At 48.1% G+C, this 1,073,674-nt stretch overlaps 5 protein-coding genes and 2 pseudogenes across 21 annotated transcripts; 4 read left to right on the forward strand and 3 right to left on the reverse strand.

The window, feature by feature from the left end:
• Positions 1-6,478: 6,478 nt before the first annotated feature.
• IQCA1 (IQ motif containing with AAA domain 1) lies at positions 6,479-144,654 on the forward strand. 4 transcript variants are annotated; one of them, XM_033111418.1, is made up of 20 exons: positions 6,479-6,772; positions 11,628-11,708; positions 15,660-15,984; positions 19,839-19,958; positions 21,515-21,706; positions 23,765-23,836; positions 38,439-38,644; positions 65,030-65,114; positions 74,851-74,964; positions 82,951-83,026; positions 89,076-89,182; positions 89,351-89,452; positions 96,325-96,389; positions 99,386-99,468; positions 107,935-108,042; positions 111,970-112,169; positions 122,838-122,924; positions 132,360-132,537; positions 138,509-138,747; positions 144,122-144,654. In XM_033111418.1, the coding sequence occupies exons 3-20, from the start codon at positions 15,661-15,663 to the stop codon at positions 144,239-144,241; spliced, it is 2,478 nt and encodes an 825-aa protein (XP_032967309.1). In that variant the 5' UTR covers positions 6,479-6,772; positions 11,628-11,708; position 15,660; the 3' UTR covers positions 144,242-144,654. The 4 variants fall into 4 exon arrangements, with proteins under 4 accessions (XP_032967309.1, XP_032967308.1, XP_032967311.1 ...); XM_033111417.1 differs by lacking the exon at positions 11,628-11,708; XM_033111419.1 differs by lacking the exons at positions 6,479-6,772; positions 11,628-11,708 and adding an exon at positions 11,756-12,019.
• LOC117025505 (60S ribosomal protein L19-like) lies at positions 102,218-102,937 on the forward strand (annotated as a pseudogene).
• A 32,364-nt stretch (positions 144,655-177,018) lies between the features above and the next one.
• On the forward strand, positions 177,019-235,161 carry ASB18 (ankyrin repeat and SOCS box containing 18). Its single transcript, XM_033111556.1, has 6 exons — positions 177,019-177,245; positions 193,465-193,587; positions 197,066-197,333; positions 214,376-214,880; positions 232,973-233,086; positions 233,851-235,161. Exons 1-6 carry the CDS (start codon positions 177,041-177,043, stop codon positions 234,034-234,036), a joined length of 1,401 nt encoding a protein of 466 aa, XP_032967447.1. The 5' UTR covers positions 177,019-177,040; the 3' UTR covers positions 234,037-235,161.
• Positions 235,162-252,409: 17,248 nt separating this feature from the next.
• GBX2 (gastrulation brain homeobox 2) lies at positions 252,410-255,570 on the forward strand. Of its 2 annotated transcripts, none has more exons than XM_033112446.1 (2): positions 252,410-253,346; positions 254,365-255,570. In XM_033112446.1, exons 1-2 carry the CDS (start codon positions 252,827-252,829, stop codon positions 254,886-254,888), a joined length of 1,044 nt encoding a protein of 347 aa, XP_032968337.1. In that variant the 5' UTR covers positions 252,410-252,826; the 3' UTR covers positions 254,889-255,570. The 2 variants fall into 2 exon arrangements, with proteins under 2 accessions (XP_032968337.1, XP_032968338.1); XM_033112447.1 differs by having other exon boundaries at positions 252,676-253,380; positions 254,365-254,473.
• Positions 255,571-284,169: 28,599 nt separating this feature from the next.
• Positions 284,170-797,270, reverse strand: AGAP1 (ArfGAP with GTPase domain, ankyrin repeat and PH domain 1). 13 transcript variants are annotated; one of them, XM_033111675.1, is made up of 20 exons: positions 796,496-796,692; positions 622,937-622,995; positions 615,481-615,568; positions 614,786-614,797; positions 592,722-592,807; positions 589,961-590,102; positions 585,152-585,286; positions 544,037-544,164; positions 542,710-542,865; positions 535,766-535,858; positions 473,895-473,999; positions 453,778-453,946; positions 435,189-435,347; positions 401,328-401,489; positions 367,803-367,877; positions 350,499-350,653; positions 346,871-346,961; positions 343,261-343,483; positions 288,492-288,747; positions 284,170-285,780 (listed from the first exon to the last, which is right to left on the reverse strand). In XM_033111675.1, exons 1-20 carry the CDS (start codon positions 796,656-796,658, stop codon positions 285,577-285,579), a joined length of 2,661 nt encoding a protein of 886 aa, XP_032967566.1. In that variant the 5' UTR covers positions 796,659-796,692; the 3' UTR covers positions 284,170-285,576. The 13 variants fall into 13 exon arrangements, with proteins under 13 accessions (XP_032967566.1, XP_032967559.1, XP_032967567.1 ...); XM_033111668.1 differs by lacking the exon at positions 796,496-796,692 and adding an exon at positions 653,425-654,929; XM_033111676.1 differs by lacking the exon at positions 614,786-614,797.
• Positions 797,271-924,749: 127,479 nt separating this feature from the next.
• LOC117025923 (heat shock factor-binding protein 1-like) lies at positions 924,750-924,980 on the reverse strand. Its single transcript, XM_033112273.1, has one exon. It carries the CDS (start codon positions 924,978-924,980, stop codon positions 924,750-924,752), a length of 231 nt encoding a protein of 76 aa, XP_032968164.1.
• Positions 924,981-1,051,565: 126,585 nt separating this feature from the next.
• Positions 1,051,566-1,058,139, reverse strand: LOC117025924 (uncharacterized; annotated as a pseudogene).
• Between the last annotated feature and the right edge of the window lie 15,535 nt (positions 1,058,140-1,073,674).

Consider the following 1,073,674-nt stretch of genomic DNA (forward strand, 5'->3'; position numbering starts at 1 on the left):
AGATATTTTCAATAAATATATTCAACATAGACTTGTGTCGGAATGCATAAATATCTTCTACAAGTTAACAAGGAAAAGAAAGAACATTTAATAGAAGTTGGTCAAAGATTTCCAGAGCACATCACAAAAAAAGAAGGATGGCTAAAGAGGCACGTGAAAACGTACCATTATTGCTCAAGGAAATGCCAATTAAAACCACAACGCCAAAAAAAAAAGGAAAAAGAAAAAGACAGAAAACACCAAGCAAGTGAATCAAGCAGAACTCTTACTGGTGATATTGAAGAAAATATTGGTACCATCACTTTGGGAAACTTTTTGGCAGTATCTGCTAAAGTTGACCATATACACCGCATCTGCTCCAGCAAGGGGGATGCCTGGGTACCAGAGAAGCATGTATGAAATTGATCACAGCAGCATTATTCATAATAACTCACCCTGGAAGCGACCCAACTGTCCATCAACACTGGAGAGGATAAATCTTGTGGTCTGCTCACACAGTGGAATACTACACAGCAAGGAAGATGAATGGCATTTCCACGCAACAACATGGACGAGTCTCACACCCGTAAGTTGGTCAAAGCTACACGCAAAGTAATACACACTGTGTAATTCCAGTCACATACAGTTTCCATATAGCATCTCCCCTGATGAGGGAAAAATTAATCTTTGGTGAAGTCAGGTGTGTTTGCCTTTGGGAAGGAAACACAGGATGAGATTAAGACAGGCACAGGGGAGCATTGGAGGGGGTCTGCTTGTCTCTTGTGTCTTCAGCCATGTTCTTATTACACGGGTGTTTGCAAACAGATAATTCATGAGCTGGATGCTAAATAGTAGTGCATTTTTCTGCACTTAATGTATTTTAACAAAAAGTATTTTTATAGTGGCAGCTATTATTGTTTTTATCTGCATTTCATGTGTCGGAACAACTAACAGGTCTGAAACAATCTCGTAGCCTAAACAAGTCCATGGGACCCCCTGAGGCAGGGACGTACCCTGGATCACTAGTATATAAGGTCTCCAAAGCATCAGCAGGCCGCACTGGTTATCTGCAGCAGTAAGATGCCTCAGGGAGATCTGCCAGATGGCACCATCCCGTCGTCTAAGATGAGGGCCTCTGGGATCCTAGCTCTGGGACAGGGCAATACCCCCTCGGAAATACTGCACTTCTAGGGACAAAGCATACACAGAGAAGGGCAAGGAGAGAGATGACTAGAAGGAAGATGAAGAAAGAAATGTGCACGTGAAAATTCTTATTAGCCTTCTGCTTGATGTTTTAAAACCAAGCTTATATTTCTGTTAGATCTGGCAGTGAACTCTGGTAAATTAATAATTAAATGATATTTTCTCTGCTGTTGAACTGCATTTTACTGATATAATTGGGGCCTTTGTCGGTTCAAGTCTCTAAGTCTCATGAACGTATCTCTTTTGTTTTATGAACAATGCAGCTGTGATTAGCTTTCTGCTCTGCGTATCAAGAACTATTGTTTTATTATAAGCACTGTGAAAACAGCAAAAGAGGAGGGAAATGGTATGAGGGTCAAATGGACAAAACAAAGCAGAAATTGGACAGAAATGTTCGTTATTCAGAAGTATTATCAGAATAAAGGAGACAGTCATTTTTGAGGTAGGCGAATTTATCAATGGCTCATGGAAACTGTATTTGTTTTGAAAGACGGCAGGTGTTAAAACAATGAAAAGTGACCTCCTTTGCACCTGGGTTACAAAAGCTCCATGTTTGTGGGGAAAAAAATAAAACAAAAAACAGGATAATAATTAAAAAAAAACAAACATCCTGCCTCTAGCTAGTTCCTTTTTATTTTTTCTCACACTGGGCAGTTTTATTTATAGATAATAAGGCCGCTTATAAGAAATACACACACACACACTCATTTCCCAGTGGAAGTGATGTTTATTTGACATAAAATAGCTTTGGTGTTTGTATAATCTGTAACGTTTGGATTTCCATCAAGAATGTGATGTACAAATTACTCATATCCCTTTGAAATCAGTTTACTAGCATATTCTCAACAAAATCTATCAAGTCAGACTCATTTCCAGTCCAAAACAGCCTTTGATGTGTTATGGTAACAGACTGGAGAGAAGCCGTCGGCCGTGAATGATCAGCTGTTGGCGTTCATAGCTGTCGTTGTGCGTAAGCCAGTATCTGCATTGTGAGCACACAGCTGAACCACCTGCATGACAACTGGGATATCCCCCAAGATTTCTCTGAACCTCCAAGCTAGGAATGCTGCTAATTGAGATGTGGATTTTGAGCAGACCCCCAGGTGACCCCAGGAGCTTAAGGGACTTAGCTGCCACACAATAGCACGTGGGCTCGAATTTGTGCCAAAGGCTGTGCCTACGTTATCCATCTAATCATGATAATACCCCTTTGAGGTAACTGGCACTATTACAAATTATAAACCATCCTGGGTATTGCGGGGTTGGTCTGGAAGAGGCAAGACTGAACGGTAGGTGTTTCCTTCAACAATTAGGCATTAATGAAATGCACGCTTTGTTCATTTCCGGTTATATATGAAAATGTCACAAGCTTAACATTTCATCAATTCCCTTTTGTACAGACCTGAGACATAAAAGGTAGCATGTTACAGCAGAGAGTCTAATATCTGATATTTTAAAATACACCTCTGATGTAAAATGACATTTTATACTCAGAAGCCTAGAAAATGCTTCTGACAGCTGAGCTTAGAGGAGAAGGCCTTCTAATTCGATGTGAACTGTACACCTTTTCACTTTGATGTGTCCTGTCTCGCTGCCTGCAGTGCAGCACACCTACCTGTGGCAACGGGAGAACTGCTTCAAAGTCCACTCCGCGTCCTTTGCAGTGTGCCTTGAAGTCCCATGAAACCACGGTGGGATCACAAGTCACTTGTCAAAGTCCGGTACTCATGCTCCGGGACAACCTAGCCACAGCCTTGTTGCAGGCTCAGTAACCTCATCTTTGGAAGAACCCCCTCCGGACCATGCATTCAGGGAGGACATGTAAGAACAACTGCCAACCATGCTCAAGCACTGAGTTCTCAGAAAAACATTTCAGGAGCTCAATCTCCCGAATACTAAATACACAGGGTGACACCATCCGGTGTTCTAGCACTTGGCAATTTAAAAACCACCCAAGGAGCCTCGCCATACTCTGAGGGACACGGGGTGGTTCTCCTTGTGTAGAGATGGGCTTGGGTACAGAAATGTTACCCGAGTCACATCAAGTCACACCGTTAGGGAATAGAAGCACTGAGACTGATAGTCTCACAGTTCCAATTGTCCATCCACTAGTCTCTCCACAGTAATAAAGCACCCAGTTGTTTTTTTTCAAATGAACAATGGGCTTATATTTTGCCTGATTACACTGTAACCTGCTTTCGGGTGTCAGTGGAGTAACTGAGGCATTCAAGAAGAATAAGGAACATCCTGTGTTCTGCAGACTAATAAGCACGGTCTTCACGCTGGGGGAGTTTCAGGAAATCTGTCACCGGGCCAAGGACGGAAGAGGCGCAACATGACACAAGATCACTCCCTGCAGAGAGGAACATGCGTGCGCTGGTCACTAAAGAGATGGGTGTGCTGTCTTCTGGGCGTCTGTTGGACGGCACAGGACACTCGCCCAGATTTAGCGAAGTTAAACTGTGCTGCTGACGCCCCCAAATGGTAACGGCCAAATTCCATCCTCTGTATATGTCAGATTTGCCACTTTAACCGTTTCAAGTGTACAGTTCAGTGGTATTTACTGCATTTGCAATAATGTGCAACCATCAACACTGTTTCCAACATTTTTCATCACCACAGATAGCACCCGTGAAGCAATAACACTCCGCTCCCTTCTTCCCCCAACCCCTGGAAACCTCGAATCGACTTTCTGTCTCTATAAATTGGCCTATTCTGGATATTTCATATTAAGTGAAATCATACCATATTTTCCCTTTTTTGTGTCAGGCTTCGTTTACTTAGCATCACGTTTTCAAGGTGCATTCATGTTATAGCACGTGTCGTAACTTCATTCCTCTTTTCTGGCTGAATGTTATTCGCGGTATTTGTAAACCACTTTTCGTTCATGCGCTCATCTGTACCTCCCATCCCTGATGGTCTCCCTGCCTCACGCTCAGCTCCAGCCTCCTGCTCAAATAGACCTCACCAGCTCTGGGGAAGCCACACGGTTCGGCCCAAACCTCTCTGCCTCCACTGAGCACATACAGCACCAGGCCTCAGTCTGTGAGGCCGAACCTATGCCCAGGTAACCCACAAATACCAGCTGTCAGGCGTACAGGTCCCCGTGTCACACTTCTGTTTTGTGCCTTGGCCTGTGTTGCCTTCTATTGCCTCAGGCCAAAGTCCCCTCCTCCCCCACACTGCCACCTGCTGCATAAACCTTCCACTTTCCCAAGGGAGCAGGGACCCCTCTCTTCTAGATTCCCAGAGGATGTGGCACTGTGTCATTTAATCACACCTCAGACCTCCATGGCCTCTACTTTACTCCTTGAAGGCAGAATCCAGATCCGAGCCGTTTTTTTCTATTGCACAGTGTCCAGTACTGGGCTTTGTAGACAATGGGCAACAATAAACATTTCCCCAGTTGATTTCATGCACATCAAGAGGACTGTGAAAGACGAATTTTTCCAGACACCTGCCAGTTGGGCTCCGAGGCTGTGTAAAAAGACATTTACATTTTAAATGGAATTAAACATCAGCTATCAGGACAAAACAAAGCGACTGGGAAAGATACTGATCGGTTTAGAGGAAATTACTGGAAAGATGAGTCAGATGAGTCAATTTGGGCCTCAGATGTCTGGCAAAGCATAGAGAGTGGCTACTAAACTAAACGCACTTAGTATTTTCATGCCAGAAGAGAAGTGACATAATACCACTGAGGCATGATAGGATGCGACCCTGGAACAGGTCTGGCAGGATAGAGACGCCCTAGAGGCCCAGGTCTGCTCTGCATCCTTCGTCGAGCTAACACTGCAGTGTTACATCCGGTCAGTGCCCCCGCCAGTGCTTCCTGGCTAGGGGCTGTGAACCTATCCTAGGCAGGGTGCATGTCCGGCTGTGCTTGGTGTGTGGAGCTTGGTCTCACGGTGCAGCATAGTCCTGTCTTGTTACGTTCCACTGGGAAGAATGGAGGGGGTTGTTAGCGAAGGAGGACGGCCAGGAGGCTGGGTCCTTGAGTGAGACGGAGGCCCTGGGAAGTGGGAAGCAGTGGCCCATGTTGATTGGTTGGTGGCTTACACGCCACCTTGTGGTATGAAAAGGACCTGCTCTGGTGGCAGCTTGAGTTGTCTCAGGCAGAGGCGTAGGAGGATGAGCTCTTTGAACTCGGACACAGCCTTCTGGGAGACTCAGGTGTGAGAAAGGAACCAAGTCCCAGGTCTGGCTGAATGATCGTGGTGCCCTGGAAAACACGACAGCTGAGTTTGTGGAAAGGTTCTGAGAGACTGGTGGCTTCAAAATGAAAAGGAGGTCAGGTTCTGGTCTAGTGACCTTCACGTGATCCAGAGCAGATCAGTAAAATGACTTGTGAGTTCTTAGAAAGGGAAGCTAACAAGTGTTACGACCAAGGCACAGCCGACCAGCCTAATTTGAAACGTCCATGGTCACTAGCCTAGCAGATAAGGACAATGCCGTTGACGTGGCAGAGCTGTGTGTTGGTGACACACCCGACAGCATCTTTATCTCACGGAACAGTGGGGAACCAGGAGAATGGGAGCCAGATGAGAGGTCGCTGGGCAGGCTTGGCCCTGGTCAGTTGATGCTCATTCGGACACATTGCTTGTGCTGCGTTGTGGGGCTCCGTGGCTTTCTCCCAGAGAACATTTTTCATCAGTGGCATGGATCAGATTTGAAGGATGACGTAGAACTGGATGGGATGGTGAACATACTGAACGACAGAGGTGGCTCAGCCAGACAACTTGTAGGAATATTTAGAGGTTTGGTCGACGTAACACCACATGAATCAACAGTGTGATGTGGACACCCAGCAATAGATGTAAGGGGTGGGGACCTAGCTGGGGTCCCTGTTGGTACTTGATGGGGCCGACCAGCTCCCATCTAGAAATTCTTGTTTCACTGACCTATAGCTGAAGGGCACTGACTGAGAACAGCGTCACAGAGAGAACGATTGCCAGGAAACTGGAAATCTTGTGTTGAAGAACGTGAGGGTGCTCGCCCTGTAATCAAGATGACTTGGGAAGGGGCAAACGGGAAGACCAGCCTGTGGATCGGACGTGGGGCCAACCCCGGAGAACGCGCGCCGGGCGGGTCTTCCAGGAGGTCGGCTCCTCACCTCCAGTCCTGCGAGGCTGAGGCTCCCAGGGTCGCATCCCTCCGCCGGCACCGGCAGGGACTGTCCCTTCGCGTCAGGCGCGGTTGCCACGGAAACAGCAGGCAGCAGCGCAGGCGCGTAGGCGCAGGGGGCGGGGAGAAAGCCGGGCCTGAGAGGAACGCACTGCGCAGGCGTAGTGTCGGTTGCTAGGTTCCGCCTCGCGTCCTGACGAGTGGCCACAGTAAAGTTCCAGAGCCTCGGGGCGGAGCCGGGGTCGATCCAATCCCCCTCTATTTGCTTGAGCATCCCTGGTTGTCACCTTTCCTCACCAGAAGTGAGAGGATATTTCAGATCCCTGCCCCTCCCTCCGCAAGGACGACCCTCTGAGCGCCTCTGCTGGTGTCCTGACGCCTGCATCCAGGCCGCCTTTCGGAAAGTGACAGAAGAGCTGCCCGGCGGGCGAGGCAAAGAGGGAAAGTAGCCGGCCATGTCGAGCAAGTAAGTAATAAGCCGCTGGGTCATAGCCATGGCGTGGGCTTCTCCAAACCGAAAGGTGGCTTGTTCTGCTTCTTTGTTTTTTTTTTCCTCTCTTTTCTTCTCCTACCTCCTTTCCTCCTCCTTTTTACATGTTAGCAAATAAAGCTACTCCTCAGGCTACAGTATCAGATTCTTGTGGACAAGGAATGCCTACACCTAGGTCTTCCTCCTCCCCCGGCACCGCCGCCTCTCACCAAGACGACCATCTCCTCCAGGCCCCCGCCAGGCCCTCGGGCCCTGTTGATGGATTTTGGAGGAAGCGGTATCTTCAGTGCGTTCAGTAGATTACCTGCTGTTTTGTTCATCTTTCACAGCAATACATGGATTGCTTTGTGGAAAGTTCCAGGTTCCGATATTAAGTCAAGAAAGATGTGCAGAAGCTTTATTGCACCACTTTGGTTTTCGTTAAGGAACCCCAGGCAGGTGGTAAGTGGCCCTGAAAAGAGTGTTCACTTGGCAGTGTACTAGCTCACGTGGTCTTCAGAATGATCATTTGAAACAGGTGTTGCAGTGCTGACTCACGGAGCGCTGTTCTCAGTGCTTGAAGTATAATAACTTAATCTTCACAACACCCTATAATGCAGGAGCTGTTAACATTATTATTTCCATTTCACAGATGAGGAAACTTAGGCACAAAGGGGCTCAGTAGTTTGTATACTGCAAGTGGACAGTGCCAGCCCAGGCACGGTGGCCCCAGCCTGTACTATTACCCTGTTTTCTAGGCGGGTAAATAAAAGCAGAGACGTTCAGGGCTTGCTGAGGTTTGCAGGTGGGGCAATCAGGAGATCAGTTTTGGACGTGTTGAATTTGAAGTGCCAGTGAAGGTCAAGCAGGCAATTGAATATTCAAGTCTTGAATTCGGGAGAGGTCTGACAGCTGTTGGCATATGGATGGTCTTTATGAGACATGGAATGAGTGCGGAGAGAACAGAGAAGGGGTTCAAGGACTAAGCCTTGGCTCCTTCAATGGCAAGAGATTGGGGAGAAGAGGAGAAACTAACAAAAGGATCAAAAGTGTGGTCACTGAGGAAGAAGCAAAATTGTGGCGCCCCGGAAGCCAGGTGAAAAAAATAATGTGTCTCAAGGAGCGAGTAACTGTCTAATGCTGCTGAGACAAGTCAGAGAACTGAGAACTGACCATTGATTTGGCGATGTGGAGTCCACTAGTGACACTGACCTTCGGTGGAGTGATGGAAGAGAAAGATTGACTACAGTGAGTGTAGGACAGATATTGTATTCAGTGAGCACGGCTAACTTTTTAAGGAAGTTTTGCTGTAGCCGGTGGCAGGGGAAATAGGGCCTGGAGACAGACTTTTTCAAAGATGTTTTCAAAGATAGAAAACAATAGCCTATTTGTTGAAGGGAATGGCCCTGTGGTAAAGGAAAGGGGATGTGAGAGCAAAGGAGAGAGAAGTGGAGTATGGGGACAGAGCCAGGAGCGCAGTTTCCAGGCTGTCTGCCTCACGCTGCTCAGGTAGTAGATGGCCATCAGCCGTAAGCAGTTAGCCATTAGCCACTAATATAACTGCCGTGGCTACGCTAGGGGTTTGGTTGGTTGGCAGAGAAGCGGAGTACAGATCCTGTGGCTCCTGCTTCCTGTGTCTCCAACCCAGCCGCCAGCAAGAATACAGTGGTATGAACCCACCATCCATGGCTCCATTGGTGTTCCTTTTTGGCCTCTCCATATCCTGCGTTCTTGTGCGGGGAGCGGGAGCTGAGACCCTGCATGACATGGGGCGACATCCTTGCTAGTGAGGGCACAGGACCCAGCTTCAGGTCTTGGCTTCAGATAGTGGAACAGGTGTGTCACAGGATCCAGTGAAGAGGCAGAGGAGAGTCTGTCATAAAGATGCTGTTGGTGAGTAGATGTCCTGTGGGGGGAGCCTGGAAAGACGGTGGGGCAGTGGGCAAAACCATCTGACGAAATGAGGTTCAAATCTACGGGAGTGTCGGGGAGAGGAGAGAATGGTCTGGACTGGCACTGAGGAGCAAGGAAGCCCTTTGACCCAACTCCACACCTGTGGGAGAAAAGTGCCTCCCCGAGAAGGCTGCAGAGGAAGCTGTGACCCTAGGGAACAGCCAGGCCTCCCTTAGAACAAAAAGGCTCAGGGAATATTCTACAAAGAGAATTAACAAATAGGCAATATTGGAAGAATGTGGAGGTTTAGCATGTATAATATAACTTGGTGAGAATTCCCATTTTGCAGTATTTAGATTTTCTATCGAAGTGCGTAGTATGTCTAAATATTCATGTCTTCCCTGCCCTTCCCGTTTTAGGAAACCTGCCAAGCTATAGAAATAACAATCTGGTCTTTTTCAACTGTCATATTCAGTCTTCTTCACCCACAACCCTCCTGGTTTCAATATCGGTGACATTTCTAGGTCATATGCTCAAGTCTGCAACCAATCACGAACTTCAAAAAAAATTCTGAGTCGTCCCGTGGATAAAATACGACCTTCTCTTTACAAGGCGCATTTAAAATTTCCAGAACACTTTCACATCTGTTATCCCATCGCACAGTAATCCTTTGGGGTGTCCAGGGAAGGTGTCAGGATCCAGCTTTGCCCTTGAGGAAGTCGAGGCACAAAGAGGTTACGTGACCTTCCTGAGACCAACTACCTCAGGAAGCAGGTTCTGATTTTAAACTTGGAGCACTTTTACCTTTAAAAGCCACCTTGCCATACCCAAGAGAAATAAAAACACATGCGCACATAGACACCTGTACAGGAATTCTCACAGCAGCACCAGTCACGACAGCCAGGAGGCAGATGGACCCACGTGTCCACCCGCTGATGAACGGATACACAAAATGTGCTGTATACATGCGATGAAACATCATTTGGCAACAACAAGAAATCTAAGTCCTGACACACACTGCAAAACAGATGAACTCAGAAAACGTTACGCCAAGTGAAAGGGGCAGGTCACAAAGGACCACCTATCATGTGATTCCACCACACGCAATGTCCAAAATAGGCAAATAAATAGAAATTAGGTGAGTGGTCACCAGGAGCTGGGGAACATGGGAATGATGGCAAATGGAGTGACTGCACAGGGGTGATGAAATATGCTGAAATCCGATAAACAGGATAGTTGCACAACTCTGGGAGAACACTAAAAACCACTGATCACTACACTTTAAAAGGGTGAATTTATCATATGTGAATTATAGCTCAGTAGTTCTCTTATTTAAAAATCATCTGGCCACATCCCTTGTCTCGCGTTATTTTCACGGGCACTGGCTCAGAGGAAGGATGCTGAGACCTGAGGGCAGCAAGGTGGGGTGGGGCTCAAGCCGGACTGCGGCTTCGAGGGGGATGGGGGCTCCATGGGCTGGCCTGGTCAAGACCCGGTGGCCAGGCCCCTGGCAGTCCAGGGAGTGGTGGGGTTGTGGCCAGTGAACACACGTGGAAAGCACTGATGCCAAAGTCAATCTCCAGGCTAACGAGTCGTGATGCAGGGCTGGCGTGCTCATGTCGCTACTAAATATGTCCCCATCAGCCAACAGCCTTTGCCTGGTCTCCCCAGCGAGGGCCAGTGGAAACGCAGTGGGAGAAGAAGAGAGAGGCTGCAGCCCAAATGGCAGGACTTGGAAGGCTCAGGCCACCAGGACGGTCTGCAGCCAAAAGTTCCAGTTAGAGGTCAGCTCCACCCTGGCCCTGGAGGGGTTTCTGCTTCTTGGACCCGGGTGGAAGCCAATGAGTGCACTGAACTGGGGCACCAAGGACCCCCTGCCTGGGTCTGCCCCAACGCAATCTAGACGTTGTTAGATGCTAGGTGTGTCCCATACCACTCATGTGGCTGGCTGTCGTTCCCCTGGTGGAAGCCCCACTACCCAAGACCCCTTGCTATCGATGGGTTTGAGGCTCTGTGGTGGTCTGGTCACCTTAATGCTTACAGGTGTGTGAAATGCTTTGAAGTCTGATGCGATGTCCTTCACCTTTTATCCACTGCACCCCCACATGTAGAAATTAGAACTGGATTTATTTATAGAGTCTGCAGTACATTATGACCAAATTCTTGGGGGTGTTAAATCTGCATGTGCATCTCGGGAGTCTGCTTTCTTTGTAGCTGGCCTCTTCAGGCAGAAGCAGATATTGCCTTCTGCCTATTCTGAACTTCAGCTAGCATTCTAGAATTTTCTCCAGCTAGTGTTCATTCTTGAATGTTTAATGTTCCTTATCGGTACTATGAATGGGGTTTTCTTTTTTTATTTTTCTCTGCGTTTAGTTTTCGTGGGTTTTATCTGTGTCTTGCGACTTTGCTGCACCAACTGACTTCTATTTTTTTTTCAATTAAAGTTTATTGGGTGATAATTGTCACCCCTAACTGACTTCTTATGTTGGGGGATTTCCTTGGATTCTGCAATAGTGTCATTTATAAGCAGCTTTTTAAATCTTTTACATCAGTCACTTTTATATCTGCTTCATTCTTACTGCTACGTTTAGGGTATGTTTCTACTGTTTCTTTACTGAAATTACTTTTGGTCTCTGGTTTTCAGCATTTGGGAGCAGTCGTCACCATCTATTCTTTGGAGTGTGTAAATAGCATTCTTGATCAGGCATGTGCCATAAATTAAAATTAATCGAGCACCTTCTTGGCGTCTGTGGAAATCATCTCCGGTTTTCACTGGTCTGTTGCTCTGTTTAGTTCAGCTTTCTGTTTAAGTCTCCGGAATTCCTCAGATGACCCCCTCCTTGGTCAGAGAGAACGATTCTTTTGATCTGGCGCTGTGTTCTGTTTGCTAAGTGGAATTTCAGATCCGAGTTTACACAAAATTAGCCTGTACTTTTCTTCTGTTCTGTTGTCCTGACAGGTTGAGGCCCGAAAGCCTGTTGAACCCACACAACGCACCGGGCGCTTTTCTGTTTTCTGTGAACATTTGTTGAGCCTCTTGGTATGCACAGCCAGTGTCACCAGTCCGATTGGACACTTCGGGTCCGCTGCCCCGCTCAGATGCCGGAAGGCTGCGCTTGGGGAGACTAGGCATCTGCTCAACTCTGGACCCTCCACAGCTTTATATGCTCCAGGCAGATGTCGAGAAGCCTCTGCTTATTGTTAGCCATGGTCCAGCTTGGCTTCCTGCTGTCCTCTCACTGTTGCTCTTTTTGAGGCATGAGAAACAGAATTGCCAAAATATTCCAGATGCTTTACACAGGCAGAAGGCGCTGCTTTGGCTGTCGCTGTTCTTTTGTGGGGTTGTTTCTGGTAAACAGCACTGTTTCTTAGCTGTTTATTATGCACAGAGTGAAATGTCTGGGGCTAAAGGAAATTCTAACTTTCTGGTTGTAGCGTTCCCTTTTATAATAGACTTATCTAACAGAGTGCTCTTTCACCAGCAATGTTTTTGAATATTGCTAAGTTTGAAGAAATCTGGTACTTGAACTCAGCAGATGGGGTGCCAGAGGCAATATTCAGTATCTAAACTCAGGGAGACAGGGGAGGAAAAGTGAGGCATTTGGGGCTATAAGTCTTTGTTTTCTTGTGGTGTCCATCACATTTATGCCACATGATGTGTCATCCTCACTTGCTTTCACCTTGATGAACGTGAGGCAATAAAACTTAGGGGTTCAGCACATGAACTCCACAGTCAGACTGCCTGGGTGCAAATCCTGCATTCAAATTGCACAACTCTGGGCAATAATGTCTCTGTGTCTCAGTTTCCACATCTGTAAACTGGAGTAATAATAATAATAACAATACCTACCTCATTGGGGTGTTGAGAATTACATGAGCTAATGTACTGGGGGTGCCAAAAAAAATGTATACACATAATTTGTATTCATCTTTTGTTATCGGTATATATTGAGTATTACAATTTTAATGCAGTTTTTTCCTTAAAATATGTATACATTTTTTTGGCACCCTCTGTATGTAAAGCACGTAGAACACGACTGACATTATATAAATGTGTTACACCTGAATCTAAAAGACTTTTCACATCAAGAGAAGCTTTTAACTTTGGGTCAGGAAGATGAAAGTCTCCCCTCTCTGCTCCAAATACATAAAAAATAATAGATAACAAAATTATGTTTAAAGTATTTTTAAATTTTTTTATGTAGAAAGTTAATCTTTTAATAGTTCCATTTTTACTTTGAATGTATATTAATTTATAATATTATACTAATAGTACATATTTATAGATTTAATAGTCTAATTTTAAATTAAATAAAAATACTTTGAATTGAAAATTTCAAAACTTGGAGTTTTTTAATCCAAGTTGCAGTTCTGTGCACCAGGAGGCGTGGAACCCCCCAGCAGTGAGCAGGCCAAACCAGGAGGCTAGCCAGGCTCCGGCACTGGGGTGGGCAGGGTGCCCCAGGGCACGGTGGAGCCAGGTGGGACTGCCCTTCCCCCCGGGACACAGGCAGACGGCAAGTCCCCACAGCCCGCTCTGTGTCTCAATGAGAAACCAAAGGCCAGCACAGGACGCATACATACTCAGAATGTATAAAGAAGCCCCATCAGTTAGTAGGAAAACAAGCCAATGTAGAAACAGGCAACACAGATGGATAAACAGTTCAAAGCACAGGCTTTACAAATGCCCAGTGTGCAAGTGGAAAGCTATTTTGCCTCATCAGCCATCAGGGGAACAGACATTAAAACAGTGAGAGTCTATCTCTCACCCATCATGTTGACAAAAATTACCTTTGTGTATTTGGTGGTGGTGCTGGTGGTGGTGATGGTGGTTCTTTTATGTTTGGTAGAGACAGAGGTGATGGTTCAGTGTTGAATAATGGCTCCGAGCTTAGACTCACGAGACCTGGGTTCAAACGCTGGCCTTGCCACTCTGGAGCAAGTCGTATCCTTCTCCCCTCCTCCGTGGGGGTAACAGGAGCCCCCTTTCAGGGAATGTCACCGGGGTCACAGAAGGACAGAAGGTGGTGTGGGGTCAGAGTTCCAGTAGTGATGTTCACAATTTCTTACTCCTCAGAACGAGCGGGGCATGTGTGAGGAAGGTCAGGTAGTGGGACCAGAGCACAGTACCTGCTGGGGTGCCTGGTAATGACGTTGGGAAGGCTGAAGAGGGACTCCCAGATTGAACAAGCATATGTATTTCCACCTGCTCCTGAATCACCTCCAAAATGGCAGTAAAGGAATTAAAAAGCTATAATCACACGAAGGCCAAGAGGACATTGGAACACTTGACAAGGGCTGTCACAAAAGTGTAGGAGGAGGGAAAGGAGCTGCAGAGGGAAGGGAGGAGGCAGGGTGGAGAGCGGGACATGGGGGCCAGCAGAGGGGAAGGGAACAAGCCATAGTCCCAGCCGAACCCTGGAAAGAGAGGGCAAGGGCTGGTCGTTCTGAGCTGGGGCTGAAAGTGGGAGGACTGGCTGTAGATCTGCATCAGGGCCATTTGGACCCCAGGGAGCAGGCGCTGAGCTGCTCCCTTCCTGGGGAAGAGGCCTGTGCACGCAGGTTGGGGACGCCAGGCACAAGTGAGCGTGGGAATGAGAGACCAAACTGACCGCGAAGAGGAAGTGAGAGTCCTGGCCCACTTGCTTTGCAGGCAGGAGACTGGAGTCACCCTCACCAGCACAGGAAAGACCTAAGAGATGACACCCAGATAGAGACCAGCCAGGCTCCTGGCCCCGCCCCCCACCCCACCCCCCCATGAAGCCAACCTGATAAGCCCCTCCCCAGGCATACTTCCAGTTACCTTTTCATTCCTTGGATTAAAAAAAAAAGAAAATCACCTCAAATTTTTTATCAAAAGTCTCTGCCATGAATGTATCGGTCAGAGGCACAACAGGAAAAGAATAGCACATTCGGAAGGGGGGGCAATGACAAAGGTGTGAGCAGAGTCTAGGGAAACCAACAAGGGATGGTGTGGTGTCCTGAGGCTGGCACCACCAGAGCCGTCACCACCCGAAGCCTTCGGTAGAAGGAGTCTCCCGACCATTTGACGCACCAGGGAGACAGTGGGAGAGGACACACCCCCACTCACCCCCCAGCTTCCTGTCTGTGCCTCTACTGACGTGGCCGATGGGAGTTGAGGGCCAGGAAGCCCTGGATGCAGTCCGTAGAGGTCAGCCTCCCCGGCCGCATCTGCGTCTTGCCCTTTCCTCTCTACATCACAGTTGTAAGGTCCGTAGTTGGTGCTCATAGCTGTCATTCATTCATTGTTCATGGCTGTGTAATAGTCTGATGGTGAAGGTGGTTTTTATGTATCCATTCTCGTTGGTGGACGTTTGGGTCATGTCCAGGTTCTCGCTGTTATAAGGAAATGTTACTGCGGTCATTCTTGATTCAGATTAATTAGCATTTCTCTGGGGTGTAATTACGCCTTCACAGGGTAGGCACATGTTCAACTGGACAAGATAATACTGAATTAGTTCCCAAAGTGGTGGTTCCCATTTATGCTCCACCATCTGTGTGTATGGAAAATCGGTTCACTATCGTGTTTCCCCGAAAATAAGCCCTAACTGGAAAATAAGCCATAGCATGATTTTTCAGGATGACATGCCCTGAGCATAAGCCCTAATGCATCTTTTGGAGCAAAAATTGATATAAGACCCGGTCCGGTCTTATTTTTGGGGAAACACGGTAGTCTGGTTATCAACTTCAGTACTGGCTTGAGTACTGGGTGGTGAGGAGTCACTGTATGTCACTTAGATGAAAAGCTATTTAAACTGTTTAGTTGATAATAATAGCAGTGGTCACATCCAGAAGTCATATGCACATCAAAACAGGGCATAGTTTGTCCAAAGAGCCTGGTAACTACATGCAGTCCTCTTAGCTCACATTTGATGGTGAGTTACATTCTGTTATGCGAGATGCCTCATATGTGTGCCTGACAGAGTAATTGTTGCTGATTGTTTCAGCTAAACATTCTGTCTTTCCTCAGGATGTATAATCAGATGTGGCATCAGACCCAAGAAGCCCTCAATTCTTTGCTTGATAAAGAGTCTCAGAAGCTAATAGAACCACAGAGAAATCCAGTTTTCATCTTCCAGACGTTAGCCACCTTCTACATAAAATATGTGCAGATCTTCAGAAACCTGGAGAATGTCTATGACCAGATCGTCCATCCGCAGAAACGAATACTGATTCGAAAAATACTGGATGGAGTGATGGGTCGCATTCTGGAACTGAAGAATGAAATGGTTGAACTGGAATTAAGTGAGTTCCAATATTTTGATGACATCTTACAGGACCTGAAGTTGGCCCCCGTAAGTACTCGAGTTTTTTCCTCATTAGTTTTGGTTTCAAATGAGATATGTAGGCGTGTAACCAGTACTCTACAGAATGTCAGACATAGTTACTAGTTGGCTGTTGTGTTAGAGGTGGACGCGTAGCCCTTCGGTTAGGCCATACTGGGTTCCCCAGTTTGGGGGGCAGATGAATCCTTGCAGTCTTCGTGTGTGTTGGACACTAAGGCCATTGGGCCTTCCTTGTCACCATGGTGTCCAGGCCCGTTGGACTGGAAGAGGCCAACCCCTTTCCAAATATCCTGTGGCAAAAAGCCTCCCGATGTTCAATCGCAGTACCCCTACTTCTTTTTCCGAAGAAAATCTCTCTCTCAACTTTGTTTGCCCATCATCTTCTGGATGAGTAGCCTCTGGTTGCTGGTTTCTTATCCCCAGGTAGTTGCACCTCCTCCTTTGCTTTGGGTCAGTGGTGACTCGGGTGGGTGAGATGTACAGCTATGGGCCTTTGAACCTCCAACACTAAAGGGTTCCCTCTCTGTCTGAGGCCCAGGAGCTCTCCCTGCTGTCACCTGTCACCAGTGCTGTCCTGTGAGCACGAGGCCCGGCCGCTGCCCTCGGCCCTTCACTGCCTGTCCCCAGGATCTCTTCTGAGGCTCTGTCTGGCCAAGTCTGCCAGGGACCGGTGGACACCTCCCTTCAGTATCATGGTCCCATGAGTTCAGGCTTCATTTTGAAAGGAACGTTTCCTGAAATAAAATTAAAAGGAGAAAGTGTTTAATTTTCTACATGGGGTTTAATGTTTCTTCCTTCCGAAAATAATTAGGCTTCTATAATTTTATGTTTTCCTAACCTTAGTGGTACATTTTATTAGAATGGACTAAAGAGAATAACGGAAATGAACAAAATGTTGAAGATCACTCCAAAACTTTCATGTTTATTATATTCGTTTATGACAACATGGATTAAAGCACCAGGCTTTTTAGGTCAGGTGTACTTTACTTGCCCATGTGAAAATATCATGAACAACTTAGAGTAATGTGAAACAAATAGTCATTAAATCATATTTCTAAACTTAATTAATAAAGTAATATTAAATTTATTTAATTACAAGCATATTAAATAATATTCCTAAATTTAAGAAATAAGAAGTTTGTGAAATTTATATGGTGGGCGCCTTCAGTTTTCCCCATTTTTCTTACTGCTTCGGTCAACCCTCTGCTTTGCCTGGTTCATCTTCTTGGAGGCATGGCATTGAGAGGGATGATGGAGCCACTGGGCCTTGAGAGGGATGATGGAGCCGCTGGGCCTTGGGAAGGGTGATGGAGCCGCCGAACCTTGAGAGGGGTGATGAATGGGTGACATCATCCAGGAAGCCTTTGTAGCAGGACACTATCAACAGTGTTTACCGCCAGACCTGGAAGGTGTGGATTGAACTATGTGAAGACACTGAAGTACAGCTGGTTAGCGGGTACATCCAACATCAGAAGCATGGACTCCATAAACAATGCTCTGGCCAGAGAGACACACCAACCTCAGGGACCTTCTGTGTGACCCAGTCCTGCATTTCAGGGTGGAACCCTAGACCAACCAGCATCCTCTGTGTCTGGGCTTCTGTGTCTTTGTCACCCACATAGCCCGCAGCTCCCAGTTATTTGTACAATATGACTGGCACCACTGACCGCTGCTGATTGGTTCGGAGATGGGCACCTTCGCAGCTGCCCCATCCAGTCCTCCCTGAAGAGATTCTGAACCAGGACAGAGAGACCCGTTTCTGTCTCAGGGTCTGAATTGTAGTCTCCCAAACTTGTAAGTAGTCAGAGACTTTGTTCACCAAATACTCAGAAGAATGGAGGCTGCTGCTGTTCAGATAGGAAGAGGAAGAAAGAGAAAAGGAGAACAAAGCAGACTCACCAAGAGGAGCAGAAACAAATGGCTGAGTCCTGGAGGCGTCTTCATCCCTGGACACACCCCTGTTGCTGACAGACATTCAGCCGCATTCCTGCCCTGGTTCCACAAGGTCCCAAGTCCTTCCATCAGTGTCCCCTTTTAGTTAAACTAGCCGGAAGACTGTTTCTGGAACCTGCCACATAAGGAGCCTTCCCAAAGAGGTCCCCCAATGTCGAGAAACATGCAGGGAAGGGAGTTTCTCTGCCACCAGAAGTTTCCTTGGTTCCACCCCACAGAGACTGGAACCCCCGTGGTATCTGCAGTGGACATAACCGTGTCGGGGATGGAGATCCAGCAGTAACTGCCCAAAGCAGCCGACATCTGTCTTCCTGCCTCTCCCAGGCTCAACTGCTCTGCTTCCTCACCCTCAAAATCCTATTTATAATTTTTGGCCTAAATGGACCCGATGGAGCCATGTCAATAAAGTTTTGGTTTAAAATTTAGAAAAGTACAACCCTTGAACATGCTTCTCAATAAATAAAATCACAACATAAACAGTAGTCTTTCTCCTCTGACTGTCCTCCCTCCCCAGGCCACTGGGCCCTGGAAGTCCACACTTAGTTCACCCCAAATGCTCCATTAGTCTAAGAAAGGTTTGGTTTTCAAAAACTATTGCCACCTCCCAGAAGTGCTAGAGATACCATTACAAACAAGTTCTCAGAAAGACACCCCTTTATGCTCTGATGATTGTTTAAGGGAAGCCCTCTTCAAAATTCCCTGGTTTGGGAGAAGAGTGTAGGGAATCACACCGGAATGGGGAAAAAAGAGACCTGATCCTGAAGACAAGAACCTTAGCTCTCCCTGATCAACTGGTCTACCAGAAGGCAGCCAGGAGTGTCTGAAAGAACGTCTAGGACATAGGGACTGGCCAAGGGCCACCCATACCTTTTAATATCCCTTGTACATTCCTGATTATGGCACTTAGACTGTGTGTATTCATTTGACCTCCACTAATTTGAAATATTTGTTAATATACAAAAGTGAAGAATAGAAGTTTATATTTATTGTGTAAAAATAAGTTTTCTAATAAAGCAAATTAATTTTTTTAATATACATTTTATTGGGGAATATTGGGGGGTAGTGTGTTTCTCCAGGGCCCGTTAGCTCCAAGTCATTGTCCTTCAATCTAGTTTTGGAGGGCGCAGCCCAGCTCTAACTCCAGTCGCCGTTTTCAGTGTTTAGTTGCGGGGGGCACAGCCCACCATCCAATGTGGGAATTGAACTGGTAACCTTGTTGTTAAGAGCTCGTGCTCTAACCACCTGAGCCATCTGGCCGCCCCTCCGGAAGCTCAGTGGCAGCTCATTGTCTTCAATCTAGTTGTGGAGGGTGCAGCTCACTGGCCCAGGTGGGAATCGAACCGGCAACCCTGTCATTCAGAGCTCACGCTCTAACCAACTGAGCCATCCGGCCACCCCCGGAAATTAATTTTTAAATAATCTTTGTGATGGGGTAATTTAAAACCAGGTAAAAATAAAACCAAATTATTAGAAAAAATTGTGACCGCTTATGAACAAATAGTTGATGTTGTTAACGATAAAGATTAGGTTTAATTCAAAGGTCTCTATAGCGCAACACTTTGCTTTTCTAATTTGCATTATTATCTTAGGTAGGCTGAGATTATAGTATCTTTCTTTAAAGAAATTCGCTGTTATCGTTAGTTAATTGGGGCCCAACTCGGATATGAATTACTGCAGTTTCACTGTGATTAAAACAAGGGACGTGGCTTCGCTTTTTCCTTTTGATTTTACTTGTGTGTCCGTAGCGGTAACGCGTTGTCTTCACTCCGTCGGCCTCACCGGCTCTTAAAGGAGGATGGGAAGTGGAGCCGGTCCTTTGGTGCACATGTCCTTATTGTGTATTTTACATGGATTTGAGCCCTGGAATTGTGACAAAAATGCTCTTTTGCTTATTTTTTTGTCTTCTCTAGCAACAATTAGATATTCCCATTCCCAAATATTTTTTGAAGGAGAAATTGGACATAATAAAAGGAAGAGAGAGAATCCTTTCTCAAATATTAGCCGACACGGAACTGGGACTCTCTGACAAGGTTTGTATATCATTTTAACCAACATTCTTCCATAATCTGTAGAACCTCCTTTTCCTGCTTCTAATTAAGAAACAACTGGATTCTATGCAGTGTGAGGAGAGCAGCACCCTCCCCCAAGTGGTGAATTGGAGCACCCACATTTGGAACCTCAGTGTCCTGTACTGGATCCTGATGTGTGGCCAGTGCTGCCCCCCGAGGCCTGGAAAAGGACTCAGCTCGTGCTTGGGTGCTTTTTTGGATCCCAGCGGCCTCTCCCTTCTGCCCATCCATGCACAAGGCTCTTCCCAAGCCAGGCCACATGCACAGCTGCTCCCACGCTCCAGGGATGCAGACCTGAACCTAGGGTTTCCAGGCAGGAATTCCCACCCGTTCTCGTGAAATTTTTTTGCTTTCCCATTCCCAAATCCCGAAGAAAGTTGGTCAGAAAATCGGGAAAATCGGCTCCTTGAACCCAGTAATACCCAAAATGGTAAATAAACATACTACTCACAATGTATATCTTAGACTTTTTTCCTATTTATTGCTAGGGTTTCCGAGAATTCCCACCCATTCTCAGGAATTTTTTTTGCTTTTTCCATTCCTGAATCCCGAGAAAAGTTAGTTAGGAAACCAGGAAAATCGGCTCCTTAAACCCAGGTAGTCGGTAGTATCGGCCGTCACTTTGTGGAAACGATTCATCGTGGAGAACAGAAAACAGTTTATATCTCGGGATTCGGGGATGGGAAAGCGAAAAAAATTCCTGAGAATGGGCGGGAATTCCCGCCTGGAAACGCTGCCTGAGCCCTGGAAACCCTCAGAGCTCATGCCGGCCTCTGATGTCCAGCAGCCTTGCTCTCCTTTCTCCCTCTTTCCTTCCAGAACAGCACCGTCCCTCACTGGGCTCCCACACACACACACACACACACACACACACACACACACACGTACTGTACCTGAAGTCTCCAGGCAGCATTTTACTGCACGCGCCCGATTTTTCTGTCTTCGTAGTACCCATCACGTTGGGATGTTTTAAAATGCAAATTTGTAGGTCCTGGAGGACATGTCACCTCTAAAGTGAATACACTTACGATGATTTTAACATTAGTCACATTCACTCGATCATTCTATAATTGATTTTAAAGTCAGCATTTTACTTCCTGTGTATTTTATGTCTTAAATTCTCCTATTAGAGATGTGTTTTTAATTTATGTTGACACTATTAAGTTAATGAAACATTGATATCGATTTCAAGTTGTATTGAATCCATTTTATTGGCGTTCCTAGTATAATTTGCTGCCAACCTAAAATATTACGGGGCTAATTAGTATTTTGTTTGGAATGGCAGAGGAAGGCTTAAAGGAATCCTTAAATATGGGACCACAGGTGGCGCGTGGCAAATTATCAAAGTATACATTATTCATGGGAAAGTGATTCCTACTGAGCAGCCATCATACTCTTTGTCAGCAGTTTGGGAACTCTTTGCAAGGTTGGCGTGGAAGTAAGTGTGTGATGTTTCTGGGCTCAATTGACGTAGCTAACGTGTTTACACCTTGACGTATCTCAAATGCGTTTTGCAGACACGCCCTGTAAAGGGTCTCTCCCTAGAAGAGGCTGTTAAATTAATCCAGATCGCAGAGAGGGCACGGCAGGGTCGCCTGAGAGCAATGTTCATGAAGCAGATCTTCCTTCAAGAACACAGAGCCAGGCACGCCAAGGCTCTCGGCGACAGAATAGCAGATGTCGGGGCATCTGCACTGCGCATTCAGAAGGTGCAAATGTGGGGCTGGGCTTGGGGACAAGGTGCCTGATAGCTAGAGATGGTCCCGGGGTGGGGGTCAGCTCCGAAACGCAGAATTCCCAAGTGCTACCTTTAGTAGAACTGGAGTTAATTCCAGAAAGATTGATTATCTTACTCTGGGGAAACCGTTCACTAAGATTGGTCACGTTTTTAACATTTTATTATGCATAGGAATAAAATACAGGGCGTTTTCAGCAAATGTTTTTGAAGATCATTGATAATCACTGGAAAGAAGGTTGCTAAGAATTCAGTGCGGATATAAGTCCTTAATGAATTTTGGAAAATACATTTACGCACAGACAGGAGGCCTGCAAGCGTTCAGACTTGCTAGCTTGCCAACATGTGTGCCATTCCCACAAAATTCCAGTAACCAGAACCTCCATGTTCCTCTTAAGAGCGGGCCTTGAGGTTTCCTTCCCTTTGTCAGACGAGCACCGTTCATTATACCCCATCTTTTTTCAAATGGAGACTACGTTGCTTACAGGAAAATGCAAAAGATGGCAATGTGACACAAATTAGAATTAGGCTGGAGAGAAAGTAAGTACACGGACATGAAATGGAGCCAGCAGACCAGGACTCGTGTCCCCACTTGAGTTTGAAGGGGAGTGGAGGGGGCACCGATCGGAGACGGTTTTCCATCAAGTGTCTCTGGGGATGTGAAGTTTCAAACAAGCATCCGAGTTCATAACTTCAGTTGTACAATTCTTGGACGTTACTGTGTTGTATTTCCCCCACGCTACTGCAGAAACTTTTCTTTTAAAACCATGAATTGACACCCTTAGATCTAGCCCCACACTTCTGCAATCTAGAAGTTTCTCTTGAAGAAACCCAGGTAGGGGAATCTCACTAACAAGTATTATAGGCCATCTCTTCTTTGGTCCCTCAACTTCACGGAGATTTAGTTGACAGACAACCTTGTGCAAGTTTAAGATGTACGTCGGGATTTCATACACGATGATAAGATGATTACCACAGTCAGGTCAGACAACATATCCATCACCTCACACAATCACCAGTTTTTCTTATGGAGAGAACATGTAAGATCAACCCTCAGTCTTTCATACACAATACAGTCATCTGCTGTGCAGTAGATCCCAGAGCTTATTCATCTTATTACTGGGAGTTTGTCCCTGTCACCACCTTCAGCCATTTCCCTGACCCTGCAGCCCGAGGCCGCTGCACATATACCGGTTCGGTATTATTAGATTCCACATGTAGTGAGAGCATACAGTATTTGTCGTTCTCTGTCTGACAAATTTCACTTAATGCCCTCAAGGTCCGCCCATGTAATCTGAACTGGCAGGATGTCCTTCTTTGTTTGTGGCTGAATAATACTCCATTGCATTCTTTATCCATTCATCCATCAATAGACGCGGAGGCTGTTTCCATGTCTTGGCTATTGGGAATAATGCAGATATCTCTTTGAGAGACCAATTTCATTTCCTTCAGATGTGTATACTCAGAAGTGGGATTGCTGGATCATTTGGTAGTTCTATGTTTCATTTGTTTTGAGGACCCTCCATGCGGTTTTCCATAGTGGCTACGACGATTTCCATTCCCACCAACAGTGCACAAGGGCTCCCTTTCCTCCACATCCTCACCGGCAGTTGTTATCTCTTGTCTTTTGATGACAGCCCTTGTAACAGGTGTGAGGCTGTTGCTGGGTCCGCAGTCTTTGCTACCAGGGTGGGCTCGTGTGGATCCTGTGTGGTCCCTGGGACAGGGGGCTGCCCCAGTACACCTTGCTCAGTAGGGCGGCACTGGAACAAGGACCTGCCTTCGGGTTCCCAGGGGGTCCTCAGACAGCAGTACAGGCCCTTTCTGTGATTCAGTCTTTCTTCAGACATGCTGCCTGTGATCACAGGAAAATATCCCATCAACACACACACGTGTATGACCTTCACTGCATAGTCATTATGTCTTTGGGGACATGCAGTTTATATGGGAGAAACGGTACCACTGTGTTTCCTCTGGGTTTTTTTATTATTTATTTAATGGATTAAACAAGTAGCCATTTCTTTGTTTTCAGGTTTGGCGATCTTTCCACCAATGCAAGAAAACCGAACGACAGAGAGAAGAAGAAATGATATTCCTGGGTATGGTGAGTTTCCTTGCGCACAGAACGTGCATCTGGTTTTCTCAGCGGTGATGGACTCTGTCAGGTCGTGTCTTCCTCGGAGAGTTCTTGAGGGCAGAAAGGAAATAAAACTGAGTGACCCGTGACTTAAGAGGATGGGATCACCTGTGTTCAGCAGAAGCCTGCCTGGGGGACCCAGAGAGAGCAGGGGGGTGTCCATCGACGCATCTGTTAGACCCCGTGGACGGCTCCACGCAGATCAGGCTCTGAGTTGCTCACGTAGGCTTCCCCTGTCCAAACTCCTCAGTGCACTTGACTTGACAGTATCTGTGGTCGTGACAATGGATTTGCGCCGATGCAGCCACGTTTGGGGTGATCTCTATGGTGATCACTGAATCGGAGTTGAAAGGGTGTATTAGTTACCTAGTGCTGTGTAACAATATTACCCCCAACTTAGCAGCTTACACGCACACCTTTGTTATTTCAGTTTCTGTGGCTCAGGCGTCTGGCATGTCTTAGCTGGGTCCTCTGCCCAGGGTGCAGGTGTCAGCTGGGGCTGGGGTCTCCTCGAGGCTCACCGTGGGAAGTTGGGCTTCCCAGCTGTGTGGTTGCTGGCGGGATTCAGCTTCTTGGGGGCTGTCAGACAGAGGCCTCAGGTTTTTGGCCAGCTGTTAGCTGGAGGCAGTCCAGCTCCCTGACAGGGCCTCTTCTGTGGCCACTTGCTTCACCAAGCCCAGCAAGGGGACAAGTAAGTGGCTGTTAGTCTCCTGCGAGTGATCGCGGAGGTGGCATGCTCAGATTGGCTAGAAGCAGGTTATGGGGTCCACCCATTCTCAGGCAGAGGGGGACAGGAGGATGTGAGCCCCAGGAGGTGGGGATAACCTGGGACCACCGTGGCGTGTCTGTGCGAAGGAGTTTTCCCCATTATCTGTATCACCAAGTCCAAAGCCTCTGACGAGGGGCTTCTCCCAGAGCCCCTCCTGCACAGACCCCTCTGCTTCCTTATGGAAGCTTCTTCCTGTCATTCAACTGCAGTCTTTCTCCCTACGGTTCCCACAGACTGGCTGCGGTTCAGTCCCCCGGGGTAACTCAGAATGTGTCTGGTCCCCCTTTCACATGAAGAACCCTTCGAGTGTTTGAAGGCAGCTCTTGAGTCCCCTCCTCTGACTCTTTACAAAGCAAATTGCCACCGGAGATGCACCCATTACGGGTGGGGCCTTAGTGGTTGACCTGCTCAGTTTTCAAAACCGGACATTGTAATCTTTTTAAAAAGAAAAGGAAAGAAAACCTGGGGGACCTGTTACAGCACTGAGTTACGGTGTGTTGGGGTGAGACTCATCACTTGGCACCCCACATTTAATGCCCAGATCAAAATATTGAAACAGTGACACTGATAAATACTATGACTGAGTCTTTGAAAATGCTAATCACGTGCAAAGCTCTGGTGAGGCCCATCAAGAAAAGAAGGGAAGAAAACACAGAGACACCGTCCATAACCACAGATACTAGTAGGTTTAAAAAACATTAGATAATATTGTGAATAACTATGATAAGAAATTAGAAAATCTCGAACAGAGAAGATTATCTAGGGAAGTATAAGTATCGAAACGGAACAAATAAGTAAAATACCCACATAAACCAATCCCTGTAGCAAATGCCGAGAAGATTTTTCAACGTCCCTGTGTTGGTCCAGGTTCTGTGAGAAGCAGATCTGAGAAGTAAAAAAGTGAATGCAGTTTGTACTCTTTTACCAATGTATGGATATGGTTCTCGTCATACTATTCTTATGGCATTTAAGTTACATTTTCTGATATTGCATTCCCTCTGCTCAGTTTCAGAGAAAAATCAAGCGGTCACCAGCCGATGGCTGACACAGAGCAGAGCGTGGCACACTGTGGGTCCTTTGTTCTGTGATCAGCCATAAATAGGGCCGTTCTAAGCCGTATTCTCATTGGGTCTTCTTGTATAGAGATATTACATTTTCTTTTCTGGGAATTTAGAATTTCAAATAAAAGATCTTTTCAGTGATATTATTGCTATCAGGAAAAATATAATTTATAATCAGTGATATTATTACTTGTCAGTGCTATTATTGCTATCAGGAAAAATATAATTTATAATCAGTGATATTATTACTTGTCAGTGATATTATTGCTATCAGGAAAAATATAATGTAGTCCCCTATATATTCATGGTATTGCTATAATTGTCATCGATTATATAATGGCACGTTCTGAATGACAAAGGACATGGTAAGTATATTTTGGTTTAGAATAGCTTACATTTTCTTTCTGTCCCTCATCCCGACTGCCCCAACTACAGTTGTGGCCTCTGTTGTCAGCACAGAATTGAAAACATCAATAATTTTGCTCGATAAAGAAATTCACTGCCATGTTCCAGACACTTGGGAGCGCATAGTTTCCTGGTGAAGGGGCAGGATATCACTGCATATGTGTTTATAATGTCTCGATTGTGACATCCAGCCTTTATTGGCTTAAAAAATATGGTAAATCATACCACAGTGGCAAATACGATTTTAAAAATACCTTGATTTTTATCACCTACATTCTTTTTTTATTTTTATTTTGCTTCCTGCTTTTATTCTTTTTTTAATTAATTAATTTATTTGTTTTTATTAGTTTCAGGTGCACAAAACAATGTAATAGTTAGACATTTATCGTTTATATACCTCACACTGTGTCAACCCCCCTCCCTCCATCTACTACCCCTCTGACATCGCACACAGCCATTACATTTCCACTGCCTCTATTCCTAACGCTGTACTCCGCTTCTTGTAACTATATACATATATATATATATATATATATATATAATTGTAGTTGACGTTCATTATTGTTCAGCTTCAGCTCCAGGTGTACAGTGCAGTGATCAGGCATCTACATCTTCCCTGAGGTGGTCTCCCTAACGAGACAAGTGTCCATCGGATACCCTACAAAATCTTTGCAACATTATTGATTACATTCCCCAGATTGACTTTCGTATCCCCGTGGCAATCTTGTGGTTACCGACTGTGCTTTCTAATCCCCTCACCTTCCCCCTTATCCCTACACCCCCTCTCATCTAGCAACGCTGTTTTTCCTCTGTGTCTCTGAGACTGTTTCTGATTAGTTCATTCATTTATTCTTTTCTTTAGATTCCACATATAAGTGAGATCATGTGGTATTTGTCTTTCTCTGTCTGACTTATTTCACTTAACATAATGTTCTCTAGATCCATCCATGTTGTTGCAAATGGTAAGATTTCATTCTTCTTTATGGCTGCGTAATACTCCATTGTATAAATGTACCACAGTTTCTTAATCCAGTCATCTACCGATGGGCATTTCGATTGTTTCCATGTCTTGGCTATTGTGTATAGTGCTGCAATAAACATAGGGGTGCATAAATTTTTTTCAATTATTGTTTTCGATTTCTCTGGATAGATACCTAGGAGTGGAATTGCTGGATCATAAGGTAGTTCCATTTTCAGATTTTTGAGATACCTCCATACTGTTTCCCACAGGGGCTGCACCAATCTGCAATCCACCAACAGTGCACAAGGTTCCCTTTTCTCCACATCCGCGCCAGCCCTTGTTGTTTGTTGATTTATTGATGATAGCCATTTTGACTGGGGTGAGGTGGTATCTCATTGTGGTTTTTATTTGCATTTGTCTAATGGTTAGTGAGATTGAGCATTTTTTCATATGTCTGCTTGCCATCTGTATGTCCTTTTTAGAAAAATGTCTCTTCATGTCCTCTGCCCATTTTTTAATTGGGTTGTTTGTATTTTTGAAGTTGAGTGAGTCTTTTATAAATTTGGGATCATCTGCATTCTTGATTTCCCTTTCAAGAAAAATCAAGCGGTCAGCAGCCTATGGGTGACACAGAGCAGAGCATGGGGCACTGTGGGCCCTTTGTTCTTTGATCTTGGAATTTCAAAACCAGGTCAACATTTATTTTTAGAATGGAAAACCCCTTGAAACCCAAGCCCAGCTTTTATTTCCTAGTTGTTTAGTCATGCTGTAAGAATCAGGTGGGTGAGCAATGTCTGCCAGTTGTCACAGACTTTTATGATTTAAAAAAATTCACTGGGTGGAATATTATTCAGCCATCAAAAGAAGGGAGTCCTGACACGTGCCACAGCATGGATGCAGCTTGAGGACATTATACTAATAGAAATAAGCCAGTCACAAAAAGACAAGCACTGTGTGCGGCCATTCTTTTGAGGTGTCTAACGTAGTCAGACTCATAGAAACAGAAAGTGGCACAGTGGCCACCAGGGGCTGGAGGAGGGGATGGGAAGCTGTTGTTCAGAGGGCACAGAGTTCAGTTTTGCAAAAGGAGAAAGTTCTAGAGATCTGTAGCGCAGCAATGTGGATATGCTTAACACCGCTGAGCTGTATCCTTACAAATGGCTAATCAATTTTATGTTATGTTTTTTACCACAATTAAAAAAACATTTTTGAACTTCACTGGGACATTGAAATGTATACTGAGATGGTTCTATAGAAAGCATGACTCTTCACTAGTGACCCAAAAAAAGACAAATTAAAAATTAAATGAGACAGTATTTCATTGAATCAAGATGTCATCAATTGGAAGATTAGTCGTGATTTTTATTTGCCATTAAAGAAAAAAAAATGTTTGGTCAAGTAAACCAAAATACATCCTAGATTCTAATACACGTCCATCCCTAATCCATCCCTAATTCCAGATATGGTAAAGTGAAAAAGATGCGTCTTAGAGTTGGTGAAGTGGGGCACGTTGTATCTGTCTTTTTAGAAGAAAATAAGGTTTTTCAAGTTATAATTATTGACCAGAGTGTGACTCAATGCTCATTCTCGTACACGATGAGTTAAGTCAGTTCAGCCTTTCTGAACAACTGCTAGCAAACTGCAGCAAGACCATAAAATGTATATATCCTTCACCCCCAATTCTATTTGTATCTTAAGGAAATCACCAGAAATAGAGATTTCTGTACATAGAGGTTTCCTGGTGTTCTTTTCAATAATGAAAATTGGAAAGAAACTATTCTAGTGTTCTAGAGTAGGGAGGTAGTGAGTTAAATAATTTATGATTACCTACATTAATGTGGTAGCATGCCACCATTGAAAACGTATGTTTATGACTAATATTTAAAGACATGACAATGCCCAAAGTGAAAATACAGGATTTAGAACTATGCATGTGGTATGATTTTAACTAAATATATACACACATTCGTGTACATACAAAAGAAAGAAAGGAAATATACCAAGTTCAAATAGTGCTCATTTTGTAATGTGGGGACGTTGGAAGATTTTTTTGTCCATAGTTGTCTATATTTTACTTCATTAAGTGGGGGAAAAATACACATTTAAAAATAAAAGCAAATGACCATAGAATGTTATCGGTTTTTTCTCCTAAGATCTCCAAATTTTGGGGTGTATACAGACGTGTAGCCAAGTAATGATATGACGCTGTTTCTCTTTTCCACCCTTAAGAAGCACACACATATAAAATGTAATGATAAAAACAATGGTTATCTCCAATTTTCTACTTTAAAACTTAAAATCGCAGTCAGAAGATTCAATCTAAGATCATCTAAGTTTAACATGAAATTTTATGTTAGCAGCGATTTTGATTCAACAATTTCCGTTTAATTTAATTCAGCCGGCGTTTATTGAGCATCTCCTATATTCACGCCGGAAACTAAGGGAACGGCCAGACAATACTTTTCATACTGAAGTCTTACTCATATGTTACATTGATACCACATAAAGATAAAATTCCGTGTTCTTTAATATGATTTCTCTGTTTTACTTTGTAGTTTATATCTGCTCAGCTCAAATTTTAAAAGTCTGTTTTTCAGCGATAGTGTTGGGAGAGTATAAAGGGAATAACTTGTCTGTTTTCTATTAAATGTGACATTCTCTGGTTTGCTTTTGTTTTTTTTCTTCTGGTATGTCTTCTCTTGGTATTCATGCTCTGTTGAAATTTTATACCATTGAGAAATATATGGATTCAATTTATTATAAGGAATAATATCTTCTGTTCATTGGCTGATAACCATAAAAATCTGTTACTCCAAGTCCAAGAAGTAGTTTCGATTGAATATGTTTTCCACTCTATCACTAATTAAGATATTGACCACTCATTTTAAAATATCATTTTTCTATTATTTCATTTTGTTACGTCATGCCAGCGTAGAAACCATTGACTTATTTGATCAGAACTGGATTTGTATCTTTATTGGAAGCTTGGCATGTTTGCAGGGGCGACTATTTAGGAACTGAAACCAATAGAGCAAGAAACATCATTATGCCTTGAGTTCCTGACCGACCGTTTTTCTTACCATTGTCATATACGTTTTTTTGATATGACCATTTTAAATATTTATATTCTAAAATCTACAAAGGAGAATAAATAGCACTCCAAAAATTCATGTGCAGTTCTCCTAATTGGCAGAACCAATGGAGTGGATCAAGTAGCAGGAAACTTAAGGAATATCATACATTTCCTTCTGTGGATCCCTTTGAAATAATGTGTCCTGCGGTCATGGCCGTCCTATACTTTCTGTCACCCTGAAGCTGTCAGTGTTTGGATTTTAATGAACACTGGGGGGACACTTATTGAAGAGAAAGAACTGTCACTTTGCAGATGTGTCAACTGAATCCTTGAAGCGCCATAAAACCCTGCTCACTTTCAAATCCTAACGTGAAACAAGCTATGTGCTAGATTATTTTTTGGTCAACAAGTTACACCTCTTTCTTATTACCAAATAACCCCAAGTAGGAGCTGGGGCGCCCCGTGAGCGCGCCCTCCCAGGCTCTGTAGGACTCCACACGCAGTATCCTGGGCCTCCCTGCCCTCCGTCCATACCGGTGAGCTCCCCTTAGGCAATGGTTGTCCAAGCCAAAATGAGTGAAGAATCAAAATGAAGTGCTCTTTAATAATCACACTTGAATTGCAGCCAAAAGCCACATCGTCCAGTTTGGTCATGTGTCTTATTCACTATATTTGGTTCCAGATGACATTTGCTCATTTCAGGAAATAAATTTATTCTCAAAAAATGGATTTGCCATGATTTGTGAGGTTTTGTTTTGCTTCATGTTCGTTTTCCTTTATATTTGAAATGCAAAAGAGCTGTTCCCTAAGTGTCCCGGAGGGAGGCAGCCTTTTAGAAATGAGTGCGGGTCCCCACGCACCAGCTTTGAGGGTTTGCTCCACCATGGTGACAAAGAACCAGGCATTCCGTGGCCCTGCCTTACCCTGTGGGCCAGTGGGGGGCTTTGAGCGACATACCGACCCTCCCTCTGCGCCTCAGTTTCTTCTTCTGTCAGGGCAGAGTAGTGCTACCAATTTCGCAGAGCTGTTAGACGGACTTCAGGAGAGATGGTGCGCCTTCAAGCAATGGCTGATGTTAATCATGTTGGAAAATTGCAGTAGGTTGTCATGACAACTGAATGATTTCTTACGATGGAAAACCATCCTGAAGCGTGATCACTTTTCTGTGTACCAAAGCCCAAAATACTTCAAAATAAGTTGTCGCCTAAAATACGCAGGCCACTGATTTCAGAATGTAAAATATCTTGCCTTTGTTATTTGCTCCTCAGATTTGTTAGCCGTGGAGTGGGAGCAGCCCGCAGGGTCTGAATCTGATGTGCAGCTGCCTTGTCTAATTGCCAGGGGAGGAATCTTAAGGCAACAGGGGCTGCCATGCACCATACAGTGTGTGTTGAGCCAGGAAAAAGTTTGCAAACCAAGATATGCAGTGACCCTGGTACAGGTGTACGTGGAATCTTCTCAGACAGGTTGACAGGGAGATCAGAGCTCAACTAGGGACCCGGAATAATCTTTGTGATTTCCACAGTCCTCTTCAAGAGGCTTTGGGAACAAAAGGAGAAGTCAACGTTTTCTTTCTCGTTATTTGGTTTTTATGATCTACTGTGTTTCCCCAAATATAAGACCTAGCCGGACCATCAGCTATAATGTGTCTTTTTGCTCCAGAAAGTGACTTGGGAATCTTTAGTTCGATTTTAAGTTGTTTCTAATGCTTGTTTTTTGTCCCAGGTCATCAGAAATTAAACGATGAAAAGAATTATCTTCCTTACCCTCCCTTTTGTCGCCTGATCCCAGGATATTTTATTTTCATCTACATCCTAGGGCAGGAGATGTGCCTTGTTTATCTCAGGTTAGGGCCCAGTACAGAGTCCCCTGAGGCCATGAGCTCTGGAACCAGCCTGCCTGGGTTCAGCTTCTGGCCCCACCATTGGCTCCCTGTGTGAACTTGGCCAGTGACCCGACTTCTTGGTGCCACAAGTTCCACATATGCAAAGCTCCTTGCTCATGGATTTGTGTTAAGTATGAAAGAAACCGATCTCTGTAAAGCATTTAAAATAGTGTCTGACACATCGCACACAGTAAGCACTAGATAAGTGTTCACTGTTATTTTTCTTCCAATGGCTTATAATCATGGGTTTCGATGCTCACGTCATTCAGGATTCAAAAATGCTTATTCAATTGCCATTTTTTACCTATTTAAGTTAGCCAAGATCAAAAAGGTTAATGTCACGTTATTGACAAGGTATGGAAAAACAGGCTCTGTCGTACAGTGTTGGGGGTAGCATAAATCATACAACCTCTTTGCAAGGTTGTTCAACAAAAGCTAAGTTACAAATGCACATTTTTTTCAAAACTGTTGTTCCATAGAACCCGTAATAAACCATTTTCAGACAAAATGTTTTAAGCCAGAAGAAACCTATCGGTGGAAAGATACAGCAAAGCATGGAGGGTAAGGGCAGAGATTCCAGAAATGGATGCCTCGGCCAAAGCGCCAGTCTGCCACTTCTTGGCTGTGTTACCCTGGACAGTTCCTTAACCTCTCTGTGCCTCAGTTTCCTCATATGTAAAATGGAAATGATAGTAGTTATTACGATGAATAAATTAGTTAATATTCATAAACCACTTAAAATAGTGCCTTGGAAACGGTAAGTGCCATCAAAGTGTTTATTTTAAAACATTTTAAAGAAAGTTGGACACAAAAATAGGAGACTAAGCTTCCACCACTAATCAATCAGCTAGGCTCTATTCTAGCCCAGCTCGTAATTAAGCAAATTTTAAAATTACTAAAAAAATATTTAGAAATTAGTCTTCACAGACTAGAACATTTTTGTGCTTTAACAGTTTTTCACCCACTAAAATTGTGGCATCCTAAAATAAGGACTTCACTGTACGATGAGCAGAGGGCAAAGACAACTGCTGGCGGGGGGTCTCCGTACAGCCTTTTTTCCACTTCTCCTGCTGGCTGTGTCTTTATGAGTAGGTATATTTGTATAAGCACAGATATATAAATATAGATATATTACTCTGAAATGAAATGATGAAACAAAATGGCTTATTTTCATAAACTAAGGAGCACACACACGCACACATGAAATGGACCAACTGAAGAGCCGTTCACGCCCCAGCGTGAGGCATCCATTCCACAGGCAAAATTAGAGCGAGCCGCGTGTGGCGCCGGCCGATGAGCTGACAGAGAGGGCCGCTAAGTGCTTTCTGACGAGCGCGGCCCCTGCTGTGTTCGGAGGCGGCCAGGGCTAATTAATCTCCGTGCCGAGGACGGCAGGAGATGCCGCAAGACAGTCATTTGCTTCAATAGACGGCTCCCGTTCCCTCACTGCTCATCTGGCCTGGGCCTTGCAGGACGACAAAGCACCCACCAGGAAAGAAACAAACCCCCCAAGACAATAAGCAAGTTGCCCGCATTAAATCACTTCTTTGCCAGTGTATTTGTGACTGATAAATTGAACAGATTTTCATTTGGGCAAATGTCCATTTTATCTTACTAATTTGAACAAGGATTTTTAAAGACAAAGCCCATGAAACATTAGATAAGCATGTTAAGTTAATGGACCATGGAGTCCTATTTCCCTGCAAACCCAGGAAGCATCATCTTATATCCTGTTTTTACAGCAACATCAATTATTAATATGTATATTTTTTGCTGACAGAGGACCTTGCCATAAACGTAGGTTTCGTTATCCAGTTCCGGGTCATTAACTGTGGAAAGCTTGTAAATATAATGGTTTATTCACATGGGAAGCCTTCATTAAGATGCATTATTCTACAGCCAATGTATTTCAATATATCGTATATTATCATGTTCTCTATTTCCCTTTAATATTCGTAATTTATTTTTAAATGAGTTGAGTTTACAAATTTGAATTCCATGTGACCAGAGTTGCTAAGGGGGGGACAAGATGTTTTAGCCCAAAGGAAAAGCTGCTTGTTAACAGAAGACCTAAATATATGCCAACCTTTAGCTTCAAAAGCAACTAGACAAAGAAGCTACGAGTGACCCCAAATGTATTTTTGTCAGAGAAAGTCTACATCAAGGAACACGCATGAACACACACATGTTAATAGGAGGAGCACAGAAGCAAAGGACTCGAGGACCCTTATTGCTCGCTTCTTCATTCTCGCGGAATCACTTGAGAAAGTCATGTAATCACGAACCTCAGTGTGCTCATCTGTTTAATGGGAGACCACATCCTCGTTTCTGCCTCACAGATGGGTGTGACTGTGAGTAGAGAGCTCTCGGGAAAGGCCGTGGTGGCAGAGCTCCACGCCGAGAGCCAAGAGCGTTCTCCGGTTCCCTCAAAGATCACGGAAGTGTCAGGAAGTTAGCTAAACACTTCAGATAGGGTTATTGACGAGACACAAATCAGTCACCTCCTCGTGGCTTCCTTGCTAGGGATAATGGAGAAAAGCCCAGCTAAAGTATGGTTTACGTATTCGTACACCCATGGAAGACATTTGCTAGAAACGACCAGTTACGTCATCATGGGGGGTAGAAGCCATATCGTGAGTCGCTCACAGAGTAAGGGAGTCATAGCATCAATGCACGACTTCAGTGCAATTTTACACACTCATCAGAGATGAGGAAATTTGGGTCCTTTGCCGCAGAAATCCATTTTAACACATTCATGACAATGATGATCTTTAAAATAGTCCTTGGCGAGACGAGGTAAAAATCTGTACGAGAATTACAAACTTCATTTCATGTATTTAAAATGTAAGCACGAGGAATGAAAACAACATTACCTGGAAGATTTAAGAGTTGGATTTAAAAATGATTAAATAAAGGAAATTCCTATCTCTTTACTGGGACAAAATACATACTATAAAGTCATGCCTTTGAACACCTGTATATACAGTGAGGCAATTTAGATCGTTTGTTTTGGTTTTGGTTTTTTTTGTGTTTTTTTTTTAGATCGTTTGTTTTTAACATTGCTCTTTAAAATGATTCTATAATTCTTATTCTAGATTCACTTTTTCTTTTTTTTTTTTTAATTTATTTTTAATTTATTGGGGTGACAATTGTTAGTAAAATTACATAGATTTCAGGTGTGCAATTCTGTATCACATCATCCATAAATCACACTGTGTGTTCACCACCCAGATTCACTTTTAAAGTAGTTTTAGGGTTTTTTTCCCCTTATCATAAATGTGTGATTTTCTTTTCGTCTTTTTTCACTTGACTTTATGTTATTAAGTGGATGCTATAGTCTAACAGCATCTGGATTGTGGTTTCCAGTTGAGAAATCACTCCCAGAAGTTCATAGATATTTCTTGGAGACTGTGTGTGTGTGTGTGTGTGTGTGTGTGTGTGTGCGCGCGCGCACACACACACATTATTGTTACATTTAACTCTTTCATCCATTTGGAATTTATTTTAGTATATGACATGAACTGAGTCTTTCGGAGCATCTTTTTTTCCAAGTAATTGATTGAAATTTATAGTTTGGCCAATGTCCATTCAATCTTCACAGCCTAATGCTGTTCCCATCTTAAAGAGGAGGGAACTGAGCCTAAGAGAGTCGGTGCCTTGTAAGAAACCACAGAGGTAGCAAGTGGCTGAGCCAGGACTTAAACCCTGGCATTCTGCCCCAAAACCCCAGAGCATAGCTTTGGATCAAATGAACTGCCTCTGCCATTTGCCCGCTGTGTGAATTTGGCGAAGTTCATTAGCCTTTCTGGTTCCATTTCCTTACATGCTGATAATACCTGCCTGGCTGGTTGTTGTAATGGTTAAGAGATTGTTTCTGTAGAGTGAGCTTGTACAGTAGAAGCTCAGAAGAAGTACGTGCATCTTCTTTGATTCCTCTTTTAAACAACTTCTTCTCCTCCTCCTACTTTGCTTTCTCCTCCCACTCCCCCTCTTCTTCCCCTTCCTCTTCTTTCTTCTTTGTTATCATTATTTTAGGCTTTGCAGGCCATCTAGTCTCTGTCACAACTATTTAACATTGTCATTGTAGCGTGAAAGCAGCCATAGACAGTATGTGAATGAATGGACACAACTGTCTTCCAAAGAACTTTCTTTACAAAAACGTAATGGCACAGTTCTGACCCGTGGACTGCAGTTTGCCAAACTCTTTTTTAGAGCCATTAGTTCCTCAAACCTGGATAATTTCCTCAAACTTGGATAATTGTCATCTGAAGATTTTCCAAAACTACTAGTTTTTCAGTTCTTCCTCACTCAGAGGATGGAACTGGGAATCTGTATGTCTTTAAACCTCTTCAGAATTTTGAGGAAATAAAGAGAACTTGGGAAAAATAACTCACTAGTATGTTTGAGGATATGTTGCATCTCAAAAAAAAAAAAAAAATTCCCCAAAGTGACTACTAAAAACAAGAAAGGAACAAATGTAAAATTAGAAAAAATTCTGGGAAAATAAAAGCATGCTCAAAAAGACAAAAAATAACCCCCTTAAAATTATAAATTCAAATAATAAATGGACATAACTGAAAGCCAAATTAGTTCTGGAAGATAAAGCCAACGAAATCTCCTATAACATATTGCAAATAGATAAAGGGGAGATGGAAAATATGAGAAAAGTTCAGATCAGTCTTATGATCTGGCATTTATCTAATACTTGTTGCAGAGAGAGAAAAATGAAGAAGAAGAAATAATAGAAGGGAAAATTGCAGAGGAGAAGATACTATTCTTTATATTTAATGGACCCATCAAATGGAGAACATGATGAATGAAGAAATGCCCACAACTAGATACATCCTGATGAATTCTCAAAACTCCAAGTGTAAATCATCCTAAGAGTAGAACAACTTATCTACAAAGGAACGATAATAAGTTTCTAGCTAGTCGCTCGCAACTCTGAGTGTTAAAAGAAGTATCCTCCAGGGTGACTACCGTGTTGCCATTCAAGTAGAAGGGGCCGAATGAAAATAGTTTAGAAATGAAAGTACTTAGAATATTTATGGGTGACTATATCCACTCTGAAAGTTACACTCAAGGACGTGCTTCAGCAAAATGAAAACTGAATGCGAGAAAGAAGAAGAAGAAACAGAGAAATCAGAACAACTTATGGTTAAATTTAAACAGTTACTGATTAAAAGAATTCATCGTGAGCTATGATTATAGAATGAGAGGTTGGAAGAGGAAAAGTGAATGCATGCAGAGGTTCCCAGGCTTGTGCAAAGAAATTGTGCAGATACTGAGCAATTCTAGACATAGGTAAAAATATAGGTGTTAATTAACGTGAAAATTTTAACAGTAACATTGAATTTTAACATTAATTTTAACATTAACATGTGAGAATAACTGGTAGAAGATTAAAACTAAGATGCATAAATTCTAAACTACTACATGACAAGAATGAACAAAGCTAGGAAAGATAGGAAAGAAAACACAAGAAAGTGTGTTAGATAGAAAACATAAGGTGGCAGGATTAGCTCGAAGTATTTCATCCCTGTAAGTGAATGAAATTCCTCTTTTCTATAATTCTAATTATGTTTTAGAAATCCAGTTATATGTTGTTGACAAGAGAGAACCTTCAAACATATTGATGCTGAACAATTCCAAACAAAGGACCACAATAGTTATGTCCGGCAGTTTTGGTGAATTTGGCAGAGTAGGTGCACACATTTATCTCGCTCTTCCTGCAAAGTGAGGAGCCAGGTGAGATCCTGTTCTGAAGGGGGCATTAAGAGAAAGGTTAGAATCACAGCAGTGAACCCACTAGCTCTCTTCCTCTGCTTGGCTTTCAACCCTAGCAGCCATGCAGGCCACTTGTTCAGGGGTCAACTGTATTTTCTCCTCTGCTGGAGGTTTCTCCCATTCCTGTCACTCTGTTGAATGTTTCCTTTGCTGTGCGGAAGTTTTTTAGTTTGATGTAATCCCACTTACCTATTTTTACTTCTGTTGCCTTTGTTGCTTTTGATGTCCGATCCAAAAAATCGTTACCAAGACCAATGTCAAGAAGCTTTTGCCCTATGTTTTCTTCTAGCACTTTTACGATTTCAGGTTTGGAAAAGGTTTACTTTCTGTAGTTGGAATGATTTTTTTTTAAAGGTTTATTGAATACTTATGTTTCGAGCTGACTTACAACGCCCGCCCCCCACCCAGGTTCTGGGACACGGTATGGAGGGGGCTGCGTCTTTCCCTCCATGCTGGTGAATCACATTTTCAAATTTTCCTGCCAGATCTGATTCTTATGTTCTTTATGTGTTTCCTATGGGCTTTGGGGAAGGCACCACTGAAGATATTGACATAATTCATTAGTGTCTCATGTTTTTCAGCAGCTCTGTAACCTTTGTAATAGTTACCTTTTTGCTTTTACGTTCAGAATCCACCTCATATGTTTAACGAAGTCAGTGCTGCCATAACCCAGGCTGAAAAGGTGACCTGCCTGCGGAATGAGGTGCAGATAAAGCATGAAGAGGACTACAGAGAAGCCTTGGTTACAATCAAGGATGACCTGAAGTTAACAGAAGGTCCCGACATCAAGGAGAACCTTCAAGACCAGATCCGGCACTGGTTCATCGAATGCAGGTGAGCGTGAGGGGCAGAGCCATAAGCCCTGACAATCTCTGCTGTAGTGGCTGAGATTCCTGTGTGTTTGTAAGCACAGAACACGTTTACACAGATTCACAGGGAGGGGGAGGGCTCGGCTTTGTTTTAGGAGCATGAAATGTCAAGGCTAAGAATTCAGGAACTAATTGTTTGTAATGAAACTGCTGGTACTGCTTTTTAAAAATGTGGTCCATATAAAGCTCCTGTGACCACGTGGAATTGAGCATCGTGCCCCCCTGAGCTCCTCCAGGTGGTCCACATAATCCTTACGGACACACATCTGGAGGCTTGCTCCCCGAGAAATATCTGTGTCGCCTTGGGCGAGTTGTTGAACTCTCTGTGCTTCAGTTTCCTCGTCTGTGGCAAGAGGACGGGACTCAGACCCTTCATGAGTGTGTTAGGAAATGCAGAGCGCTGAGACCGCTCTGAGGCCATCGGACCACTGCACTGCGACCGTCTGCTTTTCGTATGCCCCGTCCCCCACATAAATGACAGGTCCTGTTAGGACATGTGTGGTGCTGAGAACAGAATGGCGCCGGAATGCTACATATGGGCAGTGAATCGTGCAGGCTTCCATTCCTATCCAATTCCACGGCTATATCTGGGGAAATATACTTGGGATGATTTTGTGCAATCGTGGAAATTTAGGTAAAAAGGCATTGTTTCAAATGAATGGTCTTCTGATTAATTGCATTGGGTTATAATTAAAACCTTCATTTTTATAGTTAATGAGAATTAACTGTGTTCATGAACTTCTGTTATCAGGAACTGGCCGCCCTTTTCTCAGGACTTCCGAGAATAGGTGCCCACAGATTTGTTTTCTATAACATAAATGACGTGATTCTTTTATATAGATATTTTAAAATCCAATTTTTTAGGTGACAGAACCAAGTTGAAAGCACTGTGTGCAATTCTAACCCCAAATAAGCTAGATATATACAAAATATACATATATACACACACACATATATGGACACAGATATTCATACACACATTTAACTTATTATATACTTGTGTATGCATGGAAATTTCTGGAAGGATACACTAGAAAATTAGCATGGCTGTGTCTGGAAACTAGAGCCCTGATGTTTGTTATCTTTTACTTTATATTGTTGTGTACTTTAGAAGTCTTTTCTTTCAATATTTATTATTTTTATAATACAAAACCTACTTTAAAATATATTAGAAGAAAGACAAGCAATGAGTTTAGGACAATCCACAATAAACACTTTAAATTTTAAAACACCCAAATTTTTAAAAAGGAATACTGCATAAATAACACTCTTGGAAATCACCGTTTCATTAAAGAACGGAAGGACGTGAGGCTGGCAGTAATCGTGAGTTGGTTCCCCGGCCTGAGGTTCTAAGGTAGTGGATGCCTTCTGCAGGCCCTGACGTCATCCTGGGAGCTGCCCTGCCCATGGTCCCAGGGGCCTTGGGCTCCCTTTGAAGATCTAGCCCCTGAGAACATTCGCTCTGATGTTGCTGACCTGACAGCTGGAGGCCGAGTTAGAGCAGCTCCCAGGGGCATGCTGTGTGTCGTTCACAAAGCCAGGAGATTCCTCGTTTTGAGTCATGTGAGGTTGAGGGCAAATTTATCTTCATAATTGGATTACATTTATCTAATTGACTTTGATAAAAGTCCTTTTCCTTGCTCTTTTGAAATCAAAGACAAATAAAAAGCAAATACTGTCTTTTGAAGCAGGAAACATGCATGATCAGTCCTCAAGCTAAATTCCAATAAGTCACACAATGACCATTTAAGACATTACTAGAAGTTGCAATTCGTCTGTACTCCCACAATTTAGAATACTTACTTTGGCTCATTTAATTAATACTTACAGTTGCCAAAAGGGGTTTATACCAGGTTTGTTTTTTAACTCAATTTTTAAATTATTTTAAAGGAAGTCTTGTTTTCCAGTGTTAAATGTAGTACATGCTCATTGTAGAAAATTTGCAAGATAGAGGAATTTAAAGAAGAAAATTAATGCTATCTATAATTTTGGTATACAGAGATAGCTACTATAAAAATGGTTGGTGAAGTTCCAGTCTTTCTCTCTCACATATATATTTTAATTACATTTTTATGATCCCGGTTTCTAATTTTTTAAAATTTCACATTGCGTTTTCCCATGTCCTTAAAATATTTTCCAAAAGAAGTTTTTAGTGATTACTTAACACTCTATTGCATGGATGCAGTAGATAAAGAATTATCTTTTTAATCTTTTGTCAAATTAACAAGAGAAAAATGCAATCTTAATCTTTTAATTTGCATTTATTTTATCTATGGGGCTGTTGAAGAATCTTCTGTATTTTTGTCAATAGCATTTCTTCTGTGAGCTGCCCAGTTCTTTATTTGCTTTCTTTTGTGATGTCTTTTTGTTAAGCGATCTCTAAAATGTAGTTATATGTATGTATTACTGATACTAAAGCTTTTTTGACATATTATTGAAGTAATGACTTCCCAATTATCACTTGCCTTTTATTTATTCAGCTGGCCTATAGGAAAGCTAGAAAGAGAAAGAAAGAGAAGGTGAGAAATGCAATAGTCGTTAAGAACCCACTGTCCAGTTCCTGCTACATGGCTCCCTGGGGGGCCCTGGGCATCTGGCCCTCAGCCTCCTCCTGGCCATCTATGAGTGGCAGTAACAGTACCTGCAGTAACAGTACCTGCAGTAACAGTACCTGCAGTAACAGTACTTGCTGTCCACCGTCGTGGGGATTAAATGAGATGGTGCAAATAAAAGGTCCTGTAACCTCCTGGTTGAGGTTATGAGTTTTATAGGAATTTTTCCTATTTTAAGTGAGATTTTCTCGCAATATTATTTTCTGTTATTATTAGTTGTATGCTTTTATATAACTTGTGCCATTACATAACCGAACTCTCAAGTTAGTTCTAATTGTTTTCAGTCAACTGTCTGAGACTTTCTTGGATATATAGTCTTGGTGAAAATGTCGCTAATACTTTCTCCCCATCCCAATAGTCACCCATACGTCTCTTTCCTGCCCAATGGAGCAAAGGGGACACCAGGCTCTCAGCTAGGGTTACCTTTACACCCCGTCCTCTGGTGTGTTTCCCTTTGTTTCACGCTTACGCTCTAGGGACCTAGAATCTTCTGGAGAGTGTGGCGCTTGTGTTTATTGTCCTGTAGAAAGCCGAACTAATTGAAATAGCTATGTTTGCCCAATATTGCAATCTTGGAAACGTGATTTCAGTAGGACAGTGCTTCAGCCGTTCATCAAGCCCCAACTTGCTCTATTACCCTTCGTTCCCTCCTCATACGCCTAGAGTCCTAACTCAAATGTGGGGGCTCATTGCCTGGAACTCACCCAGGGCCTCCCTGGGAATTAGAACCATTTTGGTGATTGAATACATAATATAAGTGTGTATTCATTTTAAGTAATAATAATAGCTGACACTGATAGAGCACTTATTCTGTGCCGGGAGTTCTAAGTGCTTTACACATTAACCAATGGAACCCTTGTATTAATTTGCAATTGCTGCTATAACAAATTACCACAAAATCGGTGGCTTACAGCAATAGAAATTTCTTTTCTCTCAGTTCTGGAAGTCAGACATCCAGGGCTGTGGTCCCTCCAGAGACTCTGAGGAGAGTCCGTTCCTGGCCTCTTCCTGCTTTTGGAGGCAGCCAGCATTCTTTGGCTCATGGCCACATCACTCCAAAATCTGCCTCTGTAGTCACATTTCCTTCTCCTCTTCTGCGTGTGTCTGATCTCCCTCTGCTACTCTCTGACAAGAACACTTAAGATGGCATTTAGGGCGCACACAGTAATTCAGGATAATCTCCATTTCGTGGTCCTTAATTCAATCACTTTTGCAAGGACCCTTTTTCCATATGACAACATTGACAGGCCCCAGGGATTAGGACCCAATATTTGAGCGCAGGGGTGTTCTTCAGCCTCCTCCAGCACTCCACAACCCTATGAGATAAGCACTGTTGTCCTGTCATTCACTGACAGCATCCTTAAGGAAGGACCAGGTTGGTATCAGTCTACACCAGCACTGCCCCGTAGGCGTTTCTGAGGTGGTGGTACTGGTCCACACTCACTGTCCGGCGTAGTAGCCATGAGCCACATATAGCTATTGAACATGTAAAAGTTGGTTAAGCCACAGAAGATACGAATTTTTAAATTTTATTTTAGTTTACCTTTAAATTTAGGTCACCCCATGTCATTAATGGTGACCATATTGGATGGTGCAGTCATAGAGACACTGGTTTTCAAAAAATCGCTTGCTGTAGCTGCTATTTCTTTCGGCTTGGGACCTGTCATAAACTGTCATTTAAGTTTCAATATCCATCAATCAGCTTCATTGTAAAGTATCACCCAGGGGTCTTAGGAGTGGCCTCCTCCAACCCCTTAGGGTGATAAAGGAGAGCCCTGAAGCCCAGGGGGGCTGCCTGCCCACAGCCAGTTATGGCTGTGGGTTCTGGTCCCTTCCTCGTTTCTTCCAAGTCTCATCCTCCTTTCCCTCACAGGTATCAGAGACACCTGAGCTCTAAAAACCAAGGCTGATCTAGGCCTTCGGGTCTTTGCAAATTGTCCTTTTGTGGAGCGTTGCCACTTAGCCCCACCAACATTTTATTACTTCTCGGAACGTCACCTGACGTCTAGCTCGTCCTTCAGTCCTGACAGAGTGACGCCACCCAATAGGGTGACAGCCCTGGGACTGGCCCAGTGGCATTCCTTCTTCAGCGGACGCCTTTTAATCCTTAAGGAAACTGAAAGTGATTTAAATGAAGTAGTCTTATTCCATCTTTTTAAGCCAACACAGAATCAATCAGAAAGGATGGGTAAGAGGAAAGGCTCTGGGGGCTGGGGTGATCTCCATCCTCAGCAGGTGAGCCTGGCTCGGAATTAAAATGCTGCTGCCTTTTAATCTTGTGATGTGATGGTATCTATTATGTTACCTTAATTTAAAAAAATACATCATAAATCACACACATGCGTGCACACAAGAGTAGAGGTCTTACACCCAGGCTGTCTAGGTTCACATCCCAGCTCTAGCACTTGCTGTGTGACCTTGAATGGATTACTTAACTCCTCTGTGCCTCCATCTGTTCATCTTAAAATGAGAATATTAATAGCATCTATATCAAGGCAGGGAAACAGGTTAATACTTCATAAAGCCCTTAGAACCATGAACAATATGTGATATATGTTACACCTTCAGTAATTATTTTACACATTTAAGAAGGCCATCACATTCTCAGACACACAATTTGCTGTTTCCATTCCTGAGTGGGGCCTTTATATTCACAACTGTAAGTGTCTTTGCAAAATGCTGCCTGGCCAGTCTACAGAAGGAGGGACTGGCTGGTGTAGAGGCGGGGGAGGAGGGGCTTCGAGGGGTTGTGGGGGTACAGCTGAGGGGATAATAACAGGGTGTGCAAGCACATAGACAGTGGAATGTGCTTCGAGTCCCCAGGGCGGGGGCGGGCATGTCTACAGATTACCCACAAACATACATTCTTTCTGGAAGAGGTCTTGGAATGCTTTGTTATTTTTTCATTTTTAAAATTGACATAAATGCAGTAAAATTCACCCTTTTGTGTACAGTTCGATGAGTTAAGCTTTGTCATTTTAAGGTCTGTCGACCAGGGAGACCTACAGACTCCTTGTCTCACTCCCTCCCCTCCCCCCTACCCCCACCCTCCCCTCCACCCCCCTCCTACACCCCACCCCGTGCAGTGTATGCCAGTCTAGGAATCCAGGAATTCATGGAGGGTGGAGTCTAGAAGAATCTGCAGGTGGAGAGAGTGACCCGCTCAGGGCCCAGTAGAGCTCCAGCAGTGAGCAGAAATTTGCTGCGGGTGAGTGGTGTATTTGGAGTGAGGCAGAACATCAGTTTCCTGGAGAAGTGAGTTTCTCGTCTACACATGGAAGGTGTGCGGTCTCTCTCCACGGCAGCCTCCTCCATGCTGTTCCCTGGGCCCTCGGACCTTGTCACGAGCATCTGCTAGGCTCCCAGGCCGTGCCGCAGTCCCTTCCTGCAGGTCAGAGGGACTAACCCCTGAGATTCTCAGACCCTCAGGATCTACCTGGCACTGACGGAGGCCCCTGCGGTCGCCGTGGCTTCGAGCGAGAGTTAGGCAGACCCACAGGTGTCGTGCCCTTCGGTGTGCTCGTTTGTTCACACAGAAATGCAGTGGGTGGAATAGCCTCCTTCACGTCAGCATCACAGAACAGTGAAATCACAGCAATACGGCCATCAACGTGGCAGTAACAATTTAGTAAAGTATTGTGATAACGAACCAGTCCCAGAGCCAATCAGAATCCGGTGTGCAGGGCGGCTGGTCCGGGACGTGGGTCAGCAGAGGTTGGGTCTGAGTCTGATGGAGCAGAGGGGCAGCCTGGTCACCTCTCAGTCGGGAGCGGCTCTCTGAGCTGTCAGAGTCCTGGGTCCTTAAGGACTTCAGCAGAGCCGTATGACGTCCGTCACCTCATCAGTCCTCACAGACTTGTTTCCTATCAGCCCTGCAGCTGCCGCGCCATCTGTCTGGTGGTCGTTTATCTTCATGGGGAATTTCCACAGCACTCAGTGTCCAAGATGGAGTCACACTTGCTCATGCAAAATGGAGTCACTCTTGCTCATATAAAAACACACTTTTCAGGGTCACTGCACACAGACCTACACCGGCTTCCATCACTATTCACTCCTTCGGAAGATGCCCTTTCTTCTGATCCTGTGTGTCCCTCCACTACCCCCACAAGAGAGACTGTGTGTCAGGTGCTTCCCACGGATGCCCTGATGGGACCCCAAGGCTTAGAAAGGTTGAGTGGTTCTCTCAGCGTTCATGGCTCATGAGAAGCAGGGCTGGAATTCATACTCAGGTCTCAAACCCAACAGCCACGATGCTCCCACAATACCAATTACAACTCCTCATTCAGGGTATTCTGGCAACAGGAGCCTTGTCCTGTGGGTCTGCGACTCCACGGTGCGCTAAGTGTGAAGTGTCATCTTGTAGGAAAAGATGGCGGTGGCCAAGGCCACGGGGCTCATTAGCTCCGACCTGGAAACACAGGGCTTTCCTTATTCCTGACTCCTTCTCTTTCCCCTGCTTCACACAGCGCGCAGTGAATGTTCTGTGTAGATAAAAGGGAGGGAGAGAGAGAGAGGAATCATGGGATTTGAGAAAACTGGCTTGCCCCAATTATTTTACAGATGACAAAGTGGACTCAGAGAAGTCAGGTAACTTGGCTAAAAACTTGGGTAGTTACCGGCAGAACTAAAAGTCTTACGGGTGAGTAAAGACTTTCTGAATCGTGAGCATTGTGTAAAACTGGAATTGGGTCTCGAGGGAAGGTTCAGAATTGTCCTCTCGGAGGACTTTTAAGGACATCAAAAGAAACCACCAGCGTGTTCACAATAGGTATCTTTGGGTAGTGGGATCATGGCTATATTTGTTCTTTTCCTTTATATTCTAAGTTTTCTACATGCAGCGTGAATGACTTTCAGAATGAAAAGAGAAGCTTCAGAAGGACAGTGGGATAGGGGTGGTCACACACAGGGAGGTGAGGGGCTCATTATTTTGAATTCCTTGTGTAATTATATTTTCAGTAAATTCTCAAAAGCAGCTGTGGTCTGTAGCGGAGATGTGAACACAAGTAGGCTACTCAGATGAGAAAGTGAATAGCTTTTTTCTGCCAATTGCTTTGGTGGGAATGTATTAGGTTGAATGGGGAACAAAAGGAGAGGTGGGATGAGAACCGAGGGTCCAGGCATTTGTACCGAGGCCTTAGGGACAGGTGCACACCCGTGTGAAACTGCGTATTGTGGGAACAGAGCCCCAGAGAGCAGTTTCCAAGCTCTCGGCCTCACGTGGAAAGGTGCTGGCTCGGGTAGTAAATGGTCATCAGCTCTGACTGGTTGGCCATCAGCTGTAACCAGTTAGCCATTGCCCACTGATACAACTGCCGTGGCTGAGCTAGCAAGTGCGGATTGCAGCTGGCAAGTGGGGTTGGTTGGCTGGCTGGCAGAGAAGCAGACAGCGGATTGCGGATCACGTGGATCGTACTTCCTGTGTCTCGCCCGGCCACCAGCGAGACGGGTACAGGAAGACCCCTCGTTGGGGTACTGGTGGATGTTTGCTTTTGTGTCTCGACCAGCCGCCAGCGAGAATATAACGGTATGACTCCCCTCTCTATGGCTCCGGTGGTGATCCTTTTTGGCCTCACCATGCCCTGCGTTCTTGTGCGGGGAGCGGGAACAGAGTCCCTGCATTACACACATTTTGATGTCAGTGTGGGGACAGGGCCCCAAAAAGCAGTTTCCAGGCTCTCAGCCTCACATAGAAAGGTGCTGGCTCAGGTAGTAAATGGCCATCGACTGATCAAATGACCATCAGCTGTGGCTAGTTGGCCGTCAGCTGTAACCAGTGAGCCATTAGCCATGAATATAACTACCGTGGCTACGCTAGCAGGAAAAGGGGGAGCTAGCAAGAAGATGGCGGCTGAGCCTGCAAGCGGCACAGTGAGGGTTGAGAATTGTTTCCTGTGTGGCTCCTGTTTCCTGTGTCTCCAACCCAGCCGCCAGCGAGAGTATAGAGATATGGCTCCCCTACCTATGGCTCCGTGGGTGTTCATTTTTGGCCTCACCATATCCTGTGTTCTTATGTGGGGAGCAGGACCAGAGATCCTGCCTGACACCCCGCACGACACTTGGCATAGTCGGCAGGATCCCCCGCATGACACCCCGCAGGCCACCCCGCACGACAGTCAGTCGTCATGGTAAATCAAATTAAGAACACCCAGTGGCTGTAGGCACATGTGATTTACCCAGGTGCCAAGTCACATTGAAAGACAGGCGCAGAGGCTCATTTACAAGTGCACTGGACAGACTCCCCTTCTGTGGGCCATGATACCCTGGCTTCCGCTGTGCCCTCCTTTGTGCCTCTCTGTCTGTCCCTCTAGATTGCAAGCCTTTGGGGGGCAGGGCTGTGATGTCTTCCCCTGGTCTCCTCTGAACCCAGCACAGGGTCTGGGGTCCAGCAGATGCAATGCATGTGCTGAGCTGAGCTGAATTCATTGGCGGAGAAGAGCTGAAGGTCCAACTAAATACTGTAATTACTTGGGCCGGACTGCATTTCCTTCACACTGGAGTACACGTCAGAATCAGCTGCCAGCTTGTTGAAACCAATTTCTGGGCCCCACCCCCCACCCCCACCCCCCCGAAGTTCTGTTTCAGTCGGTGGGACTGAGAGTCTGCTTTTTTTTTTTTTTAATTACCTCCTACTCTATTGATTCATTGTTTTGTGCGTGATAAGAACACTTAACATAGAATCTACCTTCTTGGCAAATTTTTACATACACAATACAGTATTACTAGGTACAGGCTCTATGCTGTATCGTCGATCTCTAGGATTTCCTTGTCTGTATAACTGAAACTTGGTACCCTTTGCCTAACACCTCCCTGTTTCTGCCCTCTCTCCCTGATTGCCCCTGGCAGCCACCATTGGACTCTCCGCCCCTATGAGTTTGACTATTTTAGATTCTTTGTGGAAGTACCCTCATATAGTATTTGTCCTTCTGTGTCTGGCTTATTTCACTTCGTATAATGTCCTCTAGGTCTATCCATGTTGTCGCAAATTGCAGGCTTTCCTTGTGTTTTAAGACTGAGTACTATTCCATTGTGTAGACGTAGCACCTTGTCTCTATCCATTTATCCGTCAGCAGATCTTTAGTTTTTTTTTCCATATCCTGGCTATTGTGAATAACGCCACAGTGGACGTGGGTGTGTGTAAATGGAAAAGCTCACTTCCTCTTGTGTTTCTCTTTCACTCACTCCCTACTACCACACTCCCACATCAAGCAATTCTCTGCGACACCGGCGAGGTGCCCTGTAATTCAGCACAGTTCTGACACTACCTGGAGCCAGACTGCTCCCGCCCAACTTCAGGTGCCAGTCACAGATGCTTTCCTGATTGGCTAGACATCAGGGTTAGGTTTGACAATTTGCTAAAATGACTCACAGAATTCAGGGAAACACTTATACTTACTGGTAACATGAAAGGATATGATACAGGATAAAGGTGAACAGCCAAGTGGAAGAGACGCGTAGGGCAAGGTATGTGGGGAGGGGCGGAGCTTCCGTGCCCTCTCCAGGTGTCACCACCCTCCCAGCTCCGCACCTGTTCACCAAGCCGGAAGCTCGCCGCAGCCTGTGCCTTGGGGGTTTTCATGGAGGCTTCCGCCTGTAGTCGTGATTGATCCTTGAGTCAATTTCCATCCCTTCCCCCTTCCTGGAGAACAGCAGGTGGGGTGGAAGTTTCCTCGCTTCTCTAATCACCACTTGGTCTTTCTAGTGACCAGCCCCCATTCAGGAGCCCACCAAGCACCTCCTCATGGGAGCAAGGACACTCCTACCACCAGGAAAAGATGGAACCGACCAGGGTTTTAGGAGTGCTGGGCCAGGACCCAGGGCAGAGACTAAACATATTTTTTCTGTTATTTCTAAGCGTGCATTTAACTCGTAAGGATCCTAAGTTAAGGTAGGACTGCAGGATCATACGGTAGTCCTCTTTTTAAGTTTTTCAGGAAGCTCCATACTGTTTTCCATAATAACTGGACCAACTACCATTCCCACCCACAGCACACAAGGTCCGTTTCTCCACACCCTGGCCAACACTTGTTATCTGTCACCTCTCTGGTAACAGCCATCTCCACAGATGAGAGATGCTGTCTCACTGCGGTTTTGATTTGCAGTTCCCTGATGATTAGTGATTTGAACATCTTTTCATATACCCGTTGTCCATTTATATGTCTTCTTTGAAGAAATGTCTATTCAGTTCCTTTGCCCGTTTTTTAAATTGGGTTCTTATTTTGTTTTACTATCAAGTTGTAAGAGTTCCTTATATATTTTGGATGTTAACCCTTTATCATATACATGGTTTACAACTATTTTCTCCCATTCTGTAGATTACCTTTTTATTTTGTGGTTTCCTTTGCTTTCCAGAAGCTTTTTAGTTTGACGTAGTCCCATTTGTCTACTTTTGCTTCTGTTGCCTGTGCTTTTAGTGTAGAGTTTGCATTTCTAACAAGCTTCTTGGAGATGCTGGTGCCCTGGTCCTGGGATGTTACTTTGAGTCGCCTCGGGCTCTCTGCCACCCTCTGCACACCTTCCAGGGAGGTGGGCAAGGGTAGAGAGGCACACTAAAGAGTGGCAGAACATTGCAGGGAAAATTAAAGCCAGTATGATCCTGAGAAGTAAAAACTCTCCAACCGACTGCCTCTGCTGAGGTCACAGGAACTGGGACAGTCAGATGGCTGTGGAGCCACCTCCCTGATGATACTGAATACTGTGATGGAGGACAGACTGTTTTTTGGATATGGAGCCTTTTCGTTTATTTTAGGACGTTCTTAATTTCTGTGTCATATGGTGATGTGTCCAACATGTATGTGTTGCTTTGGGCAGAAATGATTGTGCCTTTGTGTTTCATAAATAGAAATTTCCCACCTCATTGAATGAGGTCCAAGGACCTGCAGAGCTGACCTTTTAGCCCTAAAGCTGCTCTTTTCTGCAATTCACTCTGTTGCTGTTTATAAAAGATTATTTATTTTTGAAAGTAGCACATAAGAAATAAGTTTAAAACGTACATATCGGGCATTTTGCTAACTTACCCTTTTCCTCCTCTGACAATTTCCAAGCTTTCTGGACTCCTGAGTTAGAAAGAGGAATGAGTGACCCTTTTCAATCAGGAAGTTGGTGGATGAATGACGCATCTTGAACTATGGGTCCGTGAAGAGAAATGGATGGCAGCCTATTTGAATGGAAAAATCCTTCCATTCCTTCCTAAAGTGACACTCTTGCCTGGGTATTGATTTTTCTGTACAAATACATATTTACGACAGAAAGGTGAAAACCATTTACAGGTATTGTTTGCCGAACAGAAGAACAACCCAAATCAAAACAGTCAACTGCGTAATCAGTGATATATTGTTCTTTTTAATACAAGTGGGCAGGGGCTGGCAGGGAGGTTCCTGTAGGATTCAAGCATAAGCAATGATAATACTTTCAAATCAAGAAGTAAGCTTCTGTCTTGAGTGATAACTGCTTATAAAACCTCACTAATAAGTAGAAACATCAGTGAGCGAATCAGATTTTGTGCCACTAAGAAATTTCCTTGCTTTGTGCTCTGCTTCCCCCCGTCTCCTTTGAGAAGCGGGGCACCCCTCAGTTTCCCAAGGACCCTGGTAATTAAGTCCAGGTGCAGCCAATCGCCTTTATTGAGTGTAAGTGAATTTATAGGCAGAAAGTGACACTTGTGGAGGCTTCTGTGCAGTGGCACTAGCTGCTTTCTTTAGAACGCAAGAGAAATTTATGAGCCTGCTGACATTAATGGAGGTGGCTGGATGACTTGGGGGGTACCGGCCGGAAACCCCTCCATCCATATATTTTTCATACTTGAGGAAACACAGATAAATCTCTGTCCTGGGAGTCTGAAATGGTGGGGCCCGTTGAAGCTCAGTGTCAGACCTCAGGGGAAAAATGGATCATTTTAGTAGTTCTGCTTTCTAAATCACCGAGAATTCTAGAGCTGGTCATTTTCACATTTGTGCAAGAAGGTTTGACAGTGTGCACACATTTTTAATGGGTCCTACGTTTACCAAATGTTCTCTGTCTCACATTTGCTCATTGAAAGATGGAGGCCATGGGTGGTTTTCTCCTCAACCTTCCCCAGATGATAGAATAGAAAGGCGGAGCGATCGCTGTGTCAAATGGATTTTTGTAAGAAAGTAACATTAATCATTGAAAAGATTCTGTAAGACGTTAACATTGCCCTCCCCCCACGAGCCTTTGTCATATATAAGTCCTAGAGAGTCTAGCGCTGAGAGGAACTTTGGAAATTATCTAACAGGCACACAACGCTTATTTTTTACTAACCGAATGAATCAGCCTAGTTCCATTGCACCATTTGGCAGAGAGGAAAACCAACCAGGTTCCCACAGCAGTGGAGCGATTTGCTCAAATCACACCGCTAATTAGTGGCGGCAGTCCCAGGTTTCTCCATTTCCAGTAAAATACTATTTTCATTATACAGCTACCCTGTTGCTCCAAAAATGAGACCTAGCCCCGGACAATCAGCTCTAATGCGTCTTTTGGAGCAAAAATTAATATAAGAGCTGGTCTTATTTTACTATAATATAAGACCAGGTCTTCTATAATATAATATAAGACCGGGTATAATATAATATAATACCGTATCCAATATAATATAATACCAGGTCTTGTATTAATTTTTACTCCAAAAGACGCATTAGAGCTGATTGTCCGGCTAGGTCTCATTTTCAGGGAAACACGGTAGCCTCTCGGATGTGTCTGAGGCCTTATGTTAAGGTTTTATTACTGGAACCCCAATGCACCATGTACTCCCCAGGGCCACCAGCTCAATCAGCTGCACCCATGAGTCCTGTGCAGAGTGCCACGCAGAGAGCCGCGCCTGCAGGTCAGCGAGCTGCTTGAAGCTTGGCTGTGCTTGGGCAAGTCTCTCACACTGGCTCAGGCCTTGCCTCCCTCGCCCCCTTCCCTTCTTTGTCTCCATGGCAACCTGATGGAGGCACATAGCTTCCAATTCCATCCGGTTTGTTGACTCCCCAGTGTGAATCCCCAGCCCAGAGAGGTCTCCTAAACTGCAGACATGGAGACCCAGCTGCCCAGGCAGCGTCCCACTCAGACATGGTGGACAGCTCGGGCTCCGATGTGTCTGATCCCCTGAAACTGCTCCATCCCAGCAGGCGGTGACCCCACCCTGCCAGTCTCTTTGTGTCATCTCAGACTCCCCCTTCTCTTAGCCCAACTCCCAGTCAGTCAGAAAATTCCACTGGCTGTACCTTCAAAATATACCCCAAATTCACTCACTTGTCTGGCCTCCATCTTCACTGCCCCCTGGGTCTGGGTCTGAAGCCCATCAGCCCTGGCCTGGACCACAGTAGCCTCCTAACTTACTGCCCTGCTCCAACCTTATTCCCCAAAATCTGTTTTCAGGATGATGAGAGTATATTCACTATCTGCTGCTGTGTCACAATATTACCAAAAACGTAGTGGCTTCACATGACACCCACTAATGGCTGCACAATTTCTGTGGGTCAGGCATCTGGGTATCACTTAGCTGGGTCCTCTGCTCGGGGCTGGGGTCTCATCGGCTCCCACCTCTCGTGATGACAGCATTCTGGTCCTCGTGGGCTGCCAGCCTGGGGGCCTCCATTGCTGGCTGGCTGTCGTCTAGAGGGCCCCCAGCTCTTTGCCAGGTGGGCCTCTCCCTGTGGCAGCAGCTTCATCAAAGCCAGCCAGGGAGAGAGTGGGAGCAAGCGCCAGTTCCCACCAGGTAGGACAGAATCAGGGAACTAACAGCTCTTCGTCCTGCTTGCTGTGTCCTATTGGTTCCAGGCATGTCACAGATCCCGCCCACACTTGAGGGAGAGGGAATAGAAGGTGGTGTGAACACCAGGCGTCAGGTAACCCCAGCTGCCTCAGAGTCTGTCTGCCAAGGAGCAAGAATCTTCCTCTGAAAACCCAGAGCAGGTCATGACCCCTCTCCCTTTTCCCACCAAGAAGGCATGTCTGGGCCCACTGTCCTGAGGCCACTTACAACCCTGGCCCAGGGACACCTCCTTCTCAGCAGGAACTGTGACCCTACCCTCCTCTCCAAGAACCCCAGCCTCTGGCAGACACTCTTCCACAGGTGCCGCTCCCAGAACTGTCCCCCGTGTGTGTTTTGTTGCTTCTAGCGGACCTGGGAGAAGGGAAGCTAGAGGCTTGTGCTTGTGTTACTGAATCCTTTTTCTGCAGCAAAAGAGAAAAATTGTGATATGATTGTTTTTGTTTTCTTTTTTGGTTATTTACTTCCAACTTGTTTGTGTTTTTACTTTTCTCTCTGACCCAATTGTTATTCAGATGGTACTTCTAGGTTTCCAAGTGGTTCGAAATTAAATCACTAGTATTTTATTCCCAGAACCATAAATAGTTAAGTGATAGGAAAATGCAATATTATGTACATCAGTAAGAATAATGTGGTCATTTCAGTTCATGCAGAAAAATCATCTAATATAATCAAATACCCACTTCATATTTTAAAAATTTAACAAAAAAGACCAGTTAAGTTCTTAGCATAATAAAATGTAAGCTGAATGAAGGCAGAGATTTTTGTATCTTCTGTTCACTGCTTTTTCCCAATACCTAGAAAAAGTATCTGTCACATAGTACACACTCAATAAATACGTCCTAAATGAGTGAGTGAGTGAATGAACGAATGAAACACTGAGTATTTTTTAAAAAACAAAAGAGAGCTATACATTTAATGAAGAAATGGGATAGTCCTTCCAAAAAGAAAGGACAATATGAATAGGCTTTCCCCCAATAATAATTAGTACCATAATATAAATTATTGTTAATATAAAGAAATGAAAACAAGAGAAATGAGTATTTTTAAGAAAGTGGCAAAATGTATATTTTTAAAAGTCAATGGTAGGCAAAATATGGCAGATAAATATATGAAAATTCAAGAAGTCTATAAAGATTAAAAGGAAGAAATGAACAAACGCTTGAATAAATGGCAAGATATGCCATGTTTCTGGTTAAATGGAAAGATGACAGATCCACTCTAGGTAATTTATAGAGATAGCACAATTTCAATTAAAATCCCAACAGGATTATTTATTGAACTTGAAACATAATTATTAAAGTCATTAGGATTACAATAAGAAAATAAGAACAATAAGGAAGAACAAATGGCACAGTATTTTCAAGTATATTATAAAGAAAAAGTAAATCCATAATACTGATACAAAGGCACAAACGTGTATCAGTGAAACAAAGCAGAGAGCCGAGGAACTGACAGCGTTGGAAGCAAATAGTGCATAATGAATTAAGTCAAAAAAGTAGGAAGAATGGAAAAAATATGGTTGCAATACCTAGGTTGCTTCCTTGTTAATGCTAACGAGTAGTATAAAGCAGAATGGAGAATTTAACGACCCTAAAGAGGTCACAATTTTCCAACTACAGTAACAAAAATATTTTCAAAGAAACTTGGACTAATTGTGCTATAAAAATTACAAGGTTCATATAATACTCGAACCCTAAAATAAGACACAAAAGGAAGCCAACGAGAAATAAAATTTATTTTATTATAAATCATTTTACTTGATTGTTTTATTTAATTACATACATAATCCCTATTTGCTAGAACAAGGAAAACAGTACTGAAATGTATTAAAAAAAATTAAGTTTTCCTCCCTCTGGTCTCATACCTCAGAACTAATGCAGTGAAGAGTGCTTGTGTGTCTCCGTGCACGCATACACACACACGCGTGCACACACACGCACACGCCCACACATGCACACACGTGCACCCACACGCATGTGTGCGGTTCTCCTCCCGTCCCCTGTCCCTTTTTCTCCTGATAGCACGTATCCTCCCCAGCCAGCCTGTCACTAACGTCCTCACTATTCAGAGAGCAGGTTGGTCTTTATGAGGCTGGATTTGGTCATCGAAGCATTTAGTAAGAGCCTGAGGAACACAAAACTCAGGTCCAGAAGCTGAACGCTACAGTGGGATTTTACTGTAACTACGTAGCCGTTCCCCAGTGGGTTGTTATTACAGTTTTTATGGTCTGCAATTTTTACTACAAAGAGTGCATCACAAATACCTGGGCTTTCGTTTCTGTAAGAATCCCTAAAGTGGAGCTCTTGGGGCAGACGGTGTGTGTGTTTGAAAGGCATTTAAAGCAGTTGTGGCAGCTGAAGCACTAAGGACCCACTGTCGAAGCGTTCACACGGCCGCGGCAGTGGCTGTGGTTGTTAGTGGGGGGTCCTGGGCACCCAGCACAAGCCCAGGATCTTCCTGTGGGGGAACCCTTTGTCTTTGGATAAGTCACTTAAACGTTCACATTTTCAAATTTCCTCCTTTGCAAAACGGAGAAAAGGACGCACCTTGCAGAATTTCTGTAAGGATGAAATGCAAAGCTGCATTGTGAAAGGCGTGAGTGAAAATGCTTTGGAAATCTTCATGCCACCGACACATGAGCTGTTATCATTTCTGTTAAGTCAGTGGACCCAAAAGACGGAGGAGACAGTCACACGGAGTGAGCAGCAAAGTGTCAGCCTCCCCAGCAGCTCGAGACATGCAGATTCTAGTGCGGCTTCCATCCTGACCCAACTGGTCAGCTCCCGAGTGGGCAGTCGCGTTCCGGTCTCCACCTCAGTTCCTCGCCGAGGACTCCCTGTGGGCAGCAGGTTTCTGGAGAGCTTTTGGGGAACCCACATGGGTCCAGGAGTAGAGCATGGTCCCGGACTCGGAGCGATCTCACTGGTGAAACTTTCGCACTAGTAAATATTCAAAAGAATATTTGTTAACGCTGTAAGCACACATCCTGCAATGATTTACAGCATGTGTCCCACGACAGAAGCTGAGACAGTAGCTCCGTGGTGACATTTCCTCAACCAATAAGACTATCCAACTGACCAAAGGTCTTTCCCATTTCTTAGTAGGGAAAACAGATGGCAGAGGGAAACCAGAACCACGTGGCGCGTGTGCTTGAATTCTTTCCTTTTCGGGAAGTGAGCAGGGCCTTTCCTGGGGTACTCCCACCATCCTGCCTCACCCCTGTAAAATTTGGGCAGGGCAGGGAGGTTGTGGTTATAACGCAGTTTCATTCTTCCCACTTAAAATAATGAGACGTTGGCGCCTGGAAAGTGATTCTAGAGCAGAGCACCTGATTTTCAGGAGCAGGTTGGTACTGTTAGCAGGAGACACCTGTGTGGTGTCACTAAGGTGACCTGGAGAGGTCAGGATGCTCCCAGAGGCTAAGAGAGCAGACGGCATGTCTGCCCCGGCCCAGCCTCTGCCCCCACAGTGTGGGCCTTCAGTGGTAATTTGTCAGGCACTAGAAGGAAATGGCACCAACGTGGCCTGAGTCACCAGATGCCAGTGACAAACCCTACTTGTACAAAAAACAAATGTGGGCTACTTCACACTTCCGCTGTGGACATGAGGAAGCGGGCAGGTTTGGCGGGCCAGGGGCCTCATGCCAGAGTGGGGACTGGGTCCCACGTGCCTCAGGCTCAGGACCAATGTCCTATCTGTGGGGCCGGACAGAGCTTGAGGCAGGGTCATGAGACCAAGGATGAGGTGGGGTTGGGGGAGAAGTAAATGAGAACAGGATGGGATCAAACAGGGTGGGGGCAATGGCTGGGGATTCAGAGCTATTGCTTGACTCACGGGAACCCCACCTGGAAGCTCACGTAGGGGAGAGCAGGTGTGACAGGTGCTGGCCCCACTTGGGAGCCAAGGCATTGGAGGCTATTATCCTGAATAACCTGGTGCGATATGCAAGGGATGAGTCAAGAACTGGGATGTCAAGAACTTTGAGCCAAGAACTGGGATGGAGGGACCAAAGAAGCTGGAAGAAATGTCAGGTGACTAGAGCCATCCACCTGGAGCAACTGGGCCGTGCCATCACCTAGAATATGAGCTCTCTGGCAGGGAGGGGACCTGGTGGCTCCGTGGCTTCTTCCTTTTGTAATATTCCAGAAGTAATCTGGACCTCGTGACACGACGGTGTCATTTGTTTTTGCAAAATAGTAAACAATCACGGAAGTTTGATAGATAACGTAGTCAATATTCAGTGTTCATGTTCAAATTTTTCGAATAATTTTTAGGGAGTGGATTTAATGAATAACTTAAAGTCTGTCTTTTGCAGAAAAAGCAGAGAACCATATGATTTCACTGATATGTGGTATATAAACCAAAAGCAACAAAAGAACAAGACAAACAAATGAGGAACAAAAACTCATAGACACAGACAATAGTTTAGTGGTTACCAGAGTGTAAAGGGGGTGGAGGGCGGGAGATGAGGGTAAAGGGGATCAAATATATAGTGATGGAAGGAGAACTGACTCTGGGTGGTGAACACACAATGGGATTTATAGATGATGTAATACAGAATTGTACGCCTGAAATCTATGCAATTTTACTAACAATTGTCACCCCAATAAATTAAAAAAAAAAACAGTCTGTCTTTTGGAAATTATACTTCATTTAACACAAATTAAATATTGTTCCGGAAAAGTTGAATCCTTGCTTTAAAAAAATGCCATCCCCGTGGAATGTGCCAGCATTTGCTTGTAGGTGGCTCGATGCAGACTGAGTGCTCAGAATATCAGATAAATCCACAGCCTTCCCAAGTTCCACATCCATTTCTCAAACGTTGTGTTCTTGGATGCTTTCCGCCTTTCTTGTTCCTCTTTTTCTGTGTTTCTCTGTCGATTTGGGTGCGATGAGAGCCCTGACACGCACCCTGCGGGTTGCTTTTCCTGCAGCCATGTGACGAGTTCCATTTTCTGCACCACTTGTCCCATTTGCTGGTTCGGATGCCCCATTGAGGAGCAGCCTATTTTGCCATCGCCTGTTGCAGCAATTTGAGGACAAATGGAATTTGGGGGCAGAGGGGAGATGACATGCCAGCACAGGCTGCACGTTAACTTTGTAAATCAACGACGTGATGAACGTTCAAGGATGAGCACCTGGCGCTGGAATTAAGAGTCAAGGTATAATCGAGGGAAGGCTGTGATTTTGATAATTACACACACAAAGGCAGCATATTTTAACAGAGTAATTTTGCAGAGGATTTTGCATTAAAATTGTTTTAAGTAGGAAAGATCCTTGCGTCTGTGAAAGTATGTTCCAAGCTGCAAAAAGAAACTGAGGTAGTCACCCAGAAACAATTTAGCATCGCCCTGGGTTCTCCATCCCAAGTTTACCTGCCTCAGCAAGACCTTGGCTTGTAGGATAAGAGGGAACTCATTTTATTTGGTCGAAAAAACGTATTTAATACGAGGCAGTCAGGAAGAGCTCTGTGATACGTGACACTTCAGCAAACCTCAAAGCAAGTGGAGGACACACCACTTGGTGTGTTGTTTTATCTGAGAGGGAACATCTCTGAGGAGGGAGCCAAGGTACAATGAGGAGCAGGAACTGGAGAAGCAAAGAGGAAGGTGGGGGATAAGCCAGGCGGCACCCGGGGAACCAGCAGGTGTGCCATTGTAAGCGGAGGAACCACACATGCAACGTCTGAACCGGGACACTTAAGAATGACAGGAGCTGCCGGTGTTAATGGCACGTAACCTGGGACATACACGTTAACTCAGTTGTATGGGCATTGGTTTCACTTTGAGCAAGAGAATTGGTGAACTTCGAGCAGAGAAATGGCATGAGGTGACATGTTTTAAAAGGATTACTCTGGCTGCTCCATGGCAGGAGACCAAGGCGGAGGGCAGCAAGGAGACCAGTTAATTGCAGGAACGCAAACACAGGATAATGGAGGCACGGACCAGCGGAGACGATGAGAAGTGGTCAGATTCTAGATCTAGTTGGAAGGTAGAACCCACAGAGCTGCTGATGCTTGAACATGGGTATGAAAAGAGAGAGGAGTCAAGAATGACGCTAGGTTTTTACCCTTGGAGCAACTGGAAAAAGTTTCCATTTTCTGAAATGGGGAGAGTGTGAAAAGAGGGGGAGTTTGGAGGGAGAGGTGAAGACAAGGGTTGTGTCAGGACATTTCAGTTTGAGATCCTTCCTGCACTTCCAGAGGGACACGTTGGGCAGGCAGTCGATTGTATGAGTCTGCAGTTCAGGGAAGAGACGCAGGCAGGAGACGTCACATGAGGTGAGATGAAGCGTGCCGGTGGCGTTGGAAGGTGGAGAAGAGCATAAGGGGATGGGCAGAGAAGAGACAGGACCGAGCCCCGGGCCACCCAGCACTCACGGAGGGGGCCAGGGAAGTTCCAGCAGGTTGAGCAGATGGTCAGGAGACAGGAGAACAAAGAGGGACCCCAATAAGCCAATCGTTTCAGGAAGAAGGGAAGGTGGAGAGCTCAAATACTGACCGCCTATGTAAGCAGACGAGGAGGAGCTTCATGAGACAGAGGAGTCGCGAGAGAGGCAGGAGGGAGTCAGGGTGATGCCAAGCCTGGAGGCCAAGGGAAGAGAACTTTCTACAAGAGGGTCCTCAGTCATCTGAGCGATTGAGAGAGAGCAGAGTGGTAAAACCTCCACGGAAAGCTGCAATATCAAACTCATTGCTACACTCGTGTGTTAGTCTCTGAGGGCTCCCTTACGAAATACCACAGTCTGGGCGGCTTAAACAACAGAAATTTATGCTCACAGTTCTGGAGGCTGGAAGTCCAAGATCGCGGTGTGGCCAGGGTTGGGTCCTTTGGAAGCTGTGAGGGAGAATCTGTTCCAGGCTCTGTCCTCGGCTTATAGATGACAGTCTTCTCTCTGTTTTTCTTCATATCGTCTTCCCTCTAACTATGTCTGTGCCCAAATTTCCCCCTTGGATAAAGACCTCAATCCTATTAGATTGGGGCCCGCCCTACTCCAGTATGACCTCATCTTGTCTAATGACCTTGGCAACGTCCCTATCTCCAAATAAGGTCATATTCTGAGGTGCTGAGGGTTGGGACTTCAACCTGTGTGTTTGGCGGGGGTCATAGTTCAGCCCTTCACACCTTGTGGGAACTATTTTCATGGAGACAGTGAATGTGAAGGATTCTTTTGCAAAGTTGACAGTGAAGGAGAGCAGAGACAGGTGAGTAGTGGGAGGAAGATGAGTTTTCTAAAGGAGAGACCCTGGGCATGTCTCAGGTTCACAGGGAAGCACCCATTTGGGGGGTGCTGCTGGAGAGCAAGGGCCCTACAGAGTGGAAGGTGTGAGGAGCGGAGGCCAGGAGATGCACGCCAGGCTGCCCTGAGTCAGGGGGGCGGTGGTCCCTTTGACCAATGAGAGCGGGGAGAGCCGGTCGGGTCTGGGATGGACTCATGGTCCCTGTCAACATGGCAGCTTCCCTCTTGCCTCCCCCAGGGACATACCCAGCCCGCTGGTGGCAGAACCGGGAGTGTGAGGGAGGGTAGGTGGGGGCTGATCGCTCCAGGCAGAGAGCCCCTCGTTTTGTCATTTCTGTTGTTTGAATGTCGACGTTCGCACAATGTGTCAGCCCTAAGCACAGCGGTGGGTTTCCCGGCCACTGGGCCTGGATGGACACTGTGGGTGTCCAGTCCCCGAGGGTGGCAAACTCCATGTCAGTGTGTCTGAGTGAAAGCACAGCCTCTGCCCCTCGGTGATCCTGGGGCCGTGGGGAAAGCAAAGAAAGAACGGAGTGTGTGGCAGGGAGGAGGGAAAGGGGGCACAGGTGGGTGAGCATCCGGCAGAAACCAGACGGACTGTTTCTACTCTTAATCTTTCCTGGCACCCTCAGTTACTCCCTTGGAAGTCCCCAGATGGGCTGTCACCTGCAGTGATGCTGTCAGAAACACCATGGAAGCCAAAGTAATATTTTGATTCACTCATCTCTGAGCACACGCGTCTCCCCTGGAGGGTTTCCACCCTCTCGGTGTGCAGGGTCCAAAGCACTAAAACACTCATCACCTTGCAGCTTCCTTCTGATGAGCAGGGAGCGATCATCTCTCTTAGTCCTGCAGAGCCTTACTGGAGAGACGGAAGGCTGTGTCCCCATCTCTGCATGGTACACCCTGAAAATGGTGGGGGTGAGATCCAGCAGCCGAGGAAATAGAATATAGAATTCAAAACCTCTTTTCTCTTAGCATGCACTAAGTGACCAAGTCACAGGGAGAGAGCCCCAACCAGTGCAACCCAGGGCACCCTCGGAATGTCGCAGCTGTGGAGACAGGACCCCTTGCCACAGAGGGGCAGTGGAATGGCAGGAGCACAAGAAAGGGTGTGTGTGTGTGTGTGTGTGTTTCCATGTGCCCGCACACAAGATAAAGGGTTTTCAGTTTACACTGTCACTTTCTAGATAGGAATTTTCAAAAATATCTTTTAAAGGCATACTCTGCAACAGGTTTTACATTCTTTAAGGATAAGACGAATTCAATTTCTGATTAATTATATAAAGTAATGTGACTGAGAAGAACTAACTAGGTTCACTTGTCTATGAAAAATAAATACATTTAATATTATTTTTGCAAAAGGTACTATGAAAAACATACGTTATTAAATCTTACTGACAATCGATATGTGACATAATTCAGAAATCCACTGTAGAAATGGCACTGTGAATATTTTTAGTTTTTATAAATTGCCAGGTTTTCTTGGAGTCTTCAAAACCATTCAAGCTTTAAAATGTGGAAATAAAATGATACAGGGGAGTTGCTGGTAAAGGGGGTGATCCGGGGAATAAGCTGAGTGGGTGTGAAGAGGAGGGAGCGCTCTGACTTTTCGTCCCCGTGCATTCATAGTTTCTATCCAAGAGCTGGCTGGGCCCATTGATGCACAGCTCAGTGCAGGGCAGGCAACCTAACAAGGCACGAGAGATGAATCCTGGGGACAAGCAGCATCGGAGGCCAAATATACGCAGCAGCCATGGACTAGACTGTGAGCTGCACGAGGGCAAGGTCAACATCTTCTGACCTTCAGGTGACTGTCTTCCATGACTGCATCCAGAGTCTAGTCAGTACTAAACAAATGTTTGTTGATTGACTATATGAATAAGTGGCTGTATAGATGGATAAATGAATGGATGGATGAATGGATAGAGTGAATGAATGAGTGTGTGAGGCCACCAAAGGAGCTTTGATGACGGTGGCTCCATAGACAGAATGGCAAACACAGTGTGTGATCTGCCATCCTCACTGCTCGTGCATTTGTCCACAGACCACACACACACGCACACACACACACACACTGCATTGTGTTCAGTTCCTTTCAAAGCAGCTCTGAGGAGCTGAGTCACATTCCCACAGATTGAGCCCCTAGGAGAGGTTCAAGAGACCCAAGAGGTTTTGTCCAGACAATAGCATGTTTGAAAAGCAATCATGTGGAAGAGAAAGGGAATCAAATTCCATATGTCCCCAGAAGGTGAAACAGAAACCCAGGAGTCAGGTTGCAGTTGGTCCAGTCTCAGCAAGGACTTCACAACAGCTGGAGGGTCTGGGAGGGGAGGCGCTTCCTGAGAGAGAGTGAGCCAACCGTCCTGAAGGCATGGAAGCCGGGAGGTGCAGCGCAGCTGTCCTCAGAGTATGTCCGTGACCGCTGGGTCCCCAAGACCTCTTCAGGATCTAAAAGTCAAACTCTTTTCCGATGACCACTGAGACTCTATTTGCTGACGTTTGTACCAAAACACGGTGGTGGGGGGCTGCTGGGTCCTCAACGGGGAGCAAGGCAGACGCCCCAGTTCAGTCATCGTGCGCCTCACCGTCCTGCACCTGCCTTTAAACAGTTTCATTCAACAATGTCCTGAGGACGCAGTAAAAGATAATTAATTCTACTTAGACTTGACCTTTGAATACATCCCGGGTTTCCCCGAAATTAGGACCTCGCCGGACCGTCAGCTCTAATGCATCTTTTGGAGCAAAAATTAATGTAAGACCCGGTCTTATTTTACTATAATATAAGATCAGGTCTTTATAACATAACATAATATAATATAATATAATATAATATAATATAGTATAATATAATATAATATAATACAATATAATACCGGGTCTTATATTAATGTTTTCTCCAAAAGATGCGTTAGAGCTGATCGTCCACTTAGGTCTTATTTTCGAGGAAACAGGGTAGTAGCTTTCTAACATTCTATGTGATAAAATCAAGAGCACGGAGAAGTGTGCCGGCATCTCGAGGAAAAGCCTGGGAGGTTGTCTAGTTCCAAGGTGAACTAACCACTTTTTATAGAGCATCACTTTTTTGGGGGGGAGGGGGGAACTGACAAACTCTGGTTATTCAGAGTTGAGTTTTGGGGGGACACATTTTCTCAAAAATGAATCAAGTGACCCTAAAAGAAAGCAACTGAGAGTATTTGTAAAACTTGGGAAATCTTGTAGTCACCTCTCTGAGTCTGAGAGCTTCCCGTTACTTAGACATCTGGTGAGAAGGTTGGTGGAGTCACTAATGAATGTGGTTTTTGATATGAGCAAATGTGGCAACATTGGGAAGATCCACATAACTCAGTGAACAGTTATTTTCCAAATGACCCATATCCAGTGTTACAGAATTGTGCAGAGTTATGGCCAAAAGATTTATTCCATGGGCAAGAGAGACTGACGGATTTCCCTGTGACAGAGAAGCAAAAGTCCGTCGATAGTGTCAGATTCCACATCACAACCATTCTTTAGGAAGTAACCACTTGTCAAGCGTGGAATAGAATCAAAGCTGAGTATTCCGTTATCTCAAAGGCTGTTAAAATAGTCCTCTCTTCCCCAATTACACATCCATGTGAGTCCAGTTTTCTTCCTGTGCCTCAACCAAGACAACACACTGCAAATGATTGAACCTAGATGTAGACATGAGCAGCCAGCTACTTCCCATTAAGCCAGACCTTACAGAGATTTAAAAGATACAGAACGGTAATACCATTCTCCCTATTTTTGTTGTTGTTGTTTTAGGAAACATTAATTACAAATTATATTTATGTTAACATATAATGGGTTTATTACTGTAATTTTTAAATGCATACAAATGAGTATTTTAGAAATTGCTCAGTTTCACTATCAAATACGTTAAGTATCAATAGCTATAACACATGCACAAAAGCTCTTTGGGATACTGAAAAATTATTAAGAGTGCAAAGGTTTCTTCAGGCCAAAAGTTTGAGAACCACTGTTGTAGTCGTTTTAAACATACCAATCTCCTCTAACTGTTAGGGTCTGTACTTCCGTGGCTTAATGGAACTAACTTGGTCGTCTTTTCTTTCTGCATGTGAAATAAACGTAACACTTCTGTCAAAGTCAGTTTCTTTTAGAAATATTAACTACATATCCCTTCTGGAATTCTTCAAAATTAAATTTGCAAACCTGCTTTTTAAAATGTAGAAATTATATGGTTACAGCAAAAACAAAAAAGTTACTGTTTGGAACCCGTAAATTATAGGGTCTTAGAAAACCCTAAATCATGCATGTGGATTTCATGCACTATTACTAAATTTGTAGTTCTAGCAATTCCATCCTTCTGTTTCGTTTCAAAATCCTGTGTTTATCCTCAGTTTTAAACAGGAAGAAATGATTTGTGCTTCTGTCTTCATTCTTAAGCACAGAGTATCTCAATAATTTAAAGGAAAAAAAGAGAGAGGATGAGACATACAGTCTGTTTTAGAGGGAGTTGTGTCTGTCTCCGAGTAGCAATCACCTACAGAAAGGAACCTGCTCCTGAATGTCACGAGGTCCTTCTGCTCCTCAGAGATGTTGTGTCTGGCCCACAATTGGCGGGGGGCCCCCGTCGTAATCACCATCACTCATTTATATGAGCATGAGTGGAGCCAGCTAACAGGGAATATAACAGAGAGGACTGTGATCATTTCTATTTCATTTGCCTTTTTCTCCGCCTCAGGAACTTAACGGGCACCTTTCCCGACTACCCTGACGTAAAAGATGGAGGTTCAGCGATTATTTTTTCGAAGAAGACCCCACAACAGGTACACATATGCTTGAGAAATAAAAAGTAAATATATCATAATCACATTTCCTTATACTTGAAAGTTAATCAGTTCACAGCGTTATTAGGGCATGGTTATTTTCCTACAAATGTTTACATGAAAATACTTTGGATGTTCGTCGATGAGTGTTCGTCAAGTTCACTGTACTTCGACATTTATTTCATAATGAATTGACCCTTAACCTTGTAGAGGCTATGACAACATGGGGTGCTCATCTTCTTAGTAAACTCTGAGCAACTTGACTGCAGGAACCCTTTGTGTTCCGGTCCTGCTTGCCTGTGTCTCAGCCCTTGTCCCCCTTCTCTCCATCATCACCACGTTAACTCCAGCCGTCCACTCACCACCGTCCTCCCCGTTGGTGCCCTTGAGCGCGACCTGCTCTTCCCTCACTCCAGGGTGCGCTCCCACTCTTCTTCCTCTGTTTAATTTCTGCTCACCCATCAGGATGCAGCTCTTCTCCAGATCCATGTTCCACCATTTGATCATCTCTGTAGATGCTCATGTGGCAGTTGATGAAATGGACATCAAAAACAAGCTTTAGAAATGCCTTAACAAACTAGAAATAGGAAAACTTTTCTTAACATCAGAATATGTACCATAGAAACCAAGAGTAGTTTTGCATTATTCTCAGCAGTGAAACATTAGAGGCCTTGCCCTCAAAGGTGAAACTCAAGAAAAGAATACTTGCTATCAGAACAATTATTAATAATTCTCTGCAAATTCTAACAAATGCAATAAGATTAGAAGAAGAAAAGGAGTTATAAATATTTTAAAAGTCATCATTTTATCAGTTTTCAGATTATGTGATTCTCTTTGTATAAAACACAATAGAATTAACAAGAAACTATGTTGATATAGTATATAGAATTGTAAAGAAGTATATTGACAAAATTATACTGAAGAATGAAAGAAAACTTGAACAAATACACTGATGGATTATTTTCCTGCATAGAAAGACCCAATAAAGCACAAATACATATTAACTTTCCATTATTCTATGTAGTCAGTGCAATTTTAATCAAATCAAAAAAAAATTTTTATTGACAAAATTATTCTCCAGTTTATATGGAAGAATGAATGCATGAAGATATCCAAAAAGTTTTTGAAAAAGAGCTATAATCTCGGGGACCTTGCCCTCCTTGATATAAATCAGATTATAAAGGTAAAGTAATCGAGGCATCATGGCGGTGGGGAAAGGATAGACTGTTAACAGCAGCAACAGAAACAGCACGTGACATGTTTACGTATAGCGTTCACTCGACAAATATTCTGTACCAAGTCCTCTGCAAAGCACTTTATGTACATTAACTCATCCAGAACTCCCAGCTTCTACAGATCAAGCAATTTGGCCAAATTCAATTCATAAGTTGTGGAGCTGATATTCAAACCCGGGTAATCTGACTTCAGAATAGTATGCTCAGAAACTGATTCAGGTACAAACTGGAATTCAATAATATAATGATGACATCACAAATAAGTGGAGAAGCATGGATTATTCAATAAATAATATTGGGACAGTTGTCTCATAGTTTGACAAAATTAAGTACATTTTTACCTACCTTATTATACAACATAAATTTTAGATGCATTAAATATTTACAGGTAAAATAATAAACCACAAATTGCAAGAAGAAATTGTTTGAATATCTAATAATAGTGGAGAATAATTTTACAAGCATGTCACCCTAGGCAGAAATCAAAAAGAGAATAGGCTAATATATTTGACTATATAAAATGCAAATGGCAAAAAAATATTATAAATTAAATTAAGGTGATATGATACATTGTAGAAAATAGTTGCAACTTCTGTGACAATAGGTACCTTTCACATGTAAAGAGTTCTTAGAAAATAAGAAGACGAATCTGAAAATCTCAGGAGAAAAGAAGGCAAAAAATACAAACAGAAATTTAATAAAAGAAATTTTACAACTCATTACCAAAGAAATTTAAATGCAAAATAATGTTAGTATATCTGTTTTCACCTATAGGAGTGGTAAAAATTTTAAATAATGAAAATAACTGGAGTTGGTTTGCATGTGAAATAAACCACTCGCATACATTGATGATAAATATGTAAATTAACATGACATTTTTGAGGGACATAGGTCAAGTAAATATCAATATTTGTAATATGAATTAAAATTTGACCTATAAATGCTAAAGAATTTATACTAAGGAAATAATGAGACAAGTTGCCTTAGATTGAGACGAACAAATTTTTTCCATAAAGGACCAAATAGTAAATATCTGAGTCTATGGAACATACATTCTCTGTCACAACTACTCACTTCTGCGATTATAGTGTGAAAGCAGACACCGACAATATGTAAATGAATGGGCACGGCTGTGTTCCAGTAAAACTTTGTTTATAAACATGGGCATAGCCCAGATTTCGCCCGTGCAATGTAATGTGTTCACCCCTGTCGTAGACGACTGAAAAAGCTGCCCATGTCTGCCCTGTGTATAGCAGACAAAGCAGAAAATGGGCTAACGTTCCTCAGTAGGGAACTAGTTAAGTGACATGAGGCACAGTGCAGCAGGAAAAACCATGCTGTCGACGAGGGCTTTTCAACTTCAGTACCACTGACCCCAGTCAGCCTCGCTGTCTCCCTGTGCTCCCCTGTGTGAGCCCTCAGAGTCAATCACACAGGTTTCCTCTTTTCAGTGGAAAGTGTTTTTCCCCCTCTTCCCTATCAAAGTCAAGCTCAGCTTCCAAAACCTTCCCTCAATCCTCTGGAGGACTCCTGTCTTTCTCCTCTAAACTCCGCAGCCACTTCATAACTGCCCTCTTGTCTGGGAGTTCACCAAGCCCTGCCTGAGTGCCTGTCATTTTGACTTGTTATTTCACATTTTATGTTTAGGTCTTGTCTCTCCAGTTAAATCATCAAGCACAAGTCATGTCTTGAAAATACACGGCAAGCAGCCAAACACATTTCGTGTTAGTTTAGAAAGGTAACAATTATAAGATTAAGGATGGCGGTGGAATTGCTAAATTATCCATGAGAAACATCTATGAATAGAGTGAACATCTAGTCAAACTAAAAACAAAAGAGAACTGAGGATGCCTGGTTAATAATTAAAATAAAACAAAGTGGCTGCAACGCAGCATGACTTTACAAGGCAGACGGTTGAAGGGTCAGGCCAGCACAGTGAAGACTCACAGTTCCTCCACACGCTTAGTCTGCAGCCAGAGCAAGCTCGTCCCGTCTGTATCTCTGTTTTCTCTTCTGCAAATGGAGATCCAAGCAACACCTCCCAGGACTGATGTAATAATTAGAGGAGGTGATGCGTGTACTGAGAACAGAGCCGGGCACATTGGAATCTCCCAGAAAGTTTTAGCAATTGCAACAAATGTTAGTAGCAGTATAACGAAGAGATAGAGCAAGGCTAATTATTACAATGATGTACATAAATAGCCAAATTTGTATTTGTAAAAAGCAAAAATTGTACAAATGCTTTTTATGAAGTGAACATATTCACATTGATAACATACCCCCAGAAAAGGTGGAATACAAATAGAACCACAGATCAGACTTCCTTATGAGTTTTAATGCTAAAACTTTAACTGAAGTATTAGCACACTAAAACCAGCAGCAAGCATATTAAATAAGCAAAAGATCACCATCAAGCACCAGTTATCCCAGAATGCAAGGATGGTTCGAACTTAGGATGTATATGAATGCACTGCATCATATAAAGAGATCCAAAAGCAAAATCCATAAGCTCATCACTGTGGATGCTGAAAGGGCATTTTACAAATTCAACATCATTCTTGATATTAAAAAATAAAACAAAACAATTGGAATATATGGATACGTCTTTAACATGAAAATATTTCCATCTTAGTTCAAATGCCAATATCATGCTTAATGAAATTCACTAGGAAAGTTTCCACTAATATCAGGAAAAATAGAAAGGCGACCACTGTCACCATTGTCTCGTAGTATCTATTGAACACTATTAGACAAAAGAAAGAATATAAAGATATAAAATTGGAATGCAGGAGGCAAAATGATCACTTTTTGAAAACATGTTCTATACTTATAAAAGCAAAGAGAATAAACTGAAAAACTACTTTAAACAAGTCACATGGGGGAGTTACAAAAATTACAGAAAGCAATAGCATTTGTAGGTACAAACATCAGCTAGAGAGAAAATATAATAAAAGGGTCCATTTACAATAGCAACAAGAACACAAAGATAAAGCACTCAGGAATAAACTTAATAATAAATGGGTGTTTTATGTGAATAAAAGTTTAAAACATTCTGAGGGATGCAAATGAAGAGATGAAAAAGCATATCGTAGGGCTGGCCCGGTGGCTCAGGTGGTTAGAGCTCCATGCTTCTAACGCCAAAGGCTGCCAGTTCAATTCCCACATGGGCCAGTGGGCTCTCAACCACAGGTTGCCAGTTCAATTTCTCGATTTGCACAAGGGATGGTGGGCAGTGCCCCCTGTGACTAAAATTGACCACGGCACCTTGGGCTGAGCTGCTGCTGAGCTCCCGGATGGCTGAGTTGTTTGGAGCACGTCCTCTCAACCACAAGATTGCAGGTTCGACTCCAGGAAGGGATGGTGGGCTGCGCCCCCTGCAACTAGCAACGGCAACTGGACCTAGAGCTGAGCTGCACCCTCCACAACTAAGATTGAAAGGACAACAACTTCACTTGGAAAAAGTCCTGGAAGTACACATTGTTCCCCAATAAAAAGTCCTGTTCCCCTTCCCCAATAAAATCTTTAAAAAAAAGAAAAAGAAAAAGCATGCCATGTCCTTAGATAGGAATATTCAACATTAAAAATACTTTAATTCTCCCAAACATCATCTATAAATGTAATACAATCCAAACAAAAATACCAATACCATTATATTGGAGCATTGTGGGGGGTGTATGTGGGGAGAGCGACCAACCTGATTCCAAACTTTAGGTAGAAAATAAATAATCAAGAATAACCAGTAAAATCCTGAAAACAAAGAGTAATGAGGGCTACTAGCCCAGTTATTAAAATGTGTTATTAAGAGCCCATTGGTACAAGCAGATGATTAGAAAGACACATCAATGGAAAAGAATAGAAAAAGCAAGAAATGTACCCAAAACACATATGGAAATTTAGTATGTAATAAAGGTGCCATCTCACCTTTCTTGTATAAGAGGAAAACAGATAATTTAATCTGTGGTATTAGAATAACCAGGTTGTCATCTGAAAATGAAGAAAATTAAATCTCTATCTCTTTATACTTTACCCCAGAATCATTCCAAATGGATCAAATATTTAAATGCCAAACAAAACAAAAAGACAAAAGGACTTGAAGAGGCCAAGAAAGAAATATGTCATAATCTCATAGTCGGAAAGACCTTTATACCTCTGTTGCACAACCCAAGAGTCAGAGAAGAAAAAATGATAAACTACACACAAAAACATTTTTTAACCTACATGGCAAAACCAACCCCAAGTAAAGTCAAAGGACAGATGACACACTGGGAGAATTATTTGTAATAAGTATCACAGAAAAGAGACCATTTTTCTAATACATAAAGAGCTCCTACAGCTCTATAAAAAAAAAAAAAAAAGATCAATAACCCAATATAAAAAATAGCCAGGGGATATGAACAAGTTCTCAGAAAAGAAAATCTAAATGGATTTGAAACATAATAAAAGATGTGCAACATATGAAAAGATGATCAACCTCACACATGTAAGAGAAATGCAAATTAAAACCTCAGTGAAAAATTGATAAATTGAACCTCATCGTTATTCAAAAGTTTTGCACTTCAAAAGACACATTAAGAAAATGTAAAGACAAGAACAGACTGGGAAAAGATATTTGAAAACATATACCTGATAAAGGGCTTGGCTTGTATCCAGATGTAAGATCCTTACATCTCAATAATGAGAAGACAATCCAATCAAAAAATGGTCATAAGACTTGAATGGACAATTCACAAAGAAAGATATATGAATAGCTAATAAATCCATGAAAAGATGCTCAAAATCATTAGTCTTTGGGGAAATGAAAATTCAAACCACAAAGAGATACCATTTCATACCCACTAGGATGGCTGTTATCAAAAAGACAGTTCATAACAAATGCTGAGGATGTAGAAGAAAGGGAGCCCTCAGCATTGCTGGTGGGAATGTAAAATGGTGCGGCTGTTTTGGAAAAACAGTTTGTCGGTTTCTTAAAAGTTAAGCTTAAATTTACCAAATGACCCAGCAACTCCACACGTAGGACTCTGTCCAAGAGAAATGAAAGCATATGTACACACACACACACACACACACACACACACACACACACACACAATGTGTACATGAATATTTATAGCAGCATTACTCATAATAGCCAAAACTTGGAAACAACCTAAATGTCCATCACCTAGTGAATGGAGAGGTGAAATGTGGTATATCCATGCAATGGAATACTATTCAGCAATAAATCAAAGAAGAAACACCTGATACTCACTACAACAGAGACGAATGTCAAAAACATCATGCTAGTAAAAGAAGCCAAACACAAGAGACTACATATAATTCCATTTATATGATATTTGTCCAGAAAAGTAAATCGATAGAGGCAGAAAGTAGATTAGTGCTTTCCTGGGAAAGAAGGGAGGAGAAGGGAAAGGGATCAGCCGTGAATGGACATGAAGGGATCTGATTAGGAGGGTGGAAGTGTTCGAACCTGTCTCATGGTGATGGTTGCGCAACTTGGTAAATTTGTTTTAAAAAATGAATTGTACACTTGGGATGTGTGATATGTAAAATATGCCAAAATTAAATATATTTTTTAAAAATGAAGCAGGTGGCAGGCCAGATTTGGCCTTCGGGTCCCATAATTTACAAAAAAGAAAAACGATGGCTGACGATAGGCAATACGGTGCACTTCCAACTATAGTGACATAGCGCTTTTCTCACCCCCACTGAGTCAGGCAGCGCGCGTGTGGGCGGACAAGCAGTCGCCTACATGCTGGCAGAGGTGTAACTTGGCACAGCCCACTGGAAGGTGATGGGACAGTACTGGCCAGTTGACACGTCCAACTGACACTGTCCAGTTGACAATGCACATGCACTAGATCCAGAATTTCTCTTGTTAGGAATTTAGCCAGCAGATGTGCTCACACACCTGCAGAATAATATCTGCCTGCTTTATTCACGGCAGCATTGTTGGTAACAGCAAAAGATTGGAAATAACCTACATTTCCACAGGTAGGGAAATGTTCAAACAAGTTATGCTACGTCTATTAAAAACTGGACGAGGAAGCTCTTTCTGTACACTAAGAACGATGGCCACGGTATATTACTAGTAGAAAAATGCAGACCAAGTAGTGTGTACAATGTGCTAACATTTATAGGAATCAACAAATGTGTACTTATAGTACGTATTTGCACATATATGTATGTACGTGTGTGTCCACTTTGGAAGATTTTACTGTAGTTGAAAAGCATGAGCAAAATAAATTCAGCATTGTTTTAAAACATGGACAATTGCTATCACATACCATTTTTCATGGGCGTGGTTGGCAAACATAGCAGAGTGACATTAGTGTGTTTGATGTATACGGATGCATGTGTGTGCACATATATTTGCATACGTATATCTATATGAAATGTCTGAAAACATATCTAACTTATTTTGGCGTTGGCTTTAGAAGGTGGATCTTGTTGGCTGGCTCGCAGCATGGGTAGGAAATATTTCACTGATCACTCTTTCCTAATTTTTGAATTGCAGACTGTGTATCATCTATTCAAAAATTAAATTAATAAACTAAGGATATAGAGGAAATAGACAATACAATTGGTAAGGTTTGAAAAGACACACTAAATTGCATGCTCCACAAATAAAGCTTTCACCCTTTTTTCAACGGCTCACATTTACATATTGTGTAAATGCTTGACATTTCTGAAAGTTGGCAAGAACCAAAAACTGTCCATGCCCCTTAAGTGCTCCAGAACATAACACTCCCGGGCAGCCACAATTTCTACTATGAATTGAGATGAACCCGATCCCCAAGAAAAACGTTGCTATTTTGACAAGGGACTTCTAATCCTGTCCAAAGACGCCCTTTTTATTACCAGAAAATGTGCACAACACATACGTCACCTCTCAGCTTCCCAGCACCCCTCCCGGAGCCTCACCCCACAATAATCTTCACTAGAGCCCCAGGGGTGGGTGGACCTCTGGATAATGTAAAGTTGGACACATGACTACAGTTTTGTTTGGGCTTTTGAAAAGTCCAGATGGTGCCAGAACAGCCTGCTTTGTTCACGATAAAGCTACTTCTTGTATTTTCAAAGGTGTGGGCTAAGCTCCTAAGAACAACGTAGGTGTCGATATCAAAAAATATAATACTAGAAAATTAACCTCAGCATTTTGTAAGTCACAGAAAGGCATAAACAAGTCAACTTGCTGCCAGGAGGAGGATTTCCTATGACGTAGGAGAGGTGAATGATATTAGCCCCTTTGTAGGTCGCATGCTGTGCGCTCCAGAGGAAACCACTGGACTGAATTGAGTGTTTCCCATTCCCTTACATTTCTGTACACGTTGACTACACATGTCTGTATCCTGAAACTATAGAGTATTCTTTCTTACTTAACTGTATGCATTTCATCCTATAGGATGAATTTACACATATCGTTTTGCATCTTGCCTCTTTTCTTCTACATTATGAAATTCAGCCTGATGAGCACTGTTTGAATCCCAGCCCAGCCACTTACCAGCTGTATGTCTTTGACCAGGTTACTGAATTCTTTTTGCCTCAGTTCCCTCATCAATAAAATGGGTCAATAACAGCCCCACCCATGTGTGTTTAGCAGTAAATGAGCCCGTCTTTGTGAATCTCTTAGAACCATGCCTGGCCTATCACCAGTGCTATGGATGGAAGCGTTGACTTGATTTTAGAGCTGAGGAAACTGAGTCTCAGAGCAGTTATGCTGCTTGTCTCAGTCCCATGAGTGATGAGCAGACAGATCCTAAGGATCAAATAGGGTATGTGACCCACCATCGTTACCCTCCCACCTCCCAGAATTCATAGCTCTCTGCCATAGCAAGTGAGAGCTCCAAAGAGCTCTGTTGTATGTATTGAACTGAATTATATGTTTTTTTTTTTGCAAACTGTTACTAATTCTTTGATGATACCAATCCTATGTGAAACAGGTACTTTTAACAAATATTTTAAATTTTAGAGGAATAAGTGGGTTTTGATCACTATAGGAAATATAAATTACTGTTGAATGAAACCAACTCTGACAAGAGATGCATGATCATTTATGGAAAAGTGACATTATTACAAGACCAGCCACCACAATCACAGCTGAGGTGTCCTCAGCTCAGATTTGGGGAAGAGTTGTGGGCAGGCATGGCACTTCCGGGGATGGCTGAGGTGTTGACGAAGCCTCGAGCTCCCCTAGTATACGTGGAAGCCTGGGTTGTTGGAGCAGCCCTGCCTTAGGGAGGAACTGGGCTCTGAAATGCCCACCCTCCCTCTCCACCAGCCCTCAGAGACCCAACTGCTGCCTCCCACTGATGAATCTACCCAGAGGCAGAGGGCAGGCGGGAGCTCTGGTGATATCCCCTGGAGGTGTCAGCCTGTGGGGCCCACAGCGGGCCCGAGAAGGGAGACTGACCAGCACAAATACTTCCTTCCAGACTGGAAAAACAGTCCTTACCTTGATAGGGCTCTATAAAAACGCTATCATTGTTTTGTTTTTTTGCCAGGTTATTGATGATACTATGGCAAACCAAAAAGAAGAGGAAAAAAACGAAAAGAAGAAAAAGGAAAAGAAAGCCAAAAAAGAAACAAGAAAGAAAGAAAGAAAGGGAAAAAATAAGGTAAGGAATTTGGAATTTTAGAAATTTGAGTTTTTTTGCTTTGAATCAGTTGGATAATCTCAACTCTGTTGAGATGGCAGTCATTCGTTTCCTAGGAAACCATGCTGCCTTCCAGTCGTTTTCCAATTTTTTTTTTTATGTTGATGGACAATAGGTTGCCATCTTTTCTATGATTTATAAATACCTATTTGGATAAGGTGTGGTTTCAACAATTCAGATACTTTACACTTACATTTATTCACATATGTGATGGCTTTGAATTTTCATTCCTCAAAATAAATGGTCCCACTGATCTTTCCTCAAGGGTAGAGATAAGGAAAAATGCTTGGCAAACCAAATGACCACTGCAAAGTCAAATAATTATTATCTTTTTTAACCAAAGGGAGGTCATTCAAATTTATCACTTGACACTAACATCTTGGATCTATTTTCATGGAATTGTTTGTTTCTCACTACCCAAGGAAAAGTTCAAACAGTGTCACTTTGGCTTGTGCAGTGGGGTTGAAGATGGGGTTGGAGGTGGCAGTGGGGTGGGCGGGGTGGGCACTGGTATCTGAGGACCTTCGCCTTGGAGTGTGGAGAGGTGCACTCTGGCTGGGTCTTCAGTCAGCAAACGCCTTCTATGGGACGTAGAGCATGGGCTGGAAGCTCGCATCTTCTAGAACGTGAGCATGTTTAGAGTAGCATTTTTGCAGATTCTACCTCACAGCGGGCCACACCCCGATGTGACTCAGCCCCGGACACTGGATCCTTAAAGGTTATGGTCCCTGTGTGACTGCCCAGGGGCAGAGACCCGACCCTAGCTCAGGTGGGAGCGGACATGCTGCTGGTGTTCCAGGAGGTGGGGTCTGGCGGACACACAGACTCGGGGACTTCTCTGTGGGGGAAGCCACTCAGTGTACCGCGCACAGAGAGAGAAATGGGCCAGGCCGTGTACTCACAGAGGGCCAGTGATGGGAACGAGGAGTCGGAAGCGGTGAGCAAGGGGGAAAGGAGGATGGTGAACTCAAGATGGCAATGCCCAAAGTCCGTGTAAATGCAAGGTCAGGCGACGGTGAGAAAAGCCAACATTTTGTTTCTAATTCCTTGTCAGGACTGCAGCCGGCCACCGGCAGGCGAATACCCCGTTTACAGGACTGCTCTCCTGCACTGGGACAAGCAGAAATCTTGCACTTGCCCCATTCGTCTTTGTCCATCTCTTTAAGCATGGTCCACTTCGTTCACAGCAGGAGCAAAAGAAGAGACCCCTTACGGCTCATTTTGGGCACAACCCACTCCTTTCTAGTGGATGAGGAAGTGGGCCCCTCAGACGCCCCCTTCAGGACTGAGGCACAGTCCCCAACTACCCAGAATTCCTTCTTTCCTCTCATGTTTAAGTCCCTCCCAGGAATTGTTCTGTCCACAGGAGCTGCTCCGTGAGAGGCTACACCCCCCAGCCCCCAGCCCCAGGGCCACAGCATCCAAGGACCGTCATGTTAGGATACAAAGGCCCAGCCCCTCGCCTCACTAGGACAACTCTGAAGAGTTCTCCCAGCTCCTGGGCTCCCTATGGCATCAGCTGATGGCTCCCTTGCAATCACAAGGGAGTCAGCTTCTCCCTCTGCCCAGTGCTGCTTCTGTCCCCACTCCCTATGGCTGGTGTTCCCAATAAACCACATGCATGGCCTGTAGTTGAGTGTCTCCAGGGTACCCAGCCCATGAGAACACCTATTGCCCCACAAATCTGCCTGTACCCCAAAAGTTCTAAATTGTTCTCTCCCCCCCATAAAAACAAAACAACAGCTCATTTGATACAGTTAATTTTTATAATCCTTTCACTTGGCAAGATAATTTCAAAGCAGTGCCTAAGAATAAGGACAATCAGAAGAATTTCAGTTTTGTTCTAAGCATCTCTTCCTCTAAATGTGCCTGAAGGAGTTTGACACTTGTGAATTAAAAATTCACTGTTAGTGAAGCTTGTTCCATGAAAATCAGAAATTATCAACCACATAATCTGGTCTTTGTTGAGTGAAAAAGGTATTTTATTAACTAACTCTTAAAGAGTCACTTAATGCTGCACAAAAAAGCAAAGTTTGAGTTCATCAGCGTTTATGAAGGAGGCACAAGTGATGGGAAAATTCTGCAGAATTACTTAGAATTGAGTTTATTCATGAAAACCGCAGGTCTGCAAAGTGACAGTGTGATTATTGAAACAACAAATGGTAACCTCTAATCAAAATTGGTATATTTAAATTATGTAGGTACGCTTCTTAAAGATCAAGTTATCTTTCCGTTGACTTTCAAAAGTCGTATTCTAGAATCAACCCTGAAGAATCTGGAAACATTCCCGAGGCCAACTATTCAAATCCTTGAGTGAGAATTAGTACTTTGACCTGTAGAAAAAGACATCTGTTATCATCCTGGTTAAAGTATAAGGCAGGGGAGAGAGAGAGAAAAGTGATTTTGTTTAATCTGCGTACATGCTGACTCTCCTTGAGCCCTGTTTCTCAGTAGCAGAGCCATGTCATTGTTCTCTGGCTATTCTTATAACACTTAGTTATTCATCAGTTGTCAGCCCCATTTACATATATAGTCAGAAAACTTAAGAAAGATCTCATATTTAGGGGGAAAAAACTGAGAAGGTTATCTGACTATTTCCACTAACCTCTATAAATGGAAAATAGACTCTTCAGACTCTTCAAAATATCGCACAGGTGTAAGACCGAAAGCTTCGTAAGTTCTTGAGATGTGACAAATGAGCACAACTGGCCAGGACGGGGCTGTCGAGAGGGACTGGGAGGGTGAGTGGGTCAGACACAGGGGACGAGGGATTTCAGGCAGGATTCCCGACAGTGTCCAAACTAAAGAACCAGGGGACAGCTTCAGAACACGATGACATGAGGCCAGGGACATTGTGCGGTGAGACGGGCCTGCAAATTTGGATCAGGTGATGGATGGGGCTGGGTGTGGGCGGAGCCTCCCGCCTTCAGAGAGAAGAGAGTCGTCCCTGGGGAATGACTTGAGCAAATCTGAGTTCATTGTAGTCCAAGCTCTGTGTTGTGTGGACGGGTTTGGCAGTGCACTGTGGGTGAGGAAGTCACCCAGGCAGGGAGGCCAGTTAGATCCAGCAGGCAGCAGCAGTGAGTCCAGAGCAAGGTCAGGGCAAGACGAGGTTTTACCCAAGGACAAGTGTGAGCCAGGGTCTGAGCCTCCCCAGAGTTTGCATCCAGCCTCATAGGAGAATGCATCTAAAATCAAACATTCACAAGGCTGAGAGAGAAGTGAGTGAGTTCTTTACCTTGTTTTTTCCTGCGAAAGTGAAGGAGGAAAAAGCGTACGTCCCTCTGGTGGTAGAAAGAGCTAGGATCCTAGTCAGCAGTACAGTAACCCGCTACCTGCCTGCCCTTCGGCCCCAGCTCACAAAGACCCACGGTCACCCTTTCCCTTCCACTTCAGCCCCTCCTGGGGCCGCCTCCACCTGTACAAAAGTGTCCGAGAGTGACCTGCCCAAAACCCTCTCCTCTCGACCCCAGAGCAGCGGGGAGAGGTCCCCTGGCACTCTGTTAGTGAAAAATCTAAGGATTCATGAACACCCCTGTGGTGTTTTGAGCTGTTTGAACCTGGAGACAATGGGAAGGAAGTTTGAGGTGTAAGCTTGTAGGTTTCAATGTGCCTGCTTAGATTTTGATGGTGGGGATAGAGGCGTGAGAAAAAACTAGGGCTGTCATGATGGATCTCTGTAATTGTACACAAGAACATTTTAAAATAAAATAACTGTGACTAGTCATCTTGCATTCATTTGATCAGGGAACTTTACAAACAATGTAACATTTAAAATATGAAAGGTTTCAATTTATCTGGACTGATCTGGAGACCCACTATACTCAGATGCTGACGAACAAAAGAAAACTGATCAGTCCAGGAATTTTAATCTTTGTTTTGGGGCTAGTGGAAGGGAAAACATCAGAGCACCATAAACACCTTCAAAGATGAGCTTCTAAAACTTAGTTTTTCATCCATCAGCGAGAAAGTAAACTTCTGTCTAAACTTTGCACCTTATACAAAAACTAACTCAAAATGGATCATAGATTTAAAGGGAAAACTATTTAAACCTCTAGAGAAAAACACAGGGGAAACAGTCTTCAGGGTCTAGGAACCAGCAAAGAGTTCTTAGAATTGACACCGAAAGCACAATCCACAAAAGAAAAGTTTAATAAGTCGGACTTCTTCAAAATAAAAAGCTTTTGCTCTGTAAACACCCTGTGAAAAGGATGAAAAGACGAGCTATACACTGAGACAAAATATTTACAAACTATCTATCTGACAAAAGACTTGCATCTAGAGTATATAAAGAACTCTCAAAATTCAACAGTAAAAGCAAGAAAATTAGTCTTTCTTTCGCATCTCGGTTTTAAATCCATTCCCAAAAGTGTTAAGGAGTACCGATGAGGAGATTCTCTGCCAAGTGTACTTTAATAGAGTACAATGCTAGTAGAGTACCATGCTAGTGTACAATGCTAGTGCCGGACAATGCTGTTTTCTGCAAACCAATAGCAATGCCTGCAAATGTGCTTTCAATATCAACGTGATTTCATTGGCCTCACAGTTGGCTGTGTGTACCTCACATTAGGTTTAGAAATACAGAAAAAGCGTTATGCAATCCATTCTGACAACTCTTGTTTTCCTTTGGTATTTTTCAAGCCACGTATGACACCATTTGGAACTATTTTAAAATGGTTTTGACCTGTCATCATCATGTGAATAGTGCAGAGTTGTCTCTAAGTGTACTCCAGCCATCAAATGACTTGACTTAGTGCTCAATTCTTCTGGAAAGACCCTGGTTCCTACATATACAACACGATTAGCTTTCAAAGCTTTAGTTTGTCTGCCAGTGTCCCCTGGCTGTTTCTGTGACCACAGCGCCTCTTCTCCAACCCTGTGGCCCATGGAGTTGCTTCATAGTAAGCTGTTGAGCCAGCCACATTCTTCCCTTATTTTAGGGTATTTCAAACCAGAGTTAGCACTGCTTCACAAAGATGGGGAAGTGAGTGTTGTGTGTCTGCAGAGCTTGTTATCAGGCGTATGATGTCATCACAGAATGTACGTGCTGAGCTTCTATGTCCACTGAAGTGCAATGAGACAGGACGAAGTGATGGAGCCGTTGCCCAGGGAACAGGAGCCCTGTGGGTCGACTCCCTGAACTTGTACGGAAAGTTTATGTGAAGATGCATTCCTCTGGGAAGAAGGTGTGTGTGTCCTTCATGTTTTCAAGGATTCTTCTCCCTGAAAAGCTCAAAAACCACTGCGTACGGGAAGAACACATCCGATTGTGTAGGAGGAGGTTTCATTAGATAAAGGTGGTGATGGTGCGGCTGATTTTCTTCCTTCAGTTTTTAAACTTTTTATGGCATTGTTGTGATGGTGTCCTTTGTGCATTAAAGCAGTGTTCTTGCAAGACATGTGACATGGTTATACCATTAGCCAGCAGTAAAAGCCACGGGTGGGCTTGGCGGAGCTGCTGGTAAGCCAGCCCCCACCTTTCTGGGCATCCTGGCTGGCGTCTGCACAGAGCAGATCTTAAGTGATATTTATACCATTTGAATGAATGGAAGGGCTGGACGACCTAGGCTCCTGTTCCACCCTGGGACTCATTGGACTTACTGGGTGGCAATGTCAGCTCACTTAGGTCACCTGAAGGTAAGATGGGGCCGGGGCGCTTGGAGGGCTCACAGCCAAGAAACATGGCACGTGTGAGCTGGGCCTGGAGAGTTCTCAGGACCCAGGTCCACTAGGACCAGCTCCTCTGTCCATCTTCTTCTCAAAGAAGTCTGTATGAAGGCCGGGACCCCCCCTTGTCCCCTCACTCCCAGCTGGCCAGTCCCTCTGTGTTTCCCGTCCCAGTGTGACTGCTGAGTACGGCTGGCCAGCCCAGCTCCTGGGGGTCAGGCTATTCCCGGACGGGAGCTGCCCTCTGTTTGAACACTCTCAGCCACTTGGCTGAGCAGGCAATAGTGGGGACAGTGATCGAGAAGTTTCTATCAGAAAGGGACGTGGTCAAGGCAGATGCCATGATGGAATGCAGTGTGGTCGTGTGACCCTCACAGCAAAAGTCCACGGCAGCGGGAGTGACTTTGGATTTGAGATGGTGGATTGAAACCTCCTCATGCAATTTTCCTTCCCAAGTAATTGCAAACTTAGCAATACTAAGTGTTTCAGACAGCCACCAAAGAAAGGGATTTGTCTAATAAACTTTAAGGGCTATTGACCAAAGAAAGACCTATTGTTTAGAAAGAAAGCAAAAAATTTGCATTGTGCTTTCTGCTCCAGTTGAAAGTTGTCTCCCATAACTGCCAACTATGTCAGTACCACGGGGAAAGCTGTACCTTATTACGTCATGGGAGTGTCTGACATTTGCTCTCACTCTGTACTACCAGGCCGTGCAATGTTTTGTTCCCCTTGAGAACTTACTGTTTATTACAGAAGTAAAGTTGTACAAATAGACCTATAAATCTCCTTTTTACTTACATGCCTTAAGCACCTAGTTAGGGACCAGGCACTGAGCTGGTTTAGTACAGGGTACAAAAGATCAGCGAGGTGGAACCCTTCCCCATGGGGTCCCACGGACCAAGGGAACAGTTAAGCCATGCGCACAAGTAGCCAACAATCTGTACAGACGAACAGGGGCCAGGAAGTGTAAGTAAGTCCTGCCGAGCAAGGGGAAAATCTCTGTTGCTGAAAGAATCCAGGAGGGCTTCACAGAGGAGGGGACAATTGCCTCAGACCTACGCGGAGTTTTCTGCAGAAGAAGATGGAAAAGGAATTCTGGTCAGAGAGGAGGCGGGCACCCCACCGCCCCCCAGTCCTTTCCCACATTCCAGCCGGAGTGGAGTCCCCTCAGCAGATCCATTCATGCCGAGCCCCTGCTTGGAACCCGGTGGTAGCTGCCTTGCTGGCAAAGCAAGTTCAGGCTCTGAGGAATGCAGCTCGTGGGCCTTCCAAGGCCCGTCCCCCACCCCCGACCCCAGTGTCTTGTCTGTCCGCTCACCCTGCTGGCACCCTCTGCTGCGTGAACTTTCAGTTATCCACACAACACGGCCTTCCCTGCAGGGACTTCACGCAGACGTTGCCTCTGCTGAAAATACCCCCGCCCTACAGTCCCCTCCCCTGGACCACCTCTCCTCCCCCTGCCCGTCCCCTATCGGGGCTCCCAGAGGACATAGGACAATCGAGTATCCGAAACAAAAATGGCAGCAAGGGTTAGTAACACATTGACTAAAAACATGTCAAAGATCCATGAGTCCTTAGTGATACCTGGAGCCAGGGAGAAAAAAGGAGTGTCTTTGAGACTACTGATAAGTTATTTTAAATTTCCACTCTCCATGAATTATCTCTTTCCGCCAAGGATGCTTTATCCAGTGCTGGTCTTTTTCTTGCTGCTCATACAGGTTTTTCTCAAATGGCTGGGCCTCCCCGTAGCCAAGAATAAGGAGGACCCAGGGAGGGAGGGGGCTTCTTCACAGTGAGCTCTGGTCTCCCGTCGGTCCTGGAAGGCAGGGTGGTTGCCCTGTAGGCTTTAAGACCCCTGGTGTTTCTGGATTCAAGTTCTCTCCCAGGATTTGCAAGGCAGGTGGCCTCCCGTGAGGTTGCAGCATTGGCTGTTTTGTGAGCTGTGGCTCCAGGCAGGCCTTCCCTGAAGCGAGGAGTCTCCTCCCGCACCCTGGCTTCCTCAGTGAACTCTCATTTCACACTTCTTCCCTCCCGCCTGTATCCGTTGGGGGGCTTCCTGAGCCTGCAGGCAGGGCTAAGTCTCCAGAACCATCCCCGCCCTGGATGGTGGACACAGGCCCGGGAGGGCAGGCGAGGGGCTGGACCTTCACTCCGTGAACTAGGAAAGGCTGTGTGTGCCTCCCACAGCTACAGTCATTGCGATGGGTGCACCTTTTACTGGATGGTCTCGGCAGATACAACGTGCCTGCGATTAACCAAAGCGTTCCTCTGCTTTAACAGGAAGAAGACGAGGGGTGGAAAATGTCATCGAGTGTTTTCCTTCATACGATGGAGGAAGGAAATAACGTATACAAAGGTCAGTTTAGGAGAATGTGTGCAACAACGGACGTGTCACTTTGTCCAGCCAGCGTGACCCCTGGCCCTAGCACTCCGCCTCAGCTGGGAAGAATTAAGAGCCGCCGCGGCCTGAGGCTGCATACATGCAACTCACAGCCACGCGATCAACTGTCCGTCTCATGGCACAGTTCCTCTGGGTGCCTTAATGGCATGCAATTGGTAAAAAAAAGCAAGATGCAGATAGAAAGAGAGCATAATCTAAACCTCCATCCCGATTCTGAGCCCCTAGTACTTCAGCGGGCCGTTGTCATGCTGGGAATGACAGGGAAGAAAGGTATGTCCTGGGTTGTTTAAAGTAAGAAAACCAATACCGCATGGAGAGCAGAATGTTTTAATCCCTTGCACTAAGACATGTGCCCGAATACTGACGCTGGAGTTCTTTGTCCTTTCAGCATAATTAGCATAGACACAATCTGGCTAGAACTGCAAGCCCATGAATTGCCCTTTGAGATATTTCCATGACAATTTACTGGGACAATTATCCGATTCCTTTGGGTCCACTCCACCCTCAGGATAAATCCCAAGATAGAATGACCTGCCTCCATGACCCTGGTCATTAGTGCCATTTGGGAATTCCTGAGAAGCGCGGTCAGGACAGGAAGTAGAGTACGTGTGTGCCTCCTTCCTGGTTCTGGTCGGATCTGCTATGCTGGTTGTGTCGTGCACCACCAAAACTCCACATACCACTGGTGGCCAGGGCCCCACTCTGCGTGACATGCTGGCCTGAGGCAGAAGTGCAGAGGGAACGAGGACTTCCAGGATTTGGCCCCTGCTTTAGGGGAGGAAGGAGGTGGAAGGGGCACGTTTTACCAGGCTGCAGCGGATAGGTGTCGAGGGTCCTGGCAGCTGCTAATTTACTGAAGTATCTATAGGCCGCTCTTCTCCGTGACACTTCTCTTAACCTGTGCCAGGCTACGCAGTGCATGCTGGTTACCGAGCTCCATGCTTCGTGGAAAGGAGCAGGTGCTAATAGGTGCCTGAGACATGTGAGGCTTTGTCTTTTCCACGCCCCTCTCGGCCTTCACAACAGCCAGGTCCAGTGAGCGTCACTGTCCCCCTACCAACAGCTACTGACATTCCAGTCCAACAGTGTATCCACCGTGCAACCAACTTGGTGGAGAAATCACTATCAAAAATGCCCTTTCACTCACATATTCATTCAACAACCATTGTCTGTCTCCAGTGTGCCAGGTGCGATGCCAGCCTGGAGGTACAAAGATGGTGGCCACCATCAACACACTTGTGATATACCAGGTGTGGTGGCAGTGAATTGGGTGGGGACAGTGGCATACGTTGGGTGGCTTGTGTAAGTTAGGCTGGCAGCAGCACAGCTCGTGGTCCCAGCTAGGAGTCGCCTGGCAGTGGGGGCAGCCAGCACTCGGTGTGTGTCCGCAACCCTAGCTTGTTTGTTAAGATACTGCTTTGCCACATTATCCCTTGGTCTGATGACAACCTTGGTCTCATTTGGTTCATTTTCTACACCTTCCAGTGCATCACATAATTGAGCAGTTCACTTTCTTCTGAAGACCTCGCTCTTGGTGCCCAGTCAGCTGTCCTCCTTGGATCTCCCTTTGCCTTTCCTGACTGTCACGCCCTCGTTTTGGTGGAGCCCGTCCTCCAGGATGTCCTGAGAAGGGGCTACCACAGGGGAGCCTTAGGTGCCACGTACACCTAGATATTGTGCTCCACCACTCACACTCAGGTGACAGTTTCCCCCAGGGCTTGGAAGGCCTGGCTCCCTTCTCCTCTGATGGAACTATGTAGAAAAAACAGTGGAGAAAGGAAGGAAGGTGGGAGAGAGCAAACTCCTCACTGTCATGAGCAGCCAGGAGCTCGTGTCTAAAACTGGGAAATGAACAAGTAACAATGTAAGCATGTTACGTAGACACGAGGAGAAGAGCAGAGAAACAGCTCAGAGCTCATGGGTAGCTGGGTTACGTCACTCCCCGCTCTCATGGGCTCTGTGCTGTTCCTACCACGAGTGAATCACTCCCTTCTCGGGCCTTCGTACTTTCCATTCCTCTTGCCTGGAATGCTTGTCCCTGCATGCCTTCCCTGAGAACACGTGGGATAAGAGTCTCCCCGCCTGCCCCTGTGCCCGCCCCCCGACCCCGTTTACTTACCTCCATCTGGCTTCCGTGTGTGTTCACTCTGTTCCTGCAGCAGAAGCCAGGTCCACGAGGGCAGGCTTGCTATCTTTCGGCCCCCTCTGACAGCGGTGCCCAGCCTGTAATCGGGCTCAAAAAAGTCATGAATTTAACAATTTATGAATAAAGTGGTCATAAATTAGATAATATATGAGTAAATCACATTGATACATCTATCTGCATTTGTTCAGTGCATTTTCTTAATGAAGGAACAAATGAATGAATGAATGAGCAAGCGTGGGAATGAATGTCATTGTGCAGTTTCCTAGAAGGCAGACAGATAATTCTGCATCATAATCCTTTAATACTCTCTGACTTGAGTACAACGTGCATGCATTATTTTGATAAATGCAAAAATTAATTTTGGGGAAATCTAATGTTCCCACGGGAAGCCAAGTCTTACAACCACTGACCCCCCACCCCCCAGGAAAGCCCTGGAGACTATTATCCTTTTGTGTAATATCTGTTTCTATTAAGGCTAAAAACCCACGCAGTGGTCCCTCTGGAACAGGAACCGGGACGAGTCATTTCCTTACTTCAAGGTTGTGCTGTTTCGTGCGTTATTGGCCAGGTCTTCGGTGACTTGAAGGAATTGGATGTCTTGTCTCAGAACTCTTTTCTTAAAAATCAGAGGTTTTCCCTTTCAAATGAAACATTAGCATTTTAATCACTGAGATGAAGCCCCCTCCAACGTGTGAAAGTGTGGTGGCCTGCTTTTCACAATCCGGATAAAGGCTTATTCTCTGCTGTAGGGGAGAGTGGGGCAGGGGTTGCCCTTTGAGGGCCATGAATAGCTTCCTGCATTTATAAATGTCCGTGGAATTCCTGAAGGGATTGAGAAGTGCCCTGTGCAAAAGTGTCATGTGAAAAGCAAAGTCTCAGAGGGAAACGGAGTCCGTGTGAACGACCCAGGGCTGCGGTCAGCTCTGCTCTGCTTGTGAAATACACTCACAGCGCCAGGAGGGAAAGGTTTCGAGGTGCAGCGGCTTTTCTGTCACTACTCACATCCTGGCTTCCCTCTGTTGAGTCGTCCGTGTTCCTTTCACTATTAAATGCACAGCGTCCGATTGGGGTAAATCGATCTAGGGGAAAAACAAAGTAACTTCAATTAGTTTTGCTTTAAAATACCTTCATTGAGACCCGTGAGTTTTGCTGTTGGAGAAGATTTAGTCATCACACAAGGAGGAAATGTGTTAGAAAAGAGTCATTATTAGTAAATAGTACATTTTCGTTAGTTATTGTTATTAGTTAATAGTCTATTTACTATTAATACATAGTAGACATGTACATCTTCTATGGTATTTTTAGGGGGAAAGCTTACAATTTTATACACATAAAAAGAAGCATTATATTATTCCTACATTTCAAAGCTTTCCCCAGTTTAAACTTATATGCATGTCAGCAAATGTACTGAAACAGCACAAACTAGCTGTCTTTGATGTGCACACACCTTCCACGTACCACAAATTCACGTTCTGGGGCTTTCAGGGCAAAGAATAAACTCAAGTATTGATGACTTGAGGCATTTTTCACACCAATGAGGTAATAATAGACACAATTTATGCAATGCGTGTTTTTCATGCCCCGACTCTGACAAACGGGAAAGACCTGTCTGGCTGGCACTTACTCACGGGAATGATTACTTAAAATAATAAAAATTTAGCCCCGGCTTTCCAGCTGTCTCTTGTGTGCCCACTCCTGCCACATGTGGCCACCCCCCATCAGCCTCTTTGGGGTCTTCTCTGCCTTGGTCTTCATACCTCAGTCCCAGGCTGGTCACCTGCCCTGTCTGGGTGATGACGCCCCTTGAACTTCTTTCTGTCTTCCTGGCACAGACCACGGTCAGCCAGCAACTGGCATAGCCCTGCCCAGGCCATGCTGCCCTCGGTGTGCTGGTGGGAGGCCAGTGAGCCTGAGAGTCCTTGCTGGACCTCAAGTCCAGACAGGCCGTGGCCCGGCTAGTCCTTCTGCTGAGCCAACAGTCCCACAGGAAGCGGGGTGGGCCTGCCTGACCTGTGTGTAGCAAACAGCTTCCCGAAATCTCCATGCCAGCCAGCAGGAGCAGTGTCAGGGCCTTCAGCCCATGGCTTGCAGGTGCAATCCACACTTTTAGGAAACTGGAGCTGAGTCCCCAGACCCACCTTCCTGCACTTGTCCTGAGCTGTGGGGTCCCGACTCTCCTCACTCTAAGAGGACACTCTCACTGGCCCTCAGACCTCCATCTGCTACTTGGCTGACTTGTATCTGCTCTTTGGGCACAGTTGTTTCTAGAGCAGCCAATGTCCTACGTGGTTCCTCTTCCCTCAGGAGGTAGATTCTTGATACGAGCAGAGGCCCCACTTGACCCCAAACCATGGATCTGGCGCCAGGCTCCACTGCCTGGGCAGAGAGGAGTCAGATGGCCAGAGCCCTGCAGACGGTTGTGCCACCCATTTGCCAGTTGGGCACAGAGCCTCCTCGCCATTTTGCTCTGTGTCTCCAGGATCTGCAGCTTCTCCTGGATCGCACCCTGCCTTGTCCCTGGTCCTTCCATGCCTCTCCCCTTCTGCCACCCTCAGTCCTCTGTCATCTGTGTAGCTCCCATCTCCTTTCTCATTTGTTTGCCTACATGACGCTCCAGGTACCTTCTCTACCCTCGGTCCTCATGGTTGAGACCCTGTAGCACCCAGACGTGGTTTCCGCCTGTGACTGTCTCCTCCTCTCTGTGTCGAGTTTAAGCTCCACCCCTTCCCTTCTGAGTCGGCTGCGCGTCAGGGCCATACTCCCAGCCAGTCTCAGGACCCCCATGCTGTGCTCATGGGGAAGACCATGCTGAGAATCCTCCAGCCCATGCCACCCAGGCCACACGACCCCCTGTCCTCCCAAGTCGCAGCCGTTGTCAGACGGAGATGGGGCAGCCTCTGCCTGGGCCCCATGGCTCTCAGTTGCCCTCCCAGGTGGTAGGAGTCACTGCCTACAAATGGGTTCTCAGTCGAGCAGCCACGCCGGGCAGTGGTTGCCCGGTTTGGTTCCCACAAATGTCCATCACATTCTGAGCACAGACTCCAGGAGATTTCCTTTCCCAAACCTGCGATCTTGTGTCTCGTGGGAGATCCCCCCAAGTCCCACTACCATGATCCTGTTGGACTGTACCTCAGCACACATCCTGAGAAATGAACCTTCTCAAGGTGTGTGTGCACCTTCTGAGAAATGCACTGTATTTCCATTTATTCCTGCGATACAGAATTCTCCTTATTTTCTCCAGGGTCACATTTCTCTCACCATCCTCCTAACTGCTGGGGTGAGGCAAAAAGGAAGTGTAAGATATGCATGACTTCTCAAACATCCAAAAAGTAACGCAATAACACAGCTGCTGGATTACAGGGAGGTAGTGGGTACTTGTGTGTTCACGGCTGTCTTCTAACAGGGAGCCAAGGCAAACTCCGGGTGAGGTGAAGTAGCAACAACATCCTTCATATTACAGTGACTCATTTAAATAATGGAAGTAATATAAAACATGTTACAAAAATAGTCACCCCACAACTGTATAATTGTATAATCCCACAATTGATATGCTGGTTTTTACATGGTTATAATCATGTAGGAGACTACTCTTTGTATCATACTTTTTTATTTGGTATTTTCACATTAGTAGTTTTCTTCTCTACTTCTTAGATATTATACAGCACATTTCTTCCATTTGGGAAGTGGAAGAAAAAGGATATATGAATCCCATCAATCGCCAGCGTATTTTACTCACTTTCATTCCGTGCAATAGGATAGAAAATTACACTTGTGTTTTCTCGTGCAATAACTGCTTTTGTTAATCTGTGTGTTGATGGAAATTTTCGTTTTCCTTTTCCTTATCCTCCCGGAGCATAGACATATGGAAGAATAAAGACGAGTCGGGGAATTTCCCTCAGGACTATGACCGAGAAATGATCAAAGAAGAGAAACGGAAAGAACTGGAGTCAGAGATCAGGGTGCAGGTGATACATTTATTTGCACTAACAACAGACCATTGCACTGTGGTGATGATGCATTCTTACAATTTCCTCTTAATAACCTGCCCAGAATTTAAGCTATGTTTAAATGTCACAAAGAAACCACAAGGCATGCAGAGTCACTTAAAAAAGGTACGTCTTGTATTCACCTAGGTTGATGAGTTGATGAGACAGGAACTGAAAAACTTAAAACTAGCTGTGAACAGAGAAAAGGAACTTCCGGCCAAAATGAGAAAGAAGAAAGGAGGTAAAAATGTGAGTAGTGAATGAGTGTGCCGAGGGATGAGGCCGAGGGCAGATTCAAACATGAATCCGGCCGTGTGTCCATGAGTGCTGCCTGGCCGGCTGTGTCTGCCCCCAGGCGGCCTCAGGGGGAGTGCCTGCCTTTCGTGAATCTACCTTGTTTCACCATCTAGCCCTGTGAGTTGTGGGCTCATAACCGGGATAAACTCAGCAGTCTGGGAATAACCTCCCCCACCTCTCATCCTCTCATCACTGCAGGTTCCTATTACCCAGGCCCCAGGGATGAGAAGTATGGGATGAGCAAGTGCATGTGCCCCAAATGCCCCCGCCCCGTCTCTCCCTATAGGTAAATGGGAAGGGTATAATATGCAAGTTCTTTATGAAGCAGGGAATCAGATGAATTGAATTTTAAATTGCCACCATCCATCTCATGGTGGTTTAGAATAGCCAGTTGGATCCCAGTATTCAAAGTTCACTTATTAGGGCCCCATGAGATAGTAGGAAATACATATATTAGTCTCTGGCCCCAGTTTCTGGTGCAGAGCTCCTGAAACCCTTGTAAATTTCTAAGGATAAGCACATTGGGAGCATCTTGTTCTAATGAGGAGACTCTGAGTGGACCCCAACATGGCTCCTGGATGAGGGCTGGTGACCAGGCCATAATTAAAAGCTTTGACTTTTTGGGCACACCCCCCATTCCCTCGAGAGGGGAGAGGGGCTGGAAATGGAGTATACAATTGATCATGCCTACCTGAGGAGGCCTCCATAAAAATCCCAACAGTATGGGATTTGGAGAGCTTCCAGAATGGTGAATGCACCCACATACCAGGAGGAGGACATACCCCAACTTCACGGGGACAGAAGCTCCTGCACTTGGGACCCTCCCAGACCTTGCCCTACATGTCTCTTCCTCTGGCTGTTTGTCTCTGTCCTTTCTAATATCCTTCAATATATTGGTAAACGTAACTGTTTCCCTGAACTTTGTGAGCCATTCTAACAAATTAATGGAATCTTAGGAGGGCTTTGTGGGAACCTCCGATTTATAGCCAGTTGGTCTGAAGCACCAATCTCGATGCCACGGTGTGGTCTCAGGAGTGAGTCACAGCATCCAGCCACGGCCCTTGCTGATTTCATACTCACCAAGCAACCCTCTGATGAGTTGTTATAGTTTCATGTTGATTTTTCTATAAGAGAGAAGTCTACAGGGTCTGTTTCTCTTGACAATTACACTTCTCATTATAAATTAATCAACTTACATTACATTAATCAGCTGACATCCCCATGATGACAGCATTGGCCCTCCCTCTCAGAGGCCATCTCTCTCTTGAGTTCCCGCCTTGTTGTAATCACAAAAACTTTTAGGATATCAGAGTACCTGGAGAAACCATGAAGATCCTGATGGTAAGAGTCTTCACTGACTCAAGTTTTTGCATTCCCCAGAGTGCTAGCATATATTAATGAAAACACAAATGCCATATTTAAACAGAAACTTAGAATCTAATTTTAAAAGAAGCAAATGAAAGAGACAAGGCTGCCCACTTTCACCACTTTTATTCAACATGGTTCTAGAAGTTCTAGCCACAGCAATCACAGACAAGAAAAAGAAATAAAAGGCATCCAAATTGGAAAAGAGGAAGTAAAATTGTCATTATATGCAGATGACATGATACTATATAGAGAGAACCCCAAAGACTCCACCAAAAAACTATTAGAACTGATCAATGAATTTAGTATAGTAGCAGGATACAAAATTAATATGCAGAAATCAGTTGCATTTGTATACACCACTAATAAACTATCAGAAGGAGAAATCAAGAAATCAATCCCATTTACAATTGCTTCAAAAACAATAAAATGCTTAGGAATAAATTTAACCAAAGAAATAAAAGACCTGTACTCATAAAATTATAAGACACTGCAGAGAAAAATCAAAGAAGATACAAATAAATGGAAATATGTACCATTTTCATGGATAAGAAGAATTAATATAGTTAAAATGTCAATACTACCTAAGGCAATATATAGATTGAACACAATTCCTCTCAAACTGCCAATGACATTTTTCTCAGAAATAGAACATGTAATCCTAAAATTTATATGGAACCATAAAAGACCCCGAATAGCCACGGCAATCTTGAAAAACAAGAACAAAGTGGGAGGTATCACGCTACCCGACATCAAATCATACTACAAGGCTATAGTAATCAAAACAGTGTGATACTGGCATAAAAACAAACACATAGATCAATGGAACAGAATAGAAAGCCCAGAAATAAATCCATTTGTATATGGTCATTTAATCTGTGGAAGCAAGAATTTACATCAGGATAAAGAGAGTATATTTAATAAATGGTGTTGGGAAAACTGGACTTACACATGCAAAAAAAATGAAACTGGACCACCTCCTTACGAGAACAAATTCAAAATGGATTAAAGACTCAAATGTAAGACCCGAAACCATAAAACTCCTAGAAGAAAATATAGGGAGTAAATTTGCAGACATTACCCTGAGTAATATTTCTACTGATATATCCCCTTGGGCAAGGGAAGTAAAAGAAAAAATAAACATATGGGATTACATCAAAGTTAAAAGTTTTTTCACAGCAAAGGAACCATCAATAAAACAAAAAAGCAGCCAACCGAATGGGAGAAGATACTTGTCAATGACATATCTGATAAGGGTTAATATCCAAAATTTATAAAACACTCATTCAACTCAACACACACAAAAAAACAAATAACCCAATTAAAAAATTGGCAGAGGACATAAAGAGACATTTCTCTGAAGAGGACATAGAGATGGCCAGACATGAAAAAATGCTCAACCTCACTAATCATTAGAGAAATGCAAATAAAAACCACAATGAGATACCACCTCACTCTGATCAGAATGGCTGTCATTAATAAATCAACAAACAACAAGTGCTGACGCGGATGTGGAGAAAAGGGATCCCTTGTGCACTGCTGGTGAGATGCAGATTGGTGCAGCCACTATGGAAATCAGTATGGAGGTATCCCAAGAAGCTGGAAATGGAACTACCTTATGATCCAGCAATTTCACTCTTAGGTATCTATCCAGAGAAATCCAAAACACTAATTTGAAAAAATATATACACCCCTATGTTTATTGCAACACTATTTACAATAGCCAAGACTTGGAAACAACCAAAATGCCCATGGGTAGAAACTGGATTAAGAAACTGTGGTACATTTATACAATGGAGTACTACTCAGCCATAAAGAATGAAATCTTACCATCTGCAACATTGTGGATAGACATAGAGAACATTATGCTAAGTGAAATAAGTCAGTCGGAGAAAGACAAATACCATATGATCTCACTTATATGTGGAATCTAAAGAACTGAATAAATGAGCAAAGTAAATAGAAATAGTCTCAGAGACATAGAGGAAAAACTGACGGTTGCCAGAAGGGAGAGGGGTGGGGATGAGGGAGAAGGTGAGGGATTAGAAAGAATAGATTGGTAACCACAAGATTGCCATGGGAATATGAAAGACAGTTTGAGGAATATAATCAATAATGTAAAGATTTTGTAGGGTGTCAGATGGACACGTCTTATTAGGGAGACCACTTCATGGACGGTGTAGATGCCTGACCACTGCAGTGTACACCTGAAGCTAAAACTGAATAATATTGTATGTCAAGTATAATTTAATATATATTTAGTCACGGGATGTGGCGTACAGCATAGGGAATAGAGTCAATGGAATTATAGTAGATATATAGGATGTCAGAGGGGTAATAGACTGGGGGAGGGGGCTTATCACTTTGTGAGGGGTGAAATGTCTAACTATTACATTGTTTTGTACACCTGAAACTAATAATAAAAAAAAGAAGGAAAGAAAGAAACAAATAAACGTTCTACTGAAAAATACAGTATCAGAAATTAAGAACTCTTCTAACAGGTTTAACAAGAGCATGAAATCAGGTTGAACTCAATGATAGGTCAATAAGAAATCCAAACTGGAACAAAGAATACAGAGACCAGAACAGAGAATAATGACTTACCGCTGCTGACCAGTAGTGAGGCCCTGAGACCACAGGAATCTATCTGGACGTCCCTCACAGCAGCAGAAAAATTGGGAGAGTCTCAAATCAGTAACCTAAGCTCCCACCTTGAGGACCTAAAAAAAGACGAGTAAAGAAAACAAAGTGAGCAGAAAGAAGAAAATCATAAAAATAATGCAGAAATTAGTGAAACGGAAAACAAATAAAAAAACAGAGAAAATCAATGAAACAGCTGGCTTTTTGAAAATAATTAAAATTGATAAACCTCTAGTAAGACTGACAAAGGGAAAAAGAGAGAAGACACAAATGACCAATATCAGGAATGAAACGAGATATCACTACTGACTACAGGCATTAAAAGAATATTAAGGGAGCACCACAAACTACCCTGCTCACATGATTTGACAACTTACATGAAACGGGCTCACTTCCTTCAAAACACAAACTACCACAATTTACCGAACATGAAATAGTTTGACTAGCCCTACAGCTATTAAGGAAGTTGAATTTGTATTGAAAACAATGCCCCAACTGGAATTTCCAGGCCTAGACGGTTTCACTGGAAAATTCTACCAAATGTTTAATTTGGTGACATGGTTATCTATTCAGAAAACCCCAAGGAATCTACAGAGAAACTCCTAGAAACTCCTAGCTTCATTCAGCAAGTTTGTAGGATACAACATGAATATACAGAAATCAATTGTATTGCTATGTACTAACAATACAATTGTGCACCAAAATTGTGCAACAGATGTGCACCAAAATTTAAAATATCATTCAAAATGATATCATTTTAAATCATTCAAAATGAAATACTTAGGTGTAAATCTAACAAAATATGTATAGGATTTGTATGGTAAAACTACACAGTACTGATGAAAGAAGTAAAAGATGATCTAAATATATAGACATACCATGTTCATGGATTGGAAGACAAAATATAGTAAAGGCACCAATTCCTTCCACATGGATGTACAAGTTCTTACCAAAATCCCAGAAAGCTAGTTGATAGATATAGACAAGATTATGTGGAAATGTATGTAGAAAGACAGTGGAACTAGAATAGCTAAATCAGTTTATACAAAGAGGAGTAAAGTGTAAAGGATCCATCTGCCAGATTTCAAAGCATATTGCACAGCTACAGTAATCAAGACTGTGGTATTGGTAGAGCGATGGACACACAGATCAATGGAACAGAACACTGAGCCCAGAAACAGTCCCACACAAATTTGCCAGAGGATGGGAGAAACTAGATGACTTACACATTATTGGTGGAAAAAAAATGGTATAAACTAACTACTCTGCAAAAAGTTTGGCGTTTCTTAAAAAACAAACATGCAGTTACCATACAACCCAGCAACTGCATTCATGGCTTTTATTTCGAAAGAATGAAGACTTACAGAGAGAAAGAGAAAGAGAGAGACAGAGACAGATTTATCAATTCATAATAGCCCAAAACTGTAAACTGCAATGAAAAAGAATAAACTATTGATACATAAAACAATCTGTACAAATTTCCCGAGAGTTATGATGCATGAAAAGCAAAAAAGTTATATGATTCTGTTGATACCACATTCTCAAAAGGACAAAACTATAGAGATAGAGAACAGATCAGTGGCTTCAGGGGTGAAAGATGGGATGGTCGTGGCAGGGAAGTGAGTGCGCCTCTCAAAGGGCCTGTGGGGCCTCTGGGTGGTAGACACGCTCTGTGTCTGGCTATGTCAGTGTCACTATCGGTGTTCTGATTGTGACCAGTAGTTCCACAAGATGTCACCACTGGAAGAAACCTGGCAAAGGGTACACGGGAGCTCTCTGTGTTATTTCTTATAAATGCATGTGACTCTACCAGTATCTCAAGATTTAAAAATTAATTTTTACAAAACGGAACAACACAAATGAAGTATAGCTATGTGCCACCACAGACGTGAATCTTGCAATCAGAATATTGATTGAAAGAAGCTGGACATAAAAGGGTTTATAGTGTATGATTCCAGGCAACACAAATCTGCAGCGATGTCAGAGGGGTTGTCACCTACAGACTGGAAAACGGCAGGTGAGAGAGTTCAGGGGGATGAAAATACGTCCTATATTTTGAACTGGATGGTGGTTATGTGGTTATCTGTAAAAAATAAATGTAGAAGTTAATCAGTCTGTCCACGGATATACTTTACATAACTTACACTGCAATAAAAAGAATGAATGAATGAGGAAGGGAACATGGAGGAGAGAAAGAGAGTGGAGAGTTAAGAAAGGGCCCAGTGATCAGTCCTGTGTGGCAGGGTCATGAGCCACCTGAGGAGGCCTGAGACAGAAGATGAGCTGGGAAAGGAAGGAGGCCTTCCCTTCGTTTCCAGGCTTTACCAGGCTGGAAAAACTTCATACACTGTGCTGAGGAATTTTAACTCCATCCTGTGGGCACTGAAAATTGTAAACAGAACGGTGAAGCGATCGGCCCTATTTTAAAAGATTTGGAGCCGGGTGCTAGAAGACAGAGGTGACTGGGTACCAAAGTCACAGACAGATTGATGACCTGTATACACGACACTCACCCTTTGTAGCATCCTGTGCCGGAGCCCAGGAAAACAGAACCAGAATGCTCGGGGTTTCACAGTGGTGACCTCCCTTCCTCTCTATCCGGGGACATGTCCCATAGCAACTTGGGGCTTTCCAGGCCAATCCCCACGTTCATGAAAACACTGCTTTCTCACCACTCCATATTCACGTACCAAGGTTCACTTCTCACCTCTCCTTTCCCACCGAGCACCACCGCCCAAATCCATCTTCCCTAGCTAATTTCCAGAGCTCATCCCCTTCTGGTTTTTTCTAAGTTGTTGGATATTTCCATTTTCTTCCAGAAAGAGAAAGGGAAGAAAGGCAAAAAAGAGAAAAAGGGGAAAGATAAGGATCTGACAGCTGACAGGTAAGGAGTGTCCTTGTGTTGTTGTAGTGAGTGTGAGAAGTGGCGGGGTGGGGTCACCCCAGAGGAGAGCATGGGACATAGTGTATATCCTCGGCCGTGGCCTGGCACAGGGGCCCCCTGTCTGGTACACCACACCGCCATTATGCTCCAGGCGTGTCCTGGGAGAGTGCTGGGCCTCTGTGCAGTCCTGTACGACAGGCGCTGTCTTACCCGGGAAGACACCAAGGCAGTGGGCCCAGAAGGCAGACATGGGCCCCCATCACTTCTCAGCTCACGTGACATTTTTTAGGGCTTAAAATACATGGGGTTCTTAAGATGTAGCATCCTGATCAAACTTTTGAGGGAATACTGAAACTCTGAGTTCCTCGAGGGCGGACACAATTCATAGTGACCTTCACATCCTGGGGCCCAGCCCACCAAGCACTTCTAGAACCACGTTGAAGGAAAGGATGCGGTTTAGGCTCATGAAGGGGTATTCCATTCCCTCCAGCTTCATTGGCTGGGCTTCAATATTAATCAGTAATTTTAAATCCGCATTTATTTTTTAGGCTGAAATGGCCCTTCAATGCTTTTAACATTGGAAGTAAATAGTGCCCAGGTTTTCAAGGAATTTAATTAAAATCCCTAATACATGAATATCAGAGATGATTTTGAAGGAATGCTTTTCTTCCCATGGGTTTTGCTCCCCGTGGGTCCCAGTGGTACATTCCTAAACTCTGAGAGAAGATCCATGAGACAGGAAGCCAGCCAAGATCTGTCCATGCGGAGAAGAGACCAGAGCATCCCAGAGCTCGTGCCCACGCCAGGAGCCCAGCCAACAACCTCTGGAAAGACAGCCCGACAGGGCGTGGGCTCTGGCTCTGCAGAGAAAAGTCTCCCACGGTGGATTGTAGAGGGAGGAGCTGCAGGTTCCCCGTTTGAGGTTCTGTTGTATGGGGAAAGGTTTAGAATCAAGATGCTGTGGCTGACTGCTGCCTAAGAGGGGCCTGGTAGGCATTCTGAGATTCAGGCACCCAGTTCCTGAGGGAGGCACCATCCACCAGCCCCCATCACGGACACCACCTGGGGTACCAGGAGCTTCTTAGTCCCTTCCCTGGAGGAGGGTCCAGCCCAGGCATACTCACCGTGCCACAGGTGTCTTTTAGTAGCTTCTCTGTGCCGTTTTTCTCCTTTGTCCTTACATTAGTTCCAAAACCAAGTGTAATCTTTCAGGAGAGAAGATCTCACTACGTGCCTTACCCAGTGACAAACCAGAGTTGGAACCACAGCTACCAATATGACCCCTCCATGAGGTTAAAATCACTCCTTTGTATTCTCTTGCATTAAAAGTATCGCTTTACTGAATAAAATGCTGCTTTAACAGTATAGATCACATACGTGTAGCTGGTGGACAGCATCCATTAGACACTGAATGTATTCTTGGCATGTGCTTGTTTTCAGCTGAACTCTCAGAAATGGACTGCAAGCCATTCTGTAGTGACATGGAGAGAGACCAGTAGTATTTTATTCACTTTCATGCCCCAAAGTACAGAAATACTTGGTCATCTGATTCCTAGAAGACTTCTTAATTTAACTTTAAAGACTCCGTGTCACTAGACTAGAGCTAGTTCTGCCAAGACACTGAAAGACAACTTCCGTTTCTCTCACCAAGTTAATATAAACCTTAACACCAGTATTTTCATTAAAGTTCACGGTAGTTCTGAAGTTGAAAATGTTGTATTCCATGACAAAAGTTTATTTCACTAGGAAGATCCAGTGAATCTTAATATATTGTGTGGGGCTTCTTAATATATTGTTTTGATTATTTTAGAGAAGCTTCTTCTATTTTAGGTTAATATTTTATGCATGTATGGTGTGTTTATAATAAATCAGTGTTCAAGCTAGAATACTACAGTCGACATTTCCTTGATATAGGTCAGATACTGTTATCCCAAATCCCATTACAATTGAAACTTTTTTTTTCTCAGCGGAGGATACACTATTTTAAATATGTTTGGTAGAATAACATTCTAGTCGGTCAAAGACTGATCATTGAATTAACGTTTATCTCAATGGCATTTGGCTTGAACCTAACTGATATTCTTGAGTCTGTTTTAATCATACTAACCTGGATCAGAGAACACAACTTTAAATATAGTTGTGTTTACAATTCTTCAATCTAAAGAAAGACTCGGGTAGGACCAAAGCATAAGGCTCCTACAAACGAAAAGGGAAAAGACAAAACATCTCAATGGATTATGCCAAACAATATTTGAACTTGACCTATGTGAATTCCTGCAAGCCAAGCCCTAGTTGATTTCATTGGGAGTTTCATTCATCAAGTGGAATAGTAAGTATCTCCATTTTTTTCCCCTCAATTAGTATAAATTACCCGTGTGCTGGCTATACGCCCAAGGCCCTCTTAGAGAAGTGGTTTTGACGTTTGTGAACACTATGGAAAAGGACAACATTCTCCTAAAAAATCATCACACTCACAGCTTTAGACATTTTTGTCTTTCATGTTAGAATTATTTCCCCTATAAGCCTTTGTTCTTTATGCATATTTCTTTTAAGCTAGTATGCTATTGGCTTAAAAGGAAATGTCAATTGCATGAAGGATTAATGATCTATATACTACGGCTTGCAGATGCTAACTGAATGTATAATTATGAGCCCATTGTGTTACTATTATCGGGTAATTTCTGATTCATATTTGTGCCATCATGAGGACTGATGGAAGGGCAGCCTGCAGGAGTTATAGCTGGTCTCAGATGCCCAAAGAAACTGTTCTTATTCATGGGAAACATCAGCTAGACATACACATGGATGAGTGAAAGTATTGTTTTGAAAAAAGCCTAATTTATCCCCAAATTGTAGAAATGCCTCAAAAATCTGTTTATATACAAATGTACTTTGAAATAGATCTGGTTAAAGTTCTCTGCATTTGCGCTGATGAACAGAAACGCTGCTGGTTTGGGTGTGTGTGCTCATGGAATCGATGGCCGCTCTTCCCCCAGGTCCATTGAATCTCTGTACAAGGAGCTGGTGGAGGAAGGACTCCTGATCCAGTCTCTGAAAGTCAACCTCTCCGATTACATCGGTAAAGTACACAAAGAATAATGCACGTGTGTGGCACATATGTCACCCCTTGGGTTTTGAGATCCCAACAGCTGGAAGTACGTTCCATTTGTGGTTTTGTCCAACCCAAAACCTGGCCCATCGTGGCTTGTAGTGTGTGTTGGATTGAACTGATTTGAATTCGTTCTGTGCTGTGAACAAATGGGTCCAGCTGTCTCCCCTAATGTGGTAGAAGCAGGTTTTCGAACCTACTAGCAAGGTTCTTTCTGGCACAAGCTGAATCATGTTTAACTAAATGCCTAGGGGGCAGCACTTGCTACCTCCACAGCTCAGTCCACCTGGAAGGAGTTCCTTCCAGAAGGGGCCACCACGGAAGTAGTTGGGAAGAAGGTAGTGGGGACATTTGCTGTGTTTTTCTTTTATTTTTTTGAAAAACAAGATGACCTGAAAACGCACTTAAAGCTTAAAACTCTTCATAATCCTACCACCGTAATCAGCTATCATTTTCACTTCCCTGCATCTATCATGGACACAGACATTCTCCTACTAACCACAAAAAGATAATCACACTCAGAAAATTCAACATTAATATGATACTATTAGCTAAAATCGAATTAATCGTCAATTTCCCCAATATCCTAATAATATTTTTAATAAATGTTTGTCTTTCTCAATCCAAAATTCAGTCAAAGACCATGGATATGATGGTCATATCTTTTTAGTCGCTTTTCACTCCCTTAATTCAGGACAATTGCCCAGCATTTTTCAGTCTTTTCACAATGTTGACATTTTTAAATAGTCTGAACTGTTTTACAGACTGTCCTTCAACTGAATTGGTTTGACGGTTTTCTCATGACTTGATTCAGGTTAAACATCTTTGACAGGAAAACTACACAGGTGATATTGTGTCCTCAGCATTTCACACTGGGGACACACGATGTCCCCTCTCTGTTGATGTTAAGTTTAATCTCTGGCGAAGGTGCTTTTCCCCAGATTTCCTCTTGAAAAGTTTCGTGTTCCTCTTTGTCAGTAATGGATAATCTTGGGTGGGGGTCAGGTACTTTGAGGGTCTGGAGAGTCTGTGTTCAGGCATCTGAAAGGTCTCAGCATCGCTGATGATTTTCGCCTGCGTGGATGATTGTTGTGGTGGTTGTAAGATGGGGTGTCCTCTTTCTATCATCCCTTCCATATTTATTAGGTACCATTCTTCTAGAAAGAGATTTCCCTCCTTTGAAAAGTGTTGCAGTATCAGTGTGGACGAATGGATTCTCTCTTTTTTTATCATGTTATAATCCCTTTTCCTCTTCTTCATTCTGATGTTTACATTGACCCAACATGGGCCTGTAGGAGGAAGAATGCTGACATTTTCCTTTGATCAAAACAAATGATTACTTTAATCCCCTTGAAAGAAAGCCACATTTCCTTGTTAAGGGCTTGGATGAGCCTCCGTATTTTCTAACAGTGCAAGAATTTTGCCAGACTATATATTGAAATATGTGTTGGGTTTATATTTATCTTATGTGTTTCTTGTCCAAGTATTATAGGATTTTCTTGTGGATTCCTTTGATTCTGTTTTGTTAATTCTGTTAATACGGAAAAATCACATTTTTCACAGAACCTCTTGTGCTTGGGACCTCTGAGTTCTCTTCTTGTCGGCTTTCTCCTTCCACATTATGTCTGTTTTGTTCACGAGTGGATTCCCACTGCTTAGTGTGCTACCTGGCACAGGGGAGAGCCTCAGAAAAACGAATGGCCCTATTTCTCATCTTCTTATTGATTTCTCATTCTCTTGGACTTTTTCAGTGTTCTGTCTGTCCAGGCTATATCTTTAAGATGCCTGAAGTCAAACTGAATGGGGTCAGCCATTTAGAGTGACTTCAAGTGAAAATGTCCCAGTCTAACAAAATGCCACAAGGGCTGTCTCCCTTTGGTCTTTTCCATATTGTCTTTATTTTTATTGTTTTCCAGTTAAGATCCTTAGTTAGAAAGTTGGCAGCAGATCTTCCTAAATCCTCTCTTAAAAATAGACACAGCAACTAGATAGCAAAAACAGAAACCTGTGGACATTTACACCAAAACAAAATGACAAAGTTTCCCCTCAAATACCAACGTCCAAGTCACTGGAAACACAGAACAGAAGAACTCCAAAATAACCAGTCAGCACTCGGTGGGAAGTACAGTGGGCCATGGTACTAACTGCAGGAGACACTGGGCCCCTTCAATTGCACAGGGATGCAGAAGGATAAAATCAGAAGGCATGTAGGCACTCGGGAATCTAACCTGTCTTCACTCTTAAAAGTGACCTCTACTGAGAAGAAAGTCTGTGGACCAGAATTACAATTGAGCAGGACAAAGATAGTAGAGATGAAAGACAGAGAAGATCCAGAAAAAATTGGGGGCGGAGAACAGAAGCAGGACATCTGAAAAAACAAGCCGGCACACTTGTAACATATATGAAAACAGCATAAGCGGGGGCTCCATGAAATTTTAAAATCCATCCTGAACCAAACTTTCTTCTAAAAATACAGGAATATTAACTCACATAAATTTAAGCAATGGAAAAGTTCAAGGTCAAAGTCCATGCAAAGTTTCTAAGAAAAAGAAAGAATAAGGAACAAATTAACCTCTCAAAAAGGCATGCTTGTAAAGCACACATTAACTGAAACCTACTCTTTCAAACCAGGCTAATGTACATTAATAAAATTATGGGAGATACGTAAGAATATATCAAATCGAATTAGAAAAACTCAGAAACTCAAGGACTATTAGAAATAAAGGGAGAAATTATTTTAGAAAAAACTAAATTATAATGAATGAAGTCAACAGGTAATGTTTCAAGAGAAATAAAATATGAAAGGCAGAAATTTTTAAAATAAAGAACAAGATTAAAAAGATGCAAATGACTTTCCTTTCGCCACGGTGGCTGCAGCCATGAGTACGCTCAGGCTTCAGAAAAGGTTTGAATCCAGTGTCCTCCGCTGTGGCACAAAGAAGGTCTCGCTGGACCCAACGAGACCAACGGCATCGCCAACGCCAACCCCCACCAGCAGATTCGGGAGCTGATGAAAGACGTGCTGGTCACCCGGAAGCCCGAGCTCGATGCCAGAAAAACACCTCAGCCCACAGGAAGGGCAGGGATATGGGCAGAGGTAAGCAAAAGGGTACTGCCAGCGCTCCAATGCCTGAGAAGGTAACCTGCATGAGGAGGATGAGAAATCTTCACCGACGGCTCAGAAGACCATGAACCTAAGAAGATAGACAACCACATGTACCACAGCCTATACCTGACAGTAAAGGGTAACGTGTTAAGAAACAAGCGATTCTCACAGAACACATCCACAAGCTGAAGGCAGACAAGGCTCGCCAGAAGCGTCTTGATGACCAGGTAGGTCTAAGACCAAGGAAGCCACAAGCACCGGGAAGGGTGTCTCCAGGCCAAGAAGGAGGAACTCATCAAGAGTCTGTCCAAGGAAGACGAGACCAAGAAATAAAGCTCCACCTCTCTTACCTGAAACTCAGTTCTTCTAGCCATTTTCCAGTACAGAGATCGATCACTCGATAAAATAGCCTTCATCTGCATATAAAAGGATGTAAACGAAAGTAACAAATACTGAAGACAGGCAAAGAAGATCCAACGTACAAATAATATGAGCCCCTGAAAAAGAAAGCCAAAGCAAAGGAACAGAGCAAATGCTAACAACTATTATTCATGAAAACAGAAATGCAAACCACAGAATGAAAGATCTCTGTGTACCTGAGGACATCAATTTCAATTGACCGACACCATGACATAGTCTAATAAAAGTACCAGACTTTAAAGTAAAGGGGGGAAAAATCCTTTTTTTCATCTATGCAACAAAAAATGGTCATCTATGCAACAACAAAAAATGGCTTATAATGAGGAAAAAATTAGACTATCATCACACTTTTCAACAGCAACATTTTATACCGGAAGTAAACGGCATGATATATTTCAAATGCCCAAGGACAGGAAATAAGCTCCAAAGATTTTGTGCCCAGCCAGATTTATTTTCAAATACACAAGACACAAACTTATAAACACGTAAGAACTCAGGATATTTGCCCCATGAGCCCCTCCTGAAGAATCTACTAAGAATGAGCTGTAGACAACCAAAAATGACTAGAGAGACCGGAACACAAGGGCTGGTGGGAACATTCAGTCTATACTTACTTACAAAACTCAGTGAGGGCTACGAGGGAGTGAGCGTAATAGGTAATGGGGATGTGCTCTGCCAACGTGAATATAACACAACCATCAGAAACGGGGGAAGAAGAATTAGCACACACACACAAATTTAACCGTTTTTAGTTATTGTAGGTGGTATTGATAGCATTGGCTTTGTTATAAGGCTGTGTGTATAATGTAATGTGGGATCAAACAAATGAGAGATTATATAATAGCCTATGATCCCTTGTGCCCTTGGAGACTAATATTCTCCCTGTATAGAATGGAGACGACCGATGGAATATGAAAGTTCAATAAAAACGTGTAATCCTGAATATGAACTGGAAATTCCTGTATGAGCATACACACACACGCACACGCACACATTCACGCACCTGTGTGATGGCAGGGTGACTGCACCTCCTGCCCTGGCAGGTAGCAGCATCACTGGCCTCAGTTTCTCCCAGTGCTGCCATCTGCCCTGCGCCAGAGTTCATCTGACTAAGCGTTTGTACCGTCAGTGTTCTCTGATCTCACTGACAATCTTCCCTGAGAGTAACTGTTTATCTCACAGATTGTAGGAAAACTTTGTGTTTGTCCTCAGAGCCTTGTTCAGCCTTTTTTTTTTTTCTTGTCTATAGAATCTCCTCCTGGCACATGTTTCCTCATCCTTCCTTAATCTTAGAAGTTTGGTCCTCTTGGCAGAACTGTGCCACACAGAGGCTATTTCAGTCCCATTCTTGGCTCCCGATCTTGAGATCCGATACAGAGGAGCAGCCAGCTGGAAGAGAGCTTTCATGTCTGGGCAGCCATTTAACTACTGATTGCTGGCTCCCCTACCCATTTCTGATTCTGGAACAGACCACCGCGAGGCTGCAGGGACACTTCTCCAGCCTGGCACTGTGGCCTTCCCAAAGTAGAGGAGCCTTTCCTGACCAGCCAACTAGCGGGAGGCTGTACAGTTCCCACCTGCCTCTGGAAAGTGCCCTGTTCTTAGCACTCTCCTTCCTGCCATGCCTCCAGGGCACAGGGCTGACGCCCACTGCTCAAGGACCCACTGACCAGCTCTCTCTCCCAGGCTGGGAAAAGTCTCCTCCTTCCCACCTTCTGAAGGATGCTTGTCCTTTATGTAAGATGTCTGTGCCTCAGTTTCCGCAGTTATGAGGATAAGAAGAGCTACTGCCTCATTAAATTGCTGTGAATATTTAGTGAGTTAGGAGATGGGGCCCATGAGGAGTGCTTGGCACAGAACTAGCTATTGTCCCTGCCGTTGCTGGCAGTGGTGGCCTCTCCCGGCCTTGGGTAGGCTCGGGTTTGCCAGTAAGAGGGCTTGTGACTTCTTGAGCCTCTGTGTGCTTCCTTCTCTGTCCATGTCACAGAAGCACGAAGCACCGAGAGGGCTGGCCACTGTTTAAGAGGGAGATAAAGGAAGACCAAAAACAAACTAACAATCGCCTAAATGATCCAGCCCGCTCCTGGTCCAGTAACTGCCTTTGGGGGGAACACGACCCAGGCCACTGTCAGTCTCCCATTCTCCTTGGCTTTCAGAGCCTGCCCTACAGAAGAGAAGACTCAACAGTCTCCCAAAGATCTCACCTTCGAAGGTGTGACTTAGGCATTTACGTGTGAAAACATCAGGAGCTTGGGAATATATAAATGGGACAAAAAGGTATCCTGGGGCCGCTCTCTGTTGACTCATTCTGGAAGCCGGGCAGCCTGTGTCCAACTTAAGTCTTATAAACAAGTCAGTGCACCTGGACTGTAATCATCTCGCATGTGCCACCGTCCACATCGTTAGAAGACGATGCCACGTGTAGTCGTCATCGTTCCTGAGGGAGGGCCAGGGACATCCTTGTGCCGGGGGAGGGGGAGGCCCAACGACCAACAGGTATCGTCTCTTCTTGGGGCCTCCTGTGTCCTCTCACCCCTTTTTTTTGAGTAACTTATTTAAGAAGCTAGCAGTATTTTTATAAATTGTTTATATGCCTTCTCTTTTTAATGCTGTGTGAGGTAGAAGGAAATCATAGAGGCTGATTCCACCTTTATTTCTCAATTTTTATTTTTTTTTCTCATTTTTTTTAACTGTGCTTTGTATGTTCCTATTCTCTTCCATTTCATACTCACTCTTTAGTAGCGGGCGAGGGCCGCTGTAACTCGTCCCACATACTGAGGGGCTTGCACTGCAAAAATGTCGTCTCACAGCTCTAGAGGCCGAAAGTCCACGGTCAAGGTGTCGGCAGCATTGCTCCTTCTGCAGGTGCTGAGGCAACGTCTGTTCCTTTGCTGCAGCCCCAGAACTCCTTCCCGATGGCCCCCTCTCCTGCTGCCTGGACCCATCAGTCCTCCCGGCCGGGACGCCCAGCTGCCCTCAGGCTCCGGTGGCCTGAGCTGACCTCATCATTTCGTCCCTCCTCTTGTCCCTTGGTGGTTTGTTGGCAGTCCTCGACATGTGCAAATACCCCCTTTATTAAAGGACTACCCACCTTGATGACCTCATCTTAACAGCAGCAACTCTATTTTCAAATAAGGCGACATTCTGAGATACTGGGGGTTAGGACTTCACCCAGGAATTTAAAGGGGACGCCGTCCACCCCATAACATCTCCTCTGCTCCTTTTCCTTCCATTGCTCTAGACCTCCTGGCCCTTTTTCACACCCTGTATCTCAAGTAGCTTTCCAGCCGCCATGTCCCTCTTCCCTCCCTCGTGGAAGAGCTGGTGGCGCAGGGAATGCTGCAGTTTCCGAGTTCTGACCGAGTAGATGGAACGAGCGGGTGGCATCCATGTTCTGCAGGAACAAACCGTAGTAACGTGCTTTCAGAATGAATCTCGTCGCGTGGCAAACAGTCCGGACTGGTTGTGTCCTTCACTCCGTCGGAACCGACACCCATTAATTCAACCTAATCTAGTTTGTGCAAACAAAATCTGTTCGGTTCTAGCAGATACAGTGCATTGGATATTAATATGGAGTTACTTAAGCAGGGAAATGGGAATCACTTTCACATCACCTCTAATGTCATGTTTACCGCAATAAGCGCTGGATTTAACGGTGTCTACAGGACCTCTCCCTACTCTCAGTGAAGGCGAAATTAACCACTGTTCTATTTATTACCTGCTCATTAAAAAGCGTGGGGGTTGGAAGCCATAGCAGACGCTTTCATTATCTGTCATTCTCCCCACCAGTACCCACTGCCCTTGCCAAGGACAGCCTTCTTCCCGTGGAGGCTTTGAAAGGCCACCCTCCACAACGGAACAGTCATCGTACCTGGGTTTTAATTCCAGTTTTCTTCGCATTTCAAAATGCTTTAAAGTGTTCAATATTTTCAGTATGTCATACACATACACATGTGTATTTTTTTGCAGTATTTTTGTACACACATAAATGTATTTGTTGTACAAATATAACATCAAAAGCTCGTCAAGCTCCATACTTGTTATAGGAAGAAAGAGTCAGGGGAAAAAAAAAAAAAAACGATCATTAAATATTTTTACTCCAGAATCAGGTAGAAAAAAAGAGAGAACCTTATGAGCACGGAAAGGTCCCTCCTCTTGACAAATGGAGACAGCCAAACTAATTTTCGTGGTGACCTTATCTAAATTAGTTAGAAAATAACCCTTCAGATTTATGACTAGTTACAATTAAGCCCTTTGATGCCTTCTAATTAAACCTGTAAAGATTTATTTCTGTATTATTCCTTTGGTGATCCTTTAAAAATGATAAAAATGTAAATGAATATGACCCTCAAAAAGAGATGCTTCTATTTATCCTAAATTAGACTCATACCCGTCCTTTCCAATGGCTGCATTTTAGGTTCAGCTTTACACCACTCCAATACAGATATCTCATCACGAGCTTAAATCATTTATTTTTGAAGTTTGTGTAAATGTTAGACAGAATCTCTTGGAATATAAATTCAACAGAAAACTTCTGTATTGTAGTCTTATTTGTATGTCCCTCATTTCAGAATTTTGGCCCACTTCACACATGCAATATTCAAAGGGTGTTTTCAGAACCACAATGGGGTTCGTATGCGTCTCAGCACACTTACTACAGTACGCAGTACTTACTGTACTTACTACACTCAGCCCAGTTACTACACCAGCACAGCAGTACTTTCGCGACTGCAGTTCTTCTTCAAGCCTTTCTCTGAGGAAAGATGTGTTCTTCTTCTGACCCTCCTCATGCCACTATATTTGCTCAGAAATGTTTAATTCATTCTGTGTTAACTTTGCAAGTGCCAAAATCATGCAGCGCAGACCAACATAGTTTCCCATTCATTTGTCCTCTGTTTCCTTTCTCCCAGGTGAGTACAGCTACCTGGGAACCAGTCTTCGCCAGGTAGCCATAGAACCCATGCCTTCCCTCCTGGATGTCAGACAGCTCATCGCCCTGTACGGGATCTTGCCACTAGGTAAAGGCTTCACATGCCCTGCTGTGCCTTTTCTAGAACGAGGGGTGCTCCACCGGCTGCTCTGACAGTGTCTTCCTGCGTCGTCAGCATGCACTGAGGCTTAACTCTTCCCACCAGGAATTTTGAGTGAAGCTAATTTCCTGGCCATAGCGAACCCCAGAGCACCCTGAAAAGCACTCCGCGGGGAGCACCTCTGAGCGCCTGCTTCACATTCTAGGCAGAAGGTTCTGTCGACAATCATCTGAAGAGATAACAGCCCACGCGGCACCTGCAATTAAAATTCCCCAAATTAGACAAAGGGCTAAGGTCTCGGCTTGCCTCTTACACACAGGCTTCGGCTACTAGGTCCTTAAACGAACCCGCCCTTTGGGAGTCAGGGATAGTGTGTTTCAAGCCATCTAAGGAATCGAGGCTGTGTGGTTTTCACTGAAGTCCACTTTTAACTGCCAAGTGAGATACAGTCTCGACCGTTCAGACGCTCGGACTGGAGCTCCGCGGTATGCTGAGAGGTGCGGGAAAGGCGGGCTCTCTAACAGAGACAGCTGCTGCCCTCCTCACTCTTACTTTTATTTTTTGTGACTTTAATATGTCTGACCTGCGTCAGCGGAGGCAGAGGAGGGAACTCCAGCCAGCCTGTGCTCTGACACCAGTTCTGACATAGAAATCACTCCTTGTTTAATTTGCTTTACAATGAGATAGGAAGAGTTTCGACACTTAGAATATTCTTCTACTTTGACTTAGTAAGTACTTGACCGACTGACAAGAATTAGTCCATTCCTCTCTTTAAATTGAAGTAGTAAGTAGAGAAGTAGTAAACTTGGGGTTGACATAAATAATATACTGTGTTTCCCTGAAAATAAGACCTAGCCGCACCATCAGCTCTAATACGTCTTTTGGAGCAAAAATTTATAAGACCCGGTCTTATTTTAATATAATATAAGACCAAGTCTTATATAAGATAATATAGGACACAGTCTTACATAAGATAATATAAGACCAGGTCTTATATTAATTTTTGCTCCAAAAGACTCATTAGAGCTGGTGGTCCAGCTAGGTCTTATTTTCGGGGAAACACGGTATATAGAGAACATAAACAAATAGTACTTTGGGGCTCCACACAATTTGGGATCAACACAAGAAATACATAATATCTCTGGGTCCGTGTAAATTACAAAATAAATAGATTAGCTCCTCAGATGTCATCACAGTGTAACTAACGGAAGGCAGTGGAGCTGAGAGGACCAAGAGCTGACACGTTTCTAAGGAAACGCCTAACAAATCAGGGTGTGGTGTGTTTGCCTCCTGGGCACATGGATGCAAGGTGATGGATGTCGTTTTCCAAGCTGCTTGAAAGCATCAGGAGAAGGGTGCTCAGGAAGCACCCGGCCCGGACCCTCCTTTTGTCAACGAGGAATCCCAAGTCCCTTTGGGCTGCTGACCTCCCCAGGCCCGAGAGCAGGCGGGCGTTTGTTTTCATGACCAGTGTGCGTGTTTGCAATGCACAACCAAGACGGACAGAGAAATCATTTAAATTTCATACATTCCAAAAAAGAATGTGTCTCTTGGCCCCGATTGTTCAGGTCACCACTGCCAGGACTAACCAACTGGTCCACAGGGCAGAGGGCACTGAGGACACACGTCAAGGCCACTCTCCACCCCGCCAGGTGACACAGTCTCCGCAGGCCTCAGCCTGGGCAACAAGGACGAGGTCTGAGCTTTCAGAACGCCCTGAACGATAGAGGAATGCCCAGGAAGCATCTGGTCAGCGTCCACCCTCCGTCCCGGAAATGCTCCTGTGCCCCGGAGCCCTGGAGGGAGAAAAGGAAGGGAGGAGGGCATTTACGAAGCAGAAACAGCTTGCTGGGAGTTTTACGTAAATTGTTGCGTTTCCCAGCAGAACCCATCAGGTGGACCTTGAACCCGCTTTTCCAGATGAGTAAGCCTTTCAGAGTCCAAGGTTAGGAAGGGACAGAGCTGGGCTTAGGACAGGGACCTCCTTGTGACGCCAATCCTCCGAGAATTGAAAAGCCTGGAAATGTACTCTCTTAGTCATTCTTCATATTTTTTTTTTAAAACTGCCATTGGAAGTTGAAATGGGCAGGAAGAGCCGTGGACACTGTGGCGGGTGTGTCCCCATCAGCGCCCTTGCCCCTCCCCCACCAGCTGTCCGGAGGTCAGAGAGGCCCCAGGTGCAGACACCTTCCCAGACCACCCTCTTTACATCTCTGAGCAACCTTGGTGACCACCGCCTTCTTTCTGGAAAATCACTGCCCTGGAGCAAACGCACACCTTCTCCTGGGTCTCCCCCACCCCTGGCCCTCCCTTCTGCTATCCCCTCCCCTGATTCTGTCTGTCCTCTCCTCCCTCCACCCCTCTCAGGGACGTCTCCCCACCTCCTGGCCTCAGTCAGCACCTTGGGCAAATCTGCAACCCCGCCCACCTTCCAGGGACCCCTACAGCTGGCATCAGCCTCCCTCCCCACCTCCTCACTGTCCGCTGCCAATCAGCATTACCTGGCACTCCCCCAGTGCCCGCCTGATGCCCCATGCCAGGCCAGCGGTCACTGGGGCACTGTGCCCTCCTCACTTGGAATCTTCTCAGAAGTCCCCTTCATGGCACGTTCCAACTCTGCCTGTTCTTCAGAGGCCAGCTCGGGGGCTGCCGCCTATGGGAAGTCCGACCTGGACCACCCCCGCCCCCTACTCAGCCCCAAGTTGGATTTAGTTTCTTCTCTGAACTCTGTGGCTCACGGGTCTTAGCACTATTTGCCTCCCATTCTAGTCTTACCCACTCAGGGTTAGGTCCTCTCCTGCCACAAACTCCTGACAGCAATTCCTGACTCTTTTCACATTGGATCCCTGATGGCCCTCGAGCAGGGCCAGGGACAGAGCAGCCCTCGCTCGGGACCCAGGTATTGACTAGGAGACCCCTGAGCGGCGCGCTCTCCAGTAATGACAAACAGGGTCTCCTTTATCCCTCACTCACCACAGGATTTCATTTCCTTTTAAAGAGAACTTGCTCCAAACTATGTTCCAAGTTTATGTGGAATACGTTAGGTAACCATGAAAACTGTTCCCGATTATTTGGTAAATTCCCCATATCTTTTCAATTACACGAGAAAGGAAAGGAGAAGAGCGCAGCACTCACTGTCGTAGTGATGTAGTCACAGCTGCTCAGGAAGCGCCCAGGAGTTGACCAAAAGCAAACCGACGTGATCGTGGATGTTTCAATCACAGCACCTCCCAGGACTTCATTCCGCTGACTTTGTACAGAATTACTTAGCGCCACCCTGTGCTCCACTGGTGTTCAGGACAAGGGACGACACCCAAGCCCGAGTCCCCATCTGGGCTCCAAGGAGATGGACAGTGAGTGACAGTGAGCAGGACGATGGACCTCTGAGTGACCTCATGATCAAGTGTCAGGCTGACTCTGCCCCTACTGACAGCCAGAAAGAGGCAGAAGAGCGAAGTGCAGCTCCTGCCACGGATCTTGGTTTTGCCCTTTCCTTCCTAAGAATCGCTAAAGGACACTCTCAGCCCTCCTTCCCATCCACCTCCACATTTCCTTCTCAAGCTTCCAAACGATGTAATGCGCTGCTGACAAGCAGACAAATCCCATCTCTCCTCCCAAAATATGCCAGAGGTAAGTTATTGCAGGAATGTTCTTTAAAATTATGAGTTTGGGGAAAATTCCAGGGTGAGGGGTGGAGGAGAAGCAACGTGTTGAACACCCAAGGAGACCCTATGGCTCCACCACAAGCCCTGACCTACAAATCAAAGTGTCGCAGAGCCAGCTGAGACGGGAGGCGTGCTTCTGGCTAAAAGTGCTCCCGACGCATTCATCACTGTTGCAGAAACGGGGGTCACGCGGTGGAGTCGCGGCCCTGAGGAATCCTAGTCTAAGAGCCGCTGCCTCTGGCTTTTTCAGGTTCCGCAGCAGTGCACGAGAAAGCCCCTTTGGTGAGGTCCCTGCTGCTGGCCGGGCCGTCGGGGGTCGGGAAGAAAATGCTGGTCCATGCCATCTGTACCGAAACGGGCGCCAACCTCTTCAACTTGTCTGCAGCTAACATCGCCGGCAAGTACCCGGGCAAAAGCGGCCTCCAAATGATGCTACATGTGGTCCTCAAGGTAGTTATGATGGTTCCTGGGGCCGTTCTCCTCCCTTTCAGGTTCCATTTTCACATCCTGTAGTTCATCTTCTTAAGCCAGCGAGCACAGGCCCCGTGGGTAACCTCCTAGGCTGGCATGAGCATCCCTCTTCGATGTCCCCGTTGCGTCCTCCTGCACATTTTTAGTCACTGCATCTGGCTGAGCATCGCGCGATTCGAAATAGCTTCTGTCTTTGCATAAACACTGTGCCATGCGCACCAGCCTCCTTGTGCCACAGGAAGCCTTTCTGAAATGCTCGCACATCTCGTTGGAAATTCAATCCACAGTGTCTTTTCCGCCCACCTCCCTTCACAAGCAGCATCAGACATTTGCACTGGGGGGTAGGCTCACGAGGTGTGCGTTGCCAAGCTCTGGTCCGTCTGCACATCAGCTCCTCACACAGGTCATAGGAAGAACCCCACGAAGTTAAGCCAACCGCCGTGAGGCAAACGCTCATTTTATCGCCGGGCCAGGGGGCAGGGTTCCTAAAAGACCCATCCACCAGCCAGCTCTGTGATCTCAGATAAGCCCTCATCTCCCTGGGTCTTTGTTCTATCATCCCCAAAAATGAACGAGTCAGCCCAAGTGATACTGAGGCGCTCTGTCAGCCCAAAAATCAGTGATTCTCTGACACAGTTTAGATATAAATGATGATGGTGATAGATAGGAGATGATAGATAGATAGATAGATAGATAGATAGATAGATAGATAGATAGATAGATAGATAGATAGATAGATAGATACACACAATATACAAGGGTGACCAACTTTTAAAGCATTTTGATACAGAATATTTCTATGTAATATCAAAACCACAGGATTTCCTTTTTATTTGGCCGAGCACCTTGGGGTTGACATTATGCTGTCCGGTTCACATTTAGTTGCTAGAATGCCAGGTAAGCCAGCCTCAACTACGTCAAAGCGTCCGTGTAGCAATGACTGTCAGCAGCAGACCCCAGCGCTGTGTCTCCTTTCACGGGCTCTAAAGCACAGGACCAGCTTGTCATACATAGTTGCTCAAAGGAATGGCTCCTTTCCCACACCATCCTAACAGCCACAGTGACAAATGAGCACGGTGGGGTTCCTTCCCCAAACCACATGACCCCAACACTACAGTGAGGTAGGACATTCCCAGTTCGCCTTGTCTCCCTTGCTTGTCCTGAAGGAATCCGTGGAGAGATTTTTGAAGAGCTAGGAGGTGGGAGCAGAGGAAGGTGGGTAGGGAATAAAAAAGGCCATTACTGTATTTAACAGAGTATTTCACAGGGACTTAGTAATCCACAACCTTCTGTTGTGACATTGAACCTTCCCAACAGCCAGGTGAAGGGTTCATCGTCATCCCGACATACAGAGAAAGAAACGGGCTCTAGAGGTTAAGCAACTTGCCCAAGGCCACCAGGGTCAAGTGGCTGAGCTGAGATCCAAACCTAGGTTCTTCTCTTCTTTATCTTCCTGCACCATTTTTATTAAGGTAAAAAATATATACAATGACATGCACAGATCTTAAGTATATATTTTAAGTGTGAGCTTTTGAAAAATGTACACAACTGTGTAACCACCATTTTCATGTGCTTTTTGGTCCCTTGTATGACTTTTTTTTTTTTTAAATGTCTGTTCAAGTCATTTGCCTAGTTTTCACTGGACTGTTGGTCTTGGGGTGTACAAGAGTTCTTCATGTATTCTGGATGCAGGTTCTTTGTCAGACATATGAATTGCAAAAGTTTTCTCGCCTTCTGTGACTTGTTTTTTTGCATTTTTTCATTTTTCTTTGTTTACTTGTCCTATCAACTGCTGAAAGACAATGTGAAAACTCCAACCATGATTGTGGAAGTCTGTGTTTCTCCTATTGGTTGTGTCAGTTTTGCCCCACACGAGTTGAAGCCCTGTTGCGGGAATCATCACATGTAGGATGTTACATCTTCCTAGAGGGTTGTTTTGGCGCTATGAAATGTCCCTTTTTGTCTTGAAGTCTACCTAATCTTATATGATTAGAGACACATCAGCATCCTTCAGACTGTTACTTTCAATGTCTTTGTAGTGAAAGTGCATTTCTTCCATGTTTCTCCGAAAATAGGACCCAGCCGGACAATCAGCTTTAATGCATCTTTTGGAGCAAAAATTAATAGAAGACCCGGTCTTATATTATATTAGACCCAGTATTGTATTATATTATATTATATTATATTATATTATATTATATTATGTTTTATATGATATTATATTATGTTATATTATTATATTAGACCCATTTTTATATTATATTAAAATAAGACTGGGTCTTATATTAATTTTTGCTCCAAAAGATGCATTAGAGTTGATGGTCCAGCTAGGTCATATTTTCAGGGAAACACAGTTGTAGACAGCACATAGTTGAGTCTTGATTTCTTATTCAATCTGACAAATATGCCATTTTATTGGAGCGTTTGCTTTGTTTACATTAAATGCAGTTAATCATATGGTTGAGTTAGGGCTACCATTTTGCTGTTTGTTCTCTATTTGTCCCATTTCCTTTTTTTTCTTCTTTTCCTCCTTTCCTGTCTTCTTTTGGGTTAACTCAGTACTTTTTACTGTTTTATTTGAATTGATCTATTTTTTTAGCCATGCCTCTTTCTTAGTTTTTAGTGATGGCTCTTCAGATTACAATGGTCATTTTTAATTTATCACAGTTTACATAGAGTTAATATTGTACTATTTTACATAAAATGTGAAAGCTTACAGCAATATAATCCAAGTATTACCCCTTGTCCTTTATGGTTTTATCATACATTTTACATCTAAAAATGCTACAAACACCACAATAGAGTGTTATTACTTTTGCATTAAATAATGGTTTGTCTTTTAAAGACTTTAAGAGGTGAGAAATTTGTATTTTACTCTTAGTCACACATTTTCCATTTTCACTATTCTTTATTCCTTTCTGTTGATCCAACTTTCCACTTGGTGTCATTTCTCTTTTACCTGAAGAACATCCTTTCATATTTATTTTAGTGCAGCTCTGCTGGCAGCAAATTTTCTTAGCTTTCATTTTATTTATTTCAAAATGTCTTTACAGTCCCTCCATTTTTTGAAGGACAGTTTTGCTGGATATAGAATTCTGGGTTGACATATGTTTCCTTCAGCCCTTTAAAGATGTTATTCCATTTTGTGAGGCACACAGCATTTAAGTCGTCTTCCTGGGTTGCAATGCTTCGACGTGAGCCCTCCCAGCCTGCGTCCAGAGCTGGATACCTACATTATCCAGCTCTTTCTGAAGTTGGGTTGAATTAAACCTGTCTTCTCCCATTCACCAAATGGCTCAGTGCTTCTGGTGTGGTGATGGGACAGAGCCCACGACATGACCGGGAAATTATTTGTTTCTGCTGCTGAGAGGTATTTTCTTGATATCAGATAAGCTATCCTTGCATTTATGAGAATCATTGCAAAATGACGTTACATGGATCACAAAATGCCAGGTGTCAGATTACCAAAATGTGGAACAGCACATTTACTCACCAAGGCTACTCCATGGCAGAGTGCCTGACACACACCTCATTCAACTTCACCTTTACTGTGTAAATAACTGATTAATGAAAGACCCAGAGGCCCAGGAGTGGGAGTCATTCAATTAAAAATTGTGTGCAGTGACGCCACTGTGCCCCAGTGTGAGTGACAGACAGAGCAGTTATCTGCATTGCAAAGAGGTATTTGCTTTTAATTAACCAAAGGAACGCGGGATGTTAGATCTGTGGCAGGAAGGCAGCGTGCGTTCCTGTGTTACGTAAGCCATAGAATGGGGCTGAGGCTAGAGTGTGGCGTTTGCTGGAGAAGGTGAATAACAGAAGGCCTGATTACTCCTCTTCTCGTACAGAATTCCTATTACTGAATTAATCTCCAAAGAGTAAATATTGCGACAGTCAGGGAACTGCTCCTAAGTTCTAGCTGGTGGTATTGCTTCACCCCCAGTACCCTGCATCCGTGAAAACACACTAGGCAAGACAAGTTTCTGATTTGTTTCACAACCGCAAATTCAAATCCATTTTATCATTGTCTCTTGAGGGTTCCTTTATTTACATACAATAACTTTAATGGAATAACACATTGGCTGAGGGAGGCTCCTTTAAGAAATACTTACTGTACATATTTAAGAAATGTACACATTTACTGTACAAGTAAACAACTGTCATTTAAAATTCTCCTTTCTACTACAGCTCTATGTGGAAAAGAATATACTTCTCTTTAGAGAGGAACCGTTAGAAGTATAGTCGTCTAACCCAGTAAGAAATGGGATAAATGATTAATGTTTAATACATATTTCGTGGACAAAAAGTCACCACACACCACAGGCCCCGGCCTCCTCAGGTTTGCATGACAATGAATCAGGGACAGACGAGCAGGAAGGACTCTCCTTGACCTCGGGCCGAGTCCATCCCACGCTGAGGAGTTCCACACTCGCTTTCCTTTTCAGTGTACAAGTCCCTGATGAGGCAGGAAACAGTGTCTCTGTTTACAGACAAGAAGACTGAGGCTCAGGGTACTTAATTTGACCAAAAAATACAAATGAACTAAGGGGCTGGCATCTGATTTAAGCTTCAGTCCTTCTCTAAAGCTGCTACCTGGCCCCCAGATGGCCTCCAGGGCAGTGCAGGCTGCCTCCCTAGGTCTACATGTCAGCTTGGGCATTTCATTTCAGCATGAGGAGGCTCAGGAGCTGGAAGGTCCTGCATTCTGCTGGCACACTCGACAGGACCCCACTTCTTCTTGAGCTGTCCTCCCCTGATTCTCCAGACCTCCCAGGAGAAGGCCAGGGGGAGCCCAGGAAAAGAGGCCAGAGCAGACAATTTCTTTTTTTTTTTTTAATTTTATTTGGGAACAGTGTGTTTCTCCAGGGCCCATCAGTGCCAAGTCATTGTCCTTCAATCTAGTTGTGGAGGGCACAGCTCAGCTCCAAGTCTAGTTGCCATTCTTAATCTTTAGTTGCAGGGGGCACAGCCCACCCTCCCACGTGGGAATTGAGCCGGCAACTTTGTTGTTGAGCTTGCGCTCTAACCAACTGAATCATCCGGCCGCCCCCAGGGCAGACAATTTCTGACCCTGTGCTCTGAGTCTTGGAAGGCATGTTCTCTCTGCCCCTATGTTCCTTGCAACTGCCCTTTCTTTCTATGCACGTAGTCTGGCCACTGAGGGCTAGAACTGGAGTGAGGCCTGGGAGAACACACTAAGGGGGCTGCCCAGCCAGTGTCAGCTATAGGCCATACTGGCCTGTGATTCTGGACCAAGGGAGGCCGTGACTTAGGTCCTGCCTTGATGCCACCCACCTGGGGCCCCTCACTGGGCTCACGGCCAATGGCTCATGGTAGCATGCCAAGGGATCTTGCCCAGATGTGCTAGTGTCAACAGCTGGGCCAGGAGTCAGGCACAGGGAGCCCAGCCAATTATGTTTCTGTAGCTCATGGAGACTCCTACTCCTGGCTAATAACCCAAAAAAAAAACAGTGTTGCTACTCATGGGTGATTAAAAAAAAAAAAAAAAACAGATGTATAATAATGTAATAGATACATTAGTGTCACCTTACAAGGTGAAATTCAATAAGGATAAAGCAAAGACAAACACCTGACCCAAAAAACAGAGCTGCTCTAGTGAGAGAGAGGGAGAGGGAGCAGAGGGGAGAGGGGAGGTGAAGGGACGGGAGAGGAGGAGAAGGAGAGGGGAGAAGAAAGGGGAGAGGAGGGAAGGGGAGAAGGGGGGCCGGAGAGGAGAAGGACGGGGAGCAGGGAGAGAGCAGCAGGCTTTATCCACTTGAGTGCAGCATCAGGCGTGAAAGTAAAGGAAGGTGGAGTCTGGTGACCACAGGTCCCGAGTGGACATGCTGTCAGAAAGCCAGGTCACCTTCCACTGTGTCATGGAGACAGTTTCAGGTTGAGGAAGGGAGCACACAATAGGCATCAAAACCTTTTTTTTTTTTTTTTAATAATACAGCCTATATTTTAGAGTGGGTCTAGGCTCACAGCAGAATTGAGCAGCCATACGAGTGTGCCACACCCCCACTGAGGAGAGTGGGCTCTGCAGGGAGGAGAGCACCAGGCGGAGGGTGGCTCAGGCCCTGTCCGTCAGGAAGGGATGGGAAAGCACTCTGTGGGCCGTCAATCACCAGAAATGCAGTGTGTGTCGGCTGTTGTGCTGTGCTGGGGAAGTAGGGACAAGCCTGGGACCAGGGTCGATGCCACGGGCATTAACGAATGTTTAACCAACTTGGAAACACTCCGTGGAGGGATGCCTTCAGCGTGGCTAACGTGCCCTGTGCAGGTTAAGTATGGCCTTGCACACAGGCATTGCCCCCTGTGCTTCCCAAAGGTGGCGCAGTTGGTGCAGTGTGGCACAGGTGTGGTGGGGAGTGGCCTGGGGAAGAGAAGGGCTTCCAGAGCAAAGCTCAGGGCTTTGTAAGCCCGCGCCTGTCCCTGTGCAGACACCTTCCCCTTGAATACAGTGATAGTATCCATGTGTTTCTGTTACTGGTGCTGGTTCCCTCCGCCACCTATCACAGTCTATCAACTGCACCTGCATCCCCAGCCCCCTTCTGCTCCTCTCCTCTGCCTCAATTTACCTTCCTTTCCACACAGAGTCAGGGCTCCTGGCTCTTAGTCATTTGTGGTTTTTCCCAACTAACACCCAGTCAGGACTTGAAGTAACTGCTACAACAGTCTCATGAAAGATAATGCAAGGAAATAGAAATTTAAAATATCATTTTAAAATGGTGGAAGTACAGACTAAAGTGTCTCCACATGATACATATGTAAACAGGATCCCAGGGGCCATAGTCTAGGAAGGTAAGCCCCCCGCACCCGTCCAATCACCCACACCCCTGCGCCTCCTCCGCAGCAGGACAGCACCTCCCACTCAGACACAGGAAGGTCCACACTCTGCGGGCAGTGACGTCTCTCCATTCCCAAACTTCCTCTGCCTCACACCAGGGAGCCTGACACATCACAGATGCTCAGCAAATATGTGTGGGATGGAGGATGGATGGATGGATGGACGGACGGACGGACGGACGGATGATGGATGGTTCCAAACGGATGGATGGTCCTTTTCAGTTTGGTAAACTGAGACACAACTACAGAAAAAAGCAGCTGGTTTTTTCCTGGGTTCTCTATGGCAAGCAAAATAGGGCCCTTTCAGAAAGAACTTCCAAGGGTCGTTTGGGCAGATCCTACCAGCCAAACACAAACAGGTTTTCATTGCTGAGCCATTATACCCTAACCCAGGGGAACCTAAGTCTGATGGGGAGTGTTTGACAGCGTTTCTTTGGAGAGTACAAAAGATCAAATTCATAAAACTTTCATGGGTGGAGAAGTCTTTGATTGTTTGAGAGAGCGTCCCAGAATCTGAAAAAGCACGTTTTGGTAGAAATTCGTCTTTATTCCAGAACTGACACAAAATTGAAACCTGTAGTGACATTTGATAGGACTGAAGAGCCCTCTACTGGCAGTTGAAGTGAACTGTCCCACGTACCTTCTGAAAAGTTCAATTTGAATTAATTACATCTAATTGCCCATGACCTCAAACTATCTGTGGGTAATTTAATGAAGCCTTTTCATTGCTAAATGCAAAACTAAAAGAGCAAAGGATACCATTTTTCATCAACAAATTGGCAGAGTTTTTTGTTCATAGTCGTCGAGGAGAAGAATGGAAAAACAGGTCCACTTTTTTATGGCTGGAGAGTGTTAACAACCTCCAGGAGGGCAGGTTGGTGACACGTGTAAAAACATGTCCCAGCAGTGTCACATCTGGCATCATTCCAAGGCAATGACCACTCACGTGCCCAAAGCATTCTTCATCTAAGCCTGTTTGATTTGGGAGGAAGGCGGAAAGCGTCTCCTCAGTTCCTTTGGTCCTTCTTGGGGGGAGAGGCTTTCCGCCAGGGAGGGTCCAGTTTTCCACGCCTCTCTTCTCTGTGTGGGACTGAGCAAGGTCACCAGGTGTCCTCACCCAGCCCTCCACTGAGGAGGGTGAGACACTGCCTCTCAGAAGGACAAGACAGTGATGATTTTAGAGTTCATCCTGCCGGAATGAAAGGTGACAGAGCAGGGTACGAGTCGGGGACGAGGTGCTGGCGAGCAGGCATCTCGTCTACCTTGGTGACATGGCAGTGTGCGGCCTGGTTATAGGGTACGCCTGGGGGTGCAGGGCAGACCCGGGTCTGACTCCAGACTCCATCACTGCTCGGTGCTGGTGGGCATGTTACTTCCGCCCTCTCTCTGCCTCAGTGACCTCATCTGTGAAAGGGGAGAAGGTGTGGTATGTGCTTGGCACAGCACATGGCACGTGGCAAGGGAGGGTGGTAGTTTATGATGTCAAGGCACTTTGCAAAGGGCTGTTTCCTGTGTTGTGAGCGTCAAAGAAGTCGCCTGGGATTGTGTGTTTCATTCGATAATAACTGAGCCCTTCCCAACCACGTCGTCACCAAAGTCCTGCAAACAGCCCTGCGTGCGCCAAAGCAGGTGACCGTCCTGGGAACGGAATTTCTTCCCAGGTGCCGTTAGGATACAGGAAGTGTGGCATTCCCCCACCAGCTCGGAAAGAGCTTGCACTTCAGAGAACAATCGTCAACTTTTGCATTCAATGCAATGCTGTGACCAGGTTTTCAAAACCACTTTAAATCAGGGGCTAGAAATAAGACCGTGGGTTTCAAAATTATCCCAAACTAATAAGATTCCTGTGTTCCCAGTCCATCTATGTGACTTACTTTGTTAGAAAGAGAACAGTAACCCTAAGCTGCTAGGTCCTCACATCTGCAGTTCCCATTAAGAAAAGCTGGACTGAGAAACTAGAGGCACACAAATAAAAACTACGGAGAATTTATGAAAAATCAAATGGACATAGGAGAGGAGGGGCCTGGGGCCTCAGCAAGCACAGGCATTAGCCCAAACAGGAGGCGGCTATTTGCGTGAAAATTGCTTTTCCGTTGGTTTCGGTTGTAAAACTAAGATTTTTTTCAAAGGGACTGAAAAGAATAAGACTTTTTTTTCCTCTGTTATAAGAAAGTATCTTATTTCTAAGGGACTTAAAGCCTTTCATGTATGGTATCTCATTTTCTTATTTTCTTTGGGGGCTGGAAGTGGGGAAGCTTCTGCCTTGGATTCACAATAGCTTTTAGGGGAGCAGTGGGTCCTTGGAGCTGCCCCCTCGGACACCGAGCTGGATCCTTCTGACTGCCGTGGGCAGACCACTTGGGAAAGCAGGCGGGGGCTTAAAGTAGGGAGCCGGGAGAACAGACGGAATGATGGAGCTGAAGGAGATCAGGGTGGGACGGACAGACTTCGGGACTGACGGGTGTGGGAGCGGAGGTGGGGCAGGCACTGAGGTCGCGGCTGGAGTCAGGGAAGGATCCTGTGAAGGTGCCGTACTTCCAGCACAGACGTGGCAGCCATCAGCCAGCCTGGCCCTGCATCCTGCTTCTGTCACTGGCTAGCTGTGTGACCTTGGATGGGTCATTTAACGCCTTTGAGCCTCATTTTCCCCATCTGCAAACAGGGTTGATGATAATGGCACCTGTTTGATCAGGTAGTGAGAGAGTGAATGAGTTATTGCCGGAGGACCTGCTGGGTCCATGCTGGCTCTGACCGGTGTGTGACGCTATACGCGTCTGCGACACCGCTGCCTGCTAGCTGCTGTTATTATTAGCACATCATGTCACGTCCGCCCAGGGTCCTGGGTTTAAAACCTGCACTTCTGAATTCTTCAACTCTGTGGCTCTGGGTCTAACCCACAGTGCCTGCCAAACAGTGGTTGGCTACTGCTGCTTTCCCCTCTAAACACCCTGACGTGTTTGGGGCTGTGAACGCAGACAGCCCGGTGTCAGACGAGCAGCGGCATCGAGTCCAATCCACCTTTGCCTTTGAACGCGCCTAATCTGCTTGGCTTGGCACACAGAGCTGGGAGACAGACGCAGCCCGTGCTCCTAGTCACTTTTCCATCGTTCATTAAATGTCTGCCTTGGTTTAACATCATGCCTGCTGCCTTAATGATGTTTTAAGAAATATAAAAAGAGGAGTACATAACACCGTATTCGCTGTGGCTGGGGATGGCTTTTATCTGTCACAATTTTGCACAAAGCACAAATTGTTGCAAAAATACCCGAACTTCGCTATCATGGGGGTGCTTTGAAGAGATTGTGAGGTGTGTGGCAATTATTCAGGGGCCCACAGTAAGTCCCAGAGCTGCCGCAAAGCCCTGCCCACCCTGGAGGGGCTCGGGGCCACCTTCTAGGTGAAACCTGGGCCACAAAGGCAGAGCCAAATGGAGGCGAACAAATAGCATCACGGGGGCACTTGTGCTGAAACAGCCTCTCGCGTCATGAGCAAACCTGAGTAAACCTGGGAGCGAGAGCAGGCTGTAATTAAAACTCATGGCTCAATAGTTTGCAGCAGAAAACCATTGGCTTATTTCAAACCAAGCGGAGTCAGTGCTCGGGGTCCGAGAGCAGAGTGTGGGAGAGGAGTCCACGCAGCACCCCCAGCCTGCAGTGACGGAGGGTACGGTCCTGCGCGTGCACTGGCACCCCACGAGGCCCCCACCCCTCTAGCTGATATAGGGAGACTTGGAGTAGGGAATCGAGTGTGCACCCAGGAGGGGAAAGCGCTTATAACCAAGGCTCTTCCTTCTTGCAGGTGGCCCGACAGCTCCAGCCATCTGTGGTGTGGATCGGAGACACAGAGAAAACCTTCTACAGAAAGGTTCCCAGCGCCGAGAGGAAGGTGAGGGGCTCCTCTGTCATTCCTCAGCTTGCCTTTTCTTTCCTCCGAGGGCCACTTACCAGGGACTACCTCTGCTTTCGAGGGAGGAGGGAAATGAGACGCAACCATCTCTCTCTGCCCAGAGTACTTGTCTGTATCTGGAAGGATCCAGTGGGCTGCTTTTATGAGGCAGAATTCAGAAGAAAATGAAAGACTGTGTGGAAGGAGGGGGAGGGGAGCTTGAAACCCAAACACATGATTCAGAGGTGAGAGAGAAACAATTTAGAGAACTCTGCTCGGTTAAAGCAAATCGCACACACAGGAGTTATTATTAGGACTTCCTATTGTTCATAATAATAAATAGCAGAAAGCCTGAAATTTATGAACAAAGGCCGTCAATGGAACTGCTAAGTGTACCGCATTGGGGTCTCCGGGGAGCCCTCTCTCAATTGCTTCCTTCCTTCTTTTCTCTCCTTTCAATGGTCCCCCTCCCCTGTACTTCCCCCCACAAATCACCAGCAAATTTCCCACCAGTTAAAAAAAAATTGCAGATACACACGATTGTTATTCCACATCAATTTGCACCAAAGCAAATAGTGGTTAACTGTGAATTTCTGATTAAATTCATAAGGATTTTAATCACTTTTGATCCTTATGTATTATACATCATTTTAGCAGGTAGGGATGATTTGGATAAAGAATGAAAGCTCAGTCTTTTCTTCCCCAAATGAGCCTTGATTGCCCTGTCATTTTAGAAACTCTTAAGAGGACTCATTTATTATTTAATCTGGGAATCTAGTAGTGAGCTCCCCCTGCTGGCGAAGCTGCTACTTTTTTTTTTTTTTTTTTTTTTTTTTTTTTTTTAATGTCCACACAGATCCAAACTTGATGGCAGGAATTACTAGGAACCAGATTGTAAATCTAAAAAGAAATGCAGGACGGTGTTTAATCCAAAGTGTCACACACCTGATGTCATCGGGAGCTTTGTCTCATGAATGGGCAAGGGCTACTCGCTCTCCCACTGGACAGCGGCCTGGGGAGTAGGAGGACAGTGGGCGGTGGGAACGCAGAAACCATGGGCTCTGGGCCTGCTCTGCCCTTCACCTCAGCTGGCTGTGTGTCCTTGAACAAGTAACTGAACCTCTCTGAGCCTCCACCTCCTTACCTAGCTCATTAGAGGGCTGCTGAGGGATCAGCCTCCAAGCTCCTGAAGCCCCCTCCCATTCTCTGCCATGAGCGCCTTGAGCTGTCAGCAGTGACAGCTGTCTGTTCTTCTGCACACCTGAGTTCATCGTGAGAATAAGAGGAATGCGGCGTGCTCATTTGTAAGACAGGAGCACCAGGAGCTGACGGGCTGTTGAGGGAAAGCTGACGGCGGGAATGAAAGGCGGGTTCAGTAGACACCCCCGTAAAGGGAGTCGGCGTGAAGGGGCAGGCAGCCAGCAGGGGGGAGGGAAGCCAACAGCGTAGGCCTGTTGTTGCTGAGCCCGAGATTCTTTCCCAGCCCAGATACAGTCGCTGACTGGTTTTATTCCTGTAGAAAATGAAGGCCCTGGTGGCAGAGTCTTTGATATGGACAAATCGGACATTTATTCTGTCCTCCTCTGCATTAGAAGGGTCTGTCCATCAGGCAAATGAACTGCCCTGAAGCCCACAGACTACGCCCTGGAGTGACCCCCAAAAGGCCTGATGAACACAAGCAGAAGGATTCCCAAACACCCACAAGGCTGCAGGGCCTGAGGCACAGACAGGCGTGTGTGCCCCACGCAGCCGTGCCAGGCGCAGCTCCAGCGCCCCAGCAGGAGCAGAGCACAGTGAGGACAGAACCACAGCGTGTGTGTCCTCCAGCGACACGCGGGAACAGGGTCCCCTCTCACCTTACCTGCTGGGCCCGCCCCTCGGCCCTTCCTGGGCCAGCTCTGCTCTCCTTCCCAGCCCCCAGCCTCTGACTTCTGCCCTTAGCCAAGTCCCCAGGGCCTGGGGCAGCCGTGCACACTGACCACCCACGTTCTGACGGTGACCACCCAACACCAAGGGCAGCAGCTTTCTCACAGAGGACCCAGAAGGCTCCTCATTGTATCACTCGGCCACCTGGGACCCCGTGTCCCAGCCTCTGTCCCCAGTCTCCCCTGACCCCAAAGGCACTGACGCACAAAGAATGTCCACCTGCAGAGAAACCGGGAGGCTGCCGTGTCCCCACCCCACCCCAGAGCCACAGCACACACAGTACCCCGGTGGCCGCCCACTGGATTGGGGGATTCCAGAGCCACACTTGAAAAGCAGCCTCACCCGCAGTGACTGACTGCAGCCTGGGTGCCTCGCCCTTCAAGTGAAGGCCCCTCAGAGGTCAAATGTGCGAGGCTCAGCCAGTCCCAAGAAGGCAGACGGGAGAAAGCTAGCCAGTGGCCAGGAAGAGGAGGCCCCCGGGGCACTGTGTGTGTCGGGGGACGCCCAGCAACCCTGGGATGGAGGCGGCCTTCCCCTGTTTTGCAGAAGAGGACAAAGGCTCCAAAAGGGCGCCCAGCACTGGGGCAGCGCTGGGACCCAGACCCAGGTCTGTCTGAATGCGGAGGCCGTGCCCTTCTCCCCACCTGGGACGACACCTGAGCGCAGCACCTGGCTTCCCATGCGTCCACTCGCCATCCTTCCTCACCCGCAATGCCACTCTGCCACATCCTGTAAACTGCCCGTGGGGCCCTGTCATCCTGGAGAATCCCCGCGCTCCTCACCACACCCCTGCCCCCTCCCTTTGTCCTCAACACCCTCAAGAAGTCCTCCTCTAGACTTTGAGAACGGCTCGGGCACCTGCCCAGGTGGACACCTGGCCGGTCGGTGCCCCTTCCCTCCTGCTCCTAGGAGCAGAGCCGTCCTCTCCACCCTCTGCGGCTAAAACGTAGTCGGTCAGTTGTTTGTGGACGAGGTGAGCGAAGGCGGTGAAGAATGAGGCACAGCCGTCTGCGGCTGCATTTTCTGCACCATTACCCTTCGTTACTTCATCTAGCAGGAGCCGTCACTGGGGGGCCTCCATGAGGGACTCGCTGGCTTTGTGGAGCGGACTGCAGAAAAGCAAATTGAAATTGCTGCGTGGATGCTAGGCACTAATTTGAAACTGCCCACGATAATGAGGCTGTGCGGGGCTGGCAGGCCCAGCGGTAGGGGCCACGGCCGCGGAGGGCGCCACGTGACAGTGGGATGTTGGCCGGCGTGATGGATGAGCGCCAGGGTCTCGTGCATAATGGATGCGGCTCTGAACTGGAGTGCAGGGCACTGCCGACTGCACGGACTCACCTTTCATTTCCGTGGCCTCCTAACGGGACCACACCTCACCTTCGGCGAGGATGTCACTCTGGACACGGCCCAGGACCGACATTTGTTATCCAAACAGGCTAATTAAGCTCAGATGTTCCTGCCATTACAGGACAGGTAGCAGTATCATCTCCGGCCTCAGAGCAGGCAGGACCACCACCATCGCCATGGCAACAAGGCTGCCGGGAAGGGGCTCAGGCCACACAAGCGTGTCTGCCCCACAGAGGGCCAGTCTCCGGCCTCACCAGGACCCTGAGATCAGTTCTTCTTCCAGCAGCCCTCGGGCAGCTCCTGTGCGCACCCCCGCCCCCACGTCCTACTGCCCCTGCCGCCTGCTTTGTTCTCCATCAAACTTCTTTAATAAACAGGCTATTCCCACCATCTCAACTCACCCCTCAACCTGCCATCAGCGCCGTGGAAACCGTTCTTCCAGAGTTCCTCTTGGACGTCCATTTTGCTGATGAACACACGTTGGTCCCCTTCCCCTCCCTTTCTGCTCCAGTCACCCAGGTTAGGGGGTGCCATGTTGTACACCTCTCCCATCCCTTAGCTTCTGGGCCTCCTTCTGCCTCACCAACACATTCTTCTGTCTGCTCCACGCACGTGTGCCCACTCCTTAGAGACGTGCTCCCTGAGGTTGCATCCCAGGCCCGCAGCCCTTTTCTCTCTTGCCTTCCTTGGGCACCATCTCACAGCTTCAGCAGTCACCCCTACACCAATGACTACCGTGTTCCATCAGCTCAGAGCTCTCCCCTGAACCTGAGATGCAGGCATCCAGAATCACCTGGAGTCACCCCTGGGACACCTCCCTCCCCCACAAACGCAGGCAGGGCCCACCAAACTCTCTTCCTCCATCACTACCCACCACCCCAAGCTGCTACTCCTTCTGCGTTTTCGAAAGGTGATTTGATTTGTTAAATATAACCACATTTATAAGAGGACTTTGGACGACCTTGGTGCAGTGAACTCTGAATATTGGCAGACTCTCCAGGCCTCATCCAAGTGCAGTGCATTATTTCCTGGCTCAGGGGTAGATATTCCTATTTACCAGAATCTCAGCAGAGGGCTTTCCTCGAGTGGCAAGGGACCCAGAAAGTGGCTTCTTAGAGCTGAGCTGTTGAAGACATCATTTAATACAGTGGAAACTGCCGGGAGCTTTGTACAGTCATTGTGAACTCTGTTGGCAATATTGCTAGTTTCCTCCAAATCGCAAAGCCCCCAGTTTTCTTGGCTGTCCCCTTTAGAAACCTTACTCTTCAATAGAGCAGACCTGGCACTGGCTTCCCACCAGCACTTGTGTTTCAGAATAATGGCTCCTTATTAAGTACTTTGTCCCACACACAGACACATGCCATGCAATACTCACAGCATCCCCATGAGTTAGGTTCTGTGATTATCCCATTAGATGCAGGGACTAAGGATCAGAGAAGTTGAGAACTTGCTCAAGGTCACACAGCTAAGCCAAGACTGGGAACAAATCTGCCTGAAACAGAGTCTGTGCAATTCAACATTTGCTCGGTCATCTGCCCGTTATTATGTAGTTTCTTGCTTGGGCTTTTTCATTTTTGCACACAGCCTGGCCCAGCAGACACGGCTCCCTGTCCCAGGCCAGCCCAGAGGCATAGGTTTGCATGAGGGCAGGTTTCTGTAAAGACCTGAGGTGGGGCCTGGGGAGCAGCACCTTCATGAGCAGGTTTCTACCCTTATTGTCCATCCATTTCTAGGATTTCAGGGAGTCTCATTCTGCATCATCCCTCTCCCACACTTTGCCCTCTTTTAAGCCCCTCTGCTCTCCTCAACCCCCACTTGGAGCAGCCTGGGTGGGATCACTCAGGGCCATCGTTGTTTCCTGCTGATGGAGCTGGAGCGGGATGGACCCCTGAGGGTGCAGGAGGAAATGATGGGAAGATGCCTGGTGGTCTGGCGTCAGGCCCAACCTGCGGGATTTATTTTGCAGTGAAATCCCATCTCTTTCTCTGCTGTGAGTTACATTACAAAAACTGAACCCAGCAGCATAGAAAGAGAATTATGACCGAGTGGGGCATGTCCCAAGTTTAACATCCAAAAATCAATTTATGTAATACTGTATCACTAGAACAAAGGACAAAAACCACACCATCATCTCAATAGATGCAGAAAAGCACTTGACAAAATCTAACACCCCTTTATGATGTAACAACAAAAAAAAAAAAAAAGACAAGAAAATAAGAGAAAGAAACTTCTTCAACCTGATAAAGGACAACTACAAAAAATCCACAGCTAGCGTCATACTTACAGTAAAAGACTGGATGCTTTTCCCCTAAGATTGACTCTTCTATCCAACATTATATTGGAGTTTCTCACCGGGACAATTAGGGAAGAAAATGAAATAAAAGTCATCCATACTGGAAAGGAAAAAGTAAAACCATCTCTATTTGCAGATGACATGATCTTGGTTACAGAAATCCTAAGGAGTCCACTAAAAAAGTATTAGACTAATAAACAAATTCAGTAAGGTTGCAGGATATAAGATCAATATACAAAAAAACAATCTATTTCTATACACTTGCAATGAGAAATCAAAAATTGAAATTAAGAAAGCAATTCCGTTTATAATAACATCAAAAAATAAAACATTTAGGAATAAATTTAACAAATAAATGCAAGACTTCTACTCTGAAAATTACAAAACACTGTTGAAAAAAGTTAAAGAAGACCTAGATAAATGGAAAGATACATCATGTTCATGGATTGAAAAACTTGATATTGTTAAGATGGCAAGAGTCCCCAAATTGATCTCCAGACACAAAGCATACCCCATCAGAATTCCAGCTGGGTTATCTGCAGAAATTTCCATATGATCCTAAAATTCATATGGAAAGTCAAGAGACCCAGAATAGCCAAAACAATGTTGAAAAAGAACTGAGTTGGAGGACTCACTCTTTCCAGTTTCAAAACTAACCACAAAGCTGCAACAATCAGGAGAGAGTGGTATTGATATAAGGAGAGACACGTAGATCAATGTAGTAGAATTGAGAGTCCAGAGATAAACGCTTACATTTGCAATCAATTGATTTTTTTGACAAAGATGCCAAAACAATTCAATGGAGAAAGAATAGTCTTTTCAACAAATGGTGCTGGGACAACTGGATAGCCACCTACAAAAGCATGAAACTAGACCCTACTTCACACAGTATACAGAAATCAATCCATAATGCATCAAAGACCTAAAGTAAGAGTTAAAACTCTTAGGAAAAAATGAAGGCCTGGGATAAAGCAGTGGTGTCTTAGCTATGATGCCAAAAGAACAAGCAACAAAAGAAAAATTGCTTCTCATTAAAACTAAAAACATTTTTGCTGTTAAGGACATCATCAAGAAAGTGAAAAAACAACCCACAGGATGGGAGAAAGTATTTGCAAAATCATACATCTGATAAGTGACTTGCATCTAGAATATATAAAGAACTCTTACAACTCAATAATTCAAAGACAAATAGTTAAAAGTGGATGAAGGACATGAATACACATTTTTCCAAAGAGGAGTTACAAATAGCCAACATGAAAAGATGCTGATGGCACTAGCCTTCAGAGAGATACTAATCAAAACCACAGTGAGATACCACTTCACACCCACTAGGATAGCTAAGTGAAAGGAAAAAATAAAACAAACCATAACAAGTGTTGACAAGGGTAGAGAAACTTGAACCTTTATACTCTGCTACTAGGATTGCAAAATGGTACGGCCACTTTGGAAAACAGTCTGACATTTCTTCAAAAAGTTAAACCTAGAGTAGCCTTGTGACCCAGCAATTCAATTCCTATGTGTATGCCCAAGAGAAATGAAAACGTGGGCCCCCACAAATGTTCATAGCGGCACTATTCACCATAGCCAAAAAGTGGAAACAACGCAAACATCCATCAGCTGAGGAATGGATAAATAAAATGTGCACCATTTATGATGGATATTATTGAGCAGTTAAAACAAAGTACTAGTGCATGCCACAGCATGGGTGAACCTCGAAAATATGCTAAAGAAGCCACACACACACACACACACACACACACACACACATTGTGTGACACTATTTATAGGAAATATGCAGAATGTACAAATATGTAGAGACAGAAAGTAGATGACTGGCTGCCTAGGTCTGCAGAAGGGGGTTCGGGGAGAAATGAGCAGTGACCGCTAATGGGTACAGTCTTTAGGGCGCAATGAAATTGACTGTGGTGATGATTGTACAACTCTGTGAATATCCTAAAAACCACTGAATTACATACTTTAAATAGGTGAATTGTAGGGATGTGAGTTATAGCTCAATAAAGAAATATGTATATATATATATGCCAAAAAATGTATACACGTTTTAAGAAAGGAAAAACCTATATTAAAATTGTAATACTCAATACATACCGATAACAAAGGATGAATACAAGTCACATTTGACTTCTGCAATTAGAAGAGGTGCTCACAGTGGTTACCATCAGTGTAATTTTAATATAGACTTTTCCTTTCTTAAAATGTGGATACATTTTTTTGGCACCCTGTGTGTGTGTGTGTATGTGTGTGTGTGTGTGATCATAATATACATATATTATAACATAACATATAATAATAAATATATATTTTAAGTCTCCTTTGCTGCCCTCGATTGGGATAGGCCCTTACCCAGGAAGGAAATTTGGGGAGACAAGCAAGCCCCACCTGACACATCGCCCCTGAGAGGCAGGGGCCCCAGAGTAGAGGGAGCAGTGAGAGTGTGCCATGCCAGGACCCAGCTCAGTAACTCTGGGGCTTCAGGATGTCACTCAGTGTTTCTGTGCCCCAGGTTCTCATCTCCTAAGTGAGGGTGATGTGTCCCCCTCCAAGGGATGTTGTGAGAGTTAGTGACAAATCCACGGAAGCCCTGGGAGAAGCACCTGGGACACAGCACACACTCAGCAGGTGCTACTTACTAGTCTTACTAAGCACGAGAATTTATGAGCAGCCTGGGTGAAAGGTGATGGGGGAGAGGCAGGTGTTCGCGAGAATTAACTCCCTGTCCCATCCTTGGAGATCCAGGTCAGCCACCCCAACCCCCAGGCTCCTGCAGCTTCCCATCAGGCTTTCCTCCCAAGGGCTTCCAGCCCCCCGATCCTGCCATCCTCGCCCAGTCTCCTTCCCGCACCATGTCACCCACACAGTGAACTTGGCCTTTGCACTGGTCAGACGGAAGAAGGCAGACAAGCACCGTGCCCCATGCATGGCCAGCAGTCTCCCGACACGGAGTGGACACCATGCTTCAGAGCCCAGTCCAGCCACGCTGCACAGGGGAGCCCCTCGCCGTCCCCTGGAAGACCTCCTATGTTACCAGCCCCCTCTGCTCAGCACCCCTGCCGTCTGGGGTGCACTGTTCCTGGGTGGGGCAGTTTGGCCGTCAGGTCCTGACTCCCAACTCTGCAGGGCCCAACTCGGAGAGAGTTGTCCATTGCACCTGGCACCCTCCTCCTCCCCAGGCTTCCTCCAGGCGAGGTTCATTTACAGCTGTGTGTTGCCATGGCGATGTGGCCAAATCTGACCCCCACGGACTGGAAGTCGTCCTCCTGGGGTTGGCGGGGGGCTCATGTTTTGCTGCTCTCCCTCATTAGTGCTGAGATTACACTAAAATAACCCAGATTCCAACTATTTCCAAACTGCCTCAGAGGCAGAAGTGTCACTCTTCTGTAAGGGGCGTTTTTCAGACATGAGATCCCGGACTCGGTCCCTCATTGTCACAGCAGTCAGCAGAGGAAACGTGGAGTTCACCTTCCAAACAGCTCAGAGGAACATGGATCCCACAAACTCATTCTCAATCCCGGCCAGCTTCCTTCCGCTTGGAAACCCACTGCTGTTTCCTGTTCTCAGGGCTAGGTGCTAGAATGTTCTTCAGTCAGGTGCTTCCTTCCTTGCCTTCTTCCCACATCAGAACACCGGAGACCGAGGACAGGAAGCGCCTGCAGTGACGGTCACCCCACTGGGAAGTACGTCCCCAGCCCTGGCCCAGGACAGACTTTCAGAAATGGTGCTAATCAGAGTTTTGAAATCACTCCAACAACGCAGGCCGCAGTGCCTTCTAGAGTGAATTTTCTTCAGCTCTTAACTGTTCTCTCTACGTGTGGGCTCACATTGTTTTCCTTCTTTCTTTCTCCCAGATGGAGCCTAAACGCCTGAAACAACAGCTTCCCAAAATCCTGAAACTCCTGAAACCAAATGACAGGATTCTGATTGTGGGGACCACACACCGTCCTTTCGATGCTGAACTTCGATCTTTTTGCAGAGTTTACCAAAAAATTATCTTGGTTCCCAGACCAGACTACGCTTCCAGATACGGCAAGTACCCTGGCCCCTGCCGGTACAGTCACCAAGGCTGGCTGGCAGGTGCTGGCTTGGCAGTCGTGTGAAGCTGGGAGGGTGGCTCTGGTCACCCACTGATCTGGTGACCAGGTGATGGACGTGGAGTCGTGCTCTGAAGTGGCGTGTGCACCTGGGCATCAGCCAAGCTCAGTGCCGTGAATGTAAACCAACAGGTCACAAGAGCAAAACATACATCTCTGTTCTGCTGCTCACATATTTCTTTTTCCCCAAGATCAGAGGAAACTGGATAGGGATTATTATTTGGGGCCCTGAAGGTGACAAAAGCCCTCGTGAGTGCGAATTTTTTTCTTTTGACGGGTGAAGTATCACCCGTCATCTTGTGCCCACAGTGACAGTGTCTTTCTCGTATGAACGACGCTATTTCTTTTCACCGGGTTGATTTTCCTTTTTTATTTTTTCAGTCTCAAAGTATGAGTCCAGGAGCATGTTTTGACTTACTTAAAATAAACATTAAATACAACGGGAGCTTACTTTTTCCATTTTTTCTTCTTGAATAGACAGACTCAAACTCCACTTCCATTGAAACATATTTTTAAATGTGGACAATACAAGAAAAGGGCCACGAGAAACAGTACAGTGAAGTTGCAAAGAGCCATGAGCCGGGCTCAGACAAGACCTGGTTTGGAATCCCAGGAATCCCAGCTGTGCCGGGCAAGAGCGGGATGACCTTGATCTTCTGAGCCACCATTTCTCCTCTGTAAAGTAGGAGAATGGTTAATTCACAGGGCTGTTGTCACCTTCATGGGAGGTGGTTAGCAGAATGCCTAGCTCCTTATCCGCTCGCAGGAGAGCCTGGGCTGTGGTGCTTGAGGTAGAGGCTGCGGTGCCGCTGACAGTTGTATATCTCTTGCTGTGTAACAAACCTCCCCAGTGGCTGAAAATGACAAACTCTTCCTTGTCATGGTTCTGAGGGTTCGTTGGGCTCAGCTGGGGACTTCTCCCTGAGGGGTCTCAGGATGTCACAGTCAGCTGTCAGTTGGGGCTCTAGTCATCGGAAGACTGGACAGGGCTGGACATCCAAGGGAGTCCACTCCTGTGTTGGGTGCTGACCGTTGGCGGGGAGCTCCGCTGGGCTGTCAACCAGACAGCCTGTCCCTGCCCTCTGCGTGTGGCTTTGCACAGCACAGTGGCTAGTCCCAAAGGGGAGCATCCTGAGAGCCAACATTTCAGGAGGTTCAGGAAGTAGCTGGAAGGATTCTAGTGATCCAGCCTCGGAAGTCACACAGAGTCACTTTCGCCACATTTGACTGGTCACAGGGCCAGCCCAGATTCAAGGGCAGTGGACTACCCAAGGATGTGAATACCACAGGTGTGGCTCGTTGAGGGACCATCTTTCCATCCCATGGCGGTGGTGGCAGTATTGGACATGGCGGTGTTGGCATGGTGATTGCCATGGTGGTCGTGGTAGAAGAGATGGTGGCAGGGGTGGCTTGGTAGCCATATTTACCATTAATGATAATAGTAAAAATGACTAGGTCGGACTTAGTTTCTAATAATCGGTCACAATAGCACCACCGAAATAGAGGGGCTGTATGGTCCTTTCTGGTTGGTCTTCAACTCCTGGTCAATGTTATTTGCTAAAAGGACAGCCCTCTCCTCCCTCATATTACAAACTCCTAGCTTATTAACCTCCTTTTCTGCAGTGTGTGCTCACTTCTGTCTTGGATAAATTATGGCCCTGGCTTCATACACCCACGTTATACCAAAAGTACAGGAGGACTTGGGTCCCCGTTATTTCCCCATCCATCGAGTGGCTTCTCCATCTTCTAGGACCTCCAGGCTCCCACTGGACCCTCTGCATCCAGCCAGCATCAAAGGAAAAGAGAAAAAGGCAGTATGGAGGGTTTCACAGGAGATTTTAGGGACCAGACCCAGAGGGGCCTGGTTCTTCCACCCGTACTTCATTGGCCAGAATGCCTCACGTGGCTCCACCCAGGGTCAAGGGGGCAGGGACGAGCAGTCCAGCCGCGGAAGGAGTCAGCACAGAGGTGGGTGTGCACCACCACAGCCACCGGGTCAGTGCAGGGCCCACGCTGCCAGCTCTGAGCGGCTTCCCCGCTCTCAGCCCCGTGGCCCAGGCTCCTTTCCCAGGCTCCCTCCTCCTCCTCCTCCTCTTCCTCCTCCTCCTCCTCCTCCTCCTCCTTCTTGTCTTCCTCCTCCTTCTCTTTCTCCTTCTCCTTCTCTTTCTCCTCCTTCTGCTCCTTCTTCTCCTCCTTCTTCTTTACAAGTATATATTTTTTATATTTTTAAGCTCTTTTAATGGAATAAGATAGTTTTAAGGGTCTAGAACATTATCCTTGACTTTGGATTGAATAGTTTCTATTGTTCGACAAAAGCGAAGCTATTGCTGTATAACAAAGACAGTTGTGTTCTTTTGATAAAATGCCAGTCAGCTCTAAGGACTAGATCATATTACAGATTCCCACCTGAGTCTCCTCCTGGCTGCATCATGGGAGAGAAAGGAGAGAGCGTCCCCTCACCTGGGGGCTGATGATAAACCAGCATACAGCAGTTGTCTTGGGCCCAGGGCTCTGTCCACTGAGCCACATACTTCTCAAATATTTCTTTCTTGGTGGGTGATTTGTTGAGGCCGCCGTTTTTGCCAACATCATAAATGCTGTCCAACGTTTCCTCCAGTGACCTTGAAGTTTTCATAGCCACAGTGGCCGGGACATCCATCTTAAAGTTCCTGTCTTTACAGTGATCTAAAGTGGTCTCTTCCAGGCCAGGAAGCATGGACTGCAAATCCATAACTGGGGCCTTTGCTTGGCCATCCATCTACTGGCAGCCAAGCTCCAAATGTGGCAGGAGCAGTGACAGTCTCACGTCTCACATTCCTGGGGGCGGCGTAGGGGAGGGATTGGGCTGAGAAGGGAAGGGTGGGCCAGCCTGAGGAAACACAGTCCTTAGAGTTTACCAAATAGAATTTAATATCTACCTTCTTTCTGCAAATCAAGCTGTTTCCTTCAAAATGTCTCTGCAAAGAATACCCACCCTCAGGGTTGATTAATGCCTCATCTAGTCCCCAGAAATCCCCTGGGCTTCCTTCTCTCCACTTTCCTAATGCTTCCTCCTCACGCCTCTCTTCCTGGGGGTCTTTTTGCTAATAATCCAATTCATCACAGGCCCCCACCCTGGACCCAGTGTCTGCTCAGACCAGTCCAATCCATGTCTTCTGATTTTTCTGGAATTCTAGGCTCCAGAGGCCCGAAGTTTATCCAATCATGTTATTCACCGCTTGTGCTTTTGCAAAATGCCAAATAAAAATGAACTTTATGACACTACATCCTCTCGAGCACTAGCCAGGATGGAATCAATCTGGACTGCCAAGAACAAAGAAAGGGACCCAAGACCAGATTCCTTCCGGTCTCAAGAAAGGGAAGAGGGTGAGGTTAGTGTGAAGAACTGAGGTGCCTTTTGCATCTCAGAAAGGAAAGCACAGCACTCGGTCGAGAGAGCACACCCCCCACTGCCATCAGCTCCCTCGGGCCCCTGGCCCCCAGACCTTACCACCACACCCACTGCTGCCCCTCACCTTTGTGTTCTCCACGTACACCACTGGGCTACGGGATTGACAGCCTGGGGGCGGCCTCAGTGCTGGCTGCGGGGCTCCCTCAGTGAGCCTCCCAGGCTGAGACTCACTCGGCACCTGACTCCCCTTTTAGCCCCTTTAGTTAAATGTCAAGAATGAGCCTTTTGCTTTGTAAAGGCAGTAGAGGCTATTCTTTTAAAACCTAGTAAGTCCAGTCCATCACACATGAAACGGAAGTCAATCCTGATTGTCTGTCCCTTCCCTGGAGGTTGACATGGCTCTGGGCAAGTGGGCAGTCCCACCGGAGCTGTGACTGCCCCCCACAGAGCTCCTTACTGCACCTCCATTACAAAATGGCGAGCGTGGGGAAGTAATCGATGACTTAGGTATCTTGAGGAATCGTAACCAAAACTCTACATGAACATCAAGTATACACTTACATGGTCAATAGTGTTTATATGTACGTGCTAGACCAGAGTAATTGTCTTTTTTTTTTTTTTCTCACTATGGATGAATCTTGTAGAGATTCCTTATGTTGAAATCTTGGATGGCTGTGACTACCGTAGCTTAACAGGGAGGCAGCGGGGAGAGCTGAGTATTTGTTGCTGGGGCGCCCTTGGCCCTCATGGTTGCCCTCTGACTGGTCCACTCCACGCTGCAGGTAGGAATTTGGCCCGTGGGCACCCATGGCTGAATCTGTGCTAGGTTCCCAGCCTGGGGTATTGACCAGGTCCTCAGCCCTAGGGGTGGTCCCTTGAGATTCTCCCATAAAACGTGTTCCCTTCTCAGCTTCCAGAGTCACTACTCAGAACTGTTTGCACTTTTTTTTAGATGTTATAAATTTGGGCAGCAGACATACTAGATCCCAAGGGATGATGTTGTCTGGTTCTGGGGATGTCTGCTTATTTTTGCATTGCTTTGTCTTCTGATTTCTAACCCTACAGCTGTTGTATTTAGATAAGTGTCCTCCTCACCTACTTCAATCTATCTTTATACAAATAGCTTCAAAATATTTCATACTTGATTTTGTGTCATCATCTCTAATTGATGTTTCAATGAGCATCAGGGAACTTCAATACAAAGTAGAATGACAAAGAGTAATAATTATCACAAAAACGCAGTTATACAGTGACAAAAACTAAAGTGCCCATCATGTGTGAGGACGGTGCCCCCCTTCAGCTCTCAGTCCTTGAAGCCTAACTTTCCACATTTTGGAGACACCAGCAGGCCCCATGAGAAATGGACCTTCTCCCAGCACTCATTTCATCACAAGGCCAAAGACCTTCCACCAAAGAGGACAGTGGAGGTGAACGGTTGGAATAGCTCAGGGCCCAAAAGCCAGACACTCTGATGTGGCTCGTAGATGGCAAGTCATTCTGTTCCTTGACAGTCGTTAGAACTTTTCACTTCTCTCGCATTTTTGGATCAATGTATTTGGATGATGTAGTCCAATCAGGTAGTAATGGTCACTTTTTTCACGTTCCCAATATTCTTCAAAATAGGTCAAGATGCTTTAGAGACATTTGGCCAGATCCTCCCCGTGCAGAGACTGGCCCTGAGACAGATGGCCTTGGCAGTGCCGTCACCCTTCTGGATACAACTAAACAAGTGATGTTTACTCCCCTCTCTTTGCAGAAAGGACGTGGTTCTCTAAGTGTAATGTTATCTTAGTGTTGTGTGGCCGTCCCTTTTATCTCTGAAGTCATGTGACCGTCAGGAATAACTTCATCATTCATCTTCACAACATCCCTATGTTCTGAGTGAATCTCTCAGTTTCTGCAGATCCCACAAACCCAAAGAACAGCCGGACACCCAGCCAGCAGATCAGCCAAGCTATGCGTGGTTACAGTTGTTAGGGAGAGAAAGGAAGGACCAAGCACTGTTTAACACAATGTATCATACAGTGTCTCACACCCAAAGGGAAGTGAGCCCATCAGTGGCTAATGGAAATTGAAATCTGTATATAAAAATTATGTAAGAAATGAACTGTAAGAAAAGCCACATTCCTATTTATCCAAACTCTGGTAAACGTACTCTTCTAATGAGCAAAGATACCACCGTATGAGAATTTCCATTTTGAACATCTTTCAAGGTACCATGCTAAAACTATATTGACTGTGGTTTAATTTTTTTTCCTTGTCAATTCCCAAGGGCATTTGTGGGTCTATAGACCCCAAGGGCATCGATATATATGTCCTATGGTTGAAAATCACTCAGAGAAAAGCATTTCGTTATGTGACTTTCTGCTCATTCGAATTTCAGACAAACTGGAGTAACCTCCCGTGTACTCCTTCCTTGAGATGCATCTTCGTACTGAGAGCTAGACTGATAAACACCGCCTTCTCTGTGGTGACCCTAGTTTTCTGTGTCTCTCCCACCATGTCCGTACAACAGTTCTGTGGAAGCAGATCATTCAGCGCAGTGGGGGAGTCATTACAAACGCCTTGAATGTGAGTTGTCTGGCAAAGGTCACCGACGGCTTCACGCAGGGACACATAGTGGAAGTGGTGAAAGGTGTGCTCACAGACCGGAGGATCCGGCAGCAGACTCAAAAGCCGCTGGTCGCCCTGGAGTTTGTCGCAGCTCTAAGCAGCATGAACCCAGTGTACCAGGAGGAAGAAGAGAGCTTTAAGGTAAGCAGCGCCCATGTGGCCGGATCTTAGCAGTGAACACGTGTCCACCGCCTCCTGCTTCTGGTCTCCTGATGTTCACGCATTTGAACTCTGCCATATGCAGTGAAATTTGGAAGCTCTAAATGATTGATCACAAAATGTTTCCAGCCTTAGCAGTAAAGCCTGTATCTTCCAGATTTTAGAAAAATCATGGTCCATATGACCTTATAAATAACAGCCAGATTGTAGAATTGCGTAACAGGTTCAAAACCACTGGATTCACACACACACACACACACAAACACATACACACACACCCGTCTCTTTGTTCTCACTGGTTTTTACTTCAGATCTCATGTAATGGAACAAGTTTTGCATAGAGAAGTTTTTGCATTCCCCCAGTAGTGTATTTCAAGCCAATGATGTTTTTGTCCCGTTTTTGCCGTGGTCCTCTTCATTTTCAGCGCACCACTTGTGATAAGAAATCATAGAACACAGCAAAACATAGTTTTTAAATTTGGATACATTCTGAGATGTTCACAGGATGTTTTGGATCTGGAGGAAACTTTGAGAATCAGCCCTTCCCAACCTGTCTTTTCTAGGAGGAAAAGGAGTTGCAGAGACTTATGTTCTCATCCAAGTACAATCAGCGTTAGTGCCCTGACCCCCATGCCCAGGCCAGCAACCCCTCCTCAGAATCCTTTGTCAAAATGAATGCACTTGTGTTCTCTTTCTGTGCCTGGATGTAGTTTCCTTGGCCCACAGGGAAGACAAGGAAGGAAAATTACGTCCATACAATGACGCCCACCTTAATATCAGCCACGCAATCACCAGCCTCGGCTCTGGAAGCATGCCTGAGATTGGGAAAATTTCCCTCCATACTGTGTCACTTTTCCACCAACTCAGGAAAACTGTGTTTGCTTCCAGCTTTGCTAATGCTTCGGGGGAAGGTGGAAAACAGTCAGACTACTGAGCCCTGCAGTAATGACCCAGCACTGGGGTTGGCAAACTTTTTCCATAAAGGGCCAGAGAGAAACTGTGTTTTAGGCTTTGAAAGCTGTTCAGTCTCTGTCACAACCATCCATCTCAGCATCAGGAATCAAAAGCATCCTTACACTGTATGTAAATGATGGGTTTGGCTGGATTCCAATAAAACTTCATTTGCAGAAACAGACAGCAGTCTAGGTGTGGCTCATCGGCCATAGTTTGCCAACCCCTGCTCTAACAAAACAGAAAAAAATTATTTCCAACTCCAAACTAAGTATTTGCCAAGCATTTGAATCAATAGTCTTGTTAATTTTTTAAACGTTGCTAGTATTAATTACAAATATTTATCCTTTGCAAGTGATATATCATACTCATTTCTGAAATCCCCAAAAAAGAATATAAGAGAAAGAAAAAAAAGAGGCAAAGTGACTTGTTCCAGGTCACACAGCTATAAAAGAGCAGAGCTGAAATCCAATCCTTGCTCCAGAGCCAAAAGTCAATTTTATTAACCATATTCTGTATTGTGCCTCAATATTAAAAGTTCATCACCTAAAGTACTTGGCCACCTCGCCTTACACTGAAAGCTCAGCCAAAGCTAAAAGAAGGATGAGAAATCCCCAAGTGCCAAAACAAAGATAAATCTCAGACACAGGGATAGCCATATGCTTGCCATGTAGCAAAGAGAAAAATAAGGGAGAGAAAACAAAAAAAGATTGAATCATGAAAGATACAATAGTTATACCTGCTGCTTCTCTGACTGGATTTCTGATATCCCAATATCACCAAGGAGCATTCACTTCTAGACATCACAATAATCATGATAAGTTCTGGATTTGGATTTAGAGATCCATGTAGAAGCAACTGCAATACTTCTAGGGAGGGGGGATAATGAGAGAAATAGAGACCAAAACAAAGCCTGTACTCAAAACGAATCTGAAAATCAAAATTCCAAACATTTTAGGACATCTAGTGCTAATCTAAGTACAGTCTGACAAAAATTTTGAAATTAATATGATGAAGATGTTCAAAAAATAAATGAAGGCATGACTACACAAAGGTATAAAACAAAGACAGGCAGAAATAGAGTAAGGCGATAATTATGAAAAAAATCACAAAAAGAAAGTTTAGAAATTCAAAATATAGTAATTAACATTAAATAGTCAAAATAAAAAGGATATGAACTCTAGGCTAGACATGGTCAAAGAACAAATTAGTGAACCGGAGGATGGCCCTGGGGAGCTCCCCAGAAAGCAGCACTGAAAAACAAAAAGATGAAAGCTACAAACTGCGATTAATAACCTTTAAAGATATTGACACCCAACTAAGAGAAGTTCTAGAAGAAAATAGAACGATCAGAAAAACAATAATTTGAAGAAATACTTGCTGAGAATGTTTCTGAATTAAGGCATAAGTTCTCAGATTAAAAACAAACTCCAAGGGACCAGAAGAACAAATAAAAACAAATTCCCACATACATACATGTTTGTGAACCTAGAGAAAGTCCATAAGCCAGTTTTTTGTTTGTTTGTTTGTTTGTTTGTTTAATCTATTGGGGTGACAATTGTTAGTGAAATTACATAGATTTCAGGTGTACAATTCTGTATTACATCATCTATAAATCCCATTGTGTGTTCACCACCCAGAGTCAGTTCTCCTTCCATCACCATATATTTGTTCCCCTTTACCCTCATCTCCCACCCCCCCACCCCCCTTATCCTCTGGTAACCACTAAACTATTGTCTGTGTCTATGAGTTTTTGTTTCTCATTTGTTTGTCTTGTTCTTTTGTTCTTTTTGGTTTATATACCACATATCAGTGAAATCATATGGTTCTCTGCTTTTTCTGTCTGACTTATTTCGCTTAGCATTATACTCTCAAGATCCATCCATGTTGTCACAAATGTTCCTATATCATCTTTTCTTACCACCGAATAGTATTCCACTGTGTATATACACCACAACTTCTTTATCCATTCATCTATCAAAGGACATTTTAGTTGTTTCCGTGTCTTGGCCACCGTAAACAAAGCTGCAATGAACATTGGAGCACACGTGTCTTTATGTATAAATGTTTTCAGATTTTTGGGGTAGATACCCAGGAGAGGGATTGCTGGATCCTGTGGTAATTCTATGCGTAATTTTTTGAGGAACCTCCACACTGCCTTCCATAGCGGCTGCACCAGTCTGCATTCCCACCAACAGTGTATGAGGGTTCCTTTTTCTCCACAGCCTCTCCAACACTTGTTACTATTTGTCTTGTTGATGATAGCCATTCTGACTGGGGTGAGGTGATATCTCATTGTGGTTTTTATTTGCATTTCTCTGATGATTAGTGATGTTGAGCATTTTTTCATATGTCTATTTGCCATTTGTATGTCCTCTTTGGAGAAATGTCTCTTCAGGTCTTCTGCCCATTTTTTGTTGTTGAGTTGCGTGAGTTCCTTGTATATTTTGGATATTAGCCCCTTATCAGAGGCACTGTTTGCAAAAATTTTCTCCCATTCAGTTGGTTGTCTCTTTATTTTGTCAATGGTTTCTTTTGCTGTGCAGAAGTTTTTAAGTTTGATATAGGCCCATTCGTTTATTTTAGCTTTTGCTTCCATTGCCTTTGGAGTCAAATTCATAAAATTCTCTTTGAACCCAAGGTCCATAAGTTTAGTACCTATGTTTTCTTCTATGCAGTTTATTGTGTCAGGTCTTATGCTTAAGTCTTTGATCCATTTTGAATTAATTTTGTTACATGGTGACAGATAGCAGTCCAGTTTCATTCTTTTGCACGTGGCTTTCCAATTCTCCCAGCACCATTTATTGAAGAGGCTATCTTTCCTCCATTGTATGTTTTTAGCTTCTTTGTCAAAAATTATCTGTCCATATTTATGTGGTTTTATTTCTGGGTTCTCAATTCTATTCCATTGGTCTATGTGTCTGTTTTTCTGCCAATACCATGCTGTTTTGATTATTGTAGCCCTATAGATACCTCCAGTATTGTTCTTTTTTCTTAAGATTGCTTTGGCTATTCGGGGTCTTTTGTGGTTCCAAACAAATCTGATGATCTTTTGTTCTATTTCTTTAAAAAATGCCATTGGGATTTTGATGGGGATTGCATTAAATCTGTATATTGCTTTGGGTAATGTGGCCATTTTAACTATGTTGATTCTTCCAATCCATGAGCACAGAATGTCTTTCCATTTCTTTGTGTCTTCTTCAATTTCTTTCAAAAATGTCTTGTAGTTTTCAGCATATAGGTCCTTCACATCCTTGGTTAAGTTTATTCCTAGGTATTTTATTCTTTTTGCTGCAATTGCAAAAGGAATTTTTTTTTGTATTTCTTTTTCTGAGATTTCATTGTTAGTATATAGGAATGCAATGGACTTTTGTACGTTGATTTTGTAGCCAGCAACTTTACTGTATTCGTCGATTGTTTCTAATAGCTTTTTGGTGGAGTCTTTAGGGTTTTCTATATATAGCATCATGTCATCTGCAAAGAGTGATAATTTAACTTCTTCATTCCCAATTTGGATGCCTTTTATTTCTTTCTCTTGCCTGATTGCTCTGGCAAGGGCTTCCAACACTATGTTGAAAAGCAGAGGTGATAGGGGACAGCCCTGTTGTGTTCCTGAACATAGAGCAAAGGGCTTCAGTTTTTCACCATTAATTATGAGATTAGCTGAGGGCTTGTCATATATGGCCTTTATTATGTTAAGATATTTTCCTTCTATACCTATTTTATTAAATGTTTTCATCATAAATGGATGTTGTATCTTGTCAAATGCTTTTTCTGCATCAATTGCATAAGCCAGTTTTAAAAGACATCAGATTACCTACAAAGAAACAACAATTAGGAAATTAGACATCTCTTTGACCACAGTAGATGACAAAAGATGACAAAAGACAGTGAGGTCCTGTCTGCCAAGTGCTGAGGGAAAATAACTGTCTACCTAAAATTTATGTCCAACTAAACTAGCATCCAAGAGCATCCAAGTGCTTTGTTGGTATTTTGGATTCAATATTTCTGCCATGTTTCAACAGTGTCTCTCAGAGTGTTTGTATGGCCTCCCATGGTGCACACAGGGCCACTAGTCCAGCTTCTAGTGGCCCCGTGTGCACGTTACCAAGAAATCCTACACCCTCAGGATTGAGTAAAACACCCAGGAAAACAGGTGACTTAGTTGGGAAGGGTTAATAGTTAGACTTCCTGTGATTCTCTGAAACTGTTCACTTCTTGAGTAGAAGCTTCCAATTGTGTAGAAACGAGGGTGAGAAAGAATTTGTATATAAACATGCATTAAATGCCCAGAGTCTAACGGCCTCATGCCCCTTCCTTCTTAGCAAGCTCTTCTTTATTTTTAAGAGTCTTCAAGTGAATTCATACCATTTTGATGATTTCCTAATCATCTGCTTTATTTCAGAACTGGTATGCCAAAACCCCTATGGGTAAAAAGCGCAACTTGGCATTAACAGAAGGGAACGCAGAAAAGGAAAGGGATAAGGGGGGAAAGAAAGGGAAAAAGGAGAAAAAGAAAAAGTAATGCCTTTCTGAGGAGCGTCCGTGAGTCTCTCTCGGGGATGGAGATGGCACGTGTCTCCATGGAAAAGATTCGCCTTTGCCTGTCGGAAGAAGACCCAAGCTGACGCCGCCAACTTCTCAGCCTCTGAATTTGCTCAGCTAGACCTTTGCAGGCTGTACATCAAGTTAGTTGTCCATACAATTGTTTCTAGGGCTTGTCATTGTTTTTCAATCTATGTAAAATTTGTACATACCCGAAATTCACTCTTCACACACTCCACAATATTTTCAAGTTCCATACATCATCTCATCTGTCCTAGTTGCCGAATTTAAAACTTGATAGTTAGAAAAGAACTCTTGTTAGACAACTAGTAAGTGACTTGAGTCTATCGCCAGCACACTAGCTTTTTACTAACCCCTGTAGACTGTATATTATCTTGCACATATTTTAATAAATTAATTCTTTGCTCTATTAATATATTTTATATAATGGAATAAAATTCTGTTGCCCTTGAACTGACTCAGTCGTTTGGTTCCTGGAGCTAACAGAGACCTTGAAAATGAGCTGTGTCAATCTTCTGACTTGGAATTTGGGGAAATTAAGACCGAGGATCCAACAGATAACATTTGGGACATCGGACCAAAGTCATTGCCTTTTATTTCCCAGTCCTCTGCTCCTGCAAAGCACTGGGACATTGGCAGGCCAATGACTGGATGAAAGCTGCAACAGAAAAATAGGGTAAATATGGAGAAGAGAAAGTCTAAATAAAGAAGACATGCTAAATAAGAAAATGATTACAGGATAGAAAAGTAAGAGTCAAAAGAGAAATTAAAATTTTGTGCGAATATGGAAGGTTATTTGGTGGAAGATAGTAAGTAACCCACTTCTAAATTGTGACCAGAACACATTCAGAGGAAGGAGACTTAAATGGAGGTGGGATTAATTTAATTTCAAATTTATGACTACCCTATCTGACAGACAGTTTTCTCTTGGCCTAGGGGTTAAGCCTCTTAGAAATTAAGTCTCTGCGGTCAGTTCTAGTGGTTTAGAGCAAAGGCCTGGACGGAACCAAGCCATTCTCACCCCAGCTCTCACCGCCCTTGCTGGCTCTGCACACTCGCGTTTTGCACGCTCATGCATTTCGTCTCTGCCTCACTGGCTGGTGTGTGGGGGACACCTGGCTACGACCAATGCCCGGCCCCGAGTTCTCAGGGAAAAACTCTGGCTGCCCGATGACTTCTGCTGCCCAGCGTAACAGGCGCTATGCGGGAGGCCTCCACCGTCATGAGATGGCCTTGCAGCGCAGTGATGAAGGAGGGGGTAGAGAGGGGAGTGGGCTCCTGCCTCCTTAGGGCCAGGTCAGCAGGGTCCCGTGAGAAGCCAAGGTGAAGCCCTGCAGAAGCTGGGGACTCTGCGGGGTCCCCTCACCACCCTCCATCTTCAGCACTTTCACTCAGCTCTATTTCCCTTGTTAGAGCCAGTCTGGGGATCTGATAAATCCCCATACGTTGCTTCTCGGGTACCCTGGCTCCAACCCTAGAGCCCCTGGCTGGCCTTGCTGCTCCCCATCCGCAGGCCTCACCCCAGCCTGTCTGGGAAGGAAGACCAGCCAGCAATCTGGGAAGACGGTCAAGGCTTCTTGGAAAGCACTGGAGGCTCGGCTGGGCTGGGCTGTGCTGGGTCCAAATTCACAAACCAGCTGAGTGACCTTCAGCTAGTCCAGCCGCACATACATACACGTACACACCCAACACATATACATACTACACACAGAAACACACATGGCCCACTCAGCACACATACATACAGGAACACACATAGAGACATGTAAGCACACATACACAAATACACATGTATACACACATCCCACACATACAGGATAAACACACATGTTCCATGCATACACACAGACAAAAGGCAGGGACCGGCTTCACCAAGGCCAGAGGTAGCCCGGTCCCAATCCCGGGCATTTGGAGGACCGCACGGGGAGTCTCTGTAGGGGCACGCTGAGCCCTGGCCGTCCTCCCGCTCTTCCCCCACAGACATGGCACCGCCACGCTCCGGGGCCCGACACAAAACCTCAGTCATCCCACTTTCCGTGGGCTTATTATCATGAGTGTCATTTCATCCTGGCGGCACAGTAATCCATTCCCTGTGTACGTGTACGTATTATGCAAGATTCAAAGTCACTTGATGCCATGAGGAAAATAAAAAGGCTCCCTGCACAGGGCAGAAATAATTTGCAAGACCAACTTGGGGTAGAGTGTTCGCAAATGAACTCCAGTGGTCCCACAGCTTTCAGACGACCAGCCAGGCACCCCCTTTGAAGGACTGGGTAACAAAAGGCCCCGGATGGCTGCATTATAATTTGCTCCAACCAGTTCCAAGGGACTCATATTTTCAATAGTGTGGGGAGAAATACTAATGTCACAGCACGTGGGCATTGTGCTTCATATAAATATACACACAAAAGCTAAGTGAGGGTATTTTGGATGTCTTGTTGGGGAGGAGGTAATTAAATTTACCTTGGCGAACCCTTTGAAGTCTGTGGCTAACTGTTTTATATAAAGGTAACACTCCGCATCAGCTGATCTGCCAGTTGTGGAACTCTCGCAAATTGGGAAAGTTGCTGAGGCAGAATCAATTCGTTTCCACTGGGAGTAAAATCTGTCTTTCAAGAAGGAAGACGTCACCCTGCGCTGGCTGTTTGAGTCAAGCACCCAGCTCACTGGAGATGCCAAATGTGCTCAGTGAGCAGGGAAAGTCCAAGGCCCCCCGCGGGACAGGGCTGCTGAGCACGGCTCTGTGTGTGTGCCATGGGCGACCTTGGTTTCTGGTTGGTATCAGCTTCTGTTCAGGTCTCATCCTGCTGGAGTGCCGCCCAGTGAGATGTCCCCACCCACTGAGTCCCGTAAGCACTGGAGTTTGGCTGGAGGGGAAAGTGCCACATCTCACTGCTTAGATGGCTCTGGAAGTGGCCTGTCCTCCACATCCAGCATCCAAATGTCACAGTGGGAGCTGTGCAAACTCTCTGTGGCTGGAGGAACTGCCTGGGTCTGTGTCCACCGGTTTCCCCCTGCCCCACGCCAGAGGCTTCAGCGGGGGACCGTGCCTTGCACCCCAGCGTCTCAGCTGCCCCTCTCCTCTGACCTTCTTGTCACGGATAAGCCTTGCCTTCCATTTCACACCATTCTGGTCACATTTCCCCAGACCAGACCGGAACTGGCTCTGCTTTGTGTCCAGGGTTCCCACCTTCCTGGGCGTCCTGGGGGCCTAAGGCTGCCATGGCAGAAGGTGGTCACAGTGAAGTAGATACTGGGATCCGGAGCTCAGAGTCAAGCAACACAGAGGACGAAAGTGGGACCAGCAAGACTGAGGGTTCTAAGGCTGGGTAGGGACGTGTGGGGTTCCTGGGGTTGCTGTTTGGCTCACTGGGTCTAGTTTTTGAAGGAAGCTCACACTTGGACACCCAATCGTGGGCCTTGTAGTGTGACAGGAAGCCACGCCAGGCCCGGAGGGGACAGTGGCTGTTGACTGGGGGTGCAGATAGCGGTTTCCAGGGAGCAAACTGTGTAGTCTCTTTTCACCTATTTTTTCTCTTCTAGAGTTTCTACGCTACGGGTATTTTAAGGTGATGATGTCCTCTTACTTCTGGGCCTTTCTTTAGCCGCGTAAAATGTGGTCATTTCCTATGATATTTTCCATCATTAATCGATTCCTTAAAACTCACACTTTTCATTGTTTACCACATTACCCACTTTCTAAAAACTCACCCTAGGTGAGCTCCCTAAGGACATGTAGAGACAAAGGTTTTAGGACAAAAATTGCCATTAAAATTGCCAGCAGCGCACAGGGGCTATAGAACCTGATGTACTACATCTTTGAAATCTGGAACATTTAAAGCCACTTTCCTCTAGCAGGCGTGCACACGTAGCGGTCCCATGGCCCAGGCCTCCATTTTTACATGATGATTTCTTTTCTTTTCTTTTGATTTATACTTGCTTGTCATAGCTTTTTTTTTTTTTTTTTTAATGTTTTATTCTAACTGATGAAGCAGAGCCAGCAAGATGGATGCTAGGCTGGAGCGAAGAGCCCGCTTGGCTCCTGGAGGACGCAGGCAGGGGCAGCCGACCTCCCCGGGGCCCCGAGTGCCGTCACAGGCCAGTAATCAAAGACACAGACTGTCCCTGCCCTGAAGATGAGGCGTCCTCTGACCAGACAGGGCGCCAGCTCTAAAGCTGTGGGACATAAAACAAGGTGAGAGCACGCGGACTTGGGGGGCCAGCTGCTTACCCTCCCCATAAGCATGGGGTCCTACAGCTCTCAGGGTAAAACCCTCGGCACTCTCGCGCCATTTGTTGTGTACATTTGGTGGCATGTGAAGGACGTGGGTGCCTTCTCAAGGATGTATCAGAGCCCAGTTATTGGGAGGCGTGGCAAACCTGGCCACAGTCCTATTGTCACCAGTACTGTGACAACTGTCATGAGTTGAGGGTTAAGGGTTCACAGACCCTTCATGTCTGGGTGCTTTGCCCTAAAGAAAACTGGAACTCGGAGCTAGAAGGTTCTCTATGGAGTTCTCCCAGGTCTTTTACGGACGAGGAAACACACGTGGCTGCTCCCTGGGGGCCCACAGGGTGGGCAGCAGGTCACCAGGTGCTCAGCCCCCTTCTTGCACTTCCCAGTGACACGTGTGGTCTTGTGGTGTCGGAGCTGCCCTGTGACTTTGGGAAGGCCTCTGGCTGACTTCTCTGAGCCCTGCTTGTAAAGCAGGGATATTGGTTCCGGTTTCTGGTAGAGAGGCACTTCCAGTTTGGTGACCATGCCCTCCGGGACAGGTGCAGCGTCCCTTCCTGCCACCGCCACTCCCACATGCAGCTGAGGCCCTGGGGTTCCACGTCAGCCTTTCCTGCCGCAGCTGGGGTCCCCTCCAAGTCCCCGAGGAGCAGGAAGCGGATGTTTTCATGGCATACCCACTCAGGGTAGACAGTAAACACACCACCGCCGCTCCCCGGGGCCCAGAAGCACCTGCCTGGGCCTCTCCCCATCTGCTGCGCTGGCCTGTGGCCCCAGGGGAGGCCTGAAGCTCAGGGGCACGGGGGGCCGTGGGCATCTGCCATCAGCCCTACTGGGAAATGGGGGCTGTGGGAGGTGCGTGTGTAGTATGTGTAGTGTACATGCATGTGAACATATGTGTCACAGGGGACTCAGCACCACACATGGGCAACCCCAGAGAGCTGACAACACCTGCAGAGGTCGCACGTCTTCTCACTAGGATGGCTCCTCCAGTGGCCGAGGACGTCGGATACTCCCTCTGCTGGCAAAGACACCCCAGTCACTGGGCTCAAGGCCACTGTCCTTGATGAGGATGGAAACTTCTCTTGTTCCTCAAGGAGTACACTGAGAGTTTCGGGAAGAGGTGGACCAGCCTGGCACCTGCCCAGGGGTCCCGTTGAAAGGGACACCAAAACAAGGCTGGGATCACAGTGCCCTCCAGTGGAGGTTTTCAGGCACTGCTCTTGCTCTGTCATGCCCGAGACTCATCAGGAGTCTCGTGTTCCAAATGTTAAGATGGAAGCACGTCATTTTATGAATAAGTACATTTCTTTACTATTTATTAGAAAATAAGCTATCCCCCTTGTCCAGGATGTAAATGGTTACAGAGTGGCCGTTGTTAGCGGGCCTGGGGGACTCCATGTCTCATCCTACGTGTGCTTACAGGAAGTGTCCATCAGAGGGATGTCTCTCCCTTGGGACTGTGTGACATCTGGGAGATGGACAAGTACAAGTAGAGAGGGAGGGAAGGGTGACCAAGAGTGAGAAGAGATTCATGAAACAAGCAATTCCTTCGGACCTATTTTGTGCAAGGCACAGTTACCTATGGACGTCGTGATGAAGTGTGAACTGACTGAGTAGCCGGTGGACTTGGGCCCAGGCCACGGCCCCTGGGGAGAGCCTGAGGAATGGAAGGTCTCAGCCAGCTGTGCACGTGACTGTCGTCCCAGCCCAGGCCTGACCTGTCCGATGGGAAATGCCGCAGTGCAAGGAAGATTTCAGGCTCCTCCTTGGGGTGTCTCATCTGGTCACCAACCACTAATTTACTTCTATTGGGTTACTGTCACTGGCCAAGGGCTGCCCAGGAAGAAGATGGTTCGTGAAGGCACCTGTGGGGACACAGTCCCAGAGAGCAGTTTCCAGGCTCTCGGCCTCACGTGGAAAGGTGCTGGCTCGGGTAGTAGATGGTCATCAGCTGTAACTAGCTGGCCATCAGCTGTTACCAGTTAGCCATTAGCCACTGATATAACTGCCGTGGCTGAGCTAGCAAGCGCGGACTGCAGCTAGAGTGAATAGGGTGGGTTGGTTGGTTGGCTGGCAGGCAGAGAAACAGAAGGCGGGTTGCGGATCGTGTGGCTCCTGCTTCCTGTGTCCCCAACCCAGCCGCTAGTGAGAATATAGTGGTATGAACCCCCTATCCATGGCTCCGTGGGTGTTCCTTTTTGGCCTCACCATGTCCTGCGTTCCTGTGTGGGGAGCCGGACCAGAGACGTTGCATGACACATGGCGCAGCGAGCAGGGTACGGTGCCGGCCAAAGCTCCCCGAAGGGCGGTGGAGCAGTTTGTGCGTATGAACACTCAGTCTCAGGAAGACCAGGAGGAGCAGCTGCTGGAGAGCTGGACCCCTGTGGAGGGGTGGGAAGATGTGGGCGGTTCCCCAACCAGCATAGGCCGGAGAAAGCGAAGGTCGTTGCGGCCGTGGGGGCTGGGCAGTGCTTACTGAGGCAGCCCGGATGCAGGACTTGTAGTCTCAGGAGGAAAGGCTTGCTGAGTCCTTGGTGGAGGATGCAGGTGAGGTCAAGGTCGTCGTCCCTCACCCCCGGGTTGGGGAGGACTTGGAGCCCTCGCCCTGCAGAGAGGGCACACACTGTGAGGCTAACGCACAGCCCTGGCGAATGAGTGTGGACTATGGGGAATTGCCTTCCATCCCTGATTTGATGGACCGCTTGACTGTTTGCTTGGGAACGTACCACCATGTAGTGGAACTGGCGGATGTTTGCTTCCTGTGTCTCGCCCGGCCTCCAAAGAGACTAGTGCAGGAAGACCCCTTGTTGGGGTACAGGCGGATGTTTGCTTCCTTTGTCTCCACCAGCCGCCATCGAGAATATGTAAGTACCTTGGCTGTGAGCCACTATTATTCCAGCACGGTACCCCGAGAACCCTGGCTGTGCCCAGGAAGTCTGGCTGTGCCCAGAAGGACTGGCAGTGTCCTGGGAAACCCTGGCTGTGCCTAGAACGGTGGATATCGAGGGACACCCCCTGGGACATTACTTGAACTGGACTGAAACTTTTTCTCGTGAGCTGGGTTCCTGACGCAGGACCCCTCACGGAAGACACTTGTCGCGTAAATTGTGAGGTGAGAGCCTGGAAGGGTGGAGTGTGGGCCTCACATGGAGAGGTGCTGACTTGGGTAGTAGATGATCATCAGCTGTAACTAGTTGGCTGTCAGCTGTAACCAGTTAGCCATTGGCCACTAATATAACTGCCGTGGCTGAGCTAGCAAGTGAGGATTGCAGTTAGCAAGGGGTTGGTTGGTTGCCAGAGTAGCGGACGGCGGATTGCGGCTAGCACGTGGGGGTTGGTTAGCTGGCAGAGAAGTGGACGGCAGATTGCAGATCGTGTGGCTCCTGCTTCCTGTGTCTCCAACCCAGCCGCCAGCGAGAATATAGTGGTATGACTCCCCTGTCTATGGCTCCGTGGGTGTTCCTTTTTGTCCTCACCATGTCCTGCGTTCTTATGTGGGGAGCAGGACCAGAGACCCTGCATGACAGCACCAACCCTTGGAGTCTACACTGGCGGTTTCCCTTACAACCAAAGGACATACTCTTTCTTGAAGGAAGGTCCAGGTGAACCTCCATGGCAGCTACGGAGACCCTAGTCTCACAGCAGTGTTAGCGTCAGCTGACCGGCCAGCTGGCCATCTGGGCCACAGCCAGTCAGGCCACAGCAACCACCCTGTCACGCATAGCTTTGTTCCTTGCTTCGTCCATTTCTGCTAGACAGACTTCCCAAGAGTGGCCTGGCCGGGTCAAAGTTTCATGCACACAGAAAGTAGAGTAGGGAGTGAAAGTCACACACTGCAGGGCTGTGGGCTCCAGGGCAGGGTCTCCTGGGTCATGGAGGATGCCTGTCAAAAATGTCTGCCTTCCTAGAAGCTGGTCAAGGGCAGGTGGGAGCCGCATCGGGACAGCAAGACCTGGTGGAGACTTTCTGAGCCGCTGAGGTCTGCCTTCAGAGGCTCCCCACGCTGCCACTTCTGATGGCCAAGGGAAGGCTCTGAGGCAAGCTCACTACCCCGTCCCTCCTAAAGATGTCCCCACTTTATTACAGGGGCGTGAGCTGGGAGAGTGGAGCAAAAGGGTTACGCAGTGATGAGGGGCGCGTCACCTGCTTTAACCTCTGTTTACACGGTAATATTAGTGAGTTAAGGCTGTGAAGACCAGGTGTTTTAAGAGGTAGGCGTAATATTCAAACGATTTGGAAGAAATCAAAAAGAGTAGGAAACTTGACATTGGCCCCTTCTCCTTCTCTCCTTACCAGGATGAGGGATGAGACGTGCCTTCCCCAGAGCGACAGAATTCTGTGATTGCCCATGATTTCCTCTTTGCCTTGGCCAATTCTGGGAGACCAGGACGGCTACGCTTCCCTCATCAAACCACCCTGACTGCCATATCCAGTCACATGTGCGGAAATGTTACATCCTAATGACTGCCACTGACTGTGGAAGGGAGAGCCAGGGCCCCTTAAATAGGGTTAAATTTTCAAAGCCTTCACCCGGTTGCTTTGGTGAATCCCTGGAATGGAGATTGCCGTGATGATAAGAGGGAACCCAACCAGGAGAATGGAGGAGATATTCGTATATTGGGGCCAATAAATCTTCTTGAAAGTTGGTTTCTTGGAGACAAGTTGGGGACACCACAGTGCTTTCACCCAGGTGTCCTGCTGGCATTATTAGGCCAATAAACTCTAAGTTCTATGAGCCAAATGGTCTCTCCCCCTGCACATCACCCCCAGCGCCCAGGGCCCAACCCCCGTGAAGGGGAGGGGTGCTGGCAGCTGAAACAGATGCTGGTGTCACATGGCCACCTCCAGAATGCCTTGGGGTCAATAAAATGTCCTCAGACCCTTCCCTGCAGGCCTGATCTCTGCCTGAGGTCCCTGGAATTTTAGAGAGGACACAGCTAGTAAGACAGGGAGTAGGATCACTGCACAAAACAGACACCTACTAAGTAGGAAGAGCTCAAAAGTGGCCACGGCACAGTGGGGAAGTGTTTATGCGATCAGAAAACAGACCACCAAGGAGGGGAAAGGAAGGAGGCAGGAGGGCTGGATCCTCAAGGTCGCCAAAAGGAGAAAGAATGAATGATCCAGATTGGTTGTTAAGAAGCTGCCCGGGCACCCGGGGGTTCCTGGCAGGACCTGACACGGCAGCTGACTGAGATGTTCACCTGCCGCTATGGCCTCCCACGGAGGCCTCACTGCTGCTGCCCTGAGCAGCGCCCCCTTGTGGGACATTTCCCTGAATCAGGATCCTGTTACTCTGCAGATTCTTCATCAATGGGTCAGGACTGGGACCCACGATTTGGCACTGCTGACAAACTAGGGGGTGAGACTGGTGCAGCTGGTCCCTGCAAACATTAATGGCGTCTGGAACCCACCCCAGACCTAATGAATCCAAATCTGCTGTTTATTCCACCCCCGTGGGACTCACATGCACATAAAATTTCAGAAGTTCTGTTCTAGTCACCCCTTAGGCACTCGTGATCTGAAAGAGGGCAGAGCTGTTGCATGTCCTGCCTTTTCATTGCTGAGTAATGCCCCTTGTGTGGACGGGGAAAGAACACTTGTCCGGTAAAGAACATCTGGGTTATTTTCAGTTTGGGATGATTACAAGTAATGCTGCTATGACTACTCACACACAGGTCTTTGCGTGAACCTATGTTTTCATTTCTCTGGGATAAATGCCCAGGAGTGAAATTTCTGGGTCTATGAATTTGTGAAATTGCATGTTCACTTTTATAAGAAATTGCCAAAGTGTTTTCCAGCACGGCTGCACTATTTTACATTCTCAGCAGCAACGGACAAGTGCTCATTTCTCTGCATCCTCGTCAGCATTTGGTGTTGTCACTATTTCTTATTTTAGCTGTTCTGATAGGTGTGGAGTGATTTCTCAATGTCATTTTAATTTGCAATATCCCTGATGGTTCACGATATTGAACACCTTTTCATGTGTTTATTTGCCATCTGTGTCTCCTCTTCGGTGAAAATGCTGTTCATATCTTTTGCCCACTTTCCCTCTTTTTAACTAAGTTTAATGAACTAAAAATCTCAGTGCTGTTTTTAGAGAACTAGGCCGGCCGCATGTGTCCCTGCCAGGGAGATGTGTAGCCTCCAGAGCTCATGAAATGACCCACAGAAATGGCCATAACAATTTAGCTGAATTTATTAAACAATTATTGTCAAGAAGAGCATCCAAACACTTCAGCCAAAGCCTCAATTGTTTGCCAGATTCCTGAAGGTTCCAGAAGAATATTTGCGTATAATGAACAGGTTGCTACTATCTGTAGGTATTTAAAGGAGGTGGGATGGGCGTGTTCATGGGTGGCTGTGTCCCGGAGGGTCCATTAGGATGTGGTCACATCCTCACACCCAGTGCTGACTCTACTGCACGAGCCTGTGGCCACAAATTAAGATTCTGTGTGGGCAGAAATGGGCATTAAGGAGCTCCTGGCTTACAGGTTTCCCGACCACAATCATTCCTTCTCTGCTCTGTGCTCCAGCATTCTGGACGATGCCTGGTATTTGAGAAGGGACACCGTTTGGAGTTGCTTTCTTTGAGAGAAGCCCCAACCCTGGGAACAGGACTTCTGCAGCCCCTCTGAGCCAGGGTAAGGGGCCCACGGGGTGGGGGGGATGGGCTCTGTGTGTGGGCACACCCAGAGCTGGGAGCAACCCAAGTGCCCAGCTATGGATGAAGGGATACACAAAATGTGGTCCATACGTACCGTGAGATATGACTCCATTTTTGAAAGGAAGGATGCCCGACACAGGCTATCGCATGCATGAAGCTTGAGGACAGTATGCTGAGTCAAATAAGCCAGTCACGAAAGGACAGATACTGTGTGATCCCACTTATATGGGGCCCGTAGAGGAAACAAAGTCACAGAGACAGAAAGTAGGTGCTGGGAGCCAGGGGCTGGGGAGGGGGGCAGTGAGTGAGTGTCCAATGGGGACAGAGTGTCAGTTTGACAAAATAAAAAGAGTTCTGGGGACGGTGGTGGCGATGGTGGCACAGTGTGAATGTGCTTAAAGCCCCTGAACTGTGCACTTAAAAATGGTTAAAATGGGGGCCGGCCAGTTAGCTCAGTGGTTAGAGTGCGGTGCTCATAACACCAAGGTCACCAGTTCGATCCCCACGTGGGCCACTGTGAGCTGTGCCCTCCACAACTAGATGGAAACAACTACTTGACTGGCAGTTGATGGGTCCTGGAAAAATCACACTTAAAAGGAAAAAAAGGTTAAAATGGCAGCTTTCATGGTCCGCATGTCTTACCACAGTTTTCAATGGGCTCTTTACCTTCAGATACCTTGATCTGGTCTTCCAGGTAATAACCCAGGTGTGCTCAGAAGCAGCCTTGGCTTCATTCCCCAAACCTTCAGGAAAAAGCTAACCTGGCAACCGATTACTGTCACCTTGTGACGCGAAGACGACTCTCCGTCTGCCGGCAGCTGCTCCCGCTTCATCAGCTCCACGTGGCATCACGCCCGGCCCTGCTGAGCAGCGGGAGGGAGAAGCTGGCTTCGGAGCAGGCGCTTGACGGAAATTCAGGTCTTGTTGGCACAGGAGATGCACTGCCTGGGGGTTCTAAGCGTGACTTAGTCTGGGTATCGAGAGCTTCTGAGCTAGAATGGAGCCAGGAGATAATTTCATCCCAGCCCCCCTGGGGAAACAGACCACACAGTGCAGCATGAAGGGACAGACCCAGGCCACCGCCCTCTGTCCCACACCCAGCCTTGGGCCATTGCACTTCTGTTACAGCAGGTAGGGTCACAGTGAAGTTGTCATAGTCAAAGACACCCTCCCCCTGCACGTACCGCCTCTGTGCACCCCCTCCCCCGCACCCCAAAGATAAACGTCCTACCTCTTACCTGTGGCTGCCCAGGGGTAAGTGCTCACTGCTGCTGTGCACATGAGCTGTCAGCTTAATGGGGCGCTTGTCATCTGCAGTGGGAATGCCTCTGGCCTTTGTTCTAAGGGTTGAGTGTGGGTGTGAGCCGGGGGCCAGGCAGCCATGAACCAGCCAGTTAGCTGGCTGTGGGTTAGCAGGACACATCTGGCCCCTGCTGGGCAGCCTGAGCTCAGCAGCCACTTCCTGGGGCTACAGCTGAGAGAAAGCCCCTGTGGGCAGTTCTGTGAGGGGTCAGTGGTGGGAGGTGGTCTCTGCCATGCCTCTCCCCACTGCTGGTTAAAGCTGTGAGTGGATTTATTTCTCAGCATCCCGAAGAAAGCCTCCTCCCATCCCCTGGGGTACCCCGCCCTTGTTAGGGACCCCTGGCCAGGAGCTCTGTCCTTCATCCCAGGGGGTTTCCCTCTCCAGGCTCCTAGTGGGGACAGCCCAGGCCAGTCTCAAACGGAGCCAAGTACCTGGGGCGGGCAGCCAGTACGCTGCGGCCCCAGCTCACCTCACCTATGTTCCTTGAACTGTATTGGTCTGAAGTGTACTTAGTCCAAAGGAGACAGCCTCGTCCTTTCACAAAAGTCGCAGCCCTCCATCTGTTTACAATAAGGCTGCTGTCCTGAACCAGATGGGAAGCCAGAATAGATCCGGGTGAGATTTCGATGATAAAATCCATCGCTTGTTTCTGCATGATTTAGAGTCAAAATTTTTGTGAACTGCTAAGCTGTCTTCAGCCAACTACTACTGGCTTTAGGCCCCGTGGCCTAGAAGAAACACCACCCAAGTTGCTAAGGCTTCGTACAGGGCTGGCGGGTGGGGCTTTTTCATTTCCGCCCATGGTTTTGGGCGATGAAAACATCTCTCAGTGGTGGTGTGGTTACATGACTGTATACATTTGTCAAAATTTAACGGCACTCTTAAAATGGGGGAATGTTATTGTATGTGAATTATACCTCAATAAAGTTAAGTCGCGTTTTTTGTTTTTTGTTTTTTTTTAATATCCACTTGAGGGTAGTTTTTTCTTGAGTGGGAGGTTGACCGATTTACTTCCACTGGTTAGATGTGCCTCCTCACGAGGAAAACTGCCTAAATGGCACCATCTTTTGTGATTCAGTCCAGTGGCGGTTTAGCGACCTTCGTGGTGAGCTCACGGCTAGCTTCCAGATAGCAAAGTGCTCCAAAGAGTAACATGGCTAGATCAAGAAACACCCCTCAGCCCGGGGCCCACAGCTGTCCGTCAGCAGGCAGCCCCCTCTCTCCCACCACTCCCAGGGCGGCTTTCCCGCCAGGCAGCCTCGTCTCCCTGTTCGCCCTCCTGCTCCTCTCGGCCCAGATCCTAACCCTTGACAACCTCTCTTCTCCATTAACATCCGCTCCCTGGATCATATCCCATCTAAAGGTCTCAAATATCATCCCAATGCTGGTGACCCCCAGTTCCCGTCTCCCGCCTAGACCTTTTACTCAGACTAAAGATGGACCAGGATAGAACAAGGGAGACACTGTTATTGCAACAATTCAGGTGAGAGCTGGTGGCTTGGACCAGAGGCCAACTCCATGCCTTCTTTGGATATACAATAAGCAACTCAGCAAGTCCCAAATCAAACTCCTGCTTTACCCCCAAAGCCTGTTTCTCCCCCAGTCTTCCCCAGTTTAGTAACAGAAACTCTATCCTCTAGCAGTTCCATCTGAAACCCCTCGAGTCATCCTTGACTCCCCTTCCTGTCACTCACACAGCTGTTCCATCAAGAAATCCTGGCTATTCTGTCCTCAGAATATACCCACATTCCAAATTCGCCTCATCGCAGCCATTGCCACCCCCCTGGTCCAAGCCATCAGCTCTCACCCAAATCACTGCAATGACTCCTTAAGAATCTCCCTGGTTCTACCCTTGTCCCTGGGGGCTCACCCTGAACTCAGCAACTAAGCAGATGCATCACCTCTCTGCTGCAGACCCTCCAATACCTTCCCATCTCTCCCAGCAGAAGAGCCAGCATCCTTATAAGGGCCCTTAAGCCCCTCTGTGGCTTAGCTCCCATTCATTCTCTATCTCACTGCACTCCAGCCTAGTGGCATCCCAGCTGCCCCCTGGACACACCTGGCCTGCTCCTTGCTGCGGTGCCTTTGTACCTGCTGTTTTGTTAGCCTGGGATGCTCTTCTCTCTGATACCTGCGTGACTGCTTCTCTCCCTTCCCTTGGTGCTGGCTCCCCTGCCTTTGACGCACTGTCTGAAAAACATTCCCTAGATTTATGACTAGTTGTCTGGTTGCCTTGTCAACCACATTATAAAGCCAAGGGAGGAGGGATTATGTGTTCTGTCTCCACTCTCCACCTTCTTACAGTCGTGGGAACAGAGATCATTGAGCAGATTGTTAAATGCGATCACTCTTTAGCCTGCCCTGACCACCACACGTGGGTGGTCCCAAACTCTGGGCGATGGCCTCTCACTGGGGGAGAGTTATCTTCAGCTGTGGGTGGCCCAGGTCCCTGCAACTCCAGGCCACCTGGCAAGGGACCAGGAGAGTGAGTCCCCTCTTCTTCTCAGACACACGATCCTCCCGCCAACAGTGGCATCATGTGGCTGGTAGAACAGGGGAGACGATGGGATCACCACTGCATGGCCCACCAGCCTCATAGCCCCACCAGTCTGACGGGAAGCACATCCTCAAACACACGTGCTGCTCTTACACGCCTGTATGAAACCAACGGCCCCCCCCTTCTGTCATCCCTCTTTGGATCCCTCCTGACTTTCCCCGTGGGGCAGTCAGAACCACCCACGGAGATGTCCCCACCCTCCTTGGTTGTAATATGTCCTTGGTGGCTTTGGTGACTGGAGATTCTTCTCGGTGGCACAGAGGCCACCGAACCCTTCCATACTGTCCTGCCATGCTCTACGCCAGCTGTCCCTTGCAGGCTGAGGACTTGAAGACGACTGACGGAGCTAAACTGAGAACAAGTCACAGCCCTTGAACACAGACCACATCCAGAATGTCAGCTTCTCAAAGGAAGCAGAAGTCAGGATGGCACATGGGGAGCAGTTTGGAAGGTAAGATCCCTGGGGCGGCTGCATGCCTTCAGAACTCTTCGGTGGAAACTACAGAGAATTCTGATTTGTGGTTCCTTCCCCTCCGTCGTCCTCCCCTCTCACCACCAACAGAGAGTGAGCTTCAAGCCAGAATACATTTGAATGGCAAAATAATTTATGCTTAATGAGGGCGCTGGATTTAAAATTAGAAGTTTAAATGCATAATCACATGGACTGTTTAATCCCATTGTGTTACCACTCATTAAACACTCTTCCTCGATGTCTGTGACACTGGCGCCTCCTCCCTATTCCCAGGTACCCCTTCGTCTTTTTTCTACAAATTATGCCAAATTAATCTTTCTAAAATGCCACCTGGTCACCCCACAAGATTCCTCTAAAAAATTGAATAGTTGGGCATCAACAGCCAGTTCCTGGCATCTAGGACCCTACCTGCCAACCCGCGTTCCCTTCCATGGCACCACACCCATGCCCACGCTCACACCCAAGCTCACGCCCACGACCACGCCCGCGACCACGCCCATGGCCACGCCCACGCCAATGACCACGCCTACAGGCCTGGCCTACACACCTGGTGGTCCCTCCGCATCCTTCTGCTCACTCTCTTCCCTCCTGCGGGAGGGAACCTGTCTACCAACCATGATGCTGCCCTTTCCTGAAGACTCAAGCCCAAGCCACCTGCCCACCAAGTGTCCGGTGACAAGAAGGCATCTCCCCGCCACCGCCACCTCACTGCCCATGCTGATCAACATCCTCCCTCGCGATTCTCAGCTCCTTGGCCCTGGAACCAGAGACCTTGTTCTCCCGGCCCCGGTGGCCATACCAGGGCCTCACTGCATCATCCTTTCGGATTAAGGGGAACTGAAAGATAGGCCGCGTCTCTCCTCAACCCTCTGATAGACCAGAGAATGAGACCTGTGATGGGTTCAGAGCAGGAAGCTTCCCCTCCTGTAGGTGCTACGGAAACGCACAGGCTCTGGGCGTCGCCCACCAATTTCCTCTTTGCTCCAATCAGCTGCCTCGCCCATTAACCACAACAGACATTTCTCATTTTCACCGCTGCGTCCAAGCTGTCCACCCAATCACCTCTCCCCCTCTCTCAGCAAATGACTTTGATTCTTATTTCACCCAAACAAAAGACACCACTAAACTTCCTCCCTCCCTCTTCTGGACCCTGAGACACGTTTACCTCTGTCTTTGGGGCGTCCGGCCCTTCTCGTTCCCTCCAGCATCAGGCACGTTCCTGCTTCTGCTGGAGGCCACGCCCCTAACTCACTCTGATCACCAGCCCTTCTGCTCCATCGTATATTTCCTTTTTCTACAATACTCCCAATATTTCTCTCTATGTAAGCGTTTACCTCTTAGAATCGAAGCTCAAATCTCTGCAACCTCACTCAATTATACGTCTGTCATGCAGGGTCTCAGCTCCCGCTCCCAGCATAAGAACGCAGGACATGGTGAGGTCCAAAAGGAACACCCACGGAGTCATAGGTAGGGGAGTCATACCGCTATATCCTCGCTGGTGGCTGGGTTAGAGACACAGGAAGCAGGAGCCACATGATCCACAACCTGCTTTCCGCTCCTCTGCCAACCAACCAACCAATCCCTTGCTAACTGCAATCCACGCTTGCTAGCTCAGCCACGGCAGTTATATCAGTGGCCAATGGCTAACAGGTTACAGCTGATGGCCAACTAGTCACAGCTGATGGCCATCTACTATCTGAGCCAGCACCTCCTCACGTGAGGCCAAGAGCCTGGAAACTGCTCTCTAGGACTCTGTCCCCACAACGTCCATCCCTATGATGGTTCATTTTATGTGAAGATATTACATTAAGCAAATAGTATCTGTTAAACATGATTTCTGAGTGTGTCTGTGAGGGTGTTTCTGGAGATTAGCGTCTGAGCCGGTGTGGGTGGGCCTCGGCCAAGCCGTTGAGGGCCTGACTGGAACAAAGGGCAGAGGAAGGAGCGTCTGTTCTCGCTGCCAGACTGCTTAAGCTAGGACAGCAGTCTCCTCCTCCTGGTTCTTCACTTCTCAGGCCCTTGGACTCAGACTGGAGTTACGCCACCAGCTTCCCTGGGTCTCCAGGGGTCGACAACTGACCATGGGACTTCTCGGCCTCCATATTACGTGAGTCAATTCTATGCAATAAATCTGGAGACCTAGAAAGATGATTCAAATGTCTTATGCACCTGGCGGGGTGCATGCTCTGTCAAGCTTCTATCTCACAAAATAGATGGTTTTGACCGTGGGTCTCTACCATTTGTCCGGAGGTCAGAGCTTGTCTCCCCTGGGCAGTATCAGGAGGCATCTATTAGCATTTAGCTTCTCTGGTCTTTTGCTGACCAACCCCCATCTAATTGACCCTTTCTTGAATGTATTAATTCATTCAGTCATTTTAGAGCTGACTCGCTGACCTCAAAACCATTCTTTCTACTTTTCCATTTTTATATAAACTATATGTAAACTACATCTATTACGTGTTCTCTTATAAAAGAGACACTCATTATAGAAAAAAATGTAATGCAGATAAATAAACAGAACAGGGGAGGCCAGATGGCTCAGTTGGATAGAGGGCGAGCTCTTAATAGAGTGGATTCCCACGAGGGCCAGTGAGCTGTGCCCTCCACAACTAGATTGAAGACAACAAGCTGCCGCTAAGCTTCCGGAAGGGCGGCCGGATGGCTCAGTTGGTTAGAGGGCGAGCTCTCAACAAGGTTGCCGGTTCAATTCCCGCATGGGAGGGTAGGCTATGCCCCCCGCAACAGAAGATTGAAAATGACAACTGGACTTGGAGCTGAGCTGCGCCCTCCACAACTAAATTAAAAGACAATGACTTGGAGCTGATGGGCCCTGGAGAAACACACTGTTCCCCAACATCCCCCAATAAAATTTATTAGAAAACAGAAGAAGAAGAAGAAGAAGAAGAAGAGGAAGAGGAAGAGGAAGAGGAAGAAGAAGAAGAAGAAGAGGAAAAATAAACAGAATAAAATAAAATGTATCCTTCAAGTCTCTAAACAAATACTTTTTTATAAATATTGGGTCACAATATGCATTCAGTTTTGAAATCAGGTTTTCACTCCACAGCAAACTGTGAACAAATCTCCAAGCCATTAACTACTCTGCCATCACAGATTCGTCGGGCTATGCAGATAGAACTCTGCTGAATCTGTGTGCCGTCATTTAGTTAGCAGTTCCCTGTCATTGGCTATTTGGGTTGTTTCCAATTTATAGGGGTTATCAAGCAGCGCCCCACCAAAGAAAAACCCCTCTCCAGAAAGACACGCAAGCCTCCAAATGACAACTTTTCAGCTTCAACAATTTTAAGATCCAGTGTCCGCTGAGAACCGTTTCTCCACCATCTCCTCTGCTCCATTGGTCTGGTAATTCCCACATCCATACCACACTTCCGATCAGTGTCGCTCAGTACCTTCTAGGGAAGTTCCCTTCTTTGACACACTCCTCAAACTTTTCTGAGCTATTCTCACATATGTATTCTTTTTTAAAAAAAAAATAGCTTTTTCAGCGTGATTACGCAAGTTAATCCTTTTATTGTAGAACACTGAGAAAACACAGGTTTTTAAAAATATCCGTTTAGAGATAACCACTGTTAAATTTGGAATTCATCCTTCCAATCTTTCTCTAAGCATAATTTCATATATATTTTACCAAAAATAAAACCCTGACTTCCAGAAATGTTACACCCACCAGAAGTGCATGAAAATGCACATTTCCCTGGACTCACCTCAACACAGACACACACACACACACACACACACACACACACACACATTTTTAAAGCTTTGTCAATTTAATATCTTGTTTTAATTTGCGTTTTCTCTGAATATCAGTGAAGTTCAGCATTACTTTCAGAGACTTATTGGCATTTGAACTTTTTCTTTGTGAAATGGCTATAAATGTCCCTGGTCCCTTTTGTCCCTGGACACTTGGAGTTGTGCTTTTTAAGTATTAGGAAGCCCTTCACATGTGAAGGTTGGATCCTGTCATATTTCTCACAAGTGTTCTGACCATTTGTTTTCAGGGCATTTTGATATTTAGAAGTTTAAAATTGCTTGCTTGGGCTAATCAATCTTCTTCTAGATTCCACCTTCGTTTTAATTCAGGGAGCCCTTCTTCACCCCAAGGTAATAAAATATGTGGTTATATGATTTCATTTTCATTGTTTAACATTTTTAATCACCTGGGACTTCTTTTGGTGCAAAGTATGACAAACTTTTAGTTTTACAGTTATCCCAACTCAATTTATTGAAAATCCTTTCATTCCTCGTGACTTCAATGCCACAACTCCATAATCTAAACGTACCAGGTAAGACAGTTACATTCACAAACTCATCCTAGAAAAAGTGCTAACGTGTTTCCCCGAAAATAAGACCTAGCCGGACAATCAGCTCTAATGCATTTTTTGGAGCAAAAATTAATGTAAGACACGGTCTTATTTTACTATAAGACTGGGTCTTAATATAATACAACATAATGTAATATAATGTAATGTAATGTAATGTAATATAATAAAATATAATATAATATAATATAATATAATATAATATAATATAATATAATATAATATAATATAATATAATATAATACTGGGTACAATATAATATATAAGATCCGGTCTTATATTAATTTTTGCTCCAAAAGATGCATTAGAGCTGATTGTCCGGCTAGATCTTATTTTCGGGGAAACAGGGTACATACTTCATTGATGAATATCACTACGGTCACCCTCGAAGTACTCTCCTTGGGAAGCTATGCACCGACACCAGTGCCTTGTCCACCCTTCAAAGCAATTTTGGAACTCTTTCCGGAATGGCCATCAGAGCTGTCATCATATTACCCTTGATGTCCTGAACGTCACCCAAATGTCTTCCTTTCAATATTTCCTTTATCTTCAGGTAAAGAAAGAAGTCTTTGGGGGCCAGATCAGGTGAGTGGGGAGGGTGTTCCAATACAGTTATTTGTTTACTGGCTAAAAACTCCCTCACAGACAGTGCCGTGTGAACTAATGCATTGTCGTGATGCAAGAGCCATGAATTGCTGGTGAAAAGTTCAGGTCGTCTAACTTTTCCACATAGACTTTTCAGCATTTCCAAATAGTAAACTTGGTTAACTGTCTGTCCAGTTGATACAAATTCATAATGAATAATCCCTCTGATATCCAAAAAGGTTAGCAAGGGTAGCCAGTTAGCTCAGTTGGTTATAGTGCAGTGCTTTTAACACCAAGGTTTCCAGTTCGATCCCCACATGGGCCACTGTGAGCTGTGCCCTCCTTAAAAAAAAAAAAAACAAAGTTAGCGACATTGGTGCAACAAGTTTGCAAACTTAATTGTCAGACCTCATATTTACTGTTTGTGTTTCTTAACTTTCTATTCTCTCCCACTGATCTCCCACAGATTCTTTGGATGCTACCACACTAAGAACTATTGTAGCTCAGTCACGTATTTTGCCACCTGCTAAGGCAGACTTCCTCTCAAAGTCTTCTTTTATTGAATTTCTTGAACATTGTTGTGAACTTATTTTTCCAGGTTTCTCTCCTTTCCACCTGGCCCAGTTTCCTAACTTTGCCAGTATATAGAAAAACTATTAATTTTACTACTAAAACTACTAATTTGGAAGGGCAATAAGCTAGCTCACTGAACATTTCCATAGGTTCTAGCTAATATCTTTTCAGTTGACTCACTTGGATTTTATAGCAGTATCGTCTGTAGATTATAATGGTTGACCATCTTGATTTTTTTTTAAAGCGATTTCTTGTTCTTATTTCTTTTCCTGACTTTATGTGGCTGAAACTTCTCGAAGAGTGTAGAGCACGGTCAGCAGTCTCCTTGGCCTCATGCCTCCATATGCAAAACCTTATGTGATGCTCTGGCCTCCTTCTAATGTCATGTCTTTCTTCTCGGGAGCACTTTCCTGGTACGTATCTCTGGAGAGAGCATTTGCTTGCTCGGCTTGGCCCCTTCTGGATTTGTTTTGGGTCTGTCTCTCTGAGGAGAGGGTATCCTTTGGTTTCTCTGCTTCCTGAGAAGGGTCAGTCGTAGCTGGGTGTGGGTGGGTCAGAGCTCCGAATTCAAGGATTGCTAGCAAGCTCCTGTGGCTTCTGATCCTAAGCCACCCTCCTCAGTTGACTTTCTCAGTCATGAAGCTGACATTTTGAGCCCCATCTGTCTGATGCCTCCTCTCAGTTGATTCCAAACTGAAACAGGGAAGAAGTGGTAATAGTCAGCTTGCCTGCTTTGTGTTTGCCCATAGCAAAAGTATCTGTTTCAGCATTAAACATGAGGTTGGTTGTTACTTTTAGAAAGATAATCTCTATCATGTAAGAAACCATTCTTTTGTTCTAGCCTCCTAGAAGTTTTAATAAGAAATGGATGTTAGATGTCATAAAATATTATTTTAGCATCTATTAAGAGGATCATATTGTTTTCTTCTTGGACATATTATGAGATAAAATATATTAGTAGGTTTTTTAAAGCCAAACAAATGTGTAATCCTACAATAAACTCTATTTGACCATGTTTGATTCTTTCAACGCATTGCTGGGTTTGATTTGTTCATATTTTACATAAGATTCTTGCAATTTTGTTTACAATTGATGTTGGTCTAGCTTTGTTTGTTTTTATTGCTATGATTGCTGTTATGCTTGTTGTGTTTTATTTTGGCCTTTTGTGAATATTTCTTGCGCAGATTATTTTAGTTTCATTGACAAAATTGATATACTATGGTTTTCTACGACTTCATTATTTAGTTTTTGAGGTTTTTTCCCTGAAAAATTACCCATTTCATTAAGACTTCCAGATGAATTAAAACATATTTTCTGAAAGATTTAAAATTCCATTCTCTATCTAGTTATAGCTCCTTTTTCCCTGAGGTTAAATATTTGTGCTTACTATCTTGGTTTTTTTTTTATTGATCTTGCTAGAGTTTTCCTTTTTTTCAAAATATCATTGAGTTTTTAACTCATCTTGGGTAGTTTTCTATTGTTCTATTTCATTATGTTCTAGCTTTATTAGCTCTATATTCATGCTTTCTTTGTTTTATGTTTATATTACTTTCTCTGTTTTTTGAGGTCAATGTTCAATGCCTTTGTTGCTTTCCTTTCTTAGTTCATAATAAAAGGATTGAAGGTCATGAATTTTCTTCTGAAAATAACTTTGTCCACCTCCCCTAAATCTGTTATTTAGTGCCTTCATTGACATTCATTTCAAACAATTTCTGATCACTGATTTTATTTCTCCTCTAACCTATGAGTTATTCATAAAAAGTGCTTTTGTTTGTTTGTTTTCAATATCCAAGAGCTTCGATGATTTTGCTTATCTATAGATATTGTTATAGTTTCATTTGATTCATTTGCAGGCAGAAAACATAACTACATTTCCAAAGAAATGTATTAATATTTTCTGTTTGGCCTAGGATATGAACAAATGTCCATGCAACAATAAACGTTGCATGGACATTTGAAAAGACTGTGTGTTCTTAATTTCCATACTACAAAGTGCAGTGTGTACCTACTACAGCCGTTGATCTACTATAGAATAGTGGACAACAACACATCTACAATGCACAGAGCGTTCCTGCTGGTTTCTGGCCAGTCTTATGTCAGTCAAGAAGTGTTTTGCTTCACACCTGTACCTCACTACAAGTGTCTTGCCCATTTTTCTACTGGGCTGCCCACCTTTTTCTAATTGATTTGTAGGAGGTCTCTTTTCAGTGGGCTTTTGAGGACCCAGACCACTAAGAGTGAGGTTCCCACAAGGCTTTAGTCAAGGAGAGGGAGAGGAGAAGGACTGGGCAATTCTGGGACACCAAATGTCACCCAAGCCAGATGCTCCGTTGCCTGTAGGTTGACCTTTGACATATGGGGTCTAGCAGATGAGCTAAGGGACACTTCAGCCCTGAGTCAGTCCCCATGGAGCTTCCTGGCATTCACAATGTCAAGTCCTGTTCCCTTTCACCTGCCCCAACCCCAATCTTTTTCTTGGTTTCAAAGTAGGAAAAAGCTCTCAACAAAAGCTCCTCTGAATATTTGTCTAGTATCTATTCCAGCTGCTTTTTTTCTTTGAGATTGTCTATTTTTCTCTTTTTTATATTATGAAGTACGATATTCATACAGAAAAGTTCTCACAAAACAACAAAATAACTACTAACAAAATAACACACAAAATAACTACTCAATGAATTATTACATGCAGCCCTGAGACCACCAACCAGCTCCAGAAGTAAGATGCTACCTGAAGGTCCCCTCACATCCCTTCCCAGGTACTCTCTGTCCTGAAATACAATCACTATCCCGACTTCGATCACAATCATTTGCTCTTGCCTGCTCATTAGTCTTTACGTAAATGGTGACATACGGAATTGATTCTTTGCTGTTGGGCAGCTTCTGTTTAGTCACCACTATGTTTGAGAGGGTCAAGCACTTGTGCCAGTAACCGTGGGACATTCCTCTCCATGGCTGCAGCTTTCCCACTGCACTTCCTTTTCTACTGTATTTTTCATTGTTTACTTTTTTTTTTTTACCAGCTTTTCTTTAACCACACCTCCATTCTTGAGGGCTTAATTTTCACTTTTACTCAATGAACTGGAATAATTCTTAAAATGATTTCTCTCAGGAGATGACGTGTATGAGAAACCTTCTGAGTCCTTGCATGACAGAAGATCTCTTTCCGATGCCCCACAGGTGACCGTTATTAGACTGGCTAAGAATGGAGTTCTCCCGTTACAATCCTTTCCCCTCAAAACTTTGCAGACATCTCTCTGTTACTTTGTGCCACTTTGTTTATGAAGAAAACTGCTACTAATGAAGTAATCTGGTTTTTCTACTGTAAACTTTCAGAGTTGTTCCTTTATCCTTGAAATACCAAAATGTCATCAAAGTATATTCAGGGATGTTTCTATCTTTTCAAAGATCTCCTGAAGGATACACTAAATTTAAAGACGAACTTTAATTTTTGAACGTGGGAAAAGGGAGTTTTTAATTTGGAGACAAGGCATTCTTTAGCTCAAGGAACTCATCCTGAGTCTGCTGGAACTGCGATAACAAAAGAGCATAGAATGAGGGGCTTAAACAAAAGAATTTTATTCCTCACTCTTCTGGAGGCTGGAAGTCCAAGATCAAGGTGCCAGCAGGGTAGGTTTCATTCTGAAGCCTCTCCCTTGAATGATAGGAGGCCTTGATCTTGCGTGTCCTCACGTGGCCTTTCCTCTTTGCATCGGGGGAGAGAGAACTTTCGTGTGTCTTCCTCTTTTATGAAGACACTTGTTTTATCAGTTCAGTACCCCAATCCCTATGCCCTCATTCAACCTTTACAAAGGCCCCAGCTCCGATTTCAGTCACATGGGGTCAGGACTTCGACATGTGGATTTGGGGGAGGGGCACACAATTCAGTCCATAGCCAAACTAACTTCATATTATGTCTTTATTTATTATGTTCTCTCTGTCTTGTTTCTCCTACAACATAATGACTTTCCTTAATCTGTCTTCAATGTTACTTTCCTTTATACGTATTTTTTTGTCCCTTTTACACTCTGAGTATGAGAAAATTTCTCTTTCTGATCTTTCCCTGATTCGATTTCTGCAATCTCCAATCACTGCATCAATTTCATTTTGAAATCTGAAATAACAGTTTTCATCTCAGAGCAATCTTTCTTGATCTTCTGTCATTCCTTTGTCATGAATATCATGTCCATCTAGATTCTCAGTGGTAACATGAATTGGGGATTTTCTCAAATTTTCTCGTTTCTTGCAGCAACTCTCTCATAAAAAGACATGTGCTCCAATGACTCAAAATAATTCATTCTTTGCAGTACTGAATCAAAGTTCACTGTTTGCTTTTCCCTGAGTGTGGAAGGAGAGAATGAGAGAGAAAACGATGAGGTTTACAGCTTTCTTAAAATGGTAGTTCAGATGGTGTATTAATTATGTATTGTTGCATCACAAACTACCCCAAAACCTAATGGCTTAAAATAACACACATTTGTAATTTTTCAGTTCCTGTGGATCAGGAATCCAGGCATAGCGTTGGTGGGTGGTTCTAGCTTAAAGTCTCTCATAAGGATTATCTCAGTTATCTCAAGACTCCACTAGGGCTGACGGTTCCACTGTCAAGCCCCCTCTGTGAGTGTCCACAGCCTCAGAATACCCACTTTCAGGTCCACTCATGTGGGTCACTCCACAGGGCTGCCTCACAACATGGCAGCTGGCTTCCCCCGGGGTGAACAATGCAAAAGAGAACAAAAGAAAGCATCCAAGAGAGCAGCTGCAGTCTTTTTATAACCTAATCTCCAAGGTGACAATCCATCACTTCTGCTGTACCATATCTGTTAGGAGCAAGTCACAAAGCCCACTCTCGAGGAGAGGACATTACACGGTGTGAACATCAGCAATGGGGTCATTAGGGTCATCTCAGAGGATTACAGATAGTGTGTGTCTGTGGCCAAATGTTTTTAGACCGAGACTAAGAGAAGAGAATGGAGTTTAACCTTACAGACATTTTACTTTCCTACAACGGAAGGGTAGAAAATGGAAAGAATTAGCTACAGAGATGGCCAGGAGCTTCATCACTGGAGTGGAAGTTCTCGCCCAAGTTTTTTGTTTGTTCATTGATTTGTTTGGTTTTGCTTTTTAATACATGACCATCCAAGAGGGCTGGTTGCAATGCTCCTTTCTTAAACAAGCATAACTGTCCTCCTGGGAGGCCACTGCTGTCCCTGTCTGTGTGTGCTGGGCATCAGGAGTAGAGTGTGACATACGACGCTGCTGTTCTGGGAGCACTGGGGGTCTCAGAGCCCCTTCCCAAACCTGCTGATGAAGCAGGATCTGCCCCACAGGCCCCTAGGACCCTTCTGTACTTCCTTCTACCCACACCCACCGTGACCTGGTCAGCCCTTTCTCAATCAAACAGCTCTAGTTCTCACAAAAATTCCTCAAGATTTTTGTCAGTGATGGGCTCTGCCCTCGGTTCAACCACTGACGCAGACTTTCTCTATTTTTCTCCTTTTCCTTTATTGCCATGATTATCTGAGATGGGAGGAGTTAAACATTTGAAAGCAGATTACTGTCTCAGACTTTCTTCGGCATCTTTGAAGTGACTTTGTACAATCTACTTTGATCCATCAGGTTGGTTTTAACGTTTAATTCTCAGAAGGCAAGTTTGTCACCTCACATCCCTGGGCTTTCTGGATGCTTCACTATCACCCCAATCGACTGCAGGACTGCCCGTAATTAGCTGTATAACTCTTTAAAGGCTGTGACCCTGGTGGTCCAGCCTCAACACAGCGTCTTGATTAGGGGATACCATCCAGCTGCCGAGACTATTTCAAAGCAGTTGCTTCTCTTTCTTTATCTAATCCCCACGCTCATGACAGCTGCTCCCAGCCTCATCTCCCAAACACCCCTGGTCCTTACCTTAGACCTTTCTTCATCTCTCCCATCCCGCCTCCATCTTGTATCCCAATAATGCATCTCAAAAAAGACCCAACTAGCAGAAAGGAAGGAAGAGGAAAACACTGATTGTGAGAGAGCAGAGCGGGCCATGAGGGTTTGGACAGCCGAGGAACAGGACCACCCAGTCCTGACGAGCACGGACTGCCCCCTTTCTATCTTCGCTCCGCCTCTTGGCAGCGGTGTGACCTGGAGCGAACTATTCCACTATCAGTGATCACGACAGCATCTGCCCCGCAGGATCGTTGAGAGGGGACAAGTTTGTACAGGCAACACCTTCAGAAGACTGCTGTGTGTATTACGGATGACAGAATCAGCCTGTAGTGTGTGGTCCTATATTCTCAGCACACTGAGAAGAGCTTGGTATATTCCAGGGCTCGAAAAGTGCTTAGTGACTGAAACTCATTTGTTTGTCATTTTGTCTTTGATGGTTATATGAATGGAAAACGTCCACATCTCCAATCATACAACTCCATCTTTGTGCCATCCTAAAGCATGTCCCTACAGAGAAGAAAAGACAGTGCAAGAGCAGGAACGGCTTTCATCACACCCAGTTTGTGCCCACATCTCACCACGTTGCTTCAAGCCTTCTACAACACAAAGGAAATGAAAGGGGCCCTGTTTTCTCAGTGCACAAAGGGTTGCCCGCTAAGACCACAGAACAATGCCACATTACAAAGTGGCTTCCCGCGGCCCGGCAGGTTGTTGGGCGAGCCAGTCCCTCCGCACGACGGTAAATACAGTCACACAAATGTCTTGGTGACAACCGTCAAGCTGGACATCTATGAGAGATGCATTAAAAAGCAATTTAGGGAAATCTTCAGCCAAACTGGAGAGCTACTGACCACAGAGAGACACATGTGTGTTGCTGGAGCTGAGCGCCAGGGGAGCCGCAAATCAGACAGCAGGAACGGAGACAGGAGTGGGGGGGAGAGAGATGATGGAAGCGCCGAGGCCTGGGAAGGAAGCCGCTGTGGAACCCTGACCTGGTAGGTGCGCAGCTGGATTTGGAAGAGAGACATGAGCCAAGAGGGCCCAGGGGCCGACTGACCAGGAGCCTGCGTTGAAGGAGCAGCTCTCCAGGACCGCAGGAAACACAGGGGCATTTCAGGCTCAAAGAAGAAATGGGTCTCAGGAGCGGATCCGTTTCCTGGAACTATGCCAAGGTTACTTTGAGTTTACCTGGATATGTACAGGGCGTGTCCCTTACCCTGAGGTCAGATTGGGGTCTGAGTATTTGGGACCGACCATTTCTCCCAGACCGTGACTGACTCGCTGATGTTCAGTCCTGACACGGTGCTGAGACTAAGCTAGACCCACACTGTACCCGGTCAGGCAGTTATTTTCCTGCAAACTAGTTCACAAGCATGAGCAATGATGGAGAAGCTGTTCCAATAGGCAGTCTCTGAAGGGCCTGCTTGTGGGCTCTGCACAGCTACACCAAACTTTTACACCAGCCTGACCTCACTGAAGACAGACCGTGTGACACGGAAAATTCTAGAAAACATTTATGCTTCTCTATGGGGATCTGTGCTTTTAGTCCTCATCTAAACACATTTGTAAACATAACTTGACGTAAGTCACATACAATATACCACTGAAAATACGTGAATTATGGTGCCCTCCGAGGATTATTTAAAAATTAAAGTAGAACAATGACGGGATCGACCTCTATCTGAGTCAGAGAAAGCCAGATCTGTCTCCACTGATTGCTTAGATACATTCAAGGTCGATCCCAGAAGGAGAAAGTCAAATATAAGATTTCCAAGAAGTTAGGGGGGAAACACTGGTGCTAGTTTCCTTCCTCCTCGGGTGATAGTTCAGCCTGTGGCTGAGACAGTGTGTGTGTGTGTGCACAAGGGGGGGTGGGGCAGGGGTCACATGAGCTAATAATCGAAAAAGATAAAGAAATACAGATTAGAAGGTTTCCCACCGAAATAAAAAAATTCATGTTGCCTTCAATATAATTTGTGTTAGTTACATTTAAATTCCTAATTTATACATAGCAGGGTTGATAAAGAATTACATTGTAACAAAATTAGCCAGAATAATTAGCATAGAGTATGTGCCTCTGATTGAACACCCAGCAGACAGCCGGGTAATTAAGACCAGCGAGGGCCGTATTCTGAGGCTTTGTCATCTTATTATCTGCCTACCAACTGCTTCATCTTCACCTCCCTTCTGATTTGAAGTTTGATAGCAATCTCTAATCATTCTCGGTTTATTTCTTTACATTACCTTACCCAGATTCTGATAAATTTCCTGTGGTCACTACCCTCCCTCTTTTCCTATTTACACAAAGGTGCTGCTGTCACGTGTCTTTCTAGTGTAATGCATGTGACGCTGCAAAGCCTCTGCGCTTGGGAATTCGGGTTCCAAAATTTCTTTCCAAACTCCTAATTCTTTGACTGAAGAAAGAACGAGGGGCCGACGACACTGTCGGCACAGGCGCGGCTCACACCTCCGAACTGAAGACTGACCCACTGAGCTCACGTCTCCCTTCCTGGGGGAGCCCGTTGCCAGTGATTCCAAGAATGTCTCTGTCAGGGTTTCTTTTCAGTCCCTGTGACACTGGGAGGCGGTCCCATGTGGCCCTGGCCACCTGCTCGCTGATGGTCCTGCTCTTGACTCGGGGAGTCTGGGTTGGCTGCTGTCCTGGCAGCATCTGTGAGAGCTCATCACGGAAGGCAGGAGTCCAGTAACCAGAGAATAGAAAACATGGGGGGATTAACTCACGGTCTTTACCACGGGCTGGGCCATTGCTGCTGCCTCTCTTTAGACTGAAATCAGGACATTTCCATGGTTTTCAAGGCAGAGTAAACACACTACCTATATCAACTTTCAGCTGCAAGTCACAGAAAACACAGGAACAGTGATGAAGGAATAAAGACAAGAAGTCTGGGGGTTGGCAGCCCAGAGCAGGGACAAAGAGGAGCCATCGTGGCACCGTCTCTCCCCCTCTTTCTGTCCCAGTCTCCTTCGTATGTTGGCTGTTCATCTGTCTGTCACCTCATGGCTGGAATATGGCTGCCACAGCTCCACACATCATGTCTATGTCCAAGGAAAGAAGAAAGGAAAAGGAGGTGCCAGCCACTACTTCCCCTCTCCATCAAGAAAGCCAAAGCCTTCCCAGATGCACCAGAGCAGACCATGCCGACTCTCGCTGACCAGAACTGGTTGCCAGCGAGTCTGACACGTTGAGTAGCTGGCAAAGGAGACAAGACTGATGGGACTGACCTCAGTCAACACGATTCATCACCAGGGGCCAGGCACAGAGTCACAGCAAAGAAAATGCAGGCTCTGTTAGGTAGGAGAGAGGAGAGCGGATACTGCATGGGAACCCAGGGCTGGCTCCTTGAATGCAGATGCCACACGTGTTGGGAAAAGTGTCAGTACATGGAACAGAACCTGCAAAGTCATACATGGGAGCTGAGAGGAGAGCCATGTGAGTCAGGGTTCTCCAGAGAAACAGAACCAACAGGGAGTGTGTGTGTGTGTGTGTATGAGAGAGATTTATTTTAAGGAATTGGCTCATGCAATTACAGAGACTGGCAAGTCCAAAATCTGCGGGGAAGCCCAGCAGGCTGGAGACCCAGAAAAAGTTGCAGTTCAAGTCCAAAGGCCATCTGCTGGCAGAACTCCCTCTTGCTCAGAGGACATTAGTCTTTGTCCTACTCAGGCCTTCAACTGATTGGACGAGGCCCACCTACATTACGAAGGCTGATCTGCTCTACTCAAAGTCCACCGACTTCGGCATTAATTCCATCCAAAAGGAAAAATACCTTTGCAGGAACATCCAGAATAATGTTTGACCAACTATCTGGGTACCATGGCCTACCTAAGTTGGCACATAAAATGAACCATGACAAGAGGAGACGAGAGAAAGTGAGACAGAGAACAGGTGGTAAGACGGGATGCAAGGTGGAGGAGGCTGTATGAAAGCTCCTCGGGGACTAGGAGACATGTGGGTTAAGGGCATAAACGTGCACCTAGTAGATAAACACGTGCTGAACTGTAATGCGCCATAGAGTAATTACGGACAGCAATGTTGTGTTAGAAACATTAAACTTGGTAAGATACTAGATTGTAATTATTCCCACCACAAACAAAGAAATGACAGTCAAGTGAGGTGACAGAGACATGAGCTAACACGACAATGGCAACCATATTGCGACATATAAATGCATCAGATCAGCACGGTGCACACCTTCACCTAACACCGTGGCATTTGGCAAATACACGAGGTGTGATCAAACAATATAGTGAATGTTTAAATTTAAAAAAACGTATTGTCATAAAAGATATATTTCCATTAATGCCCCTCAAAATATGTCCCCTCTCTTGGAACACACTTATTCCATCATCCATGCCACTTTCTGAAGCAGTTCTGGAAGTCCTCTTTCATGAGTGTCTTTATTTGTTCTGTCATGGCTGCCTCAATGTCCTGAATCAATTCAAAATGTTTACCTTTCATGGTCATTTTCACTTTGGGGAAGAGCCAGTAGTCGCACGGTGCCAGATCCAGTGAATAAGGTGGATGAGGATACAACGTAATGTTTTTATTTGACAGAAATTGCCATATATCAGAAGCGACGTGTGACATGGAACCTTTCTGTTGTGATCACAAAATACAGTGAATGCTGCTGCCGAGTGCCATCCAACGGAAAGGCAGGAACCTTCAGTATGGGAAGCCGCGCATTGAAACTTAGTAACAGCATGTGACAAGTTTCAGCTTGTTGGTGCAGACAGTCGGTGTGAGCTACAGTTGAGAGAAGGTGTTTTGTTTGTTTTTTCCTTGTTTTTTTTTAAGGTGTGTTTTAAAGTGTGCGTAAACCATCCTCCCTCATGACAATGCTCCGTGTCACACATCGCTTCCATTATGGCAATTTCTGTCAAATAAAAACATTACGATGTGTCCTCATCCACCTTATTCAGCGGATCTGGCACCATGTGACTTCTGGCTCTTCCCCAAAGTCAAAATGATTCAGGACATCAAGGCAGCCATGACGGCACAACTAAAGACACTCACGAAAGAGGACTTCCAGAACTGCTTCAGAAAGTGGCAAGAATGATGAGATGAAGTGTATTCAAAGTGAGGGGGAGTATTTTGAGGGGGATTAATGGCAATGTGTCTTTTACGATTATAAATTTTTTTTTATTTAAACATTCACTGCATTGTTTGATCACACCTCGTATTTCCATTCAAAAAAAAAATCAAAAAATTAATGAATTTTTTAAAGGCTGTATGGCACAGCGTGGGCCACTCAGCTGGTCAAACGCAGGCCAACTGCTGGAGCAGCTGTGTTCTGGGTCCAGGTTGCTGTGGGAAGTCCAGGGACACCAGAGACAGACATCATGAGAAAAAAAAGCCCCCCCCCACCCCCCAGGAATGCACAGAAAGCAACATGAGGTGTTTCTGCACTCCCATGGGTGGTGGAATCAGATGCTTTAAGCCCAGTTTACCAGCCCTAAGGGGTGCAGAAGCTGCCGCAAACACTGAGGTTGCTTTTCTTTGTTCACGTATGTGATGCTTTTGTCTCCTTGGGACTAGCAGGCCCATCTCTAGATTTGGAAACCAAAGATTCCACTCCATTTTGTTCAGTTCAAAACGTGTCCAATTTACAGTCAGCCAGACTCCCTTTCTAGATGAAACGAAGGAGTGTGTCCTGTAGAACGTCACAAAATGTTCCTTTCAACAGAACAGAGGTTCCAAGCCCCGTCTCAGGAAGAGGCTTTTCAAGTTTCAGGGCAGAGTCTCACATTTGATTAGAGGACATTGTTCCACAGCACGTCTGAGAGCTTTCTGTTACATAGTGTCCCCTCTTCCTCCCCACCCCCTACCACAAGCACATCTACTGCCCAATCGCTAGAAAAATCCCTAACTGAGGCCTCAGGGGAGATTAACTCCCATCTCCTGTGAAGCAGGGGGTGGGGCGGGCTGCTGGCAGGTGGCCCTCCCCACTGGCTGTAACACTAGCCCTGTTTCTTCTATTTATAGCAACACCCATACCACCCTAGGGCACAGCTGCTAACTTTGGACTCAGTTGAGAAGAAAAGTCTGGTCAACAGACACACAGCGTCGCAATGTCCAGCTCTGATCGCTGTCCCGACTACCCGCTCAGCTCAGACTTAGCAACCAGATTAAAGTCTGCCCTGGACGCCAAGGATGAGGAGAGAGTCCGCAACCTGCTCTGCACTGAAGTCACGCACGTGGACGCTGTGATCGAACTGGCCAACGACGACTGGATGAAAGACCCCTCGGCTCAGCTGCCCCCCGCGGTGCTCCTAGGTAACCAGCTGGGATGAATCTGCTGCGTTTGAAACTAAACACCCATCGCGTGTGTGCGTGTGTGTGTGTGTGTGTGTGTGTGTGACCAGTGGGTCACTGCTGGGGTGAGAGGACTGCCTCTGGCTGAAAAGGTGAACGCTATGTGCTGGACTCTCTGATGCTTGTATCTGTACACACACATGTTATATATACTGTGTATGTCGCATAGGCAACAATTAGAGTGCAACACAAAAAATTTAAAAGAGAAAAATTAATCCATGGTACCACCATCCTAGCACAGTGTGGCTGGATTTCTCCACATTTTCCCCAGCTAGCCCGTTTGCATGTGGGAACGTCCCCTACTTACACCCAGGTCCTAGATAGAATTTGGTGTCCTGCTCCGACAAGTTAACACATCTAGAGTAAGTTACATGTTGCTGTCTGAATTTCAGTCACCTGTTGAGGTGACTGATCACAAAATACTTAAACCAAATTTCTACAAGAGGGGACCCTTTGCTGCCTGGGTGGCCACCATCAGTGATGCTGTGATTAGCGTCTTTATTAGCATTCACAGGGCTTTTATCTTATTTGGGTCATGTCCTCAGGATGAATTCCTGGGAGCTATATATCTGAACCGGGATAGAAAGTTTTCCAAATTGTTTTCTGAACGGACTTTTATTCTGACAATGAGTGCCAGTGTCTCACTACACTCGTCTCTAAATCGCCAGATTAATAAGTGTGTCCCGGTCGTCCTCTCTACTGCCTGCTCATCATTCCTTCCTGGGCTGCTCACGACAGAGTCTTGTCCACGGGGTTTTGTTTTTCCATGTAGACCTCTTCACAGGTGACTTGTCTATCTGGGCAGTACCTCTCCGTTTCTTTGTATCTTTTTGTCATTTTTGTAAGACTTCTTTTTTTTTTTTTTAAGATTTTATTGGGGAAGGGGCACAGTGTGTATCTCCAGGACTTTATTGGGGAACAGTGTGTTTTTCCCAGGACCCATCAGCTCCAAGTCAAGTTGTTGTCCTTCAGTCTTAGATGTGGAGGGCGCAGCTCAGCTCCAGGTCCAGCCGCCTTCAGTTGCAGGGGGCGCAGCCCACCATCCCACGCAGGAATTGAACCGGCAACCTTGTGGTTGAGAGCTCATGTTTTAACCACCTGAGCCATCTGGCCGCTCCTCCAGCAGCTCAGCGGCAGCTCGTTGTCTTCAGTCTAGTTGTGGAGGGCGCAGCTCACTGGCCCACGAGGGAATCAAACTGGCAACCGTGTTGTTCAGAGCTCGCGCTCTAACCAGCTGAGCCATCCAGCCGCCCCTTTGTAAGACTTCTTCACATAACATGTATATAATCTCTTTGTCGTATTTGCTGACAACGCTTTCCCTGACCTGAGATTTACTTTTAATTGAATTGTGCTGTTGTTCTCCAGCTGGTCAGATGTGCCCTCCACAGTGTTAGTCTTGACGTCTTGACCCTAAGTGATGCTCAGGCTTCTCTCCATCCACTGGACAGACTCCCTCCCAACCCACGTGTGTGTGTGCACACGTACACATGTGCACACGTGCATACACACATGCATACATGCACACTCACAAATACACACACATGCTCACGTGCATATATATACACATGCAGGAAAACACGCTCCTATGCATACACACACATGCATGCACAAATACATGCTCACACATACATGCAGGAAGACATGCTCACACATGCAGGAAGTGCACCAAAAAAGGACATGCATGGGACACTGGGACTAGTGAGTGGAGCGCTAATGTGATGAAGAGAGAAAGCAGAGATTGGAGCTTCAGGGGTCGACCGTCCCTCTCCTGCCTGTGGTCTGGGTGCCTTCCCTGGGCTGCCTCCCACCGGGGATTTGCAAGCTGCTTTAGACTTTAGAGAGAAACCGTCTCCTGCTTCTTCTTTGCCTTGGTTTTCCTAATATCTGGACAAGGGCCCTGGAGCCCTGAGCCTTTGTTGGGACCTTAGCTCTGCCTACATAGGCTCAAGGCCTTACTGAGTCCTTGGGGAACATCCCTGACTCCGGACAAGAGCTGTTGGGATTCAAATATGCATGTGGCATCGTTAGAACATTTGAAGAGTGGTCCGAACTTTGGGCAACACCTTGAAATGCAGCCCGTATTAAGAATGGACACTGTAAAAGAACTTAAATCCTGGAAGGAGGGTTATGAAGGGGAAGGAATGTGACTCGCAAGAAAACAGGGCTGGGCCAAGTGAGAGGCCAGAGCTGGGAGGGGCTACCCCGGCCAGGAGAGGCAGGTCGTGCTGGCAAAAGCATCCTGGGGAACAGAGAAGGGAAAGTGGTCCAGCCCAAGGGCAACCTGGCTGACAGAATTCTCGGTATTGTTTAAAAGATGGCAATTTACAAAAAGAAGAAAAAGAAAAGTAACAATTCTCTCTGCTTCTCAACATGAACACACAGGAGAGTGAAATGTCTGTGCTCACTGGTCTGTGAACATATTAGACCCACCAAAGAGAGCCAAAAAAATAATAATAATTTACATATTTCAGTGCATCCATATCAGCATCTCAATAAAAGCATAAAGAAAAGGAGGCACTGGGTGAGAAAACGGTGTCAACGTCTTTTTCTGGAGAATTCCCTCAGGTATCCCTGTGGAACTTAACACTTTAGCCCCAGCAGATAATGAGATAAAATGCAGAAATGTAGTGTCCCTACATGGCCAGCCAGCGGCAAGCATGAGGCAGGAGAACGGTCGGCAACCAGGATTCCCCGAAAGATGCAACTCACCTGCTTTCCTGCGGGATAGACTTGGGAGGCCCTGCGGGATGCCTGGGAGGACGTGGAAACCGCTATGAGCACTCAGCTCCCCCCTCAGACTCCTGATCTCTCCCCAGCTCTGGACTTCCCCTGCTGTGAGGCGCCCCAACACTCGCCCATAATCAGCTCTCCCATCTGTGCCACCCTCCCGGTCCCAACTGGAACCGCCCCGCCAGGAGGACACCCAATCCCAGCCTGTGTGAGCGCCTCCCCCACTCTCCCAGGCTACCCTGTCCTTCCAGCCCCCCGCACACAGGGTTGCCCCACTGGGAGCCCAACCCTGCCCATCCCAACCACACATTCACCTCCTCTACCCATGAGACCATAGTGCCCTCAGTCTCCATGAGTTACTGAAACACACAGCGTTGCTCATTGTTATGTCCACTGAATATTTCAAAGTCAAACACGACCGCCTCAAGGTCAAGATGCTTGCCTAACCCCTGTTGGTATCCAGAGCCTGGCAAGGAGCCCCAAGAAGGAGCTCCAAGTCTGGGTACCATGCCTGGCATGGGTGAGCCGAGCTCCTTTGCTAACATTAGCTGGGTGGGCACAGACTGCTTTTCCACAGACACGACTGGGGTTAGTCTTCCTGGCAAGAAATATCTAATTCTCCTTTCTGCTAAAGCCAAGTCTCTCTCTACTGTTTAACATTGTGACAGTTGCATTATTTGTCCTTGCCTCTTTTCAATGCCTATCAGCTCACTAACCACCGAGAACACAGGGAGGGAGAAAGGACAGCTGGGGGAGGGGTGGCAAGACCCTTCTTGCCCCCAAATGCGTCGACTGTACAATTTGGTAACGGGTGTAATCAAACTACTTAAGAAACAACTGATTACTAATTGCTATTATTAAAGATGTCAGCATTTCATGATTTTGCTGCTGATATATACAAGTCAAGATGCTACTTGAATTCTTGATTGAAATAGAAAACTAGGGGCATTATGTTGTGTTTGGGGTCATGGTATTTGAGCATTTGGAGGCAAGTTAAAGAACTACTAATTGGGCTTTTATTAAGAGATCTCACCCAGCAGCGTGGATAGCTAGGGAATGAACCCAGCGAACACGTGAGGGGCCTGTGCACGCACGTTAAGACTTCTCGTTCACCAAGCGCCCAGCAGGCTAGACGCTGAGCACGAGCACGCAGTGCGTTCGGGGCGGGGCACAGCCACTGCTCCGCCCCATTCGCGGAGAGGACCCGCCCCCAGGGCAGAGCAAACAGATGTCAGGTACACGAGCACAACTCCTGCCTCAAAGGACTCATATTCAAACCAATGACAAGAGCGTGAGGCTCGCGGGCAGCTCTGAGACATGTGGGGAATTGGGAGCTCACGGTGAGGTGACCTGGGTTCTTGCGTGGGTGCTACCACTAGCTACCTGTGTGGTCTTGAACCTGTCAGTCCATCTCTCTGAACCTTCTTTTCCTCATTTAAAAAATAAATGGTATCAGTTGGGCCACTTTCTCAGGGTCTTTAGAGGTTGAACTAATTAGGGTCCTAAGACCAACAACCTGTGTGTGGAGGAGATTCTCAAAACTTCGCTGCCTTTGCAGCTTGGTGCATCCGAACAGAGGTCTGTGTAGACGGCCCCGCCGTCACAGGGATGGCGGGCTCCAGGCCAGGTGCGCAGGGAAAGCTCACCTGGAAGGCTGCTGAGACTGGTTCATGAGCTCAAAGGCACCAGACACCGTGTTTCCCCGAAAATAAGCCCCAGTTAAGATCGTCAGCCAGACGACGCATTTAGTACATTATGACGGTGTTCCAGAGGACGATGACATGACTGTATTTGATCAATGTAGATTGTTGTACATGAAAAAATAAGACATCCCCTGAAAATACACCCTAATGCGTCTTTTGAAGCAAAAATTAATATAAGACCTGGTCTTATTTTCAGGGAAATATGGTAGGGCACAGCCTGGTCCTGACAATTAGGGAGAATAAGTCCCAGACCAGAGCCTGTGAGAACTGGAACCAGCCCTAAGGGGAGGCAGAGACAGAAGAATCATTCCACGGTGAGGACTGCGTTTCCCAAGGGCAGCTGTCTTTCCCACCTTCCCGGCTGAGGAAAATGAGGCACAGAGAAGGTGCGTTCCACCCTGAGGTCGCACCGCTGGGAGGAGATGTAAATCCAGTGTCCTTCCCATGTTCCGTGGTGCCCGTGGTTTTACAGATGGGACTTGAGGCTCACATGTGTCCCCTTACTGGTCAGTAGCCAATTAGGAACAGCGTATAAACCAGCTATGTTTCCTGACTTGTTGTCAAGGGCTCCTGATGCTGTGACATGTTGAAGGAAGATCCAGGAAAAAATGTCCCCATTGATGCTGTGTACAAGCCTTTGGCTTTATATTATACACACACACTACACACACACACTACACACACACACACTACACACACACACTACACACCACACACCACATACACACCACACACTCACATACACACACACACTACACACACACACCACACACACACACCACACACACACACTACACACACACACTACACACCACACACCACATACACACCACACACACACTACACACACACACTACACACACACACCACACACACACCACACACACACACTACACACACACACCACACACACACCACACACACACACACCACACACACACACCACACACCACACACACACCACACACACACACACTACACACACACACTACACACACACACTACACACACACACACTACACACACACACTACACACACACACTACACACCACACACCACATACACACCACACACTCACATACACACACACACTACACACACACCACACACACACACCACACACACTACACACCACACACCACATACACACCACACACACACACTACACACACACACTACACACACACACCACACACACACCACACACACACACACCACACACACACACCACACACACCACACACACACCACACACACACCACACACACACACCACACACACACCACACACCATCAATAATATGGAGTCCCTGACTTCAAATAATTCAAATAAGAGTATCAAGAAAATATGTGGGTGGATGAATAGGGTGCTTGGCTACAGAATAAAAGCAGAAATGGGAAGCAGGAGGTCACCGATGACAGGCAAGGGTAGAAAGGAAAGCTCTCTGCCATCTCGACTGCACACCCTGAGCAGAGAGCGTGGGGGCAGGGAGACCCTGCTCGAAGCAAAGTGGAATTAAACCTTCCTAAGTACTTATAAATCAGCAGCTAATGACACCACCCCAGCACCAGTCAGAGCACTGCTCTTATTACTTTGATTCACAAGCCAGGGAAAGATCCGGAATTATGCACAAATTATTGTCCCATCTTCTTAATTAACGCTGATTGCAAAATTCTTGCTAAAGTCCTTGCTAACAGACTCAATTATGTGCTGGCTGAATTGATTCACCCAGATCAAGTGGAATTTATTAGAAATACAGTTTCCTACAATAACATCAGATTATCTTTGAATATAGTTAAATTATTTAGGAATAAAATGGCTCCAGCAGCAGCCCTTGCTGTAGATACAGAAAAATATCTCCCACCACCTAGAATGAAGATATTCCTTTGCTTTCTACCAGACACACCCCCTAGGCTCTTCTCTCCCCAGAAGCAGGTTGAATCCTTGTGATGAGATGAGATGCGTGTCTTAGAGCAAAGTGGTCAGCTTCAGAGCATATGAGCTGGAAGAAAAATCGTACAGGGTCGCATCTCAGCTCCCCCCAGTATGAACCCTCACTGCCTGTGGAACACAGTGAAATTGCAATTAGACTAAATCAGGATATTTTCAGAATCAAAATTGAGAAACAAGTTAATAAATAATGTATGCTGATGACATGCTTCTATTAGCATCACTGCCAAGCGTACTGGAGAGTTTTGAAAGAACAAAAAGAAATGAGAATATAGTGAAGAGGCTTTATACCTTTCCAGGATGGTGATGGTTCCTGCAACGGCATGCTTTGCTTAGAATAACACCCTGAAGGAACTACTCAGAAATGGCAAACACACTACTGATAGCCTGGTTCTACTTGCCAGTCCCATTTCCCATCATCTGCTAATACCGAATTCAACAGCTGGATATTGGACAGGGACTGGGTTTCTCCTAGTCATCTCCTGGCACACAGTAGGTATATAATAACCAAATAACATACGGGGGGCACGAAAGATCTCCTGGGTTGGCCCTTGAAAGACGAATATGTTCCCAACAGGCTATATGATCGAAAGGAAGAGGCTGCAAATAAAGGGAGCAGAATGAGCCCACGTGGGGCACACAGGGGCATGACACACTGGACAGAGAAGTAGGACCTACTTGGAAATGGGGTGTGCAAATCAGAGGAGAGGAAGGAAAAGCCAGGCAAGGAAGTGGGGACCGTATTGTGTGAGGCCACAAATTCTAGACACTGCTGTGTGGAGGGACAGCAAGGAGCCATTCAGCAATGAAATGAGATCATCTAACATGGAAAAACCTGAAACTGTTTCACATATGTAGGAAGAATAGAGGTGGAGAGACCGGTGCCAGGAGACATGGCTAGCTGTCTACTCACACCCACTGTCCCCTTTTTCTTTACTAATAGCGACCCTACGGCCACACTGTGGTGTCCACCTCCCTTGAAGTTAGGGCTGGCCTTCCCTTGTCCTCATCGACAGGGGGCTTCACAGCAGATCAAAGAGGACAGAAGGAAGTGTCAGGGGATCTGAAAACAGATCACCAGAAAGCATCCAATCTGAAGAACAGAAAGTAAAATGACTGCAAATCAGATGAACAGGGAGTACGGGACAGTATAGGAGATCTGACGTACTCAACTGGAGTTCAAGAAAGAAAATGGAGCAGAAAAACATTTAAAGAAATAATTGCCAACATTTCCCTAATTTGATGAAAGATATAGGTTTACAGATTCAAGAAGTTCAGCAAACCAGGAGCAGCATAGACACGAGAGAAAGGAGTTAAATATATGCCTGGGTAGCTGGCTGCTTTACTGATATCAAATTTGCCTTGAGAATGATGAGCAGACCTCCCTGGAGTGAATGGTGGGAGAAGTATGCAGAGAGGAGGCAGTAATAGCTTCATATTTGGAGACACGTGTAAGTCTCCTTCCTGCAAACCTGCAATGGTCCCCTACTGCCCACACAGAAGGCCAACAAACTATGGGCGGAGGGCCTGCTGCCTGTTTTCATAAATAAAGTTTTAGTGGAACACGGCCATGCTCATTAATTTGCATATTGTCCATGGCTGCTTTCTTGCTACAATGGCAGAGGGGAGTAGTTGCTACAAAGCCCATACGACCTACAACACCCAAAATATTTACGACCTGGCACTTTATAGAAAAAGTCTGGTGACTACTGTCCAACAGCGTACAGTTCAAATTTTTCAGCTGGGACTCAGTGCCTAAGAGATGCTTCGTGGGCTAACTAAGCCTGCCATGTCTCCCAGCATCCCTTCACCCACTCCTGACCCCTTGAGGTCCCTGGGCCACCTAGAAGGATGGCTGGGTGTGTTGTCAGAGCAGGTGAAGACAGGACAGCAGAGAGGTGGCCTGCCCAAAGGCTGCCCAGACTGATGGACAAAGGTGCCACTCAGAGCATGGTGGGAGTTCAGGCATTGCTCTACCGAGCTTTGCCATGGAGACTGACAGGATGCACTGAGAAACACGGATAGCAATTTGACACTTAACACAACATCCACGTATGTGGTTACTGACTTGTCATTATACGTCCTTTTTCCCCATTTTATTTCTTTCTTGTAACAAATTTTAATTGTATTTTGAAAGAGAATCAGTCTGTGACAAAGTGGGACCAAAAATAAAAAATAAAAAACACCCTGGTCTTTGACATCTGATGGTTGAGAAACTCTGGTCCAAATCACACCTCAGAATGCCATCAATGTCGTTTGTGGGTACCTGGCAGGACCTCTTCTTGGCCTTTGGGGAGACTGTCTCTCCACTCTTATCTCCTCACCTGCTTGATAACACACCCAGCCATCCTTCTGGGGGCCCGTAGATCTCACAGGGTCACAGTTTGTGGCTGAGTGGAGTTTGCTTGCCAGGACATTTGCTGGGGATAAACGCCTGTGAAGGGCACCTGTGATTGGCACACAAGTCCTCCAGTGCCTTGACTAGCCCCTAGGGGAGCTTTGGAGCTGGTACACATGTCACTATTTTCCCACAGTGGGTCAGAATGGCAGGACCTCTCCACCCTCACCTGACCACCCATAAAACGCGCAGTCTCAGGAAGGGTATTCTTGGGTGAGGCAGCTCTCTGCAGCTGAGACAAACCCTGAAGTTGCTGACAGCTGGGTGACAAGTCCTCCCTAACTGTGGGGTCTGGGTGGCACATCTCCCCATACGCCCATGGGTCTAGGTCCTGCTGCTCACCTGGGCTCTGCACCCTCGGGCTGCTCTCTGGGGCTTGTTTCCTACCCAGGTCCCCCCTTTGCCTGACTCTGCCTGCTTTCCTGAACCCCCACTTTCCAGACCCACACTTTCCATACCCCCACCCCCCACTTTCCAGACCCCAAGCAACACAGCCCTGAGGCTCAGCCCAGAATGACAGGACACAGATCCCCACGCCACAGGTCAAGAGGAGGGAACAGATACCTCTGGAGGACACGAGCCATCCTTGCCCTTCGGCTCCCTCTGTGCCTTGTTCAGATGCCACCTTCAGAGAAGCCTGTCCTACCCCTGCTGCCTGTCACTCTAATACTTACGCGCTTTCTCATCATCACACCTGACCTCCACTGAGCAATCATTTCATCCACTCGCTAGTTCACGATTCGCTTGCCTATCTCCCCACAAACAGTAACACTTCTTTATGGCAAGGATTCCATTCTTTATCCCACGAGCTGCTAGTACCTGAAAAGCACCCTGTATATGTAAACTCAGTAGAGAATATTTCCACATTGCATAGAAATTTGCCCTTCCACCTGAAAACCATGAGAGTCCCAGCGTCGCCAAACTCTTCCAAAGCTTGATTTTTTTTTTAAATCTTTCATAGGCAGAAATCTCATTATTTTAACTTGCATTTTAGAGTAGTAAAATTGGAAATTGTGCGTATGTTTAACAGTCATTTCTACCTTTTACGATGTCTCTTTTTCCTATCCTGTTGGAAGTTCCAAGTTTTTGGTTTTTTTGCCAACAGAAAAACAGGTAGAATGAACTCAGAATCCATCAGACAACGTGCCTCACTTTGCAAAGCAACCAAGAGACTCCACCAGGAGTCCACCCTCCTTCACTGCAGGATCAGTAAATGTCTCACTTCTAGAGGGGACACAGAGAATGACAGGATGTAGCAATCAGACCAATCCAACTTCAAGAGGGTATTTTGCTCCCTGTGTGACATTCATAAAAACCAACCAGTCTGAACATGCAATTTGTCTCGAGAGGCAGGAGATGCAATTGTACCATGTAATTAAATCCCCATGGCAGTTGTAAAGGAGCTTCGTCACCTTTATCAGGGAAAGCGTCAGTGACAGGCTTCCCAGCACTGTCCCCAGAGCCCATGAAAGTCCTCCCGTGGCTATTTACTCGAGGCTGTGAGCGCAAAGGGTCTGCAGCTCAGCCCTACACGCAGCCACTGCCATCTGCAGGCTCAAGGGCACCTTTGTCCCTGAGCCTCCAAAAGGCCTTCCGGGGCTGTAGGTGAGAGCAGCTCTTGGCCTTTGGCTAAGATGGCATTCATAACGGGACGTGACCTTGTTGTTTTGCAGGATCAGCACTGGACGGGGTAGCCTTGTCAGGGAAACAAGTTCATGAGGGGTCTGTGTGTGTCCCCATGCTGTGTTCTTCCCTGCGATGGGAATGAGGTTCCTCGATCACATGACACGAGTGCAGACAATTTAAGTCATCATTATAGATGCACTTGATCCGAGGAAGTCAAAGGTTTGAATGTTGCGTTAAATGAGGTGTGCTGTGCTAACCTCGTGGTTCAGAAAGAAGGTGGACACGCTCTGACATTTTTGGGACTATTGTCTGTGCATGTGACAAACTCAGGGGGGTGGGCAGATGTGTCCTGGAGCTCGTAAAAACAGAGCCTTACACACCTGCCCAGCTTACTATACCTTTTTTAAATTTTTAATTAAAAAAGCTGAAGGGAGCAGAGATGAAGGAGGAACAGCCTTTAGAAATTAAGTGGGAGAGTGAGAATCAAAAAAAAAAAAGGTGTGAAAGTAAGTGCACTGTAAGACCTGGGGCCATTGTGCCAGATGGTTGTAATGTTTGTGTCTGAGCGTCCGGCGGGTTTAGTACATGGCCATTCATAGAAGCACTTTGGGTAGGAAGCACACAATGGCCCAGAATGACAATGTACGTTGTCATACTTGAGAAAACGCACAGATTCTCACGACATCCACAGGGGAAAGGCCTGCCCTCGCTTGTCCATTTACTTGGATATTTGAGCCAAAAGGAAACCAGACAGTTATCCAACAGCCTAGGAAAGAATCCACACATGCGTCCTTCCCCAAGAACACAAGGGAATGGGGGGCGTCCTGCAGCCTCCATCATGTGGCCCAAACGCACGGCAAGTTCCTGCCACGGACAGAGAGCCTGGCTCTGCAAGAAAGCCCGCCTGCCCCCCATTTCTGCCTCAGCTGAATTATTCCACAGAGACCAGCCGAGCTCATCCTCAGATGCTTCTGAGGAAAAGAAAATCCTTTGCCAATTCAGTGGCAGGATGCAAAGACCTTGAGATTGTGAAAATACTAATCACCATTTGAACATGACCATTTGCTGAGATCTTTTGAGGTCCGATTGTGTCGTGCTCCACGTCACCCACCAATGTGACACGCACCCTTCCATATACTCACTCTAGTCATCGAAGCACATCAGACAGAATCAGGCTGAAAGCAGATTCTGCACTTCCCTTTTGAGCTGTGGCTCTCAACCTGGACCGCACGTTAGAAGCACCTGGGCAGTTTCTAGCAGTCCTGACGTTCAGGCTGCCCTACAACCCTCTACCCCAGAAGCTCCCAGGTGATCCAAGTTACTGCCAAGGTCTGAGCCACTATGCCACGCGTACCACGTCTACTGTTTCTCCAGTTTGAGTTTTGTAGCAAGAGTTACCTAAAAAAAGGCCCATATTTTTTCCATCTACGCTAAAAGTTCTAATGAAACCTTCCATCATGGGTTAAAAGACAAATGCGTACATCCCCTCTGTACATTTATGAAATAACCATGTCACAAAAGAAAATTCTTTCAGCCCACCGTGACCCTAGTGACTTCCCCTAGTGACCCACGGAGCTGCAAGTGCCCCCACCCTTTTTCTAAATATCCACAACCCAACTTTTTCACAATCCACTGAGGGACCTTGCCCAGGGCTAATGCCAATTCAGATTTGGAATAATCAAGTTCTTTTTCTATATGACAATGAAAACCCCCACCTTCGGGTCCTTCTTCTGTTTTATCACCATTTCTCAAAGATTTTGACAGTTGTTCAGCAGCTTCATACACAAATTCACTCTCAGAAGAAGTTGAGGTTTTAATGTGGACTGAAGCAGTCAGAGAAGATAAGATTTGAGTTGCATCCTGAAACCTATGCATTGGCTTTGGCTAAGCAGAGAAGGATGAGGATGGTAAAAATGAGGTGAAAAGGGCTTGACCCAAGCAACATATGGATGGGCAGAACTGGAGAGCGGCAGGCAAGAGTGATGGGTCAGGAAGCAGGGTTATTCACCACCCCCAAAAGGACATCATTCAGCAGGTGGGAGAGAACCCTAAAGAACTCCTGTGTTTGGGGGTCCTCTGGTCATTGCTTTTTCCTATATGGTCCTGGAGGACAGGATTACTGTAATGTTTACCTCCGAATCCTGAAAACCTATAAAAATACCTTAGAACATAATAGTCCATGAATGCCTATTGAGAATAGATGAATAGATTATTTTCAGGTATTTGTGGGGGTTGTTGATTTTGTTGTTGTTTGGTTTCTAGTGTTTTTTGGGTGTTTTTTTTTTTTAATGTAATAGTCACACATGCTTGTTTGTTAAAACAAAGGACACCTCTGCCATGCCTCTGAGTAACCTCCAAGTCTTACTTGTGACACCAATGTTGTCTATCATGAGCTGTTTTTAATACTTTCACAAAGAACTGTTTCTGAGCTACTACTCCCCACCCACCAAAATCAAGCCTGGATATTTTGGGCGCTGTTGACAAATATAACATTTGAAAAGCTAAGTTTAGCATAGAACGTAGGCAGAATGGCTCTTATGCCTGGACTCATTCCAGTGTCCCACCCCTTTTAAAAATAACCCATGTCAAATATATCAGGTACAAAAGAATTCTCCAGTCTGAAGTGAAATACCAGTTCAGGCTGGACGACAGGATAGCTGTGTGTGAATGCTCGTAAGTCCTTCAGAAATGTACCTAATACCAAACAGTCTGAGAAAGATAAGATGGCAACATGGCACTGCTTAGAGAAACGCAATAGCTGAGGAATTAATGTTGCTAATGAAATGAATAGAGCGCCTGCCGAATACGTAAGTGAAAGGGGAAGAGCAGAGGATTCACATTCTAAGGCACGATGACAAGGGCAGTGGCCTCCACAGGGTGTCCGTCCATCATCTTCTGTACGCACCTGCCTCTTATGTCCGACGAGGCCGGACATTCCTTGAGGACATGGTCTGTGGACTCTTTACCACTGCATTGTTCCCAACACTCAGCAGTGCTTAAGGCACGTAGGGACCCTCGAAAATAATCTCTGCTGTTCCCATTGACGATATTGATTCTGTCTTTGCTGCTGTGGTGGAGACGAGGGAGATAAACTTTAAAACGGGAAATGACATTTTAAGGAGCTCTTATGGCACATACACTAGACAAGGTCTTCTTATGAGACTTGGTACCTTTACACACAGGGAAAGGTGGGCTGTGCAGGGCAGCCCGCACCGTTGAGATGGAACCCCACCCCTGCACTGGAATGCCTGCCCGTGACGCACCAAGAGTCCAAAGGGGAAAAGGTAGCATACAGCCAAGAATGAGAGGGAATTAAACGCGGGGGAGCCAGTTTCAGAGAGACAGACCTATTCGTCCTTTCAACCATTTGCGTGAGGACCTGTATGACACACCATGCTGGACACTGAGAAGCCCACGGAGACGAGGAAGCAGAAGGTTGTGGTCAGGAAGCTCGCGGTCAAGTGGAGTAACCAGTACAGACACGTGACCCTCAGTACCAGCGTTGTGCCAGGTACCACGGAGAGGTGCCAGGACAGACATCGGGACCAGCCGGGGAGGAGAAGAGAGGCTATGCTGAGTGGTGAGGGAAAATAAGTGGGGCCGGCCAGGTGACAAGGGGAAAAGAAGAAAGTCAAGCAGAGGGGACAGCAGGGGCACCCCAAGGCACCGTCAGGGGACTGACTGCACATCCCTGTGCTGCAGTGTCATGTGCTCAAAGACAGGGGTGAGGGACGAGGCGGGAAGCCCTCGAACTCAAAGTGATGTGTTTGATCATTGACCATCTCAGGATTTAGAAACCTTGGGCGAGCTGCCTGACTCTGAGTCCCAGCTTCGTCTTCTGCCAATGGCACAAAGGCCACCCACATTCAGGGTCCCCTGGGCAGAGAGCCACTTACAGGGGATGGCTGGGTAGCACAGCCTCCTCCTGAAGCTCTCTCTGAGCTCCGAGAGCTGAAGTCCCTGGGCCCTTCTGCGTCCTCTGCACTGAGCCTCAGCCCAGGCACCAGACAAGCGTGGTGAAGACAGACCCACACCCCATGGCAGCCAGCTCAGGGAGTGACCGAGTTTCCTGCACCTCTTGCTGTCACCAATGCGAGCCCTTCAGCAGCAGAGATGGGCAGAAGGAGGCCACACCTGTCCCACGCCAGCACCCCTGCAGCCCTCTTCTGCAGACAAGAGGCGGGTTTAACCACTGGGGACCCCCCCCCCAGGCTGTGGGTCAGGCTGTGCATGCACATATATGCCTGCAAATCAGGTCTGCCACAATGAAACAAATCTTTATTAAATTATAAATGTATTCAACTCGCCTCCACCTTTTCCCCCTTCTCAAGAAGGCCAAGGGAGCTCTGCTAGACCCTCTTTTGTTGTGGAAAATCTTGGTGAACGGAGCACCCCAGGGGCCAGGTTACTCTTCAAAAAAAAGGCCCAACGAACGCCTAGAGCCTGCTTAGGCTTTGGGGAGCTCAGACAGAGGAGAGGCAAGCCACGGGGTGACTTTGGGGTGCAGAAGAGATTGAGACAGTGGGACATGGAAAAGGGGTGCTTCAGAAGTTCGGCTGTGACTAAGGATCCATGAACCCTACTCCTTGACTTGAAGACTTTTTTCCTGCTGTTTTGTTTGATTGCGACACCACATAATGATGGGACCCCACGGGTCCCCAAGTCTAATGCTGGCATTGAGGGACGGTGGCTACTGTTATCCACCCTCGGAGTCTCCACGTGTCTCTCCTGTGCCTGTGTCCCACCCTCCCCTGTGCCCACACAGGCAGTGCCTGCACCTTCCTCCTGCAGCCTCTGCTCACAAGCGTTTTAACTGTCACTCATATGGATACGGCAAAGGGCCCCGTCGCCCAACTACATTGGTCCATTCCAACTGCCTAGTAGAAGGAAAACAATTGGGAAAAAAGGTATGTGAATTGTGTATTATCTACAAGAAAAAAATGGCCTTATTAATGTTTAGACTATAAAACAAAGCCCTGCACTAAACTTAGCAAGTAAGTTACGAATAGTACGCTGTTACCATTCATTAATTCAAAAAAAAAAAAAGTTGTGGCATTTCTCATCTTCAGCAAAGGATGTGCATTTTGGGATCAGTTCTCAACAACTGAAAGAAACAGTCCACCAGGGACCCCAGTTGACACCTTTGGAAACCCCGTCTGCCCTCTGGAGCCTCCCACCCGGGGACACCCATGTAGAGCTAGGTCACTTGCAGCGTCCAGCTGGGCCTCCCTCACATATCCTCAGACCTGACAGCCCTCAGAATACACATCCACTCACCATGGTCACAGCAGCAAAGAAAGCAGTGGGACAAAAGCAAGAAGACATCCTCTAAAGCAAGAAAGAGAAGAGCCGCCCATTTTATGGTGTCTGTGCTTGTGTAGAGAACTGTTTTGGAGACATACAGATGTATCTGTGTCTGGAGTTCACATCTATATAATCACAAGGGGTGGCTGGGCTCTGTGATGTCTCAATGGTCATATGACACTGGTCATATCAAGTGACCATTGTCACATCAGATCCCACAGGAGTTATAAATACACCACCACTGAGGCCTAACTGGATGACAATTGAGTAATGACAATAGAAATAGCTCACACTCCATAAGACCACCTTCCCTCTTCCTGAAGAACTTGTCCGAAAACAACGGCATTGCCATGGAGAGGCGGCCGGAGCCAGTTAGAGGGGAGCTTCTAATCTCTGAGAAGATGCACAAAGAGCCTCAAGCTAGTGCTGCGTCCCCGGAAACTGAGTACCACGCCGCCTTGGTCACAGGGGACCTGCAGCGCCTTGAGCCTCTCCTGGACCAATTCTTCCAGGATACCAACGTGGTGTTTGAGATCACGAAGGAGCAGATGGAGTGGCAGGTGAAATCCCCCGCCACGTTTGGCCTCTCAGGTACCCGTGCTCCTTGAAAGCTGAGTTCTTTAGTCTTAAGGAACTACTAACATCCTCTGACCGTGCAGCTCTAGTCTGCAGACTGCTTACATAGGCGCTGCACTTAACACAACGTGAGCAAAGGATGTATATAAATGACATTGGGTTTGCATGAGTTTTAAGATGTAGGTTTTAGGTGGAGGGATGCGAGGGATCAAACTAGAAAGGCCAAGATGCTGGTATGAAGTGCCCGCCGGGCGCCTCTTGTCTTTAAAAATAGAGCATCGTTTTGTGTGTTATCTGCCAGTGTCTGCTCTGGGCAGCCAGGGAGGCGGGGGATGGAGAAGAAACCCCTTCTTCTTTGCGTGTGCCCGGAGCAGGGCCCTGGCGTGAGCTCTGCCGGTGCCAGATCCTTCCATGACCCCGTGAACACCACGGTTACAGAGGGGTGCCTGGGGCACAGCCAGCATCAGCAGAGGGAGAGCTCTCAGCATCAGCTCCTCCTGGAACCTAAGAGAGCCTGAGATCGGGGAGAAGGGTGAAGAAACCAGAGGTCCCTACGTAAGTCAGATCCTGGAAGCACTGTTGCTGCCTGAACACCACTATGAGCTGGGCAGGCAAGAGACCCCACAAGTGGGGAGATCCCCCCTCACCCCCACCCGGGGTTGGACAGATTTGCTGAGCACCAGGCTGCAGTGGGCTCTCTTGACTGGCACTCTGCATTGCGCACCCTTTCCATGTATGCGTCCAGAGGCAATACATTTAACCAAGAGGGTCACGTGTTGGAATCCACAGCAGCTCGGCCAGACCAAGAGGATTCGAGACTCTGCGGTCAGTGGGCCAAAGGCCAGTGTCCTGTGTCCCTGATTCGTGAGCTCTGGCAGGCAAAGAATGTGGGAGGTCAACGCGGAAGGTCGGCCTCCAAAGAACTGACACAGTTCTGTTTCTACCTCCCACGGGAGAAGGGAATAAACCAAAACACTGTCAGAGCAGCTCCCAGCACCCAGTGAGGGGCAGGGGCTGTGGGAAGATAAATGCGTCCAGTCAGGGCCGCCCCACCCCCCAGTGAGGGAGTCCGGACCCCTTCTGGGCTTCCTCTCCTTCACCTGGCTCAGATGGGCGCACACAGTCCTCAAGGGCTGCGTGGAGATTCAACCAAGGACGCCAAATGCCGGGATGCTCAATGAATGTTTGTTTTCTAATCACGTGCCTCCCAGGCTTGCACATTCAGGCAAGCTCAAATGTTGCAATTTCAAATAGATAATAATGTTACCTCATAGTCTGGGTAACATTAGGGTAACAAACAGGCTTGTTCTTTTTTCCCTCCTCCATTGTGCTGTTTTTTCTATGGCACCCCTGAACCACAGGAAGCTAGGGCACGCAGAGGGACGTGAGCTATCAGGGAAGAACAGCTCCCAGAGAGCTAGTACTGACACTGGCCTTGATGGGGGAGGATGGAGGGAGGGGGAAAGAGAGAGGGTGGGCAGCGCTCAGGGCAGCTGGACTCCCAGGCTCAGCCACCTGCCTTCCCTTCAGCAGCAGAAATGACCAAACGCTGTTCTGAGAACAGCGGCCCCACACGCTCTGCCCTCTCTCATATGAGGACTCTGGTGGCCAACTCCAGCTCCCCCTGAAAGAAGCCATGGGGAATGCGGTACATCTCAGGGTCACAGGGACCCGCCCCTTGGTACAGCTCACGGTCCGAGGACAGCACTGGCACGGAGGAGTGGTGTTACAGGGAAGCCCCACGTGGGGAGAAGCCTACATCCACGCCCCTCCTGTGGCAGAGCCTGGACCACGGGGTGGGGATTTTAGCAAGCTGATTCAGGCTTCCTGATCCAGAGAGCTGCCTCAGAACCCGGGTTCTCCTGAAGGCTGGAAGCTTGGTGCCATCTCCTGGGACCTGGACAAGGGTGCCGGCCCTAAGCGAGGGCTGAGCTACACGCCCATCACGGCCGCTTCCCGTCAGTCCATGGGAAGACTTGGGAATCCAGGATGGGTGAACAGAGCTGCCAGTGGGTGGAGTGGGGCTGGGAACTCAGCAGGCCCTAGAGATCGCAGCACCCTCTTCTTTGCCCCAGTGAAGCAGACTTCCTATTGCAGGAAAATGAGTAGAATCAAGAGCCAGGAGCTGGCCCTACCGGAATGTAGGTCAGTGTTATCATCTAGGACTATACGCACCCTCCCTGCTCCACCAGGTCTTCACTGGGAAAGCAGCCCAAGCCCAGGCAGGCCTGTGTCCCCCTGGGGCCTCTGGCCATCAGGATGACAGGCCCCCACACGCCCCCACGGGGTGTGTAACAACCTCCAGGCTGGGCCGTGGGGACGCGGGGCAGGCCGGAACTCTGCAGGTAGGTAATTAGGAGTGGTCTTTCACAACTGCACAGCATGGGTCCCAGGAAGGAGGTGGCCTGTGAAAAGGGTCTCCTCAGCAGCTCATTACAGCCACGGGATCGATTCTTCCATCATTATCAGAAGGCATTCCTGCCATGTGAAATCCTGTCCCTTGAAGTGTATTCACCAGGGGCTGCTTCCGCCATTTCCACGAGCGCTCCTGGACGCTAACAACCTTCCACGGGCCTTTTGAAAGCCCAAAGTTTTCAGAGAAGTAAAATGCATGTCACCCGCTCCATTCATCCCGCAAGAAAGAGCAACCCTACACACACATACACACACACACATACACACACACACACAAAACCCTAAAAAGCGCAAAGAAACAAACCACCATCACGCTCAATGTGGCTCGTCACATCAAAGTTGCTTCTGAAACTCGGCCACTTCCAAGAGCACTAAACTTTCTGAGTCCTTTTCTTGAGCAGTGCTGGTGCTGTGGGTCAGTTTGTTTTGTCTGTTGCCTTCTGCTCTTGATGATAAAGGGTACGTTTGGGGCTGAATGAGAGAGCTGGATTCTAGAAAAATCCACAACTGACTTTCCTCCCTTCAACTGCCCCTAATTCAGAGCCTGGAGAATGTCAGTTCCTCACTGTCCACCCTGCTTGGTCAGCTTTTAACACCTTGAATGGCACCGGCGTCCGCAGTCACCCCCATAATTGGCAAAACAGTCCTATTTCCATACACCCTCCCCCATTCTCTCTGGTTCCATTTTGACCTTTCCAACCTCGTTATTGCCTTTCTCCCCTGTGTCTCCATCTCTGCCCCCTTCTCATTATGTCTCTCTGCTCAGATTCTGTGTGTGTGTGTGTGTGTGTGTGTGTGTGTGTGCCCTCATCTTCCCACACTCCTGTTCTCCCTTGGTACCTCTCTCTCTGCCCGTCTCCGCGTTTGTCTTCGCCCCTCTATCTCCCCAGCCCTCACCCCCATCCGTGTGTCCAGCTGGGTCTCGCTGGGTTTCTCTGACCCAACCCTCGGCATCCTTCCACATCTCCCTACACGCTCACCTGGTACCTACTTTCAAGAGATGGTTTCACCCTATTTCAGCCCTAATGGACCCCCCCCCCCGTCGCCCCACTCACCTTACTTCTTGCCCTCCCCCCAGGCCTCTGGACCCTGGAGTACAAGCGCGAGCTCACCACGCCCCTGGGCATCGCTGCGGCCCGCGGCCACACAGACTGCCTGCACCACCTGCTCAGCCGCGGTGCAGACCCCGACGCCAGTCCCGGCGGCCGCGGGCCCCTGCACGAGGCCTGCCTGGGGGGCCACACGGCCTGCGCCCAGCTGCTGCTGCAGCACGGTGCCCACCCTGACCTGCTCAGCGCAGAGGGCCTGGCGCCCCTGCACCTCTGCCGCACCGTCGCTTCGCTCGGGTAAGACACACGGCGCGGCCCAGGCCCCAGCCACCCACCCAGACCTCTCGGGAGCTGGCCACGCCCCTCCGCCCCTGTCCCCGCCCCCAGACCCAATGGCCCCGCCCCACCCCGGGACCCGGACCCCTAATACCTCTCGCCACCTGACCCCACCCAGACTCAGAACCTGCCTTCGGCCACTACCCTGGCCCTCGCTGTCCATCAAAGCCACGCAGTGGCCTCACGGCCTGCTCCACCCCGGACCGCACCCCCGGACCCCGGACCTGGCTCTGGCCCCGGCCCCGGGAGGGTGTAATTAGCCTTGATTGCGAGTGTGAGGCGGGAGGCGCCACGCCGAGGTAATGAGCGGGCTGATCAGGGCCCGCAGACGCCGCGCTGAAGAATGCTAAAAGGCCACTGGCGGGGTTGGAGGCTGAAAAATTAGGGTTTTTAATGATAATTTTATGCAGAATAATTGTCACAGTGTGACATAAATGGTTAGCTCCTCAGGCGGGGCTTCAGAATCCCACTAGGAAGCCGAGCTGGCCGGGCATTTTGAGGGGTGCAGCGGCCCCCGAGCCCACCGCCTACCCAGGTGCTGGGGTTCTGGAGGTTCTGCAACCACCCCTTCCAGCCCCGCATTTGTCCTTGCAGAGTGTCTGTCCCCACGGGGTCCAGTAGGTCCGGGAGAGGCGGCGGGGCCACCGTGTCATTGCACAGGATTTATGTTCGGGTTCTCAGCTTGCAGTATGTCATCTTGACATTTCTTTTAGTCAAAATGTTCCAGTCCCTGCCCTCGGGGTTGTAATTTCTTGGCCTTCTATCTCTGTAGCTAGGATCAAATAAAATCACCATGTTAAGTGCAGGCTGGCAGGACCACTGGGCTCTCAGGGACCCAGGCAGGGGCATCACCTCCACATCTCACCTGAGTTCAGAGTGGGAACCCAGAAAGGCATGCAAGACCACCCTAAGTCCTGAGTGACTGAATGAACAACGTTATAAGAATGTTTTTTAGAAACAGCTTCACTAAGCTGTAACTGCGTACAATAAGCTGCATATGTGTAAAATGTACAACTTGATAAATTTGCACGGACACATATGCACTCATGACACCATCCCCATTTATCAAGGGAGTGAGCACACCACACCCATCACCATCAAAAGTCTCCCTTGCCCCATTGCTATCTCCGCCCGCCGCTCCCCTCTCCATTATCTCATTGATCTGCACTATAGTTTAGCCTGAATTGGCTAGAATTTTATATAAATGGAGTGCGTTCTCTTCTGCCTGGCTTCTGTCACCACCACTACTTTGAGTCATCATGTTGTGTGTACCTGTGAGTCACTGCTTTTCACTGCTGAGTGGTAATCCGTGGTATGGAGGAACTGCTCTCTGTGCTCTCCATTCATGTTGAAAGACACTTGGCTGTTTCCAGCTTGGGGCTATTACACATAATACTGCTATGAACATTTGTGTACCAGCCTTCGTATGGGTGTAAGTACCTGGGATTGGAATGGCTGGGCCATATAACATGATTAAGAGAGAAGCATTTAAGAAACTACCCCAGTGGCTCCCCAAGTGGCGGTCCCGTTTTCCATTCCCACCAGCAGAGTTTGAGGGGGCCAGTTGCTCCATCCTCACCAACATTTGGTGTGGACACTCTTTAATTGTAGACATTCTACAGGTGTGTACAAGTATATTTGAGAAATGATTTGCACTTCCCTACAGCAAGTGATGGTGAGCGTCTTTTCATGTGCTTATTTACCCTCCGTATATTTTCTTCCTGTGTTAAAAATTGGGTTGCTTGTTTTCTTCTTAAATTTTGAGATTTCTTTATATAGTCTGGATACAAGTCTCTTGTCAGACGTGTGATTTATAAATATTATCTCCCAGTCTCTGGCATATTTTCTTCTGTTAAAAGTATCTTTTGAAGAACAGAAGTTCTTAATTTTTGTGGGACCCAACTTATCAATTTTTTTATTTTAGGGACTGTGTTGGGTTGTTGTATCTAAAAAAAAATCTTTGCCTAACCCAGGGTCACAAAGATTTCCCCTATGTTTTCCTCTATAAATTGTTATTATGTTTTCCTCTATAAATTGAATAATTTTATATTTTACATTTAAGTCTATAACCCATTTTGAGTTAAGTTCTGAATATGGTGTGAGGTGAGGTATGGCCGAAAGCATTTTTTTTTTTTTTTTTGGCATGTAGATAGCCAGTTGTTCCAGCGCCATTTGTCAAAAAGCCTTTCCTTTCTCCACTAAATTGACTTTGCACCTTTGTTGAAAACAACTAACTACGTATGTGTGGGTTTATTTCTGGACTCTCTTGTCAAGTACACGCAAGACAGGGCAAGGTCTACTGATTCAATTGATAAAGACCCAAGGAGCCATTCTTAGATTCAGACCATTTATCACTTGCATACACAGTGAAAGAAAATAGCCAAAGGTGCCAATTCCTCACTGTCCTTGTTCCACACACCACAAAAAACAATAAACAAAAGGGGCCAGATGGTGGCAGTATGAGTTGTAGGTTACCCTGTTGCTGAACAGCCAAATCTAGACTTCAGCTGAGCAGTTTTATACTCTGCAGCTGTATTGGGGGCCTTGGTGCTAGGGAAGGGTGGGGAGGTGGTATAGCAGGAAGTCTCAAACCTCAGGAGAACCCAGGAGGCAAAGAAAAATTGTCTCATGAAAGCCTCCCAAGGGAACTTTAGCAGCTCCTTACAAGCCTCCCATGTGGGAGGATCACAGCACGTTCTGCCAAGACTTACGATCAGCAGGGGTTCAAACCTCTGTTTGTGTAGCCCTATGTGGATACATGCAAGGCCACCAGGGCTCCACGGCAAAGCCACTCCCCCCTAACTCTAGTCTATGCTACTGATGTGTTTGTCTGTTTTGACACCAGTAGCACATCATATTGACTACTGTGGCTCAATGAAACATCTGGAAGTCCACTAGCAATAATGAGCATCCTTCTTCTTTTTTGAAGTTGTTTTGGCTATTCTAGCCTCTTTGCGTTTCCATATACATTTCAAAAATCAGTTTGTCAATTTCTACACAAAAGGCTGCTGCTGGATTTTGACTGGGGTTGCTGTGAATCCATTTGGGGAGAACTGACATCATAAAAATACTAAATCTTCCAACCCATGAACACAGTAAAGCTCTCCATTTATTTAGGTCTTTAATTTCTTCCAGCCACGTTTTTCAGTTTTCAGTGTATAGGGCTTGCATATATTTTGTCAGATTTATCCCTACATATTTCATATTTTTGATGCTTTTGTAAGTGGTATTTTTTATTTAAATTTCTGATTGTGTGTAGCTACTATATAAAATTGATAATTTATTTTTGTATATTAATAATGTATCCTGCAACCTTGCTAAGATCACTAATTGTTCTAGTGGCCTATTGTAAATTCCATAGGATTTCTATGTAGGCAATCATGTCATCTGTAAATAAACACAATTTTACTTTTTTTCATTCTGGATGTCTTGGATTACTTTTTCTTGCTTTATTGCACTGGATAGAACCTCCAGTGAAATGTTGAATAGAAGTAATGTGAGCAGACAACTTGTTTATTCCTGATCTTAGAGGAAAGCATTAAATCTTTCACCATTAAGTATATTATATGTATTTTTTCTTGTAGATGCTCTTTTTCAGACTAAGAGAGTTCCCTTCTATTCATAGTTTGCTGCAAGTACTAATTACCACAAACTTCAAAATTTACAACACACATTATCTCATGGTTTCTGTGGGTGAGGAGGTTGGGCGTACCGTAGCTGGGTCCTCACAAGACTGCAATCAACATGTCAACAAGGGCTAGGGTTTCAACTGAAGGGTCAACTGGGGAAGAATCCACTGCTGAAATCTTATGGTTATAGGCAGAATTCATTTCCTCAGGAACTATTGGACTGAAGGTCTCAGTTCCTTGCCGACTACTGATTGAAGACAATCCTCAGTTTGTGTCTTTATTTTTAAAGTAGATTTGTTGTTGGCAGATTATAATTGGGTCTTTTTTTTTTTAATCCAACATGCTAGTCTCTGCCTTTTAATTGTGTGTTTAGATCATTTACATTTAATGTGATTTTGATATGGTAAGATTTAAATCAAGCATCTTGCTATTTTTTATTTGCATCCATTCTTTGTTCCCTTTTCTTCTTCTTCCTTTTATCCTTCTTCTGTATTAATTAAGCATATTTTCATGATTCCATTTTATCTCCTTTATGGCTTATTATATATAACTTTTTGTTGTGTCATTTTAGTTGTTGCTTTAGGGTTTATAGAATTCATCTTTACTTTATCACAGTGTGTCCTCAAATAATATCATACAACTTCACATATAACATAAAAACCATATAACAGTTTACTTCCATTTCTCTCCTCCTGGTATTTATAAAGCTATTGGTATCATACATTTTACTTCTGCACGAAAGTCCCACAATACATTGTTATTATTTTTTTTTCAAACAGTCAGTTATCTTTTAAATATAGTGAAATAATAAGAAAAAGAGTTTTTATGTTTACCTATGTAGTTCCATTTCCAGATTCCTTCATCCCTTTGTATAGATCAAAGATTCCATCTGGTTTTATCTTCTGCTTGGAGGGTTTTCTTTAACATTTCTTACAGTGAAGGTCTTCTGGTGATGAATTCTTTCATGTTTGTTTGAAAAAGTCTTTATTTCTGTTTGAGTGTTTGAAAGGTACTTTACTCTCAGTACTTTAGACACATGACTCCACGGTCTTCTAACTTGCATTTTTTTATGGAAAATCTGTCCTTCTCTCTTTGTTCTTTTATACATAATGTCCTTTTCTTCTGGTTTTAAGATTTTCTCCTTATCATTGATTTTAAGCAATTTGATAATGATGCACTTTGATGTCGTTTTCTTCATGTTTCTTGTCCTCGAGATTCATTGAGTTTCTTGGATCTGTGGGCTTATACTTATCAAATTTGGAAAATGTGGGGCAATTATTTCTTCACACTTTTTCCCTACAATCCCCTCCTCTTTTTCAGTGACTCCTGTTGCATGTATTTTACATCACTTGAAGTTGTTCCACAGTTCATTGATGCTTTGTTCATTTTTTTCTCTGTAATTGCTTTATCTTGTGTTCTGAAACATCTGATTTGCCATTAATCCTATTCAGTGTATTTTTCATCTCAGACATGATAGTGTTCAACTTTAAATGTACAGTCTTCCAATTTATATCGTCCATGTCTACTTCACATGTTCAATCTTTGCTCTACTTTCTCAAACATATGGAATATAGTTATAACTGTTTTAATGTTCCTGTCTACTATTTCTACCACCTAGGTCAGTTTTAATTGATTGGGGTTTTTTTCTCTTCATTCATCTTATTGGGTGCTGGGTATTTTTGTGTTCCTGTCAATATTCTTGATCTTTGCTCCGGGATGTAAAGTAACTTGAAAATAGTTTCATCCTTTTGAGTTTTGCTTTTAAGCTTTGCTAGGCAGGATCAGTGCAGTATTCAGTCTAAGGTTAATTTTTCTCCCCAGTACTGAGACAACACCCTGCGTAGTACTCAAATCCATGCCTCATCATTTATGAGGTCTTGCACTCTGGTTGTTGAGAACAGGCACTATTCCTGGACTGGTGCATGCTATGGGCTTGATTCTCTCTATCATTTCAGGTGGTTATTTCCCCAGCCTCAGGTAGTTTATACACACACACACACACACACACACACACACACGTCACTACTCAACTGCATACTCAAGGGGACCCTCTACAAAGTTCTTTCTCCCAGAAGCCTGCCCTGCAAAGTCTAGCTGCCTTGGTTTCCCTAGACTCCCAGCTCCATCTCCTCAACTCTAAGAATCCACTGGGCTCTGCCTGGATCACATTCACTGAGCCTCAGTCTGGGAGCCCAGAGGCCTTTTGGGAGGTCAAGAAATTGAGTGTTTGCCAGTCAAGTTGCAGAGTGCACTCAAACCTTGTGACCCATTTCTGTCCTCAGCTGCAGGCCTTCTCCGCTTTCTACAGGGAGCTTCTTTCTAATTATTCAACATGGGGTCATCTAGTGGTTAGGCTTCGGCGCGCTCGCTCTCTCTCAACATGGGATTAATTTCTACCTGGTTTTAACTTCCCGTTTCTGCTCTTGACTCATTTGGTAGATGATTTGCTGTCGCACAAAGTTGTTGCCATCTGGTGACAACATTACAGAAAACCCATCTATTTCTGAAAAGCACAGCCCCAAGGTCAACCCATAATGACTCCATTCCTGCAAGCATTCAATTGCCTATGAATTCTGTGAGATGCTGGGACTGCATTAGATGGTCTGTACCCTCAGGAGGCTTTCAGTGTCAGGGGAGAGGAAGGTAATGAAAAGCAGTGTACTAGATGCTGGGACCAGAAATGTGTAGAATATATGATGTGCTTGAAAGTCTGGGGTGTGGGCTGGTATCCACCAGCTGAAAATTTTCTAGGACAGAAAGATATATCAGCTTTATCAAAGGACATAAGCCGACCAAATCAAAGCAAAAGTCTTTCTACGTACTAAGAAAGCAGGCAAAATAATTAATCAATTACATGTTAATTGCATTCAGTTTTTATCATATTTTTATACTATACAATTTTATATGCTACAAGTACATATTTTACATTTGAGGCCTTGACTGAACCCCAATTCCAACACTAATTAGCTGTGCAACCTTGGGCAAGTTATATTATATTTCTGTCTCAGTGTTCTCATCTGTGAAATGGGGATGATACTTGAGCTTACTACATAGAATGCTTATGAGAATTAAATGAGTTAATGTAGGTAAAATGTTTAGAAAAATATTTAGAAGAGCCTGGCATATAGTAAGAATTATGTAGGTGCTGAATGCAATTGCTGGGGGTCTCTTGTATAGTCATTGTGTTTCTTTTAAGGGTATTGAAACAGTATTTCTCTATTTTAAATTACTGTGGGGGTGTTGTTTCTTTTCTTTACCTCCATATCTGTTGGTCATCTGTGAGTTATTTGCTGTGATACCCTTAGTCAGGAACATAGTTCCCAATTATAACAGGCTCCTGTGGAACACATAACCCATTTGATGATGTTCCAAGTGTAAGAATACTCCATGCCTCCCTCAAAAAGAAGGTCTATATTTCCTTTCCTTTATTCAAAATTAATTTCTCTAAATCCAACGTGGTACCCTGGAACAGAACATGGGCATTGTGGGAAAACTGGTGAAATCCAAACAAAGTCTGCAGTTCAGTTAATAGAATTGTACTAATCTTAATTTCTTAATTTTGAGAAATGGACCAAAATATTATAAGATATTAACTTTAGGGGAAGCTGAGTGATGGGTATTTGGGAACTCTCCATATTATCTTTGCAACTCTTCTGTAAATCTAAAATAATTTAAAAAATGAAAAGAGTTTTAAACCACAAGTTTGCTTCACGCCTTGGGTTCCCACCTCCCACTGAAATTGTATCAGAAAAAAATACTGCTTTTTACTAAGAAATGAGAATGCAACACATATCAGAGCACAAAATTTTGTGAATCCTGATAATATCCCTAACGCAGGCCAACAAGCTTCCATTTGGACCTCCTAAGGGGCTGAGGTATACATAGAACATTAGGGTGACTTGGCTTCTCTACTGTACAATAGAAACTAATTTCCTAGCTCAGTTGGTTTTCAGAAATCATACAGGTCCAGCACATTGTTTAATGAGGACTTTTAAAATGTCTTTGTATTAAAGTGGGGCTCTATCAAACCTCTTTTCTTTTGTCTTCCTCCTCCTCTTTCTTCTTTTTCTTCTCATTTTCTCTTGTGTCTCTATGTGTGTCTCTATGTGAGTCTTTCTCCCTGCCAATTTAATTTGACAGTTTTGACTTATTTAAATCCTGGTTACTGGGGAAAAGTTTAAGATAAGTGATGAATACAGCAGAAGTTCAGGAAGAACTATGCGTTGCTGACTTAGAATCCCTCCACTATGAATGATTATAATGGAAAAGGCTGGCAGATCCATTGAACACCTCTACAATAACACAGCCAACCTCCTTGAAGAATAAAAAGTTAATAGATGTCAGAAAGGGCTTGAGGTTTTGACCACCGCTTTTCAGCTTAAAGAGTCCCCCTAAAGTTACACTCCGAGGAGGTCTAGCTTCAGGTAGTATAAACATTATCACTTTGACAAGCTACTTTCTCTAGAATCTCTTTATACATAGTAGATTTTAGGTCATCCTTAATTTTTTTACCTGACAGTAGAGAGGGGGTCGTTGACCTACATACAGAGCCATTTCATTTTCTTACTGTTGGTGACAATGGTCTCCGCACCTAGGGACCCAGTTCTGCTCCTTCCCCCTTTTAGTCGGCAATTCACCATGGGTGTAGGACTTTCAAACCTTTGAGTCTCTGAGTTCCTGGGATTTAAGAAAAAAAATGTCTGTGCTTCCTTCCAACCAGCAAGCTTCAGAATTCAGAATTCAACACACAAAAAAAGGAGATTGGACCTTTAATCTAGGAGACTTTTGAAGAGATTTTTCCCAAAAAGAAAAGTTGCAGTAAAGTTACTCTCTTCACATTAGTAGCCGGCGTGCCAGCCTCGCCCTACGTATTATCAGATTCCTCTCCTTGACCTTTTTTCAAATTCTGAGATGATTAAAATGAGCAAAGAATTACCAGAGTTCTGATTCTTTTTCTCATCCAAAGCTGTCTTGATTTAAATAGAAGTGAAGAGGGCTTGTTTCCTTCATGGACATGTTAGTACAAAGCGTGCAATTTTCCTTTTTTGTCCTAGTTGTGTCAGTTCAACTAAATAACAAATAATTCACAAACCAGAGTTGGACCTATGAGAGCAACTAGTTATCTTGGCGGGGCAGGAGGGGGTGGGGGCAAGGGCAATCGTTGAAGAAAATCATTGGGCAATTCTTTTCTAGTTCAGACCCGGCAGTTTGAAATCTGGGCAGAAAGGAAGGATTGCTTTTCCTGAGGCAAGAAAGGCACTCCCTGGCAGGAAAGAATGGATCGAGTGGGGATAACTGTCAGAGTCCTCACCCCAAAGCCAGAAGTCTCCACCTGGTAGCAGAAAGTTTACCTGAATGAGGTGCCAGGGCCAGGTGCATTGATACGTAATCCATAAAACAGTCTACTTTTCCACCTCCCAGATGAGTGACTGATTCATTGTTCAACCAGAGGGGAGAAAACCTGGTCTGGATCAATGGGAACTTGAGGTATCGTAAGGAATTTTAAAGAACGCGGAGTCAGAGAGCGGCTGCCTCATTGGATGCTTTGATATTTCTAGAACTTCACTCGCGCCAAAGCACTTGTACTGGGAAGTGTGTTACTTGCTACGCTCCTCCCCGCAGGCCTGCAGGGCACGGTGATCCCCAGCCTACAGAGTAGAACACTGAATCTCATCATCGCCGGCCCACGTGCCGCCAGTTAGGTGGCACACAGAGAAAATTGTCAGAGCCAGGCTCGAACGCCAAGTGTTATTAGAGAGATGGATGCTGAAAGATCTCCCCTTTGTTAACCTAATTTTTTTCCAAAGTTGTGTAGAGTTAGGAAGTAGCTCAGCTCACCTCCAATCACCATCTTTCAAACATGTCCTGTCACTGGGTTCCCCGCTTCCTGCCCCTTCCTGGCAAGCATCGCAGGTAGATTGTTCAGCTTTCCGATCACTTGCCAAGTCCCATGTGAATACCGAGGACTCACTGTCAGGCAATCCAGGCCAAATCAAACCTTTATCTTCTGGGCAAAAGTCTTGATCAGACACTTCAGGAAAGACGTACAAATGGCCCACAAGCAAATGAGAAGGTATTTAACGTCATTTCTCATCAGGGAAATGCAAATTAAAACCACAAGGAAATATCTCTAGTCCACACCCATTTGAAGGGCTAAGTCATAAAGAATGACAACAGCAAACATTTGCAAGAATGTGGAGCAATTGAAACCCCAATCCGTTGTCATTGGGAATGTGTAATGACATAAGGACTGTGGAAAACTGTTTGGCAGATTATTTTAAAGTTAAATATACACCTACCGCAATTCCACTTCTAGATATTTACCTTAGAGAAATGAGACCATATAAGTCCACAAGAAGACGTATACAAAGATGTTCATAGCAGCTTTTTGGCTGTTCATAATAGCCAAAAAAACAGAAATACCCAAATGTCCACCAATATCAATAGGAGAATGAATGGGGGCCGGCCCGGTGGCTCAGGCAGTTGGAGCTCCATGCTCCTAACTCCAAAGGCTGCCAGTTCATTCCCACATGGGCCAGTGGGCTCTCGGCCGCAAGGTTGCCGGTTCAATTCCTTGACTCCCGCAAAGGATGGTGGGCTGCGCCCCCTGCAACTAACAACGGCAACTGGACCTAGAGCTGAGCTGCGCCCTCCACAACTAAGATTGAAAGGACAACAACTTGACTTGGAAAAAGTCCTGGAAGTACACACTGTTCCCCAATAAAGTCCTGTTCCCCTTCCCCAATAAAATCTTTTAAAATAAAAATAGGAGAATGAATTTTTAAATTGTGGTATATCTATATAATTAAGTATGACTTGAATAAAAAAGAATGAGTTACTCATGTGTACAATGATATGGATGAATGTCAGACATTATATAGAGCGAAAGGAGCCGGACACAATAAAAATTCTAGGAAAGACAAAACCATAGTAGCTTATGGGGTTGGTTACAAAGGCAAGGGAACTTCTTGGAGAGATGGAAATAGTCTAGGTATTGAATGGGATGTCGTTACACAGGTGTATCCTTTGTAGAAATTCATACAGCTGTACTCTTAAGATCTACGCATTTATCTGTGTGCAAATTTTACCTCACTTTAAAAATACATAAATACAAATAGACATAAAACTTTTCTCTGGTCCAATTCAAAGCTCCCCCGACCTCACCTCCACCCTGGCCCAAGAAGTGGGTAGAGTCTTTTCTTTCACTTTTTCTGATTCTTCTCCCCTTCTCTGAAGCTTCTGGGCCTCCCTCTTCATCCATTGGGATCAGGGAAGGAGAAAAAGTTTGCCCATTTCTGTTGAGTGAAGTTTCCAGAAAGTCATATACTACTTCATGGGCAAGTGAGGCAAACCATGAAGCTGATTTCTCAAAGTTTATTCCCTAAATCTTTTTTCAGTTCACCAAAATGCAGGGTTCCATTTTCAATCTGAGGAGAATTTGCCCCAAAATTAAATGGCAGTCATTGCTTCACAGGAAATCATAAGGATAGAAATGGCCAGCCAGTTTCTCTCTCAAACTCCTTTCTACACTTAAGGATTTGTCCGTTCACATCAGCCATTTCAACTGTAAACATTTGTGCTCAATAGTCTCAGAGCTTAGCATCCAGGGGAAAGGCAGAGAGAAGAAAATACAGAACAGAAAGAAAGGGGTGGGTGACACATCCCCAAAAGAGAGGCTCAGCAGAACAGCCACCGGCTGGCACTCGCCCAGCATCCAGCCGCTTCTGCCCCCACCCATGGACCCAGCCTTAGGGCTCCAGCCACCCTGCCCCAGAGACGAGTCTCCAGCCCATCTGCCTCCATGTCAACTATGAGAAGGAAAAGTAGCGGCAACGAGATTTGACAAGACTGGCTCCTAACACCTGTTACTGTCACTGTCTACATGAAACCCCTCTGTCATGAACACACTGCCTACATGAAACCCCTCTGTCTGTCGGGGGCGGGGTGGGGGGGCAGCAAACACGTGAGGGGAACAGTGAAGGGCCATCTGGATTGTCCGAGGACCCAGTGACTTCCGGTGACAGAAACCGCTGCTCAGGAGACAGGTGCTTAAGACACCCAACAAAGCGCTTGTAAGCACGGTCTGTCTTCCCTCGGAAACATTAAGTGATTTTTTTTGAATCTTGAATTCAGCCAAAGAACCTTATGGTTCTTTGTCACTGTGGTTATCCTGCTCGCTCAGTATCATCTTTTGGTGGTTGTTGAGCTGTGCTGTCATCCAGTGATAGCTGGCCTTCTTGTCCCTTCCAGCAGGATGTGCTGGCTGTGGGGTCACCGTCATCTCCCTGGTCCCAACCCTTGAGGTCACTGCTCAAACCTCAAAAACTGAATCCTCGCCGAAAATCGGGGAGAATGAAAGCTATCATGTAGGGTTGCTGGCAGGACTGGGCAAGCAGTGGGTGACCCCTGCCAGCCCCATAGCTCACGGTCCATGCCTTCAGGGTCCTGTTAGCAAGTCTGTCCAGAAATTTTTGTGGAGGGCTCAGAGAAGAAACACTTCCCCTGCCTTGAAAGACTGTTGTTGTATGAAGCACAGACCATGTTCTCTACTGGATGGATGGATGGATGGGTGGATGATGGATGGATGGATGGATGGGTGGATGGATGGATGATGGATGGATGGATGATGGATGGATGGATTTTGGCCTTATGCAAGTCACTGGTCTTCTTTTAAGCTTTAATTTCCCTATGTGTAAATTCTACTCATGATGCAGATTTATTGCAAGAACTAAAGATAACATTAAAAATAATAATAAATGAAAAACTAAGTAGTCGGGGGATGCAGTGACCTCCTGGCTCAGGACCAGAGGCTGTGAAATCCCACTCTGCGGGCTTTGGGGCAACAGTGAAGGGGAGGAGGGAAGACGAAGAAGGAGAGCCTGGAACAGGCTCTGTCTCCTGGGAGGCAGGGAGACGTGGCAGGTGGTGTGAAAGGGCCAGGGAAGAGGTGAACGGTGGGAAAGCCATGCTGAGGCTGTCACCACAAAAGCCCTCTGCGCCCGGGAGGTGACTGGTGCTTCAGGAACATGCTAGAGGTGGCTGGGCACGGCGTGCAGGATGTGGGCGCAGAGTGCTTCTTCCTCTTTAGAAATAAGTAAAATGACACCAATTCAACAGTCCTTGGTGGCTCATCTCTACTAACTCCTGCCTAAAGTGTACTGTCAACCTTGGGCCTCCCTGTAACAGCCTGTCACCATGCTCATTATCGAAGATAGGGATGAGGGATTGGAGGATTTGTGTCTGCCCAAGTTGCTTCATATCAGAAGCTGTTCAGACAGCACGGTGTCTCTTTAATACCCTGTGAGGCAGAGACAACCTGCTTGGACATCCTTGGATGGGATTCTCCCCCTTGGTTCCTGACAGTGACCTCCCACAGCAGCTCCAGACCTTTCTGACTCATCTGTCTATTGGGGTAGCAGGAAACCGCCTGACAAAATCTCTCCCAGGAGGGAAGGGCTCGGGCACAGCTGGGTTACCCGCAGTCCTGCACAGACTTGGGTCGTGCTTTCCCCACTGGAGACACTGACACATACAAGGTCGGGTCCAGGAGGTCCCCAAGACTGTTATCATGTCTCTGCTTATCCCTGAGCACCTCCAACCTGCCCCAGCCCTCTCCCCTCCGCTCAGTTTCTCGTTGGCACTGCCATTCATCCTTTCCAAGTTGGCTGCTTATGCCTAGACAGATAAATGGAAAATCTGAAAGCATTCTGGGAACCTGGACAGCGAAGCTGACATTCTTAGAACCCATGAGCTGTGGCTGTGGCTGGGGGGGTGGTTTTGTTATTAACAACCTCTGTTGCTATTCCTGTTTCAAACTGATTCCTTTCAGAAATTTTGAAAATACAGACAGGCAAAAAGGAAATAAAAGCACCCATCGCCCCATCTTGCACAGGTTGGCATGTAGATTTCTAGGCTTGCTTTCTGTGCATATACATGTCTGTGGGTTTGTTTGTTTTTAATAACACTGCTCAGTTCTGTTTTGTAACCTGATCTTTTCACATAACCATTGCAAATAGCTTTCCATGTCATTAAACAGGCCCCCACACCTTCATTTTTAATGACGGCCCAGGGTATACCGGCAGAGCTGTGCCCCAGTCAAGTTGTTGTGTTGTTTTTTCTCATGCCTGTGGTCTGAGAACAAAACTTACATCATGACCTGCTCTAAGAAAATGCCAAGGTTTAGCCAATTAAAAGCTCTTCATTAAAAATGGAAACGGCACCTACAGCCCTCCAGAGGGTGGGCCATATCCTCCTTCTTCTGAAGGTATCTTAGTCACAAATAGCAGCCTGGCATCAGCCAGATCGGCTGTGGACGTGAACAAGAGGACCACTCGAATTTCCCTATGGATGTCTTTGGAGAAGCTGGGATGCTTTTTAAAAAAAAGTAGAAGACATGTTTTGTAATTGCTTGCGAGTGCACAGTGGCAAAATGACACGGAACCCTTGAATTCTAACCTCCTGCTACACTGTTCAAAATTCCTCCCAGACAGAGGCAAGGAGGAAGCAGATCTGAAGCACTCTGATTGTGAAATTTGCATCCTCTCTGAGCTGGTTATTGTCCCAAAGGACATTTCACATCAAATTGTACTTGTTTGTAATATCTTTCACCCAAGACAGACCACTTCTCAAGATACTGCTGATATGGAGACGAGAGCAATACAGAGAGAGAATGAAAACCACTGGGAGTCCCTGGGTAGAAATATAAACAGATTTAACGGCAGTCGCTTCAGCCTGGAAACCCTCAATGGATGATGTCGTTCAGAGCCCCAGTGAGGGAAATAACACGACAGACAGGAACAACATGACGGAAAGCTGAACGATGTTCATTAAGGAAATATCTTTATGTAACATGCTCTTAGGGAACCCCAACAGTGGGTTCTGCACTGGGCACCGACAAGCAGAGGTAAATAAACCTCCGTTTCTACACTCAACGAGCCAACAGTCTAGGAGAGGAATGGCACAGGCTAAGGAACATTTGAAGCATGGTGTGATAAACGTTGTGCCCAAGCAAACACCGATGTACGAGGCATATGACAACACAGGGGTGAGACCCTCTGCTGGAGGCCCTGGGAAGGCAGGCACCCGAGAGGTGGAGGAAGGAAACATGGGACTGCGTCTGCCATCACGCAGGCAGGGCGTCCCCGGAGGAGCAGCATGCAAAATCACAGGGGCACGAAGCGTCAGGGTGTGTTCTCAGAACCACACCTGGCCAGGTAGGATTGAAGCGCAGGACGGAGCCTCAGGAAAGGAGACCGGGGAGGTCCACAGGTGCTGGATGGCTCCACGTCCTGTGTCCTGGGGACAGGGGCGAGGTTCTCTCCAGCAGGCAGCAGGAGCAGCTGGGTTTGTAGCAGGCACATGTCTGATTCACACAGAAAGGCTCTTTCCGGGTAGTATAGAGCTTGTGAGATTGGAGCAGGAGACAAATTAGGAGACTCGTTAACATTCAGGCAAGAAAGGATTTGGGCCTCAACAAAAGCCAGTGACAGTGAGAATGGAGGGAGGAAGTAGTTTAAGTGATTATTAAAGAGATGGAATTAACAGGGGTGGTGACCACTGAAATGGGGGAGGAGGAGGTAGGAGGACAGGAAAAAGGCAAAGAGCAAGTTACTGACAGAGCAGGACCCCCAGGAAGCAGGAGAGGACTACATCTGGGGCAAGCTGATCAAGAGGGACTCCGTCCCTTAGAACATGGAGGAAGGCGGGAACAACCGTGGTAGGAACAGATTCTAACGGGTGTGGGAACAGATTCATTGGCAGAGGCAGAAGGGATGGCGGTTCCCGGGAGAGCCCACACTTTTTGAATGACGTAGGAGTAGATTGCCCAGAGGGAGAGTAGAACTAGGCTCACTTGAAGATGGCAATGACATTTGGAGTCTGTACTAAAGGGCAAGGCATGGGGAGCTGGCCTTCCACCATTGGGAAATGTGAACCGAAGGTCCCTGAGGCTTAGCTGAGACCGGAGGCAAATCCACCAACAATGTTTCCTCCAGCGGCACTCAGCAGCCAAGGTGGGAGAGAGGGTGGATGATGAATAGGTCCCAAATGGGTGACTTGGCCACCTGGCATAGGGGATGGCCACGTCCCCTCAATTCAAGGGAACCGAGGATGCCGAGAACAGAAGCACTGGAGTGCAGCCCGGGGAAGGAAGTGAAGGTAGGAAGGGCTGAGAGAACGAGGGGTCAAGGACTCAAGTCTCAATAGAGCAGAGATGAAAAGGGTCCCAACAGGCGTTCTTGAGCTACAGGGACCAGAGGGTGTGGCCTGAAGTCGTACTATGCAGATCAGACTCCAAAGGTGGAACGACCACATGGACGGACTGTGACGTCCAGGAGGTGACCCGGGAGTGGGTGACTAACGTGGGGCTGGTGTTTTGACTGCGCCCAAAGGACAGGGGCCAGCGGAATGGAGGCGGGTCTGTGTGACCGACCTCCCACATTTAGGCTGGGGCAGACCGAGTTTCGCACCGGTGTCTGAGGCCCGAAGGTCCCGCAGCTTGGCCAGCAGCCTGCCGTCGCAGGCTGAGGTGTTTAGAATTCTCCCAGGTGTGGACAAGGCCCTGAGGAGAGGACAGTCTTGAGATCCAGTTGGTGGATCTGGACGCAACAGAAGACTCCCATCAATGGGAGGGGCCCACAGTCTTCCATGGGAGCCCAGAACCCCCAGGAGACCATTGGGGAATTTGGGTACAGCCAAAATCTACAGTCTGTTCTGGAGGGTCTGGTTGAAACCAAGGTCCTCCCACAGTTAGGCGTGGCTGTGTGTCCCACGCATGCTTCCTGCTCTGAGGGGCAACCCAGGGCCAGTCTGTCAGTGCCATGAGGGCTGGGTTGATTCCCTCTGTGGGACCAAAGCAAACCTTGTCACTCCATCGCCAAAGCTGAGCAGTTTACAGACACGGTACATACCGGCTGAGAAAGAATGCACGTCTAAGGGACCCTCCTTAGAATCGTGATTCCCAGGCCCTCCCTTAACTGCCACGTGTGACAAACAGCCCAAGTGATGAGTGCTTCAAGCACTGTCATTTGAACCACATTACCTGCCAAAGTGGCACCAGGCAGTTAGGAATTACTCATAAGTTTTACTACTGAGCACGTGGGTTCTTAGGAGATGTTCCCAGCTCTGTTCACCACTCGCCATAATCTCCTTTTCTTTTTTTCAGCTCAGTTTAAACTCCTGTAGCTGGAGCAAAACAGATCTGAGCTTAAGCCCTTCCTCTCCGGCCACCTTGCTCTTTCAGGGAGACGAGTCACCCGTGGGGTGTCCAAAGGCCCATAAACAGCAGCCAGGGCGTGGTGGGTAGGGGTGGCGGGATGTGGGTATCGAGTGTCCGCCCCTGCCTGGGCCGGTGACCAGCTTTAGCCTCCCCCGCAGGTGCGCGCAGGCACTGCTGAAGCACGGCGCATCGGTGCACCGCACGGGCGGCACTGACCGGGACACACCGCTGCACGTGGCGGCCCAGCGCGGCCTGGACGAGCACACCAGCCTCTACCTGGGCCGCGGGGCGCGCGTGGACGCGAGGAACCGCCGTGGCGAGACAGCTCTGAGCACCGCGTGCGGCGCGGCGAGGCGGCCCGACGAGTACGCGCGCTGCCTGCGCCTGTGCGCCCTGCTGCTGCAACACGGGGCGGCGGCGGACGCGCGTGACGAGGACGAGCGCAGCCCGCTGCACAAGGCCTGCGGCCACGCGCCCCCCGGCCTGGCGCGCCTCCTGCTGCAGCACGGAGCCAACCCTGCGGCGCTCGACTACGGCGGCGCCTCGCCGCTGGGCCGCGTGCTACAGACAGCCGCCTGCTTGGCCCAGGCCGCGCCGCAGCACGCCGTGCGGGAGCTGCTCAACCACGGCTCCCCCACCGTGTGGCCTGACGCCTTCCTCAAGGTAAGAGGTGGCCAAGGGACCTCTCACACTGAGCTTTGCCGTGCAGGGACCTGGCCTGCCGCTTGGTGGCACGCAGCGCTTCTCAAACTTCCAGGGTCCCAGAAACCCCCTGGGGACTTGTGAAACTGCACACTCTGATGCCAAGGGTCTAAGTGGGAGTGTCTGTATTTCTAACCGCTCCCAGGCGAAGACAAGCCTCCTGGTCGTGGGACTACGCTTTGAGGAGCCGGAGCCTGGAAGCCTCCCGCTAGAGTCACTAGAAAATTAAGAGGTTGGGGTGTCAACAAGCATGCCTGAGTGTGTGCTTTCAAAGTAGTCACCTGGGGATGCCAGGCAGTTATTCTGATGACTACTCTGAAGCTGTCACCAAAAAGCCTGCCCGTCGTCGCCTCGCCTGCACATAGCACGGTTGCACCTGCACACCTGTCATGGCTGAAATTATTTCGGCAGCTCATCTTTTGGTGTAATTTTCAGAACAATGAAAATCAGTTTCTTGTTACCCAATCCCAATCCCCAATCTTAAATATGAGGTTAATAACAGCACTTTACAGGTCTGCAAATTTCCCTCTTTCGGCCCTCACTGCACTCCTGTGAAACACCAGGCAGGTAACGTTCTCATTCTCCCTGGGTTTCACCCAAGTGAGGTGCTCTGTCCAGGGTCAGGGCTGTGCAGGGACCTCAGCCCCCCTTTGCAGACTTGACTCTGAGCAACTTGTCACTTTTTCCACGAGTCAGATCTAGCCTGAAATAATAAAGAGGAAGAATAACGATTTCTCATCGGAGAAAATACTCAAAAGATGGAAAACATTTCCAAAAGAAAAGTTCTGAAAATAATGGTTGGAGTAAGAGATTGTCCTTCCCAAAAGAATTTGCTGAAAGGGAGTCACTCTGTTAGATGTAAAATTGGGTGTGCTTAGTTTAAAAATGATCCCCCTCACCAGTCGTAGGCAAGAGACATACTTTGACCTGATAAATTTTGAACAAATAGTTGAAAGGCTGTTACCCAAAAAGGACAGTATTCGAGGTGGTCTGAGGTGGTGAGATTCACACATTTCTCTCAGATGCTAAGTCTGTATTACAGATGCATACAGAGTAAAATTTGCGCCTGTAAAAACAGAGCTGAAAAGTGGAAAATCCACCCAGACAACTCCGTTTCTTTACTTGACAAACATTGTGACAAAGTGTCTTGAGATAACTCTCACACCAGCTTTGAGCAATTCTCTCACGGCACCCTACCAATGCAGTGATGTCAATTTGGTGGGCTCTCAAAAGGGAAGAAATGCTAGCAATGTTATATTCTATAACACTCACCTTTTATAGCCCTAATTTGCACTTTAACGTTTACCAATATTAGCAGCCTTGGTTTATCGACCTATAACATGGAAACAAGGCCCACCCACTGCTCCTGCAGTTCCCACAGTGTGCTTTAAACCAAGATGCACACGTCAGCCCTCATCATGTGAAACTGCATAAAGAATAAAAACATAAACGAGGCTTTACAAGATGGGCCACGAGTGAAAAATATCGGGGGCAAATTCTTTTAAAGAAAAAGAGTCGATATATTTCAGTAGTGACTAGAAATAACCCTTAGTGATCCTTGAAGTCAATCAGTTTGAGTGATCTGTGCCCGAGTTCCCAAGGCGCAGCCCATGGGCACCCTCCCTGGGGACAGGACCTCTAGCACGTGAGCTCTGTCTCCAGAGCTGTGGGAATTCGCCGACCTTGACCTTGACGGGCAGGACAAGGCACAGTGCCTCTCCTTCAGGGGCCCTAGCCCGTGTCAGCCACACAAGAAGGGAGCACCGTCAGTGGGGGTGCGAGTTCGGTTTAGGGGCAGTTTGTTACAGGGGCAAGAGGCCCTGAAAAGTAACAATGCATCTCCCAGCAGCTGTGGAAGGAATTGGAGTTTCCTGAGAAATCTTAATACTCTGAGGCTGTCACCAAACACACTGCCCGTCGTCACCTCCCCTACACATAGCAGTCGCACCGGCACACCTCAGTCAGTGGGGAAAGTATGAAGGAGATTCCCGCAACTCCAGGGCGCGCCGCCTGCCATTAAATCCTTGGGGACAGGGATCCCAGCTTTTGGTGCTGAGGACGACCACACCTCTAGGGGGCGCCCCACCGAGTGTTGTTGCAGTCCGCAGCCGCTAGCCCACGGCACTCCTGGCCGGGAGCAGGTTGCGGTGGGGAACGCATGAACCACACTGAGCGTCCTCTGAGCAAAAGCACAAGTACCTGTGATGTTCTAGCCTGGCCCCAGGACAACCAGGACAAATACTCTGGAAATCCGGCCCAAGCATCTTCCCCCACCCAGGCCCCCTGCAAGTGTTCCACCAGGGAAGGGGTCTAATCACCACACACAACATCAAAGGGACCGACCGACTCTGCTCAGCAGCCCCGTGGAGCACGCAGCAAACACACTGAAACGGGCCACAGAGATGCACCGCAGGCGAGATTCTGCGCCGTGGCGAGGCGTACACAGGGGCACTGGGGAATGTCACAGAGCACGCCGTCCGTGGGCAGCAGCCATGCTTTAAATAGATGTAAAGAGACACCCACGGAGCTCAAAATTACTGAGGCAAAAGGTTTCACAGCGAGCGCATGACATAAATCACAGTCCCCCATGCCCGGACAAAGGCACCGTCACCTCGGCAGGCGGACGCCAAGCGCCATGCACAGTGCTCTGCGGCAAACATCAAAGCGAGGGCACTGCTTGGGAAGCAAGCATGTTGACAATGCCAGGCCTTTGTGCCCGGCTGACCTCTGCTTAACATCGGAGTCAGATATAGGGGCGCCGGAGCAGGGGCAAGCAGCGTGGCAGGCTGCGGCCAGGTTTGAATTCTGGAAGTTGTGAGGTCAGGTGGAAGAGAGCCGCCTGGAGGGGAGCAGGCAGGAGGGCAGAGGAACACACACAGAAATGGGGTCCCAAGGAGTTCTGCCGCTGCCACGAGCTCACGTTGTGGGTTGCATGCTTGGTCTGGAAGAAAGGGCTTTGCTCACTGGTCTCTCCCTTTCTGCGCCTCACCTGGAAGATGGATTCACGAAACAAAAATGAAGCCCCATGTTATCTTTTTACAACTTTTCTCAGCCCACGTCTTTGAAGAGCGTATTCCTGGCTGGACCCCAGAATACAATGCTGGCACTGCAAAGGGTTAAGTCCTGCCCCACTCTGAGATGGGACATGATCTACCCAAAGTCACAGAGCTGGAAAGTAGCAGCACCAGGCCAGATCCCCACAGCCCGGGACTCAGACCCTGCTCTCTCTTGCCTTCTCCATGCGTGTTCATTTGGGGGCCACCCTGCCTCACGCTCAGATTAAGGGGCCAGCTTTATTTGTCCCTTGGTATATAAAGGGACCCCCTTCCATGAGCATTTCTCATTTGTAGTCAGCTGGTGTGGTTAACACATTCTAGTGCCTCCAACCCTGTCCCTGGTTTTGTGCCCTTTCCCAGAGACACTTCTGTTACCTACAGGGCAGAGGCCGGCAGCAGCCAGTGGTAATGCACATGCTGGCAGCTGTAAATATTCCAACTCGCTGCCCAAGAGTGGGGAGGTGCAGGGACAGCAATGGACAGCACATAGGTTGTGCTTCCTGCGAGCGTCCCTTAAGCACTTATTCATTCAACAAACATTTCTGCTGTGCTCAGTGCTGCAGTTAGGGTTGAACAGGAGTGTGCATGTTGCCTGCCCTCATGGAGCTGCTGGTCAGGAGGGTAAGACAACCAAACACACCAAGGACCGTCGCCTTCTTGAAAGTGCTACATAGGGGGCTCCACCTGGCTTGGGGGATGGTCACAGGCTCCGCCAAGCACAGGTTTAGTGAGCCCAGATCTGAGGGCTGAAGCCTTAGCTGTGTGAAGAGGGGAAGAGAAACCATCTGAGGCAGAAGGAACAGGTACAGGCAAATGTCCTGGGGCAGAAGCAGCACTGTGACACGTGTAGTCGGAAAGGTGACCCAGTAGCTGAAAAGGAAACAGCAAGAGGCCAGTTGAGGCTGGACGGCTAGGCAGGGCCCTTGTTAAGGGTTTGAGCCTTTGTCTTGAGAACAAGGGGACTCTATTACACCATTGTAAGCAGGAGAGGTGACATAATCAAAGGAGAGTTTCGGGATGATTTCTCTGCTCAAGTGCAGAGAACATGTTGGGGTAGGCACTAGTGGAAAACCACAGACTGCTGGCAATCCAGGTGAGGGATGCAGATGGAGGGGCAATGCAGGCTGATGGCAAGAATGGCAGATCACTCTAGAAACATCTGCAAAGTTCTGGTCTTGCCTCACCTTCTGGGCATTGAGCATGCTGAAAATACGGATGGACGTAAAGTTTTCGTGTTTTCTTTTCACCTAATTCCAGAATTAGGTAAAGCGACTTCACACTACCCCAGGAAAACCGGCTTCTTAGTGGGTAAATCCTGGGGTAGCAGTAGTCAAAAACCAGGTCTCCATTTCCTGTCTTCACAGAGCCATGTGCACCCCGTCCCCAGAGGGAGGGGGGAGGGGGCTCTCCTAAAAAGCCTGCCTCTTTTTCTTGCTCTTGTTTTATTTCTCCATCTACATACAGAGCAATGTGCCTGTGTGATTTTTCCCCTTAATTTTCTTTCTGCCGCCTCATTAGCTGAAGAGAGTGCTCGTGAACTCTAATGACATCAGCATGTCAGAATAATGTGGCAGCCGCTCCTCCACAGACAGCAAGGAGGAGCGGAGATTTTTAAACTGTGTTGGCGTAAAAATAATGGAGGCAGCCAGCTGCCTGGCAAACATGAAGGGGCACAGAGCTGAGGAATTGGGGAGGGCCAGGGAGCCCCAGAGAGGTGGAACAGAAGAGAGACAGGAAATGAATTCCCAGAGACAGGCAATAAGGCTTTGTCACAGTTTGTGACCCAGGGAGGAGGGGCCCCTGAGGACGGCGCTTTTGCTGATGGAGGGCAGCTCTTGGGGGGAAGGGGCAGGGAGTCCTCCGTGTTGCAGGCAGTCACTGGGAACCATTTAACGTTTTGTAGAGAGAAGTGAGAGGGCCAGTGGGAGGGTCCCTGGAGGGTCAGGGGTAGCCTGCGGAAGGCCTGGGGAAGCAAGCATCACCTAGGAGACCATCTATATGTAACCAGACTAGATCTGGGGGGTCCAGTGTGAGCCCTCACTTAACAGCGTGGTTTTCTCCCATCACAGAAGGAGAATGATTGAAATCAGAGACTGCCGTGCTCTAGGAAATGGCGTGTTAATGGCGGCTGGTGTGAGCCAGACATTTCAACATGTCAAGAGCACACTGTGCAGGGAGCAGCCAAGGCTGGACGAGGCAGGGGCGGGAAGACGCGCGCCCGCCTGGCTCTCCCTCTGCAGCTCAGTCTCCTGTGTCCACTCTGTCTCCCTCTTTCTCTAAAGCCCACTTAAGGCTGACTTTGTGACAGTAGTGGATTGGGGGAAAAACAAATTTGGGGTAGGGAGGGGACCAGGGAATTCGTACAATATGAATATGATTACTAATTTTAAAAGGTCAGCTGTTCCAGCCTTTGTACTAAGATATCTGCAAAGATATGGACAACAGGAGGGGAGAAAAGGAGGAAGGGAGGAAGGGACGGAGGTAAACAAATCCACAGCACCAAGAACAAGATGACCTCATGTCTGAGTCTGGAAGAGCCAGGCTCCTCTGCTCACTGCCCTAAGTTTTAAGGCAACCAGGCAGACATTACAAAGAAATGTTTTAAGGGTCAACCAGGCAGCAGGGGTCGCTTGTGGAGATGCACTGCATTCTGGGGGGTGCAGTGAAGTGCAAAGGGGGACAGGAGGAACCCAGGTGCAGAGCAGTGGAAGTCTGGGAGGAAGGTCAGAAGAAAAGGCATCCTGGCAGAGTGCAGGTCCCCCAGGTGAATGTACAAACTGGAAACACACCTTCCAGCCTTCCTGCACTTCACCTGCCCCTCCACATTCTCGTGAGTAGGCAGAGAATGGGACCATGGACTCCCCTGCATGTTGACAAACCTCGTGTCTGGATCTCACCTTAGGCAAAGATGATTAAAGAGAAAAATAAATGGGTTTATGAGGGAGGAAAGGACCTGAAAAAGAAAATAGGACAGCATCCAGAAAATGGGAAGTCTGTACTTCTCATCAAAAATCCGGAAGAAAATCTGAGAAATTGTGTTCTGTGTGTGCCATCCTCTATGGAGCACAAAAAGACATAGTCTTTAAGTCCCTAAAACAGCACAGGTTATGATGAGAAGTCAATAGAACGACATGAAAAGGAAAATGGAGTAGATAAATTTAGACAAAGAAAGCAAGAGCACAGGGTAGAATAGATTACACAGTAAAGGAAGTGAAAGACAGAACTGATTCATAAGAAAAAGAATCAAATCAGTGACAGAAACGAGGGTGCTGCACTGTTTGCCTGCGTGTCCTCACATCAGTCCTGCTGTCCCTGTGTCCCGAGGGCGTGGGGGCAGTGCAGTTCGCACCTTCAAGCTAACACAGTCCCATATCAGCTGGCTTCTGGCCGGGTTCAGCCAAGGGAGACACCATGGGAAATTGAATGTGGCGGGAAAAAGAAGCCAAGGTATCTCGCCTCCTATTTCTCTGCCTTGAGCACCTGCATCTCCATGGCTCCAACACCCCCATATGGCATCTCTTCATAGTCACGGCCCCCTCTGGGCAGCCCCTGATGTGGTTCCAGCCTCCCTCATATCTCACGTAACAAGAAGCACAGAGGAAGAGCAGGCTTCAGCACTGGCTGTTCCTGTGTCTCAGTGACGTCATCACGGAACCATATGCTTTCCAGCCTCAGTGAATCAGCTTTGCCCTCAAAATGCCTCCACTCTTGGTCACGAGATGGCTTCCAGCAAAAACTGGGCCAAGCAGCTGCTTTTTTATGGAAGCCCTGAGGAAGTCCTTCCTTGTGTTTCATTGTCCCCACCTGGCTTAAACCTGCCCTTCCCCAAACCAATAAATGTCAAAGAGGATGGGACACCTTGACTGGATTAATGTAACCATCTGGCACGTTGGGAAGTCAGCCCCAGGGTTCACTACAAAGGACTAATGTTAAAAGCTCTAAAGTGCAGGGCAGCTGGTTAGCTCAGCTGGCTAGAGTGTGGTGCTGATAACACCAAGGTTGCCAGTGCAATCCCCACAGGGGCCACTGTGAGCTGTGCCCTCCTTAAAAATAAATAAAAAAAAAAAAATAGAAGCTCTTAAGTGCAAAAGAAAAAAACAAAGCCAAGAAACTAAAAGAGAAAATGATGGCCATGAAAGACAGAGGAGAGCACCAACCCACAGACACGTGATGTTAGTTCCTGAAGAAGAGCTTAGAACAAATGGATCAGAAATAACAATCGAAGACATAATAGAAACAAACTTAGCTGCACACAAAGTCTTAACTTACAGGAGTTGAGTGGATGTTCTCTGCAAATTAATGATGGGAGACACATACCTACACACATTCTAGCAAAAATGTTCTAAAAAGGCACTTCATAAGGTATACGAATGTTGAATCACTATGTTGTACACCTGAAACGAATATATTGTTTACCAACGATAAATAAAAAATATAAATTAATGAATAAATTACAAATTTTTTAAAAGACATGGAAAAATCTTGCAAAGTATCCAAGCAAAAAACCGCTTCAAGAAATAAAAATCAGGCTGGACTCAGATCTCTCTGATGTGATTTATCCTAAGACAATGAAGTATCATCTACAGATTTTTAAAGGAAACATTTGGATGCTAGAATTCTATACTCAGCCACGATAGCTTTCACAAGGATGGCAAAAGAAAGACACTTTTAGATATGAAGAGTTCCTAAAACATGCCTTCCTAATGCATTTTTGAAAAGAATAAACATACTTCTAGTTATTCGATTATTTATTTAACAAAATGTGTTGAGCACCAGCAACATATTAAGTGATAAGATATATTTGTGAACAGATGAGAAAAAAAGTACCCTGCCCTCATGGAGCTTACATTCTAATGAAGAAGAGAGACAGTAAACAGCGAACATAGTAAACAGGACAATAAAGTAATAAGGACTATAGAGAGAAGTGGGGTGGGGGACAGCTGCAGTTTTGAGTAGGGTACTTAGGGTGGGTGACCTCTGAGTAAAGACTTGAGAGAGGTAGGGAATCAGCTCTGCAGGTTTCTGCGGAAAGAGCCGTCCAGCAGACGAGCAGCCAGTGTGGCCCTCAAGCTGGACCAGTGTGCAGAACAAGGGAACCAGTGTGACTGGAGGTGGAGACAGTAAGTGGGACAGTAGTAGGAGATGAGATCAGAAAGATGGAGGAAGGTCACAGACGGCGTGGGGTCTTGTAGGACATTATAAGGACTTTGGCCATTGGAGGAGTTTGAGCAGAGGAGTGGCACGGCCTGACTGACATTTGATAGGTTTCCATGGTGAGAAAATAGGAGGAGGAGAATAGGAGGGGAGACATGTTAGGAGGCTGTTGCCGCGACCCATGTGAGGGGTGATGGTGGCGAGGATGTCCCAGAGAAGTGGTCTGATTCTGGATGTATGTTGAAGGTAGAGCTAACAGGATGCCTTCACAGATCTGATGTGGGATGTGAGAGAAAGCGAAGAGTCAGCAGTGACTCCAATGCTTTCAGCCTGAGAGATGGAAAGGATGGGTCTGCCACCATCTGAGATGGGGAAGGCTATGGGTAGAGAAAGCTTAGGGTCTGGGGGAGACCCAGGAGTTCGGTGTTTGGTATGTTCAACGTGAGATAACGGCCAAGTGGAGATACAAACTAAGCAGTTGGATATTCAAGTCCTGGGTTTGAGAGAGAGGTTTGACCGCCCTAGAAATATACTTTTGAGGGTCAGTGACATATGGATGGTATTTAAAGCCAGGGAACTGGATGAGATCACCAAGGAGTGAGAGTAAATAAAGAAGAGGAATGAGGACTGAATGCAGGGGTGTTGCAACATCAAGAAGATGGAGAGTTGAGAAAGCTGCCAAGGAAACTGAGTAGGAGCAAACCAGTGAGAGAGATGATGAAATAAGAGCGTGGCTTCCTGGAAGCCGAGTGAAGAATGTATCAAAGTAGAGCCCATGATTAACTGTGACACATGTGGCTGATAGCACCCAGGTGAGGAGGAGTGCTGACCACTGGATGTAGCCAGACCGTTGTGCTCTGGAAAGGGCAGTTTGGCGAGGCTGTGCTGTAAATGACGGATGTTCTCCAACTGACAAAGGGATGACGGGAAAGTCTGTCTCAGGAATGGGAAACTCGACCTACAGATTCTCTCACTCTCTCCACCTCCTAAATAGCTCTCAAACTCTTTCTCTTTTTTCCACCCTGACTGCCACCCACTGAGTGTAGGCCACCACAATCTCTCCCCTAAATTGCAGAAACATTCTCCTAACTGGGCTCTCTGCCTCCAAAATGGTGCCTCGAAGCTCTTCTCAACCTTGCAGCCATCGCGATACTTCTAAAATTAAAACCTGACCCTGTCACTCATCCATCCATCACCTCGCAAGGTCTCCTTGTGCCTTCAAGAGAAAGTCCAGCCTTGTTGTCATGGCAGACAACACTCTTCATGATCTGACACTGCTTTCCTCTCCAGCCTCAGATCTCACTCCACCTCATGTCAAATTCCACGCCCTCAACAACAGGTTTTGGTTCACACCTTCTAAGTTTGGTAAATGTTTTCTCCACCTAGAACACTCTTGTCCTCAGAACTCTCCATACCTTGTAACTCCTATTCCATACTCAGGCCTTAGCTGGAATGTCACTTCTTCCAGAAATCTCCCTGACCAACTCACCACCCCTTTGTAAACCCATGTCTGAGTTAGATACCATTTCTAGCACCTTGTCATTCCCCCAGCATAGGACCATGGTACCTTTATATTATTATACGTGTTTGAGACCATATTGTTGGGACTGTAAAATTCTCTGAAGGCGGGGCTTGGCATCACATCACACAGACCTAACACAATTCCTGGCTTCTAGTAGGAGCTCGGTAAATATCTATGGAATGAATGGCTTAATGGACAGGTGGTGAGCGTACAACCCAGTTAACATAGAAACAACTTAAAATAATTGTAAGTCACATTGTAAAACTAAATGCAAACACCAAAATTAATTCCAAAGGAGATATAAACAAAATATGATTTTGTAATAATCATGATCTGGAACCAAAACGCCAGATATTATTAAGGAGGGAGAGGAATTGGTTAAGAGAGAGAGAGGTGGAAGAAGGGATGAATGGCACATCTAGGACACAAAAGATACTATTTAGATATTTAGATAAATATAGGTTAATATTTATTTTTAAAGTAACCACTAGTAGAATTTTAAAATATATACTTCCAAAATATAAAAGATAAATACAAACAAAATACAAACCTGTATAATAGAAATCAGACAACAAAGGAAACAAGTGGTGTAAAAAATTATAAAGAATAAAATGAGATAGAAGACTAAATAGATTATTTATAATAATAAATATAAATTTCTTAAACTACCCTCTTACCAGTACAGAGACTCTGAAACACTTTAAAACAGAAGGTTAAATCAAAGAGTGAGCAGAAATAATTGTAACAAAACCAAACTTAAAAAAAAGAGTATATTTTGATATCAATACACAACATAGAAGAATTCCGGGGAAATACACAAAATGCAAGGAAGAAGAGATTCATATGATACTGATAAAGGATACAGTCCATAATGAAGAGATAACTATTATAAACCTTACGTGCCAAAAAAAGATTATGTTAAAATGAAGAAACTGACTGAAAATGTAATAATTCTAGGTGATTTTTAATTCATATTTCAGTCTTTTACAAATCAAGTGGGCAAAAAAAGTGTAGAAGCTGTAAATCATAAATGTGACAAATACATGTTGAACTTTGAAACCAGCAAACAGTACAACTTCTAATATTCCGAAAGCAAACATTATTTAAAGCTATAATACAACACACTAGAAAATTAATAGCAAAAAGTTCATTTGAAAAAATAACTTAACCTTTTGAAAATTGCATAGCACATTCCCAAATGACCACTGCATCAATAGTTATTTAATTGCAGACTATTTTAAAAAGAAAGACAGGGAGAACACTGTACCTCAAAACTTATGGCAATGACCATACGTCTGTTCAAAGGAAAATCCACACCATTTAAAAAGTTGCTTTTATGATGACTTGAGGGGAAAAAAATGTTACTAAATCAGCTGAGCAGTCAATCCAAGGAGTTAGAAAGAGAAACAGAGAAAGGTATCAATAATAATGAGGGCAAAAACTTATGGATTAGAATATTTTAAAAGAAAACTGATTTAAAAAAATCCAGTAGCGAGGGAGATCCAAGATGGCGGAGTAGATAAACACCGTGCCTGCTTCCTTCCATGAACACATTAAAATTACAACTAAATTATAGAACAATCAACCTGGAGAACCATCTGAAGTCTAGCCAAACAGAAGTCCTATAACTATAAAGAAGAAGCCACGACGAGACTGGTAGGAGGGACAGAGATGCAGAACGGGCCCCACACCTGCATGTAGTGGTTGAGAATCAGGAGGGATATCTCAGCTGTGGAGCTTCCCCCTGGAGGAGCGAGGGTCCCCCCAGTCCCACACTAAGCCCCCCAGCCCGGAGTACTGGTGCCGGGAAGAGGGGCTCCCACTACAAATGGCTGTGAAAAACAGTGGAGAGTCCGACCACCCGGGTGCAACAGAAGGCAGCGGGAAACCCAGACGTCTTTTAAACGGCCCGCGCACAGACTCATTTGCTTGCAGGCACTCACCTTGTGCTCCAGTGGAGGGATGGTGATTCGTGGGGGTGCTGGACACATAGTGGGGGCAGACTGAGGTATGTGGCTTCAGGCGAGAGCTGGTAGACAATTGGCATTTTCCCTGTGAGGAAGTCCTCCTCCCATGCAGCCATCAGGTGGGCACCATCTTTGCTGTGTTGAGCCCAGCCCCTACACTGACGTCCAAACCTGAATCTGATTGGTCTGGTAAACTCCGCAGCCCCACCCTGCTAACTCACTGGGATCCCGCCCCACCCAATTCCCCTAGGGCTGGAGGCACTTTCTCCAAGAGCAGCCAGCCCAGCTGCATCCACTCTTTCTTGGAAAACTATCAGTCCTACACACCCATGTGTGCTCTGAGACTTGCTGAGTAGCTCCAGGCTCAGCACTGGCACCACACCAGAGTGTACATTAACCTGGTGACCACAATTCTTCCCACTCTAGTGACTCCCTGAGACCCTGCCTCATCCAACTTGCTTATTGCACGAGGCCTTATCAGTGGCTGAACCTTAAGAGAGCTGGCAGGTGGCAGCAGGCCTTAGAGTATCCTGGCTTTTTGTGGAGCTACCACAGGTCCAGTACCGGTGATAGATGTCCTCGGTTCTCAGTATGGCCTCTCCCACCCACCTCCAGATTTAGCACAGGCAGCAAACAACTACAGTTCACTGTAGCTTTTACCAGGTAGTCCTTGGCTGGTCACAGGCAAAGGGTGACCTGGGCCTGCACCGGAACCCCTCCCAAGAGGCCCCAGAACCAACAAACTTGGAGATTGGCTTCAGAATATAGCAGAGCACCACCCAATTACTCCCACAAATGGCACATACAAAGGGCAGTCTTAACAGGCACCAGAGCCGAATGGGACAAATCCCACTCAGTGGGGTAAGCCCCCTTCACAGCAGCCCATAAGCTGTGGACATGGCCAGACCCCTGAGAGTCAATCCCACCCATGATATACCAATACCAATCAAAGCTCAACTATAATAGGAGGGCACACACAACCCACACAAGGGACACTCCTGGAGCATCCGGAGCAGGTCACCACGGAGACTGCCAGAGCCCCACAGGACACCTACTACATAAGGCCACTGGACCAAGACTGGGAGACATAGCAGATTTACCTAATACATAGAAACAAACACAGAGAGAAATCCAAATGAAAGAAGAATAGAAAACTCCAGAAAAAGAACTAAATAAAATGGAGGCAAGCAACCTACCAGATACAGTGTTCAAAACAATGGTTATAAGAATGCTCAAGGAACTTAATGAGAACTAAGGAACTGAAGAACTAAGGAAGTCAGTGAGCACTTCAACAGAGAGGTAGCAAGCATAAAAAAAGGACATAGAAACCATAAAAAAGAACCAGTCAGAAGTGAAGAATACAATAACTGCAATGAAGAATGTACTAGAAGGAATCACCAGCAGACTAGATGAATTAGGGGATCTAATCGGCAATTAGGAAGACAAGGTAGCAGGAAACACCCAATCAGAACAGCAAAATGGAAAAAGAATCCAAAACAATGAGGATAGTTTAAGGGGCCCCTGGGCCAACATCAAAAGTGTAACAATATTGTCATCATGGGGTACCAGAAGAAGAAGAGAGAAAGCAAGGGATTGAAAAACCTATCTGAAGAAATAATGACTGAAAACTTTCCTAACCTGGCAAAGGAAATAAACATACAGATCCACGAAGTACAGAGAGTCCCAAACAGGATGAACCCAAACAGGCTCACACCAAGACACATTATAATTAGAATAGCAAAGGCTAAAGACAAAGAGAGAATCCTGAAAGCAGCAAGAGAAAGGCAACTGATAACTTATAAGGGAGCTCCCACAAGATTGTCAGCTGATTTCTCAACAGAAACTTTGCAGGCCAGAAGGAATTGGCACAAAATATTCAACGTGATGAAAAACAAGGACCTACAACCAGGATTACTCTACCCAGCAAGGCTATCATTTAAAAGCAAAGGACAGATAAAGAGCTTCCCAGACAAGAAAAGGCTAAAGGACTTCCTCACCACCAAACCAGTATTACAAGGAAGTTTACAGGAACTTCTTTAAGATGGAAAAACAAAACTCAAAATTATAAATAATAAAATGTCAATAACTACATGTCTATCAACAATTACTTTCAATGTAAGTTGATTTAAAAACATAGGAGGGCTGAATGGATAAGAAAACAAAAGCCTTACATATGATGCCTACATGAGACTCACTTCAGATTAAAAGACACACACATAAAGTAAAGGGGTGGAAAAAGATATTTCATGAAAATGGAAATGAAAAAAAAAATCTGTAGTAGCAATACTCATATCAGACAAAATAGACTTAAAAAAAAAAAAGGCTATAACAAGAGACAAAGAAGGATCCAATAATCGTACTTCTGGGTCTTTATCCAAAGAAATCCAAAATGCTACTTCAAGAGGATTTGTGCATCCATATGTTCATTGCAGTATTGTTTACAATGGCCAAGATGTGGAGGCAGCCTGGGTGTCCACTGATGGAAGGATGGATAAAGAGAAGTGGTACATATATGCAATGGAATATTGCTTGGCCTTGGAAGGAAATGGGTTCTTGCCATCTGCAATGGTGTGGATGGACCTGGAGGGTATTGTGCTGAGTGGAGTGTCAGACAGAGAAAGACAGATGCAATGTGATTTCACTTATATGTGGAATCTGAAGAACAAAATTAACAAACTCATAAATACAAAAAACATTTTGATGGTTGCCAGATGGGTATGTGGGTGAAAAAAAGGAAGGGATTAAGAAGTATAAGTTGGTTGTTACACAGTAGTTATGGGGATGTAGGGTTCAGCATAAGTAATGTAGTCAATAATATTGTAATAAATGTATGGTGTCAGATGGGTACTAGATTTATTGGGGTGATAGATGGGTTTGGGGGCAGAGTGAAAAAGGTAAAGGGATTAAGAAGTACAAATTGGTAGTTACAAAACAGTCATGGAGATATAAGATGTAACATAAGGAATATAGTCAGTGATATGGTAATAACTATGTATGGTGCTAGGTGGGTGCTAGACTAGTCATGGGGATCACTTCTTAAATTATATAAATGTCTAACCACTATGCTGTACACCTGAAATTAATATAAAATAATATTGAATGTCAACTATAATTGAAACATTAAAAAGGGGTGGGAAAGGTGAAGGGGAATAAGAGATCCAAATTTCAGGTATAAAACAAATAGGTCATGGGGATGTAATGTACAGAATGGGGAATATAGTCAATAATATTGTGACAGCATGGAACAGTGTCAGATGGTTGCTGGACTTACCATGGTGATCACTTCTTTAGGTATATACATGTTGAATAACTATGGTGTACTCCTGCAACTAATATAATATTGGATGTTAACTATATTTTTAATAAAAAGCTTTTTTAAAAATCCAGTAGCTGATTTCTTGAAACAAAAAACAATTTGATGAAATTCCAACAAGACTAAACAAGAAAAAACATTGAAAATACAAGTACAGTTAATTTCAAATGAGAAAAGGTGTTTATTCCTAAATATGGTGAAAATATCAGAGACAGATGGACACACCTATGAGGCCACTGGCCTCCATCTTGCTGGGTTTGGCCAGTACAGACTCCCAGGAACAGGAGGGAAAGAGAGAGTAAGGTCAGAGGATGTATTTTCTTGCCCCCCCCATTTCAGGCTGGCTGTGTGTACCCCACCAAGGATCACTGCCTCCAGTAAGATAGCCCACCCCACCCCACTCTCCACCCTCAGGCCCAGGAGTCGAAATAGCACTGCTACCAACTCTACGATGAGGCGCTATCCCTTGTAGTACACCTGGCTAAACAGCCCTGCATCAGAAAACCTTCCTGAAATAATCCTGAATCAAATATGTCATCTGTTTCATACTGGAACCCTGACTGATACATATGCAATGCTAAGTCTCTTTAAAATGAAGATTGTTTTCCAGGAAAATATGGACTAATGAAATTGATTCAAGAAGAAATCAAAACAAAATATGCCAGTAACCAAAGAAGAAATTGAAAATATCAAAATATTGCCTGCCATTAAAAGACAGCTTTAGACAATGTCAATGCAAGATCAGTCATGCCTTCTTAATTCCAATAATTACCTACTTTTAAAAATCTTCTGCAGTATTAAAAAGATAGAACTTTCCTCAGATAGTTTTACTAAAGTTAACATAAAGTGATATTAAAACCTGAAAAAAATAGCTCAAAAAAACTAAAACTATAAACTAAGTTCAGTTATTAAACATGATGCAAAATCTTAGTAAATTGAACCTGCCATTATATTTTTAAGAATAGCCAAATAGACTCTGCTTAATGAGGGCAAGAATGGGTCAATGTTGGAAAATCTTTTTGTACTAACTTAGTTTAAAGAAGGCAAAAAATAAAATTAAATCCTGAAATTAGTAGTAATCTAGGAATAGAAAGATATTTCCTCAACTTAGAACAGACTATCTATTTGAAACTAATATCCAAGATTATATTTATGGTGAAACATTTGAGACAATCCTATAAAACTTAGGGATAAGATGATGATGGCTGCTATCAATACTGTTGTTTTACATTGAACTTTAAAGCTCTAGCCAATGTAAGAAGACAAGAAAAATAAATAAGAAATAACTGGTATTGAGGAGGAGATAATATCATTATTTGCCAAAATGATTGTCTACCTGAAAAATAAACTTAATAAATAACATGTACTTACAAATCAATGAAAAAAAATGGAAACACTATAGAGATGGCCACTAACATGATGCTCTTTTGTAATTTTTATTCACAATCTATTTTGAAGGGACAAAAATCAAGTTTCCAAAATATGCAAAGTATTAGCCCATTTCTGTTACATATATGAATTTTTTGTCTAACTGTATAAAACATTATTATACACAAAATGTTAATAGGGTTTATTTCTGAACAAAGAAATATGAATTTTTTAAATTTGGGGTTTTTTTTCCTGCGTTTTAGAGGGATTTTATTGTGGAAAGAATCTGGGGAAGTTATAAAGGGAGCAAACATACTGAGTGATTTAAATACCTTTTTCGATTTGTGTTCAGGGAGCCCCAGTGACATGGTGCAGGCTGGGCTTAGCTATTGGTTCGGACTCTTACCTGTTGTACGTATTTGGTGCCTGGTCTTCGAAAAACTGTTTGAACTCAATGTGCTCAACCCAAAAATATGAAGAACAATTTTACAACACTTAGTAAATCTTAAACCTCAGAAATAGAGAACTGTGAAGTTGCCCTGTCCCTCCCCAAAATCAAAGGTGAATTGATCAAGCTTCCACGCCCAACTGCTAATTTACAGAAAGCCAAGGGAGAGCAGCGTGTTCAAAACACCCCACAGGGATACAATCTGCAAAATCCCAACAGTGAGAAACTCTACAGGACAAATACCTAGTTTTTTCAACAAATAACTCACATGAAACACAAGAGATCTAAAAATACATCATACCAACTAATCTCACTTATGTCGATTCTTATTCAAAGAAACAAATTATTTTTTAATATAATGGCATTTAAGAGAAATTTGTGAATTTAAACACTGGCTAGATATTATGTGACACGGAGAAACTATTACAGTGATGTTGTGTTTGTGTTTCTTCTAAGGTGTCCTTTAAGAGACACACTGAAATATTTACAGATGAAATGATAGAATGCATTGAATTTGCTTTAAAATAATATTAGAGGGGCTGAGAGTGTGGATGGAGCAGGTTGGCCGTGGGATGATGGTGAGTACATGGGAGTTTATCGTACTATTGGGTCTAGTTTTGTGTGCAAATTTCCCCTTAACAACAACAAAAGCGTTTATTTTCAAAAAGCAAAGTGTTCCCATCTTTATGATGAAGCTGATGGATTTGAATTCTAAATTTGCAAAGAAAATAGGAATCCTTTGACAGTCGGGACTGTGAAAATAAAACGGAAAGGCCGAGTTAAGAGGAAACCCAACAGCAGAGCAATTCTTCTCCCCCAATGTCCTGACATATTAGAAAATTGAGGTGAGAAGTTGGGAACACCGTCCTCGGGCCAGATGTCCGTCCTGCAGGCAGAACCTCATGCCTACCTCTGAGCAGCTCTCCAGAGCCATCAGCATAGCCCCCTGGGAAGCTCTTTGCCCAGACTTTTCTTGGCGATAGAACAGGTCCCCTTGCCCAGTGCTGTCTGTGCTTATCTGTGACCTACCTCATATGGCCCTACAACAATCCCACTGTACTATTCCTGTGATTGCCACTGTTCCCTGTGCCACTGAGGCATAGTGAGGTCACAGCCAGGAAGTGGCAGAAGTGGGATCCAAACACACCTCCATATCTCCCCACCCTGTCCCCACTTAGACCCCAAACCCAGTCAACCTAAACTTGGTCTCCCCGTGTCTGACCAGGTGCTGAAAACCTGCGCGCCGGCCCCTGCGGTCATTGAGGTCCTTTTCAACTCTTACCCTCAGCTCCGCGTGTCGGAATCCTGGAAGGAGGTGATTCCAGAAGAAGTATTTCAGGTGAAGGGGCTGCCCTTCCTTCCCCCGTGAGTGCAGAATTGTCTGTTTCTGCTCACCTAACGTGAGGCATCCTGCACTAATATTCATGTGAAAATAAGCATCTGAAGAAGGAACAAGAAAAGGCCACTAGGGGCGTGTTTGAGGATTTCGGTTTTTCTCCTGGAGGCTCAGTAATCACACAGCTCAGAGCCTGTAGTGTATATAGTTGGGGTGCTTTTGGCTGCAAGGAGCAGAAACGGACCCAGGCTGACGTGAGGAATGGCAGGGCTGGAGGACCCCGTGTCCACAGCAGGGCTGGCCATGGGGCCTCCTGGATCCACAGGTCGTGGCTCCCGTGTGTCAGATATGACCGAGGCGCTGTAGGCACTACTGCCATACCCAACGAGGTCTGCAGATGACTCCGTTAAGAAAGAGTGAGAGCATTTTTTTCCAGAAGCCTCTAGAAAATTCCTGTTCGTATTTCATTGACTGGAGCCCTGTGCACATTGCTGATCAGCAACTGTGCAAAGAAGTGGGGCAGAGCAGAATTGAAGGAGATGACGTGTGTTTTCTGAAATCTCCCAAGACAGAGTTCCCAGGGACTCCGCAGGAAAGTGTACAGACCCTCCTACTGGAGGACGCCTCATGCACAGCAGAGATTCTCCCTTTCATGTGGCTTCTAGCTGTCGCGGGGCCTGGAAGGGCCTGCTGTGACTTCCGGCTAGGAGAAGAATGAGTGTGGGTGCCACGGGCACCAGCTGATGCTCGCTTGCCTTCCTTTCCAGATGCACCGGACTTTCTACCAGTCTCTCTTTGCCGTGGCCCACGGCCCCCGCTGTCTGCAGCATCTCTGCCGCTGTGCCATTCGCAAATGGTTTGGCAAAAAGTGCTTTCACCTGGTCCCCCTGTTACCTTTGCCGAAGTCCCTGCAAAATTATCTCCTGTTGGAGCCAGAGGGTGTTTTGCACTGAAAACCAGAGCATTTGGACTAAGAGGTTTGGCCTCGTCTTTGCCCTTCCACGGCAGATAGGTGGTGAGAGCGCTCTAAATGGGGACCCACAGACCCGGCTGGGACCTCCCACTCCCCTGGTGGATGCGCAGACCTCCCCGAGCTTCCGGGTCACAAGGGGATGGAATTGGTAATAAGAGCCCTTTCTGCCTCTCACGCTTGTTTGTGAGGATGAGAATTGTGAATATCACAGTACTTGTATCAGAAAGTACCTGTCCACAGAAGTTGAACTAAAAGGTGTACATATTTTTCCAAGGTTTGTCTCCTGCCTCATGGGTTAGCAACCTGCAGCCTTCAGACTCTCTGCCTCCTGGGAAATGCCCCACCGCTCCTGGAGCCCAGCTACCTGGAAAGACTGTCCCCCAAACATGACAGATGTGCATATTGAGGGAGGACACTTGCTTCCATAACAAGAGCGCTTTCCCAGGAACCCCGCTCCCCCCTTCCCAGCCAGGGCATCCAGAGCTCCCCAGAAGGACACTGGAAATTTTGATCCTATGTGAGTCTTCCATCTGACATCCCCACCAGACCCCACCTGGTCCAGCTCTAATGGACAGTGCAGGAAGCCAGATGCAGGGAATAGACACAGGTTGGTCAGGCGGCCGAGAGCACACCCTGGGCATCCCGAACAAGAAACATGTTCCAAAGGTCTAGGACTGTATTCACCAGGCTTTTATTTTCTGTATCCTGGTGCTTTGACATCTGGGGCCTTGCTGACCCTGGGGGGACTACCCGCTTTCCCTCCCACCCCCCAGGTTTAGCCAATTCCTAGGGATAATAAACAACTTGCCACCAAGCACACGTTTCTAACGCAAGCCAGCCAATCCAGACCTCACACCACCAGCCACGCCTTTACTGGGCGCTCATACCCCAGGCCACTAGCCACCCCAGGGCCAGGTACCAGACGACTGGGGACAGCGCTATGCCCCAGAGCCCAGTGAACTCCAGACTAGCTGATCTTAAGCCTGTCTATCTTGCCCCACCCCCACCCCCATGGAAACCACAACAAAGGCTCTTGCCCACATCCCCCCACCTCCTGGCCACCGCTGGTGCTTCCCTGTGTGGCCCCCATGGCGTGGCATGTCCCTTCTCTTAAGAATGCTGAGTAATAAACTACCTTTTCAATGACAACTGTCTCCTGATCTGTTGGCCCTACTTGAACTCAAATTTTCTAGTGAATGACATTTTAAAACAAGGACTCGTCATGGTTCTCCTCTAAGGACAGTGGCTCTCTCCCTTCCTTCCCTTCCCCCAGTTTGAACCAGTGCAAGGTGCTTCTGGACGACCCTCAGGAAGGGCAGGGTATGCTCTCCCACAGTCTAGAAAGGAGCTCACACCCCAGCAAACACTGCAGTACAAGGGGGGTTGGTGGTGTGCGCCATGAGTGAAGCCGGCTGTGGGGGTGGGAAGGGGGCCAGGCAGGGGGCCAGCGAAGGTGGGCATCATGAAGGGGGCAGCCCGGCTGGGCCTTGGCGGATGGTCAGATTCCAATACAGTGGATCTGACAGGGAGTGACAGGATAGCATCCCCGAGAGCCTTCAGCTGACCCCCCCAGAGTCACCCTTTGAGACAGGCAACTCAGCTGACCTAGAAAAGTCTATGTAAACGCAGCTGCAGGAGCCCTCACACCTGCACCCCAGGAGATGGGTCTCCCAGGCCCCTCCTAACAGACAGTCAGGAGTCACAGTGTAGCAAAAGGCAAACTGGAACAAAGGCAGGGGTGGCCTCGGGGCCAAGTACAACTCTTTTAAGACATGTTGACTTTACATTTCTAAAACTCTGATGAATAACGGCCAATTATGAGGTCTCCAAAAACATGTTTTTCTCCAAATTACAGCTTAAAATGACAGAATGACTCTCCCAGTGATCCCCAGACCTCTCCCCTGAGCTGCCTGAAAGTCCGCCGTTATGGAAAAATTCTCTTTTTTATTACTTTCACCCCCAAGAATTTTCTTTTAAAATTCAGAGGCTCCTAGGAAGAGCTAATCCATGAAGTTCCTTGGGGATAAACCATTCACTCATCCATTCAGTCATTTGTTCATTCCTTCATCCAATCCTGACGGAGCCTGCTGGAGCCGGAGCCAACTGCCTGGGGCTGAGGACCCGTCATCCAGTCAGGCGCCTCCTGGAGCTCATGGTCAAGCGAAGAGGGCAACTTGTCAGCAAGGCTGTTGGAGAGACGTGGGCACCTCAGCGGACGCGTGGACGGGAAGGGCTCTTGCCGCCTTCTTTTTGGTTCCATTTCTGCATTGAATGAGCCCCTGCCTAGTCCCAAGGCAGGTGGCCGTTTGGATACCTCGCACCTTCCCTCACCATCATGTCATCACTGTGTCCTACAGGCAATCGGGTGACTTCCATGATGGATATGCCCTGTACCCTCCCCAGCCCATCAGTATAACATGACATGTGTCCACACCTCCAGTCTAGCACTCTTGGGCAACATGGACCCATAAGCAACAGAAACGTGGCAATGAACTGAGCCTCTAAAGATTTCAGGAGCCCTCTATCCTGATCCCAACTCATCAGGAACATGACATCACAGCTGTACCAGGATAAATAGGAAATAAACCGGCACTAGAAATTGGTTCTGAATCACCTGGGTTCTAGCGGCTGTCCACATATGCTGAATACTGTTCCGAAACTACGGTCCTGACGGTATGGGACAAAAATGGCTAATGTGGTGGTTTGGGGCTATCTGATCAGCAAATGGGATGGATTTCATTCGTGGGTTTTCAGAAATTAATTCTTGCTAGCCTCAGCAATCTTGAGAAATAAGAACAAAGTGGGAGGTATAACAATACCTGACATCAAACTATACTACAAGGCTACAGTAATCAAAACAGCATGGTACTGGCATAAAAACAGACACATAGATCAATGGAACAGAATAGAGAGCCCAGCAATAAATCCATGCCTGTATGGTCATTTAATCTACGACAATGGAAGCAAGAATTTACGGTGGGGTAAAGACAGTCTATTTAATAAATGGTGCTAGGAAACCTGGACAGACACATGAAAAAAAATGAAGCTGGACCACCTCCTTACACCACATACAAGAATAAATGCAAAATGGATTAAAGACTTAAATGCAAGATCTGAAACTATAAAACTCCTAGAAGAAAATATAGGAAGAAAGTTTACAGACATTACCCAGAGTAAGATTTTTACTGATATATCCCCTTGGGCAAGGGAAGTAAGAGAAAAAATAAACATGTGGGATTACATCAAACTAAAAATTTTTTTTCACAGCAAAGAAAACCATCAATAAAACAAAAAGGGGTCCTACCAGATGGGAGAAGATATTTGCCAATGATATATCCGATAAGGGGTTAATATCCAAAATTTATTTAAAAACTCACTCAACTCAACTCCAAAAAAACAAACAACCCAATTGAAAAATGGGCAGAGGACATGAAGAGACATTTTTCTAAAGGGGACATACAGATGGCAAACAGACATATGAAAAAATGCTCAATCTCACTAATCATTAGACAAATGCAAATAAAAACCACAATGAGATACCACCTCACTCTGGTCAGAATGGCTATCATCAATAAATCAACAAACAACAAGTGCTGGCGCGAATGTGGAGAAAAGGGAACCTTGTGCACTGTTGGTGGGATTGCAGATTGGTGCACCCACTATGGAAAACAGTATGGAGGTATCTCAAAAATCTGAAAATGAAACTACCTTATGACCCAGCAATTCCACTCGTAGGTATCTATCCGGAGAAACCCAAAACTCTAATTCGAAAAAAATTATGCACCCCTATGTTTATTGCTGCACTATATACAATAGCCAAGACATGGAAACAACCGAAATGCCCATAGGTAGACGACTGGATTAAGAAACTGTGGTACATTTATACAATGGAGTATTATGCAGCCATAAAGAAAAATGAAATCTTACCATTTGCAACAATATGGATGGACCTAGAGAACATTATGTTAAGTGAAATAAGTCAGACAGAGAAAGACAAATACCACATGATCTCACTTATATGTGGAATCTAAAGAAAAGAATAAATGAACAAACTAGTCAGAAACAGTCTCAGAGACATAGAGGAAAAACTGAAGGTTGCTAGATGAGAGGGGGTGTAAGGATAAGGGGGAAGGTGAGGGGATTAGAAAGCACAGTCGGTAACCACAAGATGGCCACGGGGACACGAAAGTCAATTTGGGGAATGTAATCAATAATGTTGTAAAGATTTTGTAGGGTATCCGCTGGACATTGTTTCATTATGGAGACCACCTCAGGGAAGATGTAGATGCCTGATCACTGCACTGTACACCTGAAGCTGAAGCTGAACAATAATGAACGTCAACTACAATTATATATATATATATTTACAAGAAGCAGAGCATAGCATTAGGAATAGAGACAGAGGAAATGTAATGGCTGTGTGCGACGTCAGAGGGGTAGTAGATGGAGGGGGGTGGTTGACACAGCGTGAGGGATAGAAATGATAAACGTCTAACTATTACATTGTTTTGTGCACCTGAAATTAAGGGGAAAAAAGGAAAAAACAAACAAAAAAAGAATTTCAGTAAAATGAAAGTGCTGTGAAGAAAATAAAAGAGTTTGGAGGCTTATTGTGAATAAGAAAAAGAAATTAATTACTGCTAGCAATTTGCTTTGTTAAGCAAAAATCAAGTGACTGTCAATTATTTCAATGGCTATGTCTAACTATGCTCATGCTCCATGTATTAGGAAGTTCTAAAATTAAGGGACTTGCATAATTCCACATGGATAAGAGAGAGAAAAAGGAGGAGGGGAGTGGGGGAGGGGAGGAGAAGGACAAGACCAAGAAAAGGGCGGAAGGGGGGGAAGGGAGGAGGAAAGGTGGGAGGGAGGGAGAGAAGTAAGGTACTTGAGATAAACATCCAAAAGACATTGTCCTTTGAAGCCAGAATTACCCTGGCTGACTTCTTTTCCAGGGAACAAAATATACCCTGGAGTTTCTTTTATTAAAGGTCTAAAAATGTTTTCTATTCTTAAACATTGGACCTCTTTACTTTTCTCCTTGAGTATATTACATAAACTCAATTCCACAAGACCTAAATTGTTTTCTTTAACTTCAAATTTAGTTTTTAATGATGCATTCACATGGTTCAAAATTCAGAAGGTAACAAGAGTAAATGTTGTTTCTACTGAAAAAAAGAGGAATATGTCCCTCCAACCCTCAGTGGATATCTTTGCCTATACTACATGTCATCTGGCCCAGAGAATTCTCAAACGCACAAGTGAGGTCTTCCACCAACACTGGTCTTGAGGAGCTCCGCCTCTTTACATCCTGACTCTACCCTGGACAGGACGAAATGGCCCCAGCACCTCAGGGCAGCCAGCAGGCAATCGGTACACAGATGTGGCACGCTGTGACATATAATGTTTAAAATTCTGAACGCAGCATTGGGCCTCTCTTCTTAGCGTATTTGTGCCCGTTTAATTTTAAGTTATATGAGCATCATCAATTCAGCATGTTTGGAAGAAAATCAAAACCACTGCCTCTCTCGGAAGCATTTGCTAATTCCAGTCACTGTGGATAATCATCACACTTCCAATCTCCAAAATCACCCTTTAGACACACATTGATGGGGCAGGCTGTTGAACTTTGGCAGAGAACACTTAACCCTCTACCAAAATGATATAAAATATAGGCCTGGAGAATGAGCTGGTTTGCTCCAGTGACCGGTCCTAATGCAGGGCATCGGAGAGGAAGCTTAATTACTGCAATTGGGATGTCATTAGCCTGCCAAGTGCTTCGCATCTCTTAAGGGCTGCCCAAGGACCAGGTGATAAACCAGGAATATGGCATCTTTTATTCCATTATTTCAAGAATAAATTATTCCTTAGACAAATTTTCTATGTGCACTTGGGATATTCAGAAGCCCCAGTTTCAACTGTGATCAATACTTCATCTTATTTTTGGATTTAAGTAAGCTTTTCAAACTCCAGGATTTGCCTTAAAATTGTCAACATCTTTTTGTTTTACAACAAAAATTAATTTCATTAAATTGCTAAAACAAGCCTGGGGTTAATTTCTAGAGCCCGACGGGGTATTGCAGTATTGAAACTTATTTTCATAGAGTCCTGCAGGTGGCGCCATAAGCAAACGGTCTTACCCTTCGTCCACCAACCTGCTCTCCCAGAATTAAAGAAAACAAGATTTTAGCTCACATGATAAAGAGGAGGAGAGGATAGAGAAACTATAGAATGGTGACGTATCATATAGAATTGTGCTGCTATAATAAAAATCCAGTAATTAAAATATTGGTTACGGAATTGCCTACTTCCTTTGTATTAACTATGCACGTTTTATACGCAATGTGTTTATAAATAAACATAATTTTAAGTTGACTCTTTTATGATGCCGTAATGACAGCCTAATCCTCATTTGTGTGTTAAACGTGTTCTTTAACAAAATTATCCATATTCACCATTGCAGTGTAACTAGCCGGGTTTTCCACCTCCATCTAATCTTCCAGAATGGTACTTCTGCAGCCCTGACGCTCTGCTTAATCACTCCAATAAAAAGAGTAGATTTCTTTGTAATGCAATTTGTAAGCAATAAACATGATTGAGAATGCAGTGTTTGCTGTCGACCACGTCTAATGCAGGGTTTTAATTCGGTGGGCAATTATTCATTCGGTAGGCACTTTTCCGTTCACGTTTCTTCTCCCTGCTCTAAAGAAAGTTGGTAAGTTTGGAGAACCTTGGGGAAACAGGGTTTCGGTGTACTTTCCGCAAGCCGGAGTTTGATGCAGATGTTATGGAAAGAGAACGTTTTGATTTTTTTTTTAATCTGCTAAAGACAGGAGGTCACATTAACTCGTAATACAGACACATAAAAATGTGATTATGGGTTCTAAACAGAACGCAGTAGGCTCCTAGTTAACACAATGAGATTTCTAGGAAGTGATGCATAAATTCTTCAAAAATGACACATTTCTCACGTTTCATTCCAATTAAATTACTGAGGCAGCTAACAGCGATGAGCACAAAGTACGGGGGTAAAATGAGGGTTTTCTTCTTGTAACTATCTCTGTGAAAGTATATTTTTATGAGAAGCAGTTAATATTAAGCTATTATTTTCAACTGTGCTGGAAGGGATGTCTTGAGCCTTTCTTTTAAGCTCGCCCCAGAAGAGTCTGTTCCTTTGTTTCTTGGGTTTGCTAATAGGAAGAGAGAATTACTCCACTGGGTAACGCCCCCACTCGAGTCTCAGGAGTAAAAGCCGCCAGCCCGGAAGGGGGTTCCCAACTTCAGTCCCCAGAGCCCGGCCCGGTCTCTGCCCAGAGGCCTGCGGCCAAGCGAATCAAAGGCGGGGGTGGAGGCAGCGGCGGTAGATGTGGGGCTGGAACCCACCCGCGATCCGGTAACACGCGGGCCTGTTCCCCCAGGCCCGGCTCAGGTCTCTCGATCCCGACTGCCCCTCAGCCGCACGAGGGGTTCTCGGCCCAGCTTTGAGGGGACTCTCGGTGGCCAGGGGGGTTCCAATTCGGACGGGCCTGGGGGGCGCGGGGGTCCAGGCCCACCCTCCCCAGCCCCCGCTCTCAGAGCAAAAGAGTTCAGGGCTACTCCCCCACGAAAGAGGTCCAAGGTACACCGGGCCGCCGGTGGGGTGCGGGGGAGGCAGCTGGGGTGGGGGGGTAGCTTTGGAAGACAAAAGGATGTGAAGCTTTAAATTCAAAACGATGTTTTGAAAGCCTCGTCCTGGGGTTTGAAAGGCGCACCGAGGACAGCGGCAGAGCGATCCCAATCAGAAATGCGATTTGAAGTCCTAATGAACTTGATTGCGTGAACATTTATAATCCCCCATGGCCCTAAATGAAATCAGATGTAATCAGAAGATACAGGGAAGGGAGTGTTTACAGCCGACGCCGCGCGGCTGCGGGATGGGAGATGCGGCCCCGGTATTGATGTCGAAAATGATGGATAACGCGGGAATGGCAAATATACTATTTGTCTAATGGCTCGGCAATTAAATTCCCCTGTAAATGACCCACGCCTCATTTCATCCTAATCTATGGAATTTTGATTGAATTCGTCAGCTCTAATTGAAAAATACTGCACTTTAATGTCTGCATTGCAGTTTCAGGACGAGAGTGGTTTTAATGAGACAGTGCCCCCCTGACCCGGGATATTTGAGACTTTTATTCGGAATTTAAAGCCAGGCGATTGCTCAGCTGAGCGCTACGATTTCCTCTCTTGTATCCACGTCCATCCACCTCCAGACACGATTTAATAAACGCACTTGGGGATAAATGCGAGCCCGACCCTTGCGCGCCTGTGGCACCGGGGGGCGCCCCCTCCCCCAGGATAAGAGCGGGAGGGGTCTCAGGGAGGTGCAGGGGCGGAGGACGCAAAGGGGCGTGTTCAGAGGAGGGGTTGTCCCCTCCCTGGGGCACCAGTCCCCCTCCCCCTGCTATTCGCCTCCCAGGGCCCCATCGCGGACCGCGGCCTCTGCCTCCTCGGACAAACCCAGGCGTACCCCCCGGAGGAGGAGGCGCAGTTGCCTGCGACCTCGAGCACCCGAAGATGGGGCCGGCCCCCGACGCGCTTTATATGCAAATACCGAGGCGAAGCCATCCCTGAGAAATTAGCTACTTGCTGAAGCATATTTACTGGATTGAAATGAGTTAAAGAGAAACATTTTAAGTCATGCAAACGAGATAATTGGGCCACATTAAAACTGGAGATGTTTACTCTTTTCAAAAAAAAGCTGGGGTGGTGAAAAGCGCGCCCCCACACCAGAAATAAGGAAACGAGGCCCCAACTGCTCGGAGACCAGAAGTCCGGGAGTGCGCGGGACCTGTCCCCGCGAGGATCTCGGCACCGCGTCTTTCCTCTGGAGTCGGGGCAGCTCCGCTCCCCGGCTCCGAGAGGCCGATCCCGACAGCGGCCCGTAGGGGGCACGCTTGAGCCAGGGTCCTACGGGAAGAACGGAGCCGAGGGGGAGGGTCAGTCCGGGGTCCTTGGCCGCAGTTCTCATAGGGTCCCCCGGCTTCGTCCGCCCTCCCACCCCGTGCCTCCGCCGTGTTCAAAACTCAGACGGTGGGGTCGGGGTGGGGGCCCTGGGGAGACGGAGTTTGAGGGGAAACAAGAGGCCACAGTGCACGGATTGCCAACCTCCTCCCCAAAAGAGGACTGTATTTGAGGTTTGTTTGCTTAGCACCTAAATAGATCTTTCATTTAAAATAAAATAATCTAAAACGACAAAGAAGTCATTTCCCTGGGAAGGCAGTGCCTTACGCCCTTCTGATGCATAACTTGGTGATGAGAGCGCCGCCACAGGACCAGGTCTGTCTGTGCCTCAGTCTCGGTTTGTGCAAAGAGGAGGACGCTGTGCCGACCCAGGGGCTGCGCTTTGGGACCTCTCTTCCCGGTAGGTGTCGTGCGTTGTTAAATACTAGACTGCATCCTGATCCATTGGTGGCCTGCGGTTTGTTTTCCAATGCTCGAAAGTCGTGTGGTGAGAAGCTGCCTCAAATTGATATTCTCACTCTGAGCGCACACGCTGGCGCCCCTGGCGGCCTCGCGTCCACCCAGCACCCTAACGCCTAGGGCTGGCGGGCGTGATGGCAGTTGAGCTACCCCACTGAGCATTCGCTCTGGGCCAGAAGCCCGGCCGGCGTGCTACGTGAGCTAGTTCAGTCCCTGCCACAACCCGTAACATAAGATTAATTATTCGCGATTTAGGGACGCCATCAGGCCGCTGGGGGGGAGACAGCTGGGATTCCCACCCATTTCGCAGATGGAACAGCAGAGGCCTTGGTGAGCCCAGGCCGCTCAGGCCCAGATGCCAGAAGGTTTCTTATCCATCCTCCTCCAGGCCCTGCTCAGGGCCAGTGTTTTAAAGAGAACCGAGGTGGGGTGTCTATTAACATATCCAAATCTGATCGCTATTTCTTAACACCTTGTGCAATCGTGGAAGTCTGATTCCCTACCCTCCTCATTTGTAACAAAGGCTTCTCTTGTGTCCTAGACGTATATAATGAAAAGAAATTGGGAATCTTTTTTGTGTGGTTGTAGACAGGAAAAAGGCGTCTCGACCCTTCTAATTCCACGAGAAGGGGAGCCGGGCAGACACCTACTACTACTCTCTGGAACCACAGAGCCCTAAACAGGCCCTATAACAGATGCCATTCGTCACACGGCCCATAGGGGGCGCTCTGGATCCCTGAACGCTCTGCACACCTATGTGGCTTTTCAGGGTAATACTTGTGAAATTGTGAAGCCTTGAATAAAACCGTTTCCTGCTACTTCCTCATTAATTTATTAAAATATACAATACTTATTTGAGTTCTGTTTACAGATATGAAACAACCTCATTAGGTTAAAACAAAAATGTGCGATGTAAAATTTCGCTTGTACATTATTCCGTTCATTACATTTTAAAGTATAAATATCAAAATAACTTACACTACACTGAATGAACTAAATTTGAAGCTAGTTTAGGTTAGAATGAAGTTGAATTTTAAGAAATCTTTCATCTCTTAAATTTTCTGGGGTTTTCTTGTTTTGTTTCGTTTGCAGTTTAAGTGGGTCTGAAACTTGAGAACAGGGGGAGGACTTATCAATATAATAACCAAGAGATAAGCTAGGAATATCCAGCAACAAATAGATTCTAAAATACTCATCTTCTCAAAGTCAGTCAGTCAATCAATAAGGACGGGAGAGGGAAGGTCCCTGGGGGCATCCTATTGGTCACACGATATCCAGTCACCTTCCTTTTCTGAGCCATCATGACCAACTTCTGCTCCTTCTGAAGCTTCATGTTCATTATTGTCACAGACTTCAGGGAACAGAAGGTCTGTTTGGGTAGAGATGCACAGAACTGCTTCTGGCTTTGGTTCATTTCCCAGCAGAGATTAGTTTCTCCCACATGCCCAGGAGAAAAGGAGCTGAGGGACAGCCGGTCTGGAAGAGGCCCATTCACCAAGCCCTCGCCTCTGGCCTGCTCTAGGGTCTGTCACCGTCCTCGATGGCTGCTCTGCTGTATCCTGGTCGGAACAGGCATCCGACACCCATGGGAGCCCCACTTCTAGTGTCATTGGCAATGTCCCCTGAGGGTAGCACTCGCCCCAGCACTGACTGCCTCAGTATACGGTGTGAAGAAACTACAGGAGAAACTTCCTGTTTTAAACTCACTGTGCAGAATACTACATAGGGGGCTATGAACACCCTTTCTTTAAATCTCTGCCCATTCAAATAACAAAGAAAAACTCTCAACACAGGCACAGGTGGCAACTCACCCCATGCAAAGTGTTCTCTTCCTACAAAACCCAGGAGTACCCCATGGGGAGGCATGGAGCCTCCATTCTGAAGTTTTCTGGACTTTTCCTACTGCACCTCAAAGATCTCCTTTCTTCATTCTTTCTTCTTTCTACTATGTGATCTGTATCCACTTTAGCAGGTTGGCCCCTCGATGAATATCCTTTGGGATAAGACAGTTTGCTCTCTATCCTTGCCTTTGGTTCCTTATTTCTCTAAAGTTTGGGGACACCAGGCTGCACAATTAATGGTATAATCGTTGGCAGCAAAGTCATGCAAACTGAGTCCTTCGTAGTTTTCCAGATGACAAACGGAGCAAATGCAAAGGCTCTTCTGTTTCAAAGGCCTAGAAAGCCACCGTTTCCAACTTTTTCTGCGATCGGCTCCAAGGAGGGGCTGTATATTTAGGGGACCTGAGGCACAAGGACAATTAAGAGACCTAAAACAAGGATGTCCTCTTTCCTGTGCCATTTCAACCATCTCAAGCAGAGGCAGGGAGCATAAGGACGGTGGATGTGTATGATTTAACTAGGGGACAGTTTTAGATTGTCCCAGCCTGGCAAATGCAGGTGCTCACTACATGTCATTTCTCAAGCCTCACTGAAGGACACTGGCTCACCCCTCGGTGGCCCATAACCTCCACCCACCCTCAGGTCAGTGAGCAAAGGAGCACCAAGTAGCTGAGGGTTCAAAGAGTCTGAATGGCATGGGGGAGGTTGAGTCCGGTGACCAGCCTCTACTGACTGCCCTTCCGGTTGGCTCTGGTTCTCAGTGGCTTTCAAACAAGAGCCAAAGAGCTACATGGGGGTTTTCCTCCAAGGTGGAATGTGTCCACCCAGTGGTGTGGGAGTCAGCTGTATTGTAAGTCAGGTGTTCTTGTTTACCTTTTCAGAGGGGGTCAGCATCTACTGTTATCTTCACTTAATTGTTGATTAATGGGGTGGCTTTCTGCTTCCCCACCCCCACTCCCTCAGTACACATTGCCTCCTGTCCTCTCCTTGGAACAGTCAGTCATTTAAGGCAATACTCCCTGAGCTTTCCCTGCTAGTCAAAGCTGTCCCTTGGGGAAACCTCAAGGGACTGGTTGGTCAGTTACAGACATACCTACCTACTCTTGTGTTTCCCAGAAGAGCTTATTGGTAGGTGAACTTTTTACAATGACCTTCCATCCCCCCTACCCCCCCAACCCCCGTCCAGGGAGGGCCTCTGTCATTCCAATTCTCCCTCCCTGTTTAGCCAACATCTCTCCACTCTGTTTACACCCAATGCCCTGCCCCCGTCTATGTGATAACCTTTCTGGGGCACGGTTTCTTATCAGAAGGGCCAGTGATCACAGGAAACGCCCGGCTCTGCTTGGCAAGTATTTCTCTAGGAAGGAGAAACGGAGGTCTGCCCCAGAGCACTCGCTGCTTTTGACTCGTCCCGCAGAAGGTGAAGTTGGAGCTGCGTCCTGATGGGAGTGGCTGTGGATCCGAACATCCTCTTGCTCCCTCGTGTGGTTTCTAAAGGGTTAAAAGGATGAAGCGCGTCCTCTTTAAAAGACAGCACCCCTGCAGCGAGTCGGGGCCATCGAGGGGGCAGCTGGGGCCCTGTTTGGGGAGGGCCCTGGAGCCCGAAAGGCTCCGGGTCCAGTCCCTGGCCGGGCTCTTCCCGACACACAGTGTCCTCCCGAGAGTTGGAAGTTTGGAGGGCGCACAGTTGGGCCCCGGCCATCGGTCACTGGCTCGACGCTTCCTACTTCAGCATCTACTGGACACCGGCTGTGACAGCCCGGGTCCATCACCACATGCCCGCCGCTTTCCAAGATAAGGCGGGCAGGACGGGACTTGGGGATGGTTGCAGACCCAGGCGTCCCGAGAGGGCTGCCGGTACGGCGGTCCCCAAGGCCTAGCCCAGGTCGGCGCACCTCCTCACCTCTCCGTGCCCTCTGCCCTCCTCCCAGGCCTCCGCTTACGCGGCCCCGGGATTAGCATCTCTGTGAAGTCCTACAAACAATGCCCGCTGTGCGGGGAGATGAAAGTCGGGCGCGGGGTGGCAGGGCGCGTCTGAAGTCCCCGAAAGGTGGGGCTGCGGAAATCTGAGGGGTAGATGGGAGGAGATAAAGCCAGGTGAGCAGCGCCGCGGCCCGCGCCTCCCTCTTCAGAGCCCCAGGGCCTGGGGTTCGCGGACAGGCGCGGCCACCCAGACCTCGGCCGGGGCCCTAGCTGCCCCTGCTCGCGCGCCTTCCAGGCCTACGCCCCCAACTGCAGCCCTCGGGCCGGGCTCCGGGCCGGTCCTTCGCTTGATGCTCCCTCTGCCCAGGCTGGGAGCCCCGGGGCGGGCGGGCTGCTCGGTCCTGGCTGAGGATCCCCCTTGGCCGGGCCTGGGTTCTCCCTGGGAGACGCGCGGTGAGCGCGGTCGCTGGGCTTCCAGGGCGAAGGCGCCGGGCGACCCAGTAACTCCAGTGGTCAGGAACTCCCCACTCCAACCGTTAGGGCTGTTCCGGAAAGGGATGAGGACGTTCCCCCCACCCCACCCAACCCGAGCCCTCGGACGCCTAAGCCACGACTCCGGAGCGGAGCCCCGTGCGGTGTGCAGGGGAACCCCCGGGTCCCAGAGCTCGCGGCGGGCACCTGGGTGAGCGGTCGGCGCGTCCACGCCAGCAGTCCCTCCGGTTCCAGCGCGGTGCAGAAACCGCACCCCCACCTGGGCCCCCAGATACGGTACCAAGAGGGTTCGGCTGGAGGGCCACGCGGCTGTGGCCCTGCCTGCTGCTCGGCGATGGGGTGGGGAGGGCGGCGCAGGTGTGAAGGGTCACGTTTCCCCGCCTAAGGCCTGCAGGGAACATTTTCCAATTCCCCCGAGGAAAAGCCAAAAAAAAAAAAAAAGTCTCCTCCCCATCACCTCTCTGGTTGGCGGTTTTGTTTCTGCTACTTTGAGGGTGGGGGACAAAAAGCAAAACTTTCTACATAAGAACGTCTCGGGACACACAGTCCCGCAAAGTGCTTCTTTTTCAGGGCACTTTAGAAAAACCCCCTGTCCTGCTTTCTGCCTGGTCAAGGAGCAGAATAATGAAACCAAAGACTTTTATTTTATAAACCACTTGATCTTTGCTTGGGAAACTCTATTAATTGAATGGGTTTGCCTTTTTTGCCAGTTCCCTTTATCATTATTTATGGGCTTTAAATTGTTTAAAGTTCCCTTGACGTTCAATTTACAAGTTTGGGGACTTTTTTTGTTCGGCCTTTTGTCCTGGAGAAAGACATCGTGTTGGAAGTGCTTTGAAAAGCCAAACATGAGAGGTTGGCAATGAAAGGGAAGCGGGCGAGATCCCTTTTAATTCCGTCCTGTTGGTGAATGGCTCTTTTACATAATTGCAGGAGCTATTTCAAAGCCAGCCAAGGGCTGACTTCACTTAGAACCACATGGAGTCTATTTTGGGCTTTCAGATTTAAAAAAAAAAAAAAAAAAAAAAAAAAGCTGAATAAAATAGTTTAAAAAGATGAGGCTTCAATGCTTTCTGCTACTTGCAAATTGGTGTGTCTGATGGGGAATTTTACACAAGCACCCCTTTGTAAGTGCATCTTGGGCTGGGGAAAGACTGTTCTGGGTTAGCTGGGTGTGAATCCCAATTGCCCTTCCATAAATAAAACCCATCCCAAGCTATTTCCCAACTACTGTCAGGAGCAAGAGCCGCGGCAATGACCGAATGATCAGGCCACTCAAAATCCCTATCAATAAAAACAACACGGTTGCCGGAGAAACCAGCCTGTGGCCTGGGACTGGGCGGCAGGCGGGAGCGCCCGGCCCGCTAGGGCCGGGGTTGCTCCGCACCCACCTCGGAGACCCGGGGTTCCCACGCTGGCCCCCTTTCCACCATCACCGGCGACCTCGCCCCTGGCGGCAGCACCGAAGCGTGCGGTTCGCACTGCTCCCTCCTCTGGGCTGGAGCCCGCAGGCCCACGCAAGTTTGTTGCATGAATATTCATTTACTTGTGCGGTTAGCACTTTACACTCAGCCTGCACACACCTGCAGGCAAACGCTGACTGGACAGCCCCGAAGCGTGGAGACAACTTAATTACCATCCCTTTTACTGAAGCCTGAGGTTTTAAGTGGCTTAATACGATCCTGACACCGGCTTGTCACCGGCCGAGGACAGTGCCCAGGGGCTGGGCCAACTTCCACCCGAGGGAAGTTCCCCCGGAAAAAAGTTAGCAGAAGTTATATGGAGTTGGAGCACCCAGTCCTCCCCTCGGGTGCATCCTTCAGTTTTCCTAACCCGAGGGAGGGAAAGAGGGATTCTTAAAGCAAAGTTGCAAAGATCTGTGTCGGGCGGTTTTCCCGCGCAGCCAGGGCCAGCTGAGCCAACCCGGGGCTCTGCACTTTGAGGCAGTTGCGAACTCAGCAGGTAAGAATCCCAAGGCTGGATAAGCCATGGACCTGTCGCTCGCTGCCCATAAATCTCTCCGAAGAGCCCAGGAAAAACTCTAAAGGCGTTTATTACCCGCAGTCCCCACGCTCTGTACGCTTTGCAGGTGGCTGAGGTGCCCCGAATGAATCTTGTTACTCACGGCGAAACACAAGGATCCTTTTATGACGCGAACAGTCGTTTTCTAAGCAGTTAAGCATTAGATGAGAAAATATTACTGCTTTGCATTCGAGAAAAAGCACACTAGTAAATAAAATTCATATTGATGAGAATTCTCTGAACTCACTAATAAAAGAAGATTAGTACTATAACCCCTGCAGTCAATACTTTCCACAGCAATTTATGGATGCAAATAATATGCCATCAAATTATTTCAAGTGTAGCTATAATTCAACAGACCTATATCTTCTTGCTGAACTTTAAATGTAAAATTATCACCAAAATAATCAAAGGAATTCCTGGCTCTCGGAGGGTAATCAGGCGACGGAAGTCCCTAGAACAATATTTTTGCGGCGAAATAGCAAAGTGAATGGCAAGCCTGCCTGGGAAAAATGAGTAACAGCCTACACCGGCATGCCAGCGTCAAACGGCGAAGGGACCCGGCTGTAGCAACGTAAATCAAGCCAGGAGTCGAGCGTTTTTTCTCAGTATTCAAAAAACACAAGTTAACCAGACCCGAGCCTGTGGGACTGTAACTATCTCATAATGAGAGGGAGTATTTATTATGCTCATAAAGAAATCAGCCTTTTGCCCTGGGCTTCGATTATTTTTTTCTTTCCCTTTCCCCCCCTTTTTCTTCTTTTGTAGGAGTGGAGAAAGAGGGATAGAGCTCAGAGACCCCACAGACACCTCCTTCCCCGTGGATCCCAACGGGGAATTCATTTCCCCTACACCGCCTAAGCCACCTCGGGGTCTGGGCGTGAACGGACTGGAGGCAGCGAGCGTCCTAATGAATTCCTTTCAAACCGCCTGCTGCCGGAGCCATCTATTACTGCGGCCTGGAGTGGGGAACCGCGCTCGAGACGTCTTTGTCCGGGTGATGGTGGGGCGGGGGGAGGAAGTGAGGAGGAGGGCGGCTGGCGACAGGGCCCGCGAGTTTTCTCAGCACCTTCCCCTCTCCCGTCCAAGGCCCTTTGGGTGGGCAGTGGGTCTCCGGCCAGACTTTTGGACGGGAAGGTGGTCCGGGAATAAGACGTTTCCCCGGAGGGCTTTGGGGTGAGAGCTCGAGAAAGAGGAAGAGGGAAAAAGAAAGGCTTCAAAGGATCGGGTCGATAAATTCATAAAGATCGATTTATCTTTATCTCCCAATTAAATGTGCTTGTAAGTGATACATAACACACGTCCAACACGGGCCAACTCCCCAACCACTAGCTTCTTGGCGTGAGCTGATTTTTAATGACCGATGTAACAATGCCCTTTGCTCCTCTCCTCCCGAGCCTGGTGCTTGTCGGCGGTTGGGGGCGAACGTCTAGACCCGGGAAGTTGGAGCCGAGGCCCTGGAGGCGCGTGGAAGCCCCGCGCGCGCTGGCGCGCTTTGCACCGTCTGCCCTTGCGAGGGAATGATTCCATTTTTAAAGGGAACACAAGAGCTGAAAGTTTTGTTTTCATCACCTCTTCCCCGCCAATTCCCGTGCTCCCAAATTCTGGGGTTTTACCATTGTCCAGACGGGGAAGCATCTTGAGGGAATTGGCTCCATCCTGCAGGAGGTAAAGGGGAGCCGCGAGCCCTCGAGTCCTCGCGCTGGAAACCGGGCGGCGGCGCCGGGGTGAGCGCTCCCTCTGTTCTCAACGTGCTTAATTAGCGCCTATTTACAAAACGCAGCTTTTATTTGAGCAAACATCATAAAGCTTTCATCAGGATAATCTCACGTTATACAATCTGGAGGCACAGCAACTCCCCCCTTCCTCCCCGAGGATGGAGCAGATAAAGGACTCGCTTTATTATCATAATTATCGTGGCTGTTATTTTGGTGCGCGCAGGCAAAGTGTGTAAATAGGTGCGATGATTAAGAATGTCATGAAAAATGAGAAGGGATCTCTTCTTACAGGAGAGCCCAGCTTGGTAAGGGGGAACCAGCAGCCTCCCCGCCCCGCCGGGAGTGCAGGGGGCGCAACGAGCGACCTCGCGGGTTCCCTGAGGCCGGCAGGGGCTGTCAGCTCCTGATCGGCGCCCTAGGGGCGGATCTGAAGCGGCAGGATCTTGCCCCGAACTCCGGGAACCTCGTCGGGACCCCTGGCGCAGCAGTAGCTCCCAGAACTTGGGTAGCCGCGGGCAGGTTTATTCCAACGCAAAAGAAATATAAAAGAAACATAACGCCCTCGGCCCAGCCGCGGTGGGCCCTAGGCCGGGAAGCTGCCCTTGGAGGCGGCCTCGACGGGGTTGCTGGGCCTCGGGATTCGAGCCTTGGGGGTGCCCACGGCCTCTTTCAAGTTTGCGCGGCGCGGGCAGGGCGCGCAGACTCGGGCTCTCGGGCCCGCGCGCTCGGCTGGTGGCGCCTGCAGCTAGCTCGCGGCCTGCCCTGGTGAAAGGGGAGGAGCTTCACCTTCCCCGCCCCTCTTGGCGCAGCCAATAGGGGGCGGCGCTCGGCCCCACGTGACGCGAGCCGGGATGGGCAGCAGGCAAAATGTGAATGAGAAAGAGGAGCGCGATTTAAAGGTGCTGGCGGCGCCCGCGGAAGACAAGTGCTCCAGCTTCGCGCGCTCCCCAGCTACCCGCGGGAGGCAACGGACTGCGGGACGGACAGACGGACGCACCGACGGCTGTGAGCCGGGGCCAAGGGCCGCGGACGCGACGCGCGCGGGCTCCGCCGGGCAAGCGGCGGGCAGCGGCTCCAGCGAGCCTGCGGGGCCCGGGCGCCCTCTCCACTCCGGGGTGCACGGCCTCACCCCGCGTACCACCCACCGGGCATGCAACGGGCCCAGGACTGAGGGGCGGCGGCGTCTGCTCTCCGGGTACCGCTCCGCCCCTGCCCCACACGCCCGGCTGTGCACCCCGCGCCCTGCAGGCTTCCTGGTGGCGGCGCGGTGCAGGGACTTTTCGCCTCTCGGTGGCCTCTCCCGAGCGCGTCTATGAGCGCAGCGTTCCCGCCGTCGCTGATGATGATGCAGCGCCCGCTGGGGAGTAGTACCGCCTTCAGCATAGACTCGCTGATCGGCAGCCCGCCGCAGCCCAGCCCCGGCCATTTCGTCTACACAGGCTACCCCATGTTCATGCCCTACCGGCCGGTGGTGCTCCCGCCTCCGCCGCCTCCGCCCGCGCTGCCCCAGGCCGCGCTGCAGCCGGCGCTGCCGCCCGCACACCCTCACCACCAGATCCCCAGCCTGCCCACCGGCTTCTGCTCCAGCTTGGCGCAGGGCATGGCGCTCACCTCCACGCTCATGGCCACGCTGCCCGGCGGCTTCTCCGCGTCTCCCCAACACCAGGAGGCGGCGGCCGCCCGCAAGTTCGCGCCGCAGCCGCTCCCCGGCGGCGGCAACTTCGACAAGGCGGAGGTGCTGCAAGCCGACGCCGAGGATGGCAAAGCCTTCCTGGCCAAGGAGGGCTCGCTGCTCGCCTTCTCCGCGGCGGAGGCGGTGCAGGCGTCGCTCGGTGAGTTGCTGGCGCGCGCGACCCGGGCGCAGGGGCGGGAGGAGGCGGGGGCGAGCCAGCTCCGGGTTACCAGCCTTGCAAAGGGGGCGAGGCCGAGCCCTCGCCCGACCCCCGCCCAGGTTACCCCCAGCCTGAGGAGCCGTAGTATGCCGCCCCGCAGCGCCGCTGCGCCGGGGGCGGGGGGGGGGCCGGGGGCGGGCATTTAGAGCCAAGCAACAAGCTGGGCCGGGTGGGGGTGGCAGTTAGCACCTCTGGCCAGCTGCTGGACCGGGCGGCGTATCTGTCTGGTGGGGAGTTTGGCCGACTCTACCCCTGCCCTTTCCCGTGCGGTGACCTGGGGTCCCCGCTAGGTTTCAGCCTTAAGGGGAGGCGGGTTGGGCTGCACACAGTGCGTGTGCTCGGGGACGCCCAGCCTGATTGAACCCCCTCACTGCTCGCCTGGGATAATCGGATTCCTGGAGGCTTGGTCTGCATGTGTATGTTGGGGTGTCTGGTGGGAACTTCTCCTAAGGCTATCAAACTTCCCTTTGACCAACATTTTCTGTCTCAAAAAATATATAATAAGACACGGTCTGTGATCTGCACCTTCCTACGTCTCCACTCTGGCTGCGACGAAAATTGAGGTTCACCAAATTTTCACTGCGGGGGGTGATCGTGAACTCCCACTCAGTCCTCACCGAGCCCCCATCCCTGGAACAAAGAGGACGTTCTCTTGGGCCTGACGCCTCCTGTTACTTGGGCCTTAAGCTACTGGAGGCTGGGAGGGTGCAGAGGAGCTTCGGCGGGCCCCTTGAGTGATGGATCTGGGCAAAGGGCCTTCGCCTGTCCTGTCCCCTCCTCTCCTTTGAGCTTTCTCACGCCCCCCACCCCCCACCCCTCAAAGGCCAGGAAACCACAATGTGTTAATGTCATAGAAAGACAATTCGCTAAGGGGGAAAAATGCCCAAGTGACGGTGGGAAGGGGAAAGGCAGGCCAGTGTGCGAAATGTAATAAAACGCCGTTTGGTTTTGCTTTCAGTCGGGGCTGTCAGAGGGCAAGGGAAAGACGAGTCAAAAGTGGAAGACGACCCGAAGGGCAAGGAGGAGAGTTTCTCGCTGGAGAGCGATCTGGACTACAGCTCGGATGACAATCTTCCCGGCCAGGCGGCTCACAAGGAGGAAGACCCCGGCCACGCGCTGGAGGAGCCCCCGCCGAGCGGCGGTGCCGCAGGCAGCACCACGTCCACCGGCAAGAACCGGCGGCGGCGGACTGCCTTCACCAGCGAACAGCTCCTGGAGCTGGAGAAGGAGTTTCACTGCAAAAAGTACCTCTCTCTGACCGAGCGCTCGCAGATCGCCCACGCCCTCAAACTCAGCGAGGTGCAGGTGAAAATCTGGTTCCAGAACCGCCGGGCCAAGTGGAAACGCGTAAAGGCCGGCAATGCCAATTCCAAGACAGGGGAGCCTTCCCGGAACCCCAAGATCGTCGTCCCCATTCCCGTCCACGTCAGCAGGTTCGCCATTAGAAGTCAACATCAGCAGCTGGAGCAGGCCCGGCCCTGAGGGTTCAGGGAGGGCCAGGGCCTGACCACCGTGGAGAAACCACAGCCACAGCGTGGGACCCAGGGCGGACTCCGCACATTCGAAGCAAGACTCAGCAGCAACCCAACGTTGGACATCCCAAGTAAATTGAGAGTATATTCATTTAACAGGCTTAAAAGACTGCTTTCGAAGGGGCTACAGCTACAGCTGAAGACACACTAAATATTTATTATATTACCCTACTTTGTACATAGATATCTATATAGACTGGATCTCGGCTGCAGTATTTTGAAAGTTCTAGGACCAAACCACCCAGTAATATTCTCCACTCACATTCCAGAAGAAAACAAAACTTCTGCTGTAATCGGTCACCTATAGCAGCCACCTTTCCATACTTTTCCAAAGGTAAACATGACATACAAGAACACACACTGGGGTTGCCACTTATTTTTGTTTCTGTTCTGGCTTTTTTAGTTGACTGAAAAGCAGACGTTTTGGGACAGCCTGGAAATTTGTTTTGCTTTGGTTTTGCCTGGCTTTCTTTCCTAGGGTTGCATATCCTATCTGAGCCAAGTCTGAAGCACGTCTCTGTTGTGTTTAATTTATTTCAATGTAGCTTATTTTCTTATAAGTTATGACATTTAAACAATCTCAGTCTTGTGAATAATAAAAAGGAGAGAGAGAGGGGGGAAAAAACGACCAATGCCTGGTTCTCATGAGTGTGTCCAGATTCGACTGATTTGAGGGCACCGCCAGCGCGTGGTTGGGCAGCTGGTCTGGGACCAGAACCGGATAAACATCCCCTGGCCAGGTCTCAGGCTGGCTGGACATGAGCCACACAGCACCTTACCAGGTTTTAAATGGGAGAGCAAGAGCTCCAATTGGGCTATAAAGTTAAGGAAACCTAATTTTCACTTTAGAAATCTAACATCACCTTCTCCCCGACCCCCCTTGCTCAGCCTAATCAGTACCTAAGAGGCCGGCAGACTTAGGCCAGAGGAGGAGGAAAAGCGAATGCAGTACTGGTGGCTTTGCACAAACTCCTGATGTTCTAAATAGACCACAGCCAGGGAGGAAACGCGTTTCCTCACAACCATCCTCGACCCGAAAAGAAGCGGTGCTCGCTCGCCCGGCGGGCCGAGCGCCCATAAATCAGGTCGGGGCATTATCTTCCGACAGGAGGAGAAACTCAGCCAGCAGAACTGGGCTTCCCGGCAGCGCTCTGCTCGGGGGCGGAGGCGGAGGCGGGCTGTGAGCTCCTGCCGGCCGGGCACCTCCCTCTCCGGGCGGGGTCCGAGGGGGCGGGACCCGACCACCGTCCCACCACAAGGGCGCCCAGATGCTGAGCAGCACAAAGCGGGTAGGGGGAAGGAACGCAGGCCGTTTTTGGGCTGATCTGTATGGGTGCTTGAGAACTGGCCGCGAACCCCGCTTGGGAGGGGCGTGTCCGCCTCCCCAATCCCACCCCGGGTACCGTGTCCCGCGAGCCCTGGCCATTGTGCCCGCTCCTTTCACGACCCGGAAGCACCCTACCAGACTCGAGCATGCAGGCCCACCGGAGATTGCCGTGGACAGGCCAGAGGTGACCCAGGGGCGTGGAGCGGGGGAGCGAGGGTGAGCGCAGTGGCAGAGCCCTTGCGGCCACCAAACCGAAAAGCGAAGAGAAGCTGGTGGCTTCGCCAACCTCAGCCTCCCGAATTGAGGCCATGGAACCGATAGCTAAGCAGTCAGTCGCGCACCGCGCCCATCGCGGTTCTCAGCCCAAGAAGGGGAAACGCGTCGCCGTGGGTCAGTATTAATATTGACTTAATTTATACGGTTTACAACCCGTCACCTCCCCGCAGCGTAGGTGCATGGGGGCCCAGGTACAAGGTGTGGGCCTGGCGCAACCGAGTCACCGTTTCCTGCCGCGTTTCCAAGATTTCCCGTAGCGGTCAATGGCCCAGGCTTGGTTTTGAGCACAATAAAATGGCCTGGCCTGGCCTCCGAGGGCCTCAGCCTACTCTTCGATGTACCGAGAGCTGCGGAGGCTCTTTGCTGTCCTCCACCCAGCCGCCTGGGGCCGGCTGGTGGGGTGGCGCGCCCGAGCGGTTCCCTGCCCTGGCGCAAGGCCCTCAAGGCCGGGCTGCTCCCCCCATTCCCGCGGGTGGCCCGCCGCTCTGCGCACTCGGGTAGCGGGTTGGCGTCATCTTCTCGGGGCAGGTGTCCACTAGCCACACGCCACTGCCGCGGCAGTCGAGGCTGGAGGAGACGCCGCCCACACTCACCCCCACCCCCACCCCACACAACTGGGCCAGTCAGTCCTCGGGCCGGATATGTGCCACCTGCGAAACTGTGGCTGGTGGCGCACGCAGTCCCCGGCTGAGGGCGTGGGGAGCTGCGGCCTCCCTAGCGGGGGCGCCTCCACCCAACACTCGGGGTCTTAGGGAGGAACCCTGGGTATCCAGAAGAGGCCACCCTGGAGTCCGTCCCCCACCCTCCCCCTCACCCCCGCTCCCCTATATATCCTTCCACCAAAACAGGTCCTCCAAAAGCCGGTGGCAACGACGGGAGGCACAAAGAGGCCCGAACCCTTAGCTACACAAACACCGCGGGGAAGTGAAGCTCCCTGGGACTGGGGGGCCGCCTTCAGGGAGCCCCACCCCAGGGCCCAATCTCCTTGGCCCTCCCCAGCGGCGCGATCCTCGCCATTTGGAAGCAGGAGGATGAGAGGAGGGCACTACACCGGTCCCCCTGCCCTCTCGGGGCGCCTTCCCTCTCTTCCCAAATCCCTGACCGCGGGGGCGCCCCCGAGAGCCCGGCGCCAGGGCCGAGGCCCTAGCGACAGGCCGAGGGGAGGAAGATAAACAAGCGGCGCTTGATGGCCGCTGTCATCATGGCCGTCATCATGGCTTTCATTTGGCTGCCTAATGAGTCACATCACAGGCAGAGAGAAAAATTGTCAATCGCCCGGGCCCTAATGAATTTTTTTGCAAATTGTAATCAAGCCAGGCCGTCTCAGCTGGCTGATTAATGAGACCCACGAGGCTCGGCCAGCACCTCAGCTTTTTATTCCATCCCGTCCTCCCTGCACTAAATTAACAGCAACTTGTCTGAGCTTCAAATTAACTCCCAATGATTAATTCTGACGGGGGGGCCTGAAGAATAGCTTGTTCTAATGGGCTCTGGCCTGAGATGCTGTTGGAAATTAATACAGTTCCCCTTTGGCTGCCGGCTTTAATCCAAGGTTGGGTTTTGACATCACTATATTTGTTGTTACAATAAATTCCACTTACATCTGCAGATCAAATAATTACACTTGGGAGCACCATGGACCTGCGTCCCCTGTCGTGTACTAGGGCCCTCTAGGCTGCTTCCACCGTGTTTACCAACCCCCAGGAAGGGGTCCAAGGCCCCCGCTCAACAGCCACTCGACCAGGCGATCCCCGCCCTGGCTCCTCTGGGCGCGCCGCACCCCTCACCCGCTTTGGAAAACACAGGGCACTTTGAAAACCAACAGCCACATCTTCGAGTCCCGGGATAGGACCCTCTTTAGACTGGTCACGGGCCTCAAGCAACCTCTTTGGCCAGCTCTCTGCAGAGGTTGGGAGTACCCCTTGGGGTGGCCTGGGCCACCAGTGCTTGGACCTTCCCCAACCCCAATCCAGGCTGGAATCATGAGACTTAGGGCGTGCTTCCGCTCCCAGCTTTCACCTCCCAGTCTTCGGCAGCTCCCCTGGGTGGGGGGTTCTTTCTCAGGGCCTTTTCAGCTAAATGAAGTGGGTGGAGGCTCTCCATGTCCTGTCGAGACCGGCTTTGACTCATGGGACCATTCGGATTAGAATCTGGTTGTCTGCAGGCCAGGCCTCCCCATTCAGCGTGTAGCTGAGTTGAGCACCTGCATTCCACGATGCCCTTTCTCTCCAGGTCAGAGTCCACTCAGTCTTGCGTCTGTTTGTTCTGTTTGTTCCAGCTTAATTGGCTTAATCATTTCAGCTGCCTCTGGCAAGGCTAGCAGAGGGCCTCCTGAGGCTGCCCCCTCCAGCCCCAAGCCTGTCCCAAGTGGAGCCATGCTGTCCCCCTTGGCAGGGGGTTCTGGGTGCGCAGGAAGCCAGGGACACTCTGGCAGCCTCGGGATCTGGTCACCACCTGGTTCTCGCCTGGGGCCTTCCCTGCTTCCTGTGGCGGTTCCGCGGCAGATTCAGCCTCTGCATCGTCTCCTCTCGCCTGCGGGAGACTTGGGTGTCGACGCGACAGAGTGGCCTGCCCGCGCCCAGCTACGGCCTCCCTGGAAAGGAGACTCCTATGCATGTGCCCCTATTTGTCCCCCGGGATACCCCAGGCCTCTGTTCAGGGGCACACAGCCCGAGCAGGTGGCCTGCTTGGACCCTCTGGCTTCCCGGATGGCCACCACGCGGCGCGGCCTGCTTCTCCCAAGCTCGGTGCGGGTGATGTGGAGTAGCCCGGTTCTGGGTTCTAGGGGGATCCGCAGCTGGGGGTCTACCGCCAGCGGCCTGGGCGAAGGGAGGCCGCATTCATCTTCATTTCGGGCCCTTATGGTGTAAACAGAAGAAATATGATCTTCGTAACCCAACATGAATGCAAATTGCACCGTCTGAGTAATAAAGCACCTGAAACCTCTCCACACAAAAGCAACACCATATGTATGAAGACAACCTGCATACATCATAAATTACATCATAAAAATTGATTGGCTATTTGAACAGTTCAGAAGTGAAAGACGTAAGCTGACTTCCGCCCTTCGTGACTTTGGGGAAATGTCAGGGAGCACATCCCCTTCCAATGGCCTCGGGTCACAGACACTGGGCCCAGAGTCTGGGGCCACGACTGCAGCCCCGCGTGGTCCTGCCAGAGGCGGGAAGCGCACTTTGCACAGGGAGCTCACAGCTGGTTCCGCGTCACAGGAGGGGCGCGCCAGCACGTAAGGAAGCCCTCCCAGGCCTGGTGCCAGCTTGGCGAAAGGTGCCACTGATCCCGGAGCTGCTGCTGGTCAAGTCCCAGTCTGGGGACGAGGAACCCCCTGTCCCAGATCAAAAGCACTGGCCCCTGGACGCTGGGGTCTGTGCATGGTGCTGCTGCCCTGAAGCTGCTCAGATTTCTAGCTTGGACCAAAGGTCCCTGCGAGGGCCTCCCTTCCCATGGAGTTGGCTTTGTGACCAGCAGGGGTGTGAGTGTATGGGTGTGGTTGTGAGTGTGAGCCTGTCAGAGTGTTGGTATGTGTGCCATTCCCCTCGCATCTAACCCTGCTTGGTCCACTTTGCTTTCCTGGGTCCGGCATAGCCAAGAACAGGACCCCACTGGAGGAGCCGGAAATGCCGTCCCCAAGGTCCCAGCAAAGTGGAGCGTCCACTGTGCACGCGAATCTGCCCCTCTGGACTTCCCCGACCTTGGGCTACACCTCCGCCCCTCGGGAAGCCCCTTCCCCGGGCCTATGCCTTTGAGCTCTATCTCCATTCCTTTCCCACTGCGTGGAGGCCCCTGGCCTGGTCTCTGTCTCCCACACCTCGCTCCTTAGTCCGCGTCCCTCCCGTTTGGCCTCTGAGCTTTCCCCACAAGCCCCACTCTCCATCGCAGCCGAGCCATCCCCTTCTGGTCTCCGGAATAACCCCCATCCGCAGTCCCCTCCCCACAAACCAGGCCTTTGAGCTCTCCCTGGGTCTGGGATGCACCCTCTGCGCACCCGCCTCCACCGCGAGGAGCTCCCCCAAAGCACACAGGGGCGTGTGGGCCCTGGACTACCCCCTTTCCCTGACGTGGTCGGGCCCAGCCTCCAACGCCTTCCTGGAACAGGCCTCGAATGACTCCTGCGCCGCACGCTGGGCTAGGGAGAGAAAATAGGCCTGGGCAGCTCAGGGAGAGGATGCCTGACCCGGAGGGGACCTTGGTCCTGCCGGAACCGTCGTGCGCCAGTGTGGGCCTCCAGGGAGAGAGGAAGGAGGTCAGTTCATACCGGAGACTCCCAACTCGAGGGAGGCCGGGAGGTCGTCGGGGGGTTGCGGCGCTCATCCCGACCCCACGCGACCTTGCTGGGGTAACGCTCTCGGGCCCTGAGCCTGAAATTGGGGCCCCCGCCTAAAGTTAGCGCGCCCACGACGGGACAGCGGCCTAAGGTCCAGGCTAAAGCCTGGGGCAGGACCCGGCCTGGGATGCTGGCGTCACGCTGGGCGTCCCCCCACCCCCACCCAAGCCTTCATCTCTTTATTTCTCGCTATTGGGCCTCTCGCGGCCTTTGTCATGCGGGTTCGTCTCTGGTGTGGCCGCGCGTCATCTTAAAGGACCCGGCTCCCCAGCTTGGGTTCTGCAGCCGCCCGAATGACAAAGGCTGAAATGGGATTACACAGACCTGATCCCATTAAGCCTGCCCCCTGCTCGGGCTCGGGCTGACTCAAACCCCTCAGCTCCCACCCTCTCCCGCTCTCCCCGCCCCAGCCCTACTTCGGCGGGCGCACCTGGCTGGGCCTGGAGTCCGTAGGGAGCTGAGCGCCTTGGGGGTTTGGAAGTGGCCGCTTGACTCCGGGGAAGGAACGCGGCCCCGGCCCTGAATGACAAAAGCTGAGCCCTGCCGCTCAGCGGAAGGAAACTGGGGAGGGACTGACCCCACCCCACCTGGACAGGCCTCCCTGTACGTAGCTGTGGGTGCAGCCCAGACTGTCAGACCCATACTGGGTGGTTTGCCTCGCAGCTTCCAGGGCACCTTTGCTACCTCGCAATCTAGGTAGTGGGGGCCTATGGTACAAGTAGAACTAGAAAAGGTGCAACCCTGTACCCAGCGCTTTACCTGCTCCCTCCTGCCTCACAGCCTGGGCGCAGGCAGCAGGGAGGCTCCTGTCTGCAGATGTAGCAGCCGGGAGGTAGGCAGCCGGCCTCCACCAAGACGGTGGGGCCTGGCCTCGATCATCCTAAACCTCATCTCTCTCACCATAAGCCTTGGAGGCTGAGGCTAAGGTCATTGACACGTACCCCAGACCCCTGGGGTCAGGAGTCAGGAGAAGCCATTGGCCGGCTGGGGAAAAGGTGGGAGATGGAGGCTGGTAGGAAAGAGCTTTGGCTGCTCTTGCTGGTGGATGTGGGGTGGGGGATTGCGGGCCTGGGATTGCTTGGCCCTGTATCAAATTTCCCTGTTTTCTTCTCTTCTTAGCAGAGTCATATATTTATTTAAAATTGGACAGGTCTTGTAGGAGAAAGCACTGGAGGGGGAGGCAGAGGCTTGTAGGGACTCCCCTTAGCCAGCCTTGACCATACCAGTGCCCCCATCTGAACCTTTGTTTCTTCACCTGATGACCAGGCATGGGTCCAGCCTTCAAGACATCTTGGTTTCTGGGGAGCTTAATGAGGTAACACCACTAAGTGCACGGTAACGTCAGGCCACAGTCGCCTCTGGCTTAGGGCCTAGGTGCACTTCTGGCGAGTCAGACCAACTGGCTTCCCATCCTTGGATGATTAAGTCTCCAACCTCAGTTTCCCTGTCAGCACCAGCAGGGCTGATCCAAGCTGATGCGGGCAAAGGTCACCAAGCCGAGCTGGGCACACGGTGAGTCAACATCAGTTATGGTCTCCATCCTTATCCGCAGCTGGGCAGGCTCCCCTTCCAAGGGATGGGCCAGAAAAGGACCTCACCTGCCCCTCCTCCTGCCCCTCCTCCACAGCACTTCTGGGGGTTAGGTCTGTTGTGTGTAGTTCAAGTTCGTCATTGACAGCCTGTCCACCTGCCCAGCCCAGGTCTGTCCTGCCATAGCTCAGGCCATTGTCCTTCAAGTCTGTCCCGGAAGACCATCTCAACCGAGTTTCTCCCCGTAAAGCTAAACGGCCTCAATTATCCCCCTGGGACCTGGTGTGGTGTCTGAGACCCAGAGGCAGGAGTGTGGTCTGTTTTGCCGGCAAGGGAGGTCTCAGTGAACGTGTAAATCATGAGAGGTGACGTGAAGGCTCGTTTCCGAAAGGGCTTCATCACTCCTAGGATTTGCACAATCCCCCTCTGCACAGACACCCACCTCCCTCCAGAGGTGCCTGTGGGGGCTATTTAGAAAGCTGTCAGGAGCACGAGCGCTGTCAAAACTAAGAATTTCAAGGCTGTGTTGTCGCTGTCCTTAGTCAAAGAATCTCTGAGTTGTGTGAAATCTGGACAGACTAACCATGTGGTTTTCTACGTGCAGGTCCCTGCGCCTCCCGAACCCAGAATGTCCACTTTCATGTGACGATTCAGAGCACGTGTCATTTACCACATACTCATATGGACGCGATTACTTTTGGACGTAGAGTATTGATCATTTAAAAAACGTTTATCAATAGTTTCAAAGTGGATTTCCATTTTCCATGACCACAGCTGGAGTTTTTTTCTCCCCCATAATTTTCATCTTTCAGCATTTTGAAAGCTATAAATTGCCAGAAAAGAATGATAATCGCCCATCTCTAAATGAGAAATTGTTAATTTGGGATTTATAAAGGACCTTTCTTAATGAATAATAGTGAACACAGATTCATCTTTCTGCCTCATTTTGCAAAGTCACATTTGTAAAGCCAGGACTTCCCATTCTTCCCTCTGATCAGTCTCTCCCTCCAGAAGGCAGTTCTGTAGCCAAGTAGAGTCCACCGGGATGACATGAGGGGACTGTCGTGTGTCCTGCGTTCCAGAACACCTGTCGAGGTTTCCCTCTCCTCAGGCCATGCCACCCATCTGCAAAGCTTCTCCCTCAGGGTTGGTTGGCATTGGTGGTAGGACTGTCCCATGAAAGCCGGAGCTGTGACCCAGTCACATGTCAGCCAAAAAGTGTCCTCAAGGAGGGTGGAACTTCCCTCAGTTTCAAACGCTTCTGTTGTCACTGCTAGGCGTGGGGGCCCAACAGGCACCTGGGTGCAGGATACACCCTGGAGTGTGCAGAGCCAACGGGGAAGGCACCTCGTTCCAGTGTGGGAGATCACTGTGCCCTGAGGTTCACGGCAAGGTTTACCAGCCAGTGTGGGCTAGAAAGTGCACGGGGCAGAGGCGCCTGGTGGAGGCCACTGGACGAGCGACATTCACCAGGGCCTCTGCCACGCCCCAGGCAACGACTGCTCTGGAGCAGCTCTGGGCCCCAACATAGCAGTGCTTGCACCCCAGACCAGCTGCCTCCAGCTCAGTGCCCCCAGAAATCACCTGTTCTTCTACTCAGATGCCCCTTTGGCTCCAGGGTTCCTGCTCCCAGGTAAGCTTCATCCTGCTTCAGAAGCTGGAGGAGCCGTCTTGCCCATTTGAGCTCAGCGGTCACAGCCAGCCATCACCGGCCGCTGCTAATGGGACCCCAGAGTTGTGGGCACCTGGGCGTAGAGCTGACAATGGGTGTGGGGCAAGCCCACCTCAGGGGTTCGCTCTGTCTTCCCAAGGCACTTCTCTCTGCAAAGGCTGCACAGCACTTACTGGGTTTTACACCCCATGCCCTTGGTCTCAGGGCCAAAATGACCCCTGGTGTGTTTTGGGGGCACTGCAGGGGTCTTCTCTGGGAACTCCGAGCTCTTGAGGGGCTGAGCTGACTTCAGTCTCCACCTGACCACTTGTGCCTTTGGAATGCTTTCTCGACATGAATGAATGACTAATCATCATAAATAATAATAACTAGTCCTTCCACCTGAGGCAGCCCCAGCCTCGTGACCACCAAGGAAGTGGGGCGGGGGTTTACAGTCTAATTTGGAGACATTTTAGCCACGTCCACAATTTCGGAGTCACTGAGCACGCAGAGCCTCGCCTGCCAACATCCCGGCGCTCCCATTGCTGCAGCTGGAGGAATTCAGTGATGCTTGCAGGACATTTTCTCATCGACATTCTTTTGGGCAGGACTGCCTTGGTCTTGACATGATGACTTAGCAAAATGAGCCTCTGTCCCCCTCCAGCCCTGGGTCAGGCCCTCCAGACCGGACTGGGAGTTCCCAGATGCTTCATGGGGCACCTCCCTCTTTTGACCCCTTTTCTCTGTAACTCTGCGGAGAGACATCAGCAAGACGAGTCAGTGGGAGACTGGTGAGCGGCCGGTGAGAGGACAAGGGTTGGAAAGACGTCTGTTTCCCAAATTCACTGATTGCTTCAGTGCAATCCCAATCGGAACCCCAGAAGAGCATCTGAAACTGGACCAAATGGCACTCACGCACATCTGGAAGAAGAAATGGACGTAGCTGGGGGGTTTAAAATAGAAGCACAATGAGAAGGGGCACTTGCATTAATAAGGGCAAACATCTAATGTCCGTTAGAGGGTGATGAGTCCTCTTCTGAGCACTTGACATTTACTCATTAGCTGAATCCTCATTGCAACCCTACGAGCTAGGTAGTACATTTAACCATACAAAATTGCTCGTATTTGCTAGCATTTTTGGACCCCCAAAGTGGCAATTTTGTATTATTGTCATCCACATTTTTGCAAATGAGAAAACGGAGGCACAGAGACGTTAAGTACTGTCCCAAGGTCACACAGCTAGCAATTAGTAGATCCAAGATTTAAACCCAGTCAGGCTGGCTGCAGGGCTAGTTAGTGCTTATAAGATTACATTATATACTCGACAGATAATATTACTCAGAAATAGACTCTAGAAAATATGAAAATTGAATCTGTGATAAAGAAATCTTCACAAATTCGTAGAAAAGGAAGAACTGTTGCATATGTGTTATTTAGAAAAAACTTGCTAATTGGAGGGAAAGAGAACAGATCTTCACCTCCCAACTTACCACAGATCAATTATAGATGGATTAAAGAGCTCAATGTATGAAAGGAAACCTTCAAAACCTAGGAAAGAGGATTAGCTGAATAATTATCTGCTGAGTGGGGAGCACACAAGGAAAGCATAGCAAAGCTGTCTACATAAAAAACTTAACCTCCTATTCATTAAAGAGGTCACATAACAGTTAAAAAGATAAGGAAAAATTGGGGATAATACTTGTTAAAACATGGCAAGGTAGATTAATATGTTGCCACATAACGAACTTGAATAAAAGGGACAGGGAATTGGGAAAGGTCGTGGATGGACAATTCCTGGAAGGTAAAAAGCAAATGCATTGATTCCACAAATATTTACCAGGCACTTATTACCAGCTAGACACTTTTCTGGTCTTGAAACGGAGCTTGCGTTCTATGGAGTGAGATGGACATGAAAAAAACCAGTAAATGAGTGTGATACAACGCCAGGTGTTATGAAGACACATAAGTGACAGGAAGGAGAGTCAGGCAGAGTAGGAGGTGGGGAGTGGGAGGTGCTATTTAGATGGGAGGTCAGAGACAGCCTTGCTGATGAGGTGACAGTTGAGTAACTCCTAGAAAGAAGCAAAGGAGCAAGAACTACACAGGGGAAGGGGGCTCCAGGTAGAGGGACCTGCCATGAGACTAGTGTGACATGTGACTGGAGCGAACAGGCGAGGAGGAGAGTGAGGGGACAGCAGGGCCACAGGGGGAGCCAGACACTTGACGGTGGAAGGCCTTGGAGGCTCTGGGAAGAATTTTGGATTTTATTTCAAGTAATACAGGAAGCAACTGGCAGGATTAGAGCAGACGAGTGCATACTTGTACGTACTTCTGTACTTCTTTAATTGCTAATAAATATATAGAGTTGTTCAAAGAGATACAAATTAAAGCCAAAATGAAGTGCCAAGTTACCTTCAAGTTAGTATGTCTATAATATAAAAATAATATAAGAATTTATAATATAAACAATTTGTGAGATTTCAACTTTAAAAGACACTGAGATGGTACAGTGGGGCGGACACTCCCCCATGGCTGGAGGAAGTACACCCGTTCGATAAATAACGAAAGAGCAGCCACTGTGAACCAGGCATCTCTGGGGGGTTGGGGAGGCAGCTGTGAATCAGACAGACGGGGATCCACGCTCAGGAGGGAGGGCAAAATCCTTCTTTCAGTCTACTTTAAATTTGTTGAGCAATCAACAATACACCTTACTATACAAAATAAATGGGATAATCACTATTACTACTTTTATTCAGCATTGTAGCTAGAGGTCCTAACCAAAGCAGTAAGATAAGAAAAATAAATAAAAGACATAAGGATGACAAGGTGGGAAATGAAAGCATATTTAGAAAGATATATTTAGGAACAACAAAAATAAAAGGTCCTTAGGAAAAATTATGAAATTTTTTTGAGAGACATTAAAGAACATCAGAATACAGAGAGACACCATGGTTATGGATAGAAATAGTCAATGTCATAAATGTCAGTTATCCCCAAATGGTTGAGAAGATTCATTCAAAACCCCACGAGGATTTTTTGAAGAACTTGGGTTAAGAATAAACCTGACATATGTGAAGAAGGAAATAAGGTGAGGGGATGAATCTTACAAGATATCAAGCCTTACAAGGTTCTGGTAATCAAGGCAGTGTAGTATTGACATGGGAATAGACAAATTGAATAGTGAAACAGAATTGAAAGCCCAGTGCATATACCCCACGCACACACGTAAACTTGGTTTATCATACAGTTCTCTATAAATAGTGCTGAAGCAATTATGTCTCTAGAAAAAATGAAACTGGATGCTTACCTCACTACACACACACACACACACACACACACACACACACACACACACAAATTATAAATAGATTAAAGATGTTGATGTCGAAGACAAAATTTAAAAATTCTTAGAAGCAAACATAAAAGAATATTTTTTTCCTAAGCGAGAGAATTTCTTCAACAGATAGCAAAATGCACTGTTCAACAAATCAGAGCAAAAAAAAAAAAACACCAACTATAAGAAAATCTTTGCAAGGAATTGGTATAAAGAACAATAAAAGAACTGTTACTGGTGGGAAAAAAAAAAAACAACAGAAATTAATCAGCAAAAAAAAAAAAAGGAAAAAATCTATGAGCAGGCATTTCATAGATGAGAAATGTGGTTGACAAGTAAATCTAGGAGCCTATGCCCAATGTCATTTGCCATCAGAGAAATTTAATTCAGGCCACAACGAACTACTATTTTATATCCAGCAGCTTGGGAACAATTTTAAAGTCTGACTATACCAAGAGGAAGCAGAGACGTGGAGTAGCTGGAACTCCCATACACAGTCAGTGGGAATGTAAATTTGAACAACAAAATTGAAAAACAATTTGCCTGTGGCATTGTGAAGCCAAACACCGGCATATTTTGCCACACAGAAAGTTTACTTTTCGGTATGTATTCTAGAAGAGATCTCAAATGGGGGCGCGTAAGAGACTTTCCCTGGAGTAATGAGAAAACTGATGGTTTGAAGGGGATCTATTCAGACAAACTTCCAAATGTCCTCCTTTCTACATTTTCTCCTTTCCCAAGTCACCCTTTTTCCACTTTCCCTTCACCACATCCAAACCCTCTCTTTGGTGCATCGCCCCGGGTTGTAAAAACTATTCTAGGGTGCCAGACAAAGGTACAATGAGACATGCTGACACTGAGGTTGAAAAAGGGAATAACTAACTGGCGTCTAACGAATCTTTTCTAATTTATTGTTTTCTCTGACGTGGAAGAGGAACTAATCCAGTTATCAGCTGGTATGTTGTTAAAAATAATGTTTAACAATTAGAGAAATAAGGTCACTCCCGGGAAGTTAAAGTAAATGAAAAACCCATGTGATATACATTTTTGTATTGCAGAGAAATATAACAGAGTGATCAATAGGTGACCTTTAAAGATACATGTACTAGGACAAAATTTTGTGGGGAGAGCGGAATAAAAGCACAATTTCAAGGGGAAAAAAGTGGAGCGATGTAAGATTTCTTAATGCTAAAGAGCCTGTTCATGTGGTTTTAAGTAGGATGGTGATGGACATATTGAATTGCCATGCTGCTTGTATGCCACTGGTCACGTTTTTTTAAAATGCTGTAACTAGAAGAACTCTAGGAGCTATCTGTGAAGTGAGGCAAATAATAACGTATTTATTAGCTTTTAATCATCAGATTAGGCCTCGTACTGCTTTCTATCATTGACAAAATTTCTTATTTTTCTATATTCCTTATAAAATAGGAATGATGTTAAGTATAGTGAATTTGGAATACAATGAAATAAAACTACTTTATCTTAAAAAATTAAAAGATACTGTAATTATTTTATTTTAAAATGTTATTTTTAAAAAAATTATATCCTCTTCAATTCTTATAGTTATGATAAAAAAATTGAGATTTCAACTTTAAAAGATGCAAGAGGATAGAGTGTTTTGAATTCTGTTACAGTGTGCTTGAAGGGAAAGTTGGAAGGACCTAGAGAAACTCTTGAACACGTGTGTGTGAAAAGGGAACGAGAATATTCTTGGTAGCTTAGTTGGTGACAACAAAAACTGTCGAAATTTGAATCGAGAGAGGAGAAAACTGAATATATTGTGACACAGTGACATTCTGGAGCTGTACCAACGCATGAACTACAGTGAATTATAGACCCACAACATGGACAAACCTTGGAAAATCTGACTCCAGTTTTATAAAGCTCAGAAACAAGCAAAACCAAGGTGCTCTGTGGCTAAACTGTTTTTCAAAAAGCAACGGAATAATTAACACAGAATTCGAGATAATGGTTGCCGCCTGTGGAAGAAACACCCAGGGGACCCTGGTGATTTTCTAGTTCTCAAAATGGGATGGTGGATTTTATCATTCACTTCCACAGCTTACGAAAATGCCATTCTATTGTCACATTTTGTCTCATTAAATATTTTCCCAAATTTTTATTTTGCAAGTTTTCAAACATATGGGAAAAATGAATAGCAAGCAATCACTTATATACCCTTTGCCTACAATCATCAGTTGTTAATATTTTATTATTATTTATTGTTGAACCACTCTAAATCCTTCGTGTATCTTTCAAGAATAGACATTTGCTACATTATTCTAAAACTGTCACCCACCTAATTAATTCCCCAATAGTATCCAACATGGAGTCATATCTAGATTTCCTCAATTGTCTCTCATTTGATAGCTTTTGAAAAGACCAGCACTGAATGAAGGTTCATAAATTGCATTTGTTTATTATGAATTTTAGTCTCTCTTGTTCTAGAATAATACACCTTTTTATGACATTGACTTTTGTAAGGCTTCAGGTGAATATTCTTGTAGAATGCCCTCTTGACTACATTTTTCAAAGTATTTTTTCTTCCTCTATCCTCTATATTTCCTAAAGTGCTGGGTGGGAAGGAAACCTCTAAGAAAAACAATGCGTTTTATTGTATAAGAGTGTTACATTTTTATGTAGTCAAATCTGTCCATTTTCCTAAGCTTTTGGTTTTTATATCTTGACAAGGCAAGCCTTCTCCAGCAGCATAAAAGAAACTTATTATTTTTTTAAAATAACACTGCAGGACTGGCCTGGTGGCTCAGGTGGTTGGAGCGCCGAGCTCCTAATGCTGAGGTCGTTGGTTCGATTCCCACATGGGCCAGTGAGCTGCACCCTCTACAGCTAAGATTGTGAACAATGGCTCTCCCTGGAGCTGGGCTGCTGTGTGCTGCTGTAAGTGGCCGGTGGCTAGTGTGTGCTGCCATGAGTGGCCAGTGGCCAGCGTGAGTGGCCGGCAGCCATCGTGAGCGGCCCGCAGCCGGCAAGAGCTGCCGTGAGCTGCTGTGAGCAGCCGACCGATGACCAGCGACCAACGGCCTCATCCAGGGGGAGCGCAAGGCTCATAACACCAGCATGGGCCAGGGAGCTGTGTCCTACACAACTAGACTGAGGAACAACGGCTTGAACCGGAGTGTTGGGGGGAGGCGGGAGTAGGGGGGGAATAACACTGCAGAGACACAGCACCTGCCCTGGACTGTCTGACTCTAAATATTTTGATCTGTGATACACTGAAATGTCTTTAATGCTTAATCCTGTTACTTGAGTATTCTATTATTTGCAGCCAAAGCATTCCTAACTCTGTAACATCCAAATACCTATTCAGTAGTGGACAGATGAGTCTGGAACTCAGAGGAGAGGCAAGGCTAGAGATATAAATTTGGAAGTCAATGGCAAATATTGAAAACCCTGGGCCTAGATGAGATCATTTAGGAAGATCCAGGGAAAAGAGAATATAATAGGTCCAGGACTGAGTTCTGGGACTTCCAACATTTGGAAGTCAAAAGAGAAGCAGCAGCCAGCAGAGACGCCAAGAGGCATGCCAGCGTATGTTCTGTGTACACACACACACACGTACACACAGACACACACACGCACACAGACACATGCACACACACAGACATACACACACCGACATGCACACACGGACACACGCACACACACGCACACAGACACACTTGCACACACACGCACGCACACACACACGACCTTGGCTTTGGGCTCACATGCTGTATGTCTACACACTACACTGCCACTTGAATTTTTTATTTGACAGTATATCATGGACACCTTCCCATGTCAGTATATACAATCTAATTTGTTCTTTTTAATGCCAGTATTTGACTATTATATGGATATTTCATAATTTCTGTGTCATACATTGAAAAAGACTTACATCCTATTGTTTAATGGAATTGGTACGATAAGTTAACTTTTTGGAAAAAATAAAATTTTCACAAATGGAAGATGAATGAAAAGTTTCAAGATAACAAAGTGCCATAAAATAATAGATGTGTACGAGAAGAGGAATTGAGTTTTGTGTAATCTCAGGTGAGGAAAGACTTTCTAAGCAGAGCACTGTGGGCAAGAGTGATGAAGGTAAAACTGATTTGATGACAGTGTTAAAATGCTGTACATTAAAAACTCATAAAATTAAAAAGGAAATGAAACAATGAGAACAAATTTATAACATGTGATATGGAAAGGGTAAATACACTCCCAGTCCACACATCATTAAGAAAAAGGTACAGTACTCCAGAAGAAAAGTAAGCAAAAAACATGGACGGGTAACCACAACGAAATGCAAATTGTCATTAAGCATAAAAAATTTCTACTCCAATAGTGTTAAAATGCAGAGCAGCTAAGAGATCCTATTTTTGCTTTTCAAATTGGAATAAAATAAAATGTTAGCACCATATTGGAGCAGTGCTGGAAACCCGGCAACCTCATTCCTGGCTGGTGAGTGTTTAAATCATATTAGCTATTTTTTTTTACATGAAAAGTTGTTCATGCTCATTTAAGTTTAAAGAAGTCGGTTATCATGACAATTAAGGGCTCCGTGTGATTATTGATTGGATCTTGGATGAGAGGAAAATCAGCTATAAAAGACATTATTGGGACAATTGAGGAGATTTGAATATGGCCTGCATATTATATCACATCCATGGGAACTGTCTTGGGAGTGATAATAGTCTCGTAGTTACCACACAGAAAGTCCTTGTGCTTATTTATTTAAGGGTGAAAAATCATGGTGCTGGTGTTTACTTTCAAATGGTTCAGCATAGTGTGTGTGTGTACGCCTCTGTGCCGTATGTAGCTGTATTATCTACATCTATCATGTATCTATCTGTCAATCTATCTATCCATCCATCTCTATCATTCTACCTACCTACCTTCTTACCTACCTACCTACTATTATCTATGTATCATCTATCCATCCATCCATCCATCCATCCATCCATCATCTAATCTACCTATCTAGAGATCACCAGTATGTTAAAATGTTAACAACTGGTGAATATAAATGAGGCATCTCTGAGTGTTCACTGAAATATTCTATTCTTCAACTTTTCTGTAAGCTTTAAAAATGTCCAAACATTTAAAGGGAAGACTAGGCTACAAAATAGTTTGGAGAATGTTACTTAATACACGTATATTTTTTAAAAGGCTGAAAGGACACGTGTTCAAACGTTCAGCGTGCCTTGCTCTGGGGGGCTGGTAACTGATCATTCGTTTTCTTTCCTTATCTTAAAAACAGTTACAGGAGTAATACATGGTCAGTTCAATCAGAAAATTCAAATAAGCAGAGAACAAGTTAAAATCAAGATTAATTTCACAGAGAGAATGCCTGCTGACACTTGCTTCGTATTCTTTTGGGGTGCTTCTACGCACACATAAACATCTTTGTAATCCCGCGTATTACTTTTCCTGCCAAAACAGGACTTAGGGCGTACATGCGGCTTGATAACTTGCTCTTTGCACGTTCTCATTCTGCTTTATAAACACCTTTCCGTCTCCTATGAATACGTACTGCTTGCACAGGGGTTGGGGAGGCTCTTAATGCTAGTACCATGTTATTTGGGTGTCCACATTTTCTGTGATGATGACGGTGATGATGATTTTTAATACTGTGGGCTCATTAAGGGGGAAGCGCCATGTTTTTTCCATATATTAACTCATTTAATCTTCACAGCCCTCCAAGGTTAAGTGTTATCATCACATCCATTTACAGGGGGAAATCCAGGCTGTCTGGGTACATAGTCGGCGCCTTACACAACCCGACACATGGCCCTGGCTCTGAGCACGATATCATGTAGGTAAAAGGTAGTATGACGTGTTCCGGGCCAAATGGCTCAGGCGCTGGAGAAGCCACAGCCCCAGCTCTCTGGAGAACTCGGCTTGCAGGCAACACTGTATTTTCGGAGAGTGTGATTTGGCAAAGCCACGATGACCAGAGTGGAAGGAAAGTGACCAGGTCTCTGTGCATTTCGAAAGCCCACACAACCAGGGCAAAGTCCTGGGCCAGACTCCCCTCCCAGGTCCCTGCCCGCCTGCCTGGTCAGAGTCACCTGGACAGGTAGCACGGGTGCGAGCAGCCACTCGGGTGCCTAATCCGTTAAGTATTTCACAAGATAGGGCCCCGCACACACATTAATCACTGAATTCCTCAGCCAGGAGCAGTGCAATGCCAAGTTCCCATCATCCCTGCTAGTGTGTGTGTGTGTGTGTGTATGTGTGTGGTATGTATGTGGTGTAGCATGTGTCGTGTGTGCGCGTGTGGTATGTATGTGTGTATGTGGTGTGTGTGGTATGTATGCGTGTGTGGCATGTGTAATGTGTGTGCACATGTGGTATTTATGTGTGCATGTGGTATGTATGTATGTGGCATGTGTAATGCGTGTGCATGTGTGCATGTATGTGTGCATGTGGTGTGTGGTGTGCATGTGTGTGGCATGTGTAATGTGTGTGCACATGTGGTATTTATGTGTGCATGTGGTATGTATGTATGTGGCATGTGTAATGTGTGTGCACGTGTGTATGTGTGCATGTGGTGTGTGGTATGCATGTGTAATGTGTGCACATGTGGCATGTATGTGTGTGGTATGTAAATGTGTGTGGTATGTATGTGCGGTATATAAATGTGTGTGGTGTACGTGTGTGTGGTATGTATGTGTGTGGTATGTAAATGTGTGTGGCATGTATGTGTGTGTGGTATGTAAATGTGTGCGGTGTGTGGTGTGGTGTGTGGTGTGGTGTGTGTGTGTTGGCAGTGTATCCTTGCAGCGCAGTAAATGAGCCTTTTTCCTCCAGCTTTGAAAATAAACAGATCTTGAAAGTGAGTGTAGCTAGCGATTGGTCAATACCATATGCAAATAAATAAGTGCTAATTGCCTGCAGTGTCTTTGGGTGTCAGGTGCGGTTATTGGACCACATTTATGGGCCAATTAGGCGCCTTACCGGACTTGAGCGGTGATAAATTGTGGCTTAGCAGCTTCTCGGGATGTGCTGGGGCCGGTGGCACTCCCACCGCTGGTGAGCACGGCGAGGCCTTTGTCCCCGCACAGCTGCATGTGGCCTTGTGTGCCCCACTTACCTGCAGGTGGGGCAGGGCAGGAGCACCAGGGGACCCTGTGGGGCCAGGCTGGGGACTCCCGTGGGGGCGGCCCGAGTGCACACCAAGTGGATCCCAACCCTAGAACACCAGCCACCACTGAGGTCCCACCAAAGTGCCTTGGGACGGCTGGGGGGACGTGACAGGCCTGGCAGGAAGTGGTACCCTGGGTGCTCACCTGGTGGCATTCCTCCAGACCATTTTCCCTCTCAGCCCTGTCACAGTTATGATGAGGTTTGGTTTCCTGAAAAGCAGAACCACCCAAAGTAAACGATTAGTGCAACCCGACACTCGGTACCCATGTGTCCCCGCAGGGAGGGGCAGGCAAGACCACTGGCAGGCCTGAGTTTTCCCTTTTCCCCGAATCCTTCATTCAGTGGATATTTGGGCCGGCCCTGGGGCTCCAGGGGTGACCCAGGCAGACCCCGGGCCATGGAACCCAAGTGAGGTGCGGGAGGGGGTGAATTATCTCAGACAGAAATGCACAGGTCACGGAGCCTGCAAGGGCCCGGGGCTTGACTGAGCTGGGGTCGAGTGGGGAAGGCCTCATGGAGGAAGTGACCTCATGGCATCTGAGCCGCCAAGGATGAAGAGCGAGACACAAAGACAGGGGTCTCCCAGGGGGTGGAAAAGGTGGACAAAGGTCCAGAGCAGGAAAGAGGCCAGCATGTTGGGGTATGGCTGGTGCTGAAAGGGAGGGGTCCAGGGGCAAGGAGAGGCAGGTGAGTGAGGTGGGGGGCAGAGCAAGCAAACCCTGGGGACAATCTTAGGGCTGGACTTCCAGTCAGAACAACAGGGAGCTGGGAAGGGGTTCCAGGCAGGAACAGCAAGAGCAGATTTCAAGAACGACTGTTGGCTGCGAGATGGGGGTTTGGAGCGGACAAGAGCTGGCAGGGCAGGGAAGCAGCCAGGGTCCTAGTGGGAGAGGAGGCAGCTGGGAGGAGGGAGAAGAACAAAAGGAGAGTACATGGGAAGGGCTGGCCTGGCCTTCTGGATGGTTCCCAGCTCTGAGAGGGGTCTGTTTGAACTTTGTTCCTTCAGATTCTATAAATTGCGGTTTGCTCCCCTATGCTGAATGCTTCCCAATTTTTAATCAATTTGTTTCAGTAGTATATTAATCAATTAACCAATCCTGTCTCCATTTTTTAGTATGAGTGAAAAATGTTTTGACAAAAAACCCAACCACTTTCTTTAAAGTTGGTGGCTAACTGTGAGCTTTAATACGTACCTCAAAATAATTTTTGAAACATACATTTATGGAGAAGAGACGGACAGTAAAGGATAAAAGAGTAAACTACCCAGAACTGCCAATAGAGAGACAGCACTGTGAACATTCGGGACTTTTTTTCCTGAATAAAAAGTGAGGATATAAAAATATTTTTATTTAATAGAGATCAGTCTTACATACACTCTTTACCCTAACTTTTTACTTCCATTGTGTCATTTCCCTATGTGATAAACACGATCTGAAATGACTCGTCTTCCTTCTCCCCTGTAACTTACCTAACCGTCTCCCTACTGTTGGACTTTGAGCTTGTTCCCCATATTTTGTTATTATAAGTACCATAGCACGAACCGAACATCTTTTAGGCAAACGCGTGTTTCACATCCCTCCTTGGTGCGCTTCCCAGGCATTGAATTCATCCATGAAATCAACATGCTTATGGAGCCCATGCTGCAGTGAAGACGTGTCTGGACCCTGGATTTCTGGGCCGGAGGATTCACACGGCTTTGGATACAATTCTGTATTGCTTTGCAGAAATGCTTTTCGTTTCGGGCATTGGCATGTCAGTGACAATCCCCTGATGGCCAGGCCAGCACTGTGTCTGTTCACTTTAAAAATCTTGGCTTATACAAGCTGAACTTTCAGTCTTGCTTTTCTTACCCTACGACCTGACAGAGTTTCCCAGGGCGCTGGGCTCACTGACTTCACCTCAGTGAGTCAGTTCTACGCTCTGGGGGTGAGAGAAGCTATGATCTTCTTGGACTGGACACCGGTGAGGCTGGGGCAGCCTGCCCACTGGGCATCTCACTGGGGGAGCAAGAGTTGTTGTGTTGACAGAGGGTGTGTTTGAATGTTGGGGAACCAAAGGGGGGGCAGGCAGAGACACTGTGTTGCCTATTCAATACCAATACCTACTCTTCCTTACCTCCAGACTCCAAACCCCTCGTCCCCCACAGCTACGTTTCCCAGCCTCCCTTGCAGCCCGAGTGACCCACTCAGCTGCTTCTTCTCGTCTAAACAGACGCTGGAGGTGGAACAGCCCTCTGTGGGTGCCAGGAGGAAACAAGCACCAGTGAACAATGGTTGACCGGATGATCTGCAGGAGGTTGGGCCTGGAGTCTTCCGGAACTTTCCATGCCAGCCCTGGCCTGCCGACCTCCAAGTGTCTTCAATTGTGAGGAAAAACAATCCCTTAACTTATTTAAGCCACAGTTTTGTAAATGTTACCAAATACAATAGACGGCCAATATGTGTTCAAATGGAACTGGTTCTTCCTAAACCGCTTTCTTTGTCCTTCTTCCACTTATGTTCTGGAGGACAAGTTACCCTTGTAACGTTTTGCATTTGGCTTGCTGGGTGTGGTGTAACCATGTCGCGTGGCCTCTGTGACATGTGGCTGGGTGGGATGCTGCCACCCACCCGTGTGGCACCACATTCAGCCCTTGGTGTGTAGGCTCCCCAGGCAATGGGACAATCTCAACAGAAGACGTAAATAGTAACACGTCATGAAATCACATGGCTCTGTATCTACTGACGTGGGAGAGTTGGGGTAAAAGGGCATCTGCTGACCTGCCGGGAGAAGCATCTGGAAGATGTTCAAATCGCTGATCACAGGGATGTCTAGTGGGCACTTTGGTTGAGTTTTACCCTCTTTATTCTTTTCTAATTTGGGGGGGGAGGTCGGTGGTAAAGATATGATGTATTTTGCGTGAGGAAATGTAAATAATATTAATAGAAACAGTATTCGTACTAGCATCCTTCCAGGATTGATTTCCTAGCCAGCCTGCTGAGTTGTCATCACATGTCTGGGGCAGTGCAGCTTTATTGCAAAGATACAGCAGAAGCAACTGGAACTCCAGGGCCCATCCAACCCGCAGGCTGGGGAAACCACGGCCTCAGAGTTTCTTATAAATGAAGAAGTCCGACAAGATGCTCCTTATCTTTGCCCTCGTGCCCCGAGAGCCGGGGCTGCTGGGTCTCACACAACCCCTTCCATAAGCAGTCGAAGCCCCTCTTCTCTCCGATTTAGTTTGCCTGGAACAAACCCAATTATCATGACAAGTGAACCCCCCCAAACCCCAACAAAAACCTCCAGGGAAGTGGTATAGACATATTTTCAGTTCTTTATTAGAAAGAGGCCTCTACACTATAGCCACCTCTCTCCGTTACTTTACACATTTTTCTTTTTCTTCATTTTTCCCCTTAGAATACTGTACAGCTGACACAAAAAATCCCAGGGCAGGGAAATACAAACTGGCATATTGAATCAAAACAAGATCATATGAAATAACAAGTGAAATGTCTGTCAATGGTTTTAATTACAGTACAAACAATATAAATAAAGCATCATTGAGTCATTGTGAAACATAAACTTGCTGAATGAGGTAATATAAAAACAACCAAAAAACCAAACCAAAACAAAAAACCAACCCATCTCTGATAAACCCCAGGCTGTGCTTCCATCTTCTATACATCTCTATTTACAGAAAGAGAAAAATGTGCTATGAGGGGCCGAGGCTCGGCCTTCCCGGCTCCCTCCTAGAAATAAACGCCTCTTGGTGGTCACCTTTGACTAGCTCCGGAGGCCCCTTTTAGAAACACACCCTGCGGCTGAATGGGAACCCAATTCAGAGTCACAGGCAGGACGGGCCGTGTGGGGCAGGCGCCATTCCCGGAACGTTCTTGTGGTCAGAGTGGCACAGCCGGCTTGTCCCCCCCTTCCCTCCGGGCTCAGCAGTGAGCCCTTGGTCGTGTGCAGGACCCCTCCCCCACACCACCCCCTTCCTGGAATCAGGTGCTCAGGCCCCAGCAGGCGCAGCAACCTCCAGAATTTGATACATGTCAGACACAAAAACCCAGGTGGGGGAGGAGGGAAACCGTGATGCTTTTCAAGGTTCGCAGAAGGCATCATTTTTAATATCAAGATGTGTGAGCGGTCACAGAGCATTTTCGAAACGTACCCGTTGCCTGGCCGCTACGGAATAGCCCCAACCCTCAGCCAAGTCCGCATGTGCACCCCGTCTCTGTCCTGGGGAGAGCTACGGGGACCCCTGTGGGTGGGGCTGGGAGGTGCGTGACGTGCTCACGTGAGCAGTGAGAGCTAACTCCCCAGCCTGGCACCGGCTCTCGCACTCCTGGTCTGTCCTCTGACCTCCCACCCCCGCAGAACCCAGGCAGGACAGACATTTTCCCCGACGACTCTGGAAAGTCAGGTGCAGCGTGGTGTCTTTGCACGTGGCCTATCACTCGGGATGTCTGCCTCCAGGTGTCACATCAGGAGTGCAAAGACACAGACGCCCTCATTCAGCCCCAGCGCTCCTTTAATTTTACGCGAGCAACCCCTCACCCAGTGAGCTTCCAGGACTTGGGGTGAGGTCTTCTCTCCCAAGAGTTTTCCAACCAGCTCAGTCCTTAGCTTCCCAGGCTGGTGTGGACACCGCCTGGTACTCGGGCGATGAGGGCATCATCTGATTCGGGGGCCACTGTCCCCGACAGCTGGGGTGTGAAGGGGCCTGTTCCATCGGAAGATTTGCCAACACCGTCACACCTTGTTTGGTTCCTTTCTCTCACCTGCCTCTCGGGACAAAGGTCATGCAGTCCCTTCCCACTGACACTAAAGTCTCCTCAGTCCAAAGGGCGTGTCGCCATCACATGGCTTGATCGCCACCCTCAGCGGATCCTTCTCGACAGACGCCACATGCCTGGCCAACATAAAACATCCGCCCTGAGCTGGTGTCTTGCACACGCACGAAAGCACATCAAGTGGCTGCCAGCACGGCGTCACCTGGCCAGAAGCTGGAGCCTGTCTGTCCATGTAACCAGTGCAGCTCACACCTGAACACCTGCCGCTTTCAAACCCACGGTGGGCCCTGCGGGGCACGCTGCCTGACCCTGCCCAGCTCCGGGCACCACCCGCAACCCTTGGGATGGGCTGAGGGCCTCAGACAAGGGCATTCTAGCCCCAGGTGGAGACCCAGAGCCAAACGCTGCCACCGGACAGCAAAACCAGTCCCTCACAACCGAAACGTGGTAAGGAGACATTTTCAAACGTGTGGTTGCTGAACGCTCGCTTGGGGGCGGGTGTTGGCCATACCTGTGAAACTGAAGTACTGCTAGAACCTGGGATTTTTGAAAGTCACAGATTAAAAACAGACTTTTTGGTTTTACAGAATCCGCTACTGATGAGATATTCTCTAATTTCAACTTGGACCCAAACTGAAAAACCCAAACTGGAAAAAAAAGTATCAATCTATGTTTAAAAAGCAGCAGACATCCAAAATTAAACAAGGAATCTATGGATATTGTTTGGAAAATCTATTTAAGAACAGCATTTCCTCTCTAAGAGGAAGGATGTTTGTGTTTTTGAAGTACTAACGTCTAAGCTGTTCCACATTAGTTTTTCCTCGTGAGGTGAGAGGTAAGGGGTCCCCCAGGGGTGTGCTGACTCAGAGTGGCACCACTTCTCTCTAAGCACGGATGTCACGGCATCTAGGCTTCTAGGTAGTGATGGAAGGAAAAGTCTGAGGGCTGTGTGCATCCACCCCAAGTGGCTAACCCGCCCCCTTCTCTCTCCTGCGTAACTGGACGGCATCTGACTGAAAGGCAGCCTGACTTAGATGCCTGAGTGACAAAGGCCCCACCGGTGGGGTAGGGCACGAGCAGGGCAGACCCCACCCTCCGGCAGGCCGGGTGGGAAGCTGGGTCCCTGCCCACGGGAGTAGCACACCTGGGGGCCCTGGGCTGGCCGCACAGGGGTGGGGCCCACACCAGGCTCACTGACCACAGGGCTTCCTGAAGAAAGCCACCTGGGAATTAAAAAAAAAAACCAAACAAAAAACAAAAAAAAAAACTCCCAAAAATATCAATAATGGCTAAGGGGTACAAAGGCCCTTATTTGCTTTTGGATGAAGCATGAAGGTGAAAATCACTCGGAGATGTGACTTTACAGCATGTGAAACCCACGTGTGAGGAGGCGGTTAGAAATAAATTCTATTTCCCGGGAAAGAAAGATGTGTATCTTCAGCACATTTCTATTTGAATTCTTTCCTGACTGCTTTTCAATTTGTTTGCTTGAAGGACATAAATACCATCCAGGGGAGTTCTAGAACAGTTGTGCTGACCTTGTGGGTTTGTGGGGGAAGAAACAGACCAGAGGTGGGGGAGGAAAGCATCCTACCGGGGTGACAGATCTGCTTTCCAATTATCTTTGCCTTTTCAGAAGTTTTTGAGACCGCATCTTACTTACTCTTAGAGGATCTATATTGTTGCAAGGCTTCTGAACCTCCCTAGGCGGAAATATGGATTTCTTCCTCATTTCCAGAACATTCTAAATGCAAGGAGGAAGCGTTGGCAGAGTTGGAGCCATGGGGACCCAGGTCACTCGTGAGTGCTGCTCAGGTGGGGGGTTGGGCAGACCTGACAACGTACAGGTACAAGACAAGTTCAAGGTCACCTTGAAAGGGAAGACAGCTCCAGCGAGGTGGACACTCACCGTCTAATCGCGTAGCTTAGTGAGGGAGAGAAAGAAGGACAGAGAGAGGCGCAGTAGAGCCTAAAACCACACTCGACCAGCCAGGGGCCTTCCAACAAGCTCCAACTTTGAAAGGAAGTAGCAAAACACATGGAAACGAGGACCAACAGTCGTGTCACTGCAGCTGCTCGGTGCCTGGAGGTGGTGCCTGAATGGGGGCAGGCCTGTCAGAGCCAACACAACACGGAGTAGGAGCGAGGAGTGGTCGTCTTGGGCCTAAGACAACATTGGTGAATGGCGAGACCCAACCCTTTCTTTGCCTCTGGAAAATCCCTCTCAGACTAAAATGATGGAGGGTGAGTGGGGCTGACGAGATGGCACTTGGGCGGTTTGGGCTCATCCCTCTGGGGAAGGTGGCTCTCCGGGGCAGGGGCCCTCAGAGCACCAGCAGGCTCAGCAGAGAGGAGGAGCCATGGCGGATGCCCTGGACACGGGCTTGAGGACGCGCTGCCAGCTCAGGGGCAGCTTTCCGAGAGGGTGCCGGCTCTGGCCCTCTCCCAGCTCCTGTTCTGCCCCTCTCCTGAGCAGCTGGCTCCTGGCGGGCCATCAGGCTGGCCCTGATCACACTGCTCTGAAATGCTGCCCCAGGGTCACAGAGGAGGAAAAAGCGTCTGAGAAGCTGGATGCTTGCCCACGGCTGCACAGTGGGACAGCAAAGCCTGTGACCCAGGTCTGTGTGGCCCCTGGGCTGCCTTTCTTGTTAGACGTGTTTTTCCCTAATGAGTCAGTGACAGCTCCTTTGCAAATGTGGGGGATGTGCAGGTTCTCTCCAAACTGGGAAGGACGGGGGCCTGCTGGGTGGCAGAGGCTGGGTCCGAGCAGCGGACCTCATCAGGCTGGACAACACCTCAGAAGCGGGGGCGGAAGGAACCCCGAGGCCCCACACTGGTGCTGGAGGGCGTCAGCCCGGGCTCACGGCTCTGCACAGAAGGTGCTGCTCCAAGGGTTTCCGTCCCAACTCATGCAGTACAAGGTGCACTCTCGGCACCCGACAGCCCTGTGATCAGCAAGCACCCCACGGCCTGCACCGGCTCTCTGGGGTAACTACGCTTGGTGTGTGCTTTCCGGGAGATAGGAAACTGCACCGGCTTGTGGGACGCAAGACTCATGGCTAGGTCACTTGCTCACACTTGAGCGGCTCATCTCCTGGGATGACAGGAGACGGAAGGGACCAGGGACCACCCCTGGGCTTGGTAAACCATCTGTCTAACCCAGTGCTCAAGGTCCACTCGTGTGGGCTCAGAACCAAGGCTCCTTTTTCCACAGGGTTTTCTTGGCCACAGAAGGAACCCAGCGTGGTCACACTATGTTCAGATCCCCTGAGGGGACACCCTCCACCCTCTCGTGTAACCGACTGCCTGCTCATCACGTGCCTTCCCCAGTGGGTAGTTTCTCCTCAAAGGGAAAAATGCTAATTCTGAATAGAAAGGTTATGGGGTTTCTGCAGTGGTGGCTTCTTGTGTCACTGTCACTTCATGGAACGTACACGGGAAGAAACAATGAAAAGTCGATCCCTTTCGCAAACTGGTGGTTTCTAACCCTGACCCTGGGTCCTCGCTTCTCCGGCCTTGGGCCTTGGTGTGAGTCAGGCTTTAAGATGGGAATGAGAGCCCTGTCAGCAAAGCAAGACTTCTGGCCTGACGCTGAAATACACACCGAGTAGCCACCAGTCACCTTTACTTGAAACCCACCACCGCCTTTCCTCTGGTGCTCGAACTCCAGAAAGCAGGCTGCCCCCTGGAGCTGATCAGCGCTAGAAAGAGAAGAGAGGTCGAGTTTCCTAAGGAGGAATCAGTGACGTCCCGCTGCTGGAGGGAGGGGGAACAAAACAATCTAGCGTCCAGGCCGTGAAAGGCTAAGTGAGTAAAACATCATTTGGGAAAATACTACTTATGAACACATACAATCATAGGTACACACTCCTATACATCCCAACGAGCGGCCTCACTACGAGTGTAGCTCCTCTTCCTAAGAAGCCTCTGCTATGACAGAGCTCTCCTAGAGTGGGAATTCACTACAATGAAAGAATTTAAGAACTTCATTTATACTGTCTCTGTGTTCACCACATCAAGTCTGTGTGGGGCGACGTGTCTAGCTGGGTTAGAACAGTAACGCTTCTTCAAAAATAGGCACTGACTTTTCTCCCCCCATTCACATTTAAAATAACTACAGTGATGACACACAGAATAAAAAACCGGGTGGAGGGTGATGGACCTGTTGTCAAGATTCTCCGACTCGTGGCTTCTGTCCCTGTGACTCCCGGGAACCGCCAAGTACCACTGAGCTGAATGAAGGTTAGAAATGTCCATGAAACACTGACCTACATCTAAGTTCTGTGTAAAGCTTTATTTTTTCCCATCTACTTTTTTTTTTTTTTTTTTTTTTTTTCAGTGAAAGGGAAAGAAGAGGACAGATTCTTACAAAACAGAAGGTTTAATATATGAGAGCCAGGAACTTCCGGCGACTGCTGGGAGAATGTGGCCCTGTGTTCCTGTGCTACCATGTGACAGCCACTGTGTCCCCACCACGCTGCCAAAGGACTCCAGGCATAGTCACCCCCTTTCCTTTTGAGCCTACGGTGCTTTGATTTGGTTGACTGTGTTTAGCCACCATGCTGGAGGTGGCTGAATACAGCAGGCCAACACCATGACGATGGCAAATCAGGTGACATACTACAATGGAGAGCCGGGCTGCCAAGTCAGTCTTAGGGGTTCTCCTGGGACAGTCTGAGCCACAGAACTGCCGGCAGCAGTCATGATGTGCCACGGCCCAGCAGCCGGGTCTGATATTTGGGAAATCACCCCTTGCCTTGCTCGCCAGAAACGGTGTCAGATCTAAGCCACACTTTTAGTGACAAGGAACCGCATGCCTCTTTCCCCTGCTAACATGCTGCAGTGTCTTTTTTTTCCTTTCTTGATTTTAATAAGCAAATTGTACCACATTGTATTCTGATGTGCTCCTTTTTAAAAGCTGTATATCACATTAATGGGAGTGTTTACCGCTGTGAATATTTTCCATGTACAGTGATCTGTAACCCTCTTATCTCAACTAGTTGTACATTATTAGTTCACATCCAGTTCAATTTATAAATTAACAGAGGTGCCATTTGTCTGTACAAAAATCAATGCATATTTATGCTTCTTTTATTCAAATAGATTTCCACACATCTAAACACATGATACAGAAGCCTGTGTGTGTGACTTGGGCAACGCGGCCCAGGAATGACTGAGACCCAACACGTCCCCCTTGGCAAAAGGACATAAAATATCTCTCACGTTTGGGGGGGCAACACAGCCTTTTATGCATTTACTTAGGTTACTAAATGCACGTGAAATGTTATTATTAGCTGAATTCGTGATTGCCTTGTGAATTTCCGGGTTATTCTTATTTATTTTTTTCCATTTTGTTTTTGCACCAAGGAGACTGCAGTCAAATAAGACTCAGCAACTGATTTCCTCTCTTTGGACTGAAAAATTAAACAGATACTAAATTATGACAGTGAATTTAGAAAGGAGGGCTCCGAGGGCCTGGGATAATACGATGCTTCTCCGAGTATTGCAATCACACGGTGGCAATCACCAGAGCGAGCTGCCTGACTGCCTCCTCGGCTAATATGCTTTCTTCCCGGTGATGACTAATCATGTTCTATTAAACAGCGGTAATGCTGGAAGAACTCAACTACACAAGTGTAATGAAGCCAGTACTCCCCCTGGACAGATTAGCTACAACTGATTTGACACATACCATCATAGGGGCTTCAAACCTGACAAACTCTGCTTGCTTCTGATTTATGCCGTCAAGCTCCTCGGAGAAGAGCTGAAATCCAAGTGTTCCGTTTGGTGGAGGTGAAATGTACTGATGTGCTTAACTGCCAGTTGAGGAGAGTTACCCCTCTCCTCGCTCCTGCCTCCCCTCCCCCTCTCGTCCCCGTCCCCGTCCCCTGTCCCCTGTCCCTTGTGCCGTGCTCTGTCTACAGGCCACCGGGACGAGGGTCCCGTGCTGCCGTGTGCTATCGTCAACCAACCAAGGCCCGTCGGTTGCTCCTACTTGTCGATTAGGGGAGTTTATGAAAAAAACAACAAAAAAATCGCTCCCGCTGCCTGCTGGCCTCCTCTTCGGCCCTTGAGGGCTGTCCAGGTTTTGTGATTTCGCTGGGGTGAGGGAGGGTAGGTGGGTGGCAGGTGCTGTGGAGGTGACCACCAGGGAGAGTGAGGGGACGCGGCGGGACTCACGTGTTGTCACTTCCGAGAGAGGATGCTGGCGGCTGCGGTCGCCCGGGGCGTTGGGCAGGTGGGTGCGACAACCCTCAGATGATGGTGGGCACTCTCCCACTGCTGTTGTTCCGGTTATTGTTCTTCCGCGACAGGTTGGGGGTGGCCATGAGCACGAAGCGCTCGTCGGGGCAGCCGTACTGCAGCAGGACGTCGATGCACTCCTGGCTGGCGGCCTGCCGGGCGTAGGCCAGCGCCGTGTTCCCGTGGGCATCGCGGGCCATGACGTCCACGCCGTACTGCCGAGGCAACACAGCCACGTTAGCGGCACCGTGACGGGGGAGGGGCACCACTGCGGGGTGGGGGCGGGGGACGGGCCGCCTGGGGACCGGCTGCAGCGGGCCTGGGTGGGGGTGGGACTAACTGTCCAGAATCCGTGGTACCACCTGGCCCTGCGTTACATTCTTTTCAGGAAAGAATGTGCTTTCTGCAACTGAAAGGCCCTCTTTTGTGCGACAGAAACGGAGCAAGGATGACTCTGGTTCTGCTATTTCAATTTTGACCTTCCAATAATTGTAAATACAAAAAACGATCACTTTTTTTGCTCTCAGAGGCAATTCATTGTCATTGTAGGAAGTACATAGCTCATACACCGGAGCACAAGAAAAATTCAATAATCTTGCTATTCACAGATAATCTTGGTTAAAGCTCAGTGTATTCCCTCTGAGCCTAAATGCAGATATGCATAATTGAGAAACTTACACAATTTGTTTCTTTCATTCTTTTTTTTTCCACTGAGCACTGTACTATGATCACTTTCTCGCATCATTAACAATTATTCAAAAGCATGCCACTCGATAGCCATCCAGTATTTCTCCAAGTGGACATAATCCGGGGACTCTGTCTGTCCTTGGTGGCTACACATTGTGTTTAAAATTGTCCCTGGTGTAAACAGTGCTGTGACATGCACCCTTCCATCGAACCTTTCTCAGGATCTCTGATTATTAGAGTGAAGAGAAGAGGAAACAGTAGGTTAAATTGCACACTTTTAAGTTGCTCGCTCTTCAAAAAGGGTGGACTGGCTTCCACTTCCACCACAGTATTTGGGAATCTCGTCAGCACGGCGCATGGCAATCAAAGGCATGTTTGGCCAATGAGGGAGGGAAACATGCCATTCAGTTTGCTATGGCGCCAACTGTGTCCCCCCAAATCTATATGCTGGCGTCCTAAGCCCCAGTACTTTAGAATGTGACTGTATTTGGAGGTGGGACCTTCAGAGAGGCCATTAAGGTTAAATGAGGTTATCTGCGTGGGACCCTAATCCAACGGGACTGGTGTCCTTTGAAGAGGAAGGGACACCAGGGAGTCGCACAGAAGAAAGGACACGTGAGGACACGGAGAAGACGGCCGTCTGCAACCTAAGCAGAGGGGCCTCCGGAGGCAGAGACCTTGCCCTCACCTTGATCCTGGACTTCGGGCTTCCAAAACTGTGAGAAAACAAATGTTGGTTGTTTAAGTCCCCCAGTCTGTGGTGCTCTATTAGGGCGGCCTCAGCTGACAACACTTGCACAGTTTTTAAAGTGAAGCTGAACATTGGAGTGTGTTTGATACCTGGGCATGTGCTTCTCCTGTTGCACCCATTGCAAAAGTCAGATGCAAACATGTAGAAAGTGGCGTGAAGTTCAGCTGTGTCTGACAGACCCATCTCCTGTCTGGGGGGTGGGAACACACAGCCCCAGCAGGGTGACCTACCTCTGGGCAGTGTTCCAGTATTGGGGAACCCCCCTCGCATTCAGGTACCCTCTTGGCAGGCAGTTTTTTGCCCCCCTACCAAAGGGCTGAAGACCTCAAAAGTGTGCCCGAAGCGACCATGTGGGGGGCGGAGCTTCTCAAAAGCAGCTCCTGGGCCAGCCCGGTGGCTCAGGCGGTTAGAGCTCCATGCTCCTAACTCCGAAGGCTGCCGGTTCGATTCCCACATGGGCTAGTGAGCTCTCAACCACAAGGTTGTTGGTTCAACTCCTCGAGTCCCGCAAGGGATGGTGGGCTCCACTCCCTGCAACTAAGATTGAACACGGCACCTTGAGCTGAGCTGCCTCCCAGATGGCTCAGGTGGTTGGAGCACAGGCTCTCAACCACAAGGTTGCCGGTTCGACTCCCACAAGGGATGGTGGGCTGCGCCCCCTGCAACTAGAAAACGGCAACTGGACCTGGAGCTGAGCTGCGCCCTCCACAACTAAGATTGAAAGGTCAACAACTTGAAGCTGAATGGCACCCTCCACACTAAGATTGAAAGGACAACAACTTGACTTGGAAAAAAGGCTTGGAAGTACACACTGTTCCCCCATAAAGTCCTGTTCCCCTTCCCCAATAAAATCTTTAAAAAAAAAAAAAAGAAAAAAAGCTCCTGGCCAGCTTGGGCAGCGCGTCTTTTCACAGCCACGGTCCCCCGCTTTTTTTCCCCATTCAAGCTTCATCACACATACATAGGAATTTAAAAAAATAACTTTCCCCAGTAGAAATTCATCAGAATAGCCCAGACGAAGCCTGACAAACTCCTGGCACATCAAATCTCAAAGTTTAGGATCTAGTATTCTTATGTCATGTGAATGAGAAACCCCAAGGTTTGGAAAACCATATAAACCATTCAGTTTTTATCCTCCCTTATCACCCTATCCCACAAAAACAGATGACGGGAGGTTGTTTTCTAGGATAAACAAGAGGAACACCACCGAAGCTGTTTGACCCAGAAGGGTAATCAGAAAGCTGACCTTTGCAGAAACTCTGGCAAATGCTGTGCAGAGGACGCTGTCCCCATATGAGGAGCACGTCCCACTGCCCTCACGCCTCCCTTTTATCAGTCGTCGAGTGGGGCCCTCCCACAGGTGAGCCGGGAAGACAGGGGCCTCCACACGAACCCTCAGCTCCGCATTCCTGGTGCTTCCCATGTTCAGGCCGGTTCCCACAGCGCCCTCAGTGACCCGGTTCCCCACTGGGCACATGGGCAACCTACCCAGATGAGGAGCTGTGCCAGGACCACGTTCCCCTTCCGGCAGGCCAGGTGCAGCGCTGTGCGGCCGTCCACTTCCCCGCACGTCTCGTTCACCTCGTCCCGGGAGCCGTGTGCCAGCAGCAGGATGACTGCCCGTAGGTCCTCGTCGGCGGTGGCCCTCAGCAGGTGCTGGCCCAGGGACAGCTCGGTGCATGGCAGTGGAGCCAGGAAGAGTTTCTGCTCGTACTTGGCCCGGATCCAGCGCTCCTTCTCTTCCCTGCAAGAACCATTAGACAGGCACGGTCACAATCAGGTGGGACAACTGAGGCTGCAACCCCTGTGTTCCACCACCGTGTGGCCAGGAGGCATCAAGGAGGAAGCGGAACAGCAGGAGACAAGTGTCTTCACAGGGCGGGGAAGCCTCTAGGGAAAGCCTCCCCTGTGGTTCACAAAGTGGGCCCCCGGCAGCAGCATCGCCACCACCTGGCAACCTGTTAGAAATGCAGGCTCTCAGGCCCCTGAATCAGAACCACCAGGGTATTTTAAGGAATCCTGCAGGGGATTCTGAAGGCCTGAGGTGTGTGAGAACCACTTCCTGCCACTTGATGACTTTCGTTTTCAGTGCAGAGCTGAGTCCAGGGAGAACCCACGCCCGCCGGCATCCATATGGCACAATGCAGGATGCTCGCCATGGCCCTGAGGTCCATTCTACAATTGTTAGTAGAGACTGAAGCCACTTGGCTGGAGTCGGGGCAGGACACCGGTGGGCCATCCCACCTGGGTATAGCTTGCTCTTAGCTCAGGACCCATCCACCCGGGACGGGGTGTGTGAACTCTTTGGGTCTCTAAACACTTATGGTTGAAGAAAATATTGCTATAGACCAGGGGTGTCCAAACTGCGGCCTGCGGGCCAACTGCGGCCCGCAATCCATTGTTAATTGGCCCGCAGCAAATTCCAAAAATATATTTAGTTTACTTAAATAAACCAGGTGAGGCAATACGTACTTCACCTCGAGTGAGTGGCCCGGCTGTTTGTGTATTTTACCGCATAGGGCCCTTGGTGAAAAACGTTGAAAAAGTTTGGACACCCCTGCTATAGACCCACATATGAAAGGGCAGAGACTCTGACGGGGAGGTTTAGAAAAGAGACACAAGCTATATACTCAGTTACCCTGTGCATCTGTGTAATCTCTCCGGATTCTTGGGGAAGGCTTACGTGGAATGTTACGAATTCCTTAAATGACAAAAAGCAGCTGGGTTTTCTGAAGGAAAGTGTGTAGGGCCCAGCTTAGGAGACAAGGCATGTGGCCCCAAGACCAGAGCTGAGCTGGGGGTGCAGAGAGCAATGATGGCAGCTGGAGCACCTCCCCCAACGGCACAGCCTGCTGAGAATGAGTGTGAGGAGTTGGGTGGGTGTGATGACAGACGACCCCCACAACCCCCCAGGCTCCAAAGGGGAGAGGACACTGCCTCTGACATCTGGAAGGAGGGCTGGGAAAAAGAGGAGGCGGCAGGATGAAAAGGAGAGTTAAAGAAAGAGAAAGAAAGAAACCAACAGCAAGGTGTGTTTATACTGACTCCCACACTCCGTGGCTACTCATGGTGGATTTTCGTTTTGGTTTCTCAAAAAAGGGGGTAAGAGACATTGAAAATACCTCAGCAATGCTCAGAACTTGGCAGCACTGCTAAAAAAAGAAAAGAGCAAGAAAAGGCAAGAGACCGAAGCAAGTAGCTGGTGAAATGGGAGGGGCAGGGGCACAGAGGGGAAGGGGGTTGTATCATCAGATAGATGCTTTTTGATGAGGGTGATGAGGGAAGAAAGAAAAGCCCTACAGATAAGGAGAGACTATAATTACCCACAGAGACTTAAATAACACACTGATTCACAATCGCCCTCTCCGAAAATCCAGCCTTTTCTCCAGGAGAATAATCAGGGTCCATAGCTACCAACGACACAGAGAAATCACTTAGGGCTGTCCTGATGCTCGAGAAAGAAAACTCATTACCTGTGACATTTTTTCTTCCGAAGTACAGAAAAAAGGGCTTGTTTACACCTTTTACCCGTGTTGACACAGCTCCTAGTGATCTAGTGTCCGGTGAGCCCTAATCTGTTTTTAAATACTTAGGCAAACAGATTCTTCCAGGAGTAAATCTGGATTAGTTTTGCTTCACTTCCTGGTACATGCGCGTGACCCCAGAGTGACCCCCGACCTTTTTATGAGGAGATTTCCAGGCCAAACACTTGGCTGCGGCTGGTCCACCCCAGCACCTGCAGACGTGGCCGCACCACCACACCACTGGAGGAGGCAGGAGATACTGTCCCCACTTGGGCCACAACACAAGTGGCAGGGTGCCTGCCATGTCTCAGAAATACCGGGTAGGATGAGAGACAGAAAACCCCCAAATAAACCATGTTTTCTTGTTCTTTAAAAACCTTATTGAAAATGTATTAAACACATGTTGATGCGATTCATAAATCACCAAAGAGAAAGAGCAAAACGTGAATTAAATGGAAACGGACAGTGTGAAGGACACGTCCAGGGTTTCAAGTTCCGATTTGCTAACTCTAATTTTTTTGGTCGGCATTAAAATCAGAACAGTTTTATTCTGCTCTGGTTGATTTTAATCCTCACAGCCAAATCATCCAGGGATGAACTAGAGGACTGCACTAGACATCTAACTGCAATGATTCAATTTTCTTTTTAATATTTGAATACCCCGAAGAATGAGGACGAGCCCACAGCTTCTGAATCCAGTCTTGTCGTCGTGTGTTCTCACGGGGATGTGTGGGGGTGACCTGTGCCCTCGGATGTGGTCACCCCACAAACAAGCTCTCCTGAATTCACTGAACTCACCATGCGTCTGGATGATGACCCTGTTCAAACGATTCTTTGCTTTAAAACATCAGTGTTTACAGGGGGCCCAGGTTTGGAGGGGCTGAAAACGCCTGCTCTTTGGGGAACCTTCTTTGGGAGAGAGACTAATACCACGTGTGTGAAATCAGGGACAGGGTCTCGGAGAGCATCCATGAGCTTCCTGGCTGATCTGCCTGTGACATGCAGCACTCGGGGGCTGGGTGACTGTTACTGACAAGGGCTTCAGCACCTCCAACAACTCAGGTACAGCAGACAGACCTGAAACTAAGCCCGTCTAAGCAGCACGGGTCCCGGGCTTCCAGATGGCCTCTCAGTGGGGTCTTCCTTGCCTAGCCCTATGTCCACATAGCCCCGTGTACCCCCAAGGACGCCCCGCAGATGTGTGGCTTCTATTACTTGACGGAACCTCCGCTCTTCACCAACATTGTTTGTGCTATTTAGAAACAAGCTTTCAGTGCTCGACTCTCGGTCCTGTACGACTGCAGTGTTTTCTCAGAGACCAGGAGGTGGCCAGAAAGTGAACGGCAGCAGGCCCCCGAGCTCTGTGCCTGTGTCAGGTGGGCTTGTTGGAGCAGCTGCAATCTAGCCAGTAGGCTCAGCGGACCCAGACATGAACATTTGGGTATGTGGGCACTAATTCAGCAAGCCCCATCAATGCACTACTAGGGCTCGGACCCCTTCCTGTGCTTGCTGCCCACCCCAACAGTCTAGGACAAAGCTGAAGCCTGTGCTCTCTGCAGTGGCTGCCGTTTCAGCAGCACAGAGATTGGGGTTTGTGTGTCTGCTTCATTCTAGTAGTGCAGATTTCCGCACCTTCAGTAATGCCTTGGACCTCCTTTCCTCACCTGTAAAATGGGCACAGTGATGTTTGCAGAAGGCAGGGTAGTGTGGAGATGCGAGGTCACATGTTTGGATGATGTGCTGGCTACAGCAGTCACGGCAGACGGCAGCGTTTGACTGAAGAGCATGACATCTGCAGTGATTTACACTGCTGTCAAGCACATGGGGGTGGTGTGTGTGACAAGGAGGTGGCCTGGGGGGTGGGGTGAGGGGAAACACCTGCTGGATGCTTTCGACTTCTCAATTTGTCTGTGGACATGAGCTTCGTACGGTCAGTGTGCTCGGCCAGGGGCCTTGACAAACCCATCAGTGTCTAGTGGGCCAACCCTCACCCCCCAGGGTGCAGGGGGCCTGAGACACTGGGACAGAGGGGGCTCAGTTGGTTTAAGGAACCCCATGTCTGGCCAGCCCATCGACAGCCTTGAGATGTCTAAAGTCTACCTGGATGTTTGGACTGAATTGTGCCCCCGCAAACGCGTATGTTGACGCCCTAAACCCCAAGGAAACTGTAGTTGGAGGCAGAATGTGCTGGAGGTAATCAAGGCTGAATGAAGTCTTAAGGGTGGGACCCAATCGGATGGGACTGGTGTTTAATAGGAGGAAGAGACACCAGGGGGGTCGGTGTGTCTGTCTGTCTCTCTCCACACAGAGGAAAGACCATGGAGGACACGGTGAGTAGGCGCCATGCACAAGCCAGAAGAGGCCTCCCCAGAACCCAAGCGTGCCGACACCTTGACCTTACACTTCCGGCCTCGGGGGCTGTGAGAAAGGAAGTGTCTGCTATTTAAGCCCCACCAGTTCTCCGTCATTCTCATTTGGTTTCTCAGCCTACAGTTAACACGTGAAAGGCACACACTCTGACAACGATCCCCTTTTCTGCCGAAACCCAAATATTTTGTCTAAAACCATCTGCCCTAAGACAGTATGATGCCAAAGCACAAAGACTCATCGTTACCCTGAGGTCTCGGTCTTACTTCTGGGGTCCCACCTGGTGTTGGCTGAGCTTTCGTCTTCCCTAAGGAAGGCCAGTTCAAGAGCAGAGTAGCCAGCAGTAGATCACCTCACCTCACTGTAATCCCCTGGAGGGCCACTGCTCACAGCCTCTGTTAGCTAATGAGCTAAAGAATGAATTATTGGCACGGCTGGCCGTCAGCAGAAAGGAGGAGGCTCGGCCCCTCATTTGAGCCCCTTGCTGACACACCTTTAAATAAATCAACCGAACGGGAGTGAGAGAAAATGAGAGAACGGGCAACTGATCAGAAGACACTGACCTAATCCCCCAAAAGTAAAAGACATAGTCGAACACAGTGGTACCTATTTTCTTCTCTGTCGGCCTAAAATGAAGCCGCTTCTGTAGGTGGCTCTCATCTCCGGTCCCCACCCCGGATCAGATGGCAGGTCAGGCCAAAGCCAAGGGAGCGGTGTGTCCACCGAGGCTTCTGGGGGTCAGCCAGGCTCCCCGGCACTCCGCTCCTGCAGCCTGACAGACCAGGCTGTGCCACACTTGGCCTTGAGGGTTGCTGACATGGCCAAACCCCTGTGTGTCCCCCAAAGACGATCCCTAGGACACGTCCCGCCTGTAGCTTTAGTGCCTGCCAAATGGAGTCAGCTGTCAGCCTCAGGAGACACAGTGTGGCCCAGCTGGTGAGGGGGTCTCTACGCCACAGGAGCACTTCCTGTGACGATGCGGATGACAGTAACTGACAATTTCTGACAACACTGGGCTCTTCCAGGGACCCTGGAGCACAATGCATGTTTTTTCATATCAAATGCTGGGCAAAAGGCACGTGTGTGGCCAGATTTTGAGAAACTGTGACAAAAGGGAAAGGCCTCAGGTGAAAAGATGGGTCGATTTTGTTCCAAGTTTCAGAAGAGGGGAAAGGGTGGCGAGTCGAGAGTTGATAGACCTGGCTTCGCCTTTTGTGAAACGGGGGGCTGGGCTGTGAAGCATCCAGGAAGGACAGGGCTGTGGATGGAGACACACCCACTGGGGACCGGAGGGAGGCTCCAGACTGGGGCTGGCCTTCCAGAGGGGCTGGGGATGTGCTGTGCCTCGGAGCTTGGCTGGGCCGCCGCTCTCCTCGCCGGAGGAGGGAATCTGGGGAAAATCAACCTGCACAGGGACCGGGGACGGCTCGGCTGGGGAGGGGGGGCAGGGGGTGCCAACATTTCCCAGGGACTATTAAGATAAACCAGGTGGCACGCAGAAAGCGAGGAAGCTAACTCAGCATATGACAGAATCAAGGTTAGAGCACACAAGACCAGGAGGGGGTCGGGCCAGGGATGGAAATGAGCACTTACTTTTGCAGAAGAAAGTGTGAGGCGAGGGTCGTGGGGAAGTAGAGCTTTGTCCCAATTTCTGTGGCAAGGACCTAGGGATGGGCCTGTCTGCATGTGTGGGCTGCATGGGGTTCCGTGTTGGGTCTTGGGGTGCAGTCCTAGCGTAAGGGCCACTGTGCTTGGTGCTGGCAGGCCACTTGGTGCTTGGTTCTAGGGGACATATGAGGGACATTGATGTGCCAGAAGAGGGGGTCTGGGATGGCAGCATTGGAAGCCAAGAATGCCGTCAGGGCAAGACAAGTCACATGACAACGCTGTTGATGATTATGGTGACAAAGGCAACCAGTTGTGAGGGTTTATCTGCCCGCAGGAAACTGAAGGGGCGACGTGGGAAGCGTTGGTGTCCCCAGCACTTCAAGCTACTCAGTATGAGAAGCGGCCCCTCTGGCCCCAGTAAGTGGAGACGCGGCAGCGGGATGCCTTTCCAGACGGGAATTTATCAGGACGGTGCCCTCAGAAACTTCTGCTGTTTTATGATAAACTTTATGACTTTCTCATCATTCCTCCATCTCTCTTTACAATTCTGCACGAGTCAAGTGATGGGTTTTTGGCAATCAATCCATGGACATGTGTTTATATACAAGTACAGAGTCATGATGGAAATAGCTGGACTCTGGTACGCAGACTCGGAAACCATCACCAGCGTCATAGCGTACGGTTAAGTACTCATGATGTGTCAGTCATCAGGTCTTTTGTACAATTACCTGGTTTAGTTCTGACGCCTCCCGGTGAGGTGTGTCCTACTCAAAAGACCCTTCGGAAAACCCGAGGAGCTGGGGAAGCGCCACGTCCAGGCCCGGGCCTCACCCCTAGACTTGACTCAGTACCCTTTCTCTGTTGCTTATGCATTGGGAGCTGCGAGGATACTGTCACAACCGCCATCAGCTGCATTTTGGGTCTGGCAGGGAGGCCTCAGCACGCTGCCAAGGGGTAACGAGGTTAATGGCTTGGACTCCCAGAACAGAACGTTTTTAACAAATAACCACAAAGCTTCTCATTGGCTTTCGACACTGCTCTGTGGTGTTCTAGGAGACGAGTCATTAGAAAAACGACACTGGAGTGGTGACCAGACGCCCTGCCTGTCCTCACGGGGGCCCATCGCTAAGGCAGGACTGACGACATTTTGGGGTGGCTTTGGCTTCAGCCTCCCTCCCAATCTCCACAAGTGAGGTTTTCACTGGATGCTTCTATAAAATACTGAGCCGTCAGCCTTTCCCGAAAACACCTCTTTGTCAAGTCTAATGTGTTCATTTTTATGAGAGGCCTTACCCCTAAATGTTGAAAGGCCAAGAGTGCTCTGTGTGTGCGCCCGTCACTTGTCACACTGCTCCTTTACAAAACATCTTTTTTCTCCCCTCCTCACTGGGTGGGAGAAGATTTTTCAACACTGATTTTAAAGGACACTCCGTAGCAAAGTATGTCACAGTGGAAGGCTATCCTTAGGGGAAAGGAGAAGAAACGGGAGGAGCCCTGCACCGTTTTACCCCGGTGACACAGTGACACAGTAACGGAGAGGAGAGGAAGAGGGAAGAAAGGGCTAGCTAGCAGCAAGGAATTTGCAAAGTGTCTTTCTGCCTCCAGCAAAACAGGAACTGGGAGGGGAGGCATGGAAGAGGGGGCTGGAACAATATGGTGGAAAACAGAGGGGGTTTCCTGTCTGCAGGGGGAGACCTGGCCCAGTTGGCTGCCTCTGGCACGCATGCCTTCTCCCCTGGCCGCGTTGCTAAGGGGGCCGGCCTCGGGGACAGGCCTCGGACAGAGGAAGGCCAACAAAGTCTGATGGATATTTATTTACTCCTTAATGACCGAAAGCTTTTAAGAAACTGGCCACTGTAAATCCCCCCCAGAGGGGAGGCAATGGACAAGGATTTATGTTCACGGGGCAAAGACAGAATAAATATCCCGCCTGACTTCTGATCAATACTGTGAGTGTTTTTGCCAACCTGCAGGGTGTTTTATGAGCTCAGAGAAACAGAACAGGGTCATTGTTAATTAAATAAAGTCAACTGTATTAGGCTTATTATTTCTGTGAATCGCAGTTACAAATGCCAGACTGCAGGTGTGGAGGGTGGTGCTTCCGTGCGCGGTGCCAGCCCGGGCAGCCCGGGAGGGGGACAGAGTGTGCCCTGGTGCACGCAGGCTCTGCGCTGTCCCAGAAGGCAGTGGCTGAGAGCACAGGTCACCGTGAGCAGAGCTGGGTCCTGTCCCCGCACCTTAGTCTGAGGTTCAGTTGAGACCAGGGGCCTTTGTGGCTTTTGCATCTCCCAACAACTGGCTGTTCAGAATCGGACCAGCTTGAGTGGGAAAATGTGCCAGGATATAAGCAACAATACAGACACAACCTCATCCCTCTCAAGTTTTGTGGTATCCATGGGGGTTTTACTTCCAAACCACAGAGCAGGCGTGAGGGAGACGTGAGGCTGGGCACCGGCTTGACTGGCCTGGCAGAGGAAACACTAGGCTGATTCATGAACAAAACCAGCTGGAAAGCCACACCTTGGTGGGTGTTGCTCACGTGCCCGGGGCTCAGCGGGAAGAACACCCAGGCCTCTCTGGGAGGCCACGGCTGACTGCGGGCTTTGGGCAAGACGAAAACCCACCCTATCTGGGCCTCGGTTTCCCCTCTGGAGAGTCTGGGCGATCGGATGGCCCCACAGGAGCATCTATTGGGAGGTAGTTGTAAATGACGGACCGGAAGGCATGGGACAGCCCTGCACTGTTGGGCCCGACGCCCACCAGGCCTTTGCCTCCCTGGGTCCACTCACAGGAATGCCTCAGCCGGACTTTCCGTTTGGACAAATAAATCTATAAAGCGCATGACACCCCAGGGCAGGCACCCCTCTGTTTGGGACCCAGCACACTCTCACTGCCATATTCAGACGGGGCAAGGAAGCAGCTGGGGGGCCCCTCCCCTGGTCCGAGTCTTCAAGCCAGACCCTGACAGCTCTTCCGGCCTCCTCCTGCATGACCTGTAGATGCCACCCTGCTGCCACCAGCACCAGGCAAACGAAAGTGGAATCACTGTCCCAGCACACAGCCTCCAAGAGTCTCACCCACCACCCTGCTGTGAGCACCAGGTTGACGGAACTGCTTCCTCAGCGCCTTCCATGGGAAGTGAATCCCAGAATGAAAGAGTCTGATGATGTTTATCCTTTGGCCCCAGGGCTCATCCCTCTCAGACCTGTAACTGCTCACTTGGGAGGGTACCAGGTTAGAAAGGGTGGGTGTGGGTCAGGAGAGGGAGGGAGGGGCGGTGTCTTTCCCAGTGATGGACGGAGCTGGGGGCGGTAACAGAGGGAGGCCAGGTGCAGGGGGAAGGTGGGGAGAAGGCAGAGAGTGGGGCCCTGAGAGCAAATTAGAGAAAGTCTACCTCTTAAGAAAATCACTTTGGAAAACACGTTGTACTATTAGAAAATGGCCAAACGTCCAGATTGTTTCAGCAGCAAACGAGATACTTTTATTTTCAATATTTCCCCTCCCCCATTTTCTAATCTATTATAAAACAACACAGTGAAACATAGGAAGTTAAAAGGAAAAAAGCACCGTAGGTATACTATCTCAATTCACATACTTTCTTATCGTCTCTGTGTTCCCGTGTCATTTTCCACTCACAGACTATGTTATCTTGTTGGAATCGTAGCACAGACACCTTTATTATTCTATGCAAACCCAGTTTGACAAATTAAGTTTGTGAATTAATTTGCAAACTGAGTGTGTTTTTACCTAGTAATCACCAGCTAAGAGACGGCATCCACACACACACTGGATGTTTCTGTACTTCAATGTTAGAAAAAAATGCGAGCAACTGTGTTAGAGCATTAATCCCGATAAATCTGTGCCAAGTGACAGGGGGCCCGAGCCAGTCATGTGAAGCGGGCCTAGATCCCACGTAATGTGGCATGAAACGGGACGTACCTGGGCGGCCCTCGCCGCAGCCCTTGTGGTAGGACCCCATTACAGCGAATTAAGTTCACCATAACAGTGGCTGATGGGATCGGCTTTGGAACATATCGCATCATAAACAGATGAAGGAAGAGAAATGGCCCTTTGCCTCCACTCGGAATACTGTAAAATGGATATAGCCTTCGCTGTATGTGCACCAGTGCCCTTTAAACATCAGGGAGCAGAAATGCTGAGGCTCTGCGTAAAGGAAAAATCAAGGGACGAGGTGGGGTGATTGCAGAGGGCCAAGTCTGCAGGGCCAAGTCTGACCTACCTGGTGGCTTCTCAAAGACCTGTGGTTGGCTAAGTGGTCGTTAAACACGGGGAGAGGGGGAGAGAGAGAGAGAGAGAGAGAGAGAGAGAGAGAGAGAGAGAGAGAGAGAGAGAGAGAGCAGGTTACAGAGTGGCGACACTTGGAAAGTGAGGGAGAGGAGAGCTCTGAGCAGGTTCCTAGTAAAAACTGCCCAGTGATTAAGAACTACTGTCCTTAGTAATAATGTTTTTTGAAAGACATGAGACTACTGATTTTGCACAATAAAGAGTCTTTTTAATGTTGTTTTCCCTTTAAAGTTTGGGGGGAGAAGGAGGTTGGAAAAGTCACATGGTTCCTCAATGGCCAAACAAACAAAACAATAATGACAATAATGAAACAGATTTTAAACGAGGAAAAGCATTCCAGAAGGATGTGAATGAAAAAGGCATTTAAAACGAATGTGCATGTTCACTTTTTCCAAATACGAAAACACAGAAACATGCTGACAGACACGGACAGGATTAGGGTCTGCCTGCCTGACCCTCACTTTCTTTACAGGGAGGATGGCCTTCCAACTAGCATTCACACGGGCTAGGACGGATTCCACGCCAGTGAAATGACATCTGAAAACCTATTGACTAGATACCCCTCTTAGGGAAAACTCAAGGGTAATAGCTGGGTTTTCTTTTCCAGTGAATCTTAAATGTTAAAAATATCAGACCCAAATCTATACATCCATGGGTACTGTGTTTGCTAAGTTTGGTCATGCAGTGGTGGAACTGATCCTGAGAAGGATTCATCATGAGGTACACACCAACTGTCCTAGACTGAGGAAAGCGTTATTATTTAACAAGCTAACATTAATTAAAAATCACCAGCCTCTATGTAACTAATGGGAGCAAGAGGAAGAAACTGGTCAGCTGTTTTATTTCCCACAATTGACACAGAGTTTAACTTGCCCAATGTCATTGTCTTTGATAATACAACATTAAAATTCTGTTTGGTCAGCTTTTTCCTGGAGAGGGAATCCTGGAACAGTGGCCCAGGGAAGACCCTAGGGGTTCACTAACCCAGGGCCGGCGTCACGGGTGTGTGACCTCTGCAGCTGCACAGGCCCCCGGACCACGCCTGCCTTCATGTTCTGTCGCGGTCTTGAAATTCCTAATAATTACCGAACAAGGGCATCTGATTCTTCCCTGGGTCCCACAAATTCTCTACCAGGTCCTACATAGTCCAGTTGCTTTCAAGTATCGTTTGGTGGCAAAGCTACTGCCAGTCCGCTGACAAACAGCAAAACATGAACGATGCAGGGAGGTTTTTGCAAAGCTAAATTTATGAATTTGTAGGATGGTTCTTTTCTGATGTTATGCCCTTCCTGTCTTCTGGATGCTAACATGTCCTTTCAAGAAATGATGGAGATAGCAAATAACTTATTGTATGTCCTAACTCAGCAGAGGTAAGAACCAGCCACTCTCCATCTATCCCCCAAATATACTTTAAAACTGACTTACCTGGGAAGCCCCTCCCCACAGGGGGTCTTGCCCCAGGCCACCCTGATTGCTGCTGCTAGGGAGATGTTCCCTCTCTACCCTCTTGCATTAGGATGCCAGAAGGCCTTTTTTTTTTTTTTTTTTTTAAAAGATTTTATTGGGGAAGGGGAACAGGACTTTACTGGGGAACAGTGTGTACTTCCAGGCCTTTTTTCCAAGTCAAGTTGTTGTCCTTTCAATCTTAGTTGTGGAGGGCGCCATTCAGCTTCAAGTTATTGTCCTTTCAGTCTTAGTTGTGGAGGGCGCATCTCAGCTCCAGGTCCAGCTGCCATTGCTAGTTGCAGGGGGCACAGCCCACCACCCCTTACGGGAGTCGAACCGGCAACCTTGGAGTTGAGAGGACATGCTCTAGCCACCTGAGCCATCAGGGAGCTCAGTGGCAGCTCAGCTCAAGGTGCCGTGTTCAATCTTAATTGCAGGGGGCGCAGCCCACCATTCCTTGAGGGACTCGAGGAGTTGAACCGGCAACCTTGCGGTTGAGAGCCCACTGGCCCATGTGGGAATCGAACAGGCAGCCTTCGGAGTTAGGAGCACGGAGCTCCAACCGCCCGAGCCACCGGGCCGGCCCCAGGAAGGCCTCTAAAACAGTCTTTTAGAAAAAAGGATTCCATCGAGACAGCCGACACTCATTATTTAAATGTGTCAAAAATACAGAATCTGGGAAAACAGTATGAAGGTTCCTCAAAAAATGAAACACAGAATTGCTGTGTGATCCAGAAATTGCCCTCCGGAGTATAAGCCGGGAGAACTGAAAGCCGGATACTGAACAGGTATTTAGACACCCATGTTCAGAAATAGCAGCATTAGTCACAGTAGCCAAAGGTGGACACAGCCCAAGAATCCACGCACAGATGAATGGATGAACACCACGTGGTCCATCTATATGATGAAATATTACTCAGCCTTAAAAAGGAAGGACATTTGACACGGGCTACATGCATGAAACTCAACAACATTGTGCTAAGTGGAACAAGCCAGTCACAAAAGAACCAGCATGGCATGATTCCTCTTACATGGGGTCCCTGTGTAAGGGGAGTCACGTTCATGGAGACAGGAAGTAGAATGCGGGTGCCCGGGGCTGGGGCTTGCGAACGGGAGGCAGTGTTTAATCAGCAGAGTTTGAATTTGGGGAGTCGATGGTAGCACAACAATGTGAATGTACCTAACGCCACTGAATTCTACACTTACAATTGATTAAAATGGTAAATGCTATGTTACATGTATTTCACAATTAAAAAAAAAAATCCAGAATTGAGCACGCTCTTGCTCCTTACACAGACACCACTGTGTGATTCTCACCACATCTTGATGGCGCACACCCAAGGAACTTAAAATTAATGTAATTTACCATCAATAATATGTGGGCCATATTCAGTGTTCCCCATCCAGTTCCCAAATATCCTCTACAGATGAATTTTTCTTCCAACCAGGAGTCCCTCAGTGAGGACGTGATGCATTTGGTCACCCCCCTCTTTCATTTCCTTTAATCAAACACCCTAAGGCCCCCTTCTCGTTTTGGTCTTTCATTACATCGATATTTTGAGGAGTCCAAGCTATTTCTATTGTAGACTGTCCCCCAATCCTATCAGATCTGATTCAATTCGGGTTATATGCATATATACATATATATATATATATATATATATATATATATATATATACACACACACACATATGTATATATGTATATTTATATATATATATATTTTTTTCTTTTTATTGGGGAATATTGGGGAACTGTGTTTTTTCCAGGATCTGTCAGCTCCAAGTGAAATCATTGTCCTTCAATCTAGTTATGGAGGGCGCAGCTCAGCTCGAAGTCCAGTCACGGTTTCCAATCTTTAGTTGCAGGGGATGCAGCCGACCATCCCATGCGGGAATTGAACTGGCAACCTTGCTGTTGAGAGCTCGTGCTCTAACCCACCAAGCCATCTGGCCGCGGCCTGCTCACATATTTTTGATGAGAAAACTACAAGGCACCACGTGCTTTCCTCACATCACACCAGGAGGTACAGGCTCGGGGTGGTCCTGCTCGCGAGTCTGAGCACATGGTTTACGCAGTGGCCCCGAGACCCATCCTCTGTCCAGAACCTTCTCCCCCTTATAACTAACAAGTGATCTGGGGGCTGGTCCCTTGAGACACTGAATCTCCTGTTTCTCTAAGACCTTCCCCTAAGTGTTGCAGTTGGGTTGATGATCCTGCTCAGTCAGTTACTGTATTCTCGGATGCAAGACAAAGACTTTGCAATCGTCTCCTTCCTTCAGTGTTTATTAGCTGGCATTTTCTGTAAAGAAGAGTCCCTCACCCCCAATCTCCTTTTAGGAGTATCACTGTAGACCCACAGACTTAAAAAAAATTAAACGCGCCATGCAATCTATTACCCAGGAATAGACTGGTTAGCATCTTTTTGATGCTTCTGTCGTTCTAGGTTTGGCCAGCAGAGCCCGACTGCACTGCCTCCGGGTCGCTCTGACCCGTCACCCTTAGTTCCCGACAGTTCCGTGCTTTCTGGTCCAGCAGCATGTTCCGGACCCGCCCTGTACTTTCTCAGATCTGGAGTCAGCCATTTCCCTAAGGAGCCCTGATTCTTTTTATTAAAGTCACCATTCACTTTGCTTTCCTTATTTATTGTTTTACGTAAATTTTGAGATAATTGTAGATTCACACGTACTTGAAGGAAACAATAGAGAGAGATCCCACGTGCCCCTTACCTAGTCTCCCCCAAGGGCAACATCTTGAGAAACTATAGTACAATATGACAATCAACATACCTTGATATTGAGGCAACCCACCCGCCTCTGTCCGATGCCCCCAGGTTTGCTTGCAGTCACTTGGCTTTGTGTGCCTATGTTCCATGCAATCTTATCACAGTAGGTCCCCCCCCCCCCCCCGCCCCCCCCCCCGCACAGCCCCATTACAAGTGCCCCCCACAGCCCCTGTCCATTCTCTCCATCCCCAACCCCGGCAACCACTATTTGTTGTTCATCTCTGTAATTCTGTCATTTCAAGAATGTTCTGTAATAGACTCACACAGCATGTAATCTTCGGGGACTGGCTTCGTCACTAACCTAAAATGAAGCTGTTGTGTGTATCAACATTCCGGTCTTTTTCAACACTTAGTGTTCTGTGCTAAGGATGGGCCACAGCTTGTCTGACCAGTCCCCACTGGGGGACATCTGGGTTGTTTCCTGTTTTGGGCCATTGCAAATAAAGCTGCTATGAACCTTAGCAAACAGGTTTTTGTGTGAACTTGAGTTTTTCTTTCCCTGGGATACGTGCCCAAGAGTTCAGCTGCCTGGTCATATGGGACGTGCACATTTAGTTTACTAAGAAACTACCAAAATGCTTTACAGAGTAGAAGCAACTGGTTTTTAAAACAATACTTGATAAAAACCAAACTCCATTATCAAAATGGATTTATGCTCAGGGCCCTCGTAATTTAGAGGAATGTGACATCTGCCTTTGAAGGACAGCACGGGACACTGGGGGACCTGGAGCCACTACACCCTCCATCTCGGTCTCTCCAAAAGCCCAAGGTGGACAGAGGCACTGATGACCTGCAATTTGCTTCTGGGAGTAGATGAGATATAAAAATGAGCAAATATGCAAGTGTGTGCGTGCGCGTGTGTGCATGCATGTGTGCGAGTGTAGAAACCACATGGTTGAAGGGACAGTGTGTCGGGATCAAAAAATTGTTCACCAATATATTTACAAGTGAGGCTTAAGTTTACAAGTTGGTCAGTAAGAAAAAGTGAAGCCTCATGTCTGCTAGCTTTCAACAGAAAAAAAGTGACGAAAGGAACAAAAATCTGAACAACTGAAAACACGTTGCAGGAGAAGGGCCTCCCACACCTCAGTGTCGCGAGGTCTGGGCCAGAACGCCCCCCGGCCCCCTGCGCTGGCCTAGCAAAGCAGTGTTTGCTTTTCCATGCTTTCCTCCCGTTCTTCCTGAGTCTCACTGGGGCACATTTGGAAATTATTTAAAAAGATAAAATGCCTTTAATCTGTTACCAATTAGAAGAAACATGTGAATATTATTTTCTAATTTGTGACTCTTGACTGTGTCTCCAACACCAGAGAGAAGTAATTGAAATAATTATGTCTGCCCCTGAATATTTCTGTTATGCTCTTGAAATCAGAGGGTGGAGGTGTCCTGTGTGTGTGCTGTGCCCGAGGGTTGAATGTAGCATTAAGAACTTCAAAGCCTGGATGGGAACGGCCACAAAAGTGCAATTTCTGCCCGGCTCATCGGTGGCCTGAGCAGCTGGAGCCCAGGGGCTGGCAGAGACCGCGCCAGTGGTCTCTGTGAAGAGCCGGAGGGGAGCGGCGAGCAGGGCTGAGGAGAAGCGGTGGGCTTCCTGGTCAACAGTGGCTCTTCCCGGCAGCTCCCCTCTCCCCACATGTCCGCATCGGAGCGGCTCATTTGCAGCTGGAGAGCTGCCGTACAGGGCACCAGTCTGATTTATAACATGGGCAACGTGGATTTTTTTTTTAACCTACTTATAGTGCGACTTGAGTGACTAACTCCTGAAAATTGGTAATTTCTTGGTGGTTAACAGTAGAAGGTCCACCAATGAGAGGCGAAGCCCGCTAATAAATTTATAGGGCGTTATATGTCAATTAGGCCGCATCGGCCATTCAGAAGGCATGGATGACAAGCAGGCTATCCTCGTGTCCCTCCACAAACGCTCTCTTTATTGCCGACATCCTTGCAATTCAATCCCCCATTTATATGTTTGAAAAGCGGCATATTAATGCTGACTGTACAGGAATCTGTAATTTTCAGAGGGCTTTTCTGGTTACACAACCTCCCTTTTTTCCTGTGCAAACTTCCCTTTGTTCTCTAGCGGTAAACAGGGACGCGAGATGAGTGTGAAGTCTCTAAGGAGCAAGATTCATTTGGACTTCCGGCTTCCCCTCCAGACAGAGGCCGTCAGGGAACCTTTGGTTTAGTCATGTCACTATGTTTAGTCACCACATACTCTTCTGCTAATACCTGCAACCCAGCAGGCACTTGTCTTGTCCCAAGGTCACTGGAAAGTACCGCTGCTTGAAGACTCAGCATCCTGGCGACTGGGAGACCGAGAAGCACAGAGGTTGTTTTGCCCTTTTGGGAACAGAGAGGAAACCTGCAAATCTGCCCAGGAAACTCTGCATTAAAGCAGTGGGCTGGACTGACTTTCATTCCGTATGTTGTCACAAAAGAAGTGCACGCTCTTTGAGAAAGTCAGCCGTGTAGAAATGTGCAACGTGGACTTGCCCCTTTCCTGCGGGACCCTCCCGCTCTCCCAGCACCCCCAGCACGGCCCCCACCCCTTCTCTTTCCACTCCTCCAAGTGATGGGTGTCGACTTCCCTTCCACCTCTGTACTTCGAAACATCATTTTTCTTTTTTTTAGTTGAAGTGAGTTTTTTGAATTTGGTTCGATTACCATCATCAGCTAATGCCCTATTAAGCATTCATTCTTTCAAGAAATATCAATTGTGCACTCACTAGGAGTTAGGCAGCGTGCTGCGTCAGGTCTGAACTGCAGGTGAGTAGAGGCAGATGGGTAAGTAAATGCATCACCACGGGGAAAGGACTCCATCGGTGGCCTAAGCTGGTATAATTCACAGGAACAAAACACACTAAGAGAGAGGATTCTTCTTCTCTTGGTCTTTACTATGTGGGCAGCCCTGGATTGAATTTACAAAACTTAGATGGTAGCTAAACCCAGATAAAAAGTGAACATGCTTTCCTGCAGCTGAAGAACACACAATGGACGCATCAGGAAACATGAGAGCAGCGACGGTTTGCAGCTAGCCTGTGGGTCACTGAAACAAGCATTTGAGTTCACAGAGGCAGCAACCTCAGGCTATACTTGCCACCTACTAAGTGGCAAGTGCATGAGGCACACTCTGTGTGAAAGGGAGCCTTTTAGGACATGCCAGCCAACTAACCCGTGCACCAAAATCGTACCATGTGTGAGATGGTGGCCGCAGAGCGTGGCAGCACCAGACCCAAACACCATGTGTGCTGGTTGCTCAACGCCCTCTCCATTTTCCAGCAGAGCTGGAGTTGCTAGCATCTCCTTAGGGAAGCACCCAAACTCCTTCCAACATGGAAAACGGGACATCTGTGGCCAATTTCAAAGTGAAAACACCGATGACTCGCTCAGTAAGGTTAATGAAGGAGACCAGCATCCAAGGACACCCAATGCCCCATGCAGACCCTCAGATGCAGGAAGAGGCTTCCTCTGGACAACGCTTCCCTGCCTGCAAACAGGTCCTCCACAACGGAGAACTGAACCATCATCAATTCCTTCCCTGGGAGTTTCATTAACCAGGGAAGAGCGGCAGAGAGATGAGAAGTCGGCACCACACGCAGGCAGCCTTTGTCACCAGCTACTGTCTCCCATCTATCCTCCTATGGGCCCGTTTATCTTTCCTAAAAACCATTTGTTCCCCCATAATGACCTTTGTCCCCCGTCTTTCCCTATGCTGCTGCTATATGAGCTGTCAAGTCTCACCATTATTGTGGTACTTACTTCTTTCTCTGATCCTCCTGGGCACATAAAATGAAAAGCTAATACATATATATATATATATATATATATATATACACCAAAAAGTGTATACATATTTTGAGATGTTATCTATGCTCAAGCAGTAGTTCGCCGTAATCAGAAGTGTCTGGACGCTGATGGGAACCACTTTGAGCACCTCTTGCAATCGCAGAAGTCAAACGTGACTTGTATTCATCTTCTGTTACCGGTATATATTGAGTTACAATGAGTATAGTTTTTTCCTTGCTTAAAATGTGTGTACATTTTTTTGGCACCCTCTGTATATGGCTTGTCTCCTGTTAATCTGCCTGTTGTCAGATGCATTCACAGGCTCCCAGCTCCAGGAGCCCCCACCCCCGCCCCACTGCTGGGGGCATCTCCAAGACCTGGCAAGGCTGGGAACCAGGAGAGGGAGCATGGCTGGGGTCCTGGGGGGAGCGTCGTGGAAGCTGAGGGTCTCTCTTGCCCCAGAGGGGGGTCTTGTCAGATCAGCACATCAACAAACTGGACAACCAGGCCCTTGTAACCTGTCCCTCGGGTGAGGAGACACAGAGTGTGTCTCATACACTTTCCCTGACCCTGGCCTGGGCTTGGTGCTGATGTTTAATGCGACTTCCCATATCTGCTTACTTTCCTTCTGTGAAACGTGGACCATCCCTCAAGGTCCCCCCACACTTTAGAGCAGGTGGGGAGTGATGACACAGAGGGGTTTGTGATGGTGGCACTAAATCTTCTATTTTGAGATTTGGATTTGGATCTCAAAATAGAGTATTTACTGCCAACAACACAACCCCCCTTGTGTCCTCAGGGGGTCTTAACCACAGAGGACAGTCTTACTGCCCCCTCCCCACAGAGGTGACTGGTCTACCACCTCTCGCCAGAGCCCTTCTAAGTCTTGTGTAACGATTCACCAGCCTTGGTTAACTGAAGTCACGACCCCTGACTTGGTCCTTCATGGACAAAGAAATCGGCATGTCTCTGGTTGTCGTCTAGCAGAGAATGTCCCTGTAACTGGCCTTAATGAACTACCCACAGCATCACACGTCCATACAAAGGCTTTTAAAAATGGCAGCGATTGTGTTAGCACGTTACAGGAGGATGGGTCCCTTTCCAGCACATCACACCGTCCCTTGTGGGCTCGCGCCACGTCGTGGCCACTCCTGGACAAGTGTGCTTTGGGGTCCGATCCTACACCCATCGTGTCAGCAGCAACCCTGGGGCGGGGGCAGGCTCCCTCAGGAAGACGGTGGGGTAGACTCGTGGCATATACAAGCAGGATGTGCCACAGTGAGAAAGGTAAGTGCTCCTGGACAGTGCCGTTCTCTGTTCTTGGAGAACACAGAGCAGCCGCCGTGGGCTCTGCTCCCTCACTCCCACCTCACCCCTCAATAGCTCTGAAAGCCCTGTCCCCTGATGGGCTCCATAATGAGAAGCGCTGTCAATCAGGGCTCCATTAGCCTGGACAGACTTTCACTTCCTGAAACAATTTATTGGATTCCCAGAAGCAAATGGGCCTTCTTCCTTTTCAGCCCTGTTTTTTAGGGAGCTATTCAGAGGGAGTGTGTGTCCCTTCTGTTCCTGCTGAGCCGTCTTTGTTTCCTTCATTTACTCATGAAAACAGTTTCCTGAGTTTACCTACCTCCTCTGTCCTGGGTTTCCCGAGTGTTTGCCAAAACTTTTTTCCCCCACTGTTCAGTTTCTACACAAAACCCACCAGCTGTTTCCAGCTACTGAACCAGAGAGGGAGCCGAGAATTTTATTTGCAGATTTTTGGAGGGAGGCAGGGCAAGGGTGGGGGAGGGGAGCGGAGGGGCACATACTTGAAGAAATGAAATTCACGCCAAGAAATAAAAAACTGAGGCTGAAGCATGAATGACAGATGCCGCCTTCTTATGTGTAACTCCGGGTCCGTGCCTTCCCTCTCTCCCTTATTCCTGACCAAGAATTTAACCAGCTCTATAAAAAAATAGTTTAAGATGCCCCAGCTGAAATTGCATCTGACAGACATTCAAATTTTTTTCACTGTATTTACACTTATAAAATCTATGGGATGCGTGACAATTTTCCTATGATAAAATTTCCAACTATTAAAAAAGAAAAAAACACAACCATGCGACCCACAAAAAAAGTGGGCCCACAGAGTCTGAGGTCAGTCTACCTTGGTTTCTGAATAGAAAAAGAGGACTCAAAATTACATAAAATAATATTTTTCTTCTACTGCTCTTTGTAGAGTAATATACACTGAGCAACCATACTTGGGCAGGAAGGCGAGATCCTGTGAGCATAAATCAGCTTAACTTTTAACCTGGGAAAACAGACTGAGGAAGGCAGACAGTTACATCTCACCTTCTGAGAATTTCACGTCAATAGTAAATTGGGGGGTGCGTGAGTGCCCCTGAGATGCGATCAGGGAAAAATTATGCAGCCACGTAAGAAATTATATCTATTAGGCTAATTTAATCACCGAATACTTTACAGATGAATTAGAATTTAGAATCCAATTATTTCCAACATTCGGACTGTCAGAGCCGGGTTTCTAAGCAGGAGGAAAAAACGGGGAATATGAGGGCAGGTTTTAAAGACGCAGTGAGTGGAGTGGCTCCTCTCCTGCTCCAAGGCTGCAGAAGGAGCAGAGAAATGACAACTGGGATCAGGGTTGTCATCACCCCACCCCACCGGGCCCAGTGAACCCAAGGCCAGGACACGGGATTTGTTATCCTTGACGGACAGCCATTGTCCCCACCAGCAGCCCCTGTCCTAGGGCTGGCAAACCCTCACAAAGGACACCGGCTGGGCCACATCCTGGGGTGGCCCAAGGAGCAGGGGAGCTCCCCAGGCTTGGAAACCACAGGGTGCCTTCAGGGGCCACTGCAGGGGCCTGGTCCTGCCCTGGGCCTGCCTAGCCCTCTTCCGGCAGCACCTGTCCCCCTACCCCCAGCTGTCTTTAGGGCTGCATTTCTTTTTATGGACAGTAAAGGCTGTCAGGAGATGAGGCAGAGAGAAATGAAACAAAAAAAAGAGGCAGTCACGAGTGAGCATGCAGAACCTCTGGGATGCATAGGGGCTGTTCCTAGTACACGGATGGGGGCTGTTGTTGTTCTATGAGTGGGGAAACTGAGGCCAGCATTAGAGACATCGAAGCAAGGACAAAACCAGCCTGGCCAAGTGCTGCTCTGCCAAACAGACCCGTCCACACAGGTGGGGGGAGCTGCAGGAATAAAAGAACTTTCTGATCTGTACGTTAAGTCTTGGAAAGCACCCCCAAAGCACCCCTCCTCCTCCATTTGCACAGGCCGGTTCAGGCAGTGATGGAATCATGTAAACACATTCTTACAACTGTTATCTAAGTCAGGGGTAACAAGACAGATTTGTTTCAGGGTTTCCAAGTGTTTAAATCCAAAACAGAGGCTTCTTTAGAGAAAAATGAGTAAAAGATTACTTTTTTTGCCAGCTACATTTTTTTTTTTTTTGAGAACAGAATATATAGAAGTCCTTTGCATTACGGTTGCTTTGCAATGCTCAAGAATCTCCCACATACCCAACAACAGAGTAGAAACGTTAGAGAGAAACCTCCACTTATAATTCATTCCAGAAGGACCCTTACAGAGTGAAGAGAGTGAACGTATGGTGCACTGAAATCTTCATATGCCAGCGGGTCACGGGGCTGGTGTAAGTTGGGGGTGCCGAGCAGACCCCTCCCTCCGGTTCAGGAAGGTACTGCTAAAGTGAGCCACCGATCAGCCATTCCCCACTGGGGCCGCCCCAGCCCCACTGCCAGCGAGAGGGAAATTTGGTGTTTACAGGCCATGGGGGTTTATGATGGGGGTGCTGCCAGCCGGACAGAGCAGACAGGTCCAGCCCTCAACTTGGTGAGTTCTCCCGTACGTTTTCTTCCACCTGGCACACAATGCCTGCTTATTATCCCTTTAATTACTGAGCTGGCCTGCCCGCTCCCTCTCAACTAGAACATTTGTGTGTGCCTGTACGCACGCGCACACACACACATTCAATTTATCTCTTTGATTCATTTAATTGAGGGCAGAGACTGGACAGGATCTCAGAAGAGGCATTCCTTGTTCTAGGATGATTTATTATAGCTCTTGAAAACACCTGTTCATCAATTTACCCTTTTATATATATAAAAAAAATACACACAAAAAATCAGACTTAATATCTAGTTTCTTTCAGGTATTTACAAAAATCATCCCATGTGATATATTAAGTTAAAATAACCCCATGTGATTATAAGAACAGAAACTCTATTTAAGAATAATCATAAGAAAACCTCCCAAATCTGGGTGATCATTTCTCTAGGTATTCATGTACACACACACCTGGAGTTTCCATAATAATTTCTTAGTAATGGGTATTTTCTATGCAACAAAGGTAAGCTGGTAACTGCTTGAAAACAGGCTCTTCAGAGCAAAGCAAGAGTCACCTGAAGCATTTCGGCATCATTTTGATGGGTGCAGACCGAAAAAGTCACTTCCTTATGACAAAATCCTACAAGAATCCTGTGCCGCTTCTCTGAGGGGAAAAGTCAGCCTGCAGGACCGTTGCCGGCCGACACGGTGAGCCGCCGAGTTGCACAGAACAAACTCCGCTCCCCACACTGACATCTGCGTTACTGGGAACGCACGGGCTGATTCTTCAGTAAATCCAGAGCCTTCATAAACCCATCACCGCTGCAGGTAAGTTATCGGTCTGGGAGAGGCCTCTTGGGGACCATCTTCCTTCTGGAGGGGCTGGAGCCCTGCTTCCCCACCCCTAATCCTGGGCGCTTAGGAAAAGCTCTCTCTCCCTCAGATCAAATGGGCGGCAGCCTGGAAGCAGGACCTGGTCCCGGCCACTGCCACATGCCTAATTAATGACCCTGCTGGTCGCAGCTGGAAGAGCTGAGCTGGGGGTGATTAATTAAATTAGCTGGCAGAGGAAATTACAGTGGAAAAGCCAAAGTTTGATTGCCCCATAATTAACCGCAGTGCAAATAATATCTGCATCTATAACTTCCAGCAATGAGATCAGAAGCCAATTGAATTTGGCACTGATTGAAGCTGTAAATATCCTGTGGTGAAAAATGATAGGTTTGTTCTAGAGGGAAAACTTACAGAAATGGACATCTAGCAAATGTGATCAGGGGAAAAGGGCATGGGGGAACCGGCAGGAAGGAAGCCTTACCTTTCAAGCTGCCTTTTACCAACATTCAAACACCTCTTTTTTCGTATTTCTTTTGGGTTACTGACTAGGCGGGCTCGCCGACACAGCCTGTCTCTAAATTTCAGATTTGACTTCCCATGCCTGGAACCCGTGTGTTAGGGTTCCATTTCCCTTCCTCGGGCCAGGGATTAAAACTCAATTCTAAAATAATTTCATAGGCTGATGAGAGGGGACCGCTTTCATCTCCCCTAAAAGAGGAATATTCTATTTAGACCGTCAAATGCGTGAGCTATTGCTGCTTTTCTGGATAATGACATTTTTTTTCTCCTTTGTAACAATTTCATGTTCAAAATATGGCTTCATTAGCAACAGGATTCTACTTAAAAGAAAAAAAGTATTTTATACAGATAATTGCCCTGCAAAAAACTGCAGAACTTGAAGCAGACAGAAACACATTTTCTACCATCCACATATTTCCACTAGGAAGTTATTTCAAGGCAGAAGTCATGCATCTTGACTGGAGGAGCTTTCACTAATGACTTGGTGGCTTTTGACCACAAGGTGTGTCATTTGCCGGGCAACTGGTCAACATTTTACCCCATTCTTGACACAGAGAAACTCTTAAGTCAAATGGAGGGAACGCTATAGGTATGAGAATGTGACATACGCTGCGGCTGAACTTTAAATGGAGCGTGGTTCAGCAGCGCGTCCCTAGGTATCTGGGAAGGTAGGGCAAGAATTGTTTTTCTCATTTTTTTTTCCTTTTTAGAAATAGGAAAGTTGAGGCTCTGGGTGGTGGCAGAGTATGACCAACCCCCTGGCAGGCACTCTCTTTCTAGCCTCGGACCTTCCTCTTCTGGATTCTACGTGGTCTGCCTTCTAAGACACGGCCCCACTGGCAGCCCAGACTGAGATGTGCCCACAAGCAGCACAGCTGGACGGAGACACGCAGGCGGGGCCACGACAGTGGTGGGGCCATAGCGTCTCGAGGACAGAGTAATGTGGGTCCCCAAAGATGGCCATGTCCTACTCCCCTAGACCCTGCAACTATGTCCCCTCACATGGCAACCTAACCAGGAGGCAGTAGGGTCAGAGTCAGATGTGACCACAGGAGCAGAGGGCAGAGCCACCGGCCAGGGTAAGTGGGCGGCCTCCACAGGCAAATGGAGCCCCCAGCCCCAGGGCCTCTAGAAAGAACGCATCCATGTCTACCCATGTTAGACTTCTGACCTGACCTCGGGACTGTATGATAATGACTTTGTGGTCATCTGTTCCAGGAGCAGTAGGAAACTCATGTCCACAGTCTCAGGAAGAGGACTGGATGGAAACGTGACAAGGAGTGGGGGCTGCCTAGGTGGCGTGGCAGCCGAAGGGCCACTGAACTCGTCTGGCAGCACCCATGCCATGTGGCCGTGTGGTCTCTAGGAAACCTCCTCTGCCTTTGGCCCGTGAAATGCACAGGCCGCCACCTGCCGGGCTGCACACTGACCTCCTTGTTTTCCCCCACGCCCCTCCCAGCCTGAGAAGGGAGGGTTCTGGACTCGCGCAGAATCTAGACAGCAACGCCGATGGAAGAGGCGTCTGACCCGTGTCCCTCCCTCCTGTGGGGAAACAACCCTTCCGTGGTCCTTGCATCTCGGCGCATCCTCAGCAGAGGCTGGACGGCCTTCGTTTCCACTGTCTTTCCAAGAATGTTTGCACAGCGAGCCGCTTTGAACCAAACACAGCATCTCCCTTGGAGAAGAGGCAATTATGCTTTCTGCCCGTTTTTAAAGGTTGTGGTTCCATAAGCTCAGGGCTCCTTCCCTGCAATGCAGCCGTGTGCAGCTGTCACTGGCCCTAGTGACACCACCATGGGGGAACAGGGTTTGGGGAACAGACACAGATACCAGTACATTATCTGCTTCTACCGGTATTGCTGTAAGCAGCTTTTCTTTGTCTCTGACCCAGGAGTTGCATGTCTTTGACCTGCTCCATGAAACGGTGGCAGGAGAACTTGGCGTCAGAACAACCTCAGACCTGTCAGTTTCTCACTCCCTGCTAATCCCTGCCTCGGATGTTAGTTTTCAGTAGCAGTGAGATACATGTTAACATGTGTTGGTCCTTCATTGACACGTCTTTCAGCAGCAGCCCTCCCTGTCCCACCCATTTCCTGTCTAGAGTCTCCCAGCCTGCAGCTTTGCATGTATCACATGATCAAGCAGTTTTTAGTGTGTCTGTCTCCCTCTGGGCTCTGGGACCCGAGGGTAGCATTGGGGTTGCAGGGGCTACCACAGTGCTTGGCACACAGGAGGAGGAGGGCACTCTTTGCTGTGTGGATGCCAGACCTGGTAGAGTGGGAGAGACCCCCCCAAACAGCAGGCAGGGGGTGTGGATGCCGGATGCCAGGGCCCCTCATGAAGAAAGGACTGGAACCTCGCTGCTGAAGCCCTGGGGCCACTGTGTGGGGCCAGACCTTCTGCTGGAACAAAGGTAAAGCCGGTGGTAAGGAAGGAAAGGGAGTGGGTGTGGTCACTCACGTAACCACATGGGATGAGGGGTGCTCTCGGTGGTGAGAAGGGCATGAGCAAGGTCAAAGACATGAGAGGGGCAGGTGCCACTGCAGAGTGATCAATCAAGTATAAGATTCCTATACGGCCCGGGGCCAAGGGCAGACTGGGTCTAGTTTGTGAAAGGACCGAGTTACAAGAGCCAGGAAGTGCCAGGAATGTTTGAAACCCATCCGGTGTCGGGAAATACCACTAAGTTATTCAAGATGTCATTTGGTAGCTAGCAATACTTATCCAGGGAGATTATTCTTTAAAAGGCAAAAGGGCCCAATAAAATACGTCCCCAGAATGGACAGCCTGTTGGGATAGAATTATCTGGGCAACTGGAGCCATGGCAGGCGTGATGGTCAATTTCATGTGTCCACGTGAGCAGGCGTGGTTTAAGCCAACAGGGATCTAGGTGTTGTTGTGATGGTGACCATCACCTACAATCAGGTGCCTGTAGGTAACGGAGATCACCCTTGACAGTGTGGGTGGGCCACATCCAATCGTTGAAGGCCTAGGAGCAAAAACCTAAGGTTTCCTAAAGAAAAAGGAATTGTGCCACTAGACTGGAGCATCAACTCTTAGCCTGAGTTTCCAGCATGCTGGCCTGCCCTGCAGATTTCAGATTGGCCAGGACAATCATATGTTCTGTGCACATACACACACACACACACACACACACACACACACACCACACAACACACACACACACACACACACACACATACACACACAAGTGCACTTTTGGTTCAGCTGCTCTGGAGAAGCCTGACTGACAGAACAGATTCGTGAGTACAGAAGTGACCCCACCCAAGTGCTGCTGTACAATCCTGAGCCTGGAGGTGACACATGGACGGGCTTCAGGGAGGCGAGTGGCGCAGAGTGAAGACGGAAGAGAAAGGAAGGATTCTTGGGGGTAGAGAGGGGCAGCACCTTTCTGCATAGCATGGCAATAACGTGAATTAAATTCCTCAAAAAGTCCACAACCTTTGACCCCGTTGGGCTCCTTCTAGGAACACATGCTTAGGAAACAATTTGTCTTGATCCCCTCGAAGACGAACACACAAAGTGCTCATTCCAGCATTCTTTCAGTATTGCAATTATTCCCAATGTCCAAAGGTGAGTGATTAAATGATGGCTCACTCCACGGAAGGATTACTGTGATTCTGTTAAAAATAATGCTTTAAGAGAAATACATAATAACACAGAGAGAGGGAGGTTCGTGCTACAATGGCAGGCAAAAAAAAAAAAAAAAAAGGTTAAAAAATTTTTTTTCTTTTTTTTCTCTTTTTAAGGAGGGCGCAGCTCTCAGTGGCCCATGCGGGGATTGAACTGGCCACCTTGTTATCAGTACCATACTCTAACCAACTGAGCTAACTGGTCACCCCTTAAAATTGTTTTAAAGCATTATTTCTTTTTAAAATTTTAAAATGTAGGAAGACTCCGCAATACATCACACTAACTGGGGGTGGAATCCCAGTTATATGTGGATGTACATATTTCAGCTGTGCACAGGGTACAGGCACCCCCCACCCCCAAAGGCGGCCCTTGCTCCTGCGTAGGTACTTCTTCAGGAAGGGTTCCGTGTCAAATAAGTTTGGGAAACACTGAGCTTGGCTGGGATGTTCCCAGCAATCTTTGCCTCTGACTCGTTTGGGAAGTTGTCCATATCAGAAAGAAGCCACTTTAATTCTGTTTACTTCAGTTCTCAAACACATGTCTTTTCCCAGAAACATCTATGATCATTTGCTGAAATGAAAATTCACAGCTGTACATTTTGGAAGTCACAGCTTTGGCACGGCATGCCCGGTCCAAGGCTGAGGAGGTCTGGATGGTTTATGTCCCGTGTTTAGGCCATTCAGGAAATAGACGCTCTCGAGACTTAAAGGAAAAAAAACATACAGTCTCCTGATTGTGAAAACAAGCTTACGTTCCTTTTCTAGATCTTACTGAGAAGGATGTGTGACGTGGGCCTGAGACTGGGTAAAGGGGTCGTGGAGAAGAGTGGAGTGGCCTCCGTGGTCCCCGAGGCCTGTGTGCCCACGTCGTCATCTGCCATGTTACTAACTTCCTGTGCCCCACGGGCGGCTGCTGGGCTTTTTCCTTGAGGTTCTTCTGAATGGTTTTCTTCTCCAAATAAATTTCAGATTCTAAGTCATTTACCCCGACACAAGCTTTCAAATCTACAACCAATGGCGGTACCTTTATGACACGCCGGGCAATTTGCACAGCTGTTCTCATTGTCCCTCAGAACCTGTCAGAGACGTAGGGACGTCTCCGAGGTCTGGGAAGAGCATGATGAGGTGACAGGCCTGAGGAGAAGGGCTCCTTCTTACTGGGGGTCCACGCAGGGGAGTAAAGGCCATTTCCAGGACTGAAGAGGCCCCAGCAGGTTCCATATTTACCCAAAGTCTTTGAAAACCAAGGAAAAAGAGATCTGGGCCGGTTTCCTCGTCCTCATCCCAGGCTGGAATACCGTTTACTAAGACAACTGCAGCAGGGGACCCTTTGTGGCTTTCACCCCCATTGATGTTGCCGCTTTTTGTCTTGTGTTTTCTTCAGTTTTGTTAATAAACCAGGAGCCCCTGGGGTGGGGGTGGCTGGTACTAAGTCCTTTTGTCTTCCTAACAGCTTTATTGAGGTATAATTTACATACCATAAAATTCACCTGCTTAAAGCATACAATTCAAGGATTTTTTGTAAATCAACAGAGCTGTGCAACCATCACCACAATTAGGTTTTAGAACATTTTCAGCACCCCTAAAAGGTCCCTCGTGCCCACCTGAAGTCATTCTCATTTCCACCCCCAAACCGCCCTAATCTCCTTTGGTCTCTTAGATTTGCCTTTTCTGGACATTTCACAGAAGTGAAGTCACATACCATGCAGGTTTTTTGCATCTGACTCTTTTCACTGACACTCAAGTCTTTCATGTTTGCTCCACAGACGACTGTTAGGTAAATGAAAACAGGACTTACAAATAAAAAACATTCATCTGAGGGAGTGCTTTGCATCGAAGCAATTTTTGGTCACTGTTCAACTAATTCAATGACATTTTCACACGACTATTTTGGTTCAGTGGGATTCAGAGATACCTACTGTATTTAGGGGCTGGGTTTTATGCAGACTACTATTTAGTAAGGGCAAATGAACTTGCAATTGCTGAGTTTAAACTTTTGGAAATTAAGAACAGCCTGTGTGCGTCAGATAAAATCTGATCATTAATTTCCTGGAGAGCTTAGTGTGAATTAACACCTCGGTGTCTTTATCCGTTAACCCGCGGTTAAAGTCACCCCCTTCTGAAGAATCACCCTTTGGGTGATTAAATGGAGGGCCGAAGAAGTTTCTTAGAAGGCGTCTTCAGTCTACACTCCGTCTAACTCACACCAAAGAAATGTCCGAACCTTATACTTGATTATAAATGGGGAGGAAGAGACAATCGCAGACTACAAGCTACAAGGGGCTCTTTGGGGGTCTTCTGCTCAAGCTTTCCCTTCGCAGAGGACACTGGTAGGAGAAGGCACATGACCTGCTATGACCTGTCACCCAAGCGGGCCAAGCATCCTTGGTTTCTCACTGGGGTCGCTACTTCGCCCAGCTGCTCCCTCTCCCAGGCAGCTGGTGAGGAAGCACTAGGTCAGAAAGGACCTGTGACCAAGGACACCAGGACAAACCTCTAATGAAAACTGTCACTGGGATTTTTTTTTGTTTTCTTTTTATACGTATATTTGTACAGGCTTTACTGACGGCAAAGCGGCAATATGCGTCACTGGGTTTTTAACGAGAGGGGGGTTGTCTCTACAGGACTGTCTGGGAGTCAGAAATCAGGGGCTACCTGTTTCTGGGGAAGCCCGTGACCTTCTTCACAATGCCACCCCTTTGACAGCAGCCTGGAGTTACTTCAGGAAGCTGGTGGCTCTGACTTTTCTGGAAATGGATCAGCAGATACGCACAACACCTGGCCAGCCAGGGGCTGTCTTGCCAGGCCTGTTTGGGAGAAGGGCTAGGTATGAAGCTGGTGGTCGTCAGGGGCAGGCAGGCTGGAGGAGGCAGACGGAGAGAGGAAGGCTCTGCTGGCCCAGGAGAGCGGTGGCCACACAGGACTTGGAGTCCAGGCAGGTGGCATTGATGCACATGGTCTTGGGACAGCCTGAGATGCGGAGCATCCTCACAAGCCTAGGGGACAGGAAGTTCACCCCTCAGGGCCTGTCTGTGGGGCCCCGGGAACTGGTCCAGGCCTGGGAGGCAGGACCCCTGGCCTTGGGAAGGCGATCAGTAGAAGGCATTTCACAAAATAGGGAGTAGGCAGACATCAGGAGAATGTAGCCCAGGACGCCCAGGACGTACCGTTCACTGCTCAGCTGCTTCGGGAGGGGCTGAGCACTTCTGGGCTTAGGACAGCCGTATGCAGTGGGCATTCTCCTCTGCAGGGTACAGAGGGGACACCAATGGCCGCAGAGGTTAAAGGATTTGCCCAAAACCACAAGCTAGCAGGCAGGGGAGCCAGCTTCCAAACCCAGGTTCTCTGCAGAGTCAGAATTCTTCATAACATGGCACTGGACGGCTCTGATGGGCAAAAGCAGGTGGCGGAGCCTGAGAGGGCCCCGTGGGACAAGCGTAGAAACCACAGCCAGCACCCCCTAAGCTTTGCTTTCCCCCTTTCACACCTGCTTTGCCTGCTCGCAAAGGCAGGCTGGTTTGTCCAGGGAGCGCGGTGAAGGCTTACTGAGACCCACAGGGCCATCCCTGTGAGGGCTGCAGGCACTTTGCCGCTGTTTCTTAGCCAGGTGACAGCTTGTGTCACCTGTGCAGCTTCTTTCTGGACGTGGGCTCTTTGCATGCCCTCCCCCACCACACCTCAATTCCGTGGGCATCAGGCAAAGCTTCTAGACTTCGCTCCCCGTCCCAAGCCCCTGGGGAACTTCGGAAACTCCTCCAAGGGCAACCCTCAGCCCTGTCCGCGCGTGACCTCTGGGGTGGGCCCCGCACTGGTAGTTCTAGAGCTCCTGGGCGATCTAATGAACAGCCAGGGCTGAGACGGTCCTGGAACAGCCATTCTAAGTGTGATTCCTGGCCCAGCAGCACCAGTCTTGCCCGGGACCTTGTTAGGAAAACAAACTCCCCCGTGGGGACCCCGGGCCTATGCATCAAACTCTGGGTGGCGTCTCCAGGATGCTGACACCCACCCACGTTTGAGAACCCCGGCGTCAGGGCCCGTGTCTTAAACGTGGCACTACGGAGGTTTTGTCTGGATGATTCTTTGTGGTGGGGGCTGTCTGTGCACTGCAGGCTCCCTGGCAGCATCCCTGGCCCCCACCCACTAGATGCCAGCAACATCCCCCCTCTCTAGGCTGCGACAATCCAAAATGTCTCCAGACACGGCCAAATGTCCCCTGGGGGCAGAACCAGCCCCAGGTGAGAGCCGTGTGCAGGTGAGGCCCCAGAAGGCAGAGCGGAGGCTGGTGACCTGGGGAGCACAGTGGGATCGCCTTGTGGAAGGGGGAGGGGACTTTACAAAACACCAGTGCTCAAGCTCGACCGGCAGAGTCTGCTTCCGGGGGCCTGGAGAGAGAGAGGCTGCAGGTCGCCCAGCACACTGCCGTGTGGCGCCAGGGCCAAGCACCGGAGTGCGAGAAGGCCCATGGGGACTGTGAGACCAGGCCGTGTCCGAGGCCCGGGGACGACCTGCTCCACTGCTGACCGAGGCAGACATGCTCCCAAGGACTCAGAGGCTTCCTTGCTCCAGGCTGCTGCCGGGGACGCTGGCATTGAGACCAGGTGACTTAGTAACCGTTCCCAGGCTACCTTATCACAAGCGAACATCACTGTAAGGTCTGTGCAGGAGACTAGCTTACACTGCCTCTGCGAGGTGTAAAACCAAGCGTGTCGACGTCTGACCTCCCCATTCCACAGCTGGTTGGCAGGTTGAAAGGGCAAACACCGCTTCCGTCCCAACATGCCGTCTAGACCCACAGTGTTGAAAACGGTAGTCACTGGCCACACGTGGCTACAGGACACTTGAGATGTGGCTAGTCTGAATGGAGGCTGCACCGTGGGCGATCACGTGCCTGATTTCAAAGGCTTGGTATAGAAGAAGCATGTAAATCTCTCGTTCATACTTTCTGATATTTTCCTGTGTTGAAATAACGGTTTAGATATACTGGGTTAATTCGTCATCATATTAAAATTACTTCCCAGGTTCTTCTGACATTTTAAAACGTGGATACTAGAACTTAAAATGACACATGGGGCTTCCACTTCTGGACAGTCCTGGAGTGGACAGTGGTGAGATGATGAAAAATGTGACGGGAAAATGTGAGCCTGCTCTGGTAGAGAAGAAACCATTTTCCCCTCCTGCGGGTATGATGCATTAGTTTGCTCCTAGAGACGGCCAGGGACAACCACGGGAAGGAGAAGGACCATGCCACTGGCGTGCCATCTATGGACACTTCTGTTCTCGACGACCGTGGGTAATTCTGAAACCTGGCTTGGCTCTGAAAGCTGAGAAAAACTGTGATGTCGTGTGCCAGCTGTGCACAGGGGTGGGACACCATCCTGCTTTGCCAAGGAGGCTGCCGGGGGCGCTGAGGAGACCCCAAAAAGGGTGGGGCAGCGGCAACATCAGGAAACATGGCCCCAACTCCGTGTCAAGTTTTTCTTTTTTACTCTGTTATTAAAACACTAACCTTCAACTGGTCTCTTCCTGGTACTAAGTCCAAATCCCCTCGGTCAGTTTGCTGCAGACAAGGTGGCACTTCCCGTTTCGTGCACGGTGGCTCACGAACCCGCTGGCCCACTGCAAACACCGTCTCAAGTGCTTGCAAACACGACACACGCAGGCTCTGCAGGTAACATGGCTGCAGTGTGGTCTGGGAGACTTGCGCTCTGCCGTCCGGCCTTCCGCACAGGTGGGCCATCCACCCCGTCCCTGGGCTGCCTCAGCCTGGCCCTGGTGCTGGACCCCTCCCTCCCGCGGAGGCCAGCGCAGCAGACGTGCTCGCAGGAAGCCACCGTGACTCAAGCCCCAGGCAAGTTCACAAGTGCCTCTGTTGTCTCGAGACAAACCCTCTGGGACGTCAGAAATCCTGCAGGTTTAGCTCGAGCGAGTCCTTCATCCTCTGGGAAGGACTGAGCGTCAAAGACATGGACCAGCGCTGCCCTCAGAGCCCGGCGGTGCCAGGCGTCCTTGCCTCGTCCCCTCGGTGCTGGCTGCCATGCCTCGTGCTTCCTCAGGGTCACCATGCGCCTCGGAAACACGATTTTCTGCAGCTTTGCTTACCACTTGAGAACATGCTCTCTTTGATTTTTCTTCTCACCACTGAAACATCTTCTTTGAACATTTTCTTCTCACCACTGAAAATGTGTGGCAATGTTTTTTTCCTTTAACTGGTTAACTGAAATAGAATTCCCGTTCCGTACAATCCACTCATTCAAAGTGTGTAATTTCATGGCTTTAGCATTTTCATAGCTGTGCAACCGCTACCACAATTTTCGAACCTTTTCATCAGCCCCAAAGAAATCCCGTACCCTTAGCAGTCACTGCCCACTTCCCTGATGCCTCCCGCACGCCCACTGCACCAGAACCCTGCCCCAGGCCTGGCAACCGCCAAGCTACTTTCTCTATGGAATTGCCTGTTCTGGATGCTTTGTACAAACAGCATCATACAACACGGGGTCTCCTGGGACTGGCTTCTTACACTTAGCCCAGTGTTTTCAAGGTCATTCATGTTGTAGCATGAACAAGCATTTCATTTCTTTACATTTTGCTCAGTAATATTCCGTTGTATGGGTAGACGACATTTAAAAACATCTGTTCATCACGTGACAGAGCTTTGGCTTGTCTCCGCTGTTTGGCCATGATGAATGCTGATGCTTCGAACATTATTGTACAAGCTTCTCCATGCACGTGTGTTGTCATTCACCTTGTGCATACATACACCCTGGCGTGGACCTGCGGGCTTATGGTGACTCTGTTTGACCTTTTAAGGACTCAGTTTTACAGGTGTCCTCACCTGCCAATAGTCCTTCAGAATTAGTCTATTTAAATACAGCTTATTCTCATTATTTATCAACAGGTGGGTGAACGTGGCATTCTGGACATGGTCCCTCCCCACCACTGTCCCCCACCAACCCAGCCTCTGGGGACAAAAAAGAGACCCAGGTTCTGTTAAAAAACAGGAAACCAAGGCGTCGGAAGGGCCTATTTCAAGACTATACGGCTCAAGTCCAAGTACTACGCCTCCTTCAGCTTCCACGCTCTTAGGGCAGAGCCACAGCCAGTGGGGGCCAGGGCTCCTGGCAAGGGCACCCTTGGGTGATGCCAAGCTGCCATTCTCATACTGCCCCAAAAGCGTGGTCACCGACGTCCTTCATGCCATAGACACACCCCAGTCCTTCTGGGGCTTCAGTCTCACAGACATCTTATAAAAAAGCCAATCAAAATTTTTAAATGGGGGCCAGCCCGATGGCTCAGGCGGTTGGAGCCCTGTGCTCCTAACTCCGAAGGCTGCCGGTTCAATTCCCACATGGGCCAGAGGGCTCTCAATCACAAGGTTGCCGGTTCGACTCCTCGAGTCCCGCAAGGGATGGTGGGCTCTGCCCCCTGCAACTAGGATTGAACACGGCACCTTGAGCTGAGCTGCCTCCTGGATGGCTCAGTTGGTTGGAGCGCGGGCTCTCAACCACAAGGTTGCCAGTTCGATTCCTCGACTCCCACAGGGGATGGTGGGCTGCACCCCCTACAACTAGCAAAAGCAACTGGGCCTGGAGCTGAGCTGCGCCCTCCACAACTAAGATTGAAAGGACAATAACTTGACTTGGAAAAAAAGTCCTGGAAGTACACACTGTTCCCTAATAAAGTCCTGTTCCCTTGCCCAACAACAACAAAAAAATCTTTAAAAAAATTTTTTTAAATGGTAGAAAATTAGAAAATAAGAATAAGCAACAAGAAAGAATAAATCAAAACCCCATCCTCCAGAAATTCCATGTTAATAATTTGGGGGTACATTCTAATTTATAAGATGCTTTTAACCTAATATACTGTGACCACCTCTCCCTGTTAATACATTTTCAGCTGTATCATTTTAAAGCCTTCAAAATATTTCACTGTATGCACTATGTCCTATAATCATATTTACATTTTATATTATGTCAGTACATATTTGTGAACTAAAATAAATAACTTATTTAATCACCTATTTTGGCTTCTTGCTTTATTTAAAATTTTTAACCATTCTGACAATGATGCAATAAATACCTTTGCGACTAAATCTTTTCACAGATCCTTCATTTTTTAGGATAAATGTTATGCGAAGAACTGCTGGGTCAAAAAGCATGTTGTTTTAAGGGCTGTTTAAACATATTGGCAAGTTCCTTCCAGGAAGATTTTCCCAATGTTTACTCTAACCAGCAGTGTTGGTGGTGGAGTTGGGGGGAAGGGAAGGGACAGGGGCACCCTTCCCTGAAACCCTGGCCAACACAAAGCAGTATGACTTTAAGAAACAGAACTACCTTCTTCACCCAACAGATGTTGCACACGGATTTGCAGCTGAGTATCTGACTTCAGTAAGTACCTCTCCACTTTACAGGAATATCCACCACATGCCTTCTCTGTGTCTGACCAGCCAGTACAAGACCCATAGCTGACCACGAAAATGATTTAGGACACAGTGCAAAACACCCCAGGGATGGTAGCTGCTCTTGGGCTTCTGTGACCACCCAGGAAAATCCCCCGCGATTCCTGAGTCTCACCCCATACATACATAACGTCTATATTGCAAAGGACGCGAAGGACGCCCCCTAAGAGAAGAGGGCTTCCCCAGAACTGGAGAAGAAGAGATAGCACTTGCTTCTCTTCTTCAGATGTTGCTATTCTCAGGCTTAGCAACAGGACGTAGCACATAGTAACATATATTATCTTACACCATGAGGTAAGAAAACAATTGAAGTGTCTTTCCAGACATTCCTTCTAGTCTGTCTCAAGGGGGTTGGCCCACTATTAACGTAGATACTGATGAAATGTTCTGATCACTTGATTTAGGACAACGTAGCAAATGTGACCTGTGTATGCCGCGATTTCTTCATGAGCTTGTTGAACTTGACCCCAACGTATGTGAACTCTTAGAAATTTTTCTCCTTTAAGAGCTAGGTGATTTTTCCTTAAAAGACTAATAGACAACATTTATTTAGAATTCAGACCTTTATCTAGAAGATTACGTATTCAGCACTGTGTTCCATATAATACTCCTTTAATTCTCAGAGTCATCCTAGGAGGGCAGGTACAACACCCATCCCTACTTGGCAGATGGGGCAACTGAGGCACCCACAGCTCAAACAACCCAGGACATAGAGCAAGTCAGTGGTGAAGTTAGATTTGACCCTGGTCAGTGGGACATGAGTCTGAAGTTGAATCTCAACTTCAAAACCAGGTCTCCCTGGAGTTCATTTGATACAGACTAAGCATTAAGGTCTTAGTGATCAAAAAATTTAAAAGGTTTAAAAAACAACGGTTGATGAGAACCTACTAGTTCACATATTCCTTTGAAAGAACAAAGTATGTGAAAATATGCCATTGGTAGAAAATATCCTTTCCAATATATTTTTGAGGGATAGCAGTCACAAAAGCAGGACAGACCACAGAATGCTGTTTACAGGTATTTCTAAAGGAGGCAGAACCCACCTGATAGAGACCAAATCCACGCCTGCTTCTTAACAGGGAGATTAACTGCAGGGGAACAAGGGGGCTACCTGGGGGACAGAAATATACCGATAGGAGAGTGGGTTACACAGGTACATGCGGGTGTCAGAGCTGGTGGAACCGATTGCACACTCAAGACGTGTGAACGCACTGTGTGCAAATGATATTAAGTTGGTGCAAAAGTAATTGCGGTTTCAAAGGTTAAAAATAATTGCCAAAACCACAATTTCTTTTGCATCAACTTGATACCTTGAAATAAATTTTTTACAATGACCCTTCCTCCTCTTCACTAAATAGCACAATGATTTATCTCAATACTTTCAGAAAGATGGCTTCTGACTCTGGTTTACATTTGGAATTCTAGAATACGGCATTCACATTTCTGGAAATAGCTTCTACACACTCACGACAGCCTGCAGGCTAAAGCTTCTTGCAGTAAGTGGATTTGCAAATCGGGTGGTCACTCCTGAGCTGGGGAAGGGTGGCCATCGGATGCGAAGGGGAGGACAGTGGACTGACCCTCCGACAGTGGGACCGCTCTCGGACCAGGGAGACGAGGCGGGGAGCGGGGTTTTCCCACCAAGGCCACCAGCAGTGACCCAGGCACCGCCCGACATGCGGAGTGCAGGGCCACCCTGGCTACGCGACGGCTGCGCCATAGAACCTCAGCAGAAGCGCCATGGGGAAAAGCCATGGTGACGTGCAAGTTCACGTTCCGTGGCACCAGGGCTCCCCAGCAGATGAGGAGCTTGCTGGACAGTAAGTATCGGGGCTTTGCAAGGCCCCCCGCACACCAGTGTCAGAATGTGGGCCCCAGGTCCTTCATTTAACACGCAGCCCAGCTGGCCATCACCGGGCTCTCAAACTCAACACCAGGCAAACCTCAAAAGATGCCTCCTTTTAAGGGGCCCAGTGACAGGAGCCGTTCCAGCAACAAATGGACCCACTCTCGTGCCCTGCGGCAGACGATTTCGCTGTAAATGTGCACGTTAAGAGTTGTTCCTTTTCCTGCATGTCCTCCGGCTCCTGTGGCCCAATCGCCCCGCACCCACAGGCTGGCTAAACGCCCTCCTATTTTGTAGAGAGCCTGACAGGGGGCCAGCAGCGTGTCCGCAGAGGCCTGCAGGCTGCCTGCGAATGGAACACGTAGGGTAGCTCTTTGGTGGCTGCTTCACTGCCAGATGAAAACCAGCCACGAGGGGCGTGCATTTCAGAGAGGAATGGTGGCCTGCGAAATCGGAGTAACAAGCAGGTGCGGCAGCAGGGTGACCCACGCGGGAGGAAGGCGCCCACACGCCTAACTCATAGCCAGCGGATGTGTCCCCCGGGATGTCATGCAGCCCACCCCAGCTCACCGATTTCCAAACCACACGTGCAGACCTTGGGACAGAGCCTTCTCCTCACTGTGCAAACCAGGGGGTTAGGACGCTGTGATTAGGTCAGGATGTGTCGCCTGCACCCTGGCCACCTGCAGGGGACAGACGAAACACCTGGTTTTCCATCTATAGGGAATCACTAGACTTGTGGCAAAGTACCCCCCACCGCTGGGCTGGTCTTCCTGCCTCTGCCAGCTCTGGGGGCCGAGAGCGGTCTGTGTCACTTCCAGCCTCCCTGGGGCCCAAGGCAGCTGACCTCTGTCCACTGTCCTCATTTCCTGCATTGAGGTCGGCCACCCTGAGGTACGAGTTGGGATGAACACTCTGCTGGCTTTACCTGAGGTCCTTCCCTGTGGCCGACACGTGTGGTCAGGTGAAGGGAACTGGTACAGAAGCGGTGTGTTAGCACTCAGACGAGGGCCGGCAAGGCCCAGGGTTCAGGTCCTTCATGCAACAGTGGCAACGATAGCTGTCCTGGTCCATGGCCGTACACCTACCGAGAGCCCTGTGTGGCCATCTGACACTGCAGGCGGTCAGCCGGGAGCCGGGGGCGAGTAAAAGCATCCCCCTGCCCCAGCTGCAGGGCCCTCACTGCCTTGGGCCTCCCGTGGCTCTGCCCGCCAAGCTCGCCCTGCCCAGTGCACACGGCAGGCTGGGTGGGGCAGAGGAAGAAGTGCCGCCTGGAGAATCAGGGGAGAAGGGTGCAGAGCTAAACCCCGAGTGTGCCCTTCAGACCTGCTATTCTCGTAGCAGAAGTGGCTGCAGGTTCAAGAGGACTTTTTAAGGAGGATGGAAATGCCTCTGGAGGCTGGAAGTGACACAAACCCCTCTTGGTCCCCAGAGCTGATGGAGGTAGGAAGATAAGCCCAGCGAGGGGTACTTTGCCACAAGTCTAGTGATTCCCTACAGATGGAAAACCAGGTGTTTCGTTTGTCCCCTGGGGGTGGCAAGGGTGCAAGCAACACAGATGGACGGGGACATCCTGACCTAATCACAGCTTCCTAACCCCCTGGTTAAAGAGGATTAAAGAAGGCTTTTTAGGATGATGGAAAATGCCTCTGGAACAAGGCTGGCCCTTCCCCTCGCACGAGAACAAACCTCTTCCACGTGTCCCATCTACACCCGGGCACAGCAACTCCCCTTGAGCTTGGCGCATGACCTGGGAGCAGCCTTCCCCCTCCTGGCCCCTCAGGGGGCAGGTCGAGAGATGTCAGCCAGTCTTGGAAATGCAGGCCCCTCTGTACGGGCCAACCTTCCCTGAGTGCCACCCACCAGAGGCCTCCAGACTCCGCAGCAGCATCTTGGGAGAAGGGGCAGAGAGCTCCAGGGAGCCTGATGGTCTGAACTCACACCTGGGGTGACGGACAGTGAAAAGCTGAAAGCAACTCCCACCCGTCAGCTGACCAGTCAGAGGCTGGAGTCAGGAGCAAAGCAGGGAGAGAAACGGGCTGGAAGGATACATGAAGGCGCCTGGTCGCCCCTTGTCTTGGCCTCGACCCCGCTCTTGCAGCATGAAAGAGGAGCCAGGACCTCTGTGTGCTTCCTTGCTTTGTCTCTCACATGAATGCCACAAGCACCCAAGAAAGCAGGTGCTATAGTCCCCACTTTACAGACGACAAGACTGAGGCCCGGGTGAGGTCTAGCCTGCTCGTGGGGGCAGAGTGACGACCAGAACCCAGCTTGGGCTGTTTCCAAAGCTGCTGCCTTTGTCCTCTCCCGAGCTGCCATAACAGACACAGGAGAAAAGCCACTGAGCTTGTTATCTTGGTTTTATCTTTAGAATAAAATTGGGAAAGCACCTTTCCTGATCTCAATACTTTAAGAGACTAACCTTGTTAAGAAGTGGTGTTCCTTAAGTGACAGCCACAAAACCACAGAGCCTGGGAGTTTACTTAGCACCTTCCAGGAGCCTCTCCTGGCACCACGACACAGCCTGCAGGCCTCTCGGCCTGGCTCCCTGCCTTTGTCCCACGGACTGCAGGTCTGAGTGAAATCAATACTTCCAATAAGCCACAAAAGGCTCCCCTTTGCCAATTTTCTTCAAAAAACGTGCTCAAAGGGCCCTCCTCCACAAGCAGTAGGCAGGCGGTCCATTTTGTAAAGCCGATCTCTGCGTTTCCTCCTCGAGGACGAAGGTGGAAGGACCCACGTGCGCCTGGGGAAAACAAGAACCTACCGTGTCTGGTCGACGCCTGTGAGACTGATCGGTCTGTTTGCTAAGCCTGCAAAGTGATGCAAATCTCGGCCATCCGTTCTCCACAGTGGCCCCTAAGTATCGGGGAGACAACGTGTCACATGGCAGGGGTAAGCACGGGAGAGGGCGACCCCTGCCCTCAACTGCCCACCTCACACGGGCAGGAAGCAAGGGCACAGACATGGACACGCAGCCACCCAGACATCCTACAACCCGCGGACTGCACGGCCTTTGCAGCGTCGCACTGTCCTCTGGTGTCACACCCACTAACCCTCTGGGGGTTACTGTGGAACCACAATAGCCCCGAGCAAAGACCGAGGCTCGGAGCATGGGCTTTGGAGATGGACTCCCAGAGACAAACTCCACATCACAGGTATCAGCTGTACGGCTGCCATGTCCTAAGCTACAACATGGGGACAAAAACTGGGCACAGCGGCTGTGCTTTGTGGCCGTCAAAGGTGCCAGGTGCAGCTGTGAGGGCTGGAGGGACCCGCCTGCTCCAGGTGCCACGGCAGGTGGGCGGGCTGCCACGGCAGGGGCACACCTGGCTGCTGCAGCACCGACGGGTCACACCATTCCTAGAGTGCGTTCTGCGGGAGGGCCGGGAATACCAGCCTCTCCATCTATGGGCCCTTGGGAGCTGCTCTGTTTGTTTCTGGCCTTGATCCCTTTAGTGCAGTGGACGTGGGGCATGCATGGGTGTATGTATGTGTGTGCATGTGTGTGCATGTGTATGCGTGTGCATGTGTGTACCCGCCCACCCTTGAAGCCACCTTGCTTCGGGGTCAGGATCCTTGGTGGGAAAGGCCTCTTGAAAGCCCAGTGACCGCTTAAGAAGCAGTGGCCTTAACATATTACGGCACATTCATGGCTGTTACTACACACGGGGGCCTATCAAGGGGCATTTTAAATCTTCTTCCACTTGCGGCACCTCACGTGACTTCACAGAACATTCCGGCTCCTCTGGCCCATGCAGGTTTCCTCCTGGCCCTCAGTGCTCTGTCCTCAACAGAACCAGGGCTGTATCCAATCCCTTAGCACGACCTTCCCGGTCACAGAGACACTCATCCCCCTGGCATTTAGTTCACTGGAAAAGGGCGCTATGCTTCGTTACAGCTGAGTCCAGAGACAGGCATCCCTGCCAGATGCCGGTGGCAGTGTCACTTTGTCACCTCTCCCAAGACTGTCAGGGAAGCCCTTCCCTGGCAGCCATCTTCCCACATGGCACAGCCACTGGTTTTTGTTGTTCTTTGGGAAACAGAGTTGATCCCAGGGGATTAAAAGAATCTCACATACCCGTTGTCAAGATGGAACAGGATCGTTAAAAAACAAAACCAAACCCACTGGAGACAGGAGTGTAATGGAAGACACGAGGATTTTAGAATCACAAGTACTTTTTATAACCAGGATAAGGTGATCTGAGACATCTTGCTTTCCTGATGCCAAAGCTAGTTTTTATTAAGATTTTAAGCAATTTTGTGTTCGTTTATATTTTTGCTTCAGTCTTACTTTTTCTTTTTTCTTTTTTTTTTAAGCTGCGTGGAGTCCACTGTTCCCGCTAGCTTAGAGCAGTGTTGATAGAATCTGGATCGGCTTGTATGCCCACAGTCCCAGGGACACTGCTTCATACCCGAGTCTCAGGATGCCCCATGCCTTGCAGTTCTCCACGCTGCCTTCCAGGCTCTAACAGTACTAAGTAGCTGGTGCATCTATCTTTCCATGTGATGTCGTGTCCCATTTTTGAGGACCAAGGTCCCCTCTATTGTGTGTGGAGCGTGCCACTGGATTGATACCCCACGGAGCCTTCAGCCAACAACTTCCTTCCATCCACATCAATCATGTGTCATGGCTCAAACTTCAATTTTGAGGGAAACACAATCTCTCAAATACTTATTGAGCACCTACTATGGTTCCTCTGGAACTTTATGAAATAAGCCATTATTCTTAGTTTCACTTAACACATTTAGAAAGCTCGAGTTTGGCATTCCAGAGTGAAAACATATGTACCTTTCTCAGGTTGTCCATTCCATGGCCCCGGAAGCAGTTTCCCGGGGAAGCTCCTGGCTTCCTGGAGGCCTCCGCAGGAGTCGTTCACAGGGTGTCAGAGGTCTGCAGCACAGAGGTCCTGCTCGCTCGGCAGTGGCGTAGGTTTGGTTTTTGGCCCACTCCTCAGCAGGGGTGCTGCTGATATTTTGGGCAAAGCAATTCTCCCTTTGAAAGGCGTGTCAGGGGTTTTAGCACCCCAGGCCCCCAGGACTAAATGCCAGTCGTACCCTCGGCTCCACGGTCAATTTCAAATGCTCCCTGAGCTGAAAACCAGTGCAGGTGTGAGAAGGCACGGCACAAGGGCCGTGCGTCCTGCACGTCCAACCCCATGCTCATCCGCGATGCACCCACCTTCCCCGAGGCGCCTCTGGGTGATGAGTTTGCGAGCTACTTAGGCTGGTCCGAGGCCTGTTCCCTGTCTGGGCGTCCTCTTCTCTGCTTAAACAGTTATCTCCTAATTTCCTTAAGATCATCAGGATTGGTGTGAAACCAGGGCAGCCCTTGAGGAGAAAGTCATATGCAAGTCATCATGAATATGTCTTCATTCTCCAGGGTCATTTGTCTGAGACCATGCACATGAGAGATGCTTTCTGTCTGAGTGGGTCCCTAAGTCTGAGTGATGTGTGCTCCAGGTAACGTCTGTCTTCTGGACCCCAGGCTGACGAAATTTTGTATTAGTTACAAATGACATTTAATTATTTGAAGCTTTAATGGAGTTGCTACTGCTGTCCCCACTCTCTGGGGCCCCAAGCAATTTCTCAGAGAAACAGGGACTCTGCAGCTGGGGGGAAGGCTGGCTTTGTCCTGCTGGCTTTGGATGGTGTGCCCCAAGCCCAGAGATCCCGCTCCAAAGCCACAACTGGGGACGCAAGGCGGGGCCCTGGCCGGCCGGGCTGCTTCACCACCTGTTGACACTGCTGAGCACGACTGTGTGCACCTTCTACCTTTATGAGCACGCAACCAAACCATCAGGATTCTATGACTGAAAATTACCTTTTTGTCCTGCTGGTCATTTTTTGTTAAAGGCCTTGTCATCTGCCAGTGGCCTAAAGAACAGTAAACATCAGCTGGGTGCTTGTCTTTCCCCAGGCCCCCCAGTTTGGGGGGTTGTGACGGCGTTATGCCTCTGGACCCCTTTGGCTGCCTCCTAGGAGGGCTGTGCAGCCAGCAAGACGGGCTGTACTCTGGCTCCTGCACGCACAGACTGAGTTACTCGGGCCAGTTTCCTTCTCTGTCGAGGTGGGGAGTGACGTTGGTCTGTCCTGTGGCTTCCAAGAAGCCATGGCTGTCATGTGCGGGGACGCTCACAGGTTCCCTGAGGGTCCGCAGTGTCAGGGGTGATTGTCACTCCTTCAGACTCACTCAGTGGAGACACGAGGCACCATCTTCTACCGGGCCTCACTCTCACAAGGTCTGTCCCCTCAAGAGCAGGCGTTGTGGCTACAGTGCAAATCCTGCCAGGACATCACGCTGGACAAACGTCTGCACTGGCTACCCGTGCACGCGAGGACCCCATACGCTCAGCATGCTGTCAGGGCTCCCTCTTGTAGCGCGTATGACACTTCATTCCTTTTTGTGTCTGAGTAATATTCCACTGTATGGATAGACCACCCTGCGTTTATCCATTTTCACTTGGTGGACATTTGGTTTGTTTTCACTTTTTGGCTATTATGAGTAACGCTGCTGTGAACATGTATGTACAAACTTTTGTATGGACATATTAATGTGTTTTCATTTCTCTTAGGTATATACTTAGAAGAATTTCTGGGCCGTATGGCAACTCTACGTCTAACTTTTAGAGGAACCGCCAGCATTTTCCACAGTGGCTGTGTCATTTAATGTCCTCACCGGAAGTGCATGAGGGTGCCAGTGTTTCCACATTGGTACCAACACCTGCCACTGTCTTTCTTTATTATTATATCCATCCTAGCGGGTTTGATTTACATTTCCCTAATAAGTAATGTGTTTGGTATCTTTTCATGTGCTCATCAGCTTGATTTTTAAATTTGTAAATCTTGAGAAAAATGTCTATTTAGATTCCTTGCACATTTTAAAATTGAGTTATTTGTCTTCTATTGCTGAGTTGTACACATTTGAAAATATATTTTGGCTACTAACCTACTAGATATACGGTTTTCAAATATTTTCACTCATTCTGTGTGTCTTTTTACTTTCTTGATACTGTCCTTTGAAGCACTAAAATTTCTAACTTTGATGAAGTACAATTTATCTATTTCTTATGCTGCTTGTGCTTTAGCTATCATCAAGATTTACCTCTCTGTTTTCTTCTAAAAGTTTCATAGTTTCAGTTTTTATATTTAGGTCTTTGATTCATTTGGAGTTAACTTTTGTATATGGCATGGTATACAAAAGGGGTCTACCTTCGTGATATCCAGTTGTCCCAGCACCACTTGTTGAAAAGACTATTCTTTCCCCACTGACTTGTCTTAGCATCTCTGTTGAAAATCAATTAATCCTAGATGTACGGGCTTATTTTAGGACAGTCAATTCTATTGCACTGATTTATAAGTCTGTTCTTATGCCAGTACCACAGTCTCAGATTACCGTAGTTCTCTAGTAAGTTTTGAAATCAGGATGTATGAGTCCTCCAATTTTGTTATTTTTCTTCAAGATTGTTTTGCCTATCTGAGGGGCCTCTTGAATTTCTACATAAATGGAGAATCAGCTTGTGCCTTTCTGCAAAAAAAACCCCACCGCATTTGTGATTCTGAAAGGGATTGTGTTGAATCTATACATCAATTTGTGGAGTTTTACTATCTTAACAATTTTAAGGCTTCTAATCCATGAACACAGATGTCTTGCCAATTATTTAGATCTTTCATTTCTGTTAATGATGCTTTGTGGTTTTCAGCATACAGCTTAAATTTATTCTTTCTGATGCTCTTATAATTGAAATTGTGTCCTTGGTTTTATTTAGAATTGTCCATTGATCATGTAGAGAAGCACAACTGAGTTTTGTCTATTGATCCTGTATCTTTCCATCTTGGTGAACTCATTTATTAGCTCTAATAGTTTATTGTGGATTCCTTCAGATTTTCTATATACAAAAAATATCATCTGCAAATAGTTTTACCTCTTCCTATCTAATCTGGATGCCTTTGGTTTCTTTTTCTTGCATAACTTCCTAGCTTGAACCAACACTGAACAGAAGTGGCGACAGTGGACATCCTGGTCTTGTTCCTGATCTCAGGGAGGATGCTTTCAGTGCTTTCCCATTAAGTGTGATGTCAGCGGTGGGTCTCTCAGAGATGCCCTGTACCGGGGTGAGGTAGTGCCCTTTTATTCCTGGTTTGCTGAGTGTTTGTACCAGGAAAGGGTACATTTTTCGCCAAATGTATCTCCTGCATCTTGAGATGATTATGTAGCTTTTGTCTTTTAATCTATGAATGTGTTATACGACATTGATTGGTTTTTGTGTATTGAACCAACCTTGCACTCCTGGGAAAAATGACATTCGATCATAGTGTATAATCATCTCACTGGGGCCGGACACTGAGATACTCTATGGGTTGGAGCACTTGCTGGGCTGGTACACTGGAGATGCCTGGCCACAGCAAAGTCAGTAAAGAAAGAGGACACATACCTGATTTCTCGAGAAATCAGGAATAAGTTCAAGGATTTGGGCTAAGACTGGGAGGGGGACTCCAGGAAGGATTGTGGACATTTGTTTATACTACTTGGTGCAGACCAGGGCTTCCCACACTTTAATGTGCATAAGAATCACGTAGAGAAGTTATAACTCATCACTGGGCCCCACCCCAGGGATACTGACTGGGTAGGCTTGGCGTGGGGCCTGAGAATGTGACTTTCTAGGTGATGCTGTAATAAACTACTCTACAGATACCAAGCACAACACACATAATTCTTGTGTGTCAACAGACCCCCCTAGAACTTGAGAGGGCATGGGCCACTTGTGTCTCTCACTGCCAGCATGTGGGACCCAGGTACAAAGCTGATTGCGTTTTCCAGATAAAAAGGATCCCAGAAAATTTCATAAAGTTTTCTTTTAGCATTAAATCTACACGATTAACTGGATAGAGATAACGGCTAGTCTCATCTTACAAATAAGAAAATGCCCTGGTTTTTACAAAATTAAAATTGCAGAAGATGCTGGCCATGCAACTGAAGTAGAAATCCTCTGGCCCAGCTCCACATTTCCTCAGGCAGATACTGTTAAGTGCGAGGCCGTCTGAAATACAAACTGAACGTTTTCAACTGGCAGTGTTGGGTCAGGGACATGCACAGAGGGCAGGTCAGGTGGGAGGACGTGGTTACACAAAAAGCTAGGGCTCGAACCCCATGCCTGTGTTGGCCAGGTATTGAGAGGTCTCAGCGCTGTTTTCCACAGAAGCTCTTAAGAGCAACTACAGAGAATTAAGACTTTGGAATCATGACTGTGTGACTTACAACATCAGGTTTGCCACATGAATGCAAACTAAAACGCATGATGCTTTATTACTCTTATTTAAGTTACCATAATTGAGACTACTAGATTTTGTAAGTGGAAAGATGTTGTAGTTGTGTTATTATACATAATAAATTTATACTAGTTTTACACACACACACACACACACACACACACACACAATGGTTAACAAGAGTATGAGCTGGGGCCACGGGGCGGGGAAGGAAAGGACACTGGCAAACACAACGGCATCGCTAGATGCTGCAACGGACCACTGGATTTGGCCACATGATGTGGGACATGACAAGCACAGGAGCAGAAGGACCCAGGATGGGTTTCAGGAGTCGGATCCGGGGCTGAAGTGATCTGTTCCATTGTCCCGTGTGACCCTGGACAAATGACTCAAGGACCTGAACTGCACATTCTTCATCTAAAAAATGGGGATCATCCCGTGTCACAGGATAGCTCCATGCTAAGGAGAAGCACACAGTGCACTGTGAACCCTGGACGCAGGTTTGTTTCTGTCTCCTTCATTATTAGGAAGAAGAAAGCAGAACAGGTCCTCAGAAGAGAGAAAGTTTCTAGGGCAAAATGATCAAAACACCACCGAAAGCAATGACCCTTTGGAAATGCTCTTCTGTTGGAGGACTCAAAACGGAGGCAGCTGTCTTCGAGAGTATTTATAGGTCCATGTTTAGAATGTCTTCCACGATACGTAATTCTAGTCTAAACAGTTTCACCTAGACGTTATATTCCTTTACAGACGCTCACAAACGGACAGAGGCTTACACGTGCTCAGGGCACCTAGAAGACAGCCGAATGCTTGCATCTCATCTACCAGTGACAATAAAATTTCTTAAAAAAACAACAAATAAAACAACTCCTTAATTGTCTCCATGGCCACATTTCAGAGAGTAAATGATCAGGATTTTCAACCCACGACAGACCCCTGGTCGCAAAGCCGGCTCCCAGGACACAGTTGGTCTCCTGCAAGATCAAATAAGTACCTGGGGTGTGTGTGCAGCAGGAGGCCGTAATGAACTGACAGCATATTTGTCCATCTGGTTCAAAGGCAAACGGACGGTGCGGTTTATCCTTTAGAAAGTGATCCCATTTTGCTCGACCTTATGGAGAATCTTCTTAAATTCGCCTTTCTTATGATTAGAGCTAGGTTACGCTGAGCGCTTCTTCGGAGAGCAGTGCGGCTGAGCTCCCTGGCCACGGCTGACTAGATGAATCGCTGTATCTGTTGTCAGCTGTAATCTATAGGTATTATTTTTGAGGCAGTGTTAATGCACTTGCACTTCTCATTTGTACATTTTCCTAATTGGCTTAATATTTATAGTGGAATATTTCTGATCTGGGCTCAGAGCTCTGGTAAACTAGAGCACGTTTAGCAACGTGCTAATGAGGACCATGCAGTCACGAAGGGTCCCTACGTGAGCTGTGGCTCCTGGAGTCTGATTCCAAGCCGGCCCGCTACGAGGAATCACTAAAATATCTTAAGTAAAACCCACGGTCCCCAAGCAGCTGTTGCATTTGCAGAGCCGTGGCTGCATAAACTTTACTGGCAGTAAATGTCAGTCCTGCACACAGACTGGAGTGCCCGCAAATCCCTGGCTCCTTGGCGCCTGCCACTGTCGCCCCTTGCTCAGGACACTGTCTCTGCCGAGCCGGGAGACCAGGAGGCTGGGCCCGCTCTGCAGGCTCGGGCCGGGGCAGGCCCGCTGACGGGCGCATCACGATGACAGAAATTCACTCTGAGTTGCAATTAGTGGCACTGTCATTTTCGGGGGCTCCTGCCAATTAATTAAGCCTGTCAAACAGGGAAACCACAGCGCTCACATGATAATTTATATTAGAAGAGACGAGCCTCACGGAGCACAGCGGCTTCTCTACTAACAGAATACTCCCTCAGAGCGCTGGAATAAATAAGAGAAACTAAATAAAACAACACAACAGAAAAACGTGCGTGGGGGTGGGGGCGGTCTGTGCGGGGAAGAAGAAAGTGAAGCTGCCCTTGTTATGGCTGTAACTCTGATCGCAGGAGTAGAAGACAGGCTGATTAAAACTCCAAACGAGCCCCCAGCTCCCTGAACCCTCGGCGTCCGTCCGGGATGATAGAATCAGAGGAGTTTATTCATACCATTAAGCCCCAGAGAACTTAATTGAAAGGAGAGCACAGCCCGGACCTTGACAAGCGGGAGGTCACAGTAATCGCTGCCGGACATACTTAACATTAAGATAATCAGGCCATTAATTACCCTTTGGATCATTAAATCAGCCAGTTGCAAAATGAAATTTCTGCCTCTATTACTCACTTGAGAGACCACAGGGGTGGCCTTTAATTTATCAGGGAGCTTGAGATACAAAGGCTGGGGCTGGGGGAGGGCAGGCAGGGAGGGGGACACGCGGTGGCGGTGACGCAGGGCAGGGCATCCATCGGCCATGCTCGGTGATCGTGGCAAATTAACTAGGTAAGATAACCTCCGCTTCCAAAGGCAGGAGCTGGGGGTATGTAAATAGATGAGGGCAGGCAGGGAGACCAGAGTCTGCACACCACTTAGGAGGATAATAAAGGAAATCATCCTTGATTATCAGTGCTAATTTGGACACTGCCGGTAGCTTGTTATGCGTGTTCTGAGTAGCATTTAATTAATTCAATTGCTTGTTAATGAGGGAAGTGACATGTGGGGAGCAGATGCCACCCAACTGCAGATGGGCTCTGGTCATCACTGCAAAGTCCTTTTTTTTCCCTTCTATTTCTCCCCCTGCCCATTTTCTTTTCTTTCCTTTCTTTCTTTCTCTCTCTCTTTTTTTTTTAAAGAAAGAAAATAAGAGGTTTCAAGCATAGAGGAGCACTCAAAAGAGACAAAACATTGACCTCGGCGGGCCAAGAACTGTTGAAAAATAATAAGATGAGACAGTCCTACGGCGGTGGGTACCTGTGCTCCCTGAGGCCCATCTGGAACAGGGCGTCTCTATGCCAGAAATTTGAGCCTGAGATTACTATTTTGTGATCTTATGATCAAACCCAACGAGACAAAGACGTGGCCAAGTGGTACTGCTTTTAATACCTCAGAGTTAGCGGTGGGGCTCCAATTATTTTCAGTTTGGACCCATTTCCCCTTTATCAATACCGCCCTGTGCATAAATAAGATGAAAGTGGCATTGCAGAATCAAAAAGGCCGGAACTCGGATCACGGGCGGGCGGACTTGGCCCATCTAGAAGTGTCCAGCCGGTCTCTCCCACGCAGATTTCTGGCGTCCGGCCCAAGTCTTCCTCCCGAAGGGACATCTTTTTATAAGTTAAAGGCGAGAGGGGAGTTTTAGGTACGCAGGCGAACTGACAAATAGTGACAGGAAGAGAAAGGATGCTGAAAGAGGGACAAGTGTGTATGCTAAACCAGCAGACTCCACGTGGGAAGGGGTGACTTCAGCTGGGCTCAGAGCTTCTCTCAAGGGCTCTGCGTGGAACACAGATCTCCACTTCCAGGCTCGTTGGATTTCCTAGACTAAACCGGCAGACTCCCAAACCACCATGTAAATAAGCTGTCTGCGCTCACATGCCCTAGCAGCTGGTCCCTGCAGAACTGCATGGGCCAAACGCCCGGACACTGAGACACAAAGATGGGAGGGAGACGAAGTGGGAAATGCGGCAGAGGGCTCTGTGCTCGTTCTGGCAGGGAGTGATTGTCACCGCAGTCGATCCTAACCGCTCCTAAGTGAACCGGGGCTGAGAGTAAAGCATGACCCGCCACCAGGATGCAGACTGGCCCCTCAAACACCCCTGCACGGCCACAGGTGAGAGGCTGTTCACGCAGGTTTGTGGAGATGGCTTTGCCGTGCGCTGGAAATGTCAAAGTCCCAATCTCATTCAGACGCACGAGGGATTCCGAGGCCCCGAGGTGGCAACAGCACCTGACAGGTGTATTCCAAGCAAACCAGTTCTGTCACCTATTCATTTGTTCATTCATTCACTCAAGAAGCAGGCACTTGACTGTTTTAATATCTTGACCTCTGAGCTTATTATTCTTTCATTTGAAAGGGTCACTGAGGAGCTTGGTGACGTCTCCCTTGGGTCACAGTGTGTGTCGTCACACTGGAACCAGAGCCGTGCTTGGCTGCTCCCGACCCCAGTGTCCACATGTGTACAACAAACTACACAGTGTCAAACACAAACTCACAGGCTGTGTCCTCAGGCCCGGCCAACGGCCCCTCCTCAAGCCCCTAAATTCTGGCCAATTCTGTCTGCTGCTAGTACCTCTACCCTTCGTCACACCCCCATTTAAAGTCAGTATTTTAAGCGTGTGCTTAAATGGTATCAATAGCAATTAGAACGGGGAACTCTGATTCCCCCCCAGATGTGGTTAATTGTTACCGCATCGATCTGTACACGCTCCTTTCTCCAAATTAAACCTCCATTACAGACGGGGGAGGGAAGGGAGGCCTCTCCCCTCCTGTGACAATACATTTCATATCGAATGCACTGGAAAAAATGGCAGTTGTTGCAGAATCCATCCAAAAAGATTTTTTTTTTCTTCCTGGGAGTAATTAAAAGATGCTTTTCTTGACTAATGATGGCCGGTTTCGGAATGGGAAGTCAATACGGCTTTGCCGCCGTCAGCTTCGATTGATCACAATACTGTTCAAGTTTGAACGGCAGTTCTCAGGGTGGCTGAGCATGGCTGGAACCAATTATGAGCCGTCCGAAGCTGCCCTAATCAGGGAGTGGGGGCAACAAGCCGAAAGCCAGCCAGCTGGTCAGAGGCGCCTGCTCTCCTAACTCGCCCGCAGGTCTGGGTGCCTCCCGTGGGCAGCGGTTTCCGAGGGCAGACTGGTTGTTTCTCTGGAGAAGGATCTGCCTTGTTCCACGTCCCCATGGTGCTGGTGTGTGTGTGTGTGTGTGTGTGTGTGTATGTGTGTGAGGAACAACACATTTCTAATTATATTTCACTGCCAGAATGAATCTCCTAAACAAGATGGAATGGACTAGAGTGTCTCAGGAACACAGCTGGGCCCTTTTTCAGAGAATTAGACCACATATGTTGCACTTGACTTTTCCTTGGATAGAGATATAAATTTATTAAAACATTTCTTTTTAGTATTACCTTAGGGCCACGTTACAAGAACCCTCCAGCTGTTTCTATCAACGACGACAGGTTTTGCAGAGACCAAAGTGGGGTGGGTGGGAGGGGGTGTCTTTCCTTCTGATCCTGACTAGATATGCGTTCTCACATCCCACACGGAAGTCCACACGGGAATGCCAGCCCACACCTTGAGTTTTTCATTTCTATTTGAGGAAACTGCAGAGATAGTAAAGGTGGACGGTGTCTGAGTTACTGTTTGATTCCACTATGACCCCATATTGGTTTTTATTTTTTCCACAGTGTATCTAAGGTTGGCATATGTGCCACCAGGACCACAGTCTTCCGACGGGCTGTCTCCACCCCTTCCAAGGATGCTGCTAGCTGCCTTCGGACCTCCTGGCCACAGGCGGAACATACGCGAACACGTAAACAGACCCAACCTCCGCCCCCCCCCCGCCCACCCCCAGCGTTGCTGTTATACCACCACCCTGGCGGCTCAGGGGCTCTCCCAGCCTCGGCTCTGGTTTGGCCCCACCCACCCCACTTCTTATTTACTCGAGGGAATAGCCCCATGGGTGACCGCCCCACTGACGTCCACACTTACCCCCAAGGCTTCACACGCCTGTCCTTGCCCAGGCCACTCCCAGCCTCCAGCACATGCCCCAGCCCCTTAGGCCAGGAAATCGCCCCAGATTTCAAAGTTCAGCTTAGACGTCATCTCTCCATTGGAAGTTCCCTGGAGCACAGTGGTGGTCAGAATCCCTCCATTCTGTGATTTCTCCCCAGTCCTGGTACCCTCAGCTGACCCTGAGACCATCCACCAACCACTGCAGGGGTATAATTATCCTTTTCTGTGAGAGGGCACTCAATGAATATTGGCTGAATTTAATTAAAAACAGAACTTCCTGGGAGAATTCGTTAAAGGCACAGAGTGGTATTCAATTCTCAGAAGGGTTTATCTCCTTAGAGATGGACGGATTTCAGAAGTTCCACAGCTACCTTTGGAATCACCAGGTTGACCACACCCATCCCCATCACCTTGGAGAGGAATTACAACTTGGCACTGCTCTTTAGGGAAGTATGTGTGACCGAAGGATAGGTGGGGTTTAACGGCAGTCACTCCATTTATGAAAAAGGAAGATTGAAATGGCTGTAAAATATAGAGATGTCATGTGTATAACACTAGATGGGAGACAACGTCACACACTCAAGAGCAAATGAGAACTACAGCACACCTACACACACAGTCCTCACTTAGGAATGAAGGGAACACGGATACAAAATATTTACCAGTTAAAACATTAACCCACATCTTTCTAAAAGAAAACCAGTAAAATGCACCTAAGCCATCAAAAAAAAAAAAAAAAAAAGAGAGAGAGAGAGAATAAAGAGAGAGAAAAAAAGAAAAAACTAACCCACGACTTTGTTTCCAATCATTCTAAACGCTCCTAATTAGGACAGATGAAAAAATAAACTTTTCTAATTCATGACACTAACAACAGCACACATGCTCCTTTTACACACAAACAGGAAAGTGCAGGAAGTTCATTTTTCCAACTTATTTTAATTTTCTGCACTTATACACAATCCAATTTCTACTTGTTTTTCATTTTCAGACCTAAATATCCTCCAGGGAAACTATATCTATGAAAAAATGTTTATTAAAACACGAATCAATCTTTTAAGAATGTCGCTCATCGGTGGCCTGGCTGATTTCTATGTCAGCGTTAAACACATCGAGATACATAATTTTTAAAAGTGTATCAGTCCTTCAGTTTGTAATGAAGTTGCCCACATTTACACCACATGCTACAACTCGCACACTAACAAACCCGGCGCTGTAAACAGGTACGCTTCGGGCACCTTCCTTGCGGCCCGCCTCTCTCTGCCCCCACAGAACACCTAACGTGAAGAGCGGAACTAATAACACACCAACTTCCTTCTGTAAAGTGAATCGAAGGTGGCACCACAAATTCATGTTTCAGGGGTGAGGAAACAGAGTCCGCCCACTGTCAGCACTTAACGTCACTTAGCGGGACAAACCCATTTCTTATCCTTCACGCGTGGCCCAACCACAGGTTGCGCTTGGACTTCTTGTTGTCTGACTACCAGCAAAACCAATCAGAGAAATTTAAAGAGTGCTCAAGTTGGGAGGCCTCCTCTCCCTTCATTTCTCCGCACACCTGAGACGGGAATGCGGAAAGGGAACCCCACACCTACTTCAGACGTGGGAGATGCAACCCCAGGAGAGTACCGCAGAGATGGAGCGGTCCTTTCTGCTGCTAGGAAACAGGCTTCCCCGGAAGGCGTGCCATTTCATCACCTCTCAGGTACATTAAATATGTATGTGTACTCAAAAACGGTTTATAATCGCTGTAAATGAAAAATGGGAAACTAAATGGCCTCAAAATAAATGCATTTTTTACACTGGGTAACAATTAACAGTAATGAGGAGTCACCATACATTATGCCATACTTGCCTGATTAAGTGTTTAGAAAATAAAGTATATTTTGTTTCCGTAAACACTCATTTTGTATGTGTGCGTGCGAGCCAACTGAATAGGTGCTTATCAAAGATGTAAGAATGACAAAATTAAAGAATCAAAAATTCATAATTGGTGTTAACAGCACAGCTTATGCCTATTAGAAATGTATTAATTAAAGTGATATATTCATAAGGTTATAAGCGTAATACATTTCTAAGAGGGAGAGAGGAATCCCCAAGGTGTAAAACAAACATAAAAATGAAGGCGCTTGAATTATGCACGTCTGCTGACGACCAATTTTAAACACAGGCATTTCCATGCTGGTCTAATTACCATTCCTACAGGTTGCCAGGGCAGTTGCAATTGTGGCTGTCATTTAGGTCATTTCCAGTTGTCCGTTGGCAAGATGCCCCGTAGCCACGCCCCTCCCCACGTTCCTACCTTGTGGAGTCCAGTGAAGGCTTCGTCCGGCCCTGGCTGTTCTCTTCCCAGACGCTGTTGGCCAGCTCGTTCCCAATAGACGACATCACCTGGATGAGCTCGATGGGCCAGTCGTCGAGGTCCAGAGACCGGACTCGAGAAAGGTGGGTGCCCAGATTCCGGTGGATCCCTGAGCACTCGATGCACATGAGGGCTCCCAAGTTCAAACTGGCCCAGTTCGGATCTGTGGGAAGAGGGGCAGGCACCACATGCGGTCACACCACCCTCGCTCACCCTCTGCGCTTAGGATCTTAGCAACAAAGCAGCCAGTCAGTGAGACTGCACCCAGAGTCCCTCCCTAGAATCACACGGCTTGAAAGCACATCCCTGCCAGTACTTGGTACTGGTTTAGGGGTCTCAAAAGACTGGACATGCTGGTGGCAACCCTTAAATATCTGGCTTTGGATAAAGCCTTGGAACTTCCTACACTTTCCGATATTTTCACAGCAGTGTTCCCCTCGAGAGGGCAGATGCACATGAAAAAATTCATGCGTGACTTGGTGTCCACTGTGGATGGCAGGTGACAGAGGGAAAGGTGTGCTGACAGGGATGGTGATGGAAGCTGGTCGTCCCCGAAGCTAGAATGTCCCTCACAACTGCCTCTGCAACCACGGGCACATCCAAGTTGTCAACAGTCACATGATGGGCGTGGTTGCAAATTTCAGAGACGAAAGAGAGGCACACTAGGATGAAAAAATATGATTTTCAGTGACTTTAAGGGTACCCACTGAAGCAACTCCCCGTTTTCCATTCTCCATGGTGACAAGATGGCGGGCACGGTCAGTCCTTTGCTGAGGTCACTACCCAGCTCCATCAGCCAGCCCTGACTCAGAATGAATGGCCACGTGCTTTTCTGATACCGCGCCACAGTGGGTCACTCCCTGTGTGACACGGGCTCGCATCACAGGACTGAGTACTCGGGCCCAGGGCTGGCTCCATGCTGGAATCTACAGCAGATCTGCGGAGCTGCGGCTGGCCTTGACAGTCAATGGCTTCCACATCATTTAGGAACAATCAATGTTTACTTCAGGTGCACCTGAAGAGTCCACAATAACAACAAAAACCCAGGCAGCTGACATCATATTTATTTCGAGTCATTCTACAGATGACAAATGACCAGGAATGGCTGTACGCTAATTCATCAGAAATCAGCCAGCCATTTATTTAATGTCTAACTGGTACTCAGGAAGGTGGTGACAGAGGCCATGGGGAATACACGTGAAGTCTGTGACCTCAGAGACGTTCCAACTGGGAAGAGAAAACAAATGCCCCAAATAATAGCAAGTTTTAAAAAATGAGTGAGGAAATGCAGACTAAATGTTGAAGAGTACAGCCAAAAGAACAAACGCACAGGCTGTATGGAGGAGGGTTTGGCCCGGGCCTTGTGGGGTGTTTAGGGAAGGAGGTGGTGGCATGGCGAATAGTTTGCGGAAACTCAGCCTCCCTCCACCCCCAGCTCTCACCTTGTCTCCCCTCCCCTTCACGGCCCAACTTCTAACTGGTTGCCTCTGCTTCTGTGCCTCCCAAACGTTGCAACCTGGCCTCCATCCCCACCTTTCCCCTTGAGCAGGGCAGCCAGAGTCACCAGCCACCACTGTGGGCAAAACTCAAAGGACCCTGTTTGGCCACCATTTTACTTACTTCTGATACTTCTGACAACACTGCCTTCTGATGCCTTTTTGGTCAAGACCCTCCCTGGAATTTTCTCCCACCTTGATTTCCTTCCCAGCTTTCCTGCCTGAATCTGCCCCTTACCTCAGGGGGTCTTGCAGGCGTCTCTTCTATCTAGTATGTTCTCTTCCAGGCAAACTCAACCCAACCCAGGGCCTTGCTTACCACCCAATGCTATCAACCACCCACAGATATCCTCCACCTGCTCCTCTCCAGGGCCCACATGTAGCTACCACTGCACATTTCCGTTTGGATATTTTGCAGGTACCTCCCATCATCTTGCACCCTGTAAGTATCGTCTCCCGAAAGAGACCTTTCTGCTGCAGCAAACGGCTCTGGCATGCACCGTTATTCTGTCAGGATCCTGGGAGCCCACCCTGATTCTTCCATCATTCCTCCAGGCTATCAGCAAGTCTTCTGTCTCTCTCAAATCCCACCCCTTCTCGTTCCCACCCCTCCTGGTTCCCACCGTGCCCACCTGGTCCATGCCACTGTCACAACGTGGGGTGCCCCAGCTTGTCAGCGGCCTTACCTTCCACTTCCTGCAGCCCACACTCCACACATCCGCCCGGGGTCTACACGGAGAGTCCTATCATGTGGCAGCCCTGGGGACTCAAAACCTGCCGGGGGCTGCCATTTGCCATTCCAACCACGTCCAAAATCTCTATCAGCAGGACCAGAACACTGGTGTGAGAACCCCGGGGCCTCAAAGCTCTGAATAGTCTCCTGCCTCCATCTCCGGCATCAGGCCACACTTGCCAGCATTGTGACTCCCAGGCTCTACCCCAGTGGGAGGCCCTGGGCTTGGTCCCCAGGGCTGACAGCCGAGAGTGTGACTGCACTTCCCTGAGGCATGGGGTCAGTAGCAGAGGCTGTGGAAGCCCGAGTCCCGCGGTGTCTGTCACACCCGTGGTCATCGGGCCCGCCCTCCAGGCCGACCTTGGCTCAGACCCATCTTGCCTGCCAGACCCGCCAGGGGGCAGCAGGGGTGCCTCCTGGCTGCGAAGCCTGAGGAAGCTGCAGTGGGACCCCATGAAGAAACTGCAGAGTGGGGCTCGGGGGAGATGCAGACAGGGCAATTTCCTAAGACATCTGTGATCTATAGAAAAATTAGACAACCCTGATCACCGAGGACCCTGCCAGGCAGATACCTGGGGTTAAAACTAGAATGCATCCTGAACAGATCTTTACTCCACAAATATCTAACAAGCTTCCCTGGGCTCTCCATGACGTACTGCCCTAAGTACTGCCCCATTTCACAAGGCACCATGAAGTTTCTCCATCTCTGTGACGACGTTTTTACATGACTTTTTAGGTGTGTGTATGTTTCTCTAAGAGAACAGTTACCCTGTTGACTTGTGAATCATTGGGGTGCACTGCTGGGAAGCTGTGACGTTCTGCAATGTGAACTGGGCTGTGATGGACATTTGAGGCTAGTCTTTGCCGCTGTGTCCCCGGCTTAGTTCCCAGAGGTACACGGCCGGAGTGAGGGGACGACCCCTCGATGAGCGCTTCTTGTGCACGCAGCCATACCGTCCTGTGAGGTCTGTACAGTTCCCTGTCCGTGTGTGGACAGTATGTTCTCTAGCACTTTCACCTAAACTGGATGTTCTCACTTAAAAATAAAAAAGCCTCTGTCAATGTGTCATCTACTCGTGTCCTTAGTCTCCGTCCCTACAGCAGGCGGCGGAGAGGATTCAAACCCTGCTACACAACTGCTGTTTTTATAACCTGGGAAATACTATTGACTGTCAGACTCTGCATTTCCTCCCCTATAACTGGGGCCAACTGGAGCTGTAGGAACTGAAGAAGACAGACATGGACCCCTGCCATTCCGGCTTCGTCAGACCACCCACCACCCACTGTGGAGCCCAGGCCCGCTGTCCCAGCGCCCACTTACTCTGGGTCTCGCAGTCCACACAGTGGGAATTCCCTCGGATGTTTCGTATCGACTGCAAAGCCATGGCCTCACTCTGGCTCGTCAGCCGGGACTGGACATGTAGGAAGACACACAAACGCAAGCTATAAGGATTCCGAGAGAAATGCTCGTATCTACTAATGATGTCAGGGAAAAACAAACAGATCATGAGCAAATACAGGATGAGGGCGATTTCAAACAATTACGCGTCTGCTAATGAAAAAGAGTAAGTGATGGAGGAGGCATTACGCATTGCGAGGAAGCATCCCATGTGAAGATTTATCACAGGAGACTGACTCTTCCAGACCTGAGAACAAAGATAAGTTCTGGATCATTTGTGAATGAACGTGGACAAAACATATAATTGGTTAATGTACTTTCACTGTTGTGTGTCTACTAGGTATGAAGATTAGAAAATGAGAAAGAAGTAATCTGCTTATAAGCAAAGGGTGAGGTTTAATTGGCACTGTTAAGATAAATGAGGTGTGATCAAAAACTACGGTGAATCCTGCTGCTGAGTGCCATCCAACAGAAAGGCAGGGATCTTCAATATGGAAAGTGGCACGCTGAACCACAGTAGTAAGTTTCAACTTGTTTGGTGCAGTCAGTCGGGTATGAGCTACGGTTGAGAGAAGGTGTGTTTTAAAGTGTGCCGTAAATCATCTTCCATTATGACAATGCTCTGTGCCACACATTGTTTCCGGTATATGACAATTTCTGTCAAATAAAAACATTACTGTGTGTCCTCATCCACCTTACTTATCAGATCTGGAACCGCGTGACTTTTGGCTCTTCCCCAAAGTCAAAATGATTCAGGACATCGAGGCAGCCACAGCAGCACAACTAAAGACACTGACGAAAGAGGACTTCCGGAACTGCTTCAGAAAGTGGCAAGAAAGATGGCTAAGTGTGTTCTAAGCGAGGGGGAGTATTCTGAGGGGGATTAATGGCAATGTGTCTTTTACTGTAATGAAATTTTTTTTATTTAAACCATTCACCATACTGTTTGATCACACCTCGTATATCACGATTCCCTGTCAGAAGACCATGTCCACACCACACTTCAAGTTTCATTTTAAGAGTATCTCAGTGGCTACAGTAACAAAGTCACAGGTATGGGGCAGGGAGGAGTGGAGTACAGCTGGGGGCGTTTATTCTGACACTTACACTTGAACGCCTTCTCTAAGCAAGTTTAGAAAATACAGAAGGGGAAAAGAAGGACATGAAAATCTATAAGTTATGATATGATTATCACAGTTCAGTTTAATTAACGTTTGATATCTGCTCCTGTAGCCTTATCCTAAGCACACGTTCGTATGTTTTAAGCCAACACACTATCTACTGTTTTGAAATCTGCCTTTCTAGTCTAATGACATATTGTTATCTTTCAATGCCACCACTTGCTCTCCAATACCATCGTTTTAAATGTCTGCTTAATGGTCCACTTATGATGACTTATTTATGACGTTTACTTTGATTGACATTTAAGTTGCTTCCAATTTTTCTCTCTTGTAAACAATGCTGAGTCTTTGCATGTATTTGTGATTACTTACTAAGGATAAATTCCTGGAAGCTGAGGTGTTAGGTAAAGCAATATACGTATACCGTTTTTAAGGCTTATGCTACGTACATTTCATATAATGGTTAAAGCCAAATAAATTTCAGAGGGCACTTAGAATAAGCTTCATTTTTGTATAAGAATTTTTCATAAATTGAACCATCTCCCGTCAAATTGTTTGCCATGAAACAATTTACTGCTTACCACCTAACAATAAAATTTATCAATGGCTACTGCTTAATAGCACAATTTATTATTGGGGGTTTATTCCCTTTGGTTAGATACCCAAGTATTCCAAGAATGTTAAACAATTTATATTGGCATCTGGAGTGTGTGTGTGTGTGTGCACATACAGGGATGTGTCTGTCTGTCTCTGCCTACCTGTAAAATATCTGTGACATACGGATGTGTATGGATGTCTGCACCTGCTACCCACTCTGAATTATCCACAGGCAGCTAACATTCCTTAAAGCTCATTCTCAGCCGAGTCTACATTTTGCCCTCAAGCTATCCCTGTGGGTATTACCTCCATGCTGTACACTTTCATACCTGTTCAGCAAGCACCCAAGGTGAACAGGTATGACTCTGCCTTCCTGAGTCCACCCAGGAACAGCACCTTCCTAAGAGTGCTCACGGCTAGCAGGAGAAAAGGGGCAGCATTTTAAGGCTGTGCGTGTGCACCAGGCCGAGGTGACGCCGTCTGTTTTCACAGAGAGCGGGAAGAGCCTGGCCAGGTGTGAGAAAGGCCATCGCTCTCCCAGGTCCTCCTGAGTCCGGCTGACGTGGCGTGCAGCCTGACCCGGGTGAGACATGGGGACTTTATACAAAATTTGGACGCGTCTGTCTGCTTGGCCACACAGGCCCTTCCCACTCCTGAAACTCAATTTCCGTGCTGTGTGGGTGACACGTGTCATCGCTCCTGATCGGCGAGGAGACGCAAGAGCATCGTCTGTGGCTGTGGGACTCATTAAGTCAAGGTGCTCAGAAATGAAAGGCAGTGATTCTCCCCACCTTGGGTATAAAACAGCTTTAAAAAAGAGAAGCAAATTACATTATAATAATAATGACTGTGGTCTGGTTTACCCTGGTTAAAGAGGGTAATAAAATAAGACACTCCATCTTTCTGAAAGATAGACTCTCTTCTTAATGACAAAGCTGGACATAAATCATTGGCAGAAATTTCTTTAAATTGTTTCAAATGAAACTGCAGGTCGGTGGGCAATGTTCTTTCTCTTAGTTTCTAGTTGATCATAGTTTAAAAAATCAAAATGTTCTCCACGACTCTGAAATATCCCAGAAAAGGGGTTAAAAACATCCAAGCATTAACATTTGAAGAAATCTTTAATGGCGAAAAGGAAAAGGAAAAAAAAAAAAACGACTTTTGTATAAGGATCATCACTGGGCAGGAATCTAGAAAATGCAGGTTAAAGTCTTTTTTCCCCTGGCTACACAAGTGTAAAATAATTACCTCTAATTATTGACTGAAACGCATACCAGATTTTATCAGCACAGTTCTGAAAATGCACACTGTATCTTCTCTAACTCCCTGTATCTCACATCTGTGTGTCTACTTTTCCTGTCTGTAACAAGAGTCAGTTTCTCACTTGACGTGGATTTGAATCTTGTGTGTTTATGAGAACAGAACAGTGCCCCTTTTTAGCTTGCATCTCTTTTCCTGAGTGTATTCTGCCTAAAACAAAAATAAATGTGGATGCATAAGTGACAAGAGCCTAAAAGATGCCATCATATACAATAAAAAGGTCCCTGGCTTACATTTGGGATTAGGTGAGAGTAAAGATTTAAAAAGGGATTTATCTGTTGTCCGAAAATGGTTAAGCTAGGATACGAGTATATGATATTTGATACAAATCGACACAAAGTGTTTCTTATCTTTTCCATTACTTGGCTTTTTGCTCAGAAAGAATACCAGGGTCTTGTCAATCACACGTATCATATGATACTTCCGCTCCCTTGGGCATCTCTCTCGGCCTCCACTTCCCTTTAATGATCAGCAGCTCTTGATTTCGGGGGGCAGCCTGCTAAGGGCCTTACCTTATTCTTGCTGCTTTCACACGACTGTAAGCTGGCTAGGATCTGGCTCTCGATGGCTTGGACCCATGCATCTCGCTCTTCATACGTGGTGGCTTCAAAGTGCCACGTCTGGCCAGTGAGGGACACAATGATAAACTCAAAGTTTTCTTCTTGCTCTGAAACACAGAGTGGCAGGGATGAAGAGTTTAGCTTTCATGCGACCGCGGCCCCTCTGCCAGCCCTTGGTCACAAAAGTGCCTTTGGGTTCAATCGTGCCCGCATGGGGCTGGCGGCACCGAGCACAGAGTTGCAGCCACAGACCTGCAAACACTCCAGATCTGGTTTCTACAGCCAGGCCGGCTTAGCTAGGTTTGGACCAGTGCCCAGGGGATGAGATAAAGAAAAGCAGCTGTGATGTCAGTGTTTCTGTGTTAGGAGCCCAGGGAGCAACAACACGGAGCAACTTAGGAAAATAACATTGTAACTTACTGCTGACCACTGATACCTGTGGGATGCAAAGTAAGTTAATACTGCGAATCTCAGGATACAGCTTTGATTTCTCTGTAGGCCTCTTTGTACATCCATAGACACACCTGCAAAGAGGGGTGCCTGGGGTTCCTGTTCAGTTGGCAGAAGACCCTGTTAGTGCGGAAGGCTTTAATACTTTTGTCCTCAGAAGGGGAGAGCGAGCGGGATCCCAGCCGATTTAAAGGGATGTCACAGCTGCTGTGGGGCGACCGGACTGGGAAGAACTGGACTTGCCTCAAATCCTGCTGCTCTGCTGGCCACGTCGGGCGCTTTGGACACGGTCCGGACCCCTCCGAGGCCGTCTGTCACCCTAACTATGGGGGGAAAGGCCACCTGCTTCACCGCGTGTCCCACTGGCTAAATGACATGTATGCACTCAGGTGGACACAGAGCCTGGGCCATGGGTGACAGTCCACAAATATCGGCATTTGTCCTATTTTCTCATCTACCCCCTGGTCCTGCCACAGAAACAGAGGGGAGGGGAGGCGCCACCAGAAGCAGCAGAACCGGTCACAAATAACCACTAGGAACCTCCAGCTGGAGTTTCCGGCATCACGTCGCGTTTGATTCATAGCTTGCAATCACAGGCCCGTGAACGAGCTTCATTACAGCACCTGGTGAGCACGTGTTATTAACAATGATAATAACTGCCGACCTACCTAGCTGACCACCGCTTCAGGTAATTATCATCTCAGTCATCTGCACACGGCCACTCGGCTCACTCGTCTACTTCACCACCCTCCCACCCTCCTCTAGCCTGTCTCCCGAGCGCCAAGCACCCCCCACGGCCCCTGACCCCCGGCCCCTGACCTCTGCTAGGCTCCCGCTCGGGTTGGCCCGAGGTCTCAGCAGGAGCCTTTCACCCTCCACACAAGGACGCTCAGGATTCATCTCCAAAGCAGCTACAGCCGTGTCCAGCCGTCCTTGCCTCCTCCCCTTCAGTGTCAGGAGAGAAGCAGCCCCCACTCTGTGGCTGAGACCTCCCACCCAATCCCATGGGATCCCAGGGGGTGGGGACAGGGCAGGAAGGGGACACTTGCATCCTTCCTAAGGCACAGCCAGGTGGAGGGAACAGCTTCTCTAAACCACCACCCATTGCCATGGAAACGGGGCCACGCCACTTTTGCACAAAATCTTTACACACTCTGATAATTAAGGCCTTGTGTTCTATGCAAAATCAGCATCACTGCTTTTTTAGAACTGAACGTCCTGGGGAGTTGTGCTTAACTCTATGGAAGTAGCTCTGAAGGGAACCGGGACATAGGGGAGGTGGGCACATCCTTTTGCAAAGCCACTGGTGGAGGGCTTCCATCTGTGCCCAGGCCCGGGAGCGTGAAAAGACGCTTCTCTGAGGGTCCACTGGGGCTGTGGGAAAGCACAGGCCCGGGGAGAGGGGCCAGGCTCGGCAAGTGCAGAAAGTGAGGGAGTCACAGGAAACTCAGTCAACAAATAACCGCTGGGATTATGCAGAACACTGCCCCTGCTACGGACAAGGGAGGTGGGAGGAAAGCTGGGGGAGGGGTGTCTGCAGGCCCCTCCCCACCCCAGTGATGCCTTCGGACACAGGGCAGTCGTTGGGATTTTCACTTAAAAATTGGCTGTGACTTACAAAAATAGGTGTCCCCATGGCTGACCTGCAATGACTGGCTAGGGCACTGTATCTGTGGATTTTAAGACGTCCAGCTTCTTGACTCACCGATTTTTATGTCCCAATACTATGAATGACAATCTTTTCTACATGGCTTCCTGTAAGACAGTGTTCTCTAGCTCATGTATTTGAGGCAAAACTGTCCCAGTGAATGGACAGACAAGGCAAGAAGGCACTGCAGAAGTCACAGCTAGGCCATCAGGCAAACTTGCGCATTCAGGGCTGGGAAGTGGCACCTGCTGACGAAGAGATCCACTGAACAGGCTCCTGCTTGGGTTAATCTGTGAAGTTCAAATGCACATTCAAAAGCTCCCTGAATTTACTGGATCTTTCAGTGAAAAAAAATGACAACCATGAGCTTCCCGTTCTGTAAGGCTGCTGTAAAGCTTTTCCGTTCAAATTCCTAGCCATAATCCCGAGCTACCTTCACTAGAACGAAAGCGAAAGACCTAAGCTTGCTTTGCTCTGATGCAGGGCTCAGTCACTGGCTGTCGGCCCCTGCAGGATGTGGAATGCTTCCAGAATGAGACAGTCTGCTCTGTCTCTAAGTGACAGGGACGGGAGCACACACACGCATCCTCAGATGACTGAATGCAAAGCACTAAAAACACGGAGGTCTGTAGCCTGGGCCGTCTGTATTTTTTGTCTCATTCCACCGCAGTGGCTGTAGTGGGCGCCCTCCAGTGAAATACTCAACGCTTCATGCTAAGACCGAGCTTCCAAATTCAAGTGCTAACATACAGTCTGGCTTTGCCCTACTAATTATGTAAACAAAATTTACCTATGCATGCAAAATCTTCTTAAGGGAACGAACATATGGAAGTGTTCACAGGACCATCAGAATTCCTTTCTTGCCAATTTCCAAACGTACTCGTTCTATAGTATCTATTCTGTAGCTTCCCAATCAATCACCTTAAAAATCAACTCCACCACCTATCTTCTACTCATCCTGGACACAAGTTTCCTTTTCTAGTATCTTCTATGTCACTAACCTTTTCTGGCTTGACTTTCAATAGATTCTCTCCACTGCTCCCCCGCCACTATACACAGATGGAACAGCCAACTACTTTGGATTCTACCCCCTTGAGGGGTACAGCCCTTGTTGCATGGCCTTCTTAGACAGAGCCTGGAGGAAACTGAGCTTCTCAAAGAGGCCCAGTGGGGCCTTTTCAACTCTGAGATCCCACGGGAGAGAGGTGAACGGCAGTTCTCAACTCCTTCGATAGTCCCTAAGTCCGGGAGCTCTGAGCAGCTGCCAGGACGCCCGTATTGAGGATTCCAAGGTGGGCTCCCGGCTCCGGGAGAATGAGGGCTGTGATCAGTTGGCAATGTCTGCCCTGGCGCAAGGAGGGGCTCACCTGGTGTGCCTACCATCTGTCTGCCACACCCAACTAGCGTTTTCTTTCTAGCATTTGAAACCATTGCTTCTTTTTCTCCTTCCTGGCTCCTCTGCAGGTGGCCGTCAGTGAAGGTGCAATCCAGGTTTAGTTTCCGGTCCTCCCCACCCCATCACTGCCTTCCTAGGGTTCATTTACTTGCAAAGCTCAGACAATCACTTCCATATACGTTGGAGAATTCTGAAATCTGTATCTATGACCCCCAAATGCAATCATTTGAGGATTTAAAAAATGTGCACAGATACTCTTCACATATTTGGTCCTCACATCAGATGAACATGAATAACGCAGACCTGCGATAACTTTCAAATGCTCCTCGTAGGGTCTGTTAATGGTAACGATGCTATTTCTAGTGCTGGAACTTCAGAATCACCCAGACTCCACCCTCTGCCTCTTCCCACTGCCACCTGGTCACTTACAACACTGCTCACCAACGTCCCCCAATCTGTACCTTTCTCTCCATTTCCTCGTACCTTCAGCCCTTGCCTGACTGTTCCTCTCTGGCTCCGGCTCAGCCCGACCACGTCCCTCCGATTTTCCCGGGGAACAGGTTTATGATCTCACTCCTCACACCAACACGTGAGCATGTCTCCATCGGCCCTGGCCCAGCTTCCAGGGCTCTGGGTGCTGTGACCCAGCCTCTTCTTCCAACCAGACTGCTCCACAACAGGGTGGGTAACACACGTGGCAGGGTCTTCGCGGTAAAACCCACTTTCTGTTGTGCTGATGGAGCAGCACTGAGGCATGGTGTCCAAGCCCCACGCCCACCCTCATCCCCCACCCAAACCAAATCCAGGTGTTAAAAAGGCAGAACTGTGAGCACTAGGTGCCAAACACCTGCAAAAGTGAACGCCACCCAAGGGGCAGACACTGCGGTGGCACAGCGACGAGGTCATCATGAGGCGTGGGAGAGAATCCCAAGCCCTGCGTCCAGCAATCCTGGAAGGACAGGGGCCGCAGGGGCGCCCGGCCTGCAGAGCCAGCCTGGCCCCTAGCATCTTCTCGGAAATACAGCATTCCGTAAAGATCACCCACGTGGGAACTCAAAACTGAAGACACCGAACACACAGGAACTAGGACAATAGAGTTAGATCCACAGTATGAAGGATACAGAATTTAAAATAACGACAACTGAAATGTTCAAAGAAATTAAAAAGTGGAATCCCCCAAATTTTCAAGTGAAAGACCATGAAAATGGACCAAGCAGCTCAGACCAAAAAAGATCTTTTGGAAATACAAATTATAATCGTTGAAACCCCCCCAAAGTCCTCCATGGCTGGGTTCCCAGAGGAGCTAGTGAGAATGGTTGGGCTGGGTGACAGATCTGGAGAAATGGGCTGAAACACAGAACAGAAGGCGAGGAGAGTGGTCACTGTGAGAGGGGAAGGGCGTGGTGTGGACACAAGTGCCAGAAACACAACCTATGTCTGCTTGCCAGACAAACAGCGAGAATGTTACTGGACCGTTGAACGACAGAGTTCTAGACACAGGAAGCACATTTACCGAGAAGGATTACAACAAGGAAATCCACCCCAAATGTTCACGCCAGTGTGGAAAACCAGAGACAAAAGAGGCTCTTGAGAATGACGCAGGAAAAGGCGGATTGCTCTTACACTCATGTCAGGAATATAGATGACGGACTTCTCAAGGGCAAAGCCATTCGTGCAGGACAGAGAATAACATCCTCAAAGTGCCCGGAGAAAGCGATGCCATTTTAATATCGAGATCCAGGAAAACCCACTTTCAAGTAAAGAGTGGAGTGAAGATATTTTCATGCAAAACATCGGAAAGAGCCTATTACCAATAGAACTTCACTAAAGAAACTAGCAAAAGGTACACTTCAGAAGATTCTAGAAAGAAGGTCAGAGCTAGAAGGGTTGTTGAACAAATGATTAAGTATATAGATACAAGAAAACCAAAATTATATGAAATACTACTTCTCATAATAATGTCTAATTTGGGGTAGGTGTAAATACTAGAGAAATGAAAACGGAGGTGAGGACATGAGTTAAAACGTCCCAGGACTTTGCACTGGTCCCCAGGAGGAATATAAAACTATCTTTATGTTTTGGTAAATTAGGTACATAGGATAGAATACCAGGGTTGACCTCTTCAAGAAAAGTAGAATGTGTGACTTCCAATCAGAAGATGGGAAAGAAATTAATAAGAAAAATAAATACCAACATCTTTTATCAAACTAGGAGCACCAGGGAACCCCTTTACCCATCCAAACCCCACTCATCACTCCTCATGATGAAATGTGAGAGGCAATCGTTTCACATCCGTTAGAGGGTGCTCAGGGCGGATCACGCTGTCTAACAGCCTTTGTCAGGCCCGCTGGCCAGCGTAGTCAGTCAGAATAGAGAAAGGAAACATCTCAGGGCTAGAGCAATCAAGACAGAAAACCGTCATTCATGGATGACATGGTTGTTCGCACAGGAAGCCCCAAATAATATACAAATGATGAGAAACAATAGCTGTGAGTAAATGGGCGAGATACAAGACCAATAGGATGAAATGTTAATTGCATTTCTGAACACTAGGATCAAACAGAAATAATATTTAAATACAGGTTTGCAAATATATCCTCTCCATTTGTGAGGTAGGGAAGGAGAGATACAAAGAACTGTGAATAAGCCAAATAATTCCCCTGAAGTCCCAATATCAAGGCTCACTCAGAACTGCAGTCCCGTGACAGGTGGTGAAGAGAAGACCCCACACTGCGTTTGGAGGTGACGGATAAACCAAAGAGGGTGACACGCGCCAGAGCAGGTTTCATGCCTCGTATCCCAGAACAGGAACCCCTGGCTGGGTCGTCTGCTGATTATAATGAAATGCCAACAGGGCTCAGTAGAGCCAGGAGCAAATGGACACAGGACATTGTGTAATCCCGGCCTGGCGGCCCCCGGCTCAGGAGAATGGCTGAGCCCGAAGAAGAGGCCTGAAGGACCCTGGAAAGTGCCCCTACGTCTCACGTCCCAGGTACGAACCGACTACGCAACTGCGCAAACACACAACGCTCCATTCATCTGAGACCGTTTTTCTCTTTTTTTGTGGGGCAGTGGGGGAGGAGCCCTGTGGGTAACTGTAAACCCGGAAAGGCACACAACTACAGAAACAACGAAAACATGAAGAAAAATGCTTCTGTGACAAAGCATGGGGCCACAATGAGTTTTCCAGTCACTGTGACACCGTATACGAGTCGTCCGTTTTTAAGGTATGACGCACACACGAAGGCCCCTTTGGACACCGCACAGGTACGAATGTCAAGCCTTGTATTCAAGGCTCTTCAGTCCCAGTAGTGGCTGAATATGCAGTGAAACACTGATGAAGAATTCTTTGGGGAATTTCTTTGTTTGAACGGTTTGGCTTACATACGGTCTTGTCCATAGAGCGTCCGGCAGACACTCCCAAAGAATGAGGCGCTACTGCCTCTCTCAGGTGGGACAGGCTGATGGGGCTCCTTGCCGAACTGTGCTTGCAAACACCTGGACCACCTGCAGGAGGGGGGTCCAGCGCACTGTGGAGAAGACGGGAGATGGAACCCCCACACCGTCTCAGTGCAGAGGACACCCCACTGGGGGCGCTACTCGGAGCCTTGTTTTGGACTTCAGGCCCTGGCAAAGGTGTCTTTACAAGGAGCCTGGCAGTGGGGTGGCCTCGCTCTGAGATTAAAAAAACTGCTCGGAATCTGGTGGCAACCACATGACACCACTGCCACCACATGGAATCCAGCTGTGCTCAGGGCACCCTGTTTCCCAGGGTACTGTCTTTATGTGGCTTTTTTTTTTTTTTGAGAGAGAGAGAGTAATACGTTAACACCTACAGATACAGTTAGAATTGCAGAATTGAATTATATCTGCCATATGACTTTTGTCTGCCTCCCAAGATTAAAAAATAAGACCGAGGATTACAGAGCAGTGGCATATTGAATCATGTTACATATGACTCCCACGAAGGGATACTTTGTTTCTTTGTAATGAATCCACTGCAACAGAATAATAAATACAAAAAACAATTCTACTGGGAGCCACTTGTGCCAGGAAAAAATGCTAAGGCTTTGGAGGCATTATGTCAGTTAATTCTTTTCCTCTCTCTGAGTGGCCAGCAGTGTGCTTTGTCCATTTCCTAAAAACAAACGAACACTAAAGGAGCTCTCCTAGGGGGTCCAGTGGGAGTTGGCAGAATCTCCCCAGTTCCCAGGGACTTTGTTACTTCCCCCTTCTTGCATCAGCAAGAGCAAGGTGGTGGCCCTTTTAAGACCAGCTGTCCCAGAAATCTCTGCCCAGCTGTCACTACTGTCATATTTCTTTTTAACTGGTCTCGTCTGGAGAATGCTAGGGCACGTGACGAGTGGCTGTGGGAAAGCATTTCCGCTGTTGTCATCATGGCTCCTGTGACGTGGACGTGGCAGTCATAAGCCGGGACTTTCCAGCTGCTATCTTCCTAGGCATATGGCTCCCTGACAGTGACTGGAGGAGGACAGCACGTGGAGGACAGTCCCATCTGCACCAGGAAAATCAGAGCACGTGGTGCTCTTGGCTGCTCGGCTGTTCTGGCAGGGGGCACACGATCCACATTTCCTTCTCCAGGTTGTCGGATCTGGGTGGGGGCCACAGAGCCCGGTCTTATCTGCGACCTGTCAAGACATGTCCCAACAGGTTCAGGAGCCTTTGTCCCTCCACGGGAAGGAAAACCTCTGCTATCCAGGCCACTAGCTGTGCAAGATGACAATGCTACTGATCCCAGAGTAGAGCGGGGACCCTGCTCTCAGCTCCAGCCACCTGACCTCCAGTTGGTGCATGAAACAATCCATTCTCCCTGCCCCCTCCTTAAAATATTTTTTCCTTTAAACCCCTTTAAGTGGGCTCCTGTCGTGACAGCTCCAGTGGAGAAGAGTCCTGCGCCTGGTGGTGGTGGTGGTGGGGTCCAGGCTGCTGCCTGGTCAGCAGTCAACACCTGGCGCACCTCTGGGTTTCATCCCTGCTTACATTTCCATATCACTACAGCAACTATTATACTCATTAAGCGCTTAGTAGATGCTCTACCCAAATATTTCTCCTTCTTCTGTACAGACAGAACATTAATGTGTTCAAAGGAGAATTTTTATCAGATGACGTAGCCTCTTCAAATCACTGACGGACCAGGGAGAGTGCATCACATTCTGAAGTGACACGGTGACGCTATTTTAGTTATCGGAAACTGGCTAAAAAATGATAAAAATCGTAACTGGCAGTGTGAGGCCAATCAGTCAGAAAGACAGACGGAGCATTACTCTTCACTGCCACACGCATTTAAAACCTGAAGAAGGAACGCTCGGAGAGTGACAACGTACCATCGCCGTTTCATTTTGAGCAGCTGCATTTACCTAATACAAACCTCCTCGCAGGGACAATCATAGTGGCTTCTATTTAATTCATTCTGTGAAACCGAACTCTGGTTGTAGACATTCCTGATTGTGTCTCCGTTAAAAGTATGTTTCTGTTTTACGATGCACAGGGGATCAGCAGAGTTCCATCCCTCAGTCCCCCACTCCCTGCCCCATAATGACAAATCAAAGTCTCGCCACACCCAAAGTCTGAAAGAAAGCCTGTTGTTTCCCAGCGTGACATTCCAGGGCTTAGCTGTTTCATAAAGTTTGTCATTGGGCTCCTAGGGATTTAAACAGTTTTCCGTGTTTAACGGTTAGCTGTGGAAAGGTCCACTATAATAGTATTTTAGCACCATGAACCTGTCGAAATCAACCTTCCCAATTATTCCCAAAGACATTAATAACACCGGATATTACACTAATTGCGTCCAGTTTCTATGCAGACGAGGCCCCGTGGGGCTAATTTTGCCTCCTCAGGGGCAAGCAACTCAGCCATCAGACTGATTTCACAAGGAATCCCTCCTCATTACACAAGTCCGGGCTGTCAAACTTTTTTTTTTTAAAGGTTAATGGGCCAATCAGTCATCAATTATTTCTGCGGAATCCTAGCAGACAAAGGGTTAAAGGGCTCAAAGCAGCTGCAACTGTTTTACATTTGGAAGTTGTTTGCAACAGGAGACATCTGACAAAGAAGCATTTGGGGGTGGGGTGGGTAAAATGGGAGAAGAGCCGGGCAGATGCAGCCGTCTGTCTTGGGGGAACAACCGCCCCATGCTTTTGCTGAGGCCGAGAGGACCCAGACCTCTGCGCCAAACTGACGCACGATGGCTCAGAAATGTCCACGCGAGGCAGGTGTGGTATGACGCTGCTGGGTCGATTCGTGTCTCTTCTGAATCGAGAAGAATGCAGTGTGTCTCCGCGACCACTCACTCCAAAGTCTTCACTCAGCGGTTGAGGGGTCTCCGTGCATTCTCCCAAGGTCCCCTACAAACCTGGAACCCAGACCCCAGGCCCGTTTCTATCCACAAGGCTAAGTGTCCTTCCTGACATATTGAAGGACGAACACGTGATGAACAGTGTCATCTAAACTATGCTGACAGGACAACTTTTAGCACGGAGGATGGACATGTCCACGTGCAGAGGTGGCCAATAGGAGCCCAGGACGGGCAGAGCCCAGGCTTCCAGGTGGTCACCATTTAGAAGTGATCTGAAGATAAAAACTGCCAAGGCTGGCAGGGACATAGCTGAGCTCTCCACTTTTGACCTTTGCTGTCACCGAGTCAGGGCATTTGTTTTAGGAAACACGGCAGTGTTCTGATTAGTACGTTAACAGCAGCGCAAACCTTTGGCCACGCCATTTTTTCCCTCATTAACAGGCGAGTATTAGCAACGGGTGTCTCCCAGTTTCTGCCTGACTCTCCACGTCGTCTTTTTCTTCACATCCTTTAGGTCTTGGGCTCCCTCCCATTTTGGGGTCCTTTCTTCTGCAATGCACTTCCCTCCTTGCCTTTCCCGCTCTAACATCTACTAACTGGGGACCCACGAGCAGGCCAGTCCACCCTTTCAATGTCAGCTTGATTGGCAAGGGACGTCCCAGGCTGGAGTGGGACGACAAAAGCCTGCTGCCCCCCCTTTCGTCTGCCAGGAAAGACACTCGTAACTGATCTCAAAGAGGCTGATGCAGCCTCAGAAGCCTTCTTACCCCAACTCACCAGGTAGCTGCTATCAATTTACTCACGTCAGAAACTGTAATGGCATGTGTCTGCCAGGTCTGCCACAATCTAGCCCCGAGAGTACACGAGGCAAAGTCATCCGGAGCCCCAGGCTTTTATGCTAATTTTTGAGCCATACAGCTTGCAAAAAGCCTTCTCTATTTCTGCTTTCAAAGCCTGTATAACATAGATAGTTTATGCAATTCTGATGAAAACCACACACGTTTAAGCATCTAGCCCAAACCCACCATAACATAAAAACTCAGTTTTCTTTAAATTTTTTCTCTCATTTTTGTGGGAAAAGATGAATGTGAAGGAAACCTGAAGAATACTGTGCAGGTCTGTGCAAAACCAAGACCAATGACAAAAAAACCCCAAACCAAACCAAAACGAAAACCGTAACATCACAACCTCTTCCTACCGGAGAAGTTGATCCTTTTAAACCAACCAATGAAAGACAATTTTTTTCTGGTCATTGTAAAGACATACATGGTCCTCAGGTAAATATTTTCGCAAGCTCTGAATTTGGTAACTATCTTTGTTTAGTTCAGCGTCCAACAGAGGGGCTGCACTGCGCTTCATTTAGAAGAGCAGAATTAATGTGGTGAAAAAGTGAGCCCCCCCAGGGAGGTCACAAAGTTAGGGGTGTTTGCTGCCAGGTGTTACCCTAGGAAGACTCTCACAAAACACTGAGGTGTGTATTTTCCCAGCACATTGGATAACAAGAGCTGGGAGAGCCGGCTGAGAGCCCGGGGGCCAGAAACTCCCTTCTATGAGCTTCGGCTTCCAGAATCACAGGGTGCCACGCATTTTGTAAATGAAGGAGAGTGTCTCACACAAAGCTACTGAGAAAATAAATGATCGGATCACAAACTGAAAACATTTCAGGAAGCAGAAAACGGACGTGGTAACACGTTCCCTGGCACTCGCTCGCCCGCCCGTGGCCCGGGCACCCCGTGAAAGCTCAAGGCCCACCCACGCTTTTGGTTTAGAAAGAAAAACTACAGGCGTCGGTTGGAATCCGTCCTTGTCACTGAGCAGCGCTATTTGTGACTCATTTGAACTGTATTCGTCACTTTTCAGAGGCCTGCTCTCCTGACGGTGGACCACGTGGGCTCGGCCACACTGGGCGTGCACAGGCTCCCTCCCAGAGACCTGGCTGTGCAGGTTCACCAGACCTTTGCGTGGCGCTCCACTGCCCACATGTGTCCTCTGCCAGGCGCTGCCCAACGCTCAAAGGACCGCCAGGACCATCCTTTTAAAAGTCGAGGACTGGAGACACCAGCAATCTTGCTTCTCTGCCCAGAAAGTCAGTGCCTTCCCATGAAAGGGTTTCTCAAATCTGAATTTATCTGCATGAGATGTTCATTTGGACTGTTCCCATCAACCCCCAGTGCTGGCTTTGGCCGATTCTGCCCTGAACTGACGTATTCAACAGGCTTGAAAAATGGTTCCATGGACACTCTCCACAGAGTGTGTTTGTGGAATTGTTTTTCTATCAGTGAGGTCTTCACAACAATCAGCAAGGCCCGCTGTGGTCACCGTCATATGTGCCCCACTCTGGGTAAGGGCTTCGCAGGCTTTAGTCAACTTCTTCAGTTACGCTTTGAGGTGGGTTTTCCTGTGTCCACTTTAGGGAACCCTAAGCGGGGGAAGGCGATACCCAGTAACCCCTCTGAATTCACGCAGCGGGGATCGGTTCCGGCGTGTCCGATTCCAGAGCCCAATGTCTACTTTTGTTGCTTCTTTAGGGGACGACAGTCAATGGAACTGGGAAGGGTAGATTTAAAAGTCTGGGGGGAAAAAGCTCGATTTTAAATCCCCCTTTACACTTTTCGGACATTTCCTGTTGACTCTCTCTGCTCCTTACTACGTAAATGACGCTCAGGCGTGTGAATTTTCTTTGAATGACGGGATGTGTGTCACTCCTGACAAGAGGCAACTACTACCAATGATGACGGGGGAACTGTGGCCGCACCTCTGGATATACCACCTCACTGACGTCATCACAGCCTCTGCAGGAGGCCCCATCTCCCAGTTTACAGGTGGGGAAACTGAGGCACAGAGCGCGAGAGTCAAGGACCCAAGGTTGAGAACTGGACCACAACCACCCTGCTCGAGTCTGGGCTGGAAACCAGTGTCCACAGCAAACTTAGCAACACAAGGTTTGCAAATTTCCAATCAAGAATCAGTAGGACTGAAAGTGCGTGAAATGTGTTAAGAGTGAAGAGGACCCCCGCCTAGCGTGGGGGCAGCCTGGAGGGGAGGGGGCATGTGTGGCCTCAGGGGGGGAGCATCGGGGTGGGGGCGGGGCTCAGACTCTGTAGGGAGACCCTCAGGACGCAGGCCTGGTCACACCCCTAGGGCGGAGCTGCTGTCTGCTGGGCGTCACAGCCCTGGGCCCTCGCCGCTCAAGTCTCAGTGTGCTCCACGCTTGTGACCGAGCCCATGTCCAGGGCTCAGGTGGCAGCTGACCCTGATGCCAGCCTCGTCTCCACGTGTGGGTGTGCTTTCCTGGGGCTCCTGGCTGCTGTTCTCCATGCCTCAGTTTCTCCTCCTGTAAAACGTGAAGGACGCGACCCCCCAAGAGGTTGCTGGGGAGACAGGACAGGATGCCAGGCGATCACCGTGCTCCAGTCATGGCCCCCGTCAAGTCTCGTAGCCCGTGAGGCCCTCCCTTCCCGAGCCCCTACTTGAAATGCAGTTTCGCTGTCCCGTAAGCCCCCGGGCCTCCTTCGGAACATACCTTCCCTCCTCCCACGTCAGGGTCTCTGTCCGACACCCGCGGGGCTGCCCGCCAGCCCTCCCGCTGTCGGCGTCCCGGGACCTAGCACAGGCTGTCCACATGGCGGCAGGAACACGTCACTCAGGTGCCAGCGTGATCACGGCCTGTAGTTTGTTCAAGTCACGTTGAGTGCGGTGGACGCCTCAGAACCGGGACAGCAGGTAGTGGACAGGGCGGTGACTGGAGCAGGGCCTGTTTGGAGCCACAGCGTCGGGGCTCTCTGAGTCCATTCACGTGGCTGCGGAAGGCACGCAAACCATAGGAGTCCCAGGTCTCTACGCAGGGCAGTTCCAGGCCCACAGAAACGGACGTCGGTGCAAAGGCTGAGCCGGCGCGTCAGGTAATGCTGCCTCTGCTACCTGGATGTACACGCTGGCTGCAGTATGAAGGGGTCAGTTCAGCCCAAATACTGTGGGTGACCTGACACCCTAAGAAACACCCCTTGCTCCCCAGCACACTTTTCCTTTACGCCTTTCTGCTTTATAAATGCACTGAAAGTGCTTTCTTTGTGAAAGCAAAGAGGGCTTCACCCTTGCTGACATAGTCCACCTGTTCACCTAACTCACAGTGGACAGACATCGGCCTGTCTCCAGGTGTCCAGGGGACGGTGAGGCCCACAGACAGGCCCGTGGATTCTGTGGCCTCCCACGGCTGCTGGGGGTGGAGTGCCACTCACACACAGCCCCACAGGGCTGATTCCTCCTGCCCAGTGCTCTGGGCTCTTTCCCAGAGAGGGTTTTCCGTGGAGCCTCCCCAGGTCGTCTCGGCACCTGCCGTGCAGGAGGCTTCTCCTCAGGTGGGGAGGCCGCTACAAACTGGGGAATCCCATCATAAATATACCTTCCATTCTACTTTACAGACGGAAAAAGGAAAGCTGCGGTCTCGTTGGAGGGACTCAGATTTCACCAACCTTAAGAGAGAGCTGAATTTTTATAAAGTAACAAAGATTTAAAAATTAGTGCAATACAACACACACAACTTAGGTTTCCATCTTGGTATCAGAGACCATGAGCTTGAATGGACAAAAAAGAAGCAAAAGAACATGTTTTTGTTTGTTTTTTTACTCTTGCACGTGTGTTTCCCTAATTAGTTCTGTTTCATTTGTCCTCATCCACTTCTAACATCTATGCATTGTGCACCCGGGAGTAAGTCCTGGAGTTGAGACAGCTGGGCACATGTCCTGTCTCCAGAATGGGTTAGCTGTTTGTCCTGCAGAAAATCACTTTATTTGTCTACACCCAGATTTCCCATTGTACCAACCGGGCAGGTTACTCTGGCGTCTAAATGATAATGGAATCCAGGGCCTGGAAAGAGTTGTTGTAAGAGGAAAAGGGCTTCAGAGCAAGACCATCGGGTCCAGTCTTGGTCGTGCCTGGCTCTCAGCAACCCGAGTCCCCCCCAGGCGAGTGCCATGTCTGAGCTGGACTCTCCAGAGCTGGAAAGGGGAATGCAGACTCCCGCCACTCCCCAACTGCAGCGAGGAGCCCCAGAGGAGTGCACGGGCTCCCTGCGCAGGGCCAGGCTTGTAGCGGGCACCCTCCCCTGACTATTGAAACTCGAGTTCCAACTCCACAGGAAACTCTGGAGTCAACTGTATTTTGTGCACAAATTACTCAAGTGGACCACTTTAAAAAAATACTCCATTCGGGGATGGGTACATTTAGTGTAACACTCAAGGCCTCAGGTTACAACAAAAGGTAGACAAAATTCAGGCTATGAATTTTCATAAAGCATCATGTTATAAACAGACTATGTGATGACATCCTGTATTGAAATACTGGCAATCAGAAATGCATTTTGGTAATTTATTTTATGTAATTATACGGATCCAGCAACATACTATTAAAAGCTGTATGAAATGAGAACGGGTACGTACAGATATCAATCTTAAAAGAAACCCAAAGTAAATGAAGAATGAGCGTGTTGCTTAATTGAAGATTCATAAATGTAACTGAACACTGAACAGAAACGAAAGAAAACATTGAGGAAGAATTGGCTGTGTGGTCATTATCTACTCCAGTGCCCCCAGAATTGCCTTTGGTAGCTGCTGGTAATCGAGTGAGGGAACCTGAGCTGGCAGCGTTACCAGGTATTGACAGACTTCAGACGGTGGCACTGCCCCGCCCTGCCCAGCGCCCTGGGCACTGTGGGTTACCTGATGGGTCAAGGTGAGAAGTTCCCTCTTCTGCAAATCGTCACACCTGTCGTGAGCTGCAGCCCACCAGTGTCTCCAGGAAGGCCCCACAGCAAGTCTCAGGGGGAACTGTCTGCCTTCTTGCTGCCCCCCCCACTTTGTATACAGCCTCATCTTAGGTAAAATCGGATGTCATATAGCTCATTTTTTTTTTAAGGCCGTAAGTAAATAAACAAATTTGTTGTGACAGATGCACATACATACAAAAAAAAACCCCATATCTGATTAGGTCACAGTGAAGAGAAATGATATGCACCTTATGTTGAAAAACTAGTATCAAAAATAGTATTTTAATACCTTTTGAAATACAACAAAAATGAGATTGCGTGTGACTGTTCCTAAAATTCTACTATGTTTCCCTCTCATTTGCTTCCTCGAACGAGTGCTTTGAAAGAAGGCACCAAAGGGGTCAAGCTCCATTGGTAACTTAACAGACGACAATCTCCCCTTGAGGAATGGGGGAAAAAAAATTATGATTAAAAACCAGGTCTTTAACAAGGCATCATGAAAATGTAGTTTTGTTTTCCAGATTCTCTTTTTTTTTCCTTCCTGGCTGAGAGCAGGGCTTCCAGCAGCGAGACAGGAGTAATTGTGAAAGGAAGAAAAAAGGGATGGTGGTATAAATCAGCAAAGGTTAATGATCAGATGTGAAGAGAGGGACTTGTTTACAGAAATACCGTGCAATTTAAAATTTACAAGAGATTTAATGCCTCTGCTTGGCAATCACTAAAATCAACAGCCCAGAAAACAGTGACATTAAGAAAAATATTACAGTTATAATAATCCCCAAATAAGTCAATTAGTGTTCGGGCACGAGCGTGCGATTACTTGACCCATTTGGCTTGCACTTAAGTGAGAAAAAATGTCCCCCTATTATACCAAGATCGCTGGGTTGTGACCTATTTTGCATCGCACACATTGTACGCCAACCTCCTTTACAAGGGCTGGGGCTGCCTGGTGGTGGTTTTCCTTTGCCTGGCATCAAAATAATTCTGACCCCTGACATTTGTAATCATAAAAAAAAGGCAATTTATAATTGTGTTGTTCAAATGAAGGTGGGGGAAAAAATTCAATCTGCTATTATACAAAAGCAATGACGGCTGTCTTCGGTGAGGAAAGCTACGCAAGTCAATTTGTGAACTTTGGCACTGGACGACCTTTAGAAACACAACAATATACTGAATTTACAAGCAGTAGCGCCCATGCAAATGACCCGGGCCTGGCTGCCTCTGGATTAGAGCTGCAGACAGCATTATGGAGAACGTATCCACAAAACAAATTAAGACTGTTACTTAAATGTCACGGCACACTATTGTATTTGGCTACAGATCATTACACCTGATACTAACACTTTTAAAAACTGTAATAACTTGGGAAATATTACACTGAGTGCCCACATGTATAAAGGAAAAGAAAAAAAGAGGAGAAAATAGGTTTCTGAAGTAATTTAAACATCACTACTCTACGACTGAAGGGAAAGGTCGAAATTTAAGTAAGCTGAAAGGAACATGAACGGTAAAATAAAACACACAAACAGAAAGATGGACAGAGCACAGGAATGAGTCCGCAAACACAATAAGGGTGCATGCAGCTTTGGGACTCGCATTTCCATGTCTGCATGGGGCAGGCGGGGGGGAGGCGGGAGCGCTGGCAGGGGGCGTGGAGGGAGGGTGGAGGGAGCGCGCGTTACCTTCGGTGTTGGTGCTGCTGCTGTATATATTTCGCAGGCTACCAACACGGTTTAGTTTCCATGCTTTGCGTTTGGCTGCATCCCGAGAGCAGAAAGGGGAGAGGGGGAAGAAGAGAGAAAACAAAAACGAGAAGAAAACAAATGAAAAGGGGAGAAAAGAAAATGTCAAAGTAGCCCGTGACGTCACCTCCACCAGTTCCCGAGGGGCAGGCGGACGCTCCTGGGCCTCCCCACCCCCCACCTCCCTCGGTTAGAACACGCACTCCCTCGGGAGGGCGGAGGCATGCATGCCAACCAGCGTTATTAGGTTTGCACAAAACGCAGCAGCTGCCCAGACACGGAGTCCATGCTCCCGCGCCCCTGCTGGGTTTCACACGTGGTGACTCCACACACTGCGAAGCTGGCCTTTTCCTTGGGGGCTGGTGGCATCTTTTGAAGGAGCTAGGGTGCCAGTAGCCCTTTGATTTGGCAACATACTGGCAGCACGTGAAAGCCAGAGACCCTGGTGACTAGCAGTTCCGGTGTATGCAGCAGAAAGGAGGTCTTAACACCCAGGGCTGTCAAAAAAGGAAGTTCCCCCCCCAACATATTTGGATCTGGACAGTAATCTACACCAGCAAAACTCAGCTACCTTCTGGCTGTGGTCAAAGGGTGGAGTCCCCTTCCTACAGGGCCCTTGGAGGCTCTGGATGGAGCTCCAAGGACCCCAAACGGCACATACCTCCTTAAACGCTCAGCTCACGGAAGCGAGCACCCAAAAAACAAGAACACAAATGCCGAGTTACCCACAGAGGAACCCTGGGTGTGGGAGTCAAATGTAGAACCAATTTAACAGGTGAGAATGCCCACCTCACACGGCGTGCAGTCATTGGCGGCGTGCAGTCACTGGCTGGGGGGACATTCTCACCTCATCGGCCCCCACCCTCCCAACCCTCCTCTGACTCAGGAATGCAGACACCTGTGGCCAGGTGGCTTTTGTGGAGCAAGTCGCTGCACACATGTAGCTAAGGCCTGCCACACATCACACATGTCCGTGGTCAGTGATGGCCACAACCACCCGTGTTCCTGAAGAAGGGCCACCACTGGACCACCTGTCTCTCTCAACGGTAGGGCTAGAGCCTAAATACTCTACCTCCAATGGTGCAGTGTGGGCTCTGGGCACCGCAAGATGACCCAGGGGGATGACCAGGTCTCCATGAGCAGTTCTGCTGCTGAAGCAAATGTCAAGTCCTTTGGGGCATACTGGATTTCTCTGGAGTGACAATATACACTTCATGCACGCAACGGCCATTTCAGGAAGTAAATGCGAGTCTGAAACTGTGCAGTCCTGTGTACCCAGGATGTAAGTCATATTAATGACGAGTAAGAACTAGCTGTAATGTAGTTGCCCCTTGATTTAAAACAAGCAACAGCTAGGTTATAACCAAACACCTAAGAATTACTTTGTACCTTGACGACGACACATCACTTAACAGTAAGAAATATAATCTCTAAACTAGTGGGCGGCTAAGTTTGGTGACTGAGGCCCTCTGACACTGTATGGGTCTAAATTTAACTTTCCACTGGTAGAGAAGAGTCCCTTATCTCTACATCCTCAGGGCACCTTCACTATCTATAAGGTACCTGTCCCAGGTAACACCTAAGTACCTGTCAGGTAACAGCACACCTGGGAAAGGGGGCTTCCCAGGTGTGCCCACCAGTACAAACGTCTTGTGTTAGAGACAAAAAACCAAAACTAGTGACTTTTCAAATGTTTACTTTAGAAATGTTCAATGAATAATTACCAGGTCCCTTAAGTATAACGGATTTTCTCAGAATTAAGCATGCGTTTCATTTTTTCAATAGCCGAAGCTATGTCATCGTGGCGCGTGTTTCAGGAGTCCCAGAAAGTAGAAGCCCGAGTCTGCCCTCCTCAGTGGTACACTGACCTCTTTATAAAACATTTACATATAAATAGGCAGAATCTAGGCAGGGCCCCCATTCGGAAGGGGGGGAAGCCCCCGTGCAGAAAACCTCTTTTCTTGCCTTGCATTTTTCAAACTCTGGGTTCCCATTACCGTAGGGATGTATAAGCAGGAAGTGAACTCGCAGCCTGGTTTTCTATTAACCTATTGATGAAATAATCAATTTTAATGTGTAAAATGTCATGCCTTTTTCTTCTCCTTAAACAAATGGACTTTTTCTGGCTGCTACCCAGGTCCTGATATGTGCATTTGTCTCCTGGGGCATTGATTGCCCAAAGTCCACTTGTTCAGAAGCTTCAACAAGAAAATACAATCATATTATCATTGATAAAATCTCGGGCCATGTGTGGTGCGGCTGCCTGGACTCACTTCCAAGGGAAATGGAGACACTGCAGCAAAAGGACGCATGACGCTCTGGCTGGATGCCTGGCTCCATCTCAGCATTGTACTCCAGGGACATCACGCCGGCCCCTTGCTCTCAGGCTTTTCCTGAGGGCGTCATGTAGACTCACTCAAAAGACTACCTTTTTTGGGTCATCTTTATTTGAATTAAGACATGCAGTTTAAAAAACATTTTTTTTAAGGAATGTAGTTTCTTCCATTTAAACATAGGCAAACTTAGTTTGATGTTGTCACTAATGTTATTTCTCACAAAAACTGTTCTCCTCGTATCAGAATCTCACCTTTTATCGCCTGGAAAGCAAAGGAAGCCGAGTGCGAGCATTGTTAGTGTTTTCCATTCTGCAATCTGCAGACTCGATAAGCAAGTCTCTTCTGTCAGTCCGTCAGAATGCCTGGCACAGCTACTGCCCGCCATGGCACACTGTCTCAGCACTGTCAGATGTCTGAGAACACAAATAAATGCAAGTCGCAGTGGACACAGAGCCCCACAACACACAACTTCAGACCTAGTGCAAACTAAGTGGCAGCCTGAATGGAGACGGTGAGACTCCTCTCGCCTCACTCCATCCTGCACATTCCGTGGAACTTTCTGAACCCCAATCTGAGTGGGCAGAAAAGTCAGCAGGCCTGGGGAAAGGAAGCCATGAGCAGGACGCCCTGTCCCCACAACGGCGCCAAAACGTGAATGGAGAACTCGTCTAACACAAGGCTGCTCTGGATGTGACAGAAAGACATGGCACAAGGGACACGGAGCAGGGTCGAGAAGTAAAAGTAGACAAGGTCGTGAGACTCATCATGACCTGAGTTGGAATGTACTTTCCAAGGATTCAAAGGATCAAAACTTGGAAAAAGGCAGGTAAGACAGTACAGAGACTTAGCCCCAAACTGTACGAAGTGAAACACTTGACCGCCATGTAACCACAATGGTAGTGTTAATTTACCCTTAACATTAACACAGACGCTCTTGGTTATGCACATTGAAGGTTTATTAGGAAGCTGAGTTTACAAGGCAATCTCTGCATTGCAGAGAGGTGCCTGTGCCTCTGGCACCCAAATCCTAGGGGATGTCAAATGACACGGCCCCTTCTTAGAAGCTGCCCTGCTGTGATGGCTGCCTGGTTTTTCTGGTACTGGGCCACCAGATTGGCCAGTGGGGTGGCTGTCACCCACCTCATCCGGGTCTCATTGACTGCCCATCCTGAGTCATACGTCCAAAGAAGAGAGGCTGGTGTGAACTCTAACTCACAGGACATTTCTTTAAGGTGTCTGATAGTAACAAACGATGACTTTTGTGTCCGGAGGACGACACGAGATGTGGCATAAGACACTCAGCTCATAATTGCTAACAGTCACAGCCTTTTCAAAGGAGACGGAGAGAAAAGGAAAAACGTGCAAATTATGGCTACGTACTAAGTAAGAGTAGCTGGAATCATTTAGAGTTAACGACTCCCAATTATTACACACGGCCTTATTTTGTGGAAGCTACAGCTTTTCATATGAGTTCATGCAACAATCGTGAGGGACTTAAAATTTTATTTTAAAACAAAGGATCTGTTATTTTGTTTCTCTAAGCGAAAAAAAAATTTTTTCTTCTTACTACAGCATGTTGAACGCCTGAGAACTAACGAATCGCAGACATTTCCAACACGAGAATCTTCTGACTAGCTCTTCATACGTGGAATAACAATATTCCTCAGTCTGTTGGCATGCTCAAAAGAGCAGGGTTTTATCCTAAACTCTTCCTCCATCGTTGGACCAGGAGACCACAGGCTTATATTAATGTCGCCTCTGGTCTCCTTCTGACAGCGCTCTTTGTTGATTAGATAAATATTCCTCAGATAGCTGATTAAAAAATGGTGCAGCCGTGAGGGTGGGTGTCCAAGCCTCGTCAGCCATGCTGGATATTTCAGGGTGCATGAATTACATCCTTGGCGTGAACCGAACAGGGCTGGCTAAATGAGGCACGCCGCGGCCCTCAGAATCAATTATGAGAACTAATAGGATGCTTTTACCTCCACGGAGGAAGAGGCTGGGTGGAGGGTGTGCCATTCACTTCTAAGAAAGCCCTGTCTCAGAACGAAACAAATAACCCTCTCCATTCATACCAGACAGGGTAAACCTGGACCTCTTAGAGAAGCCATGTGACAACCAAGTCTGACAACGCTACTCCTGGTCCAGATGTGTATTTATTTATCTTTCAAGATGCCATGGGCATAAATGCCACTTGTGCGTTTCAGGCTGACTGAGGCACCAGGACACTTTCTGTAAAGACCACCCCCAGGGACCGCCCCACGCGGGAATGGATGCCGCTGTGATTTTGTGTCACTTCAAATTTAGTGAGCCCGGTATCCCCGGGATCTTTTGTTGGTAGCGATTTCATTGTGGGGTTAGAGATGGGAGATTTCTTTTGTGCTGGCCATGTGAATGTTCGTTTGCTCAACAAGACTGTGTAAACGCTCTGTTCTCTTATAAAAAGGCGGTGGGGTTTTTCATTTCATAAGATGCAACCCCGAAGATTCTTACACTATGTGAACGCACTACTTTAGCTGTGAAGGGGCTTGACATAATGGTCGTTTCCTAGGGGCTCCCACACAGAGAAGTAGTCATGTTGAAACGTCCATTAAAAGGGCCTTTGAGAGGATTAAAAAAAAAAAAAACAACCCGAGGCCAATATATATAGGACATATATTCAGGAAGCAAAATAACTTCGTCGTTATCAGCTTCCAGCAAGACTAGGGTCCTCTTCGGAATGTAAAGCCACAGAACTTGAGGAAGGTACAATATGTAACTAAATAAAACTCTGAAATAAGTAATCGATCTTTAATTAGAAAATTTTAATTCCATTTCTAATAACTCATAATGGCTTTCTTTACAGCACACACAATTTCCATGTTGCTGACTTCTTACCATCTGAAAACTGCCGAAGGCTTCTGCATCGTGGGCCAATGCAGATGCACACAGAAAATACCATTAACCCTGGAAAACAGCGAAAATAAAAACTGAGCAAAACTCCAGGATACGCCATAAAACCCGAAGTTCCAATTAGGTAGAGAGTTGGTTTTCCTTTCGGCCTAGAAACCTACTGAGAGCAGAGCATGGGTTCAAGTGTATCCAGAATTAATTGGGTATTTCGTTCTGACACCAAGAGTGTACCTTTTCACAGGGACTAAAACGAGAAGTGGGTTTCATGGAATATACCCTTCACGATACGTTCTCAGGTGGAAATTAGAATATACATCACTAGGCAATGGAAACGTCTCTGCATGTCTTCATGGAATAGCTATTCATTTTGAGAAGGGAGGCTCGTTTTTTGGAGTGGGGGTGGGGGGGACGGCTTATTAGGAAATAGAAATTGGGACTCCCTGGCCTCTGGGCTTCATTCTCTTCCGGGTGTAGGATGAGGGTGAGAACAGAAACTGACTGTGACGTGGATGGCTGGCTCCAGCATCACCAGGAATAATCCTCTGCTTTTTCAAGGCCTAGGTCCTCAGTGAACACTGTCGTATGTCCCCTTATCACTGCACAGGGTAAGGTCACACACTTGACATTCAGAAAAGAAGCAAAAGGCAAACCAAAATCTCACTTAAGAAAAACGGAGGTTCACCTCAGTTTCTCCAAGCTGGAGGGTGTGCACGAAATGTACCCTTTACGAGGTTTGTTCAGTTGTGTTCATACACAGGCGAGCAGGGGCAGTGTCTGAAAGTGGTGGTGGGGGGTCTCCTGCCCTGGCCCCATCCCACGGCCCCTCTGCCAGGGCTGCTCACTGCTCCGTGAAGTGGGCGGCAGGCGCAGGGCCGGCCGTGTGGGCGGGGGAGGCTGGGGCCCGGGACCACCTCAGGCTCCCCGACACAGAAATGAGTGATAATGGGAACCACTTGTCTCCTCTTTTCCCCCTCTTTTCTTTCTTCTCTTATTTCTTCTCAATCTTCTCCAACAGAACATACTGCAGGCTTTTCTTAAAACACAAAATCTTTCTCAACAATTCCAGAAAAAAAGTTTTTTAATAAAACTTCAAATTGTGCTATCGTATTTCAAAGGCAATGACCAGTTAGAGCAACTAATCAAAGGCATAATTATTACATGACTGCTGCTCGTGCTCCTGGCAGGGCTGTAATTGAGGGCTGTGATCACCGGACCGCCACCCGTAACAATGGCAGACACTGCATTTGATCTGCCATCTTTGGAGCTGACTTCCCACAAACGCCCGACTGAAATGATACACTTCGGGGTTATGCAGTCAATCACGCTCCCCTTCTATGTGGCCATCTGAATCTGAGAAGACTAGTGAAAATGCCTTCGAGAAAACATTTTTAACCTTTTGCATTTCAGAAGGGCTTGCCTGGAAACTCCCAATAGTATTCTGATTTGTGGCTTGAGAAACCACGGAAGCCATAAGATACGTGGTATTTATTCAGTAAATCAAGTACAAAGAGCAGAGTGGGGAAACAAAAGAATTCTAAGCTTTTGATTCTTCTTGCTATTATGGAAATACATTCCTTTAACCACTAACAGATTTCTGCCCATAAAACTACTTTGACTATAAGAGCACAGCTTTTAGCACGTTCCTTGGTTACTGTCCAGGATTACACAAGGTCATTATCATCCTAGGAGGGACTGCAAAAGTACTGCAAGTGCAGACACAACAAAATGTAACAAATGTCGCGTTTCTTCTATTTAAAAATAATTTAAGTATACTAACGTTATTCAGTTTCAAGCAAGAACACACTGGAAGACTATCTTAATATTTATTGCAAAAGCAGAGTGAATTTCATGTTAGTTTAATGTGAAGAATAAACCTTGACCAACCTAACTATCCTTTCCATTTTCCTTTTAAAGTTGTTATCCACATACGTGCATAATTATCACATTTCTAAGTACAGCTCCGATAGAGACTTGTTCTACTTTTGAATGTAAGGTGTTATGGTACCACAGTTTTCAAAATTGTCCTTTTGGACAGTTACATTGTGGAGTTAGCATATCACAGCTGTCGCCATTCTTTACTGTTACACATTTACTTATTTCCAATATTACGCTATTAAAAATACTATATTCTGCTTAACTTAATGTAGATACAGATGGTTACATATAGATATGTATACATATGGTGTATATACATGTTAATATACACACATATATTTCTTTGCTATTTCTGCTGAGAAGGTAGAGAAGTCATGACACCCCATGATCAACAAGCACACCCAGCCCCTAGATCTTGGTTTCTAATACCTCTGGCGAATACAAGGACCAGGGCTCCTTGGAGAAATGGCTGATGCTAGGACGGGGACAGGAAACCAAAAGATGAGTCTGGACATCCTGTAGTGCCAGAAAGTAAGGAAGGGCTAAAACAAACAATAAACAAACCCCACACTGATGGGAATATGACAAAAAGGCACAGGAGCCAACTTAAAGAGCTGCCAATGGCCGAAACTGGAACAATTTGAGCAAGAAAACAAACAAAGTAGTAATGGGCTATAACCTGAAGTATAAAATAAATATCCAAGAGTCCTTACTGATACCAATAAATGAGTGAATAATACAAATCTTCCATGCAGAAGAATTCCAATTTATGTGACTACCCCACCCTAAAACAGTGGAGCACAACCCCCTACTCCTGAAGGGGGGGCTGTGCAGAGACGTCCCCGCAGGGGGCCATGTGGAAGTAGGGAGGGAGTAACTTCTTAGAGGAGAAACCTGACAAGCCAGGTGATCAAGGTCAACACTAATAGTCATAAGTCATATTGATGGTGTATTCCCTTGACATGATGTGATGAAAATGGTACTTTTATCTCTGTGGTGTTCCTCTCCAAATCCCATAACCCCAGAAAATCCTGAAGAAAACAACAGACAAATTCCAACAGAGGGACATCGTACCATACACCTGACCAATACCCCTCAAAATTGTCAAGGTCATCAACAAGGAAAGTCTGAGAAGATGTCCCAGCCAAGAGGAGCCTAAGGCCTAAGGAGACGTGGCAACTAAATGTCATGTTAGGTAAAAACCAAGGAAATTCAAATGAAATACAGACTTTAGCAAATAATAATGTATCAATATTGGTTCACTAATTGTAAGAAATACACCACACGAATAAAAGGTGTAAGTTAATAGGGGAAATTTTGCACATGTGCAAGTGTGTGTGTGTGTGTGTGTGTGTGTGTGTGTGTATGGGGGGTGTATATGGGAGTTATCTGTACCATCTCAATCTTTCGGTTAAGCCTTAAACTCTTCCAGAGTATAAAGTTTATTAAAATACTAGTGTGAGCATCTTTGGGCAGGAATATGATGTTTTTTCTCCCAATCATTTTGTTTGCTTAGAATAAAATGCCAGGAGTAACACTGTCAAATGAAAGGAAGATTTCGTAGCTTGGACTATATACAGGGAGAACTACTATCTCATCACAAGATACCATTTATTCCTCTCCTTAAATCAACTTTTACAAATTAAAGACAATTTGAAATCTTAGTGTGGGTCACACACTAAGTGCAGCTGAAATTCCCAACAACCTGAACGCCCACCCCCCAAAGGCAGTTGTGCTGAAAGACATGGTCTTAATTTATGATTGTGACGAGGGCCTACCAAGTATGTTTGCTAACTAACATCCTTCAGAGGCAATGACTGCCCCATGACATTCTTCAGGATACCATGCTGTCTCCTTGGATTTCATCTCGAATTGTTGACCTTGACGTATTATTTTTTTCCTGTAGGGGACTGCAGTGTGCATTTGACTAGGATGTACCATGTTTGAACAATTTTCTAGGTAACTTCCAGGATTAGCTTTTCATGATTAGAAAACGAGCTTTGGCCCACAAGGGAAAAACGTCTGTGCTCATGGTGACTTTAGCCCTCAAGCCTCTAATCAGCACAATAAATACCACATTTGTAATGAAAGTGACGGAGTTTAATAAAATTAAAGATGGGTGTCACGCTAAGCTGGCTTCATGAAATCCACGGACTTCCCTACTCCGGGAAGGTTTGAACTCGGGGATGATGACCCCAAGGCTCTCCAGGGCTAGGGGCAGGAGACAAAATTAGTGCCTTTTCTTAGAGAGGACCAGTGATCAAATTCTATGCGGAAGACGAGTTTGTCATCACAAGTGCATCCAGAAAATACGGACCGAAGTAGATACGTGTGCTGCTTGGGCACAAGCTACGAGGTGCCCATTGGCTGTTCTCACCAAAGCCCGTTTCACATATAAACCCCGACAAATCTACGGCAAGAAAAAGAAATCCTACACTGCCTTTTTCCACAGAAGTACTAAGCTCACAGCCTGACGGTTTTACGGTTTTCAACCATCATTCTCACGAACGGGTATGGAACACATGTGAATCTGTAACCACATGTCCATTACTTGGGAGTTTTCCTTCACTATTTATTTTCCGATTCTTTTTGGGGAGAACGGTGATATTTTACAGAGTGTAAGATGTGCAAACTGCCGAGAAGAAAGGATCAGGGCAGAATCAGGACAGCTGGGAGCCGCGCCCTCCCCGAGGAGACCTGGCTGCAGGCTGTGTCGGTTTTCCGTGGGCTGATGACCGAATTTGACCAGTGTGGCGAGTGTCTACTACACCAGCAGCGCAAGGTGCTAGGTAAGATAAAGACAGGTGAAAAACGCAAAGAAGAGTGGAGGGGTGGGAAAGCTGGTGCTCGGGCACCAATGCTGCCCCGCGCGGCAGGTGGCTGGGGCGGGTGTGGGGGGACGTGGGGCTCTGCGCTGTGGTCCCCTTGTCTGTACACGAGGATCACCTCCATACAAGGGCCGGGATGAGGAGTAATGCAGACAACACACCGAGAGGGGCGCCAAGTCTGTGCCTCCAGCGTCCCCCACACTGCACGCGAGGTCAAGACCACGCAAACCACACTGACGCATGGAGAGAAAACCACAATCAGCATGAAAGACACCAGTGAGGGGAACACGGGCTGAAAAGCGCTGTTTGAAAAAAACTTTTCTAAGGAACTTCCGGGTTCGTTCTCTAGCCCCTTCGTGCTCCTTTTTCCAGTTAGCAAAATACAAGAAGAGTTGGAAGTAGAGCGGGTGTGTCCTGGTTGGGTTTTAATCCAGCCCCTCGCGGCCTCCTACTCATGCACATACAGATTTCATTATCAGGAAGCCTTGTCATTTAAAAAACAGACTTAATTTCAGAACATACTGAAGTCAAGGCAAGAGATGATACAAATGGAATAAAATAGTGTTACGAAGTAGGTTTCTGTAACTTTTGATGAAGTTCAATAATTTTATGAAATGCAGCCATTCAGGGTGGCTCTTATGGCATCGTCCGTCTCTAATCTATGTTCCTCCTCCTTATGCTTGAATGTCCCACCTGGAAAGGGCAGGAGGATGCAGTGAGCTCCACCACCAACAGCCAAGAACGTCTGATGAAAAGAAACAGATGAAATTCTTTCTCATCAAGAAACTCTGACAACAGCCTCACGGGGGGGGGCGGGGGTGGTGGTGGTGCGGAGACTGTCTGTTAACATGTTTTCCTGTCTCTTTTGTCAGAAAAGCTGAATTTGAAGCAGCTTATGACGCATACACACTAGGCAGAAAGTAAACACGAGTGGAAGACAGGAATTCCAACAGAAGGAACGACTGAAATTAAGAGGGTAAACCAGAACTGTCCATTTGAGAGGACTTTGAACTTTTCCGGTAACAAGAAGACAGGTTTGTATTAGTCGCCCTGGACACTGATGGCACTGGGGAAGCTGCAGCCGCTCAGAACTTCTCAAAACGATGTCTTCTTCAACAATACACCAGACACCTCAACAGGGGTCAACAGATGAGAAGCTACTGACCACGTATTGTATGAGTCCCTAGCCACAGACGCTAGGGGCTCGGAGGCAAAAGATACGGCCCCACGCTTCACAGAAACGTTGCCGAGCAGAAAGAATACAGAAGATTAACCTGACGGTAGTGTGGAAACATTTTCGGTAGTAGAAATACAATTCAGAATGATTTCTAGAATGATAATATTTTAAAAGGTCTGCATCAAAGGCAATATGTGTGTCTATGTTTTCTCTCTCTCTCTCTCTCTCTCTCTCTCTCTCTCTCTCTCCATGACTGGCCACACAGAGCTCTGGTAGAATAATCAAATTATAGTCTCAGTGATATATAAATAAACTCAGTGATGTTTTTCCCTCTCCTACTGTTAGTTAGTGGTAGAATCATATTTTCTGATACACTAAACCTGGGTGAAAAAGTAAAAAAATTAGCAAAAAACAATCTCTCTGTGGCTCCCGATTTTGTAAAAATATGCAGGCCCTTTAGAGGACCCTGATGAGGCAGCACTCCGAAACGACTGCCGGCCTTCGCCCCTATGTCGGCGCACACTCACTGGCGTCCACACAGCCGACACCTGCACTCAAGGCCCTTGGCATCTCCAGAGGCCCCTCACCGCAGGCTCGGAGCCTCGGCTCCATCTCCCCCTTTCTGTCCTCCAGATGCCTGGGGCTTTAGGCCAGCAGCAAGTCCCCGACGGGCAGCCAAAAGGCCAACGCGCCAGGCTCCACCGCACGCTCAAGCTGACATCACGGACTGAGGTGCAAGTACAACACCATCTAATCAAGACGGCTGCCGTTTAAATCAAAGGGCGAAACTATTTTGCATAAAGGCCCAGTGGGAGGTAAGAGAAACATGCCCACCCATGGACTCTTCTCACAACGACAGTGGAAATTAACTGTGCCACAGCATGACTTAAAAAAATGAGAAGATGTACATCAGAGCCTCACTCTCTCGCATGTGCCAAGCGGCAGTGACCGGTGAGTCTGGCATAATTCCCGCCAGAGAGGTGGGCACTGAAGGTGTTTGCATCTCAGGCCTCAGGTGCGGTTGCTGGGCGGCTGCCCAGTCGGCAGAAGCTCTCGTTCTCAGCTCTGGATGACTAAATGATGACGGCTGCTACTGATCGTTTACTGAATAATGAAACTGACACAACTGATAAAAGGTTTCCATCTTGAGAAAAATGATTGATCGCTGTTCAGTTTCCTGGCACTGCCATTTGTGTGACAAACGGTTGGAAAGCCCCCCGTTAATCTCTGCACACCTCCAAGCCTGAAGTGGCAGCTTCGGCTTGCGTACCCAGATATTCAGGAACAGCTAACGACGCCCTGTGCGGACGCCGCGTGGGCGCCACACTGGTATTTTATCAAGGCTGGTCTTTGAATCAATTTGCACAATGGATTTTTTTTTTTTTTTTTTTTTGGCGATGGGTGAGGGAGAGAGGAGACAGAAGAATAAAAGAAAGGACCCAACAACAACAAAGACAGATAAGCCCAGCCAGAAAGTGTGGTCCTAACACAGAGATGGAACTGTCGTAGGATCAAAGCACAAATGACTTCCGGTGGGCTCTGGGTAGCTCAGAGATTTTCTGGATGGCAAAATCTGAGCTGTGGCATCACAGTGACCTATCAAGCTTGTTTGTCAGCCAATAGTGCTGGGCTGCTGTGCACGGCCAAACTGCCTTCCTCCCACGGACGCTCAGAGTACGTTTCTTCTTTAAGTAGATTTATTTTTTTTCCCTTGTTTTCTATGGGAGGGTGGTAGGTAATGTGGCTTTAAGTAAATTAAAGGTGTTATTCATAAACAGTACTCAGAATAACACATTTATTTCTATGGCATTCTATGTTGACGTTTATTCTCATTTTGGTGAAAATCAAATCAGTTCAACATGCTCTTCTTCCCCGAGAAAGCCACATAACGTGGAAACCAACACAGCTCAGGGTTTGAGCCCTCTATTGCTGCTTGTGTCATCAGGTTGGGGAAAAGGTCAGGAGTACAAAAGATAAGGTACAGAAGGCGATTAGTATGTACCGTGTTTACCTGAAGATAAGACCTAGCTGGACCATCAGCTCTAATGCCTCTTTTGGAGCAAAAATGAATATAAGACTCAGTATTATATTATATCATATTATATCATATCATATTACAGGAATTAAATTATATTGTATCAAACCCGGTCTTACACTATATTAAAATAAGACCACATCTTATGAATTTTTGCTCCAAAAGACGCATTAGAGCTGATGGTTCGGCCATGTCTCATTTTCGGGGAAACACGGTAGCTCGGCAGAGTGTAAATAAAAAATACTAGCCACGATGATGATGATGAAGATCTACTTCTCAACTTTCAAAACAGACAGGACAAGGCTCTATCTATCTGTATTATCACTTACCGTACCAACAGGTAGATTCCAGACGGACGTAAGTATACGCTCTAAAAGACTTCAGCCACATGAAAAGAAAGGGTTTGAGGTGCACTTTATCAAGTACGTTATTATACAGCTTGAAACGTCGGGCAACACCCCGAAATGTAACTAACGTTTAGGAATGTGTGTAAAGACACAGGCACGGAAAAAGCGCTAAATGCAGTGGCCTGGGGACCTGGGGGGAAGACGTCTGAAGACGGCTGTCCTGGGAGTGAGCCCTGCTGGTCACTGCGACCTCCCAACGCTGAACAAACACGCAGGGCCTGTTGGAACATTCCGGGTTTTCACACGAGTGACCTCCCGTGTGTTCACCGAGTGTTTCCCAAAATAGAAGGGAGGAGGTTTCAGGACTTTCCGAGTGCTGCTGCTGGAAAAGCAATTACAACGCTCTGTTGTCATCGCGTGTCCCCAGGTGCGTTCCAGAACAGGGCAACGGTTCTGAGCACCGAGCCAGACTCTAGCCGGGCCAGAGCGAAAGCAAGGGTGCCCGCGCACACTTGGTGGCTGGGAGCTAGGTAAGTTAGACAAGGTTTCCTCAGCTGGTTACATGCAGGCCTTCTCAGGGCCTCCAGGTGCTCATGCGCACCTAGCACTCCAAGGGGACTTTCTCCAAACCTTTCCTTTCAGAGCATATTGCTGCCTTCAGGGTCCACAATACACACTTCGGGACCAAACACTGGTGTGTATCACACAAAGCCATACGTGCACCCAGGAAACCCACCTGGCCCCTCCATGTGGGCCCACAGAGGATCTCCGCCTGGGCACCTGCATTCATCAGGCGCATGTCACATGCACACACAGTGCTGGCCTTGTGGGGACACCGGCAAGTATGAGATGTGCCTCCTGCCTCCCCGGGCTTTCTATCTAGTTGAACGGATACAACTAATCCATGTGAAATGTTTCAAACAATTGTATCACGTACAGTGTACAAGGCTGCCCCGCGGCAGTCTCACTGACGGACTTGTCTAGACCAGTATGAGTTGTCCCCTGGACTCCCCACAAAGGACCAGGCTTCTTAGTTGTACAACTAGAAACTGTGGACATTCTGTGGAGCGCGCTGTCAATGAGAGGGAGAACTCCACGTGTGAAGTCGTCCCTAAGACGCGGCGTCTTTGTTAGGCATTTTCAGGCCCTGCCCGCCTATGAAAATCGATGCCTTGAAATCATTTTTCTCTGCCACTAAGGATAACCCTTCCTCCTGTTTCACCAGGAGGCTTCTCCTGCTAACGGCAGTCCTGACATTCTTCGGGACTGTGGCTGGATGGGCTCTGCAGCCCCTGCAGCGGCAGACGAAGGATGATGGGTGAGTCACACCAGAGATCCACCGTCAAGGCGTCGAGAAGAGCCTGATGAGTGGGACCCTGTAGCCACTCGCCACTGCTGTGTGGAAACAGCTCTCGTCCAGTGCAAACAGCAACGGGACTGTCCACTGTTGCTGGTGCCCCTATGCTCCCTCATCCACGGAAGGCTAGAACGTTAGTGGGTTGGGCGCTCTGGACGAGCTGAAGAATCAGCTTAAAAATGTTGGTAATGCTACTTAGCGGATCTTCTCTGACTGTTACCATCTACAACCTTTGAAAAGAACAGTTTAACAAGGGCTCACTTAAGTCAGAGCATAACGACATCCCCGAGCCTTTCTTGGGTGAATTGGCTTAATCTCCAAATGCACTGCACATAATCTGGCTCTTCAAAGTCATATTCTGGTATCTACAAAGTGAATCCCAAGGAAGGAGACCAGGGTAGGCTGTGCTATGCACTCACAATGTCTGAGCTCACGGCATCCTGACTCCTGCCCTAGGAGGCAGACAGTGAGGTCGCCCCATTTTACAGCTCAGAGCACCGAGGCAGGAGAAGATACAAACCTCCCCAGGTCATTCCACCAGTAAGAGGTAAAGCTGGAATTCAAACCCAGGAGTCTTGGCTCCTCAGCCCAGTTCTCAACCACTACTATTTTCTTAGTGGTCATTCCTGCCACCACCATCACAACCATTTACCACGCACGGCCACCTGGCTGTCTGGACTTGCCGTGCCCCGTGGAAGGGGACACACCAGGGGAGCAGTGTCACTAGCCACCGAGACAGAAGAGAACAGCCTGGACATGTGCAACACTGGCTGAGTCACTTTCATGGCCAGCGAGATTCTAAGCATTTTTTCCAAAGTTTGACACTGTGGAGAATCTTTCCATTTTTTTTTTTTTTTCTGACTCACAATTCAAAAAGATATTACAGGAGACAATCAGAAGTAAAAGGAACATTTTCCAAAGTCGGAGCAATGAGTAGAAATAAAGCCCTAACAAGAAATATTTCAGTCAAAGAGAAATTTCTTCTTCTTCATTAGAATAAGGAACTGCAGAGTGAAATGCCTTAATTACCCATGAAGCGAGAGAACCGTACGCAATTGCCTTCATTTTAAGAGCACTAGAAAAGAGACTACTGCATTAAATGCTTATGCCTTTTTCCAATTGTTGGAAAACTTCTGATACCATTGACCAACCTGAGAACACTCCTGGGCAGAATAAAACTATTTGAAAACTTTTTTTGTATTTCATCTTCTTTATTTTAAACGGTTAGAGTGATATGCATAAAAATCGATCCATTTTTCTTGAGCATATTCTGTATTTGGTGGTTCTCTGGGCTGCTTGTGGAAAACGGCACAATCTTCTGATTCAGAGCGCTGCTTGGAGAGAATAAATCCTATAAATATTGGAATATAATTGTACGTGGGGAACAAACTAGAAGATACTGAAATATGTTTATACCGGCTCGCCTACTAAATGGAAGAACGGAAAAATAAGAAACGTGTAACAATTCATTAAAAATAAAATAAAACCCGACATACTACTTATTTACTATCTGTGGCAAGTTTCCCATAATGACAAGAGCAATATTTTGGGTCCATGTGCTAGAACCTTGCCGTAATCTTAGATGATCTTAAGCTAAACCGTTAGTTCTCAACCTGGCCGCGTGTTCGAATCACCTGCCACCCAGGCTCCCCGAGGCCAGCTGAATCTAGAGCTTGGTTTTAAATTAGCATCTAAAAGCCAGAGCTGGCCGCTGGCACTCCCTCGGTCTCCTCCGGGCTGAGGGGTCACAGGGCTCCCTGTCTGTGGTGTCCCCAGCTGTGGGCTGGTCTGGCCCTTCCATTCCTCTGGGCTTTTCCCAAACAGACTGCCTGTCATGCAGGGTCTCCAGCCCTCCTTCCCCATCACGTGGCCTCATCCTCAGGATCTCCTCGACTCGCTCCTTCCTCCGCCACACCCCCGGGCGGACCTGTCCTTAACTCTCCTGTCCCTTCTCCAGCTTCTCTTGCATCGCCCCCCACGGCCCGCAGCTTCTCGCACAGTCCATCCCCACACCCATGCGGCGGCCTCCTCCCCAGAACAAGTGTGTCTGACGTCACCACCAAGCTTTGCACCACTCTCCCGTGCCACCCTCTGCTGTTCTGTCTCCTGCCCACGGCACAGCTGAGGTGTGGCTTTAGGATTTGGGACACTGTGACCTTCTACAGTTCCTGGAAGGCCACACACCATGCCCCTGCCCTTGGGCTGCCTCTAGCTCCTTCCATGTTTTAGAAGCAACACAGGACAGTGTCCTCAGGCAGCGAGTGGCCAACAGGGTTCGTGATTAATGTGAATTAAAGATACTTAAATTCCAAGAAGGGCAGAAGGAGGGCACTGCGGGTTGTAAAGATCTAGTGTCGTCTACGTCAATAACCCCAAGACTTTATTTGAAGGATATCGGAGAGGACGCGTCAGGGGATGCAACTCTGCAGAACAGAAAACCCCAAAAAACTGTTTACCTGTAAAGGGAACTATGAGAACACAGAGTTCATAGCCATGTGGTGCGCTCCCCAAAAGCCCGAACCCAAATCTGTAACGACGGAAAGGCACAAAAATTGATTCCACGGCCGTGCCCAGAATGTCCTTACACAAAATGAAGATACTAGTACCAGGTATCAGAAGTCACCTATCGGAAAATTCTCCAAATGATGAGAATTAAGGTGGTGACAGTGACACCCAGCCTTGGAACTATGCGCTGACCGCAGCAAAATGAGTGGTGAATGAAGGGGACTGGACGCTAAGCCACTAATCCTGAGGTGAAATGTAAAAGCTAGGTAATCTTGGCCAGAGTGAAGTCGGCAGGAGAAAGAAATCATCTCTTGTCTTTAGGATCCTATTTACCCACTGTCCCGTCATTACCGGAAAGTTATAGAAAAAATGCAAGCGTTTCAGAGATGATGGGAAAAGCTGACCTCTGTAGACAAATGGAAGCAGTGAGAAATGCCCGCCTGCCTCGACTAAGTAACTGCTGCTCGGGACGGAGAGCCCTGGTCTCCAGGGAACACGGACCCTCAAGTTTAGAAATCGTTTCCTGATGGGGAAGAGCATGATGGGAAATTGCAAGGAGCATTTTAGGCGGGGTGCGGCTGACTCCTGGGGGCGGGAATGGGGATGCAACCGCCATTCACGTGCCAAGGAAAGGAACTCAAGACAACTACAAATATTTAGGGCTCTGCCAAAGAAAACTAGGAAAGATTTGAAACACGTGAAAGTCATACATTTTTGTAGTTAACAGGGAGCCAAAAAGTTGGCTCATTCAATTGTAGGAGCTTCTCCAAGTCCATAGGATGGATGAGGAAAACAGGGAAGTTACTACTTATAAAAAGGGAATTCAGGGGTTCCACGACAAGCTGAACATACTCCTTGGTATGTACGAGGCGGACAATTAAATTCGCAAACTCATCCTAGAAAAAGTGCTACATACCTTATTGCTGAATATCACTACGGTCACCTTTGAAGGACTCCCCTTGGGAAACTATGCACCTACAGCAGCACCTAAACCACCCTTCAGAGCAATTTTGGAACTCTTTTTCTAGAATGGCCATCAGAGCTGTCATTGTATTTCCCTGATGTCCTGAATGTCATCAAAAGGTCTTCCTTTCAATATTTCCTTTATCTTCTGGTAAAGAAAGAAGTCATTGGAGGCCAGATCAAGTGAGCGGGGAGGGTGTTCCAATACAGTTATTTGTTTACTGGCTAAAAACTCCCTCACAGACAGTGCCGTGATGCGAGAGCCATGAATTGGCGAAAAGTTCAGGTCGTCTAACTTTTTCATGCCGCCTTTTCAGCACTTCCAAATAGTAAACTTAGTTAACTGTTTGTCCAGTTGGTACAAATTCATAAGGAATAATCCCTCTGATGTCAAAAAAAGGTTAGTAACATCGGTGCAACAAGTTCGTGAACTTAATTGTCAGACCTCGTATGCACATGGCAAACAAGTGATAATGGACTCAAACAGATATCCGCATGCCAGTGGTCATGGTGACATTACACAGTGCCCAAAGGTGGCAGCAACTCTGTGTCCATGAACAGACGAGCAGATAAACAATGTGGTCTGTGCACACAGTGTAATATTACTCAGCCATGAAAAGGAAGCAAGTCCCAACACTCGCTATGGCACGAACGGACCCTGGTAACACGCTCAGTGAAAGCAGCCAGACACCAAAGGATACCACTTACATGACATGTCCAGAACAGGCAACTCCACAGAGGCAGAAAGTAGATTAGTGGTTTCCAGAGCTGGAGAAGGGACCTGGGGAGTCACTAGAGTTTCTGTTTGAAGTGACAAAAACGTTTTGGAAAGAGCTAGTGGTGATGGCTGCTGAATGTCATGAATGCCACTTAAAAATGCTAAATTTTATGTTATATATTTTGCCACAATAAAAAAAAGAGTTCACAACGAGAAAAGGAAGGAAGAGAATAAGACTGTAAGGGAGACAAAGAAGTAGATTAAGGTATGGGTGGGAGAGACAAAACCAGAAAATCAGAGAGGAGAGAAAAAGGCAAGAAAGTCTTGGATGGAGGGAGGAAGGAAAGAAAGGAGGGGAAAGCACTGGGGATGAAGAGCTGAGGAATCACGAGACAGAGCCCAGGAGGGGGCGAGGTGAGCACAGGCCACGGCCCACCCGCGGAGCACCCCAGACAGACAGCCCCTCCTGCCTGGACCCCTGCAGCAGCCCTGGTCCTTCTGCAACACCTGAGCCCCAGGCCCCTCCCCCACCTGGCCCCAGATTCCCAGGAAAGAGCTGAGTCTCCCGCCAGCAGGCTTTCTCTCCCAGCTTCCTTCCATGAAGACCACCCACGCTGGCCTGGCAGCCGTGAGCACGGAGCAGTCATGGAATGTTCCATGACATTCACAGCATGTGTCCACCCTGACAGTGTGGAGGGGTAACCTGAAATACTGTTGGGGTTCGAACAAAAGTTACACCAAGAACTAGATTTTACCTATCAATTAATGGCTAGCAAATCCTGGCTTTGAATGCTTCAAGACCTTGGAAAAAAGTAAGCCTCCTGGGTGAACTGGGCTGACTAACCACGCCTATGTCCCTTGTCCCAGTCTGGCAGAACAAGGAGGGAGGCTGCTGGTACCTTTCTTCAGTGTCCCCCTACAGCCAATGACAATACAGGTAGCAGTCACTCTTTACAAGTTATTCAAGAAAACTGTCCCAAACTGCCAACCACAGTGGTGGCTCCTGCTGACCCGGGCACACGACGCAGCCAGGCTACTGCGGGCAGATGAATTCCTCCCTCCTCGCCCCCTAGCTGCAAGCGTGTGCGGAGTGAACTAACGTTCGGGGCAGAAGCAAAAAAAGAAAGTACTCGCTGATCATAAGCTGTTTGCATTAATTGATTGGCCTGTTCAGAGTAATTACATGTTAATGACAGGAGGTGTTCTGCATTCACTGATGAAATCATACCTTCAAGTTTATTGACTCGTTGTCTTTAAATATGACCACTGGATCCACTTGCTCAGGTAAGTCACCAGGCTGTACAGATCATCGTAACGCATGCCAGCCTTGGAAAATCACGGCCTTTACAGCTTGAACCATTTGCTGGGTTGTGGATGTGATATTTTCCAATTGTTGTGAAGGTACATTTTGTCAGCCTATTGACATGTTGCCATGGGTCAAGTGACAGAAGTTTTTAACGGCTTGAATATTAACTTATTAAAATTAAGAAATATCCTTTTGATAGCTTATTATAAAATCCTTCATTTTATACCAACCTGATCCTTAGGAAACATCTTAGAGGAGCCAAAATGTGGCGTGAGGGAAGGCCACTGAAAAGACACACGCGACCTTCCAGAGGGAAGGAGGCCAGTCACTGTGGAGACAGCGTGAGAGGCACAGGCTCCTGCGAGGTTGCACAAGGACACACAGAGAGGTTTAGTCACAGTGCCGGCACGTAGCAAGGAGTCAATCATGGCTTGCAGTTACTATTGCGAATAGATGGTCAACCTGATTTTCTGTTGTGATTGACTGTTTCTTTTAAAGACTCGCCACTAAATCTAAACTGAGATAGAAAATATTTCCATGAAATTGAGAATGGAAAAAAAGACTTCTGTGTGTGTGTGTGCATAGAACATAAAGTTAGGGCTTGGGGTCAATTCTCCCGAGAGTGTTCCGTAAGTCTGCGTTCAGCACATCATGGCTTCTGCAGAGAGCAAACTGAAGAGGAAAATTACTCCCACCTGCTGAAAGCAAGCAGTATCCAGATGCAAACCAAGTGAAAGAACACAGCTACCCGTTTAATTAGGGAGAATCACGTCAGGTTATCGAGGAACCTACTGGCAGACTGCCAGGGTTACTGTCCCTTATGTCACCTCAGTAACTGGAAGTCACTGAACACTAAGCTCTTGGTGAATTCAAAATGGATTTCTGGAAACATCTCATACTGATCACTTGTGCTTGGGCGTGTTCAAAACCCTCAGCTTTGTACACCAGTGTGAAGAAGGGCTCTGAAGTTCTCCTGTCTAAGGATTCTGAGCCAGTCTATACACCAAGAATCTGCTTTAAAGAGTGTACCATGAGGAGGAACAAATCTTGATCTAGCAGAGTTTTCTCTTAGGTACATATTATCATTTGCTTAACTGTATGAGCTCCATAATGGGCAATATCAAGCAATCCTTTTGTTCGGAAAAAAATCCCATCCTTTCATATATCGCTAAGCTTGGCGATCAGTCAAAATGGGAGGTAAACAAATGGATAAAACTCCGAGTAACAACCTTCTGGGCACAAGGCAGCAGAGTGTGCGAAACCCAGCCATGTCCACGTCTGCTCCTCAGCTACTCTAGACCAGCGGTCAGCCGGAGGAAGCAGTCATCGCATCACCTATTTCCTGCCGACAAAAAGATCTCGAGACAATGAATGCTTTTTTGCCAAGATGGAAACAACCCAACAGAGGTCCATCTCCTTGAAGCTTGGAGCCTCACCTGGATTAATCTGGGAACCTGGGCACGGTGGTCACGTCATCATACCTGTCCTTGACGCGCGACATGTGTGCTCAGCGGCAAACGTGATGAAATATCTTAAATGTTATCAAATGTTGTATCGTGAAGCAGAAATTAGATGGAGACAAGAGAAGCCTAAAAATTGACTAGGAGTTCAGATGCTCTAAATGGCTAATCCGTCCATTTTTCACCTGAAGCCCTCTCCAAATGCAGTTTTGCTATTAAGCAAAACCCAAAGAAAGGTAATCAATTCCAACTAAAAAGCACTTATCCTGGGAGGATGGTGTGCACGGCTCTTCAAACCCTTGGCTGCCTGCCAAACCCAGACAACAGCCATCAATGTTTCTGCCTATCCGGGGAGCACAGGGGCCATGCATAATTGACTAGAAGATGGGCTAAAACTGTGCCCAATCAGTGTGTGATCAAAAACGCGTGGAATATTCAGCACCACTTGATTACACGGAGCCTCGTCCTTTCACTCTCCTCATGAAATCTCTTCAAGGTCCAGAGTACTGTAATAAGATCATTACTGTCAAGCGGTACAAATCGCAGGCAATGAGTCTTGGGATAGGAAGTCATACTTCACAAGCTCCCCTGGTTTCTCTCTCTCTCTCTCTCTTTTTTTTTTGTATTTTACTGCACGCAGAGGCAGCAAGGCGAGGTGGTAGCAGATAATGATCACATCACTGTGTGGCAACTAGAAAGGCACTTTTAAGAAAAAGCGGAGAGAAATCAGCTTAAGAGAAACTGAAACATTGTCCCTTTGCTTTTCTCCCCCCTCAAAAAAAAATTAAATGGAATTAAACTGTCCTGGTCGCTTTTGATGAACTGTGATGCAATGCCATTGAACTTAAACATGTGAGAGACGTTCATATTGCAGCCAAGCCCATTACCCCAAGACAAGTGGCCAATTTTCTCCATGTCCCGTGTACAAAAGCAGCCCTGGTGTGCTGTGTGTGTGTGTCAAGGACCACACCTGCTGACTGCTTCACTGGACACACTTGTTTCATTGGTGACAACACCCTGGTGCCTATTATGAGTCTGAGACAAGAAACGGGTGGCGTGGAAAGCAGGCGGCATTAGCAAAGACAACTAAACAAACACAGAGTTTATCTCCACCCACGCCCGCTCCAGAGCACTCATAACACATCCAGCAAGTAGGCCACGACCAACCTGGCAACCAGGGTGAGGCAGACATTTGATACTTAAATCAGCCACGAGGGATTCAAGTGTATGATGGGGGAGGGGGGACTTCATCCATCTCTCCCCTCCTCCCTGCATCATCAAAAGGCTTCACTCTGCTCATCCAAAAAAAAAAAAAAAAAAAAAGACCATCGTTCCATCTGAGTTAAGCATCTGTAAGTTCAAAAAAGTTTCAAGAGCTCCGTCCCCTGTCACACTGTCACACAGAGCGGAGGGGGCCGGAGCTCTGACCCAGCAGGTTCTAACTGCACAGGGGCGGAGGTGGTGGCGCCCTCTTTCCCTGGAATGGACCAGACTGCACACCCACCCACACACCACAAGGAACACTGTTTGCAGAGAAGCCATGACACCACACGGATCCTGAAAACAGAGGCTACAGTCAAAACCGGCAAAGGGATGACTGCTTCCCAGTCCTCCCAGCAATGCTGGGGACCGGTGGGTGTGACCCCACCAGGCTACACTCAGAGGAAACAGAAGGCAGAGGGGAACCACAGCCGGCAGCTGGGCGGCGGGGAGCCAGGGCCTGCAGGAGGCCCCTCTCCATGGCAAGGCCCCTGAAGCCCTCTCCAAGGGGATGGCACAGGTGCAAAGTGAGGTGTGCACCTTCCACGTCTTACAGGCCGGATGTAGGCCCCAAATGTGCACTCACCTGCTGGTCCTGGGCCAATCACTCAGCATCACTGAACCTTTTTTCCTTGTTTGTGAAAATGGAGAGAACACCACCCACTTGCCAATACGACGGAGTGGTCTGAAGTGCAATGAGGTAACACATGTTTAAGAGTATTGAACCAACCGTGGCTTCCCCCTTTGTGCTTAAGCGCGTATTCTAACAAGGGACCAGAGACCCTGGGGAGAGACATGTGGGTGGAGAGAACGGACGTGATCTGCAGAGCTGCTGTCGACTCGAGTAACTGAATCCATGAAGGATCTTCTTCCTCTTCTTCCCTCGGGCGGGCACATCCAATCCCAGACAGGAATAGAAAGTTACAAGGCTTTCTGGGCTGAGTCTGTGTACCCCCTACACTCATCTGCTGAAGCCCTGACTCCCAGTGTGATGGCACGTGGAGAGGGAGCCTCTCGGAGGGGATTAGGGTTCAAGTCGTGCGGGTGGGGCCCTTGGGGTGCAGTTAGTGGCCTTATAAGGAGAGGCACAGATCTCTCTCTCTCTCTCTCTTCATACTAAGAAAAGGCCATTCCAGGACACAGTGAGACGGTGGTCTCTGCAAGCTAGGATCTGGGCCCTCACCAGGGACCGCATGGGTCTGCACCTTGACCTTGGACTTGCAGCCTCCAGAACGGTGGGAACTACATTCCTGCTGTTTAGCCCTCTGTTCTGTGGTGCTGTGTTACGGCCGCCCGAGCTGACTGAGACACAGGTGTTTTACACTTTCCATTTGCCAAGCTGCTTTTACATCGAGTACACTTTGCATTTAGTCACTACTTTTTTTATTTGTTTTTACATCCTTAGGACGAGGAATGAGGTCTCCTGTACGTGTGAAATAAAACATTGCCGAGCGTTAGGATGGCCAGGGCTGGGAGGAAGAAGGCAGTGTGCTCGGCTGGGACGGGTAAACCTCCCAGGTGCCTTCCTGTCCTGAAGCCCGGGACACGTGTGTCTAATGTGGAGTGTACAAACGTCTGGGGCTGCCGGAGGGGGAGACGCGTGAGACGCAGACACATCACGTCTTTCTTCAGAATGTTAGTTTCAATTTGCATCCCTGTACTTTTTGTTATAAAATACAGTAGCAAGTAGAAGCACGGAAAGTATACAAGCAGTTAGAATAGTGAGGAACAACGCACTAGTTGAAGCCCCGCCCTGCCTGCCCTGGCTGTGGGACCGTGTCTGAGCAGGTCGCATCACATCCTGGGTCTCAATTTCATTGCTGATTTAAGTGATATCTCAAAAGGGCCTGACAGCTGTAACATTGTGAGAACATCCATAAAATGAGTGCGAGAGATTATCTCAGAATCCCTGAAAGTCGGCCTAGGTGGGGGTCTCCCAAGCTAGGCAGGATGCCAATCCCAGGTTGCCCAGAGGAAAACGTGGTGTCCTGAGTTCTGTTGATGGACACGGAGGCTGTGAGCGGCTCAGGCTGACTGAGCCCCGCTGGCAGAAAAAGCCTCCCTAAGTTTAGGGAAAAGGAAAAGCACACAGGTCCATTGCATGGGTGTGCTTTTAGAAGGGAACCTTGAGAGTAGCTGGCATTTCCCAAACGGGAGGCTACTGTGCTGTGACAGAAGACCAAGGAGGATGAGCTTGTTCCGTTTCACCAGGAGTCTCCCCAAGCCCCCCTAGAAGTCCCAAGTCGCCTTGCAACAAGGTTTACCACATAGTCACTCTTCATATTGTTTTTTTTGTTTGTTTGTTTTAAATAACAGATGTTTCATTCTCTATGAAATGGGATGTGAACAGCTCATGTCCTCTGCTAAAGCTCCCCAACGGGCTCCCAGGATCCTGGGGTGCTCCCTGCACAGGCTGCCTGGGTGTCCACGGTCTATTTATAAATCTGCTTTCTACACTGGATGGTGGGCATCCTGAAGGCAGGGGCCACTCAGTCACTTTTACATCCAGTGCCAGGCACAGCTCGTGGCATGCAGTAGGTGATCGATGCACTTTCACGGAACTGAAGCTAACTCTTTAGTTTGCGTGTACTTTAAAAGAAAGAAAAAGTACCCGAAATCCTTCTCTTGTGGTCAGTTCGTCATGATGGGAGTCCTGTGTTCTGGCTTCTCTTGCTGTGATTGACTCATCTTTGTTTATTTGCAACCTGCTGACTCCCACAAAGGATCTGTGTGCAATTACGGCTTGTGTGTGTTTGTGTTGGAGGGACTGTACCCTGCGGGATGGCTTTTGAGTCAACTGTGCCCTGTCTACCATGTCAATGTGTAAGTAAACCCAGGCCTACTCAATTTCAGCAAGTTCGTTCTCACGGAGGCTGGAGTCATAACGAACTGTCTTTGGCAACATGACCAGGTTTGTGGCGAGGAGGCCCGTCCATCAGAACACATGGTGCCTCCTATGACTTCTGGCTCAAGGGCAGGCACCCGGCCAATCTCTGGCTCCCTTCTCAGAGGCAAGGACACTGTACTTTAGTGGTCTCTTCCAGTAAGATGCTCCGATTCTTGGTTTTTCACATTCACTATAATTAACTTCTGAGCTCAACTATTCAGAGACACTAATCAACTCAGTGAATAACAAAGAAGTTCAATTAAGAAGTCCTTATTGTTATCAAAAACTATTGACTCGGGAGTTTACAGAGTCCCTTATGGAGACTTCTCGTTCCCTCTCCTTTCACTCAAGGTAGCTGCCAAAATTAAAGCAAGGAGGGACACACAGAGCACTGCTGGTTTGTGTGCGAAGATTAAAAGGAGGAAATCCAAGAGTGACACATGGTGGTAGCACCCGGACAGCTTCCCACCCTCACCCCTCCAGCCACGCCTCCAAATGACACAAAATGAAACAAGAAATCACGATGGCACCCCCTTGGCCCTGACTTCTTGCCAGTCCTGTGTCATATGCCGTCACATACAACACGGAGTAACCAGTGTGTTACTCGTGCCCCAAGAGAGAGAAAAGATGAGAAGAGCCTGGTGATAAGACACTTTAGATAACAAAAGAGGCAACTGCCCTACCTGTCATGATGTGCAAACTCCCCAAATTGCCCTATGATGCCCCAAACTGCACACGTTAACACAACCCAACGGTCACAGATGAACAGAGCTTCAACAGACCTGCGTGTTGCTTTTTTATAAGTACTGTAATGTAAATAAGGAAAAAAGACCTGTACAATGCCTCATGCATAATTCTTTATTTTCTCTCCATAGTGTCTTCCTAAACATCAGATAATAAAAATTTTTTTCCTAAAGTAAATAAAGAATAGCACCGTTGGTTTCTTAGAAAACTTCCTTTTGTGACTAATTTAATCAGGACTGGGGTTTTAGGTTGTTGTACATAGATGACATGTAATGAAAACGTGATGCTTTTTTCTGCAGCGTTTTCTTAAATAAGATTACTGGTATGCAGTAAGTCTGCAGAATATGAAATTAAGTTCTACAACAGGTTAGTTTTCCCGAACTTCCACAGCTAATGCTGTTTTATCCTGCCCAGGCCTTTCGGATATTCTGCCTGAAATCTGGGTGTACTTTCCAGGGTGTTTCTCGTCTCGAGGCTCTGAGGGCCTCGAGTGAGAAAGGAAGCGAGTTTCATTTCTTGGGTCTCCCACGGAGCCAAACATACAGTGCTTCCTCTGTGCTGGCTGCTGGCGATTTGATGAAAGAATAACATGATTCACAATGTCAGGTTCTCCTTTCGAAGAATGAAGGAAAACCCAGTCCGGGCTGACCTTTGCAACTTGGAGTTAATGAAATTTGTAAACAGGCTCTGGCCTCACCTCTGATTGCTGTGAGAGCAGCTGTGATGGGCAATTCATTTTCTACCGCAACGGAGAGAGGCCAGTTTGTGACTTTCCCTCTATCAGATAATATTTCAATATCCATCCAGGATCCACCATACAATGGTTCTATAAAGACCCAGAATGAACAACCAAGGGATTGTGGATGATGAGAAGGATAAAATCAACTCCCTTCTGAGACCTTTAGAACAAAGCACCGTGAACCCAAGGGAGGAAAAAAAAACACACCAGGATTTCTGCATACCCTCTTGTATAACAAGATTGGGTAAATCCAGACTGAGCCTGCAATTTAAAAGAAAGGTCTATGCTACACAACTTCTAGATGTTATGAGCTATATAAAAGCCAGTGTCTTTACATGGAATCTGAAAATATCAAGGAAGCTACTCCGTCTGCCCCACTCCTACATTCAAAAGCCGCTTCATATACCTCAAAGACTTGCTTTTTGCCTGGTGGAAAGATTTTGAGGCAGAGAATCAAGAGACAGTTCTGTCACCTACCAGCAACGTGACCTGGGACAAGAAAGCCACTTAACCTCTCTCTACTTCCGCCTTTTCACTGGGGAAACACGGAAATTAACACTTGATGCAAACTTGCATGAATGTTATAAAACTAACGAGAACCACCGGATTCGGGTCCACACGACAGGACTGCAGACACCACTGTTTCATTTTGCCAACGTTAACCTCACCACCGGACCCCAGATAAGAAGATGCCGAGAAAGCATCACAATTCAAAGGAAATGCCAGAAAAAGATGGCAAGTTGTTTAAGAACTGCAAAATCCCCAGTGCCTGGAGCTTTGCAGGCACTTGCCCTAAAACTTGGTTGTGGTAAAAAATATGGGGTCCCTGGTGCGCTCATCCTTCCAGAGCCCAAATTCCACTACCAGGGCCCAACCAGTGCTGTGTCCATTGCAGGGGAAAAGGAAGTCCTGCCTCCCTGGGCAGTCCGGGCTCTTCCAGTCTTCCTTTTAATACCAGAACCAAAATCCATCGCCTTGAGGCTTCCACCCACCAGTCCCAGTGAGACGCCCTGGGCCCACCCAGGACGAGGCAGGTGTGTGTCCATCCTCTGAACAGTCACCATCCCTCCACGCCCGTCACCACTCGGCTCCCCACTTCCCCCACTTCAAAGGTGTCCCCATCACCATGCTTTTGACCCACATCTGAATTTACTTTTGTTGGTGGAGAATCATCCTAGAGTACAGCGTCCAGATCTGAACATACATTTTCTTAAAAATATTTAATAATTCTGAGCAAATCAAATCCAACTTGACATCAAGAATATTACGGATAGGGGCGGCCGGATGGCTCAGCTGGTTAGAGCGCGAGCTCTCAACAACGAGGTTGCTGGTTCAATTCCCGCATGGGATGCTGGGCTGCGCCCCCCGCAACTAAAGACTGAAAACAGCGACTGGACTTGGAGCTGAGCTGCGCCCTGGAGAAACACACTGTTCCCCAATATTCCCCATTGAAATTTATATAAAAAAAAAAAGTCACAGATATTTTAATATCCAATGTCCCCAAAGGTCTATTAAATAGGATTAAGTAGAAACAGGATAGGTGAGGTTTTTTTCCTTTTCCTTTTTTTAAAAGCTTCCTACCACCTTCACATTTTCACGCTAAGTCTACAGGACGTTGGTTCTAAGAAGCGCTCTCTCTCAAGATGAAGCTCTACCGTAAGTGTCCTAGTTCTGACATTCTCCACAGTCTAGTTTTCCTGGATAAAAACATCACCAAGTCACACAATATTTCAAAGTCACACTATATTACAAAAAGGGCCACAGTCTTTGAAAACCTCTCAGACTTTTAGAGATTAAGAGCAGATCTAACCCTCGGGGAGGCCCCTGGCAGGCAAAGGGATGCCAAACGCCCCGTGAATGCAGAGCACGCTGGGGGGACACAGGGGTCCTTTCACGGCCAGCACGGCAGCCCCCCTCACCTGGCCAGAGGCAGCAGCCTCAGGTCTCAGTCTGGGCACAGCGAGGCATCCATCCCCCTGTCTGAGGCACTTCTGCTAAAGGGACAGATGATGTCACGATCACAAAGTGAGCGCTCTCTGCCCTACTTTGTACCTCACACTTCCTTCAGGAGGGGGCTGGACTACTTTTCCTCTTAAATTTTTGACTCCTTAAATGACAGCAGTAGTTATACATGAGCCCAGTGATGGGTCTGATCATCCAAACACCTTCTCTCTGACTCGTCATGCACGCGGGCCAATCAAGTCACCACACCAGGACTCAAAATACTTACAAAGGAATGCTTCAGCCCGTTTTTGCTCCTATAATCAACTAGATTTCTTCCATTCATTTAAAATTGTAAATGGAAGAAAATGATTGTTCTACTTAAGCTAGGTTACAGCACCTTCTGCCACAGGGTGTAGAATTTAGTTATTGTTCTCCAGCAGAAAACGAGCACTGTGCTCGTGCAGAATGAGTGTGGCTGCAGGAAGGCACGCGGTCACAGGAATATCCCCATGCCCATCAGCCGCACCAAGAGGCCCCTTGGGGACAGAGGGTATCTGGCTTTCGAGAGAGCATGAAGCTGATGAGACCCACTTAGCCTCTAATTTCTGAACAAGCATGCCACAAGGTAGGACATACCCGGTGCCAGAACCTTGGCGCTCGGCTGAGCGTCTAGCAGCCGTGCGGTGGCTCCTTCTCACGCCTGGCTGGGGAAGGGCCCTGAGGTGCATCCTCAAGGCTCTGCCGCTCCGTCAGCTGGGCTCTGGCCAGGCCCCAGGGGACGGCGGACAGTCCATAGTCCGGCCCTTAAGAAGCTTCTGGTCTACTGTGCTAATGAAAGACCAGCAGTGGGGGCAGGGCCAGACAACCCCGGGATTTGCGAGAGGCCCTGTGCCAGATGGTCTCCACCTTCTCTTCCCTGGAGGCAGACGCATGTGGCAGCGGCGGCAATTCTCACACCCTTTGGATTCTGGTTGGGTTTCGTCAAGCAGCGGGGCAGGTAGGAGAGCAGAGGCGGGAGGAGAGTGAGCCTGCAGTGCTGCCCCTGGGCTCCCTCACGCGCGGCTGGGTCACCACAGGGTGGACATGTCCCTGGTTGAAGACCACAGCTCTTGACCGAAGGCCCTCCCCAGACAGTTCACTGCATCCTAACAACTGCCGGTCATCTTTCCCCATTGCCAACCTCACAGTTGTTTTGGGGTTGATGATCTGTTTCAGTCCCTGGGGCTCTGCACCACCCCTATAGCTCACCCCACACCTCTGTACACACCACAGTCCCGTGGTCAACTGCCCTCAATGCCAGCTTGAGGGAGCCATGTATTCTCCAGGACTCTGACTGAACTAGTTGACTTCCAGTGGAATTTTTCTTACACGCTAATGAGAATTAAATCTAGTCATTTGTTCCAACGGGGTATGTCAAAAACCATAAAATTCAACTACTTTACGATATCGTCTATAAAACATTTTATACCTGCAATCACGACTTTTCAGCATGCGGTTGGGCAATAATAGACAACACCAGGCATAGTGCCCCCACAGGAAAGAGAAACAGGAATATTTTCTTACAATTGAAATTAAACGGTATCCTCTAAAAATAAAATACAACCTGACCCTGCGCAAGAAGGCCACTTAACCTCTTTCTACGACCTTTTCAGGGAAACACGGAAATGAACACTTGATGCAAACCTGCATGAATGGTATGAAATCAAAAGCAGAATGCTTCAATTTTCATGGTTTACACAATAGACTTCAAGGAGTTAAAAGCTTTGAGACTAATAAAAATATTGCCTATTATTGAATCTAAAATGACCTCAACTGTAGGATGCATGACGACTTCAGAGACGTTAAAATGGAGGTGGGGAAATGTGCCTCAGAAATAATAAAATACAGCCTGTCTCACAAAAATAACTAATTGATACTTTGGTAAGTGGCTTTTCCTAGGGAAAAATGACACATTTTCGTTTTAGAGAACTTCATGCCTTATTTTCTGTTGGAAAGAGGTCATGGCCGTTGGTATCATATGGAGACGACACTCTCTTCACTAGAAAGTGCAGGGTGCTTTCGTCTCTGATCACTGGCATCGAACTTCTGAACACACGTCAGCCTGTACTCATCATCCGTGCCTGAGATACCCCTGTGACTTCTGATGTGGGTGTTTCTAGGGTGCCCGGGGAACTTTCTATTTACGTCACAGTTGTTCTGGGGTTGATGATCTGTTTCAGCCTTGTCACAGCCTGTTGTTCGTAGCACACAGTACAATCTCAGTAACTCACGACACTTCCTGAGGAAACATTCTGGGCATCCAGCAACCTCACGTCCACTTCTCAAACTTCCTTCCAACTTACCATTCACTGGCTGACTGGGACACTGGTTTGAAACAGCAGTCTATCTAATTCAACACGCCACCGCTACTGACTCACTTTCAGGCTGTATCTATTCACACGGTTTTCACCATGTCAGCAGGTGGGTGGGATAACTAAAATGTGTAAGGTAAGATATGATAGGTGCAATGTAGTTACAGGTGGACTCAATCAGTTTCTGCCAAATGGTGCTTTTGGAAGAAAGGCATTGGTTGGAAACGCATGACAAACACAAGATGTTTGTTTACCTGTGAAATGGGCCGGGGGCCTTCCCTAAAGCAAATCTCACTCTCCCCCCAGGTATGTGTGACACACGTTACTCACTCTGGTGACAGGCCCCTCTTCGTCCTGTTTTTACCCCAAACCTGCATCAGGGTGGGTGGGGTGTGGCCACTCGTGCACGGCTCATGCTCTTTCCTGAACACTTGCTGGAAGGAGTTTCATCAACGCTCAGCCTCTGTGGCCACATCCGTCCCAGTGGGATGTGCAGTGTGTCTGTCTGCGTGCTGTGATCCACGGTCATTACTGTTCACTGCTGATAGAACGGGCTCATTCTCATTTATCATAACAGGACAGAAGCGGTTTTTACTGGCTAAACTTGTTAGCAGGAAGCCTATGGGAGGTAAAATGATAAGAAACGTGGGTGGGGAAGAAGCAGAGCTTCCAGTCGCTTCCCTACTTGGCGACTGTGAGAGCCCCAGCAAACTGCTTGCCACTCTGAACCTCAGTTTCGTTCATTATACGTGAAACAACATGGCGGCCCAACTCACAGAATTACGGTAAACCCCACTTTCACACACGCACCAGGAACTCTCCTTATTTCATCTCTGGCTACGAGGACGGAACAGGCCACTTTGGCAACACGGCCACATCTAACAATGCTACTTAGTCTGGAACAGGCAAACATGTAGTAAAAGTGTGGCGGAAACCGAGAAAGAAACAGCATGTAAGTTCCAAAGGCAGTTCTGAGTGTGTGGGGCCCTTGCTGAGAACAGACCCTTTTACTGTTGTTGGCCTCCCGAATAATAATCCACGTCCCACAACGAAGTTTTAACTTCCCTTTGAAGTGTCTCTTTACCTTGTTTACTACAACGGCATTAATCCCACCTCTGCTAACGTGACTGATGTGTGCCCGCGAGCGTGCGCGGACCTCCATTTGCATCCGTAGGATAAAAAAAAAAAAAAAATGTAAATCCAGTTGAAGGAGCCACTTGAGAGAGATCACATCCAGCCATCACAGAGTGAGAACTAAGGACTGGACATGCCGTGAGCATTGGAGAATTCACGGGGCCACAAAATAGGAAGAGCGACAGCCGCTGGAGGAGGGCTCCATCGGCCGCTGAACGCCAGCCCTGAGGCAGCTGATTAGAATTAGGCCCAGCCCGTATCAGAGAAGATTCCCACATCAGGAGAGGCGACGGTCTTTTTTAGGGTGATACAACACAGCAACCCTCAGCTGGAGTGGACACTGTGGATTCGGTTCCCCAGAGGTAGGGCAAAACCAAAGAACCTACTTGGCCCGTGGCGGGGAAGCCAGCGTTACCACCCGCCGGGCAGGGACCCTCTACCCGAAGGTAAGACAACCGATTTGGTGGAATCATCATCTCGAGAATCAATGAGTGATGACAAGGTTGGAAACAGAATCACACTAAGGGCGCGTGGTTTCACCCGTGTGAAAAACACAAGCTAATTTTCCAAAACGCAGACTCTCACCCTGAAGGCCAGGAAACCTTACCTTCGGCGGTGCCCGAGAGACCATCGGCTTTGAAGTTGCTGGTGCTTTTCTTCCTTCGGTGCTTCTTTCTGTTGGCGTGAGGGGAGGGGGGCGGGTCGAGCTTGGGGCTGGTGGTGCTGGAGACACTTGGGCTGGAACACACGGAGTCACCTAGCCCCGTGTCTGCCATGGGACCGGAAAAGGCAGAAGAACGCAAGGTTAACACTTAAAAAGTAGACTCTGCAAAAGTACTGAAGTAACGTTCTTCCAAGATCATGACAAGACCCACAGACAATATACTATCGAGCTATAACATACATGTACTACAGGATATGTAACACACAGAATGCAGTACGGGACTGCTGGGTGGCAGGCCCAGAGCGTCCAGCGCTCAAGGATCACGAAGGTGCTCAAAAGGTACAAACTTCCAGTTACAAAGTAGAATAGTCACTGTAGTTACAGTCTACGTAATATAGTTACGTATGTAACATAATATATAGTTTATAATACCAGTGTATATTTGAAAGTTGCTAAGAGAATAGATTTTACAAGTTCTCATCATAAGAAAAAAATGTCAGAACTGTGTGGTGATGAATGTCAGCTAGACTTCCTGTGGTCATTACACACACACACACACACACACCCCGAATCAGTGTTACACACCCGAAACCATTATAGTGTGGTACGTCCATTATATATCAAGAAAAAAAGGCAAAAAGCAGACAAAATAGATCACGGTGTTCCCTGCTCCCAAAATGTACCACCCGCCACCCAAAACCAGCCATTTATTTCTGCATCCTCTTTGTACTGCAGAGAGTTAAATGTTGTCTACTGTGCATGACTAGCGTTCTGGAAAAGGAAAGTGGGAGGTCATGCTTTCCACGTGCTCCTTTTTCTCTTCCCATAATTACCTTGATATGTTAGGAAGGAAATTAAGACCCTTAGAAACACGTACGCAAGTGTCACCTTGAGTGGAGGCGGTTCTCTGCGCACACACAGAATCAAGGTCATCCTGACTGTCTCTCTGTTCCCCCAACACCCCATGTGACTGGAACGTCAGCTTATTATCAGGGGCACGCAGCACCGCATTTCTCTCTCTCACCAATGTCCCCCTATTGCGTTTGGAAGTCGATATAGCAGACCTGCCCACTTTGGATTCTCTGAAGCTGTTTATAAACTTTTACAACCAATGCACAAATGTGATAATTCTCTGTACGGGAAACTCTCAATTTATTGTCTATTTTTATCTTTATTAAAGAGAAGACCAAAGTCGTGCTAGAAGACCAGCAATGAACATGTAATTCAACCTCAACAAAAGAGGACACTGAGAAAGTGATGGAGAAACACCATCTAAACACCTCCAACGTCTTACTAGGTGCTTATTTCACGACTCAGCATCTCTGTAATTCAAAAGGCAGAAATGCAATATATTTCATTCGTTCAATTAATGTTTTTGAGCACCTACTGTGGGCCAGCCCCTTTTCTAGATGCTTGGGACCCATCACTGAGAAAAACGGATCAAGACGCCCAACGTGGTGGCACTGACACTGTGGCCGGGCCACAACCCAGAGTACATCAGGTGGTGCTAAGTGTTAGGCGAGGAAAGGGGCGTGTGGACGACCGGCAGCTGGGAGGTGATGGCAGAGGTGGGGGTGGGGGTTGCCATTATACACAGGCGGTCAGGGAGGTCTGGTTGAGGGGGTGACATTTGAGCCAAACTTGAAGGTGGTAAACGAGTGAGAAGGTGGGTCACCGGGGGTGGAGGAAAAGCCAGAACCTGGCCCTAAGATGGAAACACGCCCGGTGTGTTCCCCTGACAGACAGCAGGCAGCAGAGGAGAGGAGCGACGCGAAGGGAATGGCATCAGAGAGGGCAAGGGGCTCAGCTGCAGGGGCTTGTGGGCCACTGTGAGGACCCTGGCTTTTACTCCACGGGAAATGGTTTTGAGAAGGGTGACATGATTTCAAAGATAAAGATACTTCAAATCAAACTTTCAAATATTTTCATTTTGTGAAGTTCTAGAAAATTTTATCACACATTGAGTAATGTAAAAATATACAACTTAAGATATCTTTTTAGATACACAAATGTTTCCCCCAAAATGCCCTAGGATGCAGTTTCCTAGATGTGCCAAGACCAGGGATCACGTGGCCATGTCGGAATTATGGGAAGGGTCCACCTTCTACCCATCACACGCAGAGGCAAGGCTTTGGAGCCCCGCCGGGGAGGCGTGTGAGGTGCCAGCCCACAGCTCCTGCAGGAGAACCTGGGTGGCACCCAATGGCACGAGACCCTTGAGACTGTGTCAACGGGGTCCACTCTTCGTGCGCAGACACTTGCTCACAAAATGCTGGGGAAATACTGTTAACCATTTTAAGGAACTACAGGAACTATGACAGCGGGTGTCGCAGGTATTGTCCTTGCCCTGAAAATGACCGACACCTTTTCATTTCTGCCAGACTCCCACCCTCCCATCCTCCCACCTGGTAAACCTCTCTGGGTAACTGGACCCAAGGTGCAGAAGCACCCTGAGTCCCCTCTCGGCTGGTTCTGGGCGGGAAATGCAGGCTGAACTAAAACACGGCTCTTGCCTTGAGGGTTCTAAGTAAGTCTTTTTTCACAGTCACTCTTTTTGCGCAGCCTCTCCAACGAGCCACCCGCTCTCCACCGAAGCCACGCGCACCCTCGGTCCTGTCCTAATCAATGCCCCAAGTCCAGGAGGCCCCTCTCCTTCCAGCTTTTCCCCTTTTAAGTTGTCTCAGTTTTGTACGACACTGACCTTCTAATAGTAGTGTTTCTTACACATATTTTTGAAATACGAGAGCCCACTATCAGTTAAGCTGTAGGTATCCCAGGAAAAAAGGCTAGTCTACTTAATATTTGCATACAATTTCAGAGGGTTCATCGCTAAAGGGTCTAGAGACCCGAAGACCGTTAGCTGTCTTTAAAGCAACGCTTTTCCGTGTTATTTCATGCACCAATCTTACAATGAATATTTTGGTTCATTTCAAATATCTCCTGCCCAGGTTCCCAAAGTCTTCACCCTCTGACCCCATCCTCTGGGACAATTAAGTGTTAAGGACCCCCGTGTCAGGAGGGTGACAGGGCACGGGAAGACAGTTTTCACAAGCACCGACCTGCTCCCATTGGGCTGAACTCAAACCACGGAGGCAGACAAGGAGAATGGCTGCCGTCTGCTCTGCGACGCTGGTGTGTTTGTTATCACTCCTCTCTGGCCCCTGGGCATCCACTCAGTGCAATGCACCCGCTCACTGCCACCTATGAGTCTACTCCTTCTGTCACTCCACAGCTGCAATGCTCTCTCCCAACCTAAAGTTTCTCATCTTGGATCTCCTACTAAAGTTTGTGTTTTCTGTCACTTATCTGAATTAAACCATCACGCCCGTTCCCCAGGGCAGCTAAAGGGGCTCATTTCCCCCGTGGTGAGCTGTGCGACGCTGAGCACACAGTGGCCGCACCATTTCAACAAAACACCCTGGAGTCCCTTGCATTATCCAGCGGTTCTTTTCTAAGGTGTGTGCCAATAACTCTTTTTAAGGTACTTCGAATATACACACGTGACACAGTCCATATGTGGGGTGGCTCCATTTCGGCTGTCTGTTCTTTTCCTCTGTTCTTCCAGTCTGTGTTCTAACAGCATGTGGTCTGGAAAGCTGTGGCTGTCTGAGTGATCTTGGGACTTCCTATGGCAGGGCAAGTCTCCACACTATTATCCTTCACAAATGTCTTAGCTATTCTTGACTGTTGTGAGCATGCAGCTTTGTATTTCTCCTTCTAAATCAATGACAAAGGTATTGAATAGGTATTTTCCTTCTATACCTATTTTATTAAGTGTCTTAATCATAAATGGATGTTGTATCTTGTCAAATGCTTTTTCTGCATCAGTTGATATAATCATATGAGTTTTGTCCTTTATTTTGTTTACGTGATGTATTACATTGATGGATTTGCATATGTTGAACCATCCTTGTGCCCCTGGGATGAACCCCACCTGGTCATGATGAATAATCTTTTTAATAAATTGTTGCATTCGATTTGCTAGAATTTTGTTTAGGATTTTTGCATCTGTATACATCAGAGATATTGGTCTGTAGGTTTTTTTTGTGTGTGTGTGTTATCCTTACCAGGGTAATGATGGCCTCATAATATGAGTCAGGCAGTACTGTCTTTTCTTCAATTTTTTGGAAGAGTTTGAGTAGGACATGTATTAGATCCTCTTTGAAGGTTTTGTAGAATTCACTAGTGAAGCCATCTTGTCCCGGACTTTTGCTTTTGGTAAGGTTTTGGATGACTGATTCAATTTCCTTACTGGTGATCAGTCTGTTTAGATTTTCCAATTCTTTGTGATTCAGCCTAGGAAGGCTATATGTTTCTAACAACTTGTCCATTTCTTCTAGGTTATTGAATTTGGTGACATATAGTCCTTCATAGGATTCTTGGATGGTCCTTAGTATTTCTGTGGCATCCATGATAACTTCCCCTGTTTCATTTCTAATTTTATCAGTGTCTTTTCTCCTTTTATCTTAATGAGTCGAGCCAAGGGTTTGTCAATTTTATTAAGCTTTTCAAAGAACCAGCTCTTTGTCATATTAATTTTTTTCTGTTGTCTTTTTGTTCTCTATTTCATTTAGTTCTGCTCTGATTTTGATTATTTCCTTTCTTCTGCTGACCTTGGGTTTCATTTGTTCTTCTTTTTCTAGTTCTTTAAGGTGTAATGTGAGGTTATTTATCTGGGATTTTTTTTGTGTCTTGAGATAGGCTGTAATGATATGGATTTCCCTCTTAAAACTGCTTTTGTGCATCCCAAAAATTTTGGTAGAATGTATTTTTATTCTCATTTGTTTCTATGTATCTTTTCATCTCTCTTATTTCTTCTTTGACCCAGTCGTTCTTTAAAAGTATGTCGTTTTATCTCCACATATTTGCGTTTTTTTCCTGCTTTCTTTTTGCAGTTGATATCCAATTTCAAAGCCTTGTGATCAGAAAATATACTTGGTATGATTTCAATCTTCTTAAATTTGCTGAGGCTAGTTTTATATCCCAATATATGGTCTATCCTTGAGAATGTTCCATGTACACTAGAAAAAAACATATAGTCTGATGTTCTAGGATGAAGTGCTCTATATATGTCAATTACGTCCATTTCATCTAATGTGTCATTTAGGGCTGCTATTTCATTATTTATTTTCTGTTTGGATGATCTATCCATAGCTGTCAATGATGTATTTAAGTCCCCTAGTATAATTTTGTTTTGGTAAATTTCTCCCTTTAGTTCTGTTAGTAGTTGCTTGGTATATTTTGGTGCTCCCTGATTGGGGGTATACATATTGATGACTGTTATGTCTTCTTATTGTATAGTCCCCGTTATCATTACGAAATGTCCTTCTTTGTCTCCTGTTAACTTTTTTATCCTGATGTCTGTTTTATCTGATATCAGTATGGCTACACCTGATTTTCTCTGGATACCATTTGCTTGGAGTGTCAATTTCCACTCTTTCACTTTGAGTCTATGTTTGTCCTTGTAGCTGAGATGTGTCTCTTGGATGGTTGGGTTTAGTTTTTTGATCCAATCTGCTACTCTGTGCCTTTTTATTGGTGAGTTCAGTACATTCACATTTAGGGTGATTATTGATATGTGAAGATTTCCTATCATTCTATCTTTGATTTTCTGGTAAGACTGTGTCTCCATTGTTTCTTTGTCTTTTTGTTGTGCGACAAACCTTCAGCTAACATCATAACTAACGTTGAAAAACTGAAGCCCTTTGTTCTACGTTCAGGAACACGACAGCGCTGTCTCCTAGCACCTCTGCTTTTCAACATACTGTTGGAAGTCCTCGCCAGAGCAATCAGGCAAGAGAAAGAAATAAAAGGCATCCAAATTGGGAATGAAGAAGTTAAATTGTCACTCTCTGCAGATGACATGATGCTATATATATATAGAAAGCCCTAAAGACTCCACCAAAAAGCTATTAGAAACAATAAATGAATACAGTAAAGTTGCCGGCTACAAAATCAACATACAAAAGTCCATTGCATTCCTAATATACTAACGATGAAATCTCAGAAAAAGAAATTAAAAAAAAAATCCTTTTGCAATTGCAACAAAAAGAATAAAATATCTAGGAATAAACTTAACCAAAGATGTGAAAGACCTATATGCTGAAAACTGTAAGACATTTTTAAAAGAAACTGAAGAAGACACAAAGATATGGAAAGACATTCCGTGCTCATGGATTGGAAGAATCAACATAGTTAAAATGGCCATATTACCCAAAGCGACATACAGATTTAAGACAATCCCCATCAAAATCCCAATGGCATTTTTTAAAGAAATAGAACAAACAATGAATTTGTATGGAACCACAAAAGACCCTGAATAGCCAAAGCAATCCTAAGAAAAAAGAACAATGCTGAAGGTATCATACTCCTTGACTTTAGTTTGTACTGCAGGGCAACAATAATCAAAACAGCATGGTATTGACAGAAACACACACACACACACACACACACACACACACACACACACACACACACACACCAATGGGATAGAATTGAGAACCCAGAAATAAACCCACATAAATACGGACAGGTAATTTTTGACAAAGAAGCAAAAAACATACAATGGAGAAAAAACAGCCTCTTCAATAAATGGTTCTGGGAGAATTGGAAAGCCACGTGCAAAAGAATGCAACTGGACTGCTATCTGTCACCACATACCAAAAATTAATTCAAGATGGATCAAAGACCTAAGCATAAGACGTGAAACAATAAACTGCATAGAAGAAAACATAGGTACTAAACTTACGGACCTTGGGCTCAAAGAGCATTTTATGAATTTGACTCCAAAGGCAATGGAAGTAAAAGCTAAAATAAATGAATGGGACTATATCAAACTTAAAAGCTTCTGCACAGCAAAAGAAACCATTGACAAAAGAAAGAGGAAACCAACTGAAATGGGAAAAGATTTTTGCAAACTGTGCCTCTGATAAGGGGCTAATATCCAAAATGTAATATACAAGGAACTCATACAATTCAACAACAAAAAACCAAACAACCCAACTGAAAAATGGACAGAGGACCTAAAGAGATATTTCTCCAAAGAGGACATACAAATGGCAAATACACATATGAAAAAAATGCTCAACATCACTAATCATCAGAGAAATGCAAATAAAAACCATAATGAGGTATCACCTCACCCCAGTCAGAATGGCTATCATCAACAAGACAAATAGTAACAAGTGTTGGAGAGGCTGTGGAGAAAAAGGAACCCTCATACACTGTTGGTGGGAAAGCAGACTGATGCAGCCGTTATGGAAGGCAGTGTGGAGGTTCCTCAAAAAATTACGAATAGAATTACCATATGACCCAGCAATCCCTCTCCTGGGTATCTACCCCAAAAATCTGAAAACATTTATCCATAAAGACACGTGTGCTCCAATGTTCATTGCAGCTTTGTTTACGGTGGCCAAGACATGGAAACAACCCAAATGTCCTTCGATAGATGAATGGATAAAGAAGTTGTGGTATATATACACAATGGAATACTATTCGGCGGTAAGGAAAGATGATATAGGAACATTTGTGACAACATGGATGGATCTTGAGATTATGATGCCAAGCGAAACAAATCAGACAGAAAAAGAAGAGAACTGTATGATTTTACTGACATGTGGTATATAAAACTGAAAACAAAAGAACAAGACAAACAAATGAAGGAAGTAGTTCTGGCCGGCCCTTCAACCTACCACGTGATGGACTAAGTCCACTCCTACGCTCCTCAAACATCCCACACCTCCCCCACCCCACGAGGACCTCACTTCCCATATCACTGAAAACAAAGAGCAAAACAGTAAAAGCAGTCGTCAGAAGACGGCACCCCCCTCCTGTCCCTGGTCCCCCTGCCTCAGGAGCTGTGGGGCATCCCTCACCCTGCCCCCACCATCCCGCCCCTTCTTGCTCACACAGGGACTTTGCCTCCAGCACTGACACCCTCTGGCCGCATCTAACCTGCTGTATTATCACCTGTGCCTGCTCACGGCTGTCCACACCTGACCCCGCTCCTGTCCACTCAGATCTCACCGGCCGCTGACAAGCCCTTGCTGAGGACGCCAGCGTCCCCACAGCGTCATCTGTCATCCGTCATCCATGGGTCGGGCCCGACGGGAAGGAGTCAGCCTCAGGGGCAGGCCACAGGGATCACCCCTCCCCCTCTGCCGTGCTGAGGCTTCATGCTGGTCGGGTACAAGGGAAGCCAGGAAGCAGGGTCGGAGAGGTGTGGGGGGAGCCCCAAAGAAGCTCCCCACGCCTTTATGTTCGAGGTGGCACTCACTACTTGGTGACACCACCGCACCTGTGCGTCTGTTTCCTGGTTTCCTGGACACCTTTCCCATGAAAGCGTGAGCCTGACGGAGGCGGGGCCTCCACCAGGACACAGCCTGAAACACTTCCGGGGGGATAATGGGTGTTCTGTGTGTATTTGTACAACTAAGTTCTATGAGGAGTTGACCTCTCTTCGAGAGGTGCTCACACATGTGGACGGGCTGCTTTTCGGTGGCTAATACAGAAGAACTACCAACGGCGTGACGGTCAAGCTGACCACACGCATGCTGCAGTCAAACCACCGTTGTGTAAGTTGCCCTCCGTGCGCAATCTAGTTTTGGTGAACCACCAAGGCCAGGAATGAAGTCTGTTTACATTGCAGAAGCATCGCCCGTAAAACACACCTTATAGTTACCACGCACGCCTCACGAACATGCTCTCCTGAGCCAGCTCTGTCCAGGGACCTGGGATGCCTCAAAGAACAAAGGCGAGACCCCGTGTGCACGGAGCCCCCGGGAAAGAACGCCTGGCTAAGCTCGTGCTTGATGTCCTGATGGACTGTCTTTCTCGAACAGACGATGAAGACGGGGAGCCTTATTACGGTAAACACGTCCACTGCATGGCCGTGAATGCATGTGAGAGAGCTGCCTGCAGGGGAAAGTCGGTGAGGGAGTGTCTGACGGCCGGGCCACGCTGGCCACCCTGCAGGCTCCCCTAAGAAACAAGGGTGTGAGTCTGGGACCGCTGGCTGGGCCGTCAGGACCCAGAGAACAGGACTGACAGGGAGGCAAAGGTACCACCGAGTAGGCCCAGGAGTGGGGTTGGGGGAGGAAGAGAACAGGAAAACAGGAGCCCCGTTCTGTGACTGGAGGGAGGGGGCTTTAGGATGACATGGGGTTGTCATATAACAAGAACTAATCACAATAATGAAAACAGAAAGCAGCATGTGAAGCCCCGTCATTCCTTCTCAGACAAGGAGGAACGTGAATAACATAACTGATGTGTGCAAAGCACCCTGGGGTCCACGGAGGAAACGTCCATTGTCTCATTTGCTGCTCACAGGGCCGAGGTCCCCCAAGGTGGGCGCCGAGAAAAACCACCTGGGGCCTCATGTAGACACAACAAGAGGGGAACTGACTTTCCCGGGCAGCTTGCGGGTGAGGGTGGAGCCTCTTCCCACTGTCTTCTGCCATCCACATCAGCGCTCCACCCTACAGACCGGGGACCACTTAGAGTAGGGCATTCACGGTGGTCAGGCTAAGGGAGGGGTGGGCACCTAGGAAACACAGATGCTTGGGGCGGGGGGGTGGGGAGCAGGAGTCACCCAGAGGGGGCTCCACGTTCCAGGAGCACAACTATTATACAACCACAGCCCAGAGAAGGTGATCGTGGAGGCAAATTACGGCAGATCGAGGAGGGGTAGGGCCTGTGATCAGGGCGGCCGTGGCGAGGGCGGTGGTCTGGCAGGGAGGGCAGCCGGGGGCGACCAGACAGGACCAGGGCTCATGCGGAGAAAGCCACGGTTTCTAGTGACCTGGGCCCCAGTCCTGGGGCCGGGATGCTAACGGCCCTGGCTGCCAGGTCTTCAGAACTTCCTTCCAAGAACAGATGTTTAACACGCCCCTGGTTTAACATATGAGCCATCCAGACGCACAAGGCGTCCACGCGGTGACAGTTCCTCCTGCCTGACAAGGTATCCCTCAAAGTGAAGAGGCCCCGGAAGCCCAGCCTCACACACTGTAAATGAGGTCTAGCCACAGCCCTGGGAACGCCGCCCGCGCCTCCTGACTGCATACAAATAATGCATTTTATTTTGTATCAATTACCGGGCCCTGCGACAGACGACAACTGTCGACAGCATTAAAAGTGGGAGGAGAGAGGCGAGGAGAAAGAAGGCATGCCAGATTAAAAAAGCAGGCGCCTCATTACTCCACGTCTAAAGCGGCTCTGGGGGTGGGGGACACGAACGAACACACACACGGCGGAGTCCCCGAGCCGCGTGCGTGGCACTGAGCCGGGGGGGCTGGTCCACCGCCATCCTGTACGTTCAGTGTCGGCCATTAGTTCTTCCCAATCGGGCATCAATGTTCAACGCACACCCCAAAAAATATATAATCTGAGCAATAACGCTAAGACTCTGCAGTCTCTCCGAGCTTCGGGACGTGAAGTATGAGTCAAAGAAGCAGTTTCGCTCTTCACTCGGGGAGCTGACAAGCATGACTAGAGGGGGATAAAATAACACTCCGTTCGCATAAATATCAGGCAGCCTGCTCCAGACTGATGGGCCAGCGATGGATTCTCAGCTATCATTCCGGCAGACAGGCCCAAGGACACTCATAACTTATTTTACAATCATTTAGTTTCAGCTCAAGTGGAAAACGTGACAACTTATCTCTGCTGACAAGATGCCATATCGAACCTTACAATTAACTCTCCTCCGATTATCTGCCCAGCCGATCATTAGCGGGGCCATTTTCGATGAACTGTAGCAGGGTGCGAGCCTCGGCCCTCGGCTGTCACGGCCAGGTGTGTGCTCCGCTTTGACCGCCCGGCTCACACTCACACAGACGGGCTGCGAGCCTGCGGTTCCCATGGCCTAGAAATGTGTCTGCGGGGGGGGGGGGTACCCTCCTGCACCGTCCCTGCCACTGCACATGGCGGCGACAACAATGAGCGCCGTCACCACGGCCAGTGGCCTTCCCAGCGCATGTCCCTGGTCCCCACCAAGGCCAGGTCAGGCCCTTCCCCAGATGTGGAGTCGATCTCAGGGAGCCGTGGGCCCTCTGGAAAAATGCCTGCCACCACTCTTCCTTCGTGGGCTTGATCTGGAGAAGGGCACCAAGGATTGGCTGCCGGGAACTATTCACAGGGTCGGGAGGAGCTTGCTAACGGCCCCGAGGGCTGGCCGACTGCGCATTTCCTATGTGTCGATTAAAGATACAAAACGCTTTAAAATGCACGGGCACAAGAAGTGTGCATGTCTGTAAAAAAGAAGAAGAAAACGGGGCAAGGTGTGTGGATTATTAGCTCTCCTCTCCTTCACACGTACGCGAACTCACTCATTTATCAGTATTGGGAACAACGCATCACCAAAAATCTTTTTTGTTTTTTGTATTAAAAGAATTCAAGATGATCAAAGAGAGCTCTACTTGTCAGTGCTGGGGTGGGGGTGGGCGATCGGTCGAAGGCTAAGACCTTCTAGAAACTCAAGATGAAGTCTTTTATTGCAGGCTCTGGCAAATTAAAACCCGCTTCCTCTGAGACAAGGCCAACAATACAAAGCTAATTTGGATCTTTAACGCGGGCTCTGTTCCTTCTGAAGCCGAGAGAGACGTGCAGGCTGGTAAATAAAGGACAGGCCACCTCTGCCATCCAAGGAAATCACAACACCCCGGCCTCCCTTAGAAGGCGAGTGTGAAGCCAAGTTCAAAACCTCGCCCCTTCCCACAGTCCTTTTGACGGCCGCGTTCAGCGGGGAGGACGACTTGCATCCCCATCTGTGAACATGTTCAGAGACGGCACATTGTCACGGCGCTCACGCAGAGGTACACGGTGTCAGAAGACGGGGCAGCGGGCACACCATGGGGGGTCAGGGAAGATGACAGGTGTTGGGGGAAAGGAAGCGACAACACAGTGTTAGGCTGAGTTACAAAAGTGGGGAGGAAAGGGACACAATAGGAGGGGGAGACGGAGAGAGAGAAATCTAGGGAGAAGCATGTCCTACGCGGGCGATAAGGCACTTCCATAAATGAAGCTGAAGAAACTGAAATTTAGGGAATCCGACCTTCATTTAAGTGAAGCCCTTGCGGAGTCTGTTTGACAAAGCCTCGGAAAGAAACCGGCACAAATGCTGGTCACTGGTTAGGGTGCAGGGTTTCTTTCTGCGGCAGTGAGAGGGCTTTAAAACCCACTGTGGCGATGGCTGCCCGTATCTGTGAACCCACTAAAAATCTATTGCATTGTACACTTTAAACAGGTGAAGTGTACGTTACGTGAGTTTTATCTCAATGAAGCTGTTTTTTAAAACAGAAAAAACTAGAGTGGTCATTGTGTTTAACACCAGAAAGCAATCAAATGAGAAGACAAAAGAGTCAGCTGGACAGTCCAGCGAGAGGCAGTGCTGGTGTCAGAGTGGAGAGTCAGGAGGGGCCTGGGACACTCAGAACCCAGAGCTGAAGGCCACTCGCAAGACTTGGGCCACAGAGCTGAGTTTGAGGGGACTGATGTGGCTGCCTGGGCCTCCAGCCGCCGGCCGGGACCTGGTTCAGTGCTTCAGACCGATGGCAGGCCCTGGAATCTTCTGCCTGCTGAGGGAGATGTCCCAGCCTCCTCCCCGTCCGACAGAGCAGAGCACATGCCTGCGTTCCTCTCAAGTTTCTTCATGTCCCCTCCCTCCCAAGTCTCACGCCTGTGCTCGCCCACCTCCTGGCACACACACTGTCTTTGTCCCTGCCATCACCTTGTCACCTCTCCTTTGGCACCCGTTACGGCAGGCACCCTCAAATTCCTTAGGTTTTTCCTCATGCCCGACGGCCAGCTCACACCAAATACCGTCATCTGATTTCGGGGGGTGAAATAAAGAATGTGCAGTGGTCCAGTGAGGCAGAAACCCGAGGAAGTCCATGTGGGAACATGCCAGGGCGGAACATGTAAGGGAATGCAAGTCAGATTTTATATTTAAGGGTCAAAAATCAAATTGTTCTCTGGTTGAATTTTAACTGCATGCCAGCTGCACACAGTGTAAATTAATCTGGTGTACTCCGAAAAATGTAAAGGCATTCTGAGCAGGACTGTGCGGTGGAAATTAAACCATTTCAAGAGATTCCTGTTTCTCTCCAGCCTCATCTCTTTTTACATAATCAGCCACAACCATTTCTCAAGTTTGGTGCTTACAGCTGCGAAATTACAAAGGGATTCTGTTTCACGTGGGAGCTCCTCTGGCTGAGCAGGCTGGGGAAAGACTGAGCGTGTCTAGAAGAAAACTCAATTAAACAGAGACGTTCATTAAATGTATGATCCCTCGTTGATAACGTACATTTCCTGTCTTTAGAAACTTAGCTGTTTGTATTACAAGTCGCATGGAGTCAAATTACTGACCACAACACAAAGTGTCCTGTTCAGTCAGGCCAAGGCCACCGAGGGCTCTGTCCAGGGTCCTGAATATTTTGTGTGAGATAAAACATAACATACTCCACTTCATATATTTAAAGTGCACAATTCTGCTCAATGTAAAGAAACACCAAAACAAGGCTGCTTCTTCATCGCATGTCCCTGTTCCTAATCTACCGACATCATGTGGTTTGAAAAAGGAGAGCAATGGTGTCCCCAGCTTTAAGAAAACCTGATATACAGAAACCCACAAAAAGGGAGGTAATTTGATTTTGACTCACTGACCTAAGGTTACATGTCAACACGGTACTTAATACATTTTTCTTTGACATCATAATACACCTTAGTTGGCTTATTTCCCTACTGTTCAGATGGATTTCAAATTTTTGACCTTAAATGAATACCTTTGAACGCTTTTTAATATTTGGAATTGTTACATAAGGGCCGCTTTCAAGGTGTGAGTCCAAGAAAATGAGTATTTGTGGGGCACTGGATACATGCTGCTCAACTGCTTCTGGAAGTTCTGTGCTTCTCCCACCAGCATGCATGAGGGCATCCTGCCGTCAGGTCCTTGAAGCCTGTAGACGGCTGGCTGACTGCAATCTCAGCTCCTCCATTACGGCTGCCTAATGCAGAAGTGGCCCGTCCCCAGCACGGCCACATCAAGTGGCACCAAAGGACAGCACAGTGAGGGCAGGGGAGGGAACTACACAACGCGCTCCGTGAAGAGGAACCAGCCCAGCTGCGGAATTGGAAGGGAAGCTCAAAATCCCAGCCTGGCCAGCCGCCTACGCGACCCTGGATAATTCATCTCTTTTAGCCTCCATTTCTTCACAGGTAAATGGGCAGAAGAGCCCTCCTGAACACCTGCTCTCCTCTCCATCTTGGTCAACAGCAACTCCACCCTCTCAGGGCACAGGCCGCCGCCCTGGGCCACCCTGCTTCCTCCCCCTTCCTCTCACGCCCCACACCAAGCCGCGAGGCTGCAATGCTACACAGTCCTTCAACCGTGGGCTCGGTGCAGGGCTAGACCAACCGTCCGGCAAACGATGGACACACACACCCAGGCACCAGCGTCAGGCTCTCTTCTACACTTGTAACAACGGAAGTAAACAGAACCCAGCTCCTGTCCTACATGGCTTATACTCAGGAGAGGAGGTATTATCAATAGATATGCACACACTCAGGCTCATCCACTCACATCACATAGACTCTAACACACACATATACACATTCCCACACAAATATTCACACACATGCACACACATATCAGAGGGATGATGGTAAGTGCTGGGGTCTAGACCTGAAGCACAGAGGGCGGAGGGGGAACCTGAGTGGGGATGGGGGTCACCGCAGGCTTGGAGCCTCCCTTAATCCTGAAAACCATGTGAACACGGAAGCAAAGAGCGATCGAGTCGTTTAAAACAATAATCATCCAGTAAATTAAAACGAAAGACTCTCAACACAGAACTACACCACCAAAGCATACATTACTGATACAAAGGATTCTAAATTTAAAGGAAAAAGTTTTGATAACTGTTAGAGAGGATTTTGGGAAATCTCTATGTGCCACGATTAAAGCTGGACAAATGACGGTGCCAACTGACAGCCTGCTTGGCATGCCTGCAGTGGTGGGGACAGCAGGGCCCGAGAACCTGCACTGAGACATCCTCCGGGCCGCTAAGGAGGCCGCCGCTCTCTCAGCTGCCGCCACACCGGACCTTCTGAGCGCCGTGATTGGTTCGGGGAGGTTTCCCTTATGCGGCAGCGCCCCTTCGATTTGTAAGGTTATTTATTACGTGTGCCCAGTGGCCAGTAGGCACCAAGCACCAAGACAGGTGCTCGGTAAAAAGGTCTTTCCAGTAAAGAATCTTCCAAGATACAAACTGCAGCACAAAGGAAATAACATAAATTTGAGTAGAACTGTTGACTGTCAGGAAACAAAAAGTCAGTATATCTACAATGTATGAGTATATATAAGACCTAATGGAGGTTTTAAATATTATTTAAATACCAGCTTTAAAAAACATCTGTATTAAATATCCTCACAGTTTGGGGCACTTGGGAGAATAAATTACCACATGAAGATGATAAATTATATCTTCTTTTTAAAAAGATCTTACTTTCCCTTAGGCATCACATATGATCTTTTGTTATGTTGGAAGTCAACAGTGGTTTTTTTTTTTTTTGGATGAAATCAAATGCTAATTTGCAAGGTCATAGAAATAATATCTTGTGAACATTTAATACTGGAAAAACTTCTGGTTCTGTGTAATTTCACTAGTCTCTCCTAAGCCACGGGACAGGAGGTCTGCTTATGAAAGGGGTCCCTTGTAGTTCCCAAGCCGTTACTCATGTGGGTGGCACGCCACAGTCAGAGAAGCGAGCGACAGCCTGTGGTATCAGGTGCCTCAAACAGAAGGCCCGGTCACTTGAAAGAGGGGCCCCCAGGTCTCAGGAACGCCACTCCTTTCCGCCACACCTGGGTCCTAACAATCGCCCCAGTCAGTGGCTGTCAGGTTAGGGGTGGGACGCCCTGAGTCCCTGCACCACGGGGAAGCTTTGCAGGGCTGGGTGATCCACCCACAGTGGTCTCGCACAGAAAGCCCTGGAACTGAACAGAGGGGCTGGCAACCACTCAGGCCCACGGGGACGAAGCTCATCACTCAGGAGCAGGACCTGCAGTACACTCCCAGGGAGTGTGGGCAGGTGTGCGAGTGCACGCACCGGACAAACTACCCAGCACTGCTTTGGGGTCTGGGGAAAGAGCAGCAAACAAAAGAGAAAGTTTGTATTTCGGGTTTAAAACACAGACACAATTAACAGTGTGAAAACCCAACAGACCAATCCAATTGTAAGTGTATATTAAAGTCACGAGAGGTGCTCGAAATACATTTACCTAAAGTGGCATCCTGAGCTGCCTTGGCCACCTGTTTTATACCTGCATAACCTTTCAAGAAAATAAACATTTTTGATAAGAATATAGAAAAAAAGCCCCCACACTTAAATGTGAGGTTTCGGCCTACGCATGTTTTTCAAAGTGGGGGATGGCTTCCTTAACAGCCCCTGCAAAGAGTACTTCTGTTTCCTGCTGTTCGAGATTTTTCATGAACTGCTGTTAATGACTAATGACTGTGCTACACATTTCACGCAGATTCTAAGGCCGGGGTGAACCTCTAACTTCCCCTGCCTGAAAACCAGACGTGATCAACCCACGCGTGTCCCCACGTGGTGGCCGTGAGCGCTGCTGCAGCACACCCACTGGAGTGCAGAGGTCGACACGTGAAGGTTGTCTGCGCACTGACGGTTGGACTCAGTGTGGTGTGGCATTCATGGGAAGATTCCAACGACCTTCGACCCTTGACGACACTATTAAAACACTGTATTTGAAATATCTACCACGTCACAAATATGTGGCAGGCAGAATGACAGCAGGTTCCCCAAATCAGATGGCCAATGAGTAGATCAGAGTGAACTGTTTTGTTTCCACCCAAAATCTGTAGTTAAGACTTCTCCTTCTTTCAGAGGAGGCTGACAGTTGCCGACATTTAGCTAACTCTGAGTTCTGAGGGCATGAAAACCACCCTGTGCATGAAGGGACTGGCAGGCTGGCGTGGTGGGACGCATGCAAAGCCCTGGGGGTGGGGATATTGTTGGTTTTGCCCTGGCACACACGAGTGATTCCTGTGGGTGGTATCCAGGAGAATCAAAAGCTCCATCTAACCTACTTAGATGAAGCACCTCAATTAGGGGGACACTGGGCTGCTTTGTGGGACGATCCCACTTTGGGCCCGTTCCCCAGCATAACTATTACCACACGGTCATTACGATCTTAGTCCCACACTGCAGTCATTTCCAGAACTGACAGAAGGAACCAAGTTTCAAGAAGTGCCATAATTAGGACGATTAAGCTTGACTCAAGTAAGAAGTTTCATGAAAATGGAAGAGCCACTCTGAAAACCTGACCGAAAGTGTTCTGTGCTGCAGAATCTCATGTCAGTCTCATGCCAGTCTCAAATGAAAACACACACCTGGGTCTGGTAAATGCCAGAAAAGTTTGTAACATGACAGGTCATTTTAACTTGCCTGAAAATCTGTCAAATATTATACCTGAGGTAACTGTCTCCACCAATACCCCCATAAAGACACCACGGATAATATCTTCATTCAAAACCGTAGACCAAACATCATTTCATCTCTGAAATGCTGATTAAAGTATCGCTTTTTCCAATAGTTTAATAATATTGGCCAAAGGAGTAGCTCTGATTTCGTCTTACCATTTTTCTGAATGAGAAATCATTCATAGTGTAATCTCTAAAATTAATGATGGTGTTTAAAAACGAAAATTAAACTTACTTCGGACAAAAAGCAATGAATAATTCAGCATTCATTCTGGAACATTCTTTTAAAAAAGGAACTGACTTCCTTTGTACCACAACAGTTTTATCATATTACTTGTACCACGATCTTGGAATTTGGGCTTTGTCCTGGCAAAAAATACAATAATACAATAAAATACAATAAAATAAAGTGCGCAGCGACCCTGAGTTGTATTTGCTTGGAATTGAAAGCGTTTTCTTTATCATGGCTAAAATTTTGTCAATATAGTTCAATCAGATACTATGGTGGATCTTTGGGGAAACTACTGTAACATAAATGAAAGATAAGATTGTGTTCCCAAACAAAGTAACTGACATTTTTCTCTTTTTCCTTAAGCAGGAACCCAGCCCCCTGTGGCTGACGGAAGGGTCAGTGGCCGGTGTAACAGCCCAGCCCAGAAGTGGAATCTGCAGCCTGCTATTCATCAAAGCATCCCTCAGTCCCATTCTTCCCGACTGTGCCCTCTATCCCCTGGGGTGAGGTTAAAAGAAACGACTGCCCAGCAGCCTCCACAACCAGGATGGGGGCCTCCCAACCCCCCTGCGCCCTGCCAGCCCCCGTCCCTCAGGAATACATTTCTTTTTCTCTTCTCCCCCCATTCCTGCAGAAGCTTTCCGCTGCCATCCATCCGTAATGCTATCTAGAACACACTCTTGCCGACTGCTCCCGTCACACACCCTGTCACGTCCCACTGATGGCTGTGTCCTGCGTTTTGGGGACCCCATCACCTGCTGGGGTGGAGGAAACTCTGAGTCCCCATCAGGAGGGAGGGCCTTCCAGGCTGCCGGGGGCTGTAACCCCGGTCAGACACTCACACGCACCCCGTTTTCCACGGCATCCAGCAAACACCTCACTCTGCAGTTCCCAGCAGGGAAGGGCTGCAGGGAGCAGCTTCCCTGCCATCTGTAGTGTCCCCTGAACGCCCTGGCTCTGGTTCACAAAAGGAAGAAACAGGTGTATCTAATCTCCTCCATGAAATTCCCGTTCATTTTCCAATTTTGAGCTCAGGACTCTTCACAGGTGAGGGAGGTGTCTCTGCCTCTCCCGGCAGACCTTCCCCTTCTGCACGAATGAGACCCTGACCTTGGGACGGCAGTCGTCTGGGGGACAAGAACAGCCAACAGGCCAGGGACACACAGCGTGGCCTGGCTAGCTCAGCTCTGCCGGGGGTGTAAGCAGCTGCAGCAACTAAATGATGGACTTGGCTCTTATATCTTGAGGATGAGTGGAAAACGGAAGAAAGAAGGTGCGCTATGAGTGAAAAGTGCATGGTGCTGAAAAGCTTCATGTGCAAAGTGGGCACCAGAATGGAATTCTGCGGGCATGCTCGCAGTGGCCGAGCCGAACAGCCCGGGATACTCGGGCAGCGCAGCCGATCTGGGCAACAGTGAAGAAAGAACAGAACGATGACATGGAGACAGAGCAGACGAGGAGGCTGAAATGAGGCACAGTTAGGAATTTCGTAGCATTACTAGCTCTCCGGAAAAGCACAGCCCAGCCCCCACTCTCCTTTCAAGTGTGATAGCTACAATTCTTACAAATTCAACTTGGATACGTTTCCAGGAAAATTTAACAATGAAATTATATATGGAGGTGGGGGTCTGCCTGTATCTGACCTCACTTCTGGTACCGCTCCCAAATACTGGTCCTTCTAACTGTGCTTGCAGGGGCGGGGAGAGGGGCTGGGCCAGTCAGGCAGCCGAGGACACCGCCGGCTGTTAGCATTATAACACACGCAGTGCAATGAAACTCCAGTTGTGACCCTGTGATCCACCGGCTGCCCACACCTCTCGCTTGTGAGAAATGCCACTTTCTCCCGGAGCGAAGTCTGCTGTGCCAGAGATGGGACAGGCCCTGCTGAGCTTCTGCGTGGTTCTGCCTGGTGCTCGGAAGGAGCTGGGACTTGCTGCACCTCTGAAAGGTTCGTCATTGTGTGGCAGGTGGCAGAACGGGGACAGGGACCCGGGCATCCTGACTCTGGTCAGACACTGGTCTCTCCCAGAGCCGCAAACACCCCCTTTGCTCTTCTTGGCTCCTCCGGGCTCTGTCACTGCCAGGCGAGGTCCACTTTCTTTCACCACGAAGACTCCGTGTCCTTCCTTTCTTGATAAATGAAAGTTTCAAACTGACCATGTCTGCTGCGAAGTGCAAGTGGAAATTCTCAAGTATTCACTGCTTAATTTGGCTTCTTTCTAACTACAGAATCCATTTTTGAAAATAAGTTTATGTTAGAAACATCTTTTCATGAATAACATGTATTCATTGCTGAACCAGGTAAAACCAGTTAAAACCTGTGTCTCTTCCCCCGCTTCCATCCACGTGACTTCCACGCACACACGTGTGCAGGTGGGTACACAGGCACCCCAGTCCAGCCCATGATTTGGGTTTCCATCTGTGCGTCACACAGCGGAACCGGGCCAGCTGTGCGACCTTGCGCAAGTGACTCATTCTCTAAGACTCAGTTCTGGCATTTAAAATAAGGATAAGAGGAGCTCCTCACTGAGCTTACGGACCAGGTGCTTCATCCAAGCCAGGACTTGCTACATAAGGACATTCAGCTCTTCAAATAAAACCGGAGGGGCCGTTCTCAGGGCAGTACTGCTGAGGCAGACCCTGTTCTAGGCCTTGGGAACAGAGACCGGAGTCCTCACCCTTAAGAAACTGAACGTCTATTTGGGGAAGATAACAGATAATACAATCAATGAGTAGATTACAGAGGTGGTTGGAAGGTGGTAAGTGGTGTGGAGAAAGCCAAGCGGTGTAGAGGGCTGTGGTCACAGAACGCTCATGTGTATGGGGAGTGGCTCCCCGACACAGCACGTGCAAGGCCCGGGGTGGGAGGGCCATGTCTGGGGTGGGATCAGCTGAAAGTGATGCCGAAGCAGGTTCACAGGACAATAACATCTAGTATTTACATCTTATCTTACTACGTGATTACATAGAAAGCAACCTTCTAATGGCTACACGGCACCCCTGGGAGGGGTTTACCATAAATTATTTAACTAATCCTCTCCTGCTGATCATCAAGGTTGTTTCCAATTTCTGAGCTGTTTTCAGATACATTGGAAACAGCATATTAACAGAAAGCCAGTTATGACATAATCCAATTTTTGGAAATAAGTAAGAACACAGACGCATGAACTGGAGGGTATATACACCCCGAACTAAAACCTCAGTGTATGAGCTTTTTTGAAAGCAAAAAGCTTCTCTGCATTTTTAATTTTCCTAAAAGGCAGTGTTTTATAATCAGGGAAAAATGCAAAGTTATTATTGCAAAAATTAAGGAAGGGAAGTGGTAGTTAAGCCACTTGCTAGCAGGAAGAAGGTAGGCTTACTAAAACAGGACGAAATATGCACGACTGACGCCAACGCCACATTGCGTTCTAGCCACGTGATGGATGCCACATCCATTTCCTGGTAGCACCTTTACACCAGTACATTTATGACCCCCACTTCTAGAAGTGAAAAGAATTTCAAAACTGAAAAAGAGCATAATTAACACACTTTTAAGGAAAAAAGGAATATGGTTTGAAAGGACAAATACTTTCCTTTTTTAAAAAAATGAATTGTCTGGGAACTTGCATCGTGGGATTTGACTGCTGACACGTGGGTGCACAGACTTGCCACAGCACCCAGATGACGGGCGTGTGTGACAGCCAGATGTTGCTGGCTCCAGGAAGAACCCAAACCTTTACTGCTTCAGACGGTATCACGTGACGGTAATTTTTCCAGAGAGTGTGGCCTGGATGGATGCACAGCCTTACAAATCTTATCTGGGGGCCTGACCCGTGTGTCTCGTTGGCGCTGCCACTGCTTCTGATTGATGGGGCCTGACGTGCCCCCAGACTTCAATTTCCCTCTGTACCCCCACCATAAAAGCATCTCGCATCGAGTGAAAGCACGGTGAGTGGTGCTTTCTAGACCTGGCTTTCCCGGATTCTGATGTCAAAGGAAAGTGACAGTCAGACAGAAGATTACTGAGGTGCCGTTTTGGGGAGCAAAGAAGCTTATTTCACGTTTCACATGAATGCAAATCGGGATGTGAAATGACGGAAGGGTCCACAGCTGGTTGAAAATCGAGTTTCCAACCTTGGACAATTATGCTTAAAATTCTGAAATACGCGAAGCAATTCTGTTCTCTGTATTATACCTGGAAAATATTTCAAAAGGGGCAATGCTTATCTCAGTTATAATTTCAGAGTCCAGCTTGGGACTACTTATTTACAAACACTAAGAAAAATGGAGTGCCCATCGGAAAGGTAACTGATAAAGCTAACTTGACCTAATGCTGCAGAGAGCAAGTATTAGAGATGACTTCTTGAACTCCAACCTGACGGAAAGGTCAGGTGTGGGAACTGTACAATGTATTCATCAATAGTAATATTAAGCCCCCGAAATGTGCTTTAAATGTAATAATTGTTTTCCTGTAAATAAGTGTATATTTTAAGAGACTCTGAAATATACATAGAAACACTGTCCTGCAAATGTAGTAAGATTTTAAAATCCCACTGCAGAAATAATGTAGCAATTAAAATAGCATTTATAACTAAATATGTTTAAATGTTTCTTCATATAAAAGAGTAAAATTTTAAGTCATTTAAAATAACCATCGGTTTCCCCTGATATAAAATTTTTAGTATCATTGTATAATTAATATTAATATCGCTTTCTGTTAATAATCTTATCTGTCAGATAATAAAGCAAAGATGTAATGAAAGATATATTCATGGAAAGAAGCTTAAGAATGCAAAACCAATGCAATATATAAATACTAATGAAGAAAATACAGAGGGTTTGAGAATGACCTTGATCAACAAATACATAGCTATATCCATCCATCCACCATCCATCCATCTTTTTAACCATCTTACAACTACTTGCATTTTAAGAGCCATTCCTCCACCACCATTACTTCCACTCCTTTCTTCTTGGTTCCCCCAAATTTTAAGGCCCTTTAGGCCTTTCTCTTTTTGCATGTATTTATAAATTCTGTAATAGGAAGCCAGGGAGGGACTGAAAAGATCTGACCAAATTGTATTTTATAATTGACAAAGTCACCAGGGAGACAGTGCGATGAAGTTCCTAAAGCTACTTGATCCCTAGGTCGAGGGCCTGAGCAAAGCACAGAAATACAAAGTAAATATTTCCTGGACCAAGAGTGGCATTAAACCATGAGAAAAAGTCCTATGTTACTTAAAAATAGACAGTTATAAAATAAGATGGTTTAATGTTACAAATACAAAAGGTCACTTGAAATTTTCTTTCCAGTTGGAGAAACATCATATCTTTTTGACAAATCTTTTTATACTCCGCCACCTCTATGTGATTTGATGCAGGTGTTTGATGTGGGGTAGTAAATGGTGCTTTCTATCTTAAAAACAAATAAACAAACACTAAAATTGACAGTTTTCAATTAAAACTGTAGGGACCAACCCCTCCGCCCATCCCCAAAAAAGATCCCCTCAAAACTTCCTGGAGATTCATGCGTGGGAGGGGACCACGCTACTCTCTCCTAGCCCACCTCTGCATCGCTTCTATACATTAGATGACAGCCCACGCTGACTCAAGAGTTACCTTGTACCATATCACTCTCCTCCCAGAAAGCCATAAGGCACCCTCCTGCCCAGGCTCCAGTCCAAAGCTTTCCAGGGTCCTCTCTCTCATCCTTCCGGATCTGGCGTGAACCCTCCCTTCCTGCCTCATGCCTGGCCTCCAGCTATTTCTCCTTGTTACCCACCCACAGAGCTCCCTGGATGAGTCCTGCCGCTCCCGGCCTCTGCATGGGATGGCCACGTCCTCCGGCCTGCTGAGTTCTGACGGCATTTAAGGCCCAGTTAACCCAGAGCTGTCTTACCTGGGGCCACTTGCAAACCCAGGGCACGAGTACACCTGATGAAGTGCTCCCTAGGAACTTGGCGAGTGAGTGAGTGAGTGAATGAATGGATAAACTGTTTTTATAAAAGTCTCAGCTGAACGCTCAGTAATTCCCACATTCACGCAGGACTCGATCGGAACACAAACCGGACATCTCAGCCACACTTTCCCCTCTTTTTACGTCTCCTCACTTAACAAGCACATTTCAGTTCGGTTACTTGGTGATCATTTGTCTGTCACCGGCTCCCCCTCCAGAGTCCTGGGGATTCTGGTTTGATCTCTGCTCCACGGCCAGGCAGTGGGTAACACAGTAAGTGGTCAAGAAACGTTTGTGGAGTAAAGAGTTAAATATGAAATAAAGCCGTGCAATGCTCCTAATTAGATCTCCCCTACTTAATTTAGCACCGGTTTTACTTATGATTCTGAAATGGGTTGAGATCATTGAAGGCAGGGCACTCAGTTTGGAACTCTATTTACCATTATAAAAAAGAACATGTACAACGTGCTTCGGATGGTCCCTGGCGACTGTCAGAAACTGACTGTAGACATTGTCAGCGACACACTCTGCTCTAACAAGGGGCACCAGGTACGTCAGGAAGCAGCTCCTGGAGCACCACGCAAAGCATTTTATTTAAAAACAAAAAACCCAAAACTTGATCTTCAAAATTTAAAGAATTTTATCACGTAAAACTGGCAGGGGCCTTGGGGCTCATTTTGCAAAACCACCGTGCCACCCTGTCACCACGTGGCCCATTCCTCTTTGGGGGTGTTCTGGTAAAGACCCACAAGAAAACAAGACAGGACAACTTCAGGCAAAACAACACAGTAATGGGACCGAGAGAGGCGGCGGGGTGACCATTTCTGATTGGGTAGGAGACAAACGAGCCAGATCTCAATCAAAGCACGCAGGACAGGATGCCTTGGGAAGTGGGTAGGAGGGGAAGTGGATCGGCCACCTGGGACAATGTGGACACGCAGGAGCTGAGCCCCGAGGGACGTGGACGACTCGCCAGAACTGGAGCCAAGGAGAGGGAGACTGGACAAGGGGGTGACCAAAGAAACATCAGGGGCCAGGATGGCTGGGTCTTGTCGGCCAGAAGTAAAATACCAGGAATACAATTCACGTGCGGGGAGAAGCCACGGGAGTACCATGTGGGTGGACTGGCAATCCGATGCATCTGTGTTTTTTTAAGGATGAGGTTGGCGTGTTTTAGGGAAGCAAGAGTAAGAGGCACAGCTGTGGCACCTGCTGGACACGGAGGCGAGGGAGGCAGTGGGCAGCCCAGTGGGTATTCTGGGACGTCAAGGGGAGAGAACCAACCCCACGTGCCGCTTCTGTAAGGTGAGGCGGAGAGAACACTTAGGCAACTGTGTCTGGGGCCTGAGCTACTGGGAGGATGAGATGGTGGAAAGGCTGGGGAGAACACAGACTTTCAGAATGAAATCTGAGTTCCACTTGGAATATACTGAGCGTGAGCTGGTCAACAGCTTCCCAAGTTCAATGGAGGAGAGAGTGGTCAGGCTGGCGTATGAACTCGGGAGTCTCTCGTGCTCAGTGGATGGTCAGGGAGAAAAGGCCGAGTCCTCAGCATCGTCACTAGCAGCAGCCAGAGGACAGCAGGGAACCCCAGAGAACATGTCGGCAGAAGAGCTAACAGGAGAGAGAGTTCCAAGCAGGAGGCAGTGGTCAGTGGGCTCGCCACAGCTCGGCAGCCGATGCCGAAGGGAGCCAAGGAGCCCGGACTGACAGGTGGACGTCTGGTCACCTGGATGACAGCCGCGCTCGCTCAGTACTGGGTGGAGAGGGCGGGATGGGTCAGAGAGCAAGTGGCTGGTGAGCAGCAGGAGACGGTGAGGACAGACAGCTGTCTGGGAAAGCGTGGGAAGCAGGAAAGCTGAGACAGGATGGCAGCGGCAGAGGCCATGGGGCAGGAGGAGCAATGCAGGGCAGCTCTGTCTGCTGCAGGAGGGACCCGGCCGCCGGGGAGGCTGATGGGGCAGGAAGGAGACGGGTAACCGGAGAAGCAGAGCCCTCTGGAAACGAGGTGATGGGTCCAGATGAGAAAGGGGTGACCTTTCACACGGGCAGGGACACCTTGTCCCTTGTACGCGCAGGAAGAGATCAGATGCTGTAGCTCTGGGTGGGGGTTGGGTGGTGAGATGAGTGAATCCCTGCCCTATTTTACTGGTGAGGCACAGAGGGTCCTCAGGTGCCACAGACAATAGAAGATGCCAGAGGACAACATCTGAAATGGTCATTTTGAAACATTACATGGCAGCATATTCCTTTATGCCGCCTTGTGTCCAACGGCACTTCTGGGAACTTGAACCCGTAGCTCCCATGTCCAGTCTCTGGATACAAACAGCATAAGGCTCACATTCCTTCCTTGTGATCACTGCTCCCCCCAGCCCCGGAGAGTGGATGTGAACCCTGGCTGCACATCAGAAACTCCAGAGAACAGTCCAGTCCGCCCCCCCCCGCCCCCCAAATGAAGCACATCCCCAGTCCCCAGCCCCAGGAACCCTTAAGAGTAAGACGTGCACCCCGGTTTGAGAACCCTGCCCAGGGGCCCAGCCCTTGTTCTTCAGCCCCTCCCCATATGAAGTGGATTTCGGATCCTTCTCTACCTCCCACCTACTGCTTTGGACACTTCCCAATTGGCCAAAATCATTCTGGAAACATGGCCCCACACAAGAACCCCGCAGGTGTGGTTTGGGGCCTCTCACCGCTCAGGCCCGAGGGAGTCTCTCCCGCACTTTGGCAGACCAGCTGCATCCGCTCTGCCCACCAAGGTCGGCAGTCCATTCTATATTCGTCCCACTGGTTTGCTGAACCTGAATTCAGGATATTTATCTCCAAGTTTCACTTTGCCAGCTTAACCCACTGTGTGGCCTCTACGTCTGGAGGGTGTCAAGATGACACCTGTGAATGCGTCGTCCACACGACCTCACACAGGCAGCAGCAGACCCGCCCAACAGCCATGGCCATCCCGCCTGCGATGTGGGGCTGCCGCCCTCACGCAGGGGTCTTGGAGACAGCAAGTGTGGTGGTTACGAGAATGGCACAGGGACCTTAAAACACAGCCTGAGATGGAGTCCAGCCACGGCGGCCGGCCTGCGGTGTTCGTATAACCGTCTCTTCGTCTGAAACGGGGACCACACCTGTCCTCATCCCGCTGGGTCCTTGTGCCTGGAGCAGTGAGCATCTGATGGATGCCATGTCACATCACAATCGGCAGCAGCGACAGGACGGCCGCTGAGCCTACCAGGTCCCCGTCTTCTGCCTTGGGGGACGGTCTGAGAAGCTGAGTTGAAAGTCTCACTGTGAGCAAGGCTCCACCATGGGTTGGCTGCAGGGACCCTCTCGAGAAAGGAGACAGGCTTCCTTTTCTTCGGGAAGGATACGAATTCCTGGTAGAATACCATAACGGAGGCTGGAAGGGACCACAGAGCCAAAGCCTTCGTCGCCTTGCTCCTGGTTTCTCGATCTCGGCACTCCCGACATTTGGGGCCGGATCGTTTTGCTGTGGGGGGCTGCCCTGTGCACTGCAGATTACTTACTACCATTTCTGGCTTCCACCCGTTAGATTCCAGTAGCCAGCCCCTCCATGTCACGACCCCGAACGTCTCTAGACATCGCCACATGTCCCCTGGGGGACACCCCCCCCCCCCAGTTCAGAACCACTGGTTTAGATGAAGATACTGAGGCCACAGGGCCTGAGGGACCTGACCCAGGTGCTATAGCAACTGGCAACAGTATCCCTCTCAACCTTCTGTTTAAAAGGATGTCTAGACTTTTGCCAGGCGAAATGAGAACCGCTGGCCTCCAGGCATGAAATCCACAGCTCCCCGTTCTGACGCTGGGGCAGCATCTCGCCCGGCCAGCTCCTGCTGCTAGAAATAGCGGATCGGAAGACTAAGGAGGCAAAGTACAAAGTACAAAGTTCTGGCTGGGAGGAAGAAAACATACCTGTACCCCCTGTGGCCAGTTACCCTAGGAAGTGCCTGCTTTCTCCTGGCGGCGTGCGGAGAAAGGAAGCAGCTCTGAGCAGGGAAGCGAGCCGGGTCATCCCTTTAATTAGGCGACTAGCCGGTGAGGGGAGCAGACGGGCGGCTGAGACAGGGAGTGCCCGCCCAGCTCTGAGAGATGAGAGCCCGCGGGCCCTTCTGAGCTACGCTGAAGGTTGATGACAAACCCCAGCGAACGGCTTTTGAATGCCAGCCAAGATTTGGGAGGAACCAATGACAAAGAGAAAGTTCAGGAAGGTGAGAGAAGGGGAATTGTGCATCTAATTATATTGGCTTAAAAAGCAAGCTTTAGAAAAAGAGAAACAAATTTTATGATTCAACGTTTTAATAGCATTCATTTCTCCTGTGGAACATACAGCAGCAGAGGGGAAAACTATAAGCTTTGGAATCAGAAAGACCTGGTTTGCATTCTGGCTACTTGTTAAGGGTGTGGTTCTAAGTTTCTCCACCTTTTAGAACCTCAGTTGTCAAACAGGGAGAAGGAGTCTCAGGAAATGGCAGTGAGACACCAAGCTCCTGAAACACACGCAGTCCTCATTTCCTCCTCACCAAACCCCCCTACAGAGTAAACCTCCAGGTGAGAGACAGTGTCACACTACCGCCACCTGCTGGTCACATACTAAAATTGTCAGCATATTCTCCAAGAGGAGACAAAAGTGCTCCAACTGTAGAAATTAGAATTGACCAACCGACAGTAAACAACCCGGGAACCCACCGTTGACGCACGTCCTCTGTACCCTCAAATGCTGGGCTCTGACCCTGCTGGAGCCGGTTCTACGGGGAATGAGAAACAAAAAGAAGCACCAAAGCTGACACTTGTCTTTCTAACCTCTGTCATTAAAACAGCCACGCCAAAAAAATGTCCATAATGGCAAATAATACATAAAAGTCAGGAACAACTCAGACGCTTCGGACTCGCGCTCCACGCCCGCCAACCACAGACTCTGACAGGAAGACACGCAACGTAATGTTAGAAGGACACGTGTGCACACGCTCCTTCTACACAGAGGAGCAAAAGATGGATGTAGTTTTACACTCGGTGCTGACAAGGCTGGACGGTGGCCTGCTGGAGGCGGGTTGAAGTGACATGCTCGAGAGCCATCTCAAGCACTGCAATATTGACGGTGATGGCCAGTCAGTGCAACAGGAGATTAACAGTTGGAATGAAGCAATCGGGGACGGGGTGGAGCCCGCGGAACAACCTGACAGTCAAGGGGCGGGGAGCGTGGCTGTCATGGCAACAGCAACAGTTGGGGCCGTGGGGCCAAGGCTGGCGCTCTCGGGAGACGGGAGACAGGAGACGCCTGCACGGCTGGCTGAGACGCTCGGCAACGCATGCAGACAGATGTGCGGGGTCTCTGGCCTGGGCTGCGGCCGTCGGCCCAGGTGTGATGTGTCTAAAAACACACTTGGCCTTGGAGTGAGATATGACAAGCAAGTGTGCTACAGACGACCCCCGGGGGTCCCCTCCTACCTCCAGCAAGGCTAACTCTTGGCTAGAACTTCTAGAGAAACACCTATCGAAAAAATGACTCATTAATAGAAAAGAAAAGCATTCGCAGCCTCCCAACAAGATTCAAGAAAACCCTCAGCCAATGGTTACTGCAGAGATAATTGTTCTGAATCTATCAATAACGCTAAGCTGCCCCTTCATTGACTGCAAACACCAATTTCTTTCAGCCAGGATTATAAGTTGGTGTTCACGAGCCCACCGCTGCCATCGAGGTGATAAACAGTTTAAACCACAACAGGCTCTGACATGTAGATCAATTCCGGCTCCATAAAGAATCTACACAAGGGGTTCCAGGACAGGAATTTACAGCCACCAGTTTTTATTCTCTCTTGCTGCAAAAATTACTTCTGTCAAACACTTAGGAGAGTGAGAAAAAATGTAAAAAAATTAATTTTTCATGTACTATGGGAACAGCCTTTTTCCATGCAGAAGCCCAAGATGAATATGTTTCTGCATTTAAAAAATTACGCTAAGCTGCACATGGTGTCTCAGTCAAAGAGGGACCAACCCTCTGCGCTGCCTGCAGGCCGGCAGACAGCCATTTGAAACCCTGAACGGAGCTGTCTGGATTTTCTCTGAGGGCAGATGCGGGTCTCATGTTAGCAACGCCAAATTATATTAGACATTTCATTTTAAACCTCAGGTACTTAAATGTAAAACCTCACAACAGTAATAGTCATAAAGCAGTGGGGCTCTGCACTGCACAGAATGGGTTCTTCCTTTCTTCGCCCGTTAATTTAACGAGAACCTCCTGTTTTGTAGTTTTGCACACTACAAAGTGATCTATCTAATTAGGAGTTGCTCACAGATGCTTAAAAGACAGAAACCCCCACGGTACCTGTACGTCTAGAGGGGAAGACTTTAAAAAGTTCTCTGGAGCCAAAGTCTTAATTTAGTGTGGACAAGGGGGCAGAGAAAAATGGAATCCCAATGTTGTTATTATTATTATGTTTTACAATAAAGGTACGTGACAATGGGAAGGCATATTCACCCATACACGGGCATTTGAATTCAAACACTGCCTTGCTTCTCCCATCCCCGCTGCTAGCACAGTGTCAGCTTTTTATGACTTCCACATCCACACTGGAGACTCAGGGGAAAAAGATAAAAATGATTAAAAAAAAAAAAAAAAGGGAAAAAAGAGGGTGGGGTTTGTACCAACTGCACCCAAAAAAGGAAAAGCACAGCAGAAAGCTCCTAACCCTATTGGTTTCTTTTGTGGTTGTCTTCCAAGTACACAGGGAATGCTGATGCCCAAGTCGAAGTCCTGAAATCCACTCTTAAAGGCGTTTTCTTAAAGTTGTTCGACAGATCCTGGGCCCTGATGGTCATTAAAAAGGGCTCCGGTCTGGCTACTTGACACATCAGGGGTGGTGGCAGGGATGGTGGCCAGGATGCTACCCTCACCGCAGGCAGAGAGGCCTTCTCAACACTGAGTCACCCGGGGATCTTGGGAACATGCAGCTCTGAGCCAGTGAGTCTTGGTGGAGCCGGGGACTCTGCGAACTTCCATGGGCTGTCAGACACTGCTTGGTCCGTGCACCGGATTAAGAGGGGTGGCTGCAGACTTCAGCAGGCAGCGTCATTCCATGGAGGGGCTTGTTACCACATGGGTCCCTGGGCCCCCCGCTGTTTTAGATTCAGTGGCTCTGGGATGGGACCTAAGAATCTGCATTTCCAGCCAGGTCCCAGGAGGTGCTGTTGCGGCCCATATGGGCGGCACACCTTGAGAAGCACCTAAGAAGACCTAAGGCCGGAATCAGGCCACCTGAGCTTTATCCCCGGCCTTATCAGGATGTGGCTTTGGACAAGTGATATTGAATGCTATGCACCAGTCTGCCCATCTGTAAAATGGAACCAATAACAGTGCCTACTCCCTGAGGCTCAAATGACATAATCCATAGGAAGTCCTCAATAAATATTAGCTTACTACTATTCGTACGACTGCTTTCCTTTCCAACAATATCTTGTGTATGACATCCCACCAATCCTTATAAAATACAGGCATGAAGGAAGAACCCCGAAAAACTGTAGGAATCAGACTTCTGGGTAACATTTTGTGGTGATGCTGGATTTTGTTATTTAAAATGTCAGCTGTATGTTTTAAAATATGATGCTAATTAATTTTGCAATTTTGGCCTCTTCTACTCATTCCTTCTCTCCAGCTCTCATTTTATGGCACTCCAACGAACACCTTTCACTTAATTGTAGCTCCTCGGTGGTCCATTTTCCCTCACCTCCTCTCCAAGTCTTTGTCCAAATTGCCTCAATGCTTATAATAACCTCCTCCTGTGGTTTTGCATAAAAAAGGTCCATCTGGTTCTTTAAGCATCGCTCAAGTTTGAGTCTCTGGGAAGTTTGCCTTGATTAAGTCCATCGCTCCTTAAGCTACCCGCACGAGTTCGTCCTGGCTTTCTCTAAAGTTCTCCAACCAGATCCCACAGCAGGCTTATACCGGGGCACAGACCTGTGTTTCTTTTCTCCTGTGTTCAGGGTTCAAAGCTGTGACAAACATGCTATATGAATGAAGAACGGACGGCCGAGGGTGTTCATGGACGAGAAATTACTTTGGACATTCAAAAACGGCCTTCGTACAGAGGCGACCTGTCTCGCACAGGTACTTCATAGAAATGGGGGTGTAGACCATGCAAACAACTTCTGTGGGAAGACATGTCCAACCAAAGCGAGGGTCTGGAAGTCATGTCTTTTTAGAATCTGGTGTTGTGGCGACGCCTACCTTGTACGTGTATAACCATATACGCGTAACCGGACACAAAGGGCTAGAAGCCAGCAGAGACATTAATATGCTGATTCCAAAGCCTTCTCTATAAAATATCGTGAGTGTAGGGAAGGCAAAGATTGAGGGTGATGGCTTCCTTCAGAAATTTTTTCTTCTAACCCCCTTCTTCCTCCCCAACTATAATTCCTACAGCACATGAGGAACAAACCTAAAAACTAACCCCCTAACCCGGCTGTGTTGGTGACACAGCAAGTCTCGGAGGAGGAAGGCTTTAGAAGGTAGCTGTCTGACAATGCAGGGCCGAGGCGGGGCATGCACCAGGCTTTGGGAAGGCCAGCTCGGGTTCCTCCCACCCTCAAACACCGGCGCACATCTTCACAGCAAGGCGGTGACAGAATAAACCCAACCGGCTAGCCATACTGATATTAATGGAAAAATCAATGCAGTTCAAAGTATGTGATAATGCGGTAATGAAATGCATTAACTGCTTGCTCCTAAAGAAAGTAATTATGGTAAAAATAGTAGATATTCAGTACGGAGACACAGAACAGGCGTAGTGCTACACACCTAGTGACTACCCAAAGGAGGGAAGAACACACCCATTGAACAGGTCGGAACACAGAGGCTCAGGGAGGTAAGGTCACCTGCCCAAGGCCTCTGAATGAGGGATGAGAAGGCCCACCACCGGGCCTCGGGGGCTGGCCATGGCTGTGAATGCGCGTATGTCCCATCGCAAGGGAGTCAGCAGTGGGTGGTTCACTTCCAGGGACGTGGAACTCCCTTCACTGCGCTTCTCACAGTATCGTCATGATTTCAGATGAAAGGTGGAAAGCCTTGACGCGTCCCTAAGGGGACGCAGGCAGACCTTCGCTGTCTACTGGAGTCTCTTCTGGATGAGGCAGGCGTCCTGGAGCTGCAGCGTGCTGGGCACCATCCTCGTGTGCTCCGAGCCACCAGCCTCCCCAGACCCGCGCTCCTAGGGCCTCAGCGTCTCCCCTTCCTGTGGTTTGGGGCTCACTTTCCTTATGGCTTCCGTGTGGCAGCGTTTGCTGGAGGACCGGAGGAGCGTGCAGTACCAGAAATACGGATGGTGTTTACCCAACGCAAACGTCCTGAGCAGCAGCTGGTGGGTCTACAGGGAAGACCTGATGCTGAATCTTTTAATTAGAACAAATTATGCTAAAATTACTCTGAAACCCTGTCTGATAGATGACAACAGTGGGAATTCCTTTAAACACCGGTGAACAGGCCACAGACAAAATGCCACAGGCAAAGCCTGTTGCAGGGAGCCGGGTAGCCCCGACGCTGCATAATTCATGTTTTCACATGTATGTCAACAGTTTCTCGTGTGCACGTGTGCTTCCCAAGGGGCCGCCCCCACTTGTCAAGAAAATGGGGGTGTGAGACCACCCAAAATTTAGAGGATGTGCCAGGAACCTTGGAAAACGGATAAGGAGAAAGAATTATGCATTTTCCTTTGATGGAAAACCCCCAAACAGCATAAAATGAGCACTAATAGGGGGAGGGTAGCCACCGCGGGTAGGAAGTGCGATCCGGGGAATAAAACCTGCCGTCATCTCTCAGCCCCGCCTTCCCCGTCACGTGACCCTGAGTCAGTCAGCCCTTGTTCTGTCTGTGGCCTCCCTTTTCCAATCTGTCAGGTGGGGATGGACAGCGACTCCTCCCTGCACCAAAGAGGAACAAATGAGCTGACGTGGGCGACACAGCCCATGGAGGACACACCGCTCCACAGAGGAAAGGTGAGATGCGCACAGCCGCCCCGGTGCTGCCCGCACCGTGGAGCCGGAGAGCTCGTGGGCGTTGTGACCAGCCCCTGGCCTACGACTGAGGACCTTGAGGTGGCCGCGGGTCCGTGGGGCCGCGCCTCTCTTACCACTGCTGATGGCCGAGTTTGCAATGACCGTAGCCTCACTCCACTGGTCCGCACTGGAGACTGAGTAGGAGCGCTGCTGCATGCCATCCGGTCGGCTGCCGAAGGAGCCCAGGCTGACGCCGCTCGCCATCTGAGGCCCAGATGCACTAGTGACATTCCCTAGGAATAAACAAGTCACGTGAACACCACCGCGGACGCAGAACCCAGAGCCAGCACGACGTAGCTTCCGAGGAGCGCACACAAACAATCCGCAAAAAGCACCCGCAGCACCACGCCATCTCTGGACGGAGCAGCGGCAAAGACACTGACCCACTTTTGGGAAAAGCCACTTCGGGCGGGCCAGCTCGGTGCGCCCCCCAGGAGCCCTGCTGTGTCAGCGGACAGGGAGATGGTCCTCAGTGGGGAGTCACCTGTGTGGGGCCAGAGGGCTGTTTCCACCGTAAAGATGTACTTTACGATCAACACAAATCACAGTTCCTAGACACGGCATCGGAAGAAACGCAGGCTCTTAAACCAGGTAAGTTTACCCTTAACCTTGAAAAGACTACACGGAGGAAACATAACCTCAGCAATTTCAGAGAGCGCACGGACTGTGATAAAAAATGATTCCACGGTACACTTAATGATTTGAATCAGTTGCTCAACATCGAAATGAATTATTATCTGGTCACACCAATTTTAGACTCAAAAACATAATTACGTGCATTTGTCTAAAGCTCAACCGAACATACCTTGCTGCTAGTGAATTAGTTCGATAGATATACATGCATTGCTTCAAAGGTATTAGGTGTGTTTTTTTTAACTTTCCTCCCATTGTTTTAGTTTAGAACCAATTGAGTTCTAAATTGTTTTGGAAAGAAATCCTTCTGAAAGGGTGTCAGCCTGGGCCTTTTCTTCCCAGTGGGGACCCTGATCCGACACACCCACCAATCAGAGCTGATTTTGGGACGAGGCTCCTCCCACACCCCCTCCTGGAGCTCCCAGGCCCCTCCCCCGATTCCATCACGTGAACCCCTAGCCGACAGAGGATTTAGGACTGCTAACAAGTTCAGGGTGGATGAAAGGACAACGAAAGGATGGAGACCAAGGGAAAACAACGAGAAGATACACGAAGCTGTGACGCACTGCTAAGCCACGCCCCAAGCCGGAACTGCCCAGGGGACACCTGCCGTAGAGTAAAATGTCAAGGAGACGAATCTTTCCTGCCCACAGTCCCATTCAGACGTCTGGCGAGTCATTAAGTGTGGAAATCTGTCCACAAAGCCTCATTTTACACCAGCTTAGGCACACAAGGCCAAAACGCCTCAAGACACAAAAATAAATTCACTGTCTGTGGTTGAGTGGATGATGCCAGACGACGCTGGGGGCCCACTGTGCCACGCCCCGTGTCCGTTCTCTGGGGGCGGGGGGGGGGGTGGCTCCCGGAGGATGACGGGTCTACAAACATAACATCTGTCCCTTCAAAGGCAGAGCGTTATCTTAGCGTGTCTATCCCCGACTGCCTGAGGCAAAACCCGGAAACCAATGTTCACATGCACACAGGGCAGTCTCGGCACCATGAACCCTGGCTAAGGACCCCGTGACATGTTCAAGTAGTCTTAAGTTGACAAGTTCCGCGTGTCAAGGCCAAACATCCACCGCAGGAAAAGGAAAACAGCCTCCCTAATGTACGCGCCCATGCAATAATACCATGTGGTGCTGCTGACGGGGCATCTGGGGCGGGTCCACTGGTTTTCAGACTTCTGGTGGCTGGTCTGTCACATGATATTTCAAGCACAAGTCCACATGTTAACGTGCCATTGAGCAGCTCGGGGGTTTGGCTCCTCAGGGGCTCCCCAAGGAAGCAAAGTGGGATCTCTGGGGTGCAGAAACACCAGTCCAGGCTGCATGCTCTGGCGTCTGATTGCAGAATGCATCCCCGACCCCAAACAGCTCTGCAGAATCCTTCAGAAAGGCGATTCTTAGGGCTTTTCGGCTCGTGAGGGTCTTCTTATCCCAACCACGCTCAATTCCTAACTGTTGCACTAAAGAGAAACGACATGATTCAATTCTGGCCAAATGAGCGTGTGCACATGGATACAGATTTATGAAAGTATAATTTTAAAACAGATCCAGAGACGTGTGTCTGGGAGTCTGGGTTGAGCTCACAGATGCGTTTTTACTTAGTGGATAATGATCTCTTTTGAAAAGTAGAATTAATTTGGGAGAGTTTGTCTAAAGAATCTGTGGTTTCTGGCATCACTTGAAAAATGACAATATCTGGCAGCCATGGGCCTGTACTTGTGCTGACTACAGATGTTCCCCGACTTCCAATGGGGTTACGTCCCGGTAAATTCATCGTAAATAGAAAATATTATAAGTCAGAAATGCATTTAATCACCTCACCCACTCAACATCAGGCTTCTCCGTGCCCCTCACAACACATCAGCCTACACACACTTGGGCAAAGTCATTTCACTGAAGCTGCACAGCATCATGGGACGCGAGACCACTGGCTGGCCCACTCGTCACTAGCCTGAGAAAAGATTAAAGTTCAAATCTGAAGGACCCTTGAACAATGCGAGGGCTGGAGACACCGACACCCATGCAGTCGAAAATCTGCATATATCTTTTGACTCCCCCCAAAACTTAACTAGTAATAGCCCGCTGTCAATTGGAAGCCTTACCGATAACATAAACGGTCGATTAACACGCACTTTGTATGTCATATTATTATATACTGTATTCTTAAAGTAAGCTACAGAAAAGGTTATTAAGTCATAAGGAAGATAAAATCCATTTACTATATTTATTGAAAAAAATCTACATGTTAAGTGGATGTATGCAGGTCAAAGCCATGTTGTTCAAGGGTCAACTGTACAATTTCTACTGGAAGTGGATCATTTTTGGACGGTCTTAAAGTCGAAAAATTGTCAGTCAAACCATCGTACATCAGAGACCGTCTGTCTACCTCCGAACCTGTCTGTAGGACTGTAGCCTACACCGCGAAATCCAAGATACACACTGCCCTCCTGCCCACTGCACTTCACTCATTACCCACCTGCCGGGTTCCTGGTCTTTGGTTAATGTGAATTATGAAATCTCCAAAAATATGTGTGGAAGTAACACATTTCAGAAGTAAAACATTTCTGATTTTCTCTCGGGAGAGTAAATCTTTTTTATTTACTCATTCACTTTATTTTAACTTCAGTTAAAACTTTCCTGAAGATCAAATAATAAAAGACTAACTAACTGGGACATAAAGAAACAATAACATTTTCTGGGATGATACAGAAATACGCTTACTGAACTGAAAACAAACAAAAAAATTGTGAAGGGGAAGAAATATTGTTTCTGCCTTAAACATACAGTTTGCAGATGCATAAACAGGTTTTGCCTCTCACTGTAAATGCAGAGACACAAGCTTTAACTTCCAGGCAAACTGGTGGTCTGTGGGCCGGGCCGTAACACCGTGCTGGCTTGGTGTGACCCGTGAAGCATGTCACTCCACGGTGGACAGTCCTGGGCCAGTGGTCACACTTGGAGGCATTTCTATATACTTGAGTCAATGCATCTGTCAAAGAAACCAACTACCCCCAAATATTTCGTGAATATTTTTAATAACTAGACAGACTTAAAATCTAATGACAGTATTTTACGTCATTTCTGATGCTTAGTTTTACACACACCCCAGCAAAGGCTAACGCGTAATTTTATTTCTGTTCCTGAATGAAGGTCACTAATTAACTGGTTAAGTAACACTGTCCCTGCCTCCAGTTCTTTTTATTTTTTAAAATATGGATGCATCCAGTAATATCTGCCCTATACGTGAGCGCACAGGGAGTTGTCCCTCTTGAAAATACCTCCAAGCAAATTTAAAATCACTTTATTCTCTCTCAAAGTACTCCAGGGCTACTCTTTCCTTGAATGGTAATTCATTCCTTGAATGGTAATTCATTAACAAGTAATTAACCAAGGCTGAGAATCTGGAGTTCTCATTTGTGAAAGGAGCCCATCACTTGTCTGATTTCCTAAGAGCTGAGGACCTTAAGGTCAAGACCACGTGGGATGCAAGTGGTGGCTAAACGCAGCTCCAAATGCCATCGGTCCTCGAGCCGCTCGGAGCAGCCTGCCTGGGCTCGGCTTCTCTCTCTGCAGCTGGCAGGGGCGAATGGGACCTGAAACCCAGATGGCCACCGACAGTCAATAAAGAAATAAAGCTCTGGGGCCACTATATTAATTAGTTAAATCAAGTTGACACCTGTACCTGATTAATTAAAAGTGTGTTCAAGAAAAGCCCTGAGTTCTGGCTACCCAGCCATTAGAATCCTAAGTACAAGACAGCCAGTAGGACTGGAGTTACAAGCCCAAACACTCAGGGCAGGGCGTGTGCATGCCCTGAGCCAAGCAAGGGGCATGTGGTCGGAGAGAAGCCCCGACACGACCTGACCCACGGCCCTAGTGAGGCCCAGGAGAGACCCCCGTTTCCTTCCCCAGCAGATGACCACCTACACACGTACCTGTTAGTGCGGCTGAGATGATAGGAAGCGGGGGTCTGGTAGATAGGGAGGACTCTCAGCACATAGCTGGAAATCCCTCTCTTTGCAGGCATGTCTGTCTTTTCCTAGAGGGAAGAGACTCTAAAAGCCAGATTGGAACGTCTTCTCTCCTTGAGCAGAGGCGGCAGGTCTACCAGCTGGTTCTAGCTCAGCAAGCACTAAGCCAGGCTCAACAGACGGACATGAGGTCTGACGAGGTAGCCAATGGCACACACGCCTCCCCCAGGGTGGGCTGGGCTGTGGACTCCTTGAGGGTGGGATGGGGGTACTTTCCATGCTCTCCTTCCCCTCATAATCCTCATCCCCGGGTTCCACTCTCCCTGACCTACCAGAATACCCCACCCGCTGCTGACAACAGCTCCACGGGGCAAGTGCTTCTTCATGTCTGCTGGCACGGATGCCGCACCCTTTTGTTCGGATGGTCTTTTCAGGAACAGACTTCCTTCAGAGGAGGGCAGGTTGGCTTGCTATCTGGGATCACGACATCCCTGTCCAGGGCAAAGGTTGGACAGGCTTGCTTGAGTCCCATTATAAAAGACGGGGGTTTGCTAAGCTTGGGGTTCCAAGGACATGTCATCCCAGGACAACACCAAAAGCTATTCTAACTGACTCACCCAATGTGAGGCCTTCACAGAACAGCCCATATGTTTTTTTTCTCTCTTTCTTTCAAGATTCCTTGTTTTCTCTTATCCTCCAAACTGAAATCACACACACACACACACACACACACACACACACACGTGCACGAACACACCCACCAGAGGACATGTGCAAGAATGTTCATGGCAGCATCTGTAGAATAACCCCAACTGGAGATGGCAGAAATGTCTGTCCCCAGGGGTACCACGTGGTCTATCCACACGATGGGATATTACACATCAGTAAGAACGGAAGAACTACCAACACGAGCCACAATGAAGACAAATATCACAGATATATCACACATGACGTGGAGCCAAAGGAGACAAACGAGAGAGCACCAAGTGTTCTGATCCCCTCCAACCGTTCAAAATCAACCCCACGGACCGATGTGAGAAATCACACGGTGGTCACGCACGCGGGTGTGTGTGTGCGGTGTGGATACAGGTGGGTAATGACAGGGTGGCGCCCACAGGATGGCGCTTCCTGGGCTGCTGGCCACCTGCTGCTCGATCTGTGCGGGTCGCCTGTACACTCAGCTATAACTTAGCATTTTGCACTTTCTATGTGTACATTATATCAATAATTCTTTACCCCCTCCCACCCAAGGTCATCTGAATGGCTTGTGAATGCAGACATCAGGTCAGGAAGTCCGAGTGACAGAGTCGGGTCAGGCAGGAGACAGTTTCAGCAGCATTAAGTCCCAAAGAGTGGCCAGCCCTCCAAAGCAGGGAGCACTGGTGTCCGTCGGAAGCAGGTCGTAACAGGACCGCTTTGGTACCGTCTCAGTATTTCCCCCCCAAATATTCTCTGCATGACCGTGAAATACATAGTCGACTTCCTGGCCCATTCTGAACTCAGTAAAAGTGTTTCCTCACAGACCCCACTGGGATACAGAATACAGCATAGGGAACAGAGTCAATGGAATTGTAATAGATATATCGGATGCCAGAGGGGCAAGAGATGGCGGGAGGGGAGTTTTTACTTTGTGAGGGGGGAAATGTCTAACTATTGCATGGTTTTCTATACCTGAAACTAAAACAGCAACAACAAAAACCCCCCCCTGAGGGATTGGGGGCTACGGGCCTGGTTCGCAGGGGGCGGCTCCATTCGCATGCTAATCCCGGGAGCCTGTGCCATCTCCCTGGCATGTGTGCTTGTTGGGCGCCCTGACAAGCGCACGCTTCCATGTGTCAGAAGCGCCAGATTCTTCGCAAAGAATCATTTCAGCTCTACTTACAGCCCTAGAGTGTCAGAGTTGATTTGAAAAGGTACTTACCTCCACCCTAAGCTCTTTTTCTTTAAACAATTTGCATTTCAAAGTGAATACGGCATTTTTCTTCGAATGAACATCAGTATGTTGCCTGAACTGATCTCAAACGCATGAAAAAGATGCTGGTTTTCTATTGAGCAAGAATGTTTTCATCCCCCAAATGACATCAAAGACACAATTCCTCTTTTAAGCTATAGGCTTATTATATTAAAAATAGCCTGTTCTGATTTTTAAAAATATACTCTGAAATAGGCTTTTCACTGCATTCAAATAAAGATTCATCAACAATCGTTTCTTTTAAGATACAAAACTGTGCCCGCTGCACTTCCTGAGTTTGGTCCGTACAAACGAGACTTGACCTTCCCGAAGGCTTTACAGAGGAAAACGATCCTCGGCATTTGACTTGTTGGTTCAATTGCCTGAAAAGCAGCAACTCTCGGTGATAAGTGATGCTGAAGTGTCATGTCCTGAGAGTGGGAGAGAAAAACCCAAACAGGACTCTATGAGCAAGTGAGTTGATAAGGAACATTTACTCCTAGTGTGGAGCTTTATAACTTAAGAAATCATGATTACAGGAATAGGAGTGATAGCTCTTCCCCTCGGAGGCCTCGCCCTTAGAAACATACAGAGATGACTGCTTTTCAGGGTCCACTCTATCCCTATGCACCTCCAATCCACAGTTATGAAAGCTCAGTGTGAGGACACCTGCAGTGCTCCTGGGAAAAGCAGGTTTGCTGGTATCAGGACTGGATGCATGGCCTTCTCAACGGCCATGTCACTTCAAACTGGGCCTTCACCATCTGTTCCGTCCTCTAACTGTAACCCCCAAAAGCATACAATTCACAACACTGCCATAAATTGTGAGATACGATGAGTTAAGTACCTGTGAGCAGGCCCCCTTTGCCTCACTGCGTTGGAAATCGGCCTTTCGTTTGGCAACCAGGGTTTCAGGCCGAGAGGATGTGGTCCCAGGACACATTCAGTACCTTTGTTTCTAAAGATACAGGTGTCCAGGCCTCTGCATGATGTGACACCCGTTTTGTAAAAGTGTACCATTCGACATGTCTACTGTTGAGATAAAAATCTTGTCTTCCTCAGACGACTATGATTTTTTTGTTAGATATTTTCCACAGCATGTTTACCAGAGGAAAAAAAGAATGTACCGAGTCCAGACCCAGTGTAATGATAAATGTAATTACTGCTAAATACATCATTGTGTACAGAATTAAAATCCTGGAACTGGACAGTTCACTGTTATTTTCTCCCTATTCTAATTATGATGCCAAGGGAAAAAATGGGAGCCTGTTTTGCCATACAAATTTCTTAGAGGTTCTCTTGCAAAATTATAAAGATACAAACATAATGTAAGTTAGAGATCTACAAAAATCCCACCTAACAGACCATCTCTATATAAACACGGCATACATTGTTCTTAGTTATGACCGTAGAAAAGATGTAATTTTATATTATTCTCCTTTACTACGACTTCCTTCCATTTTCCATGTTGTCCCATAATCGTCACAATAATTTTAAATATATGACATCTTACTAATTTAATGTAGATAATCTCTATTATTATAGTTTTTTCTACTTTTGGATCGTTTCGGTTGTTTCCAGTTTCTCACTATTATAAACAATACTGCACAGGACATCCACTGTTAGATGTTTTTCTTAGGATAAAATCCCAGAAGAGCTATTACTGGGTCAAACAGCATTAACATCTTTCTGACTCATTATATATGTGTTTCCAATTAATTTTCTTAATGACCAGAGGGCTAAAAGAACATGGAACCTGGGCACCTTGAAAACAATTCACTCCATCATTTGTGAAATGGATACAATGATAATAATAATAATAGTAATAATAACAACAAAATGTTGACGATAATGATAACAACACGCCCATATGGCTTACATTACATAAAATACTTTGTAAACTGCAAAGCTTCTGCAGGTGTCAGTTACGCATTGTACCAAAAGTGGGATTTTCTTTGCTTGAGAGTTTATTTTTTTAGTAAAAGCTTAAAATGGTACTGTTGATAATTTTGTTTGACTTTATAACCTAAAAAGTCTGAGTATTTCACTCATATTTCTCTCCTGGTGGTGTCTCTTCATGCATCAGCTGCTCATGTTTTTTGCCTCGTATCTGTGTTTTAGTGTTGCAGTGTCGATGGCATTTTCTGAACACACGGACTGTGCAGTGCTCAGCATAGGGACCACTCAGTGACACTCTTACCACTCAGTTTTCCAAAATTCCTAAGGCATGATGACCAGGTGTGCCCACGCTGTCAGAGCCACAGTTGATAAAAGGCCAGGACAAAGAAAGGAAATCATGTGCTTGGGACACAATGCAAGCCAGGGATGAAGGACAAGGTGATGTGCGGCGAGGTGAGTGAGAGGGCCAGAACCCCGTCTACACCCCATCACTGGTTCCTGTTCCACCTGGGGGCTGGATGCGCTTTGGTGTTTGGCATAATTCAAGAAGAAACTACGAAGCACATCAGAACGTAAGTTCTCATTTAAGTGACTGTATTTAGAAATAAGTTTGAGTATTTATTCCAAAGGCAGAATCTACTTTTTCTGGCTACACACAACACTCATCACTGCAGGACGATGCTTGCACTTCTCACCTTGCCCATTTTTATCTGTGTAGAGGACACTTGCCTACAGATTCTCAGGTGACTGGAAAGACCGTGATGTTTACTTACGCTCACTTAACGCAATGGCTACGTAATGCTTACTTAGCTATAATCCATTTCTTAGTAGGGGTTCCATGAATGAATTCATACGCAATATGGTAATAAGGTATGGCAACACGACACAAAAGGAGGATAACACTAAGCGTTTTCTTTCAAGTCATAAAATGTGGTTATAGCATTCAAGTGATAATGTTTTATAAAACATGAAGTCCAAGATGCCCACATACTGTCGTCTAGGTTCTTATTTGGCAGTATACCCCCAACCATTTAATTCAATTGTTCCGTTTCTTCTTTTGCCAAGCATAACAGTTCCATCTTTAAAATATCCTTTCTCCTTTATGTGACACATGCAATTATGGGACAAATGCTTTGCACAAAATTCACTTTGATTTGACAGCACTGTTTGGAGGGGAGATTTCTCTGGCTACCACTGAATTTTCTAATCCTTTTCAGGAAAGAGGCCCAGGGGTCACAGGCTCTACCCTCAGAAGCACTCACGTCAGCTTCGTTTTCTCCCTTCAAAATTGTCTTGGAAGCGAATAGAGAAACCACGTAGGGAGCAAGCGACGCGAGGAACACCCGTGGTTAGAACCCTGATGACGTGTCGGTGGGCTGCTTGTTCGCAGGTCAGGATATCTTTGGGTTTTACCTCTCATTAGAAGTATTCTAGAAAGTCGAACGTTCTCTATTAGAGTGGTTAACTGCAAAACAACAGGACACGGCTTGGAGACGGCAAAATGCCATGACTAGCGTAGTACACTGAAAACCTCCCCTCTGCCAATGTGGGAATGAGAACGTAGCACGCAGGCCAATCACACACTTGCCTCTAGCACAGGAGGCTCTTTCCCGAGGCCCCGGCTCCACCAAGACCCAGGCCGGCCATCAGCTGCCTCCCTGAAGGCTGTTGGGACAATTCACAGAGACGGTCTCAGCGCCTTCTTCTCCTGCAGCCCTTCCCACACTGACTATTGTGCAGGTGTTACTGGTCTGGAAAGAATCATGTCAACAACTGAAACACTATTTCTTCACCAAACACATTTTTGAGAGGGGGAAGAAAAAAGTTTCTAAAGCAAATTTTTATTTACTTATAGGGCTCTCTATTCCCATAGAGATGTACTCTGCCATCCCTCTAATGTTTTTAACTAAAATCATTAAGGATCAAGTTGTTTTCATCTGTTCTTACAGAAAAGAACACTCCCAGTTAGAGTTCAAATAACTGAAGGTTTCCTTAAGCTGGAAAGTATGATCCTGATTTATACTCGAACTGTAACCCCAATAATCTTGATCACAGAATGCTACAATGAAGGCACTGTTATCTGAAAGAAAGCAAACAATACTTCTCAATGTTTATCACTTACATCTCATATAATGGGTGACACTCAGTAATATTTACTTAATGAAAAAATAATTGCTAGGTCACAAAACTAGGAGAGGATGACAAAGGAAGAGAAATAATGGTCTATGCCTCAAAGAGCTTACAATTTAATGATGGAAACAATGTAACACAAATTTGCCAGAATCTCAGTGGGAGAAATGTATAAACAGAAATAACTAACAGTAAGAATGAATTTCTCATTAAAGCTGAAGATACCACAACTCTCTGTCTTAATTTCAGATGTAGTTAACTTCCTGAAATTTCAGTCTAAGAGAAACCCCATAAATCATTGATTTTTACCCCCTAAAAATAATAAATTATTAAATAGCCGTCTCAACCTACTCCAATAAAACCCAGTTTGTGGAAGCAGATACCATCACATGGTACTGATTTTTGGATTACCTTTCAGCAAAATAATTGACCAAGAAGGCTTCCCTTGCAAGTGTTCCCCAAGTTCTAGAGAAGAGTCTAGCAAGTGTGGCCCATGGATACCTCAGCAGATTCAGTGTTGTAAACAAAGCCCCAAGTGTGGGTAATGAATGGGTGACAAGGGCAGACAGGGGGTGAGACCCCAGGTTCGGAGGTTCCAGTGCGTGGCGTGCGACGCGACAAACCGGGAGGGGACACATGGGGACACACACAGCTCATTTGGCACACGGAACAGACTCCGGAGTTATTAAAATGTTTTCTAGACCATTTGAAACTAAACAAAGAAAAACTTTGCTTCTGTGAGACAACGGATGCAGTTTTGACGTGGCGTTGTGTTTTTTAATAGCTATTACCACTGTAACAGCAGCTCAGCGACTCGGCGTCTGCGGTGTGAGCAGTTTTGATAAACAGCCTCTGCGGGCCACACAACGGGGATAATGTATCCTTAAGTACCGCCAATGAGCTGCCATTCTGCACAGCCAATTACTTCTGTGCGTCTGTCACTCAAAGGAAAAATGACTGAGCCCATTAGATGAAACCTTTGTCACTGTTCCTAATGCACTCTTAGGCCTCATTAATCTCCGGGAGCAGCAACAGAGCCGCCGGTGTCTCATTGCCTCCCCCGAACAGGCCCACGTGAAGCCTCTCATCTCTCCCCCAAGTGCACCGCGTTAATCAGGCTCTCCTTATTACCCCGTCCCTGTCACGGCGGAGAGCGCGCTCCCTCTTAAATGCTCTCATTATGACCCGTCTTTAGAGCCGGCTAAGTGGAAAAAAAGAGAGAGGGAGAGAGGGAGAAAGAGGACGGGAGAGAAAGAGGAGAGGAAAAAGCGAGTCCGATCACATTAATATTCATGACAATAATTAGTATTCTAGGTCACTGAATATTCATGCTCTTAGTTTGGTTTTTTATGGCTTTGCTGGATGTCCTGATTACTGAAGTGTAGAGGGAAACAGCATGGTTGAGACTTTAGATGTCAACGGCAGTTCAATACTCAAAACACTGAGATCCCCGCCCCCCGTCCCCGGAAATGCAGCCTCAACGCTCCGCGGGCTTTAATATTTTGAAACCACCGGGGGCCTGAAGTGAGGGGAGGCAGAGGAGGAGGAAAGGTTTCCTGTGACAAAGGTCTAAGCATCAATCTGGTTAGGATAAAAACATATTCACAGTCGCAAAAACCCAACAAAGACACACTTTAGGGACAAGAAGATATCTGTCATCTCAGAACAAAATGTCACAATCAGGAGTTAAGAAGAAAGCCAGAACAGGGATGATGGGACAGCATACACGGTGGAAATCCTGCGAAGTCCCGGAGAGCACCCCTCCCGCCCTCCCGCCTGCCGGCTGGCTGCCATCAGCGGGGAGCACTGTCTGTTGGGGGCACGGGCTTGTTAAGTCTAATCCATGACGTCTACTCAAAGGCTATGGAAACACTGTATGGCATTTAACACGTTAATTCAAACACATAATTTCTCTCCCCTCTTCCTTTCCTTTATCAGTGATGAGCACAACTGTGGTGGATTCCATTCCTGGTGCAATTCTGAAGACTCACCTTGGGTCAAGCTTGGGAAAGGCAGGTAGCCTGTTACCCTAAGAACAGACGAGGGAAGCATTTTTCCATTTTAAAGATGAGGAAGCTGAGGTTTAGCGACGACCGCTGCACAAGGCCCTAAGATGGGGGAGGTGGGATTCAATGCAGTGTTTCTGGCTCCCAAGCCCCTCCTGTTGCAATTATGTTTTCCTGCTCTCTACTTAAATGTCAAAATGACTGTCAGAGCTAATACAACTCTGCCTTCCATCACATGTGGATATAATTTTACCAAAGCAGCCTGAAAAAAACTCGTGTCAGAAAATACCTTTGGACATTTGACTGTCTTCTCTGGAAGCAACCGTGAAATTACAGTTGGGTAGATTTTCTAAAATATGACTTCTGATAAATTCCCAAGAGAATGGCAATTTAGGGCAATGTAAGTTCCAAGCTAAAGCAATGGAAATGACAGAGTACGCTACGGGTACCCTGAGAGCGCAACCTTGGAGGAAGGGGGAAGTAAACAGGCTGCAATAATATCTTTTGGACTCTTCTTTTTCTCCTTCTCTTTCTTTTGTTTTCTTTTTTTGCTGGAGTAGATGCTGAAGTCATTTTTTCCAAAAGCCATTGAGAGGAAAATTTATATCTCTCTATGTGTTATCTAAGATTGTCGTTTTTTCGTACCTTCATACTTAATTGATAATGATTTGGCTTGGCATAGGCTTCTGGGTTCAAAATTATTTGCCCTTAGAAGGGAATTCTTCTCTTATCTTTAAGCGCGGGGTGTTGTTCTCGAGGGTCCACAGTCCATCAGAATTCTCTTCCCTGGTAGGTAACCTTGCTCTTCTCCTAACTTGGCTGCTTTTTAGGACTTTCTCCATGTTTACAGCGCTTCTTCTCTTCCCCATCTCTATACTTGACCTTTCAGATGGGAAGACGCTGGCATGTCCCTCACCACCTCCGGCATATTTTCTTCTGTTATATCTTTGATTACCAACAGTGTCTTTAAGAGCTGTGTTCTTTATAGTATTTTTCTATTAAATTTTTTTTGCAAACCTTTTTCTTGAATTTCCAATAACTCTTTGGTTTTTTAAAACTCCCCATGTTTTTCATATAATCTTTTGTTTGTTTCATTTTATGGATACAGTAACTTTCTGAGGATAGTAGTTAGAATTTCCTCTTAAATTCTTTCCCCAAAGTATCATTCTTCCAGGATCCGCTGTCATTTTGTTCACCTTGTCCCTTCCCATTTTTACTGCCATTTTCCATAAATGTGTTGGTTGTCCGTCCATCCCTGTGAAAAGGGGCGTGTGGGCTCATCGGACAGAGGAAGGGGTTTTCTCTGCTGCCTTGGAGCAGAGCAGCTGTGGGGCACGAGTTGACCGGTGGGTTCTGGTTAAGCCTGACCATGTGGGGCCCATGGGCAGGGCAGGCTGGTACACTTCAGTTACATCCCTCGTGGTTGGAGCCGCCTTTCCTTGCCGCTCACTTATTTTTGTCTGCGATTGTGCAGAGGTCTGGGTTTCCCCATCTGCTGCTTTCTCATTCAGGCCTCAGCAATTCCATCAGGAGGCCCCACCCTCCTCCGAGGGACGCCACTGGCCAGCTCTGCGTGAATGCGTCCCTCAGCTTGTGCTCCACAGCCGCCCAACGGAGCTTAGAACAACCCCAGCTTCACAGCGGCTCTCCTGCTCTACTTAAGCTGCAACCCCCCCCGAAAGTGAGACCTGGGCTCGATCATCAGCACGTAAGGTCACACGATATCGTAAAGATTCAGTTCCTACTCAGACAATGTGTTTTCTTCTCCTCACCCAAGACCAAATATGACATTAAGAGCATCAGATTCCCAATATTTTATTATTGTATGGAAGGCAGTCGACATTCCAATCCTGGCAAACCAACCCCCGCCCCCCCCAACCAGAAATAACATAAGACCCTCTCCCACCAGTAATTTTCTATCCAATTGCATCCTTGGTCCTGTTAGCACTTCTCACAGCTTCAATGGTCTTATTTGTGTATTTATCTTCTGACTCCTTCGCCTGCGCTGGAGTGTGAGGCCCCTGGGGGGAGGGTGTTGTACCGCCCCCCTGTATCTCCAGAGCACTGATCGGACCTGGGCACACAGCAGACTCAACAACGATAAGCAAATGACACAGGAAGCAAAGCAGGAAGATACCCAAATCCTTACCTTGGTTGGTAGAAACAAAGTCAACGTTGTCACACAGTTGGGCATTATAATATTTGAAATATGGACTGCATTATGACTGTATACTAGAAAATCAAGAGAAATATCCAAACAGCTGTTCCAACTAACAAGAGCTCAGCAAGATGCCTGGACTTAGAAGATACACAAATGAGCAGTCTTCTTATTTCTGACCAATTAGATGATATAATATACAACTCCCCAAGCCCCCCAAAGATTAGCCTCACAATTCACCAAGAAATAGAAACAGAAGGGATTAACAAGACAGAGAAAGGAGCGAAATGAAGAACCGTGTTAAACTCTACTGAGGGATACAAACAAATTTGAATAAATTGGGAAAGAACTGTGTTCCATGGTGAGAATCTCAATATGGTAAACTTTCTGTTCCTCCGCAATTAATTGGTAAAAACCATGACAATCAGAGTCACCATTTTGACGGGGAAGGAGAAGGTTTCAAGTTATTCTAAAATTTACTGGAAAAAAGAAATGGGTAGCAATTGCCAAGGAAAACTGGAGGATAAGAGTCATATTAAACTGTACAGACTACCAGATATAAACTGGGTCGCACATCAAGACAGTGCAGTAATAGGCACAGATTCCACGTCAGGTAAGACAATGTGGAAATGGTAGGCCAAGGGCATAGATTCTTGAGCCCAGAAACACAGCTCATTTGATTACATGAGAGTTAGCTGCACAATCGTGGGACCGACGGAATCAACAGGGAAAGGAAACAATTCAACAAAGAGATAAAGGACCATTAGTTACCTACTTGAATAAAAAGTTTAATTAGATCACATGTAATGGACACAAATTAAAGGTGGATTAGAGATTAAATTTAAAAAAAGGAAAAACAATAATAAAATGGTAAAACTCAGAAATATATATATATATATATATATATATATATATATATAGACGAATTGTAATCTGATTTCAAAATTATTCAAGGCTTTCTAAATGTCTAAAGTAGACACCACAGAAGTAAAAAGACTTATGATTTGATTATATATTAAAAAGGGAAAGCCTCTAGATGTAAAAAAGACCATAAAGTATAAAGAGCAAATAAGAAACGAGAAAATTCTGCAAAATATATTATAAAGGGTTAACATCCTCAATATACAAAGAGTTCTCACATATCAGTAAGAAAAAAAACAAGCAAAAGTGGACAAAAGATACCTCTAAACAACTATGACATAAGAAATAGGCAGGATCAATAAACATATGTTCACCCTCACAATAATTGAAGAAATCCAAATAAACAAAGCATGAGGTATTTTAATTGCTTGTCAGATTAGCACAGAGTCTAAAAATGCTACTTAAAGCAATGCTAGCAAGTGTGTGGGTGAAGCGGGCACTCACTTTATGGATGGAAGGGTATGGTATACAAAACCTCTCTAGAAAGTCATTTGGAAATGTGGATCGAAAGTCTTATAAACGTTTATGCCCACTGATGGACTCACTTCACGTATGGACTTGTAAGACAATAATCAGTGTCACGTACAAAGATTCTGGCACATGCACGTATCAGGTCTATGCGAGTGGAAAAGGTACTACAAGGGAAGGCATGAAACACTGATCTAACTCAGTTAACACTGATGTAAGAAAATAGATAAAAAAGAAAAGAAAGCATAAAAAGAAACAAACGCTTCCAGGTAATACAGAACTCAAACAGCTGTGGTATCTGCTCCAGCGAATGTCACACCCTTACTTCCGCGTCTCTACCTGTGACCCAAAGAGGGAAAACTGGCTGGGCTCCCTGTGTGGGGATTGTCTTGCCGTGGGGTTGAAAGGATATGTTGTGATAAACTGAGGGTGTGTGTGACCACGGACAAGGAATTTCAACTGTGTTCCAAACTCTCCCATATGCCCAACAGCAAGAGTCTTCAAGAGAATGAAAACGGCATCGAAAAACGAGCCTTCAGAGCACACAAACTCACTCCCTTAGCAGAGGCCCATGACATAACCCACTCCATGGAATAATTATACAGTTTACATGGCATTTTGGATTTACGATTTGTTATCAAACATTATATTTTCCTTAGGACGACAGGTGACAATTGAGCACCAAAGATCACAAGTCTCAAAATGAAGCGCAAACTCCCCATCTTACGTGTCCAACACTTCAAATCAATGGAGCTCATCCCTCAGCCTGTGTGCCTGGCGAACGCCATCCTTTCTTCACACCCAGCTCAGCCTGGGGCAGAGCTGACCCTGCACGTAACCTTACTATGAGCTGCTGCCCCCGTCAGAGGGCGAGACTCGAGGCCAGGGATTCTGTCTTATTCTCCTATGTCCCCAGGGCCCACGACTGTGCCCAGCATACCTCAGAAATTCCATGAATGTTGGCAGACTTGAATAAATAAATAGCTAGACGTGACATGATGGGTTAGAAGGGGAAGTGGACAATTAGCTGGTTATAAAGTGACTGCCTCATATATAAATTGTGGAGGTCAGGGATGCATTATCCACAGCACATACAATGCCTGGCACAGAGTAGGTGCTCAGTAAGCATATTTTGAATATATGAATACACAGTAATAAAGACACCAGCTTCGTACTGACTATGAACACATTTGTTTCTTGGGCACTTCTTGTCCCAGAGTCAGCACGCCACCCTGAAAAGGATGCTTTGTATACCTCAGATGCTTTGAATATGTCAGCAGGTCGTAAGAACCCAGGCAGAATAACCTCACCACCTTTCTGGAAGGAACTGATGTCGCCGTTAGCAGAAAGCCTGGTTTTATTTTGATTAGTAACACAGCTGATGTTTGTGTTGTCCTTTAGGAGACCCCAGCACTTTCACACGTTACCTCACCTGCCATCTCTGCCACGGGCAGGCCAGTTACCTGCCCAATGCTCCTTGGCATCAGGCTGCTGGACCCCAGATTTTTGCTCCTTTTTAAGACCCCACTTTCTTTCCACCCAATGTCATTTACGCCACAGAACCGTGGGGTCAGCAGCACCCCTCTTCAAAAGCACTTAACATTTCAAAAAGGGGAGAAAAGCAGCACTTTAAGAAACGTATGCTAGAAACCACTGCGGAACAGAAATTCATTATGAGAAGACTGGATGTCAGTCGGAGAGAACAGACTTTTTGCTGGAGAAACACATGAAGAGACTGTACATGATGGAGGAGGCTGAGTGTGTTAGGGGAAGGGCTCAAGTAGTTCTCAACACCTGTTCTCTGGTGAGTACCACGGAAGCTTAAAGCCAAAGCAGCAGCATTTGCAAAGACTCTTCACCAAAAATGAACACGTCATCTTGAATTGCACACAAAGGCCAGGAGTTTCTATGCACATCTCTTTTTTGGGGAAAAAAACAAAAAAACACCAAAAAAAATCCAAAACACCACCAAACACCCACTAACTTTCTCTGATGCTGAATTAAAAAGCAAATTTTCCCTTAAAAGAGAAAGAAAGCAAATGCTGTGTTAAAGAATGATATAACAGTTACAATACAAAGCGGAGAGAATGAATATTTCACATAGGCCCAATGGTTTCCTTTAAATTTTACTCCAAATGGCTTTTCCACTTTTATACCCTTGTTCACTACCAATCAGTTCATACGAATCCTTGACACCTTAACAATTAATTCGGGTGCTTTTAGATGGTCCTAAGATCCTCAACCACACGTAAAACTCTCCTTGAACTGCCCAGGCCTGGGAAAACCCAGTGGTGTGGTTTGTGCAGCTGTGACTCAGAGTGCCACCATTTGCTTGTTGGTAGGCACGGAACCTGCAGGTGTAGAGGAAAAGGACCATCCACAGAAGAGATGAGGCTTCTAAAACTTCACCTACACCATAACGGTTCGAGTCTCCACGGAACCCCCAAAAAGCTCAACTGCGCCCTCCAGCCAGCACCGACCACGGCCGCTGTCGTACCTGAGGTGTTCGCCGTAAGCTTACCTGAATTTGGTGAGATGTGTAAACTGCTCATGTCCTTGGACAGGCCGTTGGCTTTGGGGCTGGAGATGGGCGCGCAGGCCGAGGTGGCTCGCGGGGGCCTCTTGCCTGGGACTTTCACAGTGGTTCTCAGGAGATCAATCTCTTTACCGTGAACATTCTGCATGTAATCCTGTTCAAAATGTTAAACATCCAAGAGACATTAAAAACAAGACCTTTTCCAATCCAGGACAAGACGTTCTAGTACACATTACGTGTTGTAATCCTACGCCCTTTCCATGGTGGCAAGCGCCTCAAAAATAATGGGGTCTGGATCTGTCTGTTACAGTATTGGTGGCATCAACATTATACTGCACTCAGAGCTCTGCCTCTGAGTCTTGAACTAACCCAGGCCCTGGAAATATGAGGAGACACAGGAGAGGCTTCCATCAAAGGGGATTAGAAACCAGCTGGAGAAAACACATATGAACACGAAATCACAGTTGTTGTAACTGATGTTTATTACCTGGCCCATCGGACACCGGGGCTCTTTCTGGAAGTTTTTGCTATAATTCCACAGAGTAGGAATTATTCTGCAATAACCTTTCTTTCTCAGATGGCAACACCATGACACATCTAGAGAAGACTGAAGCTGTCTAGAGGGAAGTCAGGTGAAAACTCAAGCCTTTTATTCGGACCAGAAAGATGGGTGAGGGATTGGTGGTATGGTGTTCAAAAACCATGGAGTCGCGGATGGCTCAATAATGGCTGGATGTTAAAACAGTAAGTACATTGCTTGGCACTCAAGTATTCTTTCCTCAAGGGGTTCACTGTACTCAAAGTATCTTGCTTTCTCTATGCTTTGGAGGCGAATGAGTAGCAATTATCAGAGAGCCACAGGTAGACGGTGACTTCTTTGTGTAGTCACTCAACAACTACCAAACAACTTAGTGTGGGGTAAAACATTACCTAAACACGGGTGGGTGGGCGGGGGAAGAGAAGGCAACTCGGAGCCAGGGTGAGGGGCCTGCTGACAAATTAGGAGTCATCGTCCCCTCCATGCATTTTTTTAATGATCCCTTGTCTCCACAGATATGTCATTAAGGTGAAATTGTATGTTACAAAAGGATATAGTCTAAATCACTCGTGTGTAAATAACATTTCAAGTGTTCTAAGACTAAGCGGGAATGGAATAAACAGGTCCATTCTTACAGAATCTTCGTGAGTTCCTTTTAGAATATAAAGGGCAAGACCAATTAATTCACATTTAGTATAAGCAATTAAGTTCATGTCAATGTAATTTTAAAAGAACTGCCAAATCAACCGGTGTGTAGGCTGCAAGGGACCCAGGGAGGTTCGAAAAGTTGGCTGTTTGCTCATAACTGTCAACCAGCCAGCTAACTGATGCAGAGAGAGAACCCGATAAAGTTCTAGAAGCACAGTGCAAAAGGTGGAGACCCCAGCCTGAGGAATGAGGGAAGTCAGCCAAAGTGTGTGGAGGAAGCTTCAGGGGACCCAGAGCATGGCATGGAAGCCAAGAGAAGGATCCCAGTGGCCTCCGGGAAATTGGCCGTCGGTCTTTTAGTTGTAGGACGACGTCCACATTCTCATAGCTGAAACAGCTGAGAAGCAGCCATTGGTTTATCAACAGGCAGGAAGTTAGCTGATAGCAGGAGTGATACAGAAAGGAACCAAAAGTACAAGATTCCAACACGGAGGAAGGAACCCAGCGTAGTTCCTTGGACTGAGAGCGTGAAACAGCTGGCCTCTCTTTGCTGTCTGCGAGAGGGAGGGCCAGTCTTGAATGTCCAGAGAGGAGACCTCACCCCACGACCGACGTGATTAGAGATGGTACTGCATGGGAGCCCACCCAGACTCAGGAGAGAGGGTGGAAGAATTCTCAGCAGGAGGAGGAAAGGCAGGCAGAGAAACTACAAGGTGGGGCCACGGTGGGGAGACTTCTGCTGGGGAGGACAGAATCCTACAAGGTTCACCAAGCACTATCCCTGAGGACAGACGCTTCAGGGTCGCCGGTGACTTCCTAAGGACAGGCCTCAGATGTCCAATCTTAGGGCAGATCAGAAGCTCAGAAAGCCAGGGCCAGGCCTGGAGGAACAGATGGAGACAGGATGAGAACCAGCCACACAATGGGGACAAATTCAGCTGTGCTCTTCAGAGGGAGGGGCAAGGCTGCGCCCTCCACAGCAGATGTCAGCCTTAGACACTGGGAGCAGAGGCCGGACCCACCCTGAGCCAGAGCTGTGCGATTTCCCTCTCCCAGGGGCGGCTGGAAGGGAGTTGCCCTGAGGTCCACCAGGCAGGCTGGCTGGGCTCAGCCATGGCCATGCTGGAGGCGAGTTGCGACTTTGGGGGACGGGAGGGCTGGATCCCGCTCGGAACAGACTGAAGACTCCACATGGACGTCAAGATGCTTGGAAAACTCCCCCAAGTATCACCGACTGAAAAACTAGCTGTGGTTTTGAAAGGATGTGGACCAAAGATGTAAAGAAAGTTATTATCATTAAGTCAGACTGCAGGAAAAGGCAGACCGGCAGGCTCGGTGAGCTGAGCCTGGGGTATGAGAAGCACATCAACGATGAAAAGGGGTGTCGGTTCGTGTAGAGCTAAGGGTCAAGGTTATTTAACAAAAACGATCCTTACTGACCATCGTTCATTTCCTTCCACTAACATCCACTGAAAAGATGCAAATCCAAGTTTCGAAACCAAAGTGAAGGCTTGTAAATCAGGAACTCCTTCTTGCACAGTTACTCCTTTAAAAATACCAACTTGCCATAACTTTCTTCTTTAATGCCAATTCTTAACAAATTAAAATACAATAACAGGAGTGTAATTGAGCATTTATTGCTTATGGGCTCCAAAATGAGGCTAATCAGATAGTGACTAAAGCCGCAGCGTGTGCTCTTTTAATAGGCGTGTTTTAACATACAATAACCAGGACATGTTATTTAAAATTATGAGAGAAATCTACCCAGTGTCTGCGCTTAGGGTCTGAACGCACCAAGGGATCCCATTTATCCCTGGCCCAGCATGGGCTAAGGAACGATCCGTTCTCTTGCCTGAGTTACTTAGGCGCTGAAGTTTCACCACACCCAGTTCTAAAAAGATCAGAATATAAATTGGGCAAGTTTTAAATTTCAAGCCCCTACAATTTTTTTTAAAACTTCACAAACTGCATGTCCCGATCCATAAAAGCCCGTCCGGGTGTCACTCCAGGAAGCGGTGGAATACAGACGCCAAGTCTGTGGCTTCCCGCTTCTCCTAAGAGAAAGGACGTTGAGTTTCCTGTTTCTGAAAGAACTCGTCCTTCCCCTGCCTCGCCAGCCTGGTACGGGAGGAATTAAAGCTACAAGCACTAACTAAGCAACATGGCCTCCTCAGAAGGGGGATGATGCAGCCTGATGGGTCTGGGATGGGGGACCTCCCTGGGTGAAATAGAGGCAGCAAGCTTGATTTTGATATGCAAATGTCACAGATACTCCCCTTCTGGGTTCCTTGTAGAAAACGCTGATCTAAGATAAAAGGGGAAGAAGCCCTTTAACAAGGCATGAGGGTAATTCAAAGCCAAGTACTTTTAAACAGCACTTAACAAGTCCCTGGGGCCCACTCAAGAGCCAGGCCCCCCCAGAGGTGCCATCCCCTGCCCCTCACCAGCTTGAAAAAGTAGTAATTGCAAACCGATTTGCATTTTCCTTCTCAAGTTGTCCATGTTGGGCGTGCGGATTATTTTTTACAAGCCGGCGCCAGAGCAAAGGGACCCGTCCCGCACGGCACGCGCGGATAGACTTGCAGCCGCGCCGCACGTCCCTGCCACCCTGCTCCTCCACCTTTGCCGTCCCTTGTTTTTTACATTTCGCTCCTAATTATGTTGCATCTATTGCCGTACACTTAATTAGCTGCATTAATGTGATTTCTTTTCACATAGTCAAGCAATTAAGAGCTATGATTGAGTTTCATTCAATTAGCCTCAACAAACATGCTAATTGATGTCCCAGATGCAAATGAGGTGCAATGAGAGAAACCTGCTAGCAACTGAGAGGCGTCAGAGACCCACAGCTTTCAGTTTGCTGACAGCAGCACAGCATACATGGCTCCCACCTTCTGTGGGGATGCCTTCTGAGAGAGCCGTGGAGTCATTAGTGCCTCGGTTACCCGATCCCCTGATACGCAGAACTAATTGATTGGCTGCTGTACTATGTCCTAGAATCTCAGTACGGTCACGAGGACCGGGGAGATCATTCACTGGGTAACACTCTGCTCCAGCAAGGAGAGTGGTACAGTCGCCTCATCGCGGCACCACAGGAGGCTACTTCCAAAAACCCACAGGGGTTCTCTCCAAAACTACCAAGGGAAAGACGTGTGTGTCTCGTCTTGGCGATCCCAGAACCCTCCATGTGCGTGATGGCCGATGGAGGGCTCAGTAAATGGTGCGTTCATCTTAGTCAGCTCTGGGGCATTCGGCACTTCACGTTAAGCTCAAAACACAGCAATCCATCAACAGTCCCGAAAAATACTCTTACTGTATTGATTCTCACTGCCTCCCATCTGGACGGTACCTTTGGCTGTCTGGTGAAAGATGGTTTGTTTGATGTGTTCACAGAGGTACCAAAAGCAGTTAACAAGCTTTTAAAACTAAACTGAAATGCATAAATGGTACGACTGGCACCTCAAAGTTAAAAACACTTTGAAAGTCTACTCTCTTCGGGTATAGATGATGCAATCAACACCACCACCCCAATTTCACACATACTTTAAAAAAGTATTCAGACTCTTCATTTCCAGTTAAATGATGGAAAAAAATGAAATTTTTGTTCCAATTTGGTTTCCCCAAAAAGTTCTGGTTTCTACCTGTACATAAACGTTGAGAAATTTAATACTTTATATTAATAAGTAATATTTTGTCTAAGATAACTGTTAGGACATGCTGATATTTGCTTTGGTCTTTGTGCCATGGTCGATCTAATTGGGTTTTTCCTCTTTGCAAGATCTAGCTTAGCAGTCCTCAAACAGTGGTCCTTCACGCCCTATGGGAGGGAAGGGGGTGGCGGAGCACAAGGTCAATACTGTTTTCAAAACTATTTCCAAGACACTGTCTGCCTTTTTCACTGTGTTGAAATTTGCCTGCGTGGTGCAACAGTGATGGTGGCTGAAACTGCGGGCTCCTTCGCAGGAATCTAGGCAGTGGCAGGAATATGTACTAGGTTAGTCATTATTTTATTCATTGCCATGCTCTCTAAATACAAACAAACAAGAACTGTTTCACTTAAGAATGGTCTTAATAACCCTCCCAATGCACCCCAGTTTTTAAAAACTGTCAACCCTTGAGTAAATGTCTTTTTAACGTTCTGGGTGGTGACCTGGAAAGCATACAGAATGCACTCCTGCTGCGTCCTGCAGGCTGAGGTGACCTTGTGGAAAAGCACTCCCGCAATCGTTTGAGTTACAAGCTCAACTAGCCACTTTTTGCTGGGACGACATTTTTACTTAACAGAATGACTACGTCAGACACGAACTATATATAGTCTTGAGTATTAGGTAGATACTTTCTGGGAAATGAACGAAGTGAACGCTGCAAAGAAACAGCTGACAGTACTTGTGGTGAATGATACAATTTGAGCTTTCCAGCAACAGTGAGAATTTTGAAAACTTGTATCTTTCACCATAAGCTTGACACCTGCCAAATACTTAAGACTTTTCTGGCAAGACTGGTGGTGATATAAATGTGATTTGGGGATAAGACATAATGAAGTATCACCATCTGGAAATCTGTGTACCTCGGTTAAACAACACCTTTGAAATGGGTGATGCATGGAGAAAACATCATTCAAAGTTCAAGACAGACCGATGGATTCTAATGGAGCAGAGAAGGAAAATGCAGTGATGTCGTTTCAAATCCCACATTACGTCCTTAAGCTTTAAGAAAGTGTCCCAGGTTGAGTTTTGATGTTGTATCCAAAAAGAACATCCACAATCGTCTGAAACGGCTATTCAGTGACTCCTGTTTCCAAAAAAATATGTGTATAAGGTGAGAGTTTCTTCACATACTTTCACCAAAACAACATAGCGCAACAGATTGAGGACAGAAGCAGCCATGATACTCCAGCGCTCTTTTATGAAACCAGGTATCAAAGAGCTTGGAAAACAATGTAAAATGATGCTATTCTCATGCTTTTCTTTTGGAGAATATAGTTTTCATAAAAATCTTTCTCGTGATAATATTATGTAACTGATAGCTTATTATTGTTTTAAATGAATTATATGAATATTTCAAAATTTTCTGTTTTAATTACTAACACAATAAATATCAATAGATATAATCCACAGAAACAAAAGCTCTTTCAGGCCTCCTCAATTTTTAAGAAAGTAAAGGGGTCCAGAGACCAGCAGGTTTGAGAACCACCGTTATAGCTCCATGTTCACGAAACAGCCAAGGGCTCTGTGCACAGGATTTCACGCACACAGCTGGGGGCGCTCAAGAGCTGGACCTACACGAAGAAATCAGAAATGGTCTTCAGATTTGTTTGTCTTGTTCTGGAGGAAAGGAATGACTCATTATCCCTATTTTTACTGCACTTCATGAATTGTCCGTGGTTCAAAGAGGAAACAGTAGTTTGCAAGAGTTTTATTTTTATAAACCATTACTTCTGGACTCAAAAAGCAGTATATAAGAGAAGCACTGTTCAATGCGCTGCCATTCCCAAACTCCACTTAACACTGTTTTCAAGCAAAACTAATCTATAAAGACATAGGTAACACCATCCATTCAAAGAGACCAAGCAAATGTTCTACTAGTGCAACATTTCAGAATAACAAGCCGGAGCCTCACACACAGTCACAGGCAGAGGAAAGTGACACCCTGAAATTACTATGAAAAATCTTCTGGCCATGTCCTTCCGGATCACATATCTCTAAGAAGACAATTTCTACTTCTCTCCAAGGGTCGTCATCACAATAACAAAGTAGGAGGCAGCTTCAAAGTGAACCACCGTATGAGAAAGCATTTTGTTTCCCCAAAGTGCCAAGAGAATTCCAGGGTTTCACTTTCGGAGCTGCCTTTGTAAAGACCACTTGACTAACGCTTGCAAAGCCATGTCAGTGTGACATGGGGCCACCACAGGAAGAAGGAAGGTACCTGGCAGACTGATGTCTCACGGTGACAGGCAAAAGTAACAGTTAGGACCTGACCGCTTACTTAACAAATGCCTTCTTGGGCCTGGTAGAGAGAAGTGTCGTCGGGCATCTGGGGCGGCAGGCTTCACAGACGGTGGAGACAAAGCTCGGACCCCACCACGAGGACCAAGCTCTCTAGCCCACGTGCTCCAACGGCCAGCACCCAACACTGTGGGTTACGGCGCGACAGTACCCGGGGGCGACAGCTTAGTACAAATCAAAACGGCAGAGAATTCCAAACTGAATTATGAACACCTTCGGCTTCTCGACTGTCTCTGTCTTGACTGACCTAGCTTCGCACAGCAAGAAAGAGTTTTCTCGTTTTAGGTTGAGTATTACCCAGCTGTAACCCACGCGTGTTCAAACCTAGCCTGTACGAAATGCATGTGTCGGATATGAAAATGGCTTCCTGTTTCTCAGCCCCTGCAGGTCTCTTCCCAAGGCAGGTATGAGTGAACATCACAACAAGGAACTGCAGGGAGCCAGCACCATTCCTTGGCTATGTGACTATTTTCATAGTCAGACATGGCTTCAAACACCTGGACCAGGAGTTAGACCCTTCACATTTCAAGTTATACAGGAATCGTCACCGTAAGGTTATCAGGTCTATCGGAAGCTCTTTAAAACTTGAGACTTGGTGGGATGAATTTGCTAGAAGATGCAGTACTTACAGACACAGGTTTTTAAAGCGGAAGAGCACACACTTCTGTCCTCTGAGGGCATTTATCATCTCGAGGCCTTTCCTTCTGCTGTGTCGCCCAACCTGGGACAGAAAAAGCCCCACTCCCGTCTTTGCTGGTCACAAGATTTAAGTCCTTCTCCTGATTTTTAAACCTTCATTAGGCCTGTGCAGAAGTCTCACTGTTTATTTTTTCCCCCGACATTGCTTTAATAGGCATTTTTCTATTTCCCTAATGCTACTGCCCGCCAACGAGGTTTACTGGAATATAATCAGATTCATTTCAAATGAATAGCAGTCAATTCTCTGAGTAATAGAATTTTCTGGTTTCCTACACTAAGTCTGCAGAAAACACAGCTTCCTCCTGGCCAGAGAATGGCCTCGGAGTCACAGCGCCTGGGCTCCAACCTCGATCCTTCAGGAGCAGGGCACTCGGGGCACGCCACTTCACCATTCGGGGTCCCCATTTCCACACCCCTGAACATGGGGATCATAACAGTTCCTGCCTCATGGGACAGTGGTGATGATGAACTGAGATAATATATGAAGTGCTGGAAAGAATGGCAAACCCTCGACAAATGCTAACTCTTATGACTTTCGTCCAATAAAAACACTGAAATAGCTGCCCTCTGATTTTATGTGGGCATTTCCTGAGCTAAAGGTGCTGTTCCCACTTGAAGTAGCAATTCGGACACGATAAGCCATTAGAGGTGCCCTGCAAAGCGATTTTTCACTTCGCAGCATAGGAAAAAAAAAAAATCGTCCTCTGCAAACGCGTGACATTTTCCACTTTTTCTTCCTTTTCTCCCCCACCTCCTTTTTCTTTCTTTCTTTTTTTTTTTTTTTTTTGGTGGGGGAGGCATGTGGATGGTAGTCAGACATTTTTATTGCAAAATGCCGTCTGGAAAAGATGCAAAACAAAATTGCTGAAATGCAAGGGAGAAAAATAAGGGGGAAAACAAAAGGCCCCCTTCCCCTTGCTTATTGAGTCCAAAGGCATAACATGCTGCGCCCGGCAGCAAATGGGAAGCCACACTAATTTTAAAGCCATAAAACGCTATCAAGTGCCCTGCGGGGCAGGACTACACTGAAGCTCCCGGCACCGAAATAAGACATGGTTCATTTACTCCGCAGCTTAGCCTAATGTAATCATCGCCGGATTTTTAGCCTAGAGTTGTAACAGGCAAGTAGCCGCTTGGGGAGGCGGCACTCCCAGCCATCGAGGGGGCTGCGGCAAGATTGCTGTTGATTAGAAAATTTTTCAGTTTTGACAAGCACTTAATGAACATAAATCGCACCTTGATTGGTTTCCGTTTGGGGCCACAGGCACACCTGAGAAGCAGGCCTCTCCACCTCCACCTCTCCCTTCCTTGCAAGGCCTTAGCAACAAGCCGGCAATCAGGTTACGAGCCATGGAGGAAAATATTTATAAAATACCATAATGAAATGCAATTTCTTAGGAGACGTGAGGACCGTTTCCTCAGTACGCCCCACTTCCACCCTCCACTCCCACTGAGTTCCCGGTCGCGACTCACTGTCGGTGAAGAAAATGGATGGTTTTGATTTATTTACCTTTGCTAAGAATTGCCAGCCATAATTAGTAACACGAAAAAGACCAGGAAAAGGAGAAACAAAATGACACAGACTGGATGAAACGGCCTCTTGTATGGATAAGCCAATGTCTGGTCGGCTCTACTAGAAAGAAGCTTAACAACTCAGATCCACAAGATACGTGGTTAAATCTGTGTACTTACAAAAACATACATATACACGTATACTTTGTTTTTGTTTTGTTTGTTAATTTAGAAGATCAAGAGGGAAGAAGAATTTTTCAATGTAGAAAAAAATAGATTCAGTAAGATCGAGGGTATTTGGTGGTTTAATTTATTTATTGAAATATGAAGACTTTATTTTGTCTGCTCTCATCCTACTGAGTTATCAGGATAACCCGTACCAGAGCGAGCATGCATTTTGGCCCTTTCGTCTGTACATCCTAAACACTTTCCAAACCCTGAGGGTTAGCTATATAAAATAACCAAGGAATTCCTCAGGCAGAAATAAGGCTTTGATAAAGAATCTAACTTTTTGGTACATGCAATAATAGTATGAGGTTTTCAGTAGTCATTTTTTTCTAAGAGAAGTTATAGATGTTCCCTGAAAATGTTTCTACCACCATGGCAGACCCAGTCCATGAGTTTGAAAGCATCGGTATATGGGAGAAACAATTTCTCATAGTATCTGAAACTGGTTGGATCAACACCAAAAACATTTCCCAGGTCCCCCCTAACACCCCCGGCACTTGGCAAACACAGGACAGCCCCTGTGAGCAGGGTTGGGTGGGTATTTTCATGCCGTATAGGTCACGGGCCATCATCCAGGTTATTAAAGCTCCATAATCCACTACATTCACGGCCGGGCCAGCAACTTTCCCAACAGCTTCTCTCAGCCAGGGCCCTGCTTCAGGGTGGACGTCCTTCCTCTGTAGTTCTCCCACGTCGTAGTTCTTACACCAAAACCTCACACTCCAAAGACATATCTGCACACCCACGTCCACATGGCACCATTCACAATAGCCAAAGGAGGAAACAACCCAAATGTGCGTCCACAGATGAATGGGTAACACAACACGGTCTATACATACAATGGGACATTATTCAGCCCAAACAACAAAAAAAAGAAAACCCTGTACCAGGCTACAACGTGCATGAAAATTGAGGGCACTATGCTATGTGAAATAAGCCAGTCACAAAAAGACGAACACTGCAAGTGCATGATTCCACTCATACGAGGTACAGAGTCATCACAAATCAGAGACAGACAGCAGAAGGGTGGGTGCCGAGGCCAAGGGAGGGGGCATGGGGACTGAGAGTTCCATGGTAGGGAGTTTCAGTTTTGCAAGATGAAAAGCTTCTGGAGAGTGACTGAACAACAATGTGAACAGACTTAACACTCGTGTACACTTAAAAATGGGTAAGATGGTAAATTTCATGTTAACGTCTATTTAGCACAATTAAAAAACAAACTAAAACTAAGACAAAGCTAAACTCCAAAACTCAAGCGCCTCTCCTACTTGGAGATCTTTTCTTCATATAACGAGAATTACAAGGTGAAAAAGAAGAATGAAAGGCAGAACGCTGTTCCCCGTACAGGGATGGGTTTTGGAAAAACCGACGGGCCAGCTGCTGGTTGCACCAGCAGACATGCAGGTCTGTGAGTTGAGGAGATGCTGGGCTTGGAAGCCATTGGGTCCGTGTGACTTCCGAGGTCTTCCTGGAGGAATCCCCGGGAGGAGGGAAGGTGGACATTAGGACGACAGTGGAAGAGGAGGAGCCACACAGTACCGGCCTTGAAGGGGCGTGGTGATTTCCACAGTGCACCACCAACACCGAGTGCCAGCGCTTCACAGGGCCACCTCCAGGCCACCAAGGTGGGGAGGGGCCACGCCAGGAGGGAACCCACCACAGGTTCCCAGTCCAGGGCTCTTTCCACCTGCACACGAGAAAGAATCGACCTAGAGGAGTGGATGAAACACCTTGGAAAGCAAGGAAGGAAGGACTTTAGATGGATGGAGGTGATGGCATGGAGATCCCACACACCTTGATTTCCTTCTCTACAGGACACAAGAGAACATGCAGTCAAGCCCAGAGCTCTATGTGTACACGTGTGCGCCTATGTTCTCACGTGACTACACAGGTGTGCATCTACAACGCACTTTCACATCAACTGTCCGTCGTAAGCAGCCTCAAAGCCTTTCTTGGAAAGAGGCAGAGCTTTAAGGTGCCTTGAAGCAGACAAATCGACACAAGGTCATGCCACACGCTGGCTGGAAGGCCCAGGTCTGCCCGTGACAAGGACCCGTTTGGGTAACTGACAGTGGTTGTTTTGGGAAAGCAGAGACGCTCGTAGACCTGAGGACACGACCTGCTGCCCCAAACTCAACAAAGCTCAGACACCGAGCATTTATCCCCTTTGTCCCAATAATAGTAGACAAACTTGGGGTTTTTCTGCCTTTCCCAGAGCTGATTCCCGACCATTTAGAAACTCTCACAGAAGCACCAGCCGTGGCTTCACAGTTTACAAACCCATTCCCACTGCCCTGAAAGAGGCAGGCAGACAAAATAGAAAGGTTCGTTTGTTGCCAGAGAGCTCAAGACCTTTGCTCCTTGCTAGCCATGTATTTTCCTAATACACAGATTTTAAAAGGATTTTCTGTTTTTAAATTCCAGTTGTGTTTTCAGATTTTGTGGCATTTGTATAATGTCACGTGTGTGTCCCTCCCCACCCTGATGTAAGCTAATCTACACTTAGGAAGGTCAACTTGTGCGACGTGATTCGTTTTCTTGCTCCCAATCTCACCGGAATTTTTAAAGCAGAGCCGGGATCATCACCGATGAGGTTCCAAGCCAGGGCAGTCCAGGAGCAAAGACACTGCAGGGCCCACGTGACTTGATTCCATGCAACCCACAAGTACTCACCTGTGTGTCACGTGCACACTAGCCCTGGGCAAATAGCAGGAACAGGCACAGTGCTTGCCCTCGATTAGGCTACTCTAGAAGGGGCAATACAGAGACGTGGAAGGTGCCAGAATCGCTGGGAGCACTCTCACGGAAGAAGAACACGAAGGTCTACCTGGACAGCAGCCTGGAAATTCTAGAAGCCAGACTGGAAAGGAACATACAGACCAGAACACAGCTTCCAGCACTGAGGCTTACCAAGGGAAACAAGGTCAAGTCACCCTTCATCACAAAATGAATTGTGCTTACTGCAGGAGGTCACAGACACATCTGACATCATTCTCGGGAGGGAAAGAAGGTCTGTCTTCTCAGGGTTATCGTCATTCCGGGACCCCAAAGGTTCTACACCTGGAAATGTGGGCTGTGAACTCATCTGTCTCGTTGTCTAGACTCAAGCTGGTCTGACTTCTGCAATGTTCTGGGGAAACCATCCAAGAGTTCCTCTGCCTTAACTCAGTGTTCACCACTTCGAGAAACGTGAGGTCGACCTCAGCAGGTGTGTGAAGCTGGTCCAAGGGACTGACTCGTCGCAGATGCTTAGCGACGCCTCACTCTGCAGGTAAAATGTCCTCATTTTGTGTGACGATTGTGTGTCCTCTGAATGACACTCACCAGCGGTGGGTGTAGGCAAGGGCTGTTGTTCTCACAACATACCGTAAGTACTTCTCCCTTTTTTCCTTGAATTTTCTCTTTTGAGAAGAATACCTACTTAGGAAATCATTCTTTCTGTTGGTTTTGCACCACTAATGAAGTGGATTTTGTTTGATTTTGAAATGAGAAACTTCCTGAAATCAGCCTTCCGATGACAACATAGGGCCCCAGCTTGACATTGCTGATGTGCAAACAAAACACACGTCAACCATGTGCAGAATCAAAGGCTTCGTGTGGCCGGAATGGGCCTGCGTCGGGACGACTGTCCGGTAAGAAGGAAAGTCAGGGAGAAAGGACAGCACCATGGCTGTTTCCAACTCAGGCCACACACACGCAGAACGGGAAAAAGATCCCGGAGGAGGTTTTCAAAAGTGTGAGCGCTTCAAGCCCAGGTCAGCCGGGGTGGGGGTGGGGGGCGTTACCAGCCCCCACTGTCCTCACAGGAAGCCCGGGAGAGGCTTCATGGCCAGGGCGCCCTGAGGTCCTTGGCTTGGCTCGACCGTGCGGCCACGAGCCAATCCTTCCAGGTCCTCTCGGATCCCACCGCACACCCTTTGTCAGCAGGAATTTCCGCCGTGCCCTCGACGGCGCTGTCTCGACATGGAAGATGAATGGGTGACGCTGAACGGTGAAGCCCCGCGGTCCAAGTGCTTTCTCATTAGCCTCTCCATTTTTCTATCAAGGTGCTCCCTGAGGCCGATACTGAAGTCCACAGAACAGGCCGCCCTTCGCCCAGCCCGACTGTGATCCAGCAAAGCGTCACAAAACCATGAGATACTCATACGTATCTCCCCCAAGGAAGTTAAGCGGTCAGGGCTTCTGAAAGGTCTTACACATGGACGACTTTTAGAGCAACAAAAACACAGACCACGGAGCAGCTTCAGGAGTCTTGCTCTTCACTGTTCTCGTCTTACTGACATGCTTTGGGTTGTCTTAGCAAAATGTCAGTTGAAGAAGGAGCAGTTAAGCTAATCAGGCCCAGAGGCAGGGTGACCAATTTGCCCCAGGTTGCCTGGGACACAGCGCTGGAAGCCCTGCGTCCTGGGAACCCACTTGGTCGCGGGCACACAGGGCCGTTGGTCACCCTACTTGAAGCATCTCCTGAACAAAAGCAGCTTCGTTGTTTTGGTTGCACTTTCCATCGGTCTGAAAGTGGGTTACAGGTTTTATTTCATTTACTACCAGCATTTTGAGAGAGAAAGATGAATCGTGACCTGGGTGTTTCTGGGCCCCATCTTTGCCTTCCCATTAAGTGATCCCTGCCAGCAGCTCCCATCTCAGGATGGGCCTTTCCTTAGAAATCCAAACAGACTCCTTTAGCCTCAGTTTGTTGAGTTTTTGGTGAGAATTTCAGTCACAGACTCTTAAGCCAGAAGCGAACTTAGAAGACAGTATCATCTCCCTTCCCACAGTAAAAGGATTCTTCCCGCAGATTTACAGACACCGTCCAGCCAGTTCTCAGTGCCCCCCTTAAAATGCAGCACATTGACAGAAGGGGACCTGACTACGCAGAAGGGCATGGAAGTAAGATCGGAGGCTTCTGGGCTGCCCCAGCTTCTGAGGAGGTGGGCGTCCCAGGGTCATGCTATGCCAGCCGCTGAGGGCTCGGCTGCAGGTCCTTGGAGCGCTCCCCACTCGTCTGTCACCCTGCCCCTGCCGCCAGGCCCCGTGGCTCTTGTGGGCACCACTGATCCTTAGGACACCTGGGGCTGAAATCCACTGTCATGTCTTCCCCTCACGCCCGCGTCTCCTGCTCTCTAGCTACAATGCAGGAGGTGTGGGGACCCTGTGGGGCCAAGGCAGCCACTGCAGAGGCGCCTACACCTCGGGGAAGGGCTGAAGCCGGCAGAACGAGTGGCGGTGGGGAAGGTGGGGTGACGGCTTCGCCGAGCACAGAGGGGTCTGGCGGTATTGCTAATATCAACTTTTAGGAAACTTTCTCAGTTGGGGTTGGCTCAATGCTTTGCCCATTTTCCCTGTGATTTCCAGAAAAACGACCACTTTCTAAGATCTCAGCACGCACAGGCATTCTGTTCTCCTGCTTACAGACAGAGGCTCTCTAGGCAAGAGAACCCTTGGAGGTTTTCTGCAACAGGAAACATACCTGGGGCCAAAAGGTCCCCTCAACAACTTCTCTCTGGGGCGGGGGAGGTACAGGGAAAGTATGTGCTAAACGAATGACAGAGGCCAGGCTGCAGCTCAGACGGACCCAGGGCTGTGGTCTCCTGGGTCCCTCTGTACGTGAGCCGAGTCTGTGGCTGGGGTAGGGGTGGGGGAATGATGCCACAGGACTGGGCTGATCCTGAGGGCCTGGGAAGGAGATGCAACTCAGGGAAAAGATGTGAACAAGGAAAGGGAAATCTGAAGCAATGGTGACCAGTGGGAAGTGACAACGTGGAGCCACCACCCAGCTGAGGTCCCTTGCTCGTACTCTTGTGCATGTAGGAGCCTGCCTGAGTTCTGAGGCCGCAGGCGGTCCACGGATGCCAGCACTGGGGTGCTTCCTAGCGCTGACCCATTCCAGGCATGGGGTGGGGGCTGCCAGCTGCATGCCAAGCCCACCGGGTGCTGCAAAGCCCGGTGTCCCCAGTTCATGGCTGGCAGCCTGTTTCTGAAGTTACGGGGCTTCCACGGCACAGGGCACAGTGGCCCACACCCCGACTGTTTGTTTTGCTAAGAGGACGGGGTGCTTTTCTGCCACACCTGTGTCTGCACAATGTCTGCTTGGGATCAAGACGTGGTTCGTGTCCAAAGGATGACCCTTTTACATAAACCCTCCCGAGGACATCTGTGAATAAGGAAACCGATCTGTTCCCTAAGGAAGGGAACTGACCTCCTCTCGGGGATCTTTTCTTTACGGGCATCCAATCAAGGTATTGAAAAACACTTCCCAGGGTTCTTAGCAAGATTAGGGATGGTGCCCTGAGCGAGTTATAGCTACAGCCCCCCTGCTCATCGAGCTTCTTTTCCAATCACATCGGCATTGCCAGGAGCGACGCAGCAAGGCTGGGGCGGGGACAGCTCTGTCCTCCAGCAGCAAACACTGTGTCCGTCTCAGTAATTTTGGCTGCTGCCTGCCTGTCTGTCCACAAGCACTGGCTGGGATGTGGCAACTGAATTCGGCCAACGAACGCAGGGGCCGCCTAGAGCAGCCCCGGGCGGGAGAGCAGCCTTACAGACCACGCTGTCTGATACAGGTGACAGTAACACCCTGACGGCGGCCCCCAACCCTGAGCACTCTGGCCTTTCCGTGAAGAGACCATAACGAAGAGATGACATTAAGGGAAGCCATGCCAGCCCTTGTATTTCCATCGAAACTCGATTCCACCAGTTACTCTTGCTCCGCCCTTCGATGTGTGTGAGACCCCGGCCCAGCTCCCTGGGTTTACCGTGATCAACCGGTCGAAGGTGGCTGGTGCTAGAGTCAGGGTCTGGCCTGGTGTGGCGAGTGAGCAGCACACGTGTGCACAGGGATAGCACACGTCTGTGCCCGCACCACAGGGCCCCGCCTAAGGTCTGCTCGAGTCTTCTGTGTCTGCTGCACCCTCAGGCCTGGTGCTCTCAAGCCCCAGCACTCACCCCATTATAAAAGTATTACGTCATTAGAACCACCCTCAAAAAGCACACCAGTGTCGCTTTTGGTAAATAAATCACCTAATCACCGAAAATTAGTGGTCTGGCACCAGCACTCCACCACTGGCTATCTGCAGAAAGCTTGATCTAGAAATATCTTGTTGTTCAGCCATGCCGGTTTCCTTGGCTCCTTCCCTGGGGGAGTTGGGAGCTACGGGCTACACTAGTTGGCATCAGGCAGACCCCTGCGGGGCCAGTAATAGGGAGGTGACCAACAGTGAAGGAACCCAAAGCCACCAACCTGGGCAGATGTCCCCAATATTTAACCACTTATTCAGCATCACACACAGCCAACAAACTCACTTAGTGGTCTTTCTGCCACAATGTGTCTCGAGGATAACCTAGAAAGTGGCTGTTACAGGGCTGTCAGGGTTGGAGAGCATTGAGTTCTGTCGCCTTTTGAAAATGTCCAGGCTAACCCAACCGGGCCATTCTTCAGGGTACAGAACTCTGGCACTTGAATTTGCAACACACCTGCATACTCCCAAATTTCTCATCCAGGAGAGTCTGGACTCCGCCCATGGGCAACCTCCTGCATGCCTCCTCCCAGTCTGAACCGACTGCCAGCATAAGTCAGCTCCCCAACAACTAAGACGGAACGTCTGTTCTATTCTGCCAAACAGTCTACCAGGAACTCACTGTCCCTCCAAACTTTCACCCAAAGCTCGGATGAGAAAATAAAGTTGGTGAAGGATCACAGTAAAGGTCATGCCATCGCTCCATGCACTAGAATTGCCCTCCATTCCTGGGTTCAGCCACTCCCTGATGGAGGGAACTATGTACCTGTGTGAGCAATTTCAGTTCCCAGGCGATGAGCACTCACTGAACAGCACTTTCAAATGACACTGGCTCCTGCCGGCCACATAATTATGTAACAAAGCCCCACTGTGCTCCTTTTCTGTATTCCAATAATATCCATGCACACACATTTAAAAAAGAAAAAAAAAGGATGGAACTGACAAACACGGAGGGGCATCACACGATGGAGCCTGTGTGGGAGAATTTCTGAAGACCCGACTGTGATGATATAACCAGAGGTGGGGATGAAGAATAAGCAGGCACGAGCCCTTCTATGGGACTTTTTGGCCGCATACTGTTGTGGCCATCTCCCCCCTGGCAAGAAGCAGCAAAGCCCCTGTGACTGGACCCGGGCTTAGCAGGTGTCAGGTGCCCTGAGCTGCATCGTCAAGCAGATCTTACTTTTTACTGCTCAGTAGTCCCAGCAAGAAGAGTATCTTGATTACACTTTCCTCTCTAAATAACACAAAGCAACTGGGTCAACAATTAGATCTTTGCTGTCTGACGGGGTCGTAGGAAGAACTCTGCCAGTGAGACCTGGCAGGACTCTGGGGTTCTGATGGGCAGGGGCTGAGGGTGCAGGGCGCTGCGTGGCCCAGGAGACCTGGATGGGGCAGGACTGGCGTTCCGTCCCGGACATGGACGTCACCTGGAGAAGCAACCTGACTCTATCCCGCAAATAACCCAAATGAAAGCAAGCACACAGGAATTTCCTGAGCACAACAAAGCACTGATATCTCAGAAGTCTCCTTCCTGGGGAGGCGTGGGCGATACTCCGGCCAACATGAGAAACGGGTCAGCGGCGCCTCATGAAACCTGGCTTTCCACATGGCTCTGAAGGCGGGGCCGCTGCTGTAAGACAAGAGGGTGAAGGGCAATTCACCCCAGCAAGCACGCCATCGTTACCCCTCATGTTGGAATGTATGTAAATTTACTCTTTTAAAGTAAATGTTCCCGAGGGTGCAGTGAGGACAAGCCCTCGATATACTGCCAGCGGAGAGAAGCCGAGACCCTCTTTCCGGGACTTCGCCAACACGTACCGGAAGCCCTAACAGCATGGATACTGTCCAACTGAGAAAGCTGATCGCTAGGAACTTGTCTGGGGAAATGGACAAGGGCACAGAGAAGCAAACAGAGGATGCTGATTAGAGTCACTTGTAAAAATAATTCAAAGTAAATGTATTTGCCAAATAATCCCTTTTGGAGATGGTATGAAATCAATTCGGGCATGTCTACATGGTGAGTATTACATAACCATTAAAAATGGTGGCATAGATGGCGGCTAAATGGTTCAGTTGGTTAGAGCACAAGCTCTGAGCAACAAGGTTGCCGGTTCGATTCCCACAGGGGCCAGTGAGCTGCACCCTCCACAACTAGATTGAAGACAACGAGCTGCCGCTGAGCCCCCGGAGGGGTGGCCGGATGGCTCAGGTGGTAGAGCACGAGCTCTCAACAATAAGGTTGCCGGTTCAATTCCTGCATGGGATGGTGGGCTGCACCCCCTGCAACTAAGACTGAAAACGGCGACTGGTCTTGGAGCTGAGCTGCGCCCTCCACAACTAGACTGTAGGACAATGACCTTGAGCTGATGATGGGCCCTGGAGAAACACACTGTTCCCCAACATTCCCCAATAAAATCGTTAAAAAAAAAAAGGTGGGTAGAACCGTATTTATTGGCTGACACGGGATGGTGCCCAGGTCTGTTATTAGCTAGGAAAGGGGACCAGACGCAGAATTCACAGGCCGACTGACCGTATGCTTGTGAAAGGACACAGCACACAATGGCTGGGAGCAGACACCCCAAATGCTGGCAGTCATGTTCTCCAGGTGGTATTTTGGGAGTGATTTTCATTTTCTTCAACACGCCTATTTCTAACGTTTTGTCAATAACTGTGCAATTTTAAAAGTATTTGAAATTTGAAATACAAAGCTTAACACAGTGATACAATCAGCTGACCAGCTGACACTATGTAGTCTAATCTATACATTTATCTGCATTAGGGCAGATTCAACAAGATTGAAAGATGTGAATCTATCACTAACACCCCATTTTTGGAGTTCATCGAGGCTTTCTGAAAGAATGCACCAAGGGTAGAATGTCTGCATTTCCCCCCCAAAAATAAAATGAATTCTGCTTTTCACCTGTCTTACATAAATCACTAGTACTAGCGTAACAAATTTTATGGACGCACAGAGAAAACTTCTCTTGCTTTAAGAACTGGTGTGTGTTGTTATTTGACAATAAAAACCGAGTCACAAATGACATGCAACTTCTTGCTTTTGTTCTCAGCTGCTCAGAGTGAATCCTGGGTGCTAATGCACTTGGGTCCCCTTTTCTAGATTTTCAGACAGGTGGCTCTCTTTCCTCCTTTCTCTGTTACTACTTGCTCCTGTCTTTTTACACTCATTGAAAATTTTACTTCCTCTGTGCCTTTCATTGTGATTCTTTGTAGAATTAATTAGAGAGCAACAGACAGACCTGGAGGGGAAGACCCAGGGTCTAACGGAGTGTGAGGGGCATAGCATTTATCTCATGACGGAGCAGGAGACCCAATCCGACTCTAACTTCTGAGAGGAGAGGCCTGACGGCTGCAGCACCCACCCCCACCCGCACCCCCCATGCACTGTGATTACATAAGGTCTGCGCCTGCTAACAGCTCCCAGGGGGCGACACTCACATGTAAGCTGGGATGATAGGTCAGCACGCCATTGTCACACAGGGTGACATACTTCTTCTTCCACTCTTTGTTCAGTGATTTGCCACTTCGCTTCAGCAGCATGCCCTATAGGAAACAGGAGCCAAATACAAATTAGAAAGTCTTGTGTCAATTTTTCTTAAAGTAGGCACATCGCTAAGTTTTAAATTTTTAAACTATCATTTTAGTCTTGCAATCTTAAATGGAAATCATACCTATTTGCAGCTTGGTAATTTGGTTTTCTCTTCCGTTTTATATACAACATATACATTCAACCAATTTCCTTTTGTGTGGATGTGTGTAGAACTTAACTTTGTGACACTAACGAGTGCTAAAAGCTATGCTATCGGTTCAACAAATGTAACACAGCCTTCCTTATGCTGAGCAGGGAGTGCACACGTCAGTGTCTGCAGGCATAATATGTTAGAAAAGGAAACCTAAATTTTCTTTTCTAAAAATAAGACATTAACTGTATTCTTACCTTCTGATATTTGCAAATAGGGACATTTTATTTCAGTTTTTCATATCAGATTTTCAATTTATTAAAAACGAAATTCCATTTGCGAAGTCAGCAACAGCATTTAACAGATGAATTGTGTATAATTTACTTTAATCCATTTTTAATGAAATCATATTAGGGCTTCTTGAAAAGCATTCAAAATGTGAAACTAACACACTATTGAAGCATGTGTAATCCAATTTTCCTGAGATGACTAATGAGAATTTATTCTTGTTTTAACTACCAATTTCCAGCAAACCTTCTGCCTCGCCTAGGCTTTCCTGGGCTATAAACACCGACGGGCAGGGCTGGGCTCCACCTGGCCCATAACCTTGACCCCACACTTCTCCTACCCGCTGAGGCTCCCAGCTCACGAGGTGCCAACTTAAGCTTTCATCTCTGCATCCTTCTAACTCCTGCCCACATGAAACAAGGACAATGGAAGACCCTCCGTCCCTGCTCTTCCTCTTCCTGCCATAAACTCACACGGTCACAATTAGGACCGAGAAAGCATAAGACGAATGAACGCTGGGTAATTCGCCCAGGTTGAGGCAGAAGGCAAGCTGTAAGTCTGAAATACAATTCGACACCTTGAAGAAGCAGGGGTGCCCTTGAGTCCCCTTGGGAGTGCTACCAGCCTCCACCGGCCTCCAAATTCCGCCACCCCCAGGAACCACAGTTAATGAAGTTCACCTTCCAGTTAATTACCAGTAATGTGACGACACTGCTTTTTATGCCAAATCGCACACATGCAATGGGTTATGAGTCAACTCGGGACGCTGACCACCTCTTTACACATCGCTCCTGGGAGAAAGTACTTCAGTTTGAAGCAACTCACAGTGGGATCGTGGAAGGATTATTTTAAGTGCTTATTGTTTAAAAAACAAACAAACAAACTTGTGGCATAACGCAGCATCCCTTCATTCTTAACCAATAAATACCAAACATGGCACTGAAACCAACAGAGTGAGCCAGACCCAGAGGAAAACGCCAGTTACAAACCCAGGTGAGCCGAACCCCAGGGCAAGAACCAGTAAGAGCTCGTGGGACGGGCGGTCCCTACTTGTGTGGTGATGATAAATAAGCAGTCACTTAAAGTCTTTAAACGTCCCTCCTGAGTGGGACTGCTGAGGTTTTTAAGCTCAGCACAGCGAAGTCCTGCTGTGGGTTCCCATTCTCCCACCAGCCCTGTCAGATGGAATTCCAGCAATACCAGGGCCGGGCTGGGGCCGCTGGGTGTCACTGGAGCTGAGCGCTGCGAGGGCTTCAGAGCTCAGTCCCTCTTCCCGCAGGTGAGCGGGTGCTCAGCTCACACCCCGGGCCCTACACCCCGCTTCTCCTCTCCCCCGTGAGGGCCAGAGGACTCACTTCTTAGGAGGATGAAGGGAAACGTTCCAACAGGGAGGCCACGTGAAGAGAGGCATCCGTGGGGCACTAACCTCGGCTGATTTGTTTTGGGGCCAGGAAAACGTAGTAATGTCTGGTGAAAGGAAGTCCAAATCTTGAAAATCTTAAGTAAATTTTATGGTTCACCCTGGAGGGTAATCACATTACAGGTACTATTCAAATGCTGCAAGTCAGAGGGGCAGGAAGGACACCTCGTCCTAGGAGCTGGATTTCAGCCTCCAGCCTGGCCCCGCCTCCATCCTGGCCCCGCCCTCAGCCTGGCTCCACCTCCATCCTGGCCCCGCCCTCCAGCCTGGCCCAGCAGTGGGTATTACCACCTACCCTGCCCACCAAGACTCTTGTGGACACTGAGCTCGGCTGCCCTGCTCCCCACCTCACAGCTGCACCCAAGCCCAGGCCCGTCCAGCTGCGGGTCTGTGGTGCTGCTGTACCAGGTAAGGTAACTGTTCCTTAAGTGGCCTGAGTGCGGACTCACGACGCATTTCTGAGCATGTCACGTACACTCTCCCTTACTCCCCATAAGCAACAGGTGAGGGCCACAGTGTCATCCGGCTCCTTGTTACAGCCAGACAAGACTCAGTCACATACGTGAGGTCACTTGTTAGCTGATGGAAGTGCCAGGACCAGCTAGCTGCCTGCCCCCTTCATTCCTGCCATGGCTCTGGGCTGCTAAGCCCTACTTGTGGGCACCGCCAGCCGCGGTCAAACCTCCAAGGGGCCCCTCCACGGCCTGGCCTCCAGCCCGCAGTCCTGAACCAGCAGCGCCTCCTCCCAGAGCTGATACCGGACCTGAAAGGGGCAGTCACGCAGGGTCCTGGCAGGTGCCTGCAGCCCTATCTCCCCGAGGGGACAGTGAGAATCCAGAGACTGCAGACGGCTGTGACCCAACGACGCTGTACTCTGCATTCACCCAGCGAGAGAACAGACAAGCACCGCTCTGACACACACAAATCAAAATATATCCCTTAGAATATATTGCCAGTCGACCCAGAGCAAGGGGTTTCTGTTTGCTAAGTCAAGTACCCCAGGCATGCCCTATACCCTACGAAAGAATTCCAGGAATGGGGTGAGCAGGATGTTGCAAACTGCTGGAGCCAGACCTGCGTAACGGTGGGTCCTTCACCTGGGACACAACTGGGCCACACGTGCCCAGGAGCAGCCCCCTGGACTAGACGATACGGTGTCTCTTCAGGGGGTGCAGGGTCTCTGTGTCTGTGTCACCAGATTTCCCAATTACCCAAGAGAAGGAGAAAAACTGGAGGTTTATGTGATGGCTCCTTATGTTAAAATACTGGCAACAGATTATACACTGTTTGCATGTAACAGAGGTCAAACCAAACAAGTCTGCACGTCACACACAGGCAGGCTTTGCTTGTGACCTCTGGCCGGCTCACCAGATTTAAGCAGAGGGGGATGGACGCAGGCACTGGACCTCCCAAGGCTGGGCCACCTGGGACCTCCGTCCTCTCCCAGACAGCAGCCATCCACAGACCTGCACATCCTGTAGGGGTGGTCCCCAGGAAGCCCAGGGCTGGAGGTTATGCCCACAGCTCTCCAAATTCAGGGTCCACGTCTGCACTTACATGTGTTCACCTTTACAAAAGGCAAGCTGACTCACTGGGAGAAGCCAGCAAACTGTGTACTGTCTTTTTATAATAATAAAAAGAGCCCATCCTGAAAAGCAAAAGCACGATGGACACGAGCTCTCTGATGAGTTAAGGTACGTGGCTAGTGCTTCCGGGGCAGCAAACAAGATGGATTTTTGTAATCAGAGCTTCAGCTGGACTAAAAATGAGGAGACTAAGGAAATAGCTTCTGTGGACCAAAACCATGTTTTCTTTCTTTCCTTTTTTTGCCACTTAAGTTAATTCCAAACATGTATATTTTTATGAGTATTTGTACCAAGTGAGAAGCACAGAATTTCAGAGTCTAAAGAGACCCCAGAAGTTGTTAAACCCTTCGGTCCCGATCCGCTAGACTACTACGTCTGCACGATCCCTGCCCAGGGTCATTCCCTGTGGAGAGGCAGTCCGTGGCTCCGGACAGCTAGAACACCTGCACAGGCGTCTACTGCCCACCGAGGGGCAAGCCTGGTTCCCAGCTCTGGCGCTGCAGAGACGGAGCCTTTACTCTGTGGGACCAGGGAGACGGCTCGTCACACAGCACACGGCCACGCCCCTTAGTCCCAGACTCTTCCCAAAGCAAAAGGTTCCAGATCTCTGCCAAGGTGCGACTCTCTTCTGAACACGGGATCCCCCAAAGTGCCAACGGGAGAGAGTGAACCCCTGTCTCCCTTTGGCACAAATTTCTACTGATGCGACCAGAACACGTCCTGGCAGGCCCTCACTGCATCCGGCTGTGCACTCCATGCTTCTGTCATCCTGAACTTACACACTTTCTACTCTACCAAGAAAATGGAAAGGCCTAAAAATAGCTCGTTTTAAACTTTTAAAGGACATGAAGCCACGATCCCACTGGCCAGAAGATGACAGAGGCCAGAAGGCTTTCTGCCTGAGACACAGGCAGGCAGTTCCCATGTGCGAGTGAAAATGGCCGTTATGATTCTAAGTCTCTTTGATCCTGTGTAACTCAGGGCAAAGCCACACGGCAGAATGTCAAAATGCGTACTTGGTCTATCCTTCAGATGCCACTTTTATACATGTAAAAACGATCTCTGACTCAAGACTGTTCCTCACTGACTGGCTATCACAGTGTAGACATCAATTAGAATTAATGCTTTATATGACTTTCAAATGGCCTACACATCTATTTTTTAAAATACTTTATTTCAAAACAATATTGGGCTCAACGTGAGCTGGGAGCTACTCTAACAGCCTTACAAGTATTAACCAACTGAAAGCTTACAACGGACCTGATGGATTACCCCCATTTTACAGATGAGGCCACTGAGGCACGCAGAGGTTTGTAACTTGCTCAACTTGCACATCCAGCCTGGAAGCAGGTCTGAGGACAGCTCCCACGCGTCGTGGTACCGTGTCTGCGTAAATCATTCCACACCGACTCGGGGAGGCCCGAGACGCACTTTAACCAACAGAATCAGTGTGAATGACACAATCTACACTGGATTTAAACCTTAAGAAATCCTGGCAGCTTCCGCGTTAGGGACCTCTGACAGAGAAGCCATGCTGGGCTCTGTCCAGAGTCCTGAACCACCAAATGGTGAGTAATAATAAAATACCAGTTCTCTAAAATCACTAAGCTTTGGGGGTAAATCCTCATGCAACAACAGATAAGAAAAACAGAACCAGCATCTTGTACCGCTGTAACAAAAATAAAAAGCACATGCACTGGCTGACGATGGTGGGGACGTGGCACCTGTAGTGGAGGCCGGAAGGACAGTGAGGGAAATGCTCCCTGAGGCTGGAGACGGGCCCCAGTTGTGCACTGGCAGGAGGGGCCGCAGACCTGCTGCCTGTGGCACGTACGGCACGTGCTGAGTGACCCACCACCTGGCTGAAGGGAGCACAGGAAAAACGCTGGACTTGCTACTGGCTCTGATACATCTGGGAGAAGGGAGTTTGCAAGCAGTACTGCAAGAAACGTTTCCAATTTAAAAACCTCGCTGGACTGGGCCATGAGAAAAACTGTTCCTCACCTCCGCCCCCTAAAGCTTCTCCTGCCAGTAGAAAACTTTCAGAGTAAGAAGTGGCCTCAGAACAAAGATCCAATCCAGGGGATGTCAGCGATGTGACCTCAGAATACAGGCCCCCATCAAGGGTGTGGTGGTCACACCCTCTTCCTGAGAAGTCAGGAAGATCGAAGGCAGGGCCTCACGGACCCTTGCACTCAGAGATTTGTGGGTTAGAGACACGGAGTTGTGGAGTGGCTTCTGTCTCATGGAATGGACGGTAATTTGCTACAAAGGACACCCACAAGATGTTTAAAGGAGCTATATATACCACCAGCACTAAAAGGCACAAAGTTCAACAGGAAAAGAGGCACCTGGGCCCTCAACCTAAATGCGACAGGAAGCAGGCTGTGAAAACAGGCCATGTCTTATGGAAAAGGAAGGTCAGCTCAAACAACAGAGCCCAGGGCCAAGGAGGGTGCCCCTGGGAGAACACACTCCCCGCGCCCAGTGCACAGAGGGTTAGAACATGGCCCCGCTGGGCTCAGAGGTGCTGTGGACCAGTCACTGCCACGTGTCCCTCTCCTCCTCATGGAATAAGGGTGTCTGCTGCCAGCTTCCTGTCTGTCAGCACTGTGTGTGTGTGTGTGTGTGTGTGTGTGAGAGAGAGAGAGAGAGAGAGAGAGAGAGAGAGAGAGAGAGAGATCTTGTCTGCTGAGCACCCTGGCCTTCACACGGAAAGGATCACATCTGAGAAGCCTGACGCACGTGATGCTCTGGCACTTCGAGCCAGAGCCAGATGCCAGGACAGGACGAGGCTGCGGCTCTGGGGACAGGCTGAGGGCGTCTTGCGTGCGTGAGGGCAGACGAACGTAGCTGGTCTCCAGCGAAGACCCTCAAAAACCACCAGCTCCTGTGTGGCCCGGGCCCTCTGACTCAATGTAACCAATAGAACGTGCTGGAAATTACGCTCTGCCCACTCGGGCTGCAGCCTGAGGAAGGCCTGGCAGCTCCTGCTTTTACGCACGGAGCCCTTGCAGCCTTGTCAGAGATCCGGGGATTGTGCTGTGGGAACTGTGAGGAGGGACAGGCCCCGACACATGGAGCAGACGCCAGGTCTCAGACACAACTGCGGCTGACCTGCCGGCGTCCACTTCCGCCTCTGAGTCCAGGTACCAAACGAGGGTCAAGGAATGACCCTGGATGCTCCAGCCCTCCAAGGCAGCCTGGGGAGTAGAAACGAGCTGTCCCCACTGTGCCGGGCCCAAATTCCTGACCCACCGAATGATGAGAAATAATGAAATGGTTATTGTTTCAAACCGTATGATTTGGGTTAACTACCAGGTAACCAGCCTGGCAGGGGGAGCCAGAAGCAACGATCTATGCTTGTCACCCTGATGACACGCTGCCTCCTTGGGAGTCATCTCACCCTCCAGACCAATTTTAAAGCATTAACACATCTTTTACTTGTATGTATAGGAAGAAATTTAAGGGCTTTGTGACATCTCAAACATTCCTCTTATCTTACTTGGCAATGGCAAACATTGATCTAATTGCTCCCACCTAGTGAATTTACTGACGCATCAGAAAGACTGTGATTTTAATGATCTACAACCAAAATACCAGATTCCAGGCAGGTGCTTCACGCTTTTTTGCCCAAGGAACTTTTTCTATGGGGGAGCAAGTAGTAGAATTGTCTTCTGATTGCCATCTCTTTATTAGTCATGGGTATTCTTTGCCTAGTCCCAAGAGGTCACTGAAAGCCAAAAGCAATGTTAAGTGTACAAGCTTTAAATAACTTACAAAGTTAATGTAATGAATGAAAATGCTATCTGAAATCCATCACTCCATGCTTGCCGCAGCCCCAAGCTGTGATAAAACACCACTCATAAATTTATATTAAAACTCTGCTCGATAGCAATTATTTACCAACAAAGATTTACTGACCGCATTCAAGACTGGGGGTCTTAAGCAGGCAAATCAGTCTTTGTTTCGGGTTGGAGGGACCGGGTGGCGTCGGCATCTGCTAGCACAGAGATTGTCATGACACGGGGGACATTTAATGGCCAGGGTCCTGCATGGCAAGGGAGCCCGGCCGGCCGCAGGCGGCTGCCCGGAAAGATCAGATCACCAACAGGCACATCCATGAAGCACTGATCTCGTCTCGTCTCTCGGGGCGGCATTTCTCATCTGCGTTAACAGCCGCTGGAGGCTGTGCATGCATTTGACTGTGAGGAGAGGAGAGTCTGTGTGTGACTTAGCAGTGATACAAATTGAATTATCCTGCTGCACCCGAGGGGGTGCCAACAGCTGCCTAATTACCAAGTTTAAAAAGACAATAGTTTTTCTATGCTTTAAAACATCCACACGAGTTCAGAAATGTTTAACGTTTCTACTTCTAAAAAAAAATAAAAAGGCGGGGAGGGGGGTGATTTGAGTCCTTCTTTTCTTTGATTCTGTAGTGAACACCTGTGAACAGTATCTCAGTACCTTAGGATCCGCGTCCTTGATCCTTTTGAGTAGATTCTCATGATACAGGGGTCTATGAATTTTAAACTGTTGGAGAGAAAAGCTGCCATCTTTTTTTTTTTTTTGCCTCTTTCATCAGGTTTTCCTTCTACATGAGCTGTCCACATGATCTGACCTTAGGAATAAACACGTGTTAAGTTTCGGCCGCCGGCTTCTTTCCTTGTCTGGTGGGTTCTTTTCCGTGGGCTTCTCAGCTGCTGCTTTCTTGGTCACTGCAGCCTTTCCCCACCAAAGGCTTCTGCTGCTTTGTGGCGCCACCAGCCTTCTCTCCTTTCTTCCCTACTGTAGGCGGCTCGCCTGGAACCCCCCTCCCGTCGGGTTTGGCTTTTAGCGCTGTGGCTGCCGCTTTACCCACTGGAGCCGGCAGTTCTTGGCCTGGCGGACAGGAGCGTTCCAGCGCCTGGTCTTTGCATGTGGGTTTGGCTTCACTGAGATTCTGCTAAGGTCTGTGCTGGGTGTCTCGTGCCCGGGAAGGTTGCAATGACTCTTAAAGGAGGCAGCTTTATGCCAAGTGCCACACAGATCACCAATGCAGAAACGGCCCCCATGAGGGGCAACTTTCAAAAGGCTGGGTTTGCATACAGAATGCAGTGATCCCAGGGATGTTTCCGAAGGCTTTGATGATGCAGTGTCCTCATTACAGGTGATGCAAGGTCTCCTCCCAGACATGACGACAGTTTCTCACTTTGCCCTTGCCAGCTCTCATTCGCTGAGAGGCACACACCTTTCTGATATCATTCCAGGCCGTAAGTTTGTAAAGGAGCAAAAGAGCTTCCGTGGTTTTCTTGTAGCCTTCAACTTTATCTTTTGCCACCAAAGAAATTTCAGGCACTTCCTAGATACGATGACCTTTACACGTGCCCAGGCAGCCAGGGCAGAGCAGGTGGCATATTGCTGCTGTGTTGTGTTCACTTTGTGGTGCCAACGGTGCCAGGTTTTGGTTGGTGTACCATGCAGCCCCATGACACATATTGCCAAAGCATCCTGGCCAGAACGATGCGTCTCGCCTCCGGGGACACTGGGAACCCGAACCACAGCCCTGCCAGGACCCATGGCTCAGCAATGGTTTGGCAACCAGCACAGGGTTGCCTGTTGTTTCTGCGCAAGTTGGTGGGAACACAGTTCACTCTATGTCGTCATGTGAGAGGAAGCCCAGAACACAGCAGACAGAGCGACATTTTGCCAGATGATCCCCCTTTTTGGAGTACGCTGAGGTCAGCGGAAGAGCACAGGCCATTGTGGGGACAGGAGATGGCCAAGCTTTTCTCAGCCCCGTGGCCCTCACAGGAAAAAGCGGAAAGCTGGCATTTTTAACTGAGACCCAAAGAGTGTCACCACCAGTCACTCACTTTTCACACGAGCAGTTACTACTTTTATTCTAATCAAGATTTTTCCTGTAACATGTACTAAACTTCTGGTTTACTTAATGCTTAATTGATAAACAACCCCCCCCAAAAAACTAGAAAATTTGAGGGGGTGGTAGGTGGATGGAAACTCATCACTGGCAACTGGGGAAGCAGAGGGGTTGTTGGTCCAAGGAGCATGGGCCTTCTTCCGAGGGGCCTTCTCCCGTGTGGGTCTTCTCCCGTGTGGGTCTTCTCCCAGGGGGGCCTTCTCCCGTGGGGGCATTCTCCTGCGTGGACATTCTCCTGTGTGGACATTCTCCCGTGGGGGCATTCTCCCGTGGGGGCATTCTCCCGTGTGGACATTCTCCCGCGTGGACATTCTCCCGTGTGGACATTCTCCCGTGGGGGCATTCTCCCGTGTGGACATTCTCCCGTGGGGGCATTCTCCCGTGGGGGCATTCTCCCGTGTCATGGGCTCCTGTGGAAAGTGGTCCTTCTGGGCGTCGCTCCTGCTGGGCCTCTAATACCCCACTCCTCCAGAATGAGAACGTATGTACCCTGGCCCTGCCCTCTCACGATGCCAAGCTGTCCCTGGCAGATAACACACTTTTCCAAGAACATGCCTAGACCTACGGGAGTGGAAATTCATGCACGGAAGTGTCTGTTGTGGGGGGCAGTCTGCTCAGGCTGCCTCCTGTCATGCCTCCATCACGCGAACACGGGCCTAGTGCTGACGTCAGCAAGCTCCTGTCACGGGGGACAGAGGTCTAGTTCTGAATGTCTCCCTCCTTCCCAGTTCACCAGGGGCTCCCCGGGCCAGTGCCCTCTAAGACACACTGTTAGCTGGGATCTGAAGCTGGCACAGTCTAGCCCGTGGGCCGAATTTCATCTCTTGCCTCTTTTTGTAAATAAAGTTTCATCAGAACACAGCCACGCTCACTTATGTACGTGGCTGTTTTCTACCTGCCAATGGCAGGGACCAGCGGTTCCAGGAAGGGCCATGACTTGCAAAGCTAGAGTGCTTGCTTTGTGGCCCTTTACAGAAGACAGCGCTGCCATAGGACATGAAACTATGCAGAAAGAATCAGCAGCCATCAACTTTCTTTAAAACTGGCAATTCTCTTCTTTCTCCCTGACAGGCCTGAGTCCCCACCGTCCTGGTAGACACCCCGCCCTTTCGTCCTGAGCTGCAGGGTCAGGGGCTCTGGGCTCCCACCATCTTTGCCGAGTGAATGGGCACCCCCCCCCTGAGCTAAGGGCTGCTGTCTGAGCTGTGACTGAGTCACACGCTCCCTGAATTCACACGACCCCCAGGACCTCAGAATGTGGCTGGGTTTGGAGACGGGTCTTCAAAGTGGTGATTCTGGTGAAACGAGGCCATCAGGATGGGCCCAAATCCAGTATGACTGTGTCCTCATAAGAAGAGATTAGAACACAGGCAGAGAGGAAGACGATGAGAAGACACAGCGAGAAGACGGCGTCTACAAACCTCAGCAGAAACCAGCCCTGTGGACACCCCACTCTCAGACTCCCAGCCTCCAGGACGGTGAGGAGCTCCGCTTCTGGTGCTTGAGCCCCCCAGTCTGTGGGGCTTTGTCACGGCAGCCCTAAGACTAACACGTGGTGTATGCACAGGCCGTCAATTGCTGCAGCAGAGAAGCGGTCGTCTTCCTCAGCGTCCCTGCGGCACCCAGCACAGGAGCTGTATGATGCTGGGTCTCACCACACAGGCCCTAGAGGTCCCGATGTCACACTTGTATCTTCAGCTGTCACTTTCCCACTGTCTGTGAGTCCTCGCTTTTCATTCCCGACGTGGGGATGAACAGGGGGAAGGACATACTTTGGGATGTCCTTCCCTAAGTACCTGTAGGCACCTCAAGTCCAGCATACCTCAGACAGACACATGACCTTCTTCCCCCGTGGGCTGGGGATTCTGGGGAGCCAGGAGTGTCTGAGCGGGCGCTGGCTCCCAGATGCCCCTATCAGTACCCGGCAGAGGGTTAGTCCTGAAACCATTATCCCAATTTACAACAGTCCTACCTCTAAGATGTCTCCAAAAATCCAGTCTCCAAATATCAAAGCAATCCACTGAAAACCTGAAGTGGGCAGGGACTAACATCCTGCCAATCAATTAAAATGCCATCGAGTCACATCTGGGTGCGTGAGACACACACTGTGGGGAGCAGAGTTTAGCAGAAAAAAGCAAGTGTGACAAAATGACAAGACCACAGGAACACCATGGATCAAAACGGCTTGTGGTTCAAGGTGTAGAAAGCAGTCAAGTCTCAAGCATTCACGGCGGGCTATAAACTCATCCGGAATAGCTGGTCCCCCCAGATCCTCCCGAAACGGGAACACTTGTAGCAAACCTGCACACGTGATGCTTGGATAGATATTTTGGTAAAAAGAGCCGGCCAGACGGCCAGTACATACAAGCTCTGTCACCACCACACCATTCCAATTTTCTATCTAGTTTAAAGGGATTCCACAGAAACAGCAGGAAACCCCCTTAACTGAACTCCTTTTTTTTTTTTAAACAGTAATATCTGCCTCCCTGGCCCTCCTCCGGAGGGTCCATTATACCACAAATGGAGGCTTTTCTCCCAGCTTGTGCTGCACCGGGAGGGAGGTGGGGGAGGGGCAAAGACAGGAGGAGACGATGCTGGATCTTTAACCAGCTCCCTCGTGACCCCCTCCCCTTTCTGGTTAGTAATATTTCTGTCATTCTGCCAGGTTGTAGGGTACAAAGGGTTACACTTTAATTGAGCTGTCAGCATCTCCAACAATCCTATAAAGCCCCGATTATGCACGGCGGGGTTAGTGACACACTTGTTATTGTGGGTGCCCTATTTGCGAAACCCAAACCTGCGCCACACACAGGTCAGCTCACCCGCGTGACCTTCCTGTCATTAGCTGCGTCTGTTCCTACCTCACTGCTGAGAAAACCACACGGCACAGGCTTCAAAGCACCGGCCGGGACTGGATTCGACCAGGAGCTAATCACCCACAAATCCAGCTCAAATGGCAATAATTGGCTAAACTGCTCCCCTCTCCAGAGCTCAGCAGTAATTTGGGATAATAAAGAAAAGAATTATTCAGCTAACTGCCCCGAAATGTATGCTTTGTGGCCAACACACTTCACATTTTAATAATGATGGACACAGAATCCAATTTGATACCTTGTCACCTGATTAACGAGACCGAGAACAAGGAGGGGGAAGGGAAGAAAGTTTGTTGCACCCCCAACCCCCCTTTAGAAAACCACGCTGAGTCTGAGTAACACTGAGGAGACGTTACTTCGCATTGGGTCTGGCTGGAGTTACGGAGTCCCAACAAGAGCCAAGTGAATTGAGAACAGGGGCGGAAGGAAACAACAAAGCTGCGATACATTGGGATACAAAAAGAACAACAGTAAGCGTAAAAAACCTCCCTCATCCAAAGAAAAGAAAGGAGAAGGAAACTAAGAAAAAACATTTTTCCAGCTGGACTGACAGATCCCTTCTTGATTTTTCCAGGTAATAGTATCTCTTGATTGTCTCCTTTTTCTTCTCTTCTACCTGCCTCCTCCTGTCACAAGACTTTCAGCAGCAGGGAGGGATGACAGCATATGCACAGAACGGCTGCAGGTGACACCTCCGCAGGCCTCCCCTCAATAGTGACCATCGTCCCGGGCCGCTGGGGCCGCTCAGTGGAGCAGAGCTGCTCTATCGCTTCCCGGGGGCCCAGCCTGTCCTCCCACCCAGTCCACACGCCCCTGGAGGCGACGACCACAGACACAAGCAACGGGCTCATCCAGGTCTGGAAACGGACTTCACTCGGAGTCCAGGAGATTCCCCGTTTAGCCAGAGAAAATGAAACCGAACTCACCGCTGCCCAGGAAGCTGGCACACCCAGGCGTCCGGGCGGGTCAGAGTGAGGGCAGGGATGGCCGGGCCAGACCTCTTCATGCGACGGCGGGCACATCACCAAGTACCGACACTCCGTGCAACGCCACAGTGACATAGGCACGTGACAGAGAGGAGTCCCTGTAACAGCAACCACAGCAAACCTGCAGCTGCTTCCTCAGTGAGGCAAATGATTCTGAAAGCCAGTCATCACCACGGAGGTCACACGGCCACGACCGCTGCTCATTCAAGTACGTGCAGGGCATCGGTCTCATGAGGGTCGAAGCTGAAACATCGGGCCAGCTGTGGAGCAGTTTATCATCTCTTCCTAAACTCCGAGATGTTTTCTGCATGGCCGTTTGCCTCCTCCCCCCTCGCCGGCATCAGTACACGTGTCCTCCTCGAAATACATTGTTCTCGCTCCCCTCTGGGCGCCCACCTGACTCCTGAGTGCTGCCCTTGCTCAGTGCCCGTTTCAAGGGACGCTCTTCCTGTAGAGAATGTCACCCACAGCTGTGGACACCACCCCCTGGTGCCTCACTGCAGGTAGCTTGCTGTCAACCTGTCCAGCCAGAGATGCCCCGTCACGCCCACACCCGCTTCCTCCGGCACTGCTGTACTTGGTGACAGCTGCAGTGCTGTCGTGTGCCCACCCAGGTGCCTCGGTGGCCCGGGACCCTCTCCCCTGCCAGCCCAGCTCGGTCTCCTCGTCAGCACGAGGGTCACCACCAGCCCTGTGTGACAACTGACGAAGCAACCTGTGGTCAGTTCTGACACGTGCTGTAAATGTAAACTACACACCAGATCGGACAGTTTCAGTAGGAAAAAGGGTAACTTTTTATATTGATTACAGGCTGAAATAATTAAATTTTAGATACACTTGCTTAAATAAAACATATTATTAAAATTAATTTCACTTGTTTCTTTGGTGAGTACTTTTAAACTCTTTCCAACGTGGCTACCAAAAGAAAACAGCAATTGCAGCTGAGGTTCATGTTGTTTCTATCTGACGGTGCTGTGCAGACATCCAGACCCCGTCAGGTCCTCCCGTCTGGCCCCTTCGCTCCTGCAGCACCAGCTAAACAATGGTCGGGACCCTTCTCATCTTGCCCGTGTTTGTTTCCTGTAATGTGGCAAATAACATGTGTTCAAAAAATGCTTGTTGAATGAACAAACGACTGAATGACTATAAACGTGAACATGAATGGTAAAAGAACCACGGAAATGAAATAATTGTGCAAGATCGTATGGCCAGTGAGTAGGAAAAACTGAACTGAAATCCAGGCTGTCTGTAGGGCTCTGATCCTACTGTCCCCACACGGCAAACGGGACTGGAAATAGCACATTCATAAAGAGATCCCAGCAGAGGCCAAACCAATACACGCTCTCTTACTGCACATGTTATACGTGCCACTCGCTACTCTGGAAACGGGAGGCCTTAAAAAAACACCACACTCAGGGCCTGGCCCTGGATTCCTCCATCTGTGATGGAAGACATGGCACGGGTAGGGGAGGGCAGTGCAAACCTGGAGGGAATGATCACTCACTTGCCTTCTGGTTAAAAAAAAAAAAGTCATGTGCAAACAGCCATGTTTCAATTTTAGGCCAAGACATAAACCAGGGATGACACCTACTCGGCAAGGGGTCCGCCATGTCTTTATCCTGCACTGACAGCAGACGGCACTTGCAACCTGAGCCTCAGAAGCCTTCTCAACACAGCCCTCCAGGTAGTCTCGACTACGGATTAGAGTGGGCACAGAAATGCATCGCACAGCTGTCCCCGGGAGGCCAGGCCCTCGTCGGCAGGAACATGCCACGGGCGATTTTTTATGAGCAGCACAAGTATGTCCTTCTGCCACTATCCCTCTGATGACGACGATGATGACCACTGCTACTGAATTTCTTGGAATCGCAACACCATCATGAACAGACTAGAAATTAAGAAAATAAGATTGTGCTTCTGGAAAAACAAAGTGATCTCTGGTCAGTGCCATGTTCTGGGGTGTGTGTGTGCGCGTGCGCAGCTATCCCTGAACGCTTTAGTTTTCTTTCTGAGAGGGTCACTTGCCAGGTGCTCAGGCACCAGGCAGTCCGACCTGGAGGGACGCACCCTTGTTGTTACTCTTTGACAAAAGCACTGAGCTCAAGTCAAGGAACCTGGGACACTTAGGACCCCATGGGGCCGGGACCAAAATGATTCTCTTCCTCCTAAATGGCCCTTTTTAAGTTGTATTACACCTAAGATGTCAGGAGAACTTTTCTATAGATTCCAGCGTCTGCCCCATCAGTTTCATTTGTGGAAATGTCAGGTTGCTGCAAATTGCGATCAAATGGGTACAAGTGCTTATCAACAGGTATGCCTAAGGAAGGTGAAGGGTTAGCCCCGGAACTATTCCCTTGGCGAACAGGAGCCCATGTACCTACCTACCAGGCCAGCAGGGAGTCTGATGACAGACAACAATCAGCGTATCTGTCTGAACTTATCTGGAACCAAGGAATGGAATCCAGCTGTCGGCATGCACACCCCACATCTCAGGCAGGGGCTACCCTGGGAATGGACACAGCGCCTGTGGGTGATGGTGACAGCTTGGATGTGTCCCTTTCTACCAAACATCAGTGTCTTCTCTGCTCCAACTTAGAGCCAGGGACAGGCTGCTGCCACCATCAACAAGAAATGCATTCCCTAATTATTGGGTACAATCAAGCGATTGTACGATACCTGACTAACAGAAAACATCTGGATGAAATTCCCCACAGCAGTCCAAAATGCACCGTGGAGGTGAGCGCATAAAAGAGTCTATCCCTTATTTCCCTCCAAAGTCTTCAAATGCCAAAATCTAAGATAGGAAAGAGGACAGAGTGATGTTCAAAAAAAAAAAAAGCCAAATCCTATTTCATCGCATTAAAAAAAATTACTCCAATGGCCTCACCCTAGAAGTTGATTGTTAATCAGGACAGTTTAATGATGAAACACTGCAAATATTGTGTCAGCAAGTTAAAAATGGCCTCGTTGTTTCAATGTAAGAATCACTTAGTATATACTATATATAAAGTATTGTATTTCATGCCCCATTTACTGTAACATATTAGTGGGTTCAGTCATCAAGTAACAATTGTCTCCTTGCCGGGTTCAGCTACTGGGGAGGGGTCGGCAGGGGGAGAACAGCCCTCGGAGATGCCACGGGCCGAATGTGTGTGCAGAGATTTGGCTCTCCATCCACTTTATGGGCCCATCAACCGTATTACAGAACCACAGATCCACATTTCAGCAAATAGAAAGTCTCGCTGGAGACTTCGTTTCCAAACGCAACTAACTGAAGGACGGCCTGACAGGTTGGTGCTTGTGTAACTTTAAGATTATTTAACAAGACTAGCAAGCAGAGCCTTCCAGCAATTACTCGATTGATTCACTTCACTATTGAAATGTAAGAAATAGTATTTAGAAAAACAACGGGCAGCGACAATGACCACCTGTCTCAAAGCAAAAAGATTTGCAGTCTTTAATTATGAACTGTTTGGAACCTCAGTCATTTTATGTTAAAAAATCAATAAATAAACAAAAAGAGTCCGAACTTGAGACTAAACAGACAAGCACGTTTCACTTGTTGGATTCTCCTTCACACAATCCGCGATGCTACTCATATTTATCTATGTTGTGAGAGCAGAATGTAGGGCAGACAGTGGTGATTGGAAAACTGTGGGATTAGAAAAATCTAACGCTTATATCATGATGCCATAAACCGTCTCCGTGAAGGAAAAGCCAAAAAAAGGCAATTGCAATTCATGGTTTCAAGTCAGTCAAAACGGGGAAAAGGAAAGGAAGTAAGCACTTCCATCGGGACTCCAGCAAAACTCAAACTATATTTTCCTTTTGCCGTGACGGCCAGGACACTCAAGATCAATTTTCCTGAGTGTCGGTTTTTTGGTATAAATGCCTTTTCCTCTGTTGCCGGGCACCTAACTTTCTATTGTTTGAATGAGTATCTGGGTTTCTTTTGGTGTAAAGAATAAGCTGAAAGACGAACAATCAAAGGAAGGTTAGCCCCTAAACATAGCACTACTCAGAGCATAAGAAAGCAATTAAGAGACTGGTTTGGGAGGGGCAGGTAACCTGTGTGGATGGTGATCCCAGAGTCGTTCCTTCTGGAGGGGCATCCCAGGCAGACACACAACCCCGGCTCCCAGGGGTCAGCGCACAGGCCAGACCTAAGCTGTGCTACAATCCGGCCTGTTGGTTACTTCCAGCTGCCCAAAGAGGCCTCTGAACCGCTTCCAGCACTGCGAAGGGCAGACCACGGCTTTTCAGACAATCGTTCAGAACTTGTTCAGCAAAGCTCAGATTTTATTTCCTTCAAAGGTTGAAATTTGTTCTACAGATAAAAGAAATACCTTTGGGGAAAAGAGCGCTAAGGCCTTCTTGACACACGCAAGTCTCTCCCAGCGAGGACAGGCTGCTGTTGTGCCAGGGCCCAGCCGGCCATGGACATGCAGGTAGAAACGGGAAGCCAGAACGTAACAAACAAAACCAAAAAACGGCTCAGAAAAGAGTAAGAAAGAAGGTCTGGTGCTAATTAGTCGTTCTTCTCTGAAAGCTGGCCGACCCGCAAAGGGAGTACTTTTTGGGGGGCTATGCTCCCATTTTGAAATGGGAGGGAACAAAAAAGGAAGCTTTGGACGTTTTAGGATGAGGCTCCAACAGGACAAGTCACAGCCATTCTTCCCCAAGAACAGAGAACGGTTGTCTGGCCTCGGCGAATAATTCCTCCTGTTTAACTTCTTTTAAAACTTCTCGTGGGTGGAGAGGGAGTTAATAAAAGAAACAATATGGATAAGAAAATGCAAGGTGCCCAGAGTATGGCTAATGGAATCTGACGCTGGCTTTAATTTTAATGAACAAAGTTGCCACTAGCAACAAAACTGTCAGCAGCCACCGAGCACCATTAATAAAGCTGGAGACGACATTAGTGCCCAGCTCCAGTACAAAAGGTTCCCCTCGCTTCATGCTGTGCTAAATTGGCTGCCCAATTTTTCTTAAGTGTCCATTCTATTTAGAAGACAATTTATTAATTTTTGCCATTCATTGTCACTTGACAGGCCATCATTTTGTAGCCCGAATTTTAGATGAAAACTAATTGAAAAGACTGGCAGTATTTATGAGGGGTATTATTTGTCAATTACAGCAGCAAATACTCCTTGCTCCCACCAACTTTGACGCTCCTGTTCTTTGGGTGTGAGAACTGCTAGTGCTGGCATTAAAATATGAGGAAGTCTCTCCCAGCTCATCAGCTCATCAATTTCATAGGCACGGAGGGAACCCACCTTTCATGTTATATGGAGCTTTCATGGTAGATGGATACATTGTAACTTCTGACAAAGGGAAGTACACATCAAGTAATGAGTACATTTAATTGTGCACACAAAATATAATTCACTGTGAAATAATTCCGATTCGTTACTTTTTATCATGTCTAGATAAGAGTCACGGAGAACTACTTAAAAGGTCCGCTTTCTTAATTTTGTAGTTGTAAAATAATTTCCCCCTAAATAACCATTAAACAAATTCAAATAAAGGTATATATTCTGTCCAATCTGCCAACTTGAAGGCTCAGTGTCTTTTAAAAAAAACACAACAAAAACAAACAAACAAACAAAAAACCCTAAGCCTTATCTTTTACAGGGAAAACTACTTTTAATCGGTAGAGAAAGCCCTCTAGAACTTTGCTGCTGAACGTGTGATGAACACACTTCTTTAAAGATGTTATGTTCATATTCTACAGCAGTATCCTTTCGTGTTTTTTAACTAATGTTACCAAAACCCTGGATGAAATGTGCTGCGGCCATGCATAGTTATTTGCTTAGCAACTAAAGAAAAAGTAAACGAATTACAATTTCATATGTCCACCTTAAGTTTCCTTTCTGCAGTAATGTTGATGATGGAATTTGGTGAAGATTGCTATATAGCCTGGATTACGTTCAAATTCATACAAAGTTAAAGGTTTTAGCAATCAAAATAAGCATTTTCGTAAAATAAAAAAACTAAATTCAATGACGTACAACCAGGGTCCTGTCAGTTATCCCCAGCCCTCGGCCAGAACAATGAGAATTCCCCGAGATCACCTAGGCAGCAGCGCCGAGTGGAGCTATAGTCACCTAACACATTCAATAGCAAAAAAACATGGCACAGATCAAAAGGCATATCTGAGGATGAACTTCAGCAGACTTCTGGGTTCTTCAGGGCTTTTAACTGGAAAACCTTTCTTTATACCTAAATGACTCGTGTGCTGGCTTTTTAAAAATCAGTTACAGGCATGCATAGAAAATGCTTGTCTGTTAGTCGTTCCTTATCAAAAACTGACCTTGTACTTGCTACTATCCCAAGCTAGTTGACACACAGGAGATGCTCTTTGTGTCACTCAGGCAGGGTGCCTGGTGGAAAAACAGACGATGTGTGTGTGATATGCAACAATGTGTTTGCGTGTAACCACTTTTGTAGTTTCTGTTTTAATAGCAACGGCCATATGAAGGGTAGCACGCTCTTTTCAATGGATGTGCTTTGAGCTAGAGACCCAGGAAAGTGGGGACACGAGGGGAGGAAACCGTGTCTGAGGTCTCCTTGCAGGTGCTCAGGGAAGGCCCCAAGAGCAGCACCCCAGGAATGAACCACCCCTCCACTGAGAGCAACTGAAATGCTGACTCAGAATCTGAGGGGGGGGGGCTCCAAAGAGGGCACTCCACACGGAACGCTTGGCTCCCTCAGAAACACATCTGCACCCAATAAAGGCAGTGGCACTGAGTTTGTGTATCTTTCTGCTTATCTACAGCTGTCCTTTCAGGCTCATGCCTGACCATGCCTGACCAGACTCCACACTATGGAAGCCGAGTGGCTTCCCAGACATCAGATCTCATGGCACAAGGTCTTTGGGGTCTGGCCCCGAGCAGGCAGCACTATCTGAAGTGGTGGCATTTAGGGTAACTCTGGCAGGGGACATTTATTGGAGGCTGTCCTGCATCTAAGCCCCACTCTCATAGCCACAGGTTTCTGATTCTGAATGGGAAGTTCACCCTTCCCATCTTCCCTGTGCACTCTGGGTCAACACGTGGCCTAAGTCAAGTCCATCGTTCTGCCACTGCACATTTCGTGCCCAAGTCACAGGGACTGATCCAGTATTGGACTGTCCGGTGGCCCACGTGGGGCTGCTAAGCACTCCCAGAGACACTTCCAGGGCTTGTGTTTGACTCAAGTCCACTGCGGCCGCAGATGTGGACAGGACAGGAACTTCCAGTGCCGGGGTCAGACATGGAGCACGAGATGCGCAGGGGTGATGGCAGCCTTCGTCCAAAGAGGGCGGAGCCAGAAGGTGTGTCCTGACGCCGCTGGTGGGGCCACCCCTGGGCTCCAGGGAGTCGCAACCTCAAACAGCAGGAGAGGTGCATGTTCTCACACACATAACCCAAATAATTCGGGGCAAGACGAGGGACTGGGACAGACCCAAGGGAATAAGCTATAGCCTCTGTGACGCTAAATCACAATGAAAACTTAACACACGCTTGGTGCTTCTGACCCCAGGCTGACCCTGGGAACAGAGCAGCCTGCACGCATCGCACGGCCACCAAGGGCACACAGCCCATATCTCTACAGCACGGGGTCACGAATGTCTCCTCCCTCCCTGATGCCCGGTCACCCCGTCTCCAATTCCGTCAGACGGCCTTGACTTGAATTAAGTGGGGCTGCTCAGGTCCCCGGTTCTCCAGCACCGTGGAGGATGAGGTCTGAGTAGATGTGTATTTACAATATAAAACCCAGAAGCTCGGGGCGATGAATGCAAAGAAACGGAAAACTGATGCTCTATTTTTACTTAAACCTGGAATCACTCCATTTATAATTTAGTAAAATTTCACTTTTATAACTTCAAAATATAGCCCGGGCAAAATAAGTTCAGCATTAGGTTTGAAGAATGACACATCTGTAACTGGCTTAGTAACGATAAGTACAAAGTAGTGATGATATTTCAGTAAAGGACAGCAAAGGGAACTGCAGGAGACACTCACTTTTGAATAAACGTATAAATGGCTGGATTTGAAATGCCTGCCACACCACTGAACTACTAACGCCCTGATAGATCCAGCTCACCCTTTCCCAGGCAGACGTCCGCTACCGGCCACCTTACTGGCCATTTCCTCGTGTCACTGCAATGCCCAGCACCCCCACACATCAGCAACCCAAGTTCCTACGTGGGAGGACGCCGATTTGGAGACCATCACACACGGATACCTTCGTCTTTTCTTCCTTTAAACCTTTTCTGCTTTTCTTGCCCTTCACACAATTAGGTACGGATCCATGAGTCATTCTAGTCTAAAATAACTGATGTTGGGATTTTAGAAGTAACAAATATAGAAAGAAAACCTGAAAGGTTTTCCTCTGTAGTGTCCTACCAGGATGAACATGTCACAAAGTGACAGCCTGGACCAAACGTCCCTGGCTACGGCCGTGGACATGATCTCTACTTTCAGGGCAGGGGTGGGGGGTACTTTACAAAATACTGGCTTCAAAAATAAGGATGATCAAAGAACTTTCTTATAATTTGCTCCATTAACTTTCATATGAAAAAAATAATAAGTAAAGCGGGAGAAAAACGAACCATTTTTTAGACTCTACCATCAGATTCCACCTGTTCAGCCTGGTAACCCACAGCTTAACAGATGACACAAGTAAAGCTTCGACAGGTAAGAAACTGCCCTAAATCGTGGCTAATGAGTGGAAGTGGCTGGAGCAGGCACCAGGTGGCCTGGAGTCCCAGAGCCCCTTGTTCCCACCACATGTCCAGGCCCTGAGCTAATCCCGGGGACCTAACTGTGGCTGTGCCCACACCTGAACCAGCTGCTGCAGAGCTGGGTGTCATTCTGCAGTACAACTGTGAAACTGTTCTGTGAAACCGACAGGAGTGGCCCATCTGACACCACTCAGAGTATGGACCTCACCTTCCTCCTGAGGGGAGGGGAGGAAGAGAGAAAGAGGGGTGGGCGCACCCTCTCGGCTCCGTGCCCCGTGGTTTGCCAACGAGGCCCCAGGGATAACTCCACTGGAAGCGGGGGGGGGGGGGCAGGGGGCCGGGGGCACGTGGTCTGCTCCATGCCACTATCTCGATCTGTCGGCCTCGAACAACAGACGGCCTAAACCATCTCGGCTGTGACAGGACTTGGAAAGGCTTGGTCATATTGGTCGTCACCAGTTTGTTGGAGATGACCCCAAGACTTCTGGAAGATAAGGCAAGGCTGAGTGGGGGAGTGCCTGCTCGATAAACTGGGCGGTACCACTTTCTCTAGCTGAGTGACTTGAGTTCCACAGCTCAGTCTCAATCATTCCATGAGCCCACTCATCTAACTCCTTCTTCTTCTCCAAAGAAAGCCCACAACTGGCATATTTACTCTATTTGCTTCATTAAAAAATTGGAGTCATTAGGTAGTATTTCCATAGTGGAAGCTGATGAAGGCAGATGGCACTTACTAGGAATTTTTATTAATAATGTTATTTCCCAAATTAATTCTGAAAGCACTCTACATTTATTTCTAACCAAAGCCAACACAAACTGCCAATCATCCTTTCTCCCATCACAATAGATCAGTCTGTGGCTTTCTTGTCTCACTCCGCTCAAAACTGAACTCGTTTGTTCTATAAATTTCAGCACTTGTAAATGCACTTATCGTACTTTACTCCCTAAATGAGGCTGAATAATATATTCGGTCTGATTAAATTTTCATTAACATTCAAAATCATTATCCAGTCATATTGCCTGGTAAAACATTCTGGCTTTGGAGTCCCAAAATAATTACCATTAGGTCTTGAAACGTGATACCTGGTCTTGCTAACAAAGAAACACAGAACTGTGGCCTAGTCTGTCGAAAACAGAGCAACTGCAGATGGAAAGAAAGAGTCCATCCTTGTATTTGCGTCATCCCAGTAGTATGGAGAGATTTATCTGTACCTGCCTGGGGGTTAATTAGACGGAGCTCAAATCAGAGGGAAGTTGACAATCCAAGTCCGGAACTTTTCTGACTCAGTACCATAAGCAGCCACAAGTCACACTATGTTCCTAAAAAGTTCGTCGCTTCACCTGGGCAAATCACAGGGGCTTCAATCTTGAAACAGAGAAGGGGGCAGATTTTCCTCCCCACGCAGTCTGTGAAATGCAGTGAAGACAGGTCCTTTACACGACCTCTGATTCTGACGCCTTCCATTTTCACCGTGGCTTGTACCCACCCCACCCCCCGAACATGCAAAGCTCCAAAACAAGGTTTTTATTTTTATTTTTTTAAATCAAAGGAAGAGTATTCGCTCTCATCGATTTCTTTCCTTTGTGGAGTGAATCGCCTGCTATAGAAATTCAGGGCTCTTTTGTAAGTGGCCCAACTTTCCGGGGAGCACTCCATTTTCCTTCCCTGCCTTCTGTAACCTCTTTGTTGGGAAGTGTCAAAGATCAGAGCTGCGGTGAAGTGGGGACAGACAGCAGCGGCCTGCGCGCTATCGGCCGATCTGCAGTCCACCTCTGCGCTCACTCCCACCGCTAATTCATCACGGCCCCGACAGCTGGGCTGACCGGGCGCCTCCAGCACAATGCGAGCCGGGCTGACCACCCCTTGGCGCTGGCCAGCCGGGGGAGGGCTGACGGCCGGGGCTTCGCTGGCCTGGGCTCAGATAAGTGCTGGTTGTCAGTGCAAGGACAAAGAAGGGCAGGCCCTGGGGAGAGAAAGGAGATAAAAAAAAACAAAAAACCCCTCACCACTGCTTTATCTGATGACGGTTATGGCTAATTAATTATAAACTCAATTACCTACCCCTTACTGCAGCAGTCTCTATTCATTAAGAGATAAAACTTGACTGACGGTTAACTTTCCCTCGCAGACGCAGACACACACCGCATACTTGCTTCCATTTAAGACTCTCCAACACCCTGTTTCCTAAAAGGATCTCCCCAAAGGCACCCATACCTGCCAGGTGCTTGTCAAAGGCTGGGAGGGTCCGAGTGTCCCCGCCTTCCAGCCCAGGCCCCTGCAGCTCACCGCCCTGGGCCCTGGCATCAAAACGCAACACCCAGACACCAGACAATAGCCATTACGTACACACGCCCCATCCACAGCTTCTCTCGCCTCTGCTGCATGTTAAGTGGATCTTTTAATTTGGGTGCAGGAATTGGCTAATCGGCTGCAGAACAGTTTTCCTTCTCCCGAGTCAATCTCCCCAACTGGGAAAAGGGAGGAAACGAACTCGCGCAGGCATTGATGATTCTTAAATTTAAATTCCCATTTCCCACCGAAATCCTGGACGGGCCTGACCTTCTTTTTCCGCTCCCGACACCTTGTTTCAGAGCTGGCGGCAGCCGCAGGCCCGTCTCATCAGTCGGCTCTATTCAGCGGAGGTTGTTAATCTCTTTCACCCTCTCTGCTTTGCCCACTTTAATGTATTTTCATGTCTATAAGTTCTTTTAATAAGCTGGGAGGGTCTGGGAGAGAAATACTTCAGGTTTCCTTACTGCTCGTCGCCAAAATTACCTCTGGCGACTGCAGATGACACGGGCTGGCTGTGCATCCAAACACTCAGGGCGCTTTCTTTTCTTTACAGGAGGCTCCTGTTCGAGCCCCGGGCTTTCGCATTGCAGGGATTATTTTTTGGAGAGCTGTGAGGAGGCGTTCCTCAGCCCCTTCCCCCTTCATCTGTTCACATGCCCCTGCACTGGTATCTCCCAGAGGCCTCTCAGGAGGCTCCCGGTGCTGGGCGCAGGTCAGAGCGCCGTGCCCTGGCCCAGGCGTCCTGGCCCCAGGTGCCAATGACCCGAGGTGGGGAAACTGAGGGCTGCTGCTGGCAAGGCAGGGATGAGAGCATACAGCATACCTTGCCTTAAAAATCTCCAAAACGAGCTTTGTCCCCGGGGTCCCACGTGGTGCATGTGTGGAAGGTGAAGTTTACGGGCAGGACGGTGCTGGGGCGTGGGTGTGGGTGGAGCTTCCCCTGCAACTCCCAGGAGTTGGCTCCGCGTGGGTGCTTGCTCACCACTGCGACCTCCCAGCCCGAACCCCAGTTTGCAAAGCCCCTTCCCCCACTCCTGGCTGAGAAGGGCAGCAGGAGCATCCAGAGGACGCTGACAATACATCCAGCGTCACCACTGGCTCCAGGCCAGGCCGCGAGCTCAGAGATGCTGGAGAGGCACGCAGGCCCAAGGCTAGCCAGCTGGGAGGACACCTAGCGACCAGGTTGGCTGGACAGGGGAGATTCCTGTAAAGGCCCAGCCAGCCAAAACCTGCCTGGGAGTGTCACAGTGCGAGGTGGAAGAGCTGGGGTGCGGGCCCAGCAATACTGAGCACAGACTCGCTAAACAGGCCCAGGCCGGTCAGTCACCCACCGCCCACAGCAGACCACGGCCCCCCAGATGGGTGCAGACCTGAAAACACAAAGATGCCCTGGAAGGGACGTGGCACGCGTGAGCTATGGGCCGGCCATGGGGCTGCCCGACTCTGCAGGGCAACCAGCATCTGTTCAAGTCTAGAGCGTCCGTGGTGGACTAAGGCCAATCGTGTATGGGCAGCGTGGAGACTCAGCGCGATCCCGAACACAAATCTTCGGTGCAAAGCAACTGTCTTTTCAAGAATACACTGCAGTCAGTCACAGTTGTCCCCGTGTTTCCTTACAAAGCCCTCCCCGCCAGCGGCTTCAAGTCAAACAGATACGCTGCACCATCATTTTCCACATGTGGACTCTGCAACGAAAGCTGCTGGGAACAACGTCACTGCCAACGGCTACACCTGCTAATCTGTGACGTGGAGACTTCTGCAGAGCTCACGACACACAGGAGCTGGGGGCCCTAGGAAGCCAGGTCACGGCCCCGGGGCATGTAGTTATTTTCAGAACTGGAGAAACGTCACCAATTTGTAAAGTAAGATTAGGAAAAGAGGCAGCAGTGAATATCTTGTGGCCACTGATATTTCTAATGTATTTAAATAACACACACTTTCTCATGGATAAATGCGAATCGCTCTGAGCAGGTCAGAAGGGGCTTCCTCCTCCCTCAGGCTCTGCCCCGTTGGCTCCTGTGCACAGTGTTTCCTTCACGACCACGTCACTAACCCGCCCTATGCCTGTATCATCTGTGCATCGGGAAAGGTGCTGCTGCCGGCACGAAGGCAGGTGGGGATCAGGGAGCCCAGACTTCCCAGAGCACTGGCACATCTCACTTCCTTTCCCCTTGTTGCCCTGGACCCAAGAGGAAGTGCCAGGGAAGAAGTGGGGGGAGTGAGAGGCAGGGCAGGAAAGGTGCGCTCAGAGAGGCAGAGTACGTCACGGAGTGACACGGCCTGCACGGGGGGGGGGGGGGGGGGGGGGGGCCACGAGCACATCTTCTCCCCCAGGGGCAGGGCGGGGGGAAAGAGCCTGGTGCTGGAGAAGGGTGGGGCGACAGGTAAGGGCGGCGTCTCCCCTTCCCGGCTGGCACCCTGGGAGCAGAGGTAAGTCACAGGTACAGAGGCTGAGCTTTGCACAGGCAGGGCAGAGGCGGGTGCTGGTCGGGGTACTCAGGCACCCCTGTAGCGCTGCACACTGAAAACCTGCTCCCCAGCTGTGACGTCACACACACCTACGCCACGGACCAGCACAGGAGGAAGGGCCGCGGACGGAAAGCTGCTTGTCAGCTTGTTTGCATCGTCAGCACCCCTGCACGGGACGAATCGCTTTCAAATTCAATTGCAATGAAGACTGGAGGAGACAGGACAAAACCAGTGGATTGTAGTCATACGTGGCGTCGCAAGGGGCACGGGTTGGCCCGCAGACGGAAGACGTTGGCAACTTCTCCCAGGAAAAGATATCCTGACTCCTTCTCGAGGTGGACCTCGTCCTTTTTCTGAGGAAACTTGATGGCGGTCTTTAGTATTCACCGGCATAATTAGGACTGCAGTTAATTTCATTAAATTCTCTTGCTGCTAAATGAAGCAGATTATGAGACATCTTTTATTGCAAGGCGTGAAATTACAGCCTGTCAGCTGCCAATGGCGGGGTGAAACTAATGAATTACAGGGTAAATAACACCAGAATTAACCAGCCAATTTAACATACCGCCACGGAACAAAGTCATTTTTACTTAGAGCTTTAAGGAACAACACAGCCAGGATACGTCCACAGCACACACACGAACGGAGAGCTGGGGCCATGGGGGAGGAAGGCCCCAGGCGCTGTGGGGGGAAGGCCCTGGACGCCAGGGGAGAAAGCAGCTGGGGACACAACTCAAAAGCCCTGCCCAACACTGGAAAAGCACCAAGAGCCAGACGAGAGAAAGCCCTCCAAATACTTACAGGCTGGGGGAGAAAGTTCAAGAAACAAACGGTCGAGGCGCATCTCGGTCTCCCTCACGCGTTTCGTTACGAGGACCAGGAAAACGTTACCTGCGTGCTGCGGGCCGACGGTACGTTTCAACACACAGAAGAGCACCTTGCAGGTCAACTACCTACCCAGTCAGCGCTATTCTCACCAGCCACGATGTCACCACCACTGGGCGTCACAATCGATGGAGTCTTCTTTCCAGGGTCAATTCTCTCCCCTTGCTGCTAAATCCACATCTTTGTTGAGTCAACCATGCCTTTCCTCTTTGTCTGAGCTGCGTCCTCATACGGCCCAGGCAGGGCGACAGCTCCAGGATTAGAAGGACGCTACTTGCCTGTGAGGGTGACTTGTCCCTTATCCAGTCACAAGGTGCAGACGCCACCCGGTGCTGTGCCGCGGAGGAACGTATGGGTGTGATGATTGGTCCTGCCCTGAAGATGCCCAACACCGGTGGGCAACTGTGAGAGGGGAACGGAAACGGGCGGGTCGGAGGATCGGCCAGAAATTATTTTATGTCAAAGGTTTTAGCCCCCCGCCCCAACCCCCAGGGTACTGACCAGACTATGAAACTGCAGGGCTGTAAACGCCTGCAACGGGCAGTAACTTTCCAGTAAAGTCCAATTGCTCGTTTTGATGGTGTAAAAGAAGAAACGAGAAGGAGAGCTGTAGGGAGGTCGGCGCAGGCTGCACCTTCAGATGAGACACCACAGGTCAGGTGCCGTGGAGGACAGTCACTGTCTTGGCAAATGAACCCCCGACAGGCATCCGTCTTAGGATATAGGAACCTAACTGGAATGGCAGAAACCATCTCTTTAGGGCTGCTGGCTGTACCACTTAAGTTATGAATGTTCAAAAACACTGGGAATGTTTCTTGTTTGATAAAATGACGGTTTAAATTACTGTGACTAGAACAGTTTTACGATAAATTTGATTCATTTTAACCCTGTCATAGCTTTTCAGAGATCTAATTTTCTATAGAGAATGAGCTTCAAGTTAAATAATTTATGAAGAGTTCACATTACTTATGAATTTAACACAGAGTATGTATACATACTCCAACAAGGTTGTTTCTGCTGGGGACCATTCTTCTTTGACAAAACCCAAAGCAAGAATCACATGGATGGAAAAAGGGCTCTGAATTTGGGGACAGAATAAATAGCCAGAATGGCCAAACTCGCGAGAAAAACAAACAAAAAACACGACCAAGTCTCCCTCAGCTCTAGTTTCCTTTCTAAAGCAACTTTTTTTTTTCTGATCGGAACTGTCTTTTCTTTCCTAGTTTCCGATTCTGTCTACACCACCCCCTTCTTATACCCACTCACAAACCCCAACGTCCCACGAGACGATCCTGGTTTCAGCCTCTGGGTTCAGACGCCCCGAGCCCGGGCCTTCGGTCTGCCTGTGTGACCCCAACCGCGTCCTCTGCCACCTTCTCCACACACTTTGCTCAACATGTTCAAAGGGGGATGTCGACTGGTCTGCAGCTCTTACCACGTGGGGTGGGGAGGGGCGGGGCCACGGCCCTTGGAAAAGTGTGGACCCTTTTCTGAGGAGAAGGACCTGCCAACTCTACACTCCATCGGGGTTTCAGGGGCGTCTATAAACTCTGGGGTAAGAACTTACAAACAAATGGCTTTCTTCCAATCTCCTTTCTCCTCTGCGTCCTAGACCCCACCTTCCCACTGTCCAGTAAACCGTTTCGGAGGGTGCCTCTTTCAAACTCACTGGCTTCTGGAGAGAAACACACCTACACAATCTCAACCAAACGTGGCAGGTGTGATGGGAAGTACGTCTGAGCACACACTGAAAGAAGGATTTCTAGAACAGACGTGGAGAGCTGGGGGCCCCCAGCCACCCCCAGGTAGATGACTGGCTAGGACTCAAGGAGCCGGTACAGTCGTACTCACAGCTGTGGTTTGTTACAGTGAAAGGATACAAATCACAGTCAGCCAAGGGAAAAGGTGCGAAGGGTGAAGGCCGGGGGTGCCAGGGACAAGCCTCCAGGAGTCCTCGCCCAGTGGAGTCGCGCAGGACATGCTGAAGTCCTCCCCCACGGAGCTGTGACAACACGTGTGAAGTGCTGTCTACCGGGGAAGCTCACGAAGGGCTCAGCACCCAGGGGTTTCCTGGGGGCTGGCGACGTGGTCACGCTCTGCCTGGCACGTACCCAAATCCCAGACTCCCAGGAGGAAGGCAGGTGTTCAGCCTGTACCACACTGTTTGTACAGTGTAGGCACAGCGAGCCGCTTTTATCAGTCAGTGAATGCTGGGAACCCTCCCCCAATCCAAGTTCCGGATGCCAACCAAGGGCCACCTCGCAAGCAGGCTTTCCAAGGACAGCAGGCAGGCCCGCCGTGGGAACTCTCTCCTGCAGTTGGCCAGGTGGGCAGGTGAGTGGGCAGGAAGCCAAGTGAAGGTGCAGGGTGAGTGCTCAGACCAGGTCCCCAGGAGCGCGAGGGCTGGGCCAGGACAAGGGAGTAGCCCCCTGAAGAGGGCAGACCGGCCAGGTATTCAGGATGAAACGTGGGCAGGACAGGGCGACTACCCAGGAGCCGGCAGGGAAAGGCCTGGGGCAGTCCCACGTTCCCACATGGTGATGCCATGACTGTCCCTGAGACAGACAAGCAGGCTCACGGCTCAGGGAAGGAAGAGCAAGAAGAAACGGTTGTTGTAGGTTGTAGGGCTGGCGGTGACCCCCTGGCTAAGGACAGGGGGTGCAGCCTGTTTCTGTGTCCGTGTCTGTGAACACCTGCCTTCAGGGAAGTGGGTGCCGAGTCTGGTTTGGCTCCGGGTGAAACACGATGAACATCATGTGACTCAGGGTGTGGCTGGGGGCGTGGGGTCACCCCTGCACTCGCTCTGTCCCCTTCTGAGAGCCTGGGACAGCCCTGAGGCTCCCTCGCGGGGCACGTTTCTGCTCCTGTCCAGGTAACTTGCCTTGTCAACTGTTGGACAGCAGAGTCCAGCTGCCAGGCCTGGGGACACCCCAAACAAGAAGTTGTAATTGCCGCCCACACAAGAAGCACCATCTAGGGAGAGTGGGGATGGCAAGGATAACCGTCAGTCATCCGGACCTGGTGTGACAGGTGTGATGAGGTGCGTGTGCAGAGGCCATTTTAGGAATTAAGGCTGGTGCACAGAAAGAGGCACCTGCCCAGGCTCGGGAGAGCAAAGCCAGGAGGGCTGCTGAGGGGAGGCGGCTCTGACAGGTCATGGGCCAGCAGGACGAGCCGGGTGGAGGAGGGATGGTCAGGGAACACTGTGTGAAAAGATGGGGGGCAGGAGAGGCAGCACACAGGCAGGAGACGTGGTGGTGGCGTGGGTGGGACACCGGCTGGGACAGAGGCTGGGGCCGGGGGACAGAGGCAGGGCAAGCCTGGCCTGGACCCTGTGCTGAGGTGCATGCGATCCTGGGAAGGTGGGGTGAGGGCCAAGCCGAGACCCTGCCCGCTGGCTTGGGCCCCGCTTCCAGCTCCCAGATGCAGTCACGTTAGCGAGACAAGTACTTAACGCTTTCTGAAATCAACTGCCACCATTTAAAAATGACAAGATTTGAGATGCAAACCCCGATTCCTGGCTTCCTTTAAAAACTAGCACCATCTGGGAATGCGGGTCACAGAGTAAGAGTGGCGTGGGAGTGACGGCTGCCTCTGGCGGAGGGAGCTGCCTTCCTCATGAAGCAAACCTCAGCCCCCACGCCCCGCACACACTCATCAGAAGAGCCTGCTTGCCCCTACTGCACACTGCTTGCAGCCCCTGCATTGGACATTTTATTCATTTGGCCACAGGCAGCCCAAGTCCACTGACATCTTGAGGTCGGGCGGAGAGGTCCCACCCGGAAGTGCACTTACGAGATCAAAAAGGACCCAAACGGCTGTGGAGCTGGTGGGCCTAAAACGGGAGCTCTGTGATCCAGGGCCGAGAGGCGCAAGAGCTGGAAGCCCAGGGATGACAAGTGTGCTGAGTCACACAGCGCGGGACGTGGCGCTGGCACAGGCACGGCCCCAGAGGTTCTACAAGGAGGGGGAGCACGAGGTGCAGGAACCCAGAGAAGAAAGGGGCGTCGCTTCTGCGGCAATGGCAGTCACTCCGGGCCCAGACGGTACAGTTCCACGAGGAGAGTGGGGCCCGAGCGGAGACGCAGAGGGTGGGGAAGTGCTGGCGAAGGCAGGAGGAGCGATTGTACAGAGTCCCCGAGGAGGGGAGGGAGAGTCCAGTGGGGACAGGAAGAGTGGACGGGGAGGAGGTAGAGGGAGACAGTCTAGGTGAGAAAGAGTGAGACCCTGGACCTGGGAGGATGGAGCGGAGAGCACACGTCTCCCCGGGATGCTGCCACAGGACGAGGGGGCTGACTGGTGCTGGGGTGGGGGTGGGTGGGAACCGGGGCATCAACACTGACACAGCAGATTCCTACGGCCTCGGCAGATTCCTACGGCCTCGTGGGGCTCCACGGTGAAAACCGAGAAGGGGGAGGGATATCAGGGCAACAAGCATTCCCATTACTGTTGAAGACCTGTACCCTCCATTTTATATAGAAGCCTACATATGTGAAGAGAACATTTTCAGTTTACAGAACTGACAGGCTAGGAAAACACGAATCCACAGGGAGGTTTGCTAGGGTGAGTCCTTGGTGCCTCCCGAACAATCCCTTCTAAGAACAATGTCTTTTTAAATTCACAGGAACACAAAAGAACTGACTAAACTGAAGTATAGTAACCAAAATATTTTTTTTTTTAAAAAGTCTGTGGTAAACAATGCATCTTTAACACCCAAGTAAGATCTAGCGGCAGATGGCAAACCTACCACACTCCCAAATAGTGAGAGTGTAAAGCAACCCATCAAATGATCAGTGACAACTGCCATGGGAGGTGCAATGTGGGTGACAAGTCACAGGAGGGTCGTTGCCTACGCTCACACCTGGAGGCGACGTCAGATTTCAGTCGGGGTTGGTAGAAATAAGATGGATCTCCCCACCCACGTTCTCGACCCCCGAATCGACCCACCGAGGCCTCTAAAGAGCTCTCGCCATAGCCGGTGGTCGGGGCCCTGGAGCAAGCGCTTGCTCTGGGCTAAGACGTCGTCAAGTGGCACCTTGTAGGAGGAGGTACAAGTAGGTGTTCTCATCCTCGGAGTGGTGACCCCAGATTCCTCTTAGATACAGACACATTTCCTAATTCTGGGCTCCACATTCTTTCCCACACTGAGGAATGTGAAGGTAAGACTTCACAGATGGTTACCAGAAGGACGAGGCACCCACAGCTCTTTGAGAAGGGTGGGTACGGGGTGAGGAGACAGCAAATCATGAGGAAACGATACCAGGATGAGTCTGTGAGAAGGGTCGGATGCTGGAAATAATTTATTCTTTCAGCAACAGTAGAAGACGACAGAAATCCAGTGTCGTGTGGCAGGAAAGGGCCTGTGGGGAAGTCCAGGCATCCAGACACGTAAAGCCACGTCACAGACCCTCGCACGGCATCAGTACTTGGTAAACACGGGGAATTATTCATAAATTGCTAAATGGTAAGCAAGTGACTATTCTGAAAATAAATGCATATCTATTCAAGGTTTCTTGACGAGTGAGACTGTTGGTATCTTCTCTTCTGAACAGGAACTCTCAACACCGTTATCGCATCGTTTATTATTACATATTAACCGGTAACTTCCGGACCTCTTTTCCATCATAGGCGGGCTTCCTGTAAGTGTGATGTACACTCACCATCCAGCACCTTCTGCTCCTGCTCGTTGCTCCACAGCCGGTTATCTAGCTTCCTCTCCATCACGTATGGTATCATCGAAGACCTTGCCCCCAAGCCAACGGAGGCTTCCTAGTCCTTTTCCTATCCTATCTCCCTCTTTAAAAAGCCAACTTCTTTTTCCCCTACGATAGCAGTCTCTTAGTCTTTTTCCTCGCTGTTCTGGTGCTAGTTTTACTTTTCTCTATGGGCTCTTCTTCTCCTGCCCTTTCTTGTAACACCCGTGTCCCTCAGATGCCATCCTAACCCTCTGTTCTCACTCTGCGATTCTTTGACCTCAAATACACTTATGTCCTCGATGACCATTTCTGTCCTGATGATCCCCAAACATACACACCGTTAAGCAGACTGCCCTCATCTATAAGAACGTCCACAACATGCTTGCTCTGGCTATTCCACTGGTTCCTGAAACTTAGGACGTCGAAAATCCACACTCGCTGCTTTTCCCGTGGTCCCATTCATCCTGTCCCGCGCAGCCCCTCCTGCCTGGAACGACGTCTATGAAGGTGGCCAAGCCAGAAATCTCAGTCTCAGTCCCTCTTCTTCTTTCTCCCTCACCCTCTACATCCAATCAACAACCAGTCCTGTCCATTCTACTCCCATCAAGTCTCCCAGATATGTCCTTTCCCCTCCACTCCTGCAGCCAGGACCTTCATGAGTCCAGCAGGTTCTCACTTGGTTGGATCACTGCTCTGCCTGCCTTCCCCTCACAGGGCTCCTGGTCCCTCTGACAGACTCCATCCCGCAGCCCGAATGACAACGCTTAAGTCCATCAGGTCTGAAGACTGCAAGTAACACCCGGGCCAATGAATGTTGAGCTTTGACCCATCACGTGGCAAGGCTTCCAAAGGCAGGAGCTAGAAAAGGAGCTGAGAAAGAGACCAGAGAGAGGGAGTGTTCCCAACTCCTTCTGGGCAAAGGGGACAATATGGCAGAAGAACAACTGTATTTCCTCTCTCCCCACATAAATAGCAGGTGCTGTGTCTCTAAGCCATTTGTTTCCTTAAGTGGTATCACAATGATGGAAGCCATCAGAATCGTTGCCACTGGATAGCTCACTGTCACGAAAAGCTGGCCGTCAACAGGTGTGTCACCTCTGGGAACGTGCCTCATGTTGACCTAAGTCCAGGAGGGCGAAACCTGACACCTCGGGCTGCAGGGAGACAGCGAGTCTCCAACGATCACAAGAGGATCTGATTACAAACATTCCTCTCCAACGTTTTGAGTAAACAGCTAATACACTCTTAGCTGGAAAATTATTTTGCTCATAAATTATTTCAGATTTTAATTTTCCCCTTTTCTGGTTATGCTGCCGCCCTTCATTGACTTTCTCATTTAAAAGAGAAGTTCATAATTCTTTATAAGTTTCTCTCATCCTGTGCTGGTGACATCTATTTCTGAGTGGAAATCAAACTACAAAAATATCTTTCAAATGATGAGAATCTGCAAATAAGGAACCATTTCATGTGTGAAAGTACAGATACGCCTTTCCTAGGACTCCTGGACAGGGGGCAACGGCAGCCTCCTGTATCTTCGCCTCAGGTTCCCCTAAAGTATTGATTCCTAACGGGGGTGGAGGTAGGATGGCTGGGAGAACTGATTGGAAACAAGCCTCTTCTCCTCACGAGAGCCCGTTCACAACGCTGGGCTGTGGCTCCTCTAACATCAGGCTGTGCTGGGTGTGCGACGTCTCCAGGTAACTCGAAGGAACAATCGTTGGTTGAGAATCACCAAGAGACTGGGAACCAGACTCAACCCAAATGGACCTGACTCTCGGCGGATGGAGGGGACGTGTCTGCATGTGTGCGCACAGACATGTACAGATGTCCCTCCAAGACTGAGGACCACGGCCCAAAGGCCTTCTGCAGTCCCTTGTACAATATTTACATGGAAAAGGTATGTCTGTGTTCTCAGACACTTTATTTCAAACTCAGCCTATTGTTTATAAGCTTTTCCCACAAAAGGTTGCTTCACACTAAATGCAGACGTCAGTCCCTTGGGGACAGAAAAGCCATATGCATGTCTTCTGACAGCTAGACCTGTCACATTAAATATCCAACATGGTTAATTTGCTAAATACTAAAATATCAACAATGTGTCTCTTGAATAAATGTTGTTTGTTGTGGGTAGCTTGAAGAATGGCTTTCTATTTCAAACTTACATTTCTGAATGGCAAATTTTATCAGAAAGTCTAAGAAACTGGATTTTCATTGTAAGTCTCCAGAAAATTATGTTTGCTTCTAATTTATGTTTTGTTTGTGTTTTTAATATTTAACCAATTTTAGCCTCTCAGAGCAAAAGGCTTTCTGTTCATCTATGGCAAACACTGAAAAGCTGAGGACTGAGCATGAAGAATGCAGAGCCAGGGTGAATGTTCCCCTCTGGTTCCCCTGGAACTTTCTGTTGCAGCAACTAGCAGAGCCTGATACCTATGATGGTTACTGAGACAAGCGTGGCTTTCTTGCTAGTTTGTGAGTTTCCGGAGTGTAGACTGTATCTCATTCAAACCAGTTTATTTTTGTAACTAGTGATGGTGGTTAACACATACACGGTCATCAACTGCAGCCTGAAATCATTTGTAGTTACTTAAATCATCTCATAATATTTTGGAGCCAACCATTTTGAATTATGTTAGTTTTCTAAATACTCATGCACGGGAAAAATGGCAAGAAAGAAAGGATACTTGAGAAAGCCTGGCTCCAATTCTTCCTTCTACTGTATGAAATGTCACAGCAAATCATGTCTTCTTCCCTTTTTAGCAAAATTAGTTTGGAGGCAAACTGTCACCAGCGGCAGCTTGTTCTTCATCAGGAGTGCCATTTAAATGACACTCATCAGGTGTCTCAGTGACCACGTAAACGTGTGACACACCCATTAAGCTTTATAAGAACTTTGCCGCTCCATCCTAAAACTCTCTACCTGCTTGTACTCCACTCCCAGCTACCATTTTCATGCTCGCTAAAACCTTTAACATTTATCTAAAGTTAAGAGTAATAAATTTATTGATGAAAAAGGAAACTCTCCTCCCATAGGCAATTACTATGATCTAATAAAGGTGAATACATGGTGTTGACATATGTTTACTTTTACACACATGCAGAGATGATGACACTGTTTCCTGAGCTGTTATTATGTGCCACTTGCAGGACAGAGTCTATCTACGATCTCATGAATCCACCCAACAACCCTGGAAGAGGACTGGCGGATCATTCCCATTCTACAAATGAGTTAACTGAGGTTCAGAGAGGGTTGGGGGTTTGCCCCAGGTGCACAGCGGGTTCCTACGGTCTCATTCTGAAAAGCTCAGATCTCTGCACCTCCCTGCAGTCCTGCTTCTGAAGGCCCGTTTCAAGGCTCGTGCCAGCACTGTGCTTTGATCCTGTACATTAGACACTCCATTTCAGTAAACACTTACTGGCACTTTTTTTTTTTAATGTAACACTGTCACCATATTTCACCCCTTCTCAAAACCCCTGAACTCAGTCTCCATCTGCCCGTCAGTTCATGACCTGCAGTTTAACAGACACATCCTGAAATATTTGTAGAGGTAACCATGAAAATAAATGTTCACCGGGTACCACATTCCTTCCCTTCTTTTTGTGCTCACATCTCTCCTGCCTTGGTTCTATTTCTCTGTCCCTTATCCCTAACCCAGGAGGCAGCTTTAGAGAAAACCCCAGGGGCTTGATTCTTCTGGAGCTGTTAGGATGCAAAGAGGCTGCCTCGCGAGGCAGGGGGCTGGCTGCCTTCATCATCTCCCTGCAAAGTCGATGAGCCCTGAACTTCTGGAATCACCCATGTAAACTGGTTAATTTTAAATGCCTGCTCTTAAAAACATGACGAGCGTCAACGGAGTTTGAAATCTGAGAACCCAAGAGGAGACAAAAGGGTGATGGACAACAGATTTCAAATTTCTGGCCAAGCGCCCTGCAGCCTGCAGGCTGAAACGTTTACTGTGCTATTATCACGGGAAGCATTACGTAAGCGAGGCGTTTTGAGGCAATCTCAGCATTCCCACTAGCCCCCCCCCGCAGGACGTGTTTCCCATGGGACCACTTATTTGGGTCTTCTCCCCGACGGCTGCAGACTGGACTCTTTGGGGTCTCCGTCCCCAGCACTCTAACTGGACTATTACTCATTCGATACTGCTTTTGATCACTGTACCTTCACCAAACAAGGAGGGTAACAGGAAACTGACAACATTTACAGCGTCAAAAGTTGGCTTTCCAAAGGAAAGCGGCTAAAGGGCTTTCGCGGCTTGCTGTTCAGTTTACTCTTCTGATTGCTCTGCCACTACTATGTAAATCAATTTGTTAATGTTCCTTACAAAATGCATGAGCCAGTTACACTGACAAACACACAAAGCTCATTCGTAATTAGCAGTTAATTAGTAAGAAGGAACAGATGCTGTTAGAGTTTCAGCAGGCAAACAGGTTCTGTAAACAATGCTTATAAATCTAAATGAATTTATTAACCACAATACAACTGTCAACGTTTTGTTGGCAGCCACACAAAATATGGCGGAATCCCCAAAATGTCTTTCTTTACAATGTATCACTAATCGCAGGGACAGCCCCGGCCTTAGCCCCCCTCTCTCTTCCTGAGATGTGGCGGCTTGGTCATTGCTTTCTACGGTACCCCCCACACAGACTGGTTACTAACAACGTTTCACTTTCCGCCAATGAGAAGTGACCTTTGAACGGGCCAGCAGGGCGAGAGGCCAAGGACCCGGAGTCCTCCAGGAACTCACTGTCCACCGGCAGGGCCACACGTGCACGACTCCCCCTCCCCCACGAGACAGGCTGACAGAACATGCAGGTAACGTAAGAAAGACGCCGACAAAGTGCTACGAGGACCGTGGGGAGGAGGCAGCCCGGCCTCAGATAACTATAGGTCTCAAAGGAGAGCGGCTTCTATGAGCAGCATTTTTTTTTTAAGATTTTTTTTTTTTATTGGGGAAAGGGAACAGGACTTTATTGGGGAACAGTGTGTACCTCCAGGACTTTTTTTTTCCAAGTCGAGTTGTCCTTTCAGTCTTAGTTGTGGGGGGCGCAGCTCCAGGCCTGCCAAGGGCTCTGGACATCTTGGAGCAGGCAGTGGGGAGCCACTGAAAAGTCCAAGCTCAGGGATGACACCAGCTAACTGGCATTTTCTGAAAGCTGCCTCTGGCCTCACTGGGGGACATGGGTGGAGGGGGGACATTTCGGGGGTGGGATGGACGTGTGGGGCATTCCCGGTTGAGGACTGAAGAATGGCCATGGCGGGAGGGTGGGCACGTGGGCGGCGGCAAGTAGGTGACCCCAAGGTTCTGAGCAAGTCTCTTCCTGATGTAGTTTCTGAAAATCACTGCTGCCCATCACAATTAGCGAATCCAATGCTCTCACAGCATCACACAAACGATTCTGAAGGTGCGGGACTCCGTCTGACCTCTTGCCGGGGGGTTGGGGGGGATTCCGACGGGCTCTCTGATGATGGAGCCGCCCCCATCCCTGAAGCCGACCCTCAGCTTTCAGCTCACATCCCGAGAGTAGAACGTCCCTCCACACCAGCCCTCTCGCCAACGGCCTGCCTGATTTCAGAGCTTTCGTTCTGGGGTCACCTATCATTTACCTGGCATTTTCCTATCCTCTCGTGGGGACCTCCTTCTTAATATTCTGCAAGATGAATAACGGGCAAAAACGAATGCCAACACGAGCAGATAGGACCCCCGACCCCGCCAAACTGACATTCCAGGTCAAACATTTTCTCAAGGCTGGCACGCACGTGTGTATCTGGAGTTGTCGCGATGGGTTCGGCCTGGAAAAATGTGGGGACTCCATCCTCCGGGGCTCGTTGGCCTGGCTCCGCTCAGCGCCCTTACCCAGCTCGGCAGCTCGTCTGGGGTGATACCAACCGACAGTCAGACGTCGCTGTGAGCTTGGCTGTCCACGCAGACGCCTCAGGGCTTCCCCAGGGCTCTCAGACTTCGCGGCTGAGCTGGGATGACAGGTAACACACAAACACTGGCGCAAGAGCCAGTGTTCCCAGGACGGCGCTTTACAAAATGGGAGTCATGACCATTAGCGGGTGAAATCACGTTGGTGGGTTGCAACGAGCACTTAAAGAAAAGAGAGAAGAGACTAGGAGGGAGTGCAACACACTTTAGTAAGTATTCCTGCACAGAACTTTCATTTCAATTACACACGTTTGTGTACACATACATGTGCGCACATCTGTACACAAACTGTGTCGCAACGTAAGACATATTTCTTACTATGTGTTGTGACCAGCAGAGTCTGAAACATGTTCAAATGGCTGGGAACAGGTTTGTGGGGACGTTTACGACCATCACAGCATTCAGATGTGGCCAGAGTGAACTTATGTAGTTACTCGCTCTAACTACATCCTGGGATGTTAAACGTAGACAGAAGCGTAATGTGAGAATCAAATTGCTGATGTCCCTGGAATGAACTCATTTTAAAAAGCAAAGGGATATGTTTAAAAAACAACATCCGGGCCTCAGCAGGGCCTCCTCCTCCGGCTGGACCGGCTAGTACCTGCCCCTCAGGACACAGCGACCACTCGTCTCACACACAGGTACCACCAGGAGGGGCGCCCAGGCAGGATGCCCTCCCAGCCTGGGGAGGTCAGCACTTGGGGCCTGTCTCCGCTCCCCCGGGGGCGCGGCCTTCAGGGACCCTTGGGGCACAGGCTGCTGCCTCCGTGGACAAGGCCACTCTTGCCCCCACCTGGAGAGCCGCAGAGCCCAGCCACCAGACTTCTAGACACCAGGTTTTCGGGGCCTGGCCCACGCGTGATCATTTCAGTCAAGCTGTGAAGATGCTAGAAGGTCATGGCTCCAGGGTCGGGGTCCTGGCCAGGAGCCTAGACCACCCTGTGGTCAGATAATCCCTGGCTTCACATGTCGCTGTCACCGTGGCCACTTGCACAGCGTGTGCTCACAGTCTGGCCCCCTGGGTGCCCTGGCCCAGTGCTTATGAGCTGGGGGACCCTGGGCAAGTGACACCACCTCCGTCCAGGACCTAGGGCTTCTCTGTGCCACAGGCCTCAAGGACCACAGGACAATATAAGCAAACTGGCAACAGTGTCTGGCCTATCACGAGCTCTCCGTGACCGCTGGCTATCAGTGTCATTTTTATTGTCTCACATTCTCTACTGAACGTGCTCTTCATCTCACCCCCATGGAAAACCGACAGCCTTCCCTGGTAACTGGGGACAGAAGGAACGGCGGGTGCAGCACAGGCTTCCCTCCCCAGGGTCAAGCCATTCCTCCCCACCCCATAAGCTCCCTCCTTCTGCGGGACGTCTCCTGCAGGATTTCAAAGCTTCGTCCAAACCTGCAGAAAGAACTTGACGGGGTGTGGCCCGGGCAGCTGCGTCCTGAGACACCGCCGCTGACAGGACAGGTGGCGCTGGCCTTCAGATCGGTAGGGAACGGATACACTCACCAACCTGTGAAAGGTTAGCTTCCTGGAAGACTCAAACAGCTAAACAGTAAAAGGATGAAGTTACCGAGGACTTGGAACAAGAGGTGGCCCTGACGGCACAACGAAGGAGGAAAATTCAAAATGAATAAGATTCAACTACAACATTGTTTGAACTTCTGAATGCAAAAAAATGGCGCTAAATAACAATGACGGCAAAACGTAACTGAGGGAACCGCGTAACGTATATAAAAGCAAGTGGCCAATAAGCTTGATGATGAGATTAACAGGCCAGGAATGAAGATGCCAACAGAAAAACGAGCCACATTTAAACAGATACTTCACACAAAAAATGCAAGTAGGCAATAAAAATATTTTTAAAAACTGGTAATAGTAAAGGCAGTTTGTTTTTTAAAACATAGGATGCAATTCTAACCTATAAAACTCACTAAGATTAAAAAACACATACATATATGTGTGTGTACACACATACACACACAATACCCAAGTGTAGACTAAAGTATGTAGAAATATCACTTGTAAAAGAGTGAATTTCAATATTTTGTCTAGAAAACCACTTGGAAATATACCTCCAAAGCCTTAAAATTCCTGTGCCCTGTGACTAAGCAAATCTTCTGCTGGAAAGGTATCCTGGGAAAGCAGGAAGGAGAAGCACACAGCAGGTCTGGCTCCCTGAGGTCCCTGCGCCCTCTGCCCCGGCCCCCAGCCCCCCAGACAGGAACTGGGAGTTCAAATGCACCTGTGCAGACAGCGCCACCCGTGACACCCCGGGGGCTCAAAGGCTGGAACCAGAGCAGTTCCCAGTGGCCTGTGCAGTGCGGTCTCACTTTATAAACAGATTTAAAGACACACCAGCTATTTTTCCATTTAGTTGTTCTTTCACTCAAGAAATATTTATTGTAAATCTATTATGACATTAACTGTAACCAAGAGTCAAGATTTCTTCCCTCACGGCACCCAGAGCAGGGGACCAACCAGGATGACATCAGTGCTCTGCGGGGGCCAGGGTGACAGGAGAGGGTCTGTGAGCACAGGCAATGGGGTGTGAGGGGGACCGAGGGGAGGGGAGGCGGGTTAGAAAGGGTTCCAGAGAAAGGGAACTTGAACAGGAATCCTAGAAAATGCAACTACAATTACCTCAGAGTAATGGCATAATGGCTGACTTTTTTCTCTTTTTGCTACAATGAGCATTTTTTTTTTTGTTTTGTAGTTTAGAAAACAATTCCATCCAGCCCTTTCCTGCCTTCCCATTCTGGGCACCTGCAGCTCCGCTCACCATGCTCGGGAGCTCTTCTCCTCCCCTCCCCCAGGCCCCCCTGGTCTTCCTTAAAGCACCAAGCCCTGCCCAGCAACCCCCGCACCCCAGCGGACATTTTCTGGCCTCCCAGGACTCAGCGAGCCTCATGCTGTGCTCCTGCCAGCACCTTCGCCCTGGCTGCAGGCCAAGGGTCCTCTTGCAGCACCGCCCCATTTAAGAACCCTGCACCCAGCAGCCTGCCGGCTGACTGCCCATGGGTCCTGCAGCAGCCGGTCCACCCTTCCTCCCGACACCTGCTCTCTGGCTCCCTTGTTCTCACTGCTACGTTCCCCAGCCCATCCGCCCCTCCAGTCCTGGCTTCCAGTGATGAAGTAAGTGCCTTGGGAGTTACATGCGACATGGTCTCAGAGCCAGAGGTGGTCTGGGTCAGTGCTGGGGGCAGGGCGGGTGCTCGACGCCTTGTGCAGAGGGCAGCTTCCCTTCCTATGCCCATGAGGGGGGAGAGCAGCCCACGCGGCCCCACCCACAACTGGCCGTCTTATCCAGGAGGTGGACACCCCAGCCCAAGGCCCAGCAGGGCTTAGTCTGCCCATGGTTACTCCAGCCAATGAACCCAGAAGCAAACAGGTGATTGATCACTTCCCCAGCTGTTAATCACAGATGTCCACACTGACACAGGACAGGGAGAATTACTATCCATAAGAACTTTACACATTCCTGAATGCTTATTAACTGGAATTGAGTTTAGAATGTCCGCAATATGTAACCTGTAAAATGTTTCACCCATTCCTAATTAATACAGTGTATACAGTACCTGTAAGAATTAGAGATGCTTCTGAGCAAGTATGTAATCAAGAGTTAATGGTTTTGAGGATGCATTTACCTACAACATATAATGGTTGAAATGCACGCAGGAATTCTACCAAACTGTACAGAAAAGGCTAAAGAAACATTACAGGCAAACCAAACAAGCCCAAGATCCAAATGGAAGGGCACATTAAAAATGCCCCGGCGAGCACGAAAGGACAATCATTAGAAGTGCAAAGAGGGCTGATCAAGACACTGAGAAGATGAGCCACAGGCTGGGAGAAGGAATTTGCAAAGGACACGTCTGACAAAGGACTCTTATCTAACACATAGAAAGAACTCTTAAAATCAACACTATGAAAACAACCAAATTGAAAAATTTGAACAGAAACCTCACTGAAGATGATGTACAGATGGCAGACAAGTGTGTGAAAATACGCCTGGCATCGCAGGTCACTAGGGAACAGCAAATGACGACAAGGCGCCACTGCACACCTGTCCGAATGGCCCAAATCTGTGACAGTGACAACACCCAATGCTGGTGAGGACAAGGAGCAGCAGGAACACTCATGCACTGCTGGGGGGGTGCAACCGGGAGCAGCCTTTGTGGGAGGTGGTTTGGTGGTTTCTGACAAAAGTAAAACTATTCTCACCATACCATCTGGCAGTCACGCTTCTTGGTATTTACCCAAAGAAACTGAAAATTTATGTGCACATAAAAACCTGCACAGAAATGTTCATAGCAGCTTTACTCGAAATGCCCAAAGTTGGAAGCAACCAAGACGTCCTTCCATAGGTGATGGATACACTGTGGTACGTCCATACAATGGGATATTGATTAATGCGGAAAAGACATGAACCAGTAAGTCATGAAAAGACATGGGGGAACCTGAAATGCACACCACTCAGTGAAGGAAGCCAACTGAGCAGGCCAGATTTCATGATTCCCACTGTATGACATCCTGGAAAAGGCACAAGTACGGAGACAATGGAAAGGTCAGTGGTTGCCAGCTGTGGGGGCGGGGAGGGGCGCGTGGGCAGAGCACCGAGGATTTGGGGGCAGCGGGACTGTTCAGTATGACACGAATGATGGGCAGCTGTCACTCTACGTCTGTCCTACCCCACAGAATGTATAACTCCGGCACAGAAAGCCAAGGTAAACTAGGGACTTGGGTGATTAACGTGTCGATCTGGTTCGTCGACTGTAACAAATGTACCAGGAAGAGGAGGACGAAGAGTGAACCGCTGAGGACCCGGCGCGTTCCAGTCCAGGGGGTGAACAAGCAGCAACACAAAGAGTGTCTTGGGGGTACCCCGCCGTGAGTCCTGGGGGCCTGCTGCTGCGCCAAGGGACATCCTGCAAGTGAGCGATGCCACCCGCACGGAAACACTTCGTGACTCACTAGTGGGGACCCGCCCGTGAGGACACAGCGCCCCACCTCTCCTTATTAATAGCTGTGCACGGCTAAGACTGACCCTTTAAGTGCCGACTGCTGCCCTCACTGAGGTGGACAGGACGAGAATGAGACTGTTAAACAACACCGGCTGTAAGAGAAGCGACTGAAAAATTCCAAGGAGCATGTTTTGTCACCGCCTTTACAACCTGCTGTAACGTAAGTCGTTTGGGGAGCAGCGTGTCAGGCTGAGGGGAGCATGCTGGGGGCCAGTGGCCTTTCCTGGGCGTGTCTGGGGACCCGAACCCTCATCACCACACGCTCTCTCCATCCAGGAACCCCCAGTCCCCTTGACCCTCAAGGTCTCCTACAAAGCAGTTTCGGCACAGCAGCTGCTGACCTGGAAACTTCCCCAAGGAAAGGACACTCCTTCTCAGTGGCTTTCTGAACTGTCAGATGCCCACTGAAATGACTCCTTTGAGAGCAAGATGATAAACACATCTGACTGCTCCCACACACCTCATCAGAAAACCCACTGGGCTTGCTTTGACCTGAGTTATGGCAACGCTCACTGACTGACAGCATGGATTTCTTTACAGACATTACGGAAGTGTAAAGAAAAATTTAAACTGCTAAATAATTAAGTATTAATAACTGTGTTAAACACAATTCACTTATACCGAGTAAACCGAGCTGCCATGGCCACCAAAATGGCCAACTCCAGTCCCGCCCACCAGGTGTCATCAAGAAACGCTCCAGGGCACGTCCTTCCTGCCCCAAGTCTCCCATGGTCTCCCTGCTCTGTTCTCACTGCTGTTTCCAGCGTCGGACCAGTGGGAACCCCTTCTCGCCTCGGCCCTCTGCCTGTGTCGTCAGAACTAGGAAGTCCCCTGCCTGGTCCAGGCTCGGCATCATACAGTCCTGTCCCCAGTCCGTCTTCCTGTTTCCAGACAGTGTCCAGGTGTGCCTGGCACTGTACACCGTCTGTCTTTTCCCAAAGCCCTTCTGCCTGCCCCCACCCCACTGCCCATGGTGCCATCCTCCTCTGCCCTCCCCTCCTAGAAGAGGGTGTCCCGGCTCTCTGCTAGCACTTTCCAACTCAGGCCTTCCCTCCCACTGCACTGAGATGCCGCAGGGCCCAAGGGATCCGCTGTGCATCCTGCGTCTGCTCCACAGCCCAGCTCAGGCGGCTACTCAGCCCTAGGACTTCCCCTCGTGCTAGCAGACCAAACCCTCATGTAAGTGAAAGGCTTTCCCGCAAAAAAAAAAAAAAAAAAAAAAAAAAAGATGCAGAAATACAGTCAGAAAAATTAAAAAGCTTTTCATCAACATTAAAAAAATCTCTTCACAATATATAAAAAGCTAATGTCATGATTAATTTTCTCAGAAATGTAGAAAAACTACAAAACTGGGTCCACCTGGAATGTTGATGAATTCTCCAGAAACAATCAAATACCTATTGGGTTGAAATTAACTCAGACGTCCAACTGTGGCCCTTTCTTGCTCACAAGGTCTCAGAGTTCTTATTCAAGTGCAAACTTGAACACGGCATAATATCTCCGTCGTGAAAAGACTTCTGCTTTTGGAAATCAAGGTAACAGACTTGCTAATGTGGCCTCCATGATATAATGGACACAGAGAAAATAAATCCTTGACCAATAAATGGAATTCGGACGCAGGTCATGGAGGTCCATTCTCCCTCTCCAGGGAATAAAACCCACTATCGGTGACAGCTAGGCCAGCTGCAGGGGCGCTGCAGAGGGCACAGGTCCTGGGACATTAGCCAAGGATGGCCAAATTCTGCTTCAGGCCACGTCGCACAACAAGCCCTTGAACTCAGGTTGCAGAGACAGTCCGGGTGCCACCCCTTCCTGCCCATCCTGTGCCCCTGGGTCAAGAGGCACAGGAACAAAACAGAGATGCCGCCTAGGTCCTACAGGATGACCCGCTCCATTTCCTTGGACACCTGGTCCCCAAACTGAAGAGTGACAGTGTCCCGTGAGATGTCTCTCACAAGCGAGGACACATGCTCTTTCTTGGAGGTTCCCCCACTTAGCAGAACAGTAAAGGTGCTATGAGACCTGCAATCCTTGTGTGACCCAGCACGTCAACGTGTCACCCAGTGAGACCCAGTGACACCTACATAATGAATGGTATGTACTTTGGGAAATGCCAGGCGATCGAAAGCTCCCAGGATTCTCTCCTTGACCTTCCACTCTTAGGGCAACATATTGTCAAAGTAAATTTGTGCCTAAATTCTACCCTGGATTGTCCTCTAGACTTCCAGCGCCAGAAGTTTATCATCTAAGGCACACACTCCACTGGGAAATTCTTCACTGGACCTCCCTGGATTCTTCCAGAAGAAATGTGACTCATGGCAAGTCCTACCTAAGGCATAAACCTCAGCGTTCTCCTTTCTAAGCTGTGTGACATTGAGCAAGTGGATTAACTTCTCTGAGTATTCGTTCTGTCTGTAAAATGGGGATTACACTAATATCCCCATAAGGTGGGTGTGAGAACTGAGATTTTTTTTCATTCAATACATATTTATTGAGAGCCCACTGCTCCAGGGGCTTGGGACACACCAGTGGCCAAAGAAATTAAAAAAGAAAAAAGTCCTGACTTCAACGGGGTTTACATGTTGGAGTTCGGACACACAGCAATACTCAACAGAGGCCAGCTCTTACTTTGTTGTTGTCAAAAGATTTCCTTTTCTATCAAGTCTTGTGCCCAAGAAAAGAATCCATGTTGAGCCCATGATTTCCCAGAAACCTGAGGACAAACCAGAAAATACGTCCCTAGAAAAGCAAAATGCAGGATTGCTGTGGACACTAAGCTTTGCTTGGGATACTTGTCTCAATTCTGTCGAAACGTGCCACCTTCCTGTGCGGGTCATCAGAACCCACAGGGGCCGCTCAATCTTCAGTGTCTGAGCCGCCGCACCCAGCAGGAACCTGCCAGGTCTCCTTGCTGCAAACCTCCGGCATTTCCAACCCCTGGAAGCGTCTTTGTGGCCTGCCCTCCCACACACACGGTAGTTCCCAGCTGGCCCTTCATGGCACACCTGGAAAGTGTGATCCAACGCCTCGGACGTGATTTAGTGAGGGAGGAACAGTATCCTCGCAGCCGGCGGAACACCCACTGTTTACTGCTCAGAGAGCAGAGGGAGGGCTCGGGGCTCTGGCCACTGCCCCTCCTGCAGGGGCCGTGGCAAAGTATCCTGGCAGACTAAAGAACTTTTAAAAGTCATTGATAAGGCTCCTTAATGTATCAAAATGTCACCTACTCAGTGTGATCCATTAAAAATTATTAGTACAAGTATTAGGAGAAATAGTCATTAAAGTGCAGAAATATGAGAAATATCATGGAGAAATATTCATCACCTTGGGCCTCACTGCCAGCTGTCACCTCCTGCTCCGACACCCTCAGCCTTGTGTGCCAGGAGACGCACCCTCGGGTCTCAGCACACGCGGCCGGGGGGCAGGGGGCAGGACAGAGCCCTCAGCAACAGGGGCGGGCGTTCGCAAAGCACTCACAACCATAGCACACGCCAGGTGAGCCCTGGTGGGGGCCAATCTCCGTCAGACACTTAGGGGCACAGTCAGTAATTTAACTGACACATAGTCAGTAATTTAACTGATACATAATAGAAAACACATTCAAACACATGATATGCTCATGGAGCAGTAAATGAAAGTCACACATATTGTTAAAATAAAATGTTTACAGCTATGTCCTTCTAATCCCTCAAGGGGACATATTTCCTGTAAACCCGCCCAGGGCTGTAAACCCTGTAAAACCCATCCCATACCCCCCTCCCTTAGGCCGGTAATGGGATCGGTGCTGAATTCTCCATCCAGGGAGGGACCCACCACCTGAGTTATCTGCAAACTGAAGGCAGATTGATCTAACAGTCAGGGTTTGAGGCCACAAGGAGAGGGGCCTAGAAATCCATTGCTTCCCGGGCTAAGCTAAATATTGGTCTTTCCGAATTAACAGGCAGAGGAAAGTGCTGTGAAAGACAGGTACCTGCCCCCACAGGAACTTGTGTGACGTAACTTGCAGGGCAGCCTACGGTGACAAGATACTTAAAATAAGGAACGGGGAAGCGAGCGGAGGAGGTGGATTTACAAATAATAAACCCAAAGTGTACGACGATGAGACCCGGGACATACACAGCTTTCTTTTATGCCACGTCCGCCTGAGCACATCTCTCAGCAGACAGTGGCTGGGCTTTACGGGTCCCTGACAAACCCAGTTAATGAAGAAATTGCCAGCAATGCCATTTGGGGGCAGCTGGAAGGACTGTACCTGGAGTAAGGAACACGTGGCGGGTTCCTTCTCTGGTCCTTGAGCCAACCACTAGCACACCTGCTCGTTTTCCTCAAGGGCAGGACACCGTGTCAGCACACCTTAGCACACGCTTCTCTTCCCGGGAGCAAGCACCGAAAACTGGCATGGCTTCTGCATTTCCGATTAAACATTATGCTTCTCTAAACACTGGCCAACATGCAAACACCCTTAACTTGGTAACTAAGAGAATAATTGTGTCAAGTCTATGAAGAAGTAGTTCTCGCCCCAACTTTATACTTTGTAATAGAGACAATGCTAATTGCAAGCTTTTCCTAAGGGAAAATGAAGCATTACCATACATTACCATTTTTGTTGCCACTGAAATAAACAACAGTTGCCCTGAACGTAGCAAAAGCGTAATGATATTTATACACGTAGGTGATCGTGGGGGAGGGTAACAGAAAAAAATGACAGATTGACCTAAAATTAATGTAATGATACTATTTTTTAAAAAAGTCTTTTAAATTGCTTTTTGGGCCATAAGTACAGTCCACAAAATATTGAAAATGTGTTCTGTGCAATGACTCCGACGACACCATGCAAGCAGCTGTCCAAAATGACAGTCAGTTCTCCTTTCGAAAATCCAGAAGGACAGCAGTTTCTGCCTCCTCCTGCTCTGCAGCACAAACACGCGACAAGCCCAATGTCACTTCCCGTCTGTCAGCCAGCAGGAAGGGAAGGGACAAGCAAGCAGGCCCCAGAGGCTCCCATCAGCCCCTGGTTCACAGCGCTCCTCTCTGCTCCACACTCAATTTCAAGGCGGAGGACCCGGTCTCATTTTCTTCCATTATCATTTCTAGGAGCAATTTGCACGTTTCTACAAATGGTCTTTTGCATGGTTATTCTTGCTGAATTGCAAACAATAAGAAAAGACTTTCATAAATCAAGCCACCCGAATCTCCTCCTCGGTTGATAATAAAAGGAGAGTTTCCATTATGACAAAAAAAAAAAAAAAATCAAAAAAAAATCAGGGAACCTCTCTCAGACAAGAGACATAGAAACATGCTTTCCTTTTGCTGAAACGATCCAGTCCCATGAACCAACTGGTTAGCTTGATGAGCGCTCATAAAGCAACAATGTTCGTGCTGTATCTAAGGCAGATACATATGCATATTTGGTTCTGCAAATATGAATGGGGGCCGTCTGATGTAAGAACGGACCTAATCTAAGTGTGAAAAATATTTTTATTGCTCCGGGAAGAGTCACTGTTAACTGAATGCAACAACAAAAAGGGGGGAGAAAAAGAGCATGCAGACCCGAGGGAATTACCAAATCAATTAACAAGTAATTCAGGAACTAATTTCTACATTGCCTCTTAGCACAAAATTGTATCTTTAATTTCTCCTGCAATAAGCATCTCTGATGGTCCTAACACTGCCGCTGTAAATGAGTTTACACGGATCTCTTTTTGATTGGCTATACAACATTATTTCTTCACACTTCAGTGCTACTGCAGCCAAGTGCTCTAAAATATTTAATTAGACTGGTAGCTACCATTACCAATTTGCAAGACCCACAGTGAGCACAGTACATTTTAAAGAACTAGTAATCAACTAATTAAAACCACAGTGAACTCCAGATACTGCAATTACAAACAACTGCTGTGGAATAATACACTTAGAGGGTTCCTGCATTCCAGGGACGGCGACCTCGCAGGTCTGGCTGTACCATGGAGCGCGGATGCCACCAACTGAAGACCCCTCAGCACTGGAGCTATTTCGGAAACACGTCTGCTCTGAGCAGTCCCTGGGGTGAACCTGTGCCTGCATTTTTCAGATAACCAATGAAGTCACACTGGAAGATCAGCAAAGTGAATGAAGACCACGGGTTTTGGAAAGGGACAGACTTGGGTTTGAATCTTGTCTCTGCCTGTTACTGGCTTCCTGAAGTCAGCCAACGAGAGCCTCAGCGTTCTCATCTCTAAAATGGAAAGAATGACGCCATGAGGCTCACAGGGTTTGCTGGGGGATCAGGGAGCCTGCCGGGCAAAGGAATGCCCCAAACTGGTTCTTCACCCTCGGGAACCAGATCTTTTCAAACGTAATGGTTTTTATTCATTCTCTCCCTCATTTTGTAACTAGACCAAACAGTATGAAACTTAAGGATTTCACTTAGGAAAAGAGGTCTGGTTATAATACAATCAGAACATCTTCAAACATTATTTATTTCTGTTTTGTTTTTTTTAAAAAACCCAAGGAAGAAGAAAATGCCCTTGATGTTGATGGTGAAAGTAGTAAAGCACTGGAGTGAAAAAAGATGGTCCTGATTCCTGTGACCCTGGGCAAGTCATTAACCTTCCCGGGAGTCAATTTCCCTGTATGTCAGGGTCCCTTCCAGCTTTAAAACTGTGTTTTGTGTCCATTACACTGTAATTCTGTAATGGGCACAACGAGAGCATGTGGTTATTGGGGCAAAATGGAAAGATCACAGGGAAAAATAAGTCTTATTGATAATATGTTGAATTAGTATATGTCACTATTACATAAATATATACACACATATATTTTTTATTCTGAGATAAATTAAGAAAAAAAGCAAGCTCCTGAGTAGTAGAATTTCAATTTTCATGCAAAAAAAAAGAGATCTGAGACCAAATCCAAACGAGACCGTGGAGTGTGGCAGGGCCTTCTGGAAACTTCCTTCCTGCTTTATACCGAGTGCAACAGCTGGACGACAGTGGCACTCATTGCACATGTGCTGTTTGATAAACAGACCAAAGTGCTTTTAAGTGAAAGAAACCAACATCTATTCATCATTCCGTCGGGTTTGTTGAGAAGATACCATGTGCCCACCGCCAAGGCCCACAGCTTCTGGTCAGCTGAGTTTGGGAACCGCCACCCGCTCTCACCAGGTCCACGCATGCCCCCCACACTTGCAGCTTCTCCTCACCCGTCTCCTCCAGCTTCTTCCCAGCAAGTTTCAAAACTGTCCCCGCGTGTCCCTTCCCTCCAACACAGGAGGGGCTAAACAGGCATTTCAGTGTCTGTTTTCACACAGCAAATCAATGCAGAGTGAACAAAAAAAATGACATTGGAACAATCTTAGTTGTCTTCTGACTATGAAATACTTCTGAGTGGCACGTACTACTATGTCAAACGGCTGAGAAGTACTTCAATGTTACTAGTTTCCGTGTTAACTGCTCTTGAAATTCCCTTGATCAGAAGGGACATTTCAATGTACTTAGACTTCTGACTCACCTAGTATAAAAGAGGGAAATATACACCTCTCTCTACTTATATGCACACACACGCGTGTGCACATACACACGCACACACAGTACCAGGGCACTTTCAGACTATGCACATTTGTCAAAAGGAAACTGTCATCATTTTTAAAAACTTACATATTACTGAATACCATTTGTGTCAATAAAATGTTTCTACAGAAAATCAGCAGTGTCCAGGTATCTCCTCCAGATAATCCAGTGATACCTTCCAAGGGGAAAAATAACTTCCAGTGGAGCAACCCGGCACACCCCACCTCCACCAAATGACCAAGGCTGATGTCACCAATAATAAGACCATGTGGGTACCATGTGCCCCCTGCTGAGGACACTGAGAAGGACACAACACTTCTGGGGGACTCCTGCCCACAAGGCCTAACCTCAGACTATTCCGGAGAAGACATCAGACAGTGTAAACTGAGACATTGTACAGTGGAACCGATCAGTGTTTCTACACATTGTCAAGGTCACTGGAGGGACGAAGACCAAGGAACTGTCTCGGGGTGGAGCTGAAGCGACTCAGCGCCCAGAGGGAACCTGGACTGGATCCCGATGGACGTGGGACAGGGTCTGCATGTGAGCTGTGTCACCCCCTGCCCACTTCCGGTCTGATGGCTGTACTACAGTGTTGTCAACTGATAACACCAGGGGGAGCCAGGTAAAGGGCATATGGGAACTTTGTGCAACTTTTCCTCAAGTTTAAAATTATTTCACAACACAAGTTAAAAAAATTTTTAAATTCTCCATTACTCCCACCCCAGTTACACTTGTCTGTGTGTCCTATTCATCCAATTTCAGACCCAACGTACACAGTTTCAGGTTCTAATGATGTGTTTTGTGCTTCCACGTATTTTATAGACTCGTTTCACACCTCTACAAGTCTCCCACCTGACCATGTTTGTGGCTATGTGTCCTAGTACTGTTTACTTGACAATCACTAATTTAACTCCTTGCTTGCTGGACTCTGTCAGTCCCACGGTTTTAATATTATAAATAACTCTGCTATGAACGTTTTTTGTACACTGAAGGTTTTTTCCCCATTCTCCTAAAGGATTATTCCCTTGGGATAAATTTCTAGGTGAGAGATTATTGGGACAAAGTGAATAAAATTTTTTATGTCTTTTACCTACTGCTATTATCCCCTGGGGAGGACTGGGCCATCTTTTAGTAACACAGCAACGCATTTCTAAAAGTGTTTCCTCCTAATTTTAGGTAAGAGTAGAATTTTATCATCTTTTGTTAATTATAAACCTAAGTATAAAAGGGTAACTCCTTGTTTTAATTTTCCAATACTTCAGATGTGAACAAAGGAAGGCCAAACATCCATCCATGTCTATCGACTTCTTTTGATTCTTATTTCCAACCTCCACTATGTTACTCCTGTCTCCACTGGTGTGTTTGTAAACCCGGTATATTCATACTTTTCTATGAAATTAATTTTTATGCATACTAAAAACAATATAACTTATTTTTCTATACAAGAACTTCTTGATGATAAGCATTCTTTTTGTTGTTGTTGTTTTTTGCACTAATTGCATTCATGACTATGGCTGACATGGCTTGACTAGTGGAGTAAAAATTTGGCAATTACAAAAACAGTCCAGCATTACTAAAATTTGCGGGTTTGACATAAACAATTCCTATAAACAAAATGACATAATGAAGATATTTGTTTAGATGAAATTTCTTCTGCATGAATATTGAAGAGAAGTTTTAGAAGAAACCAGTTTACTGAAATGATTTTGTTCATTGACAAAGGCTTTATTCTTTGAAGATTAAAAGACATACCTTTTGTGTTTCACCTAAATAGGGGACCGATGTGAAAGAGGTAAATTTCGAAAACGTTGACTTAACTAATATTCTGTACATTAAAATATAACTTAATATAGAGTGCAACTTCATACACACACACACACACACACACACACACATATTTTTAAATATAAAATTTGTTTTGGGGAAAGAAAAACATTTTACACTATTGCCCTACTCAACCGACTATTACTACCACAACTACTACTACTGCACCATTACTACCACTACCACCATTACTACTGCACCATTACTACAACTACTATTAAGACGACCACAACCACCACTACTAGCCTAGCTTCCTGACCTGCCCTGTAGACCCTGCAGGAGAGAACCACCACCTAAGAGTGTGTACTCTCTGGAAGCACGTGGGCAAGGAGTCGTGTGGAGGACACATATGTCCATACAGAGAAGATGGCAGCAAGCGCCCAAGACCTGATGAGGTGTCAGGGCAGGGAGGAGGGGAAGACACCACATCTCCTTGGGGACCAGGTAAGTTTTCCTGCAACAGAAGGCATGTGACATGGGCCCTGAAGACGGGCAGATTGTGACAAGCACAGATGAAAAGGACCAGAACCACCCAAAGTTGGGAGCCACAGGTATGCAAAGAGGAAAGGAGCCCAAAGTGACCCCATGTGAGCCAGCCCTGACCTCATGGTCAACCCCTGTGCCTGTAGGTGACCCTGACACAGGCTGTAGCATGAGGACCACGGCCAGTCTACATGCCAGATAGCACGTGCTTTCAAGGATGGTCCCCACATAAAACACCGTCGTGCTGGAACCCCATGAGGAGTATACCACTCACTTGGTTTTTTATCTGTTTTAGAAAAGATGGTAACCTAAGCAAAGATTAAATCAGGGATGAATGGGACAGGCAAGACTGTTCTAGAAACATGTTCTACAGCACTCCTGGGTTTGAATCCCAGCTCCACCACTTATTAGCTCTGGAACCTTCACCACATGACTTAACCTCCCCAGCCTCAGACTCCTCCTCTGTGGTCGGCAGTAGGCTGTCATAGGTTGGCGGACAATTAAATGAGTTCATATGATTAAAGTGACACAATTGTTTAGGATAACTTTACCACAGGAAAGGACCCAATGAAATCACGTTGGCTGATTACTGGTGCTTTTTCTTTTCAAAACCAATCTGAAGGGTCTCCACTGACCAGGAGCAAAATATCTTAACAGTTATATAACACACTGCGTAGGGGGAGTTAGCTGCTTGGTAGAAGGATACATTCTAGAAACAGTCTTATTTCAAGTATCAATTTAGTGCAACTTAGGAGGATTTAAGTTGAAACCCTCAAATCAGAATGGTTTGAATCTTGTATGTTTCCTATCCCATACGCAGGGCCTCGTAAAATAGGTCCTTTTCATTCTCAGTAGGAATCAAAGGAATAAATTGGCTTTCCCTTGTTAACACCAGAAAGGCCTAAGGCAGAAGAACACCTAGAGGAAACGAAGGTCACAGATGGCCCCAGGGGTCACAGGCCCCCCCAGCTCTGCTAGTCTTCACCAGCTGTGTGTCACGGGCTGAACTGTGTTCCCCCCAAATTCATGTTTAAGCTCTAACCCCCAATGTGGCTTTATTTAGAGGTAGGGTCTTGAAGGTGGTAATTAAGGCTAAGTGAGGTCCTATGGGTGGGGCCCTAATCCGATGACTGGTGGCCTCATAAGAACAGGAAGACACAGAGGAACACACAGAGGAAAGGACATTGTGAGGACACAGAGAGCAGCTCAGGGCTACCATAAATGTCACACCCTCACACTGTCGCCTTGTGGAAACATCATGAGCCCCCACAGCTGATGGGGGACATCACCACCCCCTTTGTATCTCTTCAAAGGGCAGCCACAGCCCTTGGCAGCTGGACACTGCCATATTTTCAGGTTCCCCTCCTCACACCCCCTCCCGCACCCCTCCTTCCCGTTGCTGTGTTCATTGCACACCCCTTCTGCCTCTGGCTACCTCCTACTCTACCTCAAAGTCCAGTGGGATTGTCCCCCAACTCCATGTCCCTGTCCCTTGTCATCACCTTTCCAGCTTAGTAGAATCCACCATTCTGTTGCTCCTGGGGCTCCTTTGCAACCCTCACCCACTAGTGCTGGAGGCCACGGGTTGGAGTCTTCACTGCTCATCTGAGCGCGGCCTGGGTCGTAGACATCTTCTGTTTCCCCAACCCCCAAGATATGTCTCCACAGAATGAGCGTATGCTTGTTACAAGCTGTCTGAGTCTGATAGGAAATAATGCCCCAACCAAGTATCTTCTTATTCATCACGACAAAACTAAATTCTGGTGATACACGCCAACGTTAGCTTGAGAAACGTTCCTCTATTTGTACATGAGTTTATGTTTCTGAGATCATAAGGAATTGTGTTTCACCATCACTGTTGAACTTTTAAAGAAAATAAACAACATTTTGCTGAAATGCATCACTTAGTCAGAGTCACTGTATCTTAAAATGAACTTCCCCTCTTGGAAAAATATGATGCTGCTGGCAGTTTACAGTGTATCAAGCACTTCAGCATTTGTTACTTTGTATCACCCTCCTGCGGCCCTAGGGAATGGACCAAGGAAAGTATTAATAGTATTTTTAACTGTTTCAGACTTATATTTAAATGATGGATTTTGCATTTTGGTTCACACAGTCTCTTTAAGCATTTTGCACAGATCACATGGCCATCCACTCACAGTGCCATAGGGTCAGGGTGGGGGAGGGGTGCCCTACTCATTCAAAGACAGATGACTGAATTCCTACGTAGGCATCCTGATATTCTGAACTGTTCTGCCAGCGACAGTAGGAGATGTGAGGAGTCAAATTAAAGGCACATGATGCACCCACCTGACCCATTAAATGAATAACCGTAATTGGCTGAGCCTGGCGTGCAGCAGGCTGGACTCAATGCTCTCAGAAAGTTGTTCACCCAAGTGAGGTAAATTAGCTTTCAGGGCACTGGGGCCACGTCAGTAAATTATCCGCTTCTGGGGAAGTAAATGGGCCCCCAATGCCCGGGCCGGGCAGATTTGCCACATGGGTGAACAGCACATTCTCAGGGCGCCTTCTGCTCACCTTGTTTCCTCTGTGGTCAAACCTAGCCACGATACCTCTGCAGACGCAGGGACCTGCAGAATTCACTCTTCCCGTGTTCTGAGCGGAAGGGCATAACAGCCCTTTCTTTTTCTTCCCATCTCTCGCAAGTTTCAATCGGGTCTTCGATTTTGTTTCCTCCATGAAAGCACACGACGGCTGAGCAATCAACCAACCGGCTGTGAACGGTGCCAACTTTCAGGAGCTGTTAAAGTGAGTGTCACTACGTGGCTTTCATTCTGTCCACACCACACAGCCCGCCCCCTCGTGTGGATCCCAGGTACCAGACACCACAAATCGGGGCCTGTGGCAGGCTGGCCAAGGGGATTAACGCCAGAGGTTCCTTTCACTCATTGACAGCTGCTTCTTTCTACTCAACTGAGAATCAAAACTGAGCACTGCTTCCAAACAGCTCTCAGGCCTGATGGCAGCGTGCTACCGGAAAGTTCTACTCGGCTGGCTGTTCCTCTGACGCCTTGGGGAAGGTTTTCCTGCACTCCAGGTGGCTGCTGAAGTATCTCCACTCTGACTGGCTGTCCACTCTAGGGGTGACCACGACATACGGTTCATGGTCAAAATTAAGATTTTTTGAAGTCTAGTGAAGCCACGTGGTACCTCATGGAGCATCACGAAAGCAAGCAGGCCTCCAGCAGCACCGCGTGGGCCCATGTTCCCGGAAAGCGTGCCCTGGCTCGACGAGGCAGAGTAAACCCAGAGCAGACGACCCCCAGGGCCCAGCGCAGCTGTCACCACAGCTCACATCTGCCCGCACACAGCTCTTTGCCTGAATTTCTTCAACGTTGATGGAGACTTGTTTCTCCGAAATGAGCAACCACTTGATGAAATAAATAAAAAAACTTCCAAAAGCAGTAAGCGGAGGCAGCGCTGTGCCCGTAAGTCTCTGAAAGCTCACTGGGAGTCCTGCTAGCTCTTGCATCTTTAAAAACCAAACCGCCAGGCAAGGGACAGCCATGACTGAGACAGCCTGTGGCAGGCCTTCTGAGGGGGCTGCACGGTCGGTGAGGGGTCTGTGCTGCAGCTGGCTTACACAGTGGCCCCCGACACTTCCTGGGTCTCCCATTCCTAAGTGACCCTATGGCCCAACTAGGAACGTGGGACGGGGGGACATGACTGGATCAACGCCGCTGGCCTGTCTGGAGGGGAGGAGCAGACTCCCAAACAGAAGCGCACTAAAGCAAAGACAGTATTTTGTTTTTTTTTGGATTCATTTTCACTCTTTGAAATCACCCAGGAGACAACATCCTGCCTGGAAAGATTCAATGAGTTTTCTTATTTGTCCTCACCAAATAAAAAAATATGTATGTATTTTCAATTGTGTAAGCAAGACAAGATACACTGATCAAGATTTTAAAATTTCCAATATACCCAAATGTATGTTAGACAGTGTGAGGCTTGGGAGGTGAGGCCATTTGGCCCGTTTTTGCAGAGTGAGCGAGCGGGGACACCGGGAGGAGAGGAGAGGGCCTCCTCCGGCCAGCAGTCTGTGGGGAAGGGGGCCGGGCCAGGGCCAGGGCTGCAGAGCTGTACCATAATATAGAGATTAACACGCGCGGAGGGGAAAGAAAGAAAGGAGAGCACACAGCTGCCGTCCCCCAAACAGACCTCCCATCTGCCACCCACGATTTGCATGTCACCTTCTCCGGGCTCATTTGTACTTCATTAACTGCCATTGACTTAACAAGATTTATGCAAATGACACCGTAGGAGCTCCCTAACTCCCACTGCAATCAAGTGATTATGTGTGTACAACTCTCCACAGCAATGAAAAATTAATACATGACAAGCCCACTCGCCGCTGAGCCGGGCCTCTGGCTTTCTATTTTTCTTGCTCTGCTTTTTAATTTTTATTCGAATAGACCTCATCTTATTAGTAACAAAAGAAGCAGCAGAACTGTCTGAACCAAATCTCCTCTAAGGCCGCAGAAAGGACAGAAAAAGGGGAGGTGGGCCCAGGTCCTCAAGAAATGAAGTTATTTTGCAGAAAAATAAGTCATATGCTTGATGAAAAGTCTTTAACGGGGGAAAAAAGGGAAGAGATGAAACCACTGCCTGTTGCGATGCGACTCGCTCCCACGCTGCGGGAAGAAGCATCTGTCCTTACAAGGAACGAGCTGTAAAATGTGAGTGAAACATGGTTATCATAACTCACGGGAACACGTACAATCTGTAAAACCACGAGTCAGGTCGCAGAGTGCACTGGAGACGGCCTCGCCTGCGTCCTAAACCACCCCTTACAGGGTCCCTGTGAGGGGGGAAAAGACTGCAGCCGTCGCAGTCACCGCCAGCCCCAGTCCAGTGCATGGCCCGTGGCGCAGGGGTCCCTAAGGCTCCCCGGCACTTAGGCAAAGGGCCCGTGAGCGCGGGTGAGGGGCCCCAACACGCAGACCAGGTCGTGACCACGGGCTGAGTGTCCGCTGCTGGTGAGAAGGGCTGGAACCGAGTGTCGCCATGGGAGGAAATGACTCCTCCCCCATGAGAGCACATGCGTGAGGTTTCCCTGGAGAAACGAGCCGCAGGCTCGGTCTTAGAAGTTTCTCGACATGCGCGGAAGGTATTTTTGCCTGAGGTCAGGGTTCACGCATCTCAAACACATAACTTTGCCCTCCAAGCCTTCTGAAGGCTTTTTGCCAAGGTAGTGGAGCACCTGGGTGCCGGCCGAGAGAGAAGGGCCTGGGTCTGAGCCTGGCCCCACGGCCTCCTAAGCGGCCTGGTCTGGATCACTCAGCCTACCCGGGTTTAATTTACAACGAGGAAAACACAGCTGGCGACGCTGGGGACGCAATGGGATACTTGTATGAGAAGCGCTGGACGAGTAACAAGCACTCACTTAATTGTTGGTTTCTTCAGCACAGGTCTGCCAAGTGTCTCGGGCGTGCGGGCAGGCCCTGCCCCATCGGGCTCCTTCCTTGCAATCCTCTCATTTATTTCTCTGAGTAGAAGTCATCACACTGGGAGGGTTAAGAACTCAGACTGTCTCTAACGATCTCGGCTCCTTTATAAACATGGGCACACGTGTGTGTGAGATAAATCTATACCACTGTCTATAAATCCACATCGATCTGAGCGACAAAGGTGCCGAGCATGACTAATTGGAAAATCCAGATTTCCCGGAATTTGAAAACAAATAAGTAAATAAATCTCTGGAATCTCCACATCCCAGGGTTTCAAGGGACTCACATCCACCCCATTTGACAGATGCGGCATCTAAGGCCTGGAACATCCTGCCACAGGGGGACGCACCTGCCAGGCGTGGAAGGAGCTCGTGTGTGGCCGCACACATGTGAGGACGCAGACACCGACAGGAGCTGTGCGTGCTTCCTGCGCCGCCACCAGGAAATCAGCCCTTCACTTAGATTTCGACAAGATGGGCTGCATGTTCACAACGGGAAGGCTTCTAAGGACTGGATGAAGCTCGTTTTCCACCTGAGGGCACTCCCGTCCGCACACAGACGGGACACCTCGCCTGTCCAGTGAGCCCCTTCCACATGTGAGCGAGTGCAAACCGAGGCAAGGCTCCATTACACCAGGGCCTGCCCAACTCCAGCACCCCAACTCTTGTCGACAGTAGATGAGAATTAAGGAAACAGTCTAGTATTAATTTTTAATATTCCCCAAAAGGAAATGTCCCAGGACCAATTTTTTAAATTAAAGGAAGAGTAAAATAATTTCTATAATTCTAGTAGAAACAACATCAGCAGCATAAAAATTACATGTTAAAATTAACTGATGTAGAGAGTTGCCTTATAAATAAATGCACAAAGAAAGAATAAGCCACTATGTGCGTGGACCTTGCCAGTAAAGAAACCGTTAGTGAAGACATCGCCCACCAGCAGAGGATGGAAGAGGATTTCTCTGGAGGGTGCCCAGGCAAGTGCACGCAGTATCTCGACGTGTTGTGTAAGAAACCCTGTGGCCTCCCTGCTCTGGTGCCCCCTCGATGCCCTTCTAACCACACTCTCTGACCCGTCCCTCCCCACGCTGCCACACGAAAGCTGGGGCCCCAGCTACGGCTGCATTCCTGCTTGTTTCAGTGGGTGCAACTGTATTTGCAGAAAGACTCTAGCTCTTTAAGGGTGGCCAGGGCCAACACAAGTGCCTGAAGGATGCGTAAAACGCTCTCGGTACCCACAGAAGATGGCAGAGTGATCACCCAGAGGGACAAATCAGTCACAGCAGTGCCCACAAGAGGCAGAGCGGTTATCCTGCCCACAGGTTTTATTTCCATCTCCGAAGCAGAATGCACTCTAAACGAAATGGCCTTCTTTTACGAACTATAAGATGACATTTCCAGAAACCACGGTGCCAGGTTGAACTCTTTACTTTTATTTTTTTCTTGTAAACATAACAGCAAAAAATGTCACGTGAATGCCCGTTTTACTTGCGACAGCAAGTAATCTGGTGTCTGGATCCTGGGCTAATGCAAACCTACCTCGGGCTGGCAACTCAGGCCAAAACAAATGCTGGGATTCAAGTCCCGTTGTGTAATGAGGAAGTTTAATTAAGGCCCCACATTACAGCTGTAAATGTTCCTTTATATAATAAGGCCTAAATGAAACTGAACCTAATCAAAGTTACAATTCCTTCATTAGCAAATTACAAACAAGAGCACACAGCTGACACACCGGCTATGATTATCACAACTAATTGCCTCGTTGTTACAAACGAGCCTGAAACAGTGTTCAGAGGTCCGTCTGTGCGAGCAAATTAGGGCCACGTCGGGCTGTTCCTGTGATCACAAGGGGCTCTTGTACGGAGACCTGATTTACCCCTGTCGACTGGCGGCCAGCGGCCCAATCAAAGCCAAGCGACAAAAGCAGCCTTTGAAGCCAGCTCAGCCTCGAAGCACACTCCATATGCAGGCGGGCAGACTACTTCATTAGACCTGTTGCCACATTTCCCTCTTCTTATTCTAATGATCCTATTTTAATACACACAGGAACCTCTTCTAATTGATGTCAAGTGAGTGACTTCTACATTCATCAACACAGCACATCAAACAAACCTTGGCGCACGAGCGGCATCAGAGCAAGGAGACCGAGGTGTGTCTCCAGCTACAGGGACGGGGGAGGGGGGCAGCGGTGTACCTGCTTAATTGGGATGGCTCGACCGCTCCCGATGCTGTCCGCTCGGCTCTCCAGGCCTTTCTTCTCTTTGTCTGGGTCACTCCCTTTCCGAGACTGCAAAACGAAAACAAAGTTAGCATTTGGTAAGGGCTGCAGCTCACAGATGGCAGGGGGTCTGCCTGATGGGCACCGTTTCTGCAAACACGTTATGGCGAGGCCACGGCCACAGACGACGCACGTGTACACAAACACACACGCACCTCTCAGAGCAGGCCCTGGAGCTGTTCATTGCCACAGATCTGTCACGTCACAAAGAATTTTCTAAACTTTTCCCCCGCAAAAATTATCTTTTCATTCTTTTTTACAGAGTTCAAAATTCAATTACTAGGAACCAATGGACCATATAGGAAAGTAACGCCCAACAGGAAAACACATTCTAAAGCTGCAGTTAATCCAGCCGAGGAGAAAAGGGCTCTCGGATGCCTGTTTGGGAAACCTGCGACATAAATGTATATATTTAATTAACGTCTGAAGGATTTAAAAAATTCTATTACCGACTCGGCTGTGCGATGTAATGCTACACCCTTGTTTCCTATCAAGGTGTTGTTGATGTTTCTTTTTATTGCTGCTAGATGATTAGAAAACAGCAAATTCAAAGTCAAACTAGTGTACAATACCGCAAAAAATAACAAGCGGTGGGGGGGCGGGGAAGCTGAAAACATCTTTTTTGACAAAACGTCAGGACTCAGGGGAAAATGAGCAGCTGGGTTTATCAAGTTCCTGGAAGAGGTTTCCCGGCCGTACTGCTGACATTACGTGAACGTGCCAGGAGCTGGTGATGCCCGAGCCAGGAAGCCACACCCGAAGGCCACCAGGACCTGGGGACATTGAAGGAGCACCACAGCTCAAGTCTCCATGTCTTGATGGCATGAGGAAGTGTGAGCACAATGACTTTCTGACAGATTTATTTTATTATGAGAGAAAGATCTGAGACTCGTCCTCCTTAATAACTGTGCTGACAAGTGACAACTTCACTCCATTACTTTTCAATGGGAACATTACTCACGCAATATTGAAAATGGAGAAACATTTTCATGTGCTTTTCAAATCTGAGATGATATATGAAATGAACAGACTTTGTGGTGTCCAGTGCTGCGATGAAAAGCTAATGAAATCCAGTTTCAAAGGAGTGTGAGACGGAGCAGCTGATTTTATTTTATTTCTCAGTATTAAAGGGGGCAATATCATAGAAAAGTTCCCACGATATAAACTCTGAGGAGACACTTCAATGGGCCTTTAGAATCTTCCGCGGCGATTATAAGAGCTGACACTTAGTGAACAGTTATGCCAGGCACTGCACACTTTTTTCCGTTAGGACAGTAGAAGCCAGTAATGAGACCTTAGAAGAGAAAACAAGCACCAAATAGAAAGTTGCAGAAAAACACAACACGTCAGGGTTACCCTGTGGGCTAGAAGGGAAATGGGGATATTTATCAATTCTTCGTCATGAATTTTAGCTAGGGGTTAGGGATTCACTTTTCTCTAATTAGTTCTTTAATTAATAATGTATAGTAAGAGCCATGTAATAATCCTAAATTCTCTTTTTTCCACATCTCAGCTCATGGGAAAGCTGGAACTTGAGGTTTCTATTTGTTAAATAAGATTCAAAGCTCACAGTGATAACATTTTAAAAAATTTTAAATCCACCGAGATCATTAAAGGGACTTTGGGAATTTCATGAATTCTAAATTTCTAAATTTGGAAACCCATCTTCATTAGTCTCTATTAACCAGAATAATTAACAAAACAAACACACAAAAAATTAACATCTTCCTCAAGGCTGCACATCTGTCCCCAGAGTCACTCTGAGCAGAATTTCCAGATTCTAAGAGAAGCAGGACTATTAGGAAGGAACTACCGTGTTTCCCTGAAAATAAGAAGGGGTCTCATATTAATGTTTGCTCCAAAAGACGCATTAGGGCTTATGTTCCGGGGATGTCATCCTGAAAAATCATGCTAGGGCTTATTTTCCGGTGAGGTCTTATTTTGGGGGAAACCCGGTAAACTCAATGTTTGATCACACACTCTTAGATGAACAAGATTGAAACATTGCCGACGTAAAAACAAAAATTCCCTGACAACTCTACCATCTTGGTGAGAGTCCTCCTACAACTAAGACGTCAAGAAGAGAGCAGGAGCAAGCTGGAAGGCAAAAGGGCTTGCTCTCTCTTATTCCCACGATTCCTTTCTACAACAGGCTGTCCTATGATCAGTCAGATCGAAATCCAACCACGAAATGGAAACAAACCCGTTGCACAGAAGACACTGCAGCACACATCGATTCCCAGGAAGGGCTCCGATGTTTCTGCAGAGCTGCGACCACATCAGTGGGAGCACATGCTCGGGTTGCTACGGGGATGGCTCCGTGAAACCACCACGTACAAAGCAGCTCTCGGTCCCCGCTGCATGTGTCAGCAGTGACTCTGCCATGTCCCGCCTGACACGCACAACAAGAAACCTAACGAGACTGTATCACACCCACCCCGGAAGGTCGGTGGCAAGCCGGAAGAGGGGCTGCTGTGCCTCCGCCAACACTGAATACAGAGGAAAGGGCGGTTAGGAGCATCTAACAATCACCTCCTTCTGCACAAAAATGTTTAACTTTCTCTTGTGCGATGAAGGAAGCCACGAAGGGAGACCCCCCCCCCCCCCCGACTACCTGCTCCAGGGACAGGAAGCGTCTCTGCCAAGAGCCCTCACTGTCAAGCGACACCTGCTTTGCGCCCCGTGACCAGTGAGTAAGTCAGAGGCTGCTGGAACCCACTGCAATAGGACCCATGCTCTCCTCCTACAAAAGACAAAACCCCATTCAGACCGTTCTTTTCACACTGTCAATGCTGACGCCTTCTTTTTACGGCAAGCTGTGATAAGCCGGGGAGCGTCTTCACAGTCTCTGGTTACAGGGTAGGTTTGGCTCTGTTCAGTGGTGTCAGCATTATACGGTCAGCTTGGCAAAATCCCACGTAAGTGACGCCGTTACGATAAAGCTCGAAGCAAGGCAAAGCAAAGCGATGCGATGTCCAATTATGGCCACCTAGCAGAGTAAGTCTGAAACGGATACAGACGACAAGCCCCAAAGTGAAGGCAGTGCTGGTCCCTGGACAGGGAGGAAGGGGGTGTCCCGGGGAGACACCCCCGAGCAGGCTCCAGCTGTTACCGGGGATGTGTTTGTTTCTTGAAGCAGCAGCAGCAGCAGCAGCAGCAGCGGAGGCACTAACCACAAAATGCTTGCTTGATGAGCTGCCTGGTGAGTAGATCCAAGTGCTTTTTACTCCCGTATGTTTGGATATACCTTCTAATGAAACATTGTAGCCACATGAAAATCTTGGCTACTAAACTAACTGTTCTAAGTACCCATGTTACAAAACCAAGAACTGAATGGATATAGCCTTTTAATATTTCTCTTCTCAAAATAGTGATTTTTTCCCCCAAAGAAATAAGCAGAATAAAATACAATTTAGTTTTTGATTAGTAAAGTATCATCCCCATAACACACACAACACATAATTTACTCCTACAGAAGAGATTTTAAGTTTGTACAATTTTGTAAAAAGTGCATGTGATTTATTTTTGTTTAAAAATATGTATATATGCAAACAGAAACATCCGGGACAGTAAAACATGAATGTAAAGTGTACATTACAGGTCTACTTTATCAAATCTATAAGCATGGTATTTGAAAAACAATGGTGTACTACTTAATTAACAACTGGCCTGTGTGGGGGTCTAATGAAAACGGTGGACAGTGTGCCTTCACCAGGGTGTTACAGCCCCAGTCGGCACAGATCTTTATTCATGAAGACTGTCCGGCACACGGCATATCTGTGCTCCTGCTCCACACTTTCGGCCAACTGAAGCCCGTAATTACCAACAATCGCCAGGGAGGAAGAACCTATGAAATGTTACCTCTTTAAGAATAGGTGTAAATTGGTAACAATGAGAGTTTAGTTTCTTAATTGCTATAATTTCAAAATTAATTTGCCTTCTTTTCATTCCCTGGATGACACTGACATCTAGTGGAGTTGCTGTTTCCAAGATCTTCAACTTAAAAACTACCTACGCATTAGTGCCGCCACCACCACCACCACCGTTTTGTTCATTGTCAAACCCAGTAATGACCAACACACAGGTCCTTCCTGGGATTTTCACTGTCTTCTCCTTAAACGCCATGAAGGAAACCCATTGTGTTTCCTTCCGTGACCCCAAATTTCTTTTCCCACTAGTAACAGTTGTGCAGCTGGATTCAATTTCTAAAATGGTTCACTCCCCGACTGTTTTCCAACATTTAAAGAGAAAGAACAAGCATGATCACACATAGCTTAATAGGCAGGCCTTCGTATTATCAGGTACATTAATTATGACATAGTTGACACCATAATTCAGTCACCAGAAGGATGTTTTTATTGGCTCCGGCACCCGCCGCACCTGGCCTGGGCAGCTGGGGTTCCCTGCTCTTCCAGAAGGCCTGTGCCAGCTCGCACACGCGTGTGTGGCGTGAGAAGGTGGGAAGAGGCCGCATCCCTTCATTCTCTGCTCTCCTCTGGGCACGCAGAGCCCCCCACCCCTTTTCTCTCTAACCCACTTTCTCTTGAATGTGGCTGACTTTGGCAATAACGACTCCTGACAGACATGAAGCATGACCAGACTGGAGACAGCAGAGGATAAGGAAATACTGTTACTGAGCTACTATTAGTTTGATTCTTCCTGCCTTCAGGTTTTCTCCATTGCCAGCTTCCCCCAGGGCAGAGTCTGGGATACCATTTCTGTCACACCCCAATGCCAGCGCTGTCCTGCACCTGTGGGGTGGGGACACGCTGGTGCTCTCCTAGGAACAGCCTTGCTTTTAAAGGTACTTCCCAGCTTCTTATCTCTTGCCTTAGAACAGAAACCAAAGCCAGTGAGCAGTAAACACAGCCCTGGGACAGTGTCCCAAGCCTGGTTGCCCTCTCCTCTCGCCACGCCCCGACAGAAGTGGCAAAGATGCAGAAGACTCTGGTCCACGTTCAAAGCCGTCACTCCTCCCAGCCATGCTGGTGTTCCCTCCCCCGGCATCTGACAACTGGTTTCTCAAGTACGCTGAGTCACGAGTGAAGTGCGGCTGTTCTGCGAGCTGGTACTTCCTCAACCCAAAGTCCCCGAACCAGTGTCTGGAAGTGCTGCAGGGTTGGACACAGCCGGGCAGTGCTATTTATTTAGGTGACGGTCACTAATCTTGCTATGTGTGAAGAAGTGTCACAGCAAGACCTCCTATTCATGTACCAAATTGAAGCATCTCAGATATTCACCTGTGTTCTGCAAAAACCTAAATGCCTCCCTCCCAGTCTATCCAGTGCCCTACAAATTCTTCTGCTTTGTGTTGTCAGAAATCATTTCATAACGTCAGCAGTGGTGGGAAAGAAATGAAAGCAATGCCACAAAGACTCTGCCCCCACAGGAAATCTTCCCAGCAGCCCCACTGCAACAGCTGCTGTTTTCAGCTCAGAGAGGTTAAGTAACTTGCCTGAGATCGAACAGCCGCTGGCAGTGGAGGCGGGGGTGTGAGCCCGCTCTATCTGGTCCTCACTCTGTGCCTCCAGCAGCAGCGTCTGCCAGAACTCTGGTGGTGCAGGGCAAACAGTCAAGGAAAGGGGACACTGGAGGAGGGGCTGTGCTGTCGGCTACAGACTTGGCAGTCATGACTGCCCAGTGGGAAAACCGCCACGAACACAGTGGGGCAGGGACGGGGGTCGGGCCCTTGGCAGCACGTACATCACGAATGCCATCCCCGAACGAGGGCCACAGATCAGATCACAGACGCCCAGCCTCGCCTGTTGCGTCCTCCTTTAGCTCAAGACCAGAACTACTGAGCTTGGACCAAGCCAGCAGTAATCAACCAAAAGAGAAGTCCAATTGCCTCAAACAGGGCCTCACTGGCATTAGAGCTGGCCACTCTTTTCGTGGGGCCGCCCTGTGCACTGCAGGATGTTTGCCAGCATCTCTGTCTGCCACCCACGACTGGGTGCCTGTAGTACCACTCCCCCACCCCCCAGTTGTTACAATTCAGAATTTCTCCAGAAATTTCCAAACATCCCCAGGGGGGCAAAAACACAGACTGAGAACTACTGGTTTAAAAGCATATTTTGTAATGCGCAGACCTAGTCCCGGAAGGGAAAATGTTCTTCAGTCAAACGACTCCAGTCACTCTGCTGGAGTTCTGTGCTCGGAGTTCTGGGCTCAAATGCACAGCTTTCCACGATTGATTGGTAATGTCTGCTGCGAGTAAGGGAAGGGTGAGGGAGGCAGCACGTCTGTGTCCTCTGGAGTTCAGGGGTTCTCTGCATCCCAGGGAGCTTTTGAAAACTGCCCATGCCTGGGCCCCATGCAGATTCCAAGTTCATAAGCCTGAGTGCCGAGGGCTGATCTAGTTTTAAAACGCTCCACAGATGACTCTGAAGAAAAGCCCATGTAGAGAACCCTGAGGTCAAGTTGCCGCTGACACCCTCGGGGTAAACCCTCAGGCACCCCAGGCTGGGGACAGAGGGTCTGTGGACGGACGTGGCTCCCGCATCTCATTGGAACGGCCAGAGGCACATGTCTGGGGATTTGGGCAGAGTTTTGTCCCCAAATGTGACCAGTCTCTAGCTAGAGACCAAAAAAAGTCACAAGACAACAGACAGCTTTATGCAGACCTCTCACTCCATTTTTGATACATTTCTCAGAACTCCCTGCACACTGAGAAATTCCCATTTTACTCAAAATCCAAATCTTTGCATCTCATAATTTTCTCAGACTTTCACAGAAAGTAATACTGTTCTCATTAATTTAGTTTGGATTCTATAAATATCACCAAACCATCTGGTGGCCAGATCGCGACTACGTGAAATTCTTTGAAATCACACTGATTTCTTTCCAGGGTGGACACTCACGGTGAAAAGGTTGGACCGGCGCTTGGACTGCTTGCGGACCGGCGTGGGCGTGTTGGCAGTGGGAGGCACGTCAATCCGCAGTTCTTTCTGGCTGGTGCTTGGCGTCGAGGGAACGGAGGAGGAGTAGTCGCTTAAACTCCCACCTCCATTGCTTGTCTGTAACGATGGAAAACCAAGGTTTCGTTAAGGACACACTCCAGGAACCTATCGCCACCCTGTAGGCGGGGTCACACTCACCCCAAAGAGGTGTCTGCACCACAAGCCAGGCAGCTGCTCTGGCTTTGCCAGCTGTACTGGCACCGAGTACGTGTGGATTCTAGGACATACCGATCCCCTCAGAGTCACTTTGTCTATGGAAAGTGACTTAAGAAAGAAAAGTCTCCATCATTTCATTTAAAAATTCTTCTGAGTGACCATGTCACTCTTTGTATTTTCTCTGAAAATGAAGGAGTTGGCGGAACTATACGGGTCCTATGGCTCCTTCATTGCTCTCAATTTGACGCAGAAAGACCACTGTTTTGTGTGGTCGGACCACAACTCCCATTTTGAAAAGGACGTTTTGCAAATGTGAATGCATCTGGAAGGCATTTCAAGACTCACAGGAAACTACAGATGCCTCAGTGACAGGAACAGCCTACAGGCCTCCACTGTAGTACAGGCGGCTATTTCCCGACCCCCCAAGGAAACGGGAAGCACAGCACCAAACCTTCCTGCATCCTTTCAAAAAGTGCCAATATAACGCCTGTCCAGGGAATGTTAATCGAAATACAAGAGCAGGAAAAACAAGCCTATGGTTTTCTTAATGGGTTTCTTTGGTTAGGTTCTTCAAAGTGACAATTGTGTTGTTTGCTTCCAAGTAAATAATTCAGCCAAACGTTGCTACGGAAAGACAGTTCTGAGAGGGCCTAAGGGACATGGTGATTATAACGGAGGGCTGCTACCAGGTGTCAGCATCCTGGGGACCCACTGCCGAGAGTCACCCACCGTGGGTCAGCCTGTGAGCAGACAGAACAGACACCAAGGCAGCTCGTTTAAATCAGCAGCCAAGACAGAAGCACACACGTCACCTCTCGGCTCGAGCCAGCATGCCTCATCACGCAGGCAGCCGACAATGGGCAACGTTAACCCGTGGTTCCCGTAAAAACCACGGGCCACAGCAGTTTGTGAAGGAAATGTGAAGGCAGCTGCCAACGTGCTGTTCTTTATCAAGTTTTGGAAAAGAAGAAGAAAATCGACCTTAGAACTGGCGGAGGACACGCACTGGCCCGGCATGTCCTCCTCGGCTCTGCGGTGTCTTTCAGTCTCACCTGCCCTGAACCCAACGTACCTGGCTGATGTGCACGGCGGACACCTGGGCGGAGCAGACGGACGAGTGGCTGGGAGAGTTGGGGAGCGACTTGCAGGGTCCGATGGACAGCTGCTGCTTCTTCCTCGTAGCAACAATTTTCTGAGCAACTAGTGGACAGGGAGACAAAAGACATCAACGTGACGCTGGTTCCCAGGTGCAGAGAACGTGGCAGGAACCCCCGCTTGTCCCTGTATTCCACTATCCCCACAGAAACCGATTTCCTGGTTGTTAGCTGGGCACAGGACGACCAGAATGGAGCCTCCTCTGCTCCGTTTAAATGTGCCTGAACGTGGCCCCGCCAGTAAGCCCTGGCCAAGGGGGTGACAGCAGGAGAGCACGCTGCACTGCCCAGGGTTCTTCCCAGAGACAGCACCTCGTAGCCATGTCTTCCTATGTCTCAGTCCCTCTTGCAGCTTAAAAAGCACACGTCACCCTGGGGACAGAAGCCACCCTGGTGGGACATGAGCGAGAGGGATCCCAGCCTCTGGCTCAACAGCCCTGCACAGACCCCCTCAAGAAGCCTTGAATGTAGAACAGAAAAATATGCACCTATCTTGTTTAAATCATTCTAATAATATGATGTTTTTCCAGTTACTTCCAGCAAAAATAATCCTAAATAAGACAGGGTAATTTAACCAAACCCCTCTGAAAATTAAATATTTTTTTTTTTTTTTTTTTTTTGCAGAGCCTAAAGAATTACTCTTAACTTTACAAGCTACTGCATAGAATTATATTCAAGGACATGTAATTATATCAAAGACTTTTTTTTATTTAAATATATTGCTACACACATTAGAAGTTTCTTAATCAATACAAATCTAAATTCAACCAGCCATAACCTCCCTTGGCAACCAGTCTAGCTGATAAAGCATATTGGATTTAATTGGAAAGGAAGTCAACAATTAGAAAGCTCTTCCTACACCGGTAGGTGTCACTACAGGAGAATAACTACAGCTTTTATTTGACTAGATGTATGTCTTTGGGGACCAGCTGTAATTAAGCCCAATGATATTCAATCCTTGTCTTTTGCCCACAGAGTTGTTATTTTTCGACACCCATGCAAAGGAACACATCACTGTCCCCACCAGTAGGTTATAATATAGAAGGAGCGGCCACAGCGTCCACTGAGTTTCTTTTCCAGATGAATACAATTTTAATAAGGAACTGGTCTGTCCACAGCTTACGGCTTTCATGTAAATGAATGATAGTATAAATATGATTAAGTGAAAATGCAATCTATAAAAAATGGCTCCCAGAGTTGAAGCAGCAGCTTCATTAGCTACAGCCCACCTCCACGAGGCCTCTTATCATCCTGAAAGGGTGATATCAATTAATTTGTCTTCCCGTGGTGTATTGATCATAACCTTCATCAGCTAATCATGTTTAAATTACAGAGGAATATCGCGGCACTCTGTCATCTCAAAACCATTGGCGTATTGATCTGGGGTCTTTGAAGACGTGTATTAGAATATTTTATAAATCATTATGTGAACGCAAATATAAAATTTAAGATCAGATTCCAACAGCTGCAAAACATGTGTCATGGGGGTGAACTGAAATACCAAAGACCAAAAGTAAATTTACTTAAAATCATGATTGTTTGGGTGATTGCCAATTTACTTGTGGGTTTTTTTTTTTTTTTTTTTTTGGAGAGTGCAAAAGGGCGTGTGTGATTATCAACTCTAATGCATTTTTATTTTACTGCCAGCCTCAGAATTACTATTCACTTGGACGACCAGACTGACTTTGATCTTAAAGCTCATTGGAAAAGCACGAATGTCAGAATTAAACAGGGCTAGGCTGTTTGGAGAGCTCTGCAGACATTTCCTATAAACGTTTTCTACGCAAAGGGGAGATAGAGAAACTAAGTCAAATGTATTATTGAAATCACGTTATGAAACTGCAGATGCGAACGAACGTTCCATCCTTTCCACTTGGAGGCCAGAAAGCAAGTTCAAGCGCAAAAGGAACCCTTTTACATCAAAAGCCTCTCGCTGAACAACAGGCAGTGTTGTACAAAGCATGGCCCCCATGTTAAGTACTAAAATGCTGTCCATGGAATTATTCTTCTACCACATTTACTGCCAAAAATTGATGTCACAACTTCTAATAAACGGTGGCATTTTTTAAAACCTTATTAGAACTTTCTTCACATTTGTTCTATTTCCCCGTGATTGTTCTGTCTACACGCAAATAGAAGAAAGGAAACGATTTAGGAAAACGTTGTCTAAAATATACAGACTGCTTTATGATGAAAGGATGACCCACAAAAGAAGGGAAAGCTTAGTGAAGGATGACCACAGTATGTGACTAACCAGGAAGAAGACCAGGAAGAAGAAAAGGAGGCGACCACGTGACTGTTTTGTAAATTTGGGCCACCTTCTCCACAGGGAAGATGAAACTTACTGGACCCGTGAGGCACAAGTCGCTAACTGCTGCTGTTGTCACTGCTGTAAGTCCTGGGAGCCGGGGGGCGTGGGAGCGGCGGTGCTTCGAGCTGCCTCACTTTAAGACTTTTCTAGATGAACTGCTTGGGTGTGCGCAAGCTGAAGTGACCACTGCCATCTAAGAGTACCTCGGTCCACCTCTCAAATGACCTTGTGAAAAGTCAGGGTGAATTCACAAGGGCCTCCAGGCGGGAGAGCCGGGGTGCCCTGAGTGGATGAGCCCCTCCCCAAAAACAGCTCAAAGGAAATGGAATGGGGGCGGGGGGCCGGGGAAGGCACTGTTCTCTTGTAACTATCACCATGAACTACTCATGATATGAGAACATTTAAATGTTCATAGATTTAAAACATGAATACTACTGGCCGGCCCGGTGGCTCAGGTGGTTAGAGCTCCGTGCTCCTAACTCCGAAGGCTGCCGGTTCGATTCCCACTTGGGCCGGTGGGCTCTCAACCACAAGGTTGCCAGTTCGATTCCTCGACTCCCGCAAGGGATGGTGGGCTCCGTCCCCCGCAACTAAGATTGAACATGGCACCTTGAGCTGAGCTGCCGCTAAGCTCCCGGATGGCTCAGTTGGTTGGAGCACGTCCTCTCAACCACAACGTTGCCGGTTCGACTCCCACAAGGGATGGTGGGCTGCGCCCCCTGCAACTAGCAACGGCAACTGGACCTGGAGCTGAGCTGCGCCCTCCACAACTAAGACTGAAAGGACAACAACTTGAAGCTGAATGGCACCCTCCACAACTAAGATTGAAAGGACAACAACTTGACTTGGAAAACAGGCCTGGAAGTACACACTGTTCCCCAATAAAGTCCTGTTCCCCTTCCCCAATAAAATCTTTAAAAAAAAAAAAAACAAACAAACATGAATATTACCCCAGATTACACTGGCAGGGCAATTTTTACAACCACTGAGTTTTGTCTACATTTGATCATTCAACAAATGAATGTCACACATTTGATAAAAATACACGCAAAGGAAGAAATAAAACAGAAATACAAGCGCTTGAGGTTACTTAAAAGAATATAAAATCTTTGTCACTGAGATGGGGTGTTCTCTCATACTGGCCTTTGGAGTAACCACTGAGCTATTACACACCGCAGTCTGAAACGGGGTCTTCAGCAGAGACTGACCATGTCTCCTCTTTCCCCAGACACTCACCAATTTCATTAACCTCCTGATAGCTCAATACTAACGCTCCCTGTTGTTTTGAAAGTCACTTCCTCCCCAGTTTTGAAACGTTATTAGGATAATACATAACAAATACCCTTTAATTAGCCCTTTCCATTGGATCTCTAATTACAGTGTATAAACGTCACAACCAAGCAAGCCAATCACCAGTGCCCACGGGATGGCACGGGGGCTCCTGGAGGCTGGTAAGGGCCCCTTCTTGACCTGGGTGACGAGTCTGAGATCATTTTTAAAGCCGAACCCTTAAGCATACTTTCATATAGGTATTCCCATTCTTCAATGAAAAAAAAGTTTATTTAAGCAATTAAGCAACAGGAAAAGTGAGTTATATTTTTACTTTCTCCACAAATTTTAACTTTTCTCTTGGATAGATGATTAAGTGGCACCTTTTAATTAACGGTAAAAAGAAGACTCTCAGCTCCTAAATAAGATCTCACTAAATCCTGGCCTAATGCCTGATTTCTGTTGTTTTCCCAATCGCTCAATTTAGATGAGCAAGAGAGTATCGCCTGGGCTCAACAGGAGAGCCAGGCCCTGCCTGTCACACGCGCCTGGACCGTGTGCCGGGCGGGTTCCCTCCTCTTCCTGTGTTGCTTACATGTGACAACAGGCCCCATCCGTTAACCCAGCCCTCACAGATGAGGACACAAAGCAGAGGGGATTCCAACAGTCAGCCTGGGTCTGCGAAACACCCTCCCTGCCAGCTACGCACACGGGCTCCACCACCGCCAGGAAGGACTGTGTGTCCCTCTGCTGTACTCACCTTCTCCACATAAAAGGGCGCGGCCTGTGACGGGCACCAGGACATGCTCGGCCAATGCCGGTTCTAACTCCACTGTCACCATCAGCCTTCTTGAAAGCAGGCAGACTTTCCCTGCCATCCCTTCCTGTTCTCCTACCACTGCAGCGTGGCTCCCACCTCCGCCCCCCGGCAGAACCCACCCTTGCCGAGGTCCCTGGTGACCGTCTAGCAGCCAGATCGCATCTCAGCTGACCTCTGGGCTTTAATCCTCAACCACTTGCCTCCAGTTTGGAACTTCTCTCTCCTCCTCCTTCACTGGCCCTTAATATGGGGGCTTCTGGGCTTCCTTCTTTGGCCCTCTTTTATCTCCACACGCTCCCCCTGGGCAATTTCTCCCCCTCAGTGCCGATGGCTCCCCTCATATACACAGCCTGAGCTTCCATGTTCTAGAAGCGTGTCTCCAAGTGGCACCTCCTAGCTCCCGTGATGCATGAGAGAAGTCCACGTGGCCCGACCTGGGCCTCGCCCTCTCCCAGCAAACCTGCTTCTCCAGACCTTTTAACTCTCGGCTGTACCCCACCCCCCAGGCATGGAGAAAGGAAACGTAACAGATTACTGATTGTACCACCAGAATTTCTCTTAACCTCACCTTCACTGCCACGGCCTGGATCCAAGACCTTATGTTTCCATGGCTGGTGACAGAAATGGCTCCCACAGCAGTTCCGTTCACTGCAGCCCAAGGAACAATGCAGGGTGACCTTTTCCAGGCAAATCATGCCACGGCATCGTTCTGCTTATTCAAGAGCTGCTGTTGCCATCCAGACACCCAAGCTGAAATTCCCCAGCAAAACGGGCTCTTTCGTTGGTGATGGCTGGGCTCTCCACGCCTGCTCATGCCTGCCCTCCCACGCCTGGCCTCCCCACAGGGCCTCCTGGGAGTGGGCCGACCCACTGAGAAGTGGCTCATTTGCATGGGAGTTTGGGAGAAGCCATCTGTCCCTGCTTAATCCCTCACCCGGGAGCCTGGTTGTCCAGGGCACAGGCGAGAGTGCAGGCTCCCTTGCCACATGGAACCTGGCGGGCTCGTCTGTGTGATTCTGGTTTCCACAAAAGGAAGCCCGGACGAGCTTCATTTCCCAGTGCAGTTCCACCAATAAAAAAGTAATCATTTGACCTGCCAGGGCCTCTGGTCTTACTTCTTTACTGGTCCAGAGCCCCCGGGAGAACAAGGATGCCTTCTGCACCCAGCACTTCACTTCTGGGGCCTCGTCACCACCGGGCACTCACTGCCCCACCTCTGCCAGGCGGGACTCAGTGCGGCGGTCACGGCCGCTATGCTCTCTGAAGCAAGGTGCCACCACTGCCTGCAACGGGCCTCGCCGTCTCCCCGCGGCCAGCTCCTTCTCAGCGCCCCCATCTGGGCACCACCTCTCCTGGGGAGCCCTCCCCTGCTAACCATCCAGATTCTTCCATGGGGCCCAGTACCCCATACCCACAGGCTCACGGTGCTCAGCCCCGTGTCCCACCCACACCTTGACTAAACATTGCTGTGTGTGCAAGGACACGCGCGCACACACACGTGCACACACAAGCACGCAGCCGGGGCCTTCGTGAAGGTGGCAGCTCTACCTTTCTCCCCTGAATCCCTAGTATAGAAACTGCTCAATAAACGACTGTGTAATAAACAGCCCCAAACCAGACACGCGATCACCCCACACCAGGTTCTGGGCCTCCTCTCCTGCTCTCTGCTGGTGGCCAGGGGCTGTCTCTGGGCTTCCTCTTGCATTACACCACCTGGGATCCACAACATCAGAAACGAAGCACTTACATTAAGCCTGTTAATTTCATTAATGATTATGACATTTTGGGCACAGTCCAAAAAATTCGATTAAATTTAATCAGTAAAAACATCCTCTGTGGTTGAAAGGATTTACTCGAATTAATCAATTAACAAGAACTTTTGCAGTGCTACCTCTGAGCCCAGCAAAGGTAGGGAAGGAGGCAGGGGAAGAGAGGTACCACCTGGTCTCTAACCTCAGCAGCGTCCAGAAGCTCCAGGAGCCAAGTCTTCTGCAGCCCACACCCCCACACCCGTAGCTCCGATTTCCAGAGCAGAGACAAGGCCACGGGATGGCCCTCTTTCCCCACCCTCCTGTCTTCACTCATCATTTACTCATCAGATCCTGCGACCCAGCCCTCTCCTGTGCAGGGCTGCTGGGACCAGAGGCTTTCTGACCAGGCCCCAAACTGGCCTGCACGTTCCCTCCCCTCACCCCAGTTTGCTGGCGCATGGAGAAGACTTACGTAATCAATGACCTGCTTTCTGACATTCTATGTCCCTCCATCCTTTACAGTATCAACTTCCGCTACGCTAGCATGACTGGGAGCAGCCCAGCGTCCTCTGGAACGAGCAGAGCTCTCGCTGAGCCCCACGCACAGCTCAGGCTGTGTTGGGGGCAGAGGACTCATGGGAGTGGGGAGAAACAGGGGCCGCAGCTCAGGATGGCACTGTGGAAGCGCAGAGACTTCACTGACATTGAACAGCCCACATGAGATGCCAAATGGCCACTTGGTACAAACCAAGCCACACTGGAGAAAAGCAGGTGATTCTTCAGCTACTGCAGCCCGCTGTGACACAGCACGCTGAGGCCAGTACAGGGTCGGGTAGAGAAGGCACAATTCTGGGTAGGCAGCCATACAGACGCATTTGAATACACATGGCGAATCGAATAACGTGTCAGACTTATGTCTGTTTATAATAGACACATTTATAAACATCAGCTAGCTTGAGACTCTCACTTTACCCCACAAAAATATTTTAGAAGCACAGCCTCAGGCTGGGAGTCCTGGCAGGTTTCACCTTCCCCCGGTGCTGTCTCCCAGAGGAGCATTTCTGCACCGTTCCCTAAAAGGCGGCTCCCTTCGCACAGGGTGGGGGCGGGGGGCTTGGCCCCAGAATGCCCATAAATAATGGAAGCCACCAGGGACTGTAAATCTCCCAGCAACAAATAAAAGATCCCGAATGTCGCAACTCAGTTTTAAATTACAGTTGAGTGATCATTAAACTATCTTACTAATTAAGAAGAAATTAATTACCAAATTATCTATGTAGTTCTGAATCTGTGACTCAGGAATGAAAAGAAATCAGAAGTGGAGTTTTTCTCACCATGAAAACCTCCACGTTAATGAAGTGAAAGGGGATGTATTCTGTGCCTGGTGTGGACCTATACCCATCCCCCAGATTTGTTTTTGTCTGATCTTAAGTTCTGAGAATAGAGGAAGCTCTGCCAGAAAAAACTAGTAAAATGAAAAAAGAGACATTCTTGAAGGTCTCCTGTGTTGTCTGAAGCTCAGTGACAATTAGGGAACCACAGGGACCCACCCACAGCCCGGCCGACACCTACGAACCTGTGGAGATGCTGCCAAACTGTGCTGCCAACTGGAAAACAGAGTCAGCTCATGTTCCCAGACAGTGGGCCAATCCCACGGACCTCCAAACTATTCCGGACATGACACACACCATGCTTTGTTCACCTTCCTAGGGCGGGTGTGTACTGACACTCAACAAGCACTGGCCAACTGACGGAATGACTACACAGGTAAATCAACAGCGGGGATGGCTGAGGACATTAGGAGAAGGTGAGGGGAGAAGCAGCTTAAAACGACAAGTGGAAACACATTTTAAGGATCTCATGCAAAGAAGAGTGACAAGTGTGGACTTTATCCTTGAGGCGACAGAAGGTCATCAAACCTCTTCAAGGGCAAGTGACAAGACCCATCTTTGGAAGGACACCCAGTGTGGCCTGGAGAACCCAGGGCACCTGTCTGGACACTGGAGATGGGGGTGGGGGGTAGGGGCTGTGACAGAGCTGCAGGATCGGGACTCAGGCGGCTCCCACAGCTTAAAGAGGAACCGAGCTATTTTGTTTGAGCCCCTCCTATCTACAACTGCTGTGACTCCGCCCTTAGAACTCGTTAACATTTCCGCAAGGCACAGAATGCTAGGCTGATTATGCATCGTCTGATGATTCAAAGCCACCAAAAGACAGCTTGGACCCTGATCTCCAACCATGTTAGACGTTCCTGTCGGCACAACAGCCACAATGACACACACAATCCTTGTTCTAACGAGGCTTCCGTCAGGCTTGCCACCACCTTTAATATCCCTCAAGTGTCCTCTCAGAAGCCGACCTGTCCCACTGCACGCCGTTCTTCCCACGGACACCGCGTTCATTGTTGTAAACACAGGTCTGGCCTGATCCGTCCATGTTTCAACGAAACAAACTACAAGCCATCACATTAGTTTGCTCATTATAAGAAATATTAACAAGAAAGAAAAGGTCTCCTGTAACCGAACAGGTCAGAGAAGTACTTTGGGGCGTGGCGGGTAAAAAGGAAACACTCTTCTGTGCGCTGGCTTGTGGCTTCTCTGTCGGTGAAAACCTGACGACAGGCTCTGGCCAAGAAAAAAAACAACACCTCAAATCCAAAACAGGCCATGGTTAAAAATCCAAACTTGTTTTGGTTAAAAACCCAAACTTGCTTTACTTTATTCCAGAGAAGCTTTCAAGTTTTCTACCAAGTAACGAAGTCTGAATTCTTCATCTGAGATTCTGTTCTTGTCTGTATTCTTTTTATCTCGTTGTATTAAAACAAATTTATCTTCATTTATGTCGCAGTTACCTATTAGGGTTGTTAATTTGCAGGAAATGAAGCTATTGTTTAATTGCTCCTATTAATTGGGGGGTTTAAATGCCGACTGTAATAAACAGTTACCTTCAGGATGGAGCAAAGTCACGGCTACTGACATTAATTTCAGAATTTGAGAGTGAGGGGAAATTTGTACCGTGTCCAAGGCAGCTGGATTTCCCTTTCCCTTTCAGAGAAAGTAAAAGAACGTAAAATTAAAAAAAAACCCTCATGCTGAAATAAATATGGTCTATTTGACATTTTTTACATGTGTACCCAATTCTGACATCAAGTTATTATTTGTGGCAAGGAGGACACCAAGTCATCCTGTAAAAAATGCATGTCCCTCTCTTACATGTTTCTTCACAGGACAATTGTCTCTTAAAATTAAGTCCCACAGTGGAGCTGCCACGCAGGTGTGTGAGTGCCAGAGCTGCTCCCGACGGGGGGCTGGAGGGAGTGAGCGCCATGACGCTGGGGGCCTGCTGGAGTTCTGGGCCCCTGAAGGACACGGGGACCCTGCGTCCAGACCCACAGGGCTGCAAACACGCACTCCTCTGACAAACAGGTCTCAGTCTACACCAATAGCACACTGTCAGGTGTCCTCTGCCTGTCTGACCATGGCTGCTGGGGCTCCACACGGCTTCAGTCAGCATTTCTCCCCTAGGAGAAAAGGAAGGTGTCCCAAACGGCCCAGAGTCCCCTCCAGGATGGCAGCACAGGCTCCGGTCTGGCCCAGGCACCCGAAGGATGCCCCGTGGAGGGTCAGCTTGGACATTCTGGGGACCCTCTGCTCACACGTGCTGTCGGTCTCCCCTCAGCACGACACGTACGGCAGCCATGCCCTCTCCACCTCACATGTCACCAGCGGCCTCGTCCAGGACCTTGCCCCTCCCCCGCCCTCACTGTGCAAGCCGCCGGCTGGTTTTCCTGGCAGCACGCTTCGCTAATTTAAAACCTTCCACTCCTCCAGCCTTCACCATGCTCAGGGATGAGGGGTTTCTCCACCCAGGTGCACCTGCTGCCTGAAGGACGTATTCTGCCTCTGGCTGGCTGTCCAGGACCTTAGGACGAGAGGGTTAGAAAGGACACAATCATGTGGCATCGTGCGTGGTGAGTGCCCAGAGCAGCAGGGCACCCCGCTGGGACAGCCTTGCATTGCTTACAAGTCCCAGCCCGCACCCCCGTCCCCTCCGGGGTACACGTGTGCCAGCCTGCACGGCCTGGATCCTGAGTGGTGACTCTCGGGGGAACAAAGGGGAGGAAGGGGGCACCCGGCCGCCCCTCTGACCAATCACTCACATGCAAGAGTGAACCCCACCCCTCGGGCACAGGTGAGGTCGGGAGGCCCCGCGGGTGTAGCATCGATGACAACGGCCCAGGAGGGCCCCAGGACGTCCATGGCCACGCCACGAGTCTGCCCACGCTGTGTGCTGTGTGCAGTCGGCTGCTCTCCTTTCACGTGTAGGGTCCGCCTTTACCAGGCTTGACGGTGCCTCTCACTCACTCGCTGCTTCCTCTTTCCTCACACCATGGAGCATGGAACACGTGCCACGGGGCCGCGTGGGAGCCAGACTCACCTACGGCCATGGCACTGAGAAAGCGTGGCCGGAGTGGCTGGGAAGTGAAGCACCCTCATGGCCGCCGTGGAGGAGACGCTCCACACAATCCCCACGGTCCCAAGCACCCGTCCACTTTGGCCTAGAACCCCCAAACCTCTCAGCTCCTCTGCACCCGGTGTGCCTGCTGAGTGACAAGTGGTGGGAATATTAACGTGCCCTGAAGAAAGCACGTATTTATGATACAAATGAAGCAGGACTCGTTTTCAAGAGGAAAATATGGAGAAATTACGAATACTGCACAGATACTGAAGAATCAATAAAAGCAGGAGCAATGTGGGAGCAGGGCTAGTGAGGCATAACGTGTGAAGCGTGTGAGGGGCGGGCAGGCAGTGCTGACTGCAGGGTGAGTGCAGGTTCTCAGGACACAGGAAACCGGGGGCGGGGGTGGGTGGGTGTGTGTTTGTGTGGCACGGAAGCAGCAGCAAAGGGCTCCCGTGTCCCGTCAGCTCAGTTCGGAAGCAGGAGAAGGTGAGGAGTCTGAGAAGGTGAAAACTCCAAGCGAGAGGGCTGCTGCTGACCACCGGCCGGAAGGCTGAGGAGCTCGGGGTCCGGAGCAGCTGACCTCTGTGCATCACCAGAGCAAGACTCAAGGTGGCAGGAGCGGTGCCTCTGACAGCTGCTGAGATCCAGACAGGAGCCAGACTGCCCGTTGGTCACCTGAGGCTTATGGACAAAGGACTTCTCCTTCAGGACCTGGTCAGCTCCGCAGGAAGAGAGATTTACTCTTCTCTTACAATGCTACAATCAGATTTTAAGGCTGAGTATCCATCATTTCATCCAATGCCCACCTAGCATTCATTATTATGATTCCACTTAATTGAATAAATAATCATTAATACAAGTCAGCAAAGTTTAAAAGCAGCTAACAAGGCTTCGGGTCATCTGAAATGTAGAAAGATGTGTCAGAAGCATACATTCAAGACTTTTCAAAGAGTGACGCTTTCTGGACGAAGGAACCATGACATTCTCAGCAAGGTCCAGGGTAGCACGAAGCTGACTACGGACTCTGATTAGAAGGCATTTCAGGTGCTACAATTAGACCCAGTGCAGATCTGCTTAAGAGGCCCAGACGTGATTAACTTTCTCTCTCACTTATTCTCAAGTTGGATGCAAATCAGCATCTTTCAAGATGAGGCTGGCGCCTATCCCAATAAATTGGCAATACAATTTAGATGGCAGGCGAGGGTCTGAAAGATAAATGGCTTAAACAAAGAAGGGAAAAATGAGCCTGTCACTTCTTCTCACGTCATCAGGCTGTCTTGCAGAGGAAGCTGATGATTCCGGAGCAGAAGTGTTTCTGACACCCCCTGAAGGTGAAGCTCACTCCGGAACCCTTGCATGTGTAACGGGGAGGCTCCCCCGAGTCTGTCTGCACCAGGAAGGCCACAAGATTCACCTTTTGGACCCATGATTTTTTTTTTTTTAAAGTGCCCATTACGGGTCACAAAATACACTAACACAGTGTATCAGTGACGTGAAAGAAAGACCAAAGATAAACACCAATTAATGTGGTGACGCCGGCGGAAGATGACTGATCCGCTACAAAGGAAGAACTGACAGAGGAAAAAAGTACCTGCAGCAAGGATTTTAAAACATGAAAAAGATACCACACAAAAAGGAGAAGCGCACGAAAGTGATGGAGGTAAATTACCGAAGCTAAAGAAACTGCACGAGAATTTAAAGAAATACAGGAGATGCAGATAAATGAGGACTCGGAGACGAAAAGAGCCCAAAATAAGAGAGTATATAAGACATAAACAGGCAAGGACAATAATCGGTCTTCTTTTTAAAAAAATTAATAGTTTGATTAATATTGGCTTAACCAAATTTACCAGGAACGATTGGCTTCCTAGTTTACCATTATACACACGTGCGTACAGAAAAAAGGGAGAAGCTTCTGTAATCCCATTTGTCACAAGCACCATCTCCTTCAGACATCTTGTAACTTTCAAGAAAAATGGACTCATCTATCACAGCTGTTATCCCATATCCAGAAATAATTATCCTTACAACAATCTCCATAAAAAAGACGTTTTCTTCTTCAGGTGGGGAGAAGACGTCTTGGCTGGAACCTGAGAAAATTATCCCTCTGCTCCCGGGTTCTGCTGATGACGAGTCAGCAGCAGCGGTGGCCCCTGGTACGAGAGGCCTCTGAAGAAGTGACAGTGACACACAGGGTGAATTGTACCACGGATTGTGAAGCAATTAGGAAGAAGGATGAGATGACAAAACAGATTTCCACCTGGTCTTCTGCAGGCCTCTGCGCAGTAAGCCACCGCAGTGCTGCCCCCACCACCCACCGATTATTATTATTATTTAACCGGCACCACCACCCAGAAACCCACCTCTTCCAATTACATAAAAGTCCTTTGGGTAAGTGTCACCTTTTGTGATATTATAGCGCTGTTAGACATTTAAGTTATATCAATTTGAGGACCCAGATAAAGAAATGAGACATCATTCTAGGTAATCAACATAGAATCTGAGATCATTCTTTTCCATACATCACGGTGACTAAAGAGTTAAGCATACAGTGCAGAGAAGCGTTCTGATGCTTTTTCCTTTATCAAGAAATTAAGTTTATCAATCGCCATGGTAATGACTCATAGCACCTTGGGTAATTAAACGAGATCCAAATCTAATTTTATTTACATTTAGAATACCTGAGGTCATGGCGATCAAGATTTCACGTTAGTGACTAATAATGTGTAAGTGTTAATTAGAATACAGTAGAGAATACTGATTGATTTTGAATTTGTAACCGGCTGTAGTTTAGTAATGGTGACGAAGTCAAACTGCCCCTATCTGTTAGTGCCAGTGTCTATGAATTACTGAAATTCTTAAAAAGCATCATGCATGCATTTTAATACCAGAAAGCCTCATTTAAAAAAAATTAGCCTCCACCTGTTAGTAAGTACTCTGCATTAAATTTAGTTCACATTGAGTGTAAAATACCCATCTAGTGTAAAATACCTACAGTGATGTTTTAAAGGGATTAACAACTGTTCTGATTTCCTCCTAAATTTGTATAATGCAAATTTTAAAACATGCGCAAGAAGTTGAAAGAATCTGATTTGATCATTATAACATGTTGCTAAACTTGCTTTATTACATATCCACCCGTCCATCATCTTATTTTTGTTGCATTTTAAATATGTTGCAGACATTAGTTCACCCCTACACATCTCAGCATGGGCATAATTAATGTTCATTCGTTAGCTGTTTAAGGGACCTTTTTTTGAGAACAGATGTCCATACTGTGAAATGCCAAAATCTCAGCTGCACCCTTCCATGGGTTTTGACAAATGTCACGTACGTGAAATCCCTTACGAAAGTTCGAAACATATCCATCCTTTAAGGAGTCCCGTGTGTCCCCCACCCCTCCCCGTCACTCTCTCGCTCTCACTCCCTCAAAACCATTCTCCGTTCTTTCTTAAACCTGATGACCGTCGCCTGCTGTAGAACTGCGTGCACACGGAGTCGTTCATTTTTTACTCTTCTGTATGTACGCCTCTTTTCACTCAACACCGTGTTCTGTAGACACACCCGCAACAAGTTTTCAAACTCACTGCATCACCGGCAGAGAGACACAATCACATGGTGAGAGGGACACAGCAGTTTCTCTCTCTCTCTGAGACCCCATCAGTCCTCCGCTGCCACTTCACAGGCCTTAGGAGAAGATGGCCCTCTCCTAGGGACGTACCGTCCTGACCTGCCATGGATGAGAAAGAACAAAGGACCCACAGCTGTAGAACACTAAATCTATTTCTAAAGTTATTGGACCTGGGGTATACATGTTAGCTGTAAATAAAAGGTTACAATGACTCTTTACACCTTAAGTTCAAAACCCTTCTGTCTTTACCCACAAGTCTCACTTTCATCCATTCGAAGAAAAATATCCTTCATTAACAGAAACCTGAGGAATGCTGGCCTTGGTGATACCACAGTCCAGACTCAAATCCATGGTGGACATGTTGGAAACAAGCCACAGAATCACAGACTACTCACACCTCAAGCCACACACACACACACACACACACACACCCAGCAGGTCACAGCAAGTTACCATTTGTACCTCAATAAAGGTTAAAAACTAAAAAAAACCCACACAATTTTCTGCATGTAGCAGCTGAAGACAGCCTCTTCCATCCCTGCCGGCGCATAGCTGCTCTTAAGACCACAAGCAGAAGACCCAGCTCCAACTGCACACCTTACGGCTACTGCAATGTGGAAAACTGTGAAAATCATGCAGGACTGTATTCCAACATCATGCCAGGGTGATAAAGAGAAAGAAGGAACTGGTTGTGACTTTTATTAAGTTCTACCACATTTAATCTACACACAACATATCTGTCTACATATGCTTTTCTAGTGGAGCCTTTGGAAATTCATCTTGAGGAAAGAAAACCCAACATAGACAGACAGAAGGAACTCAAGTTTCTGCTGGTTACTAACCCAAATCATTAGCATCTATCTCAAGAATTAGGGAAAGTAACTCGAAAAGAACACTGTTGGTTCACTGAGGACACTCAAAGTACATCTGTGGATGAGACACGATCAGGAAAAGGCAAGTTACAGCCCAGGAGATTTAGTACGCTAAGTGACGACGTTGTCAAAGAAAGTTTAGAAAATCCGGGCATTTATTTCCTTCCTCCAAAAAACTTTTTAAAACATACAAATAAAAATAATAATATAAATGAGAAAAGATGATAAAGGTATGTATGGCCTTTGTCCTTAAAACAGATTCCCTTTTTGACGGGCAAAATTAGAAAAACCGAGGTTGCGGACAAGGCACAGGCAGAGCTGGGAGCCACCGCGGATGCAGATTCCAGAACCCGCTATAACGCGACTCGTAATCTTTTGCTGGTGGAGGGTCGTGCCTTCAGTTTGTGAAAACCACATCCGTGAAGCGCGAGAAAGGGGGGGTGTGACAAAACGAGGGTGCCTGTGTGGTAGCCACAGCTGGCCTTCCAACATGTTAAAAACTGACCCACTCTGTGAGTCAACGCTCACGACACAGATGATGACGCACCCTGAGGTGCAGCCCCGTCCAGAGGGCACCCTGCCCCACTCCACCTGTGCCCTGCAATGGAGAGCTGGCCCTGCACGCCAGTTCCAGGCCTTACAACAACAAATCCACAACTGCCGAACAGTGGCAGTCCAAAGGATCGCACTGTGTCACTGGCTAGAAAGGAAAGTGTCACAGCTGCCAGGATTCACCAACCTGTGGCGTGAAGCCTCCTCGAGCCTCCAAAAGGAAGTCCTTACAAACTAGAGGCATTCCATTAGGGAAAGAGACGTCCACGAGAAGATGAATGTACACCCCTCAAAAGCAAACTGGTGATGGGAACAGAAAAGTGCTCTTGGTGTATTTTCACGACTGCTTGGGTGGCTGTGTCGTGGCTCAAGGGAACTGCCCGGCGTAATGAAGCTTCTGTGAGCACAGGAATGGCCAAGCGTCCACTGCAAAGACGTCTGCCTCCGGAGAGCAGGGTTCAGTCTCCCGTAAACTCAGCTCTTCCTTTGTGCTTCTCTGGCCTTTATAAGCATCTTACTGTCATAACATCTATAACTCAGCATAGAAAAGGCATCACAGAGCGTTTATGATAAATCTTACCAAACATACAAGGCCCCTTTGCACTTTAATCATTTGCTAACAGTTACAATAAGATTGTATTAAAAATTTAAACGGCCCTACTTAAGCAATTTACCTTCAAACGTCCATTTCCAGGGAATGAATCCAGGGGTATGAATGTCGGACCCTCGGTCAGATTTATTGCACCAAAGAATATCCCTCCTGATAGAGCTCTGATGAGTGAAGCCTAACGACTTTAGTTTTATTACTTTTTAAGCACTTAATGGGAAAATTTAGACATTTTCCCAAGCCCGAGCTTCCATAAGAATGGTGCATTTAAAGATGACAGGTAAGGAAAGGTCCACGAGATGACTTTAGACATCCCAGATTAAGTACAGCCAGTGGAAATTTTACGAAAATCACGAATACCATAAGCTTGCCTCGCCATTATCACCACAACCCCTGACCCCCCCATCTTAAATAGTCTAGAGGCTATTTAGCAGAGCGTAGCCAGAGAATTTTATTATTATACATGTAAAATTTTAAAGCCATTTAAAAAACGCCACAGTGGTCCATTTTCTCCCCCCACACTTAGAACTACCTACTATAGGGAGGTGCCAAAGCAAATACCGTCGTCCTCTCCGTGGGATTGCCTGAGCCCTGGCAGGGGCAGGGCTCTATGCCGATCATACTGCCAGCAGGGAAGTGATCTTTAAGACACTCAGAAGCAAACTGGAAACTTTTCCTTGACTTGAAGTCATTCCCCGCCCCCAACTTAGGCCCACGCAGCTGGGATCCCTCAGATTTCAATTAATGCCGGGGCAGTAATTCTGTCAATCACCCAGGACTATAAATTTCTTCTCTTTCTCATTAGCTACACCGTCGCGCCGCTTAAACATAAACATACCTTGCCACACGACTGTAAATTACGTGGCACGGGCAGCTCGACCCACCGTCGGAGGGGCAGGAGTGAGCTGAGAAAACGTGGGGTACGCTCGCTACACTGAAGCTCACTTACACTTCTCAAAACCAGAAAAAACAACCGGCATCCACACTGGCAGCTCATCTCTTTGGGTTTGCTTATTTGGCTTAAAACCGGTAATGATCTGTCTTTATTAGTATTACTAAGTTTTATAGGCAAAATCCAATTTTCTGGGGAAATATATTTTTTGCTGCATCTGCCAATAATATCTGTGGCAGTGACCTGTAGCGATTAATTTTTTTTTTAAGACCTAAATTCCTCAACTTATTTTTTTAAAGCTGTAAAAGGAAAAAAATTCCCATAAAACTATCTTCTTGAAATAAAATTGGGCACAACTGTTAAGAGACGGCAGCCACAGGGGTTGGGAGGGACAGCCCTTCCGGAGGCACCTGTCACCTGCTTTGCTGAGACCTTTTTAAAAAGGCTGACAGGGTGATACCAATATTCCGAGCCTCAGATGAAGAGATTTGTCACGTTTTCTCTAATGGGACTGTGTAGTCCACTCCTTAAGGACACAAGACCAGTGAAGTTATTTGTCTGCAAGGAACAACCTTTATGAACAGAGTAGCGCTGCCACTTTGGCCCCATTTGTTGCAAAGCCAGCCGCTCCAGGGCTCGGACCTTTGGACAGCGCTGTTTCAATAGCTGACCATGCTTTTGCCGTGAGCTTCTTGCTTCCGATCACATCCACTGTATGCTAATTTAATTAATTGTAGCTCTCAAATTAAAATTGATGTGGCACATTAACTTCCCACATTCAGTCTGCAAAGCTCACAGGTTGATTATCTCACCTGAAGGAAACCAAGGGCAGGGCGTCGCTGGCCGTGACTGCACTGCCATCTAGTGGGCCCTGCTGTAATTTACCCGACCTTTCCGAGCAGCATGGGCTCCCGCCTGACAGCATTTCTGAGAACCTCAGGGAACTGCTGCGTTTTGATATATTCTAGGGCAGCCAAACATGCTACTGAAAGCGGTTCAGGAGAATATGCTATGATGAGAACGATTTACTGCACATGATAGCAAGAGGAGACGACATTAATCACAAGTTGTTTTCAGACTGCAAACCCCCCAAGAGCTGAGGCAAAATGCCAAGCCAAAACACAAACCTCCAAATGAAAAATAGCTTAATAGGTAACTTAGATGGTACGTGAACTGTATCCCCGTGAAGTGGTTATCTAAAAGTAAACAACTCAGTTCATCAGTTCCTAAGGAGTTTCCTTTTTCAAGTCCTCTAGTGACAACTTCTCAAGTCCCTGAGGATTTCTTCGCTCCATTTAGAATTGTGGTAAATATTTGCCACAACAAAGGTGGTAAGTGCCACAGGGAAGGGCATGGGTGCAGGAGCAAGACTGCCTGGGTTCCCATCTCAGCTCTGCACTTTATGGCCTGTTGACAAGTGACCTGGCCGTTATGAGCCTCAGTTTCCTTATCTCTATATGCTTAAGGGGGAGCAGGGTGGGGGGCCAGGCGCACAAGGCAGGCAGACCTCGGAGACTCTTTGGGTTAAGTTCCAGAACACCGTGTGCTGTAATCTTTTTGCTGGTGGAGGGTCTTGCCTTCAAGTTACAAAACACACACAAAAAAAGAAAACCACATCTGTGAGGCAATAAAGCGAAACGCCATTAAAAAAAAGGTATACGTTAAGTCATTTGATCAACATGGAGCAATCGGAACGTGCTTTAATCACGCAGTGAGGACCCCTGAGGTGCTGGTGATGAGGATGATGAAGGTAACGAGTGCTGGGGACACTGATTTGAGCCGACGCAGGGCCCGCTCTCCTGGGGTGTGCAGGCCAGGTGGGCGGCACGCACGCCAGCCAGAGCACCGCTGCGGAGCTCGGACCCTTCCTCTTTGTCAGGACCGGTGCTGAGCACTGGGCCATGACTAACTTAGGGCCGGCGCTCGCTCCGCTGTCACGCCGTTTACCAGCTGAGGAGCCGGGCACTCCCCCAGGTCACGAGGCAGGACGGCAGTCGGTGGTTCAGCTGGCTGACCGGGCACCCTGGGTGCACTGGGAGAAGGGCTGGAGGGAGAAATCGGGAGACACCTGCAGAGTGGAAACTACAGACAGTACCCATGGTAGGAGGCGTGGTGGCTCGGCCACAGCACTGGTGGCGGTGGTCACACCAACAAAATTTGGTGACTACTGGACTCGGGGAGGAAGGCGGAGAGGTCAGGTCATGCCTCAGCTGTCTGACCCGAGTGATGGACAGACGCACTGGCCCCGGGATGGACAGGGCACGAGCTGAGCTCCATGTGCCTCTACGACACCCGACAAGACATGTCAAGAGGACAGCTGGTGACCTGTCTCGAGCTCAGAAAAGAACTCTCAGCTGGCAGAAATGAGAAGCTTTGGTTCAACACGTCGATGATACTGCCCCATCAGAGGGGACAGGCGAGGAGGAAAACCAGCCCAGGACGGAGTCAGGCCTCCCCTACCCTCTCACTTTCCCACTTTATTACGAACATTTTCAAGCACATGGGGACAGGTAACAACTAGTACAATGAACACCTATAAAGCCACCGACTACAGCCAATGAATGCAAATACTTTGTCAGATCTATTTGACTTCTGTGTTTGTTAAATGAACCAACTAAGCCGCGGGTACCATTTCACCCAGACCTAAATACTTCGCCAGGTTCCTTTTCGAAACAGCCTTTTCCCACACAGCCCGTGACACTGGTGACGGTGACACTCAGGGAGGGGCCTGTGTGTCTGTGCCTGAGTGCAGGAGAGGCCTGAGCATGCAGCCATCAGTGGTCAGGAACCCAGGGTCCCCTCACTGCCACCTACACACTTCATCTGGCCCTCACCTCAAGAACCCTTCCTGGGCAGGGGCCCACAGCTACAGTCAAGTTTGGAAACCACCATGGTGATCGCCAAAGACTTGGACCAGGAAAGAACGTACGTGGCTCTGTTCTAGAAGAGTCTGGAAGACAGCGAAACAGAGCCCGGAGCAGGACCCCGTCTCTGCTTGGAGAAGGCAGGAAGCTGCCAGCGGTCTGGGTGAGACGCTCGGAGGCCTGGACTTCGGAGAGGGCAGCGGGGGCGAGGCCGATGGGCTGGACAGAGACCCTCACAGCACGCTGCTTACAAACCAGCCCCAGCTCCCTCCTTTGTCACTCTCCTCCTTCACCAACCTCACTACACCCCAGACACTGGGACCAGAATTTAGACACATTTCCACTCCCTGCCCTTGTAAAGCTTGCACGTCTTACGTCTGCTATGGATTCAAACCAAAAGGCTCAGTGTGCTCAGCAACGCAATGCCCCGTGTCTATGCTTCCCCCCGAAACTGAAGAGACACTGCAGGACCTGCAGAGGACGGGATTTAGTTGACGCACACGGCTCGCCTGGGCCTGGGAAACTTAGGCTTAAAATGAACCAACAGGCTGCCTGCAAATGAAGCTGTGTTGGCAAGAGAGCATGACAGCGCCTCCTTGAAGAAAACTGTCGCAAATCCTAAAATTCGTTTCCAACATTTTCTTATCTTTGAAATACTTCCCGAACACTCGTGTCTTGATGAATCGCATGGATGTAGAACGTAAGACCGTGCAGGCTCTGACATCCGCCTCACCCCCAGAAACCTTGGCAGAGCAGTCGGTGAGCACACCGGTTTTAACCCTTCAGTCGTGACACTTCTCAGCGTTGGAAATTCATAAGCATTTCTTTCCTGGCCATGGAGAAATCCAGGCGGATGGTGACAGAGGAAAGGACAGCGTGAAGCTTTCTGTGCAAATGAGTCCTGTTCTGCCATGAGCCCCCGAAAATGACAATTTCCTTGTTTCAACAGAAAGAACGTCATTACATCTGTGATTACCGAGAACAGTTTTTACTCTGCTATAAAATTACATCTTAATGGTTTAAAGTGCTCTCGTGACATACCATCAGGGCACCTCAAATGCAAATCCCCTCCCACGGAGAGTGACCCACCACGCAGCTCTGCCCAACAGGGGGTGGTCAGTCTGGGACGGGGCGCATTCAAGCTGGGTCACTGTCCGTCACGGGCCCGAGCCTGCACACCTGGCAGCACCGGTGGGCTCCCACACCCGCTCTGCCGGCAGGTGAGACAGCCTGCAACCCCCTCCCAACACTGGCGTTGGACCCAGCCGTCTTTTATCACGACGGCTTCAGCTTCCTCTCAGTCTTTCCCAGAATCTACATAAAGGCAATCCCTTCATGAAAAGCCAAGCTGGACTCTCAGAAGACTTTCCCAGGTTGGCACTGTTCCATGCACACTGTGACCTCGTTTTGGTGGCCCCGTGACTAACTGGGAGATGTGGGTGAATGGACAGTGGGCTCGCGGTCCAGTACTCATTGGGATTTCTCTCCTGCTGCACACGTCTCTCATCTGAATTCTCTCTCACAGGATGAAAAACGGCTAGTAATTACTCTAGAACTACATCTGTTTTCGACTCTAAGACTTCACTGAAAATACCAAAATAAGTTCATTTGAAAGCTGATTGTAATCTAAGCACCTCCAGAGACAAAGGCGGCCCGCTGTAACGAAGGTAATTGGGAGCTGCCTAACGACTATTTTAATTACTGCGTTTAAACCAGGTTTGACTTCGGAGCACTGGCGTTATTTCCATTTTAAACGCTGCATTTCTCAACCCTGATCGCTCTACCATCAGCTGTGTTGAGGCTGCAGCCTTCAAGGTTTTGATTTGTGACTCTTCGTTTCCCATGAGCCTACGTGTGTCCAAATCCAAGCTGATTTGGGGAGAGGGACTGAAGGGATGGGACGGAAGCATTTCATCCCGCAGACACTGTCCTCTTGTAAAACCGCAAGTGTGTTCACCTCTTGTCAGCACCATCCAGTCGTCACAGGAGCCTCCTGTCCCCCGCAGACACCTCCCTTCTCATCCACAGAACGGAGGTCACACCAAGGACGCTGACGGGCTGTCGGGGACGAGGCAGCTCGTGGTTCTGTTGTATGGATTCTCCAGACGTGGGTTCTTCATTAGCCGTATTCTGAGGGGAAAGAGTAATATCTAGAGGAAAGCTGTCTGTTTTTGGAATTGCCTTTTCCAGACTCACGACAAAGCAGCTCATGGATCCGGCTGTTTCATTGCAGGATAGTGTGTCACCGTGAGGAAGACGAAGGAACGCAGCTTTTGTTTGAGGAGTAACTACTATCTACTGATGCCGTCTAGTTTTGCTAAGGGTTCTAGAGAAAAGGAGACCAACTGAACCGACCAGCAAGTGAGACTCAAGAGATATTCATCTCCAAACAGGAAAAGAATCTCTTCAAGGAATTTTAGTAACATTTTTCAAGACGGCATTAACATGGTTTGAGGTGTGAAGGCAGAAAAATAAAGCAAGAGGACTCGGCTAATTAGTAAGTAAACCACCCAAGGAGACCCACCCGGTGCTCTCAGGGGCACTGTAACGGGGACACGCGATTAGTCACACACCTCACTGAATGGGTCCTTGAGACCCATTTTTAATGAGTTGGTGTTATTCATCTCCTTCCAGAACACAGAGGGAAAAGGTGGCTACAAAAGACTCAGTGCTTTTGGTCCCACATCTGGATGGAACCGGAAAGGACAGAGCCATTTCAACACTGCTACTGGACAGGTGAGGTGCTCAATGGCCAGTGGGCTGTGCGACCTCCCAAAGGGCAGCGTCCACAGCTCTGGGAGGCCAGCTCCTGAGGGAGGCCGCTGCGGCTCTGCTCGCGGCTCTGTCTCTAGTCTCTGCCAAATGGCAACGCAGGGCGACCGCTCTGCTCTTTGCTGGCATCACAGCACCCCGAGGCCTCCCACTGCTTCCCTAATAGGTGGGGATTTCTTGCAAAGCCCTCCCAGCAAGTTATAGATGCATCCGCTTACTAAGGGCAGTACTAGAAGTCGGTAATAATGGGAAGGTATTCCATTCCACAGCTGGGTAAACTGAGGAAGTGAGATGCCGATTCACGTATAAGACAGAGGTGGGCCCAGAGCTCTGCCATCCGGCCCAGACTTTATCCACGGGCCATCCAGGAGTGATGGTGTCCGGGTAACTGACTCAGCAACATCTGAGATTACGATTCAATATCTATTGGACTCACGTGCCTCTCAGCCAGTAGCTGTTCAATAGCAGCTGTCTTTACAGAATTAAATCACAAGTGCATCAAGAGAAATGGCATTCTCTCAGTGTGTCACATCATTTGCAATGGCTCAGCTTGTCTTGTCATTAGCAAACTTATAAGAAACATCTGGGTTCTAGGGCGTTCCATTTACTTCAACTACCTTCTAAATAGAACCGTTAAATAATTCCACCGGAGTTTTGCAGTTTGTGTTGCAAACCTTGGATGAATCTGCTTTCATTTCCATTGCACTTATTTTCAGAAAGTCTGAACAAGAAAATACAAAATACCACAGAGCTAAAATGAGAACAAATTCTGACTGCTAGTCATACTCAAATATTTTTCTAATGGTCTACACACTTTCTCGAATCAGCTGCATGATTTCAAATGTTTTTTTGATGCTCTGAAAAGGCGAGTTGGGGCAGGTACCCAGGTGCGAGGCTTGGACATGTAATTGAAGGCCAGCACCCACACTAGAAGGTCAGGGCCACGTGGGCCTGAGGGTACATACTCTGATGGTCACCTCTGGGCTGTGGACAAGAGGTGGACATGCGGTACTCAGCGAATCCTTGCTGTGGGGCGGGGGGGAGGTCAACACGTGCCAACACTGGGGGTTGGTCTGCCCGCCGTGCTTCTCACCGCTGCACAGCATAAGCACCTAACTCGGTTCCTCACGCATAAAATATAAATATTGAATCAGTGACATGGATTTGGATTCTGTTTGTGATGACTGCAGAGGGAGAAATGCGGAGGCCGTTGGCAGTCAATAAATTCCATCACTGGAAGGCTGGGCAGGAGAACCCCAGAGGAGGAAGAGCAGGTGGGCTGCGGTGCTGGAGTGGGGGACGCATAGGTGTTACAGTTTCCAGGAAGGGCGCGCGTCAAGGTCAACAGGTGAGCACTAGATTTAGGAAAGGTCACCGGTGAGGATGGCGAGAGGCAGGAAGATGGAGTGGGGGTGCAGGACTGCACAAGATCTAAGTCCTCGGATGAGGGACCAGAACTGCAGGAAAACAGCCAGCAGTCTGCCCGCCCCTCCTCCAGCCCCGACCTTGATGGGCCCGGGCAGACAAGGCAGCGCAGATCCCAGCTCTCCAGCTGCCGCCTACCCTCCCTCTCCCCACCTTCCGCTGCCACTGAACCTGGGGTCCTCCAAGCCACTGATCAGAGACCTGCTTTCTCCTTACCCTCGGCCAGACGTGAAAAGCTGCTTCTGCTGTCATGTGCCCCTTATAAGCCTGTGGTCATCCTGGCTGCTGGCGTGTGGCGGGTCCCCCGGGCTCCTGGCGGTGCAACAGCTTCTAGGTCTGCAGTGCACAGTGGGAATCTGGGCTCTCACTCCATGCCCTTCTCCACCTTGGGCACAATGAGGGATGGGGTTTCTCCAGGGACCTTCCTGAGTCACCTCGCCCCTTTCCCTACGCAGAATCTTCCTGGGGCTGCTCTAACAAGTTCCCACAAACCTGGCAGCCTGACACAACAGGAATTTATTCTCTCACGATTCTAGAGGCCGAGTCCAAAATCTGTTCCGGGGCCAACATCACAGTGCACTCTCCAGAAGCTTTGGGGGACATCTGAGTCTTGCGTGGCCTGGCCGCCGGTGGCTGCCGGCATCCCCTGGCTTGCGGCCAATCTGCAGATCTCTCTGCCCCTCTTCACATTGCCCTCTCCTCCATGTGGGTTCACATCTCTGCCCCTCTTATAAGGATACAGGTGACTGCTGTCAGGTCACCCAGGGCACCCAAAACCATCTGCCCGTCTGAACTTCATCACAGCTGCAAAGACCCCCATTTGCCATGTAAGGTACTATTCGCAGGTTCCAGGGATTAGGACGTGCATGTCTTTGGGGGCCCATTTTCCAGCCCCCCACACCACCTCAGCCATGGCTCATGGTCCTCAGCTTTGGAATCTGTCACTTGGAGACTAATTTTCCCAGCACTGTGTTATCCCACCAAAGGCAATTTCCCTGCATATCTACCACCTTTTCAACGTATTATAGTTTTAATACGATTCTGAATGATTCTGAGTGTCCTAAGACTTGTTCTTTAAGTTTCTATTTAATCTTTTAGAAGAACTTATGTTTGGGTAAATTGACATGAGATTTGGGAATGAATCTTTATATAAATCTGCCTTAGTTTGGTAATTTGCCAGGAAAAGTGGGCAGGGGGTTGAAAAAAGCCTCTCTGGTCCTTTGTAATTTTTGTCCAGCGTATGTATTAAATGATGTCAATCCCTGTATTTCCCACGAGAAACTACACATCAAGAAGACAGACTCCCTTCTGATGATGGACCTGTCGTCTTGCGGCAAAGTCTACCTGGAAGCCAATTATCAGCCCGAGAAAAAGTTTACCAGAAGGTGGGATCACAGGTGATTTTAATTGGCTTCTTTATCGTTTTCTGTATTTTTACAAATGGGTTTTATTCTAATTAGGAAAAATGTGTTTGTTTAAATATATGGAAATCGATAAGACAGAGGGTGTCAAAACAATGTATACACATTTTAAGAAAGGAAAAAACTATTAAAATCATAATATTCAATATATACCCATAACAAAAGGTGAATACAAGTCACGTTTGACTTCTGCAATGACAAGAGGTGCTCCAAGTGGTTCCCATCAGCGTCCAGACACTTCTGATGATGGTGAACTACTGCTTGAGCAACGCTGACCAAAGTGTCCACTTGGATACAATGTTTTGGCACCCCCGGTATATGAAATACACATAAACGTGTATTTTAACAGAAATGGACGTGAACCGTAACTGTGAGAAGCAAAACCCCATGGAAAGGATGTGACAACATTTTAGACGCTGAGGGTAACAGGCCCCCGCCTCCCAGAGCAGGACTCGACAGTCAAGTACAAACCAAGTTGCCTCTGCTTCGTACACCCTGATGAGTTATCAAAACTACAGAAAAAGCACCACCACTGAGCTTCTGCTCGCACTTCCCCACTAGTACCTGACCAGGTCAGCGGTGGCACACGGAGCTGTCCCTTTAGTCATTTGACTGGCTTTCCTGAAAGCTCCTTCTTTATTTTAGCCATCATAATCTATAGCAATTACGTCAATTGTAGCTTATGTTGAAAGATGTCCTTTGTGTAGCCTTTCTCCAAGGGCTTCCTCAGTGTTGTCACCTGACACAACAGCGTGAGCTAGAACAACTGTCATTTCTTTAATAACCACCTGGGGAAAGAGACTGCCAAGGAGAAAGGGCAGAAAACAAAGGCAGGGGTGGCCTCCTCGTAGCACCTAAGGCACAGGCGGGAACCCCAAGAGGCAAACACAAAGAGCCCAGAGATGGGGCGTGCCCTGGAGAAAAAATATCCAGGAAGCGATCCAGCAGTATGATTCTAGTCTGATTTTGTGGAAATTTTCACTCACATTGATTCTGAAGTACTTGATCCTGAGGATACGCGCTGAGGTCTGTAATCAGGGTCATACCCACGAGGTGTTTCTCGTACTGTATGTTCACAGCGTGCTTTTCTTCTTCCCTAACAACTTCCACGTGCAGCTCTGACGATACAGACCCATCCGCAGGGGCTGCCCCAGCCTCACCCGAGCAGTACTCACTTTCTGCACGTCCTGTGAACTCACTTCGGTGCCTTGCCAGTAGCTTAATGCGGCTAAGTGGTTACTGAATTCAACGGAAACATCCAGAACTTAGGCCACTGCTCTATCTCCAGGGGCTCTCTTGCTGAATGAAGTTCTCCTTCGCAGGGGCTGGGAAAACATTCTTCTTTGGCACCGAAAGACTAGTCTATGGAAGCTGCCCTCCCATGGCAGACGTTCCTCTTCATTCTGATGAAATTACCTAACTGCAGTCCTCGCTCACAATACTCTGCCATGTTTCCACTATTCCGAGGACTGAAAACTGCAGAATGCTCCAAATTATATTTGCTTCCTTATGAATCCTAAACACTCAGTCTGTAAGGAATCTGATAAAAGAAACTTCATTTGTACAGAATAGCCTGTGATTTGATGTTTCTCATTTGAGTTACACATGTGTAACCAGTTCCATTATCCAAATAAAGAAATTGAAAAATGTCTGATTTGAGATGCTATAATTTCTAATGGAAATTACATAGGGGGAGAAAATACAGCATAAAAGCAAGAAATAAGTAGACGGGGAAAAAAAGCAGTGAGAAGTCCTCACTCAACCTGAGGGATAAAATGTACTAATAAAGGAGAAAGTTACCACAAAACCCTCAAGAAACTAGAAGACTCAACCCAGGCAAATGTGTAGGTACCACAGGCTCCTCTGAACACCCTGGCCCCCCACCCACACAGCACATGGAGAACAAGCACTGCTAACTCTCCAAAGAGCCCTCTGCACCACCAGGCGACCAGGAACCGTTAGCACTTCACCACGCTCAGTAATGCTGCACCTCTGCAAAAACAGCATCTACATTTCCCAACACGGATCAGACCCTTTCCGTGTGCCCAGGAACATCGGCCAGACTTTGTCATCTGCCTCCTCATTTCCAACTACCAGAGTGCAGAGAGGAGCCCAGGGGTCCCCATACAGGAAGGGGCCACAGCTGGACAGAGAGGCTGGTGGTGGTGCCTCCACCCCAAAGCCACACAGCCACACTGCTCAGCCTCGTGTCAGGAGAGGCCTGTGCTCTCCCTGCCTCCGGATCAAGGATGCAGGTGTTCAAGTGAGAAGCCTGGGCTGTCGCTCAGGCCAACGGAGCTCTTGGTCACTTAACACAGAACAACTGGTCCAGTCAAGATGGTGGTGCAGGTAAATGCTGTGCTCACCTCCTACGACCTATGACCACTTCAAAATTACAACTAAACTACAGAACCACCATCACTGAGAATCGCCTGAACTCTTGCTGAACAGAACATATATGAACTACAGACATACATGTAAAAGTAGCCAAGTGAAGACTGGTAGGAGGGGTAGAGATGCAGAATGAGCTGGTCCCAAACCCACTTGTTGACCATTAAAAATTGGGAGGGATATCTCAGCTGCAGAGGTCTCCCCGAGTAGTGAGGGGTCCCAGCACCACACCTGGCCCCCCAGGCCAGGGTTCCAGTGCTGGGAGAGAAGTCCCCATGACTTCTGGCTGTGAAAACCAGCGGACATTGTAGCTGAGTGAGACAAGGGCAGCTGCAGTCCCAGGTGATCCTCTTAAAGGGCCCGTGCATAGATTCACTCACTGACAGACTCACTCACTCTGAGCTCCAGTGCTGGGACAGCAGCTCGAAAGGTGCCAGGGACATCCAGGGAAGAACTGACTTGTCTGGCTTCAGAGCAAAGGCTGGAGGGGCAGCTTTCCCCCAGATAGAAATTCTGACAGAAGCCACTGTTCCTTTGTTTGACACCTCCCCCATAGTGTGCACATGCAGGCAAAGGTCGGCACATATCTGAGTCTCCACCAACCCAGTTAACACTGTTCTCCCTGCCCCAGATGATCACCGGAGACCCCACCCCATCCAACTTGCAGGCCAACCTAAGCTGCTTCCAATGACTTTTCCATTTAAACAGCCTGTTCTGGTTCATGCTGCGAACTTTCCTAAAATCTCGCAGTTTCACAAACCCCAAACAGTATCATGCCCCGTACCTCTTGCTAAGGATCCTCCAAGCTTGGCACTAGCGGCAGCCAGCCTTGGTTCCAGGCTCAGCACAAATGACAACTATCTGAAGATCACTTTGTAGCTCAGACCAAGTGGCTCTAGGCAGGGCATAGGCAGTGGTTGACCTTGGCCTGCACTAACCGCCCCCCACCACGAGGACCCAGAACCAATACACCCGGTGGCCAGCTTCAGACCACACCAGAGCACCACCTAACCGCCTCCACAAATGACACACCCAAAGGGCTGACTGGGCAGGCACCAGAGCCCTGCTAAAGCAAATGCTGCTCCATGGGGTCAGCCCCTGCACCACAGCTTCTCCACTGTAGACGGCCAGTCCTCATAACCAATCAGCCTGAGGGTCAATCCCTCCCAATGACATGCAAACAGCAACCAAGATTCAACTACAATAAGAGGACACACACAACTCACATAAGGGCACACACAACCCACACAAGGGACACAGCTGGAGTACCTGGATCTGGTGACCAGGGAGACTGTACCACGGGGTCCCACAGCACACCTACTACATAAAGCCACTCTACTAAGACCAGAATACATAGCAGCCCTACCTAATACAGAAAAACAAACACAAGGAAGGAGGCAGCCAAAATGGGGAGACAAAGAAATATGACCCAAATAAAAGAACAGAACAAAACTCCAGGAAAAGAACTAAGCAAAATGGAGACAAGCAACCTACCAGATGTAGAGTTCAAAACACTGGCTATAAAGATGCTCAATGATCTCAAGGAGAACTTCAACAAAGAAATAGGAACCATAAAAATGGAGATAGAAAACATAAAAAGAACCAGTTAGAAATAAAGAATACAATAACTGAAATGAAAGATGTATTAGAATCAACAGATTAGATGAAGGAGAGGATCAAATCAGCAATTTAGAAGGAAGCAGAAAACACCAAATCAAAACAGCAAAAAGAAAAAGAATCCCCAAAATGAGGATAGTTTAAGGGGCCTCTAGAACATCATCAAACATAGTAACATTTGCATCATAGGGGTACCAGAAGGAGGAGAGGGAGAGCAAGAAACTGTGAGAACCTATTTGGAGAAATAACGACTGAAAACTTTCCTAACTTGGCAAAGGAAAGAGACATACAAGTCCAGGAAGCACAGAGAGCCCTAAACAAGATGCACCCAAAGAGGCCCACACCAAGACACATTATAATTAAAATGCCAAAGGTTAAAGAGAGAATTTTAAAAGCAGCAAGAAAAAAACAGTTACCTACAAGGGAGCCCCCATAAGACTATCAGCTGATTTCTCAACAGAAACTTTGCAGGCCAGAAGGGAGTGGCACAAAATATTCAAAGTGATGAAAAGGAAGGACCTACAACCAAGATTACTCTACAGCAAAGCTACGATTTAGAACCGAAGGACAGATTAAGAGCGTCCCAGACAAGAAAAAGCTAAAGGAGTTCATCACCACCAAACCAGTATTACAAGAAATGTTAAAGGGACTTCTTTAAGAAAAAAATAAAAAATATAAGTAATAAAATGGCAATAACTACATATCTATCAACAATTACTTTAAATGCAAATGGGTGAAATACTCCAATCAAAAGACATAGGATGGCTGAATGGATAGGAAAACAAGACCCTTATATATTCTGCCTACAAGAGACTCACTTCAGGTAGAAAGATACACACAGACTGAAAGTAAAGGAATGGATAAAAATATTTCATGAAAATGGAAAAAAAAAAAAAAAAAAGCTGGATTAGCAATCTTTGTACCAGACAAAATAGACTTTAAAACAGAGGCTATAACAAGATACAAAGAACCACTCAGTAATTCCACTCCTGGGTATTTATACATAGAAATCCGAAACACTAATTTGAAAAGACATATGACTATGCATATATATGTTCATTGCAGCATTATTTACAATGGCCAACATAGGGAAGCAACCTAAGTGTCCATCAGTAGACGACTGGATAAAGAAAAGGTAATACACACATACAATGGACTATTACTCAGCCATAAAAAAGAATGGAATCTTGGCATCTTGCAACAACATGGATGGACCTAGAGGGTATTATGCTGAGTGAAATAAGTTAAACAGAGAAAGACAAATAGCGTTATGATTTCACTTATATGTGGAATCTAAAGAACAAAATAAATGAACAAGCAGAATAAAAACACACTCATAGATAAGTAATGGTTGCCTGATGGGAGGGGCTTCAGGGGGTTAGGAGAAAATGGGGGAGGGATGAAGAAGTACACATTGGTAGTTACAAAATAGTCATGGGGATGTAAAGTCAAACATAGGGAATATAGTCAATAATATTGTAGTAACTGTATAGTGTCAGGTGGGTACTATATTTATTGGATTGATCACTTCTAAGTTATACAAATGTCTAATCCCTATATGTACACCTGAAAATAACAGAGGGTGCCAAAAAGAAATATATGTATATACATATTTTTAGAAAGAAAAAAACTGTATTAAAGTTGTGATACTGAATGTATACAATAACAAAAAATGAATACAACTCATGTGTATACATGTTTTTGGCAACCCCAGTATAGTGCATGTCCACTGTAACTGAAAAATAAAAAATTATTAAGAACAAAAGATTAAATAATCAATTTGGTTACTCCATTCCAAGAAAAGCATATCTTTTGCCAAATTTTGTTTCTTCTCTAAAGTTACATGCAAGGCAAAGAGGTAGAAGGGATTGGTAGTATCATTTCATCTTTTTAATGTTGATCTCTCCATTCCAATGAGCTAAACTTTTTTACTTCTGCATTCGTGTGCTGCTGACCCGGTAACTTACACTTTACGGAGTGCATCTTATTACAGGTCTAAATGATCTCTCAAACCAGAGAGTTTTAGTACGTCTGTATTCTCCACAGTAACAGCAAAAGGGAAAAATAGGCCCGTGAGAATCATCCTTATGCAGGCCACTGGTGCCCCCTAGTGGCGTTTTACTAAACTACAAAACCGAGTACTTGAAAGCAAATCCTCCTTCCTTTCCATACTATTTTCACTGAATCTCAGAGACCCTGTCGCAGTGTTCTATTATCCACAGTCTGTTACATGGAGAAAACAGCCTGGGTGAGTTTCTATCAAACAGCTTTTTGGAAATAATTTATATGTTGATTACAGAATTGCATTTCACCCCCAAACCGTGAGTACTGAGATGGCTTACATTTTCTTAAACATAATTATAACTTAACGGAGCATTTTTGTTTACTACCAGGTTTTAAAATGCAAGCAACGGCTTTTAAGTATAACATTTACAGAAGAAAGGTAAACATGTGCTGCTAAGAGACCCAGACCTAACTTCCGGCTCCTCACTTGCTCCCGATAAGGCTGAGGGGACGGTCCGCGGCCCTGCCAGCTCATCTGCACTGCGGGGCACAGCGGCCGGGGCCCCGGGTCCGCCCCTCGGAAACTCCACAAGTCTGTAGGTCAGGCAAGAAATGAATGTAAACACAGAAGACGCCTGGGTGTCTCATTTAATAACGGAATCTTGGTGCAGGGACGCAGTACCTCCTAGCAGTTAGATGACACATCGGTGTTCAGAATTTCACACCTTCCAGAGTACAGACGCCTGTGCAGCAAGCAAACTCGGGACATGGTGGAAAAGAATGAACAAATGCTCAGGATTTAATTCCTTAATTGTCACAGGAGTGATTTGTGTGAGTTTCCCAAATTGTGACATTTTAAACATTTACTAATGAAATAAGATATTTCTGACATCAAAAGTGGGGGGTGAGCTTTGAGGGTCTGGAAGACACCAGTCCTGACCAGCTCCAGGACCCCCCTCTAGGGCAGAAGACAGCAGAGGAAAGACACACCTAAGCTGCAGCCACCACAGACCTGCTCTGCGACCAGGGAGGCACAGCCCTTCCCTGGAGCTCCCACTGCCTGGAAAGGAGGGGTGGGTCTGCAGGGCTTCTCGGGCCCTTCAGTGCTGCCATGACACAAAGCCAAGGGGAGGTCCAGACTCAAGGACCTGGGACGGTCACTTCTTCTCTGTGCCCCTCAGAAGGTACCTCACTCCAGGTGACATGGCAGCATGCTGAGAACACCGTTCCTTGAAGGGACTGACAAAAGCTCGAGGACAGGCCATTTTGGCATCGAGCTAACCGCCAAGGTCACAGCTACATAGGGACTGGGGACCGGCCTTTGTGCCGTCTGCCCTCTGGGAAGCTGGGGTGCTCCAGCCTCAGAGGACCTGCCTGACACACCCGACAGGGCACATCTGCAAAAGCAGCAGGGGCCACCTGGTCCCCATGTCACCTTCAACATGCCAGACCTTTTCCTGCCCAAGAGGCTGACTGCTCTCTCTTAACAAAACAACTGTCTGTGTGAGATGGGCTTATTTTCATAGTAAGGGACAGATCGACTGAAAATAATATTTAGCACACTAGAAGTTATGACTATTTTGTCTATATGTGAAAAGTTTTTAAAATGAAAATGTCCAGTGCGGCCCGAGTGCAGAAAACATGAGTCGGGACAGACTCCCTAGGAGGCCACAGGACAACAAGGACCAAAAGTGGAAAAGCAACACAGCTCACTGGCCCAGCACTCAGACTGCTACAGTGTATCCTAAAGAAATGATTATGGATGGAGACGAGCTCTAGGTCAAGAGCCTCCCACTGATCCTAAAACAAATAAATAAATACAGGGGAAAAAACATTAAATGTCTAGTAGGAAATTATATTGTACAAAATGTATCCAGGTGAGCAGGCAGGATATAAAATATTACAATGCCCGATAATCCACTTACATACCCCTCCCCGCCCCCCAACAGTAACAGCCACTGGGTGGAGACGCTATGGGGTGGCTTTTATTTCCACATTTCACATCCTTTAAAAAAGTCACCTCTCTTTTTTTTGGCAAATCTCACAAATTCCAACTTCCTCATCAAGGCTTTTACAGTCTATTTTTCTTTTGGACAAACACGTTTGCAATCCGCTCCTCACTGTTTACTTTAGCCTGAATCAGGGAAGGCAGAGAAGGCTGTCAGTGTGTCAGTCTTCTTCACAAAACTTCCCATGGCTCCACACTCAATACACAAACCACCTCCCGATTCTGAGGCCTGTCCTTCGGGGATGCCTACCACCTGCTCCAAGCCTGACTCCCCACATTCTCGTGGAGCCAACACCAGGCCAGGCCCACCCCGTAAATAGCAACAACAAAAAAAACAGTCCATGGGGTAAAGCTATCCTTTTCTCATGTCAAAGATTTCACGGCTAAAAAGTCAGCCTCCTGGAGGGTAACTTTTCCTTATGTTTCATGCACTGAACATTTGGGGGCTGCTAACCTAGTAGTTAGTGGATAGTTCTTCGATGAGGGAAGGTTAACATCTAGCTACATCCATATTCTACAAGGGAAAAAAGTGATAAAGAATTTGGAAACATCAGCTACAGAGCATAACGACGTCTCACAACCCAGTTAAGTAATGTTTTCATATTCTTTCGATCAGAGGCTCTGCGGAGGGTTACTCAGGTCAAACAGTACATCGCCGCTTAATCATTTTAAAAACATTAGAAAGCGCAGAATGCCGTGGCATTATGAACAACAACAAAAGCCATTTATTTGTATGCATTAATGATACATCAAGCTAATTCAAGCTGGCTAAGGTCATTAAGAGGGATCCTGGGGCAAAACACAGTCTCGCTGCCACAGTGCAGGAAAGTATTAAAATAACCATTTTCTATGTCATTGATAAAATTAATTCCGCGAGCAAAAGATAGGAGTCTCGACACAAAAATCAGAACCGAGCGCCTTCCCTAACTGCTTAATGGTCTCATGTCGGTGGCATGAGACTTAATTCGGGCATTTCGGGGCAACACGAGCATTGGCGCCTGCTTACCATCTCCAACAAGAGAAGCACAGCGTGAAAAAGTGCAGACTTGGGGTGAGAGACTGCCAGAGAGAGCGAAGCCTCCAGGTACACACTACGCCACAGCGTTATGAAACGCGACTGTTTGTTGTCTTGCGCCGTTTGTAATAACACCAGTCTTAATAAAGACTAAGATAACTTCTTTCTCAGGTTAGTTTTCAAAGAATCAAAACGCCTTTCCTTGAAACGGCTCCTTCTACTGGGAGCATCACCTGGCGGCAGGGTTATCAACTTTCACACTGAGTCCCTGTTTCTCAAGGCCGGCAGCTACAGTCTACGGAGAATGCACCACACTGACCGGGTACACAGGACCCCTGCCTGACAATTTCCATTTTGGACGGGTGATTTTCAGCAGATCAACTGATACTCTAAGGAGATCATTGCCTCTTTAAAAGTCTGGCCTCCGTGTCCACTGAACAATTCAAAGGACAAGAAATAAACTCTTACAGAGAGCAACTTCTTGACAAAGGTCTGCAAACAAGAAAGAAGCGGGTGTTTTGCTTGTGACAAATTAATAATAATATCTTGGAAAAACACTTGGATTCCGCAATCAAATCCTCAAATCAGTGCTGGAAACGCCTGCTGTTGCCAGTTCCCAGTTCCATGTCAGCTGAACACGCTGCTGTTTGTTGCATGTGTTCAAAAGGTCAGGCCGGGCGCAGATCAATGTGCCAGGGCTCACTTGGTAACATGACTGCAGCTTCTTAAGTGTAAGAATTTTTGAACTCAAATTTTTTCCCTAAAAATATTAACTCCAGCTTTGTTTTTCTTTTCAGCTTTTTTTTCCTTTAACCTCTAAAAATACGGTTTCCTACACCAAAAGTCTGTCTTTTGGTTCTGGTATCAAATCATTATTTCAATTTGTGGTTTAACTTTGTTACAGGTAAAAGCTTCTTTGGTTAAGAAATAAGCTCAATTTCCAAATGCACATAACATGGGGTACTGGCATGTTTGTGTTTTATAAAAATAATCACTATAAATCAGTTATGCACGTTCCCACCCAAACACAAAACAAACCAGGGCTACAGCACAAAGGGCTACCACCAAACTACACAGCCTCCCTCATTACAGACACACCCGCCCCCCCACAGGCTCAATCCAAAGCCTACATCCTGTGAACACCAGGCATGCTTCTCCAATTTAGTGAGAGGTGACCGGCCATGGGCCAGTGGAGGCAACGTGCAGATGGTCATTTCAATGGGACTAGACCGCGTTAGAAGCCACCAAGCAATGACACTGTGGTTACTGATGACAGCAGGGCAGCTGCCCAACCAGGAACGGGCTGGCCTGTGAGGCTCACCAATGAACTTGAGCATTTCCTCTTCATTTCCCCACCTTAGCAGCTCAGGGAAGCACTACTTCATCCTTACACAGGCACTGTTCTTAGAAAGCTTTAAAATACTAAACCCCGTACGTAATAAAGTGTAATTTAAGCAGCTGAACCTTCCTTCCCGCCCCATCTTAACGCAAACTGCCCATCAGTCCTGGGGGTACGTGCTTGGACGACCTTCCAGTGCAGAGATGGCGGTGGGGGCGGGGATGGATGTGGTGACAGTGACAGGCAGACAGATGTACAGTGAAAACCGTGGGTAGGAAAGAACCCACTGGCCTGACACCAGCTGTATGATGGGACTTCGGGGATGTGGCTCCCAGCTGTCTGTCATTCCGGCCTAATAGAGATCTACTATCCTCCATCATAAGCCCTTAAACTGTGAAATAATCATTACAAATGAGAAAAATATATAAGACTTGACAATTAAGTTCGCGAACTCATCCTAGAAAAAATGCTACATCCCTCATTGCTGAATATCACTATGGTCTCCCTCAAAGTACTCCCCTTGGGAAACTATGCACCAACACCAGCGCCTAGTCCACCCTTCAAAGCAGTTTTGGAACTCTTTTTCTGGAATGGCTGTCACAGCTGTCGTTGTATTACCCTTGATGTCCTGAATGTCATCAAAATATCTTCCTTTCAATATTTCCTTTATCTTCAGGTAAAGAAAGAAGTCATTGGGGGCCAGATCAGGTGAGTAGGGAGGGTGTTCCAATACAGTTATTTGTTGACTGGCTAAAAACCCCCTCATAGACAGTGCTGTGTGAACTGGTGCATTGTCATGATGCAAGAGACATGAATTGTTGATGAAAAGCACAGGTCGTCTAACTTTTTCACGCGGCCTTTTCAGCACTTCCAAAGAGTAAACTTGGTTAACTTTCCAGTTGGTACAAACTAATAATGAATAATCCCTCTGATATTAAAAAAAAAAAAAAAAAGGTTAGTACAAGTTCGCAAACTTAATTGTCAGACACGTGTATAACAGACACTCAATGACTCCTTAGTTCACCTTTCGGCATGTATTAAATGCCAAATGCACACATATATTTGGATTGCTTTTAAATGTGAAAAATCTTATTTTTGAAGGCACACCCTTAGGGGAAAAAAAATAAAAACAACTTGGCTCCAATCTAATCTCTAACACAATAATGGAAAAAAACAAGAACAAAAATAATAGGCCACCCCACAATAAAAATTACGCTGTTCCAGGAAAGAATGAACTCGGCCAGACTGACACACCTTTAACAGCATAAACAAAAGACTGTGGCATCAGCAAGACCAAATGGTACGAGGTGAGAAACCCCACAAGACCGCTTCACTTCATGATGCTCTAACGCACAGTTAGGCTGTACCACCTGGCCTCACTGTCACCTCACTGCCACCCTTGAGCTGGACACTCCTGTAATGAGGACCAACGGCCACAGACGTTTCACATGCAATGGACTCTTTGTCCATCAGGATTTCCATCTGTGGAAGCAAAGGATGGAAAGCAAACTAAGGCTTCCTGCATACCGCCTGACCTTGGGCAAGTCATGGGACCTCTCCCTCCCGACTCAGCCCTTCACACGGGGCATCCTGGCCCAGGTGAGCCATCCCCAGGCAGGTGCGGGGGGTGAAAGACTGACACAGGGCTTCCTAGAACTGGGAGTGCTGTCAGACAGACGCCCACCCTCCAGGACAAGACACACTCGCAGCACTGGTAACCGACAGACACACCCTTTCAACGCCCAGCTTTCCCACCCACGTGTACCTAAAACTGAATTGTTTCTTTTAGTATAAACAATGCAGCTCTGTCGTAGAAAGAAAGGTCTCCCATCTGAAATCACGCAAGGATCCAATTATCCTCGACAAATAACACATGACAGAAACCAGCAGAGAATGAAAGGGACAGATCTTTGATTTGTAATTTAGCTACATCTTGGTCTTTATGGGTCTTGTACGTAGGGTTTCCTACTGTCCTATAAACAGAAGCTTAAGAAGGTAAGAGATCAAAACTTTATTGGGGAGTCTGCCTTAATATTTGTAATAGGACTCTTTAGGAATTCAACAAATGACGACGGTTTCGGATACATCTACAAGAGTATTACATTCTGCACACAAAACAACTGCAAAACAACTGACACTGCGGTATAAGAGGAGAACCCATCTACAAAACGAAACTGCTTACAATTCAGATCAATCTGTATCAGCTCGTTCTACGAGGGAGAGGAACGGAGTGAAGGAGCGGACAGAGCAGCCCAATCGGGGAAAATTAAGACAATTGTCCTCCCACCGTGAGGTTCCAGTCCTCATCCTGTGTGAAGGGAAACGTTTCATAGGTACCGAGGAACTTTACATTTTTATCACATACAAGTCAGACACCATAGTTTAAAACAATCGTAAAATACATCCCCAAAAACTTAGGGGCTCCCTTGGCTCTATTCCATAAAATGTGAAAACAAAGAACTGATTCTCCCTCATCCTCAGGCTACATGAGCCTGTACTCTGTCACAGTCACTGTGCTCATCATACGGCCAGTAGACGCCACTGTGACAGCAAAGCAAGCCACAGACGTGGACACTAGAAGGTGAGAAGTTTAGAAGCGCTTGAAAAGAGACTTGAGTTCACAATTTCCAAAAGCCAACTGCAGGGGAATAAAAGAAAGTGCTAGGGCATAAAGGAAGCCAGGACATCCAAAGAGATCTGAATAAACTGAGTCCACGGTGGTGGCGGTGGTGGTGGTGGGGGGAGCCTGCGTGCTGGACGTGCCATCTGCCCGGCGTGCCCAGGGGGAGTGCTCAGGACCCAGGCTCCAGGGTGTCCAGACGGGGGCCCACGTCAGCGGAGGCACCTTTGGTCAAGTTACGGCTTCTCTGAGCCTCGCTGTCTTTTACTCTCAACCTTACACGTTCATTTCCTTCCCTTGGGGATTAACATGGACTCGCCTCGCGAATGACTTCTAAGTACTGAGTACACAGTCCCCACGCGGTTAGCAACTGCTCTGACCACTAACAACGAAAAGTGTTCAGGATTCAGTAATAGTCACAGTCGTGGGGATTATTTCCTGCGCAGACTCTATACAATCCAAATACTTACTGGGAGCGTACTGCTTCTAAAACAAGAAGTGAGACGGACCAAGAACCTCCCAACCCTGTGGAAACCACATGAACAGTGTAATGAGCTTCACCTGTCAATCACTGAGGTGGCAGCCTGTCAACGACCACGGCAACGCTCACACTTCAATAGTTTATATTAACACGGTGCCCCTACCATGTCCCTGGGCCAGGGCTCCGACCTGGGGGTGGCAGAAGTGCTGCCGGCACGCGGCCATCACCTGACCACCGCCTGCCCCATTCTGGATGCTGGACATCGTAACCATGGCACCCCTGTATGAACCAACTCAGTCAGACGAGGTCATTCAGTTATAAATGGATGAGTGACACGGTGAGTGCAGGGAATAAACGCCTCTGTGCCACTGAACGTGTACATCAGGGATCAGTGAACTTTCTGTGAAGGCCAGAGAGCCGTACTCTCACCCTTGGGGCCCACAGGGTCCCTAGTACGACGCCTCAGCTCTGCGGTGAAATCCATGAGCGGCCCAGCCTGCACGTCCTGCAGCCTGTGAGCGGCACGGCTGTGGCCAGAGAAGCCTGTCCACAGAAAGAGGAGGCTGGCCAGCTCTGGCCGGTGGGCTCTAGTGGGGGGACGCTTCATCGCTCAGACTTCGCTTTAACTTTCAGGGGAGTTGGGGCTACTCAATGGCAAACGGTGACCTTGCCCTGTCAGAACCCTGAAGATGCCACGTGCCTCCTGGCCTGATTCTTGTCTCACTAACATTCATGGAGCTGTAATCACTGGATTTAAGTGGGGTTGCCGCCCACCGGTCCATGGGGTGGCCCGAGAAGGCCCACGGAGAGGTGAGGGACGGTCTTTGAAATTTAATAAAATGCTCAAGTGTGGACTTCTTAACATTTCATCAGAAAACTAATGTGGACACTTAAAAGAAAAGCCCCGTCCCCCGGGGTGGGCGGTACAACAGTCCTCTGATAACTGCTCCCGCTGTAACAACGCCAGTGAGTGTTCGCCAGGGCGGGGGCGCAGCAGGCCTGCAGGACCTCGGGGCGCCTGGCCCCTGCTCTGCCCCATCTCCGGGTGGCAACCAGGACACATGTGAGCATGGGCGTGTCGCTGCGGGTCTAACCCAGCAGGGGAGGGGCCTGGGGTTGACTCCCCACGACGCCCATCAGAAACGGGACCTGCTGCCCGCAGCACCTTTGTCCCAGGTCAACGCTACAAGAGTCCCTTGTCCCTTTACCCCCGACAGTCCTGACCCCGCCAGGCTAGAGACCACCTTCCCTCCCAGCTCTCCACTGCTGTCATCCGCCCCTCTCTCCCGAGCGACAGGTGGCATTACGGTTACTCGTGTGAACGGTTCACCCCCGCCCCCTCCCCCGGGGAACCTCACGCGCCTCCAGGGGAACTTCCCATGTGACGTGCGGCTGTTCCTGGAGGGGGTGTTCAATAATGAACGAACGAACTCACATAAAGGCAACCCCCACGTGCCCACGCCAGCTCCCAGCCGTGCGTCCCAGTGTGTGATGACTTTTTCCCCCGCAAACATGACTCTCTCTCTCTTCTTCCAGCTTATTCTCCTCAAAGTCTAACGTGAACTATTTAAACCTTTTTAAAGAGATGGGCTTGAACTACGAATGGCCATCCACAGCGTAGAAGAAATGGCGCATGTGTTTTAAGTGTGACCCATCGGGTGCACAAGTAACAGTTTGAGAAACTTTTCATCCTGTACACAGAGGCCACATGATGTGACCCACACAGCTCGCTGCAGGAGTCCGGTGGCAGCCTGTCAACACGCTGTTCTGAGTGGCACAGAGTCACCTCTCGAATGCAGGGCTCAGCTTTGACACTGATGACCTCACATCGAGCGACGAGTCCGCCCTCCGTGGGGACAAGGGACCTGCAGTGGGAAAGCCATGCTGTATTCACAGCAGCGAGTATTTACCATCCTGAAAGACCCTCTCCACGTTCAGCCCGTAGGTGGCACACGTCTCGTAGTAGGTGCACCTCTTCAGGTCGCTGGACAGCTTCCTTGCCCTGGCGTCGTCGATGACCCGTGGGTTCGTGGAGCTGATGGCATCTGGAACAGACAAGCGCAAAGGCACCACGGGGTGACCACGAGCCACTCTGATTCCTGCCCCCCTCAAAGACCTCTGAGGAGCTTCCATCCTGCACCTACTGGCACTGACGTAATTCATTTGAGAACCTGGGGTTTTGAAAACACAGTCTACCCCCAAAATCATAACCTCAAATGCTAGAATGGTCTTCATTAGTAGAAATGTTTCAGAGGATCTTGTTTCTGAAATGGAAAAGGATGCCCAGAAAGACCAGAGGAAGAGGTAAGAGTTAGATGTGGCCCCAGAAGAAAATGTTTTAAGAAGGGAAACAAACCCCAGGGTCACTGTTTGCGCGTGACCTTGGATGCACAAAGCATCCTACTAAGTGCATTCTACTCTCCAGCATGACTCCTCCAGGGGCCATGTACCCGCTCAATACTCGTTCACGAGCCCCCTTGGGTCTGGTCCAGTTCTAGGCACAGACACCCCAGCAAACACAACAGGTGAAAATCCAAGTTCTCAGGGGGGACAGCAGGTCGGCTGAGGCGGGAGGCAGAAAATCAATACCAGAAATGAGGGATGGCTATGAATGTAGGATGGTGATGGGAGCAGAGTCCAGCAGGGCTGGGGTGAGGAGGTCGGCGTACTCGGTGTGGTTTGCAGGGGAGCCTCGCCTGCGGGAGGTGGGGTGCTGGGGTGAGCAGCTGTGCAAGTGAGCGCCTGGTGTATTTAGGAAGGGCGAAGGGTGTGGGCAGCAGCGGGAGGGGAGCGAGCCAACCCCGGCCTCACGGAAGCCCCCGCCTCCCGCAGGAGCTGCGTACAGATGGGGGCTTTTGAGCAGCAAGGCAGGGCTGTCGGGCACCAGTCATTTGTCTCAAATCATCAATCAATCAATCAGCCCTTTTTCAGCTGGGCCTTGATGATACCACACTCCACTCATTCCATTACCGATGAGTTACGAGTGCCACCCTTGTGCCCGGCACACGAATGGAGAAAGGGCCAAGGTGTCAACGGCCGCTGTGCTTACGTGTGAGCCAACAGGCCTTTTCAAGGACGTTTTCTAACGTGAAATCTTCTCAGAGGGTTTGAAAGCTCCTCTGCTACAGAAAACCCCCGACAGCTCTTTAAACCAAAACCCACCAGTGGGATGCCCTCTGCACCTCTCATAGGAACAGTCGCATAACATAAGTGACACCAGACAGCGGCAGCCTTTCCAGTTCTATGTTTGCACAGGAAGTGCATTTGGCACCCATGCTTTTAAAATAAAAAAGAGGTATCTTGAGGGAATAATAAATAATAAAATAGATAATTACATATTGAAATATATTTCAATAAATATAATTTAATAAAATTTCTGTAATGAAATAATTTTAAATGATATATAAAAATAAATGAAAATTACTCATTTTCTCCCCCTCTTTCTCTTTTTCTTTCCTTGATCCCTATTTTATTTTTTTTACTCTATGGAATAAGTTTGACCTGATAGCCTTATTTACTCCGAGGGAAACCAACTGATTCAGGACTAGTTCCAGAACCTTCGCTGGCAAGGCCTGTAGAGGCCTTTTTCAAAGAACGGCTCATCCTGCGTTCTTGTCTTACAGATTAATAAATATGACTTGGATTTCACAACACTGAAGGAAAAGAAGTATTTTTTTCAGGCGTAAGCATCTTTTAAGAAAATAAAGTTAGAAATCCATAAGTTTTCAGTGCTCTTGAATAATTTGGAAAATACAGGCCACAGAGCATCAATCCAGCTTTAAAATTATCCTGCCCTGGGGCCCCCAAACATTGCACAGCCCTCCATCCTTGGGGGGATGCCCACGCTGGTTTTGTTCCATCTCGCCTGCACCATCACTGCCGGAAATGGGCCTGGTCAACTTGAGCTCTGCATTTCAGTCTATGCTGTGTCATTTTTCATTCTGTCGTAACTAGGTGTAACTGTTAGAGCTCGTACTTCTCCCCCAAATCCATTTACTCCACAAGCCTTAAAAACAGAACTGTTTAAGCAAACATCGCAATCACCTCGTTCACAAATGTCTTGTCCACTTAGGAATACTCAGAGCTCCCTGACTGTCCCCAGAGAGGGGACATGTCCTCAGAGTGTCCGCCCACTTCTGCTTGAGGCCCTACCACCTGCCAGGTATCTTAAGGAATGCACTTAATTCTTCCTCTTTTCTTATCCCTCACTTCCTACCTGGAGGTCACATACCCAGCCACCTGGGAGGGAAACTTCAGATTCCCGTCTGGGACCTGACTCTTCCTGGCATCCCACCAAACCCGTGCAAAAACGAAAGCATGACAAACACGCAGGCCTCACGTGGGGAGCGAGTGTGCAAGCAGTTAACCCGCAGCTAAGAGTGGAAGCCTGCAGAAGCCTCCCCTCACCCCACCTGCCTGCCTTCGGGGCGTCCAGGGCACTCTGGGAAGCAGAGGTCTGGCCAATGACTGGGCTTCGCTCTGCTGATGCACGTCCCTACCTGGCAGTGCTCCTTCCTGCCCTGTACATTTGGGGCGTGGCTATGCTGATATGAAGAGCATCTCAGGACACCTCCTCCAACCGTGCTCCTCCCCGGGATGCTTATCACACAAGTGGGAATGAAAAGGGGTGGGGTCTTCCACTCAGGGCGTCCCCAAACCTCTATGGGGCCATCCACAGTGCTCCTGGGTGGACATGCGCACCGTCCAGTGGGAGGCGTGGGCGAGCACGCCTCTGAGAAGATTTCACGTTAGAAAACGTCCTTGAAAAGGCCTGTTGGCTCACACGTAAGCACAGCGGCCGTTGACACCTTGGCCCTTTCTCCACTCAGGGCCAGGCTTATCTGCCAGGGCCGGAGCACAGAGACGTGCTTCCAGCATCCCAAGCAGGACTCCACTAAAACTGCCCATTTACTGAAATACAAGGAACAACAGCTGCCGCGTCATCGCCACTCTTAGCCCATGGATGCTGAGTGCCTTGCACAGATTCTCCGTTTAACCCCTACCAGAGCCCAGGAGGCAGCAGTCAAGGTCACATGGCCAGGAGGCAGTGACGCTGGCCGGTCTGCATGGCCCCGACGCCTGGGCCTCACACACTCCACTCCACTCCACTCCTGACTACCCAGAACCCTGGGATGCGAGACAACAAATTGCTCACAACAACCTTCTGACTTGACTAAAACTGACCTGCTCCTTAGCACAGTGAGTCTACAGCAAAAAGGCATTCCGAGTCCTAAATACAAACCCCTGAACTCAAGCAGCTCATGAGGAGACGCCTACACACACGGTCTCTGACTTTGCTCAGAAATACTCTGGACAGGCCTGCAGGAAGAGGCACTTGTTGCAAATGAATCGCTTCCTATTTAAGAAGCTTTAAGCAGGGTCTGCTCCGGGTGAGTGACCCGCTCTAAAACATTATTTTCAAGACACCAGCTCAAACATGCCAATTCTATGCATTAGAACAAGACCAAGCACTTTCTACTGGTGTGACCTTGTTTCTGGAAACCACTAGAGGGTGCTCTGGGCACAAAGAAGCTCTTCTACTCGGTTTTAGGCCTACATCTCCCTCTGAAGATCACTGGCCATCACATTGCATGTGTGCTAAAAACACGGGGTGGGGGTGGCTGTCTGTGAATGTGGCTGTGTGTGTGTGTGTGTGTGTGTGTGTTTGTGTGTCATGCTCTCCATGAAAACCCCACTCGAACATTTCACATCAAGCACACTGAGCAAATGCGTTTTGCTTATTCCATGCAGCTTTGTTTCTCCCGACACTCATACCCACTCCATGAACTGGGCTTCCCAGGTTTCCCTGCCCGAGCTGTGTTCTACCGGGCGTTGTACAGTGCATACAGCTGACGGTTCCTGCTTGTTCAACACAGCTAATTTCTCATTTAGAAAAGTCTGAGCCAGGGCATGGAAGGGCATACGATGTGCTAAAAACAGCAGATGAACAACAACAACAAAATAGTATAATCCAATTTTTCTTGACATGATTATTTCTTAAGTTACCTGTATCTCTGACAAAGCAGTTTGAAGGTTAACCTTCACCTGATTTTTAAAATGTTCTATGTGACACTTAGTTAGACCCCAGTGGCAGACATCAGTGGGTCTGTGAATAAGAACAAGGGGACTAAGTGATGACACTTTGCTAAGAGACCAAGTTTTAAGTGACCAAGAAAAATAAGAAATGTGCTCATAGGGCATGATTCTACACTCTCGGAGGCACCTGCTAGATTAAAAATAAGACACAGGTCATAAGACATTCATAAACAGAGCAGAATAAAGCAAAACTGCTATACGTCAGAAATCGGTATTATTTTAAAGGTGCACTGAAAGTTAAACAACCTTTTAGATGCTTATAAATTGTTTCACATAACAGAGAGAATTAAGATATCCTAATATAGAAAATAGATTTTATATTTTCTAAAGCACTTAGGGTGCGTGTGTGTGTGTGTGTGTGAGAGAGAGACAGAGAGAGTGAGAGAGAGAGAGAGAGAGAATTTTAAGGTTGCTGACAAGTGATTTCTCCGTAGCATCAACTCAGGAAACGTGGCAATTTCAATTTTTATAGACTTTCACTGTAAAAAGTGAGCCTTCAGTAGGAAATGATTTCTTCTTTCAGCCACTTTCAAATTCCTCCACACCGAAAACAGGGACCACGAATGTGCTCACGGCTGCACTGCTGGAGCCCTTGCCACAGTCTGCAGGCAGACACCACTCACCCTGGGTCCCCACGAGAACCAGAGGAATCTCGCTCGTGTTCCGGTAGTTGGCCATCCGACTGTAGTAGTGGTAGACAGTCTGGAAACTAATCTCGTCCTCCAAGCTGAAGACAAATATAACAGCGTCCACCCACATGGCAAACTAGGGAGACAAGAAGGGGAGAGAGAGGAGGGAAGCAAGTGAGGACACCCACAGGGAGAAAGGGCTGGAGCATCTTCACGAGCACAGGCCGCGCGGTTGGCAGACCCCCTTCAGTCAGGCAAATCGATGCTTGACATCTGTCGTCACACGGTGCTGGGGCGTCACTAACATCCTTCGCATCCCGAGCACAACTCGGCTGGAATGGGACCACCACCCACTTCCCATCGGGCCACTCCTGTTTCCAGAGAACGCTCACTGTCCACCCTTCCCCATGGGAACCAACTGCAGTCCCGCCAACAGGAGCTACCAGGGCCAATCTGGAGACTGAGTGACCCTGAAGCTTTCTGCTTCACACTACACTGCCCTGCAGAGCCCCCCCAGGAAGGCTTGCTGGGCCCCTCTGAGATCGGGGCTCCTCCCCTGGGCCCCCACAGCCTGCTCACAAGTCCTTCTGCCCCCACCCCCGACAGCAGAGTCCTCTGTCAGAAGAGGTCTTTGTAAAGATCAGCTGCCACTGAATTCCTCCAGTGCCCTGTGAGGGTATAATCATTTACAGTTAGAGGAACTAATAAAATTAGCAAAAATTAGGGGAAAAAATTAAAACCTCCCAACGGCCTGACTCTTGCCATTTCATTCTTGTTTTACCTACATCCAGTTGGACCTACACCAAATCCACTTTCTGGCAGATAACCACACGCAGTCAGGCGTTGTTATTCTCATGTAATACTCAGCACCATCTAGTGAGCGAGGGTCCCTGGAGCTCAGCCGCTCCCCAGGGTCACACGAATTCCAACAGTAGAATCAAGGCTGGGTCATTCTGGCACCAAACACGCTTCTCTTTCCAAATGAAGATGAGTAATTCAACAGTAATAGTAATAATAATAATAATATCCTGTTTGCTGTCTCTGAAAGAGGCAGCAGCTCTAGATAACAAAGCCTCAGCTCTAATATATCTGGGGAAATTTTGGGTGGGGTAAACTGACTTCCACAGACATGAAAAGTGTATTCAGTTACATCTGAAAATCTGATACATGATAAAATGCAAATAAACCCGAAGTTCAAGTGTTAAATATAAAGTAAAGTGAGAACAAGAACTGAGGGTGAAAGAACTCCGAGACGGGACAGAGAAAAACCGATGTCCCTCCAGAGAGCCCAGGGACCCAGGCCGATGGAGGCATCTTTCCTTCTCTACCACGAGGTGTGTTTTCCCCTTCTCTTCCAAGAAGTGGGAGAAGTCAGCTTCCTCAGCGTGAGCCCCTCAAGAACGCGTGTCCCCCAGGACCAGCCCTCATCTCCCTACACTGAAGCTGACAACTGTCTGAACCTCCTGCGGAGGAAACGTAAACCACGTCTCATGCTCTCAAGGGTGCATCCTGTCTGCCCAGCACCCAGCAGGGGCGGGGGGCGGTGCGTTCCATAAAATACCCCCACCCCAATGGCTTCCCCACCAATTGCCCCCCACCAAAAACATCCTATTAGCAGAATTTTCACAGTACCCTAAAATGACACTAGTGGCCACACAAAGTCTTGTGGTTTCCTCCATGAAGCCATTACCTTTGGGGAGACGACATGAAATGATCTGAAATAATGAGAACAGAGCTCACGCTCTCACACGCCTAGGAACGCTAACTTGAAAACTGTTTGTTTATCTTTGGAAAAAAAAAAATCACTGCCTGATTTTGTACAAAACCCTGTCCGCCATTTTGAAAGGCCCCATCTTGATACCCTCCAAAGTAGGACCCTTCAGGGTAAGTAAGCGTCTAGGCTAAAGGCTTCCGACGGAAGTGTGGCCTGAATGAAGCACTGGTCCTCAAAGAAACTGGGTGGACACTCTCACGGCCAGAGGCCCAGACGGACACCTTCTGGGGCCCTGGCTCTACCTGCCCCCAGCGTTGGTATCATCGGCAGGCAGACCACCTGGGTTTGTGCCCCATCACCTCGTCCACCCTTGGGTGAGACCTGAGGCCATCGGAGAGGAATGCTGAGAGCACCCTCCCCCAGGCGCATCTGGAGAATTACGCAAACACGCTGACTCACGGGGGGTGGGCACTCGTCCCGTGTTACCAGATTCAGCTCACAATTAGGTGTTTAGCTAGGCAAGTATGTGAGTAAAATACTAAACAGGAGAGGAAGTAAACCACACTCATGCTTTTTTATTTCCAGAATGTGTATCTTTCAAGGAACTTTCAAAGAAATCACACTATGTATGTTGCCCACTGGTTTTCAGGGGGGGACAGACTTGGGTCAAGAACCCCGGTGAGTAGCATGGCGGTGTGGGGTGAGGTGGTGGGGAAGACTACAGAAAGTTCCAGATGTCGATTCCACTGAGTTGACAAATTGGTACAGATTTCACTTTCTGTGTTTTTAAGAAGGAAGGGAAAGTAGAAAGTCCCACAGCCCGAACTTCCTCTGGGATTTGGTCAGAAGGAACAACAAATTTAGTATCTTAGAGATGAGAAAAGCCTCAACCACAGAAAACGCTGTCATGGGGCTCCTCTATCACCTTTTCTTGAGCATACTTGACTGATTTCTAAATCCACATCAAACTTGTGGAATCAGAAAGAACCCTAACAAGGAAAGAAGGTGAAAGGCTTGTCGTTGTTGGCATGTAATACTCACCTGTGCCTCTGGGGGGCCCCCTTCATCTCTAATCAGCAGCAGATAACTTTGTCCGTCAACAACAATCTCTTTCTTGAATCTGCCACCTGCCACACACACAAAAAATCTCGTTACACAAGAAAGACAGAGTGTGAGGAGGGCAGACAGACGTGGGCTTCGCTTGTGGAAAAATACACCCTAAGCTGTCGCCCTGGAGGCAGCTCTGAGCATTTAGGAGCAGGTTTCGGATCTGCCTCCAGCAACCACTAGATTTGAAAAGAACTACTGAACTCAGACTTCAGTATGTGTCTTTAAGAACCCATGCTCATTTCTCTCTAGAATACACAGCCTCCCATGCAATGCCAGGACGACTTATGGCTGAGAAGGTGGAATTTTAATGTCGGCTTTGTGCATCAATTCAGGAATTCTCACTCACTGGGAACACTTTGATCCACAGAGTTCAGAAACAGAGAACACTGAAATTGTCATTCTCTAGTTCAGTTTGCAAAAGTGAAACGAATTTCTCATGCCTGCCGGTGCCTAGTCTGCAGCACGCAGACAAATTCAAGGGCCGAGGACCTGTATCCTCCTCAAGAGAAACCCAGTTCTTGGTGGGAACACAGAACATCATGGGGATGGTGTTTCCGCAGTCACAGTTCACAGGTGAGGGAAGGATGCGGAACTACTACACACGGTTAGACAAACTACTGGATGGCGTCTCCGCACACGAGAGACAGAGCAGTGCAGCTGGCTGAGAGGCGTTAGAACCATGTTCGGTTAGTGAGAAGCCACCGGGAACCCCTGCTGGACACAGGGCGGGGAGTGCCACGTGGAGGTGGCAAGGGCGGTCCTTGGACCTCTGGGCCCCTCCCACGCCCGGGAGGGGGCGGGGGCGCCACCGCCCTGCGCATGCGCATCTCCCGGTACCGCCCGGACGACCCCCGGGGCCTCTCCTGGATGCGGGACTGAGGGCCACTCTGGGCTCCTGTGTGTCTCCAAAGACAAACCACCGTCCAATAGTCTGGGCTCTGAGTCCACTCCAGGTAACGCTCACTGGGCTTATGAATTCTGCTTCTGAGCGAGGAACGCATCAGTACCTGCCCTCATTTTCAGCTCCTTGGCACAGACGCCTTCCAGAAACGCCATCGAGACCTCAATTAACCGACGGTGGAGAACCACGCTGGCGGAGTTCCCCACCGGCTCAGAGCCTGCGTGTCGGCCCTCTGCCACCCAGAGCCACATCTGGTTCCCACCTGTGGCCTCCCCGCCGATACAGAGCTTCCACCCCAAAGTCGGGGGTCTGGGTCATTCCAGCACCTGTGAGGTAGGAACTAGGGTCCCACCCCAACCCTGAGCGGTGTCTGCGGCCTGCAGAGAGGGTGCTGAGGCCGGAGTGGGCAGCGGGGAAGTGACCTTTCTGAGTGCACACACACCCACTCCTACTCTCACGCTTCTTGGGCACGATGTGACACGTAAAATGCACCTGCTTTATTGGGTATTGTCTGCTCAATAATAAAAACCAAAGAAAACTTTCCAACATTAAAACAAAGCATAAACTCTCATTTCGATCCCCTTGACCAACACCAAAAAAAGGGCACAGCCTGCAGAGAAGGGTCAGAAGAAAACACATCCATGTAACAGGGGAACCTCACAGACTTGTCTGCCCACCGGATCCAGACAAGCACCTGCCTCTTCCAGCCACGGAAAATGACTTTTGGTCCCCCAATCGCTGGCTCCTCATAGGTAAGAGGAGATAACACCCCTTCTGGCCGGGCTGTGGTAATTACAGAACGAGCGAGCGAGGAAACAGCCAGCACACAACAGAGGCCCTCACCCGGCCCCCAGTGACCCAGCGACACTCGGACGCAGGACCAGCTCCATGCAGACCCTGGTGCTGCCCTGACCAGCCCCGCCAAGACCTGGTTCTCGGGCGTCTGGCCTCCAGGACTAAGAGACAATAAATGTCTATGGTTTGAGCCCCCCAGTCTGTGGTGTTTGCAGCCCTGGGAATTAACACAACCTCTGATTACAAGTTCCTGTCCTTGCTCGGTACATTCACCTCGAGTGTGTGTGCTCGCTCCTCTTCCTCCGTCCCCCACCTCTTTCCCTCCCTCTGCGTTTAGCTTACCTCCAAAACAACATTCTCAAATCGCCTTTCTCTCTCCATCCCTGCTGTCATTATTCACTGAGTTTGTCATTATTAAGCTTCCTGCCACCCCTGCGCCCAGCCCCAGACACACCTGCCTCCAAGGCACCCCACAACTAGAGGGATCCTGCCACCATGCTGGTATGACACATCCTCTTCTTCACCCGACCCGACCCTCTCACCCCCCAGCCCCTGCTCAGCCCTGTGCCACCAGCAGCTTCCCAAACACACTCGTGGGACACGTCAGGACTGAGTGCACACGGAGGCCCTTGCTAGGTGGACTCAGACTGAACCTCCACGAGGGTCCACCGGGCACACTGCTCACACGCAGGTGACTGCACACTAGTCTGGGTGGTCTCCAAAGCAGGAGGGAAGAGCAGAGCCTGTCCCTGGGCCCACAGGAGTTCTAGTCCTGCTGCCTCCAGGCGTCCCCCAGACCTCTCTGGGGAACAGAGCCTGGTGGGCAGCACCATCTAGCTCTCCTGGAATGACATTGGGCTCATGACCCTTCTCCTGTCAAGCATCTCTGTGCCTTGGCACGTCTTAACATGGTGAGCACCTGTTGGGTGAATTCCACATCTATTCTTTCACTCACTTCCTTTAGTATGTTTCTGTAGAGTCACGTCGGCAAGTTATGCTTCTAAATGGTTGAATCACAAGATTGAAGTCAAGAAAGGTTTCCTGGGGAAGCACTGGGCTCCCTGCAACCCGACCTCCTCCCCTCCCCGTCTCTCCTTTTGCCCTGCGATGGTCTCAGGCTTTGCAACCTCAAGCAAGGACTCCAGACCGCATTTTCATCACCTCCATCTGGAAGGCCCCTTCCAATTCTAAAATCACTTTACATCTCCCCTCCACCCCCATACAGAATTAGTATATACTTTCAATATTTCACACTAATGCAAACATCAGGCAAGTGCAATTGGCTTGTGTATTTTTGTCTGGTAGTATACGTACATCAGGAAACAAAATTAAATACTCAGATCTACTTGCCACGAACCCAGAGGTTTAATAATTAGATAAAATTCAGCCAGCTGCTTAAGCCCCAGGTTGTGAGAGTTATATATAAAAAATAAAGTCCTGCTGACTGCCACACGTTCAACTGGAATGTGACAGTCGGGGACTGGAGAAACATCGGCCAGCAGGTCAGTAAAATAAGACTTTAAAATTCGTTTTCTGCAGTTAATTTTAGAGACACCGAGGGGAAGCCTTAGGATGAAAGCGTGCGTGGCACCCAGCTGGCCTCACATGCAGCAAGGCCACCGCTCAGGTTATTTTTAAGTCAAACCCTTCATCTCACCCCAGCTAACATCATTTTCGACCAAAATCTTACAGGGCACCACCAAACTCGACATCCAGTTTCATTTTTAATGTAGGTTTTGAAAATGCCTATTTTATAATCCAATTTCCAATTATTTCCCTGTAGGTCTATTTCACCCAACTCTGGATCCCTAGCAGCCTGGCCCAGGGCACACGATAAATTTGTTACATGAATGGTGTCCATCCTTCTCTGGCTGCCAATTATTATTACATAACATTAAATTACCTCAGGGATCATTTTATTTTTAGAAAGCGTCCCCTGACCTCTATCCTAGAAGCCATCAACCTGTGCTTGGCTCAGCACACCTGCATACAGGTGTGCAGGGGGCACTGCAGACGGGGACAAGCCGACTCTGGAGCCAGAGCCCCGCACACAGCTGCCTTCCTGCCCGCCAGCTATGGTGACACCAGGGCTCTGCCCTTAGATGAGAAGGGAAAAACGGAGGACCCCCTCACTAAGTCTATGCCTCCCAAAGGTGTGGTGAGGTCACTGAAGGTGGACAACAGATACCATGTTAACAATTCAGCCAACAGGTAGAGAAAGGTGCTGGACAGAGCTAAGCATCACTCCTGGGCTTCATTTCCTTGCGTTTCACGGGACAGCAGAAGCAAGTGCTTTCACCTCACCTGAGCACAGAGGTCGGCTCTTCCTGTCTGAACTCAACCGCATGTGCCATTTAGTACATCTCTGGTTCACCCAAAGGCACGTTCCCAGCTTTCAGGGTTCTGAGAGAGCTGCCCCGGTTACCTTCGTGTGCCCTGGAGCTTGCACTCTTCAGTGAATCATTTCTTCCAAAACTAGGTGAGAGGTGGCACTGAATATACCCATTTAGAACAGGAATGCAGACACACGCGTTGGCAACAGCGCACCAGGAGGAAAAGGGTTCTTCCTTTTTTGTTTTGTTTTTTAAACATCTTTTATAAAGACTAAAGGGTATCTATCCCTTAAATTCCATAACCAATTATTCTAACGGTTTCCAGGTCACTATCCTGAGTCCTGGTCTCCTGCCGTGCAAACCAGTTTTAAACTTGGGATGCTGAGTTAGTAAAACAGCTAAGTTGCTTCTACTATTTAAATCCCAGCTAGGTAGGCTACAGCAACGACGGAGCCCTCTTAAATACCAGGGCTGTCCACACACTGAGAGGAGTCAGTGTCCCATCTGTGTTGTCATTTCTGCTTTGGGGGTGGGGCGGGGGGCAGGGAGACCAAACTAAATTTTCCTGTTCCAAAAAGAAAAAATATATAAAAAAGTTTTACTGGGAGTCAACACTGCCACAGATGTCTGACATTTCTGTTTCTAACATTTCGGCTAATTGGACTGAAAGCTATGAACGTATTAACAGTTCTCCAAGCAACAGAAAGTAATAGCAGCAGCCTTATAGTACTTTACAGTTAACACAGCACTTTCCTTCCACCATCTCCATCATTCCTCACTCCATCGTGTGATGCAATGACCACCACCAACGTCCAAATCTACTGGGAGGACAGCAAGTCCCAACGCTGACCATGACTCCCACAGCCAGCACGTGGCAGGGCTCAGACGCAAACCCAGATGTGCTGACTCTTACCCTCCGCTCCTCGGGGTGCGTTTCTGCGAAGACAAGCTCCACCTTAACACCCCACGGCCACACATGAGCCACGCAGCCTCCGTGTCATCGTCTAGCGTCCACGGGGCTGACATGGAGAACACTGGGGGCCCTGACTTTTCCTCGCCCCACTCCACAAGGGGGTTGTCTTCAGCTCCAAAACTCATCCCTGTTGTTAGGAAACTAAAAAGAAATGCACTTGCCTATCCCTTTGTTTCCATTTTTTTACTGTTGATTTCATCTTTACTTTTCCATGCATAAACAAAGGGATGAAAATTAGCCTTGAGTTTCACACTGCGTTTGTACAGCATAGGATTCCCCTTTTCCCTAAGAAAAGGGGCGCGGCGTTATTCTAGCCTCTGATCTGTCAATCAGCTGTGATCCTTGCTGTAGGAGCCAGCTGGCCTCAGGCCTACCCTCACCAGGGTTCTGGGTCTCCTACAGTCACAGTGTAGAGAGTCTAGGCCATGAAAACGTTTTGAATATTTGCCTAAAATTTTCTTCTTCCTCACTCAGCCCCATGATGAAATAGAAAGAGGAGCTGCAGATTTTATTGTTTCCTAATTGTTTAAGACAAGTGGAATGAGGGGGGCACAGTGAAAAGGTCTGCGACTCTTATTTCTCCTTAGGAGGATATAAAAAATGTTTAATCACAAATGTGCCAGACATTTTTAAAATTAATTTTGCTCTTTTAACGTTGATAAAAATACTGAGGTCACTAACTTATTAACATTGAGGGTTTGAAGAAGTTTTTGTATTGTGACATTTACAAGGAATTTTGGGCCACATGTTATTTTTAAACTGGGAAAAAAGTTTTATTTGTAACATGTTAGTTTACAAAATTTAACCGAATCAGATTTCATTTGCTCTGCCAATTTAAAAAAAACACATTAATTTAATTTTATTTTTTTAAATAAAGTAACTGCTATAAAAATGTACTAACGGTAAGGATCTACTGGTGACTGCTGAGTATTTCCACGGGTGAAACATTCAGGGCTGAGAAGGGGATGAAGTAAGGCCTCAATGTACCGGCCAGGACCTCTGACGGCTTCATTTCATCCTCATCCAAGTAAAACTAAAAAAGGAAGATGAGGAAACAAGTCCAAGTTCCAGGTTAAGACAGCAGATTTGAATGTCTCTAATAGTTGAATTTCCTTTCCTCCTTTCCTAGTAAAACGAAGGGAAAAGTAAAAACCAAAAAGGAAGAAAATTCACCATCCACCAAGAAAAGGGGCATAGCTTCATATAACAAAAATCTCAAACACTGGTCTTAAGACTGAAGAGGGGCTCCTAAGACCACGCCCCCTAGCAGACAACAAAGTTTGGAGGAAGAACTGGAAGAAGTGACCCCTCGGAGGACCAGGTGGGGGGTAGGGCACGATGGACTCATTTGGTGCTGGGATTCAGGAAAAGCGCACCCAGCCTCAGGTCCTGGGGCCCCAGCACTTCCCTGCGGGCGATGGGTGACTGAGGTCTGGCAAATGTGAATGTGGGCGGAGGGGTCTGTCCCATCTGGTCCAGCACACTCAAGATTAGGGTGTCTCCTCCACTGCTTTCTCCTGCGACAGGAAACCGGGTGATGGGGAGCTCCCCACCCCATTTCTGACTGGGACTCAGTGAGACAGAAGCCTTCGCCAGAGCCAGCTGCTAAGGTCTGCCTGTGGCCCCAGCCAGTGTGAGTGACCCGACCCGAGCTATGCGGGGTCCCAGGGCAAAGCCAAGACAGCATCCGTCTCAGCAGACAAAGGTCTGGGCAGGTGCCCAAGGAGGAGAAAGCTGGAGAAACGGTAAGGACATCATGCAAAGATACCACCAGAGGGAAAAAAGCGGAAATGAGGAGGCGGTGGCAGGAAGGGAGCATGCGAAAACACAGCCGGTGGAGAAGAAAACAAAACTCAAAAAGCAGAAGGAAACCCCTTCCCATTGATCCCCTCCCAGACTCAAGCACAGTCATTCAGAAAGACAAGAACTCCAGAGATGAGAACTTGCCAACAGTGTGAGATGAGATGGAAACCTCTAGAACTGCGAACCCAGAACATTTTGGAGGGAATGAATACAAGGTGAAAATGGAACAGAAGAGACACTGTTGAAAGCTGAGTTTCTGACACTGAGGAGTGGCTTGAAATAAACAGTCAATGAGATGGAAAAGACAGAGATAAAGTATTTAGAGAGAAGCTAATTGACAGGAAGACAGACAAATGAACGGAACAAAAGGATAAATGGGATGCCTGACAACAAATCCCCCACACAAGAACGAAAAGACTATTCAGAGGTAAAAACACAGCGGAAGTTTCCTGAAATGCAGAAAAGATCTGAATCTGCTGATCAACATGATATTCCAGGAAACAGTAACAGAAACTCTCATCACTTTCATGATGAGCAAACTGAGGCCCTGGTGACAAAGGGCATGCCAGCCAAGGCTGTGTACCTCACCACACAGCAGGGGTGCAAAGGGGCTTCCAAGGGGCGCATCTCCAGGGATTCTGGAAATGGCTGATTTAAGCAGTTCTTACACGTGTGTAACTGTTTTTGACACTGTATCGCAGTAACCAACCAGCCTGCCCTGGAGAGTAAGTTATACACTCAACAAAGAGACCAAGAACACACGGACGGGGCCGTGTCAGGTACACTCTCGTGCAAACACAGAGCCCACCTTCTGGAACGCTGCGAAACATACCACTTCGCACTGGCCTTTTAAAAACCCCACAAACTGTGCAGACAAGCACCCTGCGATGTCCCGCCTACTCAGGAGTGACCAGCCGGCACATGCGTGGTGGTGGCTTTCTGTGTGTGACACAAGTCAGGGAAGCAAAATCAAGCACACCGAGGATCCCGACAGCACATTCAATGGTCCCCACTTAGCCTTAGGGGAACTACTATCTGAAACTGTTTGCAGAGTGAGAGCAGCTGCTTTTAAGAATTCAACTTGCAATTTTCAAAGTCCCATTATTCTTACTACTTGGACACTGTTGGAGCTATTAGGTTGGCGCAAAAGTAACTGCGGTTTAAAAGGTTAAAAATAATTGTAAAAACCACAATTACCTTTGCACCAACCTACTAGTTACTGGAAGAGTATCTTGAAATTGAAAACAGGTTGTGCATTTATTTTAAAAGCATCACTAACTTGTGTAGCTCAAGCACTCTTGACGTCAAGCAAACAAAACCGAAATTAACAGGCTGAAACAGCAGATGTAGCTCTGAAATTGGAGACCCTAAGGCCCTACTGTGTGCCCACAGAAACAGCTTCAATGTCATCTTCGGTAAGCAATGGGTCAGAAATTTACAAACTAGAAGGTGTACCAGTTTTATGAATGAAATGCCGTCATGTTCCAGGGACCTACATAAACCGTCTTTACAAATATGATATCGCTGCTCAAAAAGAAGCTGGAAACTAATATTTGAGGAAGTGGTTTGTTTACCAATAGTTACATTCAATTTCCTTACATCTCAGCATGACAGTTCAACAGTTATATAGAATAATAATAAATCGAGTAGTAAAATGAGCAGTTTAACACATAAAACCTATCAAGAGCGCTCTCCTCCACGTAATGTCATTTAAAGACTAAAATAAAGACAGAACTCTGGCCAGGTATGCAAGCTGGTTTACCCGGCCAGTCTTTAGTCATCAGCATCTACTTTCACTTTCCTAAGTTTTATTAGCACCCCCCTAGAAAAAAACACTAGAATTGCAGTCAACTAACCTTACCCCCGACAAAATGATGCCCGTGGCAAAGGCTGCAGAATCTCAGGTACTTGGCCTTGGGCTCGGAGCCCCCAGACCCACTACGCGGTCCAGGCTCCACACACTCAGACTTTCCTGCGAAGCAGTGTTTGGAAGTTAGAACCAAACGCCCACAAAACTAACCCACTGCCCTCCACACAGCTCAGTACTTTCCTCCACAACTCAACGGCCTTTCCAAGGGTCAACCTCAGGCCCACATCTCCAGGCTTGTCCCAATACTTTGTCTTAATTCCACGTTCTCTAGAAGATTCAGGATAACACTTCCTTCTCTCCAAGTCAGAGCAGCTTATGAAATAGCAAGTCGTGGCCGAGCTGCGCAGGGTGCCCCAGGAAGACAATACAGGGACGCCCCCTGTAGCAGAGCCCCACTATCTACCCAGGTGCACATGCATCCGGGCTCAGAGCGGGGCCCCCGTGCAAGCGAGTGGTAAGAGATAACCCAAGGGAATTTATACCCAACTAATGACACACTTTGATTCTCACTAGTATTTGTACGAGTATTCCCATGTGCCTTCTTCCTTTTCTTCAACTGTAAGGGCCTCACTGCCAATTTCCCCGTGTTACCTCCCAATAAAATCTTGGGCTTCTGAACCACTGCTCAACCAGTATTTACTGTGTTCCCCTGAAAATAAGACCTAGCCAGACCATCAGCTCTAATGCTTCTTTTGGAGCAAAAATTAATATAAGACCCGGTCTTATTTTAATAGAAGACCCGGTCTTTTTAAGACCGGATATAAAATAATATAATACCAGGTCTTACCTAAGACTGGGTCTTATATTAATTGTTGCTCCAAAAGACGCATTACAGCTGATGGTCCGGCTAGGTCTTATTTTCGGGGAAACATGGTAGCAAGTCCCCTTATGTGCCAAGCACAGCGCTGGTGCCACCAACAGAATGAACATGACAGAACCTCTGCCCTCATGGAGCTTATTATTGTCAAGGGCAGTGGACAGAAAAGGAAGCTGATAAGGCGAGCTGGCTGGGCGGGGGACCAGGGGCTGGCACCATGCGCAGACGCAGCCTGTGCCCTGCAACCCTGAGAGGACGGGGCCGTGGGGGCTGGGTTTCAATCACCACTCAGAAGGAGAAAATAGTCATATAATAATGGCCTCCCCCAAGAAAATCTAATTTACAGCCAGAGAAGCAAGCTGTTTACTGGAAATATTCCAACACCCACTGCTGAGTTTGTACTTGGATGTTCCAGCATCTACTACTATCTGGAAATAGCTTGGGTGGTAAATTAATAACAATATTTAGTCACGCATAGTTGTTTCTCTGGGAGAAAATGTACCTAAGGTTACTTGTTGGTTTTATTTTTAGTATTCTGCACATTTATTTTAAGCACTAAAAAAAAGTACAATTACAAGGAGCGCTGCAGATTCGGGAGGAAGAGCTTCCCTCCTCACCTCGAATATTTAAACAAGGCTTCCTGGCAAGTCACACTCCCCCCTGTGGCCTGAGATGTACACTCACGGGCAGGAGTGTGCAAACGTGTGGGAGTGAGCAGGTGAGCACCACACAGAAGCTGGAGGGAGGGTTATCCAGCTACCAACACTCGGGCAAATGGTTTCTGGGTCCCTCACATGTTACTGTTCTAAGCTAGTGTTTCCCGTGTGAAAATAACTTTTTATTAAAAAAAAAATTTGTCATGTAAACTATTCTCGTGCGTGCAATTTTAGAACCGAACACGAGAAAGTACTGCCTAGAAATCGTTCACACAAAATCTCTAAATATAAATCAGGTGTTTGTTTCAAGAAACTGGAAAAGGGTGTTGCTGGTAGAATTGACCATATGGAGAAACCAAGAAATCCTTCGCATCTTAGCCCTCCATGCTGTTTTCACAGGCTGCAGAGGTGGGGTCAGCCAACCATCTCTGTAAAGGGCCAGCTGGACACTGGGGGCCGCATTCTTCTTTGTTTCTGTTGGGTTTTTGTTTGTTTTTACAAACCTTTAGAAATGCCAACAACCCTTCTTCGCTCCTGGGCAGTAACAGCCCAGGCAGGGGACATCCCAGTGGGACAGGCAGTGCCCCCTTTGACATTTCTCTGGCTGATGCAAGCAGACTGTTTGGCCTGTCACTGTCCACTTTCTGTCGGGGGACTCTGTTACATTCCTATGGAAACAGTGTAAGTCCTTTAATGGGAGTTCAGCAAGTTTTGTCTCCAGGTTTCTGTCTCCATCCTAGAGAAGACTTTGGTTCCCAAGAACACCCTGGAGAACTGGCACCCTCTGAGCGGGGCACCACCAAGCCCTGGAACAAAGCCTGGCATCCAGTGTGAGCTGGAGACAGGACTGCCCAGGGCGTCCTCCCATGTACGCGTGTGAGTGTGTGCACGTACGTGTATCACTGCCTGTCAGGCAGAATCCGACCCTGCAAGGCCCAGGAGCTCCTGCATCTGGAACATCTTAGAAGCAGCTCAGCTTGCATCTGCCACCTGTGCACCGCCAGGCTCCCACCCAAGTGGAAGGAGGTGCCAGGGCCTATGGCCCTGAACACGCCATGCCTTGGAGTTTCTCAGACCTAACAAGCAGCACCACTCCTCGTGGGGCTGAGGACGCTTCAGTGGTGGGCGGGTTCCCACCAGGATGCGAGTTAGTTCCAACACCCAGAGGGTGTGAGGGCTCTTCCCACTTGTCCTCTGGTGTCCGTCTCCAAAGCCAGCACTCGTGGAATGACCTGGCAGGAGCCCAGAGGTGCGGCGGCCCTGACTCCCTTCAGAATCCTTCTGTCAGCCATTCCCCACGGAGGCTGCGGTCCCCGCCCGTGGGCCCTGATGGAGGACGCACACGCCAGCCAGCCTGATCCACTCAGATTGTGCAGTGACACCACACCTGGGTCTGGACAGGCCCCACACACATTCCTCCTTCCTGACCAGGCTCCAAACCTCCCTTCCTCATTCACCTAAACGCTGGTCCCCTCGTGTTCGTGTACAGAGGTGAAGACATGCTGTGACCTGGTTTCTGTTACCAGTCCCCCCCAATCTCCCTCCCACACACACTCCACACTTTCTACACACCTCGCCCATTCAAATCCCCCAACGGCACAAGGGCTGGTTCTTCTTTTGTTTGTGGTGGCGCTGTTTTTAAAATAAGCAAAACAGTAAGAAATGGGGCTGAAAAAAGGGTAACAATGGCGGGGTACAGGTGCTGCCCTCAGGGTGGTGTGAACAGAACACCAGCAGCTTCCAGACGCAGAGCAGGTGTCACCCATCCCACACACAAGGGATGTGCGGGAACCGAGATCCTGCCTCAGAATCCTTCCCAGCACGGGGCCTGCAGGAAGCCACCTACAATGGACAGAAGACTGCACTGTGAGCTGACTCTTCTGGCCTGGGTCAACCATCCCCGAATTCATGAGGTCAATGCATTTGAATCACACGAAACTGTCCTCTCGTGTAGATAACTAACAGCCGTCTGTGCCGCATGTGTACGGACAGGTGTGCGTGCACACACAGTCTGTCCCCATCCCAGACCTCACGCCTGCTCCCACCGGTGCCTCAGCTCTCAGGCTGGCGGGACCCGACTCCTACAGAACACGTGACGCGGAGGGAGAACGGGGGGCACTTCCATCATACCACTTCTCCTTTATGCAATTTTCCGTCTTATTTTGCTGCTGGTGTTTGAACCTTGACCGCCCTTCCCTCCATGACCTGGCCCTGGGAGTTTGCCGTGACCCCAAATAAAGTTTGCACTTAGAGTACTGAGGTCGAGCTCGATCTTACAGGATGTAGCACTTTCTTCACACAGCAGGTTAAGTTCATCTCCTACCGGCCACAGCGGGAATGTGTGGTCTGCGTGTTGGCATCAATACCAAGCCTCCTGTGCCGTGTGAACCTCTCCATCCTGACCCACACCGTGGTGCTTGGGGAGCTCCCACCCCCGCCTCCTCCCTCTCATCTCCGGAGCTCGCCCGAGGCGGACCCTTACCCACTGCTCCCTCCTCTCTGTACTGCCTTCCACGGAAAACCTCTCCCCCTCACGTCGGATCGCCTTAGTTAAAAGCCGGTTATGAGTGTCTGCGTGGTCCTGGGACCAGAAGACAGACTGAGAGGGAACCAGAGGTGGTGAATAAAGACGACGGTGGGAAGGGGATGCAGAGAAATGATGCTGTGAGCTGATGCTTTAAGATCCAAACAGCGCACAAGGACCAAAGAGGACGTCTTCTGTCCTTGAAGATCAAGAAGGAAAAACTTTCTGAAAAGCCGAGGTCCACCCAGTGAGAGATTTGCCAGAGGTCACAGTGGGGTGAGTTCCAACAGCACCCATCACGTCTTCAAGGCCACCAGGGTCTTGCAAGACAGACTGGGTCTAACAGACCCGTGAATCGGGAAAGACATCTAATCAGAAAGCCCCCTACTGGTGAAGATGCAGGAAAAGTGCGGGACTCAAGAGGTGCCAGTCAGAGCCGTCAGTGAGGCTGGAGCTGGGAAAAACCTTCAGTTCTTCCTCCCCGTGTCCTGTGAGCACTAAGGACCAGGTGGCAAGTGCTTGCCACCAGGCAGGGAGACCTAGCTGAGAGCACGACGCCCAGCAGGGCAGGAAGTGGGAGAGGCAGTGTCCTCCTGAGTGTGCACAGACCAGCAGATTCGGGTCTTTCCACAGCGAAATCCATCCCCTTAGCTGCGCCCAGGATGCGAGTTAATGAAACCCCTCTTTTCTAGTTACGCTCATTTAAGTAAGTCCTCGATCCCTTCCAACCAAGAAAGGCTCGTCTTACAATGAACACTGACCCAGATCAGATCAGAGCCAGCCGCTGCCCGGGTGAGCGGGGGTCTGGCCGGCTGCCATCTGGGTCTCTGGACTGGGGCTGGCTGCCACAAGATGGCACCGTCAAGGCCAAAGGTCGTGGGGAGGAGCAGCCATGGGCCAAGGGGTCAACGCCCGATGGTGACCCAGCTGTGACAGAGCCAATGGCGATTTTCTAACTTGCAATAAAAAGGTCAAGCATTTCAAGTTTTAAAACACACCTTAGGAGTTAACAATTTCTCTAGGAAAAATGATGTGGTAATTGCAGATGTGAAACGTGCTAGACCCTCGTCTCCTTCTTCCGATGAAAGACATGGCTTTTGAAACAACTTTCAGTGTCACGAGGTGTCAGGGAAGCAGTGGTGCCTACAGCACGCATATGCTATTTTGGGGGCTCTGTGAGTCAAATGACATCAGCGAGCATCTGTGGGCTGCCGCGGGGACCTGGAGACGCTTCCCAGCAGAGACCAGCACGTCCTCTTCCGAGCGCTGAGATTCTCACTTGGCCAGGTGTAAATCACTACCATGAATTAGAGTTATGTACCCAGCAGCCTCCTCTCTCTGGAATGCACGCCCGACCGCAGGCCCAGTGCCCAGGGCGCAGTGGGTCCGCGGTTTCTTGTCAACTTAATTAGAACAATATGGGACGAATATGTGTTCTGAGTTCCAACCAACTCAAAAACACATTTTGTACTGCCAATTTCATCAATGCCAATAACATGACAACCTCCTTATTCGAATTTTACAGCTTTCTTTTTCTGGTTCAAAATAAGGTACGGCGTGCTTCTCTTTTTTTCCTTGGGAGTGCTGGTAATATTTCAGTACTTTACCTTGTGTAGACAGTACCACCTGTTCCTCCACGGCTGCCGTGTGAGGACGGCAGACTTCGCTCACTGTTATCGACATGACTACCTGAGATGGGTTAATGACATTTCCATGGTTAGACACTGGCTTAGTGTCTGAAATAATCAGAGAAGATGGCCGAAATGATGTCTGTTTTATCTATTAAACCAACCTACCGGTAGGCTCCCAATATGAGGCTTCCAGATAATACTCATTAAAAAAAAATTATCACATATGTATAATCATTTGGTTGCAAGTAACAGTAAAATTATGTTGAAAAATTTAAATGGCTGGATTTCAAAACTACTCAAATTTTATTAGAGTTTACAAATTTTTTTTCCATTGGAACATTAAACAGCACCCATGAACGTGTTTAGAAATAAGCCCTAACATCTGCTGAGCAGTGGTAGCTGACAAACTTTTTTTTTTATTTGATTTGGAAAGGGTTTCTGGAACTGACAGCTTAAATGCATTTCATGTGTCCCAGAAAATGGGCCCAAGTAAAGTTTACCACATGGTCTGTTTCTAAGAAACGAAGTAAACATTCATTAAAAAAATATTTAAGAGACATGTGCTCCTGAGAACACACTTACTGCCTGAGACAGATGCATCTGTTAGAAAGCCATTCCAGGCCGAGGCCTGCAGGGAAAAGGCAAGACTAACGGAGGGACAGCCAGCTGACCTGACAGCCAGCAGACGTGACCTCCAGCACTGCCCACCAGCACGTGACACTGGCAGCTAGGAACAGGCAGGGCAAGTCCACAGTGGAAACCCCAGGGCCATTCAACCAGGGAGGACAGCAGTGAGACTCAGAACGCCGGCAGGACAAGGCGTGGTCACCTGCTGGCCCACCCACTGGAATTGTCACCATGCATGGAGCCTGTTCCTACCACCAGAGAAGCTCCTGATGTGCGTCCACACAGCACTCCCACCCCCCACGTGTGAGAAAGACCTCACAGAACTCAGCCCAATGCGGAAAAACCTGAGCGGGGTGGTCAGCCCACTTTCAATTCTCCTCTTTTCTCTAGTTTCCAAATCACATCATTGGGTCCCAGGCCACTCGCACAGGACTCTAGTTTCGATGACACCGCCTCTGAGCTCCAAGTGAGAGCACTGGTGAGGGAAGGCCTTAGGCACTGCACAGCCTGGCCTGGGCGTGATCAAGGAACAGAAGAGCTGGAGCCTGACCAGAGAGCAGGATGCGAGGACCAGACGTCACTCCTGGGAACAGCTGAGCGGGCTGGGCTGACCACCTGGCGCAGGAAGGCAAAGGAGCAGGAACCCACGGCTCCCAGGTGTGAGTCACTGAGCCAGGGGTTAACGCAGAGGCTTAGGCTTCCACACCCTTCTACGGGCCCTGCACCAATTGTGAAGCAGAGAAGAATAAGCTGAAGTTCAGGAGGATGGCAACCTGCCCAAGATTACAAGAGCAGTGAGCTGCTGAGACAGGCTGGGAAGTGTGGGGACAGAGCCAGGAGGGCAGTTTCCAGGCTCTCGGCCTCACATGGAAAGGTGCTTACTCGGGTAGTAAATGGCCATTAACTGTGATTGGATGGCCATCAGCTGTGGCTAGTTGGCCGTCAGTTGTAACCAGTGAGCCACTGGCCAATAATATAACTGCCGTGGCTACACTAGCAGAAAATGGGGGCTAGCAAGAAGATGGTGACTGAGCTAGGAAGCGCAGATTGCAGTTAGCACAGCGGATTGCGGGTTGCGGACAGTGTGGCTCCTGCTTCCTGTGTCTCCAACCCAGCCGCCAGTGGGACTATAGTGGTATGACTCCCCTACCTATGGCTCCGTGGGTGTTCCTTTTTGGCCTCACCATGTCCTGCATTCTTGTGTGGAGAGCAGGAGCAGAGACCTCGCAGGCCACCCCGCACGACAGAAGCCCAAGTTTCAATGTTCCTGGGCTCGAAGCTTCCAGAAGGTATGCCATGCGGGGTGGCAGGCGGGCTCTCTGCTCCCGCTCCCCGCACAAGAACACAGGACATGGTGAGGCCAAAAAGGAACACCCACGGAGCCATAGGTAGGGGAGTCACACCACTATAGTCTCACTGGAGGCTGGAGCCACACAACCTGCAACCCGCTGTCCTAACTGCAATCCGCGTTTGCCAGCCACCATCTTCCTGCCAGCCCCCATTTGCTGCTAGCGTAGCCACAGCAGTTATATTAGTGGCCAATGGGTCACTGGTTACAGCTGACGGCCAACTAGCCACAGCTGATGGCCATCCAATCACAGTTGATGGCCACTTACTACCTGAGCCAGCACCTTTGCACGTGAGGGCGAGAGCCTGGAAACTGCACTCCTGGCTCTGTCCCCACAAGGTACTTCTTGGGGACCCTCAAGAGTCCAGGCAGGATGGGGACTGGGGCCATGGTGTGGGGGAGGCGGCCCCTCCAGCCCTGAAGCCCCACATGCCAGGCTCCGCTTGGCAAGACGCCCCAGCTCCCCATGCACCCCCTTGCTTCATCTTGTCATTGCCGGCCTCCAAGCCTGAAACCACTGCACCTTCCACACCATCCATCATTACGGAACACGCCATGCATTTCCAGGTCTCTCCCTGGAATGGGGACCTGTTCACTCCTTCTGAGGAAAGCTCCAGGTCTTTACCAAACTCCATGTATCTGATATAACCCCAGAAACAAGACTCCGGAAATTTAAGAGCTGGAACACACCCAGTATCCTTTCCTACTACTCAGACACAAAACAAAAGCACATTTTGGAATTTCCTATTACTTACGTTCAAAGAGTCTAATTTCCTATCCTCAGTAATATGAACTGTCAGCCTTATTATCTCAACCATTTTCTCTTTCCTTACCTAATAGTTATAATCACTCTTAGTATCTAACAGTTTCTCCTGGAACTTTTCCTAATTAGGAGACATTCCAGTTTCTTCCATATCCCTTATCTGTTTCAGACGATTCCAAAAGGAGAAATTCCCACCTGGGAGGACACTGGCTTCCTCTCCCTCTCCTCCAACCAACTCCTACTGGAAGATCCACCTTTAATTCTCCGCCTGTGCTCGTCGGCCTATCTTCACTTGTTGTACCTGTCCAGGGAGGCAGGGCCAAAACTCCTAGCAGTCAATCCATGCTCTCCATTTGGGGAGGAGGAGCGGAGAGTCTGCGGTGGGAAGCTCCCGGTTGTGGCCACACATGTTCAGTCACAGGGAGTAACGGGAAAGCACAGGGACGGCTCTCACGTCACTGCCGGGATGACGGTGCCAGCCTCCTGCAGGTGAGAGGCGGCACGTCCCCCACTCCCAGGCTCTCGGCCAGACACTGGCTGGCTGCCGGCCTACACAGGTTCAGGGCTGCCATGGCCGGAGAGCTCTCTGCCCACAAATGTGAGCGGATTAAAAGCCTACGAGAGGCTGAGGGTTCATCCACCTAGGAATGAGTCCCTGAGGACTTCAGCTCACGAGGACCCAGGAATGTCACAGTCAGTGGCTCCTAAGTCACACGGGCGAGGGCCCTTCTCAGCAGAGCCCTTCCTGTGGCCGCAGCAGGTGATGACACCGCTGACCCTTGCTCCCTGGGAGGCAGGGGCCTGCCCTGCTTCCACCCCTTCCACACCCGGGCGAGGGTTTGCTCCCAATTTGAATGAAAGAGGCTCTCAGACAGCATGACTTTATCCAGGCACTTTCACCTTATTCAGAAGCCTCAAGTTCCTTAAAAAATTAGCTAAGAGCAGTTAGTTTTATAATCACAGGAAGGAAGATCTCTGGACATTTCTACGTTTGTTACCAGCAACCTTACAATCTTCCGCTCATTGCACGAGACGGTTCAGGTTCGTCTCAGAGAGCAAGTGGTTCCTTGCCCGTTACTGCCAACAGGAAGGCACCCGCTGGGTTTTGGCTTTTCTGGGCCCAAGGTCCTTTCCTGCGAGCTGCTCTGCACAGCTCAGCATGGCCCACGGGAGGAGAGGAACAGCAGAGAGCAATGTCACAGGGACGAGGTTTCAAGCAATGACTCGAACCTCCCTGAAGGACACATAAACCCTGGCCCGCAGGGGGTGACGTGTCTCAGGGCAGGTCCTTGTTTCAAATTCTCACATAATACTGGGTGGCCTGCTTCTCTCTCCTTTTTCTGAAGGGAGAGAGTTAAAAATTGAGTGGCGGTCACACAGGATGTGATGGGATACAGTGACTATTAAGACCCTAAACACATGAGGTAGAAACTCAAATTATACCCCAAACGTCACTCACAATTCTAATTAACAGCCATTAACGGGACACTGAAGGCCAACCAGTCATTTTCATCTGATTCTCTTCACTGAGACTAAGTGACAGCTGTGAAATTCCCATCAGACCTGTGAAGGTCACATGTAAACCAATTCATCTCTGTGAAGTTCTCGAATATCGGCCGTTAACATCACAGAGAGGTCTGGGGCAGCCCATTGCACTCTTGTCACCAGAAGTAACGGGACACCTTCACCAGTTCTGAGTACAGCTTCTGATTCAACACCGTGTGTGAATCCTGTACGCACTGCTGTGGGCTGGATTCTATCCCACAAAAGACACGTTCCAGTCGGAACCGCCAGTACCTGAGGTGGCCTCGTTTGGAAACAGGGTCTTTGCAGATACAATCAAGTTAAAATGAGGTCACACTGGAGCAGGGTGAGCCCTAACCCAGTGACCGGTGCCCTCGTGAGGAGAGGGAACTCTGGACACAGGCACAGGAGAAGGCCAAGGAGGTTTATGTGTCCTTCAGGGAGGACATAGTCAGAGGCTGGAGGGACGCTGGGGTCCAGTCACCACCAGCAGCGAGAAGAGGCACGGAACAGCCCTGTCACCACCCTGACCAACTTCTGGCCTCCAGGGCTGAGAATCCATCTGTTGTTATAAGCCACCAAGTTTGTGGCACTTTGTTACTGCAACCCTACGACTGAAAATGCATATACATCCCTCTCTCACTCACTTCCTGGAGAGGGTATTTGCCGGTACAAGAATCTTACTCTTTGGATCCCTTTCATTGCATCACAGGCTCCCTGCTGAGTTACCCACTTCTGCATTGTTAGTTCACTCATTAAAAACACATGGAATATTTACACCCATCCCTCATTTAAACTGCATCTTTAAAATTATCTAAATTGTGTGAGTCAGCTCTTTTTACTATAAGAATATCAACCAAAATGTATCACACCATTAAAACACAACAAATGTTATCCTCTAAGATCCAGCTAAAGCCCATCTGATGGAAAGTGAGCTCAGGTGAAGGCGGGGAGACCATCCTGCATCAGAGTTTTCTACCGGGGGTCGGGGGCTCGGGGGGTGGGGGGGCGGCAATGAGAATGAACTCTTCTGGACACAGGAAGTCCCTTGCCACCTTAACCCTCCCAGCAATCTAAAGATCCCTGCCACGAGTCAGAGGAAGGCTGAGGGGTATTTACACATTAACTAAGTCAAAAGACCCACCGTATACAGACATGAGGAGAGCAGGGAGCTCCAGGGAGCGGTGTGGCGGGCGATCACACAGCCACGCCAGCGGCAACATGCCTCTCACTGAAAGTGCCTGCCCACCTGGAGCCAGAGGCAGCCGATCACTCCGGCAGTTGTTAAGAGGAGAGGAGGAAAAATTAGAAAGTAGTAACACCAAGAAATGGGAAGGCTTCACAGCTCACTCAAAGCCCAATCCCCTCGGCCTGGCACCCACAAGGCTTCCGTCACCTGTGGTCTAAGCTGACCTTCTGTCTACACAGTAATGGGGGGTTGTGCAATCATGGCTTCATGTCCTGCCTGCACGACCAGCAGAGGAGTCCCGCTGCCCCACGCTCTCCATAAACCTGGGCCACCACACAGAGCGTAAACTTAACTCCAGAGCATTCTGTATGTAAAGCTTCTCGATAAAGCACATGTAGGCGACTGGCATTAACACATTCGACAAGAATGGAAATCACTTGCTGCTATAGGCTCCCTGACCGTGAGAAAACACTTCAGCACAGCAAGACAGCGAGCAATCATGCTGTAAATTCCTTTTCTTTCATAAACAACCAACGACGATGCCTCCCTACTGGCGTTTTGAGACGGGATGTGGGAGTCAGTTCCCTGCTCTCCTTAAGACGTGGACACCTGCCCGTTCTAGGCAGGCATGGGTTGCCGGCCGCAGGAAACAGGGATTCGAGGGGCTGATGGGCTTCCAGGTACACGGCAGTACCTGTATTCACGGTTCTTTTAGCACCCGGAGCCCATGGGAGGCACCTGGGTGGGGTGCCGCTCTGAGCTCCCGGCACCCAGTCCCCTTGACCTGCAGTCAATCGGGAAGAGGACAGGTGGCCAGCTGAGCTCCTGAGGTTGAGACAAAAGACTGAACAGCCATTCCCCTGACCCAGGAGGCCGTGGGACAGACCCACAGAGGGAGGACAGGTCTCCACTCTGCAGATAAAGGCGGGAGGCCCCTACAGGTACTTGCGTTGGCTTTTCTGCACTAAAAAAAAAAAAAAAAAAAAAAAAAAAAAAAAAAAATCACAAATTTTTAAAACTATAATGCGATACCACAAAATTTGGTGGAGTAAAATGGGTTACTTGAAAAAGCAGAGAAGCTGGGCTATTAAGAGACCACAGTTTAGGTCCCCCATAGGGTGTAATTTTTACGCTGTTGTATGAACGAACATTCAAGAGAAATGCCTTCATGCTAATCAAAATATAAGGCCGGTGGCAAAGACATCACAGTCAGGTCCAAATGCGATGGGACAAACTGAAGACGCAAAGGGAAAATGGCAGATGGCACTAGAGAAGGAGGGAGAGGTACCCCTGAGTGAGACAACCAGCGAATCCCACACCGACCACACCACACAGAGGAACCAAACATGAGAAAAGCCAGAGCCTTGTGACAAAATCTGGGGCCCAGACCACAGAACCTCAGGGCCCAACTGGAATTGGAAAGTCCAGCGGGGGTGGGGGAAGGACGCAGGCAGATTACTGGAAGAGGTGATCGATCACTTCCCCTGCCGTCAGGTTACCCAGGTCCTCAACAGCTCATGGCATCAAGCTATACAATAGCTTGTTCCGAGGAATCAGTAGAAAACCCAAGGAAAAAATCTCTCAAGGACCCTCTAGGGAAATCAAAATGACTCTGGCTAAAAGCCAGGCTCAGACACAAAGGGACAAACACACCAGCATGGCCCAGGTACAGATCCCAGGAAAGAAGTTAGAGCGACTCTTCACTTCCTCACCTTCCTCACCTGTCTAAACCACACAACTTCCTAGCACCTGTACACACTTTCCATCGGACAGCCAGGTGCTAGCTCGTTGAATCCCACACTCAAGCCTTTGGGTTCACCTCTGATCTTCCAAGGTTGCCCTCTCAGGATGGGTAATGCAAAGAGTAGGCCTCTCCCTGATGTGACCACCACGAGGCTCTTATCTGTGTGAAAACATCTGCAAATTCACGGCAGAGCCTAAGCAAAGATGCCACAGAATTCCATCCCTCTGTACTTTTCTGAACGGTTCCACAGTATCCGGGACAAAAGTTAAACACTAGAACAGGTGTTACAGGAAACACAGGAAGCTACTTAGGACTACTTCTAAAAACACGTCTAAGGGACACAACAGGGTGAAATGTTTAACTCACAAAAAAAGATAAAATGAAACAAAAGAGGATGAGACACAGAACACCGAGGGAAGGAACGACAGTACAGTACGAAGCTGTGCCTCTTCTCTTCAAACAAGACAAGCGCTGCCATGAAGCAAATGTATAGTTACCTGCATCCATATCTGCAAAGAATGGAACAGCCAGTAAGAAAAAGAAGGAACCAGAAATTCAGTGTCTCAGAGTTGGATTTTGAAAGGTTATACGGAGAGAAAATATAATTTAGAAAAATTGCATGTGAACTATACCTGGATTAGGGAACACGGGGGGCTACATGGGAATTACTATCATAATTTTACTTAAAGCGAAAAAAAAAAACACAACATTATGGATATGTTAACTGAAGAAGTGGAAGCCTAATGGCACACGAAATGTCTTCTCACGCAAAATGATTATTAAATGTTTATAATCCAATATAAGGGGAAACATACTCAAGCATAGAGTGGTCGTGATCTGAAAGGCTCGTGTGTATGACTGAGTCAGAGGACATACATTAGGTATAAACTCAATATCGAGATCAACGTCTGAGCCGTATTTAAAGGACTAACACTAGATTAACATTTGACAGGACAGAACTATCGGGGAAGAACTAAGTTCAACCTCTTTTCATGGTTCTACTGCTGCTCCCAAAGGCACATGGCATATAATCGGTCGGCTAAAACACTACGCAGGAAACACTATCCCTTAGGATTTCTACGGCCTGGTAGTTTAGTACTTAGACATGTGACACATCACAGTAACGATTTAGAATAGGCTACAGAACAAATCTGAAATGCTAAGGCCCGAGGCTGCCCGCCCCCCGGCGTACCTTCGGGAGACTCTTCCTGGACGTACGTGCCGGTCAGGTAGCGGTGCACCAGCGCCGACTTGCCGCTGGCCAGATTGCCCACGATCCCCTGAAACAAAGCAACAGACAGCCGTGTTACGTATCATGACGTCAGGCTACTCACCGACGTGCAAAAGCAGGCAAAACATGCAGTGAGTCCCAACCAAATCACAACTACACATCAGCGGGACGGTCAAAACTGGGCTCGTTGGATCCTCCTGCTGGAGGAAAAGGGACCCCGGCACCTTCATTACTGCCTCCGCTTCTCATCAGCCTCTACGGCTCTGAGGGCGTGGACACTGTCCCCACACACACCAGTGATGGCATTCTTCCAGACACCGTGGGCAGTGGGGACATCAGGAAACGGTGTGTCAGCCAGTTCATCATTTATCATGAACCCTTCATACCCTGAGCAAGGTACAGTGTGTTAAATGGGACACGGTGGCCAGAGGGTAATATGGAAGTGCAGAGGACATTCCAGTGCATTCCTTTGGGGCTTTGGGTAGGAGTCTGGAGCCCGGTTGGACCGGGTGAACACAACTGCACTGGGAGGCGACGGTGTAGGGGAGGGACGGAGGGCGAGGCCGGTACTGGCCGGAGGAGGAGAGCAAGCTGCTTCTCTGGAACGCAGGCTCCATGCAGCAGGGCTGAGAAAGGGACAGAGCTACGTTAAAAATGACCGTGAAGAGTCAGGGTGATGAGAGGGGCACAGCCCTCGCCAGTGACAGCAGGCTGAACGGGCGGGCACTTGCTCAGAAAAGGCTCCCGTCACCATGGCTGAGACACCTGGACGTGAGGCCCCTCAGGAAGCGTCCCTCACCTGGGCTCATTCCCCCTTTACCTTCTCTGAGAAGCTGCTTATAAAAAACATCTCCCTCTATTTTAATGTCTTCCTTCCCCACTAGAACTTTTCCGTCTGTGTGTGCGCCATCAGATCAATTCTTTAAGAAAACAAGAGACCCGCCCTGGGTATAGGTCCCTCCAAGGAGGAGCCTGCCCTCTGTGCTTGGCCACCAGTCCCAGGCTCGAGGCTACACCTGCTTCTGGTCGCCACAAGGACACTGCCCCCGAGGTCACCAATGACTTCTATTGCTGCAACCCCTAGCCTTTCTCTTGCTCCTGACCCAGCCCCAGCAACAGAAGCTATAGACGAGGTTCTCTTCCTTCAAACTTTCCGTCCTCCCCAAACCCCCTCAGTGCACGTGGGCTCCTTCCCTAGAGCTCAGATTCTCCTACATCTTCTGCTAGTTCCTCAACTCGAACGCTCCCATGTGTGCCTGGTCACATCCCACCTACGCCCAGGAAGCTGCTAAGTCCAGAATCACGTTCTCCAGCACCCTCAACCCCGCCGCCCTTCCAGGTACAACAATACAGCAGCTACACCGACCGGTACTGGCACCTCAGCCTGGCCGGTTCTTGCCGTTCTCTCCCCAACCTGCTCACCAGCCTCTATGACCCCACCCGCCCCTCACACCAGATACCAGAAGTCGTCCCCAGTTCCCTCCATCCCCAGAAGTCAGGGTCCCTCGCTTGCACTTTGAAGCACCTTCACAAACACCGGGGTAGCCGGGGTTGTCTGCTGGGTCACGGGAGGTTGTTAGCTCATCTCCCTGTCTGTGCGCTCCCCCTCTTCACCCCGAGAAAACCAGAGGGACTCTGACATTACCTTAGCAAAAAAGCTACTCCCTTGTTTCATGCTCCTGAGACCACTCCCACTGCCCAGGCCAAAGCCCAGGTGTTTGAGGAACTACACCGAATGGCCTCCCTCCCAATCGGGCACACAGCTTGTCTGTCGACACACAGGTCACAACACTAATGCTCACCCGCCCTTTCAGCTGGGCACAGCTCCCTTCCTCACAAGGCCAGCAAGGACACCACCTCTGAATCCCTACACTTACCAGGTTCCTACCCCAACAAAGTGCCTGGTGAATATGGGGGTATGGAGGGAGGGAGGGAGGATAGATGGATAAATGGATGGATGGATGGATGATGGATGGATGATGGATGGATGACGGATAGATAGATGAAGGAAAGGGAGCAGGCAGACAACTTGAAGCTTGTCACTGCAGAAGGACCGATGTGGTTGGGATGGACCTATTACCGTGGAGGGCAGCCTGGGGAACATGCAGGGATTTCTGTACTTAGGGGTGGCTTTTCAGGCGTGTCTGTTTGGAGTATGTTTTGTAATGGGTAAAAATGTCACTAAGGTTCAGGTCCTTTCCTAACTGAACCTTTTAATGCTTCTTAGTCTCAACTGTGCAGTAATATGCAGAAAGCTCAGGAGCATCAAGACCAAAGGAAACACCAAGTACGCCAACATGTGGCTTGAACACTCCACACTGGCAGGGCGACAACCTGGGGTGGGGAGGGAAGGCGGGGCTTAGTCAGGGGGGACGTCTCTTCATCGTGGGGGCGCGCTGCCTGGCTCTGTACAGGGGGCCACCGCCTTCCCTCAGCCTGTGTGTCTCAGTGGGCAGGGCTAGAGAACAAACGTTAACAGTTTGTGCCTGCGTTCTTATAGCTACGCACTTCTTTTATTTTTTGGGAGGGGTGGGTTTGCTTTGATTTTTGGACATGAATGTTTTATTCAACTTTTGGGGGAAGTATTTTTTATTATTATATTTGCTTTGTAAATAAAAGTGTAAAATACTAAAAAGCACAGAGGAAAACACCCACATTATCTGCAGTCATGGACCCCCCATTAGTTAATGGTTGGGGTAAATTCTTTAAGACTTTCCTATGCTTAAATTTAAAAAATGTAATTATAGTGTATGTTATAAACCTCTAAAATTATTTTTAATATGTAAAACATGCCTGAGAACATGAGACAATATAAAGAATATGACCAGCTTTTTTATTCAGTATATCTTGGACCTAGAAAGCGCAGGTTTCTTATAATCCCACCCCCAGGAATGACCACTATTACAGCTTGTTTAACAGTCCTCTAGATCACTGATTCTCAAACATTTTGGTTTCAGGACCCCTTTATACTCTTAAAATTTGAGGACACCCCAAAACATTTTGTATGTGTAAACTGACGGATGGGAGGGAGTGAGGGCAGGAGGCTGGCTAGTTGGAGAAACGGGTGATGATATCAATAAGTAGAACAAACATGGGAGAGAACAAATTTGGCACGAAACTGAAAAATAAGTTAAAAATTTGACCTTTCTGAATCTCATAACCCATCCTGCTCTCACCCAGACCACATCCTAACAGGTCTTGCTGTCTCCAGACACCTAGATCTTTCCACATCAATCACTGCCCGAAATACTACTCCTACTCATGGGTCAGCAATGAGCTGTCACCTCCTCCGAGAAGACCTCCTAATGCCACAGCTTCCACTGGGGGCCTCTCGTCAACGCGCCTGAGCCTCCTCCTTCTAATGCTGTCTCGTGACTTCCCCCTTTATCTGAGCAACATCACTGTGTGGGTCTGACTCTCCAAAAGCCGGGACTGAGTCCCATTCGTCCCTGGGTCCTGTGTGTCCCAGCATGGCACCCAGCGCAAGGCAGACTCTCAGCGACACTGGTTAAATGAAGGAAAGAATGTGTGAATGCACAACTCCAAAGCTAGTGAGTATAAATGAGAAGCTTCACTACGACGGCTCAAAGCCAGACTGTGGACAGGCCCTAAATAAAGTTGTTTCCCTTCCTGATTTGACTTCTGTCTGCTTTTTACCTTGGGCCTCCGTGAGCCGAGAATTTTCACCTATTAATTATTCTTTTGCTCAAGGGCACCTGCTGTTTGTCAGCTTCATGCTGAGAAAATCCGAAACAGTATGCCACAGAATGAAATTTTTAATTAAGATTAGACTTTCTCTTTCCCGAGGAGGCAAATGCTCAAAATCAAACCCTGTTCAGCCTGGCAGCGTCCCTTCCTTCTCACACCAACGCTGTGCAAAGCAGAGCCCAGCCCTTGGAAAGGGCAAGCCAATCCATCCCAGGGACAGGATTAGGAGGGGCGGGGGGGCGGTTCACCAGCTTTGTTTTCGCACGAGGGGCATTATTTTTTTTAAAATTTATTGGGGTGACAATTGTTAGTAACGTTACATAGATTTCAGGTGTACAATTCTGTAATTACATCACCTATAAATCCCATTGTGTGTTCACCACCCAGAGTCAGTTCTCCTTCCATCACCATATATTTGACCATGAGGGGCATTATTTTAACTTGAAACACTGGCAGAAACTGACAGGCAACTGTGCAGAGGAAATAAAATAACGAAGGAAGAGGGGAAGCCCTGCGAGGCCTCCTGAACTGCTCAGGCTGGGTCTCCAGGCTTTGTCGGGGGAATCAAGGCAACATGGCTGAGAGTGTCCTGAAACCTGCAGAACTCTGGATTTGAGGTGGCCACACGTCGTCACCACCGGCCCTTCACCCTCTGGGCCGGGCCACGAGTGGTCACGGCCAGAACCTCCCGTCACCACATGACGAGAGGAAAAAAGAGCACCAGCTCTTTTTAAATTGACTTCCCGACCATCCCTACACTTCACCGCTTACCTGCTAAACGTGATTTGCTGAAAAGGAAATCGAGGCTCAAAGGAAAAATCTTAGTTGGGAATGCAATGAAAACCCACAAATAGAACGTGACAAGTAGCTGCCTAAACCCGTCTCCAGGCAAGAAGGCGAAGGTATCTGTTCTTTCTGCCCAGAGAGCAGCACTGAGCGTGTGCTGCCTGCTGGGCACAATGAGAGCAGCGGCGCTGGCAGCCACTGTGGCACCAAAAGCGACTGGTCACCGACTGCCCGACCGTAACACAACCACAGAATGCACAAGGCATGGTACCACCACTCGTGACGAGAAAGCAAACACTGACATTTCTTTCCTTGGACAGACTCCAGAAGCTTTCTTGCAAAATAGGACATAAAGAGCCCATTTGAGGTTTGCTACTGTGTGACTTCATCGCTGCGTTTGTCAAACAGTCAGGGCTTCCGCAGGCACTGACCTAACGGGCCACCTGTGTTGGGCTTCGACGAGGGCAGGAGACAACTGCAGGCCTATGGACACACAGAGGCTGGACAAGGGACACTTTCTGTGGACGCTGAGAGCTCCTTAGCAAGGAAAGCAGCTGCTGAGGTGGCCGAGGCGATGAGCGGCCGGCGGCCTGCACTTCGGGAGGAGCCAGCGGTCCTGCGGGGCTGTCCACGCGCAGGTGAGGGGACAGGACGGAGAGAGCCTCCCTCCTTCCACACCCCTGCAGAGTCACTCACTTCCTGAGCCACAGATGCGGTCAACCCCGCGGCAACCTCAAGCACACGTTCAGAGAGTGTATTTGGGAACAGGAGCCCACGCCGCCTACAATCCCGGACAGTTACCGCAGACGAGTACATGCCGCTGAAATGCCAGCACAAAACAAGTCTTTGGTAGTTAGCATCCTCGGCCACGGCTGGCGGGGACACACGGGCTCTGGCAGGAGCCCCCACACCTTTAACTGCCCAAATCAGTCTATACCAGACGGTTCAATATACTCGGTGAGCACAGTCAGTCTGTAACACGGTCAAAAGCGTGGCTTCGGTGGCTACAATTTAAATTAATTAAATACAATGTTCAAATTCAGCCTTTTAGTCACACCAGCCACATTTCAAGTGCTCCAGTCACAAGGGGCCAGTGGCCACCACACTGGACAGCGAAGACGCAGAGCGTGTGTAGAAAGTCCTACAGGCAGTGCTGGTGTAGACAGAAGCACACGGTCTGGGTTTGAATCCCCACTCCGCCCGTCCAGGCTGCAGCTCCCTGGGCAATGTCTTCATGTATCAGCAGCTCCAGTTCTTGTCCATGGAGTGGGGACAGTAACAGTACCCAGCTCCCGGGTAAGGCTGTCAGGACTGAATGAGACACTCCCAACAGGCCCCGCCCAGAGCAAGTGCTTTCAAAGCGCAGTCCGTCCTCGCAGTCCCCAAACACCATTCCGATGCTTTACACCAACTGCAGAAACCACATGGCACGTTGGTCTCACGAGGGCGTATGTGAAACTGGCCAACCTTTCTGAAACATTCCTGGTGATGACAGTGCCAGCTTTGCAGCATCCGTTTCACAGGAATGTGTCCTACCGGTTCACACCATGCCAGGCATAGTGGCGACAACACAGACAGCGGACAGGTGGCGGTTTCAAGGTCAGTCTTGCAGAACCCGGGCTTCTGAAATGGGCACGGGGACTGACGGACCCTTTGTCACCCGTGAGAAAAGAAACCCGCTGGCAGGAGCCCAGAGCAGGCTCAGCACTCTGGTGGGAAGAACGAGCGGGGAGGAGAAGGCCCAGCCGGCAACACCCGGCGATGGCAGCGGGGACGGGCGTGCCAGACGTGACAGGGCAGGACCAGGAGGGACCACGCCTCCCAATGTCAGGAGGCCTTCCCACGTGTGGTCCTTGTTTTAAAAAAGGATCCCTTTTCCTGGTGACAAAAGTCACATCCTCAGAAGTTGTAGACGCTCTCTTCAGAATCTGGGGGGGGTTCCTTACTGTGCAAGCTGGTCAGTTCAGAAAGGAGAAGCCTGTTCCACGTCCAACCGGTGGGAAGAGGGGTCCAAGGGCCCGTGGGGTCACTGGGCAGACAGGCTGCAGATACTGACCAGTATGCAGCTCGGGAGACCTGAGCAGGCCCAGGCTGCAGCCAAACTTCACCAGCAGAGGGTTGTACCTGCTTTCATCTTCCAGTCGGAGCCCATCACTTCAGAAGTTTAAATACACATACACACACACGTGTAACCATACACACACATACACAAATACATCCCCCAAACGCCCCTTACTTCATAACAAAGAACACGTCTACTTAAAAGTGACGTGTCCCCTTCCTTCATCCTGAGTGTGCTGTTGGCACGTAGTGGGCTGGTGCTTGAGACCCAAGCCATTTTTTATAAGCTGATTTGAAGCTTCAAATAATCCCACTGACAGAATAGTTAACGTTTATAATCAAAACAAAGTTCTTCTTTTAATTTTATGCCACTACTTTGTAATGCAATAAAAAGTCACTTTTTTTTAACGATGTATGCCAAACCTTGATGGATTAGAGAAACCTTCCACGATATTCCACAAAGAATAAATAAAGCCATGGTTCTCTGCGCGTGTGTGTGTGTGTGTGTGTGTGCACGCACACGCGAGTGAGAGACTGAGAACCAGAAACATACACACAGACAGAGCCAGCGAAGGGTGGGTTCTGCCCTGCGCACACACGGCTCTGGCTGGCTGTCCAATGTCACCATCACAGGCACGCTCAGGGCTCCAGCCCCAAACTGCCAGCTACACCTGGCCCTTCCAGGGACACAGCCAGAGGCAGGCTCCACCGCTGGGCCCCAGGGACGAGCAGGCCCTTCGGGGTGCAGGCCTGGGCATCTCACAGGCCACCCTGCCTGCCACGGAGCCCAGGCCACCCCCTCTCCCGCCCCAGGCCCTGCAGGTGAGGAAAGACAAGTGCCAAGGCCACGGGAAGCACTCACCACTTTGAGCTCCGGGACAGACCGACTTAACGTCCATTCCTGGCTGTTCACAAAGGCATCTGTAACACAGGAAGGGAACACAGAGTTAGACGATGCGTGGCTGACGTGCGCGGTCAAAGGGCCCGAGTGTGCTGCTTTCCACACGCAAGCTCACTGCAGACGGCGCAGGACACCTCCTCCTGTCACCTCCACCCCACAGAAGCTGCGGTCTGCCTTGGGTTCACAGGGCGGTTCCGATTCCTAGTCTGTGTTCTGTCCCCTGACCTTATGGCACACGCTGCCTAGAGAGCCAGGCTCCTGCCAGCCCTACAGGTCCCTCCCCCAGGGGCGTGGAGACCCTTCTGATTGCACAGGTGTGCAAGTGTGAAGATTCAGGCGGCTCCTGGCTTTCCCGGGAATGACCCTCGGCCAGCCAGTCAACTTTGCGTCTTTTGGTTTTTCACTGAAACAGTCACTTGTCTGAAATCACACCAACTAAGTGATGGCAGATGACGGCTGGATTTTGGAAATCCAAATATTGACAATACCGCATTCTATGGTTTAGAGTTTTGTTGGGAGTTTGGTTCCACACAAACATATTAGACACTGAAGATCCTGTCAGCACACTTTAGGATGTCAGAAAGACAAGGGGTCCCCAGCCCCTGGGGAGCCCAGCCTTCACCCTGGTCTGCACATTCCCCTGCCCAGCCGTCTGTGCCTCTCACTCCCGTGTGTGCAGGGGGACGTGGACCCACTTGACACAGACGACCCAATGGCTTGACTTCCCCATGCCCCACGTGTGCCACTCATTTTTCATCAAGGGGCCCCCACGACACCAGAGTACGGCAGTTGTGGCAGCCACCATGAGTGAACAGCAAACACCTCTCCTGCCAAATGGAACACACTTTCTCTGTATTTTCCACAAATTCAGGAATTTCACCACTCTACGTTATGTCCATGCATAAGTAAGTGACTCACAAAATGCCTAAAAGTCAAAAAACGCCATCAGTTTCACACAGATGCATGGTATTCACGTGGACAGCTGCGGGAATGGCAGCCAGGGCCGTGCAGTTCCGCTGGGGTAGGGCGAGGAAAGCCAAGAAACGCAGACGGAGGCAGGGAGGCGAACGCGACCCACGGTCACACGGTAACGGGCGGGCGGGCGGCCACGTGACAAAGCGGACACCGCTGGCCCTGCAAAGACGGAGGCAGAGGTCCACCGACGCTCGGGTGGGACGGGCCACCAGGGGCTCTGGTGCTGGAGGAAAGGATGGGACGAGGGGTCAGGACAACACAGTGGCCGTAGCGGCGGGGAGAGATGCAAGGCTGAGGGAGATGCCTCGGGGAACCTGACACCTTCGCTGAAAGAGTGGGGGTCAGCGCTCGGCATCGCAGGCTGGACTCTGGGGAACCGAACACCCGGCCAGGTGGGCAGAGCACCTGCAGGAGCTCAGAAGACGTTCGCAAACGTGACGATCCGAGCCACTGCCCCCACTGAAGTGAGCACGTTGGGGCCCAACACTGGGGTGCACGTGGAGCTGTGCACCCGAACACACACCCTTTGGTCAGCAAAGCACCACCCTAACGTGCCCAAGACAGGACATCACTGGCAAACAGATCAATGTGGCTGGCACGAGCAGGGAGCCCGACCGTGGCAAATGGTAAGTAACATCGTTACCAGGGAACAGCATCACTAATTACGTTGCAAAACACTTATTTCCTGTCATCCACTGCTCTCTCAGGAACCGAGAATGTGGCTTATAGGACCTGTGGCGTGACCCCAATGGTCTAGGGAAGACAGGAGCATCAATGACAGTGACCCCTCAACATGAAATGCACACACAAGATGTCAGTGTACGTGGAACATCCAACACTGGTTCCACGACGTGGACACATCCGTATCATGGAACCATACAGAGCAGGGAAAAGAACACTCGAAGTCTCAACTTCCGAAGTGATAACAACCATCCCCAAGGTGTAGCGATGGGGGTGGGAGTGTCTGTGTGCACATGCACGTGTATAAAACACACACGTGAGCTGCAGGCTGAGACCACGTGGGGCAGGATTAAAAACTTAACAGTAGCTGATTTGGGGTTAGGGAACCAGGAGGCTTAGGGATAAGGGCACTGAGACTTTCTTTTCACGATCTCTTGGTACCTTTCAAACTTTATACTATTTGGCACGTAAAAACTTAAGTAATACAGTTTTTTTTAATATGAACCTTAGCGGTGAAACAAAACGGGTAAAGTAGGAATTAAAATAAGCTCAATTCATTAATGCTGATTTTTAAACACACACCACCAAAAGCTGATGTTTATCACAACAAATATTAAAAGTTCATTATAAATTAAGCAGGGCTCCATTAAACAAGGATTCCTGATTATATAAACACTGCAAGCGTGTGTAGCACCTTTTTACTTGCAAATATTTCCTTACTCAAGTAGAACACATTGGTGTTCATGGCAACTAGATTAATAAAATAAATGCCTGACTTAACGGACAAAAAAAAACTCCTCTCCCATTCAAAGCCGTTTGTTTTAAACCTTTCATTACCTCCGTCGCTGCCCCTGTCGGAATGGAATGCTGCCTCAGACGAGGCTAAATGAAAAACGACGCAAGATTAGCAGAAGACGTCCATCCAGGACACTCCTTTATCCAACTCTTCTATCAGAACCTCCGTGGGCTGGACACGATGCTAAATGGGGCCACAGAGATGAACGAGGCGCAGCCCGTACCTGGAAGAGTTCACCGCACGGTGAACGGGGCGGGGGCCAAAACAGGCTGGCTGGCTCGTTTCATGTTCACGGTGCAGCCACGTGTGAAGAATAAACACGCTTCGGAACCCCCCTGGGAGTGTGTGTGTGTGTGCACGTGTGTGTCCCTGCACCAGCTAGAACCAGAAGCCACAGAAGACGGGTGTCATTTCAGAAGAGGCCATTCTGTGCCCCCCTCAACTCCCCCACTTGGAGCAGGACCGTGAGCAGATGCGTCCATGCACGGGCTCAACGCCACTGCACTTGAGATGTTCACGTCACACACAGCCGGCCGCCAGCGACGGCGTCTGGCCAGCCCATGACACCGCAGCTCCTTCAGCCGTGCCCACTGCAGGCAGGTCAGCAGGGCCTGGCTGCTGGGGCCGCGCATGAAGTCCTAACACAGTTTAGGAAAAGAACCGACTTAATCATTTCTTACCATGAACATGGCACCATTTCAAATGACATTCTATTATTTAGCTTGAAATAATATGAAGAAAAAAAAATTCTCAAAGAACCCCGAGGTCAGGGAACATAAAGCAATGAGGAACGTTTAGCAGGACTCAATCCCCCGAACTACTAGCTTCTTCGACAGGAATCTGAAGGCGGTCAGAGGAAACACACGACCCTGCAGGCAATGGTCAAAACAGACCCACAGGGAAGAGGCACGAGCACACAGGGGGCAGTGACTCCAAGAAGTGGAAAACCAGTCACTGCACACGGGGCGGAAAGGACAAGGCGAGCAATTCAACGGGGAGTCTTTCCTAGCCCGACTCATTGTGAGTCGGTGAGCAAAGCATCTGAAGTTGAAGGAAAACGCACCTACCCCCACTGTCACCTGCTGAGGGCCCACCGTTCACATTCATGGCGTATTATCATTATTTGGGTTCTTAAGAAAAGGAATTCTAAACCATGAAATGTGATGCCAGCAGCAAACCTTCCTAATCTTACCCCGTGTTAATGTAAGTCCAGCGAGCCCCAGCGTGTGGAAATGCTTTGTGACCACACAAACGCTACTGTCCTGAGGCGGGGTCACAAAGCCACCAAGATGGCACTTAGGAAGTCCAGCTGCCGGGGTCTGGACAAAGGCTGCTGAGCAGTAAGAAAAGCGAAATTCCACATGTCTGGGTCATCCATTTATGGTGCCTTGAGCAGGTTGTGTTTGTTTGCTTTTGCTGATCTGTCTATTTTTATCATTAGCTTTCTTTAGCCTTAACAGTCTTTTTAAATATGCAATTAAATAAAAGTAAGTGGGTGCTTTGCACAGACCTCCCCCAGCACTGCCAGGCGGGGAGGCGGGCTGGCCTCTGTTATTCCAGGCTGGGAGGACAGTTGAGACGTGGACGTGTTCACACCACCACATTTCACTCCCATTTTGGTCTCTGACACTCTTGACTGAATGGGTTCCTGAGTTAACACACACACAGCACACATGGAGACAGACAACACTGCTGGAATGAAGCCAGTTCCTGCCCTGCTGGGTGAGGAGGAGACGGTGAGCGTGGCCGGGGCCTGGCTGCTGGCGAGTCCCTGCAGGTGGCACACCTGAGCAGGCCCACGGGCTGTCGAGCTGTGTTCACCCCCAAACACTCCTGGCTCTTACCTCGAGTGGTGGGTGTGAGTTTGGACTTCTTAAAAGAATTCTGAACGTGTCTGCTTTGGAAACAAAAGACAAACAGTGGACAACCCCTTCACCACACTCTACAGAAGTCCCCCCTCTCCTCCATGTAGACCCCCTCGGCCCCATTTGCTGCTGTCCCCCCGTGCCCCTCTCTTTTACAACCTCAGAAACGTGTGTGGCGGCCAAGGCACCCTGCACCCACCTGCCTCACTCCGCTCCTTCCTGTTAAGGGGCAGGGCCAGCCAGCGAGCTGGTCTGGCTTCTGCTGACCGCAGGGCGTGGGCAAGGCAGCTAGCTTCCTACGAGACGGGCTAAGACTCATGTAACTAAGAGCCACGGTCCAAAAGGAGCCTGGACTCCAAAGCTGCCCCGCCCTCCTGGCCCCCAACCCTGGTCTGTCGCCCAATGGCACCCCTGAATCCTAACACAATCGCCTGCACTCGGCTGACTTTGAAATAGAGTGGACGCGCTCCAGAGGACACGCAGACCGAATGCTTCATGGGTCTCTTGAAAGCGTCTCAAGCGCTTGCCCCCACACATTGCCCAAGTCCCTTTCCTGTTCTTTTTCAAAAGAGACACAGCTACAAAGGACTCCAGGCTTATGTCAGAGAAAAGATCCTCTCCCAGCATGCAAGCAGCTTCTCTGAACCTCCCCTTCCAGGGCCACCTCCAGCCCCAGACCAGCCACGTCTCGGTCACAAGGACAAGACTCTGGACCCCAAGGAACACAATTACCCACTGACACTGACAGATGACAGGAGCCCAGACCTGAGACCAGCTGGGGCAGCAAGCTGCGGAACAGAACAAAAACAAAACAAAACCAAAACAAAGCCATCGTTTGTTTATTTGTGTGTTCACTCCTGGGTAAACTGTTTCATTTCTCATCCCAGACTTCCTTAAAATTCATCCCAACCATAAAGTCCCTTCATTCTGCACTTGCTAATAAACACTGAGGGATGCCACTCTAGGTCCGTTTTCAAAAACACTCACATGCAGAACCACAAATCTAACCAGGAAAGTTAAGATCCTCATTAGACTCCACACAAAATATGCGCTCCAATTTGAAAGCCGGAAATGTTCCTTTCTGCAAAAGCCCGTCGGACCAAAGAACAGAAGCCAGGGGGCCTGGGGTGGCTGGGGGACACAGGCCTGACTGCCAGCTGCCTAATTAGCTCCTACTGCCTCCAGGGATCATGGATTAATCACCTAATGCCTAAGTACTAGGAAGCCCAGTGAAGAAACAGTCCAGCCTGCAGACAAAATAATAGTTAATTCCATACTAGACAGCAAGGCTCTGCTTTTCCCTCTGCGCTCCTGTGTCATTTTGTATAATATTATCACAGCACTGACTCTTCCACTCTCTTCACTTGAAGTATCAAAAGCCCAAAATTCAAGTCATGAAACCAATAGGATTTTGCAAAGTAGCTGAAAAAATTGTACCCTGTCCTTGAAGCATTTTCCTCCAGTATCTCCGAGTTTATTTAAACTGGTGAGCGTGAAGAAAACTACAGACTACGTTAACCTCCTGGTTCCAGAAATAACCAGCAACGCTGGGGTTGAGATCCAGCAGTGACATCACCCCTTCATTATGTCCCTCTCCCCCGAGCCTGGACTGTGACACTCAGAAAAGCATCAAAGCCGTAGTGACTTCCTTCTTGCTCATTTCAGGAGAAAAACAAGCACCAGGGAAGGACAATCAGGAACTACTGGCAGAACAGTCCCTTTCAGTTAAACTAATTAGTTAGGATGGACAATTTTATTAGCATCTGTGGTATTAAAACTCCAATAAAAGGGGACGTTTTATTTTCTCCTGATCCACCTGTCCTGACCCTTCCGTAGATGCTAACATCCCTTCTCTCCAAACAAGACTATGAAAGACTTTTCAGGAGCACAGAAATTACAATGAGTAACAGCACAAGTCTTCTTTATAAGATGCACTCAAGTCTGCGCAATGCAGGCAAACAACACAACGTTTCCATCCCAAGTAATGTGGTTTACAGACAGTGATTTCGGTAACCAAGGAAAGTGCCTTAGACAGAACACCACCCGCGTCACATGACTTTCCGATCGTCTATGTAACGAAGAACGGCGACGCTGGACCCATGGAATGAGGCAGGCAGAGAAAACGACACAACATTTCATTGGAGTCCTGTGACTGCACTTGTGACACTGGTGACGCCCCTCTCCTGATCACCTGCTGCGTTCCAGGCTCTCACTGCCCCCACCCCCCACATGTGTGGCTGGAGAGGGGGGTCACTTCCGGAAGGTCCCGACAGCAACGCAGCTTTTAAGCCCTCCCTGTTTACCTGCTGTGCTCCTCGCAGTGTGCTCACCTGGGACACCTGGTGAAACTGGCTGCCCAGAGAGATGCAGAGCCTGCATGTCTAACAAGCTCCCCGAAGGATGTCTTCACCCCCCCTTACTCCTTCCATGTTTCAAAATTTGCTACGCAGATGTTGCAAAATGTAAAATTCCGACATCAGGGATTCAGACCGGGGATGATGGGAGCTCCGCTTCTCCCACCTGGCCCCCCTCGTCCTGACGTCGGGGCCCACAGCAGACGGAGACTGTCGTGCGGGAGACCCTGCTCGCTGCGCCATGTGTCGTGCGGGACGGCCTGTGGGGTGTCTGCTCCTGCTCCCCACATAAGAACGCAGGATGTGGCTAGGCCAAAAAGGAACACTCACGGAGCCATAGGTAGGGGAGTCATACCACTATAGTCTCACTGGAGGCTGGATCACACGACGTGCGACCTGCTGTCTGCTTTTCTGCCAACCCACCGACTCTCCCTCCCCAGTGCAGCTGCGGCAGTTATATCAGTGGCCAATTGGCCAACCGGCTACAGCTGACGGTCAACAAGCCACAGCCGACGGCCATTTACTACCCGAGCCAGCCCCTTTCCACGTGAGGCCTAGAGCCTGGAAACTGCTCTCCAGGGCTTTGTCCCCACAGAGGCCCAGAGGAGGCAGAGGGAACTCGGTGCCCGGGAGCCGGGAGTCACAGGCTGACAGCGACCTCAGTAAATTTCCAGGTCTCTTGACACTCAGTTTCTGTGCTGGTGAAACACAAGTACCTGTATTTCCCTCCTACTCAGAGAGGACACGCGGGACGGTGTCGCACATCACCTGCAAACGGCCCACCTACCTGCTATGGGAACCCTCCATTGCTTTTGGGGTGTGATTAAAGAGCAAGGCTTCTGGAACCCCATTTCCTGGGTGCTGCAGCCACTGGGGTGCACACACGCTACCGAGTTCACTGCCTGTACCGGGGCCACAGGTGAGTACAAAACAACACGTGACCCGAAAAGCCTTGATTAAGCAATCAAAGCCCAACTATCAGCTATTGCAGTTCAAAGCAACCCATCGACTTCAAAGGGAATGAAACCCCCAAAAAGTAACATCGGTAAGTTTCAATCCCAGGCCAATTTATAGTCACTGAAACCCATGGAACTGCTGTTTTGTACGTCAAAGTGCGCACTGAAGAACATGTGTGTGCACTGAAAATAGGATCCACGTGGCGTGATGACAGGCGTGTATCAGAAATTCTGCAGAGTTCTAAAATAATCCTTGGAAACACCTCTGTCCATTCGATCTTAGCAAAAACCAACAAGATCAGAGGAACTGAGAAGAGGACTCTACTAAACCAAGACATCTCCCAGCGGACTTGAACGGAGATGACGGCGTGCCACCTCTTTCACTCCTGCACCACCTGTGAGCCAGTGGGTGGCATCTGGGGACCAGGGAGGGCAGCTCAGCTTCTGCAGAGGCCTCCATCTCCACAGCTGGCACCGCGTCCCTTCCTCAGGGGCTCAGCGCCGTCAGCGAAAGGCCCCGGCAACCTTCATCAGACAAGGGAGCCCAAGCTCGTCTGCAGGATATTAAGCCAGCCATCCTTTGGCTCCTGGGCTCACTCCCCAGCAGGGCTGTGGACTTCCAAATTATCAACCAGAAGCACGGCATGTGGCCACAATTAGAATGACTTTCCGGTCTTTCCTTCCCAATCCCGTTTGGCTCCAGTGACCACAAATACAGGTTCCAGACAAACCTCACGAAATTATACACAAGGGTAAAAAAGGGAGCCTGAAATTGCAGGTGAAATTTTTAAAAGAACATATTATCTTGGGGATTGAGACGTTTATTTGAAACCTGACATTTCACAAGCATTTTCTTTAAAAAATTCTTTTTAGCAACAAAAGCAGGAGCATTTATTTTTAGCTTAAAGCATCCGTAATCCCAAAATATAAACGAAAACCACGATGGGAAACAGAAAGCACGTCCACAGAGCGGAGACCACGACTCCCGCTGCGGCTCCGGTTCTGTGCTGCGGCAGGAAATGCATGTCCTTAATAAAATAAAGAAATCCATTTCGAGGCAGCAGGAAAGAGCCACCCTGCAAGCTGGTTCATACATAATACGTTGATGACTCTCAACGGCAGGACTCAACAGAAGCTCCCTGGCACAGTTTGCCATGGTATGATTTAATTTCTTATTTAAAAATCCTCAATTCTCTATAACAAATGGAATAAAGCATAAACCCTTGGGATACCAGATTTGTTTTAGGCTTCCCTGGAAGTTCAAGTTGTTTTTCAGGGGCCTCAAAGACCCACAAACAAGACAGTTTCCCACCCCCACGTCCCCACCAGCCGCCACTCACAAGGCGCACGTACAGGGTGACGTGCTGAACACCAGGCCAGGGCCTAAGATGCCAAGCACCGTTCCCGAGTCCTGACGCGACTCAGAAGCCTTCGCAACACTACCAGCGTCCAACCAGAGCGTTCTCTTCTCCCCAAAAGAATTCTCCGCTCCCCCCGCCCAAGCAAGTGTGGCCAGCCCAGGCGAGCTCTGGGGGATTTGCAAGCTTTTAGAGGACGGGTGACCCCTTTTCCCTACATTTTCCTTAACAGTGTCCCCAAATGCTTCACACCACACCTGGTTCCAGAACTCTCGGAGAACACCACTGCTGTGCTGGGTGTGTAAAGAACAGCTTAAAAGCTATGGGTCTGAGGATAAGGAAAGTAGGGGTAGAGGATTTGAGAATGAGAATGGAGAGAGAGGATGAGTCTCCTTTCCTCCTTCAAAATGTGAAAATGTAACGGTGACCCTGTAGCTTCTGTTTTTGAAATTTAAACCTCTGATGAAATTAGATTTGACTTGGGACTTTTTGAAAGATTCCCCCCCTCTTTTTGTTTCCTCCCCTCCCACCAAACCTCGCGGACTCTGTTTACTGTGCATTCACTCTGCACACCAGTTCCAATGGTTCTGTTTACTTCGGACCCGTGTGCACACCTAGCCCGGTAACTTGGGGGGGTTGCTTTGCATCTGTGTGGGGTTCACTCCTGACCCTGGGGCCGACCAGCCTTTAGGAAGCGCCTTTCCCTGAGGTCGCCTGGCCAACTTCTCCTTCCTTTGCCCCGCCCTGTATGTCTATAAAACCTTTGGCAGTATTGAGAGGGGAAGGCAGCCTGTGTGACAGGGAGTCCACCGTCTTCCCTTAATGATAGCATTTTGGAATAAACCTGCTTTTCTTTCCACCAACCTCACCTCTCGAATTTTGGCTTTCGTGCAGTGGTGAGCAGCCGGACCTTCTGCACGGTAACAAATACAGGTGCCCGCCTCCAGCCTGGAGGGGCACAGGACAGTACCTTCAAAGGCCTTTTCCAGCAGTGCCGACAGGTTTCTGTTTTTTCCTTCAGGAGGACGTGCATTTCATTAGCTGGTGCTGCTTCGGTATAATTAATCCATAAATAACGCAGCACTCCCAAAATCTGCGGCCTGGTTCCACCTGCTTTCTGTTTCCTAGCTTGTAAAGCCAGGGTGATAATGGGTCTCGCTGCAAATGTCTTTCCAGGGCAGGCTTTGGACCCCCAGGCAGGAGAACCCTAAGGCTCCAGCTCTTATAACCTAAGAGACAGCACACAAGCATTTTCACGTGCACAGGGCACAGCTCCGTCTCCAAGTGCCAACCAGGTGCCTTCTCTCAACACTGAAGCCCTGAGAACACCAGCGTGGGCAGACCTGTAAGATACTTCCTGCTGCTCCCTTGGCACCTGGGGCAAAACATCACATCTTGCTGTTTCTTTCCTTCACCGGGGTCTCACCTCCAGTTTCGGCTCCCAAACCTCCACAGCCCGGGAGTGAGTTTAGACACCACCATTTGGAGATGACGGAGGAGCTGAAGTGCAGTCCTCACAAAGCCCTGTTTGCTCACTAAGGCAAAGGAGAGAGAACGCGTGCCTTTCACGTGATGAAAGCACCAGCAATAAAACAAAGGCTGCATTCCCATTGTGTTCACCCTTATGGGGGCAGAATGCAACCTGGACGTGGTCATTCACTTCTGGAAGGACATTTCACGGCTCTAAAGAGTAGATTTTGGCCAAGAAATGCTCTAGGGGGTTTACAAAGAAGGAAAGACTCAATCAAGTGCTTGGGGATCCCATTTAGCCAATGGGCATTCAAAGGGGGTAACAAAACTTTTGGGGAGAAGTACACTCACCTTTAAATATACTGTATTAGAGTTGAAAGCCACCATGCTATGAAGAGTCCACCCCAATTTCCCCTGCTAAACCACTGCGACCAAAACCTTTTCTATTTCAGCTTTCTACACACACCAAGACTCCCCAAACCAGACACTGCTTGAGTCTGCAGGACGCCTCCCCACACCCTGGCCCCAACACCTGCCCCGCCACAAAGTGAGTAAAGATACGGGGGAAAGGAGGGCACAGGTCTGAGCGCGGAGTCCTGGCGAGCCTCAGCTACGCAGAGTCCTCTCCCTTCTTCCTTCCCGTAGAAGCCAGGGGTCAGGGCTTGTGGGGTGCCCAGACCGCCTCCATCTCCCCCGCCCCCAGACCAGCCTGGGGGACAGGCCCACGTCACTGTCTGGTCTGCGCCCCAGGGCACTGCCAGCAGGAGCCTGTTAGAGACCAGCACAGGGACTGAACACAGAGTAGACATTCGACTGAACCCCATGAGGACTGACGGCTGGGCCTTGGGAACAGTTTCTATAAAGTGGGATGATGCACGAGAATTTAAAATTATGGCTGGTGTGATTAATAATTATGAGCTAATAAAGCCACCTTCCTCACCGAGCTGCTATAAGGAAATGTCCTTGACACAATGACCCTAGGAACACACCGCGTCGTGGCCCCACCACTAAAGAGCCACCTGCCGTGGCCAAGGACGCACGGGCTCTTGTCGGTGGCTCCCGAAACTTCTAAGAAACTAAAGAATGTGGTCATCTCAGATCAACATCAGACTCCTACATGTTACATGACGTAAAACTGTAAGCAGACTTTAAAGATTCTTTAAAACACTGTAACATCTAACATCAAATTGCAGAGTCCTTGAAAGTGAAAAGCTGAAATAAGGACAATTTATGAAAAGGTCCGAATCAGACACTGCCAGAGAAAACAAATCGATAGGTTAAATTCACAGCCATTATTCTGAAATGAAACAGTGGACAGCTGTTCTTCCTTTTGCAGTTTGAGTGGCCGTATATATTAAAAGGTCATTTCTACTGTGCAGCCTAGACGCTGAAGGTAGGCGACAACCACTTTATTGGTGGAAGTTAAGACAAAGTGAAAGAATCAAAAACAAAACCTCCTGATTAAAAGAAACACTGAATTAAACAGGAGAGAAGACTTAGATATTTACAACTCATTTGCTGAATTTCTGTCAGTCCTGTGCTGGATATAATTGGACCTGACAGTTTTAATTCCATAAAGAATTGTCAACAGTCAGTAATATTTTTACTTCATGGTGCAATTAATGTTTATAATAAGAGACGGCGGCCTGATAACAGAGGACAATGAATCCAGAAGATTACTACGGAACAAGCAATCAGAAGTTAACTCTTTCCCTACCACCCCTGAATTTCGGCCAGAACAGCCAGCAAGAGGCGGGTGGGGAAGGGGAGGCCACGTGGTCCTCGGGCCAGGGTCACGCTCGCCCAACAGCAGGGCGGAAAGCACAGGAGCCCCGTGTGTGCCACCAGCACCTGTCTGTCCATCTGTCCACCGGGACTGCAAAGAGTCGTGGTGGCAGGCGAGTGCTCACGTGGCCGGCCTCTCCTCAAGGTGCTTCGTGAGAACTCACGACGTGAAGCAGAGACCGCTAACAACCAGCCCTAACCAGCCCTCACAAGGCTGCAGGTCGCAACGCTTGGTCCAAGCCCACGCTCTGCCCAGCAGGTGAGCACCTCGCTCGGTCTCTGGACCCCACTCCCTTCATCTGTAAAACCCGGTCCCTTCTGGCTCTCACGACCCAGAATCTCCTCTTCTACGACCACCCTCCCATGCAGACCGCAGCCAGCGGGGGCCTGGGGCAGTCTCAGCTTCTCCCAACGGAACAGGCCTGGGCTGACCCAGAGGGAAGTTTCAAAAGCCCTGGGTCCCACACGGGGCTTCATAATGACCTTTAGGTAAACAGCCATTGGCTTAATGGAGGTAACAACAAATCAAAAGAAAAAGAAGTTGGGGTAATTCTCTTTGTAGGGTTGGGGCAGGGCTCATCTTGGGAGTTAGCGAGAGCAGTATCGGCCCACAAATAGGTCTGCAGCCCGTGCACAGAAAATGGGCAGATTTCACGGTGCCACTGCCAATCTTGTGGCTGCATTACATGATGAGAGTAAATACTGCCCATTAGCTCGTAATGCTCAGCAAATCTAAGCACAATTATGGTCCTGGTAGCAGGGACCCACCTCTCCTCTCCGTGGGCGTGGGCCTGGCCTCATGTCCAGGAGACCGCCAGGCAGGCTGCAAAGGGAAGGGCCTGCCTCGTCGTCATACCTAAATGTCCACTGTGCACTCCAGGACCTCACGTGACTAATAGGTCCCCCACTGTCACTGTCATTCAGGGTTAGCATGGATCTTGAGCAATGGATTCAAAAGTGGAAAACAAAACAAGTGTGCAAACTCCCTCCCCACTGGTCAGGGCAGCGCCCATCACCGCACTGTAGTCCTGGCACCCCCCGACCCCCATGCATGCAAGCACCACTCAGCCCCGTTCCCAGCATGGAAGAATTTCCAGTGGTTGCAGAGAAAGGGACTGAAACCTGAAGTCCACGTGGAGGGGCAGGGGGTTGTCACAAATATTGTGGGCACCGCAGCCCAACGATGCCCCTGGCCTCTGAGAACCACCCGGTCACTTCTCCTGCAGCTCCCGGGCAGGACCGCCGTTCCCTGCTGTCTCCTATGGCCCCCGGGCTTGGTGCTCCCTCAGTCCTATGCCCACAGGGGCTCTCTCGGTGCCACCTGCCTGACGTATGACCTACCTCTTATCTCCCTCCCCCCGCACGGTACCCCCTACTGCACCTGACCCTGTGCCCTGATCAGCTCAAATCGACACCCCACAAAATACCACACCCTGAACAAAACCTGGCTGTGCGTGGAAAAGCCCCATTCTGGATTACGTATAATACGCTGGGTTACAGAACGTGTCACCTGAGCCCACAGCTGTACACCAGGTAATTAATTAATTAGTCAGACAGCATGTAAACAGCTGCAAAGAAGGTCATCTGGACTCCTGCAACTAATCTGAGGGCGGTGCCTAGCTCTCAGGTGTGTGTGGGGGACGGGGGGACGGCGGTGGGGTGGGGGTGGTTCTTCTTCCCTCTTACACTGACTTCGGTCCTGTTTTAATTCTTCACCAGGGGCAGGTACAAGGAAGGTGATAAAACTGCTTCCTCGGACAGGAGTACTACTGTGACATGACCCAGCCACGCGGTGACCAAGGTGACAAACCAAGAAGCCTTTAGAGATCAGTCTCAACGTCTAAGCATCAAAAAGCATAATTAGGGAGGAAACACAAGAAAAAGGTCCCCGTTATTTCTGTACTTCTTATTCCCCAGACTACGAATGTCAGAAAATCTTACTTGGTTCTGAAATTACAAGGTCCGGGTAATAGTAAAATGATAGACATGGGATTTATATACACAGGTGAGGCGCTGTCCCCCACACACAGGTGAGGCGCTCTCCCCCCCACACACAGGTGAGGCGCTCTCCCCCCCACACATAGGTGAGGCGCTCTCCCCCCCACACACAGGTGAGGTGCTCTCCCCCCCACACACAGGTGAGGCGCTCTACCCCACACGCCCAGCAGTGACTGCTTAGAGCCCCCACCAGGAAGGCGCCCAGACCACGAGGCCCCGTCCACCTGCTGAGCATCTGACCCCCACATCCCGCCAGAGGTTCCCTACCACACCCACCACAGCAGTGCCTACAGTTCATTCCCTGACTCAGTAATTCACCTGGGGCTCTGGAGTCAGGCCCTGCACCACCAACACCAACCTGATTCTCACCCTTGAGAAGCACAGGACTAGAGGGGATGAGCCCACCAGAGGTTCCTAAGGACAGACTGATTACGCTGGGCCGGAAACACAGGGAACTGTGGTCAAGGGTGAGCAGTAAGGCTGCCTGGGGTGAGTGTCCCTCAGGAAGGGGTCTCTGTGGTGCTGCCATTTAAGTTCCGGGATTGGACCCCCACCCCAGCAGCTGGAAAGAACTTGGGGGCAGGGGAGGGGTGTGGCTTGGAGCCCAGGTCAGGAGGGCAACTGGGGTGGGGGGAGAGGGAGGAGGATGGGTGGGGGAGCAGGCAGCATTCCCAGTACAGCTGAGGGACCAGATGCTGGAAGAGAAGGACAGGTACCCAGCTGAGGAGCAGATGGAAGGTGGATGTCATGTTCAGGTGTGGGGGAGGGGCCGGAGGAGGTGGGGGGCGTGGTCACCTCCACCGAGGTGTCTACACCTACCCTTAAGGATCAGTGGGCACATGGGGACCAGACGCCATGTGGGGCCTGCCGTGGGACCTGCCAGGAGGGCCCTCAGGTTCTGGCTCTGGACACGTAAAACGCCTTCTACAGAAGGCTCGTGGATGGATATCCAAAGCCAAACTCATTCTGCCGGCCCGGTGTCTGACCTTATTCTGTGCAAGCGATTCACATCCTCTGAGGAAAGCTATACGGATTCTGGTAACTCAATCTGTGTTGCAACTAGATAGCTGGCTGCCTAGCTATCCTGAGGGTGCTCACTGCTTTGAAAATTCTCACAAACACTGCATGTTTATTTCTAGGAAACTGAATTTTGCATCTCCACCTTGCCTTTGAGTTCCCTGGATGTCATCGGCCACTGTCCCCAAGCTTGGTCAGTGCTGCATCCCAGTGAGCGACTGAGGGCAGGTGGGGGAGGGGCACCACAACAGAGGCCACACTGAGGACACGGGAGGGAAGTGAGACACGGGTCCCCAGGGCAAGGCGCCCCCCCTCCCCTTGAGGGCTCCGCAGATGTGAGCCCACAGTGACAGGTAACGGCCTTCCTCTGCCGTCCCCTGGAGTCCTGCCCACATGCGACCTTGCTGGGGTCACCCCCACGAATGACCACGCTTATCTGCTTGAGACCCGGTGTGGCTGCTGCGTGGCAGGGCAGGGAGGAGGAAGAGGTGAATCAGAGGTAAGCAGACCCCTCGGAGCCCCGTGGGATGTGGCTCATCTCACAGGATCGTCTTCGAGCTGCGGTCTAAGCAGCTTTTGAAGATGGGTTTACCTTTGCTTATTCCAACGGAAGTGCGTCAACAGTCCCACCTCTGCGAGTATGCCACTGGCACCACAGCATTGAAAAGGGACCCCCTTCCCCTCCCTGGATGGACAGTGTCCATCTGTACAGGCTGGCCTTTCCACGACGCAGCCCTTGGCCAGGCGGGCACACAGACCAGCAGCATGTGCCAAGAGGAGGACGGCACCAGGTCTAGTGCCCCAGAGCCCAGGCCCCTCAGAAAGGGGTGGACAGCCCTGGGCCCCGCCTGGCCTCGGCAGTAAAATCTGGCGGGAAGGGCAGAACCTCTCAGAAACAACCCCACCCCAGTGCTCTGGCACGGTAAGTGGGGTGCTCTGAGATCCCAAGCCCAGAGCCTAATCAGAGAAAAACCGGGAGTGCCTTCCAAGAAGGCTTCTGGCATATTTAAAATAGCAGCCAGGAATCTGTGCCAAACCCTCCGGCCCAGACTTCATGGGCTTGCACAGCTACATTTAGAACTCGGAAAATAAAACCACTGACTTGAATTCTCAAAAGCAATACAAGACGGGACTGGAGGGGGAAAAAAATCACGAGCAAAGAAAAACACCATCACTTCAACCAAAGATACTGCAGGAGCAACAAAAATCCAAGACCCAGGTACCACCCCACGCGGACCTGCGTCTGCCCAGCAGGGAACGGCTGCCCCGCCAAGCACCGATCCTGGGACAGAAGCGACAACAGAGGATGTGCCTTGACAGCGACAACAGAGGATGTGCCTTGACGCTGCAAACCGTCCCAGTCAAGCAGCTAAGACTAAGCCACATTTTGCTTCTTGGGTATCACTTTTATTTTAAACTAACCCCCACACCTAAATGTTTCAAATGTACAATATCAAACTCTCCAATTTGGGCTTTGTAACAAAATGTAACCTTTAAGCCAGGCCTACAGGCTGAGAGGGAGGGAGGCCAGGACGTGGGACGGCTGCTTTCACCTTCAAAAGGGTGGATGGAATGGGGGGGTCAAAATCCCTTCTAGTCTAAATTTCCAGGCTCATTCGTTTTAGAAATGTGTCCTCTGAACACCTTTCAGTAAAAGTGAAGCCACTAAACTGGCCCCATGTGTGAGTCAGGAAGTCAGCTCCCTCCCCACACAAGAAAGGGGTAAGAGAAGCACCTTTGGACCCATGGTGACTGGGAGAGAAGGGACATGTGTCCAGTGACGAGTGACAGGCAGTGGCTCCCAGGAACCCATGCATTTACTATAATCTGATTTTCATCAAACATATGCAGCCGTCAGATAAGTTTACCGTCACATAAAATTACTCCAGGGAAAATAAATCAAAAAAGCATTTTTAAAAACAGTGTCAGTGGCACTTAATGTCCTTAAGAGCTCGACACAGCCCTGGAAGCAAAGGACCAAACCTGGCAGCTGGCACCTGAGCTCCGGAGCCCCCAGGCAGGGTGCAAACCAGCAGCTCACTGCCCACCTGCGCAGACAGCACAGGCCTCAGCCCTGCCAGCTGAGTCTCGCACGCGTGATCCGACACACGTACATGGCACGTGCATACAGATGCATGCCAGCAGCATGTACCAACGTCCTGAGTCTATGACTGCTCTGAAAAGGAAACCGCAACCCAGGGGAAATGGTGCAGGCCTTTCATTATTGGGGTTTGGGAGGGAGACTGCGGGTCAGGGGGGATCCCCCCTGTGACCTGCCAAGTGGAGGTGGGCAGACAGCAGGGGCCCTGGAGCTTATCCCTTACTCCCTGTATCACCTGGGTCTGTGGATCTCCAGTACATATCTCTATAGAGCGCAGACTCACCCAGCTGACTTATGGGACAGTAATTTACCTCACAGGGTTGTTGCTGGAACCAAGAAATGGACGTGTGCAGGGGCTCCCATCAGCACCCCGCCTGACAAGCAAAGGCGGTGGGGCGGCCTTACTGTGACACAGTGACACAGCCAGGCTAAGAACAGGGACAGTCTTTTCCACAAATAGCAGTGTGGTGGAAGGGGCTCCCAGGACCTCCCTGCCACTCAGCCCTCGGCTCCCAGAGCTGGCGATCACCCCGCGCCCCAAGCTCCTTCTGTCCACGGGGAAGGCTGTGACTGGCTGCCGGGCGCTGTGGAGGAAGGGTGTCCCCTGAGATGAAGGACAAGTTTCATTTCAGCAGCAGGGGCTCCTTGTGTCAGTCAGAATGGGCACATGAGCATGACAACAACCTCCACCAAGGAAGAAACTCCAACTCCCACTTCCACACCGCCCAGAAACTGGAAACACTCAAACAACAGGCTCCAGCAGGGCCTGGTGTCTGGTGTGCTGGGACCTGCGCTTCCTGAAAACAGGCTGCACCTGCAGGGGTCCAGAGGGAACCAGAAAGTTCCAGAAACATTCTGGAAGCACAGTGGCTGGCAACGTGAAAGGCCACTGCACTGATGACACCCCCCACTGATGCCCAGAAGAACGGGAGATTGGAGGGAACATGCTCCCAAACACCCCCAAACCACAGCGGAGCCTGACACGTGCGGTGCAGAGTGGCTGCGACTAGACTGACAGGTCAGAGCTGCTTGTCTGAGCACAGAGGTTCGGAGGGGAAATCCAGGTCCATCCCCCCACCACCGAGAGCCTGGACTCCCAGCACGTGTGCTCTCCCCTCAAGAGATGCTTAATGATTTAAATTGTCCTGACTTCCCTCGAGAGTCTGCAAATAGCCCCAGTTAATCCTTCAGCACGTCCTGCGAATGAAGAGAACACTCCTGTTCGTTTTGGAAACAGACAAAAAGCCGAGCTGACAGATCATCTAAACAACCTGTTTCAAACACTGGTGAGCAGGCGTAAAACACAGTGTTATCTGCCTGTTTTACTCAATTATAACCGACAGGCATGAAGCACATCTCAGTTTGGAAACTCACCCGAAATGGACTCTGTAGATGAAAAAAAAAAGAGGGGGGGGTGGGGGTCCTGTGGAAAGTCACCTCACAAGAGGTGCTCTGATCCTCAGGGCCTAACGGGGCGGGTCACGGAGGGCACTCACCCCCCAGGCACAGAAGTTCTTTAGTAAAAGGGTATCTTTGCCTTAAGCGAGTCGGTCCGTTGTTTCTGTGCATCTAGGTTAACACACCTTGGAAATAAGCCACAGCACCCTCCGGAGAGCCCGTACTCTGCTTAACTGTCCTGGAATCCAATCCCCGCCTTGCTTCTCCCACCTCCATGTTATCTTCCTCACTTTGTGTTCCCTCCTTAGTCGCAAACACATAAAAGAAACTGGGAAACTCATTCTCCAGAGCATTTTGAGATCTGGCTCCCCAGCATGGCGTCAGTTTGGTTCAAGCGAACTCTGACCAAAATTCTCTACAGGTTTGGACGTTTCTTACCTTGACAATTTTAACCTGGTAATTACATGAATGACGTTTTTAGGATTTATGAGTGTGGGGACAGAGCCCCAAAAAGCAGTTTCCAGGCTCTCGGCCTCACATAGAAAGGTGCTGGCTCAGGTAGTAAATGGCCATTGACTGATCAAATGGCCATCAGCTGTGCCTAGTTGGCCGTCAGCTGTAACCAGTGAGCCATTAGCCATGAATATAACTGCCGTGGCTGGGCTAGTAGAGAAGAAGAGAAAAAAGGAAGAAGGGGGAGCTAGAAGAAGATGGTGGCTGAGCCTGCAAGCGGCGCAGTGAGGGTTGAGAACTGTGTGGTTCCTGGTTCCTGTGTCTCCAAACCAGTCGCCAGTGAGAGTATAGTGGTGTGACTCCCCTACCTATGGCTCCGTGGGTGTTCCTTTTTGGCCTCACCATGTCCTGCGTTCTTGTGTGGGGAGTGGGACCAGAGACCCCACAGACCCCGCCGGACGCCCCGCACGACACTTGGTGTAGTCGGCAGGATCCCCTGCACTACAATGTGGGATGAGTTATACATATCCTATTACTGCCCCAAAGGTACATTTACAAGGAATCAAAGTCACGTTGCAAAGGCTAGCCTGGGCATGAAATCCCTGAGGATACGTGAAAGGTATTGTCACCGTGTGCCACCTAAGGACAGTAAACCCAAAATCATGACCTGAGGAACTTGAGAACTCAGTTTCCTTCTGGGGACCAATATCTATCTAAAGACTAAAGAAAAGGGAAATGCCAAGAAAATCTCCCACAATGTGGAAAACTAACTGCCCTGGGAATGACAACACTCAGGGTATTTGAGAGCAAATACCCCAGGTTCTTGTGTTGAGAACTGGTGTTCACTTCTAGGGCGAAGGCTCATCCCTTCACCAGACACAGGGGAAACCGAGGCCCAGAGAGGCTGGTACGAGCCCTCCCACCTGAGGTAGATGGGACTCATCAGGAAGAAGGGAGTGAGCCGGGAAAGAATCAAAAAGGTGGTTATTCAAAATGCCTTCTTCTCGGCCACAGAGCAGGGGCTGTGTGACCACCCTGGAAAGAAGCGGTCGGCAGTGAGCGCTTGAAACCGTGGCCCGCTCGAGGGCCCTCACCGTGTTTACTGCTCTTCCTGTATGAAAACAAGTAATACCATGGTGTAAACGCGCAAACTAAGCTAGACCCTCTGTGGGACGCGATGTGATGTGCCCACCTGTGGAAAACAACACAGCCCACCAGTGCTCTTCATTCTGAACCAGCTCACCTAGCTATTCATGATCTCCTCTTACAAGCCAGTCACTCATCAGTCGGGACGCGCCGCTCCTTGAGCGCTGGTCCACGCTAACGGGCGGGTAACTATGTTACACTCTCAGGTTCCAGAGCACTCAACACCCGCTCGTGTCGGAACCTTGAGACCTATGTGTGTCTGTGCGTCTGTCTTGGGGGAGGGACGGCCAGGGCAGTTAACCTGAGGGGCGGAAGTGAGCTTAGGACAAAAGCACTGCGTTTGAAATAACTCTTCGGCTTTCTACCCGGCAGGCACTTGGAAGGGTCACAGCGAGTGTAAAAGGAGCACACACTTTCAGCTGACCAGCTGAAAGGACCGGAAAGCCTAGCTGGCCGCACTCTGGATCGTGGCGATGGACACGGCATCTCACCTGGCGCTCCGGCCCCAGTGTCAGCCCAGTGGACACAGGGAAGCGTGCCCAGGGGGACCCCAGAACTGGCAGGATCGGCTTCCGGGCAGGCGTGTAGGGGCCACAACACTCTTCCCACTAGGCCACATGCTCTTCCTAAAGACTGCAGCGCCGCCGGAACAAACGTTTCCAGCGCCGTGGGCCGTGGGCCGTGGGGGCCTGTGCGGGGCTCCAGCCCCCTGCTCCCCTGCACAGGCTCAGGGAGCCTTCCCTCGTGGCCTCTCTACAGGGATCCTCTTTCACTGGCCGAGGGACAGAACCACAGAACAGGCACGGGGCGGAGGGCAGGGGCGGGGGACCCGTCCGAATGGCCAGGCCCGAAGGCAATTCCTAACTTGCAGCTTCCGGAGGAGACCGCTCTGGACACCAGCATCCATGCTCAGACCCCACGGGCTCAGGCCCGACGCTTCCCCCACGGCCAGAGCAAAGCCCCAAATCCTGCTCAGAGGTGCCCAGTTCCTTAAATACGGAAGCCCCGTTCCAGTGACACAGCGGGTTTTCTCAATCTTATGTGAGTAGATATTTAATTTCCACCCCTCAGTGTTGGGGTGAGGGTCCCCACGAGGAAGTCTGGCCTTGGGGCCAGCTCCCTGCTCTCTGACCTCTTGCATGTAAACCCGACGTGCCTCTCACTACTTACTTCCTGGCACCAGTGAGGAACAAGTTCTGTGACATAATCTTAAACGGTCAAACCCCAGCGCTTTTATCCAAACGTCGTCCCGTTTATCCACGGTTTCACTTTCTCCGGCTTCAGATACCAAGGTCAACCCCACTCTGAAAATATTAAACAGAAAATCCCAGAAGTAAACACTTCCTAAGTTTTAAATTGCACGGCGTTCTGAGTAGCGTAACGAAATCTCGTGCCTGCTGGGGACGTGAATCCTCCCTTTGTACCACGTCTCCACGCTGCTCACGCTCCCTGCCCATCAGCCACTTTGTAGCCGTCTGGGTCATCAGACAGGTTATGAGAGACAGGCAGATAGACAGACTCCAGTCAGATAACTTTATTACAGTGGATTGTTACAACTGTTCTACTTTATTATTAGTTACTGTTGGTCATCTCTTACTGTGCCTAATTTGTAAACTGAACTTTATTCTAGGTAGGTATGCAGGAAAAACATAGTACATGTAGGGTGCGGTACTATCTGAGGTTTCAGGCACTGACTGGGGATCTTGGAACGTATCCCCTGCAGATAAGGGGGAACCACTGTACTTTATATACAAGAGTCAAAATGTCGTGTTGAGACCAACGCAGGTGCACATGCTACCATCTGTATCATCGTACTAGAAACGCTAAATATTTGGAGATAATGTGGGGTGCCCCAGTGACCTTTATTACTCTGACTTCGCTGAATCAATGGGATCAACAGGCCATATCGATGCTGATTGCTCTGAAGGCTGCAAGTCATCCCCAGGAGTGCTCCTCACTGTTCCCTACAGCAGCCAGACACTTTTCCGGGACACACCTCTGCTTTTCAGGCCCCGCCCTGGCTGCTGTCCCTCCAGGAGGGGAAGCACGACCAGGGGTTTCGAAGGGCAGTGTTCGCACCCAGCCCTCAGAATACGTTCTGAAATAAATGGCTGCTATCAGGAATGCAGTGAATCCATACGTTGCAAGGAACAGTCACTCTTCTAGTTACATTAAAGAAGGGAGGAGGAATTAAACCCAAAGGAAAAAGATGACTTTCTCTATGTATAATTTTAAGGTACAGTGGTCAACAATTTAAAAAGAGTGAGAGTCAAAGAAGCAAAAATTTGGAGTTTTTGGTAGTTACAAAACAGTCCCGGGATGCACGGGGAATATAGCAAAAAATACTGTAATAATTATGTGTGGTGCCAGGTGGGTACTAATCGGGGCTTCACTTCATTATACAATGTCTCATTATATAAAGTTATACAAATGTCTCATCACTATGCTGTACACCTGAAACTAATGTAATATTGAATGTCAACCGTAACTGAAAACTAAAAGAGAAGCAGTAAGCTGAAGATCACGAGAAAATATAGGGTGACGCAGGAAAAACAAAATACGAGATGAACTTAAAATTTGTAGCTTCAGGAGTGGGTCTGCCCCACCTGGGCAGACGTACAGCTCACAGCACATCAACTCAAGCATGTCCACATAGTTTACCTTTTCTGTCTTTGGATCTTTTGCAACTCATGACAGGTAATCATTCCAAAGCAAAGACCTGCTGTTGGGTGGCAGAGTTCAGTACCTGCGTTCAGTCCTTTCTGGCCTTCCTGAGAATCAGAAAGGTGGTAGCTAGTGGTACTGGAAGGCTTTTCAAACAAACGATGCAGAGGGGGACCCAGGGCAGTTCAAGGACGCGGCAGCCTCGCTAGCCTGAGTGTCTCAGCCAAGACGTGCCCTCCTCCACTGACTGAAGACACTGCGCTCCCTCCCTGTGGCAATTTACAAGGCTCCCGCCACACACAGGAGAACGTGCTTTCCTGCCACCGTCATTATGCTCCTCTCACACCTGCAGTCAGTTTTCAGTGAAGGCACTAAGAGAAAGCAAGAAAGCAGCACAGGCTGCGACAGAATCAGAGTAAGGTCACTCTCGGACAGCACCCACCTTGATGCCAAAAGGACAAATGGCATCAGGACTGTGAGGGGCTCAATGGCCCCACACGAGCCCAGAAGCACCAGCTATGGTGGCAGCTCCTGGGGTGGCAGTGGGGAAGGCAGCAGATGGCTTTTGCTGGCAGGCAGAACTCTTACTGAGTCTCAGATAAGCCAGCAGGAGAAAGCAGGAGCCACAAGTGGGACAGGCAAGAGGACAGGCCAAAGAAATTACAGACAGAACCAGCTCCCCTTCCTGAATTCGGGAGAAAGCCACCTACTGAGAGAAGCCCAGGTACAAAAATCATCCAAGTGCTAGATCCTGAAAGGACTCTCGAACTTAAAAACGAGGATGGAACCTGAAGACCATCCCTTCTAAGCCCCAGATGACACACACAGCACCCCTCCCACAATCCCGACTAGCCTTGCTTGAAAGCCTCCAGCGACAGAGTCTCCGTATAAGGAGGCGGCTACTCCAAAGTGTGGCTCAGCTCGTGAGGAGTGACTTCCGAATGTAGAGTCAAAATCCCTCTCTCTATGCATCTCACTAAGCAGTACTCACTACTGGGTCCTCCTTCTGTCTACTTCTCAAACACTGGGAAACAAGCCTCCGTGCTCCCAGGCTTCTCCTTCAAAGGAAAAGTCCCCAGTGCCTTCAACAAACGGCTTCTGGAATCCCCCCCAAAGCAAATTAGGCATCTACTCTTCAGAGGGTTGGGATTCTAGCTCAGGAAGTAAAATAACCCGAACAATACGTATCCTGGAGCTATCCATGAGCTGTGTGACAGCAGGACCAGCTTTACTGGGTCTCCCACACCACAGCTTACTAACTCTGCCAATTTCTAAGGTAGCAGGACTCAGGGTGCAGGAAGGCAAGTGACAAAGCTGCATCCCTAAGTGCACATCCTGTTTCTCGTATGTCACAGACCGTCTGGTTTTCCTATGGTTTTAAAGCCCTTGCTTATTGGAGCAGGAAGGTACAAAGGGGATAAATTCCCGCCACCTTCCCACCTCCATCAACTGAAAAAGTGGCATCTGAGTAATTCTGATCTGGTGTCAGAACGAGAGAGCAGGGGCTGCATCAGAAAAGCTGGTGGCATTGTTCACGGCATCAATTCTCAAGTGTCTGCCAGGCAGCAGGACGGCTGAAAGACGACAGGCACAGAGGGTGAGGGGAAGTACAATTCCTTTGGACAACCATCTCACACGAATGGGTGTCCACTCAAAGGAACTTGTATCCCACCGGTACCCAAAGGCCGTCCACTGAATAAAGGGAGAGGCCCTGCGTGTTGACCCAGACCGGCTCCCTAAGTCCTGTGAAACCTTACAGCTGATGATCACACCACCAACAGATTCCACGCCGTGTACTATCTCCACCGAGGGCTGTTGGAGAACATAACCCTCATTTTCCCTTTCACTCCCACCAAGCGAACTGCAGCTCTTAAAACCATCTTCGTTGGTCAGATAAGGTGGCCCCTTCCCACGCCTCTGGCTGGTCCACCCTGGTACCCAATGAGCGAAGTTTTCCCATCTTCTAACCCACGAAAGCATTTTTTCCATAAACTTTCTGAGTCTTCACATCCATTACTGACGTTAGAACCAAAAGCCAAACACAAAAATGAAAATAACAGGAAATTATAAGAAAACAAAGGGCCAAGGGCCAAGTTTCAATTAAAACCAGCCAAATGAATAGGCATCACTAACATTTTCTTTCTTCTTCTTTTTTTTAAAAATTTTAAGGAGCATCTACAGTAACGTCTTAAGTAAATTAACAGGAGAAAAGGGAACAGACACATGTGAATGCCTATATCAGCTGAAATACACGAGAAACAGACTTCTAAGGCTGGCTCCCATAAACAAGCCACTATCAACACCAATTGGGGCAGAACAAAACCTAGATCAAAACAGTGGCGGGCAGGTGGCACTTCTCTGGGAATGATGCAAAGACAAACGTCTCCCTTCTTTCCGCTCACCGGCTGACCTTAATTCCGCTTCTACCCATCACCTGGGGGTATAACTGCGGCCACAGGTACTTCACCTCAATCACCGTCCTCAATGAACAAAACCTTTACTTTTTCATGATTTTGCTCATTGCAACATCATTTTAAATTGATATAATGATTTCAGATCATTACGGGGGGGGGGGGGAAGCCTAAAGGAGATTTACTATCAAAAACAGAAGAAAGCTCATTATGTAAGCCTAACACCCCTTTCAATGCTGATGTTGGCATTAATCATATGGATCTGGGGACGGGAATGATTTCTTGAGAGTTGGCTACAGAAACCCCAACACCTCGCTGGTAGAGAATCTCCTCTATGCCACCTGGTAAACTCCTACTGATCCTGCAAGACCCAAATTGTTTTATTCCTCTGTGAATCCTTCATTAACTTCTTCTCCTGCTCATGGACATTTGCTGCCTTTTGTATCCCCTAGTCCTCTCATCCATTCCCTCCACAAACATTTATCCAAAGTCTACATGCGAAGCACAGCGCTCTTAACGGCAGTACAAAGAGGAGTAACACAGGTTTCACGTCCAGGAGGGACTTCCAATCAGAACTGGCCGACATGGAAACGAGGTGATTATCACACACTGGTATTAGTGCTCATGTAGGTATGCTGTGTGGAGAAATACACTCAGACCTCCCTTCCCTTAAGTGTCCCAGGAAGTTCACCATCTCCCCCAACAGTTACTAGCCTCGGAATACAGGAACTGTGCTCTGCTCCCCACTCCCAGGGCAGGGCCCATTATGGAAACTCAATCAAGGCTTGCTAATGCAATAGAAAAACAAGAGGACAGAAAGAAGGGAGGGGGGTAGGAGAAGAAGGGAGGGGAGGGGAGAAATATCACCGCTTTATACCTGGCTCTTACACTTCCAAACGAATGCTACCTGTTAACTGTATAACCAGCCAGATTGCTGCAACGGGCCTATGTGAAAAGTGGAGGACCCCCTAGCACATGCATTTCTGGCAACAGGGTATTCCAGACCCAGGCTGACAGGAAGAAAGATACTAACAGGTGATCCCGCTGAAACATGGGCTCCAACTTGAGAAAATGAAACATGGCAAGATACAGTCTGAGCCTCCACGGCCTGCGCGGAGGGGCCGTGGCTGACCTTGAGGCAGCTCTGCAGGTACCCGGTACCCCAAATGAGCCGCTCTGTCTCCAGGAGGGCAATTCAACCTCGTTCCAAAAAACTGGGTGTCCTAAATTGCTATCTGGAGTCACTTATAAAAAGCAAGTGAATTCCTAAACACTGAGTATGTAATTAGTTCAAAATGTTTCAGAGGAGAAGCTGAGTTACATTGTTTCTTTAAAACTCAGTATGTCCTTTTTAGTAACAAATCAAGTTTAAAAAATAAAGAAGTATCGAGTTAGTTCAGTAATTTTATTTAATTGCTGCTTCCTCCACTGAAATTTTTTAAAACTATATAAAACAGTCTATCATGCTACAGAAATGGAGTGATACAACTCAAAGGAATCAGAAATTAAGGAACAAAGCCACTCGTAAAACCGTGCTATCGAAAATCAGTTGTAAATTACTAATCTAAAAAGCTAGTAACCTCAGTCAGGGCGATGAAGGAATCACTTTATTGCTGTAATCAATCCTCCCAACAGCAACAGAACCCCCTGGAGACAGCGCAGCTCTGGCCTGGCACTGCCGACGGCTGGGTCCAAGGAGAGTTAGGCTGGCTGAGATGCAGAGAGCAGGTGCCAGAAAGTGACACCCTCCAGTGGCATTAATGTTTTATTATTTGATCTTTCTTTGTATTAAATTATACTTGTGTCAACAGACTGCCCTAATACATGTGTATCAGGTGACAGGAACATGCCCTTGAGCTGACACAGGGCTTCCATGAACTGTTCTGGGGCTCTGTAATAGTTAGGAACCTTACAGAGAGTGAGTTGCCAGGGGTCTCTAGGAAGTGACTGTGGAGGGGGGTGAAGGGGAGAGGCAGAGCCTAAACAGATGAGAACCGACAGGGATTACAAAGTACATGAGAGTCGTCCCCCAAAGGCGGTGCCTCAAGCCTTCCACCACGACGCCTCGAGTTAAGAAGACAGGAAAACCACAGGGCCGTGATGTGGGAGCCTGTGTGTGTTTTAAAATAAGGCTCTAACCATAGCATCGGTACTTTGTCTAAGACTAAACACGTAACTCTAAGAGGCCAAGTAAACCATTTCAACTATTTCAGGAGTGATCACTTAGATAGTCCTTTAAAGTTATTTTTCTATCATTAATTCAAAAATGCAATAGCTGAAAGCATGTAACAAAAGGAAAGCCTGCCCGATGATAAGTCTTTTCTAATTTCCTTTAGACTTGAAATCAACTTCAAATTTGAATACATTGCAGCCAAGATTTAAAGAAAGCTAGTGCTGCTCCTCACTATATATCCTGCCACAGGTTCACAATAGCTTATCTGCAATTCTGAAAGCCAAAAATGGAAGCTTTATTCTCAAATGTCTAGCAGACTGTTGGTGGCAAAATGTATTTATTGCACTGAGTGTGAGTAGCTCAGACTTGGCTACAAATTACTGGTGTCTGATTATAGGGAGCAGTGGGACCTCACAGGCCGTGTTCAGGTACACGCATGGGGTTCTACACACCCACCTGGCCCCTCACTTTGGGCAAGGCTTGTGGGCCTTCATCCTACGGACATTTACAGGGAAACTGAGCCCATGTTGCACCACGTCAGAATGTTACCTTAGAGAATTTTACCCTAAATTCAAAACCTCATTTAAACAGCACCTAAATTCTGAAAAATCTATGTCACAGAAAGCAAATGTATATAAAGTGGGAAAGTATATAATAAAATGAGAAGACCTGAAAGCCACAGTGGGGGTGGGGGGGAATTCGCCTTTTACTTGTAAGGACACTGGCCTTAGAAATATCTTAGAACCATGACATTTCGGGCATTTTAACCAAAGGCAGGTGAAAGACGCAGCACGTTTTGTGGTTACCTAGAACTTGGGAATAAGGGCCTGCAGTTCTGGCTGAGCGCCGTAACCCAGATAGGTCAGTAACATGCAGTGTTTCTACACAACCCAAATGCTGGTGCTGGTGCTATGTCTCAGACAGAAGCGACTCCACCCTGAGAAGGAATGGCCGCCAGGGACAAACCAACCAAGCACTATTGCAGTCATTGCTATTAGTATGATCTGCTGCCTTTAGATAAAAATTCCAACACTCCACACCTTTACTATTCCAAACCTATCAATCCACTTGACTAACAGGAAACCCAAAATGCCAATACTTTTAGTAGGTCCCACAATGGACAGTTCCCGCCCCCTCTCTCTATGATGTGTACTTGTCTGGAAGCGGGCGGCTAATTACTACTTTCTACAAAGCTCATGAGAACAAAGATGCAAGCCTGCTATTAGAGGGAGAACGAGGCCTGCGTATCTGAACTTCCACTGAACGCAAATGACGGAAGTATCAACTTCATACAAACCAACTGTTTTAACCACGTAATTCACATCGTTTAATATTTTCAGAGAACGCAGAAAGGGATGGGTTAATGGTTGGAGTCAAATATGGTGTCTTCTAAAGCAAGGATTCCAAGGCAGGCTGAAACACAAGATGTGTACAGCAAGTTAAACTGATGCCCACCTGGCAACAGGTAACTTTATATTGCATCCTCACTAAGAAAAAAAATCAGATTCTAACACGACTGCACATACAATTGCTTGGCTTCAAATATTCGCTCACATTTGGAGAATCGTTAGAAGCATATCAGAGCATGACAGTATTTGTCTTCAGTTCACCATAAAAAGTAAAGCGAGAGCGATTTCTCTGAGTTGGCTGGTTTTAATGTGTACCCCAGGCAGTCAGGTAACCAGGGGAGGGCGGGGAGGGATCCTCTCTCTCCAGGGGTGGCAACTAGCAGTTGAAAGTCTAATCAAAGGCCACACTGCAACCACCCTCATCTCTAGCAGTCCCACCAGAGTTGTGGTCATCAGAATAAGGGACATCACAAATGATTTTTCAGTGGTGAAATGCATGGGGACGACAACCTTACACATCCTCTCCTGGCCCCTCCAGGAAGGTGTAACATTCTGGCCCCACTGCCCACCCCAGCCTCTTCCTTTGGCGATGCCCAGGCAAGTGGGGAGATGGGGTCTGTGCTTTGCAGGTTCTAGGGGATTCTGAGCCCCAAATACTATCAGAAGCTACCTGATCTGTGCAAGAGAATACTATCACATCTGCCTGGGGAACCTGCCCTGCAAGGTCCGTGTCAGAAGGCATAAGAGAACAGAGAACCAAGACGTCAGCACAGCCGGTGGGCTGTGATTTCCCTACCTGTGTGCTAGGACACACGACCAGGAAACAACCCTCTCCTCAAAAGATACCACTTGGCCGTGAGGCCTGGGGACAGCGGCCTACATCCCTGACTACTCCGATGAGTGGTCCTTACCAGGAGTGCAATAGGTGACAGCAGCAAATCAAACGAGGCCACATCACAGCACCCACAGACCATATCATGGTAGCACCTACAGGGAGACGAGGCTTGGGAGTGGAGGAAGAAATGAGCGGGGCTGAACGCTGCTTCTCCAGGCCAGCCCTGCAGCAACCACCTGCTGGAGAGCTTCAGGGCCCGAGGCTTGGCTCCCCGGAGCAGCCCACCGCTATTACAGCCGGCAAGTGGGGCAGAGAGACCAGCTCCGGGGCCTGCTGATGGCAAAGGCTGCGCCAGCAACAACAGGAGAAAGGCACCACTTGCCAAGGTTCTCTCTCCCTTCAGGCTCACAATGGCTGAGGTCACACACCCTGAAAGGTGCTGCCACACACACCTAGGAACTGGCGGTCGACAACGTGCAGACCGCCGCAGTATTACTGGGGGAAACCGCCCGCAGTACTCGACTTCACATCCGGCATGGCTGGTGACTTGGGAAGGCAGGTCCCTTAGCTGGTTCCAAGTCCCAGCGCGCTCTGCCGAGCTGACCCGCTGCGCGGCCGGACCGGTTCCCACCATTGCCCTCCCCACCTCGCCCGCGCTGCCCACCTCTGCGCGGGGACCCGTCGATGCTCTCAGCGCTGGAGGAATGCGCGTCGGTCGGGGCGCGCCGCAGGCTGAAGTAGCCGCGTGGCCACAAGGGGCCGCTCCGCGGGGAGGGCCCTCCAGCGAGCGCGCTGTCCCTGCGCGCGAAGATGCCGCTGAAGAAGCGCAGCAGCCGGTGCTCTGAGGCCGAGCAGGGGCCTGCGGCCGCAGCCCGCGTGCGCTCCAGCCGCTGCAGGTCGCTGTTGTCCAGCGTGCGGTTCTTGCTCTTGCTGCGCTCCCAGCGCTCCAGGTCCGAGAGAGCATCGTTCTTGCTGAGCACCTCGCCCACATCCAGGGTGTTGCGCTTTTCCGAGGCAGGCTGCGCGGCGGCCGCGGGCTCTGGCATGGCCCTGGGGCCGGCCGTGACCTCGCCAGCCGGCGCCCAGGCCAGGTTCCCAGAGCTGCTGTGTCGCCTCCCGCGGCCCAGGACTGGGTCCCGCGGCACCTCCGACCCACTCCAATGCCTGAAGCTGAGGCTCCGCCGCAGGGGTGCGGCCCGGGCCCCCTCTACGTCGGGGCTGCCTGGCGCAGGCGAGCTGGGCTCCTGCTCCATGGCCGGGGAACTGCCGGCCAGGTCCGCCGGAGGCGGGCCGCGCGCGCACGGCCGAAACCGCCCGAGCTCCAGCTGCCCGGTGCTGCGGGTGCGGAAGGTGCGGAAGTCGCCGGCGCGCGGCTGGTGGCCCTCCGGCTCCTCAGTGCCCGCCTCCTCCGCCTCTTCTTCCACCAGGCGCCCAGGCGCGTCCGGGGAGCGCGCGGGCCGGAGCCTCCGAGCGGGGCGCAGCTCGGAGCCACCCGGGGCTGCCAGCTGTTCCTTCCTGACCATGGTCACGGAAATGCGGTAGACTGTCTTCCTGGGGGGCGTCCCGCGCGGCATCGTGTCCGCAGGCGGAGATGCAGGCTCGCCGCTGCCGTCCAGTAGGTACATTTCGTCTGGGGACGCGGCCGCAGCGCCGCCCGCTGGGGCCGCGCCGCATCCGGCGGGCCGCGGGCCGGGACGCGTGGTCAGGCGGTCGCCGGGCGAGGCGGCGAGAGCGAGCGCGCCGTGAGAGGGCCCACGCCCCCTGTTCACCGCGAGGGCCCCGCTTAAGCTGCGGGTAGGGCGCCCCTGGCGCCCACCAGCCCGTGCGCCGCGCGGCCAGAGTGCGGGGGTCCAGGCCTGGGGCGCCCAGCCATCCGCCAGCGGGGCGGGTGGGCGGAGCGGCGGAAGGGCGGGAGGACAGTCAGGCGCAGGGATGGTCTCGCCGGCAGGTGCGGCCGAGGCGCGCAGGGCCCGGGGCGGGCGGCGGCGCCCGCGGCTTCATTGTCTATGGCGCCGGGCCCGCTCGCATCTTCAGGCCTTTTTTGCACAGTTCGGTGGCTCCGGAGCCTGCGCCACTCCCAGGGCCCGGGAAGCTCCGGCAGGAGCGCTGGCCTCGGCTGTGGGACCGACAGGCGGCGGTTTAAAATGGAAATGCGCGCCGGGGCGGGGCGGGCAGGCGGGGGCCCGACGTGCAGGGACCGCGGGGGCGCGCCCGGGCCCCGCTGCCGAGTCCCGGGAGCGCAGGGCAGCGGGAGCGCGGCCGGCGGGCAGGCCGAAGCGCCGGGTTGGATCGCCGCTGCGCGGATTGGAGCCTCCGTGGGACGGCCTGGTCCCTGTCTGAACCCTAACCAGGCACCAACGCTCCGGACTTTCACTGCAAAAACGAGCAAAAGAAGGGGCCCCTCCACCTGCTGTGGGTTTATGAAGCACCTCTTCTAACCATGGTGTTTGAAAGGTATCTTAGGTACTTGTTACCCACTAACTTCACACAGGAACACTGGCACTCCCAGGAAGGAGGGAACAAAGAGGAACACGGAAGGAGGATGGCAACTCAGGGACATGGCGATGTGGTTTGCACCACTGCCCTCCAAGTGAAGGACTTGCAGTTTCACTCCTAAAGATTTTCCCAGTGTGTGGGGAAAGGCTTGGGACATGTAGGCACTTGCTCCCTGAACAAGAGGCAGGAGAACACAGTGGTTAAGAGAAGGAAGGAAGAAGTCATGCCTGTCCCAGCGAGGCCTGTGCATTTCCTAGCCACCTCAGCGTTTACACCTGTAAAATGGGGATGAAGAAAACAGTATCTAAACTCCGAGTACTCTTGTGAGAACTAATGTAGCTACGCGACCGAGCGCCAGGCATTCCGTGGAAGCACTAAGTAGTCACGGTGGGTACCGAGCGCTGAGTTTCTCTTTCATCACACCCCCCACTTGCCACCTCTTGGCTTTGCAGATCGTGGTTACCTGCCTGCCACAGCAGTGCCCCTATGTAGCTGATCAGCCTATCAGTTTTTCTCGATGTCCTGAACAGAGATGTTTCAGTTTCAGAAGGAAAATGTCATCAATACAATGTCCACTAATCAAACGGGATGCTCACACGACCTGGCAGAGGCCTAGACATGGCAGACGTGGTGCAGAGGCCACTCCAGGGACAGCCCTCCAGGGACAGCCCTCCCAGCCGGGCCGTGCCCTGGGATTCCATGACTGTTTGCAAGTGCTGCTTTCCCCTTCTCTCATCTTTTAACAAGTAATTATGGGCACCTAGTGTGTTCATGGCACTGAAAGCATATAAAGGTGAGTCCTGAGGTGTCTTATGAAGGAGGTTATGACCTCAAAAACATGGACTTATACCTCAGAGCGAAATTACATGTTCAGATTTAATGAGGTACATCAGAAAAACTGCTAGTTGCTTCAATTTGTTTTTTTAAAGCTACTTTAAAGTACAGAGGATTTTTAGGGCAGGAAAAATACTCTGTGTGATCCCATAACGATGGATACGTGCCATCATACATTTGTCCAAACCCACAGAATGTACAACACCAAGAGTGAACCCTAATGTAAATTATGGACTTGGGGGGATACTGACGTGTCAATATGGGTTCACCAACTGTAACAAATGTAGCCCCTGGTGGGGATGTTGACAGTAGGGGGGGCTCTGCATGTGTGGGGTGGGGGACACAGGACATCTTTGTATAATACCTCCTGTTCAGCACCACTATGAACCTAGAAAGAACCTAAAAAGCCTCTGAAAATTAAACTATTTTGAAAAACACTTGAAAACACATTTGAGCAGCCTCATTGGCTCTCCGTCGGCATGACCGCCACCAGTAGAGCCTGAAGCTCTAGCGACCTGCTGCTGGCACCCAAGGTTTCGGGAGCAGTGCCTCTGATACACCCACACTGCAAATATGGGGATCCCAGGACAGATGGGCCTCACGTTCTGAGTTTCAGTAAAAAGCCCTCTGATAAGCCCCAACTTCTGATCAACTTCTAGAATGGGAGCCAGGCTGTAATCATCGTAACAGAATGAGGTTTCCAGAGCCCATCGGGTTAGGGGGATGTGTGTGTGGGGGAAGGGGGGGAATGCTTTCCCCAAGGCTACGCAGCTCATCGCTGGGGTCACGCTGCCTGTACTCATTCCCACACTACAATGTCATCCCTTTGTCTTCGTGTCAGCATTCTGCTTTGTTGGCTACGAAGAAAGAAACAAATGTGTGACGAGTAGTGAACTTGACATCCATCAAACATAAATGATCGTTCAACATCTCAGTAAGTTTTCATTCTTCCATTTTTCTATTTGTTCATGTATTCATCAGATATATTGGGCACCCACTTCTCACTAAGCAGTGAGAAGGTAGGGTCTCCATCCTCAAAAAAATTTAAAAAACTCCTGGAAAATGATGCCATTTTCAAGGCCAAATGATTTAACATAAAAACACCAGGAGACACGGCATTGGTGACAAAGCAGGTCCTACCACGCTGACAGATCAGCACCACTCAGATTTGGCAAAAGTCTAACAATTTACAGCTGCAGCGAGACAGACTTGCAGGTCAACCCTGCTTGTCCGTGGAGAAACTCACACTCAGCAATGGTGAGACCAGAACCCAGGTCGTTCCTAACTTGGCGTGGGGGCCATTCCCACTATTTGAGACCATGGCAACTTTCAAATATTGAGATGAATTTTAATATGAAATTAGCTGGCCCATAAGTGATATATACATATATCCTGTTATCTGAGGCATTCATAGCAACCAAAGTAAAAAAAAAAAAAAAAAAAAAAGGCATTCCTATAGAGCTTAAATATCACTGTTAGTGTCTTCCAATTATTGCTTGGTTGTCTAGACTCCAGCCCAGGTTTTACACTTAGCCATTGGAGGATGCAGCCTGCAGAGTAGAAGATTCCATTCAATCCACCTTAGATGACACTGAATCTTAGAAGACACTGAATGAGGGAACCTCTTCCAGCCATAGCCCAGTGTGTTCACTATATTTCAGTGCCTTCTGCCTGGCAAGGAAGCATTGATCTGCTACACGAAACATAATGATTTCACACTAGCCGCGACTGTTTGGACTGAAAAACCTGGAGAATCGCCTCTCCCCACTGCCCTGGATACATGGGCTCTTCCGATGCGAAGAATCAGAGGCTCAGACAGAACCTGTCACTCCAACATCTAAATTCCCTTTACAAATCCAGACCTGCCTTTAAATAATCGTACTACATGTGTTCAGGTGGCATTATGCTTTATTTTCCTGTTGCCTTTTAAACTGGCCCCTCTGGACCATCTTTCTTGAATTTTTCCATGACCTATCACCATTTTGGCTTTAAAAAAAAAAAAAAAAAAAAAAAAGCCTGGTGTTGATCTCACTATATCCAAACCCAACAGCAGGCAGGCAAAGCTTCCGTGTTGCAGGGACTCTGAGAGGGAAGGAGTGCAGAGGGGGTCCAGGAAAGGGGATCAGTCCTACCTCTGCCCCTGTCATCACCCTGGCAGCTGGCTGTGCTCTCCCAGTTCCAAGTCTATGAGCTTTGGCCACCCTCCCACCACTTCCCTGTCCTGTGCCATTTCTAGCTGCCTATAAATTAAACATCCTCCACGAGAATATTATTTCGCAAGCGTTACTAGAGCTGATAAGCCTTATTTAAGGAAACCAGGAAACCGCTGGTAGTCAGCAGAGCCATCTGCTACACAAGCTGACTTTCCAAATAACAGAACTCGCCAGTTAGTAATCACGTTTAGAGGATCTTAGCAGAACCACATCTGTGGGCAACAGAAAGTGGCCAACCCCTGAGTTTGCCCCAGCCCCTGAAGTCCCCCCAGGTCACAGCCATTTAAAGGCTATTTTCTGGCAGCAGGTTGACCGACAGATACATACAAGCAGCCAAGAAAGGCATTTATGTTTTACTAACAATTTCATGTTTTACCTTTTGGCGTGAGGCCCAAGTAAGATCATTCCAGGAGGAATGGTCTCTGGTCTCAGAGCCACCAGGCCGCTGAACTCCCGCCAACGGACAACTCTGCCATCGACCCTGCCCGGGCTGAACCCACAGGGGCCCATCTTTCTCATTTCAGAAGCTGAAGGTTAAAAGTGGAACAGTGAAAGAGCTAAGACCCTGACCCTCATGTCTGACTCACAGGAGGACCAGGGGGTGTGTCTGGTCCAGAGCGTCGTGAGCCAGTGGAAGGAAACACCCCTGCAGGTCCTCTGAGCACCCACAGCCTGCTTGCTTGTCCTCAGGGGGTACGCAGTGCAATCGCTGCCCACGGAACCGGGGGAGAGGGTGACGTGTGGACACGCAGGCCCGTAAGGCAGCACCTGTGCTGCACACTCTTCAGTTGTAACCCCCACGGGTAACACCAGCACGTGCTAGCCACGAGGTGAGGACACCGGCCAGCGACTGCTTATCAAAACCCAGTCTGTGTGACCTAAGCTCAGAAAGCTGTCTGCAGTCCGCCTCCGTCCAGAGGCATCTGCGGATCTGAGAGTCGGGCAAGTCTGCCAGGGGAGCTGGGCGCCTCTGCGGTGGGGCGGGTGGGCATACGAGGAGGGGGAGACCCACCCCCAGGGGTACCCTGCGTCCAGCTCAGGTTCCCGCCCACAGAGGTCGCAGGCCCTATCAATGGTAGGAGATGCCGACAATGGCTGAAGCCGACACCCTATTTGCAGAGCATTTCACGCACAGGGCCTGTCAGGAATGGGGCCCGACATCTGGCGGACCTCCAACATTTCAGCAAGAGGCCCCCTGCTTTCGTGTCTTCCATTGTCCAGAGGTGGCATGTCCAAACAGTGGCATGAAGTGCGGTAACCATGCCCAGAGCACTCTGCTCGTGATGGGCAGAGTGTGTCTGTGTGTGTGTCGGGGGGGAGGGGGTAATGGCCAGAGATTGACAAGGGTCACAAACACCCAGAAAAAAGTGTTACATAAAAAAGATGCAGGTAAGAGGAAGGCAGAAAATGATTATTTCCCGCCGAAACACTAAAAGAAAAAAAACAAAAGAAAAACCCACAGGGCTTGCACAAGGGAGGCGGTACGAGGCTTTCACCCGCAGCAGTGTCTGCAGCTCAGCGCTGAGACCTTGTTGTGGGCTTGGTCCCATGCACAGACACTGTTCAGATGCCGGGAGACCCCTCCCTCAGTCATGACAACCAGAAACGAGGCAGATGTTGCCAGCTGTCTCCTGGGGGGCAAAATGCCACCACTGGAAAAGCACTGCTGCAAAGGGACAGGCAAGACACAGACGGAAAGGGGCTGCGTGTTCCTATGTCTTACCAAGTTTTCATTTTACTGTTTTATTAATTCAACCACTCCTTGAATCCTGCCACTAAATAGCTTAATAAAAAGCTCCAGAAGGTCTCCCTATAAAGAGAGAAGCAATTATTTCCAGTAATTCCTCCCCAAATAGGGAGAACAGCGGCAGTTATCGATCAGGCCATTACAGGTCCTCATTCTGTGATTGACACGTCATCACTTACAATTAGTTTCAATAAGTACCATGGACGTGATTAAAACGCTGGGAAGAAAAAGGTTAACTTTTGCCAACAACTGATTACTTAAAATCTACAGCAGCGGATTATTTTTCATTAGAAAACAGCCTAAGGAAGATGTGTGAAGGCGGTGACCATGAGCCCCTGGGAGACAGAGCCTGGAGAGCATGCAGGTGTCCTCAGCTAAGCTCACTGTGGCTTTCCATGAGTGCCACCAGGAGCCCCTGCAGGGACTGAGCCCAGGACTGGACAGGCCGATGGACCCAGGGCTGCAGCTGTCCTATCACACTGTCCCCTCCTATGTCACGCTTGCACCAGGTCAGGGGGACATCACTCCATCCTCTGCAAATGGGAACAGCGGTTTAAACTACAGCAACTAGGTCTGGGAGAGACCTTAACCCAACCCATTTTTTCAGTAAAGATGCTGACTCCAAGGGACGCCACCTGCCTGAGGCCACCGTGGGGACAGGAGAGAGGGTCCAGCCGCTGTTCTCTCCTCCGCACAGCCTGCTACAGTGAGCCACAAGGAAGCATCCAAACCCAAACTGAAACTCCAGCTCCACGGAAGTAGCCCAATGAGAAGCAGCCTTGATTTTTAAGCTAACCCAGTGAGTGTCGGACACAGTAGATCCTCACTCGGAAACACAGGAAAAGGTCCCACATTTCTTGTTTCTTGCTTGCTACGTGTCAGGCAAAGCTGACTAAAGATAACATTAAAACCACATCTATTAACGGTCACTTTAGGGAAACAAATACAAACAGGACTGCCTCGGTGTGACAAAGGCGGCGGCTCCCGGGCCCCTCCCCTCCCCCCATCCAGCCGCCAGCTCTCTGTGGACACAGAGTTGAGGAACCCGGGAGGATTTACGGTTAACACACACTTTGCACCTGTCCCCGGGACAGCTGCAGGGAAGCGCTGGAATTTGGGAGGAGCGAAACCAAAACACTCCTACCAAACGGCTCATCTTCCCAGCCTTCCAGTGCACCCAGGCCGGGCCCACCCGGTAACGTCTTCCTCTGCAGGGCTCCCCGGAAGGGACCCCTCGAACAGTAACACCTGCACGCTGTCTCCCTACAGACACTACCACCGAAACACAGGGAAGTCTGCTCTGGACACCCCTCCCCCAGCAGCCCCCAGAGCTCCACATCAACGACAGCTACCTAAAGATGTGTGACAACATCTGGTGCTTGCCGAGCTTGTTTTCAGAGCCACTGACCCCAACGATTTGTCAAATCCAAGATTTCCATGAAAATAAAAATGGAGTCCCTGGGAATTTTTATCAGTACTGTTGCAAACATCACCATCAAGGACAGTCTGTTTTATCAGAGTTATCGCCTGTGCATCCCGTGTGGGACTGAGCTGCAGAGATATCTGGAAATCTTTTATCTGTGCTCAGGGAACTTGAAGGTTTGATGTATTTTTTTCTCTCAATGTCGAAAGCAACATGACTAAGATGCCTGTTCAAAGCCCAAATCCCCCCGCCCCCCCCACCCATTAGCAGTGGGAGACACGTGACCACCTCCAGCCTTTCTGACCCACTGTGTCCCCAGCGCAGTGTTCCCGAGGCTGGGAGGATGCACACAGCACGGGTGGTGGCTGGTGGCAGCAGTCAGCCCCTTGCCCGGGCAGTTACAATCGGCATTAGAGCTCTGGGGAGAGAAGTGGGTCATGAGTGAGGTCTGCCACGATAAAATGAAACAAAACAGCTGTGTATTCTCAGGCGCTGGCCCCGCACTGGTTGTCAGCAACCAGCAAGCAAGGAGCACGGGAGGGGTCCCGCCGCGAGAGGACGGGGTGAGGACGCGGGCTGGGCAGCTGCTGGGCTCTGCTTGCCTCCTGTCAAAGAATCACCACCAAGGACAGCATCGTCCACGATGGAAGTGGAAGGAGACAAACTTGCCAAAGAATTTCCAGCACGCAGAGTCTTCACTCCCCTCCAATGTCACCTCTGTCCCCAGGAGGGCTGCTGAAGATGATCTGGCCAGTTACAAACCAACATAAAACTTTCCCAGTCTGGAAAATAAGGTTCATGACACCTCATCCACCTGGCTCTGGGCACGCCTGGCAGTGCATCAAAGGCTCCCTGAAAACCTCTGAACAACGAAGTTCCATGACCATCTAAGGCATGACTTCTGACGTGGCTCTGGATTCATGTGCCATCCCCTTGGGTCCCTTGTTTCCTGTCATCACTCCCTCACAGCCCACTCCACCCAAAGGAGGGGGCCAGGGGAGTTCAGCGCCCGTGTGGGGCCAGGTCCCCCACCTGGCCCACTCCCGGGGTGTCCTCCTTCACCTGGCCCCTAGGCCCCTCCCATGGCCCCGCCCGTGACCTACCCAGCACTGCCATCCTGGCCTCCAACCACCCATTCTCTTCCATGCTGGTGCGGATGAAAAAGGGGTTCTACAGAAAGTGACCTCAGAGGGTGACCTGATCACAAATCCCTAACTGGGCGGGTCATGGTGGGCAGTCACACCCAGGCAGGTAACTTCTTTAGTAAGAGGTTGACCTTTGCAACACCTTTCAGACCCCTGGAAGCAAAAGTACCCTGGAGAGAGCACATAATCTTGTTCATTATCCGATAATCTAATCCCCACCTTGCTTTCTCCCACCTTCATGGACTCTTCCTCCCCACCCCCACCCCCAACTTCTAATGCATAAAGAAACTGCAGAACTGTCCTTCTCGAGAAAATGTGAGATCCTGCTTCCCAGCAATTGTTGTCAGTTTGGCTCAAATAAAATCTTATAAAAATTCTTTACAGGTCTAGACGTTTCTTAGGTGCACACTGTCCATCCTTCCTTTCCAGAACTTCCACTGCAGCTGTCCGGAGGCTCATTTTAACACACCCTCTCCTGCCCATCCTCCAGACCCTTCTCTACGCAGGAAAGGCCACTGGGCTTCACACTGTCTCCTCCAGCCACTACTCTGAGTGTCCCTGCCACCTGAGACCTCACCCTGGGTCCATGGACCAGCAGCACCAGCTGGGAACTGGGCCCCGCCGGGCCGTCCACGCCTCCAGGAGATGCATGTGTGCACAGGTGGGGAGCACCCAGTCTGCTCCCCGAGCCCCATGCAAACACACTCACACACCTGCATCCCACAGGCCTCATAGCAGCCCTGGGTACTTGCTCGCCCACTCCAGCGATCCAAGCTGGCTGCCATCCCTGAAAATAGCACAGCACCATGTCCTCCTGGGAAAGTGCATTGGGAGCAGCTTCACCGGGGCATCCCGCCAGCACCCATCTCTGCCGTGCAGAGCTGATGCCATCAGTCACAGTCAGCCCCTCTCCTGGGACCAGCACAGAAAATACTCCATCGTCTCCCATTTAATGAAAACAAAAACAGGAAAACCAGGAAACTAAAGCATCTCCTCCACCTGCATGCCCTCTGGCCTCTACCACTCACCTCCCAACTCCGGGACAGGCCAGTCTCCTTCCTGCTCCATTCCCCTCTTCTCCTTCCCTGGACTCCCAGAGCAATGGGGGGGGGGGTCACAATTCCGCTCAGACCCCCAGAGAACACCGCCACTCCTTTGCTGGCATCCCAGCCCCACCCAACCCCCACCCAACCCCCACCCAGCCCTGCTGCACCGAGTGGGTAGAATGATGGAAACCCGCGTGACTTCACCAAAGTGACCTTGAGTGTCTGCGTCCGGTTTCACGTCTGCAGTAGGGAGATGATAAAAGGGCACATGTGATGATGGGACGGCAGAGGGCGGGGGAGGGCGGGGGGGAGAGTATAGGTTATATGTTATCTGTACCCATCACAACCTAAATAAAGCGCGGCAGCTAAAATACCTGATGATGTTTATGAAGCTTCTGCCCCAGTGCTCAGAACAAACGGTGTTGTCTGCTGTGGCCCAGGGTTCTGCACCCCAACACATCACCCTTTCTAGTCCTGAACACACCACGCCCAGTGTCACCACTGCCTCCTGCTGGGGACGGACTGCAGCAGGAGCTAAATCCTACTTGTCACAGGAACCTGGGCTCCGGAGTTCCCGCGGGCCACACACCTGCCTGTGCACACCTGGGCCCTTCCCTTATCAGTGTCAATCATCCAGCTCTTCCGAGGCCTGCAATTTACATAAGCATCTCCCCCAGAAGACCAAGGTCCTTCACACAGCACCCAACTTTATCTCTAAATCCAGCCTTGCCCGTGTTCTCCTTAACACATGCTGCCAGATGGTTAACTTTATAAATCCAGGTGGCTGACCCAAAATTAATTCTGGAAGGGAGCAGCAGTGCCTCTGTCACGTTACAAGTAACAGCAGGGATCAGCTGACTTGCTTGACATGACACACACACACACACACACACACACACACACACGTTTACACTGCTGCACCACACAGCGGTCCCCCTCCCCCTTCAAGTTTATCTGTGAAGTCTCCAGTGGTTAGGGAAAGACACTGAGAAGAGGGTGATTCATTTCTTCCCAGGCCACAAAGAACCTCAGCCTCGGCTGATCTTGGGTGGCCGCCCCCCACCCCCGCCCCCGGGAAAGCGTGCCCCTCCCTTGGTGGAAAAGATGCCTGGGGCGCTGGGGGTTCCCACAGCGTGACTGCCTGGGGACAGCCTGCCCTACAGCAGTTGCTTCATTTCAGGGAAGGGGGTGGGAGGGTGGGGAGGGTCTCTGAAACCTCAGCTCCTTCCCTGCCCACCCGTCTGGCGGGCACCTGGGCCACGCCCACTGTGGGAAAGGAGGCAGGTGCTGATTGGCGAGTCCCCAGCTGACCCAGGATGAGGAGTTCACCAAGCTTTAGTGGGCCAGGGCTCCCCGCAGAGTACTGAGATATAAAGAAATGCCCTTGGTCCAGGTGCTGAGAATACCCAGGAAGAAATAGAACACTTGAAATAACTTAGAACCATTTAAAGGGAGGGTAACAATGGGCCCTACCCCAGAGTTAATGCAAAGAGCTTAGCGCCTGGTACTTCAGAAGTTCTCAAAATAATGGTTTTCATTCTTCAAATGGCACATTCAGGGTTAGCTGTCAGGAGCTGCAGTGGGACCCTGTGCAGACGTCACAGTCAGATGAAGCCACAAATGGCTGCTGTGCACTGTGTGTGCAACTCCCCCATCCCGCCATGCCCACCCCCCTCGGCCATGACCTGCAAAGAATTCCGGAGAAGGAACAGCTGTCATTGGAAACTTCTGAGCGTCAAAAAGGTAACACTTGGCAACAGAATGTTCGTGCAGGAGGACTTTTTCTCAGGAAGACTGCTCTGGGGAATTAAGAGTTCAAGCCCAAGGAAATTGAACCCCTGAGAAGGCCTTCCAGGAAAGGAAGCTTTGGAGACTCCCTGTAGTCGCACACCACTCCCCTGGAACTTTCCAGCATTCACAAACATCAAGGCAAGGGGCCAGGCAGGGCCTCGGGGCTGCTCCCACCCCCCTCCCACCCCAGCCGCAGCCTGGCAGAGGCAGATCTCACTGTGACAGAGCTTACGGCATGGTGCAGCCATTCTGTGTGAGCCGTGCATGCAACACACTTGCAGTTTACCCATTCACTGTCGGTAAGGTACGCTGAAGACTCCCAGGACCCAAACGCCCCAGCCCTGTGGGGCCACCACCTACTAGGCAGCTTTACCTGGACTTAAAACACAGCAGGCCATGAGCAGGAGGCAGGTCCACCCCACCCCAGCCCTTCCAGCGCAGGCACCCCCATCCATCCCCGCCAACAGAAACCCAGGCCAAGGCTTGAGGACGGCACCAGTGGGGCTCAGCTGGATGGAGCACCTCACAGATGTTAGTTAGTTCAGTTCATCCATTTCCTTCCCCCAAAGCCCGTGAGGCAGGCACTATTATTATCCCTGTCCTACAGTTAGGGAAAACAAGTCACAGGGAGGCTGAACAGGTGCCCTAGGTCTCCCAGTAAAGGGTGGAGCTGGATGGAACCCAGCAATCCTTGCCCCCCACCCCAGCGCCAACCTCATCCAACTCTCAGCAAAGCACCATGGGGAGCCCTGCAGGGATTTGCAGAAGGAGGCCGGTGTGGAAGTTGGGTGACAGGGAGAAAACAATGAAAGAGCTTTGCAAAAGACAGCCTCACTTACCCCGGCTGCTGATCCAGTAGGGGGGGGACAGGGGGAGGGGAGGGAAAAGGAGGAGAGCAAGTGGTCAGGACTCGGGAGCAGGTAAGCAAAAAAGGTAGTTAAACACATCACACCCAGCTCACCCAAATTCCAAGGGCTGGGGCACTGACGGTCAAGGCCGAATGGGTAAAACAGGCGCCCTTTTCATTCGAATCTCAAGGCACAAGGTACCAGCCCTGAGGTTCGGATTATCCCCCAAAGTCACCCTCAAGACTCCCCTTTCCTTCTAGAGTCCCTGGAAAGGCTGAGCAAAACCCTCAGCTCCCCCCACGCCCACCCTGACCCCCACCCCCACTGGCTACAAGCTGGTCAGCCTCCACCTGAGACTCCAGGACAGACCTCCCCAAAAACCAACGTGGCCCCAGATGCCACAGCCACTGCCCAGACTATGTGGAGCCACCTCCTCCTGGGAGCCCTCTCTTGCCTCCCCCCTGCCCGCCCCAGTGTGACCCCAGTGCCCTCTCACCTGTCCTCCACCACAACCCTTGACCTTGACGCTGGAGGGCCGCAGGGAAGTCAGTCAACTGCAGCCCTCCTTCCCTAAAGCAGAATACTCACTTCTAAAGCCATAAATTCTTCCCATCAGACACATTCCATATACGAAGAGACCAGCACCTAGGCTTGGCCATTAGGGAATCGCGCATTTCTCAGATTCTCTGCAGGTTGATCAACTCAAACCCCAAAGGGGAACGTTAGCAGCGTTATTTCTAAAGCAAAATCGCATTATCTCGTAACAAGGCATTTCGCTAATAGAAAAAAGTGTGCACGAAGCAGCAAAAACCACCACAAAAGGGCTACAGAAAAGTGTGAAGGAAAAGTTTCCGTAACTATTTAACCGGGTACACCCAGGTTTGATGGCCTTGACTATCAAGACCAACATTTTCAAGTTCATTATAATGTTCGAAGCCCAGCGGGGCTTCCACAACCAAGTACCTCCAACTGGGGGGCTTCACCAGCAGTTTCTTTTCTCACCGAGATCAAGGTGCCGGCAGGGCTGGCTCCTTCTGAGGCCTCGCTCCGTGGCGTGTACATGTGTCCTCTCCCGTGTCCTCACGTGCTCATCCCCCCATGCGTCTGGGTCCTGATCTCCTCCTCTTATAAGGACACCAGTCAGACTGGATGAGGGTCCATCCTAGCGACCTAATTTGAACTTCCTGACCTCTGTAAAGACCGCATCGCCCAATACAGTCACATTCTGAGGAGCTGGGGGCTAGGACTTCAACAGATGAATTCTGGGGGACACGATTCAGCTCAAAACAGCTGCCACCATGGGTAGCAAATAACAATTCTTAAAGTAAGGGAGCATTCAGTGTGTAACAGTCACACTGGGATTTACGAAAGGCATTGTTCTCAGTGCAAACGCAAAGCAAGCTGGATACCCACAAGGCCCTGCAAAGCACAGCTGGGCCCCTGGGCCCCCCAGCGCCCCTCATGGAGTAGGTCACCAGCTCGTGAGAAAGGCAGGCCTGAGAGAGACCAGCTCCCCGGCCTGAGGGTGAAGCTGGGCCTCTCCCCGCTGGAAGAAGCAGAGTCCCTCCCCTTAGAGTCTCCAGGGCACCCTCTGAGGGAAACGAGGAAAAGTAACCGCACACGTGTGGGGGGTGACACGTGTGGACTCGCTCCTTCCTGCCTGTCAATGGAATCTGTCACGGGATCCATTTAAAGCCAGGAGTGTCTCGCTCAAATTTAAACCAGAATCCGTGTGTTTGTGGTCAGCAATTTCAATGAAAGACCCCCAGCACGGAGCTGGATGCAGTGTATCTGCTTCCTGTGTGTGGCTGTTACGGTAAAATCTGCTTAATCTCATGGAAGTCAAGATGTGAGGCTTGAAGCCATTGTTTCTTGCTCCTCTTTTTTGTTTTTGAACACAGCCCTAAAAACAGAAAAGGTGTATCTTCTTTAAACCCAAACGTCCGTCCCACGGTGGCAATAAGGCACCCGGGTAAAGGACAGCAATAGTCTCCTCTTCAGCAATCATCGCAGGAGCGGCCCCCCCAACCCCGGCCCCAGGACGGGGCATGGAGGCCACAGTCTTGGGGTAACGGACAGTGCACCCATCCCGGCAGAGAAGGGCTGCAGAGCAGTGGCCGGCCTTCCGGGGCAGGCTGCTTCTCCACGTGCCCGCGCGAGTCAGCCCTGCCACTCGTCATCCGAAGTGTCAAAGCAGCACCTGCCTGGCCGCAGTCTGCATCGTCACCCCTCGTCTCTAAACGTTCAGATCTAACACCGGGATCTCATTCCCACAGCGACGCCCCCACGGCACCCAGGACGAGCCTCACTGGGGTAAAGAAGGGAGCCTGGCAATCCCCACCGAATACACTCGAGCATGAATACAGCATACTTCCTGAAATGGGTTAAAATGTATGTCATACGTACGTGGTTACTGTAGACGACCTGCCCCATATACAGCAGCACCTGACACAGTCTCTCGCACCTGTACCTGCTCTGCTTGGGGCCCGATTCACACACGGCCTGGCCTGAGAAACACTTTGTTACTAGTTGGTCAGAGCAAAGCACTCGGCACTGGTCTGTTTTTTCTACCAGCTGCAGTTTGGAAATTGGGGGTGGCGGGGTATAATCCTGGTGAAATAAAGGAAGATAAAGGGAAAAGGAGCACAGAAGGGAGGCCCTGACGTGAAGAAGGGCCAGGAGCCTGAGCTGGTCTGGTTTGATGCAGCGACTCTGAAAACGGTGCCTGGGCGTCATTAGTAGTAAAATGACCTGGAACAAATTCACGACATCACCTTCTGGTTTTATGCCTATTACCATTTCCACCTCTTCGGTTTATTAACACGCCCCCGAAGAAGGCATGTACCCCATCCACAGCAAAGCGTGACACCCCAATGGAAGAAAGTGCTTTAAAGAACAGAAAAGGAGGCGATGACCCTGCTACCTTCCAGCTTCTGTACATTTAATTAATTCCACGTTCTCAATTCCAGCATGAATACATTTTCAAAGCGTATGTCTGCTTTTAAATCTATGCTGACCTTGTATGGAATAACAAATGTTTCTGTTAGCACACAACAACAACAGAAAAAGCTGGGGAATCATTCTGGGTACAGTAATTAATACTCTTTATTCATGAGAGAGCTTTGTTTGAAATTATATGATTCAATCCGAAAGTCATTCTCTTTCCAACTTTGCTGGGCTTCCTACATGAATGCAAATTGTAGTGACAAAGACAGCACGTTGGGATCGAAAATGCACTTCTTACTCTTTATAAATGTTTAAACTTGGTCTACATTTAGCCCTGAGAAGCACTGTGGAGATTCTGATAGAGTATGTCGGACATGTTTATTCTAATTTTCTTGAGCCCACTTGCCTCCATGAAAATAAAGCAGAGACCCAGATGGAGACTTTTCAGATGAAATTATCATGCCCTCTCATGTGGGAAGAGAAGCGAGGTCTTTAAAAAGTCCTATGGGCTAAGATTAGAGCATAGCAGTTGGCCAGGCTGGCCAGGGGTACTACTAACTACCGATATCTAGTTCATGTCACTTTAAATGTGTCATTGTCCTGAGATCACTTCATCTTCATTAAACCCACACAAGGACCTCTGCGGATGACCTTCCATTGGGCAAACCATTCTTTTCTCTGGTCTCCACGTCGGGACAGTGATGTACCTATTGGAACTCCTCTTGTCATCATTCAGGCAGCTCCGTCCGTGATGGAGAATATGGTGTCCCTTTTCAATCCATCATGTGTTAAAATATTCACTTGGAAAATCTGTTTCCTTCATCTTGCTATTGTAGTTACACAGTTAAGCAACCTCAGCTGTCCAGGAAATACCACCGCAATGAACACATTATTGAGCAGAGAAGAATCAATTGGCGTCCCTGTCACATTTCACAGGCTACAAAGACAGGGGGGAGGGGCACATTACACTACATACACAGTTATGAAAAAAATCCCTCCACTGCCTTTTATCACTCATCACAGTCCAGAATGAAATCAGCAGCTAAGAAACTGATCATACTCTCTCAGTAACTGTAAGATTTTTTTCTTCTGGTTCTTTATCTGTATTTTCTAAAACTGACATGTATTGCTTTAAAGAGGAAGGCTATGTTTAACGCTTTAACTTCAATGTAGGCTGGCTTTTCAACAAGTTTGTTGGTGCTCTGAGCAAAATATAAATGATATTTAAAATCTATCCTTCCATCGGCCTGTGGTCTGCTCACGCCGACTGCCTTCAAACCTTTCTTGGCAAGTACCCCCTTCACTACTTAATCCATCTAATAATAAACAAAGTTGGGCCCAGTCAGGTAGAAGAGCCCAGTGAATCTGCACCCCTCTCCCTTAAGTAGAAAAGTCAGAGGGTGACCCACACAGCAGTTGGGTATTATTTCCTTTTCACAGGAGGAAACTGGCTTTGAGCGGTCACGTGACTTGCCCACGGCCAGCAAGCTGGTGAGTGGCCGTGAGGGACCTGGAGCCAGGTCAGCTGACTGCAAAGCCACGCTTTTCCCTCTCTGTGCGGTGCCGCCTGCACACGTGCTGATGTGTGGAACAATGGCTATTGATCTCTCTTATACTTTTCATCTCCAGCATTCAACTCCCTCTTCCCTGAGGTTTCAGCAATGCCTGGGGTCTCCCGCGTTCGTTCACATGCATACTCCTGCCTACACGTGTACCCTGCAATACCCCTGCCCGCATGCAATACCCCTGCCCACACACACACCCCCGCCCACACACACACCCCCGCCCGCACGCACACCCCCGCCTGCACACACACCCCCGCCCAGCCCCCAGTAGAGCACTCTTCGCTCCAAGTGCAAGCCTTGTGGTCACCTCACAGACATGTGACCAGGTAACTTGCTGAGGGCAGTCTGCATGAACCAATGAGGAGAGTGCAGGAGTGTGGGTCTCGGGGCACATGGAGGGGCCCAGGGAGGGCCTTGGACTGGGAGGGCAGAACCTCAGCCCACGACGCACAGAGGTGGAGGGTGGCCAGATGGCCTGGATGCTGTCCCCTGATTAACACGGAAGCCAGGGCCTGGCCGCTGGGGGTAGAGCGGGCTGGTCCCAGAGCCACAGGCTAATAGCATGTCAGTCAGGGAAGTGGAGCACAGATCCTTTCCTCCTGCCATCTGGAAAGCTGGTCAGCTGGTCTCTAGCCCAGCCCAGGCACATTTTAAAATGAAGGTAAGCTTACTTCCTTTGATCCATGGTTAGCACCATTCTGTGGTTCTCTCCCAATTAAATAACCATTAAAAATCTGAGTTCAAAAAACAAAAAATGGTGCCCCCAAATGCTAAGGATTTCATACTAGAAGCCACTGTAATGTAACTCTGCCTTTCATGGACAGAAGACCTTTCCTCAGACGGTGTCTTGCCTTTCAACACCCGCCTGTCACTGTAGGCTGCTTTGTATCCTTTCTGGAGAAGACAGCGTAGAAATATACATCAACCCATCAATCACTGTAAAAATATTTCTTTAGCTGAGATTCCTAGAAGCATAATTTCTGGGTCACAGTATACGAGCCCTTTATCCGGTCATATTTCCAAACTGCTTTCTGGAGAGAATGAACACGTTCGATTCCCACCATCACCACGTGGGGGGTTCCAGGCTGCCCGCCCCTCCCTACATGGACACACAGCCTTCCTCTGGTAACAGCCACCCACATCCGTGTTATGGTCGCAGGAATGGACACGTCAATGTCACTGTCATCAGTGATTTTAGTGTTTGCTTATTTGTTCAAATAATGGCATCTCAGATTTATTGGTTTTTGTCCATTTACCTGTGGGAATCTTTATGTTTTTGTAATCAATTTCTATGAGCTTTTTAGACAGCAGAGATAGCCAGTTGTCTGTACCATTCACTGCAAATATGTTTCCTTTGACTTGTCAAAACGGGGGTCAGAGTACATCAAAAACAAAGAATTTTAAGAATACTGTTGATGTAGACTTTGGAGCATAGTTTTCTGAAGGTAGCAGATTTCCCTCCTGCTTGCTATGACTGACGGAGCGGGTTCCCATCTTATCCCCAGACAAGAGGTGTCTGCCGTGTCTGACTCTTCACACTGCCAACAGCCACAGAGGGTGGGACCCTTCTGAGGCACATGCCAGCTCTTTCCACAAAGCATTCCTTTAATAAGTCTTTCTAGACTTTTAACTGCAATGGAAGCCGGGCGCACAGGTTTGTCATACACAGGAACCACTCTTTTTCTATTCTGAGAACTGGTACCTTTTTTCAAATTGAGTTTGCTCAACTTGAAATCTGCCAGGGATAGTTCAGAGCAGGAGGGAGGAGGAGGGGAGGACAAGCCCACTTGTAAGAACACCCACCATGAGTGCGTAGAGTTTTATGTTGTTCTTTTCTGCTGTATCGCCAGTGTGATAGATGGATGGATGGATGGATGGACTGATGGATGGACTGATGGATGGGTGGAAGGATGGATGGATGGATGGATGGGTGGATGGATGGACTGATGGATGGGTGGAAGGATGGATGGATGGATGGGTGGATGGATGGATGGAAGATGGACGGATGATGGATGGATGGAAGATGGACGGATGATGGATGGATGGAAGATGGACGGATGGATGGATAGAAGGAAGATGAATGGATGCATGCATGGATGGATGGGTAGGATGGATGGGTGGAAGGATGGATGGGTGGATGGATGGATGGGTGGATGGACTGATGGATGGACTGATGGATGGATTGATGGATGGGTGGAAGGATGGATGGATGGATGGATGGATGGGTGGATGGACTGATGGATGGACTGATGGATGGACTGATGGATGGGTGGAAGGATGGGTGGATGGATGGACTGATGGATGGACTGATGGATGGACTGATGGATGGGTGGAAGGATGGATGGATGGATGGGTGGATGGATGGACTGATGGATGGACTGATGGATGGATGGAAGATGAATGGATGATGGATGGATGGGTAGGATGGATGGGTGGAAGGATGGATGGATGGATGGGTGGATGGATGGACTGATGGATGGACTGATGGATGGGTGGAAGGAAGATGAATGGATGGATGATGGATGGATGGGTAGGATGGATGGGTGGAAGGATGGATGGATGGATGGGTGGATGGATGGACTGATGGATGGACTGATGGATGGATGGAAGGAAGATGAATGGATGGATGATGGATGGATGGGTAGGATGGATGGGTGGAAGGATGGATGGATGGACAGACTGATGGATGGATGGATGGACTGATGGATGGACTGATGGATGGATGGACTGATGGATGGATGGATGGATGCATGGATGGATGGATGGATGGGTGGGGAGACAGCACAGGGAAGGTAACTGAATGAATGAACCCCCAAACCCACAAAGCCACAGCTCCCGGAACAGCAAGGGGCTTCCTCACAATCTCTTCACTACACATAGGTCTGATAGGTGCATATTTTCATCTTTCCCATCCAAACATCACCTTCCAATCAAAAAGACATCTTTCTGGTTGCCCACCAGCATAGTCATCCAGTTTGATTTACTGAATTCTGTTGCCTGAGAAACTCCATTAAGTTAATCGGAACTGGGAATTAAAAAGCTGCTACTCTGATGTGAAGGCACTCCAGAGCAAATAATAAGAGGAGCCAGCCCACGATCTAATAGAAGAGCCAAAGTATTTCTAATCGATTTCATTTTCATCAACCTCTGGTACTGCCCAGATCCTACAATCAGTGACACCTGCCACACTGTACATGGCACAGCAGCCTTTAAATACATGTGCCCCCCCACCAGGGCAGCACTCCTCCCATGTGGCCCAGCAGCACCCCCACAGAACTAGGCCTGGGGGGTGGAAATGCAGACTCTCCAGCTCCACCCGACCCACTGAATCAGAATCCCCGGGTGTGGGGCCCAGGAATCTGTCTCCAGAAACTTCCAGATCCCTCCATGTATTTCTACACAAGTAGCCAAAGCAATGCTCTGGGGCACAAGAGTGTCGGTATCTTGTCTGACATTTTGGGTATAACAGCGACGTTTGAACACTTTCCTCAAATGTCTCCAAATGACTGCTCTAGGAAAAAGCCAAATGGTCTCTTCTTCCCCACCCTTCCTTATTTCCCCCCAATTTTGGAAGAATGGTGCCTCACATTAAAAAATCATCAAAGTAACACATGTTTAAAAGACTTATACAAGTGTCAGAGGCTTTTAAAGTATGACAAGTCAACGATGGAATAATGGAAAATTTACAGTCTTCTGGAAGCAGAGTGAGAGCTGCACCCAAAATGTCACGAAGCCTTATTTTGTAGCAGAAAAATAAACATTGCTAGACTCACTCCCCAGCTTAGATTAGACAGACATTCCCTCAGCCCCACGGAGGCCCCGCCCCCCCAGCTCTCCGCCCCGTGACCACACCCACCTCCACCGGGGCGCCCACCATCCCCCCTAAATAGCAATACAACCAAATTCCAAGGCATGTCAAGTTCAGGGCTTTTTAAAAAGCCTCTGAGAAATGTCTCACAGCCTCCTTTGGGGCCCTCACAAAAGTCACACCGTCATTTTGTCCTCCAAGATCACAGCTGGGATAGAAAACAACCCTAATCAAAGTTAACAGTGGTCAGGTGCTCAGAACACAGCAGACATCTGGACGCATACACGTTAGGTGTGATTGCATTTAGTTCCCAGCAAGTTTCCCTCTCCTTTTTCCAAATAAAGAGCTAGAGGCTTAGAGGGGAGGTGCTCAGTCACACCGCGGGGGTCTGGGGTGGGGCGGCAGAAATCTGGAGCCAGGTCAGACTGACTCCCAAACCCTGCTCTTGACGGAAGAGAAGGAAAACCAGCTAAGAGGGAAGGGTGTTCGGAGCGGAGCTGCCGGGCACAGACCAACACATTCTTTCTTCCTTCCGGCTTTAGCACGGGGTGCCCTGCTTCTCACATCCCTGGAGCCCAGCTAACACCCCACAGCTCCAGCACTGAGTGAGTGGCCTTTGTTCCTGCCCTAGTGTGGCTTTAGCTTTATGGCAATCACAGTGACAAGAGGTCATGATCCCGACCAGGAGGGAGCACTTTTCAAGCTGTGGCTGAAATCACATTATAAAGGGAAAACCCTCTTTCCACGGGAAGAACCACCCAGAGGGAGAGATCACCTCACCACCCGCCTCTGGAACCTCTGACTTCAGACACGTTAATTTTAGCAAGTTTGAAATTGTCTTCTGCCAGCTCTTCACAGGTCCTTATTATGCGGCTCTCCATGGGACGAGGAGCTGGCGCTGTCCCACCAGCGGCCTGTCACTGGCCTTGAGGCAGGGACAAGTGCACTGTCAATTTCAGGACCCAACCTAAACAACAGCCAACCAGAGGAAAGAAAAGAAACCAAGCCAGGATCAATGCGAGGGGGCAGGGGTGGGGCCTGGAGGCTAACTAGAAGTTGCTAGAAGACAGAGACAGAGATGGCAGTGGCACCGTACAGACATGACAACACTCCCACAGCCAAAGCCTTCTCCATACTAGCACACAACTCTGTGCAGCTTTCTAAGGGGGGGCTCTCTAGATAAGAAGTCACCTGTGTTGATGATGTCAGTCACCCCAGTACTGCTGACCTTTTCTGACTGTATTGGGGGGGAGGGCACGTTAACTGAAAAATTAAATTTGTCTGAACTGGCAACAGTCTACTATAATCCAACGGACGGGGGAAGTGAGTGGCTGTGTGGTCCCTGTAAGGATAAGAAAGGGGGACCCGCAGGCTCCACCTGGGCCCCCCACACACACACTGGTCAGCCACAAGCCTGGACAATAAGGAAAGTGATGAGATGAGATTAAAACCATAGTGGAAGTTCATTCCAGAACTAAAATTCTATCATGTTAATACTAGGATTTCTCTAAAGGTGATTTCTCAACCGAAAACGTCTGTAAAGCAAGTTCAAAGGTCTCTGTGGGTGCTGAGACTTTCTGTCACTCAGGTGCCCTCAGGAAAAGATTTCTCCCAGCTCAGCAAACCATGTAAATACTCTAACGGCAGGACAGACTGCGGTCTATTGCCAAGATGATAAATTACAAAACTCATCTGCATGGAGCAGTGACCAAACACAGCCCGGGGACCTTAAAAAGTGAATGAAAGGCTGCCCTCCGTGTCGTGGGCCACGGTTCACTGTCAGAATTCATTTTCCAGGTCCAGGAGGAGCTTGCCCACCTAACCTCTCTTTTCCGCTGGCTAATAAATCTCTCTTCATGAACAAACTCCTAAACAGTTACGTGAGCCTCCCTTTCATTGTACGGACAGGTCGTTATTTTCCAACTGTAATTCGCATGGAGGCAGCACACGGGTCTAAGATCAGGGGTCCCCCCCCCCACCCGTGATCGGCGCTGCCCTGTGACACTCACATGGGTTCCCTCTTAAAAGACAGCAACGCTGAAACACTCTCAGAAATACTTCTGTGTAAGTCAAAACATCAAACGTTGGGGTTCTCAGTCGGCAGACAACTGTGAACCTGTGGATGTGACGGCACGTGGCGGGATCTCGCCACCGCAGCCCGCCGTGCTGCATTTCTGTTCTGTCTCCAATCCCAGAGCCCGTTAGTCACCCTGCTCCTCAATGACCTCGCGCTGCAGGTCTGACCCCGCGGTGCCTCGTGCTTATTCACCGTGGCCGTATGAACGGTCCCCTCCACGTGACAGACTGTAACTGACCTCCAATGCGGGGATTAAGATTGTACAAGCAGCCTGTTTATTCCAGAGCACACAGCGATGATGAACTCCTCTCCACTAAATGGGGTGTCCTCTGTGGTTTCAGAGTGTAGACTCCTTGGAAACGCCTGAGTAAGCACCGGCACAGACAAGAGATCAACATCAACAGTGAACTCTCTGAGAAGTCCCCACAGGGACACACAGGTCCGTGAGGCGCCACATGACAGCGGAGTGGGAATGACACGCCTCGGCAGTGAGCTCACTCCCTCCTTCCCACTCTTCCTCGGAATTACTTCATCAGGAAGAAATCCCAGGGTCCTTCCAGACCGTCTTCTCCGATCCTCTCGTCTGGCCTCCCAGGATTCATCCAGTCCTTCCCACCCACCTGCAGCAGAAGCAGCTCAAATAATCCAATGACATTGCCAAGGCTGCCCTTCCAAGGCTCAACGAGCACCCCTAATCCTGAGCATGGAGGCTGCTCTGCCACAGAGTGCACCCCCTTGGGGCTGGGGGGTGCCACCTCCTGCTCATTCCAGACCTCCAGGCCTCCTCCACCACAGACACAAAGCAAGGGCCGCACACACCACAGGCTCTGCCGTCTGCTTCCTTCGATTAGATAATCAGTTCTCTCTCGGAGGAAGATCACAGGACGCAGGAAAACCCAACGGGCATCAGCCGACTCAGAAACCGGGGGCCTTACCAAGAGATGGCATAGCAGGGAAGCTACGTCGTTTTGTACAGAGTCTATTTCTAAGTTATGTTTCCACACTGTGCTTCTCGGCGTCTGGCTTCCTAGTCCAAAAGGAAACTGAGTTGTGGTCCGACGGATAACCTGACCTCCAGGACCCCTTCACGGGTCAGGTAGTCTTAGCATTCCCCGGGGAGATGCTCTGAGTATCTGCCACACAAAGAGCCTCTCCCAGGTTCTTCCTTTCCTCTGTGTCCCCATCATCACTCCACCCTGACAAACACAATTAAAGGATAATGCGGGGGAAATCTGTCAAAGTTCCAAGAAACCACATGTCCACGGCACCCCTTCCCCATGCCTCAGTTTCCCCCTCTGCAGCAGGAGGCAGTGGGAAGATAGTTGCTACAGTCTGATCCAACTCTGTCCTCCCAAGGGAATTTGCTGTGAAGCCAAATCTGACCCTCACATCCCTTTATTCTTCTAAAAGCAAGAGCTACGTCTGTGCGTCCTGCTAACTGGAGCCATCCACCTCCTGAGACGTCCTGAAGCAGAGGACCCGCTGCTGCACCACCAGCAGCTCACCTCCCAGTGGGCCAGCCACCCAGAGGCCCGAGCCCGCCTGTTCCAGGGCGGGTCTGACTTTGGACAGCTGGCCCCTGTGGACGCCTCTGCCGACAGCTGTTCGGACACATGGAGGGTGGGGAGGACAAGTTCAAGCATGACCGTCCACTGCAGTCTTGGCAAAAGCAACACCAAATCTCTGTCCAGACGCCTTGGCTGTGCGAAGGCTCTCCCGGCGGGCCTACTGGGGACAGTCCCTGCAGGCAGACGCAGAAGGCATCTCAGGAGCATGCGGCCAGTCTCTCTTCAGTCAGTCAGTGCATGTGGGCTGCCCAAGGCCCAGCCTCCCGATTCTTTGTAAAGCGCCCCTCCCCACTGAATGTGGCCCCCGCCCTCAGGGAGGAGAGGGAGGCACACTTGAGAAAGAAGTCCCATTTCATATGCAAGGAGCTCCCAGGCCTCAGGAGATGGACCTCTGGTACGAGGAAGGCTGAGCTGGGAGGGAAGGAGCACAGAGGAGCAGGGCGCGTTGGGAGGAAACTCTGGGATTCACGTGAAAACACAGGAACATGCGTGAAGCCACTCCAGGAGGGCTTCGGGCAGAGGTAAAACACGAGGTGCTGGGAGACGACTGAAGAAACGGCCCATCAGTGGTGAGCCACCAAAACGCTCCCATACAGGGCACAAGGACGGACAGACAGACGGAGGACTTAGCAGCACTGGTCCAATGGCAGCCCTGAAGGTGAGTGGCAGTGCAGGGACGCCGATGACAGCTGCTCAGAAGCACTGCATTAGCTTTGTTTACGGTGGCCAAGACACAGAAACAACCCAAATGTCCTTCGATAGATGGATGGATAAAGAAGTTGTGGTTTATATACACAATGGAATACTATTGGGCGGTAAAAAAAGATGATATAGGAACATTTGTGACAACATGGATGGATCTTGAGAGTATAATGCTAAGCGAAATTCTAAGTCAGACAGAAAAAACAGAGAACCATATGATTTCACAGATATGTGGTATATAAACTGAAAACAACAAAAGAACAAGACAAACAAATGAGAAACAAAAACTCATGGACACAGACAATAGTTTAGTGGTTACCAGAGGGTAAGGGGGGTGGGGGGGCGGGAGATGAGGGTAAGGGGGATCAAATATATGGTGATGGAAGGAGAACTGACTCCGAGTGGTGAACACACAGTGGGATTTATAGATGATGTAATGCAGAATTGTCCATCTGAAATCTATGTAACTTTACTAACAATTGTCACCCCAATAAATTTAAAAAAAAGAAGTACTGCATTAAGCCCATCTCTACACAGAGGAGCAGGTTTGGAGGAGGACACAGGGAAACGAACACAGGCAGGGTGTCAGGTTGGTGACATCGGACTTGGGGAACGGTCCACTAACGAGTACTTCCTGCAGTGCAGTAACATCAGAGTGGAGCAATAACGTCACTTGTGAAATGTGTAGCTTTTCCATTTAAAAGACAATGTCATGGAAAGTATGACAGAGTAAAGTAAAGCCTTTGGACAAACAGTAGAAGCAGGTTTGTGAGGGGACAAGTCTGTTGCCAGGCGTGCAGGAACGGAGGGGTCCAGAGAATCAGTGACGCAGCCGGCTTGGTGCCTCCAAGTTTCTGACATTTACCAAAGTGTTGCTTCAATTGCTAACTTGGAATACAAAGGCAGGTATCTCACACACACACACACACACACACACACACACACACAGAGGCATTTCTTTTCTAATTACAAGTTTCCCTAAAACACAACCAGGGCATATTTAAAAAAAGAAAAAAGAAAAAAAGGATTCCACATTTTGGGGACATACACATATTTCTGTATAGTTCCATTTGCCTGAACTGTATGTGTAAGATTAGAGGGTTTTTTTGTTTATTTTGGGGTTTTTTGAAGTTCAAAACTCCCATCATTCACTGCTGTGGGCATGTGCAGGTCTGCCTGACTCCACGTCTGCAACTGTCTGGTGGGCAGAGCGCACGGTTTGGGTGGATTATGGGACATCCCCTCCAATCACAAACCGGAACGAAACTCCCAGAGGTCCAAAGAACTAATGCAGGCACGGGTGTCAGGCCGGTTGTGACAAAAAAGCCGAGCTGGAGACATTGTCACTGGGCAGGAACACACACAGAGGCAGACAGAACTGCTTTGTGGATACTGACGAGCACCTGTGTCTCCAACCCACCAAACTTCTGACACGTCTCCTTCAAGTGGGAAGGAAAGAATCGGCCCCCAGCCTCACTCTGCGGACAGGCTACCCAACCAGGACATTCAAAGGGTTCGCTTGCCACCGCTCTTTACAATTTGCCCCCAAGGCATTCTCAAAAGACGACAGGGGAATAGAACGGGCGGCAGGTAGGAGAGAGCTGACGCACAGGTGAAGATGCAGCCTGTTCCACTTCCGGCTGCTGCTGCAGTCATTCCATTAGAAGCTTGATTACAGACCGCAGCTGTTCATGGACTGGAGCAGCCAGCAAACAACCAGGAGACACGAACCTTCACTGGTCTCTAAGTAAGCTGAGCCTGTCGCCTACCACTGGGGAAAATGATATATGGGGTTTCAGGGTCTCCTTCGTTCTGCGTTCTGAGATCGGGGACTCAGGATTTGGGAGGTAACATACGGTGCGTTCCATTTCTGGAAGACAATCTTGGGCCCTGTGCAGAGCTGGCCTCTCCTGACCCCTGAACTCCTGGGGGGAGAACAGCACCTTCCCTTCTGGCCTGGGGCCATATGGCCATTAGGAAGCATTTTTCCTCTGTAAGCGCACAGTAAACCAGCCCGACTCGGGACACGGGCCAGCCTGAATCCAACAGAGGCAGAAAATGTCCCAGTATCTCAGGCTCTCACAGCGTGATGTCCCTGTCCCCCTAGGAGTCCCTGGCTGCCATGGCTGCCTACAACCAGCCACCTGGTGGGGGCGGGAGGGTGAGGGTAGTGCACCATGGGAGGGAAGAAGTGCATGTGACCAGAGAAACGGAGTTAGGTGGCCCTGGAGGCTGGTAACTACCCACTAAGGGGACACCACAAACCAGTGGAGATCCTTAGGTCAAAGAAAACTAGAAATGCTCTGGAGCAACTAGGGGTGTCTGAACCCCGTAATGGACAAATCACAACTATAAAGATGCCAGTTTCCAAGAGGGCAAACTGTCTACTCCCGAGGACACGATCCATTCCTAGATCCCTCGAGACCTTGCAAATAATCCAAAAACCAAGTCCTAGCACACTCTGACCTGCCCTTGAGTGTCTCCCACAGCTCAGAGAGGCAGAAATGGATGGCCTGCCAATGCAGGACAAGACGCAGTGCTTGTGGTTTGACAGGCAGACATGCAGCCAGCCAAGCTCTGCTGTCCTCTAAGAGGGAGAGAGACTCCCCGTCATTCTCCCTCAGACAGAAACGCACCTCCTGGACACCCAGACACACAGCAGCCGCCTGACCAATCGTCTGGGGGGACTAAGCGGATGACGAGGAAAAGTCCCACCCACGGTGTTCCACAGCTGCCGGGGGCCTCCTCCTCACCGCCCAGCGGTCCCTGAGCAACAGCTCTGGCCAGAAAACTAAATCCCCTTCTGGGCCTCCTCTTCCTCTCCCCACAATGGGAACACGGGGACTCCCCAGAGCTCCATCCCGGGCCAACCTCCCGGGCCACACAAGCACCCATGGCTGCTTCTTAACCTTCTAGTGGACACCCCTGCTCACATCGGAGCATGACGGCCACGGGCCCAACAACCTTCTGGACAACACCGCTCAGCCATCCCCACGACGACGACGGCAGGACTGAAGCAGAACTCATCCCCGTGCCCCCAACCCGAGCGCCCCCACGATCTGCCCAATTCCTTCCCCAAGCCTTACTCCCCCCCTGCAGACCTGCACCCACCAAATACAGTCAAGCCCCTAAGTCTCTGCAGTCTGTCCCCTTCCCGCCATCCCCACGGCCACTCCCTCAGGCAGGGGTCTCCAGGAGCCACTTTGCCCCACGGGGGCTATCTGCTCTGAACTGTCTGGACACGCTTTTGTTGTCTGGCAAGGGGTTACTGCTGGCATCTAATGGGTCACAAGGCCAGGGAGGCTGTGAAACACCCCACCATGCTCAGGGCGGCGCCCCCCCGCCCCCCCCAGAACAAAGTTATGCAGCTCAAAATGCCAGCAGCGCTGAAGTTGGAAAATGCTGCACTAGGCCGACCCCTTCCTTCTCTGGGATTGTTCCAAGCTTCCCGAGTGGTCTCCCCTCTTCCATCTCTGCTTGCCCAGCCTGTTCTCCACCAGGGAGCGAGGGGAGCGAGAGACGCGTTGGACTCCGGGACACGCTGAGCACATCGCTCTTCTTCCCCCAGCCCTGGAAACCAGAGCCAGTGACTCTCCGCTCCCCTCAGGCAGCTGCAGTAACGCTGGCGTTTTCCTTCTGGTCTCTTATCTGGGAATACAGAGGAGATTTTAACTTTTTTTTTTTTTTTAACCAAATTGAGATAATAGTCAACCTACTACTTCGTAACTTGTTTTGACCGAATACAGTAATGTTAACATCTCCACACATCGTGTTGATGTTTACTTTAGACTAGTCACTACTTTTCGCGGCCCACACTCCAGTTTTCTTCATCGTTTGAGTCCATGTGTACTTTCGGAACAGCCACTACATGCAGTGCACCAGACAGCCCTATACGCGGGTCTCTCCCTCACTTTACAGACAAAGAAACTGAGCTCAAGCGCAAATGCCTCACACAACGCCCTGGGTCACACAGGGAGTCAGCTGGCTTTTTAGTTTCCTAGGGCTGCTGTGTTTAAGCCACAGACCGGGAGGCTGAAGCAGCAGAAATGTTCGGTCTTAAAGTCCTGGAGACCAGAAATGCAAACTCCAAGCTCCGGCAGGGCTGGTCCTTCTGAGCCGGGAGGGAGAATGTGCTCCCAGCCTCTCCCAGCTTCTGGCTGTTGGCTGGCAACTGGGGGGGTCCCTGGCTTGGAGCGGCCTGCCTTCATCCTCACACACCCTACTCTCTGTGTGCAGCTTGGTCTCCAAACGTCCCCTCTTCATAAGGTCACCAGTCATACTGGAGTGGGGTGCACCCTACTCCAGTGTAACCTCACCCTAACTAATTATATCTCCAGCACCCCCATTTCCAAATAAGGTCACATCCTTGGGTCCCGGGAGCTAGGACTTCAATGTAAGGATTTTGAGGGGGCACAATTCAACCCACAGCAAGTGGTGACACAAGGATTCATGTGGTCTGGCTGAGTCCTGATGTGGGGGTCCCAGAGGCCAGGGCCGCCGAGGAGTGGGCGCCTGGGCCTCCGTGAGGACGGACACGTCCTCTTCCATCCCCGACACCGTACCCGGAGGGCTCACAACCAGACGTCACGTCCCTTTCCAGTACAGCGAGCCCAGAGAACCTCGGCAAGGTGGGTGCTCCTGCATTAGCAGTCACCCCAGAAACCACGGCACACAGGATGCCACCCTGTCCTTCTGCACATGGCCCAAGTCCTAGAAAGATGACCCAGCGGGAAAAGACCCAAGGCACTCACTGAAGTGGAGGAAAATTTCAGGACCAGCCTTGTTCTTCAGAACCCTTCTCGCTGCAAGAAGAGATGTTAAGACCCAGCATGGAAAATGGCTGTCGTACCCAGGACAACGTGCTTGGGGCTTCCCCGCCTCACACACCACACTGCCAGGGAACAGCGGCTCCCTGGGGCCCACATGGCTTTGGTGAAGGGAGACAGCTCCCGGAAGGGGCCCACAGGTAACTAACTTCTACACCTACCCTGGATAAGTCCCTGATCTAGTCAGTTCTTTCAAAAATAAAACCCAAGTGTCTGCCTCCTTAGTTCTCAGAGACTTAACTCACTGTTGCCAAAACCATTTTAAATGAAATTCCAGAGAAATTGGAATTCTCTGAATAACAGAAGAAAGAAAGAAACCTATGTATGTATCTAAAAGCTCTAGCAAATTTTCAGAGCACCTTATTTTCCTGGGTGGGCCTGTTACCAAGCAGGGTAAGAGTGGAATCCTATTAGACAGAAGGAGAAATGGAAGAAACACTGCATTTACAGGGAGCTTGGCGGTGACACAGCCTGGTCATGGGAGCACAGCAGGTCCTCGAATAGCATGGTTCCATTACATGGTCCACGAGATGCCGGAGGAGCTCAACTTGTTTATATGAACTCGCCTGCGGTAACACGGGTTTCATTGCGCTTGCTCCACTTAGAGTCGCAGATCCCATCAACTTTAAGTGAGGACTCACTATATGTCACCTCCTTCCTCAGATAACCTTGGGCAGGTGTCCTCATTCCCTCTTACAGACCAGGAGGCAGAGGCTCAGAGAAGTTCAAGGACTTCCCCACGGCCACACAGCTGGGCTGTGACGTGAGGATTCAAACTCAGGACACCTGTTTCTTACACCACAGGTACCTCCCGGCCACAGGTCGTGGGGGAGCAGGTTGTACAAGATTCCCCCTCGGGAAAGAAACGTTCCCGCTTCAGAGGCTGAGGAAGTGCCAGAGGTCACCCATGCAGACCTCACAACATACAGCTGGCCACTGTCACGGCCAATTCGGAGGGATGTGGGCCGAGGCGGTGGGGTAGGCAGGGGGCTGTCTGCTCCATCCACTCTCTTATCCAACCAGTAGGTGCAGTGGCGCCAACGACGAGCCAGAACTCAGCACAAAACGCAGGCTCCCTCGTGGAACGTAAAAGCAATCCTCCCTGAAAAGCCAATGCTCTTTTCAACACTTTGAAGAGACTTTATTTTGACCAAAATAAAAACCAGCTCTCTGTTTCAATTGCACAACTGAAGTGGGAATGTAGAGAAACTGACGAGGGGAAAGCCACCGAAAAGAGGGGACTCAAACCTCCCTGAATAGAAATGCTGAGAGAAGGGCTCGCTGATTCAAATACAAGAGGGACGAGTCCCCGGACGTCCCCCCCCCCCCGCCAAGGGTCCGCTTTTCTCTGACGACCCACAGGGTCCTGGGCAGAAGTGAGCTCAAGGTGGCGAATCGAATAAAATGGGTTTAGTTCTTAGGCTGAGATCCGGTTTTGACAGAAGAAATAACTTTCTGAGGGGCAGGGTCTGGGCTCCCATTCCCGTGAGAAGTTGTAAACGAGCTTGAGGGAAACTTCCCAAGTCCAGGGCTTCCAGCGGCACTGGGCCCGAGGTATGTAATTATCACAATGATGTGCCCTGCTGCTGGGTTAAGACCCCTAAGGCTGTGGAGATGAAATGTAAACACAAAGTTACCTTGTTTACACCCAGCGCTCTCAAAAGTCCAACTTTCATCCAGCAATGCACCCATGCAAAACTCAGGCATGGATTTCGGAACACATACAATCCATTATTACCAGGACTCAAAGAAGAAATTCAAGAGAGAGATGTAATTGTGGGAAAAATCGAGTGAAAAGCCCCACATTTGTCTTAAAGCCACAGAGGCTGCCCTGGGCCCCACTTGACGGCCCATACGCGTGGGTCCCGCAAGCCCAGGCTTTTGAGAAAATCAGGAAACCAGGCTGAAGCTTTTGGGGGAGGGGCTCAAGCAAAGCAGAACCCAGGAGCCCACCAAGCCGACCCAGGGTGAGGGGCTAAGCCTGCACACTTCAGATTTTTAAGGAAACAGAAACACCCTCCTGCCGTGCTAGGGTCAGCGAGGACTTCCAATGCCGCCGTGTCGCCGTGTTTGTTTTCCAGCAGCTAAGCTTCAGCACCTTCCTCTGAAACAACTGTGTCCCATGTAAACAGGAAAATCAAAGCACCGGAGCACACTTTATGAACCGACACCAACATGCCACCGGGCACCACCAAAGCAAGAATGGGCAGATGAGCAGGTGACTGACTGCTGGCTTTCCTGTCTCCTCATTAAATGGCAGGCGCTGTCCTGCAGCAGAAACACCAGCACCTAAGCAGCAGGAGAGACGACAGAGCCTCGACCCCCCGAGAGGAGGTTGGTGGGACTAGGAAAACGGAAGCAGCCAAGACCTGGATATGCCCGTCCGATTCTAGCTCGGAAAACCAACCCTGTAAAATGCGGCCCTTGGCAGATGGTCACTGGACAGCCCCAGGTGTATTTAGGATTTGCCAGTTCACCACAGCCGATCACGTCAGCCAAGTTCAAGCTGTTGCAACTGTCATGGAGATGGTTATGTGGGTCTCCTCAGGGGCACAGAGGCAAGCTGGGGGCGCCCCTAACAATGCCCCATGTCCAGGGCACAGCCTGTGGTGGGGCTTGCTGCAGCCAAGCAGTCTCCTGGGAACACCGGTCAGGCGGAGAGATCTGAAGCCAGAAAGCCAGTTTAATTCACTCTAAGACCTTTCACTGCAGGGGTGGCTAATCTCTCAGGTCTGGTAGGTAACATATTTTCACCGTGCATGAATTCAATCATTTGGCCACACATAACTGAAAACCTCAAATAACAATGGCTTAAACAAGACAGAAAGGTAAGTTCCCTCTCACATGAACGAAATCTCCGGCGGGGCTGTCCCAGGGGGCTGGGGACTCCATAAACCTGGACCCCTTCCAATTCCAGTGCAGCCCTCGTCGTCCGGTAAGGATGCATGCAGGCGACACGGGGAGCGGCAGGAGGGGGCCCAGGCACCCACCTGCTCCCTTGTAAGGAGGTCCTCCAGGAGCTGCCACACACCTCGGGCCGCACCTCAGGGGCGTGGCCACACCCAACAGCGAGGGCGCTTTATTCGGGCACCACAGTTCAGGGCGGGCACCACAGCTCAGGGCACGGGCTAACGACCCCCTGAACTTCATCCGCATTCCCCATCTGCCACATCCTCTCCCAGCGTTCTTCCATGCGCCCCTCACGGAATGTTCCCCACAACCATGTTTTGTAGATACTACCACCCCCACCCCCTTCCCGCTGAGGACACTGAGGCACAGAGAGGTTAAGTCACTTGCCCAGGTTCACAAAGAAGCCAGGCGCAGGGAGGCTGGCCCCCGAGGCTTTGCTGTCACCCAGATCACTGTCCCTCCTGAAGGACGCGGGATGGGGGCACACATCCCCTAGGAAGGGTGCTCCAGGAGGCCTCAGACCTGTGGCAGGCAGGCCTGCAACGACAGGCACAGGGTTTGGTCCTCGGGCACGCTCGGCCAACAGTGGCGGCGGGCAGCTCTCCCTCCACCCAGCCTCTCCTTGGCTACGTCCCACAGCCTGGCTGGTCACAGTCGGCCAGTCCATCATCTGTCCTTGCTCCATGCACGGATTTTTCAGCTGAATGCTCTTAAAGCAACCTTGGCGAGTCTCTCGGGGACACCCTTTCGCTGCCCCCAGCATGCCAGCATCAGAACCATCAAGTCGGCTCTTTACACATCAGAACGAAACACAGCATCTCCTCAGCGTGTTTATTTGCAGGAGTGATGAGCCCTGACGACAGTCGCCCCGTGGGTGGGTTTTTCCTGGAGCGTCACCCTGGTATCAAGGCACTGCCGACACATTTGCATAGGAAGGAGCGAGACTCTGGGCCCTGTCAAAATATTTTTTGACAGGCCAAAGACACGGTTTATGACACGAGCCTGAGTTAGCAGAGAACGTGTTCACAATATGTTTCCACAATCTGCCCATCTCGCAGAGGCGGGCTCTTTGTTTTCATCAGGCTCCGCACGGGCTGTCATTCGGGTTCATGCATTATGCAGACCCAGCACCAAGCTGGGGCAGGCACAGGCCTCGGTTCCAATAATTAGGAGGAGGGAGGAGGAACCAGAGAGGAGACGGGGTGGGGGAAGGGTGTTGCCATGGCGGCAGCAGGGGAAGGTGGTGGGGCTGGGAAGGAGGACACAGGGACCCGCACCTGAGCGGTGGTGCCACAGGGCAGTGACAGTGCCTGAGCATCACGACTGACTGTGAAAATCGAGGCACAACCAGCCACGACTCCCCGACATGCCCTAATCTTTTATCCAGTTCACAGTCCACACGGCACAGCTGTGCTATATTGTCACGCGACATGGGAACCGCTTACGCCCGTCAGGCTACAAAACCCGACCGCAAACGTCTTTAAGAAATAATTACGTACAGAAAAATGTTTAGGAGAAATTCCACCAAAATATTAACGAGGACATGTGACAGGACTCTGGGTATTCAAAAAATAACTTTTCTTCCCATATGTGTTTTATTGGCACAAAGTCTCTCTGCAGTTCTCTGCTTTGAAGTTTCATATTCATGTTGCTTTCCTAATAAAAAAACTCAATGAAATATCCCACAGAAAGTGATGAGATAGTTAGTATCTGCTTCAGAAGGTGGTTTTGATTAATAAGGTGTTATTACATTCCGCCAAGGAATGGTCATTTCCTGCCTTCCACAAAGTCTTTTCACATCAGAGCCGCAACAGCGGTCCCCACTCTCGACACTTGGTCCCCGCGCCTGGAGACGTTCCTCCTGTGTGTCCGTCCTGTTCTTCTCATGGGCTACCTCGTCCGGCTGCGTCCCTCCTTGCTCCCCAAGTCTGATCGTACCGTATGTCGCTTAGCAGATGCGAGGAGGCTCGTCCATCCGCCCAGCCCAGCCTGGGTCCGGCTTCCCTCAGAGGTCCTGCACTTTCAAGCCTCTGAGCACATCCACCTGCTGGCCCCTCTGCCCAGACCGCGCCCCCAGGCTCCCTGTCTGCCACAGCACACCTGCTTTCCAGCCCCGACCGGTGCCCGGGGCTCCCTGCCCAATGTCACCCAACACCAGGCACAGCCCACGGCAGTGCTCTGGCCTCATGTCCTCTGTCCAACAGCAGCTTCACACAGGCGGCAGGAGTGGGGCCGCGAGAAGGGCCCCCGCCCCCTCCTCCTCTTTGGAAGGACCGGAGCCCAGTACGGACCTGTGTGTGCGCAGAAACACACACACAACATAAAACAAGCAAAAGTGGTGACGTTGGAAATCAGGAAGATGTGTAATGAATGACATCATGTGGCCTGGTCTCGGGACTTGAGTATCTGAACCATTTAATGCTTCCAACAATTAAGATGCAAGGTTCTCTCAATGGTTAAGAAGTTTCCTTTCAGCACAACATCCCTTGCGGTGGCAGCTGCAGAGCTGGTACTTGGCCACGAGTTCCCGCGCGGGCCGGCCACGTCTCCGTGGTCTTCTGTTAGTAAATTGGCGGCGGTGTCCTGCTTACGGACACACTTGGTGTGACCTCACTTAGCCATGAGGCAGCTCCCACTGGAATCATCTTCCAAACGGAAACAAAATACTCCTCTTGGGTACTCCACCTTATTAGATATGACCTTTTGTCATATTACAAATACTAAGTGTTTCATAAATACTGAAAACAGTACAATACTAAAAAGAAAAAAAAATCGAATGTAGAAAGTACTGACTGAGGGTGGCAGAAAGCAGAGGCTGTCATCCATTCAGAGAAAATGCCTAAAGCGAGGGGCGGGGTAAAGAGCCAGAAGTCAAGAAATACGCCCCAAACGTGTCGCTGGGAGGCTTCTGGAAGTGCAAGCTCGTCCATCACAGGCCTACAGCACGGCATCCCAGCCTCCCATTCCCGCCCAGCCCTGCGGGAAGGCCCCGGGCCCTCGCTGGCCCGTGGACACCAGTGTGGGGGCCCAGCATGACTGGGACGGGAACACAAAAGCCATCAACTAGGGGCCGAGACCAAGGACCTGACCCAGGAGGAGCGCTCGTGACACCCTGAGACTTTGAAGCAGAAACTCTCAAAGCTGCCACGTGCAGCACAAGCGAAGTCTAATTACCCGTCATTTCCAAATTAACTAATTTTCCATCCCCAAACATGTTTTGCTAACATTTACACAAGCTGGCACGAGGCAAAGCAAAGCTTGCTGTGTGTATGGCTCCACCCACAGATCTATTTCTGTGATGTGTGTGACCAGCATCCAGCATCAACAAGCAGAGGTCAGCCCGCAGAAGCACCCAGGTCCCCAGAGCCGGCCATCCGTTCGGATGCATTGTTGCTGCAGCTGTATTGAAAGTTCCAAAGGAAAGGCCCATTTGTGTGAAAACACCACACATCGCTCTGGCGCCCAGAGAATATGGAGAGAGCAACAGGAAAATGAGCTCAACCCTACAATATATGACAGACCTCACTTTCCTGTGTCTGCAGATACTGTACTTTTTACAAATTGAAGGGAAGACCCTCTACCAGCAAAAAGTTTATGACTTGCTGAAGGCTCCTACCGTGTTTCCCCGAAAATAAGACCCAGCCAGACAATCAGCTCTCATGTGTCTTTTGGAGCAAAACTTAATATAAGACCGGGTCTTATATCATATCATATCATATCATATCATTTCATATCATATCATATCATAAGACCCAGTCTTATATTGAAATAAGTCTGGGTCTTATACCAAGTTTTGCTCCAAAAGATGCATCAGAGCTGATTGTCCAGGTAGGTCTTATTTTCGGGGCAACACGGTATTCCCTCCCGCCTCCCTCTGGGGTGCAGTGGGAAGGCCCGGGAGCATGAGCCCCAGCCCACCAAGACCTGCGCCCTCTTCCCTGAAGCAATGCTGACTGGCAGAAGACACTAGAAACATCACAATTTACTTCCTGCAATGATTCTCCAGTGTGTGTGCACAGGAAGCAACATGTGTGCCCTTCCTGGATCACACGTGTACCAGGTTCGGGGTAGATGAGTTAGCGCTAAGAACAGAGCCTGGTCCATGCATGTGCTCAATAAGCATTGACTGTCATGGTCCAAACAAGCCCTAAGGCTGATGTGAGTGGCCACAGAACTGCCCGCGTGTCCTGGCCACAGCTCCCAGTGTTACAGGCCTGGTTTCCAAGGGGTCACAGCTGACTCTGGTGAGTCCACCTACAGGAGCCACCGCAGAGCTGTCCCACAACCACCTCTGATCACGCTTACCTGGCTCTGTGCCATGAGTCCAGGCACAAGGTCAGGTTTCCATTCAGCACCCCAGGCGCATGCGGGCACACAGGTGAGAGGAGCGCATCCATCACGCAGCCCAGGGAGCATTGGAAAAGGAGGGTGCTACAGACCACGGGCTGGCAAAGAGGAGGACAGATAACTGAGTCCCTCTTTCCAGTACGTGCTGACAGCCAAAGCCGCAGTGAACACTCCACAGCCAGCAGGACAGCGTGCCCTTGGCATGCTGAAGGGACAGCAGGATGCCCGCAGGGTGTGAGCAGGAGCAGGTCAGGGCCACACAGCACCTGGAAAGCCGGGGGAGCGTCACACCTGACTGGGTTTTGAGGGCTGCCCCCAGCTGCTGTGCGAAGCTGACTATCTGTCAGGGAGGGTGGGAGCAGCCAGAAGCCTGCAGCAGTGACCCAGTGATGCAACCCCCTGGGACCAGGGTGCTGGTTGCATGAAGCCGTCACATCTAGACAGGCTGTGAAGGCTGAGCCCGGGTTCGCTGACCCTTAGAAGGTAAGGGATCTCAGCAAGGGACATGGGCGGCTGCAGATGTGACAGGAGTGAGGTCTCGGAGGGCCACAGGCAGGTGCTGCAGAAGCCCAGGAAGACAGCACCCCGCTGGGGAACACGCAACCGGGGCGATCACAACACAGCCCTCCCCGAGACACGTCACCAAAGGCAGTGAGCCCGTATCAGAAGGGCCCGGCGGCCACTGAGGCTCAGGGAAACTGAGCCCAGTGAAGACTCGGGCCGCACATCCTGGACAAAGTCCCACAGAGCAAGGCAGAGCAGGGTCCCCCTTGCAATGCAGGAGGAACCCCCCGCAGGTCAAGGCACCGAAAGGAATGAACACGGGGGCCAATGAGACCCTGAGCAAGATGTCCGGGTGACAGCGGAGGGTGTCACTGGCCCGCGCCTGCTGGCTCTTCGCAGACCTGTCCACTTGCAGCACAGCCCATGCAGGACACCCAGGGAGCATCCCCATGAAGTGGGAAAGAAGACTGTGTCCGCACAGAGCCTTTGCTCTCATCCAGGCCACGTACAGCAGAGGGCTATGGAGACTGAGCTCTACATCCCAGGGTCAAACAGTCCCCGGTTGGAGTCCCAGCTACACCACACGTATGACCCTAAGCAAATTACTTAACTTCTCTGAGCCTAGGTTTCTTTCAGTGTAAAAGGCAGAACAAACTTAGTGGCTTAAAGCAACACAGGTTTCATACGTTACATCCAAACTCAGTTTTGCCTGAAATCAAGGTGTTGGCAGGGCTGTGTGCTTTCAAGAAGCGCTCGGGGAGAACCCATTTCCCTGCCTTTCCAGCATCTAGAGGCCGCCCCTGTTCCTTGGCTCGTGGCTCCATCTAGGGTTTCCAGGCAGGAATTCCCGCCCATTCTCAGGAATTTTTTTTCACTTTCCCGTTTCCCAATCCCGAGATAGAAACTGTTTTCTGTTCTCCACGATGAATCGTTTTCACAAAGTGACGGCCGATACTACCAACCACCTGGGTTCAAGGAGCTGATTTTCCCAATTTCCGACCAAATTTTCTCGTGATTCGGGAACAGAAAAGGAAAAAAATTCCCTAGAACGGGTGGAAATTCCCACCCAGAAACCCTAGCGATAAATAGGAAAAATGTCTAAGAGATACATTGTGAGTAGTACGTTTATTTCCCATTGTGGTATTACTGGGCTCAAGGAGCCGATTTTCCCGATTTCCCGACCAAATTTTCTCGGAATTCGGGAACAGGAAAGCGAAAAAAATTCCTGAGAACGGGCAGGAATTCCCACCTGGAGACCCTAGCTCCATCACTCCAACTTCTGCTTTTGTCCTCACATCTCCTATTCTGACTCGGACCCTTCTGCCTCCCTCTTGCAAAGACCCTTGTGATTACACTGGTCCCGCCTGGATAACCCCGGATAATCTCCCCACTGCAGGGCCTTCACTTCACTCACCTGCAAAGTCCAACTTACTGTGTAAAGTCACGTAGTCACAGGTTTCAGGATTAGGACACAGACGTCTTTGGGGACCATTATTCTATCATATTTAAGCTTACCATCCCAAGTTTCTTTTTCTTTTTCCTTTCTTGAATAGGATTAAATGAGGCCATACACGCCACTTACCCAAGGCTTGATAAAATGTAAATATTACTATCAAAAGCTTATTAATAATAGTGACTAACAGTCACTATTAAAAGTCTTCTAATTTCAAGCTTTTATGGTACGTCAACTAAATATAAGCTCCGTGATGGATCTTATTAGTGAAAAAGAAAGCTCAGATAATTTAAGCCCTGTTGGTCTATAAATCCTTACCCGGAAGCCTGTGCATGGATGTAAAATAAACCTACAGGAAAGTGAAAGTTAGGAAAGGACGGCAGGACAGCCAATTAAAGGGACAGATCGGGGCTTAAAGGACAAGAACAGACCAGGTACCCACAACAAAATGTACTGGCTCCTCCGAGTAGGTGGAGCCCACAAAGGCCAAATGCTCCAAAACAATCACCCACAAAACCTACAGGAAGCCTTCAACCCCTGGTGCAGCCATGACGAGACAGAAATTATTAGATCCTATGAGTCTGGAGCTCTGGGTGGCGACCAAAATACAGTCAATAGTCCCAGGTACCCACGGGTCACAGATCACAACCGCAGTAATGGTAAGGGGAGCAGAAATATGGGTGGGGGTGGGGAAGGGGAGAAGGTGAAGGGATTAGAAAGTACAAATCAGGAGTCACGAGATGGTGGCGGAGACGGGAAACGCAGTACGGGGAATGGAACCAGCAACGCGGTGAAGACCATGCAGGAAGGGCACGTGTCTCATTAGGGACACGACTTCATGGACCGTGTCGATGCCTGGCCCTGCGCTATTCGTCTGAAGCTGAAGTGGAATAATACTGAGTGTCAACTATTATACAAATATAGTCACGGGATGTGGAGCACAGCGTAGGGAACAGAGTCAATGGAATCGTAACAGCTGTGTGTGTAGAATGGCACAGGGGCAGGCTGGGGGGTTACCACTTTGTGAGGGGGGTCAATGTCTGTTACGTTGCTTTGTACGCCTGAAACCAATAAAACATACAAAAATACAAAAAAAAAATCTCGGGAATGTAAAGTATAGTATAGGAAATATAGTCAATCATATCGTAATAACCGTGTATCGTGTCAGATGGGTACAAGACTTATTGGGGTGATCCCTTCATATGGTACATAAATGTGTAATCACTGTTGTACACCTGAAACTAATATAATATTGTATGTCAACTGTAATTGGAAAATAAGTTAATTTTATGGGAACGGAAAAAAAATGTTTCTGCCCAAACCTTCAGCTGGGTCACAGATCAGAAACTGTAACTCAAAGCTAATGTTCTTAACAACCAGGAAAGCAGCAGGGAGCACAGGGCCAGTGGACTGGGGGGCCGGGTGGGGGTCATTATTTCCACCACTGTCCTACCCTTCCTCTTAAACGCTAGCGTTTCAATAATGTCTGTACAGAGAGTCACTCTCTGTGCCTTTAGACAGAGCAAAATCCAAGTCTGTGGACATTTTAACCTAGTTTTTACAAATTATTCTTTTGACGGATGTTCCTCATCTATTCACATTACAAAAATTTTTCCTACGTTACAATTAATCCCTAAAATTAAAGTTGCCATCCCCTGCAAAGGCCTCTTCAGCACGCCAAAAATGACAACAAATGTTTCCCTTCATTACAAATTTGTAAATGGGAGCCCTGCCCAATCCCTGGAGAACTGCTGGGACTCTGACTTTTTAATTCATTCGAAGTTTAAAAAAAATAAAAATAAAGATTCACATTTGTTCATGTTACAAGCATCTCTAGGGAAGGTAATAACAACATAATTTAAAACTTACACAATATGATCCCCCACCCGCCTCAATGATGCAACAAGAAAGGCTTCTTTCTCAAGCTTTTGTTAAGCTGCAAAGGGGTTTTATAAAGTTATACGTTCAGAATTTTTCTTTTCACTATTAATTTTTAAAAACCTGCTCAGGGCAGAAACATTTATGAAAGGTCTACCCAAGTTAACCGCAGATGGGCAGGGTGAGACCCCCAAGTAGAAGCCAGAAACCTTGGAGGGTTTCTATACCCTCACGTGTGTGTTCTATTTAATGGCTTGAATTCACCCAGGGTTGAGGGTTGACAGGCAGAAGTGAAATTGCTAGTCAAAGGCCACATACAATTTTAAGGCTTTTATTACATTTTGTCAATTTTTTGTTTCCAGAAGGGCTGTTCCACTTGACATTCCTTCCACTAATGAAAAAGAGGGCCGCTATGGTCTGAATATGTATCCCCCAAATGTGTAGGTTGACATCTAAGCCCCAGGGTGGAGGCATTAGGAGATGGGGCCTGTGTCAGGTGATCAGGTCATGAAGGCAGCGCCCTCAGGAACGGGGTTAGTGCCCTTGTGAGGGAGACCTCGGCGCAACCCCTCGGCCCCGCGTCACAGGAGGGTACGAGAAGTCTGAGGCCCGCGGACGCCCTCACCCAACCTCGCCGGCACCGATCTCGGCCCACCAGCCTCCAGAAATGTGTGCAGTACATTTCTGTTGTTTAGGAGCCACCCAGCCTGTGGTATTTTATGGCCACCAGGACAGACTGACAGGGACCCACTTCCAGATCCGTTTGTCAACACGGGGTCTCTACCTGTGTTTACGATTATACTTAATGAGGTTTGAAAAAGTCACCTCATCATTTTCATTGTTCTTCTTTAATTGATAAAGCTAAATATATTTACATTTTATTTGCCCCTTTATTTCTTTTTTGTGACTCTGTGTCTGTTCCTTTTGTTGAGGAATTTCTTTTTCTTATTGTTTTGTCAGAACTCTTTACATATAAAATGCAATCCTTTGTCATATGCTGTAAATATTTCCCCCAGTTTACTTATTTACCTTTTAATTTGGCTTAAAGTGTTTGTGATGTTCAGAAGACATGGTCAGGGCAAACCTCTTTCTTTCAATTTCTTTTCATTTTTTTCTGATGGCCATCCCAACACTCTCAAGATTTGCTTTTTGAGGAAAGGATGCTGTCTTTGGAACAGCTATAGGCAAAAAGAGAAAAACAATAACGTGACCTAGTTTCACAATAATGCAGCTCCCAGAGGGAGGCAGCTTGCATAGTTATCCTGTGTCATCAGGGGACCAGAGCACAGCTAACCCCACTGCCTGGAAATACCTTCCCTTGGCATAAAAAATAGGCTACAGTGGCTCAGAGAGGAGAGCGATGCCAAACATACATTTGATCCAAGTTTACAGATAAATTTAGGCAAAATGGAATAAATTATCTGCGGAGAACCACTAGAGAGATAATGCTTTGACAAAATTTCTCAGGCTATGAGTAAAGAATAGGATCGTTCCAATTTTAGGTCACTTTTAGATGGCTCCAATTTTAACCGCACTGGCAAGCTCTGCAGGGTCAGTTAAAAGACAGTACAAGCAGGAAAAGGATGGACGTTGTGGTCAAGACGCCCTGTGACGTCTGGTTGGCTGATGTCCAGTCACATGACCCTGGTTGACTAAACGGAGCCCTGGACACTGCTCTCCACAGCTGGACTGTGGAGGTGACAACGCCTGCCTCTGACCAGATGAAGTAGTAGAGGCCACACATCTTCTCGTACTCTTCACAGAGGGCGCTACAATCATTCGCGTTCTATGAGAAAAACAACCCAACAGAAGAACCACTCGCCTTGCTCGCGTGGGATTCTTTATTCGAGCACACTGCCCATTAGGCAGAAGGTACCTGGCTTTGGGAGCTGGCCTGAGGATGACTGAGGCTGGGTGAACTGAGTCTGCTGTAAGATATATCACATACGGCATGTGCTCTAACAGAAAACATCTGAGCTCAACAATTAACAGCTACACACTCGAATTTATTCCTAAGACGAAAAGAAAATGGAGAAAGACAGCTGGTCACGGCACCCAGTGTTTTGTTCTATTCCGCACAAAAGAGCTCATGGTGAACACTGAGGAAGCTGATCTAGCCCCTTCCCCAACCACCGGGACACCTATGTCTGCCCCCGGGCGTGACACATCCCAAATCCCAAGCCAGGCTGCCCAGGAGGGAGGACAGGGGGACCCACATTCCTGTGAGGACCCTCACTGCTGCTGCTGTAAGTGAAAGAGCTCTCACTGCTCCCAGGCGTCACGAGGAGCAAAACCCCTACCCTCTGCTCCATGCTTCTTCCATTCGCTCCTCTCTGGCCTGCAGCAGCCTTCTTCCACTTCCTCAAATGCATTCCTCTCACCACAGGGCCTTTGCACATGCTGTACCCACTCTGGGATGAGACTCACTCCCACCGCCACCCTCCCACCCCCACCCCCGGAGAGCAGAGAGCAGGCAGCAGCTGGCTAGCAAACTCCTCCTCGTCAGAAGCCCTTCCCTGGCACCTGTGCCCAGCACCAGCCACCTTCTCTCTAGCAGCACTGATCACATTGTTAATTTCATGGTTATTGGGGTGACTCCAGCCTGAATCGATTCAAAACATTTACCTTTCATGATCATTTTGACTTTGCTGAAGAGCTAGAAGTCGCACGGTGCCAGATCTGGTGAATAAGGGGGAGGAGGACACACCGTAAAGTTTTTATTTGACAGAAGTTGCTGTACCAGAAGCGATGGGTGACACGGAGCCTTTTCAGTGTGATCACAAAATACGGTGAATGCTGCTGCCGAGTGCCATCCAACGGAAAGGCAGGGATCTTCAATATGGGAAGCAGCGCATCAAACCTTAGTAACAGTGTGTGACAGGTTTCAACTGGTGCAGTCAGTCGGGTGTGAGCTACGGTTGAGAGAAGGTGTGTTTTAAAGTGTGCTGTAAATCATCCTCCATCATGACAACGCTCCGTGTCACACATCGCTTCTGGTTTTTGGCAATTTCTGTCAAATAAAAACATTACGGTGTGTCCTCATCCACCTTATTCACTGGATCTGGCACCGTGCGACTTCTGGCTCTTCCCCAGAGTCAAAATGATTCAGGACATCGAGGCAGCCATGACAGCGCAACCAAAGACACTCACGAAAGAGGACTTCCAGAACTGCTTCAGAAAGCGGCAAAAAAAAAAAAAAAGGCAAGAATGATGAGATGAAGTGTGTTCAAAGCGAGGGGGGGTATTTTGAGGGGGATTGATGGCAACGTGTCTTTTTCTGTAATGAGTTTTTTTTACTTAAACATTCACACTGTTGCTTGATCACTATATGTGTGTGTGTGTGTATATACACACATACACACACACACACACATGAGGAAGGTAAATGTAAGAAGAAAATCATACCAATGATTTGAACTCATCCATACATTCCTAAATGACAAAGAACACTTACGGGCCACCGCAGGCCAGGTGTCACCGGGGCTCCCTACACAGCAGATGGGCAAAGACAGACGCCAGAAGACTAGGACAGGGCTGCAATATGCTAATTCGCTATTAATTACAGCCTCTCCCCTCTGCAGGAGAAGCAGCTCGGGGAGGGCCGTGCCAATCAGGCATGTTCACAAAGAGATATTTTAAAGTAATTACCAGCTATTCTAAATAACGTCATCAGTAGATCACCTGGAGTAATAAGCAATAAAGTGCTTCTATTTACTTGTGATATAGTTTCCTCTTTTTTCCTTTTCCTTACAGTTTTAGTAGTTTTTACAAGAGAGCAGGAGACAAGGGACCGTCCAGGGGCGAGAATGCTTTTGTGTTCAGATAAAATTCTTTCCCCGGCCTCTATCTCGTTCAGGAGAAACAGGGTGTTCTGGTAGTTTCTGGATGCACAGTTTCTATTCAAGTGACGTAACACTTCTCATTAAGGGAAGCTGAAAGGTCTGGAGGAAAGGGATTTCGACGTAGGCATTAAATGTGAACAAGTTCAGATCACAAGACAGAATCCGTTTTCTTATAAAACAAGTTGCCCAATGATTCAAGCACTTACGTCCCTAAGACGGTTGGCCTCAAAATCTCCTAGGAAGAGTATTAAATGTAAAACTATTTCAATGTGACTTATATTTATTTGCTCACCTCCCCTTGGGAAATGGGGCCACTGCCCCCTGACTGCACATGAGCAGGTGTGTGACACCCCAGCCATACTCCGAGAAGCACGACGCTTGAAAGATGGAAGGACGCCACGACCACCGCGCTAAGTCTCGCGTGGGGGCAGAAGCTGGAACCCAGAGATGCTGGCGTGTGCGTCCACACGCGCTCGGTGTGGCTGGAAGGACCAGCTGATGTGGAGGCAGGAACCTGCCACCACACACACGCCCGGAGAGGTCACTGAGCCTGGCTCTCTGGCACCCAACGCACAACGGCCACCAGACCCCAAGTGCCCCTGGATGTGCTGGCCGGGAACTCCCAAATTCTGTCCCCCCGAACCGCGGCTCTTCTTACACTGCTGTCACCAAGTGGCGAGTTCTCAAGAGTGGAGGAAAAGCCACAAAGAGCCATGCGCGTTCCCTCAGCACCTGAGCGCAATTAGCGACTGAGTGTTTTGTCAGTTTGAATGCACACAGGGGCCAAGCCCAGTGCACAGATCATCTGGAGGGTCGCAGGCAGGCCCCAAGGTACGGCCCCCGAGAGCTCATTACCAGCGGCAAGAGCCCCAGCTGACGGAATTATTGACTGCAGCCCTGGCCCGGGATTATGCACAGGCCTCCTGTGGAAGAAGGTGCATCTGGACCCCGCTTGAAACAGACCACTGTCCAGCGGCACCCGCTCCAGCCATGAAAGGTGCGATCCATGAACAAGCATCCAGAAGTCCTACCCGGGGGGCAGGACCCAGTGCCGGGGATCAAGCTGTACAACCCTCCCTCCAGCACAGCAAGCCCGCCCCACACACACTGGAGCAGCAGGCCATGGGCCTCCGCGGGAAAAGAGAGAGTACAAAACAACAGCAATCTGGAAAACCAAGTCCTGAAATGGGGCTCGGCTTATGATGACGATGAGAAAAATGTGTCTGTCCACCAGAGACTGCAGGCTGCAGACCAGAATCATTTTACATCGTTTATTCACATCAACACCGCCTAAGCGCTGCGAGCAGACCCGCTGTGCCTGGGGTTCCTCAACAGAGGCCTGAGGCGTGGTTTCCGAAGGACGGACCCACAAACATGCTACAGAACGTTCTAACACTGTGACAGAACACTGACGGATTTCTTTGCTTAACGTGTCAACATACTGGTGTGAAAATTCCTACTAAGAAATTCAAATCACAATTAGTGAGTGCTCTTTAAAGAAATGAAGACATTTACACCAACTCTACACTGTAGCACAAACTCAATCGTGCATTTTTTACTCTAACTGTGACGTATGCACAGTCGTCCTTTGTAACGGGCTGTCTCCTGCTTATCCGTGGGGAGACCCAGCCAGCCTTGGACTCTTGTTCAGAGAACACATTCATAGAGGGATTCTCTGATTACCCCGTCCGTATTTGAGGCCTGAGCACCCCAGTTTTCTACACAGGCACGAAAATCACAGCTTCAAAACACCCCATGCACCCCAGGGTTATCACCTGTGCATGCCGCCAGCTCCCGACAAACCGCTCCTGCAAAGGTCAGTTCCTTAGAGATACTTATGCATCATGGCAACACCAAGGCTGTAGTGAGAATGACTGTGACGCTAAAACAGGATCACGGTTTTGGTCTTTCAATCAGTGGAAGCATCCTGACCTCAAAGGGGTTGCAATTGGAAAGGGGCACTCTTTGACCCCAGAGCATATCATCGATCATCAGGGCACAAACCAAAGTGACATGTGAACTGCTAAGAAGGTGCTCAGGGAACAGCATGGAAGAGGTGTCCCCGGAGCTGGCAAAATGAAGCAAGAGGCAGAGCCCGGCCCTCAGAGCAGTGGAAGGTCAGCACCAACCCAGCAGGGGCCCAGCATGAAGGAGCTGACAAGGGAAGTGGCCTGCTGGCAGCAGAGGGCGATACTGGTTTCCATCCATAATACAGTCCTGGGGAAGAAACCCTAGCTAGTCAGTCAACCATCCCACCGAGCGGCCCTCTGAGATGCTGGGAGAGAAGGGTTCCAGGCAGGAGACAGCTGAAGAGAAACTGGGCAGCAGCATAAGGATGAGAAGCGTGGGAGGGGTGGGGGTTATGGCAGGAAGGGGGGCCTGCAAGCATTTTGTGAACCAGCGGACACCTGCAGCCCTGTTTCAGAGCACGCCTGAGGCCCCAGCTCCAGGGCAGGGAACCCCAGGAGCAGACTGTGCATCTCAGAGAGCACGTGAGTGGAGCATGTGACAAGGACCGAAATGTCCTTCCAAAATCCACTGAGTTGGAGCCCTAACCCCCAGTGTAAGGGTATCTGGAGGTGGGGCCTTTGGCAGGGGGTTAGGGTTACATGAGGTCATGAGGGTGGGGCCCCATGATGGCATCCGTGCCCTTATAAAGCGAGCCACCAGGTGCCTGCTCCTCTCCGACAGAGCGAGAAGGCGCCCTCTGCAGGCCAGGGAGAGAGGCTGCACGAGCATGTGACCGGCTGGCACCCTGACCTGGGGGCTCCAGCCTCCGGGACCCTGAGACATCTGCGTGGGTGAAGCCCTCTGTCTGTGGTACCTTGTTGCTGGAGCCTGCGCTGAGACGCGGCGGACCCCGCACCTGGGCACCAGCACAGCAGGCCCTGCGTGATGGATGCGAAAGCTGGGAAGCAGAGCACAGAGCATGACTGTGGTTTATCAGCTAGTGTGGCATCAACACAGAGCAGGAGCAGAAGCCTGGTTGGAGCTTCTGCCAAAGGTGGGGACAAGCTGGTCACCCTGTCGGTCTGTGACCATGAACGCCACACGTCAGCCCTGCACGGGGTCAGGGAGCTCAGAACGCTTCACCGTGGAGCGAAGGCCTTCGCAGTGATGACACCTGGCCGGAGGAGCCTGCATGTTTACAAGTCTGTTTCAATTCTGATTACAGAGCATTTTGTAACAGGGAAGACGGCTTTTTATGTCATCTAAGAAGCAGACGCCATCAGTGGAGACAGAGGAAACCACGGTTTAGAAACAGAGGGGTAAACAGAAGGGGCATCAGGAACCGCCAGGCCCACAGCGGAGGGAGTGTGGGCCTCCCTGGGCCAGCCCTCCAGCTGCAGAGACGGGCCTGGGGCCTGCCCGGGGTCCGAGCCGGAGAGCAGCAGGCTCAGGAAGGAGGGGCAGACGCAGCCCACATGGGTCTGGTGGCCAGGGCCACACCTCCCGAATGTCACCGATGCTGACACAACTGAGCATTTGCAACTGTCTTCAAGTGAAAAGCAACTTCCTTCCTAAACCAGAATTAGGCTATGCCAACATTTCTACATGAGTGAGTTGTTCTTAAATACATTACTATAGGCCAATGTTTTCATCTCAGATGCTTCTACAGTGTTCACCTCTCAAGTTCCCAGTGGAGACAGAGGGCCCAGAGCGGCCACTGCTCCCCTCAGAGCCCCCTGGGGACACAGCAGGGCTCAGAGACCCCTCATCTTGCAAAGGGACTGGCTTTTGGGCATTGCTTTTTCTGTTTTCTTTTCCCAAAAAGCAAGAAAGTGTGAGCATTCAATCTTCCTTTCCCAGCCCTGCTGCCCAGCCAGTTACAGTGACACCTTGTAAGGACTCTTCCCGCCTAAGAACTGAGGGCATTTCAGTTCCTGCCATTATTCTTCCCAACTCCGAAGACCTGGATCACCCCCATTTTTCCACGACAGGACGCGGGGCACAGAGGTACCCAGTGCAATGTGCACGAGTCACACAGCAGAGCAGGGAACATGGAACGTCAGTACCATTGTCACGCTAGAGGGGAAACCAGACCAGTGGTCCCATGGAGTCCAGCCCAAACCGGCCTCTCCCTCTCCCGATCCATCCAACCCTCATGAGAATCATGGACTCGGCGAGCTCCATGTCCAGCTCCAAACCGTCAGGCCACAGAACAAAGGAGGGGATCCGATGGGAACGACACACAGGCAGGAACGATAATGAACTGCTGGTGTAACACTCCCTTCCCCACCTGCTGGTCTACCTGTGCCACAGCCCACCCCTGCGGGTTCTCCCAGGACCTGCGCCCACAGCCCACCCCTGCAGGTTCTCCCAGGACCTGTGCCCACAGCCCGCCCCTGCAGGTTCTCCCAGGACCTGTGCCCACAGCCCACCCCTGCGGGTTCTCCCAGGACCTGCGCCCACAGCCCACCCCTGCGGGTTCTCCCAGGACCTGCGCCCACGGCCCACCCCTGCGGGTTCTCCGAGGACCTGCGCCCACAGCCCACCCCTGCAGGTTCTCCCAGGACCTGCGCCCACAGCCCACCCCTGCGGGTTCTCCCAGGACCTGCGCCCACGGCCCACCCCTGCGGGTTCTCCCAGGACCTGCGCCCACAGCCCACCCCTGCGGGTTCTCCCAGGACCTGCGCCCACAGCCCACCCCTGCAGGTTCTCCCAGGACCTGCGCCCACGGCCCACCCCTGCGGGTTCTCCCAGGACCAGCACCCACAGCCCACCCCTGCAGGTTCTCCCAGGACCAGCGCCCACGGCCCACCCCTGCGGGTTCTCCCAGGACCTGCGCCCACAGCCCACCCCTGCAGGTTCTCCCAGGACCTGCGCCCACAGCCCACCCCTGCGGGTTCTCCCAGGACCTGCGCCCACGGCCCACCCCTGCGGGTTCTCCCAGGACCTGCGCCCACAGCCCACCCCTGCAGGTTCTCCCAGGACCTGCGCCCACAGCCCACCCCTGCGGGTTCTCCCAGGACCAGCGCCCACAGCCCACCCCTGCGGGTTCTCCGAGGACCTGCGCCCACGGCCCACCCCTGCAGGTTCTCCCAGGACCAGCGCCCACAGCCCACCCCTGCGGGGCTCCGAGGAACTGTGCCCACAGCCCACCCCTGCAGGTTCTCCCAGGACCTGCGCCCACGGCCCACCCCTGCGGGTTCTCCCAGGACCAGCGCCCACAGCCCACCCCTGCGGGGCTCCGAGGACCTGTGCCCACAGCCCACCCCTGCGGGTTCTCCCAGGACCTGTGCCCCACAGCCCACCCCTGCAGGTTCTCCCAGGACCTGTGCCCACAGCCCACCCCAGCGGGTTCTCCCAGGACCTGTGCCCCACAGCCCACCCCTGCGGGGCTCCGAGGACCTGTGCCCACAGCCCACCCCTGCAGGTTCTCCCAGGACCTGTGCCCCACAGCCCACCCCTGCGGGGCTCCGAGGAACTGTGCCCACAGCCCACCCCTGCAGGTTCTCCCAGGACCTGCGCCCACAGCCCACCCCTGCGGGTTCTCCCAGGACCTGCGCCCACGGCCCACCCCTGCAGGTTCTCCCAGGACCAGCGCCCACAGCCCACCCCTGCGGGGCTCCGAGGACCTGTGCCCACAGCCCACCCCTGCAGGTTCTCCCAGGACCTGTGCCCCACAGCCCACCCCTGCGGGGCTCCGAGGACCTGTGCCCACAGCCCACCCCTGCAGGTTCTCCCAGGACCTGCGCCCACAGCCCACCCCTGCGGGTTCTCCGAGGACCTGCGCCCACGGCCCACCCCTGCAGGTTCTCCCAGGACCTGCGCCCACAGCCCACCCCTGCGGGTTCTCCCAGGACCTGCGCCCACGGCCCACCCCTGCGGGTTCTCCCAGGACCAGCGCCCACAGCCCACCCCTGCGGGGCTCCGAGGACCTGTGCCCACAGCCCACCCCTGCGGGTTCTCCCAGGACCTGCGCCCACAGCCCACCCCTGCAGGTTCTCCCAGGACCTGTGCCCACAGCCCACCCCAGCGGGTTCTCCCAGGACCTGTGCCCCACAGCCCACCCCTGCGGGGCTCCGAGGAACTGTGCCCACAGCCCACCCCTGCGGGTTCTCCCAGGACCTGTGCCCCACAGCCCACCCCTGCAGGTTCTCCCAGGACCTGTGCCCACAGCCCACCCCAGCGGGTTCTCCCAGGACCTGCGCCCACAGCCCACCCCTGCGGGGCTCCGAGGACCTGTGCCCACAGCCCACCCCTGCGGGGCTCCGAGGACCTGTGCCCACAGCCCACCCCTGCGGGTTCTCCCAGGACCTGTGCCCCACAGCCCACCCCTGCAGGTTCTCCCAGGACCTGTGCCCACAGCCCACCCCAGCGGGTTCTCCCAGGACCTGTGCCCCACAGCCCACCCCTGCGGGGCTCCGAGGACCTGTGCCCACAGCCCACCCCTGCAGGTTCTCCCAGGACCTGCGCCCACAGCCCACCCCTGCGGGTTCTCCCAGGACCTGCACCCACAGCCCTCCCCTGCGGGTTCTCCGAGGACCAGCGCCCACGGCCCACCCCTGCAGGTTCTCCGAGGACCACGCCTGGGCTTGTGCGGCTCATGCACCCTCAGGGTTCGGCACAGCACCAGCAAGAGCTGCTGGGTGAACAACTGGATGAGCAGAGAGCAGTTGGCTGGAAGAATTATTCCCACTACCCTTAGCCAACAATTTCAAAATGTCATTAAAGGATGTCGGTACCTGAGTAATGCAGCCAGGAAACTAAAGTAAGGAACTCTAAACACACAGGCAAAGCATGTCCACAACTCGTTTTCATAATGTGGAAGACCATATTGCAAGAAGACACGCTTCCTGACTTCAGAGCACTGTCAGGTAAGAATGGCTGTGAAATAATCAGATGGCTTCAAGTTGAAATCCACTCACCTGTTCACCCCAGCACCAGGCCAAAGCTGAAGAGCTGACAGTCCAGACTTTGGAGCCTGCTACCATGTACCCATGAGAGTCTCCAGGTCTTATGAAAACCCTAGATTAATGGTTCCGAGGTGCTGACCCTCCTTATAAATAGTGCCAAACTGTCCCTGAGGAAGCAGATATTCAGTCCCTCTAAGGTGGTCGGCCAATCGATTCCTGTCCCCAGCCCAGGGACCTGACTCACGCACCTCACTGGCGAGACTCCAACTACCCACCTCTGAAACACGAAGCCAGTAGAGGCATCTGCAATCCTGCCGCAGCCCCAAACACTGGCACACCCTCCCCCCGCACCTCCTGGCCCGCTGTGGGCCTGTGGGAACACTGACCAGTCCTGGCCAACGAGTTCTGAGAAAAAGTGACCCGTGCCACTTCTGAGCAAGAACGTCTACCTGCAAACACAAGACCCCCCCACCACTCCCCACCCCCAAGAGCTCTTTCCCCCGGCACAGAACTAGGAATGTTTCAAATGAGGGCGCCTCCTTCAGCCTGGGCCCCCGCCTGACTGAGACGGACCGCAGCCCCGGTGCCTGGCGGCACTGCACGTGCACATCCGGGCTGACCGAGACTGCTCGTCACTGCAGCATGGCCTGGCCCATCCTTACTGACCCCCTTCGTGCTTTCTTTCTCCACTGCCCTCGCCAGCCCCCGGCCCCCAGCTCTACTTACTGTCGTTTTGCTAAACCTCACATAACAGTAAACCAGTCAGCCCCTGGGGGCTCCTGCTCATTCCCCGGCCCTAATCGCCCTTCACTCTCCGCTTTACTGCCGCCCTTGGGCACACGTCATTGTTTTCTTCCAAGCACCACTGGGCACTTCAACTTTTCTCTTCCTCTCCTATGTTCCCACAGCCTGTTTTAGCATCACAATCAGTGATCAAGAAAAAAGTGCTCAGACAGTTGCTTCACTGAGACCTGGCCACGAATCTCCCCACACATCAAGAAAGAAAACCACCAGAAGAAAGAACAAAGGAAAAGAAACCACCAAGCCCTGGGTAATAAGCATAGTTCAAAATGACAAAGTTCTGCGCTGAATCACGTCTACGCAGGACTTAACCGTTGCTTCCTTTCTCTGCGGTCGGTCCCTTAAATTGCTCTTCTATTTCTATTATTATTATTATTATTATTATTATTATTATTATAACCCTTACTACTACTACCTCTGCTACTATTATTACTCTCACTGTGAGTACTCAGGGGGTTACCCAGAAAGCAAAGAGAAAAAGAGGTTTAATGACTCAGGGTGGGTCGTGCCAGATCAAACCTTCCCGTAGGTTCTAGCGTTGCTTTTGCTCTTGTCCCCTGCTTCCCCCAGGCCTCCGTCAGACTGACCTCAAGGTCTTCCATCAGTTACATCTCATGGAAAATTGCTCTTCTCTCTCCCACTAAAAATAAGTAAGCAAAAGGAAACCAGTTTTTCGTTTGGCAGCTGCGAGGCAGCAGAGTCCGAGGAATCGGGGACCCTCATCCCTATTCCGGCTCCACTGTTTCTGTGTCTGTGACCTTGGAGGAAGGAGCCATCTAACCATTAAGTCCCCCATGCCCTCCCCATTCATCCACAGGGCAGGGCCGGACACACAGGGACAGGCGCATAAGGCCCAGCCCCACCCTGGGCGGCGGGCAAGGCGGTGGGCCTGACTGCCCCTCCCTGAGCCTCTCCGGTGCCCTGCCTGGGACAGTGCCACCTCCCCAGGACCACACCCTGCGGAATCCCTGCCAAGGCCTCTCAGCTGGCAATTCCAATCAGCGAGTCTCTTCCCAGAGTCAGATTACAAGGGAAAAACACACACATGGAATTTTCCAGAATACAGTCAGCCAGCTCTGGTTCCGACAGTCTCCGGCACTGCTGGCCAGCACTGTTTCCCTGTGAGCATAAGAAGGGACCCAGATGTGCTCCAGGCAGAGGAGTAACCCTGAGGCTCAACAAGGGGGCAGTCTGGAGCAGTCTGCTGTGATGCTAGAAATAAGGGCTACCCAGGGGGTGTGCAGGAGACGGAGTCTCAGCCCCGACCCCCACTGCCACCCTCCACACCAGGGCGCCCTGCAAAGCACAGGGCCAGCTGGTCAGCGGTCCTTGCATCTGGGAGTCCATGGGCGTCCACTCAGAGCATTTCTGAGGTGGAGGGGGAGCTCTGGGTGCGTTTTTTGTCCAACATATTTTCAAAAGCACAATATTTGTTTTGGTGGAACACAACATCTAGATATTATCTGTCCTTTAAAGATTCTAAAATACTAACACAACCTGAAAGAATGTCCCCCCATGGTGTCCTGGAGCCTGGGCTCCAAGCCCCAGGAGCACGGCAGTAGCCCCTACCCACTTCCCCCCGCCCTGGATCTTCGCAGCGTTCTGGGGAGACTCCAATCTGTTCCCCCACCCCAGTGTGCTGGCTGAGAGGGGCCCCGGAGCGTTCTCAGTGGCCCTGGGGTGAACAGCCAGGCTCCCAGCGAGTGCTCCCGACCCCAGACCGCGGCTCTCCTGCCCTGGACTCTGTGTGTCACCTTATTCCTGCGGGAGCATTGAAGGGACAAATACAGCTGCACGTAACAGCAGCCGGCTTTCCACAGAACTACTGGGTTTCAGGAGTAAGAAGGTACAGCTGACCACACACAGCGCTTTCAGAACAAAGTGGTACAGCTGGAACCCAAGCATCAGTTGCCTGAGTCATGCATTGGTCTTTTATAAAATCTCCACACGGGACCCTCCCCTGCATGGCTGGGGACAGCCTGGGGTTGGGGAGAGGTGGCTCTAGGCTTGCAGACACAGGAACTCATTTTGGCTCCAACTCTGCTACTTGGGAAGCTGGGAAAAGTCCCTCAGCCACCTGACCCTGTTTCGTCACCCACAGGATGCAAACAAGAATTGCGTACCCGCCCCCAGCCTCAGTGGGCGAATGAGATGACTTGTGTGGAAGAGGTTTGCGCATCATTGTAATTTCCCAGCGGAAGTGCTGCTTCTTGCTTACAAACCGCATGGCACCAACACCTGCTTCTGCCATTATTCCCCGATTGCTTTGGCAACATGCAGGATTCACTGGGATACCCAATTACGTTTTCTGGGGAAAAAAACCTCCTTCTGGATACGAGACATCAGCCCCGCGGACAGTTTCCTCAAAGCAGGCCTGGACTCAGAACTGTGGAGAGCCGCGTCCCCAGCAGTACGGCTGCTCTGCCCCCACCCCCAGTGCACTGGAGGACGCATGGCCGAAGGGGGAATTATGTTCCCCTGGTGCAAACCCGTTTTGCCTCCACTAAAAACGGGCATCGAGCTCTCGGCCTCGAGCGAGCGTGGCTGTGGCGGAGAACAGCAGACCTCCACCCTGCGTCCCGCACCAGAAGGCCAGAGAGGTGAAAAGACGGGGCGTGGTCGGGCCGCTGCAAACACATCAGGGCAGTAGTGCCCAGCGTGACGGACAGCAAGCGGGCGACTGGCCGCAGTAGAAGCCTCAGTTTACACCTAAAAAGGCCTGGACAATGGTCAATTTGGGGAAACCACGAATAGTTGCCAGTATCCAGAGAATTCTTCTCTGCAGACATATAAACACATTTGCTTGCTTGCTTGTTTTCTTTATGAAACGCATGCTTATTACAGAAAGTCTAGAAAATTCTCAAAAGTAGAAAAGATCAAAACTCCAGCCGGCAAACACATCTTCACGTCTGAAACAACCGGCGTTCCAGGAACCACCAAACTGAAGCCGCGGGAGGAAGAGGATGCAGGGTGCGTGTTGCCATGGTGACGCCAGCGCCAGCGGGCAGGCACCACTTCCTCTACCAGGCAGATCTGTGCTGAAATCCTAGAGTCATCAAGTCACTGCTGGTTACAGAGAACTGCTGCACAACAAAAATGTGCTGAGCAGGTAGAGCCGGTCATTTGTAGACAGCAGCCTCTTCAGAGCCGCCCCATTGCAAATGCAGAAAAACAATTTTTAAATGTACTTACTAGTTCGCAAAGGTTGGTCTCCTTATGTTTTCCCTCAGGGTGTCCTGACTGGTGCTTCCACCTGTTACACACCCACGCGTCCCTTGGCAGCACGGCAAGGAGAAAATAACGAACAGTGAGACACACAAGATGGGGCCAAATGCTATCGTGCTGAATGACGAGTGGAATGGTTAAGAGCAGACTTAGCATGAGAGAGCGCCTGAGCCAAATTCAGCTCCACTGGGAATGAGTTGTGCAGCCATGGGTCAGCTATAAATTCCCCGAGCTCAACTTTCCTCATCTTTAAAATGGGGTTAACACATATTAATGAAGACGGACGTGAAATACACAGCACGGTTCCTGGAACATGGAAAGCACTCAACCAATGTTAGCCCCGCTTATCATTTTTTATTATTACTTAACATTATTTGGAAGAAGAAATACAAATGTGCTACCCGAAACAAACTGGAAAAAAAATAGCATAAAGGGTAACGTGATGAGCAACATACTAATTTGAGAAGGAATGATAAGTCCCGAACAAATTTTTAAAATTCTATTCCTGACGCCAAGTTATATAGCTGGAGGTGGCCTCAATTCTGAGGGCAATGATTATATTTATCTTAAAATAAAAACATGAACAAACGAATTGCATGGCTAGAGAGCTTTTTAACAAGATCCAACTGCTATGCAGCAGTTTTTTATCTAGACTGTTAGATAAGGGATCTATTAATAGTAAACTTTCCAAAAGCAACAGAAACATGAACATGGGGAATGAGTGCTGGCACGTGGCCGTGACCTGGTGAACGCTGCAGGGAGCCAGCAGCAGAACCACAGTGCACCATCTGATGGAAACGTGTGCTGGGCGGGTGCGGCCGCATCTGACCTGGAGCTGGGAAACCCTTCTCACAAACTGGGATGAAACTAAGCTGGTTCACTCTCAAGAATTCTAGTGCTCAGATTCCGGCCCACCCCGACACCACCACCCCAAACTAGCAAAATGTTTACACACTGCACTTTGCAGCTCCGAGAAAATATTTTACACATGCGGAGACACACTCACTGTGAAGAGGAAAAGATATTTTCTTTCACTGTGAAGTAAAAAAATAAATAAAAGTTTTACTTCTTTAAGACAAAATCACTGCAAGTTTCATACTTACAGAATCTAGTGTGTTTTTTATACACAGAGGAGGAGGCCGCCCACCCAAACTGCCTTCTCTGGCACGCGCTACAAAGAGTTTCTGAGCGTTCATTCTCTCTCTGACATGCACCTCCTGTCCTGAGCACCTAAGCTGCACAATGTCTGTTTCACATTCAGTCACTCGACAAACACGACTTGAGCACAGGGCCCAGAGAGACGCAGACCCCTGTCCTCGGGGCGTCCAGTGGTGGAGGACAGGCTAGAAACAAACACAGGGATCAGAAGCATGTCAGACGCTGATTACTGCTCTGGAAGACAAAAACGGAACAAGAGGGCCTGACGGCCTGTGGGGGTGGGTGGAAGCCCCATCGCGGCGCTGACCAGGGGGCCCCCACTGAGAAACTGAGATCTGAGCTAGGGCTTGAGGGAAGTGAAAAACTTGAGAGGGAGGGCACGCCAGGCAGAAGGCACAGCTGCACCGAAGGCCGTGAGGCTGGCACGTGAGAGGGAGGGCAAAGAGGTCAGGGGCTGGCAGAGGGAGCTGGGGGCGCGGCAGGCGAGGAGGTAGCGGAAGGGGCTGCAGCAGCCCTGGCAAGCGCCAGCTTTAGGTTTCTCGGGCCAAGAGACACAACCGAGGGTGTGGGCAGGTCTCTGCCACAACCTCTCAACTCGGCCAGTGTGGCCTGAAAGCAGCCATCGAGGACGCGTGAGCAAAGGGGGTGGCCGTGAGCCGATAAAATGCTGACGGGCGCGTTCCTGATGACGAGTGGCAGTGAGCATCTCTTCATCCACGTCGGAGCCGTCTGCAGGTCTTCTTTGGGAAAATGTCTATTCAAGTCCTTCGCCCATTTTTTAATCGGATTGTTTGGAGCTTTTTTTGCAGGTTTCTGTCTTGGAGCTGGTGAGTGGGCTCTCAGAGCCATTTCCAGAAGGTTCCGGAGGCACGTGAGCAAGGGCTCAGAGTTATGGGCAGTTTTCCAAAGCTGAGGGACCAGAATGTACAAAGCCTGACTTGTAGAGAATGTTGTTGCTATTTAGTCTTGTAGCCATGGAGTAAAGCCTCGTGGGGCTCTGCTGTCATCGCCTACACTGGCGATGGGATCACCACCTGCCACCCTTCACGCTGGCTGATCAATGAAAGCACACGCCCCTGTGGTCGTCTCCAGTGCACCAGCGGTGCCACCTCCCTGCCCACCCCTCCAGGGCAAAAGGCAGAGACCACCTCCCTGCCTCCTGGCCCCCACCCCCACCTTCCCTGTCACCCAATTACTCCCGGGCAAAATTGGGACAGGGAGACAGAAAATACACACACCTGCTGCCACCACACTGCAACTCCACGTCACACCCCCTGGGTAGCTAACAATACACACCTGCACAAAACATACACCTGCACGGGCTCTCGGCACACGAGGATGGGCTACAGTAAACTGGGGTGCTCTCGAGAAGTGGACAGAAGTTTCTACTTTGGCTTTAAAAGTTATCCACAGAAAAAACAGAGAGGAAGCATTTCAAACTGATTTACTACAGGCATCCAAAAGCATCCAATAAACTTGTTTACCTGCCTCGAAGAAAACAGTGAGTTCAGCCGTGTATACCAGCCCTCGGGGAGCGATCACAAAAGGAGAGGCTCCTCCTCACTGTACCCACCAGCCACACAGCTGAGCCCATCCGCACCCCAAATGTTTAGACCAGTGAATGAAGGATGTGTTTTCTGCATGCTTTTTAAATAAAGGCACGACGCTGGTGCACACAGCAAGTTCGAGGACTGAGTCCTAGCTCATCTCTGCCCATAGATGAGAAATAACCAACCCTCCCCCTTGGGGGTGGGGGTGGGGCTGAGGCTCACAAAGGGAGAATAACTCTCTAGGGTCCATGAGGGTGCTCTGACGAGTGCCTCCCCCGCTCCCTGGTCCACCAGACCTGCCTGCCTTAAGCGCCACCCAACACCGAAGCTCTCTGCTCCCTGGACAAGGCAGAGGGCTCCTGACGTCACATCCGCCAGGAGGACACCTCCCCCCAAGGCCCTCATCACCTGCTGGGGCTTTGACATCACTAGCCAAGGGCCTCACCTGCGTGCAGCTCTGTCTGCTCAAATGCAAGGTCTCTGACAAATCCAATTTCCCCACAACTTTCCCTTCTAAACATGGTGCCTTTATCTTACCGGCCAATGGATGGAAAGTGAGGGTTGGCCAGTACGTACTGCAAAGCACCTGAACCGTTTCCCAAAACGCCACTAGCGGGGCTGGGACTCAGCGGTGTTCAGGCGATACGTGTGCTTTCCTTTTGACTAAAATCTACAAAACTTAATGATCCTAAAAAAACTAAAGATTTTGCCACGAGGCCTGCAGACATAGATGAGGAGCTAAGACGTCTCACAGCCGAAGGAGACCAAATGCACAGCCTCGGACCACCCCACTGAGTGCAGCAGTCAGACCCAGAGGGGTGGCTTGGTGACAGAAAAAGCATGCCACCTGTCACACTGAAAGTGGCTCCTTGTCACGTCCCTGCATTTAACTTAGTAATTTTGACTATCTAGTCGGATTATCCAAGTGATGAGTTTTGGGCAGCGCACTGTGTAGCCACCACTGTGGGAGCACTGGAACATTCCCTCTGCGAGCCGTCCGTACGTGGTTCACAGCTGAAGCAGGACCCTGACTGTTCTGGGGTTCAGGCTCTCATCCCAGGAGATGGAGTAACCACCCCACAAGGAGGAAAGGAAGAGGAACCGAAACAGCAGCAAACGAAGGGGCACCTGCCAGCCGGGTGGTCAGGATAAACGCCAGACGCCTGGACCGTTCTCAGGGGCAGTGCTGGGGCCAGGTCCCTGGAGGAAGCGAGCCCCACCTTCACCTCTGCGAGCTGCGCTCCCTCCAACGCCACTACACTGTGTCCCAGCTCTGGGCTGGCGGCCAACCGTGGGAGTGGCCCCTGGCCCTGAGGCGTGGGGTTGGGAGGGCGTCATTCCCAACAGAAGGCCTCCAGGCCTGATTCTCTCACTCCCCATGCCCTCTGTCTGCTGGGCTCCTCAGCTCGGGCTACTACAGCAAAATCCCACAGACTTGGCCGGGACAAGAGAAAGTCCCAGTTCTAGAGGCTGGAAGCCCAAGATCAAGGTGTCAAGGGTTCTGTTCGAGGGGCAAGCTCTCTTTCTGGCTTCCACATGGCCACCATCTCGCTGTGTCCTCACAGGGGGAGGGAGAGCACAAATCCCAAGGTGAGGGCTCCGCCCTCATAACCTCAGGCCCACCTCCCGCTGCCATCAGTGTGGGGCGGGGCCCCCACATATGGATTCTGGGAGGGACGTGATTCTGTTCATAGCTCTGCTCTCACGAAACACTGCTTTTCTTGTCTCTAAGACTGGAGCGGGCAGGGGAAGAGTGAGAGCTGATCTCCAAAGTTTCCTCAAGATCTGAAATTCTAAAAATCAATTTAACAATTAATAACTACTTATACAATCCCGTCCAATGCAGCCGTATGATGACACGGCCCTCCTGCTAGTCAAGGGCTTCAGAGGGGCTCGCCGGCCTCCCCTGCCTCTCCCGGACCAGGGACCCAGCAGAGGCATTACCTGGGAGCCCATCAGAAAGAGACTCTCAGGCCCAGCCCAGACCCGCTGACTCTGAACCTGCAGGAGCCAAGGTGCCAGGGTGACCCGAGGCCCTGGTGTTCGAGCAGCCTGCACCAGCTCTCCTGCTGCCCCGCCAGGCCCGTGGTTCTAGTCTGGGATCCCCAGGAGGCTGTTTCCAGACTGCAGGCCCATCCGTGGCCATTGCAATGGTCCTCCCTTCCCCACCTTGCAGTGCAAGCACTGTTGAGTAAGTGTGAATAAACACCTGTGGCTGGGTCCTCCGACTTCCTGCTTAAGCCCCTCGTATAGACCTGGGATTGTTTACAGTGTCCAGGGATGGCTGTGCTACTCTCACAGGCTTGAAATGAGAGCAAAGCTGTGATTATGGGCAACTCCCAGGGAACACAGGCAGCCCTCTCCTGACGAGCGCGCGGCAGGCCACTGGGGCAAACCACTGCATTCACATGTTACATGACCGACGGCCTCCAGTGACAGAGCCTCGTAAGTGTGACAAATGCCTGACAGCCAGTGTCTGACGTACACAAGGCCGCACACCATCGCTTCCTTCTGAAAAGAAAACAATTTGACCTGGTGTTCGCCGTAATGTTTTAACCCACCCTAGTTTGTGTTGATGTATTATTCTTAAATAGTTCTTCTTAGCAAGGCAAATACATGGACAAATTTTTCTTCATTTTCAAGGACAACAGAAACATTCTAAAATAGACAATTCACATTGCGGACCACAGCCAGGTTTGGTCGACTTCACAAACTCCATCGGCAATCCCCATGTCAGCTGTGTCAGCAGGGCATTTATTAACGAGCTCCGCGGAGCAATGGATTTACACCAACACCATGTAGCAGGATGGTCCCTCTCCTTTGTTTACACATCTCACTCCATCTACTGGTGGCTGCTGAAAATGAGTGCCAGAAAAGTCCAGGCTTCTGTGTTAAAATTACTGCCACCGAGGGATCTACACAGCATTGCTTCCTTCATTACAAGTAACAGCATAATATAAAATGCTACATGTATTTAACCAAACTGAAAGAATATGAGCAGGCAAATTAAGACAACAGCGAACCTGAATTCTGGACCTCAGTAACGTTTCGTTCTAAGGTGTCTGTGTTTACACTGGACATGGGTGCTGCAGGTTAATTTCACCTTTTCTGGCCTTCCCCAGGGCACGCTCCCTCCCGGGAAGCCTGCTTTTCTAAGTGTCTGCTGTTGGAATTCGTGAAGAGACCCGCAGTTGTGTGTGGGGTTTTCTGATGCTGAAAAAAAATACCTTAGTTAGTTCAGCAGTTGTTTACAAGGCGTCATAACCATGCTGAGGGCCCCCCAGCCTTCTGATGGCACAGCCCCTTTCACCCCTCTTCTGGGCACTTGCTCAGGGCTGCCCCCCTACTCCCTAAGATCCCCTGCCTGGGGAAATCAGAGCAGGGGCTTCAGGCCTGAACTAGAGTCCCCTGGGCTCCACACCTGTGTCACCTGGGCCATTCCCCCGTAGGGGTCCCGGCACACAGGTGTCTCTCTTTCTCGTCATCATTGCTCACCTTTGGTGTCCTGACGCTAGCCACCTCCTCTGGATACGGGGAGAGTGAATTTCTTTAAATATTCTTTCAATGTTCTTATAGTTATGTTGATATCATTAAAAAAACAGTAATCTGGAAAACTCCACCTCGTATTCTCAGTTTTCTTTAAACTAGCCAAAGTGCTAAATCTCATACAATGTCGGGACACAGAAGTGCTCCAGGTATCGGCTGAAGGCAGGCCAGTGAAGAGTGAGCTAAAGGGAAACACGCTCATTTAAAATATCTGAACAGTGGAGACATCAGGAAGTTATTCCTGCGTCTCATGGAGCAGGAGGGAGATAGAGGGAGAGACCGCTGCTGATCCCAGCTTTCTTTTACAGGTTTAATAACAAAAATAATATTTGAACAGGCAGGGAAAAAAAATCAGAATGCCTACTGGCTATTGAGAACATGCTCGTATAGCATTAGAATCATTTTATTCACCAGAAGGGGGCACCATCTTAAAGCATATGTAAGAACGTGTAATTTATTCTGTCTCCAGGAAGAATCTCAAATACTAAAAGCACACTGGAGAACCAAAAAATCCCAGGTTTCCATTTAAATATCTCAATCTGCATTTCCTTCACATCGCTTTAAAATGTGTATTTTTATTCCACGTGATTCTACAAATAAAATTAAATTTTTAATAACTTTTATCTATTTATAATGTCTTATAAATTAACCTAGCTATTGGTCCGTCTTTTTTCTTACTTAGCTATCATGCTGTCTTACATTACTTTAATACACATTTTTTGAAAAATTCAAAATCAAGAACACATGGTGTATATATAAAATATATCACTATATACACAGGAAAACGTATTTATGGGATCCAGTTAGCAGACATCATCCACTAAAACACAGCAAAAGCCTTCAAAATTCAAAGTTCATCAGAAACATTAAAAATGTAAGTCCAGTAGGAAAAATGTGATAAAACAATTAAAAACATTCTCCCCGGCCCCAGTGGAAGTTCATGACTGTCCCTGTAACTCATTCTCAAACTAATTTTAAACTGTCGCTTTTGAAATGAAGCTTTTCTTTGAGTCTGACCAGTCTCATCCCAGGACCTGTCTGGAGGGGCTGGAGAGGGGACACCTCTCTAGTTTGAGAATAACTAGTTTGAGAATGACTCTAGTTTGAGATAAACTATTCCTTTCCGGGACACTGATATTCTTGGAGGCGGTGCAGAATAAGTTACACCCACTCCATCTCCTATTTCCCACCTGGTCTTCTCTTGTCCAGGGAAACAGTCCACCCAGTGTCTTCGACCCCGAGAGGCACGGTTTTCTGGCCATCACCCCTGAGCAACCTCAGCCAAATTCAGACTTGGCATGGCCGCCCGACCCAGACTCGCTCTGCGGTCCATCTGGGGCCACCAGGGCTCCTGGGAGAGCTGAGGTTCTCCTCTCCCATCATCTCACAACTCTGACACGACTACTGGAATTCAACAGCCACGCCTCGCACCCCTGCCGGCAGGTCTCACCCACAACAGGAGGGTCAGCCTGGAACCACTGAGCATGGACAAGATCCGAGACTCCTTCATCTGGAGAACGCTCTGCGAATCGGCGCCCCCAGCCAGAAACCCCCCGTGGTGCTCGCTCCCCACCATCAGCCTGGAACCGGCCTCTTCTCCAAAATCCCTGGGAGACAGGGTCTTCTCCCTGGTAAAGGTCCCCTTGCTCTGCGACACAGTGGCAAGGCCCCTTCCTTCACCATCCTGCTCATTCTAGAACCTAGGCTTTGTCTCCTTCAAGAGTGTGGTGTCCACACTAAATGTCCCCTCCCAGGGCTCTGAGCTGTGGAGGACGACACTTCCTTTGCTCCCGGGCACAGATGACCAGCACAGCTCCTGGCCATCTCACTGACCCTCCCTGGACACAGCTATCCATCCTGCTGGGCCTGGACCCCTCAGAATCCAAGCCACTTCAATTCACCAGGTGGTCAGGGAACTAGACTCCCACCTCAGACCTGACGTAAACATATGGCTCACAAATGAGGCACCTGTACTCTTCCGGACCCACAGCGACTAAGGAAAAACGAGTGATGAACTCTGAACCCAAACCATCACGTTACTTCCTACTCAATTCCATCTCATCAAGTTAGTCCATTCCTGTTGCTCTTTATGGAATGTTGACTCTGACCTCGGAAGGCGTGGTCTATGTGGGTGGGTTTTGTTACGTTTAGATTTGATGGACGGGCTGTGGTGGTGGCGGTGGGCGCTGTGTGGGGCTTTCCCGATGACCTTCAGGGAGACTCTACCTGACCTGATCACTGTCTCCAGCATCACCTCCCAGGGAGCCAGAGGGGGCACGACAGCCCTGGGGGGGACGAGACAGCACTCGGATGCCATCCCATGCCAGGGTCTGCCCCTTTCTTCGCATTTTACCCCAAAATAAGATAGATCCTTTTATTAAAATCATGCTTAGCTTCTTGGCCAGGCTCAGCGTTCCCGACACTCCTCTCTCAGCTCACCTCTCGTCTTCTTCCACGACCAGCCTCATGCCCCATCTTGCCCGTGGTCATTTGTCACCGGCTTCAACACCCAACCTGGACACCAGGGACCTCATCGCCAGTGTGTGCAAACACGCAGGAAGCACCATACCCCCGGGCGACGCAGCACCCAGAAAAGCGTAAAGGACGTGAATCAAAAAGGTAGGAACATTGATCTTTGGGTGCAGAGGTTAGGGGTGCTTTCTATTTATGTTTGTATAATAAGAAAAATTATAATAACTAGTTTTAAAGAAAGATTACCTTTGAATGAAAACTGGGGTAGAGGGTAACAATAAGAGAAAAGGAAAGATACTTCCTAATCTTTCCAAAAACCTTCTCCTAAGAGGTCACACTTCTTTCATTCCCTGGACTCCCTGGAACTCAGTGTCACTCCACTGGGAGTGTACCCCGCCTGTGCCTTCCTCCTCCTTCCAGAAGCCTTGAGGACGGGGGCCACGGGGGGCCCAGGAAGGGCACTTCTGGGGCCTCCTGGAGAAAAAGGTGCACTTGGATCACCGGGCAGAAGTACTGCTACAGACAGAATTGTGTCCCAGAAAAACTCCTATGTTGAAACCTAACCCCAAGGCAGTGGTGGTAGGAGGGGGCCTGTGGGAGGTGACAGGGTCATGAGGGTGGAGCCCTGATGAACGGGGTTAGTGCCCTGATACGGGAGGCGCCAGGGAACTCTCCAGCCCTAACCTTGGCCTTCCAGACTCCAGAATCATGAAAAAGAGATGTTTGTTGTTTAAGCCACCCGGTCTATGATGGTATTTTTGGTACAGCAGCCCGTACAGACCAAGACAGATACATTCAAGGTAAAGGAAACACAGATGTACTTCAACATGGAAACAAATACATAAGCCCAACAAGAAGAACAGCACAAAATCCAAAGTGCTGATAACTTAGGGGCTGGTTAAAATTCTGAAATAAGCTGGGAAAACAAGCCACTTGGGACCCTCCGCTCCCACCCCTCCCACCTCCCACTGGAAGATTCTTTAAAGGGTCCCGACAGTAATAACAACATACTATGTAAAGGGAGCCCAGCTGTGTTTGCAGAGCCTGTTGATAAATTTCAGTAATGACATTTGTGGTATTCCTAATCTATAATTTACACTAATAATCTCCAAGTAAAAATGGATTTAAACGGAACAGTAAAATAACTACTGTGTCACTATGAATTTAAGGAAATCCAGAAATTTTCCTCAAAAGGAAGTTAGGAGTTTGAATGGAGTATTAACTCCTTAAATCGACTGCTTGAAGACTGTTAATAGTTCTACTAAAAGCCAATGATTATTTTTAATCAATTTAATACACGGAGGGATTAAGTGTCAGAGGCCAGACGAGACCAAAACTCGCGTGAGTCGTGGGTTCTAAAGAGGTTTGCACATCTCAGCCTCAGGGATGGGGAAGGTGCTGGGTGAGGGGTGGGCCTGGTATTAAAGAACTGGGGCAGGGGGGTTGATCGTAGACAAGAGCAGCAGGAGAAGAAACCCTAGTTCTCACTTTCATCTATATTTTATCCATAACTTGAGAATCTTGAGAACATCCCTTGGCCGTAATGATTTTCATTAAACAGTGGTGGGACAGAACCTGCCAGCCACATGAAAGTTCCTGATGCCACCGAAAAATGACCAAACCTCTGGTCCCGGGAGGCTGGGGAAGGGTGGGGGGCAGTGGGGCGCAGGACCTGGTGTTCCCTGCTGGCTTCCCCCACCCCACCCCCACCACAGTGGCCTCGGGCAGGTTCACTGACAAGCCCCAGACTCCAGCACCCTCTTCAGTGAAACAGATCACGGTGCCACAAAGGAAATGACGGCTTTCCACTCCTTCAAAGAAGGCCAGGCACGCGGTGAGCTCAGAACCCCAACCTTACACGTATGATGATTGCAAGGAAGCTCAGACCTAAAAGAAAGCTGCCGTCTCCGATTTTCTTCCATTCTCCGGCTGTCTGGAGCTCCATCTGTTTTAAAAGGCAAGACTCGGTCCTCCTTCAAGTGAAAACTCTTTCCTACTTTTCCACCCGCTGGTACCTAGTCCAGCACTCTGCCCACAATGAGATAAAAGGTTGTTTGCTCAGTCAACAAGTGAAATAAAAGTGGTTCTATTATTACCACCATGTTTACACCGGGGGAAGACCTTCTCCTGGTCTTTGAACAGTTCAGAAATTACTCCATTCAAGCCAGCGACTCACCCACTCAATGAGGATTTAGTGAGCCTTTCCTCGTTAACCTGCACGACACTTAACTGAGGGCAGCTAAGCAGAGTGCATGTGTCCTAATCTCAGTCACAGGACTACGGCCTCGCCCTGCTAACACCAGGCGGCGGTTAGCACACGCGAGTGCCCCTCGCGGGAATTCTTCACATTGCACACGGAGGAGCTCCAGCGAAACACGTGCCCAAGAAGCCGCCATCACAGGTCCTCCCTCGCTGGCCATCCCCTCCTGTCCTCAGGGCATGGGAAGGACCTGACCTGCCCCCAAGCATGTGTTCTCTGATGGAACAAATCTGTCACGTCTCCTAGTGATGTTTTATTCACCCAAAAAACCCGTCCTCTACAGGAAGAGGGGAAAACGTGTGCACGGGTCCTTCACACCCCACGTGACAACAAAGCGGAAGGCTCTGAGGCTAGGACAGGAGACGCGTGGGTTACCCCCCAGCCTGGGAGGGCTTTGGGGCCTGTGGTCCCGGGCACAGCATCCTCGGGCGTCGGCCTCAGCCAGGACTCGTGGAGAGCCGGCTCCGTGCCACCGTCAGGCGCTGTGCCTGCTGGAGCCCATTCTCTTCTGAATCGCGGCCTGTCTCACACGTCACACAGAACCTGCCCTCCACCGACTCTCCCACAGGACAATCTCAACATTGGGGACGTCACTGTCTACCCAGAACACAGCCTGTCCCGAGGCTGACTCCCTTCTCCCTTCCAGTGTACAGCCGTGGGGCGGATCAGCTAAGCCCGCTGCTCAGTGCCCTTCTGGTTGCGAGTGTGCAGAGGTCAAGCAGAGGTCAACAGGTGGTGCAGCCTGCGGTGAGAGCAGTGGGCTCCTCTCCCTCCCAGATAATGCGCCCCTAGAGGTGGCATGAGGGCTCAGGCCACCCCAGCTCCTGAGTGTGTGAGTGTGTGTGTGTGTGTGTGTGTGTGTGTGTACACTTACGCCCGCACGCTGCATGCTGACGCACGCTGAACTGAAAGTCAGCTAAAATCCTGACTAGTTTTTCCAGCAGGCATTTCTTTCCAGCCCCACGTCCCCAGCCTGTTATCTGAGTAGCTGATTAGCTAAGCTCCTGAGCCCCCTTCCCTCCCGCCCCACATCTAATCTGCGCCCAAGAACCTGTCTAAGCACATGCAGCCTTCGGCGTCACTGCAATCGGTAACCTTAGAATGTAAGTGATGTCTCCACTTAGCTTTGGTTTGTTCAAATCCATGCAGCAGGGTTCCAGCTTCTAACCGCTCACCTTGCAATCGCAAGATACTTACTCTCCAATTAAACAGAAACGATGAGCCAGGCTTTATTTTGGGGTCTGCACAAAACAATGAGCTGACCCCACAGCAGAACTTGAGACAGTGGTGGAAGCCCGTGGTGAAAACCTGGTGTGTCACAGACCTGAATGTACCTGTTGCTTTTAACATCGAGTTTTCAGGAAGGAAAAAAACATATTCAGTAAAAATGCACCCACATTTCTATCAGATCGTTTTAAGTCCCCCCTGCAATCCTACCTATGATCCCCCAGTCTCCCCAGGACGGCATCAGCCATCCTCACTCCTTTCACAGACCAGAAGTCAGCATGACACTCTGCTCTGCCCTCTTCCTGGCAGAAAACCACGGCCTAAAATAAAGTCACAAGGATCCAAACCCATTTCTTCAGCAAGATCGCCATGGCCGTGACCTTGTAATGTTGGGCTCAGGGTGAACGTCGGATGCCCAGGCTGAGGCAGGCGGCCCCCCTAACTCTGGCCCCTGCAGTTGTCCCGGGGCCCTTGGCTTTGGCCTTTTACCTGCATGAATCAAGGGGAAATGAGGATTATTCTGGAAAATGCACAAGTGGGTCTGGAGATGGTCAGTTTACTAGGGATTCATTTCAACTTTTAAAAAAAATAAGGGCACCCAGCAGGTTCAGAGCCAAATCCTAGCAACCACTGTAAATGAATGGAAACCTCTTTTAAATGCCCCGCCCCATTCCAGAAACACATCCTATCAAAAAAAAGTTCTTTCAATTCTTGTGGAAGCTGCTGCCTGAGGTCATTTCGAGTTAGAAAGGAAAGTCAGGACGGAAACAGAATGCTGCGACTCCTGAGACGCTGGGAGGAAGGACGGGACCCCAGGCCCCTGCTGACAGGAACCGGTGAGACACACTCAGGCTCCGGTCACCTCTGACTTACCCTGGGCACCGTCAGGCCATCACGTGGGGAAGTTTATACGTCCTTCCAAAAGGCGTCGTCGCTTGTATCTGAGAAGCCCCAATGCCGGTGTCCCTCTAAGCTAAGGCTGCCCCCTGAAGCCCAAGCACCCCCCCATGTCTGACCTCTGAGGGCTTTGTCAGTCCACGAGCTGCCGTGATGTCTAAGGAGACACCTGTGTTTCCCAACGGGCCGCAAGTGGCCTCTGGGGCCAGTCGGTTCTGCACCATACGGGCCTGTCCAGCACACGGGGAACGTGTGGCAATCCTGGCCTCGGGGCACGGAGGGCCGTGGTGCGACATCCCCACCTACCACCGATCACAGCGCCTCTGGGAACAGCACCACCCAGGCGTGGAAAGTGCCCACCAAACCTCAGGCTCACGCTGAGACCACGATGTGCTGAAACCACAGCCAGGAGCTCTGGGGCCACATCTGGGGACCAGGTGTCTTCTCCTACGGGTGGACACCCCAAGGTACCATCCCCCGACTCTCTCCTTGAGATTCTTTCCAGCGTCACAGCCACCACGCCGCCCGCTGCAGGGCTGTCTCCCTGGATGGGACGAACAGGTCACATCTTCTAGAGGCTTCTCTGCGTTAGTCCACCAGGTTCTTGAAGAGCATCAACACCGAGGCCTTAGAGCTCCCCCAGGGGGAACAGGGAGAAGCAAAACCTTCCTGTGAGCTCTTCAAACAACCACGCTCCACGGTTTCCTTCGTATTTCGAGTTTTGACACCAATCGTCACGCTTCAGGATGTCCCTCTGACTTCAGGATAGCACGTGATACCCCCACTGGTTTTCTTTCTTTTTAAATGGCTTCAATTAATATATGTCCATCAATTTCACACTCAGTCCATTCAAAACAGAACGGCACAACCATTGTACTTCACAATCAAATTCTGTATAAATCTGGGCTCAAAACATATGCTGTAAGTCTCGGCACCTCCGCTTACAGTGTGCAATCCAAAGTCCCAATCTCTCTGAGTTTCTTGGTAAGGACAGCTCACTCCATTATAAGGATCAGATCATGTACCAATACATGGAAAAGTGCTGTGTAAACTGGACAGTCATGGAAACACAGCAGTTAGTGCCTATTATTCACCATAATCGGAGCTCCATTACTCGGAGGTTACAGCAGAGAACCCATTGCTCAGATACGGGGAAATAAATACCTCTCACACAGGGGCTGATGCACAGGTTCTCTCTGGATTCTGTCCTTCCACCCTGTAGGTGAACTGTCTGGTTCTATCCACTGTTGGGTACCACCAAAATACTACTGTTAAAATATTAGAGGCCAAAGAAGGCAAAAAGAAGTAAACACAAAGAGACAGCCCTCACTGGTAATAAAACAATCCTAGATGAATGACGTACCGAAAGGATTCTGGGACCAGAGGACGCCCGGAAACATGAGCACACAAGTACCTCTTCTTTATAAACAAGAGTCATTTAGTCTAAGAGTGAAAGCACCCTGCATTCATCTGATGGTGCCCAAAAGAACACCTGCCTAACGACTGACCATCTCTACCGAGCACCTCCGAAAAGCCATGTGACGGAGGCAAAAAAAGGAGGAAACAGACCAACCCACAACTGGCCAGCGGCCAGCATGTAGACCTTCTCACCACTGATTTAAAAAAAAGGGGTGGGGGGCTAGGGGGAGAAGTTGGGTGGTGTCGTGAAAAGTTAGATGTAGAATTACCGTATGACCCCACACTTCAGCTCCTAAGTATATTCCCAGAGGAACTGAAAACAGGTCACTCAAGCAAATACATATACAAATGTGTAACCCAAGAGCTCTATTCACAACAGCCAAAAGGTGGAAACCACCCGAACGTTCAGCAACAGCTGAGTGGACAAAGACGAACGAAGCACTGACCCTCGCTACGACACGGACGAGCCTCAAACACATGATGCTGACAGAAGCCAGATGCAAAGGTCTACAGGTTGCACGAGTCCACTTATATGAAACGGCCAGAACAGGTAAAACCACAGAAAGAAGTGTGGCAGTTGCTAAAAGCTGGGTGGCAGTGGGGGTAGAGGTGGAGTGACAGCTAGTGGGTACAGGCTTTCCTTAGGGTCCAAGAAATTGCTTTGGAACTACACAGAGGTGCTGATGGCACAATAGTGAGAATACACTAAATGCCACTGAAGTATTTACTTTAAATGCTTCCTTTTTAAGTATGTGTGTGCTGTGTACCTCAATAATTAAAAACAAAACGGGCCACTTCACGGGCTGGGAGCCCGACAACCTAAACCTAAGGCTGTCCCGAGTCCTGAGAAGAGTGACGTGCCCAAGGAAGAAGGCTTTTAAAGGACAAGGTTTGTGAGCTGGGGGCGGGGGGCCCGCGTCTCACTAGGAGGGACCAACCAACGGGCAAAGGCTTCGCTGGCAGCCCTTCAGGAACTGACACGGGCTGCCTCGAGAGACAGTGGTCCGACTGCCCCAAAGGCTCCCTGTTTGACATCCCAGTAAGGCGTTCAGGGGCTTCCAAGATGCTTCCCGCAAGGAGGAATGGGGCAGGGCCACCAGAGGCCAGCGAGTGGGACTAGAGGACACCTTTCATTTCTGACGTCCTCGCTGGGCAGACTGGCCCTCACATAGAAGCTTCATTACAGAAACGACGTGAGAAGGGCCACGCCACCGTGACAAGAGGAAAGCCGTGCCACGGTAACCACGTTGTTTTCTGATTTCCTTTCCAAGGGTATTAAATTGGTGGGGGCCTTTTGACTTTAGCCAGTAGTAATAAAACCCTTCATTCTTCTAAGACTCAGACTATCAGAGGACAGGAAACGGAAATAACTTACACTTCTATATGTAAACATAAATAGATGCATAATTTGAATTTTTTGAAGGACGATAAATATGAATATACTACACATGTATAATTTTGACCCTACACTGAAAACGAATTGGGCTTGAACACAAGTATTTATCTAAACAGTACACGTTGATCTTCGAATTGTGGTAAAAACATCCATGAAACTGACCACTCTGACGCTTTCTAAGTGTAGACTTCCGTGCCAGTAGTGCATTCCTGTTCTGTGCTCATTAGCCGTTTCAAGGTCTCCCCAGGTCACTGACTTCTCACTAAGACGCCAGGAGTGAGGACAGTAGAGTAGGACGTGGGGGTGCTGCCCCAGGCCCCAGGCGGCCTGCGGAGCCCCAGCCCACACAACAGTGACCTGCCGCTCACAGGTCACCACCACGGCAGAAGCCTGCGATGGTCTCAGGTGCGGCCAGGCCCCTGCGAAGCTGCCCCCTCTGCAAAAGAAGCCTCGGCAAACAGCGCTATTCAGAGCAGGCCCGGGTTTCGGTTTTTCAGTCAGTACAAAGGCAATCAGTCAGGTCCCAGGCCTGCAGACATGAGGCTTTGTGCAGGCCTGAAAGGGGGTTGCATTTCAGAAATAGCCAGCCCACGCGCCCTCCTGGAGGAGGGGGCAGACGCGCCCCTGCTGAAGGCACCTTTTGTTTATGGTTCAGCTGGCCGAGCCATCGAGCCATTGCAGGGTGACAATACACTCGCCACACACTCCCCACTCAGTGAGTGTTCAGAGTGCTCGAGTTAACTGCCACACAGAAATAAAGGGGTGGGGGCCAGGGGAGCCAATCGCCTGCCTGCCCCCCAGCCACATAGCCACACTGTCAGTGACAAGGACCCTAGGCCACCCTGACCCCAGCAAGTGACACGAGAGCTTCAGATGATTTCCGAACAAACACAGACTCCGCTCCAACAGCAGCGTCTCTTCTGGCAAAAGCTCTGGGCCAAATCTAAAGTCCAAATCTGAAGTCCAAGGCCACACTGTTCAGCACAGAGGCCACCGGCCACGGGGATTACGAGGCACTTCGCGGTGACCGAACAATCCCACTGCAATGCAAGCGTGACATCCCTCCGTAATGAATGCCACGAAACTGCACGTCAGAAGGCACTGCTTTGGATGCGCTGCAGTAAACAAAATGTATCAGTAAAATTAATTTCACCTGTTTCTTTTCACGGCTTTCTGTGGCTACTAGAGAGCTTGAAACCCTTCTGTTTCCACTGGACAGAGGTGGTAAGGGATCTCAAGAAAGTCCCAGATGTCCACACAGTATCAATTCTCTCCTCGGGGAAGACACAGAGGTGGAGTCTGCATTCAGGGTACGAATGGGAGAGGAGCTCTGTGGACGGAGAGCAGGAAGCCGCCCGAGGACAGAAGAGAGAGACCCAAGGACGGCATGGACAGCCCCAGGGGGAGTCCTGTTGGTGTCGTCCAGGATGGACCGGAACGGCCCGACCTTCGCACCCAGGCAGACTCAGTGGAGGGCAGAGGGCCCAGGAGGACTGGCCCTCGAGCAGGCGTATCTTCCTGACGGGGCCACAGCCGACAGTGCTCCCGCAGCAGGGCTGGCAGTCCTCTGGGGAGATGTGGGAGCCCCAGCATCCCAGCGGCCCTCTCTCCTCTGCCTCTTCCTCTAGCTTAAACAACAGACATTTATTTCTCACAGCTCTTGAGGCTGGAAGTCCTAGATCAAGGTGACGGCCGATTTGCTTCCTGGTGACAGTCGCTACCTGGCTAGAGGACAGACGCCTTCATGCTGTGTCCTCACATGATGGAGAGAAAGCGATCCCCAGAGACTTTTCTTGTGGGGGCGCTGATTCCATCATGGGGGCCCCACCCTCTTGACATCGGCTAACCCTAATGCCCCACCTCCTAATACCCTCACGCTGGAGGTCAGGGCTTCACCATATGGCTTTGGGGGGACACACCTCAGTCCACAGCGGGGTACACCAAAACTCCGTCATCAGCCGGCCTTCACGCAGCTACAGGAGAAACCTCTTCGGTGAAATTGTGAGTGTGACCTCGAATTGCCTCTATCTGGCTCAAAAGCATGTTTGGTGCTAGCCAGAATCCGCCAGCTCGAAAGTCGGAGCGGAGTGCCGGGGAACTGCTGTGTGACCACGCTGTCCATTCCCCCCTGCCCCAAACGCTGCACCGTCACCAGGAGCGATTCTGGACACTCACCACGTCTGCCCTCAGGGTGTGAGAGGTGCCCTCCCGCAGATGGGACCCCGGAAGGCTGTCTTGTCCTCTGCGGCCTTTGTGTCCACAGCCAAGCAGACCCGTGAGACACAACGGGAGAAGCGTCTTGACTCAGAGGTCCATGGAGGGGGCTTTAGGGGGTCTATGAAGACCCCGGAATTGTCTGCAAGCCGCTGGGTTCAGGCCTGTGAATCTTTCGGTAGCTCAGACCCCAAAAGTTAAAGAACTTCCATCAGTAGTTGGGGCGGGGGAGGGGGGTTAGGGGGAGGAGTCGGGCGGGAACACCCATGACATGGAAATTCACTACATGTCACGTCTTAACCTTGGCCTTGGTAATCCCCACTGCTGAGTCAGGCCCGTCGGGGAAACGAAACGCCCGTTCCTATTTTTACGTGAATGGCATGAAGGCTGAGTTGCAAAGGAAAAGTGCTCGTCAGGCCTTTCAGTTGTGGATTTCCCGTTTTTAATACATCAAGAGCAAACCACTCTTTTCAGGGAACATTGTTTTAAAAGACTGGAAGTCAAGAGGGAAATGGAGCTTCAGCTACAGAGCTGCAGAGAACACCCTCGTGCACCCACAGGAATAAAGTGGTCTGTCCGCCAAGACGCAGATTTAAGTGGCATTCCCCAATCTAAAAAGGAGGACGGGTCCATGTACAGTGGGTTCTCCTGCACTTGGGAGGATGGCACAGAATGGACAGGAAGTGACCCCTAAATGTATACAACCCTATTAAATAATAAATACATATAAAAATGTATTTAAAACCTTCTACCATGTTTCCCTGAAAATAAGATCTAACCGGACCATCGGCTCTAATGCATCTTTTAGAGCAAAAATTGTAAGACCCAGTATCATGTTGTATTATACTGTATTATAATATATTATATTATACTATATTATATTACACTGTATTATGTTATATTATACCTGGTCTTATATTATAGTAAAATAAGACTGGATCTTACATTAATTTTTGCTCCAAAAGACGCATTAGAGCTCATGGTCCGGCTCGGTCTTATTTTCCGGTAAAACTAAGCTGGTCCATGAACACCATTTGACCTTGACTTCACTCCCATGCCCGCTTCCTTTTCTTCTGTTACGTTCACGAGTGCAGGGGAATGAGTAACATGACCGTCCATTAGAGCTGTCTGGGGACCAGGGCCGGCTCTGTGGCCTGAACAAGTCTTTCAAGTGCTGTGGGTCAGTCTCTCTACCTGTCACCTAAGGGGGTTAGGTAGCCACCTGTAGGGTCGCACGGCTCTACCAGGAGAGCTTCATAGGACCCGATGGTCAGATTCAGGCACAAGTGCAAGGTCCTGATTCCGAGTTCCCGGCCTTCCCGGTCTAGGAATCACTCATTGACACGTTTTGCATCCACACAACAGCTCTGACATCAAATGTGTGGGTTTCTTCCACATCAGCAACCATTTCTCCATCTCCTCGGACACCAAGTGTCCACGATTCACCTGAAATCTGACGCTAACTACCCACACGGACTCAGCGTCAGACCACACAGGTTGGGGGTCCCACAAGAGCGCCCCGACCTCAGACACCAGTACGAACCAGCCAGACGCCTCCCATCCTCCTGACCAAACACATGGAAATTGGGGGTCTCCTTTCCCCCACCGTGGATTTCATAATTTGCGAGAACGGCCCACAGAGCTCAGGAACAGCTTCCTTACTCTGACCAGTTTAAGATGAAGGTACAGCCGGTAGGTCACACAGACGTGCAGGACATGGGGCTTCCGCGCCCTCTGGGCACACCCCTCTCCCAGCACCACAGGCTGGCCAGCGACCTGGAGGCTCACTGCTCAGGAGTCTGTACAGAGCTCAGCCTCCATCTCCAGCCCCCGCCCCTTCCTGGAGCTCAGGGGTCGGGGGGAAGGTTCCAGCTCTAATTACTTGGTCTTTGGGTGACCAGCCCCATCCTGGGGCTGTGGAGGGGCCCACGCCAAGTCACCTTGTCAGCACGAACTCAAGTGCGATCCAAAGGGACTCATCATGCAGAAGAGAAGTGACTCCTGTCCCTCAGGAAATGCCCAGCTCCTTAGGAGTCTGTGCCAGGGACTCGGGACAAAGACCAGAAGTATTTCTTCTCGTACCCACTAATGTAATCAGCCCTGATAGCTGTCAGGGCCCACGTATTTACTCCTTGGCCCTGAAGGAACTGATGTTTTCTGGAAGGATCCTTACAGCAGTCACCCACCAGAAGGGCAACGAGCACGACAGGTATGAGTCTGTTTCAGGGGAACAGAATCAGGGGAGTGAGGGGAGGGCAGGAATTCTTGATTTTCATCAGAAGCCCTTTTGCTCTATTTCATCAGGAACGATAAGGAATCCATAAACGACAACCACCAAAGAGACAAAAAATCAACACGAAGAGGAAGAGGTACTAGTGGAATTCTGGACAGGTGGCCCCTCGGGTCTCTCCACCCACCTCACTCTCAACAATTTGATCATCTCACCCCATTGTCTCCCGTGTATGCCTAAAACACAAAAATGCTAACCCCAGAAGCCACGACCTCTGTCTCGTCTGGGACATGTGTTTAAGTTCTTGAATCCCCGCGACTGCACCTGAGCTGGATACGGGGTTCTGCTTGTCTGCACCCAGCCCCAGTCCCACGTACCCCACACCTGGCTGCCACAATGTGTGCTTTCGTGGGAGAGGGGAGCCAGCTCCCCAACCCCACCCCTCCACCCCTGGGGAACAAGACAGCTTTCAGCAGGGAGGGACGAATGCTCTCACCCGTGTATTTCTCCCTTAGCAAATTCTCAGCTCCTTTTCTACCTCTTGAATCTCAAATGACCAGGAGAGCGTGTGCGAGCGCACGAAATGTTCAGAGCGGTACAGCCTTGCCACTCGTTTTGCAGCCTTGCCCATAAAGAAGTGCTATCAGCTGCAGAACTTTAAAAATCAGATGTTCTTTCAGACGAAAGGGCCCACCCTACATAGGTGAGTGACCCTTCTGGTCCCCCACCTACATACGTGCACCACTGGCTGCGAACAGGTCCCTGGGGATGGGTTTCACTGGCTCATTTCTCGAAGGCTCATGACACATCTCTCAGATCCTCTGGAATGGCAGCTGTGGGCTACTGGCCCTCCGAACAGCACAAGGCAAGAACCAGGAAGTCTTCTGGCTTCCCTCAACCTTTCCCTATTCTGCCAGCCTTGACCAGTTTTTCAACTTGTTTCCTTTATAGAACCCTCGCCCGAAGGCCTTTTGTATCTAAGCACGGAGCGAGCGCTCCAAGGTGGCAAGCAACCCTGCCCCTAGCACCGGCTGGGCCCTTCCGGAACCCCTTCCCGGTCACCCAGCTCACCACCACCGTCACACCTGGCCCAGCTGTCCACTCACATTCTCCACGGCCACCACTCCTGCATCCCCACTTAGTCCCAAGGACTGTGCCTGCCTGGCCTCTCCCCACACCGGGGTGTGGCTGGGAGCACCGTCCATCAGAAACAGCCACAGCCAAGGTCAAGTAGGGTGGCTGGGTCCCAGGAGCCCTGGTGGCACCTAGACGGCCACGCAGCAAGCCTTAGGGAGAGGTGGTCACCCATGGCTTGTCCCTGCCGTTCCGGGGATACCGCGGGCTGGGCAGTAACAACCCAGGAAGTCTGGTCCCTGGGACAGAGGAAAGGCTCCCGAGAAGCCCTGTGAGGGTATGGCTGCCTAATAAAAAATGCTACTTTTCCACATCTGTTTTCTTGGGCTTCTGACAAGAAAAAAGAAATAAGGGAGGGAATGCTTTCTCTGAAATCAACAGGAGATCATTCAAAAGACTTCCCACCCCAATCTCAGAAAAGAGGTCATTTTTATTTTTTTTTTAACAAGAAGAAAAAGGACACCAGAAACAGAGCAAAATCAAGATAAATCTATATTTAAAAGAAAAAACTTAAAACAACCTTTTCAACAAAGGAAAATTCTTTAACATTAAATATGCAAATCTGTGCCTTTATGCTGTTTCCCCTGAAGGCAGCTCTTTCTTGGGGATTATGGAGCAGAGCTGGGACTGCAACCAGCGTGTGGACCACCGTGGCCACCTGGGCTGCCAGTGCAGTGGACGCACTGCTCACTAAACCAGAGACATGACAAGGGGACGACAGAGCTTTAGGACTAGGTGATATTTTTGCTGCTATTTTCTTCAATAGCTTAGAATCAAACTGGCTCTCACAAGGTTCAGCCTTGACTGTGTTTCCTGGGATCTGCTTCCCAAACCTCCAGCACCATGTCCCACCCTCAGGATTTCTGCTACCGTCAGTTACCACCGATGCTATCTATCACTTACTCTCTCCCAATCAACGTCACATCTTTTATACCCTAGGTTTATCCAAAGCAGCATTACTGATGAGCTCAAGCTGTGTATTTCCTTCTAACACGCACTGAAACATAAACACACATAATCAACAAACATCACATGTAACACCCATTTAGGAAACACTCGATTACACCTCACTACAACCGGGCAACTACTGAGCAATTGGGAAAACACAAACACTGAATCCAACTCCACTCTCTAAGTCACTTACCAAATATTGAAATTCTAAAGATCTCAGAAAACATTCTAAATTCGTCATTCGGTCTTGTTAGATTTCATTCCTTTTCTTCTGCTTGTCCTTTTCCTCCTGGTCCCCTTGGCCCACTGCTGCTCCTGATACAAGACCTTCCCCGACAAGGGCCACATGCATGGCTGTTTGGTCACTAATGCACCAAAATGGACCTAAAAGAACGATGCTTCACTTCTGAATAGCCCGATGAGAACTTCCAAATCAAGGAAACCAAAGTCTTCAGTGGTGGGAAGTGTTTAAAGAGAGTTCAAGGTATATAATCTGCTATTAAAATGAGAAAGTACACTGCCACGAAGGGCTTTTCGTGAGCGGCTGTAATTTAGTCCATCAGATAACATACTTTCACTAATTATATTTTGTTAAACAACTTATGTGTTTAGCAAAGCAAAAAAAAAAAAAATTGTTATACTTAACACATACAATGAGGTCTTTCAATTAAGGTGAGGAAACATTTTTAACTTTCTGTTCAGATTTTAATGCCTGGTGTGGGGATGGAGATTTAACAGATGTTTCCAGATTATCCAAATGATCGAGCGTCAGTCATGTCTAAGAAACGGCCCCGCACGCTTCGGGCTTCCGCACTCAGTGACACACGGACTGAACAGTGGGGCTCGGCGTCATCAAGTGGACGATGGCCGCTGGGTGATGTCCTCGCAGGCCTGGCTCCACGTGGTCAACAGTGAGCAGAACACCAAGGAGCCTGGGGCCTGAGTTCATGAGAAGCCAGAGCCAAGGTCTGGGGAAGCCAGAGGACTCCTGGCCAGCGTGGGGAGGGTCGGGCTCAATGAAGAGGCGACACCAGAGTGGAGGAAAGCTGCACAGAATGCCGACTGGCCAGACGACCCTGCCTGGAGATGGCTTCGGCTGTGTGACACAGTGCCCCCAGCCTCCGAGCTGGCCAGTCCCACGGATGGGGCACAAGGAAGAATCTGGACTTTAGAAATGCAGTTTCCGCACAGTAACAGCTATCTGGACCAACCACCCACGCTGACGCTCCAGCTGAACTGGGCCTCGTCTCCCTGCTGAAACACAACACACCTGCCACATGCACCCCCGTGGGCTAAGGCGGGGCTCACCCCACCCACCAGCAGACAAGACAGGAGCCTGCAGCGTGGTTTCCAGCCCCCTTGTCCCCACAGCTGCACTCACAACTGTAATTACATCACTTCATTAAATGTTACACAAATCGATTAAATGGGCGTTTTCATAAGAGGACCTGTAATAACATCCTTTGATTAAACATTACACAAATTGATTAAATAGGAATTTAAATAAAGCGGTTTTTTCACTATGGAAATTAAGTTGAATGTTTTGGGACCACTCAATGAAGACAAGTTCCTTTTTAAAACTATGCCGTTCAAGTAAACGTGTGCGGGACCACTTTAAAGACGGGGGGGGGGGGGGGGGGGGGCAGGAAGGTAGATAAGACTCTGACGGCAGCCAGCCACTTTCTTGTTTCTGATTTATTCTGTGTCTCTGTTCCTGTTCCCAAAGGAACACTGGGAAGAGCGTCAGCTCGCCGCTCGCCGTCCCACCTCCATGGCCTGGGAGCCCCGCAGAGCTGGCCTTGGGTCTCGTTCATCTATGAAGCCTCAGCCTCTAGCACATACTTGGCACACAGTAGGTCCTTGTTAGCATGACTGAAATCAGTGAAGTGGCAGGTGTCTGTGCAGAGCAGACCATGGACCTCTGGACTCCCAGGACAGGGGTGGGGTGGGGTGGAGGTAAGAAGGGGGGTCCCTTCTCCTTGACTGAGCGCTGACACTCTCAGCACCACAGGGCTGGCCTGGCCTCCTCCCTTTAGGCCAATCCATCCTTCTGTCCTTTAGAAGAGCTGCCTTTAAAACAAAGATTCACAATTTCCCTGTAACACACACGAGTTTTCCAAGTAAAATAAATATTGGAAGAGGGCCCAGGAAATTGGTTTCTATAGAAAGGAAGTACAGGTGGCTAAGATGTTAACCTCGGCCAGACCGGCCCACAGAACTCTGCAAGAATGGAAATGTTCCCATCTTCACTTCCCAAGATGGCAGCCACCAGAAACACGGGGCCACTGGACACTAAACCTGACCGGTGCGACCGAGGCACTGAATTTCTCATGTAATTTAAATTTAGCCCCCGGAGGCTGGCAGCTACAGGAGGATGCAGGTACAGACTTAACGTATAGACGTCGCAAGTCTTTGCAAAGCAAGGCAGGAATGAGAGGGGGTTGCCTACACATGTGTATTGTGCTTCCCACGTGAAAGGGGCCCAAGTTTATTTGCAAGTCTTTGTCCCCTTTTTGAGACTCTTGAAACAACTCCTTGACTCGGGGCTGATGGGTCCTGGAAAAACACACTTAAATAAATAAAATTTAAAAAAAAAAAAGAAAAGACTTTCTTGTACGTTTTAAGATAGAGACACGGCTTTGACATTCTGTTGGCCAGTAGGAGGGACACCAGGCTTAATAAAGCGGCTCTTGCTTGGGAAGCAGGCCCCAGACACCCGTGGCTTCCAGATGGGGTGGGGCTGGTATGCGCGGCAGCTGCCTGTGGGGGCACATGCGCCTTCTCCACCAGCACAAGGGCACCCACTGCTGCTCCAGGAAGAATCGGAGCCTGGCAACCCCTCCGAAGCAGGCTCAGCCCAGCAGGTAAAGCCCCAGCTGGATGGCAGGGGGGCCTGGAGACCCTTTCTGCACAAAACGATAGGAGCGCCCATTGGCTTTCTCTCTAAAGAGCGAAAAAAAGAAAGAAAGAGACAGAAGGAGGGAGAGGGAGAAGGTACAGAGAGAAGCAAAGACAAGAAGCCAGCTTCCCTAAACATTTTTCATCATGGGCCACAAACAGCCCATGTTTCCCGTAGATACACCGTTTTGGTTGGAATGTGTCATTGTATGAACACTTTAAATTTGTACTGTTCTGATTGAGGAGGTAAAGAGAGCACTGAAAACTGAGTGTCCACTTTGGATGCTGATTATCAATGGGAATTCTGGCCCCTGTGGCCGGAGTAATGAATACTACACATGGGTCAGTCTCTGAACCAACAAGAGGAGGAGACCTGCACGTCCGCTGACCAGTGAGGCCAAGAAGAGCCCAGCTAAGGGGAGACTGCAAACCCTCTCACCTGAGCACAGCACACCCCTGCTACGCAGGTACACCTCTCACCTGGCACACACCTGTTACGTGGTGGGTACACCTCTCACCTGAGCACAGCACACACCTGCTGCATGGGTACACCCGTTTTGGTGGCCTCCCTCCTTCAGATCCCCTGAACGCGGGCACAGGGCTTCCTCAGACTGCTCTGATGGAGGGGGCGGAGCCCAGGGCTCAGACACATAGATGCTAGGCTGTCTCCATTCTGCCCATTACTGCATGCAGGCCCCAAACAATCCCAGCCTCAGTTTCCCCATCTGTAAAACTGAGTAACAGTCGACTTTGGAAGGTTGCTGTGGAGATTAAATGAGAACATACCTGAAGGGGTGCTTGGCGCAAGACAGGATCCAGAGTGCTCATGTTACTGCTCTGAGATCCTTCTCACAGTGTGACGGACACTGGAAGAGCACTTCCTAGTCCCCTGAACCCGCGGACATGTCACCTTACATAGATAGCAAGTGGGGTTTTGCAGGTGTGAGCAAGTAGCTGAGCGTAGTTAGCCTGGATCACCCACGTGGACCCAATGAAGCACAAGGTCCTGACACCAGGGAAGCGGCAGAGTCAGAGTCGGATGGAGGGTAATGTGATGATGGAGCTGAGGGACAGAGAGAGGCGGAAGCTGGAGGAAGGGCCAGGAGCCGAGGAAGGTGGGCAGCCTCTGAAACTGGAAAAGGCATGGAAATGGGTTCTCCCACAGAGCTTCTAGAAAGAATGTAGCCTCGTGGACACACGTAAGGACTTCTGACCCCCAGAACTCTGAGAAGAACCGTGGGTGGTTTACAGCCATGCGTGCAGCACAATTTGTTATAGCAGCCACAGGAAACGCACACGCGGACACAACGGTTTGCTCCCGTGTCTGCTCGGTGACGGTGGAAGAATGCACATCCTCTTCCACAGTGGATACACGGAACTCCTGTCTCCTGCTCTGCCACTCTGAGCCAGCCCTCACCACATACTCGCCCTGGGTGCCCAGCACTAACGGCCTCCACCTTGCCCGTGAGCCTCAGCTTCCCTCTCAGCAAAAATAAGATGAACTCGATCTCAGTGGGCTGCGGTGCCAACCACACAGAGAACGGGTGCAGGCTTAGCAGAGCGCCCAGCACGCAGCGCTGCCGGCAGCCAATGGACAGCAGCTCTGATTCCGCCAGCGCGGACCTGCGTGTCATCTGTAACACCCCTTCACCCTCACGTAAGTGGGTGGAACTCCACACACTCGGTCAGGGGCGAATTCTACATGGGCCTCGATGTGACAGTTTGTGCCTTTGAATGTCCCCTTTCAGGACACCGTCTAGGGGCCCCGAGGGCACTAGAACCACCGCCAGGTCAATATGAAAATCACCACTGAGTCAGAGCACCAGAGATGGAATGGCACGGGCAGTGTCATCCACCCCCACCCCCAACACACGCTGGGACAACCTCCCAGAGGGCATCCAGCCAGCATTTCTAAAATACCAGCAAGGACACTGGCTGCAAAACCACCTTCCGGAAATTTCTCAGCTCTGGCTGCAAGGCCTCCCCCGTAGTAACAAAGAATGTACACATCCCTTCTCTTCACAACTCCCCCCACTTGGAGACCGCTGTCACCCTGCCCGTCCCCTCCCAGCCCCGTCACTGGCCTTCCCTTTGCCCCTTCCTCAGCGTCCCCCATGTCAACAATTCCCACCCTCCGGCACGCCCCAGGCCTGCCCCATGGGATGCACCTCTCCTCTCCTCCCTCCCTGAGGCCCGCTTCTCCCCAACCCCCCATTTCTGGGTGACAATTCGGACAGTTTAACAGCCCCACAGTATGCTATGGGGGGAGGGGGCTCTGGGCTGTAAGTTTGCAAACAGCGTGGCGAGCTCCCAGGCTGTTCACTGGCAGAAGACCGACCCGCGGACAGGGCTCAGGTGCAAGGGAGTGAGGTCCCTGCCAGTAAGAGGCCGAGGCAGAGGGAGGCAGCAGGAGAGCACAGCCCAAGCAAAGGCGCAGACAGAGGGATGTGGGACCTCCCGCAGCGCCAGCCGACTAGAGGGAGGGCAGCGCTCCGAGGTAAAGACCAAAGACAGGACAAGGGGCAGATGATCTGGCCAAACGGTACCCAGCGCCCGCTCCCAGCCAAGGGAGGGAGCCATGGCTCACAATTTCTCTTGGGACAGACAGACTGACAGCAAGGCAGGCCTTCTCCCAAGAAACAGACGGTTTCCCCCCTTTTCCAGGATCTCCACTTCCGCACATCCTTCCAGCAGCGATTCCAGCCCACACAGTCAGCTGTGTGCACACCCTCTGCACAGCTGCCGGACGGCCCGGAGGCGGGCAGACTGGCAGCATGGACTCCTCTCCCCCTCAGGGGGAACCTGAAGAGGAGGTCCAGGCAGCCCACAAAAGCAGGCTCGGGCCTGCAGAGCAGGTGACTCCCTGAGAATCCAGATCTTCCCCTGGGCGACGCCTTTCATCCTGCAAACGGTTGTCAGCCCACATGACCTTTTAAAACGTACTAAGCATGGCCCTGGCCCACATCCAGCGAATCTCATGACCGAGACGTGACATAGGATGCTTTGGGGGCCGCACCAGCAGCGACACACGTTGTGTCCCATGAAGAGGTTTACGAGGGCCACGGAGCAAGGGTTTGAGAGCCCGAGACCTGTACCGACTGCCCACGTCTCCTTAGAGCCCTGTGACCTGGAGCGAGCGTCCCAACCCGCCCCAGCCTCAGTTTCCCTATCTGTAAGGGAGGGATCCACCTCCCACTCACAGGGGCCGCCGCGACAAGGAGTAAATCATGTAACACTTTCAAGCAGCTGGCCCAGGGCCTGACACCAGACGATAAATGCTGGTTTCCTACCCTCTCCCCCCAAAATCCACCTCCACCTGGAACATACACCCCGGGAAGAAGGCCGGAGCCTGGAGACGCAGCGACCCGCCGAGGGACGCCGGACACGGAGGAGGAAGGGAAGGGTCCTCTCCTAGAGCTCCCGGGGAGCGGGGCCCTGCCGACACCCGTGGGTTTACACGTGTGGGCCCAGGGCGGTGGGAGAACACATTTCACTTGTTTGAAGCCACCCGGCGCGTGGCTTCAGTTACGGCTGCCCCAGGGCCCTCTCGGGGGGAATTCTAGGTCCACTCGTGCGTCCCTCCCGCAGCCGCGCTGAGAGCCGGCTGGGTGCGGCCGGCAAGACAGACACGGGGGCCACGGGGGCCACGGGGGCCACGGGGGCCACGGGGGCCACGGGGGCCACGGGGGCCACGGGGGCCACGGGGGCCACGGGGGCCACGGGGGCGAGGCGCCTGCTCCTGCCCTCTGTTTCACACAATGGAAAGGCTGTCAACGCTCATCGAACGGCACCCGTACGATCTGTGCATTTCGTTGTCCGCGAACACGTATCGCAAAAGAAAAATCCCCTGGGAGCCCACACGGAGCTCGGGTTTCCAACGGGAGCCGCGCAGGCGGCGCTACTGGGCGGCGTGCGTGCGTGCGCATGCGCAGGCCCGGCAGTCGGCAACCGACAGCGCGATGCGTCAAAATAAAAGTCACGGACGGACGGACAGACGCGGGATTCCAGGAAGTGGGTGTAAGCGCCGGCAGCGTAAAACCCTTTCAAGGTGTCTGTGGGCTTGAAATTTTTCATAATAAAGCATTACAATAAATAGTCCTGTGGCAACAGATCCTTTGAACGTTTATAAGTAATCAGCACCATGGGGAACTTTGACAGTTACACTTAAGCAAGGCGTTTTAAGAACATTTTCATCACAAATAATTAAGAACAGTGTGGCTTCGCAATCGCATTTGCACACACGAATGCCTGTTATTAGTTCCTTTGAAGACTCCCTTCCACGTGTCACACCATCAGTTACATGAGGGAGGCATGAGTTGGACACGAAAAACCGTCAAAAAGCAGTAAAAAGATGAACCTGTTCAACGCACGTCCTGAACTCCTTACAACAGTTACGGCGAAGCTCAGTGGGGCTCCTCCACCTGGGTCGAAAATGCTGGCAAAGGGCACACAGCGCCTGGCAGGCTAAGGCCACGCGCTGGGTGAGGGTGCAGGCTGCCACCTGGCCCCGGTCTGGCTCGGGCCCTGCACACGCTAACCGGATGAATGATGCAGCAACCCCAAGTTCAGGAGCAGCCCTTGAAGGTGTCCTCAAAAGCACTCATACTTCTGCAGAATTTGCAGAAAGCTGGTCTCTGGTATTCAGCCTGTGCAACTGGACTAAAACGCTTTGCCCACGTGAGGCACCGGGAGGTCTCCTGGGACTACTGCGTGTCAGACAAGATCAATTTTGGTGGAAAATAATGCTCAGGAATAGAAACAGATCCCCACCTCCCCGAAAGTCTGACTGGTCAGAGCAAAGCTCAAGGCTGTGATTTAAACCTGGTTCATTGGTTCAAAAAAAAGCATCTTATGTCACATCTTGGTCATTAGTAGCTGGACCACTTTTAGATTCAATGGATATGGGTCAGGGCCGTGATCAATACATTTTAAAAGATCGTGTGGGCTGACAAAAGTTGGCAGGATGAAAGGCAATCGCCCAGAGGAAGACCTCCTGGCTTCTCAGGGTATCTCACCTGTCCTAACGGGACTCCCACGCTCCAGCAGTGACACACCCATGAGCACGTTCAAACCCACAGAGCATGGGTTTGGGAACCAGAGACCCAGATGATCGCCTACGTCTCCTTACAGCCCTGTGACCTGGAGCGAGCTCCCCAACCCGCCCCAGCCTCAGTTTCCTTATCTGTAAGAGAGGGACCACCTCCCACTCACAGGGGCCGTGACAAGGATTAAGTGCCTGACACCAGACAATAAATGCTAGTTTCCTACTCTCTCTCTCCGTGCAGGACCCCCATCCCAAGCCATATAGAAAAAAATCCAGAATCAAGAGAATACAGCACATTTCTAGAAGTTACCCAGAAATCAAAACATCGCCTTCCCAAGAACAGGATGAGGACTTGATTACAACAATGTCAGTCCCCAGGGTTATAATTTACACAGAGACTTACACACTACAACTTCCGTCCGACTGCAAAATTAGAGCAGTGTTTGTCGAACACCCCGGATCCAAGTACTGCATTAACTTCCTCCACGGAGCTGGCATCTCCTAGCGTGGCCCACGTGGAAGAGGAAATCGGAAGGATTGGCAGGGCTGGGGACCCTTCTCAGGGGGCCCCTGAGGCCATCTGGGCAAGAGTCAGAGCACGGTGGACGGAGGCCACTGCCCCGAGGGTGAGGGCAGGGGGCAGATTCCAGGGGGTGGGGTGGGGTGAGGTGGGGGGCGCAGCAACAACATAACCAGACACAGAGAAAAAAGGGGCAGGACAGAAAGAACTGCCACCCTGAGGCCAGGGACACTGCGGGGTCTGGAGCTGGGAAGCACGGCCAAGGGCAGGCAGGAGACACCAGGACCTGCGACCTGCAGCGCTCCGCGGACACACTGTGCTCGCACGTGCCAGGCACTGTACATGGATTCATGTGTGGCGTCTCCACAGCAGCCCCGGGAGCTCACAAAGTGCACGACTGCGCTCCCCACTTTACAGGTGGGAAAGTAGAGGCACGTGACTTGCGCAAGGTCACTCAGCTAAGAAGAAGCAAAGCCAGGACTGGAACCTGAGCAGGACTGACGATTTTCACAACAGAAGCTGCAGGCAAGGAGGGTTTCTAGGAAAAAAGCAGGACTGAAAATGCACCCACCGTGCTGGGGATGGGGATAAGGGTCTGTGGGATCCATGCCAGTCAAGGACGAGGTGATCCACTCCAAAATGCACAAAAAGATGCAGTTTCAACGGGCCCTCCCCACGGTGAGTGAGTAGCCGTGGAATAGGAAACTCACCATCCCTTCAGCCCCACAGTGACGACACACTCACACACTGTAGTCACCGTGGTGGCCATAACATGCTGTGATGTGACGACACTGCTTGCCTATTATGGTACGAGAAAATACAGGAAGCGTTTCGATTCCAACGAGTGTAACAGATGCGTAAAGGAATTACTTTCCATCATGGGGAACAACAGCCTTAAAAGTTAACACAATTTCCTTTAAGGAGAGAGAACACCTGACATCATTTTTACATGCAAAAATTTAATACTATACACACCCCAGTCTCTAAGCTCAAATATTTCATCATTATTTGTTGAGTTTTGACTATGTCACCGTATTAGCTAGTTTGTTGGAGAAACACCTCATGCTAGTCCGTGGAAGAGCCATAAATGTGAGCTGAAATTAAAAGCCTTGTGTTTTATAAAATATGACAAAAGTCAAAGTCGGGAGGGCATAAAGGAAGTTATGTTTCAACTTGACTGCAAGTCAGTGGCTTTTCTCTGCAAACAGAGGCAGCTTAGGCTCACATCTGTCAACAGTTTTTAAATCAAAGGCCTTAGTTTCTGCCTTAAACACGAAGTCAATTACAGTGCTAATCTTAAAAAAGGCATCTAATGGGCCTTTAAGTTCACAGATATTTTTTCCAAATACTGAATTGGCTGTTTAATCCTCTCAACGTTCTCACCAGACAGGCGGATGGCAGCAAGAGCCTGAGGTTTAGACGGGGGTCCGCTGATGCCCCGCCAAGCCCTGGCTTCCTTTCCGCAGCCCCGAGGTGGGCAACCACAGGAAGACGGAGATAAAGGGGGCAAGAGTTACACCCCTGAATCAACGGGTGTGATTATACATCTGAATCGACGGGCAGGAACTCAGGAAAATGCCAACATGGCTGGGAAACCCGCTCGTTCCCCCCGCCAGCCTGCCCCCCAAATCAGCAGATGGGTCTGGCATCCCCAGAACTACAGGGCCTGCCGTGCCAATGCCAGGACACTCTGAGGGTGGCATGCCACCTTTTCCTTCCGCAGGCCTCCTCCACGTGGCCCAAACATCAAGGTAACAGAAATACTCAAGTCCTCTGTTTGAGCTGATAATCTGGTCAACGGTTTTTAGGACTTTTCAACAAAACCTGAGGAACTTGGAGAGTGGGCAGAGTGTCCACAGTGGCCTGAGATTTCCTGGAGCATCACTGGGTCTAGCAGACGACGTAACACCTAAAGTTTGAAACACATGACAAAGCAGGTATATTCCTTTCCTACACTCTGTGATAAACCACCGCAAATTCAGTGGCTTCCCCACAACAACTGCTGTCTCACAGTTCTGGGGGCCCGAAGCCGACTGGGTCTCACGGGGCTCAAATCAGGTGTCGGCTGCAAGGCCGAGGGGACAGTCCCCTCCTTGCCTTTTCCGACAGCTTTCAGAGGCCACCCACAGTCTTCCTCCCACCTCGAAGCCAGCCACGGTGCCCCGACCTGACCTCGGCCACAGCCACGTCTCCCTCTCAGACTCTCCTCGTCCACTTGGAAGGACCCTCGTGATGACACTGGGCCCACGAGGTGATCCAGAACCAGCCCCCATCTCGAGCTTCTTCACCTTAATCACACCTACAAAGGTCCCTTTTGCCATACAAGGTAACCTGATCACAGGTTGTGGGGGCGAGGGCATGGACATCTTTGGGGGTCACTCTTCTGCCGACCACTGTAGGGGGAGACGAGGCAGGTTCACCCTCGTGCTTACAACTGCTTCTCAGTATAACCGCCGAGGACGGTGCCCAGAGCACGGCGGGAACTGGGGAAACGGGAGGAGACCCGGCTGCGCCGCCCAGGTCTCGTTAAACAGGTGACGGATGCCCCGTCGTACAGGGAGCGACGCGGTTCTGAGAAACAGGTCTGGAGACACGGGTGGAGATGTGTCCACACACCGCCACGGAAAAGCAGCAAACTGCACAACAGTACTTCCAGGATTCCATTTTTCTTCTCGAAAGTGAAGCATTACCCCTTTCTCACACCATATGCAAAAAGTAACTCAAAATAGGTCAAACGCCTAAATGGAAGCAGTAGAGCCACAAAACTCTCAGAAGAAAACATAGCAGTAAGTCTTCATGACCTTAGAGTGGGCAGGGCTTTCTGACATACGACACCAAAAGCCCACCCAAAAACAGATCAACTGAACTCCATTAAAAACTTCTGTACATCAAAGAACTCTACCATAAAAAGACAACCCATAAAATGGGAGAATATATTTGCAATTCATAGACCTGATAAGAGCCTCCTATCCGGAATATAAAAATAACTCTTACAACTCAATAAAAAGACAACCCAATTAAAATATGGGCAAAAGATCTGGAGAGGCATTTCTCCTAAGAAGATACAAAAGTGGCTAATGCACACATGAAAAACTGCTCCACACCACCAGTCATGAGGGAAATGCAAATCAAAACCACAAATGAGATACCACTTCACACCCACTAAGACGGCTATAATCAAAAACACAGATAATGACGAGGATTGACAGGACGTGAGAAACTGGAACCCTCAGGCATTGCTGGTAGGAACTTACAAGAGCCAAAATGTGGGAGCAACCCAAGCGTCCACCCTCAGATGCCTGGATCACCAAAATGTGAAGCACAGAAAATAGATACCAAGATACACACATAGAGATACAGGTAGATGGAATTCAGTCTGAAAAGGATTAACACAGGTCACAGCAGGGATGGACCTTGAAAGCATTATGCTAAGAGAAAGAAGCCTGACACAAAAGGCCACCATATTCTATTTACATGAAATGTCCAGAATAAGCAAATCCATGGAGACAGAAACTAAAGGTTGCTGGTGTCAGTAAGGAGGAGAAATTAAGAAAACCTGTTAATGGGTACAATGTTCTTTTTGGGGTGACAAAAATGTTCTGAGATGAGATAGTGGTAATGGTCACACAACTCTGTGACTGATACTAAAAACTAAAAACCACGGAACTGTACACTTTAAAGGGCTGAATTTTATGGTACGTGAATTATATTTCAATAAAGTGGTTATTTTTTTTTTTAAAGTAAAAAGTTATATATTGGATTCCATGGGCACAGGACATTTCTGGAAGGCTCTCCAAGAAACACGTAAGCTACCTGGGGACTTAACTCTGTAAGTTCTGTGCTACCTAATTTTGTGTACAGTGAGTACACAGCACTCTCATAATGAAAAACGGATGTAACATCTTATTAGAGAACAACACGACAACGAGAGACGCTGCCCCGGCATAACCACCACCCAGCGTGACCCGAGAAGGCCCAGCCATCCGACGGCAGCTCGCTGCACAGGAACGTTTGCTCGCCACACAGACGGAGGGCGCAAGGACGCAAAACAAGGCAACAGTGCTCACCTCCCCGGACGACTTTCAGTCACAGGACACGCAAATCACCCCGTAATCCGACTCACCAATTCTAAACTGGCAAATAATTAAAACAACAAAACAAAACAAACAAACAAAAAAACCCAGCTTCAATGACACGTGCACTAAACTGTTTTCCAATTACAGGCAGACCTGTTTGAGGCTACGGTCGGTAAGGGATTCCCGGAGCTCAGTTCTGTATACGCCGAACCTTCGCCTGCAGTACCTGGGGCTCCTGGGGAATCAACCTGCGCAGTGGATCCGTGGCCGAGAGCATCACTTTATTATTACAACCACAGCGGGCGAAAGCTGCTGCCTCTCTCTGCAGGGCTTCCACAGCTGTCTCTGCTGTGAGGGATGCAGCCCTGATCCTAGGGGCGTAGCGTCGGTCCTGTGGGGAAACCAGAGGAGCTTCCTGGAACACGGAGTGAGAAAAGTGGGCCGGGCTCTCCTCAGGACTGCGGCCAGAGGGTAGCTGCCGTGACATGACGCAGAAAGAGAAAGGAAGTTGATGGAGACGTGAAAACATTCTGGAAGGGCTCTGAGTGTTTTCAAGGGCTGGAGAGGTCAGATTTCAACACATGGTTTTCCTGGTCTTGTTTATTCTTAGACTCCATCACAGGCGTTACAGGCACCAAGAAAGAGGGAAACCGAGGCCGAGAGGGAGACACACAGAGGGCCCACGAAGTACAGAACCTGTCAGACTAGCAGCAGACATGTTTTCATGGGGAACAAAGAAGAGTTACAGAAAGGATTTTCAGGGGATAGAACGTGATTTCCATAAGGAGACAAGAAGCTAAAGTCATCTGATGTAAATATGCAATGAGGACAACACAGAATTAAGTAAGAGGTAACTCCTGCAATGGGGAATAAGACAACCTGTGTCTAAAGGGCAGTGTTCCCACTGAGAGGAGGCCAGAGCATGGGGGGAGGGGGGCCGTCCTGGGCCATCACCACACGCACGCACACACGCACACACGCACACACAGCCTCATCCCTCCGCAAGGCAGCCCGAGTGGGTCCACACAGCTCTCCCTCCACGCACAGACTGGGGTCTGAGGCTCAGCTAGGCCAAACACCAAGTCCAAGGTCAGCAAAAGGGGTGAGGCTGGGACGCGGCACCAGGCGCGTCTGCCTCTACAGGCCCGTCGCTCAGTCCACACCTATCATCTCACCAGCAGGTGAGCTAACCTGTCCACGACCAACGCTCATTCGCAGGAGAAAGGGCTCAAGGAAGCCCCAACGTGGACCTCAGATGTCATTCAGGCATCACTAGTTAACTGCAAATCAGAGCTACAGTGGTGACTGCAGCTACAGAAATATAGCTAAGGTGGGGACCCCAACACACACACACCGGTGCACCTGGGCAGGTGGGAGTAGGCCATTAGGTGGCACTCTCGGGTCAGACAGTCTGGGTGGGTTCTGGTCTCCCCCATTGTCCTGTGGCTTATGGCAAGTTTGAGAAGCCTCTGTGCCTCAGTTTCCTTATCTGGAAAGCAAGGAAAATTCTAGTACAGGATGATGATGTATAGTATAGGAAAATTCTAGCATAGGATCAGAGGAAGTGGGCTCCTTCAGGTTAAGCAGTTAGAGTTCCTGGCACAGAGAAAAAGCCAATAAATGCTCACTGATATCACCATCACCACCATCACCACCATGACCGTCACCATCACCACCACCATCACCACCACCATCACCATAACCACCATCACCGTCACCATAACCATCATCACCATCACCACCACCGTCACCATAACCACCATCACCATCACCGTCACCATCACCATCACTGCCATCACCACCACCACCATCACCACCACCACCATCACCATCTTCATCACCACCACCATCATCATCACTACCATAACCATCACCATAACCATCATCACCATCATCACCATCATCACCACCACCATCACCACCACCATAACCATCATGACCACCATCATCACCATCAGTATCATCACCACCACTATCATCACATCACCGTCACCATCACCATCACCACCATCACCACCATGACCGTCACCATCACCACCACCATCACCATCATCACCACCACCATCACCATCACCATAACCACCATCACCACCACCATCACCATCATCACCACCGTCACCATAACCACCATCACCATCACCGTCACCATCACCACCACCATCACCATCTTCATCACCATCTTCATCACCACCACCATCACCATCATCACTACCATAACCATCACCATAACCGTCATCATCACCACATCACCATCATCACCACAACCATCACCATAACCACCATCACCATCACCATAACCATCATGACCACCATCATCACCATCAGTATCATCACCACCACTATCATCACATCACCGTCACCGTCACCATCACCATCACCACCATCACCACCATCATTTCTCGTTTTCCATTTTCCATTAGTTCTCTAAAGACAGAACCTTTGGCTTGAGTTCAGGCTCCATTCCATTCTCCAAGTCAAAATGGCCCCATGCCTCTCCCTGTATCCTGTTTCTGAGGAGTTACCTGCTCATTCCCACAATTCCATCATGGGTCTTCCCAACTACAGTCAACAGAAAGGTTTTGCAGCCCTGAAGAAAAGTCGCCACCCTGCAAACAGCTCCCAAAATAAAACACACTGGTGAATGACCAGGAGGGGCAGAGGCCCGGCGCGCGTGCCCACCTTCCCCACATCCCTGAGCAGGAGACGTCTTCGGGACTCCCCCTCACAGGCCCAAGAAGGCATGGGCCCCTTGGCCTTCCACCTCTGCTCACAGCCAGGAAGGAAGCAGACCCAGCTGACCAGGCAACCAGACCAGCAGGCTCCAGGTTGGTCCTTCCCACCCAGAGGCAGGCAGATCCCAGATCCCCACCCCCTCCCATCCCCACTGGCTGGGAAACCCAGGACTGCCCTTCTGCTTCCACCCTCCATCTCCAGAAAGCGCAGGCGTGATGTGACAACGTACCTGCTAAATGCTCAGTGTCCCTGGAAAATTATCAAACCCACATCCAAAATAGTATACGCTTCAGTTCAGTATCTGACTTCTATGTTCCCCCCATGATAAAGCAAAACGGCACACAAGTGGTGTCGGGGACTCAGCCAAAGCGAACTTCTGGAAACACATTCACAGGCGATAAGTGCACTGTGACACTAGGCAGCAGTGCTTAGTCACACAACCAAAATCCATTTCTAGATTCCTCACCTGCGGCCCGGTAGAGAAAAATGTTGGTATTCAGCCTCCTGCACTTTCTAAGGCAGGTGATAAATTAACACCTTGGATTTGTATTCATTTATGTCAGCTTACACACTCACTCGCACGCACGCACGCACGCACTCCCATGCAAGGAAAGGGGGTGAGGGGCCACCCGCACGCTGAGAACAAAGGCTCCCCCTGAGCTTTGCAGCTCCCCCAAGGCAGCTGTCACTCTCAGGCCCAGGCACAGTCTGAGCGCCGAGGGCAGGCTGTGGGCACTCGTGGCCTCTCTGCTGAAGCCTTTCCCAGAGCTGTGTCACCTCAGTTTCCCATATGACTCATCTATGTGAGGGGCTGGGGGCAGCCCCCTGAGCAGTGTCCCGTCCGGGAAGGTGTGGGCAGCCGGGGAGAGCTTGGTGTGGGCAGCTAAGTCCCAGGATGCAGAAGGTGTAGGCCGAGGACAGAGGCACCAGGGGACACAGTCCTGTTCCTGGAGTGGGAGGCCAATGGATGGGCTGCCAGAAAGGGCCCCCTGGGACGCCAACCTCACCAGGAGGCGACTGAGGAGCCAGGGCCTCTCTGCTGGGCGGCAGCCGGTGACAGGCCCGGCCCCCAGGCCGTCTCCCACCAGCACGTGCCTCCCCTTCAGTCTCAGTCCACCTGTCTCTCCTTCCAGCACGAGGCTGCAGCCTGTCACCTGTCACCATCCCCTCAGAGCTCTGACAATGAGCCGTCACACTCAGCCCACAGACAGAACTCAAGGAAGGTGGGGGCCAGGCTTGCTCCTCAGTCTGTGGACCTGGCCTCATGGTGGTATGTAGCACAGAGAAGGTGCCCAAATAGGCAATAACACAACCCATCAACCACCCAGCCAGTCACCTGTCTAAACCTGCAGTGACATCAGCCACAGGCCACAGCCTCAGACACAGGGCAGCCACGTGCCAGTAGCTTTTACCCTCAGACACTCAAGACACAGGCGGCGACTCCCAGTTCTCTTCTCCTGAGCTCTTCAGCCAACCGTGGCTTCACACAGAGCCAGGCTGCCAAGACACGAGCAGGCGTTCTCACACGTGCTGTGGGCCAGCTTCCTCCTATGCTGTGCAAGTGACCTGATGACAAGATGCAAGCACTGAGCCGCGCGTGCACAGCTCAGCCCCCGGACACGGCTGTCTTCCTGCTGTACAACAACTGGGGCTGACGGATGGGGACACATGGAAAAAGCCTCTTCCGCTTGCGGCGGCGAGCCCGCTGGCCCCCGTCCAGCCCTGGATGCGCCTGTAGCATGCGCCCTGACATGTGTGCCCCCACCCGGCAGACGCAGGACACCTGTGAACATACAAGCGTCTCCCTGTGCACGCAGCCAGGCCTCAGGCACTAGACTGGGGGTTGCTTCATTCAGAGGCGTGAGACGGAGACCCATGGCACAAATGCACGGGGAGTCCGTTCCTTGGGCCCCTGCCCCTCTGGTTCTCAGCTGGGCAGACCTGCCATGCAGGCAGAAGGGCCCACAGAGGACAGCAGCAGGCTCTCTGCATCCATCACAGATGGATGGGGACAGCCAGGGGGGCAGGACAGAGCAGACAAACCTCTGGCTCCTTTAAGAAGTGCTTTGTTCCCTAACCCAGAACCCTATGCAAATGATCCATCTGGAGAAAAGAACCACAGAGCCCGGTAGGTCTGCCTGGGGGCACCAGGGGCCCCGGACCACTTCATGCCATCTGACCTCGCCAGGACTCGTGCTGGGTTTCAGCCGCTGAGAAAGCAACTGCTCCCACTGTGGGAAACCACCTCCCCAGACCTCTCCACAGTTTTAGTGGCTGGAGAGAAAGTTTGTTTGGCAAACTCAACAAACAGCTCCAAGTGGCATCAAGGCCCTTGCAAGGCCCCTGGAACCTCCAACCAGAGGCCAGTAAATGGACCGCTCCTCTCTCCCTCGCTACCTGGTGGGGTCCTCAGAGGTCCGGAAGCAGCAGGCCACGTGCCACGGCAAGGTGCTTCCGGGGAAAGGGCGGTGCTCTGGCGGCCTGGCGCTGGTGTTCTTTCCTCACCAGGAAAGCTCCAAGGGGACCCAGGGTGCCCTGCAGATGGGAGCCCCGCGCCCCCACCCCAGAGCTGATCAAGGGCCAAAGCCGCATGCAAACTTCACATAAGAACTCGAACAGATGCTGAGAAGCAGCTGAACAGGCCAGTCTGCTTCTGCGTAAACACCAGCGGGCAGAGCACGCTAAGGAGAACGAGATGCTCCAGACCAGGTCCTAATTACCTGCCAAAGGAAAGTGCTGTTCGACAGGCGCCCTCTTGCTTCTCCCCAAAGCCTACTATCTTCACTACACCTTTCTATTTTTCAAGACCACTCCCCTGGAGTCCTTCTGCAGGTCTCGTGCAGTGACTTGATGTTACAAATAGGTTGCCCCCAGTTTCTGGCCAGAGGTGACTCAGCGGAGAAAAGCCTCTGTGTGCCCAGGGGTCTGAGCTTGGCTGGGGCCGCACCCGTTGGGGTGGGAGGTGGAATGGAGAGCGGCTCCTGAACCCTAAGCGGAGGTCTTTTCATGCTTCAAGTGGACGTCAGGTAAGCCATTTTCAAGAGGAAACACTACTTCTGTTGCAGAGCACAGGGGACTCCACTTAGAAATGTCACCTGTGCTTACAGGTACCCTGAATGGCTCCTCCCCCTGTGGCCACACCTGTTAAAGGTCCTGACCTTTGCTCCCTCCAAATCCACACCCCGGAAAGCTGGCCGCCCATCCAACGGTCCTGCTGCAGTGCCAGATATGAATTGTGAACATGGGCCTTCCTGGGAAGGGGACGCCCTGCCAGTCCCCCCGGGGGGTGGCTGCCCAGGGCGCTGTCAGGAATCCTGGGACGAGGCGCAGTGCAGCAGACGGCACGACTGGGATGAGTGATATCCACCCATGAGGGCATGAAACCAACTGACTTGTTGGGGACAGCCTGGACTGGCTTGGCCTGCTTTGGTGACGGCTACCGTGTTTCCCTGAAAATAGACCTAACTGGAAAATAAGCCCTAGCATGATTTTTCAGGAGGACATCCCCTGAACATAAGCCTGAATGCGTCTTTTGGAGCAAAACTTAATATTAGACCCCATCTTATTTTCAGGGAAACACAGTAATCCCACGACCCTGAGTTTCTGCCGTCTGACCCTTCCCGTCACAGACACCCATCCATGTGGAAACTGTTCCCTCCAGAAGGCAAAGAACACGGGGCTTGATCTTAAAGAACAAGGAGGGGCCAGCCAAGCCCTGGGGGTGGGAGGTGCACCTCCAGGCAGAGAGGACCCATGAACAAGGGTCTGGAGGTGAGAATCTCACCTGAAATACGGCAGTGTTTCTCAAGCTAGTTTTCACTATTACCCATCTGAAAAGACCTTTTCAGAATTTTTTTCCTAATCGCTCTCCCCTATGAAATTTTAATAACACAGGAATACTGTGTATTTGTTTATGTGCTGTAGCCTTTTGACAAAATCTAGGATTTCTGTCACCTCCCCAAAACCCCTTGTGCCCCTGTGGAAATAAAATGCATGGTATAAAGGGATTACAGGCAGCTTCCGTCGCTGAAGCAACAAGCACAGGTTTGCTCTGCCATCTGTGCCCACCCCATCCTCCAGGGTTGGGGGATCTCCTTCTGGGCCCTGCCTGTCCCCCCGTATCAGAAGACCTACCGCCTTCATGTTCTGTGTCCCACAAGTATTCAGCAAATGCCAACCAACACTTGGTGCTTTGGCAAATAACAGGGTGTGGAAAAGCTGGGCCCGGACCTCAAGTACCTTCAGACCCGTGGAGCCAAAGCAGAGTCCAGTCTGTCCATCATTAAGCGACATCCAACAGGGCCATAAAAGAGTGTCACTGAGGGAGAGGAGGGCCGGGGCGGTCAGGGCCCGCCTCCTGGAGGGGCAGGGGGGCTGGTACACACACTCCTCAGGGAGAGCTGCAGGCAGAGCGCCAACCAGCGGGGACACACACCCAGCTGCAGCCAAACAGCACAACACCTTCAGGGAGTCAGGGGCTTCAGGGGACAGCTACTGAGTCTGACTAAATCTGACCATGTGTCACACACAGAAGACCAGCTACTATTTCCCCCGCTTCATTATCTGCAGTTGCAAGAGACCCAGGTAGGTTTCAGCCCAGACTCAAATTTCCTCCGAATAAGCCTCTAAGGTTTCATCGTCGGCCCCACAGGATGGCAGCTCCACGGACATTGTTTCTCCTGGAGCTCAGAGCCCGGCTCTAAGCATCCCCTCCTTTCAAAAGCCAAATGCTCACCCTTAGGTTGCATGGTTGGACTAAGGTGTGTTTCACTAGCATTCTTGCACGCTTACACTGTTTTCGGCATGAGAAGAAAGTGAGAGCCGAGATGACTTTAACCAATAGCGCTGTTACTAACACGGTCTTTGAACCCAGGCGGGTCACTGGGATCGGGTTTGGGAGTGTCCGCGCCGTTGAGAGTCGAGAGTCATGTTTCCCCCTAACAGACCGTGGTCTAAACAAACAAGACAGTGGCCATAACCAGCGTGAGCGAGGGAATGGGGAGGAAAAGTCGAATTCTACCACGTAGGGTATGAAAGCTACATCCAGTGTTCACATGACAGCTTACCTCATTAGAATACTGCTTAACACAAGCCAACATCTGAAAACAAAACTATTAAAAACTTCCACCCACAGAATACAAGCCCATTGAGAAGAGGTAACACAACCCTGGACCAGTGTTACTCAGGAGGAAACAAAGCAATTCTGAAACCTGGGACGAAACGTTCCCTAAAGTCAACATTCCAGTAGGAAGATACATTCTACAGTTGAATCAACTGGAAATTCAAGTTTGACCGTTAACATGGTGAGAGGGCCTTGAGTGAAGGGCCTCCAGTGAGAAGGAGCATTTGTTGTTCAGGCATCCACTGCGCGCGTGTGTGCGCGTGTGTGTGCGTGTGTGCACGCGTGTGTGCACGTGTGTGTGCGCCCACATGTGTGTGCGTGGACGCTCGCAGAGGGGTGTCCAGCAGGCCCCGCCAGCCCCACCCAGCTGGGCACACACTGTCCCTCTCTGGTGGGTGACAGGGTCTGGGTTACCTCATCAGTAATTGCTGGAGGAGGGACTCACGTGCTCAGCCTCCACACTTGAAAGTTGACTCCAGTGCACAAAGCCTATTTCCAGCCGCCCTGACTACGGGAAGAAGCCCTATTTCTATCCCCAAGGAGGCTGGGTAAGCCCCAATGAACAGCCTTTCCTTCCACTGCTTACAGAATAGAAACTGAACAGATCCCTCCAGAGGGGAAAGCGGGTCCCTGTGGAGCGGGGGCCCTGTAAGAAAACACAAGTCCCCCACGGTCCTCACACATTTTTCACAAAAGCACTGCAGCCATCCCTGCTGGCTTGGTTCCATCCACCAGGCCTGCCTGCGGGGCCACCGCCTGGACCCCTGGACCAGAGATCTCTGCCACCCACTCCCATCAAGTTCCTGAAGCCAGTGAAAGCCCCATCGGAGCAATCAGTCCTCTGAGAAGACACTAGTCCCGCAGTCCCTCGCTCACGCTGGTTATGGCCGCTGTCTTGTTTGTTTAGACCACGGTCTGTTAGGGGGAAACATGACTCTCGATTCTCAACGGCACGGACACTCCCAAACCCCATCCCAGTGACCCACCTGGGTTCAAAGGGCGTGTTAATAACAGCGCTGTTGGTTAAAGTCATTTCGGCTCTCACTTCCTTCTCAAGCCGAAAACAGTGTAAGCGTGCAAGAATGCTGGCAGTGAAAGATGGCCATTCACAAGTTAAATGTCTGTAAGCATCTAAGCACATTCCAGGTGGTTAGCCTTATAAAAAGTCACTCCCAGTCATTCTGCATTCAAACGTGCTTCCTTGGATGGGGGAGAGGGAAGTGACAGGGCAGCCAGCACACGAGGAATGGAGCATGACCGGGGAGTCAGCCTAATTTAAGCCGCAGTGTCACAAGCATGAGCGGTAGACATAGGAATTGCCACATCCACGCAGCAGGGAGAAACAGTGCCAAGCCCTTGGAGGGGCGTCATCTTAGATCTGTCCTGTGATTTCCCACATGAGTCTATATTTCAGAGGGTAACGCTGCCACTGGATACCCCAAAGTACACCTGCTAGGACAGGTGAGGGCTCAGAGGCCCCTCCTCCACCCCACTCAGCTCCCACTGCCGTGCCCGCAAATGCATGAGACCCAGCTCACTGCGGGCGCCCGCAGCTGTAGTCACATCTGCGTTTATTCGGGTAGGGGTAGCGGCAGGAAAATGAATTAACCATAGTTGTCACAGGAACTGAAGGATCCAAATAGGAGCCAGTCAGAAAAATACGATCTGCCATCACAGGCAGAACTGACAGATGCTTCCCTGAGGAGAGTACTTTCTCTCCCCAGGAGCACCTAGCTGGCTGAAAAGTGCTCCAGAAACTTCTGAAAAAGGTACGGAAAATGCCTATCTTCTCTTGCTCAATCTGTTTGGAAACAAAATGTCAAATAGTGCCAAATGACCCCACCCAGGAGGAAGCCATGGCCCAGAATTGGTGACTCTCCGTGGGAGGTGTGGCAGGAGTCAGGTGCGCCCATCCTGGGGCACAGCCTGGCTGTGCCTTCTCTCCAGCGTGGCCCTGTTCTGGGTCCTTCTCTGTTGTAACCTGGTCTACACCCTCTGGAGATGGTTGGTAGTTAACAGATATACTTTGTTTCCAAAGCAGGAAAAGTGACCTTTCCAAGCAAAGCCCGGGAGGCACTTCAGACTTGGAAAGCCCTGCAGGCGGGAGAGGTTCAACTTTCAAGGGGAAGCAGAAAGAGGGCAGCCCAGCACCAGGCCAGTCTCAGACACGGCTTCTTGCTAAAGGGTATGGTTTCACCCCAGCCTCCGAGCCTGCAGGGCAGAGCTCCAGGAGGCACAAACACCCCCAAAAGGACAGGCTGCTGGTGCTTTCATGCCGTCAAGACACCAGGGCATAGCTCCAGGCCTGAGTAAGACCCCAAAACACCCCCAGGCAGCCAGAGCCCTAGCCCAGGAGCCCAGTCCAACCTCCTTCCGCCAACTTCTCACCTGGGTGCTCTGACAGGCCCTTCACCTCCTAGGTACGACGGAACACCAATAATCTTCCCATACACCGTGACAGGGCATGCCGACCAAAAATCCAGACTCGGATTTAACCAAATACTACTGAGCATGCTCCGAGGGACTAGAAACGTAATAGCAATGCAGTGGATACTTTGTATCCCAAAGAATAGCCATTTCCCACCTGGAGGCACAGGCGCAACTTCCTTTACTGCACTTGGCTTTACTGTGCTTCCCAGATCAGATACTGTGTTGTTGTTTTTTTAACAAATTGATGGTTTGTGGCAACCCTGCTTCCGGAAAGGCTATCAGTGCCATTTTCCCAACAGTCTCAGATGATGGCTAGCTTTTTTTAGCAATAAAGAACTTTTTAATTAAGGCAAGTACATTTTTTTTTTAAGACAGTGCTATTGCACACTTAACAGACGACAGTATAGTGTAAACATAACTTTTATACGCACTGGGAAACCAAAAAATTCGTGGGATTCGCTTTATTGCAACACGATAATCGTTTTACTGCTGCTGGGAACTGAACCCCAGTCTCTCTCCGGCCGGCCTGTATTTCTTACTGACGCTTTGGCATACGCTGCCCCTGCTCGGTCACCTCCTCACACAGAACCTGCTGGTGACACTGAGCTCGTGGCCCTCCCCCTCAGCGTCCAGCCTGCCCCACACGGCGCCAGGGAAGGGCCATACTGCCCAGGGAATGACAGTGCCTCAACTTGCCCACCAGGTCCCGGAGAAAAGGCAGCCCTCAGCCAACTGGTAAACAGGGAGGCCTCCATCAGAACCTCCCCAAATCTCGAACATGAAGAATAAAATCCCAACTGCATTTGGCTTCCCCTATTCTGGTGGTCCAGCTCACACAGGGGAAAATAAAAGTCTGGGCCTTTTTTAAAGGCCACTTTGGCTATTATTGGGACAACTGGGAGTTGTAAATGAGACCAGCACAGTAGAGAGTGGTACTGAATTAATGGTCCACAGTCAGTGGTTACTGAGGAGAACGCCCTCGCTTTCAGGAGAGGCCTGTGGCAGTATTTAGCGCTGAAGCAATCGTGGTGCATCCTCAGATGGTTCAGCAAAAAAAGGTACATGTACATTCACAAATACATAGGAAGGTACAGCACATGGAGCAAACTGTTTTGTAAAAGTTTCAAAGAAAATCAGTTTTCTTTCTAAGACCATCTCATGTATAAAATCTAGACAGTTTTATAAGCATTTTTAAAAATCTGAACGGACACATCCAAGTCATGTATTAGTACCAGGTAGGTGAGGAGGACTCTCGGATGGGGGTGTCCTGGTATTGTTTGATGTTTTGCTTCTTTGTTTGTTTTAGGCATTTTTTTGTTTGTTTGTTTTGTGCTTTTTTTTTTTAACAGCGAACAGGTATTATCAGAAAGAAAAGGAGATTTTACTTCGTAGTGATAGAGGCTGGGAGCTGACGCCCGCTTCTGATCTGACAGCCACAGCACGGGCTCCGACCCAGGAGGAAACATGCTCCATCAATTGCTTCCTTTTCATCCAAGGATTCACTTCCGCTCCCACGTGTCCACACAAAGAAGGGCTCCCTGAAGGTCAGGGCCGTGAACCCCGTCCTGATCCTTCAGCTCAGGATGGAGCCCCGACCTTGGCTTCCAACACCGGACCTCGGGCTCTCTGACCGCTGGCCTGCAGGGACCCGCTGTGTGAACTGCACTCACTCCCTGGCCCCGCTCTGAAGACTGGTCGTAACGCAGGACCTGAAAGTGCAAGATACAAGGCCTGCAAATAGGCAGCCCCAGCCTGACGAGCAGTAAGCACCTCGGCTGCCACAGAGGGTGTCAGCTTCATTCCTACAACAGACGGATCATCCATAACCTGGGTCCTTATCCATTTTCAATGTCAGCTAATGTCCAGTGTCTGCAGGGGGGGAAATGGTGCAGCCACTGGAAAGAACGGACAAGAGAGAACCACAACGGGGTCACACTGTGTGATTTGTAAAACGGACTACCATGCACCAGTGAAAACAAAGACACCAGGTACACATATTATCACAACTCAATAACAAAAATGATGTGTAGCCAAAAAAGCAATCACAGACAGGTAAGTTCCACTTAGGTACAATTTACGAAAACAGGCAAAATGGAGCAACACATGTTTTAGGGATACATGTATTAAACGGTAAACTGTAAATAAAAGAAAGGGAATCACGAACAGGAACTACAGGACAGTAGTTACACGTGTGTGCGGGGTGGGGTGTTTAAGACGAGAAGAGGCATGTGGGCAAGCTGAAAGGTCCCTGTGTGCCTGCAGCCGGGGGCTGCGTGGGGGACGCTGCTGCCACCGTTGTATGATCCCTGACCCTGTACAAGTTCCTTGTGTACAGTCCCTGGATGCAGGAGCCTGTCCAGCAGTTACTGTTAAACAGAACGGTAAGAGATACATGCTTCTACAAGCGTAGCGATTTTCTGGATTATTCCAAAGAACATTCACTATAATTACGTTGGTATTTATACTCCCTTTTTTGCCCATAAGCAAATATTAATACCACTTTTTTAAAAAATAAATTATTTTCAAGTCTGTATCTATCCAGACTTTGCTCAAGCAACTGAATGACAATCTAAAGAACCATGTTGGGTAAAAAATGGTAGCCAGCCTCCCTCTAAATCTGCAACTTTTGAATTCGATGCCCCTAAAATACCAGAGTCGTTTACCTCACCATGAACTTTATTCACCAGCCCTAAAGGGCCACCTCCTCACTTTTTATGCTGCCCAGCTTGGGGCGTGACGTGGATAAACTGTCTCCATAGATAACTCCATGTCCTCCTGGACTTTCGTTCGTCCCTCATAATGGTCTCTCCGCCCCATTTTAATTCATCAAAGATTTGTTCACCACCTGCTCTCTCCCAGACCCCCTAAGCAGGTTCTGTGGAGATTTCCTGTCTGCTCTTCCCCTCCAAAGCGAGTGCCCCCAGGAGAGTAAGCAGAGGCTTTCTGGGATCTTGAGAAAACATCACTTCTTTTGTTTTCCTGATAACCGGGCTCTTTTCTCTTTTGATCTTATGAAATAAAAATATTTTCTCCTCAACAAAGATAGAGAAAAGGACAGAGAGGGAGGACAATGAGAAAGGAAGTGTCCTCACCTGCTTCCATGTGTCCCCTGCCCGCTCCCCACTCTCTGGGCAGGACTGCGGGGCCCCAGCCCTGTCAGCCTGAATGGGGCCCCGGGAGGACCAGGGGGATCCCCCGGTGCAGGCGGCGGCTGCTTCTCTGCCTGCACTAAAAGCCCTATTTCCAGTGCCCACGCCCTAATGGAAAGGAAACCCACTTTCCTTTTCATTTTCTCTCCTCTCCACCGTCTCACATCCCCACCTCGGGCACCCAGACCTCACACACGCCCCACCCAGGCTCCACAGCACGCGAGGCATCTCCGACCTCAGCTTCCCTTCACAGAAACAAATGACTCACGGAAGGAGAACAACTGAAGATGAGGTGTATTTCAATTCCTTTTGCCCCACAGCTGAGTACTTCTGGGGCCACCTCCCCTCTAAGTGTCCTCCCTGCCGCCTGATAGAGGAAACAGGGCATGGAGGGTGGAGGGGAAATTACAAATCTACGTGCAGCACAAAAACTAACCACTCACCAAGAAGGAGGCAGCATGGCCTCCTTACAAGGACTGAGCCCGGGAGGCAGGTGGCGCCGGGCAGGAACGAGAGCCGTGACCCCTGTATCTCAGGATGAGTGTGGGGGTAGGTTAGAAAAATCCCTAGGACATCAGCTACGGAGCACGTTCTAGGATCCCAAAGCACTGTTAGTGCTGATGCTCCGTGGTTTTGCTTAAGCAGAGACCATCCAACGCATCTTTGATTTCAGCCAGAGGGGGCCATTCCTAATACGGTTCCCCAGGAGCAGGTACACGGGAGGCAAGGCCCCGGGGCCTCCAGACCACAGGTCACCACTTCCAACTAGGAAACGGCGGTGGATGCACCTGCTCACTGCACTTCCTTACATCGCCTGGAAGTTCACGGAGTGTGAGAAAGGGCTCGGAAGAAAGCAGCTGCGTGGGGGAGGGGGTTATCACTTTGTTAGTGGTGTAAATGTCTGTTATATTGCTTTGTACACCTGAAACTTAAAAAAACAAAAATGCAGCTGCTCTGCGGTGAACAAAAAACAACGTACAAAATAGTCGACACACAACCAAGACCAGGTTTTGCTTTCTGCCTCCCTCCCACCAGGAAAATAAATGGTTTAAAATGCTGCAATAAAGTAATAGTAAGCTTTAAACACATCTTCCCTCTTGTTTTCTCCTTCTGGTAACCCAGTTCTCTTCCACTGGGTATTCTGTCCTGCTCTGGAATTCTAAGTCCTTACCTCGGACAACACACTCCACAAATGTCCTCCCCAGGGAAAAGGCGTCCAGAGGAGTGAGCCGTCTGATGAGAAGGGGAGAAAGAAAACCCAATGGCCTGAGATGGTTCAGTCAGGACCAAAGAGGCAGAGGGAGGCTCCTGCAGTGTTAAGGACCCCACGTGACAATCTGCGCCATGCCCTCAACAAGGTGACAGACGGCAAGGCCTATGGAATCCTGTGCAGAGAGAACTTCCAGAGAATGGGACCCTGGGCTCAGGAGCAACCCCTCCCCACCCTCTGTGCGGAGGTGCACACGCGCGCGCGCGCACACACACACACACACACCTGCGGAAGCTCTTCCTCTAAAGCCTGGGAGACACACTGCACACATCAGATTGTGAGTATAACCCGCTGCCTTTGGGGAACAAGCAATGCTTGTCACATAGAAATAAGGAACAATATGCCTCCGCCAAAAACTGACCTTGTCCCTGCCCTGGAGATTCAGACTTTACGTTATAAGTAAGGAACACCCAATCTGTATGACCATAAACACTGAAAGGCTCCAAATAAGCCTATAACCCTCTTTTCAACACCACCACACTGTGGATTAGGCTTTAGAGTTCCCTCTGGTTTATCCTGGGAGAACAGGCTATAAGCCGAGACTTGGCTCTTATCTTGAATGTGTAACAATTATGACTATATTAGGTGCGTTAGCAGCCACAGAAAACATGAATCAAGAGCAAACCTGAACCACTGAGTGTGGCCAGTACAAAATATTAGAAAAGTCTCCAGGCCTGCTATTTAAGGGGAAAGCACGCCAGTTTTCCTGGTGACAAAGGTGCAAACTTTTCAATGTGACTGAAGTAATGTAGGAAAAAGGAGGGCAAAAGAAAAACCAAAACATGCTAGTGACTCCCAGCCGTGAGTCCCCAGGTCACTCAGTGAGTGACGCTGGCCTTAAAGCATCCATGACTCGCAGCCAATGGTATCGCAGTTGCTGAGAATTATTGGACTGGATTCAGAGTTCAATAACTTGAACTCGAAAGCCCCTGCAGGTTCAGCCATGTCAATATTGGAAATGGTGGTCAGAATCAAAGGGTAGTATTCAGACGGACAGCTGTGCGTTCCTAAGGTTGCTCCTGTTTTACACGTGGCCACAAACGGGGGAGCTGAGATGTGCCCGAGCTGGCTGTAACTACCCTCTGCAGTGCTACCCTCTTCCATGCCCCGAAGGTCCCAGAGGCCATCGGCTCCCTGCTCCTACTCAGCTCACAGGGACCCCTCCTCCGGCCTCTGCCCCGCTCCCGTTCCTAAAACCCGCAGGGCCCTCCCACCACGGGGCTCTGCCCTGAAGCTCCAGCCACCCCACCAGGACATGTCCACCCTTCCGCACTCCCTTCCTCCAGGTCTGCGGTCAGTAGGTGTGCGGTCAGATGCCCCTTCTCAGCCCTGCCTTCCCCACTGTCAACAATCCCACCCCACACACTCACACCCTTTCCCCACGGTGTTCCTTGTCACGTGTGTTCCTTGTCACGATTTACTAGTGTTTTACTTGATCCTGTTGATTTGTACCCTCCATCTACCCACGTATGTTGGTGCCAGGAAGGTGAGCTTGTGCCTGTTTTGTTCACTGTTGACTCCCCAATGCCTGGCAGGGGTCTGGCACCTGGGAACCACTCAACCTGCTGAACTACGAATGAGTGAGTGAGTGAGCGAGCAAGTGAATGAACAAACGAACGAGTTAGGCTCTGGTACCTGTTCCCATCGGACAAGCAGGGAGCTATGAGTCTGTCTTGTTGGCAGGGATTGACAAGCACAGAACAGGGAGGAAAACAAAGCCACTGGGAGCGGAGAAAAGCTGACACACTGCATCAACCGGCCACACCGTCTAAAACCACATGTGTGACGCTCTCCTCTCCTCTCGGGTGGAGCTCAGCTGTTCATCACACACGTCCGCTCAGTACCAAGCACCAAGGTGCGCAGTGCAGGGGGCAAGGAGGGCAGGGTGGTGCCGGTGCCCTGGGGACATGAACCCACGTGCACACCCACACGCACCCATGCCCACGTATGCACACTCAAACACACTCACACATACCCACGTGCACACCTGTGCACACCCGCTCGTGTGCACACACATGCACGCACACACACCGAGTACCATGTGTTTGTGCCATAAGAAAACAACACAGAGCCATAAAGAAGGGAGACACCCCCACGCCCGGAGGCCAAAAGGAGAGCATTTTCATAGAAAAGTGAACGTTTGACCTGTTCTTGAAAGATTATTAGGACATCCACTAATGGAAACACAGATGAGTTCTTCATGGGACAAAAGTCACCAACAAGAGGAAATGAAAAGTGACATAGCAACTCAGGCTTTAAAAGGTGAAGCTCCTTCCAAACAAGCCAGCGACGGGGATCAAAGCCCTGAGTGCAGCAGGACAAGCCAGGAAGGCCGCTGCAGTCAGATCCTGGAGAGCTCCCAGAAGACAGGGCCTAGGGCTCCGAACGCAGCCCCACGCGGAGAAGGTTCTGGAACCCGGCCCCGCTGCCTGCCGGATGTGCAGACAGGCAACATCCCCTCACGGAACCTGTCTCCACATTCAACTCTCCAACTTCACTGTGTGTCACACACGCTCACTTATTAGGCATGAAAATGCAAGTTTTGTTAGAGGCAGAAAAAAGCCTTTTCTGTTGGAATGAAAGTGTGAGCCTCAGGCAGCAAAACGCATGAAAGGCCTAGAGCTCCGGGCCGAGGCCTCGCCAAGGGGCGCCAGGCCCAGCCCGGCCCCGGCCCCCGGGGTCTTTGAGCAAACCTTTTGCCAGGACACCTCGCCTCACTACCAGCAGCGAAGAACAGAAGGAGGGAAGATCAAGAGCAGAGGCAGTCATTTCATGTGCTGTTTAAACGCAAAACGCTGTCCTGAGATCAATTCCAGCCGCGCCTGGACCGGGGCTGGGCGGCCAACTTCTAATTGCATTCAGGACTAACTGACGAGGGAGGGCCGGCGCCCGCGACCTGCACACCCTCTTCAGTACACTCGCTCTTCACACACAGTCTTTCCGTGTCTTGAACGCAGTCCTACCTGGAAGTTCACGTGTGCCCGTGCAGGTGGTGAAACGACTGGCGCAGATGAAACGGGCCCACACACCCTCTCCCACAGGCACTCTCTCCAGCCAGGACCAGGATTCCGCCGCAGCGGCCACGCCCCCCGGCCCCCCTGCCCCAAAAGCCATATGCCGGGGCGGAAATGCATTCACCTGGGAGGCTGGTCCTTCTCCACCTCCAGGCTCGCTGCCTGAATCCTAGCGGAGGAGGAGGGGAATTGGGCAGGGAAAGGCATCCGTGGGTTGCTCCCTGGAGGCTGGCATCTGCTTCCCACTGTCACTGCCAGGCTTTCACCATACTCTTCTGGAGAAAAGGTCAATGCTACAAATGATGACTCACCCAAGGAACCCAGGACAAGGCAGCATGAGGTTAAAACAAAATGTCCTGTCAACTGACAGATGAGAGAGGAAGAGAAACCCGCCACCATCGCTGGGCAGTGATCCGTGCCGGGGGCTGCTGTGAGCACGGCCAGAGATGAATTTCCCAAGACTGCTCTGAGGACGTCCCACCACTATCCCCGTGTTACTGGATCAGGAAACGGAGGCACAGGGCATCCCGGGGGTTTAAGGAAACCATCTGCAGTGGGCACGCATCATCAGACTAAGTAACATAACTTAAACATGAATGTGTGTGCACAAATAAACTTCTGATTAGATTACGTTTAAAGCATTCCTCGAAAAAGGCAAAAGGCCTTGACACTGACACGGTTACGGAGACAAAAATACCAGCCAGATGGGTAGTGGAGGCGTGGCCAAGGGGAAAGGAGCCGTGGGACAGAGCTAACAGTTCCTGCACATGAGACAATCCCAACGCTGAGCTCGCGCTGGCTTCCCAGGACCATTTTCTGAGCGTTCCCGTTCTTTGGAGCACAAGAGAAAAGAACAAAGACCACAAAACATAATAAAGCCTGGCTAATGATTTTAAAAACTGGAGGATACTTGCCGCGTGTTTAACCTCAGCCAGAACATAATTTCGCTCAACGTGCCAAGCAAAATCTTCGTTTTGGTCCTAAGAACAAAATGCCACCCAGTTTCTAATTATCCGAGAGGCTTCTACACAATGGTAGTGACAATACAGTAAACTAATGAGTATGGAGGTACACATTTCCCTAAGACCACTCTCCACTTGTCTGATCCAGAAAAAATTAGTCATTAAGCTTTCTTACATAATTTCTGATTAAAATCCGCTTGATTTCCTGCCTGCCACAAACATTTGGATCTTCATTAATTCTAAAAAGAAAGTCAAGACCTCTTTCATCAGAACATGCTTGACTGCGGTTTTTAATGAACTGGACCATTTCTGGGTTTTAATGGACTATTACTAGACTGAAAACTAATTCTTTTTAAACAAAAACATCCCGAGTCGGGCTGTAACCCCACGCATCCTGGACGGTTATGCGCCTGTTCACGACCCACTGTGTCCCCCCGCTCTCCCCACACTGGCACCGCATACACTTTCTTCCTTTCTAAAATCAGTAGCAATACAGGCTTCTTCCTTCGTTCCCGGCGAACACCACCGTGATGAGTGTGAAGCCCCAATGACACAACCAAACCAAGGAGCGTAACCCTCGTGTTTGCCAACTTGTAAAAGAGGCAATGGGTGGCAGGGGGACCAGGCTGCTCAAAATTGATGCCAAGGGTCATCGCTGCCATTCAGCAGCTCCAGGAGGGAGCGGCCCGGAGGCCATACTGTGCACAGGTAAACTGAGGCAGGGATTCTGGGTTCTCTTTTCATCTGGTTTAAAACATCAGCTTTTGTCATTTTTTTCTCTATTTGAAGCCACCCTCTCATGTAAAGAAGCTTGTTTTTTTTTTAAATCATCTAGTTTGGGATGAGTCAATTCCAATACATCCATATGATTACATATCCTTCAGCCACAAAAAAAAAAGACCGTTGATGGAAAGGTGAGAACCCAGGAAAACGTCACTGTCACAAAGATTAAGAAAAACTTGTGTACGTGACACACGAGGCCTAACAATTACATTCGCGAACTCACCCTAGAAAAAGTGCTACGCACCTCATTGCTGAATATCACTATAGTCACCTTTGAAGGACTCCCCTTGGGAAGCTCTGCACCCACGCCAGCGCCTAGTCCACCCTTCAAAGCAATCTTGGAACTCTTTTTCTGGAATGGCCATCAGAGCTGTCATCGTATTACCCTTGATGTCCTGAATGTCATCCAAATGTCTTCCTTTCAATATTTCCTTTACCTTCAGGTAAAGAAAGAAGTCATTGGGGGCCAGATCAGGTGAGTAGGGAGGGTGTTCCAATACAGTTATTTGTTCACTGACTAAAAACTCCCTCACAGACAGTGCCGTGTGAGCTGGTGCATTGTCGTGATGCAAGAGCCATGAATTGCTGGTGAAAAGTTCATATTGTCTGACTTTTATACGCAGCCTTTTCAGCACTTCCAAATAGTAAACTTGGTTAACTCTTTGTCCATTTGGTACAAGGTTCCTTTCATAATGAATAATCCCTCTGATAGCAAAAAAGGTTAGCAACATCATTGCAACAAGTTTGTGAACTTGTCATACCTTGTATACATACCAACCCTCGTAAAACACACTTAAGTGGGAAAAACAGAAAACCGCCCCAAAGAAAGGGTAGCTGCCTCCAGATGGAAGACTTATGGGTGACTTTTCTTCTTCTTCTCTCTAGTCTCCCACATTTTCTATATTGAGCATGTAACACATTGATATTCAAAAAAGAGCATTGAATTCATTTTCTGCAAATTCTACTTTTTGTGATCAGCGCGCCTGTTCCTCCTGTTTTCTCTTTCCTGTTTGAAAGTCTAAAACCTAGACAAGCACCTGCCCGGAGCCCAGCCTTCTCGGGGTTGGGGCCCCTGCTCACAGTTCAGAGGCGACGCTGGGCAGAGAACCAGGGTCAGTCAGCCACCTGGCAACAACCGGGTTTTATGTCACTGCTTCTTTGGGACCCCCCAAGCCCCCAGCAGCACGGGTGGGTTTACTATCACAGGGACTTTATAACTAACGCCCACTTACCACCCTTCCTTCAACAAAACCTTCAAGACCTCCCGCTCTGTCCACTTCGGGGTGCGGCTGATAAACGTCTGGACACAGGTAAGAGGCATGAGACACGGGCTGCCCAGACCCCCTCTTCCCGGTACCTGGGTGCTTATTTCTGCCTCCCCAGCCCTACTTGAGCCCAAGGCCACACTGAGGCTTAGGGCTGAGAGGCTGCCCCTTACTTGAAGTGTCCAGGCCCGGACGGACAGGTATTCTCCAGCCCCAGCCCATCACCCAGGAAGGTGCACTCAGCCTTTGTGCGGCCCAAGTACCGTGGAACGGCCACGCGGGAGCGGGAGTGGGGGCCGGCCCAGCCTCACTTCTCTCCTTCACCACTCAACCTCTACTTCTGACGTTTTCAACAGCCCTGAGTGACAGTCAAGCCGAGGGGATGAAAGGCATGACGGTCCCAAAGATTCACCTGCAAACAGGGGCACCTCACACAGAGGGTCACGCCGTTGGGGACAGACCGACACAGTAATGAAAATAAAGAGGGTGCAGAGATCCATCTCTCCCTTCCAGCTCTCGGCTTTTGCAGTGTGGGAGCTGAACTCTGTCAGCTGGAACTCTCAGGAGCTCTGCAATAACTCCTTGGAGCAAATGGGTCTGTCTGATGCTGGCTGTGAAGCTCTGTCCCTGGTCCCATGGAAACGCCCAGACGTTCCACAGCTCCTGCCAGTTCAGCCCCAGCTGTGGGCTGGAGTCAGGCATACCTGGATCTCACACCGGCTTCTCCAGTCACCACCTGCAGACTTCCACAAGGTTCACAGTCTCTTCATCCCCACAACAACATAACAATATGGATTTTGTAGATTTTAAGAGGTAGCCAATGTATGTGAGATTTTTGGCACACAGCAGAGGCTCATTAAATTGCAGCTATTACAACCACCAGCAGAGGGCAGCCTCTGGCACGTGGTCAGAAATACTGGTTCCCTGCAGAGGACTTACAATGATTGCCTCCCACAGCCACAAAGGATCCGTGGTCTAATTATGACAAGGCACTCTGTGACACTGGATGGTGACAGAGGCTTTCTCACAGTGCCACTAGAAATCTTACCAGGCCACAGAAGGATGACCTGGGGCCACTCTCCATTCCCGGACAAGGGAACTGGGTGTTTCGTAGCCCTCGGAAGCAATCGGTCTGCAGACAAGGAAGGAAAGGGAAAAATACAGAGTAGGACAATCCAGTAACCAACAGCCAAACTGTAATCCAAGCCAGCGAGCACACATGAGCACACCTGTACACACCGCAGCTCACAGGAAGAGGACGGCAAGGCGTGTTCTCCCAGAGTTCCTGTGGGAAGCAAGTGGGGCAAACAGCGTGTGCGGAGAAGCCAATCTTTCCCTGATGACATGACAATGACAAGCTCAGCCATCCCTCCCCAGGCAACTCCCACACATACTCTGCTGCCACCTTCCCCAGTGTGGGGGCACTTCTCCATCTCACACTCTAATTCCAGACCTGCAGTCAGCCAAGAGCCCATAATTACTATTCTTATGAGCCTAAGAAATGAAAAGCACCAGGGGAGGGGGCAGGTGGCCAGGGGAGGGGTCCTGAAAGCGCAGGTGGCCGTTTGTCCCTGGGGCTTGCTGGCCTGAAAGAATTAACTCAGCAGGCGGGCGGACCGGACGGGGAAAGGTGACCCCATTGCAACACTTCCCTCAAACATGCAATGCCCCTAAGAGGGGGGGAGAGGGGGGAACTTGCCAGGGGGTGTGGAGGATGGGGTCTCTTTTCCACGCTGGAGGGTAAACTGGTACAAACTTTCTGGAGTCGATGCAACAATATGTTGCTTTCATTGAAGAAAATTTTGCCAGATCAATTACCTACCCAGGACAACATCACAAAGAAGCACTCAGTGTGGTTATTATGAAAACATCCTTTGTGGCTGGTGACAAAACAGCCACTCACTTGAAAGGTGATGGAGGTGCAAACTGGTGAAGAACTCCAGTGCCATGGTGACCTGTGAAGAGCAGGGCACTACGCGCTTTCCGCATGATGCGAGCCTCTCTTCTAAGATGTGAACAGGAGCAAACAAAGAACATCTGAACAACACATGCAAAAATGACACACACGTAAATGGTGCCCGCTGAAGTGGTAGGTTGTGGGCTTTTTTTCCCTGTCTCTAACTAACCCTACAATGAACACAAAGTATAGATGTTTAAAGCAAGAGTCAGAAAAAAATAATAGGACGGCTATTTTTCAGGCATTTTCCCGACTTGGTACTTTCCTGATTACGGTCACTTTAAACGCGTAACAAGCCACAGGCTCCACACACTGACAATCGTGCCGGGGAGATGGCTTACTGACAACCTGCACCGTCCTCCTTTAATCGCACACCACATGTCATTTCCTGTTTGATGGGGATTTTGCAACCTCCCCTCCCATGTCTATTCCTAGTGACAATTCCGGCCATGAACAAAGTACTAAGTTGACTCAGAAGAACTACTGTTTCACTTTTACTTGACAGAGTTTCATGGAAGACTCCAAGTTGGACAGTGTTTCCATTTCAGAAGAAACCCAAGAGGAGCCCACCGCTATCCCAAAGGCTTGGAGAGAAATGCTTCCCCAAATCCACTGTCTCAGTTCCAGTGTTTCATTTCACAAGTGGAAGTTGGCCCGTATTTCTTTTCTTTCTTTTTTTTTTTTTTTGACAATTGCTACCAGAATTCACCCACATTCACTGACGATGTGAGAGAAAACGTGTTCCTTTAACTTCTAGGTTTATTGTGTATCATACTTATTCTCAATCTAAAGACGCAACAGAGCCTCCAATTTCCAGCCGGAGGATGGTGAGGGCCTTTTGCCCATCATCCTGCAGTTCACGTCCTCCTGTATCTCCTTTTGATTTTAATTTATGCACAGTCACCTTGTAAAACTCCTACTGCTTGGAAGCTTTTTTATTTTTAGGGGTTTTTTTTCCTTCTCCAAATAATCCATTCCTTGTTACCCTAACTTACTCACAAGACACTTTTTTTAAAATGTAAATCGTTTTATGTAACAGGATTATAAGAGGGACATGCTACATTGTCGAACGATTTTCTTGCTGCAAAAATAAACATCTAACTCCCAGTTTCCAAGTCAACAGTGATGAATTATAAGACAAGGCAGCAGCCCTGCCCAAGCCGTCCCCTGGGAGGAAACGGCCAGGACACCTGTGCTCCACGTGGCCCTCCTTCCCCGGTGGCTCCCCCCAGGGACACCCGTCACAGCGGTGCACAGGTGCACACCTCCTGAGAGAAGCCAGATACGCCTCTGCACTCACGGGCCCTCATCGGCCACCGTGGCACAGGCCCCACTCAGTCTACCCACCGGATACGCCAGTCTCTCCACCATGAACTGGACACATTTGCTGAAGATCTATCTCATCAGTATCTCAAGTCCAAAGGAGACGACGTAAAATACAGATTTAACATTCAACAGTTACCGCCCCAAAGGGAAAGGAAAGTGAGAATGATCAATCGCAATTTTCTTGGCGGTATTTCATGTCCGCCCCATCTACCCACCGTAAGAAATTTAACCCTGACATTTTCAGGTGACTTTCACGTTATGCAGACTAAGGAGGAAGACATGATACAGTTTAAAGCTTTTTTTTTTTTAATGAAAAACCCTACTTTGCCACAGAAACCGTTTACCTAGAATGTGCACACAGAATTTGTTTATCTAGGATTTGATACCCAGTGAGCCAGCAAAATCCAAGACTCGAGACCCCAAGAGATGCCTGGTTCCCTGAAGAGGTCCTCCCTCCCATTACGCTGAGTCCAGGACGAGCCAGATGAGGCTGACGTGCTGCCATCTCTTCTGGAGGCACGATCTCTCCCTCCCTCAGAGCAGGACCTTGCTCGGCCCGCTCTCCAGGTACAGCGCTCCAGTTCCAGACTTAGGGTGATGAGAACGTGGACTGGAAGGGACAGGGAGGCGTGTACAGCCAGCTAGTCCCCTGGGAGAAGGTCTCGCCATCCAGCGGGGTGGGTGGGGTGAGACGTGGTCAGAACACGGTGGTGCCCTCAGCGACGAGCATCCTCTCCTCGCTCTAGTGCTCGGCTGAAAGGCTCAAGATTTTCCGCCACTGCCCGAGCCTGGATACAAATGTATACTTTTATTTCCACAACCCTGTAGTTTGCTAACCACCCCATACTTTTATTGCCAAACTGGACAGCCAAAAACAAGACGAAAGGTTACATTTCCAGCCAATGCCGTCCCGGCCTCACACCAGCGCACAACCCACTCTTCTGATCAGAACCAGCGTCCGTGGGTGTCACTGGATCCAGGTCTGCAGCACTGGCCGTAGGGATGCCGAGTTCAGCCAAATGTAACGTGACAATGGTGTCTCCATGACAACCATGGTAACAGTGTAAATTGGAAACACCGATTAATCAGTGTCTACACTGAGTCAGGCCCTTGCTTGTGTGACGCCCCTTTCAACACTCACCACACAGCTCAGGCAATGGGCGGCATCACCTAAATGGAGGATGGGGAAAGCGGGACACAAGCCCGCTGAGGTGACACTGCAGGCCCTGATGCCACTGCCTGCCACCTCCCGGTCTGCACCACGGGGCCCCTTCCCTGCAGACACCCAGGAGGGCCTGCTCTGAGACTGGAGAAACAACTGCTGTTCTTCCTCGGGTGGCATGAAACTCTCCTCAAAACTGGCTTATCCCGGTGCGGCGGCCGGACCTGGGACACGTCTCCCAGGAGCTGCTCCCAGCAGTACAACCGCATGCCCGCAGTGCGGCTCAGGCACTGGAAAATCGGGCGCACAGGAAACCGCTCTCTCCCCGACGTGCGCTGGCGATCACGATGCCCCGGCGCTGGGCCAGGCCTAGACCTGCACAGAGAAAGAAACGCCTTCATCCTGAGAGCCTCCCAGCAGCCCAGACAGGATGAGAGGCAGTGCCACAGTCTTCGTCGGGCAGCCCCCAAGCACACACGGATCCAGACGACATCAGCAGTGGCTGCTAACACCCACAGAAAGACAACCAGAGACATGTCCTCCTGAGGACACGCAGCCAAACAAAACCAGAACCGGAACCGAAACAAGCCCCCCGAACCGCCAACTTCCAGGGAAACACAGAAGGCAGACAGGAGCGTGTCAGATAATGCCAAGAGGAGACAGTCAAAAAAATCCAGACCGAGGAAATGCCACAAGTCACCAACCCCGCTTCAGTAACAAATGCATGACTGACGTGGGGAGACGAGAAGACGGCTATGGAGCCGACACAGTGAGAGTCAGAAGACGTATCAACCAACTGCAGTGTGTGCTATCTGGGTCCTGATTCAAACAAACTGAAGAAAAACTAATTGTGACACTCCTGCGACCATGGCAATTTGGTGTGTGGTGATGTGAAGGAACTGCTCACTCTCTAAGCGTGATGTGGTCATGTGGTCACGTGTGCTTTTAGTTCTGAGTCCTCATCCTTTGGAGACAGACACTGAAATGCTTGCGGAATGAATGATGGGGTGCCCTGGACTTGTTTCAAAATACATTGGCAGGTGGCAGTGTGTATACAGCAAGTAAGACTGGCCCTGGGTAGATCATTACTGAAGCTGGCCGATACGGATCTGGGAAGTAATTATGCTATTCTGTATCCGTTTTAGGTATTTGCATTTTTTTGGTAAGTTTTAGAAACTAATACCTCAAAAAGATCAAGGTTAAACTGTTTCTTCTACCTTCACTCACCATACACGCAACACAGACACACATGGAACACACACACACACCCCTAATTTGACAGTTTCTATGTTTATCATCAGGCCTTCTCCTGGGGGGTGTGGGGGAGCAGAGGGATGAACGGTTCAGCATCCAGCACTCTGGGTCTCAAGTTTCCACATCTGTACGTTAGGAATTACATGTCTGTCTTTGAGTTGCTGTGAGGTCGAAGCCAATTAATAAACGTAAGCCAATCAACACAGCTCACGTCACATAATCTGCACGTTGCTATCGCTAACAGCACCAGTTTCAAACACATCAAGGTTTCTGCTCTGACAATTCTGCTGTTCCCAACAGCAGCAGCATGGGGCCACCTGGCCACGGCCTCCTGCTGCTACGGCTGCAGATGGGGCCCACAGGCAGGGGACCGTCCCGAGGGTAGGAGACCCCTCAGCTATAAGAGAAGCACGCGTTAAAAAGGTGCTATCAGGGTGGCCGGATGGCTCAGGTGGTTAGAGCACGAGCTCTCAACACCAAGGTTGGCGGTTCAATTCCCACACGGGATGCTGGGCTGCGCCCCCTGCAACTAAAGATTGAACACGGCGACTGGACTTGGAGCTGAGCTGCGCCCTCCACAACTAGATTGAAGGACGACGACTTAGAGATGATGGGCCCTGGAAAAACACACTGTTCCCCAACATTCCCCAATAAAATTAAAAAAATTTAAAAAAAGATGAGGAGGGCAGCCCTTAATATTAAAAAAAAAGTTCTATCATACTATACACCTGAAACTAATATAAAATAATATTGAATGTCAACTACAATTAAAGTACAGAGGGTGCCAAAAAAATGTATACAATTTTAAGACAGAAAAACTATTAAAATTGTAATACTCAATATATACCAATAACAGAAGATGAATACAAGTCATGTTTGACTTCTGCAATTACTAGAGGTGCTCAGAGCGGTTACCACCAGCGTCCAGACGCTTGTGATTACGGTGAACTACTGCTTGAGCAATGTTGACCAAAGTGTCCACTGTATACATTTTTTTTGGCACCCCCGGTATATATAGAGGGTGCCAAAAAGAATGTATATACATTTTAAGAAAGGAAAAAACTATTAAAATTATAATAATATGTACCGATAACAGAAGATGAATACAAGTCATGTGTCTACATTTTTTTGGCATCCCCAGTATATATACTCACAGGATGTAAAGTACCGCCTAGGGAACAGAATCAGGGTACGTAATAGCCACGTATGGTGGCAGAGGGGTAGCAGACTTGTTGGGGTGATCACTTTGTGAGGCGGTAAATGTCTCGTCATTATTTTTTTTGTATACCTGAAATTAATTTTTAAAAATTATTTTAAAAAATAAATAAGACTTAAAAAGTGTTACCAGAGTCAGCAGTCTGGAAATGAGATGAACTGCAGGAGAATGGTTACTGGTAGCCAGGCTGCTGTCGCTCTGGTTTAAAATACAGAGATCACATTATTTTGAAGATTCAAAACGTGAATCATCACTCATTTTTATTCTTGGCTTGTGTGTGCTGCTTTCCTATCAAAGCACTCAACACTAGATGTGCTCCCCGTCCTCGCTGTGCTAGAGCAGGGGACACCAGCAGAAGAGACATTCTGGAAACTCAGCACCGCTCCCAAAGCAAACCGCAGGGCAGCTGACACAGGCTGACCCACAACGGCCATCCTGCCTTCTGTGTCAGACGGGAGGTCAGTCAAGTCCAGGAAGCCAGTGGGGGGGCGACCACAGACAGTCTTGTCACCAGACACCATTGGAGGCGAGCAGTTTGGGCTGAGAGCTCACTGCACTTCTGTCACCTTTAACATTCTTTACTGAAACCCACTTTAAAAAGCACTCAAAGATCATGTCATTAGGTGAAGGAAGAGCCAGAGTCTTCAGACGCCCAAAGCTGGGTTTGAGGACTCCTAATACGACTCAACTAATTGATCGGTATAAACATTTAGATTGTTTCTGCCCGGATCAAATACCAGAGCTACAAAAAGAAATGTGGTGAAAGGAATGCAGCAGGACACAGGTCTTCAGGCAAGGCAAAGACGGTCAGCCCTTCCCTGTTCTTTTGGACGTCGTTTCTGGGCCAAGCTGGCGGTTGGCACGGGCTACGGGTGGGCTCCCTGCTCCGGCCCCAGATGGCAGGCCCGGCTGACCCTGTGTCTACACATCCGCTGGCAGGACAGGACCATGAGGACCCGGGAGGCGGCCTCACTGCCAGCAGTCATTTCTACTTTTCATTTGGCTTCTCTTTGTAACCAAATCTTCTGATTTTTCATAATTTAAAAGAAAAATATTGCTTTGCTCTAAACACACTTTTTTTCATATTTTTATAAAATAATAACCTCATTATTATTTTTTCCCAGCAAAACTTAGTCTCCACAATTAAGATAAAATTAAACATAAAAACATAGATATTATAAGTATAATTAAATACGCTATGCCTAATGTAAAGATATTATAAAATATACCATCAGAGTAAATTATAATAAAGATAGGAAATAAATCAGTTCGACTTCAGAAACTCACTGTCCCCTGGTTCCACTCTGGATGTCAGCGGCTGAAGCACCACCCGCACAGCGGCGTCTGCCTGACACAGCCCTGCAGACAGAGCCCAGAGCCGAGCGGATAAACACCGTGATGCTCCATCAACAGCAAATCCTAGGAAATCCTGTGCAGGTGATATGTGGGACGCAGGGACCGGGAAGGGCACTGCGACAGACTGAGCTGTGTCACCCCAAAATTCATACACTGAAGTCCTAACCCCCAAAGTGGCTGTATCTGTCACAGGGTCTTTAAGGAGGAAATCAAAGTTGAAGTCACTAGGTGGGCCCCTAATCCAACAGGCCTGGCCCCCTCTAAGACGACAGACACCAGGGCTACACACACAGACGAGGCCCTGGAGGCCGCAGGGAGACAGTGTCCGTCCGCAATCAGGGAGAAACCAAACCTGCAGACACCCGATGTCGGACTTACCGCCTCCAGAGAGTAAATGTTGCTTAAGCTCCCCGGGCTGTGGCAGTTTGTTAGGAGGGCCCAGCAGACTGGTACAGACGCCAAACCCCTCCAGTACCCACCGTGTCCTCGGCCAATCAGATCTTACCCTGCAGGACCAAGGATGCTCTGCCTGCAGCTGTCCATCAACAGCACCTGCATGGCTGACTTTTGGGTCAACCACATTCCAGAGGGTGAAGCCCCTGCAGCAACACAAAGGTGGGGGGCAGCCCCACACAGTTACTTCACAAGCTGAGCACCCACTCCACTGAGCCCCAGAATATGGTGAAGATCAAGTCTCCTGAGGGAGCAGGACGAATGTGCGTCCACAGGACAAACACCCACCCTAAGGTCTCCCGGTGTGCCAGGAGGCCAGTGTAAGGCCAGCGGGAAGAGCAGGACCTCGCACCGGCCTGAGGGCGCCAGAGCTGACACGCGGAGTACTCCCTCCGAGTGATGTAGGACACTCAGGCTCAGCATTCAAATGACCTCCCGAAGGCACAGAGCTCAAATGAAAGCAGCAGCACCACATTTCATTCAAAAATGCTCCTTAACACTACAGTGTATGCCCCTCGGTCAACGGTGACACGAAGAGCAGAAACCGCCACAAGGAGGGTTTAAACAGCCTACCCCGTGCACGACGGAAGGAAAAAGCACAGCATCTCTGCTTTGTCTGTTTCCAGGAGGGGGGAGCAGAGAACACTCAGGAAGGGCATTCTTTCCCCAAGCGTTCCCTGAGCATGGATTACTGCCAGACATGCTCGTAAATGGGGTGCCATGAGTCCTGGGGGAGGGAAGATGTAACCGCAAAGGCTGGGAGAGGACAGATGTGTCCGTGGGAACCACCTGGTCTGCGGGAACAGCGGCAAGAACCCAGGGCCCAGCGCCGAGAGGCCCAGCCCCCCACCAGGCCCCGCAGGACGACTGTCCGCCAAGCCCACACGCAGCCCGGCAACGTGTCCAGCACCGGGAGGCCCTCAAGCCGCCGGGACACTCAGCCACCCCACTCTAGGAAGCATCTCACTTCCACAGCGACTGACGAGGCAACCCTGTCCTCTGGCATTTTCCCAGCTCCCGGTACGCTTCATTTCCATCCTTCATATTTGCAAAGAGTAATTCAAAACGTTTGAAGCCGCTTATTAGTTTGCACATCTTAAAGGTCAGCACCTGTGTCAAAAGTCACCAATGAACCTGTCACATCCTCTTTCAAACACTGCAAAATATCTGGTGCAACCAGACGCTTTCCTGCAGAATTACAGGAAACAGTGGACTTGGGCAGACGCACGAAACCATAGTCATGACTCACCAGGACCGTCTCGTGCTGACAAGACAGCCAGTGCCTATCCTCCCGGGGGCTGGACGGGCACTGTTCCTGCCTGCTCGGCATCAACGCCCTGGCTTCTGGAGACAGTGCCTCATTAGCCTTGGAGGGCCTGCTCCTCCTGTCCTGAAATCCTGATGGAGCTGTCAATCAATGTGACCAAGGGATGTCTGGCTGTGAGCCACTGAGACGCTCCGGAAAACAGGAAACCCAAGTGATGTCCGTGGAAAGAAGTGTGGCGCCCTGCCGACACAGCCACATGCATGGCTTGCTCCCTGGATCCTCCAGCGGCCCTGACTCCATCCATTCCCCCTGCCTGGTTCTCAGGCTGGCCACTCAGTCATCAGACATCCTTCTGGCAAATTCCATGTTGACTTGAGTAAGCCAGCATGGGATTCTAATGTTTTCAACCAACAACCCAAACAGACCAATGTAACAACCATCCTCCCCACCTCTAAGAGCAAGCAAATCCTGAGTGTTCTGAGGGCAAAGACCACCTAAATTTAGGAGGATTTTTTTTAGTGCCCTAAACTCTGAAGACAATTCCCAAAATGGCAGCCATGGCAACCTCAAACTCCTGGGCACACAGCCTCGCTGACCGATCACCATGGCCGTGGGTGTCTCCTGGGGCATGTTTGCGTCCTTGAATGTGTGGCACACAAGACGTGGTCCTTCTGGCGACACACAGGCCCATTGAGGGACGATGTCTTCAAGACCCCAGCTTGGTTCTTCCACTCTCTCAGTCAAGCTCTATGGAGCTCTCACCACACCGTGGTCCTAAGATACGGGGTCTGGTCCCCTGAGCACCTTGAGCCCAGGCTGGAGAGATGGGTGAGCCCACAATTAGACAAAGTGCTCCAGCCACACGCCTGGCATTGCCATCGGGCACCGTCTGAATGGCCTCCAGGGAGCGGTGACACCTGAGCTGAGCAGTGCAGGCATCAGTGGGGTTAAGGAAAGAAAGGCACAGCTCCGGCAGGCCCAGACCACCAGGGCACGACCTGCAGTGAAGGTACCCACAGGGAGGGGCACGATCAGGCAGGCCCACCGCAAAGTCCTGGGTGCTCAGCGAAGCAAGGCCATTTCTGTTTCTTAATTTGCCCTGTGACTTGTTCTAAAAAGGTTCAGGGGTGAGGCCTGGAATTTCAACTCCGTTCTAAAACCCTGCTGAGCCACTAAAGCTTTCCAGCAGGGCAAGGCCTGGCCAGATTTGTTCTGGAATCTACTTGTGGGTGAGCCAAGCTGCCAAACACGAATTCCCACGTCAGCGTCCTGGGACAAGGCATGTGCACAGGTGCACAGCCTGCTGGCACACACCTGGCAGTGAGACGTGTCAGGACCGCTTGTGCTGAATCACGTAAATATAAACACATGCTTGTCACACACGGCAAAGAGGCAGGGGAAGTGCACAGCCTGGACGCTGAGCATAAAACACCCTGACAGGATCCTAGCGGCGCTCCCACCATTAAAACCTGAGGAGCTGCAAAACCATTTACTTGGAAGAGCTCAGTAACTCTCCGGAAGGATTAATGCGGGCGGTTGTACATCGTTGTGCCTTTTGTTTTTTTGCCTGAGAAAGGCCTAGTGAATGGACCTAACTCACGGATGTCACATGACAGCAAATCCGCACTGAGGCTTCCCGCCCCTGTTAGGTCCTCGGCCACCAACACGGACGTGCCCACAGGAAGTGCCCATATCTCGGATTCCTTCCCTCACGGCTCAGGTCATGAGCCCAGGTTTGGGAGACCCTGCAGCAGCAGTCCCCAACGTGTGGCACCCAACCCAGCCGTGGGCGCAGCAGCTGCACCTGCGAGCTTCTCAGAGGCGAGTCCCAAGCCATGCGAGCCTCCTGACGGCCCAATCTGTCGTCACACTGACCACGGGACTCTGAGGCAGGCTGAGGTTTGAGACCCACTGCTCTCAAGGCTTCTGGCCCTCAGGTCAGGCCCCCAGGTAGGCCACCAGCCACAGACAGGTGCTGGGGAGGAGAGAACACACCTGCGTATGAGGTGTGATCAAAACACACGGCAAGTGTTTCAATTTTTTAAAATTTACTACAGTACAAAAGACGATGCCATTAATCCCCCTCAAAATACTCCCCCTCGCTTCAAACACACTCATCCCATCGTTCTTGCCACGTTCTGAAGCAGTTCTGGAAGTCCTCTGTCGTGAGTGTCTTTAGTTGCTGCCTCGATGCCCTGAATCATTTTGACTTTGGGGAAGAGCCAGAGTCACATGGTGCCAGATCTGATAAGTAAGGTGGATGAGGACACAGTGTAATGTTTTATTTGACAGAAATTGCCACATACCAGAAGCGATGTGTGACACAGAGCGTTGTCATGATGAAGGACGAAGTAAAGACACTCAGGAAAGAGGACTTCCAGAACTGCTTCAGAAAGTGGCCAGCACGATGGGATACGTGTGTTCGAAGCAAGGGGGGGTCTTCTGAGGGGGATTAATAGATGAATGCGTCATTTACTGTAATGTACTTTTTAAATTTAAACATTCACCGCATCTTTTGATCCCAGCACATCCGTGTGGAAGAGGGAAGGTCACAGTCACAAACAGCTCCAGTAATACAGCAGCAATGCACTGAGGGGGACGCGGGGTGGGGACGAGATGACACAGGAGGACATACGGTCAATTTCGTGATTCTAAACCTTTACGACAGTTTGGTATCCAGAAAAAGCTAGCGACGCCACACTGGAACTAGAAAAGCATAAACAGGCCCAATAAAACTGCAACCGAGATTTGAAGAGAAGGGAACACACCTGATCTGGAAGGACACTGAGCCGGGCCAGGAGTGCCCGGCTCTAAGCAGTGCTGTCACCAAGAGCCTCACAACTCGGCCGAGGGCCCGGCCAGCCAGCAACCCCTCACTCTTGTTACCGGCACAGCGCATTTTTCTGGTAACATTTTTCCTTTGAGCAGCACTTAGTAATAGTTCACTCATGTATCTGAATTTCCTGGACAGGGAGGCAAAGGTTCTCTGGCTGCATGAAAGTTCCGTGGCCCTCAAGGGACATGGGACCTCCTGAGCAGTGGCAGGACCCGGGTGGCCAGGGTCTCCCTCCAGTTCACAGCTCTCTGCCAACGTGGCCCATCCTGACAGAGACAGCGAGACAGGAACGGGGAAGCACACGGGTTCCCTTCTTGTTCCACGTCAGCAAAACCAGCACTTCCCATCCTCGGTATTCTTCCCCCAAAAGTAAGAAAACTGGTTCCCCAACTCCCGACCAAGGAAAAGGCAGCTCTCCAGCGCTTCGCTGACAGGGCGTATGGGTAGGAAGTGACCGTGACGTGGACGTGGACGTGGACCGCCGTCTCTCCACACACTGAACTGCGCCATGAGCACATCTATGAGCAGCTTTGCAGGAGCAAAACCCACGATTTACAAGAGGTTTTCTCCCCACCCGGTAAGTAAAAGAACTGCCAAGGGAAGGCTCCAGAAAGTGGAGCTGTCGAAAGGATTTACACAGCAAAGTTTTGCGGAGGTTTCCGCTCAGCCAGAGAACAGTGAGTAGACCCGCTGAGCCTCGCCGAGGTTAAAAATCAAAGCAGCTCGTTAAGACGGACCTGGGCGCAGGCTGCCAGGCTGTCAGTCAGACAGAGGTGGGTGGACCGTGCCTCCTGCAGCAACTGGCGGAGGCCCTGGACAGAAAGCCCCCTCCCTCCCTACTGTGGAATCAGTTTCCTAGACAACTGGGAAAAGTTGCTGGCAGGCTCCTGCAGCCCCCACAGCCCCCATCCTGAGGGCCTGGTCAGACCTGGGCACTGTGGGCGCTTCAGCAGGGTCCCTGGTCCCCTCCTACCACGTGCCAGTTACACCTCCCTCCCCAAAGTGGTGACAAACACCAATTTCTCCAGACACTGCCCAGTATCTTCTGGGAGCAAAACTGGCCCCCTCCGTTTGTTCAGAACCACTGATCTTGGCCAAACCCTGGGATTTACAAGCAGGGGACCTGAGGCCAGCGGTCCCCAAGCACCGTGGAGGAACGGCGCCCTGACCCCAGACGTCCCCCTGCCACCTTCTGCCCACACCTGCGCGGAGGCAGCTCCTCACCGACTCTCTGAGGTCACCCAGAGGGCTGTAATTTTCAGTCACTTTGTAAGAGCCGGAACAGGTGTGATTTTCACCAACGTGGACATGTGTAATCACAGCTCCTCCTTCCGTGGGCCCCTCAAGCCCAGAACAGGGGTCACCTCTTTCCCACCCCTGGCCCCATCAGTACAAAATGCCTCCCAGCCCACAAGACATGGACACTAAACCCTCTAAGGACAGGTGCTACCCCCCCACCCCTCCCCAGTCACTGCAAACAGCCAGTGGACTTGAACCCAAAGCAGAGCCTCTCACGCTGCAGGCAGGAGGGGAAAATCAGGCAACCGACGTGGAAAACAGCCTGGCAGGTTTTTATACAGTTGACTATACACCACCACACCTCGCAGACACTCCTAGGTACTTACCCATGGTAAATGGAAGCACCGCCCACAGGAAGCACCGCACGTGGGTGCTCGCAGCAGCTGCACTTATACAAGCCACGCCCTGGACACAACTCAATGGGTATCCACCCACAGGAGAAACGGTGTAAGGCAGCCCCCACGACGGAACACGACTCAGCAAGGAGCAGAGCACATGGGGCCGTGCAGGAGTGTCAAAGCATCACACAGGCTGAGCGGAGCCAGAGCAAGGGTCCGTCACTGCATGACTCTGTCTCTATCAGATTCCAGAAAATGTAAGCTGATCCACAGCGCCAGACAGCAGATGGGGCAGCAAGAGGGGTGGGTCACAGAGGGGGTAGGGACACATCGGGGAGATGGGCACATTCAGTGTACACCTCTGCAAAAATCATCAAATTATCAACTTTCAACACGTAGTTTCTCTACATAATCGTAACTCTGCAAAGTTGTAGAATAAAATAAAATGACAGCAGAAAGAACATGGCAGCTGTCATATTCACCAACTATTCTGATGGTAACAGCAAGTGTTTTCACCTGAGGGTCCCAGACGACTGCACAGGTGAGTCCTGCCTAAGCAGGTGAGGACTGCTCAGGTGGGGGCTCTCAGGTAGCACTGCACACCCCTGTACGCTGCGCCAGTGCCAGGAGCCAGAGAGGAACACGGCCAGCCCCACTTCCACTCCTTCCCCACCGCTCAGGTCCGAGGCCCATCACCCCGCCCTGGGCCTGGGGCCACCGGCAGGTGCTGTGGTCAGCTCCCTGCACAGGTGGGGCAGCGTGACTAAGCCACGCCTGCAAGGCCAGGCTGGCCTAAAACGGAGGAAGAATCCAGACTGCCACCCAACACCCTTGGAAGGAATGCAGTGGACAGAGCACTGGACAGGACACAGAGGAACCATCCTGCAAAGTCAACTACAGGGCAACTCTGGGTGGCTCGGCCGTTCTCTCCATCCCTGGTGCCCCCATCTGAAAGACGGACAGTGCCATCTGACCCACCGCCCCACACCTGTGACAGAAAGCACAGCACCTTCCGAGCTCCCCAAAAGGAAGGCTGGCTCTGCTGCTGTGCCCTGGACTCTGCCACTTGCGGCTCTGCCACTGTGCTTGGCGTGACCTCAGGCGAATCACTTGGATTCCCAGGGCATCAATGTCTCCCCATTATGCTAATGACAGCTCAGAAGAAAAGTAACTTCTATTTATACATGTTAAAAATTAACTGCTTGCGAGCATCTCCAGTATTAAAATGTCACATGATTCGTGTGGCTTACGTTTAAGAGCTATCCTTTCAACCAGCCCAGATAAAGGTTTTGCAGATTTTCTGAACTCAGGGGAGGGGTGGGGATTTTCAAAGGCACACTCTGGAAATTCTCCCTCCTCCCAGCCGTGAGCCTGTAATCATAGGCAGCCAGCTGGCCCGTGTGTCCTCCTCATGGAATCACCACAGCCAGACGGAGCGTCCCAGGACCTAGCCTCAGCAGCGGGGCAGCAGGGAACCAGCAGCCGTTGGGTTCCTTACACCCTCGCTAGGTTCTTTATACCCTCGGTGAGTAAAAGGCTGTGTCGATGGGAGCCACGGATCACACACCGGAATCTGCAGGAGCGGTGCACACAACAGAGAATTCCCCCAGCACCTCTGCTGACCTTGGGCTGACCGGAGAGGGTCCTTTCTCCTTTACTGAAACCTCATACCCAGTGGCCTGTGTGAGCAACTCCCGAGTCTGAATCCCGGCTCAGCCACCTCCAGGTGTGGGTGGATTGGGGCAAGGCTTTAATCTCTTGCTCTCGACCTGTGAAATGGGGGTTCTACCTCCTCTGTCCTGGGGTGACCGGGATAAAATGACAGAAAGCATGTTAAGCCCTTGACACAGGGTCCCACAGATGGCGCACACACAATAAACAGTTGGTGCTATTCTTATTTTATTAAGTGAGGGGAAGGGAAGAAACTAGGAGGGTGTTCATGAAATGTTCAATAGAAATTTCTGGAATCTGGAGCAGGAGCAGCTGTCAGAGATGGCCCCCAGGCAACGGTGTCATTTACGAGGCAAACCCAAGCCTGCCCAGGCCTTCCCAGACTCCTCTGCGTCCCTCACCCGGCCCCACTGCCTCTCGCTGACTGGCCCTCACAGCACGTGGCATTTAAAGTATCCGCTGACATCCGCTCTTCCTAAAATTCATAACCAAATCTGAGACAGAACCACAGCAGGGCGGAGGGTGCCACAGCTCCTGAGGCAGCGGGCATCGTGCTGGGCGGGGCACACAGGCCCGCCCGGTAGCTGGCCACCTCCCGACCATGTGACAGAGTCCGGACAGCTGCTTCCCTGGGGCTCTCCAGAAACAGAAGCTCTGCATAAAAAACCACCAGCACACGTGATGGCAATAACCCCCAAGGAAAGGGCAGGAAGACCAGAGGAAGGACTCGGCCCCAAAGGGTCAGTCAGCGTGTGTGAGTGTGGCCTGGTGAGCGTGACCCGGCTGCCCGGGGGCTTCAGGCAGAGAATCAGCAAGAGGCTGCTCCAGCTTCCTTCCCGCTCAGACCAAAGGCTGGAATTGCACCGAGATGATAACACACGTCAAGAAAAGAGCAAGAAAACAGACTCTAGCAGCTCCCTCAGAGATGGCCAGCGTCTCTGTCCTTTCAGCTCCCTGTCCACCCCAAACCTCATTTCTTCCCATCTTTGCAGAGTTAACATCAGCACGGGCTTGGTCGAGAAAAACAAGAGGAAAGGCTGGGCTTCCATCGGTGGCTTCCAGTCTCGGTGGCCCTGCTCCTGTGGACGCGACTTCTGACAGCTCCTAAGCAAGAATGTTCCCAGGGACGTCATATTTTCAAGAGAAACTCATGGTCAAATACGAGTAAACTCAAGTTTCTGATTAAAAGTCCTGTTTTATGCCCAGAAAACCCCAAAAGGCAACGTCGTAGTCACCACAGTTTTAGTTATGTGTGTTTAAATATTGGAACCAAAGCTTTAAAAACCCGGAATCTGAATCTGAATCTAACAGGAGTTATGTAACAAGAGCCAAGGTAACAGTAACCATGGAAAATGTATCTTCCCAACACAAGTTTCTGGAAAAGTTCACTGCAATTAGCTTTGCACTGTACCTTCCTACGGAATTCTTAGGCAGGGCTCGTTTTAAGAATCAACGTGTGTGCAGCAGGATAGAGAACTGTGAGAACTGTGTCCCCCCGGCACTCGCAGGCATAAACCCCAACCGTGACGGCCCACCCATGTCTCCATCCCCACCCACACCTGCCCTCCACCCTGTTAACAAACAACTGCAAAGGCTGCTGCTTTAGGGATAAAACAGAAGACCCCCAAGCTCCTGCCCTTGGGGGAAAAGACATCCAAACACATCCAAACACACACGTATCTATAAATCGCATTAAGCTTCTCTGACAGAAAGAGAGAAGTGGCAGGGCTGGGTGCGTAGGTGGGTGGGTGATGAACAGGGAGTCTGGCGAGGTGGGGTGGCCGCGACAGACGCCCTGGGTCCCTCGGAAGTGGCATTTAAGACAAGGCTCGGGAGTAAGAGGCCTTTTAATACTTAGAGAAAGCCAAAAAGTTAAACTTTCTCCTCTGGTGGCGGGTAACCGTGAGGCAGTGAGTCTGTGGGAGAAAGACTCACCAACCTTTTAGAAATTCAATCCCCAACTGCATTTAAAGAGGTGACAACTGCCCTATATTCAGACATAAATTCCCCTCACCTAAAAGCCTCCCCACAAAATGGAGATGAAGGCCAGGGCTCTGGCAGGAGATTTTAGACCCATTGGCTCATTAAAATGGAAATCTGGGCTGGAAGCTAGCGCCCTGCAGTCCAGGAGACTATGCGGTCCCGCTGGCCCCTGTGACAGCCTGCGCGTGTCACAGAGATGCCCTCTGGGACAAGGGACAGCAGCACAGAGTTGTGGTGAAGACTGCAGAGACGATGGGGGGAAGGGAACTGCTGAGTCAGTCCCTGCCAGGACGTGGGGAGAGCGGCAGGGGGTCAGATGAGCAGGAGGCTGGGACTATTAGCCCAGGGTGAGGGGAGGTGGTCGCTGGCACAGCACAACCCAGAAGGCGTGGCCCATTTGGGCCCAGTCAGGTGCTGTCATGAACACTGTCATGAACACTGCAGAGCCAGGAATCAGTCACGCATAACTCGGCTCCCAGGTCAGCCTGCAGGTGAGTCCAATTTGGAGGCTCTTCCCTGCGCCTCATGATTGACAGCTGAACTAGACTTGCAGGGTTGCCTTAACACCTTCCGTCCACAGGTACAGACTCCTGAGTTGTCCCTGAGTACCCACCATGTGCTCACACAGTGACAATGACATTCCATCACCGGGCTTACACACAGTTCACACCTGCTTTTTACTGCCTCTCACTGAGCCCGGAGGGAGCAGGATACGGCAGAGAAGTTGGTCCTTCTGCGGACGCTGCACACACACACTCAGGGGAAGCCTTCGACTCGTGTGCACATGTCACACAGGCACACAAGTGCTAGACCACCCACGTACTACGTGGACTACATGCACACACACAACATGTTTCCTTCCCTTTTTTGCATATTACTCTATTGAGCAGAATTTCACTGTTTGCTGGGAGAAGAGGACTGAGGGTGAAACAACTGAACACAATGCCCTAAGACAATCTGTCCTCGTTGGACCGAGACTTCTCCTCCCCACCCTCCCAGCCGCACCTTCGCCAGATCAAGTCAGTTCAGGGACTGAGGAGCAATGGATGGGGCAAAGGCAGTCACTCTGGAGACCGGAGGAACCTTGAGATCAAAGTTTAACCCCATGGAGTCGAGCCTCTGAAACTGAGGCCCAAAGGGACACCCGCATTTCTCAAAGGTTCCATGGCAGGAAGGAGCCTGTCTTGGATCCCCAGGCCAGGGCTGTCTGCTCCCTACAGACACATAGAGTCGTCAAGGCAGTGGTCGGCCATCATTCTGCTTCCAGGCAGCTGTCACGGTGTATGACACGTTCCAACAAGAAAATGCCTGAATTCTGTCTCAGTACATCGGCTGCTCCTAACACCAAAGTCCTGGGACACAGAGGACTTTGTGCCACCCCCATCACCCCCAAAACTACCACGGCCCAAAGAGGGGCTGCACACACACACACACACACACACACACACACACACGTGAGCTCCGCTACAGAATTCCAGTCAGAGTTCAATTCAAAGTCTCCCTTTGCGTCCCAGTTTGAACTGTATCAAGAGTAACGCGACAGAAAGCTGTCTTCCGAAGCACAAGTTCGCCGGCTCCCCCTGCAGAACGAGGCACCCTTGCATTCGACCCACACTTAATAAGCACGTGCCCCGCTGTGCCAACACTGCACCTGGAACCTGAAGCCATGACGCTGTTTCCAGAAATCCACTGGATTCCACGCCAAAGTCAGACCGGCCTTGGGAAACTTCGTGTTCTATAGAAAGTGCTGGCTCGATGTTCCTCTGGGTGGATGGAGAGAGACCAAACGCTGACGAGTGGAGAGTCAAGCCGATGGGTGCAGAAGGGTTCGCGCTAAACATTCTTTCAACTCTTCTATATGTTTGAGAATTTTATCAGAAAATGTTGAGAAAAAGATCATCCTCAAGTTGGAGTCAAATGTCATCTTTTAGTAGCGAGACGTCTTGCTTCACTAAACCCAGGCCCTAGACTGTGGGACACCCCTACCCCTGGGCAGAACTAGAAGGGCCCCCAAGCCCACCCAAGGTGTGTGGGGGCTCCCTCGCCTCAGGGGAGCAGTCCGTTGTTGCCCTGCCCCACCCGCCCAACACACGGCGCCCCAAAGCTTCTGTCCCGTGGAGGAAGGCCCGGCCTTCCCAGACAGACAAACCAGAGTGCCTTTGATCTCCAAGTAGGCAATCCGCAGACAGACTGAAAAGTCCGAGAGTGCCACTTCAACCTGCATTCCACCAGAAGCAGAAGCTGGGATCCTAGGAAAAAATGCAGGCTCCCTCCTAAGTGTGGAGCTCGGAACCGCTCCCAGGAAAAGCAGCAGTGCCACGAAGTCCAGACCCAGCTCGCCGGCCCCGCGGGGCCTCCAGACTCTGGAGAGAAGCACGGAACCCAGTGCCCGGGTCTCTGGGCAAGCTGGGAGGTTAAGGACAGCACTGGTGGCGCTGCTGGGGAGGGAGGGACTTGAGATTAAGGCTGCGGGCAGAAAGAGATGTGTTAACTTTCTTACTCCCCAGCACAGAATGACCAGAAAGGCAAGTACGGACTGAGACATCTGGGTAAAAATGAAATTACCTTAGTGCAAACTGGAAACTGACTTTTTGTGTGAAGACAGTGGGATTTCTTTGGGCAGAAATGAGAGTTTTCCAAGGCCTTCTGCTGAGGCAAGATGACATGGCGCCTGTCAGTGCCCCCCTAAATGTTGTCAGCTCCCCATCTTCGGGAGCTCGGACAAGGCTGCCTCCTGGGCCTTCTGTGGCACACCCTCTCCTCTGCTCGCCCACCGGCCCTGGCCTCGCACAGCCAATGGCCAGCTCACCTCTGTGGTCCAGCACCTGGCCCTACCAGCCTGTGGATTAAACTCCCTTAGTAAAAAGTACACACCCCCAACAGACAGACAGATAACTACGGATACAGATACAAATATACAGACATGGATGAACACGTCAACCACGCATCACGGGCCTGTGCTCCGCATTGCTCTGCAAAAGGCACAGCCTCCAGGAGACCACCTGGCCAGGTAAGCCGGCCCGCAGGGGCCCCCACAGCACAGGTTCTGTGAGCCGCTCAATTCACGTCCGTGCCCCGCGGACAAATTCCGCTCCTGGGGAGTGACGCACACCAGCCCTACCGCCACGACGGCTGTGCACTTCAGACACTGTCACAGAACCCGCAGAGGAAGAAGAGGCTGCAGTACATTCCACAGGCCTGCCTCTCAGCCAGTGCGACAGAGGGCGTGGCCCCTGAACCTCCACATCCAAGCCTGGGCTGTAGGGACAGGGCCCACCTTTACCAATCCCGTGACCACCCGTGTGGCTGGCACTGCCTCCCACCTAAACCTGGGGGCGTCTGCGATGGATCCCTCCCGGCAAGGCCCCCACTCCTGCGTCCCCAGGACCAAACCTCCGTCCCTCCTCCACTCCTCCACCCTGAGACTCACAGGCAACCCCAGGCTGGCCTATGTGTCCACCTTTGGGGCGCATCTGCTTTCGCACTGCCTGGTCCCCCGCCTTCCCTCACAACCCTCTGGGCTGAAGCACCCTGCCACTCCCCACGACCACGGCCCCCCCTCCTAGCGCACTGGCAACAGCTGAGCACATGGCCCCTCCCTCCCTAGATGGGGCTCCATCCTCAAGAGCCTGCCCCGCCCAGTACCGAGCCCGGCTGCTCCCTGGGGCCCACAGGCTCTACTCCATCCTCCCCTCCTCCCCGCCCTCCCCAGTTCTCAGCGGACTGAAGACATTCGGTCTGGAGGCTGCACTCCTGCTACCAAGGGGCCTGGAAAGCCCTCCACTACTGCTGCCCACCCAGGTCCCCTGCACCGCCTGGTTCTGTCTCTAAGGCTGTGGGCTCCTGGGCTAGATCTGCAGGGCGCTCGCTGGGAGAAAGGCTCAGGTCGCCACATCTGCTTAGCCCCCTCCCCAACACTGGCTCTGCCCAGGTTGGTGCCTGATAACATCTTGCCTAGGGATTCTCACGTGAACCACTTCCCATACTAAACAAAGTAAAGATAAACATGGCCCGCCCACTCCCATCCCTCAAAGTAAATATTTGCGTTTTGTAAAGCCACTGGAGAAGCTCGCACAGGCACACAGCCCTCCACCCCTCCGTGGGGTCCTCATATGCTCCTGGCCTCCGTGAGCCAGCACGGCCTTTGTGGAGGGGACAGGCAGTCCCCAGGACACTACAGAACGAACAAAGAAAATAACCCCTTGAGAATAAAAGAGTTGGCAGCAGGTAGCTTTTTTTTTTCTTTTGTATCTTCGCATAATTGCTACAAACAACAGAAACTGAGCAGTGCTAATATGTAACTATTAAGACCACAGAACAGTTTAGGCCAAAAGTAACAAATGAGTTTCCTTTCAGATACCCTCCCAGATCCAAAGGCTACCTACAACCCAGGCCCCAGGTGGTGAGAAGGACTCCAGGCGGGGCCAGAAAGAGTATCCCATCGGCTAAGGAGGTCTCCCCGGAGCCAGGGCCCGGCCTGAGTCAGGGGAATGGTACCATCCCGTTCTAAAGGAAAGTATTCCTGGTAAAGGACTTCACTCACCTAGCTCCATCTAGAAAGCTGGAATTACTCAACTAACAAGGAATTAACCATCTACAGAAAATCCTGCATTTGGAAAACCTAATGTCTAAAACAGTGTGGGGGAAATACGTGTCTTAGCCACTTAAACATTTGTCAACAAATAATGGAAAGAATGTAAATCAAAGGAAGGAGGAAGCAGCACAGAGCCATCTTGAGTGGCAGGAACTAGACCTTGAACAGCAGTGCAAGGTCTCTCCAGACGGCGCCAGCCCGGTGGCAGTGTTAGGATGGCTCAGTCAAGCCCAGGGAGGAAAGGTTAACAAGACTCAGCAAGCACTGCACTCCCAGGCGGACACGCAACACAACGGGGGCGCCTGGGCAGCACAAGGCACGGACGGGACCACGCACAGCCGCACTAGTCACACCCGCCCCAAACATGACCCAGACGCCCATCAATGGTAGAACAGATGGATAAACAAAGGCAACCACCTCTAATGAACGCACTGTGATGGGTCTCCCCGAGCAGCCGCCTTCTGGTTCTTGATCTGGATACTGCTCACACACAGCGCTCAGTCTGTGGAAACGTCCTCCCTGTCTGTATTTAAGTTCTATGGCCAAAACAGGGGTTCAAAAAAAATGAGCAAGTTTGAAGTGGTCTCACTCCCACCAATCCCAAACTCCAAATAAGAATACGTGGAAAATCAGAGACGCAGGCAAAGCTAAAATCGAAACAATGATCCTTTGTTTGTACATGTGTTTGCTTGTTTGTTTGTTTGCTTGAAATCAGGTTGCAAGCCTGCACTAACAGGAGCGTGTCAGAAGAGGAGGACACTGAAATCACTGCCCACAGCAGCACCCCAGATCTATGAAAACAGCAAAGGGTGGGTGGACGGGTTTCCGGAAGTGCCCCCCCTGGAAAATATACCAATTTTCCCCTCACAGAAAAGGACAACTGGAAACATGCAGCAGAATTTCAGGGCAATCAGCTCCCCCCAAATTTCTACTGCATTGCAACAGCTCGCAAGTAACCTTCCCTGTAACAACAAACCTTGTGAAGCCCACAGTCCGCCCCGGCAGGGAGAGTATGTAAGTAAAAACTCAGAAAACTAAGGTGGATCTTGTTTAGTAGTAGGCGTTCCTTACAAAACATTCTCCTTCCTTCAAGTATCCTCAGTATGGTTAGTACATCCATTATCAACTACAACGCACTGAATTAAAACTAACTTCACATCCTAAAGATATTGTTCTCCCTTTAGGACTATTACCTAAGAACACGATAACAGTAGCTTTTGGGAAGCCCTGATCCTAAGCTGAAATCAACATGGTTCTATTTGCAAGAGCCTGCTCAATGTTGACATTTCTAAGACCAAACATAAATCGTTTGTGAGCATGGCCGAGAATTATTTGGAATTCTTCTTCCAGAACCATGAAAAGCATTTCCCACCCTTTAAAAAAAAGAAAGAAAGAAAAAAGAAAAGAAAGCAGCTTCTAACCATGATGCTAATGACAACCAGACGGCATGAGCAGTTTTAAAGATTAGACAGTTGCTTGTGTAGAAACACTGTACAAATACTCCAACACTGCAGCCCAAAAAAGACAGTCCCCATCAAACAGCGGGAGAAGTGTGAAATTTGCAAATGAGCCCCTGGTTAAACAAAACACCAATCTGTTCCCAGAGAGCTCGGGGTGGCCACCTGTTCCGGGCTGGTGGCGAGTTCTGACTACCCGTGGAAGAAACAATATCGGAGCGATGACAGCCCCCCTCGGGCCCCGGGCCCCACCCTCGAGCCTATATTTAGTCTGCTCTTTATGGAATATCTCCCAACCTCTCACACAGACAAGCTATTTGGCTGGTTAGTCAAAGGGTCCATTAAGAGCCTCTTCTGGCAGGGGTGGTATTTGTTCTCCATCCCTCCCCAGGCCCCAGACGCAACCAAGACACCCCTGCTGGCCCTGGTCAGCGTGAGCGAGGACCACAGGGGGTGGAGGGACTGGACCCACGACAGTGCCAGCCTGGCCCGGGGTGGGTCCTCACTGCGTCGGGAAAGTCACACCACGCAGCCGTGTGGCAGACTTCCCCCACTACACAACGGGGGCCACCGATCCCTGCCGGCCCCTCCAGGCCCCTGGGAGGCCAGATCACTACAGCACCCACAAAGCCTCGCACTCGTACCCCGTTCCGAAATAACAGATGCTGCAGAGATTAGAGGCTGACATCTGCAGAGTGCATTTTGCTTCTCAGAGAAAAAGATACTTAACAAAAGGAAGGAATTATGTAGCTAAGCACCAGATCAGAACCCCGAACCCTGGACTTTAAAAATAACTAAGCCTGATCTGCTTTGCCAAACTCAATCACTTAAGCGAAAGACTCAAGGGATCTGGTGTGTTGGGAAGGAGGTGGGGCTGAGGGAGGGGCTGAGGCGGGGGCACGGGTTTGTTTGAAAGTTGAGAAACACGAAACAAGACCAAATCAGTAGTTAAAACAAGCCAGAGCCAGACTCACAAACTATAAACACCTGCAGGGTACACAGGAAAAAAGGATGCAAAATAAGGGATCTTAGTCTTAACAAAATAAAAAGTCTGGTTTAGACAGAAAACAGAGGTGGTGGTAACAGGGCCACAGGTTTTGTTTTGCAGGTTCCTGTCACTGCTTCTCCCTTCTGGCTCCTCTCACAGCCCTTTCAAGTCGCTAGTAACACCCAGCTCCCCACTCACAGAAATGCTCCTTCAGCTCTAAAACAGCAACTTCAAACTGTGTCATCTGCTGAACTATCTACCAAGTGAATTATGCAGAGCCCCGTCTAACTACACCGGAGACCACACTAAGAATCAACAATCTCCAACGGGAAGGAGGAAGGTCCCCTAGAAGGAAACGGGACATCCGCTGGTCCTACTCCCTCGGGCTCCCCAAGGCACGGACCACTTCCCCTCACAGGGCGCTCAGTGGCATGGAGGTAGAGTGAACACAGACAGGAACCCACGGGGACCTGGGTTTAAATCCCTCCTCTGCTATGTTTACACTGTGTGACCCCGAGCAACTCCCTGGGCCGCTGGCCCTCCCCTGCAACCTGCAGGCCAGGTGAGAGCAGGCCGTCTGCATGAGAACGCTGGCCCAGAGGACCCGCCCCGGTCAGGGGGCTCTGGCCACCCACAGCCAAGCTTCTCCAAGTGCTTCCCTGGACCAGAGCATTGGCAGGCGCTGGAAACCTGTTAGCACAGCACGTTCTCGGGCAGCTCCGGACCTACAGACCTAGGAACTCTGGGGTAGGGGTCAGCATGTGCTTCCCCGGGTCCCCCTCCCCCCATGTGATCTGAGAACCACTGCTCAGGATCACTGAAGGCACTACACTCTGTCGGCCACTCATTCGTCTCCATCAATGAAACCGATCCTGTCTGAAATTCGCTGACACGCAGCATAAAGAAACACGGTTTTGCACACAGTCGGGTTGAACACTTCGCCAGGAGTCAGCAAGCAGATCGTCGTTGTCTTCCACTACGTACACGAAAGAAAATCTCCTTTGCGCCGCTAGCACCACACGGCATTAGGTCTCCCCCAAGCTAACCCACCAGACCCAAAAAGTGTGCAGCCCTAAACCTGTGCTCTGTGACAGGTGTCAGATGCCCTGATTCCTGCCAGAGGAGCGACACTTTACACGGCCCCAGGGGGCGCAAAAGGACCCAAACTCCACAGAAAACTGTTCGCGCCTCTGGCAAGTCAACAAACAACTCCTGGCCGTCCTGCAAGGACCAGACAGGACCCATCAAATCACAGAGGAGAGGAGCAATGACCAGGACCTAACTTGTGCCCTCCCGGATCTCCCGGCCTTTCAGGCTGGAGTGGTGCAAGGACAGGAGCTGCAGGCAGCGGAGGACACTGGGGAGGCAGACCTTCGTTCTGACTGGGAGAGGCTGGGAAAGATGCTGACATCAGCCAGACTGGAAGGGACGCCAGGACTGTCCCAAGGTCGGACACGGACCTTAAAGTGTGAGATCCAACCTGGAAGCGATAAGCAGCCAAGTGAGAATTACCTTCCAGAAGGAGACTGTGGCATCTGTATCAATGACAAAAAGGCCCCCTACCTTTTGATTACACTGTTGATTACACTTGAAATGTCACCACTACAGTCGATAGTGGCAAAGGGAAACTACACTCATCCGTGGCAGAAGAAGACACAGGCTCCCTGAACACACGCACCTGCAACTCCCAGATGAAATACATTTCCGTACGGGGACACACTTGCAAAAGTCCTGCCGTGGAAAGGACTCTCCAGAGAACATGACACTGGCGGGTATTTGCAGCATTCTCAAACCCTTCCCATCCTGGACGAAGGGACACATGACACATGCTTCGGACGGCTTGCACGCAGGTGCTCGTGGGAACTGGGAATAACCACGAGCTCTATTTCTATCTCCGACGGAGCTAGCGAGCCATCACTGAGGTCGGATCCGCCCAGCCCACGTCTCGGGCATGTCCTACGCCTTCCAGACGTCAGAGGTGGCATCTAGGTCACGGGACTGCCACAGAATGAACTGAGCACTCTGCAGAGCACAAATGCAGAACAAAGGAGCTACATAATGGGAGGAAGTGGGCCCCCTGCCTCATCTGCCCAGGTCCCACAAATGGGAGGGCCCAGCCCTGGAACCTCCCTGTGAAACGGCCCTTACCTGGGGTGTCGGGCAGAGCTCTCCTGCCAAGGATCAGACCACTGTGACCTACCTGGAGCCCTCAGAGGAAGCCATACAAACCACTGGTGGGGCCAGTGGGGAGCTTGGAGCCTGGTGACCGGCCGCCTGGTGAGGGTGTTAGCACGAAGCCGGCTGGGGGCTGAAGCACTGCCCTGCTGGGGGGGTTATCACTGGCACCACAGTTCTGCCACTGCCAAGCGGACTCACAATGTGCAATTGCCAACAGAGGCTTTGCCCCTGAAAGAACAGCTTTATTTAATAAGAAAGGCAGTTGACTCATTTTCCTCAACCCCATCAACCCCAGACAGGCTTTTTCAAGGAGAACTGAAGGGGAAACCTAGCCAAGCTGCGCGCACTGCAGGCAGGCCACTCCCGGCCTCTTTTCAGGGCACGAACACCCGTGCTCGGGGGCTGCACGGCACAGCATGCCACACCCCCATGGGACACTCCAGCAATCTGAAAACCATCAGCAGTGCTTCCTCAAACTCCAGAGATTTGGGGAGAAAAATAAATCTCCCGAAATCTGAAATCAAAATTTAAAAACAGAATTTTTTTGGGGGGGGGCAAGGTAATGTTTTAAAACAAGACTGAGAACCAAATCGCATTTCCCAGGCCTACATACGGTCACAGGCCCACGCGTCTTTGGGGTCTCAGTGAGCTCTTTCAACTGAAATATATTCCAGGAGTCCATCCCACTAGAGATGATTATCAGCCAGGCCCGCTCCAAATCCCTGACGCGAGCATCAGCCTGAACAGCCTTCCGTCTGACAAGGTCACTCCTTCCAACAGCAAAAGCCCCTGGAGCTCCCGGAGAAGAGGGAAATTTTAAATAAACTACAGCACAGCCAAATGCTGGCACAGTATGCCAACATGAGAAAACGCATCCTCAAACTTTGTCATAACACGGAAAGGCGCTCACGTGAGGCTCATCACAACGTTTTGTAAGTTTCTCTTTAATGTTGGGATGCACACGTGGCGGGGGGAGGGGCGGAGCCCAGGCGGAAGAGCCTCTGAAATGCACACTGGTGTCTCTGTTTGGTGGGACAGGCGATTTTTAAACTCTGTGCCACGATGTGCATATACTTTCCTGATTGGAAGTGGTTCTATTTTATGGTCTGGAATGATGGACATTTTGCCGCTGTAGCATCCTGACCTGCAAGGTTCACAGGCAGGGCAGATACGATGTTTCTCAGTCACTGGGATGCTCCTGGCGCACGCCCAGTTGTCCCACTGGGTCCCTCCGAATACATCTGCAGTCGTGTTCCACGGCATGCGCTCGGGTTCAGTGTGAGTGGACAGCCCACACCCACACAACACACCAAATTGTTTCTGTATCTTCTCTCTCCTCATACAAAAAAAATGTTGCCATGTCACCATTGAGCAAACCTCTCCATTTCCTCACCACATCTGAAAACTGGCACAGGGTGGGAGAACATTTCGGTGTAACCCATGAACCTACAGCTCAGGAGAAGGGGCAGCGGGAGGTGTTCCGGGAGGCTGCAGAGCTGGGCTCTCCACGCAAACGATCCTTTGGTTCAGACCAAACTCTGAACGACCTCAAATGTTGCGGAGGTCATTTCCCTCCCAGAACCTCCATCTTCTACAAAATGAAAATGAAGCTAGCACACATTCTCTCGCAGGGTTGGTACAGCCACACAATGAGATTACGAATGCCAGCGTATTTCTGAAGTTCTATACAAACGAAAAGTGCTGTCGCTGTTGCTCAAGCGAACAACAGAAGCACATGTGAATGATTCTTAAGCCTCGTTAAATTACCAGCTCTGACACAACACTGCTATAGACATCCCTTTTCTTAACGGAAAAATCATAACATCATCAAAGTACCAAGCAGGATGCCTTCGCTGATTCTGAGTCTTACTAAAAATGACAAGGATTCCGGCACGAAGTCTCCCATCATAAAGGTAGACATCAAGCTACCAAAAACCATCCTCTGGGAACCACATAATATTTTTAAAAACACACACAAAAACCACATCCTCTTGCTAGAAAGTCAAATTGCTTTGCTGGAAGTGCTCGAGACCCCAGAGCTGGGCTTCAAGAATGGGAAATGCATGCCAGGTGTCTCATGAATCACGCACAGCCAGCGGTCTCTGCACAGCAAGGAGGTGCTCTCGGCCAGGTGTGTTCAATACCTGGCACTGGCTTTCGAAGTGTTTCATCAGACTCCTGCGGGTGCTGCCAGAGAGCTGCAGACAGTGAAACAGGCACAGACAGCGCCCCTTCCGTTTGACGGCAACAGGGCCGCGCTCAGGCCCCCGAGAACTTTCCTGCAGCACCACCCCACCATCATGGTCTCCCACTCGTCTTGTCAGAGGCACACCAGAGCCCCTGCCTCTCAGGAAATCTGGAAGCATCTTCAATTGCCAAGACGGCGGCCTGGTGCCCTGAGAGCCAAGCCCTACAGACAGCTGGAGCGCCACTCATACCCTGTCCGGGAATGAACAGCCCCCTACGGATACAGTGGCCAGGCCACTGGTCGAGTCCACGGGGCTGCCAAGAGCACGCTCAGTACCAAACATTCACCGTCTCCACCTGACTGGCCCAGCGTCAAACCAAGACACTCTGGGGTTAGAAGTGCAGATTGCATGGCGCCTGAGCAAAGCCTGCCTGTGGCCAATGCCCTGTCACTCACAGATGGAGAGGAGGAGGGCGACTGCCTAAGGCCGGGCTTTCCGACATGCTCCTGCCAGGCCTTGGAATGTTCTCAATGTTCCTCAACAGCGGCCCCAGCGGCCTTTGGTTGGGGCAGTTCTGCATTACAGACAAGCCGCCCCATAACCCTTCCACCATCACTGGCCAACAGTGACAAGAGCGGAAAGACTGCTTGCGATTGACTGGGGCTAAGGTATAACTCCACGTTCCACGTTTGCATCCCACCTGGTCCCCCAGGTGACTCTTGGCAGGACCAAATGGATAAAGCATGGAGATGATCCAGGAGCTCAGGAGCAGAACAGTAAGAGCCATCGGTAATCCCGAGAGATAACCAGCCCAGCAGAGATACGGTGCCGCACCTTTCCTGCAGGGTCACAAACTCATCCAACAAGCAGGAAGAGGGGGTGGCCTCTTCACAAGAGGCAAGTGAAAGTGCCTCTTCACAAGAGGCAAGTGAAAGTGAGCCCCTGAGGCTGACGGACCCCCGCCCTCCTGGAAGAGTTATTCTAATTCGCCCAGGACTTTTGCTAGAAAGCCCTCTATGGAGGCCAGCCTTCGCACGGAGCAGGTGGACCTGGACACAACGGCTACCTGCAGCAGGAGCTCACTCTCTGCATGGGCTCAGTTCAGCGGCCTCCACTGTGCCCCGGAACCGAGCAAAGACCCGCAGCGGGCGGCCGTGCCCCACCTAAACGAGCTGGCCAGAGCCTCACCCCAGCAGCAGCACTTCTCAAAACACATCTTCCACGTCCAGCAAGAAGCTCGGCCCTGGCCTGGTAACCTGTCACGGGTCCGGTGGCGCCAACCTTTCCAGCTCCCCCCAAGCACTGGCTGGGCCGGGTCGCTCGGGCGATCCAGGACAAGACCGCACTAAACCACTGTCTCACAGGAGAGGCTCGACAGCCCATTATCAAATTAACGCTGACCGCCCATCTTCTCGGACAGAGCTCGCTGGCCCGGCCCTCAGCCTCCCCGCCACCGCGGGTTCTCGCCCGGCCTTGCAGGGTGAGAAGCACCGCAGTGCTCACTCGGCGGGGCAGCCGCGTGCCACGGGCCGGCGCGTGTGTACACACGCACGCACACGCGCGCGCACACCCCGACGCGCCGGGGGCGCCCGCTCCCCTGCGTTTTCCAGCAGCCCCGCGGCGGCCCGGCCCTCACCTTCGATGGCGATGACGTGCTCCCGGATCTGGTTCTGCAGCACCGGCTCCTCCACGCGCTCCAGCAGCTCGTAGATGGAGTAGATGTTGGGGTGGACCGACTCGAAGCGTTGGATCTCGGCCCGGATGGCAGCCGAGTTGGCCAGCTGCTGCTGGTAGTTCATGGTGCAGGCGCCGCGCCCGGAGCCGCGCGCCCCCCGCCGCCCAGCGCCCCGGGGCCCGCGGGCCGCCGAGCCCGGGGCGCCGCAGTCCCCCGGGGAGCCGGGCCCGCCGGCTGCGGGCGGAGGAGGCGCAAGAAGAAAGGAGCGGGCGGAGCAGGCGCGGGGCCGGCCCGCGGACTCAGTTCATGGCTGGGACGCGCGGCCGGCGAGCGAGCGGGCCCCGGCGCCCCGGGTCAGCGGGCCCCCATGGAGCGCGCCGCGGCGGGCGCGGCCAGCCCCAGAGGAGGCTCGCTCGGGCGCCTTCCTGCGCCGCAGCCGCTTCCACCCCTAGGCGCTGCCCCTCCGAGCAGCCATTAAAGCCCAGGCAGCCGCCGCGCTCCGAGCTCCGGGGCCGAGGGCCGGCCCCCGGGCAGTGGTCGCGCCGCTCCGGGCGCCCGGCCGCGGTGTAGGTCCGCGTGCTGCGTGCTGCGCTGCTCGGCGCGCTGGGGCCCCTGCGCTGAGCCTGCCGTGCGCCGCCCGCCGAGCCGGGACCGAGCCGCAGGCGCCGTGCAAGCCGCTGAGCCCGCTCCCAGTGCCGCCAGCCCGGCCGGCCCCCTCCCTGGCACGCAGGACTCCGGCCCACGTCGGCCCCGCCTCCGCCCTCGCCCCGCCCTCCCGTGCGCTCCCCGCCCTCCGGCCGCTGCGTCCTCCGCGGCGCTTCCCAGCGCGCCGGATCCCGGGGAATTGCGCCAGGCTCCGCCCCGCGCCGGCCTCTGGGCTTCCTGGGACTTGTAGTCCGCGCCGCGGCGGCTCCCCGCCGGGACAGCAGCGTGGGGGCGCGCGGCTTCGTTGCCAGGCGCGCAGCCAGGGCCGGGGGACTGAGGGGGCCGGCCTCTCCCGCCCGCCCGCCTCCGGCGCGCTGCGGCCCCTGCCCCAGCCCTCTCCGCCGGCCCCTGCGCCGCCCCTGGGGACCCGGGAGGCACTGCGCGACCCCGCCGGCCGCGGTTTTGTTGTTTCCAAGTGGGTGGCTTGAGACTGCGATTCGCCAGTATCCCCCGATGGCACTTTGTTGGCTTCCCTCCCCACCATTTTTAACTTTCAGCCTCCTTCTCCGAAAGTGACCTGAGTGCTCCCTCGGGGGCGTGGGTGTTCAGTCCACGAGTAAAGTGAAGTTTAGATGAGGATGCGAGCTAGGTGCGATGAAATACCACGGAGGCTTCCTAGGCATCCTTCTCCTTAGTTAAGGGTGGGGTGCGGTGGGGAGAGAGAGATGGATCTCAAGCTGCAGCCTCCTGAGCGCTGCCGCGTGCTCGGCAAGGGTCCCCCGTCGGCCCCCGCCCCAACCCTCGCGTAGCTCAGCCCCCGGTGACCCAGCGGCCCCGGCGCGCAGAGGGCTCGCTGCACAGCTTTGAGGCACTTCGAAGGGTTGCCGATGTACCTGGTTTGTGCGCACCGGCCGAGTCCCTGCCCCCCCACCCACCCATCTTTAAGAAACAGAAGTCTGCGGCTTTGGCAACCTTGAATAAAGCCACCTGAGGCTTCACCTGGTCCCATGCAGCCTGTATCTGGCTTACGCACCCAGGTAGCCAGCCTAGCTGGGTTACAGTCTCGGGGTCCACAATTCTCCAGATGAATGTGCCCACCATCTTCAGCATTGTGGGCCTTGTCACACCCTCCTCCTCACGCCCAACTCCCAGCAGAGTCCCTGGCACCATTAGGCAGAGTTCCTCACTCCATCCACGAGATGCTTCTGGCTTCCAATGATCATAAGTAATTGTAATAACTGAGATGTCTGCAAGTGGCCTCGTTGTCCTTAGCCTGTCCGCAGCCATTGGTCATTCCCCCTCCTTAATAACCCTCCTCTCGGCTGCTGTGATAACGTGCTCTCCAGGCTTTCCTACTACCTTCCTGGCTTCTCCGTCCCTTTAGTGATTCCTTCTTACTTCCATAACCTCTAAATATGGAAAGCCCCAGGGGACTCGTCCTTGGGCCTCTTCTCTTTTTTATATGCCATGTCTCTGTTTTTTGGCTTTGGACATCATATACAGGTTAATGGACCTCAAATTTACGTCTCCAGCCCAGACCTCACCCCCGATAACATTTATATGTAACTACCTCCTCAGCATTTCTTCAATGCCCCCGGCAATTTAAATCCAAACGTGTCTCAAGCTCCTCCTCACACACCTACCGAGGTTCTCTTGACCACCATGTTGTGAGGAAGCGCAAGCCTCTGGGGCAGACTGCGTGTGAATAAAAGATCCTGCAGATGATTCCAGCTACCAAGCTTCAAGTCTTCAGAGCTGGAGCCCTGCACATAGTAGAGTGAGACAAACTGTCCCCTCTGTGCCTCATCTGACTTCCTGACTCATAGAAACTATGGATAATAGTAAATGATTAATGTTTTAAGTCACTGTGTTTTATAATAATTTGTTCTACAGTAATAGATACGAATAGAGAGGGGATCCTTGAACCTGGTGAAAACATGAGATTCGTGGTACGTGTGAGAGAGACATCTTTGTTTCTTGATTCATCATTTATCGAGCGTTTACCGTGAATAAGAGACCCCTTGAGAGACAGCCCAGTTCCCACACTGGCTTTGCTTGTCTTCTCCAGGGAGCCTTTATCTGATGGCCACGACTCATCTTCCTCCTGAGACCTTATTATTACTTACTATTGCTGCCTAAACGTAATGGTGTGAATAGCACAGATGTATTACCCTGTAGTTGTGTGGGTCAGAAGTCTGACATGGGTCTCTCCAGGCTCAGGAGACAGACGCATTCTTTTTTGTAAGCTCTGTGTAGGGTCCCTTCCCTTGCCTTTTTCAGCTTCTTGAGGCCGCCTGCTCTCCTTGACTTGTGACACTTTTCTCCCATTTCACAGCCAGCAAAGGTGAGGTGAGTTTTTTCTCACGTCACATCACTCTGACCCTCTCCTGCAGTTGCTTCCCCCACTTTTCAGAACCTTTGTGATTATATGGATCCCACTCAGATAATCCAGGATAATTTTCCCATTTCAAGCTCATCTGATTAGTAACTTTTATTCCATCTGCAGCTTTAATTCCCCTTTGCCATGTAAGGTAATGCATCCACAGGTTCCAGGTATTGGGACATGGACATCTTTGGGGGCTAGGGGACATTATTCTGCCTATAACACATTAATAAACGCTGCCACTGTCCGATATGCACTTACTATTTACTATTTGGGGGTGTTAATGTAATGGTAGTTGCATTTGAACCTACACTTGTGTGTAAGGAGAAGAATCTTCAAAGAAAACATTGGGTTGCCAGAATCAGCCTTGGACCCACCCACACGTCTTAAGGGGTTGGGTATCCATTGGGAACTCACGAGCTTTGTGTAAAGTGATAAGTCACCTACCACTAACATGTTCAGAATCTCACCAGTGCCCCACAGACATGACCCAAAGTGATGGAAAATAGAAACACAGGTGAACAATTTCTAAATGCTTCCTTTGCACTTACACTTTTAGGTCAGCCAGCGTTCATTTGTAAGGTTAAAGGAATAACTTCATGTACAAAGTAAACAAAATGAGCAGTAGTACTGTTTAGCTTAAGGTCATTTTTAAAAGGTTTTCACATTTATTGAATATCCTTAAAATTAATGGACTACATATGAGCTTCAACCAAGATTTTCTCTATCCCACTGAAAATGCGGAAGATTGCTGTATGGACTCCAAGTTTTATTTTGCCAAGTGTCACTAAAATGAGGGTGTTTCTTAAAGACACTTACAAAGCTTTAGGGGTGACAGAAGGTGGGGCAGGGGAAGTCAGGACTCAGCAGAGATGGAGGCAAATTAACACTGAACACTGGACTGGCCTTTTCTCAGAAGTTCCTCGGTTAATGGCTGTCTGGAGAGCCCTCACTCGTCTTTCCTCACAGGCCCTTCTTTTCTCCTGCAGACAATTGCGCTTCCTCTCACAGTCTCAGCAATCTTGAATTGCCAGGATGAAATTTGCCCCAAACCATGATGCTTTATAACTCTCACTTTACCTCTTTGGATAAAAACCCAAGGGGCCAAAAAATGTCCATCGCCATATTTTCTTATTAAAGAGGAATGGTTACTCAGATGAATTCTATGGGCCATGAAACTTTAATAGGTTGCGTTCAATCTTATCAATAAATAGGATAGGATAGGATAGAACAGAATAGATATCACTGTATAGTTGGAGTGAGTTCTGTTCTGTGAGCTTTGTTGTTGAGTAAAGACAGAGAAGAGGTACTATTTCTCAGAAGACAAGCATAGAAGCAAAACCCTCATCCTGCCTTTCATCTGGGAGTCTTTACTCAGCAAAACTATTCTGAACCTCCCCGGTTGTATCAACTTCCTAGAGCTGCTGTAACAAATTAACACAAGCTTAGTGGCTCACAACAACTCTTTATCTCACAGTTATGGAAGACAGAAGTCTGAGATGGGTCTCACGAGGCTAAAATCGAGGTGTCAGCAGGGCTGTGTTCATTCTGGAGGCTCTAGAAGGGAATCTGTTTCCTTGCTTTCAAGTTTCTAGAGGCTAATTGGATCCCTTGGCTTGGGGCCTTTTCCGTTTTCAAAGCCAGCAGCACAGCATCTTCAAATCTCTCTTTGACCCTCCTACCTCCCTCTTAAAAGGACCTTGTGATGTCATTGAGCCCACCTGGGTCATCCAGGATAATCTCCCCAACTCAGGGTTTTTAATTTAATCGCACCTACTGCACCCCTTTTGCCATGGAAGGTAGCGTTTTCACAGGTAGCCGGTCTACTCACTACCGTAACTTTGAATTATTTATAAACAATATTTTAAGATATTTGTAATTGGAATGTGATGGGAGCTTGTCTGATTTCTCTTGGTGACAAAGCCTCAGGCGCTGCTAATACTTCTGTGGTCTGTTGTTTACATTCGTGATGGAAGGAAATACTGTATTTGAATTAGAGCTTCAAATACATTAAAGATGTAAATGTTTTCCTATCCAAGTTTACAGACACAGCCCTGTAGTGCAGGGGATCCTGCTGACTTCGCCATGTGTCGTGCGGGGCGGCCTGCGGGGTCTCTGGTCCCGCTCCCCACATAAGAACGCAGGACATGGTGAGGCCAAAAAGGAACACCCACGGAGCCATAGGTAGGGGAGTCACACCACTATACTCTCACTGGCGGCTGGGTTGGAGACACAGGAACCAGGAGCAACACAATTCTCAACCCTCACTGTGCTGCTTGCAGACTCAGCCACCATCTTCTTGCTAGCTCCCCCTTCTTTTCTTCTGCTAGCCTAGCCTCGGCAGTTATATTCATGGCCAATGGCTCACTGGTTACAGCTGACGGCCAACTAGCCACAGCTGCTGGCCATTTGATCACAGTCGATGGCCATTTACTACCTGAGCCAGCACCTTTCTATGTGAGGCCGAGAGCCTGGAAACTGCTTTTTGGGGCTCTGTCCCCACAAGCCCCCCCCACCATCCCGTGCTCACTTTAAGGCCAAGACAGAGCTGGCAAGATTGGGTGTCCGGCCCAGGCAGAGGGTTAGGGTCTTCTAAGGCAAGTCCTTTTTTAAAAACTGTAAAAAAAATACACATACCACAAAATGTATCATTGTCATGCGGGGCGGCCTGCGGGGTCTCAGCTGCCGCTCCCCACATAAGCACACAGGACATGGTGAGGCCAAAAAGGAACACCCACGGGGCCATAGATAGGGGAGTCATACCACTATAGTCTCACTGGTGTCTGGGTTGGAGACACAGGAAGCAGGAGCCACACAATCCGCAACCCGCCATCCGCTTCTCTGCCAACCAACCTCACTTACTAGCTGCAATCTGCCCTGCCAACTGCAATCCGCTCTTGCTAGCTCAGCCACCATCTTCTTGCTAGCCCCCATTTTTCTGCTAGTGTAGCCACAGCAGTTATATTAGTGGCCAATGGCTCACTGGTTACAGCTGACGGCCAACTAGTCACAGCCGATGGCCATCCAATCACAGTTGATGGCCATTTACTACCTGAGCCAGCACCTTTCCACGTGAGGGCGAGAGCCTGGAAACTGCTCTCTTGGCTCTGTCCCCACAATCACCTTAACCATTTTTAAGTGTATAGTTCAGTAGTAGTAAGGATATTCACATCGTTGTGCATCCAATCTCCAGAACTCTTTCCATCTTGCAAAACTGAAACAATATCCCCATTAATCAACAACACCCATTTCCCCTTCTCGCAGCTTCTGGGAATCCCCCTTCGACTTTCTATCTCTACGAATTTGATCATTCTAGGGACCTCCTGCAAGTGGGATCATACAATATTTGTCTTTTTCGACTGGCTTATTCACCTGGCATAATGTCCTCTAGGTTTATCAATGTTGCGGCATGTGTCAGAATTTCCTTTATTTTCAGGGCTGAATTATATTTCACATATGACACATTTTGTTTACCCATCCATCTGTTGATGGACACTTGGGATGCTTCGAACATGGGTGTGCAAATGTCTCCTGGAGACGCTGCTTTCAGTTCTTTGGGGGCATATACCCAGAGGTGGGATTGCTGGACCGGGCAAGTCCTTTTAGTGGCATGCCAGAGGGACCCTCAGTTCCACCGAGGTCAGTCGGCTTTCAGGCCAGGGTTAAGCTCCTCAGATTTGTGCTGGAGAGAAGGCTGTAGTCTCAGAGTGTCACAGAATTGATGCTATGGAGGGACTTAAGAGTCCTTTCATACGCCATCGAGAAAACTGAAGCCGTGCCGATGAAGTCACTTTCCCAACCTGCACTATTTGTTTGAAACAACCCAGGAGCAGAACTGAGCCTGTGAAAGCTACCAAGTCCTGAACCCACACGGGGGCCTGGGGTGGGGGACTCAACATGGCTACAGACCCCACAGGCTGGAGGTGTCAGGCAACCCAGAGCAGAGGGTGGTACACGCCCCAGTACTGTGTAGTGGACACACCCCTCCCCTTGCCTGATGGGAATAGCCACACAACAGCTGTAGCCCTAGACCGTTCCTTTCTGTTTTCCAAATGAAGGTAAAAGGCAGAGATTCCTATGGTCCTAGCAACCTCCTCAAGCCCTCTTCTGCACATGCCATGAGAACACTGGCCGATTTTCATGTCAGCTACTGGGGTGTGACAATGCATCTGTCATTTGCACACCAACCTGGGATTGGCAGCTGTTTTTAAAGTGGGTGTTTCGAAAGACACACACTAACACAATTGTGTAAATTATTTCCTCTGTCTAGCAAGGGCAAAATGCATGATAATTCTGAGTGTATGAATCCTTCTCTCATAAAATGGAAGATTAATTTGCTTCTACACATTCTGTGAACTGATGAAAAAGCTGGTTTCATACACATAGCTTTGGCTGATGAACAAATTAGACAGTGAGAAATCAGATGCAAATGAGTAGTTTCCAGAGACTTCTGAAATTTTATAATCACCTCCCAGATCATGACAAAACCAAGTAATAATTAGAACAGATTTAAGGCCGCTAAAAGGAGGGTCTCTGTAACGTTTACTGAGTTTATTTTTTTCTCATCATATTTATCATACATTTTTGAAAACATCTATGCCCTGAGCTTTTTGTTTGTTTATTAGATTATCTGCTACAATATCTTTGGGGGTTTTGTTAAACTTTCGGATTTACTACATTTGATAAACTGTTCCTTTTGATGTACCCTCTGTATGTACAGACAACAACCAAAAAATATTGCTGTTCTACTCTTCAATTTTCACTTGGTTTCCACATATAGATTTAGTGTAAATATCAAATTGCGAAGTACTTAGTGTCATGCAGGGCAGCATGTGGAGTCTGTGGTCCCGCTCCCCACATAGGAACGCAGGATATGGTGAGACCAAAAAGGAACACCCACGGAGCCATAGGTAGGGGAGTCATACCACGACAGTCTCACTGGCAGCTGGGTTGGAGACGCAGGAAGCAGGAGCCACACCATCTGCAACCTGTCATCCGCTTTTCTGCCAACCGACCAACCCCGCTTGCTAGCTGCAATCCACCGTGCTAACTGCAATCCACTCTTGCTAGCTCAGCCACCATCTCCTTGCTAGCCCCCATTTTTTGCTAGCATAGCCACGGCAGTTATATTAGTGCCCGATGGCTCACTGGTCACAGCTGACGGCCAACTAGCCACAGCTGATGGCCATCCAATCACAGTTAATGGCCATTTACTATCTGAGCCAGCACCTTTCCACGTGAGGCCGAGAGCCTGGAAACTGCACACCTGGCTCTGTCCCCACAGTTAGCCCAACACCTTTCAACCTTATCTCCTTTAACCTTCAAAGACCTTGCTCAGCAGGTAAGGGAGGTGATTTGTCCAAGGTTGCAGCCAGAAGTGACACACCCAGGATTTAAACCTCGATTGTCGGTTTTCTAAGTGTAGTCACAACTGCCTTGCATCCTAAGCGGGGTCCCTTCTACTTCTAAAAACACAATGGAATGATTCATCAGCGTGATCACAGGGACGTTTTCTGTGATACGGAAGACAAGCCCATTACATATCTGGATCCACGTGCGTGGTTACTGTACAGTTTCTTGTGTAACAGAAGAGCCTTTTCCCCCCGTCCCAACCTTGCTCTCCTCTCCTGCTTTCACTAGGAACTGCCTTTGGACTGTGAATGGAAGCTTTGCTAAGCTGTAACCCCCCCAGCAAAACGTGCTGGCTAACAAGAATGCCTTCCCTTCCCGTGTGTGGTTTCCGTCACACTCTGCCCAGAGTGAGAGCGTGCCCGGCAGAGGAGGCCCTGGCACGAGCCCGGCGGGGACCCAGGGCACACTTGGTATACAGCACACTGGCCAACTTTCCGCAGATGTGCCAGGAACAGAAACCGCTTTTGGAAAAGGAACAGCCGCCAATTGTTTGGACCGGCCGCCTCCTTTCCTTAGAACAGAGGTTGTCAAACGGTGTTCCTTGAAGCCGCCCCTCCCCCCCAGACCCACTAGCACTGGGCTGGGGCTTCAGTTCACTGGGCTTTCCTGTCTCCGCTCCCCCCATCTTGGTTCCCTTTGCACAAAAGCTCCCCTTTTCTCTTAATACAGAGGGTGCCCCAAAAAATGTATACATATTTTAAGAAAGGAAAAAAACTGTATTAAAATTGTAATGTTCAATATCTACCAATGACAGAAGATGAATACAAGTCATGTTTGACTTCTGCAATTACAAGAGGTGCTCAGAGTGGTTCCCATCAGCGTAATTTTAATACAGTTTTTTCCTTTCTTAAAATGTGTGTACATTTTTTTGGCACCCTCTGTATACGAGGTTCCCTATTATAATAGCTTCACTTTGGGAGAAATTAAAACGCAAGTGTAGGTATAGGGCTTACAAATACTTTCCAGGTATTTAAATATTTTCTAAGCCCATAACACTCCTTCATTATCATCCGCTGGGGGACTTTTTGCTCTGCTCACCATGGCAAAAGGCAGAGCAAAGGGAGGATGTGGGCAGAGGGGGGACTGGTGAATAAGACCCTCCTTTGCTTGCCTTTTTGACACCTCTCTCCAATTCTATTTCCTTTCCCTTCTTCCCTCCACCCAGAATACAGAGAGCCTATCAGAACACGAGGTTGGCAGCTGGCAAACTACAGTCTGTACGTCAAACCTTCCCCGTGGCCTGTTTCTGTGTGGTCTGTGAGGTAAGAATTATTTTTTACATTTTAACTGTTTTTTGAAAAGTCAAAAGATGGCCATTTCACAACATGTGGAAGTTATACAAAATTCAAATTTCAGTGTCTCCATAAAACATTATCAGAACACACCCACGCCCATTGGTGTGCGTGTCACCTCTGGCTGCTCTCACGCTACAGAGTTGAGCAATTATGGCAGAGACCACACTGGTCTGTGAAGCCCAAACTGTTGACTGCCAGGCCCTTTGCAGAGAGTGTGCAGAGCCCTGCGTTAGTGTTAGCGGGGTCTGCCTGGTTTGGGTGGGGTCTCCAGAAGATGTTGTCGTAACAGCAAACCTCTAGTGGTAACAGAACATGGGAAATCACAGGAAGGGTCTGCACCAAAGTCAGGGAGTCCTTAATCCTGCTGGGAGCGACAGCTGGCCCTGTGGGGGACCTCGGAAGACATAGTAAAGGAGCAGCAACGTAAATACAGAGCCTTTTATTTTGACGCCCTTGGGAGCGAGGAAACAGGAGTTTTCTGACTCTGCCAACGGTATACATCTAGCTTTGGCAACTCATTTCTAAATTTCATTGGTTATGTTGTAGCAACCAAATATTTGAAGCAGTTGTGGACCAAGAGGAGCTTAGTGAATCATCACACAAAGCTGGACAGAGCTCGGTGAGTGGCTTGGAAGGATAACAATTTGACACCCCTCCAAACCAATATTTGCTAAATATTTAATGTATGTAAATGCAAAGCTAGGCTTCCCTAGGAGGGTGAAAAAAAATTTTTTTTTAAATAGGTGCCTTGGGGATATCTTGAGCCAGCCCTTGTCTCTATTCTTTATGGCAGTTCAGCTCTGTCCCAAACCTGCATCGCCCACTCAGCAAAACTAAAGCTCTGGAAGGATCTGGAAACCACCCTCCTTAGAACGCAGTGTGATGACCGTCTCTGGGCTTCTCACCCCCCAGTTCAGTTGGGTTTCTTCAGAAGCCAACTTTGAGATGAGGACTTGATTTGGGAAGTGCCCGAGGAAACTTCAGAAGGCATGTTGGGAAGCGAGATAAGGAAAAGGAGGAAGCCCATTCAGGGCGGACTCCTGAGAAGGGTGCTGCTGTCGGCAGCTGGGGCTCAGCCCCCCAGGGTCAGCTAAGAGACTGCCTAAGATTCAGCCCACAGTCGTCCCTGCCCCCAACCGGTGGGGAAGCGTGGTATTTGTCCACCAATTCATTGGTTAAGGGCTGTTCTCGGAGGCGTCAGTTCCCTGACATTTCAAACTTAGCACATTCCCGTGGTCCAGGAAGCCCTCAGGTTCTCACAGGGAAACCAAAGAACCCAAGGTTCCCACAGAGAAAATCCATCTGTGTGTGTGGGAGGTGAGGCTACAGCATGGGAAAGGCACCCGCCACGTTCTCCACATCCTTCTCCCGACACTGTGCAGCCCCTGCAGGGATTCTGGGACCTGTGTTCCCCACCTCGGTTCTTCTGCAGGGTGTTTGGTGTCCCCGGCAGTTCGCTGCTGCAGGAGGCCACTCAGCTGTCCATCCTTCGACCATCTCCGGGGCTACAGGAAGGGAAGACGGTCTGAGAACTGGGGAGGAGGTTTCCAGGTAGAAGAAGGAATAGCAGTGGAGCCTCAGGTGGGGCTCCCCTGGCACCAACTTCCTGTCACCTGGAGTAAAGGACTTCCTCCCCTGGACTTCCGTTTCCTAACTTGAAAAATGTCAGATGGACCAGAGCACCTCTAGGTCAGCGCGTCTCAAATTCTCATGCGCACACAAATCACCTGGAATTCATTAAAAATGCAGGTTCCGACTCAGGAGGTCTCAGGTAGGGCCTGAGATGCGGCACCTCCTACAAGTTCCAGGGGAAGCCACTGGTCTCATCTGCCCATCGCAGGTTGAATAGCCAGGCTGCAGGGGACCTGCCCACCGAAAATCTCTGGTTAACCAGGATGGTACAGGAATTCGGCCTTACAACTTATGTAGCTGTTAGTGGAAATATTTTTGTTGTTGCTTTTTTAATCCTTGCTATGAAATTTCTCTCTAAAACATTTTAGACCACGGCCCCAGTTTAGGAAGGCCAATGTATTCATGCAAACCAAAGCAGTTTCTAAAAGTTTCTTAGAAATGAATGCAATCCCCATTTCTTTCCCTGAAAAGGCATTTCTCCAGGACTCTGAAGACCCTGTGTGTGCCGTGATCCTGCACTGCCTTGCCTGGTTATCACAAGCACAAAGTCACTCCCCGGTTTATTGGGCAAAATGCCCCAGGTGGGTCGAGGTGGGCATTCTAGCCAGTGCTTTTCCCCAGACCTGGAGGAGAACTTCACGGTCCTTGACTTCTGGCAGCAATTCTGGGCCTGGGCATGTCACCCACCTCCGTTTGCCAGCAGAGCCTGGCTTGCTCTCGGCCACACCTCCCTTGCTGGAAACGATGATGGGCCCAACCAGCCCTTGCGTGTGATGTCAGCACGCCACACCTGTGCACAGCACCTCCAGGTGGCTCTTGTTTACGGATGAGCTGAAACAGGCGTAAAGCTAGCCTCAAGTCACCCGAAGGTCAATGGCAGAGGCAGCAGTAGCACAAAGTGTCTGGTCCACTGCCCTCTGCAAAGACCCACTAGATCTAACCAGAAGCAGAACTTGCAGGAGCCAGTCCACTTGATTCACATTCTGGCCCTGCCATTGCCAGCTGTGTGGGTGCATTCGTCCTCCTCTTCAGACCGTGGTTTCCTCTCCTACAAAACGGAGCCTCCCCACCCCCCAAACCTAGTACATACAGTTTTATGATTATGTTCCTGGATATTGACCCTACCAGCAATCTTATCAGTAGTATCAGTTACTAATTTAATTTACACACATGCAATTGCAATATTTGCTTGTAAAAAAAAATTACATTTGTTCTCAAACTCAAAAGACATCTGAATTTAGGTTAAATATGTGCTTTGCAATCTTTTTATTTTCCAAAACTACGAGGTCTGACAGTTAAGTTTGCAAACTTGTTGCAATGATGTTGCTAACGTTTTCTGATACCGGAGGGATTATTCATTATGAATTTGTACCAACTGGACAAACAGTTCACCAAGTTTATTATTTGGAAGTGCTGAAAAGGCTGCATGAAAAAGTTAGACGAAAACGACCTGAACATTTTGCCAACAATTCATGGCTCTTGCATCATAACACGGCACCAGCTCACATGGCACTATGAGGGAGTTTTTAGCCAGTAAACAAATAACTGTATTGGAACACCCTCCTTACTTACTTACCTTATCTGGCCCCCAGTGACTTCTTTCTTTATCCGAAGATACAGGAAATATTGAAAGGAAGACATTTGGATGACATTCAGGACATCAAGGGTAATACGATGACAGCTCTGATGGCCATTCCAGAAAGAGTTCCAAAATTGCTTTGAAGGGTGGACTAAGCGCTGGCATCGGTGCATAGCTTCTCAAGTGGAGGACTTCGAAGGTGACCGTAGTGATATATTCAGCAATGAGACATGTAGCACTTCTTCTAGGATGAGCTCCAAACTTAATTGTCTTGTGTCCTCGTATACATTCATAGGCTAAGTTGGGGGTTAGCATAAAAATGGGGCCAGTTAACCTGTCAACAAATGTTTACTGAGCACCCACAGATTTGGGACCCCACAGTAAATGAAATAGGAAAGTCACTTCCTTCTCAGAGCAGTCAGAGGGGACAGAGGTAAGTAAATACTTTCTCATCACTAATTCACTTAAAGTGTGTGCTCCAGCGGACTTGAGGTAAGTTACACTTCACTGCGGCTTCAGTGTCTTTGGCCCAAGGGTCTGGGCCAGATTTCCGTCTTCCTTTCCCCCCGCGTTCACGTGTTCATTACCTGAACTGCCCTGTGACCTTGACCTTCGTGGGCACGATGAACTGAAGCTCCAGGGACAGGCTTGAGGGGAAGAAGCTGATCAAGTTTTAGCAAATGACAGGGTCGTTTATTTGCTTTGAAGAGAGCGAGTAAATGTTTATAGAAGCAGAGAGCTGAAAAGCCTCTGCCGATAATGGTGATTTTTTGAGGCTCTGTGGGAAGAGATGGGGGGAGGGAGAGATCCAGTGATAGGTAGACTGGTCTAAAACCTAGAGAGAAAAACAACATGACTAATGGGGACGTTTCATGAAATTTTACTACATGACATGTGATTTTTAAAAAGTATGTGGCATTCTTTTCTTTCCATGGGAAATTGGTAAAATCTACCTTACTTGCACATGCACTGGATCCAGATGTGGGTTTTTTACATTTTGGATGGGAGGTGCTCAGACTGGCGCAGGGGAGGGGGGAAGCAAGCAGCAATACTCGGGGTTCCTCCCACAGGTACAAGTGTGTAGGTGGGATAAGAGCAGGGCTCCTAGTCTCGCCATGCTTGCTCAGCATCCCTGTCCACCAGTTCTGGTCTTGAGGGAACCACAGGTCCTTGCAGGAAAAAGCCCTATGGCCTAAGTGTTGAACCACATGGGGCTGTCCAGTGCCGACTGGCCAGGATATAGCAAAGGTCCTACAGGGAACGCGATGTGCGAAGGAACGCAATTATAGGCCCGCTTCTCCATCTTGCCTCCAAAGGACCCGCCCCTGCTTACATGGGATGTCTCGTCGTGGTGATGGGATGGGGAATGGGGGCTGAACTGGGAGGATTTTGGAAAAGTGATGCAATATGAACCCATCTCTGTGAAAGTCACTCCTTTGAGCTCAGCCTGAGCTCTTGTATCACCTGTCACCAAGCTGCTGAAGATGTCCGGAGGCAGAAATGCTTTTACATGTTCTCTAATCAAACGTAGGTCTTCACGACCTACCCCGGGACCCCGGGGAAGCTGGGGAGGTCCTGGCGGTGACATCGGGTCAACCGAAGGGCCAACAAGATTGGAGGTAGGAGAACCTGAGAGCGGATTGTTGAGTGGCAGGTTCAGATCTAGAAGGTAAGAGCCTCACTCCCAATTTGTTTTGGCTGAGCTCATACTTAGGGAAGGTCGTCGATTACAAGCAAACCAGGTTGGGGTCAGTTTCCAGGTTTCAATATGGAAATCTAGCCTTCGCCACCCCTCTGATTTGTTGACTTCCTTTTTCACACATCACAGTCTGATTTTTCCCAGAGAAGTGGCTGAGGTGGTCCTTGGGCTCAGGTGGTCCAGGACCTTCCCTGGTGGGCAAGGCTGCTGTATGGATTGAACTGTGTCCCCCAAATTCATATGTTGAAGCCCTAACCCCCAGTGTGACTGTGTTTAGAGATGGGGCTTTTAGGAAGTAATTAAGGTTAAATAAGGCCATAAGGATGGGGTCCTAATCTGACAGGATTGGGGGCCTTGTGAGAAGAGGTTGCTCTCTCTCTCTTTCTCTCTCTCTCTCTCTGTCTCTCCTCATGGGAGGTCACAGTGAGAAGGCAGCCATCCCTAAGCTAGGAAGAGAGCTCACGGCAGGACCCAAGCATGCTGGCACTCTGACCTTGGACTTCCAGCCGCTAGACAAGTGAGGAATAGGTTGCTGTTCTTGAAGCCACCCCGTCCACCGTATTTTGGTATAGCAGCCCAGCTCACAAGGACGGCTCCTGTTTTCCTGGCTTTGTGCATCCACCCTTGTCAGATCCATTCATCTCTGCAACTCGTAGGCACTGAATATTATTATAACCGGCTAGAAAGCAACGTGGCAGTCTGTTACAAAAATGTTTATGTCTTTGGTCTTGTAACTTCAGACCTGAGTATTTTTAGGAAGTAATTGAACAGGAGGAAAATACTCTATACCCTGAAGATGCTGTTGGAGTAACATCTTTCAGGTCATTGTGTCAGAAGTCCCTGATGACGTGGAGTGAGCCAGCAACAGAAACAGTGTGTCAATTGGGTGAACTATGGGGTATTGAAACCATATGCAGGACCACTATGCAGAGATGTGGAAAACATGTTTTCTTTTATATGGTTTAAAAAGGCAAAATGCTACATTTTGTGTATGTGTTAATTAGAAACGTGAAAAATGCATATCTGTGTGAAGGAAGATAGGAAGAGAAAATGCCAAAATAAAAGGAGTTGACTTTGGGTAGTGGGATGTTAGGGAATTTGAAAAATTTAAACATTTTCCCTGATCCTTGAAGTTCCATTGTTTCTACAGGGCCCAAAACAAGGCTTGCACTTGTCAGCTTACATCCTCAGCAGCGCCTCCTTCCAGCGCATGTGTCTGCTCTGAGCTGAGTTTCCAGACCACAAGAGGCCTTCTGTGATGTGGTCCCAGGGGCTGTATTTTATAATAGAAGGGAACATCCACTTGTCACCGGAACCGCGCCCTCCACAGTGGTGTAAACTGTCACAGCAGTCTCCGACAGCCTGCTCTGCACCTTTCCACGAGCCTTGCACCTGAGTTCACCTCTGGTTAATAGGAAAACCTCTGAGAAGCCCTAAGCCAAGGCCAGCTTCAGTTCACCGCTGCTTTACACTGGCCAGCTGTTTCTCTGACAGGGGTGTCACATGATTTGTTCTTGATGACAACATTCCCTGGAACCAGATCCTTCTATGAGTCAGAGCTAGGTCCTCTCGCCAAGTATCTGGTGGCTGGAGTTAGGTGATACCTGGCCTGGCGTTTTGACATTGAGACATCAGGACAGGGTGCTGTGGCTTCCCCAGTCCTGCTTTCAATGTGTGTTGGGCCGAGTTTCATCTTCTAGCACCTAAACTCATCCTAGTCCCTTTGTCTACCTGACTCGGCGTGTACTATCCTTTTGGCATTAAATTTAGGCAGGAAGTGATGACCATTTTCCGTTTATACAGCACCTTATCAATTTTTGAAACTATTTCCTTTCTAATGTAAACAAGTGAATGCATGTGTGAAGAACAAAAAGCACAGAAGTTCTAAAGAGAAAAACAAAACTATGCCCCCACCCACCAGGGCTACTCACCGGGAATAATTATAAGGAGCCATGTGTGTCCCCTGTGTGTACACATATTTGCATATACGCATAATCTATATGTATATTCTCTACATCTTAAAATGAAACCAAGCTAGGATCATACCATGCACCGTTCTAGCCTTACATTTTCCACTTAATTATATGTCTTGGGGATCTTTATTTATCAGCATATATGTTTGGAATGGTGCATGGTATCATACCATATGACTATAACATGATTTATTTAACTAGATCTTTTAATAGACATTCAGATTTTTAAATTTGTTTTGCTGAAACAAATAATGCTACAAGTGGCTACTTTATGCACATAACTTTGTGCACATTTGCAAGGTTATTGGTAGGATAAATTCTTAATGATGAAAATACTGGGTCAAAAGTAATATGCATTATAAATTTAGATTTCTGCTGACAAACTGCCTCCAGAGGTGGTTCTCGTTTATTCTTCTACCAACACTGTATGAACCCACCAAATTTTCCACACTCTAGCTCATGATGCATGCATACTTTTAAATTTTTGCCAATGATAGTTGAAAAGTGGCCTCTTTCATTGTTTAATAATGATATCATCATTTAATTTGCATTTCCTTAATTATAAGTGAGGTTAAACATCTTTTCATATATTTGTGCGCCATTTATATCTTTGGTTTTATGAAATGCCTGCCACCTGGCACATTTTTTTTCTGTAGGGTATTTGTCTTTCTCTTATTTTGTTAAGGAACTTAGCTCTTTATCTGCTTATGGGTTATAAGTCCTCCCCTGGGTTTTCACAATGTGAAACTTTGGTTATGAGGTTATTTTTCATACAGAGAAAATTTTAATTTTTACTTCATGATCTGAACAATTTTTCTCTGGTTTCTAGGTTTTATAGTTGATTTTAGATACATCTCCATTCCAAGACTTTTACATTTGTGTTTAGTTTTCTCCTGGTGCTTTAATAGGGTAAGTTGCTACATTTAAACATTTGAACCATTTAGAGCAGCTTTGTTCGATAGAATTTTCTGTGATGATGGATGTGTTTTGTGTTGTCCAATATGGTAATCACCAACTACAGGTGGTTTTTGAGCACTTGAGATGTGGCTGATAAGTACTTATTTTTATTTAATTTTAATTAACTTAGGTTAAATAGCCACACATTGGCTAGTGGCTACTGTGTTGTAAACCAACACATCTAGAATTTATTTTGGTACTAAGACTGCAGTAAGGACCACTTCTCCTCTTCCCTCTAAATGCCTAACGAGTTGTCCCAATATTCTCCCCTAAACCTGTCTTTTCCCCTTGGGTTGAAATGACCCCATTGTCATATGCTCCATTCCTGTATGCACTGGAGTCTATTTTTGGACACTCTGTTGGGTTCCATTGATTATCCGGAAGCTTCACATCTGCAAAGAGCTTTTAGAAAGCTTCTCTAGTTACAGTAGGTCAGCGCCTTAGGATTACTTAACAGAAGCTTCCCCTCCTTCGCTTTTGCATAGAAGATTCTTTCCTTGTTATTTCCTACATGTCTCTATCGCATTCTATTTTTCATTTCAATAGTCAACATTTAATATCCAGACTAACAGTGATGGCTGAAAACGTAGAAAAACAGTGGGAGGATGGACACGTGCGATTTTAAGAACTGAAATGCACACACACACACAGATTTTCCCAGGGTTTCATGGGAGCCAGCGGGAGGCAAGTGGGGCAGAGGTTCCGTGTCGGCACCGTCACCTGCTCCGGGCCTTTCCATCTCAACAGCAGTTACTGCTCACCGAGCCGGAGACTCCCCACGCCCTCCCCATGTCACTCGCAGGAGGGACTGGGTAGAAGCCTCCCACATGAGAGCACAAGGTGTCCTTTCCAGAGTGATGTGCGTTTCCCAGGGGAGAAGCGAAGCTCTCTGGCTTTATAATAACAAAGACACATGGTTGTGGAATTTCTGGTACCACCATTGAGAAGGGGCCAGTAGTTGGGAGTTAGGTCATCCGAGACATACGATTTCTTAGGTGTGTAACTACAGTGTGTGGAGTGGGTGAACCCTGAGAGCATCCGTCGTGAACGGTCTTCACTCTCGTGCTTCCAGTCCTATTCCACGGTCTGGCCCGCCCTCGCCCCCCCTGTGACCCTTCCGGGCAGAGCACCGCTGTTTGGTCTTCTCAGCAGTCACAGGCTCATGTAGGTAATAGTGATTCCTTTCCGAGGATTAAATGATCAAAACTTCCATCTCATACCCAGGGTTTGCCGAGTTCCTCCAGCTCAAGCCTGGAGGGGAGAGATTCTTCTACTCACCCCTCCTGTCTGAGACTTCCTGGTCAGGGCAGAAGGGATGAGCAGAAAGGAGCAAACGTCCTTCCAGATTGCAGCTGTTCTTTTTAGTTCTCTCTTGTCCGTAGAAGCTCTTGGTCATGACAGGCGTCCAAATGCTGGTTCTTTGCTGCTCTCCAGGTGTCAGCTCTTTGGAGGACCTGCTCTTTGCTGATTTATTGCAACTTTCCTCAGCTCCTGCCCCTGGGCTCCACCCCACAGCCTCTCACAGCTGAGGTCCCCAGGCCTCGAAGGGTGGGTGCCCATAAAATTGGCTCTTTCCGGCCATCATTTCAACATCCACTTGACCCAAAGAAAACTCATGCATTTGTATCACATCAAATGTTGGGGGTCTGTGCAGCAGTATGGCTGCCCTCTGTCCCAGCCCTGCCATTGCAGGGGCCCCAGGAACCCCCACCATCACAGCCCTCCATGGGGGAGCAGATCACAGTTCCCCGAAGCCCTCCCACCGAAGCTCTAGCCCAGTGCCGCAGGATTGCCAAGTTTCTGCAGCTCGGCCACCATTCAGATGGGAATAAGACACAGGCACCCACAGTCTCTAAGGCCAGTGCTCCTGGAGCCTGTTGGGGCTGGCGGTGGGAGTCGTGGAAAACACCTAGGCCCCCTACCCCGCCCCCACAGTTTGACGATTCCTACCAGTTATCTTCAATAAGCTCTCATCTTTGCCTAGAAAGCCTGCTTATGGAGAAGCCTTGAGGATGGCAGGGCCTACTCACCAACACAGGATAAGTCCCATGGACATGTCTCCAAGCTCTGCATTTGACCCTGAAGTTATTTATTTCCTATTGTTCTCAGGAATGGGCCTGTCCCTGAAAGGCTCAGACAACAGAGAAAAGAAGTCACATGCATGGTACGGAGCATCTCCTTCCACTGCTTGGGGATCTGCTCCAGTTCCTTTTTTCTTCTCCCTCTCATTCTTTTATCATATCCTAGTTCTTTTCTCAGAGCTTCTAAGATTTTCTTTAGAACAACCTACTAGGAAAACAGTAAAATAAAAAGAGAAATAAAAAAAGGCTGGCAGGTACTCAGACCCATTTTGAAGTTCTTTTCAGCTACTGGGAAGCTGACTTAGCCCCCTCCAGTCCAGTTCCCTGTGTGCTGTGAGCAGGTGACGGCAGGAGTCCGACCTGTGGATCGGCAGCTGGGCGGGAGCCAGCCTGAAGAGTCCGGTACAGGCAGCAGAGATGGCCCCCTCAACGTCTAGCATAGCTATAGGGTCTCCCCAGGGGAACAGGCAGAACTTGTGCTGTGTCCAGATAAGAGGTATCCAATTAAGAAGAAATTTCAGGAGGACCCAATTTGTGTTCCCCGGTGCACAAATTCCACAGACCACACGTCCATGATGGACCTAAATGTCATTTATTGAAAACCAGTAGAATGCAGCTGAGAGTCAGAGCTAGGGCTTTGGGAAATAGGTCTCCTCAGCTTCCACATGCATATTCTTCAGCTGCTTGTGAACAGAGACATTTTCCTCACGAATGAAAAACAAAGGCTTATTTTCCTCTGTGCCGATATTGAGCTTTGAAAATCAGGTCAGAGGGCTTTTGGTCTTGTATTTAAGTATCAATAATAATAATAATAATAATAATAATAAAAATCTATGCCTGGAGCAGGCCAGACCGCTTCGTCAATGCTAGAACGCCTGAGCATGGCTCCATTTATATTAAATTCTCTAAATCCACGTGCTTTGGCATTTTCTCTCAAGTGGAGCAATTGTTTGGTGTGGCCCACATCCCTTGAAGAACATTGATAACAAGCCCCCAAGTGAAGAGAGGTAGGTGGAAGGAAGAGGGTCAGCAGATGGGGATTTTCATCCCGGTCCAGGGTGTACCTCTGAGCTGAAGCAGAGTGCCACAAACTGGAGGGCTTCAAACAACAGAAATTTGTTCTCTTGCAGTTATGGAGGACAGCAGTCAGCAGGGTCGGTTCCTTCTTGGTGGGGGTGGGGGGTAGGGGGACTCAGGGGTTAAATTTGTTCCACGCGTCTCTTAGCTCTGCCAGCCATCCTTGGTGTCCCTTGGTTTGTGGATGCGTCACTCCCATTTCAGCCTCTCGACACCTTGTGTTCTCCTGTGTGTGTCTCTGTATCTCTTGTCCTCTTCTTATAAGGACACCAGTCACATTGGGTAAAGGGTCTATCTAGCTTTACTCTAGTATGAGCTCATCTTAACTTACTTCTTCATCACATCTACAAATAAAAGTTATTTCCAAATAAAGTCACATTCACAGGTACAGGGCTTAGGACTATCAGTCTATCTTTTTAGGGGACACGATTCCATCCCCAGCACCCCCTAACCCTGGCTTCTGCTGGTTGAATTCTTACTGTGAGAGTCCTGGGGAAATCTCTGAAGCGAAGCGCTGCTTGGCCAGCTTTCCTGGTGATGCTAGCTGGCTCGTGCACAACCGCCTCTTCCCCAGTGCTCTAGGAAAACACTCCCGGGTACTAGTGGCAGACTAGTGATTATAACCTGTTGTCTTCATTTGGTCACAAAAACCCCCAAACTGATGCATAAAAAACAAGAGTAGAGGGTCACAAATAGTAATTGAACTAGTAAGAATCTCTTTAAAAATCTCTGCTGCACAAATCTCAATTTCTTCCAATCCACTGGCCTTTGGTCCACGTGAGTTATGGTACATGTCCCCTTGGTGTATTCATTTCCTTCTGCGATCGGAAAGGAATGTTCCTGCGACAGCACACACCGGCCATGTTTCTTCTGAATTCTGGTCCCTTTAATTCTGATGCTTTGTCACCAACCCCCTTGCTGTTTCCTGTGCTGACAGACCAACGGCTTTGCTCTTATCTTCGCTCCCTGGCAGCACGACTCTGGGTTGTGTCCCTAGATATGGGGTGATTTCCACCAGTGTTTATGGAATATTCCATCTGCCCATCTCCTCCTGGCTCTTATCATGTTCATGTTGGGAACTGGCCCATGTTGGTGGTCAGGGTGGCAGACGTGGCCCAAGGGCCACACAAGGGCCAGTAGCTTTCCTTCCAGAGTCACCTCTTTTTTCCCTTTGCAAAACCAGTTCCCAGTGTCCCGGCCTTGCCCATGTCCTCCGGTGGCTGGGCGTTTAGTAGGGTGTTCCCCATACTGATACCGTCAGGCCTTTCCCAGGGGAGCTGGCTCCAGCATCCTGCCTGGAGCTGAGTGCCTGTGGCCCCTGAGAGCTGTCTGAGAAATGACACCAGGGTTTCCACGCCCAGAATGTAAACACACACTTACCTTCCTGTCCTCAGTAGGGGCCCTGCCCTGCATGAAGCCTGGGGTCTTTTGCTTTTCTCTCTTCAGAGGGTCTACTTCTGGGCTTTGCAGGGTGGAGAAGAAACATTTCCTTACCCATTTCTCCTCGTTTTAGCTCTATACCCCCAACTCACCCCACTTCTAGAGGCACCTGGTGCCCCCAATTCCCAAACCTTCTGGGGATTGCACACTTTGCACACTTTGGTTCTTAGCCTTCTCATTCCCTGCTTAAGTGTTCTCAGCTCTGCGAGGCCATGATCAACTCATCAGCCTGCTTTCCAAATTCCAAATCTTATGGCTGTTGTTTGTCTTACTTGTTTTTCTTTAAACAGCCCTTTCACTGTTGCCTGACTCTGTTGTCATGTACTTAATCAATCCACTATTGTTTTGGATATTCAAATTGTTTTCACTTTCTGTTATTATAACGACGCTGCATTAAACAGCCTTTTATATATATGTTTCTACAGCTCTTTGACTATTTCTTAGAATAAATTCTTGCAAGAGAAATTGCTAGATACACACATATATGCACACATATATTTACTCTATGTGGTATACATGTATCAAAAGACTTGTGAGTATATATATGCTGATATATATATATATATATTCATATATACTCACATATATACTCATAAACTCACACGTGAGTGAATATACATGCTTGTACATACTTATGGGTATATATGTCACAGTCTCATGAGTTACAGAGCTACAATACATACACTAAAATAGTTTTAGTACTCTCCACATGTGATTTTCGTTCATTAACTGGGGTCAGACTGCTGGGTTCCAAGCTCAGCTCTCCCGTTCACTGTGGGTGGGGTATCCTCCCGCCTCTCTGGGCCTCAGTGTACTCGTCTGTGCAATGGTGATGACAGATTGCCTCCCTGCCAGAGCAGTAGTGAAAACTCAGCTCAACGCAATGGAAACAGTCCTGTAATGTCCGGGCACAGAGCCGGGCACAGGGCCAGCCCTCAGTGAAGGTCGGTAGTATTTGTTTTTAGGGTCCATAAATGGCACTCCTCTCCGTCCTGATTTCTCAATAACAGTAAACTAAGACATAACAACCATCAGATAGAGAGCTTATATCACGTTTATGATGGACTAGGCTAGGTTCAGGACACGGCCTTCTAGCTCCCTGCCTGCAGTCGAGACTTCGCACAGGCTGGAGAGGGACAGAATCTGTGCCCAGCTGGCATGTTTTACCATCCTACCACTCTGGTCTGGGTGGGGAGAGCAGGGGAAGGCAGGCTCTCGGGGCGCAGACTCCTGGTGGGCGGCTCTATCTGTCACCTGCAGTGGAGCAGCGACGACAGGTGCCATTGGCTGCAGAGAGCTTGCTCTAAGGCTGAGGTCTGGAGCGTTCTGGGGAAACCCCTCTTTAATAGGCCAGAGGGGTGGCTGCTATGCTCCCAGCTTACTGTCCTTTTTCCCCACAGGGCTTACCTGTTGGGCCAACGGGCAACCATGGGCAAGCCCCATGTCTCAGAGAAGGAGATCAGCAGTTTGTCAGGGCAAGTCTGCCCCCACCTTAGCATGATGCTGTCCCCAAGCCAGACATTGTCTTTTTTTTTTTTTTTAAGATTTTATTGGGGAAGGGGAACAGAACTTTATTGGGGAACAGTGTGTACTTCAAGAACTTTTTTTTCCAAGTCAGGTTGTTGTCCTTTCAATCTTAGTTGTGGAGGGTGCCGTTCAGCTTCAAGTTGTTGTCCTTTCAGTCTTAGTTGTGGAGGGCGCAGCTCAGCTCCAGGTCCAGTTGCTGTTGCTAGTTGCAGGGGGCGCTGCCCACCATCCCTTGCGGGAGTCGAGCCCGCAACCTTGTGGTTGAGAGGATGCACTCCGACCAACTGAGCCATCCGGGAGCTCAGCAGCAGCTCAGCTCAAAATGCCATGTCAATGTTAGTTGCAGGGGGCGCTGCCCACCATCCCTTGAGGGGCTCGAGGAATCAAACCGGCAACCTTGTGGTTGAGAGCCCACTGGCCCATGTGGGAATCGAACCAGCAGCCTTCGGAGTTAGGAGCACGGAACTCCAACTGCCTGAGCCACCGGGCCAGCCCCAGGCATCGTCTTTTATGGATTCTCTCAGGGACTTGGAGAACGGTACAGACTCTGCTCCCAAACAGCTCTGACATCAGTAGGAACACAGCATGAGTTAAATCAACTCAAGGTCACGTTTTCCTCACGGCCACACAGACACTCACTCCGTCTTCTGTTTCCCCTCTCAAATTATACCTGGCCGTATTATTTGGCATTGTCTCGCAGAGGTTCTGCAGTGGGATCAAATGACATCCTAAATATCCTCCAAAAATGAAGAGGCAGTCGTAAGTTGCCACATATTTGAATAGAAATCCTTTCTTCGTTAAGAAATTTCTGGGGATAAAATAAAATCAGAAGATTACGTCCCTTGCAAGTTACACTTCAAAGAAGTGCAAGTCCAAAGGAATCAAAGTTGGAATTACATTTTTTCTTGCCCTTGTGAGTTAAAAGTCAAAGAAATTAAAGACCGAAAATCAAGTTCCTGGGTTTCTGATCCCTCCGGGCTCAGCCACAGACATTCCTGATGCGGTGTGTGGGCAGACCAAGGGTTCTTCGTGCCACCGGCCTGTCTCCCACTGGAAAGTGTGAGGGTCGCCAGCCTCACCACACAGCACAGTCAGCTGGTGCGTTAGTTTCTGGGGCCGCCGTAACAAAGCATCTCAAATCGAGAGCCTGAAAACCACAGACATGGATCCTCTCGCAGCTTTGGAGGCTAGAAGTTGAAAATCAACGTGTTGTTGGGGTTGGTTCCTTCGGGAGGCTTTGGAGGGGAGCCCATCCCAGGCCTTCTCTGAGCTTCTGGCGCTTGCTGGAAAGCCGGGATATTCCTCGTGAACCTGTTCCTCCAATCTCTGCCTCTGATTGCACACTGACTTCTCTGTGATCCTTTTTTCTCTCTTACAAGGACACTCCCATTGGACTTAGGGCCCACCCTCATCCAGGGTGCTCTCATCTTGATTTTTAACTAATTTCATCTGCAAAGATCCCATTCTCAAATAGGTTACTTTCTGAGGTTCTGGGTGGACAGAGATTTTTGTCCCATGACACCGGGAGAGTGTGTGTAACTCCCAGCACCCAGGCCACCGCCCACACCTGTTTGTTCAGCATCTCTGGAGACCCGGGCATCAGTACTTTTTCAAGGCTCCTTGGGTGATTCAAACGTGCAGCCACAGCTGAGAGGCTGGTTTAGGCCTCAGCAGGTTGCCTCGGGCTCTGTGTGTGCCTCTTTGGAAGAGTCCAAGACTTAAAAGGATAGGGATGTCAGAGCCCCAGGTCACACCCCCGCTTTAGGGAGGTAGGCCAGCGCCCAGCCTTGCACGTAAACACAGGGTGAGGGTGGAGACAACCTGGCTTTTACCGCCCCCCCCCATGCCCACCAGTCTGGGACACTTGGCTCAAGTCCTTGACCTCTGAGTTAAACTTGACTGGGAGAAACCTGCCACCATGACGTTATCATGGTGCTGTGTTCCCCTCGTCAGAGGACTTCGCCTGCACACGTGAGACGCCCATCATTGCCTTCTGGAAGAGCTCAGACGTTGGTTGTGTAAGACACTTTCCTGGGCCCATTCGACGTAAGGAAACCTCTGCTTTGGGGATTTGGTACTTTAGCCCCCACTCTGGGCTGCTCCAGTGAGAGCCCCTTTAGGGGCTTGGCCTTGCAGCGTTTGGTGGCTGGGCTCCCTTCTGCTGTCCTACTCCCCCCAAGGGCTCTCGAGTTTCTGGCAGTTTGAGCCCTTTCTGAAAGCCTCCTTCTCCTTCTCTCATGCGTGTCGGGTTAGTCTGGGTGCCTTCTCTTCTATTTCCTCGTGGCTTTTGTTTTGCAAACATATTCCTCTACATGCTGCCTTGTGAGGCTGCCGGAGTGAGAAAAATGAAATTAAAATACCCGAGGCCTGTGACAGCCATCCACTATTCAAAGGGTCCACATCTCCCTTTCTGAGGGGGATCATTCCACCAGGGGACATTCTCCCATCAGACGGACATTTCAGCCAGGCCTGGACTCGATCTATTACTGTCCTGGCTCGGGGCATCTTGGCTGGACCTTCTCATAGAATCCTCGTTCCTGAGGCTTGTTCTCACAGTGCAGGATGTACCGGTACCACATCGACTGTGTCCCCTTGAAACACACCTCGGGAAGTTGCTTGGAGTGTTTCACACAGGTCTGGGTGGCCTTCTCTTGAATCGTTCAAAAGTTCTGTAACCGCTTAGAATATCTGTCCAACCATTAATGGTGGTCCCCTCCCCACCCCCCAGGAAAAGAGGTCTTCCCAGCAGAGCTTCTGAGAGGGCAGACCTGTTAGATTTTGGGCTCCCTCACTTTCTGATCTGTTAACAGCCAAGTTTGTGTCACACAACATCTTCCTCATTCTCTGTAAGAGCGTTAGACCTGGGTGCGTCTTCTTTCCTGTTTATGTCTGTCTTCCTTGGATCTTAGATCTGTTGTTATTCCTTCCATCCTGCTTTGGATGTCTGCTACAACCCCACCCTTTCTCCTATCTTTTTAAGTAATCTCTCGCTGTCCAGTTTAATCCTCCCAATCTGCCTTATTTATTTTTATTTTTCCACACCCCTGTTCTGACTATAAGCCTAAAGAGTCCTGTTTGTTTTTACGTGTTTATTACCAGAAATCCACCTGAAGGTGAGTCGGTTCAGGTCTTTGAAATCTAAAGCCAGGACCATAGCTTTTATTTTTGTAATGAGCATGTCCAGAGCCCCCGTAGGCCCTGTGTGGAGCCACATGATTAAGTCTTAGTCCCTCTGGCTTTCTTGTTGGCCGGACATATGACATGAATCTATCACTGCCCGTCTCGCCAGGCTCGGCCCCCCTGTGCTAAAGCAAGAGCTAATTCTCACGGTGGGTGCAGAACTCAGCTGCCTTGCAGCTTAAAAGCACAAAATCAAGATCAAGGAGGTCTCCTCCAGCCATGGCCTCACTGGTCATGCTGTTCTGCAAGTTTAAATGTCAGCTGCGTCTGCGTAGCTCAAGGTTAAGCCATAGCAGCCGGCAGCCCACAGTCGCCTGTGCAGCTTATGTTTGGCTAATGCACCTGCTTGTCCTGCTGGGGCGCACCTTTCCTAAGGCCCCCTCCCAGGCCCTGGGCTGCTCTCTGTGGCTCATTACCCCTCCCTGACCCCAGGTTTGCCAAGGCTGTCACAGCCTGGGAGCACTTGCTAAGGTGTAACGTGTGCTTGCTCAAGGTCAGGGCCTGCTGTCCTTCCTACTGAAAAACAAAACAGCCCAGAGCTGTTTTGACCAACGATTTGACCGAGGTCAAATCTCACCTGGACTGTCTTAAATCTGCATGAAACTGTCAATATCCAAACCTGCGAGGCCTGTTCTCACTGAAGCCTCGAGGCACTTGTGTCTTTTGCCACCCGGAAGCACTCCCGGGCCAGATCGTGGCTTAGGTGTGCAGCAACAGCAGGCTTAGAATGAGACCTACCAGCTCAAACACAGGCAACGGCACAGAACAGCACCTGTGCATAGGTGTGATTCTGGACCGGGAAAGCTTGGGGCTGGGAGGAGCCCACCAGAACCTGTGCTTTGTGCTGCCAGGAGGGGGTGGACTGACCGTGCATGCCTGTTCTTTCCCTGACTTCCCAACTGGGTCACTGACTCCAGTTCCCTTGGGAAAAGTAAGAGGTAGGACAAGGAAGCAGAGTGTTTAGGGAAAATTCCTCTCGCGGGAACCAGGGTAGCAATGGAAAAGCTTCTAAATGTGACTACTACTAAGGAGGAAGAGAAGCTGGCTGCCTTTTGGAGTTTCACCACTGTGTTGGGGTCATCACTGCTAAGCCTCACGTTGGTTCGCAATACGCAGTAGACACCACATCACGTGAGCATCTGAGCGCTGGGATTCCCACATGCCCTTAAGTGTTAACTCAAATGACACGCCTCTCTTTCACCTGAAATGCAGTTACTTGCTGTGACATTGGTAGAGCTTCAATGTCAACAAAGTGTAATTTTAGAAATAAAATTCAGCATAGTATGCACAGCTTTAATTTATCGGAATCTTCGGTAGCCATAACACTCGGAGAAATGACAATAGTAGTTAGACCATTTTAATTCTCTTTTGTGTCCTTGGCTTTGTGATCAAAACACAGGGCAAGTGTGGTTTACTAATTGGTCATGAAGGCTGAGCCCCTACATCCGTTTTAAGTGATGGCACTGCAGAAGGATCTCAGATGATGTGTACCCCTGAGGTACATCCATGAGCCTCAGGGCTACAGGATGAACTGGGGGGTTCTGGAAAATTGGTTTTGCTGTCATTTCCATGATGCTGGTAGCCTTTCCCATGTGTTTACCTAGAGAAGGCTAAAATGAGCCCTGTGGTGTTGAATTGGGATTAGAGGTATTAGTATAAACTCATGATTTTAGAGCAAGAGAGAGAGAGACAGAGAGACAGAAAGAGAGAGAGAGAGAAGATAGGTATACAGAAACATGAATGTGTGTATACACGTGGGTTACTATGTATACATATATTTCTTGGCTGAGAGAGCCTCGGAGAAATAACACCCCAGGAACCATGAGTACACCTGTGCCCATGTCTTGGTCTCTAAACACCATTCTCCAATGAAAGTAACCAGGGAAACGGGCTGATCTCAGCACCGGGGCAGCAAAAATACAAGATGAGCCTAGAATATCTGTGGTGCCAGAAAGTAAGGAAATGCTCAAAAAAAGATGGGAGCTTGTCTAAAGAACACAGGAACCAACCGTGAAGGAACCCCAAGTGGCCAAAGCTGAAATAGTTGAGCAACAAACTAATGATAGTATTAAATTTTAACACATAGAATAAAACAAAAAGCCATCCTGAGTTCATACTCGTATAAATAAATAATCGAATAAATAAATAAGAAAATACGTGGGGGAGAGAGATAGCCCTTCCTCAAAATAGAATTTTAAATACTAAATAAAGACAAAAGGAGGGAAATGGAGAATGCCCATTAAGCAAACACCTTTGTAAAAATTGTTGCAGGCAAGAGCCACTGATGCTGGGAGGAAGCTTGAGGAAAAGTAAAGTTTGCATCGTCTCAGAGCACCTCCCCTAATATTCTTCTCCACTACCAAGAATTTAAATGGAGAAACCCAGGAGACACCAACTTCACCAGAACATCTGCTTGTATTAGTGCTACAGGTTAGTGCACCTTTTTCTGATCAATTCTGATCAATTCTGATCAATTCTATTTACACAATTCCCATAGCAAAATAAAACCATACGGCCCACTGAGAGCTGTATGTGCTGCATTCTGGGTGCGTTCCTGGTGGGAGAGGGATTCCACGTCACTAGGAATCTGCCAGAACTGAATCCTCAGCTTCCAATGTTATACATGTACGGATTGGGAGGATTTCCCACAGGCTAGCTACTGGCTTCTTCCTTTCCACTTATTTTTGTTTCTCTACGCACATACTTGTGATGCTGGGAACCCAAGGATAGCTTTACATCACAACGTGGCCACCAGGGGAGTCGCGGGGCAGGCCATTGGACTATTCCTGACAGCCATTCCTATGCTGAGATGGCTAGACATACCATAAACTATGTACAAAAGTAACCACAAACCAGATACATATGTCCATTAAACCCCAACGAGGAAACTTCCTCTCCGTGAGATCTCAAAAGTGCCCGTTCCACTCTAGTGTCATGGGCACGAGCAGAAGCAGATGGAGAGGAAGGAGAGCGGAGAGAGAATGGTCGTAACCAACTGCTCTTAAGACATCCGACTTCCACAAAGTTTTCAAAAGCATGGATGACCTTGTCAACACCTTCCTTGGCCCCTGCAAGCTGTCCCCCTCAAGTGAAAATGGATCTTTCCTGAAAACGTGGCTTTCTCCTATATTCTATTCCTAATTTCCAAATTGGCTCCTTTCAGATATTTGGCCTTTTCTGTCTCCATTTCTCGTCCCCCTCTTTTCTAGTCCCACATTGTGGAATCACTTTTGTCTCATTGGCTTCCTTTGTTTTTCTCTTTAAGACACTGCAAACAAGAGTCCTTCCCCTGGGGAAGCTGGGGGTGAGGGGGTGGGAGAGAGGAAGTATGGTCCTGAGCTGACATTGCTTGTCTCGATTCTACACTAGCAGTTTGGTTTCTGTTGCAGCCATCATTTGTGACTGACACTTAGTCGTACTAGGTGCCAGGCGACTCTCGAGCATCCCGCTGAATATTCCCAATGACTCCGGATGAGACAGGCTGTTCCAATTATTCAACTATTTCAACCTTGTTAGGGCAGGAGAAACGGTTGATCAAAAATAGACTTGCCACGGCGATAAAGCAGGGTCCTGGAGACTCACTGATGTGCCAAGCAAAAACCCTTTAGTTGTGGGAGAATGGGAGGGCAGCCCTGGGGGAGAGGCAGGAAGAGTTGGCAGGCAGAGTTTAGACAAAGAGATGACAGTGGCTGTTTACCAAGTGGTAAATAAAAAGAGAAGGGCTATATGATTATGGAGAATTCACTATGTTTCCTGAAAAATGGAAGATCTTACTGCTAAAAGGTTGTCTGTGAGGTGGTCACCGGAAACCAGCAAGGGTTCGCTTCACACAGGCCGTGCCGCTCACACAAGAAGCCCTTTTCGGTTGGGAGTTTGGAGGAGCAGATGAGTAGCACATGGAATTCCGTGGACATTCCTCGAGGTTCTTAAAATCTTCATGATATCAGTGGGGGTGAAAAGCTCACAATACATCCTGGATTATAGTTCATACATCATGTCTGGCTGTTGAAAAATTACACCCCAAGACTGTTGCTTAATTGACCAATGTCCACATGTGGGACGGTTTCCTACAGTGCTTTGTCTTGTCCTGGTCAACATTAAAAAACTCTGAAGCCCCTTACCCATTTGTGCTCGCTACAGTCCCCTCGCTGAGATCAGCCGTGGACCTGGCTCTGCACCCTGTCCCCTTCCTGGTTGTCACGAAGGCCATGATGGCCTGTCTCCCGGGGCCCACCGGGTCCACAGCACCCACGAGCTCCTCCTGGTAGCTTGTTATCAGCAGTGTCGGTTCTTCTTAGAGCCTGGTTGCCATCTAGGCAGCGAGCTGGGTATTAAAACACACTGAGACATTTTCAGAGGCTCTGCTTTTAGCCAAATGAGACACCCAGTGGACACCAAGTTCCGCCATGTATTTCACGCCACACTTTGCTTTTGTAACAGAGGTTTTTGATGTAGGATGGAGTCATACATTTCCTCCAAAAGGCCACATGACATTCCACCTTAGGGCGTTTACCCTACGGGTTTCTCCTGCCTGGAATCAATCTTCTCCCTCCCTCCTCCTTTCCCCAAATTAGTTTCTATTCCTTCTCTATAGGCAAACCTAGGTGCTTCAGATTCTGCCTAACTTAGCCAACAGGGTTTAGCGCAAAGCTTAGAACATTTCCCCTTGGAATGGAAAATGAGAATTCTTTTTAATTAAACAATGGTGGACTATTTAAGGCTGAACTTCAACGGTTTTTGATAATTACAAAATTATTTCCCCTATAAACACTTAAACCTGCAAAAAAAAAACCCTCAAGAATATACAAGGAAGCATTTCAAAGTCACGTTGGAGATTGTATTCTGGGCTGTGATTCGATTTTCATTTGGGAGTAGGACACACAGTTGAAGTATGTCCCTTCTAACTTTGGAAGTTGTTTTTATAAGTTCCAGGAAAGTCTTCGTGGGTCCTGGGCAAGTTTCCTTTTTCTCCGTTGTGTTCTCTACCAGGGGAGAGAGCCTGCCTCCTTGGGTCGAGTCCCATCCTGTGAAGTCACACTGGCCTGCGTGTTGTTCCTGGCGAAGGTTGCTTTTGTGCCCTGAACCACTGTGGTCTTTGCCTTGGGCTCCTTCCAACAGGCTGGTGTGGGCAAACGAGTGCCAAATGACCCAGAAACAGTCAGCCAGCTGAGTCCAGAGTGGGAAACGACTTTATATCCGGACATCCAGCAAACAGCTCCACTCCACATGCAGCATACTTGAAGCACAGGAAGAAAACCTGCTGACATTCACATCACGGAACTGCATGAGTCCATTCTCACAGTCGAATTTTCTATATTTAGGCTTTTCCTTCGTGGAGGGAAACACCTGCAGGTCACTCATCGTCTATCTCAAGGTACTGATCTGTTTTCTTTCTTCAGAAATCAACACATCTAGAAGTTGATATGCTATCATGACACAAAAATAGTCGGACGCTTGCAACCACTCAAGTGTGTTAAAGGAGCCTAGAGGAGTCATGCTTGAGAGTTGGCACATAAGCCAGAATTTCTTACTAACTGAAAGCTCAATTTGAAAATGTTGTATTTCTCTTTTATACCAGTAATGTATGTTAATTACTGAGCTATCAGAAGATACAGATAAACCAGGAGAAAAAGTGGGCAAAATACTTGTAAATCCCAAAAGTAACCGCACTGAAGGATTTGCTATATATCCTTTCAGAATTTTCTCTACGTTTTGCATGAATCAATCATACATACAATTACATTTTAATTACAATTGACAATCAGCATTATTTTGTATTAATTTCAAGGGGACGACATAGTGGTTAGACACTTACATAATTCAAGAAGTGATCCCCCTGACTAGTCTAATACCCACTTGGCACTATACATAGTAGTTATTACCATATCATTGACTATATTCCCTACTTTTTACATCCCCATGACTATTTTATAACTACCAATTTGTACTTCTTAATGCCTTCACCTTTTCCGCCCTGTCCCTTACCCCATTCCATCTATCAGCCCAACAAATCTAGTACCCGTCTGACACCATACGTAGTTATTACAATATTGTTGACTATATTCCTTATGCTATACCCTAGATCCCCATGACTACTTTCTGACAACAAATTGGTACTTCTTAATCCCTTCACCTTTTCTCACCTATATCTCCAACCCCTCTCCCTTTGGGCAACCATCAAAATGTTCTCTGTTTCTATGAGTTTGTTTCTATTTCGTTTGCTTATTTTGTTCTTTAGATTCGATATGTAAGCGAAATCACATTGCATCTGTCTTTCTCTGTCTGACACTCCACTCACCACAGTACCCTCCAGGTCCATCCATGCCGCCACAGATGGCAAGAACCCATTCCCTTCCATGGCTGAGCAATATTCCACTGTATATATGTACCCCCTCCTCTTTATCCATTCTTCCATCGACAGACACCCAGGCTGCCTCCACATCTTGGCCGTTGTAAACAATGCTGCAATAAACATATGGAGGAACACGTCCCCTCAAAGTAGCATTTTGGGTTTCTTCAGATAAATACCCTGAAGTGGGATTACTGGGTCTTTTTTTGCCTCTTGTTATAGCCTTCGTTTTAAAGTCTATTTTGTGTGGTATAAGTATTGCTGTTTGTTTGTTTTTTTCATTTCCATTTTCATGAAGTAACTTTTTCCATCCTTTTACTTTCCATCTGTGTGTCTTTCGATCTGAAGTGAGTCACTTGAAGGCAGCATGTTGTAAGGGTTTTCTTTTCTTTTCCATTCAGCCCTCCTATGTCTTTTGATTGGAGCACTTAATCCATTTGCATTGAAAGTAATTATTGATAGATATGTAGCTATTGCCATTTTATTATTCATAATTTTGATCTTTTTATTTTTCCATCTTAAAGAAGTTCCTCTAAGATTCCTGGTAATACTGGTTTGATGGTGATCAACTCCTTTAGCTTTTTCTTGTCTGAGAAGCTCTTTATCTGTCCTCTGATTCTAAATGATAGCTTTGCTGGGTAGAGTAGTCTTGTATGTCGGTCCTTGCTTTTCATCACTTTGAATATTTTGTGCCAATCCCTTCTGATCTGCAAAGTTTCTGTTAAGAAATCAGCTGACAATCTTATGGGAGTTCCCTTATAAGTTACTAGTTGCCTTTCTCTTGCTGCTTTCAGAACTCTCTCTTTGTCTTTAACTTTGCCATTCTAATTATAATGTGTTTTGGTGTTGGCCTCTTTGGGTTCATCTTGTTTGGGACACTGCATTTCCTAGACTTGTATGTCTATTTCCTTTGCCAGGTTAGGAAAGTTTTCAGTCATTATTTTTTTAAATAGTGTTTCAATACCTTGCTTTCTCTCTTCTCTTTCTGGTACCCCTATACTGCAAATGTTGTTATGCTTGATATTGTCCCAGAGGTCTCTTAAACTATCCTCATTTTTTGGAATATTTTTCTGTTCTGATTGGGTGTTTTCTGCTACCTTGTCTTCCAAATCGCTGATTTGATCCTCTGCTTCATCTAGTCTGCTGGTGATTCCTTCTAGTTCATTCTTCATTTCAGTTATTGTATTCTTCACTTCTGACTTTTTTTTTCATGGTTTCTATGCCCTTTTTATGCTTGCTATCTCTCTGTTGGAGTTCTCACTAAGTTCCTTGAGCATCCTTATAACCATTGTTTTGAACTCTGGTAGGTTTCTTGCCTCCATTTCATTTATTTCTTTTTCTGGAGTGTTTTCCCTGTTCTTTTATTTGGGATGGATTTCTTTGTTTCCTCATTTTGGCTGCCTCTCTGTGTTTGTTTCTATGTATTAGGTAGATCTTCTATTTCTCCCAGTCTTGGCTGGGTGGCCTTATGCAGTAGGTGCCCTGTGGGGCCCTGGCACAGTCTCCCTGGTCACCTGCTCCGGGTGCTCCAGGAGCGTCTCAGGTGTGGGTTGTGTGTGCCCTCCTGTTATCGCTGAGCCTTGATTGCTACTGGCTCTTCAGTGGGTGGGATTGGCCTTCAAGCCGATTTGCTTCGTGTTTTCACCACGTCCACAGCTTACAGACTGCTGTGCAGAGTGAGGTTTGCCCCAGTGGGCTCTGGTGCCTGTTGAAACCACCCTTTGTGTGTGCCACTTGTGTGGCTAATTGGGTGGTGCTCCGTTGTGGTCTGAAGCCAATCTCCAAGTATGTTGGTTCTGGGTCTCTAGGGAGGGGCCCTGGTGCAGGCCCAGGTCACCCACTGCCTGTAACTGGCCAGGGACTACCTGATACAAAGTGATCCACAGCTGTTCGCTGCCTGTGCTAAAATTGGAGGCATGTGGGAGAGGCCACACTGTGTACTGAGGACAGCTGCCACCAGTTATGGGCCTGGGGTAGCTCTGCAAAAGGCCAGGACACACGGAGGTCTGCTGCCAGTTGCTGGTTCCCTTAAAGTTCAGCCACCGATAGAGCCTCATGCAGTATGCGAGTTGAATGAAGCAGAGTCTCAGGGAGTCACTACAGTGGGAAGCATTGTGGTCACCAGGTTAATGTAGACTCTGGTTTGGTGCAAGCGCTGAGCTTGGAGCTACTCAGCAAAAGTCTTAGAGCACACTTAGGCCAGTCACCACCCACCTGGGGCCCGGAGACTCTGATAGTTTTCCAAGAAAGAGTGCAAAGTGGGTGGCGCTGGCTGTTTGGTGAGAAAGTGCCTCAGGTGTTGAGGGAATTGGATGGGGCGGGGTCTCAGTGAGTTAGCAGAGTGGAGCAGTGCAGCTCACCAGACCAATCAGATTCAGATTTGGCCTGTGAGGGCGGGCTCAACACAGCAAAGATGTCACCTGCCTGCCAGCAACCTGGAAGGAGAACCCCGCACAGGGAAAATGGAGACTGTCCTCCAGCCGTCACCTGAAGCCATGCACTTCTGCCTGCCCCCCGTACGTCTCTGATGCCCTCCGAGTCACCGTCCCTCCGCTGGAGCCCAAGGTCAGTGCCTACAAGTCAGTCTGTGCTTGAGCCGTTTAAGAGGACGTCTGGGTTTCCTGCAGCCTTCCGTCCCACTCAGATGGTTGGGATCCCCACTGTTGTTCACAGCCAGATGTTGTGGGGGCTCCTCTTCCTGGCACCAACACTCTGGGCTGAGGAGGCTGGTGTGGTGCTGGGGTCCCTCGCTCCTCTGGCGGGAAACTTCCATGGCTGATAGATCCCTCTTTATTCTCAACTGCCACACAGAGGTTTTAGGCCCGTGTTGCAGCTCTGTCCCTCCTACCAGTCTCAACGTGGCTTTTCTTTATATCCTTAGTTATAAATTTTCTGTTCAGCTAGACTTCAGATGGTTCTCCAGGTTGACTGTTCTATAATTTAGTTGTAATTTTAATGTGTTCACGGAAGGAAGCAGACATAGTGTTTATCTACTCCACCATCTAGGATCTGTCCTCTGTTCATACTATTTTATAATCTGCTTTTTTCCTTATCAATACATCATGAATAATTTTCATATCAGTTAATTTACTTCTACAATTACTATTCCGACTCCAATTCCAGTGTGTGGATTCCCCCTACACATTCAAGTAATTCTCAGACACCAGCAGGGTGTCCTACAATTTAACTCAATTCTGACGTGCTCTACCTGGAGACAGCATCCGATTCCACAGGTTGAGGGCTCAGCCCCGCAAGACTGTCCTTCTCCCACCCCCCAATTTCAGGCACCAATCGCAAATCTGGGTTGGCACCTGTGCTTCTGACAGGCTGGCTATATATTGGAGGTTCCAATGGCCTCCTCCTTGGGTTCGATTAATTTGCTAGGGCATGTGACTGCACAGGTCCTGTCATCACCCAGGAGTCCTGGGCTCAGCCCAGCTGATCCATGCTCTGACTTGGGCCTGGTTTCGCTTCCAGGTCACAAGGTTGATTCTAGGGGAGCAAGCTGAAGGTTCTGGGGGGCAAGGGATGAGGCCATATTTTAAATGCAGCTTAAAGTATAACTTGTAAGTGTTTAGAGCTCCGGTTTGTGGCCCTCCACTTCTACCTGTGTGTCCAAACATAGTAAAGGAGGAAACTGGGCACAAGTCACCTGATTTTCCACATACCCCTTCTTCCCCTTCTCTGTCTGACCGCACTGACTTGGGACACCCACTCCAGTCCCCATTGTGATTCAGGGTTAATTATGTGCAGAGAGAAAACAGGGGAAGTCTGGGGCCGTCTGCTGGCCTGGGCTGCACCTTCCTGGTGGAGAAATAGGATGGCAGCACCTACCTGGGAGAGAACATCCCACTGGACACCTGGTCCCCTTGCCCTTCTCCTCTGTGAGGCAGAGCAGACAGCCTTCAGGTGAGATAGAAAGTTGTGTGCCTGCCAGGTTGCATAAAGACAGGTCACATGCAGGGTAGTGGGTGTCTGCTGAGGACAGCTCAGTATGGAGTTGAGGTGCATGAATAGGCCTTACAGAAAACCATTTGCTCTGTCATGCATCACGGAGACTGACGGCATGTGTGACTGGCCCGAGACACCATCTTCACAGTCCTGATGTGGAGGATCGTGGGTAACTAGTGGTTCTCAACCCAGGAGGGTGGGAGTGCCCACTGTGGGCCTCAGACGGACCCCCAGAGGCTAGTCCCTCTGTTATCTTGTGGGCTGCGGTGCACAAATCCAGGCTCTGACATTTCACTTGTGACCGAATGTTCTTGCTAGTGTGTTGTCACCAGCTTCTACAACTCGGTGTTCATAAGCTAGAGCTGAAGTTATTAGCATGTGTTGGTTACTTCATTGAGCTGGTTTCTCAGAAAACTGGCTGCCATGGGGAGTTGGCAATTTCTACCCAGCCCATGTACATGTGGATTATCAAGATTCCTATTTGGAGGCAGGTTTTCCTTTTCTGTTTTTGTATCAGTATATTATGATGTTACCTTCAACTGAGCTTGCTGACTAATTTTAGCTATTTTTTAAACAAATCAACTTTATTAAGTTCTAATTTACATAGAACAAAATGCATTCATTTTTAATGTACAATTTTATGACTTTTGGTAAGTATATTATCCATATAACCACCATCCCAATCAAAATGTAGACTATTTCTATCACCCAGAAAATTCCATTGTACCATTTTGCAATCAGTCTCCACCCCAGCACCCCCACCCCTCCAGGTAACCATTGAGCTGGTTTCCATCACTGCTGGTTCGTTTTGGCTACCCCAGATTTCCTATAAATAAGCCATCCAGTACGTAATCTGGTTATATGGCTTCTTTTCCTCAGCTTGATACCTGTGACAGGCATTCAGGTTGTTGAGGTTCTCAGTTTATTTCTTTCGCATTGTAATTACAGCTATGTGCACTTTTGCATTATGCATTCGTTATTTGAGCTTTGTCCTTATACATTTAGAAAGTTGTGGGCTGTTTGGTTATTCTTTCTGAGTGTGGTATGTATTTCCTCAGCCATTCTTGTTCGCCTGTAAGTTTTCGAATAATTGTAAACATGCATGCATTGCAGTACGTGTGAATTATCCCTACCCCCATTGCTAAGCCAAATGTGTTCATATTCTGCAAGTATTCATGAATGTGTGACACTTAAATAATTTGCAGCGCACTTACAAGGTGAATGTACTAAAATGTTTTCGTCGTGTTTAGTTTACAGGCCATTATTTGATAAATGGAAAGTCATATGTAAGGATATATGCCCATATTCTTCTCTTGTTTGTTAGTAACAGTGGTTACCTTCTCTCTCTGATTCTCTGTCTCTGTCTCTCTGTCTGTCTCTGTCTCTCACTTTTCCTCTAGATGGAAACCCTGGAGGAAAAGCCGTCACCCTTGGTTTTTGAATTGCATTCTTTCTGGGCCATCAAGAACCTCCACGCCATAAAAACTGGGTTTGGCCTGAGCCCCCTTCCAGGTCTACATCCCCCTAAACCTCACCTGCATCTGGCCTCCAGTTGTTGGTTCTCCTACCTCACAAGGCACCTGACACTCGGCTCTACTGTTCACATTATGGGCCCTGACCTGCTAGGGAGGCATGACACCAATTTGGAGGGTTACGATCTGCTTTAAAACAATGAAATAGAATAGAGAAAATGTCAGAGTGCATTGTACTAAGAATAACTAACGTTTTATGGAACTCTTGTTTTGTGTGTGTGTGTGTGTGTGTGTGTGTGTGTGTGTGTGAATATGTGTATATAATGGGTCACTGTGTAAAATGTATTTTTTATTTATGGGTCAGGGACAAAAATAATGTTTGAGAAACAATGGTCTGGACAAGCCCCAGAATCTCTCGCTTCCTCTTACGCTGAGGCGATTCTGGCTGCAGACGTGGGTCAACGATGTGTCTTCAAGCTGTTGCGGGAGAGTCGTCTCTGGGGTCACAGCCAGAGTGGGATGTTCTGGCTGTCCCCCGCTCATCCTCAGGACAGAGCAGGCTGGGTGGCACCTGTCCTGCTGGTCGGGCCCAGGTCATTAGAACTCTGCTGCAATGGTCCCACCTTGGTCCAGACCCCATCACCCCATTGCCACAGCTGCTGTCATCAGGACCCCCACTGCCCTTCCCCTGATGGTGCAGCCACATCTGCTCTTTTAAGACTCTGTGGTCTCCACCCCTGCTTGGCAGCTGCTGCCGCTCCTCTGTTCAGCTCCATGTGGCCACTCTGGCTTGCTGCTGGCTCAATCCAATGGGCGTTTTTAGAGGCTGGGACCCTGAGACATGGGCCAGTTGGGGTGAGAGTTCCATGGTGGTGGCCCAGGTGGTGCCTCTTCGAGGAATCCTGGTCGCTGAGGGAAGGCACCAGGAGCCAGATTAGGGAGGGGGGAGGAGGGCACCTGTGGGGAAGTGAATCACCCGGTTGTCGGAGGGATTTGGAGTAAGTCAGGTGTGCCGTTCAAGTCAGCAAAGGAGGACAAAGACAAGTCTGTGAGTGGGAGGGGCCGTCAGAAGCCATTTCACTCTGCACTGGGCACCCTGGGTAGGCAGGGCAGACTGGGTGTCTGGGAGGAGCCCTGGGCGACAGGTTGGCTGGCAGGCCACCAGGCCACCTTCTGACTTCCTGTGGGCAGTGAGCTCCCTGCTTTCCTGAAGTGTCCGATCCGGGACTTACTGAGAGGTACCTGTCTCCTCCTCCTGCTGCCGTCTAGACTGGGAACGTCTCCACCTAAAGGCAGGTGATCTAACCTGAGCCCCGAGTCCTTCCCAGAGGCCCTCTTCATGGAATTAAGGCTTCCTATGCAGACGGGGCTTTAGGACCTCCCAGAGCCCCTGAACCTGACCCAAAAAGAGAGCCCTCAGCTATACCAGCCCCACAAGTGAGCATTTGGCGAGAGCACAGCACACAGCCCGGCACCCCGTGTGGGTTCTGTGTGTTCCGGGGACACGGGACCTTGTCCTGCTCTCACAGACATGGGACCCCCCCTCCCCCGCAGGTAAAATGTGGGCCCTGTCGCTGGTCTGGCATGGGGATGCTTCCTGTAGCCCACGACTAAACACACCTTACTTGAATACATGTTTTTTTCCTCTTCCAAACTACATGCTCTTTTGAAGTCAGACATCATGTGCCTTTATCTTTTATTTTCTCGTCAGAGCTCAGAGCTGGGGACGTGCACCCAGTAGGTGCTAATTGAGTGTTTGATGAACCTGGAGAGCCAGAGGGAAATGTTCTCGTTTCTCTTTCAACATCTCCTTCAAGGGCTGCACTGCGATGGTTGCCCAGACCACGAATCTGTGAGTGTCATCTCCTGTGATGCAGCAAAAGCATCTTTGTCTTTTTATTTTTCTTCCTTTTCTTTTTTTTTTTCCAGTTGCTGCACCCCACCCCATCCCCCCCACCCCCCCGTTCTGAAACTTGTCTTCTTACTGGGCAAGCAGCTCAAATTTGTACATGAATTCCTGGCTGGAGACGTGGCTGTGGGCGCTGGGTGGGACGGGGGCGGGAGGAGGTGTTCACACGCCGTGGGAACAGGATGCATGAAAATAATTGAGGGGCAAGGGTGACGCCTGTCCTCCCATTTAATTAAGTGACTAACACAGTTCTTGGCTAAAGGGAGCTTCACACAGTGGATGCCCCAGCCGGGTCTGCTGCAGTCAGAAGTGACAGTAGCACAAGCACTGGGACACGGAGGGCAGCCTGGGCTTAGCCCGACAGCCTCCCCTCTCCTGTGCCACACCACGAAGGGAACGATGTCAGCTGCTACGAGGCCACCTGGGGTGGGGGAAGGGCAATAGCCTGGAAGTCCGGAGACTGGATGCAGCCCAGGGCTCCACCTCTATCTCACTGAATGACCGTGGCAGGTCACTTTACGCCTGTGCGATTCAATATCCTCATCTATAAAAGGGTTGGATGAGTGACCCGGAGGTGCCTTTCACCGCTGACATTTTTGAGTCTGTGATTCCCTCTGGGTTCTAACATTCTCTGGTGGAGAGGGCAGAGTAGTGAGGGAACAAGACAGAGATTCTGAAGTCAGGCAGGGTGGGGGGCGGCCCTGATGAGGCCCAGGTCCCATGGGCCTTAGTGAGACCGTCTTGGCCCAGCACGTAGGTGCAAAGGAAGGTCCAACCAGTGCTCGGAACCCTAAAATTCTCAAGCCATTGGAGTGCTTAATTATGTAATTTTTCAGTTTTTCAATAACACAACTATGGAGGCCATTTATGAATCTCTTATGAGCAACCAGTTAGGCTGAAGAGTTTTCTATTGAGGTTCCGTGTTGCACACCTCACATACAAGCATATCTGCTAACACACTTGTGTCTTGGTAAAGTAACATGTGACCTGTGTGTGGCCTGATAAAGTGGCTTGCGTTCAAAATGGAGCCAAACAATAAGGCATGTTTGATGTCGGCAAATAATATCGTGCACACTGAAATAACACACAGTGCCTGTGGAACAAGGATATTTTACATCAATAGCTTCAAAGAGGACACTTGGTTCTACCACCCCTCCTTCCTACCTGACGTCAAATTTCCCCACAGGGGTGAGCTAAGCTGGTTCTGCTCAACATTTCTCTGATCTGCTGGGCAGCAAAGAGACTCAAACATTTATGCTATTTGGAAAAGTGTGCGTCCTAAGTTACAACATTAAGATTGTATTTTGGATGTTAGCTTAAAATTGAAAAATCCCGAAATGAAAAACATTAAATATTAAAGTAGTCTTACATATAGATAAGTATAAGCACAGTGCTTTACACAGAGTAAGAGCTCCAAAAAATGTTGTAAGGCATTTGTGTTCTCTCACACCTTAGAAAACCTGGACGACTCCGGAAGCAAGGAGCCAAGATGATAATGTGAAATTAATTCACTTGCTGCTGCGCTGTCAGGAAGGGTCTTTACCATATGGCAAATGGGTTTCTTGGAAAACAATTAAAAAAATGAACTGTGGCTTTAAAAGCCAATAAACTATTTATAAAGAGCAACATTTTGTGTTTTGCATAATTGTAACGGAGAACTACGTCACGAGTTCTGCCAAGAAGTAAATATTTTTGTATGTATATTATCTTAGTCATCTGGGGCTGCCGTAACAGGATGCCATAGACAGGGTGGCTTTAAACATAGAGATTTCTCACAGTTCTGGAGTCTGGAAGTCCAGGGTCAAGGTGCCCACAAGGTAGGCTTCATTCTGAAGCCTTTTCTTTGGCTCATGGGTAGGTGTCATCTCGCTATGAGCGCACATGACCTCTTCTTGTGAAAGTGGGGAGAAATTGAGAACGCCGGTGTCTATAATTGTGTCATGGGGGTCCCACCCTCATGACGTCACTTATTCCTAATCACCTCCCAAAGGCCTCTTCTCCAAATACCACCACATGGGGGATTAGGGCTTTAACAAATGAATTTGGGGGAGGGGACACAAGCATTCAGTTCATTACACATATTGTGTGTGTGTTTACGTCGTATAAATATACAGACTTGTATATATGTACTTGTATTTAGTCTGTAGGAAAGTCTGCAGCATGAGCCAAGGCAGGCGGTTTGTATGAAAAAGCCACTGCAAATGGTTTAGCTGTGCCTGAAAGTTGGGTGGGGCAGGGTTTCAGAATCACCAGAGCATGGCAAATAACCAGAGTTAGCCAGCTTGACAGAGACTCAGCTATGGCGTCTCCCTGCATCTGTACGCTGGAAAGGCGGGAGGGCTCGACAAAGACACAATGGCTCCCACCAGCTCCAACGTCCGGGAGAAAGCTGCGCCTCCAGCCCTCATCCTGAAGCCTGACAACTCAGTTCCGCCCTATATGTCCATTTCGCCTTCCAAGCTGCTGCCCCAGCACTGGAGCCAGTCCATCAGCAAATGAGTCCACGCACGGGCCCTTTAAGAGGAACACCTGGGACTGCAGCTGCCCTCTGTCCCACTCCGTCACAATCTCTGCTGGGTTTCACGGCCAGAAACTGTGGGGAATTCTCTTGCCCACACTGGAACGGTGGGTTGGGCCCGGTGTGGTGTGGGGGACCTCTACAACCGAGATATCCCTCCCAATTTTTATTGGTCACACACGTTTCTGCCCCTCCTACTAGTTTTGGGGTGGCTTCTTTTGTGTGTCCGTAGTTGTAGGGCTTCAGTACAGCAAGATTTCAGGTGATTCTCGATGTTTATTTTGTAGTTTAGTTGTAATTTTGAGGTGGTCATTGTAGGAGGTGAGCACAGCATTTTCTACTCTGCCATCTTGCTCAAAAGGTATACATCTTTTGTTTTATTTATTTGTTTTTATAGGGCCAAAGAGAGATGTGGCATTAGTATGAGTGCCACATTTTTTTTTAAATATATTTTATTGGGGGATACTGGGGAACACTGTGTTTCTCCAGGGCCCATCAGCTCCAAGTCGTTGTCCTTCAATCTCGTTGTGCAGGGTGCAGCTCACTGGCCCATGTGGGAATCAAACCGGCAACCCTGTTGTTCAGAACTCGTGCTCTAACCAACTGAGCTATCCAGCCGCCCCAAAAGGTATACATTTTTTAGACTGTTACTTTGACAGCCAGGAGCCAGGAAAATAAGAAACACCCAGCTAGTGCCAGGGGGCTGCCAGAGAGGATGTGAGTGGAACAAAAGGGACACAGTTCTCAGCAGGGAGCTTGCCCTGGCAGGGTAAAGGATATTGGCAGGCCCTGAATCCATGACCAACTCTGTGGGGACTCTGCATTATCCCCTCACCCTGCTCGGTATGCCTGGGGTCGGGAGGGGTTGATGTATTGGTAACACAATGCTGATTCCATTTGTCCATGAGTTGACTAAAGATGAAAAAACTCATACAAACCATGAGACAGTCATTGGGAATGCTGACAGCAGCCATGGAAGGATCTCTAATGATCACATTTAATTAACCAAAGTCATATGTGTGCAATAGCAGGAATTCCAAGAGTCCCTTTCTCACCACTAGATTTCATACTCAGTTCCATGTGAATTCTGCTCAACCAAAGTTTTACTCCCTTCCCATCACTCCCCACATACCTTTCCAGCCTAGGCCTGGCTCACGAACCAGTTCCTCTTTGGAGAAAGTGATGCCCTTCCTCTTGAACCAACCAAGTCTTGCTCCTCTTTCCACCTTTGATTAGGAACTTCTTCATGACCTTCCAGAAAACTCAGCCTCCTGGAATCTCTCTCCTGGGTACGGAGCACATTTTCTCTGTACTATTTGAAGCATCTCGCCAATTCCTTGTGCTGTCAACACTGACAGTTTGAGGTCTTTAAGGTCAGGGGAAAATATAATCAGATGTTTCTTTGAACTTGCCCAGCTGCTGAGAACCAGGCTGGGAGGAGGTGCAGGAGTGTTAGCTGATGGCATCAGGCCCCCAGACCCCTTGCCAAACAACAGAGCAAATGCAGTGAGAAACTCCTCTCCTAGACCCAGGGAGCATTTTGTTGTTGTTATGAAACATGAACAGTTATGGAATTCATGACAATGTCCTACTGAGAAACTGCCCCCAGTTGAATATTAGGAGAAAGAGAAAGGAACCAAAATTTATTAGGTGACCACCAAATGACGGGTTCTTTTAATATGTTATTTAACTTAATTTTCATGATAAGCCTAGGAGGTGTTTGTTTTCCCATATGACATATAAGGAAGCTGAGCCTTATACAGTTTGCCTGACTAGAAGCTGGGTTCTAGATTCTGGATTCAGGAAGCTGAGGGTATAGAACTTGCCCAAAGCCACACAATGAGTTACAGAACAGAGCATAAAATGGGTTTATCTGATTTCTAAGTCATACATTAAAGAGCCTTCCAACACATTGCACATATACAAATGTATTTAATCATGGTAAAATTCAGATTAAAATACCCTCTTCAATACCAGGACTGAACCAATGAATGGGTTCTCAGAGCTTCCTCCTTTCCATGGTGCAAGTGGCTCCTTTCCCACCTGAGAGCTGTGACCGATGCCTACGTTCTTTCTGGGTCAGGCAGCACTTTACCCAGCCAATCTGAAGTGACATCCCTCGGCTCCTTCTTGTCACTTCTTCTTTTTTTTTTTTTTTTTTTAATTTTTATTGGGGAATATTGGGGAACAGTGTGTCTCTCCAGGGCCCCTCAGCTCCAAGTCGTTTTCAATCTAGTTGGGGTGGGGGGGGCACAGCTCAGCTCCAGGTCAAATCGTTGGCTTCAATCTAGTGGAGGGTGCAGCTCACTGGCCCAAGTCGGAATTGAACCGGCAACCTTAGTGTTATGAGCACCATGCTCTAACCACTGAGCCAACTGACTGCCCTCATGTCACTTCTTAAGTCAAGCAGTCAGGCATTTATTGAGCTTTAAGAAGGAACTATATAAAAAAAAAAAATGGGAAATGGAAGATACACAATATCATTAGTCTTTAGGGGAATACAAACACAAACCACTGTGAGAGAGCATTTTATACCCACTGGGATGGCTGTAGTCAAAAAGACAGAAAATAATAACTGTTGGCAAATATATGGAAAAAAACTTAAGGGAATATGGAAAAAAAAAAAAACTGGTGGAGAAAACTGGTGTGAATGTAAAGTGGTACCTCTGCTTTGGAAAGGAGCCTGACAGTTCCTCAAAATGTTAACCATAGGGCCCAGCATTTCTACTTCTAGGTGTACGCCCAAGAGAAATAAAAAAGTACGTCCACACCAAAACTTGTATGTGAGTGTTCATAGAAGTATTATTCATAACAGCCAGAAAGTGAAAATAATCTAAATGTCCATCAACAGACGGATGGATAAAAAATGTGGTATATTCATACAATGGAGTATTAATTAACAATAAAAAGGAATTAAGTACTGATTCATGCTACAACAGGGGTAAACTTCGAAAGCATTATGCAAAGTGAAACAAGCCAGTCACAAAAGACTACATATTGTATAATTCTGTTTCTACAAAATGTCCTGAAAAACAAGTCTATACAGACAGGAGTAGATGAGTGGTTTCCAGGTGCTGGGGAGGAGAGGGAGTGACTTCTAGTGAATGGGGAATTTCTTATGGAGATGACCGAGTATTTTAAAATTAGTGGAGATGGTTATGCAAGATTGTGAATGTACTAAAACCCATTGAACCGCACAGGTATAGGTGAATTGTATGGTATGTAAATTACATATCAATAAAGCTGTTATTAAACAAAAATGGAAGATGAACGAAGAAAGAAAATAAGAGAGAGAAAGAAAATAAGAAAAAAATGAGGAAACGTATTTCTACTTCCTGTCCTCGTAGAACATGGGGGCTAGTTCATTGAGGGGATGGGTCTCCTACCAGTTTCTTGTCACCAGGTGCCCCTCAGCTCCACGCCTTTACTTGCCCCTTTCTCTTCATGGAATGCTCTGCTCGTGCCTGTCTGCTTGGCAGACCTACTCTCCTACCATCAGGGCTCTGCGCCCACGCCGACGCTTCTCTGTGGTTTTCCTGATCAACCTGGCAGTCACCTTACTGTCTCTCCTCTGTGAACCCAAAGACGGTGTTCCTTTTGGACCTGTCACGTGGTATCTTGGTTCCTGGCTTCCTGTCCGTCTGCCCGATGACCCCCTGAGGCTCCCAGGGAGAGGAGTTCCCAGTAGCTGGCACAGGCCTGGCAGACAGCAGGGGGGTGGTGAATGTGAGTGGAGCAGAGCTGCAGGTGCCCACACAAACAGCTTCCATAAACACACATGGGGGGACGGGGGGGGGGGGGGGGGGGGGGGGGGGAGGGGAAGCAAAAGAGGAATTTACTGAGTTTCTTTGTAGCCAATTTTCTCCTTCCTGTTATATTTTGGGCAAGTGATCAGGTACACATGTTCCCATTGTGCTTATAAAAACAAACACACCCTGGTTTGAAATTTAGGAAACTGGAGACTTGGCCACCTAGAGCTGAGAAAAACTGACAGATTCTGCTAGAAATCAAGAATGCCAGAAAGTCAAAGGCAATTACCTTAAAAATAGCAACTTACCTTGTGCTACCAGTGTATTTTGACTTGCGTACAATAAAGAAAATTGATTTAATTTAATAATTTGTTTGCCAATTCCAAGAAAGCTTGGTCAGAATAGTAAATAATTTGAAGGAAGATTTGCCTGGCTGCCAAACTAATTTGTTTGGCAAACTAATAGAATTTAGATGCATTCTATTCATGTTCTTGAGTGTATCAACGAACAATTCTGATTGCTAATTGGTCAATGCTAGTCTTTCTCAATTATAGTTTGTATTACTTAGGAATTTTGGCTGCAAAGCCCAGAAAGTCATGTGAGCTGCTTAAGCACAAAGTGAAATTCATTTTAAAGGCATAGAGGCCTGTATGAATTCAAGATCTGGAGGCTATCGTGTTTCAGGGTAGTGTGGAAGCCGGCCCAGGAGCTCGGTGGGACCTTCCAGGACCACTCCCGAGCACGCCGGTCTCTCCTTCCCCCAGTTTTTGCATCACTCTTCCCTCTGCTGTGGAAGGGCCATCTCTGTGCCCTACTCAACACATGTTCAAAATGGCACCCCGACAGCTCCCACGTTGGCCTCGGCTCCATTTAAGACACGAGGCAGGTTGACGTGGAAAGTCTCACTTCCAAACTACATTATACATTAGACTTAATCACAGTAGGCTTCGGGTTAAAAGCATCGCTTCAACATCAGAAGTGGAGCGCGCTGATGCGATGTCAGGGTGTCCCTCCCTCGCCAGCAGCTCCTTGGCCTGGCTCGGGCCAGCTTCCCAGCAACACCCTATAGGAACCTGGGTGTTCCCGCTGGGCCGTGCAGGTGGACAAAGTGGGGGACGTTCCGTCCCAGCAGATGGAAGCGGCTGCGGGCAGACAAAACAGTAGGGTCCTTTCCATGCAGACAGTTTTAGCCCCTCCCCACAAGCACACAGAATGTCCCTAAACTCTTTTATACTCAGCTGCGTTTCCAGAAAAAAGGTGCTTTGTTTCCCTAGCAATTTATGACCCCCTGCATTGCATATGAAATACTTTGTAGGCAATACTTGGAAAAGTGGAGGTTCCCCGGACATGTGGAGGTGCTGGGCTGTAGCTGGTGCGGTACAGTAGGCAGGGTTCTGGGAAAGACAGGGGTGTTAGGACCTCAGACCCCCTGACAATATGCGAGGTGGCCTACGTCGCCCACCGAGGACTGGGTGGGGGGCAGGAGTTAGGTGCGATATCTAGTCAGTAAGACAGCAGGAGGAGAAGGGGTCCTTTGACCACCTCCACAGGTGTCTGCGGCGGGTTCCCTGGAACCCCGGGCTGAGGCGGTTATGAGGTATAAACCACACCCACGATATAGAACACCAGCCCTGCTGTTCTGCGGGGCTGAGTCTGAGGGAGACGAGGCTTTGGTACTTGGAGCTGGAGGATGGGACTGCAGGGCCCAGGATCTGGGGGAGGGGGCAAGGGGCATGGAGTGGGGTGGACTGGCAGATCTCTATAGGCTTTCAGGCCCTGAGGCTGGATGGGATCCAGAGATGGGCCTGGGAACTTGAGTTTGAATTAGAAACCTGGGCAAGCTCCTACTCAGTGATGATGGAAGGGGGCAAGGGAGCAATATCCTGGGAGAAGGAAAACAACGCTGGCCCCTCCCATGGGTAGGGCTGAGGCTTCCTTCTTCTCTATCAGCATTGGCTGGGAACTGGGGCTGGGGCTGGGGGCTGGGCAGGCCCCCACAAGGTGACTGAGAGGGGAGAGGCTGCCTCTTGGAGTCTGAGGACCTGGGCTCACCTGAGAACTCTGTCCTTGGCAGTTATCGATCTGGAGGAACTACCCACCTCGGACCATGCATCCCCAGCTATAAGATGGGAAGAATAGCGCCTACCTATGAGGCTTACATAAGATCACACACCTCAAGCCCCTGGCACCGAGCTGGGCACATGGTGCAGCTTAAGCATCACGAAAGTCCCTCCCCTTGGCTTTGTGATGCTGAAAAACAGTCCATCTCCTTGTCTCCTAAAGGGGATAACAACACCTTCCCTTTTGACTTCACAAGGATATTAGCAGGTACAAATGTCGTAACACACATCAGGGTACCTGGGCTGTGACAGTTAGTGACTGCCAGACGTTCCTCTTCTCCTCTGCCTTTCCTAGAAGTTAGGCTGTGATTGGGTTCCAGCTCAGGATGTGGGCACAAGTGGGAGCGACTGCCAAAGGTGACTTTCAGAACCTCCCTCCAGATGCTCCAGTTCTGTCTCCCGCTGCCATAACAACCTCGGAAGCCACAGAAGTAAGTGGGCTGCCCAACCTGCTTTGTGAGAAATCCACCTTCCTCGAGGGTTTATTTGTTATTGCAGCATAGCTGAGACTATCCTGACGAATTCAGGGACTTTGAAATTCCTCAAGGGTTATCCACCCCCCACCCTCCAAATCCCTCCTCCCCCAAGCAAGACATTACCTCCAATACAATGAAGATTGTAAACTCTTCATACAACGTTTCACTGATGTGACCTTGGAGGGCTGATGGCCAATATCAAAAGGCTTGGTTTTCATTGTATGGCCAGTTTGGCACTCAGGTGACTCTAAAGTGGCTTCTTCCTTACAGAGAACCATTTGAGCAAGCGTGGCATATATAGCCGATTACAGCATCCTAACTCTCAGTGGATATATTTTCTACAATTTAATATCCTAGGTGAGAGAATTGTTTTACGCTAATCTTTGTATTATAAAATTAATAATACCTGCTTATGGTAAAAAAAAAAAAAATTCAGAGCGTAGGAGGGCATAACCTGATAAGCAGAAGTAATTCTCCCCCTCGCCGTGCCATCGGGGCTCCCACTTGTCCCTTCTTTCCGTAGTATCCTTCACAGCAGTCTCCTAGGGGACTCTGGTCCACCAGGTGGGACCCCTGATTCTCTCTGTGCCCTGGCCTCTGGTGTGGGGAGCTGTGCGGGATTTGGGGACTGGCGGCCCCGGTTAGTGATTTGAAAACTGTGTCCCCTGGGTGTTCACAGAGCAATTGGGCTTCTCAGTTCTCACCAGTCAGCCCTTGGCTATGACTTAAATCTGGAAAGGCATGTGGTTCTAATTCATCCCCAGAAAGAAAATCTGACTGTAAGCTGACCATGGGCACACGTGGCGGGGAGAGGCGAGTGGGAGCATGGCTCCTCCCAGGGGCTTGGGGCCCCAGACCCAGCTGCAGCCTCCCAGGGACCTGCCGTCCCCTTTGTTTCCCTGCGTCGGCTCCTCTCCATGTCCCCATTGCCACTCTTCCCCTCTGTTCTTGTCATAGCGGTGTCTGGTCCCCAGATCTCGCGGGTCCCTGGTGGAGACTTCGGGTCCCTCAGGTTCTATGGACTGAAATATTTCCAAGGCAAACAGCCCTTTTTCTTATAAATACTGGCCAACTCTCAAGTTCAAGTTGGTGAGTGAAGCCGACAAGATTTCTGGTTTTAAGAAAGAGATCTTCCCAGACAGGGGGATTGGGAAGGAAGAATGCAATAGGGGGCTCCCACATAACATTTCATTTAAAGGAAGTGCTACTGGTTCAGAAGGAAGGAAGGAAGGGAGGAAAGGAGGGAGTGAGGGGGAGGGAGAGAACAGGTACTTTGAAAAGCAATGTCTGAAACCGCTCACTCCTGGGCAGTGTCAGGGGTCCAGCTGGGAGAGGGGTGACTTAGGACCGTGTTATGGGGGTTTAGTATATGGTCCATTTGGGAGCCCTGCTTTTTCTTTCTGGAGGCTAGGATAAAGCATTTGTGTGAGGTTTCGTGTCTCTTAGCCCACAGGTTCTTTCTTGGGAGTTATGACCTCTGCATGTTGAGAAGTCCCATGCTGCTTTCCACACAATTTCAGCGTAAACACACTGCGTGTTTAGGGGATGGGGAGGACACACTGGCGTCCCCAAGTCTGCCCCTTAGAGAATAACGAGTCCCAGGCCCATCCCGTTAGGCGTCACATGTGTCCTCACAACTGCACCGAGGGCCGTGGCTCACAGTCCCTTCCTCTCACACTGCCATGACTTGCAGAAAAAGCAACAAAACCCAGAGAGGTTGTATGAGGATGTCCGTAATTTCACGTCCAAACCCCACAGCTCCTCGAACACGAGGTTGGCTAGAGAAGGCGTTGCAGTGCCCACGGCCCCTCACATAAGGAATCCTCCACATTACTTAAAAAATTGTTCGAGTCGCCAGTAGTACATACCTGGCTGCTAAGAGTCATAATGTAGTTTGGGGGTGGGCACAGGGTGAGAACAGGAAAAGATTTCTTTCTTTGGTCAAAGTTCATCTGTAGTGTGTCCTACCTGAAATGTTTACAAAAAGCATACAGGGGGTATTTCTTTCTTAATACAAAACTGCGTGTGGATCAAGTCTTAAACACGGTATAGGTATTACGAGGGTGATTTTAATCTAGAGAAGGAATCTACAATTTCAGAACTGTAACGCAGGTTGGAAGCCATGTAATTGAATTTCTTACATCGTGGTACTGATATGCCATCCCAGGCAGGCTGCAGAGTAAATAAAGTCCCTTCCATGTTTTTCTCATAATAATACGCTGTATTTAAATTGTGCTTTCAAGACTCACGGCACTAAACATACTTCATAGCCATCCTGTGACTCCGGGAGGCACAGATTATTTTTCTCATCTTACAGCTCAGGAAACTGAGGCCGAAAGAGATTAAGTGACTTGTCTGTCTCAAGATATAATATGAGGGCCAGAGCCAGGATTTGAGATAAAAATCCCATTTATTCTCTTTCATCCCCGGGACCTACATAGACTATTGCGCCTCCTTCAACGTGAGCAGGCCATGTTTACGTGCTTTATGTGTTAGATTAGACTCTGTACTGGAAGACTCTGTGTAAGTAAGTGTGTGGCTCGGGGCTGGTGGCCCTCAGTCCTCCTCTGCTCTGCTCCCTCGGCACCTTTCATGGTAACGAGCCCCGGGCAAGTCTTCCAAGCCAACAGGTTATAATTAGAGGGCTCCCTCCTCCTGCGGGCTTTTCACTGAGGGGAGTTTCAAACTTTGTCTTTAAGATCCCAAGGAAAAGAAGGCCAGAGATGGATGGTGCGTGTTGCCTGTAGGGACAGGGCCCCAGAGCTTTGGTTTCCTGGACAGTCAGACATGCTGCAGTCATATGACGCTGTTGTCACAGGCATCCAGTCACCCAGTAAATACAGATCCATTGAGGATGGACTACGTGTTGATACGCACACCAAGGTCCCAATCCTCCCTGTGAGTCAGCTAATTGAACATAAGCACGCTTCAGGAACAGAGACGTATGTAGGGTGGGTATTTCGCAGTGCTGCTCATATTCCAGAAATGTCTTGATTTTCTCAAAGTTGTGTTGCCTTTGCGTAGGCTTGATGGGGTGACCAGCTGTCCCAATTTGCCCGTTGTAAACATACTTCAGAGCCATCCTGTGACTCCGGGAGGCACAGATTATTTTTCTCATCTTACAGCACAGGAAACCAAGTGTGGGGTTCGTGGGGTGCAGGACTCTCAGTACTAAAACTGGAACATCCCAGACGAATGGGATGCTTGGTCACCCTAAGACCGAAACGAGGCTTGGGAGGAGAGGTCGCCTCTCTTCCAAATCCTATTTTCAGAGTGTAGGTTCCTTCTGAGAACTAGCTGACTTTGAATTGATCATGGGTGCTCTTTCCTCTGGAGGTATTTATGTGTGTGAGAAAGGCTCCCAAGTAAGCAGCCAGTCAAAAAGGGGTCTCAGGGTTACTTGACTATGAAGTTCAGGTGGCAATTTGAAACAAATGCTCCCTTCTAAACAGCGACAAATTGTTCTGGGTTGAATGGTGTTCCCCTGCAAATTAATGTCCACCGGAACCTGTGAATGTGACCTTATTTGGAAATAGGGTGTTTGCAGCTGTTATTAAGCTAAAATGAGGTTATCCTGGATTAGGGTGGGCCTAACTCCAGTATGACTGTTTTACTTATAAGAAGAGGGGGATTTCGACACACTGGAGAGAAAGCCATGTGAAGAAGGAGACAGAGAGTGGAGTGACACCTGTACAAGCCAAGGAATGCCAGGATTTCTAGAAGAGATGAGGAAGCATTCTTCCCCAGAACTTTGGCGAGAGCAGGGCCTCGCTGACGCCTTGACTTTGGACGTCATCCTTCAGAACTGTGAGAGAAGAAACTACGGTTGTTTCAGTCACTCATTTTGTGGTCGTTTGTTACAGCAGCCCTGGGAAACTAACACACAAATCAAGTTTCTTTGTGTTTTTTTTTTTTAAATGAAAAATGGCTAAGTGGGTAATTTGAAGAGGAACTTGTAGCTGTTCCCAATGAGAAAATGTTCCTTAATATACGTGACATTTGTATACATACCCTTTTTACTATATACTCACTGCCCTTGCAAATACTCTCAATCATTATAGCATGGTGGTATTACTGTTTACGTGTCTCTTATTAATCTTGGAATCTTCAAAGTCTAGCAAAGGGTTTGATCAGGAATTTATTCTTCTTTTCTTTTTTTGTGCAAGATTCGTGCTTTATGGATATATTATTCTCACACATCTGGGTGACAGATTTAATACAAGAATTTGTTCTTAATAATATTTCTTGAATAAATGAATAACTATAACAGTGCAGGTTTTTTTCTTTTTTTTGAGAAATCGATGATAATTTAAGCATTATTTCAATCTTTTGTCTGCCATGCAGGATAAAGGATGTTATTTTACGACATTGACTTATTTGAGATATGGAGAATGGGAGTTAAGATGCTCAGCTTTCCTAAAGACAAAGACCAGACTCTCATATATTATACAAATTCCCTCCGTGCCAGTCAGTATGAAATTGTTCTAGCTCAGGCTTCCCCACAGTTAGAAAGCGAACAACAATTCTGCACTGTTTTAAGATGCTTGCCAGGTTGCGATAACTTAATTTTCCTTCTAACTTGAATTGCACAGGTTAGATCGTCAATCATATTTAAAAAGCAGCTTGGTTATTTGCAGGTACAGAAGATTCCAGCTCATCTCTGGGCACGAGAGCTGTTGCATACCCACACCATCTTTGTCCTTCACGTTAATTTATTTTAGTCTTTATGCCTCACACTGTAACCCTTACTGGATTGAGCAAACTAATTCAAAGTCTTCCAATGCAGTCTATGACTTCATCAGTCTCATTCTGATCTATTCTCATTAAGTAAAATTTCTGGGGCCGGCCCGGTGGCTCAGGTGGTTAGAGCTCCATGCTCCTAACTCTGCAGGCTGTGAGTTCAATTCCCATATGGGCCAGTGGGCTCTCAACCACAAGGTTGCCTGTTCAACTCCTCGAGTCCCGCAAGGGATGGTGGGCTCTGCCCCCTGCAACTAAGATTGAACATGGCACCTTGAGCTGAGCTGCCTCCTGGATGGCTCAGTTGGTTGGAGCGCGTGCTCTCAACTACAAAGTTGCCAGTTCGATTCCCACAAGGGATGGTGGGCTGCGCCCCCTGCAACTAGCAACGGCAACTGGACCTGGAGCTGAGCTGTGCCCTCCACAACTAAGACTGAAAGGACAACAACTTGACTTGGAAAAAAAAAAAGTCCTGGAAGTACACACTGTTCCCCAAAAAAGTCCTGTTCCCCTTCCCCAATAAAATCTTAAAAAAAAAAAGAAAAAAAATTCTGGTGGGTAAAAAGTTGAAATTCAGGATAAAGGGAACATTTACTGTCTAGGAGAGTAAAGAAAACAACAACAAAACGGCCTAGAACTCAGGCATTCTGGTAGTAACCTTCTTAAAAAGAAAGGAAGCCATTTTCTATTTTTGACACCTAAAAATAGTTTCGCTACTTATTGACCATGAAAATAACTTAACTCTATTTAATCACAACAAAACCAACAATACACCAACCTTGTTTAATAATGTTTGTTGGGAGATTTTCCTTGATGGGGTTGGGGACGGGGAGGAGAGTAGTATCAGACAGAAATTTTTACTTTCACTATCTGTATATTGCTTGAATTTTCTAAAGCAAGTTTGTATTGCTTTTGTGATCAGGAAAAGTAATAAAGAGAAATAATTTCCTTGAGGGTAAAAATGTTGGGAAGGAATGAGTCCTTTTAGAAAACAATTTCTGGAAAGCCGGTATACGATTTCAGGTAAGCTTTTGTTGCTAGGGAGTTGCTAAGGAACATCAAGTTTCTAATAGAAATCTACTGAGCAGTGATTGATGGGTGGAGGAAAATGTCACACCACTATAATGACTAGAAGAACATTCTTTCCTTCAGATTGGAAGTGATCCAGGCAAAGTTCATGGTACCATACCAGGGGAGAATGTCTACTTTGCCTTTTGGAAAGTCCGTGAGAGGGGTTAGCGACGATGGAGGTGGGAAATAAATGCCACATTGGAACACAGGTGGCACAGAGGTTGGCACAAGGCACACACTCACGAATCTTTAAGTCTCACCATCAAAATGGAAATCGTTGGACAACGACCTCCAGTAAAAATGGCAGAGGAGAGCAGTTGCAAAAATGAACTGAAATATTTATTCTCAGCCAGCAACAAATTTTTTTGTCAGTAATTGGTGCTGATGTGACAAAGCCAGGTTTAGCCTTGGAGCATTAGATTCAAGAAAGGATTAACTGTTGTAAATGACAGAGATATATTTTAATCTATGTCTCTGCATGAGAGGGTTGGAATTAGTTCACGACAGTTTAGAAATACTGATGAATGTACCAAATTAAAATCAGACATTTTTATGATTTCAATCACTGCTAGAGAAGGAGAAAAAAAATGGATTGTTTTGGATTTGGGGGAATTTTTCTCCATTACTCTGATGGCTTCAGGAACAAGGTCATGGCCAGTACCTGGGTCAAAGCCCACTCGTTACTCCAAATACCTGTTTTATGGGAGGGCTGCACTTGTCAGCCTAGGGCACCAATCAAGTGTCTGAGGACTGGGAACTGTATCAGGGAGGGGAGAGATTCTCACTCGAGACAACACTGGAGAAAGCCTAGAATCCAAAGATAGGATGCGCAAGCACTTCAACTCCATGCGTCAATGTGGGGAGACAGCATTGAAACCGAGATGATGACATCAGGGGTGTAGGAGTCCAGCATGAGATCGGGGTCCTAATAAGGACAGAAAGCCAGGGTGAGGGTCACGACTGTCTTGGGATACCCCCAGCTTCCTGTCTGGCTGGTGTCTGTGTCCTATTGAGCTGAGCAGATCCAATGGGACCATACAAAGAAGAGATGGTTCCAGTGGTTCTAATCTGGGTGCTTGGACTGGCTTCATGGAAGGGCTTCCCGAGAATTTGTTCTGTTCTGACCCCCACCTGTTGGCTTCTTCTCCAGTGAGGTCTCTGCTCCCTTAGCTGATGGTTTTCCTCATGGTAAGAGACATACCTATGCCAAGGCTGCCGCCTCTAGACGTTTCCAAAGCTGTTGGTTCTTTGTGCACCAAGTGTGGAATTGCATTCCCAAAGGTCATTGCCACCCTTTGTCACGTGGTCCCTAAGTTCTGAGGCTCACAGGGTTCTTTCATAAAAGCAGTTCTATCAGCAACCAGCCCAACTCTCTAAACACAGGGCCTCAAACCTAGTTCAAGGGGCATGGGCTGCAGAAGGGAACAGCGATCCCACTACTTTTCCTTCTCTTTTATTTGCTGTGTTGCTGTATTAGTTTCCTATTGCTGCTGTAACAAACGATCACAGACTCAGTGGTTTAAAACAACACGTTTTTTTTTTTTTTTTAATCTTACAGTTTTAGAGGTCAGGAGTGCAAAACAGGTCTCACTGGATAAAATCAAGGGGTTGGCAGGACTGAGTTCCTTCTGAAGCCTCTAGAGGAAAACCCCTCTCTTGCCCTTTCCAGGTCCTGGAGGCTGCTGGCGTCGTCTTCTGTCTTCAAAGCCAGCAATGTCCAGTTGCGTATTTCTCATAGTATCACATCGCTCTGACCCTGACTCTTTCACATTTAAGAATCCTGGTGATTCTATCAGACCTACTCAGATAATCCAGGATAACCTTCCTATTCTAAGGTCAACTGATGAGCAATCTTAATTCCCTTTTGCCGTGCATCGTGACAGTCCCAGCTTCTAGGGATTAGAAGGTGGACATCTTCGAGGGCCATCCTTCTGCCTCCTACCCTATAAAAAGCCTCCATGCATAATTCTAGATGCAGACAATTCAGGTGGAAGTGATTATTGTCTACAGCAGGAATCTGGACCACCTTAGCCAGCCGATGTTTCCTAGTATGGTCGTAGCTATTCCTGCTGTTACATAAAATGTGCACGTATGTCGGGGACATCCTACAGGTTTGTTCTGTCCATCCACTCTGTCCCGGTGATAGCATGTCCCTCCACTGTGTGGATGGGTTTGAGTTCCTAGGGTTGGAGGAGTCAGGGCCAAGAGCTAACAAGCACTGACTCACAGTCTGAGCCCCACATAAGCACTGGACCCAAGCCAGGCCATGCAGATAGCACCCTAGGACTTTCCACACGGCACCCAAGGGCGACACAAGATGTCCAGCTTGATAGGTGCTATTTCCATATTTCCAGCCACATGGGGAAAGCAGCCAGAGTGAGAGGGCATGAGGCTGAGAAACAGAAAGAGGCCGAGATGCGAGAAGACTGAGAAAGACACGTGGCACCCAAGTCCTGGTTTCTATGGTTTCAGCTGCTCCCTGACTCGTCCATGCCCGGGTTGGTCAGTCCCTCCTGCCAGTACAGGAATTATCCCTCTTCCCAGAATTCTCCCCTCTGCCCAAGCTAGGAGGATTTTGTAGCTAACCAGTAAAATACTCTCCAGTAATTCCACTTAGATGCAGAAATAAACACTAACGGTATAAAAGGGATCAATAGTTAATAAAAAAAGATGTCTGTTAAAGGGAGGAGGAAAACCACTGCGATGGAAAATGCTGGCATTTTGAATGTTAAAAGAAAAAAGCAAGGAAGACATGAAGAATCAAAGCAGAGGTAGTGTTAAAACGGGAAAGGGATGCCTGCCTTCCCAGATCTTCAAACAGAGGCTGCTGGAGAGAGAATTTGCCCATCTGGCAGCAGTTGGACGATGATGTTTTATTTATATGTCTGAAATTCTATGACACAGATACTCCAATAATGTCATTTTCTGTCTCCCTTTCTCTCTTTCTCTATGACGTTTACTCTCTAGCTTTCAATTTATATAGAGAGATTCCAAACCTAGATAGAAACCACAAAGCAGAGGGGAAGAGAACTGTAGTAGATGATCTAGGGGGCTGTTCTTCATGTGATTCCAGAAAATTCCTGAATCTGAGACCTGCCCTCCAAATCGGGAAAGGTTTGTAGAATGGGAGGTACGTCCCAGGTCTTGTGGTACCTCAGTGGCCACCTTTAGAACTGTAAAGGAGAGCGTTAGGTTGAAATTCCCAAAGGAGAAGAATTAAGTAACTCATTGAACAGTGGGGGAGTTTGGGTGTTGGGTATAGAGGAGCTGAGTGTTGGCTTCAACAGAGCTTTTATTAAGGGGCTGGAAGAGAGCTGCAGGAGGACATAGACCCCGGGAAGGAATGGAGTCAGGTATTCTTATACCAGCGTGAGGTGGGATGGGCAGAGATGGGTTAGGAGGGGAGCCATTCCAGGTGTTTTGCTCACATGGTCTTCTAGTTAATGGAGTTCAGTGGCCATGAGTTTATGGAAGACTTTGGCCCTTACCAAGTGGCCTGCAGGTTCTCCTGAAACGAATGGAGTGTTCCCTATTACTGGTTCATGTTGCCCTCCGTGGTGCTTCATGGGGAAGGTGTGGAAGGAGATACTGGGTTGGTCGGGGAGGCAGTGTCCAGGGTGGAAGTGTGACCTGACAAAGTTGAGTGCAGATCTGTCTGGGACAGGGTGGCAAACGACAGAGTACAGCACAGTTTGTCTGAGAGCAGTGTGGTAGAAAGAAAATTGGTCAATATGACCATTTGGTTGACACAATAGTTTTGTCGCTAATCCATGATATGTTGAGTGTTGGTAATTTTTGTGTACCACAAAGATGGTTTTGCAACAGTGTTTTGGTCATTCCCCCCAAATTTCATTGCTCATTGAATTTACTTAAAAATTCAGATTCACTTCCACTAAATTTTTCTTGCTCAGCTTAGCTGGAGCTGGGGGGACACAAGTGGCCCAGACCTTTTGCTCCAAGAAGTGGCAGCATCTGAAACTGGGGAGAGAACATGGTCAAATTCCAGAGTTAGGAGAGGAGCTGGAGTCGGAGAGCTTGGAAAAGAGGATGGACTCAGGCTGTTGGTGCGGGAATGAAACAGAGAGAGCCACTGGAAACTGAAACTTAAGATCAAGGAGGACCTCAGAGCACAGGTCGTCATCGTCTTGGATCCACAGGTTAAACGGTCAGGGTGGACTAGCTCCAAATTCGTGGCTTTTTGCATGCTTACATTCCACCCATGGGAGGCACCCCTGAGGAATAAGACAGTGGAGTGAGTGCCTGACATATCTAAACCTAAGACCAGTGCCGGCTTCCAAAGGCTGCCTCTGCTGTCTTTCCACTCTGCAGGGAAACATTAGGGGCTGATGGGAGACCTTGAAACCGAAAGGACTCTACCAGCAGAAATGTCACATTAGGTAGGAAGAGCTGGCTGCAGCCATGCCGCCCACAATAATATTCTCTTTTGCAAGAGAAGCACCCATTCACCCATTCAGCTAACTGATTGCAGGAACGTCCCACTTACTCAGATGCCATCAGTTACCGCTATAAGCTAAGCAATCTGAGATCCCTTTAGCTGTGCCTGTCAGTGCACTTCGACATGGCCCTTCTAGCATGTTTTACAGCCTTTTGCCTTTATTTATTTTGACTCTATGAATCCTAAGTAAACTCATTCATCATACCTTCTCTAGGGTTGTGCAATATGTGCAAACACATCACAGATTCTCTGGAAACCATTTGGTGGCAAATAATCCTCATTGAAATCTGAGGATCAGAGCTTGTAGAGAGGCTGAAAGTCTTAGGGGAGTCTTAGGGGAGTGTTTCTAATCAAAAACCTAGTAAACGCACATGTCACAAATTTAGACAGAACTAAAGGATATATGATGCGGTAAAACTTGTCCTCCTACCCCAGGGCTTTGATTCTCCTTCCCAGCGGAACTTCCGCTATCTCCTAGGGGAATAGACTGTTGCCCATGCGTCCTTCCAGAAATTTCTGTGCACGTCTTCATTTTTGAACGAACAGCCAACCTCTTTCAAGCACTTGCTATTCTTTTGCTCTGGTAACTCTATCTCAAAACCTGACCGTGGCACCAGGGGAGGCATGAAGACATCGCTGTTGCAATGACAAGGTAGAAGATGTCCCAATGGCACGAGGCCGGGAGATGGCTTTTTTCAAGGGCAGCAGTTCTGAGCGAAGGGCCAGAGGGTTAACAACTGAGGATGTCATCAAACAGCGGAAAGCTGGTTTCCGTTACACTCTCTGAATGCCTCACGGTATTTTTATTAGTTGCTGATGGCTGTCTCTTTCTGTTCAAAGGTATTATTAGATGACAACCCAGATTGAAATAGCTTTGTGCTAGTGACCGTCAGTCACTGCCATATCTGGGACACGAATGGAGAGGCTTGCTTCATTTCATCCCCGCTCCCCTGGGAGGCACAAGCTACTGACACGGTCTTCATGCTTGGCAAAGCTGTGTGGGCATTACTGACTGTCTGTCTTGTCAGGGAATTTATAGGCGGGAAGGAGAGAAGGCTGCGTTAGAGTGTGTTGGCTTCACGAGCTTCATTATTTTTTATGACAGCTGTCCATGTAAAGATTCAAATCCCAAGGAAGTTGAAGCATCACACTCCCTTCACCCCCACAGAAATCAGGCCAAATGCTAGGATCCGCTCTCGTTTGATGATTTTCCTCCTAACTCTGTGGAAGCCAGCGTTGAATTACGTGCACCGAGGGAAAGCGGTCGATAAGTTTATATGTGGGGTGCCTAGAAAACCACGTCATCACACTACTTCATCTATTTATAGAAAACAAACATATGAGTCGGTGGTATGTTGAATATGTACCACATAGCGATATATTGCTATTTTTATGTCTAGATGTTAAACCATAGACTTTTATAGTTGAAGGAGATGGTAGAGATCCCCTTTAACAGGTACATTTTGGTTCTCTGGTTCATTTTTAGGTGAGGAAAATAAAACCTAGAATGAGTGAAGGACTTGCCCAGGAAGCAAATTATTTGGTGGCAGAACGAGGCTAGAAGCAGGAAGGCTGGCTTCTCCTGGTGCCCCCACCCCGATCCCCTGCCCAAGCAGGATCCGTTCTCTGCATTTCTCTGCTCTCTCTGTGGCCCTGGAGACCATCACCCATAGTTGCATTTCCTGAACGCCCTTCCCGCTGGCTTCTGGTTGTGTTCGGCCAATGGAAGGCAATGGCCTAAGACGAGACGGCAGGACAGAGAGGCTTGGGTCTTTGCCGCCACCCACTCCCTATTCTGACATCCTGTCTCTGACAGTAGCTCTGGCCTTTCACGACGACAGCTCCCTCCTCTGGGTTCTAGCTCTCACCTGTCTCCCCTTGTCCCTGTGGCCTTGGGGATGGTAACACTGCCCACTGTGGCAAGTCCCTGGGTTCCCCACCATCTCTTGTGTGGTCCTGTAGCCCTGCCCACACCTCTGGGATAGGCAAGAAACCCTTTCACCAGCGTCTCTTCGTTTGAACTGTTTCCTGCCAGGTCCCTGATGGGTACAGCCGGTGTCCTGAATCCTTATCCAGGTTGACTTGTGGGCATCTAGCACAGTGCTTGGTGCAAAAATGATAGCAAGCATTTGTGGAGTGAATTAATGAATGCACATACATTCTAATCAATGCCTGCAGAAAAAAATCATACATTCCAAAAATGTGGGTTGTTGTCAAATATTGGAGTAAAACGTATTCATTATGAAGTTTTCCTAAAATTGGAAAAATAATGTTGATGAGCAAAAGTGTTGACACAGAGGTACTGTAAGACAGTACGAAGATCGTGCAAGGAAAAACTGTGACCTAACAGAGATGTAACCTCATTTGTGCACCATGCTAGTGAAGCATGGCTCGCAGGTGACATTATGTGCAGCAAATCAGAAATGCTCTTCTGAGCACAGCTGACCACACGCCACAGCGGGAGAAGGTCTTAGAGGTCTTCTTGTTCTACTTCCTCATGTTGCAGAAGAGACATCTGTGGTCCAGAGGGGTAAAGTCAATGGGGGAAACTGAGCAATGGCCCCCAAAGAGGTCCCCACCCTAATCCCCTGTCACCTTACATGGCAAAAGGGCTTTGCCGCTGTGATTACGTTAAGGATCTAATGAGGAGAATATTATCCTGGCTTATCTGAATGCTCAGTGTCATCACAAGGTCCTTATACGAGGGAGGCAGGAAATCAGAGTCGGGAGTGGGAGACGTGATGACGGAATGAGAGGTTGGCATGATGCAAGGAAGGAGCCATGAGCCAAGGAACACAGGCAGCCCCTAGAAGCTGGAAAAGGCAAGGAAACGGAGCCGACCTTGAAGCTTCCAGAAGGAGGGCAGCACTGTTGAAAGCTTGATTGTAGACTTCGGCGGCCCAGAACTGCAGGGCTGTTTTAAGCCACCAAGCTTGTGGTAATTTGTTACAGCAGAGCTATGGACAGAATTGTGTCCCCTCTCCCAAATTCAAGTGTGAAGCCCTCACCACCCAGGTGACTGTATTTGAAGATGGACTCTTAGAGGTAATTTAGGTGAAACAACGCCGTGAGGGTGGGTCCCTGATCCGATAAGATGCGTCCGTATAAGAGGAGACCCAGGGCGTGTGCGTTCTCTCCCTCTCCATGCACCCTCAGAGGAAAAGCCATGGGAGGCCCAAGTGGCCACCTGCAAGTCAGGAGTAGGGTCTCACTTGGACCTTGAGCTAGAATTTCGAGCCTCCAGAACTGTGAGAAGTACACTTCTGTTGTTTAAGCCACCCACCTGCGGTATTTTGTCACGGCCGCCACAGCAGACTAACAGTCGTGCTGTGTAGGTGAGCAGAACTGACGTCTTTCCCCAGTCTGTCCATCACTCATCGGCTGTGGGATCATGGACGATCGACCACAGGTCACCTCTGCACCTTAGTTTCTCCATCTTCAAAATGGAGCAAACACTGTGGGGTCTTGAATACTTTATCAGAAGGCACTGAGGGTCTCGTGCAAGAAGGAAATATTCTTCTGAAATTGTACAATGTTGGACAATCGTAGTGTGTGCAATAGTTTAGCAGCTTGAGGCCTGAGAGGTAGTGAGTTATGCTGAACTGCCCAGGCAGGTACGTCCTAGTACCTGGATATCTCATTTAGAAAAAGACAGACGATGCCAGCTCACTCCCAAGGATCCATCGGCATCCAGACTCTGCGTACTCGGCACTGCCCTTTCATTATCCACTGTGCTGGAGCCCCAGGACCTCAGGTGTCAGGTTCATGGGAGAAGGGCGTGGACATGGAAATGCTGAAACCAGGGTTGCTGTCTCAAGGCCATAGTTAGTACAGTCATGCTTTACAGAGTCCCTAAAAAATGACTCAGGAACCTGGCTGTTTGATGGCAGATCTGGCTCATGAAAACCATGTGCCCAGTCAAAAGGGCTCTTATTAGGAGAACATCAACCCTGAACTCGTGGCAGTTTCTCCTGGGCTATATTATGGGGTACCTAGAAAATTGGAGGGCGCCCAAATGATCAAAGTCCTACAGGAACTCCAACGCAAATAATTATAGAGGTACCGATGGAGAAAAGGGGATACTTTTCAGGGATCTACCCCCACCTGCCATGGGGACAGAGCCCTGGGGCCTTCAAATGAGGCCTGGCTGGTTAAAACAGTGTGGAACTGGTGCGAGAACAAAGAGACAAAAGGAACAGAATAGACCAAAGAAACAAGATAAGGAGCTCAGAGACAGACGTGGGTGTGTATGGAAACCTAATTTATGATAAAGGTGGCACCATAAATCAACGGGGAAGTACAGGTTGTTTCATAAATGGTGCTGGGAAAACTGGCCAGCTAACTATATGGAGAACAATGAGAGATTACCACGCACGTCACATGCAAAGATGGAATCTAGTGGGACCTAAATGTGGAAGGTAAGCTATTAAGGTGTGTGTGTGTGTGTGTGTGTGTGTGTGTCCATCCCTGTGACCTAGGGAGGGGAAGCACTTCTTAAACAAAACATGAACACCACAAACTGTAAGCAAAAACAAAGCCAAAACAAAAACCAAACCTGATGCGATTACCCCAGATTAAGGGTTTATCTTTGGTTGTTCAACAAGTACACTGAACTGGTACAATCCAATGATAAAAAGACACATCATGGGACTTAAAACTGACAACAGAGCTGAATAGACATTTTTCCAAAAAGCATACAAATAGCCAAGTACATGCAAAGATGCTCAACACCATTAGCCATTAGGGAAAGGCAAATAAAACGGTGAGATACCACATCACACCTACCAGGGCAGATGTAATGGAAAGGACAGATGTAACTGTGGGTAAGACTGTGGAGAAACTGGAACCGTCAGGCATTGCTAGCAGGAACGTAAAAGGAGGCAGCCACTGTGGAAAACCGTTTAGCAGTTCCTGAAAATGTTAGACATAGAGTTACCACTCTATTCCACTCTTAGGTATACATCCAAGAGAAGTGAAAACATATGACCACATACCATTTGTACACATAAATGTTCATAGCAGCATTACTCAAAATAGCCGGTACGTGGAAGCAACCCAAATGTCCATTACCTAACGAATGGATAAACACACGTGACATAGCCACACAATGGGATATTATTCGGCAATAAGGAACGAAGTGCTGAAACCTGCAACAACACAAGTAAACCCTGAAAACATCAGGCTAAGTGAAAGGAGCCAGTCACAAAAGACCACATATTGTGCGATTCTCTTTATATGAAATGTCCAAAATAGGTACAGAGAGTAGGTTGCTTGTAGCTGGTGTGCCTGGGGAGGGTGTGGGGATGGGTAACGGGGAGCGGCCACTCTTAGGTATATGGCTTCCTTTGGGGATGATGGACATGTTACTAAAACTGATGGTGATGATGGTTACACAACTCTGAATGTACTAAGAAACACTAATTGTATACTTTAATTGGGTGGATTGTACAGTATAGTGATTTATGTCTCAGTTAAGTTGGTAAAAATACACTGTCAAGGTAACAATATATAAAGGTGAGAGAAGACATTTATAATGTCTAAAACTGAAAAGCAAATACATAAAGAAATACTGCAAATCAACAAGTATAGGATATGAGCTGGTCATTTATAGAAGAGAAAACTCAAAGAACAGCAGTCATATGAAGAGATACTCTGACTCCTTTGTAAAAGGAGAAATTCAAATTATTAATAAAACCACAGTGAGACCGCACTTGAAATCTATTAGACTGGCAACAATTAGAGAAATATATGCACACAACTCGGCTATGCCTTTATGGACAGGTAGGAGATGGTTGGCAGTGCGTGTTTGTGCACACGTGTGTGCATGTGTGTGGGCGTATGTGTGCACGTGCCCGTGTGTGCGTGTGCGTGTGTGCATGTGTGTGTGTGGCAGAGGGATGAAGCCGGCCAGAGCACCCATCACTCGGGGATTTAGTACATTCAGTGAGAGGTAGAGTGTGGTGCCACACACACCACGGAGCTCTGAGTGGTATTTAAACACGATGCAGGACGTGGATGTGTCTTGAACACTTAGTGCAGGAAGAACTTCGGCATAAGCTCTGCCAGGCAAACAAACCTATTTATGGAAGTCAAAACTATGGGCACACAGCAAGAAATATGCACTTTGTAAGGATGTAGCCCCCTGAGAAGATGCATCCTAACCCATTGGCATGGTTGCCTGTATGGGGGTGGTTGAGATAAGCGCGTAAAAGAGAACAACATAAATAAAACGAGAGGAGGGAGATCATCTTTTTGGAGTGATTTACAAGGTTCTGGACTTCCCACTTCTTGGAAAAGCGACCTGTAAACTTGTTCCGACCCCCTTTGTTTAGCCTTAAATTGTCATGAGCTCAGGTGGTCCACTGGAGTGCTTTTCACCGTGCAGGTTCCTGGGCCAGAGCTTTGGAGCTTCTTTTTCGATTGGTTAGGGTGAGAACCAGGATTCTGAAGGAACAGACTCATGCTGTGATTCTGACAAATGGAACAGACTCACGTTGGTCCATTTGAGAAACTGAACAAGGCAGACCTCGTGCGCCTTGGCCGGACACCTCTGCTTTGTGCCCGCTGCGTGTGGGTTCTCAGTCCCTCTTGCCTGCTGGGATGGCCGTCTGCTCTGTGCTAACCTGACGGCGGGCCTGGCCCGACTCGGGCTTCGCCTGGTGGACGTGGCATTGGATCCTCACTGGCTGTCATAATGGCCATCACCCCAACTTACTGCTCCAGCTCCTGTGGCCTCATCTCTGAGAGCAGAGACAGGGTGCTGTCTCTGGTCTTCACTGCAGGTGACAGCACGTCATCTGGGTCTGAAGTGAGAGACAACCGTGGGCTGGGCAGCCTCCAGGAGCCCCTCTGCCCACAGGGGACAACCTGCCGCTAGAGGTTTGCATGGCTGGGGGTACAGTGTGAGTTGGGGCTCTTCCTTCCGGGTGGCACATACCATCCTGGCAGAAAAGCAACGGGGCATCGTGTGGTCATGTCACCACAGAGCCATTCAGAGGGCATAAGGGAACTCACAGAGCAGAAATGAAACGTCCCCTCTCTGGCTGCCAGGCCAGATGACACCCCTGACAGTCACTACTTTCTCTCGGAGGATCAGAGCTGCATAATGCAGATCCCGGAATCGAGCCCCATCACCCACACAAACAGAGGCCTTTTCTTTCGCAGGCTGGTGACTTCATTATACATTCCAGGCTGCGGGACGCCTCGGGCAGCCTCTCTTCCGCCAGCCCTGGCACAATGGCTGGGAAAGCAGAGAAGGGAACACAGAGCAGGCCCTGGCCAAGATTAGGCGAGAGGATCAGGTGGGAGAGGGCGGGTCGCATGTCCTGAGCCCTGATTGTCACGCTGGTCATGTCCAGCCTCGACCATGCACAAAAACGCCCTCTGTGTGCAGATCCCCTGGGGCCAGGGCTGGTTTCCTTTCACACCTCCCCAAGGGGGAGGTTGAGACAGAAAACAGGAGGCTAAGCAGAGCTCCGAAGCGAGGGGTGAGAGTGGGAACCTGCCAGCGCTGGTTGTGTCCTGGTGAGGACCAGAGTTTACAGGAAGTGTTCCCAAAGCTCTCAGAGACCCTTCCACTGTAACAGGAGACCCGTTGTCCACCCCATGGGATGGTTACAGGATTCAATTACATCAAGTACATAATAGCCCTCCCTAAAATAAAAGTCAGGAATCAACAAACTCTCCTCAACACTACCATGGCCCAGACAATCAGACCCTGACATCAGTGGATACAATGTAACAGTAATTTACAAAACAAGTGTTGTTATTTCATTCTGACAACCATGATGATGGATAGGTACCATGAGCCCATTTCACAGATGAAGAAATCAAAACCTGGATAGTTCAAGCAACGTGTCTGCCAAGCTGCAGCACTTGGCAAATCTTTTTTCCAAGTTCCATGGTTGTTCCCCTGGCCGACAATGTCCCTTCTCTGTTCTGTGTCTTAAGTGTTTACCCACCTGGAAATTCTGCCCCTTTGGGGAGTTCGATCTGGTCCCGCACCCAACACAAAAGAGATTCCTTCCCAGATATCCGTGCGCTGACAGCCCCACACCTCATCTGGCCTGGCCTCCTTCACCCTCCCTCTTCCCAGCGGTGGTTCCTCTTTGTGATCTGTCAGTGCGCACATGGCCTATCTGAACGGTCTGGCTCTTCTGTGGTGTCCACCCAGCACCGCCAGCGCATGTCAGCCTGGTGTCCAGCCCTAGCCATGCAAGTCAACTGGCACCTGGACATATGTGCAGCCAGCAGCTTCAAAGGACAAATGCTAGCTTTTCCATGGTCCTGGGGACGCCTCAGTAACTTCTGTTGGGATGTGATAGGATGTGAGTCTCCGTGTAATGGCCCCGACTCCGAGCCCCTCTCCTGGGCTTTCGCATGACACATCTTGTAGAGATCCATGTGGTAGGCACCCAGCCCCTCATCATCAAGCCTTGGGGCCCTTTTCTTTTCTAACTAAATAGCCGGGTGCATAACGGTCACTGTGAAAGGTGGTTGACTGGCAGAAGGACACACTGGCAATAGAAGAGGACACGGGAGCCAAGTGTCTACATAAGGCAGGAGATCCCTGGCACGTGCTTCCAGAAGCCCCCGAGTTGTACACACTGGGCCATGCCTGTGGCTGACCCCGCCTTCTGCCAGGAGGGAGAAGCCACTGACATCTGGAGAACATCAGGGAACCTCCATGTGTGGGGCCCCCTTTGCCATTTAATAAATTTACATGCCATTTCCAGGACTGCTGGCATTTTTAGTCAATTGTTTCAGTGATCACCTGACATCATAGCCACGACAAAGCAAACAAGCAGATGAGGGAATGAGCACAGCATGGCATGCTGGTGAGCACGCAGATGCAAGTCCGTGGTCTGTCGGAGGAGTTCGGGTCTTGAAAGCTGGTCCTGACACAACCTGTGTGAGCTTTGCCAAGTTCACTTCTCTAGACCACGGATCTCTTGTCTGTAAAATGACCGTATTCATTTGTATTGCTCCTTGTATCAGTCAGGGTTGTCCAGAAAACCACGATAGGATCTATCTATCTATCTATCTATCTATCTATCTATCTATCTATCTATCATCTATCTATCTATCATCTATTAATAGATATATATCTTTATATATAGCTTTAGATTTATCTGTATATACCTATATATCTATATCTATATCATCTATCATAAGAAATTGGCTCACATGATCATGGAGGCTGACAAGTCCCAGGATTTGCAATCAACAAGCTGGAGACCCAGGAGAGCGGACGGTGTGGTTCTGGTCTGACTCTGAAGGCCTGAGAACCAAGAGAGCTGGTGGTTCCTGTCCAAAGGCTGGCAAACTTGAAATCTAGAAAGAACCAATGTTCCAGTTCAAGTCCAAAGGGAAAAAAAACCCCCACAAAAACCACAAAAACATGATGTCCCAACTCAAAGGCAGTCATGCAGGAGGAATTCCCCCTTACTCATGGGAGGACAAAATCTTTTTGTTCTGTTCAGACCTTCAACTGATTGGATGAGGTGACCCATTAGGGGAGGCAACCGCTTCCTCTGTCTGCTGCTGCAAATGTTAATCTAATCCAGAAACACTCTGATAGACACATTCAATGTTTGACCAAGTGTCTGGGCACTTGTGGCCCAGTCAAGTTGACACATAAAACTAACCATCACAGAGACTTTGCCCAAGAAGTATTCTTTACACTGCAATTACACACATCATCTTTCCAGCAACTTAGGACGAATTTCACTCAAAAGACAAAGACTGAAGCACTAGGCTTGTTCTTTGGTCCTAAGATAACTTGAGACAGATTTCTAGAACAGAGGGATTTGAGGAAAAGATCTGACTTCAGAATGCTCCTCCAGTGTTAACCATCTGAGACCTTATTCTGATGTAAAAGACAAGGGTAGAATGGAGTGTCCACTGAAAATCCCAAATTTGTAATGTGGTGAGCAGGAACCAAATGGGAGAGAATGGGCAGAAATTCTGGCCATAGTCTTGAGAAAACAAACACTCTAGTCCACCAAACATCATACCAACCACCAAACTAACCAACCCACCAGTCAACCACCAAACCAACCAACCAATCAACCAACCAATCACTAACCTAAGAACCAGCCAACCAACTACCAAGCAATCGACCACTAACCAACCAACTAACCATCCACTTGCCAACCAACCAAGCACCAACCAACCAACCAACTAACCAACTACAGCTGTTGTTGAGTGGAGGATGCTAATCCCCTAAGCAGAAATCTTTTCCATGCTTCTTCACATTGTGTTCCACCGATGGCATAAATCTGAATCATTTGGGGGAAGTTTGTTAAAGACACAGATGCTAAGCCTCACCTCATTCCTGTTGAATCAGAGTTGCTGAGGGTGGTGCCCAGGAATGTGAATTTTCAGTATTTCCCAGGTGATTCTGATGAACACGAGTCCGAGAGCTACTACTGCCTAGTGTACACTGCATATACCTAGAGCTTTGCTGGCCTGCAGCATGAAGCTTTGTTGGATCTTGACCCTCCCACGTGAAATAAGTAGAGTGGTTTTTCCATCACAGAGACAAGACCTAATTCTCCCTTTCCACTTCATTATTCACTAACGCAAAGAGGCAGTTGGGATCCAAAGCGATGCATTTGTGGGGCTGCCCTGATTTCTCCCCAGATCGTGTTGGCAAGTGAAACATGACAGCATGACTCAATCCCACATATGGGTTGTGTGTCTGGCTAGTTCGGATCCCCTCCACGTCTGTGGGCTGCTCTGTCTAGACTCTTCAATACTCCAGTTACATGTTATGCCTTTGAATCAAGTGGGTATTGAGGTACTGATTTTTTTCTGGGGGCATGAGCTTCATTCCTGTTGTCAAGGACAGACCCTCACTGCCCCCCACCCCACCCTGGGGGTGTAAGGATATTGTGAAAATACTTATTCTTTTACATATCTTTAAATCTTCATATTATTTTGAAAAAAACTGAACATTTTAGAACTGTGCCCTCATTTTTGCACCATCTAGAATTAACGACTGTTAATATCTTGACATATTTTCCTCCAATTTTTAATTTAAAAATTAAAACATGACAGAGACAGCTAATGTCTGTATACCTATCACGTTTTCCTGCTCCCCACTTTAATTTCACCTCCTTCTCATTTTCCCCAAAGCCAATACTCTCACGAGCTTGGTACATGTTCCTCTGTTCCACTTAAAAACGATTTAAATACATATGTGCGTACAGGAAGAACATCTAGTGTAGTTTGTGTTTTTAAACACTTCACACACGGCATAAACTTGTTCTTGTCACTCTGTATCTTGTTTGTCTCACTCAGTCTTAAGTTTTGAATCTATGCATATTGCCGTATAGAGACCTGGTGTATGTATAGATCTTTTAGCAGCTGAACCTTACAGAGCTGCATTTATTTCAGTCGCCTGTTCCTGCCCTGATGGGTACTGCTTCCACTGTTCTTTGCTGCAGACAAAGCGACAACACACACCCTCGTCCTTGTCTCTTTGTGCCTAGAGGTTCTCTAGGAAATAGAACTGAAGGCAAACTGTAATGTGCACACATTCGTTAGGACAGATATTACAACTACTCTCCCAAATGGCTGAGCTAATTTGTTTTCCCAGCAGCAGTGTGTGAGAAGGCCAGGCCGCCTCCCGTTTTTTGCTAATGCTATCTCGAGTGTACCTAATTTTTATCAGACTGACTGATGAAAACGATATCTTGCTGGTTTAATTTTCAGGTTGCATTAATGATTATTGAAACTGCATGTATTTTGTAGGTTTGATATTTTTTGATGAGTATCTCAGCACAGTCTTACAGATAGGGAGAATTTGAAAGAGAGGAATCATTTAGAGTTTTTAAAAGAGTATTTCAATATAAAATAATGGATACTAAGTCTTAAAAAATTGAAATTCTACAGATTGGAATGAAGTGAAAAAGCAAAACCCTCCATTCCCTTCAACTCATTCCTACAGGTTGGTGACCATGTGATTTTTCATTCATAAAGGGGCGTGCGTGAGCGGGAAAGCGTTGCATCCCAGGACACGTGGTGGAAGCCAGGACTGTCCCGGGCCGTGGTCGCTGTGTCCACTGTGTGGGTTTTATGCATCTTCCCAGACTTCCGTGTTGAGCTCATAAATGTATCCTGAGAGGTAACAGGGCATTAGGGACACCTTCCCATGCCAGCTCATGGTGACTTACTTAAGTTTTCTTCACTTTGTATTTTGAAAAATTTCAAGGTTACAGAAAAATTGTAAAAACAATGCCAGGCATTTCTATATTCCCATTACCCAGTTTCACCGATTGTTACCATTTCGCCACCTTTGCGCTCTCTTGCTCTCTCTCTCTCTCTCTCTCTCTCTCTCTCTCTCTCTCTCTCTCTCATGGTTGTTATTGCAGATATTTGGACTAAGTTAGGGACACCATCATCTTTTACCACTAACTACTTCAGTGTGTATCTCCAGACAAAGGGCATTCCCTTCCACACGTAGTGTACAAAACACTTGAAGGGAGTTCAGCATCTGTGTCCCAACTCTGTCTAATACACCATGCATATTCAAATCCCACCAGCTGCCCCAACAATGTTCTTAATGGCAACTTATTTTTCTGACTCAGGATGCAGTCCAGGGTCACTCCTTTCATTTGGCTGTCACGTCTCTTTAAGCTCTTTAATCTGGAATTATTGCTCACCCTTTTTCTGTATTCCACGGCACGGACGTCTTCCAAGGGGTACAGGCCAGCTGTCTTGTAGCATGTCCTTCAGTCGGAGTTTGTCGGATTGGTATCAGAAAGTTCATTTCTGGCAGGAGCACTGTGTAAGTGGCGCTGGGTTACTCTCGGCACACTGTACCAGGAAGGTCCTGAGGTCGGTTTCCCTTTGCCTCATTCCTTTTAACAACTGTAAGATAATTACATTCCATCCTGTGGATGTAACAACATTACACCAAGCCTGCCTCTGTGGATGGGCTTCGAGGTGGTTCCCCGTTTGGCTGCAATGAACGTGAGGAGCGGTGTTTTAAATGTTAGAGTAATTAGAATGAATGTAAACAAGGAAATAAGGGAGCGGAGGAAGCGTTTTAACTTGAGTAGACCTAGGTGGGAAGCTCAGAGGAAGGATGGTTGGCTGAAGTGGGGAGCAGGATGTGTCGGTATCAGGCGTGATCACTTTGGCTGCCGCAGAGAAGATGGGTTGGAGAGGCAGGGAGCTCACGTGGGAGGCTGTCCAAATGGAAGAGAGAACAGAGCCTGAAAGTCGAGCAGTGGTGGTAAGGATGGAAAGACAGGGAACAACTAATAAAAATTCAGAAGGACTGAGACATTCTACAGCTTGGACGGATATTGAAAACATTATGCTGCGTGAAAGAAGCCAGTCACAAAAGACCACAGGTTGCATGATTCTTTTTATATGATATTTCTGGAACAGGCAAATCCATGGAGACAGAAAGCTGATGAGCGGTTACCAGGGGATGGAGAAGGGGGACTGAGGAGCTCTTCCTTCGTGGGTACCCGGTGTTTCCTGGTGTGATGGAAAAGCTTAGAGGCTAGCGAGAGGCGGTGGGTGCACAACAAGTGAATGCACTAAATGCCGCTGAATTGTACACTTCAAAATGGGTATGTGAATTTCACTTCAATAGAAAAAATTGAGGCGATAGAAAACACCAGGACACCGGATATGACAGGCTCTGCAAAGGGAGGGAGAAGGGGGAGAATTGGGTGTATTCTGGTTTAGGGACCTGGCTGTAAGGTGATGCCATTCATTGAAATAAGACTTTTCAGAAAAGGAGCAGCTCATCGACACAGACAATAGTTTAGTGGTTTCCAGAGGGCAAGAGGGGAGGGGGGAAGTAGAAGAGGGTAAAGGGGGTCAAATATATGGTGACGGAAGGAGATTTGACCTTGGGTGGTGAACACACAATGCAATGTTTAGATGATGTATTATAGAACTGCACACACTTGAAACCTATATAATTTTATGAACCAATGTCACCCCAATACATTTAATAACAAAACCATCATTTATATAAAAAAGAAAAGGAGCAGCTCAGGGGAGAGGAAAATGATGTGTTCAGATGTTTAAAAATCTTTTCCATGGTAAAATGTCAAATGTATCATCTCCAAAGTTGCAAAAAACAAAAACAAAGCATTTGACAAAAGGCAATACCCACTCAGTAAAACAGGAATTGGTGGATACTTTTTTAATGTGATAAAAAAAATTATATATCTCAGCCCCGAAGCTGGCACCTTACTTAATCAGAAAACACTAGAGGATTTCGCATTAAAATGGACCCATAAGACAAGATACCCACTACTTTCACTATTAACAATGTGTTGAAATTATTGACTGTGGCACTTTGACAAAGGAAAGCAATAAAAGGCATTAGTGCTGGAAGAGAAAGCTACATTAGCTCTATTTGTAAACGATATGCTTATATATCTGGAAAACACAAACCACTTGATGAAAAAGTTGTGAAAAAGAGAATTCAGTAAAGCCTTCACTTATGCAATTACTGCATAAATATCAATCCCTTTATACGTACAAACAATACAAAAGATATAATCGGAAGAAGACCCAATTTATGACAGCAAGAAAAGTAAATAAAATAGTAGAATAAGCTTAAGATATACCTAAAATCTGCCTGAAGAAAGATATAAAACCCTCCTGAAAAACACAGAAACTGAACTTCAGTAAATGGAAAGATACACGTGTGCTTCACTAGAAAATTCAACAACTTAAAGATGAAAATTTTATATATTAATTGATACGTGTAATATAATCTCAATTAAAACAACGATGTTTTCTTTCCTGGAGTCAAACTAGTTGATTATAAAGTTCATTGGGAGAACAAACGAGCTAGAATAGTCGGGAAAACCCTGAAAAGGATTATTTTCATCTTTGTGATGTTTTTCTTAAGTGCCTGTGGATTGGGGGTGTCAGGTGGGAAGGCGCAGCCAGGAATTTGGTGTGTAAGGCTGCAGCCCCAAAGTCCCAGGATGACCCACGTGGGTGGGGTGAAGCCAGGAGGGCCCTGAGAGTGGACTTTCCCTGGGGAATGGGTAGGCTTTTCCAGGGAGACCAGAAGGACTGGGTGAGTCCCAGGAAAGACAAACATTCGAGGTTGCTGCAGGTGAGTGATGGTGAAGGCAGGAGGGGGTGGAAACACCAAGGGGAAGGAGGAGAACTGAGAGAGAATACCCCCGAGACCCAGTGTGCAGCGTTTCCAAAACAGGCAGCAAGGACAAGCACTGAGATTCTGGAAATAACAACTGAACATTTCCTCGGAGTCTGGCAGTTAGGAATCCATGGTGCCCAGTGGGGAGGTGGAGTTTGACACCTGCAGGCACGAGGTAGAGGTGTGAATGAGATCACCAGAGACAGCTAGTTCCGATGACTTGGTGACTTTGCTCCAGGACACCACCCTCTGGCTGAGCCCAGGTAGCGTCTGTGTACACACGTCACAAATAAAGGCAGCCACACTAAGCATAGTGTTCTACATCTGCCTCTTCCACTCAGTTGTATGTTGTGAAACTCATGAAGTCATGTCTTACTCATCTTTCTAAATCTGACTTAACACAATAAAAATTTGGTGGAAGTGGACTGAATCGGACGGATTCATTTGTTTAACTATTTAACCAGTGGCTCCCATATGTCAGGCATTGTTCTGGATGCGTGGGATACGCAGTGAACAAAACATGCAAAGATCTCTCTATTCTAGACAGCCAATAAACAGTAAACATAATGAATAAGAACATATGTAGACAGTGATAGGTGCTACAGGGAAAAACAGTAGGCAGGGGAAGCGAGGGGCATGGCAGGTGGCACTTTCAGGAGCAGTGATGGTCAGGAGTCCTGAGAAGCTGAGCTCTGAGCAGAGACCGGAAGGAAGTGAGGGGTACGCTGGTACTGTTCGTGGAGACAGGCAGTGACGGAGGTGGGAGCCGCAGGGGAGGGCTGGGGGCAGAAAAGGATGATATGATTTCGACATGTGGTATCAAGGTGCCTGGTAGACGTCAGAAAAGGAGGCGTCCTGCGGGGCATTAAGTTTGTGGGTCTAGAGCTTACGAGACATGTTTGGCTTGGAGAAAATGGTTGGAGGTTTGGATGAGGTTATGGAGAGCAATGGTTTCTAAATGTTACTATGTGTGGACTCCAAACCGGGAATTTCTGACTCCGTGTTTGGTGTGGGGCCTAAGGATTTGCATTTCTAGCAAGCTACCAGTGGGTGCTGCTGGCTCAGGGAGCACCCTTTGAGGACAACTGGGAAAATGGATGAAGACGGCCTTCAAAGAGGGGTCCAAGGGGCAGCGGGTAATCCGGCAGGAGCAGGTCTCAAAATCCAAGAGGGAGAGGGTCTGTCATGCAGGGTGGCATGCGAGGTCTCTAGTCCCGCTCCCCACATAAAACACAGCATATGGTGAGGCCAAAAAGGAACACCCACGGAGCCATGGATAGGGAGGGGAGTCATACCACTATAGTCTCGCTGGCGTCTGGGTTGGAGACACAGGAAGCAGGAGCCACACGATCCGCAACCCGCCATCCACTTTTCTGCCAACCGACCTCACTTGCTGGCTTCAATCCGCCCTGCCAACTGCAATCCACTCTTCCTAGCTCAGCCACTATCTTCTTGCTAACCCCCATTTCCTGTTAGCGTAGCCACGGCAGTTATATTAGTGGCCAATGGCTCACTGGTTACAGCTGATGGCCAACTAGCCACAGCTGATGGCCATCCAATCAGTGGATGGCCATTTACTACCCGAGCCAGCACCTTTCCACATGAGGCCGAGAGCCTGGAAACTGCTCTCCTGGCTCTGTCCCCACAGGGTCTCCAGGAGGTAGGATGGGACAGCAGAAGTCAATACTCCGACAGACATGGCCGAGACGCCCTGGCTACATTTGGTCATTGGGACCTTCGGGAAAGCTCTTCCAGTGACTTGGGAACTGAGAGGGAAAGAAACCGATGCTTATTTAAGAAGGAAGGGGAGGCTGCTCGGGCGACCATGGCCACGGTCAGGTATCAAACGAGGACTCTCCCCCTATTTCATTACATTCTCTTCATTGCTGGCTGCTTTGACCCGAACGGTGACTAAATGGCAAGACACCATCGCAGAAGGAAAACAGACGTCTACGAGACTGCTGGAAGCACGTGCTCTCTCATGACAGTTGTCATCGCCAGTAGAAGGCACGTTTGAATTTGATTTGAACTTGAACCTGTTTGTAAGTTAGGAGCAAGTTTCTCATGTTTGCAGGACAATGGGTCCCTATGAGCAACTCGAGCTTCCTGTATAGTGACAAAAAATTGGGCGCCCTAAAAACAGCCTACTAAGTGTAGAGTCAATCAGTATTTAATTACAATACACACTGATGGACGTAATATATAGGACAACATGGCAGAAGCTATCAAATACATGGCAATTCGAAGCACAATTTAGCAACGAGATACTGCTGTGCAAAGCAGAGCTCATAAAGCAAAATATTGGCAGACTTTACTATCCAAAAGAAGACTTTAGTATCCCCAAACACATCATATTCAAAAGTAAAAGATAAATAACAAATTAAAAAAGTGTTAACTATATATTGTGTGTTATATGTAGTAAAGGGTCAATAACTTCATACAAGATTTTACAATTCTTTGAAATCAATAAGAAAAAGACAAATACTTCAACAAACAAATGATCAAAGGACAAGAAAAATTCTCAAATAAAGAATTAAAACGTGCCAATATTTTTAAAAGTGCATCCTTATTAATATTTTTAGGAACGAAAATGAAAGTAATAATTAAATTTTCACCTTTCAAATTGATACAGATTAAGAAAAAACATGTTAAAAGTTAAATGTTAAACATTCTGACCGGGTAGTTGCATGTTGTGGAATTTTCCTGCGGGAAACACTATTTTTAATTTTGCAAGATTGCTATATGTTTAGAATAGGAAAAAATCAGAAGCAACCTAAATATGCCAAAATAGGAGATTGAATTTATAAACCATTTTTAAGGCTGTGGGGTGTCCTTCAAGCGGATTTCCTTGTAACCCAGAAACATGATAGTACAGCAGAGAGTGGGTCGGCGTGCTGAGTGACCCCTCTCTTTACCTGCTTGGTTCACTGGCCCTTCAAGATGCAGCCCTGGGCTGTCACCTTGACTTTCAGGCCGAATTAGCCTCTCTCTCCCTTGCTGTGCTCCAGTGGAACTTTGTTAATCATTTTGACGGAGACCTGTTCACTGTGTATGGCAAAGATTCATTCATATTTCTGTTATTTGAAGTTGACAGTGAGCTTCTTGTGGTAGAGAGCGTGTCTTGTTAATTTCTCATAAATTGCCTCCCCCACGTAGCACAGCTCCCCTGTGCACGTAGCACAGCACCTGTCCACAGGACACGTGTGCTGAGGCAGTGAGGACGGGGTTACGCTGTTTGGTAGGGATGCCGCAGGGCACGGAACGTGGAGCAGGACCCACGGCACGGCTGGTGCTCACAGGATTGGCCTACCGTCAGAATCCGCTGGGCGGCTTCTGAATGAAATGATCCCCAGCCTCCAACGTGTACAACTTATGGGCCTGGAGATCTGCATTTTAAACTCCTTCTGCAGCTGAGAACGACGCTGCCACACCCGGTGAGGTGTAAGAGCTGCCTCTGGGAAGCCCTGGGCAGAGCAGGTGCTCTGCTGAGCTGGCTGGGGCTGGCAGAGGACAAAGGAAGCCTTTGCAGGTGCGCGGGGAGGCAGTTTACAGTCTGCAGGAGGGGCCCAAGTGAGCCTTTGGTAAGCTCTGACCTGGGGCTGTTTTATCCTCCCCTGGAACTCTGGGAGGTAGAACTGTGGAAACCAGATTGGAGTTCTGCTAGAGCCGAGACGTTGATGAGGGATCCATCCATCCTGCCGGCGAAACTGAGTAGAGCAAGAGGAAACTGGTCAGTCAACAAGTTTGGAAGCAAAGGACCCAGAGTCAGGGCGTTAGACGCAGTGAGCAGGGCCGAGGGGATCTGCGGGTGGCACCACTGTTACACCTCACGGTGGCCACCTGTGCCCACCACGGCATGCTCTGGAACTGCTTCTTGCCTTTGGGTTTCATTTCAGTGACAATATGAAGTATAGCAATTGCAACAGAATCTCTGAATTACTACTTTTACTTACTTGATTATTTTGATCGAGTATCACAGGTTAGTTGAGTATCACAGGTTAGTACAAGCTAACAATTTGCTGTTGGGGAAGCTAAATCGCTTATGATAGTATCTGCTCCCATTCCTGGGGGAGTGCCACGACCTAGAGTCCTGGGGGATTAGAAGGGACATAGGACACCCATGGCTGGACCCACACTTTTGTGAGAATGTGCAGTTACTGAGGAGAGTGAGGGACCGTAGCTTCCCCTTGAGTCTGACATGAGACATAAAAAGGCCAAAGAGTTTGGTGAACTCGTGAAATACGTTGCGTTTACAGTCTGGAGGACAGAGATCCATCTCTGCTCATTTGGGGTCAGAGAAGCAGCTCCATGCCTCCAAGCTGGGGTCAGGGTGAGCCCCCAAGTGTGGCAATAACACTGAAGCCAAAAGGCGGGGTTCTCTGGAGTGTCTGGGTTTCCCTCCTTGGGGACAGCAGCTGTGTGGTGCTCAGAGAGTCGTCTCCAAAAGGACAAGGCCTTTCGACTCTGAATCAAGTTCAAGTTCTACGCGAGCCCTTCAGGGCCTTCCCTGCTCTGGTACAGGCCTGCTGGAAACGCCTCCTCCTCTCCTGTCTTGCCCTGCACCTTGCACTGCCCAGCAGCCAGACCAGACACCCAGTGCTCCCTGAAAGTGCTTCCCCGCCCCTTGCTGCTGCACATGTTGGCCAGCTTCCTGGGAACCCCTCCTTCTCCCTGGCATTCACACCCCTGCACAGTCCCGATGCCATCTTCCACAAGTCACCTTCTCCCTCGCAGGAACGGAGTGGAAACTTCCCTTCCTCTAGGCCCCCCGCTGCATTCTGTTGGTTCTTCTTTTGTATCTCAGCCCTTTCTGCCACGAGAAACAGGGGCTGCCCTGCCTTCACTCCTGGTCTGGGGTGAGCTCTCCAATTCTAGAGACTTTACCTCCTTCTTCCTTGGGGGTGGGGGTGGGAGGGTAGGAGGGCATGGTACCACTTCTGCAGTGGCTGCTGCATGCTGCCTGGGAGACGGCAGGGGCTCTGCAGACGCTGGCCCAAGACCGATGGGAAAAGTCACTACATGTGCACGAGGGCAGCACAGGAAGCTGAGCAGGATGGGGAACGTGCAGGCTTGGTGAGACTGGACCTCTGTAAAGGGAGGTTGGGAAGAGCTTCCTAACTTTTACCAGGCTGATTACGTGTCCCTAAGAGACCTCACGGACTTGGTCTCTGCCCCTGAGCTTTGCGTACGTGTGAAAAGGCACAGCCAGATTTTATTTCCCGTCTTTATTTACAAACTTTTGAGCTGACAGGCGAGTGGTGTTTGTTGTAAACTATTCACCTTGTGTCAGCCTCCCTCTAGTTCCCATAGCTGATGACTCTTGAAAACGTGATAATTCACTTTGCTTGGAACCCACATTTTGAGCTCCCGCTGTGTTTAAACCATGATTTTGGAGCTCTTCATGACAACAGTCTCTCTCTTCTTCATGAAATGAGCAAGGACCTATGTTAGTGAAATTCGTTTTCTCTTGCTTTGATGCAAACTCTTACAGATTGAGTTTGCTGCTCCTTTTCTTTGCAAAAACCAAAGCCAACAAGTGATGATGAAGCCTGAAAAATGCATCTATTACAGAGCTCCAAAAATGGAAACAGGGTTTTCTGATTTAGCTGTGGCTATTGACAGATGCCTTTCCTTGTGGTGATATCCAGCTTTCCTCGAGGTGTTTCCTGTGACATGTCACCAAGCACGTTTTCCTTCGTCACTTGTCTTGTTCCAAATGCCTTCATGAATGGTAAATACGTAAGAATCCCAGCCCATTATCCACCCTCAGCTCTCTTGGCACACCTCACCTTCTGGCAGACGTACAAAGAGGAGAATGACTGTTTCCCCGGGGACCCGCTCATCTCTCTCATCCTGTCCCCGCTGAGACATCTCGTGGTTTTATAACCAACGAGCACCCGTGTGTTTCCATGCGGGTGTGCTGCTGTCACCAGCTTGTCAAGCTGAAACTTAGAAATCTTGAGGTCCCTCTGTAGTCTCTGCCGCCCACTTTCCCCTGACACTTTGAAGGGACAGGACCCAGGCACGGAATGAGAAGCTTCAGGGTTTTCAGAGCTGACACAGATAAAGCCTTTTTACAGACGAGGAGACCAACTTTTGAGCGGGGAAGGGCCAGGTCCAATTTAAGTGCAGGGGCAGTGCAGAGAGAGAGTGAATCCACTTGGAAGGTGTTGCCAGTCCGGGGGAGGAGAGGGCGCTCTGGACTGGGGTGCTGGGGGTGGGGGTGAGGATTGGCCCTATTCTGGATGTATTTTGAAGGTGGAGCTGACACGGTCTGCTGATGGGTTGGATGAGGGGAGTGAGGGAAGAGAGTCTAGACAGAGGTGGTTGCTTCAGTCTGATCCAACGAACGGATGGGTTTGCCCTGATGGCTCCGGCTGGCGTGGTGGAGGAATGGTTGTGAGGAGCTAAAACAAGACTTCAGCTCAGACAGGGTAAGTTTGAGAGGGTTATGAGACATCGAAGCAGAGCTCAGGAGTGGGCATTGCACACACAGAAGAAAGCTCGGGGACGACACTGCGCAGGACAAGCACATTTAGGAGTCAACTGGCCGGTGGACTTGGCAATGGGACGCGGCTGGTGACCTTGAGCAGGTTGGGTGAGTGGTGGGGAGAAGACCGTGGTGGAGTGGGGTGAAGAGTGAATGGAGGGTAAGGCCTGAGGCGCATGTATGGAAACTCTTGGCAAGAGCTTTGTTACAAAGAGCAGGAAAAGGGCAGCGGGTGGATGTGGGGTGAGGCGGTGCCGGGCCTGTGTGGACGAGTTGTAAGATCTCGGCTCCGCGGACCTGCCCCCGTGGCCTCCAGTGAGCCATAATGGCTCCCGCCCACGGAAACCCCACCTAGGACAGGTGTTAATGTGCGTCCTTGGGCAGAACGAGGTGCCTCGTTAAAGCCGACACCGCCTACTCTAATGACGCCTGGCATCACGATCGAAACCCCCTGACTGATGATAACAACACGGCGGAAGCCTTAGCCAGCACTTGGCCGGCTCATTAGCTCGTTGTGCTAATGACTATTTGTGTAGCCCTCCCACGGTGAGGTGAGCGGCTAGGAGAGGACACGGTGAGGTCTTGTCACACACAGAGGACGGACGTGCAGAGCCCTGGGTTGGCAGAGCCCGGTCCCGGCCCTCCACTGCCAGCTCCGCAGGCCGTGGAGTGGCCCCTGTCCCTGGTCGGCTCCTGGCGAGGTGGCCAGGAAGCCGTCCTTACCAGGCAGTGAGAAGCGCTTCACCCTTCTGGGCGCAGGAGCTAGAGCCCGGGGCCTGGCTGGAGCAGATGAGGCATCCAGAAGGACTGTGCAGTGGGACGTGGGGCGGAGCGTAAGGGTCCACCTGGAAGCACAGGTGTGCGCGCGCTTTGCTGTATTCCAGCCCCTCTCTGCTCCCTCCCCACTCCCAAGCTGGCCATCACCTGTAATCACACCAAAGGTAGGCTTGGTGCTGGGTTTAAGCTTTCATTCATTCAGTTGCACTCTCATCTGGTTCTAAAGCAAGGTGTTCTAAGGGCATTTGGGGGTGGCTGCCGCAGTGCGGGACTGTGCAGGCCAGGTGCACCGTGCCTGGGTGGGCGGGTGGGTGTTGGCCCTACGTGCTCAGGCACAACTTTCACTTGAGCAGCCTGGCCAGCTCTCTGACCACTGAGACCCTCCTGGACTTTGTCACCCGCTGGGAGCTCAGGCCACAGACAGGGCTGTGGTTCAGGAGGAAAATGCTGCAGCTTCCATCAGCCAACGGCCAACGCTCCCACTGCTCAGGCCAACGGCTGATGGACAGCAAGAGAAGAGGGCATTGTGGGGGAAACTGGACACAGGCCGCCCGCCTCGGGGAACCTCCTTGAATTAAAGGGAACGTCCTATATTATCTGTCCAGGGACATCAGTCACAGCAAATAATTATCGTCCTGCTCGCCCTGCAGATTGAGAAAGTCTTCTACTGCAAGTAAAAGGCCCCTCTGCCCCCGTGTTGTCCGAGAACGTCGGGGCTTTCTTTGCTGAGTGGCCCGTTCTGCTTCTAGACCTTGGAGAGGGAAGCTGAGAAGCCCAGCTCTCCGAGGGGACCCTGCTTTAGGCTGCCAGTGCTCCTGCCACCCCGTACAGGTGGAGGAAGTGGGCCTGCCTCCTGTGGCATGCCTGGCCCTGCCCCAACAGTGCCCCCATGTCCCACGTCCTGCCCTGCTTGGCGGGTCCAGCTGGCTTTATTTTACACTCCCATGCTCTGCCCCAGGGCGGTGGGGAGGGGGGCATCTTCCAGGGTCGGCTCTTCCCTGCTAGCCCAGACCCCTTCCCCACCGTGACACCCCCCCCCAAGGACACCCCATGCCCTTGAAACCTTTTCCTGCTGGTGAGCCTCCGGTGGGTGCTAAGGGAGATCCTTAGGGACCCCTGTGGTATACGCTTTCACCTTCTAACAGGACCGATGAGACTAATAAATCAGGAACATTGTTCTTAAGCAAGTAATCTCCAGCTCGCCGTGCTTTTTCCGATTATATACTGTAGATCCTAACTGAGGTCAAATAGTACATCCCAGAATTCGGGTGCTTCAAATGGGAAAAGTTATTTTGATATCCTACTTCCCTCCCGCTCTCCCCTGTCCCCTTTTCCCCCCACCCCATGTCTCCATGGACACGTTATGAACAAACTTATGTTTTCATCCCAAAGAGGGAAGAGGATGTTAAAGTTGGACTGTAGCTATGGCCTTGTAACTTTTGTTCCACGGCATGGAGAGAAAGCTTCAGAACCTCCTCCAGCCTGGTGGTCCTGGCAGGGCTCACAGGGGGTCACAGGGAGGCCTGGGTCATCCACTCTCAGTCACTGGGTGACAGCCACTCTGACTCTCTGGGACACTCCCTGGGTCTCAGCCACTCCCAGCATTGCCGAGTTTCCTATTCAGGCAGAGGTCGGGGTGCTGTGGCAGCTTGTGGACAGACCATGGTGGGCAGAGGACATCCTAACTGGTTTCTGTCCATGGTGTCCGGAAGGTCTCTTTCATTGAAATCAGCACCGTCAGTGTGACAGGGGCTGCTGAGAGGAGGCAGCACCTGGTCCGGCAGATGCTGTGACAGGCGACTGTCTCCGTGTCAGAGAGAAGAGGCCCAGGTCTCAAGACCTTAAGAGCCGCCAGAAATGGTCCTGCCAGCCACCCCTACCCCAAGGCCATGGCTGGCTAATGACATTATTTCCAGGGTGTAGGAAAGGTCACTCAAGTGATTCTTCCCCAGGACAAAGAAGTCACTACAGGGTGACCGGGGATGGAGGTGGCTGCTGGCCCTCTGTCAGGGAAGCAGCTGGTGGTGTTAACGGCAGGCCTCTTGCTGATCCTTTGAAAGTCCCCTCCCCCAAGCAAGCCGCCATCGCAAGGACAGTCGGGAATGTTACGAACTTTCCTACAGCTGGTTGGCCATTTGAGAGGCAAACCATCTGAACTGCAGATTCTTAGCCTCTGAGGGCAAATATTTTACCAAGTTAGTGGAAATATTCACACTTGGGAGCCCTGTGAACACGTAGGTGAATGTTTTTAGCATAGAATTTTAATGCTTATTATTCTCTCTCCCTCCTAACGTAATTTTCTTGTCTGTGAAAAAGCAGGCTGAGGTTAAGACACAGACGACTCAGTCGGGGCTGACGAGGTGGAGTCCCCGCCCTCCTCTCCTCGGTCCTTCCGCGGACCTCAGTTCCACTCTGACCCAGAACGCGGAATTTTCAGTGTCTCCACGTCTTTCCCTCAGAGCCTCCTAACTTCTGACGTGGCTTTGGCACCGAGTCTTCAGCTGCTGTCCTGCTAAGTGGTTGTGTTCCCTGTGCTGTGTTGGCAAAACATTCTCAAAGTCTGTCCCAGGGAACACTGGTTCTGTGGGATGTCCATGCACACAACGAGAAATTCAATTTATTATTCAGGAGGTGCTGGCCTAAACGGGTCTTCTCCTTCCAGGACGTCAGGGTCCTGACCTATGACGTATGTGCACGTGTTGTCCTCGAAGGAGGGAGGAAGCATAGATGGCACTTGCCAAACTTACCTGACCTTTTTGGGGGAACACCCCCTGGGACCCACAGTCTCAGAAACAGATTTTGGGGACATGCTGCCATAAGAGCAATGATCACGCTTAGCTGTCTTCCAGGCCAGCGTCATCCAATAGCAACGTCACAGGAGCTTCAAATGTGAGCCGCGTTGGTTGGTGGTTTTCAGTTTCCGAGAGCCACAGTCCCAAAGAAAACCAAACTGGTGAAATTTATTTCTTTATTATATATTTTTATATACTTTATATATAATTATATAATACAACACATTTATTATATGTTATAATGTATAATAAAATTATATCGTATTATGTATTAGACAAATGGATAATAATATACAATTATATATTACATAGGTAACACATTATATATCAAAAATGTTATCATTTGAAAAGGTAATCAATATAGAAGTATTAACAGTGACCTCCTTTTCTTTTTACCAAATCGCCAAATCTGGCTTGCCTTTGACTCTTGCAGCACACGGTGGCCGAGCCATCTGCCAGGGCTCCGTAGCCCCCTGGGGCCAGTGGTCGCCGTACGGGACCGCGCAGCTCTAGTCCAGTCCTCGTCCGGTGCAGGCCCCACCCCCCATGCAGCACCTATCAGAGGCCACACAGACTTGGTGAGACCCCTGAAGAGGCACAGTGGTGGGTGTTCGGTGCCAATAGGGGCTTATGCTGCCTTAGTCTTCGCCACACGGCCCGGCCATCTGCCTAATGCCCCACTAGGATCTGGGAAATCTGCCACGAGATTGCTGGAACCAAACACGTTTTCTTTGCTGTAGGGCAGGTTTCTGCCCAGAATGTGATCTCCTGTCCTAGCCGGCGAGGCCAAGCAGACAAGCCAGAAGGAAACCTCAATGTAAATGCCCCCTTGACCTTGGGGTCTGGAGCCTGGCGCGTCCAGCCCTTGGGGACTTTCCTCCTTAGCCCCTGACCCTACCCTCCCTCCTAAGAGAAAGGCTGCCCCTCGGCTTCAGCCCCTCCCTCCATAGCACCACTTGGGAGGGAAGTGGGGGTGAGAGAAGGAGGAGGGGCCATCACGATCCCCTCCCTTCTTCCCCAGGAGGCCTTACCCTGGTTCTGTGATCCTGGTAGTGTTATCCTCTGACTCATCTGGACCTCCCGTGTCTTCTGGGTCTGCTTTGGATGCCCTCGGTTACACACATGCCTGTCTGAGGAGCGGGAACAGAGCTTGGGGTCACAACGTGTAACTTGCAGGACACCTCCTTCTGCTCAACTTTCAGCTCTTACTGACCCCACGTGCCTCCATGTATAGCTCCCCTCTGTTCATCGTGTTGCAGGGGCCCAGTCGTACGCTGGCGTAGCACCCAGCAGGAATTATTCCACTTAGCCTACGGCAAAGGTTGGAGGTAAACGCTACCACTCCCCTCAGGTTGCAGACAGTCACTAAGACTTAGAGAGAAGCCAAGGACATGGCTCAGGGCTGACAGCTGGGACGTGGGGGCGGACGTCCAGTCCTGCTGTCCGACTCTGGAGGTCACGCTGAAACCGCTGTTCCCTTTAACTGCCCCGTCTCTCTTCATTCAGCTTCGGGCACACAGGCCAGGCCTAAGGCTTCTTGCAAAAGACAAGGCTTCGAGTGTTCGAAACCCCATCAGGCCTTTCCTACGTTTTCTCTCATGCAGAGTGGTTTTCATCTCCTTATTTGGAGAGAGGGTGGAAATCATTGTCAAAGAACAGACAGCTGCCACCCGATTTCCCCTGCTCACCTTTCTTTAACAGCAACGGCCGCCGTATCTAGAACATAGACCTGCACAGACACCCCTTTCCCTGGTGTGGGAGCACTTGTCTCACCCTGGTCCAAAGGTAGCTGTGGTGTCATGCAGACGGAAGCGTGTATGTCTTGAGCAGGCGCCCAGACATGTGGCTGGCATAGGATGCTGATCCCCTGTTCATGGTGACCAGGACTTGTTACTCTCAAAAGCACGTCTTGTCCCGAGACAAGATGTGTGGAAATAGCTGTCTTGTCTCGTAAAGAAGCCTCACACTGGAGCCAGAACTGAGAGCCACCAAATCACCCCATGTGGTGGCCCAGACAGCAAAGGGCATGAGGGAGGGGGCCCCTGCATTGGGGGGGTGCCAGCCACGGGCACTGGCATCGGCACATCCATCCACCTGGCCTCTGTCCACGGAGGCTTTGTGATACTAGGAGCCTCATCTCCTTTGCGGATAATGATAGCAAACGCTCCTGGTTTTACAGAATTGTTTTTCCTCCTTGTGTTGTCTCTAATGCAGCACTTGAGGAGTCCCTGGGCCAGTGTCACCCGAGAGCTGGACAGACACTCAGGTCTCAGACCCCACGCAGACCCACCAACCCAGAAACTCTAGACTGGGGCCCAGTAACCTGTGTTTGAATAAGCCTTCGAGACCTGCACTGTCCTGTGTGGCAGTGGCAGCCACTACTGTCACTGTGTCAGTTGAACACTTTAAATGTGGCTGGTAGGCTACACGTCAAACTTGCACCTGGTGTGAAAAAACGAGAAAGAAAAAAGGAGGTCAGATGCTGCGTCACCTTGTTTTCATATTGCTCATATGTTGTAGTAACAATATTTTGAATATACTGAGTTAACTAAAATACATTATTAGAGTTTGTACCTCCTTCCTTTTACCCTTTCAGCATGGCTGCCAGAAAAGTTAAAATCACCAGTGTGGGTTGTTCTAGGTGATTCTTTGGCAACTGAAGTCCTGAAGCCCTGGGCTTGGAGGAACTTCAGGAAGACCAGGCATCACTCCTAGGTGAATAAGGACGTGAGCCGCACGCACCAGGCCAGGAGGTGAAGGGGAATTGATTAGCTACTAGGACCAGAGGTAGGTGGGATGGGAACTTGACCTTCCTACTTTATATCTTTTGGTATTTTTTGTCATTGTACTCTTACAAAACGAAATAAAACAAACCCAAACCAAACAAATAGCCATCCCCCACAAACACCAACCAAACAAACAAATCCTTCCAAAAACCTACTTAACAAAAGAACGAGAAGAATTGGGGCAAAGGATCGGAGGTGTGGAAACAGGTATTTGCCGCATTTATTTGAGAGGGGAGAGGAAGGACGAAACCCTCTTGTATGACTGCTGGCTCCGGACGGTCTATAGATTGCAAATACACTTGCCCACTGATGCAAATATCGTGCACCTGCCATGCAAATTGGTCCTATTGCTTAGAATAAATGCTATGAAAACAAGGCAGCTTTGGGCAGTCTGGTCCCTCCTTGCAGTTAATCATGGCAGCCCCAAGCTTAAAAGAAATTTTTTGTTGTTTATTATTCTTATTCTTATTGCGTTTATGGGTGAACTAAATGAGGAGGGTCGAACTGCGTGCATGCACGCCTGAGGGTGGAAATCGTGGTCAGGCGTGATGTCGGAGTAAGGAAATGGATGGACCCTGATGCAGAAGGAAGCAACGCACGGCTGAAGTGTTCTTTCCACCTCTAAATGACTCTCTCAGATGCACAGATTTCGAGAGCAAGTCTCAAGCTTTGGGAACAGACTAGCCGTTTAGACGTTTCCTGTCTGTGGGCGTGCCCAGCCTGCACAGCCACTTCAATGCTAAACGGAGGTGTTCAGACCTGCCGGCTCAGGGCAGCCTGTTTTGCGCCCTATGACAGCCTATTTAAGATTTATTTTTAAAACACTGCTGGCTGGCCATATTATGTTTTCGAAGAACAGTGAATGGAGGTGAAGCAGCTAATCAGAAAGCCAAATCCTTTTCAGTGTGGGATTCTGTCTCTCATAGGTCCAGTAACGGGACAGATATTTCCAGCTGAACTGAGCCTGAAAGATTAGAGGGTCCCTATGTGTGTATCGCCCCAAACCAGGTGTATTAGTCAGGGTTTTCAGGCTGTATGGCCTCTCTGAGCCTCGTGCTCCTAATTTACAGACAGTGCCCACCGCAGACCCCTGTTGGGGCCAGAGGGGGCACATCTGTGAGGTGCTTTCTATGGGGTCTGCCACCCAATAGACTCAACAGCAGTCTTTCTCCTCTTTTCCCTCGGGAGCTCCCATTCTGCCAAATAGGAAATGTTAAGTCCCCCTTTACCACGTCCATTGCCAACGATATAGTCTCGGCCCCTTAAGGCAACGCCAAAGACAAACAGTAAATTACAATGAATTTGTCTCGTGCATTGTGAAATTACGACTCTTACTCGTAACACTTCTGTCCGTGCCACTCATGACCATTGAGTGAGTCATCTTCAGTCTTTTCGCCGTCTTGCTGCCCTGCTGATTTCCTCGGCCTACATCAGACCCACCTGGTTTAAGACGAAGTGGAAAGCTGTCAATTGCTCAGTGACTCAGAGATACAAGTCTGAATGAAGAAGCACAGAGCTTCCGGAAGCCAGACCACATTATCTCAGTGGGGTGTCTCCTCCAGCACTTACTGTGTGTCTTGGATGGTGTTATATCCACCTGCATGATGTTAAAGCAGTCTCCTTGTGGGACCTCATTCCAACTTCTTTGTAAGAGAGAGCCATGGAAAATAAATTAAGTAAAGCCTATGGAGACATACACCAACAACGCAAAAGGAAATCATTTCCTTTCGTGTTTCTAGTCATGTCATTTCCTACAGGCCGGCAAAATCAAGAGACAAAAACCAAAAGCACACAACCCACAAGGCTAAAAAAAAAAATCCTCAAACCACCAGGCGTGTGGTGTAACCCTTAGAGTCTGAACAATGAGACTGAGCCGCTATGGTGGCCGCAAGAAGAACAAGGAGAAACAAAGTCCACAGTCAAAGGCTCTCGTAATATTTTACTACGTTATTCATGGCTTGGAGGGGCGGAGCTTCACAGAGACCCGCCCTTTGAACATAGAAGGCAGTTTCAGTGTAACAATTAATTCTGACTTTATATCTACTTCAGTTGAGATTTTCATTTATTAAGGAAGTAATAAAACACTCAACAAAAAACCAAGCATGACATCTGATTAAAATGTCCAGCCAATTTCTTTACCCATTACTCTATGTACCACGCGAGGCTATATTTTTACTAATCCTTTAAGGCAAGTGATTGGCTGGCCTTCATGACCGTTTTCCTTTTAAATACCCTCAAGGTACCCATCTCAGAAAGTGCTGTGTTCTGGTAGCAGAATCGTTTCCGGTTCTGGTGTGAGATGAGATGATACGGAAGTCGATGAGGCAGAAGATCTGTGTAAAAATTGAGAGCAGTCGTGCAGCGAGGTTAAAACACAAACAAACACCTGCCAGCCCCTCATGTCTTCTGTTCACAGTAACCTCTGCTTTCCCAATGTCAAACCATCAAGGTAGAAGGGAATAAAATACATAGAAGCAGTGCTGCCGACTACACCATGAGTAAATACAGCATTTGTTTAAATTTTCCCCCAGAGATAGTGAAGGCTTTGCCTTGATCTCTCCATGTCATCTGGCTTCATCCCTTTGGACCCAAGTTTCTCACCTGTGGTACCACGTATTGACATTTTGTACTGAGTCGTCTTTGTTGTGGTAACTGTTCCGTGTATGGTAGGAGGTTTAGCAGCATCGCTGGCCTCTGTCCACTAGATGACCCACTCGTAGCACTCTGTACACACTGTTGAGATAACGGACAATGTCTCCAGACGTTGCCAAATGTCCCCCCGGTGGGGCAGGAGGGTACAGACCCAACGCTTTTGTTCATAATGGCTTGCACTGCTCTTGGAGGACACTGTCGCTTACCTCCCCCTGAGAGTGACTAGGCTTCCAGGTCAATAGGGCCATCCAGTGGTTCCTTTTTTGCAGGATTCACATGGGAGAAGTGGGAGGGAGGAAGGGCGAAGAGCAGAAGGCGGGTCTGTGTAATTCTCCTTTTTGCATTTCTTCCCCCACTGGAAGGGGTGACGGGATGGGTAGGACTCCTCTTGGAGAAGGTGATAAAGGCTCAGAGGGCAGCTGGGGGTGGAGGGCTCGGGGGTGGGAACGGGAGAACGGGGGCCAGGTTTTACGTCATGTCTGTAATGCTCCACAGTTTCCAGCCTGCGGTGGGTGCTCGAGCTGGGCCCATCTCCTGGGCCTGAGTTGCATGTGCATAAATTTCATCCAGAACACGTCCTTCCCCAGCCGTAGAGGTGTCCCTCCTGACCCTCACAGCGACGTCCATCCTCCTTCACCAACAAAGGGCCTTGGAGAAAAACCACCCAGCACGTCTCATGTCTTCTTGTATAACTTGATAGCAATGTTCCATTTTTACCACCTTCTTTCCCACGTCCTGATATTTTTGGAGTTCTTTTTGTCACTAATCACTAACTGATAGATTTTTCTGAAATTTCCTTCTGCGGTTTCGACAGCTGGTTGGCTGACTGAAATGAAGAACTAACTTCTTTGTTCCCAGGACACCAGAGGTCTGGACACAGATTGATCTGAGATACACACTTAGTGGGGGTAGATCGCAGGGGTCACGCTGGCAGTGAGGTGATGCCGTGGGTATTTTACACATTTTACATAGTATATAATTGTTTTTGTAAGCACGTGGCAGTATCTGATTCAAAGGAGACTGTAAATGAAATTCCCCAGAGCCCACCAGGTTGCACATGCCACATTTGTGGATTCTGTGTCGTGACTGAGGAAAACATCGCGACACAACTCCGTTCCGAATGCAGCCTCCCTGGTGCAGCCCAGGTGTGTCTTTGCTGAGCTTTACCTTGAGGCCAAGACTCTCGGAGGTACATCTTCAGTCTTGACCTCCCTCCTGAATTCCAGGCGTCTAACTTGACTTTCCCACGTGGACGTCCAGCAGACATTTCCAAGCTGTTGTTTCAGTCTGACTCCCCGGGCCCTTCCCAGGCCTGCTCCCCGGGCCCCCTCCTGTCTCAGCTGATGGCAACGTCAGGCTTCCAGTAGCTCCTGCCAAAAATCTTAGAATCCAGCTTCCTTTCTCTCTTTCTGTCGCTCCCCACATCAAAACTAGGAGGAAATTCTATTGGCACTGGATTAGCTTCAGAATTTATCCAGAAACTGACCCTCTTTCAGGACCCCTTTGTTATTTTATGTCATGGCTCTTTCTCCTCTGTGACTGAGTTCCTTGTCACCACATCCCTGAGTCCCCATCTCTTGCTTGTCCCAACAGAGTAGACAGAGTGATCCTTTTAAAGTTAAATGTGGCCACGTCACTCCTCTGCTCAAAAATTATCTCAGAGGGGTGGTTTCCCATTTCCCATCTCATGAGAATAGAAGCCAAAACTTTCACAGTGGCCTTGAAGGCCCAACATACGTGCCCACCCATTACCTCCTGGCCTGATCAGCCACCATGCTCCCCTTCGTGTGCCTTGGCTATGCCGGGTCCTCTCATCCTGGGGCCTCTGTACCTGTCCCCTCTGCCTGGGATGCTCCTGTCCAAATAACCCCATGCCGGGACCCTCCTGCCAGTCTTTGCTCAAATAGCATCTTCTCCATTGGGCCCACTCTGGCCACTCTTTAGACGACTGCCTCCCTCATCCCCAGACTCCCCACCCTTTTACCTGCCCCACTCCCCCCTTTTCTGTAGCATTCAGTGTCTTCTAGCCTCTCTCTGTGGTCTGTCTGCACCGGCGGGGATGCTAGCCCCTCAGTGACAGGGGTCTTCGTCTCCTTCGCTCCCTGATGCATCATGGCACCCAGGTCAGAGTTGAGTACACAACAGGGGCTCAGTATTTGTTACATGAGTGTACAGGCATAATTAATCTCTCAGAGCCCATCTTATATCTTCTTTGTAGTTCTGGAAGCATTGTTTTCCTCTGCTCTGTTAGGTTACCATTTGCTTCCTGCAATAGACCAGCCACCCGTTATGGCCACGAAGTGAATGTTCTATTATTATATTTTCCACATTGGTCTCCTCTGGATTTGCAGTGGCTCTTTTTTTTAAAAAAAGGTTTTTTCCCACCATCGCCTGCTTTGATTTTAAGGACGTAAAGTCCTTTCCGTTCATCCTGAGACTACAGTAGAGTTTAAAATATTTCGTTCTACTGGCAGTAACTCCTCTACTGGGCTTGAATTTGATTGATTTGATCTTCCCTTAGGAACTGGCAAATCTTTTAATATGCTCAGCGATCATTTTCTCTCTGTTGACACTTGTTTGGGATTTGTGGCTGAGATGGGCTCCATCGGAAACTGTTTAGGTCACTGTTCTCATCGTTTACTTACGACTGTCAAGAGGGAAAGGGAAATATTTAGACTGTATTTCTCCTTGACTGCATAAGCTGCCAATCGTTTTTTCTAAGGAAGGGGCAGAGCCAGAGGAGAGAGGGGCAGCCGTGCTCCTGGGAACCTGCCCTCCCCGGAAGCAGAGGTTGGAGCCTCCTCCAGCGGAGCCTGGTGGGGCATCCCCACCATGTGTCTGCTGTCTTCTGAGGGTCATCCCTGCGTCTTGCAGCCTCGGGGAGCAGGCTTCAGGCTGTCTCCGGCTGCTCGGGCTGGCTGCGGGGCTGGATCAGCACGTCCCTCACTCTGCCATCTTTTCACCCTTTACTGTCCATCCGTCCTTATCGCCCGTTCAGGTCCAAACGATTTGGCTTTTCTAGGATCAGAGTGGGGACGTGGGACTGGCCCTCCCTTGCTCTTCCCACAGACTTCCCCACCCTATGTTTTGCACGGAGGCAGGTGACTGCCCCTCCCCGCCACGTCATTCCACTGCCGGTGTCTGTGGGCCGCATGCTCCTGACTTTTCAGGAAAGTAATTGTGAGTCCTTTCATTTCCAGCAGTATTTTAGTGTTTCTTCCGTTATGCTGGCTGGGTGGGAGAATATAAGAGAATGGGCGATGACTTTTTGATCCTACATGTTTTACTTAGTAGCTACCCTGCATAAACTTATTGTGTGTGGCAGGGTACCCAGGAGACTAACATATGGTTCCTACACTAAGAAAGCCATGACCTGATTGGCACAGAAAACACATCTATGGAAGCCAACGGTCTGTGGTTAGCGCCCGTCCTCTGTGCTTCGTTATAGCCCTTGACTCAGTTTCCAGCCCCTTTTCTTGAGATCCTCCTTTCCTTTTGCCTCTGTGACAGACAATGTGCAACCCTTGTCACGTCCCGATTTCTTGGACCCCTTTACCCTCTCAGGCTCCCTAAGCATTTGTGTCCCATTGTCAGGCGCCTATGCTCCACGCTGCTTATTCCCACCCATGGACCTCTCATGGACCTTTCTGGTCCTACCATCAGTGGAGTCCCTGATGTCCCGTCTGTCACAGGACTCCATGTCTAGGTCGAATGGTTTTTCTATCTCTTTATTCTGCAATTCCGGCTGCCTGTTGCCCCCTCCACCTCAAGAAACTTTGATGACACTCCTCCTGTCTTAGTGGGCTCAGCTGGTACCCCCTCTGCCTCCCTCCCACTTCTGGTGAGTCCCGTATCCTCTCAAATCCTTTCCATCGGTACAGAAGTCCTTCCTCCTTTTCCGTAGCCCTGCTGTGGCTGTGGTTTGGGTGCTCACTATGTCTCTTCTGCGCAGTTGTGTCTTCTTTTACCCATCTACCTGCCCCCTCTCTGACCTCTCTCCCGTCTAACTCACACACCTAAATCATTGCTCAGATCATGTCAATTCCTTGGCTCAAAAATTTCTTGCCAGCACAATAAAATTCACCTTTCTCAGTTTAGTAGGGATGCGGTGATGGTTGGCTTCTCCCCAGTCTATTCAGTGTCCTGCTCCACACACACCGCCTCTGGCCACCCTGGGAGCTGAGAGCTCCTGGATGCGCCCCCATGTGGCTCAGTATCCCTGCCATGGGGGACGCCTGACATCCTCTGTTTGCACGTCTACTTTCTATCTCCTCTATCCCTGCTCCCTAATCACCCAGCTGCAGTGGTCTGTCCCGCCTCTCGACCCACACACTTACACACACTACCTGTGTACTTATGTGCACAATGCATTACAGAGTGCAGGGCTGAAAGAGATAGTTGTCAAATGAACAATGACCAAATGAGTGTTACAGGACACCCTTAAAATTCATGGGGATTGTGTCTGCAGACCTTTAAGTGGTTAAGACCTTGGAGTGGTTTCCTGCTGTGTCACTAGCTGTGTGATCTTACAAGAGTTCCATAACTTCTCTGAGCAGCAACTTCCCAAAATAACTCTCTTATGGCATTTCTGTGAGATGCGGGAGGCAAGGCCCTCACACAGTATCTGGCATGTAACAAGTGCTCAAAAAATGGTAACTGTTAATATTACTTGCTTTTCCTTCCACCCAAACATAAAAACAGTACTAGAAAAGTGACCCTTTAGATCTACATCTAATGATGAGCAGAGGAAGAAGTGGAGCTGAGAGGCCGACGCTGGCCCGACAGCTAGGTTTTCTCACTGGTCAAGTGATCTCCCCGCCATGATTTTCAGGGTGCCCCGTCCTCGCCCGAATGACGCTTATTCACGTGCCCTGGACCTCTGGAGCCACTCAGGAGTATCTGAAATTGAGTAGAGTGCATCAGGACCAAGCTGGGCAGACAGAGGGAGCAGACGAGCCCATCACGGGTGCTGACCTCTGAGCGCCCTGTCAGGCTGGAGCCACTAGCACATGCGACGTGATTTTCGGTCCCATGTCTGCCCTTACTTGTTAGGGGTCTTCTGATGACCGAGTCCAGATCGCCAGGGGCAAGGCCAGCACTGGAGACGTTAGGCTTCTGTGTTTCTCTACAGTACAATCTTATCTTCCTCGGCATCATCTTTCTACAAAACGGAGAAAAACAGGTGTCCTAGGGCAAGGCAGTATTTTATCAATAATAGTACAATAAGTCATAGCAGGTTTCGGTCATGGTAACAAAGCCAGAAACTTTTGTTCTTTTCTCTTATTTTCAGATGTTCTTCAATGCAGCACCATCGTTAATAAAAAGAAATGTATTTGCTTGGAATCAAATTCATAAGGACGGTCTAGAATCAGCACAACATGGTTAGCTGAAGCCACCAATCTCTTTCTCAAACTAAAGTCTGTGTCTCGTTCGCTGTTCTTGGCAGACCTGACACTGTCTAGACTCTGTTGATGACATAATTTCTTTTCATTACTACTTCCTGGTGTCCTAGCTAGTCCTTTAGAAGCAGAATGATGACTGTTTTGGAGCTCCCTGGCTGGGGTGTCTGAGTCACCTGGTCAGGTTGAAAGGGAGGGTGACCCATCACCCTCCAGAGTTTACCTTGCTCAGGTTTCCCAAACAATAAATGGAAAAGTGAGACTTTGTGGGAGAAGGATTGAAGCTTAGTGATGAAGTCTAAGATTGGGGAGCTCAGTAGAAGTTTGGGGGCTGGTCCCTGTTGTGTAGGTCAGGGCGGGAGTTACTTTCGACGAGCTCTGATGATGTTGGCGTGTATGTTTTAATGGAACAAAGGTTCCAGAAGGCAGAGCAGTAAGGTCCTGAAGGAGGAGGATGGTTGGGGGAGCAAGGACAAAGCAGAAAGGAAATGGGGCGTCTGGGCACAACTGCCTGGAGATGCTAGCACTGAGGTTAGCTGGGGAGGTGTCAGCCAGGGTGAGAGGTGTGATACGACAAGCGACCTGAGGATTTAGTAGGTGGTGCAGGTGTGACTTGGTTCACTAAGCATGTTTTTCCTAAGATTGATGACACAAAAATGTAATGGTGGAGAAATGAGAGAGGAGATGTTTGTATAACCTGGGGGTATCCATAGAGTCCTGAGAAGACCTAGATGGTGCACAGGTCGTTTGAGGAGAGTTGGATGAGGGGCAATGAACAAGGTTTGGGGAAGACACAGGGTGTGTCTGTCTGGGTGCTGTGATCTCTCCCAGGCCTGAGGGGCAGAGGACAGGAGTGGGATAGGACCCTTTCCATAAGTTCAGGTCTTGGGTCAGCAGATGGGCCAGGCTGCCAGCCAGTGGAGACTCCATTCAAGGGAGCAGGGGAACCACCCCAACTCACTCTGCCCCTCCTGCCCGGGGTCTCCACTGGCCAAGCCCACCAGAATCCAGAAGCAATGGTCCTGTTCAGGTGGACCATACTGGCCCACCTCTGAGGCAGAGGGAGGGAAAGGAAAGGTAGAGAGTGGGTCTGGGGGGCTCAGCAAACTGCAGCAGAGGTGATGAGGTAGCCGCTGGGCTGTTTGGGGGGGGCTGTCAAACATCATCAGCCACCTCCCCGGACATTTTGCCCAGAGACAGCTCTGCTTTTTCTTTCTTGGAGGAGACCGCAATAAAGAGGCCGCCATCACCCCTGCTTCTACCTGCCCCCTCCTTGCTCTGCCCAAAGGGGAGTAGGTACAAAGTGACACTCAGAAGGGAAAGGCTGGTGGCTCCACGGTCCTTGTTCCCCGGGGCATGGCCTTCGTGTCCGCTGCCTCCGGCCCCAGGACGGGGAGCACATTCACGCCTCGTCTCCATTTCTGGACTTTGCTTTCAAGGGTCTTCTGATTATGGGCCTCCAAAGACGACTTGCCAAGAAAACCAGTTTGTCGGGGAGGAGGAATATTCTGCAGTGGCTCTTTGACCTGCAGGAAGGTCTGAAGCAAGAGCGCTTGAGTGTCCAGGCATGCCCCGACCAGCCCAGTTACGCAATTCCTCTCCAGCGAAGGAAGGGGGCTCCTTGTACGAAAGGGAGCTATTGTGACTTTCAGAATCTAATTGTTCATAGAAGCTGATGGGAAATCTTGAACTTTCTTTTGCCCTAAAACTGAATTTGCTGATGTTGCTCAGAAGTGGATTGATTGGATAAGCTCTATTTCCAAAAATGAAATTCACCTTTGAGTCAGGTCCAAGCTGGGAAAATGGCATTCATTGAGAAAACTTGAAAAGTGGGGAAACCCTGGAAACTGGGAATTCAGGGCGAAACTTCCTTCTTAGTCATTGCACTGCTGCTCGGGATGCTGTTGTCGTCATGTGTACACACACAATCACACACACAATCACGCACACAAACACCCTTCTGCACACACCAGACCACAAGGACACATACACTTCACACCACACCACCCAGCACACACACGGCACAACACACACACCACAACACACGCACCAAACTAAGCACACACCTGCGTATCGCACACGCACACCGCACATCACAACACACCACGTACAGCCACCACCTCCCTCACCTCCCCTGCTTCTCCCGGAGGTCAGACCGCTCTGACAGGAAATTAGATTTTCAATACAGAGTCGAATGATTTTCTCTTCTAGCGAAAAGATGATCACAGAGGAGGCTTTGTGAGCCGGCCCTGGCTCAGAAACTCTGTGGTCCCTATGCAGCCCTACCAGATGGTCCATTGTGACAGGGCAACAGTCTGAACCAATGCTGCGTTTGCTGGAGCGCAGTGGTGGCCCTGCCCTTCACTGCTTTCTCAGATTCCGCAGCCGTGTGTAGGTGAAAGTGTGTGTCAGGGAAAGTGTGTGGATGTGTGAGTATGAGTGTGTGTATGCACATGTTTGAGTGTGAATGTGTGTGAGTGTGAGTGTGTGGCCTGAGGACGGGGTGGGGAGAGACAGTTCTCACACAGGTGGGACAGAGCCCAGTACAGTCCGCTTCATAAATGATTTAGTTAAACTCTTTGGTTTCCAGGAATATGTTGGAGTAAATTGCCACAATCCATGCTCCATTTGAAAATCTGGGTTTAAAAACTCAGAAGCAACATTATATCAAATTTCTAGATTCAGAGTCTTTCACACCCTCAGTGAAAGCCAAGGTCGTTTCTGTGCAGACTCTCTGATGCTAGATTCTGTGTGCAGGGCCCACAGGCCCCAGCTACAAATCATCTTGTGGACACAGCATCCGACAGCTATGGAAACTTCTAGTCATTGCTGCTGGAACTTCTCAGTGGGAAGAGCAGAGGTCACTGGTCACTGCCCCCATGGCCCTCCAGGAGGCTCTTTTTTCCCCTGGAGCTGCCCTGGTGTGACAGGCGTAAGGGGTGCCTCCTCTAGGCATCCTGGCTCGTGGCAGCAGAGTGGCACCCAGGAGAAAGAAAAGATGGCGAAAACAGCTCCTCTGTGATTCCCAAACTGGGAGAGCATTAGCGGTCTGAGGACTTATTTACAGAGCAGATTGCCCAAGGCATTTCCAAGATTGCTAAGTCAGGATTTCCAGAAGTGGGCCCCAGCATGGGTATTTCCAAGCAGCTCCCCAGGGAGACTGAGACAAACCCTATCTTGAGGTTTCTCTGTGGTTTCACCCAGCCCGCCAGGGAAGGAAAACAGGGACTTGGGACAAGAACCCCATCTTGAAACACGTGCTTTCGCTGGATGGCGCCCTGTTACATCATCGTTTGTCCACTGTTTGCCTAGTCACTCCTACTCATTCTTTTGGTCTCGGTTTGTGCTTTGCCACCTTCTCTGATCCCATAACCTGGGCCAGCTGTCCCTTCTTTTCCGTTCCACAGCAGTCTGACATTCTTCCATCAGGGTCCTCAGCCCATGAAATTGTTATTTGTTGTTAACCTATCCATGGCCCTCATTAGACAGCAAGAAGGCAAGGATAATGTTTTGTTTGTATTGTATTCCTAGGACCTGGCAGAGAGGTACTCTGTGAAGATTTTTCAGAGCAGGGTCGGGGAACCCCAAGCACAGAGCACTAGCAGAGAAGTGACTGCATGGAAACAAGCAGCACAGGAAGCATGATTGACATCTGAAAGGTTTCCATTATTTCCAGGCTTTGACCCACAATCACATCATTGCAGCATGTATCAGTCAGCTATTTCCATAATAATGCTGTGTAATAAACAACCCCAGAACACAGCAGCTTAAAACAGCAATCATTTACCTTTCCACTCATGGGTTCATTGCAACAGAACTGGGCTTCAGATTGTAAGCTGAGCTCAGGTCGGTTCCACATGTGCCATTCCAGTTCGCAGGCTAAATGGGTAATGGCTAGCCACGGCATGTTCTTCCGGCAAAGATCATAGGCCTAGAGATGAAGCCAGATCAAGAAAGCATGGATCCATTAAAATTCTATTGGCCACAGGAAGTCACATAACCAAGTTCAACCCCAGCTGGGCAGGACAGTGTATTCCATCTACAGCATGAAGGAAAACAATGAATATTTTCTGAATTACAATTCAAACTATCAAATAACTGAATTTTATTATCTTAATATTTCTGTTAGTAATTAGAAATAGTAATAATTTTATTATCTTAATATTTTGATCATTTCCTGCTCAGGAGGGACAACAATACCAATATTTAACATTTGCGGAGTCCTTATTAAATGTCAACCATAGTTCTGTGGACTCTTTAAACATTTCTCAGTTAATCCTCACAGAAGTCCTAGGATGTATGTACAACATGCGTGCGATTTGCCTGCGTCAGCTGGAAATAGGATGTGAACCCAGGTACTTCTGGTTTCGCAGCCCAAGTCTAACACTGCTCACTAGTTTCTTCTACTTTCCTTTTCAAACCTGAGGCTGGGTGAAGGTTTAATTGTTGCCAGTGCTTTGACCTTGGTGCAAATGATCGAGGAGGTTATGGTGGGAAAGAGGCTCCAGGGTGGACACTGGGAGAGTTGCTGAGCTGGAAAAGCCAGAGACAGCTCTTCCGTTTCACAACCTGGCCTTGAGCCCCCCCAGAATGAACACGCATATTTCCAAAACAACTAACGGCCACTTACCACGGATGTGGGATGTGATAGGTGGCAGGGACCCAGATGTTTCACTAGCCCAACCTCCTTGTTCTACAGATGAGGAATAGAAGCCTGAGTGAGGGGAAGTAGCTTGCCCAGGACGTATGACTCATTAATGGCAGACCTAGATGAAAACGAGACTCGTAATGCCAAATCGCGTGCTCTGTGGGAGCCGTGAAGGCGGTGTTGGGTACCACTGGTCTGGGAGGGTTTTCTGGGTAATTGACTATGACAGAACGTTCCATGAATTCTCCAGCAACAGTCAAAGCATTTGCATAGTTAGGTCCAACAAAGCAAACAGACTGAAGTTTTCAATTTACAGCTGCATGCTTAGCATCCTGTAGGCACTGCTGTGATGGTTTTACTTAATGTGCAAGCCACCTGGCATTTCTACCCTCCTACGAATTATTTAGTGGCAATGATGTAAATATTAGCTGTCGGTTGATCTGTCTTATTTTATTTGACAGTGAAGAAATGCAAAGCCAGTTGAATGATAGGTTTAGAGAGGCAAAATTGCCCAGAAATGGGGTTTGTTGTTAATATTTTACATATTTACTATTTATTATTTTCAACGTCAATCTGAATGTTATGAAGAGTAAGATTGTTGGGTTGGCTTTAATTGTGGTTTTTAAGGGCAACAGGGGTTTGGGTAAAATAAAGGGGAGAAGTATGCAAAGTTTTACACACTTGCACAGGTGGTAAGATTAAGGTTGCCAAAGAATAGGTAATTAGGAAGGAAATAATAAAAATGGCATTGAATGCATGTTAAAAAATTACCCCCACTTCTAGCACAAATCAATCTGTGCTCTGGAAACTAGCAGTTCTTCTTACTGTTTTCAGGTCTTCTGGAAACACTGCTGTGGCATTCTGACATTCTGGTCTGGAGTTTTCATCATATCTCTTATTCACCATTGTGTCCTGAACAATGGGCATAAGGTCTGGTACATAATTTATTGACATAGGTTTGTTAAATGGGAGTTTGTTTTTCAAGTTAGGATAAAGATATCATAACAGACTATCTCTTGCACCATCTAAGAACTGTCATGCAAAGAAGTGCAAAGAAACAAATTCCACACAGAGACAACTCACTCCTAGGGGAAGTGAGATCAGCAGACACTTCCCACTCTGAGGGCGATTGTCTGAGCAAAGCAGACAGAGGACATTTTCTGGGGTGGGAAGAACCCAGAGGCATTTTTAGGGCCATGTGGGCTGGTCACGTGGGTAGAAATCAGGAGGAGACCCAAATGCAGGTTAATTCTCCTTGCCCACTTATTCACTCTCATGGGCCTGCTGAGTGCCTAGTCTGCAGAAATTGAGGGATGGGCTGGAAAGTGAGGGGCTGGCGGTAGAAAGTTGGAGAAGCAACAGAACCTCCTAAAGAGGGACGATAAGGTGGAATAACTTTGAGAAAATATTTAACACAAAATAATGCACAAAAAGAGAAATAAAAGGATGAAATAGAAAGCAAGATGATAGATTTAAACCCAATTATATCAATCATTACATCAAGTATATATAAGCTAAATAATCAAATAAAAGATGGAGATTATCAAATTGGAACAAAATGAAGACCCATTTACATGCTTTAAAAAACAAATTACTTTAGGTGTGAAGAGAGCTACATGGGGACAAAAAGGTTGGAAAAAGATCACATGCAGTCACTAAGCACAAGAAAGCTAGAGTGGGTATATTAATATCAAGGTGAATTGCAAGACAATGAATATCAGCAGAAATAAAGGACATTACCTAATGAAAATGGGTCAATTTAAGGCATACTAATTAAAATATGTGTGCACTTAATAACTGCTACAAAATATGTAAAACAAAATTTACGTAACTTCAAGAGAAAACGGATAAATCAGAAATTATAGTTAAAGACGCTAAAACACCACTCAGTAACTTATGGAATAAGCTGAAAAAACTCATTGTGAGTATAAAAGATTTGAACAACACAATTGACCAATTTTACCTGGTTTACATTTATAGAACTCTGTGTTCAATAACTACAGAATAAAGATTTTTTTCAAATGCAGATGGAACACTCACCAAAATAAACCATATGCTTAGACACAAAATAGATATCCATAAATATTCAAGGATTGAAGTAGAATAGAATGTTATCAATAACAAAACTAATAATTTTCTACAAATTTGTAAATTCATCAATACACTTATATAAACCATGGATTGAAAAATAATTTAAAAATTTTAAAATATATACATTTTAATTTTAAAATATATTTTTATAATATATATATATAATTATATAATAAATTTTAAAATATATACATTTCAAAATGAATAATAATGAAAATACAGCATATCAAATTTGTGAGATGCAACTAAAGAAGAGGGAATTTTATAGCCTAGTACCATGTTTCCCCCAAAATAAGACCGGGTCTTATATTAATTTTGCTCCAGAAGATACATTAGGGCTTATGTTCAGGAGATGTCATCCTGAAAAATCATGCTTATTTTCCAGTTAGGTCTTATTTTGAGGGAAACACAGTATAGTAAACAAGAAAATTTAAAAGTCTGTTTTCTAAGCTTTCATCATAAGAAAATGTAAACATAAGAGCAAATTAAAACCAAAGAAAGAAAGAAGGAAGGAAATAATAGGGGTAAATATAGAAATCAGTGAAATAGAAGACAGACTCATAACTGAGAAAAAAAACACAAAGTCAAATGTTAAATATTTGGAAATATGTATAAATTGATATACTTGTAGCAAGACTGAGCAGTAAAAGAAATAAAACATCATTACCCACATTAGGAATAAAAAAGGGGGAAATTACTACATATCCTGTTATTTATTGGATAATAAGAAGATATTATGATATTATATTTTTATTACGTTTTTATAAATAATAAGTTCAACAGCTTTAAATGAAATGGAGAAATTATTATACTGAGACAACTTATCAAATTTGACACAGAAAAAACAGAAAATAATTGTTGAATGTATAAACACTTATGTTTTGCAGTTATGAACTTTTTCCAGAGTTTTGACCCAGCACTTACTGGTTGAAAGATAATGTCTTTTACCCTTGAAATTTCCCTTGAGTTGTTTTTATATGTTTCATGAAAAGACTTGTTTAACATTCAGGCATTTCTAGTAACAGTTGTGGACTTTCAGGCTACCTGTTTTGGAGCCTGGGCTTCAGCCCATACACTAAGCAGCTTGAATATCAGCATATCCTTCCGTCTGCATTATTCCATAAATATGATCCAGTAGATTATGAGAGAGGAAAGTGAGACTGCTTGGGGCTCTCTAAAATTCTTGTGGTTTAAAATCTAATTATTTTTGGAAAATTATCTGCTATTTTCTCTTCATATATTCCTTTTGCCTTGTTTTCTCTCTTTTACCCTTCTGGGATTGCAATTATATATATGTAAGCACACTGTATATTGTTATATAATTCTTCAATAATCTGTTCTTTTTATTTTCTTATATTTTATTTTCTTCTTGTATGCCAAATAGATAGTTTCTATTGACCTATCTTCAAATTCGCTGATTCTGTACTTAGCTGTGTCATGTTTACTGATGAGCCTGGCAAAGGCATTCTTTATTTCTGTTACCATGGTATATTTTTTCCTACCTTTTTTTTTGGGGGGGGGGTGTTTATAGTTTCCATCTTTCTATTGAAATCCTCATCTGTTCATACTTTTTGTCAACTTTTTCCACTAAAGATTTGATTTAATAATCATACTTATTTTAAATTCCCTGTCCAATAGTAATGACACATGGGTCACCTTTGGGTCTAGTTTTGTTGATTTCTTTGCCTCTTGGAAGAAGGTTGCTTCTTCTTGATTTTTGGTATCTCAGAATTTTTGTGTTAATTCTGGACATCATAAGTAGCACAGTAGAGGTTGAAGTAAATAGTATTATGCTTGGAGTGAACAAGTTCTTTCTCTTACCTACTCTGTCAGGGTGGGGTTGAGTTCCTTGTCAGGAGCTGCACTGGGTTTGAGTTTTCTTGATGCTGTGGCTATGTTCAGTGCTCCACCACCCTCACTGAATTCCTCTCGTGCTACCGTATACTTATGGAGGGACCTGGGGTGCTAGAGGATATTTCTCAATGTTCCTTCTCCACGTTTAGCTTTAGGCTTTCTCTGTGTGCCTCTGTTACAGATGGGGTCTCTCTCTGTGCTCTTGCCCCTCTCTCAGTGGTAAACGCTTGCTTCTTGTTACTTGGTTCTTGGTAGCTGGGTGGTTGGAGTGCTTGTGTTCTCTGTTGGCCTGGTCAAGCCTCCGTCTTAGGCAGGCCTGTGTGTCACTGTCTTTAGTCTGGGGCTTTCTAAGTGATATAGTCCCTCCTCCCTAGAGTAGCCAAACTCTGCCTTCTGTTTTTGGTGCAATGTTTGTGGGAAAGGCCTTCAGTGGTATTTGTGTAGGACTCTGGACCTAGACCTGTTCACTTTCCCACCCCAGGAGGAGAGGATTTGTATTTTTACCCTGCTCCTAGGCCCCAGTAGGTTTTCTCTTGTGCTTGGTGGGAGGTAGGGCTTGCTGTCCGTCCTCCAGAGGTGTAAGGCTTTTGTTCCTAGTGGAGTAGGGTCCAGGTGGGGCTTAGGTGCTTTTTCTGCATCCGTGGCCGCTCCCTTCCTCTAGGCCTGTACCACTGAGGAAGCTTATCTCTGTCTTTTCCCCAATCCCTGGATCTTTTTGTAAGCATTTTCCAGAAGCCTGTGGAAAAGATCCTGCAAGTGAGTGCAAATTCTCCGTGTGTCTACTGAGGCTCTAGCTTCTAATGCAAGCCCATACTCAACCTTTTGCAATTCCTTAGAATTGTAGCTGAATTCACCTTACCTGCTTACGTGGTCTCAGCTCTCCTTTCATACTCCAGGTGAACAGCTTCTTGAGCCCCACCTTGGAGCTACCTTCATTTCTTTGGATTTCAGGATATTTGGTTGCTGCAACCTCAGCTCTCTGATAAGTCAAAACATGTTATGATGTTGTAATTTATTCTGCTTTTTCTCATCCTTATGGTAGGAGTGATGCTTTTTCCAGCTTTCTACTTCCCAGATGGAAGCAAAACGTCACATTTTATTTCTCTTTTCAACTTTAGTCTTTCTTTGGGATTTTCCTCTAAATATTTCTGGGGAAAAAAATCTTGATTTCTTTCCAAGTGTGATGCTGGGGTTAATGAAACCGGCAGAAGCAGCTTTCGTTTTGCAAGCCCTCTGAGTCTTCGTGCTTCAGAGAGGCCCTAGTGATTGGATTTCATTTTAATTTTTAAATGTATAACATATTTAACCTCATAATTAAAGGCCTTAGGATGACCCAAAATTTCTTTTAAACACATAGGCTTGACCTATTTTATTGCCTCATCGTGACAGGAGCTGATTAACAAGCGTATGAAATTGTTCTCCGTACTGTTCCCCACATTGCACCAAATAGTCCTACTTTTCTTTTCTCCATATGTCCTTTTGGAAGTATAGATATTCAGGAAAACCCAGACCAAGGTGAACTACCCAGAAATCCCAGTGCAGTGAGGATGCATTGACCTAGCTATTCTGCAATCCCAAAGCTATGGTCTGTGTTCTTTAAGAGAAAATCTCTCCTCCTTGCACTTTTCCCTGGGTGATGTTTTCTCTGTTGTCATGGCCCAGATTTCTTCTCTGCCTCTTCACGCTGGGAGTATGAGAGGGGAGCCCCACCTAACAGCTCTCCTGTGCTCATGGAAGTTCAAGTCTCATCCTCTTGTAAACACAGCCTTCGAGGAGCTTTACTAAAGTCTAAATTTAATGGCCACTGGAGTCATTTCCAGCACTGACTACTTAGGGTAGCAATTAATTTATGGTTAATTAACTGGTGTTAACTTTAGTCTTGGCAATGCTCTCGAAGTTTAAAGAGGGGAAAAACGGAAGAGGAGGAGGGCTTAGCCAGGCAAATGACAAAAACCTAGCTGGAGGATGCAAAGGTAACTATGAAGAATTTGTGCAGGAGTATTTTATGTCACTCCTTCTGTGCAATGATGTTTCACTTAGATTAATGCCCGCAGTTAGAGTGGCTAAACAAGCTTCTTTTGTTTGACAGAAGGTATTGGCTTTAATAAGCAGTGCTCTTCTTTAGGCGGCGAGACTCATTAATAACACCATTCATTGTTCCAGGCTTCCTCTGGGAGGGGACGGACGGGGCAGTGTGTACATTCTCATCTGCATGACTGGGGAAGACCCCACAATGACCTGGTAGTTCTGGACCAGGGGTGAGATCCGGAGCACAGAGGGGAATCTGCCGATCTCACCCCAACTCCAGCAGAGTGGAGAGGTGAAGGGGCCAGCCCAAGGCTACGATGAGATGACAGTTCAACCATTTAACACTTGAAGGTCTGAGTCGAAGATGTCCCTTTTCTCTCTCAACTGACATTGCTGGTAAGTGAGGTGCCCCATAATATGAATATTCATATATAGATATGAAATCTGTATAGCCAGGGGCCAAATCTGGCCCACAGATGAATTTTGTAAACAGAGTTTTATTGGAACACCGCCATGGTCATTTGCTTAGTGTTGTTTACGGCTGCTTTTGTGCCACAATGGTAGGGTTCAGTTATTATAGTAGAGGTTGTGTAGACCTAAAAGAAAAAGTCTGCCAATTCTTGTCCTAGATCACTGAAGCACCAAAACACAGTGATGCTTCGAGGTGGAAATCCACCCCGAATGCACTGCATAGGTTGTCTTTGTCTTTAAGATGAGAATACGTGGACAATAATTTGACCGTATTGAAGAAAAATGGCCGCCACTGGCCATTCAGAGTATGAACGAGCATCTTTACTTCACCCAAATTGTGCTGTGTTTCCAGTGATAATCTTAAACCATCAAAAGCGTCATTTTGTCTTTTTTGGTTCATTTTAATATATATATATTTGTTTCTGTCAGGCTATTAGTGTGAGTTTTGCAGCTGTCACTTACCCCTGCCTCTGAAAGTCCTACCCCTACTGTTGGATGGCTAGTTTGATGCCGCTAACCACAGTAGTCTAGGGGGAAAAAAGAGAATAATCCTGTGAGAATTGCATCTAAGGTAAGTGTCGAATGTCTGCTTCCAATCTTTTACTCCAGGGCCCACAGTGAGGGCTGATTTGTTGGTTCTGTCATTCAGCCAGTGTTGGTGGAGTGTGACTCTGATTTTGTCCCCGTTTTCAGTGTCTAGTGAGGGAGACAGGTCATTGACCTGTCACCCAGATGAGTATTTAACGACAGAGTGTGGAGCAAGTTCTGACAGAATGGAGCGTGGGTCCTCCCTAAGCATATGACTGAGGAACCTGATCTCACCAGGAAGGCTTCCATAGGCAGGAGGACTTGCCCTGAGAAGGACTGGAGGTGGGCAGCCACCTGCAGGCCCTCAGGGGAACGGTCCATGGTGGGGTGGAGGCCATGTGGCTGGGCCTGCAGGGAAAGCGCTGTGAGGTGAGGTGGGGCTGTGTCAGAGCCAGATCCTGTGGGGCCCTACAGACCATGGAGGAGAGAGGAAAACCCTTGAATGGTCTTGGGGGGAAGGAGCGCAGATGGAAACCCCAAAGTTTTACAGAGTACCTTAAGTTCCTTGAGGGCTCTGAGACCAGGCCCTGAGCTGGCGGTGGCAACTTCCTGGTCATATGACCTTTCTTGCTAGCAACTAGAGGCCAAGAGAAGCCAGTGGGAAAGTGTCAGACCTCCATTCTGATCTCAAATGTATCCATAACTCATTGTGCAAAACAAAGAATCCAAATGTATGAGACCATCCCCCACCCCAGAAGTCTTGTGACTAGAAGACTGTCATGCTGGGCCCGTTACAAGCCGTCCTTGGCAGGACTCAGTCTGGGCCCAGATGTGGAGGCTGACCTGACTCTTCACGTTTCACATGTCACAGACCCTCCCTATCAGCTTCCTCTAGGCCTGTCGGAATTTTTAAATTGTTATGTCTTTCTGCTTTTGAAAAGTAAACAAACGAAACTTCTAGATTGCATTGGTGTTGCATTTCCAAGGACATAGGTGACAAGAGAGAAGTATTACATCAGCATCACCATTGGCTACCTGGCCAGTCCCACGAAATGGCAGAATCTTGTCTTGTTCCAAGGGCCTGGTTTTTAACGTTGCATTTCCAGAAACTCGATTTGGCCCATGTTTCTCTGCGGAGCTATAGTGTGTAGGTGTGCACCGTGATATATATGTATGCATGCATGCATATATTAACAAACCATCTGCTAGTTTGCTAAGTGTCAGGAGAAATGTGCCCGTAAAGTACATGCTTGAGACGGACCGACCACAAGGCAAGTCACAGAACACGTGTTTCCTTGGGAGCACAGAGTCAGCACAAAGAAAGCTGGTTGATCTTAGAAAGGTGGCCCGGGTCACTGCTGCACGGTGTGGCCTTGCCAACCATTGTTATGGCTTGTATTAGTCAGTTTGGGCTGCTGTAACAAAGTACCATAGACTGGGTGGCTTAAAACAGAAATTGACTGTCTCACAGTTGTGGAGGCTGGAGGTCTGAGATCAAGGTGACAGCAGGTGTTGTTTCTTCCGAGGCCTCTCTCCTTGGTGTGTTGATGGCCATCTTCTCCCTGTATTTTCACATGGTTTTCCCCTTGTGTGTGTCTGTATCCAAATTTCCTTTTCTTATAAGGACACCAGTCATACCGGATTAGGATCCACCCTAATAACCTCATTTCAACTTAACAACTTTAAGGACCCTGTCTCCATATAAAGTCCCACCCGAGACGCTAGGGGTTATAGGACTTCAACATACGCATTTTGAAGGAACTAAAGTTAGCCCGTACCTGGTCAAATCCAGGATGCCTGTCACGTTTGCTCCTAAGAGTCTCTATTTTTTTGAATACTACCACTGTTGACCCAGCCTTTACACAAACAGACAATGATACAAATGAGTAGATTTCTGCTCATTACATGCCAATCACAATGCAATTCTGCCTTCCTGAGATTTCCCATGGTTTGCCTTTTTGCTGTCCTTAAACTCTTCTGTCACACATTAGCACCCTGTCAGTTCATTCCCACAGATGGCTGATCACACCCATTACATGAGAGTTTTACTACCTGAGCTCAGAGAGAGAGTGTAGGAGCAAGTTCTTTTGGGGTAGCTTTCTATCCTCTGCCTCAACCCTCCTCCACAAACTGCCGACAGGTATGACTATATTTCCAGTAAATAAGACAAGGAAGATAAAGACTTATTGGACCAGGGCTGGGAATCGCAGAGAGAAAAAAAAACATCTTCTGTGGGTGCTATGATGTTGGGAGAAATCCAAAAATATCTTGACAGCCTAGTGGCCTGACTCAAACAACATACATCTGATTGGGTAAAATTGTGCAGCCTGGTACTTATATTAAGACAATTCAGCCATAAAATATAAGACGGAGGAGATGTGGCCTCACAGCTGGGAAATGACGTAGAAACTTTGGTTGGCAGTGAGTTTGCTGGGAGTCGACCACATACCTCAGCTCCCAAGGGCCACTGCAAACCTGCAATGACAGTGTTTTGTCTAAATGAGGGATGAAACGGTCTTGTTTTTCTTGAGACACATCAGATTACTCTGGGACTAATTCCTTCAGATGTGGGCACCACGCTTTAGCACAATGGAACCACACTGGTTCTTGAAATTATGTCCTGGGGAAAGGGTGGAAGAACAGGGGTATGACAAAGAGAGGACTTGGGATTTGATACTATCCATGGTCTCAGGCATCCATGGGTGTCCTGGAAGGTATCCCTTGCATGCTGGACATATTACCGTGTTTCCCCGAAAATAAGACCTAGCCAGACAATCAGCTCTAATGCATCTTTTGGAGCAAAAATTAATATAAAACCCAGTATTATATTATATTATTTATATTTATATTATATTATGCTATTTATGTTTATATTATATTATTTATATTTATATTATATTGTACCTGGTCTTATAGTAAAATAAGACCGGGTCTTATATTAATTTTTGCTCTAAAAGATGCATTAGAGCTGGTTGTCTGGATAGGTTTTATTTTGGGGGAAAAAATAAATACATGGTAGAGTATTTGCAAAGTAGTCAGGTCAAAGATAGCTTAAGATATGCTCTGTGTGGATACAACATGAAGACCACTGGGTGGAAATTAAGGGGAATTTTGTTATTTACCAATCTAGTATCTAACAGATACATCAGAGGCTGAAGATGCTTAAGCAGAAACTGGGCTTGGAGAAAAATTTAGAAAAGGTATTGTAGAGGTGACTCAATTATTGAGGGTAAAAGAAAAAGTTAAAAAAAAAAGAAAACAATATGGACGAAATATGTCCAACATATGTAAATAATTACAACAAACATGAAAGCATGAAAGCAACTATTAAAAGATGCGTAATCCGAATAAATATGTAATGTTTACAAGAGGAAAACATAAACTGACAAAAAAGGTTAAAATTAAAGAGATTGCAAAAGATATACCAGATGAATATTAACAGAAAGAAAGCTAGTAGCTTGTAGCTAGAAAGTAGCAATATTAATATCAGAAAAGAAAAAAAAAAACTCCAGGTCACATTTGTTTCTTTATTTTAATTCTCCGTATAGCACGTTACCTGAAATTTTCTCTCCCCCTCTCCTCCATGCTAGACGATAAATTCCATGAGAACAGGGACCTTGTTTATTCTGTTCATTGCTGAATCTTGAGTGCCTGGAACATTTCTTGGACCACAGAAAATACTCAATGAATATTTGTTGAATGAAGTGAGGCTCCCAAGACTTTTTCGAGTACTGAGAGTCTAGGATGAAGGGCGTACAGACCGGCCCTTGTTCTGGTTACTTGTTGCTGCATGACAACCCACCCCAACACTTAGTGGCTCCAAATGCCGAGTTATTATCTATTGTGTTTCTGTGGGCTGACTGGGTTCAACGGGGCAGTTCGTGGTTGGGTTCTCTCATGAAGTTGCTGTGTTCGCGGCTGGAGCTGGAAGTATCTAAAAGCTCAACTATACATCCAAGATGGCTCATTCAGATAGTTGGCAGTTGATGCTGGTTGTCAGCTGGTAGTTTGGCTGGGATTGTCCCAGAGGGTCTCTCCATATATGGCCTCTCCATGTGGCTCAGGCTTCTCACAGCCAGGAGGCTGGAATCCAGCAGCAGGTGTTGTAAGAGTCAGGAAGTGGAAGCCATCAACCTCTTAAAGCCTGAGCCCTGAAAATGACACAGGGCTACGTCTGTCACAACATAGTCCATCGGTCAAGCAGTCATGGTGTCCACCTAGATTCAAGGGAGGGGATATAGATCTCCTCCGCCTCCTCCTTCTCAGTGGGAGAAGCGTCAGAGAATCTGTCGTCACCTTGGATCTACCACAGACATCCGATGAGGGGAATTTGTTTTCTGTCTATGAATGACAGTACTTGACAGATAAGATTTGCTGAGTCTGAGGCATATGTCTTTCCAGGGAAGGAAATCCCACCACAGAAAGAAAAGAGTGCTCTTCTAGAACGTCTGCGGGATGTGTGGGCTGGGTGAGATGCCCTCCAAGCCCCCTTTCCAGCACTCATATTCTTAGATGGAAATGTCAGTGAACCAACCAGGGAGGAAGTCACCGTGATTGAGTTAAACCCCAGAAGGTTGCGGGTTTCACCGAGGGACAGGATTTGTGGTCTGCCACCAAGAATTAAACACGTCCTCTTGTTCCGGTCACAGCACTCCTGTCTAGAGTTGCCCGTCTGGAATTTGTTGCCAAGAGCACTGCTCTAAGCACTGCAGCACCTGTCTTGGGGGACAGGCATGAGCACACTGTGTGAGTGCTGACACCCCCTTGGTCCCCTGGGACCTGGAACTGTACCTGGGACTCGTGGCACTTTTCCTCTCCAAAAGCAAGGCGATATAGAGTTATGTGGGCTTGCCAGGGCTTCGGTTCGGGTTAAGTCTGAGATGTTGGGCTCATTTCGGAAATTGTTCATTTCTCTTGCTGTAGTACCTCCTCTCCTGAAGATTGTCGCACTCTGATCTGGAGGTTCTTGGGAAGAGCCCTCAGGTGCCCGAGTGGTGTCACAATCTCCTGCCCTGGAGGCGCTGACAGAGGAAGGACGTCTGCTCTGAGACCCTGGCCCACACGGGTCATGGAGAAGACCCTGGAGCCCATCTGGAAACTCATGTTATCTGCTTGCTAGTTGCTCAGAGCCTCCTGGGGCACCAAACGGTGGCAGGGACAGCATGGGGAGCCTGCTGGAGGCCCAGGGGAGGCTCAGAATGTCTTCACTGATGGCTGTGGTCCTGGCACGAGGCCCAGGGCATCCCTAAACATGCTGCACTTGATAGTCCTCAAATGACCCTCTCCTCCCCCCAGAAAAGAATCCGGCACTGTGGATAGTTTATGGGGGAAATTAGGTAATAATTACCCTATTAGCCTTTCAGGGCTGCCCCAACCAAGTGCCACAAACGGGGTGACTTAATACAACAGACATTTATTCTCTCATAGCCCTGGCGGCCAGAAGTCTGAAATCAAGATGTTGGCAGAGCTGGATCCTTCTGGAGCTCTGCAGGAGAATCCCCTCCATGCCTCATCCAGCTCCTGGGGGCTGCCAGCAACCGCTTGGCGTTCCTTGGCGTGTGGACACGTCACTCTCACCTCAGCCTCTGTCTTCACATGTCCTTCTTCCGTGTGTGTGTGTGTGTGTGTGTGTGTGTGTGTGTGTGTGTCTGGGTCCTCTCTTCTTGTAAGGACGGCAGGTTATACGGGCCTAACCCTAATCCCGTATAACCTCACTTACTAATGAGAACTGCACGGACTCTAATTCTGAATAAGGTCACATTCCGAGGTTATGGATGTCCCTGAACTTTGGGGCGGACATGACTCAGCCCACTACCAGCGCCAGGGTGGAAGGGCAGAGAGAGGGCATGAACCTGGGAAGGTTTCAGGGAAGCCACGCTGTGTTGGGTCCTGAGCAATGGGCCAGGCTTTGGGACTCAGCGTCACGCCGGCCGTCACTCGTGATAGCCTGGGGCTCCCTGCCAGGTGCCTCATCACTTTGTCTGCTTCCTGCACCTTCCTGGAATTTTAGGTTTTGATGACCTGAGTCTCAAATTGTCTCGGGAGCATGTTGTACTATTTTATTGATATTTCATGATTTTGAGTATACAGGCTTGTTTCTTTCACTTCACTTCTGATTGTTTTTGGATGAAGAAGTTTTAGAATTTCTGTGCTTCCCTTTAAAATGTTCCTACTTTTAAATTTTAATAATTTCTTCTATCTTTTCTCTTATAATGTTTAATGCCCATTTTTGAGCCTTTAAAGTTTTAAAAATTACTTTTTAAAGTTTTAAAACAGTTTTTAAAATTGCCTTTTGGTTTGTTACATTACTCTTTAGAATATTTTCTATTTGATTTTTATCATAACATATATTTACTATTTTTATATTGGCCAGTAAAACATTTAAATTGCATTTTACTACCTTGCCCTTTACCATTTAATTATAAAACTTCTAATCATTAATATTTTTGCTTTTCAAATCAATTCTATCTCTCGTTAGTGTCCTTTTACAGCTTTTCGCAGAATTAAATGTTGCAGATAACCCTCAGCACCTCTTTTCTTTTCTTTTCTTTTCTTTTCTCTTCTTTTCTTTTCTTTTCTTTTCTTTTCTTTTCTTTTCTTTTCTTTTCTTTTTTTTTTGGAGCTGATCTGCTTCACCTTTGTAAAAATTTTCAGTTTACAAGTTTATGGGCAAAGAGCAGAGACATATTTGAAGAGGAAGAGACAATCCGTGCCATAAACAGAAGGTGGTATTCGTTTTCTCTTGCTGCAGGACAACTTGTCACAAACTTAGCAGCTTAAAACACACTCATTTATCAGCTTCTAGCTTTGTAGGTCAGAGGTCTGGGAGTGGCCTGGCTGGCTGCTTGCAAGGCTGAAATCAAGATGCCATTCCAACTGTGCTCCTCTCTGGAAGCTCCGGAGAAGAATCCACTCCTAGGATCATTCAGGTTGCTGGCCACATGTAATTCCTGTGGTTGTAGACTGACTTCCCGTTTCTTTGCCATCTGATTTCTGTTCCTGGAGGCTGCCCCGTCCCTCCTCACACGGCCCCCTCCGTCTTCAGAGCCAGCCATGGATCCGTCATTCTTTGACCCTCTTTCCAGGAAGAGCCTCATTCCAAGTAGGTTGTTTAAACCATTCAAAACTGTTAAAAAAAAACCCACCAAAAACTGTTTTAAACAGTTTTATTGATATATAATCATGTACCATAAGATCCACCCATTTAAAGTGTACAATTTAATGTTTTTCAGTAAATTCACACAATTGTGTAACCATCACCACAATCTAATTATAGAACATTTTTATCATTCCCCCACCACCAGAGAAACCCCACCCCCCTGTTTCCAGTCACTCTCCATCCCCCACCTCCCCAGTCCCAACAGTCTACTTTCCATTTCTATGGATTTGTCTATTCTGGACATTGCATATAACTGGAATACCATAAGATTTGACCTTTTTGATTGGTTTCTTTCCCTTAGCATAACAAAGTTCATTGATGTTGTAGCATCTGTGAGTGCTTCGTTCCTTTCTGTGGCTGAATAATATTCCATTGTGTGGGCTTAACACACTTTGTTCATTCACTCATCATTTGATGGATATTTGAGTTGTTTCCATGTTGTAGCTGTTATAAGTAATGATGTTGTGAACATCCGTGTACAAGTTTTTGCATGGATGTATGTTTGCTATCCTCACAGGTAAAGACTTAGCAATGGAATTGCTGGGTCAAATGGTAACTCTATGCTGAACCTTGTAAGAAACTTCCAAATGTTTTCCACAGCAGCTTCACCATTTTATAGTCTCTCCAACAATGTATGAGCGTTCTAATTTCTCCACTTTTTACCAACACTTGTTATTATTTATCTTTTTGATTATAGCCATCTAGTGGATGTGAAGTGGCATCTTATTTTTGACAGGCATTTTCTTAATGACTAATGAAATTGAGCACTTTTTTTCAGGTGTTTATTGGCCACTTGCATATCTTCTTTGGAAACTTGTCTATTCAAATCCTTTGTCCATTTTAAAAACTGTTCTTGTTTTGTTTATTAGTGTTGTAAGAGTTCTTTATATATATATTCTGGAGATTAGACCTTTTTCAGATATTTGATTTGCTGATATTTTCTCCTATTCTGTGGGCTGTCTTTTCTCTTTCTTGATAGTGCCCTTTGAAGCATGCAAATTTTTAATTTTGATAAATCCAATTCATCTGCTTTTTTCTTTGGTTGGTTATGTGTTTGGTGTCATATCTAAGAAGACTTTGCCTGCCTGAAAGTCAAGAAGATTTACTCCTATACTTTCTTCTAAGAGTTTTATAGTTTTAGCTCTTACATTTAAGTCTATGATCTACGCATATTTTGAGTTAATATTTTTATACCGTGTTTCCCCAAAAATAAGACCTGGCAGGACAACCAGCTCTAATGCGTCTTTTGGATCAAAAATTAATATTAAGACCCTGTCTTATTTTATTATAATATAATAATAATAATAATAATAATATAATAAAATAATAATTTATTATTATTTATTATAATAAAATAAGACCGGGTCTTATATAATATAATATAATATAATATAATATAATATAATATAATATAATATAATATAATATAAATATAATACTGGGTTTTATATTAATTTTTGCTCCAAAAGATTCATTATTGTCCAGCTGATTGTCCGGCTAGGTCTTATTTTCGGGGAAACACGGTATGTATGAGATAGGAGTCCAACTTCATTCTTTTGCATGTAGATATTCAGTTTTTCCAGCATCATTTGTTGAAAAGGCCACTCTTTCCTCATTGAATTGTCTTGACACCCTTGTAAAAAAAATTCAATAAACCATGTGCATATTGAGTTTTTTCCCCCCAGATTCTCATTTCTAATCTATTGATTTTTATGTCTATCTTTATGCCAGTACCACACTGTTTTGATTATTACCATTTTGTAGTAAGTTTTAAAAATGGGAAGTGAGTGTCCTCTAACTTTGTCTTTATTGTTAAAGATTGTTTTGGGTACCCTGGGTCCTTGCATTTCCATATGAACTTTAGGATCAACTTGTCTATTTTTGCCAACGAGGAATTTGGGATTTTAATAAGGATTTCACTGAATCTGTAGATCATTTGGGGAGTGTTGCCATCTAAATAATATTAAGCCTTCCAATCCATGAACATGAGATGTTTTTCCATTTATTTCAGTCTCTTTAATTTCTTACAATAATGTTTTATAGTTTTTGATGTTCAAGTTTTGCACTTACTTTATTAAATTTATTCTTGAGCATTTTAGTTTTTTGCTGCTTTGTAAATGGGATTGCCTTCCATAATTTCATTTCAGGATTACCAGTGTAGAGAAATAGAATTGGTTTTTAATATCGATCTTGTATCCTGAAACATTGCTGATCTCAGTTATTAGCTCTAACAGTTTTTCGGTCAATTCTTTATGATTTTTCTATATACACGATCATATTATTTACTTTAAATAAAGATAATTTTACTTCTTCCTTTCCAATCTGTATGACTTTTGTTTCTTTTTCTTGCTTAATTGCCTGTCTAGAACCTCCAGTATCATGTTGAGTAGAAGTGGCAAAAAGAGAAATCCTTGTCTTGTTCCTGATCTTAAAGAAAAATTTCAGTCCTTTGTCATTAAGTATGATGTTTATAGTATGTTTCAGTAGATGCTCTTATGTTGCTACCTTGTATGACACTTTCTCTGTTGGAGATACCTACTGAAATACATACAGATGAAATAATGTGATGTCTATGATTAATTTTAGAATAATCCAGCAAAAAGGGAATCAAGGGTATAAATGAAAGGGGATTAGCCGTTATGTCGATAATTATTGAAGTTAGGTGATGAGAACAAAAGAGTTCATTATCCTATTTGCTCAAATTTTGTATATGCTTGGAAATTTTCATAATGAAACTTTTAAAAAAGTCCATCCGACACACACTCTCTACTCAGTCTTCAGCTCCTTATAATAATTGGTTAAGGGCTCTAGGATAGGAGGAAGGCTCAGTTGGACTTACTTCCCGTGTAAGTGATGGAGCAGACGTCCAGCTCTATGTTCTGATGCAGGAGGAGCATCTCTGGTCACTGAGTCTTGGTGTAGGCTGGTTCCTTTGTGAGATCAGGGGACACACCTGATCAGGCCCCGGGTGACTAAAGTTCCTTTGAAAGAGAGGACTGTCTAGTCCATCTTTCCTGGATGCAGGCTCTGGGTGGGGCAAGGATTTCAGCCTCTGGTTTACTTGAGAGGTAACACTAGGCACACTAGTAGCAAGTGGAGAAGTGAGATGGGGAAGGGAGGAAACCTAAGAAACAGTGCATGATTAAGCCAAATACTGCACAGGACACCGGACCTTAAATCACTGCGGAACTTTGGGCGACATCATGGAAACTGCCTCAGAGTCATTCCAATCTAGGTGCTGGGGTATTGACACACTAACTCCTCTGGAGTATTGAAAAACTTACTCCTCAGTCTTGCATTAAGGGTTGTCTCCTGGGGGCTTTAGTTCTCCAGCAGAAAGCCCTCAGGCAAAGAGACGCAGTGGCTGCGGTTGGAAGCAGAACGGCCCTATTGCAATGGTAAGGCTTAAGAGCCGGGTGGGGTGGGGAGGTCACTGACAGCTTCTGCTACAGAGAAAGTGTCTGCCGCACCGTGTGTCTACCTTTAATGCATTTTCACACCACCCTGTCCTGCCATAAATGTTGGATGTCATTGAACATTTACCCAGAAATTCACCTCTTCCCCAGGAAATGGAATTCAGAGTGGGCTTATTAGCCACTTACTTCAACTTCACCTTTTCTTCCAAGGTCATCCCACAGATATTCAGAGAAGCAACACTGAAGATGAAAGAAAACTAAGATGCATTCTCCCAAGCCGTCCCAGACATCTGTTATGCAATTTGACTCCGTGAAAGGCAACAGAAGTGACTCATGTTTCTGAGGCCAAGTGGAGGAATATCTCTGATTAACCTCTGGCTTCAACCACGCTTTCTTCTGGGAAATCTGATCCCCGTCGGCACCGTCTTCGTGGGCTCTCCAGTAACCTGGAAAGCAATCAGGAACTATGTGTCTGGTTCTCCTGGTAGCCAAGAAATGACCCAGCCCCAGTGGCATGCTCATAAATATAACAACTGGCTCTATGGGAAAACAAAACAAAACAAGCAAAACAAAAATCCAAAGCCCATATTTTAAACATTTGCCCATTTCTGTGGTGTAAATATTCACACTGTGGCTGGTTTCAAGCTACCAGTGGTTTAAAACTGGCTTGCAAACGTCCTGAAAGTTCACTAATTGGCTCCTGTGAGCAGTTATAAGCTGGCTGAAGCACACTGCAGCCACAGGGAGCAACTTCTGTCCTGGACTTGTGGTCCAAAGTCAGTCTCTGCAAATCCTGCAGGGAGCTTCAACATCACGGATGGTACCAGCTTTGCAGGGACCACAGGAAAGCAGTGGCTGACCCATGTCCCTCTGCTAAGGGGACCAGAACCTCACAGCAGCCCTGCACAGACCCTTGCCAGCCCTGGACCCAAGGGAAGGTAGAAGATGAGAGTTGGGAAGATGGCTGTTACTGACCAGCAAGGCCAACAGCGACAGGGCGCCCTCATCAGGCTAAAAGGCTGCGCTTACTGTTCTGCGCTTACCCTTGGAGTTGACAGAGTCTGATGTTCTCTGTCTTGCTTAGCACACCCTGGTGGACGTGCCCAAGTCTCACTTTACATGAACTTGACCTGAGTTTGGTAATCAAACACTCACTCTTCATACATCACTTCTTAAGAAAACCAAGCTAATTTTTGAGTTTTGCACAGAGCCCAGTGTTTGGGGGGACAGCTAACGTTGCTAAAGACTGGCCCATTACCAGAGGGTGGGCCTGTGTAGCCAAGAAGACAGCAAGTGGAAACTCTGGAAAACTTCAAGTTCAACCTAATTTAACTTGTAGGGTTGTAGTTAAATTAGTTGACTAATTACATTTAAATTAGTCAACTAATTTTCTAAATTGGTGTTTCACTAGAACTCCAGGAAAATGTAGATTGAGCGGAGCAAACTGGGTTGGGAGATATTTAAAAAATACCTAAATTTAGGATAATGTGAGAAGTTACTTTTGGAGATTCACCAGGAAAATTTTATAATTAAAGAACGTGGGCTTTTGTTTGAGCCTAAGTTTTTAATGCAACTCACATACTTGTACCACAAGACTGTATTTATCCATCGTGGGAATGGACAGGTCAGAGCGTTGGGTATTTCTTTGGAAGGCTGAAAGAGCCGACCGTCAGCTGAAAACCTTTCAAGCTTCCCAGTTCTGGGCTGAGGAAAGGTGGCTTCAGCTAACAATGCTGACTTTTCCTCCCGTTGCTTTCTGCTGTGGAGCTGAGAGATTACTGTTTTATTAGCATGTTTCCACACTAGGAACAAACAAGTAGTTCTGTTTATTTTTTATCTGCTATATAATATCTCAGGGCCTCACACTGGAACTGAAGAATAAAAGAGAAGGAAGGAAATCCTCTTCACTTATCCCACAGAACCCCTGCAGATGTCATCTTTGGAGAAAAGGAGTTTGACAGTGGTGTGCATGACATGTGAGAGCAGTGGGTTCGAGAAAGTTCGGCACGGTGGAAAGATGTCTTAGAAACTAGATTATGCTCCCCAAAATTGTCTATCTATCTATCTATCTCTATCTATCTATCTATCTATCTATCTATCTATCTATCTATCATCTATCATCTATCATCTTCCATCATCATCTCTCATCTCTTTCTCTTTCTCTCTCATCGAGAGCAGGCTGGCAGCTGTGGTACTGGGAAGAATGTGTCATCGGGAGATACGTTTTAAAGGAAAGGTGATGGGATGTGAGGGAGGAAAGAGGGGTGGGAGCCAGGCTTTCTGCCCAGCCTCACCCCTGGACAAGCCCAGCTGCCCCTGTTTGTCACCTGGACCACTTCACCAGCCTGTCTCCCTGCTGCCACGCTTGCTTGTGCCAGTCATTTTCCACCCAGTGCAAAGGGAACTGAACACAGAGGGAACTGAAAACTGACACCTCCCCATGGCACTGCCCTCCCGGAGGGCTTTCCCCTCGCACCTGGATGGGGCCTGACCGGATGTGCACACCTACCTGCAGCTTCATCTCATGGCACTTTCTCTTTGGTTACATGGGTCTTTTCTCAGTTTCTTAAAAGTGCTTGTTTCTCCCTGCCTCTCAGGTCTCTGCTGTTTCCTCTGGACTGTCTCTTTCTCTTCCAATGGCTGCCTCACTCCCGTCTTTAACTTAATATCATTCCCGTTCCCTTAGAGAGGCTTCCCAACCAGTCTTCCTAAAGAGGTATTCCCGTGCTCCCTTGTTTTAGGCCCTTGCTTCCTTTAAAACACTTCACTCCATTTGTATTATTTCATTTGTGAGTCTGTTACTCACTTGTAGTCGTTCTCCTACAACTGAAGCTGGCCAGGGTCGCCATGGTTGTTGGTCCAACACCTTATCCATAGCACCGAGCATGGGGTCTGGCGCATGAATTCGTGAAGAGAGATGAGATGTTTACAAATGAGGATGCTGGGTGGAGTCTAGTTTGGAGGGGAAGAGTCTGATTTCAGTTTTGAGCAAAGCGCTGGCCTTGGTCTTCGGTACTCACACAAGCTGCAGGGCAGGGCCCTCACCCTCTTCCCTGCGTAAGGACACAGGGGCTCAGGGAGATTCCGGCTTGCCAGGTGTCCTGGTTACTAGGTGACATAGCCAGGCTCCAGTAGCACAGGCTCCTCTCCAAAGTGTGTGGCGTTTCCCGCTCTCTCTAACTCATATGAGTTTGTGGTAACTACTGACTGCCCAAGTTCAAATGCAGGTCAGGCAGGAGGAAGGGGCGGATCCAGGCTTTGGATTCAGCTTACCTAGAAGCCGTGGTTGGATCTGTGGGCTGGGGTTGAGGAGAACACTAGGGGAGAGGGCGCAGACTGGAAAAGGTTGCCAAGTTTCTTGGGCTCCTGGTCCACCCTTCATAGCTCTTCAAGGCCGAAGTATATGGATGGCCTTGCTTCCCTCAGAGAACTGCCCCCACACCTCGGCTCTTCAGTGAGTCCCCCGCCTCCGGCCCTGGCTGGCAACATGAAGTCTCAATGGTTGTGGTGAAATCAGAAGAAAGCCAAGGCAGGATCAGGTTTAGCTCTTTCCAGAAAATAGCCATTTAAAATCTCTCTCGGCTTCTGAATCACTTTGAGAATCTGCAGAAAGCAAAGCACTTCATAGAGAAATACATGCAAATGGTCATACATAATATCAGCAGCATCATGGTGCCCCTGACCACCACCCGGAGGTCGCCTGGGGGCCAGAGATGCCAGGGGAAGGACTACCTTCCTTGAAGGTCTTTTCCAGAAGGATTAGAGAAGGCTGTGTGTGGAAACTCTCTTGATCAGAGTTCTCAAGGGCATGACTGAGAGCAATTGTAGACAGCCTTGAGCAACTTGGTTTTCTAGAGCAGAAGTTGGAGTGGTGTGGGGACAGAGCCAGGAGTGCAGTTTCCAGGGTCTCAACCTCCCATGGAAAGGTGCTGGCTCAGGTAGTAAATGGCCATCAACTGTGATTGGATGGCCATCAGCTGTGGCTAGTTGGCCATCAGCTGTAACCAGTGAGCCATTGGCCACTAATATAACTGCCATGGCTACGCTAGCAGCAAATGGGGGCTAGCAAGGAGATGGTGGCTGAGCCTGCAAGTGGCGGAGTGAGGGTTGCGGATTGTGTGGCTCCTGTTTCCGGTTTCTCCAACCCAGCCGCCAGCGAGACTATAGTGGTATGACTCCCCTACCTATGGCGCCGTGGGTGTTCCTTTTTGGCCTCACCATGTCCTGCGTTCTTATGTGGGGAGCGGGAGCTGAGACCCCGCATGACACCCTGCACGACACATGGCGCAGAGAGCAGGGTACGGTGCCGGCCAAAGCTCTCCGAAGGACAGTGGATATTATGGTGATGGTGGCCAGAGGTACAGATGGACATCAGCTAATATTGCACTGCGACAGTAGCGGGGACAACGTGAAGTGCATGACCTACTCAGCATGAACGACTGCCAGGAAGGCCCTACTTGTGCCAGTTTCTGAGTGTATCCTTTGAAGTTGTTCCTTTCACTGACTTTGTGAATTCCTTCATTCCATCATTCACGATCCTTGCCAAACTGCTACTTCCAGGTGAGCGTGGTGAGTTGGGGGGAGAAGAATGGGCCCAGGTGGCAGAGTCCATTCCTTGGGGCCCTCTGGTTGTGATCACAGGCAAAAGTATTATTTTCAAGACGTATTTAAACTTCAATTTTCCAAGTAGTGCCTGTTATGTAGTCTATATGGGGATGCCCTAATAATAATAAAAAGTTTTGGGAGAATTAAGCCTCTTTTAAGATAGTTATATATATTTATAAATAATATTTATAGCCCTGAGTTCTAAAGAACTCACGGTTAGTGATTGTAGGACCTGAGGAGCAGGAGGAAAGGAGAGAGGAGTTTTTTTCCACCCAGCACAATCCCCACCTCTTTGGAAACTTTGCTTATCTGTCTTCCATTCCACTTCTTGCTCCCCACGGGAGCTGCCATGACAGAACTCCATGACCCCGCCCACTGGCTGCAGTGGACTGGATCTTCACTGGGCACCTGACTCAACATGGGCAAGAGTGCGTTGTGGGGTTTTGGACTTGGGACTGAGAAAGAGAACTCAGCCTTCTTCAGGTGTCTGGTGTTTAGACATACAACTGTGGTTTCTGTCATGTGGACTAAAGAGGAGAAGGGAGCTGGGTAGAGTGACAAGAGATGGAGAGAGACTATGAGACTGCAGTTTTCCCCCCAAGATTCATTTGTTTCTGAAGTCTAGATAGACTGTTACTTTTGAGTTCTTGAGACACCTTAGAATTCTTTAAATATATCCCCCTTTTTGCTTATACTACTGTGGGTTGGGTTTCTGATATTTGCAACCCACAGAATTCTCACTGTTGAAATCTCAAGAGATTTAGGGTAATGTCTGTCTATGGCATAACCTTAGCCCATCTAACGTGAACACGGCTGAGCCAGGGCACACGGCAGAGGGAGGGGCCTCTGCCTCTGAATTATTGATGGTGGAACAGCAAAATTGGAGAGGGGACGTCCCACAGAGGACACAGGAGGCCAGGAATGGGTCGGCCATCTTGCCCAGAGAGGAGGTTAGGAGAACAAATCTCAGGATCTCGCCAATGAGGGGAGCCTCAGCCCAGAGCACAGCCCTCGGGTTCCAGTGTTTCTGTTTTGGTGCAGGAGTGTCTAATTAGACACATTCCCTTGGAGAAGCAAGGTGTCCTTGTGTGAACTGCATGAAAGGAATTACATTGCTATACATAAAGAATGGACATAAATCAATGGGCTAAAATTTCCCCAATAAGCACCTTTTGGATTCATTGAGTTAATGACTCAATCATAGAACCAGGGTTGATGATCACCAGAAAGTCTTAGATATGAAGATCGAAGTGATTAGAATGTTAAGTGGGCATGAGCTATGGGGGAAAAAAATTTAAGCTCACAGCAGGAAAAAGGAAAAACAATTTCAAAGCATGGAAATATTTGTGGTCTCAGAAAAAAATGTAAAGTATGCCCAGCATCTGGCCATACCCAATAGCCTTTTTCCTACTGGCACTGAAGCTGTTCTTTTCCCACAGTCTTATCTGATCAGAGACCCAGGAGAGGTGTGAAAAGGACAGCTGCACTTTAGGGGAATCTGGCAGCTTAGTACATCCTCATTTTTTCCCTCTTCCAAAGAGGCGCCTTCATCATATAAAAGTTAAGAGCTGGCAGAGATCTAAGAGGGGCTCTTTAGCAAGGACTCTAGAGTGGGTTTCCCTCATTCCCCAACCCCCTGAAACTGTCCATAAATGTATATTACATTCTTTGTGGGAGGAGGTCCATGGCTTTCATCAGGTTGTCCCAGAACTCGTGACCCCAAACCGGTTAAGACTCACCATCCAACTTGTTCTGGGTGAGGAAACAGGCCTGGGGAGAGGAGAGTCTTGGTGACAGTCTCGTAGGTAGGTCACCACAAAGCTTAGATGAGAAACAAACTCTCCAAAGTTCCCGATTGCTCTTCCCTCACTGTTGTGCTTTGTGAAGAACCCATTGGTAGGTTTCTAAGGAAACTTAATTTGCCTCAGAAAAATGTGACAGCTGTAAGCCATGCTTTCCTTAACTGGGAATTAATGAGTAAATAAGAACATTCTAGCTTCCAGAAAGGAAGAGGTTATTATAATGCTTCTGGTTATGACTCTGTATTAAAGAAATACTACTCACCAATGTTCTTAAAGCTCTGTGTAAATATTAACTCATCAATCTTCATGTTGGTTCCACAAGACAGGAGTTTTTTCCTTAATATTTAAAAATTATACTTCTACTTCCATTAAATTCATGGCATCTTAAGAGTTAAAACTCACAAAGCAAAACAAAATACCTAGAAATAAATCAGGAAATATATCTAACAGGAGGAAAAGGATCTGAGATGAATCATTGACTATAACTGGGCGCTGAATTTGGCATTAAGATTCCTGGCTACACAGGCAGAAAGGAAACATAGCTTCTATTTTTCATTCATTTTCCCAAGACAAACTAGTATTATTTCCATTTTTCCATAGAAGAAATACAGGAGCTTATTTACCTTGTGTTCTTAAGCAAATAACTTGGCCTTTCTCCCTTGGTTGACCTGTTGATAGAACCAGGGTAGTACTGGCTGAGAGCCGGATGGACAGTAAGGAGAATTTTAGAGGCTTCACCACCCCACCACGGTGGAAATTTGGTTCTGTGATAATGATTATTTTCTGCAGTTCATATGTTTTCATTTTTCTAGAGGTTCCTGCAGAGATCATTCTTAATCCAACTTCAGTTCCTCATGAACTCAGATCCGTTCATGTGCCCGCCCTTTCATCTTTGCCTGTTGTCATGGTGGATGCCTCCGACACAACGCCCCAATCTCCTCTCATTCAGATGCCCAAGTGCTGTGCCCCCACACTGCAAAACCCCCATGTGTCGGCCGTGGCACTAGAAGGTAACGCAGGGTGTCTCATGAGTCATCATAAAAACTCTATGAGGAAGCAGTTTAGTAGCCATGTTACTGATCAGGGAATTGATACACAACTACTTCCTAATTCCCTTTCACCTGCCTTCCATTATTGCAACTCTGCCTTTTAAAAGGTCATCGACGACCACGAGGTATAGTGACAAAAGTGCCAAATCGATCAATTAATGTTTATAAAATATATTTATGTTTTTTTTGTGACTATGAAAGTAATACAGTTCTTTGAAGCAGAAGAAAATCATAAAAAGCATACAGATAATTATGAAAACACCTATAATAGCACCAGGGTATATGAACCAGGGAGGTGTGTTGCTTTAATCTTCCTTTAAGAAAAAACTTGCCATGTAGCTGCTGGCCTCCAGCAGTTGGTGCTTTCTGGACCTGCCTCAGCATTGGAGAAGAGACCACATTCTTGACCAGCCTCCAGCCATTGATAGAGCGTGATCAGGATATGAGAACCTGGCCAATATGAGTCCTGCCCAAGCTAGGACTCGCCTAATGGGCAGTCTTTGCTCCAGAATTTCCTATTGGGTTGGCAGAGGCCAGAAGATTCATGAGAAGATTATGTTCCATGTTCCACGGGAAGGGCTGGGACATGCTGTTCATTACGGCTATCAGGAACGTGTGGTGAGAGGGGCCCCAGTATCCTTTGAACATCATAAGAAGTTCAAGGGAGCCTCTCCCAGTTTGCTCCTCTCCAGCATATCCACTGTCCTGAGCCTCCTACTCCCTTCATTCGCCATCTGCCAGGACAATTTAGGCATTTCCCCTTTGTCCCATGTGGGCCATTGGTTTCTCCTTGGAGCTTCCTTAAGCCAAGCCTAGTAGTAGGAGAGGCTATCACAGAGCTTGACTCATTGACAGTGATTTTAGGGACACTGGAGACCCCAAGGCAATGGAGACCAGGGGCCAGCACCTAACCATCAGAAGCCAGATGGCCACGATTATGAAAACAACCAGCAAAGTTGGAGCGACAGCAAGGGGCACGACCTGCAAAGAATTGTATTTAATATTTAATAAAACATGGCACCCTAGGGGAAAAACAGATGGGCCTCCAACAGTGGTGTGTTTCACATATAAAATCAAAAGCAGGAACAAATGAGCAGGAGGCTAAGGGAGGTCATTCCAATAAGATGTCAAAACCCTTGGACCTGAACCAGGTTTCAGACTTGGAACCCATTGATTGAAGACTTCCCCAGTTCCCAGAAGTAAGGGCGCCCCAATATTATTGCAACTATGTGCTTTAACAATCCCCTCCGTCTTTCCCCAGAGGGAATATGGCCATTTATTCAAGTGCCTAGACACTGCAGAAAGGAGAATACTCGGACTTTTTGAGTATTTCCAGTAAAAGAGTTTGTGTTGACATGCATACTCAGAGACCCAAAGTGTCCCCATGGTCCCTGTTGTAATGAGGGCATATGGGGGGACCGAATGAAAAATGGCATCCTGGCCAAAGTCCAACTTAGAATGTGTCAAGTGGTTTGGTGAATCCATCTGGTGGTCACCTCCCAAGGGCCCCATTATATAATTGGGACTGATATACTTCATAGTTGGAAGAACCTCCATATTGGTTCACTGGTTCATGGAACGAGAGTTATCATAGTGAGATGGTTAAGAGGAAGCCCCTGAAACTGCCTTCTTTCTCCAGCCCAAGATAATAAATAAGAAATAACATCACATCCCATGGGGTGTGGAGGGAAGAATAGGGCCCATTAGTGCCACCATCCGAGACCTAGAATGCAGGTACTGGTCCCCATCATAATCCCATTTCATTTACCAGTCTGGCTCCTGCAGCATGGATCTGGGTACCGATGGACCTGGAGGGTAACCCCAGACTCCTGCCATTTCACGCAATCATAGCCCCAGTTCAGCTGCTGGTTGGACGTGGCATTGTTGCTGGAGTAGGTTAAACAGCCTCAGGTACGTGTCATACAACCACCAATTTGGCGAATGTGTTCTTCTCTGTCTCAGTCAGGAAAAGGATCCATGCCATTCCTATTCACCTGTGAGGGACAATAATATGCATTCACAGGCTTTCCCAGGAGCTGTAGTGACTCTCCTGACCGCTATCACAACATGGATCAAAGAGCTTTGTCCCCTCTGCACCTCCGGGAGCACATCACATCAATCCATTCCATCGGACATAATGGACCAAGGAGCAAGAGGTGGCTGGTGTGCTGGACTCCTTGGTAAGACGCGTGTGCTCCAGGGGTGGCAGGGAATCGCTGTGAAGATGCAGGGACCTGGTACTTCGGGATAGGTTTTAGGGGTTCAGTAGTCAGGGACACATTCAGAATCTCCTCCAAAGCAGAAAGCAAATTGCTACATCTTGCATCCTTTTCCAAAAAGAAGGAAGCATAACACCTGGTAAGCTTCTGGTTCTGGAGGCAACATATCCCATACCTAAAAACACTGCTTTCGTCTGTATTCTGGGTGACATGGATGATTTTTTAATAATAATTGAAGGATTTGCTATTCGTCTAATAAAAAAATTACACAGCAACTTTTATCAAACAGCAACTATTACAAAAGGAATGATAGAAAAAAATGACTACAAAGACACACCAAAAAAATTCACAACTTAATTTAAGCAGGAACCACCAAAGTTTTCAGGTTTAATTTTTAATAGTACAACTGACCCAGGTCCAAGATGTGAAGTTACTGTGTTTAAGAAACTGGAAGGAAAAACATCATCTATAAGGTAGTTAAGTGTGATAAGAAGAATGCATGCTTTATACATGAAACCTGTCTGTAAGAGTAATTCATTGCAAAAAGCCATTCTATCTTCTCCGGGCTTGTAAAAACGGGGTTCCAGATTTCAGTGTAAATTAGCAATCTTCACCTCTTCTGTGTGGCAGGTGTCTTGTTTTCACCTTCCTGTTCTCCCACCCCTGCCTGTGTCGCGAGGTCTGCAATGTTTTTCTCCAGGTCATCGATGTGACTGCTTTTGTCACCAGTTCTTCCTGTGATCTGGTCAGACGTGGTCTGAAGCTTATCTTGCATCGCTTGCAGGAATGTCTGTCCCGCCGAAGTGGGATTCTGCATCGTCCTGGCGTCAGTCTCAGTCATCTCCCTGGTTTCCTGCTTGGAGGTGAGGTCTCAGAGGAGACTATCACTTATACTCCATCAGGGCAGGGAGGGACATGTGTGGAACCAGGTGATTCCCCTGCTTCCTTTCAGGGGAAAACAAAACAAAACAACAGAACTCACCTTTCACCAAAGTAACTTCTAAATGGATTAAAGAGTTAAAAAAATATAAAAAAGCGATACAAAATTAAAATTGACTACTGCAAAGGAGGAATGACTTCGTAAGCTTACAAGTAATAAAAGAAACCAACATATCTGTATGATAAAAATGGAAAATTGTGAGCAGAGAAAAATGCAAAAATAAAAAGGCAAACAAACAACAGACTGGGGCAAAATAGTTCTAAGAGACCCCAAACCTTTGTTTTCTGACGTGGGGGCTGTAGACAGTATTTTCTGTTTTCTCCAGTGTGGTTCTGTAACTCTCCCAAGAAGTGTATATGTTCATCTAAAAAAGAGACGAAGAAAAACAGAGCGTTTTTGCTTTTACTGAAATCAATCACACTTGTAAAATAAGCAGTTTGAACCAATATTGAGATAAAGGGGTTCCGAACATTAAATAATAGAAAATCTGTTTGGATGCTACCTCTAAATTATATTAATATTAAATTAAAACACAAAGTTTGAATTTTGAATTACTTTAGTTTCTACAGTCCAGAAAGAAAGCATTGTGTCGCACATGTCTTATGTGGTTTTCTTTCCTCTCTGAAAAGCGTGCCAAGAAAACTCTGGATGGTGAGGCAGGCACATAAACATTCCCAAAAACTAAACATGGGATTAGCATCTTCACAGCCCTTTAGCTAAACAGATGGTAACCAGTGAATAGACAAGAACGTGGAAATTTTGACTTGACAATCGAAACAAAACAAAAGCCCCATTCTCCCTACACAAAGGGGTTGAGTGGAAACCTACAATTTCCATTTCTCTTTGCTGCGAATCTGTTTTCCCAGTTGTAACGACTGAGTGACTTATTCTGCCGGGTGGCTCATTAATTGAATTCCCTACTAGGCTGACTTCAGGAACCGGGAAGCCCAGAGCTGGAATTAGCAGCAGGGGCACTTACGGTCCGTGATTAAAATGATCGAGTCAGATCTGGAAGAATGTCATCATTCTCCTTGTGTCACTCGGGGACAGGGAGGCTCACCATATGGTGCTCACCCCAAGGACTGTCTCGATATGTTTCATTTGAACGGTGACAAGGAACATTCAATGTAATAAAAATGCTGCAATTCACAGGAGACCCTCTGCATGCAGGGCAGGGACTCACAGCCTGCCATTTGAGAATTATGATTGCCTGCTTCTTGCAGAGGCAATGCTGTTGGAGCTAATGAATCCCAGGGGCTATTTCTAAGGGGTGGGAGCATAATAATCCGGGCACTGCTTAAGCACCAGCGACCTACCGGTTTGCAGAAAACACTGCCCCACTCTGTGTCAGCTTGCGACCCAGGCTGTCATGTAAAGCAGCAAAACATTTCTACTGGCCTGATAGCTCCCGGCTAAGCACCTCCCACAGCTCCCTCTGACCTGGAAGGTATCGGTATCCTCTTTGCCTGGCAATAAGTCTAAAGAGAAATGGATTGTGCAGGGAACAAATAAACCTCCTGTTGTCTGATCAGCCATTGGGCCTATGCGCTACCCCAATTTGGGCCTAGTGAAGGAGACTTCCGGTTCTGGTAGCTGCCCTATGAGTCATCTTGTCTCTCATCGGGTTGGGCAGTGTTCCCATACCATAGCTGCCATGATAAATGCTTAATCAAGTCACCGGTTCCATCTTGAATCAGTATTTATTATGATGGTTGCCAAATGGTGATTTTTCTAATTTCATGATTCCTTTTACATGTATTAGTTGGTATCTTACTGTAAGGAAGATATCTTTTTTTCTCCCTTTGTTTGTTTGTATCTGTCAGTATTTTATTATTATTTGTTTTGATGCCCAAATTGTCTCGTATTTGGCTAGTGGGAGTGCTTTCAAGATGGTCCTATGTCCTTTTGACATGTTCCCATTATTCTTTGAGCAATCTTTGTCTTCAGACTAAAGATGTTCCAGGTTCTTTTCCAAGGTGTTTTTCATCTTCAGAACGGAAACCAGCCATTTCTCAAACAAACAAACAAACAAACAAATCTTTGGTTCTTTTTACTGGGGAATGGTACTTAGAACCCAAGATTTGAGTAAGAGGTTTGATTTATTACCACTTGGTATCATTGCTTCTACATTATTTCAGCAGACAGAGCAAAAAAAAAAAAAATACATGTCAGTATCTACTCATCCATCCATCCACTTATCTATTTATTCTCTATCATCTATCTATATCTATCATATCTATCTATCATATCTATCTATCTATCTATCTATCTATCTATCTATCTATCTATCTATCTATCTATCTATCATCTTTAAAACCATGTGTCCATATGATACCTCCAATACATCACTTCAGGTTTCACTCTAACTTTCCTTCTTTCCATATTTTAAATTTCCTGTTCAGATAATGAGAAGTCTGTCTCTTACGAGCCAACGTGTATTTACTTATTTCCTCAATGCTAGAACATATAATTTCAGAAGTGCTAACCCATACTACTGAGCAAGACACACCTCATAGCTAGAGTTCAATATTTACTGTTCTTTCTGTTTCTAGCCCAAGGATATAGAGTCAAATTCTGTGTGGAAATGTTATTTGGGTTTGTTCTCCTTCCTCATCCTTCGTTGTGGTTACGTTATTCATTTGAAATCACATAATACTTAAGTTCATTTGTTTCTGTTTGTCCTTCATTGTTAGTTTTACTTTTCCCAATATAATAGATTTTAAGTATATGAAGCATTAATATGGTTCCAAAAGTCAGAACTAACTTAAGGCATATTTTCTTCCCCATCCTTTCCACCCTGTTGTCTGGAGGTAACCAACACCATTAGTTTCTGGTTTATCCTTTCTGTGTCTTTTTTTGCACAAATGCACAGATACATGTATATTCTCTTATTCTCCCCTTTCTTTCCTACACAGATGGTAGCATAGGCCCCTTATGCACTTTGCCCCCCAACCTTTTTAACTGAATAATGTCTCCCAGAAGTCCCTCTATATCATTTTGTGGAGAGCTCTGCCATCCTTTTGTATAGCTGCATAGTGCTCTATGCTGTAGGTGTACCGTCGTTCATCCACTCTCTTAGGTCGGGAGTCTAAATTCCCATTACAAACAGTGTGGAATGAACAAACTTGTCTTCATATGTCAGCTCAATAGATTGCAAGGTAAACACATATGCAGTTTTGTTAGAAATTGCCAAATGCCTCTCCTAAGGGTTACACCTAATTGCATTCTGAGCAGCAACATGGGAGAAGACTGTTTTCTCATAGTTTTGACAATTCAATGTACTGTTATACTTTGTCATTGAATTTTTGTCAATCTAACAGGTGAGAAATTGGATCTCAATATAGTTTTAGATTGCATTTCTCTTATAATGAGTGAAATTGAAAATATTTTTATGTTTGTTGACCACTTTTGTCTTCTTGTAAATTGCTCATGTTTTTTGCCCATTTTTCTGCTTCATTTTTGGTCACTTTCCTCTCATTTTTAGAATTCTTTATATTAGTGATCTTTTCCTTTGTCCCTGATATAAGTTGTGAATATATCCCTCAATTGTCATTTGTCTATTAGCTTTATTTATGGTGATTTTGTTTCTGTGCAAAAGATTTTTTTAAAATATGGAATCAAGTTGATCACTCCTTACTTTTATTGCTTTTCCACTGTGTCATAATTGGAAAGCCTTTCTCTACCCTAAGATTAAAGAGAATTCACCATGTTCACATCTAATGGCTTTGAGTTTTTACATTTAAATCTCTGATCCCTTTGGAGTTGATTCTTGTGTACTGTGTGAAGTGTGGATCTAATTTTATCTTTTCCCAAATGGTTACCTATTGCTCTAGCACCATTAAAAAGTTTGTCTTTGCTCTGGTGATTTGAAATTCTATCTTTACCATACACTAAATTTCTGTATGTACTTGAGACTGTTTCCGGATGTTTTATTCTATTCCACCTGTCTGTCTACCTAGTCATGATCTAGTCTACACTGTGTTCCTTACAGAGCCCTTCTAGAATGTTTTCATATCTGAAAGAGCTAGACCCTGTCGTAGATTTTTTTCTTCCCTATGTTTCCTTAGCTATTCTTGCATGTTTAATTTTCTACTTGAACATCAATGTCAACTTTTCTGGGCTCCTAGAACTACTTGTTGATGGTTGTATTGGAAGTTTGACATTTATAAATGAAAGTTGGGAGAACTGAGATCTTTACGAGATTGAATCATCCCGTTCAGACCTCATCTTACTGCCTGTTTCCTCAGATACTCTTGGTGTCACTGTATTAATTGGGTCCTTGGGAAGCAGACATTGAAACAGAATCAGGAGTGGAAGAAGTTTATTGGGGGGTAACGTTTGAGAAAGTGACTAAAAATAGTAATGTGATGATATTGGATGGAGGGAAGGGGGTATTGACTTAATGAGATACAATGTAACAGAAAGCCGACAGCAAATAAAAAGCAGGTAACTCAGAACTGCGCAGCATGTGCATAGTGTTTGGGTCTATGGGACAACCATCCAGAAAAAAAGGACAAATAGTTAAATGGTGTTGCCTCTGGAGCAAGGGTTAGGGAGAGAGAAGCAGAGCAGGAATTTGTTGCCTTTCACCGTAACTTCCTGAATTTTTTGATTTGTCTAAATCCTGCCCAGGTTTTGTTTTGTTAAACAACAAATAAATTAAAGACATCAATTTTTAAACAGATTAATAACGGTTATAGATAATCCCTTAATAGATAACCCATTAAGGCCTAAGTAATAGCACTGCTGGAACTAATGTCTAAAAATGCAAGGAAAATGCAAACACTGAAAAAGAGGGCAACTGACGGAAATGGTTAATTCGGAAGTTGGTTAAAATGCCAAGGATGAAATTTATTCCATGCATCAATGTTCTAAAGTCAGAGGGGGATTTGTCAGCCCGCATGAGCTGGCTTCTTAATTACATCCTTGCCTACCCGAGACCCATGGAGGCATCAATCACCCTGACCCATGGAGTCGTTCCCAGCACAAAAAATCCATTATTTGACTCGCATCCTTTATGTGTGAAGGCTCTTTCTAGAGTTGTCAGTGGATGAAATACCAGTTAAAGAATAAAAAAACGCATCGTTGGTTCAAACAGCTGCTTTGTTTGTAATTGTTTTGCTTGTTATTTTTTGAAGCTGATGGGTTATTTCGATGTCAGGTAGTTGTGGTCTCAGAATCCCCAGATGGCTTAAAGTCAAGCAGTGTCAGTGGAGCTGGGCAGCTGCAGCTGGCGCTGTGGGAGTCGGATGCTCCCAGTCGTGGTGGGAATAATCAGGGAGGCTCAGACATCACGTAGAAAGACACTGTGCAGGCCACCATGGCCATTTAATAACCATCCTCTTTCTTGGTAGTGCCAATCTTCCTACAGTTTGCTCCAGAAAGGATCAACATCTGAAAGTTCACGCTGAATGGGGGGTGCTGGTGAGAAATGTACCCATCTCTGTTGTTCCGAAAGTGTCCAATAGACTTATTTTAAGCACCAGCATCAGTTAATTTGCAGTGACCGCCTGGTGTGCAATTTGAAAAGGATTGACTTATTTCACTTAGCACAGCACCCTCCAAGTCCATCTATATTGTTGCCAGTGCCAGGACTTCCTTCTTTTTGTTTTATTTTTTAAATAAAAATTGTATCTACTCCAAGTGTACAACCTAATTTGATATACGCATACATCTACACCGTGGAATGAATACTACGGTCAAGCTAGTTAACGTATCACCTCACAGTTACCATGTGTGTGTGTGTGTGATGAGCGGAAATCTACTCTCTTAGCAAATTTCCAGTATTCAGTACAGCATTATTAACTGTAGTCGTCATACTGTACGCAGCTCCCTAGACTTATTCATCCTTCGTGACTGCAACTTTGTACCTGTTGACGAAGGATTTCCTTCTTTGTTTAAGGCTGAATAACATTCCTTGTAGAAAGACGAATACTGCATGATGTCACTTCTACATGGAATCCAAAGCAGTCAAATGCACAGAAGCAGAGAGTGGAACAATGGTTGTTAGAGGTGGGGGGCCAGGGAAATGGGGAGGTGTTGGTCAAGGGGCACAAAGTTCAGTTATGCAGAATGAGTTAGTGCTAGACATCCAATGTTCAACCCTGCGAATATAGTTAACAACACCGTATTGTACATTTGAAATTTGCTCAGAGGGTAGATCTTAAATGCTCTTACCACAAAAACAAAAGTGGTAACTTTGTGAGGTGGTGGATATGTTAATTAGCTTGATGCTGGTGATTATTTCACAAAGTGTACGTATGGTAAAACACTACATCATATGCCTTAAATATATACATTTTTATTTGTCAGTTATACCTGCTATAGTCTGAATGTGTCCCTGCCAAATATCAAAAGTTGAGATCCTACCTGCCAAGGTGATGGTAGTAGGAGGGAGAGACTGTGGGAGGTGAGCAGGTCATGAGGGTGGAGCCCTCGTGAGTGGGATTAGTGCCCTTATGAGAAGAGACAGAGAGAGCTCTCCTGCCTCCTTCTGCCATGTGAGAACACTAGAAGTCTGTGACCTGCACGATGGCCCTCACCTGACTATGCTGGCACCCTGGCCTCAGACTTCCAGCCTCTAGAACTGTGAGGAATAAATTTGTATTGTTTATAAAGTATCCAGTATTTTGCTACAGCGGTCCAAATGGACAAAGGCAATCCTTCAATAAAGATGAAAAATGAAAAGGGGATAAAAAGAAAAGGATATGGATTTGGTCTGTGTAGTAAACAGAATAATGGTCCCAAAGAGTTGACTACGTCCTCGTCCCCTGGAACCTGTGAATATAGCAACAGCTGTTTTGCAGATGTGATTAAAATGAAGATGAGATGGACAGAATATTCCAGATTATCCCTGTGGGCCCAATGTAGTCATATGAGTCCTTAAAAGTGGAAGAAAGTTGGGTCAGCATAAGCAGCACATGACACCTTGATGTGGGTTCTAAGATGTAGGGGGTTATGTGCAAGAACTTGAGAGAGGCCTCTAGTTGCTAAAGGCGGCCCCCAGCTAACAGCCGGGAAGTGGAGGCTTCAGCCTTTCAACAGCATGGAAATGAATCCTGCTAACAATCACAATAAGCAAGGAGCCACCCTACAGTCTCCAAATGAAACACAGCCCTGACAGCACCTAGATTTTAGTCCAATGAGACCCGTGTTAGATTTCAGACCTACAGAATTATCAGCTAAGACATTGATGCTGTTTAAGCTATTAAGTTTGTGGTACTTTATCTCAGCAATGGAAGACTGAGAATACCGTCAGGTCCACATAGATTTAGCCCAAACAAGCTTTGATTGATTAGTGATGTCTGTCAAAGGTACAGGGCTGGAGAGTTGCAGCATATGTGCTAGACACTTGTCATCAGATTGGAAGCATCCGTCAGTTACCCAATGATGAAATGAGTGACATGGAAGAATAAACATGTTCTGAGAAGACAGAGGCACCCAAACCAAGAAGGACCTGCCTAAAAATGGAGGGACATATTCCTAGAGAACCTCCAGTCCAGGAGCACCAAGACTATTAGCAAGGATGAGGCAGTGGGGGCTCGAGGGGGAGACTGAGATTCAGTTTGAGAACAAGTTCAAAGTCCCACACGGGAGACAGACAATATTGTTACTATTTTTCTGTGGACATTTCGCTCAGTAACGGAAGGGGAAGTGGGGTCAGGAGGAAAAGAAGCGCAGTTGCTTCTGCTGACCGTGGTTTCCATAAGCACACCCAAGGGAGAGAAAAGGATGGGCACCATCTTAACTCCAGTCTCCTGAAAATCTAGCTGTAAGTGGACCAGACACCTACACAGCCACCACTGGAGGCTGAAAGAATGGGTGGGACGGTGGGATGGTGGTGGTTGGCCAAGAACAGAAAAAAGTTTTCTAGAGTTCCTCAAAATCCCTACATAAAATAAGCTGCTGATGTTTCCATTCAGCTCCTAGACTTTGTCAACTTGGCATAGGTAACAGCTGGGACCTTGGTACCCCGTCTGCACCTGAGCACACACCTACCTTATTATTCCATAGCAGCACATTTTGATATTCTCTCCCCAGCCCACCCACACATTCAGAAAGGTAAGCTTTCTCTTGGCCGATCTCTTCCAACTGACGCCATACAGGGCATCCCCACAGGTGAGCCCTAACCACCTGCCTCACTGCCAAGTAAGATGGTACATTGACCTGCGGCACTGCAGATGAAGTCTCCAAGGTAACCTGTACAGATCCATTTCGTCTTTCACTGATGAAGATGAGAAAACAGGGAGAGATTGTGGGTTCAATGAAAGCAGGAGAAAATCAATAGAGTGTAGAGTATTGTTCAAATTAATGATTAGGAGAATAAGTGGGAAAAGTCTCTCAAAACATTAAAAAAATAATAACAATTATCAAAGAATGCCTAAGCCATCCAATTTGCCATATCTTTGTAACATGTGTGCCTTTCAAATGTGGACAGATAATCCTACTTGATTTCAGTTAGGGGGGAAAAAGATTATTTAGACTGAAAGATATAAAATTTTGTTAAGCTTCTCAATTGTAATTCAAAACGAAAAGACAGTGATTTTTATAGGGTTTTAAGGAAAAAGTTGTGACCTTGGAATTTTATTCCCAAACTCATTATTGTTCACATAAAGGGCACAGTTATTTTAAAATATTTAAGGACTCAAAAATAATACCACAGTTGCTTATTATGAAAAGATTCTTCAAGTAAGTCGTAAAGCAGAATGAACAATAAATCGGAATAAAAATGCCACAAAGGGTAGATAGACTATAAAAGAATCAGTGAGAACAAAGACACTAATCTAATTGATAAATATCTTTAAAATTTTCAATATTATAATGATGACAGTTAATTCAATGTTTAAGAAAGAGTTCTTAATAATGAAGTGTCAGTCCTGAAGTAAAAAAAATCACATGATTTCCATAGCACCTGGGGATAGGGCAGGCAAAGAGGGTGGTAGGAGGAGAAAATGAGGGAGCAAAAACATGATAAAGGTCTCTTGTTTGAAGGAAGGAAGTTGTTGATATTTAATTATTGACGTAAAAGAAAAAGATGGACTTCATATACGTATTTGTAAAAAATTAAGTCAGAGAACACATATAGGACCTAACACTTTCATAGAACTATAGAAACAACAAACAAAACTCCATATAAAAACTTGGAACAATTCATCAAAAGTCAGAAAAAAAAGAAAAAGACAAATTTTTAAAACCTGGTGAACAGGAAATATACAGAAGTGTGTCCATAATAAATCCAAATTAGATAAATTGCCTTGTTGAAAGACAAAGATTTTCACACTGGGTACAAAAAAATTAAAATTCAGCTATATAATATTAACAAGGGATCTATCAGCTATATAATATTAATAAGAGATCCAGCAAAGTCACAAGAAGTCACCAATAATGAATGGGCAAATATATATGAACTAAATACATACATGAGGACATATATGTGTATGTAAATATAAAGTGCAATATTAGTATCAGGCAGAATTTGATGTAAAAATAATTAAAAGAATAGAGATTTTATATTAATGAAAGATACCCAAAGCATCTGTCTTGTAAACCTTTATGTACTGGACACAGCTATCTGATACAGAAAGTGTTATGAAAATGAAAAGGAGAGCCTGAAGCAAACTTTACTAGAAGATTATTGCACATCATCCCCATAATTCGATGGATCAAATAGAAAAAACAATGCAAGCACTTGAATAATACAATTAGCACATAATGATGTATATCATGTGTTTTAATTAGTTAATTTTATCCAGTTTTACTGAACACCTGCTTTTTGTTCTATACTGGGAAATGAACAATGAGTAAGACAAACATTTCTAGTTCCAAGGGAGCTAGACCCGTGAGTTGGCTTTGTTTCATCTGACAGCCGCCTCTGAGTTGTGAGGAAGGCTAGGAAATAGAGTTTCTGGCGCTCAGGGCCAGCCCTGGCTACATAATTTGCAGGAACCCATGTCAAATGAAAATCCGGAGCCTCTTGTTCAAAAAGCAAAAGGAAGGCTTTTCCTTTCTTCTGCAGTTTCTATCTGCCATGGTATTTTTTATTTGCTATTTAGTGTTGTGAGAGGGGATGATCAGGAAGGAAGTGCTGACACCCCCCAGTGCCCAGGCTCCCTCCTGACTGGGTACATGAGGCATACCTGCTGACCCTCCCCTCACCCCAATTGCAGTCGCTGAGGTCAGGGGAGAAGGTGGCTGAGAACTCGTTGCCAGGGAGGGTGGGGGAGGTGAGCCGAGGCTCTAAGTCCTCCAGAGCATGTTCCCTTGTCCCATGGGACTTCACTCATACAATACAAATGCAAAGAGAATAATGACTGAGAATTTTACGATGACGACCACAGAGAATTAAACCCCAGGGTGGGCCCCTTTCTGAGAGCACATCCCTGTGTGATGACACTCCGGTGAGGCCAGCCTTGTGTGTGGCCTCTATAGGAAAGGCAGGCGGGGAGAAGGGGGCGGGTGTGGATGTCAGGTGGGCCCACCCATTGTCTCTGCCACCCTGTCATGTGTGAAAGGCGGTCAGTCACTCTGGACTTTCACCAGCACAGGAAAAGGCGGAGTTAGTCCACCTGGTAACTCAGAGCCTAAAGGCATAAGGGCCACATCTGAAAACACAGTGTTAGCAATTCCTTCACACTCTCCTGTATTTTCAGCCTTACTTGTTTTATTTGGAGATAAAACTGAGGGATGAGGGGAGGGTAATTTTGCGTAGAATATTTAATAGGATATAAATCTCTTCATAATATTCCATCATTATGCGTTTAATATCTGTAAAATCTGTAGTGGTGTCACCTTGCTCGTTACCATCATTGGTAAATGGTGGCTTCTCTCTTTTTTTCCCCTGAGCAATCTGTCGAGAGAGGTTTAGCAACTTGATTGATATTCCTGAAGAACCAGCTTTGATGTCATTGATTTTTCTCTATTTTTTTTCTGTTTTTGTTTGTTTGTTTCTTTGATTTCTCTCTGATATTTATTACTAGGGTTGTTTAATTTGTCCTTTTTTGTATTTTTAGTTTCTTAAGCTGGAAGCTGAGCATGATTTGAAACGTTTTTTCTTTTCGAATGTTGGTGTTTAGTGTTGTAAATTTCCCTGTAAATACTTCCCCTGTCCCCCACCCATTTTAATATCTTCCAGAAATCCCTCCACAGCAGTTCATAGAGAGCTTCCCCATTATTATTTTTTAAGATTTTGGACTTTTTAAAAAAATACACTTTATGCTTTAGAATTGTGTAGATTTACATAAAAAGTATAAAGATAATACAGAGAGTTCCCATATATCTCACACCCAATTTCCTCTATTATTAACATTTTACATTAGAACAGTACACTTGTTATAATTGATGACCCAGTATTGATACTTAGTTATTAACTAAGGTATATATTTGATTCAGACTTCCTTAGTTTTTATTTGCTGTCCTTTTCTTCTCCACGGTCCCATCTAGGACACCATATTACATTTACTTATCATGTCTCCTTATGATCCTGGGGTGAGCATGACAGTGTTGAAGTACCGGTCAGGTATTTTATAGAATATCCCAATTGGCATTTTTCTGATGTTTTTCTCATGTGTAGGCTGGGGTTGCGAGTGGGAGGAAACTGGAGACACAGTGCCATTCTTTTCACATCAAATCAACGGTACACGCCATCAACGTGACTTGTCACGGATGATGCTGGCCTTGGTTTCCTGGCCTGCAGTAGTGTTTCAGGTTTCTCCCCTGCACAATTACTCTTTTCCCCCTCTTGACAGTGCACTCTTGAGAAGGAAGTCACCTGCATGATCCAGACTTAAGGAGTGGAGGATTACGAGCTCCCCACTTTAAGGACAGAGTATTTAATTACAGAATTATTTAGAATTCATCTCTCTGGGAAATTCGTCTATTCTCTCCAATTTATTTATTTATTGAATCATTTATTTTTACCAGTATGGATTCATGGATATTAATTTTATACTGGGTTATAATCCAATAGTACCTTATTTTATTGTTCAAATTGCTCCAGCTTTGCGCATTGGGAGCTCTTTCAGCGGCTCCTTTGTCCCTTTGACATAAGGTTGTATGTGGTTTTTTTTAAGTAGTTCATTGCTTTCCAGCACTATAAGATGTTCCAGGCTTGCCTTGTATGCATGTTTCCTACCCCAGTCCTAGAATCAGCCATTTCTGCAGGAACCCTGGTTCCCTTTACTGGAGAATGGCACCAGAAATCCAGATCTGGGCAGTACCTGTGCTCATAGCTCCTGGAGTGGCATCACTTCTAGGCCCTCTCAGCTGACAAAGCAAGGAAATAGCTGCATGTACCTCATTCTTTTTACAGCTGCGTAATATTCCATTGTATGTATGTGCCAGAGTTCACTGAATCAATTTCCTTGGTCAGTAGATTTCCTTGCTTGGGTATTTTGGTATTTTCCAGTAGCTTGCAATTATAAGCAATGCTTCGAGGAGGAAGTAATCTTGTACATTTATATTTTCATATTGTTGGAGGTAAATTAGGGTAAGTTCCTAATATCCTTAGGATAAATTCCTAGGGATTGTGGGGTCTAGGGATACATTCACGGGTAGATTTTTTTGGATATCACTAAATTCCTTTAAAAGGTCACACCATGTTTGCACTCCCACCAGCAATGTATGAGAGAATGTCTGTCTCCTGTGACTTTGCCAAAAGAGTGCATTGTCCAACTTGTGAAATTTTGCCAATCAAATGGGTGAGGAGTGGGTGTAGGGGCCACCCAATTCTCATGGAAGGATTTACGCTTTCTAAGCTGAGAAGTTGACAGCAGTGAGCCAAGACAAAGGAATCTAAAGGCTTGGGAATGAAGTAAAGCATATGCCTGTCATGTACTCCATTCTTCTAGAATTGTAAGAATAATGCATAAATAGATAATCTCGTTTCACACGCACTCAAAGGAGAACACAGATTTTGGACAGGCCCGAAGAAAATCTGGTTCTTAGCAGATGAATTACAACCATGTGGCAACTTGTGATAGCAAGTTCCTTGTGGTTGCCTGTAACCAAAATATAACTTCCTCCGAGATTCTTTATGTCTCTGCGGCTGGCCACTGAGGTTGTGGTGGTGTCACGGCCACCCACATTTTTTGTTTTGTAATTTCTCTGGTATGCCAGGTTGTGTACGATCCCTTTTAGAATTCAATATTCTTGGTCAACCCACATTCTTTCCATCACCCAGGATTTTAAACATGAAACGAAGAATTCAGAGACATCCAGGAGAAAGTTTTCCTAGCAAATACCCAATTATACCAAAGTTATGAAAGAAAGATCATCTTAAATAGCTTTTAGTTGACACAAAAGAAGAAAGGGTTAGTAAAATGTCCATCACTGGTATTTAATGTCAGTTTACGTTTTCAAATCCTACCCACAGTTTCATCTGCGGACCTCTCTCCCCATCTTTAGTGGGGTAGCTGGTATAGCAGGCTTCCTTTTTCCATTGTATGGATGAGAAAAAGTCAGTACAGATGGAGTAAGAGTCTCTGTCCCAGATGTGTCACTTAGTGAGAGATCTAGGGGTACACGTTCTGTTAACACCCCGTCCACCATGCAAGGCAACTTGGAACGGAATGGTGGTGGTGTGTTTTTTTTAATTAAAGTTTATTGGGGTGACAATTGTTAGTAAAGTTACATAGATTTCAGGCGTACAATTGTGTATTACATGGGAATGGTGTTGTTGAAAAAGAACATCAGGGGGTCAGAAATGGAGCCTTACCACAGGGGGTATCAGCCAATCCATACAACCTCTTTGGGTCTCAGTTTCTTCATTTCTCAAAAAGAGAGAAGATACAGGATACTGTCAGATGGAGGCCCAGGCCACATGCTTAAGAGAATATAATCATTCTTGTTTTACCATGTCATTCATTCATTCACTCATTCATCCATCTACTTAATGAATTTTGTTCCGAGTGTAGTGCAAGTCCTTGGGATGCAGCGTGTAGATCCACGTTGGATATTGTGAGAACACTCCCCCATCTTGCCTAGAGGCCCAACATAAACTACCTAGGAACTTGGTACCACATCCTCTAAATTCTACATCAGCAGACACAAAACGGTTCAAGTCATGGGCAAAACTCCCAACATCCTATTTTTCAGTTCTCTTGTGTGGATTTACCCAGTCCTACAAAGAGATTTTGATTTCCAAGCTGAGTTTTTCCATTTTTAGTCTAATATTGTTTTCTCTCTCTTTCTGAAGGAAAAATAAGGTGCCATGCACCTTAAAACGTGGAGAATATTTGACCATGAAAGCAGAATGGGTTATTGATAGACTCTGTGGCAAAGAAAAACATCTGTTTAAGTAGGAGAGTGAGGCATTTTGTAGACAACTAGAACAAAACTCCACCAGATGGTGAATCAGCATTCCCTAGGACAAGAGTTACTGGTGCGTCTTTCGTGGGTGCCACTGGAGAGACTGGGGGGTCATTTAGCAGATGGATCCATTTAGCAATCACCAAAATTGGGTTCACATATGCAGGAACAAGAAGGCTGCCGCACCTGCGAGTGGGACACTTAAAAAGAAATGCATTGAACATGAAACTCTTATGAGCGCAGGCAGAATAGATTTGTTAAAGTGAGGCAGTGAGGTGGAACACCCCAAATGGAGTGACAAGATCTGAGAAGCGAACACACCTCTGTAGATGGTGCCATTCACTAGTTAAGGGTAGAGGAGAAAGTGGTATTTGTCAAATGCTACTCTGCTTTTTCTCCAAGTCCTCTGCCCATTTCAAGTAAACTGAAAGTGAAGAGGTGGATGGAGAAAATAGGGCAACAATGAAAAAAATTGTAGCTGAAATGAAATTTTAAAGTGATTTTTAACCAGTTGGGAAAAAAAAAATCTCATTCTCAATTTACAAAAGCAGGGGATGGATGCAAATAATGATGATAAATATTAACTGCTATGTGAAAATGTTATTTATGGAAATATATTTAGCCAAGAGAAAAAGAACAAAACTAAAAACATAGAAAAGTCACCTTAAAAATAGGAGCTGAGAAATGGACAATCAAAAAAAGAAAAGAATAAAAGCAACTAGAAATATTTCTGTGACCCTTCAGTGACTTCTGAGTAGGCAAAAGTTTTAGTATCCAGCATTTTGTAACTTGACGTTAAAATAATGCCTATCTTTTCCTCCTTAGACCCAGAATGCATAGTAGGTTTCCTACCATGACAAAGTGTAGCAACCTGCCTCTGAGGTTCCGCAGGCCTGGAGCGGGATCTCAGAAGCTGATGGGGTCATCGGGTACCCAGAGAGCTGGAGGAGAGCGTGTGCACCACAGCAGCCTGCCACGGTCATTACAGCGAACGCTCACCAAGTTCAAGGTGGGGCTCCTATCTTCAGGTGCAGAGAAGGGGAGGAAAGGGTCAAAGGGACGGGAACTTACCTGAGCACCTACTGTGTGCCACTCACTGTGCTGGTCACCTCGCCCACATGATGTCATTTAATCCTCTCCAGACCTTGAGGGAGGGCGATCACTGCCTGCATTTGGAGGAGGTGGGGTCTGAGGTTCAGGGAGAGGAGTCCATTTGCCCATGGAAATACAATTAGAAGGGAGCACAAGCAGTATTTGAAGCCACAATGGATGATGACATCATATCTATCACGGATGGAATTGGGTCTGCACAAAATTCATGTGTTGAAGTCCCCCAGGACCTCAGAACGTGACTGTATTTGGAGAGAGGGTCTTTTGGGGACTAATTAAGTTAAAATGAGGCTGTTAGAGTGGGCCCCAATCCATCTGACTAGTGTCCTTACAAGAAGAGAAGATTTGGACACAGAGACACCAGGCACGTGGGCACAGAGGAAAGCCCATGTGAGAACACAGCGAGAAGGCTGCGTGCCCAGGGAGAGGTCTTGACAGAAACCAACCTGGCCAAAACCACCTTGATCTTGGACTTTCAGCTTCAGATCTGTGAGAAAATCAATTTCTGTTGTTTAAGTCACCCTGGCTGTGGTGTTTTGTTATGGCAGCCTGAGCAAACTAATACGATATCTGATATAAAAGAAGTCATCCATAGATATTTGTCCAATGTTCCGTTCTTGTTGGGTCGAAATGACTGGTACATGGTACTGGGTCAGACAGGACTCCATGAAGCTCACAGAAGAGCCGCAGCTGTCAGGGGCTGTCCTGGGGTGGGAGGGGGGCCAGACATGTCAAAATGTTCCCCTCCTAGCTCTCCCCGTCACCCTCTCCCAGCTACTGACAAGGAGAGACGTGTGTTGTATAAAATATATTAGGTTACATTATGGTTCTGAGATTTGGGATGAATTCATGCCTAGTTGAGAATATATATATAATGTAGAATTCTGTTGGTTGAAATACAATATACTGATTCCGCAGAATAAGACAAATCTACCTTGATTCGGAAACACTGTCTTCGTCGTCATGATATTTGAACACATAAAGATGATACAGAGGAAGAGATGGCACAGTTTTGATGGTGAGAGGGAGGGAGAACCTGGGGTGGAGAGAGGGCAGTAGCGGGGGGTCATGGAGCAGGGGCTTGGTTAGGAATAAAGGGGTGCATCAGCCTTCTGTGTGAGGGCTTTGGCTGTCTGGCCCTCTGGGGTCTTGGGGAGGGGGCACAGTCACTCCAACCCACAGGCCAGCAGGCGGGGCCAAGAGAATAGACAGCAGGACCTCTCTCCCCTCCTGCCCTTTGCCCCTGCAGTGCCTCCTGCTGGCCAAACCCACCGGCCCACGGAGGCCAGGCCAGCTCTGCCTGCTGGAGGCCCGACCCACAGGGACCATCTCAGACTGCCAGCTTCAAGGCTACCGAGCTGATCCAATTATCTCATAGCTCTAATTAGGCTCCAAAGTCAATCATGCATTTCGTTCTAACTTGCGACAGATTCTTAATTGTTATATTATTTATAATTGAGCGTCATAAATTTAACACTAGGAAATGTAAGGATTTCATTACAACATCTATTCTATCCTGAGGGATTTTTTCTTCTGAATTTTTCTCTTCCTCCTGAGCGTAACCCTCTCAGGCTTGTCAGGTTCTGGCAGTGGCCACGCTAACTTGCTTTAGTACGTTCGCCTGTCTGGTCCGATCTGTCCACTAGAAAAGTGAGCCTCAAATGGGGCCACATAGGCCGTTTAAAATTTATTTATAGCCACATTAAAACAGGTGGAATTCACCTTAATAATATATTTTATTTAATCCAATGTACGTGATGTGTTACCATTTCAGCATATAGTCACTGTACAGAAATGATCCGTGAGCTATGTGACACTCTCGTTTTCACACTGTCTTTGAGACCTGGTGTGTGTGTCTCACTGACAGCACAGCTCAACTTGGATTTGCCACCTGTCAGGTGCTCAGCAGCCCCTGTGGCCAGTGGCGCCGCTGCCAGACAGCCCAGGTCCACACGCTCTTCCTGCTCCCCTGCCTCCCACGCCCCTTTGCTCCTGCATATAATTCCCATCTCTGCCTGCTGCACAAAGTGAAAACAGACCTCTCTGAGCACATGAACACGTGGCTTTGGCTTCTGAGACAGTGATCCCGGCTGCCGAGCTGGGGGCGAAACAAGGGCCACTTGCGTTCAGGACTCTCCCTCTTTGAGAGGAAACTTGCAACTGGGAGGTTAATTCTTTGCAGCCTTCTAAGACTGCTCCATCAGCTTCTCTCAAGGCAGGGGCGCACTCGCCCTCCCTGGACGCCACAGCAGCGGCTGGTTGGAGCCTGTACGCTGTGCAGTCCGACAGGCTGAATCCTGGCTCCATCATCTCTGAGCAGTGTGACCCCGGGCAAGTCACTTAACCTTTCTGAGTTTCAGGGTCTTAGTCTGTCAAGTATGAAAAACACACCTGCTCCTTATGGGTTTTGTGATAATTAACTGGGTTAATGTATCTAACATGCCACATACAGAGTTTGAACTCAGCAAGTGGTTGCTATTGTTCTCCGTTGGGGAGGAGCAGATCAGAGAATAAAAAAGGAAAAGTGTAGGTCAGGCTCATTGCTTGCACCTTCTGAGAAGCACAGAGCCTTCCAGGTCGAAATGCTGATGTCAAGTAGCCTCTGTGAATGAGGAAAAGTCCTCATTTTAAAAATGATGGAGCGATTTGAAAGAGGTGGCTATGGGGACAGAGCCCCAGAGAGCGGTTTCCAGGCTCTCGGCCTCACGTGGAAAGGTGCTGGCTCGGGGAGTAGTTGGCCATCAGCTGTGACTAGTTATCCACTGGCCACTGATATGACTGCCGTGGCTGAGCTAGCAGTCGTGGATTACAGTTAACGAGGGGTTGCTGGGTTGGTTGGCAGAGAAGCGGAGGACGGACTGCGGATCGTGTGGCTTCTGCTCCTCGTGTCTCCAACCCACTTGCCAGTGAGACTATAGCAGCATGACTCCCCTTCCCCCTATCTATGGCTCCGTGGGTGTTCCTTTTTGGCCTCACCCTATGCTGAGTTCTTGTGCGGTGAGTGGGACCAGAGACCCCGCCTGACAGTGACTCTCCGCTCGACAGAGGAGAAATCTCATGGTGGCTCCGGGGGAAACAGCAGCTGCCAGGCGCTGCCAAGTTCTGAGGGTTGGGTCAGGGGTCCCATATCAGAGAGACGCGCAGAGGCTGTGGCAGCGGCACCTGGGAGTGAAAGTTGCAGGAAGTGCGTCAGCAGCCAACCAGGAAAGCAGACCCTGCAGTCGTGCACCCCCGGAGGGGCCCCTGGCGTGCCTTGAGCCCACCCTAATTGCACCTGAGAGCATGACATTGTTGTTCTTTTTAAATCACTTGGGTAGATATCTGCCATAAGCCTGTTTAAAAATTAGAGGCCAGTCACCTATGGCAGGGTGGGGGAGGGCGGTCCATCATCACTTATAAGGAGAAATCAGTTTCATATGATTTTAATGCTTTAAGAAATCATTTATCCTTCTGCTTTTCAAAATAAGAAAAAAACATGAAACTTGGTTGAAGAAACATGGCAAAGAATGAATTAAATTCTGCATGTTTTGAAGGTGTAAAGGAGAGAAGGAGACTATGAGAAAAAAAGAGGAAGAATATAAAAGTATAAAGAGAATCATAAAAACCATCTAACCCAGTGAATTCCACTTTGTCCAGCCCTGCGTGCAAAGAAGGACGTTTTTGGTTTTTCCCAAGTGGCAGAACTCCAACTCAAATTTACTTCGAGAAAGAAACATGCATTTACTGGGGAGTCTAAGAGTAACTGACCTCAGACACAGTCAGAGGCTCAGCCCTGCTAGGTATCAGGCTGGGTGGCTTTCTTTGTCCTTCTCCCTTTCCCATCTCCTGGCTCCATTTTCCTGGGTGACAGCTGACAGGAATGCAGGCTCACAATGTCCTTACTGTCCTGAACAAAACAGTGGCTTTCCTTCCCTGGGGCCATCAGGAGCCCCCCTCTGGGCTGGCCATGTGTGCAGCAAATCTATGCTCAATGGAAACATGGGGTTGGAGTGGGGGAAAAACAGTTCTGCCACCAAGGGGGGGCTGCCACAGGAAGAGAGGGAAGGGGTGGGCGGTACTGCTCTCCCTGCTCCCAGCTCGGACGCCCCGTCCCAACCCCTAGTGTAGTGGAAAACCACCCAATACCTCCCCTGCTACCTTCTCTCCCAAGATATTTTGCGAATAAAATGGCTAAGACCAAAGAGGAAAAACAAAATACAGCTGATTCTCATTATTTGAAGATTCCGTATTTGCAAATTTGCTGACCTGTTAAAATTTCTTTGTGACCCCAACTGCCACTGTCCCAGCTGAGGTAGAACAAGGTGACACATGTTGGTGCTTTCTGTTGGTGCTTTCTGTTTCAAGTGGTCCCGCACGTCACGCTGAAGGGCTGTTTGGTGTTCCTGAGTGCAAGGAGGCAGTCATGTGTCTCATGGAGAAAATACGTGTTAGATGAGCCTTGCTCAGGCGTGAGTTACAGCACTGCAGGCTGTGAGTGCAATGGTAAGGAATCAATGTATTGTTAAATAAGGTGTCTTTCAACAGAAATACACGTAAACAAGGTCGTGTATTGATCGGTTGACAAAAATGTTGTGGCCAGAGGCTCACCGGGAAGCTAATCCTGTATTTTGCCCAGGAGCAACGGTTCAAGAGTCACTGACTGTGTTCGTGGCCACGTATAGACCATAACTATGACTCATAATGAGAATTGACTGTAACCTTTCTAGACATCCAGTGTCACTGACTGGGTCAGTCCACTGATTGCTCTCCCGCCAGAGACACACAGGGGAGGAAGAGATGGAAATGGCAGGGTAGATAAGGAAGAGAAAAATGAAGTAAAAATTTGCAAAAGACTGAGGGGAAAGAAGAGGGAAAGAGAGAAGCTGAGTAAGCAGAGAGGTGACCAGCTAAGAGATGAAATGGTAGAATCAAAGGCTCGGATGTCAGCGTCATATTTGTCATGGCTGAGACGCTCATCAGCCCCCAAAACTGTACTTGACCCTCTTCGAAAAGTTGTGTAAACACAGCCATGAGTGTCCACAGAACTTAGGAAGAAGCCGCTCCTGACCTATTTACACGTGTGCTTTTGAGAATGCGGAGCTTTTGGTTGGCAACATTGCCTGGCTTAGCAAATAAGGGAAGGGACAGAATATAAAAATAAACCGTGAAATTTAAATGAAATGAGTACTTTTGTTCTCTGTCTTTAAAAACATTTCTGAGTCGGCTTAACAACAGGGGCAAGGAACTCTCTGTCGTAGTCTGAGGTTTGCGTTAATCCTTGTCTTCTAAAGGAGAGGTGATTATAAACTCAAGGCTGTGTAGGAATATTCTAGAAACTGCATTTGTTAAGAGACTTGACGTGAGGAATTGCATTGATTAACTTCCAGTTGTAAATTCCATCTGTCATAAGAGAGTAAATTTACTCAACGGCTGTAGCGTGATTAAAGCACTGACTTCACCGTCACCAATTCTGTCACATTTAACCCGCCAATGCATCCAGCCTCTTCCTTGTGGAAGTTATTTTGACAAGTAAATAAGAGACTGATACGAGCAGGTTAATATTGAGACATAATTTGCATTTTCACAGCACTTTTCTTTCACGCATAAGTCATTCTCTGAGTCTCTGCTCTTTGAAATTCTGATTCTAAGGCTCGATTTTCAGTATCTCAGAAACTGCTTTCTTTATCCCAAGAAAATTGTCTGCCTTTATTTTCAAACTTCCAAATTTACTTTTTAAATAGAATTTTATTTATTTCATTTTCTTAAGGAGTTCTGAAAGATTTGAACACGTATAAATGGAAAATTTGGGATTTTAAAAGGTCTCCTTTAGCCTTAACATTACCTCTTAATTTAGTGGATATATTTGCCATTCCCTTTTTGCAAACATAGACTGTTCCACGGCCCTCAGTGTCCTCGTTGTTGGGTTTGACCTTTGAGATTCATGCGTGCCTCCACTGAAGAAGCTTGTGGGTTATATTTAAAATTAATGTCTAGTTCTGTTCATCAGCCTCTTTTTTTTCCAAAGCAAACCTTGGTTTTCTCACATGTTGGTCTTAGAATGACAAGGATTTGGAAAGATGCTTATGTTGCTGTTTTATGTGTTTAAAAGTAGGGTTACAGAATAGCCTGCAGGATCACCCATGCGTTCCCAGGAGCAGATGTACGACTGGAGGAAATGTTCTGGCCGGCCTTGTCTGCGGGTAACTTGGAGGAGAGTGTTCTCCTTTATTATTTTCCTGTATTGTTAAACTTTTGTAAACTGTGCAGCTGCTATTTTAAGCATGGGAGATAAATATGCTTTGCTTTCTTTCCAGAACCTGTACAGGAACCGCAGTAACTCCTGCCTCTTCTGCCAGCCTCTGCCTTTGCCTCTCAGGAGTGTCTGCTTGGGCGTCTGTTTGGAACCCCAAGGGCAGTGGGCCCACTGGGCGTACCGGAGGCTGTGCCCCTCCTCAGGGCAGTGCCCTGACTCCCCCGGGCTCACCTCTCCGATGGCCATGGCTTCTCTGCCTTGTGTTTGAGCATCTCCCACCCGCTTCCCAGCCCTGGGCCATGTCCACAGGGGTGCACCCTCTGTGTCGGCGGGGATCCCCTCTGGGAACACTCCAGAACATTGAGAGCACTGACCTTCGCTTCCTAACTGGTTGTTCTTCAGGTCTCTGCCCCAAAGGGTGAGTACAGCGTGAGAGGAGAGCCTTTTCGGAGGCCCTGACGGGGCCTGCAAATCAGAGACGGCTTCCCCGAGGAGGCAGCCCTGGAACTCTGGCTCTGGTGTCAACGAATTGATTTTTCTTTTTAAAAATCTTGTTCTGGACATTTTTAAAGAAGCATAATTATGGTGGTGACCATAGCTGATAACACTGTATTGTATAATTGAAATTTACTAAGAGAGTAGAACTTAAATGTTCTCACCAAAAAAAAAAGTAAATATTTGAGGTGCTGGTGTGTAATTCAATGGGGGAGTCCTTCACCAGGTGCACAGATATCAAATCATCACGTTGTACACTTTATTTATTTATTTGAACCATTTTAGAGAGCTTTATTAGGATGGGGCTCTGGGTTCTCATTTACTCTGTGTTTGAGAAGCTCGCCTTAGGTGTGCCCTGTGCAGTGAGAACAGGTATGGTGACGGTACAGGCCGGCTAAACCCCCCTGACCAAAGCCCTCAGTGGGAAGAAGTGGCCCAGCTGTCCCTCCAGGGGACGTTCGTTGTGAGCTCTGTGGCCCAGTGACTGCCGAGCCTGCCTCTGATTCTGTGATGCCGGTACACACTGGAACCCCAGGAGAATGTTTGCATGAACAGCTGTCATTATGTTTTGCTTCCTTCCCTGGGCTCCGGTGGAGGGACGGTGATTCCGGGGCCGTCGGCGGCACGTGGGGGGGCAGACTGAGGTGTGTGGCCTCGGGGCCAGGGCTGGAGGACAGTCCACGTTGTACATGTTAAATATTTATCATTTTATCTGTCATTCGTGCCTCAGTAGAGCTGAAAATGTGCAAATACGAAAGCCAAAAATGCACCCATCATTTACCTTCGACAATTATCAACATTTTGCCAGACTTGTCATGTCTGGCATTGTTTTGTGTCAATACTGTGAGGGCTTCGGTTTATCATTTCATTTCTTTTTGGTTTTTAACCTCACAGCAAGAGGGTTGAGTTAATCACCCTTGTCAGCTCAGGGCGCATTTTGTATATCAATCCATATGCAAGGTGCCTCTTTTATCATTCTTTTATGTCTATTTTGAATTTCCATCCTCTGAACGGCAACCATTTTAACGTATTTAATGTCTAGGTTCTTGTTCATATGTCTGTTGGTTTGCTAGGCTTCCTGGAATAAAGCACCGCAGACAGAGGTGTGTAAACAACAAAAAGGTATGTTTTTGAGGCTACAAGTCTGAGATCAAGAGGTGGCAGAACTGGTGTCTTCTGCGGTCTCTCCCTTGGCGTGGAATGGCCGTCTCTTCCCTATCGTCCTGTCGTCTTTCTCTGTGTGTCTGTGTCCTAATCTCTTCTTACAAGCACACCAGTTACAGCAGATTGGGGCCCACGCTAGTGACCTCATTTTTAACTTAATCACCTCCTCAAAGACTCTATCTCCACATACAGTCACCCTCTGAGGCACTGGGGGATTGTAATTTCAACATATGGATTGTAAGGGACACAATTCAACCCATAACAGTTTAAATTCCTGAAAAAGGTACGATTTTGTTTGGGTGCATTTTTTTAAATAAAGTTGAACATCTTTTTATGCTTTTATAATCTTGTACTTGACTGCATTTTCCCTCCCATGAAACGTGTTTCTATTTTATTCCTTTTTGCTCTTGAGTTTTTGATTTATTTTCAAATTGATTAGTTAGAGCTATTTGAAATATATTAATATATTCTAGATACTGCTCCAGTGTCTGCGTGCAGATTGTGTTATCTTCCTCCAGGCTGTTGTTGCAAACATCCTGAGTGTGTAGCTGAATGAATTTTTCCCCATCTTTATCTGGCATAAATAACAAATAAAAGTATATATTTAAAGTGTCCAACGTGACGTTTTGATATACATAAGCATTGTGAAATGATCCTCACCATCAAGCTAATTAATATATCCATTACCTCACATAGTTACTGATGTGTGTGTGTGTGTGTTTTAAGAACACTTAATATCTAGTCTCTTAGCAAATTTCAAGGGTACAATACATTATTGTTAACTATTGTCACCAAACATAAAGGACATGGTGTCAAGCTCAAGTGTAAGCAGAGTCTCTTCAAATATGATTATAAAAATCCTTGAAAAATAATGACAAAATAAAGATGTATTTTGATAAACAAATCGGAGAGAAAGGATTGTAGGCAGACCTGCTCTAGGGGAAAAATAAATAGTATTCTTACGCTCCTAGAGAGTGGTGTTATCTTCTAAGAGCGCTTTTTCTGTCTCTGGAAGGCAGCTGCTTCACTGCAGGCATGTCACCTCAGCTGGTTGCAGCGTTGGGCTGGTTCACTGCTAGCTGGCAGGTCTTGTGTGGGCCAGACTGTTTCCTAGTGTGCAGTCCTCAGGGTCCCATTGAAAGCTTTGTGTGTTTACAAGGGCCCCACTCTGTTGTTAGGTCCAGAACACCACTTTTTATCCATCCAAGCAGGAGAGACAGCTAGAAGCTTTGCTTGGATTCTCAGCTTCCAGCTCTTACTGAAAAGGAGTGGTCCCTCATTCTTTACTTTTGGAAAAGAGCAAACGCAACCCCAATGCTGGGTTCACCTCTCTTCATTCAATTCTTCTGATTGTTCTTCAAATAAACACTTTTAATATTTTGTTCAACTTATTTAGTTTTACTAAGTGGGATGAAGGTGCTGCTGTGTAATGTGAAACCATCTAATCAGAATATACTAGAAGATGGACTCTGTGAGTGTGTTTTAATACATTTAGAGGTATTTAAATGGTATTCAAAACTAACATATGTAAAATATTGCATGTAATGTATGCAAATGTGATATAGTTCATACACATTTCATTGTGCTTATTAACTTTTCACTAAGAACTGTGTTTTTGAGATCCACCTGTATTAGTAAACATTCTTCTAGCTGCTGCATAATATGCCAGAGGGTACATCCACCACATTTTTTATTGCTCTCTCCTGGTCATGGACACTGGGGTGCCTCCAGTTGTCCACCCCATAAACAACGACGTAATGAACATCTTTATACAGGCGTCCTTATGCCCGTGTCAGGGTTTCCCTGTGATAACACACCCAGGCACAGGATTTCTGCCTCATTTCTGCTCTCATCTAATTTGACCACATAATGATAGATTATTTGCAATGGCCGATCCACCTACCGCCCTTCAGCGGTACGTAAGGGACTCGATATTTTTCAGTCTTTAGTTTGTGCTCATCTATAGTTGTAGAGTGATTTCGTACAGTTGTTTTCGCTTGCATTTTTCTGACTCAGGTTAATGAATCTGAGCAATCATCATACTCACATGCTTGTTTGATTTTGAATTTTCTCCCCATAATTTGCTTGTTCATATATTTTTGCCATTTAGTTGTTTATTGCCACATATTTCTGGTGGATTTGTAAGAATTCCTTGTATAGTCTATCCCTTGTCAGTTTTAGGCATTGCAATTATGTCTTCTGTCTAATAACTTTGCCCATTGTACCCTTGAATAGAAACCCTTTGTTTTAATGTACACAAATTTGTCAGTTTTGCCATGTGACTTGGGCTCTTGGAGTTTTGTTTCATAAGTAATTTCCTAACCGAGATCACCCTAATGTTCTGCTACACTTTATTCTAATAACTGTATAATTTTACCTGTCACATTTGGTTTTTCGTCTGGATAGAACCCATTTTCATGTGGGTTGGTGTGGGCATCAAATTGAGTTTTCTTCATATAGAGAGCCAGTTTTCCCAAAATATCTGCTCCTAATTTGTCCTTTCTCCACGGACATATGCCATTAACACACATTAAATTCGCACAATGCACTGTTTTTCTGAGCTCTCCCTTCTGTCCCACTCATCTGTTTGTCTAGTCTGTGGCCAATGCCACTTTTCTAAGACCTTGAAGTATGTCTTAACATCTGGTGAGGCCAATCCTCTATTTGTTTTTCTGTAAATATTTGTGGACTTTTATTTTTCTCTGTATAATTTTGAGTAAGTTACTGCGTTTCTAAAAAGAACAATTAAGTTTTGATTGGGATTGTAGTAAATTTATGTAACAGTTTGGTAATAATTGACATCTTCATAATATTGAATCATTTCTCCCAAAAGTATACAGCAACTCCATTTAGTCAGATCTGCTTATGTCCTTCATCATAACTTTGAAGTTTCACCACAGTAAACTTTTGTATTACTGGTTAAGCTAATTTCTACACACTTAAGAATGTATTGTTCTGGTGAATGGGTTATTACTTTTATGATACTTTTTGTTATTAGTACTGTTGTAGAGAAATGCTAACTGTAGGTTGATCTTGTAACCAAAAACTTGATGAATGATAGTTTTGAGTTTTAATACTTTGTCTGTGGAGCTCATTAGTTTTTCTAGGTAAGTTATCGTTCAGTTTGTAAATGATGATGGTTTTGTCTCTTCCTCTTTAATTCCTGTATTCTTTATTCATTTTCTTTCCTTTTACTGTTGGTCAGGACCTCTGACAGTATCTTCAACAGTACTCGTAATAATGGGTATTCCTGTGTTGTTCCCAGTCTTAAAAGGTACGTGTCAGTTTCTCCATCTGGACTATAAGATTGGCTGCAAGTATTGGGTATTAAAGTTTATCAAGCTACGGAATTTCACTCCTCCCAGTTTGCTAACAACTATTTTTTCATTAATAGCTATTGAGCATCACTGAATACTTTTTCTATATCAGTTCAGATCATCGTTTTCCTTCTTTAATCTATTATTGTTCCATGTTGAGTTCTGATGCTAATTCTGCAAATATATTGAATAGCTATATGGTGGCATTCTTTCTTCAATAAAGATTTAGACACTCGATTTGGTGAACTGGTCTAACCTGTTTTTTTTCCAAGGGTGGAACATTAAACCCTGTGCTCAGAAGAGGGCTCTTTAAGATTATAGTCCAACCTGGATGCCCTTGAAATTCTCTTAACTATTGTCATTATTTAAAAGCTGCATTGTTATCACTATATTTCCAGAACATTTTAGCAATCGTACTTACTGTTGATGTGAAAAGAAGGAGTGCAGAGAAAAAAAAAAGTGAGAAATAATTAGAGTGTCCATGCAATATGGCATCTCTCCTTCCTTTTGTCCAAAAGTTGTGGTTCTTGGAGTCAGTCTTCGTGTTTATTTCTAATTTATCTGACCCATTTTATAAGCCAGTTACCAAAAACTCCTTTGGGTCTCCTCTGGCCATTGTAATGAGGTTGTAAATTCAGCTGTAGGGATGGGAGAAGCTGGTGCCACTCAGCCATGAGGACTGTGACATAGGTTCCTGTCTCCAACAGCAGCTAAAACCATGGCTGAGATGCTGCCAGAGACAGCTTGGCTGCACTCAAAACCAACCCAGTAAGGAGCTAGAAGTACGTTTGTGACTTCTGAGATATTTTAAATCTCCTACTAGACTAAATTTAATTTAAAAAATAATAAGAGAAAACCAAACTCTATTTAGTTTTTAGTAAATAAATGTCATTTCTTGTTGTCATTTGTTTATTGTCAAAGCTAAGTGTGTTGTTCTTGGGCTGCCATTATATTCAACTGTGTTCTCATTTTTGATTACCCTTTGTTGCAAAGTCCCATCAACACTGAGTTGCATTATTACATAAGCTGAAGGCTGACGGGTCACCCCATTTCTCTTGGAAATGCGTGTGTTTTGTGACCGTGGGAACAGCCTGTGCTCCAGCGAGGCATCTTTCACTTCCGGTGAAGGATCTGTCCAGTTATGGAAGGAAGACTCGCAGCTCTCCCTTCCCATGTTTGGCAGGAAGCCTTCTTCTGTCACATTTGTTCCTGTTGCAGTTTTTGTGGTTTTTCAAAGAGAGCAGGAAAGCTCAGCCATTATGGTTTCCTCTTTTTTCTGAAAACCCAGTATTATCTCCTCATGGACTGGCATTTGTAAAATTTGCCTTTGAAAAGCGTTCTGTGCTGTGAACGCTTATATTCATGTCTGGAAATATCCTTCTGTAACTCTTGCTGTCGGGCACCGGAAAAAGTTGCTGTTTATTCCACCAGCATGGGCTCTTCTCTGCTTCTTGTCACCAGCGGGCGTGCAGACAGCCGCTGTGCTCGATGAGACAGCTTCTCCCTGAGGCCTGGGCATTGGGCCCACTGAGAAGGCTGGTGCGTGGGACAGGAGTGGGGTGCCAGCTGTGGTGTGTCCTCTAACTCACTGATGGCCTGGACAAATAATGTCATATTTCAGGCCCTCGATTTCACCCCTAACAGGAAATCAGGCTCGAGGATCTCCAAGGCTCCTTCTAGCTCTCCATTTTTAGTTTTGTTTCCTTCTAGCCACCGTTGCTTTTATTAACTGGGAAATGCCCTGAACTGTAGAGGAAGCATGTGACAAACTGAGTCCTTGTGACAAACAGTCCCCTCATGTTGTTTCCAAAGTGAGACAGCAAGGTTTTGGGAAATGGAGTTTAAGTCGTAGCGGTGGGTCCCATCTAAATCCTTCTTGGTTCTAGAGGCCGTTATGAAAAGATCCCAGGAAAGTTCCATAAGGGCATTTTTCAGCGTGGCAGAATAATTTTTTGAGATGCACACTGTAGTCTTTCCTCCCCCGTATTTCTTTAGTCCCTCTGCCCTTTTAGCCGAAGGCAGCTGTGGAGTGTCCCGGCCTCAGAGCAGGCTGGGGGCAGGATGTCCTGATGATTATTTCCAAATGCTTTGGCAGTGATGGACATCGAGGTGGGCGTCCTGAAGGACATGAAGTGACACCATGTGCCTCTGGGGAGATGCAGAGAGAGGGTTGTCCAGACCAGAGGCGATTCCAAGAGACTGGGGAGAAGGGACCGAGGTCCCAGGCTCTGTTAGCCAGGAAGTGTAGGCTGGGCTCCTCATCAGTGACTCAGAGGTGGCTGACCTCAGAGGCGGGTGGTGAGGGGACGTGGGTGCAAAGGTGCCTGGCTGGGATTTGGCAAAGAAGACACTGTAGGCCTGGGAGAGTTACTGGACATCATGAGATGACTGCTAGGCCCTGACCTTGCCACGGTACTGTGGTACCCGCCGCCCTCCCCCACACACACCTCGCATTGTCCCAGTGCACTTACTTTTAGGAAATAAAAGTGACTTTTCTTGCATACTCGAATATGCGGCCTGCAATCTCTTCCTTCCACAGTAATTTCCAGCAGCCTGGAAGGTTAGCACGTGTTTATTCTAGCAAATTCCGTGGAACATTTTGAGGCCAGTACGTGCAGAGATGTGTGGGGAGAGGAGCGCCACGGCCGAGTGGTAGAGCACAGGCTGAGGGAGACACCCAGAAAGGCGGGCAGGCAGGGGCCATGCAGTGCTGACAAGAGGAGCCTGTTAGGACAGGTAGAAGCCAGAAACGCCTCTGATGGGAGGCCTCCAGCTACTCTCAGAGGAGCTCCCACAAGTTCCCGGCTGCCCAACAGCCTGGAAGAAATCCTCCATGACAGGGCCAGGAAGGGAGGGTGGCTGAGCGAGACCATGAAGATGGAGGGACAGCACACCTCCACTGGCACCTCTTTGACCTCTTTCCCAGGAAAGAGGTCCCATCAGGGAGCGGTGTCTGCTGAGGTCATAGCCTTGCAGTGTCCTTAAGATTGGTACAGCGACAGACGGCGGACGTGGGGTGACAGCCTCGGCTCAGACAGCCTCCATCTCCCAGGGGCTGGCGACGTACCCTCCCTGGAACTCAGTTTTCTCACTTCGGAATCATCACGAGTCATAGTCACGATGGTTAATTGTATGACTGGGCCAGGGTCTCTAGGTGTTTGGTCAGACTTTGATCTGGATCTTTCTGTGAGGATGTTTTTTGGATGACAATCGTATTTAAGTTTGTGGGCTATGAGTAAAGCAAATTACCCTCTGTAATGTAGGTGGGCCGTGTCCAATCAGTTGAAGGCCTGAATAGAACAAACGTTGACCTCCCCTGATCAGGGAAGAACTCTGCCAGCAGACAGCCTTTGAACTTGAACTATAACTCTACCCTGAGTCAGCTGGCTGGCCTACCCCATCAGGTTGTGGACTTGCCAAGCTCCACAATCACATGAGGCAATTGCTTAAAATAAACCTCTCTCTCTCTCTAACACAATAGTATTACTCACCTCCCAGAGTGCGGTGAGCTGTGACTACACTCAGGTGAAAACTAGAGAGACTAGAGTAGTGTGACTGGCCAGAGTAAGCTCAGTATTCTTAAAATAATCCTTTAAAGACCTAAAGCCTAGCTTGGTGGTGGCCGGGGGCTGGGGCAGGGGGACGGGGAGGAAATGTTTAGTGGGTACAGAGTTCCCTTTCAGGGTGATGAAAATATTTTGGAACTAGACAGAAGGCATGGTTTCACGACATTGTGAATGGACTAAATGTCACAGAGTTGTTCACTTTTAAATGTTTAACTATGTTACGTGAATTTCACTTGAACTTAGAAATAACTCTTCAATGTTTGGGGAAAATAGAACAAAAGAAGGGCCCTGTTTAAAAGAGAGGGCCGCTTCTCGGAAGAGTTGGAGGAGTGTGTGGACACAGAACCGCGATGAAGGAGGGTGCTGTTAGGGAGTTTTGTACTGAGTTCTGGTTAGAAGTGCCAGGGTAACACAGCAGGGAGTGACCCTTTGTCCTAAAATACCACTGAAACAAGAAAAGTGGCATAAACCCGCAGAGATAGTCTGAAGGAAGAGAGAAGCAGAGCAGGAGCCGTCTGACTTACACCACAGCCCGTGCCCCAGGGCAGGTGTCAGGCAGGAACACGGACACCAGGCTTATTCCCCGCGTGACCCCTGACGTGTCCCTGGGGGAGGAGACCAGCAGAACCTCCTGGAGGCACTGCTCAGCCGGGGTACAGCCTAGAGGTGAGCACTTCTGTTATCTTAGGGCTCCACCATGTAGAGTACAAACATGGAGACCCCCTGACAGTGAAGGCTGACCCCCACAGTGACCCCACCGCCAACGTCTTCCCCGCCCCAACTTCCAGTTCACTTCTCAGGGCCGGGCTCTTGGATACAAACCGATTGCCAAGGAGGATAAGACCGTCTGAAGCGGCTGTTTGGCATCTGGAAAGCTCTGAACAAAGACACTGCCGGGCATCCCTCCCCGCCAAGAGTCTTACCAATTGTTCTGGGGTGGGCTCGGGACAGTGTTTTTTGTGAGTTTCTTTGTGTCTTTTGTTGTTGACAAATTGCTTTTAACTCTCCAAGTGATTGGGTGTTAGGGAGGGACTGAGAATATGGTATGGAAATAGAAGTCGGCTTTAAGCCCTCCTGTCGCCAGTTAACAGCCCTGTTCATACATGTAGGTGTGTGTACGTGTACGTGTGTGTACGCACACGTGGGGGTGAGAGCGTCAGAACCAGCCCAGGGCGGGGTTCCACCCAGAGGTTCTGGGGCAGAAGCGAGAGGAGGGCGGAGAGGCCACTTCCACTATGAGGGGGTGCTGCTTGTCCCGGACCCCACTTGGAGACCGGCTGCCTTAGGGGCTAAGTGTCCTTAGTGGTTGCGCTAAGGCCTGCTGAGTTCAAGCCCCGGCTTTCCCGTTCACTGGTTGTGTCATCTTAAGAATCTTCCTTAAACTTCCTCACCTTCATTTCCTCCGTCTATAAAATTGTCATCCTCGTACACACTGGGCTTAGGAGCTATGCTGTTCGTGCAGACCCGGGGAAAAGCCCCGGCTCTGAAAGTCTACCCCTGTACGCGGAGGGCAGGGAGACACTGGAGAAAGAGGCCGCCACCCCAGGCTGCTAATCCATGGAGTTTGTTCAGGGAAACCTACATCCAGGCGTGTCTTGGGCGGCTACAAGACGAAAGGGCTCCCTGCGCGGCTTGGCAGGCACCGGGTGAGGGGACACAGTCACAGGTGGGCACGTGAACGCTTCCAGGTACGGAAATCGCCTGCCGTGCTTGACCAGGTCAGGACAACCTGTTCCAGGAAGCGGCACAGAGCAGGAGCCGGCAGGGGTGCTGGCTTAGGGCAGAGAGAATGTCTGTTCGGATCAGACAGTCCCCAGGGGCGTTTGCGGGAAGCAACCTGCGTTCTGGCCCAGGCCCAGCTGGCCGGACAGGCGACGGTCACATCGTGGAAGCCTCTTCTCCACATACGCTGAGAGGAAAAGAGAGGAGAGGGCGCGGGTGGGCCGACAGCGCCCTGCGGGACGCTGTTGTGGGCGCATGTCTGCCGCTCTCAGCTTCGTTAGAGCCCAAATCAAATAAGGTGAACGCGGCTCTAAGACTTCAGAGGGGGGGAACAGACAACGAGCTGACACGCGGCAGCGCTGTGAAAATGACAAAGCACTGGTTTGGTTGGTGTCATGGGAGCGCTGGAGCATCTCAGGATTGTGCTAAATTCGCCCTTCCATGTTTAATTACAAATTTAAGGACAGTATAACATTCTTCAGTTGTCGTCGAGTCATTTCAGCATTCCCACATTGTCGGTGGTTTCTATATTTTCACCACGATGAATCCCGTTAGGTCCACATCTTCATGCGCTCAGCTTCTGCTTCTCTCTCGACCCTGGAGCTGTAGGTAGTACAGTGACCAAGAGAGAGGGACACCCTGGGCTTGCATCCTGGCTTTGCCCCTTCCTGGCTGTGACAGTGGGTGAGCCCTTTCACCTCCCGGGGACTCAGTCCCAACATTCTCTCTCTGAGGGTGGTTGTGAGGGTGAAAGGAGTTAATATGTCCATGCTCACTTAGAGCGACGTCCAGCATATAGGGAAGACATATTGGTATTTCATTAAATATTCTTATTTAGCTTCCCACCGAATACATACAAGTCAATAATAAAGTATGCTCTGTGGGTTGAAATCCTTTGTCCACTTATCTGTGGGATTTAACATTTTTTTCTAATCAGTTTCTGGGATTAGACCCTGGATATTTTCTGGGAATGTTTTATTTCACCCTGTCCTCATTATACATTTTAAACAATTTTAATTACCAAATCTTTGGAACGTCTCTTTTGTGACTTTTTTTAAAACTAAAGTTTATCGGGGTGACAATTCTTAGTAAAGTTACGTAGATTTCAGGTGCACAATTCTGTAATACATCATCTATATATCACATTGTGTGTTACCACCCAGAGACAGTTCTCTTTCCATCACCATACATTGTATCTCCTTTACCCTCATCTACCACCCTCCTTCCCCCTATTTTTTTATTATTAGGTTGGTGCAAAAGTAATTGCTGTTTTTGCAATTGTTTTTGACCTTTTAAACCGCACTTACTTTTGCACCAACCTGATACATCAGAGATCATCAATTAATCCTGCATCCAAAATGTATTGAAGGCATGTTTTGAAGGCATGTAATTTTGAAGGCATTTTCATTTATCATTATAATTTTATTTCAATATGTAGTGTTTTATTTTCCAAATCAAGTTCTTTATGTCATTTGTTATAGATAAGTACTATTCAGGAGAGCTCTTGAAAATGTTACAGGGCAGGGAGCTTCCCTGGCTTAAATATAAATGACTAATACCAGATATTATGTTGCAGTCATAAATATGGATTGTAAGATTTATACTTCTTTAAAATGTATTGAGAATTTCTTTATGACCTTGGAAAAAATATAATCACTTCCCACAAACATTATTTTACATCTTGAAAATAATTAAGACTCTTGTGCTGCTGTATGGTTTCCAAAACCCTTTGTATCATTCGTGATCCCCAGATAACAGTTTGTGGTGGCTGCCGTTGTCTGAATTTGGACAACAGTGAGTTACAATCTCATGCGACAATTGTATCGCTGTCAATTTTCCTTGTATGTCTAATAAATTTTCTCTTGCATATTTTGTTGCTATGCTGTTCAGCACAGGAAATGAAAAGGAAATTGATCGAGCAGCTATTTGTACACGTTATTATGCTAGTGTTCACGAACACTTCATTGAATTCCACGGCAGCACGGTGAGGTCCCTCGTGGTATTTCTGCCGTTAGGGATGAAGAAAATGGCGCAGAGACAGAGACTGGGGTTCCCAAACTCCTCTGACCAACAGCAGGTTGATGGCAGAAGCTCAAATTCACAACTGATTTTCCGGGACTCTAGGTTCTGTCCACCACACTGACCTGAGTACAGGTCTGAGGACAGCCAGCCTTCCCTGATTAATTCCATAATCCATTCGTGTTAAATGACAAGGTTTCTCACAGTACATCTGAATAGGTGTCAGCGTGGCCTTATATTAATATTAGAGGGCTGCCTTTTTTATTTTTGCTTTCCCACTCTTTTCCATCGTCTGTGGTCATTTTGTTGTGAGTCCATCAGATTTATTTATTTAGTTTTGCTTCTCATCTAATCTTATTAGACCATTTTCTTTCTATTCTTGGAATCCCCCGAACCATTTAGATTCATTGCTATATATGTTCATTTTTATTTAATACATTAATATGTACTGGAACCCAGAGTAGAATAATGGTTGGTGAGGGTCGGGGGTGGGGCAAATGGGGGAAATATTGGTCAGAGGGCACGAATTTCCAGTTAGAAGATGAGTACCTTCTGGGGTCTAAAATATATAGCATGGTGACTATAGTTAACAATACTGAATTGTGTACTTGAAAGTTGGTAAGAAAGTAAATCTGAAATGTTCTCACTGCAAAAAAAAAAATAGAAGCTGTGTGAGGTGATGGATGTGCCAATTAACCTTATGCTGTAATCATTTTGAAACATATATATATCAATTTATCATGTTGTACACCTTAAACTTACATAATTTATATGTCAAATATATCTCACAGAAGCTGGGGGAAAATAAATATTAAACTAAATAAAATAAAATGTGCACTAGAGAATTTTGCAGACATTTGTACAAAATCTCATTGTAGAGATTTTAGTAAATACTGTAAATCACCAATGATGTTTTTAGCCAGATAGAATTATTCTTAAAATTTTTGTTTCCATATGTATAATATACTATTTCCATATACATGATATACATATATACGATATACTGAATACAGTTTTATGTCCTTTTTTTCACTTAACATTACCTCCTGAGCAATTTCTCGTGCCACTGAAACATGGATTTTGATGGCTTCATAAAGGGATATATTATAATTTTTCAGTAAGTTCCACCCTTTAAGCTATTTAAATTCTTCTAAATTTCTGCTTTTGTAAATAAAGCTGAAATAAACAACCTTACATGTAAAGCTTTGACTGTATCTCTGATTGAGCCCCTTTGCAGATTCTTGCAAATGAAATGAGACAAAGATCGTGGCCATTCTTGAGGCCCGTGTAGCATATTACCTAATCGCTTTCCACCAAAACACACACCAGTTTATGATCCCATTCTCTGTGCATGGAAGCGTGCTCCCCCCAAGTGTCTCCCCGTCCACCAACCCCCACACACAGGGTCTGAAATGTCCTGCTAATTGTGTGCTGCCGGCGATGACATGGTACCAACTTTCAAACCAGGAGCCCCCGATCCTGGCTCCCCTCTGGCTCTGCTGCTTGAAACAAGTCACGTGACCTCTCAGAGCCTCGTGACAGACACAATGAGCCATCGTGCAAACAACGTGATTTCCTTCCCTGGGGAAGCAGGTAGAGGGGAGATTCAGGATACATCTGGTTGTAGCTGGCCTACTCAGATCTGGTTGACTCCTTGAAGAAGGGGCTTTTTACTGGGTCACACAGACACCCAGAGAACAGGAGCAGGCCTCGGGGGTCCATGACCTGATTGCAAAATTTGAAAAAAAAAAAAAAAAGGCCTTTGTAAAATATAGTTTGCATGATAGGATGAAGATATTGTTTCTCTCCACGCAGTGGGAGATGGCTGAGAGGCTACTGTGTATAGTAAAGAGAGACACATGGCCGCAGGAGCATTCTAAGAACAAGAGCCCAGGACACTGAGCCCACCCTGTGCACGAGCTGTGTAAGAGGTAACGCACGTGGGTCTCTTCTTTTCACAGGGATCCTGTGAGCGCCAGACCTACTGGTATCCCCCGAGGAAGACAGGGAAACAGGCTCAGAGAGTGAGGTGTGTCCTGCATCCTGTAGTGCCATCAGGATGTGGTGGGGCCAAGACAGGGGCCGAGGAAGCCTGACTTCAGAGAGACCTCGGCCCTTCCATGATATTCAGACTAACTTGCACCAAGTGAGGAGTGAAAGACATGGTCCCTTCCTGGTTTTGCATTCACTATAACAGTGTCCCCATATTGTTCTTTGTGCGGCCAGATGCTTGTGGTGGAAGTATGAACCCCTCTGCAGGTTCACTGTCATGGGAGCTGGTGACAGTGTGGGCTGATTGACCACAGAAAGAGTTTGTGCAAAGGGCACTGGGCAGCACCGTGAACTAAGCTGGGAAATGGGCAAGCGAAGGGAGGCCGGGCTGCACCATCGGCCGCCAGCAGCCCCAATGCAGGCTGGTGAGGACCCCACCGCGGGGCCATAACTGACTAGGGGTCCATCTCTGCCACTCGGGTCTGCCTTCTCACTTTGTCCCAAAGATGAAGTTCACATCTGATTGGCAGAGCCTGGTCATGTGACCGTGCCCTAATTGCAAGGGATGCTGGGTAAGAGAGGATCTGGCACTTCTCGTTCTGCTTCCTACCAGGATTCAGAAGATGGGGAATTCCTAAAACACAGAGATGGGTTTTGGATTCTGGGGAACCAAAAAACAAATGACAAATACTTCCCTAACAAAATTGAGGAATAGCTTATGTCTGTCTATCCTTAAAATACATCACACAGTGTGATCTGAAATACTGAGGAGACGTAAAGTCTGCAACTTACTCTCAATTGATCTAGAAGAAATGAGACAGAGAGACACACACACACACACACACACACACACACACACACACACACACAGAGATTGTGCAAGTAAGTTGTGTGCGTTTCTCTCCAGCAGTGCATCCAGGGGTGTCATGTTTGCTTGAGATCAGCCTTGGCGGCAGTATTTACACCACAGAAATAGGCCAACGCTTTTTCCCCAGGCAGCTGGTTTGTTAAACGTTTTCCAGCTCTCCACTGGAAAGGTCCCCCCTCTCTGCCCCCTCCAGGCCTGTCAGAGTCCAGATAACACACCTGTGAGTGAGGGAGGTGGGGGATGGGAGGTGGGGAATGGGATGTGTAAAAGTGGGGGAGAAAATAACTCTTGGAATTTGGGGCTGGGGACTGTCTCATTCCTCATTGGTGCTGGCTATGGTTTTGAGCCGGAACTGCCTCACATTTAGAGCAGGAAAAAAGGAGAACAGTTGTGTGAGTGGGCCGTCGGGGGAGAATCTTGGATGAAGCTCCTGCACCCGCCCTGCCCCCTGCAAAAAGCTTCCTGTTTTCTCTGGAGACTTCTTTGTCCCTTGGGAGCTGATTGCACAATAAGGAATATTTTCCTACATATGTTTTCAGAACATTTTGTAAAATAGCCTCTAGCTGGGCTTTCGACAGACAGTGGTTGTTTCTTTGGGGTATTGGTGTGTCCAACAGCCTTTGAGAGAATTCTCACCATCTTTGCAAACGCTTGAATACAACTAAAAGATGAAAATGGCCACCAGAAAACAGTAGTCTTTTACCACGTGAACTACAGTCTTTACATTTCCTCGTGGTAGCAGCTGATTGGCTACTGGATTTCCCCTGCATTACTACTGAACACATAATTGCTTTACAATTAAAATGTAATTATACCATCAAAGAATAATTCCATAGTTACTCTAGCACAGTGATTTACAAAACTGCAAATGTATTTTTAAAAGAATTCTGAAACTTCCTTTCCACACAGCATTGCTAAATCCTTTAATAATCGGTGACTTTCTGGGCATCTCTCCAAGAGCTTCTTAGCTGTCACATTTTTAAGGTCAAGTGTACAAATATTAGCTTATCATCTACTCAGGGCTTCTGAAAACATGATTAGTTCTCTGGGATGATCTAATTATTGCTTTGTTTGGAAAATAGATAATAAATTCTTTGTTTTTCTGAGGCATTGCACATTCCAAGAGCTCTAAACCTTGTCATAAGGATGAAGAATTATCCATGCTTCCTTGAGGGTCTGATAAAGGAAAAATGAGAGAAAGAAAGAAGGAAAGAAAAAGAAAAAGAAAGAAAGAGAGAGAGAGAGAGAGAGAGAGAGAGAGGTGGGGAGGAAGAGAGGGCAAGAGGAAGAGAGTCAGGAGGAGAGAAAAAGGAGGAAAGGAAGAAAGGAAGGAAGGAAGGAAGGAAGGAAGGAAGGAAGGAAGGAAGGAAGGAGGGAAGAAAAGAAGAAAGGAAGGAAGGAAGAAAGAAGGGAAGGGAAGAGGGGAGAGAAATCGGCTTTGCTCTTCAGGCTGTGGGAGAAGCTGGGGCCTTGGGGTGCTGACAGCCTCCTGGGTAAGCAGCCTCCTCTCCCCCCACCCCTGCCTGTCTTCCTTGCCTCTCCTTTCTCCCATTTCTCCCAGTCTTCCATCTTTCCCCTCTTTTGTTTACATGTCTCCCAGTCTTCCATCTTTGCCACCTATCAACACTGATAGGGAATGGAGGCTCTGAGACATGAGCTGGTGCCTCGTAATGCCGCTGAACACAGAATGGGACTCCTTATCGGTTTCCCCAGACCTGCATCAACACATCCTGAAAAGCTGACATCACGAGAAAAGCTTATCTCCGACATGGACAGCATGGGGTTTGCTGTAACATACAAAGTCTGACTGTGTCGGGCGTCTGCTGCCCAGTGTTTTGGCCGAAAGCTGGCCCTCCCAGAGGAGAAGCCTTGCTCCCCTCTTCTCTGGGACCCTGACCCAGAGTGTGGATGGTGAAAAAACCACATTGGAGGAGTGATTGTATTTCCATTGGTGGTTTCACAGTTGTTTTAAAATGAAAAAACAAGCAAACACAAAATCAAGCACACGCAAAATCAAGCAAACAATAGGAAAAGCTCCATGGCCTCTGGTTCCCCACCTGGTTCCCCGGTGGTGGGTCTGAGCTGGCCTCTGCACACCCACACGCTCTTCCTCCCGTCAACCCTGCCTTCCACCAGGCTCAGCTCCAGTCGCTGCTAGATCATTTTAGAACACGCAGCCCTGTATGCTTAGTTGTGTGTACTTGGAACTTTGCTTCACCCCACATGACAAAGCAGGGGTTTGGGTTTGTTTCGTTGCATTATGCCAGGGGCAATGTCACCTGAGTACCCACTTCTCTTCATAATTATCATTTCCTGTGTGCTAGGCATCTGTATTTTTGTGCTAGTGGGAAAAGAGCAAGGTTTGTCTTGTAATTCTTTACTCTGATCAGTTCTTTGTGGTATGGAATTTGCTAAGCCCAGCCTGTTTCTTACAACCTCAATTTTTTAAAATTTAAGTTTAGCTGGTCGACAATATTATACTCGTTATATTAGTTTCAGGTGTAGTGATTCGACATTTTTATACCATACACTGGGATAAAACCACTAAGTCTAGTAATCACCGGTCACCATGCACACTTCTCATGATATTATTGACTCTATTCCCCTTCACCTTTCCACAGGTCCTCCCTGGCCTGGGCATACTGCTGTGTTAGACCAGTTCTGCCACCCTGCAATTATACTAGCTTACGGGCATTGGCTTTGAGAACCCGGCTAGGCAGCTTGTCCCCTTACGCAAACGTCCAGCCATCAAAGAGACGTGCTCGTTCTGAAAATGAGATGCTGGTTTTGTGCTGCACCAGTGAAACAGGACACCGTGTGTGTTTCAGCTTTTCCTCTGGTTCCTCATCAAAGCTATTCAGCAGTCTGGCTTCAACTGACGACTGTTAAAAACACGACCCATCCATCTGGTCAACCTCAGTGCCTGGGGGGCGGGAGGGGGGCGCAGAATTTTCAGGGAAGGCCTCTGAGAGTATGATCAGAGCTCTCCTATTTTCTGGCAAACACCAGAGGGGAGGCAGTCTCGCCTCAGGACTCTGTCTCAGTCCACAGAACTGTTCTCTTGTTTCTGGAACGCAAAACAAACCAGAATAAAATAACATGTTTTCCCCTAAGACTGAACATAGGTATTCTTGAAAATTGAAACTCCATGAATTTAAGGAGACAGGACTTTAAACCAGGTTGGTCCTGGATTAGGATTGTAGGGGTTGTTCAGGCTGTTGAGACAGTAGATGGTTCTAGGTCACGTGGTATGGAGCCACAGTAACAAGGTAGAAGCGGCAGCCATGGCAGGTCGGGTCAGAAAGCTGTACAACAAGCCTTCAGGCAACTGAGGACAAAAAAATGCATGGGACTTCAGAGCCCGATCCTGGCTTTTATGTCAGTTTATGTCCACTTAACCTCTCTGAGTCCCATTCTTATCATCTGTGAAATGGGAGGAGCAATAGCAATCTACTTGGCGGTGTTTTTATATTGGGAAACGATTGGTAAGAAAACTCAGCTGGGTTATACAGGTAAAACGGTGAAGAATAGATGCTTTAAAGACCTCATCAATATAACAAAAGCTTTATATTCCTACACACAGCTCTTAAAGAGAAATAAGAAAAATACAAACCACCCACTTAGAAAACTGGGCAATGAATATGAACAACCAATGAACAGAAGAAATACAAATGGCCTTTAAATTTAGGAGAATAAAGAGTATAGTTATCCATATAGTATTATGTATCTGAAAGTTGCTAAGAGAGTAGGTCTTAAAAGTTCTCACAAGGAGAAAAAAGTTATAACTGTGGGAGGTGATGAATGTAACGGACTTTATTGTGTAACCATTTTGTAATAGATACATATAGCAAATCATTGTTGTGCACCTTAAACTTATACAATGTTACATGTCAATTACATCTCAATGAAACTGGAAAATAAAATAAATAAATTTAGGACAATTTAAAAACTTACTAGCAATTAAAGAAGTACAAATTAGAGGGTTGATAGATTTTTTTTTTCCTGCCAAATTGGAAACATAAGAGATTGATAATATTTGGGGCAGTGAGGGCGTGGAAGCAGACATTGTCGCACAACAAAGGTGACTGTGCAGGTTGCAATTAGCTTTTCCAAGAGCAATTTCAAATTACACATTAACATTTTAAGTTCCTCATCCTTTGATATGAAAATTTCACTTCCAGGAATTTATGATTAAGGAAAGGTAGCACAAGTGCATTAAGGTACATATGAGGATATTTAAAATAAGATTTTGCCAGATGAATGATATCAAGAGGGGAAAAATTCTTCTTATTACCTCTACAAATTCCATGGAACGTCAAACCCCAAATAGGGATGCGTATAAACTCAGGAAACTTGTTGTAATTTCTTCCCTATTGCGTTAGGGTGAAGTTTATTTAGCAAGGCAACATGTGAATTATAGCTTAACTCCTTGTCACTTTGAAAATACCCCAACTGTGGTTGAGTTTTCAATCTTCACGGTAAAATTTTTTTGGGATGAAATAGAGCAAGTCTTGCCAAGAGCAGAAACTCGTGTCTGGGTACAAATTAGACCCTGCTCATTTTGTTATGGTGACTCCATCATTTAAGAAATTGTAAACTCATACCTTGGAAGAGTTAATGAGCCCCACGAAAGGCTGGATTACATTCGGGGAAAAGAGACTGGCTGCGTTTCTGAGAACATCAGTGAAATTACTGAGCAAAGTGATTTCTGTGCAACTACGTGTGGGTTTGGCTAAATTTGGTGGTTAAAAGGGTTACACGAGAGGCAGGAAAGTTGTCCCATAGACTGCTCTGTAAATAAGCAAACTCTAGTACAGCTCTCTAGTCCGTATTTTCACACACCATAAAAGTGCTTCGGGATGTGTAAAGTCATGAACGTGTTTGATATACAAACAGCATAGCACTGAAATCTGTAAAAGTGCAAATCATCAGAATTGCTGGGCAAAATGATCAAAACACAATAATAATGGAAAACATTAGTGCACCAACTCAGAATTTGCCAGAGGGAGACGAGAAATAAGTAAGGGAAGAAAAGGATCGTTACAACTAGCTTATTTATTTTAATAGAGAGATACTGAAGTTTGTACCCTACAGATAGAAACAAGGGGTTTTTTTACCTCCCCCCAAAAAACCATGAAATAGTTACAAAATTTGGTTATATGTAGGCTTAAGGAAAACTTAATTACATACTCCAAAGTCAAAATTATACAGGTCCCACTAGTTAACCAAAATATATTAAATCTAGAAATAGACTGCAAATAATGAAAAAAATGAATCTTAAGTCTGGGAACATCTTAAAAACACTCTTTCAAATAGCTTTGAGTCAAAGAGCAAATAAAGTACTGTCAAAGTAAATTCACAAATGATTTGGAAATTAACAATAATGATAAAATACAAATCAAACCCATAACATGTTGTCAATTCAAGTTCATAGCTTTAAAAATGTTTACAATTAGACAAGATGTTTAAAGAAGCAACTTAATACTCAACTGAAGAAGTTACATAAAAATAAGGAAAAAAACAGGTATTGATTATGATAAATTTACATGATAAATTAGAAATAAAATGTGTATAAATAATAAATAAACTCAAGACTTGGTTCTTTGAAAACATCAGCAACGACAACAAAAACATCAACACAATAAAGAAGCTTTCAGGAAGTATGACCAAGGGGAGGAAAAAGGAAGAAATAAAAACACAGCATCTGGATTTAGAAAAAGTGCAACAACAGAGATAAAACAAACTAAAACTCTTAAGAGCATTTTTTTTCCCCATAGGTGCAGTGTCCTTAATAGTGACAAGCAAGTAAATGTCCATCAGTAGGATACATTAAATGTGGTCTCTCCACTCCATGGAATACTATGCTGCCGTGAAAAAGAATGAGACAGGCCTGTAGGTACTAACGTGGAAAAATCAGAACTGTGTATGTAGACTATTTTAAGTTGTGAGAAAAAAAGGATAGATAGATTTTTGTCTTTGCTTCCATATACATTAAGAAGTTCTAGACGAATGCATCAGAAATGGATGACAGGATATATGCGTGGGTATGCTGCGTGGTGGGAATTAATCAGATGGGAAACAGAAGAAGGATGAAGATTTTTATTGTATACACTTTTTGTTCTTAAAAATTGGTGAATGTATTATGTCATGCAGGGTGTCATGCGGGGTCTCTAGTCCCGCTCCCGGCACAAGAACGCAGGACATGGTGAGGCCAAAAAGGAACACCCACGGAGCCATAGATAGGGGAGTCAGACCACTATATCCTCGCTGGCGGCCGGGTTGGAGACACAGGGAGCAGAAGCCACACGGTCCGCAGTCTACCATCTGCTTCTCTGCCAACCAACCTCACTTGCTAACTGCAATGCTCCATCCTAACTGCAATCCCCGCTTGCTAGCTCAGCCACGGCAGTTATATCAGTGGCTAGTGGCTAACTGGTTATAGCTGATGGCCAACCAGTCACAACTGACGGCCATCTACTACCTGCGCCAGCACCTTTCCACGTGAGGCTGAGAGCCTGGAAACTGTTCTCCTGGCTCTGTCCCTACATACTACATATTTAGCAAATTAAATAAAGAAGATAGTACTGCAAACATAATTTAAGCGAGTAAGTTAAGAAATCTGAACGTGGTTGAAGTCTTTCCAATGTAAGTTGCCAAAGTTGCACAAAGAAGAGGTATCAAACTTAAAAAAGCAGTCCTCTCAACCTTGTCTAGTTAGGGATCTTTCTTACCCCCTGCCCATACCTGTAGACAATGCCATGCAAGTTTTCTCTTTTAAGACTTTTTCAAAGCCTTCCGTCATCTTTACCACCTGTCCCTTGCTCTGTGCCGGGAACAGCCCTCTGACCAGGCTTCTGCCTCAGTCACTCCCCCAGTCATGGTCTGGAGTAAATGCTTGGGCCACCAGCTCTAAACACCACGAGGTGGGAATGGCCACCCTGCCTCTGTCACTTACCAGCCTTCTGATTCTGAGTTAATGTTACCTTTCTGAGTCCCGACTCCTCATCTGGAAAAGGAGAAAAATTATAACAGCACCTGCACTACAAGACTGTTCTGAGGGTTGGATGAAGTAATGAAGGTAGGCTGCTTAGCAGAGGGCAGCCCTGTGGTGCCCCCAGTCAGAGAACTCTTCCTACTGCTCTAATGTGCGTGAGCTTCCTGGCGCAGACTCAGGGACACGCCGCTCAGCTCTGCCTTCGGGACAAGCGTGAGCTAAGGGCCCCCTCCCGTTGGTTCCTTCAGAGGTCACTTCAGTGGGGGTAACGGGGCCTGGCCGTGTCCGCCAGTGTGGACTTCCTTTCATGGGCAGCCCCGTGGTAGGGAAGGGCTTTGTCAGTTCTGCACCACTGAGAGCTTCCCACCCACTTCTGCACCTCCCTTTTCCTTCCACAGACATCACTCACAACAACACAAACGCACCTCTTGTACTCTTTTCTTTTTTTTAAAGAAAGTGATTTTTTTTTTCTTTTTTCAATTGGGGAATATTGGAGAACAGTGTGTTTCTTTCCTTCCGGGGCCCCTCAGCTCCAAGTCGCTGTCCTTCAGTCTAGTTGTGGAGGGTGCAGCTCAGCTCCAAGTCCAGTCGCCGTTTTCAGTCTTTAGTGGCAGGGGGCGCAGCCCACTATCCCATGTGGGAATTGAACCGGCAACCTTGTGGTTGAGAACACGCACTCTAACCTACTGAGCCATCTGCCCGCCCCACCTCCTGTACTCCTAACTCTGCCTCAGCATCTGATTCTGGAGGAACCCAACCTGCAAGCTCATCAGTTGGCTTTCCCAGAACCCTCACTGAGGAAAGTTGAAGTCCAAGTTCAGGGGTTTGGCCTCTGTGCTCCAGCCACTGCCCTGGAGGCCATTCCATCATTTCTTCACCCTGCAAGTTCTCCTCATCCTTCAAGAGAAACGTTTCTTGCTCCAGTCTTCCCAGAGACCTGCAGACAGTCGTTCCTAGGATTGCCTGGGTGACAGGCAAAGGCGGGGACTGACGTGGGCAATGGGGGCACCAACCCCTCGCTCTGGTCCTGACTCGATAGCCTGAATTTTCCTCGTGTACTCTACATGCCCAGGAACGACGATGGCACTGTTGAATTCAAATTAGAAGTTTCACGAGATAGAGTTCTCTTCTTTCATTAGAATTATCCATTTAATAAAATTCTAAATTTAATAGTCACTATAGTTCCCCATGTGCTTCTAATAAATGGAACCACCCAGGTCCTTTAAATGCTCAATTATGCCGGTGGGGGAGGGGGGCATCTGTTTTATTTTACATAGTATTTTTTATTATTTTTTTATTTTTATACAACAGTTGACATTCAATATTATTTTATATTAGTTTCAGATGTACAGCATACTGGTTAGATATTTATGTAACTTACAAAGTGATCCCCTGATTAGGGTCGTACCCACCTGGCACCATACACAGTTATTACCATATTATTGACTATATTCCCTATGCCGTACTTTACATTCCTGTGACTGTTTTGTGCCTACCAATTTGTAGTATTTTGATTTTTTAAAAATCTGAACTGAATCCATGTTCCTTCATACACATTTTGGTAAACATATCCATGAAGTCATCATGCACAGCTCCAGGGGAGATTTGGGAATCATAACCTCACACCAGCATGTGGGCTGTTATTTTCAGGCAAATTAACACAGCCAAAGGCTGGAAAAGATCCTTGAATGCCCAGTGTGTGAACGAAACCGTGAGGAAGATCCTGAGGGAGAATCAGACAGATGAAGTAGGAATGAAGAAATCGCCCTGAACTCTGGGGCATGGTGTCAGCTAGGGATGGATGTGTTTCCTTTGATCGAATCTCTTTGCACGGACCTCTGAACTCAATGGAGGGTGAAGAAGGTATGAGATGTAGCTGGGGTCAGCTCTCAGCTCCGCCCATCCCGCTCTGCCAGTTCCCATTAGCCCCAAGGTCCTTGCCTGAGACAAGCACACTCACAAACACCCACTCTGTTGGGCTCTTTAGAAAGTACATGAGACAAGGGCATGCAAAAGGGGTTTGCTGGAAGGATGAATTGGAAACATGGGATTTAGGAACTGGATGGATCTTACACGTCATGTGGGCCAGGGGAGGGGACAGAAGTCCAGAGAGTGGAGATTTTCTAGCTCATTTCTGGAAAAGAGTCTCGGGATCCATGTCTCCAAACTTCCATTCCTGAGATTTCCATCCTCTCTACGTCATTAATGATAATTATAATAACTAACGTTTTTTGTTTTGTTTTGTTTTTGTGACTGTTTATCCTGTGCCGAGTACTTTTCATTCATTATCCTATTTAGTTCCACCAACCACCCTACAAGGCTGGAACTATCATCACTCTCTCATAGATGGGGAAACAAACCTAGGCTGCGAGAGTTTGGAAACTTGCCTAAGCTTATGCAGCTTGTAAATGGTGCTGTAGGATTGGGACCCCGGGGAGTACCCAGAACGCTGCCTGCATCCATGACCAGTCAGGCCTCCTGGAAGAGTCTGTTCTGCACCCCAGTCCTCAGCAGTAATGGGAACTTTATTTCATCCTCCAAACAGGTATCACCTGTGTAATAGTTGGAGTTCATGTATATAAGTGAGAACAAACATATTATGTCTCTAAATAATGCATTTTTAAATGAATGTAACTAGATGTATCCTTTTCAAACGTGTTTTTCTTTTATAGTGATCATTTTCTTAGTTTTATGGTCCAAGAAAGAAAACAGAAGTAAAGGGCACACACACACACACACACACACACACACACACACACACACACACACTTTCCTTCCTTACTCCCTTTTCTCTTAAAAACATCTAACTTGTTCTTTCCTCAAAATATTTATGTTTTATTAAAATGGCCTAAGGCAAAATTAATTTTCATGGGGGATCACTCCTCACTGATCTCCAATTATAGGTAGTTACTATAGTTACAACTGAATTAAGCAAGATACATGATACAATAACTTTGCAATATAGAACTTCTCCCCAAAATGGGCACATCCTTCCCTTAACTGTTAGGTGAGTTGTAAGGCTTTCCAGGGCTCCGTCTCCCAAATCAGCCTCAAGAAAGGTTGAGTATCTTAATAAATGTAAAAACAGCAGGGGATTCAAAGGGAAGATGAGAAGGTCATTGTGGTGGTCCTGTATTTCTGTGGGGTCACTCGGTCACTGTCTCTTTTGTGAAGATGATGAATAAAGCAGTGACCCTTTAACAAAATCTATGGGTTAGTCAATTAATCAGCAGCGACAAAAATTTCTGCCAAGGCTGAAGTAGGAGGGTCTCCCCAGCTTGAACACCTTGGGCCTCCACAAGGCGCAGGTTTACAGTGTACAGTTCCTTCATGGTCCTGCATGGGGACAAGACCATAGATGATTTTTAATTCCACAGAGAGAGCTTCAGAAGAACAGCAACATCAAATTACATGTGGCATTGGCTTCTGTGTTTTAAAAAAATAACTCCTCATTGGTCTTGCTAAGCAGGACAGAAAACGACAACATGGAGAAGGCTGCGAAACAAGTATCAGAAAGGGAAGTTTCTTGGACATTGAAAAATATTAACCACAAGTGAGAATCAAATTGCTGTTTTTCCTTTATACTTAGAACATAGTTGGATTATTTAATAAATAGTCAATAATAAATGTGTTCGGAATATGTATGTCTTAAATTCCTATTCTAAATATGTCTTGGGAAATTCTTAGGGGTTTTTTCCAAGTCCTAGAGACTGTGAGTCTGGGTCTTGTACTATCTGCTTCCGTATCTGCTTCCCCATAGTTTTTGTTGTACACACAGAAAACAGGGGAGAAGAGGGGCCAGCTTTTAAGGAGCCCCGCTCTGCCCATCTCCCTGTTGGGGCACCTTCAGGACACCCCCTCCAGGCAAGCTTCAGGACCCTTGCTTGGGGTCAGGGACTCAGGCTTCCCAGAAGTAAGCAATTTGCTCACCTCCGACTCGGAGGTATGTGTGTTTTTCCTTTTACGCATGAAGGTGACCTTGAGGTCACTTTGGTGCCACGCTCTCCTCTGTTGCATGCCAACATGCAAACATTTTAAGAGAGAAAAGAATAATAATCCAGAGTCTCTGCCACATGCTTCGGCTCATCAGTCAGACTTTTAAATTTCTGTTTCCTTTATTTTTGCAGCATTTTTCCTTTTGTGTTGGCCCCGTTTTCTAATCCTTGTACGATACTCAGTTTCTGTCTTTCTATCAAAGGGTTAAAATATTACTATTTTTTGTACTATTTGACTCTTTTTGTAATAGGATTTATATTATTATTGTTGTTGTAGGTAACTACAGATCATTTTGACGTCTATTCAACCTCTTCTGTCCCTTCAAGCCGCAGTTGCACCCCTGTGAGAACTCTGTCAATTTAATTGGTAATCTATAGGCGGGAGTCTGGACCCCCTTGTTCAACCCTGTTCGTGTGCTTTTCTCTCTTCACACAACGACTAATCTTATTAACAGGACACAAATCCCATTTCTTGATTTGTTACTTCTCTCGAAACCAAATCCAACCCTTTTGGGGAGAAAAGAGGCACCTGTGTCCTGAATTTGGAGCCCGATTACAGAGTTCTGCTGCCCAAACTCCATAAGCCCTTGCCTGGGCACAGCTGGGGAGGGGAGCTCATTGGGATGAAGCCGTTCTCGTGGTTTCTGACCTCCCTGCCGTGACTTCTGCGGGCACAGAGGTTATGTTGTGCCCCTCGGGTCGTACCTCAGGCTGGGACTGGGTACCAATCTAGATACACACTCCTTTCAGGCAATTTTTACAACAGCTTTACACACAAAAGCAGTGATATGCTAAAACAGACTCAGGTGGTTTTCCATTCTTCCTTCATCTGTTGCCAATGGCGTTTCCAACAAAACTGAGAAAGAGGCCACGTGTGTCCTCTGACCTGCTGGCTTCCCTTTGTCCACTCCAGTGTCCCACCGGCTAAGCCCCCTCGGGCCTGCCTTCCCATGCCCCAAACAGTCTATCCCTCTCCTGCCCACTTAGCTCTAAGCACCGACCCACGTGATTTCTACAGGAAATAATTAAAGCACTCCCAATAGCAGACGGAAGACCGAGCAGCTGTTTGCCAGTCCTCCCTCAGAGGAGGGATTTGCCACCTCACCCTAACGAACGTCTCTTCCACTGCTTCTCTGAGTAACATACTGTTGAGGAAGGAACGAGGACAATGGGCCGCTCTGTGACATTTCCTGCGTGCCAGGTGGCGCCAAGTGCTGCAGCTCTAGTATCTAATTGCATCTTGCCAAGTCCCGGTACACTTGAGAGTGACAAGGGGGCCGTAATACATGTGCTGGGACAACAGGCAGGAAGCCAGCCGGGTGGCAGGTGGAGGAGGTGGCAGTTTGACATCAGCTGTTCTTGACAGTAGAATTCTGTTCTCGTCATCTCAGTGCCAGGAACACAGGACCAGGCCCTGGGCAAGGGGCCGGGACATGTGGGGAGCATCCTGAGGCCCGCTCCCTGAGGTGCGCTGGCATCTGCAGGGCCTCAGAGCCTCGCTGGGGACCGAGCTGGCCCAGCGCTCACACAGGCCCTGAAGAGCTACACCCTGGAAGAGATTCAGAAGCACAACCACAGCAGAAGCACCTGGGGCACCCTGCACCCTGCGGTGTATGATTGGACCAAATCTCCGGAAGAACATCCTGGAGGGGAAGACGTGTTGAGGGGACAAGCTGGAGGTGATGCTGCTGAAAACATGGAGGATGTCAGGCGCTCTAGAGGTGCCACAGAATGGTCCAAACCATATGTCATTGTCCAAGACATGTATCACCCCAAACATCTCCCTCTGGATGACAGATCAGAGATAACCAAACCTTTGGAAGTTTTTAGATCGCCACTGCTTCTAATTCCAGCTGGGCCAGTGGGGTGATCCCAGCCGTCCTCACAGATGGGCTTTGTGACATGAAAGAGACCGCCTAGGTTATTGGATCAAGAGATGTTTATTAGATAAGACAAAAATGTAACTTTTTTCCTGCTACTCAGCTCCCACTAGAGTGTGAAATCGTGAGAGGAAATCTAGTTTCCTTATTTCCTTACTGTAATAAATGTAAACTTGTAACCCCATGATAGAATCTTCACTGGGGTTCAGAAATTCTATATAAAAACCAATCCAGGGGGCGGCCGGGTGGCTCAGTTGGTTAGAGCGCGAGCTCTGAACAACAGGGTTGCTGGTTCGATTCCTACACAGGCCAGTGAGCTGCGCCCTCCACAACTAGATTGACAACAAGCTGCAGCTGATGGGCCCTGGAGAAACACACTGTTCCCCAATATTCCCAATAAAATTTATTTAAAAAAACACAACAATCCGGTATCCATAAAAAGCAGATCATTCTGGAAGGATTTCTGGTGAAGGTTTCAGGGGTGACCGTGGGGAGCTGCATCTGGGACAGGGTGCGAGCTGTGCAAGGCGCTGATAGCACAGGGATCCTCTCTCCTCCAGGAGCTCCCAGTCCTGGGGGACGCAGACCCCCCAATCCCAAGACAGCAAACGCAAGCAACGTTTGTATCAGGAAGTGAAAGTCAGCGAGCTCTCCCTTGAGTGGTTGAAAGCTCCGTTGGACAGAACTCAAGAGCACATCACAGGGCCACGTCTGCGGACTCACCCAGGATGGCTGCAAACGCCCACTGGAGTTCGTCTCCCTCTGCATTGTGTTTTTGAGGAGCCCCTTGGTTGAGTATCGAGGGACTTCCTTCTCTCTCATTTCCAGGATAGCTTCAGGCCCAGAACCCAGGGGAAAATAGTTTCAGTTTTCCACTTTCTTACAGGCGTGCAGCAGTCTCAGGACCCCCAACCCACCAGGGCAGTTCCTGCCTCCGTTCCAGGGAAAGCTCACAGCACCCTTGGGTTGCATGGACCGGGGTGGGAAAGGCCTCCAGCTTCGTGAAGCCAGAGGCCATTTCCCACCCGGGGCTCACGGACTTGCTTTGAGAACTTCCACAGAAATTTTCTCACACTTGACAACTTAATGAGCTTATTTACTTCCTCTGGCTTTGTATAAGATGTGAAAATCCCTCTTCCCAAACCATATGTGGACTCAAAATACTGCTATATTAGGATTTTCAATCAGTTTTCTCTTTTGTACCCAGCATGGTATGATGAATCACTGCCCTATTTTCAATGTGTCTGCCCGGGGGAGCTCCTCGGCCGGCAAGGAATGCCTGTACCCCACGACCCAGGCAGGGCCGCTTGAGCGTCCTGGGAGAAAAACAGGAGCTTGGACGTTCCCAAGGCCCAGACATCACATCTGCGTGGCAGTCCTCTTCCATTGTAATTCCCAGGAATGGTTGTGGCCTTTGTGAGAATGACAACGCGACCCTGTGCGCTGACACTGGTTGTCTAGAATTGTGCTGGAAAGCGGTGCTTGTGGGCTGGCATCCGCTGGGCGCTCTGAGGGGCAGTCGGTGTGTTCACTTTCCTTCCTGACCCCATGGGTGCTTCTTGTTCCCCCTGACCACCACCTCTCCAGTCCGCATCTCGCTCGGGTGACCCTTCCTAAAATAGCCCCAGTGGCCCCAGACCGGAATGGCTCCCGTTCCCATTCACTGTGAAAGAAGCTCTTCTTCCAAACACCTGCCCTACATTCAGAGTCTACGGGACGTCCCCTTTATGCTTACAAAAGAGGAATGATGTTGTCCTTTTGTGCCTGTGTCAGAGAACCAAAATTTGTCCCATCTGGGGTTTGTTTTGTGACTTGGGGGGTCCCACATACAAGTAGGGATCCTCAAAGAAGACCCCAGGAAAGAGGCAAGTGCAAGTTTTTCCTGTTTTCCTTGGACCCAGATTGATTCATAGACATATGATCGAAATAGAGGTCATTGCAATGGAAGTATCTTGGAAGACGGCTGGATTTATGGCAGGTGGATATGAATCGTGGCCGATACCTCTGATTAAAACAATATTTTCCATTAGGGTCCCATTTAGGAAGTTTCACATTTTAGTGGACAGTGAGTATGAATTTATATGCGAAGATGAATGTCTGTCCTGATCACCTGTCTGTAAATCAGTCTGTGGGGATTGGATTATGAGCTGAAAAGTTAGGACCAGAATATCAAACCGTGTCTGATACATAGAGACCTGTGACGGGTTGTTCCCATGCAGTGAGGAAATTGCTCTGTTGGAGTTATTATTAGCTAAAAACAGGAAAATAAAGAGTGATGGGGAAATAGTAAGCCATGAAGTGGGAGAAGTGTTTTCACGATATAGATGTGCTCCAAGACTCGTGTATAGAAAGTATAAAGCATTCTTAAACGTTGGCAAGAAAAAGAGGAAGAGAAAACGGGCAACAGACATGACCAAGTACTTCACAAAAGAGACTACCCACACGGCCAATTCATATTTGAAAAGGTGCTCAAGCTCATTAGTTGTCAAGCAATACAACATGAGGCCATCAGGAGACGCCCCTACACACTCACTGGAACAGCTGAAATGAAAGGCAGATACGACCACCGCGTGTTAGTGACAGTCTGGAGCTATTAACTCTCTCCTCCACTGCCAGTGGAGTGTAAATGGGCACCGCCAGTGTCGAAACTGAATACGCACGTGCCCGTGACATCCTGGTACGAGCAGTTTCACTCTCAGGCAGATACCTGCCAGAGATGCAGGTGAGACACGTGCACTAGAATTTCACCGGAGCAGTGTTTACAACCGTCCCGGTGTAGAACAACCCAAAAGTCCACCGAGAGAGAACAAGCTCCAGTGATGGAAACGGACAAATTAGAACGAGTCACAACAACACAAATGAAGCTCACAAGTATACTTTTAAGTGACAGAAGCCAGGCACCAAAGATAGAAACTGTGTGATTCTATTGATGTGAAGTTTGCTAACTGACGAAACAAATCTGCGATGTTCAAAGTCAGAATGGCGGGAGGCAGCGGCGAGTTGGCGAAAGCGGACAGGAGGGAGACTTTGGGGTCTGTGAGAGCTGTTTCCTGATCTAAGTGATGCTCTGTTTGTGATCTCTGGTACATGTGTGTTTATGAAAATGTACTCACCTATTCACTGACTCACTTTGTGCATCTCCCTGCGTGTGTGTTACACTGTCATGACCCTTCAATGAAAAATTTAGTAAAACATGAAAAAAAAAAAAAGAGAATGAAGAGAGACTCGTTGTGTTTTAGGGTGCTAATTAGTAACGAGCCCTAAATTTCCCTATGAGTTAAGAACCTACTTGAGAAATAAGACACAAGAGCTATAGAAATGGAGTTTTAAAATCAACAAAAAAGATTTTGTTTCTTTCTAAGTGAAGAGTTTGACTTAGAAACTCTGGCCCCACCTGGGGTGCTTGTCAGCCTGTCTGCCAAGCCAGCCCTTGGGCTGACTCACATAGAAGAGAGTTGGGGTCCACAAAGCAGGAAGACTCAGAATGCCCACCACATCGCCAATGGATCCCTTACTCTGGGGACAAAGAGAGACTTTCTGCAGCAAAGGGAAGCTGAATGTAGCCTCTGATTAGCCACTGTGGTCTGTGCCTCTACTTGTTTGTTACTACAACATAACCCAGCCCACACTGACCCGTGCATCTCCCTTCTGCGAATGTGAGAAGTGAAGGACAAGCATTCACCCTGCACTTTGTGCGCTCAGCCCACTGGACGGTGTGTCAGGCTGATGGTCTACCAGGGGTCTGTGGGTGGACCCTTCTGGAGAGAAGCGTCATCCAGCAGTGCCCTCCCGTCTTCATGAGGTCCCTCCCTGATTTCCACCACTGCTCCTTCAGTTATCCAGGTTATCAGTTATCCAGTTAGCCAGGGACCCAGGATGCTGGTGAGCTGTTGTTTCCCCAAGATGGTTCTGGAATGTGCAGAACAGAACATTAATCCAATTTGCCTGATGACATATTGTACCTGAGGCTAAAAATACACTCTCTGTTTCAGTAATTGTCTTAAATTATGTCTAGCTAGTTGTGCTCCACGGCTCGCCGAGACTTTGCATGTGATCAGAAGACTGTACTAGGACTGCATCAAGATACTCCAAAAAGGCAAAGCCAACAACATTTACAAAGGCCACCCTAGAGATTTGTGTATCTGAAAGAAAGAAGACGGGACAGAGGGAAAGTGAAAGAAAGCTCTTCTTGACATCGCTCTTGCCTGGAGCGTCAGCACCGTGTTTCTATAACCAAAACCTACAGGTCTACACTCCTTTGAGGAAAATCTATCAGGAAAGCGGTGAGTTGGATTATGGATCCCAGTCCCTTACCCCCTCTTGGTAGCGGATTCCACATCCAGACTTGTATCCATATGACTTTGCAGTCTCCCAGTGGGATGTATGGAGGATGATCTATATCTGTCGTTGATTCAAACCTTTCCCTAATGACTTGCTTTTGCTGGCCAACAGAATATTAGCAAGCAAGATGCTAAGTGAGGCCTCAAAAGTGCCTGCAAGGTTTGGCTTGGCTTCTTGTGCTTCTGGCATAAAAGATACATGCTTAGCTAGCCACTCTTTTAAGGAGAATGAGGAGATTTATTGAGCAGACCTGAGTCAAGCCCACAGCCAGGAGCCACGCCTAGCAGACCCTAGCCAGGCCCAGGAGAACTACAGCCTACACACAAACCTATGAACAAGAAATAAATACTGAGGTTCTAGGCTTGTTTGTTAAACGGCATTATCATAGCAAAGCTGTCTGCTACAAAGAAAAGAAGTCAAACATCCTTTCCTCTATCGAAGAGTAACATCTGAGATAGCCTACCTTCTTGCAAAATTTAGGGAGTTCAATGATGCCAGTCCAATCATCAGGTCTTAGATTGGGGCTCCTCTTTGCACATTCTAAGTACAAAAGGACCTTTAATTTCCACTTCCTTTGGAGCCCTGCCTCCTGGCACCTGGTGCTGCATTGAGGGTGGGCTGTTTAGATCCTGGCTACCTGGCAGCTACTGCTGCCTCTTGCTGTAGAATTGCTCCGGCCAGTGAAATCTAACTCCTAGAGGTTAGCTCTCTTTGCTTCTCAGCATTTATTTCGGCAGGAGACTCGCCCTCAGCAGATTCCTGAATACAAACAGCTGTTGATGATTATGAAGTGTCCTGGTGGCCTGGTGGGACCAGCGCTCCTGCTATCTGCTCTTCCCCAAGCAAACCTTTGCTCAGCGTTTAACTCTGCAGACCTGAGGCCCAGTGCGGGAGAGGGCTGGGCCTGGACTCGTGTCTCCCTGTTTCGTCCCGTCGCATCCTGAAGCTTCGATGACTGCCCCCCAGGTTTGGCAGTGTCTGTGCCATCCCTCCTCACACTTAGATGTGTCAGATAAAAGTCTCGTGTAAGAATTATTTTGCTCTTTACATTTATGTCAATATTATTGAACTTCACCTCCACTTCCCTCTCCCTTGTGGGTCTTTGCACAGTTCCATTTGTTTGTTAATAAGATCCACCATGCCAACCCAAATGCAGAATCCTAATTAGCACATTTGTGGATCTCGGAGTGAATGCAGAAATCTGCTTTGACCTTAGATGAAAGTCAGACACGATGAAGAAGGCGATACAAAAATGCCCCTAGTGCAAGTACTGAGCTGGCTAGAAACTGGAGAAAACCAATGAAAGCAGCTGCCCACTGGTGTGGGACCTGGTGATTGGACTGTCATCATTGAACTCCCTAAATTTTGCGAGAAGGTAGGCTATCTCAGATGTTACTCTTCGATAGAGGAAAGGATGTTTGACTTCTTTTCTTTGTAGCAGACAGCTTTGCTATGATAATGCCATTTAACAAACAAGCCTAGAACCTCAGGTTTGTGTGTAGGCTGTAGTTCTTTCCTTCCTTCCTTCCTTCCTTCCCTCCCTCCCTCCCTCCTTCCTTCCTTCCTCCCATGTCCTCACACAAAGCCAAACCATCACGTTCTGCTCTCTCCCACCCCCCTCATCTCCGGCCCTGGGTGGTACGCAGGTGACTCTCTGACAAGGCTAATTCTGCCTTGGCTTCTGCCTCTCAGAAGATACAGATTAACAAATTTTTAACAAAACAACATTTGGAAAAAAATGTCCAGCCTCCATTGTGTTGAAACATCTCATTCAAGTTGCAATAAATAAATAACATGATGAAACATTTTTTGGGCTTTTTCCCCTTTCTTATTAACTGCACTGCCCTACGCTGGCCTTTTCCAAGGAACGAAGCCTGCTCTTACACTGCTGGGTGAAGTGCAAAATGGTTCAGATGTCGTGAAAAAAATTAGAACTATGTCCCAAGAATCTCAAAAATGATCCTGATTTTGATCTTGGAATTTCATTTTGAGAAAACTCGCTTAAGCAATATAAATATTTGTAAACAGGCACTAACAATATTGAACGTTGTTTTTTTTATCATAAAGGAAATAAGCAGTCATTTAACTTAATGGCGACGAGGGATTATACAGTAGTCCTCGGTGGGGCAGTCGCTTCAATCTCCCTGCCTCCAGCCCCTGGGGGCGGTGAGCTGGCTCTCAGCCACGGCAGGCTGAGCTTTGGAGCTGAGACCGGGCCCTTCCCGAGCCCCGGGGCCTGGGCACGTCTGCCTGGAGCAGAGCTCCTCAAGCCTGCAGTCTTGACCCTGGGGTGCCCGGCTGCATTGCCCAAGCCTCCACCGGGCTGCACTGGGGACGAGGCCCTCCCTGCCCAGTCCGGCTTCCTCCCCGCTTCCCGTTCATAGGTGGCACATCTCCATCACATTCAATAGGCAGTTCTTGCTTTCAAGAACTGGCTTAGTTTTGGACATAGGTCCTCAATATTCAAACTCTCAGCATCTACAAACTAACTGCTGCATGGCGGGAGTAGGAATACAGGTGTTACAGTCCTGCCTCCACCCCCTTTACCTTCCACCGGATGCTTCCAATGGGTGCTGGCTTTGAGAACTCCGCACGGGCTTGACCACACCTCCTTGCTCCTCTGTCCCTCACAGGTGTCATGACTGTGGTGTTCAAGGCTGCCCCCCACCCCGGGTGCGCGCTCCCTCCTCCCGGAGCCTCCCTCGGGAGCTCTCTTGCTGATCCAATCCCATCTTGACGTCCGCACCTCAGAGGACCTGAGCCAGCACTCTCCTTCCCAAGGACTCCCCTGGGAGGTGGGGGAGATGCCTGCAGGACATCAAACTGTTAGAACTAGATGACAGATGGACATAGCCTCGAGAGGGAGAGGAAAGGGTCACAGGTCACCCTCAGGTGTCTGACGGGGCATTCATGGAGAGGGGAGAGTTGAAAAAAAACTAAAAATTCAATTTCAAGCTTTTCTTATATAGAGAGCCAAGCCTCAGATACCCCTGCTTTCCTACTTAGATTTCCTCGTCTCGCTCCAGCTGTCCCTGTCTTTGATCTCAGATGACAATCTCTTCCTGGTCCAGATCCCGGCCCCGCCCCTGTTTCCCCCTCTTCCAGACCATTTGTGTGCAGTTTGGGAGGAGCTTTCCAGAACCTGCCCGCACATCCCTGCTGAGGTCCAAGGTACAGTCTGGTCCCCAGAGCTCAACTCTGAACCCTCATACGCAGTCTCAGGGCTTCGTCTACCACTGTGTGGCTGTCAGAGACGTGGCGGCACATTTACCAAGCTCCCCAAGTAAAATTTCAGTGTGGGGGAGGCTGCATTTCACACATTGTCAATGTCTTCATGAGAGAAGGTATCCTAAATGTTGGAGATGCAAACAGGTAGGTATTCACAGGTGCTTGCTTTCAAGAACTGGCTTATGTTTGGGCATAGGTCCTCGATATCCAAACTATCAGCTTCTACAAACTAACAGATGCATGGCGGGAGCAGGCATACAGGTTTTACAATGGGTAGCAACATAGCACACACACACACACACACACACACAGTTGTGTATAATCACCTATGTGACAACCAGACACAGCCAGTCCATTTGCCAAGGATGTCTGCAAGAGCCCAGAAAGCGATGCTTTTGTCCCCATTTACTGGTGTCCGTGTCTGTGGGTCTGTTCCCATGATGAAACAGTGGTCTCTATGATAAGGGGATGACATCAGAGCACTACCAATCTTCCCAAGTGATCTAGGTGTGCTTGCTTTGCACCTGTGAGATGGGACACGGGCACAGAGTAACAGAACTTTAATTTCTATGCAGAGCAGTTGCATGGTGGACGCTTGTATACCTTCCTGTAACTCCTACTTCTTCTCATGTGGTTTTCCATCCCCCACTGGGTCACTGGAAAAGCATTTTGGTTCCATGGAAAGAGCATGAGCTTTTGATCCCGACATACCTGCTCCAGTGCCCGATAGCCTGGTGGCCTCGAGCAAGTTCTTCTCCTCTTTGAGAGGAAGATCTTCATCTGTCAAATGGCCTCATGCCACCCGCTGTATAGTGCGTTGTCAGGATTAGAAATGCGGTCGGGTGGTAGAGATTCTTCCATTTCCAGTGGTCTTGTGATTGATGGGTGGTTTGTGGATCAGGGATAATCTTGAATGAACTAAGGAAGAAATTGGAATACAGGTTGTGTGTGTGCACAAATGTGTGGGCCCCTACACATGGTGTGTGTGTATCTTCATGAGTGTTGTGTTGGAGACATGTTAGAGTGTCAAGAATTGTTAAGTTCTTCAGAAATGGATATCTGTCCCTGGAATGAGCACGTCAGGGTAAATATCTTCATGAAAAGTGACTCTGCTGGGGTTAGTACCTTTTTGGAGGAGCGGAAGATGAGTGGACTTGTAGAAGGTCATTCTTGCTCTAAACCTGACCTTTGGGAACTGATTTCCCCACAAAAGACCGTGTTGGGCTTGGCTCGTGCCTGGGCACACAGCAAATTACTCTCCGGTCCTCAGCACACTTTTTCTCTTCCATTGCACACACGTTTCTACTGACCCCGGGACCTGTGCAAAGAGACAAAGAGTGCAGGTCAGAAGCAGCAGTTGGTCACACGAGCTTGGACCCACGTCATGTGACCATGTTATTCTTTCATCATTGCTTCAAATAGAGAAGGTGCCCAAGTGGCGTCTTGAAAGTGAACAAATCTAGAACAAATTGGAATGGAGTAGCAAATCACTAATTAAAATGAACAACTTCCACATCAGCAGACTTGGTTTTTGTAGATCAAAGTGCATGGAGCAGCTTTGAAATGAAAGACCCAGGAAGAATGCACACAGCTGTGTCCAACCCACAGAATCAACTTTGAAAAGAGACGGTGTTTATAAAACAGCCTGGCCCCACCAGGCTGCTTCGTTCAGCCTGAGTGTCTGGTGGCTGCCTGGTCCCTCCCAGGGAGGCTGGTCAGGACGGCTGGATGGTCCCAGCCTCACAGGCACCCAGGGGAGGGTGGGCCTGGCGGGGTGGAGATGGGCCACCCAGGGATCAGAGGACGACGCCTGGAGCTGCTGGGGCACGGAGGGCCCTTCTTCCAAGTTCAGCTTTTTATTTTCCCTTTAAAAGGACTGAAACCAATAACAGCAACATTCTCATGCAGCTGACACGACAATAAGGATATTTGTTTTTAAAACAGCTTTATTGAGATATAATAAACACACACACACACACAGTTGACTCTGAAACAACATGGGTTTGAACTACATGGGTCCTTATATGTGGGTTTGTGTTTTTTTCACAAAATACTATAAATGTATTTTTTCTTCCTTATGATTTTCTTAGTACCATTTTCTTTTTTCTATCTTACTTTATTGTGATAATACAGTATGTAATACATATGCAAAATATGTGTTAATCGACTGTTTATGTTATCAGTAAGGCTTTCAGTGAACAGTAGGGCAGCAGTTGTTAAGTTTTTGGGGAGTCAAATGTTATATGTGGACGTTTTACTGCCTGGGACCAGTGCCCCAACCCCTGTGTTTTCAAGGGAGATAAATATATAGTCAAAGTTGCCATTTTAACCAATCTAAGTGGACAGTTCAGTGGCACAATATTATACAACCATCATCACTGTATCTAGTTCCAAAACTCTGGTTACCTCAAGCAGACACTATCAATGAGAACTCCTTAAACGAGAACTCCCCATTCCCTCCTGGGAAACTCTAATCTGTCTCTTTGAATTTGCCTGTTCTGGATATTTCGAATAAACGGCATCATGCGTAACTAGTCCTTTGTAACTGGCTTCTTTCGTTTAGCATCACGTTTTCGAGGTTCATCCGCGTTGTAACCTGTGTCAGCCCTTGGTTCTTTTTTGTGGATGAATCATATTCCATTGTAGAGGTCACATTTTATGTATGGATTCTCCTGTTAATGAAGGGAATACTTATTTTATAGATATTATGAAAGGTTACTATTTTAATCAGTGGATTTGAGGAGTTAAGCTGGGCTATTCCGTTGTCCACATCTTTCTGTGTTTCAGGCAGGAAGACGATTTGCTTGCCTGCCTGTTCTCAGATGATTTAGATGCAACACTGCTAACCACGAGAGGTAGCTTAACGCACACGTACTACCACAAGTAAAGATGGATGTTGCCAAAGGCCTGGCACACCGAGTCCTGAAAATGACCATTGTGTGCTGAGTAGCCGAGGCTGGGGCTCGGGTATTGACAGACCATCAGATCGCTGGGGTCAGAAACGTGAGGGTCAGACTCACTGCCCGGGGCTGGCAGGTGACCAAGTGATCAGGAACAAGCCAGGAGGGCTTGCAAGCAAAGGAGGTTCGCGTCCACATGTGGGAAAGCCTCGTCCAATCAGTTGAGGCCTTTAGAGCAAAAACTGAGGTTTCCCAGAGAATAAGCAATTGTGCCTCAAGACTGTCACATAGAAGGCCTGCCTGGGCATCCAGTCTGCCCACCTGCCTTGTGGATTGCGGGCTCGCCAGCCTGACAATCATGTGAGCCAATTCTTTACAAGGTTTCTCTCTGTACATTCTATTGGTTCTGTCTCACGGAGACTGCACTGCAGCCCCTCCCCTTGGAGCCAGGCTCTGTGACAGTCAGAAGGAAGGTCTGGTCCTATGGCTCCAGTGATTGCATTCTGGGAGCCACCGACATGGTGATGCTGGTCCACGGTTTCGCTGTGACACTGGAACCATCTAAGGCTGTAATAATTTGTGAAGAATGGTAAATCTGTAGTTTTCGCGGAATCTCAACTTTCATTCCCTCCAAGCCTCCTAACCACCCTGTCAGAGGACATTCTCTTTGTCACTGCAAAGCCATACCTTCCTGGAGCCCAGCGGCCCCTCCCTGGAAGGACACTGGAGCCCTTTCTAAACTCGGCAGTGAGCTCGTTCCGAGGAGAACATACCATGCACAGCCAGCGATACACTTATGCCAGACCCACCCATGACACCAGTTTCCTCCTGGGCCACCTTTTGGGACAGCTGGACATGCGTTGCTGTAATTACTCTGGGGCATGGATTACTTTGGACACGAATGTTACTTTATATCACAAATGATGGGCAGGTGCCCAGTACCCATCGGAGGACCTGCATTCAGAACCAGGAGAGCGAGAGGGACCCGCACGTGGTCCCAAACGACACAGAAATTGTCCCCAGAATGTGTACCCCCATCAGTGCAGAATCTCCCAAGTGCAGGCCATGCCAGGGTCAGGCCACCCCAAAGCAGAATGAAATGTTTTTGGTGTAAACATTTGGTACCACAAGGAGACTGAGCAGCATGAACTCTCACCCTCGGCTGGTGGGAATGCAAAATGGTCCAGCCGCTCTCGAAAACAGTTGGCCAGTTTCTCACAAAGCAAAACAGTTTTATCAGACAATCCAGTGATTGTGCCCCTAGTTATTTACCCAAATGAGTTGAAAACTTACATCCACACAAAAACCCGCACACAGATGTTTACAGCAGCTTTATTCATAATTGCCAAAATTTGGAAGCAATCACGGTGTCCTTCAGTAGATAAACAAACTGTAGTGCATCCAGACAACGGAAATGCCGTTAAAAATGAAGTGCGCTATCAAGCCACGGCAAGACAGGGAGGAACCTTATACTCCTATGGCTAAGTGAAAGAAGCCAGTCTAAAAAGGCTACGTGCTGTGTCATTCCAACGCTGACATTTTGGAAAGGGCAAGACCATGGAGACAGTATAAAGCTCATGGGGGTGGGAGTATGAACATGGGGGGCACAGAGAATATTTAGGACAGTGCAATGATTCTGCACGATACGGTAATGGTGGATACACGACGTTAATCCATTTGGCAAAACCCACAGCCTGTGCAACACCAAGAGTTCATCCTAAAATAAGCTACGGACTTCAGTTAGTAACAATAATGTACCAGAGTTGGTTCATGAATTGTAACGAATGTAACTCACTAATGCAAGATGTGAATAACAAAGGAAACTATGTGGGTGAGGGGGTGGGGTGGTATACTGGAGCTCAGTACTTTTGGCTCAATTTTTCCATCAGCCTAAAACTTTTCTAAAATTTAAGTATATGAATTTTAAAAATTTGTAACAAATCTCATCTCAGCAGTGGTCCTGGGAAAATATAAGCACACTGGTGGATTTTCTATACTCGTTTTGCATTTTTCTTTCAATGGTGTGGTTTGGTTTCATGTGGAGGGTGAGGAGAAAGACACCATGGGTGTATTTTTATGTGACGGGCCTTCAAATGTGAATAAACATATCTGTCTCTAGCCTGGGAGAAGCGAAATGGGCTTTCTCCACACACAATCACGCTGTGGCAATCTGGAGTGTTCCGTGGGCCTTGTCTAAAGCATGACGTGCTATTACTGGAATATAATAGTGAGAGGATTCATTTCTCCCTCTGAGTAATTGAAGTCCTCGCTCTCCAGCCACCCCGAGCAGCAGGGATGAGGAGGTAGAGGAAAGGGTCACCGGCCATCTGACCCCAGTCCCTGACGTCACCATGCTTCAACCTCAGCTGGTTAGAGGAGCTATTGTCATAGAACTGCCTTGTTCCACATTTCTACCGAGGGGGTCGGGGCCCCATAAGTCTCTCTGTGTGCCCACCTTTCTTGGGGGGACATTTTTATCCCCATGAACTTGAGGTTAATGGGAATCTCCACAGCAGTCACCATAATGTGGTACCCAGGAGGGTCACAAACCCACATGTGAGGGGGTTTCTCCTTGGAGAAGGGGAGAGAGGCCATGAGCAGGGACAGCTTTTTCCTACATCCTCTTCTGAGTTTCTAGCATCCGCCTCCCTCCCTCATTCTCTTTTTATTGTGGTAAAACACACATAACATAAAATTTACCATCCTAACCATTTAACAATTTTTAAACATGTTTTTCAATTACGGCTGACATTCGACATTATATTAGTTTCAGGTGTACAGCATAGACACTTAAACCATTTTTAAGTGTCAAGTTCAGTGGCGCTAGGTATATTCACGTTGTTGTGCCACCATCACCTCCATCTAGCCACAGAATTCTTTCGTCTTGCAAAACTGAAACTGTGTACCCATTAAACACCAGCTCCCCAGACCCCAGGGCCCCAGGAAACCCCCTTGTACTTTCCGTCTTTATGCACTTGACTACTTTAAGTACTTCAATATAAGTGGAAGCATATATCAGGTTGGTGCAAAAGTAATTGTGGTTTCAAAGGTTAAAAATAATTGCAAAAACCACAATTACTTTTGCACCAACCTAAGAGTATTTGTCCTTTGTCACTTAGCATAATGTCTTCCGTGTTCATCCATGTGGTAGCATGTCAAGATTTCCTTCCTTTGAAAGGTGAAAAAGATTCCATTGTATGTATATGTCACATTTTGTTTATTCACTCATCCATTAATGGACTCTCATTTTGGGGCTATTGTAAATAATGCTGCCATGAAGATGGGTGTATAAATATCCCTTCACGTTCCTGCTTTCAAGTCTTTTGAATTTAGACCCAGAAGTAGAACTGCTGTATCGTTGGCAATTCTATTTTTTCATTTTCTGAGAAACCTCCTTCGTGTTTTCCATAGCACTGCACCATTTTGCATTTTCACTAATGGTACACAAGGCTTCAATTTCTCCACATTCTCGCCTGCACTTTTCCTGTTTATCGGTAGTAACCATCCATACAGCGTGAGGAGACATCTCATTGTAGTTTTGATTTGCATTCCCTAAAGATTAGTCATGTTGAGCTCATCTTCTCATGGGCTTATTGTCTACCGGGATCTCTTCTTTGGACCTCTTTCTCTTTTAAAGTGAGGATCTGGCAGGATCCTGGGCCCAGCTTCCTCTGTTTCCCTACAGCTGCTGTGTTCAGGCCTAGTCTGGGCTGCCCAGAGCCCTTGGGATTTTGATCTTCCTGTTGGGACCCTGTTCAGCTTCGTAACCTGTGCTCACGTATTTGATATTCAGGTTAGACTGGGACCAGCATGAGGGCAGGCACTGGGTCCCACCCACTGCTGTTTCTCTAGCACCTCGGACAGCACCCAGTCCACACTACTCAGCCAAGAGCTAATTTTTTGAAAACAAATCTGCCTGGGTCTGTCCAAATCCTTCAGCATTTATAGTCATAGAGCCTTGCTGAAAGTAAACTCTATTCTAGGCAAGCATGCCTACCCGTGGATCCAGAAGCTCCATTATCTGCTTCTTTAGTCCTGTGGTTTTATTCCGTAACACTTTCTCGCTTAGATTTCTCTCTCTTCTCTATGTATCTTCTTTTTAGCCTAGGACGTTCTGAATCAATGATGGCAGGAGAAAGACCTTCCTCTGAGGTTCCTCTACAGAGGTCATCTTGCACCTTTTGTCCATTGAACATCTTCACTCAAAATCTTCCCATCTCTCCTTCCTCTTTCAGCCTCTCTTCTGATGCCCAGATAAGTGGTTTGAGAAAACCCACGGGAAGACCTAGCTAATTTCCTCTCATTAACAACAATTAGCAAGGTGGTATCTAGCAGCTGAGGTAATCTGAGAAATGTGCCCTTTCTCTCTTTTTTTTTTTTTTACTGTGCACTCTTATCTCTCTGTATTTTTTTTCCCAGAGAATAAATGTCTACCTACCAGCCAGTGCCCCACTGCCACAAACACCCAAGTGTGTATATTTTTAATACTCAACTCCAGGTTTAGGGCTGCTAAGTTCAGCTAAATCCAAATGCATTCTTGTTCTTCTCGTGGTATTTAAGAATTGCATTTAGAGCTACTTTGTATGCAGGGAAATTTCTCCTAAACTCTAAACGCTTAGATATATCTCTTATACACAAGCTATGTTATTTTGATGTAAGAAAATCAATGGGACCAATACCTGCCTTGCAGGGTCATTATAAAAATGAATATAAATCATGCATTTGATGTATCTTGCATGTTAGTAGCAACTTGATGAATACTTTTTATGAAAACCAGATTTTATTTGATGACTCTGAAAATAACAATCCCTAAAATTGAATAACACATTCCCGTTTAAATGGGGGCTTTCTCAAGCTTTACCTTACTTAGTCTCCCTAGCAACTAATTGAGGCAGTTATTACACCACTAGGAAGAATGCTAATTGCAAATCATCTTGAGGTGAGAGATATTTCTGTGTCAAGCAGTGTTTATCGGTAACATTTTAAGCTTTCTAAGCTGGTGCCCTCTCTTTTCCCAGAGACCTTGAATGTGTAGCCTGAATGAGCTTTCCAATTTATTTATCTCCAAAGGCATCCAACTTTAGATCATTATCTTCCAATTATCCATCCATGTCCTAGGAAAGCTGGCTTTTAGTTTGTTCGGGATTTTGTGTTTCGCTTGCTCTTTTCCTTTTCCCTCTTCTTCTCTTCCTCTTCAGCAACAATAATTCCTACTGGGAGTTTCTCCACCCCTGTGTGTTTACATCATCTTCTGGGGACACGGAGAAGTTAGTTGACTGACCCATAGTACAAATTTAGGCAACTTATCTTTACTTGAGAGAGAGAGGACAGGAAAATCTACTGGATCACATGACATTCGTCCACAGTTTGGATTCCTGGGAGGAAGGTAAATCATTACATCAAGGGTCTGCAATAGATACAGATGCTACCAGAAAATTAGATGTTTTGGTCAAGCTGCTGCTCTGGAAGAAAAGCCTGGAAGTGGATGAACTTTCCAATCCTGAAGTAAGCATGGTACAAGCTGGAATCAGGATGAAAAGACCTCGTCATCACTTCAGCAGGACGAAATCTGTGGGCACTTGGAGACCCTGCAGAACTCTTTGGATGATTTCTTTCCTTAAATGACCTTCACATGGAAATGTAGATGTATCATCCTTTCTTTGCCAGAGTAGACAAGGAAACGATGCAAGGCTTGGCAGAGATGACCTCATTGCCTTGTGGACAAAGGAAATGATGTAAAATGAATTCAACTCAAACAGCCTTGGAACATTCTGGAATCTTTTGACAGAACGGAATCCTCAATTAGCAAAGTGAACTAATGGAAGCTCTGAGTCCATTGCTTACAGATACTTATAAATTCATAGTTTTCAGCTCATTGGCTTTAAACCAAACATTAACACCAAATGTCAGGGGTCATTTCATAATTTCAGCTTTTTATTCAAGACCAACAGCTTCAGCTTGCTCACTGAAATTAACTTCTGAGCAGGTAAGTGTCCACTGCTGGCCCCTTAAAAGACAAAGGTGAGCGGTTACAAAGATTTGAGCTTGGCTTTGCTTTGCTGTTGTTTTTCTTGTTTTTTAAAGCCACTGAAGCACACACTTGTTGTCCAGAATATATACAACACAGTCTTCCACATGATGTGTGAGCTGTTCTTCCCAACTCTTCCAGAGTGCTCAGCTGGGTGGGTTTCCTGGCTCCCCTTACTCTTCTCCCAGTGGGCTCCAACCCATTGGTCCTGGTTCTCTGGAGGCACCTGTAGCCAGCTCACATGGGCTCAGGAAGAGTATCCCTCACGTTGGACCACTGGTGCTTTCCCCATACCTTCCACCCAGAGCTCCACGTCCTCATCTCAGCACTCCTCCTCCTCCTAACAATTGTTCTGTCCCTTCTTTTTCTTTGAGGTCGCCAGTTGCAAGTTGTTAAGCTTGTTAAAACTGTAGGCTCTCCTGTAAAAGCTGATGGCAGTCTGTCCTTCCAAACATCAGCTACACATTCAAGTCACATTTTGGTAAAGGAGCTGGCAATTCTTTGTGGGGAGGGAGGCACAGCTTGCATCCAGAGAGTGTGGACAATTTAGTCCTGATATTTTTCTGGGGAGTGGACAGCTTGCAGGAAAAGGCCTCTGAAATTGGATCTGAATCCTTTCTCCCATTTGCATCCATCCATACACATATACCGAGAATCCTGAGTAGTACCAGGCCTGGGGGGGTAACTCATCACGCTCCACTGTCACAACAGACTTCACGTACAAAACACTAAATCAAAGAGGAAATGGTTAAGGAGTTTAAGACAGCAACCCTTCGAGTATTAACCCCAAACACGAGGCCCCCTGAGTCTGGGCGCTGTGTGATCGCGCTGGTCACATATGAAGCCCACCCCATGTCGGGGTTGAGAATCTCTTGGAGGCACTTGTTAAATGTTCCGATTTTTCTGACAACTGCAGCCTTAACCAGAATCTCCACAGCCGGGGCCTGGGCCTGTCACCAGTAAGTGTCACAGTTCTTCTAACCGGGCGTATTTGGGGAGCACTGCCCACACGCTTTCTCTCTGCTGAAGGCATAGCATGCACTACGTCTACAGTCTGATTAGACCAGGGACAGGCGCATGGCCCAAGGACAGGTAACCTGTAATTGGACCAGCACCCTGTGATGTAGCTTCATATAAAAAGGCCCAAACAGAGAAAATGGCTGCTACCCAATCTTATCAGAATGCCTTTTCTAGGACTGCAGACTGGAGAGAGACACACACAGACAGGAAAATTAGCTGAGTCGTGTCAACGCAGTAGGGTTGGGATGAGTCGATAGCTCCTTGTGAGTAACCACCCCAGAGCCCTTGGTTGGTCATTGTTTCAGCTGTTGGACCCTTAAAACTCTCACTCGGAGCCTAACACAATTCAGGGTCTTGGCACAATGGCCACATGTTCAAGATCCTTGCCGTTCTTATTTCTAAGGGTCTCCTTACCTCTTCTGATGTAACGGAAGGAAATGAGTCTCTGTTCTTACAAACAGAAGAGGATCATTCCCGTTTGACAGATAAGAAAATTGAGGCTCAGATTGATAAACTAATGAGCCCAGCGTCATAAAGATGTGCTGATGCCAAAGATAGCAAGACCTAGACTGTTGATCGTTGGGGACAGTGGAGTAGGGAAGAGGTACCTGAACTTCCTTGGTAGAATGTGTTCACAGCTTGAGGCCAGGAGGCTGACCAATGGCCTACTTCCACCACCACCCCGGGGACCTGGGTACACTACAGAGGCTTTTCTTCTGACACTGTTTCCTGGCTGCAGTCCCCATCCCTGCCCCATAGAGTACTGCAGGGGCTTTAGAAGTAGCCCCAGGCCATGACAGTAACCTCTTGCTAAACTGCTGAGAAGGAATTTGCTTATTCCTCTCTAGTGATCAAAAGAGGAGGAAGGCAGTCCCCCCCGGCCTGAGCCCATATGTGGGGGCCCACGTACTGGCACTCCCAAACAGGCTGAGGGGAGAGAGCTGCCATTTCCGATGGACCTGAGTTTTGATGCCTGCACTCCCCTTGATGCTTGGACTTTACTGGACATTTGTGGTTCATGCACACAGAAGCCCAGAATCTTTTCAGAATCATCCACTCCCTGCAACTTTCCCCCTGGGGTTTGGCAAGAACTGCTTGGTTGGACTTTTAATAATATTCTTAGCAGTAAATGCTGTTGACCAGGCTTCAGCTACAACAGACAGGGTTGGCAGATTATTAGCGGGATTGCTAACAGGGGCCCTCAGGGGCCCTGAGGGTTGGGGCTTGTGGTAGGAGAGGGTTTCTACCAATTTCGTGAGTGTCCTGCCCCAGGTGGGAGAGCTAGTTCAGAGGGAGACACTCCTTCCTTCCCACCCTTCAAGCGAGATATTTGTTTGCTCTAACTGATGTCTGTTTGCCCTAACTACTGGCTCAGCTCGGGCCGTCGGGCATTGTTTCCGATTCTCCTTCTACAATCCAATCTATTTTAGAAAACAAACTATGTGGAATATTGCCAGAGTTCACTTTTATTCCAATAAACTGAAAATATTCAGTCTAAAAGTGATAACCTTTAAAGATCCAATGCCCTTGGGAAAATACAGTTGCTGAGGAAGGCCCCGAGGCCTTGAGAATTTGCCTTCAGAGGCCTTTGGGGATTGAGTGACAGCATTTTTCTTGTCAGAAGTCTCAGATTTCTAGGACACAGGTAAAGACATATGACTAAGACAGAGGACTGCTGGTCACTTTTTAATTCGCAAGAATGAACACAAAATTCCCATTTGTGCTGGTTAAATTGACTTTCCCTCGGGGGAGCACACCACGAATTATTTGCATGGGCTGCAAGAAACAGCTAAACTTGGCCTTGCCCACCAGGGCGGAAGGCCTGTGATACTCACCCCTCGAATCAAGGACTTCCTTCAGAAGCACAAGCAGGTGGATGGTGCCAAGGCAGTCCTCGGTCTTCCTTCAAGTGCCAGGCACAATCTTCTGACTGAAAGACAGAGGGTCCGGGAGCAGGGAGGCTCCTTGCTCTGATGAACATGAATATGTGGGAATAGAGCTGCTTTTTCCACATTTGCCAACCAGTCCCCTCTCGGCTGTGGTATCCAGGGCAGCATAAGATAGTCGCCCAGCCAAGAGGTCCAAAACCTGGAAGGTACGATACACTGGGTTTTTACACCACCATCATCACCACTGTCATCAAAATCACCACCACCACCACCATCACCACCATCATCACCATCACAACCACCATCACCACCATCATCACCACCACCACCATCACCACCATCATTACCATCATCATCATTGTCCAATACGCAATCTAATTTCACCCTTATAAAAACCTTATAGGTGAATACAGGGAAAACTATGCCAGTTCACAGGAGATGAAGCTGAAACTCAGGGAGGTGAACATATTTGCTCAATCTCCTCTTCAAAGAGCTTTTCCCAGGGTCTAACTCTTGAACTAACATTTGGAAGTGTTTATCAGACATATGGTGAGAAAAGAGTGTGTGAGGGGTGTGTGTGTGTGTGTGTGTGTGTGTGTGTGTATGTACATGTGGTGGCTGGCATGTGTGTATAGTGTGTATGTGAGTGGTGTGTGTGAGTATGAGTAGAGTGTGTGTCATGTGTTGTGAGAGTATCTGAGTGTGGTGTGTGAGTAGTGTGTGAAGTGGTGTGTAGTATGTGTGAGTGATGTGTGAGTGTGTGTGTGTTGTGAGAATATCTGAGTGTGGTGTGTGTAAGTGTGTAATGGTGTGTAGTATGTGTGAGTGTGTGTGTGTTGTGAGAGTATCTGAGTGTGGTGTGTGTGTAGTGTGTGAAGTGGTGTGTAGTATGTGTGAGTGATGTGTGAGTGTGTGTGTGTTGTGAGAATATCTGAGTGTGGCGTGTGTTGTCGGAGTATGTGAGTGTGGTGTGTGCATGCATGTGTGAGAAGGAGAAACACATCTCAAGCAAAGGCAGAAGTGACAGCATGAAAAGATGCCATGTGCTCCCAGGTAACTGCCATTCCTGCCAGGCTGCTCTTGGCAGCTCTTACATTTTCAGGGCAAAGAACGGCAGCTCCTGACTCCTGTCTTGCACACCTCTTGCTGCCGAGTGTCCCTCCTCTGTGAGGCATGGCGTCAGGCCCCGCTCCGAGCCACGCTGCAGCCTGTGCTGCTCCTGTGACCGCAGTGTTACTTTCTCATATGCCAGGGCAGAGATCTGGCTTGAGCCCGATTCCCAGGGTCTGGCCTGTGGAGCCAGCTGGTCAGAGCAGGGTGGCCTTTGCATGGGGGCTGGGGGCCATCCTGGAGAAACCTCACACTGTTCCTTCTGCTGGGAATCAGATGACCCTCCTGATCAGGCAATAGGTGGGCTTCTGTACAGGGACCGTGGGTGGAGGGGAACCGAGAGCCTGGGGGAAGAGACTTCCCCATGAGAGGAGGAGCCAGGCAGCACAAGCTGACTGATAACAAAGTCTTGGTTGTTAGTAGGACCGGGGATCCTGAGGACAGCATCCTGGATGTTAATTATCCCATGATGGCCCCTCCCCTCAACCAACGTCCTGGGGGAAAGAAGACTGGAAGTGGAGCCGTGTCATTTCTGAAAATTAATAAACAGGGACCTCATTTAAAATGGAGTTGGGAGCTACAAGAGAGAACTCTCACCCATGTCACTCAACCACACCACTGACCCCAACAGGAAGAGATGTACTTTGCATCTCCAATGGGAAGCGAGACTATCCCAGTGGGAGGAAGAGATTCCTCTCTGCCCAGTAACAGCTCAGCCAATGGGAGACTGCCAGAACTCAGCCAATGAGAAGCTACTGTACTTGGAACTTTCAGTTTTCTCCAATGAACTCTCTGTTTACAACCGCTCCTCCCAAGTCCATAAAAAAGCATTCCTCTCCTTTGTTTCTCTGGACTTGTGCCTGGTTCAGCATTAGACCCCATGTCTAGAATTGTATTTCTTTGTTGTCCCTGGATAAACCCTTCTTGCTAGAGAAATACCTGGCCATCTGTTTGTCAAAGATCAGCACCTTGCACTCAGCTGCTAGGCCTGCCCTGACATAGTACCGCAGGCTGGGAGGCTCCAACAGAAATGCACTGTTTCACAGTCTGGAGGCTGGAAGTGCAAGATCAAGGTATGTCACCAGGGTTGGTTCCTTCTGAGGCTGAGGGAGAATCTGTTCCAGGCCTTTCTCCTTGGCTTGTAGATAACAATCTTCTCTTTGTGTCTTTGTATCATCTTCCTTCCACATGTCTGTCCCTGGGTCCAAATTTCCCGTCTTCATAAGGACATCAGTTATATTGGATTAGGGGCCCACTCTACTCCAGTATGACCTCATCTTAACTAATTTGCATTTCAGTGACCCTATCTCCAAAGAAGGACATATTCTGAAGTCCTGGAGGTTAGGACTTCAACATATGAATTTTCAGGAACACAATTCAGCCCATAACAGTCATTGTGCCCTATAACACACTGGGACCCTGGCACAACTGCTATACCACGTTGGGGAGGGCATATATCACACCACTCTAGGCCATATGTCATTGGGTATCCTGGGGGCTCAGGCAGCCACCAAGACAGACATCTGTACCTGTGGAGCCCTGAGGCCAGTTGAGTGACAAACCCTTGTCGTGCCCTCCAAAGTGGCTCTGATGACCCTGAGCCATGGCTGGGACCTTGGTGCCAGGAATAGCAGGTGAAGCAGGGTGGCAGCAGCCGTACCTGCCACACCCCTCGGTCTGGAAGCGGATGTGTTCCGTGTGCACACAGGGCTCCCAGAGATGCCTGGTGGAAGGAGAGATCTTCTCATGATCCTTTCCAGAAAGGAGCCCCCCCACCAAGCTGCTTTCAGCACATGCCTCCCTCTCTGACTGATCTGTAAGATAATGAAGGGGTGGTTTCTATCTTAAATCATCTTCGTAAGCCTAGAAAACAGCACAACATCGAAGCTTAGCATCTTTGTGAAGAATGAGTGGGTGCCTGAGAGAGACACGGCGTTTTGGACCTCTGGCAGGAAAATCAATCCATCTATTACTCCTTCTGTTAGACACTCTCTACCCATAGCCGTGCTGGGTGTTGTGAAGAGCACCCAGAAATGACATGGCCCATTAATTCAGTCACTGACTCAGTAAACAATTTATTGAGTGCCTCTTCTGTGCCAACGGCTCCATTAATGCTGGGGTTACTAAGATGGACTGGTCCAAACACTCCGATTAACAATCCAGAAAAACAAATAACACTAGGATGAGAGCCCAGTCCCGCGCTGACTGTGTGGTCCTCATGTCTGGGCTGCAATCCGAGTTTAGCCAAGAAGAAATCAAAGCAGCATAGGAAACCCGCCAAGGCTTCAGGTCTGCACTGCCCAAGGTGGGGTGCCGGGGGGAGCACAGGAAATGGGACGGAAGTCACACAGCTGTGAGATGCGGGGACGCGGTCAAAGGGCCAGGCCATCTTTTCATTTTCCTGGGAACAAGTGGTGCAAAATCGTGGGAAATTCGATGAGATGAGTATGTGTGTTCTAATCCTATAGCTCAACTACTGGCCAATGTTTCTTATAAAGGACCAGAGAGTCAACATTTCAGGCTTTGTGGGCCATGAGTGGTCTCGGTTACAATGACTCACCTCTGCCACCGGGATGTGAAAACAGCCATAGAAATACCCCAAGGAACGAGTAGGCTGTGTTCCAATAAAACTTTATTTATAGATGTTGACATTTGATTTTCATATAATTCTCATATGTCATGAAATATTATTGATTTCTTTTGATTTTTATTTCCCAACTGTTTTAGTCTGTTTGGTCTGCTATCACAGAATACCACAGACAAGATGGCTTATAAACAACCGCGATTTATTTCTCACAGTCGGAGGCTGGAAGTCCAAGATCAAAGCACCTGCAGGGTCTGGTGAGACCCCACTTCTTGGTTCTTCGATGGCTGTCTTCTCACTATAACCTCACATAACAAGCTGGGCTTTCTGGGTTTGTTTTGTAACCCCAGTTTTATTGAGACATAATTGACTTATAACTGTATTACTTTCAGGTATACAGCAGGTGATTTGATAAACGTATATGCTTTGAAGTGATTACTACAGTGGGTTTAGTTAACATCTGCCACTTCATTTAGTTACATTGTTTTTCCTTGTGATGAGAACTTGTAAGATCAAGTCTCTTAGGAACTTTCAAATACAAAATACTGTATCGTTAACAACCTTCACTGTGCTGGACATCACATCCCCAGAACTTATTCATCTTATAACTGGAAGTTTGTGTCTGTTGACCACCTTCCCCCATTTGCCCCCACCCCCTACTTCTGGTGACCATCATTCTAGTCTCTGTTACTGTGAGTTCGTTTTTTTTTTTTCTTTTTTCTTTTAGATTCCACATTTAAGTGAGATCATACCGTATTTGTCATTGTCTGACTTATTTCACTTAGCGTGATATCCTCAAAGTCCATCCAGGCTACTGCAAATGGCTGGATTTCCTTCTTTTTCGTGGCTGTGTATTATTCCATCGTGTGTGGTCTCTTTTCTAAAGGCACTATCCCATTCACAAAGGCTCCGCCCTCATGACCGAGGCACCTTCCAAAGGCCCCGCCTCCAATTGTCATGGCATTAAGTCTCAACATCTGAATTTCGAGAGGACACAAGCATTCACTTGATAGCACCAACCATTTAAAACTGTAAGGACCATTCTTAGCTCGTGGGCCATACAGAAGGAGGTTGTCCCCAGATTTAGCCCGTGGACCAGTCTGCCAACCCCTGGTAACACTGGGGTTTCTCAGACTTTCATGTTCATATGCAGACGCTGCCTCGCAGGGCACAGGCAGGACCTGAGATTGTTGGTTTCAAATGAGCTGTCAGGTGCAGCCACACAAGGGGTGCTCGGGCCTCCCTTTGAGAACCACTGGTGTGGAGTCTCAGAGGTGAGCAGACGTAGGTAAGCAAGGTGCATGGGCAGAGTGTCTGCTGAAAGGGGCAGTGAAGGGGACAGGTCTGCATGGGCTTGTGGACAGAGGGGCTGCTCTTCCATGGGTACTGGGGTTTCACGTCTTGCCCACCCTCCACGCTGGGGAGGGGCAGCCCCACACCAGGCCTTGAGTCCAAGGAGGGACATTCTACCACAAGCTCGAGAATCTCGCACCTGTGTCCAGGCGGCCCTTGCCAAATACACTGGCATTTGCCAATAACCAAAACGCGGCGTCTCTTCCTGATTTGCACATGTTGCTTTAACGTGAATGGTGTCTGGCTATGTGATGTGATTTACAATAAGAAGTATATACGTGGTCTTCATCCCGTTTGTGGCACAGAGCTCCTACAGTCCTTGGAGTCTCCTAAGTGATAAGAGAATAAAGGTATCTTTGGTTATATTGATGAGGTGACTTTCAGAACGCACCCAAGGATGGGGTCTGACTGCCAGGGGAACTGACCACATCGTTACAGGGTTGGAACTTTCAGTCCCACCTTCTGACCTTCCAGGCGGGGAGAGGGGCTCGAGGTTGGATCAATCACCGATGGCCAAAGATTTAATCAATCTTGACTATGTAATGAAGCCTCTATAAAACACCCAAAAGGATGGGGTTCGGAGGACTTCCGGGTTGGTGGACACACTGAGGTGTGGACAGAGTGACCAGCTCGGAAAGAGTGGAAGCTCCGCCCCTTCGCCATATCTTGCCCTGTGTATCTCCTTCATCTGGTTGTTGCTGAGTTGTGTCCGTCCTTTATGATAAACCTGTGATCCAGTAAGTCAGTGTTTCTCTGAGTTCTGTGAGCCTCTCTAGCTAATTAATAGAACCAAAAGAGGGGATTGTGGGAACATCTGATCTATAGCCACTGAAGGGGTTCAGGGCCGTCCTCCTCCAAGCTGTGCCTCTTTGGCATGTGGATTGTTTTGAGCTGAAGGCGATTGAGACTCTGCGGGCTCGTGGGAAACTTACACCTCTCCCTTAAAGCATTTAAATTGGGGCCTTGCCCATAATAAGAGTTATCACCAGAAATAACTTCTTATGACCTATCTATAGAGCACGGCAAACATCTAATTACTGAACATCTGCTCTCCATGTTGTCCCATGAGTGACCTTCCCTTCTGAAGCCCCAGGAGCCTTGCCTCATCTTTAGCTTGGAATGTCATCTATACCTCATGTTTTCTTTCTGTCTCTGAATCATTCATGGATGTGGGGGTCTCTGACTCTCTCATGTATGCAGGTTCCCATACACACATATGTAATTAAAGTTAGTCATTTTCTCTTGTTACTCTGTCTCAGGTCAATAATTTTTAGGCCAGCTGAAAGAAGCTAGAAGAATAGCGGAAAATGTCTTCCTATCCCACACTGGTCAGTCAGAAGCCCAGGAGACAACCTGGTCTGACAACTGCTGTCTGAACCCAAGGTGGGGGAATTAGAGACTGGTTGGTCAGAAACAGGCAACCTGGGTGCTCTGCTGGCTTCTGAAGTGGCCCGGGGGTGAGGGTTGGGGAAGTAGTGGAGGGCGGTCTTGTGGGACTGAGCTCTCAACCTGTGAACTCAAATGCTGTCTCTGGGTGGATAGTGTCAGAATTGAGTCAAATTGAGTTGAATTCTCAGACATCCTGCTGGTGTACTAGAATTGCACACACACACACACACACACACACACACACACACACACACACTGGAATTGGGTCCAGGAACTCATAGGGGTAACTATCCAGTGAGCCTTCCCCTCTTCTCAGCAAATGCAAGTGAAAATGTGCCACACGTCATTGGGAACGGGTGTGCCCATTTTTCATGGCAGAAGTCGGGGCAGTGAGCAGCTCTGGAGAGAAAAGTTTCCTGCTGAGAGCTGGGGAGGCAGCAGAGCCCAAACCCACAGGTAGGAGCCAGCGCTCCTGGCTACACTTTCCAAGGTCCCCTGAACTGTGACACCTGGAGAGCCAGGGCCTGACACTGCGAGACGCAGTCTCCTGTCTGGAATACGGGCCTCTCTCGTGAGCAGCCCTCTGTTCTCATCAGGTATGCATGCCTGAAATAGAGCCTAAAACATGTTTTCTTAATAGCAGCCAATAGGTATCCTTTGGCTCAATATATTTAATAGACATTTAGTAGTAATTAAAGCATGAGATAAAGCAGACACTTGAAATATTGTGGAAGCCAACTTGTTGTTATGTGCAAAACATATCCAGATAATGGTTTGGTATTTAAAAAATAGTACAAATGACAAACGCTTTTTTGGAGAAGAATGAAAATACCAGACAAGCGAAAAGAAGGGTCGGTCCCCCAGGGGTCAGGCAGTTGGTCCTGAGAGCTCGTGTCCAGAGGCTGGCTGTGCTGCTCCCGGGCCCTGGCCCACTGCGAGGAGCCCGTGTCTGCTGCCAATCCCTGCGGCCTCCCACAGACCACCACTGCCCACCACGCTGCGTGCCCATCACGTGACTGAGACACAGCACTTGGCTTGGCTGGGCAGTCTGGACTTCCACCGTGTGTGCGTCTTTGTCTTCGGCATATATCTCTTCTGCCTTTTTGTAATTTGTCCTGATCTCCCAGGGGTATGATTTCCTTTGGCAAGTCTCCTTGCGTACCCTCCAGGAGGCATTGGCCTCTCGGTGGTCACGTCACCCCCTATATTGGAGGTCCACCCAGGGCGGGGGTCGTGGCCCACCCTGCTGGCCTGGCCCACACCGTAGCACCGGGGTTTCATGGGAGATGCTACCCAAGGCCTTGCTGAAGTCACTATGCCTGGTTTGGGTAGCCCTGGGTTCTGTCCCTCGCGAACATTCTAGCAATTAGATATGCATCTGAATAAGAAGCTATCCTTTAAACTGCTAATATCCCCTGATGTTACATTTCCAGGGCTCTAGTGAACTAATATATTCCAGTATCCAAAGGTCAGCAGGACCCAGGGAACCAGCTCTGAAGGAGGCAGGAAAGAAGCTTGGCATAGAGGGGATGTTTTGAAAAGCCAGAGGGCAGTTCAAGGACACTGGCACCTCTGGACATGGGAGAAAGGGAGGAGAAAGGGACAGAGTGGAGAGGAGGAGAGCAGCAAAGACTCACCTGGTTCAGCTTTGCACAGGGCTCTGGTGGCCACAAGGCAGCGAAATCTGTGTCTGCACCTTCCCGGTGGCCTGGGCTTAGTTAGCTGGTCCTGAAAGGCAATCCCAAGACTGGCTCGCTCAGCTTCCCCTCCGCCCCTCTTCTCTCCCATCTTCCTGCCTGCTCTTCCATTCTCGCTTCTTCTTCCCCATCCTCCCGTCTGTTTTCCCATCCTCTCACATCCTTCCCGCAAGGTGTGGAGAGAAAGTGGAAAGCCTCAGAGCAGGAGCTGGAGGTCCGCACTGACCCATGTGTCTGGCCCTCCCGACTCCACGCCCCTTGTTTCGGTTCAGAATCTGCTGGCTTTCCTGTCAGTGGGGAACTCGGCGGTGGGCACATGCTCTGTCTCCCGGTGCCGCTCTTAGTATTTCTGTAGTTGTGGTGGAATTTCCCAGTAAAGTGCATCTTTATTAAAATAATGAACATCTAGAGGGAAGCACCGTTCTCCTGGACGTGTGTCTCTGGAATCAACAGTTTCACTGAGCACTCACGCTGTGCCTGCTCTCTGTCTGTCTCCCCTTCCCCTTCCTCCTTTGCTGTCTTCCCTGCCTGTCTCCAGACCCCCCTCTCTTTCCCTGCCCCCACCTGCCTTTCTCCTGCTGGTTCGTTCAGTCCCCACACACGAGCTTTGGCTCTGGAAAACATTTTCTGTTTGGGGCACTGCCTGAATAACACTTAGATGCCCAATGCTGTCCATTAAGAAGGAAGTTCTTTCACGCGCTCCCTGTTGCCATGGCAACCACTTCCTCAGGATCCAAAACATTAATATCTCTCTGCCTTGCATCTGCTTTCTGGTCAGATTGTTTCCTGCAGTGACATCTAGTGACCACAGGAGGGAAAAAAGCAACAACGATGACGGATGTCTGGACTAGAAGAAGATAATTTTAGAGTAGGAAAGTCCAGGTGACACCCCAGCTGCGACACCCCACACCCCTGTCCAGCCTCAGGCCCACCGCCAGCGCTCCTCCAGCCCTCACCTCCCGGGGAGCCTGCTGCCCGAGTCCTAAGGCTGCCGGCCTTAGACATTTCCACACGTGGGCGGTACGTGCTTCAGGCCAGGGCTTCTCCTCCCAATAGCCTCTGGAAAGGGGCTGCTGCTGTCTTCTGCTGGTGTGCGGGAACCTCTTACATGGCCCAGGCAGGTTTGTTTACTGTGTCACTCGGTCCAGGTTTGCGGTGGCCTGTTTCTGGCATCTAGCAGGAGTCTGGACTTCCTCTTCCAGCTGTCAATCACTGATGCTAGGGGGATGCAGGTAGACCTAGCCATCAAGCTGAGGACGTTGGGACAAATGGTCACACGATGTGTCACAAATGATGGTGATGAAACCCTTTGTCAGTCAGACCCCCTCCAGGGATCTTGAGAAGGGACACGTGGGAACACAACACAGATAGACTCTTCCCCACAGGCCAGGCGCCTCCTATCCCAGGAGGAACACCCCAATCATTTCTCATGGGGACCCAGGAGGTGCAGATGGCCGAGCTCGGAATGAGGTCAGGACCTGGACGGTCTTTCTGTTTCTGGGCAGATCATGGGCTGCATTTCGCCGGGTCAGCCTGGTTTCCACTATTGTCCGCCAGGTGGGACAGTCCACCAGTGGCCACAATCCTTCATACCTCCTGGTATGCTCACCCTTTGCAAGGTGACTTTGCAACTTGTCCCATCAAAAGGTGGCGTCACCAGCCTTCTACTGCACTGAGAACAGTGCTCAGCACGGAGTAATCAAGAATCAAGACCAAGTAAGCCAGACAAGTGGAGAGTCGGGGGAAAGATCATTCTGGGCTCAGGGGATAGCAGTGAGAAGGGTGGACATGGGAACGGGCTCAGCAGAAAGTGCGGTGCGCGAGGCTGAGAAAGCAATTGAACGGCCTTGATGCATTTTAAGTGGGGCAGTGATGTGATCCAACCTCTTTTGGTAAAACAGCCCTCTGGCTACTTGCACAGAGGGCACTAGAGAGGACGGGAGTGGAAGCAGGAGGCGTTCAGGAGGTCACTGCTTTGGTCCAGGTGAGTGAGGTGGTGCCTCGGATGAGACAGCTGTCAGCAGGTATGGGGAGAAGAGAAGACATCGGAGCTCTGTTGTTTGGGAGGTGGAACCCTGGAGACACCATAATGAATTGGAGGCAGAACCCAAAGGGATGTAGCGTTCAATGGTTTGGTGGGTGTGGGGGCAGAGGCTGAGATATGGAGATGCCAGGGTTCACTTCCAGGTTTCCAGCTTCAGTGAACTAGTGGGTGTGGTGCAATTTGCTGAGACGGGGAAGGCTCTGGAGGGAGCAGGAAAAGAGAAGCACTGGTTCTTCCAGGCAAAGCTGAGGTGCCTATGAAACAAAATGGAAATATCAAATAGTCAATTGGATACGTGATCTTGAAACTCAGAGGAAAGGAGATGTAAATTTGTGACCCATTAGCATATAAACGGACTTGAAAACCATGCCAAATTATCAAATTAATTTATTCCCATGGCTTGAACTTGCACTCTTTCAGCTGCTGTGATCCAGGCTGTTAGTCGGGTCCTAGCAGGAGGCAGACATCACGCTCCGATGGGGCCATTTGAGGAAGGGTTTATGAATGTCGTGGGCTGAATCGTGGCCCCCAAAGACACCACTGTGAATTCCAGGAACCTGTAAGTGTTATTTGTAGGTGTGATTAAGGATCTGCGATGGGGAAATTGTCCTAGATTGTCCAGGTGGGTCCTAAATACAATCACAAGTGTCCCCATAAGAGAGAGGGAGGGAGCTCTGCCTACAGACAGAAGAGGAGATGGTACCGTGATCCTGGAAGCATAGATGGAAGCCATGCAGCCGTGAGCCCAGGAATGCCGGCCGCCACCAGAAGCTGCAGGAGGCAAGGACAAGTATTCCCTAGAGCCTCCAGAGGGCGAGGAGCCCTACACATCTGTCTCCTTGATTGCAGCCCAGGGATGCTGACTTTGGACCTCCGACCTCAGGAACTGTGAAAGAAAAATTGTTTTATGGGAAACTGATACAACGGAGGAACTGTTTGCAAAGGTTTGGGCTCCGTGACATAACAAGGCTCAGAGTGGCACCCTGGGGCTAGTGACAGCATCCTTAGGCCCTGTGGGACAAGGGGACAGAACAGCTTGGAATAGTGGAAGAAGAAGGACACCAAAACTTGGATGAGGAGAGAAGCAGTGACGGCCAGCCTGAGGGGACCTGCAGGGGGCCTAGGGGACCCTAGTCTCTCTCCCTTAAGCATCCTGCTGGGGTAGGTACCCCATTGGCCAGGCCTCCCGGCCAGAGCATCAGGTTGATGCAATCTTACAGGCAGCCTCTTGGGGCTCAGAGCAGGGGAGACGGGCGGGTGGGGTGAGTGGACCTGGAGTAGAAGAGGCAGAAGGGAACTATCCAGCAAAGTGGGGGCGGCTGTCAGAGGGGCTCTGTGACACTTGTCGGCCTGTCTCTCAGAACGATAATAGTACTCACTGACTTTGAAGGGTTGTTGTAGCAAATAGGTCAACATGTGCAAAGCCCCCGATGTAGAGCCAGTGCTCAGAAAATGTCAATTAATAGAAAGACTGGGGTGGACGGCCTGTCTCTCAGAACAATGATAGTTGGTTAGAGCACAAGCTCTGGGCAACAGGCCTGCTGGTTCGATTCCCACATAGGCCAGTGAGCTGTGCCCTCCGCAACTAGAATGAAGTCAAAGAGCGACCGCTGAGCCCCCGGGTGGCCAGATGGCTCAGTTGGTTGGAGCACGTCCTCTCAACCACAAGGCTGCCGGTTGGACTCCCACAAGGGATGGTGGGCTGCGCCCCCTGCAACTAACAGCAACTGGACCTGGAGCTGAGCTGCGCCCCCCACAACTAAGACTGAAAGGACAACAACTTGAAGCTGAACAGCACCCTCCACAACTAAGATTGAAAGGACAACAAGTTGACTTGGGGAAAAAAAAGTCCTGGAAGTACACACTGTTCCCCAATAAAGTCCTGTTCCCCTTCCCCAATAAAATATTAAAAAAAAAAAAATAGAAAGACTGAAGCCCTGACTCATAAATCACATGAACACAAGTAGCTCAACACAGCACAACAAGAACTGGCCGTGAGCTGGGGCGTGATAGACGGTATGATACGCAGCCTTTCTAGGGACGAAGCACCGATGTGGGAGACTGTTTTGAAATAATTGGAAAATATCAGTCCAGTTCATTATTAGGGAGGTTAGTTGTTTGTTTTTATGAAGTTTACAGACAGTGAGTGCTCCGAGGGCAGGGCATGGGAAAGGGCATTCTCCTTTTGTAGGTGTTTCTGCACCCACACCTACATTCTACAACAGCCTGCAGGTGTGTGATGCTCAAGCTCCCCTTTCACACAGAGTTCCACCCACCTCTCCGACCCTCCGCCATAGTTATCCTCAGCAGGTCGGGAATTTAGTGACATCAGTAAAGATGTGAGGAGCTGGGGGATGTCACGTGACCTACCACATGGCCTTCGGCCATCTCACTGGCCTCCGCTCCCTTGCCAGCTGTCCTCCACTCTCCACTCAGGGTCTGTGATATTGTGATTTATAATAAGAGGTATATATATTTGGTCTTCATCCCATTTCTGGCACAGAGCTCCTAAAACCCTTGGGATTTCCCAAGTGATGAGACTGAGAAGGGTGTCTTTTGTTATATTAATGAGGTGGCTTTTGGAGGGCATCTAAGGATGGGGCTGGTTGCCACGAGAACTAACCATGGGATTAGAGAGTTGGAACTTTCAGTCCCTCCCCCTGACCTCTGGGGAGGGGACAGGGGCTGGGGATTAAATCTATCCCCAGGGGCCAACGATTTAATCAATCCTGGCTGTGTAATGAAGCTCCATAAAAACCCAAACAGATGGGGTTCAGAGAGTTTCTGGGTTGGGGAACTCACGGGGATGTGGGGTGAGTGGCTTGGTCAGAGGGCAGGGAAGCTCCACGTCCCTTCCCCGTACTGTACCTTGTGTGTCTCCTCCATCTGGCGTTCCCAAGTTCTATCTTTTTCTAAGAAACCAGTAACATAGTAAGTCAAATGTTTCCCTGAGTTCTGAGAGTTGCTCTAACAAATTATTTGACCCCCAGGAGGGATTCATGGGAACCTCTAATCTATAGCCAGTCAGTCAGAATCACAGGTGACAACCTGGGCTTGAGATTGGTGTCTGAAGTGGGTGGGGGGAGGGCCGTCTTGTGGGACTGGGCCCTTCACCTGTGGGTCTGACGCTCTCTCAGGCAGATGTCAGGATTGCGTTGAATTGTGGGACACCCGGCTGATGTCTGAGAATTACTTGGAGCTGTGGGACACCTCCCCATCATAACTGTGTGCAGAATCAGATATTGCCCCAAACCAGAGACCACCCAAGGAATGGAAATGTCTTTACATGGAGTAGGGTAGCTTCCTACAGGAAGCCCTGCAGGAAAAGTTGGGCAACGCTTATAAAAGCAGATGGAAGGCAGGAAACTGGGTGGCTGAAAGTTTCCTGAAAGATTATGAACTCTGTGTTTGTGTGTGTGGTGGGTGGGGGTGGGTGGGGAAGGACAGAGCCAGGAGTGCAGTTTCCAGGCTCTCGCCCTCACGTGGAAAGGTGCTGGCTCAGGTAGTAAATGGCCATCGACTGTGATCGGATGACCATCAGCTGTGGCTAGTTGGCCGTCAGCTGTAACCAGTGAGCCATTGGCCACTAATATAACTGCTGTGGCTACGCTAGCAGCAAATGGGGGCTAGCAAGAAGGTGGTGGCTGGGCTAGCAAGAGCGGATTGCAGTTACCAAGGGGTTGGTTGGTTGGCAGAGAAGCGGACGGCAGGTTGCGGATAGTGTGGCTCCTGCTTCCTGTGTCTCTAACCCAGCCGCCAGCGAGACTATAGTGGTGTGACTCCCCTATCTATGGCGCCATGGGTGTTCCTTTTTGGCCTCACCATATCCTGCGTTCTTGTGCGGGGAGTGGGACCAGAGACCCCGCATGACACTCTGCATGACAGTGTGTTTATGTGTGTGTTTGCTTGTGTCTGTGTGTTTGTGTGTGTATGTGTGTGTGAGTGTGTGTGTGTGTGTGTGTGAGTGTATGTGAATGTTTTGATGACATTTGTTTTGGGCCTCCGCTGGCAGATAGATAGTTGGTCCCTGGAGCGCTGAGCTGAGAAGGACCCCGAAACAGCCTCAGAGGGAACGGGTTGCGAAATGCCTGCCAGTGAGCTGCAGGCCCCGAAGCAAAAGCCAGAAGCAGGTTTGGGGGGCATTCACACCTCAAACCGACCAGCAGCAGCAAGCCTCAGGGGGGCGCCCACTGTCGGCACCCCTGGGGACCTCCATTTTTCTTGTCAGGACTTTGCACTTTGTACCAACTCGAAGACTTAAGCTGGTTGCTTGGATTTAACCTCAAAACTGGGTTTGGATTTCTAATTAGCAGAAAGAGATCTTCTAGCACTTTCATTGACAGTTAAAACGGGGAGTTTATGCAAGAAAAGAAAGCCTTCCGCAGATGCATGTGGAATCTTGCCACCAGCCACTCCCTGGCTGCGGGCTCTCTACCCTGGTCCCAGGAGTCAGGGGCCCAGAGCTCTTAGCTCCCTTTCATGGAAGCTCTCCAGTAGCTCTCTGCTCAGATGCTCCAGAGACTCAGAAACAAACAACATACACACATGTGCACCTTAGAATCAAGGCCCAAGGTGAGCTCTGCAGCGGATGCTCCAAACAAGTTATTTCCCCAGAATCATTCTTCTAGAACATTCTTGAGGGGGGAAAAAAAGAAACTCAAGAGTCCACCTGAGAAGAAGAATGGAGAATTGAGATCTGGGGCTCAGGCATCACAGCCCAGTGAGGACTCGCCCCTCGGCCCCTGTACAGGAAAGGCGGGGAATTGCTGTTTTAGAAATGTTTTAGAAAATGCTTCATGTTTTAGAAATGTTTTAGAATGTTTTAGAAATGTTTTTAGAATGTTTTAGAAAATGCCAGAGTCTCAGGCCTCTGCTTCCCTCTGGGAGCCATTCCGTGGGGTACCAAACCATCGGTGGCTTGTTTCAGCTCACAGGAGGTAATTGTTGAAATTTCAGGACGTTTGCGAGCCAATCATTGAATACGTCCATTATTAAAAATCAAGTATATAAACTCAGAAGTAAGTTATGTTTAAAAAGGAGTAACAGGTACTCAAAATTCATCACTCCGTTTATTCTACTATTGTCACTGTTTTTGAAGTTGTTTCCATCGACTGTGTCTGCACGGCGGAAATCCTCCATAAGGGGGATGGTTACTGTGCATCATTTCTTCCCAACGCTGAATTTAGTGATGTCCTGTTGGTAGTTTGAAATCAGCCACGGTGCGAAGAGTTACGCCCTGGAAATCAGTGAATGCCGGTTGGGGCTTTCTTTTGTGTTGTCTTGTCTTGTCTCACCCCAGGGAGCTGCTTGGTCAGCTTTTACCAGCACACCACAGCTCACCCTCCTCCTTACATGGGAGGGGAAGAGAAAGAACGGAAAGAATGACATGCCCCCTGCAGCCCCGACAGGGGAAAGATGCAGAAGAGAAGCACACACAACCCCCTCCTTCCTGCGGCCGGAGGAAGCCCTTTGAAATAAATGGCTTGCACACACATTGGTGTCGCACACGCACACGGGCGACCTCAGTGCCTGCCCTTCCTGGCTGCAGAGAAGGAGGAGTCATTCCTGGCACAGAGATGAGGCCCAAAGGGTGGCATCCGGGGCAGCAGCCGTCACAGGCTCTTTCTGCCCAGAATTCCAAGCCCTCCATCTGCTGTGAGCTCAGCCTGGCAGATTCTCCTGGCAGTGGGAATCCAGGAGGGCAGGAACAGGAACCAGGGAGGCAGGTGTGTCCTGCCTGTCCCTGCCCCAGCCACGGGCTCTCCAAGTGAGACCTGCATGTAGAAAAAAGCCTGCTTGCTGTGCCCAGGACTATTTTTAGCTGCTAATGCGGGCGCATCAGACTGGGAAGAAGGCAGTGGCAGAAGCAATCTCTGGAATGAAATGGGATGAGGCTTTGAGATCGGTAGCCATCCAGCTTTAAATCCTGACATTTAAAGAACACAGGAGCAGCAAGCAGAACAGAATCCCAGTGGGAGAATCAGCCAGCAGGAGCTCTGGAGGGGAAGGGTGGAGCCGGCAAGGTGATTTCAGAATCACGGGGAAACGGAGACACCGGAAGTGCCGAGATTAAAAAGAGCAGGAGCTGGGGCAATTCGGAGATATCTATCGGATCTAAAAATTTAGCTGCTCATTGACCCAACAGCTCCACCGACAATGGTGAGAAATAGCTACAACCTAAATAATCCACAAAGGGAACCTCTGCAGCTATGGAAAGAAGGGTGCAGATATGTACCTCTGAACTTGGGGAAATGCTTACAATACGGTTTTAACAGGCAGAGAAAGGGCAAGTAGGAGAAAGCCAGAGGCAGGTTGATATGCTCTATGTCTGCGATGAAAAGTACCAGTAACAGGAGCTACCTTTGGGGTAGATGGGGAGACAGACTCTTATGTCTGTTTTATACACTTTTGTACCTTATTGTCCTTATCTTAAAAAAAAAAAATCAGAGAGCGAGACGTGATAATATTCATTCCCCTGGGCATTCGATCGGCCCCCCCCAGGTGCCTGGCTGGGTGGGTCAGGGTAAGACACAGTGCACCCTCTGGGGCCCTCTTGATTTTCAGTCACAGAGTCCCAGGCTCTGAGCCGTCACAGCCCAGACTAAGCTAACAGACAAACGATGATGCAGGTGAAGACCCATCCACCCCCAGCTGGCCTCTCTCCCTCTCTTAAAACCTGCTTTACCCTGGGGAAGTTTAAAATTGACTAATTTTTAAAAAATAGGGCACTGGCACAACTTAGTAGCTCAAGGAGACCAACCCACCAAGGGGCAGCTGGAGGGACGTTTCGCCTTCCTGCTCGGCCCCAGAAGATGTGCACGCAGCTTTGTGTGGTGTTGCTGCTGCTATGCTTGGAGGCCCCTGATGCTGGACCAGGGTGGGCAGGGCTGTCTGGGGGATGCTTCAGCGACCAAAGCTCAGAAGGTTTGCCTCGGCGATGTCAGAGCACCTCTGGGATGGCAGTGCTGGTGTGTTTTACCCTGAAAAGTCCCCTTCAGGATTCCAGGGTCCCAGGTGTATTAATTTCCTGTTGCTGCCATAACAAATCAACACAAACTCAGAGGCTTAAAAACCACACATATTTATCATTCTGTAGTTCCCATAGGCCAGACGTCCAGCAGGTCCAGCTGAGTCTTACTGAGCCAAAATCAAGGTGGCTGTCGGCTGGGCACCTCTGTGGAGGTGCTGGGGAGAATCTGCTTCCAGGGTCATTTCTGTTGTGGCAGTTATTTGCAGCTGAGGGGCCAAGATCCTGTGTCTTTGCTGGCTGCAAACTGAGAGCCGTTTCCAGCTTCTAGAGGCCACCGCTGCCTGGGCTCCTGCCCCCTTCTTTCATCTTTGAAGCCAGCAATAGTGGGTTGAATCCTTCTCACCTCTCCGATCTCTCCTGCCTCGTTTTCCACTGTCACGTCTGTCTGACCCACCTTCCCACCTCCCTCTTCCATTTTGGAGAGTCCTGTGATTACACTGGGCCCACTTGGATGACCCAGGATAATCTCCTAATTTAACCTCAGTCACATCTGCAAAGTCCCCTTGTCTCATGTAAGGGAACGTATTCACAGGTTCCAGGGCGTAGGGCGTGAACCTCAAGGGACCATTTTTCGGCCAGCCACCACAGGTATGACCCTCTCGATATAATGGACAATTGTCAGTCCAAGAGCCAGAAGGCCAGGCACTGAGGAAGCCACCATCAGCTAGCCGCTGCCTCTTTCACCAGGGCTCCGGGTTCTCGGAGATACAGTCCAGTTTGCTACAGTTCAACACTCAGTGGCTTCAAACCAAAACAACGGCCGTCAGACTCGAAGGAGGGGGAAGATAGAAACCAGAGAGCACTAAAGGAAGGAGCTACCTCACAGTTTTGCCTGGTTGGGTCTGTTCTGAGATCAAAGATCTTCCTAGTGCAATTTTCTAACTTAGAAATTATGTACAGATTTGATTATAAATTAAAACAGGTCAGCAAGAGCGTTCCGGCCTCAAACAGTATTTATCCAGTAGCACTCAGTTAACCATTCAGAGGGCCAAATGCACAAGCATGAGAGGAAAAAAACACAATAGAATTATTCTCTGGTACCATGCTGGTGGCAAATGGGTTAAACTACACGACCTATTTATATAATTACTACACACTTGAATGGGCAGAGTGGACAGAGGCATTAAAAGATAATTCAAGCACCAGGAAATGAACGCAGAGAAAGTGCTCAAAATCCTCGTAATTAAAGGAACGCCAATTAAAATAACAGGGTGCCTTCCACACATGAGCTGCGTGTCCCCTTCTCTCCCAGTCAAGCACGTTACTCCAACACCCACCACGCCTCCCCTTCCGTCACTGGTTGTTTTTTCTCTCTGCCTACCATTTGAATCAGTAAGTCAGCCTGCATTTTATCAAAACTACTAGCCACCGACCGGAGAGACGAGAGCCGTGGGCTTGCTTCTGCCCTACTAGCTACAAGGTGGGACGAGGCCACTGAGTGCAAAGAGGCCATTCTAGCCCAGGTTTTTGGATCTGTTTTGGTGATAGGATCATGCTCAACCTGCACAGGTGAAAGGAACACAAAGGTGAGCCTCATGGAACTCAAAATGCTGTTGTCACCTGTTTTACTCCATTTACCATCAAAGGCACATTTATCGATGCTTGAGAGCAGTAATCAGCACACATAGATCCTTGGTCAGTTGCAGTCCCTCCCTCGGTGTGGTGTCCGTCTCCTGCTCTGGCTGCCCAATAGTTATGGCCCTTCCTTCTGACCGTAGCTTGTCCATTTTCACTTGGGAAAGTCCTGTCCACCACACTCAGCCCCAATGGTTCGGGCCTGACAGTTCCAGTGTATTCCCTCCCCCTAGCCACTTCCCCATCCACACAAACTAAAGAGAAGCCCCCTACTGGCCAATAGTCGCCTTGCAGCCATGGGCAAGCCGCCCCTAAAACACGGTGCCAAGCATTGCACTCCAGGAGTACACACGACCTGAGAATGGAAACAGTGACCTTCATATTTGCGAAGGATGCTCACAACAGCTATCAATATCGATAAGTCTGGATCTTCATCGATAAATACGAACCCACATACAAGGATAGTAAGACTTTGGAGGAAAACCAAAAGCCTGAAAGGGGCAAGCATAGCAAATGACTTGCAAGGAAACGTGGTTAATCCAAGAAAGAGAAAGAGGTCTTGTAAAAGCCTAGTTAATATTCCTAGAGAGTTTTGAGAATCAATACCACATTCATTAAACAAGAACAGGCGGCTATGAAAATGATCAATTACAGGATGACAAACTTCTTGGAAATTAAAAACAATAAAACAACAAAAAAGTAACAATAGCTATACAAGAACCTCCGTGAAAGAATTGGGTGGTGAAATGGATGTCACTGAAAAAACAAATTAGTGTTTGAGAACACAGAACATAAAGCAAACTTACAAAGAGAACAGTGTTCTGGAAGAAATTCACAAGCCTGTCATTAGCAGTTCCAGGGAAAGGGAGGACTCTTATATTTGACTTTAGACACTCCCTGCTGTTTGAACTGTCTACAATGAGCATGTGGTATTTTGTAATTTTAGAAAAGCAATAAGCATAGAGTCACTGGAGCCCTTTTATGAAAGCTGTATGTGTGTGTCCACAGCCCCATGTTTAAAGGACGTCAGCCAAAATGTCAACAGCTTTTTTCTCTAAGTGGTGGGATTTAATAGTTTGCATCTGCCTCAATAAATAAGTATTATTCTAATAGTGAACTCTAAATTTCCAGTGCAGACGGTCCAGTTTGCAGGCAACTGGCCCCATGTCCTCGGGAACTGGGAGACAAGTCACCTGCACAGCGGGGCTTGGCTGTGAATTCTCAGTGCTGGAGCCAGGAGTTGATGGACCTGCGCAAGCTGTTCCAAGAAGCCTGAGTGGCGTGCCTCGAGGCCCTTGCCGTCCGGGAGAACTCATCGCAGCGCTCCGAACCACAGCTCACGCACAGCTCAATGCTGACGGTGGTTAGGGTTTTATTACGATTTGCCCTTATGACTCTCAGTTTCTAAAGAGTTGCCAGTTACGTTATTGCTTAACAAACCACCCCAAAACTTAGCAGCTAAGAAAAGCAATCACGCATTTCTTCTTACAGACCCAAGCTTGCCTGACCAGGCTCGGCTGGGCGTGAGTGGACATCTGCACGCTGGCTGGAGGCTCGCTGGTCTAGGATGGTCTCAGCTAAGAAGACAGCTCTGTTCCATGCAGTCTTCTCATCCTCCAGCTGGTTATCTTGGGCTTGTTCTCTTGGCAAAATCAGGGATCCAAGTAAGAGGACAGAAGGGCACAGAGCATCTGGAAGTCTAAGTTCCGACACTCCCTCAGGTTTATTGGCTAAAGCAAGTCAAAGACCAGTCTGGATTCAAGGGATGGGGAAATGCCCCCCTACTCTTGATGGAAAGAGTTCAAAGTCACATTGCAAAAGGCAGTTTGGATTTGGGAAGGAGTAGAAAATCAGAGCCAAGTTTGCCATCCATGCCCTGAGAGTCACTTATGAGGCCCGCTGGTGTGCCCCAAATCTCAACAAGGGCATGTCGAAACAGACCATACACAGTCATACTTGGGCCATTCTGTGAATTGCACTTTGCCACAAGGTAGCTTTTGGTGTACACAGAGTTAAATCTCAACGGGTTTCCAGGAGTCCCCTCTCTGTCCAATCTAGTGTTTCTCCCTTTTTCTACCCCATCTGCCTTCCTTCCCACCCCTGCCCCTGGAGCCTCTCTCACAGGCCAAGCAGATTTGTTTCCCAGAATGGTGCCTGGGGGGCAGTACCCAGCCCTTCAGCTCCTCCCAGGGGCAGGCTAGTCCTGCCTGCCATTGAGTCTCCTCACACAGCAGCTGTCTACAGCACACACGCACACACGGTCCCCTTGCTAATACTCTCCACCTCTCACCTCTCACAAGATAACTTTATTGTTTTATTGCCCTAAAGGACTGTTTCCACCAAAGGTGAAGAGAGAAAGAAACAATAGAGTGAAGGAGGGAGGGGACATTCTACCACTTACCATAAAAAAATAAAAGAGAGAGCTCTTTTTATTTGCAGATGCAAAGAAAGCAGATGACTGATAGGGGAGCCTTTTTGGAAATGTCTAAGGTCCTCAAGCCATTCTGGCCAATTCTCCCAATGCTAACGTTCGGCCATGCTTAATGGTGGTCGGCTGCAGAGGTGCCCTCTTCTCTCTGGAAAAGAAAAAGCAAATGCAGCTTCCTCTGCAACCACTGTGTCAGAGAAACAATGGTGTCCATTGGTTCCATTCGTTCTTTCCCGAGCCAGATGATGTCGTCATGGAGGCATCTGATGTTCCCCCCACATAAAAGAAGATTAATGGCTGAGACCACAAGAGGGACTTTTGTTTCGCCAGCTTTGTTCAAATTGGTGGTTAAAATACTTTCTTTCACAAAACGCAACATTGCCCCAGAGGTAACAAAAACCCCCTCTTCTGTGGTGTGCCTTCTCGTCTCTGAGAAAGACCACACACAGGAACCGAGCTACGCCCAGTCAATGGCCCTGATTGTTGTGGGTCCAGATTCCCCACTATTAGCCCCAGCTGCCAGGAAATCAGAAGCTCGCATGGAAGAGCCACGGCAAAACAAACCCGTTTGGGCCGTGGTCAGAAAAACATTCTATTTGTCAAAGCCAAGGGTCTTTAAGATGCTGGAACCTGAAACTTAGAGTGTCAGGCCTGGCCAGTCGACCTACATTTTATCAGTTGGGCTCCATGCCATTTGTAGAAAGACTGATGGATGAAGAGGCCATCTGACATCCATGTAAAGCTTACTTCCTTAGACCATGATGTTATCAGTTTACTATGTTACCTGCCATGGAACCTCGGGGATTTTCTCAACTACCAGCAGAGCCTCCTCTTCATTCTATGGGGTCCTTGGGTCTTGCAGCTGTTTATGGGAATTTGCCAAGGCTGGGAGGGCAGTGGGTCTCCATGGGTGGCTTCTCTACATGGACAGCCAGCTGCTCCAGCATGAACAATAACTTCTCCAGGCTGCTGGACTCTCTGGTCCTTGGGCGGCTCCAAACATTAGTTCTGCAAAGCGAATACAAGATGGGCTGATTCCTTTAGACTAGATTTGGCAAGGACACTACTGTTTATGTAAACAATGGTGAGAAACACTACCCAGGGCTTTTAAAAACACCTTTTGTCCACATCAATGAAAAGGCTTTTATTCTAAAACTCAGTTTTTAACAGTGATGTGTGGTAGACTATTCCGGAAGGATGGACATATTTTATTCTATCTATAAATATTGCTCTGTCCCATATGGGAGCCGCATGTGGCTAGTGAGTACTTGAAATGTGGCTACTGCAACTGAGTAACCAGCTTTTAAATTTTATTTAACTTTAATTAGTTTAAACGTGAGTGGCCATGTGTGTCATCTATACAACTTTTACAGCTAAGCAATTCCTTATACAGCTTAACAGACACCAAAAGTTCCAGAGGTTCTGCTCCTCGGTATGTGCCCAAGAGAAATGAAAACGTAAGAACACAGAGAACTGTATTCAAATACAATAGCCAGAAACAACTGGAAACAGCTCAATGTCTATTAACTGAGGAGTGGAAAAGCAAATTGTGGTACTCCATACAATGGAATACTGCCCAGAGATAAAAAGGAAACGCAATTCTGATACCCAGCACTTGGGATACACACCACTTAACGCTAAGTGGAAGAAGCCAGACAGTGTAATTGTGCGATTTCATGTATCTGGAAAAGGCAAACTACAGTGGCAGTAAGTAGGTCAGTGGTGGCCTGAGGGTGGAAGGTAGGAGCTATGGGAAGAGGGGGCCCGCCAAGAGGCACAAAGGAGCTCCAGCAATGGGAATATTCTAGATCTTGATTGAAGTTGTGATTATATGACTGTGTACAGTTGTCACAAAATTCATCGAACTGTATACTTAAAAGAGGTGAGTTTTATTTTATGTAAACTATGTGCCCATAACTCTGACTTAAAAACTCTCTATGTTTCCCACAGGTTTTTTGCTTACTTCTCTACTTACCTACAAGGCAAGTCGTCAGCTTTACCTCAAGCCTGCAGGTGAATTCAAGGCTTCCTGGTCCCTTAAAGTCCACGATGTAAAAGAAGGAAAACGATTTTCTGAGAAACAGCTTCTGCACTTGAAGACAGTTGTTCTGTGACCGTGGCAGTGAAGTCAAGCCAACGCCAAGCACGATGGTTTCACGAGCTGCCTGGGCGCTCATCTGAATTGGAACGTTTCATGCTCTGTGTGGACCCAGTGACACCAGGGCCCCAGACAAGTGCCCTGTGGGCCAGACAATCCGCCAGCGCAGGTCCCTCCGAGCCAGTGCCCAGACCGTCCCTGCTTCTCCAGGGCAGAGACGAGCTGGTTCTGTCCTGGACACTCACAGTGTCCTGACGTCTTTAATAGGAAGAACTTCACCTCGAGGGATGGGGTGTCACCCAGCAGTCTCCTAGGGAGTTCTGTTCTTAGCTAAGGGTGCAATGAGGGTGTTGGATGTTAGCTGAATATTCCAGGAAACCAGGTGCTTCCAGGAGCCGTGCTTCGAGCCGCCCCTCACTTAGCGTGGCAGGATAGTTACTGAGCACAGGAGGATTCTTAGCTCAGTGCCCAGCAGCTGGCACCCAAGTGGACAGAGATTCCCACTTGCCCCAGGGATGAGCTGTCCTGGGCTGTGGAATGACACCGAGGTGGGGGCTTACGGGGGGAATAGTTTGGAATCTGCATGTAGCCGGGAGAAGGCCTACCGCCCACACACCCATCTCCAATCCCCTATCCACAGGCTTTGGAAGAACAAATTGCCTTCGATACAGAGAGCAGAGGGGAGATGCTGGACCCCCTGGGGAGGTTTAGTCCAGGTGAGGAGGCAGGAGGTAGGACAACTGACATAAGGGGGTGTGACGAGGGCTCCAGGGTGGCAGAGGGAGGCTGGGGCAGCCCTGGGAGGAGGCTTGAGGACAGAAGAGGGGGTTTGCACTGGGGACAGTGGGGAGGAAGACGGGACCAGACAGCATAGCGTTATCTGGTGATACGCTGGCCAGATGTGGAGGCCCCAGGGCGTACCAGAGGGGAGCCTGGTACCTGGATGTGCAGAGACACCTCCTAGAATCCAGGCCTGGGGGCAGGTGTCCTTTCCTCACACGTGTGTACTTTTGTTTGCCAGACATCACACCCAAGACATGAGGAGCTCATCCTTCAACACAAACTGCAACGGACCACCAGCCATGCCACCCTGAAGCTGTCCGTAGTCGTTACCTGAGGGTGCCTCGTGATATCTGCTTGTCTCGCTAATGGACTCTTATTTTGGATTTTGTTTTGTTTGTTCTAAGTTTGTAAACTGGCTCCAATTGTTTTTAAACACCTACACACAGCCTAAATGAAAATAATACATTAATTCCTCACCACCTTTTCGTTCAATGAGTAAGTACGGCCAAACCCCAAATGACACATTACCTAGTAACGAGTAATTAGGAATTACATACTGAATTTCTTTGGGACTCAACCTAAACATAAACTGCAACAAACCACCCTAATTTAGGAGACAGAGGAGTGAACAGACTAGAGCTAGTTTTTAAAATTATTTTTCAAAAACGGCAAGAGAACCCTGTAATAGGCCAAGTGACAATCCCCTGCCTCTCCCCCACCCCTCCCCCACCCCTCCCCTGCCTCTCCCCCACCCCTCCCCCACCCCTCCCCCACCTCTCCCCACCCCCTCCCCCACCCCCTCCCCAACCCCTACCCCACCCTTCCCCCACCCCTCCCCCGCCTCTCCCTCACCCCTTCCCCCACCCCACAATGCTCCCATCCTCATCCCTGAACCCAAACTCCAATTATTTTAAGGATCCTGAGATGGGGAGATTTCCCCTGGATTTCTGGGGTGGGGTGGGGTGGTACGGGGTGGAGGGCACATCGAACGCAATCACAAGGCTTCTGACCAGAGAGAGGCAGGAGGGCAGTCAGAGATGTGACAGCAGAGACACTTTGAAGATGGAAGAAGGGCCCACACAAGGGGGGACAGCAGAAGGCCCCCACTTTCTAGCTACTGGAAAAGACAAGGATGGATCCGTCCCCCGGAGCCTTCAGGGAACACAGCTCTGCCAGCACCGTGAGCTTAGCCCAGAAAGACCATGTCAGACTCCCCACCTCCAGAACTGGAAGGTAACACATGTGAGGTGTCTGTAAACCACACGTTCGTGGTAATTTGTTACCACAGCCATAGGGAGCCAACAGGAGCCCATATGCGACCCAAAAATATTACATCTGAAAAGTTAAGACGAGTCTCTGAACTGATCCTGCCATCAAATACAATGTGGGTCAAGCTCCCTCTCCGTCCGATCACTGGCGTGTCACCCAGACTGCAGGCTGGGGACCTTCACGCCCTGGACGCTGCTCACAGCCTTAGTGAAAGGACAGTGGCATAAACTCCAGGCCCGCAGTCCGGCTGGGAGTCTGCTTGCGTCTGGGGGCGGGGCCCTCCATCCCTCCCCACTGCAGACAGGTCTGGAGCTCCTGGCTCTGGCTGCTGTCCTGGTCCCAGCCTGCCCTTTGCACAGGTCCTGGGATTAGGATGTGGACATCCTGGGGAACTATCATTCTGTTTACCACAAGACTCTGGTGCCAACCTTGAAGAAGAATCTTGATTCACGAAAAAAGGTGAGATCTGGTCTGTTTGTTTTCTTGTCTCCCACAGTAGAACAATTTATTCCAGTTTATGTTAACGTTAGTCCCAAAGAAATTCAATATGCACCTAATGATTACTAGTTATTAGGCTAATTTTCCAGTTGGGATTTTGGGCAGTTGGGAAGACTTTGTGGAGGCCTGAACAAGAGCTGGGCGCCTGGCAGAAGGGAACGCCCGGCTTGGGGTGCTCAGGGAGGGAGGAGAAGAGCCCTTAAACACACAAACACTTTTTGCAACTTTGCACAAAGCTCACGGCCCAGCTATCCTCAGGCCTTTGCCTAAAACCCTCTCACAGGGAAGCTCCCATGCCCACAGGCCTGGGATTTCAGGAGTCCAGTGGGGAGGAGGGATAGCTAACACCCACGGTGGGGCTGCGGCTTGTGGTATCCTGCCTGGAAGGTTCCGGAAGAGGTTTTCCAACCGGTATTTGGAATAAGCAGGCCTCCTCACAGCCATTTCCTCTCTATTACCATATCCTGCAGGTGGGGATCAAGTTGGTTGATTTGTTTATTTTTACCGAGCAGGTGGCACCTTGCCCAGGTTGTAGGGGGTCTGCAGGGAGCAGACAGTAAGGGGAGGGGCATTGTCTGCAGTACGGAAAAGAATAATAAAGCCAGCTAAATCTCCATCTGCCTTTTATTATCACCCCGTGCCAGTAATTGTAAACAAAGGCGGTGATAAAAATTCTCCTATGTGAACGGAAATCTTTTTATTGGTCTAAGTTGCAGACAGCTGCTGCGGTCACTGTTTCAGTAATAAATATGTAAGCTTCAATTTGCACATTTATTATTCCTCATATCTTAATAAACATTGTAGTCTACGCGGAAGTCGATTTGGAGAACGCCTGGATATGTGGATGGAATTTTACACGCTCACTCGGGTGTGTTTTGGGTCTCCAACTCTGGGCTACACATCCTGCCTTTCACAGAAGATTGGGGACAGACGGTGGCTGCCGGGGAGGGAGAGAACAAGACTCCAGTGCCGGTACTCTTGGGCTTGTTTGAGTTCATAGCCGCAACTTTTTTGCTGAATTTGAATACTGTCTTGAAACTGAAATGTATTCTCTTGTCATTGTTAATTGTTTTAAAACTAAAGAGAAAATCAAGAAAATAAAATTTACAAAAATGGCATGATGCGGTGGGAAAAATTATTCCCAGGGAGAAAGGGGAATGAGACTCCCTCTCCCCTCTACTTCAGGCTCAGAAATATTGAAAAATGCCTGAAGGACTGGACTGGCCCTAATGGGACAGATTGAAGGAAAGGAGCCCAGGGTTCCTGGAAGGGACTCCACCACAAGAAGGGAAGAATCTGGAACCCTGAGCACCGGAGGCCTCTGTGAAAGCTGGCTGTGAGCCCTCTGGGTGGATGACAAGAAATGCCATCTGACCCAGTGACCCTGGTACCATCTGTGCCTGGTGGAAGATGCTTGTCAGAGTGTGAAATGGGAGTTGTTACAGCTGGGGCCAGGCAGTTTTTCTGTGGACACCCCGACTCCTTATCCTGCTTCTCTTGAGGAACCTCCACCATCTGGATACAAAGGGGACAGTCTGTGCTACAGGGCGCCTGAGATGCTGGACTTGTTCAAGGACGTATACAAGCCACTCTGGTGTATTTAGTGTTAGTATTAAGCAGAGAAATAGTCAGAAAAGTTTAGATCCATTTCGGAAGTGCCAGGGGGGCCATTACAGTCTGGGCATAAATGCCAATGTGGCCTCCTTTGTATTCCAGGCTGATCAAGCCTGCACCAAAGCACAAGTCACCGATTATGAAGCTAATCCCCAAAGCAATGGGGTACCAGTAACACTGTCCACTGCAGGACTGAGCTGCTTCTATGAATTAATTAATTTAGCCATCTGCAGTCCACTTCTAGAGAAAGTGTTACATGTCCAGGCACTGGGCTAGATGTAAGTTGTAAGCATACTTGCTTTTCCAAAAGAGCCACAAACATGTTTGATCTATAGAGATAGACTTCATCCAGAAAAACGTCAGCAGAAACATGGCTCTCTGTTGACATGTGTTTGAGAGCTCAGAAATGGAGGAGGAACGAGAAGGAGAGGAGACAAAAAGAGTAAGCCTAAACTGGGGAAAGAGCATGCTGAAAATCGAACAAGCAAACACAGAAACGTGGTCGCAGAGTTCAGGGACAACAGGAAAACGGAGCATCTGCTGACAGTCTCCCCTAAACCTCAGCCTGGGCTGGGCCCACGTGGCGAGGACAGGGCTGGCTGAAGGCACTCCAGTCTGTTGTGGTGCCATTGGTTTCCAACCAACAGCTCTGCCCTCCCTCTATAATCGCTTTGGCTCCCACCACCTTGCTATAGTCAGCCTCTTCCCCTCCCCACCAAAAAAGGAAACCTACTCAGTTCAACCCCGTCATCCCATCGCCTAGTGGTCAGGCCCACCTGCTTCCGAACCCTTCCTGTGCCTTCCGGACCCTTCTGTGGATTCATGGAGGGCAGAGGGACAGAGCTGGTCCAGGCGAGGAAGGAGGCTCCCTTTGGAAGGGAGCAGAGGAGACCTTCACAGCGACCCTGCCAAAGTCTTCCTGGGAGACAAGGAAGTCCCCGGGCAGTTAGTCGAGCACGGTTTGAATTTAAACCACAGCAAAAATGACAATGAAGAAAAATTACTAGCAATATGAATGTTCAGGAACCATGACGACCAGAAATGCAGGCAACCAACACTGACCACCATTTTAAGTCCTCAGGACCAGTCGCTGGGGGTATTTGTCACTGCCGTCATCTGTAAAGACGCTCTGGTTTTGCTCACTAAAAGTGATCTCTGATCATGTGAAGACCCAGGAGGAACAAAACCAAACAGACTATGTCTCTGTAAAGAAGAAAATGCTCAGTCACGCAGGCGTGGACTTCCTGAGGACCCATGACAACCCATGACAACAGTCATCCCAGAGCTCCAGGATCTTCCAATGTACTGAGCTGCTGAGAAAACCCTGCCAAGGGAAATTCCGAGGTGAGGAAGAGAGAAGAGATAGGGGGAGCAGGATAAATCGTGTGGGCTCCAGGGGAAACGATGGAGGCCACACAAATCACTGAGTGCTTTGTTTTAGATTTCCTGGGGGGCAGGAAGCTGCTTTGAGCAATTCACATCTTTAACATAGAAAGCAGTTACTAAGTTTTATTTTTATGCCTAAGGAAATCGCTTTATTACCAATCAGCAACCTAAACATTCTAACTTCTACTCAGAGAAAACACACAAACGGTGAACTAATGGTCCCATCTGAATCCTTGTTAAGTCAGATGTATTTGAAAGTCAGTAAACTCCAATTGGCTTTAGAACTTTAAAAATACAGTCCTGATGTGACATTAAAAAACGTAACTGCCTTGAACTAGTGTTTTATTAAAAAAAAAAAAAAAAAGTGTTACCCGAGCCATATCATTTCAGACATTGTGATTCAATCCATATGGGTGAGTCTTATTGAGAAGGGGTGTTCTGCAGTGCAAAGAACACCAGTGTCATCCTATATCCTGATGATCTTTAGCTAGGTGACCGTGGCAGATTCTGTTTTCCAATGATGGCTGCAACCATGACTCTCATTCGATCTGGGCTGGTCTTAGTAACAGGTTGGACAATAGAAGGTGGTGGAAATGACACTGGAACTTCTGAGGCCAGGTCCAGCTTCTGCCCAGGGCTCTTGTAAGGCTCACTCTTGTCTGTCTCCTTCTAGGAACCCAGCCTTCACGCTGCGACAGGGGCCGGTGTGAGTGCTGTGGTCAGGGCCCCAGCCAAGTTGCCAGGACACAGCCACAGGAGTGCACCATCTTGACGACCATCTTGACGACCATCTTGACGGCCTTCAGGTGGCTGAAGCCTCAGCTGACTTTTGACTGCAACCTCATGAGAGACCCAATGGGAGCCACCTAGCTGAGCTCGGTCAACCCACAGAGCCAGGAGAAATAATGACATAACTTTTTAAGCCACCAAGTTTTGGGGAGGTTTGCTACGGGGTAATAGGCAGTGGGAACACTGATTGTGGGAAAGCTTCTCCACTTTTCAGATCCTGTTTTTGTGTCTGTTAAAAAGAGAAAGAAAATAATCTGAACTGGTCGATATGTAAGGCTTTCGTGATAATCAAATAAAATGATCTGTGAAGAACTATCAGTTATTACGGCTTTTGTCTCTCCACTGCATCCTCCTTTTCCTACTTTTTAAAAAAGTTTATTGGGGTGACAATTGTTAGTGAAATTACATAGATTTCAGGTGTACAATTCTGCATTACATCATCTACAAATCCCATTGTATGTTCACCACCCAGAGTCAGTTCTCCTTCCATCACCATATGTTTGATCCCCCTTACCCTCATCTCCCACCCCACACCCTCTTACCCTCTGGTAACCACTAAACTATTGTGTGTGTCTATGAGTTTTTGTTTTCATTTGTTTGTCTTGTTCTTTTGTTCTTTTTGTTGGTTTATATACCACATATCAGTGAAATCATATGGTTCTCTGCTTTTTCTGTCTGACTTATTTCACTTAGCATTATAATCTCAAGATCCATCCATGTTATTGCAAATAGTACTATTTCATCTTTTCTTACGCTGAATAGTATTCCATTGTGTATATATACCACAACTTCTTTATCCATTCATCTATCGAAGGACATTTTGGTTGTTTCCATGTCTTGGCCACCGTAACCAAAGCTGCAATGAACATTGGAGCACACGTATCTTTATGGATAAATGTTTTCAGATTTTTTGGGTAGATACCCAGGAGAGGGATTGCTGGGTCACATGGTAATTCTATTCGTAATTTTTTGAGGAACCTCCACACTGCCTTCCATAGCAGCTGCACCAGTCTGCATTCCCACCAACAGTGTATGAGGGTTCCTTTCTCTCCACAGCCTCTCCAACACTTGTTCCTATTTGTCTTGTTGATGATAGCCATTCTGACTGGGGTGAGGTGATATCTCATTGTTTTTATTTGCATTTCTCTGATGATTAGTGATGTTGAGCATTTTTTCATATGTCTATTTGCCATTTGTATGTCCTCTTTGGAGACATATCTCTTCAGGTCGTCTGTCCATTTTTCAATTGGGTTGTTTGTTTTTTTGTTGTTGAGTTTCATGAGTTCCTTGTATATTTTGGATTTTAGCCCCTTATCGGAGGCACTGTTTGCAAAAATCTTCTCTCATTCAGTTGGTTGCCTCTTTATTTTGTCGATGGTTTCTTTTGCTGGGCTTTTTCTGCATCAATTGATATAATCATATGATTTTTGTCCTTTATTTTGTTTATGTGATGTATCACATTGATGGATTTGCGGATGTTGAACCATCCTTGTGCCTCAGGGATGAACCCCACTTGGTCGTGATGAATAATCTTTTTAATGCATTGTTGTATTCGATTTGCTAGAATTTTGTTTAGGATTTTTGCATCTGTATTCATCAGAGATATTGGTCTATAGTTTTCTTTTTTTGTGCTGTCCTTATCAGGTTTTGGTATCAGGGTAATGTTGGCCTCATAAAATGAGTTAGGGAGTACTGTCTCTTCTTCAATTTTTTGGAAGAGTTTGAGCAGGATTGGTATTAGATCCTCTTTGAAGGTTTGGTAGAATTCACTAGTGAAGCCATCTGGTCCTGGACTTTTGCTTTTGGGAAGGTTTTGGATGACTGATTCAATTTCGTTACTGGTGATCGGTCTGTTTAGATTTTCCAGTTCTTCATGGTTCAGCCTAGGAAGGCTATATGTTTCTAAGAACTTGTCCATTTCTTCTAGGTTATTGAATTTGGTGGCATATAGTCCTTCATAATATTCTTGGATGATCCTTTGTATTTCTGTGGTGTCCGTGATAACTTCCCCTTCTTTATTTCTGATTTTGTTAATTAGTGCCTTCTCTCTTTTTATCTTAGTGAGTCTAGCCAAGGGTTTGTCAATTTTGTTAATCTTTTCAAAGAACCAGCTCTTTGTCACATTAATTTTTTCTATTGTCTTTTTGTTCTCTATTTCATTTAGTTCTGCTCTGATTTTTGTTATTTCCTTTCTTCTGCTGACCTTGGGTTTCATTTGTTCTTCTTTTTCTAGTTCTTTAAGGTGTAACATGAGGTTGTTTATTTGGGATTTTTCTTCTTTCTTGAGATAGGCCTGTGATGATATAAATTTCCCTCTTAAAACTGCTTTTGCTGCATCCCAAAAATTTTGGTAGGATGTATTTTCATTGTCATTTGTTTCTATGTATCTTTTGATCTCTCCTCTAATTTCTTCTTTGACCCAGTCGTTCTTTAAAAGTATGTTGTTTAATCTCCATGTATTTGTGTTTTTTCCTGTTTTCTTTTTGCAGTTGATCAGAGAAAGCCTTGTGATCAGAGAATATGCTTGGTATGATTTCAATCTTCTTAAATTTGCTGAGGCTGATTTTATGTCCCAATATATGGTCTATCCTTGAGAATGTTCCATGTACACTAGAAAAAAATGTATAGTCTGATGTTTTAGGATGGAGTGCTCTATATATGTCAATTATGTCCATTTCATCTAATGTGTCATTTAGGGCTGCTATTTCGTTATTTATTTTCTGTTTGGATGATCTATCCATAGCTGTCAATGATGTATTTAAGTCCCCTAGTATAATTTTGTTTTGGTAAATTTCTCCCTTTAGTTCTGTTAGTAGTTGCTTGGTATATTTCGGTGCTCCCTGATTGGGGGCATAAATATTGATGACTGTTATGTCTTCTTGTTGTATAGTCCCCTTTACCATTATGAAATGTCCTTCTTTGTCTCTTGTTACCTTTTTCACCCTGAAGTCTATTTCATCTGATATCAGTATGGCTACACATGATTTTCTCTGGGTACCTTTTGCTTGGAGTGTCAATTTCCACCCTTTCACTTTGAGTCTATGCTTGTCCTTGTAGCTGAGATGTGTCTCTTGGAGACAGCATATGGTTGGGTTTAGTCTTTTGATCCAATCTGCTACTCTGTGCCTTTTTATTGGTGAGTTTAGTCCATTTACATTTAGGGTCATTATTGATATGTGAGGATTTCCTGACATTCTATCTTTAGTTTTCTGGTAAGGCTGTGTCTCCATTGTTTCTGTGCCTTTTTGTTATTGTCTATTATTTCGGTGTGGTGGTATTCTATGATGTTTCCTTCTGTTTCTTCTTTTATTGCAGTATATATTTCAGTTCTGGATTTTTTTTTTGAGTGGTTACCCTTAAGTTTATGTAAAAGAAAGTTTGATATTTAGAGTATTCCATTTTCTTCAGCACGCTTACTTTCTCCATTCCCATATTCCGGTTCAGGCCTTTACTCTCTCCCTTTTTATGTTTTGGTTGCCACAAATTGTCCCTGTTGATGGTGGTCGATGTCTTCTTTTCCCTGGCTGCCTTGAGGATTCTTTCTTTGTCGTTGATTTTAGACAGCTTCAATACAATGTGCCTTGGAGAAGGCCTGTTGGGATTGAGGTAATTAGGTGTTCTATTTGCTTCTTGGATTCAAGTGTCCAGTTCTGTCCACAAGTTTGGGAAGTTCTCATCGACTATTTGTTTGAATATATTCTCTGTTTCCTTCTGTCTGTCTTCTCCTTCTGGTATGTCCATTATTCTTATATTGCTCTTTCTGATGGAGTCAGAAAGTTCTTGTAGAGTTCTTTCATTTCTTTTAAGTCTCAAGTCTCTTTCTTCTTCCATCCATGTAATTTCCAGGTTTCTATCTCCAATGTCACTGATTCTTTCCTCCATCTGGTCAACTCTACTACCTAAGCTGGCTATTTCATTCTTAATTTCTTCTATTGAGTTCTTAATCTCCAGAAATTCTATTTGGTTCTTTTTTAAAATTTCAATCTCTTTCGTAAAATGCTCATGGTGTTCTTTGATTGTGTTTCTGAGTTCATTAAACTGCCTTTCTGTGTTTTCTTGCATCTCATTGAGTTTTTTCAGAACTGCAATCTTGAATTTTCTATCATTTAAGTCACCTATTTCCATATCTTTAAGTTCCTTTTCTGGAGACTTTTCACTTTCTTTCTGAGCTGTCTTGTTGCCTTGGTTATTCATGGCAATTGCTGATTTATTATTTCTCTTCCTAGACATCTATAGGAGTGGCTTCTGCAACAGGTTGATAGGAAGAGGCCTTTCTTTTGTTTTCCAGTACTTGTTGGTAGAATGTTTTATTTTCTCTCTGACTGCAGCCTTTTTTTCTCTCACACACGGTAGTGCTATGCTTTCTCTGCACTATTCCAGCTTCTCACACAATGGGGGGATTCCCTGGGAGACAGGCTTCTCCTCTGTTAATAGTTCACCTGGGTCACAGGGCGCAGTGTCCGTGTGGGTATGTGGAGAGCTTTTGAAGTTCCAAAGCTCTTCCTGCACCAGATTCAGAGCCCGTATGTTTCAGCAGTTCTGTTTACTCCTGCAGGGATCCACCCAGATAGGTGGGGCCAGGGGCGGGGTGGGTTGTGAGAGGTGGCCCAGAGCAATGGCGGCGCCCAGAGCAATGGCAGCGACCACCACCACAGCGGTCCTGCTTCCACAGCTCCCTCCCCTTTGCAGGAACTAGTTGGGCTGCGAATCTGTGTCTGTGGTCCACAGTTCTCAGAACAGCAAATATTCTGTTCTTTTGATCTGACACTGCACTGTTCCGCTTCTAGCACCGGGCAGGTGGGGGCTGGGCGAGCTCTGGGAGGGCAGGGAGGGGGCGGCTAGTCTCAGGGCCTAAGGCTTCCGTTCTCTGCAGCAGCGAGGGCTTAAACCACCATTTCCAGCCTTCTTCCCTCAGTCTTTGCTCCGAGGTCTCTGCCGTGAGCGTTGGGCTCAGCCGTGTTATATGCTGCCCCCTCAGCCCTGTGGGCCATAAGCGGAGCCCTAGCAGTCCGAGTGCTTCCCTCTCCCGCAGCTGCGGTAGTTCCAGGATGCAGCGAGCTCGGATCACTGAGCCAGGTCTGCGTCCTGCGCCCGCCCGCGGGGCTCCGTCTCCACACTTCTCCCTTCCCTCCTCCCCCGCTCACGCGATTCGCCCACCTTTCGGTGAATTCAGTTGTGGGCCTCTTCGTCTTGCCTGTCTGCTGTGCAGGGAGTCCTTTGTGGAGTTATAGTTGTTCGATTAGTTATAAATTCCAGGGGAGCTTTACAGAGTCTCCCCTCACGCCGCCACTTTGATGACGTCTTCCCCTTTTCCTACTTTTAATTTTGTGGGTATTTCTTCTTTTTTCTATTGAAAAAATGTCCGCACTGATTACAATAAGATTATGCCATAGATTACAATAAGAATTTACCATAAAAATGTGATGAAGAGACAAAAGCTGCAGGCAGATATTATAATTATAATCTTTCACAGAGCTAGAGCTACTGTTACCATTTTAGAATTATTTACCATCGATCTTTCCTATAGCTAATATTCACATGAATAATACGCTGTAGACCCCTCTTATCTAACAGTGGAAATGATTAATTGGTTAGTTAATCAAAAACTAAAAGTAGGAAATCATTAAAAAATACATAATACATATGGACTTTAAATATTGTATTTTAATGTAAAACTTTAACAAATAAAAATAGACAATATTTTAATGTGATGACCTGGCTCTGATTGGAGTTTTGAGTCGTTTTTTTACATAAACCACACCCGTGATGCGCTCTGTATGATGGATTGTTTTGTTTTCTGCAAAGTCAAATAAGTCCTTAAACACCCTCATGAAGTATCGAATTGCAGAATACTTCTCAATTTTACCCTTTTTTCCCAGCCTCTACGATGGCTAACATCTCATCACTGAATTCCATATACATTTTAAAGCAAATCTCTTGTGTTTGTCTTTCTACAGGATTCATCAATGATTTTGCTGAAACACTATTTTCGTAGTGAAATTTCATTTGCTTATTGTAATTAAGGACATATATAAATTAACAGATACAATAAACAAAAACAGATTTGGGAACAAATAAACTCCATTAGTCAAATTTAATTAAAAAAGCTGAACAACACAATTAGTAAGCTGGAAATCTCCAACAGTAGAAAAAACACATTATTTTCAAGTACCCATAAAAAAACCCACAAAAACATTGATCATGTTTTAGACAAAAAGAAGTCATAGTAAATTTCATTATGGAATACATTTCGAAATCATTAACAAAACCTAAAACTTCCCATGTGATTGGAAACTAAACAACTTTTTTCTAAATAAAGATTGGACTTAACAGTAAGCATACTTAAAATAATGAAATATTTAGAACTCAATAATAGTGAAAACACTAAGCGTTAACATTTTTGAAAAACAAAGAAATCAATACTTATGGGAAAACATATAAATATATTTATTAAGAAACAGGAAATATTGCAAACAAACAAGTAAGCATTCAACTTAGAAAGTTAAAAAGAAGGTCAGATCAAACACAATCAAAGAGAGTGGGATAATAAAAATAATGCCAGAAATAGGGGATAAAAATAAAGAAAATCAAATAATTGTTTTTTTAAAAGAAGGAAAATTAGATAAACCTCTAGGAAGACTAAGATAAAAGATAGAAAATACAAATAAATATATACAAGGAATAGATGAAAAACCACAGATTTTAAGATAAAATAATATTATAAACTACTATATTCTAAAAGAATTTTAAAGCTAGACAAAATAAATACATTTCTGAAAAATTATAGAATGTGAAAACAGGCATAAGAAGAAATAGAAAATTGGAATAGAACAACAAAGGTTTAAGAAGTTGAAATGGAAATTAAAGACCATCCCTTTCCAAAAATAAGCCCTAGGTTCAGTCCGACAGTTCACCAAACGTTCAGGGAACAGATAATTCCTATCTTACATATATTATTCTAGAAAATGGAAAGCTGTTAAGTAAATTTTAGTATGCTTGTGTAGCTTTTATTCCAACATTGGATAAGGTAGTACAAGAAAAGACATTTATAATTCCATTTCACTTCTGAACACGCATGCAAAAGTCAACAATAATGTGTTAGTTGACTGAAACTAAGCAGCTATTTTAAAAATTATATTCTAATCCATTGAGGTCTGTCTGAGTACTGCAGAAATGATTCAGTATCAGAAAAATCTGAGAACGGAATATACCACATTATCAGTTGAATGAGACAACCCTTAGGATTATCCCAATAGAGTCAGAAAACAATCTTTACAAAATTCAATACTCATTTATGATTCATCCTCTTGGCAAACTAGGAAATACAGATAACTCCATAACCTACAGCAACCACCTTGCTTAATGGAAACATGTTAGACACATAGATCCAAATGGGGCGTCCAAGACTGTTTAAGGAAATACTGGTGACATGTAAGATACTAATTATAAAAAACAAGTGATGTAAGAATTAGAAGGGACGGGATAAAGCCACATTTTCTGCAGGTGATCCGGCCCCGCAGGCAAACACTGTCCCCTTGTCCCAGCTCCACTCAGGCACCTCTGGGCCCTCTTGCCAACAGGCTGACCATTGGCCAATGTGAACTACAAACTCGCATCACAAATGATTTTATCTCTGCCTCCTAGTCCCTAGGGGACGAGCAGCCCAATTGTGACAAGCGCCCGTCAGCAGACACAGATGGCCTAATCTCACTGACCAGCCCCTCTGCCCACTATTTGTAATTTTCCGCTCCCCAGATTCTGCCCCAGCCCCCACTGACTGCTCCTCGGGACTCCCCATCCTCCTCCTAAGATGCCCAGTGACCTCTGCACAGACGGCAGGTGAGCTCCGTCCTGCACTGAACTCTCTCCCCTACGACAGGAATCTAAACATCTATCTTGCTATTTTTTTTTTTTAACAACAGTCTGGGGAATCATTTCTCTTTGACTCTCTCTATATTTTAGAAAACAAACATAACTGACTAGAGAGTTCAGAAATAGTCCTAGACGCCAGAGCAAATTATGAAAACTCAAAAGCATTTGTCTACAAGGATACACTACAAGTAGAAAATATAATAAAAAACAAGATACAACTCACGATAGTCACATAACCATATAATATCAAATTATTTCCTTATACATGAGAACCTTATGGAAGAAAAATATGCTTTGAAAGAATGTATAAGAAGACTGAAAACAAAAACGTAAAACTGTGCTATGGATGAGATGACAATGCTGTCAAGATATCAGTTCTCCAATTTTTCTATAAATTCTAAGCAATTACATTAAAATTTCAGATAGATTTAAAAAATTTAAACCATCTTTTTAATTTATAATTCATTTCACAATGTAGGGAAGAATAAAGATTCATGATAGCTAGGTGAACCCTGACAGACTTGTCCTACCAAACTCACAAGACATAGTAAAGCAACAGCATGATAGGATGCTGGCAAAAGGCCAGACAGTGACGAAAGGGACACAGATCTCAGACTTGCCCTGTAAATTGAGAACCTGGTGTGGGATGGAAATGGGATCCACGGGGAAAGATAGACCCCTGAGTAGGTAGTGTCGGGAGAACTGGCTGGTGGGATTGCCTCTCAGTCCAGCGGGGCAGGAGCCCCTCACGTGGCTGCTGGGTTAGCAGAGGGGACCATGGTCGGCATGCCTATTCCCAGGGCCTTGGGTGGCCGTGACCCCTGTCTGGTCCCTGGGTGGAAGGGACAGCCTCCAGGACCTTGGTCAGTAGGGCTGTTGATGGGACAGGGGCCACTTCAGGTCCACAGAGGCGGGTCTGCTGCCCCCTGGGCGCATGGACAGCTGTGCTGCCCACTGGGCAGGTCCCTGTGTGGGCAGGACTGGCCCTGGGACGCAGCGGAGAGGAGCTGGGACCTATGTCATATGCACGGTTCAGGGTCCGTAGCTGGGACTGGGGTCTGCCGGCCTGCCGCCAGGGCACAGATTGGCTAAAGATATCTGCGACACTTGTAACTGATAAGGGATCACATTGTGAAATTACAAATCTTGTTTGTTCTGCAAATAACAAGACAAGAAGCCCAATAGAGAAAATGGGCTTAAATATGAATGGGTAATTCATAGAAGGGGAAATGCTAATACCGTGTTTTCCCGAAAATTAGACCTAGCTGGACCATCAGCTCTAATGTGTCTTTTGGAGCAAAAATTAATATAAGACCTGGTCTTATTTTACTATAGTATTAGACCGAGTCTTATATAATATAAAATATAATATAATATAACACAAGACCAGGCCTTATATTAATTTTTGCTCCAAAAGACGCATTAGAGCTGATGGTCCGGCTAGGTCTTATTTTCGGGGAAAAATGGTAGTTTAGCAAGAATATGGAAAGAGCTCCAATCTTCTCATTAATCAGAGAAATTAAGATAAAAACCACAGTAAGATACCACTTTAATCATCTCACTATGAAAAAGTATAATAATATCTAAATTTGGCAAGGATGTCGAAAAGGAGGAACGTGCGTCACTCATGATGGGAGTGTAGACCGACACAACCATCCTGAAAAGCGAAATCTGTCAGGACTGAGGCAAATCTCTCTTTTTCTCTCTGTCGCAATCTCTCCAAGCGCGCGTGTAAACACACACACACATACACACACACACACACACACACACACACCGTTATCTCACAATCCCACTTGAAAGTAAACGTCCCAGAGTGACTGTCACATTGGTCCTATGGGAACATGGAGAAGGAAGTCCTTCACAGTATTTGGGGGGCAGTTAGGTGTTGGAGACAACCCAGGCGTTATCAGTAGGGGACGGATAAGACAGCGTGGAGACAGACTAGGGAACAGCTGCCAGGGTTAGAAACAATGGGGTAGATATTCAGCGACTTGCACAGCCCTTCAAAATATCGTGAAACGGTAACAAGCATTTAATTTAAAACAAGAAAGCACAGAGTTTGCAATTCATGTGAATTAACCAAACTCATTTGAATTAAAAGCAAGAGCCTGTGTCTTTTAATAAAATAGCCTTTAGTATTTGTCAGGTTTTATGCTCTTTTTTTTTTTTTTTTAGTAACCGTGTTGTTTCTTTTCTGTTCTCCCAGCTGCTCTTGGAAACTGCGGTTCATTTGCACATCAAAAACGGTTTGTAAGGTGCATAATCCATTTCTTCATCTGGTTGTAGTTACCTTCTCATTTTGAGTGGCAGTTTAGGAAGAGCCCCCTGCTTTTCAATCAATCAATCAATCCATTTCCATCACAGCCCCACCACCATTAACTACCTTTGTCACCGGAGGTAAGAGTCTTAGTTTTATTTTTTGAAGTCTCTGGTTTGTCACCTATAAAACAACTCAATCAGGCAAAGTAACTCATTCGCTAGGAGTATAATGATAAAAAGTAATGTTCTATTAGATTTGTTGTTTGTTTTGTTTTACTAATTAAGATATTTGTCCACAATATGGTTAAAACAGATTTCTCAGGTTTAGATGGAATTACATCAAGCAAAAGTGCTTTTTAATTTATGTTCATCAGCTCAGATTATTTGGTTAGATATGTATACTTAGCTTCTAAATGTAAAAACAGCGTTAATATATGAAGTTTGAAGAGATATAATATCTTTCAAAAGTTGTCTTCATTTGCATAACACTACGAAAAAATTTAAATTGCAAGACCACATACAACATCATAAGACAGGGAGGAAAATAAAGAGCATGTTGCAAACATGGACCAATAGAGAGGACATGATTGGTTTGGGCGTGAAAAGTCTGGAAATATATAGACTGGATTTTCCTGGCTAGTCCTTTTACATATGCTGCAATGGATTCAGGAAAAGAAAGATCACAATTGTTATAGCCTATTTATTACCACCAGGGAGCAGTGTAGGATTGCAAATAAAGCAAAAATAGTTCAATAAGTAGGGTAACAAATTATGACACAAATTGTACCTTTTGCTGGTTTTGCTAAGAGAATGTAGGCGAGGCATAATTCTATGACTAGGTGAACGGGCCTTTCATGCTTAATTCTTGTACCATATGATAAAGATTAGACGAATTTCTGTGGAGAGAGTCAATAAAATGTGTTCTGCTTCTTCAGAAGAAAAGGCCTACTATAATTCTGAAAACAAATGTATTGATGTAAGCCTCACCTTTGGATTACGTCTTCCTAATGTGGATGTGTTTCCAACTACCATCAGGTACAATTTTGATCGAGGCTAATTGACCTGATGTGGGTTGACTGATAGTGACTGTGGATTTTACAGATTAATTTGAACAATCACTGGTGCGTAAGGAAAGACGCAAATAAGGGTAGCTGCTGTGAAGGCACCAATAATCAAAGGCTGCGATGGTCAGTGCTATAGGAGATCCAAAAAACGAGAGGGGAGAAGGCAAAGTGTTTGAGGCAGACTCCCGAGGCTGCAAAGCCTGTGCTAACTAGCAAGGAAGACAGAAAGTGGATGGGCTGAAGGCCGAGGGGTGGTAAGGGGGTGGTGGGGGGCAGAAGGGAGCCGGCATGGAGGATGCGTGCAGCAGGCAGGACCACCGCCCGAGAGGAGAAGGTTTCACTGTCGGGAGCAGGACTGGGGAGGGGGCTGGCCGGCTCAGAGTGCCAAGGATGAAGGCTGTGGCCAGATACAGCCACGTGACAGCAGCATTCGGCAGGATGCAGGTGGGAGAGGACTGTTCAGCGGTTCTGAACCTCATACAAGAGATCCAGGCTCAGTCAACACTTTCGGATGCTCACGTCTCGTCAAGTCAAAGAAAGAGCTCAGATAAAGCAAGTTTCAAAAACATACACGTTGTGAAGGACGATTCAGCTGCTTTTCTCCACCTCGTGAAACGGGAATATATTTCCGAGCCGCCCACGTCCACCTCTCACCACACAGAGTGATACAAAACAAAATGATTATCTATTAGTAAGATACTATGACACATATTTCAAAGTACAGCAATCACTTACAGATTCCTTTTCTTCCTGCTCTTTGCTCTCCCTCTCTCCAAACCCCCAAACACTTCCAATCCCGGCTCCCCTTGCCATGTCTGCTTTTCGCTCCCTCCGCCATCGCTCAGCTCCTCACCGATGAGTCAACTTAGCCTTTCTACTTCCTCTTGGGTTTCTTTCCTCTGTAACCATTACAAGACACTCCGCAACCAATGAGAACTTGGATCTGAGTCAAGGCAAGTATGTCACCTGCCGTGTGGCCAGCTCTGGTTATACTTTTTATTGTCCGTCCTGATTATACGATATTTTATAGTCAGGCTTTGCCTGTCTCCGCACGACTCCTTCTGGGGCAGCATCCCTAACGTTTTGCAGAGGCCTCTGCTAAAACAATAGCACGCATATGACAGCACTGCCGTGGATTTCCTCAGAGCCCTTCTTTGCCACTCCTCCCGTCTTAGGGACACGGCTTTTCTCATTTATTTTTCAGCACTGGTATCACCACTTCTCGGTGGCTCAGCTGACATTCCAACTGGAGGTAATCACCATGTTACAATTACGGCTCAGTGATGGCTCACAGGAGCAAGTGAACAGCAAGGTGGTTCACACACGTTGTTTTAAAAGGATGAACAGGCATTTCTGTTGACAGTTAAAGTGTCCCTACCATACGACAAATAGCATCAAGACAATTTGGAATCCCCTCAGCTTACTGGCTTTGAAATGACAGTACGTAGCGCTCAGTGATGTTATTTCTTTTAAGCTTGGGGAGGATCCAATTTATTTGGAGTGAGATTTTATTCATCTTTTCTGACTCTATTATTTTTCCTTCACATACTTCAAACATCTAGAAGGACACTGTGTGGGATGGCTTTTCCTTTGCAGCAGAAAAGTGGTGGAAACAAGAAAGCTTGTGCTGGATGGATAAAGCCTAAATAAAGGACAGCCCTGGTTTTAACACGAACACAAATCCACGCTGGCAGCATAGGCTGAAATGCCAGTTTCACCCTGAAATGCCTCTATTAAGAATCTGGGGATGTGATTTTGGGGAGCGAGCCTGCCCAGTAAACACCACGAAGAGTTTCAGCATCTGAACGCTCATTTTGAGGCTCTTGTGCCCAAGAAACATGTGGTCTGCCCGGCTTGGGCTATCGTTTCAAGTTTGTCTCACTCCTGCAGGCTAGAGTTTTTCCCTAGAAATCTGAGGACCTCATGTCACTGGACAGTCCCTTGGATGACACCTATTTCACTTACAAATATAGTGACCACATGTAGTAAGGAAAGTCTTATGAGAAAACAAAGACCTAGCACTCCATACCTAGTAGAAGGGTTAAAATCTGGACACTGACAACACCCAATGCTGGTAAGGATATGGAATAACAGGAACCTTGTCTCATTCATTGCTGGTGGGGATGCAAAATGGCACAGGCTGGGTGGAAGATGGTTTGGTGGTTTCTTACCAAACTGAACCTCCTTTTATCATGTGACTCAGCATTCGTGCTCCTTGGCATGTACTCAAAGGAGCTGAAAACTTATGTGGACACAACAACCTGCACAGGATGTGCATAGCAGCTTTATTCATCATTGACGGAGCTTGGAGGCCGGCGCCAAGTGCCAGACTCAAAGGGGAGCCTTGTGTTCTTTAATATATTTATGGGAGGGGGAGTGTTTCTTATAATCGCAGCCCTCTAAGCTTGGGGCCAAGGCCGTGGCTCCCCTTGCCTAGATCAAAGGCGGAATCAATTACGTAGCAACTTTGCCTGAGAACTAGATGGCTGGGGTCTTGGCACAGAGACCGACTGAAAAAAGTGAGCCCCTGGGGCCGGCAGGTGGCGCTCGCTCTCCAGCCAGAGGCTCCGCTCAGCGCCTGGCCTGCTGGGGTCCTGGGGAGCTCCCCAGCCCAGAAATGAGGACCGTGGGTGCAGCGTTTGGTGGGACAGGAGTGGGGGGGGGCACCATCCAAATTACTAACTAGTTTAAATCCCTGCTGGACTTCACCGCGAAGAGGCTGCCCTGCGCCCATGAAACTCCCAGCGGCTTATTGTAGGAGGGGCCACACCCGCTTGCTTCACTTCTGTGCCCTCCAGAGACGGGGACTGGCGAGAGAGCACCATCGTGATCCCACTGCCCAGTTCAGGTCTCTCCTGGGGTCCCTCGAAAGATATGTGGGAGACAGGGCTTTAAAAAAAACAAACACAAAAAAAACATTTTAATCGGAAGGCAGGGTTCCCTATAGGGCCAGTGGGGTTCCAAGGTCGAGCCCAAAGGGTGCGCGTTCTTGGGCGGATGGTCCAAGGAAGCCGTGCACCAGATGGGCCCTCGAGTCCTGTGAAGCAGCCCAAGTGGGAGACCAGAGTCCACAGAACCCCCACCCCAACAGAAAGGCAGTGGGGACGATGGGAATGACGACCACGGTGTGCCCACTGCTTGCCAGGCACTGTAGCTCTCCTGGGAGGCCTCACACAGCCTCATGAAATGCATCCTGTGATCACCACCCCACTGTCCATGGGAGCTCACTAGGTGTGGAGGAGCTTAAGGACTTGGTTAAATGACCCGGCTGGGACCCCAGCCCAGCCTCTCCATAACCGTTCTCCTGAACACAGGTGGAGAGAACTTCCACCCGGGCAACACCACCAGCAGCAACAAACCGCAAGAACGAGCAAACAAGACCTGTTTGGGCCTTAGAAGGCTGATGGGGAGCTAACCACATCCAGCCTCCATCAGTTTCCCCCTCCCAGAGCAACTCCAGTCTGAACTAGAAACATCTAGAAACAAGACTCGGGCTGCCAATCCAGCTTCAGGCAAGTCATCCACCCAAACCTTCCAACCAAAGCCCAGTCCTTGAACCTCAGCCCTCCCCGGAAACATCATGGAAATACTGCAGTCACCACTTGGCTGCAGGTGGGCTGGACCTGCTATTGAGTGACAGACGGGCTGACCACTCACATTGTAAAGCTGACCTCGCCACTCACCCACACAGATGTAAATATAAACCTCCAAGCACATGAAATGCGCACGCGTGCTTACTCACAGCAAATGTCCAGGGACACCGACGACACAATCGCACAAAGTCAGCCGCTGGAAACAACAGCATTTTTGGTCCCCCTCACACTGGTCAGAAGTGTGAGTTCAGCGCAGGTTGCTGGGTGTCCGCAGGGCTGCGTTTCTGGAGGCGGGGGATAAGTGAGCTTCAGACTGCTTCTGGATGAATTCAGTTCCTTGTGGGACTGAGGTCCTCGTTTCCTGGTGGCTGCCTGTGGGAGCCAGGCTTTGCTTCCAGAGGCTGCTCACGTTCTTCTCGTGCTTTCCATGCGGCTTCCCCTCCCGCAGCAGGAGTCACGGAAGTCCCCCTGCGAGTCTCCCCAGCTTCCGCTTCTGCCGCAGCTCCTGCCTCCAGCTGGAGAAACTTCTCTGCTCTGAAGGGCTCCTGCGATTAGATTGGACCGGCCCGTAGAATCTAGGATACCCTCCCTCCTTTAAGATCCAGAACTCTAATCGCATCTGCAAAGTCCTTTTTGTAACATATTCACAGGTTGTAAGGATTAGAGTGTGGACATGGTGGTGGTGGTGGTGGTGGTGACATCCTGCCCACAGTGGGTTTGGGGGAAGGGTTTGTGGACCTCGCTGACATGAAACGACCACTATATTATATCCAGGTTGAAGATGGCTTGAGATTTCCCCCAGTTTTCCGGTCGTTTCTCCTAAACTGATCCTGGTGGTCGTGATTGCCTCTGAGGAGGGAAGGTAGGTTATTCAGAGAGAAAAGAGGCAGACAGACTTCTTTTTACCCTTTTCCTGTTTTGTGTCTTCTGACTTATTCCATAGGCGTGTATCACCTGTTTAAAAATTGTTTTCTAAGTCAGAGCTATTATTCATTTCTCATTACCAACACGCCCCCGCCCCCACCACCGCCACACACACACCCACTCTGGCTGCTATCTGGAGCCGAAAGCTGTTCACTTTGATAAAAATTACAGCCTCTGGTGAAGGTGGGGGTGCCGTGCCATCATTCTACTGTTCCATTAGGTACTGACTCACACATTTTTTTAAAAATCACTTAGGAAATTCACTGGAAATCCAAATTCCCAGGCTTCATTAGGACCCATGGGGATTCTAACGTGGGTGGTCCATGGAGCCCACTTTTAGAAATATTGCTTAGAAGACGATGTCACCCCTTGTCCCCAACTAGCTGTGGGACTGGACACAGTCTTAACACCTCCGGGACCCCAGTAGCCTCACCTGAAATGTTGGGGTTAAAATAAAGTCCCCACCTGTGAACGAGGAAAGGACTGGCTACAGGGCATGGTGTCTCAGCGCCCGGAGCCCAGGAGAGCTCGGCTGTTGTCCTGACATTTCTTTACCCCAGCGTGTGCTGTTTGGGGGGCACTGGGCCATCCGCAGTATAGAGCCTTTCTTTCTCAGGATAGTTAAAGAAAGAAAAAAAGGAGGCAAAGACTAACAAGCCTAGTAGCAGAGATCTCTGAAAGGAAGACATGAGTAAGAAAGGAAGAGAGGAAGGAAGAACAGCCGCCACATTTGATTGCAATAATTCAAGTCCAGAAATCGTAGGAGCTATGGTTTTGCACCTCTGTCCAGTGTCCTTTGGGGCTGGTGTAGTGTTAAGTGACCAGGAGGAGGGTCAGAAGAAGCTGGGCAGGTGGCAACAAGTCTCTGGCTGCAGTTGGTGGCTGAGACTCAAACCGCAGCCCTGGAAGCGCTGCGCCCAGGCTGTTCCCTCTGAAGCGAGCTTTCCTGTACAGTATTCTTCCATCTGCAAGGGTTGGTACCCTCCACATCCCGCCCTTAAATAGCAACGCTTATCAACAAAGCCTAAAGCTTCAGCGAACTGTGGCTTAAACATGATCTTCCGTTGCCAAAGAAACAGCAGAAATGGGTCCCATATTTAGGTAACTGTTTAAAGTCACTTGAAATGCCCCGACTGGATCTTCTCCCCGTTTGTCAGTCCAGTGTAAAACAAAATCAAGAGAAAAGAAAAGCCCCTGCGAGCAGAATGGCTTCGGGCAATTCTTTAGCACAGCAGTTTCCTATTGCAGACAAACACGGCCTCAGAACTGCCAGGCGAAGCTCGTTACTGGGGCAGAAAGATTCCACCCTCAGCGTGCTGGGGGGGACGTGAATCCCGGTGGCTGCCCCTCCGAGGACAGAAGTGTGTCCCCCACCACTCACTCCTCACTGCTCAGAGAAGGCTCCTGGCAGAGCACAGGGCCTTGGAGGGAGTTCTGAGTCCTCTATGACCCTCGGTCTCCTTTTCTCATCAGGAGAGGTGGGAGGGCAGATGGGCAGCAGTGTTAGAAGCAATTTGCTCCTTTTCCTTCGCAGCAGAAATCAGGAGATAAGAGGCTGCGGAGCCTTTCACCTGCTTGCTGGCAACCACCCCCCTGCCTCTCCCGTGGTGTCACTCTTCCTGGTGCGTTGATATTCCTCCGGTGCTGGAGACTCGTCCTTGATTGCAAGGTGGTACCTTTGCCCCATCACTACATTTATGGCCTCAGCTGAGGAAGAGCTGGGAGAGTCTGAGGTGCTGGCGGGGAGAGAAAAAACGCCCCCTGATCTTGGACGAGGGGCCTTAGAAACTCTCCAGCTCTGATTCCCCAGTCTCTTTACCAAGGATCCTTGGGTGATGGGCCTCCATTTGAAAGGAACCTCCACTTGGAAACTGCTCTTATTAATAATGAATGATATTAATAATTAATAATCGATTAATAATCATCCATTTGTAATTACTCAGCTACACAGCTGGAGAGCATCAGAAGATAACCAGTGTCAGGGCAGCAGTGCTATGACTCCAGCCCTAACAACACGTCCTGTTAATCTGAGCTGTCCTTGTGTCTGTCCTGTGTACTCCAGTGCTGCCGCATGTCACTTCCCCTTCTGGGGTGTCGGGAGGCGCAAGAGTCTGTCTTCACCTGGCTCACCACCTGCAGCTTCTCTCAAATCTGCCTCCTTCCCGGCCCCCCCAGGACCTTGACTGTGTCACGTCTGCTCGTTGCCGGAAACCCAGGAGTCCTTCTTGACAGCGACGTGGCCACACTTCACGATGAGAACAGTGCCCTGCACACGGTAAGATGCTACGCAGCGTGCTGAAGGGAGGAGTGGCTGGAATGAATGAATGTGTGCGTGGCGGGGGGGCTCGCCGTGGACCCCTTGTCCAGTCTCCTGTGAGGCTTACCAAGACCCCCTCCATTGTTCTCTGATTTCCTTGTCTTCAGTGGGCAACTGTGGGAACATATACTCACCCCCATATGTACACACACATGAATGCAGCCACATACGTACACAACACACACTCACACAGATACACATAACCACATACATGCAGCACACATCCACTCACAGTCATGCACTCACACACATACACACACCTGTACACCCACCTGCACAGACACACACACCCCTCAGAAGGGCAGTAACACTCAGAGGCACCAGAGTCTGAAGTCCCTTTTGAGGAAGAGAGTGTTATTCTAACGGCGGTGTAAACTACCAGTTTCCCTCCCCACCCTGGAGCTGTGGCCTGCTTTCCTTTGCGGCAGGATTATCTACCTGTTCCCTTGGTCATGCCTCAGAGCAGCAGGAAGCAGCACCTGTGCATGGGGACCATGGCCCGTTTGTCCCGGTCACCCCTCTCCACTCCACAAAGCCCCGGAGAAAGGATGGTTTGTTTCACCCAGAGGAGTTACAGTAGCTCTTTACAACACTGACAAGAGATCTCTTTCTTACTTTGTTTGTGGACCTCTAGAGTTCCAAGTCCCCAGATTGGAAATCACTGACTGAATAACTCCTTCCTTGTATAAAAGAGAGAAAGGAGGCTCAGAGAGGCAAAGTGACTTGGTGAGCGTTGCACAGCAAGCCAGTGGCAATGAGTATAACTCATCAATAGTGGGTTAGGACTGTCACCCCGAAGTACATTCCAAGATTTGGCAAAGCTCTCTGACCCTCCTTTGAAGAGGAACAACTTCTTACAGATGGATGTCCATTTCCACGAGAGGCGCTCTCCCCAGGACAACCCCCCAACGCTCGGGCCTTCCTGCTGTGCTGCTCAGAACAGACCCCACGTGTTCCCCACAAAGTCCCAGGAGCTCGGGCCACACACACCCCCGGCCTCAGCCTCACTGTCCCCGTACCGGGCACCCTCAGGTAGCTGCACGGCTCTGACCTCACTTCGTTCACATCTTGTCGCAATTTCATCTCCTTGCACGGACCTTCCCGGACCACCCTGCACAGGACATAAGCTCCCGAAGGCGGGGGTTTTGTGTCGTTTGTTCACTGCCGTCGTCCCAGCACCCAAGGAGTGACTGCACTGGGTAGGTGTCTAATAGATGTTTGCTGAATGAATGAGCAACTCGAGAAGCAAGACAAGGCAGTTTTATTACTGCATTGTACAGATAAGAAAAGTGAGACGTGACCAGGTTAGCTTGTCCAAGGCTACCAGCTAATGTGCCAGGGCCAGGTGGTGGGTGTACAGGTGTGTAAAGGTGTACACACCTACTGAGAAAGGGGTCCCTCCAAGGCTGTGGCTTAGCTGGGGTGGTAGGTGAGAAGGGAGGACGAAAGGCAAGGGAGACACACTGACGAGGCCGCCCGCGTCATTCGGACTTTGGAAATCAACTAGGGGGGCTGACGACTGCAAGGTCTGAGCAGGCAAATGGATGCTGTCGTTAATAACTGTTCTAACCAACGGAGACAGATTGAGGAGGTATTGACACAGTGTTTAAAAGTAGAAGAAAACAGGAGCAATTTCGCTGCATTTCCTCATTTGACAAGGCCAAAAACTTGTATCTGTCACAGGGAAGTGGCTGGTCCAGGTCAGCCTGCCGGTAAAGAAAGGGCCACATCCAGGGGTTTGACTCTCAGCACGGTGCCCTTTGTTCCGTGATGCACTGAGGTTTCTGGTTTTCATCCAACCCCAGCACCCCGCTACTCCGATAGATGCGTACAATTCTTTTTAAAAGCGCTTACTAAAAAATGATGCTGACTTTCTGAGACGATCTGTATCAAGTTTGATGATGTAACAAGCTTTCTCTTGTATATCAAATTGGCACAAACTCAGTGGCTTAAAGCAACACACATTGATTATCTCATAGTTTCTGTGAGTGACTGTTAGCTCCAGGTCTCACAGGCTGCAGTCAGGGCGTCGCTGTCGGGGTGAACCCAGTGCCAGGCGGCTGGAGCCCTGAGGCCTGACTTTCTTTGCTTGCTGGCTGTCAGCCAGGGGTCACTGTCAGCGCCTTACGACCTCCCTCGGGTCCTCGCCATGCTGCCCTCTTCCGTGCCATGGCAGCTCACCTGACAGCTGTGTGCTTCTGCGAGGCCAGAGGGCTGCCATGGAGCTGTGGAGTCTTGGTCACATAATCACAGCAGTGACTGCCCCTATCAACTCGGCACAGGGTGGAACCCCACTCTCAGAGCGAACTTCCCATCCATTCCCAGTCCCGGCACATTCACCAGGAGGGGATCACACAGGCCGCCGTCTACACCAGGGACTGGAGCCTTGGACCCCCTCCGGGTTCCGTTCCCACACAGCTTTGTACACATCTCTTTTAAATGGCATTTCATTGGGATTCTTCTCAGTTCCATTTTTACATGATTTCCGAGAAACACTGCGCCCAAGTTTGTGAAGTCCTCCAACCGGCTGGCCCCTGGACCGTCCCCGGTATTTAACCGTATTTCATTCCGATGTTTCGCAGACCCCACTTGGAACCTGGTTTTGCTGAACGTATTTTGTCTCCACCAGAAACGGCACGTTTGGAATGTGATTTTGGTTCGTATCAGCCGCATCCCCAACGGCCAGGCGGCAGAACGCTCCAGGAGGCTCAAAGCTCTTATTTTCAACCCCCTCCCCTAGCACATTTGACCTGTAGTCCCCCCACGGCCCTGAGGGTGAGGAAGATGAGTAGAATCAAAGAGCTTTAGAAAAAAATGTCTTTGTCCACTTTGATGTTTTTGGAAATTCCATGATTAAAGAATACAAAGTTCTTTTGTTTCTAGAGCCTTAATTAATGAGGGATCACCAGGAGGCCGACCGCGGGATTAAATCAGCAAATCCCCATCTAGGAGGCAGATGCCTGGGCGACCTATTTATTTATTCAGCACGCGTGGTGTTTGTGACTTGGTTCCCAGTGGTTGAACAAGACGGGAGGGAGATCCTTCCGCAAGAGCGCTCCATACAAGAGGAGGAAAGAAAAGGCTGCTTTCCTGTCCCTTTGATGCTTACTGTGCCTGGCTCAGGGTCCCACCCTTCTCTTTGTCCCTCAAGGCGCTGCCACCTGACCTTCATCTGATGACCCAACTTGTCGCAGCAAACCTCTCAGAGAACAAGTCAGGGTACTAATGACTACACTCGCCTTACGTCTGTGTTTGTCTCTAAGAACTGGTATTTCTCCCTTAAAGAAAAATCAGGGCCTTGCACTGAAAGGTTATCGTATCATAAACTATCTCCAGATAAGTTATTTGATCAGAACAATAAGTACTGATTTTAGAGAGTTGGAGGGACTGTGGGCGGAAGCACCTCCTCTAGCTCCATAAGAGAATGATCTTCACTAGCATAAATCTGGATTCATAGTAAAATAAAACTCTGATTCTCAGACTGCTTGGGGGTTTGATGCCCCGGTGATTTACTTTTCTGGTTTCATAAAAGCCAGTCTAAATGTTGGTTTCTGCTCCTGTTGTTGACAATCTTTCTAAAATGTGATGGTTGGAAACCTAGGGAATTCCCTCTTGAACGAGGAAATGCGGTTAATTCTATTGTCCTAACACGTTAATGGACTGAATGTAAGGTGCTTTAAGGACTTTTGTGATCGATACATTTTAGGATGTCTGCCCAGCTCAAAATGACACTGTTAGGTGGTTGCGCGCTGGTGAGGGTTGGCCAGGCTTGTGTGCCATGACCCCGCCCCTGGCCAGGATGGAGAGAGCACCTGATCCCAGCAGCCCCAGTCAGGACCTCTTCCCTGGGAATCTGGGACTAAAACTCGAGCAAGAGGTCAGTTTCTCCCGGTGGCTGGAATTATACCCTGTGAACTTGGGAGCTGGGGCAGCCATTTCCTATACACCATGTGGACTAAAGAAGAGAGAGAGACTGGTAAGGGAAAAGATTGAGGAAAAATGAAAGACGGAGAGTGTGTTCACCCTGGTCCCAGCTCTAACTCTGAAGCCCAGTTGTATTTCTCCCTTTAGCTTCAATGGGTCCCCTTTAGCCTTATAGGAAAAGGCCCATTTCCGATTCAGCCGGCTCCAGCTGTGCGATGCTCCTTGGATCCTAAAGAAACAGTCCACTCATTGAAGCCATCATGCTGACCACTAGTCCCCTGGTCTGGCCCTGGGTTTAGCTCCTCCTCTCCTGTCTTCTGTTTTGTTCTAGTTGGTTCCATCATCTCCCATCATCCACACATGGAACTTCGATGCCACTTTCAATGTCACCCTCTGTCATGCATCCAATCTGATGCCAGGTCCCATGGATTCCTCCTCTCTGTCTTTCCCTCTGGCAACATTTTTTTGTTTAAAAAAATATTTTTGGTTTGAGGTAGTGATATATTCATATGCATTGTAAGAAATGACACAGAAAGAACTCATATACCTTTCACCCAATTTCTCTAAAGGTAGCATCGGGCACAACTGTCGTACAATATCGCAGGCGGGAAAATGACACCAATACACAGAGAGACAGAGAAGAAGGCCGTGTGAGGATGGACGGGAGATGGGAGTGATGCGGCCACGAGCCAAGGAAGGCTGAAGCCCCAGATGCTGGAGGAGGCGGGAAGGATTCTGACGCCTTGATTTCAGACTTGTCCTCCCGACCTGAGTGAATAAATGTCTGCTGTTTTAGGCCACCTGGTTGATGGTCATTGGTGATGGCGGTCCTGGGAAACTAACCGTGCTCAGGATTCATCTAGGAAATGCACTTATCTGTGGTTTTAGCGATTTTATCACAGGCATAGATTCATGTGGCCAGCATCACAGTCAAGATACAGGAAAATTCCATCACAAGGACGCCCGTGATTTTACATCCTCAGCTACTTCCTTTCCTTCTCCCACCCTCATCCCAGAAAAATCACCAGTCTGTTCTCCAGCTCCGTAATTTTGCCATGTCAAGTAGGCAACCTCTTGAGATTGACTTTTCCACTCAGCCCCGTTCCCTTCTGCTCTCCCCCAGGTTGTCACACGTACCAGTGCTTTGTTCCTCTTTATTGTTGTAGGGGTCCAGGCTATGAATTGACCATGGATTTTTAGCCATTCCCCTGTGAGGGACGTTTTGGTTGTCTCCATTTGGGGCTATTACAAATAAATCTACAGTGATCATCTCTGTAGTATTTTGTGTGAAAAGAAGTTTTCATTTTCCTGGGAAATGCCCCGGAGTGCAATTGCGGGGTCATATGGTAACCACATGCTTAGTTTTGTGAGGATTGCCTATGCTTTCCCAGAGAAGCTGGACCACTTTACATTCCCCCAGCAACGCATGACTGCATCAGGGATCCGTTCTTCTCATCCTCGTCAGCATTTGGTGTTGTCGTTATTAGTTTTTTTTTGTTGTTGTTGTTGTTGTTTTTGTTTTTAGCCATTCTGCTAGGTGTGCAGACTCCTATCTCATAGTGGTTTTAATTTGGCTGATGGTGTTAGACATCTATTTGCATATTTGCCGGCTGTATATCCTCAGCTGTGAAACCTCTGTTCATCTCTTTTGCCCACTTTCTAACTAATTGGATTGTTTATTTTTTTACTAAGGAATTTTGCGAGTTCCTCTAGTTGCAAGGCTTTTGTGAAGTACGTGCTTTGCAAATATTTTCTCCCCATCTGCAGCTTGTCATTTCACTCTCTTAACAGGTCCTTCCCAGAGCAAAAGGTTTCCATTTTGGTGAGGTCCAGTTTTTCAGTTTTTCCTTGTATGGATTGTGCTTTTGGTGTCAAGTCTGAGAACTTCTGCCTAGCTCGAGCCTGAAGATTTTCTCCTTGTTTTTTTCCCCTAAAAATTGTATAGTTGTACGTTTTACATTTAAGTCTGTGATCCATTTGAGTTCGTTGTATAAGGTGTGAGGTTTAGATTGCGGGGGTTTTTTTTGTTTTTTGTTTTTGATATGTGGATTTCCACAGCTGCTCTGTGCTAACTTTTAATAAGTGATAACTATCCTGTCATTGTTACTTTGGTATTTTGCTGTAAGGATGTGTGGAGGGAATGGGGGATGGGAGGGAAAGAGGTGACTAGCAGGACAGGGTTAGTTTTCTTGGATCAAATAACACAACATTTGAACCCTAATTCCTGCCGGAAACTGCCCTGCCCCCTAACAGGATTGTGAAGGTAAATGAGGACATGTATGAGAAACACCTATAACCATGAAGCTCTTGGCAGATCTGGAGTATCTGACGCTTGTCTGTGTGTGGCCAATGTCCTAGTGAAATCTCACTGGATTGGGGCTGAAATTTTCAGAGTCCAGGCCAGTCTCTCTTTTTTCCAATGCCCCATAATTTGGATTGTATTTGTCTCGTTGTTTTCTCATGATAGGTTTGAGGATACACATTTTTGGCAGTAATATCACATAGATGACGTGTGTGGGTCAGGGCACCCCCCTCAGGAGACACACATGACAAACGTGAGTTTGTCCCTTTATTGGTGACGTTAAGTCACTATTTTAAAATATACATTATCTTTTAGTACACAATCCATGGAGTGACCTTTTGAGAGCACGTGAATATCCTGTTCCTCAAAACCCTTCTACCAACTGGTTTAAGCCTCAAATGTGATCTGAACTTGAATCAAATATGAATAATTATTACATCAGTGGTTACAAAGTAGTGATTTTCCTAATTCTATTTCTATTGTTTCTTCTCTATGTATTAGCGGGCATTATTCCATAAAGAAGACCTGTTCCCTCCCCACTTGTTGTAAGTATTATTTTGGATTTGTAAATACTTTTCTAAAAAATCCAATGTGTTATAATCATTTTTTCAATACTCAAATCATCCCAAATGTGTAGTGGGAGGCCCTTCAAGTCAGCTATTTTCCTGCTAGGATATTCCAGGTTGACCGTGTACTTTCTCTGCGCCAGGCCAGGAACCAGTCACTTTTCCCTGTGGTTGAGAAAGGTATTTAGAAACCAAAGTCTGGACACTCCCTGTGCTCATTGCAGCTGACTGTCATTGTTCCTATGTCTCGTCAATGGAGAAAAATTCAAAATATGTTTTTTAAAACATCGTGCGTTCATGCCGATGGTGTCTTCACCTCCAACCCAACTTCAGAGGGCTGGTCCTCACATCCCACCTTCTGTTAGTGTATCTCCTCTCACAGCAAGAATCCCTGTTTTCAGTCCTTTTATGTGGATGCATTGGCCCAATCCTAGAACACACACCAGTCTTAGAAGTACTACACCAAGATCACTACCGAAAACAAACCTATTCAGTAAATTTCAACATTTCTTTGTGGCTCTTTTGTCCTTAAAATATATCCCACTGGAAGGTGTAGAGTCAGAGTTAACTTGTCAAAATTTACTTGGATTAATTATTATTTTTCTATGTGGTGAAGATACCAATTTGACATGGAGTTGGATTCATCTGTTTCTGCGTATAGTCCATTGTGTTTGATCCCAATAACAAAAGCCAAGGGAAACAGAAGAGTCACTTTACTCTTCTATAAACATGTATACAGTACCACGACAATGAAAACATGTTAATTTCAATTAAACGGAAGCTATTTCTAAGTCATGTGGGGATATTAGGTTGATGGGTCTTAGAAGAGGGTGGTACTTTGCTTTTCCACCACTGTTCTTCAGAAAGCTAAGGAGACTTCCTGAATAGTCACCCAATAAACGAGGGCAAAGGCAGATTTGAGATGCAGGTGTGGGTCCTGAGAGAGGATCATGGACCAATTAAGGAAAAATACTGCCCGTGAAGGAAGGCAGAAGCGCCTAGTAAATGCAATGGAGGCAGTCAATCAGTCAGTCAGTCAATCAATCAATCAATATCAAAACCCAATATCCATTGGAGAGTCAGACTTGCCGGACCTTTTTCTGACTGGTCAATAGGGGAGGAGTGACTGGCAAGACAGAGTCACAGCAAGAACAGTCTGGCATGAAACACCGAGGGTTTGGGCCCTCTTTCACTGAGCTAATTTGTCATTGCACCATTTCTTCTGGGGACACCACTGCCATTTGATTTAGAAACTGTTCTGACCAAGATTTGGCAGCTGGCTTGCTACTTTAAATCTGTATTTTCCCAAAGTGTAATACATAGTATCAATTAAAATTTTGATTTTCATGTGGGTCACAAATTCCATAATTTTTAAACTTTGTGTAGTATCTTAAATTGTGATCAAAATAATGCTGACCTCCCCCAAAGAGTCACTGTACGTAAGACTAAACAGGTAATAAAATTAAAATGTCAGATGTGAGTGAAACATACTTTTCTACCTTGATAAACAGCTAATACTTGCATACTGTGAATTCCAATCTGTTCTTCTGTGCCTCTTCTTAAAGTTACCTAGTAAGGCTCCAATTGTCAGCCTGGGTTTCCCTGGAAACCATTGATAAGATTTCAAAACACTTCAAAACAAAAACTGTTCTCAGGAGATGTTTCCTTGGTTGCCGAGGAAACCCGTCTCTTATTTTGGCTCAGCAGTGGAAGCAGTGGAGAGTCCTATGCCAGGAGTTAAACGGTATCTGAAAATTCTTGAAGGGGAGATCAGCCCTGAGTCTGATGGTCCTCAGATGTTTTCATCCCACCACCCACTGTCCGCTGCCCTCCTGTTGGGGGCCCTCACGCCCCAGGATGAGAGGTCCGTGAGCCATCTCTGCTCCCAAGCACAGCCCTCATTCCTCAACCTCCTCAGGCACAGCCAGAGATGGAAACTGTCGGAAAGCATAGTGTGTGGTATTGTGGGTTCCTCTTCTCCCTTTCTTGCTGCTGTCCAGATAATTAATAGAAACCAAGCATGCAAAACCAGGCCCCACCCCCTCCGTCTGCTCCAGCCCACCCCCTGGTGGTGCAGAGGGGTTTGGGGAGGGGGACAGGGAGCGGTTGGGCTCCTGTGCCCACTCCCCAGGGAGCAGAGGGATCCCAGCACCCACGGGGGCCTCTTCCCCTGGACTGGTCAGATGGAGAAGTGGGGCTGCAACGGGCTGGGGGGGTGGGGGCAAGTGCACCATGGGGACCAGGTGGGACGAGGGGCAAGTGGTGGGAACACGTGGAGACCCGCCTGGCCGTGTGCATCCAGGAGTGCCCGTGGGTGGGCACTGGGCCAAGGCAGGGTGAGACCTGAGCTAGAGGCTTAACCCCACCCCCATCCCCGGGGAGGAGGCTCCAGGGGGAGGGAGGAGGGAGGTGCTGAGGAGGGTGTTCCCAGGAATGTTCCAGAAGGATCTGGAGGTATCAGTTCCCAGCCACAGGGTGGAAAACGTCCACACAAATAAATAAGTCGGCTTTTTAGAGAAAGCAGCAAGACTTTCAGGAAAGTAAACCTGTGTGTCACTCGGGCTCAAATGAGACAGAGTTTGATTCAACATTAGGAGTGGGTCCCGGCTGCCCCACCCTGTCTCTGAGGGGGAGCATCGGGGCCCCCCTTGACTGGAAGAGCAGAGACAGCTTTGGGAGCCTGGCTGCCTGGCTGCCGTGGGGCACACACGATGGATGGGACCAGACTGAGCCCTCAGGACACACAGGTGGCAGGGGGAGGCAAGGAGGGGTAGGCAGGAGAGGCTGCCAACACTTCACGTGGGGACAGCACTTGAATTCAGCCTAAAATATTACCTGTGGCTTCTTACAGTTGAGAAAGAAGAAAGGCCCTCCGGGAGCTGCAAGATGGAGAAAGCTGAGTGTCCAGTTGTGTGAGCTCAGGGTTTGCGAACCGGGAAGTGGCAGGGGGGTTAGAGCAGGTACAGGAAGTTGGTGGGCGGGCCCTCTACAGACAGGCAGCGGAGCCCACACACCAGGCAGTGGCTTACCCAATGCCAAATGAGCCCCCTTGGAAAAGTGGGGTGTTTTCCTTCTCCCAAGAGAATGGGGACAAAGGCAGGGTTCTGAGGAATTTCGGACAGGTGGAGGGGGCTAGTTTGGGTCTGTGGCTTTTCAAATTCCTCCAGATGACAAGATGCCCTGTGTGTCAAGTAGGTGGCTCCTAAGCTGGGCTGCTTATGGGTACCTGGCAGAAGTCTTAGGTAATACCTGGCCCGGCGCTGCTCTCAAGATGACACCTTGTCAGGTGGGAGTAGGGCTTTCTGGCAGATCCACTGGGAAGGAAAAGAGTTTGGTTGCTCCAAATAGGTAAGCTCATCTGGCACCAGGTCACATTCCCTTTACCTCCTCAAGGGTGTCTGTCCCGAATCTCCCTCTGTCCTGCACCATCAGATTTCCACACCTGCTCTCCCCCATGTTCACGTTCCCTCTTCGCTCTGTTCAGGTTCACGTCCACAGACCTGGATAAATCGCAATCCTTCCTTCCTGGTATGCACTCACCGTTGATCCTTGGTGACTCACATTAGTTTATGTACTTTTTTGGTTATTTTTAAGCCCCTGAGAACTCACCACCCAAAACCAAAGCCAGCACTTTGACAAGGACCTCCATGCGGCTTTCTCCCCTTCACAGCCTCCTGCCTTCCTCCACCTGAGGCTAATCTCCTGAACCCTGGCCCATCAACCCCGTGCTTTCCTTTCTGTAGAGTTTTATTACATGGCTGTGTGACAACGAAGTGTTCATTTGTCCACTCTCCCTTTGGCCGGCATGAGGTTGTTTCCAGGTCTTTGCCGAGGCCGTCAGGGCTGCAGTGAACATTCCTGTACGTTTCCTGCTGTGCGTGAGCCCGATCTCCTGGCTCTCTCTCTTCCTGGTAGATGACTTTATCCAGAGCCGTTTTCAATGCGCACATGTCCATCTTCCTCAGGAAGCGCACACCACAGCATTTCCACCTGCTTCCACGGTCCTCACTCTCATTTGAAGTGGCTGCAAAGTCCATCACAGGGACGCAGCCATTTACCTGGCAGCTCCCTTATTGCGACTCATGGATGACGCACACAATCCCACCACGAGTGTCCTGATGGCATAACTTCTCTTGCATTCAGATTCAGTTCCCTTTCTTCTATATCATCACAGAGAATTGAAAACTAGGGTAAAATGAAACAAATGGCTGCGTGTGGGCCTTCCACCCCTCTCCCCATCTGCACGTGCCTCTGTGGGTTCTCTCTTTGGCAGATTCATGTAGATTTGTAAGGATTGACTATTTGTTGTGAACACACAATGGAAAGATGCTCCTTTCCCTTCTCTAGAAGGACCAGAAGAGCTCAGGACATAACAGATGGCAAGTGAAAGAGAGGGAAGGCATAAAGCAGAAGATAAAAGAGAGAATCCGAGCCTATGTGGAGACCCAGGAGCAGTTATCAAGGAGAGTTCTAGTTCCTGGTTGTTACAGAACAAAATTCCCCGACCATCAAGGTGGAAAACAAGAGCCACTTCTATGTTCCCGGATTGTGTGGGTTGGGGATTCAGGTGGGCACAGTCGGATGGCTCATCTCTGCTCCGCAACGTGAAAGACCCGAGTGCTGGAGTCTTCTGGAGGCCTCGTCACTCACATGTCTGGTGCCTGGGCTGGAATGGCTCAAAGGCTGGGCTCAGTGGGACAGGTGACCAGACCACCTCCGGATGGCCTCCCGTGGGGCCTGCACCTCCTCAAGATGGTGGCCTCAGAGTCATGGGACCTTTTCCATGGCTGTCAGGACTTCAAGAGCAAGTATTCTTGTGAACACGACAGAAGCGACACGGCCTCCTCTGTCCCTGCTTCAGACATCACACAGCCTCACTTTTCCCGTACTCGCCTGGACAAAGCAGTCACAGTCCTTCTGGTGTCGGTGGGAGGGTGAAGAGAGAGCACACCTGGGTGGGAAGAGGGGCTCGGCACCATTTTTAAATCTACAGGTAACAAGCAAAGAACCTGAACCTGAAAGAAAGGGCAGCTCTGCCATTCTGGGCATCCCGGGAGGGAGCCCCGGTGGGAGGGAGGTGGGGTGTCAGCAGCCCCGCCTGGGCACTCTGAAGACTTAGCACCCACAGTGATGGTCTCTCAGAACAGGAGAGCTGGGCGCCTGCACAGCACATGTGGAGAAGGGCTGACTGTCCAGACAGAAAACTGCTTAGCGGTTCATGCCTCCGACTCTTTAAATGTCCTCACCATCTGTCATTTGGGTTTGGCAGCTTGTACGATAAAATGAGTTGGGGATAAATCCATTCTAATGAGAAAGAAGAGAATCTTGGCTAACTCTAGTCGAATAGTGTTTGGGACCCACTGGCTTTTGAGTTGGAGAGAGGGAGAGAGCCAGGGGAGCTGGCAGAGGGTGTATCAGACTGAGGCAGGAGGCGACCAGTGGCCTTGACGAAGCTGCGGGGCCAGGAGCAGGCGGAACCGATGGCTTCTTCATTGCAAAAGTGGGAAGGAATGGCTCTACAGTGCTATTCCAAAGATAGAATCAAAATGTGATGCGAATGCTTAGTGCGAGAACTTTATCTTCTTCATTTTGCTGGTTTTTTAAGGTGTCAATATTTCCCCCTTGGGGACCATTTTGAGAGAAGTGTCTGGCATCCAGGTCCAGTGTTGGGGACAAAATTCTGCCTTACCAGCATTTTGATCTCCCCGTTGTCCCTCTCCTCCATGCTCTGTGAATGTTTAAACCTTGCTGCTACCATGGTCCTGGCATCTGGCTTGGGTCCACCCTCTGCCCCTCACCATTCCAACAATGACTTTGCTTTGGGATCCCCCCAAGTCAGCGGATGACAAAAACTGGTTTAAAAATAAATAAACCCACCAAACTCCGAATCATGTCCTTGATTAGGAATTGCTGCTCAAGGGAGTTTCTCATGGGAGGCAAACGGAACCGCCTACCTTCTAGGCGTCCTGCAGGATCCCCGAGGGCTGGCCAGGCATTTAAACGATGCTTCTCAAGTCTTTCTTCCCTGCAGAATTCCTGGGGAGATTTTCAACATTTTTCACAAAGATAACTGCATTCCAAAGAAAAATTTTTTACATTGTTTTTCTCCAAAACACATCCTTTGGAAAATCATTCTTTTTTAAAAAAAATTTTTGGGGAATATTGGGGAACAGTGTGTTTCTCCAGGACCCATCAGCAACAAGTCGTTGTCCTTCAATCTAGTTGTGGAGGGCGCAGCTCAGCTCCAAGTCCAGTCGCCATTTTCAATCTTTAGTTGCAGGGGGTGCAGCTCACCATCCCATGTGGGAATCGAACTGGCAACCCTGTTGTTCAGAGCTTGGTCTCTAACCAACTGAGCTATCCGGCTGCCCCTGGAAAATGACTCTTTTGATGCAGACTGCACCTCTCTGAGCAAATGACCACACTGCATTGTGACTGTGAGGGCAGGGGCAGGGTTTCTGTGGGCCAGAACATTCTGTGTTCATCGTATGATTCAGATAGATCTGGGCCTGTCTCCGTGGACTCTGGGCTGACCCCATCAAGGAGACATTTGCTGAGAGCCTTTGGATCTTCCTGTGAAACAACTCCTCCTAAGACGAAGGAGAGTGGAAGGGCAAAGAGTGGCCCAAAGCCAATGACCCAGCTGGGGAGGGGAGGGGCTACTATGATTTAGGACAGTGTCTGTCCCACAAACTGTCCCATGGCCCAGCCCACACAGACTCGTGTGTCTTAGGAAGAGGATCCCAAAATTAAAAAGTGACTAGGAATGAGCAGACTTACGGTTTCACTAACCTTCTCCCCTTCTGCAGTATTGACCATGGTGTGGAAAGGATGTGGAATTGGTGGCTTTGTAGCCTATTCATGAGGTTTCATGGTGACTTCAGCTGCTTTCCTGAAGGACTGATGGCTTCAAGGACATTCCACAGCAGATGTCCCAGCAGGGAGCTGGTGTCAGGGCCATGTGTCTCATACCTACCTGTGGCATGGAATGGACAGACAATTCCTGGGAGCTATGCAAGGGATGATTTCTGGATCAAGCTGCCCACAGAGCTTGATGAGATGGAAAGACAGGACATGGACCAGAGGTGATCAAAACCCAGTGAGGAGGTCTGCAAGGAGGTAGGGAGATGAACCATGGATGAATCCCCCGACTTGAAAAACAAGCAACAAATCAACATTGACCAACTAAAACAGGTCCAATTTCTCAGCTACTGAGGTGACAAAGGTGTTTAAAAATGACAATTCCAAGGGGGAGGTAAAACCATTAGGTGAAAAGTTGATGGGGAACTTGGATGGATCAGGCTGACAACAGGCGATCCCGCTCATCTATCTTATTGTCGCCAAATGTGGGACAGCCAGACGTCACATGCCTCCTGAAGCTCCACAACAGGAAGTTCACAGCGCCACCCGTGACATATTGTTGTCCATACACTGAACCTGAACTCATTCGAGCCTCTAGATCTGACTACCCATTCACAGGAAATAGGAGGTTTAGAAGAAATTTAAATGACACCTAAATGATTTAGTCAGCCAAATCCAGAAGTGAGACATTCTGTCAGGCAAATGACCTGGAAAATCACCAGACTGTTTCCAACAAATACCTGGCATGGATAAGCCAGAGGAGGAAGAGGTGAAACTGTTCAGAGTACAAGAGAATTAAGAGACATATCAGTTAAACGCAATGAATGGAGCAAGTGAACCATAAAGGTAATTCCAATTTTCTGAGACAATCAGGAGAAACTGGAGATTGGTAATTAGGTAATATGAAGAAATTATTGCTAATCTTTTGAGTGTGACAGTGGTATTGGGTGTGTGCATTTAAGCTTTGATCACTTATTTGTTACAGATAAACACTGAAGTATTTATGAATGAGATGATATGATATCTGGGGTTTGTTTTAACTGCTCCAGGAAAAAAAAAAAAGGTTTTGGAAAGACAGACAAAACACAAAGAACAGAATGTGGGTAATTGTTGAAATGGGGGATGGATACTGGGATTTCATTATACTTTTCCCTATACTTTGGTGTATGTTTGAAATTTCTTTCATAGTAAAAGATAAAAAATAACATAGTTCCTATGGATTGGCAAACGTGTGGAGAATTTTTAATTTCAGAAATAGTGTTACCCAGTTGAGCAGTTTCCTTTGGTTCTATCTTCAGTTTCTTTCCTTGTTAAGTTCTTATTTTCCTTAAATTTCTTGAGCATATAAGACTGTTTTAAAAAATAGAGTCCTTCTCAACTGAGTCCATCATATCTACATCATCTATATCTTTTCTGGATCTGTCTCTATGACCGATTTTTATCCTGGTTCTGTATCACATTCTCTCACACCTTCGCATGTCTAGTAAGTTTTGATTGGATATTAGACACTGTAAATAGTACATTATGGAGTGTCTAGACTTTATTGTCTTCCTTTAAATAGTATTGCAGGGTTTGTTTGTTTTTTTGACAGGCAGTTAAATTATTTTTGAATCAGATTGATCGTTTTGAGTCTTGTTTTTATGTGCGTTTTTTTTTTATGACATGTTTAGAGAAGCCCTTACTCTTGAGCTAGTTTTGTCTATGACTAAAGTGTGACCGTTCTATTTTCTGAACACCCCTTTTAGTCATTGAAGTCTAACCACTGAAGTAGTTGGAATAGTGTGAGCTCTGGAAATTGTTAAGCTTATAAATTCTAATAGTTGTTCTTGTCCTGACTTTGAAGATTTGGTCCTGTGCACAGTATGGTTTTCACCCAAAGACTCAAGGAGCCTGGAGGAGAGCTCTCCAAGAGCAGTTGTTCTGTGTAGCTCCTTTTACTCCAGTACGCTGCTCTGCGAATTCTGGCCTCCCTGGCCTCTGTGACCTCCAATCCCTGATCCTCAAGTCAGTGAGAACTCGACGATCTGCTTTGATTCTCTCTCCTTGTGCTATGGTCCAGAAAGTACCTCCGGGTGGAAATCTGGGGCAGGTGGTACCTCCAGGTGATGAAACCTGAGGCGTTCACTTCATTTGTTTTCCTTCTCTCAAAATCTGGCGCTGACTTTAGTCCAATGTCTGAAACCTATTGTTTCCTATACCTGGTCCAGTTCTCAAGTTGTTTATGGTAGGTGAGCAAGTTCAGTACTGGTTACATTTCATGGCTAGAAGCAAGAGTTCAACTTTGCCATTTACTTTTCAAAAAACCACTTAACCAGTCTAGAGGCTTCTTCTACTAAATGAACCAAGACAGAAATGAAGTTGAGACAAAAGCATGACCAGTCTTTTTTATGGCCAGTATGAGGGACACCGAAGGGAAGATGTGACCATGACTCACTGTATTCTTCCTTCATTTGTTTTCTTTGCAGGAAGAGTAAAAAAAGTGGAAAAATAGAAAAACAAAAACAATAATAAACCAGAGGAGGAAAGGGAATCACTTCCCATAGGCCTGAAAGACGTTTAAATGAAACCGAATCCTTAGAATGAATAATGAACAAGCTAACTGGTAAAGAAACAGAAATATCCTTGCTTCCCCAAGCACCCACCGTCAGTAAGTCCAGAGGACATGGTCTGCTACCCACATGTAACAGTATCTGGATTCAACATATTATAAACACACATTGATCTCCACGTACAGAGAGCTTTGAATTTCCAGTAATAGCACTTGAGTGGATAGGTGTTGGTATAAAACCACTTTTACTGAGAGTGTGAATTCAAAACAAATGAGCCTGGTCAAGAGCAGTGCACGCACGTTCAGAGAGGACTGGCAGTAAAATCCCTGTGAATTTTCTCTTAAGGAAACTGCCCTCCCTCCTTTCTCTCAAGCCCTCAGGTCCAGGGCAAAGCGGGCTTCCCTGTGTGCTGGAGGAGTGACTGGCCTGGTGGAGATCGCATCTGACCTTCCAGGGTGGAAGGGAGTATCCTAGCGTGCCGGATGCTAGCGGGAGGCCGGCCCACGGCAGCCACGCACGGAGCCGCCTCCTCACTGATTCCTTCTTGCAACACAAAGAATCAAAGACATTCCTTTATGTGAGGTTCAGGTGGACTTCGCAGAGGTTAGACATTGTTTTGTCTTGTTTCATTTAACTCAGGATATGAATGGATAGCTCAGGAAGAAAAGGCAGCTGTGGAAAACATTTGTTGCAGAGCAAAAGGCAGTAAGTGTGATTAAAGGCCATAATATTTCCCAGAAGACTAAAAAGGAACTTCCATGAGCTCCTGTTGGCCTGTGGCAGCCCTTCATTTTGACAACGTTGAGCTATAAAAACCACAGGTAATAATATTGGAACCAAACGCTTGTAGGCGATTTTCAGAAGCCTACCATACGTTCAGATCTCTGGGTATGCAATAGTTTATAAAATGTGATGGCAGTTTGGTTCCTTTAAGTGACTCAATGCACAATGGAGGATGCTGCTTAAAAGTGACATGAAGAACGGTGAATGAGTGGCAAGGAGGTCAGTCGACTTCTCCAAGTAAAGGAAATACTCGCTTTAGGGCTGGCGATGGCTGGCTGTTGGCATTTTGGGCATAATCAAAGCACCTCGTAAAATAAACACTGTGCTCAGCTCCAACTTGGAGCTTGGTAGGCCTGTCAGACCAGACCATTCATGTGAGAATTTGGGAGACTCGGGAGTGTGACCCTCTTGTCCGTTTTCCCCCTTTTACCCCCACCCCTTCCTCCCCTCCCCTCCCCTTCCCTTCCCTTCCTACCATAAGTGTTTATTGTGCCAGCCCTGCACTGGCCACCGGAGATACAATGGTGAGCAGAATCAGACAAGGCACCAGCCCAGCGTCTCGTGGGGGAGACAGACGTCAAGGAAATAATCATATTAAAGATGGAGGAAAGGGTCATGGATCTAGGGGTATTTAACAAAGGAACCTGCCCACGGCCGGGGAGCAGAGGGCCCCCCTAGTCAGTGCTGGAGAAGTTACCCAGGGGAGGGCCAGGACAGAGTGCGATGGAGGGGGCATCTCTAAAGGGGGGACCCCACTTGTGCTAAGGAGGGCCCAGGGAAAGGAGAGCAGCCCTCAGATGTGACTTTTCAAGTCTCAGTGTCGCCTTCTTTGCATCCTGATCTCGCTGACAAGGTGGTATTTTGATCCTCCCGTGTCTATCCAGATAAGAGAACGACTGGGGTGCAGGAGGAGGGGCTCTGCCAGACAGACACGTGGTAGGTGTTTGTGGGCTGACTTCAACCACAGCACTTACAGCCCTTTACTTTTTTTACTGGATAGCCCTAATTTTTTATGCAGCTCCCACAGGGATGACCTAAAGATTCACAACTCTCATAGAAAGCTTCAAAATTCTCTACGGAATCAGACTACGTGACACCTACTCTTTAAAACATTTTAGAGCTGTGATACACAGAATATTTATGTTAAAGAATCACAGATTTACATTTATCTTCAGAAACTAAAGACAGGACTCATATTTCCCCCACATTACAGCTTTTGAATCACCTTACAATTATTCCCTTGGGTGTGTAAAAAACATAAATCAAAAGTATTTTGGATGATTTTTAAAATACCATCCTGTGTAACCATGAAAAAGAAGCTACGATCTGAACTCACTCGAGTTATTTCTCTAGATGGCTGAGCAAGTATCCAGGTATTTTGAGTTTTCTCTTTTGGAAACAAAGAAAATCTTACTCTTTTCCTAAATCTGTGGGTACTTCTCTGCAAGGACACGCTTGATAATTTTTCCCTCGTTTACTAAATTCTGATCCAGACAAATCTACCATGTGTAGGACAACCATTATATTGTAATAACCAGGAGGGAAAAATTTGAAGACTATATTTTTCTAGCAGCATCTCTTTAAATTACAAGGTTTTCAAATTAAAACTTCAGAGTTAATGTAAAGAAGATGGAAGGTTTCTAAGGGAGAGACCGCTTTTAAGTTTATATTCATACTTAGTTTCTGGTGAAACCTTACTGTCAATTAGTGGGTTCTTGGCCTTTGGAGAAATGCCACATTTGCTAAAAAATGCAAAAATTTCCTAGCAAAACGTCCCCCAGACATTCTGCAGAAGAAGAGGCGGCTCAACGAAGGAAGTCAAAGGCTGTGGTGGGTGCAGTTTGGACTGCGGGCTGTTTGGGTCACGTGTGACAGAGATGAATGGTGAGTGGCCAGATCCCAGGAGGCTGGCTAGCATCCTACATGGAGCATGCTTCAGTTAGAATTTGAGACGACATCACAGTAATAAAAAGCCAGTGTCACTTCATTAGTCTCTGTAAATGGGGACCTATTGCTTCTATGGTCAGTCACACATTCAAAGCCTTGTTTTGTCATTTGGTTCAAGACTCTACATCTCGTCACTCCCGGCTCCACTTTCTTCCATCACACGGCTTCATTGGTGACCTGGCGCACCCCCTGCCCCAGCCCCAGGCCTCTGGTCCTCGGCGGGGAGAACCCCATCCCTACTGATCCCGTACCTGCTGGTGTCCAGGAAAAGGGCTCAGAGCAAAAGCCCTCCTCCTCGTGTTCCTCACAGTGGAGAGCGTGAAGCACCGTCTGCCTAAGGGCCTGGAAGTTGTCCACAACGGAGGTGCCCTGAGAAGCTGCTCGGAATCACAACTTTGCCTGAGTCTCCTTTCATTTATTCTTTCCTTGTATGTTGGTTTTATTAAAATGCATTTTGCATTAAACTTATACAACTCCGAAACCTTACATATATACAGCACTCCATGTCAATTATGTGTCAGTGAACAAACAGACAGAAAAATGCCTGGTGCTTTCGTCAGGAATCCTTTGCGACCGCTCAGCTGTACAAAGCACTTTTATCAGAATCACTCGTGAGTACACGTTAGTAATTGTATTCATTTTGAGTCCAGTGGCACTAATGAATGCAGGTCTGTAAGTTATAACCCCTGGCTGCATTTTCACAATGAGGGTATTAGACCAGTTTTCAGGCCCAATTGACCAACTAATCTGTGCATACCAGCTCACGGAGGAAAAACAGGTCCATATACACATGCTCCCACGCTCACGTGGGGCTCCACTTGGCGTCCACACGATCTCCCCTGGCCTCTATTCCTCCATCCTAACAGGAACTTGACTTGGTCCACGGTTATATTGCAACGAACTAGGGAACACAGTGCTCCCCACCCACAAGCTCCCTTATAGCCAGGAGGTGACTGTGTGACAATATTGCGGCTAATGAAACACGATGGAATTCTACTGAAGGCAGCTTCCAGGAAAGCCCTTTGAAAAAGAAACAGACTTAGCAGGCAGGCCCCAACCCCTTTGTTTTCGCCCCTTCTTGCTGCCTGGATCGTGGACCCAGCACTCAGCGAAGCGTGCAGCAGCCATCCTGACTGTGGGACAAAGCCACATCCTACGCAGGGCAGGGCAAGACACAAAGGAGGCTGGTTCCCTGAGCGAATGGTCGGCCTGGACCCTCACCCACCCTGGACAGCCTGTCAGGGGAGAAAAACAAACTCTTCCTTGACACACCTGCTCTTGGCCAGCTTTCTGCTGGGTTCAGCCCCGTGCAGTCCTGGCAGACAGGTGGAGGGATGTATGTCGTCTATGGGACACAATACGCTGCCGGATCTGGGCAGGTGTGCGCTGGGAGCAGGCCGGCCACCGGTCATCACCGCCAGTGTGGGCCCCTCCCACCCACTTTGTTTAGCTTTATGCAGCAGCGTCCCTCTCTAATACTCATTAAAACTCGGAGCAGTATAGTCTTTCACGCGAACACCATCTTTTTTCATAGCCTCTAGGCTAGTGGTTGTTAAACTTCTGTGGCTCATAAACCTGTATGAGAATCTATTAAAAACTCCGGATAGTCTCCTCAGAAGATGCACAGACAATAATAAACAAAACACTTAGGGTACCCTTTGAGGGTTTCATAGACCCCCTAAAACCCATCTGGGGGCCCCGGTGAAAACGTCCTGTTCTAGGCATACAAATCAATAGTGATTATCTGTCTATCTATGGAGGCCCACGTGGCTGGTTAATAATATGCAAATTAGGTGCTTGTTTGATTTTTAATTTTGCAAATGGGGTATTCGTTCTATTCCTTCCATACTTACAGCTAATTCTAAATTACTCTCATTTCATAAATTAGTATCTGTCGCAAACAATATGTGTAGAATTATGAAAATGTCACCAGTCCAGAGCAAGAAATCAAATGGCACAAAAAGACACATGACAGAAACCAAGTCCTTCCCACACGCAGATCTCCAGACCCCAATAAGCCCATGTCTTGGGTGTCATTCTAGGAATGCTTTGGGCGTGGCCCTATTTTTTTTTTTTTTAACAAAATGGGTGATATTATACTCACTGTTCTACTTTTTTTCCACTTACTATATCTTGGAGCTCCTCTCACACCAATAATTATAGATTTGCTTATTCCTTTTAATGATCGAACAGTATTCCATTGTGTAACGCACTGCAATTTATTTAACTGCCCCGTTACTATGCACATTTATGTTGCTGCAAATTTAAACAACACTCTTGGTTCGGCCTCTGTGCTGTCTGCTTGCCGGCCACTGACGTATACGGAGAACGTATGAACTCATTAGATCCGCTTAACCAACGGAAATTAAAAACAAAAAGCCTTCTCCACTTTTCATCATCTCCACATAACACATTCCCATGTGACAAATACAAGTTTTGCTAGTTACCACTTTCAGTTATGAAGATCACTGTCTCCTTCACTTGCTGGGGTTTTTGATCCACAGCAAAATGTCACCTGGATATGACCTTAATGAGGTACAACAAGGACCTTGGAGCCAGGCTGCCTGGGTTTGAATCTCGACTCCACACTTCATAGCTGTGTGACCTCAGGAAAGTTACTTAACCTCTCTGTGCCTTACTTTATCACCTGGAAAACGTGGATAATAATTGTACCTCTCTCACAGGGATGTCTCGAGGATCAAATGGGTTTAAAAAATCTCCAAAGTTCTTAGGACTGTGACAAGCTCAGAGAAAGCACTAGGTAAGTGTTGGCTGTTTTTAGTCTGGGTGGCATTGGAATGAAACTGAGGAGCCCCATGCTTCTGCAATGGTGCTGTTGTCCAAGGCAAGGAACACCAGGAGGCCTGTCTCTGGACACTCCTTGACCGCTGGTGCAGACACACTCATGCACCTGTGCACATACACACCATTCCACACAAACCTCCCAGGTGTATCCGAGACGATCGGGCCCACACTGGTGTGCAGGAGGCACTTCTGCCAAGTCCTGCCTGAGGATCAGCAGTAACCGAACGGGAGGAACGGGCGTCTGCCCACACCGTGCGTCCCACGGAGACAGGAGGCAGCTGCAAATCCCCACAGCCCTGGTCATTATCAGCCCCTGAAGCCAGCACTGGGTCAGGCCCAAGCCTACGCCTGCCTGTGGAACGCAGTCTCCAGCGGGCGATAGAAATCACTGCCTCTGACCAATAGGAAGTCCGAGGAGGCACAGGGCAACCAATAGGAAGCCCGAGGAGGCACTGGGCAACCAATAGGAAGCCCGAGGAGGCACTGGGCAGGGAGAGTCTTACCTGTTGCCAAGCTCCAACCAGCCCATTTATCCCTCTCAGCAGGGACAGTCCAACAAGCCCCAGTGACGTAGCTTGTGTCAGAGAAGACGCCTGGAAACAATTGCCTAGGTTTTAATTAAAGTGCGGCAGGAGGTGACTGAAAGAGGGACAATGCATGGAAGCCAGGAAGCACAGGAGAGGAGCTGTGGCTGCTGAACTATTTAGAAATCACAAAACAATCCACGCGCGTAACCTCCTACCCGGAAACGGAAATCATTTACGTTACTTTCCTGTCTAGTGTTTTACCATAAAATTTAAAAAATTGAGCTCGTCCTCACACCTTAGGGCACCTAAGAATAATACGGAAAGCCTGATAAAGTGCAGATTCCTGGCCCCCCACAGCATCTGATGATAAAGGCCTGGAATCTGCATTTTAATAAGCTTCCTGCGGTGATCCGCGGTGGACGGTGCTTGGAAAAACAGGCGAGTGGTTGCAGAGATTACGTTTGAAAAAATGATCTTAAATAGTTGAATTCTTCCATTTTCTCAAGATGACTAGGCTGGTACCCACTTCACCTCCTCCCAGAGCTATGGGTAGGAGAAAATATAGGGGAATCCAAAGTAATAATGATGTTTCAACCAGAGCCCTGTCGTGATCTGATTGACTTGCAAAACACCCTGGTAAGAGTGAATGTAACAAACATTTAAATAATAAAAAATAAAGTATTATATTTTGAAAATAATGATACTGATTAACCACCTTGTTTGAAGTGAAATGCTATGCAAAGCTCTTTCATTTAGGGAGAGAAAGCTGCCTGACTGCAAGAAAGCTATCCAATACTATTTTAAGCAGAATTTTGGAATATGTGACATGTCACAAACAGAAAATGGAGTTAAACAGAGTTGCTTTTACTTAGGTATGAATTTCTGCATGCAAAACAAATTTATTCTTGTTTTGACGGCTGGAGCCATCCTGTGCATGGCATGTGATACCGGCAGCAGTACATCTATGTGTATTTTGCACAAACCTAATATTTGAAGAATGATACCTATCTCCCAGGTCCTGGGAAAAATACATAAATCTCCAAGGTCTGTGTATGTTATTTCTAAGTAGGTCAAGTGCCCTGCGTTCCTCAATTCGCATTCATCACCTTTTCTGTCTTTAATTTTCTCATCTATCACAGGGAAAATGTGATAATTAGGAATACAGAAAAGTGTTTTTCAAAATGCCATGGAGAACTGGACTCTGGTAATTCAAAGAGGTTTTTTCTCGCACAGTTGTATTCTTCAGAATTCACCAGTTAACACAAAAATTACACCTTGCAGCACTGGCGTTTGCACACACAGGGTTGCACTGGTATGTTTCAATGTTATTAACACAGATCCTTAAGCTGAGTCGTCAGTGTGGATTTTTGCTATTGTCTTCCTTCATTCTGGAGATGTTGATTCTAACCAGGCTCAGAGGGAAAACTGAAAGGGGCTCAACTCTCCAGATCCTTTCTCTTCTAGATAAGGAGGACCAGGCCCTGTGATTGCTGGAGTTGCCAGGCAACCACCCTGTTTGCCCATCCTCCTGCTTCCTGCTTTGCTCAGGTGTCAGGGTGACTATTTAGGGAGGCCTGTGACACCAAGACAGCTCTCTTGAGGCTATAGATGTTTACCCAGTGTCTGCTATTCTCACTTAGGTGTGAGCATCCACACCTTGGGCGCGATCTGATTTTGCATTTGGAGTGGAGTGTAGAAAAATGTGTGGCGGTGTGAAAAACAAAGCACATTTGTTATTCCAAAGTATGAGCTTCAGCTGAGCTAAACATATGTAATATTAGAGTGGGAAGACCAGTGAACTAAAATGAGTAGAGATAGAACTTTCTAGAAAAAAATCTAGACTGGACTCCCCACAAAAGTTGTTTGATAAAAAAACCGTAGCTGCAATCACACATGAAGCTGTTCAGGCACTAGTCCGTAGCCTCCATCCCCCTACATGAATTGGTCTACAGAGCTACTGGGAAGTTGTTCATGCAATCAGCCATTCATCCGAGAATTTATTGAGTGTGACTTGGAATTTACTGGGTGTCAGTTGGGCACTGTGGCATCTGCCTCGCCCAGTTTACAGTCTTTGGCACAGGCGAATGCACAGCGCTCATAGAAAGATTCGGATTCTGTCAGTGGTGAGGGCAGAGGGCTGCAGGAGATCACAGGAAGGGCCGTTAGCACGAGTGGCACGTCCCAAACGACTCCCCAGAGCAGAATCCTGGAGGGACTCGGGTACATACATGCAAGCAACAGAAATTGGCAATGGCAAATTCTTCCAAAAGGAACTTATTAAAGGGTGACAGGGCAATTCAGCAGAGTATTGGGAGAGCTAAAAAGCACGCTCAATGCTGAGCTCGCAGGACTGGCATGATGAAGAATGTGGCACCGTATCAGACTCATCAACGATCAGGGCAAACGCCACGGCCGGCCAGGACCTCTCCCTGTGACCGCTGCCACCCTGTAGCCCATGCTTCTGCCACCGCCCTCGCCTCCTGCAAGCTGCTAAAATCTGAATCAGAGATCTGAGTGATGGGTGCTAGACACACACCTGCACTGATCTGCAAGGGAAGCTGCGAGTTTGTGTTTTCTGGGTTCCAAACAGAGCGTTCTCAAGATGCTGAACACCCAGAAAACACGACAAAGCCTCTGGCACGGTCAGGAGAGTGGTCTAGGCAGAAACAGCCACAAGTGCCAAGAGCCATGGAAATAGACGTTTCATCTCGTATGTGCCTTATTTGTCCAAAAACCCAGGTCTTGAAAGATACATGGATGTTTGTCATCGGCCTACATTTTACTTTGTCAGAAAAGGCATTAAAGCAACAACTACTACGAGTTACTATCGTTATCAATTAACAAAATAAAGGACATTTTAACACCAAAAAGAATGAAGGGCTTAATCTTAGGATCGGGAACAGTTATTTCATTTGCACAAATTTGGCTTAATGAAAATCCTCAGTGCACTGTGCTTGCTTCTCTCACTTTGCCTGTGGAGGTGGCAGTTTCATCAGGACCAATGGGAACCTGCCAGCTAGCATCTGCTCTAAACAAGGGGACCACAGGAGGTGGGGTTTAGGTAGAGAGGGGCATGTGTTTCCATTTTAGAACCATTCCGGTGGAAGAGGAGGGGACGGGGCTGGAGTTGCAGGTGTGGGGGAGATGACAGTGGCCAGAACTAAAACAGTAGCCCCAGAGGGAGAGGAGAAGAAATGAAAGTAGTTGAGTCAGAGCCTTAACGGTTAGTATGACGGGAGTGGGTACTGGAGGGGAAGAGCCCCGTGGATGACGTCAGGTGTCCACAGTATTTCTTCTCACTGGTTCTCTTGGTCTACGATCTTTCAGCTGCCCCTTACATCCTTCTAGTTAGAAGCAGGGTCCCAGAAGTCCTCTCGCCTCCCCACACCATCTCTGTCCTACTCAGCTGCCCTCCCCAACCACAACTGTTCACCGTCCTCTCCCCACTTCCCAGTAAAGCCACTCATGGACGCTTGGGGCCTCCAGTCCTGACCCAGCCGTGTCCCCAGAGGCCACCAGTCCCCCTGGCCTCCCTGCTTCTGCCCATCAAATGTCATACTGAGTTGCTTGTCCCTCTCTTGCCTCCCACCCCCTGGGGTCCTCTGACATCCAGGTCCGTCCAGCGGCTTTGGGACTCAGGCTTCTCCTCAGCTAATCCTACCTAACACGACCGGGGTGGGTGGGTCGCCTCCCCCACTCCATCCACAAAGCCCCCCACTCGCTGAGCACAATCCAGAACCTACGTCTGGCATCCCAGGTTGCTCACCCCTGGTCCACCTTCCCATCCCTCTCCTCACCCTGGCCCTCCCCCAACTTCTCTAAACTACCCACTAGTCCCCAAACTTCCTCTCAGCAGAGAGACCTTTCCAGGCTGCCCTGCGCCACAGCTCCCACCTCCCTCCAGGTCACAGTGTGTCACCTAATGTTTCCTCACAGCACTTACCTCCACTTGACTTTACACAGACTATTGATCTGGTTTGTCATCTGTTTCCCCACTAGTGTGGGCTCCATGGGGACAGGGATCACACCCCAGGGCCCAAAGCGGTGACAGGCACATACGACTAGAAGCTGCTCAGTCTATTAGTTAAGCCCTGCCCCTCCCCTTTCAGTGTCTTCTCAGGATTTCCCCTCCACCTTGGGTGTCTCTTCTCTGAATACTCTACCTACCCTCATTCGAAGCCCCTTCACCCAGCAGGCTTCCCCCTTTCTGATTCTTTCCTGATCCACTCTGAAGGGAGCCCTTCAGTCTCTCTTGAGTTTCAGGTACCTATGAGCTCCTGGGTCTGGACTTTCCTTATTGGAACACAAACTTCTGTGGGGCCAGGAACTAGTTCTCTCCCCCTTCATGGATCTCCCTTCACCCTGTGTGTGCCGACGGCGGGCATCCAGACAACACACACCAGCCACTGGCCAAGCCACCAGGTTGCCTGCCTCTCACCGCAGTTCATGCTGCACCCCCAGTTCTGGTGGTTCTTTTGCTGCCCCCCTCACCACAAAGGGAAAATTACATTGAAAGTTGTAGTATATAATACATACAACATGAGTATACAGGTATTTTTTTTTTTAAGTAAACCTATGGAAAGGGGAAATTAAGAAAATTAAGAAATGATAATTAAACAGTCATAGACACAACCGATTAATTTCTTCAAGTTCCCTTTCTCCCCTGTTATGTCGCATATCAGAGCAGCAAAGCTTTAAAATACCATTCTTGCCAACCTGGAGCAGAAAATAATAATACAAGCAATTCAAAACCAGGGATACAGCAAATCTGGGTGATTCAATTTCCTTAGGGTGAGTTTTTAATTGTTTTTAATAAGGGAAAGAAATTGCATCATTATTTTTATTAACCTCTAACTAAACATTAGCATTTCCTTCCAGTGTGCATGTAGCCAAGGAACCTCCGTGATATTACAAATGCCTTGATTTTGACAATAATCTCTAGATCTCAGATGATTTTTATATCCATTAACATTTTGCAGCAGTGTTCATCCCTACGGAGACTATGGTGGATATGACGTCTACTACTACATTGCGTTCTTTAATGCCTAGAGAGCACATATATTTCTACACCACAATTTTTTTTCTAAAGATTTTATTGGGGAAGGGGAACAGGACTTTATTGGGGAACAGTGTGTACTTCCAGGACTTTCTCCAAGTCAAGTTGTTGGCCTTTCAATCTTAGTTGTGGAGGGTGCCATTCAGCTTCAAGTTGTTGTCCTTTCAGTCTTAGTTGTGGAGGGCGCAGCTCAGCTCCAGGTCAGTTGCCATCATTAGTTGCAGGGGGCGCAGCTCATCATCTCTTGCAGGAGTCGAACCAGCAACCTTGTGGTTGAGAGGACGTGCTCCAACCAACTGAGCCATCTGGGAGCTCAGCAGCAGCTCAGCTCAAGATGTTGTGTTCAATCTTTAGTTGCGGGAGTCGAGGAATCGAACCGGCAACCTTGTGGTTGAGAGCCCACTGGCCCATGTGGGAATCGAACCGGCAGCCTTCGGCATTAGGAGCATGGAGCTCCAATCACACTGGGCCGGCCCACTACACCACAATTTAAAACTATCTTTTAGTGACTGCATGTAAATATAATTGCTTTTGTTTGTGACTCCAGGCTTATTTTATGCATGTACATCATTCTGAGGCGCCTACGGGCTTTACCAAGATACCGAAAGGGGGTCCATGGCATAAAAAGAGTGAAGAACCCTGAATCGCACTCCACCCCTAACTCTAATCCCTATTTGTCATAACCAGACTCTGGGAGTGCAGGGAACTGGGACTATAAATTTTTTTTCACATGAAAAAAAATTGTGATGAAATATACATAACAGAAGTTTGCCATCTGAACCATTTTTCAGTGGTTCACTTCAGTTCAGTAGTGCCAGGCACATCCATATTGTACAAACAATCCAGGCTGAGCTCTTTGGATGGAAATGACTGAGTCTTAAAAAGAAAAACATTGTTTATATGTTAATTACACCTCAGTCATGCTGAAATTTTTTTAAAGAACGAAAATTTTAGCTAAGTGCTACTATTTTAAATACTTAGGATTTTAGGGAAATGGGCACAAAACAGTAATGCCTCTCCGGCACATACATTTCAGAAGCCACCTGTGAAGGCGGGAGTGGAGGGACAGCCCATCTCATCCCATCCCAGAGCACAGCTGTCTGTGGTACTGCCCTGCTCTGGCTTTGGGCACATTTGCTCCTCATGCAACGGCTAGTATGCTGTTTTCTGTTTCTAATGCTATTTCTGAAGTGGCATGGGGGCACACCTGGGGGTGGACAGAACTGGGACTGGCCTCTGTGCCAGCTGGGCTTGTTTGCCCTCCCTGAGCTTCCATTTCCCCATCTTTGAAACCAAGGTCATCATGAAGGTTAAACGACACAAAGCTTTCGTAGACTGCAGGCGCGGAGCAATCGCGGGGCACTCGGTGACACTCCCTTTCCCCCCAAAAATCAAGTTATTTCTGACTGTTTTGGATGTGAGTCCATTCCAATCTATTTTATGTAAAAGCAAATTTATCGCAGCATAAATCATGGACCAGACTGACAGCATTTCCCTCATCAGGATATGAATCATTAGGAAATGGAATTGCTTTTGGTGTCCACTTCACTGAGTTCCACCCCTACCATGCATTCCTCTTTGAACCCTCCTTACAATGGAAATGGGTTTTGATGCACTCATTGCTGGGCGGGTTTTCACTTATTTTTCACATTGGCTGTAGACACAGCATGAAGTTCGTCCTCTCCTCTCTGATAGCCGGAGCCATCGGCACTCTGAAATGCATTTCCATTGCAGAGATATACGGTCAATTGCCTCACGCAACACTTACTCCATCAGGCTTTGCGGATTCAGCAATGACTTTAGACATGATTGCTGCTCTCAAAGGGCTCAGTGTGCCAGCTGACGGAAGAAAGGTGTTACAGCTGGAGACAGCTCAGAAAAAGGGAGGTTGAGAAGGGAAGACCGTCAGGTGGCTCCAGTTGTCAGACCACACAGCGGGAAGTAAGAGGGTCTCTGGGTCTCTCTTGTACCCCATGGATAGGGGAGCAGAGAGATAGCGGGCAGGTGTCCCGGGTGGGGGGAGGGAGTGACAGTAGCTTGATAGAAAAAAGGAGTGAGAGCAAAGGGAGAAGCTGTAAGTGGTAAGACACGGCAGTACTGGTCACGGCAGTAGGAATAGTTGGGATACCTACAGGCCGCTGGATCTGGTGCCCACCAGTGGGGAAGATCCCAGGACCCAGCCTGGCCTTCGCTGCTGTGGCCAGGTGACATGAGACTACTCAGAGGGGGTGGGGCTGATCACAAAGTAAACAATCGCACGCCCCGTTTGATAAGACTGCACAACAATCGGTGAAGACCAAGGCAGGAATTAATCACGGGCAAAACTGCTCTTCCTGGGAAATCAAAGCCCAGTTTTTTCCAACTAAATCTTTTCCCTGAATGTTTGGTCCTCAAGAGCACCTACCAATACCATAGCTTCATATGCAAATTGATGTCATTATCAATGTCAAAATCAACTTCGATAACGGACTGGGGATCTTAACAGAGCTTCTTGGACTGGCCTAGAGAACATTCAGTAAAACAGTTGTTCATATTCAGACTGGTACCTACCCATTCTGGATTTGCACAGGCCAAGAAAAAGAGTGTGACTAAATTCTTCTAATCTTTACCTGATATAATTCAGATGTGGTAGGGATGTTTCCCTTTCAAGAGCAAACCCCTCTCCCCTCCAGCTTTTATATTATAGTAATAATCTGGCTACGCTCTACCTGAGATTAAAGTCAACAGCCTGCTGCTATAACAAATAAGCCTCAGAGCCCCAGTAACCTGGGGATAAACTAGTCACAATCCAATAGAGACGTCACTGAACAGGAAGCGGTCAGGAACCTGGGATTCTGCTGAGTCGTCCTCATCCTTCAGGTCCTTGGAGTTGTTTCTGCTCCATCGGGAGAGCGGAGAACTGCCCGAAAGGTTCCATAGGCCAGGCTTGATGGTAGCCGTATCATTTTTGCTCACATTCCACTAGCAAGGGAGATTGGAAAATACAGTCTACCGCGGTTGTCTCCTTATCTGCTAGGAATATGTTCCAAAACCCCCGGTGGAAGCCTGACACCACGGATGGTATCAAACCCTATACTGTTTTATCCCATACATACACAGTTATGATCAAGTTTAGTTTGCATATTAGGCACAGTAACAGATTAACAATAACAGAAAAAGAGAACCATTATAACAATATATTGTAATAAAAGTTATGCGAATGTGGCACTAAGGGTTCCCTGCACACAAGCACTGTGATACAGTCCATGTGATCACCGAGATGGCTACTAAGTGACTAACGGGCAGGGAGCGTATACAGCCTGGAGACGCTGGACAAAAGGGTGGATGATTTATATCCTGGTCACAGTGGAGCAAATTTTCATCACACCACTCAGAATGGCTCGCAATTCAAAACTTATGAATATTTCTGGAATTTTCCATTTAATATTTTCAGCCAGTGGTTGACCTACCCGGAGGGTAACTGAAACCAAGAAAGACAAAACTAAATTTGGGGGGCTGGGCTACTGCAGCTGTTTCAGGAAGAAAGTGGGTTTTGGTGAATACAGCAGTGCCTGTCGGAGTGGTTTGCCCTTTTAAGAACAACCTCCCTCTACCCCTTTGGCTTTTGCATTACCTTGGGTGGAGGGCACCGAGATAGATCAAATGGGATTCCTTCCCCTTTCTCCCAAGCAAGCCACATCCAAAGACCGTGTGCAGCAGGCAGTTAGGGGTTGAACTGTGTCCCTTGAAAAGATATGTTGAAGTCCCAACCCCCTGCTACCTGCGACCTTATTTGGAAATAGGGTCTTTACAGATATAAGGAGGTAAAGATGAGATTATACTCAATTCAGGTGGGCCGTCATCCATGACTGGTATCCTTATAAAGAAAGGGAGGTCTGGAGACACACACAGAGGGAAGGTGGCCATGTGACATCTTGATTTTGGACTTCTGGCCTCCATAACTGAGAGAGAATAAACTTCTGTTGTTTTGAGCCACCCAGTTTGTGGCCCTTTGTTATGGCAGCCCCGGGGTTAAAATCCCCACCTCTGCTCTTAGCTGTATGATAGGATCACGCTAATGATTTTCTCAATTGCAAAATTGGTGTGAGGCCTCCGCTGGCAGGTGCTGGCAGGACTGGAATGAACATGGAGACAGAGGGGCTCTCAGAGGTCACCCTCGCTCATCTGACATGCCCCACACCACGGGAGGGGTCAGCCTCTTGTGGTCCCCTGTCCCCTCTCTCAGTGCTGTGCTGCATACCCCCTGCACCGCTGGTCTGGTCTGGCTTTGGGCTAGCTCGTTCCTACTCGGCCTTCAGATCTTGGGTTACAGTCACTTTTCAAGGAGGCTTTCCTGAGCCCCACGCCTCCCACCACCTCCAGGTGGGGCTGGTCTCCATCAGTCACTCTCCCATCCCATTTTCTCCCCGGACAACAGTATTCCTAGGGCACAAAGAGGGGAGGGCCGGCCAGTGGGAGTCCTGCGTGCTGCAGCTGGTCCCTAGGGACGATGCCTGACACGCAGAAACGGCTCAGTCCTAAACTGTGTATTG

This window comes from Rhinolophus ferrumequinum, chromosome 8, assembly GCF_004115265.2.
Source record: "Rhinolophus ferrumequinum isolate MPI-CBG mRhiFer1 chromosome 8, mRhiFer1_v1.p, whole genome shotgun sequence".
Classification (NCBI taxonomy): domain Eukaryota; kingdom Metazoa; phylum Chordata; class Mammalia; order Chiroptera; family Rhinolophidae; genus Rhinolophus; species Rhinolophus ferrumequinum.

What these genes read in the sequence shown, in the direction of transcription:
- AGAP1 (XM_033111668.1), bottom strand. Translation starts at nt 654,385, where the DNA reads ATGTACCTACTGGACGGCAGCGGCGAGCCTGCATCTCCGCCTGCGGAC. An exon ending in CCGCCGTGCACATCAGCCAG is followed by an intron (nt 542,866 to 544,036) that starts GTACGTTGGGTT and finishes CCATCGTTACAG; the next exon opens with ACAAGCAATGGAGGTGGGAG. An exon ending in GTGAAAGCAGCAAGAATAAG is followed by an intron (nt 346,962 to 350,498) that starts GTAAGGCCCTTA and finishes CTACATGTCCAG; the next exon opens with TCCCGGCTGACGAGCCAGAG.
- LOC117025923 (XM_033112273.1), bottom strand. Translation starts at nt 924,980, where the DNA reads ATGACTGAGACTGACGCCAGGACGATGCAGAATCCCACTTCGGCGGGA.
- GBX2 (XM_033112446.1), top strand. Translation starts at nt 252,827, where the DNA reads ATGAGCGCAGCGTTCCCGCCGTCGCTGATGATGATGCAGCGCCCGCTG. An exon ending in GGCGGTGCAGGCGTCGCTCG is followed by an intron (nt 253,347 to 254,364) that starts GTGAGTTGCTGG and finishes TTTTGCTTTCAG; the next exon opens with TCGGGGCTGTCAGAGGGCAA.
- IQCA1 (XM_033111417.1), top strand. An exon ending in CTGCACTGCGCATTCAGAAG is followed by an intron (nt 21,707 to 23,764) that starts GTGCAAATGTGG and finishes CTTTGTTTTCAG; the next exon opens with GTTTGGCGATCTTTCCACCA. An exon ending in AAATGATATTCCTGGGTATG is followed by an intron (nt 23,837 to 38,438) that starts GTGAGTTTCCTT and finishes TTTTACGTTCAG; the next exon opens with AATCCACCTCATATGTTTAA.
- ASB18 (XM_033111556.1), top strand. Translation starts at nt 177,041, where the DNA reads ATGTCCAGCTCTGATCGCTGTCCCGACTACCCGCTCAGCTCAGACTTA. An exon ending in GCCCCCCGCGGTGCTCCTAG is followed by an intron (nt 177,246 to 193,464) that starts GTAACCAGCTGG and finishes CCTTGGTCACAG; the next exon opens with GGGACCTGCAGCGCCTTGAG. An exon ending in TTCCAGAAGAAGTATTTCAG is followed by an intron (nt 233,087 to 233,850) that starts GTGAAGGGGCTG and finishes CTTCCTTTCCAG; the next exon opens with ATGCACCGGACTTTCTACCA.